General features: G+C 36.7%; 6 protein-coding genes, 1 long non-coding RNA gene and 2 pseudogenes across 31 annotated transcripts; 2 read left to right on the top strand and 7 right to left on the bottom strand.

The window, feature by feature from the left end:
- Window positions 1–2,505: 2,505 nt before the first annotated feature.
- CA13 (carbonic anhydrase 13) lies at window positions 2,506–37,670 on the bottom strand. Its single transcript, XM_047842714.1, has 7 exons — window positions 37,495–37,670; window positions 32,956–33,153; window positions 24,722–24,840; window positions 17,498–17,593; window positions 16,130–16,192; window positions 15,477–15,632; window positions 2,506–4,718 (listed from the first exon to the last, which is right to left on the bottom strand). The coding sequence occupies exons 1-7, from the start codon at window positions 37,529–37,531 to the stop codon at window positions 4,599–4,601; spliced, it is 789 nt and encodes a 262-aa protein (XP_047698670.1). The 5' UTR covers window positions 37,532–37,670; the 3' UTR covers window positions 2,506–4,598.
- A 14,644-nt stretch (window positions 37,671–52,314) lies between these two features.
- On the top strand, window positions 52,315–58,267 carry RBIS (ribosomal biogenesis factor). The gene is made up of 4 exons (XM_047842523.1): window positions 52,315–52,443; window positions 54,562–54,678; window positions 57,695–57,811; window positions 58,139–58,267. The coding sequence occupies exons 1-4, from the start codon at window positions 52,333–52,335 to the stop codon at window positions 58,208–58,210; spliced, it is 417 nt and encodes a 138-aa protein (XP_047698479.1). The 5' UTR covers window positions 52,315–52,332; the 3' UTR covers window positions 58,211–58,267.
- Window positions 58,252–86,199, bottom strand: E2F5 (E2F transcription factor 5). Of its 2 annotated transcripts, none has more exons than XM_047842520.1 (8): window positions 85,720–86,199; window positions 67,834–67,943; window positions 66,523–66,684; window positions 65,237–65,280; window positions 63,942–64,006; window positions 63,107–63,374; window positions 60,274–60,321; window positions 58,252–59,046 (listed from the first exon to the last, which is right to left on the bottom strand). In XM_047842520.1, the coding sequence occupies exons 1-8, from the start codon at window positions 85,951–85,953 to the stop codon at window positions 58,937–58,939; spliced, it is 1,041 nt and encodes a 346-aa protein (XP_047698476.1). In that variant the 5' UTR covers window positions 85,954–86,199; the 3' UTR covers window positions 58,252–58,936. The 2 variants fall into 2 exon arrangements, with proteins under 2 accessions (XP_047698476.1, XP_047698477.1); XM_047842521.1 differs by having other exon boundaries at window positions 60,274–60,318.
- A 7,389-nt stretch (window positions 86,200–93,588) lies between these two features.
- LOC125156788 (uncharacterized) lies at window positions 93,589–93,710 on the bottom strand (annotated as a pseudogene).
- A 4,719-nt stretch (window positions 93,711–98,429) lies between these two features.
- Window positions 98,430–141,262, bottom strand: LRRCC1 (leucine rich repeat and coiled-coil centrosomal protein 1). Of its 5 annotated transcripts, none has more exons than XM_047842549.1 (19): window positions 141,095–141,261; window positions 138,313–138,518; window positions 137,943–138,008; window positions 133,380–133,547; window positions 130,625–130,800; window positions 130,323–130,529; window positions 120,397–120,590; window positions 119,977–120,124; window positions 118,782–118,930; window positions 114,433–114,637; window positions 113,450–113,589; window positions 111,620–111,821; window positions 111,040–111,225; window positions 110,123–110,297; window positions 109,084–109,247; window positions 105,477–105,685; window positions 105,246–105,383; window positions 101,423–101,558; window positions 98,430–99,131 (listed from the first exon to the last, which is right to left on the bottom strand). In XM_047842549.1, exons 1-19 carry the CDS (start codon window positions 141,181–141,183, stop codon window positions 99,009–99,011), a joined length of 3,081 nt encoding a protein of 1,026 aa, XP_047698505.1. In that variant the 5' UTR covers window positions 141,184–141,261; the 3' UTR covers window positions 98,430–99,008. The 5 variants fall into 5 exon arrangements, 4 of the variants coding, with proteins under 4 accessions (XP_047698505.1, XP_047698508.1, XP_047698506.1 ...); XM_047842552.1 differs by having other exon boundaries at window positions 141,038–141,234; XM_047842550.1 differs by lacking the exon at window positions 130,323–130,529.
- A 100-nt stretch (window positions 141,263–141,362) lies between these two features.
- On the top strand, window positions 141,363–172,860 carry LOC125156468 (uncharacterized). 2 transcript variants are annotated; one of them, XR_007148621.1, is made up of 4 exons: window positions 141,363–141,749; window positions 147,594–147,787; window positions 150,241–150,324; window positions 172,679–172,860. It is a non-coding gene; the product is annotated as an uncharacterized LOC125156468 (long non-coding RNA). The 2 variants fall into 2 exon arrangements; XR_007148620.1 differs by lacking the exon at window positions 141,363–141,749 and adding an exon at window positions 144,706–144,809.
- LOC125156467 (solute carrier family 7 member 13-like) lies at window positions 161,233–175,294 on the bottom strand. Its single transcript, XM_047842553.1, has 4 exons — window positions 174,628–175,294; window positions 169,691–169,822; window positions 164,828–165,189; window positions 161,233–161,508 (listed from the first exon to the last, which is right to left on the bottom strand). The coding sequence occupies exons 1-4, from the start codon at window positions 175,292–175,294 to the stop codon at window positions 161,233–161,235; spliced, it is 1,437 nt and encodes a 478-aa protein (XP_047698509.1).
- A 141,028-nt stretch (window positions 175,295–316,322) lies between these two features.
- On the bottom strand, window positions 316,323–1,028,218 carry RALYL (RALY RNA binding protein like). Of its 19 annotated transcripts, none has more exons than XM_047842023.1 (11): window positions 1,026,570–1,027,550; window positions 928,040–928,105; window positions 845,635–845,719; window positions 707,686–707,964; window positions 470,680–470,755; window positions 443,726–443,758; window positions 413,630–413,677; window positions 402,588–402,751; window positions 370,032–370,145; window positions 353,872–354,044; window positions 316,325–317,320 (listed from the first exon to the last, which is right to left on the bottom strand). In XM_047842023.1, the coding sequence occupies exons 4-11, from the start codon at window positions 707,939–707,941 to the stop codon at window positions 317,303–317,305; spliced, it is 882 nt and encodes a 293-aa protein (XP_047697979.1). In that variant the 5' UTR covers window positions 707,942–707,964; window positions 845,635–845,719; window positions 928,040–928,105; window positions 1,026,570–1,027,550; the 3' UTR covers window positions 316,325–317,302. The 19 variants fall into 19 exon arrangements, 18 of the variants coding, with proteins under 18 accessions (XP_047697974.1, XP_047697979.1, XP_047697985.1 ...); XM_047842029.1 differs by lacking the exon at window positions 1,026,570–1,027,550 and adding an exon at window positions 1,026,243–1,026,361; XR_007148511.1 differs by lacking the exons at window positions 353,872–354,044; window positions 845,635–845,719; window positions 928,040–928,105; window positions 1,026,570–1,027,550 and adding exons at window positions 321,136–321,272; window positions 724,589–724,629; window positions 1,026,243–1,026,487 and having other exon boundaries at window positions 316,323–317,320.
- Window positions 656,725–660,132, bottom strand: LOC125156255 (glutamine synthetase-like; annotated as a pseudogene).
- Window positions 1,028,219–1,153,433: the final 125,215 nt, after the last annotated feature.

Raw genomic sequence — 1,153,433 nt, 5'->3', positions numbered from 1 at the left:
ATTCCTTGGCCTACATTTTCTGCAGTCCCACTCCAAAGGTATTAAAAGGCTTTTACAAAATATTCTACTCCATTGTCACTTATGATGAAATGTGTATAGGTGAAGCTACATTTTCAATAACCTTGTGTTAGAAATAAAGGACTTCCCTATGAATAGCCCATTTGAAATACCCATGGAGTATTATGAAATACCCATAGTGAGTATTTCAAAATGTGCTCTTGCTCTTCTCCCTTCCCTTCCTTTCCCTTCCCTTTCGGGGTCCAGGCAGCCCAGCACAGGACATCACAGCCCAAGCTGAGTGAGAAGGGCATCCATGCAATGTGGGGGTGAGAGGCTGCAGGTGGTGATGGAATACGGTTACATACAGAAGAATTGGTCAAATAAATAAATGTGTTGAGGATAATGGAAGCCTGGTTTCTTACTTTTGGAAAAGAGAATTACAAATACAGAAATGGAGAACTAAAATGAAACTTGCAGTTGGACAGAAATTGGACATATGAGTGTGAAATCATGTTTCCTAACACAGATAAATATAGAAATACCAGTGTTGAAGCTGTATATACACATGATGTATGTGTGCATGTATGAACATGTGTGTGTACACATTCCCAACTTCTGTCCATGGAGAGGACCTAGAAGTAGTGACATTCCAATAGCAGTGAGATCATCTAGTACCCAGACTGGTTTTCTCAATACTAGCAGGGTCCCTTTGGAGAAATGGTAGATCCTAGGACTAGGAAAGGGAAAGAATGAGATGAGCCAGGCATGTCAAACTGCTGTCAGAAAGTAAGCAAACAGGGACATGTCAAAAGGACACAGAAGTCATCTTGAAGGTGCTCCCACTGGGCAAATCAAGAAAAATTTGGGGGCACCTGGGTGGCTCAGTCAGTCGGGCGTCTGACTTCAGCTCAGGTCATGATCTCACAGTCTGTGAATTGGAGCCCCACGTCAGGCTCTGTGCTGACAGCTCAGAGCCTGGAGCCTGCTTCAGATTCTGTGTCTCCCTCTCTCTCTGCCCCTCCCCTGCTCATGTTCTGTCTCCCTCTCTCTCTCCAAAATAAATATGAAATTGGAAATGCAAACTGGTGCAGCCACTCTGTAAAACAGTATGGAAGCTCCTCAAAAAACTAAAAATAGAACTACCCTATGACCCAGCAGTTGTACTACTAGGCATTTATCTACGGGATACAGGTGTGCTATTTCGAAGGGACACATGCACCCCTGGGTTTATAGCAGCACTATCAACAATAGCCAAAGTATGGAGAGAGCCCAAATGTCCAACGATGGATGAATGGATGAAGAAAATGAGGTACACACATACAATGGAGTATTACTTGGCAATCAAAAAGAATGAAATCTTGCCATTTGCAACTACATGGATGGAACTGGAGGGTATTATGCTAAGTGAAATTAATCAGAGAAAGACAAAAACCCTATGACTTCACTCATATGAGGGCTTTAAGAGACAAAACAGATGCACATAAGGGAAGGGAAAGAAAAATAATATAAAAACAGGGAGGGGGACAAAAGAGAAGAGACTCATAAATATGGAAAACAAACTGAGGGTTACTGGAGGGTTTGTGGGAGGGGGGGATGGGCTAAATGGGTAAGGGGCACTAAGGAATCTACTCCTAAAATCATTGTTGCACTATATGCTAACTAATTTGGATGTAAATTTTAAAAAATAAAAAATAAAACAAGTTAATAAAAATAAATAAATACACATTAAAAAATTTTTTAAAAAATTTGTGAATGAGAATAAATAGATAAGGTATTAGTGATAATATAATAGTAATAATGATAAGTAACTGAATAAATTAGGAATTGCTAAGTCCTTAATAAATCAATTAATATTTATGTGGTCTCAAAACACATCCTCACACAAATATGTTAATTACAAAGGGTAAACAACTTTGCAGTGGAGAAACCTAGCAGCCACTGTCTTAAGTGATGAAAGTGAATATTCTCCATAAGAGAAAAAAAATCACAATTGGTTGCCTGATAGGATGAAACGAGAAGAGCACAGCATGCAACATTGCTTTTCTGATACTCCTGCCAACCATGCATAACCTGTATCTAATCGTAGGAAACCTTGAACAAACCCAAGTTGGGGGACATTCTATAAAATAACTGGCTTATAATCGTCAAAAGTGTCAAGGTCATAAAACCAAGAAAAGACTGGAGGATCGTTTCCAACTGAAGGAAACTGGACAACTAAATGAACAAGTTTTTCTCAAATAGATTGGGGGTAATAATAAAGCAATATTAATTTCATGGTTGTTTTAGCCATGTTGCAACCATGTAGGACAATGTCCTCACTTGTAGAAAATATAAATTAAAATCTGTAGCAAGATGGAGAAGCAGGTTGGCAGCTTACTCTCAAATAATTCAGAAAACAATGTACTGTGTTTGCATTTTTTCTGTGAGTTTGAGATTATCTTCTAAATAAGAAATGTAAAAATCGAATCTCATTCTGTGTCTTGCATATACAAGTCCCTAATACAGTTCAAAGTTTGTCTCATTTTCTTTATTGTGGTTGGATTCAACTTAAATTAAAATGCAAAGTGCTTAATAAACATAAATCCAATACACGTATGGGGAACAAAAGAGATCTATATTAGTATTTACAACTCTTTAATCTTGTTAAGAGATCAACAACTTCAACACACACTTAGACCTTTTCCCTCTAAGAGATAAATAAATTCACAATCTTCAAGATAATCAGTGCTGTGTAGACTTTTTTAGTCTACTAAAGTCCAATTTGTAACATAGAACCGATGCAATACTGTAGCAGAAACCATAAATTACAAAGTAATAACTCTCATGCAAAGTAGTTACACTCCCCATGATATACCCCTTCAAACAGAACATTACTTTTTTTGAGGAAACAGACTTCTTTCTCTGATTAGGATACTTTACAACATGTCCTTCCAAACTAAAGAAACACTTTACCATTCAACACTGGTATTTTTAAAGCCATTAAAACATCTGGTGACACAGGTAGATTTAATAATCATGCCTTTAAAAGGAAACCATTTTTAAGAGATAACTTACATTTTACTTGTTACATTAACTTATAATGTATTTAATCCCAAGCGGCAAGATAATTACCAAAGATATCAAATAAAACGTTTTAAAACATTCAGTTCGTTAAATATTTACTAGATGGCAAGCTCCTGTGAAGCGTAAGCTAGATGGGGGAAAACAAAAATGACCAATATCCACATTAGTCTTCAGGAGATTACCTTCTGCAACCAAGTACAGCATTATTACACAACTTACTGATTCTCAGTGATCCTATCAAGAAGACTACTGCAGAATAATTTGAATTATTAAAATCTACATCTGGAGGAGAAGCGGTGTGTGACACAAATTAATAAAATCAAGGAAACTCAGCTAAACTTCTCTCGAGGACAGAAGTGTACCATGTGTTCAAGTCTTAATGTGATTAATGCTTAGTGTCGCTCCATTTGTACCAGAGAGAGTAAAAGGACTTCCACCATCCTCCTTCACCAAAAACAAACAAAAATATATGAGAGACGATAGATTAAAATGAATATCAGAAGCCAATTTAAAAAATTACTTATGAGATTGAGGGACATGTATCAAAGGGGAGATTGAGGGACATTGCCAAGGAAATGGGTTGCAGGGTTTGTAGACTCATTGTACATTCATACGAGGCCCAGGTAAATGTTTTTCACCAGTTGACACACTAACCTTCATGGGACTGTTTGCTGCTCTGTTGCCAAAACATAGGAGGAAAGCAGGCGACCCATCCATCATACCCTTGGGGCGCTCCACCTGTGTGGTACCCTACAATCTGTTAGTCTCAAACCATGTCTATACATTGGGCAAGCACTGTATCTAATCAATTATTAACCAGTTTATCATTAACATTACTGCATGACTGTGATATAGGGCAAAACTCATTAAAGTTTAAACAGTCATTTATATCCAGAGGAATTCCTTGCCAAAATGGTATCGGTTCATTTTGAGCTGTGAAATAGAGTAAGGAGTTATATCCCCACCCCACCCCCACCCCCCGAGTACTCATATTGTTCATTCTATTAAAGGTACCATGCAATGAGAATCGACAACATAATCAAAACAAAAATTCACTTTAAAAGGAAGTATTATCGACTTTTTATGAATTGGAATGATAACAAGACAGCAAGCTGACTCATTTGTGTAGAAAAAGATATCACAATCTTATCATTCTGGAAAAGAATTTAAATTTTTCACCAAACATCACTGAGAGAGATGACTGATTCAATCTCTAGGGCAAGGGGAAAATCTTAATACATTCTGAGATTTGTGATGCCTGCCATGTTTTCACACAGGTTGAAGTAGATGCACTTCATGGGCTTTAACACACATCAAACAATGTTTCCTGTTTGGATACCCATGAGGGAAAATCTGAGACAGATGAGTTAAGTTATTAGTTTGATTAAAGAGATCTGATCTTTGTGGTACTGAAGCTGACAGCAGCCATATGGTACCTGTAAACCAGAATCCTGGGAAAGAACTGTTACTGGAGATTTTTGTGTTTTGTTTTTTTCTCCACCGACTTGTTTGGGGTGGTCGACTGGTGACAACCTTTAATGGAAAGAGGCTCTCACTTTTCGGCCCTTCAAAGGCTGTGGCGGACGGTGATTGCTCAACAGAAAAGCTGCTGCTTCGCCCTCCGCGGTACAGAGGAGAGTGCGGAATGTGGCCAGCTGTTGAAAACAAGAGAAGAGTTCGTTTCAGCATAGAAAGTCACACCTGCGGGGACACCTAGGTGGCTTGGTCAGTTAAGTGTCTGACTCTGGATTTCGGCTCAGGTCATGATCTCACAGTTGTAAGATAGAGCCCCATGTCAGGCCAGCTTGGAATTCTCTCTCCCCTCTCTCTCTGCCTCCCGTCTGCTGGTGTTCTCTCTCTCTCTCTCTCTCTTTCTCTCTCTCTCTCTCTCTCTCTCTCAAAATTAATAATAAATAAACATTAAAAAAAGTCATATATAACCTTTCCCTTACCAGGAACTAAAATACTGCAGTAAAAGTGTTCTAAATTATGAGTCATATATATAATAAAACAATACTTCTACTAAGTTCTCACCACTATACAAATACCTATGGGTTCAAAAACTTAAGTACATAAGCATTCTTTATCTGGAGATGAAAGTAATATGAGGAAACAACATCTAGAATGTGGTTCAAAGAGTCCATATCTAGGAATCAGAGAATGTCACCTACCAAGTCACAGAAGGACAGTGGAAAGGTCACTGCACTGGCTTTCAAGGCTAGGTCCCAGTTCTGGGCCTGGTACAGACTAGTTGTGTGACCTTGAGCTCTAGCCTTCAGTTACTTCATCTATAAAGTAATGCATTGGATTATATTCCTTCAATAGCTGTCTTCCAACTCTTGGAATTACAATGGACGCTTATCAGTATTCCGGCACAACATGGCCTCAATTCGCACAGGAACCTTGTGGTCCTCATCCTATGGAATTTTGATCTTTTAAGTACTGTTTTCCTGAAACAATTATTTTGTCCTCACCATACTTGAGCCTTGGAAACAACAACCGTGGTAAACATCTAGTACCCTTCAACCTCTGATAATGTTTAAATACAATTTAACTGGGATAGGCATATTTCTCATCAAAAGAGCTTAATTTTTCTTATTACAAAAAATGTTTACTTATCTTACAAACTTCATACAATATACAAGCATCAAAAGGAAAACAGAAGTTACTAGTAATCACAAGACATGATCACAGTTAACATTATGGACTATATCCTTCCAGATGTTTTTCTTTATATAAACACATGAGCACACATGCATGTACACACAACGTGTTTTATTACAAAAATAGGCTCAACTACCATGCTCTTTTTAAACTTTATTTTTTAAATTAATATATATCTTAGATATCTTGCCTGTCAATAAACATAAATCTATGTCACTATTTTTTTAAGTTTATTTAATTATTTTGAGAGACATAGAGACAGTGTGAGTAGGGGTGGGGCAGAGAGAGAGGGAGAGAGAGAAAATCCCAAGCAGGCTCTGTACTGTCAGCACAGAGCCTGATGTGGGGCTTGAACTCATGAGACAATGAGATCATGACCTGAGCAGAAACCAAGAGTCAGACACTTAACCAACTGAGCCACCCAGGCACCCCTATGTCACTACTTTTAATTGCTGAAAAGTTTTCTATTATAAGCAGGATTTATAAATTATTCACCAATTCCTTGGTGATTTAATATTTTTTATCAAGATTTAGCACTGGTCTACAGTAGTAAAATGAAGACTGCTAACTGAATAATTCTACTGTCACAAAAATGTTCATCTAAAATACATTGTCAATTAACACAAGTAAGTTTTGGGTGTTTGTTTTGCTGCTCTGCTTCAGCAAAGACTAATTATTACATTATTGAGAATGAAAGCCTCCATTGTCTAAGCCGAGTTAGTCACCTAATCGCAGAGTCAAGTAGATTCAGACTAGGATACATCTATTAAGTTTCTGTCATCATCGTTTAACTGAAGCCTAAAAGGATGTGGGCCTACATGGCAGAGAAGTAGTGGGATCCGTATTTCCCGCATCTCTAACTGAAGCCTAAAATATTTCTTGCACAGCCCTGGCCGGGATGGGAGGCAGAGGTGACAGAGGTGCTCCACAATAAGCAGGCAACAGTTTGTAACCACAGTCCACGGAGATAAGTTCATACATCATATACAAGCAGCCAGGTCTCTCCACAAATGATACTTTGAGGTGTCTTTTATTATTTATTTTTTTTAAGATTTTATTTTTTAAGTAATGTCTACAACCAACGTGGGGCTCAAACCCACCACCCTGAGATCACGAGTCAAATGTTCCATTGACCAAGCCAGCCAGGCGCCCCGAGGTGTATTTTAAGAGGTATTGATATGGGCAAGACAAATATTTACAACTTAACTATTACTCATATTTCATTAGACCAAATTATAGCTAAAGCCAGATGAGACTTGAATAATTGTCTGGTGAAGTCAAGCAGCAGAGGAAAATAAAATCTAAACTCTGGAGCCATAGGGAAGACACCCAGGCTTTTCCCCAGACCATGCGGATCAGGTTTGTCTGGAGTGACCTCTCCAGGTGGCTGTGCAGGAATCTGGAATCTGGAATCAGGGCACCCACTCGCTGGCCTTGGCCAACATGACTTGCCTCCCAGTGAAACTGCTGATTCCTCTGAAAACCTGGGCTTTATTTATCTCGCCCATCCTCCTTATAACTCCTCTGCAAGTTGATCATGGCTCCCTACCTCTGCAACACCTTGACCTCATGGTGTAAAACTGGAATTTGCTCTAGATCTTTCTCTGAACCTATCCTGATGTCTCACCAAACCCCTGACCTTTTTGGCTCTGCATCTCCCTCCCAATCGCTTTGCCCAGCTAGGTAGACCTACATCTGCCAGTGTCTGCTCAGATTTGCTTTTCTTGGCTCTGCACCAGAAAATGCACATCCTTGGCTGGCCCCTACCAGTCTCCTTGCTTTCCGGACCCCAGGCTTCTTGCAGACAGAGAATCGGCCACTCTGTCACTAAGGCTCATAGCATCTGCAGGGGTCCTGGCAGCAGTCTCCACAGATCAGCCTGATGTCTGAGGTGGGTATGACCTGTTTTGCTATTTTTCTTGGCTCTAATACTCAAATTTTAATGTCCTTATATAGCAAGCCCAGCAAGCAGAAATACTCTCTTCTAATGTTTTGTAAATAACTTTGCTTATGTCACTCCAGTGCTCAAATGTCTAATGGCACTCCACTGCCTGCCAAAGCTGGATAATAATGAAAATAAAATCTCTTACAGAATATGGTAGGCCAGGTAATGTGCTAAGTGCTTTACATACATATCTCATTTAATCAATGATATACTATTATCCCCACTTTAAAGATGAGGAACTTGAGGGACAGCTAGGAAGTTTCAATAAATAAGCCGTCTGGCAGATAAGTCATATACTAACTAACCATTACTGCATCTCTTTTCCCCCCCTATTTTCCCCTAATGTCTTTTCATTAAGTTTTTATTATGCAAACTTTCCGACATACACAAAAGTAGAAAGGGCAGCATAATAAACCACCACAAACCCATCACCCAGCTTCAACAACCATTAACACAGCCAATTTCATTTCACCCATATTCTCATTCATTCTCTTTCCACCTCCCATCCTGCCCAAACTGGATAAGATTGAAGCAGATTCTGAACATCATATCGTTTCAGGTGTAAATATTTCAAAATATAATTCTAAAATGTGTAATATTTCTACCTCTAATAAGACCCCCAAAACAAACTTATTAGCCTGGCTTCTGAATCACCGGGTTCTAACTAACTAGATTATCTCCGATTATGACCACACACAGGTTCTGCTCTAAGCCAGTTTTATGAAGGGTGGCTCCAGAGCATCTGAATGAAAAGACTTTGGGGTGATTCGTAACACTTCAGGTTGCTGAACTCTACCCCAGACCTTCTGAATCAGAAATTCTGATAAGGCCCAAGGGTCAACGTTTTGGTAAGCTTCCCCAGGTAACTGTTGTATACTCTAAAGCTTGAGAACTTCAGATACAAAGTTGCCCACATATCTTCTGTACTTCCTTTACTTGCCTTATTTATGGTGTTCCATCTTGAAATTGCTCCCTTTCCTTTACTACTTCGAACCAGTCACCACATTTTCCCTAGACCAGATGTCAGCTCTTTCATGAAGTCTTTTCCTGATTTTTCCAATAAAATAGTCTCTCCTTTTTTAAACATCCTAACACTTTATATCTCTTACGTACCAAGCACAGCCATTGTGATATCCTTTCTTATGCATTTATTTTATCTTGTCTATCAGATTACAAACTACTTGAGGATAAGGGACATTTTTAACACTTCTTTGTAATTTTGTGTATTATGCCCTATAAGAATTAGCAATTATTAAATGATTCTAAAATTGGCTTGTACTGTCTCCTATAATTTAGAACTTTAATTTCAAAGCTAACTATACACAGTTTTATATCAAGTCAAAATCAATGTTCAAGCAAATGGATTCTTTCCCCATTTCACATTTAGCCTAAAGATGCAGAAGCTAAGAAAACTATTCCTAGATCATTATCATTAATTACAAAATATAACATTTTACTATTTAAAAAGGATGTTAGAACTTTGCTTCCAGATATGCTGGACTGCAGACAACCTCCCTGTGGAAAACAATGCTAAAACCCAGATGTAATACAAAAAGCAACTAGTCATAGGTACTGGAGAGTGAACAGAAGCAGAGGGACTCAGGTGGGGAGTTTATGCTCACTTGAAGGAGAGATGGGAGCTCTATAAGTGAGTTCCAATTTCCAGTTTTTCACCTGGAGCTGAGAAGAGTCTGCAAGGTGCACACAGTGCAATGGAGCACACTGGTGTTACAAGGATAGAGGCAGAGAGGGTCATCAACTCTACACCCAGGAACCACACATGGCTGTACTGAGACCAGAGCTGCTGCATGAGAACGAAAACCTGAAGTTCAAGCCCTACCTAAAAAATTACCTGCTAGCACAGAGGAAAAAGTGCTCATCAGAGAAAAGTAACTGAATCCAGAATGTCCACAACTTAATGTTCATCACGTCTAGAATACAATAAAAAATTACTTAACATGTCAAGAGGCAAGAAAATGGAACACCTTCTCCAAAAAAGCAACTCCATTGCTTATGGAGTGACATAAGCAAAGTTATTTACAACATCAACAGGGTCACACCCAAGATGAACCAAATTAGGAATTTACAAGAATTTTTTTTTAACTTTTAAGTTTTTTGTTAATGTTTATTTATTTTTGAGAGAGAGAGAGAGAGTGTGTGAGCAGGCGAGGGGCAGAGAAAGAGGGAGATACAGAATCTGAAGCAGGCTTTGAGCTGTCAGCACAGAGCCCAATGTGGGGATCGAACTCACAAACCACGAGATCATGAGCTGAGCTAAAGTTGGATGCTTAACCAACTTGAGCCACCCAGGGGCCCCTGAATTTACAAGGATTTTTAAATGAGTATTTTAACTACCTGAGGGTCATATGTTAAACAAAGCATCATTTTAATGCTTGAGAAATCTTAGCAGAGTAGTGGTAAGTCTCAGAAGAAAAATAGATATAATAAAAGAGAACCAAATAAAATTTTAGAACTAAAATATAGAATTGCTAAAACAAAAAAATTAACTAGATAGACTTAATAGTCAAATTGACATGACAGCGGAAAGAGCAAATGAACTTGAATATAGATAAGTAGAAATTATCCCTGGTGAAGAACAGAGATTAAAAAATTATTTTAAAAAAATAGAACCTTGGGAATGTGTTAGATGATATTAAAAGCTTAAAGTATGCATAACTGAAATATCAGAAGGAAAGGAATGAGAAAATGGGGTGCAGGATACATAAAAGTTCAACTCATAAGTCATCAAAAACTTAAATGTAAAAGCTACAACTATTAAAGTATGAAAAAAATATTTAGAGGCATATAGTTAGATTTAAGAAATCTTAAACAGGTCATCAAAAGCACAGATTATAAGGAATAAGTTGATAAAAATGAATTACATCAAGATTAAGAACTTTTGCTCTTCAAAAGACATAGTTTTAAAAATGGGGGGGCAAGCAACAAACTGGGAGAAAACTTTGCAGAACATGTATTTTAAAAAGGGCTTTATCCTGTTTGTATAAAGAACTTTTGCAATTCAATAATGAAAAGACAAAACGCAATTCAAAAAGGAAAAGATGATTTGAACAGGTATTTCACCAAAAAAAGATATACGTAGTCAATAAACATATGAAAAATGCTCAACATTACTAGTCATCAGATGAATGCAAATTAGAAATCACATATAACCGGGGCGCCTGGGTGGCACAGTCGGTTAAGCGTCCGACTTCAGCCAGGTCACGATCTCGCGGTCCGTGAGTTCGAGCCCCGCGTCAGGCTCTGGGCTGATGGCTCAGAGCCTGGAGCCTGTTTCCGATTCTGTGTCTCCTTCTCTCTCTGCCCCTCCCCCGTTCATGCTCTGTCTCTCTCTGTCCCAAAAATAAACAAACGTTGAAAAAAAAAAAATTAAAAAAAAAAAAAAAGAAATCACATATAACCTCTAGAATGGCTAAAGTTAAAAAGACTGACAACACTAACTGCTGACAAGGATGTGGAAGAGCTAGAAATCTCATATATTGTTGGTGAGAATGGAAGATGGAACAGCCACATTAAAAAACAAGATGGCAGGTGTGCCTGGGTGGCTCAGCTAGTTAGGTGTCTGATTCGGCTCAGGTCATGATCTCATAGTCTGTGAGTTCAAGCCCCACATAGGGCTCTGTGCTGACAGCTTAGAGCCTGGAGCCTGCTTCAAATTCTGTCTGTCTGTCTCTCTGTCTCTCTCTCTCTCTCTCTCTCTCAAAAATAAAATAAAAACATTAAAAAAATTTTTTTAAACAATATGGCAGTACCTTAGAGAATTAAACATGAATTTACCACATGATCTAGTAAATCTAGTTGTTAGGTACTGCCACAAAATGTGAAAACGTGTCCACAAAAAATATATGACAATTATTCCTAACACCCAAATATGGATAGCTATTATTCATAATAGCCCCAAACTGGAAGCAACCCAAATGTCCATCAATTGGTAAATAGATTTTAAAATAATGTGGTATATACTCTTATGTGGATCCTGAGAAACTTAACAGAAACCCATGGGGGAGGGGAAGAAAAAAAAGAGGTTAGAGTGGGAGAGAGCCAAAGCATAAGAGACTGTTAAAAACTGAGAACAAACTGAGGGTTGATGGGGGGTGGGAGGGAGGGGAGGGTAGGTGATGGGCATTGAAGAGGGCATCTTTTGGGATGAGCACTGGCTGTTGTATGGAAACTAATTTGACAATAAATATCATATAATAAAAAAAATAAACTGATAAAAAAATAAAATAATGTGGTATATCCATATCATAGAATATTACTAGTAAGAGTCAGTGAATCTTAAAAACATTATGCTAAGTAGAAACGCAAAAATCTATGTGCTGTCTTATTCCATTTAAATAAAATTCTAGAAAAGGCAGAATCCTAGGAACAGCATCTCAAAGACTGCCCAGAGCCATGATTGAGGAAGGAGCTAGAGCGCAAGAGAATTTTCGGGCCAAGTGATCTGTTTCATATCTTGATCTAGTGGTTGCTGCACAGTAATATACAATAACAAAATCAACTGCACACTAAAATTCATGAATTTTATTGTATGCAAAGATCGTAACAAATAAGAGAGATTTTTTTTAAAAAATAGAGCAAAGAATTAAAACCAAGTATTCTGCACACTGAATTCAGCAGATGAGTAAGCCAATTTAGATAATTTAGGATAACCCTAAGAAACTTGGCAGAAAAGTTAGCTTAGTCTTCCAAAGAGAATGATGGATCTGTTATCAAAACTATCTGAAAACAGCATATCTGTTTACTGGCCTGGCAGTTAAATCAAGCATTTCAATAAGTGACTCTGGGGACAGAAATGGGCTTGAATCAAATAAAAGAAAATGAAAACTGTCTGATTTGCCTTTTTGGTCAAACAGTGACTTGGCAAGAAATAGCAGTAGAAAGACCTAGAAAAAAAAATTGGCACTAACTCACTAAAAAAAGAATTTAATCTTCATGGCTAGTGACATTATATGGTAGAATTGAAAAATAAATAAAACAATGTGCCTCAGGGACTTCAAAAATAAACAGCTGCCGAAGTTGAGATTAAAAATTATCGTTTGGAAAGTAACTCTCAAGTGGTATACACAAAAGACATATTCATTTTACTTTATAGGAAACAGATAACTGAATAATCATCTCGACACTCTCAGGCTTTGGATTTTTTTTAAATAACCTTTTATTTTAGAACAGTTCTGAATTTACAGAATTATTAAAAAGATTGTATGAGTAGTTCTCATATACCTCATACTCAATTTCCCCCATTATTAATATTTTACATTACATGGTACATTTTTCACAATTGGTGAACCGATATTAATATGTTACCATTAACTGCGGTCCATCCTTTATTAAGATTTCCTTTGTTTTTACCTAATACCTTTTTCTGTTCCAGGATCTCACCAGGAAACAGCATTACACTTGGTAGTCATATTTCCTTCAGCATTCTTGATGACAATTTCTCAGATTTACCTTGCTTTTGATAACCTTGACAGTTTTGAGGAGCACTGACCTGCTGTTTTGTAGAATGTCCCTCATTTGGGCTTTGTCTGATGTTTTTCTCATGGTTAGACTGGGATTGGACTTTTAAAATATCTTTTGCTTCATTCTTTAACTCTTAAAATCACCATAATGTCATATTATAAAAATGTAGATTATTACCCAGATAATCATGTCCATCTGATTAGAAAATGTCTGAAAGTACTCCTACTATAGATTTAAGTGAATGTAAGTAGATCACAGTGAATTATCATTCATACTAAAGCTCTAAAATATAGCTATTATTTTATATATTCTACCATATAAATACCCCATTAATACTTAATATTAATTAATTGAGACCTAAATAAGATACAGCAGTGTATCCACAGCTAGTCACAATTCCTAACTTTACAGTGAGTCATTTTTTTTTAATGTTTGTTTATTTATTTTGAGAGAGAGAGAGCACAAGCACCAGAGCAGGGGAGGAACAGACAGAGAGATAGAGAATCTCAACAAGGCTCCACATTCAGTGTGGAACCCAGGGCAGGACTCGATCTCATGTGAGATCATGACCTGAGCAGAAATCAAGAATCAGACACTCAACCAACTGAAGCACCCAAGTGCCCCTACAGCGAGTCATTTTGTTTAGGTTAGTCTTATGCATTTTAAGGAACTAAATTATATATTTTAACATATTCTCTTCCAAATGGCAGGTGGATTTTAAAAAATTATTTTCCAAGTGGCTTTAAGAAATAAAAATATCCTTAAAACATGAGGAAGAGGGGCGCCTGGGTGGCGCAGTCGGTTAAGCGTCCGACTTCAGCCAGGTCACGATCTCGCGGTCCGTGAGTTCGAGCCCCGCGTCAGGCTCTGGGCTGATGGCTCAGAGCCTGGAGCTTGTTTCCGATTCTGTGTCTCCCTCTCTCTCTGCCCCTCCCCCGTTCATGCTCTGTCTCTCTCTGTCCCAAAAATAAATAAATGTTGAAAAAAAAATTAAAAAAAAAAAACCATGAGGAAGAACATGAGCTCCTATTATTACTACCTTTCTATTATAATTTATCAATTCCTACTGTTAACTTGTTCAAATTTAACAGAGGAATGCAAAAGTAAACAGTTTAACACATGAAGGAAAGAAAAATGTACTCCATTACTAAGGCCACTGAATCAGTGACAGGTCTTTTTTCTTATGACACAATGCACCTTATTCATGATTGGAAAAAGTCGCAGGAATTTCCATGTCAGTCAAACTCTGGACTTCAATCCCAACTTTCACAAAACGTTTTAATTAGTATGTTACAGAGTATTATTTGGCTTTAATCCTAAAGACAAGGCCAACAGAAGTTGGATCTGTTCAACATGCCAAGGAGAAATGTTATCTGACATGACCTTGGAAAAGGTGAACCAGCTCTAGTCTTTGATTGGGGGAAAAAAATAAACAACTAGGAAGGTGGGCTAGCCCAAAATAGAAGTGCTTTATCAGCTGCAAAAATTATTAGACTATGTTCTTATTCAGATTTTGCAGCAAGTAATTCAAGTAGGAAAACAAAAAGAAAATAAAACCCACTAAGCACAGCATCCCAGAAGATATAGCATCCACCTGTCAGATTGGTTAGTCACACAGATTGTAGATCTGAGCAGAGTTTCTAGGCCCAAAGACATCTTGAGCCTGCAGACTGCTTGGCTTATCGTGGGGGCTCAATATGTTTTTCAGAAAAACAAGTGAGGAAATGTCTTCACTAAAACACCACGGGTGCAAATGCTCAAATAGCGCCTTAGCAAATCCTCTAAGTCCCTCAAGCAGCCCCACAAAAGTTCTGTCAACAAAAGCCTAAAGACCCATTGTTGTTCTCACTGCTTACTTTCTGAATGTCAAATTTGTAGGAGGAGCAGGTCTAGGGACTGAGGTCAAAAAGGAGAAAGTCCCCTTGATGAGCACTGGGTGTTGTATGGAAACCAATTTGACAATAAGTTTCATATTAAAAAAAAAAAAGAGTAGCCTCTCTCCTGATTTGCTCATTTATATCCCAGCCTGTTTATATCTCAGACCAAAAAAGAAAACAATTATAGCCTTTAAAGCCACTTCACTTTTCTCAGTGTCTGTATGCACATGGCATTTCTAACAACTGGGAGAGAAATCATCTAATCATAGAAGGTCAAATAAGAAAGGGACACAAGTTTTACCTGGTCCAACCACCTATCTGATTAATGAAGGGAAAACATAGGCTTCATAATGCAGCAGAAATTAAGGGCAGGGTTTTTATTTTTTAAAAAAGTTTCAGTCCCGTTTCCTCTAGTAAATCAGAATCAACCTTGAGCAGTGACATACCTGTTGAGAGCTGATATTTATAGGTTGTTTTAAAACAATCCATGTGACACTCTCAAGAAGAGGTGGGACCGTAAGGGAACCAGGGTATGTCCAGTAGTCCCAGGACGGAGGAAGCAGAGATAATGGGTCAAAATTCGTGAATCGAGTTTGTTTACCCTAGTGGAGAAAAAAGAATTCCTACAAATTACAATGGGATAGCTTTACACAGACCTCAAAAAAACACACATCCCATGAAATACGATTTTACTGGAATTCTTTAACTCATGGAATTATTTAGTATCTGCCTTTGTATCTTTAAAAAAAGTATCTGCCTTAATCTAAAAATTTTACATGAAGCAGCACATTACCTAAATTTATTTAAGAAGCACAAGATTTGTTTGAAATGTGCTGCAACTAAATGCTTATTGTGCAAAACTCCAATATGAGAAACTAAGTATGCATAGATTTATTAGTAATGGTTTTAGATAATTTAAGACCCCTTCATAATTTTCAAAACACACTTGGCAACAGGTTAATTCTGCTCTATTGGTCAAGTGTGTTCCAAACCTGCTTCAAAGCAGATAACATATCCAATGTCCAAAGTCTAAGTTATTAAAAGAAGGTAAGAGAATTCAGGAGAGAACAAGTCATTAGCACATAGTATTTTATTGTACCTTTTCTTTAATGGAATCCAAAATGTCAGTAATCTTTTGCAGTTGAGAATTGTGTTCACCAATCTGAAAGCATGAAATTTCAAAAGAAATGGTTACTGTTAACAGAATAGGTCTGATTCACTCCATGCCAGTCACTTTTTTTTTAACCCTTTTTTTGAAAAACCTTTGCCAACCCAGAACAAACAGTAATTGTTCTATAATGAATCTGTCTTTTACCTGCTGGCTTTAGCATGCCAGAGAATGTGAATAACAAGATAATGTTACAGGGCTCCTTGGCTGAATTATAAGTTTGATTCTAAAACGAGTAGTAACAGCTACATATTCTTTAGCTTTATGAAGGTTTAATGTACAGGTTAACTTAAGAGAAAACTTGCTTAGGAAACTCTACCATAATACTTGCACAATTCAACCAGATGTGACCTTCAGACCCTACATCTAAACAGACTCTTGTGACATCAAAGTATTAAAAGAAAACATCTCCCATTCTCAACCTAAAATGATTTGAGGTCCTAACCAAAACGATATATTGTCATGAGTAGGAACCATCAGAAAAATAGATGTAACTCTTTTCATTGTTAGGGATGTCCTGAATCGACCTGAAGTTTTTAAGTCCTTCAGGATGAAAGTATAATCTCTTGCTTCACTTGGACTCCACTGCCACCAGCAGACTTGGTGGCCAAAGGGAGGGAGCCTCTGCCATTCATGCCTCCCTCCCTTCTGCCCTGGGCTTCCCCCAGTCCCAGCCCCAACGAGTTACATCACACACAGAGTCGGTGGCAAAGCAGAAGTGCACGCCCTGCAAGAATGCGGTGCAGTGGGAGCCCAACCCACCCACGGATATTATAACAATGATACTTGCCTAATCCCATGTGAATATTAGACAAAGGAAACTACAACAAAATTTTTAAAAAACTGGTCAGTGTGTTTGAGACAACAAACCATTGTGGTAAAACTAGTGCTTCAAGAATCAGGAACTTGAACTTGACTGTCTGTTATCTCTAAAGACTGTGCAATCAGGAAGAGCCTACAATAAAACCTACAATAAGAGCCTACAATAAAGATCTTCTTCTCAGAATGTTAGTGTTATTCCTGCTACTATTATTGTTGTTGCTGCTGCTGCTGTTTCTACCCACATAAAAATGATCAATGGACAATAAGAGGAAACAGAAGACAAATCTCCTAAGGTAGTTGTGGGCTATTAGATGAATCATAAATTAATACATAAATTTTTAATATTAATTGCAAAAGGAAAACATTAAGGTTAGAATGAGTTTACTATTAAAAGTGGTAGACTATCTTCTCCATGACTGAAACCCTTTATCCAACATGACTGATCAATTATTTAAAATGAAATCAGTGTATTCTCACCTGTAAAAATACTCCCAAAACAGCTAGTCCATCTGGCTCATGAGCTGCCTCAACAAAGCTGGGATATTTGTCTGAATTCCAATGAACAACATGAAGCTGAAAGGGAGGTATGCAAAATAATTCAAATGTTTTATTGTAAAACGTCCTTAAAAACATAAATGAAAATAGAATATTTATATAGATGTTCTGGTGCTGTGCACTCATGTACATAACGTATTCTTCACAAGAATCTTGGACAGCATCTTATTTGTTTTCATCCAAAAACCAGAGACAAAAACCATGGCCACTTAGTCTGTGGTGCACTATCACAAGTTCTACATCATTATTTAGAATGCTCTGGACTATCCTGCCAAGGAACAATCTCCAGCCATTGCTCCTGAGTGACTTAAGGCTCCCCCACAGCCTTCCAAGGGTGGGATTGCAACAGAGCCACCTTAGGTCAGGTCCCAGCTGGTGGCAGAGTCCACTAAATGAGCTTAGGCTCACAGGATGGCAGAGAAGTCCACTGAGGTCTGCAGTGACTGAGTCCTGCTGCTAAAGACAGTGCCAATTGTTCCTGAAACTGCCCAGTCAGCTGTTCATCACTGTACTCTAAGACTTTTTATGGCTTGAAAGTGCAAACTCTCCTTAACACAACTATTTCAAGCAATATTCACACATTTATTACCATCTATAAATATGTTCAGATCCTTTGCTGACAGCAACTTTTAATGGGGACAAAGAGGCTTTGTCTAGGAACAGGAACTAGGAACCAGAGGTGTCTGAGGATGAAAATGAGAGGCAGGTGGTGCTACTGAGGTGGGGGAAAGGAAAGATGGGGAGAGGGAAGGAGTTGGAAGACTTGGAACTCTAGAAAATAGGTTATACCTACTTCACAACTCGGACCTCATGCAAAATCCAAAGGTGTTCTAAATGTTCTGCCATTGTACACAGTGCAGTATCCCTATCACACAAACAACTGTGGAAGACTGTAGAATAACAATACGGCAGAAAACCATTCTGGGAAGATCTTCATTCCTGATTAAGGGGAAGAACAATCTAAACTAAGATAGATGCTAAAGGGCAATGTGCCACACTCACATGATTCAGCCAAGATCACGAGTAGACCATGTGGTCCAAGAACCCCTATATGAGGGACTGACTTCAGATAAAATCTCCTTTAAATAAATCCTTTTGGCAACTCAGGAAGGAAACACATATAAAGGGTTTCATGCACAAATAACCTTTCTAGTTAACTCTTACAGAGAGGATTTAGTATGTTCAAAGACATATTTTAATCCCATGCTTTAACTATAACTTCACATCTTATAGGCAACTAATATGGGGGATTTCTGAATAAATAAGAATTATCATAAATAGTGAGCCACAAAACTATAAAATAGTATATCATCCACAAATAATCAAGGACGATTGTGGGATATCCATATAGAACATACAAAAGTGGGTCCCACCCTGTGACCCAGCAATTGCACAAAGGATAAAAAAAATATATAGATTCAAAGGGGGTACACGTACCCCAATGTTTAAAGCAGCATTATCAACAATAGCCAAACTATGGAGAGACCCCAAATGTCCATCGACTGATGAATAGATAAAGAAGATGTGGTACACATATACAATGGAATATTACTCAGCCATCAAAAAAGAATGAGATCTTGCCATTTGCAAGGACATGGATGGAGCCAAAATGTATTACACTAAACAGGATAAGTCAAACAGAAAAAGACAAATACCATATGATTTCACTCATATGTGGAGTCTAAGAAACAAAACAGATGAACATATGGAAAGGTGGGGGTCAGGGAATAGAAGAGAGAGAAACAAACCACAAGAGACTCTTAAAGACAGAAGAAACTGAGGGTTCATAGAGGGAGGTGGGTGGGGGATGGGCTAGATGGGTGATGGGCATTAAGGAGGACACTTGTGATGAGCACTGCGTGTTGTATGTAAGTGATGAATCACTGAATATTACTCCTGCAACCGGTATTGCACTGTATGTTAACTAAATAAAATTTAAATGAAAAAAAAAAAGTGGAGGGGTGCCTGGGTGGCTCAGTAAGTTAAGCATCCGACTTCAGCTCAGGTCATGATCTCATGGTTCATGAGTTTGAGCCCCACATTGGGCTCCCTGCTGTCAGCGCAGAGCCTGCTTTGAATCCTCTGCCCCGCCCTTGCCCTCTCTTTCTCTCTCTCTCTCTCTCTCTCTCTCTCTCTCTCTCTCTCAAAATAAATAAACATTAAAAAAAAAAAGTGGATTCCGGTGTTGCCATGTTCCAAGTTGGTGTGAGATAGCTGGAGGAGGAACAAAACCGGAAAACACTAAATGATGAAACAAAATTCATTTGGTTCACATGAGATAGATGACATTCCACTGGAAGGGAGGGGCTGAAAAGAACATTAAGGTTGTTTAAAATGGCTCTGTGCCAATCCATCAGCTCACTTAGTAAGAGATGACACCAAAGAGATAGAAAGATGTAAAATGACTTCTTTAGGTTCACAACCACAATTGACTAGAAAATGAACATGTAACTAAAGAGAAATGAATCTATATATCCTGCTGCTGGTTAAAAAACAGCAAATGTGTAGAATATTCTGGGAAACTAGAGCAACAAAACTCTTTTTAAACAAGTCTTTCTCCCACACACCTTGCCTAACTGGCAGCAATACCTTCAGAGAAACTGTTATCACTTGTATTAGCATTTGTATTTGAATTAAAACTCAAACAAATAGCAAACTCACATTTCCTGACTAACAACAGCCACCGTGATTGAAGTCATAGCCATGACAAAAATGGAAATGAGATTCTTCCCTGTTGCAAAATAATTCCTAAATAATAGTATTATTCAACTTTAGCATTTTTAACTGCATACTACTGATATGTCAATTACGGTTAGCATGCCCAAGATTGCCATTAATGTTAAAATCATAGTTTTACTATCAACTACATATTTAATATGCTTACTATATAATCTGCACAAACTGGAATCAGATGAAGTTCTAAATATGGAGTGGATTAGGGGCGCTTGGGTGGCTCAGTCGGTTGAGCGTCCGACTCCGGCTCAGGTCATGATCTCACAGTCCGTGGGTTCGAGCCCCGCGTCAGGCTCTGTGTTGACAGCTCAGAGTCCAGAGCCTGCTTCAGATTCTGTGTCTCCCTCTCTCTCTGCCCATCCCCCCACTCATGCTCTGTCTCTCTCTGTGTGTATCAAAAATAAATAAACATTTAAAAAATTTTAAATATGGAGTGGATTATTAGTCTACTTTGTATAGATGCCTAACCCTTGGGATATGGTTTTTCATGATTTAGATCACTTTAATCTCTCTATAACAGTTACAAATCATCAGAGTAGACCTCAAGTTAAGTTTTTATATGGTACATTTTAAATGGTTTTCCTTTCCTTTCTTTTCTTCTTTTTATTTTGTAAGAGGGTACAACTCAATGACAGTCATGAAATTAGGTACAAATGTAGCTGGAAAAACTAATTAACACTTTAGACTCCTATCTACAGCTCAGCACAAAGGGACTCTTTTGAACCTGAAACTATAAGTAAGTGACTCCCAAATGCCTCCAGCGCCAGCCTGGACCTCTTCCCTAAAGTCCACACTTGCACCCAACAGCCCTCTTGAATGTGAGCCAAGGATATCTATCTAATAGACACCTCAAACTTAACATGTGCAAAACAGAAAGTTAACTTCTCTCTGCAATCTGCTTCTCCCTGGACTTGCCCATCTTAGTAAATGGCAGAACCATCCTGTTTGTTCAAGCCAAACTCTTAGGAGTGTTTCTAGACCCCTCTTTTTTTCTCCCTTCAATCTTGTCATCCTTTTCATTGCCAAGTCCCACTGACTTCACTTCGCAAACACGTCGTGGACTCATCTAGCTCTCTTCATCTCCACCACACCCATACCCCAAACCATCATTGCTCATTTGTACTACATCCATAAGCTTCAAATTTGTCTCCCTGTTTCAACCTTAGCCCAACCTCTTCTCCACATAGCAGCTGGTTCTATTTTATAAAATATAAAGTAGAACATGACATTCCCCTGCTCAAGACCTTCCATCATCTTTGTCTCAATACATTAAGGATAAATCCCATGGGGCGCCTGGGTGGCACAGTCAGTTAAGCGTCCGACTTCAGCCAGGTCACGATCTCGCGGTCTGTGAGTTCGAGCCCCACGTCAGGCTCTGGGCTGATGGCTCAGAGCCTGGAGCCTGTTTCCGATTCTGTGTCTCCCTCTCTCTCTGCCCCTCCCCCATTCATGCTCTGTCTCTCTCTGTCCCCCCAAAAAATAAATAAACGTTGAAAAAAAAATTTTTTTAAAAAAAGGATAAATCCCAAATTTCTTACCATGCCCCACAAAGCCTGACAAGGCATGGTCCTCTCCTGCTTCTCCAGTTATATGGCCTATAACTTCTCCCTCGTTAATTCCAATCCCAGAAGCCAAAGGCTTTTGCTTCTTAAACATGCCAACCTTACTCCTGCCTGGGGTCATCTGTCTTTGCTGTGCCCACTTGCTGAGAAGCTCTTTAGATTTTCTCATAGTGACTCTTAGACATTCAGTTTCAATTCACATAAATCACAAAGAAACATTTCCTAACTATTCAGTAACACTACCAGCTCCCATGGTATGTTCCTATCAAAGAACTTATCACATACCATTTATTAATGTTTATCATCTACCTCTAACATCCCCCCAACTCTGAGGTCTGACCCAGACTTCCTCATTCTCCATCAGCATTCCTGTCTCAAACCAGAAAAGATGACCCCCTCCTCCTCTCCCCTTCAAACCAAATTAACCAACAAATCCCACTGAAGGGGGATACTTCCAGTCTATACTTCTAGCCAGCACTCCAATTAACTATACTATCATCGATTTACCTGGAACTCCCCCCAAAAATCTTCTCACTGACTCCTCTTATCCATCCCTGCTTCAACCCAATTTATTTTCAAATGGTACCTAGAATGTTTTTTTAAATGCAAATATGATCACTTTCCAGTTCAAAGCTAGTCAGTGGCTTCCCACTGCACAGAGAATGAAGTTCACAATCCTTACCATGACTTACCTTACTAAGTGCAGGCCCTCCAGTCCTTCCAACCCTACCTGGGGCAGCTCTCCTCCTTGTTCATGCACCAATCCAACTAGCTACTTTGTTCTTCAAATATGGGATGCACTTCCCACCCCAAGTCCTCATACATGATCCCGTGCAGGACCACTGCTGTCTCTCTCCTTTGCCCGGCTCACTGCTGCTCATCCTTTGGTTGGGGCTGAAGGGCTGTTTGCAGGGAAGTGTTCCCTGTTCTATCCCTACTTCCTTCCAGCATTCCCTTCAGGATGAGCACATGTCAGCTAGGCAAACATGGGGGGCATAGTAGGGTCACAATGAATTCTTAAAGAGTGAATGAATTCATGAACAAATGAACAAAATAAGAAACAGTCTTAAACATATATTAAAGAATATATGAAATTCCAGTCAAAGCTTTATCTCCTTCAAGAAGGAAAGTCTACAAAGATGTTTCTTGCTCTGCAAGTCAGGACTCCGAGCTTCTGGAAAATTTCAGGATATGGGTGCCCTTTTCAAGAAACAACTTGCCAGCTCAGATAAGATCTCTCTGAGAGTATGCATTCAAGTTTATGAAACTAGAAAGTAAAACCATAAAGCAATGTGACTAATTTTTCTTAGTTGTTTAGGAATATTACAAAGCAGTAATCCAAAACCAGCTCAATCCCCACAAAGCCTTTAAGATTTAGAACAAAATGTGAGATTTAGAACACAAAATGTGAGAAAGCAACATGAAAACTGTTCAGCAGATGATATAAACTGAGGCACCACACAGATTCAGAAGTCCCACTTCCTACATTCTTGGCTTCTTTTCTCCACTGGCATGGAACACTTTGGATATACATTTTATTTCTCCATCCTAAAAACAGAGCAGGTCCCACACCTTAAGCACTTGGCCTCAGACAAAAGTGTTTTAAGTTGACGAAATGGACACTTTGGTTGATAGACTCAAAGAATAGATGTACCTGTGAATGGAAGAGCAAAACTGGAAAAAAGTTCTGTTGGTTGGATTTCTCTGAACAGCAGAATTATAAAGGAGTATCCATACTCCACAGCTCAGTAACCATGAGAAAATGAAGAAGAACTTTACTGGCCTGGTAACACTGCTCTGTCTCACCTAGATGGCTCACAAGCCAAATTATTTTCACATAAACAGCTTTGGTTGAGTCATACAATAATTCACTTTCGCTTCATGAAAAAGTTGGGTGTTAGCAATATTTAACAGTATGAAAACTTGAAGTATATTATGCTTTGTCATTGAACAGAGGATTAGAAAAAGTAGAGTATTATTAACAAATATAATTATAAAGAAGTGACTTCCCAATTTAAAAAAAAAAAATCAATGATGGGTGCCTGGGCAGCTCAGTCAGTTAAGTGGCCAACTTCGGCTCAGGTCATGATCTCGCGGTCCGTGAGTTCAAGCCCCGCGTCAGGCTCTGTACTGACAGCTCAGAGCCTGGAGCCTGCTTCAGATTCTGTGTCTCCCTCTCTTTCTGCCTGTCTCCCACTCACGTTCTGTCTCTGTCTCTGAAAAAGTGAATAAACATTAAAAATTTTTTAAAGAGTCAATGAATGCTTTATTGTGTTTTGCTTTACCAATGACCTTAATAATTAACAGATTCCATTCTATACCTGTAATTATAGAGGTAATGTAGAGTTTAGGAGAATTTGTGTCTTTGTTTTTTCTTCCCTGCAAGAAACTCCTCCATTCACTATTACCTCTACAAAATATGATATTAGTATGTATCTCTGTCTGGACCAAATCAAATGTCTCTTTCTCTGCCTTCTCAGTGGACTTTCGGGAAGCACAATAGATAGTATAGAAAGATTTGTAATTTGGTATCAGACAAACTTGAATTTAAACCCATCTTACCCACCCCCTAATTGGATAAGTTACTTAATCTCTCCAAATCTGCAGTTTACTCATTTCTAGAATGAGCACAATAACCCTAAGCTCTCAGAGTTTGTATAAGACTCAGAAGAGCCACACTGATCGCTCTCATATTGATAAACTCTCATGTTGATTGAATAAAGCAATTTCAGACACCGAGAAACCTAACTGACTCAGGATCAATTTGGAGTCAAGAGAGTTGCCCTCTGCGTTCCTTAAATCCCATCACCTAGGAAAACACTGAATCATGAATCTATGTCTGTTGGCTTACCTCTGCAGCGTATCTCACTCCATCCACCACGTGTTCAGAGCCGTGATCATCAGCAGACCCCCAATGCAGGTGAAACTGCCGCAGCCTGTAGTTTCCAGTGAGAGGACCCCCACGCAGAACTAAAATGGCGATGCATTTTCAATTGTGAGCAAGAAAACAATCTTTACACATGCTGCTACAACCCACATCACCTCCCTGAACACACGCAGGTCCTCCAAGGAAGTGTTTACAAATGTGTCATTCAGTTTGTGGACAGGAACACAACTTTTAGGTATATGAGGAGTGCGTACAAACATTTTAAAAGGTTGGAGAGTCTACAAAACAGATTTTTATGGAATATCTGGGAAATCACAGCAGACAGTGGTTGGAAAGGAGAAGAAATTAGGAGTTCTTAAAGGTAAGGAATTGGTCTGTTTATTGGAGAATGTCAGCCTCTCTGAATAAGGATGTGATTATGTAAAAAGGGCCACCTTGAACTTGGTAGAGCAGTCCAGCATTATGATTAAAGAATAGTGTCCTGCACTGAGAAGACCTGGGCTCATGCTCTTACTGGTGATCTTGCATGAACTCTAACTTCAAAGCACCAGCTTTCATGTCTGTAACCTCAAGAGAGTAATGCTCCCTCCTCCTAATGCTGTTTTGAAACTAGAAGAAAAGTTGAATACAAAGGACTTAACACTGCCTGGCACACAGTGAGCATGCTGGACATGTTAGCTATTATTACTATTTTATTGTGTTAGGATTACTACAAAAACTGGCCAAGTAAGCATATCTTCTGTACTTAAATTCTATCTTCCCAGGGAAACCTGGAATACAGTGCAAAATTAACTCTTTTCTGACAACAGAATCATATCTTAAGTATATAGAAAATCTTCTTAATATAAAACATAGCTCTAACCTGTCTCCTCCTAATTAATCTTTGTTGGGCATGTTTATGGGGGGATAAGACAGCATTGGATATTGAATATACCATACACATTACTAATCTCCCACCAACATCCAGTAGAATTAAGTGTTAGATTATGAGATTCAGCCTTAATAACAGTTTGATTTAAATGACCTTCCTCTTCAGAGATTTCAGATAGGTAGACAGATAGAGATAAAGAGAGAGAGAGAGAGAGAGAGAGAGAAGTCTCAAAATTTGTCAAGAATGATCCATGTTATATATGAATCAAAAGATGTTAATGGGGTTCCTGGCTGGCTCAGTCAGCAGAGCATGTGACTCTTGATCTCAGGGTCATGAGTTTAAGTTCCACATTGGGCATGGAGTTTACTTAAAAAAGAAGCAAGGGGCGCCTGGATGGCTCATTTGGTTGAGCATCTGACTTCGGCTCAGGTCTAATCTCATATTCTGTGAGTTCAAGCCCTGCATTGGGCTCTGTGCTGACAGGTCAGAGCCTGGAGCCTGCTTCAGATCCTGTGTCTCCCTCTCTCTCTGCCCCACCCCTGCTTGCTCTCTGTCTCTCAAAAATGAATAAACGTTAAAAAATTTAAAAAAAAAAGAAGCAAAAGATGTTAAGAGGTATCACATGCAGTAAGGATGCCTAAGGCACACGCCTCTTTGAGCTCTTTTGTGGGAGAAAAATGATCCAGATGGCTGCCTCTATTAACCAGTACAATTGAACTCATTTCTTCCTTACTCAATTTGACTCAGTGAAGTTGAACATCAATGATTAAGAGTTACCGTGGTTAGAATCAGCAAACCTGGGAATGGTTCCAGCTCAGCAACTGAATTATGTGATCTTTCAAGATTCACTTAAGTCTCTGTGGGCTTTAGCTTTCTCATGCATACTTGTGTTCATCTGTCCATCTGTCTGTCTATTTTTAATTAGGAGATAGGACTGGATGCTTTTTGACTTATACAATTATCAAAATTACCAAGGGAAAAAATTGAGCATATGAAATTCATTTTGTAGGTTTTTTTTTTGGAAGATTGAATGGTAGGAACTTCCCTTAGATTTATTTGGATCCAGATTTTTTTTTTTTAAATAACCAAAGATGGCTATTTCCAAAACCCTCTGAAAAGTTAAAGAGAAGAACCATTTACATCAGACTCTAAGGCTTGCTCTTCTGTTACACCGTTATAAGCAGAATAATGTTAGGGTTTTGAGTCTCCCACTGGACAGTGTTCATGAGGGCAGAGGCTCTGTCCAACTGGATCACTGCTGTACCCATCATCTAGCATGGAACCTATCACAGAGGAGATGTATGATAAATATTTGATGAATGAATGAATAAAACATTTGATTTGTCTTTAAACAAACATTTTCAAAGATCATTCACAGATAAATTAATTTAAAAGGCAAATTTCCCTAAGTGACTCCATACAGCATGGATACAGTGGCATTCCAAATGAAAAGAAATCAACAGTTCTATTGTCCTTTCTTTTCTTGCAGCAGTAGCATAAAACCTGAGCTGAAACATAAAGTCATTCCTTCACAGATAAAAGGCAGATTACAGAGCTTGAGTAATCAATGTGGAATTAACTTTGGGAGAAGATGCAAATAAGCTGGCTCAGGAGAAAGAAAATGATACCAAAAAACACACATTGTTAGGGAAACATCCAAGAATAATGGCTGATCTCTGGAAAGCCTGCTCAGAATCCAGGGTTTAAAGCCAGATTAGCATAGCTCTGTTAGTTAAGCAACAAAGATTGCCTTACACTCTACATATTTGGACTCCACACGTGAGTGTTTCAATTAAAATATCCAAACTGGGGGCTCCTGGGTGGCTCAGTTGGTTATGTGTCCAACTCTTAATTTCGGCTCATGTCATGATCTCATGGTTCATGAGTTTGAGCTCCATGTCCAACTCTGAGCTGACAGCATGGAGCCTGCTTGGGATTCTCTCTCTCCCTCTATCTCTCAATAAATAATGAATAAATGTTAAAAATAAAATAAAATAAAATAAAATAAAATAAAATAATAAAATAAAATATCCAAACTGGGACCATGATCAGCAACTGTCTACGTGTGAAGAAAACATTCTCTTAGAACAGAGCTCTTCTGAAGAAAGCTTCCCACAGGATGGGGAAAAGTAAGTCAAAATATCAAGGTTAATTTATCACTGACTTCGAGATACTCTATAATAAAATAACATAACTATAGTATAAAATGAACAATGGCAACAAAAATTATTTTTAGGGGGAATGACTTAGTGTTTTCAAGCATCAAATCATTCACCTTCCTCTGTAATCCAGATGAGTAACTAAATATTATTGTCTCCATCTTATATCCGAAAACAGTAATTGTTTCTCCCAAATCATACTTGGTATACATATATAGTCCACTTATCCTTTCATTCAGAATTTTTTAAAAATCTATTCCAAATAAAACATTCATATAAGAGGTCCACAGAGAGTAAGCAATCAGAGTTAAGTGCCATTAAAATTTGGGAACTTTTTATTATCTTAATAAAAGAATCCTTGTCATTTGTTATATGCTGCAAAGACCAACAATGTTGTGAAACTAGAATGTATATGTTACTCCATTGAGTTTGACTTTTTTAAATTGTTGGTAACTGCTTCTTTTCTGAAACCACACTGTAGCCAATGGCCTTAAATGGTAACCAAGGCTTGCAACAAAATCAGAAAGAAAATAATTTAAAAATTAACACACTTGTCTATGCATGCATTTACTGTCTATCCCACCAGGATACAAACTCTTCTAAGGCAGAATCTGTCTTGTTCTCTTGTATCTCTAGTGCTTAAGACAGTGTCTGCACCAATAAATATTAAAAACATAAAACAAGAGACCTCACCTGTAGAAGCACGTCTCTGTAAACTTCAGTTTATAAGATGGCTACAGAATAAGTGACCTGGGAACCACTAGAGAACATGTTCTTATGAATCTAATGAAAGTCATAGACTAATCACTGTGTGGTAAACAGTTCTCTGAAGCAAAGCTAAATGAATAGCACATGTATTTTGCTTGGACCCTAGGAAAAGAGGAACCAAAGGGCACAAATCTGCCAGGATTATACTGTGAGAGAGAGAGAGAGAGAGACAAAAGCCATAAATGCTTCCAGTCAGTGGGGCCTGAATTCTGTATGGAGCCAGGAAAGTCTTCGTTAAGTCTGGCCTCTTTTGCTCTGAGCATATGCACACCAGGTTACTCTCTGCTTATTCATTCAACAATTCTGAATACCTTGCTATGGGCTAGCAACTATGTTCAATACTAAGTATGGGATGATGAGTAAGGTCATCCTTATCCTCAAGGGACTTAGGCCTAATGAAGGAAACATCATGATGATAGTTTTGTAATGTATACATTGTCACAAATTACCAATTCAGTTTCCTGGAGATCTTGGTTCTTGGAGGAATCACACAACTAAGGCATCCTTCTCCCATATCTTTTTATGTTTTTTCTCTTTTCTAATGTATAATTTCAGATCTTGTGAATTTGGTTGATTTCAGGCAGTTACCTAGAACCAGATAACTAGAACTAAATAACTAGAGCGTAACTAAGAAATTGACAATTTCTAGAGGTGAAAATTAAAGAATAAGCATCGAGTCCATCATGTCACTGGTTTTCCCACAAGGCCTTTCTCAGTAAGAAACTAGCTTCCTTCCTTTTGACATCTTTAAAAGATTTCAGCACAACATATCTTACACATGGAAAGGATACAGGCCTGTTATTTACTATGTCTTATTATTATCAGTTTGTTATTAATAGTTATTAAGTACTTACTATATTCCAAGAATTTTCATTTCTTAACATGTAACAATCATTACAACAGCCTTTAATGATTAAACATTCAGGGGCGCCTGAATGGCATGGCTCAGTCAGTGAAGTCTCTGACTTCAGCTCAGGTCATGATCTCACGGTTCATGAGTTCGAGCCTGGTCAGGATCTGAGCTAACAGCTCGGAGGCTGGAATCTGCTTCAGATTCTGTGTTTCCCTCTCTCTCTGCCCCTCTCCTGCTCACGTTCTGTCTGTCTGTCTCTCTCTCTCTCTCAAAAATAAAAAAACTTTAATAATAATAATAATAATTAAACATTCAAGCAATGAATAATCCACTAATGTTTAAACTAGTTAGATGTCAGGGGCACCGGGGTGGCTCAGTTGGTTAAGGGTCAGGCTTTTGGTTTTGGTTCAGGTCATGATCTCACGGTTTTGTGGGTTTGAGCCCCGCATCAGGCTCTGTGCCAGCAGCGTGGTGCCTGCTTGGGATTCTCTCTCTGTCTCCCTCTCTCTCTGTCCCTCTTTGACTCGCGCTGTCTCTGTCTCTCTCAAAATAAATAAACTTAAAAATAATTATAATTTAAACTACTTAGGTGTCAAATGGAATGCTGTATCAATTTTCTATTTTATTTTTTTTTATTTTATTTTATTTACTTATTTTTTTATTGAGAGAGTACAAGCACTGGGAAGGGGCAGAGAGAGAGAATCTCAAGCAGGCTCCACGTTCAGTGCGGAACCTGACGCGAGGTTCGATACCAGGACTGTGAGATCATGACCTGAGCTGAATCTCTTGATTTCACTTACCTACAGGGCCACCTATGCACTCCGCCATATCAATTTTCTATCCTCCAAGAAATATCACACCAAAAAAATGTTTTTAACTTAAACACACATTTATTGAGTACCATAGTATCTTGTGTGCAAGGCACTATGCTAGACACAGGAGTCAGACAGAGCTGTTGTCCACAGGGAGCGTTCAGCTGAATGGGAAGAGAACCAGCTAGCAGTTACAATGCAGTGTGGGGAGCTTTGGATGGGACAAGCAGGGATGTTACAGGAGGAGTTGTGGGGCCAGTCAGGTGAGATTCCCAGAGAGGTGAGATCCTGTCTGAGTACACAGACCAGTAGCTAGGGTGAGAATGCCCTTGTCTTTCTTTACCAGATTACTATTTACCCTCTGCTATGGCCAAGAGGAATTCTTCCCCTAAAATATCATCACTTCCTACCCCCTCTTTAAAGGACTATTAAATTCTAAAGGGTGGCTCGCCAGACATTAACCATGGGGAATGCAACTGCCCAGCCAAAGAAGTCCTACAAGGACCGTGAGGATAGTTTCATGCCTGTGGTTTCTCTCTCTCCTTTTTTTTTTTTAAGTTCATTTATTTATTTTGAACAGGGGAGGGCAGAGAGAGAGGGAGAGATAGAATCCTAAGCAAGCTCCACACTGTCAGTGCTGGGCTGTACGCAGGGCTCAAACCCATGAACTGTGAGATCATGACCTGAGCTGAAATCAAGAGTCAGAGGCTTAACCAACGGAGGCACCCAGGTGCCTCTGCCCTCTTACTGGTGGGATTCAGAGTTAATTTTGGTCAAGAATGGCTTCTTTACAAAATAGAAACTGTTTTATTCAAATTAAAGTGGTTTGCTATAGAAAGTTTGTGTTTCTTATAGTTTACCAAAGAAAAAGAAAAATCAACAACAATTTAACTATAGTGGTTTCTACTTTTTAACTGATTAAATACCCAGAATCACCACAAAACATTCTCTTTTTATTTATCTTGAGAAAAAAGAATGAGAATCATGACCCATATTTATGTAGTTTCTGTCTCAGAGGGGTACAAAGTACTTTACAGACATTTCCAATTAACTCTGGTAATTTCATTGTGATCTAGATAGGAACTAGACCTTCACATATGGGAGAAGGCACACACTACCAATCACAGACAAAGTGTCAAATCTGGAAACATAAGCTGATTCCCCCAGATTAACTCAAAGTAGAAGGAAAACGAGAGGAAGAGAGAAAGAGGCAGAGAGAGGAAGACAGAAGGAAGAGGGAGAAAAAAGGGAGAGGGAGAGAAAGGAAACCTAGATCATCATCAAGCAAATTAGAGTAGGAATTTTCTATGACTAAGGCTGCCTACATTTATTTATAAATTAAAAACTTAAAGTTTTAGGTGATGTAAGTTTAATCATTTCTTATTGTAACAGCAGGAGTGGTTAGCCTCAAATTTTTATGTTTAAGACATAAACAGTATCAAACTACAATTATGGGTGGTAAAGCCTTTATACTCAGAAGCCATGGACTATTTATAATTTACCCATTGCATCAACCATATCTATTAATACAGAAGCATTAAACTGAGGGCTTAAAGGAAAGACAATTGAATATAGTATATAAAAAGTGAGGTCTGGGGGCTCCTGGGTGGCTCAGTCGGTTAAGCGTCCAACTCTTGATTTCAGCTCAGTCATGATCTCATAGTTTGTGGGTTTGAGCCCACGTTTGAGCCCACTGTTAGAACTCTGCACTAACAGTGCAGAGCCTGTATGGGATTCTCTCTCCCTCTCTCTCCCCTCCCCCACTCTCTCTCTTTCTTTCTCTCTCAAAATAAATAATTTTTTTTAAAGTGAGGTCCTTCCTCCCCATGAAAGTTAAAAATAGCATGTTAATCCTTTTATGTATATTTTTTACAGTGCTCTGATGAAAATGTATCTTTTATGAATTTGACAAATATGAGAAAGAAATTTTATGAGCTTGTAATTTTTGCTAACAATACAGTATCACAAAAATACAGGATATTATTAGGAACCTATTCTGAGATTAATGAATAAGTGAAAATCTTTTTCCAATTTAGGATTTGCATAACTTAACTATATTTTTGGGGCACCTGGGTGGCTCAGTCGGTTGGGTGTCTGACTTCAGCTCAGGTCATGATCTCACGGGTCGTGGGTTCGAGCCCTACATCAGGCTTCATGATGACAGCTCGGAGCCTGGAGCCTGCTTCTGATTCTGTGTCTCCCTCCCTCCCTGCCCCTCCCCTACTCATGCTGTCTCTCTCTGTCTCTCAAAAATAAATAAATGTAAAAAAAATTATAATTTAACTATATTTTTATTAACAGAGCAAACACAACATCATCCTAATATTAGACTAAAAATGAAAATAATTTGTCAGAAGCCTTAAAAATTATTCCAAAATTCAATTCTCTCTAATCTTCTCTCTCATCTTAACTTTAAATTGGATATCATCCATTCTTTGGGCAGTTGATATGCTTGAAGAAGGATTCAATGTCCATTTTAAGGAAATTCTCTTTTTCTACCTCATTTGGTTATCAAAATAACACATAAACTAAAGTTTTATTTGGTTGGTCCATGACTTATTCACAGCGTGAAAGACATTATCCCATGAAACAGTCAAACAAAACTTTTATTACAAGTTCTAGCAAAGTATTAATAAGGAACACACAATACATAGGTATTTTAAATATGAAAGATAAGAAATCACAGTGCAGTCACCTCACACACACCCCCAACCAAAAAAAAAAAAAGAACCAACCTGATTTGTCTTCTGTGTCATCGAAGTCAACGCTGAAGGAATGGCCACTATTACTGATGATTTTGGCTGAGTTTGCATCATACTTGATACTCAGAGGTCGCAGGGAAGAGTCATATTTCACTTCTTTGGTTTTAATCTCAATTGGAGATTGCTGATCCCCATCAGCAATTGGGAAAAATTTATTCCAATGAATAGGACCTTAAACATATAGGACCAAAAGAAAAGGATTAAGTAAGTTACTTCATTCCCCAAACATTTGTTGAGTACAATGCACGGTGCTTGAGCTGAAGGAATAAAAAGGATTAATAAAATAAGATCTTCATCCTCACGACCTTTGCATCTAATTTTTTTTTTTTTTTACAAGGCTGGGTGCTTTTATTATAGGATGAAAACCTCCTGGTTTGCTTAACTCATTTGCAGCATTAAACTAACCCTTGCAACAAAAACCGTTTAAGGGTTAAAAAGTACTTTACAAAGGTGCCTTTCCACCAAACTAAAAACAATAGCATAATTGATCATTGAAAACAATGAGATTTAGTCTCAGCTCTAAGAAAGATCTGTGGTAGCTCCAGAGGTCTCCAAGTTCTTAAGATGAAAGAACGAATGAAACTGAGAAAGCTGTGTAGTGAAAAAAGGGTGCAGTTCTTAAAAATGCTATCCCTGAGGTGCCTGGGTGGCTCAGTTGATTAAGCATCTGACTCTTTCTTGATTTTAGCTCAGGTCATGATTCCACGGTTCATAGGTTCGAGCCCTGCATCGGGCTCCATGTTGGCAGTGTGAAGCCTGCTTGGGATTCTCTCTCTCTGTCTCTCTCTCTGCCCCTCCCCTGCTCTCTCAAAATAAATAAATAAACTTTTTTAAAAAATGCTATCCCTACTTCTTTCTTCTATCACTCACTGGTATCTTCAGGTGTCACTCAGGCCTCAACTCAGCTACCTCCAATGTCCAACAGGCATACTAAGGAAATACGTAAATTTTTCACATAGTATAATCCAAATAAAATGGCGGCACCATGTCAGGAAATGTAATATTGTTGATTATCTTCAGCGGAGTCAGGTAACAATTTCTTTCTGTCTTTGAACACTTCTGAAGTTCTTTCTGTGGTTATTTTGCCAATGTTATATTTGAATTCCAACATAAGGGAAAATGGTCATCCTGATCATCTACTCAAAAAAGTCAAAATTGCAACAAGTCCCCAAGTCAGACACACGTTTGGTAAACTGATATGAACCAATAAGCAGGCAATTCCCTTGTCTAGACTGTTCATTTCTCTGGGAGGCTTGATTCAAGTTCTGCCTCCCCAAATCAACAGCAAGACTGCAGCTTCGGGTAAATCTCTAAGTCATTTACAGGTGGGCGTAGTCACTTTACAGGTTAGAGGTTCTTATTGTCTACTATGCCTGCAATTTATACAGCTACCACCAAGTCAGCAGAGCACAGGGCTACTGACTAAGCTTTTCCCTACTTCACTAACTTGATTTCTCTAATATTCAAGTACTTATTAAAATGACACAGCCTGGGGGTGCCTGGGTGGCTCAATTGGTTGAGCATCCAACTCTCGATTTCTGCTTGGGCGATGATCTCACAGTTTGTGAGATGGAGCTTCATGCTCTGACAAGGTGGAGTCTGCTTGGGATTCTCTCTCTGTCTCTCTCTCTCTGTGGCCCACCCCTTGCATGCACGCTCTCACTCTCTCAAAATAAATAAATAAACATTAAAACAAATGTTACTGAGACAGCATGACAATTAAACATTTGTTACTGACAACAAATATTTTTAAAGATTTAGAATGAAACTTCAAGAAACACAAACACATAGCGATTATCAACAGCTTCAATCTCTAAATCTAATGCTCCTTATTACTCTTAAATTTTGCAAAGGAGAAAGCTTAAGCTCTTTCCTTCACATAAGCATCAGTTACAAAAACTCAAAGCATGAATATACAACCATTCACACAACTTAAAAGCTCTTCTCTAGGGAATCTGACATTTTGGACTTCAAAACAACTTGAACATCAAAAGTCTTTGCCTACTTATTACAGAGAAGGCATTACATTTCCTGGTTTATTGAGTACTCTCATTTACCTTTCTAGTACTCTTTCTGTGTACAATCTAGTCCTTTCTTCAAGTGAAAAAAAGTTTTCTATTTCACTGCCACCAAGTATGAGTCAACCTAACCAGAGTTAGATTTCAAATATGTGATGCATGTATCATGAAATGTTGTTGTTGACTTTTTTCCAACTAGGAAAGAGTTTCTGTCTCCTCCTAATTCCTTTACTCTCCTATTTCCAGTCCTTTATAACAAGAATAATTTTGAAAAGCAGAGGCAAACCAAAATAAAACAAAAATAATAACACTTTGGGGTGCCTGGGTGGCTCAGTTGGTTAAGCGTCTGACTTCAGCATCAGGTCATGATCTCACCGTTTGTGAGTTCGAGCCCCGCATCAGGCTCTGTGCTGACAGCTCAGGGCCTGAAGCCTGCTTCGGATTCTGTGTCTCCCTGTCTCTGTTCCTCCTCCACTCACGCTCTGTCTCTCTCTCTCTCTCTCAAAAATAAATAAAGATTTTAAAAATAATAATAACGTTTTGCATAAATTACTCAATATTATTTATTAACCGCTATAGTCGGTTCATTTTCCTGCCTCTTAAACAAGCTCCTTTTTAATGAATGTTTCCAAAACATTCAACTTTAAACCCATTTAAACACAGCTCTTAAGTAGAAATAAATGGTGATTCTTCCACTGACTGAAGAACTTTTAAATATCTACAGATATGCAGTTTTCAGTAACTGCTACATTCCCTAAACTAAACCAATAAAACTACCACAGGTTAGTGGAAGAACTTTTAAGTATTTGGTGAAGGTGGTATACCCCCTTCCAATGGCTCAAACTCTTGGTGTTCCATTTTATTGTTGCTACTACACCTTGTTTAAATTTCCTTTTATCTGCTCATTCACTGCTTTTGCCAGCCTAAACAGAAAACAAGCAACTAAACTTGCCCGGTCAGGATACAACACATCTCCAGTAGCATTTTGCCACAGTTGATTTACTTATAGGCATAGTCCTCAGAAAGCTATTGCATCAAAAACCAGGAAATGGCCCTACAATTCTTAGCAGAAATACAAAATCACTCCTTAGTAATGGCTTTTCAAAGATAGATTTTTTACATTTCTGAAGATGAGTTTCACTGAGGCCAACATTTTCTAACAAATAAATGTATTAAAGAGTAATCAGTACTCATTGATTGAAAAGACCCTTCTTCTTCCTAACTATTGTGAGGGCACGGTTGACACCCAGTAACTATGAAATGACAAAAATTAAAATTATTCCAGCACAGAGGGAAATTAAAAGAATTTTTTGTGGGTTTTTTTTCCCAAACATAAATTAGAAATTAGCAAAGTGTGAGATTATAATTACAGACTCAGTCAAAAAGAAATTCACCTAAATTATACGTTTTATTATTAAAGTTCTAAATTTCACCTGCTGCCATTTTAAACTGGCAAGTTAATCATAACCTCAAGAAGGCTGCAATTAGAAATGAAGCTGAAAAGCTTTCTTTGTGAAAGTTTCTTGGTGAAAGTAAACTTACTCTAAAATTTGACTATATGGTACTATTCAATAATATGCACATTAATCCAAGGAAAGTATTATTATTATTATTATTATTATTATTATTATTCACAGATCTAATTTTGACACTGATTCACTGTAAGGCTTCTTGGTTCACTGTGCAGTTATTTCAAATAATGGTTATTTTGGTGATTTAGTATATAGAAGAAGACAAGTATACATATTATTACTGCTGCTCCCATCAATAAATCCATTTTTGCCAACATGTTAAAATTTGAATAATCCTTTGCTAATCCTCTATCTATGCAAGGATGATTGTGGGAGAGGGAGAAAGAGTGAAGTGGCCCAAAGCATAACTTTATTTTTTTAGAAAGAACCTGAGACCTCCTAAAGCTAACAGTACCAGTCAACCAACTGTAAATTACCATGGCAATATTTTATAGTAACAGCTATTAAGATATATGCAGTATTTCATTTGCCAGGAAGGCAACTTCAATCTTCAGGATTGTGATTCAATTATTAAAATTTCTTAAGTATAGCTTCAAATGTTTTCCATGATTTGTTTCCTGCGAATAATGAACTCAAAAAACTGAAAGCAAACTTGCCCTCGATTCATTAAAGTATGTCATCAGACTTCTAATCTCCATGCCTTTAATTGATAAGTAGCTATTACTAGGGAAAGTCCTCGGCTTTTCAAGTGAAAGTGAATGGACATATACGAAGATTTCGTGGTCTGGGGGAATCTTCACAGGGCTAACACACACCAACTCTCACCCTCACTACCAACACCCTCCAAAAGACGCTTTTCCTGTCTTCACAAGACTGAGCCCTCTCTTTACTTCCTGCATTCGGCTCAGGGGAAAGCTGCTCAATTTAAAGAGGAACCAAAAAGTTTCTCGCAAGTGCGAGATCAGCAGTGTGTGGTCTGTCCCCCACGGCCGCCCCCTGGAGCAAAGCCCTCCCTCGCTCACCGTTGTGTTCGCCGTATCCCCAGCTGAGCCGCGACATGGTCCCTCGAGTGGGAGGCAAAGGAAGATGTGGCAGGACAGCGAGAGGAGGGACGGAGCCGGGCGGGCGCGCGAGTTGGCAAAGGCGGCGGCCAGCCTGGACGGTGTCCGCCCCGCGCCGCCTGGCAGCAGGGGTGCGCTACAACCCCGGGGCCAGGTCGCTCTCGGCTTCGTCCGCCAGGGGACAGTGGCGTGCAGGAAGGCGCCCGCACTTGTCTGGGCGACCTCGGGCGGCGGAGCTGAGCTAGGTCCTGGGGCGAGAGTCCCTGGCACTAACAGCTTGAACTCCAGAAAAGGAGAGTGGGTTTGATAGAGAGGCGGGGAGGAAGGGAGGAAAGAGGGAAGAACGAGAGAAGAGTTTTCAGAGGAGATTTTCTGCCTCCTGAGAAGTAGTCACCCCCGAAAGTATTGCTTGGAGGTCTATCCTGGGAATAAATGAGTCACCTGGGCCTGAAGCTGCCGGGCTGGGAGGGGCTGCTGGTGGAGACATGAAGTCAAGTCTTTGGTGGTGGTGGTATTAAAGTACAAAATAATAGTGACAATGGTAATAGCTACAAAAATAATTTAGCTGCTATTTACTAAAGGCTTACCATGGGCCAGTGTCTGAACTAAGACTTTTACCCACATTTTGCCACTAGATCCTATAATTGCCCTAGAGTCTTAAGACAAGCTGAGTAGCCCTCCCAGGTCACACAGCCAAAAGGGGCCTAGAGTTCTTACTAAAAAAGGACCCCTGACCCCTCCCTTACCCAGCCTGGTTGCACCAGCCCATTCATCCCATCTCCTTCCAGACTCTCACCTCTGCTCACTGTGGCTGGAGGAATTAGGGAACCAATCTAATATTGATTCTTGGTCCCGAAATAATGCTGCCCTTTTGTCCCAGCAGAGACAGGAAGGTGTTCATTCCATCGTTGGTTTGGATGCACAGTAGGCTTGCTGCCCTATGGCTGAAAGCTGAACTGTCTGCAGAGCCTTGAATTTCTGTCCTGGAGTAGTAGGTGTTCTGGGCTCAGAGTGAAAAATAAAGAGAACTCTGTGACCTGCCAGGATTATAAGTACTGTTCCGGCTGCAGAAGGGTTTGAATTGGGTCAATTTGAAATTTCAAATTGAACTGTGCAGTGTTATTTATGGTCAAGCCAATGCAAATAGTTTCTTAATGGTCATGAACCTCCCATAAAAGATGTAAGGATGGCTGTTTAACTATCATCTTTCACTTTGTCTTGCAATCCACACAGCAGCTGCCTAATGTGGTAATTGAAAGTCCCAGGAGGTACCTCTTTTGGTAACCACCGTATTGTTTAGGGACCACTAAATAGGGATCAATTTGAACTATTCTTTAGACCTGACCTAAATACTTCATAGTGCAGCCTGCACCTCCTTCTGCTTCTGTAATTCTTAATGAGGTTAGAATGCAACAGAAAAAAAGTTTTTATACAGCCATAAGTACAGTAAATTTTATGCTCCTCTTACATCTAAGGGAAAGCCCAAGTTTTCTCTTCCATATTCTCTGGTACAGTTGGGTTCATTTATGCCAGTATAGTAGTAGTCAAACTTTATTTTATTTTATTTTTTAACATTTATTTATTTTTGAGAGACAGAGCACAAAGCAGGGGAGGGGCAGAAAGAGAGGGAGACACAGAATCTGAAGCAGGCTCCAGGCTCTGAGCAGTCAGCACAGAGCCTGACGCGGGGCTTGAACCCATGGACACGAGATGTGATCTGAGCCTAAGTCGGGCACTTAACGACTGAGCCACACAGGCACCCCGTGGCCAAACTTACAATAATAAAAGGTTTATTTATGTTCACTTTCACTACAGAACACAAAATAGATATATGTATATATTTATATACAAATATATAATAAAGTACTGTTATCCAAAATATACAAAAAATTCTTAAAACTCAACAATAAGAAAACAACCTGATTAAAAAATGGCCCAAAGACCTTAACAGATATCTTCCCAAAGAAGATACACAGATTGCAAACAAGCACGTGAAAGACATTCCACATTATATGTCACCAGGAAAATGCAAATGAAAACAAAATGAGATACTATTACACACCTACTAGAATAGCAAAAATCCAGAACACCGGCAACACCAAATGTTGGCTGTGGAGCAACAGGAACTCTCATTCATTCATGATGGGAATGCAAAAAGGTACTGCCGCTTTAGAAAACAGTTGGCGGTTTCTTACAGGACTAAACACACTCTTACCATATGATCCAGCTATCATGCTACTCAGTATTTATGCTAATGAGTTGAAAACTTACATCCACATAAAAATCTGCATATGGACGCTTATAGCAACTTTATTCATAATGGCCAGAACTTGAAAGCAACCAAGATGTCCTTCAGTAAGTGAATGGTACTTCCAGACAACTGAATATTATTTAGTACTAATAGGAAATAAGCTATCAAGCCATGAAAAAACATGAAGGAAACTTAAATGCCATATTGGTAAGTGAAAGAAGCCAATTTGAAAAGACCACATACTGTATGATCCCAACTGTAGGACATACTGAAAATGGCAAAACCATAGAGAGAGTACAAAGATCAGTGCTTGCCAAGAAGGGTGAGGGGAGGCAGGTGCTGAGTAGGCAGAACACAGAGGATTTTTAGGGCAATAAAATACTCTGTATGATATTACAATGATGAATACATGTCATTATACATTTGTCCAAACCTATTGACTATAAAACACCAACAGTGAACCCTAAGATGAACTATGAACTTTGGGTGAGTAGGATGTATCAATGTATGTTCATCATTTGTAATTAAAAAAAGACTCTGGAAGAACAAGTTGATAATGGAGGAGGTTAGCCTCCATGTTGGAGCAGGGGGTAGAGGGTATATGGGAACTCTCTATACATTCCTGTCAATTTTGTTGTGAACCCAAAATTACTCTAATAAATAGTCTTTTTAAAAAAAATAGGCAAAATAAACCCACAAAATACTAATGGACTCATGTAAAATACACACACACACACACACACACACACACACACACACACACACGAGAGAGAGAGAGAGAGAGATAGAGAGAGAGAGAGAGAGAGAGAGAGAGAGAGAAACAGGAGGTAGCATGTAAGAGGTCCTGCTGCCAAATTGGGAACAATTTGGCCATCAAAAAGAATAATGATAGTAATAGATTATAACTTCCACTCCACAAAATATCCATGAGTCCATAGTGATACTGAAAGAAAAAGAGAAAAAATGTTCCTTTATGAGAGAATGCAAGCCACTAAATACAGATAAAGTGATAGAATTATAAAGCAATAACTTTTGCAAGGCCAATGTAATATTTGGTTCAGGCAAGGATCAATAATGGGTGTTAAAACTTCCAGGTGAAAGGTTCCTGGGGAATAGGATATTCCCACAGCCTGGAATTAAGAAACAAAAATATATGTTACAGCCAAACATAATGTGTGACCCTCAATTAGATCCTAGGTTGGAAAAAAAGGTGCAATACATGCCTTGGGGACAATGAAATGTAAACATGGACAGCATATAGGTGATACTATTGAACTGATGTTCACTTGCATAGGTGTGGTGACTGTACTGGCCATACTTTAGGAGATAAATGCCAAAGCAATAGGGCTGAAGTCCTTTATGTTTGCAACTGACTCTCAGATGTCTCAGTCAATAACTGGAGACTCTAGCTAAAGGATATTTGGGTGCTCATGTTACTACTCTCACAACTTTTTGTAGGTTTTTAATTTTTCCAAAATCATCTAGGGCAACAGAAACCTGCTTTCTCAAATCAATGAGCCATTAGTTTGCTAAATAACCTTTATAGCTAGGTGTGGGTTTTCTCCTTAACAAAGAGCCCCTGTCTCCAGGTTCAATACCATCAAGTGTAAACAAGTAGAGGAAGATTAACACTGACCAGAGAACCCAGGAATCCTGACCAGACATATGTGCATCAGCTCTACTTCTCTCTCGATACAATTAGATCCAGTTCAAGCTTCCTTTGCCACAAAGCATGGTTAAGTCAGCTCTCCTCTTCAGTGAACCAGACACTGTATGTTATGAGCAGCACTTGTAAGTTAGAACTCTAGCCATAAAAATATTTAATTAAGGATGGTAACATATTCAGAAACTATCAAAGTGTGAATCAATCTTATTCTATTAGGACATATATATGGACTCTCTTTGAGATGCATTTTTTTTCAGGGATTCTTTTTAAGAAACTCTGAATGTGAACCCAAGTGGCCATTGTCATCTGATTTTTACTGAGTAGTAAACTGAGATGAGCAAGGTTCCTCAGTTACCTAGAGAGGCAGGCCACATAGTTAGGGACATAGCCCCAGTCTGCAGAGTCCCAAGTCCAAGGTGCTCCCCAGTCTGTGACCATTTCCTTCATTCAAGCCCTGTGATTTGCACAGCTGGGATTTATTAACCACAGGACTGTCTTATCATTTGATATCTTGTGGAGCGTGTAGGTTTTATGGAGCTGATATATGGGGGTTTCGATTTCTTTAGTTTCCATTCCTAAAGTTATCCTAAGGTTAGGATTGCATAATACAATCTCCCAAAGGGGCTTCAGGACTTGCCCAAATGACTTAGGTTTCATGCCAAGATGGGAATTCTCAGACCAGAATTGGAAAGACAGCTTTAATGTATCACCTCTCAAGTCTCTTTTCAGATAATAACTTTCAGAAACTGGAGCCAAACATTTTGTCCTGTGTTGTCAGACAAGAACCTCCATTGCCAAAACCCTACCTTCTACATTTTTGTTCTTTTGTTTAATCTCATGCAGTCTTCTGACAGAAATTTATCACACCCTATTTTATAGCATATTATAAAAGTAGATAAAGCATGAAAGAGAAAAGCAGAGATTATTTAAAAGGAAAGGTTATTTAAAAGGAAATAAAGTTGTATAGACGTCAGATCAGTGTTGAAAAGCCTAGATAATTCAGGGCAAAATAACTCAACTATCGAAGAATTTAATTAACTGTTATTAGCTTGGAATAAGCTGATTTGGAAATAAGTCAATTTTACTCTACTGTTGTCAACTCTTTGAAATATAACAACAGAGAAAATTAGGGGTGTTAACAGGCATTCTGTCATCAGTGCTTATAATGTTAATCTACCTTCTTCTGTCCTCTAGGAAAGGGCAGTCTGTTCTCTCAATAGCAGTACCCAAATCCCCATCTCACCATCAAGAAAGGCTTCATAGACCCCCACTCCAAGAAGTTCCCTGCCTGGACACCACCATTTTACCACCAAAGATTTGATGCACCAGCATTACCTAGCAAAACTTCTTACTCCCACCAAACACATACCATTACATCCTTTATAACACAAGTTACCAACTCCACTTCCTGTTAATCATTGCCATCAGCATACCAATATGTTCTAGAATTTCCTCTTTTTAGAGGGAAAAATCCCCCCCCGAACATACATACATATTGCTCCCTTTTGCTGCCCATCATCCTGTCTGCTGTTCCTTGGGTTCTTCTATACCCAACTGTATTAGTAAGGTTTCTCTAGAGAGAAAGAACCACACTCTGTGTGTGTGTGTGTGTGTGTGTGTGTGTGTGTGTGTGTGTGTGAGTGTGTGTGAGTGTGTGTGCGTGTTTGTGTGTGTTTAAGAAGAGATTTAGGGGTGGGGAAAAATAAAAAATAAAAAAGATTTAGTATAAGGAATTGGCTCACACAATTATGGAAACTGACAAGTCCTGAGATTCACAGGATGAGTTGGCAAGCTGGAAATGAGAAAATCAATGGTCTAATGCCAGGCTGAAGACTGGCAGGCTCGAGATCTTGGAAGAGCCAATGTTTCAGTTCAAGTCTGAAGGCAGGAAAAAACCGATGTACAAGTTCAAAAGCAGTCAGGCAGGAGGAATTCTGCTTTACTCAGGAGAGGGTCAGCCTTTTTATTCTATTCAGATCTTCAACTGATTGAATAAGACCCACCCACATTAGGGAGAGCACCCTGCTTTACTCAGTCTACTGGTTTAAATGCTAATTTCATTTGACAAACACCCTCACAGAAACACCCAAGATAATGGCTGACCAAATATCTGAGCATCCTGTGACCCAGTCAAGTTGGGACATAACATTAACCATCAAACCAACCTTTAAATTTTAAGGGTTTGGGACTTTCTACCAGGATCTCTTCTCTCTCTACACTCTTCTCTTAGGAATTTCCATCAACGTCTATGGACATAATCTACCTAGTTTAGAAATATATTCCAGCACTATCCAAGAGAAACGTAGTGTGAGTCACATATGTTATCCATATTTTTGACTTTCAATTTTCAACTAGTTACATTAAAAATAAGTTTTAAAAAAGTGAAAATTTGTTTTAATGATAGATCTTATTTAACCCCATATATCCAAGATATTTCTGTTTTAACATGAATCAATATAAAAAATATTAATGAGTGTGTCAGTGATCAATGCATTCTTCCTCAGTTCTGAGTTCACCACACATTATCTGCTCTGTGATAATGGAGCTTTAAGAATTTCTTCTTTGCAGCAAGCACAATGCCAACCTTTTTTCAGTAGAGGGACATTTCAGGACAGGGACCAGTTTCCTGGTTCTGGTGTGCTGCATTTTTGTTTTCTTCTTGCTCCTGCTGGGCTCCTGGCAGAGACGTGTGTGGATGGACATGCAGGGCCGCTCTGGCCCAGCCTCACACCAAGAGTGTGCAGTCCCTCAGCAAGTTCATAGCCCCAGCCCGAACCCAGTAACCCTCTCATCATAACTTCCGAAGTAAACGCCAAACACCCTGGCTCTCATGCTCCTCTTCTGGCAAGTAGATGCCTCTATTCCCTCTCCACACCTGCCTACCGGCCTCAGGCAGACTGCAGCATGGATGGTGTTTCCCATGGTGCTTCTGAAACAGACACTGCCCTCTAGCTTGTGTACCACCCTGCTGTAGAGGTGGTTCCCAATGTCTGAGTCCCTTTGCACACCTGCATGCCAGATTTAGCTCACTGTACCCCAGACGGGTGTTTCCTGCTTGCCTGCCAACTATGGGCCAGCTCTGGCCTGGGCCACCCCATGAACTTCTCTGCCATCCAATGGGCGGCAGCTACACCTTCTCCAGTGATCTGAATCCCAGTCTTGGAGAGGAGGCCAACTTCCAAGTTTGTCCTTCCTCAGAGACTCTCCATTAGCCTAAGGATATTCTTTATGGTTCTCTTACGTCTTATTCCTTGTTATAGTTAACAATTCTTTACGTCAACTTTTACTATTCAAAATATTATATGATTTCTGTCTCTTGAATGAATCTTAACTGACACAGTTATACCTTCTACTTTTTTTTTTTTTTTTTTTTTGGTCTTACTAGGTCTTTAAGTCTGATGCATAGTTTACTATTACAGAATATCTCAGTTCAGGCTAGTGCATGCAAGTGATTGATAGCCACATGTGGTGAGTGGCTACTATATTGGGCAGGATAGCTCTAGATCCACTGAACTGCATCCAAGTGCTGCAACTTAAGGTGTCTGAAATGGAATTATTTATTTCCTCCCTGTCCCAGTTTCCCTCCCACAGTTTTCTCTATCTTATTAAATAGCACCACGATCCACCCAATTGCACAAGTCATAAATTTAATAATCAGGGGCACCTGGGTGGCTCAGTGGGTAAAGTGTCTGACTTTGGTTCAGGTCATGATCTCACAGTTTGCGACTTCAAGTCCTGCGTCGGGCTTTGTACTGACAGCTCAGAGCCTGGAGCCTGCTTCAGGTCTTGTGTCTCCCTCTCTCTCTCTGTCCCTCCCCTGCTTGCACTCTGTCTCCCTGAAAAATAAACATTTAAAAACATTTAATACTCATACCGATTCCTGCTTTTCTCTTTCTCCCTTTACCTCTAAATTTTGTCTATTTTAACTCCTAAACAACCAGTTAATATGACAAAAGAAAAAAAGAAAACTAAGCTATAAACATGAAACAAAATTCAAAAGATGAGAAATTGTTAAGAGGTCTTCATGCTATGTCTTCCTAATCAAAATCTCAGCTTCTTAAAAAGTATAAAGACTCCATATCAATAAGGACATGGTGAACTTGGCACGTTCACACACCGTTGGTAGAATTGTAAAATATACAGTCTTTCTGAAAACAATTGGTAATTTAAATCGAGTACTTTAAGTGTTCATAACCTGAGATCTTATTCTTAAACTATGCTCCCTAAAATATTAGATCTTCTCAAAGATTTATGTACAAAGATGTTCATCACAATGTATTTATATTAGAAAAAAATCCAGAAACAACAGAAATGTCAATGTTAAGAAGAGAGTTGAAATAATTTATTATAGATCAAAAAGATGTAATTTTAGAAAGATATAAATATATTTTCAATATACTTATTAATAAGTAGATGTTTGTATCTATAGGTTATAAATTTTTATCCTGAAACTCCAATTTTTAATAAATAACATAGCATAAGTGCTCTAAAAAAAGCTGCAAAGAAATATATTTTTGAAAATCTGAGTGGTGGAACTTATTCATTGTTCCAAATATTTATCAGATTACCTTTAGATGCTAGGCAGTTTTAGGCACAGGGGATATAGCAGCTGTACTAGTCAGCCTCCAAGATAATCTTCAATGAGCCTCACCTCCTGGGATTTAATTCTTTGTGTAGTCTCTTTCCTTACTGAATAGGATGGGCATACGTAATTAATAAAATAGAATGGAAGTGGTAGGGTGTGATTTCTGAGTCGAGGTCGTAAAAGACATTGCAGTTTCTCCCTTGCTCTCTGGGATCACTTAGTCTGGAGGTAGCCAGCTTCCACATCATGAGAATATCAAACAGTCCTGTGGAGAGGTCCTCCTGGAGATGATTTCAAGCATCCTGGCACTAGCCAGCACCAACCTGCAGCTGCATGAGTGAGTTGCTTTGAAAGTAGATCCCTCAGCCCCAGTCAAGCCTTCAGATGACTACAGTCCCAGCAAACATCTAAGTGAACCCTCAGCAAAGACCCTGAGCCAGAATTGTCAAGCAGAACCCACTAAAATTATGAAATAATAAATGAGGGTTGTTGTTGCGAGTGACTAAATTTTGGGGTGATTTGTTACACGTTAGGAAGCTAATATAGTAGCAAACAAAACCAGATGGAAAGATCTGCCTTTTTTTTTTTTTAATTTTTAATGTTTATTTTCAAGAGAGAGAGCCAGAATGTGAGCGGGGGAGGGACAGAGAGAAAGAGGGAGACACAGAATCAGAAGCAGGCTCTAGGCTCTGAGCTGTCAGCACAGAGCCTGATGCGGGGCCCAAACCCACGAACTGTAAGATCATGACCTGAGCAGAAGTCAGACACTTAACCGACTGAGCCACCCAGGTGCCCTGAATGCTTTGCCTTTATGGAGCTTACATTCTAGCAGGCAGAGAGATAAAAAACAAAATGAAGAAATATATGGTAGGCTATGTGACAATAATGGGATAGCAGAGAAGGGATGTAGGAGGACTTGGAACTTTACAGTCATGGAAGCCCTCACTGAAAAGAAGGCATCGGAGAGAAGATCTGAAAGACATGAGAGAGGAGCCTTGCAGATATTTAGGGGCAGAAGGGTTGAGAAGGAGGAACACACCTGGCCAGGATTATAGAACAGTAAGAAAGCAGTGGGAGCAAAGTGGGGGGGGGGGTGTCACACATGGCTTCACAGGCTTTTAAAGAACTTGGCTTTTATTCTGAATCATATGGGGAACATTGGGGATTTTGAGCTGAGGAATGACATGAACTGATTAACATTTTAGCAGGATTCCTCTGGCCGCTGGGCTTGCATAGAGATTAAAGCAGGGAAACCAGATAGGAATCTATTACAATAATCCAAATGAGAGAAAGTAGATGGAGAGGAAAATCAGAATGTAATAATTGTTGGTTATTTGTTTTCTTCTTTATACTTTTCTGAATTTTCCATTTCTACATTGACTCTTCATGACTTTTCTAATCCAAAAGAAAAACAAAAGTCTTTAAGGAGCCAAATGTTTGTGAGAACTTTAGTCCTCAGCATTTTTTGGTTTTATTAAAATATAGATGCCCGTGGAATTCTTAGTAAGATTTCAGCACAACAGGGTTGCTATAGAACAACACAAAGATGAGAGTCAAAAACTGTTGACTTTAGTCTGTGCAGACTTTGAACATAACAATGTCAGCTGAAAAACAAATGTGAAAGGACTTCATGTACCCTTTGAATATTTTTATTGCCTTTGTGCTATGTATTTGACCATTCTTTTTCAATTTTAATTTTAATTTTTTTTGAGAGAGAGAGAGCAGGCATGTGCATTTGCACGTGTGAGCAGGGGAGGGGCACAGGGAGACAGAAAGACAGAGAATCCCAAGCAGGCTCTGTGCTGCCAGCATGGAGCCTGACAGGACTTTATCTCACAATGGTGAGATCATGAGCTGAGCTAAAAGCAAGAGTCCTTAACTGACTGAGCTACCCAGGCACCCCTGACCGTTAACCTTCAAATATTTCACATACAAGCATTCCTTTGTGACTGGATTTCAGGATTTCTAGGTACTTGACTAGGAGATAACTCTGGATAAAAATCTGTTTAATTAAATTAAAAACATATTTATTGAGCACCTATCATTTCCAAGGAATAGTGCTACACGAAGATAAAAAGAAGTGTTTCTCTAGGTATTTTTCTGTCATGGTAAAGATAATAGAGCTTTAAAGTCATTTTTAGTATGTTGGCTACAATACCTTGCTCACCTGTTTATAATTAGCAAATGTTTATGCCACATCTCCTATGAACTGGAAATAGAGAATCCTACACGGGGATGCAAAGGCGCCTGAATAATAAACGAGCCCTTGAAGAGTACATGGGCTAGGTATAAAAATTTCATCTCAGTCTCAAGTACATGGGAAGTGAATGGCTTATCCCAAATCCAGAAAACAGAAACTTTTTTGGTCTGCAGTCCATCACAGTGGCTGCTACAATTGTCAATATCAATGCCTAGATTTCCTTTGCAGACAGAAAGCTCCATCCTTTCTGTAACCCTTGTTGGTAGAGAGATCTTATGCTACTTCTCCTCAAGCCATGTGCCAGAGGGACAAAAGTCTCAGGCACTTACAGAAAACTGTTAACCACCCTCTCCCCTGAACATTTCTTCAATTTCCAGAAGCTCATTTTCTCTCCTAAGATTAAGCCATTTCCCTTTTCCATTCCCTAAGGAAGATCCAGGTAGGGATGTCTGCAAAATATCTGTAAACTTCAATTTTCAGCCCAGACACATGAAAACCATCGATAACCATTAGAGACAAAGAAACTCAGACTCATGATGTAAAAGATCTAGCTACCCAAGAATGCTGGGAGGAAAAGTGACCTTCATTCTTCTAAGACTTGTATTGCTTTGAGTATAAAATACTAATACTAGTACAACCAGTTACACCACCATGCTGCTCATCCTCTAAGATGGGTTGGTCAAGTTTTTAAAAGTTTTAAAATTGGTAAAGGGCCAGATAGCAAATATTTTAGGCTTTGCAGACTACTCAATCTCTGTCACAACTACTCAATTCTGCTGTTGTAGTGTGAAAGCAGTCATATATAATATGTAAACAAATAAGTGTAGCTGTGTTCCATCAAATTATACTTACAGACACTGAAATATTAATAGAACGTTTATGTGTCTCAATAAATTGTCCTTACTTTGATTTTTCCTCCCATTTTAAAATGTAAAACCTTTCTTAGCTTATGGGTTGTACAAAAATAAGCAGTGGGCTAGATCTGGCCTTTGAACTGTAGTTTGATTTCTGTTTTAAGACAGTCAGATGAGAACTTTAACATGAATGTCTCCAGAGTGCAAAATTATTTTCTTCCTTAAATAATGCATTTTTATATTTATCATTTTGCATTTATCACAGTCCTTACCACTTTCTGTCTTCAATGATTACTCCATGTGCACACATCTGTCTCTCCCAGGTGATTGTGCTCCCTTTAAGAGAAAGCAGTGATCATGTACTTCTCTGAGCTCCCACAGAGCCTAGGTGTTCAAACTATTGTGATCAAATGAAACTGAGCACTGGGGAGAATAAAGTTGAACTGATAAAACAAGTTTATCATAGCGTATCATTTATACAAGACTGGCTTTGTTCCGGTAAAGGGCTATGAGATTTGTTATGAATGGTTTGTAATTATTTGTGTGTGCACTCATTTTCTTATTCCCCCTAACTATCCATGTTTACTCGTTGAATTACTTTTAAGACAGTTCTTTGAGGACCAGATCTGTATACAGAACTCTGCATTGCTAAGTTTCAACAGGAAAACTAGTGTTTCCGAAAAATGTTTTTTCTACTTATGATTTTATTTTTAAGGTTGCCAGAAAAATGTGAAATGATATTTGCATGTATTTTTAAAGATTAGAAAACTTGAAGTTATTTTTTTCTTTATATATGATTCATTTGGTTCATAGGTAAATAGCTTTTAGAAAATTAGCATGATCCTTTCTTTTGTCCTAATAATATCTTATGCTTTCCTGCTTTGTATTTTATTAACTCTGCACATGGGCTAGGTAGATTGGACAGGAATAAAGACTCTTTTAGGTACAATTTTAAAAAATAACAATAACCCCAGACCACTGAAGCCAACAAAACACAATGTTTTTGCTTAGGTAACTGAGAAGTCTGGGGATAGATCTTTCTTGCATCTATGGCTGAATCCAAAGATTCAAATGACATCATCAGGGTCCTGTGTTCTATTGTTCAGTCAGATCTATTCTATTTTGTAATTTGCCCTCATTCCCTCCCACTGCAGACAGGCCTCCTGCAAGTTGCTGGAGGAGATGGCTAATAGCAGCCCTAATTTCATATCATCCCAATACAAAGACACTAAATGCAGGAAACAGCATTCCTCACCAGCTCTAGTTGGAAAATCTTTCAAGGAGGACTATAATTATCAGCTCAACCAGGACCACTTAATGGGAGAAAAATGGTTCCTCAGAAAGGATGCTGAACAGAATGGACATTCTCTGAAGTGGGCATACTCTATGAATGACCATCTACACATGGGAAAGGGAAGCACAGAGAAATGAAGTAACTTGTTCATAATCACACTATTGGTTGGTGAGAAAGGTAAAACAGAAATCCATGACTTCTCACTCACACCTCATACAATGCTTCTGCTTTTGCCTGTATAACCATGCTATTTCTTTGCTGGATGTATCTTTATCTCACCATTTCAAATAAAAGAGCCAGTCCCGTAAGTTTTCATAAACACTATGATGTCATTCTATTACATCTATTTGTCTTCCTCATATACATCAGTAACTTCACATTCAAGTAACCATAATTAAACCTGCCTTATTTGCTTCAGTACTTGTGGATAACTCGGGTCTTGTAAAAGATTCTGATGATTTTCTGTAATTTTGGTTTTGCCCCGCACATTACTGGTATTTTATACCAGCATTTTAAGTTGTTTTTTAAAAGTCACTCTTAGGGGCACCTGAGCGGCTTGGTGGGTTAAGCGGCCCACCTCGGCTCAGGTCCTGATCATCAGTTTGAGCCCCACGTCAGGCTCTGTGCTGACAGCTCAGATCCTGGAGCCTGCTTCGGATTCTCTGTCTCCCTCGCTCTCTACCCCTTCCCTGCTCACGCTCTGTCTCTCTCTCAAGAAATAAACGTTAAATTTTTTTTTAAAAAGTCACTCTTAGAATACAATATTTGAATAAACACACTGACAGGTAATTATTTCTTTCCTTAATATATCCCCTAGTTTTTTTGTGATGAATATTAACATAATAACACGATTTATTGTATAAGCGGCTCATCTTCCTATAAGCAGGCAAGTGGCTGTTTGGGCGGAAAATTTGACCCAGAGCCAACCCACAAATATCCTAGTTTGGTTTTGTTCAGTACTAGTTGTGCGAATGCCGGTCAATAGCTTAAAATATGAACCTTGATAGCTAGTATCTTCCGTGCAAAAGGAGAGTGGAATTATGGCTTTATTTTGATACTTAGTGTAGGCTAAACTCCTGAAAGTAATAAATTAATATATGAATGTTAGTACTTCTACATGCGTTTAAAATCTGGATTTTCCTATGAACTCATCAAAATAAACATGTGAAAACTTAATGAGGAGTTCCTCTTAGTAGAATTGAATCAGTTTTCTAGAAAACTCAACCCACAATGTCTTAATTGAGAAATACACAGGAACTCACAACCAGAAGGCAAAAAATGTTTCTTCTAAGTTTTTCTAAGTTCCCTGATAATTATTTTCTTTTTATATTTTCTTGTACCTCGGCTGTGCTGTTAGAAATTCTCTTTTTGGAGCAAGGAAACTACACGAGAAAAGCATTCCATCTCCTCGCTCATTACAAACGTCCCCTTTCGAGGTTATAGCCCCCATCTCTCCAGCCAACAAGGTTCTTTACACCTCCAGCCAAGCCCCGGACGCCACCCAGAGGTGCGCAGCGCCACCTCCTGGGAGCTTGGGCAGAGACAGTCAGGAGTCTGCGGCTGAGGGGCGACCCCTTGGTGACTGTCTTTAAGGCTCGGAACCTCAGAAACGCCCTCAGTGCTTTCTGTGCACATACCCATCAGCCCTGGAAGTCCTGCTTGGCTGCGTTTCCAACGCCTCCAGTTTGCCGGAGCAGAGTACGAATCCACAATGCTGCCTAAAGTAAGGGATGCTCTAGGGGCGGGATTTCCCATGGTGGGTGGAACTTCTCCCTGTGGGCGGGGCTTCGCTAGGTTTGGAAGGAGCTCAGCATTTGAGCAGGCTCTATGGGCGGGACTACGTTACGAGGGTGGGAACGCGCTCCTGAGCCGAACTACGTTTGGTAGGCGGGGCTTCGTCTGTGTCAGGCCGTGCTCTGTGGGTGGGACTCCGCTCGGTGGGCGGAACTATGGCCTGTGGGAGGAATTTTGACTGGCTCCTTTCCCCCCGGAACTTCCTGGATCGTGTGCGTGCAGATGGCGTCGCTTGGAGTTTGACGTGCTGCACGAGGTTATCGAAGGTATGGTAAGATGTTGATACATTTTCTGGCAAACTGTCGTGAAGTTTCGGGGGTTGGGACAGGACCGGTGGGTCTTGTACCGCTGAGGCCCGGCGGCTGGGTTCCATCGCGCGCGGCCTCAGGGCAATCCTACTGGGCAGCGGCGTGCCTGCTGGCCGAGGCCTGAAACCAAGGTGCCTTTGGGCCTTAAGCCCTTGTCCGGGTACCAGTTTTTCGTTGTCTCTTGTTAACAACAATTTTCACGTTGTTGTCAACAAAATTTCAGTATTGCCTCAGCCACCACGGTATTCCCTTCTCCACGAACCTTTCTCAAGTCCACAACTCTAGTAGACCTCTCCCTCTTGTGTCCATTTGTATGCTTCATGTAGCGACACATATCATGTGTCCGTGTTTGTATCACATACATGTTTTTGTATTGTCACTTTTATACCACAGCTGGCACATAGTACGTTATTAATAAATTCTAGATGAGTGATTGGATTTTTGGTTACTATTGGAAGAAGGATTTTAGATTATTTAATTGGGGGGATATGATGTGTATTTTCTACTTCCTCTTTAGTAATCATGAATTTCCTATTGTGTTCATGTCTGGCTTTTTTTTATAAGTAGGAGGAGTACCGTTGGTGTTTAAAAGCATTGCTGTCCCTAAGTACTTTACTGAGGCTAGACATTGAAGGAGAATATAAATTTAAGTCCAGAGATAAAAGTTGAGGAAAGGAAAGAAAGAATGTGCAAAGTGTCTTCAAACAGCAATTTGTAGACTAGGATGGGTATGTATAGAGAGGTAGCAGGAGATGTGTTTGACATATTTATGCTAGATTTGGGGTTCTGGCAATATACCAGGACAAAGCTCACTGTCCCTAAGGCATGGGAAAAGTCACTGGAAACTTTTAATATTGGAGAGGTTCATCGCACAGCACTATACATAGACTTGAATGCAGATGGCTTAAGCCAGGGGTTGGCACTCTTTCTGCAAAAGGCCAGATAATAAATACTTTAGGCTTTGTGGACTATTGTTGTAGCAAGAAGGTAGCCACAGACAATACATGATCAGGCTGACATAGCTGTGTTCTACTGAAACTTTACTTACAGAGACAGGTGCCTGATCTCATTTGATCCATTGGTATAGTTTGCCAATCTGTGGTCCAACCAAATGGACCTAGGGACCGTGCTGGTAATACAGTCCTGAACTAGGCAGTACTATACTATGTTTCTGTATACATATGTTATTTGTATATGAGAGACCAAATCACATGATGTTAGCTCTGGATCTAATCTTCCTGGCTTTGAATCCTGACATTTCTTGATTACTAACAGTGTGACATTGGGCAAATTAGCCTTTTTGCATCAGTTTTATCTATAAAATGGGGATAATAGTACCTCCCACAGTGTTGTGCAGAGTAAATTGGCTAAAGCAATAAAATGTTCACATAGTGCTTATACACATTTTAAAACCTCAATAAATCTTAACTATTAATATTTTAAAATTTTTCCTCATATGCATTGTTAAAGCAGATTTGAAAGACATTTCTAAGGTAAAATTTACAGGCTACGTGCATGTTTAACTATAGAGCAAAGAAAATATCTAAAATTTCACAACAAGAGCCATTCACATAGAGGTGATATGAAAGTTGTGAAAGTAAGGTAGGAAGTGCAGAATTAAGGACTGATTTTGAAGAAGTGTACATAGGAGAGAAAGGCAAGTAAAAAGGAATGAAAAAGGAAGAAGGGGAGAGGAGTCCCTCCTAAAGTATGATAGGAACCAGAGTGGTATAGTAGTATATAAACCAGCAGAAGGATGGATGGTGGTGGTTAATGTTGTCATGTGCTGCAGAGAGCTGAGAAAACAATTGTGTTGATAGTATTAATGAATTCAACCCGCAGAAATTAACATGGTACTTCCTATGGGCCAAGTATTGGAGATACAGAAAAGAATCAGGCACATACTCTGCATTAGACAGCAGAAAACTTAGTAGTGACGAAAGACATTGAAATAATTTAATACGTACAGCAACTTTAAAAAATCCGGAGTAAGATGGAATTTCTTACACTAAATTGGTACCTTTATTTTAAAAACTTAAATTGAGCTTAATTGAGTTCCGTCTCTTTTTTCCCTAGACAATGGCCAAGAGCAAACTAAGAGGACAGAGGTCCAGAAATGTATTTCATATAGCCAGCCAAAAAAACTTTAAGACTAAAAACAAAGCAAAACCGGTTACCACTAATCTTAAGAAGGTGAGTATTATTTAAGTACTCTGACAGTATCGTTTGCAAGCCACGCATAGTTGTAAAGCCACTGAAAAACTGAAAGCTATTATTTAAAACAGGTTCTTAGCCTTCCTCACAAAGGCAAGATAATTTTAAACAGTTATTTTTTTTAAATGAAAAATTACCCCCCCTTTCTTGATGTATATGTATGAAAAGAAAAAAGCACTTTTTTTTTTTTCTTTTTAAAGACAGAGAAAACACGTGAGTGGGGGAAGAGGGCCAGAGGGAGAGAGAGAGAACCCTAAGCAGGCTGCACACTCAGCTCAGAGTCTGACACAGGGGCTCGATCCCACAGCCCTGGGATCACGACCTGAGGTAAAATCAAGAGTCAGACACTCAACCAACAGAGGCACCCTAAGAAAAAAGCACTTTAACTGCAAATGCATGAGGCTCCAAAGAACAGTTTTAAAAGCTTTATCAGAGCATAGAAATTATCCAAAACCATGGTGTGGGAAACAGTTCTTATATCTGACCCCAAATATATTCAAGAACCTCCTGACAGAATCGAGACATGAAATGCTGATCGGCACCCATTCTTTTTCTTCTCAGTAATTCTTATCTCCCTGATATCTAGAACTCAAACAAAAACCTATAAAATGAAGATAAGATACTTCCTTAAAGTGCAAAATTGGGAAAGAAAGGAGTTTATTGTTTTTTTGTGTGTGTGTTTTTTTCCTCAAAATATTTGGGAAATGGGAAATTTCTTCTTCAAGATTAAGTAGATTCTTTCAGGAAATTCTTCAAGAAAATGTTTTCAAGTTTAAGTAGTAGGTGGAGTCAGGTCTCCAGGACTTTGTAATTGGCAAAATAGTCAAAGATATGTAACATTTTATCTTTCAGTTTTCATGAACTAGCAAAGTTAAGCATTTTGATGGAGCATTTTTATGACTTACTTAGTAAATGCTTATAAAGGAAATAAAGCTAGGTGATATGATGGGGTAGGGAGTGACAGTTTTACACAGGATTGCTTTCAAAGTTGACATTCAAGCCAAGATCCAGATGGTGGGGAGCAAGTAATGCCGCAGGATTTTTTACCTCAGGACCCTGGGTTCGTCGTCTCACCTCTTCAAAGAATGAAGAGGTGTACATAGAAAATGAGCAGCAGGCAAAGGTTTATTATTAGAGCATAAGATTGGAGTGTAAGAGTAGTAAGTAGGGAAGCTGTCTTTACCGAGAGGGGGCATTCAAAGTGAATGCCTAAGGACTGTAGGCAAGGGTCCTTGTTACATAAGGCTCCTGTCACCCCCCCAGCCCTTCCCCCTTGTTCCTTCTCAGGTTTTATACCCTTACTGGCTTGCAGGTCTTGGTGCTGGGTTGTCCATTCCTGATTGGCTCATTTCCATTGTACCAGGGGGTGGCCTATGGTCGTACTTAGGTCTTTTGTCAAATTCCTGAAGGAAGCCTGAAGGGGAGTAGGTGGGGTCTGTTACTTTAAGAGGAACCTTATGCCTGAAGGGTTTGCTGGGGTCAGACACTCCCAACATTGTTCCAAAATAAGGGTTTTTCCCTACCAGGGACCTCAGGTCCCTACTGAACCCTATCTTTTCCTTATCATAGTAATATAAAGCTCTGGAAAGTGTTGGGAGCGGCACACTTTAGGCAGAGAGAATAACAAATGCGAAGGCCCCATGCTGGGGAAAAACTTGGTGTATTTGACTGACAGGAGATCATGTTGTTTGCATAGAAGTGCTAGCCGCTTTGTGTATGCTAATGAAAGATATATAAGGGAGGGAAATCTGGGTAGGCCGCCTGGTTGGGGAAGGTATCAGTTTTCTCAGAAAAGTGGCCTAATTTACTAAGTGGAGGTCTTAAGATTGCCAGGCACTATATACATGGTAAGTTGAAGTTTGTGATCATGAATTTAAAGTGAGGCCAGCCAGTTAGATTTTCTGCAGATTCAGTTTTAGGCTCAGGAAAAGCTGTCAGTTGAGTTTAACTAGTTTGTCAAGCAGGTTTGATTAAGGAAGAGAAGGAAAGTTAAGAGAGTAAAGGAGTGATTGATTAAATAATGGTCACGGAATCTGGGCTGGCTAAAGGAAAAAGTGACGACACGGAAAGTGAAAAATATGTGAAATTGGTGGGAGATTTCAGGAAGATTGAAGAATCGTTAGTAAGCCAAGTGAACTTGAAGAACAGGAGGTGTTACAAGTTGCAGGCAAAGGTAATCCATGGAAGTGGATGGCTGAGGTAGGTAGTGGGAAAGAATCTGGGAGTTGAGGACCTGAACAGACTAAGAAACTAGAGGGTTAGGTTTTTGTTGAAGCCTCTCACCAGGCATGAGAGAGGTCAGTGAGCTGAGTTTTGAGATCTTTCGTGAGGGAGCAAGTAAATGTGTTGGCAGGTGACAGTAATGAGGAAAGAGGTATTAGAATATTCTGATGCATTAGGGGCAGAGTTTTTAAGGAGAAATGGTTTCAGAGCAGCAGTGAAAAACAAGATTTAAAGAGAGAAGGGTTGTAAGGGAAATTGTCCTCAGGAGACTGGAAGGGACTCCTGTTAAGGCAAGGAGGTCAAGGAAGGATTCTGAGATGGACTGTTAGAAGGAGTCTAAAGTGGAGCACCTGGTTGGCTCAACCAGTAAAGCATGTGACTCTGGCCGTGAGTTTAAGCCCCACACCAGGCATGGAGCTTACTTTAAAAAAAAATTAATTAAAAAAAAAGAGTAAAGCATTTGATCCAGGTTCCTCGTTTTACAATGAGAGATGACTGTAGCCTAGGATTGTGGTCATGTATTTAATGTACCTATACCGTGTCTAAATATGATGTATGTCCACATAATTCTTATTTTGAAAAACACAGAACCTTTTGTCTAAAACTTCCCAATAAGACCATAAGAATTTTTGTGTAAATTATCCCCACAAATGGGTAGGGTTGATGAATTTTTACATTTTTAGGTTTAACAAGATTAAATTAAAGTTGGATATATTTTATTATTTATGGTTACAAGATTGTAGATTAATAACCTTTTTTTCTTTTTTAAAAGATAAACATTGTGAATGATGAAAAAGTTAACAGAGTGAATAAAGCTTTTGTAGATATACAAAAGGAACTTGCACATTTCTCCAAAGGACTTTCCCTTGAACCTCTGCAGAAACAGCTGGTGAGTGTGAATCATTTCCTTTTGTTACGGCTAATAAGCTAAACTCTAACTTTTTAAAGCCTGTGATTTGAATATAATTTTTAGTATTTGGCTCTCTACTATCTTTGGCTCTGTAGTTAGTAAGCCAAGTGAACTTGTTACTATATACAATATACTATATATAGCATATTGAGTCATTCAGACCATTGAGTCCGAATACGAGAATTTACTGTTCTGTTTCCAAAGGTATGACTAGAAGATATTAAATTAGGTAATATATTATATACAAGTCATTTTTGTTGACTGTTGTTATCTACATTTTTAAATACAATATTTTTCTCCCTTCAGATTCCTCAGCAGTGTCATGAAAACGAATCAGTTAATGTTGATGAAGCGACAAGATTGATGGCTCAATTGTAATACACTGGTGATACATCAAATACCCCAAGAAGACCAATAAATTAAATGTTTTATACAGTTTTATTTTTAAAAATCTTGTTAATGTACAAGCATTGGCACATTTTAAAAACAAACTACATAAACAGATCTTTCCTATAATCTAGGAAAGTGGAATGTCAGAAGTCAACAAAATGTGATAAACTTAAAGTGCTAAAACAGAAGGCACTTCACAAAATCTGTTCACTGAAACAGTTAACATATCCTAGTTTACATCCTTCACTTTATAAGTGGCAGTGAATGTGTTTTTGGATTGGAGGACACACAGAAATATGGACAGTTTCGTGGCAGTAAAAAAATATAAGACAAGGGATGAGCCGCTGGCCAACTTTGTTTTTGATGACCTTAGTCTACTTTAAATTTCCTCTCATAAGAGGGAAAAAAACAGAAGGATTCAGAATTGGAAGAAAAGGTGAAATCCCAGAATGTAATCACTTAAGGGGGAAGGGAGGGGATTTGTGGATATTAAATCACTTTTTCCCCTGAAAAAAAGCCTTTGTTTTTATGGTTGAAAAGAGCCCTTTGTTTTTATGGTTGAAGTTTTGTGAAGTAAAAAAGAAATTATTAGAGAACACTTCAGAATCAGTGAACTAAAAAGGTGTTACATTCATTATTTTAAATACTTAGGTTATTAAGAAGTCTAAAATGTTACAGTTAGAGGTAGATAACAGTCCCAAGTTTCCATGGAATCTAATAATTTAGTATCTGGACATCAAACAGATCACAAACTCCTTCATTATCATCTAAATTAAAGTTGTAGTCATCTGCCGGGGTAGGAGAAAGCCGTAAAAGAGGAAACACTGCAAGTAAAACAAATTCAGTGTTAAACATGGTTTTTATATACAGTTAATGATGTTTAACAGAATACTCTCAAATACATCTATCTAAATATCTAAAGAAACTATGCTTCTTAATGTTATGTAAGAATTTTTAGGAAATAATAGAAAAAGTTGTAATCAAATGAACGACTTCTGTTTAGTGTATATTTTGAAAGATTCTCATTTAAAGATAATTTATGCATTGGTATAGCTTAAGAAATAGAGGTTAAAAAATTTTTTTATTTAAAAAAAATTCGTTTTAACATTCATTTTTGAGGGACAGAGAGAGACAGCATGAGCGGGGGAAGGGCAGAGAGAGGGAAACTCAGACTCTGAAGCAGGCTCCAGGCTCTCAGCTGTCAGCACAGAGCCTGATGCAGGACTTGAACTCACGAACTGTGAGATCATGAACTGAGCCAAAGTCGAAAGCTCAACCGACTGAGCCACCCAGGCGCCCTGAGGTTAAAATTTTTGTTGGCTGAACTTGTCACACTAAAATGTATGATTCAAAAACAGTGTCAAAGTATTTCCTCTGATCTCTGCTAAATAAGCTCCTACTTTGAAAAGAGAAATAGGAACTAGACTTCATAAATACACTGATGTTTTGTTTCTACAGAAGTTTATTCTCTAAGTGGTTATTGTACCATTTGCTAATTTAACAGTTGCAGTTTCCTAGGTTCGGCTATATTTGTTAGGAAACAGGACTGAATCCAAGAATTTACAGGAAGGTGAAAGCCAAGAGAGTTATTAAAGTAATTATAATATTTTGTAGCAATTGATTTTTAAGGATTATTTCAGATTAGATGATGACATGGCTGATGTTAGTAATAGTTCACATTGGTAGCTTGACATTGGCCTTTGTGGGGATATTTACAAAACTGGGTTTTGAGATTACCTATATATTATTTTACTTTTCTTGGCCAAATTCTTCAGACATGAAAAAGACTAGTGGGCTAACAGTTTAGAAATTTATTCAGTGAAAGTGATAAGTATCCCCTTATTGGCCTTTTTCTTTTCTTGAAATGCAGTAAAATAAAAATTGAAGGATGCCTATGATTTACTTTAAAGTGGGAGATTTTTCATGAATCATCATAGGATGTTAAGCAGTTAAAAAAATACACATTCTGCATTTCTTTTCAATCTTTTGCCACTTATAAACTCTAGAGAAGCATTATTGATATTTAAGTAGTAAAATTTTAAACTACTTACCATCAGAAGACATTAACTCATCAATGATATCTCCACTAATAGATCCTGCTGGAAACAGAAATATGATAATAAAGTTTTGTTACAGTTCTATTTATATATTTTGACAGTAAAAGGCAGTTACTTTAGGAAGCTTGGGTGGCTCAGTTAAGCATCCAACTCTTGATTTTGGCTCAGGTCACGATCTCACTATTCATGGGATCTAATTTCACATTGGGCTCTGCGCTGACAGCACAGAGCCTGCTTGGGATTCTCTCTCTCCCTCTCTGCACCTCCCCCACTCACATGCATGCACATATGCACATTTTCTCTCTCTCTCAAAATTTTTTAAAAGGCAGTTATGGGGCTCCTGGGTGGCTCAGTCAGTCAAGCATCCAACTTCAGCTCAGGTCATGATCTTGTGGTTCATGAATGAGTTCAAGCCCCATATGTGCTGACAGCTGAAGCTGAAGCTGCTGAAGCTCTGCTTCAGATTCTGTGTGTGTCTCTCTCTGCCCTTCTCTCTTTCTCTCTCTCAAACATCAAAAAAAGGGCAGTTACTTAAAAACAGCATATATTTAAACAGTTGTGTTTAAAAAGTTAAACACTAGCAGCTTTTATTAAAGTATAGAACTTGACAGAAAGATACCATTTTCATGAGCACCTACTCTGTGCTTGGCATTACTTTTAACTTCTAAACTCAAGATGTAGATCAAAAGACTCCTCATCATTCTCCCAAAACTGACTCCTTGGTTTTACAAAGTCAGTATACTGTAATTCTCCCAGTTACCCAATCTCAAAACTTCAACATTACTTTCCATTCCTCTAATTTATCTCCGGATCTCACACATCAAAGTTATTTATTTTATTTTACCTAAACAATACTTCTCAAATCTCTTCTTTCTCTTTCCAATCCCATTGTTATCACCCATCTTAGCTGTAATGTTCTTTTATAGTTACATAACTGCAGACACCATATATTCATTCTCCATTGCCTCTAATCTCTTCTGTTTCCCAGGCCAAAAGCATCTTCTTGTTACTCCTGTACTCACCAGTGTGCAGTTTCTAAGTTGCTATTTCCCTGCTCACAAATCTTTGGCTTATTGGCTAAAGTTCCAACTCAGTCTGATATTCAAGGTCCTCTCTAAAATCTGACCCCAAATTACTTTCTCTACTATTTCCAAATACAAAACTATATACAGAAACTGCTGAAAAAAAATTTTTAATGCTTTGTGGAAGATGACTTACTAATGGTGTCTAAATTAAACCACAGAGAGCTTGTCTGTCTTTAGATTTGCCCCCATTAATTATAATTAGATCATAAACTTCTTAAGGAGTACACTTTGTTGTGCACGCCCCATTCTATATCTTAAGTATAGAAATACTTCTAGAGGAAGGAAAGGAAGAAAAATACTGTGTCCAGTTAGATCTTTATAGCCTCACTCTTAAGTATTGTGAATTCCCACAGTAGTAAGATTCATGTCACATTCTAATGAGACACATCCCAAAGGTAAAAATAGACAAATTGGATTATGTACAATGTAGCTTTTAATGATCTGCAATATTACATCTAGACTGGCATGACTTAATTCATTCAGCAACTCCTTCAGATATTGAGAGAATATCTGCCATGGGCCCTTTATTTGGAATCAAATTTAGATGTGGATGGTACTCCCAATGCCCAGTTTTTGGAGATTTAGCTATTTTCATTTCAGATTAAACAATTTAGGAAGGCAAGATTTCCTAACTTGGAGTTAAGACCATTTATCAGCTATAAAACTAAACTTTCCAAATAAAAAGTGTAACAAGGAATATGAAGAGGCAAATGTCACTATATTCTACAGTAGTTTGATTTTTCTTAAAGGTAATTGGAACACATTTCAATAATTCATCCTAGAGTGACTAAAATGAGTGACTAAGGTTTACAAAGTAAACCTCTGATAAAAAAGTTGATATGTGGGGCGCCTGGATGGCTCAGTCGGTTGAACTTCTCACTTCAGAAGGTCATGATCTAACCGCTCGTGAGTTTGAGCCCCATGTCTGGCCCTGTGCTGACAGCTCAGAGCCTGGAGCCTGCTTCAGATTCTGTGTCTCCCTCTCTTGGCCCCTCCCCTGCTCACACTGTATCTCTCTCTCTCAAAAATAAATAAACATTTAAAAAAAAAGTTGAGGGGCGCCTGGGTGGCGCAGTCGGTTAAGCGTCCGACTTCAGCCAGGTCACGACCTCGCGGTCCGTGAGTTCGAGCCCCACGTCAGGCTCTGGGCTGATGGCTCAGAGCCTGGAGCCTGTTTCCGATTCTGTGTCTCCCTCTCTCTCTGCCCCTCCCCCGTTCATGCTCTGTTTTTCTCTGTCCCAAAAATAAATAATAAAAAAAAAAAACGTTGAAAAAAAAAAAAAGTTGACATGCAAATATTAATGGGGGGGGGAGGGTGGGGGGAATGAACAAATTTCTATCAATTCCGAACATGGAATTCTAAGGAAAACTGCATACGTAGGTCCATTAACTACCTTTTCCTTGCTCACACTATTCATAATGCTACACGGTCTTAGCCACATTATACTGTATCCAATTATATATGCTGAATATACAATCAGATTGTGTGTGTATATCACCTAAAAAATAAATCTGTAGTAACAGAATTAAAGCAGGATCTGTTTTTAAATTTTCCTCATAATACCTATCCCAGTGTGTCCTGTGTAGGAGACACTATATACTTCTTAGGCTTACCATTTTTCCTCCTGTGTTTGGTAACAGAATGACCATAGCTGACTAATTCAGAAAAGCTCTCCAACTTACTTAATATGTTATTCATATTTTTCCTTCTCTACTTTTTAAAACAAAGGCTCTAGACTCACCTGATGACAAGTCTGTGGCTGGAGTCTGTTGAAGATTTTGGCTTCTTTCAGAGACATGTTGCTCAGGCAGATTCTGAGTTGCTATGTTGGATTTCTGTGGAGTCACTGGAGTGGAGGGCTGAGAGGAGGGTTGTGTGAGGTCATCAGGTGGGGGAACAGGAAAAACCACAGGCTTAGATGAATTGGATTCTTTATTTATAAGCAGCACGTGGATAGGTCCTGAATGACTCTTTAGATTGATCTGGTATTTCTTTTGTCCATTCTGACCCTTTAAGATTATTGGGTATAAACAAATGAATAAATATTAACATTTCTAACTACTTTGGAACACCAAAAATTAAGATAAGCAAAGCTATAAAGGACTAATTGTATATATAACATAGAATTATACATAGAATAGAGTCAATAAATGTCTTTGACTCAACTAGAGAATGTTTTGAAAAAGACCCAATTTCAAGCAATCTGGTATGGTGGATATTTAAGTTGAACTTTTTCCTCAGCTAGGATTGCTGTATCAGTTATAGATATAGTCATTTTAACTGACTTTTTAAAAGATTATTGATTATATCATTACTCATTCCTTAATATTTTCTAGCTCAAAAAATCACATAAAAAAACTTTTATACTCAAAATGTTAAATGATTTATTCAGTCACTTCTATAATTTTACTAAAGTACTAAAGACATACAAACTCATTTATAAATACTTTCAGATAGAAAACTTAAAAGCAGTATTTGAAAGTGTTTACACACAGTTAGCTCTTGTTCAGCTAAAGATAATACATTTGTCCTTCTTAAGACAGCAGATCCACATTAAGAAAAGTTACCCTGCATACCATTTCTGGAATAGGTACCTCCAGCTGTGTACCAGAAGGTGCTTGAATGGCCAAAAGTGTATCACCTGAGGAAAAAAATTTCTAAGTTTAGAAAATACTATTGATCTTGGAATACAGTGGCAAGAGTGTGAGTTCTGGAATCGGAATGCTTGGGTTTGAATCCCAGGCTGGGTAACCTTGGGCTTTGGTTCCTAATTCTGTAAAATGGGGGGAATAAGCCTTACTGCATATATTTCTTTTGAGGATTAGATGAGGTAATATATGTAATAGATCTGAGAAGAGGGTAAATACTCATCGTTAGTTCTATTCTCATGAACAAATTTGGATCAAGTTAATTTTGCTTTCATTCAGTCTTGCATAAAGTCTGAAATTCCTGAAACTGTTAGCCTCAACACTGTTTACTTGAGATTTTTAAATTACTTAAGTGACTAGGGATACTAGAAATTAGGTATGATAGTGTGAAATCTTGAGCTTAAGTGAACTTAATTTTAAAGCTAAATTCTATAGCAGACTGTTGAGCTGAAAATTAAAAATACTTTCTCAAACTTTCTTAGAAAGCTCAGGATATATGGTGGCAGAGTAAAGCAGTAAGGCCACACATATTGTCAACATAGCCTTGGAAAGTCAGATTTCACTTGGCAGGGTGCTTGGCAGATTTTTTTTTTTTTATGTGCATAATATGCATGACTGTTTAACAGGCCATACATGACTAATATAAATATGTATACAAAATTTCATTTTACTTGTATTATAATTATGGGGTACAGCCTCCCCCCCCCCCCCCACCAATGTTATTAATACACTGTATTGTCCTGTCAAGGGGAAAACATGGAGGCAGGGGATGGGATGGAACAGGGTTAGGAGTAACTGTCCTGGTTATAAAATGGATTAACCTAACTCTGCCCTCACGCTTTCTTTGAGTTCATTTGTGACCAGCACACTGCACATGGTTTCTAAACAGTGCCAGTGAGAAATATATTTGATCAAATTTAATCACTGACCCTACAATTCTGTGACTTTGAAACTGTTTAATCTCCCTCTGATTTAGCTGCCCCTCCCACACACAGTTTACACCCACCAATGCAGGCAATGAAGTGAAAACTGTGCAAAGCAGTTACTGTCATGAGAACGGAAACAAAGGCAGCCTATCACTACAGAGCACTGTAGAGTAACACAGAACATCCACAGTTCCTGAAACTAATGACTTAGGGTGAGTGTGTGGGGGAATTTTGACTCACTCTCCGCTGAATAGGTTGACCAGAGGAAGAATGTTAGGACAAACAAATAGTACTTACCATTAAAGCAATTACAGATGTCTTCATGAGTTACATAGGAAAATGTACTGCCATAAGAGTTAAGGAACAACATGTGTACCAAGGTCTCGCCATTTAAATTAAGATAATAAATCTGCAGGCCAAAATAAACAAAATGACCAAGTGCATGAAGGTGTTGCCACACATGGTCAGATAAAGACGTCTTTAGTCTGAAAAGGCAAAGATAAAGGTCCGTAAGAGGGGTACCCATCCTTTGCTCTAAGAAGCCACTTTTGATTTTTGTGACATTTGAGTCCTCCATATTCCTCATGGAGACAGGGCTTCTGGGGCGGGGAAAGAGCAGTCAGCAGGAGTGGAGAGCAACCATACATGTCTCCACATTGAGAATTTTCCTGGTCATGGTTTAGGGGTCTGGGAATGGCCAGAATCTTGGAAAGCAGTGCAGCAAAGTCTATGATCAGCTAGTTCAATGGTTTTTGTGTTTTGGGGCTCCACAAGGTACAGCCTGAAAACCCCATTTAAGTTATCAAATTGTTAAGGAGCTTTGGTCCATAGAAAAGAAATAACAAATGCGATCATGGACTTATTCAACAAATTACAAAACATAAGAAATTGGATACAGTAGTCAAAAATTCATGAGAGGTAGTAGAAGATAAATGCAATTAAGAGATTCCGTAAGTATCTAGGTAAGTTTACAAATCAAGAGTATCATGTGTATCTAAGAGAACAGTGATTTTTGGGAAACACATGAAGTACATCACTAATTTTTTCCCACAACTTAATATGATGGATACATAAGCCTTGGTCCCCAACCTCAAGTAGGTTGTATCTTTCAGTTAATATTAGGCAAAAAAGTATCCTGGATTGATTGCCAGCCCATGATATTTTATTTTCAAGCCAAAATTAATTTTTCAAAACTTGAGAGGTAACTGAATTTTTACCACTTCAGAACACTGAGCACAATTATTTAAATATACCTGTGCATTTAACAATTCCTTCTAATATTCAGAGCCCCCTAAGCACACTTTAGCTAGCATGTTGCATCCTATTAACGGTAGATTTAAAGTAATGACTTTTTTCCTCAATGCAACAAAGGAATAATGTTAATAGATGTACTTTGTAATTTTAAGAGGTAAAACGTTTCAAATATTAGTATAAATTATTAGAATATTATAAAATTAAAATACTTTATCCACTTAGAAAACTTTGTGAAACATTAGAATAAAGTAACTGATCTTCAGACTGGAAGAATGCATTATATACATACATATACTACAGCTACATGTGTAACTTATTTAAAAGGATATCTATTGTTAATCGAGTCGTCCATCACATTTTTGATGCTTTGCTGTAGCCACAACTTCTGCTGATCAAGTTCTCTTTCCTTCAGTTCTAGATCTTCAATTTCAGCTTTAAGATATCTTAATCTATCTATGACTTCTTTAGTATTACAGCCAGCACCTACACCTCTTAAAAATGTATGAGAATCAGTATCTCCAGTATCAGACCCAGGTTAACATCACTTAATTTTTATAGTAATAGAACTGAACTAGTAATTTATTCAAGACAAAAATCTTTACACTCTTCTAAAAATCAAGCATTAAAATCCTGAGAAAATTTAAACATCGTACCTCTGAACATATTTGCTTAGAAAATTTATTGGCAAGAACAATCAAATCACAAAAATTCTCAGTGGTTTTGCCATACAGAAAATAAAAATTTTCATAAAGTCAAAAAAAGTTCTATGTTCTAATGGTGTTTTTCATCTAAAAGGACAGGCTAGTGACTGGCACCAAAAGGATGTCAAAGCTGAGGCATGTAGGTGGCTTAGTCAGCTGAGCATCTGAGTTCGGCTCAGGTCGTGATCTCATGGCTCATGGGTTCGAGTCCCGTATTGGGCTCTGTGCTGGCAGCGCAGAGCCTGCTTGAGATTCTCTCTCTCTGTCCCTCCCCCATTTGTCTCTCTCTCTGTCTCAAAATAAATAAACTTAAAAAAAGAAAGAAAGAAAAGGATGTCAAAGCTACATAGTTACACCTGGAAGTCGCATGATATAGACTGAGATGCTGGTAAATTACAACCTTTTAATATTTTGGTGAGACTCTGGCTTTAAAACAGAACAAAACAAAAGAAAAAACTAGGGCCAAAGAGGACGAATTTGCAGGACAGAAAGTATTTTTCACATTCAAACATACAACCATACAACAGTTAATGAATGACAACATGCATTTCAATCAACCACTATACACAAGGTCATATTCCTATATATAGGACATAGTTCCTATTCTTAAGGAGTTTATATTAGTTGGGAAGCTAAATGCTCACGCAGAAAGGGATCAATAATACAAAGCAGTATGCAGTGTGTGCCAAATGAGTAGCTTGAGGGAGAAAATAAGATTTGAATTTTCAGTGTGTAAATCAGACAGTGGAGACAGCAAGGGAATATCCCAACATAGGAGTCACATACAGAGGCCCAGAGCAGTGTCCAGGGAAAGAGAGGGGCCTGTTGAGAATACCAGGCCAAATGAGAGGGAGAGCCAGACGGTATAAAGGTCAGATTTTATACAGCATCAGGAAGAAAAATAAAGGTTTTAGAGTAGGGTATTGGTTTGTAACTTACTTCCATTGTATACTATTTTTTGACTTTTTTTCAATCAGGTCAATTCCCTCTAAGACATTGGTGATATCATAAATTCTTCTTTTTTGCCTCACAGCCAAAGTATCTGCAGCCTGTTTTTAAAAAGGGGACGGGGGAGACAAAGAACAATGAAATAAAGGGCAATTCCTATTTTAAAATTTAAAAAAAGGTTGATTATGAAGTTCACAGCATGAGAACCCAATGCCAAATTTAACCAGTATGTTCAAAGTATCTCTCAAACATTGCAAATACCAAAGAAATTATCCCATTTAAAAGCCAGCAGATGTTAGAATGGGAAAAAAATATATAAAGGGTCATGACACAAAGCCCACAAAAATAAAAGAACACAGTGAGAATACTTCATGTCACCTTATGGACTAATCCTGAGAAGGAGCTCCTGATTATCTACCCACATCACTTCCTATTTTATCTGTTCATATACAATCACCTAAAAACAGCCTTTATTGTTTTTTGAAACTTTGAAAAATTATATCTCAGCAGCTTGTTAGTAATTAAGATATTTGGGGAGTTCTAAATTATACACACACTTCAGTACCTTGAAATACGCTATCTGCATTTTTTTAACTCACAATGAAAATGGAGGAGTGAATCATGCCATCCCAACACAAAGCATAAAATCAACAAGAAATCAAAATTCATATCACTAAGTTGTGGTACCAGCAAATATTATCCAAAAACCTGGTAGTCTGACTAAACAAAAGTAAGGTCAACAAAAATATTTCATGCCACCATGACATCAATAAATGCAGGAATGTTGTACTGTTTCTCTGATTGGTTCCCACTCACATTTATGAGCTTTGTTCCCCAATGGAACAGACACAATCTTAAAAAAGAGGTTATCCTGGGGCACCTGGGTGGCTCAGTCGGTTAAGCATCTGACTTCGGCTCAGGTCATGATCTCGCAGTCCGTGAGTTCAAGCCCTGCGTCGGGCTCTATGCTGACAGCTCAGAGCCTGGAGCCTGTTTCAGATTCTGTGTCTCCCTCTTTCTCTGACCCTCCCCTGTTCATGCTCTCTCTCTGTCTCAAAAGTAAATAAGTGTTAAAAAAAAAAAAAAAAAAAAAGGTTATCCTACAGCTCTTTTTCGGGGTGAGTTAGACAATAACCTATCTTGAATGTGGAGTCACACTGTAAGAGTCATGGTAATAATGAAAAAACACATTCATGTCCTTACTGACAATATTCAGCACATTATCCAAATTAATGAACAGATTTTAGCTTCACATTATTGTTTGCAGCTCTCCCAAAGCATTATTACTTTCTTAATTCTTTAAAAACATAGCCACACACACACACACACACACACACACACACAATCCAGGGAAGCATATTTTTGCAATCTGGACTTACTTTCTACAGGGAGCAAGTGTGACCAACTTCACAGGCATTTAATGTCAATTCTACCAATCCATTTCTTGTGCTACCAAAATACCAAGTTACCACTGTGTAATTATTCAGATCTTCAGGAAGGGGATCCATGCCTCAGTCAATGGGCCAGGAGAGTAAGTAGGATATGACAGAGAGAATGAAGAACCAGAAACTGAAGCTCTGAGTTCCCAACTCTGACTAGTTTAGTTCCATCTCTTCTAGAGAACCAGAAAATTAAAAGGACTAGGCATGGTTTTGTTGACTTCCTCTTTCCTTGCACTCAGCTTAGCAGTTTCCTCCCCTTCATAAAGTTTCTTGAGTTCGAAGCTGTTTTTCTAAAGAGAAATAATCTCCTGCAAAGTTAACTATAAAAATCTGAAGTTGAGGGGCGCCTGGGTGGCGCAGTCGGTTAAGCGTCCGACTTCAGCCAGGTCACGATCTCGCGGTCCGTGAGTTCGAGCCCCGCGTCGGGCTCTGGGCTGATGGCTCAGAGCCTGGAGCCTGTTTCCGATTCTGTGTCTCCCTCTCTCTCTGACCCTCCCCCGTTCATGCTCTGTCTCTCTCTGTCCCAAAAATAAATAAAAAACGTTGAAAAAAAAAAATTAAAAAAAAAAAATCTGAAGTTGAGAATTCATCTCACTTCCCTCTGAAGAGGCCGTCTTAAGAAGTAACCCAGAGCACTCCAAGCCAGCTCTACCTGTATCTATGTACTCACACACAAAAGCCTTCACAACCATAGCAATAGCTCACTGGTTAGGGTATTAGGACACATTTGTATAAATTAGATTGCAAGAGCAATCACAGTCATCAGGCAGAGGGCCATCAATGCTCACTTTTAGCTCAAGACTTTTTACAGTTGATAATCTATCAGGGTGTCTGGGTGGCTCAGTTGGTTAAGCATCAGACTCTTGATCTCAGTTCAGGTGATGATCTCACAGTTGTGGGATCGGGTCCCATGTCGGGATTCTCTCTCTCTCTGTCTCTCTCTCTCTCCCTCCCCACCAAAAATAAATAAATAAACATTTTTTTAAACAAAGAATAAAGCTTATAATCTATCTAGTTTATAATTTATTATGGTTTAACAATTACAAATTTTAGTCCTTTAATTTCCAAAACTAAACATTATTTCTTAGATACTTTTCTATTTAAGTATATAAACACATAAAGGACCAGCACATACAGAACATATGTCTTAAAAAGGATCTCCTGGGGCGCCTGGGTGGCTCAGTTCATTAAGCATCTGACTTCAGCTCAGGTCATGATCTCGCGGTTGGTGGGTTCAAGCCCCACATCGGGCTCTGTGCTGACAGCTCAGAGCCTGGAGCCTGCTTTGGATTCTGTGTCTCTCCTTCTCTCTCTGCCCCTCCCCCCCCCCCCCCCCCCATGCTCTGTCTCTCTCTGTCTGTCAAAAATAAACATTGGAAGAAAAAAAAAAGGGCAATCTCCTGGAGGCTTTTATTTAGCAGCCCCATCTTCTTTGGATGTTAGGTTCTGGAGTTAGGCACACAGAGATCCAATCCCAGTGCTGGCACTTCCCATCTTCAGCTGGTCTCAAACTCATTAAGCCTCATTTCCCTTTTTGTAAAATGGAGTAATAACATACCTGAATTGTAGAGACTCAACTAGATAATCTAAGCACAATGTCTGCTGCATAATTAATACTTCAATCCTGGTAAGTAATAGCCTCATCATCAGATACAGATTGAAGCAGGGGATCATGGAGGAGATTTAGAGTTTTTGTGTATCTTGACCTATCACGTTGTATGTAGTATTTTGAAAAATTGTATGAATTCTTATAGTTTTATGAAGTAATTCAAGACATCATACTTAATGGAATCATAAAATGAATCACAACCACCACCTTCATTCGTTTAGCACCTGTGATGTGCCAAGCTGGTTCTGTGTCTCACGGATAGAGTAGTAACAGAACAAAGTCCCTGCCTTCAAAGAAGGGAAAGAAGGTAATAATAAACAAATAATTATGTTAGGAGGAATGCATGTAGGGACTATATTTAACAGAATTTTAAAGCCCCCTGAATAAGGAAGCATTTGAATTGAATGGAGAAAGTGACTGCTGACAAGCAGCAGTCAGAACATCTGACAAGCAGCAGCAAGAACAAAGAAAGGCTCTGAAGTGGGAATATGCTTACTTCCTTCAGGGAAAGACAGGAAGTCAGTATGGGCAGAACAGTGAGTGAGAGGGAGAAGAGTTAGAGAAAAGGGGAAAAAGGAAAGAAGGGAGAAAAGATGGGAGGGAGGGTGGGAAGGGAAATGAGAGAGATAAAGACAGTAACACCATATGCCAAGGGGCCAGATCACTGGGGTCTTGCAGGCCATCGTAAAGACTTCAGCTCTTACTCCCAGTGAAATGGAAAGCTACTGGAAGGCTCCGAGCACATGGTGATTTGGTGCTATGCTTTAGCATAGAACAGGTTCATTCTGGCTGTTCTGGGTAGAAAAAAAGAGGCCACCAAGAAGGCAATGGCAATAATCCATTCAAGAGATGGTTAGCTGCTTGGATGAAGGAGGCAGCTGTGGGCGTTGTGAGAAATGCTGAGATTCAGAATATATTTTGAAGATATAGCAGGTAGTAGATCTGAGAGCAGAGTTAAGGGTAACTCCACAGTTTATGACATGAGCAACTGGCCATGAAGAAGACTGCAGAAGAATAGGTTGGAGGAAACCTATTGGTTTCCTCCTTTGGCTCAGGAACTTGGCTTTGAACAATTTGACCTCCAAGGGGAGTAGTTCGGAAGACCACTGGACACGAGAGTGTGGGGTAGGACAAGTCCAAGCTAGAGATACAAATTCAGTAGTCATCAGTAAATAGACATTTTAGGTCACAGGGATGGAACCCACTGGATTCACCTAGCAGGTAAGCACAGAAAGAGAAGACATCTAAAGGCTTAGCCCAGCACACTCCAGTGTTTAAGATCTGGGAAGGGAGGAGCAACTTGCCACTGAAGACAGAGAAGTAGGAAGAGTGGGGTCTTGGAGGCCAAGGGAAGAGTATAAGTAAGAGTGACCATGTCAAGTACTGCTGTCAGGGTGAGTCAGATGAGCATGAGACCTGATCATGGATTTGACTTTGGCAAGGTCACTGGTGACCTTGGTCAGAGCTGTCTTGGCAGAGTAATGGAGTCAAAGCCTTAACGGAGAAATTACACCAGAGTGGAAAGAAAGCTAGAGTAGACAACTCTTTTGAAGAGTTCTGCTGCAAAGAGGAACAGAATAGAAGAATGGGGCAACAGCAGCAGGGAGTTGTGGGGTCCGGCCAGGAAGTTTTTCCCCTTCCTTTCTCTTTTCTTTTAAAGATTGGAGCTAATTCAACATGTGAGTTGTGCTGATAAGAACTGCCCGGTAATGGAGGAAGAGGGATAATTAACCATGCAGGAGAGAAGGGACAGCTGTCGGTAGGCACAGGGGAATGTGAATCAGACAGGCTGAGGAATAGTCTTAGATAATAATGAGGCATATTAATAACTGAAGTCCAGCCGAGTGACCAGCGCAGATGTAGGTACGATAATAGACAAGATAGGAAGAGAGACTAGACATTTCCTCCTGGTTGCTTTCTATTTTCTCCTAAGTGGAGGCTAGTGGAGGGAGGGGGGTGGGGGAGAAAGGGAGGAGGAGGCATTTAATGGTTTAGAAAAAAGGAGAAAGTGTAAAATATTCATCTAGGAGAGTGAGAGAGTAAGTAGTGTAAAAGGAATGCTGGACCCCATCACTACTTTTGAAGTTAGTGGTGGTGAATTTGAAGTGAGACCCACGTGCAATAAGAGTACATCCTCATCCCATGTTGCCAATTAGCTATTGAAGAAATGCACATGTGCATGCATCAAATGTACTTAAGAAGGTTACATTTGCTATTATAGATCTGACCTATAAAACATAAAGGAAGCATCTATTTGTACCAAACCAACTCAAGTTGAGGGAAAAATAAACATAATCCTCTGAAAGAAATACATCTCCCCTCCAAATACTAAATCCTTTTCTAAAAATGTCACCACTGGGGCACCTGGGTGGCTCAGTTGATTAAGCATATGACTTTGGCTCAGGTCATGATCTCACAGTTCGTGGGTTTGAGTCCCATGTCCGGCTCTGTGCTGACAGCTCTGAGGCTGGAGCCTGCTTTGGATTCTGGGTCTCCCCTTCTCCCTGCCCCTCCCCCATTCTGTCTGTCTGTCTGTCTCTCAAAAATAAATAAATGTTTAAAAAGAAATTTAAAAATATGTCACCACTTGTAAACAGTGTGGTATCTATACATGGAAAAAAATTAAAGCTTGTGATACCATTAAGAGGTGGGCAAGCTAAATCAGGACAGCTGAGGTCGCATACAAGTGCTAAAAAGGGCTTAAAGAATTTCCTGGCCCCACCCCTTCACTTTAACAAATGAGTCCACTAAGACCCTGTGTTAACTCTGGGAGGGAAAGATTATGTGGTAGGTTTATTTGAGTTAAGATTAGTTGCAGCTCATTTGTTCAAGAATGTTCTCCTGATGGAGCATGATGTTGCATTCAAAAGCACTAACATAAAAACAATAACTATGGGAAACATCCCGTCTTTCAGGTTCTCCATCTGCAAAGCAGGTACTTGACTCTCTTCCCGGCCCATAACCGTCAATACATGTGTACTCAGTGTTTTAGCTACTGTGCTTCAGAAACTAACACTACACGAAATTGGGCCAGAATCCAAAAGTAAAGAAGGTGCTATGGAAATACTATATAAAACCAATTTGATAATGAATTGCGCATATAAATGCACATGCACAGACACATACAGATGATGGGATGCCGACAATGAGGTGAAAAGAACTCAAGTGATGTACCACCCAGAGTGCCCATAAAATATTTTTAAGAAATTTTAAAAACTGAGTGAACTGCCTTTCAACTGTGCCACATGGATTTTCTGTTGGTCTATCCTATAAGGTGTGGGATATGAAATTATTAGGTAATTTCATATACTGCCAAAGGTAATTAACATGTAGAATGTTTGATTTCGACCCACAGTTAAGACCATTGATAAGCCAGTAATGGGATAACTGTGTAAGAGGATCTTCTGAAGATGTCACCTAATTTAAGGCTCACACCATTTTGCAAAGTAGTTACCATTTTCCCCATTTGATAGGATACAGATTCAGAAAGCTAATGGATAACCAAATGGAATTTGGCATTAATTCCATATTCATAAGTTTGTGGCAGAATTTTTCAAATGGGCTCTATAATTTCAAGATTTTAAATAAGTGTGGTGTGCCATCAAAATTCCCAAGCTGTAAAAATTGCACTGAATAAGCAAAGTGCCACTGGTACTTGTAACACAAGAACTGTGTAGGTATCTAAGGCTGTGGGTAACACCTTGTGCTAGAGAATGAGGTCTAAAAATTGAACAGCCCCATACAGTAGAGATAAAGTGTTACAAGAGGCTGAATAAAAGAGAGCTTACTTAAGGTGGAGGCAAAAAGGAGAGTTCCTGGAAGAGGCTGCCATTGTGTACAATGGATCTGGAGGGGATGGATGTTAAATCAATAAGGAAATGAAATACCAAACATAAAGAACTTACTTTAAGGATACAAAAGCCTCCCTCAAGAAGCAGCACTAAGCACACAGTATTTTAATTCCCACTCAGTATCCTGCCCCAAAGGAATTTCTCCTAAAAAATCTCCAGTCCTTTCAAATACCTCAAACTGTCATCCATAAATATGATATTGATACATATACCAGTATCGTGTCTAACTTTATTTAAATCCAAGTTAATTAACATATAGTGTTATAATGGTTTCAGGAGTAGAATTTAGTGATTCATCACTTATATATAACACCCAGTGCTCATCACAAGGGCCCGCCCCTTGTAGGGGAGTTCCCCATCACCCATTTAGCCCATCCCCCCACCCAACATCCCTACAGCAATCCTCAGTTTGTTCTCTGTATTTAACAGTCTCATATGGTTTGCCTCCCTCTGTTTTTATCTTATGTTTCCTTTCCTTGCACTGTGTTCATGTTTTGTTTCTTAAATTTCGCATGAGTGAAATCATATATTTATCTTTCTCTGACTGACTTAATTTGCCTGGCATAATATATTCTAGTTCCATCCATGTTGTTGCAAATTCAAGATTTTATTCTTTTTGATTGCCGAGTAGTATTTCTTTCTCTCTCTTTCTCTCTCTCCACACACACACACACACACACACACACGCACACGCACACGCACACGCACACACACACGCACACACACACACACACCACATCTTCTTTATCCATTTGTCAGTCGATGGACATTTGGGCTGTCTCCACAATTTGGCTATTGTTCATAGCGCTGCTATAAACACTGGGGTGCATGTGCCCCTTTGAATCAGCATTTTTTTTTTATCCTTTGGATAAATACCTAGTAGTGCAATTGCTTGAGCTTTAAATTTGTTCTAATTTATATATATATATATATGTGTGTGTATATATATATATATATATATATATATATATATATTTAATGTTTATTCAGTTTTTGGGACACAGAGAGAGACAGAATATGAGTGGGGGGGGGTGGGGACAGAGAGAGAGGGGGAGACACAGAATCTGAAGCAGGCTCCAGGCTCTGAGCTATCAGCACAGAGCCCGATGCGGGACTCAAACTCACAAAACATGAGATCATGACTTGAGCCGAAGTCAGACACTTAACTGACTGAGCTACCCAGGCGCCCCTTATATTTGTTTTTATTGCAGTATAGTTGACATACAATAATTTATTAGTTTCAAGTGTATTACTCAGTGACTCAACATTTATATTCATTCTGATCACCATGATAAACCCAGCTACCACCTGTCACCATACAAAGTTGTTACATATTAGTGACTATATCCCCTATGTTATACTTTTATTCCCATGTCTTATTTATTTTATAACTGGAAGCTTGAACCTTTGAATAAATTCTGCATACGCTTTTAAAAAGGAACTTCAGGGGTGCCTGGGTGGCTCAGTGTCTGACTTCTGGTTTCAGCTCAGGTCATGATCTCATGGTTCATGAGTTCGAGTCCGCATCAGTCTCTGAGCTGACAGCTGCAGAGCCTGCTTGAGATTCTCTCTCCCTCTCTCTCTGCTCCTCCCCTGCTTGCTCTCTCTCTCTCTCTCCCTCCCAAAATAAATAAATGTTTAAAATAATAATAAGGAACTTCAGTTTTATTGTTTTACTCAAGTCACCAAAGATTACTCAAAAGAAGAAAAGAAGGTATTTGATAAAGTATCTATTTAAGTAGGAAAAGGCTGATGAAATTCTGAAATCTATAAATTGGAAACTCTAGATCTCGTCTAAGTCTTCAACTGCTTTGGAAATTCTTTTCTCATAAGTATTAACTTTTTAGAACAAGAACAAAATCAAGTGTGCATTTGCTCTTCTACCATTTGGATTTGCCTCTGCACATTTTGTATCTTCCTGCTGACGTAAGGCACAGAAGTGAGGGAATATGCTCGGAGATTGGCCCGACTTTATTTCTTTTTTAGAGAAAGAGCACCAGTGGGGGAGGAGGGTTCAGGGGGGAAGAGAGAGTTGAGGGAGGAAGGGAGGGAGGCAGGGAGGGAGGGAGGGAGGGAGGGGGAGGGGGAGAGAGAGAGAGAGAGAGAGAGAGAGAGAGAGAGAGAGAGAGAGAATATCTTAAACAAGCTCCACGCTCAGCACGGAGCCTGACATGGGGCTCAATCCCCCCCACCCCCGCCCCGACCCTGGGGAATCACAACCTGAGCCAAAGTCAAGTGTCACACACTCAACCAACTTGAGCCACCCAGGCACCCCCAGGCCCAGCTTTAACTTTATGACCCTGGGCAAGTTACTTAGCCTCTCTGTGCCTCAATTTCCTGGCCTGTATGAATTTTTTGTTTCTTATTTATTTTTGAGAAACAGACAGAGGGCAAGTGGGGGAGGGGCAGAGAGAGAGGGAGACACAGAATCCGAAGCAGGCTCCAGGCTCTGAGCTGTCAGGACAGAGCCTGACATGGGACTCAAACTCCTGAACCGTGAGATCATGACCTCAGCAGAAGTTGGACACTTAACCAAATGAGCCACCCAGGCATCCCTAAGATGTTACTATTGTAAGGATTAAATGAGCATATCTGAAACACTTAAAGAGTGCCTGGCACATGGTAGGCACTATAGTTGTATTAGCTATTATCACTATTATTGATCCAATTTCTCCCTTAAAGTAATAAGGAAACTTTGTTCTTGGAAAGGTATATCATAATAAAACACCCCTACCTGTGAACTAACTTTAACACTTGGGAAGATAGTCAAGCACAATGAAGTATGAAAAAAAGCTTCTGAAGAGTAAAAATAGATATAAAAAATGTATTTCCCTACTCAAAACATTCACCCCATTTGGATCCTATTGACTCCTTCTTTTCTAGGATTCCTAATGGTTTATACCATTTAGTACTCTTTTTTTTTTTTTAGTTTTTTTTTTAACGTTTATTTATTTTTGAGACAGAGAGAGACAGAGCATGAACAGGGGAGGGTCAGAGAGAGAGGGGGAGACACAGAATCTGAAACAGGCTCCAGGCTCTGAGCTGTCAGCACAGGGCCTGACGCAGGGCTCAAACTCACAGACCGTGAGATCATGACCTGAGCCGCAGTCGGACACTTAACCGACTGAGCCACCCAGGCTCCCCTAGTACTCTCGATATTAAGGTAGACTTCATCTGAAAGTTACTACTTTCACCCCTAATTTCTTTTCTCTTTCTTTCTTGCCAGTCTGCCTTCAACTTTTTGAGTCCTTTGTTGGCAAGTTACTTGTCAACACCAGAATTGTCTGAATTCTTTTTCATCTACACAACTCTATTAAAAAAGGAATTGCATACATTCACATGTACTATAGAAACAGGTTATTACTTATTTGATGTATTTTGTGTATTATGCTTTCATGGTGTTACCTTTTCATGGATTTGTTAAGCTGTGTTATTTTCCCCTCTTAAAGTGTGCCAGCAGTTCAAAGTGTGTTTCTGGTCAGTTAACAGTTACCTTTTAAACTTTTAATAACATATAGAAAGACAATGAGGTATAAAATCAGTGAAAGCCTAACCACCACACCAGGACACTGCTAATATAATCTCAGTTAACAGCGGCTGTCAACTGGAAACTCCTTCCTACCCTTGTTAAGAATGCTCCCCAAATGTGTATGTTCCTGACTCTACAAGCTCTTCACTCCAGGAAAGAACCCTTCCCCACTCACTGAGGCCCTTTCACCCTTTTGAGCATCACTGCATTTGTTGCTTAGTCCCCCGGAACACACATAATGGAGATTCGGCCAAAGTCGTGCTGATTTTGCTCTTTTTCAACATTAAATGCAAACTTTCAAAATCTTGGGATTCTCTTCTTCCTAAAAGTCGAGAATTGTACTGTAAAAGTGGATTTTCCTTTATTCTATTATAGAATAATTCTCAAAACTGTTTAATTTCCACTTGAAATTAGGCCCTTTAATTAGCAGTGTAAGATTTAAGAGCTCTAATATGTTGCAATTCAAAGATATGAGCAGTAACTATATCAGAGCATATGAAAGGGGGACCTTTTCAATCCCCAACTTCTCACATTTTCCCAAATGCAGAACTCACCAATCTTAGCTCCTAACACTAGAAGCTATTTCTGATTTGTGAATAGGATGGGAAAAGGAGAGGCAGCAGGATTCATTCCATGGCTCTCAAATGCCAGCAGGAATCAGAATCCCATGGGGTATCTGTTTAAAATGCAAATTCTTAGGCCCCTTCTCTAGCCCTACATAACCCGATCTCTCAGGTCCAACATTAGAGTCTGTATTTTTAATAAGATCCAGGAGAGTCTGATACATTTGCTATTCCATCTACACATTGAGAAATACTGTTATAATCCCTTTCAGGCCCCCACCTTTCTTCAAAGGCGGGGAGGGGCTGTTAGCTTAGTGCAAAAATAAAACTTGCCTGGTACTTTTCACACAAGACACTGCCTCTAGTTATGGTGGCTACATCACTTCCTCCTCCTGGGGGCAACTATATGCCTTTTGTACATTCTATTTCAGTAAGATATACAGCTTATGAGGCTTGCCCAAGGACACACTGCTGGGACCGAGAACTCAGAACTACTGTCTTGGATACAAGCCTATTTATCCTGTCCAGAGATGGAAAAGCGAGATGGCTGACTTCTTTTTCTTTTTTCTTCTCCTTTTTTGTACTGAAGTTGTTTTTGAAATGACACCAAAACTTTGGAGGTGGGTACATGTTTTGCTTACCGCGGTGGTTCAGGGTGTCAATTCTGGCATTTATATGTCAATTCTGTGGATACTTTTTTTTTTTAAGAAAGCTCTGTGCCCAATGTGGGGCTAGAACTCATGACCCCGAGATCAAGAGTTGCATGCACCACTGCCTGAGCCAGCCAGGCACTCCAAAACTTTTCTTCTTTCTTTTCCTTTTCTTTCTTCTTTTTTAAAAGTAAGCTCTACATCCAACGTGGGGCTTTAGATACTATGGATACCGATTGCCACTTAACCTCATCACACCTCACTTTCCTATCAGCAAAATGGAGATAGATCTCCTGTACACTTTTGTTATGAGGGTTATTGATATTGGGTTGATGTTGAATAATTAGTCATTGGAATAGATGTATCCAGATCACCTTTTTATGTGCATTTTTAATAATTTTATTTTTTAGAGGAGATTTAGGTTCTCAGCGAAACTGAGCAGAAAGCAGAGTTCCCCATAGACCCCTGCCACCACAGAGGCATAGCCTCCCCCACTATCATTATCTCTCACCAGAGACATTTGTTAAAATTGATGAATCTAGGGGCACCCGGGTGGCTCAGTCGGTTAAGCGTCTGACTTCGGCTCGGATCATGATCTTCAGATTTGTAGGTTTGAGCCCCAAGTCAGGCTCTGTGCTGACAGCCGGGAGCCTGGAACCTGCTTCAGATTCTGTGTCTCCCTCTCTCTCTGCTCATCCCCCACTCATGCTCTGCCTCTGTCTCTCAAAAATGAATAGACGTTGAAAAAATTAAAAAATAAAATGATGAGTCTACATTGACATGTCATATCACTCAAAGTCCAGAGTTTACATTAGGGTTCATTCTTGGTGTTATACGTTCTGTGGGTTTTAACAAATATGTAATGACATATACCCACCATTACAGTGTCATACACAGTGGTTTCATTGCCCCAAACATTTCTCTTGTGCTCTGCCCTCTCGAGAACTTCCAGCAACTACTGATCTCTCCCTGTCTCCATAGTTTTGCCTTTTCCAGAAAGCTATAAAGTTGGAATTTTATAGTATGTGGCCTTTTCATATCAGCTTCTCTCACTAAGTAATATACATTTAAAGTTCTCCCATGTCTTTTCATGGCTTGATAGCTTTTTTTAAAAAAATAAACAAACAGGGGCGCCTGGGTGGCGCAGTTGGTTAAGCGTCCGACTTCAGCCAGGTCACGATCTCGCGGTCCGTGAGTTCGAGCCCCGCGTCGGGCTCTGGGCTGATGGCTCAGAGCCTGGAGCTTGTTTCCGATTCTGTGTCTCCCTCTCTCTCTGCCCCTCCCCCGTTCATGCTCTGTCTCTCTCTGTCCCAAAAATAAATAAACGTTGAAAAAAAAAAATTTTTAAAAATAATAAATAAACAAACAAACAAAAAACACTGAATAGTATTTCTTTGTCGGAACATGCCAGTTTATTTATCCATTCACCTACCAAAGGACATCTTGGTTACTTCCAAGTTTGGGCAATTATAAAGAAACCTGGTATCTACATCCATATGCAGGCAGACCCACGTTTCCAACTCATTTGGGTAAATGCCAAGTAGTGTGATTACTGAATCGCATGGGAAGATTATGTTCAGCTTCCTAAAAGCTGCCAAATGGTCTTCCAAGGGGTCTGTACCATTTACATTCCCACCAGTAATGAGAGTTCCTGTTGTCCCACATTCACACCAGTATTCAGTGTTTTGTGTTATTTTGCCATTCTAGTAGGGATGTCGTAGTATCGCTGTTGTTTTATATGTTTTTTTTTTAATTCTGGTAAAATACACGTGGTATAAAATTTACCACCTTAACCAGTTTTAAGTGTGCAGTTCAGTAGTTTTAAGTATATTCACACTGATGTGCAACCAGACCCCACTACTCTTCTCATCCGACAAACTCCAAATCCATAGCATTAGTTTGCTGGGGCTGCCGTAACAAAGGACTGCAGACCGGGTGGCTTAAACAACAGAAATTTATTTTCTGACACTTTTGGAGGCTAGAAGCGCAGGACCAAGTTGTTGGCAAGTTTGGTTTCTCATGAAGCCTCTCTTCTTGGCAGATGGTCACCCTCTCATCGTGTCCTCTCACAGGCTTCCCTCTGTGGACATGCATCCTGGCATCTGTGTGTCCAAATTTCCTTTCTTCTAAGAACACCATTCTGATCGGATTAGTCCCCATCCCAATGACTTCATTTTAACTTCATCATCTCTTTAAAGGCCCTATCTCCAAATACAGTCACATTCTGAGGTACGAGAATTAGGGCTTCACCATATGGATTTTGAGAACACAGTTCAGCCCGTAATGTGTTGACCCATGAAACTTCTCTCTCTCCCCTTCCTCCTAGCTCCTGGCAATCTTTTATTTTCTGTCTCTAAGAACTTGACCACTCTAGTTACTTCATGTAACAGGAATTACACAGTATTTACCTTTTGTAACTGGCATGTCTTCAAGGTTCATCTATGTTGTAGCATGTTTCGGAATTTCCTTCCTTTTGAAGGCTGAATAATCTTCCATTGTGTGTACATATCACATTTTGTTTATTCATCTGTTGATAGACATTTGCACTGCTTCTATCTTTCGGCTATTATGAATAATGCTGCTATGAACACGGGGTACAGAAGTATCTGTTTAAGACCTGCTTTCCAAATCTTTGGGCTATACACTTAGAAGTGAACCTGTCCTTAGAATTTTTAAGCATGCACTAAAGTTCTGGCTGTACTACTAATATATCTTTCCCCAGGCTAATTCTGTCTTTATTCTGTGACACCAAATCTTTGCTTTATGCCACAAAGACGTTACGTTAAATTATTTATTTCATCCAGGGCATATATTAATTAGCTAATCATAAATGGGTATGAGTCAGGGACCTGTGAGATAAGAAACATCGTAAATACTTTATCATTTTAACCTAGGGACCATGCAGTCAATTTGTAACATAATTATAAGAGATAAGCCATCTTAATCATGCTTTAAAAAGTTCAAGATGGTCCCAAAATGGCAAGTAAAGAAACTCAGATAGAAATTATACTTAACAGGAGTTTCCAAAACAATAGACAGTTCTGACTATCTTAACAGTTCTTTAAATTCTTACTTCTGGAAAAGTAGAACCCTAATTTAATTTGTAAAATAATGTGGAATTTACCATCAATACCCTCATTTTTCAAGTGATAGCTCAATACCTCTCTCTTCTGTCATGGGTAGAGGGATAAAAATAATCATGCAAAAACTCATGTTTCGTTACAAGAAACATTCCATGTTCTTACACAGATGAAAAACTTAAATGAGAAGTTTTTTGTTTTGTTTTAAGGAATACTAAAAGGAATTATAGCATAGTAAGAAAAATGGTCTACGTTCAAATCTCAGCTCTGTCACTTTCTGCTTCATGATATTGGGCAAGCTACTTAACATGTCAGTTTTCTCACCTGTGAAATGGGGGCATTAGTTAGGCTCAAGTTTCCAAGTTGTTAAGATGATAAAATTAGTTAAGATCTGTAAAAAGCCTGGAACAAACTCTCAATAAATGGTAGCTATTAACAGCATAAGCTGGCAAACCAGATAAAGCTTGAGGACCATGAGGTAATGTGTCATCTCACTGGAATAAAGAGATGTGACTACTGTACCCACTTTTATAAACGAGACTATGTGGTGTGGGAAGGAGATATGATTAAGTTTCTCAAAACACTTTCGAGGTGTTTCTAATCCCTTCTAATTGTTAAATTATACTTGAACAGCTTTATTAGAATTTATTTGCTTTATTGGTCTACGTTCTCAGTTATGTTATGAAGAAGAAATGCATCACCAAGATGGAGCATTATGTTATTTTTCAATAATGTATGTCATGGTTCACAGTAAGAAGCATCACTGGAAAGATTTCACTGCAAGATTTTTACATGAGTAAGATTTTACACATACATGAAAATAATTGAAAAAAATATACGTAAATAAATGAAGTATGTATATTTTTCATGTATATGTGAAAAAGAATGATACTCAAAGTGTACCTTAGGAGTAAAAAAAAAAAAAAAAAAATCACTGATATAAAGAGACAAAACGTAACTGCAAAAACTTTTGAAACTTTTAAGGAAAGTTCCAGGATGAGTGAAACAATGTTGTTATGAACTGTTAAACTCCACTCTCTACTCACTGTTCCTGTGACTTCTGGAGAACAATGCAATGGCCATAGATCAAACAGGAGGAAGTCTTAAGAATTTAAAAGCAAGAAATGCAAAGTTCCATCATTTTGCCAGGTGAGTTGAGAAAGAAGTCCTCAAAGTTTGGGGTGCCTGGGTGGCTAAGTTGGTTGAGCGACTGACTTCGGCTCAGGTCATGATCTCGCAGTCTATGAGTTCAAGCCCCATGTCGAGCCTGGTGTCGAGCCCCGTGTGGGGCTCTGTGGTGACAGCTCAGAGCCTGAAGCCTAACTCAGATTCTGTGTCTCCCCCTCTTTCTGTCCCTCCCCTGCTCACGCTCTGTGTCTCTCTGTCTCTCAATAGTAAATGTTAAAAAAAAAATAAAATAAAAAGAAAGAAAGAAAGAAAGTCCTCAAAGTTAAACCCTCAGAGTGCAGCTGTATCTGGAAAACCCCAAAGTTCCCTGATTCCCTCTACTGAAAGCACACCCATTTACACAGTAAATTCAGGATACAACTGAATGTCTAGATTTTGAACGATAGTTTACAAGCCGTGTTTTGTAGCACGTCTGGCACTCTGATGACCTCATGGCTTCCTCTGAAATCCTTTAAACCAAATCCATTTTAGTTCTTGACAATCTAAATACTATATATGCCATAAAGTACTTTCAGGGAGGAAGCAAGGGAGGAAGAGGCTATAGAAAAAACAAGGAATTTCCAGAGTTGGGAGGAAATTCCAGCAATAACACTTCAAAAAAGAAGATAGCAGAAACTACTTCCCCAAATGCAAAACGCACCTACCATGCCTCATTGGAATCCGAATAATTCAATTCCACGATCACTTAAGGAACACCTACTGTGCTCAGGGAAAGAAATGGGCATTCTCAGACAAAACAGCAAGCACCCTCTGGGCTACAGTCGGGAAGGCCCTTGGGTCTTCCTTCCTCTCTACCTTCAGGAAGTACTATAAAATGCTCTCTCTCAGATGCCCCTTCTCTTGCTCTAGGCACAGCCTTGATGGTCTCTGTCACTCTTTCAAGCCAGGTGAGGTGGTCCCTCCTGCACTCCTCTGGCTGTTGGGACCAATCATCAGTGTAAAATCAGATTTCAGATATCGGGGACATGGCTAGGAGATGTCTGCAGTGATTAACAACTCATTAGTAATTTCTGTTTTCAAAGCTTTCGTTCTTACTTAAACTTGGGGCACTGGTTGAATTTTAATTCAAGTAATCACAGTCTCCTGCTCCTCAGCGTTGTGGAATCCTTCCAAATCCTGCTTGGAACGGTTAAGTCATTTTGTTTAACCCAACAGCTTTCGATGCATGTTGTTGTTTGAAAAATGTGAACTGTAGTCCACTACGGAAGCACACATTCTCAAGAAACAGGAGAGCTTACTGAGCGCTTCCCCCTCTTTTAGGGAAAGCTATAAAACATCCTCTTTTTGTGTGATGGCATATCTCACTTTCAGAAATCTGTACCATATATCAAATTAAGTTAAAATCAAATATCCCCCCCCCCCATCAGGATGATGAAAAGAAGTGTACAAGGAAGAGGGTTTTTTTCTTTATTACTATTATTATTTCAACGCGGAATGAGTGTGGAAAGTTCTTTTTTTTTTTTTCTTTCATCCGCAAAATCGGGTTGTTTTGTTTTTAACAACGGGAACACCGTCTCAAGTAGAATAGCCTATGAAAACCATCAATTCCCAACAGCAAAATCAATCCCCAGGTGTCTCCAGGCAGAGTGCCAGGTCCCCCCTGCGCCTCTGCCACAGGTGGACACGGAGCAGCTAGGACACTCGGGCGCCCTCGGGTTCCTGCGCCAGCAGAAGCCACGCGGGCGCGCTCCAGGTACTGGGCTCTTTGTGGAGAGCCCCGCGCTGCGCCGGGCCCCATTGGTTGTGCGGCCGGTCGGGGCCACCCGGTCCCTCGTCCCTCCCCCATCCTGGAGTCGTGGGCCTGGGCACCGGCCACATGGCCCTGGCTCTGGGGGGGGGGGGGGTCGCCCGGTCCCCGCGGGGCGCGTCCACACCGCGCCGCCCGACCCCGCGCTTCAAGGGGGTGGGCTTCTCCGGGGGCCGCGGGCAGCTTAGTCCGCCCCCATCCCCGCCTCCCGCGCTCACCGCTTTGAGATCCAGTACGCCGTCCTTGGCCTCCTGCAGCAGCGACACGAACTTGGTAGTGAGCAGCCCCAGGCTCTTCTCGTGCCTGCTGCTGCCGCCCCCGCCGCCCCCGAGCTGCGGCGGTGGCGGCTGCTGCGGAGGCTGCGCCTGGGAAGGCTGTGGCTGCGGCCGCTGGCCCTGGCCCTGCCCCTGCGGCGCCTGCTGGCCCGAGCTCGCGGGCTCCGCCGCCGCCATCGCGTCCCCACGCCGCGGCGGTGCGGCCGCTCGTGCGTCCCCGCCCGCGGCCACCTGCCGGGCCCGCTGTGCAGCGGCCGCTCCAGCCGCCGCCGGCCGAGAGCAGGGCGGAGGGGCGCGGGCGCCTGCAAACAACAGGTGCGCGCGCGGCGCCCACCGGACTCGGGGCGGCTGGCGCGCCGGGCCTCCGCCCCCTCCCCAAGCCCCTGGAAGCGTGAATGGAGCCCACGACCGAGGGGAGGGGGAGTGGAAGCGCAGAGAAGGGGCAGCGAGGGGTGGGGACCCGAGTTTAAATGGCAGGAAGTGACGTCGCGGCCCGCGGTTGCCTGGAAACGCATTTTTCTGTGGGAAGGAGGAGCGCGCCGGGAGGAGGGGGAGCGTCGCTACTGTGTTTCACACTCGCTTCCCTATGGTTGGTGAGCTGCCTCGAGGAAGGACGACTTCCCGCAGCCACCTCGGGAGAAAGCAAGGACTTCTCTGCGGCAGAAAATCACTATGCCCAGTGGCCATTAGCTTCTGAGCTGTGAAGGTGGTTGGTTTCTCCATTTGTAGAGCCGCGGGAGATCAGCTTCGGGTCCCTTATGGTCTTTGGGTATTATCTGCTGAGCGCTCTTGCCGAGCTTTAAAGTCCTTTGCAAACATTTCAGTGACTCAGACCAAGTGCTGGGTTTTATTCAATAGATTGTCCTTTTAGATTTGTAACGCAGGAAAAGCAAAATCCTGGAGTTAGGGTTTTGTCCTCATCAGTGTAATACCCCCAATTTCGAATCCAACAGAGGACCAAGGTGCCAATACCCATGCAAACGCACGAGGGTTTATTTGCAAGCTCCAGCTTGGGCCCAAGTATACCCGACACAGCGGAGCAGAGACTTGGACCCCTAGGTTAAGAGGTGTAGCAGTTTTATAGGGGCCATTGGCCAATGAGATTGTAACACACACAGAAAGTTGCATAGTCATGTCAGTCCACATGCAGGTGGCCAATTGAATTATAACTTACCCTATAGTAACCATTTGAACTAGCCTATCTGGTCAGAATGGGCGCGCAAGTTTGGCGGGCAAAAGGCGGGGTTTAAGAATTGGCATGCAAGCTTGGCGGGCAAAAGGTGGGGTTTACATTCTTTGGCGGTTAGGGGTTCTGCCTTCGTATATGAGCCGGTTTCCAGTAAGGGTGTGCTCAGCGGCTTGACTAGGGTGGGGGAGTGTCTTAAGCAATAAGTAGGTCATATGGGGGTTATACATGAGATGGTGGGTGTAGCACAAAATGGAGTTAGTCTTGCTCTGCTTGTCCAGGGGTAGGGGGTTTTTGTTAAATTCCTTGGGTCCCACAATCAGCAATCAACTTTGTAAACAGAGAAACTGAAGTGTAGTCAGGGAGGCAGTGAATTGCCAGACTCACAACTAGACCCCAGATCTCCTGCATTTAGAAGTGTTCTTAATGCCTTATCGGAATCATATACTGTGTTACTTGGACTACTTGGCGCTCATAAGTTTGTGTGCTACGGTGATAGCCCAAACCATTTATGATAAATGAGATGGCACACAGTTCTGAGTAAAAAAAAAAAAATCTTTGTCATTCGATTACACATTTTTAAAAAAAATTTTTTTTTAACGTTTTTTTTGAGACAGAGACAGAGCATGAACGGGGGAGGGGCAGAGAGAGAGGGAGACACAGAATCGGAAGCAGGCTCCAGGCTCTGAGCTGTCAGCACAGAGCCCGAGGCGGTGCTCAAACTCACGGACCGTGAGATCATGACCTGAGCCGAAGTCAGACGCTTAATCGACCAAGCCACCCAGACGCCCCGCGATTACACATTTTTGAGAATCAGGTCTAAATTTTAAATGAGTTTTTTTTTTCACACTTGGAATAAATGCTCAATATATACCAGGTGAATGGAAATTCTATATGACAATAATTAAGAAGGCTTCATGCAAGATTTTACTTAATTTAAAATAACAATAAGCTAGCAAAAGCGGCTCACTAAAATGAAGTGAAATATTCAGACAGCAACATTAACAAGTAAAACTATACAGACCCAAAATGAAGTGAAATATTCAGACAGCAACATTAACAAGTAAAACTATACAGACCATTTATAATAAAAAATTTGTTTCCTTTTCATAGGTACAGAGCTTTATTTTTTTAACATTTATTCATTTTTGAAAGTGAGAGAGACAGAGCATGAGCGGGGGAGGGGCAGAGAGAGAGGGAGACACAGAATCAGAAGCAGACTCCAGGCTCTGAGCTGTCAGTACAGGGCCCAACTCGGGGCTCAAACTCACAGACTGAGAGATCATGACCTGAGCTGAAGTCTGACGCTTAACCGACTGAGCCACCCAGGCACCCCCATAGGTAGAGAGCTTTATTAATAACCAGATAGTCTTCATTTTAAGCCAAAAATCCAAGAAATCTATAAGCAAAATGTGAAATTAAAAATCTGAAGTAAAACATGAAAACTGCAACTAAAAAAAGTTGAACAATTTTTCTGAAAACAGCTTTTCCTGTGGATTTGGCATTAGCAAAATCAAAGACAAATTTTGCAAATTGATTTTATTAATAGAATTAAACACTATAGTGCTTACTAAGAAGGTTTTACTTTTAATTTGAAGAGGGAACATTCTGCCATAGATGCTGGGATGGGAATTGATAAAAAACAAAATTATTGTAATAAAAAAAAATCCCTTACATTTATGTTGTGCTTTAGTCAGCTAAGGGTGCCATAACAAAAATAGTGTAGTAATTCTCACAGTTCTGAAGCCTGGGAAGTTCAAGATCAAGGTGACAACATGGTCAGGTTCTAGTGAGAGCTCTCTTACTGGCTTACAGACTTTCTCTCCATGTCCTCACAAGGCAGAGACAGAAAGAGCTAGAAAGATCTCTAATGTCTCTTACAAGAACCCTAATTCCATCCTGAGGGCCCTACTATCATGACCTCATCTAAACCTAATACCTTCCAAAGTCTCCCTCCTCAAATACCATCATACTGGGGATTCAGGCTTTAACATATGAATTTGGGGAAGACACAATTCATTCCATAGCATGGAGTACCGCTTCATAAAAGCTATTTTGGAGCAGAGTAGCGCAGCGGAAGCGTGCTGGGCCCATAAAAGCTATTTTGGTAATTTTGAAAATTGTGTGTTTTTTATTTCAGTTTTTAAAGGTTTTTTAAAAAGCAATTATTATACTGTTAATGATGCTAATAAGTCACTTTATGATAGGAAAAAATAGGATAAAACAGGCAGAAAGGGAAATAATTAGGACCTGAGGTCCCTGGGTGGGGAAAAACACATATTTTGGAACAATGCTGGGAGTGTCAGACCACAGCAAACCCCCTCACGCTTAAGGTTCCTCTTAAGAAAGTAACAGACCACACTTACTCCCCTTCAGGCTTCCCCCAGGAATTTGACAAAAGACCTAATTGAAAATAAGTAGTAGACCATGAAACATATGACCCACAAGGAATGATATGGCCATAGACCACCCCTCATAGAATGGAAACAAGTCAATCAGTAATGGACAACCCAGCACCTAGAATTGTCCAGCCAATAAGGGAGAAGGAACCTGAGAAGGAACAAGTGGGAAGGGAAGGAGGTTGACCCGAACCTTATAAAACAAGGACCCTTGCCTATAGTCTTTGGTCATTCACTTTGAATGTCCCCTCTCTGTAAAAAGAGACTTCCTACTACTCTTACTTTCTGATCTTATACTCTAATAAACTTTTGCCTGTTGCTTATTTTGTGTCCACCTCTTCATTCTTCAAAGAGGAGAGACAACGAACCCCGGGTATTGAGGTGAAAAAAAAAAATCCTGCAACAACTTGAAATTTATTTTGCAGTGCTTTTGTAGTTTTCAGAGTAAATTTTTCCTTTGTTTAAATAAGCTGGGGTTCAACTAGAAAATATTCACAAATCAGCCATTTCAATTAGTCTTCAAAATGTTATGTCTGTTAGAGAAGCTAAAATTCACTTATACCACTTGTTCCCAAACTTTACTGAGAAAAATCATCTATGGTATTTGTTAAAAATGCAGACTGTTGGATCCAAACCTCAGAGATGAAATCAGTATTGATATGAGAATTTGACTTGGAGATCTGCAGGTTTTGGTTTCAGGTAATTCTCACACACCTGGTGAAATACACTTTGTGAAAAAATGAATAACACCATAAAAAATAAGGAAATTATCCTTTTCCCTAAAAACAGCTAAAAATCAAAGGCTGATAATACAAAAGTCTTCTTATTTTTTTGAAATTTCTGCTAATGAAACTTTAAGAAACATGAAGTTAAAAAATCAAAATACAAATAATCATTAAGAGGGGTGCCTGGTTGGCTCAGTCGATAGAACATACAACTCTTGATCTCAGGGTTATGAGTTTGAGCCCCCTGTCGGGTATAGAGATTACCTAAAAAATAAAATCTTTAAAAAAAAAAAAGGAGAAAAAAAACCCCAAATGTGCAGAATTGTGTCATAATATGGTAGTTAAATATTTAAGAAAATCAAACCAAGTTTTAAATTTTTTAAAGATTTTTTTTTATTTAAAAAAAATTTTTTTAATTTAACTGAGCCATCCAGGCGCCCCAAAGATTTTTTATTTTTAAGTAATCTCTACACCCAGTGTGGGGTCAAACACATAACCTCAAGACCAGGAGTCCCATCCCTCAACCAAATTTTATTCTGGTCACTGGTGATGGCATACTGATTTTTAAATGCATGAGCCTATTTAGTGGTCATGATTGGTTATAACTTCCAACTCTCAGGTCTCCTGGAAAGTAACAAACTTCCATTGAAAGGCTGCCTTCATCAGCTTTATTTCTCCCTTACTTAATCTGTTCTGAGTTAGTAAGAATAAAATTTGGCTTCTTATTTTTCCTTTCCAAACTTCGCAACACACAAACATCTATCTTCTGTATTTTCTAGGTAAAATAAGCAAACAAACAAAACAATACTACCAAAAAACAACAAACTTAGTTAAAAAATATGTTTCAAGGATTATGAATCCCCTCATTATGATAAACATATTCTTTGTCCATCTAAAACCTGCATGTTACAAAATAGGATAAGTAATGTAAAGACCTTGTCTTCACAAGCTTGTGCCCTATAAGTAGAAACAAGAAATGCCAAGTACATTTAAACATATATAGAAATAGAATTCACACAGATTTGAGACAATTTAAATTTTATATGGTGACTTGTATTCTACCATACTGCCCTATCAAGGCAGTTTACAGAAAGAGCACATGTATCAAAAATATGGGATGACATTAAAAGAAACAAAAAGAATTGCCTCCAAAGCTCCTTGAAGAGTGGTATTAAGAATTCTAATTCTCAGGGTGCCTGGGTGGTTCAGTTGGTTAAGCGTCAACTTCAGCTCAGATCAGTCTGTGGGTTTGAGCCCCACATGAGCTCTATGCTGGCTGCTCAGAGCCTGGAGCCTGCTTCAGATTCTGTGTCTCCCTCTCTCTCTCCCCCTCCCCTGCTCACACTCTGTCTGTCTCTCACTCTCTCTCAAAAATAAACATTAAAAAATTTTTTTAAGAAAAAAAATTTAAAAAATAAAGACTTCTAAAAAAGTTAATGCTTATGATCTGATATGTGGGGTCTGAATTTCAACCATACATGTTCAAATATAAGAATAAGAGATCCAAGTTTGTTATAACAAAGTATAATTCAACTAGTATACACTGCAAACTTCTATTATACATTAACAGTGCTCTAACTGCTCTTGTAGATAAAAAGGGAAGGCAAATAGGGTCAAACATTTACTGAAACTGAATGTCATTTATACCTTCCTGAAAAATCAAGTTGCTTAGCAACCCTCTTCCTTGGAAACATGGTTGATAATACCATTTCTTTGAAGTTTTAGTAAGATAAAAATGCTTATCACTAAACTACCAAAGCTTAAGAAGACAGCTTGTCCAAATAACGAGCCATCACATAAAGGCTTCTTGATTATAATACGTTGCCTCAATTAAGACAAAAACTTATACATCTTACCCTCAGATACAGACCCTTCGGCAACTAAAACCTCATGTCAAAAGAGTGTTGAAAATTTTTGGATTTATCACCAAGAGGGACTTTTCCAAGTCAAAAGTGTTGCTATCGAAAGATAATTTCTCACCACTAATGATCCCCACATCATTCAATTCCTTGTGCAATGCCAGGACACCTATTCCCTAGAATGAAAAATAAAAGTACTCTAAATAAACAGACAAATAAGCAAATCCTTCAATATGACAAGAGGTACCCAAAAATTATCTAACCTTAAAATATGCAGCATACTATCTTCGTCTACTGCAAACTGTTTTATTTATAAAAATACACACTTACATAATTATATGTATGCCATTTTTAACAAAAATAACTTATTCAGCAAAAATGAAATTCAGTCTCATCAGCAAATATTTTCCAGCTAAGTCATGTTAGCCATGAACACTACCAAATCAAATAATATGTTCTTTTAGAATCTCTGAGAAAAAAATGCTTTGTAAAATGGAAAAAAAAGGTTAAAGTCAAAATAATACTTTTGGGAATCTTTCATCAGTCAGTGGACCATCCAATAACTTATCTGTCTTTTTCAACGTGTGGTGCACATACTACTGGTATCACACAGAATGATTGTAGCTGATACATGGTCAAGAACTTTTTCATTATAATACTTGCATGACTAATACGGATTAGGAAAAATTTTAAATAAACATAACCAGAACATCAAACTAGTGACTTATGTTATTTAAATTGTGGCTAATAAAGGGATGTAATTTTTAAAAGTAAGTTAGTTTTAAAAGTAAATAAAAACTAACAAGAAACTAAGAATTTGTGTGGTGTGAAAATGTCATGAAAATCATGATGATAAAACTTATGTGATACCGGTTTTTAAGTGTATTAGTTTATTTAGTGACCATAATCACTTATAGTTTGGTAAACATTTATCTTTTTTAAAAAAATTCTTTAATGTTTATTATTTGAGAGAGAGAGAGAGAGAGAGAGAGAGAGAGAGAGCAGGGGAGGGTAGAGAGAGAGGGAGACACAGAATTGGAAGCAGGCTCCAGGCTCTGAGCTGCCAGCACAGAGCCTGATGCAGGGCTCAAACCTACAGACTTCGAGATCATGACCTGAGCTGAAGTCAGCCGCCCAACCAACTGAACCAACCAGGCACCCCAGTAAACATTTATCTTTTAGTTGACAGGAAGAAAACCATTTTGCTCTTCTAGTCTTTTTTTCTTTTTCTTTTTGACAGGAAGTAGAATTTATTGGTGGACATGAATAAGGAGGGGGCACTGCTGAGTTCTCATGAGTGCAGAGTCCAACATTTGTCCCAAGGGGCCACGATTAGGGATGTATTTGACCCCCACCCATCTGGGATGAGCCACTTTTCAGCACCATACCTTCAAATTCTTCCACATTAAACTTAATAAAGCTTCACTCCTTAGAAATGCGGATCTTCTGGTGGCTAGGGAACTTGAAGTTGGCCTTGCATAGGGTCTCAGTCACATGTGCCTCGTTCTGCAGGTTAGTATGGATGGACATGATGACTTGGTCGATGTGGACCCTGGCCACCGCCCTAGAGCTTTCCAAAATATCCCGCATACCTGTCTGGAGCCTAGATAGCATGAAGTCAGACATCAATGTCCACTGGAAAGGCCTGTCTCCAAGGTCCCCTGGGGAACCCATACAATCAACAGGCTGCATACACTACCAAAGAGGTTACTATTTGCAGCCATTGCACCCTGGATATCCTTCTAGTCTTCAGCCAGTTGTGCATCAAGGAGAATTTGCTCTAAAAGTTCAGAATATTTATGTGGGTTATATTAGTAAACAGAGCAAGAACACAGAGCAAGATTTCATAAGCTCAATAGTATTTACAAAATAGTAGGTGATGCATGTCAGCATTGTAAACACTGGGAGCAGAAAGGGCATCCCAGGACTGTAAAAATGGACACCAATGTTGTTTACACTACTGTTCAGAAGAAAATATCTGCCAATCAGGAAGCCTCTCCACCTCAAAGATTTAAAAATAATGGGAAGAAGTGGCACAGACAGATCTTCAGTGTCCCGCCATGATCCATATACTAAGAAAACAGAATCTAAAAGTGAGACAGTTACATTACCAACAAGTACCGCAGTATGGAGATGAAAGTGAAAAACTGGCTAACAAAAATAAAGTAATCCATTCAGAGCTGTGGCAGCTACAAGGGCAGCCTATGGCAAGGTGGGTTGGGGAACAGGAGGATTCTTACACCCATGAAGTGTTAAATAATTATCTACTATGGGCAATATTGCCCTACAATAATAAAATCCTGGAAAGATTTCAAATATTCTTATGATATTTAGGCTTTAAATTTTCAAGGTTGTAAAAACAACCATCACTTTAGGATTAAATAAAAGTATATTCCAAGACTTTTATGGAATAAAAAATATCCAACTTCATTTATAAAGTACTGCTTAATTAGACTGTTGTATGAGAAGACTGCAATTTGTACACTTCTTGGAGGAAGATAATGCAAAATTTAGTGTAATTACAGATGTTATAATTAACAATTAACTAACAGATGTAACTACTTCTAGCCTTTCCAAAGCCTGGTAGGAGTCATGCTGGAAAATTGCACAGTAGCCTCTTGGAAAAGAATGTTCGGAAAAGAACATTCTGATTTGATGAGTCTCCGAGAAGACCCCATGGATTGATCCTCCCCAAATTCATTCTCAGTAGGTATATCAAACCAAAGAAAGCATGCTTGCTATTGTTTTGATTGTAGGTGGCTGTGTGCCTGACTCAACACCTCTTTCAGGGAGTGACAATGGGGTGAGAGATTGGACAAGGGGCTCTAGGGGCTTCCGATGAGAAGCAGTTAGATCACACTGTGATTTACACCCCAGGATGTGGTAATAAATGTTGGAAACACCAGTATGACAGAACCATAAGGAAATAATACAGTTAGACTCCAGGCACTCTGAAAGAACTAAGTTATGTATTCTCGAACAGGCACTTGGACAAAAATGGTGGTCACACATCCACTTAATCTATAAGTCAATTATACTAACATGTTCAGCAACTTGTGTCTCCCTGGATCATTGTGATTTAAGCCTTAAATTAGGCATGAGCAGCAATCTCATATCTCCAAAGGAAGTAAACAAAGAGACAAGATAGTTAGGGACCACCATTAGTGGTGGTATTGCTAGCCCATAAATCACAAATCAGATGGGATATCAAGTCTTCTTGATGACAATCTTCCCAATGAGTAGTCACAACTTTGGCAGTGTTATTCTCCTACTCCATAAAATGTGGATTCATCTATTGTTGCAGATTTACTTACTGGAACTTGCAATGATGAGATCAACCTAAGGACATTACTGCATCATCCACTACATTCATGATCTTTAAATATTAGTAGGGTTTAACGAAGAAGGGTAGCAACTGCTTATTTTCTAATAAAATAGAGGAGATAAATTGCTATTCCCCTAAACACTCTGGCCATGTGGGTGAGCATTTTGGAATTCCAAAGGATGAGAGCAGGTAGAGTATCTTTTCCAATTACCCTTCAGAATAATAAACTGGAACCTCCATACCTAACATCTTAACTTTGTAGGAGATCAGGAGTATTGAAGACAGCATATCTTTACTTTAGGAATTTGGTGTGTTATATGTGCTAAAATAAGCTAGACTAGTGAGTTTAAGTTGAGGTACTTTCAAATCAAGATTTTGGACCCAGGGTGGGGGAATTGGATTAAGGTGGTCAAAAGGTATGTTTCCAGTTATAATATATATAAATTATGGGGATGTAGTGCACATGATTATAGGTAACAGTTGTATATTATGTATTTGAAAGTTGCTCAGAGTATATTATAAAAGTTCTCATCACAAGAGGGCACCTAGCTGGCTCAGTTGAAGGAGCATGTGACTCTTGATATTGGGGTTGTGAGTTCAAGCCCCACATTGGGTGTAGAGATTACTTATAAATAAATAAAACTTTAAAAAAAGTTTTCATCATGAGAAAAAAATTGTACTGTGTGGCGATGGATGTTACTAAGTTGATTGTAATCATTTCACAATATATACATACATCCCATCATAATTTTGTACACCTTAAACTTACAGAATGTTACATGTCAATTAATCTCGATAAAACTGTGGGCAAAAAGATTTTGGATCCAGAGATAGGTTACAGTATAGGCAGCCCTTCTTGGGCTCCATACTTCAGAAAGCCAAATGATTTTTTAAACCTCTGATCTTTGAATCTTATCTATGCAAACCTCCCCTCCCCACACAGCCCTGGCCTCCACATACACCGATCATGGGTCAATATGGAGCCCATTTCTCTATCACACCTTTTCTTTGTGATTTCTTATTTGACTCATAGATTTAGAAGTTGCTGTTTAATTTGAAAATATTTGTGGACTCCTCACATTTTTTTCAATTTTAATATTTTTTACTCTGGGTAGTGGCTGTCATCAACTTTTCCCACTTGAAGTTAGCTTCTTGGGGGTATAAATTTCTGATTGTCATAAAGTTTGACAAGCTTAGAACCATTATTTCTTCTAATATATAGGTTAGTTATATTTTATATATATCTTATTTAGAATTTATATAGATCACTCATGTCTCTCCCCTCTCCTTTGGTACTTCACTGTACATTGGTGCACTTCATGCAGTCCATGTTTCTGAGGTTCTGCTTATTTTCCCTCAGGTTTTTTCTCTTCTTCAGATTGCATAATCTCCATCAACCTCAAGGTTCACAGATACTTCTGCCAGTTCAAATGCACTGTAGAGACCCTATAGTAAAATCGTTAATTTAAAAATATTTCTGTGTATCCACTATTGGTGAGCACTGTTAACATACCTTACTTTACTTTTAAAGCATGGTTTCCTTTAGTCCTTTGAATACATGGTGGTTGCTTTGAAGTCTTTTTTAAGACTAACATCTGGGTCCCCTTGCAACTACTTTTCCTTTATACTGTGTATCAGTTCCACTTTTCTATTTCTTTGTATGTCTTATTATGTTTTTTTTTTTTGATAAAAACTGGGCATTTTAAGGAATCTATTGTAAGCTTTTGCTGTTCTTACAGAGATTTAGTAAATTTCCTTGAAGAAATGTTTCATTTGCTGCATGCTCATAGGAAAATTTTCAGACTTTAAATGGGTGTTTTAAAATACTTTTCACCAGCTGTGGCTGTAAACCAGGTCCACAGAGTTCCTTGCACTGCCATTCCAGAAGTGGAACCTACTCTGATTTTTCAGGAATAATGTTTGGGTTTTCTTAATGGCTGTTGTAGGAATTACAATATGCATTTTAATTTATCAGTCATCTTTAGATTAATCTGACAAAATAAACTCGAGTATGGCTGCATTTCCTCCCAACTTTGTGTTTTTTTGTCACACATATCCCAATATATATGCTGTAAATTCAATATAGTGTTACAATTATTGCCATAAATGTCTTTTAATTAACAGAAGAAAAAATGTATTTATATAGTCCTATGAAAACTTACCCACAGGGATGCTTGAGTGGCTCAGTCAGTTAAGTGTCCAACTCTTGACGTTGGCTCAGGTCATGATCTCACAGTTCATGGGTTTAAGCCCTGCATTGGGCTCTGCGCTGACAGCACAGAGCTTGCTTGGTATTCTCTCTGCCCCTCTCTCCGCTTGCTCTCTAGCTCTCTCTCTCAAAATGAATAAACTTAAAAAAAAAAAAAAAAAAAAAAAAAAAGAAACTTACCTACATGTTTATTGTTCCCAATAGTCTTCATTTCTTCCAGTGGGTTTAAGTTAATGTCTGGTATCACTTCCTTTCAGCCTTTTAGAACTTGAACATTTCTTTTAAGGTGGGTTGGCTAGCAACAAATTCTATCAATTGTCTGGGAATGCCATTATTTTGCATTTATCTTGAGAGTTTTGCTGGATATAAAATTTTTGATTGACAGTTCCTCTTCTTCCCATTTCAACTGTGACTGACTGCCCTCTGGCCTCTACTGCTTCTGATGAGCAGTCAATCATTCCTCTACATGAATCTCATTTTCTTGCTGCTTTCAAGAATTTCCCAAGAGTTTGACTATAGTTCCTAGGTGTGGTTCTCTTTGTGTTTATCCCGGGTTTTACTGAAGATCTTGGATCTGTAGGTTAATCTTTTTCATCAAATTTAGGAAATTGTCAGCCATTATTTTTCCTCCTGACCTCATTGTGCATGTTTGTATGCTTGATGTTGTCCCACAGATTTCAGTAGGAATCTTGCCTCTAATGAAATGGAGCCCTCTCTTTTAGAAGCATTTGCATTTTTTTCTGATAGCATTTAATTTTTAAAACTTACTTCAGTGGCTGTTAGTTCAAAATATTCTTTCTTTTAGAAATAGTATTTAGGTTTTTTCCTTTTTCTGCATGCATAGGCGCATAAGAGATGACAAAAGTTAAAATAAGAATTCTTTTATATACAGTGATTAGAAGGGAAAATGAGCATGGAACAGTAGTGTTGCTGCTGAGGAACAGACAATGTCCATAAAACCTTAAGTATAATCTTTAATGAAAAAGTCATATGCATTCTAAAAAAGGGGTCATTATGAGTGATGTGGAGATGGTTACCTGTGCTTTGTTAAGAATGCCACATCTTTATCATACAGCCTTCAAATCTTTTCAGCTACACTTATGAAAAAAATGGAGCTACATCTACTAAAGGATGACCAATATATATATTAGTTTTTCATCAACACAATAATGTAACAACAATGATGAAAATATTTTACCTCATATAGTCTAAATACTAATCTTAATTTCTATTTACATATTTGTAGGCAAATGTGTAATTGCCCAACAATGTATATATAGCACAGAAACAAGAAAGTGTCATAAATCTGGTTGATAGGTTTTTCTAATACACATATTATCAACAATTTATTATAGAAACCTACAGATACAATTAAAAAATACTTGATCAAAAGTCTTTTAAAATATAATCAGAATGAAATGTGTACAAAGAGACATTTCAAAGTCGTAGCAGTTACTACTATTACAATATTTAATCATTTTTACAATAGGTCTGCTGTTCCATTTCAATTAAATTCATTCTCAGAAACATCACATTTCTCGCTGAATTTCAGTTAGAGCAAAAGCAAGTTGCTTAATTTTTTCTTCCATTGCTTTTTTGTTCTTGCATGTTTCTTGCAGAAGTTCACGCATTTCTTCTTCAACTAGATGAACCTAAATCAACATATAAATTCATTTTTAAAGAAAATAGATTTTAAAAATATATTCTGAAGCAAAAAGTCAACACTTTACTCTCTTCAATTTTGTAACTTGTGGTATTCGTTTAAAGCAAAGAGGTTAGTAAAATGTAACTTGTTCAAATACTAATAGGGAAATCAATGTTTATACTGTACACAAAGTACTTACATGTATATTGTCTATATCTCATGGGTGCTTGTGATGAGCACTTGGGCATTTATTTTAACTCTATTTTGGAGCTTAGAAAATTTGTTCAAGTTATACAGCTTCTCAGTAGCATATATGGACAGAAACCATTCTTTTGACTTAATCTTTCCACTGTCCTGTACTACGTATGAATAAGGAATCATGAGTTCAAGTAAAATATCAATTCCTTATAAACTTTCAAAACAAATAACCTCCCTTCCTAAAGAAATGCTTTAATTTAGTCTATCTCATTTCTAAAATTGCTGTGGGTTATAAATTACCATCTTTTTGAAAGATAATTTTGTCATTTCTTCCTAACCTATATTCTCCTAGGATTCTTTGCATTTGATCCTACTAATTTCTGCTTGAAATTCTCCTATGATACAACATTCCTGACAGTACTATCAATCTGACCATTCCTTTCTGTTTATCTCCCTCTTCCTAATCTCTAATATAGATTTCCTAATTGTTTTTTCCCTGAGAAAATTAGTATTTCTCCTAATTTAAATTATATTCATGTGATAATTTACAATGTTTTCATGATTATAACATTTAAGCTCTGGTGCCATTTCTCTAACTCTCAAACAGACACATCCCTTTGATATTATTAAGTCATATCGGCACTAGAGGTCCAATATCAAACTTATTATTTCCCTTTCAACTAAGGGCCTAATCTTATGTTTTATTTGGTATTACCTGATACACCCCTGTTAAACTTGGTAGATTTTAAAGAAAACTTCTGAAACATCTGTTGACATGAAATAAAATAAAGAACTACATTTTGAACAAGTTATACTTCCTTATTCATTATTTCCAAAGACCTTGTTGCTTCCTTCTTTGCACATAGACTCCTGAGGGTAATGTCACCTAATCACACAACTGTAATAATTATATGGAGTCACTCTTTCTGTTTATGAACTCTTTCCCAGTCACTGGTTTCTGAGTCTCTAGTCGTACAGTTATCTCACTTTCTTATTGCCACTTCAAAATCAAGGAAAAATGGAAATTTACAACTGTTCCACTGATCTAGTAGGTCTCAAAAGAGGGGACATATCAAACTAAACAGGTGTTACCTGCTGAGTTTTAAAATAACTGGGTCTAACTAAAATACAAGAGACTTAGGAAATGAAAGTCTCTGGGGGGGAAGCTCATGCATATGTATTATTAAAAAGCTCTAGGGGCATCTGGGTGGCTCAGTCAGTTAAGTGCTCTACCTTTTTTATTTTTATTTATTTTTGAGAGAGACAGAGAAAGTGAGAGGGGGAAGGGCAGATAAAGAGGAAGAGAGAGAATCCTAAGCAGGCTCTGCACTGTCAGCACGGAGCTTGACATGGGGCTCGAGCTCACAAACCGTGAGATCATGACCTGAGCGGAAACCAAGAGTCGGACACTTAACCCACTGAGCCACCCAGGCGCCCCTGCATTCTACTCTTGATATCAGCTCAAGTGGTGATCTCGTAGTCTTGAGATCAAGCCCTGCATCAGGCTCTGTGCTGAGCATGGAGCCTGCTTGGGCTCCTCTTTCTGCCCCTCCCCAACTAGCATATGTGCACTCGCTCTCAAAATAAATATTAAAAAACAAAACAAAACAAAACCAACAAGCTCTATAAGGTGATTCTGATGTTGCTTCTGATTTAATAACACCTAAAATTCCTGTCGATGATATTAAATATCATTCAAGATTATCAAAGATAGTCTTAAACCCTAATTAACAAAACACATCTTGGGAGTTATTTCCAAGTTAGTGATGAATTGTACTTATTCACATTCTTACCCTGCCTATGTGTAACCAAAGGTGCTTCCATATGAGACTGATCAGGAATACGTCAATTTTTATTCAGAGATCATGGAGCAGGTGCACATCAGAATCAAACTTCTAATTTTGGTTTCCTTAGAATTCTACAACTAGTCTAGGTATTACTAGCATTTTGGCCTGATTGCACAATAGTTTTGGCAACATTCTTCATATCTATTCAGTCATTAAATCATACTGCCTTTTCTCTTTATAATTCTCAAAGATATAACTTATTTAGCTATAATAATTTAATACTGATTATCAAAGCAAATTTTCTTTATAGTACCTTGAAATTTGCAGAATCAATGTATTTCTGCTTTTCACTTGCTAGTTGTATTATTTCAGCTTGATGAGCTTCAACAATTGCATCAACTTGTTTTTTAAAGGCATCATCCATACTATGAAGCTTTTCCACCGCATCCCTTAAAAAAAAGTACAAAAACCATATTATCTTTGTTTATAAAAATTAGTATTTCTTTTCTTCTTAGATGGCAGCTCTTACATTCACTTTTTAAAAAATGTTTATTTATTTATCTTGAGAGAGAGAGAGAGAGAGAGAGAGAGAGAGAGCACACGTGCATGGGAGAGGGGCAGAGAGAGGGAGAGGGAATCCCAAGCAGTCTCCACGCTGTAAGCACAGAGCCCAACATGGGGCTTGATCTCACAAACTGTGAGATCATGACCTGAGCAGAAATCAAGAGTCAGATGCTTAACCAACTGAGCCACCCAGGCACCCCATCTTACATTCACATTTTAATGGAACTATATATAACTCCATTAAATAGAAGAAGGTATCCTGGGTAATAAAAGACATTAAGTAGTTCATCCAGCAGAATCTGTTAGTAGCAGAACAGGGCAGGATAACATCAATGAAAATTTGTTACCCTTTTATCCTCTAAAAGTCAGAGTACTCTGGTTCCCATTTATTTTGAGTCTCATGGTATGATATATAAGCACATTCATGGATGATTGCTATCAATTTTTTTTCTCCATGTGTTTGTAGTGTGATAATTTGAGAAGTGTATGTTATAGGCAGGTTTAGGTTTATGAACATGTAGATCTGACTTTTCTATGCTAATGTTTAACAGATAAAACCCTGTGTTAATAAACACATTAAACAGTACTGTATTCACAAAATTTTAGCGCTATAAGTTTCTTAGAGGCAAAAAACCAATTCCTTTATATTAAGTATGAATAATTTCATTTAAAAAAGTTAAGTCCACAATGAACATATTTTCTGCTTTTGGCATAGCCCATAGTAATAGACTGAACACTGGTTCCGTGAATCAAGTCTTTCTTATATTCCCAGATGCAAGCAACCCTTAGTAGCTGTATGACTTAAGGGCAAGTCACAAACTCTGCTTTTAAGTTTTTTAAACTATACAAACAGGATAATCCTACCTATTCTGCCAACCTCACAGAATTATTGTTGGTTGCAAAATAAGATATAAGAAAAAGACCAATTATGTATTTTTTAAAAAAATTTATTTATTTAAGTGATCTCTATATCCAATATGGGGCTCAAACCCACAACCCCACGATCACGAGTCACATGCTCTTCTGACTGAGCCAGCCAGGCACCCCAATTTATGTATTATAAAAGGCTATATAAATAAAATCTGTTTTTATTAAAATTCTATTAAGTTAAAAATCTATCTTACATACTAATCTTAGTCTACAATGCATAAAATCATTAATGTATACAATCAGGTCTTTACTGTTTTGCTATTAACAACATGACAAACAATGCAATATAAGAGATTTTGAAAACTGTCAGGCTTTATGATTTATATTAACTTTAGGAACTGCAATTTATAGGAAATGATTATTTCTTTTAGGATATAAGAGACTCCCAATTGTGACAGGCAGGAGAGAAAATTTCAACAGGTTCCAAGCCAAAGTCCCTGTATTAGTGCTGGTTGAAAGCAAAGTGGAACAGGGTCCATTAGCAGACAAACAAGACACTACTGTCAGTCAAAACCTTTTCCATTTACACTGAGTTAAAATATAAGAAATCAAATTCCAGGTTCTATTAGATTTGATATAATGGGAACTGACCCCTACATGAGATTTTGCTGTTTATCCATACCACTCTTTAATCTTGACCAGAGTTTAACTGATCATTAAACTGTGTTACCTATTTTTCAAGGCAGCCAACTTTATAAATTATTTTAAGAAGTCCAGTTACATAGTTTACAAGGTGAAGCCTTCATTTCCTCTGTGGGATTTTATAAAATCTACACACCGATGGCACCCAGGTATACATTTTCTTCCCCTTCTTTCAAATTAGCTCTCATCCTCAGTTTGTGCAGGCCTGCTACTGAAATCCGCTCTAGCTTCTTCAAGAGTTCACTGCCCCTGGTAGTTAAGGGACTGCCCATTCTAAACTCCACACAGAAGAGCCAAAAATATCACTAGATGTTTCAATCAGTTTGAAAATAATCACAGTCATAAAAAAAAATATTCACCCAACAATTACTACTATGTGTTAGGCACTAAGTACCCAATAACTCATACAAGCCATATATACACATAAATACATTTACATATGCTTTTTACATCTCACCCATCCCAATCCAGTGTTTAAATCAAAAGATCTCCCACAGAGGCAACACAATCCTAGACTTTAGCCTCTACTGCAAAGCTGTCATCATCAAGACAGCATGGTATTGGCACAAAAACAGACACATAGATCAATGGAATAGAATAGAAACCCCAGAACTAGACCCACAAAAGTATGGCCAACTGATCTTTGACAAAGCAGGAAAGAATATCCAGTGGAAAAAAGACAGTCTCTTTAACAAATGGTGCTGGGAGAACTGGACAGCAACATGCAGAAGAATGAAACTAGATCACTTGCTTATACCATTCACAAAAATAAACTCAAAATGGATGAAGGACCTGAATATGAGACAGGAAACTATCAAAACCCTAGAGGAGAAAGCAGGAAAAAACCTCTCTGACCTCAGCCGCAGCCAATTTCTTACTTGGCACATCTCCAAAGGCAAGGGAATTAAAAGCAGAAATGAACCATTGGGACCTCATCAAGATAAAAAGCTCCTGCACTGCAAAGGAAACAATCAACAAAACTAAAAGACAACCGATGGAATGGGAAAAGATATTTGCAAATGACATATCGGACAAAGGGCTAGTATCCAAAATCTATAAAGAACTCACCAAACTCCACACCTGAAAAACGAATAATCCAGTGAAGAAATGGGCAGAAGACATGAATAGACACTTCTAAAGAAGACATCCAGATGGCCAACAGGCACATGAAAAGATGCTCAATGTCACTCCTCATCATCAGGGAAATACAAGTCAAAACCACACTGAGATATCACCTCACGCCAGTCAGAATGGCTAAAATGAACAAATCAGAAGACTATAGATGCTGGAGAGGATGTGGAGAAACGGGAACCCTCTTGCACTGTTGAGGAGAATGCAAACTGGTGCAGCCACTCTGGAAAACAGTGTGAAGGTTCCTCAAACAGTTAAAAATAGATCTACCCTATGACGCAGCAATAGCACTGCTAGGAATTTACCCAAGGGATCCAGGAGTGCTGATGCATAGAGGCACTTGTACCCCAATGTTTATAGCAGCACTTTCAACAATAGCCAAACTATGGAAAGAGCCTAAATGTCCATCAATTGATGAATGGATAAAGAAGTTGTGGTTTATATATACAATGGAATACTACTTGGCAATGAGAAAGAATGAAATATGGCCTTTTGTAGCAATGTGGATGGAAATGGAAAGTATTATGCTAAGTGAAATAAGGCATACAGGGAAAGACAGATACCATATGTTTTCACTCTTATGTGGATCCTGAGAAACTTAACAGAAGACCATGGGGGAGGGGAAGGGGAAAAAAAAAAAGTTAGAGAGGGAGGGAGCCAAACCGTAAGAGACTCTTAAAAACTGAGAATAAACTGAGGGTTGATGGGGGGTGGGAGGGAGGGGAAAGTGGGTGATGGGCATTGAAGAGGGCACCTGTTGGGATGAGCACTGGGTGTTTTATGGAAACCAATTTGACAGTAAATTTCATATTAAAAAAAATAAATTAAAAAAAAAAAGAGAAAGATCTCCCACATATTTTAGGACTTACTTTTGTAGTTCAATACTTTTGTCTCTTTCTGCTTTAAGTTTCTTTTCCTTGTCTTCAAATTTTTCTTTTACTTCTTTTACTTGCATTTCCAGATGACTTAGAAGCTCTCCTTTATCATGCCACTTCTGATTAAGTGTACTAATACAAAAAGAAATAATTTAAAAAATAAAATTAGTTATATGAAACTATTAAGCCACATTTTATTTCTCAATAGGAAATACTATATAATACCTATAAGCTTTTCTAATTTCTTCAAGTTCTAATTCCTTTATTTTCAACTGCTGTTTTAGTTTTTCTTTTCTTTCATTGTGTCTTTCCAGTTTTTCAATTACGTCATCCAGTTGTAAAGATTTTTCATCAAGTTGTTCTTGGGTACATTTTTGTATTTCAATGATCTTTTCTTGTAATACTTTGATTTGTTCTTCTTTTTCTTGTACACACTTAGAGAAACAAAAAAATCAGCACTTTATTTTTATTAACCCAGATGTCTCATTTCCTATTTGGATTTAATGGTTTAAAATGATTCTAAAAACTACAGATTAAAAAATAAACTGAATATTCACTAAGTGTTTTCAAAAAGATTTACAGGACATTTTTTAATAACAATCAACAAGAAACATCACTACTACTTTGTTTTAAGTGCTATTAAGAAAGATAAAATTCTAGGGGCACCTGGATGGCTTAGTCAGTTAAGTGTCTGACTTCTGCTCAGATCATGATCTCAGTTTGTGGGTTCGAGCCCCACGTCAGGCTCTGCTGACAGCTCAGAGCCTGAAGCCTGCTTCAGTCAGATTCTATGTCTCCCCCCTCTCTCTCTGCCCCTTCCCTATTCATGCTCTGTCTCTCTCAAAAACCAATAAACATTAAAAAATTACAAAAAAAGAAAAAGGAAGATAAAATTCTTATGCCCTTTACACTTTTTATTTCAGTAAGTTAAGTTAGCAATTATCAATCATAGAGGGAGAAGGAAAAGCGGCACAATAAAAATTTTCAATTACTGTAATTTTGCATTTGAAAAAATGTTTGCATGACAGAAAGAAAACTCTAGGTGGATGACAGATACAGCAAAGACTGATATGCACAGTACGTGTGGCACTAATTAAACTGCTATTTCTACTATATTGAACAGAAGTGCTTTCTGCATCAGGATGAGCAAATAAATGCTTTACCTCAAAACAAAGCATGATTTTATCACTATTAAAATGTCACATAAGAACAGGGTTTACATCTCCCCAAACTTTTTATGCTATCTTCTATACCATGAGCCAGACTTTATCCTGTATGTGCATATTACAAATCAGAGGATAATGAAAGATCAAAACCACCTTAGGCAGCGTTAAATGTCTGCAGGGATTAGGCTTCCTATAGGTGATTTATTCCAATGGCTATTTCTTTGCTTTGTCGGGGCATGCCTGGATGTCTGGAACAGTCTGCTACACACCGACTACTGGTATCAGTCTCTGTAAGTGAGAATAGATGAAATTGGCAGTTCCTATTTTTACCCTCTTTCCTCTGCCCCACTCCACCTTGCCTTTTTTCCTTTTGGGAAGAAGATGGAGGCAAACACACAAATACTGGGAAAGGCCAATTTAAGTATATATTCATAAGAATTATAAACAATGCAGTTCAATTCCTCAGTGTGTTACATATGCAAAAATCTAAGCAAAGATGTTGGGTAGTCTCCTAGTCTTGACCAACATTTGCAAAAAAGTCATGAATTGTTTATTTTGTCCCCCTGACTCTCTGAAGCACTAAGAGTGAGCAGTCTTGACATATGTTATGGGAGTTCACAAAAGCTATAAAAAATTATTATGAAATAACCCTATTAATCAAAAAGAATGATAAACATTGCAGCATCAGAGAGTACTATGACCCAGATATACTGAAAAATACCAAAATAATATATGGGGCAGAAACAGAATTTTTAAAAAAACTTCTGCTTCTGATTCCCATAGTCAGAAGCTAACTATAGATTCCATTTAATTGAAAATATCACACTCCAAAACATCAAACATCAGTATCAGGTTCATTTGCCTTTTGCAGAGACTTGTTCTCTCTCTATAAACTTTCAATATGAGCCACTAATTTCCCATGATTTTGGCCTAGAGAAAATCCTGAGAAACAACACGATCAGTGACAAACTTTAAAAGACCTGAAGGTTTTCTATTCTATGAACATCCAACCTAACAATAGATAAAGGTCATTATCGGTTTTAGATGAATTTACTGCTGAAAGAAATTATGCCTAACTATCTCTCTCTGTTACATGGTTGGTGGGAAAGCATCCTAATACTCACACCTGTGAGGCTGTGCAGTGTTCTCTAAAGTAAATGTAGTAAGTTATGGGAAAAGAATGATGGGTTGAAAAATCTGAACTTTTTTTTTTTTAAAACCAAAACTCTAAAACTAAAACTCAACAGTGTTTTGGCTCCACTGTATCATTCATTACTAGTCATTTCCTTCCTGCTCCGAGACTGACAAGAAGGCAGTAGTCTTCTGTAGAAGTAGCTTTGTCAAATCAATGTCTTGTACCCATAGTATCCCCTGCTTTGCTTTGTGAAATTTAAAAAGCAAATCACAAGTCTTTCTGTTTCATACTTAGCTTAACTCAAAGGAAAATATGTTTGGCTAGAATTTTAAAACAAGAAAAAAGGCTTGCTGCTAAAAAATTTCAATAATTTTCACTGCACGTTGGCATGTATGACAGATATATTTGAAATTTTGGATATACTGAAACCAAATTTCAATGGAGTGAACAACAATGTAATTGCTTAGAGTGATACAATTCAGGCATTCATGGCCTAAACCTAGCTAAGGATATAGCAACATGGTCATACAGATTTATTTTCTGTACTTGATAAAGTCAAGTTCTCAAGGAGTTTCTTAAAAATGACTAAGAAAAAGAAAATTAAATCTTAGGCAGTTATAGCTACTCTGAAGAATGAGTTGTTACTTTTAATGGGTGATAATCTCATTTAGAAGTTTTTTAAATACTTTCTCAGTTTTTACACTTTAAAAAAAATATTTATTTTTAGAGAGAGAGAGAGAGAGAGAACATGTGTGAGTGGAGGAGGGGCAGAAAGAGAGGGAGAGGGAGAGAGAGAATCCCAAGCAGGCTCCTCACTGTTAGTGTGGAGCCCAACGCAGGGCTCAATCTCACGAACCCTGAGATTATGATTTGAGCTGAAATCAAGAGTTGAACACTTAACCCACTGAGCCAGCCAGGCTCAGTTTTACACTTTAAGAGATAATCTCTAGAAGAAAATTTTGGAGATCAAATTTGATTCAGTGCTCAAGATAAGTTTCAAAAAATTTCTCTGGAAAATTTTCATGTAACATACTTTGAAACAAGTGAACATAGTAGTATTCTCTATTAAGATATGCCATATTGGAGAAGAAGGTGAAATGGTTTCCCCTGGGAACAAGCATAGTTTTACAAACTATTTCTACTTTTAAATACAGAATAGTTGGGTTTTGTCACAATTTTCAGAATTTAGCAATATTAGGAGATCCTAAACAGTGCTCTAAATGGATATTTTAAACATATAAAACATTAATTTACTTAAGATTCCTAACCCTTTAATAACATTATTTTCAGTTATTTCACAGGACCATGATAACATCCCATAAAATTCTGAGGTAAAAGTAATTTAAAGTTATTAAGGCCATAGAGTCATTTTAAAAGGCAAAGGGCATAGATTACATAAGGAAACATCTGATAATGTCCCAAATTCCACAACAGTTGGGATTCACTGAGACAGATATTTATTTGATACTCTGATCCACAGATTTACAAAACTGCCACATGCTCTTTTCCCAAAATAAAGTATCAAACTTACAACTTTTAATTTTCCAATGGTTTCAGTTTGGTCTTCTATGATTTTGCACTTAATTCTTAATGCATCATTATCACGTTCATTTGCCTTTCTCAGAGACTCATTCTCTCTACATAAACTTTCATTTTGAGCCTCTAATTTGCCACGATTTAAGGCTAGAGACGATCCTGAGAAATAAACATCATGAGTTACAAACTTTTAAAGATCTTGGAGAATTTGTATTTTATGAATATCTATTTTAACAATGTAAATAAAAAGTAAATAAAAAGAAAAACTGAATAAAAACCCAAAATACATAAAGCATAATATAAAAGGAAACGGGAAAAGAACCAAAAGGCCCTTTAAACACCTGTGGCTATTTGGAAAACCTAAAGCCACAAATCAAAAACAAGTAACTCAGACATGTGATATTTAATTGATCAACTTATGACATTCAAACAATCATATTAAAGATTCTTATATGGAATGGACAAATGAGCAATTCTCCACTAAGACCAACACCTAGCTATTCATAATTTGTAATCTATGAAGGCCATAAAACAGTGTCTATCTCTTGCTTTAGTGATTGGAAAAGGAGACTAAGAGTAAATATACCTACACCTAAAGTGGTTTTCATTCATACACTATTCTCACATTTCTCTATGTATAACAAAAGTGTTATCAAATTTTTAGGAAAAAACATGAATACTGCATACTATACAAATAATTTAAAATCACTGTGTAAGAATTATTTCAATGACTTAGTTAGTTGAAGCACTGTAAATGTATACCTGATCAGAAAAGTAACCAAATTATGTTGGGAAGAAAACCAAAATTAAGAAAAAAACCAGAGCTGTAACTTGCTAACTAGTGTAATAAACTATTTCACATCTTAGGCATTTCATTTGGCTGTTTGGCTGGCAAATGCTTACTTATCCTTCCATATAAAGTGTTGCCTTTTTTTGGTATGTCTTAGGCAGAATTAATGAGCGCTTGTTTTTCTCATCAATACCCAGAATTGTTGGTTTAGAAGAATGAGCTATTTTCCCTTTGAAAATTTTACCTTGTTGTGCCAGCTCATGCCCCCATACTTTTCTTTCTGTCCTTAAACCATAAATTAGTGATTCCTTGGCGGCTAGCTCAGAAATGAGCTGGACTTTTTCATGCTTGAGAAGTTCTATTTGAATACTCTTCTGCTTGTCATCTTCAATCAAGATTTCAAGGGTGTTGATTTGATTCTGTATATCCCCAAAAAACATCAAAAAAAAAAAAAAGCACAGTATTACATTTAAGTGCTCTATTTTTTACTTTTTGCATTTTAGGAGAAAAATTGTTATCTAACCAAATACAAAGTAAATGCTCCTAAATTTTACATTACAAAGGTTTTCATTTTAAGATAAGTGTACGTCATAAAATAAAAAGTCAAATTTTAAGGGACTATTCCTTTAAGAACGCTGAATTTTATTCTAATATCAGTTATCTTAAAAGAGCAATTATACATGTAATACTCAAAATTTCTCACCCAGCATTTATATCAATAATCTAAAGGTCACTTTCTGGAATTAAGTTTTCTTGGGCAAAATACAGCTAATGTTTAAAACTGAGACAACAGCACTAAAAAGGTTAATTTAAGAATTACTATAGCTAGGTCTATCTAAAGACAACCATCACCACCACAAGACTATCAGCAATTTGTGTGCCATTTCCTGAACCTCAACCATCTGAGTATCACCATCACAATTTCTGCTGTATCACAGACAACTGGAACCTATTTACCTAAGTACAGTTCTTAAATTCACTTATTTTATTTAAATACCATTTTAGTGTAAGCAATACAATCTGTGAAGTCATTGTTTAATCTCCTAGTTATATTACTTTTCTCATATGCATCATATATATACTTAGCATTAAAATCATCACAATATACATGAGACTATGATATAAAAAATTAAAGAGGAAATAAAATGTTTCAGTGTTTACCTGTAAATTTGCTGCTGTTTCCTGTTTCAATTTCGAAACTTCTGCAAGTTTTGTTTTTTGCTCCTTCACCATACAGGTCAAATCTTTAATTAAAGAGGAAGATTCATTTTCTTTTCGTTGCGCCCAAACAAGAGCATGCTTGCTCTTTGCTAACTCAGTTGCAACATTTTCAAAACCATCTTTAACCTATATTTCAAAATTGCATTATAAATAGCAGTTCTCCAAATATTTAGAAACTATTTGTTTCTGTGGCTGTGTTCTAATAAAACTTTATTTACAAAAATAGGCCTAGGGTCTGTAGTTTGCCAATCCCTGCTCTATAGAAATAGAATTCAGGCTTCCCAATTCTTATTCCGGTGCTGTCTTTACTTGACCATTTATAATCTCACTCAGTTTTTGCAACAGCACTGAAGAGTAGCTATATTTTTGTGAAGAAACTAAGGCTCTAAGAATTTAAGTAATTTGCTTAAAATCATACAGGCAACATGTAAATAAAGCTAGAATTCTAAAATGTAGTCCTCTCATCCAACCATATCTTGCTGATTTTGTTTTCAATAAAAAGCTAGATGCCAATTCTTACATCTTTAAATCTTCTGGCTTCAACAGTTAAAGCAATACGGAATTCATTTTCTAAATCCATATACTGTTGGTTTAATGTATCAATTTTTTCTTGGTACTCTTTTATATCTTGTTCATGCTTTCTTTCTTCTTTAGCTACTTCTTTAGCTAAGGCTTCTTGGAACTCAGCATCACTGAGAAACTCCCTTGTTTCAAGTTCTTTCCTGGAATGAAATACAAATAAAAATCGCAGGATACTATTCATCTGGAAAGAAAAACTTTAAGGCTGTTTAAATAGTTATTAAATATTCTATATTCTCTATTGTTAACTTAAAATCAGCTTCTCACTTTCAAAAACAACCTGGCGGAGGATGGTAGTTAGACGAAGACTATATGTATTCAGTGGTGATGGGGATAAAAGGGGTCTGCTGTATCTTAACTTCACTGAGATAGTTCAGAATCGTTTTATGATTTCTAAAATTCTTCAGGTGCATTTGTAGAAGTCAAGTTCTACTTCACTGTATCTTCTTTGACATACAACTGTGACATACAACTAATATAGTCTGACTGGTACTGGTGGTTGGTTAAGAGAAAAAAATCAGTTAAAGTGTGAAAGTATTCACTGGTCTTTTGATATATATAGGGCAAGTTTATTTAAATATGAGTTAATTCTTTACAGTTTTCCACTATTTTTCCTGAATAAGTCAAACCCATAATACAAAATCCATTATTTCTAGTTTTGGTTTCTTTAAATCAGAACAAGAAGTTAAAAGATATCTGCGAAGGAAACTAAGTGCAAAATTTTAGATTTTTACAATTATTTCCCCCCTCATCTTTCATAGTCGTTCTGCCCCTGCACATGTTGACAATTTTCCCCGGTGCATCAAAATTTAAATTTATACAGTAAAAATTTCATTTACATAAGGGCAAAAACAAAACAGGTTTGGTAACAAACACAATTAACTCCTGCAAATACACAATTCAACTGGTAGGGCAGTAAGTAGATAACTAGCTGCAAGTGTTCAAATTATTGTGGACTCCACAGAGCAGGGCTGGCAAACTATAAGTGATGGACCAAATCTGGCCGGAGACTCTTTTTTGGAAATAAACTTTTATTGGAACATAGCCATGCCCATTCATTTACATATTGCTTATGGCTACTTTATTACTACAAAAATATAGTTAGGTATGGCCTGCAAAGCCTAAAATATTTTCTATCTGGCCCTTCAATGAAAAAGTTTGTTGACTCCTGCACTACAGAGGAATAAAGGCTATTGATTAATTTAACAGGCAGTTACCTGGGGGTCAATTAAAATAGTTTTCTCGGGGCTCCTGGGTGGCTCAGTCGGTTAAGCGTCCGACTTCAGCTCAGGTCATGACCTTACACTCTCAGTTTGAGCCCCACGTCGGGCTCCTTGCTGACAGCTCGGAGCCTGGAGCCTGCTTCCGATTCTGTGTCTCCCTCTCTCTCCGCCCCTCCCCTGCTCACACTCTGTCTCTGTCTCTCTCTCTCAAAAATAAACAAACATTAAAGAAAAAAAATTAAAAAAAAAATAGTTTTCTCTACTACAATGACTGACTTTTGGTTGGGCTTGAAAAAATGCAAAATGAGTTTCATTATTATAATTTCTTACCTCAATAAAGCCACCTATTTGTTTTTAAGCTATCAGTTCTTTCTGTAAGACTGATTTTAATGCATACCTAAACATGTTATTTTCCATGAGCTAATTCTGTCAGACTTCAGCACTGATCAATCAGTCTAGCTTTAGGTAAGTGAGTAAGGTAGGGAGGAACCAAGAAGCTTTCTTTCTCTATTTTTAAAAGTCATTTTCCTGATGTATTTTTCATTTACCTGTGTTCTTGTTCTTTCAATGTAAGAACTTCATGAAGTTGTTGTACTTGTTCCTTTTCTTGATGAAGAGAAGTTCTAAGTAAGTTTATTTCTCGATCAGCAGCAGCAGCTTTGAGCTCCATCTCTTGGATAAGTCGTATCTGAGTAAATATATACATTACAGTATTTAGATAATACTCTCCCTGCTTCTATTTTAATGCTACTTCCCCAAAGAAAACTGACTTCTAAATAGAACCTGGTGACTAAGTTGATTTTTTTCCAAATTTATTAAATTAATGATGCCATGGTCACATAAAAGTACAGTCTTAGAAGCATCGGACTAGCATTAACTATTGTTTAGTTACATCATAGACCTCAATAACTTCCACTCAAAAGGCATGAAAATGAAATATCTTCGGGATCCCCAAAGAGACTTTTAAAACTTGGCTCCCAGAACATAAGCCTAATAACCTCCAATATTTCCACCAACTATTCTTAAAACTGCTTTGCAAGTGCTAGTCAGAAATAACTCCACGGTGGGGAGTGGGGGGCCTGACTGGCTCAGTTGGTAGAGCATCCAACTCTTGATCGGGGGGTTGCTAAGTTCAAATCCTACATTGGGTGTAGAGATTACTTTTATTTTCAGCATGAAAGTGACGTGGGGTGGAGGGTCAGAGAGAGAGGGAGAGAGAATCCCTAGTAGGCTCTGCACTGTCAGCACAGAGCCAGATGTGGGGGCTTGTACCCGTGAACCGTGAGATCATAACCTGAGATGAAATCAAGAGTCTGACATTTAACCGACTGAGCCACCCAAGTGCCCAAAATAAAATCTTTAAAAAAAAAAAAGAAAAAGAAAGAATTCCACAGGAATTGTTACATTTAAATTAATTTTTGCATATACTCTAACATCTTTGAAGTTTACTCTATAACAATATAACTTGTTTCAAGATGAAAGCTATGAATTTGTGTTAATTCACATGGTTGACGGATTTAAAGAGAAATACCTGTGCTGCTTGCTGTTGCCCCTTCTGCCTCTCCATTTTTTCTAATGCTTTTTCCAGGGTTCTTAAGTGTCTAATGTGATACTCTTGTTGATCTCTTGCTTTGATTAATTCAATACTTAGATTTTTTACTTCATTTTGAAGTTTGTGAACCATAACTTCGAGTTGTGCTTTGGAATTTCTCTCTTTATATACAATTTCCTTTAACCTAAAGCGAAATTGAATGTGGTTTTAAGTATATTACACATACAAAAGGTTAAAAATTGTAGTAAACAGGGGTGCCTGGGTGGCGCAGTCGGTTAAGCGTCCGACTTCAGCCAGGTCGAGATCTCGCGGTCCGTGAGTTCGAGCCCCGCATCGGGCTCTGGGCTGATGGCTCAGAGCCTGGAGCCTGTTTCCGATTCTGTGTCTCCCTCTCTCTCTGCCCCTCCCCCGTTCATGCTCTGTCTCTCTCTGTCCCAAAAATAAATAAAAAATGTTGAAAAAAAATTAAAAAAAAATTGTAGTAAACATTAAAGGTTACAGTAAAGAGGAAATTTGAAGTAGGTTTCAAATCCTCATTAGGTAAAAATGGCTGAAAAACAATATAATACAACTCTCTCCCATCCCTGAAACAAACACTGTGCCAAAAGGGAAAACACTCCATACAAATTAATAAAATTTTATCTTTTTTTTTTTTTTTTCATTTTTTTTTTCAACGTTTATTTATTTTTTGGGGGACAGAGAGAGACAGAGCATAAACGGGGGAGGGGCAGAGAGAGAGGGAGACACAGAATCAGAAACAGGCTCCAGGCTCTGAGCCATCAGCCCAGAGCCTGACGCGGGGCTCGAACTCACGGACCGCGAGATGGTGACCTGGCTGAAGTCGGACGCTTAACCGACTGCGCCACCCAGGCGCCCCAATAAAATTTCATCTTATATGAACTTTGCTATTCAACAGCAAAACTTTATTAAACACCTAATTTGTTTCAGACATTATGCTAGGTATGGGCTTAAAAGCAAGCTAGATGGATTAAGATACAGCCTGTGCCTTCAAGGAGTTCAAGGAGAGGGAAGAGACATGGATACAGTTACAAAGCTGTAAGAGAGAATTGATATATAAATAGATACCTGGAAGTTAACTTTGACAAAGTATTGATCCCAGCTTTGTAATAGTTGGAACCATTTGATTACAACTGAAAACTCTTAACTAAGTTAAAAGAGAGAATCTGTTGACCTACATGACCATTCAGAGAATGGGGTGCACTATTCTGAGGAGCCCCTGAAACCAAGGACATGAAGACCATAAGGGCTATTTGTAATTCTCTACAGGCTGGTTTCTGTTTTCCTAATGTAGGCTTCCTTGTAAAGTATGGAGAGAAGGAAATGGGCTCACATCCTAACAGCCCTGAGGACCAAATAGAAAAGATTGTCTTTCTCTAGTTCAACTTAGAAGAGAGTTCTAGGAAAGGTCTGATTAGTCCAATTCGGTTCATATGCCCACTGTATGCACCAATCACTGTGGCCATGGACTTAGGCATTTCGTTTACCCAGCTTGGGTCAGATGTTCATCTCTTGACCAATATTATATAGGCAGAGAGGCAAATGATGAAAGAATACAAGTCTGGTGTTTGAAAATGGTACAACATGGGTGCCTGGTGGCTCAGTCAGCTGAGCGTCCTCTGACTCTTGGTTTTGGCTCCGGTCATGATCTCATGGTTTCATGAGTTCAAGCCCCGCATCAGGCTCTGCACTGACAGTGTGGAGCCTGCTTGGAATTCTGTCTCTCCCCAATTCCACTCTCTTTCTGCTCCTCCCTCACTTGCACTGTCTCTCTCAAAATAAATAAACTTAAAAAAATTTTTTAAAAAGAAAATGGGACAACAAACAGCAAAGACACAGCCTCATGAATAAATTACTGAGCTAGGCAGCCACTCCTATATATATTTACTATAATTTCCAAGCCACAACTGAAAAAAGTACATATATCCATCAGGTGCTATACTAGTCATTTCTCCAATTCTTATCCTTACTATGTCTCCTCTTCCCTTTGAGAGTAGTCTCCGAACTGGTCTTCCTTTGTTTACTTTCTCAACGACAGTTTGGTGTGAAAGAGTATTAATTAGCCTTTATTCTGTGGACCACCATATTTGGTGAATGAGGCAGAGCAGCTACGGATCAGTACAATCAGAACAACCATCTAAGCAAGAGATAAGGGCCTAAACTAAGGTGACAGTCTCAGGATAAAGAAAAGATAGTTCAACATCTTTTAGCAAGTAGAATAAAAAGATACCAATACCAACTGGTTATGGGATATGAGAACAAGAAAGAAGCAAAAAAAAAAAAAATGATTCCTAAATTGCTAGCTTTGGTGGCTGACTGGATGAGACATCATTTATTAGAACAGAGAATATAAAATAAGGGAGCATGATAAGTCTACTTGTGGACATGCTGATTTAAGACACTTATGAGCAAGGTACACAAGGTATTTCTGGTAGATAATCAGATGATCAGATCTGTTGTTCATCAAGGAGATCTGGATGACATATAAAGACTTGGGGGTTTATAGGTTATGTGTTAAAAGCATAGGAGAGAAGATTGAGTTTCTGAAATAATGTATATTCAGAACATGGCGCCTAGATGTTAGACTCTATTAGGGATGAGGAATGCAGAGTCCCTACTAAGTCCCTTAAGGGGATATGAAAGTGTGTGAGGATCTAATGCCAAACGAACATTTGAGGTATAAATAAAGGCAAATCAGAAATGATTGAAGCTGAATTTTTAAGAAAATAACGAATATATAACATGGTAAACATTGACAACAATGGAGAAGTTAAGCAAGGATAAAGATGAAGTGTGCCCAAAGCCTTTCAATTTAAATGGAAGCTGGCTAGCAGCCCCAGACACTGCTTCCTCAAAAATCCCATTAAATAATACCTACAATACAGAATAAAGCAAAAATTCATACACCTACAATTAAAAACAAGAGAAAACATAATGTCAAAGTCTGGAAGAAATTTTGATTAGAAGAAAAACAAAACTAAGTTAAAATAAAAACCACCCCTAAAACACTCACGCTTTGCCTCACAAAACTACAACTTCATGAAAGTGTGGGGGGGGGGGGCGGGGGGGAGGATATATTCTCAGGGTCCCAGGGGCTCTGTAAATCTACCACTGCACTCTGTTAGCTAAGTATGCACCTAATGCAAATAAGAGTACTGTTTTTCTGAGGCCGTCATAGACTGTTAATGTATCCATTCTGTTTCTTTACCCCTGACCAGCATCTTCTTACATCAAAGACAGCATGTCCCAAAACAAATAAGGCAGGAAGTTGGTGGGTGGTGGTAATAGTAATAGTAATAGTAATAGTATAATGCATCATGCTTATATAACAGAGGTTCTCAGAGAACACATGATGAGTATCATAATTTTCCTTATAATGCATGGGTACAAAGTATGAGAGAAGTAGGTAGTGGGGAATAAAAAATAACACACAAGTACCACAACATTTTATGAGTTAAATGCCTAAAAACCTGGGAATTGGGCTAGAAGCTGTGTACATCAACTTAACTAATCTATTAAGATCATAGAAGGGAATTTATCCACTGTACAAACAGATAGGAAATGGAACGGAGAACAACTTCCCAAACGCTATCTGTTGGCAAATACTGAATCTAGAAACAGTGTGCTCATTCAAGGATAAGACACATAAATCAACAAGCACTATGGAGAAAAGTCTTGTAACTGTTTGAGGAAAAGTATCACTTTAGAAATAATTACCTACAGGAAACAGAAGATGACGTTACTGTAATTTCAGAAAACTGGTATTCTTACAGAATGGAGTAAGACAAACCTGCATTAAAGAATACATACAGGACAAAAAAAAACACAAAAACCAAAAAACAAAAAACAAACAAAAAAAAACATAAAATGGGAAATGGAAATGGATAAGATGGAAAAACAGAAATACCAGAATAAGAAACTTGGGCTATCTGGTACCAAAGCCCACTGCAGAAGAGAAAATGCAACAGACCAAATATGACCTCCAAAGCTGAAAGTTCACCAATCCCTACCCTTAACAGAAACCAACACTTTACAGGAAAAAACTGCCAATCCCTGTTCCAGTCTCTTGCTCTTCTTCACTTATAATACTTAAATTTATCTAACACTTCTCAGCTTGAGGGCAGCAGCTTGACGGCAAATAAGTGTACCTTGAATCCTTCATTTACAAAAAAAACTTATAAAGCATTAAATCTTTAAATAAAATGAGTTCAAAACAAACTAAAACCACATACATTGTTTTTGGTCTTACTACAGCTAGCGTAAACTGAGGTACTCCAGTTCTAAGTTAGATTTACAGACTTTGCCCTTACCTATCTGTGGTGAGCATAGCCAGGGTATGAAAACCTTTTTTCTCCTTTGCATGTTTGTGCAGTTCATCAATATAATTCCTAAGTTTCTTTTCAGCTTGTTCAGCTTTCCACCTCTTCTCTCTCTCTTGGTCTAGTTGTTGAAGGAGTGTCTGAAAGAAAACAATAGGCTTATGTGAACCTAGAAAAGTTACCTAACCTTTCACTGCCTCAATTTTATCATTTGTAATATAGAAATAATAGTTATCTAATTTAAAGGGCTGTGGTAAGAATTAAACAAACTAATGGAAGTAAAGCACTATATAGAACAGTGGAGAACAGTGCCTGGTACATAACAGCCACTCAATAAATGTTAGCTGGTATTATTATTGTCCTAGTGATTATTATCTTTCAAACATTAAAGCCTCTACACTTGAGAATAGGGGGAGGAAACCAATGGCATGAAAGGTGTGATACAGGTTAAAAAGCAATTATTCTACTGGAACAACAATGCACATTACAACTGAAAGTGTAAGTAGCACTTCACAAATAAAGCAAGGGCAAATTGATGGAAAATATAAATCAATGTGTACTAAAATTCTTAACAACATGAGAATGATTAAATACTGAAGAATATTTAAATTTCTAAAGGCCTTTTTTTTTTCTTTTTAAGTTAAGCTCCCTGCCCAACGCTGGGATCAAATTCATGACCCCAAGATAAAGAGTTGTACGCTCTACTGGGTGCCCTTAAAGCCCTCTTAATCTGGGATCTATGCATCCAAAATTGGGTTTCAGCAGAGTACGTGAAAACCTTGAAATTATACACATTTTTTGAGTGTGTAAAGTAGACTTCTCAGAGAAGACCCATAAATTTCCTTAGAAATTTAAAAGGGTCTGAGACCCAAAAGAAAGGAACAACTGTTTGAAGAAATAAGACTTTGAAAATTCTGATGTTTTTTTCTCCATAAGATATAACAAATGATATCACCAAAATCTGACCTTAGATAAATGTATAATTTTCATTCCTTTACAATTTGCAAAAATAGTGTTATACAAAATCTGCAAATCAGGAAGGGAAAAACAACCCAAACCATCACCCTAATAAAATTATATGCAGTATTTTTTGCTCATAAAAACATGCATTATTTTACTAGGACTAATTCTACATTTAAAACTAAGATTATTCACATTCATTTTTTCTTAATCTCCTATGCCATACCCGGTAAGTGGTGTCTTCTGAGCTACTATTGTCTACTTTAATGATCTCCTTTTTCTGTTCTTCTGATTCTTCTAATGTATTACAGTTTGCTAAAGATGATCTTACATATAAGTCTTTAAAGAAAGGTTGTTTCATTTTACGATTACAACTGCAAAGAGAAAAACACAGGTAATAACTCGGAAATGTATAGTATTTATTCTACTTTACACAACTTAGGTAATGATGGTCTATCAGAGAAAGGGATCCTTTTGTATACATGTATATAAACGTGCTGATCAAATCTGAGCCAGCAAGGCTGAAAAGTCAAATCTCTGACATTAGAAGAGTAAGAAATATCACTCTAAGCTTTAAAGGAACAAGCCAACAGTATTAACTTGTATCTCTGCGCCTTATTCATATTTCTAAAACTAAAACAATTACCTCATAAAAGGGTTGTTTTTGTTGTGGTGCTTAATAGTCTGAATAGTTTTGGAATAGGATGGGATTTTTGATCGTCGAGGAATTCTCCTATTACATTCTTTTCTGTTTCCATATTCGCTTTCAGAAGTCATATCCGTATCTCTTTTTGGTCTGAGATCTTTCTCGGGCACATTACTTATTAAAGAATCGGAAGTCTAGAATAAAAGAACCAACAAGGTTTGTTAAAGTTCAATTCAGTATAAAAGATTTAAATGTGATATTTCCTAAAACATTATGACTTTTTACAAGATTAAGAGTTTATAAACTAGGTATGTTTAGAATTAAAGACAGGAAATTCAGCTTCTGGTATGGACAAATAAGTTCCGACAAGGTTGATTCTCAGGACAGCAATCACAAACTCTAGGAAAAATATAAACAACAATAAACAAAAACTATTTGGACACCCTGGAAAGTGAACAAAAGCTGGCTTATTCTATAGTTGACACTTAGAAAAAATGACCAGAACAGGGTGTTTCTATTTTTATGGTTTTTTTCACTTGAGAGCTTAACACAATCAGCAGTACGTAGGGAATCTGAAGTTTCAGGTAGAAAAACCATAGACCTTTGGGCCTAAAGAATCACAGGCTAGTACAGACTACAAGAAGCCAGTAAAACATAAAAAAAAAATAAACTGCTGCCCAAGACAGACAAATTTATAGTTCGAGTGAAAGCAAGTTAAATGTTTCTACATCTGAAGTATCAGTCTTTGGAGGGCTATAATAGCATCTGAAGTCTCCACAACCTAACATTCACAACGTCCAGGATAAAATCCAAAATTATTCACCATAGGAAAAACCAACAAAATATGACCTATTCTCAAGGGAAAACGCAATCAGTGGAGACCTAACTTGAGAGGACTCAAATATTCAAATAAGCAAAAAACAACAGACTATTACTTGGCTATAAAAAAAGAATGAGATATTGCCATTTATGACAACATGGATGGACCTAGGGTATTTTGCTAAGTGAAATAAGTCAGAGAAAGACAACACCATATGATTTCACCCATATGTGGAATCTAAAAATCAAAACTAACGAACGTACAAAAAAATCATAAAGTGACCCATAAATACAGAGAACAAACTGGTGGTTTCCACAGTGGAGGGGACAGAAGGATGAGAGAAATGAGTGAAAGAGATGGGAAGGTAGAGGTTTCTAGTTATGGAACGAATAAATCAGCATAGGGAATACAGTCAATGGTACTGCAGTAACATTGTATGATGACAGATGGTAGATATAATTGTGGTGAGCATATACAGAGTTGGTGAGGTCAAAGGTTACACACATAGTTACTATGTGACCTAGAATTTCACTACTAGATACATAGCAAAAAGAAATGAAAACCTGTGTCTACGCAAAAGCTTACTCATGAATGTTCATAGCAGCATTTCTCATAATAGTCAACAAATGGAAATTAAGCAAAATACCCAAAAAGAATGGATAAAATGTGGTATATTCACTCAACAGATTAGCTGACACAACAAAAAAATGAAGTACTGATACATGCTACAAAATAGATAAAACCTGAAAACATTATACTAAGTGAAAAAATAGTCACAAAAGGCCACATATTGTATGACTCTACTTACATGAAATTTCCAAAATAGGCAAATCCAGAGAAAAATAAAATTTACTAGCGGCTGCCTAGGACTGGAGGGAAATGGTAGTGACTGCTAATGCGTACAATTGAATTGCACAGTAAGTGAATTATAACTCAATAAGGCGCTTATTAAAAACTGATTAAAGAAAAAAGATTTATCATATAAATTACAAGCATAAGAAGGCTGGAATGGCTATATTAATATCACATATAACAGACTTCGAGAAAACAATACTTCCAGAGACAAAGAGGAACATTTCATTAGGAAGACAAAGCAGCTGTAAACACGTACATGCTTAATACCAGAGCTTCAAAATATAATAAGCAAATGTTCAGAGAATTAAAGTAAGAAACAGACCAATCTACACTCTTAGACGGAGATTTCAACACCTTGCATGCAAGAGCTAGAACCAGACAACAAATAAATTTTTAAAAAATCACTATCAGCAACTGATAGAACTAGACACAAAAATCAGTAATGATACAAGTCATCTTAAAATACTATTAGTCATCCTGACTTAGCAAGTTTACAATACACATTCTGTTCAAGTGCACAAAGATCCACCAGGATAGACCATATGCTGGGCTATAAAATAAGTCTCAGTAAATTTAAAGAGTAAAATTATCCAGAATGTTCTCTGACAAAATGGAAGGAAATTAGAAGTTACTAGCAATAAACATGTCTAGGAACCACAAATATTTGAAAATTAAATAAGACAGTTCTAAATAATCCTTGGATGACGGAAGAAATCACTAGAGAAATTAGAAAATACCTACAGCTAGATGATGAAAACAGATGTCTAAAAATTTGTGAAATGTAGCTAACGCAGTGTTTAAAATTTCTTATTGCTTTAAATGTTTAATTAATTTAACTAGATGACTGGTGTAAAATCAGTAATCTAAGCACTTACATTAAGAATTTAAAAAATGGGGAGTTAAGACCGTGGAGTAGTAAGAGGACTCTGGACTTGTCCCCTAAATACAGCTAGATCAACATTAAACCATTCTGAACACCTAGGAAATCGATCTGAGGATTAATAGAACAACCTACATAATTTGAGGGAGAGAACACTGCAGGTACAGCGCAGAGAGGTGAATTGAGGGAGAGAAGGGCTGTGGTACAGCAGAGGGGAAGGAGCCATTTTCACAGAGAGGAGAAAGGCACAGGGTGAGAGAGAGCAGCGTATTGAGTTTGTGCAAGAAGACACTCCCCCTGAAAGCAGCTAGAGGGGGAGTGAAAACATGAACAGGGGTCTGCACAAGACTGTTCGCCAAAAGCAATGACAAAGGAAAAAGGAGAAGGTATCACTACTATCCGTTTTTATACACAGCAGTGTCTAAAGTTTCAGAGCTCAGCCTGGCTGGTGCTCTGGCAAAGAAGCAGGGTGGAACACCAGGAGCAGGCAGCAGTGTCCAAGGATCCCCTGGGTCCCCCGGGGAGAAGCAGTTCCCCTGCTTGGAGTGCATTTGGTACAGGTATAAGCTCTCTCCCCAGGCAAAAGACCTAGTGGGTGCCATCAAGCTACCACATTCACCCATATAAGAACGATGATGTCAGCTGAGGGCAGCAAATCCTGGTGCCAGCTGTGTGTTGTGATTTACCATAAACTGAGCCACTGCCACAGCATGGTGATGCGACTATTTCCAGTGACAAGCTGGCCCTGGCCACAGGGTGGTGAGATGCTCCCTCAGATCACTGTGGTTTCAAACCGTGGGGGTCTCTGAAGTGTGGGGTTCCAAAACAGAGCCTCACCTGAGACAAAACATTGTTAAAATATCTGTACTACCCAAAGCAATCTACCCCCTTAATGCAATCCCTATCAAAATACCACCAGCATTCTTCAGAGCTAGAACAACCCTAAAATTTGTATGGAACCACAAAAGACCCCAAATAACCAAAGCAATCCTGAAAAAGAAAAACAAAACTAAAGGGGTCACAATTCCAGATTTCAAGCTATATTACAAAGCTGTAGTGATGAAGGCAGTATGGTATTGGCACAAGAAGAGACACACAGATCAATGCAACAGAATAGAAAACCCAGAAATAGATCCAGAACTATATGGTCAACTCATCCTTGACGAAGCAGGAAAGAACATCCAATGGAAAAAAGTCTCTTCAACAAATGGTGTTGGGATAACTGGATGGCTACATGCAGAAGAATGAAACTGGACCACTTTCCTTTTTTTTGTTTTTTAATGTTTACTTTCGAAGAGACAGCAAGCAGGGGAGTGGCAGACAGAGAACCACAAGCAGCCTCCGCACTGTCACTGCAAAGCCCAATACAGGGCTTGAACTCAAAAACCATGAGATCATAACCTGAGCCAAAATCAAGAGTCAGACGTCTAACCAACTGAGCCACCCAGGTGCCCATGGACCACTTTCTTACACCATACACATAAATAAGACCTAAATGTGATGAAAGACCTAAATGTGAGACAGGAAACCATTAAAATCCTAGAGGAGAACACAGGCAGCAACCTCTTTGACCTCGGCTACGGCAACTTCTTAGCAGACACATGGCTGAAGGCAAGGGAAAGGAAAGCAAATGTCAACTACTGGGACTTAATCAAGATAAGCTTCTGCACGGCAAAGGAAACAATCAACAAAACTAAAAGGCAGTCTACAGAATGCGAAAAGGTATCTGTGAAAGACAAATCTAATAAAGGGTTAGTATCCAAAATCTGTAAAAAACTTACAAACAACACCCAAATGCAACACCCAAAAACAAATAACCTAGTAAGAAATGGGCAGAAGACATGAACAGACAATTTTCCAAAGACATCCAGGTGGCTAACAGACACATGAAAAGATGCTCAACGTCATTCATCATCAGGGAAATACAAATCAAAACCACAGTGAGATACCACCTCACACCTGTCAGAATGGCTAATGTTAACAACTCAAGGCAACAATAGACGTTGGCGAGGATGTGGAGAAAGAGGATCTCTTTTGCATTGCTGGTGGGAATGCAAACCAGTGCAGCCACTCTGGAAAACAGTATAGAGGTTCCTCAAAAAATTAAAAATAGAACTACCCTATGACCCAGCAATTGCACTACTAGGCATTTATCCAAGGGATACAGGTGCACTGTTTTGAAGGGACACATGCACCCCCATGTTTGTAGCAGCACTATCGACAATAGCCAAAGTATGGAAAGAGCCCAAATGTCCATTGATGGATGAATGGATAAAGAAGATGTGGTATATATATACAATGGAGTATTACTTCGCAATCAAGAAGAATGACATCTTGCCATTTGCAACTACATGGATACAACTAGAGGGTATTATGCTAAGTGACATTAGTCAGAGAAAGACAAAAATCATATGACTTAACTCATATGAGGGCTTTAAGACACAGAACAGATGAACATAAGGGAAGGGAAGCAAAAATAATATAAAAACAGGGAGGGGAACAAAGCATAAGAGACTCTTAAATATGGAGAACAAACAGAGGGTTGCTGGAAGGGGGATGGGCTAAATGGGTAAGGGGCATTAAGGAATCTACTCCTGAAATCACTGTGGCACTATATACTAATTGGGATGTAAATTAAAAAATTAAAAATTAAAAAAAGAAACATCAGGTATTGGGGGGATGCAGAGAAAGGGGAGCTCTCTTATACTGTTGGTGGGAATGCAAACTGGTGCGGCCACGCTGAAGAACAGTATGAAGGTTCCTCAAGAAACTAAAAATAGAACTACTCTACAATCCAGCAATGGGACTATTAGGTATTTACCCAAAGGACACACACACACACACAAGACTCAGATATTTATAGCAGCATTATCAACAATAGCCAAACTATGGAGAGAGCCCAAATGTCTACTGACTGATGAATAAAGAGGTGGTATATATATATTCAATGCAATATTACTCAGACATCAAAAAGAATGAAATCTTGCCATTTGCAACAAGGTGGCTGGAGTTAGAATGTATTATGCTAAGCAAAATAAGTCAATCAGAGAAAAGATGAATACCATATGATCTCACTCATTTGTGGAATTTAAGAAACAAAACAGATGAACATATGGAAGGGGGAGAGAAGGGAGGGAAATAAACCACAAGAGAGTCTTAATGACAGAGAACAAACTACGGGTTGACAGAGGGAGGTGGGTGGGAGAGGGCCTAGATGGGTCATGGATACTAATAAGGGAACTTGTGATGAGCATTGAGTGTTGTATGCAGGTGATGAATCACTGAATTCTATTCCTGAAACCAATACTGCACTACATTAATTAACCAAAATTTAAGTTAAAAAAAAAAAGGGAAAAAAAGAGCTGAAAAATGAAGGGTATACTCAAAAGTAAATAGAAGAAATAAAAAAATGTAGGAATCAATAATACAGAAAACAGAAAGCAGATGAAATTAACAAAACTGGGGCACCTGGGTGGCTCAGTTGGTTGAGTGTCTCTTGATTTCAGCTCTGGTCATAGTCTCATGGTTCATAGGATCAAGCCCAGCATCGGGCTCTGGGCTGACAGCGCTGAGCCTGCTTGGGATACTCTGTCTCTCTCTCTGCCCCTTCCCTGCTCACTCTCTCTCTCTCTCTCAAATAAATAAACTTAAGCAAAACTAACAAAACTGATTTTTGTAAAGAAAAACAAAACCCTTGGTAAACTGACCAAGACCAAGAAAAAAAAAATACATGAAATAAGAGAGAGAGGGAGAGAGAGAGAAGACACAAATCCTCATGCTACAATTAAAGTAAAAAGAAATATTCCTCATGAGCAAATATGTAAAACCCTCATAAAACATTGATTAGAAACTAAATCCAAGAATATACAAAAGGATCCTATATCATAATTAAATGAGGTTTATTTAAAAAATGCAATGTTTGTTTAACACTTGGAAATTAATCAATGTAATTTACACTATTATGTGAGTAAAAAAGAAAACTGTAAGATCAGAAAAAGCATTTGACAAAAAAATATCAACATCAGAAAACTCAGCAAATTTGGGGCAGAAGTAAACTCCTTAATTTGATAAAAGGGCAACTATGAAAAACATAAGACTAACATCATACTGAATTGTGAAATATCGAAGGCTCTCCTAAGATGAGAAACAAGGCGAAAGTGCCCACTCTCACTATTTATCATCAGTATTGCAATGGAGATCCTAGCTCTTGCAACAAAGCAAAAAGGAACAGCATAAAGATCAGAGAAGAAAGAAAACTGTCTCCATATGATCATTTATGTAGAAAATCACCAGGAATATAAAAACAAGTACTAGAACTAATAAGTAAATTTAGCAAGGTCACAGGACCCAAGCGCTATATGTGTATGTGTGTGTGTGTGTGTGCGCGTATATATATATATATATATATATATATATATATATATATATAAATAAATATAAATATAAATTATATTTCACAAATAAGCAGCAATCATGGGATCTGAAACCACAAAAACTGTTTGATTTGTGATACTGTAAAACATAAAACATTTAGGAATAAATTTAATAAAAGATATGCAAAACTTGTATACTAAAACTACTGCTGAGAGCAATGAAAAAGATCTAAATAATAGAAAGACATAGATAGAATGATTTCAAAGTTATGCTGAGTGTGGGGTGCCTGGGTGCCTCAGTGGGTTAAATGATAGACTTCAGATCAGGTCATGATCTCACCATTCTTGAGTTCAGGCCCCATGTTGGGCTCTGTGCTGACAGCTCAGCGGCTGGAGCATGCTTCAGATTCTGTGTCTCTCTCTCTATTTGCCCCTTCCCTGCTTGTGCTCTCAGTCTCTCTCTCTCTCAAAAATAAATAAACATTAAGAAAAAAAAAAAGTTATGCTGAGTGAAAGAGACCTTACACAAAAGAGTATATATACTGTATGACTGCATTTATATTAGGTTCTGGAAGAAGCATTCAATAATCTATGATGAAAAAGTGAGAAAAGTGATTGCATTGGGGGATCAGAAGACAGTGAGAAGGGGTAATGCTGAGCACGGTAATGTTTATCTTCTTAGAAGTTTGGGTAACAGATATATATATACTGTAAATATACACATCTATATTTTACATCAAAAGAGATGATGGTTAAAAAAAATACTGAACTCTATAGTTAAGTTATTTTGGGGGAAGTATACCAATGCTTAAGTGTTTTGGGGGAAGTATACCAATACACGTAATTTACTTTGAAATGTGTCATAAGGTACTTTTTCAAAATTTATTTTAATTTTTTTTATTTGAAAGAGAGAGAGAGAGCACACATCCAAGCAAGGGAGAGGGGTAGAAGGAAAGAGAATCTTAAGCAGGCTCCATGCTCAGCAGGGAGCCCGACATGGGGCTCGATCCCACACCCCTGGGATCATGACCTGAGCTTAAACCAAGAGTCAGATGCTCAACTGACTGATCCACCCAGGTGCCCCATGTCATGAGACAGTTTGATAAATAAATAAATGGATAGATATATGATGAAATAAGTAAAGTAAAATGTTGGTGGCGGAATCTAGTTGGTGGGTATACTGGTATTCACTAATAAATCCTTTCAAGTTTGCTCTAAATTTGAAAATTTCATCATAAAATGATAGGGAAAAACTAAAAGACAAAAGCCTTCACAGAGAACTCTCAAAATCAGTATAATAATTCTAAGTCCCATAGTTAAAAGTATCATTGTAGTATAACACATTTTCAGTAATTTAATGACTTCACTTATAAATTACTACTTTTGAAATAAGAGTGTATACATCAACTGAAATTAAAATTTTACATTTACCTTCCACACTAGGTAGGTTAGCAGATAAGAAGTTATTTAACTAATTTTGTTTTTAATATGTGGAGCAATGAGTCATGTTTTTCCCCCTGTTAGCTAGAGTCCTATTTTTGGTTACAAGGTAGGAAGAACTGTCACCATAACTGAGTAAAAAGCATGATGGTGGAGAGAATACCAGACTGGTTATTAGTGATTTGGGTCTGAAGCTCAATTCTCTTACTAATAAGGATGCTTCAAGTCCCAAGTTTCTTTTCCATAAAATAAGAATGATATGTTAAAACCTATCTACTTGATTGGGTTGTTGTGAAAATGAAAGGAGGATGGCATAAGAAAAGAAGCAAAAGTTCACTTCATATTTAAGTTACTCAACTTAAATCTAAGTTCTGACATTGGTAGAAGAGTCAACCATTAGAAAAGATGTACGATGAAATCTGAAGAAATGGAGACGTCTGAAAGCTCAGTGACATGTTATCAACAATATCAAAGAATGTGTAGGCTGGCATTGTTGTCCCAGTTCTATTATGATCTACCTATGTGGCCCAAATGAAATCTCTAGAGATTTCTGGCGAACAAAATCCTTACAGCCTTATTAATTCACTGACCTAAGGTAGATCTCTTGTTTACTGAAGCACTGTTAGTATTTTAAGTATGATAACAATTCAGAATTATTAAAAATCTTTTGAACCATAAGTCCATTAGCGTTTTCTACTCCCCACACCCACCTCACTTGGAGGAAAAACTTTGATTAAAATTTAATTACAAATATCTAGGTCAAACAGACTTTTGACTAATAGCCTCTTTGGGCTGTACCACAGTATTTCTATCATACATCCAGGTAGGGGTTAAGTAATAATCTACTGCAATCTGGGAGGTGTGATATTTAAGAAAACAGCTGCTATTGTAGATCATAGCCAAGAATGCTAGAGCAAGGGTGGGAGACCCGAACAAAAATAAATCTAGGAATTGTAGTTCATCCACATAGTTCAAATATTCTAAAAGCCAGGGTACCAGTAGTAGGGGTAAAAAAAGAATATCTCAGTAAAGTAGAGATTAATCCGGTGAGGGTCTGCTGTAAACAGAAACTGACGCAGGAACTATGTAAATTCACTTGTCATTCAGCTCTAAGTTCTAGAAGTGGTTTTGATCATTAAACAAGTGAACAAAATAGAGGCAATTAGATAATAGAGGATAATAGATAATAAAGAAATTCACATATCCTGTATGATAATAAACATTGAGTCCAAAGAGTTCTGAGTTTATTTAAGGTTGAAATAAAAGGTGGGTGGGTGGATATAATATGAAGTACAGCAGAACAAAGGAATTACATAATAAACATTTGAAGGACAAAAAGGAAAATGAGTGAAAAAATTGTGTTACCTTTTTCTACTACTACTATTATAAAACTATTATTACAAATCCTATTTCTGCAAAGGAAAAAAATACATACATACCAATATGTTAACTGTAAAGTGTTCCTGGTTGGTTAGCTTGTATGGTATTTTTATTTTACATATTCTTAACTATTTTTTTCAACAAACACACTGCTTAGAAAAATAGGAAAAATAGTTACGTCATTGAGAAGCTGTAAAATTTGATCATCTATTTTCTGAAGTTTCATGTCATTATTAAAATTGTTTTCATGATTAACTTTCTCCGGCTCAGAAGATGGACACACAGATATAAAGGATGTCAAACCAGTATCTGTTGGTGATGCAAACTGATCCAAGGGAACTATCTCATCGATGGGTGGTGTTACCACTGGCATACTATCAATTATCTATGATACAGAAACAAACCAAAATCTTTTAAATTTATATTATTAGTCAAAATTTGAAGTTATCTTTTATATTAAAAAAAAAAAAAATACCATACCTCATCTTCACTTATATTTAGTGGAGAATCTGAAGAAAATAAGTTATCCAAAAGACCTTCTAAGCACTGTAGGCGTGATGAATTTATTTTTGACAAATTTACTGGCTCACCAAATATGTTCTTGCAATCTAGGATTCTAAGCTGTGGCAACGTCTGGAGCAGAATTGCTCTGTACCCTTGGAAACAACATATTCAAAGTGAAAAGTCAGGCATTAAAAAGTTAGTTATTTCTAGAATACAGTAAATTTATCAGCTACCAGATATATCATCTAAATGATAAAATTAGTCCTGGAATGCAACAAATAAACTTGTAATAAAAGCTCCTTGGTCCTTCTCTAGTATGTAATCATTAAATACAAAACAAACAGTACCCACCACCCATCCCACAAAATCCTCCTGGTGAAGATCAGAAAGTTAAAAATCACCATTGCTGGATTTATCTTTCATAAAATTGCTTTAAAGTTATATCTGCATGATACCAGTAAGTTTATTCTTTTTTTTTAACTTTTTTATTTTTTAAAATTTACATGCAAATTAGTTACCATATAGTACAACAATGATTTCAGGAGTAGATTCCTTAGTGCCCCTTACCCATTTAGCCATCCCCCCTCCCACAACCCCTCAAGTAACCCTCAGTTTGTTCTCCATATTTATAAGTCTCTTATGCTTTGTCCCCCTCCTTGTTTTTATATTATTTTTGTTTCCCTTCCCTTATGTTCATCTGTTTTGTCTCTTAAAGTCTTCATGAGTGAAGTCCTATGATTTTTGTCTTTCTCTGACTAATTTCACTTAGCATAATACCCTCCAGTTCCATCCACATAGTTGCAAATGGCAAGATGTCATTCTTTTTGATTGCCGAGTAATACTCCATTGTATATATATACCACATCTTCTTTATGCATTCATCCATCAATGGACATTTGGGCTCTTTCCATACTTTGGCTATTGTTGATAGTGCTGCTATAAACATGGGGGTGCATGTGTCCCTTCAAAACAGCACACCTGTATCCCTTGGATCAATGCCTAGTAGTGCAATTGCTGGGTCGTAGGGTAGTTCTATTTTTAGTTTTTTGAGGAACTTCCATACTGTTTTCCAGAGTGGCTGCACCAGCTTGCATTCCCAAGTAACAGTTTATTCTGAACAGAAAGCCAAACATGTCTTTTATTTGTAATATGATTAGTATAAATATAAATCAGGTAACGTGGGTAACAACCAGAAATCCAGAATTTTGCTAATGAAGCCTCAAGCATTAGTACAATTAAACATCCCCAACTGTCCCCCTTAAATCACATATAACTAAGATTAAGATAGGCAATGTATCAACTATTCAAGAATATGTTTATTTTCCCTAAGTACAATTAAATATGAGAAATCTGATAAATCACCATTAATTTGTGTTTTGGCTAAAAGAAACACTTTAATTTTACTTAACCATAATTTTAAACAAAGGGCAATGAAATGGTTGGAAAAACTCCAAAATAAAGGAGGTCTGGCAAATTAATACTAGAAATTTTGAAGGGAAATTAAGTAATTTTAGTAATAAGTATCCCTTCAATTCTAGGGGGATGGCAATCATGTTATAATACCTCGTCAAATAAAGTGAAAAACAAAGGTTCAAACTGTAGGAACTAGAGACTCTTAAGACAAACTGTTAAGAAAAAATCCAACTTGGGTAAGTAGAGAAAAAATAAAGTTGTTTTAGCAATAAGGTTTTCTTTCAAGAAAAGAAAACTGAAGTTCACTATCCTGATTGTTAGGGAGACTCTATATTATATCACCTGAGGAAAATAGTTCATCTCAAATCTATTATATTCTTGTCTGAAGTAAAATTATCAAAACAGGTTTCCATTCTGGGAAAAGCCTTCATACAGTTGCATATTAATAACAGAAGGGAGCCAACTCTATAGCCAACTTCTACCCAAGCAGATCTTTAGAATATATATTCATATTCTACATTTGTCATCTTATTGCTTGGTTAAGCAACTTGAGATTAGTGAGTTCTAGAAACTGCAGTCTGGTCTGCTTTGTATTTGCCAGCTTTCAGGGATTCTGAATTAGCTCAAATGGCATTTCAGCAGTGTCTTCTATATATCATATTCAGTTTAACCTTTCTTTCTTATAAAAATCATTTATTTATTAATTATTTAACACATTCACAGATAAAATTTAAAAAGTATACAGGAAAAAATTTTCCTAACATTTCCTGATTTGCAGCTACCCTTTCCACTATTTCTGCATTTCCTGACCTCCAGCTACTTAATACCGGAGTTAGGCATTGTTACCAGTTTTTGGTGTAGCCTTCTAGATATTTTACATATATACTCAGCAAATACACACGTTACCCTTTGCATACAAATGGCAACCTATTATTTGCAATGTTTTCTAATCGGCTTGCTTTTCTTTCTCTTAACAGTATATCTTGGAGATAAGTGCATACCAGTAGCTAAAGATTCTGTTTTTTATTTTTTTATGCCTGCACAGCATTATACTGTAAGAATATAACATAATTTAATTTTGAGGCATTCACTTATCAAGCATAAAGCTGTTTATATAGAATTACTTATCTGTTCATCCTGTGTTCTTTTAATGGCAATTTGTCTTAAAAATTATTTGCGATTATGGTTTTTTCCAAACATGTACTAAAAAGTTGCAAAGCTTAAGACAAATAAAAGGAGGTCATCAACACCAGTTGCTGCAAATAAAGGATCTTTGAATATTAACTATTACAAAAAGTATTAAATTAATTGCTCATACCTGGTACACGACAGACAGGGTTATCTTCTCCATTTGTCTCCAAAATGAGATTAGTCAAGAAGTGCAATCCTACCATACACTGAAGTAAGTGATGGATACTATCTATACAATTACTATGTAAGTCAATATATCTGAGTTTATGTTTAATTCCATGAAGGGGGATCAAACCTGGAGTACGGGGGAAAAAAAACCAAATTTTTTGATACCATCAAAGTCATTTTTCCAAGAACTAATTAAAAAATAATTTTTACATGGGTTAGATTTTGAGACAAAGGAGCAACATTAATAAGACTCTGCATATAGCTACAGCTAATAAATAAGGTATCCGTAAAGTCAATTTTTGTTTTGAAGGAACACAGGTTTAGCATCTCTTTGAGGCCCTAGCCTGGAGGTCTCTGGTTTTCTTCAAACACAACAATGTACCTCCCAAGGCCAATGTTATGTACTTATATGAGAAGCATAAAGGCATGACTTAACACTCTCGATCAATACATATTTTTGATTAGTAGACATAAGCAAACACTGCAATATCCTTCAATTTTGTTGGTTTGAGCATAAAATACAAATAGCACCCATTTGATTTTGTTCCCTGGTACTAATTCTTACATGAGTGCACCTAGAGCATGGTAATGTTAGGAACTAGGTTTGCAGCAGAGGCGACTGCTGCCTGGTACCATTCTCACTGACCAGCCTCGGACTTGAGCTGCAGCTGTGATGAATGCGGCCATGTACACTGCCAGTGTCTCCCTGGAGCACTTCATGTTTCTCTTTTCTTGCCTCAGAGCTCCCTTCAAAATGGAGCTTTTGAGCAAAGGTGCAGCCTGGAAATGTAAGGGAGTTAAAACCTCCAGGGATATTCTCAACAGAAGGGGGACTGTCAGTGGATGAATGCCCTAGTCTCCCTTCTTTTGGAAAAACCATTCAGAGATGTACTCTACATTGGTCCTCCTGAGGTCTTATATACAATTTTGCTTGGTTTAGTACTCTCCATATATAGATTCAACTTTACCCACCTTTTTTTTTTCCTTCAATTTCTTCAACCTGACTGGTATACTCTTCTCTTCTCCATCTTTATTGGGCTAACTTCTACTTCTGTTTCTTACAGGGTTGCCTCTTCTTTTGTTCACAGTCCTCATCACTAACTTCAACTCATCCCTCATGTCCTCAGAAAAGTCTTCTCTGACAACTCTCTACAAGATCAGATTTTCTCTCATGCGTTCTTGTAAGTACTCAGCATTTCTTCATAATTTCCTGTGACGTTTCTAAGTCCTTGTTCCACGTTACTGGTTCTTCCTCTCATGTTTTAACTTTATGTTCCTCTTACTTTTCAATTTTAAAGGCTCATTTCTGGTCTGCCTTCTCTATTCATATGCTATCCAGGATGTCCTACAGTTTCATGGTTACAAATACCATTGATGTGCCAAATCTACAACTCCAACTATGATTCCCAATCTCTAAACTGCACGTTATACAAATACATAAACACATATGTCTAATAGGGTTCTCAAATTTAAGACAGAATCCTTACGTCTCACCCCCTCAACTCTGGTTTCTCCCCCAATCTTTCCCACATAGTACCATCATCCGCCTGTAACTACAGAAAAAACTCACAGCTAATTACCTTTGATTCCTTTTTTCTTCATTTCCTTATCTCAATCCATCAGCAAATCCTATGAACTCTACCCCCAAAATATATCCATTTGCTCCTCTACACTATTTCCACCTTAGTCCAAGTCTCTCCTAACCAATCACTTGACTTCCACTCCTATCCTTCTAACATTCATTCTTACTCAGCAACCAAAGTGATCCTTTAAAAACACGTATATATCACTTACTTGTTTAAAGCCCTCCTATGGCTTCCTATTGCACCTAGAATAATATGCAAACTTTTACCCTGAGTATGAAGCTGTGATCTGGCCTTTGCCTACTTTCTCATCTCTTTTCTTAGCACATTAACCCCTCATTACTATGCTCTAGCACATTACCCTTCTTTCTGTTCTCTTATCAGGACAGGCTTGAAGGTGAGGTGCCTTACTGTTTTTGCATGCTCTTATATAAAGTGCCTTTATTTATTGAACACATAAAATATTATTCTAAGAATTATCCATTAGAACTTACATGGTTCCCTATATTTTCTTCATACTCCTTACAATCTGATATGAAGTCACTAAAACACACCCTTTTTAGGTGAATCAATGTATTCTAACAAGCATATACAGTTGTATAACCACTACTATAATAAGATGCAGAACATTTCCATCCCTCCAATCAACATGTCTCTGTTCCCATTTTCAACCCCTGGCAACTAATGATCTAATTTCTGCCACTAAAACTTGCCTTTGTCAGAATGCCATATAAATGAAATCATACAGTGCAACCTTCTGTGTCTTACTCCCTGCACTTAGCCTATTTCTTTTTAGATTTATCCATATGACTGCATGTATCAATAGTTCATTTCTTTTTGCTCCCAAGCATATTCCATCATGTGGATGAATCACAATTTATTATTTGTTTATTGTTTACTAAGTGGTAAACGTATAGATTGTTTCCAGTTTGGGGAGATTATAAAGAATCATATAAACATCATTATATAAACAGCTATACAATCATATAAACATTCATGTACAGGGTTTTGAATAAACATGTTTTCATTTCTCTTAGGTAAATACCTAGAAGGACTGCATGATTATATGGTGAGTGTATGTTTAAGATTATAAGAAACCTTCAAACTGTTTTCCAAAATAGTTGTATCATTTCAGTTCTCCCCACAGTGTATGCAAGTTCTAGCTGCTATACAATCTCACCAGTCTTTTGTACTGTAAGTTTTTAAAACTATCTATTCTAGCAGGTATGAAGTAGATCTGGTTACAATTGTAATTTGCATTTTCTTAATCACTAAGGATGCTAAATATATACATATATATTTCATGTGCTTATTTGCCATTTGGATATCCTCTTGGGGAAGCGTCTGCTCAAATCTTTTGCTTATTTTCGAGGGGTTGATATAATCGTATTTTTTGTTTTTCTTCCTCACTACAATGTAAGCCCTATGACCAGAACCTAATCTATTTGTTGTTGTTGTTTTTCATCACTATAGAACAGTATGTGATACAGTGATCTTCAATAAATATTTGTTGAGTGAATGAATGAGCAAATCTTATCCAAGAGTCACATTCTTCAGATAAGGAAACTGCATCCAAATAGTAATAATATACTTTGCTCAACAGCATGTAGCAGTGACAAAGCTAGGGTTAATACTCAATTCTAATATTTTCACATCTTTGGGAAAAAAAGTTTATTTTTTAATATTTTTTTTTGGAGAGAGAAAAAGAGAGAGCAAGCAGGAGAGAGGGGCAGTGGGAGAGAAAGAGGGAATCTCAAGTAGGCTTCATGCCCAACCCAGGGTTCTATCTCAAGACCCTGGGATCATGACCTGAGGCGAAATCAAGAGTGGGATGTTCAACTGACTGAGCCATTCAGGCATCCCAGGGAAAAAAGGTTTTAAAAAATTAAAGTATTCTTGAGGCACCTGGGTGGCCCAGTTGGTTAATCGTCCAGCTTCAGGTCAGGTCATGACACAGTTCATGGGTTTGAGCCATGTATCAGGCTCTGTGCTGACAGTGCAGAGCCTGGAGCCTGCTTCGGATTTTCTGTGTCCCTCTCTCCCTGCCCCTCCCCCACTTGTACTCAGTCTCTCTCTCTCTCTTTCAAAAATAAACATTAAAAAATTAAAATATTCTTGCCATTCCAGCTTAACGGTAGGGTTCTCTTTAATTTTCTGTATATGAAATACCTGGCACAGGGCAGTATTTTTGTAGTACTGGGAGAAAAATAAACACATGAATAAAATTGTTTCAAATACTGATAGAATTGTGAAGATAATTAGAAGAAATCTGCCAGTTCTAACAGATAATTCTAAGAATAATCATGAAACTTTGTTCATTTTATCAGTGTATCACTTTACTCAATTAAAAATAGGTAACAATGTTTAACTTTGTAGACATGCTAAAAGTCAAAAAGAAAAAAATTTATTTGATCTTCAATTCGCAATAGCCTTTAGAATGCTGTATACCCATATGGTCCAATATCTTAGCACTAGCCACATATGGCTTTTTAAAATTAAGTTAAAATTAAATTGCAAATTTAGTTCCTCACTGCACTAGCCACATTTTAAGTGCTCCAAAAGGATACATCTGGCTATTAGCTGTCATACCACACAGCACAGATATAAAATATTTTCATCATTGTAAAAAGTTCTATTATAACTATTCTTCTTTATATGATAGTATATTACTTACTTATGATTAAAACATTATTATTCTCCCAAAGTAAGTCTTTCCCATCCAAGTTTTTTCTGTTGCCGAGCACCCTAGTTTATGTTCCTATTTTTTATTTTAGCTGTAGCTTTGGCACCAAAAAAAAGAATTATGACTGAAGTACACTCTTTAGATGATATTTTGGTCAAAAATGGGATTATTCAGTTTTCAGCATGCTGAGCTCAGCCTAATTCATCACATGTAGCAAACATTCAGCATTATAGAAAATGTAAGATTATCTACTTACCACTAAGATCATTGATGTGGTTATAAGATAAATTCAATCTAGTCAGATTAATTAGTGTTTCAAGTCCTAAAATAAAATAAAATAAAATAAAATAAAATAAAGCCTTTATAGAATTAAAATATTTAGAGCTATACAGTATTGCTATTTCAGACAGTTTGAAGCAAATCCAGTCAGATAGCAGTGAAATCAATTTTATTGGCATTTTACAAAATACTTAAAAAACATAACTTTTCTTGAAGAAAACTCTTTATGTAGTAAAAGTTAGGCTCAGTTTTCAAAGATTTATATTTTATTCCATTCTTTTGGGAAGAAGAAAAGCATTTAAATCATCTTTTTTATGCAAATTATCACATGAAAATCACTTACAAACCTTCTATTCTTGTGATCATATTGCAGGACAAATTTAAAGTGCATAGTTTTGTCAGTGTATTTAGCCCTTCAATTTGAGTTATTTGATTAGATGACAGATCTAAGTGTTGTAAATTCCAAACATGATCAATGGCTTCAATTTTTGAGATGTTATTGCAATGAAGATTGATGGCATGAAGGGTTGAATCTAAAGATAACTCTGATATGCTACAAGAGAAAATATATGTTATCAAAAATAATTAAGGAACAGATTTTAAAATCATGACCAAATAATTAAAATCAACCAAATACCATGTAGATGATAAGTATGTGCTCTACTCATTCTATAATGAAATCCTTCATACTTATGGTAACATTTTAATATCTCATAAGGTACAGTGCTTCTTACCACTAATCAGTATTTTGGACCATAGAGATAAACAAGAAATCCACTCAACAGAGGCAAGTGACCCTAGGCATTTCTAGCTTCTACATACATCAGCATATAATGAAGGCTGTAATTGTAAAGGCCCTGGAATCATAATACCCCAGTTCAAATCTGCATTCTACCATTTTCTTTTGCTAAATTACTTAAGTGAGTTAACCTCTCTAACCCTCAGTTTCTTCATTTCATTTAACCCTCACAACAATTCTCAGCAACCAGTATTGCTGAGAATACTGAATATCCTCAGTATTCTGAGATACTGAATAAAGATACTGAAGTTTGCAGATATTAAATAAGTTGTCCAAGTTCCTATAGTTATTACCTGAGGCAGTATAAATCCAGATCTGGCACTGGAGTTTATAATCTTGCCTTATTTACCATTTGCGACAGCTATTTAACCAGAAAGTAGTTGGTTTCAAAAGAAACCATTGGGGCGCCTGGGTGGCGCAGTCGGTTAGGTATCCGACTTCAGCCAGGTCAGGATCTCGCGGTCCGTGAGTTCGAGCCCCGCGTCAGGCTCTGGGCTGATGGCTCAGAGCCTGGAGCCTGTTTCCGATTCTGTGTCTCCCTCTCTCTCTGCCCCTCCCCTGTTCATGCTCTGTCTCTCTCTGTCCCAAAAATAAATAAAAAACGTTGAAAAAAAAATTAAAAAAAAAAAAAAGAAACCATTAGTTATTGCTATCTGTAGTGAAAGTCTATTTCTAGTACTATTTCTAGTGAAGTCCATCCTCCCTTCTATAAATTTGGAATGCACCTTCTCTAAATAGAACTCATCTCTTCATTCTCTCAATTACTGCCATTTATTACCAGAACCTTTCCTGAAGATAGTAGTTCCAGGAATAAAAACTACAGTGCACATAGTTCAGAGATGCTGGGTGGAGGAACAGCTGGGAATAGGAACACACAATGTTACAGGCATCTGTTGTATGTTCTGTAGCAGCTACCATAGAGGAAACCTAACTGGTGAAAGTTCAGGTTTAGTACTCGGGGAGTAAAATAAAAAACAAGGGATTCTGGTGTGCTTCCAAATTAGCATCAAGAATTTCAAATTCAAAATTAAAACACAAAAACACTTTAAATATGCCATAAGATCATTCAGCTCCTCCCGTAGAATTCAGACTGAAGCACCTAATAACTCGTGGCAGAAAATTAGCTACTGTCATTTACTGAGGTATCATTTAGTGCCAGGCCTTATGCTATTAACACATGCTCATAATGATGTACATTTATTTTCTGACACATTTTAGTTTTTGGAAATTAGTACTTTGCAGATAATGTGGTACAGGAGAAAAAGCAGACCCTGAAATTAGACAGAAATAGGGTTTAAATTTGAACTTAACCACTCACAAGCTGCGTGAAGCTGAAGAGCTGTTTAGATCCTTTGAGCCTCCTGTCACTTATAAAATTGCCCTCTTGCAGAATAATTGTGAGGATTAGTGATAACGTATATAATATGTACACATAAATGGCATCCAGTAAATAACAGCTATTATTAAATATAAATGTAAATATTCCTTTAAAAAACATCTCCTTGGGGTCTTGTAGCAAATTTTAGATCAGAATCCAGAACAAGATGGTTTAATTATCAGCAGCAAGGTTCTGCATTATGGCAGGGCATGCCACAAAGGAACAGCATGTGCAAAAGCACGGCGAAGCCTACTATGGAACTGCCAGTAGCGCAGTATGGCTAATCATAGAGTAAAATGAAGAAATGGTTAAGAGGGGAGACCGAAAAGGTAGGCAAGGACCAGTCAGTAAAGCAGAACAAAGAACTTAGTATGTCATGCATAAACTTGGGCTACATGAAAGGGGGAACGACTAGCTAAAGATGATGTTTAGTACTTTCAAAAAGTATATGGATATAGGTATCATAGTGTTCTGCAAAGGCGAAATTAGAATGCAGGTGTAGAGAATTGAGGCAAAACTAATGAAGAGCAGTAAAACTTCGCTCCACAGCTGCTAGAGATACCACGGTGCCACTTTTTGTCAAAGTAAGAGAAGGAGCAGAAAAGACAAGACAGAACCGGAGAATGCTAACAATTACAGAACAAGTAAAAAAAGAATAATTAGAAAAACAAGGAGAACCAGTAAAGGAGGGAGGACGGTTAAAGGCTGGTAGAGTCAGGTCGTAGAGCAGTTTCCAGGTTGCTCAGAAGTCCAAGTGGAAAGGAATAAGGACAATTCGTGGGACGAGGTACTTCAGAGCAATTCTGCAGCTCTAAGGCGGGAGAAAGCCGGACAGCATTTGTGCGTGGTCTCGGTAAAGCTGTGCCGCCTCCGCTGCACCGAGGCAGCCACCTACCCACAACTGCCGTCCGGGGAATGCGCGGGCTGCTTCTGGCTGAGCAGCACCCTTTACCTTCGCAGGCCTTTATCCATGAAGCACAAGTCCCCGCAGCTGCTGTCGCCGTCCCCATTTTCAACTTCCGCCTCCACCGGCGCCTCCATGGAACCGGCGACGGGAACCTTGATCTTAACCGGCGCCCAGAGCTGGGTGGGAGAGCCCGGAACACGCCTCCTTGGTGAGCGGAAGTCCAGCCCGAGAGGGCGGGGCGATGATTCCCCCACCCGCCCGTCTTCCAACCGACAGCCGGGCACTTTCCCGCCCTTACGGTGCCGCAAAGCGGGAAACCTGATTTTCTTCCCCAAGGGCTTCCCTCCCTTTTACGGTATCTAGAGCGCAACTCTCGAGACTTGCCGTAAAGGGAAACATCATTCCGCGTGGTAGCTTTTGGGGAAAGAATGAGTTTTTCCTTTGAAGCTGCTCTGTATGATTTTTGCGTTTTAGGTGACTGACTTCTGAAGCCGATTTGATAGCAGTTTGTCTTTACAGAACTAAGTTAGTTGTTCCCCCACCGGCCATTGCACCTGTTGTTGATTCAGTCAGTAAACATTTATGGGATGCCTTTACATATGCCAGGCACTTACCTGTGCCATGAGGAATAAGTTGAAACCCATTCTCGTTTCTGGAAGCATTCACAGTTCAATGGAGGAAACAATTGACGTGCAACAGGGTGAGTGCTAGGAATAGCACTGGAGCATTTGTGCAAAATGTATAGAGATGTGGGTAGTGGGACAGTTTTCTAAACAGTTATTGATGACTGAGCAGAGTCTTACTAGGTCAAAGGGAATTCTGGAAATGAATGACATTTCAGGTAGCAAAACAATACCAGAAGTTCGAAGAGGCCACCTGGTAGGCTTGCTCTCTAACTCATGGGAATATTTAAAAATGGAGACAAAAGGTATTTCAGCTCTGAACCTGTCACTGTCTTGAACTAAAATCTTTGGTGGTCCCTCATTAGCAGTCAAATAAAAGCCTAACTTTCTAATCTAATATTGAAGATATTTCCAGTCTTAAATGTTAATAGGTCTCCTACTGTTTAGCTATACCTATCACGTTCTAAAATTTGTAGCCACCATTCACTATTTCCTGTTAATCATGTGCTTTGTCATATGTCTGCAGCTCTTTCCAACCAGAAATGGAGGTAGAATCTCTTTAATGGTTCCTCGATTCTGGGCTTGCTTTTGCCTTTTTTTGGAGGGGGGCAATGCATTTAATTCTAGTGCCGGGCAGAAACAAGTTACTCTAGCTAAGGACACACAGCACACAGATACATACATGAGCCCAGAAGTGCTTAGCTGAACCCATCCCAAATTGCAAAATAACAGAAATGGTAGTTAAATAAAGTGTTTTGTATTAAGCCAGTAAATTCCGGAAATGTGTTATGTAGGATTAGATGATTGATAAGTCACTAATCTCTGAATATCCATTAAAATACAGATTTTCAATGGGGATGAGTATTATATAGTCTTACCTAATACAAATAACTGATGTAAGAAACAAATTATGTTATGGGTGCCTGGGTGGCTCAGTTGGTTAAGTGTCGGACTTTGGCTCAGGTCATGATCTCACAGTTGTGGAAGTCATGGTTGTGGGTTTGAGCCCTGGGAGGGGCTCTGTGCTCACAGTTCAGAGTCTGGAGCCTGCTAACTATCCTGTGTCTCCCCTTCTCTCTGCCCCTCTCCCACTCACGTTCTGTCTCTCAAAAATGAATAAGCATTAAAAAAAAAATTAAAAAGAAACAAATTATGTTGTAATGGTATTAAATGTATTGGACCTTTCCTCCAAAATCATGGACATTATAATTAATTAGTTAAAATATTGATTATGGTCACTGGAGTTAAAAAATCTTAGCACTTAAGAATTGACTTTTTTTTAATAATTTTTTTTTTAACGTTTATTTTTGAGACAGAGAGAGAGAGAGCATGAACAGGGGAGGGTCAGAGAAAGAGGGAGACACAGAATCTGAAGCAGGCTCCAAGCTCCGAGCTGTCAGCACAGAACCCGACGCGGGACTCGAACCCACGGACCACGAGATCATGACCTGAGCCGAAGTCGGACCCTTAACCGACCGAGCCACCCAGGCGCCCCAAGAATTGACTTTTCAGGGGCACCTGGGTGGCTCAGTCAGTTTAAGCCTCCAACTTGATTTTGGTTCAGGTTGTGATCTTAGGGTCATGAGAGTGAGCCCTGCCTTTGCCCTGGGCATGGAGACTCCTTAAGATTCTCTCTCTCTCCCTCCCTCTCGCCCACTCCACTAGAGCGCTTCTGCACGTGTGCGCTCTCTCTCAGTAAAAAAGAATTGACTTTTTAAAATGATAGTTTGATGAACTACTTCTATCGTTTGTCTGGTTGTTGTTGTTGTTGTTGTTTAGCACAAATGCTTAGAAACTGCAGTTTTGCTTTGAAATTCTTTATGTGCAAACCAAAATTTGTTAACTAAGTTTCTATAGGAGACCTAAGTTCTAAATTTCAAAGAACCTATCATTAATATTCTAAATAATATGTAATTAACACTTTTCAATTACTGTAGTCTGTAGTTTTGTATTTTTAATGGCACTTCAGTTTGTTTTGGACTTGCTTTACATGCTGTCTATAAAGTATTCATGGGGTGGGTGCAAAATGGGCAATATATTTGGAGTCAGTCTTATTAGTGTGAGATCAAGATGGGATAGGCAGTCAGACTGGGCAGCAAGGTAGCATTGTGAGGGAGACAGAATGAATACTGTCTACTCTGGGAATATTTATTTAGAAAGGCTGATGTGGGACGAAGGTGTGTGCAAGTGACAAAGCAAGAGGTGAGAATAGAAAGTTAGGCTTGACTCAGATCTTGGAGAACCTGCAACAGTTTGTTTATAAGTTGGCATTTGGTAAAGGAAGGTAGTGATGGATTGATGGCGTGTTGGTTGCAGCAGCTGTCAGGGTGAGGTTGGGAGGAGATGCAAGAACACCAGATAGCAGAGTATTTAAGCAGGAGGGTGACAGGACTAGATTTGTGTTTTATAACATTATCTCTAGAGACTGAGTGGAGGTGGTTTGGAGGGAGGTTAGAAGTGAGGGGCGCCTGGGTGGTGCAGTCGGTTAAGCGTCCGACTTCAGCCAGGTCACGATCTCGCGGTCCAGGAGTTCGAGCCCCGCGTCAGGCTCTGGGCTGATGGCTCAGAGCCTGGAGCCTGTTTCCGATTCTGTGTCTCCCTCTCTCTCTGCCCCTCCCCCGTTCATGCTCTGTCTCTCTCTGTCCCAAAAATAAATAAACGTTGAAAAAAAAAATTTAAAAAAAAAAAAAAAAGAAGTGACTATATAAATTAGGAGGTTGTTGCAGTAAACTGAGTGAGAAAAATGAAGGCCTGGACAAGGGAAGGAATGATGAGGCGAGAACACCTGAGGAGATGTTAGTAAGTTAGATTTTATAAGTTTTGTTTACTGATTTGGATGTGGGGTATAAGGCAACTATGGTTTTTTCTCCTTTTTCTTCATCTTAATAGTTTTTGAATAGCCTTTAGTGTTTTACTGCATTCCTGTGGAATCAAAATGGAATAGTGGTATTATATGCTATAATTTGTATTTGTCTTTTTCTATTCGAATCAATGTAGCACTTTTATGCTAATATTTCAGATGAGATGCACAATGGCTTTTTAAGAAACTAAATATATGTAAACTTAAAGATAAAAACCCAAAGCTTTTAAAATTTTACAATGACTTTCTACATATGGATGTCACTACGGAATTTCAGGTCAGTAATGTGGGCCCATAGAATCATCCCCTTTGTGACCTCTGGCCTTGAAAATATTGCATTACTCATGAATTCCAGTTACTTAATTGTATATATCACCCCCTCCAAACACATGCTGTGCTTGTATATCTCTCTTTGTCAACCATTATATACAATATTTTTGTAATTTGTAATTTTTTGGTGTGATATTTTATTTATCCAGAATATTTGAAGAGTTAGTTCTCAAAAAATTGAATGTTTTAGATATCCGAATTTCTTTTTTTCTTAATTTTTAAAAAATTTATTTGTTTATTTTGAAAGAGAGAGAAAGAGAGAGCGTGGGAAAGGGGCAGGAAAGAGGGAGACAGAGAATCCCATGTCCGTTCAGTTCTTTTTTTTTTTTTTTTTTTAAATTTTTTTTTTCAACGTTTATTTATTTTTGGGACAGAGAGAGACAGAGCATGAACGGGGGAGGGGCAGAGAGAGAGGGAGACACAGAATCGGAAACAGGCTCCAGGCTCTGAGCCATCAGCCCAGAGCCCAACGCGGGGCTCGAACTCCCGGACCGCGAGATCGTGACCTGGCTGAAGTCGGACGCTTCACCGACTGCGCCACCCAGGCGCCCCCATGTCCGTTCAGTTCTAACTGAAGTCTTTTTCATTTAGAACTTACTACTGAGATATGACATATTCCAGAGGGCCCTGAAACATCCCAAAAGATTTGTTTTCTCTCCTTATAATGAGAGATATTAAACTAGTTAGACTTATTTTGTATGTTAAATTGCATGGGAAGCACTGTCAAATAAATGATGATAAACTTTCTTAGGTTAGATTATATGGGTGAATACTATTAATATAACTGTTCTAGAATGTATATAAAATTCTTAAAATTTTGATTTGTCCTGGTATAATGAATGTTATCACTTGTACTGCTAATTATTGAAGTACTGTGTGTCATGGAAATAACCACATTTCCTTGTCAAGTCCATTATAATGAGTTCTCATCAGTTCTCTAATGATGAACATTTTTTTAAAAGTCTTTGGTCATTTACAGACAGTTATTGTTTTACTCTGATGCTTTTATAGAAGGTTCCCTGCAAAAGTGCTTCATCCTCAAGGAGATTCATGAAAAGTACTTTTGACAAATATAGGTTTCTGATAAACTTAAGGTCATATAACTGAACTGGGTAAGAATTTCCAGAACTGGTGGGAAAACTGGATTCAAGCAGAACAAGAATTAATAACATGGGACTGAATGAACTGAAGAAGAAGATTATAATTTTTATGACTTCTTATTTGAAACATTGCTGGTTTTCTAATGTTTGTTTTTTCGGATTTAAGGAAACATTTTCATTTAAGCTGTCTACGACTTACAGCAATTTGGTAAAACATACTTTTGTAAACAAACATGAAGGTTTTATCTTTTTCTCCCTACTTGATCCCTCCAGAATTTGGACACTCTTCAGTGAGTTTTCTTATCTTCATGGCAATATAAGTTATTTGCATAAGTTCAATAAGAATGTGTTCTCTTTATAATAGGATATAATTGGAAACATTGGTTATATTGCCAAGACTTGCCTAGAATGTCGTTTTTGAGAGAGATACATAGACTCAGATATGACCGGACAGCTTTAAGGAACTAAAGTTGACTTTACAGAGCCAATGAAGCCCCTTGGAAAAATCAGCCTGGTACCTTGCTTCTAGGGTCTTTACCAGGTGAGAAAGGAAGGTCACTTCTTGCAGCTGCAGTAACCTTAGGATATTTTGGCATCCTTGAGAATAGAGGAATTTACTCACATATATAGATAATTGTAGGCAAGTCTGATAGCAAGTGTTTGGCTCAGCTTCTTTGCCTTAGAGACTGTTAAAAGTTCAGTCTGAAGATTCCTTCTGAAAAGTTCTAGCAAAACAGATTTTAAAGAGCCCAGGGCACCTCTGTGACTCAGTTGGTTAAGTGTCCAACTCTTGGATTCAACTCAGGTCATGATCTTGCTGTTCATGAGATAGAGCCCCCCATCAGGCTCCATGCTGATAGTGCAGAGCCTGTTTGGTACTCTCTTTCTCTCCCCCTTTCTCTGCCCCTTCCCTGCTTATTCCCTTTCTCTTTCTCTTTCCCTCTCTCTCTCTCTCTCTCTCTCTCTCTCTCTCAAAATAAATACATAAACTTAAAACAAAAAGAGCCTATATGGTCAATCACTATTCTTGCTGCACTTATGCAAACAATAAGGCCAAGTTTTTTTGAAACCAGACTTATTTTTCAAACAAATTAGTCTTAATTTGGCTATCTTTGGTGGAAATGAGGGTGATTTTAGAAAAATGAAATTCAATAGCACACCTTTGTGGATATTAGATTCTAGTTCCATTGTCTTTGACAGTTTATTTTTTGCTTATAAAGTGGACCGTATCCTGAATTTTGGTTTCCTCAAGTATCTGGCTAAGATTCTCCAAACTAAAATTTGCAAATTTCTCCCTTGTTTTGACTTAGAATCATTGAGAACTAAAGCTGCCCTTTTTCCTGAAGTCCTGCAAACTGAAGCTAGATGACATGATATTGATGTCAGAGAAATCATCCCAACTGACCACATTTAGACGATCTTTGTGCCTGTTGCTCTATGGGCCACTAAGAAAGATCACCAGAGACATTCAAACTACGAACCAGGAAAATTTATCAGATTGCCACTGTCTGCCATCACTCTATCTGCAGATGCTTCAAGGCTGACATCTAGAAATCTCACTGGCAGCACTCAGACACTAGGTTTATACTTTGCTCCAACCATTAACCTCTGTTTTCCTTTTAATTCTATAGAGATGCGTCATATTAATTACCTGATTGCTTGCACAAGATAGGCCTAACTTCGGAAGCCCATCTGCAAGATTGCCTCCTGAAATGAGACACAACTATTTAACTGAACTGACCTATTCCCAAGACTGAGGTTGATTCTTTGAGCTATGGAGTTATCTACCAGTTTGGCTTCTGGATACTTCTTCAAAGTTTTAAAGGTGAGACTGAAGGAATTTAGGATAAGTCTCCCCAATATGTGCCATTTCCTTAACTACCTAGAACAATCTAAATTGCAGGGGGTTCTTTTCCTGAATCAGAGTTATGACCGGAGATACATTTTATCTGAATGGCCCATCTGTATGGCAGGCAAATATCCATCCAGTTACCAAACATCTGCTCCTCTTCTTATTGCCTTGTGCATTGGCCTCCTCTCCTTTGAAGCCCCAGGCCCGTCTTCTATTCCTTAGCTTCAGGATTGCATATAAGCCTCATTTTATATTTCTGTCTTTGAACCTGTCATGTTTGTGAGGTTCCCATATATACAAAATTAAATTTGATTTTCTTCTGTTAATCTGTATCATGTCAATTTAACTCTTAGACCAATGGGAAGAATCTTTGAAGGGTAGAGGAAAATTTTTTCTCCCAACAGTTTACATTCATTGACCACAATAATGTACTTGAACAAAATAAAGAAATGCTCATCAAAAAAAGTGTATGTAACTTGACATTTGAAAATCATACTCCTAAATAAATGTAAATCACAGTTTATAGCTGTGTAATTGAAGCAATCCATATCAAGATCTGTGACATTTGGCCAAAAATATTTCAGGAGAAAACTAGAAATTTGAATGAGTTATTACATAACAGTAACACAACAGAGACTGAAAATTAACGAACAAACTTTTAATCAGTAAGCTAGAGAGGAGAATGACATCAGCAAGATAGTGGAAAAGGAAGTTCCAGCCCTCATTTCCTCATAGAAACACTGATTTAACAATGACACATACCCAAAATACCTTTAGGAAGAGCCCAGAATCCAGTTAAGTAGTTGCAATACTTCAGACTAGTACAAACCAAGAACGGTCACATTGAAAAGTCTTAGAAGAACAATTCGACTTTATCTACTTCAGCCCCTCCCAAAGCCAGTACAGCTCAGTGCCAAAAGAGATCACCTGGCCTCTCTCAGAGGCAAGAGTAGAGCCTTTGGCCTACTCAGGATGAAGGTCCTGGCCTTTCTGGGAGCTGTCTGAAGGGCTGGTTTCTGTGTCGCCTCACATGCAACACTGATGGAACTGGTGTAGTTTGGTGAGGGCAGCTAAGAACAAAGGAACAGAAAAGAATGGCTTGCTGCATGCCCAGTACAGCTCTGCTAGAGAGGGAGAAGTTGCAGAACTTGAGACTTCTTTACAGCAAAGAAAGGAGAACAATGGAGAATCCTTCCATGGCCTGGCCTCTGATACAGCAGTACCTCTTGACACCAGAGGGAACAAATTATGGGTTGCTGAATAAAAAGACAGAGACTAGAAAAGCAATAGAAAAAAAACACAACAAAACCAAGAGTTGGTTTTTTGAAAAGATAAACAAAATTGGTAAACTGTTATCTAGATTAACAGAATAAAAGAGAGAACAAGTAAGCTAGAAAAAGAGAAAAATATACCCCAAATTAGTTGATGAGAGAAGAAAATGTAATCATCTTAAAAGAAGCAAAAGGTCATTTGGTATATTCAATAGTCTCTCATAATTAAAATCTTAGCAAGTTGAGAGTAGATGATGATACCTTAATTAAGTAAAGGGCATCTCCCAACTACCTATAGCAAATATCATCATTAATATAAAACATTGGAAGTATGCTCATTAGAGTGATGAGCAAGATAAGGATTCCTGCTCTTTTAAGATGAACCAATGTTGTAAGAAAGAAAAATGTGTTTTAAGAATTTAAAAAGAGGAAATAAACTGCTTCTTTTGCAGACAACGTGGTTTTCTTCATATATTCTCTTGGATTTTCTAAACTGACATAGCAAAATAATTATAAGTGGTTATGGAGTGAGTATAACAGGAAATGTGCAAAATTTTATGGAGAACACTAAAGCTTATAGAAGGATTCCTCTCTTTCCCAAAAAAGTTTAATTTAGAGAAAGCTATAATCATTATTATAAAGATGTCAGTTCTCCCCGTGTATACCTCAGCTAAAATTCCATCACAGTAAGAATCCCAACTGAATCTTTTATGGAACTTGACAAAATTATTCTAAAATGTGTATGATTTCAAAAATTAAATTAGAAGGTGAAAAGAGATTTTATATTTGAAATGACTATACATTTTGATTTAATGATTTTAATGATGATGTCTTCAAGTTCTTGATGGTCACCATCAATGAGAAACTACTTAACACAGGTAAACAATAAAATAAATTTACAAAATTATTTTTTTCACAGTCCTCTGTTGTGTGCCTCTACCATTTAGTATTCTAGCCTCTCTACTACCCACCTGTGCTCCATGGACACCTAAAATCCTGCATAAAAAAGCTGAATTATACAGTCAGATAGTAAGTTATAAGTTTGATGAGCAGCCATTCTTAAAAGATAAACAAAAAGTTTGATCCAAAGACTGAGGAGAGAAACAGAGGCTCCAAGAAATCTTTTGAAAAAATAAATTGGTCCTCTGCTTTTAGGGAAGATCATCCCCAGCCCTGTGTGATTAAGAATGGCGAGAATAATCACCATGGCACAAGCAGCTCAAATACTCAGGGAGACTGGTAAGTTCAGTGAAGAATATTTTAATACCACTGATATAAGACCCAAAGATTCCTGTCCCTGTTGTGGCACTAAATATTAAAATATTTCCATGGGAAAGTTCTATTGCTCTTGGGAGTTGCATGATTTTTTGCCTTTTTCCATTTTTTAAATCCTGAAAAGTAATTTTGAAACTTCACAAGGATTGCCTTTTTTTTTTTTTCCACTTTCCCTCCATGTTTCTGGAAGGTTTCCTTAATTTAGCCATCTCATCCCTTCACAAGCATTTTGTTATTGAATCTAATTTCGTTTATAAATGACTGATTAACTTGTGAATTGTTCTGCGATTTTGTGACTTCTTTTAAGGCCAGAGTTAAAGTGTTTCACATGTTAACTATTTTTTAAAAAATCTCATATGCCAGTGAACAAGTTAGTCACAGCTAATTAAGAAAGGAAGGTTTCAAAAGTTCTGGGAAGAGAAGTCTCCTCTGGGGGTGTAACATTGATATTACTTAACTCTGAAAGAATAATTTGTAGATGAGTACCAAGAGAAGAAATTGTAGTTTAATGGAAAGAATGTAAACTTTGCATTTAAGTGGGCAAAGGTTTGAATCCCACTGTGTCACTTACTCTTGGCATGGTTTATAGCAAGTTGTGTTATTTTTTGGGATCCACATTTCCTCATTTTATAAATGAGGATAATAATTTCATATTGTAGGATCAGTGATGTACTGTTGAGTGACAGCATACATGTGAAACGTCTATTGGTATTAATTTGTATATCTATATTGTCCATGGGGATATATGTAAACCCATCTAGTATTAATTGTAGACAGGCAACTACTCTTCCTCTAATTTAACTTAATCTATAGGTATTAGTCCACCCAACATGTATTCATTAATTCAAACATTTATTCATTCATTACTTTTGTAGCAGGATCAGCTATGGAGAAATTAACTTGTGTTTTGTTTATTTTTGTTGTTGTTTTGTTCATTTCATGCGTATTATATAATAAGCCAAAGATGGTCTCTGTACCTTGGACCCTAGGTTGTTTACTTCTTCAGAGCAGACTAAGACCTATTACTTCAAACTTTTACACATCCAGTTGTTTTAAACATAGTCCAAATAAACATATTATTAGCCATTTAGAGCTTGCTTACTTTGCATACCCTGCAAAACTGCATTTAACCTATGTTAGCCACAGGTAAGGTAAGCCTGGGGCAATAAAGACCCCAAGCCACTGCTGCCCTTCGGGGCTCTCTGCCTCCTAGTCTGCCTACTTGCTGCTGAGTGACAACACCTAAATATACAAACCCTCCATCTGGGAGTCTCCTTTTCCCCAGGGATTCTCCTGTCTTCCTCCCCTTTTGGATGGTGGCTTGCCATGGCCTCTGGGAAGTCTCATGCTGTGAGTGATTTCCTCTATATGCAAACCAGCTCAAGTGTTGCTTAAATAAAGCTATCGTGTGCTACCACCACCTCCTGATCTTATCTTTTTTTCTTGATCAGCCTCAAAATCTCTGGAACCCCCTAAAATGCAGCAAATTTATCTAGCACCTACTATATGAAGGATCAAAACAGATAAAGACCTTTTATATTCTAGTCAGGACAAAGTATTCTACTCAGAAGAGATAAATAAACAAATTCACATGCATATATAGTATGTCAGGTGGTGATGAATGAAGGATGTTTACTGAGGTAGAGTAGTAATGATGGTGGTGATGTTTGTGTGGAAGGAAAGGGTTAATATTTGGCAGATAAATACTTCCCAACCACGGTGACATATGAGAATTTCACCTTCAGTTGGTCTTTTTGCAATATGAACTAAAGGATTGCATCCTTTGGGGACAAATATGACTGTCTTGTTGGTTCTGATAGTTTCGGCTTGTTTTTTGATATTTCTGTAAGACAGTGAGAGCTTGGAGCTGACTACTCTTCTGTTTTGCTGCCATTACACAATCTTTTTTGGTTTTAATCACAAATTTGCTAGCTTGTGGCTTGTATTTTTACTATGCTTATGATACTTATTTTTTTTTTAATTTAAAAATTTAGGTGTACATTCTATATCTTTTTTATGACTTGTGCTTTTTTAGGTTTAATTAGCTGATCGCTATTTTAATGTATTAAACTTATTCTCTTAAGTATTTCTAAATTTAAAATGTATACTTTTCACATTTAGGCCTTGCATCTGGCTTTTTTTTTTTAATGGCATGTGATGTGAGTTAGGAATCCAATTTTATTTCATCCATGTGAATAAGCAATTGTCCTAATGCTATGTATTTTGGTTTGGAAATAAAATAATCTGCAAATCTAGTTTTACACATATTTGATGTAGAAATATTGTAGGGTTTTGATTCAGACAAACTGGTTGTTTTTTTTTTTAATTTTTTTTTTTTCAACGTTTATTTATTTTTGGGACAGAGAGAGACAGAGCATGAACGGGGGAGGGGCAGAGAGAGAGAGAGAGACACAGAATCGGAAACAGGCTCCAGGCTCTGAGCCATCAGCCCAGAGCCTGACGCGGGGCTCGAACTCACGAACCGCGAGATTGTGACCTGGCTGAAGTCGGACGCTTAACCGACTGCGCCACCCAGGCGCCCCCAGACAAACTGGTTTTTAATACAAACTTTATCACTTACTGCCTCTGTGAGCTCATTCAAGTGATTGAACTTTCTCTCATCCTGTTTCTTTACCTTTAAAATGGTGGGTAGTGGGGCGCCTGGGTGGCTCAGTTGGTTAATTGTCCAACTCTTGATTTTGGCTCAGGTTATGATCCCAGGGTTCATGAGATTGAGCCTCACGTCAGACTCTTTGCTGACAGTGCAGAGCCTGCTTGAGATTCTCTGTCTCATTCTCTCTCTGCCCCTCCTCCCCACATGCACACATGCCCCCTCCCCCCCCCCCGACACCCGGTCTCTCAAACATGAAAAAAAAATGGTGGTTAGCAATGCCTATTTTCTGAAAGTTGTTTTGACAACTAAAGACAATATATATAAATTACCTGGAGACACTAGATTTTAAAATTAAATATTTTCTAGTATTGTTTGTGTTATTATGTTTTATATAACTCTCCTCTTGATTTATATTTTTTATTCAATTCTATTCAATTTAATTTATTGTATTACATTTTACCCTTTAGTATATACTCAAAGTTAAAGATTGCTTAGAACTTTTAAATGTTTATCTTTAAATAAATAGATAACTCAAATATTAACCAATGCAGCATGTTTCTCTTAAGGTTTGCAAAGAGACATATTGTGTATTAGAGAGCTACTTTCTTTATGAGAATGGGACAGTGTCTTCCCTCTGGTTCTGTGTAGCCATACCTGAGGACATGATTTCCTTTGGAGTCAGGACTTCTAAGTAGGAAATGTTAACCAATAAGTAAATCAGTGAAGTAAATTAGCCACAAGTGTAAGTGCAATAATCTACATTTGGGGATATTTTCCCTAGGTATTTTAGCTCTCCCGTAAAAAAAAAAAAAAAAAAAAAAAATTAGACCATTCATAGTCTTTTTTTTTTTTTTTTAACATTTATTTATTTTTGAGAGACAGCATGAGCAGGGGAGAGGCAGAGAGAGAGGGAGACACAGAATCTGAAGCAGGCTTCAGGCTCTGAGCTGTCAGCACAGAGCTTGACGTGGGGCTTGAACCCACAAAGTATGAGATTGTGACCTAAGCTGAAGTTGGAGCTTAACCAACTGAGCCATCCAGGTGCCCCAAGACCATTTATAAAAAGTAACTTCTTGCATAACCTTTGAAAGTGGCTTCACTATAACATATAATAGAAAAGAAAGTGACCTTGCAAACATCATAAACATATTTGAACATTTTTGATGAATGCTTATCATGTCCTGGGGGAATTTAATTATTCAAGAAGAATGGAATTGCATTTTGTTCTGATGTCTTAGTGCTATATTCCTGATCCTAACATGAGCCTCTTAGATGAGAATACAGCAGCTCAGAAATACTGAATGCTGGGCTATCTGAGAGGAGCTGGAGCTGCAGCGAAACTCTGACCTGTGGCCAACATGTTAGAATTGTAACTAACCAAAAGGAGAGTGTTGTCATGAAAATGGTGGAACAGGATTTCTCTACCATCTTCCCCTTAAAGAACACCAATGTTGCAATCATCCACAGATGACAGAACCTTTGTGAAAGTCCAGTAGTCCAGTAATGAAGTTCTAGCACACTGCTGGAGCAAAAAATTTCAATATTGGACACATTGAAGAAGGTAAGGCAAACCGCTTGACTTTGCCCACATCATCCCTTCCCCAGTACCTCCCCCATAGCTCAGGCCTTCTTGACCTGTGATTTCTCCCACAGGGGAAAGTGAAAGTATGAGTAAATGTCTAGCTTCAAGATACTGCCAAAGAGGCCCACCTCTCTCTTGCCATATCCAGGTGCTGAGTGGTGGGCAGGGTGATGGGGAGTGGTAAGTGGCTGGGACAACCACAACCAGAGCCCAGAATGGAACATATCACAGGGATGTGGATCCTGCTAAAAAACATCACAGTCTCCATCAGGAGTCCTGCCATGAGCTACTGGGAATCTTCCAACTCACTAACAAGTATCCCTAGTGCTTTGTGTACCTCACTTATGCCCAATCCCATTCCTTGGCTGGCTCCCTGGCCATCCTCTTGAGAGTTGAGAGAATGAACTTTTTCAGACAGCTAGTGAGCATGTGCAGACAGCTGGCTCAAATATGTGGGCCAAGGAGAAACTACAAGCTTGAGCACTTAGCATTGTGCTGGGAAAGCAAAGGGGAGACTGTTAGCACACATCCTGGAATTTCAAGATCAAGAAAATGCATACAAATTTAACAATTCTGCCATGAGAGGGAGTAAGTGTGGAGCAGGTGTACCCATAGAAAAGGGCTGAGAAAACCTTAAAACCTCTAGTAGGGCTGACAAAGTATTTCTCTCCCAAAGCCAGTTAATAAAGACTGAGAGAGGTGACTATTTTAAATGCAAAGACAGCAATTTAAGGTTCAAAGAACATGAAAAAAGAAGGAATGATGACTCCACCAAGGGAATACAATCATGTTCCAGTATTCCGGAGATTGGAGATCTATGATTTACCTGATACAGAATTCAAAATAGCAGTTTTAAGGAAGCTTAATGAGTTATAATAAAAAGTTCAACAAAATCAGGGAAATAATAAATGAATAAAATGAAAGGTTAAACATATAGATAGAAATCATTAAGAGAGCCAAACAGAAATTCTGGAGCTGAAGAATACAATGAATAAAATGAAAAATGCAATAGAGCGTATTACCAGCATAATAGATTAATCAGAAGAAAAAGTCTGTGAAGGAGAAGGTAGTTCTTTTGAAATTATCCTCTTGGAAGAGAACAAAGAGAAAAAAAACTGAAAAGGAGCAAAGAAAACCTATGTGAACTATAGGATACCATTAGAGAAATAATCTATGAATGATTAGAATCCAAGAACAAGAGATGGAGAAGGGGGGCATAAAGCTTCTATAAAGAACTAATGACTGAGAACTTCTTAAATCTGGGGAGATATTTCACATCCAAGTTCACAAAGGTAGTATGTATCCCAGAATTTCAATCCAAAATGATCTTATCCAAGACAAATAATAAAACTGTCTAAAATTAAAGACAAAGAGATAATTTTAAAAACAATAAGAGAAAAAAAATTTCACACAAGGAAGTACCCATTAGGCTATCAGCAGATTTTTCAGCAGAAATCTTGTAGTCCAGGAGGGAAATAGAGAGCTAGAAAAACAATAGAAGAAATCAATGAAACTGAGAGCTGGGTTTTTAAAAACAAAATTAAAACCCTTTATCTTGATTATGAAAGAGAGAAAACTTAAATAAAATCAGAAATGAAAGAGGAGACACTATTACTGATGCTACAGAAATACCGAGAACCATAAGAGACTAGTGTGAACAATTATACCCAATAAAACTAGATAACCTAAAAGAAATGGGTAAATTCCTAGAAATATACAATCATGAGGAAATAGAAAATCTGAAATCAGAAAATCAGTAATCAAAAACCTCCCAACAAAGAAAAGCCCAGGACTAGATGGCTTCACTAACACATTCTACCAAACATTTAAAGAATTAATGCCAACTAAAATTGTTCAAAAAAAGTCAAAGAAGAGGGGACACTTGCAGACTCATTTTGTGAGACAATTAACCTGATACCAAAACCAGACAAGAAACTACAACAAAAGGAAACTATAGGCCAATGTCCCTGATGAACATAGATACAAATATTCTTAGCAAAATACTAGTAAACTGAATTCAACAGCACATTAAAAGGATCATCCACTTCAACCAAGTGGGATTTATTCTTGGAATGCAGAGATGATTCAAAATACACTGTGGGGAATAAGCTTAGGAATCCCCCGGGGTTATACCAATGGGTTAACAAGGCATGAAGAAGTACAAAGCCATAGGATGCTCACAAATGAGTTTGGGTAAACAAGATTAGGACCCCAAGAGAGGGAGTGGGGTGCAAAGGCACCCAATACAAAGGTGTATGAGGTAAGCGAGATTAGGTATTCAGGGTGGAGGCGGCTCCCAACTTAGTACTATAGCAGAAAGCTGCTTTCACAGGAGAGAAGGACCAAGTTAGGTAAACACGTAATTTGGGTTATAGACCCCTGAACTGTGCTGCAGGGTGAAGTTGCCCAGAGTGGAGATGATTAACAAAAGAAAAGGTGCCTTGTTAACCCTGAGGTTATTTCCCCTATCTGTCTTATCCCCTAGGCTAGCTGAGATAAACAGAGGTGGTGCCTCATGTGCCCTGTAAACAACCTTCTGCCCGACTGCCTGGTGCCCAGATTTTGTTTTGTATTAACCCAAACCCCTAACTTCAAATATCTTCAAGATCCCCTTTCCCTCACATCCTCAAGTTAATGTTCACAGATTCATTGTTTCTTTGTGCACATTCATTGCCATGCTCATAAGCCTTCTGATTCTAATAAAAACGGGGCAAGGACCCTTATTTGGGGCTCTTGTCTCTTCCCGGACATTAGCTGTCTCTTGCTTTTCATCCTCCATCCTGCTCTCTTGCTGGCCAAGAGAGAACTTTAGACTTAGAGTCTACAACAATACACAAATTAATTAATGCGATCTATACACCAGATAAACAGAGTGAAGGCTAAAAATTGCATGATCATCTCAATAAATGCAAACAAACAAACAACAAACTAATTGATAAAATTCAACATTATGATAAAAACTAGGACTCAAGGAGATTACCTTAACATCATGAAAGCTATATATGACAAGCTCACAGGTAACATTATACTCAAGAATTAAAAACCAGAAGCTTTCCCACTAAGATCAAGAAGAAGACAAGGATGTCCAGTCTCACCAATTTCACATATTACTGGAAGTCCTAGCCAGAGCAGTTAGCCAAGGAAAAAAAGAGCATCCAGGTTGGAAAGGAAGAAGTAAAATTGTTTCTCTCTGCATATGACATCATCTTAAAAGCTCTACCCAAAACTATTAGAACTAATAATTGAGTTTAGAAAAGTTGCAGAATACTACTATACACTAATAATCAACTAATTGCAAATGAAATTAGGAAAGAATCTCAATTTCAATAGCATCATAAACAATAAAATACTTAGGAATAAATTTAACCAAAGACATTAAGGACTTGCACACTGAAAATTATAAAACATTGATGAAAAAAATTAAAGAAAACACAAATAAATGGAGAGGTATCTCATGCTCGTGCTCATGCTCATGAAGACTCAACATTATTAAATATCCATACTGTCCAATAGATTCAACTGCAAGCCCTATCAAAATACCATAGAATATTTTTTTACAGAGTTAAAAAGAACAATTCTAGAATTCATATGAAACCAGAAAAGATCTCAAATAGCCAAAACAATCTTGAAAAAGATCAAAGCTAGAGGCATTGTACTCCTGATTTCAAAGTTTATTACACAAAGATATGGTTATTAAAACAGTATGATATTCATATGAAGACAGACACATAGACCAGTGAATAGAGAGCCTAGAAATAAATCCACACATATATGGTAAACTGATCTTTGGTAACAATGCCAAGAATACATATTGGAGAAAGGATGGTCTCTTCAACAAATGGTGGTGGGAAGGATGGATACGCACATATAAAATAATGAAATTGGACCCTTATCTCACATCATTTACAAAAATTAATTCAAAAATAGATTAAAGACTTACTGGAAAGAATTGAAATCAGGATCTGGAAGAGACATTAGTATTCTTATGTTCATTATATAAAATGTGGAAGCGACCTAAATGCCCACTGATATATGAATGGACACAAAAGGTGATATATACAGAGAATGGAGTCTTTAAAAAAGAAGGAAACCCTGCCATATTCAACAATATGCATGAACCTGGAGAACATTGTGCTAAGTGAAATAAGCCAGTCACAGAAGGACAATACTGCATGATTCCATGTATATGAATGAGGTTATCTAATATAGCCAAACTCATGAAAGCAAACAATAGAATTGTGGTTGCCAAGGGCTGGGGTAGGGGGCAACAGGAAATTGCTAAATAATGGGTATAAAATTTCAGAATACATTTTAGAGATCAATTGTACAACAAAGTGCCTATACTTACACTGTATTAATACTTAAAATTGTGTTAATGGAGTAGATCTTATATTAAGTGTTCTTATCACAATAAAGTTTTTTAAAAAATAAAAAAATAAAAGGAATTCAGAAGAAACATAGAAACATGGTTGGACAGTTCTGACTTGGAGTCTCTCATGTAGTCGCAGTCAGGTCTTGGCTGGGCTACCGTCATATAAACGTTTCCCTGGTGTTGTAGGATCCAGTCTGAAGGTAGCTTCCTGAAATGACTATCATGTTGATGCTGGCAAATTGGTTTTTCTCCACTGTGTCCTCTCTGTGGGACTACTTGATTGTTCTTCCAACAAAGGCCTTTGGTTGTGACCAGAGCAAGCAATCCAAGAGAAGAAGGCCTCAGCAGCAACGCCACTTATGACCTAGACTTGGCGGTAGCACACCATTGCTTCCTTCATATTTCGTTGCTCAAGAGCAACCTGGACTCAGTGTGGGAGAGAACTGCCTCAGAGCATGAATTTCAAGGGGTGAGAAGTACTTAGGCTATCTTGGAGGTTAGATAATATGATTTTAGGGAGGAATAGCAGTAAGAATATCCTCTCTCAGTTGGGAACTTACATTTTTAGTTTTCTCTATATAGTAGACAATTTCAGTGGAGTCATATGTCTGTGTACTACACATGCAAAAATATTTAGTATGTGAGTTTAGAAGAAAGCCTTCCTTTCCATATTATGGAAATTGCATGAGTGTTTTTGGCAAATACCTTATATATAAGTTTCCTGGAGCTGCTGTAACAAATTACCACAAACCTGGTGGTTTACAACAACGGAAGTTTATTCTCTCACAATACTGGAGGCTAGAGGCCAAAATCAGTTTCACTGGGCTGAAATAAAAGTTTTGGTAGGGCCACACTGCCTCCAGATATTCTAGGGAAGAATCCATTGTTTGCTTGCTTCTAGCGTCTGGTGGCTGCTGTCATTCCTTGGGTTGTGGCCTCATTATTCCTGTCTCTACCTCCAGGGTTACATTGCCTTCTCTTCTGTCTTGTCTACTATCCCTCTACTTCTCTTTTAGAAAGATATATGTGATTGCATTTAGGGCCTATGCAGATAATCTAGTTAGATGTCCCTCGTCTCAAGATCTTTAATCACATCTGTAAAGACTCTTTTTTCCATATAAAGTTAGATGCAGAAGTTCTGAGGATTAGGACCTAGACATTTTTTTTAATAGAAGTGTAGTTCTATATACCATATTATATTAGTTTTAGGTGTACAATATAGTGATTCAACAGTTCTGTACATTATGCAGTGCTCACCATGATAAGTGTAGTTACCATCTGGACTTGAACATATTTTTCAGCATCATTATTTAGCCTATCACACTTTGTAGAGGTAAACACGAGGGTTTGAAAGTGAAACACGTTCTTTTGATTGATATCACTGTGAACTGTTTAGACCAGTGAGTAGGAAGCAATATGTAGTTTTTATTAATATAAATCCAGATTTATAATAATCTTTTTTTGTTTTTGTGGATGCATCTTACATTCATTCAATGAATGTTGATTAAATATCTGTTATCTACTGTTTACCCATGTACTCGTCTTCCTGACAATGACTCTTTTATTTTGTTTGTTTCTTTGATGGTTGTTGGAGGAAAGTGGTGAAAAACTTGTTGGGCACTGGGGAACTAAGGCTTAAATTACAAGCAAAAGAATTAGAATTGTAAACAATTTGAGGGCTCTTGGGTGGCTCATTCGGTTGAGCATCCGACTTCGGTTCAGGTCATGATCTCAGGGCTTGTGGGTTCAAGTCCCACATTGGTCTCTGTGCTGACAGCTTAGAGCCTGGAGCCTGCTTCAGAGTCTGTGTCTCCCTCTCTCTCTGCCCCTCCCCCGCTTCCACTGTCTCTTTCTCAAGAATAAATAAACATTAAAAAAAAATTTTTTTTAAAGAATTTGAATACGTAGCTGGGCGGGGATTTGATACATGTAGTTGGGGATTGGGTATGAAGGGGGAGGTTTTGTATCTATGAGGGTATTTGTATATATATATTATTTTTGTTTTTTTAATGTTTATTTATTTATTTTGAGAGAGAGAAAGAGAGAGAGCTCATGTGCATGCATGTGCATGAGCAGGGGAGGGGCAGAGAGAAAGGAAGAGGGAGAAAAGCAGGCTCCATGCTGTCAGCAAAGAGTATGACATGGGGCTCAGTCTCACAAACCATGGGATCATGACCTGAGACAAAATCAAGAGTCAGATGCTTAACCAACTGAGCCACCCAGGTGCCCGTGGGTGTATACATTTTAAAGCAAAGATTGAATGTGCTTAGTCATTAACCACTTAACAGATTTAGGGTTGCCTATTTACAAAAAGATTTCTTCAAGATGTTTTTTTCCTGTTGAAATACCTTCATCTTGGTCTTCAGGTGGTGAAACATTAAATAATAATTGTAAATAACAAGTGATTTTATCAAAACAAACAGAACGTTGATTAAGGTGAACATGAAGCCTGTAACCCAGAAGTCCACTGAAAATAAAGATAAACCCATAGATATACTCTACTTTAGGAGAATGAATCATTGGTGTCAAAATTAGAAACAAAGATATAGCTATGGATCCAAATATAAATGGCAAACGCACCTGAAAGTAAAAAAAAAAAAAAAAAAGGATTAAGATTAAGATTAGTGATGACTTTTTCCTCAAAAGTTCAAAATTTCTATAAACGATATAAGAACATTCTCTTTCTGTTTGGAACAAATGTTTCAAAACACCAGGGAGAAAACTGCAAATATATTTTCAAATATATTTAAAGAGACAGTCTCAGTAGTATATTATAGAAAGTACATCAATGGCAGACTAAATGAGTGTAAAAAGTGGAACAGTATTTATTTATTTATATTTATTCTATAGTTTTTATGAATGCCTACTCTATTCATCAGATATTGTCAACTTATTACTAAAATAAGTGCTTTATTTTAAAGCATGGGAAAAAAGATACATTATAAGAAATCATTGTCAAAAATAAAAAATTAACTATTCTGTTCTAGTATTAGTCATTGAAGCATTCTTAGTTTTGGGAATTTGGCATAACCGTAATATTTGGTTATAATGCTTCTTTAATTAGGCATGTACCAATTTTTCCTAGAGCAGCACTATTACATAATAAAAACAGCAGAAATGTTGGAATCAGAAAAGTCTGATTGGAAATGCAAGCTCTGCAACCTTAATTGTTCATTCCTTCAAGAAATATCTACTGAATCCCTATGTGCCACTTGCCATGCTAGGGACACAGAGGTATTTAAGACAGATACAGAAGATTCCTCTCCGGGGAGCTTAGTGCCACTGTTCAGCTGTTTAACTTTGGGCTACTTAATTAATCTGGTCCTCAGACCTATTTGCAAAGGGAGCCAGAAGGAGGCTCCCTGCGAGTCCTGTGGGGCCCATTGCACCAGCGTCCAGGGTTGCTGTCACTGCACAGTGAGACCCTTGGGGCCCTGCACCCTGTTTCAACTGAAGGAAGCTACATGGTGGGCAGGCAGCCATGATAGATAAATGTGTTCAGAGCTTTTTAATCAAATATTCCTGAAATATGTGTGTCGTTGCCATTTAAGTTGGGGGAAAAAAGGGTCTTTTCCAACCCATTTGCAAAATGAGGTTTTATCTAATGCTGGTCTTTTGAAGTCTTTGTGAGCATTGTACACAGGGCACTTCAGTAAAACGTGCTCAACAAAATGGCATTTCTTTTTTAAAAAAATATTTTTTTAAGATTTTATTTTTAAGTAATCTTTACATCCAATAGTGCTCAAACCTACAACCCTGAGATCAAGAGTCATATGCTCAACCAACTGAGCCAGCCAGGTTGCCCCAACAAAATGACATTTCTTAATAAACTTTAGAACAGTGATTTGTATACATTTCTTACACTTCTCTGAGGCTAATGGGTTTTTTGAACTGCCTAGTAGAGTACCTGAAACATAGCAGATAGTTACTGCTTATTTGTTGAATAAATAGATGACTCAAATCCAAGATATTGTCATTCACTTTTTTCAAGGGGAGAAATGGCCAAAGAGGGAGCCATTTTGAGGGGAAGAAAGTGAAGATTGTCTAGACTAGTGTGTCTTAAAATACGGTCAGTCAGTGGACTTCTCTGCATAAGAAGCCCCAAGATAATTGATAAACATAAACTCTTAGGGCCCAACTGACATCGACTAAATTAGAATTCCCAAGAGTGAGTCTGGGAATTCATATTTTATTTTATTTTTTTTAATTTTTTTTTAACTTTTTTTTTTTAATTTTTTTTATTTTTGAGACAGAGAGACAGAGCATGAACGGGGGAGGGGCAGAGAGAGAGGGAGACACAGAATCGGAAACAGGCTCCAGGCTCTGAGCCATCAGCCCAGAGCCTGACGCGGGGCTCGAACTCATGGACCGCGACATCGTGACCTGGCTGAAATCGGACGCTTAACCGACTGCGCCACCCAGGCGCTGTGGGAATTCATATTTTAAAAAGCATACTCAAGTGGTTATTATGGTCACTGGCATGAAACATGGGACTCTCATTTTACTTTGTACACAATCTCTACATGCAGAAAATATCTTAAACGGCCATTTTGATTATATTTATGACACAACTAAAGAATTAAACAAACACTATTTGAAACCTCTTAGGATTTACATTATAGCAAGGTATGTCTTACATTACACCAAGGCAAAATAAATGAAAATAAGAGAGAGGGAAATAAACATAAAGAATGAATTTGTTTCACAAAACACATGCCACAAAGCTCCATATAGATTCTGAAATCTGTCCATCATAAGGTATAAGCAAATCAGTTATTTAGGAGAGGCCTAAGTATTCTTGATGCTAAGATCAGAAAAAATTTCCTTAGTAGGTCCTTTACAGAATAAAATATTCACCAGTCTTTTTAAAATAAATATAACAAAAATATGTGCTCTGGAATCAGACTGTTTAGTTTAAATTCCAGCCTGCTATCTTTTAGCCAGAGTAATTTACTTAATCTCTAAGTTTTAGAATTCTCTTTAGTTAAACTGGGTGACTAAATGAACCTCTGCAGGCTGTTTGACCTGAATATGCTCATGCCTCCTTTTTAACTAATTAATTTTTTAACCTGAGGCTTGAACTCACAACCCCAAGATCAAGACTTGGACACTTAACCAACTGAGCCACTCAGGTGCCTCTACTCATGCCTTCTTCTAATTCACTTTCTATGCTATTGTCAGAATGGTCTTTTCAAATGAGTCTAATTTAATTTCTTATACGTATGATTGTTTAAGTAGTCACTATATGCACAAGTGCTCCCATCTGATGGAGCAGCGTGGAGCTAATATCTAGCTTGTGCTTTCTTCACTAGGCTGTGCCTGGGCACAGAGCTATGTCTGCCTAGAGGAAGGGGTGCTTTTGTATATTTTGCATAAAGATACTCTAGGAGCCTACAGGGCCCTACTGACATTATCTAGGAGGTAGTGATGTTATCTTGCAAGTTAAGTTCAGGTTCACAATGTTTATAATAATCCAAACTGAGGCTTAGATTAACATCTTATTGATCTTATTGTAGAAAATGAGGACTCCATCAAGGATATAATTAAGAATGGAATGCCATATCACCTATGTTGGGTTGTGCACTGAAGAGATGATTTTGAGTTGGGTCAATATTCCCCCCCATCCCCCAAAAGCATTGTTGTCTAGCTCCTGGAAAATAACAAAAGTGATAACTATATTCCTTGTGGAGAATCAATTTTGACCTTTTACTCAATAAGAAACAAGCCAAAAATAGCTCATACAGCCAATTATACATCAGTAAACTGGAACATAGAGATCCAGATCAGATGTTTCATAAATTGGACTCTAATTGATTAGAAGCATCCCCTATAGGTTAAAAAAGTTATATTCCTAGAAATATAGTAGAAAGTTAATATTAACATTTTTATCTTGATTTACCTTATAAGGTCTGGGTAGATTCGGGTCCTGGTACCTTAGTTTAAGTAAACCTATCATATATAGCCCTCTTAAAACCCAGGTTGATAATCCTGAATATTTTATTAAATTGATTAAATCTGAGGCTATAATAAGACAAGAAGCTAAGATGATTATCTGGGTGATAGCAACAGTTGGACTGAGGTAGTTATTAAGCATGGAGAAGATCAAAGGCAGTTGTCCTTCTTGGCTTGCTGTGTAGAACAGCCTCGATGCTGAAAGCACTGTACAACATATGTTGCTAACTATTGAAGTTGAAATCCCAAAAGAAATGACCCATTGCATGGAAGGGATTACTTTATCCATCCAGGTGACAGCAACAGCATCTAAAAAAAAATTTCAAAAGAGTCAGTCACTTTTGCTTCATTGCAAATATGGCAAAAATTATTCACTTCTTCTTGCATCTGTACTCTTTATAACCTGACTTGGCCCCTTCTTCTGAGAGGGAGTTTCTTTATCAGTTCTTGAATATGGCCTCGTGGTCTATTTCAGCCAGTAGAATGCATTGGAAGTAGTAGTTTGCTAGCTCTGAGCCTATACCTTGAGAAGTATCACATGTTGCTTGCTCTCTTGAACCCTGCTTAGCTACCATGCGAACAAGCTCAACCTAGTCTGTGAAAGACAAACCATAGTAATTTTGGAGCCTGAAAATGCATCTTATAGACTTCCAAATACAGGGAGCATAATTGACCTAGGGCCCTGGCTACTGCACAAAGAAATACATTGTGGCATTTCTACCAAAGCCATGCTCCCACAGGTTGTTCCCAGCTAATATCTGTGAGGTAGAGGCACTAAGAAGTACTTATTTATCTGATGGCCAACTTTGGCTAAAGGGCTTCCTGGCAGATGTGCCAAACCTTTCCTATACAGCATATCAGTCCAGGGTGTTTTTACTTATTTTTTCCTCTTTCTCTTCTTCACTTTGGGTCACACTCGCTTTGTGATCCCATGGCTCTCCCAGCCTTACTTGGCTTCCTTCTTGGTTTCTCTAACACAAGCATTTCTCTTACTAAATTCATTGCACATTTAATTCTTTCTTGGCATTTGCTTCTCCAAGGACTCAAGCTAACCTACAAGCTGAGTCCCCAAAGAAACAGGAAATCATGGCTAACCTCAATAAAGCTGCTTACCCAAACTGCAAGGGACTGCAGACACACATATGACTCCAACAGAGAACCAGAACTGCCTAGCTGAACTCAGCATAAATTGCCAACTTGTAGAATTGTGAACCAAATAAGTGGTGGTTGTAAATCAGTACATTTTGGGAAGGCTTGTTTGGCAACAACAGATGAGTGATAGTCACAAATACTATAATTAAAAATAAGAATAGAAGATTTTCAATGGGGGTAAATATAGATGCTTAACTAAGGCAAATAACTGATACTAGAAACATAAGGAATTATGTTGTGAGGGCATCAACTATACTGCAAAATTTCTCCAAAATTATTGGCCATTGATTATAATTAAAGTAGAGCTCAAAATTATATGATACCATTGCATTATCTTTACTACCTATGATGTACTGGTCTTTTTCATTGATAATGTGATGAATTGATGGTGGTTTAGTTCTTTTCTTTTTTTCAATTGCAAGTGCTTTGACACCTACAGTTTTGCCTCTAATAATTTATTTGCAAAGTTGAAAACATTGAGCTTTGTTTTGTAGGTATTTCGGTTCTAAAATTCCGACAATTTCTTATTAATAATGTTAACAACCCTAAAATTCAGAGAGATGATTGCAATTATAATGTAAGTTTATTCACTATACTCCATTTCATGATTTTAAATTGCATTTCAAACTTTCTAAGACTGGAATGAGACTTAGGAGGAACTTGTCAGGGCTCAAAGGATATTGAACTTAGAATCAATCTTACCAGTGTGACATCCATCACAAGGTAGGCATCTAAGGCTGGTAAGGTGGCATTGTGGGGGAGGCAGAGATAATAGTGTCTAACCTGGAAATGGTAAGTTGTTTAGAAAGGATGATATGTGGTGAGGGTATTCGTGCACACCTAACAGAAAGTTAGGCTTGCTTAGATCTTGGAGAACCTGCAATGGTCAGTTTAGAAGTTGGTATTTGTGTATTTGGTGGTGACGGGGTGGTTGCAGCAGGACACAAAACAGAGAGTGTTTAAGCAGGAGAGTGACATGATTAGATTTACGTTTTATAACATCATCTCTAGAGACTGAGTGGAGGCTGGATTGGAGGGAGATTAGAAGTTAGTGTACAAATGAGGAGGTTGTTGCTGTAGCCCGATGAGGAAAATGAGGGTCTAGACACTGAGTGGGCATGCAGAAGGGGGAAATACCTGACGAGCTGTTAATGGGGTAGAGTTTTACAGGACTTGCTGACTAGTTGGGAAGTGGGTGTAAGGCAAATTACAGTTCTGTCTCTCATTTTAATAGTTAAAACAAAATCTCCTTTAGTGTTACTACTGTATTCCTGTAGACCAAATTGTGGGAAGGTGTAATAGTAACATGTTATTATTAACTTATCAAAATTTAGGGTCACCTGGGTGTCTCAGCTGGTTGATCATCATCTCAGGAAATGATCTCATGGTTTGTGGGTTGGAGCCCTGCATCAGGGTCTGTGTGGACAGTGTGGAGCCTGCTTGGAATTCTCTCTCTCTCCCTCACTCCCTGTGTGTGTGCTCTCTCTCTTAAAAAATAAATAACTTAAAAAAATTTATATTTTCTTGGGGCATCTGGGTGGCTCAGTTGGTTAAGCATCTGACTCTTGATTTTGGCTCAGGTCATCATCTCACAGTTAATGAGTTCAAGCCCTGCATCAGGCTTTAGCTGACAGTGTGGTCTGCTTGGGATTCTCTCACTATCCCTCTCTCTCTCTGCCTCTCACCCCCTCCCCCACTCTCTTTCTCTCTCAAAATAAGTTAAACATTTAAAAACTTATATTTTCTTTTCATTAATTTTTTTAATGTAACATTTAAAAAATTGCATTTTCCTTTTATTTTTTAAAAATGTTTGTTTGTTTGTTTGTTTATTTATTTATTTATTTATTTATTTATTTATTTATTTATTTATTTTGAGAGAGAGAGAGAGGAGGGGAAGAGAGAGGGAGAGTGAGAGAATCCCAAGTACTTTCAGCACAGAATCTGATGGGAGGCTTGAACCCATGAACCATGAGATCATGACCTGAGCCAAAATCAGGAGTCAGATGCTTAACTGACTGAGCCACCTAGGTGCATCTATATTTTCCTTTTAGAAGCAACATAACATTTTTGTACTAGTGTCAGAGAAGATGCATAAAACCACCTTTTGACTTTTTGAAACTTGTATAGTTTTTTTTTCCAAAATACATTTCAAAACTTATTTTTGTAAACGCTTTGCACATCAGACTAATCCTCTTTGTGACCTTTGCTTTGAAAACCCCTCCACTGCAGGGAAATTCTAGTTACCTGACTATCCCAGTATGTTGGCTCTAGTCACAGCTTCTCCCAAACTGCATGCACTATATTTGTACACGGTCAGATACTTCTGTTCCTGTCTTTCTATACAATATTTTTATAGTTTATGTTTTTATTGGTGTATTACTTGGACTTTATCAAGAATATTTAAAGAGTGAGTTGTATCAGTAAATGAACTTTCTAGATAACTTCTCTTCTTTCAGGAGTAACTGCCTTTTTTTAAATTAAAATTTGATGGAATTTTTAAAATATATTTCAAATACTACTCTGCCTTTTTAAAGTAAACAATGTAATTTAGCATTTTCTTAAAGGCTTGGGGTTTCCAAAAAAAAAAAAAAAGGCTTGGTGTTTTCATAAAAGTTTACCAGTTGGTTCTGTGGAAATGTTATTTGGCATTAGAAAAATGATATTTTTCTGATCATAAGTGCAACATGCTAATCATGGGAAATATGAACAATATGAAACAATATAAAAAAGGAAATAAAAACTGTAATTTTATCATTCACATGACACCATTTACTACTAACCTTTTGATATAGCTCTGTTTAGTCACATCTATGGTGTCTACTATATCATTATTTGTTTTAATATACCTTATTATCTGATATATGTTAATGTATATACATACTATTACTTGCATTGATAATAATCCCTCCTAGTGGTGGCGATACAGGGCTTTGATTTGGTTTGTTTGTAAATTGAGGCATTTTAGTGCGGTGGTTGAGAACATGGGTTTTGGAGTTGGACCACCTGGTTTTGAGTCTGTCAGTTACCAGGAATGTAACTTTGAGCACCATACCTAGAGGTATTGGGAAGAGTATTTTTTTTCAGATCAGATCTTGCAACTTGCTGTCCACGTTTACAACCCACTACCTTCAGTAACCTGGACAAGACACACGCTTTTATCATAAGAAGAGCATGATGGAGACCCAGTTTTGGATCTTAACTCTGTCCATTACTTAACTTCCCTGAGCTAGTTTCCCTATCTACAAAATGAAGAATGCACTGCCTATTCCAAACAGTTATTTTGAGGATATGTATCTGGGTGTGCCCTAAAGGGTAGAAATTCTAACAAAATATCTCTTCTTTGCTTCTTGCTGTGCTTGCTCCTGGTTCTCTTCATCTCTTTCCCCTTTCTCCTCTGCAGCCCTCTCCTCCTTCTCTTTCTCTTTCTAATTCTTGCTTTTCACATTCTACTATCCTTAGATCTTTCCCTTAGCACATGCCCCTTCTTTATAGATCATTTAGGTGATTATTTTTCCTTTCCTTATAACAACCAAAGCATGAATACGTCATGTTTGTTTTTAGGGGTGTATCAAACATATCTACAGTGTACAGGAGTCAATGTTTATTGAGAGTAGGTAGTAGTAGTGACTGGTTTCTCTCTGTCTAGACACATTCATACCTGCAGAGATGATTTCCTGAGGGGTCAAAACTGCCAGGTAGGATATATTCACCAATACGTAAACAACAGCCACCATGGGAAGAACGGTAATCAGAGCTTTGGGAATATTCTCACCGGGATTTTTTATCTCTCCTAAAAAACACAAATAAAGTTATCAGAAGAGGAAGTATTATTGTGGGACTTTTGAAGAGTTCTTTATAATAAAAAGAGGAGAAAGTATTGTTCATGGATTCATGCTTCCTTATCTACATGGACTGATTCTACATTGGTCCTGCACAAATTGTCCCTGAAAGCTTAGATTTTTCATTATTTTGTACTATTTTGTTAAAAATTATTATTCTGAAATTATCCCATAAATAGACTAATACATTTTTTAAAAATTTTTAACGGGTTTATTGATTTTCAAGAGACAGAGAGACAGAGAGCATGAGCAGGGAAGGGGCAGAGAGAGAGGGAGACACAGAATCCGAAGCAGGCTCTAGGCTCACAGTGGTCAACACAGAGCCCAACCCAGGGCTTGAACCCACGAACGTTGAGCCCAAGTCAGACACTTAATCGACTGAGCCACCCAGATGCCCCATAAAAAGTGACTAATAATTTTAACTGTCACTTTGGGAAACTATAAAATGTTACATTAACACTAACATTTTATTTTCTTTGAGAAAGAAAGAGTAAAAAAGATAAAAAAGTTTTAACTTGTACCAAATTAATGCTTTCTTTCTCATCTTACTCTTTTCCCACCACTGTTCAAATGAACAGTAAAAAATTCCTTTAGGAATACTGTCTCTTACAACTTGCTTGGTTTTAATGTGGAAAATTTCTTTTGTCCCTAACATGCCCAACGTTGGTCACATCCTTAAGACCAGGGAGTATTACCAAGTTTTAAATGAGTCCAGGGAAGCAGTGGATTCTTAGTTTGTGTTTTCTACCATATTCCTGTCTTCAGTGCAGACTAAGACCATGTCCTCTGATCTCCAATGACAGAAGAGCAGCCTGTGGTAGGTGCCCTGCCTGCTTAGACTCTCCTGTTTAGGTTTTCCATAAGGTGAGGGGAAAGTTTTGTCTAATGGGCCTTTTCCCGTCTCTTATTTACATTTCTAGCTCAGGCCAAAAGTTACCATTTGTTCTCAGAAACCTTCCTCAAGGATCTGGGGAACTGGCCTTTTTAAAAGTTACCCTAGATCTTGCTCTTCAGATCTTTGGACGAGGAGTGGATGCAAATCTGAGCTGGTGGTGCCATTATTAATGCAACTTCCTCTGAGGGTCAGCCAATGCTGCAGTTATCTCCTGGATTTCCTTAGTGCAATGGGAATTTGGAGCAGATTACGAAATCTGAGGGTTTCTTTAAATTGCTGTGAAGATGAATGTGTGTCAAGTGATCCTGATTTTCCACACAGCATGCCATGTCATCTTCCCTGATGCTCCCTTGCAAGAGTCACACAAGTCATGTTATGGAAGCAGAGGACTTTTGTTCTTTTGCTGTTACGTGGATAGAACTCAATTCCTGACGGTTGTCTATGTCACTAGAGACTCATTTTAATTTTGTCAGACCTGTTACTGAGATGGATGCACTAATAGTTTTGAGAGCCAATATAATTTCTTATTTCAGACGTAAATATAAGGGACGTATGGTGGTGCTTGGGGTTCAGTGGTGTCCCTTTAGGAGGCCCTAGCATACGAATCTGGACATAAGCTGTCTATTCTGTTTATACTTGGCCAGGAATATGACAGATCAGAAAATCTGAGGACCAAACTCGAGAGAAATAGTTCTTTTTAGCCAGGGTTATGCCTCTCTTTTTTTTTTATTTTAAATATCCTTATTTATTTATTTATTTTAAAAATTAATTTAATTATTTTTATTTTTAAATTTTAATTCCAGTATAGTTAAAATACAGTGTTATATTAATTTTGGGTGTACAGATTCAACAATTCTATACATTACTTAATGCTCATCAAGATAAATGTATTCTTAATCCCCTTCACCTATTTCACCCCTCCTGCCCCCCACTTCCACTTTGGTAACCATCAGTTCTCTATAGTTAAGAGTCTGTTTTTTTGATTTGTCTCTTTTTTTATTTGTTCATGTGTTTTGTTTCTTAAATTCCACATTTGAGTGAAATCATGTGGTATTTGTTTCTCTGTCTTGTTTAGTTTAGCATTATACTCCCTAGATCCACTCATGTTGTTGCAAACAGCAAGATTTCATTCTTTTTAAGGCTGAGTAATATTCCATTGTGTATATATACCACATATTCTTTATCTATTCATCTACTGATGGACACTTGAACTGCTTCCATAATTTGGCTATTGTAAATAATGCTGCAAGAAACATAGGGATGCATGTATCTTTTTGAATTAGTGTTTTTGTATTCTTTGGATAAATACCCAGTAGTGAAATTACTGGATCATAGGGTAGTTCTATTTTTTATTTTTTGAGGAACTTCCATACTGTTTTCCACGGTGGCTGCCCCAGTTTGCATTCCCACCAACAATGCACACGGGTTCCTTTCTCACCACAAGGATTAACCTGTTTTGGTATACAAGAAGCCAGATGTATAAATTTGGTGTTGTAGACTTACAAATAAAGTTAACAAAGTGGGTAATGGTAGCCAGTCCCATGCAAGTGGCCACAAGATCTGATGGAATTACTACACTCGTTTTATTGGGCCTTTTGCTTTAATAGTCTGCAGAGCCAGAAAATTTCAGTAGACCTTTCAAACACCATATTGATCTGAAGTCATTCACATTTCATTACCAGTGCTAGGTATGGGATGCTCATCCTTAATTCAAGGCTTAGTTTGTTTTGATAACAAATCAAGTCAGGGAGTAGGAGGTTGAGATGAGCAGTCCAAAAAGATCCCAAATTGGGTTTATAGCTGCATTATGCTGTATCTTCAGGTGATGATTACTATCAAGAACCTTCCTGCTTGCTCTAATGAGATGCTCTACCTTAGAGAGATACTAATATCTGGGTATTTACTTTTGCAGAACACATAACTGCCCACTGTAGGAAAGGGCTTTTTAGAAACTGCTGGAGGAAGTTGGATTCAGTTGTCCAAGGACCGTGGCTCATAACCCAACACGACTGGGGAAGTGAGGTGACTCAGTGGCCCCTGAAGGATGCAGATCCAGTCGGTGACCCATGAAACTCGGCCTTCACATATGTCCAGTATTTCATGTGCTTTTTTAATGTCCAAGCTAGCTGCAAGATGATTGCTATAACAATTAATTTGTGCTAGATAAATTAAAGCCTTATCCTTATTTGGAAAACCTTGATATTGGTTTAAAAATTCACTAATTTCACTGCCAGAAATGAAAACATTACCTTTGTCAATTATTAAAAAAGAAAAATGATAAAATCCTTAAAAATTATCTTAATTTTTAATAATCTACATGGGAGAACAAATATCTTAATAATCAAGGAATATCACAGATTTCAATGATTTGAGAATCAGTGCTTCTAAGAAATCATAATGAAAAGTTTTGATAAAATATTACAGATATTTTAAGCATAAAATCTATACTAGTAGTGTGACATGTAGGGGAACAAGCTCAAGGTTTTTAAATTTTTAAAAAATTTTTAATGTTTATTTATTTTTGACAGAGAGAGAGAGAGAGAGAGAGAGAGAGAGAGAGAGAGAGAGACAGACCGAGCACAAGCAGGGGAGGGGCAGAGAGAGGGAGACACAGAATCTGAAACAGGCTCCACACTCTGAGCTGTCAGCACAGAGCCTGTTGCAGGTCTCGAACTCAGGAACGGTGAGATCATGACTGGACACTTAATAGACTGAGCCACCCAGGTACCCCAAGTTCAAGTTTCTTATAGAAATTGTTGCAAAGATTTTGCTTGGAAGTTTCATACAACTTCGCTGTTTACTATATTTCTTAATGTTTTATATTCTTATAATTTTATAAGGCAAATGAAATATCATGAATTGTTTTCTATTTAATTCTTTTGTTTACTCTAGGGTGCTATGCATCTATTACCACATTCTCTTGGTACCATAACATTGCAGGGGGCAACATGGCCGTACAGTATATGTGCATAGGGAAACATGGGCATTACAACACTCCTTGTAATTGTGAAAAATTGTAAGAACTTTATTTTATTTTATTTTTTTTTTTAAGATTTGCTTTTTCTTTTTTTTTTTATAAATTTTTTTTTCAACGTTTATTTATTTTTGGGACAGAGAGAGACAGAGCATGAACGGGGGAGGAGCAGAGAGAGAGGGAGACACAGAATCGGAAACAGGCTCCAGGCTCCGAGCCATCAGCCCAGAGCCTGATGTGGGGCTCGAACTCACAGACCGCGAGATCGTGACCTGGCTGAAGTCGGACGCTTAACCGACTGCGCCACCCAGGCGCCCCAAGAACTTTAAACACATACTAATGTGAAGGTGTGGTAAAGCCATCCTAAAGAAAGTTATGCAGCAGTTAAAAAAATGTGTTAGGTCACTAAGAACTGATATAGAAAGATCCCTGAGACATATCATGGAATCAAAATTAAGATGTGGCATTTTATCATTGCTGGTAGGGTATGTATATATATATATATCTGTGATAGTCTTATTTTTTACAAATAGATTATATTAATGTATTTCTTACATCACTGATATTTAACTCAAAATGTCTTGAAAAAATGCTAGAATGAAATGTAGTAATGTATGAGAGTGATCTTAATTTCCTTTTGAAAACTTTATATTATAAATTCCCACATTTTGAATAAGGGACATGACCTGAAGAATACTAAATTCCATATTTTCCATATAAATGGTAATATACTGAGGTTTAGTGATGACTAAACTGTGATATATCCAACTAGTCCAAAGAAGATCAAATTGAATTCCAAAAACCAAACAAATCGGCTGTATCTTTCTCTATAGAACTGTAGACAAAACTTTCAGCCTGCTACAAAAGTATTTCAGAGATGGATTTACCTGCTATGTTGATCAGGATTGATGTACCAGAATATGCAAACAATCCTTGGAGTAAGGCTTCTGCAATCTGTGAGGCACCAGGAAGTTCAGCGTCGAAAGAATTCTCAAACTTGGCCACATTCTCCTTTTTCCCAGTCCCTAACAGTACAATCCCAGTAAGGGAAATGAAGCAGAGGATAGTGATTTTCATCAAAACACTGATAGTTTGAAACCAAGCCACTGTTAGCACCCCTCGAGTATTTAGAAGTCCCAGTGACCACAAAATAGCCAAAGCTAGACATTTCTTTGGTAGCTCTGGAGCTGGGCACCTGGTATAGAAAGGCTGAATTATATAGGTAGATATTATCAAGCTTTGCGTAGCTATTCCTAAGGGATAAATAAAAAATTTGATCCAAAGACTGAGGAAAGCAACAGAGGATCCAAGAGATCTTTTGAGGAAATAGTAAGGTGCTCCACCTCTAGGGAAAGTTGTCCCCAGCTCTGCAACACTGAGAGCGCTGATGATAGTCAGAACAGCACAAGCAGCCCAAATACTCAGGGAGACAGCTATGTTCAGTGAAGAGTATTTTAATACCCCTTTAGGAGACACAAAGATTCCTGCACCTGTTGTGACACAAAATAATAAAATATTTCCATGGAAAAATCCTATTGACCTCAGGAGTTGCATATTTTTTCTTTTTTCTTTTTTTTATCCTGCAAAGTAATGTAAAAATGTCATGTGGATTGCTAACTTTTATACATTTCTGCATGATTCTTCTGCAGCATGCTTTGTTGATTTACATAAGCATTTTATTGCACTTAACTGTGTTTTAAAAATAATTAACTTGTGAATCGTTCTAAGATTCTGTAAACTCTTTTAAAGAGTGCCAGAGTTAAAATGTTTCACATGTTAATTATTTAAAAATTCAAACATACCTGGTGATAGTTGCACAACACTGTGACTATAATTAATGCCATTGAATTGTACACTTAAGAATGGTCCAAATGGCAAATTTTATGTTATACATATTTTATCACAAGTTTTAAAGAGTTATTAATGTAATATGCCAAATAGCCCCACCCAAGTGTACAATTTAAAGGGATGAGTTGTATGGTACATGAATTATATCTCAATAAATTGGTCTTTAAGAAAACACATATGTCGCTGAACAAGTTAGTCACAGCTAATTACGAAAGAAAGATTTAAGTTTGGCCAGAGAATTTTCCTTTGGAAGTATAAAAGTTGATATTATATAACTCTGAGCTAATACTTTTGAAAGTGTATTCCAAAGAGAGGAATTGTAGCTTCATGTAAAAAATGTAAACTTTAAGTAGGCTCAGGATTGAATCCCACATCTGACACTTAGTAGCTGCATGATTTTTAGTAAGTTGTTTTATTTCTTTGAATCCCTATCTCCTCATCTGTAAAATGAGGATAATAATTTCATTTTGGGGCACCTGGCGGTTCTTGATTTCAGCTCAGGTAATGATCTCATGATTTGTGAGATCGAGCCCTGCATTGGGCTCTGTGCTGACAGCATGGAACCTGTTTGGAATTCTTCCTCTCCCTCTCACTCTCTGCCCCTCCCCTGCTTTCTCTCTTTCTCTCTCAAAATAAATAAATACCCCTAAAAAATATTTTCATTTTATCATAGAGTCATTTCCATGGAGCTGAATAAATAACCTCTGTGAAACATCTATTAGAGTACTGACCTATCATGGCTTAATAATTTCACTTGTGTGTACTGATGCCTAACAAATTGCCCCAAAAGTTAGTGACCTGAAAAACATTCTCACACAGTTCCTGTGGGTCAGGAATTTGGATGCTGGTAGCTGGGTCCTTTGGCTCTAAGTGTCTCATAAGGCTTCAATCATCTGTTGACTGGAACTGTAGTCATCTCAAGGCTCCTCTGGGGAACGATCCACTTCCAAGTTCACTCATACAGCTGTGCTTCAGTTTATTGTAGGTTTCTGGACTAAGGACCTCAATCTCTCTTGAACTATTGGCTGACGTCCTGCCATCATTCTTCCTATGAGGGCCTCCTCATAGGGCAGATCGTAGTGTGGCATCTTGCTTGTTCCATCAGGGAGAGAGAGTGGTAACAAGACAAAAGTCTTGGAAGTGACATCTCCTCATGTTTGCTGTATTCCATTCATTGGAAATGAGAATTCATAAGTCCTGCCCATACTCAAGGGGAGGGGATGACTTTAAGGCATTAATACCAGGAGGCAGAGATCATTTTGGTCATCTTAGCAGTAATTAAGTTGTATGAAATAAAATTATTTTGTGGAAACACTCATTCTTTTATTATAATTAGATATCAATATTATCCCTGTGGATAGACACAAACCAGCCTATTAATAAATATATTTAGGAGCTTCCAGTCCTGGATAAGATCTCAAATTTAATAATGCAATATCCAAAATGTCCAGGATACAATAGAAAATCATTTGTTATATCAAGAACCTGGGCAATCTCAACATGAGTGAGGAGAGACAATCAACAGACACCAATATTGAGATGACACAGGTTTTTGAATTATCTGTCAAGGATTTTAAAGTAGCCATCATAAAAATTCTGCAATCAGCTTGTGCAAACATGCATGTAAGAAATGAAAAAGCAGAAGGAGCCAGGAGAGAAATAGAATATATAAAGAGAAACCAAGTGGGAATTTTAGAACCGAAAAATAAAACAAATTAAAAACTCAGTGGGTGTGTTCAACTGCAGAATGAAGAATACAGGGAAAGAATCAGTGAACATGAAAATAGAACAGTAGAAACCCCCGATTTGACAATAGAAAATGAACTAAAACAAAACAAAACAAAAGAATATTATCTCAGTGATTTTTGTGGGAATATAACACAAGAGCTAATATTTGTGCCATTGGAGTTCCAGAGAAGAGGAGAAAGAGGGTAAGCCTGAAAAGTATCCAAAGAAATAACTGGTGAAACTTTCCCAACTTTGTCAAAATATATAAATATGTAAATTTTCGCAAGAAAATCATAATCAAACTTCTAAACACCAAAGGTAACAACAATATCAACAGCAAAAATTGAAAGCTACACGACAAATGACTTCTCACTTTTAAGGGAAATACAGTATTTCCTGAATAAATGTATTTATTTAGGCCACTACTGTCTCTGAGTCACATGTGTAGCTTGTGCCACTATATATGTGTTAATACATCTGACATATGTTTTTTCATTAACTCACATTCATTCATCCATTATTTGTAGCAAGATAAAGTACAGAGACAGTTTACAATTTGTTTTTGTTTTGGTATATTGTTTATTTTAGTCTACAAAAATTTATTGAGCACTTACTATGTGCAAAGCTCATAGCAGGCCAAGACCTATTGTATTCTAGAAAGGACAGACAGAAATACTTTTGTACCTTAGGGGAAAAAGAAGTAAACACACAAGAAGCACGTATGCATAATACGTCAGATGGTGATTCCTGATGACTGATGATAGTGGTGGTGGCAATGGTGGTGTTTGTGTGGAATGAAAGGGTAAACAATTAATAGATGATAGTTTCCTAAGTACAGGGACACTTGAGAAAAGTGTTAACTTTAATTGAACTTAGTGCAGTTGGAGGTAAATGAGTGTCTTGCTGATGTTTCTGTTTACTGATTCCTGATTGAAGGATGTTCTTAAGCATGCTGTAGCTGACTGGATTATTTCTTGTATAACTTGCAATTTTCTAATTACAGTTTCAATCATAAGAGAGCTGGATATGAACCAGTCCAAGTATATAAGACTAGCAAGTATTTAAGCTTAGGGACAAGAATATTGGCATTGGAGGTTTGAAGTGATTGAATATGTCATATATATTGAAAGTAGACCCCACACAACTGCTGATGGGTTAGATGTGGTTTGTGAGAGATGGACAGAAATACAACCTATCAAGGTGTGTGGGCCTGGCAACTGGAAGAATGGAGTTGCCTTTAAGCTTTTCTATTGTACACATACATCTATTTGCCTTTTGGTGAGCATTTTTTCACTATTAAGTCCAGTGCAGCAATGAACACCTTTTACAATTTTCTTTTTAGATACACGTTTGAGTTTCCCTAGGATATTCATAAGGAGGGGAATTGCTGGTGACACGGAACTGCTGTTTCATTGGATGGTTTCAAATTTTACTTCTTTGCCAACACAGTATTGCCAGACTTAAAGTTTTTGCTGATTTGATGGATGTAAAATTATATTTTAAAAGTATATTAGTCTTTGCCCATATTATACACATTTATTCTATTTTCTGTATTTTCCATCTTTTATGTCTCTTTCTCTGTTCCTATCTAGGTATTTTATTTTGATGTATCTTCTGGTTCACCAATTATATGTTGTCAAGTGCTCCTCGGGGAAAAGTCGTGCTAAATGGCAAGGTCTCCTCTCTAGGTTTCCTTTGTCTCCAGGACTCTGACTCCTTAAACCCTTGATGCTTTGATTCATTTCTAATTATTTCAAATAGACATTTTTATATTGTATACAGCTTTTTGTTGTTTTTGGTGGCAGGGTTGTTTTGATCCAAGCTAGTCCACTCAATTGGAAGAAGTCTGTTCATCTCAAACCTCAGTAAATTTCATTCTCATGCTCAATTGATTAAAACTATGTCCCAATATCTTTGATACTTTACTCTCTATATCCAATCCCTCACCAAGTCTTCTTGATTCTATTTTCAAATCATATCTGTTTCTGATCATATGTCTGATTCTACTGCAAGTATCTTGGTCTGAGCCACTGTCATTTTTCTTTTAGGTAACAGCAGAAAAACTCATATCTTCATACTTTAGCCCCTGTCTTTTCCTGATCCATTCTCTATAGGAAAAGAGAATAGTCTACAAGTAAATCTTCTAATGTCTTTTCTTTTGTTGGTTAAATTGAAGCTTAGGTACATCATATTTATTTTCACTTGTGAATTGTAAACATTCCCTTGTGAATTCTAAACATTCACTTGTAAATTTGTACATTTTCTTACTATTCTTTGTTGGTGTATAATTAATAACTGATCTTAAACTCAGCTTTATTGCTTAATAATTATTTGCTTAATGATACTAATATATTGATAATGATTTAGTTCATAAATAATGACAGCTTGGGTGTTTTTTTTTCTTTTCCTCTTTTTTTAAGTTTGCTTATTTTGAGAGAGAGAATGCATGTGCACAGGAGAGGCAGAGAGAGAGTGAGAGAGAGTATGAAGCCAAACAGGCTTCATGCTCAGTGGAGAACCCGACACGGGGTTCGAACACATGATCTGTGGGATCATGAGCCAAAATCAAGAGTTGGATGCTTAACCAACTGAGCCACCGAGATGCCCCTCTTTTCCTTTCTATTGTTTTTAAATCCTTTTATATCTAGGACCTACCTTGTAGAGATAAATGTAAAAGAAAGGTTATAGCAGTGTTGTTTGTCACTGTAAAAATTTTAAAACCATGTAAATGTCCATCAATAGGAGAATGAAAATATAAATTTTGCTATATTCACCCAATGCAGTATATCAAAGTGGTCAGTATGAATGAACTAGAGATTAGTGTTAACGTGTGCATTTTGAAAAACATAAAATTGAACCAAAACACCAAAACTCTCACAGTATATATAATATATAGCTTGTAACTATATAATGTTAAAAATTTTAAAATTAAAGCCATATATTATGTATGCATATATACATATGTAATAAAAATATAATGATATTCAACATGAGGGTTACCTCTGGAGGTATTGGGGAAATGGGAAGGGAGAGATGCATAGGGCTTTTCAATAATGTTTGTAATGTTTAATTTCTTAAGCTGAGTGTTTATGATATTTATTATATTATTTACTAAATTAAAAAAATGTTTACTTATTACTTTAATCATCAGTTATAGTCCCAGCTTACACCTCTCCAGGGGTTTCCTATTGCCCTTGGAATAATATATCAGGGGTGTCTGGGTGGGTCAGTTGGTAAAATATCCGACTTCTGCTCAGGTCATGATCTCGTGGTTCATGGGTTCAAGCCCCACGTCAGGCTCTGTGCTGACAGCTCAGAGCCTGGAGCCTGCTTCGGATTCTGTGTCTACTTCTCTCTCTGCCCCTCTCCCACTCACACTCTCTCTGTCTCCTTCAAAAATAAACATTAAAAAAAAGTAAAAAAAGAATAAAATGGCAACATAAGATGCTCTGAGAATCTATAAGATCAGTTTCCTGTCTGTCCAATCTCTTCTTATTCCCCTCTCCTCTTGTTCAGACACTTCAAATACTTTATTCCTCACATCCTCCACCAGTTCCTAGTTTTCTTGCTGTAAGCAGGTTACTTTTTTATGTCTGTTTGTTCATTTGTAAAATGTGGATAATAAAAGTACCTATGTAGTTGGGTTGTTGTGAGGATTAAATGTATTGGAATATAAAAAGTTCTAGAAACAGTACCTGGCATATAGAATATGCTTAAAGGTCACTGATGACATAATTGGAAGGACCTTTCAGAGGAAGTGATATTTAAGTGGCAGAGATTGAGAGAGAGGAGAATTCTGGTTTTTAAAAAAATTTTTTTAATGTTTTATTTATTTTTGAGACAGAGAGACACAGAGCATGAGCAGGGGAGGGGCAGAGAGAGAGGGGGACACAGAATCCGAAGCAGACTCCAGGCTCTGAGCTGTCAGCACATAGCCCGACACGGGGCTCAAACTCATGGACCGTGAGATCATGACCTGAGCTGAAGTCGGGCGCTTAGCCGACTGAGCCACCCAGGTGCCCCAAGGAGAATTCTAGACAGAAGGAAGAGCATATGCAAACCCTCTTAGATGAAAAACAACTTGGTGTTCCCATGCACTGAAAGATGGGTGTTGTGGCTGGAGTGTTAGTGAGTGAAGGGGCAAGTGACAGAGGAATGATCAAGTAGGGTCTTTTAGTTTATAGCTTACAAAGTTGTATAATAATGGGTGTTGTATTTGTACTGTAAACTCAGGAAGTCCTGATTGGGGTAACCTACCTCTGAAGTGGTCCATAATGATCCCTGCCTCCTGGTATTCACTACTTTTCTGTAGTTTCCTCCCATATTGTGCTAGCACTAGTGTTGGTCTGTGTGACAAAAGGATACAGAAGAGTTGCTATGTCAATGTTAAGATTATATGATAAATTATGTTATAAAAGACAATGAACTTCTGTTCCCCATCCCCTCCAGGCCCCTCCCGTCCCCTCCTCTCCTCTTCTTTTTCTCTTTTTCCCTGTCTTTGGGGGAGCCATTGGCCAGGTCATGAGGACATTTTATGCAGAAACACACCTGGTGAGGAACTGAAGCCTCTTGTCAAAAGTTTGTGAGTGAGCCATCTTGGAAGAGGAGCTTCCAGCCCCAGTCAAGCCTTCAGATGGTTGCAGTCCTGGCCCACATGATTTAAATCTTGATATATTCAGACCCATTTAGCTAATGCTCTCTCAAATTCCTAATAGGCAGGAAATATGAAATAATAAATGTTTGTGGTTTCAAATCACTGAGTTTTGAGGGTGGTTTGTTACACAATAATAAATAAGGAGTGTACCCAGCATTGCTACAGTAGGAACCTCAATAAAGCTAGGGCAAAATGGATGGGATCTGGTGAGTGTGATGTAGTAGTGGGTATTGGAAGGAATAAATTAGAGGCCCCATAAGGTACCCAGGAAGTATCTCTGCACTTAATTAACAGGAGGATTTATTTTACATCTTCCTAGCTGGTGAATTGAAGATTGTGAATACATTCCTGTTTTTATTGCTTTAGGAACTGGACAGTTCAGAATACTGTAATTCTCAGCATTAGTGACTCCTTGTCAAGTCTCTTCCCATTTAAGATGACTGGGCTTGGAACCTGACCAACGGAGTGATTGGCTATGCTGAGGTGAATTAGTTTTGTCCAGCTCTGGTGTCCACTTGAAGTTATGGAATCAATATAGTATTAATCTCCAAAAGTCAAATGTTTCCATTTTTTCTTGTTCTGTGGACTCTCCAAAAAGAGGTAAAGGCATATAGTAATACTTCATGCCTGTCTATGCTGAGTTTCCAGGAATTATTTCATTTATCTTTACTCCAATTGACCTTATTATTGTCTTTATTTTAGAGATAGTAAGTAGGCTCAGAGAACTTCTATAACTTGTGAAATGTCCACATATCATGTTGAAGCCAAGATTTAAACCTAGGTCTTTTGATTCTAAATTTCATTCTCTAAACCATTGCTCTTTCCTACATCCCCACAGTGGTCAAAAACTCCTTCCCAATAAGTGGCAAGACTGAAAGTTAACATATGTCATTTGATCTGCTTTTCTTTCAGACTTCAGAATTATTTGTCTACACAAGAACTTTCACAAAATGATTTCAAAACATTAGATTAGTTTCTTTTCCCCCTACATGTTAGAAATATGGGTCAAATTGTCATAGAGACCTCAGCTAAATCCAGATGAATAGTTTTTTAACGATCTCTATGTGGCTTTCACTTGCTCTGACTGAGGATGACCCCATAGAAAGGATGGGTGGGATGATAGACTTTGATTAAGGAAGGAAATATCACAGACCTGGGAAGTGCCTCTTTTTTGGGGGGTGAAGAGGGAGTGCCTCTTTCAAGGCACTTTAAAGTGGAATTTAAAGAGTAAATACCTCTTTTGAACTTTTTATTCCATATCAGGTCAAAGATCTTAGTAAGCTATGAGATCTGGGGCCAAGGGAGAACCATGGAGCAGTAAGCTAGTTTGTATTTGCTCATGCCTACTGGATTGACAGCTTAGCTGCCAAGCTCAGAGTCTTTCTACACAGTCAGATAATCCCCATCCTTTCCCAACCTCTCTATAAAAAGTGTCGGGTGGCAGGCCATCAGTCCCTTTCCTAGAGTGTCATCCTTGGTGTATCCACACCATCTGCCCCATACACAGCCAAGCATACCTCCCTGGGCTGTACAGAATCCATAAGATTACCTGTTATCTGCCAGTTTTGTGCTTATAAGTTATTTTGAGTCTAACAAGTGTCAAATGTGGTGTTTTCTTTTGACCTGTGTTCTATAAACCGGGCTTCTTATTTGCCACTATAAAACATCAAAATTGTAACTCAAAGACCTGGATTCTGGAGCATTTGAATCAATTTTCAAACAGAATATATACTACCTTCAGATACCTGCTAATTATGAGTTTCTTTGTCGGACACATTTTGCCAGAAACCTCATTGAGACAACCTTTGAATGGAAAAGATGGACTCTGATTTGTTACTTATTCACTAGGTGATCACAAGACTCTCCATGTGTTATTCCCGTAGTAAGACAGCCCACATGTGTATGCTAGATCCAGTTTTCTCCTCAATTGCCTATATTTTTTTCTTAGCCTAAGTTCTCTGATACCTTTTTGCCTTCTGGAGGATTTATCTTTTATCCTGAGTTAATCCTTTCTGTGCTCTCACTAAAAGTGGATATAATTATGTATAGAATAGCTATGCAGGTCAGCAGTGATCTGAGTGATGAATACAAATGGATTATGTTGACCAATACAGTCATAATGACAAAAGCAGTTTCCGAACAGTCAGTTAAGGTGTGAAAGAGAACAAGTAATTGTTAAGAACTGGTGTAGACTCTTCTTTGGTATTATCTCTGTATAACATTTTGGCTTTAGTCATGCAAAAACGTTGAGCCCCAATCAATAACAGGACATTTGTGAGGTACTGTCAAGAACCCAAGCTGAGATAGAATATCAAGGGAGATGCCACCTAAAGGCCTGTGTACTTACTGTGCATTCACTTAGTCACCATTTGTACACCATTTGTGCAACCAGACATTATTTTATGTTTATTCTTATCTATACACTGTCTTGGAGGGTGAATAAGGAATGAATCCTTTTTTAGAAAACCTCACTGTCTTCAGGGGGAAAAAGAAAGCTAAGTAAGTAACCAATTAAAAAAGAGTGAGGACTGTGACATAATAAGCCCAGAAAAATAGATGGACAAAAGAGGAATATTTGCTACAGTCTTGGGGGACTGGGTTTAGCATGCTCTATTTGGGCTTTGGTTACAAATAAAGAGTTAAAATATGTAAGTGTTAGATATTAGGTGTCTTGTTCTGGTTGTATTTAACACACACAGCATTTGTGTACATAAACATAAGGAGTATTACTCTGGTTAAAAAAGAAATATGCCTTTAATAAATTAATCATTTGCCAAATATGCATAACTTATTATTATTTTTTTTTTTGCTGCAGTTTCAGGTGGATTTTTCCGTATTATTCCTTCTACTGAAATATATTAATCAATGAGATGTATATCTGCTTGAGACATATTAATCTCTTTTTTGACAGGTGAAACATTCAGTAGTAATTGTGAAAAGCAAGTTATCTTGTTGAAATATGTAGACATAAACTAGGTGAACAAAAGGCAAATAAAACCAAAGTCCACTGATGATAAAAAGAAGAACATATATATGGTGTGTGTTAGGAGACTTGATGACATGGCCATGATTCCAAATAAAAATGGAAACGTACCAGAGAACAAAAATAAGTTAATAATTGACATGGAGGTTATTACAAATAATGATGTAAAAAAAAAAAACGCTCATCTACAAACATTTGTTCAATACTGAGGAAGTAGTTTAAAGGGAAAAAAAAATATTTGCTAGTTCTTCCTCAGTTATATGAGAAAACAACCTGACAAAAATCTCGATAGGGATGGGAAATAGCAAAACTGAAGACTTTTACTTAATAACTTCACCATTTTGCTGAACCTCTCATTTTTCATCAGTCTGTGCCACTTGTGCATTCAAATCTCTTGGAAGAAAACATTCAGAAACATTTCGTACTATTTAAGCATAAAGTTTTTTCACTACAAAAGGTTTCTAACTTTTCTATCTTCAAGCAGACAATGTCAAAGTTAGTACTTCCTGCACTCTCACCTGATATATTATGTAATCTAATAATATATTATCTGTATTTAATTGCTTTTTGTACATTTTTGGCATAGAAGGACTACAAGGTTTGGATTCACTTTCTTTGATCCTCACCTTTTCTTAAAATGACTCTTAACAATGTCTTTTAAAGTAGTTTGCGCAATTAAAGACTATATATATATTTAATATTTATGTGCACACGTAATTACATATGTAATTAAATAATACATGTACAGTACTTGCAAGCAGTAAATGCTCAATTAAATGTTATTAATTATTGACTCTATTGCTGTATTTTATGTAACTCTCTTCTCCTGTCTACTAGACTATGGAGTTGTTGATGACATTATTAATGGCCAATTTATCTACGTACCTTCAAAGTGTTTAGTGTCTTCCACATGTTAGTTGCTTGGTACATATTTTTTTAAAGTCTATTTATTTTGAGAGAGAGAGGGAGCATGAACAGGGGAGGGGCAGAAAGAGAGAGGAAGAGGGAGAATCCCAAGCAGGCTCTGCATTGTCTGTGCAGAGCCTGACTCTCGGGGCTCAAAGCCATGAACTGTTGACATCATGACCTGAGCCAAAACCAAGAGTCAGATGCTTCACCAACTGAGGCACCCGGGTGCCTCTAGTACCTACTTTTTGAATCATTAAATGATTCAGATGCAAGATTATCATTTATACTTCATTTTTTTTCAGTTGTGAAATGTGGATTTCTGGTCTTCACCCCAAGAATTAGAATCTCTAAAGGTGCAGTCCAGGAATATGAATTTAGAAAAGAAATTCCAAAGATATTGAAAACCTTAGCTGTAAACTGTGTGCTCTCTCTCTCTTTTCTTTAACCTTCTAGTCCAAACTGTACCTTTGTGTATTGCTGTGGATATTCTGTTACCCTTTTTGCCATATACAGGATACACCATAAAAGAGGCCCTTGATTACTTTTAGAATATGGTTCATTGAGATGGTAGCTATATTTTTGGTGAGCATAGCATAACATATAGAGTTGTTGAATCACTGTGTTGAATCACCTGAAACTACTGTAACATTGTCAACTATACTTAAACATAAAATAAATAAATAAATAAAAATTAAAAATAGAATAGGGATCATTGATAAAATCAAGATTGTTTGTGACCTACCTCGTTTCAAAAAAACCTTAAACACCTAACAATAATAAATGCTATATAGCAAGATATGCCCGCTCTAAGCCTATTTACAACTTAGTGACTGACCACTGATTTAGCTTTAAGCTTTCTAGCAACCTAAGTAAAAAGAAATGCATGATATTACTAGAGTCTGGGGACCTGTAAATAAAACTAGATAATCTGCCTAGAAACACGAGCATTCCTGATACAAATATTACAAATATTAGAAAAAAATGTCCTCAGTAGGTCTACATATAGGGAGACTATTGTATAATGTAAAATATATATCACTTAACAATCTACTTGCAGTAAGTATTGGGATGAGTTGCTAGAGGTTGTTTGGTTAAATACAATATTTCAGTCACATGAACGATATAGATGGAAGGACATCCATATTCTAGTAGACAATTAGAAGAAAAACAAATTCTTCCACAGGCTTATACGAAACATTTCAGATGTAATAAATGTATAGAGAGGTTTTAGTAGTTTGAGGAACCAGCAGAATACTTCTATTTTCATCAGTCCTCTATAGATATTTTGCCTCTGAAGTAAGTTTTTGAAAGATGAATGAGTTTGAGATTACACTCCTTCACAAATATCTAGACTGTAGCTCTTCTGTATTGGCCATTAAAGGTGGAGATTTATGTACTGATAGAGATTTGAGTTGAGAAATCTGAGAAATACTTGGCAAGTCTAGTTCCTCTATGAGGTCAGCTATGGTAGTATCATTAAGAGGGCATTCAAATAATCATTGGTCCTGAACATTGGTCAGTTTCTTCACTGAGATATAGTACAACATTTTACACTCCACCTATGGTCTTTTTTGACTCAAATTTCACTGGTTGTATATGTCATAATATAAAAAGATCGTTTGGGTCCTTAGCGTTTTCCAACAAGGATCAGTCTTGTACTTCTTTTCCCCTGAGATTTTAAATTGAAAACAGCCTAAGAAACTTACAGACCAATAAATTGAAAATCCGTACTCTTGATCAAATACACCTAAAATGGGCTCACAAAGGCTTGAAAGATTTTACATATAGATATGAGAAAAGATGTGCTAAAAGTAGAAAATGCTCTTTACAAAGATGAAGGAGGTATTTTATTTTTGGAGTTTGATTCACTTTGTAACATCTGGACAGTTTGGGCTCCTAGAATCTTAGTTTAAGTAAACCTATCATCATTAGCCTAAGTTGAATCTAGTTTATGAATCCCACATGGTTTATTAAGAGGATTAAGTCTGAGGGAATAATAACTCCCAGATCAGTATTATTTGAATAGGGAACAAAAATCAACAGGTTGTATTGGAAGCTGTCCAGCAAGGTGTGACATACTCTTTAGCTTTAGGAATCCACAACTGTAAACACTCCTTTGACACAGCAATCTCAAGTTCACCTGGTTGGTATATCCTCTGGGTAGCAGCCTGGCCAAAAGGAAGCCTAGAGAATTCAAAATTAATTCTAGTTCATTTACCTGGAGTCTCTTGTTGGATTGACATGGTCCTGAATTATAATGATAATGGTCCTAGATTATAAAGACAATGTTTGCTGAATCTTCTTACAGTGTCCACTGTAGGTTTCTAGGAGAGAATATTTTAGATTCTGGAAAATATGGATGGACGGACAATAATGAGCTTTTGTTTTTCAGAGCCATTCTTGGAAACTTTCTCTTGAAGGAATATACCCTGGTGCTCCTCTCTGAAACTGTTCCAAGCCAGATGGCTGACTATTATTTGATTGTTATCTCCCTTAACATTACCAAGAGGTCTATCTGAAACAGGAAGTGATGGCCTCAGTTCAGCACCTCCTATGCAAAACAACTTTTAACATCTCCAGATGTTAAATTTCCATAATAATTACTCAGGCTTTTGGTTGGGATTTTTTCATCTAGTTAGGTCCAGGACCCTGATGGGGGAAGAGGGAGCAAGGTTGAGGTCAACACTGCCTCATGGAGATCTTGTTAATTGCAGCCTTAATTAAATGCTCTGTGAGACAGATAAATGTATTTGGCCCCAGCCTCTGCTAGTCAGGTTTATTAGAATAATTGATGGACTTGTATGCTTGTGGGACAATTTGCTAGAAGCCAAATGTAGAAATGAAGGGTGGGTATTATTGGGAGGAAACTTTCCAGAGGTTTCTTGCACTTATGTACATCTAGTGAGCAGAGACAATGATTGCCTTTGTCCTAGACTATATTTTCAAGGATGTTTGTGTAGTGAACTGCTAGGGACATAAAGATAGTGTTTCCATCTAGAAGAAAAGGAAGGTTTGTTTACTCTATAATCAAGACAGTGTCTTCCTTTAGCGTAAAGGTACGGGAGACTTATTACCTATTATAAAAGATTTGGATTCCATAAGCTTGGGGTTCCTCTACTGTCATGTGTATTACCTGGCCTTTTTCATTTTGTCTTGTAAATGGCATTTTTGCTACTGATATTGCTATGAATAATAAATTGTTTTTGTCTCCAATGCTGGCATTCATGAAACTGAGGATAACGTGACCTTGTAATTGGGGTTAAATTGCAGGCTTGTCAAGTTTTTTTTTTTTTTAATGTTTGTTTATTTTTAAGACAGAGAGAGAGACAGAGCATGAATGGGGGAGGGTCAGAGAGAGGGAGACACAGAATCTGAAACAGGCTCCAGGCTCTGAGCTGTCAGCACAGAGCCCCACACGGGGCTCAAACTCACGAACCGTGAGATCATGACCTGAGCTGAAGTTGATGCTTAACCGACTGAGCCACCCAGGCGCCCCATATTTGTCACAGTTCTTGAGAGTCTTGTGATTTCTTCTTTGACCCATGAGTTATTTAGAAGTGTGTTGTTTAATTTCTAATATGTAGGATTTCTCAAATTACATTATGTTTGTTGATTTCTATTTTGATTCCATCCATCATGGTTGAAAAAAATACTTTGCATGATATAAATCTTTTCTAATTTTTTGAGACTTGTATATCTTAGTGTTTGGTCTATCCTAAGAATTTTTCATATGTGCTTGAAATAAATGTGTATTTGACTTCTGTTTGTGGAGTATTCTATAAATGTCAATTAGATCAGATCTTCTGTATCCTTGTTGATTTTCTGTCTAGTTTTTGAGTGATGTCCTGACATCTCCAACTACAATTGTTGAATTGCTTGTTTTTCCTTTCAGTTACATGAGTATGGCTTAATGTGTTTTGGGACTCTGTTTTTAGGTATGTATACATTTATAATTGTTATATCTCTTTCATACACTGACCATTTTATCATTGTGAAATGCCTTTCTTTGTCTCTAGTAACTTTTTTTTGTCTTAAAGTTATTTTGTTTCTTTTTAATATCACCATTCTAGTTCTGTTATGGTTACTGTTTACATATGTATCTTTTCCCATCCTTTTACTTTCAACCTAATTGTGGCTTTGAATCTAAGGTGTGTCTCATTTAGACAGCTTATAGTTGGGTGGATTATTTTATTCATTCAGCCAATGTCTCCCTTTTTATTGGAGTGTTTAGCATATTCTCATTTAATTTAATTATTGATACTATTGTATTTACATCTGTCATTTTGCTATTTGTTTTTAATGTCATGTCTTTTTTGTTCCTCTGTTCTTTCACTACCTCCTTAAGGGTTAAACAAATGTTTTTAATGTGCCATATAAATTCCTGTGTTGATTTTTTTAATCTACACTTTTTGAGTTATATTTCTTAGTGGTCAGGCTGGTAATTACAACACACACCTTTAAATTCATCAAAATCGATTTCAAGTTAATTCTTACTTAATTTGAGTAAAATATAGTAACTTTGCTCTTTTTATAGCTCATTTCCTCTTTGTTTCTTTGTGTTGTTATTTCATGTATTACATCTGTATAGTTTATAAAGTCTATGCTTTAGTGTAATCTCAGGTATTACTTTTTAATTCATAGAAAAGGGAAATGTATGTACAATTATATACTCAGAGCCCTGCATATTTACCCATGTATTTACTGTTTCTGGTGCTCTTTCTTCCTTCCTCTTGATTCAAGTTAGTTTCTTTCAGCTTGAAGAATTTCCTTTAGTATTTTTTATAGGTCAAGTCAGCTAGCAATGAATTTGCTTAGCTTTTCTGATAATGTCTTTATTTTGACTTCATTTCTGAAGGGTGTTTTCACTGGATATCAAATTCTTGGTTAACAGGCTTTTTTTCCTTTCAGCACTTTAACTGTGTCATTCCACTGCCTCTGGTTTCCATATTTTAAATAAGTCAATTGTTAATTGATGTTTTCCTGTACATAATGAATACTTCTTCTCTTGCTGCTTTCTCTTTTTCTCTGCTTTGGCTTTCAGTTTGCTTTGCTACATCTAGATTTGATTCTCTTTGTGTTCATTGTGGGTTCATTCAGTTTCTTGGCTCCACTTCCTGATGTTTTTCATAAATTTCTGGCATTTACAAGCCATTATTTCTTCACATATTTTCCCAGGTTTTCTTTTCTTCTTCTTTTTTTTTTAAACTTGCCTGGACTTAAACTGAAAAATCCCATTTCCCTCATAGCGTAAAGCTACTGATGTGTCTGCTCATATTTTAATTCTTTTTTTTTTTAATGTTTATTTATTTATTTATTTATTTATTTATTTATTTATTTATTTATTTTTTCGAGAGAGAGAGCCGAGGAGGGGCAGAGAGAGAGGGAGACACAGAATCCGAAGCAGGCTCCAGGCTCCAAGCTGTCAGCACAGAGCCTGGAGCCTGCTTCGGATTCTGTGTCTCCCTCTCTCTCTGCCCCTCCCTGCACATGCTCTGTCTCTCTCTCTCTGTCTCTCAAGAAGAATTAAACATTAAAAAAAATTTTTTAAAAATTGGCTGATTTATGGTAACCCCAAACTGGACTGCAAACCCAGGCTAGCAAAGATGTAGACTTTATCTGTATGTTTCCTACTTAATTCACTACATCAAAGGAGGCAGCTCTGTGGGTTTTTACCGTCTGCTTCAAATCAGGTCTACTAATATTAACATGTCTAAAATTTTTGTGAAACTATTTACTATCTTTTTGCACTATGAACCCTGACAACTCACAAGTCTGATTTCCTAACACTAAAGGGCTCTCTTCAGTGAAAAATATTACTCTCCTCTGGAGATTTAGGATCACAACAGAGTATTTTTGTTCCTTGTATTTCAACAACTATAACTACCATAACTTGATTTTGTAAATATTGTAAAGTGATTTTTCTTACTCTTAATTTGCCTATGTAGCATGAGAGCAACAATTTTCTTTCCCGTTTTACTGACATTAAAAACAGAAATCCTTACCAAATTCACAAAGCTGCAGTGTCTGAGAGGCACTTTTTACAATTAGGTCATTTTACTTCATATATATGGCTGTTTTCATTAAGCCATCGCTCTTCCCATAGCAGAACATTTGTGTGCTCTAGGAGTTCCAGAGTGCCTTCATATATATATTTTCAAACTTGATTATCACTACCAGTGTGTGAGCTGGGCAAACAACACGTTCTTATGTCATTGAAGAGTTGCAATAACTGAGGTGCAGCATAGTGTGTATAGTATAATCAGCTTATTACTGATTATCCTTTATTTTTAGGACTTGATGATAACTAGAAATGTAAAGCTAGAAAATAAATACTTTATTAGTGTATCTATGTTCATATGTTAAGCTTAACCGAGATTTGAGGCTCTTCAGCTTGCCTATTTTTTGGACAAAAAACTTAGTTTCTTTACCTATGAGGTCTTAATTAAAATAAATCTTGAAAATCTGAATAATTTTTATGGTAAACTGAAACTATGTACTTAGAGATATATTGCAGAAGGATTCATACATTCAGCAATAGGAAAAGTTAAATAATTAAGCTCTGTATCCCCAGTAGATTTTGGGGATATACCTGGGGACAAATCATATGACACATATTTACTAGGGGCAGATGTTAACCCAGAGTGCCCATGATGTCCTTAAGGAGTATATTCTACGGAATTTTGATAAATATTCCTATTTTTTCTATCGTATTCTAATCAACTTTATTGTGTTCTGCCTTTTTTCCTTTTCTAATTCTTTATGTTTCCCATATTTCTGCTGCTAGACTTTACTTTTTAACATATGCTCAAAATTAAACATTGTTTCACCTTTTAAATTTTTATCTTTAAATAAGTAAGTAAATAAATAAATAAATAACCCAGACATGAACTAATTTATCATAATTCTCTTAAGGTATGCAGAAAGATCCACTGTATATTAGAAATTCCCTTTACTCAGGAGAATGAGACAGAATGTCTTTCCCCTGGTTCTATGTAGCCATACCTGAGGAAATGATTTCCTTTGGAGTCAGTACCACTAGGTAGGAATTGTTAACCAATATGTAGATTAGTGCCACAAGGATAAGTGCAGTAATCACACATTTGGGGATATTGTTACTAGGGTTTTTCAGCTCTGCCGCAGAAAAAGGGGAAAAAAAGGCCAGTCACAAAAAATGACTATATAGGAGTGCCCGGGTGGCTCAGTTGGTTAAACATCTGACTCTTGGTTCCAGCTCAGGTTTGTTCCATCTCAAGGTTTGTGGGTTTGAGCCCCAAGTTGAGCTCCGCACTGACAGGATTCTCTTTCTCCCTCTCTCCCTGCCCCTTCCCCGCTTTTTCTCTCTCTCTGTCTCAAAATAAATAAATTTTTAAAAATGACTATATACTGTTTGAAAGTGGTTTCAATATAACATATAGTAAGAAAAGGAAGTGATTCTGCAAAAGAGCTCATTTTTGTTGAATGTTTATTTACCATGACCTGGGTGAGTTGATTCTAGTAGCTATAGAGTTGTGTTAAATTCTAGGATTTCAGTGCTGTATCCTTGAGATACTGAACATGAGCCTTTTGGATGAGAACAGAACAGTTCAGAAACCCTGAACTCTAGGCCAAGAGAACTGGAGTGAATCTTTTCCTACCTGTGGTCAATGTGGTAGAATTGTAACTACCTGTTAATGAAGGGCTGGAATAGCAAATCTGTTTGGCCACAATATTCTAGAACGTAAGGGGAAACTCTCCTGCTCTTTTTCCTTTTTTTTATTTTTTATTTTTTTATGTTTATTTTTGAGAGCGAGAGAGACAGAGCATGATCAGGGGAGGGGCAGAGAGCTATGGAAACACAGAACCCAAAGCAGGCTCCAGGCTCTGAGCTGTGAGCAGAGCCTGATGTGGGACTCAAACCCACAGACCGCGAGATCATGAACTGAACCAAAGTCGGATGTGCAACTGACTGAGCCACCCAGGTGACCCATCTCCTGATCTTTTCATTCCTTGGATTATCTGTACATTAGTTAAAACTTGGATTAAACCTGAATGTATATTGCCAACACTAAAACTGACTCTGGTGTTTAACTATTTGGAAAATATAAAGTAATATTATTAATTTATATTACACAACTCCCTCAAAATAATTCATATAAAGAGTAAAATGTAAGAAGTAAGCCCATAAAGATTTAAAGAGGCATAGATACATGTTAGTCTAAATCTTGAGATGGGAAAAGACTTTTCAAGTATGAAAACAATGAAAAAGTAAAAGATTGATAGTGTGATACCATAAGTATTAAAATTATGGTTTAAAAAGTCAAATGAACAAAATAAAAACAAATTTTAATGTTTATTTATTTTTGAGAGACAGAAAGACAGTATGAGCAGGGGAAGGGAGAGAGAGAGAGGGAGACACAGAATCCGAAGCAGGCTCCAGGCTCTGAGCTGTCAGCACTGAGCCTGACACAGGGCTCAAACTCACGAACCATGAGATCATGACCTGAGCTGAAGTCGGATGCTTAACCAACTGAGCCACCCAGGCACCTCTCAAATGAACAAAATTTAAAAGTGAAGAATAAACTGGGAAAAATATTTGCCTGTCTTCTTAAAAGGAAGTAATATAAATAGTTATGAACATTTGCAAAATTCTTCCCTCCCATTAGTAGTCAAAGAAAAAGTGAGTTATAATGCTGAGATATGATTTCCATAGACTAAGGGACAAAAGAATGAAAAAAGTATGATGATGCCAAGTGTGGTCATTTTAATTCACACTAATAGATTTGTAGAGCCCTTCTGAAAGGCAACTTCTCAACACATTTCTAAGTATTTATATGCTATTTGTATGCTTCACTTAGTAATTATACTTTAAGATTTTTTTCTAATAAAGCAATGAGAAATCCAAAGAGATTTACATAGAAGGATGCTGATTGCAACAATAGGTGTAAAATTTAAAAGTGAAAAATTGGAAACAACTCTGGGAACCAACAATGGGAAAATGTTTAAGTAATGATCAAACTTCATATGGTAGATAAATGTGTGTTCATTAGAGCCATTTATGCTTAATAATATTTTTAAATTCTCACTGTGTACTTTAAATAAAACAAAATAAACACAGTTATAAGAGTGTATGTGCAGTGTGGTCCCTATGTGTGTATTTACAAGATAATTGGCTACAAGCAATCTTTATTTTAATTTATATTTTCTGTATTTAAAATTGTTTCCCTGATGAAAGCCTGTTATAACTAGGAAATATAGACCATTAAAATATTTGTTCAATAGAGGGGTGCCTGATGGCTCAGTAGGTTAAGCATCTGGGTTCATCTCAGGTCATGATCTCTTGGTTCGTGGGTTTGAGGCCCATGTCAGGCTCTGTGCTCACAGCTCAGGGCCTGGAGCCTGCTTCAGATTCTGTTTCTCCCTGTCTCTGCCCCTCCCCCACTTGTGCTCCCTCTCCCTCTCTCTCTCTCTCTCTCTCTCTCATTCTCAAAAATATATAAACATTAAAAAAATTAAAAAAATATAGTTGTTCAATAGAAACTATGCAATTGCTGTGGAGTCTTTAAGGGGCTGCAGTTTTGTGTTCACTTGTTTTAATTATAAACACCTGGAAAATACTCTGTTTTCCAAAGTTGGAAAGCTGCATTTGTAGAGGGTTTGAGGTGTTTTTACCCATTTGATAAAGTAAGAGAGAAACCCATCACATGAAAACAACATAGTATTTTTTTAAAGTTTATTTATTTACTTTGAGAGAGAGTGCATGTGGGAGGGGCAGAAAGACAGAGAGAGAGAGAATCCCAAGCAGGCTCTGTACTGTCAGTGCTGTGGACCCAATGTGGGGCTTGATGTGAAACTCGATGGCAATGGGGCCCAGTGCAGGGCTCAAACTTGTAAAGCGTGAGATCATGACCTGAGCCAAAATCAAGAGCTGGGTGTTTAACCGACTGAGCCACCCTGGTGCTCCTGTAGTATTTCTTTCTTAGACTAAGGTGCTTAGTGTACATTAGGGATCCATAAATGTTAGTTTTATAATCTGGTTATTTTAATTATCACTACCTGAATTGTATAGAGAATGCTTCAGCGTCTCTAGGGTGCTTTAAAAACGTTTTGTAGTTCATTGCAAACCAGACTTAATTTTGACAAATGGGTCACTTAGTACACATATTTAGGGTTTTACATTTCCCCTCTCAATACTCTTACAAAGGCATGATTCATCTTTTCAACATTACTTATTTTTTTTTTTTTATATTTCCAGCTACTTACTGATTGAGGCACAGTCTTTTGAGCATCTGCTTCTTGCTCAACTATGCTAATCAATGAACATACAGGGATGATTAAGACACGGTCTGGATCCAGTTCACCATTTTGACCCTGGCATCTGGGCAGGCTTGGGGAACACAGTATGTCTCAGTAAGTCTGTTGAATTGATGATCCTTATTCTCCAGACATTCCTGTCTAGAGAAGACAATATATATAAACCAAAACTTTTTTTTCATAAACAACTAGGAAATTTATTATTGCATACATTAAGAAATGCACAAGTAGACCAATATTAGGGTTGTTTGATGCAGTAACCTAACAGTGTCATCAAGAACCCAGGTCCTTTCTAGATCTCAGTTCTGCCTCAGATCCACTCACAGTTACAATATGGTTGCTGCAGTTCCAGACATCACAGGCAGGCATAGTAGCGTTCAAAGGCCAAAAGAAAACTATCTCTCTTGGTATGTTTTTCTTGGAATTAGGAAACCTTTTCTCAGCTTCCCATAGCTTGACCTTCCCTTAGGTATCCTGGTTTAGAATGAGTTCTTTTGCCTACACCTAAAACCGAGACTTTTAATATACTTGTTGTGTGCTTCAACAAGGTAATACTAACAATAGCTAAAATTTACGTGGTACCCACTGTATGCACGGAACTGTGTTAAACATTTACATTAACTCATTTAATCAAATCAGCCACCTTGTGGTATAGTATAGATAGATGAGGAAAAGTATAAGAAAGTATAAGAAATTAAGTATTTTGCCAAGTACCTAGCTATTCACTTTAATTCATTCATTCATTGAAATTAAAATTTATATGTCTTTACATGTATGTTTATACATATATATTAATGTATGTTTTATTATGTATTATATATAACATATATACTTATAAATAAATAAATCCATAAGGTCACAAAAGCCAAGAAACAATTCAGTGATAAATGAACCATGAGAGTGGTTTGGCTTATTTCTTGGTGATTTTTCCACAGATTCTATATTTACCCACCCTGAGAGGTGCTCCCTTATACAGGGACTGGATTAGAGCATTCAAATCTGACTCACAGCCACAAGCTTATCCTTAGCCTCTTTCTCCATTCCGTCACACGTGGCAAGATTATGAAGTCCCGTCTGTGCAGGTTATTGCAGTCAGATAAATAGATTTTAGTTCAAGTCTTGGCTGTGGGAACAGTATTCTGAAGATCTCTAGACATATTACTATACTTATAAGCAAAACTCCTTGGGAATAGTCTATAGTTCTTTTTCTGGCATAAAAACAGACACATGGGCCAATGGGACAGAACTGAGAGCTCAGAAATAAACACAAACATATATAATCAATTACCATTTTACAGAGAAGCCAAGAATACTCATTGGGGGAAAGGATAGTCTCTCCAACAAGTGATGGGAACACTGGATATTCACATGCAAAACTACAAAATTGGATCCCTGTCTTACACACTCTCACCCCAAATTTGGTTTAGGTATTAAGATTGATGATGACACACATGCACTAAGAGGGTATGGAAAGGTTTATTATTCTTCCCTCATGACTTTTCATGAGGGACAGGGCAGGGTCCCAAGCAGTTCCAAAAATGTCTTGACAGGACAGATAGGAGTGACTAGCTTGGGATTCTATGTTGGTTAGGCAGTGGGGCTAGGATGAGAGTTCGCGTTGAATGAATGGGGTGAGGTTTGTGTGATTTCAAGTTCCTGACAGTGACAATGGAGAGAACACCAGGCTTTCTTGTCAGCTTGCCCAGATGTGGGCATTAAGGGAAAGGGAGTAGTGGGGCTTAAAAGCTGTCAGCAGTCAAATATCAAAGTGAAGTCAGCCTCTTTAAGAAATGGATTAAACATTTTGCATTATTAGAGTGTTTCTTTGATCTGTATCTCTAGAACACTAGAGAACACTAGAGAACACTAGAGCAACTCCAAATTTTGATATAACTGGTATCCTCTCTGCCATTCATTCAATAATTCTACAAACATTTATGAAGTGTCTAAAATAAACATTGTTTCAGATGCTCTGGATAGAATACAATCAGTGCCCAGAACAGACAAACTTCAACACTGTAGCACTTAAATTCTTTAGCATTGTTTAAAATCCTAGGCTTGAGGGTGTCAGGAAATTTTTATCTTGATTTGAAATCAGTTCCTACAGAAAGAATATACACCATTCTAATGGAGGAGCAGTCATGTCTGTGATCTCCATGCTAGTACCTCTGTCCTGTGAGAAAGAAGATGGCATAGTTGGTGACACTAAAGATAACAAAGTAAATTTTGTTATTATTGTCATTCCAAAATTCAAATGAAGAATTTATATAGAACTTTAGGAGAGCATGTGTTTTGAGTCCCTTATTCCTAGTTGGGTCTGGTGGTCTGTGTTCCTTTCTACATCATGGAATGGTAGAAAAAGGACAAATATTAGAGTTACACAGACCTTGCCCTTCTCCTTTCTGTAAATGATCTTGTTCTGACAATAAAAGTTGCATGTGGAAGCACTATTGCTGGAGATGAGAGCACAGGATAAATTGTGGTTCCTGTTTCGATTTTCTCTGTCTTGCTGATATCAAGGCCAGCTACACTGATGAGAAAAATAGGGACTGGAGGAGTCAGGACAGGGGTATGTGTAGGGTTGGAAAGAGAACCAGGAAAAGATAGTATCTAGTTTACTTGGATCCAGATGACATGTGTTCTGGTCTCAGGGATCTGAAACTTTGGGGGAGAAATAGAAGCACTGAGCTTGGCCTGAAGGTTCCTATGTGCCTTCATCCTGTCGGGGAATAGACCTGTTCAGAAGATATAGCTGCATTGCTATCAGGAGGGAAAGGATGATGACCTTTGAGTCACTTAAACAACTCAGTGGAGCAGAAACAGATTCTGAGCTATAAATTGACACCTAGACCAAGAAATTCAGGAAGGTAATAAAATATTGCCTCAAGACTTCTGGTTTCTGGTGTGCCATGTAAAAAAGATCTTAGAAGTCTTCACTTTCTCCTAAGAACAGCTTTTACAGCTGAACAAATTTAAAAATCAACAATTGGGGGCTCCTGGGTGGCTCAGTCATTTGAGCATCTGACTCTTGCTTTTGGCTCAGGTCATGATCTCACAGTTCATGAGTTTGAGCTCCGCAATGGGCTCTGTGCTGACAGCGTGGAGCCTTCTTGGGATTCTCTCTCTCTCCCTCTCTTTGTCCCTCTCTCTCTCACTTAAAAAAATAAATAAACTTAAAAAAAAAAGAAAAAAAATCAACAACTATTCTTAGCTCTGAGAACTGAGGTCACAGAGAAAACTGTTACCCCCCAAATAGGAGAGACAGATGGGCAGATACAGAGAATCACAATTTATCCAAGTGGAAATTCATGAGGAGAAACCTCTACAATGATCAGTACCAGGATAGGTAAACCTAAAACGTATTTGGTGACTTGTTGGAGGCTCCATGTGGACAAGTCTGAGACAGAAATTCATGGGGACTCAGTCATCTGAGGATCCTCACCCTTTTGTGAGTTTTACTTCTGGGAGCTCTACCAGGTCCTCATAGTGAGTATCAGAGAAAAAATCCCCTTATATTTCTCGCAGGGGAAAGAGGAAAGGAACCATTTTGAAATATGCCAAAATGTCCTGTTGTTTTTGCTTATTTGTTTTTAATAGATGTAATAGACATAACATTGTATTTGTTTCAGGTGAACAACCTACTGATTCAATATTTGTATATATTATGAAATGATCATCACAATAAGTTTAAGTAGCATGCATCACCACACATAGTTACAAACTTGTGTGTTTGTGTGTGATGAGAACTTTCAAGATTTACTCTCTTAGCAACTTCCAAATATACAATCTAGTGTTATTAATTATGGTGACCATGCTGTACATTACAGTCCCATGACATTTATTTCACAGCTAGAAGTTTGTACCTCTTGTCCACCTTCACCAATATTGACCACCCCCACCTCCCACCTCTGGCAACCACCAATCTGTATGTTTTAGTTTAGTTTTGTTTTTAGATTCCACATACAAGTGCTATTTGTTTTTCTCTTTATCTGACTTATTTCACTTAGCATAATGCCCTCAAGATCCATCCATGTTGTGTGTGTGTGTGTCTGTCTGTTTCTCTGTATACCACATTTTCTTTATCCATTTATTCATGGATGGACACTTGAATTGCTTCCATATTTTGGCTGTTGTAAATAATACTGCAGTGAACATGGTGGTGCAGATATCTTTTTAAGTTAGTTTTTTCATTTCCTTGGATAAATACCCAGAAGTATAATTGCTAGATCATAAGATAGTTCTATTTTTAATTTTTTGAGGTACCTCCATTCTGTTTTCCATAGTTGGCCGCACCAATTTACATTCTTAGAAATAGTGCACAAGGGTTCCTTTTTCTCTACATCCTTGCCAATGCTTGTTATTTCTTGTCTTTTTGGTAATAACCATTCTAATAGGTGTGAGGTTATATCTTGCTATGATTTTGATTTGTCTTTCTCTGATGACTAGTAATGTTGAGCATCTTTTCATGTTCCTGTTGGTCGCTTGTATCTCTTATTTGGAAAGATACCTATTCGGTTCCTCTACCCAGTTTTTTAAAAAAAATTTTAAGTATTTATTTATTTTTTGAGAGAGACAGACAGACAGACAGAGCGTGAGAGGGGAAGGGGCAGAGAGAGGGAGACAGAGAACCCAAAGCAGGCTCCAGGCTCTGTACTGTCAGCACAGAGCCCGATGCGGGTTTGAACCCACGAACCAAGAGATCATAACCTGAGTGAAAGTCCGATGCTCAACCAACTGAGCCATCCAGGTGCCCCTCCTCTACCTAATTTTTAATCGGATTGTTTTTGTTATTGAATTGTATGAGTTATTTACATATTTTGGATATTAACCCTGTATTAGATATATGATTTGCAAATACTGTTTTCTCATTCGGTACATTGACTTTTCATTTTGTTGATGGTTTTCTTTGCTGTGCAAAAGCTTTCTAGTTTGATGAAGTCCAATTATTTATTTTTGTTTTTGTTGTCATTGATTTCAATGCCAATTCCAAAAAATTATCACAAAAACCAATGTCAAGGAACATAACACTTATGTTTTCTTCTAGGAGTTTTATCATCTTGGGTCTTATGTTCAAGTCTTTAATCCATTTTGAGTTAATTTTTCTGTTTGGTGTAAGATAGTGATTCGGTTTCATTCTTGTCCATATGCCTTTCCAGTTGTCCCAACGCCATTTATTGAAGGGACTGTGCTTTCCTAAATATTCTTTCCTCCTTTCCTGTAAACTAATTGACTAATTATGCTTGAGTTTATTTCTGGGCTCTCTATTTCTGTTCATTGATCTATGTGTCTCTTTGTGTGCCAGTATCATACTGTTAGTTAACATATAGTAGTAATGGTTTCAGGAATAGAATTTAGTGATTCATTACTCACATATAACACCCAGTGCTCATCCCAACAAGTGCCCTCCTTAATGCCCTTCACCCATTTAACCCATCCCCCACAATCTCCCCTCCAGCAACCTTCAGGTTGTTCTCTGTATTTAAGAGTCTCTTATGGTTTGCTTCCCTCTCTGTTTTTATCTTATTTTTCCTTCCCTTCCCCTATGTTCATCTCTTTTGTTTCTTAAATTCCACATGTGAGTGAAATAATATGATATTTATCTTTCTCTGAACAACGTCTTTTTGATCACCAAGTAATATTCAATTGTATATATATGTGTGTGTGTGTGTGTGTATCTGTGTGTGTGTGTGTGTGTGTGTGTGTGTGTGTGTGTAGTTATCCAAGTTTATTCATTTTTGAGAGACAGAACATTCCCATGCATGCAAATGGGATAGGGGCAGAGAGGGAGAGAGAGAGAATGTCAAGCAGACTGCACAGAGCCCAATCTCACTAACTGTGAGATCATAACCTAAGCTGAAATCAAGAATGGGAGGCTTTACTGACTGAGCCACCCCGGCGCCCCCTGATGGCAGGACTTATCACACTCACCAAAACTTTATAGTTAGCAAGTGATCTTAGAGTTAAAGATACATTGAGAGTAGGTATGACTTTGGAGCAGTCCGTGGTTTGAGAATGCTGTAAAAATGAGAGACTTTTCCTTTGACCTCTCTAGGAATCTCAATTTAAAATGATCAATCCATTTAACTTTTTAAAGGTTTTTATTTAAATTCCAGTTAGTTAACATACAGTGTAATGCTGGTCTCAGGTGTACAATATAGTGATTCAACACTTCCATACCACACCTGGTGCCCATCACAAATGCACTTCTTAATCCTACCACCTATTTTACCCCCCGCCGCTGCCCCCCCCCCCATCTCCTCTCTGGTAACCATCAGTTTGTTCTCTATAATTAAGAGTTTGTTTCCTGGTTTGCCTCTCTCTCTCTCACTCTTTTTTTCCCTTTGCTTTTTTGTTTTGATTCTTAAATTCCACATATGAGTGAAATTATATGGTATTTGTCTTTTTTGACCGACTAATTTTGTTGACATAATACTCTCTAGTTCCACCCATGTTGTTGCAAATGACAAGGTTTTATTAGTTTTTATGGCTAATAGTCCATTGTACACATACACTGCATCTTCTTTATCCATTTATCAATCAATGGACACTTGGGCTGTTTCCATAATTTGGCTATTGTACATAATGCTGCTATAAACATCAGTGTTCGTGTATCCCTTTGAATCAGTATTTTTGTATCCTTTGGGTAAATACCTAGTAGTACAATTGCTGGATTGTAGATTAATTCTATTTTTAACTTTATGAGGAAATTGCATACTGTTTTCCAGAGTGGCTGTACCAGTTTGCATTCCCACCAACAATGCAAAAAGGTTCCCCTTTCTCCACATCCTCACCAACACCTGTTGTTTCTTGTATTGTTGATTTTAGCCATTCTGACAAGTGTCAGGTGATATCTCATTGTACTTTTGATTTGTATTTCCCTCATGATGAGTAATGTTGAGCATCTTTTCATGTATCTGTTGGCCATCTGTATATCTTCTTTAGAAAAATGTCTATTTGTTTCTTCTGCCCATTTTTTTTTATTGGATTACTTGTTTTTGGGATATTGAGTTGGAACTGCCATACTGTTTTCCATTGAGTCTGCACCAGGTTATATTTTCACCAGGACTGCACAAGGGTCCAGTTTCTCCTCATCTACATCTTTCCCTATACTTGCTGTTTTCTGGGTTTTGTTTTGTTTGTTTCATAATAGCTATCCTGATAGGTGTGAAGTGTTATCTCATTGTGGTTTTGATTTACATTTCCCTAATGATTAGTGAGTTAAGCATCTTTGCACATGCCTTTTGGCCATTTGTATTTCTTCCTTGGAAAAATGTCTATTCAAGTCTTTTGCCCATATTTGATCAGATGGTCTTGTTTTTTTGTTTTTGTTTTTAAATTGGTGAGATGTAAGAGTTCTTTATATATTCTGGATACTAATCACTATCAGATTTCCATTTAATGGGGAAAGGACAGTCTTCAACAAATGGTGTTCGGAAAGCTGTATATTCAGAAGCACAACAATAAAACTGAACCTTTACACCATATTGAAAGTTAGCTCAAAATAGATCAAAGACCTAACCATGAGAATTAAAATTATAAAACTCTTAGAAGAAAACATAGGCCAAAATTTCATGAGATCAGATTTGGCAATGGTTTCCTGGATATGATCTCAAAAATGTAGGCAACACCGCCACCACCAACAATGATAAAAATAGATAAATTGGGCTACATCAAAATTGTAAAATTGTGTGAATCAAACGACACTATCAACAGAGTGAAATTGCAGAGGGAGGAAATATATGCAAGCCATTTAACTTTTAGGTGCTTTAATGCTTCCTACAAAAGTGACTATAAATATAGATCCATGGAAAAAGACAGAACATTGAGGCTAAAAGAAATGCTTTAGCTGATGATTGATCATACTTGACAGGCAGTATTCAGTGAAGTACTGGTCCATATAGTACCCTAAAAAGCTGATTATTTACAGCCAGCAATTGGCTCCCAATTTCAAAATAGTTATTTGGAAAAAATCTGGTAGAAAATTGTGTGAGGATGATATGTAGCTCTGTAGGTCTTTCAGAACAGGTGCTGTGTGATGCCAGGCATCACAAAAATATCCCCACAGAGAGAACACACTAGCCAGTATACTCAAACAACCATTGGTGGGAAACCATTACAAAAGTGATGAAGGTTTGTGTGTGTGTGTGTGTGTATGTCTAAACATTAAGAGGTCCAAAATAAATTCAAAGTGGATGAAAGACCTAAATGTTAAAACCATCAAAAACCAGGAAACCATCAAAATTCTACAAGGGAAAACAGGCAGCAAACTCTTTGACCTCGGCCGCAGCAACTTCTTACTTGACATGTTTCTGGAGGCAAGGAAAACAAAAGCAAAAATGAACTATAGGGACCTCATCAAGTAAAAATCTTCTCCACAGCAAAGGAAACAATCAGCAAAACTAAAAGGTAACCTTTAGAATGGGAGAATATATTTTCAAATGACATATCTGATAAAGGGTTGGTATCCAAAATCTATAAAGAACTTATGAAACTCAGCACCCAAAACCAAATAATCCAGTGAAGAAATGTGCAGAAGACATGAATAAACACTTTTCCAAAGAAGACATCTAAATGGCTAACAGACACATAAAAAGATGCTCAACATCATTCATCATCAGGGAAATGCAAATCAAAACCACACTGAGATACCACATCACACCAGTCAGAGTGGCTAAAACTAACAACCAGGAAAGAGATGTTAGCAAGGATGTGGAGAAAGGGAAACTCTTTTGCACTATTGACAATAGCCAAATTATGGAAAGAGACCAAATGCCCATTGACTGACAAATGGATAAAGAATATGTTGTATGTGTGTATATACATACACACTATGGAATATTACTTGGCAATGAAAAAGAATAAAATCTTGCCATTTGCAACAATGTAGATGGAAATAGAGAGTATTATGCTAAGTGAAATAAGTCAATTAGAGGAAGACAGATATCATATTATTTCATTCACATGTGGAATTTGAGAAACTCAACAGATGAACATAGGGGAAGGGAAGGAAAATATGATAAGAACAGAGAGGATGGAAAACCATAAAAGTCTCTTAAACACAGAGAACAATCTGAGGGTTGCTGGATGGGGAGGTATATGGGGGGATGGGTTAAATGGATTATGTGCATTAAGGAGGGCCATTTCTGGGGAGAGCACTGGGGGTCATATGTAAGAGATGAATCACTGGGTTCTACTCCTGAAGCCAAGATGACACTGTATTTAACTAACTCGAATTTAAATTCAACAACAACAACAACAACAACAACAACAACAAGTATTCAGAGGGACACCTGAATGGCTCAGTTGGTTAAGAGTCCAACTCTTGGTTTTGGCTCAGGTCATGATCTCAGGATTTGGAAGTTTGAGCCCTGCATTGGGCTCCATACTGTCAGTGTGGAACCTGTGTGGGATTCTCTCTCTCTGCCTCTCTCTCTGGCCCACTTCTTATTCTCTCTCTCTCTCAAATAAATAAATAAACGTGAAATAATAAACAAAAAGCCATTAAGAGGTCTTGTTATCAATATCATGTAATCAGAGTTCCAAATGAATCTAAATGAGTGAATTAACATTAGTACATTTCAGATAGAACTTGAAAATGTATTGTCTCATACTGCTCAGTGTGGGAATGCAAAATGAGAAGAAAAGGAAGAGAAATATATAAGATATATATTTTTGTTGAACTACTTAAAATTATATATGTATCCAGTCATATTTTAAAAGTCAGGACTGGGGCGCCTGGGTGGCGCAGTCGGTTAAGCGTCCGACTTCAGCCAGGTCACGATCTCGTGGTCCGTGAGTTTGAGCCCCGCGTCAGGCTCTGGGCTGATGGCTCGGAGCCTGGAGCCTGTTTCCGATTCTGTGTCTCCCTCTCTCTCTGCCCCTCCCCCGTTCATGCTCTGTCTCTCTCTGTCCCAAAAATAAATAAACGTTAAAAGTCAGGACATAATTTAAAAAAATCTATCTTCAGTCACACTCCCATCACTCCTGATGCCTTCTCCCAGAGGAAACCACTTTCTGTTCTTTTCTAACTTTGTCTTTGTATTTTAAAGGATATAATTTTATTGTTATTTAAAAAATTTTTTAGTTTACATATCAAAATACTTAGCTAAAGAAAGTTAGCTCTTTTATATACACCTCCCTTCATTTTCTCTTCCCATCTTCTTAGTATAGGTCTGCCACAGTTGATTAAATCAACATTTAGTTTTTACATTATTACCTTTTCAATAGGATTCTCAGCTTTATTGTGCCCATATTTTCTCTTGTCTTTTAAAAAATTTTCTAGGGGCGCCTGGGTGGCTCAGTTGGCTAGGCGTCCAACTTCGGCTCAGGTCATGATCTCACAGCTTGTGGGTTCGAGCCCTGCATCGGACTCTGTGCTGACAGCTCAGAGCCTGGAGCCTGCTTCCGATTCTGTGTCTCCCTCTCTCTCTTCCCTTCCCCACCCACGCTCTGTCTCTCTCTGTGTCAAAAATAAATAAACATTAAAAAAAAATTTTTAAAAATAAAAACTTTTTTGTGTACCTATGACATTCATTCCCAAATATTTTGGCAGAGTTTCAATATCCTCACTGTATATTTAAACATTTTTTTTTTTGCCTCTCTACCTTCCTTCCTTCTTACCTTCCTTCCTTCCTTCCTTCCTTCCTTCCTTCCTTCCTTCCACCCTCCCTCCCTCCTTTCCTTCCTTTCTTCCTTCTTTCCTTCCTTCTTTCCTTTCTTCCTTCTTTCTTTCCTTCCTTCCTTCCACCCTCCCTCCCTCCTTTCCTTCGTTCCTTTCTTCCTTCTTTCCTTCCTTCCTTCTTTCCTTCCTTCCTTCTTTCTTTCCTTCCTTCCTTCCACCCTCCCTCCCTCCCTTCCTTCCTTTCTTCCTTCTCTTTTGATATTTCTTAGAGAACTCCCTCCTTCTGCTCCAATCTACACTGGTTACTTTCTATCCTACTTCATAACTGGAGTCCTGAGACTTCCCTTTTTTGATGATTCTGGGAATTCCCTGTAAGTTTTACCTTTGTTGGATATTCTGTGTCCTGGATATGATGTTTTTATTTTATTTTTTCGTGGTTTATTCTCTGCTGGAGTATATATCCTATGGGAACTTCCTGAGAAGGGCTGTAACTTTATTAGTGTTTTCAGTTTTTGCGATGTTGTGAGGTTCATCTTCTTATTGGTTCCGGCATGGTCTTCCTTGGCTTTTAGCTTTCTCTAATAGCGATGTCAGTTACTATCCATTCCTCTCCTTTCTAAGTTCCAAAATTTTAATACATATGTTATTTGCTGTTGTTTCCTATCCTGCTTTATTTATCTTTATGTGTTTATACATATTTAATTGTTTTCCTGACATTTAGGAGGGAGGAGGTAGCAGCATATTTGTTCAATATTCCACCTTAAACAGATCTCTCATCAAAGTTTTAGTTACCAAAATTGTTGAATGACTCATACGCTGTCATAAGGTGAAGGGCAGGGGAGGCTCAGGAAAAAAAAAAAGCTTTTCAAGTGGCAAGTTGGTGCATTAAATTGCTCTGCCAGATGGAGATTATGCCTTTCTCACTGTTAAGTATATATATTATGGGCTTTTTTTGGGTCTTATTTAATTTTAAGTTTCACTAAACAAAATGGACACTAGATGGCTCTATAAAAGCATATATATTCAGAATACTCCATTTAATTGAAGAACTTGAAGGCATCATAAAATCTTTGATAACAAAAGAAAATTAATTTTTTTTAGGTATAAGAAAATGATTTTAAAACCACTATTAGCTATTAAGGAGTGAATTCAGAATTTTGTACATTTTCTAGGTGCCCTTTGTCGTCAATAAATATTTGTCAAATATCTGCTAAATGCCAGGTACTATGAGAGGTAATGGGTCTGTAGGAGTGAGTAAGATAGACATGGCCTTGTCCACAGGGGATTTACCAGCAACAAAAACTCAGAAATGAAATAAATAATTAAAAATGATAACTTAAACAGTTTCAAATATGTCGAGTTTTGTGAAAAGATGTAAGATGCTATTGGAATATATATCAGGTTACCTAGTGTAGACTGCATCAAGTATGGCTCTGTTGAGAACGTGAGGCTCAAGCTGAAGTCTGAAGGATAAATAGATTGTTAAAGCAGCTGGCTGAAAAGATGTGTTTTCCAGGCAAAGGAATGGCATAATTAAGGTTCCAATGACATGGGAGAGAACATGGAACTGAGAGAGGGTGAAGCTGATGTCAGGAGAAGTGGGCAGGGGGAGTGGGACAAGAGGAAGCTGGTGAGGTCCACAGAAGTGACATTGGATTTCATATTGCGTCTAGGAGAGGTGAGAAGCCATGAAGTGTTTAAGCACACTCATATGTGATTTACATTTTTAACAGATAATTCTTGTTACCTTGTGCAATATAACACGGGTTCAATTTTGTAAAGTTTCCAACTTTTTTCAAGTTGTTCAAATCATTGGATTAGTAATGGTCACCAAAAATAATTGAAATTGTTGTATAGGAGCAGTGGCTTTGAGGATCTAACCTAGAACCTAGTTAGGGACACAGAAGTCCCCAAAACGGAACAATCAAAAGAAACTTTGGAAGAGAAATATGTATGAATATATGTTGTATGCATGAGTATGTATGAATGTGAGAGTATATATGAATATATAATTATAAATGGTCACAGTCAACATGACTTATATTACAATTATTTACTTTTTCTGCTGTTCATTGCAGTTGTTACCTGGTTTGGATTATATCATGAGGTGTGAAGGGATTGATATTGAGTTATGATGGCATAACTCTGCCTACTTTGGGTCATTTCTGTTATATCATGAATAACATAATGTCCTCTGTGGTGTTTTTGTACTAGTTTAGCCTTTATTGTATGAATTTTCATTCGGTCCAATTGAACAGCCCAAGCTGTAGGAACACATTATAGAGTTTTCATAGAATTTCTGGAGTTGGAAAAGATCTAAGACATCATATTTTTTTTTGGATTGCACACTATTTTATTCTTTTAGGGTATGTCAGGATTGGCTGGGAAGTAGATGAAGGTTCAGGTTGGCAATGCTCTGACCACACTTTCCCTTTAACTGGAGAAGTTCTCCCTATCTGTTGAGCTTTTATGCAATGTTTTCTTTGAAGAGAGCTTTATGCTACTGCAAAGTTGGGAAAGTTCTGATCTTGTTCAAATACTCATTTTCATGGGTGAGGACAATGGTTGTAAATGGATTTTTCCAGATCCAAATGAAAGAAATAAGATTTTTCCCTAGACATCTAGTATAAGAAACTCACTAATTTTATCCCAATTAATGAATAATTGGTGTGTAAATGAATTTGTATGAGTTGTTTTAATCAGAAAATCCAGGTTTTGAAATAACAGAGTTCCCATAAAAAGCTGGAATTAAAAGTTATATAGTGGGCTCATGAAAGAAAAAAAAAAAACATTGTACCAGTGTGAGTTAAAACATTTTTATTTTTAAAATTGTACTGCTTTGTTTAGATGGTTAGGTATAATAACCTTTACCTTAATCCCTTACAGGTAAATGGATGTCCAATATATATATATATATTTTTCTGGTTCTTTTTAGAAGTATTTAGAGGGAAGCTGCACAGGAATTAATAGAAAAGAAGTAGCAAAATATTTTTCAGTTAAGAATTGGCAAAAGTGGGGTGCCTGGCTGGCTGAGTGGGTTAAGCATCTGTCTGTGGCTCAGGTCATGATCTCACGGTTTGTGGGTTTGAGCCCTGCTCTCAGGCTCTGTACTGACAGCCCAGAGTCTGCTTTGGACTCTGTTATCTCCCCTTCTCTCTGCCCCTCCCTCATTTGTGCTCTGTCTCTCTCTGTCTCTCAAAAATAAAAAAAAAAATTAAAAGAAAATGAAAGAATTGGCAAAAGAATTAACTGTAGCCCCCCCCCCCCCCAGTAGATGCACTGTATTATTTTAAAGTCACAATGTAAATACAAAGACATGGCTGCCATTTTCAACTTAGTAAGACGTAAAGATTCAAATGCTGGAATAATAGGATAAATGCTCTTTTTTTTTTTTTCTAGGAGAAAATGGATTTTTTTTTTTTAGGAGTCTGGTTAAGAGGACCATGAAATATCATTGGAGGCATACTGTGAGTAGGAGTAATAATCAGTATTTAACTATGATGGGATGTGGGTGAAAGCAATCAAAATGGTTGCTGGCAGTAGGGCTGGAGTGAGGTTTGGGGGGATCCCCTGCTGTGTCAGATATTATCCTTCAATTACTGGATCCAGGGATGGCTAGGAGGAAAGAATGAGGAACTTAGGATAGTAACCATTTACAAGTAGTATAAACACATTTCAGTGTGCTGGTGTGTTCTGGCTGAGATTTAGCCCTTGTTATGGGAATAGTTTCTTTGAAAACTGTTGTGCTGGAAATTTATCTGGATCTACCATATTTGTTTCTTAAACCTCTCTACTCAGCCATTTGTGCACTCATGGATTTGCTCTTCAGATTCAGCTATCACTCTGGCTCATGATCCCATCTTTGTCTCTTCCCACATCTACTGATATTTTAGGATTTGGTGGATCAAGTGTCTGTATATTCCTGGTGACTGACCTCAGTTTATTGATTGTTGATTATTTTTCTATAATTTTGGTTCAAATAGTTCAAAGGATGCTATCACACTATTCAATGTGAGATGGGGAGAATATAGTGATAGCATGGGGAACTTTGAAAGTTAAAAGATGCAATTAGTGCAATTAATTCAAATGTAATTAATATTTACACTCTGGTAAAATACTTAAAATATTTGTAAGGCGGTAAGTGGTCATAAATTTAGACATTTCTAAAAAAAAAGATGTGATAAACCTCCTGAGTTAAATGAAACTTTAATTAATGATTGTTTAATTAATTTAAGGATACTCAACACTATACTTAGTTACTGGGTTATTTTCACCCTTGCTTTAATGAAACACTTCCCTACTTGCCTGATCATAAAAACCATGTATGGTGCTTATTAAAAAATACTTATTTCTAGGTCCCTTTCCATATCTACTGAATGAGACTTTCCAGGGAAAGACCTAGAAATATGAATATTAAAAATTACCCCCAATTAATTTGGGAGACACTGTTCTACTTTGTAGATCATGTTGTTGTAAATCAATGTTGAAGAACAGTCAGAATATTTAGTAGAATATCTAGAAAAAATACTAGCCTCTCAGTTTATAGAAGTAATATTTTTATAGAAAATGCATTCATGCTTTAATATCTCAATACATTAAAATGGCATAGGAAAAAATGGCATAAGACTTAGAAATGGACAAAAAGACTTTTGGATGTCTTCAGTGGAAAATTGGCATTGTCTAACACACACTTCCAGGTTATATATTGTAGATCAAAAGCTATTTTACAACTTCGTAAGTAGTAAAACATTGGTGATTATGTAAATGATTCTTTTTCATAGAAAGACAAATTGTGTCCAATGGAAATGCAGTTAGTTATTGTCCTATTGGTATTGGTCAAATTTTCCTGTTCTAAGAAAATCTATTATTTCAACATTTCTCTATCTATCTATCATCTATCTATCTATCTATCTATCTATCATGTATCTATATCTATCTGTCATATCTATCTATCCATCTATCTCCTGTCACTGATCTTTGGACTATACTTCAAGAGTTGTAATATCTCACTGATTTTCTCAAGAAATAATGAGTCAAATAATATCTTTGAGACATCTTCATCTTCATCTTCATCTTAATATTTACATGACATTTATAATTATACTCTTTAAAATTTTTCAGTAGACAGTGCTATCCACATCTTATTTATGTACCCTGAAAAGAACAAAAACCAAGCCATCAATTTCTCTAATATAATATTGCTTTATCTGCAGGTATCATGTATTCAAAGAGTATGCATGGTGCCTGGTTGAAATTAATCAACCACCCTAGAGCTTGCTTTTTAAAAGGTATATCTAGTGTTAAGAGTTTTAAAGAATTAAGGAACAGCTTCTAGAGGCAATTCTAGTCTGGGGTGATTTTCTCCACTGTATTAGATGACATGACACATGGCAGTTTTCAGAGCAGGAGGATCACAATTAGGGTACTGCATGGAAATCTAAACTGGGTTTCCTGACATTTGTTTCCTGACCTGGAAGAGAAATCTCTAACATGTGCCCTGGTCCAGATTGCCCAAGAATAACTGATACAACCCTGATTCCATGTTGTGTAGTCTCTTGCATAGGTACATTTTGCACATTCGTTATGAGTTTAGTCCTTGAGCTCGCTTATGCAGGAGGTATAAGACATGTTTCCTGTTTCAGTGACTCAGAGTGGAGGCAAACACATAAACTTAATAAGATATTAATAATAGAAGGGGGTACACCTATAAAGTTACCATGGAAACAGCATTACATGAGCAAGGGGAGTTAGGAAATTGTAACACAAAAGGTGACATTTAAATATGGTCATACATTTTTCTCTATAGTAGAATATTTATTTAGTCTTTTAATTAGAAAAGTAGTACATGAATGTGTTCTAGATCTTAAAATGTCAAATGCTGAACACACCAATGTCAAACATTGGACACACCAGGGAGTAGAAATGTGCCAACAAAGTGGAGGTATAGGAAACTATGGCACATTAGGAGAATATGAGTAAGTAGTTCAATGTCAGTGGGTCATAGAATATTGTGAAGAATGACTAGAGATGAAGTTACAAAGAAGGTTTAGGTAAAGTTGTGAAGGATTTCGTATGCTATATTTAGATGTTTAGTTTTTTCCCCTTTTAGGCAGAGAAGTAACTTGATTAGATGTGTATTAGAAAGGTCATTTTGGGAATTGACTAAAGTAGAGAGAGTCTGAAGGCAAGGCCTCTCAAAGAATTTTATATGCATAGTTCATTTTAAATCTCACAAAAAAGGCAGATATTTCGATTTTCTGAATGAGGAAATTGAGATCTAAAGGACTCAGGTCATTTCTCCCCAAGGTTATGAACAAGTAAGTGGTAGAACAGGGATTTGTCCTCATACTTCTAAGCCTAGATGCTTTGTTCTCATCTTTCCTGCCATATTTAGTTAAGTACAGCAGTGTATGTTACTAATTGTGGGATAGCATTCAGAGAGTTTTGGGCCTGGATATGAGAAGACTTGCATTCTTATCCTATCAGTGATCTTAACTAGGTGTGGGATTATGGGAAATCAGTGAAGTAGTTTGGGATTTCATTTCACTGTAGAGTGAGGAGGTTGGTCAAGCTAGGTTCCCTAGGTTTCTAGGTTTCTAGGTTCTCTTCCAACCTTAAAAGTCTATGTTTTTTCATAAATATCACTATAAGCTGGTATGTTTAGAGAGAATATCACAGAGGATGTGAGGTTATTATCATTTCCATTTCAATGTAAGATGTGATGATTGTCTTTTCTCTCTGTTTCTTATGACATCATATATGTGCTTTTAATATAGGACATACCACATTACATCGTAATTGCTTACAGGGGTGGTGTTAAAAATATTTAATAACCACTTTGGCATAGGTACATAAAAATTGGAGGAACCCAGTTATAAACAGGTGGAAAGGTCATTTGGTGCACACTAGCCCAGTATCAGTTCTAATCACTTGCGTTTCTGATTCTCCTCTGGACTATGAGTGAGTCACCGGCAGGAACGGTGTCATTCTAATTTTGGATCCAACATCCTAAGGCAATCCTTGCCTCATAGTAGATGCCTAAACAATATTTGTTAGGTGAACAGACAATTTCCAGTGTGTCCTCAGTGTTTGACAAGCTCATGTGCTCAATGCATGCAGCTGTGTTGCATGAGCTTGTACTGAGAGAAAAGGACACTCGAGTGGCTTTGCTTTTAGAAGAAAGCAGACGACCCTGGGGGCAAGCAGTGACAGAAGTACCTAGGATACTGGGAAGTCATTAATTTCCAGTGATCTTTTATTCCTTCTTTCTAGAGTCAGTTATAGCATAAAACTTGAACTACTTTAATTTTTTTTCATAAAAAATATTTCAAGGGCAAAAACATCATTATGTCTTCACACTGACTTTAAAAGCTGTGGCATTTTCTAGTTACAGTTAAAAAAAAAGTCAATGTAAGTTTAAGTCTTATCAGCATCTCAGGGCTCTTCTTTCTTAATCTCTTCCTGACAGAAAGAGATTTCTGTCCTTTCCCTTATTATCTAATCATGTTATACTTTGATTGTGAGTCTTCCACAAGCTCAGGATGGCTGACTCATCATTCTGAATTTATCTTGGAAGCAGCTGTAAGAATTAAAAAAAAAAGTTGGTCAAGGCATGTTGGTTACAATTCCTCTTATTTGTACCATGGACTGTACAATCTCCTGTTCTCTTGTGGCCAGACTGCCCTAACTATAGCATCAGTGCCTGGATCAAACTGGTAAAACAGCTATCTTGAAGATGTGGAGCTTCAAACAAATGTTTAGAAAATGTGTTTCTTCAAAGCTGTAATGATTTTATGTGATTTTTTTTCTTGTTTTTAGTTCTGCGTAATGAGGTTACTTTGTCCCTCTCTTCTTCCGTATTACGATATTCAGATTTCTTCTAATGTAAAGATTGGTTAATTTTTAGCAGGATTTGAATGTCCTCCAGTTATACACTTTAGTGTCTCTTAGAAACTTTTCTTCAAATAGATTCAGTTCTTCCATGTTTTGAATTAATGGTATGTTTGTGAGCTGAAACACGATGATGCATGTATGACATGTGAAACAGAAGAGTACAGGGACATAATTAAGAGTCTGCACTCTGTAATCTTCAGCCTGAATTTAAATCCTGGCTTTGCCCCAGCCCTCTTCCCCAATTGGTTGTACATCCTTGCATCCTTGAGCAAATTACTTTACCTGAGACTTGGTGTTCTGATATTTAAAGTGGGGTAGTAATAATACCAAGGTCATGGGGTTCTTATAAAACATTCAGCATAGGATTTGGAACACAGTAAGCTAAAAATTAATGTTAGCTTGAAAAGCAAAAACATAATGGAACTCCAAAGCTTATATATATATACATAGTATATATAAATAGTACTACCCAGCAAGAAATAGTGGTTAGCTATTTCAAAATTCATTTAGTAAATGAATTTCATTTCTTGACGTTGATTGATTGATTCATTCCCATACTTTATTATTATGCACAGCACTCTGTGAATACGAATGTAACCCCAGTGGTTACATTTGATTATTGCCTGCTTCCCATCCAGTTCAGTGTCAGAGTTACTCTTCTTTTACTATTTAAATAGTAATGTCTTGAATCCTTTCAACTGTGACGAGATACTCAGCATCTTTCCCATGAACATTTTTCTATGGTCCTCTCTTGCTTCTACATATACTTCTTGAGTTGTTGGCTACTCACATCTTGTCCTCTATACCTGATCTTTTCTCTTCACTCAAGTCAACCCCAAATGCTCACCATCTTTTTCCTTCATTTCCTGCAAATACTACTCACAGTGACATTTATGTGTTAGACCTTTTATTTTCTGAAGGATTCCCTACATCTTGGAATAGTATGTTGGATGATCCAAAACTGAATATTTCATCATTTTCTTCCCTTACTATAGGAAACTGACTTTGTTCCTGAATCTCCCATTCTTTCGCCTTGGGTTGCTCCAGCCTCTCCAAAAGGCTTACTATCCATTAATCTCTTTTTCACACACACCCCAGAGCTCAATGTTTCTCCACTTCTATTATGTAGACCAATTCAGTTCTATGTCTGTCTTAGTCCATTTTGGCCATTTTCCTGAGAGTTTTATTTTTCTAAACAAATAGTTTCTCCTTAAGAGGAAATCTACTGCCAGCTTTAAAATAATATTCCCTCACCACCCTTAACTCAAAGATAAATAAGCTATAATTTTTGCTAATTCTCCACACTTTATTCTCAAAACAGTGAGACTTTAAATTGTGAGTCAGTTCACTTCAACCCTCTGGTCAAAACTCTGCCTGGCTTCCAAACTCAGAGTAAGTCAAGGTCTTTGCAATGTTAATGGGCTGCAAGACCTTCCTGGTCATCTCTCTGGCTCCATATGGTCCTATTCTACTCCTTTCTCATTCTTGTCCAACAGCATTGGCTTCTTTACTGTTCCTTGAACCCCAAATCTACCATACACATATTCATCGAGCATATTTCTACCTCGGGGCCTTTGTACTTGGCAATATTTCCACCTAGAAAGCTGTTAACTGCAAAACTCTCCAGTGAGAGACAGTAATATGGATAAAGACATAAAAGAGTATAGTGCTTTTAGGAACCAGAAGACTGTTTTTTTTTTTTTTTTTTTTTTAACATTTATTCACTTTTGAGAGTCAGAACATGAGCAGGGGAAAGGCAGAGAGAGAGGGAGACACAGAATCCAAAGCAGGCTCCAGGCTCTGAGCTGTCAGCACAGAGCCTAATGTGGGGCTTGAGCTCACAGATGGCAAGATGATGACCTGAGCTAAAGTCAGATGCTCAATCGACTGAGCCACCCAGGCACCCAGTAACCAGAAGACTTTTAATATGGCCTGACTTTAAGTTCTGTACGTGTATGCAGGGCAGCATAACTCCAAGTATTGGCTACAAACCTGTTGTATTGGTGCAGATTTGTGGATAAGTTAATGAAGCTTCAGCATCTCTTAGTTGCATGAACTCCTTCTGAGGACCGGAAGAGACCTTATCAGTGTATTCAGAAGGTTATACATTTCTGTAAAATTTGTAAAAGTAAGGTATTTTAACTGAAGTTGGTTAGACCGGTGGTTTCTTTTCATTCTGACTCACGTTTGTCACACTTCTCATGTTGAATGGTGTTGGAATGGTTGCAGGCAATTTTGGGATCAGGTATTTGGGATGAGATGGGGATTCTTTTATTTGACTTTAGTGGAATAATATGTGGTTCACAGTCACTTCTGTATAGTTAAGTTTTTGCTAACTATTTCTGAATGACTTCCAGGAATGCTACAATCTATTGCACCAACTAACTAAGTGTCAAGATATGAAGTTGTAAGGCTAAGAGTCATATTGTGATGCGAATGTGTCATTTGGTGCCCAACACCAGCAGGAAGGTAGTGGACAGGATCACATGAGAAATCTTCAGAGCCAGAAGTTAATCTGAGCAAAATTTGTCAACTCTTCCAGCTTATATACAAAATAAACAATCACTTCCCCCAGTTTGAAAACAGTCTTAACAATCTATATGCATTTCTTACTAGCTGAAACAAACTCCCTAACTGCATTTTCCTTTCTTGCTTTCTCAATTCCTGGTCCTGTGCTGCTGACTCAGCATGCAGGCTGGGTCCCAGGACCCAGAGGGGGTCCTGCAGGACCAGCCAACAGAGTTCCTGGCTGTGTGCAGGGTAGAAATCAAACTCAAGCCAGCAAGACATGAAAGCAGTTTATTGAAGGTATAGAGAGATTTCAGGTACAGACAGATGTCTGGGAAACTCAGGAAGGAAGGAGTCTTGTCTTAGTTCAGGGTCTGGGAGTTTTTACTGAGGATTGTGGTCTGGTGTACATGTATTTTCGGCATCCAGGAACTGAGTAGAACAAAAACGAGGGCCCAGGAGTTACCTTGGAGCCAAGGGTCTGGGCATAGAGATGTCGAGCACTGATGGTCTGGAATATGACGAATATGATGGCTTTCTCCAGTCATTCTCACGTGGTCCTTCCTTAGATGTTATCTATCTAAAGAAATCATTGACTGCTTGTCCCTTACATGGAGGAATACACTATTTACATTTTGAGGCATGTGTAAAGTGGGGGTGCAGGTCCTAGCAAGAATGGAAACAGGAAAAGGAACCAAAAGCAGGTTTTATGGAGTCCTTCAGATTCCTTATCTCACAGAGTTTGAACCTGTGCAGATGACACCCAACTGAGTGACGTTACAAATTCCTGCCGTCTAATAAGATTTAAAATAGCCCATCACTCTTACTCAGCTGTCTAGTCATCCATCTTTGATGAACTATCAAATTTCCTCATAAAATTATTCTAAAATTTCTTCCTTAATCTCACTGGGATACTAACTCACAGCCACATGACATCCACAATTGATACATGATTACAGTTACCAACCATCCCTGTTTTCCCTGGACCGAGGGATTTCCAGGGATATGAGACTATCAGGGCTAAAATGGGAAAAGTGTTGGCTAAACTGAGATGAGTTGCTCGTCCTATGTATTCCTGTCTTATTTATCAAGAATAACAATCTAAGTGACAGCTAATGGGACTTTAATCTTCTCTGTGCCATACAATTATGCTTTGTTTTTCCCATCTGCTGGTCATTTATTCCCACATGAGGAAAAATTATTTTTCCTTCTTTTCAGATATGATCCCTACAGCTATGTCCTGCTACATTGGCCTTTATCTTTGGAATCCTGCCTTTTCAATTGACATCTCCTTTTTGTCATTTTAAATGTTACCCTTTCACCAAGTTTCTTCTTTCATCTATAACAACTTCCCTTGACCTTTTTCTACTTATGCTATCATTCTATCTCTCCTTCCCTCTTATAACAGATTTCTCGAACGTACCCTATGATCTCTGAATTCCTTCATTACTTACCTTGCTTTTGTCCTCAGCATTTCACTGAAACAATTCTCTTAAGATTCTCTTAAGATTCTCTAAACAATCGCCAAGTGGTCCAACAAAGAGTCTGTTGCTTTTTATCCTTCTGCTCCTTTGGATTCTCTGATGCATTTTCCCTTGTTAATTTTCTTGAAATGCTTTTCTGTCTTGGCTTCTTTACATGGCCCCCACCCCAAAACTCCCTTTAGCTCTCATTCTTTCCTTCCGTTGCCTCTACTGATTTCTTTTCCTTTTCCCATCCTCTAAAAGTTGCTGTTCATCAGTGTGTTGGGTTTAATCTTTTCTGCATATGTTCTACTCATTGGCATTTTATGTATTTTCATAAGTTTAACAATTGTGTCAAAGATGGTTCCAAACCTTGCATTTTTATATCCAGACCCTTCTTGAGACTGGATAATTTATTCTTAGCTCTACCTTGGATATCTTTTAACAGAAATCCTTCTAAGTTCTAAACTTAGAATGTCTAAGTACAAGATGAGGATATGTTTTTTTTCTCCACACAAAAAAGCTCCTCTTCCTAAGTCCTCTGTTTCTTTTAATAGTACGTCTGTTTTGAGGCACCTGGGTGGCTCAGCCCATTAAGCATCCAATTTCTGATTTCGGCTCAGGTCGTGATCTCACAGTTTGTGGGTTTGAGCCTGGCATCAGGCTCTAAGCTGCCTGCAGTGCCTGCTTGGGGTCTCCCTCTCTTGGCCCCTTTCCTGCTCACTCTCTGTCTCTCTCTCAAAATAAATAAAAATAAACTTTAAAAATATATTTAAAAATAGTATGTCTGTTTTTATAGTCATTTGTGCTCAGAAACTTGAGATTACATTTCTCCATCCTAGGGCGTTACTTTCTCCTAATACAAATTTAATCAATTGTCAAGCCATGTGGAGTCTAACTCAGAAATGGCTCTTGCTTTTTTTTTTTTAAATCCAGGCCTCCTGTCCTACGTTAGGCCCTCATGACATCATATTAACTTCATGTCCTCATCCGTATTCCCTACTCCCATTTCTCATGTTTCACCACCAATTCATTCTGCACTCTGCTTCCTTAGACTGACTTTCCAGCTTCTCTAAAATATGGCTGACAACTACTTTTTTAAACCCTTACTCTCTCCTAGTCATCCCTTGAACATGTATGTGCTCCTTTCCAAGTGGTCTTCTAGTTATTATTTAAATATCTTCTGTGATAAATCAGTGTATTGCCTTGTGCCCATGCTTCTTTCTATTTAGAGTGACACTATCCCATTGTAGGCTTTTAAAATTCATGTTTAAAATTCATGATTAAAATTCATGACACTTCCTCTAATATCTTCTGAATCCTTCATCATTTGTGGCCTTTTGATCATTTTCCTCTATTACTTTCTTTTGTTATCTTCTTTTGGTATGAACCATACGATATCCTCCTGAAATTAAAATTCTGAGATGACAGAGACTGTCAGACATTTTCATATGCTCTTTATAGTGACTTGTGCCCAGTTGATGCTCAATCAATGTTGGTTGAAATGTAATGGCTTTTAATTTTATATGTTTCAGACCAAAAATATTATTTCAGAAGATCATGAAATTGCACTTGTTTCTACTTGCTGATTGGAAAGGCGACAGCATAGCTGAAGCAAATAGTCACCAGGTGGCAGTGCTACAGAGCTCTTCCTAACTTACTGCATTCTCTGATAGAATTCTCTGGATAGAAATAATTTACTAGGACATTTTCTGCCCTGATCTATACAAAATCACAGAATCATACCTATTGGCTTTGGAAGACCCTTATGTCCTGCATTCTAGGTGTCAAGATGAGGAAACTAAGGTCCAGAGGGTGTGTGTGTGTGTGTGTGTGTGTGTGTGTGTGTGTGTGTGGAGAGAGAGAGAGAGAGAGAGAGAGAGAGAGAGAGAGAGAGCTAGAGAGGATTTTCAGTTATTTAGGTTTTTTTTTATAGATAAGGAAAATGAAGTCATGACCAAGGAGTTGTATTAGTTGGAACACTTTTGATTGTGTCATAAATTCAACACAAATTGTTTTTTAAAGTTAAAAAGAAAGGGGGGCAGTTTTTGGCCCAAGTATCTGAAGAGTCCAGGGATAAGTCTAGCTTCAGGCAAGGCTGGATCTGGGGTTCCAGTCTCTAGCTTTTTATTCTGCTTTCTGCTGTGGTGGTTTTATTTCAGGTTTCTCATTTCCCAGCCACTCTTGTCTTTTGTTATCCTTACTGGTAGGTATATCTGCAAAGAACATAATTTTCTTTCCTAACAGTTTCAACAAGAACCCTGGAATTGAGTCTCATTAGGCAGACGTGGGTCATGTTCCAGCTGGAGCAAAGGCACCATTCATCTCTCTGAGAAATGGAGGTTGGTTTGGGGCAAGGTCAACATGTATGGTTTTCCATGAATAGTTTTTCATTTCAGGATGGTGCCCAGCTGAGGTGGTGACTGGGCACTGAAGTCTAGCTGGGCTCCACTTGCTGAGACATGTGGGGCATTGGGGCTGCATCTACTTAGATGGGAAACTTTTTCTAATGTGCCTCAGGTCACTGTATTCAAAAGAAAGAATGAAAGCTGAGTAGGTTTAAACAAAAATGTTCACTTCTGGTGGCAATGAAAAAAATTATGGTTAGATGTGTTTTCCTTTTTCTTTATTTCTATTTCTAAATGGGAAGAATGATTGCATTATACAAAATGTATGGTGATTTAGAGTCAGAATGCCAACTTGGGATCTTGGCTCTGCCAAATGTTAGCTGTGCGAATTGAGAGAAGTTTTAATATTTCTCAGCTTCAGTTTACTTATAGATAATACTACACCAGGAAGGATGAAGGATTAAATGAAACATAAAAGCCCATCACAGAGCCTGGACACAGTAACAGCGCAATTAATGTTAATTAATTGTGGCAGTTTTTAATTTTTTTTTTCAACGTTTATTTATTTTTGGGACAGAGAGAGACAGAGCATGAATGGGGGAGGGGCAGAGAGAGAGGGAGACACAGAATCGGAAACAGGCTCCAGGCTCTGAGCCATCAGCCCAGAGCCTGACTCGGGGCTCGAACTCACGGACCGCGAGATCGTGACCTGCCTGAAGTCAGAGGCTTAACCGACTGCGCCACCCAGGCGCCCCGTGTGGCAGTTTTTAAACATGAGTTCCAAATTCCTTGACAATCTTCTCAGAGAAGGATGGAGTCTATGTCCCCTTTTTTGAGTTGGGGAATGCTTGTGACTGCATTAAGTAGTAGACTATGGAAAAGTGACACCACGTGACCTCTGAGCCTATCACAAAATACCACGTAGCTTCCTCCTGGAATGCAGCTTGAAATGCTTCTCAGAAGTTCCCTCTTGGGACACTCCCTCTTTGAATGAAGCCATCATGTGGTGAGAAGCTCGAGCCACACAGAGAGACAGATTTCCCTGCAAGCTTTCAGTGGGAGGGATATCAAAGAATTTTAGGATCGTGTTTTTAAAAATGCCGTATGTTGTGTTAAGTACTATGGTGAGTGTGATTTTCCTACAAATACTTATTTCCTTGATTATTATAAAGATTGTCTGTAACTAGGATGGTTAAATTTATGTGTCACTTTGGATAGGCTTTGGTGCACAGTTGTTTAGTTAAACACCAGTCTAGATGTTGCTGTGAAGGTAGTTTTCAAAAATGTCAAAGACCAAGCAAAGATTTGTGAGTTGAATTTGAACTCAGGACTACAACATCAACTCTTACCTGAACTTCCTGCTGCTCTGGTCTATGGATTTCAGGCTTGCTAGCTCCCACAAATGCATGATCCAATTCCCTAAAATAAATACCCCCCACGCCCCATATATATCATTATATATATTATATGTATAATATAATATATTTATATATTATATCATGATTTAATGAATTAACTCAAATTATCCATCTTTTCCCCACATCTTACCAACTTTTATGACTCCTATGTCTACCCATCTTTATGTGTTTCATCTGAGCCTTGCTGATGGAATCAACATAACTTTTCCCAAACTTCTGTGTAATCCTACTAAAAACGATTTTTCATTTTGTTAAATTATACTGAAATTTTAGGAGGAGAAACATGTAGTATAATGCAAAAATTAACCAAGAATCAAAAGACCTAGATTCTGATATTAGGTACCGGCTCTCTAAATTGAGAGGAGTTCCTGGACATACCCCCTGGCAGCCTCAGTTTTTATCCAAAATGACAAGTTTGCAAATTTGGATTCTACTACTTGGTAACTAGTAAATTTTTACTTGGAACTGTTTCTGAAGAAATCCTTTCTCCAAGCTGTTACAGCGAGTCTTTGCTAAGATGTTGCTAAAGGGAAACAGCTGAGATGTGTCTAATTTATAGTTTATTAATTATAACCAACTGCAGGGAAAGGAAAGCAGCTATTAGATGGGGTGGGATGAAAGAATGAATTTTTAGAGAGTATAAGACAATAAAATATATTCTTCAGATTGGGGGGTGACTGAGCAGTTGATCTGAGTTGGGAGAGAGACTAATAAAAACATAAACTGTTGCTAGAAATGAGATGAAAAATGTCTTTTAAGGCTTTTAGGCAACTAAACAATCAGTTGGAGCCTCAGTAAGACTGCAAGAAATTCTCCCATCTGATGAAAAAAGCTAAAAGATTTGGTGGCATTATCGACTAAAGGAAGGCAGTTCTAGAAACAGTGTGGATCCATGCAAATCTGCTTAGGACCTTTAGAATAAAAAGGTTTTGGGACTGCTTCAGATAAAGATGCAGCAACTTCTCTTCCTTCCATCTCTCCTATAGTGAGCCTTTGCCTGTTTTCCTCTAGTGTCATTTCTGAACCAGTGGACCTGAGCCCTTTCTGAGTACCTGGTTGACTCTGAACCTTGCCTTTTGGTTTCAGCTCTCATTGGCAGCACCATCTGCCCAGTGGGCGTCTGCATCATTCTAACTGATCTGGAGCCCTACCCAGGCAGTCCAGTCTCCTGACAGGGAAAGTCCATGCTATTAAAAATTCAGTTATCTCCAGCTGTAGCTGTTGGAAGTAGAAAATTCCCTTAACTGGGAAGACACTTGCAGCAGTCCACAATAAAAAAATGCCAAAGCTCATTCTAAGAAAATTCTCATTGAGAATATTAGCTTTCTTTGTAGATGTGATGATGAATAGAGCCCATGAAGTGCCTGGCTTTTAATATATGTATTAGTGTATTCTCATGGCAACTTTGCAAGTATTTACTGCTATACCCAGTTCACAAAAAGAAACTGAAGTTCAAAGAGCTTATTAGAATGTCAGAGTTACAGATAATGAAAAGCATCAGTATTCAAACCTAGCATAGCTATCTAACTCTTTCCCCTACTTTGCTAAGCCTGCATGGCTCTGAATGTGCTACTTAGTTTTCTGTGTCATTTTACAATAACTAAATTAAAAATTGTAGTACTTGGTCTGTAAGGTTGTCATTTCTTTACTGAAATGTATTTACTAATGGCTAAAACTTGTAAGCCTAAAGACTTGATAGAATAAAAAAGGTAGAACTAAAAGTTCAAGTACTTGTCCTAAAGAGTAACTTTTTAATAAAAATCACTTCATGCCTCTGAGACATTTATTTGTAAGATATTTTGCAAAGTTTTTAAGATTCAATGTGTCTAATGAACAAACTGCACCTCTCGTCTCCCATACTGCATCATCAACTGTGAAGGGACCTTATTTATTTTATTTTCTAGTTTTCTGGGAGAATCACCTAATTTCTGATTCTGACAAACAGCATGAAACTGTTCAAATAACTGTCTCTAAAATGATAATTTTTATATTCATGGTACCTTTTGAGTATTACTGACATATTCTCATGTGATGACTTGGATTGACAACATGGAAAAACTATTTTCCCTCCTGATTTGCTCTTTGTGGAAGACTAGGTTCCAAATGGATATGTTTACTTGAGTGTTGAAAGGTACTATTGAAATAATGTGAGAAAAATCCCATTTTAAGAACTATGTTACCAGATTACTTTAAATTTCTCCCAATGTGTTAATAAAATGCAAAGCTGGAACTGGGCTTTTTTGTGCTAGAGGCAATTTTTCTCTAGAGGTTTCTTTTCCTCTGCTTTGCTTTATGGAGTGTCAGATCATGGAGTCTTCTTTGGAATCCTAGGTAAAGCTCTTTTAAAGCAGGAATTGTTTCTTGCTTATCCTTGAATAAGCCAGGAAAGTAGCCATCTGTCTTGCTTAAGGGTTCTTAATTTTGATAATCTTATTAGCTTGGTCTTAGCTTATTGCCTTGGTCAGGTACTTTGCTAAGCATTTATCATGCATTATTACAATCCTATCAGGTGCTATTGTTATCCTCATTCTATAGAAAAGGAATCTAAGAATCAGAGATGTTGAGGACTTGCCCAATTTCATGCAGCTAGAAAGTGGTGCAGCTAGAATTTGACCCAGTCCTGTCCATGTCCAAGATCCAGGCTTTTTTTTTTTTTAATTTAACTTCATGTTAGTTAACATATGGTGTAGTATCTATTTCAGGAGTAGAGTTTAGTGATTTGTCACTTACATATAATAACCAATGCTCATCCCAACAAGTGCCCTCTTTAATGCCCATCCCCCATTTGTTCCATTCTCCCACTCGCCTCTCCTCCAGCATCCCTCAGTTTGTTCTCTATATTTAGGAGTCTCCTATGGTTTGTCTCCCTCTCATTTTTATGTATTTTGTTTTTCCTCCCCTTCCCCTATGTTCATCTGTTTTTTTCTTATGAGTAATATATGATATTTGTCTTTCTCTTAGTGATTATTTCACTTAGCATAATACACTCTAATTCTATCCACACTGATACAAATGACAAAATTTCATCCTTTTTGATGGTACTTGGTCTCTAAGGTTGTCACTGCTTTCCTGAATGTATTTACTATAGACTAGAAATTGTAAGCCTAAGACTTGGTAGATTAAAAAGGTAGAACTAAAAGATCAAGTACTTGGCCTAAGAAATGACTTATATGTATGTTACATGGAACATATTTACTTAATTTCTGATTCTGACAAAAAGCATGAAACTGTTCAAGTAACTGTGTATATATTACTATATATATAGCAATAACTTGATATATATATAACTTGATATATATCATATATGTATCATATATACATCATATATACATGTGTCATATGTATATATGTACTTGATATATATAACTTGATATATATACATACATATACATATATATACATATATGTACATATATACATATACATATATACATATATATACATACATATACATAACTTTATATATATATGTATATCATATACACACTGTGTATATCATATACATACCACATCTTCTTTATCCATTCATCAGTCGATAGACATTTGGGCACTTTCCATAATTTGGCTATTGTTGATAGCCCTGCTATAAGCATTGGGATACATGTGCCCCTTTGAATCAGCATTTTTGTATCCTTTGGATAAATACCTAGTAGTGCAATTGCTGGGTTGTAGGGTAGTTCTATTTTTAACTTTTTGAGGAACCTCCATACTGTTTCCCAGAGTGGCTATACCACCAGAGTGGAAGAGGGTTCCTCTTTCTCTGCATCCTCACCAACACTTGTTGTTTCTTGTGTTGTTAATTTTAGCCATTCTGAGGTGACATCTCATTGTAGTTTTGATTTGTATTTCCCTGATAATGAGTAATGTTGAGCATCTTTTCATGTGCCTGTTAGCCATCTGGATGTCTTATTTGGAAAAATGTCTATTCATGTCTTCTGCCCATTTTTTTAACTGGATTGTTTGTTTTGGATGTGGAATTTGAAAAGTTCTTTATAGATTTTGGATGCTAACCCTTTATCAGATATGTATGTCATTTGCAATATCTTCTCCATTCTAAAGGTTGCCTATAGTCTTGCTGATTGTTTCCTTTGCTGTGCAGAAGCTTTTTATCTTGATGAGGTCCCAGTAGTTCACTTTTGCTTTTGTTTCCCTTCACTCCAGAGACATGCCTAGTAGGAAGTTGCATACAGCCAAAGTCAGAGAGGTTGCTGCCTGTGTTGTCCTCCAGGATTTTCATGATTTCCTGCTTTACATGTTTAGGTCTTTCATCCATTTGAATTTATTTTTGTGTATGGTATAAGAAAGTGGTTTAGTTTCATTCTTCTACATGTTGCTGTCCAGTTTTCCCAACACCATTTGTTGAAGAGACTGTCTTTTTACCCATTGGATATCTGTATGCTGAAAACTATAGAATTGCTTATGAAAGAAATTGAAGAAGACACAAAGAAATGGAAAAACATTCCATGCTCATGGATTGGAAGAACAAATATTGTCAAAATGTGTGTACTATCCAAAGCAATCTACACATCCAATGCGGTCCCTATCAAAATAACACCAGCATTTTTCACTGAAGCTAGAACAAACAATCCTAAAATTTGTGTAGAACCAGAAAAGACCCCTAATAGCCAAAGTAATCTTGAAAAAGAATATCAGATTTGGAGGCATCACAATTTCAGACTTCAAGCTGTATTACAAAACTGTAATTATCAAGACAGTATGGTACTGGTACAAAAACAGACACATAGATCAATGGAACAGAATAGAGAACCAGAAATGGACCCACAAATGTATGGCCAACTAATCTTTGACAAAGCAGGTAAGAATATCCAATGGAAAGAAAAAATCCAGGCTCTTAGCCTCAGTGGTGTATTGTCACCTGTGGCCATGGAGTCCCTTGTATTTCATCAGAGATCTATTGAACCTAAGTCTGTCTTCATGAGACTTGCAAAAATAATTTTTAATTTTTTAAAGATTTACTACATTTTGACTTGAAAATAATGATGCTACTTTCTTAGTTTCTCTATCTTTCTCTCTTTTTTATTTTTTTAATGTTTATTTATTTTTGAGAGAGAGAGAGAGAGAGAGAGAGAGAGAGAGAGAGCAAGTGGGTGAGGGGCAGAGAGAGAGGGAGACACAGAATCTGAAGCAAGCTCCAGGCTCCGACCTATCAGCATAGATCCCAACACAGGGCCCCAACCCACAGACCGTGAGATCATGACTTGAGCTGAAGTCAGACACTTAACCAACTGAGCCACCCAGGTGCCCCTCTATCTTTCTCTTTGGACAAAGAATTTTTAGTACTTGGAGTTGATTTTAGGTTTCTACAAATATTTTGTTTGAGCTTTTACACACTGTATTTTTTTACACACTGAATATTTTGTCTTCCATGAATATTTCTTAACTGTTGGTCCATGACTCAATGAACAGGAAAATATAGTCACTGAGTTGAAAAATAATACTAATAGCATAAAACTTAATGAGTCAGTTTAGGTCTTTTCTTTTCTTTTCTTTTCTTTTTTCTTTTTTTTGGTTTCAATCAAAAACTTAGAAAATTTTAGCTATTTCTATAAAAATATTCATATTGCAGGAAGAGTTAATGAGTTTTTAAATAAAATATGAAGTCAGAAGTCATTAGCCTTGCGTTATCATCCAAATTTTCCTTTTGATTTATTACGTGGGATAGAATAAATTTTCTTCTGCTCCCCTTTACTCCCAATTCTCCTCTTCTTCTTTCTCCTCTTCCTTATAGCTTTTATTTCAATGTCTGAAAAGTCGCCATGACATAATTTTTTCAGTTTTGTTGAGATATAAAATATATATATATAACATTATATTAGTTTAAGCTGTACAACATAATGATTTGATATATGTATATACTGCAAAATGATTACCACAATATGTTTAGTTAACATTCATAACCTCACATACTTAACAATTTTTGTGTGTGTGTGATGAGAATCTGTAAGATATATTTGGTTAGTGTCACCTAACCAAATAAGAGTTTGTCTACCCGATGTGCAGGAGGCCAATAAAAACTAACACTGAGCTTTTGCAGTGAAGAAAGATAAGTTATTTGTTGGTGTGGCACGACCCAGGATAATGGGGAGCTAATGTTCTACAGTCCTGAACTCCCTAATGGCTTGCAAGTAAGGGTTTTAAAGAGCAAAAGTTTAGGGCAGTGGTCTCCTGAGAGGTTGGACGCTGTTGACTGGAGGCCCGTGATTCATGCTAGCAGGTGCTCTGGTGCCAGTTTTTCTGGTCCCCCAAAGATCTTTTCCATGTCAAGAAACTTGAAATTTGAAAAATATCTTTATTCTGTATGTTGAAGATTTCATTAGGTACATCTGGTGATTGATCCTATCTTTAACATAGTGCTGATTAACTACTTGTAAGCTAGTAGGGTTGCATTTTGACAGCTTCCTGGACTGGCCCAGCCATGCTTGGAGGCAATATGACCTTCATTGTTCATGTCTTCATCTGAACTGACAAGATGAATGCCAGTTTCATTAGCAACTTGCAAATATACAGTACAGAATTATTAACTATAGTCACCTTGTTGTATATTGCATCCCCAGGACTTATTTATCTTACAACTATAAGTTTGTACCTTTTGACCACCTTCACCCATTTATCCCCTTCCCCTGCCCCCTTGGGCAGCCACCAATCTGTTCTCTGTTTCCATGAGTTGTGTTTTTTTTTAACATTGATAGATAAGTGAGATCATACAGTATTTGTCTTTTTCTGCCTGACTTATTTCATATAGCATAATGCTTTCAAGCTTTATCCATGTTGCTGTAAATGGCAGAATTTTCTTGACAGAAGAAACAATAACAGCAGCTACTATTTATTGAATGATCACTATATGCCATATACTATGATAGATACTTTGTATGTATTATTTTATTTACAATAATAATATAAGATAGACAGTGATGTTATCTATATTTCACAGATGAAGAAACAGAGGCTCAGATAGGAAGGTTGGTTGGCAGAAGTCCACATAGCTAAGTCATTGGGACAGCCTGAACAAGAACCCCCATCTGTCCAGTGCCTAAGATGTTATCCTAAACCATTGTGCTCTTCATCAAGGCTGTAATAGTAACCTAAAAGAACACATCCTAAAATTAACCATCTTCCTTCCTTGGAATTAAATATGCAATTGATAGTTCATTCCTATGAAATATATTAGGACTAATGGATAAAGAAGATGTGGTTTGTTTATATAATAGAATACTACTTGGTGATGAAAAAGAATGAAATCTTGCCATTTGCAGCAACATGGATGGAACTGGAGGGTATTATGCTAAGTGAAATAAATAAGTCAGTCAGAGAAAGACAGGTATCATATGATTTCACTCATATCTGGAATTAAAGGAACTTAACAGAAGACCATAGGGGAAGGGAAGGTAAAGTAAGTTACAAACAGAGAGGGAGGCAAACCATAGAGACTCTTTTTTTAAAAATTTTTAAAAATATTTATTTATTCTTCAGAGAGAGAGAGAGACAGAGCATGAGTGAGGGAGAGGCAGACAGAGAGAGGGACACAGAATCCAAAGCAGGCTCCAGGCTCCGAGCTGTCAGCACAGAGCCCGATGCAGGGCTCGAACCCATGAACTGTGAGATCATGACCTGAGCAGAAGTTGGACACTCAACTGACTTAGCCACCCAGGCGCCCCCAAACCATAAGAGACTCTTAAATACAGAGAATAAACTGAGGGTTGACGAGGGTAGGGCACTGGGGGAGGTGGGTGATGGGCAATGAGGAGGGCACCTGTTGGGATGAATACTGGGTGTTGTATGTAAGTGATGAATCACAGGAATCCATTCCTGAAGCCAAGACTACACTGTATGTTAGCTAACTTGACAATAAAATAAATAAATAAATAAATAAATAAATAAATAAATAAATAAAATTACTTACCTAAAACTCAAAAAAAGAAAAACCATAAAGAAATATACTAGGACTGTATACCAAAGGATTGAAACCTTTTAAAATATTAGAAATATATTTTATTGAAGAGCTCATTAATATGAGAAAATAATAAGCATTCAACTACTTTGAGTTAAAAATTTTTGAGATTTTAACAAATAAAAATTAAGTAAAACCTATATTTAAGGAGTTATAGCAACATTTTTAATGTTTGGAGAATATTAAGGTTTGGAGGGACTGATGTTTCTTCACTGTTGTTGTAAAAGTTCATGGCCAGTTCTGTTTGCAATAGAGAGTTCTGTTTACTAATTTCAGAGTGGATGAAAAGTTCAGAGACTTTTACAACTGGAAGAGACTCTAGAAGTCATTCAGACACATAACTTTAGGAGGTTTAGCTCAGTGGTAGAGCATTTGACTACAGACACATAACTTGAAGTTTTCCAGACAGATGCTTGTCTTATTTTTTCTTAAACACCTTCAGTGATGGAATATGTTCTACCTCCTGGGGCATCACATTTTATTTTACAGCTCTTGTTACTTCTTTCTTTCAATTTAGTCCAAATCTATATCTGTAATTTTCACCCCATTGCTCCCTTTTCTATCCTTTTCTAAATTACAGCCCAGATCTTCTCATTTTCTAGTGCCTATCCCCCTCTCCCCTCTTTCTGTTCTTTCCATTTGCTCCTTATGTAATTCTGGGTCCTTTTGTCATTATAATGGATTTTCACGGTATATCCTTCATTAAAAAAAAAAGTTTGTTCTTAATTGTATGGTTCCAAACCAAAGACAATGCTCAAAGAACTGTTAGTAAACTGTAGAATGAAACAGTGCTGTTATCTTTCTTCATCTATATACCATATTTTATGTAAATAATATATACAAAGACTGAATGTGATAATTTCATGCAAACATTGGAAGGACTACTTAAAAACTCTGGGCATTAAACATATATATTTGGGATTTGGGACTGGAAAAAGAGAAGATTAGTGGAATCAGAAAGTAAATTGTTGAAAAGCTTGAGAAAAAGGCTGCTGAGATGGGAAAGGTCTCCCTCGTATACCTACCCGAGTCTTGGGAAAATGTCTGTGAATGTGGTATCACTATTAACATCTCCCTGTGGAAAATGGAAGACATACAAACACTATGTGAGCCACACTGATACCTTGGGACATAGAGGATTAATTTTAATAAATCTGATTGTAGATGCCTCATTTTTTTGCATTTATAGCTGGCACTTGAAGGAATATTTTTCTAGTTTACATGCTTTTTAAAACAGTGATTGTTGGTGTTAGCAAATGTATTCCACCAAACCATTATAGATCCTGACAAGATATGAGGAAATTGTCACGAGAATCAACAATTTAAGAAAGCTGACTAAAATGCACACAAGTAACATTTATGCCAGTTTTTTTTTTTTAATTGTGACAAAATTCTGGAGCCAAGTTCTAATATGCTTTTGCTCATGGGATTAGTTTTGGATTACATCCTGTCACCAATTTAGCCAACTTACAAAATCTACTATCTATTTTTCCACAATATCTTTAAATTTGGAATAAGCCATTACCTTGGGCTTCATGGAGATTAGTGTTCTAAGATCAAGCATAGTGCTTTCCTGCTCTAGTCAATTGGTCAACTGAAGTAAGTCTGCTATATAACACCATAACAGCTTAAGCATAGTTAGTTCACCAGGAGACAATATGGGCTTCACCACTGAGGATGTGTCTGCAGAGTGCCTAGTGCAACAAGAATGCCCATGAATGGCAACAACTTGTTTCACCGTGTAAGTTTTCATCCTGAACCAACCAGGTCAAAGCAGACCTGACTCTGTTTTTGAGTTTGGTTTTGTTTTTCTCACATTGTTTACAAGTTTACTTGGCTTAAGGGGAAGATGCCCATCTTGATAAGAAGCTGAAAGGAGGACTCAAATCCTTGAAAGCAGGTATTGTCTATGATATTGAGGCATTTTCATGTAAATTCATTTGTGTGGTGTTGTGTTTAAGGCATGTCTGGAAGGCTGAAGGAGTTGGTAAGAGACAATCTTGCAGATCTCTAGCTAGTACAATCTAAATCAGAGGAGTGGCCTCAGAAATGTTTATCTCAAATAACCATTCAAGTTTCATAGTATAAAATACATGAATGATGACAATACATTGTAAACATTGGAAGGAAAAATATTTGTGGATCATTTGTTTTGTTGTTATTATTAGGTTTTGAAATGTATATATATATATACATACATATATATACATATACACACGTATGTGTGTGTGTGTATATATATATATATATATATATATATATACACACACACACATATGTATATGTATGTATATATTTTATTTTTTTAATGTTTATTTTTGAGAGAGAGAAACAGGCAGACAGAGCATGAGTGGATGAGGGGCAGAGAGAGAGGGAGACACAGAATCTGAAGCAGGCTCCAGGCTCTGAGCCATCAGCACAGAGCCCAACATGAGGCTTGAACCATGATCCGTGAGATCATGACCTGAGCTGAAGTTGGACGCTTAATCAACTGAGCCACTCAAGAGCCCCTGAAATTTATATTTTTATGTGGAAACAATTTAATGAAAATATCTTTACCAATTACAAAATTATTTTCAAGATTTCCAAACACACAAAAGCAGAGAGCATAATAAAACCCATATACTCATTACTCAGCTTCAATAATTATCAACATTTTGTCATTCTGTTTCATTTATTCATTTCCTTCTCTTTTATTTTTCAAAATATTTTAAACACACACACACATATATGAGAAGATATACATATACATATGTATATCAGATATACATATTTATCCTGTTATATATTAAGAAGATACACACAGAATCAGATACACACATGCACAGTGTCTTCTTTAAAAAAAATTTTTTTTTACATTTATTTATTTTTGAGAGACAGAGAGAGACAGAGCACAAGTGGGCAGGGGCAGAGAAAGAGGGAGACCCAGACTCCAAAGCAGGCTCCAGGCTCTGAGCTGTCAGCACAGAACCCGAGTGGGGCTAAACTCACAAACTGTGTGATCATGACCTGAGTTGAATTCAGACGCTTAACCAACTGAACCACCCAGGCTCCCCTCACAGTGTCTTCTTGAACGAGTATCAACATGTAGCACTTTTGCTTTGCTCTTGTTGACATGTATGGTTTACATATCTCACAAATTAAGGAACTGGGGACACTCTTAGGTAACATGCTTCTCTCTTCCCAGCCCCGATTCCACTCCTGCACTCCCTCTCACTGTGCTACCTAGGCTATCCTTGCCATGGCACGTGTGTCTTCACATGCAGGCATTCCGTCTGGGGACATAACAAGTCCCTTCTAGTTTACGCACCAGCTAGGGTAGGGTCTCACTGACTGGTCCTTTACCTAAGGATCAAGTGCGGAGTTTGAAGAAAGTCAAACATTGGCTTAGAGAAGGAGGGCAACAATGAGAATTCAGAAGAAAGAGAAAGAAACAGATTTGTAATTATTTGCTGTTTGTGTTTGTGAAGGTTTCCTGAATGGAAATCTGGTTTAAATTGTACTTTAAAGGAAATCTATATAACATAGCCCCTTTGATTCTGAAATTTAATTAATCAATGACAATGGAATTTCCAAAGCTTTCAAAGAAATTTTTGAAATTAAGGCAAATGTAAAAAGGCTTTTATGTAAAATATTGTGATTTTACACTTATTCTGAAATTCCCTGTAGCTTATTGTGATATGGAAATTATAATACCGTTTCTTGTTCTGCTCCTTTGCTTCTTTTCCTATGATTAATGGCTTTACAGGGAGGGAAGTCTGTTTCATTTAAATATTTTTTTTTAAGTTTATTTATTTATTTTGAGAGAGAGAAAGAGTGCAAGTGGGGGGAGGGCCGGAGAGAGAGAGAGGGAGAGAGAGAATTCCAATCAGGCTCCACGCTGTCAGCACAGAGCCCCATGTGGGGCTTGAACTCATGAACCGAGAGATTGTGTTCTTAGCCAAAACCAAGAGTCGGTTGCTTAACCAACTGAGCCATCCAGGCACTCTGGAAATGTTTCATTTAAAATTACTTTCTGTAGGGGTACCTGGGTGGCTCAGCTGGTTAAGTGTCCGACTTCGGCTCAGGTCATGATCTCACAGTTCGTGAGTTCCAGCCCCACGTGGGGCTCTGTGCTGACAGCTCAGAGCCTGGAGCCTCCTTCAGATTCTGTGTCTCCCTCTCTCTCTGCTCCTTCCCTGCTCATGCTCTGTCTGTTAAAAAAAATTACCTTCTGTAAATGGCATTAAATTTTATTTTGTAAATCATTCTGTTCCCACTCAGCTCTATTTTTGCAAAATTATCCTAAAGTTTCCCTGAAAAATCAAGTTAAAAAATGATAGGTACTTAATTAAAGATTATAGCTTAGTTTCATAAAGAATCCAGAAATGACAGGGGTGCCTGGGTGGCTCAGCCAGTTAAGTGGATGACTTTGGCTCAGTCCATGGTCTTGCGGTTTAGAGTTTGAGCCCTGCGTTGGCTGGGTGCTGACAACTCAGAACCTGGAGCCTGCTACGGATTTGTGTCTCCCTTTCTCTCTGCCCCTCCCCCATTCTCGCTCTGCCTCTCTCTCTCTCAAAAATAAATAAGCAATAAAAAATGTAAACAATCCAGAAATGACAAGAGCATTTAACATTTTTCCCTGGTTTCTTCTCAAAAACCAATACAACTTTTGAATTTTATGCATAAAGTTCCAAAATTATGTAATTTAAAAAATAGAGACTTTAGTATAAGGCATAGTAATCACAAAACACAAAATAGGAACAATCAGCATGCTCTTTACTAAGTGTGACATAAAACTCAATTAATAATACAGCAATACAATTGCTCTTCCCTACAAGTGCAGTTTAAATCAAAATTTTTGACTAATTATAGATTAGAGCTTATGCTTAATCATAAAAAAAATCAATATTTTTAAGCTGCATCTGCATTCAGAAAACTTTGATGTTTTTTCCATTATGATTTGTGACTCAGATTTTTCTCTTCTCACTAGTGCTTATTTAACAATTGCCTGTTATGTTCATCCCACCTCTGCTGTCTGCTAGGAATCCTTCCCTAAATATTTCAGCTTTGAATGGTCTTCCCCTTTCTTGAATTCTTGTTGAAAATTAAAAATTTTGTCAAAACCAGCAGTTAGCACCTACTATTTAAAATTATTAATTAATTGTTTTATGTCTATTTTATGTGCCATTTACTTATAACCTCAGTGTTTCCATTTCTGAGAAAAACTAAACATTCATCATAAGAGAAATGTAGGACTCAACATAATACTGCTCGGTGGTTTTACAATATAACCTATCATTTAAAAGTCCCAATAATTTGGGTTAATTTTTAACACTTGAACAATGAAGCTTTAATCTCATAACCCAGTTTTAAGCACAATGAGTAAATAATTCTTAACATTAGGAATTCAGGAATTGTTGAATGTTATAGAACAATGAGTTACATACAATCAATTAACAATTCTTCCAGCAAATGAGTATAATCAAGACCCACAGGAATTTATCTTTTGAGTGGTAAATTAATTAAAAGGCAGCCTGTGTTCCCTTCATTGTTTTCAACAAATATATTTATTCAATTCCTGCCAGTAAAAATGATTTTTCCTTAAGTATTCTAATTAAAATTCTATTTAAGTACTTAATCCTTTTAACCTATAAACAATATACTTCCTTAATGTGTATTTGTACATTCAAATTATTATTCAGTGTAATGTGGGGTTATATACTTTCCCAGCGTAGTTTGAAGTTTGCTTAGAAATAGTACATGTTTTGTCTATGGCAAGATTTCACATGAGTATAAGGCTTATACCCCAGTTAATCTGGAAGAATGTTTATCTTGAGTATGTCTGTTTTATTCACACATACATAGTTCCTTTTTTTCTTTGTCTGACAGATTATCTTTCTTATGAAAAATTTTAGTTTTTGATAAATGTAATTTAACCATTCTGTACCTCAGTTTCTTCATCTATCACGTGACAGTAACAGTGGTTCCTTCTTCATCAGATGTTGCTTGCATTACATGTATTTTATACTTATAAAGCACTCTAAGTGGAGTCTGGCACATGGTGAAGAAATGTAGCTATTATAACTGTTAGTTGTGGTGGCTGATGAAAGTGCTATCACAAAACAACACTAGTTGAAATAATGTGAAATAATCAATATGTCTGATTTTTACCTCTGTAGAATCTACAGTAATGAGTGGTCATTTTGCTGACATAGAATAACAACAATTTGGTGGGTTTTTTTCTCTCTGTTCCATGAGGACCTTTGAATGAACTAAAAATTCAACCTTATATACAAAAGTATTTGCATTAAAGCACTATCAGGCAGCAAAAATTTCAGCAGGTGGAAATATATTAACAGCAGAGAAATTATATTACATCTCACTTTTTTCATATATTTATATATTTTTATATCTTTTTCATTAAAATTTTATTTCTCTCAAATTTGTGGAATTATATCTCAAATAATTCAACATCCTGGTCCATCGGTTGATGCTATTGAATGAAAGGAAAATTTTCTAGAGCTATTATACTGTGAACCAATCAGAGAGAGGCTGAGAAGTTATACTCTGGAGTGAGAGTCAGTAATGCAATAATTTATTTTTAAAGGAATGAAGATTCTTCACATGAGCAAAGAATCTTATATTGGGCCCCAGAAATATTCCATATAGAGTGAAAAGCCAAGATATCATGATTTTTTTTAAAAGAAATGTCTATACTCATTAGGCTGTTTTACATGGACAACTTCTGTACAGTATAATCCAACTACTACTAATTGTAGTGAATGAGTGATTTAATTGCAAATGAAATAAATTATAAACAAAGATGGTATGTTTTTCTCCACCTAGGCTATCACATTCTTCATAATTGCCTTAAAATATTACAAGTTCTGCCTTAGGGAAGATTCACCCAAAAATTGTGTTATTGTATTAGGTTTGTGAATTTAGAAAATGTTAATTGAGAAACTCCTTGACTCGTTACAGAATATGTTTGCTACCTCTCTTTTAGAGTTTATTATTGTGAATGGGAATGATATTTGCACATTAACCTATAGTTCTGACAATACAAATCAAGATGTGAAATGTCTTTATATTTGAAAAGTGTTTGTTTTTTAGACAGAAAACCAGGGAAAGAATGTGCTGCTAATATGCCCATGCCTTCACAGTCCACTACTCTTAGCCAACCAAAAAAACACCTTCCTCCCAGAAAACCAAACCCCATATCTGTCAGGTCTAGACTAGTGTTTGGTTTAAGACTTATAATTTTCTTAACTCTCAAGTTAAGATTTCTTTGATTGTAAGAAATAGACTTCTAAAAAAAATTTTTTTAACGTTTATTTTTGAGACACAGAGAGAGACAGAGCATGAGCATGGGAGGTGCAGAGAGAAAGAGAGGGAGACACAGAATCCAAAGCAGGTTCCAGGCTCTGAGCTGTCAGCACAGAGCCCAACACAGAGCTTGAACCCACAAACTGTGAGATCATGACCTGAGCCAAAGTCGGACACTTAACTGACTGAGCCACCCAGGTGCCCCGTGAGGAATAGATTTCTAAATATAACTCCATAGATTGCCAATGCTTGCTATACTTGGAAACAAATTATTTTTTATTATTCCAAAAATAAAACAACTGCCAAAAACTGAGCAGTTGCTATCATTACATTCATTTAAAAGAATATGTCACAGACTTTGAAAGTAATTCTAAAAAGAATAGAAACAGCTTCAACAATAGAAGTGTTATCAAATTGTGTGTGGTGAGCTGAAAACATCATTCACTCCTAATTTGTGCATTTATATTCTACTTTATGGTCAAAAGGTTTGCGAGAGGTTAACACTTATTTGGAAATACAAGTTCTGATATTTAAAAAAAAAATAGTCACACTTTATTATAATATTATCACACCTTTACTACAGGAATTTTTACCACTGTACATTAATAAGATAAGTACAACAAATTCTTTCAATATAGTATTCTTTCTACTTTTGTGTATGGATTTATGGAAGCAGTATTTTTTGGTAATTTAAATGACAGTATTTTAAATTCTTTTGGGGGAGATAATTAGATGGAACAATTCATCTTTTTATTTGCTTGCTTTCTTCTTTTTTTTTTTTTTTTAATTTTTTTTTCAACGTTTATTTATTTTTGGGACAGAGAGAGACAGAGCATGAACGGGGGAGGGGCAGAGAGAGAGGGAGACACAGAATCGGAAACAGGCTCCAGGCTCTGAGCCATCAGCCCAGAGCCTGACGCGGGGCTCAAACTCACAGACCGCGAGATCGTGACCTGGCTGAAGTCGGACGCTTAACCGACTGCGCCACCCAGGCGCCCCTTTGCTTGCTTTCTTCTAAGCCAAAATGGTACATTCATAGAAACATTACCTGTGAAAATCAGCATAGTCTCCTTGTTAAAATATTGTTTACCATAGCTTACTAATAAAGTTATTTAAAATAAAAGTTTTGGAAACAATCATACTTGACTTCAATCATGACTCAAAAATGTTCTTTCAGGAAATTCAGGGATTATGTGTTGCTGTAAAAGAAATTCTTTTGTTCTATTTTAGCAGTACTGAACTGGGTTTCTTGTTTTTCTGGAATCAGTAAGAGGAAAGCAGTGATTAATGAGCTTCTCAGCCTGCTCTTTGTGTCACCTGTGACACTGAAATAGTGCATTTGCCAAGTGTAAATTGTTATTTTCCTAAGCTCAATTATTAACATTAAATTTCTGTGAATGCTTCAAAGCAACTGAGGTAGGAAAGGGTCATAGTTGTCTGCCATTTGCCAAATAATAAATGTGTATTTATTGACTAGTTTTAATAGGACACTAGTTTTTATTTACAAACTCCTCAAAATTTTAAAGAATTTATCAAAAGCTTGTGTGTATAGTGAGAAACACTTTTTTTCTTTCAATAAAATAAAAATTTATTTATGGCACAAAAAGTGCCATCTCTTTAGAAGTGGATGTTTCTGCATTATTAGTAGGACAAATCACATCGTTAAAAGGTCAACTGATTATTGAATGAGTCCAGGGGGAACTGCATCACTGTAGGCTTACTGGGCTGGAAACATCTGGTGGGAAGTGAGACCCTGAACCTAGTGGGCTGGACCACTGAAAACTTAAGCAAATGCTTGATTCTGCATTAATGTGATAATTTGACTAATATCTGTAAACTTCAGGAGAATAGGGTGTCATTTTCACTCAGCACTGCATTCCAATACTCTAGTACAGTGTCTGACACATAATTAATACTTAACAAATGTTGAATGAATGCGATTGTGAGGAGATGAGACAGGAGCCAGATCACACCAGTCAGAGTGGCTGGTATCGAAAAGACAAGAAATAGAAGTGGGGAGCTAAGATGGTGGCATAGTAGGAGGATCCTAGCCTTGCCTGGTCCATCAAACACAGCCGGATACCTATCGAATCATTCTGAGTACCCAAGAAATCAACCTGAGGACTGACAGAACAAACTGTACAAGTAGAGGGAGAAAAGAGGACACATTGAGGAAGGTAGGAAGTGCGGAGATGTGGCTTGGGGGACAAACAGATCACTGATGCTGCCAAGGGAGCAAGCCTTGGTTGTGGAGAAAGGCGAGAGAGAGTGGAGTGCACAGGGCTACGCATAAGACCACTTTCCCAAAGTCACTGGCTGGGAAAACTAGAGGGGCTGATTTTCATCAGTTTTTGCCACCTGCAGGGCTCAAAGACTGGAGTTTTAGAAGTCCCTAGGCTTGGCTGGGATAGAGACCTGAGGATGCTGCCCCACTGCTAGAGAGGAGGCAGGCAAACAACCCTCGGGCAGACTGCACCATCTGAGGACGGCCTAAGTCTCACGGGGAGAGACTGTTCATACTTTTTAGAATGCATCTGTGAGAGGTGGAATTGCCTCTCTTGAAACAAAAGAGCCAGTGGGCACCATTTTATCCCTCTGCCACTCAGCATAGGTGCAGAGGCACCTGCTGAGGGTGGCTAACCCAGACACTTGCTGTTTAGCCTGCTTTTCTTTAAATGCACACCCTTGTTCTCTTGGGTGACTGCCTTTCTGAGTCAAACATGATTCAGTCCCAATGTAGCAAGACCCTTTCCCAGAGGACCAGTGCAGGTTCCCATTACAACAGGTCCCTGAAGTTCTGAATTTTTTTAAAATCAAAATATATTTATTGTTTCAAGAATAGAATTTAGTAATTCATCACTTACATATGACACCCAACGCTCATCCCAACCAGTGTCCTCCTTAATGCCCCTCACCCCTTTAGCCTTTCTCCCCATCCAACACCCCAACAGCAACCTTCGGTTTGCTCTCTGTATTTAAGAGTGTCTTTTAAAACAAAATTTTAATTTTAATTTTAATTTTGATAGGGAGAGAGAGCATGAGCAAGGGAGGGGCAGAGAGCGAAGGAGACACAGAATCTGAAGCAGTCTCCAGGCTCTGAGCTGTCAGCACAGCTGACACGGGGCTTGAACTCACGAACCATGAGATCATGACCTGAGCCAAAGTCAGCCGTTCAACCTACTGAATCACCCAGGCACCTCTGTATTTAAGAATGTCTTATGGTTTGTCTCTCTCTCTGTTTTTATATTATTTTTGCTTCCCTTCCCTTATGCTTATCTGTTTTATACCTTAAATTCCACATATGAGTGAAATAATGTATTTTTCTTTCTCTGACTGACTTATTTCACTCAGCACAGTACACTCTAGTTCCATCCATGTTGTTGCAAATGGCAGGATTTCATTCTTTTTGATTACCAAGTAATATTCCATTGAATATATATACCACATCTTCTTTATAAATTTATTAGTCAATGGACATTTGAGTTCTTTCCATACTTTGGTTATTGTTGATAGTGCTGCTAAAAATATTTGGGTGCATATGACCCTTTGAATCAGTATTTTTGTATCCTTTGGATAAAAACCTAGTAGTATAATTGCTGGGTTGTAATGGAGTTCTATTTTTAATTTTTTGAGGAACCTCCATATTGTTTTCCAGTGTGGCCTCATCAGTTTGCATTCCCACCAACAGTGCAAAAGGGTTCCATGTCCTTGCTAATATCTGTTGCTGCCTCAGTTGTTAAATTTAGCCATTTGACAGGTGTGAAGTGGTATCTCATCGTGTTTTTCACTTGTTTTCCCCTGATGATGAATGGTGTTGAGCATTTTTTCATGTGTCTGTTAGCCATCTGGATGTCTTCTTTGGAAAAGTGTCTATTCATGTCTTTTGCCCATTTTGAAGCTTGGAAGTTTAGAAGTCAGCAGGCCTGGCTGGTGTAGAGCCCAAGATGCTCTGTGCTTCTCCAGGCAGGCAAGCGACCTAGAGATAGACAGCATGAGATCAGTGATCTGAAAAACTCCTGTGACACACAGGGGAAGTTATTTGCTCCTCTGCAAATACTTTCGTGATAGCAACAAACATGGACTCCTGTTTCTGGGACAAAGGAGCAGGTTGAACCCCACCTTCCCCCACACCTCAGCATATACAGTAAACAGAACAGCACCAACACTGGCTGTCTAACCTGCTGACACCAAGTCCCAACCTTCCCTGCACTCTGCTGGTACTGCTTTTTCTCAAACAAGGACCTAAGGACCTAAGGACCTAAGGACCTCACTGCCTAAGGACCAGAGCAGTGAGCTGCTCCCCTGGAAGACCAGTACGGACCCCTGCTTGCACCACAACTGTTGACCATAGAGTTCTGCAAAGCTTCAGCACTAGTGGAAATAGCATCAGGTCTCTTTTAACAAGCAGCCCAGAGCACACATAGTTAAAATTCACCACACTCTGGCCAAGGTCCAAAGACACCCCACTGCAGGCAAGGATAAACGCTGCAGAAAACTGACCTAAAGGATATAGCAGTCGAAACACAGCAGCAGAGTGCATGTAGCACACACCAGAGACACTTCCTGAAGCGCCAGGCCCTGGACATTATAGGAACTCTTCTTCATAAGTCATTACTCTCAGGAGCAGGCAACATAATGGGCTTTTATTTAAAAAAATTTTTTTTAGGTTTTTATTTATTTTGAGAGATAAAGAACACAAGCAGGGGAGGGATAGAGAGAGAGGGGGACAGAGGATCTGAAGTGAGCTCCACACTGACAGACTGACAACAGGGAGCTGAACGTGGGGCTCAAACTCATGAACCATGAGGTCATGACCTGAGCCAAAGTTGAATGCTCAATGACTGAGCCACCCAGGGGCCCCCACAACAGGCTTTTCTAACACACAGGAGAAGATGGAGACCTAGACAAAATGCCAAGACAGAGGAATTCATCCCCCAAAAAAGAATAAAAAAAGGTCACAGCCAGGGATCTAATCGAAACAGACATCAGTAATATGCCTGATGAAGAATTTAAAGCAACAATCATAAGGATACCAGCTGGGCTTGAGAAAAACATGGAAGACAACAGACCCTTACTGCAAAGATAGAAAAGCTAAAAACCAATAAGACTAAAATAAAAAATGCAATAACTGAGATTTGAAATGACAAAATGTATAATGACAAAATGGAAGAAGCAGAAGAATGAATAAGTGATATAGAAGATAGAATTATGGAAAATAATGAAGCTGAATACAAGAGAGAAAGAAAAATTTCAGATTATGTAAGTAGACTTAGGTAACTCAGTGACTCCTTCAAACATAATAACATTTGTATCATAGGAGCTCCAGAGGAAGAGAGAATAAAGGGGACAGAAGGTTTATTTGAGGAAATTATAGCTGAAGACTTCCTTAATCTGGGCAAGGAAACAGACATCCAAATCCAGGAGGCATGGAGAACTCCTATCAAAATCAACAGAAGCAGGCTGACACCAAGACATAATGTAGTTAAATTTGCAAATTTAGTGATAAAGGAAAATTCTAAAAGTAGCAAGACAAAAGTCGTGCCTAACTTACAAAGACCTAGCCTAATAAGGTTAGCTGCAGATCTCTTCAGAGAAACTTGGCAAGCCAAAAGGGAGTGGCATGACATATTCGAAGTGCTGAATGGGAGAAATCTGCAGCCAAGAAAACTTTGTCTACCAAGGCTATTATTCAGAATAGAAAGATAAAAAGTTATCCAGACAAACAAAAACTAAAGGAGTTACACTTATAGTGGAATCTAAGAAACAAAACAAAACAGAATAACAACAATCCCTGCCCCTGAAATGAACTTACAAATACAGAAAATAAACTGGTAGTTGCCAGATGGAAGGAGTATAGGGGAATGGGAAGAAATTCATTTTTAATTTTCTATTTTGTTTCCTGCTTACCTTTGTGACTTTGGAGGATGTTTCTCAAGGTCTTTTGTTGTGTCTCCGTCCCATTACTTCTTTTTCAGTTTTATTTTATTTATTTATTTTAAAAAAGTTTTTTAACGTTTATATTTTTGAAAGAAAATCACCCCCAGGGTGTGAGTGGGGGAGGGGCAGAGAGAGAGGGAGACACAGAATCCCAAGTAGGCTCCGGCCCTGAGCTGACAGCACAGAGCCCGACAAGGACCTTGAACTCATAAAGTATGAGATCTGAGCCAAAGTTGTTTGCTTAACCGACTGTGTCACCCAAACGCCTGCAGTTTTATTATTTTTTTAATGGAAATGATAATAATAGCAATTTTTTAGCAATATTTTTTATTTTTTAGCAATATTTTTAGCAATATTTTTAGCAATATTTATTATTTTAGCAATATTTTTAGCAATATTTTTAGCAATATTTATTATTTTTTTAATGGAAATAATAGCAATAACCCTATAGGCAGTTGAGCTCAAGATTATAAATTGCTGTGTAATTATGAGTTGTTAGTCATATTACTATGAACTGAATAAAGCAACTCAGTTTATTGCTATTTTTATCGTGGTGTATTTTTATCGTGAAAGAAAGGAGGTTCCAAGTTGTCCTCTCAATTATTCTGCTTTGTCCTAGGTTATTTTTTTTTTCTTTTTTTTTGAGAGAGAGAGAGAGAGAGAGAGACAGAGACAGAGACAGAGACAGAGAGAGCGCATATGTGAGTGGGGGAGGGGCAGAAGGAGAGAGAGAATCTTAAGCAAGCTCCATGCCCACTCCAGAGCCAGACACGGGTCTAGATCCCACGACTCTGGGATCATGACCTGCACTGAAGTCAAGAGTCAGAAGCTCAACCAACTGAGCCACTTAGGCTCCCCTGTGTAAGGATATTTTTAAATAAATATATGGTGAATGACCGCCATATTTACCATACATACCATAGGGAACATAAAGGTGTATTAGAATATGAGAGGCAGTTTCATGTAATGAAAGAAACTGAGACATTAAAATCCTGGCTCTGCCACTTGGTTACACTGTGACCTCAGAAAAGTTACTTAGCTGATCTGAGCCTCTGTTCTCTTATCTGCAAAAGGGATTAATAAATAAATGCTCACCTTACATGATTGATGTGAAGGTTAAGAGCTGTTCATTGAGTCACAAAAACTGGTATATTGCACGTATTCATCAAAAACGAATAGTTATCAATTAGCTATTTCTGTTCCTTTTCCCTTCCCTACCCTGGATTCTGGTCTAAGCTATGTGATCCAGCATATGTCACTTAAGTTTTTAGGCTTCATCTTGTCCATTTATAAAATGAGCATCTGGGGTAGGTGACTGCTAAAGTCCTTTGCATTCTTACATCTGGTGATTTCAGAAATGAGCAGTGTTTGCTTCAGCAAACTTGCTTCAGCAAGACTTCCCCAGACATGTCCTGGAGATACTGGTCATGATTTAGTCTGCTATGGATATGAATAGATTCAGTTGTAATGGAACCCCAGGAATCTGAGGGCCAACAATGAAGGAAGCCAGACGGTCATGACAAAGGGAAGCACAAAGCATTAGAGGCACATTTCTTTACTTTATAAAGAGATTTGGTGCCACTTCTATGCAGAACACCTATAATTCATGGACATGACAACCCTGACACTGTCACCTAAATCAGGGAAATCCTGTGAAATTCTCTTTCTCTTCTGCCTGCAGTGAGAGGGGTCAGAGTTTCACATGCCCCATTTATCTCAGCCTTTCCTACACTTTAAAACTTATTACCCAGCACCACTCTACAGATCAACAAATGCTCATTCTTTTGAATTAGTCTGGATGCCTAGGGCTGAGTACTCATTAGGAACCAACAAGAATGGTTACCTTCTCCAATGGACAGATTGCATCCAAAGTAAAGCAGACTTGAACAAGCATAGTGCATGCTTCTGAACAGGCATGTAGATCTGGAGGCAGCTGCATAGTGATGAAACTTCCAAGTTCTTCTGTGACAAATGACATCATTAGAAAATGGTGGTGTCTGTGCCTTATTATATGGACATTGCCAATGATTTTCCATCTTTTGTTCTGCATCCAATATTACTGACCTTTTAAATTCAAATTTCCTTGCCTTAGAACTTCCCATTGGCCACTTGATGGTATGTATAATGTATAATGGCATAAAAAGGACCCACAAAAAATCTAAGGGTATTACTCATGTCATTATTGCTCTGGAAAATAAGTAAACTATATGAATTTACAATATCACCCTTACATTCAGACAAGAGGGGCCCTGGCCCTGCTATGGTTTTCCATTGACTGTGATATTCTTAATGGGCCAAAGAGTCTATGGGGCTAGTGGGACATGCCTTTTCAACTCCTGCACCATTTCCCCATCTAGACCATGTTCTGGGTACCTGGGAGCCTAGAATTCCATTTCCAATGTTGGACTTATGTGTGAAGTCCAAATTAATATTTTCCTCCAAATTTGGCCTCTGGAATGATTAATGATACTCTATTCTAAAGGGGAAATTGCATCAATGGTGAGGACATCCCTTGGTCCAAGGAGTGGCTAAAGAGTGGTTAGTTGCTGGATGAGAGATATAGATACAGCTTGGATATAGATAGAGCTTGGATGTGTAAGTTGGGATAGAAATACCTGTGGCATGAGAATCCTCATGGTGAGGGACAAATCAGGTCCAAGAAAGTAGTGGGGAAGGTGCCAGGGACAGGAGCTGAAGTGAGTGTTGATGTGGGGCTGACTTTCCCTACACCATCACATTCCTGGGTGGCATTTTGAGAAATCCAAGAACTGTGAAGGTAGGAGGATATAACATGCTTTAAGAATTTATTGGCTTAATTTATAACTTTAAATATTTAGATGTGTGCCATGTGAGTCTACGTTGCTCCTGCCTCAAACTCCCCAAATATTGAGAGGTCTGTTGGTCCTATTTAGAAATTCATCCTTAGTGTGTAAATTGAGATACGATTCTTCACCTTTCTTGGCTGTCTCATACACTACTCCTGTTTCTTATTTGAAAAGAAATATGGAAACTCAAAGTTGGTTTCACAAGGTTTAATCTACCATTTGTTATGGTTATTGCCCTTGACTCCGAAGGGTTTCTCTAATGACCCTAGAAAGCAAATTTGTAGTGACATAGGTTATCTATTGAGCTAGTCAGAGGAATTGCAATATTGATTATTCTCAATTCCTAGACTTTGGGAAATATTGAAAGGATGTCTCATGCTCAACTTTAATATTAATGCCTGAATATTGGTCAAACTGGCTGCAGTCAGGGTCTGTGGACCTGAGTCAGAGGATTTTAAACATTTAAGGTTCAACCTGATGGCTTTTGTCATACTGGGCTGCTGAAGAAAGGAGAGAATAAGAAAACTGGTTAAAGCACAAAGAAGGATTACTGGCTAACTTCAGAAAGATGCTAGAAAGTGATCAATTTTTATAGAATATATTTGAAAAATTTACAAAAAGTTAAGAATAGTGTTGCTATCCAGAGTGGGAACATCTCTTTCAAAAACTCGTTATCCTGGAGTCTTGTACATCAACGCTTATGATTTCCTAAGTACAGTAATAGCAACACCTGTTTATATACCACTTGTCATTCTAGGCTCTCAGAATGGTAAATAGCTGCTGTTTGGAATCTGCCTGTAGTTTGAATATCAAAATGACGGTATAGTTCAGAACTTCATGGTTCACCTAAAGAATTTGTCTTGTTTACTATTTAAGTGCTCTAAGCTTCAATTTCATGATAATGGAAACTAAAAGGAGAGATAACCTCTTCACCTATGAAGCTGCATTCCTGTCTGAACCATAAAAGGGTTCAAGAAAATCAAGGAGTGACAAGGTTTATGGTTGCTTTCATGTTCTGGGAATTGTTTAGTTTTAACAACTACGGAGAAGCTACTACTGTTATGAATCAGAATATATTATTTTTTCTTACTTTGCCTAGTATTACTTATTTTTATAATTTGTTGGTCTCTGAATCTAGGAGAAAAGAAACTATCATAATATTTTCTCCTCAGAAACAATAATAATTAGTAGATATCTCAATAACTTATCCAGTTTTTTAAGATGAAAGTGATATATTGGTAGAGTGATTTGAATGATTATATTACTATCTTCAGGATAAGAGAAAAGGGAATTCTTCACCAAAAAGTAGAAAAGAAAGGTGAGTGAGAAGAGGGCTGCCGGCAACTCCAAAATAAGCAAGCAATAACCTTTCATAAAAGATTACAAAAAAAATCCTGCTTCATTGAACTTACCTATGTTCACCTTGTATTATCTAGTGGGTAATTTTCTCTGTGTGTGCACCCATAATTTTTTCTTTCTATAAATTTCATGAAATGAATGATTCATTTTTTAAAAAACTACGTTGTCCAAAAACCAATGTACGAGAAGAAATAAAACTGACTGACTGCTATTATATTATACTATTTCAAAGCTTCTTTATGCATCTGCAAGATAGGTTACCAACTCAACTTTCAAAATAGTGTTAAAAAAAAGAAGGAGGTGAATGTTACCTATTGGTATAACAATAGCAAAAATTGGACAAAGACATTAATAATTATCACTGTAAATTCTTCACTGCAAAATGAAGAAATGACTGCTGCTATCTAATTTTTTTCTTTTTCTTCAAATTATTATTTAAATTCTAGTTAGTTAACATTAGTGTAATATTGTTTTCAGGAGTAGAATTTAGTGATTCATCAGTTACATATAATACTCAATGCTCAACACTACATGTGCCCTCCTTAATACCCATCACCCATTTAGCCAATTCCCTTCCCACCTCCCTCCATCACCCCTCAGTTTGTTCTCTATTGTAAAGAATCTCTTGTGGTTTGTTTACCTCCCTCTCTCTTTTTCCCCCTTCCCATATGTTCGTCTGTTTTGTTTCTTAAATTCCACATGAGTGAAATCATATATTTTTCCTTTTGTGACTTATTTTGCTTAGCATAATACTCTCTAGCTCCATCCACATGGTTGCAAATGGCAAGATTTTATTCTTTTTGATTGCTGAGTAATATTCCATTGTATATTCCATCCTATTTCTTCTTTATCCATTCATCAGTTGATGGACATCTGGGCTCTTTCCATAGTTTGGCTATTGTTGATAATGCTGCTATACGCATTGGGATACATGTACCCTGCCAAATCTGTATTTTTATATCCTTTGTGTACATACCTAGTAGTGCAATCCTGGGTCATAGGGTAGTTCTATTTTTAACTTTTTGAGGAACCTCCATACTGTTTTCTAAAGTGGCTACACCAGTTTGCATTCCCACCAGCAATGTAAGAGGATTCCCCTTTCTCCTCATCCTTATCATTATCTGTTGCTTCCTGCATTGTTAATTTTAGCAATTCTGACAGGTGTGAAGTAGTATCTCATTGTGATTTTGATTTGTATTTGCCTAACGATGAGTGATGTTAAGCATCTTTTCATGTGTCTGTTAGCCATCTGGATTTATTCTTTGGAAAAATGTCTATTCATGTCTTCTGCCCATTTTTAAACTAGATTGTTTTTGAGTGTTGAGTTTGATAAGTTCTTTATAGATTTTGGATACTAACCCTTTATCAGATATGTATGTCATTTGCAAATATCTTCTCCCATTCCATAGGCTGTCTTTTAGTTTTGTTAATTGTTTCCTTTGCTGTGCAGAAGCTTTTTATCTTGATGCGGTCCTGATAGTTCATGTTTGCTTTTGTTTCCCTTGCCTCCAGAAACATGTTTAGTGAAAATTTGCTATGGCCAATTTCAAAGAGGTTGTTGCCTGTGTTCCCCTCTAGGATTTTGATGGTTTCCTGTCTCACATTTAGGTCTTTCATCCATTTTAAATTTATATTTGTGTATGGTGTAAGAAAGTGGTTCAGTTTCATTCTTCTGCATATTGCCATCTAGTTTTCCCAACATCATTTGTTGAAGAGGCAGTCTTTTTTCTGTTGGATATTCTTTCCTGCTTTGTTGAAGATTAGTTGACCATAAAGTTGTGGGTCAGTTTCTGGGTTTTGTACTCTATTCCATTGATCTACGTCTCTGTTTTTGTGCCAGTACCATAGGGTCCTGATGACAGTAGCTTTGTAATATAGCCTGAAGTTCAGAATTGTGATGCCTCCAGCTTTGGTTTTCTTTTTCAAGATTGCTTTGGCTATTTAGGTTTTTTTGTGGTTCCATACAAATTCTAGGATTGTTTTTTATAGCTCTGTGAAAAATTTTGGAGGCATTTTGATAGGGATTGCATTACATGTGTAGATTACTTTGGGTAGGAGAAACATTGTAACAATGTTTGTTCTTCCATTTGCTATCTAATTTTTCTAAAACAAATGTGGAATAAAATATAATAATGTAAGAAAGAGTTGACAGTAAGCTACAAAGAGGATGATCATATTCCCTTGAATCTAACAGATCAAATATTTGATATATGAGTTACCCATACTTTGCCTGAGAATAGAATTTACATAGTTACAAGAATGTGGAAAGAAAACAAAAAATCCCTTAGAAGTAATTCCATGTGGTTATTCCACATGGATGTTAAATTCTGTATTCCTGAGACTGTGGTTCCCTTACAACATAGCTTCGATGATGCTTTTTTAGATGGGCAGAGCTGAGTTAATAGACTGTTCTAGAAGGATAAAAGGGCTCTTCAGACGTGGATCATGTTGCTCATTCTACTCTGTGGCCTTCTACAAACACCAAGTGTGGATGCATTTATAAGGTAAATACATGAGGTGATGGTTGTGTTAGTTAACTTGGTAGGGGAATCCTTTCACAATGTACAGATAGGTCAAATGATCTTGTACACTTTAAATATCTTACAGTTTTGTTTGTCAATTGTATATCAATAAAGTAGAAAAAATTTTAAGAAGAAATAGCAAAATAGTAAAAACCTCTGTTCTTCTAATATAGGAGAATAAAACATTTTTCAAATAACGAAAAGAAAGAAGAAAGAAAAAGAATGAGAGAGAAGGAAGGAAAAAGCAGAAAAGGGAACACAGAGGGAAATACAATATGGGCTGAGGAAAGGGGGAAATTAAAGAGGGGGAGGGACGGGGTCTGTGTCCTTGACAATTGTACCTTGTGAGTTTTTGTGTAGTGGTGGCAGGAGGGTGATGTGAAATTGAATGGAACATTGTTAACACTGGATGTCAGATGTGTCTCGGTGTCCTTGTGAGATGTGTGTCTGATGGTGGTTTATGTATTCCTACACAGCTCGCTTCAGCTGTGTTCACTTTCCCTTATTCATCCAGTGGTCATTATTGTTGGAATAAATTCAGGTTTTCACAACAAGCATTAAAATAGAACTGGCTATATTTGTGTAGCTTTTTCAGATAATTGTGGGTTTTTTTTGATATTACACCAAAATTCAACAAGTGATACGTTCTTAAACGTTAGTTGCAATATAGAATCTAAACTGTATTAATGAGCTTTTCATACTCTTTCATTGAAATCCATGGCCTATGTTGTATTCTGAATGGATATTTTTACCCATGAATGATTTTGTAACATCATTTTTTGGCCACTTGGAAAATGGTCCACTGAGTTATGCAGACTTCCACATAGTGACACATTTCATCATAAAAGATTTAAAAATCACATTTTTGGGGGCACCTGGGTGGCTCAATTGGTTAAGCATCCAACTTCTGCTCAGATCATGATCTCACAATTTGGGGGTTTGAGCCCTGCATTGGGGTCTGTGCTGATTGCTCAGTCTGGAGCCTGCTTCACATTCTCTCTCTCTCTCTCTCTCTCTCTCTGTCCCTCCCCTGCTCACACACTCTCTCTCAAAAATAAATAAGCATAAAAATAATAATAAAAATTTTTTAAAAATCACAGTTGTTAACATCGCCACTAAGCTCATCAGAAATCTCATTATTAGAGAGCTATACAGTAAAAGATCAAGTTTCCCCAAATTCTCAATATTTAATAAAATTATTTTACCATATCATCAAAAACATTCTGAAGTGAAATTGACTTCTTTTTTTTTTTTCAAAAGGAGGGTGTGTGGAGGTGAAGAAAACAAGGACTGTTGGTTTAGCTTTAGACCCACTGCCTTATTCAGGCTAAGGTACCAGCATTTTCATCCACGTTCCTTTTTGTACCATCGAAGTGCAAATGTCAGCACAGTGAAATAGATCAATAATGTTTTAGTAGTTTTATGAAAATACTTTGACCTTACAATACTTTTGGCCTGAAAGTGTCTCAGAGTTTGCAGATCATAATTTGGACTGAGCTTCTGTTCTGTACCAAAGGCTCCACTAGACCCATTCTTTACCTTTTATCGTATATACAATTGGAAGAAACTCTGAAATTGCAACATTTCTTAAATAGCCTTAAATATCTACAGGAAATTTTCAGGGCAGGTTCTAGGTCAGCTCTTTTCAATAAACTGTCTTGGAAAGTGGAAAGGAGGATAATAGAATATTTTTCTTCCAAATTAAAAAAAAATTATTTCTGGATTTTAAAAAGTTAATGTAGGAAAAATGTTATATATGCATATTTTTTATTTGATGTGAACATTGAATTTTAATGGCTTATAGAAAGTATTTCATTACACTGATGACTTGATCTGTTAGAGTTGATGTTTTAGAATGTTAGTTGTCTTATGGTCTGAGAGAGTCCTGAAATACCACTCTCTACCCCCACCCCAGGATCACTGGTTATAATGACAAAGGACTTCCTAAGACATAGTGTATTGAAGCTGGAAAAAGTAGGAGAAAGTGCCCCAGGAATTCTTACACTTAGAAAGAGGAAAGACAGATGTTCCCCAGTGGCTCAGTTGGCTAAGTGTCTGACTCTGGCTTTAGGCTCAGGGCATGATCTCATGGTTTGTGATTTTGAGCTTTGTGATGACAGCATGGAGACTGCTTGGGATTCTCTCTCTCCGTTTTTCTCTCTGCCCCTCCCCCACTTGCATGTGTGCTCTCTCTACCTCTCTCTCAAAATAAATAAATAAACTTAAAAAAGAAAGAAGAAAGACATACATGAAAGAAAACATTTTAGTAGGCTTCACTAGGTGATCTGGTAACATCATTCTGAATAAGCTTAGCCCATATCTATCACTAGGAAAGCAGGATTGTCTCAGTTTCCATAGTTTGTCACAGATGTATGGATGTTTGCTAAGAAGCTAACCTAGAAAAAAAATATGCCTTATGTTTTATCACAATGCAATGCATGTATTTGCCCCACATACACCTGATAGTTGTTGTTTAGTGAAGTTTTCTATACAGCCTCAATTCATTGATTAATTCCTGTCTCTTCTTTACACTGGCTGCTGGAGAATTAGAAAAGAGAGACAGAGAATAAGGATTTGAAGCATATAATGTTATCTTAATGCACATGGAACCGCTGGTATAACATTGGCAAGAGACATTTTCAGTTGGAAATTAGAAAATTGGTATGCATGATTAGGTTTAACTGCAACAGAAAACACAAAAAAGTCCCATAAATAATAGTGGCTTAAATAAGATCGAAGTTTATTTCTTTCTCTCATAAAACAAGCCTGGAATTTGGCAATTCAGGACTGTACAGAGTGTTCATTATATCATCAGGCATCCTGGTTTTAATATTTCTGTTCTGCACATCAGTATGTGGTTTTATCTTGAACTTCACATCACATTTCAGGCAAGCAACAAAATAAAGAAATATTATCTCCTCCCTTTAGGGACATCCACATTGACATTTTTGGTAATATCTCATTGACCCAAACTTAATCACATGTTTTAATTACCTAGCTGCAAGGGGAAATGGAAAATTTTGTTTCTTAGCTGAACACATGGATATAAAGTTAATGTTGAATGAAATTAAAGTGACTATTTTTCTGTCACAGAAATAGTCTCTGCTTTTGTAAACAACCTAGTCTTTTTCATCCCAAATATTCAAATTGGTCATATTTTAAGTGTCAGGAAAAAATATCTTAACATTGCAATTTATAAGCAATAAAATCTCTCTCTCCAAAGCCCAGAATTTGAATTTAGAGCTGAATAATTGAACAGTTTTAAAACTTGAGGTCCACATAAATAGTAAACAGTTGAATTTTAATATTTGGGAAGAATGTCTGTGTACTATCCTCTTCTTCAGCCATGCAAGTCAAAACATATCTGTGGCTTTATGACAGCAGATTATATTTAAAATTCTATTAAACACTGCTTGAATATTAAAGAGAAATTTGAGAGATGCATTAAAGTTCTGATAAAACAATGTATCATCCCCTTGAATGTAGACTACTCCTGGAAAATGGAGGAACCAAAGTTGTTTTTCATCTGTGGTAACATTTGTTTTCTTCTTTTGATTGCACAGCCTTAGTACTAGAGAATCAATTTTTGGAAATGGTAATAAATATTGTTGATCAGACAAAAGGTACGAAATTGATTTCTTCCTTCCCTTTGAAAAGAAAAGTCTAATATCAAGATAAATGCTAACCCTAACTGCAACTGTAAATTACAAGGGAGCTTTAAATAATGAGTATTTTTATTAGAGTAGACTCAATTAAATTTTCTGGATGGTCTTTTAGGACAACAGGGTGACATCTACAAAGTCAAATTTATTTAAAAGCTTGTGGTAAAAGGAAGAGCAATTATTGAAAACCCAGAGAGAGTTGATGATCATTTTCTAGTAGGGACCATAGTCTGAAATGTTTTGGTGTCAATAGAAATGCTGAGAACAATAACATGAAACATAATACAGAATTAGGATGTTATTATCTGCAATCTATTTTTTCTAAAGAATTTATTAATGATACTAAGTGTACAAAAAATTTTACAATTTCATGTATGACCTTATTACAAGTACTTAAACATTACTTACAGGGTTCAATTCTCTCTCTCTCTCTCTCTCTGTCTGTCTCTGTATTGGCTTCATTTTTATAAAGACTCTCTGTGAGGCTGGAAAATGGCCAGCAGAGGCTTTGGCCTCACAAGACCCTCAAAGCTTCAGATCCTGGAGAAAATAAATATTTTTCCTAAGGCTCTGGGGAAATACCAGGGAGAACTCTTATTAGACATATCTAATGGAAGTCAGCCCTATCCCAACAAATGAGTGAATGAAGGGTATTTTCCCTAAGACAGCAATGTTGCATGCCTCTCTCTCTCTCTCTTTCATGCCCACACATATAGTGCACCAGGTCTACTATAAGTATATTTTATTTTAGTTTGTGAGAAAATAATATGCAGCCAATTTTGGAATTACTTTATAGCCATCAAGACGAGTGGAACATCATTAATCTTTTGAATATTCCAATAACTTTCTATACTCAGAAACGAATTGAGAATTAAGATAATAGTATTTCAATTTATTTGAGAAAATGACTCACTTTTAGGTCATTTTCTTTAATCTACCTAGTAATAAAAGCTTTACTTCAGGACTTCAGAAGTGCTGGAAGAAGGTAAAATTTACTTTGAATACTTCAGAAACTATAAAAATACTGTCTTTGAGTGTTCTCTATTGATTATATATGTAGATTACCTTTTAAAACTGCCTTTCTTATGAGGTATTAATTTGTGCTTGGAATATTTTATGTCCTTGGTAACTTGATTGATTTTGAACCAAGTGAGTAAAACATAGATTCTTCACTTAAGTAAAATTCAATAGAAAGGCTTTCACCTGACATCAATCAGATTTTATTGAGGGTTTAATGTAATTGTCTTTGGTATAACATTTCATTTCATTAATAATGGAAATAGGAGTATACTCCAGATCTTGAAATGAATTGTAATCAGAACTATGGATATGATTCCAGATCACGTTCGAGTATAAATTTATTTCAATTCCAGCTAACTTGATAAATGATCATGCCTTACATGTACACAATTCCATTTCCATTATTATATTTTTCCTCCCAACAACCTCAAGAAGTAGGTAAAATTATATTAGCATAAAACTTGACATAAAAAAGTTATCCACAGTGGTATGGAGCAGTTGGAAGAGGCCCGGACTTCATGGTGGATTGGGACACAAACAGTAGGGATGGGAGGGCTTGGGTTCATGGAAGAATAGGGCTAGGAACAGAACACAGTTTCATACTCCAGAAAGAACTCATCAGATGTATGGATTATGGTATGAAATCAAATGGCTGCTGATGATTCTCCTATATATTTAGTTCTCATCTGTGGGATGAGAGTTCACCTGGCAGGAATGTGAGTGGCAGCACCTGTACTACAGAAGAATACTGGGTTTGGGAAGGAATAGACTAGGGTGTCCTCAAGGAAGAGTATGGGCTTATAATTACTGGGAGTACACCTGCAGAGATAGATAAACATACAATATATAGGGTAGGTCTGGTATAGTGTTCCAGCATATTTGTTTCAAAAGCCACAGAAATGATATACCTGGTCCATAGTGAGAACACCAGATAAGTCAAAGCTTAGTCTAGGGTAGTAGTATTTATGACTTATCTGGGAGCCACTGCTAGACTTAGAAAGCCAAGGCAGTGATGTAAAGTCCAAGAGATGAGGGAGGCCATACAGTTTTAAAAGAAAACAATAAAGAATTCCTTGTTTTTTGGGGGGTGGGTGCTGGCCATATATCACAACAATGAGTTCACCTGTCTGTAGGCATAAGGCTTTTTGAGACATGAGGACACAGTTGATACAGCAGAAGCAAAATATTAGTTCGAGGGTGGTGCAGAAATGCAGTGGTCAGCGATAGGCTCAAAAATTCAGACAAGCAGTTAGCTTTAGGAATATCTATCATGAGTAAGAGGGCCTCAACCACTTAAAGGATTAAAATACTTTATTTTTTTTTTGAGAGAGATAAATGGGAAGATAATAAGGAGATTATATATATATGATCTACAATACATAATAATATACAATATCTAATATCAAAAAGGGCAAGGGATATGAACAGATGATTCATAGGAAAAACACTAATGAAAAAAAATAAGAAAAGACCAAATTTTCTGATGTAGCAAAAGAAAGAATGAAAGAAAGAAAGAAAGAAAGAAAGAAAGAAAGAAAGAAAGAAAGAAACGAAGGAAGGAAAGAAAGGAAGAAAGGAAGAAAAAGAGAGAGAAAGAAAGAAAATAGGCAGATAATTTTTTGAACCATCAAATTGGCAAAAATTAAAAAGTTATAGGATCTACATTAGGTTCCTAGGGCAGCTGTAACAAATTACCACCAACTGCATGGCTTAAAACAACATAAATTTATTCTCCTACGGACCAGAAGCTGCAATCAGTTTCACTGGACTAAAGTCAAGGCATTAGCAGAGCTGGTTCCTTCTGGAGGTTCTAGAGGAGAATTTGTTTCTAGCGTCTGGAGGCCACTTACAGTCCATCCTCACATCACCCCGATGTCTTGCTTTCATCATTACATCTACTTCTACACCAAGTCTTTCTTCTAAAGACATTTGTGATTATATTTGGGGCTGTGATTGTTCTGGGGGCCCATCCAGATAATCTAGAATAATTTCCTCAAGATACTTAACCTAATCAAAATCTATTTTTCACTTAAGGTAATATTCAACAGGTTCCAGGGATTAAGACCTGGTTCTTTGGAGGCCATTTCTCAGACAATCACAGCATCTATTGTTTGCAAGGTTGTGGGGAAATGTTTTTACAGACCAATATGGCAGTACCTAGCAGATGTCAGATATTTAGACTTTTGAGCCAGTAATTTAACTTCTAGGAATTTATCTCACAATAAAGGGTCAGAGATATATATGTAGAAGGATGGTTACACTTAGGTGTGAAAAAATGGAAAGCATTATAAATGTCCCTTATAATATTGCTTAAATCAATTATAGTATTTTTGTGTAATGGATGCACAATTGGAAGCACACTTTCACTGTAGAAAATTTGGAGAGTACAGAAAATGTGAAAACAGAAATAAAAAACGACTATGCTAATAGTTTAGAGAAAACCTTCCAGTGTTTCAAATGTGTATAGCACATAAAATTGTAACATAAGATTGGGAACCTATTATAAATTCTGCATTGTAACTTGCATTTAAAATATTTTGATTATGAAATACATACAGAACAGTATGGAAAATAAAATACACAGCCTGACATTATATCTCAGAGCAAGCACCTAGGTGATTGCAAGGGTCATGAAATCCAACGTTATCAGCTTTGGCAGTTCAGAAACCCTCGGAAGATTTCCTCCCAGCCCCAATCCTTCCCAAAGGTAGCCACTCTTTTAAATTTTATGGTGATGAGTTATTTGATTTTCTTTGTAGTTTTATTATCTAAGTTTTATTGCCTAAGCATAATTACTAACACCAAAATTTAGTTTTACCTGTTTTTGTATTTTATACATATAGAATAATTAGATATATGTTCTTTGTGTCTGGCTTTCTTCTCTTAAAACGAATTTTTTGAGGTTTATTCACAGGCTATAGTCAACTTACTTTCATTTCTATGTTGTGTAAAATTGTATGAATATATAACAACTTTATCTTATCATTGATGCAAATGTGGATTGCTTTCATTTTTTTTGACTATTTAAAAAATAATTCTGCTACACTTCTCTTCTGTTAATTGGTGCTTTTGTCCTCTCTCAATCAAGAACTTTAGTATGCTTTAACTCCATGTATCCCTCTCCTGTCTTCTGTCCTATTCTTGCCTTCTTATTTTAATTCTCTTATATTTTAAACCTCTCAAGACATCTAAACATTTTTATACAGTCATTATTCATTTGGGTGTACCCACATACTTATTATTTTTATTTCATTTATTCCTTCTTGTATCTCTTTTTTGCTTAAATGTTATTTTTTTGCCTAAAGAATATCTTTTAATATTTTATTTAGTGTGGCTCAGCTAATGACAAATCATCTTAGTTTTATTTATCTGAAAATGTCATTTCATCTTAATTCTAAAAAATGAAATTTCATTATTAAAGATTTCTAGGTTAGTAGTCATCTTTCAGCACATTAAAAATTGCATTTCATTGTTTACTGATGTTCATTAAATGTATTGATAAATTAGAAGTCAATTTCACTTTTGCTCCTTTGAAGGTAATCTTTCTTTTCTTACCCTTAACATTTTCTCTTTTTCTTTGTTTTCACCAGTTTTACTATATTGGACTAAATGAATAAGTAGATTTTAAACCCTGTCTAGTCTGGTTTGAGCTGCTCTAACAAAAATATGATACACTGGGTAGCTTAAACAACAAATATTTATTTCTCATAGTTCTGGAGGCCAGGAAGTCCAAAATCAAGGTGCCAGCAGATTTGGTGTCTGGTGAAGTCCTTCTTCCTGTTGCATAGATTGCCATTTTCTCACTTGTCCTCATATAGTAGAAGGGGTGAGAGGGCTCTATGGGGGTCTCTTTTATAAGGATGCCTATCCTACTTGAGGACTCTGTCCTCATGACTTAATTATCTCCCAAATGCCCCGTTTCTTAATACCATCACAATGGGGGTTAGAATTTCAACATATGAACTTGGGAGGATTCAGTCCATAGCAAACTCATTCACTGAGTTCTTAATTTTACATATTTTATTTTTGTTCTAGATATTCCAATGGTACTTTTTCAAATATGTGATGCCAGTTGTGTATATTTCTTAGTTATTTGCTATATTTACAATCTTTTAAAAATCTCTGTGAACATAGTATTTTATCTCCTCAACCAAAAGCATAATTAGCTACAAGACTGTGTTTAATAATTCCAATATCAGAAGCCCTTCTCCATTATCTTTTTTTTTTCTGTGCACTATTCTTCATGAACTCTTAACTCCTATATTATCTTAGAATATGTGTCAGACATTATGTTTGCAAAAAGAAAATGTTTGTAGGAATAATTATTGAGACTTAGTATGTTACCTTTTCTCAAAGAGTTTTTCATTTGCCTCTATCTAGCATTCAGGGCACTAGTTATAATTGATTCTCATTATTCACTGTGGTTATGTTTCATAAAGTTACTGTGAGCACTGAATTTGCAAATATGGAACCATTGCTCTTAGGTGAAACACAGAAATAAGTTCCTGTGTGCCTCTGGTCACAACATTATCATCAACCAAACAATACCTAACCTTGTTTCATGTGTATTTTTATTTAAAGATACCTAGGGGCACCTGGGTGGCTCAGTCGGTTAAGCTTCCGACTTCAGCTCAGGTCACGATCTCGCGGTCCGTGAGCTCGAGCCCCGCGTTGGGCTCTGGGCTGATGGCTCAGAGCCTGGAACCCGCTTCCGATTCTGTGTCTCCCTCTCTCTCTGACCCTCCCCCGTTCATGCTCTGTCTCTCTCTGTCTCAAAAATAAACTTAAAAAAAAAATAAATTAAATATACCTTAATTTTTACACACACACACACACACACACACACACACACACATTTCTTTCAAATAACTAGTTATATGATCTTTGAATGATTAAAAGCCAGGGGCTTTGGCTTTGGAGGCTATTTGTATTATATAGGTTTATTTGCCAACATCCTTGCAGAATAAGCCAGTCTCATCAGCATTGAAAAACAGCCCTTCCATATAACCCTTTCCTGTCACACCTAGCAGATATTAAACAAATTCTACTGTAGTTTCCTGATCTGCAGAACTGTTTTGCTTATTATTTTAACATTTTTTACCTATAACAACTTTTGAAATGTGGAGACCAGCAGCAGCTGAAAAAAAGGGTTTAACATTTTTCTGATCCTGGGTTACATGACTATAAATTTCTGAGGCTAAAATTTTAGCCTCGTGAGTATGCTCCTCAATATACTTTCCTTATGGTTGCCACCTCATGAATCCACAAATGTACCACTTTTCCACGGCTTATCATACATTGTAGATGTAACTTTAGCACCTTCCTCAGTGGCCTCGTTTACAGATTGACAACTTTTCTCTTTCTTTTTCTGAACATAGTGTATTGCTGACTCACTAACATTGAACTCACAGCCAACAGCACTAGAACTCATGCCCAAATGAAACTTATCTAGTACACACATTTTCTACCTAAGACACATGACAGCCTTCTTGTGCTTAGGAACACTAGACAATACTTCAACACTCCACTTGGAGGCCATTTGTTTTTAAGTTTATTTATTTTGAGAGAGAGAAAGAGTACATGCTCACACGCACTCATGTGTGTGTGCAAACAAGGGAGGAGCAGAGAAAGAGGGATAGAGAGAATCCCAAGCAAGCTCTGTACTGTCAGTGCAGAGCCTGATGCAAGGCTTGAACCCACAAACCATGAGATCATGACTTGAGCTGAAATCAAGAGTCAGATGCTTAACCAAATAAGTCACCCAGGTGCTCCAGAGGCCATTTTCAGAAACAAAATCACCACTAAAAAGCACAAAATAGGAAAAACGTGAAACTAAGTAGACTGCAAAAAGGATACTTGCAGTATGAAAGCTGACATAGGAAGGCAGAACATCACCTTATTTGACCTCAATTGGAAATATGTATGTTGAGTGACTCAAATTTTTTGCCACTTTGTGCATGTCCTCAAATGACCACGGAAATGCTATGAGTATTGATTTGGGGGTTGCAAATAAATTTTAGTGAATAGATGAATAATAAGGATTGACTTTATCTGGTATTTCCTAAAACCAGTTTCAGGAATTAAGATTTTTGTGTCACCCAGATGGCTAAAAGTTGGAATGCACTCTTTGTGAAGGCAATTACTTCCAGTACACCCTTATTCCAGCAGTGTAACCTTTTGGGGTCCCAAATCAAAGCATAGCTTTAAAATCCAACTTTCCCCCCACTATCCCTGAGCTGTCAAGAGCATTGCTCAGTCACCCAGTTACTTTTTATCAGCCTAAGGATAAAATATTCCAAGATTTCTTCTCTGAATTTGTCCAGTCCTGTACCTTGTCCATGCTTTTAAATTTTATCATATCCTGATCATTTTTACATCATCATCATCAGATGACAACCTGTGAGATTGGATTCCAAGATCTTTTTAGCCTAAAACTTTGAAAAATGTACTATTATATTTTATGAATTTGTTTTGTTAAAGCACAGGGATAGATCACACACTTGGGACTGATGGGAGTGTAGTTTCTTCTAAAGAGTATAGACATTTCAATTTTCAGTTATTGTGGGAAGAGGTCAAGATAAGGTTTAACAGATGGGTTTGAGGTTGAAATGAAGCAAGGGGTCATTTTGCTCTGAGAAATGAAGTGTTACTGGTGATGTTTTTTTGGAGAAAGCAGTAAGCTGCTATTAGTCTTGAGCAGGAGATCAAGATTGAGGAAAATATTCACCTGGTAAGGAATCTAGGTTAAGCCTGGGCCTTGACAGAAGTTGTAAGTTATTCCTTGTATTGACATACCTTTTATTATATCTTTAGCAACATATTATTAAATGCAATAGCCTGGAATCAGTTGTCCCATGGGGAATTATGGATGCATCCATTCAATTCCTGGTAGAAAGAAATACAGTTCTCTTCCTCTGACATCAGAGTATATTAGGCCTTGGTAATAGACAGCTATGACCAACATAGCGGCGACCTCACAATAGCCATCTCCATTGGAGGTAGCATAACAAGTATATTAGTTTCCTAGGGCTGCCATAGCAAAGAACCCAAAACTGGCTAGCTTAAAACAACAGAAGCTTATTGTTTCCCAGTTCTGGAGGTTAGAAGTCCTAAATCAAAGTGTCAACAGGGCCTTGCTTCTCTTTCAGCCTCTCTGACAGCTCTACGGGAGAATCCTTCCTTCCCTCCTGGCTTCTGGTGTTCTCTAGCAATCGTTGGCATTCTTAGACTTGCAAACGCGTTACTTGTGACACGTGGCTTTCTTCTTCCTGTGTGTCCTCACACCATCCTTCTAATGTGTGGGTCCAAATTTCCCCTTTTTATGACCTCATCACGTTTACAGGTACTGTGGTTAGGACTGAAACATATTTTTCTTAACAGGACACAATTCAATCCATAACAAAGAAGAATCCAAGAAAGAAGAATGTTAGGGATCTGATCTTGAACATAAGTGAAGCAGTGTCCTAGGAATGTTTTACATTCCTCATTGAGGCATCATTCTTGTAGGTTTATACTACATTGTAAAGTATCTTATAGCATAGGCAGTGTGGGGTATATATCAGGTAAGTTTCAGTCAAGGGAGCAGAGTACTGTGAGTTTTGGAATAAGACATTTATTGTGGGGTTTATATCAATACAACTGTAGGATCTGGGGAAAGAAAGGTCCAGAAAGGGACTTGGAAGTACAGGAAAGGAGTTGTTAACATGTTCATCTGATAAATCTACCACATGTAGTCACCAAAGTGGAACTGAAAGGGAGAAGGTCTTGGGGAAATGCATGGGAAGCTGTTGCTTCTATTTGGCTCACCCCAGGTGTGTCTAAAGACAAGAAGTTGTTTTGGGCTTAGGACCACTGTCAGTGAGGAATATGAGCAATTAGGAAAAAGGATGGGGTATGGAGTGAAGGATAAAGTGGGACCTACTGGGACTACCTGCAACTGTGTGTCATCATGTCTGATTAGGAAGACTTTCACTCCCACATTCCAAAATTTGCCTGGGCAACTCTGTTGGCCAGTTCTAACCTAAAATATGTAGGGTGGGGGAATCCTAGAAACATAATTTTCCACTCTAACTACATGCCACAAGAGAAAGGCAGAGCTCTTCAGGGAGTCACAAACTGAACATGAAACAAATAAAAATTTATTACAAACTTAATGGAATTATAAGAAGGAGATCTAGTGAAGTTGCACTAAACAGATTAGATTGTTTTATTTCACAGACAAGGAAAGTTAATAACATGAGCTATATTCACATAAGGATTATGAGAAAGAGAGTAAGCATTGTCTATGACCTGGGTATAAAGACTAACTTTCCCTTTTGGAAACTGAATGCAAAATTTAGGAGAACCAAATCATGACTTATTGTATTGAGCCACTGACTAGCACAGTAAAGTTCAACATATATTTGTGTACAGATTTTTTGTTTGAGTAAAGATGTTTAATCAGATGCTCCCTTCTTCTCTTCCCTACTTTCTTTCCCTCAAAGACCAGGTCATCTGTATTAGCATTTTCCAGAGAAACAGAATCATTAGGATGTATATGTATATACATATTTGTTTATGTGTGTGTGTGTATGTTGTGTGTAACAAAACTAGTAGAATATATGTAAATAAATCAAAAATAAAATATAAATAATAACATAATATAAATATAAATAAATCATATCTATTATATTTATTAGGAGGAATTTGCCTTATGGCATTGTGGAGGCTGACAAGTTCTAAGATCTGTAGGGTGAGTCAGTAAGCTGGAGACCCAGGAGAGCCAATGGTGTGGTCCCAGTTTGAATCTGAAGGCCTGAGAACTAGAAGAAGCAATGGTATAGCTTTATCCAAAGGCCATCAAGATTGAGAGTCAGGAAGCACAGGTGTTTTGGTTATTTTAGAAGGCAGAAAAAAGCCAATGTCCCAGTTTGAAGGCAGTGAGGTAGAAAGAATTTCCTTGCTTAAGTGAAGGGTCAACAATTTTGGTTTATTCAAGCCTTCAACAGATTGGATGAGGCCCACCCATTTTAGGGAGGTCAATCTAATTGGCTCAGTCTACGAATTCAAATGTTAATCCATCTAGAAACAGCCTCACAGACAAACCCAGAATAACGTTTAACCAAATATATGAGCACCCTGTGGCCCAGTCAAATTGATATATTAAAATAACTATCACATCACTGTTCTCAAAAATTTTACAGGCTTGGGCTTACTCATGCCCTGGAAAGAGCCTCTGAGTACTTTTGTTATTATCTCAAGTTAAGAGATTTAATTGTTTTTGCTTCTTTGTTTTGTTTGATTTTTTTCTATTTGAGTGTGTAAGAAAAAAACCCATATTAACCCAGGATTTCTTAATGGGGGGGGGGGCTGTTTTTATCTCAAAGACATTTGGCAATGTCTGGAGACATTCTTGGTTATCACAGTGCTGAGAGTGTGAGGGGCTTGACCTTGTTGTCTAGTAGGTAGAAGGCCAGAGATGCTATTAAACATCCTACAATGGACAGGGCAGCCCAATATAACAAAGAATGATCTGGCCCAAACTATCAACATTACCACTGTTGAGAATCCCTAAGCTGTAATCCAAGAAAGATTTAAATATCAACTTCAGTTTGGGACTACTTAGAAAGTTCTCTTTATTCACTGAATAAGCCCAAAAGTTGAGAGAATAAATAGTTTCAGGAGCTAAAAATTAAAAAAAAATTAGACTAAACAGGACATTTTCCAGCAGGGAAATATCCTGAAAAAGATGACCAGAGTCACTCAGAGATTTTAAAGATAAGTTTTCCTCTGAGGCATGGCTGACTTCTTTTCCAGGCTAGTTTACCAGCTCTTCATTCATTTGCTCAATATGAAAGCTGAGAGATTGTATCAGTGTTGAATAGAAACCACTTTTCTCCTAAACCAGTGCTATAGAGGAAGGGATCCATTCATATCAATTTGGAAGGTAGTTGGAGCACATATGTGTACATTTTTAGCAGTGATGATCCATGATTTTTCAAGCAATACTCAAATACCAAGCGTGTTCTAATGAGGTTATGTAATATTTCTGTTTTGTATTCTCCAAATGATTTCAGGAGTGAGGTGCTAGAACAATGGTCACTTCAGAGGACTGAATGCTATTCCTGGTGGTGTTTCTCATGGCAAATTTTAGAAGAGGGTGTTTTGTGGGAATGCTGTCATGTTTCCCATCCACACTTTGTTTCACCAGCACCTATATCACCACACACATACCTACACACCGAGAGTAGTGCTTATATTGTGAATGTCTAGTTTAGCAACGAAAATGGAACGTAAGAACATTAATTTGTATAGCAAAAAGTTATCCCTTTTAGAAAAATAAGATATTTTAAAACCTTATATTTTGGGAATGCAAAGCAGCTACTCCTTTCTTATGCAAGAAACTAGCTCATTAGAAAAACTGGCCAATTTACTTTGTATGGCACAGGCAAACTTTTTTCTTGTCAGTTTGGAGGCTTTAATGACCTAATTTGATCAACAGGAGAGATATCAAGGTTTTCATCTAAGTATTTTATTTATGCTAATAAAGATTTCTATTTTACATTTCATCTAGAATTTAAAGGTTTTGTACTTGTGTTTTGATAGAACAGTGTCTTATTTATGTAAATGGTCGTATTGAAGCTTTCTATTCTTGGAATTGGAAATACAGATAGGCAAGTCATAAAAATAGCAAAGCATTTATTTCAGAAAATACCCTGAATACAGTAATTGGTCACTAAAAAGATAAGGTTGTAATTATGGCTTTTCCGAGAAATGAGAACCTGAAGATTTTATAATGAGATCATTTCTAATATCTGGCAGGCTTCATTTTCACAAATTCTATTTTAATATACATATGGGTTATTTCATTCTAGGTTATTTTATTTCTACTATCTAGGGGACTGTAGTCTTTCTTTCATCTGTGAAAGTGAATGTATAATTTCCTGATAAATTTAATACACTCTTTATATTATGGTGTTAGCCATGCAGAAAAGCACATAAATAACTGAAATATCTTCTCTCTAAAAGGAGACATGGTATTATAATTAGATCATTAACTGTAGTATAATTGTTTATATTTACAGAAGTTAAAAATAATGTATTTTTTCTTGGTCATGAACCTCTGGATATATCTAGATAGAAGAAATTAGACTTCATAAAATTTTCTGACCATTTTGGTGAGAGATTTGTTTTTTCTCTGTTTTCTTGTATACATATTTAATTCCAAGGAAGAAATGTTAATAGTTGTTCTTAGGTCACCTTTATGTGAGGCCATGCACTTTATGATGCATTTCCCCCATGAATTATTTACATTTTGGGGCTGAGTTGATGTGGAAATCATTCCTGTAACATTTTTTCCCCCTTAACATTATTTTCTTGTTCTATTGGTGTAGTAGTTTATAGTAACAAGATTCAACTGGTGAAAGTAATTTGAAGCAAAAAAATCATTCCCTGAATCCTCAATGTATAGACACTTCTGAACAGGTTCAGCTGCTTTGGAACCCTTTGTTCTTTGTATATGCATCCTACTATGATTGTTGGATGTCAGAGCATCCTGGGTACCTTTTTTTTCAAGATGCCATTATTTCTTTAAGTGAGAGAAAGCCTACTTAATTTTTTTTAAATTTTTTCTTTTATAAATTTAAGTTTTAGGCAGTTAACATATAGTGCAATATTGGTTTCTGGAGTAGAATTCAGTGATTCATCATTTATATACAACACACAGTGCTCATAACAAGTGCCCTCCTTAGTATCCATTATCCATCTAGCCCATCTCCCACCCACCTTCCTCCATCAAACCCAGTTTGTTTTCTATTTCTCTTGTGGTTTGTTTCCCTCTATTCTCTTCCCTGCCCCCCTTCCCATATGTTCATCTTTTTTGTTTCTTAAATTCCACATATGAGTGAAAGCATACTGTATTTGTCTTTCTCTGATTGATTTATTTTGCTTTGCATAATAAAGTCTAGTTCCATACATGTCATTGCAAATGGCAAGATTTCATTCTTTTTTGATGGCTGAGTAATATTGCATTGTGTTTGTGTGTGTGTGTGTGTGTGTGTGTGTGTGTGCGCGCGCGTGTGTGTGTGTACATGTGGATACCATATCTTTATCCACTCATCAGTCGATGGACATTTGGGCTCTTTGCATAGTTTGGCTATTGTTGATAATGCTGCTATAAACATTAGGGTGCATGTACCCCTTCATACCCTTTCAAATCTCTCTTTTTATATCCTTTGTATAAATACCTACTAGTGCAATTGCTAGATTGTATGGTAGTTCTAGTTTCAGTTTTTTTGAGGAACCTCCATACTGTTCTCTAGAGTGGCTGTACCAGTTTACATTTCCACCAGCACTGTAGGAGGGTTCCCCTTTCTCTGCAACGTCACCAACACTTGTTGTTTTTTGTGTTATTAATTTTAGCCATTCTTACAGGTGTGAGGTGGTATGTCATAATGGTTTTGATTTGTTCATCCCTGACAATGAGTGATATTGAGCATCTTTTCATGTGTCTGTTGGGCATCTGGATGTCTTCTTTAGAAAATGTCTATTCATGTCTTTTGCCCATTTCTTAACTGGATTGTATGTTTTCTTGGGTGTTGAGTTTGATAAGTTCTTTCTAGATTTTGGATACTAACCCGATGAAGGTTGGATACTGACCTGACTATTATTTGCAAATATCTTCTCCCATTCTGAAGATTGCCTTTTAGTTTTGTGGATTGTTTCCTTTGTTGTGCAGAAGCTTTTTATCTTGATGAGGTCCCAGTAGTTAATTTTTGCTTTTGTTTTCCTTGACTCCAGAGACATATCTAGTAGGAAGCTGAATGCAGCTGAGGTCAAAGAGGTTGCTGGGGCACCTGGGTGGCTCCATTGGTTGAGTGTCTGACTCTTGATTTCACCTCAAGTCATGATCTCACACTTCCTGGGACCAAGCCATGCATCCAGCTGCATACTGACAATGTAGAGCCTGCTTGGTGCTTGAGATTCTCTCTCTCTTCTCTCTCTGCCCCTCTCCCTGCTTGCTCTCACTGCTCTTTCTCCCTAAAAAATAATGAACTTAAAAAAAAAAAGAGGTTGCTGCCTGTGTTCTTTTCTAGGATTTTGATGGTTTCCTGTCTTACGTTTAGGTCTTTCATCCAGTCTGAATTTATTTTTCAGTGTAATGCATGGAAGAGTTCTCTTACAGAAAAACCTTTCAAACATTTAAAAGTTGAGCTTTACCTTTAAGATGCCTCCTAAGGACATGTTTGATATGAGTTGGCTTTTACTATTGAAATAATGGAGAACCTAGCTGGCACTCTGAACTATGATATTTGAAGGTCTGCTAACAGCGTTTAATGTGAGTGTCCAGAATCACTCAGTTCTAATGTATGTAAATCTGAAATTTTGCTAGATATTAATAATTACTTCTCCCAAAGGTTTGCTAATTTACACACCAACCACAAGTGGGTACTAGTCACTCCCAACATCAAGAGAACTTGGTGCCATCAAGTTCTTTTTCCCCACCCCCCAATATTAGTAAGAAGTGACAATTCCTTATTGTTTAATATTTATTTCCTAATTTAAAAAATATATTTTTTGACTATTCTGTATTTTTGTTGTTCTATGAATGGCATGTTCTTATGTTTTATCTTTTCTTTTTTTTAATGTTTATTTATTTATTTTAAGAGAGAGAGGGTGTAAGCAGGGCAGGGGGCAGAGGGAGAGAGAGAATCCCAAGCAGGCTCTGTGCTGGCAGTAGGGCTCAATCCCATGAACTGTGACATCATGACCTGAGCCAAAATCAAGAGTCAGATGCTTAACCAGCTGAACCACCCAAGTGCCCGTTTTATCTTTTCTCAATATGAATTGTTGATCTTTCAGTTTTTGTTTTATGGGAACTCCCCACCCCCCACACAATTATATGGATTAAAAACTCATAAATTCATATAGTATGATTTACTTTTAATAATTGTCAGTGATTTTCATTTTTTATCTTGTTTTATTGCTTTGGTTTGAATTGCACATTGCATATATAGAGGCTAGAGCCTCTGTGTAGTATTGACTATGTGAGGACAGATGCTTGCTGTAGATTTTTGATAGATATTCCTTGTCAAGTTAAGATTCATTTTGATTCTGAGGTGCTTGGGTGGCTCAGTTGGTTAAGTGCCTGCCTTTGGCTCAGTTTATGATCTTGCAGTTTGTGAGTTTGAGCCTTGGGTCTGGCTCTGTGCTAACAGCTCAGAGCCTGGAGCCTGCCTTCAGATTCTGTGTCTCCCCCTCTCTCTCTGCTTCTTCTCTGCTCGAGCTCTTGCTTTCTTTCTCTCTCAAAATAAAGAAATAATCTTAAAAGAAGAAAAGAAACATCTGTGTTTGATTACCACATCCTATCATTTCTTTGTTTTCTGTTTTATTACTTTATACTACCTTCAATATTTCATTCCTTCTACTTGGATTTAGTGCTTTATTCTTTTTCTAAGTTCTTAAACCACTTTTGTAAATCAAAATTCTTTTTTTTTCTTTGTGATCAATTTTATTGCCTCTGTATAAAAATCACATAGACACATCTTAGAGGATACTGACTTAAAAAAACTTGTTAAAAATCTCAGTATAACATACACTCATAAAAGCTGCACATACCAGAAGTATAAAGTGCAATGAATTTTCAGAAGGTAAGTACATTCATGTTACTATCCATCCAGATCAAGAAACAGACATCTTCAGCATTACACTGACTGCTTTTTTTTAAATTTTATTTTTTTTAAATTACATCCAAATTAGTTAGCATATAGTGCAACAATGATTTCAGGAGTAAATTCCTTAATGCCCCTTACCCATTTAGCCCATCCCCCCTCCCACAACCCCTTCAGTAACCCTCTGTTTGTTCTCCATGTTTAAGAGTCTCTTCTGTTTTGTTCCCCTCCCTGTTTTTATATTATTTTTGTTTCCCTTCCCTTGTGTTCATCTGTTCTGTGTCTTAAAGTCCTCATATGATTGAAGTCATATGATATTTATCTTTTTCTTTTTAAAAAAAATTTTTTTTTCAACGTTTTTATTTTATTTTTGGGACAGAGAGAGACAGAGCATGAACGGGGGAGGGGCAGAGAGAGAGGGAGACACAGAATCGGAAACAGGCTCCAGGCTCTGAGCCATCAGCCCAGAGCCTGACGCGGGGCTTGAACTCACGGACTGCGAGATCGTGACCTGGCTGAAGTCGGACGCTTAACCAACTGCGCCACCCAGGCGCCCCTGATATTTATCTTTTTCTGACTGACTACTTTTGCTTAGCATAATACCCTCTAGTTGCATCCACATAGTTGCAAATGGAAAGATTTCATTCTTTTTGATTGCCAAGTAATACTCCATTGTATATATATATACCACATCTTCTTTATCCATTCATCCATCAATGGACATTTGGGCTCTTTCCATACTTCGGCTACTGTTGATAGTGCTGCTATAAACATTGGGGTGCATGTGTCTCTTCGAAACAGCATACCTGTAATCCCTTGGATAAATACCTAGTAGTGCAATTGCCGGGTCGTAGAGTAATTCTATTTTTAATTTTTTGAGGAATCTCCATACTGTTTTCCAGAGTGGCTGCACCAGTTTGCATTCCCACCAGCAGTGCAAAAGAGATCCTCTTTCTCCACATCCATGCCAACATCTGTTGTTGCTGGAGTTGTTAATGTTAGCCATTCTGCCAGATGTCAGGTGATATCTCATTGTGGTTTTGATTTGTATTCCCCTGATGATGAGTGATGTTGAGAATTTTTTCATGTTTTGTTTGGCTATCTGGATGTCTTCTTTAGAGAAGTGTCTATTTATGTCTTTTGCCCATTTTTTCACTGGATTATTTGTTTTTTGGGTGTTGAGTTTGGTAAGTTCTTTATAGATTTGGATACTAACCCTTTACCTGATATGTCTTTTGCAAATATCTTCTCCCATTCTGTCAGTTGCCTTTTAGTTTTGCTGATTGTTTCCTTTGCTGCGCAGAAGCTTTTTATTTTGATGAGGTCCCAGTAGTTCATTTTTGCTTTTGTTTCCCTTGCCTCCGGAGATGTGTTGAGTAAGAAGTTGCTGTGGCCAAGATCAAAGAGGTTTCTGCATGCTTTCTCCTCAAGGATTTTGATGGCTTCCTGTCTTACATTGAGGTCTTTTATCCATTTTGAGTTTATTTTTGTGTATGGTATAAGAAAGTGGTCCAGGTTCATTCTTCTGCATGTCGCTGTCCAGTTTTCCCAGCACCACTTGCTGAAGAGACTGTCTTTATTCCACTGGATATTCTTTCCTGCTTTGTTAAAGATTAGTTGGCCATATATTGTGGGTCCATTTCTGGTTTTTCTATTCTGTTCCATTGATCTGTATGTTTTTGTGCCATGTAAATCATAATTCTTCATATTTGTTATATTTCAATATATACATTCAGGCCTATAAATCATCCTCTAAGTATTAATTTAGCTGGATTTTACAAGTAGTTCTAATTATTTAATAATACTATGTTTTTTTAACCTATGAGTTATTCACATGTATTTTATTATTTTTCTGATATATGAGCTTTGGGGGCCCACTTTTGATGTTACTTTCTAGTTGTACTATATTGTATTATGAGAAAGTAGTTTTTTAGTATTTTTGTTGAGATTTGTTTTGTGGCCTAAGCCTGGTCAGCTTTTAAATGTTTCAGGACTGCTTTCCGAGCATGCATCCTGATATTTTGGTGTAGACATATGCATATATATATATATATATATATATATATATATATATATACTCACATATTATGTGAGCCTTCTAAGTTATATTACTACTCCTTATTAATTTTTTATCTATATGATCTATCAATTACTTGTTTGTAGTGTAGGTTTAAACAAACCTCTCATTTTTATTGTAGATTGTCTAAATTCTCCTTATAATTCTGTCACTTACAAATACTTTGAAATTAGGTTATTGTGAATTTTTATATTTTTTGGTGTATTGCTTCTTTCACCATGTATAATGACCTATTTATCTCTAATATTTTTCTCTGTTGAAAACAATTTTCCATGATATTAATATATCTTGTGTTACTTTACTTAGTACTTCTTCTACATATCTTTGTCATCTCATTACCAGTAATAATTTCTGTGTAATTATGTTTTACCACTATTCTCTATAAAAAGAATTTAGCTGCATATTTTTCCTCTTCAGTTCTTGTTTGCTTTTTTTTTAAATGTTTATTTATTTTTGAGAGAGTGCAAGCAGAGAAAGGGCAGAGAGAGGGGGACAGAGGATCTGAAATGCCGACAGCAGTGAGCCCGATGTGGGGCTCAAACTCATGAACTGCAAGATCGTGACCTGAACCAAAGTTGGATGCTCAACCGACTGAGCCACCCAGGTGCCCCTGTTTATTTTTCTTTTTAATGTATGCCACTAAGAACATACAAAGTCTAGATTATAAAGTCACCTGAAATGATTCTGCCAAATGGATGTTAATGTTATCAATTTAATATGCAGTTAGGTTTATTTTGTTTCTTTAGTTAATTGTCACTTTTAGTAATTGTTTTATTTGATTAGTACTGTGTCTCTCTTCACCATCCCCTCATTTGGTTTGAACCAATGGTATTAGCTTTCTAAGTGTACATCTTTTACTCAGAGGTATATTCAGATTTATTACTTAATTTATCAGTTGATTATATTCTTTGATGCCCACCATGATGTAACTGATGAATTATTTCCTCTCTGTACATATTTCCTCATTTTTTTGTTACTTTGTTATTTCTACATTCCCAAGTCATATGGCATTTATTTACCCCCTATATTATTTATGTTTTTAAAAAATACTTTTTAGGTGTAACAAATTACCCTCAAAACTTAATCTAAGACAGGGACTCCTGGGTGGCTCAGTGGGTTAAGCATCTGACTCTTGGTTTCAGCTCAGCTCATGGTCTCGCAGCTTAATGAGTTCAAGCCCTGCATCTGGCTCTGTGCTGATGGTGTGGACTCTGCTTGGGATTCTCTGCCTCCCTCTCTCTCTGTCCCTCCCCCACTTGCACTGTCTCTGTCTCTCTCAAAATAAATAAACTTCAAACAAATTGAGAAAAAAACTTAACCTAAGACAAATATTTATTGTATTAAGTAGTTTCTGAGGGTCAGCAGTCTACCAGTGCTTGGCTGAGTGATTCAGATACAGGGTCTCTCATGAGGTTGAAGTTAAGCTGTTGGCTGGTGTGGTAGTCATCTGACAACTTAACTGCAGCTGGAGGATATATTTCGTTTTGTTTTTTTTTTTAAGTTTATTTTTGAGAGAGAGAGAGAGAGAGAGAGAGAGAGAGAGAGAACATCAGTGGGGGAGGGGCAGAGAGAGAGGGAGAAACAGAATCCGAAGCAGGCTCCAGGCTCTGAGCTGTCAACACAGAGCCCAACGAGAGGCTCGAACTCACAGTGAGATCATGACCTGAGCCGAAGTCAGATGCTCAACCGACTAAGCCACCCAGGTGCCCCTGCTGGAGGGTGTATTTCTGAGATGACTCACTCACGTGGCTGTTGGCAGGATGACTCACTTCACTGCTGGTGATTGACCTTGAGCCTCAGTTCTTTGTCATGTGAGCTTTTCTTCAGAGTTGCTTGAGTGTCCTCACTACATGGCAGCTGAGTTCTCTCAGAGTGAGTGCTCCAACACAGAGCAAGAGGAAGCTTCAGTGTCTTCTATGACCTAATCTTGGAGTTGCATACCATTACTTGCATTTTTTATATTTGTTAGAAGCAAGTCACTATGTCCAGTTCACAACTGAGGGGAGGGGGAATTAGGCTATACCTCCTGAATAGAACAGTAGCAGAGAATTTGTAGGCATATTTAAAAACAACCAACCAACCAAGCAAACAAACAAACAAAAACCTACTGTTCATCCCTTGGCCACAAAGTATTCTTGTCATATGCAAAACACACTTTCTTCTCCCAGAACCCTTAAGTGTTTCCTACCATTAACACATCACCTTGAAGGTCAAAATCTTGTCATTTAAATTAGCTCTAGGTACTTCTCAGGATCCTTGGGTACAGTTCCTTTGGTACATCTCCTTAAGTACAGTTCCTCTAGATCTGAATGCCTATGACTAAAGAGACAAGTTATCTTCCACCTCATGTACCAACTATATGATGGTAGGATAAGCATTAAGGTAACCTCTCAAATTCCTATTAAAAGAGAAGGGAATTGGTGACGAAAGGAGTCACTCATCTATAGCAATTATAAAAATTAAGCTGAGCAAATGTTGGCAATTTCTAGATTAAGACTCAGTTCTATTCCTGCTAGGAATAATATCTATGGCTCTTGGCTGCCCCTCTGGGAGGTTGGCTCCACCCTCTAAGTCATCCTCCTTTTCCAAGAATGGTGACTCATGTTCACAGCTGAAGAGTTTCTCAGCCATCTTCATGCCAGAATTCTGTGAGTCTAGAGACCTCTTTCATTATGTCTTATCTCTGTCCTTTTTATTCTAAGACGGAAGTGTTTCTGAAAATAGAATTCTATTTAAAACTCTATGGGTTTCCTGTGAATCTTAATGGGGACTCACTCCATTAGATAAAAGCCATGCCCACAGTCTCTTCAGGATAAGCCTCCTACCCTCTCTCTTAACCTTCTGCTGAGAATGCTGAGGGATAAAGCTCTTAAGCCTCTTAGAAATGCAACTGTTAGGAGACTCGCCCCAGTGAGGCATATCCTTAGGCTCTTTAGAGTGCCTTTGTCTCACTGAATGGTACTCTTAAGCACCACCTTAAAGCTGTCTGCAGTCTAAAGAAATAAAAAAGATTGAAGCCATGCCCTGCTTCATCTTTAGACCAGGTTTTCCTGGCAGTGCCCTTGATTTCATCTTTACTTGGAAGCCATTTCTTAATTTTAGTATCATTTGTGATTTGGTAAGGCTGGGAATCTTCAAACTATCAAGTCTTGTGCTCACTTCGGCAGCACAAAATCAAACTATCAAGTCTTGACTCCTTTTTTTTTTTTTTAATTTTTTTTTTCAACATTTATTTATTTTTGGGACAGAGAGAGACAGAGCATGAATGGGGGAGGGGCAGAGAGAGAGGGAGACACAGAATCGGAAACAGGCTCCAGGCTCTGAGCCATCAGCCCAGAGCCTGACGCAGGGCTCGAACTCACGGACTGCGAGATCATGACCTGGCTGAAGTCGGACGCTTAACCGACTGCGCCACCCAGGCGCCCCAAGTCTTGACTCCTTTTAACAGTTATTCTTATTCTTATTTTCGCCTCACCTCTGTTCTTTCCCGTACTATTACAAACATCAAGAATAAACCAGCTTTAACATTACGATTAAACCTTTGTTATATCACCCAGTTCTTGAGGTACATTTTCTAATTTCTGCATAGATACTGGTCACAGTAACACTAAACTTTCTGTTACTATATAATGAAGATTCCCCTTCCTTCAGTTTTCAGTAACATGTTCTTCACTTCCCTTTAAGGTCACATTAGAAGACTTTTCAAAGTATAGACATCTACGCACAGCCTGTTCAAGGCATTTTAGGCTTTCACTAACAGCCTTGTCAAAGTTTTTCCAGATTAGCCCACTGCCAAGTTTCAAAGCCACACCCATATTTTCATTAATTTCCCATGAGAACACCCCACTCACAGCTACAAAAATCTGTGTTTGCGGTCTCTGGCTATGTAACAATTTATCTAAAATGTAGTAACTTCAAACAATGAAAATTTATTATCCCATGCAGTTTCTGAAGTCTAGGAGTGGATTAACTCAGTGATTCTAGCTTTAGGTTTCTTAGAAGGTTACACTCAATGTACTGGCCAGGGCTAAAGTCACCTGAAGGACTGACAAGAGCTGGAGTTTCGGCTTCAAAATGGCTCACTCACATGGCTTTTAGCAGAAGGCTCAATTCCTTATCTTGGGGACCTTCCCATAGAGCTGCCTGAGTACCCTTATGACATGGTGGTTGGCAGTTGGTATTCCCCAGAGTGAGTGAGTCCTGAGAGAGAGAGAGAGAGAGAGACAGAGAGAGAGAAATCCATGCTTTTAAAAAATGGTCTGGTCTCCAAAATCATACACCATCACTTCTGCTTTTTGTTTTTTTCCATCTGTAAGGAGTCGCTAAGTTCAGCCCTCACTCAACAAGAGGGGAATTAGGCTAGGCCTCTTGAAGGCAGGTGTATAAAAGAATTTTGGAAATATTTTAAAGCCATCAATTCCCAACTTTGTTGTAGTCTTAGAGCTATAGTTCAATAAATTCACTCCCCACCATCAGTTCTTTTTCTAAAGTTCCCCAATCATTTATTGGTTGAGCGATTTTTCATACTAAATCTTCCAGGACACATGGGTACAATATTTCCTAAGTTCTGCATTTTCCAAATGGTCTCATTACTGAAGGTCAGCTGGGCTAGATAAAAACTTGTGCTTACGCTCATTGCCTTGAGTACCTTATAGATATCACTTGACTGTGCTTTGTGTACAATGTGTTTATGTGAAGATTATGACAATCTAATTTTGTTTCTTTTATATAAGTGACTTGGATGTTCTTTTCTTTTGTTTGTTTTGCTTAGAGATTTTTCTTTAAATTTAAAGTATAATAATTTTATCAGTGTATGGCTCCGAGTTAACATTTTTATCAGTTTACCAAGTATACAGTATCTGCTTGCAATATATACACAGGGATATTTTTTATTTCTAGAAGTTTTCTTGAATCTTGAATTATGATATAAATACTTGCTGTGTTTATTGTTTTAGTTTTTTCATCAGGAAAAAATGCACATATTACATGTGTACATGATTGTTATGAGTTGAATTGTGTCCTCGCCCATCCCCACCCCCAAAAAAGATACGTTGGAGTCTCAACTCCCAATACCTTAAATATGACCCTATGTGGAAATAGAGTCATAGTATATGTAATTATTTAAGTTAATACCTTGCTAGAGTAGATTGGGCCCCCTAATCCAATGTGACTGGTGTTCCTTATAAGAAGATGGCTGTGTAAAGATAGAAATAGAAAGCTATGTGACAATGAAAATAGAGATTGGAGGTATGCAGCTATAAGCTAAGGAACCACCAAAGATTGCATGCAAACCACCAGAAGCCAGGAAGAGGCAAGGAACAACTAAAGGTTTCAGAGGAAGCAGGGCCCTGCTGACACTTTGATTTTGGACTTCTAGCTTCCAAAACTGAGAGACAACAAGTTTCTTTTGTTTTAAGCCACTCAGTCTGCAGTACTTTGGTATAGTCACCCTAGTAAACTACTATAACAATCTTCTTTGCCTGACTTTCACTTGTACTATGTTCTCTCTGATTCTTTTTATTATTTGTTTCCTTTTTTTTCTTCTGTGAGGATTCTTTCTGTCGCTATGTGAAGAGAAGTTTCTTTAGTATAAGATTCAGGATCCCCCTGATTTTTAGAATCCATCTTGTTTCAGTAGGATAATAAATACTACTATCATCTGCTTTCTTCCTCCCCTGTCACTTATCAGCAGGTGCTACCTCTAAACAATACTGACTCTGCCTTCCAAAGTGTGTCCCTCTACCCCCCAAGATGCAATCTCTGGAACCCTTCATTATAATTCCCCTTTGCCAGTGTTTGACACACCAGACATCAGACCTGCTTTCAGAAGTTTCTTTTCAGTGTAGAGCTCTTTTCTTTGGGAGACTTATCCTGCATTCCACCTCTGCCAAGACACCCCTACACAATTTTGTGTACCTCCTGATGGACTCCTCAAACTGCTCTGGTCTGGTGTCTGGGTACTTTTCTCCTTTTTCATATAAACTGGGGTTTGTGGGACTTTTCCTTTTAGTAACACTGTGAGTAGTGGTTATAAATGCTTTTAATTGGAAGTCTATTTATATGGACAGCTATAATTTGGAATCTGTATTATGTAGAAAATTTCAGTGAAGCTAAAACACTAGGTCTAACTTAAAGGATCTGTATTCTCATTTGTTTGGAGTGTACACAATGACTGTCTTGGTTTCTTGAAAATAGGGATCATTGATGCCAGGACAGTTCTTTAATTTTATAAAGCCAATATGGCTTCCACTTCTGTTTTATCAGTTCACAGGTTTTGAAAGTCATAGTGGAATTTATATCACCTGCATAAGATGCAGGGAGGTATGAGCTAAAATAAGAGTTCATAGGGGCACCTGGGTGGCTCAGTTGGGTAAGCATCCAACTCATGGTTTCAGCTCAGGTCATGATCTCATGGTTTGTGGGTTCAAGCCCTGCACTGGGCTCTGCACTGATAGAGTGGAACCTGCTTGAGATTCTCTATTACCCTGTCTCTCTTCCACTCCACTGTTCATGCTCTCTCTTTCTCCCCCTGCCCAAAATAAATAAACTTAAAAAAAACTTAAAGAAATAAAATAAGGCTCATATTTGACAGAGACTAAGATCCTCAACTTCTTCAAGCTTCATTCCCCATACTTATAAAATGGTTTTATATTAGCTATTTGCATTATTGCTCTTAGTTCTATATTTGATAATTTAAGTGAGCATAATATTTTAGCCTGGAGCCTTGTATGTGAAAGGTATTCAAAAGTTGGTAGATGTTATTATTCAAAATAATATTATACTCGGTGAACCAATGATATATACACTAGTTTGGCTTATTAGCCATTTTAGCATTCTGAAATTGATTGAAACCACAAAACTCTTTTGAAGTCTTGGAATATATCCACCTGTCAAAGGAGACTGAGAAGGTGATTAAAAAGCACTGGTTAGAAAAAGATACTTGCAAATACATTTTCTCACTTAGCTTAGAATGGCACATGCTGATACATTTTGTTTTGGCAGTCTTGATTTTTATAAAGGCGCAGATTAAAATGAAAACAATTGAATTGGAAACTTTGTATCATCCACTTCAGAGAATATTACAACAACTTCTGCTGTGGACACAAGTGCATTTAAAGGGAATATATACCCACATACATTGTTTATGTGATACTTGGAAAATAATATTATTTCCCTCACATGGAGCCTAAGGACCTCATTTAATTTTTTTATGAGAATTCAAAACTCATAAAGAGAACTGATGGTGTAGAAGACTGAACGTTTTTATTCTGTGGTAAACAGAGACAAGTTGACTTGCTACCCAGTTTTTATGTGAATATTCTGGTGTTACCATATTTGTTTCAACTATAATTTAAGGCAGTGCTTCCCAAACCTGGCTGTCTTTTAGAACTACCTAAAGAACTGTTTAAACAAACATATCCCTTACAACTATAGGGCTAACTAATCTCTGACAAAGCAGGAAAGAATATCCAATGGAAAAAAGACAGTTTCTTCAACAGATGGTGTTGGGGAAACCGGACAGCATCATGCTGAAGAATGAAACTGGACCACTTTCTTACACCATACATGAAAATAAATTCAAAATGGATGAAAAATCTAAATATAATACAGGAAACCATCAAAATCCTGAGGGAGAACACAGGCAACAATCTCTTTGACCTCAGCCATAGCTCCTTCTTATTAGACACAATGCCAGAGACAGGGGAAACAAAAGCAAAAATGAACAATTGAGGCTTCATAAAGATAAAAAGCTTCTTCACAGAGAAGGAAAAAATCAACAAAACTAAAAGGCAGTCTACAGAATGGGAGAAAATATTTGCATGTCTGACAAAGGGTTAGTATCCAAAATGTAAAAGAACTTATCAAACTAACACTGAAAAACCAAATAATCCAGTTAAGAAATGGGCAGAAGACATGAATAGACATTTTTCCATAGAAGACATCCAGGTGGCAAACAGACACATGAAAAGATACTCAACATCATTCATCCTCAGGGAAATACAAATCAAAACTACAATGAGATACCACCTCACACCTGTCAGAATGGCTAACATTAACAAGACAAGAAAAAATAGGTGATAATGAGGATGTGGAGAAAGGGGAACCCTCTTACACTGCTAATGGAAATGCAAACTGGTGCAGCCACTCTGGAAAACAGTATGGAGGGTCCTCAATAAGCTAAAACTAGAACAGCCCTATGACCCAACAATTGTGTTGTTAGGTATTTACCCAAAGGATACAAAAATACAGATTTGAAGGGGACATGAAGCCCAATGTTTATAGCAGCATTACCAACAGTAGCCAAACTAAGGAAAGAGCTCAAGTGCCCATCGACTAATGAATGGATAAAGAAGATATGATATATATATATACAATGGAATATTACTCAGCCATCAAAAAGAATGAAATCTTGCCATTTGCAATGATGTGGATGGAGCTAGAGTGTATTATGCTAAGCGAAATAAGTCAGAGAAAGACAAATACCATATGATGTTACTCATATGTGGAATTTAAAAGAAAAAACAGATGATCATATGAGAGGCGGAAAAAGAGAGAGGGACACAAGGCATGATACTCTTAATAACAGAGAAGAAACTGAAGGTTGATGGAGGGAAATAGGTGAGGAATGGTTTTAAATGGTGATGTGTATTAAGAAAGGCACTTTCTATGATGAGCACTGAGTATTATATGTAGGTGATGAATCACTAAATTCTACTCCTGAAACCAGTATTACACGACATGTTAACTAACTAGAATTTAAATTTGAAAAATAGTAAAAAAAATAAGCACACATACCCCTGAGTATTTCCTACACCTACTGAAACATCCTCTATCTCTTACAAATCTCCTGTGGTGATTGATGAAATTGTAATTAGAGACATTTCAGATTAGTCTTCATTTCCTTGGATTTGAATTAAAATGACAAAAAAGTAGGTTGTGTAGTTAGGAGTGTTAGAACAACATAGACTGCTGCTTTCCAAAGTGTGGTCCATGGATCAGTAGCTTCAGCCTCACATGAGAGCTTGTTAGAAATGCAGAATTTATGTCTAAAGCCATACCACCCTGAATGCACCCCATCTCATCTGATCTTGGAAGCTAAGCAGGGTGGGCCTGGTTAGTACTAGGATGGGAGAAATGCAGAATTTGTGCCTTTCCTCAGATATGGTGTATAAAATATGCATCTTAACACAATCCCTAAGTGGTTCGTACATATACCAAAGTTCTAAAAACACCGACAGGAATTTTATAGAATAGGTTTTGAACTTTCTATCCAAAAACTGGACGTAAAACACTTATGAACCGGAACGGAGATGCAAGATCAAAGGGGGAAATATTGTTGGTTGTTTATATACAACATGAAACCTTCACTGTAATTGCAATTATAAAATCCTAGTTCATTGTTTAGTCTGAAGCTAGAATTGAGTTCACCCACTACACTCATTATTTCCTTGTTGCTTATAAACATATGTGGTTAGGAAGGTGAAGGTCTCAGTTTGAATTGTATCTCATTCTTATCTCACTGACGTATGAAATATGTAATAGAGGTAGCAACAACTGCACAAAAGCAAAACCTAAAAGTGAAATACTTATCCTAGCCTCTGAGAAAAGATTGTGCAATGTGGCACACTTTATTTGGTGAACAATTTAATTTACTGATTTCTGCTAGGCTTTACTAATTAGCTCCACCTATCATCCGTGCCACACTGGCGCTTCTCTCTTAAATTTCCATCTTGTCACAGCTGTGTTTTAGAATTACTTAATTTTTTTTTTCATTTTTCAAATCGTAATTCCTTGAGGGAGACTTGTATTGTGTAGCTACAAATGTCCTCATCTGCCCCACCCCCCATTCCTAACATAATTCTTAACAGGGTGATGAGTAATTAGGGTGATCGCATATCCTGATTTAACTGGGGCAATTCTAGAATAAATCTGCTGTCCCACAGTAGTTATATATAGCATCCACTTTCACTTTCAGAAATGTCCTGGTTAGAACTATAAATTATATGGTCTTCCTGTCAGTAACGAAGATGAAACTGAGCTGTGCTTAATTTTAAGAAGACCCCTTCCTTCAGAGGAGCCTGAATAGCTGTTGCTACATCAGACTACTAACTTGCCCAGCATCCTTCCAGCTTACTCTATCGCCATTTCTTCCACCTTTCTTTGCGATAGTTATCTTTGATCAGTGTTAAAAAGCCAATGTTCAAAAGATCAGGAATGACTTGACAAACTTCTTTGGTGCTATAGTATACTAGAAATAATTCACTGTCTATTGTAGCCATTTAATTTTATTTGAATTTCTTTTTATGGTTTACTATTTTTAAAGTCGATTGTATTATACATACTGTATGTTTTTTTCAGCTTTATTGAGGCATAACTAAAAAGAAGATTTTCAGGTATTTAAAGTGTACAATATGGTAATTTGATATACATGTACAGGTGTGAAATGATCCCCCCACTGAGTAAATTAACACATCCATCACCTAACATACAATTTTTGTTGTTGAGAACTTTAAGTTTCACTCTCTTACCAAATTTCAGTGAGGAAATACAATGTTACCAACAATGATCACTGTGTTATACATTACATCCTCAGACCTTATTCATCTTATATTTAAAAATTTGTTTTGATGTTTATTATTTTTGAGAGAGAGAGACAGAGACAGAGAGATAGCAGGGGAGGGGCAGAAAGAGAGGGAGACACAGAATTGGAAGCAGGCTCCAGGCTCTGAGCTGTCAGCATACAGCCTGAAGCGGGGCTCAAACACACAGACTGCAAGGTCATGACCTGAGCTGCAGTTGGCCACTTAACCGTCTGAGCCACCCAGGCACCCCCCTTATATTTAAAAGTTTATATCCTTTATCAGCCTATCCCTATTTTCCCCACCACCCCCCCCCCCCCAGCCCCTGGGAATCAGTTTTCTACAAGTTTGACTTCTTCTTCTCCTTCTTCTCCTTGTCCTTCGCCTCCTCCTCCTCCTCCTCCTCCTTCTCCTTCTTCTTCATTATTATTATTATTTAGATTCCACATACAAGCAATGCCATGCAGTTTTTGTCTTTCTCTGTCTAGCTTATTTCACTTAGCATAATGCCCTCAAGATTCATCCATGTTGTCACAAATGGCAGGATTTTAAAATGCTGAATAATATTTCATCGTATATTTATATCACAACATTTATCCATTCACCATTAATGGACATGTAGGTTGTTACCATTATCTCGGCTATTGTGAAAAATGCTGCAGTGAACATGGGAGTACAGATATCTCTTCAACAAACTGATCTTGTTTCCTTTGGGTGAATACCTGGAAGTGGAATTGCTGGCTCACATGGTATTTCCATTTCTAATTTCTTGAGGGACCTCCATGCTGTTTTCCATTTTGGCTGTACCAATTTTCATCACCACCAATAGTAGACAAGAGTTTCCTTTTCTCCACATCCTTGCCAACATTTGTTATTTCTTGTCTTTTGGATGATAACCATACTAGCAAGTGTGAGGTGATATTTCATTGTGGTTCTGATTAACATTTCCCTTATGATTTAGTGATGTTGACTGCCTTTTCATATACCTGTTAGTCATTTGTATCTCTTTGGAAAATATCTATTTAGATTCTTTGTCATTTATTTATTTGTTTGTTTTAAAATGTTTATTTATTTTGAGAGAGTGTGTGTGTGTGTGTGTGTGTGTGTGTGTGTGTGTGTGTGAGTGGAGGAGGGGCAGAGGGAGAGGGAGACAGAGATTTCCAAGCAGGCTCCATGCTGTGAGCACAGAGCCCAACCCAGGGCTCAATCTCACCAACCGTGAGATCATGACCTAAGCTGAAATCAAGAGTTGGACGTTACTCAGTTTTCAATTGGGTTACTTGTTTTTCACTATTGAGTGGTATCAGTTCCTTGTATTAGGGGGGTGGGGGGGTGGGTATTAACCACAGATAATGTGGTTTGCAAATATTTTTTTTCACTCCATAAGTTGCCCTTTCATTTTGTTAGTAATTTCTTTTACTGAGTAGAAGCTTTTTAGTTTGATGTAGTCCCATTTGTTTTAGTTTTTTTTGTTGCCTGTGCTTTTTGTAGTCTTACCCAAGAAATCATTGCCAAGACCAATGTCAAGGATGTTTTCTACGTTTTCTGCTAAGAGTGTTATGGTTTCAGGCCTTATGTTAAAGTCTTTAATCCATTTTGAGTTGATTTTTGCATATGGTGTAAGATAAGGGTCAAACACAATTTGGAATTTATAGCTCTGATGACATCCATTAAATCTAGAGATCATGATGAGGTACAAATTCAAAACTAAAGTTTTACCTAAACCTTAATTCATCTCATCTCTTTAAAGACCTGGATTCTGTAATGGTCTTAATTCTGCCACTTTACCTTCTCCTTTTCTATTTGTACTTTCTCATCAACATGGCTAAGTCCCTTTAGTTTTGGGGAAAAGTCCCTTATCCCTAAGATCCCCTCTCACTGAAACCCATAAATCAAGCCTTTTGAAAGTGAAGTCAGTGTCCACTGGATTTACTTTCTGATTTCTATAATTCTGGTTACTCCACTGATTACACTCTGCCACATGTGTTGTCCATTTTCCTCTCTTTCTTGTTATGATGCTATTGGCCTCATTTATATGTCCTGGGGGCAGATGGACCTCAGTTCAAATACTGATTCCACAACTTGTTACCTGTTGACATTGGTCAAGTTGGCCTACTTTATCTTCTTGTAAAATGAGAAATACTTGCTTTTAGAGGCATGTTTTCAGGATTAAATAAACATAATACAGAAGAAAGCACATAACACATTGATTAATACTTTTTACTACTTCTTATTGCTTCCCCCCACTTTTTTTGAGTTTTTATCCCTTGGCTTTTAAGACACAATACTTAGCAAAGTCTCCTCTTACCCACTGCCTGCTTACTCCTCTGTTTTGTAATACTATCCTTTTTATAATTAAAAATTTTTTTCCTTAATGTTTATTTTATTTTTGAGACAGAGAGAGATAGAACATGAGCGAGGGAGGGGCAGGGAGAGAGGGAGACACAGAATCCGAAGCAGAGTCCAGGCTCTGAGATGTCAGCACACAGCCTGACGCGGGGCTCAAACTCATCAACTGCGAGATTATGACCTGAGCGGAAGTCGGATGCTCAACCGAGGCACCCAGGCACCCCTGTAATACTATCCTTCACTTCAAATTCCTTGTTGGTTCTCTTTTCTTCTTCTCTTTATATTATTTCTGGGGGAATTCATCTGTCGCATGGTTTCCTTTACTATGTATATCCTCATCACCCATAGATTCTTATCACTAAGCTCTTATCACCCATAGATCAGTCTCTTGCAATCAGACTCAACTGGAAAATTCCACAGATATGTGGAGCTCAACATCTTCAAATCTGAATATTCTTTCCCCACATTTGATGCATTTTTATATTTCTTTATCTAGCTACTGGTACCACTATTCACTCAATCTTACAAGCCAGAAACCTGAGAGTCATCACACTTTATCTTCATTGGAATTTTTGTGTAACATGTTACTCACTCATCAGTTCTATATTTTAAATAATTCTCAAATCAATCCTTACTCTGACTGTAGTAATTTAGCTCTCACTTGTCTCTTAACTGATCTTCCCGTCAGCCCCAGGCCATTGTAATCAGTGTTCCATATTATGGTCAGAATATTTATTTTAAAATACAAATCCCATTGTGCTAGCTTCTGTGTATAGGATTGTTTCAAACTTTTTTGCATGATATACAAGGCCTTCACTGACCTTGCCTTTGCTTACTTCTTGAGTCCCATCTTCTAAAGCTTTCACCCCTACTCTCACACAATCATGTCAAACCACTGATAATTACAGAGACCCAATCTTTCTTCTCTGTGTGATTTTTTTTTGTATGTGCCATCCATGTGCATGACAAAGCATCTACTTAGTGTCATTTAAGACCATGCATAAAGCCTAACTCTTTCTGAAGTCCTTCTCAAAAATCCAGATAAAATTGATCACTCCATCCTTTTGTTGTCACCCCAACATAAACCTATCTCTATTTCTTCCATAATAAATGTTTGAGGAATAGCAACATTCTTGTAATAAATTAAAAATGTCTTAACCCAATTGACTATTTTGAGTGGTGACACATATTTGGATGCATATATTCTGATATGCTTATTAAAAAATCCATTTCATTACTTTGTATTCAAAGCGTAAACACAACAAATATGTTATGGGACCCAAATTTGGAAAATTAACTGTTGCAGCTTAGAGATTAATTTTATTTGTGGGAATATATTTTCTGTCATTAAATCAAGGAACTGAGCTCTGCAGTGTCTCTGTGTTTAGACTGTATATATAATAATGTAAAGGGTGGTTGCCCATTCTAAAAACATAGCATTCTCAGAAGAATATGATAACATCCTGCCAATTCTAGTTTATGACTTTTTTATAATATGTTATTTGGTAAAATGATTATAGGATGATTAATGATTTGTTAAATATTTTCTACAGTTGCCTAGTCAAAAGACTTGGGAGATGTAAGTTTGAAAAGTCTATCTCTTAAATTATTTGCTGGTTTTCAGTGAAGCAAATAAAGAAAAAGGCAACATGTATTTTACCTGTCAGAAATGTAAATCTAAAAAAAAAAAAAAAAAAGAAATGTAAATCTCGTAAGCTCAGCTGGAACTATAAAATGCATTTTATCCTTCTCAGGCAGAAGTACACATAAGAAAATGATTTGAAATACTGAAAAATAATGGGCACTTGGTTTTTAATCTGGAAATCTTTGATGCTTAATGACATATGGTAAATATAACTGAATGAATAAATGAATGAAAGAATGAATGAATAATAGGCCAAATAACTTTGTATATTTTCTATGTGTTTAAATCAGATTTATCCTCGAAAATTATATTAATTTTTAATAAAGTATTGAAATGCCATGGCACTTCAGTACAAACTCTGTTTTCTTTTTTGGTCATTAACTTTTTTTTTTATATGCCCATACTAAGCTGGATGCTGAGGATACATAAAAGAATGAACAAAAAATGTTCCCTATTATCTAGAAGTTCACAATCTAGTGTGGGAAACAGAAGTATATACAAATAATTAAGAGATGTTGTGATAAGAGCTCTGAAAGAAATATGTAGAAGGAATGGCAAGAACTCAGCGGGCTAATGTTCGGTGCCAGGCAAGTGGGGAAAGGAGATGGAGTCTCAAGGAGGCTTGCTTGGATGACCACCAAAAAAGGTTCATTGTATTCAAAACAAGACAGTGTGTATGTTTGGGTTCATATGAAGTTAATTCTCAAATTTAATTTTTAATGCTAAGAAATTTTGTCTAAAGAGATTTTTTCCTCAATTAAAAAAAAAGATTAAAAAAAAGCACAAACTTCTTGTGCACAGAAGACATCTGGCAACTCTGTGATGGGCCTTGGGAGCGTCCATGCACTGTGTCACTCCTCACTCTGTGCCCCACTGTTCAGCTCTCCTGGGATGTTGTCTGGGAGAAAGGAGACTCAAATGTCCTCTATAGAAGTTACAGGAAACTTCGCTCAGACTTTGGTGGAATGCCTCCTTCCTAAACCTTTTTGTTAATAATGGATTTTGCATGTGTCTCATCATTAGCTTCTCCTTCTATTTAAAATATATTCAGATATCTTTTACTTTGAAACTAAGCATATTTCACTGATGAATTTCCCCATTTCCTTTCTACATACTACACATTATTGTAGCCATATAAGTAACATATTGCAGAATTAGACTTTTTCCTTTACTAGGAGTTGGGGCATACTGGAAAAGGCAATAATATTTCTTTTTTTTTTTTATGAAATTTATTGACAAATTGGTTTCCATACAACACCCAGTGCTCATCCCAAAAGGTGTCCTCCTCAATACCCATCACCCACCCTCTCCTCCCTCCCACCCCCCATCAACCCTCAGTTTGTTCTCAGTTTTTAACAGTCTCTTATGCTTTGGCTCTCTCCCATTCTAACCTCTTTTTTTTTTTTTTTCCTTCCCCTCCCCCATGGGTTCCTGTTAAGTTTCTCAGGATCCACATAAGAGTGAAACCATATGGTATCTGTCTTTCTCTGTATGGCTTATTTCACTTAGCATCACACTCTCCAGTTCCATCCACGTTGCTACAAAAGGCCATATTTCATTTTTTCTCATTGCCACGTAATATTCCATTGTGTATATAAACCACAATTTCTTTATCCATTCATCAGTTGATGGACATTTAGGCTCTTTCCATAATTTGGCTATTGTTGAGAGTGCTGCTATGAACATTGGGGTACAAGTGGCCCTATGCATCAGTGCTCCTGTATCTCTTGGATAAATTCCTAGCAGTGCTATTGCTGGGTCATAGGGTAGGTCTATTTTTAATTTTCTGAGGAACCTCCACACTGCTTTCCAGAGCGGCTGCACCAATTTGCATTCCCACCAACAGTGCAAGAGGGTTCCCGTTTCTCCACATCCTCTCCAGCATCTATAGTCTCCTGATTTGTTCATTTTGGTCACTCTGACTGGCGTGAGGTGATACCTGAGTGTGGTTTTGATTTGTATTTCCCTGATAAGGAGCGACGCTGAACATCTTTTCATGTGCCTGTTGGCCATCCGGATGTCTTCTTTAGAGAAGTGTCTATTCATGTTTTCTGCCCATTTCTTCACTGGGTTATTTGTTTTTCGGGTGTGGAGTTTGGTGAGCTCTTTATAGATTTTGGATACTAGCCCTTTGTCCGATATGTCATTTGCGAATATCTTTTCCCATTCCGTTGGTTGCCTTTTAGTTTTGTTGGTTGTTTCCTTTGCTGTGCAGAAGCTTTTTATCTTCATAAGGTCCCAGTAATTCACTTTTGCTTTTAATTCCCTTGCCTTTGGGGATGTGTCGAGTAAGAGATTGCTACGGCTGAGGTCAGAGAGGTCTTTTCCTGCTTTCTCCTCTAAGGTTTTGATGGTTTCCTGTCTCACATTTAGGTCCTTTATCCATTTTGAGTTTATTTTTGTGAATGGTGTGAGAAAGTGGTCTAGTTTCAACCTTCTGCATGTTGCTGTCCAGTTCTCCCAGCACCATTTGTTAAAGAGGCTGTCTTTTTTCCATTGGATGTTCTTTCCTGCTTTGTCAAAGATGAGTTGGCCATACGTTTGTGGGTCTAGTTCTGGGATTTCTATTCTATTCCATTGGTCTATGTGTCTGTTTTGGTGCCAATACCATGCTGTCTTGATGATGACAGCTTTGTAGTAGAGGCTAAAGTCTGGGATTGTGATGCCTCCTGCTTTGGTCTTCTTCTTCAAAATTCCTTTGGCTATTCGGGGCCTTTTGTGGTTCCATATGAATTTTAGAATGGCTTGTTCTAGTTTCGAGAAGAATGCTGGTGCAATTTTGATTGGGATTGCATTGAATGTGTAGATAGCTTTGGGTAGTATTGACATTTTGACAATATTTATTTTTCCAATCCATGAGCAGGGAATATCTTTCCATTTCTTTAAATCTTCTTCAATTTCCTTCAGAAGCTTACTATAGTTTTCAGCATACAGATCCTTTACATCTTTGGTTAGATTTATTCCTAGGTATTTTATGCTTCTTGGTGCAATTGTGAATGGGATCAGTTTCTTTATTTGTCTTTCTGTTGCTTCATTGTTAGTGTATAAGAATGCAACTGATTTCTGTACATTGATTTTGTATCCTGCAACTTTGCTGAATTCCTGTATCAGTTCTAGCAGACTTTTGGTGGAGTCTATCGGATTTTCCATGTATAATATCATGTCATCTGCAAAAAGCGAAAGCTTGACTTCATCTTTGCCAATTTTGATGCCTTTGATTTCCTTTTGTTGTCTGATTGCTGATGCTAGAACTTCCAGCACTGTGTTAAACAGCAGCGGTGAGAGTGGGCATCCTTGTCGTGTTCCTGATCTCAGGGAAAAAGCTCTCAGTTTTTCCCCGTTGAGGATGATGTTAGCTGTGGGCTTTTCATAAATGGCTTTTATGATCTTTAAGTATGTTCCTTCTATCCCGACTTTCTCAAGGGTTTTTATCAAGAAAGGGTGCTGGATTTTGTCGAAGGCCTTTTCTGCATCGATTGACAGGATCATATGGTTCTTCTCTTTTTTTTTGTTAATGTGATGTATCACGTTGATTGTTTTGCGAATGTTGAACCAGCCCTGCATCCCAGGAATGAATCCCACTTGATCATGGTGAATAGTTCTTTTTATATGCCGTTGAATTCGATTTGCTAGTACCTTATTGAGAATTTTTGCATCCATATTCATCAGGGATATTGGCCTGTAGTTCTCTTTTTTTACTGGGTCTCTGTCTGGTTTAGGAATCAAAGTAATACTGGCTTCATAGAATGAGTCTGGAAGTTTTCCTTCCCTTTCTATTTCTTGGAATAGCTTGAGAAGGATAGGTATTATCTCTGCTTTAAATGTCTGGTAGAACTCCCCTGGGAAGCCATCTGGTCCTGGACTCTTATTTGTTGGGAGATTTTTGATAACCGATTCAATTTCTTCACTGGTTATGGGTCTGTTCAAGCTTTCTATTTCCTCCTGATTGAGTTTTGGAAGAGTGTGGGTGTTCAGGAATTTGTCCATTTCTTCCAGGTTGTCCAATTTGTTGGCATATAATTTTTCATAGTATTCCCTGATAATTGTTTGTATCTCTGAGGGATTGGTTGTAATAATTCCATTTTCATTCATGATTTTATCTATTTGGGTCATCTCCCTTTTCTTTTTGAGAAGCCTGGCTAGAGGTTTGTCAATTTTGTTTATTTTTTCAAAAAACCAACTCTTGGTTTCGATGATCTGCTCTACAGTTTTTTTAGATTATATATTGTTTATTTCTGCTCTGATCTTTATTATTTCTCTTCTTCTGCTGGGCTTAGGCTGCCTTTGCTGTTCTGCTTCTAGTTCCTTTAGGTGTGCTGTTAGATTTTGTATTTGGGATTTTTCTTGTTTCTTGAGATAGGCCTGGATTGCAATGTATTTTCCTCTCAGGACTGCCTTTGCTGTGTCCCAAAGCGTTTGGATTGTTGTATTTTCATTTTCGTTTGTTTCCATATATTTTTTAATTTCTTCTCTAATTGTCTGGTTGACCCACTCATTCGTTAGTAGGGTGTTCTTTAACCTCCATGCTTTTGGAGGTTTTCCAGACTTTTTTCTGTGGTTGATTTCAAGCTTCATAGCATTGTGGTCTGAAAGTAAGCATGGTATAGTTTCAATTCTTGTAAACTTATGAAGGGCTGTTTTGTGACCCAGTATATGATCTATCTTGGAGAATGTTCCATGTGCACTCGAGAAGAAAGTATATTCTGTTGCTTTGGGATGCAGAGTTCTAAATATATCTGTCAAGTCCATCTGATCCAATGTCTCCTTCAGGGCCCTTGTTTCTTTATTGACCGTGTGTCTAGATGATCTATCCATTTCTGTAAGTGGTGTATTAAAGTCCCCTGCAATTACCACATTCTTATCAATAAGGTTGCTTATGTTTATGAGTAATTGTTTTATATATTTGGGGGCTCCGGTATTCGGCGCATAGACATTTATAATTGTTAGCTCTTCCTGATGGATAGACCCTGTAACTATTATATAATGTCCTTCTTCATCTCTTGTTACAGCCTTGAATTTAAAGTCTAGTTTGTCTGATATAAGTATGGCTACTCCAGCTTTCTTTTGGCTTCCAGTCGCATGATAAATAGTTCTCCATCCCCTCACTCTCAATCTAAAGGTGTCCTCAGGTCTAAAATGAGTCTCTTGTAGACAGCAAATAGATGGGTCTTGTTTTTTTATCCATTCTGATACCCTATGTCTTTTGGTTGGCGCATTTAGTCCATTTACATTCAGTGTTATTATAGAAAGATACGGGTTTAGAGTCATTGTGATGTCTGTATGTTTTATGCTTGTAGTGATGTCTCTGGGACTTTGTCTCACAGGGTCCCCCTTAGGATCTCTTGTAGGGCTGGTTTAGTGGTGACAAATTCCTTCAGTTTTTGTTTGTTTGGGAAGACCTTTATCTCTCCTTCTATTCTAAATGACAAACTTGCTGGATAAAGGATTCTTGGCTGCATGTTTTTTCTGTCTAGCACCCTGAAAATCTCATGCCAATTCTTTCTGGCCTGCCAAGTTTCAAAAGAGAGATCAGTCACGAGTCTTATAGGTCTCCCTTTATATGTGAGGGCACGTTTACCCCTTGCTGCTTTCAGAATTTTCTCTTTATCCTTGTATTTTGCCAGTTTCACTATGATATGTCGTGCAGAAGATCGATTCAAGTTACGTCTGAAGGGAGTTCTCTGTGCCTCTTGGATTTCTATGCCTTTTTCCTTCCCCAGTTCAGGGAAGTTCTCAGCTATTATTTCTTCAAGTACCCCTTCAGCACCTTTCCCTCTCTCTTCCTCCTCTGGGATACCAATTATGCGTATATTATTTCTTTTTAGTGTATCACTTAATTCTCTAATTTTCCCCTCATACTCCTGGATTTTTTTATCTCTCTTTTTCTCAGCTTCCTCTTTTTCCATAACTTTATCTTCTAGTTCACCTATTCTCTCCTCTGCCTCTTCAAGCCGAGCTGTGGTGGTTTCCATTTTGTTATGCATTTCGTTTAAAGCGTTTTTCAGCTCCTCGTGACTGTTCCTTAGTCCCTTGATCTCTGTAGCAAGAGATTCTCTGCTGTCCTGTATATTGTTTTCAAGCCCAGCGATTAATTTTATGACTATTATTCTAAATTCACTTTCTGTTATGTTATTTAAATCCTTTTTGATCAGCTCATTAGCTGTTGTTATTTTCTGGAGATTCTTCTGAGGGGAATTCTTCCGCTTGGTCATTTTGGATAGTCCCTGGCGTGGTGAGGACCTGCAGGGCACTTGCCCTGTGCTGTGGTGTATAACTGGAGTTGGTGGGCGGGGCCGCAGTCAGACCTGATGTCTGCCCCCAGCCCACCGCTGGGGCCACAGTCAGACTGGTGTGTGCCTTCTCTTCCCCTCTCCTAGGGGCGGGATTCACTGTGGGGTGGTGTGGCTCGTCTGGGCTACTTGCACCCTGCCAGGCTTGTGATGCTGGGGATCTGGCGTATTAGCTGGGGTGGGTAGGCAAGGTGCTCGGGGGCAGGAGGGGCAGGCTTAGATCGCTTCTCCTTAGGTGATCCACTTCAGGAGGGGCCCTGTGGCAGCGGGAGGGAGTCAGATCCGCTGCCGGAGGTTTGGCTCCGCCGAAGCGCAGAGTTGGGTGTTTGCGCGGAGCGAGCAAGTTCCCTGGCAGGAACCGGTTCCCTTTGGGATTTCGGCTGGGGGATGGGCGGGGGAGATGGCGCTGGCGAGCACCTTTGTTCCCCACCAAACTGAGCTCTGTTGTCAGGGGGCTCAGCAGCTCTCCCTCCCTTTGTCCTCCAGCCTTCCCGCTTTCCGAGCAGAGCTGTTAACGTATGACCTCCCAGACGCTAAGTCGCGCTTGTTGTGGGAACACAGTCCGTCAGGCCCCTCCGCTTTTGCAAGCCAGACTCGGGGGCTCTGCTTGGCCGGCGAGCCGCCCCTCCGCCCCGGCTCCCTCCCGCCAGTCCGTGGAGCGCGCACCGCCTCGCCGCCCTTCCTACCCTCTTCCGTGGGCCTCTCGTCTGCGTTTGGCTCCGGCGACTCCGTTCTGCTAATCCTCTGGCGGTTTTCTGGGTTATTTAGGCAGGTGTAGATGGAATCTAAGTGATCAGCAGGACGTGCGGTGAGCCCAGAGTCCTCCTAAGCCGCCATCTTGCCCACACCCACCGGCAATAATATTTCTAAGATAATACCAAGAAGATCATCTCTTCAGAAAACAAGGAATTAAAATATAGATGTTAATGCCATGAGAAGTACACAGATTAGTAGAAACACATGAATAGTTCACTGACAGATAGAAACTGAAATAGAAGTAGTAAGAAAGTGCTCTGGGGACATAGACAAGACATGATTTTTACTGTGTGGAGAAGTGGCAGGGAAAGCATAGAGAATAAGTGGCATTTGATTTGGGCTAAATAATAAAAGTTTTAGGAGTAGAATTTAGTGATTCATCACTTACATATAACACCCAGTGCTCATCTCAGCAAGTGCCCTCCTTAATGCCCATTATCCATTTAGCCCATCACCCAACCCAACACCCCTCCAGCAACCCTCAGTTTGTTCTCTGTATTTAAGAGTCTCTTGGGGCGCCTGGGTGGCGCAGTCGGTTGGGCGTCCGACTTCAGCCAGGTCACGATCTCGCGGTCCGTGAGTTCGAGCCCCGTGTCAGGCTCTGGGCTGATGGCTCAGAGCCTGGAGCCTGTTTCTGATTCTGTGTCTCCCTCTCTCTGCCCCTCCCCCGTTCATGCTCTGTCTCTCTCTGTCCCAAAAATAAATAAACGTTGAAAAAAAAAATAAAGAGTCTCTTATGGTTTGCCTCCCTCTCTGTTTTTATCTTATTTTTCCTTCCCTTCCCTTATGTTCATCTGTTTTGTATCTTAAATTGTACATATGAGTGAGATCATGTGGTATTTATCTTCCTCTGGCTGACTTATTTCACTTAGCATAATACCCTCCAGTTCCATCCACATTGTTGCAAGTGGCAAGATTTCATATATATATATATATATATATATATATATATATATATCACATCTTCTTTATCCATTTGTCAGTCAATGGACATTTGGGCTTTTTCCATAATTTGGCTATTGTTAATAGTGCTACTATTAACGTTGGGGTGCATGTGCCCCTTTGAATTAGAATTTTTATACCTTTTGGACAAATACCTAGTAGTGCAATTGCTGGGTCATAGGGTAGCTCTATTTTTAATTGTTTGAGTATCCTCCACACTGTTTTCCAGAGTGGCTGCACCAGTTTGCATTCCCACCAGCCGTGCAAGAGGGTTTCCCTTTCTCAGTATCCTCACCAACATCTGTTGTTGCCTGAGTTGTTAATGTTAGACATTCTGATGGGTGTGAGGTGGTATCTCATTGTGGTTATGATTTGTATTTCTCTGATAATGAGTGATGTTGAGTATCTTTTCATGTGTCTGTTAGCCATGGATGTCTTCTTTGGAAAAGTTTCTGTTCGTGTCTTTTGACTATTTCTTCACTGGATTGTTTGTTTTTGGGTTTTGAATTTGATAAGTTCTTTCTAGATTTTTGATACTAACCCCTTATCCAATATGCCATTTGCAAATATCTACTGTCATTCCATTGGTTGCCTTTTAGTTTTGTTGATTGTTTCCATTGTGCAGAAACTTTTTATCTTGATGAGGCCCCAATAGTTCATTTTTGCTTTTGTTTCCCTTGCCTCTGGAGACATATCTAGTAAGAAGTTGCTACGGCTGAGGTCAAAGAGGTTGTTGCCCATTTTCTCCTATAGTATTTTGATAGATTCCTGTCTTACATTTAGGTCTTTCATTCATTTTGAGTTTATTTTTATTTAAAAAAAATTTTTTTTTAACGTTTATTTATTTTTGCGACAGAGAGAGACAGAGCATGAACAGGGGAGGGTCAGAAAGAGAGGGAGACACAGAATCTGAAACAAGCTCCAGACTCTGAGCAGTCAGCACAGAGCCCGACGCGGGGCTCGAACTCACATACCGCGAGATCGTGACCTGAGCCGAAGTCGGACGCTTAACCGACTGAGCCACCCAGGCGCCCCTTGAGTTTATTTTTATGTATGGTGTAAGAAAGCAGTCCAGTTTCATTCTTCTGCATGTCACTGTCCAGTTTTCCCAACACTATTTGCTGAAGAGATGGTCTTTTTCCCCCTGGATATTCTTTCCTGCTCTGTTGAAGATTAGGTGGCCATACATCTGTTGGCTCATTTATGGGTTCTCTGTTCTCTTCCATTGATCTGAGTGTCTGTTCTTGTGCCAGTACCATACTGTTTTGATGATTACAACTTTGTAATGCCGCTTGAAGTCCAGAATTGTGATGCCTTCAGGTTTGGTTTTCTTTGTCAGGATTGCTTTGGCTATTTGGGGTCTTTTGTGGTTCCATAAAAATTTAGAATTGTTCTAGCTCTGTGAAGAATGCTGGTGTTATTTTGATAGGGATTGCTTTGGGTAGTATTGACATTTTAACAATATTTGTTCTTCTGATCCATGAACATGGAATGTTTTTCCATTTCTTCGTGTCTTCTTCAATTTCTTTCATAAGCTTTCTATAGTTTTCAGCATACAGATCTTTTACCTCTTTGGTGAAGCGTATTCCTAGGTATTTTATGGTTTTCAGTGCGATTGTAAATGGGATCGTTTCATTGATTTTTGTTTCTGTTGCTTCATTTTGGTGTGTAGAAATGCAACCAATTTCTGTACCTCAATTTTTTTTTTAAGTTTTTTTTTTCAACGTTTATTTATTTTTGGGACAGAGAGAGACAGAGCATGAACGGGGGAGGGGCAGAGAGAGAGGGAGACACAGAATCGGAAACGGGCTCCAGGCTCTGAGCCATCAGCCCAGAGCCTGACGCGGGGCTCAAACTCACGGGCCACGAGATCGTGACCTGGCTGAAGTCGGACGCTTAACCGACTGCGCCACCCAGGCGCCCCTGTACCTCAATTTTATATCCTGCAACTTTGCCAAATTCATGTGTCAGTTCTAGCAGTTTCAAATTTTGGGGTGGTGGTTTGCCCCATAACCTGAATTCTCTGATGAGCCTAGGAAAAATTGTTGATTTGGAGTGGCTGTTTTTCTATTGTAAAGATGGGAGTGCTGACTACCAAGTTCTTCACATGTTAGAACTATAACCAGAAGTTCTCTAATCTCTTTTCTAAGAACTTCTCTAAACCAAAGTAATTTGATCTGTATGGAATTGGTTGAACTATTAGACTATCCTTTCTGAGTCTGAGTTATTAATCTCTCTTTATGTGACTGCCATGCAAATCATGTAAACAGAACAGCACATGTTTTTGTGTGTATGCATAGGCAGAATTTAATATTAGTTCTCAACATGTGAAATGTGCATGTCCCTTTGCTCAGTATTTTTCTCTATTCAGAGAATATTCAGTGATTCAAATTCAAGAACACTCTGCTGTGGAAGGGAGAGTTTTAATCATCATAGAAGGAATGGAAGTCACCACTCTTTGTCCTTTAGAATGTCAGCTGCATAAAGCAGTTCACTGTTGTGTTTTCAGCTCCAGAACAGAGACTGACATCACAGTGGATTTTTAATTGTTACCTTATTCATCATCTTGGAGCTCCATTAAGGCTGGAAATTTGTCCATCACCTTGCTCAGTTGCTATTTCTTCAGTTGTTGTCATGCGGCTTCCATTAACTTGGCCACCATCTCCTCAATGCCATCTTCAGTCTCTGCCCATCAACCTGTCCAAGGATGTACCTTTTTCCTCCTGGCCTTTACCATCTTTTGCCACTCTCCTAACCAAAACTGCAGTTGATGGAAGATTGAAGCACCCAGAGCTTAGACTATATGTCTGTCAGTGAATGGCCAAATGCAGCTGAATAACTAGCCAAATGTGGTGCATAAAGGCAGGGAAGAGAGGACATGATGGTGACAGAACAGAATGAAGGGTCTGTTCTGCCTCTGTTTCCCACTTCATATTTATGTTACCTTCATTTGAGATCCAACCAATATAGTTAATTAATTGGCAAAAAGGAAAGGTAGGCAGTTAGAAAGGTATTAAAATACCCTAAAAGACTGTTGGGAGAAAATTTTTCATGGTTTTTTGTTTGTTTGTTTGTTTATGGATGTCTTACAAGGAGAGTCTGTGTTCTGGGCTACCTTTTAAGGGTGTTTTTGTAGGTGAATGGCCTTGGAAGATAGACATAGTGTCTCAAATTTCCGGAGCAAAGAGTGGACTTTCTTTCTTTCCAGTATAATAAAGATGGCTCCCTTAAGGGCAAAGGACAGGTTTACTTGCAACCCCTGTAAATATTTGGGTTCCCCAAACTTGCAGTTCCTCAGCTGTGACACAAGTGACTATGCATAGCATCCACCAGGGCCCCTACTTATTGCTCGAATGTAGAGGCAAAGGGAACTGACAAACATAAGCTTAAAAATCACGCTGCTTGTTCTGTCATAAGTAATAAAGTCCATTGTCCTTGACCCAGAAGTCTTCTGTCTACTGTCAGTATCAATAAAATGGTAACAAGTTAACTTATTAGAGTGAAAGTTGAGACCTTTCACAGTTCGTGACAAAGGTGACTCATCCTGTCATTCCCCCCAAATAAGCTCCCTAATAAATTATGTTTTTATTAACTATATTAGCATTTTTCACTTTCAAAATGTATTTTGAATGCAGAATATTTTAAAATTCAAAGTCTATTGACCTCCTTACAGTTGAAATTAAGAAATATTATTAAATTTACTGCAAGTTTATTAACAATTTGATGTACATAGATAAGCACTTGAGCTAGTGAAGCAGGTAGCCATGACTTATTAATATTCAAAAACTCTGGGCTAATACAGTGGTATAAATTGTTCTGTCTCTTTTCTTCCCTTCTGTAGTCATCTGAGTTACAGTTGATGATTCTAAGTCTATTTAGTGATTTAAAAGGAGAGATTTATTTTACCCTGGTATTGCATTGTTCTCCCCAGTGAATTGTTCAATTTTTTCTTTATTCATTTCAGAATATCTTCTATAACTCTATTCTAAATACATTTGCTTTTACATTATTTAAGATAAAAATAAGTATTTAATTTATTGAAGCACCTATCAGTTCTATGTAGGCTTGTTGACAAAAATTGATTTTTAAAAACTGGTTTTTACTAGCAAGAAAATAACTATATGAGAGTCAAGGATTTGGAGATAAAAGATACTTTATTCACTATGACATACAATGTTTCTTGTTATCATTTTCTTGTTTTGGTTTTTGGAATAAATATCTAATCTAAAACTCAAGGATATATTATTACTTAATAAACTTAATAAAAAAAGGATACTTTTCAGACCTCAAACAGCATATGGATAGAAATAAAATCAAATGAATATCACACATTCATATAGTTTTTACTATTTGCCATATTTACCAGATACTGATGAGGAAATTAAAGTACAGAACGGTCAAGCAACTTGTTCAATGTCACATAGCTCGGAAATGAACAGAGGAGTTCTGATTTTAGGGCCCATGTTCTTATCTATCTCACTGTGTTGCCTCTCTTAAATTTCATTCTGTTTCTACACAGAATCCAGAAACACAGAAATCCAACTTGTTTCTGTCTTTCCTTCACCCCCACATTAAATTATGATATTATTATTAACCACAATCTACTTCCCCTTCCTCTAAAAACTATATTTTCCTTCAGTTGTATACAGTGTCAAATAATTGAACACAAAACTGCAGAGGGTATATTCACACAAGACTTTAATAAAGATAAAGTATATGGGGGCGCCTGGGTGGCTCAGTCGGTTAAGCCTCCAACTTCAGCTCTGGTCATGACCTCATGGTTTGTGTGTTTGAGCCCTACGTTGGGCTCTGCGGTGACAGCTCAGAACCTGGAGCCAGCTTTGGATTCTGTGTCTCCCTCTCTCTCTGCCCCTCCCCTGCTGGTGCTTTGTCTCTCTCTCTCTCTCTCTCTCTCTCTCTCTCTCTCTCTCTCAAAAATAAACCTTTAAAAAAAAGATAAAGGATATGTCATAGCAAGAGGAAGATAACATAGATAAATATCAGAGAGGTGGGAAACATCCAGGTACAGCTCACAGGGCTCTTTCTTCGCACAAGATGTGCTTCATCTTCAGACTGTGGGCCACCAAGAGAGTACAAGACATCTTGGTTTCAGGGGAACAAAGGCACAAGTTTACTGGGGGTATTTTACAAACCACTGGTCATATAGTTGAAGCCACTGGTCTTGTAGCTAAAACCAGACTGCATAGCTGCTTACACCAGGTGCAAACTATTAATATGTCTTTTAAAATAATATATTGCAAACTATTAATATATATATTTTTTATAATATAGAATAGATCAAAGTTTTGTATAGTTTTCATTGATATGTATTTGCATTCACTTATCTTTTCTCCTGTCATGATTCATCTGCTGTTATTCCAATCCAATATATTTTTCATTTCCCACTTTGCATTTTTTTATTTATAGAAGTTTCATTTGGACATTTAAAAATATCTCCCATGTCTTTACTTGGCACATACAAATTTTTTCTCGCTTTTACAATACAATATAGTATAATATTATAATATATTACAATATAATAACAACCATAATGTTCTTGTCTACAAGTTCTATCACCTGTATCATTTTGGTTCAGTTTCATTTAATTCATTTTTCTCCTTAATATGGTCATGTATTCTATATTTTAAATGCCTGATGATTGGTTCAATGCCAGAAAACAGTTTGGCCTTTTGAGTTAGGTGGTACCAAGGCAGCATTTAGTGTAAGGTAATTCTTCCCTACTATTGAGCAAGATTCTTTTTAATACTGTAATGAACATTAAGTGAATTGTGAAGTTTTCCACCATGACTGCTTTGCACTCTTCCTGGCACTATGAGATTTCCAGGCACTGTTCCCTTTGTGGGTGGTCCTTCTTTAAACTCAGGTATTTCCCTCATATTCAAGTACTGATCAGTACTCAACTCAGTGCTCAAGGAAGAACCTCGGATGGTCTCAGGAGTTCTCTTTCTGTGCAACTCTTGCTTGTTCTGTACACTAACCTCTAAATAATAGCCATCTTGGCTTTCCTGAACGCCTAGCTCTATTTCTTCAATTCAGATAGACTAGCTCAGGGTTTTGACTGGGTTCCACCTCATTACCACCACCTAGAAACTATCTTCAGACAGTAAGCTGAGGCAATTGTAGGCTCACCTCATGTACTTCCTGTGTCTCAGGGATTACCGTCTTTCATTATCCAATGACTTGAAAACTGTTGTTTCATATATTTTGTCAGATTTTAATTCCAACCCATGTTAATCTTGGCTAGAAGCAGAAATCTATTCATTTTCAATAAACAATGTGGATGAGCTAAGACAGATTGTCTCAAAGAATTTTAGATTTCAAACAGCATATTTTAATGACTAATTAGTACAATTTATTACTTTCTTGACCAAAGGTCATTACCAGGGTCCAGGCTTCCCTGGAGACAAGCATAGATGTACCAGAGAGACCAAATGCAAGTTATCCTTATTTGCACACAGTTCTCTGGAAATGCCATTGTTGTAGACATGCATATGTTGCTCTGCTGCTTATCATCATCTCCTTTTCTGCCTGGCTAGTCTTGTCTAACTGTCCCATGCCAAACTGAGCTTGTACTACCACTATACCTCATTCGCTCTTGAATCATTGCATTACCGAGCTGTGTTATAATTATGTGTGTACATATCTATCTCCCTATCACCCTAGGATCCTCGCAGGCAAAGACTGTGTCCCTAAAGCATCAGTGCCTGATGGTCTTGGTGCTTCATAATAATACATTGAATGAAATAATGAATAGAATGAATGAATATTTGAATATAAGTTATTTTAACCAATAATTTAGCACAGAAATATTTGGAAATTAATGTTAGAACTGTTACATAGTATTTTTAAGCTGTTATATACAATCATGTTAAAATACCTGTATTAGGGGCGCCTGGGTGGCGCAGTCGGTTAAGCGTCCGACTTCAGCCAGGTCACGATCTCGCGGTCCGTGAGTTCGAGCCCGCGTCAGGCTCTGGGCTGATGGCTCAGAGCCTGGAGCCTGTTTCCGATTCTGTGTCTCCCTCTCTCTCTGCCCCTCCCCCGTTCATGCTCTGTCTCTCTCTGTCCCAAAAACAAAATAAACGTTGAAAAAAAAATTAAAAAAAAAAATAAAATACCTGTATTGTACGGAAGAGTAGTTTTCATTCCATTTACTTTTACCAAATTGTTTTATAGTTTCAAGAAATCTGGCCTATAATCACCCTTACAGATACTTTGTATTTCAGAGACTGGACTGGCTGAATCTTCTCTGATGATTACTTCACATAAGATTCTTGTATATGAAGCATACAAGACAAGTGGACAAGTTAGATTTTATTATCATAGTGTTTGTGGTTTTGGCAGACCGTAAATCTCTGAGGTGAAAAATAAGATTTTATTTTATAACTGAACATATTTTTGTTTGCCTTGACTCCGTATTTCTTCTTAGCAGTAGAAAAACTAATTTTCAACTCTCAGGTACTCAGTCCAGTCCAAAGGTTTTTCTGCCATATTTAAATATTATTATTTAAATCAGTTGGTCTCACAAATGTCTCCCAGATGGGATTTCTGTCTCCCATTCTGTTCCTCTGAATTGCATACAAACCAGGCAGAACATGTGTAGATAAGCCTTAGATAAGTTTGGGTGAGACGGAGTGGAGGAGGCATGTCCAAGCCCTTGGACTTACTTGTTGCTGTCTCCATGTGGCTTCAGATATCCATACACTCTGTACTCTTGGCATAGGTAATATGTGATGCAGCTATGTTTGGTGACTTATGCATAATCTACTGCAGCTTTCTAACATGGAAGATTCTATGAAGCTTCCAACACAAAAGGAGCCCTTCCCTTTGCTTAGCGAGTTTGCCTTTGACTTTAATTTGACTCATGCCACCAGCTAACGTCTACAGCTTCCTCTGATTAAGAAGAATGCTATGTTGACATTAGTTTCATTCGGAAGATGTTTCAAAAAGCTTGAAGAATGGAATAACTTTCTCCTGATCACAGATACTCCTGAACTTTTAAGAAGAGCCCACTGGGGACTATCCCAGGAAAGGGTGAAAGTTGGGTTGGGTGGGAAAGGAAAAATAACAGGCTGCTTTGTTCTCCCACTCCCTTGTAATTCCTACTGTGGAATTTGTGTCCCTCTCCTGAAGTCAAGTATTAGTGCATTCTATGAAAATACATACCTTTTCAGATCTTTCAGTTTTCTGTTCTCACACTTGTATTGGTATATGTGGACTGGAGCAGCTGCATCTTTGAGCAAGTAACCAAAAGAAAGTGGTTAGAGCCCAGTCACTATTCTCAAAATATATGCTGGTCCAAGGCATATCGCTTGTACTGAGGCAGGTGCAAAGAAGGAAAACAGAACATTTTGTACTATGATTCCTGTTATTAATCACTAAAATAAATAGCTCACGTATTATTTTGCTTCACAGTAGACCATTCCCCAGTCAAGGCCTCACAGACTACTGTGTTCGAATTATGTGCCTAACTGTGGAAACTTCCAAGGAGTTACAAGACATTTTACTTCATTGTTCCCTAACAGTGGCTCAAATGGTCATTCAAGAATCCTGGGAGATCATAGAAATGAGTTGAATATTATTTAACTGAGTTGTCATGAGCCCTTCCCAGTTGTGCAGTGTTCTGTAATAAATATGGGTGTTTCGGGAGTGAGAATTCAGACTGGTTCATCTCCCTTTGGCTACTTTTTTGCTTTAAGGTAGCAGCTGGAATTCTTTCCTGACAGATTTATTTCAGGTTATCAAACATTTATATCCTTAGCTCTTCTACTTCTTAGACATAGAAAGGAAAGCCCTTTTTCTAGAAATGAAATTGGAAAAAGTCCTTCTTATTTTCTTTTTGCTTGAGGCTATAGCTTGAATCCTGCTTTGAATTGCTTTTCAGTATTCTTTCATTAGGTAGGGATCTACATGCAACATGTGTTCAATAAATGCTCATTAAAAAAAAAGAAAGCCTAGTTGCTCAATTTAAATTACCTATGAAACATAAAAATGACAGTTCTATTGGCATATGAAAAAGAGGCACTTTAATATTTCATAACTATCCAAACTTTTGTATGGAGTCAACTTTTGTTGATTATATAGTGAAATAAGTGTCTAATCTAGTTCATTGTATGTGATGAATGAGCTTTACTAATGACATTGATAAGATAATAAATGGAGAATTTGACACAATTTGGTTTCAGAAACATTTTTCACACCTATAGCATTGAAATTATTGGTAGATTTTTGGTAAGCCATGTTTTATTCACTGGGTCTGTGTCTCTATGAGAGGTTAGAATCAAGCGTGAAAGGAGACCTTCATCAGCATCTCAAGTAAAGTCACATATACAGTTTGTGTTTAAACTAGATATAAAGGAAGACAGTGAGTATGAGGTCCCGATAAGAGAGTTGAAACAACATCCCTGGACCTGTCACATATCAATCTGTGCACACACAAACCCAACTAGGATATGACTATTCCCTGGGAGCCAGGCTGTGTGCTTTTTCTCTCTTGGTGATTCATGTCTGGCAAGGGAGTGCTGTGCCAACACAAAAGTATCACCAGGGATTTTACTCATTAGTTTATGTCTCTGTCAACCTCTTTAGATTATAAGTTCTTAAAAACTGAGATTTTTGTCTTTACCAGCCTTTGTGTCTGAAGGACACACTCAGAAAATTCATTCTGTACCTGAATGAATGAATGAATGAATGAACAATCATAAACAGTGCTCACCTTAAATCCTAACGAAATGGGGTGTATATAAATGCATTTGTACAGGCATAGGTTTATTAAATGTAAGTGAGAGAGAGGGGAGAATATGATCACTGGCAGCTCCCAGATCAGAGAGAGGCTTTCTAACCAGAATAGTGTACAAATCATAATGGATATTATGTAAATAATTTTAAATATTTGTTTAATGCTGCTGAGAGAAAGAGAGACTACAGTGTGTTTGTTTTTGCCATGAGCATTTTGCCTACATGGAGGGAAATAGGGAAAGAGCAACTGAATGTCTATGTTGATTTCAGATTATTTTGGACCTTAAATGCTGGATCGAGTGTTTAGATACTGGCAAATCACCCAGGTTTTAAAATATGATGTAATTTTTTTTAAGCAAGGAAAGTGATGCTATCATATCTGTGCATCAGAGAGCTTTACATGGCAGGAATCTGTATTCTGTTTAATGGAGAAGGTTGCAGATTAATAAACTAAAAATGCACTGAAATGATAAAAGGCCTTTTTTTTTAAATGCCAGACTGAGTAACTTGCGTTGTGTTGCCGGTTAGTAGAGCAAGGTAAGAGAGAAAGTAATAAAGGTCAGTAAAATGCATTTGGTTTCTGGGAGTTTTTGATAATAATTTTGACACTTTTTAAAAGATAAAGCCTTTTGTATTAACCACAATGAACTAATCTCATTTGAATTGCTTTGAATCCTACAGTTGTCAAGAAGGCATTTAATGCATTAGTAAAAATAATTCAGGAAAGCTAAAAAGAAAGCCAGTCTTCTACATAGACTTAGGATAAATTGTAAAAGACAATGGCTACATAGTTTTTTACTATTTGTCTGTAAAGAATAGATGCTTTCAGCCTTAGAGCCTAACAAACAAAAATCATTAAAAAGTTAATAATACTTTCTTCCAAGTGTAAGGCTAAAACTAGAATTTTTAGGATATCTAAAATAACATAAACAGAACACAATGTGCAAAGAGAAATTATGACTCCAGAGAGGATTTGTACTTCAAAGATTCTTTCACTAGAACAGAAAATTGACAGCAAAGCTAACCTTAGAGAGATGCTCTTTTTGTTTGTTTGTTTGGAGGCGATCAGAGAGAAGTGAAGTTGAGAAGGATGAGTGACTCTAAATGGGACTTCTTTCTAAACTTTTAAAATGCATCTAGCTCAAATAGTAATGCTCTGCAACAAGGGAACAGAAAACGGTGAAATCCATGGATGGCTTTCTTCCAAGGGCTTTCAGCCTCAACTTGAAAAGGAGTTATACATTAGATTACTGGGGCATGGGAAAGACTTGTGGGCAGGATCATATTGAGAAGACATATCTTGGGCAGATTTCAGGTTATCTGGCATTTTATTTGTGACCAAAGTGGGGCAAATATATCTTTCACAGAACTCATCTTACCTGTAGACCTTCTCGGAGGTATATAACCTGGTTCTGTACCTGGGACAGGCTAGTGATTTTGGACATTTTCTAATAGGTGATCATTAAGGATTTCTTTGACACAGTTACGTTCATGTGTGTGTACGTGTGTGTGTTTGTGTGTGTTGATGTGAAGGTGAATGAAAGAAGTGTAGAAAAGGATATCTGGAGGTTGAACGCTCATTTAAATATTGCTTGCAAAAAACAAAAGATCTGAATTTGTAGAACTCCCCCTCTCCTTTGTTACTGGTATTACATGAGCCAAGAGGCATATCGTAGTAATTCTTCTAACTGCCGACAGTTCTCTTTCTAATACAAGTCATGGTAAATAAAATTTTGTCCTTCTTCCGTTTTCAATAAATCAAGTTAGCACATTTTATTGATTTTCACCTTATCGTCTTGACCCCTTAATTCAGCCCTGAATACCAATGTATAAGATCTTTTTCTGCCCAAGACTTACCCTGAGTGTTGAATGGGCTCCAAGGGGAAATTAGGAAGTAGGAATTGGGTACTGAGGTTTGGTGAAAAATGCATCATCCAAGAAAGAGTATGAGCTGATGGGTAAGTGGTACTTTGCTATCTATATTAATTGGGCAACATTGATTGCTATGTCCCTAATTCCTGAGAGGGCTTTATTTCAAAAGTTTAGGATACTTGTAACAATTTATAATAAGGTGTTAAAGTCTGCTGATCATTCTTTCTGATAGATCCCTTACTCCAATTGCACTGGTGTCATAAAATGACCATCTATGGGTTAAATATAAAGGCTTTTGTTTCAGTGAAACCAACATCTACTTCTAATACATGCATGAGGGACACCATAGGTATATCTTTCTATTTCAATCACCCAATTCCTCTGCTTTCTCCATTCTTGCCAGTAAAATTGCAGGAGGTTAGCCCCTTCACCGTCTTTGTTCCCAAATTATTGAAGGTTTTGTTCATTCCTTCAGTTTTTTATGATGTCTCTGTAGACGACTTCCAAAACAACACCTTAAGTCCTGGTCACTTTCATGATATTTAATCCACATGCTAGTTAATTTCCTACTGGATGTATTGATGTGCTCTAAAATCCAACATGTCTAAAATTAAAAAAAATCTATTAATCTCTTCTTGATTCATCCATTTCTATAAACAACAGTACCATCTTCCAGTTAACAAGACTTGACTGATATATTCAAAGAGCAGGAAAGTATAAAGATAGAAGAAAAATCATATATAGTCCCACATTTTCATCTTAGTTAATTTTTTATAATTTTGTGTATATAATTGCTATCCTTTTTTAATTCTAAATTTCTACAATGTCATTAGAAATTCTACATAATTATAATTTTAATGATTACACAATTTGTGAACGCTCTCGAAACATACTTAGATAGATTGTCAAATTCATTCTCAAAACACTTCCCAGTTAGTACTCCTACTAGAATTCTGTGGGAATGCTTAAATATAAGAATTTAAGAGTTTAACCCCCACTGCCTGCTAACCACAACTGAATGTTAGTATATTTTAATATTTGTTATTTTTATAGTTGTTAAACAAAGTCTCAATGTTACTTTAACTTGCAATCTTATGTTTATTAGCTAGTCATTGCAGTATTGCACTTGTTATGCATTAGTCAGAAGAGATGACACAAACACATTGCTATGAAGTCCCAGTCTGGCCAAGGATACTGAATTTATCAGAAAAGAGATGGTTACACAAAGTAGAAGCAGATGTGATGTATCTCCATGCAGCTTTTTCATTAATCCTCATCTCCTATGGGGTGATGATTGTAGGGTTTTTCTGAAGGTGTGAAAGAATCAGAACTATCATTTCACCAGTTTCTATTATACTCAGGATTATATCACCACTGCTAAAGAATTATACTAACAATGTTCCTGTAATGTCAATGTTCCTAACAATGTCAATGTATTGACAAATATCAAGCTCTCCTAGTTTCTGAGCCAAACACATCATTAGCAAGGCCATAGCCTCTTCCAGAAGGAGTCAGTGCTCAGGTGAATTGAAATGTGGTCTTTGCCTCCAGCTAGTTGATGTTCAAGAAAAGATTGTCAGGTTTTGTTAGTTATCTATTTATGCCATTTTCCCAAGTATCTATTGATGCGCTTGACATTTCTTAGCATTTCAATCTGTTTCTAAATTAAAGATATCAATTTTAACGTTCAAAACTTCTTATAGTTTGTTTGATATTATTAACGTAAGGACGTTAATTTTTTTGTCATAAAATCTTTTCTCTTGTGAGTTCTTATTGCTTTTATGTATAGACCGTTCTTCATCCAAAGAAGGGATAGTATAGTGTTAGTGAAGATCTTAAAAAGATTGACTCTAAAATATTGATTAAAATATTTACTCTAAAAGTAACTATTTAATTTATTGTGATGAGTAATGCAAGGAGTGGTATTACATTTTATGTATTTTTAAAAGTGCCTAAATAATTGTCCCAGATATATTTATTAAATATTGCACCATTTCTATTGATATAATAAATGCTTTCATTAAATATTAAGTTCTTTCTTTCAGTCTTTATTTTTTAAATGTTTATTTATTTTTGAAAGAGAGAGTGCAAGCAGGGGAAGGATGGAGAGAGAGGGGGACCAAGGATCTGGGCTCTGCACTGAAAGCAGCAAGCCCAATGTGGAGCTGAACTCGTGACTCTGAGATCATGATCAATCTAGGCAGGGCTCGAATCCAGGAACCACAAAATCATGACCTGAGACAAAGTCTCAACCGACTGAGCCACCCACGTGCCCAAATTTTAAGTTCTTTTTTAAAATGTTTATTTATTTATTTTGAGAGAGAGAGCAGGAGTAGGGAGGGGTAGAGAGAGAGTGAGAGAATGAAAGTGAGAGTGAGCGAGCAAGAGAATCCCAAGTAGGCTCTGTACTGTCAGCATGGAGCCCGACGCAGGGCTCAAACCCATGAAGTACGAGATTATGACCTGAGCCAAAGTCAAAAGTTGAAGGTTTAACCGACTGAGCTACCCAGGTGCCCCTAAATATTAAGTTCTTATATATAAGCAGGGTGATCCATTAAAAAAGGTTAACTGCTGTTTTTTCTTTCTTTTCTTCTCTTTTATTTTGCTTTCTTTAAAAACATTTTTTTAGTTTATTTATTTTGAGAGAGAGAATGAGTGAGCAGGGGAGGGTCAGAGAGAGAGGGAGAGAGAGAGAATCTCAAGCAGCCTCCGCACTGTCAGCACAGAGCCTGAGGTGGGACTCAAACTCACGAACAGTGAGAGCATGACCTGAGCTGAAATCCAGAGTTGGGCGCATAACCAACTGAGCCACCCAGGCACCCCTTTCTCTTTGATTTCTTAACACTCTGGTTTAATTGTTATTGTAATGCAATGGCAAGTTTTTCTTTCTTCATTGCTTTCCTTCAAAATTCTTTTATTCATTATTAACTGTATTTGTTTTTTTTTTTTTTTATTTTGATTTGTTATTGGTCCAGGTGGAATTTAGAATAAATAAGAGTTCCATTAGAATACAAGTTTCACTGACATTATCATTGCTTTCCTAGTATGTGCAAGGTGTGAGCTGGTTGTCGGATGATGAAAATCTAGACTAACACGCTGGTCTTCTCAAGACCTGTCATTTAGTCTAGAAGACAGGCAGTAAAACAATAAACAGGTACACAAATTATGAATCAGGAAGTACGATGAAACATACAACCAAGATGTTTTGGTAAAGATTAATGGAGTCAGGGCAAAGGAAGGGGAGACCTGCATCAGAATGGTATTTACCCTTAAGCCTGGAAACTGGTGAGCAAGTGCATGCTGGCTTTACAAAGAGATGGAGGGAGAGCATTCTAGACAAGGAACTAGCAAAGGCAAAGCCCTAAAGTACAAAAGAGCTCAGTGCATTGAAGAAACAGAAGAGGTAAGTGAACTCAGACATTAGAGCTTCATGGGCAATGACAAGGGCTTTGGATTTATTCTAGGCATTGAGATAGTATTGAGTTTTTAAATAAAGGTGTAGCAATTTATATTGACATTATAAAAGATGACATTTAGATTTCAGCTACAGGTAGAATAGAAACAAGGGAAAAAATTAGGAAGTGGTTTCTGGAATATTGGAGACAGACTTGAGAAAAGTAGAGGAATTCGGAGTATATTTGGAGGTAAAAACAACAAAATGTGGTAGATTGAGGATGGGAGTTGAGAGAGAAGAAATCTAAAATGACTCCTAGATTTCTTGGCTAAGTAAATGAGTAGGGAGATGTGCCACTTACAGAGATGGTACTCTAGAAATAGGATTCACTTTAGGTGGAAAAACAAGAGTTAAGTTTTGGCTTATGAGACATCCAAGTGAAAATGTCCAGTGAGAAGCTGACTGTACAAAGAGAGAGGTCAGGACTGTAAATATACTTTTGGGACCCATCAGCATATAAAAGGGCATTAAAAGCCAAAGGAGTGGATGAGAGCTTTGAAGCTTAGGGGAAAATGTATATTGAATTAATGTACAAAGAATTGGTTTATTTATAACTTCATACTTACCATCTAGGAACATCTTATATCTATTCATATATTCATACCTTTTATTCTATGAATAAAATTTTGTGGTGTGTGCTATATAGCTTTGTATATTTCTTATTGATTTTATTCCCAAGTATTTTAACATTATAAAATGCAACATTTTCATTCTATTTCCACAGTTATTATTTGTATATTACAAAGTTATGTAAGTTTTTACTTTTGTTGGATATTTTAAAAATTGTAAAATTCATATTTGAGTCTAATAGGGTTTCTTCCTACTTTCTTCAGCCAAGGAGGCTGATAATTACATCCTATCCAAACAAAAAAATGTTCTCATCCTTTCTAATGGTCACACTATTCATTTACATTTCTTCTTTATTACACTAGCTCTGTCTTCTGGGATGAATTAGAAATATTAATTTAAGGGGTGCCTGGGTGGCTCAGTCGGTTAAGCGTCCGACTTCGGCTCAGGTCATGATCTCACAGTCTGTGGGTTCGAGCCCTGCACCGGGCTCTGTGCTGACAGCTCAGAGCCTGGAGCCTGCTTCCAATTCTGTGTCTCCCTCTCTCTCTGCCCCTCCCCTGCTCATGCTCTGTCTCTCTCTGTCGCAAAAATAAATAAAAACATTTTAAAAAATTAAAAAAAAGAAATATTAATTTAAATAGACAGTATTTTTATTTTTAATGCAAGTTCAATTTCAGTATGAAGTAGAATGTTGTTTTAAGATGCATATTTGTGGGGGTGCCTAGGTGACTCAGTCGGTTGAGCATCTGACTTCAGCCTAGGTCATGATCTTGCCATTTGTGAGTTCGAGCCCCGCATCTGGCTCTGTGCTGACAGCTCAGAGGCTGGAGCCTGCTTCAGATTCTGTGTCTCCTTCTGTGTCTGCCCCTCCCCTGCTCACGCTCTGTCTCCCTCTGTCTCAAAAGTAAATAAACATTAAAAAAAAATTAAGATGCATATGTGTGTGTGTGTGTTTGCATGTATGCACATGCACATGTGTACGTGTGTGTGTTTTGTCATAAAGCCCTACTTGGTCATGGGACATATTTTATATTTTGTTTAATTTTTGCTAATATTTTGATTTATTTCAGATTTTTACATCTATATTAATGAGTCATCTGTATTAGCTTTTGGGGGTTACTTCTTTTGTCAAGTTTTTGTGTGAGAGTCATGGTAGTTTCATAAAATGCGTTGTATAGATTCATGTCTTTTTATGAGCTCTGAAGTGGATTACATGGCAAGGAAATGAACTATTCTTTGAATATTTAATAGGTTACATGTATAAAACCTCTGAGCCTGAAGTTTCCTGGGGTGTTTATCCCTTCATTTTTAACTTCTTAATATTATTTTTCTTATGGCTGTCTTCAGGACAACATCACAGATTTTGGTTGTTTTGCTACTCAATATGTTGGTTTAACATATCTTCATTTATTGTTTGTTTTTTTGTTTTTTTTTTTTTTAATTTTTTTTTCAACGTTTATTTTATTTTTGGGACAGAGAGAGACAGAGCATGAATGGGGGAGGGGCAGAGAGAGAGGGAGACACAGAATCGGAAACAGGCTCCAGCCTCTGAGCCATCAGCCCAGAGCCTGACGCGGGGCTCGAACTCACGGACCGTGAGATCGTGACCTGGCTGAAGTGGGACGCTCAACCGACTGCGCCACCCAGGCGCCCCCATTTATTGTTTTTAATGGTATTTTATCACTCTGTGTTTAGGCATTAAAAAAAATACTTTGCTTCACTTTCTGTTGCTGCTTGCCTACCTCCATTCCTTCCTCCTTCCCTGCCTCCCTCCTTCCCCCTTCCTTTGTTCTATTCTTTCTATTTCTTCTTTCTCTTTTGGGGTGCAGACAATGCTTGATTCTGTTAACTTTGAGGATTTATGGGGTACATAATCTGTTTCTAATTCTATTAGTGATGACCTTTATATAAAATAGAGACTTGACACTTGTAAATTTCACCAAGGTTGAGGGTTTCAGATATATCCTGAGGATCTAGAAAAGTCCTTTTATCCTTTGAGGCACTTACGCTGTTTATACCTGCTGGTTGAAAGGGTAATTTAAAAAGTGCTCCTTGAGCCACTTCCATCAGAGCTATAAGGAAAAGGACTTTGGCATAAACTGTTCTTTTTATTTTGTAATGTCTTTTTAAACTTTTTTATTCTTGATATCTTTATTCAGCTATTTCCTAACATTGTTCACTAGATTAAGTGCCATGAGAAAAAAAAATGTGTCTATGTCCACCACTGCATGCCCATTGTCACTACAGAACAGAGTAAGGGCTCAACAAATATTTGATGAGTGGATGAGCAAGTTTCTCTGTTCCGATCATACCAGGCTATTCTCAGACCAAACTCACGTAGTTGTTTCTCAACCTGGAATGCAGGGATTTTTGGATTCTCTTCTTTATAGCTTATTCAGGACATAATAGCCCAAATGATTCTTCTAATCTTGGAGCTATCAAAGATTATTCTATCATTCCTATCATTCCCTATCATTCCTGAGCTCACAATCTCCTGCTGTTTTCCCATCTAATGTAGCATAAAACCAGTGAACTCCGAATCACTTGTAAGGCTCTATGATCTGAAATCTTGGCATTTCTGTGGCTTCATCTATTTTTCTTTTCCTCATTTATTCCAATCCGGCTATACTGGCCTCCTTGTTGTTCCTAAATGCACCAAGTACATTCCCACTTCAGGGGATTTACTTGCTGTCCCCTATGCTCAGGACATTTTTCCCATAAAAGGTGACAAGGCTCACACCCTCACCTACTCCAGACCTTTGCCTGAATGCCATCTTACCAAGGAGTCTTCCCTGATCAGCCTATTTAAAATACCCTCTTTCCTTCCCTGCTTTGCCTTTTCCTCTGTGTTCATCATCATTATCATCTGCAATACTTTACCTTTGCCTGTCAATTGGCCTATTAGGCATTACCCCCCCAACCCCGCCCAGAAGAGTATAAGCTTTTCAAGGGCAAGAATTTCAGTCTTTATTATTTACAGCTGGACCTATATTGCCAGTAAAAAGTTTGGCACAGAGTTGGTACGAAATACAGAACTGATGAATGAATAAATGATCTCTCTTTACTTGGAAACTGGAGCTGACAATACCTATTCTTCAGTTTTCCTGTGTGCCACAGTGATAATGCATACACAGCTGTTAACTCGGCATATTGTGGTTGCTTAAGAAATCACAGCTTTTAAAACTTTTTATAATAAGGTAAAAACCCAGAACACACACTATTTCTTCTAATTCTCCAAACGTTTATGGAGAAGTAACCTGTTTTGTACAAGATACCACACGTGCAGGATATAAAGGTAGAGAAGGCACAGACCTTATTCTTACAGATGCAACAGAATAAACATGGGGACTCTTTTGCATGCTCAGGTACCCCAAATTCTTGCCTGAATCATAATTAGATCCCTAGAGTGGTTCTAAATATCTCAAGGGCTGATAGGAAGACATTTGAACAACAAATAAGAGATTCACTTATACATTCCTGCTCTCCCAATATGCCTTTGAAACGCTAGAGTAGTGCATCTTTCTTTCTCGAAGTCATACTCTTTTCTAGGAATCTGCACATCTCTATAAAAGGTAGATCACAAACTTGCAGACTTCTGATGGATCCAAAGGTCTAAATCTCTGCTTTTATATATGCTATTTATACAACTCACATCTCTGTATCATCAATATATATGTACATTTATATCTACTGATGTATAAACATTGAGATATAAATCACATACTTTCATTGTGGAATATTTTAAGTGTACAAAAAGACGTAGAGAAAATATAACAAGTACCAGTGTAACTTATACTTTTATCAAACCTTAACATTTGATATTTACTTGATTCAAAATATTTGATTCAAATGTATTTCCTAATAAATTAAATATTATAGATGTTACTTAATACCCCCATTCTATTCTCCCTTCTTTTTCTCACTACAGATAATCCTAAATTTGTTGTTATTCATCCTTGTGAGTTTATTTTTGTAACTTCTACAACTATTAAATGCTGGATACAAATCACAGGTATGGTTTCATTCACCTTCAGATTCATATTAAAACAAAACAAGACAAAAATAGGACATACCATTTAAAACTCTCGATGTCTACCTTCTCCTGAAAAATCAGGAAACCTGGCCAATCCAGGGCCATGTTTCTGGATCAGGCAGCCTGCTGGAACTAAGAAGTGGCTCTCTTCTCATCAGCACAGTGGCAATTAATGTATCCTGAGTGGCTTCTTGCCTGTTTCTTTCATTTATATTTATCAGGCCTTTATAGGTATTTGCATTTGTGATTTCTGTTTTCTGAACTTTAACCCGTTTAAGATAGTTTCCTTCTTATCTTCTGCTTCATTTCTACCTCAACTTATTCTGTTGTGTATTTCTGCTTTGAAGTTTTGTTTAAAAGATGGAAGCAAAATGTGTCACATTGTCACCAGTGATTAGTTGACCTAACTTCACAAGCAGTGGACCTATTTCCCCACAGTTTTCTTGAGCTGAATGCAGTGAGTAATGCTTCTTTTCTTTCCCCTAGCATTTCTATAATGGAACTGATGTTATTTAGAGTTAGAAGCCCACACTCCCTTTGTCGTCTCTTAAAAGCTCCCTTTTAAATTATTACACTAAATCTTCAGGGATTATAATCCCATATAATCTATACTTTGTTGATCTGGTATATATTTTATCCATATTTGTCATCAAAAGGAATTCTTAAGCCAGGAATGGGTAATGAATAAAGAGAAAGATCTATGATTTCATACTTCAAGTCCTGTGTGGAGAAAATTACGGCCAGTAACAAAGAATTGTACATTTTAATTATTCATTTTACTTTGAGAATAGTTAATGAACATCTGTGAAGGTACATACTCTCAATTTATGATAATGACTATTATAAATGCTACACTGTTTGTTGAACATTAAGGATAGATAAATGGAAATGAGAAAAATATCCACATGTGGATTCTATTTATTTTAATATAATTTATTGTCAAGTTAGCTAACATACAGTGTATACAGTGTGCTTTTTTGGGAGTAGATTCCCGTGATTCAACACTTACATAAGACATCTCGTGCTCATCCCAACAAGTGCCCTCCTCAATGCCCATCACCCATTTTCCCCACCCCCCCCAACCCTCTGTGCTCTGTAATTCTTAAAAGTCTCTTATGGTTTGCCTCCCTCTCTGTTTGTAACTATTTTTTTTTCTTTCCCTTCCCCCATGGTCTTCTGTTATTTTTCTCAAATTCACCTGTGGATTCTCTTAATAGACAATGCCTGCAATACTGGGGCATCAGATTATCTATCCCAGGCAAATGCATCTCTTTGGCAGCAAACCAAGAAATCATTCTGCTGATTTTATTCTCTTGTAGAACTGTATACAGGTTCTATTCAGCTTCAGAATCCAAGTGCAACAGTCGCAAATTCTCTAATACTCATTATGGCCACCAAAAAGAGTGCACCACAGGGGTGCCTAGGTGGCTCAGTTGGTTGAGTGGCCAACTCTTCATCTCTGCTCAGGTCATGATCCCAGGTTGTGGGATTGAGCCCCGTGTTGGGCTCTGTGCTGAGTGTGGAGTCTGCTTGGGATTCTCCTTCTCTCTCCCTCTGCCCCTCTCTCCTGCTTGCTTTCTCTAAAAACAAAAAAATAAAAATAAAAAACCGCATACCACATTGTGATTTTCACATTTCCAGGAAAGGTAAGTACATTCCCGATCGAGATCCTAAGTTCTTGTGTGCAAATTTTAATTTTTGCTTTCACAATTTTATTTTTTATTTACTTATTTTTTGTTTTTTTTCACAATTTTAGTTTTAGATAACTTTGCAGGATGGGATTATATAATTTTTCATTAGCTTATATTTGAAACACACAAAGAAAGTAGATAAATTACCATAAATAAATTAAAATACAAATATAAGAAAAGATACCCAGGTGATTTTAGATTTTAGTTTCTTTGAAAAAAGGAGGCCTTAATTCCTCTAGGTGTCCTTGGTGACATTACATGTACATGTCTCTCTGCTTTTAATGAGGAGCTTCCAGTCATTCGCAGTGTGCTTGTCTGACAGCACAAATGCCTCTGGGGTAGCTTTGCTTTCTATCCTGAAATACTTTCCTAAAATTCCATGTTTGAGTGAAAAAAAAATTCCTTCTAGAAATGCAAACAAGGATGTGACTTCTGTCAAGAATTGAGGGCCCTCTGGCTTTCTATTACATGGCAAATTAATGTGTTCTAGAATACCAGTCACTCCATGAAAAGCATGGGTATTTAAAACATATAACACACATTTTAGTAAAGTTATGTCACTTTCATTATTGCACTAACTTTATGGCACTGCAGGGACATAAAAAGTCAAACTGAGTATTAAAACTAAGTGCACCCCAAAGGAAAGATACACACCAACTTTGTTTTAAAAGAAACAGTATTTATTAAGAAATTATATGCTGAATTCTCCTACAGTCTGCGAAGATGGTTTCTTCCATTTCCACAGCACAAGACAACAGCAAAGAGCATCTGGAAAACACTTGCAATGCTTGGGAATGGAGCGTTCCTAGTAATAGGAGATGCAATGAAGTGATATGTGCACTATTTAAACTTTTGGGACCCAAAAACAAGACAATCTTTCCTTGCCAATATAGTTTTCACCTGTATTGGCACTAACCTGTCCAAGGGATCTCCTACTCACACTGAAGTACTGGGTAACAATTGGATCATTTCAGTTGAGTAGAGAATGCTCAATTTAATCACACATCAAAGCAACAGTCCTTTCACTATTGAATCACTGAAATACTTGCATTCTTTATTAATAAAAATGGTGCTTATGGAGGGCAGAAATATAACCTTTTCAAGTATTTTATCATTATGATCTAAAGTACTTTAAACTATAAATTAAAAATAAATTATAAAAACTAGCTTACGATGTATCTTTTCTTACATGACATTGTTGGAAATAAGCTTTAAACATAGAATTGCAATATCACCTGACTTTATATATGATCAACAGTAAAACATGCTAATCATAAAAATAGCTTTTACAAATATACATTTGTATACAGTGTCTCCCTTACCGTTCATAAATGTCCTTCACATTTTAAGACTTTAAAAGACTTAAAAAAAAACACAACATAATTAGCAAAGGGGAAAACACATTTACGATCTAAACCATAAAAACCTGACAATTATATAGCTTAGAACATAGAAGAAGTGGAATTTCTAAAATTGAACAATACTGTCCATTTTATTTATTTGGGTTTTTTTTTTTTTTTAAATAAATTGAACCAAAGAAGCTGCAATCCAGTAAGAAACCTCCTTTCACATTTCTGGGGGTTGTCACAGTTTCTCTTTTCTGTTCTCATGGCATCATTCATTACTTCAGATCACTTTATCTGTAGAAACTGGGAAAAGAAAAAAAAAGTATTTTAAAATATTGAGATATATGCTTCATTGTTGATAGCATACGTATATATAAGTTAGGTTCTCAGGTAAAATCAGGAAATGATAAAAGATCTAGATGTTTAGGGGGGCGCCTGGGTGGCACAGTCGGTTAAGCGTCCGACTTCAGCCAGGTCACGATCTCGTGGTCCGTGAGTTCGAGCCCCGCGTCGGGCTCTGGGCTGATGGCTCAGAGCCTGGAGCCTGTTTCTGATTCTGTGTCTCCCTCTCTCTGCCCCTCCCCCGTTCATGCTCTGTCTCTCTCTGTCCCAAAAATAAATAAACGTTGAAAAAAAAAATAAAAAGTTTAAAAAAAGAAGATCTAGATGTTTAGGAAAAACACTTTTGAGAACTTTAGGTTCTTGGATCCTTTGTGGGAGGCAATGCTAAAATTATTTACATTTACAATATGTTATGAGTTTTAAAGATCCAGTCCATTTATTATTGCCCGAGATCAGCAATTATCTTCCAACCAGAGCCCTTGACCAGGTCAGAGGGGAGCCACTTGAAGTCTAGGCTAGGGGAAGAGATCTGAGTTGCTTTTGCATTTTTGCGGCTCCTCACCAGAGTGACCATGGGACACTTGCCCTGTAACAGGCTTTGAACAGTGTGGTCCCAAGCCTTATGCACCTGGGAAAGGAGAAAAAGCAATACAGATTTCTGATCTGAGATACACAATCTTGGTTATAAGAGAAGAAAGCTAGATGCAAGAAGGGCAGTGAAAGACCCATCGTACAGCCATGAGACAGAAACACCACATAAGAGCCAAAATTTAATTGGTAGAAGAATTGAATTGAAAAATTGCATATGAATACGAAGATAAAATAATGCAAGATTTCAGTAGCGGGAAAAGGCATGCATTTGTCTTAGAATCCTATCAAGCTGAAGGTTTATATTTAGATAGAAAATATAATTATACTTATTATCCCATCAACCTCAAAGTTTTTGCAGTTAGATGGAAAATCTGTATATATGTTTTAAGAGACAAAGACAGGCAAATCAAGGTTATCAATTTGGATGGGAGTTGCTGTTGAGAAAAACATTGTGTGTCAGTTGTCAGTCCTGGGGGAGCAAATACCACCCACCAGTAATCAATCTCAGCGAAGGACTCCAAGCATTTTTGTCCATTGTATTTTGGTATCAGAGTTGGCGAGGAAAACAAAACACAGTCAGCATTGAGTGGAACAACGTTTTCCAGCTCCAGTAGTGTGCTTTGGTCCCTCATGGCTAGCGAATCCCCAAGGCAGCTGATTCAGGACAACTGGCCTATACATAACTCTTCCTGGCTGCAGTAAGAGGGCCCTGAACTCTGCCCCTTGGAGGCTGAAATACTGAAAGTTGTGTGTGACAATCATTAACATACACATTTAAGCAGAATACAGAAACACTCCTTGAATTTGAACCAGGAAAGATATTTTCATACAAGTGATAAAACTGACAGGCTTTGTGGCTCTCTGTTTCTTGGTAAGGAAGTACTGAAAGCCCAAGGCATGTTCTTATGTGGTGGAGTGGGCATTGAAAGACCATAGGCACAGGCTGCCTTTCCCAACAGTTGCTGAATCCTACGAATACCCAGAGATTAGGTAACGAACTTTCATTAAAATTTTGAAGCCTATACAATATAGAGATTATGAAAAAGACTGAGAATGGCAGTTGGGGTGGTGACAATTGCTTTGGATGTCTGTTGCTCCAGATCTCACCTGGCCAAGGTCCCTTGTTTAAAAGTATCAGTGAACTAGTATGGTATTTTCTCTTCCTTCATGAATATGCATTTGTCACTCTCAAAAACATAAACATCTGAGTAATTTCAGTTTACTGGGATGTTTTCTTCCTTAGTGAGTACATATCTTAATTCTTGTTAGATATAGAATTAAACACAAAGTACTTGCAAGAATAGAAATCATAGTACTAATGTTTTTGTGTTAAGAAAAAAATGTTTGAATATTTGAACTGCAAATACTTGTGTTATGTAAGAGAATTTAGCCTGTTAGTGTGCCAGTCCTGTGGTTTCAGTTCTAAATATGCTATTAAAAATTAATTGAGATATAGGATTTCAATTTTATGATTTCAAATCTTATGACCAAATCTAAAGTTTGTACATGTTATTGGAAAGTCTAAGAAAATCTTAGGCCGTATCGATACATTGAACTCATCATATTTTAAGAATTATTTCATTCTCAGAAAGATATGTTAAACTAGACAAATGAATTTTAAAAACTGTATAAAATATACTAAATTTACAAATGCCATTTACAGTGTCTGAATGCTATTTAATTAAGAAATCTGGAACAATCATTTTTCAGAGGACTTTCAGTACTTTGTAAACCCTGCTATACTTGACTGTAATAATAAAGGCCTAATAATTTTTATTTTAAAACTTTCATAAATCAAAAGACTAAGAATTAACAAAATATGCACCCTTAATAGTCTAGTCTCTCATCCAAAGCATTTGAAACTTACATCCTTTAAGGGCTAAGTACATTTTGATACTGTGATTCTTTCTCTCTTTTGCTCTTCTGCCCCATTTCCTCTTTCCTTTCCTCCTCCTCTTCTTCCTCACCCAGTCTATACTATATGCTTACTGATCACACATGCATGTGTTTTTAAAAATTAAACGTTACTCAAATGTGTTCTTCATGCAGTTCCTAGCAGTGTTCTCGTACATACAGTCAGTAAGTCTTTAAAGCACAACATTTTGAACTTATGGTACAAAGCAGGTGTGCCATGAGTTGTGTGCTGTAAAGAAGTTTGGGGTGCCTCGGAGGCTCATTCAGTTAGGTGTCTGACTTCGGCTCAGGTCATGATCTCATGGTTTGTGAGTTCGATCCCCACATTGGGGGCTCTGTGCTGACAGAGAGATTCTCTCTCTCTCTGCACCCTCACCCCTCTTGTGCACACATTCTCTTTGCCTCAAAAAATAAACTTAAAAAAAGGAAGTTTTATACATTTTCTATATGCACATACCAAAAACGATCCATTATCAATGTGAAAATGAATATGTGAATAAATAAAATTAAGTTTAACCTGTAGAATGATGCTGACATGTGAACATAAGGCATAGTGGTTTTGGGTTTTGACTGATAACACTTGTGTTCAGGAAGGAACTAAAGCTCTTTCATTTATATGATTGCAGTTGCCCTCTTTCTTGTGAGGCCTTCATAGATCACTCTTATTACACATGCAAGATGCTTAAGATGCCACAGCAGCTGTGTATGTATTGAGTTTCTTCAGGTTAAGTCATGGCAGATAACATTCATTTAGTATATTCTTACACCATCCTGCTTGTCTCAAAAGAGGTAATGAGTGGTTGTTTAGAAACTATCCATTGTAAGAAGAGAAAAATAGCCTGCAGATTTTTTGTGCATATTCCATTATCACTAGTATTTCTCCTTGCCCCTTCTTTTGCCTCTTGATTGTGAGTGATTACATAAAAATAATTATCCTGGCAAGAAGAAAAGGAGGTTTGAAAATAATTTACTAAAGTCTTACTTCCTTGCCATAAAGCTTCAAAGCATTTGCCCGTCCCTAGTACAAAACAAAAGCTCCATTAACTTTGCATTGTGAAGTAAGTGTTATTAACCATATGGATACAAGTCATGAATACAATTCTCCTTATCGAAAAACAATGGCAAAATATATTCACTAAGCCTTCCATAGAGCTTCCAGTCTGATAAAAGGATTGCTGTTTACTTCTAAAGGCAGGGGAGAAAGGGCACAACTATGACATTCTTGTTCCCTTTTTCTCAAGAATGACAGTCACTTGAGCTGATTGGCTTACTATAATGTGAAACTAATTGTGCTTTCCTTCTCTTGAATGGTGGGTAATTTATCTAGTGGCTATATGGGAGTCTGGATGCTCTTAAAACAAATTATCCTGATGATGAATGCTTTTCCAACTCTCAGTCTCTCCCATTTCTGAAAAACAAAAACAAGAAGAGCCACTCAGATGGGCCTGAATTGTACTGAACCAAGCAATGTACTTCTACTTGACCAAGTTAAAAAGGAGAGTATTAATCTACAGGGAAAGCACATTTAATTTTAAACCTCATGAATATATATAATATATATATAATATATATATATGTTTATGCATTTATTGATGTAAAATTGGTATATTTTGTATTGTAATATTTTGTATTGGTGTATATTGTATTGTAATATAATAATACATTATATTAGTTCAGGTGTACAACATAATAATTCAGTCTTTGAATATAAGGTGATCACAATTAGTCTAGTTATCATCTGTCACCATAGAATTGACTCCCTTTGCTCTTTTTACCTCCAAACCACCTTTCCCCCACTAAAAACCACCAATATATTCTCTGTATCTCTGAGTTTTGTTTTGTTTCTTTTTTGTTTTTTAGATTCCAAATATAAGTGAGATCACATGCATGGTATTTGTCTTTCTCTGTCTTATTTCACTTAGCATAATACCCTCAAGGTCCACCCATGTTGTCTCAAATGGCAAGATTTCCTTCTTTTTTAATGACTTAGTAGTATTGGATATATATACCATACCTTCTTCATTCATTCATCCATCCATGGACACTAGGTTGTTTCCATTCTTGGCTATTGTAAATAATGCTGCAATGAACATAGGGGTGTATATATCTTTTCAAATTGGTGTTTTCATTTTCTTCAGATAAATATCTAGAGGTGGTATAGCTAGATTGTAGGTAGGTCTATTTTAAATTTTTTCAGGAAACTCCATATTGTTTTCCACAATGGCTACACCAGTCTATATTCCCACCAACAGTGCATGAGGGTTCCCTTTCTCCACATCCTCGCCAGCATTTGTTCTGTTTGTTTCTGATAACAGCTATTCTGAAAGGGGTGAGGTGGTATCTCATTGTGATTCTGATTTGCATTTCCCTGATAATTAGATAAAAAGATGTGATGCTGAACATCTTTATAAAGGTATAGTGATAGGTAGAATAAATACACTTTACTAACAGTTCTACCAAAGAAAAATCACATTTTGGGGAGCCTGGGTGGTTCAGTTGGTTAAGAGTCCGACTTTGGCTCAGGTCATGATCTTGCGACTTGTGGATTCAAGCCCAGCATTGGGCTCTATGCTGACAGCTCAGAGCCAGGAGCCTGCTTCAGATTCTGTGTTTCCCTCTCTTTGACCCTCGCCCCACTTATGCTTTGTCTCTCTCTCTCAAAAATAAATAAACATTAAAAAAATTTAAAAATCACATTTTTAAAGAAGCCTTGTGACTTTTTTAGTGTCAGAAATGCCTCTGTTATCTTTCTAATTGAGATTTATAACTAATAAATAATGAAAGAAATATAGACAATTCATATTTTTTAGTTAGCATCCATAAAAGCAAAAAAGGTGAAAGAAAACATGTGGAAAATATAGGCTGTGTAACATTTTATAGAAAAGCATAGTCTAACAAGCAGGAGTTACCTAAATTTGTTGTCACCACCCATCATGTTTAGTGAGTAACTGTTCAGCCATTCACTTTTTATAGACAATGTGAATACATTTGGCTTTTACAATTCAATTCAAATTTCTAAATAACATAAACATTCCTGGAAGCTACTGTACATTGTAAGTTAAAACTTGTTTTTTATTAATAAGCTCTTGGGGCCAGAATTGTATTGTACTTTGCTAAAAGAATCACATCACAAAGACCATAAATGGCATGGAAACTAAGATGGCTACTCACTCACTGGGATGGCTACATGTGAAGGTAACTCCTCCATAATGTAGTTCTTGGAGGCTTAGTCTCCATTCCCGAACTGATGGCCATTTAAGATCTAGGGGCTGGGGGATGCCGGAAACACAGGCAAAATCGAAAGTGTGGTAGCCCATCAGAAACTTGGAAATAAAGTAATTGGGCTGTCTTCTGAGATTTTTAACTCTAAAATCAAGACTTAAATGATCAGGGTAGAGAATATACAGGGTCACTTAAGAGAGGCAGAATTTTCTAAGTCTTTGAGTCTAGACTAGAACGTAAGTGAAACTTACTAAATCTGCCAAAGAAAAGTGTTGATCTGAGGGAGACATGTTTGACACTGCAAGTACAGAAAAGTAGGAGAGTAACTTCTTGGAGGGTAACTCAGTTGCACCCATTCGGGAGAAGGTGTTCTCCACAGAAGAAGGCATCCAAATCCTGGAAGTGAACCTAGACTATGGTGACAGATGTGGACACATCAGGCAATCTCAGAACATTCAATCAACTCTTTGCTCCAAATCCATGCTCCCCAGGCAAGACTTCTGATTATAATTTGTAACAGTATGCCCTTTGGAAGAGAATGCTCAGGCCAGAGGACACAAGACTGGCCTCCCTTTCAGTGATGGGAACCACCATAAATTCCTAAACAGATCTTCTGATATACCAGATTGGTTACTTCACATTTCTCTGAGGTATTGTTCTACTCCCAGCATGCTGACAAGTAAGTTCTGTGAGCCTATGAAGCCACATACGGGTCCTTATGGATCTGTGTTGCTGCTATCTCTCCTAGTTTCCCAGTACTTGCCATACATATTTTAAGGTCTTTAATATAGACAATATTTATAAACTACATGTCAAGGAATATAGAATTTCATTGAACTTGAGCAATAAGAAATCAGAAATTACCTGACCCTCTCCTGTTATAATAGGTGAAGATACTAAGGCCCAGACAGTTTGAAAGGCACGCCCAGGTAGTTGATAGAAACACTTACTAGACCCAGAATCTTGACTGCTATCCAGAATTCTTTTCCTTACATGTTTGGTTCTCAAACTTTAATAGGCCTCAGAAGTGGCATAGTACATTCAGATTGCCAAATTTCTGATTCGCTAATGCTATGGTCTGAATGTTTGTGTTTCCTCAAAATACATATGTTGAAATCCTAACCCCCAATGTGATGGTATTAGGAGGTAGAGTTTTTGGAAGGTGATTAGATGATGAGGCCAGATCCCTCATAAATGGGATTAGTGTCCTTATAAAAGAAATCCCAGTAGGCTCCCTTGCTTCTTCCACCATGTGAAGACACAGCAAATGACTGCTTGCTTATAAACTAGGAAATGGGCTCCAAGCAGACACCTAACACTGCCATGATCTTGGACTTCCCAGCTGCCAGAACTCTGAGAAATACATGTTTGTTGTTTATAAGTTGCCCAGTCTGTAGTATTTTGTTATAGCAGTCTAAATGCACTAAGTCAGCTAGGTCTGGAATGAGGCCCAGGATGTCACATTTCTGATAAGTTTCTGAGTGATGCTGATTCACTTTGCTGTTGAGCACCAGTCTTCTGTGAGTGGGCTGTTTGCCCTCCTATATGTCCAGCTGAGAGTAAGATCTCTGTTCTTTCCCCAAGGCTACTTCTTAGAATTATTTATTTGGCTGGCAATCCCGAGAAGTGAGGTAACTCCTCTCTGGAATGAGCCACGTAGTTCTGTAATAAATCTTGTGTCTGTATAAAGAATAGACTTGCTTACTGCTTATTGGAAAGCTGGATTCTCTATACTCAAGATCTCTCTTTTGTAGGGCACTGTACTGCATGTAGGCTTTACCTGGCGGAGGCATCTTGGACTTGGGTCCTGAGCTTAGGAAACCAGGACAACTATCCTGATACTCCTATGTCTTTTGCTTTGAGTAGCAAAGTCTTTTGTCTTATCAGCATCCATGGAACTAGGGATGTTTAATTTACTAGCTTGAATAGTTATTTTGGTAAGAGTTCTCCTGCTTCAGTTCTCCTAAATACCATCACCCTTACTTAAGTTGGGTCAATTCTGTTAATTCTTTCTTCCTTTTTTAAAACTTTCTTAATGTTGATTTATTCATAAGAGAAAGAGAGAGAGAGAGAGAGAGCACAAGTGGGGGTGGGACAGAGAGAGAGGGGGACAGAAGATTCAAAGCGGGCTCTGTGCTGACAGCAGAGAGCCTCATGTGTGGCTCCAACTCACAAACCATGAGACCGTGACCTGAGCCAAAGTTGAATGCTTAACTGACTGAGCCACCTAGGTGCCCCTAAGTTGGATCAATTCTTGATCAACTAGAGGGACTCTTAGCAAGTCACGACTCCACTGGCAAACCATCTTCTGGATGTCCTCACTTCTTTTCTGTCTCCATGCCACCTCCTCTCTCCTTACTTACTTTTTTGCTTCTAATTCCTAACAGTTCATTTTTGAAATCCACGCCCATGATTCTGCCCGATAACTCCCATGTTTTTATCCTGTTCTCCATTTGTCTCCCAGTGTTCAAGAAATAAGTATGGCTAAGATACAAAAAAGGTCTTACATGTCTATAATGGATCACAAACATTCAAATAGGTAGGCTTTGTTATTCCATAACCAAATAGAAAGATGAAAAGCCTGGGGAAATCAGTTATTTGGTATAATATAATAGACTTAAGTTACTGCATGAGTAATGCTGTTTGATTTCCTTTTCTAAAACTGAAGGAAAATATAATACAATATTATAAAACCAGAATAAAATAAAAAATAATGTTAAAATAATTTAATTCTATGTACCAAATCCAAATACACTGTATTCCTACAAATATTATAAAGTGACTGCCAAGTTTTGCATCATTCATATTTTCATTTACTTTATGCGACTGACTTATAGAGAGAATATAAACAGTTTGATAGTGAAGTGACAAGAGTGTGGTAATTAATGTAAAAGTATAATTAGAAATGCCATCTTCTTTATGGATGCTTGGTGTTGGTTCATGGCTTACCATATGTGATTTAAAAAAACCCACTCTTTTCAGAGTTAAATGACATCGTTTCCTATAACTAAATATGGCTCTCTCTAACAAGGACATTAGAACAGTAACAGTTTTTAACATCTACACGCAAAGAACATTTGTGTTTCTAGAGTGCATTTCATTTAGTTAGTATCACAAATAAAATGCTAATAACGCAAATAGCATGCGGTCTCTTGGATTCATTATAGGAATAATTTGTTTAGTGAAGCAAGATGCAACAAAGTCAGGAGCCATATATTGTCTTATCCATTCTCGCTCCAAAGCATCAGAGAAGCAGAGTAGCAGAGTCGTTAATTAAGCAGGTGACCTAGGATTGTAGAGTGATCTTGTCAAACCTCCCAACCAGAGCAGCAGTGCCTTCCATGGTAATCACTGCTGATAGGTGCGTAGCTTTGGCTTGTTTACCTTAGGGGTATAGAACTCGTTATCTCACAAGACATTTTGCTCCTTTTGTAGAAAATCGTGGCCAGAAAAGAATTTTCTATCTTGAGTCTAAATCTGCCAAATGGCTAGGTTATATATTGCGCCCAAATCTAAGGAGTGTGGTGACAAGTCAGGCAGGTAGATGGAATTTGAGCATTACAGAAGTACTAGGTGGCTCCCATCTGTGGGGGTATGGATTCAGGTCAGATATCCTAAGATGGCAGGAGAGAGGAAGGCAGAGATCTACTACAGGGGGGAAATGGATTGGTATTAGAACTTAAAAGCTGGTATCTGAAGAATGAGACTTTCTGGTTCTGATTTATTTATTCATTTGTTTTTGGGGACTCTGTTTGTTCCCAGAATAAAGGAAGATCCGGTTATTAGAAAAAAGCTTAGAGCAACTGTAATAAGCTTACAGCAAGAGAAACAGCAAGAAGGTTTTAGAATCTGAGGCATTTGAATTACTTAGCTGAGGCTTCCTAAATTCATTCCACGTAGAGACTGGTTTGAGTTATTCTTAGAATCTGGGACTGGGCTAAATCTGTGGGCATGGGCCACAAGTCATCATAATAACTCTTATTTGTATAGTGTATAGAAGTTTATAAAACACTTTTGATTTTCTTTATAAACCAGTGAGGTAGATTTTGGGGCAAGAATCATCCTTACGTTATTCATTAATTCTTGAATCAGAGAGTGAGTGTCTTGCCTGAATCAAACCCAGACTTTTTATTTAAGGTCAGTGCTTTCCTTAATATTCTATTCTGCCCAGTTGTGGGAAGGAGGAGAGTAGGGAAGCAGACTGGGTATATCATCAATTTTAGTACAGGTGATCTCAACTGGGATATGAAAGTACACTGGTGCCCCATGAGGAGTGGGAAAAAAGAGATGGAATTATTGGGAATGTACCAGGATTTGCACATAACTTACAACCTGCCTTTCCCTGATTTGTAGCAGATTTGCCTGGACTTTTTTTTTTTTAATTTCCATCTTGAACTAATTTAAAAGCCATTTTAATTAAAATTTTGCTTTAGTCATCATCTGTCTAAAGGAGAACATTTATGTTATAAAATACATTTGATTAAGAAAAAAGAACATTTAACTTTACAGTAAAATTATCTAATGTGAGTTACATAATTTTATTTAAAACATCTATGTAAAAAATTTAGTTAATACTGAAAAAAAGTTAATTATATTGCTAAATTTTATGATTTACCAGAACTTGGATATTCTGTTATACATACATTAACACAGTAACATTTCTTTTTTTTCCCCCAAACTCTTCCCTGATACTTTCTGAACATAATTATGATTGTGTTTTGAGTATTCTGGGCTCACTGACAATCACATTTGACTAGCTGAATTGATAAATTATAGTAATTTTATTTGACACATAACTTGTGTTTGGTCATGCATCAATTTCTGACTTCTCATGCTAATTACATAGTGTCTAACAACTGTTAGTGACTCCCAATGCTGGAAATGGCAATGATAATTTTAGGATAATACTCCAAATTGTGTAAGTTAATTCCAGTGCTAGCTGCCAAGTGCCGATTAATGCTAAGATTATTATGAACTTTGAAATTTCATATATTTTACTCCTTTCTATAGTTCTTTGAGTAATTTGTTTTGCATCACAAGAAGAAATATTTTAGAAATCATTTTATGTCAGAAAAATGGGATTTAAAATTGATTGATTTAGAGGTATAAATTAAAAAGCCCTTGGAAATTGTATAGTTAATTCCTGATCATTCAGAATAGCTGGGGGAAAGGCTGTCATGGCTATTTAACAATTCTCATTTAATTAAATTTACTGTATATACCAAACTATTAGAATATAAAAAAAAATAGTTTCAACTTTAAAACTGAGTAAAATTAATCTGAGAGATCAAGGGACATAGTAAAGTGATGACATACTTAAGCTATTATTCTATTTTTTATCACCATATTTGAGAAATATAATTTAAAAAAATCTGAAGGCTTAAAGCTTTGGGATAGTTCCTAGTAATAGTATTACTAGAGTATTATCAAAATACTCTTAGCACTCAAATTAAGCTGGACAGAATAGAATCCTAGATGATTCAGAAGAGATTTCAGAATTTTGTAGTACCTAAAACTGTCATGATCATGAAAAATCCCAGAATTGTAATATAGATAGAAGGAATTAGAAATTGGGCTTTATCTGTTTTATGTGTGACTGATTATGTCATATCCTCTGTAGGTGACTTTTTAAAACTAGGTTTTGGATATCACCTTACTTATCTGTGTTTTCATTTCATTTTTTTTTATTGTAAGAGAGTATAGAATTGAGAAACAGTGTCAGCTATGTGATTCTGTATGGATCAAGATAAACAAGAGCTTGGATCATTTAATTCAATAAATTGATGAAGTAATTCAATATAAGTTGAGTTCTCTCCTAGAAGATTTCTATGGACAAATCATCCCCAAATCAAACTTTTTATTTGAAGAGGTTTTTTCTTTGTAATTAAATTTCTCTAGCAAGTCACACTCAGTGGACCTGAAAGGATGCTGTGACATCATCTGTCCATGAGACTTAACTGTAAAAATGCACGGAAGACTCATGATGACTACACTCTGTTGTGTGCTAAAGAGGAAGGGCCCTGGGTCTCTGGGGCTCTCTGTCGTGTTATCTACACCTGGCGTTATTTTGCTGAGTAAACACCGTGTGGTATTACTTGGCACCTACATATAATGTATGCTACATCTGCACTGCATATCTGAAGCTATAAATTATTTCTATAGCATTTTACAGTCATCTTAATGAAGAGAAGTCTGAGGCACAAGGGAATAAAGTCACTTGCCCAGCGTCTTAATGAAGTGGTAAAAAAAATAAATCCAGCCCAGAATTATATTATTCTGCTCTTACTTGAGGGTCACATTAAGTAAATACTTGATGTGACATAAACATCACAGAATGGACGCCCCATGTCTGCAGGTAGGGCAACATGTTCTCCCAACAAATCTGCCTGTAAACACTTGGGGTGTTGGTGGGAGGTATTAGGGAAACAGTTGCTCAGGTGAAGTTTTAGGCAGAATGCTTCCACTGACTTTATTTGTTTGGGCCTTAGGAGCTGCATTTAGACTAATGGGATTTTGGTGGATAAGTGCTGGGAAGCTGATAGGGCAGGCACCTATGAAACTATTCTAAAAATCTCTGTTTTGCTGCAATAAATATGGGTAAGTGGAAAAGCACAGAGAATTCATTTTTGGGTCATAAAGTATTGCTTTATTTGTATTTACTTGTATATGTGTGCATAGCCATAATACATTTTAAATAAACTTTATTAATTTTTAAGGGTTGATAGACAATGGTATTTTGTGATTAGATTGCTATATCTTTTTGTTGTCTCTCATTTACTGAACCCATTTAGGCTATGAAATGAAATAACCAATTTCATCACTTTATATGCCATAAGAAAGTAACATACCTCACATAGAAAAAAAATCAATTAAATAGCTGCACTTTTCCAACTTAATTTACTTCCAGATATAGTTACTCAATTTATGTTTACAGAGATGGCTTAAATAAAAATGTCCTTGCTTAGCATCAGTACATACAGAGATCAAATGTGGCCACAAATATCAGAAAAGAAAATGGATTTTGTATTTTAAATTTTGAGACCCCTTAAAGTTATGGGTAAAATTTAAGAAAAATTGGACCTGTTTTTGCAGTTATTACTTCTCATATGAATATTCTGAAATTTCAAGCTATTTAAATTCATATTATTATTATTTTTCTTATAGTAAAGGTTAAGAACAATTTTTAAAAACAGACAACATTAAATACTTTTCACAAGAACAAAGATTGTTTTGGGGCGCTTGGGTGGCTCAGTCTGTTAAGCGTCCGACCTCAGGTCATGATCTCGTGGTTTGTGAGTTCGAGCCCCATGTCAGCTCTGTGCTGACAGCTCAGAGCCTGGAGCCCGCTTCAGATTCTGTGACTCTCTCTCCCTCTGCCACTCCCCTGCTCATGCTGTCTCTCACAAAATAAATAAACATTAAAAAAGTTTTAGAAAATTTAAAAAAATTAAAAAGAAAAGAACCAAGATTGTTTCTCTTTAGCACACGGATACATTTCCGAGGAATGCGGTGCAGTCTAGGTGCTGAAAAGGTGAAGGTATGTATGTGATTTAAAAAAGAGCATTTTCAAATTATTAGATGAGTCACTAATTTTTGTGGGAAGGGAAGGTAACAGTTTTTTTGTCTTGAGCTATGAAAGCTATCTTACTTATATATAATAACACATGGCACCTATCACTGTATTTAACTATGAAATGTCTGTATGACTAATTGTGTTTTAGGGTACCTCCACTGTTGTTAGATAATTTCTTTTGAGCTGTTAACTTCTTCCAGCCTCTGGGTTTTACAGGCTCACCAACAAAGTGAAAAAGGTAATTCTTCCTTGCTGATTTAGATGCATATTTATTTATCTTATATTCTTTTTATTTCTCTGATTGCTGAGGCTAGGACTTCCAGTACTATGTTAAATAACAATGGTGAGAGTGGACATCCCTGTCTTGTTCCTGATCATAGAGGAAAAGCTCTCAGTTTTTCCCTATTGAGGATGATATTAGCTGTGGGTGTTTATATACCAATAATGAAACAGTAGAAAGAGAAATCCAGGAATCAATCCCATTAACAATTGCACCAAAAACTAGAAGATACCTAGGAAAAAACCTAATCAAATAGGTAAAGATCTATACTTAGAAAACTATAGAACGCTTCTGAAAGAAATTTAAAATGATACAAAGAAATGTAAAATCATTCCATACCCATGGATAGGTAAACAAACATTGTTAAAATATCTATACTACCTGAAGCAATCTACACATTTAATGCAATCCTTATCAAACTCGCCATTAAAATTTTTCATAGAGCTAGAACAAAGAATCCTAAAATTTATATGCAAGTGCGCACACACACACACACACACACACACACACACAAACAAAACCACTGAATAGCCAAAACAATCTTGAAGGAGAAAAGCAAGAGTCATCACAATTCTGGACTTTAAGCTACTTTGCAAAGCTGTAGTCACGAAGACAGTATGGAACTGGCATAAAAAGGGATACATAGATCAATGAAACAGAATAGAAAATCTGGAAATGAATCCATAACTATATGGACTAATCTTCAACAAAACAGGAAAGTATCCAATGGGGAAAGGGCAGTATTTTCAACAAATGTTGTCAGGAAACCCAGACAGCAACATTTAGAAGAATGAAACTGGGCCACTTTCTTATGTCATACATAAAAGTGAACTCAAAACGGATGAAAGACCTAAATGTGAGACAGGAAACCATCAAAATCCTAGAGGAGAACACAGGCAGTAACCTCCTAAACATTGGCCATAGCAACTTCTTACTAGATATGTCTCCTGAGGCAAGGGAAACAAAAGCAAAAATAAACTATCGAGGGGGAGCACCTGGGTGGCTCAGTCAGTTAAGTGTCTGACTCTTGATTTTGGCTCAGATCATGAGCTCACAGGTTCATGGGTTCGAGCCCTGCAATGGCTAACAGTGCAGAGCCTGCTTGGAATTCTGTCTCTCCCTCTGTCTTTCCCTTTGTTGTTTGCTCTCTATCTCTCTCTCAAAAAAAATAAATAAACTTAAAAAAAATTCTCATCTCCCTCTCCTACTACCCTCTCCTGCTTGCAAGTGCACGTGCTCTATAAATAAATAAATAAATAAATAAATAAATAAATAAATAACTATTGAGACTTCATCATGATAAAAGGCTTCTGCACAGCAAAGGAAACAATGAACAAAACTACAAGGCAACCTTCAGAATGGGAGAAGATATTTGCAAATGACATATTGGATAAAGGGTTAGTATCTAAAATCTGTAAAGAACTTATCAAACTCAACACCCAAAAAAGAAATAATCCAGTTAAGAAATGGGCAGAAGACATGAATAGACACTTTTCCAAAGAAGACCTTCAGATGGTAACAGGCACATGAAAAGATGCTCAACTTCATTCATCATCAGGGAAATACAAATAAAAACTACCAAGAGATACCACCTTACACCTGTCAGAATGGCTAAAATTAGCAACACAGGAAACAACAAGTGTTGGCAAGGATGCAGAGAAAAGGGAACCCTCTTACACTGCTGATGGGAATGCAAACTGGTGCAGTCACTCTGGAAAACAGAGCTCCTCAAAAAGTTAAATATAAAAGCAGGCTATGACTCAGCAATTGCACTACTAGGTATTTACACAAAGTATTTACAGAAATACTAACTCAAAAGGCATATGCACCCTGATGTTTATAGCAGCATTATCAACAATAGCCAAACTATGGAAAGAACCATAGTACCCATCGACTGATGAATGGATAAAGAAGATGTGGTATATATGTACCACATCATAATAAAAAGGATGAATATATATATATATACACACACACATATATATACACATATATATATATATACACGCACCACATATTCTTTATATATATACATATATATATACATACATCTTCATATAAAGAATATATATATATGTATACATATATATATGTATACGTATACATATATATATATATATATATATACATATATATATATAGTGAAATGTTACTCAACCATCAAAAAGAATGAAATCTTGGGGTGTCTGGGTGGCTCAGTCGGTTGAGCGTCCGACTTCGGTTCAGGTCATGATCTCACAGTTTGTGAGTTCGAGCCCTGCGTCAGGCTCTGTGCTGACAGCTCAGAGCCTGGAGCCTGCTTCTGATTCTGTGTCTCCCTCTCTCTCTGCCCCTCCCCTGCTCATGCTCCATCTCTGTCTCTCTCTCTCTCTCTGTCAAAAGTAAACATTTTTAAAAAAAGAATGAAATCTTACCATTTGCAATGATGTAGATGGAGCTAGAGTGTGTTATGCTAAGTGAAATAAGTCAGTCAGAGAAAGACAAAGAACTACCATATGATTTCAATCCTGTGTTCAAAACAGATGAACACAGGAGAAGAGAAAAAAGAGAAAGAGGGAAGCAAACTATAAGAGACTCTTAACTGTAGAGAACCAACTGAGGGATGATGGAAGGATTGAGCAGCAGATGGGCTAAATGGGTGAAGGGCATTACGGAGGGACTTGTTGGGATGAGCCCTGGGTGTTATATGTAAGTGATAAACCACTGAATTCTACACCTGAAACCAACTTTACCATACATGTTAACTAAATAAAATTTAAATAAAAACTTGACTTTAAAAATTAAATAAGTAAATAAATAAATAAATAACAGCATGTGCTAGATAGCAGCAAGGTAAGGGCCAGCAGCGGGTAGTAACCCAGAGGGCCACCTCCTCCTGAGAGTCTCAGGGCTCTGGGGATATACCACATAAAAATGTTCTTTCATTTTTATCACTTCTGAGACATTAAACTCTGTAAAGTTCAAGGTACTTTTCTACTGTAATTTAACAAATCAATTTGCATGCAGGGTTTCTGCCAACTTCAGGTAGAAAATTGTGCAAAGCACATGACTGCAGGAGGGTGACGGCCAATCAGCATATCATCAGAGTTATCATCTCATCAAGCGTGAAGTGCAGGTCAGCACGACTGAGCTCCGTGCTCCCAGAGTGGTGCACAAACTGCTAAAGGCACCCAAGATAGTTAGGTGGGAAGGCGCGTTAAAAACTGACTCACATAGTGAGAAAATTACCCTTCTCAATGTTCTTTCTTCTGGTTTTCTGACTGCATTAATGATAAAGTCTGCTGGGGTAGTTCTTACATTTCTCTCTTTTTTTTAAACAAGATGTATACAGGGGGCGGTATTTGCGCTTGGGGGGCTCAGTTGGTTATGTGTCTGACTCTTGATTTTGGCTCAGGTCATGATATGGTGGTTTGTCAGTTCGAGGCCCACATCGGGCTCTGCACCGACAGTGCAGAGCCTGCTTGGCATTCTCTCTCTCCTCTCTCTCTGCCCTTCCCCTGCTTGTGCTCTCTCTCTCTCGCTCTCTCTCAAAATAAAAAATAAACTTGAAAAAAGTTAAAAAGAAATTACTGAGCTGAATTTAAAAATAAATGTTTTGTCTTTTAATCATATTTACCTTAAATATACTTCCTATTTATGAAAAAGGATACTTGGTTTTTCATTTACTGGAATGAAGTTTAGTGTTAAAGATACATTTACTTTAAGTAAAAAAAAAAGGGAGATATATTTACTTTAAGTAAAAAAAAAGGGAGTCAATTTGATTTAAAAATTAAGTTAAAAATACTACAAGTGGTGTATAAATATGGAAAAAACCATAAAGGTTCAAACAAATTAAAAGTAATAAAATTTGTAAACACTAATATGTGAAAATATCTAAGGGTGGTGGAATCTTACAGACCCTGGGTGAATCTTGATTCTGCCTTTCATTAACAGCATGACCTCGGAGAAATTACTGAGCCTTTCTAAAATCAGTTATTTGTAAAATATCTATCCCTAAATTCATTTTATACAACACAGGAAATTATGTATATGAAAAAACTCAGTGTTGTTCCTGGAAGGTAAAAAGTATTTTTCCCTTCACTCCTTTTTTTTTCAATTTGGAATGAAATAAAAAGCTTCTCTTTCCTTCTGTGTGTATATGTGTATATGTGTATATATGTGTGTGTGTGTGTGTGTGTGTGTGTGTGTGTATACCTTATATCCTATTTTCTCAGCTTTTCTGCTTTTTTAAAGATAGGCTATTTTTCCACATTTTTGAGACAACTAAGGCCCAAAGTGATTTCCCAACTTGTTTAATTCACACAGACTTATATGGCAGGGGTAGTTGTTACTTCCAGTAGACCAGTAGACCACAGACTAGCAAAGTTTGCTTTTATAAACTGTTACTGAACATTATTAAAATGTATTCCTAAAAATGTGGCAAGATAGGAAATATTAAATATGCATAAGGTATCCAGAATACTTATCAGGTTCCAGTTGATAAGAATTCTTATCAGGTTTCCAAAGGGCTGTACTTGCATTTCATCTCAGGCTACCCTGGAGCTGGTGATTTTTCCATGTTCAGAGCTGTTCTAAAGACAGTGAAGGGTTTATAAGGGAAGAGCCTTAACCATGGCTGATAGTGTGGCCTGGTTTGCACCTGTGAGAATTTTAATGTGTGGGGAATCAGCCAGACATAGTCCCTGACTGCTTTGGTCATAAAGGTACACAGTGCAGATGGGTGAGCTGGAAGATGTCTCTGTGCAACTCGAATACTGCCTGGATTAAAACTTTCGTGCATTCCATGAAATGCATTTTTTAAGCAATTAACTTCTGGAATGTGGGGAAAGAATTGTAAAAGGTCAGCATCATTTAAACGATTAATCTCTTTTCCATTGTGATCCTGTCTGTTGAGCTATGAATAAAACTGAAAAAAAAAAGTGCCACTTTTTCCTTTCTTTCAGTTTCTGATTTAATGAAGAGCTTTCATACCTTTTCCCATTTCTCCTTTCGCAGATTATTAGATTCAGTGTAGCTTGAGTAGGTATAACATTAGTTCCATCAGAAATACTGCTGTTAATGACTTTCTTAGCTTGCTCGAGTACAAGTTTCTTGCACTGATATTTATCAAAGAAGGTAGTCTTTTATCTATTCATTGATTTTTATTCTGAAGAGTTTTTAAAGTTCATTATGCTCAGTAACTTTAAAACTAGCTAGGAAAAAAAAAAAGATCTGTAAAGTCCTATGCATATAACACACTTGGTGATGGGTCAGCTGTATTTGGAGCACTAACAAAAATCTGAAACTTGAAAAAAAAATGGTAGTCATTTGGCAGATAAAATGCTCAGTCCACTAAGTTCAACAGCCTCTGGAAAAGGCAATGAGAGATGAGTATCTGTAATTAACTGACCCTTCCCCAAAACATCTATTAATCTATCCCGTAAATATAATGCTGGAGAATTATCTTCTGTAATTTGAATTCTCTTTAAGACTTTGGATGAATGGACAATCTAAGATATAGCTTCTGATATTTTCATATTGAGTGTTACTTGTGCTTAACATTTTATATTTAGAATAAAGAAACATAGCTAAGGGTTCCAATGTTTTCATAGATTCAGTATTATAGAAAATAGAAGTATTACTAACATGCAGATCTGGGAAGAATAAAATGCTAAAAATTTTTTAAAAATTTAGCATTACTATAATGTTAGTGCCAGAAAATTCAAGGAATATATCACTGTTATGTCAGGAATCCTACATCTATTATTTAATAAGATGAATGGATAACTTCTATGTGCATTCTTTGAATATAGAGATAGGTAGGCAAAGTTTAAGACACTAATTTTCACCTGGCTAAACAAATGTGGTGAACACACTCACCTGAGCTGTTTGTGCTTCAGTGTCTGGAGTCTGTACTGACACAATTGTCCATAAAACAGTAAAGAGTGAAAAGGCCCCAGAGAATTTAACAGAATGTGCATCTAATATGCCATGGTGCACAAAGGCAACATTAGAAACCAGGGAGGTAATATAGACAAAGTGTGGCTTAAATTTTATGACCCTTATATTACCATGGTTACAGTGCCATTTTTTATAAATGCCATTTTAACCAGTGCAATTTGTAGAATCTTTATGTCTCCCCCTAAACTGGAAGTAATTCTAGCTAAAATTATTCTTTGAAAGTCAAATGAAGCAAATCTACGTCTACTAGGCAATCAGTGAATTATTTCTTTCTCGTGAGTGGCTTAGAGAAAAATGGAAACATTTTCAAACATAGGTAATCAGCTTTGCTAAGCATATGCAGAAGTACAAGTGTTCATATATTATGGAATTATTTTCTTATAGAAATAAAATTCTTTTGCTTTCTTATTCATTACATTAATTGCTTAAATTATTTTTATTTCTTAAAAACACTGTGCAAATATTAGCATTTTAAAATTTCACATATCAGGTGCCTGGGTGGCTCACTTGATTAAGGGTCCCTATTCTTGATTTCTGCTCAGGTCATGGTCTCACATTTGTGAGATCAAGCCCTGGGTTGGGCTCTGTGCTAGACATGGAGACTGCCTGAGATTTTCTCTCTCCTCCCTCTGCCCCTCCTCACTTTCATGCACCCTCTCTCTTTCTCAAAAAAAAAAAAAAAATAAAATAAAATAAAACTTCACATATTATTTCAGCACTAATTTCCTTAAAGCTAGAAATTTAGAAAGCACTGGTAAACTAGTGGTAGTTAACAAAATTTACTTTTTACTTATATTCCTATTACTTATATACCCTTAATAGGCCCTATATTTAAAATATCATGTCTATTTTCTTCAGTGAATTCCAAATAGACCTTTTAACTGGCAAATTCAAATTTGAACAATGAAGGGGTACTTAACAATGAACAACTGAGTAACAATTAATTTAATATTACAGTCACTGTATTAGCTTTACGGAATATATGCAGATTGAAGAATATGTTTTAGAATATAAATCCTTAACTAGAATGTAAGTTTCCATCTGAGAATGAGGCGCCCTCCACCCCCAAAAGAGGCATTTTCTCTCTTATTCATTGACTTGTAACTAGCACTTAGAATGGTGCCTGAGCATAATAATCACACAATTATAATAATTATAATAATCATTGATAAGTATTTGCTGGTTGCCTGAATAAAAATGGCATGAATGGAAAAACACATATGTAGCTAAACTGTTTCTGTTTAAACTCTTAACATCACTAGGACCCTCCTTGGAGTATTTTTGCTCTTTGGAATTCTAGAATAATTTACAGGAAGAGAAATATTTGTTTACCTCTCAGAATCTTAGAAGAGTTTATTGATTTAATGTTGCTTGGCTAGACAACATCAGAATTGTGGTGTGGATTTTAGCCATCTCGCACAAAAATAGGCTTTCTGAACAAATCATATATGTGGGCTATTTTAAGAACCCTATGTTATTGATATGAATATGTAACATCTTACTCATCCTTAATGGAATTACCTCTTAGGCAGCCAGAATATGACATGTCTACTCCATGGAACTCCCTATATGTGTTTGACTACTTGGATGGGAATCCCTATCCATAAATGATCTAGTCTCTGTATTCAGATCAATTGCGAGGAGACCAAGATCCCATTGGTGAAGATTAGGAGATGGGAGTAGAGTGAGATCTAAAGACTAAACACAAAAATTTAGAATTTGTCAAGTGTGATTATGTATGGCTAAGAAGTGGTAGACCAATCTTCTCTCTAAATGAGGTAATTATGTACCTTCTTTTATTCCTTGCCTAGTTCATTCTTCTTACTATACCTATAGAAATGAAAATAATTTCTTCAAAATTGAAATCAGTGTAACTTTTCTCAGAGATTTCAAATGGTTGTGTCAGGCTACAAACTCCTATACTACAGTTCAACAGAGATTATCTCAAAAGAGTGCCTTGATGTATGACACAGATTGTTAATAAAATATGCTGGGGGTGGTGGTGCCTGGGTGGTTCAGTTGGTTAAGTGTCTGACTCTTGATTTCGGCTCAGGTCATGATCTCACAGTTGTGAGATCAAGCCCTGAGTCGGACTCCACAATGTGGAGCCTGTTTGAGATTCTCTCTCTCTCTCTCTCTCTCTCTCTCTCTCTTTCTCTCTCTCTCTCCCCCTCTGCCCTTCTCCCCCGCTCTGCCCTTCTCCCCTGCTCATGTGCGCTTTCTCTCAAAATAAATAAACTGTAAAAAAATAATAAAATATGCTGAAATTTTAAGACAACAAAAGTTGTAAGGGATGTGTATAAACACTGTAATTTAATCATTTAAATGTTTTCCTTTCAAAGTTATTAAAACTTCCTACAACTGGCACTTCATTAAATTTTGTTACTTGAGGGAAGAGATTAAGTTTGCCATACACATATACTTATAGCAGGGATTTTTATAAACATGATCTTATTTAATCCTTTCAATAACTTGCAAAAACTTCCTTTAACAGATGTTGAAGTAAGCCTCAGGGAGTCAATGATTTGCCTAAGGTCTTGTAGTTATTAAAAGACTTGCCCATCTGAATCTAAAACCCAAATAACCCTTCTGAATTGCTAAACTTACATCTGGCACTTTGTAAGGGTAAATGGAAATGCTTTTCTCCATTTAAAAAGGCAAAAAGACCAACTTATCCTTGGCTTTTTTCTTAGAATGTCTCTTTGGAGGTCCAGTGAATCTAGATCTTTCCCTCTAACCTTTGACATAAAGATAAATCCCATTAGGGGTTTATCTCATTCTCTAATGTTTACAGTGTAGTGATAGCTCCAAGATCATGGGCCAAATAACCTCTAGGTATGTGATAATGTTGAATTTTACCTGAGCCGGAATCTTGAGAAACAGTGAAGGTTAAGAACAACACTCTTTGCTGTTGCCCCAGTCCACCCTTTGTGTGGAAAATGGTTTACTGCAAGGAACCATCCTTCCCCATTTGACTTAGGTAAGACTTATTGATGCCTACTTGTTTACCTATGACACAGTTAGACATAGACCCTCCAAATTCCCATTCTTGGCCTCATAAAAGATTAGCTGAACTGTTTTATCCCTGTGTGATCAATGAGAATAAAATGCTTGTTAATCAAACTTTGGTTAAGCTCCTCTTCTTCCAGGACTCTGAACTTTGGCTCACTATCAGCCTGAGACTGTATACAACCCTTCTGGGCAGGGACCTTCTGGGAAAATAGGCTGGCCCCAGGGTAAAACATTACCTGATATATTATTCAGTTTGTCAACTTTTCACCCCATTTCCCCATATCCTGTTAGCTCTAGCTTTGTTTACTCTCCTCCAGAAAAGGAAAAACCCTTTTAGTTTAACTCTTGAAAAGCTTGCAGAGCTTATGGTCAAGGCTCTTTATTGTACTAGCCCCATCCTCCCTTGCAATGATCTTTTCAAGTAAAGCATTTACTTACTAAATTTATAATTGTTTTTAGTTTGACATATGTAAAAGGTAGCTCTGGATTGGGCTCTGAGACCTCTTAGGAGCTGTACAGGAGATTGTCACGAGGTTCGGCTTTTTGTCTCTAGGGGAAATAACTGTTCTGCTTTGCTGCGTAAAATGCATAAGATTTCATCCTAATGACCAAGACCTTAACATTCTCCCCAGCTTGACTAAACTTTAGATGGGTTTCTTCCAGTCTAGAGGCTCCTGACCTTCATTTTCTTAGAGCATTTATTTTAGAGAACCTACATTTGCAAATTATTTTTCTGCCCCTTTGAGATGTAAATCTTCTCCCAGCTTCTTGCCAGTTTTACAATGTAGGTATTTCTTTCTCAAGGATCTGCAAGCCTTTCCTTTGAAATGTACTCATTGAGGAAGATAGCTCCCCCTATCTCCCAGTCTCTTTGAGAGTGTAGGCACCTAACTTAGACAAGTGACTATTAGCTAACATAGGTGGCCTAATCACCTTGATCAACCTTTGTACTAATGTCTTCTGGTACTTTCCACCAACTCACCCAGGCTTAAAAACTCTGCTGACTTTTGTTTCCAAAGAGTTGAGTTCAGTCTTTCTGTTCCATTGCCATGGTCTTGAATAATGTCTTCTTTACCTGCTTAACTCCATCCAGTGCAATTTTTCTTTGGTATTAACATTGTGATCACTTTAGTCCTACCTTCTCTGCATATAAATCTGTGACTGCTTACTCAAAAATTCTATTTTCTGTTCTATACTGGGAGGAAAGGGCCTTTTTGTTGGCAGGATTGTTTTATTTCTCCACAACTTTCATTACCAGCCTTTGAAATCTGACAGCTTTAATGCTTCAGATTGCACTATTTTCCTCTAGAACATTATGGCATTTCTAGAAAAGTAGCTCTTTTTCCTTGTTTTTGTACATTTAAGCTTATTTTTTGGACTGCCTCTCATTTCTAAGACTTCAGAACCTTTCTATTCACTTCCTTTTTTGTTTGCCTTTTTTGTATAGATACTCTGGGATGGTGAAAATATTTTATTTTGTTTGGATCTATACTCTCGATTTATTACACTGCCTTTTAACATCATTAGAGGTCGTTTGGAAATTACATGTCTACCACAATAGTTCTAACATCTCAAAAGCCCTTAGCTCTAAAGCCTTCGCTTTTGAATTTGCTATTGACCATGATACAGCCCTAGCTGCATTTGGAACCACAACATCTATCATACTCATCTGGGCATAATTTAGTTTTGAATTCTCTGAAGTTTATTTTCTTATGAACTTGTGACTTTCAGCTTTTTGTGTACTTTCTGGGTTTAAAAATTGCAGATTGGGAATGAGAGAGAGGCTTATTTCTTGATTTGTTTTATAACTCGGTGTCCTAGCTTTGCTAACTAAATTCAGGTTACTTCAAATTTGCATTTTTATCACTCACGGGAGGTAATAATACAGAACCACTGAAAACCAACACAACAGTCAATACTGTTGTGTTGACTTTGATATGTTGGTTTTAAGTCTCCTTCTGTTGTTCCTCCTCAGTGACTTTAAGATGCACAGAATGCTGCTTGAATGACCTAGTGACTAAGTTATAATGAAAATGGTTTGCTTCTTTGCTTTGTATAATAATCCTCTAAATCACAGAGGGCATGCATACAAAAGTAATATTTAGAACCCAATCTGATTAGAATACACAATAAAATGTGCTTGAAATAGGAGAAGGCTCATAGTTTGGGTGAATCTGAGGACATATTCCTCTGTTTATCCAATATCCATTAACATTAACATGTGCTAAGCACCATACTAAGGAAAATGACAAAATAAAATAAGCCCTGAGAAATTCACAAATCAATAAGCCAGAAGGAATGGAAATCACTAATTACAATATAGCCAGTTAAGGTTGATGAGATATGTTTGGAGTGTGGTCTAAAGAAAGAAGCAAACTCAAATGTGTCCAGGAAGGTTGGGGGCTTTGTTCAGGGATGGATTCATGAATTGTGACAATAGTCTTGAAGACACAAGATATGTTGATCAGCCAGACAAAGTGAGGAAGAGTATTCAAGTTAGAAGGAATAGCACATACACACAGTATGACGTAGTATGTCAAGGACCATCAAATAATTCAGCATCCCTCTATCTTATCCACCTCATCCATCCTCCTGTGCCTTGTACGATATGCGAGAGGGATACAAAACCAAAAGAGACCATCTGGTCTGCCAGAGGCTTTAAGTTTAGTTGGAGAAAGAGACTTTTTAAAAAGTAATAGCAATGAACTGAGTGTTCTAATAGAAGCCTGCGTGAGCTGTGGAGGACATAGTTAACTCTAACTGGGAATATCAGGAAGGTTTCTAGAGGGCGTCATATTAGAGCTGAGTAATAAAAGTGGATGTTCACCAGTATGAGGAATAGAATGACATTCCAGGAAAGTTAATTCCTGCCCCTAACCCTCACCCTGCAGGCCACCTATGCTCATTTAAATGCAATTTACAATATTGTACTTTTTTGTGCAAAGCATCTTTCACTTGGTGTGATTTCAGTAGTTTGTTCCATTTTGTTGCCGAGTAGTGTTCACTGTATGAATATATAACCACACTTTATATATCCACTTTCTGATTGATGGATTGTTTCTAGTTTTTGGATATTATGAGTAAAACTGCTAAAACATTCTCACACAAGTACTTTCTAGACATATATTTTCATTTCTCTTGAATGCTTAGGAGTTGAACTGCTGCCTCATTATATTGAGTTTTATAAGAAATTGCCAGACATTTCTAAATGGTTATTACATTGTGTCTTCCTAGAGAGTTGGAATGTTCCATATCTTTGCCAATATTTCACTACATCAGTCCATTTAGCTGTTCTGGAAGATGTGCAATATTACCTTTTAGTAGCTTTAATTTGTATTTTCCTGAAGACTAATGATTTTAAGTGAGTTTTCATGTGCTTACTTCTTTGGTGAAGTATCTGTTTGCCCTTCCTTCTTCATATACCATGTGCTCTATCTCAAGGCTTCTCCATTCTGGCTACACATTAAAACATCTTTGGACTTTTGCTTTGGCTCCATCCTGACTCTGATTTAGTTGTATAGCTTGAGGCCCCTGTCACTGGTATTTATAAAAAAGCATGCTTGATGATTCTATGTGCACCCAGGTTTGAAAACCTTATCGCTGTGGTCCAGTGGTTCTCAACTTTCTTAGGTATCAGAATCACCTGGAGGGCTTGTTAAAAACACAGATGGCTGAGATCCACTTCCAGAGTTTCTAATTCAGTGAGTCTGGGTTAGAGTCTGAGAATTTGCTTTTCTGAGAATTGGCATTTCTAACAAGTTTCCACATGATGTGATATTGCTGGTCCTGGAATGACCATGTGAGAACTGCTGCTTTAGCCAAACGAACCAACCCGACTTCTCAATAGACACCAGATTCTTGCAAGCCTTTCTTTGGTATATTCTATTCTCTCTGTTGATGTCCTATCTCTTTGTGTTCCTTGCACACGCTTTTTCATTCTTTAAGAACCAGCATTAATGTCACAACCTTTCTGAAGTCTGCTCAGATTCATTTGCTCTATCATTTGTCTGCTACACTCTACTGTGATGACTCATGTGATAATAGTACTTATCACACTGTTTGGTTAACATCTATTTGTTCTGGCTGCAGTACTTCCCTCGTGTACCCATTGAGGGTGTTATAAGATCAGAAACCACTGCACCTTGTTCTTTGAATCTTTAGCCACGAACAATATCTGGCACATTACCGAGTTTCCACTATTTTATTTAAAATTTTTTTTTTTTTCAACGTTTATTTTTATTTTTGGGACAGAGAGAGACAGAGCATGAACGGGGGAGGGGCAGAGAGAGAAGGAGACACAGAATCGGAAACAGGCTCCAGGCTCTGAGCCATCAGCCCAGAGCCTGACGCGGGGCTCGAACTCACGGACCGCGAGATCGTGACCTGGCTGAAGTCGGACGCTTAACCGACTGCGCCACCCAGGCGCCCCTCCACTATTTTATTTAAAGAATTTTTTTGGTTGTTGTGAGTAGCTGGATAACTAGTAGAAAATGTGACATATAAGGCTTCTCACGTGCTTAAGATTCTTTAAAACTACAATTGACCATCTGTAATTAAATTGGCAGCCAGATCACAGGAGCGTGAGAGCAAATGTACAGCAACAACTCAAATGAAAGCCACATATCATCATAGGTTACAGTTAGCATTATCTTAAAAAAAGAAAAGAAAAGAAAAAGCATAAGAAGGGGACTTGAAAGGAATGACTTTGAATTGAATAAGCCAGCAAGTATAAAATCAAAGAAAAATTTAACAAGATGAAAGCAGAGTATGATTTTTCTCAGCATATTATATTTGTTTCCTGAAGGCTTTCTTATCAAATAAGAAGCTTTTTTTAAAATAAATTGAATCTCCAGAGACTTTAAAAACACAAAGTTCCATATGAGGATTGTTGCTAGAAATGTTGTAATGTTTTATTGAAAGCTTCACTTGCAAAATGAGATGGTAATGATGATGGCAATGATAACAATAGCTGCAATTTACTAGCTCACCGTGTGCCAAAGAACTTTAACTCATGATGTTCATGAGTTATCTCATTTAATCATTACAAGATCCCTATAAGGTAGGTATTATTATCCCAATTTCACAGATGACAAAACAGAGGCTGAGAGAAGTTAAAGAGTTCGTTCAAGGTCAGTATTCAAACCCATTTTTGGGGAGGGTTACCAGATAAATTACAGGAAGCCCAGGTGAATTTGAATTTCAGACAAATAACAAACTGGTTTTTTTTTGTTGTTGTTACAAGTATGCCTTGTGTAATACTTGGGGCATGATTACATTAGAAAATTATTCATTGTTTATTTGAAATTCAAATTTAAGTGGGTGTCCTGTATTCTTATTTGCTAAATCTGAAAACCCTGCTTTATTTCATGCCAGAAAAATTTGCATCAGACCCCTATGTTGCATTGTGCCCTAATTCTCTTATATAAAGTCCATTCCCAATTTACTTACATGAAATTTATAGACCAAACTTCAAACATCAAGGCCCTTTACGATCTGGACTCCACCTTTCTGTTCTTCCATTCAGGGGAGTAACAAGTGTCAAGGCTCTGAGACAGGAGCTGAATGATGTGGGCCTGGAGGCCAGTGTGGCTGCCATGGAATGAGTGGGAGAGAAGTCAGAGCCAGATCAAAGGCTATGGAATGCAGGGCTATGGAGATCACTGTGAGGACACATGTTTCTACTTTGAGTGAGGTAGGCAACTCTTGGGGTGTTTAAAACAGAATGACATGATCTGACTTAAGTTTTTTTTTTTTAATGTTTTATTTTGTTTTGAGAGAGAGTGCAAGCCCAGGAGAGGCACAGAGAGAGGGACAGAGGGTCTGAAGTGGGCTTTGTGCTGATGACAGCAGTGAGCCAGACATGGAGCTTGAACTCAAGTGCAGCAAGATCATGACCTGAGCCGAAGTCAAAGGTTAACCGAATGAGCCACCCAGGCTCCCTGACCTGGCTTAAGTTTTAACAGGAGCATATGGACTGCTGTTTGGAGAATCATGCACAGAAGCAGGGATGTATAGCAGATATTCAGGCAGCAGCAGCTCAAGTGGCTGCTTTTCTTGACGGTGGGTTCAGGCTTCAACCTGTGTGACGCTGTGCTCTGTGTGACAACTTCCAACTCGGAGCTGGGGAGAAGGGCATCATTCTCTCAGCTTTAACATGGAACCTGGTGTTTCATCCTGAGACCTGAAGGGACGCTACTCCAGGAGCACCTTGTGGGTGTTGCATCTTCAGGTGCAGAAGAGGCAGCGCTCTGGGCAGAGAACAATGTTCTCTCACAAGAGGGGACAGCAGAGGCTGTGGCAAGACTGCGCACTGAAGGGGAGAGCAGGTGGTGGACAGGCAGCAGGAGCACATATCATGTGTCTGAGCATAAATGAGGCATTCCTAGGATCTCTTCCACCTCCAACTGGGAGAGACTTGGGGGTGGGAATGGCAAGGTACTACAACTGTTCAGGGGTTCATATGAGGCTGAAGGACTTTTATTATTAGTCCTACTGTGACCTAACTTACAGCATACCTGGATACGCATGGAAAAAAACGGGGTTAGCAAGATTAAATAAATGAAGTTCAAGGGGAAAAGAAAACACAAAGGGAGATGTGAAAGGATACAGTACCCTACAAAAAACCCACAAACACTTGGCAAATTTTTAACTGAATGTCTCTTTTGTGCCAGGCATGTGCTTTTTAGACATTACCTCATTTATTGCTCACAACAATCCTTGGTCTGGCATATATTATTACTAATCCCCTTTTATAGATGAAAAAAGGTTGAGGCCAGTGAGGATACAGGTAAGCAGCTTGTACAAAGTCATGAATTGTTTCTGTCAAACTTCAGGCAGAGTTTGCATGTTTTTTTTTTCTTTTTTTAAAGTAATCTCTATGCCCAATGTGGGGCTCCAACTTATGACCCCGACAACAAGAGTTGCATGCTCTACTGACTGAGTCGGTCAGGCACCCAAGAGTTTGTGTTTTAAAAAAACTTTTTAACATTTATTTATTTATTGAGAGACAGAGAGACAGAACACCAGCAGGGAAGGGGCAGAGAAAGACAGACACAGGATCTGAAACAGGCTCCAGGCTCCCAGCTCTAAGCTATCAGCACAGAGCCCAACACGGGGCTCAAACCCACAAACCGTGAGATCATGATCTGAGCTGAAGTTGGACTCTTAACCGACTGAGCCGCCCAGGTGCCCCAAGAGTTTGTGTGTTTAAAAACAACTAAGCCATCAAGCCTCCTCTGGGGAGGGGTAAAAAGTTTATCCAAAGGAGCCAGGCAGAGTTCTTTAGCTAAAATAAAAATGACTGAAATAAAGAAAGATGCCAAGAAGAGAAAGTCTGAAAATCACTACAAGGAACACTTATTACAGAGACCAAAGCTCCTGAGGAGGCAGGATTCCAGGCTGGAGAGCCAGGATATAGATGTCCACCTGTCACAACTTTTGTCTCCTATCGAGCACTTAGCCATCTCCCATTTCTGTTGAGAAGAGCTGGCCAATTAGCTGTAGTGGCCCTGGTCATTCATACCTCAGCAGTAAGTCACCCAGGCCAGGTCACTTGCAGGACGCATGCACCATGATTGTTCATCTAACCCCTAACTCTGTCCAAATTATGGACTGACAGAATTCAAGACGAAGGTCTCAATGCTGCACTGAAATACAGGTCCAAATCAAACAGGTTAAGTAACCACTTTCTTGCTTCCTTGTGATAAATACCGCTAACTAATTCAGTTGACACTACCTTTGGGAGTGTGTCTTCCAAGTTCTTGCTGGTTCCCTAGCTAGCATTCAGCCCAAATGATGAAAATGAAAAGAGAGAGATGCATGGTTGATAAAAGGGAGCACCCAGTGAAGGATTTCAAAGGAAAAAAATAAAAAGTTTCAAAGAGGAGACATTTTCAGTCTTGTTCATAAAGACTGAAAACATTGATCAGAGTGCTTTATGCATTTCAGTTTTTCAGGGGTGTATCAGAATGCTTGCTTAGAGGTCTCTTCAACTCTCGGGTTCGATTTGTGGTCCAAACCTTCTCCAATGTGCATAGAAATTCAATTCCTTAAAGCCTAGGTGACTTGCTGCTTAATTTAAATTTAATTTGAGTGCTTTGGTAAATGCCGAAAGATGTATTACAACGTAGTACTCAGTGTGCATACCTAAGCATTACACAGTCTAGCTAGGTAATTCTACTGTGGATTCTTACTAGATTTACCTGATTTGATTGTATGTAGTCAGCAGAAGCAAAAGTAATTACAAGTAGATTTCAAAAGAGCTCAAATTCTCTAAAATCCATTTAAATGTTTGGTTTGTCTATAGTTTCCTTCGTGAATTGATGGTTTAGCTTTGTACTTTCAGACCTCAACCTGATAGAAGTACAGATTTCTGGGCTCTTTCCCAGATAATCCATATCAGCATTTTCAGAAAGCACCTTAAGTATTTGGATACAAGTCGACCAAGAACTTTGATTTGGAATACAATGAAGAGCCTCTCTAAGGTCCCTTGTCATATCTGACAGCTGTGTATCGTCCTGGGGTGTATATACATAGAAGCTTGGGTAGAGTTCATTATCAAGGTACTGAGCACTTACTTTTCTATAGTATTTCCATTATGATACAGACTACTTTTATTTTGGATCATGCTATTTTATAAAAAAGGTGATTACAACTTTGGCAGATTTGAAAAAAATAAAAAAGCTTGGAAGATAAACGTCTTATTTGGGAAGTTTCCAGTAGTTTTATAAAAAAATACGTTCATAATCTATCTATCCATCCATCTGTCCACCCACCCACCTACCTACTTATCATATGAAGTATCTAATGTATATTGGATATTAAATATTTATTCTATAAAATGGTCTAGGAACAATGAAGGCTGATTTGAATATTTTTTCTACACATATACTGTTTTTTTCTACACATATTTTTTTCTACAACACATACTGTTGCTGTAATTTGGTACCCTTTGACATAAAGTTCCAATCTTACTCCTGCCAGAAGTCTTTCTGACCACTCCAGCTCTATGTGATTCCCCATTAATAAACTATATCTCTCATGTGGTTTCTTACCATAATATACTGCTTTAAAAAAACCACATCTGTAGCCCTTATCCTCAATTTGTAGACTTCTGGAGGGAAAAATTATGATGGTCCTTCTTTATTCCCATAGCAAAAAACTCTGTGCCATTCATTAGTGTTCAGTCAATAAATATTTGCAAATGGATTTATTCAGAAAGAGGAATACGGTAGTGTGGTAATGTACGTACAATGCATTAATAGAGTTCAATTTTAAATAAATTCAAATATTAATTTCTAAAAATTAATGAAATATATAGGCATAGATGATTATAGAATCACAAATTTTTAGCTTTGGCTGACCTCTCATCAATTATCAAGTACAAGTCTATTATTTTTTACATGAGGAAATTAGATTCTATAAGGCACTAAGCTACTTGAAAAAAAAGGAGCCATTTATGTGAACATTTCATTTCATACATAAAGCAATAGTTTTAGTTACCTTTGCATTTTTTGTAGCACCTCGTTCACACACAATAGGCACCAAATATCAGCTGACTGGATTGCTTCTTGGAAATCAATTTCACTAACTGGATATTTAGAACTGGATGATGAATAGATAGCTCATGCCTTCAACTTCTCACATGCTTCACAAGGGATACCACCACCTACAGCTGCCCTATTAGCTTATTTTGCTGGATCTCCCTTGCCTCAGACAGAATGCTTATTTCCTGTTCATTCCTGATTTTCTTTGAGCACCTGCCTGAGCATGTAGATTCTAGCTCTTCTTTCTGACTCCTACTGTGTATGCTAAAAACCTAATTATATTGTATCCTTGCTGAATCTGTAATAATATCTGCCTTTCTAAAAGAGAATATTTATGCTTTTATTTTCCTTTTTTGGGAGCCATGGATTATTTGGTTCATGTGATCTGGAAAGGAGAAAACAGTGGACACCAGATAGAGCAATTTTCTCTAGAGCAATCACTAGGAGGGACTCCCCAGTCTCCATTTAGATTGCTCATCTTCATTCATTGTTTTCCAAGTCTTGGAACCAAAGTGAGATGCTAGAGAAGGATTTAATTCTTCAGGACCCTAAGCTCCCACTTGTAACACAAGGGTTGAGGGAGAAAACCCTAGCATCTCCAGGCAGCAATAGGTCTAATCAGTTACTTTCTGTGTGTTTAGAGTATAAACCATACACCATGGTTTGGATTTATTCCCTTGGCTGCATGATCAACCCTTGCTCCTTCAGATGTGGTGTTCCTGGAACACAGACTCAGAGTAAAGATCAAACAGAATGGATTTTAGACATATCTGATATAATCTTACTATTTTGCTGATAAGAAAGTTGAGACTCAGAGAAGTTACTTGTTTAAGGTGATTCAGTTGGATTGGATAGTGATAGATCTGGGACTAAAACTGGCCATGCTGCCTCTTTCATGGCTTCTGACATTTGGTAACTGTCTTACTCCTTAACTTCTTTTACTTTATCTGGTATTTGAAGTGATCTCATGCTCAGGTAGATGACTGATTTTGCAGCTGAACCTCGAAGTTCCTTGAAATTTTCATATATGGTGACTTTTCCTCTGAGCCCACTTCCATCACAGTCTCCTATAGATCTTCTTATCTCTGACTTGTCACATGTCTGAAATATCTCAGTCTCCAAGTACAATCATCACTTTTCTCATATGCATTTCATTAAGAGAGTTCAAGCACAAACTATATAAATGTAAGTCAAAGGATGATAATCTCTGGAGAGTGAAGAGAGACAAGCATGACCTCCCTTTAAAGGAATAGGACTATTATTCCCTTTCTGCCTCTGTTTTCTCCTTCTCAACCCTTTCCTGTGTTCCTGTCTTCCTTGCTCAGATTCCCCAACATGATTCATCTAGTTATCTAGTCTTTACTAATGTCCTCAGTGCTCTTTATTTATTGTTTTTTCTTTGCACTTATCTGACAAAAATCCAATTCTGAATATGTTGGCTTTCTCCCTGCTTCTATCAGGGCTGATACAAGTCAATGGAGGAAATCCCACAGCTGGACTGACCAATGTCTCTACAACAGTGTTTCTTAAAGTGTGGTCCCCAGACTGGTAACATCAGTATGATTTGGGAACTTGTTAGAAATGCAAGGCCCAGACTCACTCAGTCTACTGAATCAGAAACTCTTGAAAAGAAATACAACAATATGTATTTTAACAAGTTTCCCAGGTAATCCTGATACACCATAAAGTTCAAAAAATACTACTGAATCAAGTCTTTGTCTTTAACCTCAATTTGCTATTGGTACTAGCTGTTAATCTTTATATGTTTTCTACATCAGTGATCCTCTATGTTTTGCATACTAGCTTCTTTAAATCTCCATTTTTCCTCAAATCTGTGGTCCTGCCTGTCTCTCCCCACTCTCCAGGGATCATCACCCTCTGGCTTATATAGTTTGTGCTTGAACTCCCTTAAACACCTGCCATCAAATCCTCAGACTTACTGCAGTTAGTTTCAGTGCAAGAGTGTTCATTTTCTTTGTGTTGAAGGCCAGCCCATACACCATACCTTTCCCTTCAGCATCAGGAACTTTTTCTCTTCATTCAAGTTTTCTCTCTCCACTGGCATCTTCCACCCAACCTCGGAGCTGTCAGCACAGAGTCTGACCCGGGTCTCGAACTCACGAGCTGCGAGATCATGACCTGAGCCGAAGTTGGATGCTTAACTGACTGAGCCACCCAGGTGCCTGGGGGGTTTTGATTTTAAGTGTCATAAAAAGCCCTGTAGGATTTTAAGCAAGGGAGCAACATTACCTGATATATAGTTTATGAAGATTTTACCTTTCTTGTGTGGAGAATGGAGTGCATGGGCTAAACCAAGAAAATCTGTTCAGCTGTAGTGGAGATGTAACTAAATTTGGGTTATGATTTGGAGGTAGAGTTAATGGGAGAGGATGGAGAGAATCAAAGGTAATCCTAGTCTTTTTGTTTTTAACAACTATGTGGATAATGATGTTGTTAGACTGGAAAGGGATAAGATGACTGGAAAAAAAAAACAAGAATGTTTTGTTCATGTTGAGTTTCAATTGTTTATTGGAGATATATGAGAAGATAGGCATATAAACGCTTGAGTTTAGAATTCTAGGAAGAGATCAGGGATAGAAATATAGATTTAGGAATCTTTGGCCTATAGATGACATTTGAAGCTCTAAGGAATCCTGGGAAAGTATGTAGAAAGAGAATGTAGCCTATGACAAAGTTCTGGGCTACTCTAATATTTAAAATGAGTAGCCACTTGTATGGCTCAGTTGGTTAAGTGTCTGACTCTTGGTTTCAGCTCAGGTCATGATCTCACAGTTTGTGAGTTTGAGCACACATGAGCGTGCACTGACAGTGCACAGCCTGCTTGGGATTTCTCTCTCCCTCTCTTTCTCAAAAAAAAATATATATATTATTAAATAAATATAAAACATATAAATAAATATAAATTAAATATAAATATAAAATATAAATTAAATATAAAATATAAAATAAATAAATATAATTAATTAATTATTAATTAAATATATAAAAAAATATATATCATTAAAGTATGGAGTGAAAATTTCTAACATAAGAAAATGAGAATGAGCAATTGGTAAGGTAGGATATTTTCTTAGAATTCTCCTAATCAATTCTCAGTCAAATTCTGCTGAGAAGTAAATGAGAATAAGGACAGAGAGGTAACGAATGGAAATGGGAACATGGAGGGCTCCAGAGACCCTGGCAAGAGCAGTCACAATAGAATGGTGATATCAAAAGTCTGATTAGAATGGGCTGAGGAAATTAAGTTATTGAATTAGAGTCTGGCCTGAGGAGAAGCTGAAAAAGTTGTTAAGTTCTTCATTCTAGTCCCTCTCAATAGATTTCTGAAATCAAAACCATTCAAAAAGTAACCAAAGCCCTTCAAACTGAGGCAGGCTTTTGGAGAAATAAGGGTGGTTATTAAAGACTCATATTTGAAAAGTTTAAATGAAGGTTCCATGCAATTTAAACAGAACTGGAATGTTAAAAAATCAATACAGAGCTCCATAAATGAAATTACTGACAGAGTGGTTACCATGCCAAAACAACGACCACCATGTCAAAATTAGTTAAGTAACAGTAAGTATTGTTAACAAATTGGAATCTGATATTACCTGGGATAAGTCAAGTTTAATATGATCAGTCCACAGAGATATTTGAGAATTGGCAACACACACACACACATACACACACACACACACACACACACTCACACTTGCCCTCTCATCATTTTTATTAGTCAATCCCTTTAAAATATGAGAGACCACATCTTCATCAGCATAGATTTACCAAGTCCTTGGTGTGAGTATATAGGTAAGGACATCAGAAATGAATAGTATGATTACAACGTTGGGAAAATAAAACACATAAAGAATCAAGTCTTGGCTAAATCCTTAGCTCATAAAAACTGGTTATCAAGCAGCACTAGCACTGATGATGGCAAACTGGCCATATACCAAGGGTCATCTTAGTCTGCAGACTGTAGAAACAACCGTTGGCCATACAACTAGTAAAGACAATTATCATCACTGAGTGATACTATTGAGTGAGACAGGGAGCCATGTATCTTCCAGTAGATGGTCATTCATTGCCAGGATATTATATCCACATGTAGTTCACATATAATTGCACAAATGCAAGATTCCTTTTATGATGGAGCATCCAGAAGAGAGAACCTTTCATTTGGAACTTCAAATATAACTAATCTTATATATAATATTTCAACTGTCCATTAACTTACTCGGTCATATTTTAAGTTGGCAGAAATGTATTGAGCACTTATTATGTGCAAAGCACTGTAGTGATGTTGCCTTACATATATGCATATAAGAAATAAATAAACCCCAGATATTTTATCCTTATTTTAGAATGAATGAGTGGCTGACATGCTGGTGCTGTTACCAAAGTGTGTGAACACCAAATGTTTAGTGCCTACCAGCTCATGACCCCCATCTTCATCGAAGTCCTCCTCTATCCCATCAGTCATCTCTTCTCCATCCGCATCTGGCCCTCCTTCAGCAGGCTCCTCTGTAGAGTGATCTGCATTCTCTGACACACATTCATCTTGGATCAGCTCTATACTCTCTTCCAATTGCTTCTTCTGAGCTTCTGGGGGGGGAGAAAGCAAATGACTACTACCTTGGGTTGCTCATGAGCCATTTGGATAAACCATGAAAAAACAGTCTATGAAAGGGTAAATTCTGTGTGAGGAGGATAAGGTCATATTATGTTCTGGTTGAATTTATTCAGTCATGTAAATTACGTGCCTAATCTGTGTGCATTTTCATGGGAGTATGTTTACTTTTAAATGGAATTAGCAAAAATTAGGAAATCTAGATGATACTAGTATAAAAGAAATAAATATTTACATAAATAGATGGATCTTTCCAGCTATATATATTCTTTTCTAATAGGGATATACTCTTAGAGGAAAAAATATAACAAAAACAGAGGGTAAAAATCACATAAAACATAGAACTTGTTCACTGAACGAGGGAAGATGAAGAAAGCTCATTGACAAGTTCAAAATTAATTGAAAAAGACAAAAATTCCCCAAGGAAAAAAAGTACAAAAGCACATGTGTTGTCTTTCAGACAACTTGTCTATGTGAACAATAATTTGAAATTTTAGAGTCTACATTCTAGACTAGACTAGAGTCTGGCAGATATGGTTAACTGCAGTGGTTACGAATAAAATTCTGGTGTTAGATTTACTAACTTTGTTATGCAAAGCCAAAGTGGTTAACCTTTATTGTGCCTCAGTTTCTTCATCCATATAATTAGGATAACTACTTAACTTCCAGGGTTTGGAATAGTGTTTAGTAGAGTTATTTGCAAATAATAAGTGCTCAACAGATGAAGTTACATTCTACATTAACAGAATTCCCTACAATTACCAGGGTGTGCATGCTCCATTTACAGAAATTCACTCTGATGGGAATTATGCTGACAACATAATAAATATTTCCCCTAGTGGTTGGTTTTCATCTCCTACGAAAATATCAAGAAGCATTGGGTATTGAATAAATAAGATCAGTTACTGTACCTCCTTCTCTTAACTTATTCCCATGTATACATGGCTATCTCAAAAGCTGGGTGATTTTCACTCATTTCGATCACTGTAATATTATCAGATAATTATCCCATTATTTGATTTGAATTTTAAGAGATACTACCTTTTAAGCTTATATAGTTATATTTTTATGGCAAAAAGACAGTTTATAGAGCCAAATAAATTGAGGGGTGTTCATTCCTAGTCTTTTTCAAAATGTGAGTTAAAGAGAAAGTAAGCATTGATATACATATATTTTGACTCAGCACAAATCTTTTCAAATACAAGTAACATGTAAATCAACAAACTGATAAAAATGATGTATAAATAAGCAGGTATCCTCTTCTACAAATTGTTTAAAATTGTAATAGTTACTTGTGTAAATACATGTATTTTTGCAGTTTAATTCTCCAAATAATAACGTTTATGTATTGAAAATAAGGCAGAAGGATAGGGTTGTGCTCTGGTCCTGCTGTCAGAGGACAGCATTCTAGTTCCAACTTAGCTACTTGCCAGTGGAATCATGTGCATTGGGCCTGGCCATTCGGTCAGGTCCTTTAAATGTATTAGGTCAACCTTTCCTCATCTGTATAAAAGCTTTGATTAAAAAAAACCTACCTCTGGGGTTGGCTGTGAGGATTAACAGAGCTTCTATTTTGGAAATGTTTTGCATACTATGAAGGACTACATAAATGTGTACTGTTACATACAAAAAGGAGACTGTGTGCTCCTCACTGTGAAAGTGTCAGGATAACAACACCAGTTGGCATGGAACAAGAGGGCTGGTAAGATCAGGAATAACTGAAAAACTTGTGGGGTTGAGGCTCCATTTCAGAGGAGGAGAAGAGCTGGTAGGTCCAAAAAGGCTAAAAATAATTACTACAGGCAACTTAAAATGACAAAACCTAAGGTCTTTTTCTTCATTTACTTCCCATATATAGACACAGACTATACATTTCATGATGTTTTTCTATCAACTTGTCAGTTTTGCTTTTTTCCACAGATCAGCATAACTACTGTAGTGATGATGTAAATTCTGCTTTTAAAGCTACACTTTTTATCTTCATATATGTGAGTGTACGGATGAAAGCAAGTAGCTTAAATTCCTTCTTCTCTGATGTCTTATCTACATCACTTTTAGCATAGAAAGTCTTATGAAGACTTTAAAGTGATTATTGTAAAACTTAACCAAAAAGTTTAATTGGGAGAAGATTACCCAAGTCTCTGGATTAAAAGGAAGGCAAATCAGGCAAGAGACACAGACACAGACCACATGCTGAACTTAACTGTTACTGAAAATTGCTAGTTTTTATTCATCTCACCTTCTTTCCACCTATCACTGACCTCTGTAGTTCTTGACCTTTAACCATCTACACATTCATGACCAGCACCAATGTAGAAAACACTGTGATGGGCAGACTAGTTTGAGCACTGAAGTTTTGAATCTCTGCTGTTGATCATATCCCATGCTCTACCTGATAGCCTCTACTATGGCTGACCCTTTGGACAGCACAATGCCTCTGGCAACTCTGGTCTCCATCCTTCAGCCTTTCTCCTTAGAGTGATTTTTGTGTTTATCATTTGACCCCTCCCTTTTTGCCACTCTAGGTTACCACTTGTTCAAAATACCACTGCTGTCATGACCTGGTGCGGATAATTTCAGGAATGAGAGAGGAATGGGCATTTGGGATTGGACAATTATTATCCTATACAGTGAAAAATGTATCATATAACTTTTCCTAAAGCCAGACTTTCTGGATTTTAGGTCATTATGTTTATTCTTTTGTCATAATACACAACTTAGGATTAATATTATTTTGGAAATTCATTTGGCTTGACATATACATTTCTTCTCTAATGATTTTCAGAAGTATTTGTTCTCTGGAAACCCTTGCTTTTAATGTTGAAAGTAATATTCTTATTTTCCCCCTCTGGAAAATTTTTGGCCAAAGAACCACAGAAGATTTTAAGAGAACCCATGTGGGATCAGAACTTAAAGATGCCTAGCCCTCATTTGGCTTTGTGTATCAATTTGTTGCAGTTATGTTTGAAATCCATGCTGACTCTCCTTATCTTCCTAAACTGAATGACATCCCTTCTTCCCTGATAACCAAAGCCCAAATCAAACGTTGTCTTATAGTTAGTCTACTCTTGTCTTATCCTTCTCTCTGTGGTGTTTAAGTTTCTTTAATACTAGAGCTATTGCCTCAAAAGGTCATTGTCACACTCAAAAGGGATAATATAGATGTTTATCTTCTGTAAAGTGAAAAGTGCAATACAAGTCAGTTATCAAGAAATAGTTTGATTTGCTCTGTACCCCTTACTGAATGCCTTGTGTGTAGAAGAGATAATATAAGCTATTAGAAACGATATAGAATTTAAGATCCATAATTCTGTTAATTACTAATCCTATTAACTATAGCTTTCTTCTCTAAAAGATGAGCATGAAAATAGCATCTTTCAGAGAGTTGTTGTATACTCAAATGAGTGTTTTAAAATGTAAAGGCGACACAAACATGTTATCGTAACAGGCTCAAAAATGGTTATTGAGTTGAACCTGTATTATTGCTCTAGGCAAACAGTTTATGTCAAAATCATTCATTACTATTGACCATTAAGCATCTACATTACAAGGACAATTTGGGCTTTGACATGGTCCCTTCGTTTCTGTTTAGACAGACATAATGTTTTAAGTTAGTCTCTGCTTTTTCGTGTATGTTATACAACATACATGCAACTCCTCTGACAGCCAATTTCAAAGGCAATAGTGTTCAATGCAAAAAAAAAAACAACCTAGGACTCATCCTCATTCATCCATTAATTAAGTTGAAGGCTAAATGCATGGAACACATTATCTGGTTTGAGAAAAAAAACTTTAATTACAATGGCAGTCAATTCATAGCAGTTTAACAGAAATACAATCAACCTGTACTTCAGTAATACGTAGTCATCATAGATTTCTGTCATTACCTCATAAGAAATGTTATAATCGATAAACAATGATAGGTTCCAGGAATAAAATCGCACATGAAAGCACATCTTGTTTATTAAACTGTTGGTTCACAGTTTAACAAGCAGTTTTGATCCAGTAATTATTTTGTTGAAGTGGAAACAAAGCAGGTTGTTCTATTTTTTGTGAGTAATTATCTAACTTTATTTCTCCTAGAAATGAGGAGTATTTTTTAGTTTATTCCTGCCTTTATGACATTTTCTTCACCTACATAATTATTTTTTCTGTTTATCACTTTTTCCTTTTTATTGTGAGTGCTGAGCGTATATGTACTATGTATGTGTGTGCACGCCCATTTATGTCTCTACCACTAAAGTTCTTTGGGGAAGAAACATTTTTATTAATTTTTGTAGCCCTGATGGTTCACTCAGAGCCTTACATGCAAATGAAATATCTGCTGAATATATTCATGAATTGTGATGGGACCAAAAAATGAAAATAAATGTGTGGGTGTCAAATTCTTTTCATAGAGTCAGAGTGATTGTTGAATTTGGCACCATGGTTGCAAAAATATGAATCCACAGAGTTTAAAAGAAACATCCTTGTCACATTTTACATGAGAGTCCCATACCATTAAGTCAAATAAAATGCGGGGTCTAAGAGTTTCTTAGAAGATTGTTCCTTTTTACACGATAAGTCTTCAGGAGAAAAAATAAAATGTGAAGTGTGCAAGGACCTATGGGAGGATGGCCACCTTGGAACACTGGCATCTTTTGGAGTCTCTGCTGAATTCTTTAAGTCTGAATGACAGGTTGGCCATAGGATTTTTTTGGTGGGCAGAGTGAATTTTAGATATTTTTTGAAGAATGTATTAAGAGCCAAAAATCTAGCAGCTATATGCCTAAAAGATATCTCTAATATTACATAAATAAGGATTTCAGGAGGAAAAAAAGGTTATGGCTCCAAGTTAGTGAGTGCTTACAAAGTACTGACCTTGCAGCATGCATTAACCACAGGCCTTGAGACATCCTGCAAGGTAGGCCTCTTTATCATTTTCCAGGTGGAGAAAAAAAAGGTGCCTGTGGTCACACAGTTAATAAGTGCAAGTGTTTGAGTTCCCACTTAAGGTTTTCTGTTTCCATAGCCTGGGCTATTTCCTAATATATCTCTAGAAAAAGGCCTAATTTGATAGAGCTTTGAATCTCCTCAGTAACCAGATAATTTCAAATTAAAGAATGAAGAAGTCTGTTTGGTTAGGGGCACATGCTCCAACTAAATAATGGTTATCAAAGGAAAAGAAGTATAAGTGCTAGTTAAGTACTTCTGTTTATGGGAATATGCCTCAGGCTTTAAAAAGCCACGAAAGAAAGGAATTTATATTAAATTTCAATCTTCATATTCAAAACATTTTTTGTATGTCTCATTTCTATTTCATAAGCGATATATGATATAGAAAACAAGTTAGAATTGTTGGGATATATATTCAAAGTATTTTCATTAAATTCAGTTTGCTGCATAGCTATTATATCATTAATATAACTCTGAAAATTGGTTGAGTTGGCAATTAAGTTTTTTGATAGGCTGGCTTAATTGATAGCTAATTACTAGCTAAATTGTACTTAGCAGATGGTTGGAAAGAATGTTGATATAAAACAGTCACATTATTCATTAGAGTCAAGCTAGTATTCTATAACTATTGTTTTCGCATACCAGTATAAGCTGTATTTAAAAAAATTCTATATTACAACACCTGTATATAATAGGAATTTAACTCAAAGATTTCAACGTTTGTTTTTTTTATTTATTTTTGGGACAGAGAGAGACAGAGCATGAACAGGGGAGGGGCAGAGAGAGAGGGAGACACAGAATCGGAAACAGGCTCCAGGCTCTGAGCCATCAGCCCAGAGCCCGACGCGGGGCTCGAACTCACGGACGGTGAGATCGTGACCTGGCTGAAGTCGGACGCTTAACCGACTGCGCCTCCCAGGCGCCCCTTAACTCAAAGATTTCAATAAATGCTTTTTAAAAAGATACAACAGATTATGCATGGTATTACTAATAATGACATAAATGAGCATAAAGAAAGTTTCATAGGATAATTGCTTTCACACTAAAATGTCAGTTATAGAAGTACATTCCTGGAGAAAATGATCTCAAAGTTGTTCTCATTGAGTACCCTGGATTGTTAAAGTCACCACAGACTCAATATAAATAATAAAAAAAAATTGTTTAGGTTTGAAAGAGACAGAGACAGAGTGCAATCCGGGGAGGGTCAGACAGAGAGAGGGAGACACAGAATCTGAAACAGGCTCCAGGCTCTGAGCTGTCAGCACAGAGCCTGACACAGTGCTTGAACTCACAAACTGTGAGATCGTGACCTGAGCTGAAGTCAGATGCTTAACCAACTGAGCGACCGAGGCACCCCCAATATAAATAATTTTTAAAATTACAGATACATTGTGTTTATTTAAACCTCACAATTTTAAGGAATAGATATTAATTTCCCCCATTTTACTTTTTAAAAAATGTTTATTTTTGAGAGAGAGAGAGAGTGTGTGTGTAAGCAGGTGAGGGTCAGAGAGAGAGGGAGACACAGAATCTGAAGCAGGCTCCAGGCTCTGAACTGTCAGCACATAGCCGGACATGGAACTCAAACTCACAAACTGCAAGATCATGACCTGAGCTGAAGTCAGACAGACGCTTAACCAACTGAGCCACCCAGGCACCCAATTTCCCCCATTTTATTTATTTATTTATTAAAAAAATTTTTTTAATGTTTATTTATTTTTGAGAGAGACATACAGAGTGCGAGCGGGGGAGGGTCAGGGAGAGTGGGAGACACAGAATCTGAAGCAGGCTCCAGACTCTGAGCTCTCAGCTCAGAGCCTGATGTGGGGGCTTGAACTCACAAACCGTGAGATGATGACCTGAGTGAAGTCAGATGCTTAACTGAATGAGCCACAAAGGCACCCCAACTCCTATTTTACAAGCTTCAAAATTTATAAATACCAAGTACCACACAACTAGTAAGTTTTGGGATTGGATCTAGTTCTGTTTGATTCTTAAGTATGGGGCCTTATAGATGTCTTGCTAGTGTAAATCTATTTGCCACAAGGAGGAAGAATTAAGGAGGAAGCAAACTAGAAGTGGGGTGACTGGCTACCAGGTAAGGTTTTGGAGGATGAAAATGTTCTAGCTGCTTTGTGGTGATGGTTGTACTGCTCAGTAACATACTAAGAAGTCATTGAATTACACTCTTGGAATGGGTGAGTTTTATGCCTATGCAATAAAGCTGATAAAAAATAAGATGAGTTCATTAGAGCAAGTGAGAGATGAGGGCTTGGGTACAGGCAATAGCACTGGCAAAACAGAGAGAAGAGGTAAAAATATGCTAAGGTAACATTTTGCAACACTGGTTGTAGAAGGAACAGAAAATGTTAATTTGGCAATTTGATTCACAGGACTTATAGAGTGGTGATGTGACAGAGACTGGACATAGAGAGTATATTTAGATAAGAAAGTGGGGAAAAAGATTTCCATTTTGAAAGATGGTGATTGAGTTATTACCAAGGACCTTAATGTACCCCTCAGCTCCCTCCTGACTATAGGCTCCAGACCTCTTTTTTCTTAGAGCATTTACTTTAGAAAACTTGGAATTGTAAAGTTTTTTTTATGCCCCTTTGAGATGTAAATCTTTTGCAACCTAGGCCTGTCTTTCTTAAAACCTAGAAGTCATCCCCTTGAAATGTAATCATCAAGAAAGATAGTCTCTGTGGGAGAGTAGAAGCTTATCTTCCATAACAGTCAATTAGCAAACACAGATGGCCCAGTCATACCAACCAACCTCTGTACTAATGTCCTCTAATACTTTTCCATTAGCTTACTCCAGCGTTTAAAAATTATCCTGCCTTTTGTTTTAGTAGCATTCAATTTCCACCCCCTACTGCACTAGTCTTGACCCCTACTGCAATAGTCTAGAATAAAGTCTTCCTATGCCATGTTTAATAAGTGTCCAGTGCAATTTTCTTTTAGAGTTCCCTGAGGGATAGCCGTTGGAAATTCTCCAGTAAGCAAAGGGAAAGGTTTTGATCCAACTGCTAAAGACAAGTCATTTTCTTTTCACAACTTTAAATTTAGCTTCTTTAAAACACTTAATTTTTGTAGTTAAATATTTCCACAAGACTTGTTATGAAAAATAGCAGTCTTCTGTTCCTACCTGCTCACCATTTTCAGCTCTTTTAAAGGCTTTCAACTCAGCTCATTCTTTTAAATATATGCCCTCATATTTCTAAATACGTGTTTCTGTTGCTGTCTCTTGATCAGTCTTAGGCTCTACCTATTGGTATCATACTTAGGAAGCTGAGGACTCAATTCTCTGTCATACAATCCCCACTTAAGTCCCAGCACTCTAGGGAGTTACACTGTAAATTAGATTAGATCAATGTTCTGTGTTTACTTAATTTTAAGTATGAAAATGCTTTGTGCAGCTAAGTTGTTAGTGTATAACACATAATTTCTCTTTCCTGAACAGTATTATTTTCTTTGGTGTTAAAAAGTGCCTTGAACTTTTCATCTTATTTCGTTTTGTTTAATTCAGTTCCCTGTGTACAGATACCTACTTGTGCCAACTTTAACTAGACCTGTAAATCTTGTTTCAAACCAATTCACTTACCTACCCGTTAGCCATTCTATCAATTTCATCTTGAAAAAGTCTCTCCTGGAGATTTTGAGTTGTTCAGATTTCGATTTCTTTCTGGGTCTGTTGCACAGCTCATATGCTAGACTCTCCTTTACCACCATCCTGTGATTCCCCTTGCTCTTGCCTCGGGATTTCCCTGCTTTGGGAAAGCCACGTTTCTCCTTTCTTGGTTTACCTGCTGGTTTTTGTGAACTACTTCCTCCGGTCCTTTTCAGGCAAAGAGTGAACCGGAGATACATTTTTTGATATTTATATATCTGCAAATGTCTTTAATCTACCCTCAGATTTAATAGTTTGGGCATTAGGTACAGAATTGTAGCTTGTAAATGATCTTTCCTCAGAATTTTTAGAGTATGTTTTCATTGCCTCCTGGTTTTCAGTGTGGCTGTTGAGAAGCCTATTGGTATTCTGATTCCTGTTTCTTTATATGAAAACTGTTTTCTCTCCTTTCCTGTCTCTCTGGAAGATGGTAGGACCTTCTCTTTGCCCTCATGTTCTGAAATATCACAATGAGATGCTTTGATGTGCATCTTTTTTCGTGCATTTTTTCAGGCATTCAGTGGATTCTTTCAACCTGATTAACTAATGTTCTTCAGGTTTTTTCTTAAAAAAATTTTTTTTACATTTATTTATTTTTGAGAGACAGAGCACAAGTGGGGGAGAGGGGCAGAGAGAGGGAGACACAGAATCTGAAGCAGGCTCCAGGCTCTGAGCTGTCAGCACAGAGCCCGACGCGGGGCTCGAACCCACAAACCATGAGATCATGACCTGAGCCAGTCAGATGCTTAACTGACTGCCCCACCCACATGTTCCCTTCAGGTTTTTTTCTAAAAATTTTTTTGATGATCTCCCCTCTTTCTTTCTGTAACCCTATTATTCAGATATTCATCCAGTAATTTTCATATCCTTCCCCTCCTAGTTTCCATATCTATTTTCTTCTTCAATTTTGTCTTCCAATACTGAATTATTTGTGCTATCACATGTTAATTTCTAAAAGCTCTTTTATCTGTCTTCTGAAGACTCATTTTTAGTTTCATGTTCTTATTTCATGAATGCAATATTTTCTCATTCTTTCTGAGTATGTTAATCAGTTTTTTTTTTACTTTTTCTTTTAAAGTTTTATTCTTTCTTCTGCACAATGTTTCATCCAAGTTTTCTTTTTTTCTCCCTTTTTTGATATCTCCTTTTCATGGTAAGTGTTTGCAATTATTGGGTGATGCTTGTCCATTCATTGAACAGTGAGGTATTAAAATATCAAGGGGCAGCTTTGTAAGCAAAGGGATATTGTTTTTGCAGGATGATGTGGTTGACCATTTTCTTGGGTGACGCCTATGCCAGCATCTTTAAATCTTTCTTTTTCCATTCATCAGTTGATGGACATTTAGGCTCTTTCCATAATTTGGCTATTGTTGAGAGTGCTGCTATAAACATTGGGGTACAATGGAGTACTACGTGGCAATGAGAAAGAATGAAATATGGCCCTTTGTAGCAATGTGGATGGAACTGGAGAGTGTTATGCTAAATGAAATAAGCCATACAGAGAAAGACAGATACCATATGTTTTCACTCTTATGTGGATCCTGAGAAACTTGACAGAAACCCATGGGGGAGGGGAAGGAAAAAAAAAGAAAAAAAGATGTTAGAGTGGGAGAGAGCCAAAGCATAAGAGACTGTTAAAAACTGAGAACAAACTGAGGGTTGATGGGGGGTGGGAGGGAGGGGTGGGTGGGTGATGGGTATTGAGGAGGGCGCCTTTTGGGATGAGCACTGGGTGTTGTATGGAAACCAATTTGACAATAAATTTCATATATTGAAAAAAAAAATCTTTCTTTTTAGGATGCTCATCTCCCTAATTAAAACTTCTGGTGTCTTGCCAATAGTCTGGCAGCTGAGGGGGTAGAATGCTTGGAATTTCTACAGTAGTTGCGTAAACTTTCACTTCTCTCCTTGTCTTCAACTGCACTCAAATTTGTTGTTTACCAGCTTTGGGATCTGCTTTTTAGCTATTCTATAGGTAACTTCTCCAGATTTCTAGTGGGTCAGAGACAGTTGGGAATACAGAAATCTGATTCCTTAACAGACTTGCAGCCATGTATATACCTCCTTTTCCAGAGGAACATGATGTCTTTGATTTTCAGCCTTTTGGGATTTCTGTGGTTAAAATTAGACTTAGATTTCTAGGGTATGTATGCTAACTCAGGTACCTTCTCCATCTGTTGTCCAGTTTCTAAAATTTTGTTCCCATTCTCTTTATGCCTAGAGGTTTAAAAAATTTTTTTTAAATTTTTAGAGATTTTTAAAATCTCTAACTCTTCTAGAGATTTTTTAAAAATCCTACCATTTTAATGCAGTTTTAGGAGAGAACAGAGCTCCATTCATGTATTTAATTCAATATCTGTGACCAGAGACATCACCGGTTTAATCCAGTGTGTAAATGCTAGCAGTAAGGTATTCAGAACAGAAATAGCAGTCACGTTACAGGTGGCAGCAGTCACATCATAACTGGAGCAACGTTTTCCATTTGGAGTACCTCAATCTGGGGTTGACAAACCATGCAATTACCAGACAAGAGAGACGACAATGGTGCAAGATGCAAAACCAAATTACATGGGTAGCAGATGAAAAAATTACTGACATCTGTCTAGGGAAAAGAAGGGCTCAAAGATGCCACGACAAAAGTTTGAATGCACCTAAGTGGCACATCTGTGGGCCAATTATGTTGACTCTCTGTTCAAAGGTTGGGAGTGAGAAAATTATAGCTCTTTTAAAATATTTAATTGGCTGTTACATTCACAGTGGGTTGGACACTAAACTTGGTTTCAGGGGGCGTAAAACAGATAACCAGACCAAATGAGAGCAAAAGACCTTTTGGTTTGGTGCAGTAGAAGAACTGACCGTAGGAGTCTGAGACGCTAATATCACTAGGGTCCAAGTAAATGACATTAATGTGTGAACTGGCTAAATAAAAATACTAGCTTACTGAAAAGAGTATGCCATGTGTAAACTGATAGCAGTATTGGAAGATACTAACTTTTCAAAAGCAGTTATATATTTTTATATTTATTTGTAATATTATAATTCTTGGATATTAATTAATTAATAATTAATTTATTTTTAAATGTTTATTTATTTGGAGAGAGAGAGGAAGGGAGGGAGGGAGGAGGGGCAGAGAGAGAGAGTAGAGAGAGAATCCCAATTGGGCTCTGCACTACTCGTGTGGAGCCGATGTGGGGCCTGAACTCACTAACTGTGAGATCATGACCTGAGTGGAGATCAAGAGTGGGATGCTTAACAGACTGAGCCACCCAGGAGCCCCTTGGATATTAATTTATTTTTAAAAATTCTTTTCCTTTTACCAAACATCTGGGCAGGATGAATTTTCCTGTGGGACCTGGTTTGTGGCCTCTCCAATGCTTAGGTCAAACTCTGGCTATTATCATTGGAATTGTCCCAGCACACTGGCTGGCCATGTATCAGGCATACCACTGAGAATAAAGCTGAATTAAATAATGTCTATTTGCCTTTTCACATCAGAGACTTTATACCTGAAGTTTGATTTTTTTTTTTTTTACATATAGGTACCTGTGGATTAATTGTGCCCATTATAGATATCCAGTCTCTAGTTTTCCTTCTCGCTTCTTTTATCCCTTTTGGTCATTTAACATCACTGTGCAAACCACATATAAATTGTGCCATTCATATGTGGCCATTTATATGTGGCTCTTTTAAAAGAATCATCTAGGAATGAGGCACAGTTGTAGGTTAAATTGATATGTGTTATTTGTTGTTTTCAATTATCTACATAGTCACTACATTCCAAAGTTATGTTAATTGAATTATTCAGTAGAAAAGAATAACATATGCATTATGGATTCATACTATTTGTAGCTTAAAAGTTGGGATTTATGTTTGAGGTCATAATCATTCCTCTAGTTTACATCTGAGGGGTTGAGACCTAGAGAAGTTAAATGACTTGCCAGGTTGTGCCTGGTACATACTACATGTTGGAAAGAGTTAGAAAAGGAAGAGAAGACAGGACCATGTGCTTAGGAAGCTTACAATCTCAAAGAAAGAGACAGGATGCCATACAAATATCTACTAGTCACTATATAGAATACAAAATCAAGTAATGATACTTCATTACAATTAATCCTCATAGCTTAGAAATTCACTACAAAGAAGAAAAAAAATGATACTATGACTCGAATACTGTACAATCTCCATGTTGCGTGGTTTTCCCCATCTTTGGTTCATGATCTTCCATTTCCTGTCAGTATTTTATGCTGGAAACTTTCTTTTTTTTTTCTTCAAAAGTTTTGGGTAATATTTATTTTTTATCTTTGAGAGAGAGAGACAAAGCACAAGCGGGGTAGGGGTAGAGAGTGAGGGAGACAGAATCTGAAGCAGGCTCCAGGCTCTGAGCGGTCAGCACAGAGCCCAATGCAGGGCTCGAACCATGAACTGCGAGATCATTGCCTGAGCCCAAGTGGAATGTTTAACTGACTGAGCCACCCAGGCACCCCTATGCTGGATACTTTCATTATCAAATAACTAAGACTGGGAATGGGAGATGTATGAAAGAGTAATAATGAAGAGTAAATGTTAGTTAGCCAGCAGATAATTAGTTTGCAACAGAGTAAGCATTAAAATGAGTGCTCCCTTAAATTTAGTAAGGAGATATGGAGTATTTTTTAAGAATTTTATCATATTTCTTGCCATTTTCTATAATCTAATCTTGAGTCTTTCCTTACAAGGAAAGACTTTTCTTTTCATAAAGAAAATATAGAAAGTAATCACCTTATCTCCATTAAATACAAATGCTGTTCAGGAGACAATTGCTAAGTGAATGAAATTACAAATTAAATAATTCCATTTTCTTCCTAACATGTTAAAGTAAGAAAGACATAAATATCAAAAGACTAAGCCTATCATTTTAAAAATAAATGTCTCATGACTGGGAAAGTTTAAACACGTACAAAAATAAGGTGACAGCCTCTCATGAAAAGAAAATGCAAGCTTTGAATTTTGGCGTTACATTTATAGATGATCTCCCAAGAAGATAAGTGAAAGGTATTATTCATTGCAGGAAACTGGAAGGTATAATATGATAGAATAAGGATCACATTTTTCTCTTTGAGGTGATTTATATTTAAATGAGTTCTCCATAATCCTTTAAACTGAAGTGCAAATTGGTTATCAAAGTCCTTTGCTGTAAGGGTTGTTTTACATAATAACGAATTTCACAAAAGTTCCTCAAAGGGAAATATTGATTTAGGCAACATCACAGGATAGTTCAGTCACAGAAACACTTTACATTACTGCCATAGACAGCATATAAAAAAACTTCCTAAAATCTAAATTTCTCTATTAAGAACTGTAGGCAGTGTTTGTTTGTTTGTTTGGTTTTGTTTTTTTTCAAATAAATGCTCAGTAGTGTGATTACTGGATAATATGGAAGTTCTATTTTTTATCTTTTGAGGACCCTCCATACTGTTTTCCATAGTGGAAAGTTACAATCCTACCCATGGTGCACAAGGGTTCCATTTTCTCCACATCCTCACCAACACTTGTTGTTTCTTGTCTTTTTGATACTAGTCATTCTAACAAGTGTGATGTAATATTACTTTGTGGTCTCGGTTTGCATTTCCCTGGTGATTAGTGATGCTGAGCATCTTTTCATGCACCTGATGGCCATCTGTTTGTCTTCCTTAGAAAAATGTTCACTCAAATCTTTTGCCCATATCTTTTTATAGTGGAAAATATGCTGATAATAGAAATTTTTAATAAAAACAATTCTGTATTATCTATTTTTTCACATTCATATTGATGAAAATCTGCCACATGCTAGGTATATGGCTCATGTTTTTAAAAAAATGGGTTGCGTGAAAACAGCAGGAAATGTTCTTTGCAGTTATATGCTTGTGTTAGTACCAATGCCAAACAGCTCTAATTACTGAGCCTTTACTTTGTGCTAATTACTGTGCCATATAAGTTACATGTGATATTTTATTTGTTTCTCACAGAGTGAGGTGGGGATTATTATCTTCATTCTATAAAGGAGAAGGCCCAGTCACTGGCATGTGAGAATCTGAACCAGAGTTTATATCTCTCATTCATTATGCTATACCACCAACTCACATCTGGCTTCTTTTCATTCTTGAGTCCTATATGGCTCATTGGCAGGAGGTAAAAGCTCTGGTCGTCACCCCAGTGGTACGGTGAATGAATAGGCAGGTTCCTCTTTGCTGTAGCTCAGGGGCTCCAGGGTCCCCACCAGTTCTCATCAATTAAGAGTAATCCAGGTAGCGTCACGTCAGTGAGATCCTGGGACCAGGCCCTGAGTGGAACCTGAGATTGAAACTACAAATGGGAAGGGCACTGGATTCACTCACGAGACCTGGGTTTGAGACCTAGGTCTATCACTCACTAGTTCGGTGACTATGGAAAAATCAATTTACCTCCCTGAATCTTTGTATTTTTGTCTCTGAAATGAGGAGGCTGGATTTGACCCATGGCTTTCAAAACTATATTTTTTATTTTTTAAAAAGTGAAGCTCTTTTAGAATATGAAGCCTTATGTTGAATCCCAATATTTAAAATAGATGCAGGTAGAACAAGGGCTGAATTTAGAGGAAGCAAGAATTCATCTACCTCCCGGGCCTCCTTCTAACCTTCATCTTATCTCCAGGGAGCCTCTGAGGCATGTGAGGCCTTGCAGAACACGATGTGCACTCGCTCATCTCCAACTTTATCCCAGTTCTCATATTCTGTGATTTAAAAAATATCTGTAACCACATGACAAGGGCATTAGAATTGTATTAGAATACAAATAGGGTCAAGGCTGATAATTCAAAGGAGAGGGGAACATTAAGTTATAAGAGATATAATCAAATGACTTGGCCGCGGGTGGTCAGGCACATGCTCTTGATTTTGAGGATCCTGAAACTGGGTACTGAAGTTTTGCAGGGTTGTAGCAACGCAGGAGCTGGGCTTTATGATCACTGTTTTTGAAATCTGTTATATTTCTGCAGTTTGTTTATTTAAATATGAATATTATTTTAGTCTGACAGTGTTATTCCATTAATTGATTTTATTTTCTTAAAGTTGCTTGATATTGAGATATTAACTTGTAATTATGATATAATTATTATTATTACTATCAAAATATTTTTTCTTTTTAAAAAATATGAATTTTAGACAAATTGGTTCATGTTCTCCAAACAGTAAAAACTTAGATTGCATTGTTGCAACTCTTGGCTCAAAGACTTTATTCACGTATCTGTATTAAACTGTTAAACTCAGCCAGTGTCCCCCCGGCCCTGAGCTGTCCCTGTGATTGACAGTGTTTCACTGGTTTAATTCCGACGTGTCTATGGCCACAGATCCTTTTCACTTACCTGCCTCCGCCTTCTGCTGCTTCTCAATTTTCTCCAGGCGCCCTAGCAAGGAGTCAATTTTCGTTTTGATCTGGGTTAATTCTTTCTTGATTGTCTGTAACTCATCTGACTTCACTGGAAAGGGGAAAAGGGAAAGAAAGCAATAGAACGTCAAATGTACCACGACTCATGGAAAACACAAGTCACAGACACCCAGTGTTTTCTCAAGACTATGTCAAATCACATAGGATAGTTTTCAGTCTCATTGGTTTCTTGTTACTTCCAGTGATCCTAGAGTACCAGATGACATTGGGAATTACAGTGATTTTCAGTGACGTGAGCATTTGATATACTAGCATTTCATCTTTTCACTGATAGTTAGGCAAAGGGACAGAGTAACCCAGAAACAGCTTATCAAATAACTAAATGATACTAAACTCAGTTTTGGCAAGTAGTAGAGTTAATCTGCACTGTCAAATGGATTCAGCTTGAAGAATGATAAAATCATGACAGGTATGTTAATACTGCTTTGAGATCTATGTTGTAATACATATTTGAGAGGTCAATGACATTTTTAAATCTAGTTCCCTGGTATTCTATTGAAACCAGGATATAATACTTATCCTCTAAAGAAATGTTAGATGCTAGAGAACTCTAACAGAACTCTTGCCACTTCATCTACTCTTTTTTTTTTTTTTTTAAAGTGAGGTAATGGGTTGTACCTGCCCCCTTTTAAGCCATGGGGCTGGAAGGAAGGAGATTCACTAAAGTTCCCACTGGTATTTAGCATGGTTTCAAAGAAAAACAAGTGGGGGGGCTCTGGGGGGCTCAGTCGGTTAAGCGTCCACTTTAGTTCAGGTCATGATCTCACGGTTAGAGAGTTCAAGCTCTGCGTCAGGCTCTGTGCTGACGGCTCAGAGCCTGGAGTCTGCTTCGGATTCTGTGTGTTCCTCTTTCTCTGCCCCTCCGCTGCTCGTGCTCTGTCTCTCTCTGTCTCTCTCTCAAAAAATAAACATTGAAACAATTTAAAAAAAAACAAAGAAAAACAAGTAGGACTAACACAAGATTGGCAACCTTTCATTTTACCAAGTAAGATGTTAACAACAACAAACATCCTACTATTAACCTAATAATTATTTTGTAAAGAAAGGGCTTAAGAAAAGGACAATCTCCTATGTAAAGGACAATCGTTTCAATAAATATATTTATGTTTATGAAAAATTCATTGCAGCACTGTTCTTATTTTCTCCTTTTTCTGAGAATCATTGGAAAATTTGCCACGAACCCACAAGAACCAGAGTATTAAAGATTTCAAAGCTATCACTACAGAACATCTACATCTGCCTATGAACTTTCAGTAGGTGGGTTTTCAGGTAGCCATGCCTCAGCAAAGATGCTTCAAGATCTGGGGCACAGATCTTGATTTCAGCCTATTAATTCTTCTCTGTCACTTTTGCTTTCAAGTTTATGATGATCTCAGCTTGGATATTTCCGAGAAATTTTGGAAGAAACTGAGTGTTTAGTTTAATTCTTTAGTCTCCAGGAAAAAATTATAATTAATAAAAACTAAATGCAATCTATGCTTGCTTGGAATGGAGATATTTGTCAACTAAGATATATGAGATAATATACATGATAACTTATGCACCAATATACATTAATTGCTCAAAGGAAGAACAGATCATTTCCAATATAAAAATGAGAGAACATTTTCTATTATAAAATCAGACATTTTTTATAAAAAGAAGCTTTTTATTTATGATGTAAAGTAGTTTGCAAAATAAAAACTGCAAGAATCCAGGACCCTGTGGAGTGTTCCTATTATAAAGAACCAAACTGAAAGTAGAACACAGTTTAAAATAGAGAATTGCTCCTTATGTCAATTATTTCAGAGACATCAAAGTACCATTGTGGAACTGCAGCTAAATTTGAAAAACATCATCTGTCACAATTGCAAATTGATTCCACTTTGAAGAATGATTTTTATTTCCTTTGATGGAAGCATGTCATGTAGTTTTACTTAAACCTATCAAATTTAATAGAAAATATTTTATCTTATAGCATTAGATTTCAGTGCAGCAGAAATGGGACTGTGGCTGGAAACTAATAGAATAGATGTTTTAGTAAGTAGAGCCACTTCTCAGCTCAGAAATGCAGTTGACTAATTTTAATTTATTTATCTCCTTAAAAAATAAACAAAAACCCCACCAATGCCCCATTTTTAAGAAACTACATTACAAGCCACTAGAAATCTAGGCTCACCAAGTAGGAACTTACCAGTGTCCAGAGAGTCAAGGCTGGCTTTAAGTCTAGACTCAAGTCTAGCACTGTAGGAACCCCTTTTAAGATCAAAGCCAGTCCATTATAAAAATTGAGTTTAATTAGTCCATGGTATTTAAGCTTAGAGGTAATAAGGATGTAATCTGGACAAGTTCTGTTTGCTTTTTCCTGTCTTTACCAGGAAATGCTGAACACTTCCAGCCTGTGCAAGTTGCCTGGCTTCAATCTTGGAATGGCTGGCAGCAAAGGATCCTCAAGGCCTTGAAAAGCAAGGCTTCAAAATCGTTTTGGCTGCTTCTTGAGCAACTGGGAAAGCTGTTTTCTTATTGCATTTCAGTGCTATCCTTGGAAGAAGTCTGCCACTTACCTGGCCTAGTTGGTTACAGTCCTGTTTCTACCTTTCTTCAGTTGGATTCACAATCTATAGATTGGGTGTGGTTCTGTGCTAATGTGTCGGTTTTAGGATGGATGAGCCTGAGATGAGCCACCTCTATACCTCATGCGATTCCCTCTCAAACTCTTCTCTGCCTTTTTTACTTGGGGGGTGGGGTGGGCATGGGGCTCCTGTTAACTATTTCTCTGCTGCACCGCAGATTACATTAATCCCCTACTCCATCAAAATAGATGCATATTTTACAAGTATAGATTTCTAAACTTAAAAATTTTAAAATCTCTGCAACTTAGGTTTCTGATACTTTTCCAAAAAATAAAAATGAGTTCAGAATTAAGGGTCCAAAGTATTCCAGTTCATTTTCATTTCTTTTCACATCTTTTTCACCCTGTTCATTTTCTGCACACTCTCAATTGGGCTTCTGCCTTCAATTTGCCCAGTCTACTGCATAGTGCCTTCATAGTGATAGTTATAAGTCATAAACCTTTCCTACGGAACACTTCTACAGTGTCCCCATTTCTATAGGAAAAAGGCCAGAAACCCACACACATGTGCACAAACGCTATAAACTGGTATTCAGGGTCTGCTCCAAAGTATATTTCCAGCTATAGATTCCATTTACTCTCAAAGCAAACTCTTCACTTGAACAGATAATCTTAGTGCTTACTCAAATAGTGCATGGGACCAGATAGACTCTAGTTCACCTCTATGTCCCTTTGGGAAGTCACTCGTAATCACTAGGATTCAGGTTCAACATCTGCAATTTCCATTCTCTACTTTAGAGGCTTGTCATAAAAACCTAATGAGGTAATTCATATAAAGCACTTAGCACCATGCCCAGAACATCATCAAGCCCAGTAAATGGTAGTAGCAGAAGATACTATTTCTATGACTATTATTATTATTGTTATTATTATTATTTATATGTTTATCCCAGCAAAGACTCTATCCTGCAAATATATCTATTAAAATCCTATATGCCTTTTAGGGCTTCATTTAAGTCTTGCCTCTCCTGTGGATTCTTCTTTGAGTAATCCTCTGGAGGGTGCATCTCTCGTCTATAATTTATTTAGTGACATCTCATAATTACCGCTAGACACATACTGTGTATTGATTTTTACTTAGTATGTACACTTTTCATATTAAATTGTGAGCTTCTTGAGAGTAAAGGCCTGATTAGACACTGAAGAATTTCAGGAGTCATGCTTTTGAGTATTTTCTGTGTTTTAATAAATTCCTTCTTCTCTTATTGACTGATGAAGCTCCTGATGCATACCATGAGGTCCTGGGCTTTGAAGTCTGTTCTCCATAATTAGAAAATGTATTAACAGGTTGCAGAAGAGATTGTAAATTATGTTAGTACCTACTGAAAACTTTGTCTTTTCATCATTAACCAGAACCATAAAAAATTATTCAGACTGCAGATTAAGAAAATATTTTGATCTCTGACAAGGCAACATTTGAAAAAGAAGAAATTTTAGACAGCTGTTTGAAGAAGACATATTAATGGATTTATCACATCATAGGCTCTCAACAACCAAACTGTCTTGAATGGAGAGAAAGCATCCGATTCCTTCTTTTTCTTCCTTCCTTCCTTCCTTCCTTCCTTCCTTCCTTCTTCCCTCCTTCATTTCCTTCCTTTCTCTTTCTCTATTTCTTTTTTTCCCTTTTCTCTTTCTTTTGCTCTTTTTTCCTTGCATGTTTAAAAGAATTTAACCCAGTGTCTTACACATGGGAAGAAATTAGCAAATTCCAGAAAATTTGTAGGTATGTGTATAAGTAGGTAGGGTCACTGGATGCAATTTCAACCTAAACAACAAATCTTATTTAAAGCTTTGTGTATGTGCCAGACAATAAATTGGAATTGAATGTCTAATGGAGAGATTGCAAGAAGTGCAAGAAGAAAATTAGCGTGGAAACATACTGTTTCTTAATCAGAAGCACTATGATAAAAGAATAAGCACACATAACTTTGGCAACCACACTTTTGCATTCTTCCCTAATTCCACCTTAATTCTTCGAAATCCATAATCCTCATTTTCAAAGATACATTGTATAGACCATAGTGTCTTTATTTTTAGGGAGAGTATTAGATTGTGAGAGTCAGGAGTATTTTTTATTAAGAATAATGCAGAATACTTTTAATCAACTTGCTGTTACGTAACTGTTATGCAAAAGCAACCCAATGTAGACAAGTTAGGGGCTTGGGAAAATTAGAGCCAATTACTAAAGGTTATGAATTTTACAATTTAAACTTTATTGATTTGAGAATTTGAGAAAATTGCTTTACTTCCCAATCAGCTCCAAATTACCTTCCCTTGACTCTTTCTAATTAATTTAGGCTTGCCTTTCTAATTAATTTAGGCTCTACTCACAACTGTTCATTGTTTCTTGAATGTATCTTGTGTTTTTAGACATCTATAGCTATGTTTTTGTTGTTTTTATTTGTCTGCCCTACACTCTCATCTCCTCTACCTGGTAAATGCCATTTAATTTTTAAATCCTCAGCTCAAATGTTTCCTAGAGAGTAAAGTCATTATCAAACTTGATCCTCTTCTTTAATAAACTCATCCTCTTTCTTCAGATGACACTTTAAATGATCTGTTCTTTAAAAAAAAATCTCTCTTGCTAGGGTGCCTGGGTGGCTCAGTGGGTTAAGCATCCGACATCTGCTCAGGTCATTATCTTGTGGTTTGTGAGTTCAAGCCCCACGTTGGGCTCTGTGCTGACAGATCAGAGCCTGATCTGCTTTGGATTCTATGTCTCCTTCTCTCTCTACCCCTCCCCTGTTCATACTCTGCCCCCCCCCCAAAATAAACAAACATTAAAAAAATTAAAAATCTCTCTCCTTGACAAAAACAGGAACTGCTCTCATTTTTGACTCAAGTGTTGAACACATTTATTCAACAATATTCATGAAGATCTGTTTTTGTCTGGTTCGCTCCCAAGAGCTGGGGATATATTCATAAACAAGAGACAGAAGTCCCTGAAATGATGGAACTTCCATCTAGCAGTGGAAGAAGACAACAAACAAATACATTTTATTTGTTTATGAATATAAGATGCATACAAGGGGGTGCCTGGGTGGCTCAGTTGGTTGAGCGTCCGGCTTCAGCTCAGGCCACGATCTCGTGGTCTGTGAGTTTGAGCCCCGCATCGGGCTCTGGCCTGATGGCTCAGAGCCTGGAGCCTACTTCCGATTCTGTGTCTCCCTCTCTCTCTGCCCCTCCTCCATTTATGCTCTGTCTCTCTCTGCCTCAAAAATAAATAAATGTTAAAAAAAAATTTTTTTTAAAAGATGCATACAAGAAGTTAGGGAAGACCTGGCTAGGGAGTAAGTACATTTAAAATTGTTAATTTTTTAAATTTGCATATAAGTAACATACATTGTTATATTAGTTTCAGGTATAGAATATAATGATTCAAGAATTTTATACAGTACTCAATGCTCATCATGACAAGTGTACTCTTAGTCCCCTTTATCTATTCCACCCATCCCCCCATCCACCTCCCCTCTGGTGACCATCAGTGTGTTCTTTGTATTTAAGAATTTTTTTTGTTTGTTTTGGGGTGCCTGGGTGGCTCAGTTGGTTGAGCTTCCGACTTTGGCTCAGGTCATGATCATTAAAAAAAAAAGAATTTTTTGTTTTGTTTTGTTTTTGTTTGTCTCTCTTTTTCTTTGTTCATTTTGTGGTACAGCCCCTCCCTAAGAAATGTGGTGAAAACCTCAAGACAAGGGAAAGCAACCTGGCTATGTGGGCAGGTGTGACCTTCCTCGGGACTCTGTAACATAGACCGTATGTTCAGACTGTATGTTACCATATACGGGAGACAAAGGAACAGAAATTATATAAAAGGCAACCCTCTGCTGAGCTTTGGGTTCAGCCTTTTGGGTCTTAGCCCACTGAGCCTGTACTGGCACAAATAAAGCTGCTTCCTGGAAAGAAAAGCATCGGTGTCTCGACTCTCTGTGTTTGACTCACTGCTACATTTCGTGGGGGCTCACCTGGGAGGTGGGGATGGTGTTTCACCTCCCTTGTCGCTGGGGTGTGAATCTCGGGTCACCAGGAGAGGTGACCTCACCTGTCTCCAGCAGACCGCTCAATCAGTAGGAGACTAGCCACCCCTGGCATGCTGGGGCGAGGTCCCCAGATGAACAAAGGAACCTGGTGAGGCCCAGGAACCAGATCAGGGAGTACCACCCATCAGACTGGTAAGAATCTGGGTTTGTTTTGGTAGACCTGCCCCTAAGAGGCAGAAGGGGAGCCTGATCATCTCCCAGAGCTGCCTGAGTAGTTCCATAAGAAATGAAACCACAACTCTAAGGTGCTGGGAGCTGGGCAGTGGGTTGAAGTCACTGTGTGACTGTGTGTGAATGAGACAGACGAAAGATTTTGACCTGACCAATGGGATGAAGCTAGTGTTGAGTCCCGATCCATGGTTCCATGGTGACCTCATATGGCTTAGGGCAGCATCACACTTCCTCTGGGGTCCCTGATCCGGGTCAGGGCTTGATACTGAACCCACTAATGCTAACAAGTGCCTGAAATATCTCTGAGAGGAGAGCAGCCGGAAATGGACAAAGGGAGTGTGTGTCCTCTCCAAATTAGTCCCTCCCTTCTCCCTTTTCCCTCTCTTGTGTATGAAAGTTGCCTGTTAGGGGGAGGAAATGGGTGGAAAACAGAGTAAACTGACTCCCCTAGAGTGTATGTTGAGGAATTTCAAAAAGGGATATTCAGGAGATTAGGGTGTGAAATTAACTCCTAGAAAGCTCCAGAAATTCTGTGAAATTGATTGACCATCATTTGGGGTGGGCTGGCCCTCTGAGGGCTCACTTGATAAAGAACTAGTTAAGTGCTCAGAGTCATTGTGGGGGATCCAGGCCACCCCACCCAATTTCCTTACATTGGTTGTTGGCAAGACCTGGTCCTATTCCACCTACCTTGGCTAAAAGTCTGTATTGAAGAGAACTGTAAAGTTATGATGGCTCATGTCATGGCTTCCTCCAAATGCCGGCCAAAAACTGAAAAACCATACTGTTGGGAGAGACTATGAGGGGATCCCACTGCCATATGCCCCACTGTACCCCTCATTGCCACCTGAGCCTCCAGCTGCACTGGTGGCCAAAACCCCACCAGAGCCGGCCTCCAGTCTTGAGGCCTCGCCACCTCTAGCTCCACTGGCCTCTCCAGATGTGACTGGTTTGCCCAGACCACTGGTCCTAACCTCATACACCCCTCCTGGAAGGCGATTAGAAGATCAGGCCAGTGGAGACAGTCCCTTCTTGCAGCAACACTGGGAAGCCCTACAGATGCCACTGAGGGGAACTAGGGGACCTATTTATCAGGAAGGCTAGATCTGAGAAGGCCAGTGTGTTTTTCTGTACCAATCCTTTACCACTACAGACCTCCTAAATTGGAAGCACCAGACTCCCTCCTATATGGAGAAGCCCCATGCTGTGATTGAACTAAAGCAGTCCATAATTCAAACCCATAAACCTACCTGGACAGACTGCTGCCAACTCCTCCTGACCCTCTTTGACACGGAGGAGCATTGCCGAATTATCCAGGCAGCCCTAAAATGGTTGGAGGAGAATGCCCCTGCTGCAATGCTAGACACTCAGGCTTATGCTTGGGCTCACCTGCCTGGGGAGGACCCCAAATGGAACCCAAATGACTCAAGTGTAGATGGAGGGCTCACAAAGACTGGATGGCATCAAGAAGCCCTTCTAAATGGCATGAAGGAATGAGGGAAGAGGACATGAATATGAGCAAAACATCAAAAGTGTTCCAGGGACCCAAGGAGAGCCTGAGCCAGTTCTATGAGAGACTATATGGGGCATTTCATCTCTACATCCCTTTTGATCCAGAGGCACCTGTCAACCAGCAGACAGTCAATGCAGCTTTCATAGGTCAGGCACAAGGGGACATCCGGCACAAGCTGCAAAAGCTAGAGAGTTTTGCTGGCATGAATGCCAGTCAGTTGCTGGAAGTAGCAACTAAGGTGTTTGTCAACCGTGCCCAGGTGGGGTGGAGGGAAGAATGCCAGAAGATGCAGAAAAAGGTAGATTTGTTAGCTGCTGCCTTGATGGAGCAGTTGGAAAGCTCCCAGAAAGGTGCTCCACAGGGACAGGGCTTTGGCCAAAAAGGTATTGCAGGGAGGATCATCTCGCCCAGGATCAAAGTTAGGATGGAATCACTGTGCTCACTGTTGTCAGGAGGTCCACGGGAAAAATTAACGTACACTGCAGCTGACTAATTCTCAGCAGGGCCCCAAACAGAAAGAAAGAGGCCATATGGTCCAGGGCCAGTACCAACCAGCATCACAACCTCATGGGGCCCCCAAGATGATTTTGTGGGGCTAACTGCCATGGAGGACTATGAGGAGGACTAAGACAGAGTGGGCTCTATTTTGTTAGCCTGCCAAGAGCCTATGGTCCAAATGAATGGGGGGGGGGAACCCATCAACTTCATGGTAGATACTGGGTGGAACACCCGAGGTGACCCAACCTGTGGGCCCCCTCTCACAGAGACAAGCCACCATTGTGGGGGCCATGGGCGGTTGGACATGCCATCCCGTCCTGCTTCCTTGGAGATGCAGGTTAGGTGGGCATGAAATCATCCATGAATTCCTGTACCTCCCTGACTGCCCCGTGGCTTTAATGGGTCGGGACCTGTTGGGAAAGCTGCAGGCCCAGATCTTTCAACTCCCACAGACAAGCTGCTTTGACCCTACAAAAGCCAGAAGCAAAGATTATGACTCTCATGATTCCCCAAGGGGAACAATGGTGCCTCTACAGTCTCATGGAGGAGCCACAACAGGGACCTAAGCTTCCCTTCAGAGCACTAGGGGTGTGGGGTGAGGACAACTCACCAGAACTGGCCCAGAACATACCACCAGAAATTGTAGAACTAAAGCCAGGGGCAGGGCCCATCTTCCAAAAATAATATTTCATCCTTTGTAAGGCACACATGGGAATACAGAAGCACCTGGAGAGACTTCTAAAATATGGGATCCTCCGACCCTGTCAGTTATCTTGGAACATGCCTCTCCTACCAGTCCAGAAGCTGGGCACCAGTGACTATCAGCCAATCCAAGATCTGTATGCAACAAGCCAGGCTGCTGTCACCCTGCACCTGATTGTCCTGAACCCATACACTCTCTTGGGTCTTATCCCCACCGAAGCTGCCTTCTTCATATGACTAGACTTCAAGGATGCCTTCTTCTGCATCCTACTGGCCTCCCAGAGTCAACCGATCTTCACCTTCCAGTGGGAGAATCCTGAAAATGGTGACAAGGGCCGGGTGACTTAGACCAGATTGCCTCAGGGGTTCAAAAACTCCCCAACTATTTTTGGCACGGCAGTAGCCTCAGACCTAAGAGCCTTCCCAGTGGATCAAAATGGCTGTATTCTGCTTCAGTATGTAGATGATTTACTGCTGGTTGGAAGGTCTCAAGAGGATTACATGGAAGGAACTCGGCAGCTCCTTACCACCACCAACCCCCCCCCCCCCCCCCCCCCCCCCCGCCATGGGACACTGGCTATAAGGTCTCAAGGAAAAGGCCCGAATCTGTCAAAAGAAAGTCAAGTACCTTGGCTTTCACCTCTCCCGGGGCAGCACCAACTCGGCCTAGAGAGAAAACAAGCCGTTTTTTTAATCCTGGTCATGTTGACCCAACATCAGGTTCTGGAGTTTCTCAGGGCCGCAGGTTTCTGTAGAATCTAAATACCTGACTTCTCAGTCTTGGCAAAACCCCTTTATGAGACCACAAAGAGGGGAGAGCAGGAACCTCTGTTATGGAAGCAAGTACAGCAAAGGGCCTTTGAAGAGATCAAACGGGCCCTCACCAACATGCCTGGTCTGGGGCTCCCAGACATGTCCAAGCCCTTCTTCTTATATGTTCATGAACATACTGGAGTTGCAATAGGAGTTGTAACCCAGATGTTGGGGTCATGGCATCCCCCGGTGGCATATCTCTTCAAGCAGCTTGACTCTGTTGCCCAAGGCTGGGTATCCTGCCTATGGGCACTTGCAGACAGGGCCCTCTTAGTGTCTGAGGATGACAAGTTAACTATGGGACAAGAGTTGACAGTCTGAGAGCTACATTCAGTATTGACATTAATGGAGTACAGGGGACAATACTGGCTAACCAACGCCCAGATGATGAGATATCAGGGAATGCTATGTGAAAACCTGTGCATTAGAAGTAGTGCAGACCCTAAACCCTGCAACCCTACTGCCTGTGGGGCCAGGTCAACCAGAACATGACTGCACTGAAGTCATGGATGAGGTGTTCTCCAGCTGACCAGACTTGAGGGACATCCCCTCAAGGGCGTCCGATGCTGAGTGTTTCACTGATGGTAGCAGTTTTGTGAAAGAGGGAGAACATCTTACAGGGTACTCCATGGTGACCCTGAATTCTATTATATCAGCCAAACCCCTGCCAAGGGGGACTTGGGCACAGAAGGCAGAGCTCATCGCATTAATCCCAGCCCTCCAATGGGTGGCAGGGATATGTGTTAATATATACACAGACTCTAAGTATGCCATCACCACCCTCCACTGTACACGGGGCTTTATGTAAAGAGAAGGATCTAATAACCTCAGGAGGAAAAGACATAAAGTATGGTAAGGAAATCCTTGAACTCTTAGATGCTGTGTGGGCCCCTAAAAGAGTGGCAGTCATGCATTGATGCATGCATCAAGGGAAGACCCCATGGCTGCAAACCCTAAGGCAGACAGAGAGGCAAAGCTAGCAGCCTCCAAAGGAACAGTGGAATCAGCAGCTTTAACTGCTGCACTATTCCCTAGTCCACTGGCAGAATGGGACCCTAATTACTCAGAACATGAGAGTACTTGGTTTAAGACTGAAAATGGAAGCTACCTCCCAGGTGGATGGGGGAAATTTGAAGATGGCTGAGTAGCAATTCCTGAGGCCCTGTCTCCAGCTTTTGTCAAGAAGTTCCATCAGGAAACACATACTACCGGGACAGCTCTCGAGACTACGTTGAGACGACATTTCTACATCCTTCGACTCTCCAGCATAGCCTGAGTAGTATGCTAGCAATATGAAATGTGTGCCTGGAATAACCCACATCAGGAACCCAAGGCCTACCCTAGGCTTCAGAGTGTTGGGGGAACCCCATTTGAAAATATCATGGTGGACTTCACTGAGCTTCCCCAGGTCCAAGGCTGTAAATATCTGTTGGTTTTTGTGTGCACTTTCTCAGGCTGGATGGAAACCTTCCTACTCGCATAGAAAAGGCACATGAAGTGGCCCAACTTCTTATAAAAGAAATCATTCCTTGACTTGGGATCCCTCTCACTATGGGATCAGATAACGGGCCAGCAATTGTGGCTGAGCTGGTGCAGCTGGTGGCAAAGGGGTTAAAGATCCCAAAGATCACCTGGAAGTTACACATGGCATATTGACCCCAGAGCTCCAGGAAGGTGGAACGAATGAATGGAACCCTGAAGCTTCAATTGAGTAAACTATGTCAGGAAACCCACCTACACTGGGACCAGGCATTGCCAATCACCTTGTTAAGAATCAGGTGTAGCCCCCCAAAGCAGACGGGATTCTGCCCTTATGAAATCCTCTATGGCTGCCCTCCCCCTATTATCAAGGGCATAAAGGAGGATCTAAATGAAATAGACAATCTAACCCTAAGGGAACAGATGCGGGCTTTTGACTCTACCCTAACCACCTTATGCCACTGGGTTAGGGAGCGATTAGCTGTGAGTCTGACGACAGACGCTCACCCCTTTAAACCGGAAGATGCTGTATGGGTGAAGGAGTGGAATGTTGAATCCCTAAAACCCCTCTGGAGGGGCCTGCTCACTGTCATTTTGTCCACCCCTACTGCAGTAAAGGTAGCTGAGGTGGGTCCCTGGATTCACCACAGCAGAGTGAAGTCGGCATTTTGAAACTGGGAGTGCATTCCTGATCCATCAATGCCATGCAAGCTGACCATACGGAAGAAGCAATCTGCAATTCCAGAGGCTCTGGGAGACTGCAGCTCTGCTTTAGTCACTCCGGAAGCTGAGTACACACAGCAGAAGCTTGAGGAATCAACGATCTGGTGGAACAAACACACGGTCCTTATTTTCTATATCTTTTTCCTTATGATGATGCACTGTCCTGCTTTGTTTCTTACTGTTCTTGTGATTCTTGCTCTACTTTTCACCATAGGATTGGCAGAGGCCACCCTGGCTGGTTGGAAGTGTGGTGAGAGATTTCTGTTAGCACTCACCTTCCCTTTGTGGATAGGATGCTTTGTTGGTACTGGTTGCTTCTAATCTGGTCCCCTTCTGTAGACCTCGATTCCTCATTAGGTGACCCATGTGGTCACATAACCAGATCAGGCCAGGAAGTCACTTGGATCTTACTATACCATGCCCACTTCTCATGCCAAGGAAAAGTCCTGGGGACTTGCAGACACAATAAGACCACCTATTCTATCTGCCAATGGAAGAGTCAATACACATGCTATGACCCATAATAAACCTCCACTGAAGACTGGTTAGAAGTCTGATCCTACCAAGTGGGGGGCCTTGGTCAGCTGGACACAAATTGCTACCCCAACATGACCAATGTCAATGCTGTTTGATGTATGTGTGGTTGTAGGTATTGGCCCAGAGGCATCTGTCATATGAAAAACGTGGGCACTTGTCATAGAGGGCCCAAGGACTCTTGATATATACCATGTGGAGGGTTAGATTGGGAGAAGAAATACTGACTCAATGACAAATAATGTGTGAGGAAAACAGTTCACGTGCCTATACACCTGAGTTTTTATGCCCCAGCTGGAGCTGTGTTTCATGGGCTACTTGGAAAAAAGAAGGCAACAACAGCACTCCTTCAAAAGGGGGGGTGCTATATCAGGTTGTCAATCAAAGGCCTGTAACCCTGTTAATTTTACCATCATTAACCCAAATGGCAATGGGGCACCCAAATTGGCATCTGGATCTGTTGGCAAGGCAGAGACACAGGGACTATGCTATATTTCAAGAGAGTCACTACTCCCCATCCAACCATGTCCCATCAAGTCTTCCACTCCTTCTATGAAATAAGAAGTAGCCCCCTTCCCATTTCAGTCACAGCAAGGAACTTGTTTCTAGCCCTAGCAGAGACTATAGCTCAGACTCTGAAGATCTCTTCTTGCTGTGTATGTGGGGGAACTAACATGGGGGATCAAAGGCCATGGGAGGCTAGAGAATTAGATCCCTGTGAACCTTGTAACGAAACAAAATACCCCAGTCCTACTACTGGGGTTTGGCTCCTCAAAACCTAAATTATTGGGAAAAACTGCCTTCCCTGGTGGGGAAGAAAGTTCACCATCTCCATTGGAAGCTTCACGTACCTAGGCCAAAGATTTTAGACTCATCTGCCAAGGAAACCCAATGGTGGGGGTCCCCAGATCACATTGAGCCAGATCCCCACCCCTTGTCTAACTCCTCTCATCTCTGAGAGGCCTAGGACAATGTCCATGTGGCCATCGAATGGTGGGCCCCAGGTGGACTATACTGGATATGTGGAAGGACAGCCTATATAGTACTTCCCTCAGGCTGGTCAGGGTCTTGTCTGATAAGAACTATTCATCCATATTACTTCCTGTTCCCACTTGTCAGAGGGGAACATTTGGGAGTCCAAGTGTATTGGGACACGGAGATTCAAAGGAAATGGTGTGCCCTACAAATTGGCAACTGGAAAGATGATGAATGGCCTCCTGAGTGTATAATCCAATATTACGGCCCTGCCACCTGGGCAGAGGATGGGTCCTGGGGCTACCGCACTCCCATTTACATGCTAAGGCACATAATCAAACAGTTGTAGAAATAATTACCAATGAAACCACCAGAGTTCTTAACTTACTAGCCAAGCAGCAAACCAAAATGCACAATGATATCTATCAAAATGGCTTGACCTTAGATTCCTTGCTTGCTTCTGAGGGAGGTGTTTATGGAAAGTTTAACCTGAGCAACTGCTGCCTACAGACAGGAAATGGAGGAAAAGTCACAGAGGAGATGACAGATCGAATGAGAAAGGTTGCTCATGTCCCAGTCCAAACCTGGAAAGGTTGGGGCCCCAGGGAGTTATTTGGTGGATGATTTTCAACTCTCAGGGGATTCAAAACCCTCATGGGGATTATCCTCTTGAATTTTGGGAGCTTGCTTAATCCTACCTTGCCTAGGTCTCCTGGTTATACAGTCTGTCTCCATCCTCATTGAGGTAATGGTCAAAAGGAAAATGGCCACACGTGATGATGTTATGGAAATATAAACTCTCAACCAAGATGATGTTCTTTAAACCAAAATAGGGGGTCTGAGCATCAAAGGGTGGAATGTGGTAGATCCCCTCCTTAAGGAATGTGGGGAAAACCTCAAGACAAGGGAAGGCAACATGGCTATGTACACGTGACATTCCTCATGACTCTGTAACATAGACCAACGAATCAGACTTATGTTACCATATATGGGAGACAAAGTAGCAAAAATTGTACAAAAGGCAACTCCCTGCTGAGCTAGGGGCTCAGCCTTTTGGGTCTTAGCCTGCAGAGCCTGTTTAGCCTGCTGGCATGAATAAAGCTGCTTCCTGGAAAGAAAAGGCTCTGTGTCCCGACTCTCTGTGTGTGATTCACTGCTACAATTTGTTTCTTAAATTCCACATTTGATGAGCATCATTCTGAGTCTGTGATGTGAAAAGACTTAAGGGGCAAAGGTAGAAGCAATGAGATCACTAAGGAGACTGTGGAAATAATTCAAGGGACAGATGGCAGACTGGATTGGACCAAGGAACTAGCAGTTGGGTGGTGAGAAGTAAATAGATTCTGCATATATTCTAAGGTTGAGGGGAAAGGATTTGTGGATCGATTGGAGATAAAGTGTAGGTGAAAGAGGAAAGTCAGAGAGAACTCCAAAATATTTCGCTTAAATAACTGGAGGGACGGAATTGCCATTTATGAGGATAGGGGAAGACTTGGGGAGGTTCAGGCTGTAGGGGGATATCATAAGTTTTGCTTTAGACTTGTTAATTGTGAGATGCCTCTTAGTATCCAAATACAAGTGATAAAGAGGCAGTTGGGTATATGAGTCTGGAGTTTATGGGAGAGATCAAAGGTAGAAAAATAAATTTGGGAGTATCCAGTTAGAGACAGTATTTTATTTTATTAAATAGGCTGAGTTTGCCCTAGTAGTTGAGAATATATACCTAATAGGTGTTTTAGAAGACATCAATAATGCTATCTGATGTGGGAAACAAAGGCAGAAGGAAATGGCAGATGAAATTAAATTTCCTTATAACCTACAGCCCACTGACAAATACTTGAGGCTGGCAGAGTAAAACGTTTCTCCAGGAACTCCCTACTGTCTTAATGTTAATGCTTTGATAAAGGGAAAAACTGCTTTAGCCTGACAATAGCTGGGCCTCCAGTATCCTGTGAGTCTTCTGTAGTATGTTAAAATCCTTTTGGAACCTTCCCCTTGATTTTACATTCCCCAACTCCCAAGTATATAATTAGTGTCTCTTCATGTTCCTGAACAGCTTTTTCTGCCCATGGGTCCTGTCCCTGTGCTTTAATATAATCACCTTTTGCACCAAAGATGTCTCAAGAATTCTTTCTTGGCCATCATCTCCAAACCCTACCATTATTCCAAAAACCCCATCACTATCTTCATGGTGCAGCCACTCTAGAAAACAGTATGGAGGTTCCTCAAAAAGTTAAAAACAGAACTACCCTATGACCCAGGAATTGAACTGCTAGGTATTTACCCAAAGGCTACAAAAATACAGATTCGAAGGGGTATATGTGCCCCAATGTTTATAGCAGTATTATCAACAATAGCCAAATTATGGAAAGAGCCCAAATGTCCATTGGCTGATGAGTGGATAAACAAAATGTGGTATATATACAGAATGGAATATTACTCAGCCATAAAAAAGAAAAAAACGAAATCTTGCATTTGCAATGGCGAGGATGGAGCTAGAATGTATTATGCTAAGTGAAATATGTCAGTCAGAGAAAGACAAATACCATATGATTTCATTCATATGTGGAATTTAAGAAACAAAATGGATGAATATAGGAGGAAGAAAAAAATAGAGACAGAGGCAAACCATGAAACAGACTCAACTATAGAGAACAAACCAAGGGTTGCTGGAGGGAATATGGGTGGGAGGATGGGCTAATGGGTGATGGGTACTAAGGAGGACACTTGTTGTGATGAACACTGGGCATTGTATGTAAGTGATGAATCACTAAATTCCACTCCTGAAACTAATATTATACTATATGTTAACTAACTAGAATTGAAATAAAAAACTTGCTGGGGCGCCTGGGTGGCGCAGTCAGTTAAGCGTCCGACTTCAGCCAGGTCACGATCTCACGGTCCGTGAGTTCGAGCCCCGCGTCAGGCTCTGGGCTGGTGGCTTGGAGCCTGGAGCCTGTTTCTGATTCTGTGTCTCCCTCTCTCTCTGCCCCTCCCCCATTCATGCTCTGTCTCTCTCTGTCCCAAAAATAAATAAAAACGTTGAAAAAAAAATAAAAAAAAAAGAAATAAAAAACTTGAAACAAGCAAAATAATATTATCTTCAAAGGAAAAATGTCTTTTCCTCTTTTCCTTTACATAAATTTTACAACAAAACCCTGCAAAAGTACAGACAAAAGAAAACATACTGTCATAATAAGAAAATGTTTGGTTGTCCAGAGGCAATACTTTATTTTTCTATGAGTGATTATAGGACTTGAATTTAGAATTATTCTTCAAGATCAGCAAAATGATAAGTGAATAAAAATAAAGTTCCTAGAACAAATTACTTTGGCTTGCTTTTAGGCAAGAACAATACTAGAGAAGCTAGGAGTCAGGTTACATCATACAGATAATCTTAAATATTTTTCCTAAACCATCACTATAGTATTTTACTTTGGAAAAAAAAAAGAAGCCACATTAAATCATTTCAGACCTGCTCTCTCTAAAGAGTTCAATGATTTGGTGATAAATGTTATTACATTCTGATACAGTCAACAAGATAATGTTTGTGCCTTTTCCTGAGAGATGAGATATAATCCAAAAAGGAAATTAGGCATATGAGATGATACCATCTTTTTATATAAAAAGATGTGTGCAACTCTGATTTATGTGGTGAAAATTTTTCAATTTATTTTAGTCACCTGTGGGTCAAGTCTATTCAGGGACAAATAAAGAATCTTTAGTTAACTGTCTAGATCAGTGCTCTTAACAGAGGGTAATGACCTGCATGGGACATTTTGCAATGTCAGGAGACATTTTTGATCGTCACAGTTTAGAGAGGTGGCAGGCATCTTGTGGGCATCTGGTCTGCTAAACATTGTACAGCATACAGAATAGCCCCCCACACCACACCAAAGAATTATCTGATCAGAAATGTCAATAGCGTCAAGCCTTAGAAATCCTAGTCTAAATAATTATATACCCTCCTTCACCAACACCATGTTTATTAGGAACAATTTTGAAAATTTAAAAATGTTTGCAACCATGTGGACAATAATTAACAATAATTCACATTAATTTGTTTCTCTTTTTATTTTTTTTAAATGTTTTAAATGTTTTTATTTATTTTTGAAGGAGAGAGAGAGACAGAGCATGAGTGGGGGAGGAGCAAAGAGAGAGGGAGACACAGAATCTGAAGGGGGCTCCAGGCTCTGAGCTGTCAGCACTGAGCCAGATGCAGGGCTTGAACTCACCAACTGTGAGATCATGACCTGAACTGAAGCCGGATGCTCAACCAGCTGAGCCACCCAGACGCCCCTGTTTCTCTTTTTATTTACTTTCCCCAGCCTTTGATAAATTACTTAAATATAAATAATAAGGGAATAACTATAATTTGCATAGAACTTAATTTATCAGTCATGTTTACATACACTACTTCATCAGTAAAGGAATTTGAGAACCTGACAATTTACATGACATTCTCGAAGTCATACGGTGACTTTGTGTGATGTAATAATCTGAACAGGATTCAGGCTCAAACCTAGGTCTTTTGACCATGAATTCTACACTCTTTATTGTGCCATGCAGCTTCATTTGATGGGAACTATATGATTGTCAGTTTTAGTTCTTTCTCTCACTGTGCACTAAGAAACCGTGTTAATTTTAATTCAGTCAAATCCAGAAAAAATGAAGACCACTGGTTTCCATAAAGTGTATTTAAGAAATCTTTATCATCATCACTTCAATTTTTCTACTTCTGTTTCTGTTTGTCCCTTTCTTCTTATTCATATATTTGAAGCTAGTTGAACACGCAGAAGCTAATTTGCTACCTTTGTAAATAGTTTTCAAAAGTTAGACTCTAAAAAATTTTGCTACAATAAATCGAAGCAATTTGTGTAATTGTCCATTTATATGTGTAACTATAGTTTGGCAATTACCACATCCATGAATGGAATTTCCTAGAAAAAAGGAATTACCTATTTGTGCATATATGTGAGTCATAATACCTATGCCCACATACATCTATACTAATTCTTTCTATATGTTTTTAGAAAGAGAATATAAAATGGAAAATGAGTGCGTTTTTTAATTCAATTATTCTTCAAATACCTGCTGTGTGCACCCATGTATCTAGCACATCATTACCAGCTGCACTTGTGTCATCATCTTTATGATAAGTATACAAAATATGCATTATGAAAATTGTTTTATGGGCTAGACAAGTGAATGTTAGAGATGTTACATGTTTAAGACTGCCTAGCAATAACGTCTAATTCCTAACGCTTACCCTAACACTTAACCCTAAACTTAATACCCTGGGGAGGTCTCTGAAGTGCAGGATGCGAGGCACATTCCCTCACCCTGACCCTAAACCTAACACTGGCCTGAACCCAACCCAGAACCCTAGATCTGCATAAAAAACAAGGATGAAGTTGGGGTTCCTAGATGGCTCAGTCGATTAAGTGTCTGACTTCAGCTCAGGTCATGATCTCATGGTTTGAGAGTTTGAGCCCCGTGTCAGGCACTGTGCTGACAGCTCAGAGACTGAAGCCTGCTTCGGATTCTATGTCTCCCTCTCTCTACCCCTTGCCTGTTCACACTGTGTCTGTCTCTATCTCTCAAAAATAAATAAACATTAAAAAAATTTTAAAAATAAGGAAGATGCCATATGTGTATATATATGTATATACATATATATACACATATGTGTACATACATATATATAATTGAATATTACTCATCCATAAGGAAGTATGAAATCCTGCTATTTGTGACGACATGGATGGGGCTAAAGAGTATTATGCTCAGTGAAATAAGTCAGTCAGAGGAAGACACATACCATATGATATTTTAGTCATCTATGGAAATTAAGAAACAAAACAAATGAACAAAGGGAAAAAAAGAGAGAGAGAAAGAGAGGCAAACCATGAAACAGACTCTTAACTACAGAGAACAAACTGACAGTTGCCAGAGGACAGGTGGGTAGGGGGACGGGTTAAACAGATGATAAGGATTAAGGAGTGCACTTGCGATGAGCACTGGGGGTTGTATGGAAGTGTCAAATCACTATATTGTATATCTGAAATGAATATTATACTGTATGTTAACTGGAATGCAAATAAAAAATTAAAAAATTTTTTTAAATTTATTTGTGGGGCATCTGGGTGGCTCAGTCAGTTAAGCGTCTGACTTCAGCTCAGATCATGATCTTGAGGTTTGTGAGTTGGAGCCCCACATTAGGCTCTTTGCTGACAGTGTGGAGCCTGCTTGGGATTCTTTCTCTCTCCCCACTCTCTGCCCTTAGCCTGCTCATGCTTTCTCTCTCTCTCTCTCAAAATAAAGAAATATACTTAAAAATATCTATCTCCACATTCTTAAAACAAAAACAGAAGAAACTCAAAAATCTGCCTAGCAAAAAGGCAACAGAATCAAGTTTGGAGTAGGCTGCCTGACTCCAAGGCCATGCTTTATTTTTGTTTGTTTGATTCTTTCCCGCCCCTCTCCATGCCACAAGCTGCTCATCATAATGAACTGCCTCCTTAACCTCATGGAATTTATAATTAGTGGAGGAGGCAAACGTGTCAGCAAGTTAAAATAATACACATGAACGTGAAATATGTAAAATAGTGGAGGAATAAGTGAAATGTACCTATTGGTTGATATTGAAGTTATCTCCTATTTTTTGGCCTCCCCCACCAGATTGTAAGAACCTGAAAACATGTTTATTTCATTCATGGAATATTAGTTTGGCAGTTATGTAGTCATGTAGTAGGTGCTGATGAACTGAACTTATGTCAACTATGTGGGCAAAGACAACTAAAATTAGTTTTTGTGGGGCTCAAGGGCTGTGAAAATATTCATGAAAGAATGGGTCCCTGAACTGCGACTGGAAGGATGATTTGGATTTCAGCGAGCAAAAATGGTCTTCTAAGTAAAGGAGGTAGGAAGTCTTAAATTACAGAGCTTGAAAATGAGCATCAACATCTTGGTTTCCTTTAGACCCCTGAATATAGGCCAGAATTTGTCCCCTTGTTTTACTTGACTCAAAACTATCACTAATTTTCTCTGAGTTGTAGCATTTCTAAAGATGCAGTTCATAGTCAACTATGCAATATATGAAAAACAAAAAAATAAAGTGTGAAAGACAAAAATAATATTGGTGACAAATATTCCACACCTATGTAAGAGTATACCCTGTGCAATGCAAAAGTAACCTGAAGAATGAATTTGTGATCTATAGTGGAGAGAATAGATGTATATACAAATAACCATAACATGAAGCAACAGGCTTAAGTCCTGTAACAAGAAGATGAACAATTGGTTTGGCTTTATGATGATGCCTTTGTAGCACAGAGGGGTCCAAACTTATTTCATAAGAGTGGTCTTACCTGAGCTGGACCTTGAGAGCCAGGTAAAATTATTAATAGTGATTATCTACATATAAGATAGATAACACAGTTGATAACAGATTTCTTGAGATAAAGGAAAGGGCATTCAGGTGGAGGTATATGAATATAAGTCTAAAACATTTAAATGAGTTCATTTAAGTGAGGGGAAGCATGGGGGGAAATTGGAAATGGAAGTAGCAGATTGGATAGATCTTGAAAAGTCACTGAAGATTTTCCATTCTTATTAGGTAAATGGTAGCAATTTTGAGATTTGAGTGAGGAATCCCCAAACTATTTGATTTTGAATAATTCTGCAGTTGGGCATGGAATTAATGGGTTGGGGGACCACGTAGAGCCAAGAAAACTAGTCGAGGATGAAGACTAGTCAAGGCTCTGCTTGTCAGCACCTGATCTAGGAAAAAGCAGCAGAAGAAACAGCAGAGGTAAAACATGTTATTAAGAGTTTTGATAGGATTTAATGCTCACAAACTTTTATAATCCCACAATGGAAAGATTAGACCCTTTCTGGAACTTTCAGTAGAGCAAAAAGAAAAACATAACTTGTATAGAAGACCTGAGAAAACCATCTCAAATGCCCACAATCTATATTGATATTAGGATTTTATCAAATGTTTTGTTATTTGCCTTTTTTTGTTGTTATATTAATGAGCCACATTAAAACCTGGTAAAAAAGCCCAGAGGAGATGCTCACAAATATATTTACTTATTTATTATAAATACACTATAATTATTTTGGTTGGGCTGCTTTGTATCTAAATATTGGGTTGTGATGTTAGCAGGGATTTATTACTGTTTATACAAAGTGCTAGTCTGTGTTCAGACAGAAGCCCATGTGCATCTGAGAAATTCAGTTATGTTTACCAAGATGAGCTAAATGGGCCTGAATCCCATTTTCCTAAACTAATTACTTAACTAAATAATATCCAAGAATTTGGCTCTTAAAATAAGAAAACATCGAAGGATATGCCAAGATCTCCATACTTTGTTTTATATGCATATGCATATGTTTTATATGCATATTACATTCATGTTATGGGCTGAATTATGTCCCCTCTAAAATTTACATGTTGAAGTTCTAGCCCCCAGTACCTCAGAATGAGACCATATTTATAGATTGGGACCTTAAAGAGGTAATCAAGTTAAAACAAGGTCACTCGATCCAATATTCCCTACTCCAATATGACTAGTGTACTTACAAGAAGGAAATTGGGACTTGCACACACACACAAAATGATGTAAAGACCCAGAGAAAGATGGCCACCTACAAGCCAAGGAGAGAGGGCTGATGTAGCAGCTTCCCCCACAGCCTCTGAAGAAACACTCACGACACCTTGATCTCCAACTTCTAGACCCAAGAACTGTGAGAAAATAGTTTTGCTCTTTAGGCCTTCCAGACTATAGTATTTTATTGTGGTAGCCCTAGCAGACAAATATAACCGTCATACAAATTTCTCAAACTATTGTGTTGATCAGGTATCACTTTGCTGAGTCTTTCCCTCAGCCTGGGATGAAATTCAAACTCTTCAATGTTGTCCACAGTTTTCCATTGTCCTGTTACCCAACTTTATCTTTTGTTTTGCTTAATTATTATATCTTCAATTTCTTTTGGGTTTTTTTTTTTGAGTTTATTTATTTATTTTGTGAGAGACAGCACAAGCAGACAAGCCAGGAGGAGCAGAGAGCAAGAGGGAGGGAGAGAATCCCAAGCAGGCTCTGCACCGTCAGCATGGAGCCCGGCATGGGACTTGATCCCACGAACCACTAGATCATGCCCTGAGCCAAAATCAAGAGTCAGACACTTAACCAACTGAGTCATCCAGGTGCCCCAATATCCTCAGTTTTTTAACTGACATATCTAGCAATAAATTTTTGCTTTAGATAATAATAATTAATAATAACTCCTATTATTATGGCTATTATACTTTATTATTAAGATTTTTAGAATATGAGACACTCTCTAAGAGTTTCATGTATGTTGGCTCATTTAATCCTCACAAAACCTTTACAGAGAGGGCAATAAGATTATCATTTGTACTTCCCAAACTAAGGTACAACAAACAAAATATGTTGCCCCAAAACACACAGCTAGTAAATGGCAGAGCCACTGCTGGATTCCAGTTATAGCCACTTTATATCTCATACTTTTAACTATTATACTCTGTTATAATAATGATAGTAGTAGTAATAATAATAATAAACCTCATTGAACATTGACTATGTGACAAGACACGTCTAAGAACTTTATAAGCATAAGTAACTTAATTCCCACAACAACCTAGTGGATGCATAGTGTTGTTATTTCCATTTTCCAGACAGAAAACGGAGGCATATAGGGATTGAAAGATTTCCCCAAGGTGAAAAGTGAGTAGGTTGTCTAATAAAGATTCCACCCAAGGCAATTTGACAGCAAAACCTCTGCTCTTCTCCACCTAGGTACTGTGTCCTGGAAAATAAGAGTGTCTCTAACTCTATCTTTCCAAATCCACTTATCCATCTAAACTTAACTCAATATCCTCCATTAAGCCTTCTCTAAACCCTCTGGCCAACAGTAATTTTGTTCCTTAAAACCTAAAAGCATAATAGGTCTTTTGGCCAAAATTATAGACGGATGGGGATGGTTAATGATATTTTGCTGGATATTAAAATTGTGTCTCTGGTTGATGCTTTGTCTCCATATTTAAACAACATGCTTTTGAAGAAAACCCCCATACCACTACTTCCTTAGTCTTGGGGGTAATTTCTCAACAACTATTTCTTACATTTAAGTGAACTGTCTTTAATTTCCTGTTAGGTCCTTCAGGGCTTTTGTGTTAAATCTATCACCATTCTGTCATCAAAAGTACATGGAGAGGACCCCAAAGACATCAAAACTTACTATGGTTTTTCTTGTCAGACATTAGAATTTAAATTATTTTAAAACTGATTTAATATTTTTTTTCCAGAGGGCACACATTTTTCTACTAAGAAACTACAGCTATAGCTCATAAGTATTTATGTCTTCTTTTCGGCAAAATGCTTGTTAGCAACATCATCTTTTTATCTTATTCCATGGGACAGGACAAACTGATTGCAGTAGTTGGGGGATACACTCCAAGACCCCCAGTGGAGGCTTGAAACTGCAGATAGTACTGACCTCTGTTATACTGTGTCCTTTCCTATTCATTCACACCCATTGATAAAGCTTAATTTGTAAATTAGGCACAGTGAGACATTAATAACAAATAGAACAATTATAACGACGTTCTCTAATAAAGTTACGTGGACATGTTCTCTCTCTCTTTCAAAGTATCTTACTGTACTGTACTCATGCTTCTTGTGAGATGATAAAATGCCCATGTGAGAGAAGTGAGGGGAATGACGTAGGTGTTAGGCTACTATTGACCTTCTGATGAAACGTCAGAAAGAAGAGCATCGGTGTCTGCACCCTGGATGGCCATGGGTAACTGAAACTGTGGAAAGTGAAACCGTGAGAAGGGGGAATAATTGTGGAGTTTTAGTGCAAGCTGATTTGCAAAGGGACAAATACCTAGCGGTAATTTAATTTTTTAAAAGAGCAATCTATTTTAAACACTTACCCATATTCAACTTTGGCACATTACAGTGTTAATATATTTTTTCCTTATGTGGTTTTTTTCTCCACAGCAGAGTTTAATCAGATTAAAATTATGAAATAAGAAAAGACAAGTTGTCCCAGCTATAACATTAATTTCCTCTTGTGTACTCGCCAAGTCATTAAATACTGGGAAACAGCTATTAATAAAAGAGCAAGATGTACCTCTGTAAATATTCATTCACTTAAGCCAATATTAACATAGCATATTTTACACTTCATTCGAATTTTTCATTTGTGATTTAAATTTGAAAACCATTGTTATTCCCAGGCACCAGGCTAATTATAAAAGTGCTATTAATTAATGAATATTTATACACACACACACATATATAAAACACAGTCTGCCAATATGCTTTTAGAGAGAATGTGCAATTGTGATTTTAGTTGTGCTTGCTAGTGGATTATATATATATATATTAGATTAGATATATCTCTATATCTCTCTATATAGATAGATATATATATCTATATATAGAGATATAGAGATATAGATATAGATTAGATTCTATATATAGATATATAGATAGATATATAGATTAGATTATATATATAGATTAGATTGTTTAGATTTGTATTTTACTAAAATAACACTAATCTGCAGTTAGTTTTTATGAATTAAGCCTCTAAAAGAAGTAAATGAAACACACATAAGATATTTGCTCCCTGTTGTCAGTCTGTTGTTTTTCTATACTAATAATTTTATTAAAATTAACATAACTTGAGAATTAATATGTCCACAGTAAATTTCGGTTAAATATTTTATACAAAATATTTTCATCCCATGATTTATCTAATATTTCTACTTGTTACTTGTGCTCATCTTTCCAGAGTAACAAAGGTACTCTGGAATGCACAGTTCCAAATGATGCTAGAAATTAAAATACACTAAATTTATTTCAAAACATCTCTGGTTTATATTAAGAAGTATAGTTTCACTTAGTTTTCCCTGAAGACGATCACATCTGTCACAGGAAACCAGGAAGAGAAGAACAAATTAAACCAATGTTTCTATCACTGGATTTAAGAAGAGAGTCTTATCTTACACGTAGTTTAGTAACAAACCATGAAGTTAGTTTGGATTATTTTTCCAAGTAGCTGACTTTAGCGATTTGCTTTTCTACAAACTGCCTTTCAGTATTTATTTATCCCAATGTACGAAGAAAAGTCAATAAAATTTTCAATACTTGGATATTAAGTAGAGGTAGAAACATGAGTATATTCTATGTTTGGGTGACTCAACTCCCAAAAAATAATATTAAATTAAATTCTAAAATAGGATTAATAAGTTATGGTTGATATGGAAACTGGAGGAACATCCATATATACCTAAGGCTTCATGTCTCCTGAAAGGAGGTGGAGGTTTAGGAACACAGCATTTGTACATGTGGGGGTGGGGGAAGGTACTAAGTATACACGTGTTTGGAAAAGGCTTTGCTTGCCTTTGCTAGAAGGCAGGGAATAATGTTACTGACTGACCCCTGGGTTGGTGGGAGAGGAGAAAGGAGCTTCAGTAAATTCTCCTAGAGCGAACAGAAGATGACACGTAGCACCTTACAGTATTTAATCCTTGAAGAGTTTGAGAGTCCCATTGACTCCAGAGGCATTCCTTGAGGGGAGATGCATTGTTGGGTGTAGACAGCCTATCACAATGCACACCTGAGAACAAAGAGGCCTTCTCACACGTCAAAAGAGAAGTCCAAGGTAACTACTAGTCAATTTTATAAAAATTCTATTTTCTCTTAGCCCCTCACTGCCCATGAGACAAAAACATCTTCATGTGCACAGATGTTGAGGAGTTCTGTAAGAAAGCAAACAATTAACAGAGCACAGCACAGCACAATTAACAGAGCACAGAGGAAAACAGCTAGAACGGGTGGATACTGTGGATGCAAAAACAATGTTAGAAAATGTTGATAAAAATGCATGGCACCCTTAAACAGAAACACCTGACTTACGATGGTTCAACTTATGATTTTTTGACTTTATGAAGGTGCAAAAGCTATATATATTCGGTAGAAATTGTTTCTTGAATTCTGATTCTTGGTTTTTTCCTGAGGTGTGATAGGATACTCTCTCCTGATGAAGGACAACAGCTGTAAGCCATAGCTCCCAGTTGGCCATGTGATCAGGAAGGTAAACAATTGATACACTTACAACCATTCTGAACCCATTCAACCATTCTGTTTTTGACTTTCAGTACAATATTCAATACATTACACGAGATATTGAACTTTATTACAAATAGGCCTTGTGGTAGATGATTTTGCTCAACTGTAGGCTAATGGAAGTGTTGTGAGCACATTTAAGGTGCGCTAGGTTAAGCTATGGTGGTCAGAAGGTTAGGTATGAAATGCATTTTCTAATTATGATATTTTCAATTTACCATGGATTAATCACCAGAAATTATAAGATGTTGGAATATTTTTAAAAATGTTGAAATAATGTACATCAGATGTTAGGGAGGAAAGGAAGCATAATGCAAAAATTCTAGATCAACTCAAAATATACATATATGAGGGAAACAGACTTTTTTGGATGTGTATAGGTTCAGAAATTATGTTATTAATTTACCTGAGAAAATTATTTTATTTTTTTTAAAGTTTGTATTTATTTATTATGAGAGAGAGAGCAAAGGAGAGGCAAAGAGAGAGGAAGAGAGAGAGAGAGTCCCAAGCAGGCTGTTACTGTCAGCATGGAGCCCAGTGTAGGGCTCAAACTCACTCACTGTGAGATCATGAACTGAGCCAAAGTTGGACGTTTAACCCACTGAGCCACTCAGGCGCCCCCAAGAAAATTATTTTAGAAGCAACCTAAAAATTAAGAATTAAATGAGAACAGATGCAAATAATTAATCTTATAAAATTTTAAATTGAGTCCATTGGGTACAATACCCAAATTGTACCTAACGGGTAATAATGATGACAGACCTTGGGAATTGTCAAATAAGAATATTTGAAAAATAAAAGATGTATAATATATAAATATGTAACAGAAGCTGGGAACTCAACCTCCAATGTTTACGTATAAAACATGAGCTTTTTGGAGACAAGGGGTATAGAGGTAAGGTGGTTGGTGTAGAGTCAGTGAGGAAGGAAAAGCTTTCAAAAGTTCATGCTTGGATGGAAGGTAGTATAGCTACATTTTGACTTTAAGAGATTAATAGCTGAGTACAGATTTATCTATAACTTTTTAATATGTTAATATAACCATGAATAAACTGAAAGGCCAGGTAGAACATCCAAATTAAGGTCGTTATGATGGAAGAGATAAGAATTAAAAGAAAATTCATTAAGCAAGCATAAGGAAAGGTAAAAAAGAGGAAATGATAAATTATATACTTGAAATAAGGATGGAAGGAATATAATCCAATATACTAATTAATCCAATCAATGTAAAAGAATGAAATTTCCCTAACAAAGAATTTCATACTGTTTTCAAAATCAAAATTGAGATATGTTGGTTTTAGGAAATATACAAAAATAAAGTACAGTGTTATGGGTTGAACTATGTTCTCCCCAAAGATTTGTTGCAGTACCTGTGAATGTGACGTTATTTGGAAATAGATCTCTGCAGATGTATCCAAGATGAAGTCATTTAGGGTTAAGCCCTAATCCAATATGATTAGTGTCCTCACACAAAGAGAAGAGACACAGACACAAAGACGCAGAGGAGGACACCAAAATACAGTGAAGGCAGAGATTTGAGTGGTGTGGCTCATCACAGAATGCCAAGGACTGCCGGTGTACCAGAAACTAAGAGCAAGGAATGGCACCGATTTATCCTCTAGAAATTCCAGAGACAGGGCACAGCCCTGCTGACACCTTGATTTTAGATTTCCAGCCTCCAAATATCTGTTGTTTTAAACCATGCAGTTTATAATAATTTATAACAGCTGCCCTAGGAAACTAACACACAAAGAAAGACCAAAATATAGGGGCACCTGGGTGGCTCAGTCTGCTGAGTGTCCAACTCTTGATTTTGGCTCAGGTCATGATCTCAGGCTCCTGGGATTGAGCCCTACATCGGGCTCCATGATGGGAGCCTGCTTGTGATTCTCTCTTTCTCTCTCTCTCTGTGTGCCTTTCCTCCCCTCTGTCTCTCTGCTCCTCTCCACCATTCATTTGCACTCTCTTTCTCAAATAATTAAAAATAAAATAAAATAAAATAAAATAAAATAAAATAAAACAAAATAAAATAAAATAAAATATAATAAATGGATATATGGGGGAAATGTGAACCAAAAGAAAGCCTTAGCAGTAAAGGATAAAAGCACCAGACAAATCAGAATTAAAAGCTCAAAAATAGTAAATGGGATATTATATAAATGTAACAGTTATAATTCTCCAAGAGGTTATAGAGAGTCAGTACGGAAAAGGCCACAGACTCAAGAGATTATACTCTGGAACCAGATGCTCTAGAACCTGGCTGTAGTTCTTGGTTCTGTTATTGAATGGCTCTGTGGCTTTAGGGATATTACTTAACTTTTCTATGCTTCATTTTCCACATCTACAAAATAAGAATGATGATAATAGTTCATTTATAGGGCACTTATAAGAAATGAATGAATATATGTAAAATTAATATTTTAAAATGAATTAATATATGCAAATTAATATATGTGTTAATGTGTGATTGAACAATAGTTGTTATAACCACCAAAAAAGTGTTAGCTATTATTCTTTTTCCTGTTACTAATGTAAAACACTATATAAAAACCACCAAGCAACGTGGGATATAAAACCAAACCTCAAGAAAAGAAAAAACTTTATAAAGTCACTATCATGGTAGAGGAATTTAAATAATCACTCTCAGAATTTGACATAATTTTCCACAAAAGAGCAAGTCTAGGGAGGACTGGTTAATATGATCGACAAGGTAAAACACACACTCTGGTCTATATGAAAAGTAGAAAATATATTCTACATTTCATTTAGAACATCTGATTATTATGGAACCAAAAGAAGCTCTTATAAGATCTTCAAAAAAAGATTTTTATAATCCCCATGTTCTCTCCATGATCCAAGAAAACTAGAAATCAAAAAATAAAAATGCCAAAAAACAATGGAACGATGTCAATATTAAGATACTTACTTCCAAGCAACTTTCGGACACAACTCCTCTTCTCTGCAACAGTGAGGTGCATAGCAATCAAGTGGCCGAGTCCCACCTAGTTGTGCTTGCCCAAGAATGGCCACCAGCTAGTGGTTCCAAACCATTAGTGGTAGCATCTCCTCAGGGAAGATTTAGAAATATGTAATTGTATGTACAGTCATTACAAAGACTGAGGAGTACTATTGGCATTTAGGGTTTGGGGGGTCAAGACTGCTAAAGTTCAACAAAGCTCAGAATACTCTTACACAGGGTAGAACTTCCATGATCAAAGTGCCAATAAAGCCCCCACTGATAAACACCGTTTTAAAAGTGACTACGAGGCAACAGTGACTGCAGATGCTTAAGATACGTGTATTTGAAATTAAATTAGTCTACGGCCATACCACCCTGAACGCGCCCGATCTCGTCTGAAATTAAATTAGTATGACCATAGTAAAAAAGTCTTCTATAAAGCTAGCAGGCAATTCAAAGTTCAATTTTTTTACAGCAAGAACCAAATTCAAGAACTTTCTTTGCTTTTGACAATAATATGAGAGCATATAAGACTGTTTAGAGATTGCTGCAGAAACTAATTTTTCTTTTATTACTAAGACTCAAAAAGAGTATTCATATTTATTCTCAGAATAGATAAATCGATAAATGAGTACGTAGGGAACTGTAAATCAATTTAATTTGTTATTTAGATTATATTAGCTAAGTCAGATTCTGAGCAAAACACACTTGAGTCATTTACCAGAAGCATTAGTGCTTCTGGCAACTATGTTTTTGCACGTTCTCATGTAAAAAAATATTTCAACAATGTTCTTTCTTAGTACTTGTGATGGTACTAAGGTAAAAGCAATGTTCTTTTTTTTTTTTAATTTTTTTTAACGTTTATTTATTTTTGAGACAGAGAGAGACAGAGCATGAACAGGGGAGGAGCAGAGAGAGAGGGGGACACAGAATCTGAAACAGGCTCCAGACTCTGAGCTGTCAGCACAGAGCCGGACGCTGGGCTTGAACTCACGGACCGTGAGATCATGACCTGAGCCGAAGTCGGACGCCCAACCGACCAAGTCACCCAGGTGCCCGGGAAAAAGCAATGTTCTACAGTAGATGGGATGTGGGGAGGAAAATGAAGAGACATGGGTTCTAGTCTTGGCTACGTGATCTTCTCTGTGTTTACCCATCAATTTAAAATTGGGATAATAGTATTTGCCTTACTTGTCCGAAGATGTTGAGATGCAGAACAACTACAAAGTCACCACAATGGCCTGCCACGCTACTCTGGAACTTTCCCTCTCTCTACCTCTCTCTTATTTCCAGCCTACATTTTCCCTCCCTCACGCTGCTGAGCCACATTGGTTTCTCTGGTGTTCCTTGACTGTTAACCTAAGGTCTCAACACCGATATTCCTCTGCCCACAATGCTCTGTCTCTGAGAGCTTCAGGCTCACCCCCTACTTCCCTCCTTGCATCAGGTCTCTGTTCTAATGCCACTTTTTTCAGAGAGGTAGTCATAGACCATCCTGTGAAACTTTCTCTTTTGCTTTATATTACTTTATCCTTTGACATAGCAGTGATCTGTGTAACATTTCGTATTCTAATTTGTTTGCTTACTGTCTGCCTCTTCTCTGCTACAAAGTAACCCCAAAGAATGCAAGAAATTTTCTTATCTTCTGAATAATATTCTAATAACAAATTAGAGCTTTTCTGAATCCCTCTATATAAAAATTTAGCAGCGTGTTTAGTCAGAAAGCTTGTATCTCTACTTTTCACTAATTCATGTGAAGTTACATAAACCTTATTTTATTTTTTGTGACATAATATATGCTTTCAGACACCATAATGATTTAGAATAATATGGCAAGTTACATTTTTAACATCTCTATTATATCATTTGCCTATCTTTATTATCCCAGTGCTCAAATATTCAAAGCATGTGCTAATTTTGTATACTACTTCTCTGAAAGGTAGTATATGTACTCTCGTTTGAATTTTTTTTTCTTCCCTAAAAGCGACATGTTATATTTCAGGACTGTAATATGTCACAAACCAGATGGGCCGAAAGCATGTTATTTGCTCTGATAAAAGTTTTCAAATTGGTCCTGGGTTTTTGTTATTCATGCTTGTGTCTGTCTCCCCTACTGAAATGTAGCCTGATGGAAAGCCGAGTCCATTTCTCATCCATTATATATTTCCTTAATACTCTGTGCACAGCAGAAACTCCATGATTATTAATTTATTGTATATAGGCATTCATGCAAATGATGAGCAGCCCCTCCCTTTTTGAAACATAAGTAAAATAAGGAAGGTTACTTACATTTGGAGCCCGATGAAGATGACCCACTGACGGTAGATCTTGATCCCCCTTTCATGGAAAAGACTCCTTTACCCCTGCGAGTCGCTGTGACGGCCACTCTGGGACGCTTCAGTGGAATTACTGCACGGGGAGGTGGGGGCACACGCCCATGGTAATCAAATAACCTTCACAAAAACACAAGCATGGCTGAGAGTTGGTTTATGCCTAAGTGTTCTATCAAATGTGTGAAATGGTTAAGAAAATGGCCTTGTAAAAAGTGTCAGTAAATGTTTCTGTTATCGTTGTTCGCACACAGGTGTTTATTGGAAGTTTCGTTTTTCACTAAAGAGATAGGACGCTGATATAGTCTGTGTATTCTAGACATTAGTATCTGATCCTCCAATATGAACTCATCTTTAAAGTGTGATAGGTCAAGGAACTTTGCTCCAATGGTACCGTGCAATTTGTTGAAACTATGCTAAACTTTGTTCCTGAGTATTTCTTTGCTTCATTTAACAGATTTACCCTTCTTAGAATAGAAATCTTCCTCTTACACATCAACACTTATTAGCACAGTAGCTTGAAAAGAGGGAAAGATCATGCAGAATCAGGAACAAAGCAAAGGAAATTATTGTTCCATCATAACACAGCTCATCAGGAAAATCATTTTGAAGTAACTGTAGATTAAAGAGAACAGCTGTGAGAGACAAATCAACATGGTGCCATACCTGTCTCTAAGGACTTTTTAAGTAACAAAAGAGTCCCCAGACTGTAAAAACAAGGAGACTGAGTTTAAATAAAATGGCACTAGCAAGAGGACAAAATTTTGTTGAGTAGAGAGTCCTTGTGGAAATACGTATTGGGATATCTTTTTATTATTCTGACCAGTTGCTAGACATGCAAATTGAGACTAGTGATATTTGTATAGTAAGCTGTTGAAAATTTCTCTAACCAAAAAAAAGTACCAATAAAAATCCTAGAAGCTTTTACCAAAAAGTGAAAAAATGATATTCACCACAATCAATGCATTTCCACTAAACAATGAAAGGAATAAAAGTATGAGAGTATTTACTCATTTATATACATATGTAATGCATAGATTCAAAAACTTCATATTCTTCATACTGCATACTCAAAAAACAGCAAATTTTTACATACTTAGCACATCTGAGAAGTGTAAAAAGTCAGGGAAAAACATGAGGATGTACTAGTCATTAATTTACCAGTGAACAAGATGCGTTACTATTTATCCACTAGAATGAACTTAGAATGATCATTGATATTACTTTATTGTGATACCACTATATGGATTATGTTCTCAAAACTGCTTTAAAACAGTCAGTAAGAATAATCTAATATGGAAGTCAGAAGTGAATTTCTATAATACGAAGGAAAAAAATTCTACAACAGGTTATTTTATAACATTACATCTTATTTACATATACAGATGAATCCCTTTTTAGAAAATGATATATGAAATATAACAAAAACTAAGATAGGTGGGTGTCCAAATATTCACTCAGAAACATTGAAAACGCTGATACTATGGGGGCAAAAAAGTAGTATATAAACCACACTCGAAGCAGAACTTAGTCCTGTGAATGTCTCCCGCATTAGACAGCTAAAGTGTTCAAAAACTATTTGGAAGCATGCTGGGGAGAAACTAAGAGATGTCTGGAAAGGAAAAGAAATGGAATGAGACAGAGTTCAAGAGAGGTGCCATCCTCTGTGAATAAGCAAAGTCCATTAGAACCAAAGAACTGCTAGCAAAGAATGGGTCATGGAGGTCAGCACATTATAGTTTACTTCAAAGGGAAGCGTCAGGATGAAGCTGAAAAGGGTTATGAATATCATCCATACCACTGGGGGCTGGAAAATCAAAAGGGTCAACTAAGCCTGCCCCTCATTTCAATCACAAAACAAGGACCACATCACTTATTTATAAGTTGAATTCACAGAGCACCTTAAGCTAGTGAACCGAAATATGAAGGCACTTTTTAGGAGCTCTAACACCCAACACTGTCGAGGGGAAAAAATATGGCAATTGACTCATCTCTTCCCGGGTAGATGCTGCTGCTTCAGATGAGGGGCAGCATGTTTTGGAAGGACCATCTCCCCTGGCCATGAAAGTGCAATTTAGCTGGTTCATTAATTAAGCTGATCTATAAATTGGGTGAAGAAAATTTCTAAAGCACAAACAACTAACCTATGCAACAATGGAAGAAGAACGCTATAATGAAAATGCAGGCCAAGTAAAGCCACCATAGTCACCACTACTCCAGTTACAACGTAATTCAAGAATATTTTACAGGAAAGTGAAACAAATGATTATCACTATTTCTATTGCTTCCCCCGACCAAGGATTGCAAAGCCTCCAGTGTTGGCCGGGCCTAATCTCATGTTGAGAAAACAGAGCTGCATTTGTTCATTGTAGTTGTGACATACTTTTAGTATGTCACATACTCAGTATGTGTTTAGAAACATACTCAGAAACATACTCAGTATGCGTGGTGCCCTTTGCCGTCAATTCCTATAAGAGCGTAACCCTTGATGAGTTGCTTCAAAGGGCAATAACTCCTTTCTCATCAAGAAGTAGGGAAAGTTTTACCAATTCTTTCTGCCATTCTGATGGGAAGATGTGCAATATCAGAACTTAAATTTTGACAAGGGATATATAACAACAACAAATTTAACAACAACAACAAAAGCTAAAGAAGGGTATGGACACTTCACATGTCAGTATAATTTTGAATTTACAAAATTTAATGGAGCTGAGGAGTTTCTTAATTTTCATTGGCTACACTTGCTTTTTCAGAAATAAAAGGAAAGAAGCCTGGATATCGTCCGAAGGCACAAAAACATAACAAGAGAAGGATGGGAAGTGGGGGCAGATTTTCTAGGATTCAAGATGGGATGCAGGGGTTCTTCTAAATGCAGACGGAAGTAGGTGAAAGCTAACTCATTGGCTTTCTCATCAGAATTCTGTTTATAGCTAATCTAAGAAATTTTGCCTTTACAAGGTATTAGATTAGCAAATATTGTCGAGACCATGGAAATAGTCCACTTAGAATTACAGACTGACAGCAAAGATCGCAAATGCAAGAGAATTAAATAGAATCTAAATTTCAAAGGTCAGTTAAAAGCTGAAAACTTTTTCCTCTCACTTGTTTTGTTCCTTCAATTGTTAGAATTATTTACCCTCTCTTTTTCTTTAATCGTTCTTCAGTTTCCCTGATATGCATAGAATACTGTTTTCCCTCTAATATTTATTGGTCAAATAGATAATTATTTATAATGAAGCCAAACACATAATTTTTCCTTCTTCAATGTCTACCTTAAAATAAGAACCCTAAAAGACCTACTCTCGAGCAGTTAATAAAATAAATGTAACCAGATTTTAATAAAAACAACCCATTAATGAAATTTGAGGATTTAGTTTGCTTTATTTAATAAACATATCTACTTTTCATGTGGTCATTTCTTGTTTTGCATTTTGTTTGCTTTAATAGTATCTGAGATATGTAATTTTATTACCCAGTAAAAGATAAAAACTGGTAAAGAATCTTAATATTTATACACCTGATAAAAATAAACATAGCTTGTTTCTAAGAAGGATATAGATATTAGCTATTAAAAATTAGCTGTGTGGGGTACCTGGGTGGCTCAGTGGGTTGAGCATCTGACTTTGGCTCAGGTCATGATCTCACAGTTCATGGGTTCGAGCCCTGCACCCAGCTCTGAGCTGACAGCTTGTAGCCTGCTTCAGATTCTCTGTCTCACTCTCTCTCTGCCCCTCTCCCACTCATGCTCTCTGCCTCTCAAAAATAAAGAAATGTAAATAAATAAATAAATAAATAAGTAAATAAATAAATAAATAAATAAAAATTAGTTGTGTTTTGGACAAAGGCAATTTAAAGGCATAGTGACATATAAAATGAATGTGATTTTGAATGTTTGTTTTAATTAAAACCTGGTTAGTATTAAGCTTTAATAGTAATAAAGCAGAATTCTTGAAAAAATACATGAAAAAAACATAACTCCCAACATCATACTCTAAAAGTACTATCATTTTCTAAATATTTTCCACAGGTATCCTTATTTTTCACATAGTTGAGAACCTAATCTATGCATGGTCATGTATTCTGGCTAATTCTCCTTGGTTTAAATTAAAAACATTTCTCAAGCCTGGTATGTAGTCTTCCTAATGTTTATTTTAATTGCTGTGATGCATTTTCTCAAGTAGACATACCATCTTCTAATAATTACCTGAGAAACTTTGACTTATGTTTATTTTTCACTAATGTGATTTTAAAATTAAAAAAAATGTAATATTTGCATAATATTTTGTCACTGAACACTAAATTTTAATTTTAGATAAGTTATTTAGATAGATAGTTTTCAAGAATTGGTAATTACCTGTTGTTTTTTTTTTTCTAAATTTCCTTCATGAGAAGAGTTGTTTCATTTTAATCACTTGTGAGTCAAAAGTTAATGTGGCTAATGCTAACAAAAATATGTGGTCTGGACTAAGGGCTCAAAAACTAGGCTGCCTAGAGTCAAAACCTGAGAACAAGTTCAGAGCCATGACCTCACTGGGGCTTTTTAGCATATGTGAAAATCAGTAACCAGAGCATCAGAGATCTTCCTCTGTGTCTTGATTCAACCTTAAACCCTCCTCTTCAGCATGCTTAAGTTCTGATAGTTGTATAGTCTACAAAATCAGATTAAGGTGCCTCTTTATTTTTCAGAAGGGATATATTTGAAATCCACGTGAATGATTCTTATAGCTTATAGTTATATCTATTTTCTATACTGCTTGAACTACTCAAAATTCATAAAATCTGTCTATAATTTCCACCCGACTTCAAGTAAGCCTTTGGTTACAACTGAATCCACAGAGAATTTTCAAAGGCACGCTCCACTGGAGACCAGTAAATGAATAACTTCTGTTGTTTTTCTGTTATTGAAATTTTCTAAGATTGTCATTGAAGTTGTCTCCCTGGATCTTGGACATGATTTTAAAGGCAAGGTGGCTGATGGGGAACCTGGTGGCTCAGTCAGTTAAGCATCTGACTTAGCTCAGGTCATGATCTCACAGTTGGTGAGTTTGAGCCCCGAATCCATAGGGCTCTACTCTGACAGCTCAGAGCCTGGGGCCAGTTTCAGATTCTGTATCTTCCTCTCTGTCCCTCCCCTGCTCATGCTCTGTCTCTCTCTCTCGTGAAAATAAATAAACATTAAAAACATTTTTAAAGGCAAGGTGGTTGAAATCCTGAGTGGTCTTTTTTGCAATTTTTTTTTGCCTTATATTTATATAATCTTTATCTTTTGCACAACTCTGCTATCTGCTATGTTTTGTATACAGCTTTGGGTAATGAAAAAGTTAATATATTCAAACAGCAGTTGTGAGGTTATAAGTGAGTAAAATGATGCTCTTATTTAATGCTTATAATTCTGTAATGTGGCTATTGTTAGGTCATTTTGCCCATGAAGAAAACTTGAAAAAAAAGTGATGAAGTGACTTGGCTAAGTTTAAACAGTCAGCACATGCACAACTAGGCCTGAAATTCATGCCTTCTTACTCCGAATAATACCCTTTGTCAAGTGTACCATGCTGTTATCTCCAAATGTTTTAAGTGGTATAATATTCTATTGGATGGTAATTTAAACTTGCATGATGAAACATACATTGCCTCTTGCTAATATGTTTTCCCAATATTTGAGAATATATACTGTGCTCTATAATCAATAACCTCAACAACTTCAACTTGAGGTGGAGTTTTTTCATTAACGACAACTGTAATAGCTTCTCTTCTGTTAAGATACACAAGGTCAAAATTGTGCCAGAGTTGAACGATACCTATTTCACATCATTTAATATGTGTACATGTTTTTTATATGGTAAAGCACTTTAGGCATTTCTTTTCCTCTATTAACAGAAACTTACTCATCCTGGAGGTTATAAATGGCTCAGTGTTGTTCCTGATACCACTGAAAAAGGATTGGATTAACACTGCTAATATCTCAGAAATGGAAAACATTCCTTGGGGGGATTCAATATAGTTTTAAATGTATGTATCTCTTTTTACTTAACTTGGAAGGGCATAAATATTTATCTTTAGTTTTAATACCATGTAATGTCCTTCATTTAGAGTCAGACTTGACCTTTTAGAAGAAAATGCCATCTATTGTTGTAAATTATTGAGCAATGCTTTGTGTAATATAAAAAAAGTTTAGGGGCGCCTAGGTGGCTCAGTCGGTTGAGTGTCTGACTTCAGCTCAGGTCATGATCTCATGGTCCCTGAGTTTGAGCCTTGTGTTGGGCTCTGTGCTAGCTGACAGCTCGGAGCCTGTAGCCTGCTTCAGATTCTGTGTCTCCCTCTCTCTCCCCCTACCTCACTCATGCTCTGTCTCTCTCTCTGTCAAAAATAAATAAACATTAAAAAAAATTTTTTTTAAGTTTTTTTAAGTTTTTAAGTTTTTTTTTTAAGTTTAGAATAATCATTCAAGTCTATTATTTAGTGATAATCTTCATGATCCTCGTAGCCATGAACACTCATTTAGTCTTTAGAAAAGTTACTGCTGGGCCAATGTATCAGAACAATGACAATACAATGGCGCTTTACGTAAAGCAGTTTTCTAAGCTGAAACTATCTAAGGGTTGAAAATCCCCAGTCACATTAAAATCCCCAAACCTGGCAGAAATCGGATAACAATAGGATGTGGATGTATGTCAGAGACTAAGCTATTATCTCTCAGCTTCAGACCCACCTTTAACCACAGTTGGAGTTGGGACTCTGCCAACTACATTTCCGTGGGGACCAACTGGCTCCTTGCTGGGCTTAGCCCACTCAGTCACTACTCAGATGACTCCAGTTTAAGTGACTTTGCAACACATGCAGGACAGTCCCTTCACCTTCCCTTAAGAAGGTCTAGGTTTCAAACCCCAAGTTCCCCCTTTGGGTTCAGATAAAGCAGCACCAGCTGAGCAGAGTTTCTGCTCTGTAACTCCCCTTTTCTACATTAAATTTTGATAATCCCCAACCTCATCCTCTGTTTTCCCAAACTTGGAGTTGGTAGCTGCTTCCTGTAGTGGCTAACTCCATTACACCATAGTGTTTTCTTTTTGCTTTTTCAGTTCCTTAATACCTAGTTAGAAAGTTTTTACATACAATTATCCCTGTTACATGTAACTAAGTGATTTCTGTTTTCAGAACCAAAAACAAGGCCGCTTGGGGTTAAAGGAAATAGCTGAGGGTCCTCTCTCTGCAAGTGTGTTTAGCTCCAACCAGAATGCGCTGGGAGCAGGAAAAGGGAAAACCATAGAACAGAATAATCTGGATTCATCACAATAGACTGTTTTGGACCAACTGACCTCCCAGTTTATTTTTCACAGGGCCGATGCTACGTCAATATCAGTCAGAGAAATACATTCATCATTATTGTTAATGGTTACTGTTAACAATTATTAGTAGTTAACATTGATTATGCAGTAAAAATATACCAAGCATAATGCTGATCATTATACATATGTTACTTCATTTAATCCTCAGAACAATCTTATGATGCAGAAATTAATTTCTTGCTCACATCGTGGATGAAATAACATATTTTGTAGTATTAAATAACTTGCCCAAGTTTGCACCACTAGTAAAAAGAGAAAAAAAATTAACCACAAATTCAAGCAGAGTGTAGTTTATGAGAGATTACTGTGGATAAAATTGTTAACACTTTGTAAGCTATTTATATTGTCCAGCCTCTCCATTCTGTTTTCCTTTCATGAGAATCTATTTTCACAGGGAACTCCTGACTCTATCCACTAGTGGCAAATGCTTATGTCTTTCTTAGCCAAGTGTGAGAAATGGAAAATAAACTAATAAGAGCACAGATTGCTTAGACAGTCAGTTAGCAACACAACAATACTGATCTTTTGCGTACTTATAAGCCAAACAGGTTTTATATAAGACAAACAAATTATTTTGGGAATTGTTCAAGGCTAGCTTTTTTGTGTAGCGGAAAGCCATCTGAAAGCTTCAAGCTCTGTAACTATTTGGCTGATTAAGGCTCTTGCTCTGTGGCAGGTAAGGATAGATTTATCTATCATGTCTATCTCTATCTATCTATCTATTTATCTATCATCTAGCTAATGATTTTTATTGAGCCATTTTAAGCAGAAATTCTTAAAAATTTTTTTTTGACATTTATTCATTTTTGAGAGACACAGAAAGACAAAACATGAGTGGGGGAGGGGCAGAGAGAGGAAGACACAGAATCTGAAGCAGGCTCCAGGATTTGAGATGTTAGCACAGAGCCCGACGTAGGGCTCGAACCCACGGACTACGAGATCATGACCTGAACTGAAGTAGGATGCTTAACCGACTGAGCCACCCAGGTGCCCCTAAGCAGAAATTCTTTAAATGTAGAAGGATGCCACAAGATTGAAAACACTCGAGAGATTACAATTCTAAAACAGTTCTATACTGACAGATTAAAACACAATGCACGTTAATTGAAAACTTTATTCATAGCAATTAGGACATTGTTCTACATCCTGAAAAAAAAGCTGTATTAGAAGATGTCTTTAGCATTGTCAAAAACTAAAATTTTCAAATGGTATGCAGACTATTGAAATGTCATCTTTCCTTAATAGTAAATGGGATTTTTTAATACTGCCAGACCTTCAGGTCATTTTTAGGACAAGTTATTATAAACTATTTAGTATTTAAAATAAAATACTGTATTTTATAGAAATTATAAAGATCCTCTGAGAAAATTATCATTTAAGACTCATATTTTGTCATAAAGGCATCACTAGTGAAATAACTTGCTTAACTAAGCAGTTGAACATAGTGGTTATGAAGGTATGATTGTGGGTCCTATTTCCCTTTAGGTAAGGCTGTCTCCTTTTATTTAACTCTGAATTGTTCTCCTTCTGTTTTGCATATTCACACAGTCAGTTATTGAATCTAAAGGAATAGTTTATGATTGTAGTTTTGTCATGAATTTACTCTATGATCTTGGGAAAACCAAAGTCTCTCTAAACAAAGGAGATGAATTAATACAAATTGGGTATCCACTATGTTTGAGCCTTAATGATAGTGCCTGAGGATACAATAATAAGAAAAACTGGGCATCTTTCCTGCCTTCATGGAGGAAGAGAGGCAGACATAAATCAAATACTGTCACCACAAAGAAACGCAACAGTAAAAACCAGAAGTGCTGTGAAGGAACAATACTGGGCGCTGAGAGAGGCCCACAGAGGAACCTAATTTAGTCTGAGAGTGGTGTTCATGCTGAGATCTGAGGGATGAAGTCAGGTTAACTAGATGGCAGAGGGAGGTATGAGGAGAAGGAGCAGCACAGAGGAAGGTGTTGGGGTGGGAGGGTCCATGGTGTTCTTGTGGAACTGAAAAAGGAGCCGTGTGGCTAGAGCAAAAAGAACAAGGCGCTCCCAAGGGATGGTGAAGTTTCTTCCCTATTTAAAATGCCCATTACAAACTCTTATTCTAAATGCAAAACTATTTTGCATTTTTATACCTTGGCATTTTTTGTTATTTTGTTTGACTAGAACTTACAATTAACAGCTTAAAAGATATTTACCTCGTTTGTGTGTGTGTGTGTGGTCTAACGACCTATGTACAGTCGGCCCTTGCTCTGTGTATCTCTGAATTTCCATGACCAATATTTAGTTAAATAACAGCAGTCTCCACATAGCACAAATCAAATTTAAGTTACCACAATATACTAACTGTGAGTAATTTCATACAGTCTGAACTTTGCTGCTAGTTTTTCAGTCCACAAATCGCTGTAAATAACAGATGTGCATCACGATCAGTGATCAGTTACATCACTTCATTCAAAGTCCGTCTGGTTGTGGTGCATCTGTTATTCAGTTCACACACAGACAGTAACCGTGTTGTTGTATCGTCTCCTTGTTGCCCGTGACAAACCCATGTGGCACTTGACAAAAACGGACACTCCAAAGAGGAAATTGGTCAACAAAGATGAAAGTGCAGCCAAGAACAGAGGAAGGATAGCACTGGAAATGAAATAAAATTAGGTGTAATGGAGAAGTCGAGGAGGAATAGCTGAGTGAGGATTGCTGACACTCTTCTATTGGAGAGACTCTAGATATTGAGCCTGGGGACCTTATTAAAGCAAACACATTGACATAAATGAGGAAAATTGTTGTCAAGTGGTAAAAAGGGATGAGGATGCCCCAGAAGAAGTGACACTCGCAAAAGAACTACACACTGAAGAACTCTCAGAGATGCTTCACAATACTGATATACTGCTGACGTTGGTCCAGCCTGAGAAAAGAATATGACAACTCACCAAGGCACAAGAGGTGTGCTAGTTCCGTGCTGTAAGTTGTACGAGAAAGCAAGCACGGTTCAAACTACTTTTGACAGGTCTTTTTTACAAAGAAGTAAAACACGTTAATTCTCATTTTTTACTGTTTTAAATTATAGTGCACTTAAAGCTATTTTACTGTGTTTCCCTATTATTTATAACCAACAGTAGGAGAGTCTGTAATGTTTTTACATTTTTAGACCTCATGGAAAATTCTGTTTTTTCCACTGATTATTAACATCACTTGGTATGGTTTCCTTTATGATCCAACACTACTATGCAGAGCAAGAACTGTCTGGTATTTAATTGAATCTAACCAATACAGCATTGCAATGTGTCTGATGAAAGCAGATGTATTTTGGAAGGTTGGAGTCATTTTCTGAGTTTACCAAACTCTCAGTCTTGAAGAATTCTAAGTCAACAACAGAACCGGAAAACAGTATTGGTTAATTAAATTTTTTGGAATATTATTCAAATATTCAATAACTGAATTTTAGGCTTAAGAACCTCTGAAGTCCTAAAAGTCCAAGATGCACTAGGCTTCAGTAAGCACAATAAAAATAGGAAAATCTGCCTATATTATACTTTTTGGGACTTAAAAGAATTTTCTTTATTTCAAATATCAGTCAAGAATATCTAGGAATGAAATGTGCAAAACAGTTAAAAGATCATTTAAACCAAGAGGAAACAAGAATGAAAAATTTACATACCGATTGTAGAAATCTTCTCTGTAGTAATCATAGTCAAAGACATAACCACTAAGGAGGGAAACAAAAAATTAGTTGACACTTGCTCAACCACACTCATTCTGGCATAAAGTTATGAGGTTATTACTAGAAATTTGTTACTTTTTAAATACTTAGTTCTCAATGTAATTATGTTTCCAAAGGGTTTTACAAGACAATGTCCAATTGGATACAGTGCCATGTCAAATTATTGTATGTCTGGCAATACAAAGACTAACAACGGTATGCATGGTGTGGGATGGAAGATGAGAGCAGGTAGCAAAACAAAATTTGTTAATATTTGTAATTAAATATGAATGAAGGCCTTTTTCCAGACCAGATACAACATAGTTATCATTTTCTTCCTAAGGTATGTACAAAGAGGCTAAACAATGAACAAAAGGTATGGAAAGGAAAGGCTTAATGACTCACTACTGACTATAAGAATGCTAAGTAGAAATGTCGTTTTTTAGAAATTTAGCATTTTTCATCCTATTTTTATTTAAAAAAAATTTTTTTTTTTAAATTTTTTTTTCTTTCAACGTTTATTTTTATTTTTGGGACAGAGAGAGACAGAGCATGAACGGGGGAGGGGCAGAGAGAGAGGAAGACACAGAATCGGAAACAGGCTCCAGGCTCTGAGCCATCAGCCCAGAGCCTGACGCGGGGCTCGAACTCACGGACCGCGAGATCGTGACCTGGCTGAAGTTGGACGCTTAACCGACTGCGCCACCCAGGCACCCCTAAAAAATTTTTAATTTCTTATTTTTTTTTAGAGAGGACAAGTATGCATAGGGGAAGGGCTGAGGGAGAGGGGGAGAGAGAATTGTAAGCAGGCTCCATTCCCAGCCCTGAGCCTGATGGGGGCTCCACGGAACCTCCACAATGACAATGATGTGGGTTCCATGCAGGGTTCAAGGTGAGGCTAGACTTGAGGCTCAATCTCATGACCATGAGATAATGGCCTGAGCTGAAACCAAGAGTAGAACGCTAAACTGACAAGCCACCCATGTGCCCTTTTATTTTCACTCTAAAAACCTATGATTCAATCTACAGAGAAAAAAAATCCACCTTGGCTGAATCTTGCCAACAATACCTTAATATTTTAGAATACTTAAGTAGCAATAAGTATATTTCAGTGAAAAGATTAAGTTTCTTAAAGGAATACATCATAAAACTGCTCTAATCTACTTATATAAGTGTTGGAATTTACAAAGCCCTTTATATGCATTATTTTCTTTAATTTTTGTACTCAGAACAACTCGGTTGGATACTGTAACTAGAAGAAGCTAAGGTGCAAAGGACCTAAGTGACTTGCTCAAATTCTTTTTGCTAGTGAGTGACGGAGCTGAGACTGGAGAAGGCTCCTGAATCCATGTCTGAAGCATTTTTCCATCTCACTGTACAGCCCTCCCCCACCTGCAAGAAATTTAAACTCATGATGAACGAAGTATCTATACTATAAGGGAATGATGATTTTTAACGTTTATTTATTAATTTTTTATTGGCATGAAACATACATAACAAAATTTACCATTCTGACCATTTTAAGTATACGATTCAGTGACATTAAGTACATTCACAATGTTGTTTAAAGATCACACAATCCATTTCCAGGAATTTTTCATTATCCCCAAAAGAAATTCTGTACCCATTGAGCATTCTGTCGCTCCCCATCCCCCAGTCCCCTCAACCCCTGGTAATCTCATCCTACTTTCTGTCTCTGAATTTGCCTCTTTTAAGTACCTCATATAAGTGGAATCATACAATATCTGTCCTTCTTAGCCTGTTTTTTTCAGTTAGCATATTATTTTCAAGGTTTATCCCTATTGTACTATACATGAGAATTTCAATCATTTTTTTTAAGTTTATTTATTTATGTTGAGAGAGACAGACAGACAGCACAAGCAGGAGTGGGGCAAAGAGAGAGGGAGATAGAGGATCTGAAGTGGGCTTGGTGTTGAGAGCAGAGAGTCCGATGCAAGACTCGAACTCATGAACCGTGAGATCATGACCTGAGCCAAAGTCAGACACTTGACTGAGCTGCCCAGGCACAAGAATTTCATTCCTTTTTATCACTGAATAATATAATACTGTGTGTACACACACACACATCACTTTTTGTTTACTCATCTGTTGACAGACATTTGAGGGGTTTCCACCTCTTGGCTGTTGTGAAAAGGGTAGTATGAACACTTTGTGCAAGCATTTGTTAGAGTCCCTACTTTCATCCCTTTGGGATATATATAACTAGACTGGAATTGTTGGATCATAAAGTAATTTTATGTTTAACTTTTTGAGGAGCCACCATGAGACAGGCAAGTAATTTTATATTCCCCAATTGATCCATTTAACAATCCTTTATTTTGTAACTATTTTTTTTTAATCAGGAAAATTGAAAGAACGTATTAAGAAGCACTTGTTATTCCTGGTTTTAGAGATAAAGGTGTTTATATCTTTTTACACTCACTGCATAGCGGGGAAAAGCTGGATATAGCATACCAGGCCTATTAGAGTTAGTTCTGCCTCTAACACTGTCTAATGGAACATGGTGAGTTTGAACTCAAGTTCTGAAACGCAAAGCGCAGATGTACTCTCAGTGAGTGTCTGGATGGAGGGCGATGGTCAGGCCAATGCTGCTGCATTGTTATGCAAAACAAGGAGGTCGTGGAGACTATTGTCTAAAGAGAAAAATAGCCACTTTCGTCTGACAGTCACAGATTGTTAAGGTAGTAGTGCTTTATGCTTCAGTTTGTTTTGCTGATTTTGCTGGTGTAGATACGACTATGATGTTAAGAGATTTTAAAGACCACCTATTGGCTACCACCAATCCCTACCGTGTAAAGTTCACCTCAAAACCTTTCTGATACAGCAGTGCATATGCCTCTTTCACTGCAATTTACTCGCTTCTGTGGAAACAAGGCATATGATGACACGGGATCCAAACACGTGTCTGGAAGTCTCAAAGTTTAAAGTTATGCTACTTCGACTCACATTTGTCATGAGTAACCATCATATTTTCTTATGTTTATTTTTAAGAATATCTTGGTAGATCTGTAGTACTTACTCATCTTGTAACTGGAAGTTTGTATTCTTTGACTAATATCTTTCCATTTCCTCTACACACCCCCAACCCCCCAGTCTCTGGTAACCACCATTCTACTCTGTTTCTATGAGTTAGGCTTTTTCAGATTCCACATGTAAGTAGTATTACACACTATCCTTCTATGCCTGATTTATGTCACTTTGCATAATGCCCTCAAGGCCCATCCACGTTGTCTTCCAATGGCAGGATTTCTTTCTTTCTTATTGTTGAACACACACACACACACACACACACTACACCTTCTTTATTCATTTTTCTGTTGATGGACACATAAGAACTAACTAGTAATTGGGTGCCTGGGTGGCTCAGTCATTAAGTATCCGACTTCAGTTCACGTTATGATTTCATGGTTCGTAAGTTCAAGTCCCACATTAGGTGAGCTCAATCCCCGCCTCAGATGAGCTTAAGCCCCACTTTGGGTAAAAAAAAATCCGTGAGCCCTGCTTCGGGCGAGCCTTTCTTCTCAGTCTCTCTCCCTCTCTCTCTGCCCCTCAGTCACTTGCTCCCTATCTCTCTCTCTCTCTCTCTCAAAAAAAAAAAAAAAGGAGCTAGTAATTGTGTGATGTGGTGGAGAAGTTGGCTAATGCTTGGTGGTAATCATTTTGCAATATATTAAGTGTATCCAATCAACACATTGTGTATACCTTAAACTTGCACAACATTATATGTCAATTATATTTCAATAAAGCTGGGAAAAAAGGAATATGCTGGTAGAATACAAATGTATGCATAAAAGCATTTGTGTTTATATAATACAATGTGTTTATATATTGTGTTTATATAACACAAATGAGGTTCCCAACAGCCAAAGCACAGAAAAAAAAGATTATCATTTTAAGAGACTTATCTAGATTTTGTTTAGAAACACAGCATCTGGAGAAGAAAACATTCTACTTATTGAAGCCTTATTCTTTGTATTTTAACACACATAATGTTATTTAATCTTAACAACAATCTATAAGATGTAGAGTATTATTCCAGTTTTACAGGACGCTGAGGTCTAGAGAATATATATATATATATGTGTATATATATATATATACATATATATATATTTTAATATGAAATTTATTGTCAAATTGGTTTACATACAACACCCAGTGCTCATCCCAACAGGTGCCCTCCTCAGTACCCCTCACCCACCCTCCCCTCCCACCCATCCCCCATCAACCCTCAGTTTGTTCTCCATTTTTAAGAGTCTCTTATGGTTTGGCTCCCTCCCTTTCTAACCTTGTTTGTTTCCTTCCCTCCCTCATGGTCTTCTGTTAAGTTTCTCAGGATCCACATAGGAGTGAAAACATATGGCATCTGTCTTTCTCTGTATGACTTATTTCACTTAGCATCACACTCTCCAGTTCCATCCACGTTGCTACAAAAGGCCATATTTCATAGAGAATACTAAATACCCTAGATAACACAGGTCAAGTATTCTAGTAAAGCATATTCATTCATATGCTCATTTATCAAAATTTGATTGAGGACATGTGTGTTAGGAACTGTACTTGGCACTTAGGTTTAGAAGCAAACGGGTCACCTGCGTGGCTCAGTCAGTTAGGCGTCCGACTTCAGCTCAGGTCATGATGTCATGGTTCATGAGTTCAAGCCCTGCATCGGGCTCTGTGCTGACAGCTCAGATTTTAGAGCCTGTTTTGGATTCTGTGTCTCCCTCTCTCTCTGCTTCTCTCCCTGTCTCTCAAAAATAAAAAATAAACATTTAAAAAAAGAGAAGCAAGGTAGGAGCCTAACTTTGGTATGCGCCAATTAGCAAACACAGATGACTTTATGATATTGATCCATCTCTCTTCTATTGCCACTAGCTCACCCTGCATCTCACAAACTCCCCTGCATCGTGTTTCAGCAGAACTGAGTTCAACCTCTGTCCTCTAGAGAGTCCTGAATACAGTCTTTCTGTGCCTGTCTAATTTGTATGTTGCATTTTTTTTCTTTGACAGTGGTGGAGACAGATAAAAAGCTTAGAAGAAAACCATTTTACATTGGAAATACTCGGAAGTAAATGAATGGGATAGAGAAAGACAGAAGGGGAGAACTATTTAAAGAGATGAATCAAGCCCGGCCTCTCTGAGGGGGTGACATACAACTGGAGGCTTGAAGGATGAGAAAGGTCCTATGAAGAGCCAGGAGAGAAAAGGGACAGAGGGAACAGAAGGCACAAAAGGTACAGGTCAGGAAAAATCCTGCTGGACCCAATGAAGCCAGAGGGTCAGTCCAGGGCTACTGTTATTACTCAGACAAGAACAGTGTCCTCAGCAACACTGCAGCAGAAAACAGGGAGAGGGGTCAACAGGTTCAGGACACGTTTTGGAGGCAGACTCAAGTGGATTTCTCACTGAGTCAGTGTCGGAAACTGGGCAGACTCTGTTATCCTTTCTCAACCTGGGAAAGATTGGGAGGAAGAGGTTCTAGAGGAAAATCTTGAGTTCAGTTTTGGACAAGATAGCATTTGGATGCTTCTGATTCAATCAAGAAACACTTTCATGGGTGATTGATGAGTCTTACTGAGGTGAACCCCAAAGAGAGGGCTTGCTGGGAAAGTGAGTCCAGGAGTTATGAGCATGCTCATGGCAATAAGGCCATTAAAAAGGTGAGATCTTCAGGAGTGAGCATAGAGAGAGAGGAAATGGAGGTCGGTCTTGGGGATCGTAGAATTGTAGAGGTCAGGGAAGAGGAGTAAAAGCAAAATAGTTTGGTCAGATGTTGACAGGAGACAGAGTTTGAAACTATGAAAGCTCTGAGTCTGGGCCCCGGCTTGCCACTGACTTTGTATGACATTTGTGCTAGTTTGCTAGGGTGGCCATAACAAAACACCACACATTAGGAGGCTTAAAGAACAAAAATTTATTTTCTCACAATTCTGGGGGCTAGGAATTCAAGGTCAAGGTGTTAACAGGTTTGATTTCTTCTGAGGCCCCTTTAAAAAAATTTTTTTTTACGTTTGTTTATTTTTGAAAGAGAGAGACAGAGAGACAGAGCACGAATGGGGGGTGGGGGAGAGCAGGGAGAGACAGACTCTGAAGCAGGCTCTAGGCTCTGAGCTATCAGCACAGAGCCCGACATGGGGCTCAAACTCACAGACCAGGAGATCATGACCTGAGCTGAAGTTGGACACTTAACTGACTGAGACACCCAGGCACCCCAAGAACACTTTTTTTTAAAGTTTATGTATTTTGAGAGAGAGAGAGAGAGAGAGAGAGAGAGAGAGAGAGAGAGTGTGTGAACTGGGGAGGGACAGAGAGAAAAGGAGAGAGATGGGGGGGTAGGAGGGGCAGAAAGAAAGGGAGGAGAGAATGCTAAGAATGCTCCCCACACTGCCAGTGCAGGGCCCAATTCATGAATCTTGACATCATGACCTGAGCTGAGATCAAGAATCGGAAGCTTAATCTGAGCCACCGAAGCCCCTCATGAGGCCACTTTCTTTACTTGGCAGATGGCTACCTTCTTGTCTCCGCATGTGGTCATCCCTCTGTCTGTGTTGTCTGAGTCCTAATTTCTTCTTCTTATAAGAATACCTGTCATATTGGATTAGGGTCCACCAATATGACCTCATTTTAAGTTTATCACTTCTTTAAAGACTACCTCCCAATATAGTCACATTTTGAGGAACTGTGGATTAGGGTTTCAACAGGTGAATTTTGGGGGAATGAATTAGCTCATAGCAACACTGAACAATCTATTTAATCTTTGCAAACTGCAACTGCAAGATGGAGTAGCACAGTTTCTAGTGACAATTTTTAATCATTTTTCATAGAGCTGATATTTAAACCCAGGTTTATCTGAATCGGAAGTTGGTGATTTTTCTTATTGTGTCATGTTGCATTAGATATTTGTTAACTTAATAAACTTAATAATGGTAATGCTTTAGCATATATAACTATTTATCTTCAGATGTTCAAGAGAGCATTTTAAAGATTTATGAACATGACGATGAGAACACTTAAAGATATACAAATTCATCTTAATTTTTATATATGTTTCCTCTCTCTTTTTAAACTCCCCAAGTGCCAACTATGACATATGGACCAATTAATAAATATGCTATTAATGGGGATGACAATGATGATTCCACTCATGTGTCTCATACCATTAGGAAATACTTCAATAATTTAACAGCCTTCTGGAAGTTTAAAAATGCATGAGAAAAAAGAAATCATTTTTATTTTTCTTAGCTGCTGCTTAAATTATCTTGTCCAATCTGCTTATTTTTTGTTCATTCCTGACTGCTAAGACGTATTTGCAAGAACAAGTGGTAGCTGAGCATCCTGACTGTTTGATCTCCAAGTCCCACCGTCTGCCATCAGGAACTCAATTTTACCTGTCAAAGTTCAAAATGAAATGAAATGCACAAACAGACCTGTCTTGGTAATCATGACAAGCCTGTTTTTGTCTTAATGGTTTGGGCTTTTAGCAGAAATGTCATGGCTGTAGTCGGTTCAGGTCATAGGCTGCAAACTCAAGCTGGCTTTCCAAGGAAGAAAAAGAGATGCAAAGAGGTGAAAAGAGATAACCACAGGGCAAGTCTGATTTGTGACAATTATGCTTCCCCAGTTTTCCTGCCACTAGCTCCTTATATTTTCTTTTCCCTTCCCCAGCTTTGTCTCTCTTAAAAATCCCTTCCTTTTCTTTCTGTGTGAAACTCTATTTGAAATTAGTTGTCAAAAAATGGCATTTCCAGAAGTCATGTTCAGGTTTTTAAGGTGTTTTATGTATTCTAGGATTTTATTGCCGGGAAAGACTTGTCTTTCAAGTTAAAAAGAGACAGTCTTTCCTTTCCTCATAAATGGTTATGTTCATGAGATAATTTTCTTTTCTCTTCCTTTTCCCTTTTTTCTGTTTTTTGTTTGTTTGTTTTTGTTTTTAAAGGTAGAAATTTTGCAACTTGCATTGTAGTAGCTTTGTATGGCAATCTGGTTCTTAGTCCGCTGAAAACAAAATGGTCATAAATTACATGTTTTAGGCAGTTTCTAAGAAGGAACTAAGTCAAGGAAATGTCAAGGCTTCTGTTGTTTAAAGGCGTGGTCACTGGCAAGGGGCAGGTACTTGACTTTTAAAAAAGTGAAACAACAGTTTTGAATATTTCACACAAATAAATAGTGCATATTTAAAAATTTTTAAATCTGGTACACTTCTATGACTTTTATCCTACTTTGTTCTACCTGCTCAGATTCCCTCAAAACTTAATGAGAAACTGGAATTAGTAATTGTTTAGAGTTGCACACTCACAATCTTTATTTTATTACTGAAGATTAAATGACACCAAATAGCTTCCCTGAAATTTAATTTAAACTTTTTCATTTATAGAAGAAGAAATCACAACTCATTAGGATTTGCAATATATGAGATCAATTTTATCTAATCCCTTTAAATTCATAAAACCAGCTTCCTCTGACTAGACTAATACACAAAAGTATTTCTTTTTATTTTCCATTGCAGAACTTCATTAAAATATAATCTGAAGAAAATGAATAAACTTCCTAGCACAAGGAGGGAGCTTTTTAATGGTTTCGTTACAGACATCCTGCCAATAGTAACTGCTACTGGAACCTTCTCAATTGCTATATCTGGCTTCCCAAATTAAATGGAATAATCAATTGCTGAGTATTTTAAGTCAGGCATGATATTGGGAGTTGTGAATAAGAATATCTGCAGAACATGGCTTCTAACTTCAAGGAATGTCAGTCTAAGTGTAAGGGATTAGACAAATATACATATGAATATAATTTAAGCAGAATTTGAAAAAAAATGCCAAAATAGAGATTAAAACTTCTATGAAGCTTATAGACAGAAGAAATAGGATGTGATTGGTGGGACACAGATATCAAGCAAGGCTTTAGAAAAAGATGGCATTTGAATTGGTCTTTGTAAAGGTTAGGAATTTGACAAGTGAATGTTCAAAAGGAGGCCATTCCAGAAGGTCAAAAATTGGTGGTAGGAAAACGTGGAATAAGTTTGTAAAACAGTGTGTTTTTTATTACTCTATGTCATCAGCACAACTTTTCTTCAGAGTACCTGTGGAAGTCATCAATGCAGAGGTCATGATGTAGGCTAACTGACTGAATTTCCGGAGCATACTTCTCCATGGTTAAGATTGTTGGTATAAGTATCCTCAGAGGTATCTATAGGATCCTATTTCTAACTTGTCATCAAATCTGGTGTAGGTTTCCAAATGCCAGAGAATATACAGTTGAACAGATTTATAAACTGTGTCAAGATAATATGTATGTGGCCAAAAATCTGTCTATTTTCTTTTAGGGAATACACAAAAATTTAATTTTACTTTGGAGTGTGTGTGTGTGTGTGTGTGTGTGTGCGTGTGTGTGTATGTGTGTAATGGACAGACACACACACATACATTAAAAATTCAAAAACAGTTAAAGAAGCTACTTAGTCTAAGTTTCAGTGACAAAACACTTGATTTACTACCAAGGACTCTGGAATTGAGGGAGGAGGTGAGTGGGAACCTAAAGAATTGTGACACATTCATTGAGTTCCTTAATTGGGGATCAGACCTGGGAGCTTAGCAAGTAACTAAGATGCAGTAACTAAGAAATTGAAAAGATGAAAACAATCCAGCCAGCTCAGGTATGAGTTCTGGTCTTTTAGACGATGGAGTCAAGCTCCCTGTTTCACACACTTAATGGATAATTACTTTAACTAAAGCAGGTGAAGAGAGTGCATTCTGGGAACAAGAGAGAAAAAGGAGGGGAAAAAGAATTATTTTTCTGTGTTTTGGCTGAGTTAACACAGGGATTGTGATTTTGGAAGTATTTTCCTGAATGGGGCGTGCTTGCTGCCTTTCTCTATGCCTGGTTCTGCTTACACATGAAATTCCAAAATTGTGTTTAGTTTTTGCTTTTGTCTTCTGGTCTAGAATAAATGAAAAGAAAATGATTCTTTTTAATTAATAATTACTTGATAAAGCTATAATGAAATTAAAATTTACTTTTTTGCAACAGCATGACATACCTTGTAAGAGAGCTATAACCGTGAAGGCAAGAGAATGAAGAATCTAGCTATTGACAAGGTCTGGCCTACAGATAAATAGTCTTGCCTGGACCACTGAAATGATCTCCAAACCGGTATTTCTGGTCCCAAGGATATCTACATCTCTGCCCATGATATACACTGCTAGTGACTTGAAAGCAACCTTTTTACAAAATATCAAAAATAAAGCAACAACAAAAACTCTTCAATTATTCCCTGTGGCCTACAAGGTAATGTTCAGACTCTTTAGTATTCAGTGTTCTCCGAAACACGGATCCTTCTTCAATATTCTCTAATAATTCATTCAACTACTCTTTCAACCATTCAGCATTTCTCAACATATACTCTTGTGGCAGAGAAACATTCCTTGTGGCCATAGGGAGACATTCTCATGTCTCTACACAGTCTTCTGTATTATCCCAACTGGTTGCTCAACAGTTTCCAATTACAGGTTTTTGCTCAAACTCTCCATCTGTCAACATGTTATATCTTCTTTCAGTTGAATATTATCCATTCTTAAAGGCCAAACTCAAGCCCCACATCTTCCCCAAGTATAAAGTCTGTGGGGTTACACTGAATTCCATGTATTGTGCTATTCCTTGATTATAGTCTTTTTGAATTGACACTTAATTCTTGCTTGTCAGCTCTCTGCTTTTCCTGTCACTTAGCTAATCTATATAGATTTATTTCTGTTAGCCTTTCCCTTCACAAACCAATCTCTTTATTCCATTCATCATTCTTGTCTTCCTTCTTTGAACTTAATCTAATTTGTCTTAATTTCTTGACATGGAAGTTTCCAGAGTAAAATATTCCAGGTGGATTCATGTCAAAATCCTGTAGAGTATTATCTATCTCTTTGTTTTAACTGAATTCAGCCATAAATGTTCAGATTTCATTCTTACAGCTCCTTATGCATACTTCTATCTGACCATATCATATAAGAAGTGACCATCTATGAGTTTATTGCACTGGATTGTGAGCTCTGAAAAGGCAGAGTGTTTGCACTCATCCATTTGAAATATTTTGAATTGAATGTTATGTGTCTGTGACAATTTCTGCTATAATATGTATTGTTATTACTTTTGGTAGGAAAAATGTCTATATTAAAATTTTCAAACACCTGAATATTAATATTAGTATGTTTAGACCATTACAATTGCTGTGTTGGGGCACCTGGGTGGCTCAGTCCGTTGAGCATCCAACTTCGGCTCAGGTCATGATCTCACAGTTTGTGAGTTCGAGTCCCAAGTTGGGCCCTGTGCTGACAGTGCCCGGCCTGCTTCAGATACTGTCTCCCTCTCTCTGCCTCTCCCCCACTCGTGTGCATGGTTTCTCTCTCTCACTCTCTCAAAAATAAATAAACATTAAAAAATAAAACAATTGCTGTGTTGGGTTAGCCTTTTCTACCAACAATTTTTTTTTATGTTTAATTACTTTTTGAGAGAGAGAACAAGCTGGGGAGGGGCAGACAGAGAGGGAGAGAGAGAGAGAATCCCAATCAGGCTCAGCAATCTCAGCACAGAGCCCAATGGGGCTTGAACCCACGAATGGTGAGATCACGACATGAGCTAAAATCGAGAGTTGGTCGCTTAACCAACTGAACCACCCAGGCATCCTGAGACTTTTCTGCCAATAAATTGATATCTATTCTAGATCCACCTTTTTTTTGTTTGTTTGTTTTGCTCTTGCTTTGTGATAATGGAGCTAGATTCTATAAACATCGCCCATTTGTCCGTTGGCACTATGTTAGGGTTTGTCAGAGGGCACTGGAGTAAAACCACAAGGCAAAGAAGAGGAAGCAGCTTCTTTTCCAGGTTTCCATAGGCTTTTCTCCTTGCTCATCTGGCACTGCTGTTGGCAGCATGTGGGAGAGCCAGTGATGCTCACTGGCACCCCGGCAGGAGGGTGCCTACCCATTATCCCAGGCCACCAACACCCCAACTGATTTCTCTGTCATACAGTAGGCTGCAGTCACACCGTCTCTTTTTTTTTTTTTAAATTTTTTTTTTTTCAACGTTTATTTATTTTTGGGACAGAGAGAGACAGAGCATGAATGGGGGAGGGGCAGAGAGAGAGGGAGACACAGAATCGGAAACAGGCTCCAGGCTCCGAGCCATCAGCCCAGAGCCCGACGCGGGGCTCGAACTCACGGACCGCGAGATCGTGACCTGGCTGAAGTCGGACGCTTAACCGACTGCGCCACCCAGGCGCCCCCACACCGTCTCTTATGGGGGGGGGTGAATCTCAGCCTCAGAGAGAGAGGCTCTTCAAATTTCTTCCTTCTTTGGACACTCTCCCTCAGATTGTAATATAATCTGTACAAGAAGACTAGTGGGCATTAACTAAAGAGTAGTGTATTTAAAAAACTAGATAATAATTCCACTGGACTCTTACTTTTTAGACATCTCTGGGAATAGTTTAGCATATTTCAATAAAGTTGCATAAGGATATTAACCAACTGGAATGCATACAAATGAAAGAAATTAGGATGGCAATAAGTCTCAAAAAATGACTCTGTATGAAAACGGTTGAATTAAATAAGGATGTTTGGTCTAGAGAAGAAAACCTTCGGGAAAGAAGGCAGCTAACTATTTAATTATTTGAAAGGTTGTCTAGTGACAGAGGCGTTGAATTTATTCATTGTGGGTCCAGAAGGCAAAATAAGTCTTAAAGGGTAGTAATTACAAGGAACAATGTTACTGCTAAATATAACAAAGAAATAGAATAATGAGTTCCGAATATCTTGAGTGTCTAGTAGTTTTGGCAAGAAAATAGAATCATAAAAAGAAAAATACCATGACAAAACACTGTATGATCTAGTATAACAGTGTAACAGATACATGTGCTTCAAGAAGAGCCTGAAAATCATTTGTTAGGGATTTTGTAGAGAAGAGAATCGAGAAGAGAATCGATGCATTACATAGTTCTGGGATATCTTCCAAGTTGAAATTTCATGATTTTATTAAATCAAATTACTTTGTTAAAATGTAACATTTAACTATTCACCTACAAGTCTTTGGAAACATGGTGACAGAAACAAGATTTTCTGCTTAGCACCAGTTCCAGTCTCTTTGACTTTTCTCAGTCAAACTTATGCAGAATTAAAGAAATCAAAATTGAATTTTCGTATTATCTAGAAATAAATAAAAAGAACGTTTCTTCCAAAACCTATGGGACACACTAAAAACTAGACTCAGAAAAATATATACCTTAAACGTGTTCATTATTACAGACTAAACATGAAAGAGAAGAGAATTCAGTCTTAATCTTACTAGAGAAACAGCAACACGATAAGCCAAAGTAAACTAGGGAGAGGAAACTAATACCGGACTCAAGTCTGAAAATCTATCAGCACAATCTGGCACAAAAACAAATGAAAGGAGGAAAATATGATTTTCATCAGTAGATGCTAAAGAGGTATTTGATAAAGTTCAGAGGCATTCCTTACAATATACTCTAAGTAAAACAGTCCAAAAGAAAACTACATACATATGTGCCCCAAACAAGAAGGAATACTGAATGATTCTTCCATTCCTTATTGACTTGGTTTATACTCTGTCAATAACTACCCTCATGGGTACCATCATGTATAAACATAGCTTATTGTTGCAGTCTGTATTCTACTTTCACTGAATTGCCAGTTTTTATCCCTAAATTACACATTTGTAGAAGGGAGCATCTCCTTCATAATTACTATTCTTCAAGTTTTTTTTTTTTTATATACTATTCTTAGCTCTAGATAAACTTTAGAAACATTGTCAGTTCTTCCCCACCACTGTCATTTTTTTCCTAGTCTTTCTTGGCAAATCATTTTGTCCCTTCATGAAGTTTTCAGTTAAAGAACATGACTAAATGGCGGTTAAACATATATTTATAAATTAAGTTGATCCTTCTGATGCTGGTGTCCAGAATCAAAGCAAAGTTAGTAGCTATCTTTATAAAATTCTGTCTGGGTTTGGTACATGGTAAGACATATTATCTCTTGATGTCTTTCTGTTACCTTCACAAAAGATGACATAACTGAAGACAGAATTCTTGTTACAATCTTTTCCCTCAAAAATATCTGTTATTGACTTCCTAGTATAACATCACAGAGAAAACCGAGTCCAACTTTAGTTTTTCTCTTAAAGTTAGCTTTTTTTTTTTTTTGGCATGGATACCAATAGCTTTGCTTACATTTCAAATTGTAAAAACCTCATTTATAAAATCAATAATTATATTTTATCTTTCATTGCTTACTCTTTCGTGCTCTGTAATATTATTTTCTGTGACAATATCTATTATTTCCAGATTAAACTCTATGAACTTACATCCATTTCTTTTTCCTTATTCTCATTTTGCCACTTTCCTCTATTTTACTCAGGAAATGTTTATCATCTTTTTCCCTAATATCATTTATTGGCTCCTCCCCCCCCCCCCCCCCCCAGTGGGGTATCAAATGTGCCATTTACTTCTTCCTATGAGGCATTGTATCGAATCTGGAGTTCAGTTAAAGATCAGCTGATATTTTCTGGATTAGTCTCTTCTTACCATCTATGAATATTCTTTAGAGGCACTTTCGTTCTGAGCCTTACTGAGCTAAATTAACAGGCATTTTCTTTAATATTCTTCAGTTCTTAAATCTTTTGTTTTTACTTTTAAACTGAGATAAAATTGGTGTATAACATTGTATTAGTTTTAGGTGTACAGCATAATGATTTGATATATTGCAAAATGATGACCAAAATAAGTTTAGTTCACATCCATCACCACACATAATTACAAAATTGTTTTCCTTTGTGTTGAGAACTTTTAAGATCTTCTCTCTTAGCAACTTTCAAATATACAACACAGTAAAATTAACTATAATCACTTATGTTGCCAGGACTTACTTCTCTTATACCCGGAAGTGTGTGTATTTCAACCACATATTCATTTTGAACAGAATTAAATCTTACTCAGAGGCATGAGGTCCCTTTGAGACCTCACAATATTGCTGGGCTTACTTGTAGTGAGGAATTTTTTCATACGCTGCCCGGCTTTTTTTTCTCATTAGTTCTTTTCTAAGTCAATATTCAGTGTTTCCATTATTATGACTACGTAAATATTATTTACAGTTGAGCAAATGTGATTACATTTCCTTCTTGTACAAATTGTTTACTTGGCCTTTGTGATGGCCTCATTTTTTATCCTTCCTGGAGTTCTCCATTGTCCTGCCGTAACCCGGACGGGTACCCTCTGGTTCTGCTACAAAGCGACAATCTTGGTACTTTTCTTCACCAGCCACTGGGACCTTTTTCTTTTTTGTGTTAGATGTTCTTTTGGTTTTGTTTGTTTTTTTGTTTTTGTTTTTGTTTTTTGGTTCATCAATGATTCTGGTGGAATGAGCTTGAGTAAATTTCTTAGAAAGGATCTGCTAATCCTTTGATTTCTGAAAATACAGCTGATTCTCATTATTCACGGATTCTGTATTTGTGAATCTGCAACGATTACTTATAGCCCTCAGATCAATACTTGTGTGCTTTTGTGGTCATTAACAGACATACCCAGAGTGGCAAAAAGTTTGAGTTCCGAGGCAGCACACAAAGTTTCTTTGTTCAGATCTGACACTGCAGATAAGTACACTTTTGTGGTCTACTTATGTCACACTTTTTGCACTTTTGTGCTTTTCATTGGTGATTTTCCTGTCTGCAATGGCTCCTAAACAGTATGCCAAAGTGCTGCTTAGTGTTCCTAACCACAAAAGGCTGTGATGTGCCCTAGGGAGAAAACATGTGTGTCAAACAAGCTTGCTTTAGGCAAGAATTACAGTGCGGTTGGCCATGAGTTCAATGTTAATGAATCAATGATATGTAGGACATAAGCTATCTTTAAACAGAAACACACACAAAGCAAGGTTATGTATTAATTGGTTAACGAAAATGTTGTGACCAGAGGCTCACGGGAACCTAATCCTCTATTTCTCTTAGGAGTAATGGTTCAGTATTTGCTGATGCAGTGGTTGGAGTGACTTTATAGAACCGAACTACCACAAAAATACAAGAGTCAAGTGGATCTTTTCCTTATCTTTCTTTATGCTTGATTGACAAAGTGTTTGGTAGGAGTGACAGTCTGGATCTTCGGGTTGGATATCACTTGCAGAATTTGAGGGCATTACTTTGTTGTCTGTCATTTCCTAATGTTGAGAAATTTGATGTCATTTTGATTGTAAGTCTTTGTATGTGACTTTTATTCCTCTACTTGAAGGTTTAAGGTCTTCTCAACTATAGTAATTAAATTGCCTTAGTCTGGATCATCTGTCATTCTCTGTGTTGAAAATATTTCCTTTGAAAACTCCTGTGTTTCAGTTTTAGGACATTTTCTTGCATTAATTATTTGATAATGTCCTATTTTCTCATTGTGAAACAATTACTACTAGATATTGCTGAGAGTAAGCCTCTAATCATTTTTAAATCTTTACTATTTTCCAGCGCTTTGCCTTTGTGATCTTTTAAGTTTATATTCCAAACTTTCATTGAACTTTTCATTTCTGCTATGTTTTTAATTTCTAGGAATTTTTTTTGTTTTGTTTTGAGATTTTTTTGGTTTGTTTACTTTAGTTTAGTTTATACTCCTTATACTCCCTGTATTTTATACTCCTTATATTTCCTTTACTTTTGTGGAATTCTGATTTTTCTCTGGGGTTTTCTTCCTGTCACGTTAGAGTATTTTCTCAAATATCCAGTGATCTTCAGATCATAATTCAGAGCATGGCACCAAAAACCTGGCTGGATGTTGGATGTGTGTGTGTGTTGTGTGTGTGTGTGTGTGTGTGTGTGCATACATATGCAGGACTTGCTGACTGGAGGGTCTCATTGCGGTGTGATGGGGCAGGATCCTAGGGTTTACTGGGATTGTAAAATGTCAGTATTACCAGATCTGTATTACCAGAGATGGCCTAGGGTTTACTGGGATTGTAAAATGTCAGTATTACCAGATCAGTATTACCAGAGATGGCCAGTTTTCTCAGAGAGGATAAACTGCTAAGTCTTAATTAAAGAGAAATCTCATCCAGGTCTAATGTTGAAAAATAATGGCACTTTCAGGTTGCCCTAATTTTTCCATAGGCCATTAAGATGGTGGCAGGATTCCTCACCCCACCCCCTGCTCCCAACTGTGAAGCTAGAGCATGGGTTGGAGTGTTAGGAATTAATGTGATTTCTGGCACTCAGCAAACATTTCACATATATTAATTTTCTTCCTCATGGTAGAATATCTTGCAAAGCAAAGGGAGTCACCGAAGACCAGACAGGAGAACATAAACTCCTCTTTGAATGCATACATTTTTTACATGAAGAAAATGAAAGAGAAGCAGATGGGAGGAGAAGAGGGGAGGAAGAGAAGGGTGAGGAGGTGAGAGAAGGATAATGGGAGGAGAGAGAGGAAAAAAGAGGGAAAGGAAGAGGAGGAGAGCGAGGAGGAAAGAAAAGAATAGCGAGAAGGAAGGAGGGGAAAGGAGGCAGGAGAGGGGGAAAAGGGGTGAGGGGAGCTGAAGAAAGGTTGAGCACAGGGCTTCTCAGTCTCCCGTGATGTGGTTACTGGTTAATATGCCAGTTATGTCATTCAGTGTCTCTTCTAAGATACCCTTGGTGCAGCCAAATGGCACTCCTAGTTATCTCCAGGATAGAAACTAAGCCTGCCTGTGTCCCATCACGACTTTTTGTTTAAAACCTGTCTTTCAAGAATTATCAAGTAATCCCTCACACCACAAAGATATGCTTATTTTTAATTTTTTCTCCTATAGCAGATTAGAGTTGCCAAGAAATGCCTTGTATTATAGATACAAGCTTCTTTGTGTTTATACACTTCATGAGATGACAAGGTCCTTAAAGGCAAAGACAGTCTTATCCAAAACTTCTCAATTACTGTAGTGAAGGACCAGCTTTTTATTTTAAAAATTTCCCATCCATCACAGACTGATAATTTTATAAAACACAAAATCATACACTTAGATGTCAAAGCAGGATAAAAATGCTATAAAATGTTCTAAATGCTTTCTCTTCCTTTTTGTATTTTACTAGTCACACTGGTTAAAATCAGTTCATGGATTGGTACTGTTTTACTGAATCCACTATCTTGCTTTGATCCTGGAAATATGATTTGAGAAGAATTTTGTACAGAATAAATTAAATCACATCCAAGTGTAATTAAATTGATATTCAGAAATAAAGATAAAGATCCTGGATTTGATTAGAATGAAATGGCATCATAATATCCACTTCTTGTTTTTAACTCTTGGTTTGTAGTTTGAAAGTTTAAATGTTAAGCAGTTAGCAATGTTCTCAAAAACAATGCAAATTGCAGAAGTTTTTCAATCTACTCGACATTTAAGTCTAAATAATTTGGGGCCACCCTTCGTCTGTCATTGTCAAAAGTAAAGTTTCACCCTACTAAATTTTCCAGCAATGATAAGTTGGTGTTGCGATCTTTGTAGTATGGAAGAAAGCTCAATATTCAATCATACTAATAGGAAACTATTTCTGTCTAGTAGTCTGGTTTTAAAACAGAGTCTGACATTGTTATTACATAGTATTTCACACATACACTCACAGTGGTCTTCACATAATGAATTTGCACTTAATGAAATTAGACAGCTATTCATTGAACAAAGGGCAGCAATGCTATCAAATTATTTCTTGTGAACTTCAAACTAACAATTGGTAACTGAAGCAAATAGGAATGAATGTTTGGATTTATTGGGAAGCCCCCTAATCTCTGACTCGGTGGTCTGACATGGGAATCTGGAGTGCTCAGCATGCCAGGGGTCTACTGAGATTCATTTTGGTCATCAAAGGCCCATGATTAAGGAACACATTTTTAAAATCACTTCTTTAGGGAGCCTCACTTTTTAAAAGGCTTTCAAGATTTTTAGTATCCGATAGGGCTGTAATATACACCTCACTGAAATACCACTAGCACGATAAGATAATTTAACCGAGATCTGGGAGAAATATCTCATCAAGTGTTTCATCTTTTTTATGCTTTTCATTGAAGCTAAGAGGAAGCGATAGTCCAGGGTTGTCTACTGTTGAATTAAACCAGAGGCACTGTTATGTTATTTTGAAGTTGAATGTGGCCTGCAGGTTCTAATGGTTAAGTTCTGAATGTGGTCTAATGAAAATTTCACCAGAGAAATAATGTTTCTAAAGACATGAAACATTGGGGGTTGATTTTTCATTTCAATATCTACCTTAGTTGGCATCCCAAAATAAAGTTGTTTAATACATTTTTTTTGCCCTGATTAGCTTCTAAAGTGTAAGTGATGCCTGGCTCTTGCTAATATTTGGCAGCTATCAATTTTACTGTGATAACTGATTTGTTCTGCAGAGTTAAGTAGGGAATCTTTTGAATCAGAAGTATTCTGCACTTTGAAAATGTCATTAAAAGTGTTGAAAAGGTCACATTTTGAGATTGATGAAATACAGATCAGTCATTCTTGGCTGGATGAACAGAATTTAATTGGGAAGCCAGGCTTTAAAACTTTTGCCAGCAGTTTCAGAATGCAAGTCTGAGATTCACACTGCCTCTGGAAGGAATAAATAACTCTTTATGTACATGATTATTTTCCTGAATAATTAAAGCTATTGTGTGGATGTTCATGATGATTCAAATGAACGTGAAACCCAGAAGAGAGAATGAAGCATCAGTGTGCATGAAATTGACCGCTCTTTAAGCAAAAGCCCCAGCCTGGACTCCATTTTAAAATGGCTACCAATGTGCTTTGTGTCTTTATGGAGATTACATCACATCTCTGTGTCTTAGTTTTCCAGTATTAAAATAATTACAACATCTATTTTCTTTATATGAGAATCAGTATAGATGTATTGAACAATAGGAAATAAAGGCTAATCAATAATTTAGACCCTTGAGGAAGGGGTCCAGGAAATTATTTAGGTAAGCAAGTATAATTCCACTGGAAAGCCCATTTCAGGTACCTTTATGGAGTTAAAAATAAGAAAAATTAATTAGCTTTCTTTCCTTGGATGTGGGTCGACTTTAATTTAATGAAATCAACACTTCATTTATTTTGAATATTTATTTCTTCTGAGTATTTTCAGGACCGATTTAAAAAGTATATGAAACTAAGATCTTATTTCCAATTGAATCAATAGCACTATCTTCATGTAGTGTTTCTAAATATGAAACCTAAGTAATCCAAGCCATAATTTATATTTTATTCATATCTATATCCAATAAATTTATCTTTCATTGGTCAAACTATCTGCTTACCCTTTCCAAAGTAGCCTGACACTTTAAAAACTCATGTTCCTCAAAGACAGTGCTGGTGGTAATAAGGAAATGGTAGTAATTGTGTAAGTTAATATACTTGTCAAAGCTCTGATTGTTTTAAATTTGATTCCATGATATCATTTAAGATTACTTCTTCTCATGAGTAAGATTTTATGTATGACAAGTTCAGTTATTTATTTTCTTATGTATGGGTATTTGATGTCTACAAATTCATTTGGCTACTTTAAAATTGTATGAAATGAAGTGATCATAAATCCTTTGTAGACTTTAAAGGACTTCTCATTAGACTTGCCTTTTTAATGTAATTATAGGGTGAGGATTGCTATGACTAAGAGCTTAGAGGATACAGTAAGATTATTTAGCCAATATTACTTACGTTACAATTTTAACAGCATTTTTATCTTAAATTTTTTTTTCAACGTTTATTTATTTTTTTTGGGACAGAGAGAGACAGAGCATGAACGGGTGAGGGGCAGAGAGAGAGGGAGACACAGAATCGGAAACAGGCTCCAGGCTCTGAGCCATCAGCCCAGAGCCTGACGCGGGGCTGGAACTCACGGACCGCGAGATGGTGACCTGGCTGAAGTCGGACACTTAACCGACTGCGCCACCCAGGCGCCCCGCATTTTTATCTTAAATGGACATCTAGCCTTTATGATATCAGATTCGTTACTGGGTTGAGTGGATTTAATGATTGAACAGGTGTTTCTCCTGTCTGTCTGTCTGTCTGTCTCTCTCTCTCTCACACACACACCAAATGACAGATTGACTTTTAAATACCTTAATTTATTATGATCAAATATCTCATCCAAATTCTAGGGTGGGGCGAGATTACCTGAGATATATAATGATACCAATTCTCAAAGTAAAACTGATATGAACTGTGACATTTGGCTTAATGTGACACTTTATTATATGGATGAATTAGACACTAGTGGAAGTGCTGATAACACTCTTTTGAAATATCATCAGCTATAAAGTCCTGCACCACTGCTTTCTTTATAAGCAGAACTTAAATAAATCTATTTAATGATCCTATGTATTTTCTTCCCTCTAAGTAACACTATACTCCTGCCTGCTATAATCTGCAATTACTTTCTTTTCCCTGAGGAGAACATTTCACTGAAGAAATAAAAGTCGTTTCAGTCACCATGAGTCTCTCTGCTTCCTAAGACATTTTCAAATGGTAAGGACTGAGGAAGACTCTTTTTGATGATTCTACTCTATTTTATCACTGGAGAGTAATGAATTCTTGCTCCTTAAAAATGTGTCCTGGAGCCCATGCATTCAAGACACCACTGTCAGGATATATACATACATGACCGATGACCCAATTTATTGGTGATAGTGTACCTGTCATCACAGTGCAGTTTAAGTGATTTTGACAAGTACAGAAGAGTGGCATTGACAGGTGCAGAAATAAATAATGGGTTTAAGCTTTCAAATGTTTTTACAGCATTTCCCTGAGTGGCAGGTTGATAAATTAAAATTACAGTTGTAGCATCAGGCCTGAGAGCACAAGGCTTTAGATTACAAAAATAGCGCCGTGGAAACTTTGTGTACTCTCCAGAGAAGCAGCCTGGAGGGCCTAGGGAAAAAATGAAACAAGAGCACTTGCTAAAGGAATCATTAATTTTGCGGTAGCACTGTCTGAGTCTAAACAAATAAAAAAAACAAGATTTTTAGAAGAGGAAAATTGGCTTTATCCCCTTATCCCTTTTTCCCTGGAGACTCACAGAAAATTGAAACCACACTATCAAAAGATAGGTATTGAGTCGCCATTCGTGGTTTCAGGATGTCAGATGGGTGTATTTTGAGCTTCGGGACAGATTCTTGTTAACCTTCCCTTAGTTTTGACGCTCCACCTGGACTTTAGCCTATCATACTATCACCATGATCCCACAAAGTTCAGCTGAGAAACCCCTAAGACATCACTCCATCACTCACTGACTCTAATACTCTCAAAAATGGTATTTTCATCAGGCATTTCTGTTCCATTATTTTTTTGTTTGTACACATCTTATTCAACGAAAATTGTATATATTTAAGGTGTACAACATGACATCTTGATATACATACACACTGTGAAATGATTACCATAATGAAGCTGATGAACATATCCATAACATCACATAGTTATTTCTTTGTGTGATGAGAACACTTCAGACCTACCTTTTTTTTTATAGTGAATTTCAAGTATTCAATATAGTGTTATTAACTAAAGTCATCGTGTTCTAATTCCTATTCATTCTATATACCTGAAAACTCTGCCTCCCTAATTCTCCTATTCCTTGGCAACCATCATTCTACTCCCTGTTTCTGAGTTCAGTTACTTTAGTTTCCACCTATAAGTGAGATCGTGCAGTATTTGTCTTTCTATGTCTGGTATCTGTAATGTTCTTCAGGTTATTCCACACTGTTGCAAATGGCAGAATTTCCTTCTTTTTAAAGGCTGGATAACATTCTATTATACAGAATTATGTAATATTTCATAAATATTTTCTCTATCCATTTATCTGTTAATGGACACTTGGATGTTTCTGTGTCTTGGCTATTGTAAATAATGCTACTATGAATATGGGGGATGTAGATATCTTTTCAAGTTAGTGTTTTCACTTCCTTTGGATAAATAGAAATGGAGCTGCTGAATCATAGGGTAGTCTTATTTTTATTTTTGGAGGAACCTCCACACTGTTCTCTGTAGTGGCTGCACCAGTTTACCTTCCCCCAACAGTGCACAAGGATTCCCTTTTCTCCAGGTTTTCACCAGCACTGGTAATCTTTTGTCTTTTTGATAAGAGTCCTTCTAACAGGCGCGAGGTGATTTCATTCTGCTCAAGTCATGAATGAGTCTTTTCAAGTCATGCCTGAACTACTACAACAGCTTTCTAGATGGCTCTACTATGAACTTTGGGAAACATCACTCTTCGGTTAAAAACAAAACAGACAAGCAAACATCCAATCAATGATTCCGTTGACTCCACAGAATGAAAGGATACTCATCCTCTTCCCTCTCTCAATATTCTAGGCAATTTTTAACCTGACCTTGAGGATTAACTCAGGTCCTGCTTTTTGGCTAGAAAAATTTCCTGATAATCTGGCCATTTCTTCCAACTTCTCAGTTTTTATTTTTATTAAAATTTTTTAATGTTTATTTTATTTTTGTGAGAGAGGGAGAGAGACAGAGCACAAGTGGGGGAGGGTCAGAGAGAGAGGCAGACACAGAATCTGAAGCAGGCTCCAGGCTCTGAGCTGTCAGCACAGAGCCCAACATGAGGCTCGAACTCACAAACCATGAGATCATGACCTGAGCCGAAGTCGGCGCTTAACCAACTGAGCCACGCAGGTGCCCCCAACTTCTCAGTTCTTAAGATTAACTCTCAATTCCTAAATGATTGGTGAACACCAATTACTTTACAGCAGTCATATAATTTTGTTTTGTGTTTTCATGCTTTACTGAAACCATACCTAAACTGGTGTTGCTTTCCTCTTTTCATGTTCCTCTCATTAAAGTTTTTAGTATTGTGAATGACATTTTCTATAAATCTAAGTACCCTCTGGAACTGTCTCCCTGTCTTCATGCTATTTTACTTTTTCTTGTCTATCTTCCTCAAAGATCTTCTGAGTATGGCAGTCCTTCATTTCTGTGCCGATTTCAGTCTCTTGTGAATTTCTATTCCCAGAATTCAACTGCATTACTAGGAACTGAATATTCAGGCTTTGGGGATTCAATTAGTTAACATTTCTATCATTCAGTGGAACTTAACTCCTTTAGGAAAAAAAAAACTATTAATATGATTTTTTGTTGCACAGGATAGTGAAATAGTAATAGGTTATTTATTTTGCTGTTTACTAGGTGTCAGACACTGCTAAGCACTTTGCAATATTATTTCATTCAAGACAGTCCTAAGAGTTAGTGGAGAAGAGCTAAACAGATTGTCCAAGGTACCTAGCTAGGAAGTAACAGAATGGAATTCAAACCAAGGAAATCAAATTACAGAATTTAAGCTCTTAAAATAGGTCGCGAACAGTACATCAATGTATAGCATCTATTAGTAAATGTAAGGTGTCATACGAAACCCGGAAAAAAGTAAAATAGTATAAATATTGGACCTAATAAGAGTGTCAAGATTTAATAATGTCTTCATAACAACAGCAGAAGTATACTGAAGATCCAAATTCAGTTCCAAGACTGGAAATAAAAGGGGGAAAATATCCCCCAAGAAAAACTATTAAAAAATATAGATGCTAGCAATTATGTGAGGATCAATTTTTGCTGTCTTGGCACTGTTCGCTTCCTCTTGTTTGGATTTAGTAGAATGGGAACACTCCACCTCAGGGCACACAGGAGACCGAGGATTGACTGGATCATGATTTGTTCACTCACTGAATAGAGAAAAATATGAGAATTTTATTATTTTTACCTTTGATGTGTTTTGAATGTGTCTCAGAGAAGCTTGAGAAGTAAAAATTCTGAGCTTTATCAATATCATTTTTTAAAATTATTCTGAGTTATTTAAATTATTCTAATAGAGTGAAAAGATTCTGAATTTTTAAAAGATATTTTTACATATTTATTTATTTTAGAGAGAGAGAGAGAGACAGAGTGTGAGCAGGCAAGGAGCAGAGAGAGAGGGAGACACAGAATCTGAAGCAAGCTCGAGGCTCTGATCTGTCAGCACAGAGCCCAACAGGGGGCTCGAACCCACGAACTGAGAGATCATGACCTGAGACGAAGTCGGACACTTAACCTACTGAGCCACCCAGGTGCCCCTGAAATTTTTTTTTTTACCCACGCAAAACATAATTCTCCTCAATAATAAAACCACTCATGCAAAAATTCATCAGCTGAAATATTGGTATGAACAAAAATTTCAATTCCAAAATACAACTGATTCATATTAAAAGTCTTCTTTTAAAAGGTCAACTTCATGCTGAAGAGGCAAGAAGAAATAATTCACATGGAAAATTTCATTTAGTGCCTTGAGTATATTTTTAAAGTGGCTCAGTGTCTGCAAAGTGTCAACAGTCACTTGTGCTTGAAGAGAACTCATGCATTGTCTTCACACGCCCTTTTACACTGTGAATCTTAAACATCAAATGAACAAAAGCTTCCTTTCCCTTCATCTGTATTTTTCATTAAAAAGCTGTAAAATCCTTTTTCAAGGCAACTGGTTTTACACTAAGATTTATATCTTAGAATCTTAATTGAGATGATCACTCAGTTCTTGTTCACTTTCCTAAATGCACACTTGATGCCTGTTTTCTCCCAGCTTATTTCCAAATTCAGAATCTATGTGATGCCACATAAAAGGAAACATTTGCCAGAAGAGTTTTCTTAATTGCTCTAAAATGCAACATTTTGAAGATGAGTAGAATATCAGATGCTTAGTACTCACTTGTTCAGCACTGCAAGCCTAAGCTCCACACTAAAAAACAAGTTTGCTTACCTGATTTTTTTTACTGTTGGGTGAGTGAGATGGGAGGTTTAATTTTTAAATCTATTATTTAAATTCATTTTGCTTAAAAAATAAATATATTTTATATTATATATTTATAATAAATTTATGTATTTAACATATATTACATACACAATATTTATAATGTAAAATATTAAACATTTTAATCATTTAATAAAAATTATTTATTAAATATTTAAATGATATTATTTAATAATTTAAAGTTTAATATATTTCCATAGGTCTGGGACAACATCAAATGAGTTTTTATGCATCTGAGCATAGGTAGTATGTTCTTTGTGTACCATGGAAGCTTCCATGGCATACCATCTGGTCTTTTTACACGTATCCTGGTGTGTGATGGGTGAACTCCAAGGCAGTTCTAGATCAATGTGCCCACCTCCACCATATGCATGGTGGACGGTCTTTCTGATGTCTCTTCTGCCTTCAAATCCCCCAGACCCAGGCCAGAGACTCTTCAGTTCATAGTGGACATGTTCCACTTTGCTAATGACCTCAGAAACACAATCTATATCACTTGCCATCTGAAGGTCACTCCGGCTAAGTCCTGGACCAGCTAAACAAAGCCTATTCCTTCATCGAGTCCTCCAACAGGTGGTCCCGAGTCGAAGGCCCTGCTGATATCTGTCGTTGTGGTAACACAGGTAGCTGTGGCCTTCTGGGCCGCGCGAGGAGGCTGTCCCACCTAGAGAGATGGCAGCACAAGGCCGCTTCCCAAAATCACAATTGCAGTCATATGACTAAAGAAGCAGATATTTCGGCGGGGCCTCTGAACCTCCTGGGAAAGGCTGGTGATCATGGTATGGAGGGGTCAGTCTCTCCGCACACCTCTGTGATGTTGGGCATAGGGTTGGCCAGGGTGGTATCCCTGACTCTGGCTACCATTGTCCTGGGTTTGCCAGGAGGTATCACACTGCTTCCTTCCCTGTGATAAGCCCTGTGTCTATTTCCCAACAAAAGAAGAAAGTGAAGGAAAAAAAAAACCCAACTTTCCCAAACTGGGAAAGACTATGGGAAGTTATATTTCAAAGATTTTCTGAAAAAATTCCAGAGACTCTACATGTCTATAAGAGCAATCCGTGCATTCATGTAAGAGAAGGGGTGGGAGAATGAAACCATGATGTAGACAATGGTTTCCAGGCCTGCCTCGACGGCCTTGAATCACACTGCATTTATTGGCTTCCCCTGGGTAAACAGAATCAGACTCTGGGATGAGCCTTCCTACCTGACTCTAAGCCAAAGTTTATTATTTTTTCCTGACATTATTTTATTAATAATTTACTGATGCATATGGGGGCGCCTGAGTGGCTCCGTCGGTTAAGCTTCCGACTTCGGCTCAGGTCATGATCTCGCGGTCTGCGAGTTCGAGCCCCGTGTCGGGCTCTGTGCGGACGGCTCGGAGCCTGGAGCCTGCTTCGGATTCTGTGTCTCCCTCTCTCTCTGCCCCTCCCCTGCTCGCACTCTGTCTCTCTCTGTCTCAAAAATAAATAAAACATTAAAAAAAATAATTTACTGATGCATATGAAAGAAAACCCCTCTCATATCAATGTATAGTTGAAGGTCTGAGATCTGAGATTTCACTTAACTTCTATTCACAATTCCCCATTCTTTTTCCATAAGCAAATAATTCCTGCGTTATAACTTTCTTTGACAATTTTTTTCCATTGGTATATTCAGATTGAATTTATGTTGTGACATTTAAAAGTTTTATTTCATAAATACTGCAGCACATTTATGGAAGAGTTTTTTCCCTAGTTTATATTAAGAACAGATGCACATTAAAAATTTATCAATATTTGGTTCCATTTAAAAAATTTAAATAACAATTACTAGTTTTCATCATTTAAATACAAAACAGTATCTGTGCTTATCTTGTTTGATAGTTTACTCCATTCACAGTTTTGTTTTGTTTTTTCCCCTCTCCATTATAAAAATGTTTTTTTGTTTCCACATGTAACCCAAAGCATGACCTGTTAAAGTGGAGTTTTATTCTCTAAACTATTTCTGAGCTCTCTGATGGATTCTTTGGAGCATTATATATGAGTATACCTTCCACATGTGTAATAAAACCAAATCTTTATGAGAAATTATGTGCCAAGAACAGTGTTAAATACTTGATCTAAATTATCTTACTTAATCACCATATCACAAATAAGGACCCAAAGCTTGGGAGTTTAAGTAATTGCCTCAACTAATACACATTGCTTGTAAGTGTCAGAGCCTATGAAAGCAAAAGCAACTTCTAGAAGACATATTAACAAGTGCTTTAAGACACTGGCAGACAATGGACAAGTATGCAATATTTAGCACTGATCTATTCATTAATATGATTTTTTTATTAAACAGAATTAAAATTAATGTGAGGTGTGCAGGGTCCTAGAAAAACTCACTGGTATAGACTTAAAGGTCAACTCATACCAAAGACCATATACCATGTATTATTCCTTTTGGTATGTGACTATGTTACAAGTCACAAATTTGAGTAATGGTTCTTGTATTAGACTACCTGTTGCCTGGTAGTCTCATAGTGTCCATTACGTTCACTATCATCTTATGCTCTTACCAACAAGGTCAGAAGACAGATCCATACAAACTTTGGACAATTTTATTTAAAATAATTTTCCTGGAGAAAAATGGAGAAGTTTAGCTATGTATTGAAATATCCAGTCAGCAGAACCATTTGGGTTGCATGTTCCGTTCCACTTTAAAGACCCATCTAAGGAACAGCAGCATCATTCTTCTTAACTGCCATGCCAATTTTCCCATTATGGGTATTTGCTGAGTTATATGTCATTCTTTTCTGGAAACTTTTTTTTCTAGGCTCTAATACAGAGTTTTAAACTCCTGATAAGTGTAATACAAAGATTACTTACTCTGCCCTTGTAAAACAGAGGTATGAAGTAAAAAATGAATTCCATCTCAAAGTAGTTAGGAGAACAGGAAATGCTGCAGAGAAACTGCATTAAGCGAGGCATGAAGAGAAGCTATTTCAGCCCTCTTGACTTGAGGGCAGGACACATATGCATTCAAAATAAAAGATTTCTTCAGGCTTAAAGATTTTTAACAATAGGAGCTGATGATCAATGAAGGAAAGAGGCATGCTCTAATGATTTTTTTTTGGACCAGATCAACTTGACCTTTCATTTTTTCATGAAATCCTCCAATAAATGCATCTACTCCATTTTTCTCTCAGCATCTCTAACAATTATTTTGATTCTCATGATTCAAATGGGTTTCTCAAAAGCTTTTAGGAGGAGGAGAAGGAGAAAAGGAACCATGTTGCTCAAGGAGTGACAGACATATTCAAGGACGGCAAACAAAGAAAATTAATATGATCATTTAAAAAATACACTCCCATCCCATGTTTCTGCTCATTAAGCTTGAGTATAGTGGCTTTTTATATGTGATTTTTTTCATCAACTATGGCATGTTTCCCTTTAAACTATCACATATTCTGGCACTTTTTGATACTTTACAACATCAACCACAATGCCGAGCATGCCAAAGTCCCCTAATGAGATATTTTAATATATTAATCAAAAGATCATTTGGTAGATCAATAAAAACAATTGGCTGATTCTTAACTAGCAAATTGCTTGGAAATAGTACATGTATATTCTTGTCAACAATACATTATTATTAGAACATGTACTGCAACTCAGAATACTACCAGAGAAGGCAAGTGTTGGTCTTACTCAATCTGCCTCATGCTTCCTTGGCTTTGCCTTCAGAGAAGCACCTGATTTCTCCAATGGAGAAATAAAAGTGAAATGGGAGAAAAGGAGAGAAGATAGTACAGACTTTGAAGACAGATTTAGGGAAAAAAGGGAGAAGAAACAGTAGGGGTAGATGAAGAGAAAACAGTGCAAAAATGAGAAGACAGACTAGGAATAGTGAAACTGTGGCTCAGGGGAATTTGTGAAACCAATCTGAGTATATCTTTGCATGATGAGAATATAGAAAATTACGTATACCTTTTTTGGCTTTTTTAGAGGATACAGAATTTCATATGCATTCATTTGCTGAATTTCTGACGTCATAAAACAGCCTACTGAGCATTTTAGTTAAATCTTTATAAAATGTAGATAGCAGTGTTGCTGAGGATATGACCCAATGATGTGGGATGACTCTGAATATGGAATTATGTGACTGAAAACACTATCCCAGAAGCCCTTGTTAAAAATCAATTAAAGAACTAAGATTTAAAATATTTAGACATGTACTCACCCAACAGACAGGAAAGGCTCCTTTGACTCAAGTCTGTGAAAAAATATGAAACATTTACTTTAACATAGTAATTTGCTGTACACTTAAAAACTGTTTTCATATGAATCTGACAAAATTATTATATTTGTTTAGATGAAAATGTACACTTTAGCACTAATAAAAGCTACAAATAATATATCAAGATCTAATCTTGACTAATTCAAATTCGGGCTGTCTTAATGCAGAGGCTAAATAAAATGAAAAACTGGAATGGGAATGTAGCATTAAATGATACATTAAAGTAATGATACTGTTAGTCTAATTCTGATTTGCACTCTCTATATCTACTTATTTCTTTTTTTAATAGGAATTTGTAGAAGTTTTGATATATTTATTTGTGGTTGTTGTAGTAGTAAAGACATTTATAATGTATTTGGTTACATACTGGCTGAGTAATTTGTTTTTAGTAAATACTCTGTAACAAAGAAAGAAGCAGAGTGACATTCATGGTCATTTATGGGCAGGAGCAAGACTTTGGGGGTGGGCTGAGGGGAAGTCAGATCAACAGATTACAATATTACTGCCTCCTCTGTGTCTCCTAAGAATCAGGTATTTTTGCACCTCCTAACATATTAAAAAAGAATTCTAATTCTGAAGCCTCCGATTAGCTGTGGCATCTTGAGCAAGCCACTTGAAAAGCTTTCTGGGGCTTACTTTTCTCACTATAAAATAGGCTAGTATTGTTTCCAGTTAATTTTCATATTTCACAAATTAATTGTATATTCTTTGCAAAAAGCAAATCAATCAGGAGAGTATACACTTCTAAATGTTCCCTGGTTGATAATTAAGGAGACCAGTGGTGGTTGTATATTGGCCACTTCGTTTTCATACAAGTTTCTTAACATACGATTATCTGTTAAATAAAGACATTTTTACCTGAATTCTGATGTTCAAGATCTTTAAAGAGCCTTTGTGTTTTAAAATATTTTATTTACATGTAAATAGCTGTGGGGAAATGGTAGGAAATTTAATCCTGTAACCAACACCACACAAGCTGACTACATATTGAAGTGGACAATTGAAAGGGCTTGTCATAGAATTAGGTCAAAATACTGTACTTTTATATGAACTTACACAATGAAGGCAATAATCACTTTTTGTCTCTATTTTGTTTTATGCTTATAAAAATAGCTTATTATAAATATGCCTTGTCCCACTTAATGGGCAGAGCTGACACAGCTCCCTGCCACTTGTCATGCTGCTTTAAGTGAACAATCATAGCCCGAAGGGCCTCTTTTAGGGAACAGGCACCCTAGCAATCCCTCTGGGCAGTGGCAGGTAGGGAAGCAGAGAAAACCAATAGATGGTTCTCACAGTTTGGATGCATACATTTATGCAGCCTTTTCATTTTCTGAATTCTGATTTTATTCACACCTCCCTGGAAATTATTTGCCATGTTGTGTGTTTGTTGTTCCCATATATTTAAGATATGATTAAGCAAACAGAACTAAGGGGAAAAAGTTGAAAGTAAATAATGAAATATAGGGGCGCCTGGGTGGCGCAGTCGGTTAAGCGTCCGGCTTCAGCCAGGTCACGATCTCACGGTCCGTGAGTTCGAGCCCCGCGTCGGGCTCTGGGCTGATGGCTCAGAGCCTGGAGCCTGTTTCCGATTCTGTGTCTCCCTCTCTCTCTGCCCCTCCCCTGTTCATGCTGTGTCTCTCTCTGTCCCAAAAATAAATAAACGTTGAAAAAAAAATTAAAAGAAATATATTTGGATATGTTTGTTTTATAAGACATGACCAGTGCTAAGTGATCAAAAGAAATTACCTGGAAGAAATGAGGGGGATTCTATGCAGTGTGATGCAGGGGACCATTTATTTATTTGTATCATCAACATCATGACAGTAATGATTTTCCATTACACTCTAATCAGCAATACTTAGTAAGTAGATAACATGTGGGTATTAAATGGGATCCCTTTAGCCAATAATTTCAGACTCACACCTGTCAGACCTTAGTGTATGTGTGTAATTTGCTTGTTTGAGGTGCTAGCCCGCAGGCTCCTAGTTCCCCATTCCTGCTCCCTCAGTGTCCCCCTTGCCTCTCACTGCTCCCTGTTTCTAAGCGGCATTGAAGGAATCCAGTAAAAGAAACACTTAAAATATCTGGTTCCTCTTGTTTTCATCCTCCACATCTCAATGAGCAATGCACTGGCAATTTTTCCTTTATGTGACTTTCACATCCCTCTCTTCACTCTATTCCCAGGCTGGTTCTCATTATTTACCCCAGCCTCGCTGGTCTCTCCAAACGTAAATTCTTTGTTCACAGCTGCTGCGACTTCACACTGTTTCACACTAAAACTTCCTTCAGTGTCCCCACTCATATCATTTAAGGCCTGCATGGTGCTGTTTTCATTGAAGTTATCACAAACAACATGAAGAAAAGAAAGACCCACCATTTTGCCTTTCCCTGTGCAATTACTGAAACACTGAGTCAGAATGTGTTTGAAGTAGTATTTACTTATTGATTTTCCTTTTCTTTTTCTAAAGGCTTCAGACAAACGGTGGATTGGAGCATTTTGTAAGGACATACGTTGCCCCACCGGCACCCGTGGTTGATATGGCTAGTCTCACTAGCCGGTGAATTGTCTCCTTCTTCTTTTACTACTCCACTCACTTCAACTATTTCCTCCCAAATGTTCAATGGAAGAATTCAGGGGAAAATTCAAAATTTTCAAAGTGATACCGGATTGAGAGTTCTGACTGATGTTCTATAAACCAGGGATTGGTGAACTCTGTTCTACAGGCCAAATCCTGCTTACCACAAACCCGCAGCTTACCCGACGCGGGGCTCGAACTCACGGACCGCGAGATCATGACCTGAGCCGAAGTCAGCTGCTTAACTGACTGAGCCACCCAGGCGCCCCACAAATTAGGAATGACTTTTCCTGTTTTTGTAGAACCCACACATTAGGAATGACTTTTATGTCATTGACACACAATGTTACATTAGTTCTAGGTGTACAACATAGTGATTCAGCATCTCTACCGGTTGGGCCATGCTCACAAGTGTGCATTTTTCTTTTCTTTTTCTTTTTTTCTTTTTAACTTTTAAGTGTTTATTTATTTTTGAGAGACAGAGACAGACAGGGTGTCAGTCGGGGAGGGAGAGTGAGAGGGAGACACAGAATCCGAAGCAGGCTCCGGGCTCTGAGCTGTCAGCACAGCAGGCCTCAAACCCTCGAACTGTGAGATCATGACCTGAGCCGAAGTCAGATGTTCAACCAACTGAGCCACCCAGGTGCCCACAAGTATACATTTTTAGATGGCTGAAAAATATCAAAAAAGAATAATACTTTTTGACACATGAAAATTATATGAACTTTCAAATTCCAGAGTCCATAAATAAAGTCAACTGAGACACAGTCACGCTTATTCATTTACATATTGTTTAAGGCTGCTTTTGTGCTATAGTAGCAAGTTGAGTAGTTGTAACAGAGACTATTCATCCACAATTTGAAAATATTTACTCTATGGCCTTTATAGAAAAGGTATGTCAACCTGGGTGGCTCAGTCGGTAAGCGTCCGACTTCGGTTCAGGTCATGATCTCCCGGTCCGTGAGATTGGGCCCTTCGTCGGGCTGTGTGCTGACAGCTCAGAGCCCGGAGCCTGCTTCAGATTCTGTGTCCCCTCTCTCTCTGCCCCTCCCCCACTCACACTCTGAGAGAGAGAGAGCTCTCAAAAATAAATAAAAACATTAAAAAAAAAGTTTTGCCAACCTATAACTATATTGCTGAAAGAAACTGGAAACAACCTGTCAAAATAGGCACTCTTTATTTTAATATATATCAAAATATTCTCCCAGAATTACAAGTTCAGTATAATTTGAATTACCTTTATACATCACCAAATCTCTGCACCTACTGCCGACAGATCAACTCTCCTACAATGCTATTTTCACGTCACCATATTTCTTGACAATTTTGATAACCATAGGAAGATGCCCAAAATTTTTAGTGTGTCATTCGAAAGCTTGTGAGAAACATGCCTCACGCTAACTTTCCATGTCGCTCTTTATCACTTCTCTTACCAACCACTTTATTCCAGGATATTTGTCTATTTGTGACTTAAACAAATCTCCTTTGATGTCTTTAAGCATTCTTTTTCTGTACCAGAATACTAGTTTTTAATTCCTTTCCTTATGATCTATTTGTCTTATGAGTTTATCTAACTCCTTCATAAAGCTAATCCTGACACCTTCATCTTACAGGGACACTCCTGTCACTAAGCTTCTATTACTTATTATCTCAATTACTATGACATATTCTCCGGACAATAGTCTTGGGTTAAAAGTCTAGCTTCCAGTTTCAAGATTGTAAGAATGTTAAACTTGCAAGTCTGCTTAGAGAAGAAGCTCATCAAAGTTCTGTGTTAAACCTTCCAATGGTCCAAGGGAGGTTCTGGCTGATGCTCCACCAGCTGAGCAGAAAGGAAAGATTATTGTCCATTAGTCATTCCAAGCCACTGAAAATGAACCCTAGGTACCTGGAGCCCCAAGAATTTTCAGTGGTGATACAGAGCAGGAAGTCTGTGGGGAGCCACCATCAGGCAATCCTATGCCATGTCTCATCCTCAAAACGATGGCACACTGTAGAGGGAGGTGATAACTGGCCCACACTGAACAATGCTCTGCTTTCTAACCAACTGCTTAGTCATGGTTTCATTACATAAAGTCAACTTCCCCAGGCTTGAGTTAATTCAGAGATGTATTTTTTTTTTACATATCTTCTCATTAATTATATATCCAACATCAGAAGCAACTTACAACATATCTTGTGAAGAGTATGAGATTATGTACTTAGGGCAACTAACACAGTTCCTGGCACAGAGTAGACTGTGATGGTCATGACCATGCCAAAGATAGGTTGTTAATTCTATGCGCTGAAACTGCCTGAAAATGTGAAAAGCTCACACTTGTGATTTTAGTCCTGAAAAGTGAAAAAAAAATGCAAAAGAAGGAAACTACCAGCAGAAATATCCCTTTGGAGAAAATTGTTTATCAGTATAATCCTTAGAAACATATGATTACATTGTGATATGCCCAGAGAGAACTTTTCTGAGTTTTTTAAACAAGGTAATTGTTTTGTGAAGAAAAAGACTGGTTTTGTCTTTCCTAAGATTTACTTTTAACATGAACTGGGTAGTGAATTTAATAATACTTCATTCAAGACTGGCTAGAATTAGGAGTATAATAAGATAAACAAACTATAGCCTTTGGAAAAATAGGCACAGTAAAGAAATAAAAATAGAATGCAAAGTGAAGATCAATATTTGGGGTTAACGGATTTATAACACTTTGTATTTGATAACAAAAAAATCTAAGCTGTATTTATTAAAGACCAGGTGTCATTAAAAATGCTTTATAAACACTGATTTATTTAAGCACCATGATATCCTCTGAGATAGATCTCATTTTACAGATGAGGAAACTGATACCCAAAGATGTTAAATGTTTTGCCTAAGGTCACACAGCTAACAGTGGCTAAGCTAGGATTTTAATTTAGGCATTCTGGCTCTAAACTTCATGTGCTCATGTCTCGCATTGTGCATTGTCTTTCATCAATTTATTTCCTTTGTTTTATTTTGCTTATATGTGCCTAACGGCATTATCACATTTCCTTTCTTTATAGTTTCTATACTCCACTGAGAAATCTTATCTGGTCTCACATGTTGTTGATATGCTGGATATTTCCAAACTTAAAAAAATTTTTTTTTAATGTTTATCTATTTTTGAGACAGAGAGAGACAGAGCATGAACAGGGGAGGGGCAGAGAGAGAGGGAGACACAGAATCTGAAGCAGGCTCCAGGTTCCAAGCTGTCAGCACAGAGCCAGATGCGGGGCTTGAACTCATGGACCGTGAGATCATGACCTGAGCCAAAGTCGGATGCTTAACCGACTGAGCCACCCAGGCACCCCTGATATTTCCAAACTTTTGTCTTTAGTATTACTCTATTTATCCCTCTGTATCTGTCCACCATATATCTCTAATTGTAGATGCCTTCAACTTAACATGTTCCAAACAAAATTCATTGTCTGCCTCCCTCATTCTGTTCTTCTTCATCCTTAACTCAATGGCATAATCAGCCAATCAGGTGACCAAACTAGAAAGATCATAATATCTCTCTTCAACTCCCTTCCAATGGCACGCACTTTCAGTTGACCCTCTAGTTCTGCTGTTTCTACTGTCCAAATTCCTCTTAGTTCTTTACTTACTTCTTAATTCTTATTATTACAGTTTAAATGATCATCAACCTTTATGTGAGCTATTAGAAAAACCTCCTCATTCACCTTCCTTCTTCAGTATTCTTTGGAATAGCTATATCTACTAGCAAAATCATCTTTGTAAAATAACTATCATGCAATATGATCATGTAATTCCCCTCATTACACATCTGTGAGTGCTTCCAGGAAATTTTTTCTCATAAAGCACCACTGGTTGGTTAGGAGTGCTTTATAATTGTTCTGATAGCACCCTGTAACACCTAATCATGATGTATTCAACATTCCTAGTATATTTGACAAGTCCTCTATTAAGACTGTATACTCCTTGAAAGTAGGAACTCACTGTATTTCAAGTACCTAGAGTCATTCCTACTTCATAGGAGGCTTGCAGGAATGATTTTTTCAAATGAACTTTCCCTGCCTCACTCCCGCACCCCTACTTCCAGGATTCACCTACACAGTAAAGTCCAAATCCTTTAATGTAAGTAAAAGTTTATTCAAAATCTTGTTCTAGTACCTTCCCAGCTTTGTCTTCTGCCACTTCAGCCTACAAATTCTATGCTCCAGCCAAGCTGAGCCAAATGCTCACCGTCAGGGTGGCATCTTGCTTTCTCACTCCCTGTGCTTGGGGAGATACTGTGTTTTTGCAGAAATGACTTCAACTACCTTGTTTTTGTAAAACTGGTGGGTTTTTTATGAGTCTAAAGTGACTCATAAGTATGGTCCCCTATGATATTTATATGGTTTTGCAGTAAAAATTGCCAAGAAGCAACACTATTTACCACCATCTGATCTATTCTCTTTAACAATGGCAACCCAAGCCTGACCTACATTTAAGATGGATGTTCCAAAGAGCTTAAGGACACAGTTCCTAGAATCAGTCAGCCTGATTCTAGTTCTGACTCTAACATCTCCTGGCTGTGTGGCCTTGAAAAAGTAAGGCGCTTTTCTTTATGCCTCAATGATCTCATCTGCAAAATGAGGTAATAATAAACTGAACTCTTAGGGCTGTTGTGAGAATTAGATAAGTAAGTAATGAAATAGATAACTAAATTAATTAGATAAATAAATAAATAAATAAATGGATAGGTAAATACTTAATAGATTTCTGCCATCATTGTTATTATTATTTTTTATCCCCAAGTGCTCAGATTGTTCCTGGATTCATGGCCAGTTAACAGATATAGGGAGTCCAGGCTGGGGAACAGGTTGGTGCAGCAGTTGTATAACAGCGGATCACGCGGAGCTATGCTTGGTGAAGGTATGTAACAGATGGACATGTATGCCTGGAATGCAGGCAAGACTTCTGTGCTGGAAATACAGATTTGGGAGTCGTGTCATCAAAACAGAGTTAGCATAGGACATCGAGGGAGGGAATGGAGGCCCCCAGAGAGAATGTGTACAATGGGAAGAAAAGGATTGAGGAGAGATACCTAGGCTCACTAACAGGCCTCTAGGTGTATAGATGCCAAGTTCAGAAAGGGACGCCATGGTGGTCCGTGTCATTGTGAGTTAATGCTTAGCTAACAGATTGCTTATTATTTATGGAATAATTTGACATGCCATTTTATGAACAGTTTAATAGCATTTTTTGAATTATAGGAATCTTACTTTGATATTTAAAGTTTACATTTCATCATCAACCATTTGTAATCTAAACACATCTACATGACATTTTCATCATTCCAAGGCATTATGATTTAAACAGGCTTTTTTTTTTCAAGGTAAATGATTAAATTTGAGCAAAAGATGACGATTTTGATCAAAGATAAGCACTTGTAAATTGATTCATAGACGTCTTCCTTTACTGAACATTTTACATACTAAAATATAACACGATTCTATCAGTATTCTTAAAAGTTCATCTACTGGGGCGCCTGGGTGGTGCAGTCAGTTAAGCGTCCAACTTCGGCTCAGGTCACGATCTAGCAGTCGGTGAGTTCGAACCCCGCGTCAGGCTCTGGGCTGATGGCTCAGAGCCTGGAGCCTGTTTCCGGTTCTGTGTCTCCCTCTCTCTCTGACCCTCCCCCGTTCATGCTCTGTCTCTCTCTGTCCCAAAAATAAATAAAAAACGTTGAAAAAAAAATTTTTTTTAAAAAGTTCATCTACTGCCAGAAAATTAAAAAGCAAACAAGAGTCTTCTTTATGTAATAGGAGCAAGATACTCATAGGTGGCTGTAGGTGAATTCTCTGACAGCCAGTAAAAATCAGCATCTGTGTGTAGTACTTACCTTGGCTCTTCTCCTCTCCTCACTTAAAGAGAGAAAACAGAAGCAAAAGCAGCCCAGGTTTCTGTGCTGGCCCACCAGGGCTTAGATGCCTAGAAGCTCTTGCCTGGGGAGCAATAAGCCTGTCAGGAAGGACACACGATATTGGTGTGTGGCATGGGAAGAAGCACTGGTCTGTACAGGCACCAACCTCCTCACCTCCCCCTGCCTGAGGAAGTCTGAGTACGACTCAACCATGAGTGTCTTTGGTGGAACAAGAGTTCAAGATATTTTGTCTCCTGATCATGAGCAGGCACTTACAGTGCATTCTCGTGCCAACCATAGCCTGTTCCCAGGTGTGGCTCTTACCGGGGCGTAGTGTTGTAACAGATGCACAAGGATTATCCCAAGTATAGCCTTTTATGGTGTCCTGTCAACTGCACTGAGAAATCTGAGGCAAAGCAGGGCTCTGGGTGAGGCTGTGAGGGGATGGTCTGAGACGGCTAAGAGTGGGAGCAATCATTTCCTTAAAAGCTTCTATGCTCTAAAGCTGAGAGGTCAAATAAGTTTTAATTTTTGTGTCAATTCTGACTAATTGATGGTGGCTGCTGGGAACAAGGTGTTGATAAGGATTCTAAAACCTATTCAGGCCTCTGGGTGTAAGAGGGTTGTAATTAACCTATGTCTGCCACAGAAACATAAAAGGAAAGGAGAAGAATGGTGTGCGAATATGTATTTACCAACTCTGTGCGAATAGAAGGTACAGAAATTTGCTCAAACTTATAAAAAGGAATAAAGAGGTCTAAAGCCTGCAGTGGAACCCAGGTTTCTGGACGTAGAGTCCATATGCCAATGTGTACAAATAATAGTGTATACTTAATGCCTCATAACGATAATAGCTGATATTTTTAATTTGACATGCTATTCACTCCTGCAGTGAGATCTGTCTACAATGGATTCCATTTCTCTGGAGTAAAAAACAGCTTTCCCCTCAATTTCCTGTGATACCTTTTTACAAGGGCTTTCATGCTCAATTGAAATTTCTGCTTAGAGCTATCATCAGACCTCTTGGTAAGTTCCATTTGCAGTTCCCACCATCTGTGCTCCTAACTCCAGGGACAGGTTAATGGATGGCTGTGGTATCAACCAAGAATCTCAGGGGCAGTTTTGGCACGCACGGTCCTGACTTTTGCCATTTTGTAAATTGAGGCTGCAAGGCTCATGTCCCCGCACCGGCTGCAGTGCAGCTTCACAACGCTGCTGGGAGGATTGAGCTGCAGCGAGGGGAATTGACATGAGGTATAGAGAAGATCCTCAAGGCAAGAAAGATTAACTATTGGCAGATTCTCCTGGGAGGCTTGAAGCACTTACTCCAATAGCCCAGGGGCAGGGCTAGATGTAGGAGTAGTAAGATATGTGGCCAAGGCAGAGAGTATAGAGTCTCACCCTTGTTTTACTCTGATTCCGGAATTAACCTCACCACACCTCTCACTGGAAAGGAGTGCATACAAGTGCATGGAGCTTTCCATTCAAGTAAGAGAAAAATATTTTCTGAAAAGAGATATTTTCAGGGGCGCCTGGGAGGCTCAGTCAGTTAAGCATCTGTCTTCAGCTCAGGTCACGATCTCATGGTTCCTGAGTTTGAGCCCTACATTGGGCTCTCTGCTGTCAGCATAGAGCCTCTTTGGATACTCTGTCCCTCTCTTTTGCTGCCCCTCCCCTGTTGGTTCTCTCTCTCTCTCTCTCTCTCTCTCAAAAATAAGTAAGCTTTAAAAAAAAGAGAGAGATACTTGCAAATTCAGTTATTTTCATGTTGGATGATTTGCTTATCTCAGTTCCAAACCTAGGTAGTGAAAGGAAGTAGATTTAAGAAAAACCAGCCATTGGCTGCTCATCTGTCTCTTTCAATGGTTTTATTTAGTTACTTGCTAATAACTATTAAACTGTGTGTCTTGTCTGCCAAGAGCACGGACGGGGAAAGCAGGTAATCAGTCACAGAGTTATCCAGTTTCAAATCTCCATCCTCAGTCCTGGTTTTTTTTGCAGCCTTATGATGTCATTTATCTTTCTACTCCATTTTAAATGAAGAGATCAGAGGCAATACAATGCTGTACAGTCTTTTGATTGCCTGTCAGAGTAAGTTGTACAGAGTGCGATTGCTGCCAAAAGACATAAAACACACCTTTGCAGGCCAGCCCCCCGCTGGTTGAGATGAGCAGTTGGCTTTTGTCTCACGTGCCTCCCTCAAGCCCTCCCTCCAGTCCCCATGCTTCCTCTGTGTCCCCCACTCTCAGACCCATTCAGCTCCGAGATGCAGCCTCAGCGTCTCCTCTGCCTTCTCTTAGTAAAATGCTTGAAACCAATTCAACCCAAGCTGTAGCTGACATCTGATACGGGCATGGGAAACAACAGTTCATCTCTGCATGTTCTGCTTAACTGTGTTGCTGCCCTCTTCCCAGTGACGAACTTGTCTTGCAGATTAATCTCCCTTCTCGGTACCCTCAACCTCTCTCAGACCCAGAGGATTTTTCCCCTCGGATCTTTGAAAACATGAACTCCTGGCACCAAATTTCAGAATTTAATGACCTCGAATGCCACATGCTGACAAAATTGGGTGATGCCAATCATGTGCCTAGAGTACTTAATATTACCTCTTCCTGGATTGTGTAGAAAGCTCCACCTGACTGGCAGGGGTGCATCTTGGCATCATGTTAGTGTCCCTCTAACCCTGCAGCTAGAGCTCTTGTACAAAAGCTTGGGTTTATAATTCCAGGTCCCATCTGTTTCTGGGCTGCTCCCTGAGTCAACTATGCAGGACTGAGCCGAGACCCTAGACCTTTTTGGCTTCCAGCAGTCTCCACAGTGCTGAGTCTAGTGGTAAATCGTTAGTTACCATGAACACCGAAGAACAGTTCACCCAACTGATTTCTTCTCCCTGAGGACTTCGTCGCCGAGTTTCATACCACTTAGTCAACCTCACCAGTTGTTTCTTTTGAGTCACCTTTGCTAGATCCTGACTTCAAATATCAGTGTGTTCTTGAGCTCAGTCCCTGGAATTACACTCTTTTCTATCATTAATTACCCCTTTGGTGTTTGTTCTCATCCAGTCTCATGGTTCTGAATGCCATCTACACAGTGATGAATCACAAATGTGCACATCCAGCTCAGACCTCTGTTTGAACTCCAGATTATGTATTCAACTGCTCACTTGACATTTTCACTTAGATATCTGATAGGTATCACCACTTTAACAAAAAACTAAACTCCTAATCTCTACTGCCTACCTTGGCCGACTTCGATCTCTGCCTTGAGTATTGCTCATCTCACTTAATTGTAATTTCATATGTTCAGATGCTCAGTCCAAAAACCATGGGGGTTTCCATGGTAGATAGTCTGCTCATTATCAATTTTTCCTTCCACCCATTAAGATCTGGAGTCTATGTCCCCTCATCTTATATGTGAACTGGCCTTATACCTTGCTCTTCTAAATACAACATGGCAGATGTAACACTGCGGAATTTCCAACCTAGGTTTTAAGAGGACAGGCAGCTTCTTCCTCCTTCTTGAACTCAGTCATTATGTAAAACCGATTACCTTGAGACCACGGTGCCATAATAAAGCCTAAGCTCACCACATGGAGAGACCATGTGGAGAAAGATGCTCAGTCACCACGGCTGTTCTAGCCAGCCCCAGCTGAAGCACCAGATGTGTAAGCACAGAAGCCATTTGGACATCACATAGAGCAGAACCGCTTGACCGAACCCATGCCAGATTGCCAAATATGACAAACAATAAGTTTTTTAAGCCAGTAAATTTTCCCCAGCAGTAGATAATAATATCCTTGCCTTCATTCCTTCTCTCCACAGTCCACATCCAATCTGTAAGTTTGCTGGCTCCACTTTCAAAATATATCCACGATATAACTGCTGTTTTCATCTCAGCGGTTACCACTTTAAATCATTATAATCTTTTGCGTGTTTTCTCACGTTCCTCCCTTGTTCTTTCATAACCTTTGTCAACAAAGAGCTAAAGTGACTTTTCAGAAATTTAAGGCTGCCATGGTAATCCTTTGTTTAAAATCTTCCAAAGACTCTCCATTTCACTCAGAGTGAAAGCCAAAGTACTTGAGTGGTCCGCGAGGCTTTACAGGATTTGGCACCCTCACTTCATCTCTGCCTTCTCCTCTCACCTCCTCCCGGCCCTCAGCTTTGCTCATTCTACTCCAGAAACATTGGCTCTTTTGCTTTTTATTAATAGTTGGGTGTGCTTTTGCTTTAAGGACTTAGTGCTGATCATCCCTCTCACCAGAATGCTTTCCCCTCAGGGGAAACCTTACCTGCTCCTCACCTTCTTCAAGTCTTTGCTGAAATATCACCTTCTCAGCTGGTCTTCACTCACCACCCTGTTCAAAGTCAGATCACTTCTCACCTTCCCACTCCTATCCCTCTTGCCTTGTTTTACTTTTTCCATAACACCTCCTGCTTTCTAACCTAGAGCTTAACTTAATTATTGATTTTTGTATATTATCATTTACCTCACACTTGAAGGTAAGGTCAAGGAGTTTGGTCCATTTTGTTAACTAATGTATACTCAGTGCCCTGGACATTGTTCAGTTGGTGCTTAATAATTGATAAACAACTGGATTAGTGATTCTATGTTTCCTTCTCCTCCACTAAATCCACTGAGAATCTCCAATATAGGCTGAATTCGGTAAATCCATGAATCGGGTCCGTTTTCTTTAAAAAAATTTTTTTAATGTTTATTTGTTTTTGAGAGAACTAGAGAAAGACAGAGCACGAGTGGGGGAGGGGCAGAGAGAGAGGGAGACACAGAATCTGAAGCAGGCTCCAGGCTCTGAGCTCTCAACACAGAGCCCAACACAGGGCTCTAACTCACGAACCATGAGATCATGACCTGAGCTGAAGTCGGACCCACTGACCACTGAGCCACCCAGGCGCCCCTCAGTCAGGTCTGTTAATAGAGGCTTAGAGATAAGTTATCCTTCCAGGCTGGAGATGGTGTGGTTCATTCAAATTGCTGATATCAGAAATTCTTCTCCAAGTCTCTATCATTTCTCAAAAGACTCTCAGGGCTGACCCCACGTGAAGTCCTTCATTCCTCTTTACCAATTTGTGTTGGTAGACAATATCTAAGTACTGTCTAATTACTAATTGTCTAACTACTGCCTGCCTGCATAAAGCTGTTCTTTCTTGCTTTTTGTTTATTCAGCATTACATTTTTAAAAATAATATATTTAATTTTTCAGTTAAGTGGATGCCTAATATTACTTACTTCTTTCATAATCTCTTTAAGTTTTTTCATGCCATGTGTTTCAACTTTTTTTGACCTAATTTAACCCATCTTTTCAAATACTGGTCATGCAATTTTTCTTTCTAAACACTTTAAACATGAGATTCATTATCTTGAGTTTAGGTAGTAAAGAGTAAAAAAAATAAAAGGAGAAAAAGACAATCTCCAGCAAATCAAGAAATCAGCGGTTACAATTTGACTTCAATTCTTCTAGAATTCTCATAATATCATGTTAATGTCTCTACCCTGATGCTGTGAATAGTTTTGTTAAGAGTTGCTAAGCAGTCTGACTCCAAATGCTATTTTAGACCTGATTATCTGTTATCTGTGGGTCATCCTCTACCTCTTTTTCCCCTTCTCGATACATACACTCTGATACATTTACCATACTCAGACTCATTACCATTGGTTCTCCTGTACTCATTGATTCTCTCTGTTAAGAGTTTGGAACACAGAACCTGTCCCCTCTTTTACTGTCATGTCCCATGCTCTGTATACTAAAGGACAAAACCTGGGCTTTATTCCAAACTATTCTGTTACTATTTGTAGCTCACATACACGATGCCCTTTCAAAGCATTGACAGCAGCAAAGCGACTGAATTATAGCTTTAAATACACAGGGACAGTTATTGTCTGGCAAGCGCCATTGTCTTACTACTGGCTCACTAATCTGTAGTCAGAAGGAATGCCATCACTACGCATTCCTGATTACTTATTTTATTGCATTACTTAAGGGCTCATAAATTTTGACTTTTCATTTTTGAAGATTAGATGACTTCAGCAGCTCTCCTTGCACCCTGCTCCTTACACTCCCCCCGCGGTACGCTGAGCTCCTAATCCCATCGTGGCACTGACAGGCCACTTCCAGCAGTCAGCCCTGGCAGTTAACTGCTTCACCCCACTAGGCTGTTGGCCTGCGCAGAATGCTAATGAAGTTGCCTTTTTTAGAATACTAACTTTTCTAATAACCACGGTAACTAAAGAAGTGTAGTTCCAAGGATGAAGGGCTAGACCTATTGAATTGGTTTTTGTACAACAGTAAACACAAAAAATCCTCATTGTTGCCTATTGTGTGTTTTTGTGTGATGACTATCATATACACTTGGAAAATCTGGCTTTTAAATCTCTCTCTCTCTCTCTTTTTCTTTTGGTTATAAAATTCTCATTAAAGAAAATTTGCATTAGGTACTAAAGTTACAAGAAAAATATCACTCATATCCTTCCTGTTCCAAGTACAGCTAATATTTGATCTTCATTTTTTTCTCTGCATGTTTGTTTCATTTATTAAATAGTTTTGGTTTTCTGCTTATATATGATGCTTACATAATTCTATGCTGTTTATATAATTTTGCTTTGCTGGTTTTTCTACTCAAATCTTAAATTTTTCCCATGTCAATATGAACGATTCATGAACATTCCATCTAATGGATGTGCCATACCCATTATTGTACAACATTTTGGCTGGATCAGATTACTCAATATTTTAAATAAAACTGCAAAGAACATCTTAAGAATAATTTCACATATTTTTAGTTATTTAAATATTTAGAATTATTTTCTTAGATATACTTCTGGAAATGGAATTGCCTAGTCAAAAGATATGAATACTTTAAGATACTGGATGGGGTTTGAAGGAAAAACATGAATAAACTTGATAATAAAGCCTTTTGTTTCTGGATTCAAAAATAAACAGCAGAATACCAGAGTGCTAGAAATGGGAATCAACGAAGAAACGGTTTAACTTGATTCCTTCATGTTATAAAAAAGTTAGACTTAAAAGAGGTTGTATTGCTTATAATCACCTGGCTGGCATGGGCAAGTAGTAGCAGATACATGATGTGGTTGCAGGTTTCCTAAATTCCAACACAGTGCTCCTTCTAATGACCATGGATATCTTTTCAGAACTGAGTGATTCTGACATAGAAGCAGAAGATACTTCACACAAATATTAAAGTGTAAACCATGAAACACTGCAGTTTCATTTGCAATGTAATATGTTTAACTCAGAGCAACCCCCTTGTCCTTTTATTCCACCATACACTAAACATAAATGAAGAGTGTATCACTGTCTGGGTTTGGAAGAAAATCCCCTTGTACCCTAAGTATTCCGATATTTAACAATACCAATAAAGTTGAATTCTTAATTGTGCTATAATTCCAGGAGAAAGAAATTTTGAAAGTTTAATAGAGTTAGTTTCCAAAAGAACACATTTTTCCGAGAAGCGTTCATCACACGTGGCTAACTCATGATCTAGTGAAACTATGCTGTCGTTTTTGCCCTCATCTTTCGAGGCATCAAAAAAAAAGGGACATTTCAGGATTTGCTTTTTAGCACTTATAACTCAACTTGGGAGAATTATTCTTGCATTTAGTTTATGTAATTTTTATAAGAAAATTTGTGGACTGTTTTCTAATTAATATATTTAAAGCCAAACAAAGTTAATAAACTTATAAACTTCATTTTTTTTTACAGTGCAAAACTTGTTCATAATTAAAACTTTAAAATATCTTTCTAGGGCCGCTTGGGTGGCTCAGTCGGTTAAGTATCTAACTCTTGATTTTGGCTCAGGTCAATCCTAAGATCATGGGATTGAGCCCCGTGTTGGGCTTCATGCTGAGTGTAGAGCTTGGTTAGGATTCTCTCTCTCTCTCTCTCTCTCTCTCTCTCTGCCCCTTTCCTCCACTCACACATGCTCTTTCTCTCTCAAATAAAAATAAAAAAATCTTTTTATAACAACATTTTCTATTAGTTTATAATTTGTGATAAGTATTCTCAAACTTTAATTGACCAGGAGAAAATACATTTTTATAAAGATAAAAAAAATTACGTTTATAAAATACTTATACGTGATTTTAAAATCATTTACCTTATAAAAGTGAGAAAAGATGACAGAAGCCAACAAGCTGTTTGGCTTCTCATTACTTCAGTCCTATCCATCTAGATTGTGAATATTCATTTCATCTTTTCTCGTCTCCCCATTTTGTATGTACTCAGACTTTCTTCTACATCGTGACACTTCTCACTATGTTTTTTCTTATTTACAAGATAAACAGTCTGTATGGTCACAGGCATCCTTGCATGTGTGATGGGAATGCTATGGTAGAAGCCCTTGCACAGAGGAGCAGTCAGTGAGGTGGTACAGAGCACTAACTTTTCAGGAATGGACATAATATAAAGAAATTCCCATCAATCTTGACACAAGCAAGTCCATAAATATCACTCTCAATTGTACTTTAAGAAAAATGGGACAGGGGCACTTCACTGGCTTAGTTGATTGACTCTTGTTTTTGGCTCAGGTCATGATCTCACTGTTCATGGGTTAGAGCCCAGCATCAGGCTTTGTGCTGACTGTGCAGAGCCTGCTTGGGATTCTCTGTCTGCCTCTCTCTCTCTCTCTCTCTCTCTCTGCTTCTCCCCCTCTGTCTCTCTCAAAACAAATAATAAACTTAAAAAAAAAAGAAAAATGGGACAAAACCCTAGAAATTTAAAACTCCCTCTTTAAAATTAGGGAAAATATTTCCCTTCCCTTCTTTTTCTTTGGGCATTTAATTTAGAAAATTTGTCACTGCTTTGGGGAGAGGGGAAAGTGGGTGATGGGCATTGAGGAAGGCACTTGCTGGGATGAGCACTGGGTGTCGTATGTAAGCCAACTTGACAAATTATATTAAAAAAAAAGAGTGGAAAAAAAAGAAAATTTGTCATTGCAAAGGGGTTCTTCCTTCTTTGAAATGTATGTAAATTCCTTTGAAAACTAGATAGGTCTGTATGACCTAGGCATATCTTTTTTTGAGGACATGGGAGCCATCTCTTTGAAAGGTAAGCATCAAAAAGTATAGAACCTCTATCTTCCAGTTTCTGGGAGGGTAGGAATCTAACTCTGGTGTTCGTGGTTGCAAAACTACCTGTCATAAAGATATGAGAAGTTTAATTTTTGTCTGGATAAAGCCAACTGCCAATTAGTTAACACAGATGGTCACCCCAATTACAGATGACTTTATGATGAACTACGCATGACAAATGATGCTTTCAAGTCCTCTTACTCGAGGATTAGCTATTATCTATCTTGAGAACATGCATAGAATGGGTTATGTCTGCTTTGCTATATTAAAGGGTGAGATTTCTTTCTGTTTTTGTGAACTCTTAGCAGATTATCTGTGATGTGCATCACAGTCTGGGTGTTCATTTAATGAGAAAAGTGTTTTCCTTCTTTACAACTATGTGGAAAGGATTTCTGGGTTGGGAAAAGATTTTTTTTTTTAATTAACAACAGTGTAAAAGGAGGGTACCATTCCCACACTAAAGATGTTTTACTTTTTGATTTGTTTAAAAGTAGGACTTCAGACACATTTCGATTTCTTTTATGATTCTTCCATGTAGTCTTGAGGAAAAGGAAATATATCCTGGAATTTTGAACTTAATATGTAGATTGAGAGGGCAGATGAGACATGAGCCCTTGGTGGGCAAACAAAGCAAATAAATAACCCTTTGAAATGAAAAACAACCAATTTCAATTATCTTAGGTTGGAAGCTCAGGGACCCAAATTCTCTACCAAGGGCCATCCTCAAATAAAAGGTCACTAGATCTAAAGATAATGATCAAAAAATAAAATGATGAAAACATATGAAATCAGCACTGACAGTGAAGACATTCCATCTTGTGAACAAGAAAAACACTGTCTTTTGGAAGATAAAATCGAGAGCACCTTCCTCCCAGGCAGAGAGCACTTCTGCATTGACCCAACAATGAGAGGTGACCACCATCCTCCTACGCTTCGTGGGGACCAGTGGCGCTTCTGCTGGTGCTCTAACTTTAATACCCCATTATGCAAAGCAAGAAGAGCACAAACATAGTAAGACACAAAGAGCATATAGCATAAAAAGCCATAACTCTTGCGTCCTGGTAAGGAGGCTTGGGTTCAACAGAAAATCCTGTCTTCACAAATGAAAGAAAGCAACTATTTCAGGACCGGTTGTAGCTTCTAAAGTACAGTAAAATTGCGGCTAGAAGAAAAGAGTTGCATTTCTTCATTTGTACCTGCTAGCTGTGAGGAAGAGGTGAAATTTCAGCCCCTTCTATCCCATGCTAGGTTTCCCATTCCTTTTCCATTTCTCCCCATCCTAGAGGAGTATTAAGTAACAGATCAAGAGGCACCTGAGTGAAAAGTTGTAAACAACCAAGCATTGTCTTTTTCTTCTGGTCCTTGGGGCTGCATAAGTAAACTAAGTAGTCAGCCTCTCTTGCTTTCTGTCTCCTCCTCACATGCAGCTAATACGGGTAATGTGATTCCAGGCTGCTCTGTAAATCTAGCCATGTTGGAACATCACTGTTTTTGACTTTCATGCAATTTGTCGAAGGATGGTAAACTGCCTTGGGAGAAGCAGAAAAAAAGTCTGTGTTGTTATTGACAGACTTCATGAGGAAAGTACCATTAATTGAAAAATATTTCATGTGCATGAGTGTGTATGTGTGTGTTTATTGTATAACTAGTTCTGAGGGTAGTATCTACCACGCTGTTTAGTATACTTTCATATGTGATAAGTTTTTCTGAGAAGGGAGAGTTATGGAAAAAGTTTCTTATCACAAATTGGAGTACTTGCTTTTAATAGATGGTTACATAAATTATCATGCATCCCTTTTCTCTTTGACTGCCAGGAATCCCATCACTAAGTTCGATGCTCACTTGTAATACCTTATTATTGCATAAGTTTTCTAAGTATAATTTGCTTGATCCTATCTGCCACACCCCACCCCAATTCCCACCTAATTCTTGATTCTTATTATTAACCTCTTTTTAAAATTGGTTGCATGATTTTGCTTCCTTTGATTTTATCATAAGTTATCTGAAATCAAACAAATAGAATCATAGTCTTTCAAAAAGCCGTAGTTATGGATTCTCTAAGGAATTATACCATCTAGTCTCCTTTTACAGTTACTGTGTTCTTCCCATGTGCAAGAAGGTATTTATTCATGGATATTTATGCATTAAAAACTAACAAAAGACTGCAAACAGGCCATTCCTTCACCTAGCAGAAAACAGCCTGTAGCAGAACTATTTTAATGGGCATTATGCCCGTATTTCTATAAATGTTTTAAAGTAAAAGGTTTATAACTTACATTTGTTTAATATTGAAATATGAGGGACATACTATAAATTAGCATAATCTTTTTCTCCCCCCAAAAGTATCTTTTTAGGCGGTTATAGAAAATGTTAACCTATTTAGCTGGCTGTATGGATTTTAGCAACATCATCATAGCTCAAGGCTCCTTTATTTTTTTTATTTTTTTTTTTTAAATTTTTTTTTTCAACGTTTATTTTTATTTTTGGGACAGAGAGAGACAGAGCATGAACGGGGGAGGGGCAGAGCGAGAGGGAGACACAGAATTGGAAACAGGCTCCAGGCTCTGAGCCATCAGCCCAGAGCCCGACGCGGGGCTCGAACTCACGGACCGCGAGATCGTGACCTGGCTGAAGTCGGACGCTTAACCGACCGCGCCACCCAGGCGCCCCTCAAGGCTCCTTTAAAATAACTTCTTAAAATAATTGATCATAGACCTTTCTCTTTGAATAATCATAATGAGAATCACTAAAATTTGTAGAGCATCTATAACAGTCCCAGTCCTTAAATATGTCATCTTTCAGGAAACTTTTATTCCTCCTTCAAGCAGATAAAGAAGCAAATGAAGAAGAGACGGAGTTCACGTCACTGAAATTGCTGAGCCAGTTTAGGAGGCAGTCCTGTCTGACACCATTTCCACCAAACATACGTAAAACATCTGCACAGTTTTAAGCCATCCACAAAGTGAGTACTGGGGACCTTTTCTGGTTCAACAGCGTTTCATGTTCGCTTGAGAAGTGTGAATTGAAGAGAACTCACCTTCAATTACCCATATATATATATATATATATATACTCAGCTTTGAGTTTTATTTTTTTTTTCCAAATTTTTTTTTCAACGTTTATTTATTTTTGGGACAGAGAGAGACAGAGCATGAACTGGGGAGGGGCAGAGAGAGAGGGAGACACAGAATCGGAAACAGGCTCCAGGCTCTGAGCCATCAGCCCAGAGCCTGACGCGGGGCTCGAACTCACGGACCGCGAGATGGTGACCTGGCTGAAGTCGGACGCTTAACCGACTGCGCCACCCAGGCGCCCTTCAGCTTTGAGTTTTAGAAGTGGACCTTTTTTTTTCTCTTGTGCATATTTGCGACCACACTTTTCCTTGCCAGTAATTTGATTGCCCAAGACTGAATCAGGAGCTAAAAGAGACTGCGATTGCTACATAGACCCAGAGACAACTTAATTTCAAGTTGAAGCTTGTAGGCATGTCAGTGCTGGGGCTTGTGTCCATTTTAAAAGGGCAAAGGCATCAGCACAGGGGGTGAGAGGAACAGTTCCGTGTCCTCCTCACATTCCATTTAAAAACCACAGAGTCCATTCCTAGATGGCTTTCCGCCTGGGCCCACCGGAGTAGGTAGGTGAAATGGAAGCCTTTACCAGTGCAAAGGGAGACGCTGATACTGAAAGTATTAAGCTTCTGAAAATGTATGTGTATTATCCTTGATATTATAAAAGGAGACAGAAAATAAATAAAATAACCAATAGCTAACTGGTAAACATTCCTCAGCAAACAGAGCAAGTCAGTGAAGTGGAGATATCCAGGATGCTTTTCCTCCATATTGATTTTTTGCTATTTTGCATTGGGTGAAATTAGCCTCTATTGCTTTCATTTCATTTGATTTCATTTCAAGGTCCTAGGGAACATTTTGGGTCACCTTAAGGTCCCTCTTCTCTATGTTGTGCCAGAGTGGCCATGAGGATGGTAACAGAATTCACGTAGGTCAATTGGTAAACAAATCACCAGAGAGATTTTGCTGCAGAGTCACCTTACTTGGCCCAGACTCTGAAAGTGTTTTGGTCATTGAAAGTCCTATAATATAACCTGCATTCATGTTATCGCCACTAATTGTGGTGATCTTAAAATGGTAATACTATAGGTCATCCTAAGACAATCGTAAGGGAGCCTTAAAGTTACTTGCAGTGGCAATCTGGATGCCCATGGCCGTCTCTGTGAGGTGGGAAGGTTGCTAAGAAAGGCATCTGTATAATAACCATAAAGCCATATTTGGGAATGATACCTAGTAATATCCATGCAATGAATAGGATGACACTGTGTTTTATGTCTCTCACTGCCTTGTGCTCCCTGTGACTGGGAGGGCTGCCTCTAGGTGAATGAAAACCTGTTCTTGGTCAGCTATGATAAGTAGTATCTTTGTTCTCTGGTTGTCAGTTTTACTCACATCAGAGAGGAAAGGTCTGTCTCCTTTATAAGCAGAAACAAAACCATCATACAATTATTCTCATTTAGCTATTATTTAGCATTAATTGGGACTTGGCATGCTGGGAAACTCACTTCCTGGGGGAGAATTTTATTGTAGAGCACCATAGATACTGTGTAATGTACATAGCACATTCGAAGCAGCAATTTATTAAAAGTCACAATATTTTCCCTAGAGAATGGATTTGCTATTCACCATTAGGACTAGGTCCAATATTTATGGAATGTTCACACATGATTAATTACGTTTCATTTACAAATAGCCTCTAATGGGAGACATTTTTATTACAAGTGCTATTTTAATGAATTGTCTATCTTTATGAATTCCTGTAGAAGACTGAAATAATTTCTTTTCCTTCCTTTCCCCAACCTTACACCTGAGCCTGCTGGGGCTTCTCATGTCTTTCTTATGTCTTCTATCAGACTCATGTGATCATCCCCTCACTTGTCTAAGCTGGAAATCTTGGCCATATTTGTGACTCACTCATCCTTCCATCCCATTGCCAATTGCTCACCATATTCAAATGGCTCCTTGTTGCCTGTAGAATAAAAGCTGAATCTCCTTAATCTGATAAGCAGGTGTATTAAGATCCTGACAGCCTGAGCCCCATAGCATTCCAGTTATCCGTTCTTTGCCTTCACCAAGTAGACTATACTAGTTCTCACCATGAGATCCTCTTCTTAATCATGTGTCTATTCCCTGGTCACATTTTCTTTTGCCAGCATGCTCTCTTTCTCTTTGCCTATGAGTGAATGCCTGATTGCTCAGAAGTCAGATCAAACGTCACTCAGACTTCCACCTCCCCTCCCCTTAGGCAGGATCAGTTACTCTCTCATTTGTTTTCTTATAGAACTGTATGTATACTTCATTTATATTCTTTATTTGTGTGTACATTTAACTCGTGAATACCACAGTAAATATTTTAAGGCTATAGTATGTTTTTAAAATTTTTTGTGGCTTCCACATATACTATGTTAATTCAGCACATGATAAATGCTTGGTGAAGGCTGTCTGGCTAAACTGAAAATCCTGTTAAAAGAAGTAACAAGGTTAGGGGCTCCTGGGTGGTTCAGTGGGTTAAGCGTCCGACTTCAGCTCAGGTCATGATCTCGCAGTTCTTGAGTTCGAGTCCCACATTGGGCTCTGTGCTGACAGCTCAGAGCCTGGAGCTTGCTTTGGATTCTGTGTCTCCTTCTCTCTCTGCCCCTCCCCAACTTGTGCTCTGTCTCTCTATGTCTCTCAATAAATAAATAAATGTAAAAAATATAAAAAAGAAATAACAAGGTTATCCCTCAGTGTGTATTCCATGTAAATACTACTTTGTGGTTCATGACAGAGATGAAATGGATGCAGGTGAAGGAGAAAGTCTGATAGCAAATCATATACATCCCCAACAGGGTAAAGAGATCTGGAGACATAACAGTTTAGGGCATGACGGTAAATCAGAGGTTACCAAGAACCCGAAAAATAATTTATTTTTATTTAATTTTGATTTCTCCTTGCCTTGTGGCCTTGGCATTTGCTGTGTCATTTGCCTTGAAAAGCAGTGACCACAGTGCCTAAACTATAGTAGACGCACAATAAATATGTCTTGTATGAATGAATGAACAAATAAACGAAGAAATGAAATTATTCCAGCTTTCTCATTTCATGGATAAGAGACCCAAAGTTACAAAGAACAGGAAAGCAGAAACAACCTCTTTTCAAGCTGCCACCATATGCCCTGCACTAAGATTAGGTGCTTTTGCCTCAACTATTCATTTTATCCTGTCAAGAAAATTCTACAACTATTATGTGAGATAAAGAACCTGAAGCTCAAAATTTGTGCCCCATGATCACAGAGATCGGTTGTAACTCTCTGGTTTTTATACTGTGTAGTGTAGTCTTTCCTTTGCCACCTGCTGTCATGGTAATCATGGACAGTGTAAGTGATTATTAGTTTTGCTGGGTAGGAATCTCTGCTTTTTATAATCTCTATGCTTAGATAGGGGCAGGTGAGTAAATATGCGGAGCAGTGATCTAGCGGCAAGATCACTAGAATTGAAGGCTGAAAACCAGTGTTCAGTTCCTAATCTTGTCATCTTAGTTCGGGCGAGTCCTTTATTGTTTTGGAAACTTAGTTTTTTCATTTATAATACAAGGCTCATAATACAAACCTTGTGGACTTTTGTGGTGAACAGATAAATAGTGACTCTGAAAATACAGTGTGTCTACATAAAAAGGAGTTATTACTATTATTAAGCTTATGTAAGAATGAGAAAGTGTGTATAAAAGGGTGTTCTTAGACGTGCATTCCACTCTCTTTTGTTCCCTTTGTTACCTCTTTGTAATTTCAGTACAACCCAGCCTTCATTTGAGTAAACAGATGAAAACAGGATAAATAAGCATTTCTCCACCGATGTAATTTGTATACAATATATCAGATTAAATGAACTTCTGCTTTTGATTCTTTTGAATTCACAATTCAACGTAATTTAGTAATAGAGAAATAATAGTTAAAAAGACACCTGTTTCTTGTCACAAGCTTCTATTCTCATAAGAAAATCAAAACAGTCCAAGAACAGGGAAAATTAGAAAATCAACATCACTGCACAGTGGTAACTCTTTGATGAGAAAAAATTTAAAAAGCCACTGACAGTTTGTTTTGTTAATTATTAAAAATAACGGCTTTTGAAATGTTCTACATTAGAGGCAGTTCTATACATACATTTAAAAATGAATCTGATCACAAAAGAACTTGCATTTTTTCAGTTTTTTGTAAAGGTATCCTCTACCTTAAACAAGGTAGAGAAAGTATCACTTCACTTTGGCTGGTGACTTCATTTTGGACCTTTAATACCAATATTGTCTTATGATCATTTATCAAATTTGTTAAGGCCTGTACTTTTCCATTTTTATATAAATTTTTAAATTAAAATGAAGTAAACTCACATAGCTAAAATAATATGAGCAATTAAGACATATTTTCAATATCTATTTTATGATTTCTAATGGTCATGCATTAGAGAGCCCTGGGGCATTAGCATGGATAGGACCTTGGCACTCATTTAATTCTGATCTTTTTTATTTCACAGCTTGGGAAATGAGGCTGTGAGTGGCTGAAAGAAGGAGATACGCTAGTTCTCAGAGAACAAAGATGAAAAAAACCAGCTCCAAGCTATCTTTTGAGTACTCTTCTTACTGTACTATATTAGAATATAATCAATTTTGACAAGTAGAACTCAGTTCTCCTTTATCCAAATAATATCAGGTTAAAAAAGGGGGCCTTGCTCAACACTTATATTAGTTCTTTGGATGTGGATACTGATGGAATGAAGACACATATCTGGGAGACAACGAAATAAATTGGATGACAGGAGATCTCAATAGCTTGCAACAATTGGCCAAGTCTAACAAAAGGGGATTTAACAGAGAGATGCAAAATTGGCACTTAACAGTACAAAAACCAATGGCAAAAGTTCATGAAGTGGGACATATGACTTAGCAACAGAACATTTTTGTTTTCAAAAGTCACTATTAAAAAAATTATTTTAATGTTTTTATTTATGTATGTATTTACTTAAAATTTTTTAATGTTTATTTATTTTTGAGAGAGAGACACAAACACCGAGGGTGAGTGGGGGAGAGCAGAGAGAGAGGGAGACATAGAATCTGAAGCAGGTTCCAGGCTCTGAGTTGTCGGCACTGAGTCTGACGCTGGGCTCAAACCCATAGACTGCGAGATTATGATCTGAGTTGAAGTCAGACACATAACCGACTGAGCCACGTAGATTCCCCTGTTTTTACTTATTTTTGACAGAAAGAGAGACAGAGAGTGAGCTGGGGACGGGTAGAGAGAGAGGGAGACACAGGCCTCAGGCTCTGAGCTGTCAGCACAGAGCCTGACGCAGGGCTCAAACTTGTGAACCCTGAGATCGTGACCCAGGCCAAAGTCAGAAGTTCAACCAACTGAGCCACCCAGGCACCCCCCAAAAGTGGCTATTTTTAAAGAACTAAAAGTTCTGTGAGCTTACTCTTGTCCTCTTATCCAAATGAACTGAATTTTACTTAACATGATAGACGTTTATACAGAACAATAGAGAGGCTAAATACAGTTTAACTTTATCTATCGAGCATTGAGATTATAAATGTGGACACTGATAAACTGGGGCAACGAGAGGGGAAAGACCAGAATGTTAAATTGACTCAGATCCAAGTATATTAGGAAAGGTTAAAGGTATTAGGTAGGTCTCTTTGGAGAAGGGAAGGACTACATTTGTTGTTTTAGAGAAATAGGGGTGAAATGAGCATATACTTTGTGACAAAAGAGGCTAAATGATCAGGCGGAAAGAACTCAAGGTATGGCATCAGACAGCATGAGTCTGAATGTTGGTGCCATCATTCTTACAAGTGGTGGGACTTAGGGAAATTCCCCAAGAAAATGTGTATCAGGGTCTTGATCTGTAAGATAAGAGCAGCAGTATCTACAATGCAGGATGGTTATGAAAATTAAATTAAATCAAACACCATGAAAAATACCTACAGTACATGGCATGCAGTAGTCACAAGGTATTGTCCTTTCCAGCACGTTGGCAGGTAAAGTCATGAAAGATTTTTATTAGATTTTATTTGAGGAATATCTTGTAGAGGGGTTGTTTTAGTGGAGATGGGAAGGTTAGGTGTACAGATCCCTGCCAATCCTGGGTAACATATCTATATGTTGATTGTGAGCATTTTGTTGTACTTTATGCCAGGAAGGATTGTTCTTTAAAACATTTGATTCCTTATAAGGTTATGTTGCTTTTTAAAGTTGCAAGAAGTTTCCACTACTATATATCATAAAATTGCTTACTTACCTATAAAGTGCAGAAAGGGGCCTCTTGTTTCCAGGTTTTGGTCTGTATGGTTTGGGTTCTCCTGCCATGTTGATATCTAAAAGCAAAAAATAATATAGCACTGATTAGGAAAAATTAATCCACTTGAGGAAAATAAATGATGAGATTTTTTTTTCCTTTCGCCATTTGCCTATACAAATGTTATATGCTATTCATTTATTCAACAAATATTTGCTGAGCATCTACTTTAGGCCAGGCACTGTTTGAGATATGTCATGTACCAAACAGGTTAGATTTATGCCTTTGTAAAACTAACCTTCTACTGGGGGGAGAAATAGATGGCAAACAACAACAACAGCAATGAAAACAAACAGAAAAATTCATAACATATTAGAAAGCAATAATTACTATGGAAAAAGACAATGTTGAATGAGGTAGAGAAATCAGGAATGCTTAGTAAAATGAAGAAAGAATGAGATATCCTTCTTTTTTTGAATGTTTATCTATTTTTTTTTTTAAAAATTTTTTTTTTCAACGTTTATTTATTTTGGGGACAGAGAGAGACAGAGCATGAACGGGGGAGGGGCAGAGAGAGAGGGAGACACAGAATTGGAAACAGGCTCCAGGCTCTGAGCCATCAGCCCAGAGCCTGACGCGGGGCTCGAACTCACAGACCGCGAGATCGTGACCTGGCTGAAGTCGGACGCTTAACCGACTGCGCCACCCAGGCGCCCCTTGAATGTTTATCTATTTTGAGAGAGAGAGAGAGAGAGGAGAGAGAATCCCAAGCAGGTTTCATGCTGTCAGCATGGACCCCGACGTGGGGCTCGACCCCATGAACTGAGATCAAGCGTTGGACGCTTAATGGACTGAGCCACCCAGGTGCCCCCAGATATCCTTCTCAACTGGGTTTTTGCCAGAAATGTCTCAGTTTACATACACATTTGCATGGATCAGAGCTTTGTTCTTAAGAGGAATTAATTTAAATGATAATATCTTTCATCTATGTAGAAAAGGCGTGTAGAAGAGTGGAACTCTAGAGGATACCAGGCTTACTAAAGGAACAATACAACACACACACTCATAAACTAGAATGTGCAGTTATAGAGTTCCTGGGTAGTCAGAAGAAGAGAGTACAACTTTTGCCTTTGTGAACTAAAATCATGATAAAATCTCTGGGATAAGGCAATAAGATGCTTAAGTACCTGACAGAAGAGTATTTGCATACAACTGCCCAACCTCTGTCTTAAAGAAATGTGTGAAACAGTTAAGGGATTGGAAAGTTGGGTGACAAAGGTTTGGAAAATCACATAAAAACCAAGCTTTAATAAAGTTAAAATTTCTAAATCATGATAAGAAGGAAAATCTATATCAAATATATCAAAATAATGTGGGGTTTTTTTGACATTATTTTGATAGAAAAGAAGGAGAATACTTCCCTTTCTTGTACAGTGGACTAAGTACACTGGATTAGGGAGGAATGAGTGACCCAGCAGTGAAAACAACCAAAATTTCTAGATAAAATACAGCTGACCCTTCAACAACACTGGTGTGAACTGCACAGGTCCATTTATATGCAGATTTTTTTCAATAAATATAGTACAGTACTGTAAATGTATTTTCTCTTCCTTATGATTTTCTTAACATTCTCTTTTCTCTAGCTTACTTCTATTGTAAGAATACAGTAACAAGAATACATGAAACATACAATATATGTATTTATTGTTTATGTTATTGGTAAGGTTTCCAGTCAACAGTAGACTATTAGTAGTTGAGTTCTGGGGGGAGTCAAACATTATGTGTAAATTTTTGACTGCACAGGGGCTCAGTACCCCTACTCCCATGTTGTTCAAGAGTCAACTGTATAATATATCTCTTTTTTTAAAAATACAACATTGAGGGGTGCCTGGTTGGCTCAGTCGGTTAAGCATCTGACTTCGGCTCAGGTCATGATTTCACCATTCGTGAGTTTGAACACCACCTCAGGCTCTGTGCTGACAGCTCAGAGACTGGAGCCTACTTCAGATTCTGTGTCTCCCTTTCTCTCTGCCCCTCCCCTGCTCATCCTTTGTCTCTGTCTCTCAAAAATGAATAAATGTTAAAAAAAACTTTTTTAAAAAGTACAACACTGAGCTAGTAAAAAAGTAAGGAGTTCATAGAAGCCTATGTCTGAGTCAAAGCAGGAAAGGAAATCAGATGGAATTGGAAGACTGGCTCTGGCTTAGTCCTTGAAGACACTTACTGAAACCAGAACTTGAGCTTTAGCTTTTATGTCCTTGTGAATTAGAGGGGACAGGGGACAGTGCCCACATTAAAGGGTATGAACCATATAATTACTGAATTCAATACCCATATGGGTTAAAATCTTTAACTAAGAAGAAAAGGAAACTTCATCCTTCTTCCTAATAAGGAATATCTACAAAAAAATTCTCTAGTAAATGTCATAGTTAATAGTGAAATATTGGCTACATTTTCTTTAACATCAAGGTATTTGAGTACTTAATTAGCTAATTTTTATATTATGTCTACACCCAACATGGGGCTCAAACTTATGACCCTGAGATTTAGAGTCGCATGCTCTTCCAACTGGGTCAGCCAGGTGCCCCTCATGTCAAGAAATTTAGAAGGGTATTCACTAGTACCAATTCTGGATTTCATAGTGCATGAAGTAAGACAGGAAAACGGTACCAGAAATGGGAAGGAAGAAATTAAACTGTCATAACTGTTGATAATAACTGGGTCCACATAAAAATTCCAAAATATCCATTGACTATTACAATTAATAAAAGAGTTTAATAAACTTCTTGGGTTCAATGCCAATATACACAATTCAAATTCATATCTCTACACAGCAATACGTGTTTAAAAATATAATTCGAAAAGATGTAATTTACATAGTATAAAAGTAAAGTACCTAGGGATAAATGCATTATAAAATTTTAAAGTTGTTTATAAGGAAAATTATATAACTATATTGGAAGATTTTATGGTTGCCTCACATAAATAGAGAAATTAGAAAACTTGATATTTAACAAACATTTCAATTCTCCTGAAGTTGATTTATTGATTCCATATAATGTCAATAATATCACCAAACATTCTTTTTATATCTGTGTGGAGTTGGTAAGTTAATTCTGAGACTTACATGACAGAGTAAAAGGTCAAAATAACCACTTGGAAAAAAACCCAAAGGTGGCAAACTTGCCTTATGCAGACTTATTTTAAGCTACAATAATTAAGACTATAGTATTTGTGCAAAGATAGAAAATGAAACATTGCAACAGAGTAGAAAACTCCCAAACTGAAACACGCATATATGAATGTCTGAATTATGACAGAAATAACATAGCTGATCCGGGATTAAAGATAGGCTTCTGAGGCTGTAACAACTGATTACATTACTGCGAGGATAAATATGAACTTGAACCTCTACACTGTACGGAAAAATAATTAATTACTATCAGATTAAAACCCTAAATGTGACAGGCAAAAATACATACCTTTTTTTATTAAATTTTTTTTAAGTTTTATTTTTCGTATTTGAGAGAGAGAGAGAGAGAGAAAGAGAGAGAGAGAGAGCACATCAGCAGGGAAGGGGCAGAGAGATGGAGACAGAATCTGAAGCAGGTTCCAGGCTCTGAGCTGTTAGCACAGAGCCCAATGTGGGGCTCGAATTCATGAGCAGTGAGATCATGACCTGGGCTGAAGTTGGAAGCCTAACTGACTGAGCCACCCAGGCGCCCTCCCCCCTCCAAAATATATAACTTTTAAGAAGAAATATAGTAAAATATCCTTATGAGATCAGAGTATGAAAGGATAATCCTAAACCAGACATAAAAAGCACTAGCCTTAAAATACAAGATTGATAAACTCTACTACATTACAGTAAAATAAAAAGAATTTCTGCTCAGTAAAAGGCAGAAAAAGACAATGCAAAAAAAGGCCACAAACTAGATGAAGAAATCCTTGACAAAGTATTTGTTTCTGGAATACATAAAGACTCATTTATATGAGTCAAACCACCAAATAGAAAATTTGGCAAAGCTCTGGATGAATGAGCATTTCCGTTGTACTCAACTTTTAAATACAAGATTTAATTGTGTCTTCAGGCCAACATGGCTTATTTGGAAGCCAAGGCTCAGGTACTCATGACTCAAGAGCTGCTGGCCTTGAAGGGACCATGTAAATAAGGCAAATGACACCGTAGCAGTAAAATCTGTGGTCAATGATGGAGAGACATCCTGAGGTTTTCTTCTCTAATTGTCACACATTGTGTAAGTTTCCCATAGGTAGGACTAGAGGAAAAATGACCGAGATTCAACTTTCTGCCATTCTTATAAAGATAGGGGCTTTGGAGTAAAATACTGAGGTACAGAAAATAAAGTGTTATTTCTTAAATTCCCAAATTTAGAAAGAGTCATACCAAATACTAATATTTAGAAATCCCATATTGTCTTCAAGAAGGGATATGGGTTTAATCATTCTCAACAAATTTTTTTTGAGATCATCCAAAATATCCTAGTTAAATTCCTACTTGTTTTACAGAAGTATCTATAAAGGTACCTCTGTATCAAGAAGGTGGATTCTATTATCTGAGTATTAGAATTATATTCTTGTAGAGAGAGTCAGTAAAATTAGGTAAGCACCATTAAAAGGAGGTCTCTTGAAGTGTTTATGTTTGGGTGCAATATACATCATACTGTGTGGAAGAACTCCCCCAAACCGTTTCCAGGCATAGGGATGAAGCAGAAGGGAGTGAAAGCCTTACCTACGGTTAGGAGATGACTGGAGACAGGAGACCTCCACACGGAGGGAAGATGGGTATCTGCATTTTGTCCTATGACATTATAAGCCTACGTAAGGACCAACTAAGAACAGACCCCATATTTATTTTGAAGTTTCAATATTTCAAGTTAGCATGAAAAAAATAGGTGGAAAAAATAAAAACTTACTCTAAAATTATTCTTCTAGAATTAACCTCAGAATCAAACAAACTGAAAAATATCCTGTTGGGCTAATAACTATATCTTTTCACAGTAAACTACTTAAAAACATATTAAATGTTCTAAAAAATTTAATCAGTTTTCCTTGCTTCTTTATATTGAAGCTAAATAAGTGATGTCAACATACCATGACAGAAACAACTATAAAGTTAGAGAACCGGAAAAAGTCAATGAGATGAACCTATTCTGGTTTGAGGTAAATGAGATGAGGCAAATGGAGACAGGTACTATTCCAAAGTGTCATTCTCAGAAATGATATTCAAAACATGTAAATGCATTTCTTTGACCGATTTTTGTTAGTGTGCGACAAAAGATGATGGTAACAGCATTCTATTAGTTCATGCTTTATGACTCTTGGGAAGATACCTCTACTTCAACACCCAAACACTGCGATCCCCATTTTATGTTATTACATTGCTCCAATGGCACAGACTACTGAGTGCCTCTCTTTGACTTTGGACTTTTATCTTGCACGGTGTTATTTATCCAACAGGTGTTCAGTGGGTCTGTCTACTGGTTGATTAAATTCATACAGACCAGAAGGTATATCCTTGCACAGGTTGTAGTGTGTCTAGCCAAACACACTGTCAGCACATTTCCTAAAGTGACATTTATTTGAACTATGTTTTGGAAGATGTTAACAGGTATATTGCCAAACAAATAAATCATGGTAACATAAGTTTTGTAAAAATGCTATAATTTATCTCTCTTTTGTATATTTGGAATGCATATGAAAGGATAAGATTCTGGAAAAAAAAGAAACATTCAGTTATGTTTAACTCAAGTGTGTGTGTGTGTGTGTGTGTGTGTGTGTGTGTATAAACACAGAGTATATTTTGGATGACACACGTGTAAACATTCAGCAAAACGGTGTCTTCCCAGAACACAGGTTTATGAAATACACTGAAATATTTAGAAAACATTTTACATTTATTTTTTTGCCACGTTTCAATTTGGAATATCCTCAGGTGAAAATTTATTTTAATCTTTTCAACTGCATATTATTTACACTACTACAATAAATAGGCCCTTGCTACTTACCTCTACCACTATTGATCCCTGTTGGCATCTGCCATTTCTAGAGGAATTTAACATTGACATTAAAGTGATGCCTGACTTATATTCCTGGGGCACCTGGGTGAGTGCCTGACTTTGGCTCAGTTCATGATCTCACAGTTCATGAGTTTGAGCCCCATGTTGGGCTCTGTGCTGACAGCTCAGAGCCTAGAGCCTGCTTTTGATTCTGTGTCTCCCTCTCTCTCTGGTCCTCCCCCACTCATGCTCTGTCTCTCTCTCAAAAAAAACCATTAAAAATGAAAGTGATGCATAACTCATAGTATAATAAAGGTATATACATCATCAATATCATTTTTTAGATGGAAAAAAATAAAAGAAATATTTTTTCTAAAAGAATTACCTATAAGTAATATAATCTTGAGATTTTTTTGTTTTGTTTCCTTTCCCAGTTTAAATAAAAGTTTAAATAATTCAGCCATGGCATATAGACTGCTCGGAAAACTCATTCAGAACCTTTTATTGTTCACATTTAAAAGATTTAGGGATTCATTACTATTCCATTGAATAAAAATTCAGGAGATAAAGAAAATAGTCTGTTATGTTTGACAAGTGAGTGCATGAAACCATACATTACCCTAGTATAAGCACCCTATCATTTACGAGTGTTTTTGCATTTATTAGTTTAGATCCTCAAAAAAATCCTGTGAAATAAGCAGAGCAGGAGTCGTTATTCCCACATCATGTACATAGATGTTTGAGGTACCGAGAAATTAAATGGCATTCATAATAATATCGTTAGCTCAGTTCACTACAACTGTCTCTCTTATTGAGCATGGCCCATGTGCCAGGCACCGACTGATACCTTGCCCCTGTCCTGAGAGAGATGACTGTCTGAGAGTCAGCGGCAGCCTTGAGCCAGAGCTGCACCAGACCCACAGTCTAGCACTTTCCCACTATCACATTGCTCTTAACCGGATTTTGGATGTCACATTTTCTATGCCACTTAATGCTGGTTTGGCTGTGGAAAGTAGCACATAAAGTAATATTCTCTGAGTCCCCAAGAGTTTTGGCATCATGGTGCAGGATGTATGATTAAAAGAATGCTGTAGGGAGCAATGGGGGAACCATGATCCACCCAATTGATTGCTTGAGATTTCTTGGCCAGGTAGGTTCACAACCCTGTGGTTTGATGGAACTGCCTGGAAGTGTTTTTACTCTAAGGGAAAAAAAAAGCGCCAGACTTGCAAATGCAAGTACAGCTACCTTGTGCTCTAAAACATGGACATTTGAAGCATTTTAAGCTGAAAGCTGAAAGTGGAGCCAATAGGGTCAAAAGTACCTGGGTTTCTAATCTTGTTTTTTTTTTTTCCCCCTTCACGGAATCAAAGCTAGTTTTAACACTTGAAAAATGTCCTTAATAGTATGTTAAAATATACACTGTTGTGGGAATGAAACTGTAGTCTAATTTTACTGGGTAGTCACTGAATTGTGACCATTTTAATGAGCCTTTGGACCTGGTTTCATAAATTAGTTCTGATGCAGCACTATGGCACTCTGGCCTCTGGTTATTAGAATACTAATGCGCAGATTGCTGGTTGGCCAGATTCCCATTTGTTACCAGAAAATACTCTATGCTCCCAGGCTCTGCCTGCAAGGACAAATACAAGTGGAAACTTGGACTTATTACTAATTGCTTGGTAAATCTGATCACCATATGTGACTTAGGCAGATTCAAACTGTGTTTTCCTCAATGAAAACTGAAGTGAAAGAAGTGGGCATGTATAGTTGATGCCTTTTTTTACTTACTGTCTATTGTGTTCAATAGTTATATTAAGAAGAAAGTGAAAATGCCACAACTCATTCATTTTCATTGATCAAATAGTCATCAAACCTGCAGGATGCGCCAAATATGGGGTACATGTGTATGAACACTGTGTTCTCTAGGATATCACAGAGAGAGACAAGCCAGCAGCTAACTGCAGCAAATACGATAAACACCACAATAAAGAAGAATACTGTGTGCTTTGGGAACATGGTGCCCCACCTTCTATGGCTGAGAGTGCTCTTAAGGATCCATTCTTGGTGCATAAGGTGGTTTCCTTCAAAGACACCAGTTATAATGTTAGCTGTTTCGCTGGCCCACATCAATCAGCAAACTCTTATGAAAGCCTCAGTTCCATCCATTAAGCTGTAGAGACCTGTTTCTGTTCTTTTGTTTGTTTTATTTTGCTTTTCTCATCCAAACTCCCACTGGCTACTCGTTAAAATACTTTTGATTTTCCTGAAGTGTAAGTGGCCATGAAATCTGAGGAAACTTTGTGGCATTGGTGCATGTTTAATCAATGTCTAGTTTAATGTTGTTTAGCAGAGAATACAAGCACATTTTCACATAGGTATGAAGCAATTTTTTTAATCAAATTTGAATTTACTTAATTCTTAAAACTTTTAACTTGCATCATTTTGTCTCTATCACTTTATCTCTTATATTACCTTGAGTAAATTTTTTGAGGAAAGTTTTTCTATATTCTATGAATATCTCTAAAAATCTCTCCAAAGGTAAAAATGAAGGACTATATATGTTTTATTAAGAGACAAAGTCTCCAGAAACCAAATAAATCAAATCTAAAATGTGGACAATGTTCACCAGCAGCACCATGAATTTGTTTAGGACCTTGCGTAACAATTTTACAAACACACTTAATGACCTATTGGCATTAATAGTAGAGACAACTGTTGTGATAACAAGAACTACAAATACCTGGTAAAAAATAATCTTAGCCACATGTTCATTATCAGTTCATGGACTTACCAGTATTAATTTCTTTGTATCCCAAGAGTTTATTTAGTTTCATACTTGAGGATAGAAAGTTCCTTAAGGAAAGTAAAATTCAACCACAGGATCTGGATTAACAGTTTCTTTGAGAACACTCAGGTTTCCATCAGTGAAGTACAGCATATCTGAAGATTTGGGTATTGCTTCTCTCTGCTCCCTTCCTTTTGTAATCTTTCTCTTTTCATATATGTGTAGATAAATTATTTTCTCAGGTCCTTTTTTGTGTTGACCTTGAATTCAGTGTTTAAAACACCAAAGCTACTGTGTTCAGAGTATTTTGTGATTCATAAATATAATGAAACACCAAAGCAAATGTTAGGTAGCTAAATGCACTTTATGTCGAGATTAGTATACAACTCTGATACTCCAAGTGTGGTTGGCAAACAGACAGCATCTGTATCCTGTAGGAACCCGTTTGAATTGCAGAATCCAGGTTCTACCTCAGACCTAATGAACCAGACTGCGTTTTAACAAGACAGCCAGGTAACTGCTATGCACATTCAAGTTTGAGAAGCAATGGAATATAACATATTTAGCTTAAATCCCTTCCTTTAATTATTGAGGGCTTTACTTTTTTTTAAACTGTTTTGAAAAGAAGGTATTAAGAATTTGGAGCAGACAGCATCACTCATCATCAGGAAATGCAAATCAAAATGAGATATTACCTCACACCTGTCAGAATGGCTAAAATCAAAAACAATAAACAACGAGTGTTGGTGAGGATGGGGAAAAAAGGAACCCCTGTACACTGTCGGTGGGAATGCAAACTGGTACAGTCACTGTGGAAGAAAGTATGGGGGTTTCTCAAAAAATTAAAAATAAAACTACCTTATGATCCAGTAATTCTACTGCTGGATATTTAGCTAAAGAACACAAAAACACTAATTCGAAAGGATATATGCACCCCTGTGTTTACTGCAGCATTATTTACAATAACTAAATTAGGGAAGCAGCCCAAGTGCTCACTGGCAGATGAGTGGATAAAGAAGAGGTGGTGTATAGATGCAATGGAGTATCACTCAGCTATAAAAAAGAATGAAATCTTGCCATTTGCAATAACATGGATGGATCTAGAGAGTATAACGCTAAGTGAAACAAGCCAGTTAGAGAAAGACAAATACCATATGATTTCATTCATATATGGAATTTAAGAAACAAAACAAATGAAAAATAAAAGAGACAAATCAAAAAACAGATTCTTAACTATAGAGAAGAATCTGATGGTCGCCAGAGGGGAGGTAGGTGGGGAATTGGTTGAAACATGTGAAGGCGATTAAGAGTACACTTATCCTGATGGAATCGCTATATTGTACACCTGAAATTAATATAACATTGTAGGTTAACTACGCTGAAATTAAATTTAAAAAATTGTGAGCGGAAAAAAATTAAGTATTGGGGTGTCTGGGTGGCTCAGTCGGTTAAGTGTCCGACTTCAGCTCAGGTCATGATCTCACGATTCGTGAGTTCAAGCCCCGCGTTGGACTCTGTGCTGGCAGCTGAGCTGGCCTGGAGCCTGCTTCAGATTCTGTGTCTCCTTCTCTCTCTGCCCCACCCCCGCTTGTGCTCTGTCTCTCTCTGACTCTCAAAAGTGAATAAACGTTAAAAAAAAAAAAAAAAAACTTTAAAAAAAGAAAAAAAATTAAGCATTTAGGGAAGAAGCTTGAAAAATGCTTTTCAAAAGGCTTAGAATGGACGAATGGTATCTCAGTGTCATTTCTGATGATGATAATAGTTCCCAGCATTTGTATATCATTTAACATTTGATCACATTTTCACATACCTTAAAATTTTTTCACAATAAACTTGTGATGTGAGTCTTATTGCGGATTCCCATTTATACAAATTGAAGTTGAGAAAGTGTAAGTTCTTTGCACAAGACAGCATAGCTAATAGATAGTGGTGCCCAGATTCTGAGTTCAGGTTCCCACTCAAAATATGCATCATGTTTTATAGATGAAGTTTGACTTTTCAATTAAAAACAAGGCTATCACTTTTGGCAATCCTTATAAAATTCATTGGCAAATTACTAAGATATTTCATAATTTCATTTATTAAAGAGATAAATTTTTCACAAAGTCTTCAGGAGCACATATAAAGTAGAAAACAATTAAGTTAAATCTTATTGCTAACATCCCATGAGAAAGTCAAACTTCAGAACTCCTTCCCTGAAAACTGAAGCCTGGAAGAGTCAGAAATCAAGGAAATACAAAGGACCTAACCTCCTTTACCAAAAGCAGGAGAGAGATTACCTGATATTTAATAACAAAGCCAAACTAAAAGACACGAATGTGCAGGATTTAATCAAATCAAAATTCTTTTAGATATTGCAATGCAAAAAATAGAGGATTTAAAAAAAATGTTTATTTATTTTTGAGACACAGTGCAAGCAGGGGAGGGGCAGAAGAAGAGGGAGACAAAGCATCCCGTCAGTGCAGAGCCCAACCTCACAAACCATGAGATAATAACCTCCTTTGAAATCAACAGTTGGTTGCTTGCTTAACCAACTGAGCCACCCAGGCGCCCTCTGCCTCTATCATATCCTTTCCAGCCACATTCCCTCTCTTGCCCTTCACACCTCATATCCTACTACATTCCCTCACATTCTTCCCCTCCCACCATCCTGGTCTCCTGTTTCTCAGGCATTTCAGTTGTGTGCCTCTGCCTTTTGTGGCCTCCTTTCTCCCTAGATAATTCCTAGGCTAATTCCCCTAATCCCATCAAATCTTTGCTCAAATGTCACCTTCTCACCTATTTAATGTGCAGCATTTCATTTCCTTAACACTTCTCACATTCACAATTCCTGTTACCTTGCTTGAATTTTTGTTTTCCAAAGGATTTATCACTTACTAATTTGTGATAAATCTATTTATGTATTATGCTGTTGTTTATTGCTAGATGATGCCCTTCTCCCCATGCTAAAATGTTGACTCCATGAAGCCAGGGATCTTTGTTTTGTTCACAAATACATTCAAAGCACCTAGAATATTTGGCTAATAGATTGACCTAATAAGTGACTGCTGAATACATGAATGACTTAATGAATTAGTGAATGTTTTATCTGAACTTTCATGACTCAACATGGCTGTCAAAAGTAGAAATTGGAATCAAAAATAAGGTTATAGTTATGGTGACCATACAGGTTAGTATCTAAATGAGTCACTTTTGGGTGTCAATAGGGCATTAAAATTATTAAAATTAAAATTATTTTGAAAATTTACTTAATTGATCAACAAACTGATTTATTATATCACTGGTTCTATAATGAGAGGTAATCAAAAAGATTTTTTTAAATCCTTGATCTTCTATTACTTAAAAAATGTTTTTAACATAATTTATTGTCAAGTTAGCTAACGAATAGTTTATACAGTGTGATCTTGGTTTCGGGGGTAGATTCCCATGATTCATCACTTACATACAACACCCAGTGCTTGATTTTTTTTTTTTTAATTTTTTTTTTCAACGTTTATTTATTTTTGGGACAGAGAGAGACAGAGCATGAACGGGGGAGGGGCAGAGAGAGAGGGAGACACAGAATCAGAAACAGGCTCCAGGCTCCGAGCCATCAGCCCAGAGCCTGACGCGGGGCTCGAACTCACGGACCGCGAGATCGTGACCTGGCTGAAGTCGGACGCTTAACCGACTGCGCCACCCAGGTGCCCCTTGATTTTTTTTAAATAAAGCAAAATTAAAACAAATTTAGGTTGACTATCTGAATATTAAACATAATATAAACTGAATAATTTTTCATGGTGCTTTGATCAGTTTATACTGTCACATTTTCTGTAAAATTTATTTTCAATCATCTTATTTTAAATTTTTCATAAAATTTCACAAGTCTTCTTCAAAGGTGCATTTTATTATTAAGTTTATTCAAATTATTCCACTTTGTAAATATAATAATTTTAATTGAGAAAATGTTTCTATAGGTGCTCAGGAATATAAGTGGAAAATATTCTTAATTCTATTTTTATGCTGATATGAGCAACTTTATCAGCCCAAATATTTTCATAGGTACTGTCTTTTTACTTCCATTTACAGATGACTTTTCTTGACACATTTTTATTAGATAAAAATTGTCAGAAATGTCTTAATATTCTTTTGAATGTCTCAGCAAAGGTAGATGCCGTACAACCATGGGTATTCTCAATGTCATTTCATTTTCGTATAAAATAAAACTGCCTAATTATAAATAGGACTTCATAAAAGGTAAAAAGACTTTTCCCTTAAGTTGCGATGTTTCAAAGAATTTTAGCAGAAAAATTAAAATTAAATCTTGTATATCTCTAGAGCTGTCACTGTAATTTATTTACACCATTCATTGTTTCTGTAAGAATTAATTTGTCCCTTCATTTATGAGATTTGCTTTTAATAATCAAAATTCTTGGGGCGCCTGGGTGGCGCAGTTGGTTAAGCGTCCGATTTCAGCCAGGTCACGATCTCGCGGTCCGTGAGTTCGAGCCCCGCATCAGGCTCTGGGCTGATGGCTCAGAGCCTGGAGCCTGTTTCCGATTCTGTGTCTCCCTCTCTCTCTCTGCCCCTCCCCCGTTCATGCTCTGTCTCTCTCTGTCCCAAAAATAAATTAAAAAAAAAAATAATAATCAAAATTCTTTATTAACTTCCAAATTTGAATCTTGCTGAACATTTTGATTAGAGATTTCCAACTAATTTTGAAACAAATGTAAGAAAATTTAGAGTATTTACAAAGTAGTTCCTCAAAGGCTCAAACATCTGAAATTCAATCAATGAGAGGTAGCAGATAGAGATTTTGTAATAATATGCCAATATTCTTAGTTCAAAATAAGATTTATCACCAACATTTTTGTAGTTCTGACTGTATAGACATAAAAATATTTATAAAATGTGATACTTACAGGTCAGTCTGTATAAACCAGTAGAATATCATAGCTTGTTTGATGCAATTATGAATTATTTATATACAATAACCAATTCCAAGTACATTTCTGCTCCACAGCTTTCATAATTTACTAAGAACGTTATTTTTCCTACCATGTTGTGTTCTACTAAAATTTGTTTCATATTATTACTGAAAAAATCACATAATTTTATTTTCAATGTTGAATTTTTAAATTTACATTTACAATACCATTCACAAATAATGTCATCAATTTATAGGTTTCATTTAACAGTCAACAATAAGGGTTTTAATTCTAAAATAAACATTTAAAGACACCAGTAAATTAGCTTATGGCCTATTAAAATTTATGAAAAAGTAATTAATCATTGTTATTAAAAGGCTTTTGGAATAATTATTATGGCTAGAAATTGCCCATAAGGTGGGAAGCCAGTACAATGTGACTTTCAAAAAGAATTTTGAAAGAAGTTTCAAAATTTTTGAAAGTAGTTTCTTTCTGAAATTTTTATTTATTTTTTATTGAGATATAATTAACATATAGCATTATATTAGTTACAGATGTACACCATGTTGATTTAATATATGCATATATTATAAAATGATCATGACAATAGGTCTAGTTAACATCTGTCACCACACATTTTTATAATTATTTTCTTGAGATGAGAATTTCTAAGATTTATTCTCTTAGCAACTTTTAAATATAAAATACAGTACTATTATTTCTAATTGTCAAGCTGTACATTTACATCTTCATGACTTATTTATTTTATAATTAGAAGTTTGTACCTTTGACCACTTTGGTTCAATTCACTCACCCTGTATGCCATCCTGCTTCTGGCAACCAACCATCAATCTGTTTTCTGTATCTATGAGCTTGGTTGTTGAGTTGTGTTTTTTGTTTGGTTGTTTGTTTGTGTTTTTAGATCCTACATATATGTGGTATCATATAGTATTTGTCATTTTCTGTCTGACTTATTTCACTAAGCATAATGGCCTCAAGTTCCATCCATGTTATTAACAAATAGCAGGATTTCCTTCCTTTTTGTTTTTAATTTTATTTTAGAGACAGAGAGAGAGACAACATGAGTGGGGGAGTGGGGCAGAAGGAGAGAGAGAGAGAGAGAGAGAGAGAGAGAGAGAGAGAGAATCTTAAGTAGTCTCCACACTCAGGGCAGAGCCCTAAGCAACACTCTAGTCCCTGAACCATGAGATCATGACCTAAGCCAAAGTCAAGAGTCAGATACCTGACAAAGCCACCCAGGTGCCCCTTGATTTTTATCTCAAAAGAAATTCTTGATGTCTGAGTTAGACACCTGGCTCAGGGGCTCAGAGGTACAAATCACTTGTGGAGGGTCTAGAATATAATTTTAGAGACCTATTGCTTATTGGTGATTTATGAGCATTAAAAGAAAATATTAATATCACAGATATGTAGTGGCACTTAGTTAAAATATACTAGATTTTTCCTGAAGTACAAATTTCTGAACTATAAGCTAATCTGCACAATATCTATGCAATATCAAAACTGCTTTACCCGTTTTACAGAGAGTAAAACTTTAGGCAAGAGATATGAATAACTTGCATAAGGCCATGAGGCCAGTATTCTGGCAGAACTCACGTTCAAACTAGATTCTTTGTGACTCCAGAGGTACCTTCCTCAAACTACTCAAGCTACCCAATTACCTTCTCCCGCTTCAAGGGTAGAAAATTTATCCTATTGCTCTTGGCAACCAGAAATGCCTAAGAAAAAGAAAGATAGAGATGTTTATCTCCATTGCATATTGAATGACTACTGCAGGCAGTTTGCCACTTGGGTTAGTGCTTATTAGCTTTTGATGAATATTCTGAAGAGATAGGATCTTGAATGTGTTGTATTTGGGGAAAAGGCAGATCCTAGGAGCATTATTTAATAGTGATTGATTACTAAGGTAGTTTAGAAAATATGTCTACACATTCCTTCATACATGTAGGAAGCAGAATAATAGTCCCCCAAAGACACACAGAGCCTAATTCCCAGAACCTGTGCATATATTACGTTACATGACAAAGATAAAATAAAGTAGTTTTAAAATAGGGAGATTAGCCAAGGTTATCCAGGTGGGCGCAGTGTAATCACAGTGGTCTTTAAATTCAGAAGTGGTAGGAAGAAGAGAAGGTCAGAGTGACACAATGTGAGAAGGACTCAGTTCACCAGTGTTGACTTCAGAGTTGGAAGAAGGGAGCCATAGGAAAAGGCATGTGGGAAGCCTTTAAAAGCTAGGCAGGACAAGGGAACAGATTCTCCCCAAGTGTCCTCAGAAAGGAACACTGCCCAACTGACTCCTTTACTTTTACCGAGAGAGACCTATGTTGGACTTCTGAACTGCAGAACTCTAAGATACTAAATTTGTATTGTTTTAATCCACTAAGTTTATGGTAATTTGTTACAACAGCAATAGAAAACTAACACAACACCCTCTCCTTCAAGAAGTAGAATGTAATACACCTCTGCTTGAGTGTGGGCTGGACTTGCTTCTAATCAATAGAATGTGTGACTCCCTTCTAAAGAACAGAACGTGGCAGAAAATGGTGTATAATTTTCTAGATTAGGTTACAAAAAGACTATCTTCCACTTCGGGTACACCCTCCCTTTCTCTGGGACTTCTTCCTCATTCTGAAGGACCTGGGTGCCATGTCATCAGGCACCCTGTGGAGAGGCCACATAGTAGAAGAGCCAAGCCCTGCCAACAATCACATTGGTGAACTTGGAAGAGTATCCTTACCCAGTCAAACCTTTAGGCAGTTGTAGCCCTAACTGCAACTTGATAAGAGCCTTGTGTGAGACTCTAACCCAGAATCACCCAGGGAAGCTATGCTAAGATTTCCTGACCCACAGAAAGGGTACAATAATAAATATTTGTTATTTTAGGCTATGAAGCTTTGGGAACTTGTTATCTAGTCATAGATAACTAATATAATTACTCTAAAGTTTGTATTTACCTATCAAAAGTGAAGAAATAAATAGAAAAGAAAAAAATGCTAATTAGGTGAGTATCGCTCTTTCGATAAAGAAACTCTCATGTGAATGCACATATTTCATTGGAAAGTTGTGAGAAAGTCATCCAATGCTTTTAGCATAACAATGTACACACATAAAATCTGGCATTTCTATAAATATAATTTAGTCAACTTTTATTCAGATTATAAATCAAATTAAAACCTCAACGTTGAGAATGAAATTTCTCAAAACATTTTATTAAGAATACATCCATCCACTTTTACACATATTTTAGTGGATTAGAGCTGTCAGAACTACTCAGACCAACAAAGGCAATTAACCTCTAATTTTTTTCCTCTGTTCTTTCTTCTGTTTTGCTTTTCCCTGATCTATTAGTCTATACCTAATGGAACAAAGCAGGCCATAATTAATGGGCTGTCTTACTTTGCTATATAGAAATATTCTCTAGACTGCAATTTACAAAGTTCAATAACTTCCAAGTAAATATATGCATGTGTGTATGTGTGTACACACACATATATATCCATTAAACAAAGAAAATAACAATTTACTTTGTGATGCTTTTATGTTGAATTTCAGATAGAATATTATTATTAAAATGGAGCTTTTTTCCCCCTTTATGAGTGTAATTTGTCTTAGCTAGCCAAATATATATACTAGCCAGGCTAACCTTACTACATGACAAGTAGCCAGGTTGTCTTCCCATCCTCTTTAAATTTTGCTAACATTCGGATAACAAATTCTGTACTCACAGCGTCTTTTAAATGGAAGTGTTGGTCAATCAAATCCATTGCTCTTGCACTGCTAAAATATAATTCCCCATATCCAGCTTAAATATCGACTAGTGTATAAATCATTTCCATGTATGAATATAAAAGAGATACACAAACTGCACACTGGAGATTTTTTTTTTCCATGAGGCTGAATGAATTTCCTTACTTAAATGTTACAGTAGGGAAAATAGTACTTTTAAATAAATCAGTGTCTGTTTTTATTTTCTCTGTGAAATCGGAACTAGTTTTACCTTCTTGAAGCTAATTCCTAAGGAAATGTCTAGTGGATAGAGATTATGTGCTTTTATTTTGTGATGGCCTCCATTGCTCCAGTAATATTTTATACCACACCTGATCTGAGTTTAATTACCAGTGTATCATCCAAGAATTATGTTATCAAAAGTATTTCCAAATTTTATTCTTATTCAGCAATCACAGATTAGGTCTATATTTCTACCTAAAGGATATAAAACCCCTTTCCTCCTTAATTTAAATTCTCCTTGTTAGTGTGTCAAGACATGTATCATCACTGCTTAATTAAAAGGGGATGAGATATAGCATCACTGGAAATTTCAAATAAGAATGGTTGAGTTCAAAAACAAATGAGCAAAGGAAAAAAAAAAGAAAGAAAGTGAGAGAGGGAAGCAAACCAAAAGGCAGTCTCTTAACTATGGTGAACAAACCGATGGTCACCAGAAAGGAGGTGAGTGGGGGATAGGTTACATAGGTGATGGAGATTAAGCACAGCACTTGTGGTGAGCACTGGGTGTTGTTTATAAGTGTCGAATCACCACCATATTGTATGCCAGAAATTAATATTACACTGTATGTTAACTAACTGAATTTAAATAAAAACTTAAAAAATATAGAATGTTTGAGTTCATACTCATTGTCCCTAAATCAAGTGAAAAATTGGTAAAGAAGAAAAATAATTTTTGTACATTTTAAAAAGAGAACAATAATTGTGATTTCATTTAGAAATCACATTCATTTCAATTCATTTCATTTCAGAGTTATCAAAATATTCTTCCATTATGTAAAGGAAAATGTGCTCGTCTACAAATCCATTAGTTCTGCTAATGAAAAAATAGAACAGCCTTTTAAAATATATCTATTCAAATGTCTTGGCCTCATATGTGAAGCTTATTAGATAATAAATCACAAAAAAGCATCATCAGCAATATGAATATTAAAATATGAATATAATTAATTATGCACAACTACTTCTTTCCTCAGATTGGGGCCCTAGGATTAGCAGATGACACCGTATAAATTATTATATTAATAGTCCAGTTGTCGGGAGGCTAGACATGTGTTACTAGTGAGCTCCTAAAATATACACATAAATATAACGGCATTACACCATCAATATTTATTAAGAAAGTGACAATTCTAATGCTGGCAAGGCAAACATTTCTTAATTATGGGTGTGGTTTGTAACTAGGATTTCACTCTCATCAGAATGTTTTAAGCATGTTTTAGCTTCTATGCGAAAGGGTAGGGGACTGCCACTGAGGGGCTGTTATGTGCGTTACAGGATTCTACTGAATTAGTCTCCATAATTGTATGTACTGATCTCATCTTTTCCTTTCATTTTGAGAGTTGCTTATCAATAAATTCTATCTCCTTACCTAAAATCCCTCTTCTTTGCTTTACTCTGTTTCTTTTCTAATTAGAAAAGAATAAGAGGCACTTGAAAACATTTTATAACTTCATATTTCAAATATTCCTATTGTCTTTTGGGGGGTAGATTGTGGAAGCTTCAGGGGTAATAAAATCCATGGTATATTAGTCCAGATAATGTATATTCCTGATTCTTTATGGGTATACTACTGATCTCAAAAATTCAGAAAAATGTAGGTTGCCTCTATTTGTTTATCGCAACAAATCATAACACATTTTCTGTAAACCTTTTTGGAAAAGCCCAACTTAACCACAGCTCACATGATTTAGAACTCTGTCTTCAATACTTTTAGCTTAATGGCATTGTCAAATGTCAAGCACATTCAGTAAGAGGCTTTTTTTTTTACAATATGCTATATTTTACCTTTTTTTATAATAGCTGTCAAGTCATAAAACATTTGCAGTGAAGAATGATTAAACTAAGTGGATTACAAATTCAGTCACAATATTGTAGAACTAGAATCTTCTTGGATTTCTACTGTGGCCACACAGTTCTATTATTACCTTTGTAATAATATTTACAACACTTGTGGTTCAATATTATAAAACAACATAAGACTGACAGATTACTTTTCATATCTTACAGAGGCAATTTTATATAGACACAATACTCATACACTCATACTCTAATTCAACCGTGTTGCAAAATCTACCAATTCAGTAGAAACAATTGTTTGCCAATTCTATCAAGAAAATATTTAAACATTTTAGTTTGACGTCACAAGACTGAATTGAAGTCCAGTTTATTTATGGTTATGGCATTTGTTAGACATGTGTACACAGTGATAGACTAAATATAAAGGAGGGACATTTAAGATTTAAAGTCCTTGCTACATACAACAGTGTCCTCCACACCTTGAGAAGGTGCTTCTGTTGACAGCATGTAATTCATGTGTGTACTTGGGTCAGAAAAGACTGATATGGGGTCAACGATGATTTTCAGATATGTCTATAAAAAATACTGTTACTTGTTTTGAGAGACACAGCATTTGTTCATAGGAGATATGGCTGCTTCTTTATTTGTTGGGCCACACCAATATTTTATTCTGATCCATCCCTTCTCTGGTAACTTTATAGCATACTTAGGTAGTTCTGCCATGTTCCAACAGCTCCTTCAAATTGCACATCTACCCTATGTCATCTTGACAATTAAACTTCAATGTCCCATGGTGCCTAAGCATCAATATATTCATAGCTGCTCTAGCACCAGGTTCTGGAGCTACGTGCCTGGGATCAAATTCTACCTCTAATACTCAATAGATTGGAAACTTGGAAAAATTACCTAACCTAATCCACCAAAAAAAAAATGTACTACTTCATAGTGCTTTGGGGAGTAATTAAGTGAATTAATACACATAAAACATTTGGAGAGAGCCTGGCATGTAATGTAATCACTGATAGGCTGTTGTGGTTATTATTATTTTAAACCTTCCTCTCCTTCCTTCTCTTCCTCTTCTTCTCCTTCTTGTCCTTCTCCTCCTTCTTGTTCTTACCATTATTGTCATCCACCTTTCTATGCTTACTGGATGGTGCCATCTGTCTTCGTCACTCCTGATCTCTCTGTCCCTCATTCAATTAAAGAGGACTTGTTAGGATGGGAAGTGTTGACTTCTGGAATTCATATTACTTGTGAATTATGTGCACTTTCCTTTCCTTTCATCATCACACTGAAAAGGGGGACAGATATACCTAATCGGAGAACATCTCTGAAGCCAAGGACAGGAGATCTTAAGAAAATCATTTTTTTTAATGTTTACTTATTTATTTTGAGAGAAAGAGAGAGAGAGTGCAAATGGGGCAGGGGCAGAGAGAGAGGGAGAGAATGAGAATCCTAAGCAGACTCCATGCTCAGTGTGGAGCCTGATGCAGGGCTCAATCCCATGACCATGAGACCATAGCCTGAGCCAATATCAAGAGTCTGACACTCAAGTGACTGAGCCATCCTCAGAAAATCACTTATAAAGCATGAGGATTTTGACATGAAAGGAAGAATGGTATTCAGCTTCACCATTGGATATCTAATTAATCACTAAGCTTGTTTGATTTTGTTGGGACTACCCGCAGAGGGGAAAGGAAACTGGGGAGAAGGTAGAGTGGGACAGTCAAGTAGAAAGGGGCAACAATCACCTATTCAAATACACAATCAAATCCAGATTCTGCTTGGGCTCACCAACACGTATGAGTTATCCATCATGAGTGGTTGGTATTTATTGATATAGGTTTGGGTAAAACTGCCTCAACATGGGGGCAAAAAGATGCATACATCAGAACATTATGGAGTGATTCTACTAATGGGGTATTAGACCAAAGACCTGGTCTCATCAGAAACCAAACTTTTTGTCAAGAGTGCCTGTTACCATACTTATCATAATCACATAAAATAGGCTAAAAAGAAGAATACTGTGGCCACAAAAGGACTAACACTTTTCTAAGGTCACATATGTAAGAAGACAATGTCTAGGGTCCTTTTGTCTCCTCTCCACATGAGTAAAGTAAGTGCAGGAAAGAAAGCGGGGACATCAAAGCAGGTGGATCACAGCTCCCCCCACCCCCCACCGGCTGGAATGGCTGGTTGACCATTTTCAACCGTGAGTACAAGGGCATCATTCTAGGGGTAACATAGTAAAAACGAAAGTGCCTCTGTCCCTACAAAGGCCACCACATCAGTCCTGGATAGATGTGTTCAGACTTCAACGTGTGAAAGTAATTTCTATCTTGTTAAAACCACTGCATTTTGTTATAGTTGCCTGATCTCTACCTAATATAGTATTGATAATGTATTTTTAAAAATAAGCCTTCTCAAACAAATTTTTAAAATGGGGTTCCCTGGGTGGCTCAGTCAGTTAAACATTTGACTCTTGATTTCGGCACAGGTCATGATCTCATGGTTCATGAGTTCAAGCCCCATATGGGGCTCTGTGCTGACAGTGCAGAGCCTACTTGGGATTCTCTGTTTCCACCTCTCTCTTCCCCTCCCTGCTCTCTCCCAAAAATAAATAAACAGTAAAAAAATTTAAAAATGAGTCTTCTCTTTAACTATTTAACCAACAGCTTATCTTAAGCATGTTGACTAAAAAGGCTTTTACTATATTGTAGATGCTATGTGATTGTCTCCAAATGCCTTGTCTTTTCTAATTTACATCCTGTGAATTTTTGCCTAAGTCAAAACTCAATTTAACTATCACTTCTTGTGGGCACTTTTCTCCTGACTTCCTGGTAAAGATCCTTTGTCTATGTTATTTGGCCTTACCTGTTTCATACTGTATACAGCACGATACTTACTGTTAAGTTTGCCTAAGAGACTGTGCCTAAGAGTTTGTCAGCACATAGTAGGTGCTCAAAAATGGTGTGTAAAATAAATTAACACATGATTCAGAAGAAGGATAACGGATGCAGAATTGCATTTAAGGCAATGTGAGATGGCCACAAATCTGCATTTGTTATAAGCACATGCATCAGACAGCAAGACCTGTTAAGACACTATTAAAACAACATGTATGAAAAAGTAAAAAGGCTATAAACAATGGTGATGTCTAGGGTGAGAAACACTGCAAAAAGGTAATAATACTTACTTTTGTACAATTTCTATTATCAGTTACTGAAGAATTCTGTCTAGATTTCATTCTGCATTTCTTTGAACATTTGGCATATAATTTTTTTTTAACTTCACTGCCTCACTTAACTAGTTATTAGACAATGGGGAGGTTAACTTATTGTGCAGTTCAATCCTCAGAGCATCCTTGCTGCCATTACAGAGAATTCTCTTTTCAGAAAGTAGCAAAAACAAAAATGATCAAGTTAATTGCAGAGAAGCAGATGTTAGGGCAACTGAGGATTGCCAAAGAAAGTAGAAAGAAGATGAAGGACGTAAAGGACAGAAAGGAAAACTGGGGGAAATGCCTGCTTACTGATATTTTGCCTTGGATCAAGACCTACGTCAAATCACAATCAATAGGGTAAATACTAACGTCTTGTGTTAAGAGCAATGTTTGGGGATTTTTGAATATGGTTACATACTTCGGTGGTATTAATCAACTATTAAACATTTGCATTCAAGCAGAAGCAGATTCCAGATTCTGATCACAGGATTAAACATTAGCATAGTTTGAAGTCAAGATGCAAAGATGATGTATTTGAAGTGATCCATTCATGTAGAATGCTAACACAAGAAAGAGATGTTTTCCTGTAAGCTACTTTTTTTTTTCCTGTAGTAGCTACTGGCTTCAAAAACTTTTGAGACAATATATTTCTCCCTTTGTTTTTTAAGTAACTCAAAGAATTTCAGATGTAGGAACATGGGGTAGGATTATAATAGACCATCTTGACTCTAGAGATTTTTCAAAGAGTAAATAATAAAAGCCGGTTAGAACTAGATCTTCTCCCTTTTCATCTGAGCTGCTCTTCTCCTGTCTTTCTCATTTTATATCCATATCACCCAACAACTATTCAAGCTCTACCATGATGACTGAAAAACCTCACATTTTATTTGACAATTAGGTAAACTGAGCTTAACATTCCTACATCAGACCTACTGTTTTCACGTGTAAATAAACACTTGTGTTAATAAACGTCATTGCATTGTGGCCAAGGGTTAGGGAAAAAAATGTATGAAAAGAATACAGAATCCTTCCAGACAATAAGAAGATTAGATGAAAAGTAGGGTTACAGAATTAGACCTTCCTACCCAATCAGCTAAAAAGAGTTTAAAGGGAATAAGACAAAATGAGAGAACAAGTGATTCACTAAGTTGCAAAACTCATTCTCACCTGAAATATGTGCGCTTGGGTTTTCTTTTTAACCAATCATAGGGAATTCAACTTTAAGAAGAGTTTCAAGGTGTAACCGGTTTAAACCTGAAAGAATGTAGGGTCCAAGGTTTCTTTTTGGTCTTAAATATGTGATGAAGAAATAAATGTTTATATCGTGATCTTAGACCGTGTCTCGATATGCTCAAAGCTTCACTAAAATTTCAGTTCTCTGTATTTTTTAATATTCAGAATTTTTCTACCTGATATAAAGTACTGTACCTATGCCAACTCAAATAGTCATACGCTTGTGATAGCACTAGTATTTGTTCAAAAAATGTATTATTATGATGATTATTATTGTATTATTTGAGTGACTTCCCACATCCTATGAGAGGTGACTATTGCGTTTGGAGAGGATTCAAACTGTTATTGCAGATATGCAAGGGGAAAAAGAGCCAACTTTTAAATTTTGGTATCCAGAGTAAGATTTTTGGTATTGCAGCTAGAAAATAATCTTGAAAGTCTGGCTTTTGTTGAGAGATAAAAGGATTTTCTCTGTGCTTTTACTCTTTCTTAGTTAAATTGAGACACCTTGCAGGCTCAATCTTAGGGTCTTCCATAGCCTGGAGTGGTGACTGCTTCCACTAACCTGCTTGAACTATGAGACTTGTTGCCTCTGGAAGAGGAATAACATGTATAAGACGTCCAAGCCAAGAAAACACAGATGTGGAGACCATGTGCTTTTAGCCCCATGGAACATGGGAAGAAGACAGGGATAGAAGCAGGAGGTAGGCAATGAGATACGTACATCAGAAGTCCAATAACTGGTTGAAGAAGAAAACAAAATTACAGGGGTTTTGCCTAGTTTTGGTTTGCGATTCTGGAAGGAGAGGCCCCAGAAGGGTATTATTTGCGTAAATAAGAGATGCCTAATGTGAGGAAAATTCTGTGTGCCACCTAGCAAGTGGGAGCCTCATGAAGAAAATTGGATAGTTGTAGAAAATTAAAGAAGCTCCATTTTCTTTGCACTAGTGAGCAGCAGACAGTAAATCTTGCAACTTACTTATAATATAATTCACATAATACAGTCACTTCTCTTATAACACATATATGTTCTTAGAAACCACTGGACTATGCCACATTGCACAATAAAAACTACACGGTTTCTGGGAAATTTCAGGTTGATACACAGCACTCAAAAAATTCATCAGTGATACATTAAAAAAAGTATAAAACAGTAATAAAATAAAAAAATCATAATAAAAACGAAAGCACAGTTTTACACTTGCTGAACCATTAAGAAATCCATAAGCATTACAGTAAACATGGCACTTTATCTTGAAAAAAGACATTTGCTTGTGCAAGTGGTCCTTGGAAAGGTTGCAGCTTGTGTGTTAATGTGAAGTGGAGGGAGGAGAGGGATCTGAAGTCATAAGGAAGGTTGTACATCAGATATGGATGGAGTAAGGTGACTGGTGAACTGAGACACTTGGTAGATGTTTCAGGTGTGTGTGCGTGTGTGTGTGTGTGTGTGTGTGTGTGTGTGTGCATGTATGTGGTATATGTGTATGTGTTTCAGGGTGTGTGTGCATACTCCTACGTGGTTACGTTCAGCTGGGTGTTTTCTACACTTAATTGTTTTTCCTAGATGAACTTATGTATAGGCAAACAGAAAATTTGCACTATGCTTAAATTAGTCCTTAGTATATCCATTACTTTGGAATACATTCACACTTTCAAACAAGCACTATAGTAGAATTGCCTGTACCTTAAGGTTTTTATATCGTGATCTGTCATTCGTCATCTCTCAGGTTTGGAAAAGTTCTAAATCAGGAGTGCCATCCTAGATCTCTGCTTCTCCAACTGAACTGATTCACTGCAATGAGTATCACAAAAATAAAAGGCGATTCTGAAACAGTGACTCTCCTTTAAAAAACCTTGAATACCTTGATCTTTTTGAGAGTATTTTTTTTAAGTTTACTTATTTATTTTGAGAGATAGAGGGAGAGCAAGAGGGGCAGAGAGAGGGAGAGAGAGAGAATCCCAAGCAGGCTCTGTGCTATTAGCACAGAGCTTGATGCAGGGCTCGAATTCACAAACTATGAGATCATGACTGGAGCCAAAATCAAGAGTCAGATGCTTAACCCACTGAGCCACCAGGTGCCCTGTTTTTTGATTAGTTTAGATTGGCAATTTTCAAAGTGTGGGTCACAAATAATACTTGGCTGATATACACACTGAACTGCATGTGTGTATGTTTTTTAAGTGCATTCATTTATTTTGAGAGGGAGAGAGGAACAGTGCATGAGGGGGGAAGGGGCAGAGAGAAGGGAGAGAGAATTCCAAGCAAGCTCTGCACTGTCAGTGCTGAGCCCAACATGGAGCGCGATCTCATGAACTGTGAGATCATGACCATCAAGAGTAAGACGCTTAACTGACTGAGCCACCCAGGTGCCTCCTGAGTTGTATTTTTAATGAGACTGTTGTACAATGAAATGGAATCTAGTTTCTTTTCCCACAAAGATCAGGCAGTTGGTGCTCTGGGTGCACAAGGGTAAGTTCAAATTTGTCCCTTTGAAGTGTGGCTTCCTATTTTACTTGAATGGGACCTAAAGAGAGAAAATCGATGGCAGGAGAGTGTCTGCCTCAATCCAGCAGCACTTTTAGGCAAAAACAAGGAGCACCTTGTTCATTTGTGGGGATCACAGAGTGGGGTTGAGACTACCTCCCTGGCCAGAGTAGGGACAAGAATCTTTGGAATCAGGGTGATTGGGGAGCTTTGAGCTTAGAGTTATGGATATTGGTATTAAGTACATTCACACTGATGTACTCAAATCACCACCATCCATCTCCAAAACTTTTTTGTCTCCCCAAACTTAAACTCTATATGCATTAAAAGGCAACTCCCCATTCCCCCCTTGGGCCATCCTCTGACAACCATCATCCTATGTTTGTTTCTAGGAGTTTGACCATAAGTACCTCAGATAAGTGGAATCATACAATATTTATCCTGTTGTGACTGGTTTATTTCACTTAGCTTATGTCTTCAAGGTTCACCCATTTAGGAGCATGTGTCAGAATTTCTTTCCTTTTTTAGGACAGAATAATATTTCCCTTTCTAATTTCCTTTGGTGTTGACCAAAAAACTACATATTTATTTCTGAATATCCTATGTCCTGGTCATTTTGTTGCAGCGTTTAGGATACGTGTGTATTTGGTTGTTCTAATAAGCATCAAGCTATTCAGTTACCCCTCAGGCTTTTCTTGGTCAGATGAAGTGCTCCAGATTCTCTGGCACTAAGATCTATTCAGTAACTCTCCAGCTATGAATAAAATTGGTGACTAAAATGTTGGAACCCTTTTCTTAGACCAATATATCCTCAAATATTGAGCATAAATTGACAGTGTTTGCACTGGAGGCACTTGTAGGAGCTTGGCAGGGGAAGACAATCAGCAAGAATGCTAAACTGAATTTCCTTTTATATTCGGAGGCTCATTGTGGTCAGGTTCTGTTTCAAATGGAGGAATAAGGAGAACTCAAATGCAAAGTGACCTCTGAAACAGAGGAAAGAATACGGAGTAAAAAACTTCTCCATTTAGCTTCATCCTGTGTCAAGGAATCACTATCTTATTTTAGAATGCTGTCATTTTAAAGCTTTGAAATGCTTTCTATAGAAATGACTACATTAATCCTGCAGCCAATTTGCCTGAAGTTAGCAAGTGTTACAGCCATCAAAAGTGCTACAAAAATAATTGAATACATTTTTAAAACTAGTAGATACTGTGACTGTAATTTATTTTCGTAGGATTGCCAGGAAAGAGCAGAAAAGAAAGAACTCCATCAGGCACCAAAAGAGGGATGGGTAAATTCAATAATGCCAAGCTTAATGCTATTCAATGATCTTGCTTGGTCAATAAGTAGCATCAACTTCTGCTTTCAATTATTTTTTCCTTTAGGAGCACATAGAATTGAGGACAACTATCTGTTCTTTCCTGATTTAAACTATATGTGCACAAGTCAGCCTGATGGATAACCTAATCCGACTGCTGAAGGACAGACTGATTGTCTGTAACACTTCACCAGGACCAAGGTGTAATGGATTATCCCAGCAAAGATATTATTTTCCCTTGGGGGATGTTCCATTACACCTGCATTTCCTTGCTTTTAATGCTTGGTACACATCAAAATCATTGACCTGTAGGAATTGGTGTCTACGTCTCTCAATTTTCTCCAGATCTTTCTCACTCCCTGAAGCCACAGTTAGGACACAAGCAACTGAAGGCAGGGAGCTGAAAGAACCCGAAAAAGGAGGTAATCAATTATTTGGATGCATTCCTTCCCCCCCTTTTTTTGCATATAGTTAACTTCTTAGGGTTAGCCTTTTAAAAAATACTTCTGTTCCAATTAACTATACTATACTATACTATACTAATATTAACTATACTATACTATACTAATATTAACAATTTTTTTCATTTATTGATCATGTATCTCATGTTCATAAGTGCATACTTTTTGCTAAGGACATCTCTGCAGAAAAAAAAAAATCAAACAATTTAATAATAGTTTGAAATGTGTCAAAAAAATTTAAAGCACTGTGTTATTTGAACGCTGACTTCTTCTGTCAGCAAAAACTGTTGCTATTATATATATAAATGCTAACCTATAGTCTGTGAGTGTATTGATGTTGTATTGGATTTTATCCATGAAATTCATAAGGCTGTAGACTAATGCCTGTTTAGAGCCTTGTCAGTGTTTCTCTATCTAAACTTGGAATGGATAAGGTTATCAAGCACATTTGAGCTTTTTAAAAAAGTAATCTTTATATAACAATTAAATTCTAGTTTGTATCTTTTCCATTTTTCTTTACCTTCTTTCATCTTTAACCCCTCCCCCATTCCCCATCTACCTTCATAGATTCCTCTTTTGGTTCTCTTTCCCTTGAACCTGAAAGTATGGCTTAGATATAATAGGTTAGTCTAATTCCCAAAACTTGGATAATATCGGCCCACATTTTTAGTCTGTTAGTGACTAAAAACATATGCAGTGTGGAAGGCTGTAAAAATTAAACCTTGTTAAACTAAATATTTTCTTCTGATAATGAGGGACTATGGGAAGGCTTATATGCTGTGGTGCAAATTCTCTTTCTTTTTAAAGTGACATTTTCTTCTGTGGTTACAGAGGCATTCTGGGGAACATGCCCCTGGAGGAAGCTACAACAGGCAGTGCCCCAGAGGGGCTAACAGTGCTGTCACCAATGTCCTTTCCACCTACTACACAAGACATGAGGTCTTTCCTTTTCCAGGTCTTTTTTTTGAGTCTCATCCAGGGTATGGTTACTCAAGTAGTACATGGCAGGGGAGTCAGATCCCTTTAAAATAACCATTCTCTCACATCCATTTTGGACACTATGACTTGGTAAACCATAACTTCTTTCCTTTTCTTTATTTTTTTAAAACATTTTTTTATTTATTTTTGAGAGATAGAGAGAGATAGTGTATGAGCAGGGGAGGGGTAGAGAGAGAGGGAGACACAGAATTCGAAGCAGGCTCCAGGCTCTGAGTTGTCAGAGGGGCTTGAACCTCTGAGCCTGGAACCAACATGGGGCTCTTGAACACACAAACAGTGAGATCATGACCTGAGCCAAAGTTGGATGCTTAACCTACTGAGCCACCCAGGAACCCTATAACTTCTTTTCTGATGGCCCCCTAACAAAAAAAATCCTCCCTCCTTCCTTATTTCTCTCCCTTCTTCCTTCATTTTTTTTTTTTTTTTGCAAGACTCTTCAGGCCTCAGAGGACGTAATATATTAGTGTATAATTATGTTAGTAGCCCAAATAGGTGTCATCTGGCACTTCAGTTACATTAGGAACATAATCCTCTCATTACATATGCATTTCCAGGTACTTGTCATCACTGAACCATCTAGCTTAGACTAGGATAGCTTTCAATTACTGAAAGCTTGTGCCAGAATAATACAGAAACTTCTCAGCCATTTGGGGAGAGCCATCAACCTTACACACTATACAATTCATTTTTGTGATTCATTTTTTTTAAGCTCTGGAGTTTTAATGCAAGTTCATAAATGTATTGATGTGTTTGGTGGATAGAAATGAAACCTTAAAATGTCCCCTTTAAATTACAGAGTTTCTTTTTAGCATAAATTATCCTCTGTTGCTTTTGCTCTGCAGCCAGTGAAGAGAGAACTTTGCTCCTCTTTTCTTCTTCTGACCTTACAATAACCCTCGGTACTCAGTCTTTTGTCCTTCTTTCTCAGAGCTTCATCCTGCAAAGAGTAACTAACTCTCCAAGTTTCAAAACAGTCTTCCCGCAGATGAATCTACATCTTTCAAAATCTTTCACTCAGCTTTTGAAGGCTTATGTTTCCAGAGGGACATTAAGCATGTCTAAAGTATAATATAGAAAAAACTAAGCTGGGTATCTTTCTCCACTAGACACTTTTTCTAACTGCTCTTTCCTAAGCACTATGGCACTTAGTACAATCATTGTTATACTTATATGAATATTTTATTGGCTACGAGTTCATCAAGAGAAGGAACCATGTCTAATTTGACCACGTATCAACACCTGGCACAATGTCTGACATAGAGTAAGCAATCAATATATGTTTTCAATGAAAATATGTAATCTATTTGTACAAACTAGATCTGAAAATTTTAGTCTAGTTTTCTTGGAATTACACCCAAGCATTTCATATGGATATGTTCTTTACTTGATATGTGTAAAGTCTATGTATATTATATAAAAGTGTGAAATAACTGTTAGTTCTATAGGGAGATCTGCCAGATGTAGATGATTTGGGTTGAAAGGGAGAAAAAAATGTCATAAGATATCTTCCTTAAAAGTCTGACTATTAATGGTACATTGGCTAATGTTGAACAGTGTTGTATAAAGGTAAATATATGTCAATAAATATTTTGTTTACAAACCTTATGAGTTAAGATTAAATTAAGCATTTATTTACCTTTAATTTACTGCAATGAAAAGTTAAGTATAACTGCTAGTAGGAACTGAAATAGTTTTTCAGTGATTCTGAATTTTAAATATGGTTCCACCTGAATGTGTAGTCATTTAGACCACAGTATTTGGAACCAGACAGAAATTTCATGTCTTGGCTTTCTCACTATTACCTTTAAGCTACTTAACATCTTTAAGCCATAGTATCCTCATTTGTAAAATATGAAAGGCCTAGTATAGAACATGTCAAGTAAGAACTCTATAAATGTAGCACTATTTTAGTAGTAATATTAGGGTCTTTCTTTCAAAATTTGCAGTAGGGCTGAATAGGATTTATAAAAAGAAACACATGAAATATTCCTTTTAAAAATGTTTTTGTAGGGGTTGGTGAATGGATAACATGATATCTATCATGAAAGAGATAACAATAAGAACAATAATTATTTAAAGATTTTTTAATGTTTATTTTTGAGAGAGAGACAGAAACAAAAAGCGAGCACGGGAGGGTCAAGGAGAGAGGGAGACACAGGATCTGAAGCAGGTTCCAGGCTCTGAGCTGTCAGCTTTAGCACGGAGCCTGACATGGGGCTTGAACTCATGGACCACGAGATCCTGACCTGAGCTGAAGTCAGACGTTTAACTGACTGAGCCACCCAGGTGCCTCTGAACAATAATTATTTTAAAGGTCAGGTAAAAGGGCTTTAGATAGAGCAAGCAACTCTGGAAACTCAAAGACAATCGAGGTGGTTGAATATTTTCTTAGAGGATATTTAATTCAGAATCAATAATCAAATTCAATTGTTAGTTACATGAGAATTGACCACTAAGCATGTTGGTTGGAGGAATTCTAGTTCAATGAAAATGGAAATGTTTACCTAACAAACTCATATATGACAATATGATATTTGATGAGACATTTCACAAATTTTATGCCTCAAATGCCTAAGCCATTCTTACATAATTTTCATGTTTATAGATATACATATAATATATATGATATATGTAATATTTGTATATTATATTGTCTTATCAGTCATAACTTACAACAGCATTTTTATACTAGTCTTCTCCAATGTGTTTAATTTGAAATTAATTTATTTAATGTTGGTTTTTTCCATTTTTCTTGCTAGATATTTGGTGTAACTTATCATAATTACTTTACTGTAATACTTCCCATGCTACCCATGTTTTTACATTTATCTGTACCTTCAGCATTCACACAATGAATTCCTCATGCATCATTTTCCCCTATTTCATGGATAGTGCTGTTTTCATTTAGAAGAGACAAGATGCAGGGACTTAGATCAGACACTTCTTATGAGAATAATCAACATGTCTTTAGTGACTGACAAGAACAGAATATCACAAAACAACCGAATGCATTTTGGCATTCTAGGACTAAATATATTGCTTCTACAATTCTATTTATATATACATATTGAATGACATAAACCTTTTTGCTCTTGCGGCTGGATATTTTTATCCATAATGCCCAAAGTATAACTCTGTTATACTATGCAATCTTAACATAAGGGAATAGAAAATGACAAATTTTTATAAGGCTATACCTTAAAAATGAAAGGCAAATTTATCTTTGGCATATTCTTTCAAGGTAAAACTAATAAATACAGAAACTATAGCCAAATGTATTGTTTTAGCCAATTTTAGTATTTTTAAAAGATGAATAAAGATCTCTTTTTTTTTCACTCTAAAAACTATTCCATTTAGTAAATTGGTTTGTCAGAGATTAAAATTAAGTGGTGATATGCACAATAGGAATAGAAAATGGAATTAACAATGAAAGCTATTCAAGGGTAAGCAGAGATAAATCTGTCTGCCCATTTGCCGATTCAAATAGACTATGCAGAATTTGTATGTTACAATCTGTGTGCATAAATCATGCAGTTCATAAACAAAGAATAAGATTTATTTGTAACAATAATCCCAAATAAAATTATTGTGTATATTTTCCAACAAAAAATTTACTTTGTATGTAGGCCAAAACTCACATTTATTTTACATCAATAGCAAAAATTCATTCTGCCTTTTAAATATTTTTGTTAGTCTCCTTTGAACATTTAATCCAGAGACAGGTGACACCCTATGTACAGACACATCATTCGCATCTCTGGACTTGTCTGTTTGTGCTGGGTGAGTGGTTTCAATGCTGACTACTATTCTATCAAGCGCTCATTGTGGCCGATGCACAAGGCTAGGAAAGGATTTTACAGATATTTTCCTATCTAACAAAATAACCATATGATATAAATGCTGTCATCATTCCTAATATATAGATGAACAAACAGGCTTGTGGGGACAGGGAGGGATTCTAACTTTGGCCCACTTGATTCCAAGACTAGCACTTAAAAGCTCACACTAAAATTTAGGTTTTTTTTTTTTAAATAAATAACACGGTATTATTTTTCCACTCTCTCCATCTTTAGGATTAACTTCATCTTTCTGCCTCCAGTGCTACCACTAATATTGTATACTTTTTATTGTATGTCCTCACATAAAGTATTATGCAGATAAACTCTACTTGATAAGGCAGATAGATTAGGGATAAAACCATGGAGTGTCAGAATGGAAAGGAATCCTATAGTTTTAGCCTAGTTTAATTTCTTTTTTTCTTTTTCAAGCTTTTCTTTAAATTCCAGTTAGTTAATATACAGTATAATATTAATTTCAGGTGTAGAATGTAGTGACTCAGCACTTACATATAATACCCAGTGCTCAATACAACAGGTGCCCTCCTTAATGCCAATCACCCACCTAGCCCATCCCACCACCCACCTCCCTTCCAGCAACCCAGTTTGTTCTCTGTAGTTAAGAGTCTATTTTATGGTTTGTTGCTCTGTCCCCCCTCCCCTTGTTCATCTCTTTTGTTTCTTAAATTCCACATATGAGTGACATCATATGGGATTTGTCTTTCTCTGACTGACTTATTTCGCTTAGCATAATATTCTCTAGCTCTATCCATGTCATTGCACAAAGAAAGATTTCATTCTTTTTTATGGCCGAGTAATATTCCATTATATGTAATATATAATGGAATTAATATACTTAATTAATATAATATATAATGACATAATGGAATTTACATATATATATATCATATATATATATACATATATATATATATATATATATATATATATATACGCCACTGTGGGGAATAAGCTTAGGAATCCCTTGGGCTTACACCAATGGGTTAACAAGGCATAAAGAAGTACAAAGCCATAAAATGCTCACACCCGAGTTTGGGTAAACCAGATTGGCACCCCAAGAATAGGGGGGTGCAAAGGCACCCCAAAACAGAGAGGGGGTGCAGAGCCCCCAGAATAGAGAAGGAGAGGCAAAGCCCTAAAATAGGAACAGCCCCAAAGGTGCCCAATACATCAGTATATGAAATAAACAAGATTAGATATTCAGGGTGGAGGCACCCTCAATTTAGTCCTCTGGCAGAAAAGTTGCTTTCACAGGAGGATAGGGCCAATTTAGGTAAATTGGTGAATTGGACTCTGGACCACTGCGCTGCAGGCAGAGCAGCCCAGAGCGGAGATGGTTAACAAAAGGAAAGGTGCCTTGTCAACCCTGAGGTTATGTCCCCTACCTGTCTCATCCCTTAGGCTAGCTAAGATAAACAGAGGTGCTGCCTCATGTCCACTGTAAACAACCCTCCTCCCAACTGTCCGGTGCCTGGATTTTGTTTTGTATTAACCCAAACCCCTAACCCCAAATATCTTCTGGACCCCCTTTCCCACACATCCACAAGTTAATGTTCACAGATTCATTGTCTCTTTGTGCACGTCCATCGCCACGTTTGTAAGTCTTCTGATTGAAATAAAAATGGGGCAAGGACCCTTATTCTGGGCTGTCTTTTCCCGGACATTAGCCATTGCTCGCTTTCAATCCTGCATCCCGCTCTTTTGCTAGACAAAAGAGAACTTTAGACCCAGAGTCTACAACATGCCACTTCTTCATCCATTCATCAGTTGGTGGAAATTTAGGCTCTTTCTGTAATTTGACTATTGTTGATAATGCTGCTATAAACATCAAGGTACACGTATCACTTCAAGTCAGTACTTTTGAATCTCTTGGATAAATACCTAGTACTGCAATTGCTGGATCGTAGGGTAGTTCTATTTTTTAACTTTTCCAGGAACCTCCATACTATTTTCCAGAGTGACTGCACCAGTTTTCTGGCATCCTCTCCAGCAGTGCAAGAGACAACAGGTGTTGGCAAGGATGCAGAGAAAGGGGAACCCTCTTTCACTGTTAGTTTAATTTCTTGGTTTGATAACATGAAGAAATTTTTTGTATGGTCTAGGTGAATGAGAAAATATATCCTGGGGATCTGAAACCTATAGATGACAGATGACAGGGGTACCTGGCAGGCTCAGTCAGTAAAGCATGTGTCTCTTGACCTTGGGGTTGTAAGTTTGAGCTCCACGTTGGGTGTAGAGATTACTTAGAAAGAAAATCTTTAAAAAAATATAAAGTTTTAGATGACAGATGACAGGATGAAAGCTGAGTATAACACTAGGTCTGTTGCCCTATGTTTGCTTCCTGAGACATAAACTAGTGGTTCATTTGAATGTTCTTCAAAATATCCTTTTGCCTGATAGCAGGAAGCATCAGCATGCCCCAAAGAAAACTTAATAAAATAGTGGGCCACTGTTTCCATTTTTGTTGGTTTTTCTGACTTTCCCCAAAACATATCTAAATCTAGGCCCCCAAAATGACCAGAATGACAAGTGTATCAATTTTTCAAAATAAGCATTTAAAAGTCAGGATTATAAAATTGGCTTTGTCAAGTAAATTATACATGTCACATCCTTTTAGGCATTACCGAAACATTAAATGTATTTTATTTTGATTTATTTATACTAAAAGACATTCCCCCTCAATAAATGTTCGTTTTAGGATCTCTTATGTTTTTGCAGTATAACAGTTTTTTGTTTTGTTTTGTTTTGTTTTCAGTACTTCCTAGATGTTAAGGGCCCTACATGAATAATCTTACTCATTAGATTGTAACTATCCTTTTTTTGCCCCCATGGAGAAAGCAAAGCTTATGGAGTTTAAGAAAGTTATCCATTTAGTAAATGGAGAGGCTAGTATTTAAACACAGACAGGGTTATTAATCATTCATGGTTCATTCAGCAAATATTTACTGAACTCCCACTTCATCTCGGGTACCAGTTTTAGGGATAAAACCTTGAACAAAACATGTGATTCCTTTCTCATGCCACTTCTAGACAAACAGGATGAACAGAAACTCAACAAAAACACACTTGTGAGTACGTATTTACCAACAGAGGGGAGGATTACATAGGAAAAGCAGAGAGAGCTATGAAAGCCTCTACAATGGAAGTCTTCTCTATTCTGGGCATCAAGGACAACTTCTGAAGAAGTTACATTTGACCTGAGGTCTGAAAGACACGGTGTTAAATAAGGAAAGGATGCGGTGGGTTGTTGGGGATTTAGGAGTATCTTATGAAAGGGAAGAGGTGAATGAAGTCCTAGCTTATTGAAGGATGGGAGGAAATGACATCAATGTGGCTGAGGCACAAGAGCTACATGGAAAATAGGCTGACAATCAGAGGTGGACATGCCTGCCCATAAAATACCTTCTAGATCATTGAAGGACTTTGCTCTTTTTTCTAAGGGTAATAGAAAGCCATTAAAGGTATCTTTTATTTATTTATTTATTTATTTATTTATTTATTTATTTATAGCTGAACATGAAGACTATATTTGCATTTTAAAAATATCACCCTGGCTAGAGTATTAAAAAGCAAATGGTATCCTGGAAAGAATGGATATGGGAAGCACTGTTTGGAAGGCTATTTCAGTAGGCCAAATACAAAGCATTAAATTTTTGCAGTAGGTAGGTCACTGTGAAGGTGGAGAGAAGTGGATGGGTTACAGAACAATTTAAGAGACAAAAACAATGAGATGAAAGATGGAGGGTACAGGAGGCGCCTGCAGGGCTCAGTTGGTTAAGCATCCAACTCTTGGTTTCGGCTCAGGCCATGATCTCACGATTCGTGATTTTGAGCCCTGAAATGGCCTCTGTGCTTACAGAGTGGAGCCTGCTTGGGGGTCTCTCTCTCCCCCTCTCTCTGCCCCTTCCCCCACTTGTGCTTATTCTCTCTCTCTGTCTGTCTCTCAAAATAAATAAATAAACATGAAAACAATTTAAAAAGACGGAAGATACAGGAGTAAGAGATCTCAGGAGGATATACTGTTTGCATAATCCGTATGTATGCTGTTTCCCTGTACTCCAAAAGAGAGATTTTTTTTAAAGCAGAATACCATACTCTATGCTCTCAGCTAAAATACTTCCTGAGCCTTATCCTTAAAAGAGGATTAACAACCCCATTCTGCTCACCACACAGTTATTGAGAAGGCCAAGTAAGCATGAGCTCTGCCATCCAACAGTGTGGGTGCAGGTTTCAGCTTCATATCCTACAGGCTCTGTGGTCACAGGCAAGTCAGATTTTCCAAGTTTTCATGTCCCCTTCTACAAATTAAAGACGATAATAGTATCTAACACATAGGGTTGTCATAAAAAGTAAATCACATATTCCATGTGGCTTACTTGCTTACTTTTTGTCAAATGAGAGTTTTCAACCAATAAAAATGCTCCTGCTCCTCCCTCTCTCTTCCTCTTCTCTTCTGCCCGTTTCTTCTGTACGGGCTCCTCCTGTACCATCTCCATTTTCTCCACCTCTTTCTCCACCCACCCACTATCATTAACACCCTTCTCCTTTTCCCTCTTCTTATTCGTTAATACACTCCTTCATTTATCTCAATGATTTTTTTTTCATTCCCTCCTGTTCCCATTCCCATTTCCCATTCCCATTTCTATTCCCATTACCACCACCAACTATTGGCCTTTATTACTTTATTCCTCTACTAACTAATGAACTGTGTCATTGCTTCCAGTCTTGCCACTTCAAATCATGTGATACACCCCTGTCAGATGAATGTTCCTTAACTGCTATTTTACATCATGTCCCATGGTCTTGCTCAGAACCTTTCAGAGCTCCTCACTGTTGGCGTGTGGAATGGAAATATAGTGAGGAGTTGGGCCTTTGGAGTCAGAAGCTGTGTTTTGTTTGTTTATTTATTTATTTATTTATTTTGGTTCAGGCACTCACCAATCTAGGAGGCACTTCCTGTATGTCTCTAAGGCTTGAAGTCCTCTTCTGTAAAGTGGAGATAATAATGCCCTACAGGCTTTGAAGATCAGCTGAGATAATGCAGTCAGATGCTTAGAGCCAAGCCTCATACATCTTAGGACACACTCAGTAGTTGGTATCATTATCATTATGGAATGAATGTCATACTTTAAGCATACAACTCAAAGTCTTCCCATCTGATGTCTGTTTATATTTACATCTGATAACCCTCTTCCCAGCAGAGCCATTCAACAGGAATTCTATCTTGAGAAATAAATGTAACCCCTCTTCATTCTCAAAACACACTTACTACCTTCCAAGTCTCCTTTTCTGTTTCATTCTATACCTTTCTCCCTACTTCTAATTACCCACAGTCTACCTGTCCTTCAAGGTTTAAATACCATGACAGAATCATCTTGTTTTCTCAAGACTGAAATGGAATTTTGTACACTACTTTGTGTTGTGTTTGTGTGAACTTCCTGAGAATAAAGACTTCCTCATGTACACTTACAACCCCTATAAGGCCTAGCAGAGTGCATTTTTCATTGAATAAATGTTTGCTAAATATGTGAATGGATTCAATGCTTATCACTTAAAAGCTGAAAGTAACTTGGGCAGGAGCCATGAAAAAGACTTGGTAAATATGACATGAACATGAAAAAATTGAGCAAATCCTTGGAAATTGGCTCTCTTATACCATGGGCAAAAAATAGATTTTTTTCTGCATCATATACATGTATTTTGGATATTCTATATGGCATTGTATATTTTGTTTCTAAATATGGATTTAAGCCGATTTCTCTTTCATAAACATTGCTGTTAGAAATGGCATAGTGCTGTCTTATTTCTGTCTTTTTAAACTCCAAATAGAGTTTAAATCATATATGTAGAGTTATACAGTCCACAAAATGTCAAGTGACCTGTTAAGTAGTAACTAAAACACCTGTTTTGGAATTTCCCTGATTTTTCAGTGATTATCTGTAAAAGAGACATTACATAGGACTATACTTCCAAAAGGAAAACTTATATAGGTGGAATATGGATCAATTATGTTACCAGTGAGCAGGTTTGTCTATGTATGTAGTTATTCAAAATAATGGTTATTTAAGGATTTCTTGATTTTATATATTCAAGTTGCCTTAAGACCATTTTATGTATCTGGATTTAGTTTTACAATAAAGAACTACTTTGGTTGTATTAAAATTTTGTGAAATGGTAATATTTTATTGTTTTATATCCAATGAGAATATAAACCTACTTGCTTATAAAGCATAATTATTTTCATAATCCTCATTTTAAATTTAAAAGAAACTGATGATTTCAAACTAAGATTGCTCAATACTATTAAATGTGTTTGCTACTCCTATATGCATCCAGGAAAAAAAAAACATAAAATATATTTATGCAGGTTGTTTACAACTAGATTAAGCTTTTCATCATTTCTAATGTTTATGAGCAGAGTATATAGGAATCTGTATCATTCATTATGAGCTTCACGTATCTGGGTTCTGGCAGTTTTATTATCTCTCACAGTAACTCATATTTCTAAATTGAAGGACTCACAGACATATATTACATAATGTTCACACTCAACTAGAACACGGTGAATGTAAAAATTACTGTTATTAAAAGAACTGGAAATTAAGTTTTTTAAAGAACCATCATTCTTTTATGTGTGAACAGATGTATTATCTACTAAAGGACATGACAACACTGCTTTGATTAAAGCATGCATCGAACTAATTAATCTACTTGAGTGGTCCATTCCAGTCTTATCAGAGTTCTTGTTGAATACTATCTTTTTTCCTTGGTAAACTGACTAGATTGATTGGATTCATTGTCCAAAGTAATTAACTACCATTATCACAAATCTAATTTCTACTGTAATGGGAAAAGAAACAAGTGTGGCCTATATCCATTCTTGGCTGGTCTTTTGTCATGACAATGTATCTTCCTATATTATTTAATGACTTTGGCAATTATATTATATCTAGAAAGAAAAAAAAAACAACTGTGCTTAAGCCACCTCCTGAAAGATGAAAGTGACATTTTTAATACAACACAATTGAATAACATTGGTACTCACATGATTAACAAATAGTACTGGCGTAGGCAGTGGGAAATTTATAGATACTCATTAAATACATACAATTAAAGTATATACATAACAACCTTATTTGCCATGAAACTTAGACCATGATAAAGAGCAGGTTGATCACATATCAAGTAAAAAAATGAATTAAACTATGTTTCATAATTAATAGATGATTGCAAAATGAAATATTCTCAGAGCTCATAATACTATTCCCATTATGAAAATAGCAGTAAAGTGTTCCACTGGGGAAGATTAATTAAACATTGTGAAATATACGGAGTACTTCTCCGAGTTTAATTATGGACTATTGATTTGATAGCTACCTGGTGAAGTTCCAAGCACAAATTCCAGGGAAATGAGGAACTTGCCTATAAAATCTTAAACAACATAATGCGCATAGTGTGGGGGGAAATGATGGAATAAGGTACAAAGGGATACTTGAGAATTTTGGTTATTACATTGATAAAATGTGGAGGAGGATTATTTTTTTCCTCAGTTTTAGAATGATTTGTCAAGTAACAGAGTAGAGGCCAAAACAAGTTGCTTTAGAAGTTCTCAATCAAAGCCTGTGGCTCTGGGCCAAAAGAGATAAAAGATGAATTCTAAATGAATGTCAAAGATGGAACTTCTTAAGTTTGCCAGAAATTGGAGTAGTAGGTCAAGGGCCTTGGACATTTTTCCTCTAACACAGATAAATAGATGACTAACTGAAATCTTGAACAAATGTGCTTAGCACTCTGAAGTGGATATATAATGATGAATTATTTCTAATTTAAATACAAAGCCTAAATTTTATTTAACAATAGACCATGTAAAGTTTTTAAATTATGAATCTGGAATCATTATTAGATTAATAACCATAAAGAGGAGTTCAAGTTTAACCTTTGTAGCCATGCACATTTTTAGAAACTGCAAAGAATATTATGGTTCCATCACGTACAATTTTATTAGAAAGGTAAATAAAAGTGTTCTGGTTTATCTATGTTACTAAGTGTAAGCAAAATAAGTCAAATATAATAAAATATAAGATAAAAAGTAAAACCAAGGACTGCAAAATATTAATGAATACATTGATTTATTCGTTCGTTAAGTGCTCACTGAGATCCTAGCATGAATTGAGTACAGAGCCAGGGAAGGTGAATCAAAGATTAAAAAAAAAATCTATTTAGTTATCATAGTTTACTGGAATAAGCTAAACAAAGAAGAAATATAATTTACAAGATGGTAATTACTTTAATAAAGAAAATAAAGGATGATGAGAAAGCATCTAAGAAAAAGTTATGAGAATGGTGAGTACAGAAAAAGTAGCTGTAAATAGGAAGAGGGACTGTTGCAATAATAAAAAGAACTACTTGAAAATTTATGTTAAATATAAGAGAAGAATATTGTCGTGTGTATTGCCATTAAAACTTAACTTTTCAGTAATGACTATTTTTTTTTAATGAATTAACTAGTGCTGAATAAGCTCCTACTCTTCCAAAGAAAGTGGGGAGGCACATTTATTGGTCATCATTTCTAATGGGCAATAAAATAAACCCATTCCTCCTCTACGAAATGAGAAAGTTAGGCTAGGTAACTCCACAGTCTTTTTGCTTGATTCTTTTTGTTTTTGTTATTAAAAATTTTTTTTTAATGTCTATTTTTGGGGGGAAAGAGACAGAGAGAGAGCGAGAGCAAGCAAGCAGGAGAGGGGCAGAGTGAGAGGGAGACAGAATCTGAAGCAGGCTCCAGACCTGCTGACAGCCCAGAGCCCCATGCAGGCTGGAATCCACAAACCAAGATCATGACCAGAGCCAAAGTTGGATGCTTAACCGACTGAGCCACCCAGACATCCCATCTTTTTTGCTTGATTCTATGTCATTAGTGGGTTCCATTTATTAAAAAATGGAGCATAAAATAATATGAAAGTCCTGATAATTCTGTCCGACCTGATCCAGGTCTATGAACCACTGTGACCGTGATGTGCATGACAACTTTATTTCGAATTGGAAGTAAATCAGTAGTTAGTGGCCTGCACTTTTAGTGGAGGTATAAGATACATGCTTATTAAAAACAAAACAAAACAAAACAAACAGAACAAAACAAAACAAAACAGATGCCATGGCATACTGTCATCATAACTAGGTAAAACTGGAAAATTCCCTACTAATTCTACTCATAGCGGTACCTGAAACTATCCTCAGTCTTTCTCAATGAAAAGAAATCTTAGATTCTTAGATTCTTCCATGGTAATCAAAAGTTTTTTTAGAGAAATCTAGTCTCACTCGTACTGATGCCTTGAGAGAGAAGACAACAGCATATTTTATTATTTCAATGTTTTTTAAATTATCTAAAATTTAACATGCCTGATAAAACGAAAATGCTATAGGGAAAAATATTGAGACTAACTTCATATCCCGCTGTGAAGCGAGCCTTTTTTGAAATCGTAGATATTTTGTATTCTGTGAAATTCCAAGGGTATGAACTTGACATTTAATTTTTAAAAAGCTGATTTAATTTTACTGCCTTCATAAATGAAAATGAAAACAAATCATGCTTGTTCAAACACAGATGTGTTCTCTTTTGTATACAAAGGTGTCACAAGCAATATCACACAAATTATACATATATATAACATATACATAGATATGTAAAGTGAGTGATATATCCACTTTGAGACATTGCAGTTCTGATGGCTGTATAATGGCTTTAGCCTGATCTGTCTTCCCTCTTTCACAGTGTTTTCTTGGAACCAGTTCTTTCTTTGAAGGATGGTTGGGCAGGGTGACAACAGTGGTCTGTGATCCAGAGAGAAACCATCCACACCACCGAAAGCTCAAATCTCTGACCTTGGACTCATTAGCCTGGCACGCTAAACAACTCAGGTAAAAGCTTGAAATAAATTTATCAAGCACATGATATTTTGCCTTCAATTTTTTATTGAATTTTATATTGCTCCCTTAATAATTTTATCTTTTTTTCAATTACCAAGTCCAGAAGGTAAAATGGCTCCTCAGTAAAAATTCTTGGAAATCTCAGTTATACTCAGAAAGGGAAAAAAAAAATGTATAGCATGGAGATCCTTTCAGAGTCCCTGCATTATCCTAATAGCTTCTCTTCAAATGTCCTATTCTAAGCTTTCATGTCAGAAATTTGCCAACGCTGAGGAAAAAGTTTGTGCTCTAACTATTCAGGTCAATTTAATGTTCAGTATTCATTATTGACACAGATTGTATATCCACATTTTAAGCACTGAAAGCCCTTGAGAGGGCTTTCACCCACAGTCACTTTAAATGCTTTGGAAACGAGGTCACTTTTAGTTACAATTCAAGAATGTCTAGTTGATACAACTACTGAGTAGAAAGAATTATGGAGAGGACAAGAAAGAAGGGAATTTTAAAGTAGGCAGTGAAATGACTTTATATGACCATTCTAATTATATTCCCAAATTTTAAAGTGGTGTAACAAATTAGTGACACAGATTTATTACATAGGACATGAAGTCTTAACTTGCATATTTTCAGCCAGTATATCTTGGATTTGGTTCAAGTTACTCCTTATAGTCTACGTCTTTGTAATGTTGAGGGTCTGGAAAAAAATCAATCACTGACTTACTGCTGAGATTAATAGCTACAAATCTGAGGAGAAACAAACAAATTGTTCCTCTAAGTGGTGCAAAATTGATTTAAGAAATAATGAAACCTAGCAGCAGAGCCAAACCTGGCTAGAAGGAAAAATGAGAAGGTAGAGAAACAAGTTTTAATTCTGAATGTGTTATCAGCCATAAGTCTTGAGTTCTCAAAACATAATGATATAATACAATCTGGAAGTTTTTAAAATTTTTTTAATGTTTATTTATTTTTGACAGAGACACAGACAGACAGAGCATGAGTGGGGAGGGGCAGAGAGAGAGACACACACACAGAATCCGAAACAGGCTCCAGGCTCTGAGCTGTCAGCACAGAGCCCGACGTGGGGCTCGAACTCACAGACCACGAGATCATGACCTGAGCCGAAGTCGGACGCTCAACCAACTGAGCCACCCAGGCGCCCCTCTGGACATTTTATATTAACTAACAACTAGTATAGTTGCAATAGAAATGCTTGAGATTTCATGTCATTTCCAAATGTGCCTTAAATTTGGGGGGAAACACTGTTAAATTAGCCAAGACTTAAAGTGTTTTTGATTCCTTTTAATACTCCTTAACAAATGAGTAAAATAGAGTGGTGAGTAGACAAAAACAAAACAAAAACAAAAACAAAACCCTCTAAAATCTGACACCAAAAAGGCCTTAGCACAGGAACATCATCCATGGACACTTATGAATATGAAAAGGCAAACAATATTTCATCAACAGAAATATCATAGTGATTTATTTTGGGGCAAATGACTACAATTTCTACTTGCTAAAACAGGTACATAAGGAAGGCTATCTATTCCTTTCATCCTTCAACAACTATTGACTGAAGGCTTTCTAGTGCCAGACCATGCTGGGGATACAGCAGTGAACAAAGAGGTCTGGTTTCTGTCTTCAAGAGCTAAGGCCAAATGACTGGGTACATTACAGTTTATACACAGGGCACATGTAGGGTATAAAGGAAAACATAAAAAGATCAATTCTAGTAGCCTCTACTGGCCTCTACTCCTACACAAGGAGTTAGAAAAATGAATCAGTAGCAGGTGACTATCTAAGCTGGAACCTGAAGGAGAAGTAGTTAACTAAGAAAGGAGGGGAGAGTGCTCTAAACAGAAAAAGCAACATAAGGAGCTACTGATGAAAAGAATTCCTCAGACATCAGAAAGAAAATTCAGTATCACCTGCAAAGTGGGATGGCAAGAAATGAATCTACAAAGATGGTACCTGCAAGAAATGCCTCGTAAGTTTTTTTTAAATAAAAAATTAAATAATGCTTTTTAAACATATGTTTTTATGCAATGATAGAAACATATCTTTCCTATAATAAAGTTTATATGGGAAAATAATATTAAGACTTTCACTTAATACTCATGTAAAAACTGACCCAGAATAACTGAAAGGAAAACCAGTAAAAATTTTAGTTTATAACACAAAGTGATGATGCTTACTTGCCAACTGAAGTTACCTCTAGACTTACTTGGTTTTTCAGGAAATTTGGCAAAGTTTATTAAAAGGAGAACAGGTCATGGGGATATATACAATACATACAACAAAATCTTAACTTCATAACTACTTTCCTGGATATCTCTATTATTTTACTTGTCTAGAAGGAAGACAATAAAATATCCCAGACATTACAACCAATAGAATTCTATAAATGCTAGTCATGACAAATAACCATAGGGAGAAGTTCATAATTTCTCTTAAGTCATATCATTTTATAATAGTCATAAAAAACTCAATAATGACTGAAAGCTATAAATGACTTCATAAAAAGTAACTTAAACTAACTTTATTGCCACATAAGTATGGCGATGGTATTTGTTATGAAGCTATACTGTTAATAAGTACATGAAAAGCTATATAGCAAGGTATAAAATGTCCACTAGAAAATCTTCAAGGACAAAGAATTGTTTTTCGGTCATATTTTAAGCATTGTTCTATACCAATGATTGGAATGCTAGCTCCAAAGATTAATGGGATATATTCATCATTGTAACATACGTTACATATTTCCAGATTTAATGATCTGGTCCCAAATTGAAGTTATATTATCGTAACTGATGTGGTTACACTGAATAACAATATTTAGAACATGTTTTTGGAAAAAAGAGTATTACAGTCTAATTTGTTTTTAGATACAAATTATCAAACTTTTATTCTATGCCGGAAAGGCAGACTTAAACCCCATTTTGCCATCCAGGTACCCTCTGTGAAGCTGCCGGTGGTAACAGAAGAGGGAAAGGCAAGTTTGTTGTTTTCATGTGGAGCCATAGGGAAACAGTGTTCCGGTTTTGGGCTGCCTACCTTAGTAGAATTTAACGTTCTGTCTTTCTATCCTTGGAAAGCCCTCAAAGAACATCCCCACTGTCCACATCAGGTGGATATAGGATCCCGAGGGCACCAAATGGCATTGGGTTAATCAGATTCTTTCCAGAGCACTCGGGAGTTACACACGAAACCCAAATCAGTCAGAAAATGTTGGCAACTGAAGTTATGAGGTAGCATGCCTTGACTGAGACAGGCAAAGAAGCACAATTCTGGGTCTGACTGATGAGGAGAATGCTTCCCTTCTCTTATTCCCCTGTCACTCCAGAAACCACAAAGACAGTGGAGAGCACCCCAAGCTGTCGCTTTTGAGCAGAGAGCAACAATTCTCCCTCCAGCACCCCAGTCAGTACTTTTTCCTGGAAGAGGATCCATGTCTTAACCATGGCAGCGGTGAATTACAGCCAAAAGGACTGCCTTTCCTTCCAGAAAGTCTTATCAGAGGTCAAAGCATTGAACTGCTGGTAAAATGCTTAGCTCTGTCCAAAGAAGCAAGGGAACTGAAGCACAAAATAGTTGTAGTACAATCTGGACTCAAATTGGCAAGACAGAGCAGTCATTTATACCCAGAACTGTTTCTCTCGCAGAGCCTTTCCTTGGCCCCCAGGCATTCCTGAGGTCATGAGCCCTCAATTCCAGGGAGGTCCTACAGCTGGAACTCAAGGCAGAACAGCTCAGGGCCAGGCACTAGTCCAGAAGTAAGAATCCTGGACCCTGGGTCTGGAGTGCCCTGCCACTACCTGTGTGACTCTCAGTGGATCTCTGAGCAGCTCCAGGCTTCAGATTTTCTCTCACCTGTGGAATATGTCCTACTCCTCACTGATATGTCAAGGTTTTGGATGTGTTCCCATCTGGACCTGTATAACATTGCAGAATTTCTTATATTAGGGAGGAATTATTTGGCTGTTTGTGTAAAGGAGACCCCAAATAAAGGGCTTAAGGGGGATCAAAGTTTCTTTCCCTCTGATGTAAAAGTCTGGATGAAGGCACTTTAGGGCAGTGTAATGGCTCTTTGCTCCTTCCCAAACCAGGCTCTCCAGGTCACCTGCTCAGCCATTCTGAGGGCTTGGTTTTGAACCTCAGGGTCCAAGGTGAGCTATGACTATCATTATTGCTCCCAGAGCAAGACTGAGGACATGGTAAGGTTCTATAGATACAACTGCTTCCTTTTAGAGATATTGCCCAAGATGTTGCACACATCCTTTTTCACACTTCACAGCTCAGCAGTTACCTGGCCACCAGAAGGCAGAGAAATGTGGCTACCATCCCAGGTAATTATTGATGATTCTATTGTGCAAGAAGGAGTGAATGATTATTTAGTCACTGCCACATTTTTTTCATTAAACTTTCTTTTTTTTAAATTTTTTTTAACGTTTTATTTATTTTTGAGACAGGGAGAGACAGAGCACGAACAGGGGAGGGTCAGAGATGGGGAGACACAGAATCTGAAACAGGCTCCAGGCTCCGAGCTGTCAGCACAGAGCCCGACGCGGGGCTCGAACTCACGGACCGTGAGATCATGACCTGAGCCACCCAGGCGCCCCTTCATTAAACTTTCTACTCTATTGATTTTTTTTTTTTCTAGGTTAGGGAATAGGTATGTACTTATTTGCCATTTTGTTAGTTGTTTTCTGGCCGATTTTGTAGCTCCTCTCTTTTATTTCTTCCCTAGTGGCTTCATGACCTTCTTTGGTGCTATGCTTAGATTCCTTTCTCATTTTCTTGTGTGAATTTACTGTAACTTTTTGCTTTGTGGTTACCGTGAGGTTCACATATATCATCCTCTGCACACAATGGTCTATTTTAAGTTGATAGCAACTTAAATTTGAACACATTCCAAACTCTGTATTCTCCCCTCCTCCCACACCTTAAGTTTTTGACGTCACATTTTTACCTCTTTTTGTTTTAGGTTTCCCTTAACTAACTATTGTAGTTATAGTTATTTTTCCTACTTTCATCTTTTAATCTTCTTAGTAGCTTTATAAGTGATTAATCCACCACTTTTACTATATATTTACCTTTTTTTTAGTGAGGCTTTTACTTTCATATGCTTTCTTGTAATTATTTACTGCCATTTGTTTTCAGCTTAAAGAAGTCTCCTAGTGTTTTTTATAAGGCTGGTTTAAGAGTGATAAACTCTTTTAGCTCTTACTTGTCTGAAAAACTCTTAACACTCCTTCAATTCTGAATGATCACCTTGCTGGGTAGCATATTCTTGATTAGAAGATTTTTTTTTTCAGCACTTTCAATATGTCATGCTACTACTCCCTTCTGGATGGCAACATTTCTGCTGAGAAATCTGCTGTTAGCCTCATGGGACTTCCTTTGCACTTAACACTGTTTTTCTCTTGCTGCTTTTAAGATTCTATCTTTAACTTTTGTGGTGTTATTTTATTATTATTTTTATAATATTGGCAAAATGTTGGCAACTGGAGTTATGAGGTTGCATGCCTTGACTAAGACAGACAAAGAAGTACAATTCTGGGTCTGACTGGTGAGAATGCTTCCCTTCCCTTTTTCCCCTGTCACTCCAGAAATCACAACGACAATGGAGAGCACCCCATTTAGCTTACTCATTCTTGAGAGAGAGACATACTGTGAGTCGGGGATGGGCTGAAAGAGAGGGAGGCACAGAATCTGAAGCAGACTCCAGGCTCTGATCTGTCAGTACAGAGCCTGACATGGGGCTCAAACTCACAAACCGTGAGATCATGACCTGAGCTGAAGTCAGATGCTTAACTAATTGAGCCACCCAAGTGCCCCTAACTTTGGATGTCTTAATTGTAATGTGTCTTGGTGTGGCTCTCTTTGGGTTCCTGAACCCAAATTTATGTGTTCCTGGCCCTGGATGTCTGTTTCCTTCCTTAGGTTCTAAGAGTTTTCAGACATTATGTCTTCAAATATTTTTTCTGCCCCCTCTTCCCTTTCTTTTCCTTCTGGGATCCTTGTAATGAGAATGTTATTTCACTTGATGTTGTTTTAGTTATCTTCAATTTTTTAAAGTTCTTTTTTGGGGGTGTCTGGTGGCTGAGTTGGTTAAGTGCTGACACTTGATTTCAGCTCAAGTCATGATCTTGTGGTTTGATTTCAAGCCCTGCACTGGGTTCTGCACTGACAGTGCAGAGCCTTCTTGGGATTCTTTCCCTCCCTCTCTCTCTGCCCATCCCCACTCGTGCTCTCTCTTTCTCTTTCTCTCAAAATAAATAAACTTAAAAAAATGATTTCTTCTTCATGCTGCTGGGTCTGGATGAGTTCCGTTGCTTTATCTTCCAGCTCACAAATCCCTACTTCTATTTCATCTAGTCTGCTGCTGAACCCCTCCAGTGCATTTTTCAGTTCAGTTATTGTATTCTTCAACTCTGTGACTTTGTTATGTTTTCCATCTCTTTGTTGATGTCATCACTGTGTTCCTCTATTCTTCTGCTGAGTTTGGTGAGCTTCTTTATGAACATGACTTTGAATTCTTTACTAGGTAGATTACTTATCTCCATATCATTTGGATCTTTTTCTGAAGATTTCTTCTTTTGTTTGGAACATATTTTTCTGTTTCCTCATTTTGCTTGACTGTTTCCATGTATTAAATGAAACAGTTATCTCTCTTAGTCTTGAAGGCATGACCTTGTATAGATGATGACCCTTCTCACACAACCCTGCCCTAGCTCATGGGAACCTTTGTGATTGTCTAAACTGCCTGATTCATTCTTGATATACCCTCATTATTGATGGTGTGCCAAGACTTGTTACTAAGTCAAGGGGAGGAATTTCATTATGTACCTAATTTCAGGCTGACTGGAAGCCAAGCCCTCAGGCAGCAGCTTTTAAGATATGAAAATATTTATAGTCCTGTGGATCTGCAATTGTAATACCTGTAGGCCTCCACACCAGGAGATCTGGATGTTTCCAGGGTGACAGTTGTCAAAATCAGGGCTCCAGGTGAGTATGTAAGCTCCTTTCTGAGAAGTCTCATTGGGTTGTAGCAGGCCAAGGGTATGTGCAAGGATGGTGTCTTCCTGCTTATGTTCCCTGTGGTTGCCTCCTTAGCCTCTAGATGTGTGGGAAACTTGAAGCCTGTCCCTCAGGCTGAAGCTCCAGACTAAATAAACAGGCCATTTTCAGAGGAAGACAGCTTGTTTCAGTCTGCTGTCTGTGCAGTGCCATGGAATTGGTGGCCTGCCAAGAGCTATCTTTCAGATTGTTATAGTCCTGTAGGGCTCTGGGACACCAGCCCTCTTCACCACCAGGGCCAGGTGATCCAGGGGTATTCTCTGTGTAGACCACACATACCTGCTGGCTTTAGTGAGGCAGCTGGAAAGTGTAGTGGGCCAGGCACATTCCTGAAGCCTTCCTAAAGCCAGTGGGAAAATGTCTTGTCTTCATGTGCTCACAGGCTACAGCAATGTGGCAAGGAACAGCCCTGTCTGTGTATATGCTGGTTTTAGGTTATGAATGGAAGGATGATCTGACTCCTTGCACCATGTGTCTTAGCAAGGTGGTGGGGAAGTGTCCCAAGCACCTGTCTCCATGCTCTCCAGCCTCAGCAAGTGCCATGACCACTCACCTCACCTGTTCTAGCAAGGTGGTGGGAGGGTGATATGGCCATTCTCACCTACTTATGCTACTAAGCTATGTGGGGAGTGCAACAATGGCATCCACTAACACCTCCATCTCTGGAGAGCACCTCAATTGTCCACCCTCCCCCCGCCCCATGCCCAGCTGATGCCTCTATATCAGATCCAGCAAATGAATCTCCCTCACATATAATTTAGGTGTTTTTCAAACTGCTGGGTTTTTCCCCCCTTGGGTATCAGGGAAAACAGGACAACATGTAAGCTCTCCACAAGAAATCTCAGTTTCCTATAGCATTTGGGGATGCTCAGACATTGGTTCCACTGCTTATCCAAGGCAGATGGTCAGGAGCTCATCTTTCTGGTATAGATCCCATGGGACGGTATAGATCTTTCTGATATAAGTCACACATTGGGCACCAAAACATTGCTTCTCTGGGAGAAGTGCCTGCCTGTCTGGTGAGATCTCTCCCTATTGTGTATTGCTGTGCTGGAGGTGGGGTTTTGTAAGGCCATGTCTCTGCCTCACTACCAGTATCGATGCTGTCCTTTTATTCTTTGTTGTGGAGGGCATTGATCTAGTTTTACAATCTTTTCCAGAAGGAAATGATCCATATGTAGCTGTAGGTGTGGGTATGTCTGTGAGAGGAGGGAAGTTCAGGATATTTCTTATGCCACCATCTTGGAGGACCCTACAACAGATATTGATTATACTCTGCAACCTAAGTCAACATTGGCAAAAATGAATAATGCAGGCAACTTACTGAGAATTCTGGATCCCAAGCCCCTTCATCCTTTAACAGCCAGATAAGCAAGGCAATTCTTACTTAATTGGGCTTGAGATATATGGTAAATTCGTACAACTGTTGATTTAATTACTGTCAGTAGTAATCTAGGAGAAATGGTATTACTAACGATTTGTAGCTTCCCCAAACAACTAAATATGTTAGATGGCTGTTTCCATAGGACAAAAGCAACTCCAACTGATTTTAACCTGATGGACAACTGTTTTCAGTATAAATGAACTCGTTAACTTAGCATGATTCCAATTTCCAGAGACCCATTTCCACAAACGTAAAAGAAAATCTCAGCAACAAACATATTTATGAACTTCATGACACAACGTCTTAATATCTTGTTCCTGTGCTTGCTTACTCCTTTCTTAAATATCCAAGTAACAAAGAATATTTTTAAAGTATAATTTTAAATGATTTGTTTTTCTTTCAATTTCAAATAAATTGTTCCATTCATTCAAGTCAAATCTTCTCTCAAAATCTAGCTTGGTTTGGAAAACTGGTCTGTTAATCTGAAAAGTATTTCTCTCTAAATAGTGAATCAACAAACAAATTCTAGAAAACTTCATGTAGTATCATTGCTAAAGCTTCTTTGGGAGATTCTGTACCCATTAGTCAAATTTGGGGGTATTATCTTTGCTAGAAATGATCATTTGAAAAAGGCTAGATTTGTAAAAATAGTTCTGGGAGGACAAATTCAGTGCTAAGAAAAATTTTTTGACCACTTAAAATTTGAGTGGCCATTTTCCCCTTGCTACCTTAGCAAAACCAGAAGTGAAAAAGCAAATGAATTTTTCCTTGCATTCTAATTAAAAGTAAATTGTTTCTGATTTTGTGTGAGTGAATTTTTATTTGTGAGCCAACCTCTCATTAATTACTGACACTATAAATTAGATAGAATTAAATGTTCCAGGTAGTCTGTAATGCGTTTACAGGTGCTGTATATTTTTGATATTTTATTTTATATTGCATTGTTATTATATAAAGTAAAATATCAAAAATATTATAATCGCAGAGTATAGGTAAATGATAAGTTATGGCTATATGCTGCACATTTCAAGACAAACTTGAGTTGAAAGATACTATTCAAGTATGAGAGGGAAAAAAGGTATGAAATAGTCAGATACCTACATGAACCCAGTAGAGGTGACTTCAAAGTCAAGATTCCCATTGCCTGTGGAGCCTATTAAGAAGACAGATACTAGCAATTTGAAGAACAATGTGTGTTTATTTAAGGAAATACATCCAACTGTTCCTCTAAGGCAGTTTCAAGTTCACTAGGGGTCAAAAGAATCATATAATATAAAATATAACACTTCCCAATGATAAGCAGCCGAGGGCATGAAACATTACAAATATATATGCCACACTCTCTATAAGGAGTTTCACAAAATAGATGTGGATTTTATCTTTATTTTAAATATAAATGAAATTCTCAAGATAATATAAAGTCAATGATAAAAGACTATTAAGACCTTGAGTCAATATTAACACATATATAATGTAGCCTTATATAAGTAAAGGTGTCAGAAAGTCCATAATCAGAATGGGAGTGCAATTCAGTAAATAATGCCAAGAAGATCAATAACTACAAAAAGGAAAATGAATCAAAAGGTTATGCCAAACAATTTAGCTGTTCTAGACCAAAAAGTGTGTAACTACTCACAGTGAATTACTAAATCACTGCAGAGCACTTCGATTTTCTAAGTTCTGGAAACCTTTTTTTCTTTTGCGGAAAAGACGGCAAATTCATTCATATGTGAATATTTCATTTGCATATATATGTAAAACTTCTCCTCAGGATATTTTTTTTCTGCTTTTATAGGACTCAAAAAACAGGAATATTGGTCAAACAATATATTTTGCTTTATGAAGTTAATTTCTTTGTTTCCTCAAGGGACATATAGGTTTATTCTTTCACCCTGGTCAACACACATATTTCAATTTAACTTCTTGTGTTCAATTTCCTAGAGATTAGTATCAAAATTATAAATAATATTTGAAATTGGAATGGAAATTAAAAGTGCCATAGATTACTAGATTATTGCTTTTACATGTTCAGTTATAGCTCTACTACATAAATTATATTAGTCATGTGTAACAAAATGTTTAAAACAGTACCTGGCTATATAGTAAAAATAAAATAGATGTCAAATGTTATTTTTATTGTTTTTGATAGTATTATTAATTCATTTCTGCTGTCCCATTTTCTACTTGGATATAAGCAAAATTCTAATCATAAAATCATATGAAGTTAGAACTCAAATTTTTTTAATAAACATTTTATGTTTGGTAGGAGGTAGGCAATTTCTAAAATTCTGATGATCTTCAAAGCCATTCAGTAGAGAACATTTACGTGAACAACTGGGGACAGAGTCAATGTCATGGCTCTTTTGTAGGTCTAGATATAAATGCAGCAGAGCTTCTCAGAAGAGAGAAGCTAAAAGAGTAGGGGAGGTAGGATAGCCAAGTTGTTTTCTGAAAGTAGAGAAGTTAAAGAAAATGTACAAATGATCACCCTCTACAAAAGTGACCTCTGACTTTGTGGAGCATTGCAAAACACAAAACACATGGACCAGAGAGAGAGAGAGAGACAGAGACAGAGACAGAGAGAGAAAGGAAGAGAGGGAGGGAGAGGGAGAGAGTGAGTAAGTATTCCTCCAGGTGGAACCAGTCACAGGCTGGAGCCTGTAAAAGCAAAGCAAATTATTAAGGATGTGAGACAGACCAATATGTATTTGTATATAAGGTCAATCAGTATCAGGGGTGTTATTAGTCAGCTTTTGTACATCTCTGATCTTAAACTGGTAACTATGGTCCCATTCGGCATGCAGAATCAGAGAATCCTGAATCTATCCATGCAGACATGATTCCACGAGGAATGTATAAAGTTACAAGTTCTCAATCCATATCAGTTACAGAATTCATATTAGAAACTTGAGAGAAAAAAGACTGGAGAAATTTCAGATGTCGGACCAGAATTCCAAAAAGCATCAACAATAGAGAAAAAAGGATTGAACTTAATAGTGTCCTCCAGAGAGCTTTACTTATCAAGCACAATTTATTTATTTATTTACTCTTAGTGTAAACCGAAAGAATTTTTTGAAACGTAGATCACATGAATCTTCAAATGATTCTGTAATAAATAATGTCATCATTTGTGAATTAAGAGTCATGATTAATTTTATCTTCACAGTTATATAAGGTATCAATATAATATTTGTTTTAAATAAGACTCCATTTTTATCTTTGATATCCAGTTGGTAATAAAGAATTTCAAAAAATACTTAAAGATTTGTATGAGATAAAATGTAGTAATAAAGATGTATTCAACAGCTAAGACAACTCATGTTCCAATAATCGAACATCAAACCTATTATCCATCTTGACCACTGAGATGCCAATTCTACATCAGTTAAGACTGGCAGGGGCGCCTGGGTGGTTCAGTCAGTTAAGCATCTGACTCTTGATCTTGGCTCAGGCCATGATCTCACGGTTTGAGCTCGAGCCCCGCATCAGGATCTGTGCTGACAGTGGACAGCCTGCTTGGATTCTGTCTCTCCCTCTCTCTGCCCCTTCCCTGCTCGCTCTCTGGCCCTCTCTCAAAATAAATAAATAAACTTAAAAAAAAAAACCTGCCAGCAGTCTTATTTTTTCCTGCAACTACTTTAAAAAGCCTTACAATTCTATGAAACTATGAATTTATTTTTTCTCATAGCATGATTTTAAAGATATAGAGAATTAATAATCGAAGGATATTTACAGGAAGATAAATCAGATATTCTTGTTCAAATAATTTTTCTGATGTCTATATGACCACAATTTGATTCTCCTTCAATTAACAACTGGATGTCTTGCCTAGTATGAAATGTAATGCTTTTTAAAATAACTTTTTTTTATCATTTTCATTTTAATAAAAGCAATGCAAGAGTCACTTAGAAGTATGGATAGTGTTTCTAAAAGTTAACATGCATTATATACAAATTCAGTTACAAATAAAAAATATTGTTTAATTCTGTGTCTTACTCCATCCATCCAATGCCTCAATGCTTTTTGGATCTCCTATCTTTTCATGAACTCTCTATTGCCTCCTTTGTGGTCCTCTAATATCCCAGCTACCCCAGAGAATTTGCACATGTTATTTCTTTCTGGAACTCTCCAGGAAGAAGCAGAGTTTGTTCCCTCTTTTCCTTCAGGTGTCTGAGTAAATGTCATCTTAATCACAGTGGCTTTTCCTGACTACCCTATAGAAAATAGCAGTTCTCCAACCTACCTTCAAAAACTCCCCTTCCCCTTTGCTTGCATTATTTTTCACTATAGTGCTTAGCATCACACAGCATATTATGTATTTTTTTGTTTGTCACCTTTGTCTTGAACTTTGTTTTGACATTACTACAGCCATAGTACTAGAGCAGTGTCTAGAAAGTAATATAACGGGTGATCAATAAATATTTCTTTAAATGAATGAGTTTCACACGATGGCTATGCATTGTTATGGACAAAGCATTGCATCATGCTCTGAGAATACTTCAACAAGAACTAAAGGTACCTTACAAGAAAAAACCTCAGATAGAACATAGGAAGTACAAATAAAATTATAAAATAGCATCTGAAAAGAGAGAAGAAAAGGATAAATTTGATGTGGAAACTGAAGAGACCTTCATGAAGGATTTGACATTTGAGTGAACCCTTGACTAGAGATGATTTCTACACATGAAGATGCTGGTGAGGACTATCCATCAACAGGAAGATGTATGGGCAAAAACACAGAGATAAGAGAATCTATAGTGAATTTTGTGGATGATTCAGTAGCCTGATAAAGGCTAGAACAAAATGCTATCAAGTAAAAGTAGGCAGTGAGTGACAGTGATGTAAATATGTGTTTATAAGGTCATGTTTGTATTTCATTTACCGGTTCGGTGATTCCTAACATTTGGGAATATGAAAACACTTCTTCAAAACATTGAAACATAACAAAATCCCTATGTGATATAATTGGTTGAAAAATCATATAAAATATATGGCATTAAAAGCCATTACAAATTTAGTACCATCTTTTCAATGCATTTTATTTAATTAAACATGTCACTTTAAAAGCAAAAAAAAATTGTATGTGTGTATATATGTTGTAAAAACATACATGGGAGATATACACATAGATGTATATATATATATATATATATATATATATATATATACACTTTTTATCACCATTATACAGGCAATGGTTAATATTTATATGGATTTTAGGGCCTCTTGTAGTAAATCCATGGCCACATGGATTTGGAGCACATGAGCCCAGAGCCACAGTCTAGGCAACAAGAACCCATAAAATGAGTAGGAGAATTACATGATGAGGTCTATGTTGTGGAAACTCTGAGGGTTAGAGATTGAAGATACCTCAGAAAACATCTTCTGTGCACAGTCTGCTAACGTTATAGAAAAAGAAATTGCAACCCATAGAGATAATAGATATTGGCCAAGATTACAGGTAGAGGACTATGGCTAGTATTCAGGTTCCTGAAGTGATCTCATTAAGCATTTCCATAATGGGATGGATAAGATGGATAAGCACCCAAAAATATCACTAGTAATCAAAAATGAACATCTGTTCCTATTTGGTAAAATAAGATGAAATGTTACACACTTAAAATCAGATGTACACTGTTCTCTTTGCTGTGGTATGGGGGTTGTGGTATTTTCAAAATTCAGTGTCTAATAGCATATGGATCCTACTCTAGTTTTTCTCTGAGTCTGTATTTAAAAAACATATTCATCTTCAAGAATTTATCTCTACGTCTCTTTCAAAAACTAAAACAATATGTTTGCTCAAGGTCATTTGGAACTTTGACAAGGGAGGTCGTAAGTATACATTATTTTATACATACTATAACATTTTGAAAATTTAAACATAAACTGCACACCTCAAGATTGATATAGTATGCATGAAAAAAATTCTATGTCTAAACACTAAAGAACAAAGTTATTTACACTAATAATGATTCTTTCCTCCACCTAATGTGTAAAAACAGGTTTACATATATTAGAGTCCCTTAAAGTGGTTTCTACCTGTCTGGCTCTGGCAAAATCAACGTTCGAGATATGCGAACATTTTTTTATTACCACGCAACAAATTCTGTATCTAATTGAAAGTCATTATGCAGTTGTGCACAGGTAAGACCTGCTACCTGAATGAGCACTGAAGCTGTTCCATTTTCCACAGTTACTGCTTCACCAGAAGCAAGGAAAAGAGTACCCTTCCCTCCCTTTCCTTCACCTCTGTAGGGAATTATAAATAACCAATTTAGACATGAGTGAGGAATGGATTGCAAAGTCCCACATGAATTTTCAAAGGCTTAGTGTCATTTACACTTTAAAATATCTTTTACCAATATTCTGGCTCGCTCACTCCCTCTCTTCAAACCCCTAGCACAGCCACATGCACCTCGCCTATTCCTCTCACCAGGTCCTCTAAAAGAAAGTTGTATTATTTCCACTAAAGGATAGTACAGTAGGTCTTTAGGGAACAAGGAAATTATAAAGTTTATTTATGTACTTTTTCAATTTTAAAGAAAATCATAAGAACACTTGCCTTCTTTGGCACACATTGAGATTTTGTTAAGTGTGCAATTATTGCCTTAATTGGATTACAATTGCCTTGAGGCTAGTTTATGCCTTTTACATCATCAAACACACACACATAAAAGATATGATTGAAAATGGAAATGCACAGGATTTTGATGAAGGGATAATTCAATATTTTTATATACCCATTGGATAGCAAACAATTGCATTACTTTCCATTTTTGCAAATATTATTAGTGTAAGATAGAAATTCATTTAAGGATTCTATTTGCTTTTATTGCTAACCTTTCTATATACTTTAATTTTATTATATTCCTGCTCTCCAATATTTTATATGATTAGAATATAGAAACAGTTAATGCAGTATAATATAGCTAACAGATACAATTAAACATAAGTAATACATTCGATGTTTTTTTAAGTAAACCATTTAGTACACCCTACTGTGTTCATCCCTGTATAATTATACATCTTCTGACTTGTCTCATGTAATTCACAATTTCTTCCTGCTGCTTAATCGCAGACTTCAGCAAGCACATCTTAAAGGAGAGACTCAGTACAATTTGTCTATAATCTTTTATTTGCCATGTGCATTAAGGTGATGATTGCCTACATGGAAAAAAATGAGGGGGTGTATAAAAGATACAGGAGTAAAGGCACAGGACGGTTTTAAAGTACATGCATAATTTAGATTCATTCTTGTGGGAGGAAATCACAAGGAAATTAATCAGCAATGTATTTGTAGACTTTGCACCAATCATTTTTGTAAGAAACAAGTAACAGTTATCCTATGTTATTTCTCAGTCACAAGGAAGAGAGGCATCAAAAGGCAATCAGGCACAGAAAATCAAACTGGCAGTCCCGGCCCTCCGAGCTTTCTGTGGTGCATAAAACTTCTTTGAACAAGAGAAATGTTAGTGTTCCGGGCTCAGGTGGAAATAGACCCAAAACATTATCACACTAAAAAAATATTACATTTCTATCACATTTTGACCTTTTGATAGAGTAAGTGTTGTCGATAGTCTTTCTGTATTTTATAATATTTCATAACGTCTAAAGACATCATAAGGAATAATGAAAAAGTACAGACTTCGACTAAAGAACAAGTTGTAGTTACCTAAGGTGGTAAACAGAGTCAGTGATCAGAAACACTGGGCTGAATACGGGAAAATTTACTTTAGACAATAGGGAAGATGAAGTGGTAATGAACTGAGCTTACTAGAAAGAGAGGTGATTGGAAAGCTTTTCATGGCAGGCATATTGCTTTACCATAAAACACAGTTTTATTATAAGACTTTGGTTTTTAGCTAGACCTAATGGCTTTCAGTAACATAATCATCTTTGTTCTGGACTTTAGGCCAGGGTAACTGTGCTGCTCCTTTTCAGTCAGAATCAATTCCTTTGGGGTAGATTACAAACGACTCCTTTTAACCCTTTAAAGTGGTGCCTGTAGCGAATTATGTTCCAAATGTGCTCCGGACCAAGAAGTTTGGCAATGAATACCCTGTTACATATTCAGCTTGTCATTCACAATTAACTCTCTCCCTCTGTTCTGAACTGTTCTATTTCTCCCAAGAGTTATAATTGAAATTGGATAAATAAATAGAAGTTTTAGGCTAGCTTCCCAAACCTTTCAATAGACTTCTAGGAAAGGAAATCTACCACTTCTGGAAAGGAAAAGAAAAGAAAAAAGAAAGAGAGAGAACTATCCAGTGATCATGCCTGAATGAAGGCTGCTGAGCTAGACTGAAATTCCATTTGATCTGTTTCTCTGTTGATTTTGTAAACCTTTCCAAAGGTTTCCATAGTAACAAGTGAATTATCCCCTCTCCCCCCAACATTTTCCAAGCATGTAACAGGGATAGATAAAGGTTAGAGAGAAAAAAGCTACAATATTTTTTCTACTACCAGGATAGATCTGAAGAAGTCATGATTAGTCTTTTAAGGAATCAAGTATGTTTCTCCCACTACAGTCATATGAAAAAGTTGGGTCAGAATTTACTTACATCTCTGATGTCTGCGTTTGCTTCTGTACATGGTCATTCTGAAAAAATCCGACTTTCTAAGAAGTAATTGCTTTGACCACGGAGACAAAGAGACCGGTTGGGCTCCTGCTTTGCAGTAAGACTGTTGCTCACTGACAGAAGGTAACCAGCAATCACACAGTGAAAGCCAGGGTAATACCATTCTCATAAAATTACAGGGGAGATGCTACAGCCTGTAACTACTCTATCTAATGCAAATCTTCTAGAGGAAATTGTATTTCCTTCACCTCCCCCCAACTGGTATCAGTTAAGTTCTCTAATAAAATCTGCACTATTAAAGTGCTGTGCTGGAAGCAATGTTGAATTAAGAACAGATTCGTGTATTTAGCAAGAACAGTAAAACTGAAAATATAAATAGGAAATATAAAAACCCATGTTTGATATTTATAGAAAGCAAAAACTATCCTTTGGGTTCATATGTCTTTCAGCCACCCTATAGTGCTTAGATGTGTATTTTATTTTTGAAACTCTACTAAATTCTTTCTCTCAGCTCTCAATGCACTTTGCATGTTCAATTATTAAAGCAATTATCACTTTTAGTTTGGTCTATTTCTCCAGACTGCGTCTCAGGCAGTGCAAGAGTTGTAACATTTTTACATTATTTCCCCAGGCCTAGAATTGAAGGGGCACTCAATAGGGTCTCAGGCTCAGTGAGTGCCTACTATGTGCTAGGTATCCCCTATGTGCTATGTGTCCCCTCCTGAAAGGAGCTTTTGACGAATCTTTCCCCCGCCTTCATCCTTCCTGCCTCATTTTTGTCCTCAGACCTCTATTTTCACAGTATTGTGGGCATATCCTTATCTGAACACATTGCACACTGTCAACTGGGAAGCATGGAAGCTTTGTCTTCATACACCTTGTACTCTCTGTGCTGAGCACTGCCTGGCACCCAGCAGAAACTCAGGAGTGCGACCTCTCCCAACCACTCCAAAATTGTGTATGATTTCAAATCTCCTCCATGTGCTAATTAGGGTGTTTGAAAAGCAGATTTATTTAGAATACAGACGATTTATCCACCAGTGAATAATTTCTATGTAATAAGACTTCCTGATTATACATTAAGCTTCATCCTCCAGCTAAAAGCAGAAGACATTTTCAACTGCCAAAATTCTTTTCCAGTGTTAACAAACTCAGTCTACTTATTGATAGGAGGAGATATCAACTCCATAATTCTTAGTAGAAGGATTGTTTCAATGTCAAGAATATTTTTATATTTAAGTGATTACTATATTTCATGATCACAGATATCAAGAATATCATTTAAGCAGTTTTTTTTTAAAATAGTATTCCTGTCCAGTTTCTTGACTTTTGACTAACAAGCTGCAGTATTTAGTAAGATTCTTTGTCAAAGACCACTACGGTTGTATCTTCATATAAGAAATGGTCAGTTATGGAACACCAGGAGGATTTTCCTTGTGTTTTCTCTAATAGTGATATTAAAATTTTCAATAAATAGGACTTTTCTTATTGAGATATAATACACCTTATATTCCACAGCCTTTACCTGCTTCTCTCCATAGCACTTTATAATCACCTGATATAGTCTGTATTTACTTGTTTTTCTGTCTCTGCCTATTAGAACATTAGCTTTCAGAGAACAGGGCTTTCTTTTTTCAGAGATATATATCCACAGGGCATATCAGTGCCTGATATAAAGTAGGCTTTCGGTAAATACTTGCTGAATAAAGGGCTCTGTATAAACTAATTTAAATAATAAATACAATACAACTATAGATTACTTTCCAGTAAATTTGAACAAAAGTCAAATTCATGCTAATTGACTAAAGTTACTTTCTTACTTAATGCAAATACTAGTCATTTCATGTCTATCTTTTGGTCCTGAGTTCACTGTTTTGAATGAAATTGTATATACTTAGAGATGTGAAGATAAATTATAAATTTATGAAACAAAGTCACAACCACGAAGCAAGTTCTCCTTTATAAAAATTATTCATGCCATCTGGCCAATAAACCATAAAAATCTCTTATAACCAAACAAAATTAAAAGTTTGTCCGACATAGATGTATACATATCTATGATATGAATAAACATGTCATTGGTAATTATTAAGAAGAAATAGCTTAATGATATCATGACATGAATGGTATTAATTTTAACATTATTATATTATACAATCAAATTAGTAGTTTTTCTCTTTTCACATTGTTCTGTGTTATCTGTAATTAATATCAATCTGAACAATTTTTGTAAAGACCATGTAACAATTTAATTAAATTCATGTACACACACCACAACTCCTGGCCCAGCTTCACTCATCACACAGACACAGATACACATTAAAAGAAGAATCCTGACTGACACTCATCAATGTTTGGTACACCTTTGCACTCTCAACCTTGTAACAGGGTTGACTTTCTTAGTTCTATGTAGGGATTTTCATCTTGTCAACTCTTTTCCTACATTACTTTTCTTACCACAGGGAATACAGAGACATCCATCCACTGTGTTTCATGCTTCAAACAATCAAAGTTGGGGACCTCAAATATTCCTGATGAATTAAGACCAACTTCATGAGTACCATGTTGCAGTACAGGTAGGAATATGAAGTGGCTGAGGGAGAGGAGAAGGTATTGGCTGGGAAACTTGCAGCCACAAGAACAGGGAGGAGGAATGTGGACACACGGAACAAAAAAAAAAGCGGTTAAAGAGAGAAGACAGGTCCAGGCATCTCATTCTTTCTTTCCTACACTCTTCAAGAATCCAGACTAAATGCAGTTGTTTTATCTTCAAAATCAGCTTTATGTCTATAATGTCAGAGGTCAAAAGAAGGAGTGCTTGCTTTATAAAACATCTTTCTATTCCCTGCAACATAATTTCTTATAATGGACTCAATCTTTATATTCCGTATTTACAATACAAATTTAATGTGTTGATAAATTGGGAAGGATGATTTATCATCTAAAATCAAACGATTCTATCAATGTCTTTCTTCTTTTCAGGGAAGGAACTATCTAAAAAATAAAAGTTCCTGGCAAAGTAAGGGAAGACACATTTTAACATAAAGGAATAACCAGAAGGAAAGAAGGAAGGAAGGAAAGAAGGGAGGGAGGGAGGAAGGGAGGGAGGAAAGAAGAGAGGGAGGGAGGAAGGAAACACAAAAGAAAAAATGTGTGTATTGTGTGTGTGTGGGGGGGGGTGTGTTAGAATGAGGAAAAGAAGTACTATGTGCTGTGTATAAAGCACTGTGCTGAGTACACATCATGTCTCATAATCTTTGCAATTCTATTACTTAGCCACCCCTCCCTTCCTTTTAGAAACGAGTAAGCCTTCCCCAGATGAGGGCAGGTGCAGATAATATTCAGGGACACTGCATGGCTTACGTAGTTGTGTTGAGATTATTTTACTGTAAGATAGATATGATTTTAGGACTGAATAAGGGACAATGCACAGGGTAGCTGCTGGAAAAGACTTATGTAGAAGTGTCATTATAACGTCACTAGTAGTGTATTGAAATCAAGAAAATGATGTTTGCTGGAACTCGTCACACGGAATGAACACTGTGGTTTAATGAGAGCTAACATTCATTTAGGGAGTGCGCATTTGGTGTTAGGCTGTCTTCTCAGAGTTTTACAGGATTACTCACTGAATACTAAAAACAACCCTAGGATGGATTCCTCCTCCTCCTATTACTATTATTATTATAGTTGTTGTTTTTGCCCTTTTTGATGTTTAGCAAGATAAGGCTGAGAGATTAAGTGTTCTGACTAAAGTCTCACAGAGAACAAGAGGTAATGCCCTGCTTTGAACTAGTTGATCTTTCTCTGGAGCCAATGCAGTATAACATGCCATGCATGTAAGGTTGAAGGGATACCTTTGGTAGCTGTTTAGGCAACAAGGGAGGGAGACCCACAGAGACCTATTTCCATAGCAAACAGTGGTGTTTAAATTCTCAGAGGGGTGAATGCAGTTAACTGCAGGGCTTTGGCTGCTGGCAAGGACATCCACGTTCAGAAGCACAGTGGACTGCTCAGGACTTTCTCTTTCTCTTCTCTTTCTCTTTCTAATGTCACCTCACCCACCTTTCCTCTTGCTACCCCAGCCCTCATCCTTTCCTCCAAATAAGACACTGAAAGAAGATTTAAAGAACACCAAGAGTATCAAATTATTAGCCCTTCCAGAGTTCTGATTTCCTTATCTGGTTTAAAAATTACAATATGTATGTAAGTAATGAATCACTAAATCCTACGCCCGAAACTACTATTACACGGTGCATTAACAAACTGGAATTTAAATAAGAACTTGGAAGGAAAAAATAAGTAACAATGATAATATGTGTTAATTTTGATAAAACTTTTAAGAATTTTATCAGACTTAGTATGTGAACTGTGCAGAAATATTTAACTTGAACTGCATGATATTTATATTTCGGAGAATTACTAGAACAATACAATGGTAAAACCAAAGAGGTGTAAAAAGTTAAGTTGCCAGAATTCCTCATTTACAGATGTCTGGTCTGAAACAGAGCGCTCTGACAAATTTGCCGGACTGGAAACCGAAGGGAACTGAGGGGCATGACCTCAAGCACCTTGAACCCTGTACTTGCAGCAGGGGCTTCAATCCAGGACTCCCGGAGTTAGCCTGGAGCTTCTCCCTCTGAACTCCCTACTCTGAAAGTATTTCCTTAATTGATATGAGTGATACCTCAACTTTCCTTTGGTCAGTGTTTCTCAGGTTTTCACAGAAAGTTACCCACAATTCACCTTCTCTTTTGTCATTCTTGTCAGTCTACAGCACAATGTACAGATGAGGATCTTCTCTACCTGTCCCTCAGACACATCAGCTGTCCCTGTGGGAACTCTGCCTTTTCTCCCCTCAGATATGAGCTCTGCCTTCTTTATTAAGACATCTCCTTGCTGCTACAGTCTCTAAAAATTCTTGATGAAAGTCCTTTGCTCAGGTACTTTCATGGATAACATCCAAGCATTTTCAACCACTGCGCAATCACTGATCCATCTTTTCAACAGTTTAAGAAAATATATCTGCATTCTCTGTACATGTCTATATCAAATGATTTGCTGTCTTGCCTAATGTTCTGGAACTGGATCCATATCTCTTTGCCCAGAGTCAAGTGCTCTTCTGTTAGCGGATAATCTAAAAATAGCTATTAATTAAAATATTGAGTGGCTATCATGTTAAAAAATTTTCTTGTCATTTTACCTAGTACCTCCTTTTACTAATAGATTTATCACTGTTCTTTTTTTTAATCAGAGAAAACATAAAACTTCCTAATGTTTCATCCAAGTTTTCATTTGTAATATAGGTTCAAATGAATGGGAAAATTTCCAAAATGATGCTTCTTTATACTTGCCTGTTTGTACTTGACAAACAAGTCAGTTGTAAATTCCTCAGTTTGGTTCATTAAATGTTTTTTATGTATCTGGAGAAGACTTTTCTAAGATTTTTTTGTAAACTAGAATAGGATTGTATTACTAAGGTTTTATCCATTTCTTTGGACCTTCTCCAGTTTCTTATGGTCTAATATCAAAAAAATCTTTGAAATCAGTAAATTTTAAAAGTATTTTAATACTTAAAAGTATTCAACACAGTTAAATGTTTCTCTTTTATAACTCACCCTACAATTGATTTTATTTTTACTGAATCTCTTTAGTGGTAATTGTTTTTGAGAATCTTGCTTTTGCCTACTTCCCTTTCTGTGTACAGTTTCCATTCCATCTTGTCTTAGTTCCATCATTCTTTCCTTATAGCTTAAATCTGATTATTCAGCCTTAGTTTTATCTTCTTAGTGGTCTTCTTTTCCCATTCATATTTGAATAAATTTATTTGCATTTTCTCCAGGCTAGTGGTAGTCTATCTTTTTAATCACATCCTTTGGGTGGACCCAAATATTTAATGGTTACTAAAAGATTTTTTTGTAATTTTTTAAATGTTTATTTATTATTATTTTTTTGAGAGACAGAAACAGAGCATGAGCAGGTGAGAGGCAGAGAGAGAGAGAGAGAGAGAGAGAGAGAACACAGAATCCAAAGCAGGCTCCAGGCTCTGAGCTGTCAGGGCAGAGCCCAATGCGAGGCTGGAACTCACAGACCATGAGATCATGACCTGAGCCGAAGTCAGACGCTTAACTGACTGAGCCACCCAGGTGCCCCACTAAAAGATTTTTTTTTAAGAAGACTAAAACATAAGCAATAAAATTAACCTTGAACTTCCTACGGATTGTAACTGGAAGTATGAAGTAAGGTATTTATGCCTGTGTAAATAGTTTATCTCACTTCAACATATTTTAACAAATGTTGACTGTTACACACTAAAAACGTAGCAATCCTAGATCTAAAATGTACAAAGTCTCAGAGGGGCGATAACCACATACAGGGTAATATGTCTGTAACAAATTACCTCACAGTCCTATGAACACAATAATAGAGTTTACGGGACATGGGCATGGTGTGGAGGAATTGCCCTACCATGGTCCCTGGTGGTGTTTTATTGATGAAAAACACTTCCTCAGCAGCTTAAAACTCTGTCTCAGACCTAGCATCTTCACTGTGTTCTGAGATGAAGGGATTCTTATGAGTTTATAAAGAATAAGAAATAATGGTGAGACATTGAAACATCCTTAAAATCATAATGGTTCCCATGATTGTGAACATAATGTGTAGAATTTCACTGTAACAGAATTTACAAAATAAGAATTATATATGCTTTATCATATCTATCTATCTATCTATCTATCTATCATCTGTCATCTATCTGTCTATCATTTCCTATTTACCCATTATCTTCCTATCTTAAAAACCATAGAGTTGTAAGTTGTAGGGCCACCTAGCAAAACAGTGTCCAGGGTGCTTAGAGGATGAACCATACTTCAGTGGCCAGACTCTAGTTAGGAAAGATCTTTATAAAGAAGCAGAGTAGAAGGGAGCCTGGGTGGCTCAGTTGGTTAAGCTTCCGACTTTGGCTCAGGTCATGATCTCATGGTTCATAGGTTCGAGCCCCGTGTCGGGCTCTGTGCTGACAGCTCAGAGCCTGGAGTCTGCCTCGGATTCTGTGTCTTCCTCTCTCTCTACCCCTCCCAGTTCATACTCTGTCTCTCAAAAAATAATAAAATATTTAAAATAAAAAAAAAAAGAAGCAGAGAAGATAAAGGGTAAGGGTGGTGACCAGCAAGTGGCACCTGAGGCAGAGGAAGGCAAAATGTAGCAAATGTTCACGGAGAAATAAAGTGCTAAATGCCCTCTTGCACAAATGCTTGATTCCCCAGAGCATTGCCCTTCTCTTTTTCCAGTCAATTTTTATCTCAGTCAACTTCTTCCATCAAACTTGCCCTCTCTTCTTTCTTGCCTTTGAACGAGAGCATCTGGCCTTATCTTTCTATTCTATTTTTTCTTCTGCTGTATTTTATCTATATAAAATTATACTTTATTGGATATATGTGGTAGTGGAGTATAGGCAAGGGGTAAGTCACCTCAAATTCTTATTGGTATGAGGCAGAGAATAAGTACATTATGCTAAAAAAGCCTGACTCACAGGATTTAGCACTTTACTGTATGATTTTCTGCTTTGAAGAGTATACTACATTGTGGTTAGGACCAAACATTTTAATTTTATGTCATCACCTGTACAGTTGACCAACATTAGTTTCATAATGCAGGCAATATACATACTTATGAGAAATTTTAACTGAAAACAGTTCATTGATTAATTCCAGAAGTCAAATGGAATCATATTTGACTTCTGTAATATTTATTACAGAATTAATTATTAAGTGATTAGTTAGTGCCAAAGATTTTACTTATATTGTTTTATTTAATCTTGAAACAGCTATGCGAGAAAGGAATTGCTATCTCATTTTACAGGTAAGAAAACTGAAGGTCAAGTGAGGTTGAATTCACAATGCTGGCAGAAAGTAGAGCTGAAATTTGTATCCAAGTTTGTGAACTGCAAAAGCCATGTCTAATCTATGATACCACTAACTTATATATTAAATGAAGAAATGTCAGGCAATAAAACCAAATTTAGAAAAAGCAGGGAACAGAGACCACCATCTAGGATTTTAATTCAGTTTAAATTGCTGGAATTACTGCTATCCTTTTGGAATATGCACCTGCTTTTAATGTGTGAAACAATGGGAGAACAACTTTGATTCACAGAATTTCAATATGGAATACATTCTGATTCCCATCCCAGTACTTCAAATAAAGGATTCTAGAGATGCATGTACAAGGATTCGAAAGATATTTATGTAAAGGCAGCAGAGGAGCCTAATCAATGCATATGATATATATTTGTATTAACTTGAGATCCAGGAAGGATTTGGAGAATGTTCTTCAAGAAAATGAATCAAGTGGGTTAGAGTGACTTGGAGAAAGTTTCGAATTAAAATTAGAGAAAATTAGGTCAGAAAGTTCAGTGTACACACACACGCACACACACCCTTGAAAATATTGGGCTAGACATTATGCTAGTTTTTTTGTGATTTAAAAATACAATATTTAAGATGGACAAAGATCAATACCAAGATGTACGATTGTTTATGGGCTTTTAAACCCTGCTAATTAAACATGACTTTCTATTATGGATCACATTCAGCCTATATTGATTTCTAATGATAACATCAAAATTGTTACTTCAAAATTTCTAATCATTTCCAACGTAAAATGTACATAAAATATCTTAAGTATATTAATAGAGTTCATTTCAGCCTGTCTACAAAAGTGGTATACACAGCAGTCCTGTTCTCCTAATTTCTTTCCTGTTCATATTTAGCTATAATTATCACATTGATGAGCTACTTCAGCCTGCTGAGTTGAATAGATTGAATTTTCAGGTATAATTTAGCATTACATAGCCCAAGGGTATTTCAGGAATCCAGCTCCAATCCTCATTTTGTGTGTATTTGTGTCTGCTAAAGGGCTCAGAACCACCTGGATAGTCTTTGACCTCACATATGTGTTCAAAGACAACTATTTGAATAAACTCTGCATTTGCCATTACCAGCACAGCAGTATGTGAACAGTAAATATGTAAATGAAATTCATGATTCTCTTACTGTTATAAAAACCATTTTTAGATGTTTACTTAAATGGCCTCAGATACAGAAACAGGACTATGCATGGAAAAAGGAGTTTCAAATTTTATTTTCCAAACGCTTTCCTTTGGTTTGATGAACATTAAATCTCAAGTTATCTTTAAATCATGTCTTGGAAAGCTTCAGAAAACTCACCTGGACTGTGCAGTAAATACATAAATGAGTCATTAGGGGGCTCACAAAATATGAACACAAATACAGCATGTGAAAGGTGATTATTCAATTTCAAAAACCTTTGGTTCCCAACTTCTTTTTTTTAAAGTATTTATTTTTGAGAGACAGGGAGAGAGAGCACAAGCAGGGGAAGGGCAGAGAGAAAGTGGGAGACAGAATCCAAAGCAGGTTCCAGGCTCTGAGCTGTCAGCACAGAGCCCGACCCAGGGCTTGAACTCACAAGCTGTGAGATCATGACCTGAGCCAAATTTGGAAGCTTAACCAGCTAAGCCACCCAGGCGCCCCTGGTTCCCGACTTCTAAGACTCTTCAAAGAAATGTTGTAAGAAAGTAGCAATAGAGAAGGAACTGGGATTTCAGCTTATAACAACCTGATCTTGACTCAATGAGAAAAAACAATTGTCTTTTACGATTTTCTGGAAGACATTATGGTATGTATTTTCAGTAGCATAAATACCTATGTTTCCACCAGGATTAAATAGCAGATGTTTCTAATCCTACCAGGATTAGATTATATTTTTTTCTTATAAATTTAGGATTCTATGTATGATACCTCACTAAAACTAAATTAACTTTAATTTTTTTTTGTTTATCCAATCCATATACTCAAATTGTGCCATGTGGATAAAGTGATGCTGAGTAAAGATAGACAATACAGCTATACAACTGTTTGTATCGTTTTTATTTTAGTGAAGACATTGAGTGATAACATAAAAAATATATTCTGAAAAATATATATATATTCTGTACGTTCAAAAATAGGTGCTCTAAAAGTAGATTTGTGGCCCTATGACAGTGTGTATAAAAACAGCCCTTGACAGGAAGTCAGTCCATTCTTCTCTGAGATTCTGTGGAGGAGAGCTCAAAGAATAGTCACAGGTGGCCACAAGGTGTTGGTGAGAGATCTACCAAGGTTGGTGAAAAGCTTATAGAAATATGCGGTTGTATAAAGTGGATGACGATACATAATTGATATTCAAAAAATAATGTTGAAGAAGTTATTCTTTTTTATTTTTAATTATTTTTAGTTTTTTAATTTTAATTTTTTAATTTTAGAAGGAGGGAGAGAGCACGTAAGCAGGGCAGAGGGGCAGAGGGGGAGAGAGGGAATCCCAAGCAGTCTCCACTCTCAGTGCAGAGCCGGACGCAAAGCTCAATACCATGACCATGGGATCATGACCTGAGTCAAAATCAAGAGTCGGACACTCAGCTGACTGAGCCACTCAGGCACCCCTGACAAAGTAATTCTTACGTTAACTTTGTTACTAATTTATAATGACACTCCAAACAATTGTTCATTACTCAAATTAAGATGATAATAGTTAATAGAATTGCATGCCTCATTACTTCATTCCGCAAATACTTATTAAGTATACACTGACACAAGATAGAAGGGGGCACAGGAAGACAAAATAACCATGGTCTTAATCTGAAATTTTATTTACTAATAGATATCATGTGAATCCAAAGATTTTTAAAAAGAATATTTAATGAAAATACCAGTTAAAATATTTGTTCACATCAATAAGGATAAATGAATATGGTACCAATACCTAAATGCTGATTTGAGTTTTGCAGAAGTGCAGTGAGTGGTGATAGGAGCTCATGTAATATGTCAGTAAGTATCTGACAAGAGCTAATTCCATGCAGATCACTGGGCAAGACATCTTGAGAAATTTCAGTGGAAACAAAGCAAATTATATCTATGCTGGAGAATATCATAGGAATGTAAGCCAAGATATAGGTATGTGGGCTGGTGCTCATGACCTGAGTGTGTTAATAGCAGCTGCCCAAATATCCTAAAGCAGCTGAAATAAATAAATTGCTGAAAAATATGTGTAAAGGTCTGACACATTCTTAGAAATAATGGTTAACAAATATGACTTCAGAGAATGGTAATAAGAAAAATTTTATAATGAGAACACCAAATCAAGGCATTTCTGGTCAACTGTCATTCCACTTGACATTAATCAACATCTGACAAAATTAATTATTATCTTTCTCTTGAAAACCCTATTCCTTGGCTCTATGCTATTGCTGTTTTTTTTTTAAATTTTCCTTACAAGTACAAAATTAATAACTGTAGATCAAACTTTGTAAAATGACAGACTCATATTCTTAAGTTGCTAAATATATTTAAAGCTCAAGATTTGCAGCCAGACTTGCTTGTTTATTTAGATAGTTCTGCAACCCAGCTGCATGAGCTTGGGCAAGTTGCTTTACATATCTATACCACAGTTCCTTCATCTATAGAAGTTTCCTCATCCAGGGGCACCTGGGTGCCTTAGTCAGTTAAGTGTCTGACTCTTGACTTTGACTCAGGTCACGATTTCATGGTTTGTGTTAGTTTAAGCCCAATATTGTGTTGACAGCACAGAGCCTGCTTGGTAGTTTGTCTCCCTCTCTCTGCCTCTCAAAACTAAATAAATACACATTAAAAAAAAAAGAAGTTTCCTCATATATAACATCCTCCCAGGATTATTGTAAGAATTAAATGAATGAATATATAAACAGTGCTTAGAACAGCAATTGGCATAAGCATTAGCTGTTCTTACTAAATATATCCATGTAGATGTCCAAAAGCCATATATATCAAATCCAGCATGTGCAAAAAATATGCTTCTTTCCCATTGTTTCTGGCCAGATCAAAATATATCATAAAACTATAATCCACTACATCTGTTTCATTTGTTCACTATATTCCTAGCAGCCAGCTCAGTGTCCGAAACATACTAGCTGCTCTACAAATATTTATAAATAAATGAAACATATTAGTTTTCTGGTTTTACTGCAACAAATTACCACAAACTTAGTCATTTAAAACAGCAAAAATTTATTCTTATAATTCAGAAAGTAAGAAGTTTAAAATAAGTCATTGGTCAGGCAACAGTCTTTCTGAAGAATTCAGAAGAGAATCTGTTTGTCTTTTCCAACTTCCACAGTTTGCTTATCTTCCTTGGCTCATGACCTGGTCCACCTTAAAAGTATGTCACTCCAACTACTGGTTCCATTGCCACATCTCCTTTTTCTTCCTTTGACCCTCTTGCCTCTCTTAAAGGATACTTGGACTTACCAATGGCCCATTCAGAAAATCCAAGATAATATCCACATTTTAAGATCCTTAATTTGATCATCACTGATCAAAATCCCTTTTGCCATATAAAATAATATGTATATATGTGTATATATATGTGTGTGTGTGTGTATACACACACACACACACACACACACACACACAAGTTCTGGGGATTAAGATGTGGGTATCTTAAGAAAGTCATTATTCTCTCCATCACAGTCTGCACTCTGACTCTGAAAGAGTCGTGTCTATCCCATATACAAAAGTCTCAATACAGTAGAATAAAAACTCAAAGTTCAAAATCTCATCTTGTTACCTCAAAAGTCCAAAATCCAACTGGAAAAACTCCATTATGTCTCAAGGACTGGGAATAATCCCCCATGGATCTTGGTTCTTCCCTCCAGGACCATAGTTCTGCTCTTTGGGCCCATGGTTCCATCTTTTGGTCCTAGGCTCTGCCCTCAGAGTCATCCACAATTTTTCTTGACAATAGTGCATGTTTGTAGTAGAGGAGTTTTGTCATACTGTTTCTTGTCTGTAGAATTTTGTTGAGTCCAGCAGTCTTTTTATTTCTTCATTTATTTTTTAAAAAATATTTATTTATTTTTGGAAGAGCACAAGCAGGAAGGGGCAAAGAGAGGGGGACATGGGATCCAAAGCAAGCTCTGCACTGACAGGCTGACAGCAGCAAGGCCAATGTGGAGCTCAAACTCACAAACCACCAGATTATGACCTGAGTCGAAGTTGGTCCCTCAACCAACTGAGCCACCCAGGTGCCCCAGCTGTTGTTTATTTTGTTCTTTCTTTGTCCCTTTCAGATCAAGATGGCAGTATTTCTGCTTGTATAACATCCTTAAGAACCCAGTGGTCTCCCATATATGGCATGGGGATTCACTCCATTAGACCAGAAGATCCTCCATAATCTTTGGGGGGAATCCTCTATTCCTGGATCCTGCCAACATGGCAGAGAGGACCCATAAGACATATGCCTATCTCTTCAAAAACCCTCTGTATGACTGAACACACTTACCTTTCTATCCTTTCAAAGCATTAACAAAATATTGGCCAGCCACACATCTCTGGAGCATGCTTTCCTGACAGTGAATATCCTTATTTTGGCATCTTTTGTAGTATGGATAGACTGAGAATTCCCAACATTATCAAATCCTGATTCCTTTTTGGTTAACAGTTATTTCCTGAATTTACCTCTTTCTCTTTACATTTTACAGTAAATAGCAAGAAGAAATCAGGTCATACCTTCAATGCATTGCTTGTAAATTTCCTGAGCTAAATATCCTAATTCATCACTTACCATGTAAATGCATTACATGTACCAGATACAGTTCATCTGCTTTCCACAAAACTGTAGTAACAGTTAAGCAAGCTTTCTACCATTATATAACAAAGAAGCCCTTTTTCAATAACATGTTCCTCATTTCCTTTTGAGTCCTCACCAGTATCTCTCAACTTAAACATTTAATGTATTTCTATCAATGGTTTGCTTAGTATGAAGGTACGTATTCTTTGAGGCAATGTAGATTTTCTCTATATTGCTCCTCACTTTTTTTCTGTATCCTTAAACATTCATTTTCTACTAAAAGTTTGTTAAGCACAATCTAATTTTTTGGATCATACTAAAAATTCCTCTAGCCCCTAGCCATTACCCAATTCCAAAACTACTTCCTGATTTTTAGATATCTGTTACAGTTACAACGTACTTCTAGGTAAAAAAAAAAATCTTTATTTGTTACATATTCCTGAGGATGCATATTATCATAATAATAGTGACTTAAAACAACACAAATTTACACCAAGATACATTATAGTTAAAATATCAAAAGTTAAAGATAAAGAGGAAATTTTAAATGGTAGAAAAAAACAACTTGTTACATACCAGGGACTATCAGCAGATTCCTCAGCAGAAACTTCATAGGCCAGAAGGGTGATATATTTAAAGTACTGAAAGCAAAAAACTTGCGACTAAGAATTCTCTACCTGGCAAGGTTATCATGCAGAATTGAAGGACAGATAAAAGGCTTTCCAGAGAAACAAAAGCTAACAGAATTCATCACTATTAAACTGGCTTTAAAAGAAATGTTAAAGGGATTTTTAAACTTAAAAGAAGGGTCTCTAATTAGAAACAAGAAAATAGATGAAAGTAAAAATGTCACTGGAGTTAATTTAGCTTTCTAATATGAAGATTAAAAGACAAAAATAGTAAAAATAACTCTAACTACAATAATTAGTTAAGGGATACATAAAATAAAAAGATATAAAATACGACAACAAAAATATAAAATATCCCAAATAACAAAAGGCCAGGACTAGATAACCTCACTGGTGAATCCTATCAAACATTCAAAAAAGATTTAATACCTTGGCAAGCTCTTCCAAAAAACTGAAGAGATGGGAATGCCTCCAAACTTATTTTATAAGGCTAGTTGTTACCCTGATACTAAAACTGGACCAGACAGCACACACACACACACACACACACACACACACACAGCCAATATTCCTGATGAACATAGATGCAAAAATCCTCAACAAAATATTAGCAAATGGGATTCAACAATATGTGAAGAGGATCAAATACAATGATCAAGTGGGAATTATTCCAGGGATGCAAGGATGGTTCAACTTCTACAAATTAATCATCATGATACACCACATTAGCAAAATAAGGGATGAAAACCAATGATAATCTCAATAAATACAGAAAAAGCATTTGACAAGATTCAACATCCATTTATGATAAAAAGTCTCAGCAAAGTCAGTACAGATGGAAAGTACCATAACATAATAAAGGCCATATACGACAAGCCCATAGCTAATATCTTATTCAATGGTGACAAGCTGAAAGTTTTTCCTTTAAGTTCAGGAATAAGACAAAGATATCTACTCTCACCACTTTTATTCACCATGGTATTGGAAGTCCCAGCCAGAGTAATTATACAGCAAAAAGAAATAAAAGGCATCCATATTGGAGAGGAAAAAGTAAAGCCATCATTGTTTGTGGGTGGTATAATTTTACATATAGAAAACTCTACACAATCCACCAGAAAACCTTTAGAACTAACAAATTAATTCAAAAATTGAAGGTTACAAAATCAATATGCAAAATCTATTGTGTTTTTATATAATAATAATGAACTATGAGAAAAAACTTAACCTCATGTACATTTGCATCAAAAAGAATAAAATACCAAAGAATACATTTATTTAATCAAGGAGGTGAAAGAACTTTACACTTAAAACTATAGGACATTGATGAAAGATATTGAAGAAGACACAAATAAATAGAAAGATATTCTGTGCTCATGGCTTGGAAGAATTAATATTGTTAACATGTCTATATTACTTGGGGCACCTGGGTGGCTCAGTCAGTTAAGTGTCCGACTTTGGTGCAGGTAAATGATCTCACAGTTTGTGGGTTCAAGCCCCACATCAAGCTCCGTGTTGACAGCTCAGAACCTAGAGCCTGCTTCAGATTCTGTGTCTCCCTTTCTCTCTGTCCCTCCCCTGCTCATTCTCTCTCTCAAAAATAAACATTAAAAATTCTTTTAAACATGTCCATAATACTCAAAGCAATCTATAGATTCAATGCAATCCTTATCAAAATTCCAATGGCATTTTTCACAGAAATAGAACAAACAATCCTAAAATTTGTATGACGCCACAAAAGATTCCAAATAGCCAAAGCAATCTTGAGAAAAAAACAAAGCTGAAATCATCATGCTTCCTAATTTCAAATTATATTACTAAGCTATAGTAATCAAAACAATATAGTATTGGTGTAAAACTTAACACAAAGATCAATAGAACAGAATAAAAAGCCCATAAATAAATCCATGAATACATGGTCAATTAATTTACAACAAGGAAGGCAAGAATTTGCAATGGGGAAAGGACAGTCTCTTTAATAAATGGTGTTGGGATAATGGATAGCCATAGGCAAAAGAATGAAAGTAGACCACTATTTTACAATTAACTCAACGTGGATTAAAGACTTAAATGCAAACCTGAAACCATAAAACTACTAGAAGAAAACAGGCAATAAATTCCTGGACATTGACCTTGGCAATGATTTTTTTGAACCTAATTCCAAAGGTAAGGGCAACAAAACCAAAAATGAACAAATGGGACCACATCCAAAGAAAAAGCTTCTTCACAGCAGAATAAACCAACAACAAAATGAAAATGCTACCTGATTAATGGGAGAAGATATCTGCATATCATATATCTGGTAAGAGATTAATATCCAAAATATATAAAGCTCTTCTACAGCCCAGTAACAAAAAACAAACGAACAAAAACAAAGAATCTAATTAAATAATGGACAAAGGATATGAATAGACACTTTTTCCAAAGAAGACATAGAGGTGGCCAACAGGTACATGAAAAGATGCTCAACATCACTAATCATCAGGGAAATATAAATCAAAATCACAATAAAATATCACCACACACTTGTCAAAATGGATACTGTCAAAAAGACAAGAAACAAGTGTTGGTGAGAATTTGGAGAAAAGGGAACCCTAGTTCACTACCGGTGGGAATATAAATTATTGTCGCCACTATGGAAAATGGTATGGAGGTTCCTCAAAAAAGTTAAAAATAAAACTACCATAAGATCCATTAATTCTATTCCTGGGTATTTATCCAAAGGAAATGAAAACACTCATTTGAAAACATATATATACCCCAATGTTTATTGCAACACTATTTACAATAGTCAAGATATGAAGACAACCTAAATGTCTACTGATGAATGAATGGATAAAGAAAATGTAATATATACATATATGTGTGTATATATATATATATGTATATATATATAATATATATATATATACACATACATACATATACATATGTGCATATACACACATATACATGTACACACACAATGGAATATTAGTCATGAAAAAGAATGAAATCTTGCTATTTTTGACAACACAGATGAACTTTAATGAACAAACAAAACAAGACAAAACAAAACCAGGAGACACAGAGAACAGATTGATGGTTGCCAGGGGAGAGAGGTGTAGGGGAGTGGGCAAAATGGTAAAAGGTATTAAGAGGTATAAACTTTCAGTTATAAAATAAATAAATCTTGGAGATGTAATGTACAGCATGATGACTGTAGTCAATAATATTATATTCTATATTTGAAAGTAGTTAAGAGAGTAGATACTGAAAGTTCTAATCCTAAGGAAAAAAAGCGCAAGTCTGTGTAGTGATGGATGGTGGACCACTAGACCTATTGTGACTTACACTTTTGTAGTGTATACAAATCCCAAATCATGTTGTGCACCTGAAACTAATATACTATGTAAATTACACTATTATTTAAAAAATCCTGAATGACGGACATGTAAGAATTCCCTGTAACAATAATTTACTGTAGTATGTACACTATAAAATCTACATTTAAAATTTTTCGTAACAAAGATTAGGAAAAAAAACCTAGAAATTTATTTTCTTAATGGCTGTAAATCAAAAGTATAAAGTTAAATTGTAGGTCATGTTGCATTCCATCTGGATGCTTCAGAGTAGAATGTGGGGAACACATTTCCTTGTATCTCCTAGCTTCTAGAGGCTGCTGGCATTTCTTGAATTAATGGCCTCTTTGTCCATCTTCAAAGTACATTATTTCAACAGCTGGTTCCATTTTCATATCTCCTTTCGCTCACTTGTATCATGCTGCCTCCATTTCATAAGGGCCCTCATGATTACATGGACCCATCCAGATAATCCAGGATAACGTCTCCCCATCTGAAGATCCTTAACCACATTGGCAAAGTCTCTTTTCCACAGAAGTTAACATTTTCAAAGGTTCTGGGGATTGGTACATGGACATCTTAAGGGGGACATTATTCTGTCTAACACTTTGAGTGAATGATACCCTATACGCAGGTTTCTTTGGCCACATTCTAGGGATCTTTCTCTCATAACTAGTCCTCTTATTACTCCTTAATCAACATACACTTCCTATGTACGTTGCCCCTCCCCATTCCTACTATCATGACTTTTTACCACTCAAACCTCTCTCACTCAGCTCCAATCTTTCCATTGGTCAATACAGAATGCCCTAACTTACTTACATTTTTAATTCCTTGCTTCCAGATGACAATGGAATAACATCTAAAATTCTTAGCATGATGTTTATGATCTTCCAAACTCTGGCCTCAACTTTTCTTCTTTTATAGTCTTAGCTTCCCCCACCCTCCATAATATGGCAAAGGAACAGCTCTTGGTTGTTTTGTAAACCTACCTGTCCATTAATAGCGTTTGTTTATGATGTTTATTTTTTGAAAGGTCCTGCTACGTAACTCAAACAAAATATCTGTCCTGAGCTTTCTCCAGTACCCTCATTTTGGAATTTGTTTTTCCTTGTTCTATACTCACATGATAATTTATTTATAATATTGACCACAATCTACTACAACAAATTATAGTGATTTGTTTTATAATTAAAGTAAATATTTGTGTCTGCCTCTCCCATAAGATTAATTATGAGAATAGAGTCAGTTTCATGGGTAGCTTTATATCTCCTATAATGCCCAACACTCTGTACTTAGTGGGTGCTCAATAAAATGTTACATGAATTGTGAAATTGTAAATTGAGAAACAATCCATCAAGAGGCAAGCATATACAAAGTTGCTTAACAGTCATTATGTTGCAAAAAATAGTGTTTATTGTGGCTTAATACCATGAGGGAAAACTAAATAAATCGCCAGTATCCTCTTTTGTGATTTTTAGGAAAATAATTCTCTACTCCTTTAGCTAAAGAAATGGCCATGGTATACAATACTTCATGTTTGGAATAGACCAGATTCTCTCTCCCCCCACCTCTCTCTGTTTCTCTCTTTATCTCTCCCTCTCCCATTCCCCCCCTCTTCCTCTTTCTCTATTTCTGTGTGTGTGTGTGCGTGTGTGTATGCGTGTGCTTGCATGCACTGTTATGACTTTTATATTTCTCTTCTATTCCTGTATGGGAGTAAATCAACTCAATGAAATCTAATAAGACAGAAGAACCCTGCACCTACTGATTCACTAGTACAGGGAAAATACAACCACATGGCATAATAAGCAAATGGGAAAAGGTAAATTACAACCACAAAGACTCACTATTTAGTAGTACAATGACATTCGTATTTCTTTTCTCGTGTAGACCCTAATGCTTATAATTACATGGAATATCTTACTGGATTTAATAACAGTAGAATATGGTATCTTAAAGTTTTCAAGAGTGGTGATGGAATTGAACTGACAACATTTATTTTTAGTTAACATTCCCTGTGATCATAGATGAGAAGGCCAAGATTAAACTCTAATTATAGAGGAGGATACAAATTGTTTATCCATTTAGTTTAAAGTTTTGTTCCTTGTACAGAATGCTGACTATGCTCTTTTGTTACCAACTAGGAATCAGTTGCAGAAAACAGATTCACTTGTAGGTATTTTGTACAGAAAGGCGTTTACTATAAGGCATTAAATAGCTTACAAGATCACTGAAAGGGATGAAGAAAGAGACTTAAATTGAGCTTTCATCAAAGCTCACTCAAAGCTACGCTGCAGAACTGAGCACCCAGATGAGCTGCCACCATATCTCTTGGCTTAGGAAGTCACTTTCTGAGTACAAAGTAGGCTCTAGAATCCTGCCACCATTGCCATTGTCACAACTAATCTGCCTTTAGGATTAGGAAACAATAGCTCGCTCCTAACCTACACTGTGCCTATTACAATAGAAATCAACAAAATAAATGACTCATGCTTGGCATTTTTAGTTTCCCAGTTTCCAAAGCAGAGCAAGTAAAACCAGGAAAAGGTTGGAATAGATGCCTGGTCATCGTATTCATTATCTATGGTGAGTTGGAATATGAGAAATGTCATAATATGTTCATTTAATGCATTACTTTGCCTTAAATAGCATAAACTCAAAAATTATGAAACTTCTATGAATAACAATAACATTTTAAAAATGAAAATCCTGTTATGTTTCTCTCCACTTACAATACTTAAGAGCGTCCATTAAATTAATTAAATCCATGGGGATGGTACCAATGGATTGCACACAAGGTACAAGTTAGCCTCTGCTCATAAAAAAAGTTTACACCTTCAGCTGGAAAGACAATGACTGAAAACATGACACCAAAAGCCCAGACTAGTACTTCTAGATGTAATAATCTAGATGTAAAATTTATATTGAAAGATAACACATACAAGTTTTACAGAGGATAAATGTGGAGCTTGATACATTGTACAAAGTGAACACACTATGTAATCAGTACCAAGATCCAGCAACTGCCCTACTCTTACCTCTTCCCAGTCACCTCTTCTTCACGTAAACACCATACCAACTAATAACATCATAAGTTAGTTGTTTTTGAACTTCATATAAATAGAACCATATGCTATGTACTCTTGTATTTGCCTTCTTGTGCTCAAAATTATGTTTGCGATATTTAAATGCGCTGATGGATACCAGAATATTCTATTCATTTTAATTACTTAAGAGCATTTCATTGTATCAATACACTACAATTTTTCTTGTACATTCTAATGTTGATGGACTTTAGGGTGGTTTCTAATTTGGAGCTACTAGAAATAACATATGAAAATACTCTTATAACTCTTTTGGTAAACATATGTATTTGTTTTTAGGGGGTATATATTTATATCTAGGAGTAGAATTACTAGTTCATTAGGTGATGTATCATCAGCCTTAATAGATGTGACCAAGACTTTGCTTTAATTATTGTAGCTATATAATATTTTCCAAAGTGCTTATATCCATTTTCACTCCCACCAGCAATTCAAGGGAGTTCTTGATGTTCCACATCCTTGCCAACGTTTGTCAGTACATTTATTTTAATCATTTTGGTGGGTGTGTACTGGGATATCACTATAGTTTTTAATTTGCATTTCCCTAGTGATTAATGAGGTTATAAACTATTGTGTTTTTTTTTTTCATTTGTATATCCTGTCTTCTAAAGTGCTATTTCAAGTTTTCCTCCATTTCTCTGTTGAGTTTTCTTTTAAATTGATTTGTAGGACTCCTTTATAAATTCTGGATAGGAATTCTTTGTCAGATATATAGAAATACAGGTAGAGACAGATCAAATGATTTCTTCTATACTTTGGCTTGCTTTTCATTCTCTAGATGATATATTTGATAAATACAAGTTCTTATTTTTAATTAGGTCTATATTTTCATTTTTCCTGTTGTAGTTATTAATTTATGTTACCTTTAAGAAAATTTTGTGTTCACCAAGATAATGAAAATATGCTCCTATGATTATGCGTTGAAGTTTCATTATTTTCACACTTTGATCTCCAATATAACTGAAAAAAATTTTTGCATGATGTGAGGTGAGTGGGGCTCAGGTTATCATTTTTAAATGTTACACCAGACTTGCATTTCTAGAATAAACCCAATGTGATCATTATACGTTATCCTTTCTATAGATCACTGCCTTTGATTTGCTAATATTTTCCTCTTGTTTAGATTTTTGGATTCATGCTCATGAAAAACTTGGATTGTATGTTCCCACTCCACTGATTTTAGCATCGCTTCTTTTGTATGTACTTTTTTTTTTTTCTGTGTGGAATCTCCCTTCCCTGCTTTTCCTCCAAGACAGTTAGAGCCAGTCTCCTTTGTGGTTTTCATAGCACCTGGAACAGTCCTCGGTTAAAGGTCTCCCCACTTCCCCAGGAGAGTATAAGCAGAAAAAGAATATGCCAGTATTTGTGGTTTAGAAGGCGCACCATACATCTTTCCTGAATTAAATGGGGCTGTGCTTCATTCCTTAGGGACATAATCAGATAATTGGGAGATCTTAGTTTTCATTTTTGAATCGTATTGTACCCTTTCTCAATTCACACTCACTGCAAAAACTTGATGAAAATACACTGTTCTTACTAAAACGCACAATTTAATTTTTCCTCCAGCAAAAAGATTTAGAGAGCCAAAACATAATCTATACTTTCAGCTAACCAGAGATGGCTAGAATGTCCCAGATTTGATCTCAAGAGAGACGTGCAGAAAAAGAGAACCCTCCTTGTAATCCGGAATGCTATACTTTATGTATGACAGAAACCAAAGTCCCTTCTGTTTTCCTTCAGTCACAGATCATCACAAGCACATTTCCCATTTCTACATATTTTATAAAGTTATCCTGACAAACAATACAAAATGTTTGCATTGAAATAAAACTGAAGAAAGTAATTTTAACTTTTAGGTTTAATAAATACCAGCCATGTGTAAATTCTCCCAACAGTGCTTTAACCTGTCTGTAAAATGTTATAACTGTAAAATGCTTACAGATGCTAGATTTCTTTTCCTTTTAACCTCAAAAAAATCACTTTTATAAGGATAAGGATTTTGGCAATCACACCTTCAAGAGCAGTTATGTCATTTTTTTCCTCCTGTGGATTCACATTTCTCTTAGCTTCACTGATAAATTCATAAAAATATATGAAATAACAGATGCTATCTCCAAAAACAGAGTTCTCACACTCCAGCATTTTAGGCTTCACCATCTACTTTCTTTCTCTTCATTTTCCCACATTTATTTTAATTATTTAATATGTGGCTGTAGAACTTAGGCTGATTCCATCTTGCATATTATTTAAATGTGATGATGGCAGATATTTTTAAAGTGCAATAGTTCTTTACATTAGCAATTTATAAGTTGCATCTTATCATTGGACATATATTCGGCTTTACCTGTACCCTGTTATTTTGTCCCCTAACCTTCTCAGATAACTGGATTTCAAGGTCTCTCCCAAATAAATTCTAAATTGACGAACATGACATATTATTTAAAGCATAAAAGAAGTTTTATCCAAACTCGTCTTACACTTCAAACATTCTTTCTACAGTTTGAAAAAAACAGATAAAAACTATGAGGAATAAAGAAGTAGCTCATTTAATCAAGGGCACTCGGAAAAGCTGAATAAATGAAAAAGAGGTCTTATTTATCCATTTTAAAATTTGTTCTTTAATTTATCCCAATAGAACAGTAGAATTTACTTACACGAATTTATTGTCTTTCTCATACTGTTCCCATCTTAGAGTACCAAAATGTGCAAAGTGAGTAAAGCGAATTGCGCAAAAGGGCAAGTGGGAGAATGGAAACAGGAAACAAGAATCAAAGGACTTACATAACTATCCTTCTGGAATAAGCGTCACTACAACTATCTTAGAGATTTCAGTGAAACATTTGCCCTCCAGATGTCATTGGAGAGCTAATAAATACCCAGACCCTAAAATGCTACAGAATTTTTGCAGAAAATAAAAGCAGCATTTAGAACACTTCAGCAGCACACTTTATAGGACCCTAAAGGAAACAATGTACTACATGTAGTTTGAATAGGTTCAATGGTTTTGTTGATTAAGCAGCACATTTTTCATTCTATCTCAAGTGACTGCTCCATCTAATAAAGATATTTGCCAATATAAAACAGAAAGTTATGGAAAACTTAGATTGCAGTGTCCTCAAAGGATTTGACTCTAAAATAAATTTGATCATCCATGTGGAAAAACAAGGTCTGTGTCTATCAGGAAATCAATTAACACAATCATTTGAGTGAATTAAATAATATTGTTGTTTTTCATTGAAGTATTTTTTCCCATTCAGTGTGCGTCCCTCAGGAGTATTCTCAGTACAAATTCATAATATACAACACAGGAGGGAGCACTGGAAATTGTAAGATATGAACTGAAATGAAAAAGAAGCACAGACCCAAAGATCGTATTATGCATATGGCAGGTATTAAATAAGTGATTTTAATTGATATGATGGATCTATGTAATATAAGAACACATATTTTATTAACTTGTAATCAACTATGTTAAATCACACCCCTAGAAGCAATACTTCCTTGGCGGAATTAAAAATTCTAACATTAATTTTGGCTAACATGAACTTTAAATTTGTGATATTTCAGAATACAGACAAAATGAAGACATGATTATACCAGGATTAGAAATCATAAAGTTACCATTTTAGTCATTTCAAGTATGTGAATTATGTTTGCTTATTTTTAGACCTGAAAGGACTATTTGTATATTCAGTTATTAGGAAGAAAGGCATGAAATGTGTACAATGTTGTCATGTTATCTGGTGAATTATACAAAAATAAAAGCACACGTATACAATGGAGATTTCAGATATCAAATGAAAGCAAATCATTTTTCCCCAAATAATACAAAATAAAGAATCAAGTGTGGGAAAAGGGGGGGGGGCAAAATTAGGATAATTCCTATGAGGAAAGTAATATTTTTTTTAAAAACCCAGGAAATAGGTTAATATGAGAAAATCACACGCCGGGCAGTTTGTAAAACATGACATTCTCTTTCACATCTCATCCGCTCTATGTCTGACGTTTCTGTTTGTCTAGTTCCCTTCCCTCTTTTCCTGCTAGTACACACTTTTCATGTCTTAAGACTCACTTCACACGACACCACCTTTGTGGTGCTGTTCCCAACTGCTCTAGGCACAATTATACTCAGTTCTGTCACAATGATTGTTTTGAAAATGTAAACTTGTAACAAAGCATTTGGTACCAAGGGACAGTTTGGGATTGCTTATGTGCGATTTCCCCCATGAGAAACATGAGGTGAACGCAAAAAACAGCGCCAGCTGACTGGCAGCGAAAAGCAGCAACTCGAGCTGATGCACACCTCAAACACGCTATTTCAGGTCACTGGCCTAAGAGTCACATCCATCTGCATCTGCTACAACCTTCCCTCGGATTTCAGGTCACCGTCTTTCCTCTACCCCACAGTAACACAACCACAACTCTTCTGATGCCGGAGCAAACTTCAGATTTTACCTTGTGTCATTTATGTATTTCTTAACTATTAGTAAATATCAACAATGCTACCACATGTATTAGGTTCTTACCACTAAAAAAAAAGTCAGTAACGCAATTTTTGAAAATCCAAACCTTGATTTTCTCATTAGCCTCGTAGCTTCATATTTCACAATTTTGCATAGCGTGTTGATTTTTAGAAAAGCAAACATTGCATCATAGCAGAACTGACTATACTCCTGTTAGTTGCTTCCTCTTCTGATTCAGTGGTACCTAGCGTGTAAGGTTGCATTTATTTGCATGCTTACCTATTTTGTCCTCCATAATGTGTAAATGTGCTAAACTGGGAAATAATCAGGTACTTGGAAGAAGCTGTTGAGTATCATTATGGCTGGGAAGTCCTAAGTAGGGTAGTGAGGTGAGGGGCAGCAGTGTGGAAACAGGTAGGAGTTGGGTAAGTGCAGGGCAGAGACTGGACATTAGCCTCACCTGGTGGTCTGGAGTTGACGGGTGATACTGGAGATGGGAAAAAATGGACTGCTTTTTCTCTCTCAGCTCCAGTCAATCACCAAAATCCATTGATTTCACCCCATAACTACTCTCTCATTCCTTTTGTCCATGTACCTTACCAGTTCTAGCTCAAGCCTTTATTATCTCTCCCTCTTTATTACTATAACAGCCTTTTTCTTTTTTTGCTGTAGACTGAATGTCTGTGATCCCCCCCACCAAATTCAGATGCTCAAGCTTTAACATCCAATGTGATGTTATTTGGAAATAGAATCATTGTGATGTAATTAAGGTTAGATGAGGTCATGACAGTGGGGGACTCATAATGGGATTAGTGCCTCTACAATAAGAGACACCAGAGAGCTCTCTCTCTCTCTCTCTCCCCCCTCTCCGTGCTCAAGCACACAGTGACATGGTGTCCATCAAAAAGCCAAGGAAAGAGACCTCAAAATGACATCTACTTTGCTAGCACCTTGATTTTGGCCTTCTAAGCCTCCAGAACTGTGAGAGAATAAATTTGTTTAAGCCACCCAGTCTATAGTAAATTCTTTTGGTAGCCCTAACTAATACAATCTTATAAATACAAACTCTACCCTGATACGTGTTATAAGATTGTATATAAGATATGTATATAAGCTATGCAGAACTTTTGAAACTCTTAACTGGCTTACAAGCCTCTTGGATAAAATTTAAATATCTTAACATGTCATGTCAGTGCTTTCATGATTTTAGCTCTACATACCTCCCCAGACTAATCTCTTGCCAGGCCCAACCTCCCAAATGCCAAATTATCTGTTATTCCTTAAACACATGTCATATACTGTTTTCTCATCGATACTCTGTTCACACAACTTCTCTGTTTACAATGTCATTTCTCTTCATCTGTATATGCAAATCTTCCAATTATCCTTTAGTAGTAGCTCAATCCTCAACTCCTTCAGAAAGCTTTGCCTCAAGCTAGTCTATGCTTTCATAATTCCTGCTGCATATCTTCATCTTTTTAAATATTGGATTATAAATTCCTTGAGGGCAGTGATTACCTTCCTTTTCCTAATTCCTTCTATGTTATCAGATATATAGTAGGTACTCAGTAAATATTTATTGAAAAACACAAATGTGCTCCGCATAGTGATTTTGCTCAATATCATATACGTATTCAATAAATGACTTCTGTTGCCATTATTTCCTGTATGCACTAATGCTAGTTTAGCATTACGTTTCTTTAAGAAATGTGAAAATAACAAAAAAAAAGACTCAAGAAATAGCTCCGTGTTGAAAGAGATTCAAGTACTTTTTCTGACCTTTCGTAGCCTCCTTTTAAATTCTTTATCACATACCTGTTGTTGGTTGTGTTAAAAAATGCTACACATTGTGTAAGACAGAGGAGGTCTGCGTATGGAAGGAAACCCATAAAGCTGACAATAGGCCACAATAATCAGGAGGTGTCCATTCTCACATAGACCACATTCTAAAAAAAGGTGAGAAAAGCAAGGTGGTCTTGTTTGTACAACTTATGGTATAGTTAAATTTGAAATTTGGAAATAATGATTTTGTGTTTTTCAGTTGGCTGATAATTTGAGAGAAAAGTAGTATCATTTGACTTCACTCTGAAGAACACATTCTGAAAAATCTACAGCCCTAGCAGTCCAAAGAAGTTCAACCTCCCATAAATGGAGAAATGGAAAGTGGTTTTATTTTCCACTTGCACTGTATGTGTTTATTTCTTGAAAAATACTATCTGAAGTGTCTAAAAGGAAAGTAGTTCAGGCTAATAATTTAGACTAGAAGTACATGTATTGAAGGCACACTGAAAATGTCATAAAAAAGTCATCTCATGCGGGAGCCAGGTTAGCCACTGCTATGTTTTCCTTAAAAACTTTTAACTGAGAAGGTAGCTGAAGTAATTGCATCTTTTATTTTCTTTTTTATTGCATGAAATATCAATAAATACTGCTGGTTTTAAGCATTTTCCATTCAGAAGCAATCTTGATGAATAATTTAATTAATACTTCAATTAGATATTTATTGTGATCATTAAGAAATGGGCAATTTATTTATTCTTGATACTACAAATTAGTATTTCCTAGTAAGTAATCTCTCCTTATTTTCACATACCATTACCATACTTCCTTTTATTTCATTTTAAGATTATTACTAGTATCTTGACCAGGTTTCAATTGTTTATATCATCTCTAATCTATATTTAGTACTCTCTGAAAGTAACTGAACCATGTTATTCATAATGCATTTTACTAATGTAACAATTTTAAATCTTTATTAGTCTATTTAATAAGACTGATGAAGATCAAATTTTATTTTATCCAGGACATTCACAGCTAGAGAAAAAAAAGTTAAGCCTTTATGGCTGAATTTAAATGGCTCCACCTTGAAATCTTTCTGCTTCTGCATTTCCTTAATTCCTCATTTCATCCTTCAAAATGCAAAAGTGCACGACACTTATCTATGTATATGTAATCAAGCCTAAGCACCTGACAATATTTTGAGAGAATTACAACTTCTACATTCATTTCGTGTTCCCCCATGACTCCAAGCACAGAAAACCCTCAATAATCATTTGGTTGAAGCTTAACTATGGCATAACTAGCTCTTATTTAGCTTAGAATAATCTGTAACACTGTTTTAGGATCTGGTGCAGACCTTAAACTGTCATCTACTATTAATCATAACACATTGAAAGCCATGGAGAGAGATTCAGGTATCTCATGGATTCACTATAAAATCACTCTGTTCACGTGACTAAATGTTATTTGGGATATGGGATTTGGGATATGGTTTTGACTGCAACATCTGCATAAAAAATAGGAAAAAATAGCATTATGCTTACAATTAAACATTGCACATTTACATGCAAGCCACAAACTAAGACCTGTTTCTGCCACTTGGACATCTACAACATCTCACAAACAATTTGGAGGAAGAAATGGACTGCACTCTAATATTACAGTATAAGCAACCCAAATTCAATATCCATATTTCCAGATCAGTGATTCATTGACTTTGGGATTTCTGGATCAGAGAGACTCCAAAAGGGAAAATATTCTTTCAAGTAAGGACAATAAAAAATAGTATCTCCTATCACGATTGTTTCATAAAGAAAAGACCATCCAGTATGTATACACCACAATGTAAATGCATGGGTAGCATAGCATCTGTGGAAAGTGGCGAGCTAGAGGAGACAGACTTTTTCTCAGTGTCCATACCATGAAATATTAAGGAATTTGACAGTGAAAGACAAAGTTAGACTTTCAAAAGAAAAGAAATGTTTGAATCTGGCAATATTTGTATTTGAGGTATGAATATCATCAAATATTTGTTCCCTAAGTCAAATCAACCTCTAAGATTTCAATTCATAGTTGAGTTTTGAAAACATTCCCCAAACTTTGGGAGGTAATTTTTGTAGTTATGAAGTGAATTTTAAACTAATATTTGGGGAATCAGGCAGTTCCATTCAACTCCCCTATATCTTATATTTAAGGGGTATTTTGTAAGCCTGTATCAAGATGGATTAGTTAAAATCATTAGTGGGAAAACAACAGAATTGGTGAATTGGTTATATTTGAATACACATTTTTTAAAAAAAGAAATTCCTCAATGTGCTCTCTGAAGCCACCTATATTACCTGAAGTTATAATTGAGAAATAAAAACATTTAACAAGTATATCTAAGATGGTTCATGGAAAAATGCAAGTCAGCTTTCAAATGAAATGAATATTTATACTGCTTGCAACTGGCATTATAATAAATTTGTTATAGATTTTATTTTTAAAAATTCTTCATTTTAGGGGCACCAGGGTAACTCAATCTGTTAAGTGTCCCACTCTTGATCTCAGTTCAGGTCATGATCTTGTGTTTTGTGGGTTAGGCTGCATCAGGCTCTGGGCTGATGGTGTGGAGTCTGCTTGGGATTCTCTCTCTCCCCCTCTCTCAGTCCCTCCCCTGCTCACTCTCTCTGTCTCTCTTGAAATGAATAAATAAGCTTAAAAAATAAAAATTCTTCATTTTAATTATTCAACGAAGCATACTTATGTTTTAAGAACTTGGGGCACCTGGGTGGCTCAGTCAGTTGAGCTGACTCTTGATTTGGCTCTTGTCAAAATGAGCCAAATGGTCTTGAAATAGAGCCCTGTGAGACAGAATCCCTGCTTGGAATCCATTCTCTGTCTCTGTCTCTGTCTCTCTCTCTCTCTCTCTCTCTCTCTCTCTCAATCTCTCTGTCTCTCAAAAACAAAAAAAAAGAACTTAAAACTACTTAAAAGTAGCTAGAACTGGGGCACCTGGGTGGCTAAGTTGGTTGAGGGTCTGACTTCAGCTCAGGTCATGATCTCACAGCTCATCTGTGGGTTCAAGCCCCATGCCGGGCTCTGTGCTGACAGCCCAGAGCCTGGAGCCTGCTTCAGATTCTGGGTCTGCCTCTCTCTCTCTCTCTCTCTGCCCCTCCCCAGCTTGTGCTCTGTGTGTCTCTTTCTCTCAAAAATAAATATTAAGAAAATTCTAATACAAAAAGTAGGTAGCACTGAATTTTGTTTTCCTTTTTTTCCCCCTAAAAAATTGGCATATACCTTCTTATAATCAAAATTTAAGTAAAAATAAGTAAGTTTAAATATAGGGTACATATTTCAATCAATCTATATCATTTAAAGAACATCTTGTAAAATATTCTGCAATCATAGATTCCTTGCATTACTAAGCAAAGAACAGACCACACTAACAAGGCAAACAGGGGTCATTTTGTTTAATGCATATTTATTGAGTACCAATTATATGCAAAAAATATATATATCCACCAGGATTATTCAGTCTTGATGATATAATGATAAAACCTTTTTATTTTATTTATTTTTTAAATTTTTATAAGACTTTAATTTTTAAAAAAAATTTAATATGAAATTTATTGTCAAATTGGATTCCATACAACACCCAGTGCTCATCCCAACATGTGCCCTCCTCAATGCCCATCACCCACTTTCCCCACCCTCCCACCCCCCATCAACCCTCAGCCCTCAGTTTATTCTCAGTTTTTAAGAGTCTCTTATGGTTTGCCTCCCTCCCTCTCTAACTTTTTTTTCCCCTTCCCCCTCCCCCATGGTCTTCTGTTAAGTTTCTCAGGATCCACATAAAAGTGAAAACATATGGGATCTGTCATTCTCTGTATGACTTATCTCACTTAGCATAACACTCTCCAGCTCCATCCGCATTGCTACAAAAGGCCATATTTCATTCTTTCTCATTGCCAAGTAGTATTCCATTGTGTATATAAACCACAACTTCTTCATCCATTCATCAACTGATGAACATTTAGGCTCTTTCCATAATTTGGCTATTGTTGAAAATGCTGCTATAAACATTGGGGGATAAGTGCCCCTATGCATTAGCACTCCTGTATCCCTTGGGTAAATTCCTAGCAGTGCCATTGCTGGGTCATAGGGTAGATCTACTTTTAATTTTTTGAGGAACCTCCACACTGTTTTCCAGAGCGGCTGCACCAGTTTGCATTCCCACCAACAGTGCAAGAGGGTTCCCGTTTCTCCACATCCTCTCCAGCATCTATAGTCTCCTGATCTGTTCATTTTAGCCACTCTGGTGTGAGGTGATATCTCAGTGTGGTTTTGATTTGCATTTCCCTGATGAAGAGTGACGTTGAGCATCTTTTCATGTGCCTGTTGGCCATCTGGATGTCTGCTTTAGAGAAGTGTCTACTCATGTCTTCTGCCCATTTCTTCACTGGATTATTTGTTTTTCGGATGTGGAGTTTGGTGAGTTATTTATAGATATTGGATACTAGCCCTTTGTCTGATATGTCATTTGCAAATATCTTTTCCCATTCTGTCAGTTGCCTGTTGGTTTTGTTGATTGTTTCCTTTGCAGTGCAGAAGCGTTTCATCTTGATGAGGTCCCAATAGTTCATTTCTGCTTTTAATTTCCTTGCCTTTAGAGATGTGTCAAGTAAGAAACTGCTGTGGCCGAAGTCAGAGAGGTTTTTTCCTGCTTTCTGCTCTAGGGTTTTGATGGTTTCCTGTCTCACATTCAGGCCCTTTATCCATTTTGAGTTTATTTTTATGAATAGTGTAAGAAAGTGGTCTAGTTTCATTCTTCTGCATGTTGCTATCCAGTTCTCCCAGCACCATTTGTTAAAGAGATTGTCTTTTTTCCATTGGATATTCTTTCCTGCTTTGTCAAAGATTAGTTGTCCATACTTTTGTGGGTCCAATTCTGGAGTCTCTATTCTATTCCATTGGTCTATGTGTCTTGTTTTTGTGCCAATACCATGCTGTCTTGATGATTACAGCTTTGCAGTAGAGGCTAAAGTCTGGGATTGTGATGCCTCCAGCTTTGGTCTTCTTCAAAATTACTTTGGCTATTCGGGGTCTTTTGTGGTTCCATACAAGTTTTAGGATTGCTTGTTTTAGCTTCGAGAAGAATGTTGGTGCAATTTTAATTGGGATTGCATTGAATGTGTAGATAGGTTTGGGTTATATTGACATTTTAACAATATTTATTCTTCCAATCCATGAGCACGGAATGTTTTTCCATTTCTTTGTATCATCTTCAATTTCCTTCATAAGCTTTCTATAGTTTTCAGCATACAGATCCTTTTACATCTTTGGTCAGGTTTATTCCTAGGTATTTTATGATTCTTGGTGCAACTGTGAATGGGATAAGTTTCTTTATTTGTCTTTCTGTTGCTTCATTATTAGTGTATAAGAATGCAACTGATTTCTGTATATTAATTTTCTATCCTGTGACTTTGCTGAATTCATGTATCAGTTCCAGCAGACTTTTGGTGGAGTCAGTCGGGTTTTCCATGCATAATATCATGTCATCTCCAAAAAGTGAGAGCTTGATTTCATCTTTGCCAATTTTGATGCCTTTGATTTCCTTTTGTTGTCTGATTGCTGATGCTAGAACTTCCAAAACTACGTTAAACAACAGCAGTGAGAGTGGACATCCCTGTCGTGTTCCTGATCTCAGGGAGAAAGCTCTCAGTTTTTCCCCACTGAAGATGATATTTGCAGTGGGCTTTTCATAAATGGCTTTTATGATGTTTAAGTATGTTCCTACTATTCCGACTTTCTTGAGGGTTTTTATTAAGAAAGGATGCTGAATTTTGTCAAAGGCAAACAGGGGCCATTTTGTTTAATGCATATTTATTGAGTACCCATTATATGCAAAAAACATAGATCCACCAGGATTTTTCAGTCTTGATGATATAATGATAAAACCTTTTTAGTACTTACAAATTCCTGTTTAATGATCCCAACTGTACAATTTGGCCTGTGGAGGAAGTACAAAGAGCCAGAGAGAACAAGAGGAGGGAATATTTAGACTGATGTTGAAGAATATAGTAGGAATAGAGAGAGGCAGGGAATAGGAAATCCAGGCCTACACCCAGCCCTCCTCTGAAACCTGCATGATCCAGCAGTACCCGCCTTTCTGAGTACTTCAGTGGAATCACCTGCAAATGAGAAACCCGAACTGTCAAACCTCTAAGTTCTCTCCCAATTCCTAAAATTCTATAATTCTTTTTTAATACCATAGTTAACTTTTTATAAAGCAAGATCTTTGAAAATTTGTCCAACAGAATTAGAGAAATACATTTCTAGGAACCAGAACTTCTTGGTGAGAATATATTATTAAAATTAATATTTTTTGAGTCATCTCTTTAAGAAAGATGAGAACCCAGATGTTTCCTTCTTGATGCTCCTTCTAAAGGGAGAGTCCAATCAGAATTGTTAATTGGTTTGCAAGCATTGTGTTCAAAATGTGTTGAATGCTAAGGCAGAAAGTTATGAATAATTCCTTAAATGGCAAAAGCATGAAAACCACACAAAAGATCTTTCAAATCCTTTACATGTCTTCTCAGGGGAAACAAGTTGGAACTAATCTTGAGCTGAGCGTCCATAACCAGGATCCCAGGGGCAAATCAGTGCAAGAGTTGGAAGAATATGGGCTTTTCTTCTTTTGTCGGCAGGAAATAGTTAAAGAAGATGCCTTAAAATGAGAAAATTAAACCCTGTTGTGGAGGAACAGGCTCCCAAGAATTTTGATATCAAATAAGCAAGAGTCAGCACCAACTGCCTAGGGGTGTTTTGAGACTAAATTAAGAAAGATGAATATAAAAATAATGAAAGAACTAAGAATCACTTTCAATGCACGCTTTCAGTTTGCCAACCTCTCTATTTATAGAGATGCATTAAGAAGTAAAATATTTAAAGTCAGTGTTTGATGGAAAATAAATGAAGTTGTGCTTATTTAATAATTACATAATTTTTAAAAGAATTTGTCATTTACTAGTCTAATGTATGGAGCCAGGGGAAAAAATTAGATATACCTACTCTAATGGTGATGGAAACAGACCATTTACTTGAGGCCTGGACTGTAAAATGTAAACTGTCATACTATATTGAAAGAGTCTTATAAATCCCTAACATTGATTTTACACAGAGTTGATCATAAACATATCCAAAAGCATATGAGTGTTCCCAAATGGTAGAGCCCAAACGGCTTTGCCCAAGCATAGAGACTGATAATGCAAAAGTGGGCAAGTACTATGTCACCTTCAGTTTAAAATACAGAGTCCAAGAGTGAGGAGCAGACCCTGTGAGATGGGACAGGCAGGGATGGTGTGACAAAACCAACACTAGATTGGGAGTTCTGGCTTCTATTCCCAGCTTTCTATCACCTACCTATCAGCTATTTACCACTAGCTGTAGGTGATACCTACACTGATTTACCACTGTATTATAACATCTCCAAGGCAGGACCAAGTTTTTCTATTTTATTTCTTGTATATAGCATGGTACTAGGAACATCACAGTGATCTTAGAGTTGAAAGGGTAGTTGACCTGTATGCTTGCACTATAAAGTGCCTGAGTGGAAGTTTGGATATTATGCTGAGAAGACTGATTCTGGGCAGAAAGAATGTGAATGCATGAATGTGATGATTCTTTCCTTCAGATAAATGAATCAATGAGATGTTGAACAAATAACTTAACCTCAATCAATCCTCCTTCCACATAACTCATTTATTGGCATATCTCTCTGATTCTCTGTTGTTTACTTCTTGACTTGTTTGCAAGTTCTTTAATACTGTTCTCTGTCTCACCGGGTCCTTCCTGAGCTCCAACTCTGGTTTGGTCTCACTCCATTATCAACCATGTTGTAATATCAATCATCATAAGCAAAATGACTTTGTCATCTTTCAATTCTCCCTCATATTCATTCACCATGATGACTGCTTTATCCATATAGTGTCTCAGGAATCTTCTCTATTTACTTCCCACTGTAATTGCCCAAGTTTAGAGAATAACTTTGTAAAGTGGCCTCCCTGCCTTAACAAACTGACCCAAAGGGTCTTCTCAGCATAATATTTGAACTTCTGCCCTGTATAAACTTGGCACTTGACACTGCAGCCACATGGATCAAATACCCTTTTAACTTTGAAATCACTGGGTCTTTACCCCTGCTGCTCTGTTTTTTTTTTTTAAAACAGCAGCCTGTATCTTCTTCTCCAACACCCCTCCTCTACACACAGCCCAGAGTTTTATTCCTTTCAAGACCTTTACTCAAAAGCTTCTTACACCATAAACACATCTTTCTTTCACTCAGGCAGAACTTATTAGTTCTTCCTCTGGGCTCTCACGGTAGCATTCAGCACTATTGAAATGATCTGAAGAGACCATGTGAAATAAAGTCTTAATCGTGTTGGAGTCCCCTACACCTAACACAATGACTATTCATTAAACATTTTCTGATCATCGTATACATTGACAGACACAGACTTCCATGGTAGGCATTGGTAGTAATTTATAAGATAATTGCCTGCTAGCATCACATGCCTTTTCTTCATCTATGGAGGTAAACCATGGGAGAAAGGTGACACAGAGCCTACAAATATTTACCTAAAAGTTAAAAACAGTAATGAGAAATCTTAAGAAAGAATTCATGTCTCCAAGGCATGGTTTCTTCACAGAGCATCACCCAGTCCACAGCCCATGTGGAAATATCCACTCTTCCTAATTCATTCTCAGAGAAGCACCACCATCGTCTGCAGTGTACTAGGTACAAGGTTTCAGAAGGGATCCTTACACAGCACTGCCCACTAAGGTACTTGGAAGGACTGGCTGATTCTGAGTGTGGATCAGGAAAGGTACAAGATAGGCCAGTTACATTCTATCATACCACAAACAAAGAAGCCATTAGAGATGATTCAGGTCATGTCTAAAGTTGGAGCCAACTTGAACTGGTTCTCACCGATTAAAGTTGGAATGGTTAGAGGGGAAAAAAAAAGGAATAGCTGTAATAGATTGAAAACATTAAATATTTAAAAACATGAGTTCATAGTGATAGTAGGTAAAACGCTTCATTAGTCACCTTTAAATGATACTAAAGAACCAACTCATTGTTTTGAAAACTGATAATCAAGCATTTATCTTGATTTTCTTATATCCACTGCCCTGCAGCATAAATCAGAGGAAGTTTCTTTTCACAGAAATACTACAGCAAATAAATCAAGAATGAATAACACAAAATCAACATTTTGGAGCCCTTGATGAAATACTAGATTCAGGCAATGATTGTAAATGGCCCATAAATTCCAAAAAGAGGGACAGATAGCGTTAGTGTGTTGATGGAAGTACTCTAATACTATAAAGTATTCTTGTCAAGACTTGAACCTGAACCTGATCAAGTCTCTAGATTTAATAAGCAGTTTACAGGAAATACTTTGGAACAGGAAAGGTAGTGGAACAAGTATTTTGAAGACTCAGAAGATTAAAATTAAAAATTCAATCAGTCATTCATCCTGTTTTCTTCCACAAATGAGTTAAATAAAAAAGAGAGGGAGACCCCATCTCTCTGAATAAACCCACTTCACTTCTTCCCTTTCACCTGACTAACTTAAATTTATCTTCACAAATCAGCACTTAGCATTAGGGTTTATAATCAGATTATTTACCCATCTCTGTCAATAGAGCAGAGACAGAGACTTGTTAATTTTGTATTACTAGCCAATTACCAGAGTGCCCAGTACACGGCACAGAACAGATGCTCAATAAATGTTTGCAGAATAAGTACATGAATGAACTCCCAGCACCATCAACTTGCCATTTCGCTTAGTTTTATAACTCCTTTTTCCAACTTGTCTGATCTGGGAGTAGGGAGCTAGAGGTACCAAGGAAAGGCAAGATGGCAACAAAAAGGTTTTCACTGATTTCAGATAAAGGTTTGCAAAGCTTACCTTTTATCAGCATTCTCAATACCTGCTACACATTAATATCACATGGGGAAAATTTAAAAACACTTTCAGCTGGTCACATCTTTAGAGATTTTGATTCATTTGATTTTGGATGGGACCTAGGTATAAGATTTCTTTCTTCCTTTCTTTTTCTTTCTTTCTTTCTTTCTTTCTTTCTTTCTTTCTTTCTTTCTTTCTTTCTAACTCTTGAGGAGATACAGGTGTGGGGCCAGCATGAAGAAATGCTTTGTATCTGTTTTTAATGCATTTTCCATCACACCCTCTCTCAAACTCTAACATCTCTTTGAGTAGAGAGTTCACTGTTATAGCCTCAGATCCTAGTCCAGAGCTTAGCTCACAGTGTTAGCGCTCATTCTCTCTCTCTCTCTCTCTCTCTCTCTCTCTCTCTCTCTCTCTGTGTGTGTGTGAACACATGCACACTCATTTCATATGTATGTTTTGTTCATGTGAATGAATATGAAAGCCCTTTTTCAAGAGACTGTCTTCACACTGGTGCTTCTCAGAAGTAAGTAATACAGGCCATGAAGCCAATAGAGAGAAAAATGGGTATTTCATAGCAGTGCAAAATGTGTTATGGTGGTGGATACATGCGCTAAAGCTAATTCCTAAAGCAAGAACAGAACCCCCACGGTTGGCAGAATCAAAGTTCTGTTATCTTTGCTTTATTGAGAAAACACACACAGATCCAGTCTGTCGATGAGTGTGCCATTAAGGGGGCTGCTGGTTCTCAGCGTGCAAAGCCCAAACACATCTACATTCCAAAAAATACTAGATTAAGCAAAAACTGGTCCAGTATTGCTTTCCATTTCTTGTTACCAGATGGTTCTTTTCAGCATGATCTCTCATTTGATGTTATAAGAGAGCTGAAAAATAGCTTAAATCAGATGGCTTAATCAAGACCTGAGCTCTTTTTTATTTTTTACTATGTAAAGTTTCAAACATATGCAGAAATCAAGAGATTAGTGTAATGAATACCACAAACCCATCATCCAGCTTAAATAATTATCAGCTCAAAACAACTTTTTTTTTTTTTATCTACTGTCCCACCCCAGGTTATTTTGAAACAAATCGATAGGTTATGTTTTCCATAAGTATTTCAGCGTGCACAACTAAAGAATATGATTTTTTGTTTAAACAAAACTATAATACTATCTATCATAACATCTACAATTAATAGCATAATTTCTAAATATCGCCAAATTTCCAGGTAGTAGTCAAATTTCTTGGTCTCAAAAATATTTTTCTTTATACACTGTTCAAATAAAGATCCAAATAAGATCTGTAAACTAATCACAGAGATAAAATGTATATTAGTGTAATTGTAGCATAAAGACCAGTTTACAGAGGGAAGTTCAGAAATGAAAGCACATTCCTATCATGAAAGGCGTGATAAAACACAGGAAGGAGTTTGCACACTATCCTGAAAGCAACGAGAAACCACTGAAATATTTTAAGGATTGAGAGACATGAGTATATTTAAGAGGAAAGGAACTAAAAGTTGCTGGAAAAGAGATCACATATTGAATCATGGGTTTGAATAACTCACAAACTTCTTTGTTTTCTGTGGGAACTGAAATTGGAGGTCTTGTAAGATCATGAGGAAAGCAAGTTTTAAATCTGGGTAACTACAAGCAGTGTGGGTACACAAGAAGAGAACAAAATAAAAACCTGAACATGACCACATAGAGCTACTCCAGCTCAAGGAAAAGAGGGGAAAAAAAGTTTTGCAGGATTCCTTCCATGCTGCCAGCCCAGGTTATCTGGGAACAAAAAGAGCAAAGTCAAGAAATATAAGAGCATAAAATTAGGTGAAGTTCTCTGTTGTTTCTTAGAAAATGTATGTAATTAAAGAAAATATGTAAAAAAACAACTATTGCTATAAATGAAATCCATGCCTATCCATGCCTATAACAAAATCACTCATAAAGTCTAGAAATTAATCCCAAATGGCCCAAACGGTAAGAATTTATAGACTATATATATAAAATAAAGCTCATAAATAAGGCATTTTAGATGTATATGAATATATTAAACTTTACATCCCAAAAATAAATATATACTTTCTTTTCAAGTTTTCTTGGGAGATATATTCAAAATCTGTTCTATAATAAGTTTCAATTATAAATCCAGTGAATTCCTTAGTTTACAAATAATATATACGTGGTTCTCTGGTGACAATATCAAATAAAAAATGAAAAACCAAAATCCCCTTCAAAAAATATCGTCAAATAAAAACCTGGAAGCTAAGGAAATGAAAAAACACAGTTATAGAATCTAAAATAGAATGATTAAAAAACACTGAGGGGGAGGATCTATAATCTAAGTCAAAGTTGTCACCACAGGAAAATTCCTAGTTTTAAACACTATACATCTAAGTATGAAAATATAAATTAAGTGAATTAATTTGTAAGCTAAAAAAAGATAAAACTAAAATAAAATGAGCCTAATGAAACAGATGAGAAAAACTAATAAAGACAGAAATTAATGACATTTAAAAGGTACAAATACAGTATAACTAATACATAATTCCAGCATGTGGTTCTTTGAAAGAAATGATTAGATAAAACACTTAATAAATGAATTATGAAACAAAAAGAGAAATCACAAAGTTAGAAATATTAATGAAGAAATAATTAAAGAAAATAATTCTCCATGTTCTACTCTATTACTCTATGTACATAATTTGGAAAATTTACAACAGGCATCTTTTCTTCAGAAGAAATATTTAACCCAGATAGGCCAACTGTAGTAGAGCGAATTAAGAAAGTTGTAAAAACACGGGCTTAGATTATTTCAAATTTACTACCAACCAAATTTCCATGGAACAGATGTTTCTGCTATTATTTAAACTGATCCAGAGCTAATGAAGATTAGATAAAACTTTAAAACTCCAAACCTCATTGAAACTAACACCTGATAAAGAGATAACCACACACACACACACACACACACACACACACACACACCCCTGGTAAAAACTACGAGTCAATCACACTTATGATGATTGAAGCAAAAATTCCAAACTATAACCTGAAATGAATATTTGACTAAATAGCCCCATGTATTTTATTCTTGGATAGACAAACTTGGCATTGTAAGGATACTGATTGTCCTGTGTGCATGTGTAAATCCTACATAATACTCCCTCCCTTCCAAAAGCAAGCAAACAATAAAACTCTGAATATTACTTTGGGAGACTTGAGAGGTGATCCACAGATCAAGAGGAAAGATAAACATGTACAAATATGATTCTGAGTGAATGAGGAGGGGGGCAGAAAGAAAAAGAATATTGAGTGGGAAAAGTCTTATCAGATTTTAAAACATATGAACACATTATAAAGCTATGATATATAAACTAGTTGATATGAGTGTTTATATGGATATATATAAATGAAAAGCTAGAGATAATTCAGGAATTGCTTCTAGATAATACAACTAATATTGTGAAAGTAATATTTTGTTTCAGTTTGGAAGAGATGTTTTATTGAAATAAATCATGTTGGGACAACTAAATTGACACAGAAAAATACCTTATTTCTAACTATAAAATATCTTCAAGTGGGTTGTGACCCACACATTAAGGATAAAAATATAAATATAATCGCAATTGCTCTAGAAGGAACATGTTATATTTTCTTCACAATCTTAGATTAAGAAAGGGCTTCCCAATGAGACACACAGAGGCAAACATCTTCAAAGTTTGAGTAGTGTAATTGCAATTGCATATGTAGACTACACAGTTTTTCCTAGGTATGATTTTTAACGTTATAAATAATAAAATGGTCACATTAAAGAAATAAACACAAATCAATAAGAATATATATTTTTTACCCATCATATTGATAAAGGTAAAAAGTTTTATAATACATATTTTTAACAAAGGACAGAAGATGAAACAGATATTCTCATTCACTCTTTATGGGAATGAATATGGATTCAACATTTTTGGAAAACCTACAATGTGTCTACATGTTCCCTATTAGGTACTAGTTAAATATATTATGGACTCTTTATTCAACAGAATATTTTGGGATAAAAATAAGTTAATAAAGAAAAAAAATCTTCATAACAGAATGAGGTGTAGGCAAATAGAATGATTATATGTATCTTTTTTTAAGTTTCCTTCTATTTATTTATTTTTCTTAATATAATTTATTGTCAAATTGACTAACATACAATGTGATTATACGTATCTTGAAAGTGTATAGACAATTGTGCATAGACAATTTCTAGAAACAGGCACAAGAAACATAATATTTGAAAATATTTTGCATATATAAAAATCAGGAATTTAAATAGTATGAAAAGCTTATAAGTAAAAGTAATGATACTCTCTACTTTTGGTATTGATCCTTAGTGACAATTAGTTTTTAACAGCTTAAAAAAGTTTGTCATTTGCGACAATCTGGATAGACCTTGAGGGTATTAGTATTATGCTAAGTGAAATACGTCAGACAGAGACACATACCATGTGATTTCACTCACGTGTGGAATCTAAAAAAACAAAACAAATGAATAAACAAAAGCAGAATCAGACTAACAGAGAACAAAGTGGTAGTTGCCAGAGGGAAGGGGGTGGGGAGGTGGACAAAATGATTCAAGGGGTGTGGGAGATACAAGCTTCCAGTTATGGAATCAGTAAGTCATAGGAATAAAAGGCACAACATAAGGAACATAGTCAGTGGTATTGTAAAAGCATTTTATGGTGACAGATGGTAGCTACGCTTGCTGGGTGCATAGTATGATGAAAGTTGTACACCTTAAATTACTGTGACATTGTGTGTCAACTGTACTCAAAAAATTCAAAAAAAGAAAGTGCTCCAGGTAGTTCCTTGCATTTCTCTAAATCATGTGATTCTATGGCTTCTCTCGATTTAGCTACTTTCCATTATGTCTTTTGATTTCCTTCTTTCATATTACAATATAGGCCATTTATACGATTACTGCTTCTCATGTCCTTTCGATACACTCATGTCATTGTTTTTATTTTTCTATAGTAGCAGGTAAATGTGAAAAATTTATTTCTCCACTTCTTGTCTCATTAATACAATGGTATTTATGTTCCCCCTTCACCTTGTTACCTTGTCAACCTTGCCCTCTCTGTCACTCCTCTCCACCTTTCATTCCCAAACAGTTATCTATAATTTTAAGTTTTGACTGTTGGTGCAGAAAGCAAATGCATTTGATCTTATGACCATCAATCTTCTGAATTTCAACATGTTTGATATAAAAGGTAAAAGCAATAAATAATGTTTATATTATCGTGACAACGTTAAGCCAAATGGCTAACTGTATTTCCTTTCTGGCAAAGTTTGCCTTGACCTCCCACCTCCTCCTACACCATTCTTGAAGACTTTATAGGCCTTTTTTCTTGTTCTTGGATTAGCAACCTCTGTCCGTGTCAAGTTCTTCTGATATCTCAAGCATATTGTGACACTGCTTAGGTCACCTGTAAGGAAGAACTTGCCTCAGCAGCTGGAAATGTGAACAGCAAGTGCTGCCTTTCCTCAGTGGACAGCCCTCATCAGATTGTCTCATGTGCAGACAGCAGCGATGACCATCGCCACACCCTGCTGGGCTGGCGCCCCGCACATGACTGATCCAGGCAATAGAATAAAAGATTTCCCATTTGTGGCCCAGTAGAGAACAATTCAGTCAGAGTTTCCCTCTCACTCAACCCAGTCCTGCTCCCTCCAACCCTTTTGAAAGGTGTTGATCCCAACAGCAGTCCTCAATAAACATCTCACATGCTAACTTGCATCTCAGAGTCCACTTCCCCAAGAACTCAACCTGCTGTTTTCACGTGACTGGCACCTTGGCCAGGAACCTGGAGATCATGCCAACAAAAAGGATGCCGGGACAACCTAAAACCACTAGCCCTAAAAGGAAGTTCTCCAGGTGCCAATTCTCAGTCATCCCACTTGTAGTAAATGGTCTTCCCTAGAAACAAGTCTGAGACGGCGTAGTAAGACCTCCCTTCACTCTTTTCCTACTGGACAGCGCTTATCTCTTGAGGGAGGCCACATCCTGCTGTGAAGGAGGCATAAAGTCGAAAGGAGAATTTGGTTCATACAAGACTGAGACACAGTCTGCTTTTTTTGTCCTGCCCCAGTGCACTCTTCTCCCAGTGCCGCCCCTTTTCAGTACCATGTCTGAACAACCCTTGACACAGGATATCCGTTAATTTCAGTTTTCTATTTCTCTTACTTGGTTTGGACTGCTATAACAAAATGCCATACTTATAAACAACAGAAATGTAATTCTTATAGTTCTGGAAGCTGAAAGTCTGAGATCAGGGTACCAGGATGGTCGGTTCTGGTGAGAACTCTCTTGTGAGCTGCAGACTGTTGACTTTTTATTGAATCCTCACAAAGAGGATGAAAGAGCTGTCTGGGGACCCAGTTCTTTCTGAGTTGTTGGAAATTTTTCCTGTGACAGCACATTCTTTTGCTTTTCAGTAAAAGAAAACGAATTTGACAAATGGTAACACATTTAATAAGCAACTACTCTGTACTGTGCACTGCTCTAGATGGTTTTTGAGGTTACAAGAGATGGAGCGAAATTCAACATCAATTATACAATTCAAAAAAGAACTTGCCACTGAAACAGCAGAGCGGTCTGTGGATTTGTCACTATATGCTAGATGTCTGTTGAAGCCTATAGATTTTTAGTATGCTTTAAAAGTATAGTGAAAACAATCTTTATTTTCAGCAGCTGAAATTTCTTGCGCTGTCATCATGTGGTCTCAGAAATAATTTTTATAGGGGCATCTGGATGGCTCAGTTGGTTAAGCGTTAGGTCATGATCTCACAATTCGTGGGTTTGAGCCCCACACTGGGCTCTGTGCTGACAGCTCAGAGCCGGGAGCCTGCTTGGATTTTGTGTCTCCCTCTCTCTCTGCCCCTCCCCTGCTCATGCTCTGTCTCTCTCTCAAAAATGAATAAACATTAAAAAAAAGAAATAATTTTTAACATTATGTAAAATCTGAATCAGCAGCTTAAAGTGAACTCGTGTTTGCCACATAAAACATTTTTCCATTCCATTTCCATTTCCATTGTCCTATGTATTTTAGAATAAGTTCAGCTATAAAATTATAATCAGAGGCAAGCAAAATGGGCAAGAAACCTTCCAGGCTACTTCAGATATTAAATGAGAAAATAGTCCATTGATTCATCTCACATGGTTCCTTAAACCCAATGCATTTTAAGACATAATGAGTTTTACTCATTTTAAATGCATTTAAAGCATATTTAAAAATACACAGATAATGCTTTCTTTAATTGTCACCATTTTCCTATTTATGGGAAATCCACACTCAATTTTAGATACGTTTATTGTTTACATTCATTTTTCAAGTATAATAATAGAATGTTGGGGCTTTAAGGGGTGGTGAAGGAAATAAAGGCACTGACACTTTGTGAATGCTTACTAGTTACCAAGCACTGTGAAGCTATTTTCTAGACTGCTGGTTTTCTTGCTATGAAATCAGAATACTAATATCTCTTCTCTTAGGGTCCAAATGAGGACTGAGTGTGTTTAACACACAGTATCCAATCAATGATATTATTTACCTTCACATTCCCATCTTCATGGATTAATTGAAATGAGATTGATCATATTCCTATGAATTGAAAAATCTATTTCAAGGAAACAACTATTTTTCAAGGGTGCCCGCAGAGTCACTGATTAATACTGCCTGTCAAATGAGAACCTCAATAATATCAGAAAGAAAGCTGTCTTGGGCTCCTGGATAGCAACTCTTTAAGGGCATACGGTGTAATTAAAAGGATATGAGGCTGGGTCCACAACACAGTGAAAACCAATCTTGCCCCTTTATATTTGGTTACATAGCAAATACGTCTCATTGCAATAAGACGAGCAAAACAAAACAAAGAAAAAACACCTGACTTTGGTTTTTAACTCACCCCCCCCACCCAACTTTGGCAACTGTGAGAAAGAGGCAAATGATTTAACATCATATCCAGCTTGTAGCATCACGTGAGATTGGGTAATATATATGCACATAAAGTGCTAACCATTGCTGGCTCTCAGTGATGGCTAATACCGTAAGAATAACCAAAAAGGGACGTTCTTCCAGTAGATCATACTGCTAATCTCTGAAAAATAATTCCAGCATCACCTTATCCAAGCTGAAATTCAGGACATTCATAATCTATTTCTTCATTCTCTTTGTCAAAAAATATTTATTGAGGGTCTACAATATGCCAGATGCTATTCTACATACTGTAGTAATAGTGGTGAAAAACATAGACCCCCTGAAATGAAACAAAATAAAAACCTACTCTTGATGGGCTTATCTTTTAGAGGGGGAAGATAAAGAATAAGGATAATAAATAAGTAAGCTATGCAGTATGCTAGAAAGTGCAAGTTCTATGAAGATTAACGTAGGGGGGAAATATAAGGTATGCGAAAATGGGGCAGTCACTATTTTAATTTTATTAAACAGGTCTCTACTAGGAAATGCCATTTGTGCAAAGACCTGAATTAGAAGAGGAAGCAAGCCATGAGGATTTCAGAAGGAAAAGCAGTCCAAGTAAAGGGAATGGCAGTTGCAAAGGTTCTGTGGAAAAGAGAGTTTCCAGGAGAGCAAGAATGCTAAACATGGCTGGAGCAGAAGGAGCAAAAGAGAGAGCAGAATGAGATGAGGTCTGGGATGGGGGTGTGTGTGTGTGGCTAGAGGACATTTAAGGACTTTGGTTTCATACCCAGTGTGCTTATATCTATGTATAGATAATGATTTAGATGACAATATTCTTAGAACTCTGTTGGCTAAAAAAATAAACTCTTTTGCTCTATATCATTAAAAAACAGCGACAGGGAGTAAAAGCACCTGAAAAAAGAGTATCCTGCATTAATAAATTTTACCCAGGGACACATTTTTTTTCTAAAGAAAACTTGTTTTCAGAATGCAAAAATTTCTAGTATTAACCTCTGGAACCCACCCACAAGTTTCATACCCTGCTTGTTTTTAGCATTGGACTAACTGGTGTACCCAGTGATATTTATGCAAATGCGCTGTAGACACTAACTTGCGCAGATGTTCAGATTTTCCTTTTTATGGCACTGGTAGTAGAAACCACGTTTCTTGCTTTCCAGTGAATCGATGCAATGTCTGAATTCTGATTAAATAATCCTGGTTTCTTGGTGTGATCTAGAGTGGCCATATAATTTATCATCTAAAATAGGACACTTTGGTGGAGGGCAAATGCTAAATTGGAAGGGCATAAATCTGAACTGTCCCAAACAACCAGAATATATGGGTCCCAGAGACAGATCGAACAACAGTTGTAGAGTTAAGCAGATCTAGAATTGAATCACTCCCTTTGTAGATTGAAACACACTCCGTAGGCTGTCTTAGACCCATAATGCGGAGTTATAAATCCCAGCCCAGTGTTGCTTGGGAGGATTTATTCAGATGAAAACACAAGCAGGTCCAGTACAGAGCCATTAGAGGAATGGGATCTAAGCAAACAAGGGAGGTAGGAAGAATTGTGTTCAATTATTATAGAAACCATTGAAAGGGGATTATTATAGAACTTCATTGGGCTAAGTTACCCTAAGGCCATAGCAGTACAGAACTATCATTACTCAGTGACCATCAGTGTAACCAGCGGTGGCTCTGAGCACCCTCTGGCATATGTAATAGTACAGTCCTTATTTCTTTTACCAAAATTGAAGTGATGGAATCATGAAATAGAGTATCCATAGTTGTACTACTATGAACAATGAACCTCATCACAGAAAATAATTTTTAAGTTTCCAGGTAGCAGATTTATTTAAAGTGATAAGTTTTGATAACAAAAGTTTCTTTGGCAAATATTTAAAAATTTCCCCTCCTCTTAAAATTATAATACAATACTGTATCTACTTGCGGAAACACATTTGACACCAAACTGTCTTATACTTCAGATTCCTATGGGTAATCACAGGAGACTGGAATCTTTATGGGACACTCTAGGCTCTTGAGATATAATGACATGTTCAATTTTCATGTGAAATACAAATTTTAGGGTACCAGCAAAAGATTCTAAGATGCTTTCTATACAAAGACATCGAAATAGTCTCATTTTCTGAAATTAAAGATATCCAGACCCTTTCTCTACTCTTTCAAATTCCCTTATCCAATCTGCTTGCTTTTATTTCACAAGCTTTTCCCACAGAATTTGACATGCTCCATCCCAACTACAATTGGCTCAATCCTACTTTGCTCCCTGAATCTACTTCAGTGGTTACCTTTATTTCATTTTAGTACTGAAATATCTATTTCTATTTTTAACTATCTTGCACACAAGTATACACAAATATATTTAAAACCCAATTAACTACATTAGATACATCTCAAATAACGCATGTAATATTTTTTACTAAATGAGCGATGATGCTTACCGTATGATTATAAAACACTGGAATTATTTTTTTCTCCTTTCTAACTCATTTGAACTTTATATACTGAAATGCTTCTTGAAGAGATTTTAAGTATCCATTTCTTCTATGGTACTGTGAAACTAACATAAAGTTTTAGATTTTCCTTATGTTAATAATTCATCAAGTATGAGAAATGTGTAATATGGTCAGAGAAAAGAAGAATCCTCACACAAAAGATTATCTCCAACAAACTCATGTTTAGCTTTGCAGTGAGAACCTACCCTCTGGCACCATCTATTGACTGCATTGCTTTCCTTTCTCATCAAACCACATGCAAATCTGTGGTGAATGAATAAAACATAACTTTTCTTCCTCATTTTTCATTACTGATGAGTAGCCTGAGCCATCGCCACTGACAGTAGTTGATGCATTCAGATATGTCAGTAAATTTCATGCTGCGCCCTTGGAATCTGATCGTGCCTTCTCACCACTAATGAAAACTTGCTTTAATGTGTCTGCAGGAGTCCACCTCCACAGGTGCCCACCTCCACAGGTGATATTCATGCTGAAATGTCTAATCAGAGGCCAAAATAATCTTCTCCAGGATTAAATGAGTCTGTCAAATCTCTCTCTGTCTTTTTCTTCTAAGCATTATAATAAAGCTGGAGAACCACAGACACAATCGTCTGTGGTGCTGGCTTTGAGCCTGGGCATTTAAAAGACAGCTGTGTGAAGAAGACCAGTGAGGTGTTACTCTTTAGTTAGATATTTGGACACGGATCATTCAATTTAATATCATAAATAATATCCATTTCCAAATTACAGATGAGGAAACTCAGTGCAGAAAGATTAAACATCTTGAATTAGGCCCTCAACATTTTTCAGGTTTTTAATTCAAATGTCATTTTTTTAGTCTTTCCCTAGCTTTCTTGCCTAAAATTTAATGAGGACACATTAAAGAGGACACTTCTTATCCTCTTTCACTGTTTAGTAATTATCACTATAATATATTTTACTTACATATCTTGTTTCTTGCCCTTCTCTCTCCACAGGATGTTAACTGCATGATACCGAAATTTTAGCTGTTTTGCTCATGACTATCATCCTAGCACCAGAACAGTGCTGGCAAGAGTAGACACTTAATAAACATTCATTAATGAATGAAAGAGTAAATGAATGAATAACTAGTCAGTGGTGAAACTAGGAATTGAATCCAGGACTCTCTACGAGCTCTTCTTATTGTCACAAGCTATGACACTTTAATTGTTTGCAAAACAAAAATATCTCCAATATCTCATATTCACTTAAGCCAAGAATAGAACAATGTTGTCTTTTCTTTCCACTTTTTATGAATTAACCAGAACAAGGAAACATTTAAAGTGTTTCTCCATGACCACTCACTTCTCCAATTTTCAATAACATTTCTTTCATTGCTTTATGTACTAAGCATATGCTAGGAAAAGCTCCCTCTCTTTTTGGCGTTCAGTTTATATGTGTATGTGTCACTATATAAATATCTGAATCTTTTGGCACCTCTCTATACTACATTCTTGCAGGATACAAGGAAGGAGATCCACAGCCCAATGATGAGGACTTAAATGGAGTATCATTCTAAAAAAAGATTCCTTCACTCATCTTTTTTTTTTCCCCAGATCCTCCCAGGTGCTCATGATGAGAAAGCATGTACCTAATGAACTACAAGACAAAATAAGAGAGAGAAAAGTTTTCTATCTTTTTCAATGAATATAGTGACTAATTAGAAGCAAAGATATGAGAAAAAAGAAACTGAAAACACAAGAAGACAAATTTTACAATCTCTGCTACGTCACTTTAAAGAAACCCACACCATTACCCAGTTTATTTCCAGCAAGAATGCTACAAAATTTATTTCACTGTGGATGAAAGGGAAGAACATATCCCTTTGCTAAGGACACGGTATCATATGAGAAAGAAGAATCTATCCTAGTGTCAGTTATCAGAGAGTGAAGACCAAAGGCAAATATTTAGGTAGAGGAAAAACAGCTAGAAGAAAGGGCTTAGCCTACTTCTAAGGGCCCAATAGATTTTGTAGAGATAACATATCTACACTTCACTTGAATGAAGGTCTGGATTCAGGAAGGGGAGTCCTGAGGACAGGTAATCTTTATTCCATAACTCAGATGATCTACATGCCTAGACAGCCTTGGGGAATTTGCTTAACTGCACCTCAATAGCTTCATCTCTATTTTTTTTTAATTCAAAAAAGTTTTATTTATTTAAATAATATCTACACCCAACATGGGGCTCGAACTCACAACCCCAAGATCGAGTTGCACGTTCCTTTGACTGAGCCAGCCAGATGCCCCTATCTTCATCTTTAAAGGAGGATTAATGATATCACATCTAGTTCTCAGGGTTGCTAAGAACTTAATGATTTAATATGGGTAAAGCACTGACATCAGATTCAGCACACACTGCACTATATAATGTTAGTGTTATGGTTTTTAGCAGTATGTATTTCATAGTTTCCTCTTTGCTTGAAATAAATCTTTGGTTTAGCTGTTGTATTGCTATATTTTTAAGATATCCCTTAGGTAAAGGATTGTCTATTTGTTTTGAATTCCATATTAAAAGGGTTCAGTACTTCCCTAGAAGTTTGGTTGCGATGATAGTGGAAACACATGATGGGTTCAAGGGAAAGGTGACTACAACAGAAGCTGTGTCCAAAAGTCTATACCGCTGCCATACTGGATTATTTTGCCAACACAAAATTGGAGATTTTGGCTTATAGTTTTATTATGGATCAATTTCATAAAACTCCTTATGAATACTAGCATTGTAGTGTGCAAAGGACACAAGGCATGGAGACAGATTTAGATTTGAATACCACCCCCTCAACTGTAATCCTTGGGGCAAGAAAATTCAGTCCTTACAAACATGTCCATCCCTTATTACTCTTTCCCCCCACATCCCTATCCATATCCATGGTCCACTCCAATCCCCCTCATTTCTATTCTTCAAACATGCCAGACATGCTCACACTTCAGGACCTATGCTCTTTCCTCTACCTGAAATATTTCTGTCCCCAAATCCCTATGAATAACTTCCTAATCTCCTTTAAGTCTTTATTATAACTTACTCATTAAAATCTCCTCTCCTGACTCTATTTCAGATCTTGAAGATCTAGGGGTTTGGAAGACAATGGCTGCCTGAATTAAAATCTCTCCACCTACCTTCCCCTCAGAACCTATAAAACCAACAAGGAAAGCAAATAAAACCACAGATGATCCACACTTTCAGCAGCAGTAGGAAATAGAAAATGCAATAATAACCTTTACATTGTAAGTAGAAGAATAAAATTCGATTTCAGGCATTTCCACTGCCTGCCTTGCAAGCCCATGGGTGTAGAGAGGAAGAGAGAAGAGGCTTAAAAGACTCAGCTAAAAAGAGGATAGGAGTGAAGATGACTGAGATAAAATGCAAATGAAACCATCAGTAAAGAGACAAAGTTCAATATCAAATGCCAAAATACTGAACACAGGTCGGGACTTGAAGTTATTAGCACTGGGCTAAGGAAAAATGAGTGGTAATGCAAGTGGCAAATACAGGGCATCATTGCTTCTGGGGAGAAGGGAGGAGTGTGATGAATTAAGAGAGGAGTCATAACTAGTATATATGGACATGCAGGAAAAGAAGGAAACAAGGGGAAACTTAAAGAAACAAACAAACAAAAAAAACCCATCAATCTCTCTACTCACCACACTGCCATCAAAAACATGATTCATAAAACAAGTTGCACAGATTAGGGAAGAACTAGGACAAGTGGGCATCCTTACATATGAGGGATACAGGAATAGAAAAGAGCAAACTATATCCATATAAAACATGCATCAAAGAATTTCAGTTGATGAAAACTCTCCCCACAAAACTAAAAAAACAATAACTGTAACACAATACACGAAACTGAATTAAATATCCCCAAACAACACGTTGGAAAATTTTAAAGGATATTTTGAGTTAGAATTACAAAATTGGGAGCAGAAATGGATAAAAAGATGAAGAAATAAAATGACAATTAACTGAACCCAGAAAATAAACAAGAAACATAATCACAAATGAAGGCTAAATTACATGATGTCCAAGGGAGAACGGATTCTAATGAAAATTTATCAAGGGTCTTGATGAAAGAGATAATCAACCAGAAAGAATGAAAATGATATAAAAAAGGAAAATGCAAAGGGTCAGAAAGTGAAATGGAAGAGGAACAAAGGATGTCCAACATTTGTATATATGGTGTCCTTGACTATGAAAATCAAAACCATAGAATAGAACTCATGTTTAAAACCATAGTCCAAGAAAACTTGCCAGAAAATGAAATAAAACCTGAATCTGCATATTGAAAGGGCCAAGTAAGTATAAAGAAAAATCAAATTCAGACAAGCAACTTCAAGACCTATCTGAGTAAAACTATTAGACTTTAAAGAAAAATAACACATCCTCAGTACCTCCAGGCCAAGAGATGGCCAAGTACAAAGGCATGAGAAGTAGACAGGCAACCAGACTTCTCAAAAATGACATATAAAGCAAGGCAATATGAAGTGATATTTTCAAGAAACAAAGAAATTCTGACACCAGCTAAGTTCTTCAAGTATCAGAGCAATAGAAAAGCAGTTTTGAATGTTCAAAAACCCAGAGAATACATATGCCCTTCTAAAGGAATCTAGTAGAGGATGCTTTTCATACAATCAAGCCTTGACTAGAGAACCCTTGCATAAGGATTGATGGTATCTTGCATTTTTAATTATAGGGCTAATGGGGTGCCTGCATGGCCCAGTTGTTTGAGCATCCAGCTCTTGATTTTGGCTCAAGTCACGATCCCAGAGTCATGGGACCGAACTCCCATCAGGCTCCATGCCAAGGGTGGAGTCTGCTTAGGATTCCGTCTCTCTCCCCTCTTGCCCTCTCCCCCACTTGCTCTCACTTATCTCTCTCTCTCAAATAAAAAAAAAATTACAGAACTAAGACAAGACTTGTTTCTATAGATTTACATAACTTAGTTCTTAAACTAAAAGTCTTAGTCATAGGTAGAAAAATAATATGGAAACATGATTATGCTCTGACAAACAAAAGAAAGAAACAGAAAATGGAGGAGAGAAGAAAGTAGAATTGGTTCATTGGCTATTGTATCTCACCTGTATTAGGTAGGAGTCAAAAGATACCAAAACTGACAGAAGAGATACTAAACATTTTAAAAAAGACTTTAAAAAAGGAACTAAGATCACTGTACAAGTATTAAAACAAAGGTAACCACCAGCATTAAAACAGAAATATTTACCAATTATAAAATATAGTAGAAGCAAATCAAAGAAACAAACAATATCAAAGAGAAAGGACACACAACACAGAGAACAAAATACAGTAAAAATAAGGTAACATTTTATATATATAATATACATATATTATATATATATAGTAACTACAGCAAAGGATAGTATGACAGAATTGAGATCCACCATATTAGTAATGTCAATAAATTTGATTAGAGCATACCCATTTAATTTCAAAAATGGATTTTTCAAATTGACTGATAAGCAGAGCCAAACTCTATGCTATATACAAGAGATAAACCTGAAATCTAGTGATTCAGAGGCTAAAAACCAAAGGAATGTGTAAGACAGGATGAAACCCAAGAATGCAGACATTGTACCCTGATGCCTGATGAAGTTCAATTTAAGTCAAAAACATTGAGGAAAGAATAAACTTCATAGTGCTGAAATTACCCTGCTATCACTCCAGCAATGCAGATCTCCTTACAACTGACCTACTTTTTCTTTTTTCCAAAGAACGTATGAACTTCTAATATATAATTTACTCAGTTATTATACTTATTAATAACTGAGTAAATTTACGACTATATGTCAGCCCATGAGGAAAAGAATTCTAGCTGTATTTTTAATTTGTATATGTCAAACTTTTAGAATAAAGCCTAATACACAGTAAATGCTCAATAAATAGTTGTTAAATGAATGAATAAATCTAATCGGTATTTCTCACCTGTGTAATGGGAATAATATGCCCTTGCAGGCCACATGTAAGAACAGAAGAAAATGCATATCTTCCAGCAAAGAGTCACTTGATATTTGTGTACATTTAGTAATAGTAAATAATAATAATAACAATAATAATATCAATAAATAATAATAATAGTGTCAAATATAACTTTTGATGTTCTTAAGTACTTAGGAATATTGGTTTGAAAAAAGCAAAACTATTCTAGAGAAAATAAAAACTGAATTGATAGTCCTATCTGATTGTGGTTGTTTATATGAAATGTCTACAATTTGGTGCTCCAGTTTTCTCTAATGACATCCATTCCTCATTGTTAGAAACACTGTTATATTGAGTAGTAGTAAAATTTAAGAAAGGAATAAACGCATCTCTCTCAATAGAGTTTTAGTTACCATGGTATACATCATACTTCTATTCCTGCCTTTCATTTACCAACTCATCGTAAATTAAAGTAATGAATTAATATAAGAACACATATGTGGTAAGCAACCCTAAAAAATATTAGTGACCAATACTGAGCCTTACAGTTCTCCTTTCGCCTCACGCATTTCCTTATTTTCATTGTGTGTACGTCTATGGAAGAGTAGAAGTATATAACATTTCAGCATGTTTAGGTGTGTCAGTACATTTAGGACCTTCAGTGACGTGAATTAGTGATAACTAAAATAACAAGTGAAAGAATACTTTGTCTCACAGGGGAGAATCACAGACTCATAGAATTCTGGAACTTGAAGTACAGAAACCATCAATATTATAATTCAACTTTTACCAAATATATCCATAGCTCTATGTATATTTGGGGGGTAAAGCAGGTTGACTGTATTCCTATTTTAATTTTCATATATGACACTAAACTCAAGCTCCACATGGATGAAGATAAGAAATAGCGGAATAGTTAGAAAGTTAGGACAATAAGCCATTCTGTTCAGGTGAAAAGGTGAGGAAGAAGCTGTGAGGATGTTTTTCTTCAAGGAACACAGATATTATCTTATCCTTAAATAGATTTGAAGATGCACTTTAATACTGCTATATATTTTTTTCTTCTCCACACAGTCTAAAAAAAATACATGCCACTCTGGCTGAAGGATTTTCTTTGTGCAAAAGAAACCAATTGAAAAAGAAAATGTGGAATAGCACCATTTGTCAACAAGATAAATACTTCTAAAAGATCCAAGAATCAATGGGTGGAAAAAGGAGAGGAACATTTCGGTGACAATGAAAGGAGGAAGTGAGGTGCTATTCTTGTGGGAATGTTACACATACAGGCTGGTCAGATGGACAGAGCACATGGTGGTGCTGTGCTGCCACAGGGCACCCAACTGACAAAACCAAGGTGCCACAAGAGAGCTCTGTTAGGGTTTCTTCTGGATACCTGGACACTTACAGATGAAAAGTGTGTATTTTCTTTTTTAATTTTAGAGAAAGCGAGAGAGCACGTGAGTGTGGGAGAGGGGCAGAGGCAGAGAGAGACAGAATCTTAAGCAGGTACTAAAGCAACTTGCTTGCACTTAACTGACTAGAGGAGAAACGTGTTTCCACTTTGAATCTATATGATCTTGAAAGGAGTCACTGATAATAGTCATAATTCTAAATTTAGGAGAGCACCTTACAGAAATTTCAGAGCAAATATCAGAATAATCCCTTTAGACAATACTACTAAAAAGGAAGGTGTTTCTTGGTGGACGTGTGCAAAAGTAAATTTTAGTAACATGATCAGATAATCTTAATCAGTAAGAAAGAAAAAACAGACGTTCTTAAGAAGGCGTGTGATACTACAGGACTCTCAAATCGACTCCTGTTGGAAAAGTACACTCTATATTATAAAAAGAGGTCAAATAAACTGGGAAGAATGGGATGGGATGAAAGAATTGAAAAAAAAATGGTTATCTGAAAGCCAAGAGGTGGTTTTAATCATGTTCAGACTAACAAAGCCAGAGATGCAATAAATCCACAGATGGGGTCATATGGCATGAAGTTAACTGTTGAGAGTGAGGAAACTGTATTATCCCACTTCTTCATCTCTAGAACAGAAAACTAATAGTAACAGAAGCTAATTTATTGAATACCTATATTTCAGGTACCATGCTAAAAGCCTTATGTTGAATAAGGTCTATCCTATATTTACCATGCCATTTTATTATATCTTGTAGATCTAAAAAAATATCAAATGACCCCCAAATTATTCACATCTAAGGACAAGGTGACATAATTTCACTTTATACGAAAAGACATACAGGCTTTTATGACCTTTATATAAATCTCTCAACAGTGTATGTAATTGCTAAAAAGCTGAATACAATGTCAGTAGAACTGGGGTTTCCACAATAAGAGAGGTGATTATTGTGCTTGACACACTATACCAAGAAATGGCTAATAAGAGATCATTGTGCACATACAGCATATCCTGATAAAATTATCCAGGAAAACAAAAAGCCTGAAAACTCTGTCATGAAAGGAATAGCTTTTCTGTAAAAATAGTACTTAGAGGGCATGACAGCCACTAGAAAAAAAAATTGGAAAGGATGTAAAGCATAAGATAATTGGATTTATTTTATCTTCACCCAGAATAGCATATCAATGAAATATTCTTTCATGTTTTACTTTGTCTTCAGTAAATATGGGTAATAATATAACATACTTCCTCATAGAATTATTGTAAGAATTAAATGAGAAAACATATGTAAAACATTTCACTTATTACTTAGCTCATTACTAATGTTCAAAAAACACCAATCTCAGTAAATAGGATGTATACTTCAAAATGGCAGAAATAAGGAATCATGACTACTTCCCATACCTTTACACCATCATTATCTGCCAAACAGTAGCTTCTCTCTAGTTACATAATTAATATATACATCTGGACTTTTCAGGGTCAAAAATAAAACTGTAATTATAATTTATAGGGTTAAAAGCTTCAACTCAATAAGTGTAGTAGAACCAAGCTAAAGGAACATAGTGGTATACCATTTTCCCACCATTTGGGTATCATTAGAACAAATTCAAAGAAATTGGAGTAGTTATCAAATGTAATATGTTGACCTCCCCCAAATCCTTGGAGTTCTCTTCTCAACCTGTAATATACTCCACTATGGTTTCCCTCCTATCTCTTTGACCTTTCCTTCCAAAGTTTTTAGTGAATTGTTCACATTGTTTAAACTTAATTCCTAGGAGGTTCCCTGTTTTTGCATTTTATATTCACTCTATCTGGTGATGCCTGTATCTAATTCTATGTATTCAACCATAATTTACTTGTGATGACTCCAAAAACTACATCTCAAGTTGATGAACTAAATGTCTAACCATTTGCTAAATTTGTAGTAGACAGTACGTAGTATGTACTGGAATATTGTTTGACCATTATTAATCTAAAGCAAATACCTTCTAGGTCCTGTTAAGTACTTACAGGAAGCCAGGCATATGGTTGGTCATCCTCTTCCCATTTTATGCCATAATCCCAATTCCAGGCTCAACAAACAATACTATCTCAAATTAGAATGCATTTTGGAATTATTCCTAAGTATTGCTATTCTCACTGTTCTTGCTGAACGCATAACTGAATTCTATTATTATTACTCCAACTGATGTTTTTCAATCAGCCTCGGTCTTGATGGCTGAATTTCCCCAACATTATAGAACATGTCTTTTAATTATTTATAAAACCATATTCAGTAAATTTTTATCTTTACCCCCCCCCCCAAATCCTTTCCAGGTAGTTATAGGACTATTTTTATCTTTACCCCCCCCCCCCCCCGCCTCAAATCCTTTCTAGGTAGTTATAGGATTCTTATTTTGGTAAAGAGACCTTACAAACACATTTGAGAGTGTTCTCAACTCGGAGGTGGTTCTTGGCCCTTGTAGAAACCCTGTGGTTCGCTGTCACTGTTTGTGGTCACTTCTTTCTATAGCTGTTTGTCGTGGTACTGCATTCATCTTAGCTGATGCTGAATAATTTTATAGATACAAAGGACCCTTTGTTCAAGCCATGCTCATCCTTGGTGATGTTTATTTCTATTCAACATGAACCCTTTAGAGTTTATTGACATGGAAGGAGATAGTCGAAAGGCCCAGTGAAAGGCCCAGCTTGCCATTCTTACTATTATTTATTCTATATCATCCCTAACTACTGACACTTTAGAATATTCTCATTGGGTCTGTTCCAAGTGGTTCCCACTCACTCTGGGTATAATTTATGGTCCTTGGAACTAGAAAGAACTGATGGTTGCCAGGAGAAACCAGATGACTAATTATTTAATCCCTTAACATATTTTTAAATCTATTACTAAGTAAGTCAGTACACTCTGACCTGAGTACTGAGCTTCTTACAGAGTAAGTCATGGTCTTTATGAGAATTGTTTTCAATGGTATTTAGAGACTTTCCCCTTTTTGCAGGTTCACAGTTATGTTCCTCATGGTAGAGGCTGCTGGAAATGTGACAACTAGAGAAGTAAAATCTTTAGTGCATTTGTTTGTTATTATTACCTATTATTACAGATGTCTTGTTTATTGTTGTATCCTCAGTGCTTGCACACAGAAAGTGCTAGAAAATTTTGTGGTCAATGAATACATGTATTGAGTATGGCAGGTTGTGTTAAGAGCCATGGAGAATATAAAATTGAGTACATGTAGTATTTTGGCTCCAACAGCTCACAGTGTTATGGGGCAGACAAACATTTCATAAACAGCTATAAAAATTAAATAAATGACAAATCCTGAAGAATGACAGAGAGGGACAGATTTATTTAAACTGTGATATCTGAAAAGGCTTCATGGAAGGTATAGTGGGCCAGCTGGGTTTTCATCAATACATTACAGCCTTAGGAAGGCAGATATGAAGAGAGGGGGAGATACGGCTGGCAGACAGAGGATGTTGGTCGAAAGCATGGAGAAAGAGAAACAAATGAAGGGGATATGTTTAGGGGCAGCACATAAATCTATGTGACTAGAGGATGTTATATTATTTATATATGCACTTCTCATTTCTATTTGAAAATCATGCACAAAAAAAGATCTAATAATAACAAATTCTAATCTAACCTAATCTTGTGTCAGATTAAAAGCTGACAGTATGCTGGATCTTCATCTCATCTGCAATCTTTCCGACTACAACTATGATGATGCCACTGACTAATGAGGTATTTTGGTAGGAACTGTGTTAAGTGATTTATATTCATTATATCATTTGACCGTGGGTCAACACTTCTTAGAATTATTTTGAAGATGAGGCTTAAAATAGTTAAGTAATTGGGGTGCCTGGATGGCTCAGTCGGTTGAGCATCCGACTTCGGTTCAGGTCATGATCTCACAGTTCATGGGTTCAGGTGCCACGTGAGGCTCCGTGCTGACAGCTCAGAGCCTGGAGCCTGCCTCTGCTTCTGTGTCTCCCTCTCTTTCTCTGCCCCTAACCCACTCTCATTCTGTCTCTGTCTCTCTCAAAAATAAATAAACATTAAAAAAAAATAAAAAAATAAAAAATAAAATAGTTAAGTAACTTGCTCCAAATCCAAACAATTGTAAGTGGGGGCTGTCTCTGACAGTTCTTATTGTAACAAACACCACGATGCCTCTGTATTAACAGTAAAAACAGTGTGAGACACACACATACTCATCTGCCTTAATTTGGAATGATTTGATCAGTAAAGCTAGCATTTTTGCAAAAATAAGCTGTTTGCTATTCATTTCCCAAACATCACTTGAAATTTAATCTTTAGCTAGTATTGACTCATAGCCTGTTTTTAAGTTGTCATTGTTCTTGTTGGTATCCATGATGTATTACTATCCTCTCTTATCTTAAAAGCAAATATTTTTACGCCCCCCCAAATTTTATCTATGAAATTGATCAAGGCCTTGTTTTGTAAAGTTACTGTATTTCAATCAAACATCAAATACATTTATTTATTTTATTTTTAAAATGTTTATTTATTATGAGAGTGCACATATGTGAGTGGGGAAGGACTGGGGGGGGGAGAGAGAGACAGAGACAGAGACAGAGAAATTGAGAGAGAGGCAGAGAGGGAGAGAGAATCCCAAGCAGGCTCTGTCTGTACTGTCAGCACAGAGATTGATGCAGGGCTTGATCTCATGACCATGGGATCATGACCTGAGCTAAAATCAAGATTTGGATGCTTAACTGAGCCATCCTGGAGCCACTCAAGTATATTTTAAAATGTGATTTTTGGGGTGCCTGGGTGGCTCAGTCAGTTGAGCGTCCTACTGCTGATTTTGGCTTAGATCTTAATCCTGGCATTGTGGGATAGAGCCCGGTGCCAGGCTCCAAGCTGAGCATGAAGCCTGTTTAATATTTTCTCTTTCCCCCTGCCCTTCCCTCCACATTTCTCTCTAAAATAAAAATAGTAATAAAATAAAATATAATTTTTTATTGAAACAGCTATTTTTGTATTTCAAATTGTGCAGCTAAAAATAAAGAACAAGGAAAAACAACCAAAGAAAGAAAGATTCAGTCTCTACTTTATTTGCCTGATAGTCATCCTCTAACATCCAAACTCTAGGGGTCATCAGTTTGTGATTTATCTAGCTATGAATTTTATTTCTAAAACAGAATATTTTGAAGTGATGCAAATATAGTTTATAGCATATGTCTAGAAAAGTGCATTAAAAGGAGATTCATTCCAAGCCCAGTCTCTAGGATTCTAACAACCACACTTAGTATTCAGGGAAAAGAAGTCCAGTTCTGTCAGTTGTAGTGAAGATATTAATTTATGCTATCTAAGTCTATGCGTAAACTCTCCACAATTTTATGACCAGAGGAAGTGCATCCATTTAGTGTTACTATCATAAACATTTGTGATATAGATATTTACACTGAAATCTATTCCATTTTGAATGGAAATGTGATACACATGGCATCAAGACATTACAGAGTTTTGCTCCCAAAATAGTACCATATTGAGTCAGTTACTTAATTAAGGCTACAGGAGTATGTGTAGTGGGAATTCAATGTCACTGAGATGAAAACACTGTGTGTTCCTCTGGGAAAAGCTTTCCTTCATTCTTATTCAAAATAATGCTTGTTTGGAGATATTCATAAGGCTTTCCACAAACTATCTTCTAAATAGTCTCTGTGCAGTACTTTACAAAATAATAGCATTTAACATTGCTTTTAGCTAGAGTAAGTCAAGGTCACTACTATACTGGAATATACTAAATGTCAAGTTCAGACAGAAAGATAAAGGGTAGATTGTGTGTGTATCTTTATATTATTATATAATATAAATATTATGTGATAGATGTAAATAAATATGAATCCTATTGTATTTTCAGTAATCAAAAAAGAAAATCATTTGGATATTGTTGAAATGCAGAGATGTTAAAAATATGTTAATCTAATTTGTCAACTTAGGGATGCTATCAGAAAAGGAAATGCGGTGTGAGAACTGTGATCTCATCGTCTTATGGTCACCACTTTTCTTCTAGAATGTTCCTAAAACCTTCTATGTCTTTTAGAATTTTACTTGGGATTAGTGTCAAGTTCATCAGTCTGGTGTTTATACAATAATTTTTTATTCCAGTAAGAACACATGAGATTAATCCTCAACAAATTTTTAAGTGTGCAATATAGTGTGGTTAATTATAAGCACAACATAGAACAGCAGATCTCTAGAGCTTAATCATCTTGTGTAACTAACTCTTTATCCCACTGAATAGAAACTCCCACCTTCCCCTTCCTTTAACCCCTAGCAACAGCCATTCTACCCTCTACTTCAATCTGTTTAGCTATTTTAAATTCTTCATCTTAGTACAATTTTTCAGTATTTTACCTCTATGGATGATTTATTTCACTTAGCATAATGTCCTACAGGTTCATCCATGTGGCCATATATGGCAGGATGTCTTTTTTTAAAGCTGAATAATGTCCCATTGCATGTGTATGCCCGATTTTCTTCATGGATTCATCCATCAATGGATGTTTAAGTTATTGCCACATCTAGACTATCATGAATAATGCTGCAATCAACATGGGAATTTAAACATCTCTTTGAGATCTGGATTTAACTTCTTTTGGATAAACACCCAAGAATGGGATGCCAAATCATATGATAGTTCTGTTTTTAATTCTTTAAGGAACCTCCATATGTTTTTAACAGTGGCTGTACCATTTTACATTCCCACCAACGATGTGTCAGGGTTCCAATTTCTCCACATATTTACCTACACTTGTTACATTTTGTTTGTTTGATAACACCCATCCTAACAGATGTGAGGTGATATCTCATTGTGGCTTTAGTTTGCCATTTTCCTGACTTATGAGTTGAGTACCCCTTCATATACATGTTGGTCATTTGTATGTCTTCTATGGAGAACTGTTTATTTAGGTCCTTTGCCTATTTTTGATTATTTGTTTATTGGTTGTTTTTCATTATTTTTTTGTCACTGTTGCTGTTCTTGATTTGAAGGAATTCCTTATATATTTTCGATATTAGCCCTTATAACATCCATGATTTATAAATATTTTCCCTCATTATTTAGGTTGCCTTTTTACTATGTTGATTATTCCCTTTGCTGTACAGAAGCTTTTAAATTTGATGCATACTTGCTTATTTTTGCTGTTCTTGCCTGTGTTATTGGTGTCTCAGCCAGGAGATCCTTACCAAGACCAATGTCACGAAGCTTCTTATGTTTTCCTCTAAGAGTTTTACAGTTTCAGGTCTTATGTTTAAGTTTTTGATCCATTTTGAGTTCCATTTTGTGTATGGTATCAAATAAGGATCCAAATTCATTCATTTGCATATGGATATCCAATTTTCCCAACACTGTTTGTTGAAGACACGGACTATTCTTTTCCAATTGTGTTTTCTTGGAACTCTTGTTAAAGATGAGTTGACTGTATATGTGTGGGTTTATGTCTAGATTCTCTATTCTGTACCATTGGTTTGTATGCCTGTCTTCCTTCCAGTAGCATTTCTATACCCTAACAAGAAACTATCTAAAAAAGAAATGAAGAAAGCAATCCCATTTGCAAAATGTCAAAAATAACAAATGCGTAGGAATAAACTTGTGAAACAGTGAAAGACCTACACACTGAAGACTGCAAAACATTGATGAAAGAAATTAAAGGAGACAAAAGTAAATGGAAAGACATTCTATGTTCATGGATTGGAAGACTTAAAATTGTCAAAATGTCCATACTGCCCAAAGCAATGTACAAATGCAAGGCATCTTACTATAATTCCAATGACATTTTTTACACAAATAGAGAAAATAATTCTAAAATTCTTCTGGAACCACAAGGGACCCCAAATAGCTAAAACAGTCTGGAGAAAGAAGAGAGTTCCTTATTTCAAAATGTATTATAAAGCTACAGCAATTGAAACAGTATGCAATCAATTTTCATTTGAGCTATTGATAATACAAACATTTATATGTTTCAGACTTCTAATTCTATCCAAAACTCCTTGATTTAAAAAAAAAAGTCTAATCTCATGTGCAAGTTTTTCTTCCTGTATTACAGCATTTAATTCTTTGGAAATGCAGATAGATTTACTAACATATTTACTTTTTTTCTGATAATATTTGTAGCTCTGCTCTCCTTTATAAATGTGTGTCATGTCTATGCTGCAATAGTCATTGAGCTAGGAACTAGGACTATGGTAATTATCACTCTCAACACTTCCCAGTTTATTATTATGCATAATACTGTTCCATCATCTGAACCTCGTTTTCACCAAGAAATATAAGCAAAACATTTTTACATCCCAATGACATTTTTTTTGTTTGCTTTAGGTTTACACTGTATGAATGTTCCAGAATTTGTTTAAGAAATTTGCTATTAATGTCCCTTTGTGTCAGATATTTATTCTATATCTCCCCCCACTTTTATTTAGTACATTGCTGGACTTTAGCTTTGAATGTTATAAATCGGGTGATCAAATGAAGGGGGGGGGAGGACCATGGGAATGGACTAGGAAAAGTATCAAATATTCTTCTTTGACATAGTGTTGTTGTTGTTGTTGTTTTAAACACTGCCGGATTAGATTGAGGAAATGTTTCTAGCCTGTTTATTTTGTGAGGTTGGATCTACGCCTCTCCTCAAGAGGTGCTATTGCCTGTGTCTTCCTTTGCGTGCTTCTGGATGAGGATGCTGTGTTTGGTGCTCTGGCAGTGATTGCGCAACTATCAGGGACAAACCAAGAACAAGTAGTCACACCTTAAAAGATGATCTTTCTGGAAACAATGCCTGTTCCTGACTTTTAACTGAGGTTAACTAGTCAACGGGAACTATTCTTCATTTCCTGACACCAACTATGCTTCTTGGGCCAATGCTACTTCATGACTTGATGGGGAAACAGTAAGTCCAAGAACCTAAAAAAAGGACAATCATACATCTGCCCTCTTACATTACTTGTGGCGGTATCTTTTCTTCTTTTGATTTAGTATATATGAGAAAATAATTTAATCTATGGATTTATTTTTTATTGCCACAATAACAAATTGCCAAAACTCTGGCGCTTTAAAACAATGCAGACCTAAGTGTCTCACACTTCTGTAGGTCAGAAGTCCATGTGAGCCAGCCTTGCTCCTCTGCTCCAGGTTTCACAAGGCTAAAATCAGGGTGTCAGCTGGCCTAGGCTCAGGGGTCAAACCTGCTACCAGGCTCATCCAGATGGTTACCAGAATCCAGTTGCTTGTATTTATAGGATTGAGGTTCCTTCCATTCCTTGCTGGGTGTCAGCTAGAAGCCTCTCTCAGCTGCTCAAAGCCTCCTGCATCCCTCATTTTCATCTCTTATATTTAAACCAGCAATGGTGCCTGGAGTCCTTCCCCCATTTCAGATGTCTCTGACCTCCCCTTCTGTTACATCAGTTCTTCCTCCATCCAGAGAGACTTTTCTGCTGTTTTCAAAAAATTTTTTTATGTTTATTCAGTTTTCAGAGAGAGAGAATGACACAGGGCGTGAGCGGGGGAGAGGCAGAGAGAGAGGGAGACAGGATCCGGAGCAGGTTCCAGGCTCCAAGCTGTCAGCACAGAGACTGATGCAGGGCTCAACCTCACGAAGCATGAAATCACGACCTGAGCCGAAGTCATACACTCAACAGATTGAGCCACCCAGGTGCCCCCAGAGAGTTCTCTGCTTTTAACAGCTCATGTAATTAAAGGGGACCCATGAGGATATTCCAGGGTAATCTCCTTATCTTAAGGTCTCTAACTTAAATTACATCAGCAAAGACCCTTTGCCAGGGTTCACAGTAACTGATTCACAGGTTCTGGAAACTAGGATGTAGACATGTTATGGAGTCATTTTCCCCGCCGCACCATCTATGAAAGGTATTTTGGAAACCCCAAAATGTTCAATGTTCCCGTTTAGCAGTCCCTTGACTTGACATGGAGTAGCTCTTAACTCAGTAACTTAAAGTGGAAAATTTGAACTATTCAAAAAGTAAAGCATGGAGGGGCACCTGGGTGGTTCAGTCGGTGAAGCGTCAGACTTCGGCTCAGGTCATGATCACACAGTTTGTGGGTTCGAGCCCTGCGCTGGGCTCTGTGCTGACCGCTCAGAGCCTGGAGCATGCTTCGGACTTTGTGTCTCTCTCTCTCTGCCCTTTCCCCGCTCATGCTCTGTCTCTCAAAAATGAATAAATGTTAAAAAAAATTAAAAAAAATAAAGCGTGGAAACATTTTATGACTGGCTAATACTCAGATGTTAGAGGTCCAAGCGTGTTGGTGACCACAGGCCCTTCAAACTGCCATGGGATAATGTATATCAGTTCTAAGGTCACATTTATGATGATAGGTAAAGTTAACAAAATAGAATTTAGTAAAACTTGTAAATTAAATACTGTTAAGTACCAAACAGAGCCTACAATTTTGGGTGAATTCTTTCATTAAATGGATTTTTCTTCAACAGGAAAAAAAAAAGGAATTTGCTATTATTGAGCATTGCTAGGTCTCATTTATTATATTATAAAAACATTTCAATGAACATCCTTGTATGCTTGCTTTTTTCCCTAGGATGGACACCCAGAAATAGTTTCCAAGCCTAAGTGTATGCACATTTTTGAAGTATTTTTCCCACACTCTCTTAATTATTTCCTCTTTAATATTTTCCAACACGGAGGTAAAATACTGGAGCTCATTTTTATTTCCAGCCACTCAGCAAATGTTTATTCAGCATCTACTCTCTAGATACAGGAGATATAGGGCTGAACGAAATAGACAAAAATTCCCGCCTTATTAGAGCACACGCACTAATAGAGCATGACAGACGATGGTAAAACAAATGTTACCTAGTATTAGAAGATGGTATGCGCCACTGAGAAAAACCAGGGAAGGGATTAAGAAGTAACAGTAACAGACTAGATTCTTTGTGCAGTCATCTCCAGTAGATTATCATTCTGAGCTAAAGTCCTACACATCATCAAGTGCCCTGCTTTTTGCCGAGTCAATCAGGAATTGGGGTAATCAAGATGTCAATAATTGCAATTATATACCGGTTCCCTGATCTCAGAAAATTACCTTCCATATTTCTCTTACTGGCCAGTCCACTGAAATGGGAACCTTCACCATTCATATTTTTGTTCTTCTCTCTACTTTTGCCAAATGTCCTTCATCTTTCAATCTAAGATTGTGTGCTGTCATGTAAAATGCTATGTCTTTTCCATTAGGTGTCTCTCTCTCCCCCCCTCTCTTCACACTTGGGGTTTTCTTTGGCATCTCCGAGCTAACTGATCCTTCCCATCTGCAGCTGACTCTTTCAACGTGTTTGTCAATAAAACTTCATTATCTTGCTTGTCGTTTTCCATAGTGATTTCTTCAGAATTTAACTGCCATGTGGGCTGGCATATATATGTATATATGTATATATATATATATATATGTGTATATGTGTATATGTACATATATGTGTATATGTATATATACGTATATACATACATGTATACATATACACACATACACGTATACATATATACACGTATGCATATATATGTATATATATATGTATACGTGTATATATGTATACGTGTATGTGTGTATATATGTATACGTGTATATATGTATACGTGTATACATATATGTATAGTATACATATATGTATATACACACGAAAGAACACCTACTTACTCTTTCAGTGAACATTAATAATGACCTATTATGTAGGATTTAAATGTGGTAGTGAGCAAAAGCCGTTGGTCTATCTTCAAAGGCATTTATACTATAACTAGGGAAGAAGACAAGTGCCAACAAAAGCAGGAAGTACTATAAAGAAAACAAACAATTGTGTCAAGTGGAAATCGCAGTGGGTACTCAGGAAGGCTGTTCTAAAGAGGTATTACTTAATTTGCAACTTGAAGGATGAGAAAGAGCCACAGGGAATGCATCTTAGTACATCCTGTGCTGGAAGGAAATGTTCTGTGAGCTGAGGAGATGCATCAAGGCTGGTGGCTGTAAAATAATGAGAAGAGGAACATCGACGTGAGATAAAGGAGAAGAGGTAAGTACCATTTATACCACACTAACCGGTTAGCAGTGAGGATTTTGTTCTGTATCCAAAAGCCATTGAAGGGTTTTTGCTCATTAGGTGGCTTCATGTTTATACTTTTATAAAATTACTTTGAGCTTCTAGAGAATGGAGTGAAAATATGGGGAAGAGAGAAAGACTCTGCACTAAATAGGAGGTTAACAGTGTAGTCCTAAGTGGATCAATTGCTGGCAATGGACACAGAAAGAAGTTAATTTAGTGGTTGTATAATTTGAAACAGGACTGACAAGGTATGCTAATGGACTGGAGAGGGTGTGGTGTTCAAGAGAAAGGGGAATCAGCTTTCTGACTTGAACAAATGAGAGGATGGATGATGGTACCATGATTCAATTTCAGCTGTAATATTATGAGCTTAGAGAAGAGGTCTGAGTTAGGGAAATAAAACTGTTACTTATGAGAATACAAAGTCCGAAGTGAAGGAGACAGGGAAAGGGACCTGAGAAAGAGTGGCCTGAAATGTAGTAGGAAACCTCGGAGAAGACAATGTTTCAGGAAGAAAGAAACGTTATCTGTATCAGTGAGAGATTCTATGAGGAAAAACTAAAAATTATTCACTAAACTGTCAATCTGGCCAGTGGGTGAATTCAACAAGGCTTTCCCACCATCACCCCACCCCCCACCCCCCACCCCCACCCCGCAACCGAGAGCAAGGGAAGGACCTTAGGTGACAATGAGTTAAGAATGAATGCATTACCACTGAGGCTTCCTCAAATGTCACTTACAAGAGGAGAATCAGAGACCCAAATTCTGAAAACTGGAAAAGTATCCCAGTCTAGGAGAGGGATTATTCCCAAAGAATTGTTCCACCTAAAAAACAAAAAGGGGAACTTTCGACCGGAGAGAGGAATGCTAAATTTTAAGATTTCAGAAGCCCTTTTTAGGTCATTCAACCCAGTCCAGAAATGCAAGAACCATCCTTCTATTGCTGCAATAATTTAAAAGCATTGCAACATACTTAGGATATAATATAGAGATACATTGTTAAAAAACAAGGGTAATGTAAATAGGAAGGTGAAAAGAGGTAATGATACTGATTTTTTACTTTGTCCAGAATCAGTCAGGTGTTTAAATTTTCCCTGGAATAGGGATTTGGTTGGTCCTTCAGCATCCCATGAAATAAAGCTTATGAAAACATAGCAAACTGTAAGGTGCTCACCAATACCAGTAGCTAAGGTATTATTTTATTCTAAAACATTACTGATAACAGGTCAAAGGCTGATAAACTCTGATAATATATATTAAAACTGGCGGGGTTGCCTGGGTGGCTCAGTCAGTCAGCGTCCGACTTCAGCTCAAGTCATGAACTAGCGTCCTTGGGTGCAAGCCCTGTGTCAGGCTCTGTGCTGACAGCTCAGAGCCTGGAGCCTGCTTTAGATTCTCTCTCTCTCTCTCTCTCTCTCTCTCTCTTCCCTTCCCTGACTTGCGCTCTCTCTCAAAAATAAATAAACATTTAAAAAATGTAAAACCTTGGCAGAAACATATATATAATAACTTGATAATATGTGTACAATCATTCTCCTATTTTAACTACATTCAAAACTTAATCCAGACTTGCAGAGTTTGTATTAAATTAATCATTATTAAACAGCACTATGTTCTCAGGGAGTTATATATTTATGCTTTTTCAGTGTCTTTTTAAGGAATTATTAAAATCAATATTCCTGAATTAATATTTTATAGCAATCTCAAATTTCATCTGAAATACTCTGTGGCTGGCATGAATACTCACTGAATTTCATTTTCCTTGTCAAACAGATCCTAAATTTTTAGAGGAATATTCTAGTAGTTTAAAGGTCTTTTATTACATCTAATATTTACTTGGATAAATTTTAACAGAAACATCAGAATGAGGAAATGTGAAGAAAGGGCTCCATCGTGTGGCCAGAAACTAATAATACAGCAGCGGTAGAGAACGGAAGTCCATTTTCTGTGTTCCTTAGAGGGACGGAATTTTGCTGGCTAATCATTCAGAGGGTAAAACAAGGCAGAATTTACACAATGTAGGCACACAGATATAGCTACCTGGTGGCAGCTTGGAATTTCCCCACGCAGCTCTAAGTCAGTATGTCCAACAACAACTTACGTTCTGTCCTCATGCGCTAACTGAAGTGAATGACAAAAATCCTTCCAAGAGCTGTTTGTATTCCTTGATTCCACGTTCTCACCTCTTGATCCCATGTTCTCACTCTCTCCTTAATGCACTCAAGTTGAGAATACTCTCCCCATACTTTTCTAAAAGAACTATCAAGGTCAGTAATGATCTCAATATTAAGAGAACTGAATTCTGCTTGCTATTGGTGACTTACCACTGGGCAATAGGGAGACCCCACGAGTAAAATCTTTTTCAAAATACTAATTTAAGGGTTTATTAATTTCACAAACACATCTATCCTCACCACCAAACCTCCCATCCATAGCAAGGAATGCCTTTTAAAGTTGAATATGGGTTGGGGCGCCTGGGTGGCGCAGTCGGTTAAGCGTCCGACTTCAGCCAGGTCACAATCTCGCGGTCCATGAGTTCGAGCCCCGCGTCAGGCTCTGGGTTGATGGCTCGGAGCCTGGAGCCTGTTTCCGATTCTGTGTCTCCCTCTCTCTCTCTGCCCCTCCCCCGTTCATGCTCTGTCTCTCTCTGTCCCAAAAATAAATAAATGTTGCAAAAAAAATTAAAAAAAATAATAAAGTTGAATATGGGTAATAATTATTATTTCATGTGGTGAAATAATAGCTAGCTCAAAATGATGTTTCATACCTCTAGAATAATATAATCTGGTGCATTAATGCTTTTCCTAATGAACAACTTGCTACCATTGAAGATTTAAACAATAAATAAAAGAACAAATCTAACACCATGTCAGTAGTTGAGGAATGAAACTTAATATTTGAAGACAGAATAAAAGTAAGAGCAGTTCTTTCTTCAAAGACACACTTAAATTTCTGTTAGAGCTATCACCATTATTAGCATTTGCTTGTTGAGAACTGTGCATATTGTAATTGACTTTTAGTTAGCCATAAGTAACTTGAATTAAAAAAATATTAATGTTTATTTTTGAGACAGAGAGAGAGAGAGAGAGAGAGAGAGAGAGCACAAGCAGGGGAGGGGCAAAGAGAGAGGGAGACACAGAATCCAAAGCAGACTCCAGGCTCTGAGCTCTGACCTGTCAGCACAGAGCCCAACATGGGGCTTGAACTCACAAACTGTGAGATCATGACCTGAGCCAAAGTCAGACGCTCAACCAACTGAGCCACCCAGGTGCCCCAGTAACTTGAATTTTTAAGCATTGTGATGTGTACTCTCCTTTAAAAAGACAAATCTATTTAAAATTTTACCCTGATTATGTCATAAAGCGAAGTGTCTAATTCTTATTTTTCATAAGACTTCAGATCTCATACAAACAAATCAATCCACTTAAAGTTTTTTCCACAGGTCACAACTTGGGATGTAAACCTCAAATCTTATTACTTGAAACATGGATGTCTATTTTTCAAATGAAAAAGTATTTCTGCTTCCTTTTTTCCCCATTATTTTCTACATGGACTTTTCATGACCCACAGGACTTTATGTTGGGAGAGTCCATCCATATTGGTGTTTTGATCTTTCCCATAGGACAGTAAGGAAATTAGACAGGGACTTATTTTATGAACTTTAGAAGGGATTTTTCTAGAAAAATTATACTAATGCACATGAGATTGTGTTGAGCATATGACCTGACCCCTGGACACATTAACTCTAAGGACATTCTTCCTCTCCCACATCTGTTGCTGCCATTTTTTTCTCCTAGGAAATGATGACAACCCTGTAAAAATCAGCTCAGAGGTCCATGGCCCTGATTAAGTTCTAAAATTTCCAAAGTCTGAACATAGTCTGGCCCCCCAAAATAATGAATGTTCACGTCTGAGACTGAATTCTGGGCTCAAGGAAAATCACTCTTGAGATTTATTTGACATTACCAATAAAGCAAACACTTCTATATTCTTCCTAGAATAAATTTTGAACAAGTCTTTCACGCTAAAATATAACTTAAGCTTTTCCCTTGCTTCCTCTAGGATTGCCACCCACTGCTCTCTCTGCTTCATGGCATCAAACACATTGTTCCTTTCATTCTGATAGCAACAAAGCGCCAATTTTCACACATTACTACTTTTACCTTGGATTCTTCTCTCCAAATTCTACTACTGATGCAATAATATTAATTCACCATGGCCTCTTCTGATTAATCCTATGAATTTAAGGTTCTAACTCAAACATTTAAATGAACTTATTGATGTTATTAACAATAATTATGCAGATATACCTTCAGGAATAGTAAATTGCTGTGACTAGAGAAGCTTTTGCCAAGGGACCAAAGATGATTAATTTCACAGAAAAAGAACCTGAAAATAATGGTTGAATTAGCGCTCAGAGCTTTAGGGATTTACACAGGGTTGACATTACATGTACCTGTAATAGTCATGCCTTGGTGGGGGCGGGATTTAGAACCCACGCTTTCCAGTAATCCTCTTGGCTTCCTTAGGGTTACTGCCCACTATCATCTAAATTAGTACAGCAAACAGTGACGTAATTAAAAACCCTTTGCTTTAGCAGTGAAATTGGTTTTACAAATTTGTGTGCTTTATGAAAGTTCTACAGTCAGTTTCTGGTAGAATCTATTGACTTCCAAGTAGTTGTAGATTGTTTAAGCTAGCTACTACAACTTAATTTAAGTTTACAAAACTTTTAGTGAGAGTGTAAGCAGTTAGTGTTCTTTTCTGGAACAAAGTAGCATATAAATTTATACTGACATTGACAAGCTACTTGTGCAAAAGCCCACGCTAACCACTAACCGCCTCTCTGGTTTTCCTTTACTTTTCTCTTTCTCTTTTTCTTTTTTCTTTTAAATTTTTTTACATTTATTTATTTTTGAGAGAGAGAGAAAGAGAGAGAGACAGACAGACAGTACGAGCAGGGGAGGGGCAGAGCAGGAGGGAGACACAGAATCAGAAGCAGGCTCCAGGCTCCGAGCTGTCAGCACAGAGCCCGATGCGGGGCTCAAACCCACGAACTGTGAAATCATGACCTGAGCCAAAGTCGGATCCTTAACCGACTGAGCCACCCAGGTGCCCCTCTTTTTATTTTTCTAAAACATGTTTAAAAATATGACAGCAGAGAAAGAGGCAGTTGAAAGCTGATGCAGTTGGAAAATAAAAGCAAATAAGTGAAAAAGAATCCGTAACAGTTCTCCAGGACTAGTTAAATCAAGTGAAGTGAACTCAGTTTAATAAAAGAGTATAGGAAAAGAATAATAGTCAATCTTAGAAAATTTCCACAAAATATTACAAAGTATCTTAAAGTAGAACTTCATAAGATGGTTCTACGTAAAAAGGAAATGTGATTATATTTATTTAATAAGATTTTTGAAACACCTATTAGCTTCCAGGCTCTGTGAGGAAGACTGAAAATATCATAGCACACAAGGAAAGGCATTGTGGCTTCTGCCTCTACTGATCGTATAGTAATTTATGCTGTCATTCTTCAAGGGCAGGCATCACAGAGATGCTATTTTACCACGGCCAGGAAATACCATGTGCAGCACATACTTAGCCTGCTCCTTACCCTCTAAAATATATAAGTGTTTTCAAAAAAAAAAAAAAGAAAGAAAGAAAGAAAGAAAGAAAGAAAATGATAAAAGGAAAGAAGGGAAGAAAAATCTGGCCATGGACCTCCCTCTTTTACTAAAGCTTGCCCACTCTGAGTTTACAGCCATATGCAGAAATAAGAAGTCAAATTAAAGGCATCCGAGGTCCCTTCCAGATTTAAACATCTAAGAATCTATAAACAATTCTAGTGGTAAGCTAAGAAAACCATTCTTGAGGAAGATGGAAGAGGTAGCACCAGTGTCTACCTGGAGAGATGGGGAAGATGGAAAGAACAGGGACCATTACGTGCCTGATTCCATCTCTACATGTTTTCCAGATTCTGCAAACCAGTCTCAAGTCAGGGAAGATCTGTGTTGCCTGGTGGCCTTTGTGATTTTATTGCTATAATTTTAGCACAAAATTTGAGAGTAGACAGACTTTTTCTATGTTCTTGTAAGATCAATTCTGACACCAACATTAATACCTACATGGACGGTAACGCTAATACTAATATTAACAGCAACAGCCACAACTGAGTCCTTATTGTGTGCCCGGCACAGAGAGAGTATTTTAAATTTATTATCTTGGAAAATTCACTCTAACAAACAATAATGCTTATTATATCGATTCTATGTGGGAGGTGCTCCATTAATGGATCTCATTTTTACATATGAGAACGCTGAGGCTTAACAACCAAGTTAGCTTACAAGAGTTGGTAAACTGTAGAGCTATTAACTTGAAAGGGAAGACTTCTTCACTCAAGATCCTATACAATGTAGTCCAAAGACGGAAGTTACCTGGTCGGCCTCAAATTCCGGAGCTGTTATAGTAGAAATAGCAAACTTTATATATGGCATCTCTCAAGGGTCCTGAAGCAAATTATTCTAAGTAAAACCTGCAGAGACTTCTGACCTCCAAATGATTCTGCGTAAATTAGGAAAATATTTGAGAGACCGTAAAACCTATAATGATACTAATATTTTGCTTGTGTAAGGCATTGTAAGTTTTTAAAAGGCTTTCTTTCCTGTATGTTATCGTACGGGGTCAACCAGAATTCTGTAAGTTGTAAGAACGGATACCACAAATATGATAAAATTAAGAAAATGAAGCTAAAGAGGTTAAGGAAGATCTCAAAAGAAAGAAGAATCTAAATTAGGTCAAGTAAATTCTATGAGCCAAGCACAGTAGGTGCGTGAACTTGAGAAAAATCTCATGCGAGAGATAAGCATGGAAATCATTTATTTATAATGTATCGCTAAAATTAAAACAAAATTCATTTATAAAAGATATTTGCTCACCTCCCACTACTGCCAAGCATTTATGAAGAGCGGTAGCTAGATCCAGGAACAAGACAGACTTACAAGTCAGAGTGATTTCTGCACTGCTGCTCCCAGTGTGGAGGGTGGGTGCCAAGGTCCTATAACCTGGGCAGTGCCACAGACATTATGCTAAGAAAGACTTGATTAAATGCTCTGCAGTTCAGAAATGACTAACCAGGGGCCCCACACTTTCATTTTGCACAGGACCCTGCAAATTATGTAGTTGGCTCTGACCAAAAGCATTGGCATTGCTTGACGGGTTTGCAGAAACCAGATGTTCAGGCTCCACCCAGACCTCCTGAATGGGAATCTGCACTGTAACAAGATCCCCAGGTGGCTGCTGTGCACACAAGTTTTGACAAGCCCTAATACAAACCAGAAGTTCTCGGGTAGATGGCAACTGGTCTACATCTTCCCTTTGTCCATTATTTTGTGAGTCTGAGCAGGTCACGGGCCTTCTCTAAGTCTCAGAATCTTCACTTGCAAGATCGAGAAAATAACAGTTGCTAAATTAAATAATACAGCAAGATACTCAGTGCAGTGACAGGCACGTGGAAGTTATGGTAAATTTTAGCTTAGCAGTGCCATTATTATTACGTTACGGCTTCATTGCTTCTACTTTGCCGCTTCTGTAAGTATTGGCAAAGATATTCAGGGGCGCCTGGGTGGCGGTTAAGTGTTCCACTTCAGCTCAGGTCATGATCTCATGGTTTGTGAGTTCAAGCCCCACATCGGGCTCTCTGCTGTCAGCACAGCTTGGGATCGATCCTCTGTCTCCCTCTCTCTTTCCCCCTCTCCTTTGTGCTCTTTCTCTCTCTCTCTCTGTCTCTGTCTCTCTCTTTCTCAAAAGTAAATAAACAGTAAGAAAAGATATTCAGGGGCTTAAAATATTGCCTAACTTGCTCTCAAATGCATTGCCACTTTGACGAATATTGTTTGTCTAATGCTAGCTGTATTTACAAATGAGTTTCTTCTCACGTCTTTTAGTAAGGTAGATCCCTTTTTCATTTTGAGATGGGTTGTAAGCAATTTCCCTGATTTCTCCACAAGGCATGAGTTCTCTCTGACAGCAGACCCCTGGAAACAAAGGCTGCCCAGTCTTGCTTACAACAAACCCACCTGAGAGTGTGGGTAATTCCATCTGGGCCAACTAACTCGGGATCTTGAAGACTACAGCCTTGGAAGCTTATTATTTATTTTTCATTTTTGTTTTTGCTAATGATGCTTCTTTTGCTTTTTTGCTTCTAGCACGGGTTGGGACAGGCAAAGTGTGAGAAGCTCTGCCAAAGGGTAAAGCAGGGCCATAAATGGGAGAAAAATGGACCCTGAGCTCAGAGACAGAAACAATATATACAGCCTGTCAGGGAGGAGAGTTCAGTGTAGGTCTGGAAAGTGATTCAGAAGGGAGTGAGGGAGTGATGAACGGTGTGAGGGCCTTGAAGCTCAGAGTGCTGGATGTCTGCTGCTCAGTGTAGGGTGACCTGGTCTCTGAAAAGCTCTCAGGAGGATCGGGTAAAATCTTCTGTGCCTTCTCCAGGGTAAATCTCACCTGACATCTCAGGCTTGCTTCTGATTTTTATTTATTTCTTATTTATTTTTATTTACTTATTTTTTTTTTTTTTTTGAAGGGGAGAGGGGAGAGAGAAGAGTCTAATTTTCAAGGCAGTGATCTAAGTCTGGACCTAGGTCCATCTACCAATGAGCCCTCTGTGGCTGTGAGCCAATTATTTCTCTTCTTTTATAGTCAGTTCCTGATCTGGAAAATGAGGAATGGGCTTACGATGTTGTCTGCATTTTCTTCCAGGGTCAATTTTCCATAATTTACAGAGCCGGTAGTTCTCTTATTGTTAGTTATGCAGAACTCAAGTGTCTTTCCGAGATGTCCTGTGGAAACCTAATTTTTAAAAAAAAATTTTTTGATGTTTATTTATTTTTGAGAGAGAGAGAGAGAGAGAGCGAGCATGAGCATGAGCATGAGTAGGGGAGAGTCAGATAGAGAGGAAGACACAGAATCTGAAACAGGCTCCAGGGTCTGAGCTGTCAGCACAGACCCCAATGCGGGACTTGAACTCACAGGACTCGAACTCACGGACCTGAGCTGAAACAGGATGCTTAACCGACTGAGCCACCCAGGCACCCCTGGAAACCTAATTTTCAATAGTATTTTTATCCATAATTCTTTTACATTCCACAGTTAAGGAGTCACTGCTCTAGGGAGTATCTCTGCTCATTAAAATGAAGTTTCAATGCTTAAAAACTAACAATAACTGACAAGTTAGGAAGACTCTTTCATAACTTTTTTGTGTCACACTAGTCAGTGGCTCAGTTACATGTCTCTCTTTTTTATTATTTTCCAGACTTCTATAGTTGTGTTTACTGAGACCAGTTATCAGTTACTTCCATTGAACTGCTATCTGCTTCAGTTACTGTGTGACTTCCCGTAACTTACTTAACGTCTCCACGTCTAAATTTCCTCATCTAAAATGGCCATAATAATAATAGCTCCTTCAGGAGATTGTTACGGGGATTTAGTTAATTAATACACGCACGATACTTAAGAGTCAGTGTCTTGCACATGGCGAGTATTCAATAGGTTCTGCTGTTATCGTGATTATTATCATCAAAAGTCAAGAAAATATCACATGAGCTTTCTGCCAACATTTTGAGATTACATTCAGAATCAGTTACTTCTTCAAAGAATCAATAGAAAGTAAGAAGTTCAGGGATATGTATTTTTAAAGAAGTGTATCTTTTATGTTTCTGCTGTTTCCAACAAAGAGTTTACTGTACTAAAATTGATTTTTTTAAAGGATTCATTTTCAGTTCTTATGAAAATAGAGGCTTTAGGGTTTCACACCATAATTCTGTAAGACAAGCATAACTCTTCCCACTTTAAATCTTTTATATTGAAATTATGTGTTTACTCAGATATTTTATATTTTCTAGCATTTGATTAACTTCTTTACCTAAAGCAATTCATAAGCCCCTAATCTTTTCAAGAGCTTCCGCACTCCATGAACTTGGATCACAAGTAAACATGCTTTGCAACCACCTTCAAAGGGAAGAGTGAACAGAATCCATTCTGCACAGTATATTTTACTACCGTAACTAAATTATATTTACTGGAAAATACAAGCAATTTGCATGCAGTGACATTTTTTTTTGTACAGTGTCACTGTGGATTCATAAGCATGCATTTTAAAGTGACATTAGCAATGCTATTCCAAGCATATTGAACAAAAGTGGTCTCACTCTTTTTATCCCTTGTTTATTCAGAGGACATTTAAATGATTTTTGTAATTTCCCCTTTTACACCAAACCACACAAAACAGTCCTCACAAGGAGCACAGACACATACATTTTCTGAAAGGTTGTAGATTGTTGTCATAAAAAGAAAATGAGATACTTCAAATAAAAGAATCATATTCTCTCAAAAAGAAATATTGAAGCCTATTAATTTTTAGAGTCCCTGCATGTTTCCCTTCTGAGATAGAGTAATAGATTGGATCTATTTCCTTTCTTGTAGCTACCTCCCCAGGCTGGTAATGGCTGTTTATTGGCTTTATAAAATGCATTAGTGGTCTTGTTCTGACTCATAGATAAGCACCGTACAGACTATTAAAAAGCCTACAAATGGGGGACTTTGAAACAGGAACTATGCCTTTTTGCTGTTATTCTGTGACACTTGCCATCCCTGGAAGTGATATGGCCAGGTATTCATGACTTGGGTACTACACGGATAACCACATGGGCCATTTTTGGTGTTGTTTTTTGTAACAACAACAACAACAACAACACACTATTTTTAAGTCTCACAAATTACACCAAAGCCAGAGACAATAGATAAATAAATCCTAAATTCTTTTTACTACTAGAAAGAAACAAAAATTCCTCAAATAAAATCTTCTACATGGCAAGCCAGACAAAGCACTATCTGGGAGAAAAAAGTTCAAGGTCTGCTAGAAGACAGGCTAATAGTATTATTATGAAAAGAGTTCTTGTTAGTAAGACAGCTGGACAAATACAAATTTTTAAAAAATGGGAATGAGTACAGGCTCCTTGCTCAGTTGGTATAACATGTGACTCTTGATCTCAGGGTTGTGAGGTTGAGCCTCAGGTTGAGTTGTAGTCAACACTTAAATAAATAAACTTGAAAAATGGGAATAGTCAATTTAATAAAAAATAAAGAAAGACACATAATCAAAAACATAAGAAAAATCGTTCAAGCTCAAAAATACAAATCCCACATTTTGTCTATCAGGATGACAGTACTTTGTATTACAGGCAATGGGAACTGACAAAGGTGTGCCTATAACAGGAAAGTCTCTAAACTGTCCTCAACATTATAACATATCTACAGTATACAGAAAATATGCATATACTGAACTACTACATACACATACTTATGCATTTCTGCCTATGTCTCTCTATGCCTAATGTCTAATGATAATTGTTATAACAGCTATGTAGAGGGTGCCCACCTATCACCAGTGCTTGCTCAGGGCTTTCCTGGTTTTAAAACGCAAAACCTGGGGTGCCTGGCTGGCTCACTCAGTAGAGCATGCGACTCTTGATCTCAGGGTCGTGAGTTCAAGCCCCATGGTGGGCATGGACCTTACTTAAAATAATAAAAAAATAAAAATAAAAAGAGGCCATATCATTTGAAAGTCAATCAATCGATCACTCAATCAGTCAAACACGAAGTCATACATTCTGGAAACTACCTCAGTCCCAGAAAAACTAAGATGCGGTCACCCTAGGAAGAAAAAGTGTTGGCAAAATGGAAAAAAAAATGTGTATATCAGCATTATTATCTAAAAAATAATCACTTTACTGCTCTGATATACATAATAACTTCTAGGAAGTTAATGGCATTTTCTACACATCAAACCACAAGATATTTATTTACTAGAAAACGCTATGTGAATAAAATATTTCTAAAAAGCACTCGGTGGTATGTTCTTAAAAATATCACTTCCCATATTCTGCAAGTAGGATAACCTGTGATAAAACAACACCACAAATGTGGGCATTAAAACCCACATGCCTATAAGAAATGGCATTCCGGGGGCGCCTGGGTGGCTCAGTCGGTTAAGCCGCCGACTTCGGCTCAGGTCATGATCTCGCGGTCCATGAGTTCAAGCCCTGCATCGGGCTCTGTGCAGACTCCTCAGAGCTTGGAGCCTGTTTCAGATTCTGTGTCTCCCTCTCTCTCTGACCCTCCCCGTTCATGCTCTGTCTCTCTCTGTCTCAAAAATAAATAAACGTTAAAGAAATGGCATTCCAGTAGCCACAAGGCACCTAGTACCTAGATCATGGTTTCTGCTGCCATTCTCCATTAACAGGAAAAGCTCTTTGCAGAAACAGCTGACGCCAGTACTGGGGCAGGTAACAGACAAGATGAGCCTGGAGCATCTTGGAGTGTCAGGGAGTTAGGAGGTATCAAAAGAAACAAACACAACACAACACACATACATACACGTACACACTGACGGGGATATGTCACAGAACACAGAAACCAAACGAAAGAGTTTCCAATGGTCAAAGCTGGAACAACGTGAGTAACAAAATAAAGTACTGTTGGATTATAACCTCCAAATAAAATAAGCATCCACGACTCAATACAAATACAGATAAACAGTTGAATAAGTTTATAAATTCAGGAGAAAAATCTACAATTACATTAGGTAGATACCTCACAATAGAGAAGGGAGGGCCTAACTCCTCACTCCTTAAGTGTGGGCTATGCATAATGATTTCCCTCCAAAGAATACAAAACACAGGGCAGTGGGGGAGAGTAGCTTTACAAGAAGAAGCCTGACAAACACTAACTACTTCAGCCAGTTGATAAAGGTCAGCATCAACAGTTATAAATATGTTGATAGTATGTAGCTTTGTATGATGTGATGAGAATAGCATTTTACATCTGTGGTCTTCCTTTCAAAAATCTATAACCATGGATGGGTGCCTGGGTGGCTCAGTTGGTTAAGCATCTGACTTCAGGTCAGGTCATGATCTCACAGCTTGTGAGTTAAAACCCTTCATCTAACTCTGTGCTGACAGCTGGGAGCCTGGAGCCTGCTTCAGATTCTGGGTCTCCCTCTTTCTCTGCCCTCCCCCCCCCCCACTCACACTCTGTCTCTCTCTCTCTAAAAAAGAAACATTAAAAAAATTAAAAAAAACTATAATTATGGTAAAAACATCGACAAAATCCAGTAGAAAGGCATCTTACAATATACATGATCAGTACTCTTCAAATCTATCAAGGTCGTCAAAAACAAGGAAAGCCTATGAAAATGTCACGGCCAAAAGGATCCTAAAGAGATAAGGCAATAAAATGTAATGTGGTGCCCTGGATGACATCCTGGAATAGGAAAAAGGCATTAGGTAAAAATTAAGGAAATCTGAATGACTTTGGTTAATAATAATGATCGATATTGGTTCGTTAATTGGAGCAAATACATCAGAGGCTCATAAGAGGGGAAACTGTGCATGAGGGAGCTGGGATCATATGGCTACTCTGAAGTACCTGCTCGATCTTCTGTAAATCTAAAACCATTCCTGCAAAAATAGTCTATTGATAAACATCCAGTAGTCAATCCGGCACCAGTTACAGTGAATCTATACTCCAGCCAATATTCTTAACCATTCACACACCTCATGGGCTCAAGGGTTTGGATTTCAAAAACTGAACAATCAGAAAGGAATTCTCATTTGCCAAGTTCCTAATATAACACGGCCTCAGTGATAGGAACTTTCACGTATGTCATTATCTTTAATTCTTTAATACTATGAAGTAGATATGATTGCCGTTTTACAGGTAAGGAAACTGAGGTTGAGAGGTTAAGCTGATTAAGGAGAAACTGTAAATGAAAATGCTGTTCAAATTTGAGCCCGACTCCTCCCACCACTCCATGCCTCCAACAAATCCTAATTACATAGACTTCTTGAATGCACATAGTACGCTAAGACTGACACATTTGAGAAGTTTTTGCTAGCTTGAGGCAGAATGATAAGAGGCAAGGTCACTGGACTCTGAGCTGAGATCCTGGTTTGAGGCTCCTCCTTTCACACCCTAACTGTGAGATCTGGGGTAATGTTTCAACTATCCTGACTTCAGATTCCACACCTGTTTTAAAAAGGCCAATTAGATGGTACACCCCTTAAGTGGATGGGCTTGGTCTTAGGAAGCATATACTCCCAGCGCTCAATGAAATGCCTGCCCCCTTGCCGATAAGCAACCCCATCTCTGCTGACTTAAATGGAACTGAGGAATTATGGCAGAGCGAGGTCCATGGTCGAAGCCTTCGAAAGACCTTTCAGAGGCAGCTTTGCAAAGAGGTGTTCAAGCAGCCAGAATTCAGAAAATTTGTGTCATTCCTACAAAAATCTTGGGAACTTGTGAATTTAGGATATCGCAAACTTTATTTCCCTTTAAGAACCTCCTCATAGTCTAACAGAATCATGCTCAAAGAAACAGAAATGACCCTGGGTGGAACTATGAAACAACTGCTTAGAATACGAATGCCTGCAGCCCTGGGGAAGGCGGCAGGAGAGGCAGGTGAGGCAGGAGAGCAGACATGATTGCTCCAGGGACACTGGACTCAAGGGACAGCAGGATTGGGTGGTAGCAGAGCCCTCAGGGGCCCAGGGCGCTGACAAAACAGCAATGCTAACTCAGCCTGACCCTAACATTTGCAGGGGGAGGGGCGAGAGAGTAAAAAGAGGAGCTTCCGGGTGCTGGGCCTCTCTCTTCTCATCCTCGGCACAGTCCTGCATGAAGGGCTCAAGGCTTCACGGGAGGACACCTTGGCCCACATACCCAGGCTCCAGCCACAACCCCACAGCCTCCACCAACAGCTGTCCCTGGGCCACCCGTCAGTCTGAGGGGTTCGTTATGACCTGAAGAATGAACCTGAAGGAGAGGATGTTGGAGCCAGCTTGGGGCCTTTGGATAGGGAATTGTGGAGTCTTGAGTATTGTGACTGTGGTTTAAAACGGTGCCATTCAACGTGTATCCATGCATGGTTGCTGTCTGTAAACTTTTCCCGAACTCAAGGGGATATCTACAAAAATTAAGAGTAAAAGCTTAGCAACTTGAGGGCCACTTGCTAGAGTAATTTTAGGTCTGTTGAGGCTAAGAATAAAACACTTCAAGGCTTACAATTTATATATCTTTTAAAATGAATTTTAAATTTGCAGGAATTTATTTTTATAGTATGTTATCAAATTATTTATCCTTAACAGAGTGCGGGACAAAAATGAGCCCTTCCCTCTTCAGCATTTGGGAAACACCTGTTGAGAAGAAGGATATAGGTTGTAAGGGCACGCACCTTGGACCTACACGGTCCTCGCCAAGCGAGGACAGAGTGGATCTCTCTAAAGCTCAGGATCCAGGGCAGGTGAAACAGTTGTCCAAGCTGACTGAACGGCCCTGCTTTCCACAGTTTCAGAGTAGAGGACAGTGGAGCTTACATAGTGGGGGATTCTGTCTATGGGCTACGGACATGGAGAAACCCATTTGTGAAAACTCTTGAGTACGTGACCCGAGTTCAAATTTTAAATGAATAGAGGCTACTGAAATATCCTTTGTAAATCAGAAAATGTCTTAGCATAAAGAATGAATAGTATTAGTCAAATGTGTGTTTATGAATTGGTTTCCTCCATAACCATACTAAGGAAAAAGGTTTCAAACTGTAGGTCTTAATATGATACCCCCAAAACATTAGTTCTGGATCTAGTAAGTGTCCCAGAATTATACAACAGCAAATGTACAATGTCATGCCTCTTAAAGAGATCTCTAGACTTCTTCAGAACAATCTGGATAGTGTGTTTGGCTATTGGCTGCACATCTTTAACTGCTGATTTAACATTATTCAATTTTGACTTAGAAATTATATCACAGATACATATTTTCACCATTTGTATGGGTTTGATGTTATATATATATATATATATATACATATATATGTATACAATTATATTTCCTTAAAATTGGTCTGTCACCAATGTTTCAGTCTCTTAACATAAATTACTTTCATGCTTTTTACAAGGTGATTACCAGTCAGATACTCATTAACTAGGTGTATATTTAAATTAAAAAGAAGTTAAGTGGCCTTAGGAGGCTTGTTTCTTTTAAATACAAAATAAGTTTTATTTATAAAAAAACCCTGAAAACAGACATATTTTCATAATCTTTGGTAAATGACATTTTAAGAGCAGGGACTGTTGAGGCCATGGATACATTTTTTTGCATTAATAAAAGAGTATCACAGGTCGGCCTTAATGTTATATGTGTTAGGGAAAAAGGAAAGGAAATTGTTAATTTCCCTTAGTATAGTGAGAAAAAGGATCCTGAATTGCACCCTTCTCAACACTTACGTAAATCATTCTATGGCTAGAGTACGTCATAGTTTCTAAAGTCTGTTCAGGTGTACGGAATTTGTCTCCTTTTATTCCCACAAGAACTGCAACAGAGAGAGCAAAAGGACACCCAGTTTTCCACGGTCCAGGAACATGAGACAAATGGTCAGTCAGTGACCCGCCCAGCACCACACCCAGGCTGCTGACCTGGCCAGCATCCTTCCTCCGCTGCTCAAAGGCTCCTTCTCCCTGAACTGTCATTTTGCTAAATCAATATATAACTGATTTGTCTTTACCCTGGAACATCAGAGATGTATTTCTGCAATTTAAACATCAGTTTGAGGGTCTGAATTAATATTTAATTACTCTCCTTCCAAAATTGCCTTTATAAACGTTCCCAAATTTTAGTACTGAATTACCGCAGTTCCTATCTGTACTCTGGCCAGAGCCAGTCAAAGGAAATTAAGCAGTTAGTCTGCAAAAGGTAACGCATATTGCTGCTTCTACAAATTCTACTTCTTTTTAGGAGAAAAAAGAGGGAAGAAAAGAGGAACAGAAGAAAAGAAAAATTAGGGAAGACAAAAGAAAGAACAAAAAAGAAGACACAGAAATGCTGTTTTCATTTTATGAAACCAAATTTTAAAAATTAAAATTTATAAAAATTTTAAAAATCCAGTATAGAACTAAAAGGTAGCAGTCACATGCATGATACTTTAGATGTATCATCATTACACATGCGTGAGCACGCACACACACGCACAAATACACCACTTCTGGAAAGAGAGCATTACTTTCTCAGCTTCCATAAACATTTTTATTGAAATAAAATGCTGATAAGTCATTAATACAGTTAGGAGCAAAATTAGAACTTGATTCTGTGACGGCAAATCTTTCCACTAAAGCACACTGAGTTTTTTCCTCTATATAGTTATAGACCTGAAACATACACACGTATGGTATATTGCTCTTTAGTGACTAGTCATATTTATACCCTTCTTGCAAAAAAGTGCATTATCACAAGACAACATCTATTAACTGTACAAAAACACAGGGCCATGTATAAGAATCCCTGGCTGTGCAAAGTTAGGTTGGATAAACATTTAGAAGCATATAGCAACCACATTTGAATTATGTGCATGTAATGGAAAGACCCTTCTGCACAGAAAAACTTAAAACATATTGGTACCTTCGAGGGCGATTTAAAATGGTATTCAATTAATTTATTCAGTACTTCATATTAAGTTATTTTCTGTATACACAGAATGATACTAGGTTCCAAAGCTATGTTCTTGTGTTTTTTTAATTAAAACAACATTACAAAACATCTTCAGTCTTTCTCAATTCCAAACTTTTAGGCACATGTGCAACCAAACACTGCATGTAGGAGCTGTTCTCAACAGCAAGGTCATTAGTACTTATGGCATGTTCCTGCTCAAATAATGGAAGGATTTTTTGCTGGCAACGATATATTCTATTTCCTATGACTGAATGTAAACTCTCCAACTCAAGTCAATTTGCAGAGAAATCTTTGTGAAAGATGGAAAGTAGCAGAAGTGTTTTAAAGAAAAGGAGGCTATCTGACACGTGTGTGAGGGTGCAGGAGCACGATGGGGATAGGGAAGCACCCAAAACAAGTGAGGGTGATGAACAGCAGAGAGCAATGCAGAAGACGTGGGCAAATTTGTTTGCAAAAGCTACTGAAATCGTAATAACCTAATATGTACTGCGGAGGAGTTAGGAGAGGGTCAGGAGATAAAATGGACACAAGTGTGAGGCCAGCTTATACAGGAACTACTTTCAGAGGAATTAACTCCACAAAAAAGCTCTGGCTACCTAAGCTTCACTCCGGTAGGTTTAACCTGGCAGTTGGGGCATTTCAGGAGAAAGGTTGATGTCAACTGGCCATAAGCATCATAGTTCAGTGTTTTAGAGGAGGTCAGAATCCAGGGTGGTGTTCTTCCCCACTGGGGACACAGTGTGCTAGGTTACTGAGGCAGGACTTCATGCTGGCTGGGCCAACAGATTAGGGAATGAGAATAAGACCACCACATGATCTGAGTATTTACAGGGCTTGTCCCTAGCACAACAGGATCTAGGTTTGGAGCAAAATGACTAATAATGGATCCAATGTACTGAATGATACTGTGGCTACTGACACGGACCCACCTACCCTGGTTGGAATCACCTAAACAACTAAACAGGGCTGAGCCTGTACACTGGGAACATTAGCTGTGAGAGAATCTGCAGAAGGTAGAGAATGATAGGATTGAGGGGCAGGTTAACTATGATAAGGTGCAGTGAAGAGAGGGGATCTACTATAGGAGAGGGAGCAGAGTAGGGGGTAAGTGGAATCTGTGTTAAGATGGCGATGGTTGCGGTGATAGTCCCTACCAAAAAGCGTTGTCAAGAGGATTAAATGTTACTTTTGTGGATTCCTTAGAATAGTGCCCAGTTCGTAGCCATATTAATGTTTGTAAATAAAAACAGAGAGATGATGGTCTTTGATTAGAACGTAGAGATACACATGCCTGAAGTTGTGTACTAAGATGGAAATCCAAGTAAGAGGTATTGATTTAGTTCAAAGATAATGTTCTTTTATTGAAAATACTTAAGTGAAACTTGTAAGGTAGGACTTTCCCTCTATTTAGCATTCAAAGGGAGGAGAGAGAGAGAGAGAGAGAGCATGCACTTAGGCTGAAAAGTTAAATGTTCTCCAAATCAATTTCTGAGACTTCCCTTGATTTACTTTATAATAAAAATTCACCTTTTCAAGGATAATGGGAGAGCTAGATCTTAGGAAGGTAATGGAACAAAAATTGTGTATGCAGGTAGAATGTTTGAAGAATCCAATTGTCCCAAGATATTTTTGGTAGTACCACATTTTCACCACATGGTGGCACCAAAGCGCCTTCCAAAGATTTACCTCTCTTTATACATTTCTTGCATTTGCTGTTTTCCTTCATCTATCACATATAATAAGTAAAAGCTACACAGCATTCTTTATCCTCTAAAAGCGAACAGGAAACCTGACAGTTAAGTTTCTCTTGGTAACAAATCCCGAATGTGACACATCGACGGATTTCAAATGGATGTGAGGTTAAGGTAAGGAATAAGAATAGATGGAAAACAACCCTATTAAGATGTGCTGCAATTTCAGAGACAATAACCTCTTAAAGAGTGTGTGGTAAGTCTCCTTGTATTTGAAATACACATGTGGAAACACCTTGAGTGCTTTGCAGAAATTCAAATTAGAAATATGCAGGAATTCTTTCAAGGAAGTACAGTACACTCCCCTAGCAGATACAGTAAAATGGAATTATGTTTTTGGTGCTAGGGTACAGACAATCTCAGTGTATTTCGCATCAATCTCACATCAACTATCAATTTGCACGTAAGGCACTCGGATCTATCGTACTGTGTGTTAACATGTGTCCTTCATGTAGGTAGAAAAGATTTAACATAAAAGTAGTTGACAAAACAAAAAGGCAGCCAAAATGGATACCCTGCATTGACCTCATCTCACTTAGTGTATTTTTCCAACTTCCACACCTTACAAGCAACCCCAAATAAAATATTTGAATGAGCAGGATATGGAAACTCATTATTCATTGTTAGAGGTTCAAATAGATTAGAGTCGTGCTATTAGGAGACGGGGACTATGTTTTATAAAAGGAGAAAAACATCCATCGTATTTCTAATTGGTCGGAGAAAACTTGGTGAAGGACGAAGGAGCTATGTATTAGCCCTCTCATCCAAATCACGGGCTCCATAAAGGTACTGGGTTCCAGGCTCTGCTATTATAAAGAGCAGGCAAATGAATAGAAAATGCCAGATGGGCACAGCTGTTATTTTAAAAAGCCTGGGAACGAGGGTCTAGAGAAGGATGGTGAGGTTTCCCTTAACCTGGGCTCAGGGCATGAGGCATTTTCCACAAAGGGACATTTTAGCAGACACCTGAATGAGGTGACAATGAGCCACAGAGACACTGGATTTAATCAAATCCTAACACCAAGAACATATCTGTAGCCTGTATGTGTGAATGCCCAAGTATGTCAGAAAGTGTTACTTCTTATTTCCAAGTCCACTTTGCAAGACAGGAGCCTCACTGGCCTTTCAGGCAGCCAAGTTCCCGGTCACATCCCAGCTCCACAACGTCATCCAGGGCGATTTGGGTGACTTGCCCGCCCTCACCTGTGTTCCCTCTGCCCTAGAGAACAGAATGACAGCCCTCGCCTCACAGTGTGACTGAACCAAGTGAAACATCACACCAACAGCACAGACCTTTCTTCTCTCCTCTTTTATTCCTAATTCTTTTATATGTTTTAACCATCATACAGTTGGAGGAGGAGAATGTCTTTATTCATTCACCCATTTGTCCAACAAGTGTTTGTTAGGTTCTAAGGAAACAGGGGATTCTGCTGGACATGGTTGTTTTAAGGATGAATGAGTTCCACTCTAAGCCTTTATAGGGAATTGAGTCTGACGCGGGAAGCAAACAAGAAGTCACATTAGATGTGATCATTACTATCAAAGTCATTCACAGTGTCAGATGAGAAGACAGAGGAGTACTTACTCCCGCTGTCCCAAAAGAATTTGAAAGAAGAGTAGAATTTCACCCGACACAGGGGAAAGAAGGAAGATTTTTACATAATCACCATCACCATCATCATCATCATCACCATCAATCTAAAGAAGTGGTAATAGAGAGTGTGCCACTTATTACTTTTTAAATGTTTATTTATTTTTGGGAGAGAAAGAGACAGAGTGCAGGCAGAGGAGGGGCAGAGAGGGAGACAGAATCTGAAGCAGGCTCCAGGCTCCGAGCTGTCAGCACAGAGCCTGATGCGGGGCTTGAACCCACGAACTGTGAGATCATGATCTGAGCCAAAGTCAGACGCTCAACTGACTGAGCCACTCAGGTGCCCCAAGAGTGTGTCACTTTTTGGGGGAATTTACAGATAGTTACTTTTAATACCATCCCTCCTACTACTTTTTCTCTTCCCTCATTGGCTTTCTGACACTTTCTAAAACCTGCTAGACTCTATCTCATGGAGACATTTATAATTTATGTTCTTTATGCTTAGGATATTCTTACCCTCAAGACTTCATGTGGTGGAGTCCTTCTCTTCTTGTAAGTCCCAGTTTAAATATTATCATTTCAGTGAGACCTTCTGAGACCACACAATACAAACTACTCTCCCCCATCATTGTTCTGAATGACAGAAATTTGTCTCTTTTAATGTCCTGATCACAAGCTGATATCATTTTGTCAACTTTTTAAATTATCTGTCTCCCCTACTCCACTGTACGTGCAATGAGGGTCAGGAAAATTCTGTAATCCCAGAAGTTACTGGTTCTCATGTATATCTTGTGCTTAGGAACTATTTATTTCTGTAGTGGATAATTGGAAATGAGTGAAAGAATTAGGACAACTAGAGAATAGATTAAAAAACTAAGCAGAGATGAGAAAATCCCATGTTAGAAGTTTGCACTAGATCTTAAAGCTCTGGAAAGTCCTTGTAGGATCTCAGTAGACAAATGGCACCAGTGCATTTTTATTACAGAAAATCACTCTGCCAAGGATGTAGGGGAATTGATTGGAATGAGAAAGACTAGAGTCAGTGAGATCCACTAAGGGCCTGCCGTATTAATTCAGGTGAGACATATTGCAAAACCTTGGCTAAGTTAGCGGCTATAAGGATGGAATAAACATATTAAAGGTTATTGCAAATGGATAGAATTAGGTGTGTAACTGATATAAAGGGATAATGTAGAAAAAGTCTAAAAGGAATTCTGGATCTTTGACTTAGGCAGTTGAGTAGATAAGAAAATAATACTTATATGGAAAAATGAGAAGTTTTGATATATTTAAGTCTGGAGGTTGGGGGAAAGGTCTAGGATATAGACTGGGGAGTCAAATACATCAGGGCATTAAGGAACTTTTATGGAAACAATACATGGTTATCTGACAACAAGGAGAGGATGGGCTTACTTAGAGAAAGAGTATGCAGTGAGAAAATTAGAAGAAAATAATAGAACCTTGGGAGTGACATCAGCATCATGGCTGCAAAAGACATCTCTTGTTTTTGTCTCCCTTCAGCAGCAGTTCAGCATCCATCCATGGGCGAAAGTGTCCTTGTGGGAGCTGTGGGATCCAGTACATGTGCCAAGAGATCCAGGCAGACTCCCACACATCTGTGCATCGGGTAATAAGCATGGAGACCTCAGTTCTGGTGTGGACCCTGTAGTGGCCTGTGAACTGGCTCTAGTCCCTCTTAGTTACGGTCTGGGAGCCCCTGTCTTAGACAATCACCCATGGATGAGAGGGCTTTTGTGGAAGTCCTGGTTTCCAAAGAAGTTCCAGCATACCATTGGACCAAAAAATATGAGACCGTGAGAGGAGCACCTTGACTTTACCCACATCTCCCACACTACTCCCCTCCCTGCCTCAAGATGGCATGGCTCAGGGCCAAGGGAGGTATTTGCAGCCTGTGATTTCTCTCATGGGGAAAGTGAGAGCATGTGAATGAGACCCCAGCTTCCCATTGGTGTGGGATGTTGCCAAAGAGGTTCGTTTCTCTCTGTACTCATCCAGAGTAATGAACTGTATGACTGGGCAGGAAAAGGCTGGGAGAGTGACACACAGGACTCCCAGAAGACATTAAAAAGATGTGGATCCAACTAACCATATTGTGGACTTCATCAAGAAGCCCAACCCCGAGCCACTGGGATCACCTCACATGCAACACATCCCAAATGGCCCACGGTCACCCCCAGCACTCCACGCACTTTACCCACACGATACTCTGCAGCCGGCTCCCTGTGCACTCTTCTGATGGCGGCGACAGAGTGAGCTTTGGCAGATGGCTAGTGAGCACACACACAAAACAAGCCTGAATCTGTGGAGCCAGAGAGAGACTACAAACTTGAGCTTAGTTTCACCTTTCATAGAACAAAAGGGAGGCTATCAGCACCCAGCCTGGCGATGCACTGCAGGATCAATAAAAGGCACACAAGCTTAAGGATCCTGCCACAAGAGGGAGTAAGGAGTGTGGAGAGAAGTGTATCCACAGATAGCCAGAAAAGGCCTCAGAAGCCCTAGTCCTAGGGCTGACGAAAGGCATTTCTGTCCCACAGAAAGGCGGTTAGTTACAAACGCCTGAAAGAGGTGTCTGCTACATCATATGCAAAGACAACAATGCCGAACTTCAAGAAACATGGGAAGTCAAGGACACATGACACCATCAAAGGATCACAATAATCTTCCAAAAAGTGATCCCTGAACATGGAGGTCATAATATACCTGGTAAAGAATTCAAAATAGCTATTTTAAGGAGCCTTAGTGAGCTATCAGAAAACACAGAAAGACAACTCAGTGAAACCAGAAAAACAATACATGGATAAAATGAAAAGTTTAACAGAGATAGAAATCATAAAAAAAAAAAAAGCATCAACCAGAAATTCTGGAGCTGAAGAATGCAATGAATGAAAAAAAAATGCAAGAAAGAGTATCAGTAGAAAAAATGATAAAGCAGAAAATGAATCTGTGAGGCAAAAGATAGGATCCTCGAAATTATCCTGTCAGAGGAGAACAAAGAAGGAAGAAGCCTCTATGATCGATGAGACAGATACCTTCACAGAACTGATGTAGAAGTTACTGGAGTTCCAGAGGAGAAGAGAGAAAAAAAGGCGCAGAAAACCGATTTAAAGAAATAATGGCTCAGGCCTTCCCAAATCTGGGGAGAAATTTGTAAATCTCTCAATAAATGGTGCAGGGAGAACTGGATAATCACATGCAGAAGAATGAAATTGGACCCCTTTTCTTAAACCAGTCACAAACATTAACATTTTAACGTATTAAAAATTTAAACATTAGACCGAAAGCCATAAAACTCCTAGAAGAAAACATCAGGGAAACACCTCCTTGACGCTGGTCTTGGGAACAACTTTTTGGATATAACACTGGAAGCACAAACAATAAAAGCAACAGAAACGAAATTTAGTAACTAGGACTACTAAAAGTCTTCTGCACAGCCAAAGAAACAATCAAAATGAAAAGCCAACCTACAGAGTGAGGGAAAATATTTACAAATCATATATCTGATGAAGGGTTAATATCCAAAGTACATAAAGAATGTATACAACTCAATAGCAAAACCACAAACAATTCAATGAAAAAATGAGGAGAAGAAAGAAGTAAATAGACATTTTCCCGAAAAAGACACACAGATGGCCAAAAAGTACACGAAAAGAGGTTTACCAGGAAAATGCAAACGAAAGCCACAGTGAGAGCTCACCTCACACCTGTCAGAATGGTTATCATCAAAAAGACAAGAGATAACTATTACTGGTGAGGATGTGTCAAAAAAGGAGCTCTTGTACACTGTTGATGGGAATGTACATGGCTATAGCCATTATGGAAATGGTATGGAGGTCCTCAAAAAAAATTAGGACCTCAAAAAAAATTAGGAATAGAAGTACTACATAATTCAGAAATCCCACTTCCATGTGTATATCAAAAGGCAATGAAATCACTATCTTGGAGAGGTATTTGCACCCCACCCCATGTTTATTGTAGCATTAGTGTAGATATGGAAGCAACCTAAGTGTCCATCAGTGGATAAATGGTTATGGTATATATATATATATATATATATATATATATATATATATATGGCATATGCATATGGCAGACGATGGCATATATATAATATATACAATAAAATATTATTGAGTCATGAGAAGGAAGGAAATCCTGCCATTTGTAACAAGAATGGACCCTGCAGACATTATGCTACATGAAATTGTTCAGAGAAAGACAATACTCTATGATATCATTTGTATGTGGAATCTAAAAAAAAAACATATTCATAGAAACAAGCGAAAAGAATGGTGGTTGCCAAGTTGCTTAAACCAGCAGGGCATTATTTTTCTCACTGGCTCCTAGTGATGGTCATCAATTTACCTGAGCCGAGGTCTATGGAACTCTAGTTTTTGTTTTTGGGTTTTTCTTCTTCTCATGTTGCAAGGTGGCAGCAGCCGCTGTGACCATTGCATCTGTGTTTAATGCCGGGAGACAGAGCAGAGTCGGCCTCACCTGACCTACTTAAAATCCTATCAGTAGATTGAGTTCTGTGCAGAAACTCTGAAAATCACTACTTCAGGAAGGCTGGGGAGGTGGGTGTTTGGTTTTTCTAATCATCTCTAGTGGAAATATTCATCTGCCTTAGCACTGAAAACATTTTTGGTTTTCCTCTTCTTCGTATTTTGTTTCTGTAGGCAATGTAGTTTATTGGTAAATACCATAGGTTTGGGGACAAGACAGACAGGCTCCACTCCTAACTACCTGTCAGACCAGAGGGCACAACTTTCTACAGGTCTAATTCCTTCCCTGCAAAATGGAGATACACTTTGTTATAAGATTAAGTGTAGAAAATACACACTGCAGGGGCTCCTGGATGGCTCAGTCAGTTAAACGTCGACTTCGGATCAGTTTTTCATGGTTCATGAGTTTGAGCCCTTCATCGGGCTCTCTGCTGTCAGCACAGAGCCTGCTTCAGATCTCTGCCTCCCTCTCAGTCTGCAGCTCCCCTGCTTCCACAAGCATTCTACCTCTCTCTCTCTCTCTCTCTCTCTCTCTCTCTCTCTCTCTCTCAAAAATAAATAAACACTGGAGTGCCTGGGTGTCTCAGTCAGTTAAGCGTCCGACTTTGGCTCAGGTCATGATCCTGTGGTTCATGGGTTTGAGCCCTGCACTGGGCTCAGTGCTGACAGCTCAGAGCCTGGAGCCTGCTTCGGATTCTGTCTCCCTCTTCCCATGACCTCCCCTGCTCATGCTCTATCTCTCTCTAAAAGGTAAACATAAACATTTTTTTTAAATAAACATTAAAAAATTTAGAAAAGAAAATATACAATGCATTTTAGAGAATAATATACAGTAAAGAGATATAAGTGGTTTCAATATTAATAGGATCCTATCTGTATGTATCAGATGCATTTATCTTATTCTCTGACTACATCTTAGCTCTGCCATGCCCGGTATGGAATCTTCTCCAGGGATGGAACTACATCTCAAACATCTTTGCATATTTAAGATTTCATTTAACCTTGCTTTACATATTATAGGACATCACTAAATGTTTTCTGAACCTGTTGCTGAGTTTAAGTTGTCTATGATAATCAACAGCACCAGGATGCAAACTGTTGAACAAAAACACATACAGAATTAAATATAACACCTTTCCCAATATAAGTGGTCCTTTCAACAGGCTCTGCTTGATGTTTATTTCTAATATCATGTTGTCAGTTTGTTCAGGATAGCAGAATCAGGTTCATTCCAATAATCAGGGTTTGCATTTAAAAAAAAGATTATGAAAGTAATTTTTTCAAATTCCCTCCTTATTCCTCTCAAACATATCCAAATCAGCTTGGCATAGGTCTGCTCCAACAGATGGGCTGTGCATGGAGCCCCAAAGGCCTGCAAATTCAGACTGTGAGATCTGAAAGGAAAGCAAATGTCAGCGATGAGGATCCTCCTAGGAAAACATTTTGCCTCAAATACCAACCTCTCTTTACCTATTAACTTCTTAAAGAGCAGCCCTTTCTACACAGTGTGCAAAAGCAAGAGCGTGTGCTCAGCAGGCAAATAACAGAGAGTGGATGGTTATAAGATAAACTAAGTCAGTCAAGCCAAGAGAAAAAGTCTAGCAGAAACCAAAAATGTGGAAACATAGCTGACAATCAGTCTATGATTTGTCTCTACAAAAGAACCAAATGCTTCAGTTCAGCTCAGCCTCTGGAGAGGTGTTACTGTTTCACATGAGTGAAAAAAAAAAAAGTATTACGTTTGATGAATACAGGATGAGCCCTACTTAAGGGATAGAGTATAATTAACGTGCAAACTAGCTGTTTTGTTTTTAGAGGAAACAAGCAAAATAATAAAACCAATATTAAAGCAAACTAGTAACAGCAAGTTTTAAAATTAAAAGTTTCAGGAATAAATAAGTCAAAAAGTGATAGAAAACGCTGTGAAAACCCACAAATATATGTGCTTAGGATATTACCCATCAATTTGGCGAAGACTGGCCACCTAAAAATTAGATTCAAAGCCGAAAGTGACCCCATCATCAAATTAGGTCAGGCTATGAGAACGAATGGGGTTGTACAGCCGATGACAGAAGAAATAATACATGTGTATCCTGCTAAACCCTAAACCAATTTCTCACATCACTCTAGTAACAAAAGCAGAGTGTGCTTGGAACAGTTAATCTGAAGAAAAGCCTTTTTTTTTAATATATATCTGAAGCCGAGCTTCCTGTGTTTAAGAAACACATACACATATATTTACAAGTAATTCAATCCATCCAAACACTTATTTGAGGGGAGGGAGGCATATAAAAGGAATGAACGATAAAACATTTAAAACATTAGATTTTTTTCTAATTAGAGATATCAAAGGAAGTAATTCCTTTTTATGTTTCTTTCTTTTTAAAAAAAATGTTATTTATTTGTTTGGAGAGACAGCAAGCAGGGGAAGGGCAGCAAGAGAGAAGGAGAGAAAGAATCCCAAGCTGAAAAAATGCTGAGCATGGGGCTTGGTCTCATGACCCTGAGATCAACCTGAGCTGCAACCAAGAGTTGGATGCTTAACCAACTGAGCCACCCTGGTACCCCCCCCCCCCCTTTTTATATTTCAATATTTAAAAGATAATTTTAATCACAACAGTAGGTTCAATACACTTATCATCTTACATTTTTAAAATGACATTTCACTGGGGTACTTGGGTGGCTCAGTTGGTGAAGTGTCCAACTTTGGCTCAGGTCATGATCTCGTGGTTCGTGGGTCTAAGCCCTGCTCACAGCTCAGACCCTGGAGCCTGCTTCATATTCTGTCTCCCTCTCTCTCTGCCCCTCCTCACTCTTAATCTCTCTCTCTCTCTCTCTCAAAAATTAATAAACATTAAAAAAATTACATTTCACTAATATTTATCTATTTTTTAATGTTTATGTATTTATTCATTTACTTTTGAATGAGCATGCATGCATGAGCGAGGGAGGGGTAGAGAGAGAGAGAGACAGAGAATCCCAAGCAGACCTTGAGGCTGTCAGCAGTGAGTCTGATGCAGAGCTCAAACTCACGAACTGTGACATCATGACCTGAGACGAAATCAAGAGTCAGACGCTTAACCAACTGAACCACCCAGGTGCCCTGACATTTCACTAATATTTAAATATTGATATATTTGCTGAGGTCACTTGGCTAACTTCTACAGGAGGAAGCAGTTTATTTTGCAATATAGTTTCTTGACTTAAAAATAAATACAAAGAGGGGCGCCTGGGTGGCGCAGTCGGTTAAGCATCCGACTTCAGCCAGGTCACGATCTCGCAGTCCATGAGTTCGAGCCCCGCGTCGGGCTCTGGGCTGATGGCTCAGAGCCTGGAGCCTGTTTCCAATTCTGTGTCTCCCTCTCTCTCTGCCCCTCCCCCGTTCATGCTCTGTCTCTCTCTGTCCCAAAAATAAATAAAACGTTGAAAAAAAAATAAATACAAAAAATCATCTAGAAATTTAATGCTACCATAATAAATATTTTCTTCTAGTCAAGATTATACATATAAAATATTTCACCTACATGAGGATTTAATATTCTCTATGTATAATCATAGTGCATTAATGAATTAAAAAAATTTTACATTTATTTATTTTGAGAGACAGAGAGAGACAGAGCACAAGTGAAGGAGGGGCAGAGATAGAAGGAGACAGAAAATCTGAAGCAGGCTCCAGGCTCTGAGCTGTCAGCACAGAGCCTGATGTGGGGCTTGAACCCACGAACTGTGAGATCATGACCTGAGCTAAAGTCGGACGCTTAACCAACTGAGCCACCCAGGTGCTCCATGAAATTTTTAATGGTCAGCAATACATGATAATAAGGGATAATGGCAAGCTAGGTCCTTTAAATATTTATTAAATGTGTTATCCATCCCTATGATAGAAAGTTACTTTTGCATATAAAGAAATTAGCTCAGGCTTATGTATTTCTTACTGCAATGCTTCCAAACCAAAAATTACATTTTTTTCATAAATAAAAATTAAATGTTTAAAATAATTTAATGCTACATTGTGTTATAGGATGATATTTTTAATAATTATATATACAGTCCTGTTCTAAATCTAACAATTGTTAATTATATGTCAGGTATTTTAATTTACTCAACAAACAATAATTGAGTTAATATTAAGTGTGAGACACTGTGATATTCATGGGGGATAGAAAGGTAAACAAGACCCTTCTCCAGCCAATGGGCTTGTAATCCACACTTGCTATTTACACACATGCAGAAGGCAATATCTGTAAAATAATGTGGTACTTAGGATAACAGAAGTTAGGGAGGACACATCATTCCTGGGGGGAGAAGTCTAAGGAGACTCCCTAGAGGAGATGACCTCAGTACTCTTTCCAAAGGGATGAGAAACATTAAACTCTACAAAATGTAGAAGTATGGCATTCCAGGGAGGTAAGTGTAGGAACCCAGGCAAGGCACTATGACACAACAGCAGGTAACACTAAGAAGGAGCCTGAGGCTGGAGAAACACAGGGTGCAGATAACAGAGGTCTGTATGTCACATTCCAGAGCCTGGTCTTATCTTGCAGGTGATGGAGTATCACCTAAAGATTCTGAGAAGAGGAATGATGGGGTCATCTTTATGCTTTAGAGCATGGGTGGGCAAACTTTGTCTGCAAAGGGCCTGATAGTAAATATCTTAGACTTTGTGGATGCTCTGGTCCCTGTTACAAATACTCAACTCTGCTGTTGAAGCACAAAAACATCCACAGACAATAAGCAAACAAAGAAGTGTGGTTGTGTTTCAATACATGTCAATTTACAGACATTGAACTTCACGTAATTTCTGTTTTAAAAAATATTTATTTATTTATTTATTTATTTATTTATTTATTTATTTTGAGAGAGAGAGGGAGGAAGGGGCAGAGAGAGAGAGAGCGGGAGAGAGAACATCTCAAGCAGGCTCCTCATTGTCAGAGCAGAGCCCGATGTGGGGCTTTAACCCACAAACTGTGAGATCATGACTTGAGCCAAGATCAAGAGTCAGTCACTTAACTGACTGAGCCACCCAGGCGCCCCTATGTAATTTTCATGCGTCACAAAATAGTATTCTCCTTTGATTATAAAGAAAGATTTAAAACTGTAAAAACCATCTTTTGCTTTGGGTCATCCAGAAGTAGATCTGGCTTACAAGCTGTTGTTCACTCAGCCCTGCTTTAGAACTAATACTCTGGCCAGATCTATGGAGCATGAATTTGAATGAGACCAAGGCTAGAAGCATAGAGAGCTATGAAGAAGTTATTTTAGGCACTCACTATAAGAACTAGGTGAGTCTGGGCACCTGGGTGGCTCAGTTGGTTAAGCGTCTGCCTTCGGCTTGGGTCATGATCTCACAATTCGTGGATTCAAGCCCCACATCGGGTTTTGCGCTGACAGCCCGGAGCCTGGAACCTGCTTTGGATTCTGTGTCTCCTCTCTCTGCCCTTCCCCCTCCCCCACTTGTGCTCTGTCTCTCTCAAAAAATAAACATTAAAAACATTTAAAAAATAAAACGAACTAGGTGAGTCTGAAAAGGATATTTATAGTAGAGATTGCAAAGAAAGGGGGAAATCAAGAATATTTGGGTAATAAATCAGCAGAATTTGGTAATTTAGAGATAAGCATAAAGGAAGTATTACAAAAAACATGCAGGTTTCTCAAGTGAATGGCTGGATAGATGTGCTATTTCCAAATATGATGGAGAATTAGAAGAGGGTATAATCTAGGGCACACAATGATCGATCCAGAGAAGTCTGAGAAACGTGAGTTGTGGAGATCAGACTTCATTCCGCTGGACGACCTAAAGCCATGTTTCACTACTATACACTAGCACGTTCTCTCTGCTTTTATACTTATGAATGCACTTCCCTGTCCTGGGAAACTTGCATTCTTTCAAATGTTCTTATTTCAGAGAAGCTGGTCTTTACAATGGTTCGTTTTCCTATTGAGGTTTATACTCATTAAGTCTGTAGCTTCTCATTTTCTATCTTACAATCATTATATTACCTTCAGCTCTCATTCTGCTTCTTTAAGTAACCCTACCAATCTCTCCCATTCTGCTCTACTGATACCAGTAAGAGTTCCTTTAGTTGCTATATACAAATCAAGTCCCAGGGAAGAAGCTAAGGCAAAAGCAAATCAAAGAAAATCGATGAAATAAAAAAAAAATGCTTGTAAACTCAAGGGTTCCTTTCCTCTCTATTTCCCCAACCGGCTGATGCAGCAGTATCCGGGGGAATTGGGACCAGAAAACATTTGTCTGCAGGTATCAAAGAGCAGCTTGGAGAGAAACTAGACACGTTGAAGGAAAATAACCCACTTCTGTGTCTTTAATGTGGGTTAGGTTGGCTTCACCGTTACCCTTGATCCCACCAAACTGTCTGGTCACATGGGCATCAGAAACAATAAAGCAATTAAGGCCGGTGAATGTAGGGTTACTTAAATTGGCACAAGGCATGAATTAACAAAAATGTAAGTGGAAAAAACATTTTTTTTTTCTGTGCAGGATTGTTTCCCCTAATGCTGGAAAACGAAAGGCCCTGGCCCAGACACTCCTGAGAATTTAGAATGAGGTGTCACAGAGGCACACATAATGAGACTTTGCCAGAGAGGAAACACATGGTCTTGAAATAACAGTGTCACTGAGAATAACAACACAATTGAAGGAGCTAAAATATGGATCAGTTGAAAAATAGTAAGTGATGTGAATACAAAGAACGCAAAACTGCCAACAGCAATAATGAGGACAAATGGACAATGGAACACAACAGTAATTGCGCAGGGCCTGTTTGAAAGGGTCAGTATATTTGAGCTCACCCAAACACCCTGAGTTTTCCTCAGTCTTTACGCTGAGCCCACACAAACAGAATTGTGACTTAGGTGTCACAATTTGCATAGTTTTGTGGGTTTTTTGTCCATATGATAGTGAACTAATAGGATGTCTAGGAAATTATTAGCTGAGCAACTTCTCATGGGATGTATAAGAAATGTGTCATTTAAACTTTGGTGACCAGAAGAAGAGAATGAGTAGTTTGAGAAAAAGGATGTCTGAGTTTCTCCAACCCTGTAGGGTGACCCTGAAGATTCCAGCTGCTCAGTTTACATGGAAATTTTTCTATTCTGAAGGCGCATGCCTTAAGCATTAGGTGCATAGTACAAATCCCTCTTGCTTTGATTTCTTGGGGAAAAAAACCCACAAAAATAAAACTTAAAAAATTTTTAATGGTTATATTATTTCAGAGAGAGAGAGAGACAGAACGTGAGCAGGGGAGGGGCAGAGAGAGAGGGAGACACAGAATCCAAAGCAGGCTCCAAGCTTTGAGCTGTCAGCACAGAGGCTGATGCAGGGCTCAAACTCACAAACTGTAAGATCATGACCTGAGTCAAAGTTGAATGCTTAACCGACTGAGCCACCCAGGCAATCCTAAAACTTATGATTTTAATTTTGTTCCCTGTGATTTTCTAGCAGGGGGGAAAAACTGTTGCCAAAAGATGGGATTTTTCATGGCTCTTGCAGGTATGTTTCCTATTAATTGTCACCATTTACACAGTGGCTCCTTTTTAGAAAGCACAATTACAAACACTTTGTCTAACATTCACACCCATGTAAGTGCATGTTATCCACACTTTGAAGGGCTTACGGAGGTTAAGAAACTTATCCAAAGACACAAAACTTTATGAGCTGCTTCCAGGATTCAAACCTAGTTCTACTGAGCTCTAAAGCTGCATTCCAGTTACTCTACCCAGTAGTCCCACTGTAAGCCAATCACATAGCTTTCTGGTAGGCGCTCTAGTGCTTTGTGAGCTGCTCGTCCTGTGTCCAGTTAAATCTGGGCACCAAACTCTGTAAATCAGATCCCAACAATGCCCTTCTCATAATGAGTCAAGAGGTAAGACATTGACCCGCTTGTTCAAGGACATTTTCAAATCTTCATCAACATGGTTGAGTAATTTATGAACTTGGAAATATCATAATTTGGTGATTAAAAGTAATCTTTGGGGAATTATCATTTCTCCTGGAGTTTTTTCCTTTATCAGAGTTAGTAGAATGCACTGGTGTCCCAGTACCAATTCAATAGGGCTTACTTCCTACTTAGTGCTCTAGTTTGCATATTTAAATATGTGCACTGTTCATTTTGCTTGTGTGTGGGGAGGTTATATACCACAAAGCCAGTTAGCTCTAATGTCCATACTCTAACTTGTCAATGCTATAAAATGTTACTGGAGACCATTTCTTTTTCTCTCTCTCTTTAAAAGCAACCATGCTCTAAAAACTCAAGGTTAATAAAGGTATGACTGGAAGATCAATTTTCTAAATGGAGGTGGTTCATTCAGGCTGAAACCCCAACTTGATAGACTTCCCTAGTTTAAATATTCCATTAACGAAATAAATCAGTTTTATTTGAAGATTTCAATCTAGGATCAATAGTTGGAATCATTTAGGTTACAAAAAAAGTCTCACAACTGTTAACATGAAAATGTCTCGTCTTTTATGTTAGCCAAAAGCACATTTGGTTTTATCTGAAGTAATGATTGTGGCAGACACAAGAAATAATGATTTGTGCTATTATAGTAAAATTTATTCTCTTAAAATTTTCAGGTTTTTTGTTGTTAGTACATATTTTTAAGTAAAGTAGAATGCTTCAGCTATTTGCTCCCCAAAGTTATTAATAGCAATATAAATATTCTGAATACTGAAAATGTTTTTACCAAATTATATTCCTAATACTTATAACTGGATTTTAATATAATCTTGTTTATATAACAAACCTTTTAAAGTTTTCACTCAGGACGAAAAAAGAACTTTTTTTTGTCTTAATTTTATAACTTAGTTTTTTTAGTACATCAATAAACATTAGGCAACATGACTATACTGCTCAAACTATCCTATTTTGTCTAATTTATTGTAGACTGTCTCATGAATTTTTCCATTTCTGAAAAAAAGTTATTAAATGAGAATAAGTATCTCAGAGATGTTAATGCTTTTTAGGTATCAGATTGATTGACAGATGATACTGAATGTGGGCTGGAAAATAGAAGCCAGGTACATAAACCTAATGAGGATTGGGGTCAAACTATGGATGTAAAAGAAGCTAAGTAAAAAATGTGGAGATCTGTAAGAAGACATTGTGGGAGTTGATGTAGAAAGAGCTACAAAAGGCATTAAAATGGGCCCAAATGCTACCATTAATGAGATGGTGACAAAACAAACAAACAAACAAACAAACAACAGTGAGCTTTGAGGCACAGTCCCATGGAAACTGAATAGAAACAAGGAGACAGGGAAGTTCTAAGAAAGAACTGTGCATATAATGGTGTGTTCAATCAGAAATGGGAGACTGGACCTGAATTTAGGCAGCTTTGAAGGAAGATGCTCACTTTGCAATGGAAAGATTAATCTCAAACCAAAGCAAAATATATACGTGGTGTTCCTCAAGGTCTCAGATGAAGAATGAATAAGCCGTTGTGGCCTCTGCTTTATTTTTTCTTAACTTTTTAAAACATTATTTATTTGTTTTTGTTTTATTTTTTTTTAAGTTTATTTATTTTGAGAGAGAGAGAGAGAGAGAGCATGAGCAAGGTAGGGGCCGAGAGAGGCAGGAGAGAGAGAACCCTGATGCTGGGCTTGAACTCGGGAATTGTGAGATCATGACTTGAGCTGAAACCAACAGCCAGATGCTTAACTGACTGAGCCACCCAGATGCTCCTATTTATTTACTTTTTGAGAGAGAGTGTGTACACATGTGTGAGTGGGAGAGGTGCAGAGGGAAAAAGAGAGAGAATCCCAAGCAGGCTCCATGCCCGTGTAGAGCCCATGGGAGGCTTGATCCCATGACTAGGAGGTCATGACCTCAACTGAAATCAAAAGTCAGACACTCAACCAACTGAATCACCCAGGCGTCCTGAGGTCTCTGCTTTAAATGAATCAATTTGGAGATGAAAAAATGCTATCTGTGAAATTATAAATGGTCTGTGCATAGAGGTTTACATTGGATACATAAAACCACAAATGGCTGATAGATCTGAAGCTTACCTTCTAACAGGTCCATGATTTCTGCTCTGTGAGAAGGTGCATGGCTACACATTATTAAATAGGTTAAATGTCCATATTCTGTTTCCTATGATCTTCTATTAGAGGGTAAATACAAAAAGCGTGTGCCTTTACTAGAGAAAAGCCAACTGATAAGCTACCATAGATCTTTCAAAAGCTCTGTCCAAACAGAGAGCATGGTGTTTAGTGGCAGCCACAGTTTCTCCTGCAGGACTCTCATCTGGAGATTGGAGATGCATGGAGAAAGTTTATTGGTTGGTAGATCAAAAGCCACGGTCTTTAAGACACAACACAGATAACATTAAACGCTGACAGTTTGTGTTGCAAAAACTATTATCAATCAGAAGTTATGAATGAGCAGCATTCATGAGGTAGAGAAAATCAGATATACAGAGGACAGTCTGAATTAAGTTGTTGATAAAGTAAGAATTATAGAGGCAGAAAGAACAAATTTGGACCCTTACCTCATACCATATACAAAAATTAACTGAAAATGGAATAAAGACCTAACCATAAGAATGAAAAGTTTAAACTCTTAGAAGAAAACATAGATGTAAATCTTCATGATCCTGGATTAGACAATGTTTCATTAAATATGACACCTAAAGTACAAGTAACCAAAAAAAAAAAATAGATACATTGAAATTCATCAAAATTTAAAAATTTTGTGCTTTGAAGGACACCATCAAGGAAATGAAAAGCCGAGTCACAGAATGGGGGAAAATATTTATAAATCACATATCTGATTAAAGTAGGTATTTCTCCAAAGAAGATCTGCAAATAGTCAATAAGTGCATTAAAAAATGCTCATATCATTATCAGCCTTCAGAGAAACACAAATTGAAATATTAATGAGATAAGGCTTTTCGTCTACTAGGTTGGCTATAATCACAGGCAGATAATAATAAATGTTGACCAGGATGTGGAGAAATTAGAACACTTATAAATTACTGGTGAACATTGAAAATGGTGCCACCTTGGAAAACAGTCTTACTATTCCTTCAAAGGTTAAACATAAAGTTACCATATGACTCAGCAATTCCATTTCTTTTTTTTTAATGTTTATTTAGTTTTGAGACAGAGTGAGAGAGAGAGAGAGAGACAGAGAGAGAGAGAGAATGAGCAGGGGAGGGGCAGAGAGGGAGACACAAGCAATCCGAAGCAAGCTCCAGGCTCTGAATTGTCAGCACAGAGCCCGTTGCATGCTCAAACCTACGAACCATAAGACCATGACCTGGGCCAAAGGCAAGAGTGGGACACCTAACTGACTGAACCACCCAGGCACCCCTCATTCCATTTTTTTTACGTTTATTTTTCAGAGAGAGAAAGAGAGAGAGAGAGAGAGAGAGAGAGAGAGAGAGAGAGAGAGGCAGTGTGAGTGGGGGAGGGGCAGAGAGAGGGAGATACAGAATCAGAAGCAGGCTGCAGGCTCTGAGCTGTCAGCACAGAGCCTGATGTGGGGCTCGAACTCATGAACTGTGAGATCATGACCTGAGCCAAAGTCAGATCCTAAACCGACTGAGCCACCCAGGTGCCCCTCAGCAATTCCATTTCTAAGTGTGTATCCAAGAGAAATGAAAAGCAATGTGCGCAAAAAATTTGTACATATATGTTCATAGCAACATTATTCATAATAGTCAAATAGCAGAAAAACCAAAATGTAAATCAACTGATGAATGAATAAATAAAATGTTGTACATCCCCATGCTGTATCTCGTATGAAACTTTAAAATATTATGCTAAGGGAAAGAAACCCATTATAAAAGACTACACGTTATATGATTTCAATTATATGGAATGTCCAGAATAGGCAAATAAATACAGCCAGAAAGTAGATTAGCTGATGCTTAGAACAGAGGGGATGGAGGTGGAATGGGGAGGGGGTCACTGCTAAAGGCCTGGGGATCTCTTTATTTGGGTGACGAAAATGTTCTAAAGTTGATTATGGTGACAGTTTCACAACTCTGTGAATATTAAAAAAATAATTGAACTGTATATGTTAAACAAATGAATAGTATGGCATGTGAATTATATCTCCAAAAATGTTACAAAAAAAAAAGCTGGATCCCATCAGTCTCTTAATGACTTTTTAGTGTCCACAAATTATAGCCGTGCCCTTCCCTTGAACTCTGGCTGTGTAATACAAGGTACCTATCTTCCTCATTTCCACATTTTCCATTACAAGAAGTCATCCTTATTATCACATAAGTTTGTCTCTACTATATGAATTTATAACACCCTAACAGAGTTCTTACCTGAAGATGTCTGCAATTTCACAGTCTACACTGTCTTAGTGTGTGTCATGAAGCTGTGCCATTATGCAGAAAGATCGTTAATAAAAATTAAAAGGAAGATCCCAAAGTCAAAGGAGCAGAAACCAGTCCTCTCTTGGGTGTTAGCAGTGAATGTTTAGCAGAAAATATAGGATTATCTGGGGGGACAACCTGGTTCCAGTGAAGATTTTCTTATTTTTATATAATTTTAAAAATTTACTTAAAAACAATCAATGTGCTCGATATGTACTATAGGTATCTTTCTGGCCTTATTCCTTAACCAATTAAAATTTGAACATCCATAGAAAGGGTTAAGAGACTAGGCTAAGTTTCAATATTCATACTGTCAATGGCATCTACTACAAAATCAAGCGATCTTTCTCTAAAACCTATTAATTAATTGGAGGCAATTTTTCTTGTGTTTATGACATGTGCTGGGCCCAGTCTCTCTCCTAATAGAAAACTGATATACCAGTGCACATACACGAAAGACCTTGAAACACACAGCAGTGCTTGTTAATACAGTTAAAGCTATGAATTTCAAACAGTCTGTCTTTGTTTTTTCTGGTCCTGGAATTACAAACCCTGATTCAACCTTCAAGCCTTCAAGCGATACCTGTGAGGGGCTGAACTGTGTCTGCGAAACACATATGTTCTGAACACATTTGTATTTGATACAAATAAACCAGCTGAAGTCTTAACCCCTCGTACCTATTTGGAAACAGGGATTTTGCTGATGTGATTAGGTGAAAATAAAGTCATTAGAGGGAGCCCTAATCCAACATGACTGGTTGCCTTATAAGAAGAGACACAGGCACACAGGGAACATGCCCTGTGACAATAAGGCAGAGGGTGTAGCGATTCATCTACAAGCCAAGGAACACCAAGGTTTGCTGGCTGTCACCAGAGGCTCAGAATGAACCAATATTGTTGACACCTTAACGTCAGACTTCCAACCTCCAGAACTTTTAGGAAGTAAATTTTTATTCTTTTAAGCCATCCAGTTTGTGGTACTTTGTCACAGCAGCCCTAGGACTATTGTCTTATTATACAGTGCCCACATGTGACACATCCTATATATAAAACAAATCCACTGTGGCCTCAACTTCTTTTTAAGGGAACCAATTTCACCTGGGAACCTGGAGATTTAGTAAAGATAGCACAGGGAAAGGTTTTTATTGTATAATTGTCACTTATGCGAACATTTGAAAGTAACAAAGTAAAAAAAAATTATAAACTTTTTATAATTTGTTTACAAATTAAATAGGGGGTATATGCTCCCCCTGTCCTTATCATACAAATCATTTAAGATTCAGAGACAAATTTTTATTTACGTGGTTTGGTAAACAAAAGATATTTTTAGAAGCAGATGTTTTCTACAACCTCATGGTAGTAACAATCAGCCAGTTCTAAGAAGAGCAGAATTATTTTTTTTCCTTTGGGAATAATATAGGGTAATGTTAACACAGCTGATGGTTCTTTGGAAATAATATTTTGTAAGTCATAATTCTTAAAGTACTCCATTCTGTTCATTACCATATGGGCTGGATGCAAGTAGCATGAGAAAGCTCGTGGTTTGTTCGTCCTTTGTACTCCAAGTAATCTGCTCAATGTATGGGAATCAAGGAGGACATCCTCACTCTGACACTACCAAGAGTCATGGCTGTTGGTGGAATGACATAATCCACAGTTTAACAAAGGAGACAAAAACAAAGATAAGAGGCTATAACACAAAATGATGACTGATATAGCAAAGCATTTACAAAATACTGTTAGTAAAGAGGACATTTAAGCTAATAGTGTTGAGAATTTCAAGACAAACCTAAAGAAAAGGACATTTTATAAAGCTCTTAAAGAAGAAAGGTGCATTCGCTATGTCTCGAAGAAGAGAAACAGACCAACTTATTTTTCATATAACCCTGAGCGGCTGAGATAGGAGAGTATTTTGATTAAAGCCAAGAAAAAACCTCTGATGCTATTCAAATGCACCCCATGGGTCCCAACTTAGGAAAACCCTGAAGAACCTTCAGAGCAAGAACGAGTTTTTATTAATGAAAGTAGGTAAAATTTACAGAAATATTTTAAAAGACACTAAGGTATTCATTTAAGAGATGAATATAACTTTTGAAATTTTTAGATAACAGAGAAAATCAAGAGACCGACTTCGTTTTGTTTCAGCACACACTTATTCACTGGCATAGATGTTGTATCATTGACTAAAATATAGTCCTCTAGCTACTAGTAATTTAGGGAAAGGAATGGGATATATCAGATATGTATCATCAATGATCTAATAACATAAGTCCCACATTTGTAACTACATTGGCATGCAAAAGAAGCCATCTGAGCTTCTGTATAGTATATTCGCCACAAGGTCATTAATTATTTATATGCATGTGTACACACATACATATAAAACATCTATACCCACCTAAAATCAAAACATCTACAGTTACAACCTCAAAAGATGGATGTACTTTTTGTTAAAATAGGTAATTATTGAAAAATATATCCCTCATATAAATTCTAAATTACCTCTCTGGTAACTTTCTTATTAAAGGTATGACAGACACTGCTATTGCTATCTTTCATGCTGAAAAAGACTTTCTAAACTACATTAAGTGTCTAAGGTAGTATCAGATATGTCTAGACTTTAGGAGACAATTGTGTTTACTATCTATTAACATTGGGTCAATTGGCCTTTACAAATGTGGGGCTCATTTCTGCATGTCAAGAGCTGTTCTCAGCAAAAACAGAATCTGCATTCCAGAACTCTAATTCTGTTTGATGTCTATAGTCTCTGTCATACCATATGCCAGTTCTTTAACCATAATCAAAATCTCAGAGTATTCAGGCTGTGGGAATCCTTAAAATGTTCAGTTTCAACCCCCTCCCTGCCATCGTCCCTACCTCCCTCTCTCTCTGTCACTCCCTTTCTCTCTGGTCCTCATCAATGATTTAGTTATCAAAGGTAAACTAGAGCCAGAAGTGTAGCCAAGATTATGCATGAAAAATGCTCATATACCATGTCTGGATATTAGATATCTGTCATGATAATATTGAATACATTCATAATCATATATTTGTGTTCTAGTCCCTATATCTTACTCAGTTGGTTAAAAAAAATGCATTAGGAAGATAGCAAAACTGAGCAGAACCACAGGCAATAGCAAATGAGGAACCTGAATAAAACTCCATATAAAGTTAAAGCTGGAAAATCATTAGAGAGCATATAGTCTAATCCTATTTTTAGAGGTGAGGAAATCAAGACCCAGGAAAGCTGAAATCATATGGTGCAATATGTGCAAGAAGCTGTGTTCAGTCCTTTGTATATATCATATCATTTGATATGCATAACCATAGGTGTCGTCCCCATTAACAGGAGGAAATGGGGAGGACCAAACTGGAATGATTAAGTAACCACCTGTAATCAGCACAAAGAATTAGGGGTAGACTCAGAATTCCACCCACCTCTCTTTTCACCAATGCCTGTGCTTAGCATTGACTTGTTACACTGAAAGAATAAAGGCCAGTCTGTAGGTTTCTGGAACCTCAGTCTAACCTTGAAATATACCCTTTTAACTTTTCTGAAATGGATATTCATTTCATTATTCTTACTTGAAATTAAAAGGGTACATACATGTATGTATGTATGTATTTTTAAGTACATTTAAAAATTTATTGTAAGCAGATGAAGTGTAAAAGCAGTCACATATGATGATGCAATGTGGAGTCTAATGTCAGTGCTCTTCCTGTAGTTTTAGAGATCACTAACAAAGCACATTTACCCAAAAAGCATGTCTCCGTGTTTCTCAAATATACTATAGGCTAAAAATGTGTATATGATATAAGGCAATGCTTATCTATTATTGGACAATATCTTTATTCTTTTTTGTAAATCAGAGAGTGATAAAGGCAGAAATAAATTTAATAACAAAAATATATTCTATTCTCCTTATGATTACTGAAACATTTTATGAAAATTATAATTTTAATACTTTGTCCTGATAAACACAGTAAGCTCAGTTCAACTAAAGTTATTGGCTCTTTCCTCTGTTCCAGATGCTATTGTGGGATAACATAACCTGTTATAATCACATATTTGATTTGGGGATCACTAATTATCTTTGTTCAATAGTATTTAAAGGCCCACATTCAATTAAGAATTTCATTAATGAGGTTTGATGTTGATGATGACAAAAGATTCAGTGACATTAAAATTAGTGATTGTTTATAGCAAAAAGTTCAACGGAGTTTAAAGAAATTTAAACCATACATTTTAGATATCGTGAATAGTCATCTCTGTATCAATTTGCAAACTGCATCTATATACAGAGAAAGAAAGACACACAAAGAGAATGAAAGCCTTGGTTATTTCTGAGTAAACACTGGTATTTTTAAAAAGAAACTTGCTATCTCCAAAACTTTAAAAGTTAAAAAGAGTTCTGTCCCTGTGTGTTTTCATGATATTATCTACTATCAGCTTCCTATGGCTTTTAAATAAAATTGCTGTTTTGAAGTATGGAAACCAAGTAAATTACAGGAATGTTTACAGAGGACCTGAGTTTTATAGATAGTGCTTTTTCCTCTTTTCTTTTCTTTTTTTTTAAGTCTCCCATCTTGGGTAGAATCACCAGACACCCTCCCCTACAAATACTCTGGTTAGCTGCTAACCAGTAAAATAAAAGCCAGAACACAGATGAACAAAGGTACAAAAGTAACAACTGAACAACAAAGGAGAAATAAACCATTGTGAAGGTATAATCAGAAGGGTCCTAACAATAAATAAAAGCCACAAAAATCATGAAATTCAAGAGGTAGTCATGACAGATTCTAGCTTCAAATTATTTAACGATAATTCATAGTCTTGAGGTCACTTCTGACACACTTGATCTGTAAATTTCAGTTTCCATGATTTTTTTCACGTTCTTTTTCTCATCATTATCACACAGTGCTACAGTGTGGCTTAAATAGTGTCCTCTTTAACTCACAATGTAGAAGCATTCTGTGAATGATATTGTTGGGAGGCAATTCTCCATGGGTTTCTTGTGTTTCTGTGTGTCTTACGAGAGGTACTAACTGAACTTTCTTTGAACTATCTTTTCAAAGACCTTTGCATATAGCAAACAGCCTAGGAAGACAGGATCCTATTTTCTTCCTCTGGAGCAGGGGAAAACCAGCTTATAACTATTATAAAAAATTTGTGGTTCCCTAAGCAAGCTCTGGTTTCTGTCCTGTAATACAACCTCCCAGGCACTCATGCACAATCTTGGCTCATCTACCTTACTCCTCTGTGCTCTTATAGCTTGAGGAACTCACATATGCTGATTCTCATGTTCTTTGCTATACTGTGAGTAATAAAATCCTCTGACTCTAATCCAGGAGTCTTGGGTCTTCTGTCAACATTCATGAAATTGTGATATCCTCTGACCAAGAATCTTGGGTGTTCGGATAGCATCCATAAAGCTGAGATAGGCTAACTTGTTAGCATGCAAGCTAGGTAAAACCTCAGACTCTTCACAATTCTTGAATGGTATCTCTCATTAAAATATCATTTTAACACTGTGGTAAATATTGCTCTTGTATGTTGTTCAAGAAAGTCCTATTATACGTTAATTTCATAATATGCCCAAATATTTTTGGTGTGCTTCTAGTTCAAGGCTTCTAGACCTCCTACAGGAGATAAGGATACAAGTAAAATTCGGTTACTAACATTACAGAACTTGCTGCATAAGAAAAAAATCTAGAAATGAGCTACACACCTACATAAATACCTATACTTAATAAGACAGAATATACATGCCAATGAGAGAGTCGATGGGTCATATAAGTGAGAAAAAAGTACAATCCAGGAACTGTAGAGTTAATGATTTCTTCCAGATTTGATTGCAGATATGCCTTTTATATAGTCTACTTTCATGGCATATACAGTCAATGTTTGGAAGTATCCAAGAACACCAAAGAGAAGGCACTCACCACCTTGCAAAACACTCATTTCCATATTTGATAGCTGTGGTTGTTAACACATTATTTCTTGAATTAAAAACTGCCTAAGGAGAAATTCCACAGCCTCATCTGCCTACAGCTCTAATCTTCCTTCTGCAGAAGCCTCCTTCAAATGCTGTGTAATATTCTCACTCTCAATTGGGCTCTTATTCAGCCATTCGTTTCTCAGTATATGTCTCCCTCTGCGACATTTGCACAAACGATCATTTAAGCCCAGATACACAAGTTTTCATATCTTCTGTTAAATTCTACTTTACTGATATCAACCTTGAATTCCATCCTATTGAAATAATTTTGAATCTTGATTCTGTGTTATGGCTATAGCAAGGCTACAACGTAATTTTAATGATAATAGGACGTAAGTACAAAAATTACTGAAAGAGCTTTGCAATTATATATTGAACCAATGATTATGCATAGGCCTAATGTTTGTTACCTATGAAGTTCAGCAAAGAGAAAAAAAATTGAAGTACAAAACCTCTGAACACCATTGAAGGGGTTTCATGTGATATTTCCCCTTGCTATTTTTAGGAGGATGATAGATTAATTATCTGACCTCTCTTTAGGGAAATGAACTAGGAAGATTGTGTGTTGCAAAATGTTCAGAGCAGAGGAATTAAACCACATAGTGTTCAGTGTTATTAATGATAATGTATGGCCACTGGAGCTAAGAAGCTTTCATATGTTCCCTTCATTTCTCTAAGTAATTAGATCCTTTCATTAGAACACAATCAATTTATCATGTTCAATGTACAGATAATATGATGATTGATGTCTTTGCCACCAGCTACACGATATAGAAATATTATATACGAATTTTTAATAATTTTCTAAAACAGAGTGTCTGAATTTATTTTATATTCATATGTTTCTTTTCCCTTTTGGCATTCTTATTGTTCCTCTCCTAAAATTTGACATAGATTGTTAATTTAAGTTTCCATTAGCTCTTGGGTTCTGACATTACCAGATATTATCAGCAGAATATGATTAATATAATAATTGGGCTTTTAGCTATGAATTAAAATAATAAAATATATAGCATCTGTTTAAAAGTATTTTCCTGAACCTAATCTGATGTTCTAAAATATATTTTTTCACAATTATGTTCATTAATATTTCATAAACCATTATATATAAATTATGCACCTGTATATAAAATATATGCCATTTCTAAGTTTGTTGTAGAATTAATCTCATCTGAAGTTAGTAAACTTGTATTATTTTAACTAAATAATACAATAACCTGCTAATTTAACATAAAATTAGTGACATGGAAATTAAACATAATGTCTATAACTGGCATATTGGACAGGCTGAATCTAATAGGATACAATTAGAAAAAAAGCTTTATTTTTTCAAACCCATATGTTCAATATGCTTTTGGGGATTCCCTTTCAGATCACTTGAAACACCTCCATGAGATTTTGTAGCTTTGTAGTCATTGTCAATGATTAGAATGAGTCCTATACTGGAGAGTGGGGAAAAGGACAAAAACAAAAACAACTCAAACAATTATTAATAACTCCAGTCCTAAGTAAATATAAATTTCACATTTACATCCAGTTAACTGTACTCTTCCCCCTTCATTTTGGGGTTGAACTTTGGGTCTGGAACCCCCAGTGGGGAAGGAAGTGGGACTTAGTCTTTAGCTCTCCAACTCTGTATTTTCCAGGGTCAGTGCAAGGAAAGGCAATTTAAGGCAGATGTGCAAAAAGCCTTTGTACTAATTTCTCTGTAGTTCTCACTTGGCTAATGCTTGTTGACCATCACGCCATGCCCTCCACTATGGCACATCTAAAAACGCCAGCCTTTGCATAGGGCACATTTGTGCCTTCTTCAGAGACACTGCCCAGAACATATTCCCTTTGCATAGGACTGCACAGTCCCTCAAATGTGCTATGTGTGCTCTAACACCCCACCCATCCCAGCAACCTCTCCCAGTGGCACACCTTACAGCTTCTTTCTGCCTCATCTAGTAGCTCTTATGTTCAAGTCATGGTGATCACTTGAATCATTTCACCCACTGCAAACTTATACGTTGTACATATTCTTTTTTTAATGTTTTTTAAAAACATGTTTATTTATTTTAGAGACAGAGAGAGACAGAGAGACAGAGCGTGAGCAGGAAGGGGCAGAGAGAGGGAGACACAAACTCCGAAGCAGGCTCCGGGCTCTGAGCTGTCCACCCAGAGCCTGATGCAGGGCTCAAACTCACAAACTATGAAATCATGACCTGAGCCGAAGTAGGAAGCTAACTGACTGAGCCATCCAGGTGCCCCTACATTGTACATATTCTGCAAATGCAGAAATACAGACCTTTTCCCTTATCCTGCCCCCTGCCCCCTCTTTTTTTTTTTAAACAAAACCAAGCTTGGAACAAAACCAAGGCATGGGAATCAGGTAATAGTCACTATGTTCATGTACATTCCTTAATGTCATGACCTGAGCCAAGCTCTTTCAAGAATTATCTTACTGAGTATCCCTCAAATGCAATGTTAGTTCTACACATTGCTGTAGCTGAGTACTTCATCAACTGAGGAGAATAATACTAGCCTGGACCTTCCAGAAGACCCCAAAATTTTAAAAGTATTCCCTTGGCTTAGAGGAGAAAGTATCAGTATCCTCCTGTGGGGGGGGGGTGGAGAAAGTGGGGTGGCATCAATAGAAATAGAGGTGGGCATATGAAATCACACAATATTCTCCATGAAGCTGACAACTCTACTTCCATGGCTTTCCATGCCACCATTCTTTTGAATTTCTGGCCCTCTCTTATATGGGTGGAAGGAGAGTTAAAAGCTACTGAGCACATCTGTTGTCAGTTATTATGAATGTGTTTAGACATTCTTAGTAGACTGTAGACTATTCATCATCTGTTGTTTGATTATTGGAGTTTCAGCAATAATCTGAGACATCTAGAAGGTCCCATTCAATTGGTCCTTATATTTCATATAAGTACTTAATTTAAAATTTCAGTTAATAACTACATCATGTTACAGTCTTTTCCCTAGAATATCCTTCATTTTGATTCTTAATCATAAAAGTTCTCCTACTGGAATAAGTTTGGAAATGCTGCATACTATATCTCTTTCCTGGGAGGTAAAAAAATTCCGAAAAGCGCTATAGAAAAAATATATACTTATTTAATTTTATTTACACATTTTTTTAATATAAGCTACTTATTTTTATTTATTATATCTTATGGAATAAGTACTGCTAGAACACCATCTGAGGAACAAGTATTTAAAAATAACATTTAAAAAGTAATATAATACTTCTGACATTCAATGTGATCACTTTGAAGACAAAATGAATTGTAGGTTAAAGTCAGTTATCAAAGCCTTAAAACATGAGTGGTTCTCTAGGACTTATTATCTTGCCACTCCATCTCAAAGAAGCTTGCAACTTCAAGTAAATGTAGGAATTAACAGAAAATCTACTCTGATACTCTAACATTTAGCTGAAAAGGCTGTATTTCAGTTTTGCCATTAGAATGAATGAAGAAAAGATCCACTTTTAATGTATATTTATTCTATGACCCTATGTTCTATGAACAGATAAAATGCAACATCAAGTACAAATAAATTTGTATTTAACTGGGCTACATCCCTACTTTTTTCCTCCTTAAGCACGAGCATTGCTACTTGAAGCCTTTGCTGAAGTTACTGATTGTTGTGCTTAATGATACGTTTAGTGGCAATCCATTTTTCAGGCTTGGACAGCTGAGACACCAATGTTGCTCCTTAATCCAGACAAAGTGAACCAAAATGAGTCATATAATTTTCTTACAGCGATGTAAGAATCACAAAAATATATTATGTGGGACTCTAACAATACTGGGTCAAAACATAGGAAAGAACATGCCTCTTCAATAAGTCCAGAGCATTATCAGGCCATGAAATATGCTTATAAAAAATAAGAATATGAGATTAACCTTTAGCCCTAGGACCACCAGAAACCTGCAGTGGACAGTTTTTTAAAGAAAAGAAAACATTATTTAGTATTATTTTCTAGCTCAACTTTGCCATATTAGCTTAAGACCAAGCATTTAAATAGTTGCTTCTCTGGATAATAACCATCTGTAATTCAAATTATAGGTTCATTATACATTTATCAATACATCAAATGAGGGAAAGCTTCCTAATTTTCTAACAGATTGGATCTTAAGGCTTTATTTAGGGAATTATTAAGGAGACAGAATTTAGGCCTTGATTATGTCAGAACTGGATTTAAACTTCTGCTCTGTCATCTTCGTTGTTCATCACAAATTCTTTTAAGTTGGTTTTCTCACGTGAAAATGGAAATCGAACACCTCTAGGTTCTTAAAAGCTTAAATTTGGCTAGCACATGGTAGTTCTCAAAACAAGGCTGGTGCCCTATTGGAATCAGGAAAGTATTCTAAAAAGCACACGTGCTAAGGGATTCCATACCTTTCCTTTTTCCAACCTGACACTATATCTCAGCATTCAGCATCCTGGACTGCAAGTACCTACTTACTTATGTGTACTTTGCATGATGGGTATCTTGAAGATAGGGACCATTTGTTGTTCCTCCTTTGTTTCCAATATACAGCAGATTAATAGGTGCATTTGGCATATGGTAATATAAAAATAGTAAGAATTTTCTGAATTAAGTCATGTGACAATGCAAACATTTAGATGTGTTTTGTTTATTTTCATGATTATTAAAGTATATTTAAATGAAGCATAAAACGTTCATCTGAAAATATTTTATACTACAGTGTGGACATGAAAAGAAATAGTTGTTCAATATATATACACATATATGTATATGCAATATGTGTGTGTGTATGTATTTACACTTAATGCAGACACACACATTACTTGTATTTCCCTCATTAAAAAACTTAGGTCTAGCACCTCCTTCCAGTGATACTAAATGCAGATTATCATCACTACTACGAATCAATACTATCCACTAATAATGTTGACAATTATATTCATTAATAAACATTTACTGAGCTCATGCAATGACTTTAGAATGTACACAGCACCAAATTAGACTTTTCCCACAGGGCTTTTATTCTAAATTAGACAGACAGACCAGACACAAACATAGAGAATGAAGGTTAATGCATTCAGGGAAAGAATGAGTGACATCATGGCATATACATCAATACCTAATACTTAAAAGGAAAGTGAAAGATTCTAAATTGCTTAATGCAATTTCATCACCATTATTAAAAAAATACCTGTAACAGCCATCAGGACTCAAGCACACATTCTGGGAGAAGGTTGACACAAATGTCTCAAGTCAAGGAAGGACCCTGAATACATTCATCACTGAACAACTAGTAAGGCAGAAACAAGGGCTGCATTATCCTAGATTCTGAGTAACATGGCAGAGAACAGAGTTGCTCCGGGGATAGCTATTCATAAAAGGCTTTAAATGGAAGTGAAAAATCACCTTTCTAGCAGTGTCTTTATGATCCTAAGAAGATATAGGAGATGGAAAGACATGTGTTTTAGTGGGTCTATTATCTCTCTGTGATCATTATTTCCTTTCTTTTTAACTCATGAATCTTTAACACAAGCTTTAATCAAGTTTCTTTTGCTTCTGCATATCTCAGTGATTACAAAATGATATTATTTCATGGGAAAAGAAACTTGAAAGAAATTACATTTAAATATTAATAACTTTTAAAAATAATAAATAACCAAAATTATTAAATCTCTATTAAATTAAATACATCCCTAAATATATTTATTAAATTTTAAATCTAGAAAGATATATATTTTTTAATTTTATTTATTTTTGAGAGAGAGACAGAGAGACAGAGCACAAGCGGAAGAAGGGCAGAGAGAGAGGGAGGTACAGAATCTGAAGCAGGCTCCAGGCTCTGAGCTGTCAGCCCAGAGCCCGATGCGGGGCTCGAACCCATGAACTGTGAGATCATGACCTGAGCTGAAGTCAGATGTTTAACTGACTGAGCCACCCAAGCGCCCCTTGAAAGATATTTAAGAAAGGTAAAAAAAATTATATGACTGTACTACATTTGTTTCCATATATTCCTCTGTATATGTTCTTCCATATAACCTGTTTTCATATCATCCAGATTTTTTTTTTGTAATTAACAATATATCCACTATCACTGAATATGTGAGTAAGCTTGACTTTGCAATCATGGGTTATAGTCAGACTCTGAATCTTTCTCACTGAATAACTACAGCTAGTAAGTTTACCATTCTAAGCCTGTTTTCTTGACTCTTTAGTAATAACTTATATCACAAGTTTTTGCAAGGATTTAGTAATACAAGAGATTTTAGCCTCCAATCAATGCTTGGCATCCAATACATACTATTTCATCAAAAATGTTGGTTTTATTTAGTAAGTTGTATAATTATTCAGGGATGTTTCCTTCACTCTACCAGAATTGTAAAACAATTTCATCATAAGATCTGAAAGTAAACAGGACGAAAGTTTACTACAGCTGAAAGATAGAGCTTTCATCAACTGATTTTATTACTCATATTCAGGAAATCAACAATTAGTTTGGAAAACCTTCCAAGTCAACAATCTGGAAGCATTCTTAACCTAGCCACCCACAATTCTGATTTCAGTAAGAACACATGTAAAATGAAGAGCAAGAAGTCAATAATGTTATTTTATTTCATAAAGAAAGCATTGTTATTTGTTAGAAGACCAAGAAAATGTTGGACCAGTTTCACCAGATAAGCAGAACACAGGGACAAGGAAATCAAAGACCAAATCACTACCATTGATTCTGTTACTAAGGCAGCTCAGTGTCTTAGTGTGCAGATAGATGGAGTCAAGAAATAAATCAAGAATGTAATCAATTACTTAGGAGTAAAGGAAATTTAAATTAGTGTCTCATAGCATCCCAAACTACAGGTATCATTTAGTTATAAAAAGTATATATTTAATATTGGTAATTACAATGAGGCATAAATCTATAGCATATTTTATGAACTTATTTGTAGGTAATTGCCCTAATAGGTTCTAGACCACACTAACCCCTTATGGAGGGGTTGAGGACAAGTTCAAAGTCAGTTACTTTGTTAGCAGCTGAGAGGACTAGAACACAGCTTTCCTCGTATCTACCTGGTGTTTTCACTGAACACCATCTAGATTTTTAAATAGTTTTCTTACCATCATCTGTGAACTATAAATAGGAGGATAATAGCAATGTTCTGGAAAATATTCAATATTTTTAGCAGCACAAATCACATGGGTCATGTGAAGAACTGACAGCCTAGAGAGCCTTTAACAAGTAAGTGCACTTGGTTTCAGTTACATTATAGAATGGGGAAAGAACTGTGGTTCACATGCCAGCCTGATATATCATTACCAAGATAGTATGATTCTTTGCGGATTTATGCCTTTACACTCTTCAGAAAATAAAAGTATAATTTGAACAAAAGGCGAAGTTACATTTGCTGTAACAGTAGTTATCATGATTTAAGCATTCGTTCATATTTATTGGTTAACATTAACCAGTGATAATCACTGTGATACCACAGTGTGATAGCACTGTTGGAGTATGAAGTTATGGTTAACCATATATGAACAGCAAATCACCGGCAATTTATTAGCCACTTAGGAAGGACTCAGATACACTGAAGTTTATAGATAGGGAAATCACAGTGAAGCTTTGTGTGGAACTCTTTTCTTCTGTTTTACAATAAATAAGTATCAGTAAAAAAAAAAGACACCTCATTATCCTAATTTTATATAATTGATTATAAATGCTTTAAGTGGCTGCCTGGTGATTATATCAATCTGGAAATTTACTTGGTCTGATTAGTTGTAGACTATTTCAAGAACACAAATAATATTATGCAATAAAATATATCATAATTAAACTGTTACAGAATGTCCTCTATTGATTGGGATAGATAACTACTCCATAGTGTTGATTAAAAGTCTTTTCTCTGTGGAATAATCCATTGAGAAATTTGTCATAATGACAATTTCTGGACAAATTTTCATAAAATACATTGCTTACTGTATACCAGATACTATAATAAGCATTTTTCATGGATTATTCCATTTAATACTACTGATATCCTATAAAATGGGCTAATATTATCTTTAATAACAAAAGGGAAATAGATGTTTAGAGAATTCCAGTAACTTTTCTTTGTATACAATAAATCATCTTATTATTTATTTATGTATTTATTTATTTAAATTCAAGTTAGTTAACATAAAGTGTAGTATTGGTTTCAGTGATTCATCATTTACATATAACACCCAGTGCTCATCCCAAGTAGTGTCCTCCTTAATGCCTATCACCCAGTTAGCCCATCCCCCCACCCACTGCCCCTCTAGTAACTTAATTAAAGCGAGATTTGGAGCTGGAACTTAAACAAAGATTCATCATTATATTAATAGCTTCCTAAGACATTTAAACCTAACAGTTACTGAACACATAGTGTGCCAAGCCTCTGCAGAATACTTACCATGTTATCGGTTAATGCAGTTCTCACTACTCTATAAATTATATGTGCAACAAGGTGGTATTATGTCAGACTCTGGGCATACAGAAATTAAATCTCTGGTGAATCTCTGTGTACAGTGAGTGAACATCTGGAGTTAGAATAGATAGAGACCAAACATATTTCATATATCACACATAACTATGGATATGGGGAAACAAATCATCAGAAAGCAAAACTATATAGTGGTTTTAAAACATGTTCTCAAGTTCTCTGACACTCAAATGGAAAGGTGAGGTCTCTATCAACTCCTTTTGAATTTGGCTTGTCTGGAACTAATAGAAAGGAGAGGAAACGACACTGTGGTCTTTCTAAGGCTAATCCCTATAAGGCAGCGCAACTTGGGTCCTACTTGCTGAAACACCTGCCCTTGGAGCCTTGAGCGCACATGGAAAAAGTCTAACCACAGAGTCACCATGCTGTGAGGCCAGGCGACACTGAGAAGCCACAAGCAGGTGCTTCGGCTGGCAGTTTTTGTCTTTGCAGTCTCCTGAATTAGGCACCAGATATATGAACGAACAGATTCCCGATGACTCTAGTTCCCAGACACTGAGCCGCTATGCAGAATTTGTGTATCAGCAACACATCACTCCTGCTCTGCCCTTTTAGATACTGACCACACAATCTGTGAGTATAATAAAGTAGTTGTCTTATGTTGATAAAATTTGGGGTAATCTGTTACACAGTAACAGCAACTGGAACAATGCTTTTTAATAATTTTAACGATAGTCATAATGATAAGATATGCCTCTAACAGCAGAGATTCTTTAACTGTAACAGACCATTACTGAAAAGGACTTGAAAATATATTTTAGTGTGCAATATAGAGAATAAAATACATGGCCAATCAATTAATATTTCATTTATGGATTTCAAGCACATAATGAATGAATGAGTGGGATGAAGGTAAAATGATCTAAATCTGTGCTGTTCATGGTAGCTAGTCACTAGCCCCATGTGGCTATTGATTAAATTGAGATGTGTCTAAATGTGAAATACACACCAATTTGAAAACTTATGAAAAGAGATGTAACAAAAAACCCATTGATAATTTACATTGATTAACCACCCAAACACTATTTTGGACACTCTCTCAATAGTGTTTATATTGATTACCCATTGAAATGATAAAATTTGGCTAGTGGGTTAAATAAAATAACTCACAAAGTAATTTTCACCTGTGTATTTTTATTTATTATTGTTACTTTGACTCCAAGAAAATTTAAAATTTAACTGTGTTTCAAGTGACATATTTATTGGACAGAACTAGCCTAAACTATTATTCTTTCTTAAACTATTAGATACTTACTAAATAAAGAAATAGAATAGAATCTAATTAATAGTCCTCATCTTGCCATAACTTCCTGCAATAATGAAAAGCAAGAAGACTGATTTTGGCTTTCCTAATGACTTCTATAACCCAAGTCACTAATATGTGAATTTTAATTGCTATCACTCTAAAATAGGGACAACAACAACAAAAAAGACTTGGTTTTAGAAACACACAGTAAAGCTAATGGAGTCACATTAGATACTAAATTTTATTAAAGCAAAGATGCTTTATTTACTATTTCTTTGTAACTATTTAAAATTCTCATTATTTTAAATTCTTCAATTTTACACTAAATAGCATGAATCAAAACTTTTCACATGTTTTATTTTCTCATTAACTTTAAATTTCTTTTCTCTCTGCTCTGACCTCTTACCAATGGGACTGATTTATATTTTCCTAGATTTTCACATCTCTGAAACCAGAGATCAGAGTGATAAAAAATGTGATAAATAAAATGATCTTGAAATGGAATCGAAATATCTTAGGCACTGTTAAAAAACATATTAACATTTCAAACATAAGAAGATCTCAAGATTTTAGTTAAATTGTGGAAGTTTTTCTTTGAATGTTAAAATAGCTGTGCACATACAAATTAGTATACATTTTAGCCTTTCTACCCCTCGTCAAAACCCACGCACTCTAACTGCAGGCTGACTTCTTTTTTCTGGCAAACTGGGGCTTCCCTTTACCACTTGCCATCCGTTCCTCTGTCACTCTTAATTCCAGACTTCACTCTATCTGCCAGGCTGCTTGAGAGCTGCCACGGGTTTCATCTTAAAAGCCTGACATTTAGCCTTTTCTTCTCAGCTTCAGTCAATCAACTATTTGAACTTTGTGAATGTACCTTGCAAAATAGGTGGATAGTGTCAACCTGACTAAAAACTGTGAGATTGACTGTTTCCTTCCCTCGAGAAGTGTGTAATTATGCCAAATGCAACTGTTGGCTTGCTTGTCTGATGGCCTTTCCATCATGCGCTCTCCTCAGAAAGACCTGAACACTGTCAGATAACAGCTGTGTGAAGCGGTCGGTGTCACCTCTGGGAAAACACCTGTCAGCTTCCATGTACAGTCAAAAGTTCAGTGAACAAGAAGACAGTCAAGGAGGCGGAATTACAACAAGAAAAATAGATGCTGGTAGACCAGAAATCAGATTGGCCAGGAGTTCTGCCAATGACCAATAGTCGTCATGTTCTAGAACGGTATAAAAATCTGACTGAGATTTACAAATTCAAGTGCCTTCAGGAGCCAGCAGGTAAAACGTATTTGTATTACTACTGCTACTAGTACTGTGAAAATCGTTGCTGGCTTGCTATATGCCAGGTATTATGTTAGGCAATATACAATATATTCATTTAACCTTCACACAAATGCTATGAGGGAGACACCATGATTCTCTACATTTTACAGATAAATAAACTAAAGCACTGAGTAATGGGCCCAAGGTCACACAGTAAACAAATGCGGGATTCAATTTCGAGCTGTCTACTACCAGAGACAGTGGCCTTAATCTCAAGCCATAATGCTCTTGGGAGTGGGGACACCTATGTAACCTGGAGAGCAAATGTATTACCTGAAGGCATTCAATTCTGATTACAAGAAGCAAATGCATCTGCAGTCCAATTCAGCTACTGATTTATCTACCATCACAGGCAAAATACAAGTTGGCACAATTTTTTCTAAATTCCAGCCATGTGTTCTCATGTAATTTCAAATAAACATAAACATCTAGCTGTGCAACTAAATTTTACTGACAGTAATCAAAATGCATGCTTTAAAAAGTATTTCCTATAGTTATAACTACTTTACAGTATTCCTTAATCTTTAAATTCATTTCGTGTTTTATGTATAGTTCTCAGGTAAAGAAAAAATTAACAAAGATTTTATGGCTTACGTAAATAAAGTTTCTCTCTTCTTCAGTCTAAAATGAAAGTTCTAATGAGTCTTTTTTTCAAACCAACAAATAAATGATCGAAGAAAAAAATATACTGATTGTTGCTGATGGTAGGTTATTTTATGATCAAATCTATGCCTGTGACACTTTACTTTTAATATTAACTATTGGATAAACTATTATGAAATATTCTTTTTTTTATAATTAAGGCAGGGTGTGATAGGATAATCATTTACTTTGCATCCAGTATTTTGATTTCCAAAACCTGTAGTCATCAAAGTTGAAGCTGCTTTCAGTTACTTGCTGTCTCAGAAGCAAGGTTGCTGACATAACTTCTCGTAATTTTTTTATTCACTTAATTTTCTAGTATGGACTCTTGGATATGCAAGAGAGAATTCTCGCCCATCATCTTGACCTGATTAATAAATAAAGAAGGGAATGTTCAAGTCTGTGTGCATTATGGCACAAATTGATGTACCTGTGCGTTTAGACCCAGTTTCTGCTGTATCAGCGAGACAAATCCCCAAAGAATGATCCTTTATTGACTGAACCGTCCTCCCCCATCTTGTGAGGAAGAATACTTTCCATGCTGCATTAGACAATTATTGACCAGTACTAATGTCTAAAAATGTAAAGTAAATTGCATTTACTTTACAATGTATTCTCAAACTAAACAAAAGCAAAAACAATTGTTCCCCTTCTGGGATTCTATGGAAAGAAGCCAGCCTTTCAAACTATCTTTAGTTACATTTTAAAGGAGTTCAAATATTTTTTTAAATATTTATTTATTTATTTATTTATTTGAGAGAGAGAGTGAGAGTAGGGGAGGGGCAGACAGAGATGGAGACACAGAATCTGAAGCAGGCTCCAAGCTCTGAGCTGTCAGCATAGAGCCTGATGCGGGGCTCAAACTCACCAGTCTTGGTGAGATCATGACCTGAGCCGGAGTCAGATGCTTAACCGACTGAGCCGCCCAGGCATCCCCTTTTTAAAGGAGTTTTAAGGGGCACCTGGGCGGCTCAGTCGGTTAAGCGTCCGACTTCGGCTCAGGTCATGATCTTGCAGTTCGTGAGTTCAGGCCCCACATCGGGCTCTGTGCTGACAGCTCAGAGCCTGGAGCCTGTTTCAGATTCTGTGTCTCCATGTCTCTCTGGCCCTTCCCCTCTCGAGGTCTGTCTCTCTCACTCTCTGTCTCTCAAAAATAAAAATAAACATTAAAAAAATTAAAAAAAAATAAAGTTGTTTTAAAATGAACTTTTCGTGTTTCATATAAAGGCATATATTTCAAATACAATATTTTGTATTTATATTTGATTATAAACAAACAATAGACACCTGTATTTAATTTTGACTTATAAATAAATAAGAAACAGACATACATGAGATTTCAATGGGAGATTCAGTAACAAAATAAATAGAAATACTTTGAATAGAAAAGACTTTTAATTTCAATTGTAAAATAAGAATATAATGTCATTATTATAAACCACAGTCATTTTTTTTCTTTTTCATGCACAAATCTGAGGTTGAAGACCTCTACATTATGAAGGGAGTGAAATGAAAATTAAAAAAAAAACCCTGTTATGACTATTGTGATACTGGGTGAAAATGGCCAGAATTTTCTTCATTCCTGAAACTTTTATATGTCACATAAATAAGGGTTTAATTACGGACACAAAAGAGAAGAATATGATGAGATTCTTTTTTTTAATTTTTTTAATGTTTATTTATACTTGAGAGAGAGAGGGGGAGAGAGAGAGAGAGAATAGGGGAGGGGCAGAGAGAGAGACACACACACACAGAATCCAAAGCAGGCTGAACTGTCAGCACAGAGCCCAACACAGGGCTTGAACTCACAAACAGCGAGATCATGACCTCAGTCAAAGTCTGATGCTTAAGGGACTGAACCACCCAGGTGGCCCCATGATTAGAATTCTTAAGCAACTTTAGTCTGATGACAAAACGATGGAGACAAACCCAAAAATTTAGATTTGATGATGGTTTAAAAATGCAAGATAAAGCATCACTTATTCACATTTTCAGCCATGACAGAGTTACTAAAATTACCTTGCCCTAAAACCTGAACAATGTATGTGAAACAAACACGTTCAGACATTTAACAGCAGAAAACATAGGACAGAATACCCAGAAAAGGAAATGTGAAGTGAACTGGCTTTCTGCCCGGAGGCACTTGCTAGATCATTGCATAGGAAAGGTAGGCAAAGGATGCAGCTGAGCAGAGAGAGCAGGCTTTTGAGTTGAGGAAGCAGAGATGTATGTGGGAGAGAATGGAGGTGGTTGGGATATCTAAGCATTGGAGAAAATGGAGCTTTGTGGAGAAAGACATCCAGAAGTCTACAAAGGGTTTGCATGAGGTTGTTGGCCATTCTAATGGGTGTGTAGTAGTATTTCATTGTTGTTTCAACTTACATTTCCCTGATGATCACATATGACTTTGGTGAAGTGTTCGTTAAGGTCTCTGGCCATTTTTTAATGAGGTTGTTTGTTTTCAGGATGGACTTCAAAAGAGAGATTACAAACAAGCTAAAGATTTAAAGGAAAACATGAATATAATGAAGGGGAAATGAAAGTTATATGAAAAAGCCAAAGTGAACTTCTTTGGATTAAAAACCACAGTATCAGAAGTGAAGAATTTAATGGCTGGATTTAATAGCTGACTGGAGACTACCTCCAAATTGATCATGGAAGACACAGCAGTATCAAATAGCCAAATTTAATCACAGAGAAAAATAAATGGAAAAAAAAATTACAAGTACTTCAGAAACCTGATAAAAATATCAAGATGTTTAAAATACATAAATTGGTGTTTAAGACAGAAGGGGAAAGCAGAAAGTGTATTTGGAAAATATTCTAAATTTAATGGAACCAATAAACCTGTCAAAATCCTAAGCCAGATAAATTAAAAGATAGCCATACCAAAGCATATCCTAATCAAACTGCTGAAAACCAATGAAAAAGAGAAACTCTTAAAAGCAACTTGATGAAAGAAGACTTTTTGTTTTATTTGCACATAGGAGCAAAGATCATCATAACTTTTCATCAGAAAATGTAATTAGAAATCAATGGAATGACAATTTTTTTTTAAATTTTTTTTTTCAATGTTTATTTATTTTTGGGACAGAGAGAGACAGAGCATGAACGGGGGAGGGGCAGAGAGAGAGGGAGACACAGAATCGGAAACAGGCTCCAGGCTCTGAGCCATCAGCCCAGAGCCCGACGCGGGGCTCGAACTCACAGACCGCGAGACCGTGACCTGGCTGAAGTCGGACGCTTAACCGACTGCGCCACCCAGGCGCCCCAATGGAATGACATTTTGAAAGAGCAGTAAAAAACCTGTCAAGCTAAAAATTCTATATCCAGCAAAATTGTCCTTCAAGAATAAAGACAAAGTATTCAGACAACCAGCAGCCAAGAGATTTATTGCCAGCGTATCTGTATGATGATTTTCAGTAGAAAGAAAAGGTCACCAGAAGGAAACCTGGGTCTACATATGGAAACAAAGAACACTGGAAATGGTAAATATGTGGATAAATACAAGATATTTGCCAATTTTTAAATTTCTTAATTGTGCAAAGCAAAACATTTAAAACAAAAATATTACTAATATATAATGAGTTAATAATATATGTAAAGTGTAACATTAAAAAATAGCTAATAAGGGCAATAAGCGACATAGTGAGATTTGAAGGTAGATTTTTGGTGGTCCTACAAAGATAGGTTATATGTTAAGTGTTGGTCCTGCTTTGTCCGAGAAGTCCTGTTTTATGCCTTTCATACTGACATAATTATTGATGAGAACACTCTTTCACTCTCAAAGGAGCCCTAGTTTTTAGAGAATATATTATATGATATCTCTAATGAAGTGAGACAATGTGCCAATAATTATGTCATAAATACTGGTTTAGAGCAATAGGTAAATCTGATGCTTGAGAATCTTCTAGGGAGCCTGTTAAAAATAGAGCTGTCTCCCCTCCCTCAACACTCTCCCCAATCCTAGTAAATCTGGGGCAGGACTTAGGCCTTTAAAAATTTAACATATTATTTGAAACAACTCAAATTTTGAGAATCCTCTATTGTAAAAAAAAAACCCTTTCAATTATTAAACCAATAGCAAACACCAATGTAAACATCTTGTGCAAAAATTAACACACTTTACCGCTACAAGGCTTTCAAGGGATCCTTATGGCCTAAGTTTTTCTTTCTAATATACTGTGTAGCCCAGTACACAGTAAAGATCTTGGAAGGCCTTTTTAACTAAACCACTAACAGGCCTCTCAGTCCTATGGAAGTCATGAAGAAAAAAGTGAGGGCAAGTAATACTGTAGTTCATTTCTTATGCTGATAATTTGAATTACTCTAAGATGTGATTATATCCATATTCAATGAAAATGAAGAATGGAAAGAAGTTGTTCTATGAGACGGGAGAAATTTAAAAAGGAACTGTAAATAAGACAGTCATATTCAGATATATGAACATAGTCACTTTGAAAAACCTAACATAATCACAGACTTAAGAGTATGTTGGTTATGTAAAACAGCATTAACTCTCTTATTTTATTTTATTTTATTTTATTTTATTTTATTTTGTTTTATTTTACTTTACTTTTAAAAATTGTTTAATATATCAAAAGACCTGCTTTAACGACATGCTAGTGCCACCTTAAAATAATCCCAATAACCCATCAGGAACATGCTCAAGTTGACCAGCCAACTCTTATTTCTAAACTTCTGTGTGTTTGCGTGTGTCTTTTAAATTGAAGCCAAGGGGCTCAGGTGATTGCTCCTTCCACATTGTGCATCCTCAGGTTACCCAAGTGGTGTCCATCTGTTCCCAAGAGTGGCCAGGGCACAGAAGCCCTGCAGTGGTGGTGAGGGAAAAACAGACAGCCCCAGATAGCCAACTTTTTCAAGCACACCTCCCTCACCCCTGCTCAAAAGGAGATCCTTATTTCTAACCAGAGTATTCACCTCAAATTTTGGCTCCCACTGACCAGAATGTTTTTCCTACTTTAGGAAAACAAAACAAAACAAATAAACACACATATCCACACACACACACACACACACACACACACACACACACATATATACTTTTTTTTACATTTAAATATAAAAATACTATTCTGCTTTGTGTTATAAATGGAGGACCAAGCAATAAGAACTTTTTCTTCTAAGGTAGGTCAATCCATCCTTCTGCTGAGCTTGTCTTCAGGTGAGGGCATTTAGTCCCGGGTAAGGGAAGCACTGTACCAGGAGGACAGGGGCATTTTCCTGCTTGGTTCTCTCCTAAGTCTCACTTTCAGTAGAAAGCTGGTTATAACTTTATACGAAATGGAACTTCCCACCAAGAGAGGAAATCCTAACCTAATCCCAGAGTAAGTAACCCATCCCCCCACTCCAGAACTCAGCTACCTCAAAGAAAAAGCTCTCCCCCTCCCTTCACAAATACTATGCTCTGTCCAGATAGCTATGCCTATTGGACAAACACACCTGATTAAAAGGAAACAGTGGTTATGTCTCCCCACCCCCTCCTCACTAATGTACTAGACAGCTTCAGTAACAGGGAAAAAAGGGGGGGATGTAAAAAGATTAAGAACTTGACCCTTCTATCCTGGTCAAAAGAAAGCAAGAGATGTTAACTGGGCATGAGGAATAAAAAAAGACCTTGATATTCTGACCTTTGAGTTACAGCTATTAGGACAGTCAAGAGAGGGGCAAACACGGAGGCAGGATGGAGAATTAGGGGTTTGATGGCTGCAAGTCTAGTCCACTAAGTTTTTGTACGGGAAGTGTTCATTGCCAGTTTCAACGAGAAGACACATGCGGATGAGGGCTCCTGTCACCAAAAAGAGGTCACAGTTGGCAGAGGGGAGATGGTCTTCAAATTAACCTTTCTCCTGGCCGACAGTCCACGGAATGTGGATGCTAGCACCTCGGTTTGACACGTTGGCAGAAAAGTCATTAATGTTGGAGGTTTTGTGGAATCCCGTTAGGCGCTGGGCATTATCCAGGCCCCCCTTGGGATCATAGGCTTAGATGTGGTACTGGTGCCACTTGCTCAGTTTCTCGATGGACTCCTCAATGTACTTCAGACCATTCTCCTCTCGCATGGCCTTGGTGCTGAAGTCGGTGTGGCAGCCGGCACCATTGCAATTCCCAGGAATGCACTTAAGATCGAAGGTTGCTATCACTCCGAAGTCTTCACATACATGATGCAAGATGAAACAGGCCATCCAGAGATGATCTCCCACGTCGGTTCCTTCACAGTGTCCTATCTTGAATCCCACTGGGCAGGCATGACCTCAGCATTTGTCCCACCAATCTTGATGCTGGTGTACAAGCAGGCCTGGTAGTGAGCCTCCACAATGTCCCATGCCACAGTAGTGTATGGACCTTGGGGCCCAGGGAAGCTGTTGGAAGCCCAACCAAAAGGGGGCCCACCTGTGCCTATGAAAGTATATTCCTGCTCCATTCCAAACCAGGTGTGCTGATTGCTCACCGTGTCCAATATCTGTTTACAGGTATGCCTTAAATTGGTCTCTGCAGGCTTTCGGTTGTACTTGAAGACTTCACAGAACACCAGCTGTTTGGGGTCCTTGCAGAAAGGGTCCCGGAATATGGCAGCAGGAACAAGATACATGTCAGTGTTGGAGACTTCAAACTGAAAAGTACTAAAGCCATCAAAACTCCACTGAGGCAACTCTTCTATATACTTGGGTTCAGTTTCCAAGGTCCGGGTCTTGGAGCGCAGCCCTTCTCCAGCACCATCAATCCAAATGTACATAGCTTGGACTTTCTTGCCCTGAGGCAGGGACATGTACACCTGCTTGATGCCTTTGTTCATGTGGGGACTCGCAGAGGTGGCCATGGTGGAAGCTGTTCTGGGCTGCGAGCAGGCAGCAGGGCGGGTGGGCTGCGAGAGTGAGGTGTGGCGAGAAGAGGAGGCTGGGTCTACTCTTAGATGCTCCGCTCTTCTCCCATTCTCAGCTCTCTCTTATTTTATTTATTTTTTTTTACTTTTTTAACATTTATTCATTTTTTTGAGAAACAGAATGAGTGGGGGAGGGACAGAGAGAGAGAGAGGGAGACACAGAATCTGAAATAGGCTCCAGGCTCTGAGCTGTCAGCACAGAGCCCAATACAGAGCTTGAACTCACAAACTGTTAGATCATGACCTGAACCAAAGTCAGATGCTCAACCAACTGAGCCACCCAGGTGCCCCATTAACTCTCTTCTTGTAAAGAGATGGGGAAACTGAGGCCTAGTGAGTTTCAATAATTTAAATAACTCATCCAAAAAATAATAATTCTTGGTTCTAGAAAAAAATTATTTTGTTGCCTGGCTCTTATTTCAGTTTTTTTTCAACGTTTATTCATTTATTTTGAGAGAGAGTGACAGCTGAGTGGGGTAGCAACAGAGAGAGAGGGAGAGAGAGAATCCCAAGCAGCCTCCATGCTGCCAGCACAGAGCCTGACCTGGGGCTCTATCTCATGAACCAGGAGATCATGACTTAAGTTGAAATCAAGAGTTGGATGCTTAATCAGCTGAGCTACCCAGGCACCCCTCAGTTTATTTTTAATCCCATATTACCCAGTAAAGTTTGGATTATTTACTCTTAGGATGTACTGTCCAAGTCTGCCCCTTCAATAACTTGGATAATTGAACCTTAAAAGTCTGCGACCATCTGAAAAAAATCATATGAGTATGAAATCTCATTTAGTTACATTATTTCTGAATAGACATCCAGAGGGTCAAAATATGCTTTTATAGTACATGAATAAAATGGATAGGGAAAGCAAAAGTGCCTACTGCTATATAATACATATGATGTACATGAAACCAAGAAGTAAATAGCTCTAACATACATAAAGAAATTTTTAAAATCTTTGGTTTTGCCATAGCTTTCTACAATCTTTAACCATTCACTGTTTAAATTCAGTTTCTAATTTGGGAACATATCTTACTCTTTGAGATTGTTTGTGTTTTTTTGTATTCCATACCCTGCCCCATCACTTTTTCACAGTGTAAATATTTTTGGGAGTTTGTCAGTTTTTTGTTCCAATGCAGCGAAATATCATCAGGACATAGTTTAAAAGTTCTCTTGTTGCAGAAGCACTTTCTCTGAAAAAGGTAAAGAATAAAGTGTATAGAATGAGAAAGTATGAAATTTTCTATGCAATTCAAGATCATCATTCTTTCTTCTAAAGACATCCGAATGGCCTACAGTCTAATGGCCTCTAGGAAAAAATACACACCATAATACTTCCATTATGGATGGATGCTAGTAGCCAAATGACTGAACTTTTGCTTGACCTAATTCAAACGAATTGGTTTTGTGTTCAACATATTAAAGCACAAGGCAATTAATCCCTTTCTTCTTAAGTTACTGGAGGGGGGGATGGGATAAAGAAAAGAAGGAAACTAACAATTTTGTGCTGCTATATTTACTTTATACAAATTATTTTATTTAATCTTAATAATCCTTTGAGGTAAGTGGTACTACCACATTTTACAGATGAGGAAATTGAGGCAGCTCAGAATGGTTATGTAAATCGTTCAACATTCAGTATGAATAAATAGCAAAGTTAAACTTTGAATCCAAATTAATGTGACTCTTAATCATTTCAGTGCACAATCTGGAAATAAGGCCTACTCAATAGTAACTTCAGGAAAATTCAGTAATTTGTCCTTAGAAGTAGCTGTGATATTTTCTAAGTATTTTCTGGGTATTAAAAAAAAAAAACACCTAGTCATAATCACTGCATGGTTTGTGTCAATGGAGCCCAAAATACCTGCTCCTGCAAATCACTTTACCTTCCAGAACTTCCTGAATCTGCCCAAACTTGATCTCTTTTATAGCATTTGCAGTTCCTGACAGATTACTGCTGCCTATGCCCAACCTTCTGGCTGAGTCAGACAATGCCCATTTCATGCTGGGAAGCTCAGGCTGCCTGTAGACATGATACCTATGGTTAGAATTCAGTCTCTAGCAACGTCCCATAGCAAACCAGAGATGTTTGTTAAAAGGAGTGTAATTATTTTTAGAAGATGGAACACATATATAGTCCAAAACCTAGAGGTCCACTTGCTAAAGTTCCATTCAGCAATCCTCTTTGCCATGGACACTTGAAGTATCATTATTGGATCTGCTACATCATGAGCTCTTTGTGGCAGGGAAATTTAAACTGCACCCTGAACTTGCTGTGGAGCCTTCTCTTTTTCTGGTCCCCACTCAACACTAGCAGCCTGTCACTTTGTAAATGGGTCAAGATTACACAAATGTGGTGTATGTAAATGGTCCACACCCTTTTGAAAAGGGAGTAGAGGGAGATTTTTGATGGGTACTTTATTTCTTCCTCAAGGGGACTTGGCCTCCCCTTTAATCAAGGAACTCTGGATCTGTGAATTGAGATAGGTCTGGAAATGGAGTGAGAAGCCATGGCTCACCATTGTGGAGACTTGAGTCAGGTTTATGGCTACCAGACCTAGAGCTTTTTCAGTTACACAGACCAAGTGATATTCTCCTAGTCTGCCCATTTATTTTGCTAGGGACATGATAATCTACCTCCAAAGATCTCCAGGGGCGAAGGTATTCTGATGGCCTGTGGGTCTCTGCTGCCCTTTAAAATAGATGTTTCTACTTGTCTTTGCAATTAAATGCTGCCACAGGATCCTGCTACTCTGAGATCCTATAATGCCCACTGAGATCACGGTACCCATTTTAACAGTAGTGTGCTAGGTTGCATAATGTCTTCCCTTCCTCCCTGCAAAGATGTCCACATCTTAATATCAGAAATCTGTGAATATATTACATTACATAGTAAAATAGACCTTGTAGATATAGTTAAGGATCTTGAGATGGACAGATTATCCTGGATTGTCTGGGTAGGTCCAATGTAATCATAAGGGTCTTTTTAAGACATAGACAGGAGGTCAGAGGAAAGAGATACTACACTGTGTGTTGAATATAAAGAAAGGGACCATGAGCTGTCTCTAGAAGCTGAAAGAGACAAGAAGTATATTTTCTTCTGGAAAAAGGAAGCAGCCCTGCCAACATCCTGGATTTAGCTCTGTGAGACTTATTTCAGACTTCTGACTTCCAGAAATACAGTAGAATAAATTTATGTTGTTTTAAATTACTAAATCTCTGACAATTTGTTACAGCAGCAATGGTAAACTAATACAGATATCACCCTATAAAATAGTGCTTCTCAACCAGGATTAATTTTGTTCCCTCTAGGGAACAATCAGCAATATCTGGAGGCATTTTTGATTGTCATGATTCAGGGGAGGGTAATACTGGCATCTGGATGGTAGAGATCAGTTCATCCTGCAATTCACAGAAAAGTCCCTCAAAACAAAGAATTATCCTCTCCAAAATGTCAATAGTACTAGATTAAAAATTCCTGCCCTGCATCATGCATGACCGTGAAAGGCAAGTAACCACTAAGTTTTTCAAGAATGTAGGTGTTCCCTCACTAATATATTTTTCAATGCCTCACTGAGGGCAATGTCTTTCAGACCTTCTCATGAAGCATAGTTGCACACAATAAATCCAGTCCAATGTTTCTTCTTCTTCTTTTTTTTAATGTTTATTTATTTTTGAGATAGAATGTGAGTGGGTTAGGGGCAGAGAGAGAGGGAGACACAGAATCTGAAGCAGGCTCCAGGCTCCGAGCTATCAGCACAGAACCTGACACAGGGCTCGAACTCATGAGCTGTGAGATCATGACCTGAACTAAAGTCGGATGCTCAACCGACTGAGCCACCCAGGCGCCCCCCAGTCCCACATTACTAAATTTCTAAGTCTTTGGTTTCCTTCCTCCATATCATACTGAAGTAGCATGTCAGCTTCGTTAACTATAGGCTACTGTCATGGAGTCTAACTTTAAGCCAATGAACCACATAATCCTTCAGAACCATCTCCTACTGCACCAGCTAGTCCATTTAAAAACAGAATCTCCTTAATTGCTCCCATGACAAAAAATAAATGCTATCATGTGATGTAATAGATATGTTACCTAACACAATGTGAGTATCATATTGCATGTAACAAGTCAATGTTTTACACCTTAAAGTTATACAATGTTATATGTCAACTATATTTCAATAAAAATATTAAAAGAAAAATTTAATTACCTCCCCAACCCTGAGTCTCCAGCAAATATACCCTTATCAATGAATTCAGCTAGATTTGGGTTTTTATTTCATTTGCTTTGGTCTAACATCCATAGACTCCTTTCCCAATCATTCCTTAGGTTTCAGTCAACATATTTGCAAAGACTTGGAATTCTTTCATGTGTAAGCTATTTCTTCCCGGGTAATTTTTATGTACCCATCCCTCTTGGAACATGATGAGATTTGATCTTAGTTACAGTTATAGGAAGTTTTGACATCCTCCTTCCACATGTTCACCCCAGATAAGGTTATCATAAGATTATCAAGCAGAAGGCTAGTCTAAGATACTGGAAGGAAAGCTACTTCTAATGGGATGGGAGTCTCAAAGTGATCTGGAGGCTCAAGAGTGTCAGTGTCATCAGCATTCAACAACACACGTACCCATCCCAATATTCAGAGTCCCATTCTTGATCAGTTAATGCCCTCCCTTTCATACGACAAATCTGCTGAGACTGAATTCAGTGAGCATTGTAATACAGATTTTCAGCAATATCAACCCTGCAGTTTCCAGAAATAAGATCTTAGTTTAGGGCTATATGGAACCTCTCTGATTCTCAGATAGTGATTTAAGTTGAGAGTTAACAGGTCTGAGCTTGTCATTTTCTCTTTGCTATTTCTCAAGTACACTCAAAAGAACCCATCCCACACCACAATCCTTGCAGTCATCCTCACAGTCAGATTGGCCGCATGCAGTTCCACATGGGCTCCCAAGGCCCATCACAATCAACTACAGGCATTCACTCATGCATTAATTGCATACATATTTATTGAGATTTATAATTTACTAGTTCTTTTTCTGGGAGTTGTTAAAGATTCTAACAACTTACCAGAATGTTTAATGTGTTCAATAAAAATTTTAGAACAGATTATTATTAAGCAGATCTTTCTTCAACCCTTAATAATCTCTTATAATGCATTTGTATTTGTAACATTTATAAAATGTTTTTGTATACAGCCTAATCTTACTTAATCATAGGAAACTTCTTTAGAAACTATCAGGAGTTGGGGTGTCTAGGTGGGTCAGTCGACTAAGCATCTGACTCTTGATTTCAGCTCAGGTGATGATGTTGTGGTTGTGAGATTGAGCCCTGAATGTGGAGCCTGCTTAAGATTCTCTCTCTTTCCCTCTGCCCCTCCCCCTCTAAAAAAAAAACAACAAGGAGAAAAAGAAACTAGCATGAGTTTAGTAAGACTAAATAACACTAAAATAAATATTTCTTGTTTTGATACTAGACATGGTACATAAGTTAAATGATACTGATCTTACAATTCTTTATTTTGGCAAGGTATTTCATAAACTTTCCTATGCCAGCCACATAGGCAACTTAGAGAAATTTGGCTATATAAACTTACAGGTTGGTGGATTTACAAGTCTTTGAAATTCTGCACTCAAGCAGTATTAATTATTTTATCATCATCTACATATATAATTTATATAGGCCTGGAGAGAGATCTTCTAGGATATAACTTAACACTGTCCCATTCATTAGTCACCAGAAGATAGGGGGCTGGAGTCTGGGAGACGTTGCTAATAGAAAATAGAATAAAAATTTTAAAAGACATTTTTAAAGAGAGATCATAGAACAAAACTAACAAAATGAACATCAGCAGTGATAAAATATAAAGCCTTGATTTTACATTCAGATAAGTAAATTGCATTAACACAGTATGAAAGAGCACTTGCCTAATTGTATTTTATATGAAAAACACTTTAATATTTTTTGATCGAAAAATCATTACAATGTAAAATAAAAGCACTCCTAAGTAAGACATCCATTAAACTTGGATTGCATTAATATAAATGTGATAAATTACAGGTTGAAAGGTTTAGGTCCTAGGAACACCTTCCCTTCTAAGTTCAGACAATAATTGAAAAAGTCTATATATTTAAAGTCCTCACTGTTTATAAAAGTAACCAAAAATTTGAGGAGAAACCAGGCAAGGACAAGAAAGGAAACAATAAAAGGTTTAAAAACCATTCAAGAGAAAAATGTCGAAGGGCTTGGAGTATTAGCAGAGAAAAACAAACAAACAAACAAACAAGCAAAAACAGCTGGGAGAATGACAGCAGTGTTCATCCATTTGGATGGACATTAAATGGATAAAGTGTTAGGCTTCTCTAAAGATGCAGATGGTGAGTTTGGGACTGTAGTAAACATCACAAAAATACAGAATTAAGTTTGTCCAAAGATATATTCCACAATAATAATAGTCACTCTTGCAAGTGTTCAAAAGAAGCCAAATTACCATTTGTAACAGATACTATAAAGGGGCATTTGTATTTGTATAATGGGTATAAGATTGGGCTGTGGATATCTATGGCCTCTTGCTTTCTAAGATTCATTATTCTGAGTACATAGAGCACCTGCTAAAAGGAGATTTATAGCAAGAGATGATAGAGAAAGGCAGAACTACTTAACTTATATCTTTGGACCACTTTTTTCATCAAATATATTGACCTTAAGGCTGGAATTGATAGAACAAACATGGTTAGAAGACTTAAATCTGACAGAGGTAAGACAACTGTAAAATAATGCCCAGTCACCTGAAATTAGTTTATGTAATGACATTTTTCTTTTTGTTTCATATAGATGTATCTTCAACTTTTCCAGGAAAATTTTCAACGTTTTATTTATTTTTGGGACAGAGAGAGACAGAGCATGAACCGGGGAGGGTCAGAGAGAGAGGGAGACACAGAATCGGAAACAGGCTCCAGGCTCTGAGCCATCAGCCCAGAGCCCGACGCGGGGCTCGAACTCAGGGACCGCGAGATCGTGACCTGGCTGAAGTCGGACGCTTAACCGACTGCGCCACCCAGGTGCCCCATTCCAGGAAAATTTTCAAAAACACTTGCACATACATGTCAAAATCTAGGAACTTCTGAATTCATACTTAAATCTTTTTATATTGTTAAACTTATGGCCTTCAACGTAAAAAAAAAAAACAAGCAATTAACATAACATTTGGCAAAATCTATAGTAAAGTATATCTCCCAAATATATATAGAATCATGCTATTAAAATAAGCAACAGATTTATAATATCATAAGCCTTGAAAATGAAATAATAGAGAAGCATCCCTTTAAATTATTATCTTTAACCACAGTTTGAGGAAAAGCTTTATTTCTAGCAAAGCAATTTCCTGTACATAAAAACAACACAGAAAAGATCTAAGTTCACCACAACATATTGACCGCTGGGAATTAGGAGAAAAAAAAATTACTCAATTTAATCACTCAGGTTTTGCTTACACTAAATGCTTTAAATCTGTCCCAAACTACTGGTGTTTCTAAGATAAAGCACATAGTTTTCCCTTAGGTTCCTCTGCACAAAATTGTTCCAAGAAAGTTGGATTAAATACAGAAAGAGTATACTCATCCATAAGCTTAACTATTTAAAAGATATCAAATTAAATGCATAATTATATTAATCATATGTAATTATTTTTCATTTCTAATATCCATTTCTATGAGATTATACTTAAGTTTTACATTTTAAGTCATTCAAGTTTGTTAATAACTGTGTGGGGTTGCTAGATAAAGTTGCTGTCATAATTATGATAACAACGGAGCAGGGAAAGCTTTCTGTTTATCCACTAGGCCCCATTCTTACCCCCAAATCCTTCCATGTGGTTAGGTGATCTATTGCAAATTTGTGGGTCAATAGATATGTTCAACGTTGTTAGGTTTTCTCCAATAAAGACATCTCTTCTTGTGTTTTTTTTTTTTAAGTTTATTTTTTTGAGAGAGAGAGAGAGATGTGTGTGCCTACATGAGTAAGGGAGGGGCAGAAAGAGAGTCCTGAGTGGGGTCTACTCTGTCAGTGCAGAGCCTGACACGGAGCTTGAAGCCACAAACCCTAAGATCATGACCGAAGCTGAAATCAAGAGTTGGAAGCTTAACAAACTGAGCCACCCAGACGCCCCTTCTTGTCTGTTTTTTGAGATGTGCATCTCCTGAAGTGGACTAGTGCCAAGACATGATGTGACCTTGACACAATTCTGCCAGAGGAATTTCCTATCCTTTTGGGACTGTGGCCTTGGAGAAACTGACTAAGCAGCTGGAAGGAGCAGAAACTCAGACTTGAGGATGCAGACTGACTCAGATCATTCACCATTAAACCATGATTCCCATTTTATAGCTGAGGAAATTGAGGCGTATATGAGGAAACTGATCATCTATTGTTACATCACATTGGCATGCATAGTCTATTTCCTGAGAACCTCTTTTATGAGTTAAATGTAGTCTGTTAACTAGCCAAGTAAACCTTAGAAGACTTATATCTAGAATATTAACAACCACATAGAATAGCAAGCTACCATTTTTTAAGATTTTACTTTTAAGTAATCTCTACATACAACATGGGGCTTGAACCTACAGCCCTGAGATCAAGAGTCGCTTGCTCTACTGACTCAGCCAGCCAAGCACATCACAGGCTACCATTTGAAAAGAAAATTTGAATAAGTCCATGAAAAATTTAGGATCATTTTTCAGATGTGCTCAAAGTAAACTTTCCAATGTATATTCAAAGATTCCAGCTACAAATATGAGAAATTATCTTTTGCAGACAAGTCATCTGATAACTTGCACTTCTAAAAATAGGAATTTTTTATTTTCTTTTTCATATTAACGATGACTGATGAAAATATTTGCTTCTGCTCCAGAAGCCAAACAATAAGAAACCCCAAATTACCAGACAAGCTGTAAAAATATAGTGAAAACAATGTTCATCATGAATTCATAGTTTTATAATTTAGAAGATGTGATTATTAAATATTAAATGGCACTGATAGTAACATTGATGCTAAACATTCGCCTCTACTGTCAATGTAGAAGAAATTTAAGTAACTCTAACACAACCCTCTGACTCTTGAAATTAAACCTTCCTGTGTGATATTTCTGTCCTACTCAGGATAATTGAATTTTTACCTGCTGCTCTTGGGGGCATTTGTTTGATTGTTTGTTTTTCTTGTGAGCCTATTTTCTTTTTTGTTTTTCTTTTTTTTATTTAAAAACAAAATCTTTTTTTTAACATTTATTCATTTTTGAGAGTGAGAGAGACAGAGCACGAGTAGGGAAGGGGCAGAAAGAGAGGGAGACAGAATCTGAAGCAGGCTCCAGGCTCTGAGCTGTCAACACAGAGCCTGATGCAGGGCTCAAACCTATGGACTGCGAAATCATGACTTGAGCTGAAGTCGGACGCTTAACCGACTGAGCCATGCAGGTGACCTGAGCCTATTTTCTTATGAGAGAATCAAGTCAAGATGCTATAGAAATAATCTGCACTTTCTGTTCCCATGTTCTAATAATGTACCAGCTGGCAAGGTACTAGTCCCCTACTGAAGGCATTAGGAAGTTTCTTGGCTACAAGGTCGCTGTTATCCTGTCCTTGGAACCAGGAGAGATCCAGCTCCCCTGTGTAGTTCATCTGTTATAAATGCATCATCGGGTAGGTACTCCTAGGATTACCCACGGACCAGTGACTGCAATTCCATTCCAGAGGCTACACTTCTCAGTGCGCCAAACTCTTTCCAGGCAGGCATTCAGACTCTCACATCCCAAGGACTCTGCCATAAACCACAGGTTCCTATTTTGCACATATGGTGATTACGGCCTGTGTCCAAGGCTTCTCTGCAGGGTATCCCCAGTGTCTGGTCACCTCAAGAGATTAGCATAATGCTTCTCTAACTACAATGTGCACAAAAATTACCCAGAGATTTTATTAAAATACAGATTCTGATTCAGTAGGTGTCTCCCAGGTAAGGTAGATGCTTCTGGTCTGCAGACCACATGTATAACAAGGAGTTAAGTTAAAGTAATTAGTAGTGATTTATAAAGAGAAAAGTGGAAAGGAGGTCTCTACTTTGTCTCTACCTTCTTCCTAAGTTTCCTTCTGCAACTCTTTAAGTGCCCTGCCTGCCTGTGTCCTTCCACAAGGAGTAAGGTCTCTGGGTCACAAGTCTTGCTCACAGGTGCATGGTGGTCAATATCAAAGCTGAATACCTGAGAACCTTGCCTATGAATTTCCTGTTAACCACCATTCACCCACTTGCCAGATCCCTAATTACAACAGGTTGGGATTCTTTTTTTTGTTTTTCTCCATAACATTTTGATATTATTCTTGGCTTCTTCAACTCCATTCTCCACTGCAGTTCTAGGTACTGACCTCTACAAATTTGCATAACCTGTCCTGATTGTTTGGGCCACATCTTAATATAAAACAGTAAGTTGACTTAGCATGCTGGTGCTGCCGTGGACATTTCAAGTAAGATGATCAACATGGACGCCTCAAGTATTTACCTGCTTGTTTTTTAAAACAAAAAGTGTTACAAAACTAAATAGCTGATAATCAATGCTATTTATCCTCTAAATATTGCTATATCCCAAAGCCTAGAATGTTCTCACATTCTAGAACAAATAGTTTGATTCCTTTCATCAACAAATGTATACTGGAAATATGTGTCAAGTACTCTACAAAGTGATTATGATTTAACAGTCAGCAAGACAGGCATTGCTAGCAATAGCCTTTTTTTTTTTTACATTTATTTATTTTTGAGAAACAGAGTGAGACAAAGCATGAGCAGGGGAGGGGCAGAGAGAGAAGGAGACACACAACCTGAAGCAGGCTGCAGGCTCTGAGCAAGCGGTCAGCTCAGAGCCTGATGCAGCACTTGAACCCACCAACTGTGAGATCATGATGAGCTGAAGTCGGACGCTCAACCGACTGAGCCTTCCAGGTGCCCCAGCTAGCAATAGTCTTAATAGTCAGTATTGATTAGAGAGATTCAGAAATGTATTTTACCAGATTAACAGAATTCACTCAATTATATAATATGCATATAAATAGATTTTGTTAAAGAGCACGTAAAGAAATTGCATAATTCTTTCTGCTTTGGAATGATTTGTAGATTACATTAGTATAAGTGTATTAGTAGAAATAGTAAATTGGTGAATCTGGAGTATATGTGCTGGTCATATGTGGATGAAATAGGTTTTACTTCTGTTTTTGATGCCGTTAAAAATGGAGCACGTCAATGTGAGTGCTGAAGATAATTACAGGGGGGCAGAAAAGGCTGAGCAAGTTTTAACCCTGATGGTCAGCTACAGCAAACTCTCTTTATACGAGTGACACCGCAATGAGTAAAACCACAGGCAAGTAAAATAAATGTCTACCATAATAGCTGGTGAACTTTCCTCTGGTGGAAGGAAATGGGCAAATTTGGGGGACCTGAAAAGGGGCCTTAGGAGAAGGCACAGCGGGTAAACATTGGTGCTGCCGAGGACTTGGGACTTGCAGAGCCTCTTGAGCACCATATGTGCCTGCGATGTGTCCTGTAGGTAAAGTTGTGGAGGCACAAACCAAATATGTCAGAATGGCCTTCCTTGTTCTGTCTTTCTGCTCTGCTATATTACTGAACTCTGCTGCTGAGAGATGGTACATACAGCTCATTCCCTTGGTGGCTTTTCTGAGTTGGTGGGAGTCACAGACAACGGTGCCAGGAGTAGTTTTTTACTGTTCTCCTTGCCTTTGCCTTTGCGGGTCAAGCCATTTGGGGCGGGGCCATAACATGTAAGTCAGAGAATCACTGGTGTATGTCATTGTGAAGCTTACAGTCTAAAACTTATACGATGTCTTTAGACATCCATATTGTAAACACCTGAGTTATTGCTAGGTCTAAAGGATGTCAAAATTACATTATACCTGCACCAGGAATGCAATATGTAAAGCCAACACCAGAAAATATATAAAATGATACTATTCTTTCATACTGCATGATTTGATTTCTAATAATCAAATAATAGGAGACAATAAAAAAATAGGACTAGTAGGTCAAAATGCAAACAAAGCTAAGGAAATGACCATGAGCAATCTTCTACAGGACTTCTCCTGAACATTAAATAACAAGTTATATCAGTTTTCTAAAATTGCCCAATTGATCAAAACCTAAACAAGGGTCACTCAAATGGAACTCTTCTAGGATGACTTTGTAAGAAAAGAAGCCTATTGAACTGAACAATGATGCAGAAATAGCTAATACTTTTTGAATGCTCAGTATGCACCAGTACCTAGCTAACTGTTTTACATGCGCATGACAGGCAATTTTTAGATTCACCATTTTGCATATACAAGGAAGCAGACTTAGAGGCATACGGTTCATGAAGTCACATAACTAGTAAGTGGTGTGGTCAAGATTTTAATCCAACAGGGATTCAGGTGTGGCTACTGAGTTTACACATTTAATCACTAATGTAAGCAGAGTAGATTAACAAATACTTGCAAGTTATATTGGACTGTAGCCTCTGAAGCTTGGCATAGCTGTGGGTCTCTGTGAAATGTCAGTAGACAAAACCACCTTACATACTGAAATCAGAGAACCACTGTTGGGGGAAAATCTGAAAGGCCTAGTAGAAAATATTTCATAGATACAGGCTTCAATACTTCAAAGTACTTGGAGGATTTTCTAATGACCTTAACAACATAGTTCCTTTAGCCATGAGCTTTGCAAAGAGAAACACAGAACGAAACACAATTTATATTTGCTAATGTCGTTTCTTTACTAGAGCCCATTACCTAGACATTATTCTTTCCATATTCTTTAACTACTCATACACACCTGGTTCTGTTTTAAAAATTAGATTAGCTGACACTCATTTATCTTTAACTCTGGTATTTTCAGTGAGAGGTTTTCATTATATTTTTCACAGCACTGCCATTTACCGAAGAAAAAATGCAATAGCATGCAGTCTTAAATCCTGCTACGGTCAGGTCCTTGGTTTAAGAAGGATTAGATTTCCAGAGATTGACATTAATTGACACAATTCTTGATCTACTTACTGATCTAGGTGTTCAATAAAGACTTACTACAAAAAGAAAGGCAGAATCTTCTGAAAAATACAGAAAAACTTGCTATCGCACTTAAACCAAGAGATGATACCTTTGCTTTACAGGCACAAACTGTGGCAGGAAGGATTTAGTAATACAGAGATCCGGAGAACGAGAACAGCTAACTGATAAAAACCAACAGTTTTGAATCTAAAAGTTTTCAGACTGAGTCGAAACCCGCTCTTAGAATGTCTTTCCCCAATCAGACAAGCAGGGGGCTGGACTGCTTCTCTGTAACAGAACCCCTAGGCATCTGTGCCTATGATCTCTTCTCTTCTTGACTTTGAAATCCGCCCTCCAGTCTCAGTTGCCACAAATACAATATTTACCCTAATCCGAATGAACTGAACCAAAATTTTTTTGAGTGTTGAGTAAGCAGGGAGTCTCTCAGGAGAAGATAACTCTCTGTCAAAGAAACACACTACATTCAGGGGAAGAAAAGCATTGCTACAAACACTAATTATAATTAAGAAACTGAAATAGCAATGAAGAAAGGAATGAATGGTGATGATGGATTCCTTAATAAAAGTATCATTATACCCCATGCTCTGGTGCTGCTGTTGTTGTATCATTCCTTCAGAATCTGCTATGTATCTATAAATTTATCTATGGCACTAGACAGTGTGTGCCTTTTGTTGCTGTTATTATTATTGTTATTATTATTTGTTGTTGTTGCTTGCTATTATTCAGCATCTGTTTTACCTTCTTTTGGTAATTTCTTCTTTTGAGAAATTGCCTCTTCTCCTCTTGTTTGTAGCTCAGCGGTAGCTTTATTCAAGGTGTACTGCCCTTCTCTACCCGGAGGTAGAGGAGTAACAAAACTTAGCATGTGGACACTCTCTCTTTAGAACCTGAACTGTGCATAAGAATGAAAACTGCAAATGTGCCCCCATGAGTCTAGAAAGCAGTGATACTTTTTACACTTTGGAGCCATTTTGGGTTTATCATTTTCCATGCCTGGTCGTCCAATCCTTTCATGGTTGCAGTAAGCACTCACATAGCTGTTCAATAAAGTCTATTTTTGCTTAAGTTAGTTATATTTCTTTCTGGCAACTTAAAAAACCCAAATACCTTGCTCACATGTGACTGGAGTTCAGTGTTCTCATTATGCCTCTACAGCTCCCTTTAAACTTACCACCCACCGCTGTTTGTCTCCCCGCTGTCTCCTTCTCCTCGTCCCCAACTTCTTGCCCCTTCATAGCTGATCTGTGTTAGCTCCCTGTCCTGACCTGATTTTATCTATTTTAAATCTTGACCTCAGTCTGGTCACATCCTGAAATACCTAACTTTTTCCCTACCTTATATTCTGAAATAAGATGTCATTATCATTAACAGTATTTTTATCAGCCAGATATTTGCCTTATTACTCTTTATTCAGTAATTATATACTAAGTTTTCCCATTCTATTATATTACTCTTAATGCTCTCATTATTACCAATAGTTTAATCTAATAAGCTAACGTCAAAATCATTTACATGAAAAATGAATCAGCATGAACAGCAAATTTAATTCCATCAGAAATAAGTATTTTCCAAACTGCTGATGGGTTATAACAAAGGCTAGGTTAATGGCTTCGTAATTTTAAAAATAAATAAAGGACAAAAAGAGTCTCATGTCTGCCTTTTGAGATTATCCTTAGATAAATGTCATGGTTGTATAAGGAGGTTCAATAAAATTCTTATTTGCTTCTAAAAAAACTCCATGCCTACTTCCATAAGTACAATTGTTCCTATATGTCTTTATATTGTGCATTTGTTTGATTTCAAAATAATTCTTACATTAAATACTTATAAACTTGCTACAAAAACACTTCATGCAAATTACTAATATGAAAATTAAAAAATACTGTTTTATCATCTTTTCACCAAATATAAAAAATATGGCTCAGTAATTCCAACAAAAATGTTAGATGAAGAACTACAGGAATGAGTACAAAGTGCTATTCTGGGTCTCTGTTAATGAACATTAAATTATTTTTCAGGAAAAAAAGATGATAATTATGTGGAAATGTGATTAATGTTTAGTGGGATTTTATTATGTTACTTAGGGCCTAAAGTTACTGTTGATTGCTATTGTGTTCCTTCACAGTGTTAGTCTACAATGCAGAGGGTTAAGCTTAGTGACCTTCAAAGGGAAGAGAATGATGTGTTTCAGGGGCACTGAACTCAAAGCATAGTACACCAAGGGCAAAAATCAGAAAGTGCTAAAAGTAATTATAGAGGACAATCCTCACTGAAATTTACAGCACAGGTTGAAAAACTATATCCATAGTACCTAATTATCTCTGTAGGAGAACTTTCATCTCCAGCGACCAGAAATTTTAAATTCAAATTTTAGTATATATAGGTCAACATAAACCCAGGAAAAAAAAAACCTGATAATTGCAAAACTGGGAAATAAATTAAACTCATAGAAGTGATTTCAGCCAACAGAAATAGTGCAGAAGTCAGGCTAATAGAAATAGCAACTATCATTCCAAAACAAATGTTTAAAAACTTTCTTAAATGTAATACAAGAAATGCTCTAATCTACCACTAAAAGAAAAGCCCATAAACAAAATAACAAGATCAGTTCACAATTAGTGACTTTTCACCTTTTAAATGTCAGTTTTGCAGAGTCCATATCTTTTCACAAGGAAACAACAGCCTCAAATGAATCATAAAGGTCAGTTGAAAGAAGAGAAAAAGGATTTGACGCATTTTTTCAATAGAAAAAGGTTTGGATCATTTGCAACCAAAGGGGATTTGGCCAGGAACACAGGTGCATTGGCTGGATTAATTTCAAGAAAGAGATTTCTATGCATGAAATTTCTGTATCTAGTATCATTTTGAAAAACGGTTTAAAATGAATACACCAAGAGTCTGGGGTATTTTATTCACAAAAATGCTCAAGTATTCCAGTAACAACCTGCACTATTCCAGGGAGAAGAGGAGGTTGTAATTATATGGTTAACGATATGATCCAGTGTAGGCATGTATCATTCTTATTCACACAGAAAATGCATACACTCTAAGAATATATTTACTAATTATAGATTGTGATGTAAAGTGATCACAGTGATACAAAAGAAGTCACAAGAGTCCTTTTATTCCTCAGCCTTGCCACTTTCCCCCTCTGCTTTCAGACTCCTATCCTTCTATCTGGTAAGTACCGATTGCTCTGGGTCCACCCCAGGCCTGTACAATCATGGAGAAATTTACCTTGATAAACACATGCATGGGAGAACTTTGCTCACATCATGAGTAACTACTCCCAGTAATATTTATAAAAACTGCCTACACAGAGAAAGCAATGCTTAAACAAAATGAATGCATTTCTGTCACCTAATACCATAGTGAGGATATATATTTTCATAGAAGCCCTTTTCTGGCATCTGGACAATCAAACTATGCTGAAAAAAACTATTCTATGTAAGATGAAAAAATATGTTTAGAACAACTTTCTGCTTTCCATATACATTAAAAAGAGCTTTGACAAGTTAGTTTTTTTTTTTAATTATAAAAATGCTACCAATTATCAATTTAGACCTGAGACTATTTCCTAGATGTTTGGTAAATGAATGTCTGCTTTCTCTAAATTATGCTGCATATCAACTAATACCCAAATATCATTGGCTTTAATATTTAGTTCCCATTCAAATCTTATGCCAGTGGTGAGCATTCTGCTGCCCTGCATGTTTCAGGCTGCCACAGAGGGTGGGTCTGCCCTAATGCCTTCTCAGTGAAGGAACAGCTGGCCCCAAGGCATGCTGTTGCCTTTTTTTCCCTTAATGTTTGTTTGTTTGTTTGTTTAGAGAAAGAGTGCATGCGTGCCTGAGCAGGTAGGGGTGGAGAGAGAATCACAAACAGGCTCCACATTGCTGCCAGTGCAGAGACCCACGGAGGAGGAGGCGGGGATAAGGGCTGGATCTCACGGACTGTGAGACCGTGAACTGAGCCTAATTCAATAGTCGGATGCTTAACCAATTGACCCACCCACGCGCCCTGACATGCTCTTGTCTTAAAGTGCAGGAATGGAAGCAGCAAAATCAAACTATGTGAGTGCATTTAAGGTTTCTCTTTAGAAGTACCATGTCCCCTTATGTTCTAAGGAGTCAAAGCAAATTTTATCAGCAATCCTGACAACAGGGTATAGAAATACTCTACCTCCAGAGGCTTCATAACAGGGTGTGGAAGGAGTCAAAACTTGAGACCAACGTTACAAAAATTACAGATGTAAATAATTTGTTAGGAATGTGATTAAACATTCAAGATATTTTCTTGTCTTTTATAAGTCTCTCATGGTGGTCAGAAGCTCAGTCTTCTAGTCAAACAAACTTGACAAGACTCTAAACATGATGCTCATAAGTTTTGGTTTTGAGTAAACCCTCTCTGCCTCAGTTTTCCCATCTGAAAAAATTAATTATATCTGTCTCACAGATTTATTCTAGGTATTTAATGAGGTACTTAATGTACAAATCTTGAATATCCTTTTAAAAGTTTTGAACTACTTATACATTAATATGATTTCCATCTCTCCCTCATCCATCATCTCTACACATCATAGCACTTTGCTTTAATTCTGAAAAGTACAGGCAATGTACAATTTAAATAGTCATTTTAAATACTATTTTGCATAAATCACTTTTGTCCTTAATCAAATAAAATGACCTTATTTTGTTTTTATCATTTGTCACATTGTCCCTGTGAATACATAAGATCTGAAAGCAATTAATCCGGGAAGGGAGTGAAAAATTCCATAAAAAAAACATGCTGTAGAGGCAAGTCTAAGTGAATAGGTCATTTTAAGTTCTGATGGTCTTTCTAATGTTCATGATTTTTTACAAAAGCAAATTATCCAAAACAGTGAAGATTATAAACACCATCCTTAACCTATTCTTTCTAGTTCAAGTCACTACATGTCATTATATTTCACTCTAAACTGTTAGCCAGTAGCTTGATTGTTATGAATATACTGGTGGGATATCTAAATGAAGAAAGTGTTACATAAGCTACAATGATCCTCATATACTTATGGGAGGATCTACATGTTTAGTCTGGGGCTGTTTCCCAAAGATAAGTGGCCACATTTTTTCTTTTAAGTTTATTTATTTATTTATTTTGAGAGCTAGAGAGAATGGGTGCACAAGGAGCAGAGGGGCAGAGAGAGAGAGAATCCCAAGCAGGCTCTGCACCATCAGTTCAGAACCCTATGTGGGGCTCAAACTCATGAATCGAGGGATCATTACTAGAGCAGAAATCGGGAGTGGGATGCTTAAGCGACTGAGCCACCCAGGTGCCTCAAGAGGTCACATTTTAGAAGCCAAAACTATTTCCAAGAAAACTAAAAGAAAGCTTAGAACATATTATTGAATGAAAATTTCTAACCAAAATCTTAGTATTACTTTTATTCATTTATATGTTTATTGATTAGGAAAATGGTACTAACCATTACCAGTTAGTGAAAGAGAAGGGAAATGTCTCTCCTCCGATGAATTTGTGGCGTGGAACAACCTACTGATGTTCCATAAATCCATCAAGAGTCCAACTAATGAACACGTACGCACAATGGGCTATTTACTTAGCATCAGGGATGGCTTTGTATATACAGCAGACATTAGAAGTGATAAATAATTACAGGGGAATAAACATATTGTATAAAGTTAGGATCCAGAGATAGCATATAAAGGCAAAAAATGGTATTGACTCAAAATCATCCTTGAAAACTTCCTTAAACAGACCAAAAATATAGGACTCACATTATGAAGGATAACACATCACCATACTTGACTTTTTGTAACTAATAATTTATCAAAAATTCTACAGTGGGCCTAAAGAACACTTTTGACATTTACTTTTTATTTACTTGGATTTATCTAGAATTATTTATCCTAGGGAAACAAGGTACTGTTGTATATGAAGACCTGTTGCAAAGGAGTTAATAAAATAGGGGTGAAGATGATTGTGATGGAGTTTTTGATAAGGAAATGGAATATGTTGTGGGTAAAAGGGCTCTTCTGAGACAGAAGAGCAAGACTCCCCCAAACTAGCAGGTGCTGAAGAAAACGACAGGTCAGAGGGCTTATAAGTTATAACTGGAACTATGTGTCTGGAATCTCTCTGACATTTGTTGATGGCCACCAATAATAATTACAATATAATTTGGAAAGCTTTATATTTTGGATTGTTTAGATTGTATTTATTTGCACAGATAAAGACACTTGTTACCTGGGCTTGTAATATTTTTTATTAACTTATAACAGAAACACAGGACAACAATTAATGCGGTCACCTTGATATTACTTGCTTTTCAGAAGATGTACACTCCCATTTGAGTGAATGCATTCTGGCTGTAAAGCAAAACACAATCAACTTCCAGAAATTGCAATAAATTGTTACATTTCCAGTTTCTTAAATGTGTGATAGGCTAATTAACCTAAAGTGAAAAATACTGAGATGATTTCAGCTAATGATAAGACATTGTTGCCTACAAACACAAACAAATGTATTTCAGCCATGATTACTTAATTTTGCAAGGAACTTTGTTATTATAAAACTACTATTGCATCATGATAATCAAGTTTCTAAAAGAAATCTATTAAGTTTCAATTCAGTAAGAGAATAAAGAAACAGGAGAAAATAAAACTCTATTAAGAATGTGATTATGTCACATTAATTCTTTGCTTTAAAGGCTTTTTTTAGAGTTTAATTCAGTATTCTAAAGTATTTTAAAATAGTTTGTATATGGAGATGATTCCTCTCACAGCAAATGTTTCCATAATAGTTATTTTTCCCAGTTCATATCGCTAGGCTAATAATATATAGATATCTACTAACACAGATACATGTATAGAAAAAGAAATAGGCAGGAAAGGCCAAGAACATTAATTTTCTTAAAGGTCCACTGTCACCTATAGCTGGATTTTACTTGGGTTTATGACCTGATTTTCATTAAATTCTCATTCATTTTTTTTTCAAGGCACAGGGGCCAGGAAACTACTAATTTTCATGGTGTTGTGAATTATCTCAAAAAGGTTACTTTTCACTCCTTTCAGAGATTACTAAATAATTTATTATATACTTTTTCAGGAAGACTTCTCATGCACAGTTGTGCTATTTCAACCTTGAAACAATGTGAAGTACATAGCCCAGTACCCAAAACACACCTCACTTAAGGAGTAAAGTGAGGCTCATTGTTGAGATCTTCAAGAAACTTCTTAGCACAAGTACATGCCATTGGCCTTTCTTCCACGCTTGGCAGCAAGTAGAGCTGTCTTTATCTCAGTGAATTATTTCAGATTTGCTTGCTTTTCCTGAAATTGTTTAGAATTTGTGTGTTTTAACATTTAAATTTTGTAAAAGCACTAGCATATATTTCCTCATCCAGTTCATTTATGTATGTGTGCGTGTCTGTGGACGTATGTTTGTCTGTGTGACGATGTATATGTGTATGAACTCTTTTCTGCCTCATGCCTCCACACCCCTACCTCATTATCTTTAACCACTTTATTCATTAGCCACTTCTCTGTTACCAGTCTGTTATGTTGAAGACTCTGAATATAATAATTTGCTTACTTCAAAAGGTACTTCTTACATATAATGATTTGATAGAAGTATTTTAAACATGAAGCTGCTGAATTGCATTGAATCAACATGAGCACTCCATTCCATGAAGCTGCAACGAAATGTCAACAGTTGGAATATGAAGAATCAAGTGGGTCTACTTGGAAGCTGAAGTCGAAACAAAGATCCAAAATCAGAGTAGCAGGTTAGAACAACAGCCAGGATTGTAAGACCAAGTAGTGTTAAGAAAGGAACTATAGACATCAGAACATGACTGTTTGCATTTGCTTATAATCAGTGTTATTCTCATCGGTAAAACTGGGCTAGTTTGCTTATAAGAGCAGGGCATGTATATGGGTAGGACCAAACTGGGAGATAGATGCACTAGTTAATCTGCAACAATGACCCCATTTTTGAAGAGCTACCACTGCTGCATCCCCATGCCTCAACTAGAGAAATACAGATCTCACTGTAGTTTACATAAGAAACACAACCAAAAAACGTTCTAAATTTAATTGTTAGGTAGAACCATTTTATTTCTATTTCCCAGAACGTTTCGGAAACCACATTGCTCCAGTTCTGTGCAACACTGGAGTGAGTTTCAAACTAGCTTTCTCTAACTTTTTTTCATTTTCTGTATCTAATAACCAAGTCATAGAACTTCTTCTCCTAAAAGTTTCTGGCAGAGTTACTCCTTCTACTTTATTCAACACTCTACTTTTGAACTCATCAAAATACACTAAAATTATATATATTTCTGTCATTCTGTAGCCTCCGGAAAAAATGTGAAGACCTGTAGTACCAAGGCAATGTTTTATTCCCTTTGTGGTTGGCATTGGAAGCAGAGTTGAGGATAAATGAATGATTAAATGATTCCTTTTCATTTACACAGTTACTATTTTGGTCCAACCGTGGAAGAAATGACATGGGTTTATTTTAACAAATATTTATTCAGGACTGTGCATGAGCCTAAGACATGGGGATACAACCTAAACAACCTAGACGTGGTCCTCTGTCCCCAACACTTTTCCTTCTATCTTTCTATAATTATCTTTCCTTGCTCTCCAAGGTAATCATTCACTGCTATGATGTACCTCTATGTATTATCCATTTCTGAATTTTTCCGTACAGCTCTTTCTTGCTCAAGCTATTTCTCTTAACTAAAATGTTCTTACGTACAACTCTACCAAGTCATTAATTACTTAACATTTTAACTCAAAAGTCATCTTTTAGAGAGGAAAGGCCTTACTTGATTAACCCCACCTCAATTTCTTCTCTTACTTATACCATGCTTACCCAAAATGTTTATACAAATAATCTATTCATCCCAGAATTTGAGCTAGATCTGGAGTTAAACGATTCTGAGGTAGAAATTATGCCTTATATCATTCTCATCATCAAGCCAGAGACAACTATCCTAACCACTAAAAATAAAAACCTTTAAGAAATAGTTATTTTGTCAAATAGCTTTATGTCAAAAAAAGCTTAATATTTTTGTTATAATTATTTCAAAAAAGCTGATTTAATGTGCCATTTATATTCTCCACTAGGCTTTCTCTGGTATCAATCTAAATTCCAATAAGAAAACAAAAGAGGAAACTACAATATAATTTATAATTATATATAATATAAATTAATATATATAATATAAATTAAATTTATATTATAAATTAAATTATATAACTTATAATTCTATAATATAGATTAACATATATAATAAATAATATATAATATACATTAAATTTTAGAAACATTTTTTTTTCAACGTTTATTTATTTTTGGGACAGAGAGAGACAGAGCATGAACGGGGGAGGGGCAGAGAGAGAGGGAGACACAGAATCAGAAACAGGCTCCAGGCTCTGAGCCATCAGCCCAGAGCCTGACGCGGGGCTCGAACTCCTGGACCGTGAGATCGTGACCTGGCTGAAGTCCGACGCTTAACCGACTGCGCCACCCAGGCGCCCCAATATACCTTAAATTTTAATAGAACTTTCATTTCAATAAAAATTTGAGTGATTTGCTGCAAAAACTGCCATATTCTCTTGATAGCGTCACCCTGGGTTTGTGTCTAAAAGTCAATAGCTTTGAAAATTCTTGTCTGTGTTCCACTTTCCTTGTTTTCCTTTTGGGTATTAGGCTATACTTATATCATGAGTGATAGTTATAGAACTAAGATTCCATTGCAATGGTACAATTATTTTCTTACCTGGGAAAAGTTTTTGTTTCTATGTTTTTATATTTTATAGTTATTAAACAAAAAAGATTAAAGTTCACTACGAAATTTATAAAGCCTTTAATTTTGTAGTAAACTTTTGTTTTTTTTTAATAGAGTAAGAGGGAGAGAGAGAAAGCAAGCAAAGGATGGGGTGCAGAGGGAGAGAAAGAATCTTAATCAAGCTCCATGCTCAGCCCAGAGCATGATGCAAGGCTTGATCCCAGGACCCTGAGATCATGGTCTGAGTCACCCAGGTGTCACAGTAAACTTTATTTTTAATATTGAAGAAAACTTTTAGAATAATAGTATTTCTAGAAACTCTGTTTATAATTTTTATACTTCGAAAATAATGACTACTTTATGAGTTTCTAAAGGAGTCATTACTGTTATAATATAAACCCACTTTTTCTTTTACAAAGTATGGTAGAAAACGTATGATAAATGAAGTTTATATATTAAAAAAATAAACATTTGAACTAAGTCTACATAAACAAGTATTTAAAAAAATGTTTTTACTGTTTTTATTTATTCTTGAGAGAGAGACAGAGTGTGAGCAAGGGAGGGGCAGACGAGAGAGGGACACAGAATCCGAAGCAGACTCTAGGCTCTCAGCAGTCAGCACAGAGCCCAACATGGGGCTTGAATTCACAAGCCATGAGTTCATGATCTGAGCCGAGGTCTGATGCTTAACCGACTGAGCCACTCAGGCACCCCTATATAAGCAAGTTTTTAAGTTAATTTTTCATGATAAAGTGGTTCAACAAGAATGGTGTGATACTATTTGAAATCTGCCTATAAATATCTTCGATATTATGGAAGCAAATAATTTTGTCCATATATCTTGATTAAACTCTAACTGCTATGTTACCAGGACTGTTCAACTTTTAGAAAATATCTTTATTATTTCCTGCAATTCTTCATTGGCATCTTTAGTACTGAAAGAAATGAACTGCCCACCTGGTTTTTATAACTTGTGAAAATAACCTTCAAATGTGAAGCAGAAGAAAAAGGGGGCAGGAGAAAAAATTTATTGTCAAATAGACAAAAGTTGAGATAAATTTTTACTATCAGACCAATATTAATGGAATATTAAAAAGAATTCCTCAGAGAGAAACATGGGAAAGAAGGAAGGAAAGAGGAGTAGTAAGAAGGGTAAATATTCAGGTAATTATCAATCGTTACTGGCTATACAGAACAATACAAATAAAATTTAATGATTCTTAAAATATACACAGAAAATGTATTCTGGGTGTATGGTGGTGGCAGCATGAGTTTTTGGTCTCCACAAACACTTCCATTAAAGAGGACCAGAGCAACTAGATGAAAGCACAAATCCAAATACCACATGTACAATAAATTATTGGTAATGGTATTATATATATATATATATATATATACACATACCACATTTAAAAAATATATAAATGTTCATTTATTTTTGAGAAAGATACAGAGCATGAGTGGGGGAGGGGCAGAGAGTGACAGACACACAGAATCCAAAGCAGGCTCTAGGCTCTGGGCTGTCAGCACAGAGCCCGATGCAGGGCTCGAACTCACAAACCATGAGATCATGACCTGAGCTGAAGTTGGACGCTTAACAGACCGAGCCACCCAGGCTCGTTTTCTTTATCCATTTTCTTTATCTAGTCATCTATGGATGGGTATTGGGTTCTTTCTGTATCTTGGCTATCAGAAATAATGTTTCAGTGAACCTAGTGAACAAATATCTCTTTGAGATCCTGATTTAAATTTTTTCAGATAAATACTCAGGAGTGGGATTGCCAGACTGCATGGTAATTCTATTTTTAAATTTTTGAGGGACCTCCACACGTTTTCTATAGTGACTGCACCATTTTACACTCCCACCAACGGTATAGGAGGGTTCGAATTTTTCCACATCTTTGCCAACATTTGTTACTTTTTGCTTGCCTAGATTATTTTTTATAATAGCCATCTTAACAACTGTGAGATGATACCTCATTGTGGCTTTTACCTGCATTTCACTGATAATTAGTGATGTTGAGTACTTTTTCATATACCTAGTGGCCATAAATATAGGGTTTTTTTTTGAAGAAATATCTATTCTAATCCTTTGTCCATGATTTGTCTTTTTGCTAACGAGTTACTAGAGATTCTTACACGTTTTTGATATTAACCCCTTATCAGGTAGATGGTTTGCAAGCACATTCCCCAATTCCACAGGGTGCTTTTTCACCTCCTTGGATTGTTTCTTTTGTTGTGCAGAAGCTTTTTAGTTTGATATAGATGAACCCTGAAGACACTAGGCTAAGTGAAATAAGCCAGGCACAGAAGTACAAATACTGCATGAGTCCACTTATATGAAGTATCTAAAATGGTCAGACCCAGAGCAGTGAAGAGTAGCATGGTGGTCGCCAAATGCAGGGGAATAGGGAAACGGGGAATTGTTGCTCAATGGGTGTGAAGTCTCTGGTATGCAAAACAAAGAAGTTCTAGAGATCTGCAGTGCAGTAGTACTAATAATTAGCAGTATGGTATTGTGCACTTTAAAATCTTTAAGAAAACAGATCTCATCTTAAGTATTCTTATAAGGGAAGGGAAGGGAAGGGAAGAAAAGGGAAGGGAAGGGAAGGGAAGGGAAGGGAAGAGAAGAGAAGAGAAGAGAAGAGGAAAAAGAAAAGAAAAATATCACAAAAAATATAGGTAATTGGTGGAGGTGATGGATAGTTACCATCCTGATTGTGGTGATGATTTCACAGGTATATGCATATGTCCAAACTCACCAAGATGTATTCATTATATACGGGAAATTTTTTGTGTATCAATCATACCTTAATAAAAACTAAAATAAAAAAATAAAAGCAATTCTTAATTGTCAAACATTGTAACTGAGTATCTATTTGGTGACAACCTCACAGAGAAGAATGACTCCAAGTGACTTTAAAAGTTTTTTGTGATTACCGGGGCGCCTGGGTGACGCAGTCGGTTAAGCGTCCGACTTCAGCCAGGTCACGATCTCGCGGTCCGGGAGTTTGAGCCCCGCGTCAGGCTCTGGGCTGATGGCTCAGAGCCTGGAGCCTGTTTCCGATTCTGTGTCTCCCTCTCTGTCTGCCCCTCCCCCGTTCATGCTCTGTCTCTCTCTGTCCCCAAAAAAATAAATAAACGTTGAAAAAAAAATTTAAAAAAAAAGTTTTTTGCGATTACCTAGTAGAATATTCTTCATGGGAAAACCATTAAAAAAGACAGAGACCCAGTAAAAAAAGAGAACTACAGGCCAATATCCCTGATGAATATGGATGCAAAAATTCTCAATAAGATACTAGCAAATCAAATTCAATGGCATATAAAAAGAACTATTCACCATGATCAAGTGGGATTCATTCCTGGGATGCAGGGCTGGTTCAACATTCGCAAATCAATCAACGTGATACATCACATTAACAAAAAAAAAGAGAAGAACCATATGATCCTGTCAATCGATGCAGAAAAGGCCTTTGACAAAATCCAGCACCATTTCTTAATAAAAACCCTTGAGAAAGTCAGGATAGAAGGAACATACTTAAAGATCATAAAAGCCATTTATGAAAAGCCCACAGCTAACATCATCCTCAAAGGGGAAAAACTGAGAGCTTTTTCCCTGAGATCAGGAACACGACAGGGATGCCCACTCTCACCGCTGCTGTTTAACATAGTGCTGGAAGTTCTAGCATCAGCAATCAGACAACAAAAGGAAATCAAAGGCATCAAAATTGGCAAAGATGAAGTCAAGCTTTCGCTTTTTGCAGATGACATGATATTATACATGGAAAATCCAATAGACTCCAGCAAAAGTCTGCTAGAACTGATACATGAATTCAGCAAAGTTGCAGGATACAAAATCAATGTACAGAAATCAGTTGCATTCTTATACACTAACAATGAAGCAACAGAAAGACAAATAAAGAAACTGATCCCATTCACAATTGCACCAAGAAGCATAAAATACCTAGGAATAAATCTAACCAAAGATGTAAAGGATCTGTATGCTGAAAACTATAGAAAGCTTATGAAGGAAATTGAAGAAGATTTAAAGAAATGCAAAGACATTCCCTGCTCATGGATTGGAAAAATAAATACTGTCAAAATGTCAATACTACCCAAAGCTATCTACACATTCAATGCAATCCCAATCAAAATGGCACCAGCATTCTTCTCGAAACTAGAACAAGCAATCCTAAAATTCATATGGAACCACAAAAGGCCCCGAATAGCCAAAGGAATTTTGAAGAAGAAGACCAAAGCAGGAGGCATCACAATCCCAGACTTTAGCCTCTACTACAAATGTCATCATCAAGACAGCATGGTATTGGCACCAAAACAGACACATAGACCAATGGAATAGAATAGAAACCCCAGAACTAGACCCACAAACATATGGCCAACTCATCTTTGACAAAGCAGGAAAGAACATCCAATGGAAAAAAGACAGCCTCTTTAACAAATGGTGCTGGGAGAACTGGACAGCAACATGCAGAAGGTTGAAACTAGACCACTTTCTCACACCATTCACAAAAATAAACTCAAAATGGATAAAGGACCTAAATGTGAGACAGGAAACCATCAAAACCTTAGAGGAGAAAGCAGGAAAAGACCTCTCTGACCTCAGCCGTAGCAATCTCTTACTCGACACATCCCCAAAGGCAAGGGAATTAAAAGCAAAAGTGAATTACTGGGACCTTATGAACATAAAAAGCTTCTGCACAGCAAAGGAAACAACCAACAAAACTAAAAGGCAACCAACGGAATGGGAAAAGATATTCGCAAATGACATATCGGACAAAGGGCTAGTATCCAAAATCTATAAAGAGCTCACCAAACTCCACACCCGAAAAACAAATAACCCAGTGAAGAAATGGGCAGAAAACATGAATAGACACTTCTCTAAAGAAGACATCTGGATGGCCAACAGGCACATGAAAAGATGTTCAGTGTCGCTCCTTATCAGGGAGATACAAATCAAAACCACACTCAGGTATCACCTCACGCCAGTCAGAGTGGCCAAAATGAACAAATCAGGAGACTATAGATGCTGGAGAGGATGTGGAGAAACGGGAACCCTCTTGCACTGTTGGTGGGAATGCAAATTGGTGCAGCCGCTCTGGAAAGCAGTGTGGAGGTTCCTCAGAAAATTGAAAATAGACCTACCCTATGACCCAGCAATAGCACTGCTAGGAATTTATCCAAGGGATACAGGAGTACTGATGCATAGGGCCACTTGTACCCCAATGTTCATAGCAGCACTCTCAACAATAGCCAAATTATGGAAAGAGCCTAAATGTCCATCAACTGATGAATGGATAAAGAAATTGTGGTTTATATACACAATGGAATATTACGTGGCAATGAGAAAAAATGAAATATGGCCTTTTGTAGCAACATGGATGGAACTGGAGAGTGTGATGCTAAGTGAAATAAGCCATACAGAGAAAGACAGATACCATATGGTTTCACTCTTATGTGGATCCTGAGAAACTTAACAGGAACCCATGGGGGAGGGGAAGGGAAAAAAAAAAAAGAGGTTAGAATGGGAGAGAGCCAAAGCATAAGAGACTGTTAAAAACTGAGAACAAACTGAGGGTTGATGGGGGGTGGGAGGGAGGAGAGGGTGGGTGATGGGTATTGAGGAGGGCACCTTTTGGGATGAGCACTGGGTGTTGTATGGAAACCAATTTGTCAATAAATTTCATAAAAAAATAAATAAATAAATAAAATAAAATAAATAATAAAATATTAAACTGTTTTTGGAAATCATAATAATGTTGGTGTTGGTGGTACTGATTTTATGAGATTCTTTTATGTATATTGAGGGATAATCAGATAAGTTATTATAAAATGTTGTTAAGATGTGAGATTTCTGGCAATGCTGAAGGAGATGTAGATATAAGACTGATGAGGTTAACTAAAATTCCTATAGTCTTGATTTTAAATAGGAAGTATAACTATAAATGTGAAATGTTTTTTTCTTTAATGTCTATGTATATGTTTCTGTGTGTGTGTTTATGTATTTGTATGTGTGTGTCTGTGTGTGTGCATCTCCTAGCTCTGACTCCTGAAACAACTGAGAAACAATAACAATTCAGTAGCATTGAGGCTCTGTAGCACCCAGAATGTTGGAATGAAGTAGCTTTTTCCAAGATACTATAAAGCTCTTTGGAGACTGGCTGATTCCCAGTTTGGGGCAGGGAATTATGATCCTGGAGCATTTTATTATCAGAATACAGGAAGATATCAAAGACTAATCGAGTTATATAAAAATGACCCAGGAAACAATGTGAATATAGTGGTGTCACAAGGCAAAGTCGGGATAATTTGATCATTAATGAAGGTAACAACTGAAAGGGACTGGCAAATTAATAGCGACGCTCAATTCTTGAGCTCATCAAATTATTAAAAAAATTTTAGGGGTGCCTGACTGGCTCAGTCAGTAGAATATGTGACTCTTATTATCGGGGATGTGAGTTTTAGCCCCACACTGGGTATAGTGCTTACTAAAAAAATGTTTTAACTAATTTTAACATTTAGAGAATGCTAGGGAATCACTTTACTCTTTTGAATACTCATATAAAGGGAAAGAATCAACGAGTTATCCTATTTCTTTCCATACAATAGTAACTCAGCATAACCAAATACATAATGAAAGAAAATTCTCTTTTAGAATAATTCCAGCTGATAAGCAAAGAAAACAAAGGATAGGAAGCAGATTACCAAAATCATCATATCTATCTACGTACCTATCGATATATATTCAGTAGCTGTTAGCATCACAAAAGAAAACAAGACAGTACTTTTTGATGGACATGCACAGAGTCACCCATGAAGAAATCTTTAAACATTTCCACCTAAATTTGACCAAGGTTCTAGATATAATTAAAAAATTTCAGGAAATACAAGGAACAGAGAAGCATGTTAAATGATACCACAGGGTGCAATCACCAAATTGCAGAACTGCGAAACATTATAGGACAAATGATCCAATGTTTTTCAACATATAAAATGCAAATGGAGGTGGGGAATATATTAGGAGAGGTTATAAATTAAGAGCCTTAGGGATATAACAATGAATCCCAGTCTCGGTCTCTCATTTGGATTCCAATTCAAATAAATCAATAAAAAGAAGTATAAGAGAGAAAATTCTGAAAAGAAGGAATTATTACTAGATTGATGTTAAGGGTTGTAGAATTACATTTGGTGATATCATGACCTTGTGGCTGTTTTCTTTTTTAAAAAATTATATATATACGGAAATATTTGCAGATTAAATGACATGTCTGGGGATTTGCTGTAAAACAATCCAGGGAGTAGGAAGAAAATGGTAGAGATACAGAAAAAATTATATGGTTGTGCAATGATGATTGCTAAATGGGGTCAGGCATATATCTAGTTCATTAGACTACTCTCTTCACTTTTATATATACCTGAAAATCTCCAAACTAAATATGTAAGAAATCAAGCAAACTTTGTACAAAATTAAAATTCATGACAATTATAATACAAAAAGTGAAGGGTCAATGAATACAAACAAAGTATTGTATGAACTCAGGGTTATTTGGAAAGTAGTGTGAGGGGCAATTTACGCTAAACTAATATATCAAAGATATCTGTTGAAATATCCAAAGTAATGCTACAAAAATAGCAAAAGTATGTATAACATACAAGCAAATAGAATGGAAAATACAAAATAATAACAGATATTAAATAAAAAAGGCAAGAAAGAAAAATGAAAATGCTACACAAGGAATAAATAGAAAAAAAAGCAAACCTATGGATATAATTTCAAACATATAAGTAATTAGATATGAATTAAATTTCTAATTAACAGATGAATTATTAGAATTAAATAAAAAAGCTGTCAAACTGTATTTTTAAAAAGATTATATGTTGCTTACAAACGTTTTAAATATTAACACACAGAATCACTAAAATTAAAATGGTTGAAAAATGATATACTATGCAAACATTAATCAAAAGGAAGTGAGTTAATCTATATTGATTAGACAATGTTTTTCTGTAAGACAAAAATAATTACTAGACATAGAGATATATCATACTAAGAAAAGAATGAATCAATTAGAAAGATACAATTTCAAGTTCGCATTTACTGAATATTATTGTTTCAAATATGTAAAGCAAAAATTAAAAGAACTAAAAAGACAAAGAGATGAATCCATAATCATAATCCACTCTCTAAATAACTGATGGAAAAGAAGAGAAAAATCAATAATGATACAACAAATCAGAAATTCAATTAGTGATTTTTGCCTATTTGACACATACAGAGGCTATATAGAACAGCTGCAGCATATATATATATATATGCTGTGTGTCAAGCACACAGGGAATACTTACGAAAACTGATCATATACATGTAGAACAAAAAAAAAGGTCTCATTGAATTTTAATCAATTTATTCTCTAGTTATAATGAAATTAGGCTAAAGTGAATTATAAAAATTATAAATTCAGTAACAAACTTTCTAAATAACCAGTAGGTCAAAGAACTATCAACGTGAGTTAACAAATACTTATCAACTAATTGATTCTGAAAGTATGATGTGTTAAAATTTGGGGGATGAAGCTAAAGCTGTGCTCTGAGAGAATTACAGAATTAAATGCATTTTTAGAAAACATGAAAGGCTGAAAATCAGTTACCTAAGTTTCATACATGAAGTTATAGAACAAGTAGCAAACTAAGCCAAAACAAGCAGAAGAAAAGAAATAATAAAGATAAGATTACAGAGTAATGAAACAAAAATAAATGAGCAATAGAGAAAACACACAAAGCCATAATTTGGTTATTTGAATAGATGACTAAACTAAGAAAGAAAGTTAAGGCAAAAATTATCAAGACTAGGATTAGCGAATAAAAAGATATCACTTAAAGATCCTAATGGCAATAAAATATGAGAATACTATGAAGAGCTTTATGCCAAAACATTTGAAAATGAGTATCAAATTAGCAAATCCCTTAGAAAACTTCTCCCTCTAAAACTGTCACAAGAATAATTTAAAAAAATCTGAATAGTCCTATGTCTATTAGAGCAATTGAATCTGTATTAAAGATCTGTCCATAAAACACTACCAACCCACCTGGCATTATTGGTGGATTCTCCAATATTTATAAAGAAATAATACCAATCATGTGCTAACTCATCCAGAGAACAGTAAAAGAAGGAACACTTCTCAGTTCATTTCACGAGGTCAGCATCTCCTCAAGAGCAAAACTGGCAAGAACCTAACAAAAAAAAACTGCGGGCCAATCTCTAAATATCTACCAAAAACAAAGAGGTTAAAAAAAAAGAAAACAAAATATGATGTTGCATTGATTTTAGGAGAAATTAACATTAAAAGATCAACTGCAGTTCATCACATTAACAGAATAAAAGAAAAAGTATTAATTTCTACATAAACAAAAATATTGAATATAATCCAATAAAATTAATAGCAAACTAGAAATATAAGAAATTCCTTCATTTGATGGGCAGTTTCCACAAAAAGAAAATCTTATGGTAAATGATAATAGCAAAATATTGACAGCTTCCTCATGCAATGAGGAAAAAATGTATCTGCTACCATTATTACTCTTCAATATTATTCTGGAGGTACTAGCCAATGTAATGAGGCAAGGAAAGAAATGAATACATATTGGAAGATAAGAAATAAAACTACCATTATTTGCAAGAGACATGGTCATACACATGGAACATGCCCTTGAAAGCAAAGATAAATTACTTCATTTATCAGAAGTAATAAATGAATTTAGAAGTTCTGTGAGTATATCAATAAATGTGCCAGTAATGAACAATTAAGAAATAAAATGTCTAAAATGGTACCATTTACAGTAGTATCAGTATTATTAACAGCATAATATCTACAGCATATATGTAATGCTATACATATATTGATATTAAATAAATTTCTACATATAATTACCTATAAATTATATTGTAAAATGACATATTGGATAAAGGATTAGTATCTAAATCTATAAAGAACTTAACAAACTCAACACCCAGAAAACAAATAATCCAGTGAAGAAATGGGCAAAAGACATGAACATACACTTTTCCAAAGAAGACATCCAGATGGCTAACAGACAAATGAAAAGATGTTCAACATCACTCACCATCAGGGAAATACAAATCAAAACCACAAAAGGATACCACCTCACAATTAATGGCTAAAATTAACAACTCAGGAAATAACAGTTGTTGATGAGGATGCAGAGAAAGGGGAACATTTTGCACTGCTGGAGGTAATGCAAACTGGTCCAGTCACTCTGGAAAATAGTATGGAGGCTCTTCAAAAAAGTAAAAATAGAGCTACCCTATGACCAAGCAATTGCACTACTAGGTATTTTTCCAAAGGATACAGAAATGCTGATTTGAAGGGTCACATGCATCCCAATGTTCACAGTAGCCCTATCGACAGTGGCCAAATTATGGAAAGAGCCCAAATGTCCATCCACTGATGAAACGATAAAAAACGATAAAAAAGATGTGGTGTGTATGTGTGTGTGTATTGTGGTGTATATATGTATATTTATAATAAGTCAGAGAAAGATAAATATCATATTATTTTACTCATATATGGAATTTAAGAAACAAAATAGATGAACATATAGGAAAAGAAGGAAAAATAAAATAAAAACAGAGAGGGAGGCAAGCTATATGAGACTCTTAAATACAGAGAACAAACTGAGGATTGCTGGAGGGATATGGGGTGAGGGGATGGGCTAAATGGGTGATCAGCATTAAGGAGGGCACTTGTTGGGATGAGCACTGGGTGTTATGTGTAAGTGATGAATCACCAAATTCTACTCCTGAAACCACTATTATACTATATGTTAACTAAGTTGGATTTAAATTAAATAATATATATTCTATATTATATATATAATGTATTTGTATACATGTAATATATATTGGTAACTATATATAATTTAATATATCACTTATTCTATGTCCAAACTGACATTTCTTGACAGTGAGGAAAGAACAGTTTCTTCAAAAAATGGAGTTAATTGGATATTCACGTGAAAATAATTGAATTTGTTCACTAACCTGCAGCACACAAAATATTCAATTCCAGAAGTATTAAAATTTAAATGTAAATGGTAAAATGAACAAACAAAAAGCCACTTAGAAGGAAACCTGAGAGTATGTCTTCATGACCATAGATGGAGTAGGCAATCACTTCTTCAACAGGACAGAAGAAGCACAAACCATCATGGATATGAAACCTTCTTGTGGACTTAAATCCTATGCTCTCCTCACATATGAGGAAATCAGAGTGCAGAAAGTATAAACGTTTGTTGAGGCTCAACACCTCCAGAAAGCTGAAAATCTAGTATTAGGACTCCAATTTTCTGAATTCATTTTTATATAGTTTTGAGAACCATTATGCAATAAGACTTAATAGGATGCACTTTTACTTTTTCTGGTGTTTATGGCATTTTACAGGTGCTAGGCAATGTTTTAAGCATTTTACACATACTGATGCATTTAATCTTCACCACAACTCAATGAGATGGGTATTTTTATGATTATGTGTATTTTAGAGACAAAGGCACTGAGACTTTTAGTAACTTGCCCCAAATCACATGGCTAGTAAGTAAAAGCTAAGATGCTAACACAGGAAGCCTGAGTCCAGAGCCTGCACACTGAACCATAAGCTTTTACAAGCATTGGAGGCTGCAATTTCAATTTCTCCATTTTTAGTTTCAATTCAAATAAATTAGAAATTGCAGTATCTAAAAATGTTCTTGAGGTTTAATATTCTGGTCTTTTGCCGCCTATTTTTACATGGTTTCCAAGCTCTTAAAATTCAAATCAACATTTTCCCAAAGCCTTTCTTCAAAAATTCTTACAATACTGTATATCCCTTTTAAAATTCATGTAGCACTTGATGTTGTACATTACAGCATGTTTTATCTTATAGTTTCCACCTTCTATAGTATGTTATTTCATGTGTGTATTTTATTCCATAACTGCAGTGATTAACTTATGATATTTTATCCTTTTATAGTACTTGATCTGCATTATTTTGTGCTTTATATTGTATATTAGAATATTTCCCAAGGGCAGTCATCTATTTTGTTGTATTGTATTATTTTACAATATTTTATTTTATTTTGACATAGCCGTGTTTCCATGCCCCTTTAGAGCTTAATAGACAAATAGCTAACACAATTCCACACAGATAGTTGGAAGAATAAATGTTCGTGTTACATATAGTATTCTGAAATCAATTCACAAGTGACTTTCAGACATTTTATTAACAAGTTTGAAGTTAATTTGAGGTATTGTATTCTATCTATCATTATGCTCAGCTTTGCTCCAGGGAATAAGTTAGAACTAACAAGATGCTTCTAAGTGTCACTTAGGAGATTCCAGTGATGGTCTTAGTGAAAAAATTGACGTGAACAGTATTTGCCACTGCTTTCACTGATTTAGGTTCAGTGACTGAGTCAAATAAATAATTTTAGAGGCATGAAGACAATTCCCCAGGCTTTCTGTCATCTGTGGGACCATGTGTCTCCCTGGCCAACAGACCACCAGTTCATGGAAGTTTGCTAATTAGCATTTGTTTATAGCATATTAAGTAGCTACATTTAATTACTAAAAACCCTATATGCATATTGTGCTTTGCAGTCCTCAGAGCATTCTTTTTAATACTTATTATCTGAGAACAGTGGAGGATGAGGATGAAGGTTTCAGAAGAGGGTTAGAACGTCCCAAACAATTAGCAGATATTATATGTATACTTTGGATAGTAGAGTAAGGATAACTTACAGTAATTTTAAAAAGTGTTAGAAGGATGTGCCAAGACTTTTGTCTTTGGGAAAACATGGTTTCTTTAACAGCCACTACATTATAAGATTTCCTTAGATGTAAATGAGATGAATGAAACGAATTATCTAGCTTCTATGAAGGATGTTGGAAAGAAATTTTTAAATAATCTCTTTGAAAATTTGAGTGAAAATTACACATATGTAAAAATATTATTACTAAAGTCTACTGGTTTAGAGTGGCAACATATTTCTGCCAACCACAGAAAGAGTAAATCAAAATGAATTTCCTGAATATCATCTCATAACTAATTCTTTATACCTCCACTCATGTATACCATTCAAGACCCTTCATGGGCCTGTGAATAGGCTTTTGAAAACAAATATAATGGCCATGTAAATATAACATTTGCAATTGATAACCACTTTGAATATCTGGGCAATATACTATTTTAGGGGAAATTGGCTGTTTAAAATACAAGGATATGTTGGATATTTCTTTAGTGGAAAAAGAAAGCTGGAATGGCAAATAGTTTCCGAGGAAGAAAAACTCTAAGGTTTATAACTCAAATTTCAGCTAATTTGAAGGATTAATTTATGATACATACCCTGGGAAGTGAAAGCTTTGTCAAATTATCAAGTTGAGAATGTATGATGACACTATTCTCGTTAGAAATTGAGACAAACACGAAAATTTTTTTCTCACTTGTTTATCAGAAGAAATAGTAATACGTTTATATAATGATGCCTTGCTAAAGTGTTCTTTAGTACTGGCGGCATTCTTTGGATGTTTTCTATGAGAGTTAGAAAGCCCCAAAAGATCTATGCACTTGTCAAAGGGTTTTGCAACAGACTGCCCTGTGCAAAATGATTCTTTGTACTCATCATGTCATCCCAGGCCACCAATCTATCCTTATTAGACGTTCAGACATTGCATCTAAATTGTACCTACAAGTATCTGCATGAGAATAATAGTTACCAAAAGGAAGTAGAATAGATATAATGGTAGAACTAATGTATCTGTTAGAGAAAACATCACCTAGGAAGGCTGCAATTCTTTCTTTGTTTTACCAAGCTTTTAGTGGTACTGTTAAATAATAAATATTTGAACATCATCTGCGCCTCTGAATAGTCTCAGAACTGTTTTTCACTTAACATTTTCCCAAGGCTTTCTTTTTCTTCATAATTTTTAGTGGTGATCTGAAATGTTTGAATGGAAGGACTGAATGAAAACAAAAATCGCATCTCTAAAAGGCATATTCAAGATGTGAAGGGAAAGGACTTTTAAAAAAAAGTCTTTTTGTTGTTGTTTTATGCTTGAAATCAGTAAACCTATAAAATGTCAACTATACAGACAGATTGATTTGTTTCTGGTGTTTGTGTTTAAGGATTAAAACAAACTGGTGATATAAATGGTAAGCTATAGTCATGAACATAATTGCTATGAAAGGTACATACTGAGTTTTGTTTTCTGAATAAGTGGAAAAGATGTGTTCTTATTATAAATTATGAATTATTTTCAAAATAATTCAAAGCATTGTTTTCATATAGTTTATTTTGACTAAAACTACTATAACATTTATGAATTAATGGAGTTTATTTTGTTACAATTGCTCTAAAGTAGTGATTATTAACCAGTAGTGATTTTGGCCCTCAGAGGACTTTTGATAGTATCTGGACACATTTTTGGTTGTCACTACTGGAAGAGGGTGCTACTGGAATCTAGTAGGTACAGAGAAATCAGAGATGCTGCTAGACATCTTATAACACAAAGGAATGGCCCCCAAAGTCCCAATGTTTCAATACTGCCAAGGTTAGGAAACACTGTTCTAAAGACATATATTGCTATGTAAAGTTCACCAAAAATTGCAAAACATGCATACAAACACCACGCTACTTAATGACAGATAATTATATTACAACAACAATAAATAAATATAAACTATTCAGCAAATAGCTTGTGACAATTACACTAACTCTGAGTATAGTCTGTATTCCCAGAGGACCTCACCCAAATCAATTTCCAGGCTAGAATAGAAAATTAATAATTGACAATTAAGTGAAGAAGTGAATGAACCTCTCAGCAGTGAGAACAAATTAATGTGCATATTAAATAGTATGCCACATAAGTAAACCATTAACAGCAAATCAAATAATAGTTAAGAAAGAAAAGATATTCTTTTGAAGCCAATCTTCATTACACTGAACACAGTATTGTATTTCTATACACTTGGTGTCATAAGTATGACATTCAAGACCCTTCACAGGCTGGCATCAATCTTACCTCTCTCTACTCCTCTCCATGAGACCACTTCTTCATCCACAGGGTGGGTCACTCACTTCTGCCCAAATTAGGACTCCAGGTACAATGTTTCATCCACCTGGAATTATTTCTCCATACCTGACCATGCTTTTAACACTGATCTTAAATTCTGCCTAACACTGATTTTAAATTTCTCCCTCCCTTGAGTCACCTCCTATCAGACCTGTAATCAGTTTAACTAATCTTTTGTTCTCAGCAATTACTGACACTACCATTATGGACTGCCTGCACCATCTATTCAAAATCTGTCTAGAATCTTACAGCCAAAAAAAAAAAAAAAAAAAAAGGAGAGGACTTCTCTTAGTACTAGAAGCCACAATATCCATACACAAATTTTTTACCCCAAGGTGTATACCACATGCAGGTAAGGTTCTAAGCACTTTACAAACATATGAGTTCTGCGTTATAGTATGAACTAAGCACTACTATTTCTATTTTACAGAAGTAGATTCTTAGTGATTAACTTCTTCATGTTATTCAACTACATGCAGTAAAGAAGCTAACTGCTCACTAAAGATGGCCACCTGTCTATACGGCTGCTGGTGAGAATGGCTGCCCAGGCCCGCTTGTACCTAGCCATGTCAATGGCACGTAAGCACCACTTCCAGGCTTGAACTACAAAACTGCCAAAGCATCATCCTCCCTCACTTTTCAACGGTCTGCTGATATGACTTCTTTCCAGGTCTATGGTAGTCACTCACTAAAAGAACTTCCTACGGCCTGGTCCCTGGATGAAAGAGAAGAACAGAGCCTCCTCCCCCAGCCCGTCTCTTCTTCAGGGTACTGATTATTTCTATGTGAAGAAGAAATGAAGTTCTATTATGTTAACTATTGAAACGTCTGGGTTTACCTGATCCTGAGACCAGCATTCTTTAATTAACATACTATGCAATATTTGACCTGAGAAAGATCAAGTAAGTGGAGGAGTCTACCTCAAGTACAAATGTAGTAGATAATAAGGACAGTACATTCAAGTCTGTCCAGAACCATCCTGGTTTATACCTGATTTCACAGCATGATCATTAATAGTACTTCTCATTCTCAGAATTAGCCTGGTTTAGATGGTAATATCTACAGTTACTGTACCGATATACTGATATGGAAAAAATTGATGGCAAGAATCAGGAGTGAAAATAATTAGGGTCATAATATGTTGAGCTTGATATCCTACACCACCACTTGTGTGATGTAAGGCAAGGTAATTTCTTTGAGCTTCAGCTCCTAGCCAGCAGAATAGGCATAAATACTCATATTACTTACCTCTCAGCATTGTTGTGAGGAAGAAAAGAAGAGAATCTGTGGTTAAAGAGGTTTGAGAATGATGCAGTACTGGACAAATATGTAGTAGCTATTAATAAGACAAAACTATGAGAAGATGCCATTTTAGGGACTGTAGCAGAAGTTCCCCACAAATAAATCTTTCTTTAAACCAATATACCATTCACTATAACCTTTGCAAAAATATATGAGTTAACATCTGATGCTTATTAAAGACTAGAATATGTTTAGAAAAAAAATGAACCCGGTCTATTTAATAACTATCTTGGGGATGTCTGACTTCAGAGAGACCATTGAATATCTAGTTGCCTTACAAGACGACCACAGTGTTTTCTCTCTACAGCAATCCCAATCTGTTAACTACTTGCTTTCCAGGGGACTTGCTGCTTCTCCTTCTCCTTCTTTATCCGCCTCCTCTCTTTCCTCCCTTTCCATTCTTTCTTTTCCTTCTTCCTTTCTGTCTCCATCTTCTTGTGTTGCTCTTTCAATGGAAGAAAAAGCCCTTTAGTGAAATTCATGTTCCTCCAATCATCCAAGCATTCATCCAACCCTTCACCATTTACCATGGAAGTATCAACACTCTGCTAAGTGCTAAGAAGTTTAATATAAACATAAATAGTCAAGGCTTTCAAGGTACTTAGCTTAAGAGGGGGAAGAAACAGATACCAGTTACAAAATAGTACATATAGAAACATAATTGAAAAGAAGATATGTGCTAGAAAGGCAAATAAAACATTCCCACTATGTTTGCGGGATCAAAGTAGGTTTCCTTAAAGTAATGATATTTAATCTGAGATGTGAAAGATGAATAGTTAAGTGAATGAAGTGAAGAAGTGGGGAATGAGGTGAGATGGTAGGGAACTTAGTAGGGAAGGACATTCTACACTGTCTCACATAGCATGTGCAAAGGTCCAGAGAAAGGAAAGAATATGAATTGTTTAAAGAACTGAGAGAAATCAATTTAGATAGAACACATGGGAGGGTGGTGATGTAAGTCTGCAGATGAGTGAGAAATAAATCACAGAGGAAGCTGTAGGCCACAGCAATGGTCTCAGTCTTTTTCCTGAGAACAATGAGAAATCATTCAAAGTTTTTATTAGAGGGTGACATCATGAGATTTGTACTTCAAAAAGATCACTCTGCATGCAAGATGGTAGCTGAGGATAAAACACATTTGAAATCCATCACTCCTAAGGCATGCTTCATAGACTGTTATAAGAATTTGTCTGTGTTTTTCTTCTTTCCTCTTTCTTACTCACTACGGATCTCCAGGATCCTCCTTTCTACCACTGCATTTCCATTACTTCCTTCATGGTTAAGACTAAGAATATCTACCAGATTTACTTTACTTTTTAATTTTTTTATTTAAAAATTTTTTAATGTTTATTTATTTTTGAGAGAGAGAGAGAGAGACAGAGAGACAGAGAGAGAGAGACAGAGAACAAACAGAGAAGGGGCAGAGAGAGAGAGAGAGAGAGAGGAGAGAGAGACAGAATCTGAAGTGGGCTCCAGGCTCCAAGCTGACAGTACAGAGCCTGACACAGGGCTCGAACTCACAAACTGAGATCATGACCTGAGTTGAATCAGACACTTAACCGACTGGGCCACCCAGGCGTCCCATCCACCAGATTTACTTTAAAATTAACGATGTATTCATCATGTTTCTTCTTTGAATTCCTTCAGCATTTGTAAGACATTTATAATATAATGAAATTAATTTAATTCTATCTTACATATTCTTTTTCTAAACTAGACTTTGCTCTTCACCAACAGAGACCTGTATTCAGGTTTCAGAGCAAGGATGATTTCTATAGATAAATTATGTTTTTGCTTTGCATTCCTCCTACTATTAATTACTGACATCTTAAGTTCATATATTATTGTGTCTTTTGCAAGCATCATAAGAGTGAAATAACCTTAAAAAAAACATCACAAATGTTTATTTATAGTATGCATGTAATCAAGCCAGTGTAATCAGTAGAAATTTGCACTAATATAGACTTAGTCTCCAACCTCTGCATGATATTTTTGTACAAAAGAATGCTTTATGCACGACCTCTCATATAAAAATTGTCAGTATTAAACATTTAAAAAGTTTGTTTCAACTTTCATAAAATGTGTTTGAGAGAAAAATCTGCAATGACCAAACTTAGATTAAAAAATGCAACAAATATTTCCAATATTAACAAAACTTAAAAGCCAAATTCATGAAATACTAAAGGAAGGTTATATTAGTATTTCACCTTTTTAAATTTAAATTTTATTGAACAACTAAACTGAGATACACTTTTATAAGGAGCTTTACCTTACAGAAAATGTGTTTTTATACAAAAATTATTCAGAATAATTTCATAGCAGGATTCTGGTTTTTTAAGAATCCCAACGAATGTGAGCCAAAATGGAATCAATTGTTGTTTGCCACAGAAAGCTCAGCAATCCTCCATGACGTATCAGAGGCATGAATCCAGGGATAAAAAGGGGATATCCTTTTTATACTATGGTACAAAAGACATGTGGAAGAACTAAACACGTATAAAAGCAATTAAAGTTAAGTTACAGCCAAGTTTCCCTTTCTGTACAACACCCACAGGGTATGCTGTGATTAGTGTTTGGAAAGCAGCAATACCAACAATCCATCTCTCCACCCAGTTCATTTATTTGAAATCACTTAATGTGTTCAATTATCATAGCTCCAAACATATGATTAAGGGTATTTATTGGCTATGACCTGGGAATGAAGACACATCAATGGGGAAAAGAAGAGAGGGTGATTGAAACATGTGTCACAGCCTGGGGACAGAACTCGGCATGGGGTCCCAGAGCCCCAAAGTCTGAAGGAGTGAACTGTGAAATGAGAGACAAAGGCATAAACTTTAAAGAAAATTGCATGGAAATAGGAGAAGAAGGAAACATGTCTACCTCACAAGAAGTTCTGGTACATGCCTTGATCATAGGTTAAAAAAAAAGAACGACTAGAGACATTGTTTACAGTTTGAGGAAGTAAATATTTTTGTTTGTTTTTGTTTAATTGCTCTGGAGTAGTGAATATATTGAAGTCTAAACCCAAGGAAAAAAGTACTATGTCTTAGTTATTCATTTATTTGTTATATGCCTTTAAGGAAAATGACCTCAGGAAACAAACTTTGCATTCAATAAAAACATTTCTTGGGTTCATTAACATGTTGATAAAATGGATGGGTCACTGAACTATTTCTTGGCACTTTTCCCCTGTTATGGTATAGAATTTAGAAATCTCTGCCAACAATAAGAATAAAAAGTCCAAGAGAGAGAAGTTAATCAAGACTTTAGACTGTGACCTACTTTCAAAATTCAGATTAGAGTTCCAGTATTTTGAGCTCCAACTTCTCAGCACCCTTAGTTACTCTATGCATTGTAATTTTTAGGTTGGATTCAGCAACTTTTAAAATAAATTCTCATTTTACATGAACTTGAAAAGAATACAAAATATATACTATTTAGAATTTCAATTCAGAATTTGATGATGATTCCATGGTAAAAGGTTCCATGGTAAAAGTCCAAAGACACAGAAGGTTTAATAATATAGATATATGGAATTATTGGTCTTAAATCTTCAGGTGTACTAATGTAGTCAAGTGAGTAGAATTATCCTTCCTGGATCCATAATGGTTGACTTGCATCTGCTCTGAGGAACATTTCTATATTTTCCAATAGTTTTATTAAAGACAGACAATGAAACCTGGCAAGGTAGATAAAGTTTTCTCTGCTACTTAGCTGGGCAGATGGCCTTGGGTATAGAAGACATTAATATGGAAAGAAACTTAAGTGTTAAAGATAAGATGCTTAAGCTCTCATAAATGATATTTTTAAACATTAGAATCAATAAAAGTATTTGCACACATGGCCTTCGAAGTTTGCAAATCAGTAGCATTGAATGGAGGTGACTTGAGGACTCTACAGCTAAGAAAGCAGTCATCCACTCTAGGAAGTTTAGATAGGCCAGGGTTAACTATAGCGTAGAGCTGGGGGATGAAACAGCTGTGTAGAAAGTGGATTAGATTTAGATTTTCAGAGGGCATATTTCTCCACAGATCCATCTTCAGCCAATATTCTTTACTCTATACATTTTCCTTGGGTCAGCTTACCCATTTCTATAGCTTCAACACCATTTATACTGGTAACATACAAATCTCTACTCAGTCCAAATCTCTCCTGTCAACTTGGACTTGTGTATCCAATGTACAGGTACTGTATACATATGCTTCCATATCTTCAAGCATGCCCATCAACCTTAATACATCTATTCATTCCTGTACTCACTGTCTTACACAAAAAAACCTTTTCCCTTAAGAAATCATTATCCATCTTCCTAGTGATCTCCAAGACTATCCAATAGAAAACTCAACCCATAAAGTGGGAATCATTCTTGATTCTTCTATCTCTCATTGTCTCTGTCTCACTCACTGTACCAACTAGTTATTTAGTCTTATTGATCCTACCTACCTTTCCTCATTTTTCCTTCTTCATTTCCATAATTTGAAACCTGAACTCTTTCAGCAGGCTCCTAGCACATGTTCCATTTCTAATTTTATGTCACCCTAATCCGTCTGTCAAACTGCTGATGGATTATTTTCTCAGTAAAAGACAATTCAGCCTACTACTTTCCAAGTTAAAATCTTTTTGTGTCAAAACAGCCATTAATATTTACATTTAGTAAATGCTGGATTTCATCATATTCGTAGCTTATTGTCAGTTTAAGGACACCCTTATAACTTCCATAGAACTAGAGGAATTCACATATTCTACAAAATGTTTAATTTTTCCTGGTACTACTGATGTTTAATCTCTAATTTGTACATAAAGATATTTAAACATGTAGTGATATGAAAAAATTGTTTCTCTCTAGAAGAAGGTATTTAAATATGTGTTGCTATCAAATAAAGTAATAAAGGTAACATACTAGCCCAGTGCAAGGCTTCATTACTATGAATTTTCTTCTTACTCTAAAAGAAAAAAGAATGCTTAGACAGGTTGTGGGTACATGAAGCTAATATCAATTTCATATGACAGTGGTCTATTATTTAATCCATAATCAATTCACTTCAAATTAAGTGCTCGTAAGACTTGGTGGGGGCTACAAATCATAAAGGGTTTACTTGAGAGTCCAAAAATTCAAGGAGCAGGTGATTTACTAAACCTGTTTTCCCTTGTCACAAAAAAACAAAGGTATAATATTTAAAGGTAAAATATTAAAGGTAAATATTTAAAGGTATAATATTCAAAGGTATATATAATGGATATACCTTCTGGAAAACTCAGAGTCTTCTTCAGGACTTGACTGGGGAACCAGCTCCCTATAGGGAACAACTGGAAAACCTGCCTGAATTTCTAGCAATATGGTTCAAGAAAAGGTGGGGGAAATTGAGACATTTGACCTGAAAAGTAGTTACTAGCTATTATAAAGCCCTTGCTTTGTATAAAAAGACATTCAGCTTAGACACAAATAGTGAAAGACCAGATTTCAACTGAAGGAAGAAAGTCTTTAACTTGGATTCAGGCAGAAAAGGTCATTATGGCTGATCAAGATATATGCTCCAGAGTTTAACCCGAGGACACAACAAAGAGAGGATCTGAGACAAATGATTAGAAATGAGAAATGATATCTTATTAGAAGTACAATTTAATTCTGTGCCTCTCAAAGCATAGTGATTTGGTGTCATCATTTTTTTTCTTTGGGTTTTCTAAGCAAGGCACACAATTTTTAGTATTGATGTTCTCCTCCTCCATTGCATTCTTCTCAAAAGGAGAGTAATCAACTGAGCAGTGGGGGGAAAAAAAAACAGGACTCTGAAAAATTAGCTATTGTTCATTAGTAAGTGAATAGGACTTTTTTTTTTTGAGAGAGAGAGTGTGAATGCATGAGTGGGGGGGGGAGGGGGGTAAGAGGAGGGGCAAAGGGAAAGGGAGAGAGAAAATCTTAAAGAGGTTCAATGCCCAGCATGGAGCCAAACACGCCTGATCTCACAACTGGGAGATCCTGACCTCAGCCAAAATCAAGAATCAGACACTTAACTGACTAAGCCACCCAGGCTCCCTGGTGAATTGAACTTTTAACTGACCTTATAGTGATAATTAATTTTTTAAAATAATAATTAAGTACATTTCTACAAGTATGTACTAGCTTCATAACAGTCAGGATACAGACAATAAATGAGCATTTCTTTGACATTTGCTCGAATGAGGCCCTGAAATAAGAATTTCAAATTAGAGGGTGCCTGGCTGGCTCAGTTGATTAAAGCCTCTGACTTCAGCTCAGATGGGTTCGAGCCCGCCTGGGGCTCTGTGCTGACAGCTCAGAGCCTGAAGCCTACTTTGGAGTCTGTGTCTCCCTCTCTCTCTGTGCCCCTCCCCACTCAGCTCTGTCTCTCAAAAAGGAATAAATGTTAAAAAAAATTCAACTTAGGAAAACAAAACTGGTTCAAGGTAAGAAGTGGAATGGAGACATTAAGGAAAATACAAAGGAACAAATGAAAAACTTACCAATGTCTTTTGTAAAGCCTTACCTTTCTTTAAAATGTTAAAAAATGAATTAGAGAAAGGTATAAAAACTATATTCTTTGTGGTTAGTCATTATAAGTGAGTCTATAGCAAGTACTTATGTAAAAATACTTTTTTCCCTTCAAGATTATTACCTCAGACTTCACTCTTGTTTTATTGAATTTCTTGCCCTCCCCAATACTTTTCATAACTATAATTATGTGACTTGATAATACAACGTTCTTAACACTCTTCTAACTTGATTTGTCTACGCTTTTAGCTTGTTTCTTTTATATGCTCCTTCATCTTTAGGTCTGTGGACCTGAGAGAGGTACATGATAAATTATGTAATCCCAGATACCGATGAGGGCTGTGAAAAAAATATAAAGTACAGTAATGAAACAGATCATGTAGGCAAGAGGGCAGAAGACTATCCTATTTTAGGTTGGTCAGGAAAAGCCTCTCCAGGGAAGGAAAATTTGAGTACAGCACACGATGAAGCAGGGAGCAATAAATTATTAGCAAAGACCTATCTTTTGAGCAGAAGGAATAGTAATTCCAAAGCCTCTGAGGCAGGAACAATCTTGGAACATTTGGGGCATATCAAGATCAGCATTACTGATGTGGTACAAGAAGGCAGAGAGGAGGAGATGAAGTTAAAGATGTGAGGCATTGGAGGTAGAGTAAAGAATATAAATCTTACCCTGGGTAAGATGGAAAAGCATTAGGGTTTTAAGAGTATCATCACATGTACATTTTAAAGGGACACTGACCAGAGTGGAAAGAGGCAGACTGTTAGGTGGTTACTTCAGTAGTCCAGGTGAGATATAATGGTGGCCTGAATGGATGGCTATCAGTACCCATCTAAAAGGCAACTGGGTTTGGGATACATCAAAGGCATGAAACATGATGATGCGTTATATCTGGAGTAGGGGGAGGATAGAGGAATCAGAGCTGACACCTCAGTTTTTGTCTGCAAAATTGGATTAAGTGAAGGTTCCATTTCTCTTGATGGAGAAGCCTGGGAATGAAGGAAGTTAAGGGTGTGAACAATCATGAGTTTTGTTCTGGGCATATAAAGCTGAGAGAAGATGTTGTTCAATCAATTTAAAATATGAATCTGGACAGGGTAAGAAACATACACTAAGGGATCACTGATGTATTAATTCTGCTTTTTCCTCATGTAGAAAAATAGATTGTGTAATTTTTATTTTTTAATCTGCATATTTACTACAATATAGTTCCTCCTAAATATTTGCATTTTACTTCAGACTGTATTCTTTCCTTTGGAAAAAAAAAACTGTAGTATTCCTTGGACTTTAGACAAATATCTGATTATTACACATGATTGAACAGGCATGATGTACAGGATTCCATAGTACATAAGAAAGACTGGCTTATATTCCTTTCCCAGTTCTCAAGATTGACTTCTGTTTGCTATTTTCTATTGCTACTCCTCTAACAATAAAAACAGGAAATTAGGAAAATGTTAGCCCTCAGAGCAAAGGCTACAAAGCAGAGTTACTTTACCTTAGCATAGTGTTTCCTGGAAGATGGAAACCATTTCAAGTCAAATAAAGTTACACATGATGCATATTTTTTATTTCCCTGGCCCTGTTAGGCTTGGTGGGGGCAACAAGTACTGCAAAGCAGAACTGATCATATTTTGTAGAGAAAATAAGAACCATGTAAAACAATACGAAAACAAGAAAGTAATGTAAATTACAAATATGCAAACATTATAATTGGTTAAATAGGAGGTAGACACTATGGCAGGGCTGGCTTAATAGTAAAACTAAAAATAGGCAGATATGTGCAAAGACTGGAGCACTAATGTGAGAACCATAAGTGAGCGTGACTTACCAAGTGGCTGGCCGGCGATGATCCTGGCATTTTCTCCAGCCACTGCAGCTCTCGCATGCCGCTCACTCATGTACTGTACGAACGCGTAACCTTTGTGAACTGAGCATCCAACTATTTTTCCGTACTTTGAGAATATGGCTTCAATGTCAACTTTCTTGACAATGGCTGTATTTAGATTGCCGATGAAAACACGGGAGTTGATGGACTTGGGGTCATTCTTATTGGTGACATTGCTGGTCTGTGTTTTGCCAGTCATGGTTGGCTCACCTTGTTTTAATCCTTAAACAAACAAACAAAAACAATCAAGAGGAAAATAATTAGATTGAATGGATACTACTGGTTTTTAACAATTTTTCAATAGTGTACCAGGTAACCTCAGATCCCTAATTATTACTGGTCTTCTTGAGAAGAAAATTTAGTAATATAAAAAGTGAACATTGCATTATAAAATGCAGTAAGAAAACACTATTAACTCTTAGCATACAGTCATAAATAAATTCCTGACTTATTTATTCCAAATTCAGGACTGAATAATGACTAAACCGTTTGTCATTTTTATTTTAAGTCTCTCACTTTTTTAGAAGCAAGTTTGAGGAAGAATCCGCCTTTTATTGCTGAGAACATGCATTTTTAGTTCTACATTTTCTGTGAAAGGTACATATATTGGCTATTTCATTATCAGAACCCTTCTATCAGAAACTAACAATTCTTTGCACTAAATGCTGTAGAAGAGAAAAAGGGTTTAAAAATTAATTTAAACTTTTAACATAAGAAAAACATGACTATAGAAGTAAGGGATTTAACCAGAGTTAATTCCGTAATTCTCTCTAACTGAACCAATATCATATGTTGCTTTAAACAACAACAACAACAACAAAAGAAGGCAGCACATGTGGCTAGTTTTTATCAATGATCAGCAAATTAGTGGACTGGGTATCTGTGTTGAAATTTGTATTCTCAAACTCATTTTTAATTCATTAAACTAACGGTTCCTATGTTGCCTAAGGACTGCCAGTATTTCTAAAATTGTTTTCTGAGCTTGGCAGAGTATTTAATTGTGCTTAATTAAACTCAATTAAACTTTTATTTCTAAGCATTCCAGCACTCACAGATTTATTTTTTTAAGGTTTTAAACATTTATTCATTCATTCATTTATTCAACAATATTTGTTAAGCACCTCTTTCCTTCCTTCCTCTCTCCTTCCTATCCTCCCTCCCTCCCTTCCTTTCTTTTCCGGATAAGCATCTTCTTCTAAAGTGACTAACATTTTTAAAAAGTCAGTGTGGTAAAAATAAAATTTCAACAAGGATACAATCTCGGATACTGATGATCATCGTTAAATATTAGCTTATTAATACCTTTTATCAGTGATATATTTTTATAGGAGTAATTTCTTTTAAAAACTTATAGCTATAAAAACAATTAATAAGTCCATCTTATTTTTTTATAATTTCAAATGACATTTTAAGTTGAGCATTAAAATGGTAGAAGTCTTAAAGGTATGTAATTGAATATGTCTGAAAACTGACTTTGCATTTAAGCCAGTTACTTCTGAGATCAAGAGCAACCAAATAACATAAAATGCTTCAAATTAAGTTGTTAATTATCTTGGATTATTAAAATTTTACTAAATATTGGGCAGTCAATGTTGTATATATCTCTTTAAAATCAAGGTTGAGTTCATAAACATTTATTTATTCACATAAAAAGAGTATGGCATCATTAAAAACAAAGATTATATTGCTGCTGCCTTGTTTTGTTTCAGTTTAGCTAGATTTAAGTGGTTGCTTTATGAATTATTCAAGGTTAGGGTTGAAAGAAAGGAAAGCTGATGATTTTTTTTCCATTTTGCAATATGAGCTGTTACATACCTCAAGACAAACGCTTTGAGAATCAATTTTTAAAAAGAAAAATTAAGGTGTACATATATATTTTAAATAAATGTTTAGCTTTCTCATATAATTTAGTGTATTTTAATAACCTTGAGAAGGAAAAACAAACTAAATATCCATTTTGGGGGCTTCAGAATCGATAGGTTGTTATCTTTCTTACCACTCTAAGCCAACATCAATAATGCAATCCATAGCAATACTATTATTTTCTTTTTGCTCTTATGTGATCAATACTTTTAGCAATATCAGTTACTTTCAAGTAAAAACAATTACTATGGTTGATGTTTTATTTCCTGACAAGGGACAAGCTGGTTAAGATGCAAACTCAAGAACTGTGGGATTAGGTCAGACCCATGGCTGACAGAGCCCAGTGGTCAAATTGAAGATGACGGCATAGCTGTACTCGACTTCTCACCATAAATATCCGCATGCTCTCTCTGACTCTGTCCTTTTACTCTATGTAAATGACTCTCGAAACCGCAACTCCAAATTGCCAATTGTGTAATTCTACCTACGGACTCTTCATCACCTTAAAATCTGTATGTGTCTGTTTTCTCACACAAACATTACTTGTCTGTTTCTAGCAGTATATAAAATGATACAGCTTTGTCACTGTGCTGTATATTAACATTTCAACATTCTCTGCAAAATCAAGTCTTCGTTCATAGTGTAATATTTAGCTGTACTTCTTCATTACATGAATCTTCAATCAGTTGAAGAAGGACTTCCACTTTCAGACATAATGTAATAACAGGAGATTATAAATTAACCTTCCCGATTCTAACTCCTGACTCTAAAACCAAGCTAATATAGATGAAACAAACTGTTTTTGGACATTAAACCACAGTTACTGCAGGGTCCATGACATCTCAGAGAAAAGAAACATATTTTAGGTCATCGTTGCTGAGATACATGTGTATGTGTGCATGTGTGTGCAATTGAAAACACAGACAGCTATCTCACTGGGTTGAGGCAATAGAAATCAGAGTTCAGGGAGTCTGAGGAGGCAGGAATTTTTGAGGCAGGTTTCTAGAAAGAAGAGAGCTAAGACAGATAACTCCAGAAATAGGCTTAGGGATCCTTTAAATCTATGCTGGTTCCTAGAATATGCATGCAAAAGGTGAGTGTCTATGAGGTTGGTTAAAAGTTATTGGAGGCTGTGAATTTCCAGACCCATAAAAGTATGAGTATCATTGCAGTTTCTACCAGCAACGGTGGAGTGTCCAAACTGGCCCCTGGAGCATTAAGTTTAGACATCATAAGGGCTAGGCCTTAGTGATGGGGATAAATGATCCCTACAGTGAATAGTACTCTGGGACCACCCTAATAAAACTTAAAAACAATCTTAAGATGTTCAAAATAAACCAAAAACAATTTAAATGTCTACCAGAGCAACGTGTAATACTTCTTTAAAAAATAAAACTCAGATGCATTCAACATAAAATACAAAATCTTCAGCATCCAATCAAACATTTCTAGATATCTCACAAATCAGAAAATATGACCCATAACTAGGAGACAAATTAGCGATATAAAAAAAAAGAATCAAGGGGAATGTCTAAAGATGAAGATTATATCTAAAATAAATAATGTATGTATACATATACACACACACACACAAACACACTTAGTGGATATTACAGGTGATAAGAATCTGCAGAAGAACGGATTTGTGAATTTGAAGTTGTAGAAATAGTGAACATCCAAAGCGTGTTATAGAGATAAAACATTGAGAAAATAAGGGCCTCAGCGAGTCATATGATGCTATCGAGCTATTTAATATAATATACTTGGAGTCTCACAGGGGTAAAAATGTGCAAAAGAATAATAGCCAAAAATCTTCCAAATTTGATGAAAAGTATATGATCCCACAGATTCAAGAATCTCGCTGACTCCAATCAGAATAAACACAAAGAAAGAAAACCACACCCAGACACATCAAATCAAATTATTGAAAACCACTGATAAAGAGAAAAAATCAGGGAGCTCTGAGGCACTGGAAAAATGCTTACATTGTAAGAAAAAAAAACAGGAAAACAATAGGAGATGTTATAGCTACAAAAGAAATAACAAGAGAAAAATGATTTTTTTGGTGAAAATGAAATTAAATATAGAACTTGTCTCTTCATTTTTAAGCTAGAAGTTTGAATGGAGCTACTGTTAAGTGTTTATGAAGGGCTACTGTGTAATAAACTATAAATCACTGCTGCCCCACAGAACTTTCTGTAAAGATGGAAACATTCTATACCTGCACTATCCAAAAGGATAGTGAATAACTCTGCAACTTTTGAGGACTTAAAATGTTGCCAATGAGATTGAAGTACCAAATTTTTAATTTTATTTAGTTAAAATTAAAGCAGTATTTTAGTGGGTTTCCATACCAAAAAAGGCTAACAGGACTCTGGTCTTTCAAAAATATAGAGTCAACAAAAATCAGAAATAATTTGTTTTATTTATGTATTATGGAGGTATTTTGGTCCCAGAAACTTACAAAAAATATGATGGTATTAGATATATTTCAGAAGAAGAACAAGCAAAAATTCAAACAGTTGCCATAAGAAGACTAACATAAGAGTAATATTTTCTTTCTGGAAATATCACACTAAGATGGTGAATGCTCTATAAAATCATAAAGAATGTGTTTAGAGTACTTAAAGCCTTTTACTTATATTTGAAGAAGATTTTTACCCTTGGATCTAAAAAAGATACATTAATTATGAATTAAAGACAACATTAAAGTTTATTTTAGAGAAAAAAAATTTGGAGCAGACAAGATTAACAGGACAATAAATTCTATCCTCCTCTTGATTTCATGGTCCTGAATTTCCAATTTAAATTTTAGATTTATTCAGATATTCCTATTGAACAAAGAATGAAGAAAAAAAATAACAAGTTCAACAAGAAATACCCAGGTATTCAAGAAAGGCAGCTAACAATATTAATAATACTATATTCAAGAACCTGGGAAAAGATGAAAGGGATACAAAAATGAGTAAGAAAAAAATATCATGCCCTAAATGTTATAATCTGCTACAATCTAGAACTAGTACTCAAATAAGTTCTATAATATAAGGTTACAACCTTGCAAATGCTGCAAGGTTTACAAACTAAAGTTGTAATTTCTGGAAAAAAAAAGACTAGAGAAGACTTGAATCAGAAGATATTTGGGGCACCTACGTGGCTCAGTTGGTTAAGAATCTGACTTCTCCCGGTTCATGAGTTGGAATAAACTTTTAAAAAAGAAGATATTTGAATTCATCATTAGAGGATATTACAAAATTCAAAGAGCATAGCTAATTTCTTAGCATGCACAAGAAGACAATTATTTTCCAAATATTTTTAACTCATTTAAATGTACTTGAATATTTCTCCATTTAAAAAGTTGGTATAGGGGCGCCTGGGTGGCGCAGTCGGTTAAGCGTCCGACTTCAGCCAGGTCATGATCTCGCGGTCCGTGAGTTCGAGCCCCGCGTCAGGCTCTGGGCTGATGGCTCGGATCCTGGAGCCTGTTTCCGATTCTGTGTCTCCCTCTCTCTCTGTCCCTCCCCCGTTCATGCTCTGTCTCTCTGTGTCCCAAAAATAAATAAACATTGAAAAAAAAATTTTAAAAAAAGTTGGTATAAAACTGCTTAGATTTATGACTACATAAAGGGAAAAAACTGAATTGAAATAAACTAATGTATTTAAACATCTCTTCTTAGATGAATAAATCAAAAGAATGTCCCCCCCCAAAAGTCTGAATTTATTCTTTAGAAAACCATCCATAACTTAGGAAGGTATAATTTATGTCTACCAGGGCAGTGACAATCCTTCAGTGGAATTCATAAAACTTCAAAAACACTGTCTTGTGAAATATCTTCAGATATCCACTTGCCACAGGACAATCAAGCATACGTGGTGATATCTCTACCATTCATAAAGATAAATGTCATAATCATATGAATATTCAAATATTTTTTAACTTTTTTAAATATTTATTTCTTTTTGAGAGACAGAGAGAGACAGAGTGCAAGTCGGGGGCGGGGGGCAGAGAGAAAGGGAGACATAGATCTGAAGCAGGCTCCAGGCTCTGAGCTGTCAGCACAGAGTCGGACACGGGGCTTGAACTCGAGAACTGCCAGATCAGGACATGAGCCCAAGTCGGATGCCAAACCGACTGAGCCTCCCAGGTGCCCCACGAATATTTGATTCTTAAATCTCAAAGTACTTCCTGAAAGAATCTAAAGGTGACTTTAAAATTTTTTTTTAACGTTTATTTTATTTTTGAGACAGAGACAGAGCATGAACGGGGGAGGGTCAGAGAGAGGGAGACAGAATCTGAAGCAGGTTCCAGGCTCTGAGCCATCAGCCCAGAGCCCGATGCGGGGCTCGAACTCATGGACCGTGAAATCATGACCTGAGCCGAAGTCGGACGCTTAACCGACTGAGCCACCCAGGCGCCCCTAAAGGTGACTTTTTAAAAAAATGTTTTGTTTATTTTTGAGAGAACATGAGTGGGGGAGGGTCAGAGACAGAAGGGGATACAGGATCTGAAGCGGGCTCCCTGCTGACAGCAGGAAGCCTCATGTGGGGCTCAAACTCACCAACCACCACATCATGACCTGAGCCAGAGTTGGACACTCAACCAACTGAACCACCCAGGTGCCCCCCAAGGGCACGTTTCCTTTTAAAAGAAAATATTTTGGGAACATGTACACTTGAAGGAAAATACAGTAAAACCTTGGATTGTGAGTATCTTGATCTCTGAATGTTCTTCAAGACAAACAAACATTTCTAATGAATTTTAACTTGGCAAATGAGTGAAGTCTTGCAATATGAGTAGTATGTGATGCTGAATGTCACATGATCACAACTGAGCCAATGGTTCTTGAAATTCACTTTGGTATACAAGTCCATGTTTCCAGAATGAATTATGCTCACTTAAGGCTTTACTGTATATCCATGTGAAAGAAAAAAAAGAAAAAAAACCCTTCCAACCTGAAGATATTTACTGTTAAATTTTTGTTGTATTTTCTTTGTCATTTCTTTCCAGTACTTAGGAGAAAAAGAGTTGTAAATTACGAAGAAAAAAAAAAACACATCAAATCTGCATACAAAGTTCATTACTTATTTCAATACCCATTTTATTACACTGTTAAATAATTTTATTGGATATAACTTAAACAATCACATAGTAATAATCTATACCATCATTTTCTTCATTCTCTTTCTCTTTCTTTATTAAGTTTATTTATTTATTTCGAGAGAGAAAGAGAGAGAACCAGGAGGGGAGGGGCAGAGAAGGAGCGGGACAGAGGATCAGAAGCTGGCTCTGTGCTGACAGCAGAGAGCCCACTGCGGGACTCAAACTCAGGAAACCTGTAATTATGACCTGAGCCACAGTCGGACACTTAATCAGCTGAGCCACCCAAATGCCCCCTTCATTCTCTTGATGAGCATTTAGCTTGTTTCCAATTTTTTCAGATCACAAATATATCTCAGATGAACACTTTGAGAAATTTAATAAAGATACATTGCAAATACTAAAATTCCTTGGTCAAATAGGAAAGAAAAAACTTTACTTGTAAATCCTCAGCTATTTTCTAGAAAGGTTAAACACCTTTCTACTCCTACCTGTTACTGGCTGTTTTAACTCACTCAAAGCAATGTTGATGCCTTCTAGCTCTTCCCTAAGTACTACATTCAAAATATTTTCTGATTCATTAGGTTGAATAGGAAAAATGGGCAATCAGACCATAAGCTAAATATATAAGAGAGGGATATTCTCATCTCTGAAATGAAGTTTAAGAGCTTAGCTAGACTGGCACTAATAACAGAAATAGCATAATTCTCTTGTACTCAGAAAAAAATGAATTAGCGTTTGGAGCTTCCCAAGGATATCACCACACAAAGCCATTATTATTTAAAGATATAATAAAATCACTCTGATTTCCTTTGTTAAATTCACATTTCATTAAGTCTACGTATTATATTTTAATATATTAATGTTTAGTACTGTTCAATATTTATTAAAAATTTAACTATTGAATATAAAGAAATTAAAAACACTATTAAAATATTGTATCCTTCAGCAGCCCTTCTATCTAGTATTACAATTCAGTTGTTACAACTACGAGTAACATTCAGTGCAAAGGTGAAATTTTCTATTCATTAAGTTTTGAAAATATTAATTATATTCACATCAAGTATTCTTTATGCTTTTTTTTTTTAATTTTTTTTTCAACATTTATTTATTTTTTGGGACAGAGAGAGACAGAGCATGAACGGGGGAGGGGCAGAGAGAGAGGGAGACACAGAATCGGAAGCAGGTTCCAGGCTCTGAGCCATCAGCCCAGAGCCCGACGCGGGGCTCAAACTCACGGACCGCGAGATCGTGACCTGGCTGAAGTCGGACGCTTAACCGACTGCGCCACCCAGGCGCCCCTCTTTATGCTTTTTTAAAACTATGTGCCTCAGACACTGTGTATAATATTGTGGCAGTAGTGCCCTCTAAGAACCAAGAAACCCAGTTTTCCTTTTCCCTTTTAACTACTAGTTTGTGTGTAAAAAAAATGTAAACATATAAAAGACTTTGATTTCAATAAGAACTCACTGATAATAAAGGTGATACGATAAATTTCACAGAAAGTTGATTAATAGGAGGTATTTTAGGAATAAAAATGGTTTGAAAATGCTATTTAATGGGATATAGAAAGGCTTTAAAATGAAGCAAATGATAGTATTCCATTCCACAGTTCCAGGCAAAACATTAAAATTTAATGAAATTATTGTAAGCAATAGAAAAATAAAATTACTATAAAAATAAGAATTGCATTAATTTTATAAAGCAAACAATGTTAGCTAAAATATCTTAATAGCAGTGATTATATTTGAATAGAACCATTAACTACTAAGAAATAAATATTTTTAATCTGGAGATTAAGTGGTTGAGTTGAAAACAAAAAAAAAATAAATATATAGGTATAAATAATGTAACAATTGTAGCTACAAAAAAGTTATTATTTTACGTTGGTGATTTTAACTATAAATTAGAAATCAAAGGATATTATTGAGTCAACATTTCAAACTTAGTTAAGAAATGGAAATATTAATCAAGTTCTGTGTTAAACTGAATTAAAATCATTTTGGAAAATACAAATGAATAAATGATTGAAATTTATAAATAAGGAGTAATAGTAATTGTTAAGCCATCTCTTGTGAAGCATTTAATGAGGTGCTATAGATCCAACCATTATTTAGCAGAGGGTTATGGTCTAAAGAAACCACCAGGGAAATACAAATCAAAACCACACTGAGATACCACCTCGCGACAGTCAGAGTGGCTAAAATGAACGAATCAGGAGACTACAGATGCTGGCAAGGATGTGGAGAAACGGGAACCCTTTTGCACTGCTGGTGGGAATGCAAACTGGTGCAGCCACTCTGGAAAACTGTGGAGGTTCCTCAAAAAATTAAAAATAGATCTACCCTAAGACCCAGCAATAACACTGCTAGGAATTTACCCAAGGGATCCAGGAGTGGGCACTTGTACCCCAATGTTTATAGCAGTACTTTCAACAATAGCCAAATTATGGAAAGAGCCTAAATGTCCATCAACTGATGAATGGATAAAGAAATTGTGGTTTATAAATGCAATGGAATACTATGTGGAGATGAGAAAGAATGAAATATGGCCTTAGGTAGCAACATGGATGGAATTGGAGAGTGTTATGCTAAGTGAAATAAGTCATACAGAGAAAGATCCCATATGTTTTCACTCCTATGTAGACCCTGAGAAACTTAACAGAAGACCATGGGGGAGAGGAAGAAAAAAAAAGGTTAGAGAGGGAGGGAGCCAAACCATAAGAGACTCTTAAAAACTGAAAACAAACTGAGGGTTGATGGGGGGTGGGAGGGAGGGGACGGTGGGTGATGGGTATTGAGGAGGGCACCTGCTGGGATGAGCACTGGGTGCTGTATGGAAACCAATTTGACAATAAATTTCATATTAATAAAAAAATAATAATAATTAAAAAAAAGAAACCATCACCTTAGTTCATGAGAGGTCAGACACATCCATGTGTAAATCATGATCAATCTGAAAGAGCACTGGTCAGGCCAGGCCAAGTATCAAGAAGTAAAGCAAGGAACAGATAATCAGTACAATTCCCTTCTTTCTTCATGCATTAATCAACTCGGGCTGCTATTAACAAAATCCCCTAGTATGGGTGGTTTATAGAGCAGGTTATTTTTCACAGTTGTAAAGGCGAGAGTCCAAGCCAACTGGTTCAGTTCCTGGTAGGAGATCTCTTCCTGGTTTGCAGAAGGCTACCTTCTTGCTGTGTCTTCACATGGTAGAGAGAGAGCAAGCTCTGGCCTCTCTTTGTTTTCTTATAAGGATACTGATCGCATCATGGGAGCCCTACCTTCATGACCTCACCTAAAGCTATTTACTTCCCAGACACCCCATCATCAAGTACCATCACATAAGGGGTTAGGGTTTCAACCATATGAATTTTGAGGGGACATAATTTAGTCCATAGAAGTTCACATTACCCAAGGGTAAGAATCTACTTGTGTTTGGAGTTTTCATGAAATGGAACAAACTTTCTTTGAGCCATTAGAGACATTGTGACTGGTGTTGCATCTATTATTTCAGGAATCATGTAAGCATTGTCTATTTGTCAGATCCCTACATTCAATGTATAATATTCCAATGAGTTTTTACAAATAAAATTAACTATCAGCTTTAAACTGAAACCAAGATTTAAAGAGATAAAACCACATGGTGATATAACTCAAAAGTATTCACTTCATGGAGTTATCCTGAAGTATACTCATAACCTCTACAATATGAACAAATTGATATAAATCTATGAAATTTATTGCATGCAATGTTCTTAAAAGCTTTCTCCTCTGCAAAACAGAACCTTCAGTCCCACAAGTTGCCTAAGATACTGACTGTAATCATACTTTTAAGATAACTCCACTGGTCAACATGACCTAGGCAGAAGATTGCTTTGAGTTACATAGAGAAGTCAAAATAACAATAATTAGCCTCTTTCTACTTGACTAAGGAAAGTAAGTCAGTCTGGGACAGGACCTTTGTGATATGAGGGATACGTAGCACCATTACCTTGGTTTCTGACTGGTCAACAACATCCATGTAGAAACCATGGCCTATTTGAAAAGACCCCTTAGCGGGCTGGGACCATGAAGTCAGAATAAAGTATGGAACAAATAATCAGTGTCACTTCATTCATCACATACCCCTTATTTTTTAATGCCTGTTGTAAACATTCTAAAAGAGGTTCCATTTAAGATAGTTTGAATTTTAAAAGATGGTCTATAAATTATTAAAACTATTTCAAAAGCAGTTATGCAACATGTACGCTACTCTATATTTACATGCACGTAGAACTTATTATATACCAGTCATTGGTTAAGTGCTTATTAAATGTTCACTCACTTACAGTAGTTAGGAGAGGGTTGTTTCTTTTTCCTTCATTTCCTCTGGGATCTGGAGTATTTCCAGAAAAGAGTTCCAATTTACACAAGGAAGACACCAATCACAATAGTACCCAAGAGTTCTATATTGAAAAGACTGATAATCACTGTAACTATTCATGCTATACAGAAATGAATAGCCACAAACTGCTAAGACTTTGTCCGTGATTTATGTTAAGAATTATATTAAGAATGCCAGGTAACACAGTCTCTTAGGAATGCCCAGAGATGGTTCTGGTAAATTTTTCCTCATACAGTTTCCCTGAAAAAATATAAAATAGAGTAGAATGCATATACCTTCATATTCACCTCCTTCTGAAGTCACACTATTATAAATGGTATGATATAGTTGACATTAATAAAATCTAAAAATGTAAATATGGACAAAGTGAAAGCGTCATAATATTCACTTATAATCGATGCATTATATCAAGACAGAAATGAAGAAACAGAGGATTGTTCTTGTGTAGTCACTGGAACGCAACTCTGCTCTGTCCCCCATATTCCTCCACTGAATAAAACATCTTTCTCCATTTTGAACTCTCAGGTCACTTAAAGCTAAATTGCAGGAGATAAACACTGTCATGCCCACAGGAGAAATTCACTCACTCCTAGTTAACAGGTCCATTCCACTCTTGTCCTCTTTGTTCAAACTGTCAATCATGACAGTTCCCTCAGGAGTTAAATTCAGACCACTAAGTGATTTCATGTAGGCTACTAAACTGCCTGCAGAGATGAACAACTTTCAATCATTATTGATGTGGCTTTGGAAGACCAGCCCTAGAGTAAAAGGTTTTAAATCCCACAACCAATCCCCTGACATTTCTGTGCTCTCTTGAAATAACAAATAAATGCCCTACAGAGGTGCAATGGTGAACTGCCCTCCACAAACTTGAATGTTTTGAGCTGTATTAAGTAACAATAAAAATGATAGAGTGAAAATGCCTACTGTATGTCTAGATCAGATAAAGTTCCTGTTTACAAATTCCTTAAACTCAACTGCTATGAATGCAGATGCAGCATCATAAATGATAGCATCTAGCAATCCATGTATTGCAAATAACTGATTCAGAGCATAATTTCTCTTTGGTGGAATAAATCCTGTCCCTATTGATGCAATAGTCTGTGACAATACACAAAATGTTCCAATTGTCTCCCACCCACAGCTACATAAGGCAGACTCTTCACATAACATTAGAAAATACCAGGAATGTGGAAGTTAAAAGTTATGGATGCCCTTTCTGAATAGAAGCTATAGGGTAATTATTAATTATCACCTGTTTATAAACTTAGTGAAAGTTAAGCTTTGTTAAGATCTTATGCCACAAATAATAGCAAGGAGAGGGTAACTGTAGATATGAGATAACTATGCCACTTAAGTGGCTTAATTCCCCAGACATTTTTAGTCTTCACACAGACTTTCTATTAGGTTGTAAAACAGCATAATTAGCATAAATTGTCAGACTCAGGGAAGAAAACTACTTTCATTTTTAAGAATGCCGGTGTTGGGATTTATTCCACAAGGATCATTAACAGTTATTAGACAAGTTCTATATTGTACTGTACAAATGATCTATAACATTTTTAAAAGCCGATTAAGAGTACACTTTTCACAATGAACACTGAGTATTGTATAGAATTGTTGCGTCACTATCTTGTACACCTGAAACTAATGTAACACTATATGTTAACTACACTGGAGTTAAAACAAACTTTTTCAAAGTTTACCTTGTGAGTGGGTTTCATCCCATGAAAAGTAGCCAGCTCTGCCTCTTTCTAGATGAAAGAAACCAATATAACCTCTGTGATGCTTAGTTTTCTAACTGATAACTTATCTGGAGCTGAATTTGGACTCTGGTTTCTACTGCTTTCCACCAGGTCTTTCCCAAAGTGCTTTTGCAGGGACCTCTGGATATATGACACAGATATGACACAGCTTCTAATAATAGTGTATCTGAGATCACTGTAATTTTGGAATTAGCACGTGTTCTCCAAAGAGGTTCTTGTGAATCAGCATCCTGAAGAAGTTTTAATTAACAAGTGACACATCACAGCCTTGGTTGATATTTATCTTACACCCATGGAGCAACTGTGACTCTACATGTACCTTGCCTTTAGTATTATGACCTAGTCGTAGAATATAAAAGCATATACATAATAGGATATCACAGAAGGTCTGGGGGTGTGGTCTATACATATACTTTCAGAAATGATTTTCATGTTCCATCCATCCTCTCTTTGAGTGTTTGCTTTTGCAAGTGAAACCTACAACAGCTTGCAGAGGAACAAGGATGATTACCTGCCTCTAACCTTCCTCATCTATAACATGCATTTCATGTACTGAGGTAACAACATTCAGTGTTGGCAAGGGCTCTATTTAAACATTTGTTAGACATTTCTGAGATACCGCTACAAATAATTCTTATAATTTCTGCTAAAAACAATGAGATAGTCTGTGGGGGTAATATTCCGGGAAGATCAGAGACTGAGAGACTGAGCAATCCTACACAGACCGAAGCATTTATTCAGAAATATGATATATCGGGCTCGTATTAGCTTCCAAGCTGATGAGACAGATAGAAATTAAAATTCATATTGTAGACTGCACGCATATACTGATAGCAATGGTTTATGATTTACAAATGCCTATTCTATACCAACGTGACAGGACGTATGCCTCTCAGAACAAAATGAAAATTGGATCTGCAGCTGGGGAGAATTCCAGCCTGAATAGGGAGATGATCTATAGTCAGATATCCTCCTGGGGACTGGATACCCAGGGAAGCTTATACATGAAAAGTAGAAAACAGTGCTGAGTCTTCTCTTTATACAGTCTTTGTCTTGTAGTTAGTATCTTTTATCGCTGCTTCACATTCAAGAGACCCTTAACCGTGGCTTGACGTGAATTTGGGTTCAATAGAGTGGTCACTGAAGACTTCAAAGCAAATTTCACATACAGATTTTTTCTCAGAACATATTATTATTTAAAATACTTCAAACTATATTGCTGAGAGATCATGTAGGTTCAAAATATAAGCAACAAAATAGCTTTTTCAGGCTATCATTTCATTTAAGATATTTAAATCTCTGGTTAGTGAGTTATACAAAACCTTGCAAGGAGGGATAAACTTGTTCATTTGATTTTATACAGAATTTTAGTGAAAAATACATAGAAACAAAGTGAACTACTTATGGCCTGTAACTATCCTCTCACGCAGCTTTTATTTTCTTACTAAACTAAATGCAAGGATGATGTATATTATGTTAATATAAGTGTGTGTGTGTGTGTGTGTGTGTGTGTGTGTGTGTGTGTGTATACGTTTTAACACTGTTTTACATACTTTAGCTCAGGGCTTTGAACACAAGTGTTTAACTCTTGTTGATTTCATTTAAATTTATAAATTAATATTTAGAAATGAATGAATGGGGGATAAATGTCTACTATTTTTTCTGTTTCTTACTGATATTATTAGTTTGAATTAAACATACATCTACATCAACACTACTCCTCCAACTCCCCAACTGGTAAACAACAATTAGATTTTTTAAAAATAATTTTGAGATAATTTTATAAAACAGTAGTAATTGGTAAATCCATTGTTTTCAATGATTACATGATGAATTTTATTGAGGGTCAAAATTCCTGACAGAAGCAGCCAGAGATTTCAATGAAGGAGAAAATCTGAAAGGTTAACATATGTAAAAGGTTCTATCATATCTCATGGGGGAAAAATATGTTTTTTTTCCCTTCTTTGACATCTGAAAATTTATTCCATCCTGGATATATATATATATATATATATATATATATATATACACCATCTCTGTACATACATGATGTACAATCACTATCTTTGCATGTGTAGAATAAATAAATAAATAAATAAATAAATAAATAAATAAATAAATATTTGCAACTATATATTCATAACCTTTCTGGCATGACCCACCATCTAAATCAAATAAAAAGGCCTATGCAAATTAAATATATATGTAAATCAAACAGGTTGAAATATACACTGGAAGGAATTATCATATTTCTCTAAAGAAGAGTCACAATTCTGAGAATCAAAGATTTGTAAGAAATACTTTTTACTATTATTAATGGTATATATTTTTAAGCATCCTCACAATTTTTGTGAACAGTTTTGAAAGCAATGTGCCCACTACTGAATTAAGGGACATGAGATTCCATATTTGGAATGGATCTCATTATTTTTAAATGGCATATAAAGACATTTCTCTGTACAAAAACATTTTAGCATCCACGATACACAACAGATTCAAACAGGAAAGAAGAGCTATTTTTAAAATTGAATGGGGAGTGGTTCTCTCCATTGTATAAAAAGAAAGGTTGTTTTTACTAAAGTATAGTCAGAAATAATAGCTATCACTGTGTAGCTATTGTTTACTTGATAGCTGTGTAGTTTATTTGGTAGAATAAAATTGAATATCACTTAGGGTCATAAAAACAAACAGTAATGACCTCAGCTTTGCAAAGATTTATACAGAAAAACATAGGTATTATAACTACATAAGTAGGTTTTATGGGTTTGAGAGTCGAGAAGCCAAAATGATTTTTAAAAGGGTGCTGATATTTTCTTACCTATTGCATATTCAGCAGGCATTATTTGTAGTGTTATCTTATTATCTCTAAGTTCCCATAAAACACTTTACATATTAACAGCCACTTTTAGAGAACCATCTGCCAGAACTCTAAGGGCTCTCCAATGTAATTCCTCATTTATAATGATACTAGCAACTGCAAAACCCTGTCTCTTTCTGGGGTGACCCACATCTGTAGGCCACGATCCACACATCACACAAAACTTGCTAAGAATGTGGGCCGAGGGTACATAATGCCTATCCTTAGACTGAGACAAAACTGATGTGTAATCTTAAATTTTAGAAACACTGGAGATCAGGGGCACCTGGGTGGCTCTCGATGTCAGCTCAGGTCTTGATCTCAGGGTAGAGGGTTTAAGCCCCACATTGGGCTCCATGCTGGGGGTGGAGCCTATTGTAAAAAAAAAATTGGAGATCAAACTAAATGTAACATTCAAAAGATCTTAACTCATTAATAATTCTTATCACTCTTCAATGAGAGAATATTCCTAAGTATGCTTTTATTTGCAGAAGAAGCATTGTACTTCTTTACTTTGTAAAGCTAAAGTGAGTCAGAAAACCTAAGTGAGTGTCACATATTGGTGTTTCTTATCTTGAAAGAAAGAGTTCATATTAGGCAACTTTTCATAAATATGAAGTTTCTTCCATATTTCATGTTTTATCAGAAAATGAGTCTGTATTATTATGATTATCAACAAGAAAGTTAATTATAGAATATATGCATAATTTAAAAAAATAAAGCAATTGAAATCTTGCTTAAATGTAACAAGATATTACACTTCCTGATATAAAATCTCAAAGATGAGTGCTCAGGAAATATCCCCAAATCATGAGTTTGTGCACTAAGATTACAAACCATGGTTGAGTATCAGCAGCTACATCTCTGATAGACACTCACCTATTGTTAAATACTGTCTTCTGGCTGGTAAGTTACTTCCTCTAAAAGGCAATGGAAAAAATTAATCCTTAATGTCTACAGTCATTACATGTGTCTTAAAATCTTAAAATAGGGATATTTTTAAAATGTCAGGGCTTAAATATGCTTTGCTTTGCACATGTAAACAGTGTGATAAACAAGGAAAAGACATAATCTAAATTGGGAGAATTAGTCAGAAATTATAACCTCTAAGCAGAGAAATGACAGTGAGAGGCCAGGTTCAAAGCTAAGACACACCAACAACCAGAAGTATGAAAACGTTGTAGACTCCTGATAACCAAGAAGAGGAAAAGAAAGAGCAGCTAAGTACAAAACAAAATAAAACAAAACAAACAAGGGAACTATCAAGATTTTAGCTAGACTCAATCCCCTGCCAGTTCTCCATTGGGTTAGGTTATTAACAGCTGCCCTTTGGTGGGCTCCAACATTTATCAGATGCTTTCCTAGATGGTTCATAAGTTATCACTGAACTATAGAGCAAGCAAGGCAGCTTTATCCACATTCTACAGACCAGGAAAATTATGCACACAGAGGCTAACCTGTCCAAGGGGACACGACTATGCAATAATGGGATCTGGATTCAGACCAATGTCTGTCTTGATCCATTCCATCATGCTATTATTTCTTATGCAGTTGCACAACACATTTCAAAATTTCAATACTGGAGGATTAGACAAAGAATCAGAGCAACCCAAATGTGCTTAATCTAACTAAGGCTGTTCCTTCTCATTCTGAAAAGATCCTCTCCTTTGAAGCAATACACTGAAGTACTAACATCAACCCTAGTGATCCATACATCAAAAGATGTTTCCATCCAGGCAGATAAACCTTGTACCTCTTTAAACTGTAGCATTCAACACATTATATTGTTTTTAAAGTTTTTTCTTTCTCTAACTGAACACCTTTTATGATACAATATACATGTAATCAACACGGTATGTGTATTTCTTCTACAAGTAAGGCAAGCAAGTTGTAAGTGAAAATTATTTTTGGAATCCCAAATTTAGTTATTTAAGAAATATAGTCATTATCATGTTCATTTACATGTTCATGGATATTTATCCTACTTAAAAAATCTGGTTATAAGTAATCCTTAAATCCTACAAAACATATCTACCAAGTTGAAAAGATTTATTTGAACTCCTTTATTATTATAATTTTTATAATCATCATCAGCCTGTTATAATAGGAGTAGCAGTAGCCTAAGAGTCATGATCTAAGGCAAATGCTTAATTTATTTGGATTCTTGATTTCCTATGAATAGAATGACTTATACTTTTTATGGGATAAAATCCAATCACAAGAAAAACTTCAAAAAATTCAGCTTTAAAAATATAGACTATTTGTACAGTACTTAGTATACAGTACAAATTAATGAATGTTAATCATCAACACATCTGTCACACTATAGTTCCTTTCAAGATTTTGTATTTAAGTTATATTTTGTATATTTATATAGCAATTCAAAGCTCACTTTGAATAGTTAATGCTTAACTATTATTATCTTATTGATTCTTATAATAACACCATAACATGGATGGGATTTGTACTATTGTTGTTGTTTATGGAGAAAGGCTAAAACGTCCAGTGATAATAATCATATACCAAAGGGTTAAGTCCCAGGCCAGCTAACACTTACTTCAGCTCTTACATTATACATCACTCCTCTTTGTGATGCATAATAACATAAACTATTAGATTAATTCAACCATTTTTTTAATTTTTTAAATGTTTATTTATTTTTGAAGGAGAGAGAGAAGAGCATGAGACTGGGAGGAGTGGATAGAGAGGGAGACACAGAATCTGAAGAAGGCTCCAGATTTCCAGCTGTCAGCACAGAGTCCGATGCAGGGCTGGAACTCATGAACCATGAGATCATGACCTGAGCCGAAGTTGGACACTTAACCGACTGAGCCACCCAGGTGCCCCTCAATCATTATTATTGTAGTGAGGGTCTCAAGCACCTGGAAAAGTGTTTAACATTGCTCATGAATTAGAGGACGTTATTTTGTTCTCAAGGTATGTGAACTTGAACATCACGTGGTATTAGAATTCTATTCTAAAGGATAATAATCTTAAAAAATAGTGTTTCTGAAGCACTGTAAGACCTTTTCATGTGTCTAACATGCCTTCCATTAATTTTTTTTCTGAATCATTTCCCTTTACGATGATAGCGACAAGAGCACATTGACTCCAATGCATCAAGCTAACAAGTGTTTATTTAAATTCTTTGACGCATAGTCCTAGAAATGCCAGTCATTAATCTACTGCCAGGTATCAACTGGTGAAATATGTCCTTAATTTTCCTTCTTCAGAAAGGGTTAGCATTGTACACAAGGCTGGCCAGAGCAAAAGCCTACAATTCTCTTAGCTAATTGTGAAATACACCATCATCAAGACCTAACAATTACTATGTGAAATATACTTTCAAACAAACTGCTTGTAATTGTCTACAATAGTATCTAAAGTTATTGGCTAGAGCTCACCTCTACAAATACAAGGTAAGACCTTCTTTGTGCCAAATATGCACCGCGCCCTGCCATTGAAGTTACGGTAAAATAAACCACTGTTGGCTGTAAAGTCACTCGAGCTTATCTCCCGTGTCACAGAGCAACAAAAGGGGCAAACAGAAACCTATGTTTAATGAGACCGGACAATCCATCTTTGATGGCAGTAAACTAATATACTTTGTACTTAGGCAGACCTTTTTATTTCCTCCTAATTGCAAGATACTAACCAGATGCCACAGCCTGAATTTTAGACTGGAAGCCTATTAGTTTATCTCACCCAACCACAATTTCTAAATGTTGGTTCATTATAGAACTGCATACCTGAAGAATCCATTGTTAGATTTTGCTATCTGATAATTAAATAATTACTTTTAGAATAAGATGGAACACATATGGACCAATGATGCCTGTGTCTCACAAACTGAGTATTATGAATTCAATTTTGTGAACCTGTAGTCAATAAGAATAAATCAGAACAGAATTTTTCTTACACTCAATTCTATTTCTAGATCTGACGGATAAATAGGCTTTGAGGATAGTATCCTAGTAATTCTGGAATGCTTTTGTTTAAGTAAAAGAGACAGGGCAGGAAAATGCAGAATAGAAGCAGCGGACAACAGTGCAAACTCCACCATTATTAATATACCAGCAAAATGAAAACAAAAACAAAAACAAAAACAAAAAACCTTAGTTCTATGGTATGTTCTAGACACATTTTTCAAAGCATAGTGATTTCCAGATAAATATCAGCTAGATGACAGCTTTTCTCTGATTACATAAGTATATACAATTTTTTTGTTAAATTGAACTCTGCCTTGTGACAGGTTTCAGATGTAGAAACTTATACTACCTTTGTTACCTTCAAAAGAAAGAAACATATCTGATAACCTAAAAATTTAAAGAGTAGATTGATTTAAGCTGAAAGGATTCAATCTAAAAATCATATTTCAACCAGGTTAAATTTTACATGTATTCTAGCTCAAGTAATATATTTAAAGGCCACACACAGTGTAGGGTATCCTATAAATGCAGATTTTTTTTTGTCTGTTGAATCATTTAAACCATATTTTTGGATAAAATACAAAGTAACTGGAATTACTCTACCGTGACCTAACATTATTTTACTTAAATTTCAAAGCCATTTTATTTTATTATTATTTTTTAATATGATATTTATTGTTAAATTGGTTTCCATACAACACCCAGTTCAAAGCCATTTTTAATTCTAATGAGATTTAGAAAAACTAAATACGGCGCTTCCTTTTCCTAAGAATAACTATTGTTTCATTTAGCTAATTATACTTTCAAACCTGAAAAAATCTAGTAACCTTTGATTATTAGTGTTTTAGAAAACACTAATTTGAACTAGAAACTTTGTAATAATTAATGACAAAAATAAAATGTGGAAAAATCTAATCTTCCATGAATTAAATTATAGATATGGAGGCAATAACAGAATACTAAGATCATAGAATCTGAAATTAAGAGGGCTTGGTTCAAATGGCAGCACCATTTCCTAGCATCTGTATGACCTTGAGAAAGTTAATTTTCCTCACCTTCATTAACTCTATCTGTAAAGTTGGGATAATGATATCACTTTTCTCATAAAACTGGAATAGAGATGAAGGCAATTATTATAATACCTGGGTACATAGTAAACACTTAAAATATTAGTGACAGCACAGTGATCTAGTTGGTACAAAGATGGTCATTAAGGAAGAATAATAATTATGCACATAAATAAACCAGAAATTCCAGAGAATAAAATCATTCTAATGTCATGGTTAATTTGTTCAGTATTGACTTTGTCATTGTTATCATTAAATAGTAATTATGGAGTTTTGTGTTATGATATGCTAACAAACATAAAGAAGATACAAAAACGTACAAAAACAAACATTTAATAATAGTTACACATGAGTAAAAATAACAATATAAATAAAAGTAGCCACTATATATTGAATGTCTCCATGTAAAATGTACTATTGTCAACATGTTTATGATCTTTATCTCTTTAAACCTACCACCTAATAACAATTGTTAAATTTTAATGTATTTTCCATGTATCTTTTTATTTATTGTATTTTGAGGTACCATTTAAATTTTTTTAATGTTTTATTTATTTTTGAGACAGAGAGAGACAGAGCATGAACAGGGGAGGGGCAGAGAGAGAGGGAGACACAGAATCCAAAGCAGGCTCCAGGCTCTGAGCTGTCAGCACAGAGCCCGATGCGGGGCTTGAACTCACGAACCATGAGATCATGACCTGAGCCGAAGTCAGACGCTTAACCGACTAAGCCACCCAGGCGCCCCTAGGTTACCATTTTAAAAATATTTCCAATCACATTCAATTTTAGATTTTTTTCATTTAATATTAAATCATCTAAAAATTTCTGAATTATTCTAGGCTCCTTTTTATTTATTTCCTTTCCTGAAAAGATTTTTAACTGACAAAAGTAATAGAATTTATTGTTAGAAGATAACAAAGTAAAACAATATTGAACAAGTATAAATACAAATTCATCTTTCCAAACCAATACTAATACACCTCTCCTCTACCTCAATTAAAATGGGAATTATTTAATGTGTATTTGTCCATTTTGTTAGAAGCATATACAAACATATACAAAACATGTATAAGAATCTTCAAATTCTTACTCCTGGAATTGTTATCAGGAGGTAAGTGTCTCTGGAATTGTGGAGCCTAGATGAAACTGTTTTAGAACCAAGACAATGAAAAGGAATGGAGTCAAAATCTGGTGCAGACTAATGGTGAATGGGAATCCCAGGATGCTGCAAAGATGGAGGCAGCTGTATTGCCCATGGGCATACAGCATCTGACTCTCACTTCTGCCCTGGATGGGCCTGAGTTGCTGTTGATACTAAATTTGTCTCATAAGACAAGAGAATCCAATACTTGTAACATTCTCATTTGCATCATGACATAGATTGATGATTTAAATTTTTCCTAACTGAAGATTTATACATTGAGTGTAAAAGAGCAGGCGTGTGGGTACAGCAATAATTAAACCTCTCTAGTCTCCTAGTTTGTGAACTTGAGGCCAAGGGAATATGATCTGAGGTACAGTGCCTCCACTCCTTATCTGTTTTCATTTCTTATCTTAGACAAATTAAATCTGGAACTTAATATAGCTTTATTTGCTGTGTGTGCATGTGTGTATGTGTGTGTGTGTGTGTGTGTGTGTGTGTGTGTGTGTGTCTGTCTGTCTCTGTATACTCCATAACATGCCTAACACATTTGAGCTTCATATCATACATATTATTTGCAACTTGTTTTTGTTAAATAACTATAATATGCAAATACCTTCAGGCCAATACAGATAGAGATACTCATTCTCTTTAAATCTTACATATTTCCTACAACAGATTGAAATAATCTGTTTAACCATTCCCTTATACTATTATCATGCAAACACTTCTTAATTTTTGCTATTGCAACCAGTATTCTAAAAGTACATGATAAAGTGTATGCTTAATATATTGGTTTTTTCTTTCTGTAGAGAATTTATCAAAAGTGATTACTGGGTAAAATTATGTACATATTTTAATTTTTATTAAGTACTGTGATATTAACTTCCAAAATTATAATTCATAGCTTTCATAGTTCCACCAAAAACATACGAGGGTACCAATTTTCTCATTCCCACAACAGCATTAAATATTATTGTAAGTTTAGTTTCTACTAATCTTATGGGAAAATGGGTAGCTCATTATTATTTCCCTTTATATTTCTTTATAATAATTTTAACACCAGTTATATACTTATCATCCATTAACCTTTCCTCCTTTTTGAATTGCCTGTTGATATCATTTGTCTATTTTTTAAAAACTGGGTTGATTGTATTTTCCTTATCAACTGTTAAGTGTCTTTGCATAATAAACATAGTAAGTCTTTATTTTACTTAAATTTACCTTCAAAATTCTTTTCCTCCTGTCTCTATGGTAACTTTCCTTAGCAAGGAATTTTTATTCTTATGAAATCAATATATTTATCTTTTCATTTAAATTATTTGGGTTTCATGCCTTGATTAATATACATTCTTATACGTTTCTAAAACTTCATTATTTAATCTTTCCTTCTGGATTTTAACAATCTTCTGGGAATTTTTGTTTATATTCACTATTTTTATAGGGTTAGAGGTAGAATTGATTTCTTGTCCAAATACGTCAATACTACATATTAAGTATGCTATCATTTCTTCCAGGGAAAACAAATGGAGCCTCTTAACATACTAAATTCTCATTTACAATTTGATATTTCTCTAGAATTTTTATTCTAGTCAATAACATTTTCTTTAAGGCTGTGGCAACATTTATCATTATTCTGATGTTAAAATGGATCAATGGGTCAAATGATTCTGTAGTATTCTTACTTTTCAAATTTTTCTGTAAAATTAATTATTCAAAATATACTCTAAATTACTTTGGCAGTTTCTTTAAAGAGTGGATCTTTTATACACATGTATCAAATCATCACATTGTATACCTGAAACTTACATAATGTTATGTCAATTGTATCTCAATAAAGCTGGAAAAAATGAATACTACACATCACTTTTAAAGATGGACACTTGAATTTCTTCCCTTTATGACTAGGAATGATCTCAGCATGTTCTCTATGGTCACTTTTATTCAGCATGTCACTGGAGATACCAACCAATTACATAAAACAAAATGATACACACACACACACACACGCACATACACACAGAGTAAGTCTTTGATGGGACTTGAATTACGTATATAGACTGAAAAAAAAATTTTAATATTGTCTTCCAAAAAAACAAAAATTTCCAAGCTATTTCTTAGTTAATTTTATGATATTCAGTAAAGTTAAACAATTTTTTGTGAATAACTTAACACATATAAATAGTATATAAATAATTTGTTTTTGTTTTTTACTCATGAGAAATTCATGTTTGTTTAAAAACATGTAAAAACTCAAAAAGTTATGGGTCACCTGGGTGGATCAGACACCGGTTGAGTGTCTGACTTTGGCTCACGATATGATCTAGTGGTTTGTGAGTGGAGCCCCGCACTGGGCTCGTTGCTGTGAGTGCAGACCCCGCTTAGGATCCTCTGTCCCCCTCTCTCTCTGTCCAATCCCCACTGGTGTTCTCTCTCTCAAGAATAAATGAAAACAGTAAAAATTGAGAAAGTTAAAACACGCAGAAATAAAAATAACCTCAAGTGTATAATTGTCGTATTTCCATCTAATTTATTTTGTAATAACTTTTTACAAATAAAATTTTAATATGCTGTTTTTGAAACACTTTAATATTCTCTCATAGGAGTTTAATTAATATTGCACTTTAAGAGTTGCTTATTTTTCCCTATTACTAATATTAATTAAGTATACATCTTTGCAGCTTTTAATTTTTATCTTTACGATGGGTTCCTAGAATAAAAATGATTTGGCCAAAGGATGTATGGGATTTATAAACTTTCAACATGATGAGTGAAGCTACATCCCTTTTTTTTAAGTGTATTTATTTAGTTTGAGAGAGTCAGAGACAGTGCAAGTTGCAAATGCAGGGGGTGCAGACAGAGAGGGAGACAGAGAATCCAAGCAGACTCCACCCTGTCAGCATGGAGCCTGACATGGGCTTGGACCCACAAAACTGTGATATCATGACCTGAGCAGAAACCAGGAGTCAGACGTTTAACCAACTGAGCACCCAGGTGCCCCTGAGCGAAGTTACATCTGATTTTTTTTTTTTACCCTAAGAACAGCCAATTACTCAGACACCATTTGCTGAACAATCATTTGTTTAGCTAATGGTCTACAATACATCCTATAGGATATGAGATATTCTTATATACATCAAAATTACATTAATTATTGTATGTAGAGACCTGTAAGTATGTCAACATATAATGGTGCTGCTCTTACTGCATTTCCTTCTGAGCACTATACAGAAATGTAACCACTTAATCTTAGATAAAAACTTTACAATTATTTGTCATTTGCCAAATTATTTGAAAAATATTTTCCAACAATTTGGTAAATGACAAACAATCTGAATAAAAAATGGTCAGAGGACCTAAATAGACATTTTTTCAAAGAAGACATACAAATGGCCAACAGGCGCATTGGAAATATGCTCATCACTACTCATTAAGGGAATGCAAATCAAACCTACAATGATACAGTCAATTATACCAATCAGAATGGCCAGGATCAAAACAAAAACAAAAACAAAAAAAAACAAGAAATGACAAGTGTTGGTGAGGAGATGGACAAAAAGAAACTCTTGCATATTTCTGGTGGGAATGTAATTTAGTGCAACCACTATGAAAAACAATATGAGGGTTCCTTAAAATATTAAAAATAGAAATATCATACAATTCAGTAATTCCACTGCTGGCTATTTACTCAGAGACAATGAAAACACTAATTCCAAAAGATACAGGCACAATTTGTTTTTTGCAGCATTAGTTGCAATAGCCAAGATATTAATGCAACATAAATGTCGATCCGTAGATGAATGGATAAAGAGGATGTGATGTATATCATATACATACAATGGAATTTTTCTCAGCCATAAAAAAAGAATGAGATCTTTCCATTTGTGACAACAAAGAATGACCTAGAGTGTGTTATGCTAAGTGAAATAAGTCAGACTGAGAAAGTCAAATACCATATTATTTACTTACATGTGAAATATATACAAAAAAAGAAAACAACCAAAAACCAGATGCTGACTCATAAATACAGACACCAAACTGGTAGTTGCCAGAGGGGTGGGATTGAGGGGGTATTGGCTGAAAAAGGTGAGGTGGATTAAGATGTATAAACAACCCCCACTTATAAAATAAATAACTCACAGAGATGAAAAGTACATCAGAGGGAATATTGTCAATAATATTATAATAACTTTGTATGGTAACAGATGGTAACTATACTTATTGCAGTGAGCACTGTGTTATGTATAGAACTGTCAAATCACTATGTTGTACACCTGAAATGTAACATTGTATGTCAACTATATTTCAATCAAAATTTTAAAAATTGGTATTTTGATTGGATTGCTATATATACTAAAAATTAATTTGGAAAAAAAACTCTATACCTTTACAATGGCCAATCTTACCTTTAGAAACAGGGCTGGTATATCTTCATTTGCTTAAGACTTTAAAATTTTTTTGAGTAAAATACTAGTATTTTTTTTAATGCAGTTAACAGGTCCCAATCCTGGCTATATGAAATAACCACATAAGGAGTTTTTTAAAAATGACACCTATATGCTATCCTTAAAATTTTTATTTTATGAGTGACAGACAGGAATAGAAATGTAGGTCTAAAAATTGACGTAAGTATTCTGCACTGTGAAGGAAACAATCAACAACACTAAAAGTAGCAACATTTGGAATGGTAATAGATATTTGGAAATGACATAATTGATAAAGGGTTAGTATCCAAAATACATAAAGAACTCACCAAACTCAACACCAAAAAAAAAAAAAAATGAAGACATCCAGATGGCCAATAGACACATGAAAAAATGCTCAACATCACTCGTCATCAGGGAAATACAAATCAAAACTACCATGAGCTATCATCTCACACCTGTCAGGATGGCTAAAATCAGTAACATAGGAAACAACAAATGATGCCCAGGATGTGGACCTCTTACACTGTTGGTGGGAATGTAAACTGGTGCAGCCACTCTGGAAATAGTATGGAAGTTCCTCAAAAGCTAAAAATAGAACTACCCTATTACCCAACAATTGCACTACTAGGTATTTACCCAAAGGATACAAAAATACTGATCTGAAGGGGCACATGCACCCCAATGTTTATAGCAGCATTGTCAACAATAGCCTAATTATGGAAAGAGTCCCTCAAAGACTGATGAATGGATAAAGAAGGGGTGAGGTGTATGTGTGTATCTATATGTATGTGTGTGTGTATATATATACATATGTATATTTATATGTGTGTGTGTGTATATATATATATAGATATATAATTGAATATTACTCAGCCATTAAAAAGAATGAAATCTTGTCATTTGCAATGACACAGATGCACCTAGAGATTATTATGCTAAGCAAAACAAGTCAGACAAATACCATGTGATTTCACTCATATGTGGAATTTAAGAAACAAAACAGATGAACATAGGGTAAAAAGAAAAAAAAAAGAGAGAAGCAAACCAGAAAACAGACTCTTAGCTATAGAGAACTATCTGAGGCTTGGTGGAGGGGAGGTACACACGGGGATGGGTTAAATGAGTGATGGTTATCAAGGATGGCACTTGTGATGAGCACTGGGTGTTATATGTAAGTGACGAATCTCTGAATTCTAAACATGAAACTAGTATTACACTGTATGTTGACTAACTGGAATTTAAAAACTTGAAAAAAACTAAAAATTGACACAGATCAAGAGATCAATATAATTGAATATTCTTGTACACTTATATTTAATCTAGTAGTTTTTCAGTCTCTATATTCTGGTTTTCATGTAGTCTACAAGAAATTATCATTCTGGGGCACCTGGGTGGCTCAGTTGGTTAAGCATCCAACTCTCGGTTTCGGCTCAGGTCATGATCTCACAGCTTTGTGGGTTTGAGCCCCACGTTGGGCTCTGTGCTGGCAACGCAGAGCCTGCTTGGGATTCCCTCTCTCCCTCTCTAGCTGCCCTTCCCCCACTCATGTGTCTCCATCTCTCTTGAAATAAATAAACTTAAAAAAATAAATCATTCTGAAGTATGTTTATGTCTTACTGCCTTGACCATGGACTTACAGAATAATGTTAAATAGTAAGAATTCTGATGATTTTGATTGGTATATCACCAAAGTTTCACAGTTTTATAAATAATTATATTGGCTAATAAATAAACTGTGTTCCTTTGTGACTACATATTGACATGACTCATTATTTCTAGTGTTCTAAATCATCTATAGAGAAAGTGATATTGGATGTGTAGCAACATTTGAAGGGCAAACAGTATGCCTTTTCTTTTTAATGTTTTCTACCTTTGGGGAGCAAAAGAAACATGATTTACATAATTGTATCTTATTAAAGTGCATCAGAAAATATACTAAAATTTGAGTACAGGTTTAGAACTTATCTCCTGGAAAACTGCATGTTTTGTAAAAACAGTGACATTTCTTACACACGCATAAAGCAGATTCAATGACTACAATAAATATGCCATATTTAAATGGCATTATAGATTATGAATTATATGTTACATTCAAGGTTATGAACGTGAATCTCAGAAGTACTAAAAGAAATGATCTGATCAAGTTTGACATCCAGAATTGAAGATTATTGTTTGATATCATCTTGTCATTCCAAATAATTATAATATATGTGAGGGAGGTTGTATATGCTCAACTTAGTCTTGTCAACAAAATTAATTATTTGACAGAACTAATTATTTTGAGAATCAAAATCCGCTCAGGGGATAGAAATTGCACTTTTACATGCAAACCTAGTTCCCAGGCCACACTGCCAGAACATTCAAGATCACATTTAATTTCCATTAGTGAGGCCAGTCATTATTTTAATATGATTACACAGTGTTGTAAAAATGTCCTTTTTTTATGAAAAGCAATTAATTTTCATTTAGTAACATTTTGGATGCCAACTATTTAGAAGTGACTCCTCAGAATGCAGATTTTTCTACAAATAACCATATTAACCCTCAAATCAGTATTAGATTCAAGGCAAGGACAAACAATACAACACAAAGACCTGGATTTAATTGCCATCATTAATACCACATTAATGTGGAATATTCCCATTCATGCCAGGACATCAATGCAAAAAAGAGGTTTTCCAGTTCCAGAGCTACAGAGTAAGATGTTAAACAGCAGCACTTAAAAATAGTTCATTTAAAACATTTATCTGTCTATTTATATATATATACATATATATATATGTATATATATATATGAATAAAATAAGCATATGCAAATGTTTTTTTCATCAGATTTGATTACATACTGATTGTAGATGTTGTAAGTTATTCAAAAAAGAGGTTTTCCAGTTCCAGAGCTACAGAGTAAGATGTTAAACAGCAGCACTTAAAAATAGTTCATTTAAAACATTTATCTATCTATTTATATATATATACATATATATATATGTATATATATATATGAATAAAATAAGCATATGCAAATGTTTTTTTCATCAGATTTGATTACATACTGATTGTAGATGTTGTAAGTTATTCAGCCTTGATTATCAGTAAAGTTTACCAGATGTCAAGAAGTGAAAGGCCAGAAAAAAAGGTTGCAGAATAAATACTGCAACTCAAAAAGACTAAAAAGCAACCATTTGCAACATTTTGAAGATCAGGTTTCTTTAAATCATCATACTTTTCAGTTTTATAGAGAATTAAGTATAACATACATGGCAATAAATTTATACTGTTTCAGATCATTCTGGATGTAGATGAAAAGAAATTATTTAAAATAATTTATTTATAAGCTCTCAAATCAAGAGGATACATTGTTTCTCAAGAAATGCCAATAGATTTTATGATCTCCCAATTAAGTCCAAGGTTAGGTCTTTTCCTTGAAAAAGGAAGGAACCACCATCATTTCTTCTTGATTGGCTTTGCCTTACCTGAGAGCTCTCTAAATCACACTGCAGGAGTACAACTCACAACAGATCCTTATTGCCTGTGTTCAGTGTTTTAAACAGGCGACTGCTTAACTGGTCAAAAGGTAGTAATGTGAGTAAATAAAATTTGCATAAGAAATAATTCTTAGATCTTATTAAAGATTTTCAATGTCTCCCACTTTATTTTGTCAGCTTTACTGAGTTATAATTGACTATATATATTTAAGATGTACAATTTGATATTTTGATATATGTATACATTGTGAAATGATCTCCCTTGTATGTGGAATCTTAAATAGTCAAACTCCTAGAAGCAGAGAGTAGAATGGTAGTTTCCAGATGCTGGATGGAGGGGGAAAAGGAAAGATGTTGGTCAAAGGGTACAAAGTTTCAGCTATTCGAGATGAATGAATTCTGGAGATCTAAAGAACAGTATGGTTCTATATTTAACAAGACTGTGCCATATACTTGAAATTTGCTGAGAGAGTAGATTAGCAAGCTCAGGGGGCAGGGGAGGTTGGAATAGGGGGTAATGGTTATGTGAGGTGATGAATGTTAGCTTAATTGTGGTGATCATTCTGTTTCCTTAAGATTTGCTAATAAACCTCACAATTCACTAAATTTAATTTTTGCTCCTATTTTCTTTAAACCAATATTTTATTGAGAACAATAAAGAACATCTAGTTTAAAGAAGAGATTAAAAAAAATTCACTATAAGGTCCTCCACCACAACGTAAGATCACCTTAAGAAAGCTGATCTCAAAGACAGTTATAGCAGAGTCCTTTCTACCACAGGCAGTATGAAATTAAAAATATTGGCAACAATGTCAGTTGTTGATTTTCCTGCAGAATCACACTGCAGGAGCACAACTCACAACAGATGAAAATCTTCCTAAAGTTTGTAGGTGCTCAATGTATAAGACTGCAGCAATGGAAATCACCAAGCATGAAAGAAGTCTTCTTGATATTTTTTTCCTACATATTCTGTAATTCAAAAAGGTAAATTGAAAATTTACTCTCAATCTTGGTTTCTTAGAAAAGATATTGTATTCTATCATTAAGCAAGTCTATTGAATACCCACCATGTGCCAAGATGTTAGTTGTCCTTTAGAGAGCCTTTTATATGTCTGGTATCCTATAACGCTCTTAACATTTTTAAATAATTACCTCAGTCAATCCTGATAACAATGTTTGGGATAAATACACAAGTTCTAACATATCAGGAAACTGAAACTCAGAGGTAAAGCAACCTGCTTAACATAGATCCCAGGTAGCGTTTGGTAGAAATGAGGTTCAAATCTAGGTCTGCACCATTCTAGAGGCTGTGCACTCAAACACAATACTCTACGGACAATCATCTTTGAAGGTCTTTACTCTTCTTCAGCTAATTTAATTAAATCCCATAAACAGAAAAAAAAAAGGAAAGAAAGTTGCTTACATATAGAAATTACATATAGAAATTACATATTGTATTTCTACCTTTTATTCACAAGACTATTCCCACAGTAAATACTTAATAAAGTTTTGTCTAATGAAGCATGCGTTAATAAAGTAGCATAAAAACAGGAAAACATCAGCAAAAAAATCTTTTATCCCTTGAATAAATAGGAGTTCACTAATCATAGCTTGGGAAAAGAAAAAACAATGGTGTTGGATATTTTCTGAACTCGTTCTTTTGGGATTGTAGAAAGTTTGTCTTACACCCTCAGGAAACAGAATATTCCAACTTTCTAAGTATTGTGGCCATGGTTTGCTTTCACATCATTCATAATATGTAATAGTCTGTTGAAAAGTATGTTATCATTACCCTATTCCAAAAGAATGTACTGAAAAAGGCAGTTCCATTTGGATATGAATAAGAACAAAATTTATAGAGCTGTATGAAGCTTTGATGATTAAACTCAAATGTGTATCAATTCCAGCATCTCTTACTTTCTCCACCTGAGGTTAAAAATATAATTAATGGGCATATTCAATACTAGCAAGGTGCATCTTGAGTGCTTCATTTGAGGTGCCATGTTAACAAGCCCTGAAAGGAGATCCATTAGCAGCTGCAATGAGGCTTTTTTCGTCAAAGTAGGTAATTAATGGGATTATGAATAATGGCTATTATTCAATTCAATCACAGAAAATGACACTGAATATGAAAAGAAGGACTTGATATTGCCCAATAAAGTAGTTAGAATTTTGAAAGAGCTAATCATATCATGGGAATAATACCCCAGGGTGATGATACTAAGTCTACAACACAGAAACTCAAGACAGCTTATTCATTTGGAGCATGGAACTCTTTTATGAATTTCTAATTTATAAATTTGGGTATTATATTAACTTCTATAGGTCACATGATAATCATGTGGCTCTTGGTGGTTAATAATTACAACTGAATTGTGTTGACTGCCAGCAAATAGGAGAGAGATGACTTCTTCACTAGTCAAAAATAAGAGCAAACTTAAAATTCACTCATTTCCTCTTCTGAAATTGTGTGTATGATATAAAGGAAAGAAAACATTGTTAATAATCCATTCAATGTCACCCCCACTTACATAATCTTAAGAGTTTGGTACATTATGAAAGGGTAGAAAGTTAACTTCCTTACACAAACCCCACTCTTTCCACTCTACACATGTACAAATCAGGAAAGAGTTGTTAAATCGATGAATTGATTTCGAGTCATCTAATAAACCACAGCTATTAGTAGGTATGGTCACCATGTGATGCAAGGAATAAACCCATACTTAGATCCCTGTTTTATGGACCTGACTAAGTTGGTTTGGGACTTACAAGAGGCCTTGTAGGTTCCCTCTCTCTTGTTCTGCCTCATGCATGTTTGAGAGTCGTTACCACAGAGACAAGTTTCTGTACCATGTGGCAGTACTTACCAGTTCTCTACGTACTACCAGAAGATAGTAGGAGCTCAAGATGTGAATGGAAGTTTTAATGGATGGTAAGAGGCTAAGTGGTATCATGGTCCAGTTTTTTCAGGGTTTGAATTAGAATACTGACCACTTGAGCAGCAATTATGAGGGCATTCTTGGGCTTTAACTATCTGTATACTTCATGTGCTTAGCCTCTTGAGGAATTCCAATGGAAATAAGAGGAAGATTTCTGTTTTTCTTTCATTTAAGGGCCATTATACGATGGAAAAATATTAAAACTGTCCTAACACTACAGTGATTAATTATAATAAATGCTGAAAAACAAGAGAAGTTTGAAGATAAAACAGCAATATTACCTTGGATCTGACTGAATGAGGTTTGAAATTTTCTTAGAAAATTTAAGTCAGGGATGGAGGTATATATGCATATATATATATATATACATACTTAGAGGTATATTCATAGATATCTATATATTAAAATATAATCATAACTTTTTTCATAGATATAGGTAATCTAATGTTGCTTTACTAAGAGATTAGTTTTGAGAATTCTATTATATCTTGAAATGATTTATTTTTTAATTTTTTAATTTTTTTTAACGTTTATTTATTTTTGAGACAGAGAGAGACAGAGCATGAACGGGGGAGGGTCAGAGAGAGGGAGACACAGAATCTGAAACAGGCTCCAGGCTCTGAGCTGTCAGCACAGAGCCTGACACAGGGCTTGAACTCACAGACCGCGAGATCATGACCTGAGCTGAAGTGGGACGCTTAACCGACTGAGCCACCCAGGCGCCCCTATCTTGAAATGATTTAAATATATACTTTGTAGCTTCAGTTGCCTGGTTAGAGAATTGTGCCAATAAAGCCACAGTTATGAATTGATTATTACAGAAGCATCTAAACAAAACTAAAAGGGACAAGATCTTGTCCATCCTGTCAAACTTCCTTTTGGGGGAATCTACAGCATTCCAAATGTAGTCATCCAAACCACAACTGAGCACTTGGTGACAGTACTAACTGGCTTGCAAACGTTGGACCATGACCACATTTGATATTTCATAAATAACCAGTCCTTTCATACCTTGCTTGTTTGCATGGAAAAGAGACCTGGGTCTGAATGGCCCACTAGAAACTAATACCACAGCTAAACCTAAAATAACAAAATGAAAAGAAAAATGAATTCAGTGTAGTTTTTGTTTGTTTGTTTTTGTTTGGTGATTAATATCTCACTAACTGAAATCCTTTGTTTTACCATAAAGAACAACTTCTCTACTAGAAAAGGCAGATAGCAATCGATTAGTATGTACCTACATATGTCAGACATAGTGCTTTCCCTTATTATATCTCACCAAACCATACAAGATATTTCAGAAATGAACAGATGGAGACTCAGAGAAGTTCATGACTTTTTTGAAAGCCTATGATTATTGAGTAGTGATCTAATTTCAAAGTCTATCTGTTATCTTTTGACTACAAAATACCAAATTGTAATTAGTAACTGGTAACTCAATGGTTTCCCCATCCTTCCCTGCTTCTTCTGAAGGGACACCTTACGCACTTGCTTCTACTTATACTGGTGACAAAGAGACAAAAGTTGGAAACAGAAGAGAAAATACAAAACTCTGCTTAATTTTAGGGTCGTAAAAAAGCAAGATAAAAAAAAGAGAATTACCTAAAATTTTCAGAGTGAAGCTAAGTGAAAATGAATGGTCAATGAGATAGTTAAAACAATTTCCAAATGCCATATGTCTTACATGAATAAATTAGTTACCTTTCCCTAAAAACTTCCATATGCTAGATAAATGCAGAAAATTATGAAATTGCTTATTTTTATTTCAGGTATGTTTCTTTAAAATACCATCTTTTGGTGAATATTTTTAAAACAAATTAAAAAATAGTGAGTGCTAAAAATGGAATTTTTTAAATCAACAGAGTTTTTAATAAACCATCACAAAATCAAAATGACACTTTTCAAATCGATGTATCACAATATTTTACATCACTCCCACACTGTTCCAGTTATCCGGAAGGAGGTGGAATCTGTGTTACCACTTTAGGTGCCTCTAACAAAGGCATATAAAGCATGCACATTTGCTAATTTTCAAGTCAAGGTTTTTTTTTTAATAGAATTTTGTTCCCCAAGGAGAGGCTGAAGTGAAGATCTTAGTCTTTATTGTGCATGTCAAAGATGAATGTGTGTTGTGTTTACTCTAAGTAGGTGTTGAAATTATATAATAATTGGACCCCTCTGAGAGTTTGTAATCTATTAAAGGGCAAATATAACCATAAATACAAATATAACACAAGAAAATATTATGTGTAATGCCTTGTTAAAGATGTATCCATTGATTTATATAATATATACCTATTTGTATTGTAAGCATTCGTAGGATATACCTATTTGTATTGTAAGCATTCGTAGGAAGGAAAAACACAATATCCTCATAGTATCCAATATACTTTATGGAGCCTGAGGCATTTGAATGGTGAGTTAAAGGGAAGGGATTTCAACAGATTAAAAAAACATGAACAGCTTCATAGAAAATTCAGTTTGATGAATACAATGCATCCATATAAAGAAGTAGCTTGGAGATCTGCTGAAAAGATAAATTAAGGTCAGACTGAAGATTTTAAATGCTAAGCAAAGGAGTTTGAATGTAATTTAGAGAGCAAGGAGGATTTATTGGGGTTTTTGTTTACTTTTGGAGCATGGATAGAATACAGTACAGAAATACCTGCAACAATATTTTGTAATCAAATCTCTTAAAAGCTCTGCTGTACTACACTATTAAATTACATAATAAGTTTCTTAAGAGTGGTTGCTTCTAAGGGCAGAGGTTATTGTTCTGGATTTGGAAAGGAAAGTTACATTTCATTATGTATCATTTTTTTTTATTTTTTTAAGCCATGAGTGTGTGTTATCTGCAAGTTAAAAGGTAAGGCAAATATATTTGAATCTTGCCTTCTCTCAAATTAATACTTTGTTTTTGTCAAGAAGTAATGTTAGAGTTCTAAAAAAAAGTTGGTTGTTTATAGTTCTAAGTTAAATACTGAGTCTATAATAAAAACGTGTGACTTGTAGAAAAATGCCTTATTTGTATGAAAAATTTTGCCTTTAAAAGTAAGATTATTTTTTTATAGTTTTACAAAAAATAGCAAAATGATGTGGATCTAGGTAGTAAGAATAAAGAATTTAATCTAATGTTCCAATAGAGACACAGAACTGGAAAGAAATCTGTAAGTCCTATTGGACTACTTGCTTCTTTTTTTTTAATGTTTATTTATTTTGAGAGAGAGAGAGAGAGAGAGAGCGAGTGGGAGAGGGGCAGAGACAGAGGGAGAGAGAATCCCAGGCAGGCTCCACGCTGTGAGCGCTGAGCCTGATGCAGGGCTCAATCTCACAAACCCTGAGATGATGACCTGAGCCTAAATCAAGATTCACATGCTTAGCCAACTGAGCCACCCAGGCACCCCTGGACTACTTGCTTTTTAACTGAGGAACTGATTCTACAGCATCCATGAGAGATCATCATCAAAATTGAAGACTACACACCACTAGAATGGCCAAAATCCAGAACACTAACAATACCAAATGCTGGTGAGAATATGGAGTATCAGAAATTCTCATTCATTGCTAGCGAAAAGGCAAAATGATACAGCTACTTTGGAAGACTGTTTGGTGGTTTCTTATAAAGCTAATCATACTCTTATCACACCAACCAGCTATTGTATTCCTTGATATTTACTCAAAGGAGTCAAAATTCTATGTTCACACAAAAATCTGCACATAGGTATTTACAGCAGTTTTATTCATTATTTTCAAACGTGGAAGCAACCAAGGTCTTATAGTAAGTAAGTGGATCATAAACTGTGGAACATAACATAATGGAATATTACTCAACACTAAAAAGAACTGAGCTATCAAGTTATGAAAAGACACTGAGGCACCTTTAATTTTTTTGAATGTTTATTCATTTTTGAGAGAAAGACAGAGCATGAACAAGGGAGGGGCAGAGAGAGAGAGGGAAACACAGAATCCAAAGCAAGCTCCAGGCTCTGAGCTGTCAGCACAGAGCCTGACGCAGGGCTCAAACCTACCAACCATGAAATCATGACCTGAGCTGAAGTTGAACGCTTAACCAACTGAGCCACCCAGGCGCCCCCAGACATTGAGGCACCTTAAATGCATATTAGTAACTGAGAGAGGTCATCTGAAAAGGTCACATATTGTATGATTCTAACTATGTGACATTCTAAAAATGGCAAAACTCTAGAGGCAGTAAAAAGATCACTGTTTGCTAGGGGTTGAGAGGGTAGTGAACAGGCTGAGTCCACAGGGTTTTTTGAGCAGTGAAAATACTCTGTAGAACTATAATGATGGATGTCATTACACATTTGTCCAAACCCATAGAATGTACAACTCCAGGAGTGAACTGTAATGTAAACTATGGACTTGGGTAACTATAAATGAATCAATGTGGGCCATTAATAGTAACAAATATACCACACTTGTAGAACATGTTGATTAATAGGGAAGATTATGCACGTTTTGGGGCAAGGATATACGAAAATTTCTGTACCTTTCTCAATTCCACTGTGAACCTAAAACCACTCTAAATAAAACTGTCTTTAAAAAAAATCTATAGACCAATTCTTACCATAGGTAAATATGTATTTTATAAGATTTTGAAACTCATTTTTTAAAAACATCCTTAGGTAGTAGGAAGATTTCTCCTGGAAGTTTCCCTTTGGTTCTTGTTAAGACAAGTAGTGACTCTGAGAAAATGCTAGGGCCACTTTCCAGAGGCCCTCTTCTTACTCACTGAATCCAACAAACTCTCTTTTGAGACTTAGTACAAGACAAATTGATGGGCAGGCTCCGTGTGTGGAAAATTGGTGCTCTGCCATGTACAGGAAGAGTGACTTGCTTGCCCTGTGGACCACACAGGAATGATGAGGACTGTGGCAGAGTGGCCCGAGATGAAGGATCAACTCTTCCTGGCCCACAGGACAGGGTGGCAGCATTACAAACACCAATGTCATGATAATCTATGCACAGGGTACCCCTCCAGCAGAGCCATGCAGAGCCTACATGACCATACCTGGCAACCCTCCCCCTGAAAAGGTACACCTCTGAGTCTTCTTGGCTTGGTAAGAACTGCTCTGAGTTCTGTCCTATCCCTGAGCATGAAATCTGTCAAAAAGACCTGAAAGCCTAAAGGCTGCTCAATGGCGGACAGAGAACCTATGAGCTGGTACATTACCTGACAGCAGGAGATAGGGCTGCTCCTCCCTCTGTGTCCCGGTTTGTTACCACTTGAGACCTTCTAGTCCCTTAACCTGTTCCAAGCATCATCAAAGACACAACTAACAAAGATTAACAAAATGCCTGAGACTTTAGAACTAGGGAAAGGGAAAACGGAATACTAGAATAAGAGGCTTCGAGTAAAGCAATACTGCTAGAGAAGGATAACAGCTTTTGTAGAGGGGGAAAAAAGGAAGGAAGGAAGTTGGGAGGGAGGGAGGAAGAAAGAGAGAAAAACAGGAAGTAAGGCAGGAAGGTGGGAAAAAAAAAAAAACTATCCCCATAGTTTTGCCTTTTCCAGAACATCATATGGTTGGAAACAGACAATATGTAGCCTTTTCAGATTGTCTTCTTTCACCTAGTAATATGTACTTTAGTTTCCTCCATGTCGTTTTGTGCATGGAAGAAAGGAAAGAAAGATAAACCCCGTAAATAAAAAACCCAGCATAAAGACTAAATAACTTCAGGAACTAAGAGACAAAACGTTGTTCACTCCTAAGAAGCAAAATATATCAGAAAACACATAAAAAGATAAAAATAATTAGGGGAAATAGAACAATGAGAAGGTCATGAAAAATCCAGGGGGAGAAAATGCAAATACAAGACATACTCGAAGGAAAAAACATGAACTCATAGAGAAGGGGCAGAACTCTGAAAGATGATAATTAATAATAATAATCATAATCATAATAAATTCCTAGTTTAAAGAAATGTTTAATTTTGCATCACAAAAAGGCTAGTTCCAGACAAGATTTTTTTCCAAAAAGTACACATAGGCATATCTTGGTAAAGTTCCAGAGAATATTTTGTGATATCTAAACAAAAATAAACAAAGTAACAAGGAAATAATCGTATAGTGTAAGACTTACTCAGTTATATCCCAGGAAAGTAGAATATGGTAGTGAGAATACTAAAATGATTCTAAGTTTCAAACAGACATAAGATGTCATTAATAGTGATTACTTGGGTTGGGGACAGGTAAGGTTATAAAGCACAAGGAAATGAGGAAAAGAAAAGTGAGTCACATTTTTAAGACTGTTTTTTAAAATCACATTGATGAAAATACCATACATGATATGATCCCACTTCCTCAACTGAATGTGTGGGAATATTTATAGAGTAAGCAATATGGAAGACAGTTAGCAAAAAGACTTTTTATATTAGGACTTTAGAGTTTAAAATTTTTCCTACCTATACTTTTCATCATATCTTAAAATTATTATCATTCATTACTTATATAATATCAGAGGAGATGATAAAAGTATTCTTATTTTGGGGAAAAAAAGTTCTCCCAAGTCTCTCATAACTCCTCCCAGAGGTCTGCAGTTCTATTTACAAAGTACCATGAAATAAATGATATCCTTCCTCGATATGAAGGGTCTTTAAAAATATGAATGAATATTAGAATGTATTTGAATGTAAATTTAAATCCCTTTGGATGATCCCTCCAGGACTCTTTTACCTATGCTCTAGAAATCCTTATTCCCTTTGCAGAAATTGTCCACCATCTTTTGCCATTCTGAAACTTAAGTTTTGCTCTATAATTTATCCTCAGCCTACATTATGCTCAAATATTTTTCTTCCTAAAAAATATTCTTGGAAACATCCATTTCCTTCACATAATACATATGCATTCTCATTACAAATCCTCCTCCAGCCCCTGACTTCCTTTACCCCTTCCTCCCACAGTCAAATGTCTTAATTGATTTATCTCTTCTCATTGACTGTGTGTTCTCATTAATAAGACAGGTCAGACCTTCAGGGCCTAGAAGAAACATTACAACACCAGCAAAGGGCTGTGTGGTCCAGGAATTTTTCTAGGTAATACCTGTGAGGGAGATGTTAAATATTATTTTAGAAACAAGACCCTGTAGCCCACTTATTTCCATGGTGGGTACAGTTATTACCTTGGAAATGATCTTCTTTATAGGAGTTAACCAGGTGGCCCTCTAAGTCAATCAAATGTATGGCAAGTAATCATCTTCCTGAGAATAGGGAGCAGGGAATAATCTTGACCTTCAACAGTCTAACACTGCCCCAAACAATTGTCCTTTGGTAATAACAAGTGAATCTAATGGAGGAAATACCTCAAATTAAAGAGTCCAAGAAGCTTCCTGGGAAGAAAGAGGCCAAGGCTCAGAGGTTCACCCAGAGGAGACAGAAGCTTTATATTCAGGAGCAAGGGCAACAATAGGAACCAGGGGCATTTGAAAATGGGAACCTCTTGGTCACTGGGTTCCCAAGTGTCCATCTATGTTCTCTACACTAAGAAAGCCTCCAAACCCATATCAACTCTGGAAGTTGATAAACCTCGAAAAGCTGGTATTAAGCTTTTTGCTCAAGTGTATAGGTGATGATTCATGCAATTAATTGGGCAAGAACAATATTCAAACAAATCAGTAGCAATGAACTTTGTGAAGCCGGCCATACAACTTATGATGAAAGAAAAAAAATCACATTTGTTGCAATCATTTCCAGATATGAAGTATTTGTACCATGAAAATAACTCTCTGTAAAGTGAAGTTATAATTCATCTCATGATAAATTATTTCGCTGTTACTCTACCTTGCACGGATGCTAACACTTCAATCATTCTTTCTCTATAAATGCTGTTTTGTTTCCAGTATTAATGCAAGTGCAGAGTTAATGTTTCAAAATCTCGTTCCATGGATATAAACATCTTTCCTCTGCTGACTTCACAGTTATGTTAAAAAACACTGTTGCCTCAGTAATACTTTTCTCTGATAGTAAATCACTTGCTGCATACATCCCAGCCAAACTAGATCAATTTTATTTGCTTTTGTTTCTTGTTAATATAATTCAATAAATAGGGTGCCTGGGTGGCTCTGTCAGTTAAGCATCTGACTTCAGCTCAGGTCATGATCTCATAGTTCCTAAGATCGATCCCCACGTCAGGATCTGTGCTAACAGCTCATAACCTGAAGCCTGTTTCAGATTCTGTGTCTCCCTCTCTCTCTCTGTTACTCCCCCACTGATGCTCTGTCTCTCTCTCAAAAATAAACATAAAAAAATTAAAAAAAATATATATGTCAATAAATAAATTCATTATAAAATTTAACACCCAAGTCTTGTACACAAATGTAATAAAGAAGTTCTTTGCAAACTTTTTCTGTAAAGGGACAGAGAGTAGAAAATTCAGGCTTTGGAGGCCATTTAATATCTCTTTCAATCCTCGATTCCGTCACTGAAGCTTAAAAGCAGCCATAGAGAATATGCAAATGAATGAGAATGACTGTGTTCAATAAAAATAAATCGTTATTTACAAAAACTGGTGGCCAAAAAAAAAATTACAGACTGGACCTGTGAGCCATAGTTGTTGACCTCTGCCCTTTATAAAAAGCTGGGAAATAGTGAAGAAATGGGCAGAAAACATGAATAGACACTTCTCTAAAGAAGACATCTGGATGGCCAACAGGCACATGAAAAGATGCTTAACGTTGCTCCTTATCAGGGACATAAAAATCAAAACCACACTCAGATATCACCTCACGCCAGTCAGAGTGGCCAAAATGAACAAATCAGGAGACTATAGATGCTGGAGGGGATGTGGAGAAACGGGAACCCTCTTGCACTGTTGGTGGGAATGCAAATTGGTGCAGCCACTCTGGAAAACAGTGTGGAGGTTCCTCAGAAAATAAAAAATAGACTACCTTATGACCCAGCAATAGCACTGCTAGGAATTTACTCAAGGGATACAGGAGTACTGATGCATAGGGGCACTTGTACCCCAATATTTATAGCAGCACTCTCAACAATAGCCAAATTATGGAAAGAGCCTAAATGTCCATCAACTGATGAATGGATAAAGAAATTGTGGTTTATATACACAATGGAGTACTACATGGCAATGAGAAAGAACAAAATATGGCCCTTTGTAGCAACGTGGATGGAGCTGGAGAGTGTGATGCTAAGTGAAATAAGCCATACAGAGAAAGACAGATACCATATGTTTTCACTCTCATGTGGATCCTGAGAAACTTAACAGAAACCCATGGGGGAGGGGAAGGAAAAAAAATAGAGGTTAGAGTGGGAGAGAGCCAAAGCATAAGAGACTCTTAAAAACTGAGAACAAACTGAGGGTTGATGGGGGGTGGGAGGGAGGGGAGGGTGGGTGATGGGTATTGAGGAGGGCACCTTTTGGGATGAGCACTGGGTGTTGTATGGAAACCAATTTGACAATAAATTTCATATATTAAAAAAAAATTAAAAAAAATTTAAAAAAAGAATGGAATTGTCATTAACTGAGAGGATGAAGCGAGTAAAAGGAGCAACATTGGTGAGAAGATCAGAAATTCAGATTTGGATGTGTTCAGTATGATATGTCTACTGGCCCCTGCAAGTGGTGATGTCAAGCAAGTAGTTTAATATATGAGTTTGGAGTATGGGAGAGAAGTCTGGAGGATATAAAAACGTAATTGTTCCTAGATATAGAGAAAAATGAAATGCATTGGACTAAGTGAGGTTACCATGTAGAACTAAGGATGGAATTCTTAAGCACCCCAACATTAGGAAGTTAGGAGAAGAGGGTAAATCAGCAAAGATGCCTGAGAGGGGGCAACCAGACAGGAAGAAGTCACCCATTCAATGTATGCAAAGCTACTTGATTTCAAGAGTAAGTCATTGCCTGAAAAAGTTGGTATATACAACTCAAAACATACATTCAAAAATACTATCCACTTTTAGTTATAATTATAATAATGTTATATTTTAAGATATACTTAGATGGATTAGCCTATCCAATTCACAGATTATTGAATGAACTAGTTAAACAATTAGTTCATTGCTTCATTGGAGCTCACCATGCTCCAAAATAACACTCACACATCACTTTAAATTCATGTTGATAATTAGGTTTTACTTGGTTTCATAATTTTGTTCCCATCTCATGAATAAACATGTTTGGGATTTTTATTGGTGTAGAATAAAAGAACTATCACATATATAAAAATATAAAAATAATTTGAGTTAATACTACAGATTAGCAAGATAATTCTTTCCTTTTAAAGTGCTCTCTCATTAGTCATGTTTAAGAGAAACAGTTCTACTAGACTACTCATCATTCCGTGTACACACCCTGACATTTCACACTTTCCTCCCTTGGCTTATGTTCTTTCCCGTGCCTGGTATCCTTCCACTTGATGAGTTATTTCTCTTTTGAATAGCACATCCAGAATTATTAACTTCCTCTTTGGATATCTTATAGCATTTTAAATATATCTGCATTATGCTGCAGTGGTACTTTACTAGATTGTATTCTATTTAATTGTTTATATATTTACTTTACCTTCAAGAACTCTAAGAAGATTGAAACCTTGTCTGTCCTGTTACAGCTTTTTAGCCTCTACTCTTATTCCTGGCAGAGAAGGCACTTGATAAATATTTGTTAAATGAATGAGTTTATTGATTGGTAAGGTGCTATCTGTTTCAAGAAAACCTGTCAACTCAATGAAAGTTTTTCTGGGAAGAGAAGCTGAATTCAACAGATGCCAATTTAAAAACACATCTTAATTTAAGAAATATTAAAATGGAAAAATTATTTACATCTCTGAATTGATGTAGTTCAGTAATGTCTATTCAAAAGGCAATCTAAACATTAAAACACAGATAATACATGAAATGAATAAATAAAAGAAGATATAAAATATTCCAAAGTAAAACCATATTCTATCTTGGAAGATGACACTGCATATAAAATCGGCAGGCTTTTGTTCAGAAATGGCTTTATATGCCAATCCCATCTGTTTTGCCTCTTAACAATTTTACAAAAATATAACAGCTTCTATCTCTCTGTTCTTTCTTGGTGATAACTGCCCTCACAATTAGTCATCTCATGCTTTCATCAATTATTACATTCCCACCCTCCAGTTGATGATGTCCTTGCGTAGTTACATACAGGCAGAATTAAGCTTAAGGGCAAAGGAACATTATTTTGGTGATTTGCAATCATTTGTGTTACTCTTCAATCAAAACAAAATTGTTTAATGTCTATTTATTTTTGAAGGAGAGAGAGACAGAGTGCGAGTGGAGGAGGTGCGCAGAGAGAGAGACACAGAATCTAAAGCAGGTTCCAGGTTCTGAGCTGTCAGCACAGAGCCTCATGTGGGGCCGGAACTCACAAGCTGTGAGATCATGACCTGAGCCAAAGCCAGATGTTTAATCAGCTGAGCTACCCAGGTGCCCCTCATTTGTGTTATTATTAAACAGAAAGCAGAGGACTGTTAAACGGACATTAAAGTTTTCAGAGTATTGGCATCCTAAGACAGTTACCAATCAGTCACAGCCTCATGGTCTGATTGACCACAAGCACTCAGAGGTCTTCAGTGACTTCACAGGGTACACACTGCAAGAGTAATTAATAATCTACATCCCAAGAAGAAAATGAAGAGGAAAAAGTGTATACCAACACCAGTGCTTGAAAATCTGATCTCTAACCTCCAAAGCAACAATTTTAAGGTCTACCTTGTTATAGCATTAGCAAAGCATCATGCCATGTTAGGTAGGTATGTAAATTAAAGGAAAATAAGAACATTTAGAGGTATCCAATTAGAAAATGGAAATAATTTTATCCTTCTTTTAAATGCTAAACCTCTATATTAAATTTCATGTTGGTTTTATTCTAATTCTCTGGTTATGTTGTCTCAGATCTTTTTAAAAAGTATACTGTACAGTAAAGAATCACAAAATTAGCAATTACACGAGGTTAACTTAGACACAATACAGAAAAATAATATATTACGTATATCACCAATCTAAGCACAAAATCAAAAGAGCTATTTTACCTGGGCAAACCTGCTGAAAACTTTTATTTACTAACAGTAAATCAGTGACCTACAAGTGTCATTTTTTTTCTGATAAAAGTGCAAATGCTATTAAACACCACTATTAAACATGGCACACCAAATTATTCTTATGATGCAATCCTTTTCATCATGAATGCTTTAGTGGAGATCATCTTATATCTACGAAAATGAAGGTGAAACAGACACACAGTTCCCTACAGCAATTTTAAAAATAAAGGCAAGTGCTGTGAAGCACTACTGAAAATATATTCCTTGATATGTACAACTCTTTGTTGTACAAAATCTATGTTCTGTTGGTCTCGTTTCATGAGTTAGCTCCTTGAGTGTAGCAATTACAGACTGATGGAGATTTTGAGGTTGCTAAAACTTGAATGGAACCTAAGAGTGGATACTTGGTGCTGAAGGGTACAGATAAAAAGTTCAATCACTTAATAGTAAAAACCAAATCTATTCATTGAGTCTCCATGAGAAAAAGTCACAAACAGAGTAACACTGGTTGTGCTAAATAGTTATTTGCCACAGATCATAGGATTAAAGATAGAAATAACTTGGTTACATGTAATTTTTTTTTTCAAAAATGCTATCTTGGGGCACCTGGGTGGCTCAGTCAGTCAAGCATCTGACTCTTGATTTCATCTCAGGTCATGATCTTATGGTTCATGGGTTCGAGCCCCACATCAGGCCCTGTCCTCTCTCACTCTCTCTCTGCCCATCCCCAGCTTGCATTCTCTCTCAAAATAAATAAATAAAGTTTTAAAAATGCAATCTAATATGGGAAACTATCTTATCCTCACTTGGAAATTTAAGAAAAGGTGGGGGGTGGGAAGATATTATTCCTTTGTTCTCCATAACGTGATTCAATCAATTTACTCTTCTTTAATTTTGTGTATTTGTTAGTTTCAGTGGTTAAGTACTAAAATAAAGCATAAACATTTATTAACTAAAGAGAATCCACTTATTAGTAAGCTTACCGATTTTCCCTATAAAGTTGTGGATATAAGCTTCTAGAACAATATTAGAACACAGCTCCTTTTTAAAATTTCAGGGCTTCCACCCACCACTTAAATTAGGTATTACTTACATGCATTAAAAATAAGACTTAAATATTCAATATTATGAGGATTGACAACTGTATACATTTATACAACACTGCTCAAGTAAGATATAAGGCATTTCTAACACCCTAGAATATTCTTTCATTTTTTTTTTTAATAGAAACCTCCAAGGAACTAGATTGTGACCAATATCTGGATTCTCAATGAGGAAGTATGAGATTCTTCCATGAAGTGTGTCCTAAAAAAACAAGACTAGATTCTGGTCCTTCTTATCTTTGTTAAGTCTATACTTTAGTCAACATTAAATGTTTGTTTACTCCGTATAGAAAAACAAAGCAGTTGTTGAATAGACCACTGCATTTTTAAATCAAAGGAACAGTTTTACTTAATGGACTCATTTTGTTGATACTATATTTAGGCAAAGATTTTAAGTCCTAGAATCACCATTTTGGCTAATCCTCAGGTATTTACTATGATTTACTTTAAAGTGCATTAGAAATTATCTAAGGATATATAATTGTATTAGTTTCAAATTCAAGTATTAGTAAATTGAATAACGTGGTGAAAAATTCAGATTCTTAAAATTTTTCTTTAAACAATTAAGCACATATTTAATTAGAACTTGAAAATTCGCAAATGTGTAAATAACCTAACTTGAATATTACTGGAAATTTGGATTGATCAAGTTATACTCAGGTATCTACGTATGTATGTATGTATGTATGGAGGTCATTGACTATTTTTTTATTTAATTAAAAAAAAACAGTTCACTTATTTCTGTCCTTATTAATTCCCAAATTCCACATCTTCCCTTTTTTGTGGGGGGATCTATAAATTATTTTTTTTAATTTCAGTGTGTTGACACACAACTTTACATTAGGTTTCAGGTGTAGAACACAGTGATTCAACTTCTCTATATGTTATGCTATGCTCACCAGAAGTGTAACTACCATATATCCACCACAATGCTACTGCAGTATTATTTACTATATATTCCCTATACTGTGCCTTTTATTCCCATGACTTGTTGATTCGATAACTGAAAGCTTATATCTCCTACTCCCCTTCGTCTCTTTTGCCCATTCCTTAACCCCCTTCCCTCTGGCAGCCATCCATTTGGTCTATGTGTTTATAGGTCTGATTCTGCTTTTTGTTTATTTGTTTTGCTTTAGATTCCACATATAAGTGAAATCATACAGTATTTATTTGTCTTTCTCTGACTTATTTCACTTAGCATAATACCCCTTTAGGTCCATTCATGTTGCTGCAAATAGCAAAAATCTCATTTTTAAAAATTATTTTTTATGTTTATATTTTTGAGACAGAGAGAGACAGAGCATGAACGGGGGAGGGGCAGAGAGAGAGGGAGACACAGAATCGGAAGCAGGCTCCAGGCTCTGAGCCATCAGCCCAGAGCTGGACGCGGGGCTCGAACTCACGAACTGCAAGATCATGACCTGAACTGAAGGCTTAACCGACTGAGCCACCCAGGCGCCCCCTCATATTTTTTTTATAGCTGTGTAATATCCCTCTGTGTGTGTGTGTGTGTGTGTGTGTGTGTGTGTGTGTGTGCATGTGAGTGTGTATCATATCTTCTTTATCCACTCACCTGTATATGGACATTTAGGCTGCTTTCATAATTTGGCTATTGTAAATAATGCCACAATAAACACAGGAGTGCATTTATCTTTTCAAATTATTGTTTTTGTTATTTTGAGTAAATACCCAGTAGTGGGATTATTGGATCATATGGTATTTATATTATTTAATATTTGAAGAACTTCCGTGTTTTCTACAGTGGTTGTACCAATTTACATTCCCATCAAAAGTGTAGAGAGTTCCTTTTTCTCCACAACCTTGCCAATCTTGTTATTTCTTTAGACAATCTTTTTAATTTCTCATTACACAAATTGTTTTTACTTTTCTAGGTCATCATACAAATAGAATGCTCTATTAACTCTTATCTCTCTAGCTTCTTATGCTTTGTATAATGTCTATAAAATGTATCCATGTTGGTACATCTATCAGTATTTTCTTTCTTTTTTATTGTTGAGTATTTTGCTGTATGAATATATCACTATTTTTATTAATTCAATTTCAGCCATTCTCTTGTAGACATATATTTGGATTGTTTCCAGGCTTTGTTTATTATAGATAGGACTTTTGTGAACATTGATGAAAACATCCTTATGGTAAGATTAAAAATAGGAATCTAATGAAGGACATTTATGAAAAACCTACATTTTATATCACACATAATGGTGAAATATCAATCCTTATTTCCCTAAGAAACCAAAAAAAAAGAGGTCTTATATTACCATTTCTATTTCAAACACTGGAGTATCTAGCTAGCACAATACTCTAAGAAAAATAAATAAGAGGCATAAAGATTAGAAAGGAAGAAGTAAATGGTCATTAATCACAGATAACATCCCTATTCATAGAAAATATCCTTCTAAATGTTACAAAACATCTAGAAAAATAATACTTCAATTTTGTAATATTATAGGATATAAGGTCAATATACAAAAAACAATTAAATTTCTATATTACCCAATGAACAATTGAAAAAGGAGATTTAGAAAAATACAATTTACAAAAGCCATATCTCTCCTTAAAAGCCACTTTATTGAGGTATAATTGACATAAAAATCTATAAAAATCTGTATATATTTAAGGCATATCATAATGAGTTTGGAAATAAGTATAATGAATAAAGAGAGTAGGAAGACACATTTAGATATGATGGAATGTTTATGGCACAAATAACTTCTTAAAAATGGATTGTTCTCAAATTCTAATTGTCCTTCCCTGGCCAAGACTTCTACACCTCCTCCTGTTGGAACACTGAGATCTATTTCTGCTCTTCATAATAGTTGGCAGGTATTCTGTAGCAAATATGCTCAGAGATCTATAAATTCAGATGATATTAAACATTACAATATAAAAAATTAAATAAATATGGAAATATTCAACTTCCTTTAAACCTTCTTCACTGAATACTTTTATTTTACTAGCTCCTCACTTTATAAGACCATCCATCAGTTGCAGAAGAAACTAATTACAACCAAGATTATTAAATCTACCTTGGGCACACTTTCATGGTTGTGCTTTATTGCTCAGAATCAGAACTCTGTAGGGATATAAAAGTCATTTCTGCTGTTACTGGTCCTTGTAACTTCTAGTAAGATCTCCAGAAAATGCCATCTCTTTTAAGACCAGTAAGGACTCCACCAGTAAGAACTCCACCATTCTCCCGCTATTTTGAACCCCTAGCCTATCACTACTTTTTTTGACTTTCTTCCCCCCATCTCCTCTTGAACTCATTTGCCTACATCCTCCAGAATTCCCTGTATATTTTTCTACAGAGCGGTTTCTCCTACCAAGGTTTTAAGTTGTTTTTCTAACTCTATCCAATTTAGGATGTGCACATAAGTCCTTAATTACAAACCCAAAGGCAATCATTAAGGTGCATTCCTAAACAAAGACAGTTGTCTTCCTAAGGGAATCCTGTAGACAGACTTAAAGTAAGCATTTTTTTCCCTCACTGATGCAAGATCATTGTAAGTACAATGCACAAACTCAAGATCATTAACCCATTTTAGTTTCTTTTAGATACTGATGATGAGTCATAGTCATGAGTTATTCACAATTAAAGTGCACCTTTCTATTTTATCTTTTCCAGCTATTTTCAATGTTCCAATTTGGAATGTATGTTAGATGGATGGCCCTTAAGCAGTTCAAGATAATGTTGTTATTTATACAGCTTTAAATATAATTAATAATCAAAGCCTATTTATTTGAAAACAATAAGAGCTAGGCATCAAGAAGTTAGGCTCCCCAATCTACGAGTTCATATGTGTTAGACAATTAAACTAGAAAACATTGTTAAGTATTGCAAACAGGGCATATCCTAGGTGCTCAGTAAATATCTGTGAATTAATTGATATCAATTCCTTTGGAAACAAAAACAGTTCCCAGTATGTGTATGTGCTCTTACACTCTCCCTTCTCCCTTTCTCTCTCTCTCTCTCTCTCTCTCTCTCTATCTCCCTCCCTCCCTCCCTCCTCCTTCTCTCCCTCCCTATTTTCAGTAAGATTAGTTCATAATGCTATTATGGATCAGTATGAATTTTTTTCAACTCAGCTCTGAATTCCAAATATCAAGATGCATTTTCCAACTTCAGTCACACTTAGTCTATAAGAACTGCTGGACATTAAATGATGCCCTCACCATCTGAAGTGGTTAATGTTTCCAAATTGTCAGCAGATTCAGTAATTTACTCTGAAAATACTGACCCAAATGGAAAACAGATGGATTTTTACTAAGAGAATATGTTAGGATTATGATTAAAACACACATTGCCTTTGACATCTAGAAATCGGACTTGAGAGGGCAACCATATAAGCCAAGTAATCTGAAAAAGAGTAAGTGTAATTCATGCTGCATTACATTTCTTCTCTCAGGAATAATCATTCATTATACCAACAATATACTAGTTTCCAGAACAAAGACACCAAAAACTGTCAGCTGATCAAGTATCTTAAAGATATGAAACAAAATGGTTTGAAAATAACTACACTCATCATTCCCAAAGTGCAACTAACCCTTAATTTCTGAATGTCAGGCAGTATTTAAATCCTAAACGTAGCTTCCAGTCATTCTAGGAAAATAAACCTGTACCTGCTTTGCAGTGAATAAAATGATTGGTCCATACTTTCCTTTTAATATATAAATGTTTATGCTATGTTGTCCTCTTTGATTACAGTGTCTATGGAAGGAAGCATGAGATATTGATTTCTGCATTCAAAACAGGAACCTTATTTTAAGCATCCAATCATCATGTAATATTGGTATATAATGTTAATGGACAGTCAGGATCTCCAGGAAAAATATGATACACATAATTGGGGGTAATTTAGGAGAGTTTAATAAAGGATCATTTACAAAAGTGTATGAGATTAAGGGGGATCCACAAGGGACATGCAGAGCTCTGTGTATAGTGTCTGAAGGGACATAGGAAGGCCGTGGGAACACAGCTTGCAGAGAGTATCTGAAGAAGAGAGCCTCAAGGCAGAAACTGTGCCAGAAAGAGAAAGAGAGAGAGAGAGAGAGAGAGAGAGAGAGAGAGCAGGAAAGCGCACATGAGAGAGGGCCAAGACTGTCCTGGTCAAACAGGTGCATGGTCACTTTAATTAGAAAACTCATTAAAATAATATCAAGAGATTTTTTAATAAAAATTGGAGAATATTTAAACAAAAAAAATAAAGTTACAGAGGAACAGTTTTTTATTTATTTTTTTAAAATTTACATCCTAGTTATCATATAGTGCAACAATGATTTCAGGAGTAGATTCCTTAATGCCCCTCACCCATTTAGCCCATCCCTCCTCCCACAACCCTCCAGTAACCCTCTGTTTGTTCTCCACATTTAAAAGTCTCTTATGTTTTTCCCCCTCCCTGTTTTTATATTATTTTTGCTTCCCTTCCTTTATGTTCATCTGTTTTGTATTTTAAAGTCCTCATATGAGTGAAGTCATATGATATTTGTCTTTCTCTGACTAATTTCATTTAGCATAATACCCTCTAGTTGCATCCATGTAGTTGCAAATGGCAAGATTTCATTCTTTTGGATTGCCGAGTAATACTCCATTGTGTATATATACCACATCTTCTTTATCCATTCATCCATCAGTGGACATTTGGGCTCTTTCCATACTTTGGCTATTGTTGATAGTGTTGCTATAAACATTGGAGTGAATGTGCCCCTTCAAAACAGGATACCTGTATCCCTTGATAAATACCTAGTAGTGCAATTTCTGGGTTGTAAGGTAGTTCTATTTTTAATTTTTTGAGGAACTTCCATCCTGTTTTCCAGAATGGCTGCACCAGTTTGCATTCCCACCAGCATTGCAAAAGTGATCCAGAGGAACAGTTTTTATCCCTAAGGATTCTGATTTGTCTTATTAAGGATAAGGGCAAACATTTGTAACTTCAAAGGCAAAAATAGACAATTCCCAAATGTAGGGATATTGATGGACTACTTAGCATTTTGGCTTGTGCAGAAAATGGTTATCATAGAACCTGGATATTAAAGTTATTTTAAGTTATTTTCATTTAGACATTTAATTAGATTTCCTGTTCTATTCTCTTATGCCACTCAGTTGCTTCCCTCTGTCAGAGCACATCTTATACTGCTTTGTATTTTTAATTTATTCATCATTGTCTTTCCTCCATTTGGCAATCAATTTTCACCATTGGGGGCAGTATTTTTACTACCTTAATCAGGATGTCTTTATGATCTTTGTCAGTATATTCTGAGGGGACATAGTGGTGGATTTTACTACGAAAAATAACTTACACACATATTAACATGTATAAAATCTTGGGTTTTAAAATCAAATTTGTAATTGACAACATTAATGCATATTCTGTATTGACAAAGGTTTTAATTGATAATTGTTCACCAAGACTTCATAAGGGAGTCTTAAAATAGTAAAAAGAAAAAAAAAGTTTTATCTGTGAAATTTTTTAAAATTTCAATGAACATTTTAGTTGGAAACAATAAAAAATTAATGAAAATTATTCCTCATCTATGAAAAAAAAGGATTTTAATTCTTATAATTGCTTGGTCAGATACAATTATTGTTTAAGCCTATTTGACAGGTGTCGTATCTTCCTCTGAATCCTGATGGGAGTTAAGGATATTGCTGATAGTCATTTTATAAGAAATAATGCAAGAAATATTGTCTTTGCTGTGAGAATCAAGATGAAATGCTAAAATCCCTTTCCGTGAAGCTGTAATCCAATTCTTTCACTGAAATCCAACTTTCAAAAACTGCTTACTATTTTTGCCACTGCATAAAGTGATTATGCCAGGGAACTGGAGGCCCCCATTATTAAATTTAGACATAGATAGAGAGTGTTTATGGTGAGGAAGACACAGGGTTAGATGCTGCAGAAGATACACAGTCTCCCCACACTAACAATGTGGTTAAAAAAATAGATGTGGATACGTGAGCAATGTAAAGAAATAGAAGGCCATGTGTGAGTTAGATTAAAATGACAAATACAGCCATCATGTAGACAACGAGAATAGCAAGAGTTGAGACTTAATCAGGAAAATAAAGTATAAGTACAATTTGTACCTTCCAAAGGGATAAGGGAATCAGAGAGAAGCAAAGAATGATTCCAAAGCTTTTATCACAACGTTTTACTCTGTGTATGGAATAGGAAGCCCTTCCAGTGTTCCTCTTATTGCCTATTATCTTTCTGGATCACCTCACCTTCCAAAACCATGGCTTAATATTCACCACGTGAAAATCAAATGCTGCAGAATTGGTTCTGCTACAGATGTATTTACACCTGAAGTCCAGGTGGAGATATGGCAGTTACCTACCAGATCTTTTCAAACTGAAAATGTTTCAAACTGATTTAAAACTTCGTTCTAAAGTTGTACTCCTTTCTGCAGTTGCTACATCATCACATAGCTCCAAAATTTTCTCCAAATCAGTAACACATCAGAAGCCTGGGAGAGCACAACAAATGTGTTTGCTCTGGTTCCGTGGATATCTTTGTAACTAGAGTAAATGCATTTGCGAAATGAAGCAAGGAGGGAATAAAGATACTGTTGTAGATAGATATGGGTTGGAAAAGATAGTAATGTGAGACAAGAACCTTCAGGTATTGGGGGAAATAAGACATTGGCTCAAAATCTTTAGAGATTATTATCTAGTAAGCCTCTCTGTTAACCTCAGGGAAGAATGATAAAAGAGCTGAAGGAATAGCAATTTGATGAGATTTTTTAAAAGCCGAAGAGTAAAATACTTCAACTTTCCTGATTTTGATCTTTTTGGAAAGCAAGACCGATTTTCTACAAAAGAGTTAAGACATTGTGTATGGAGGTGGATGCTTGAAAAGTGTTTTCTGACTATTTAATAGGTTGATAAAAGTCTTATCTAGAAATAATTCAATGTTAACTTTCCCTTGATAAACATAATCAATTGTACATATGAAATAGAATATCATTCCTGTCACATTCTCATCAGCATAGACTTGGACCACTCCATCCAGGTCAAAAATCTCCACCCCAGGCTCCTTTATGCCATTTACCTCTCCTCAGTGTCAATTACATTATGGACTGTTTCATATATTCATATGTCTCCCCTCACAACTACCCTGATCTCAGACTGTCAGATCCAGGAAGGCAGAAACTGTATCCATTGCTGTCCACCATTTCACTACTGACACACAGCAGTAACAACTCAAATATTTGTTGAATGAATGCTTGTTATTAGCATAATCTTTCTGAGCTTTTAAACTGATTTATATTTTACCTTGTATAATTAACCTTAATGCCAAATTGAAAATCCTCTGTATTGTGACTCCTTTGACTAAATACTTAGTATTTCTATATATCATGCATTTAACCGAGAAGATGCCAACCTAATATACTTTCTTGAAAGTGTTTATTCATTAATGTAACTAACTGACTTGATCCACTTGAAAGTAATGAGACAACAGCAATTGTGGTGAGGTTTTTAAAAAATCCTAGAGACCCTGGGGTGCCTGGGTGGCTTAGTCGGTTACGCATCCAACTTCAGCTCAGGTCATGATCTCATGGTCTGTGGGTTTGAGCCCCACATCAGGCTCTGTGCTGATGGCTCAAAGCTTGGAGCCTGCTTCGGATTCTATGTCTCCCTCTCTCTCTGCCCCTCCTCTGCTCACACTCTGTCTCTTTCTCTCTCCCAAAAAGTAAATAAACATTTTAAAAAATTTGAAAAAATCCTAGAGACCTTATCTCCAATAATTTCTTTAGCTACAAGGTACAAAAAAAAACCTGTTCTTTACCAGAAATTTCTTTTCACGCTAATTATCTAAATTATCAGCTAACAATTTATCACAATTCACAATTCTCATAAAAGAAACTGATTTTTGTATATGTCAAAACACTTCTCTATCTTTCTAGCTCTTCACTAAGCTAGAGCTTTTTGCCCTCATAAATTTTATATTAGATACCTTTACAATCTGTCTAAACTCATTTTATACATTTTTAAATGTTTTCAAAAAGCAGCTACCCTTGTATCAGTAGTTTTTCTATTTCCTTACTTCAAGGAAATATAACAGAGCACAGTGTATATCACAGTCATTACACAGGACTTAGTTTAAATGAACAAAGATACTTCTAAAAATCAAAGTTTCCTCAGCAAGCAGCACTTGTAGGAAGAACATCTGCAGAATGTTCTGGAGATTGCCATCTGGAGAATGTCAAGTCCAGACTGGACTTGCCATCTTCAAAAATCAAGAAATCAAGATAAACTAAAACCAAGATAAAGCCTGAGAGATTATCATATACTACAATTGCAAAGATACTTCATAAGTAGTAACTATGGAATTTGAAATTTCATTGGAGGAACTTATTCTACATATACAATCTTTTAAAGAGATAGAAAATGCACTGAGCACCATTCAATTTACTCATAAATGCGCACTTACCCAATTTCCTAGTAATAACAATAGATTATTACTAATTAATGCACGTTGCTAGTGGGGAAAATGAATTAGAAATTTACTTTCCCTAAAGGATTCTTAACACTTTTGTTAAAAGCATTTTTTGTTTTGTTTTGTTTTGTTTTTCTCAAACAATTTCAAGGATTTCCAAACTTTTGGGCAAATAACAATAGGACTTTTTATGGGCACAAGCATGAAACTCCTGAAGTGGGTGGTACTGTCAGGTAAAATTCTGTTCCCAGGTGATTTAACCTTTCTACTTTGAAATAATCTCTAGCCAATAGTTGAAATTACTCCTAACTCTGCATTTCTTCCCCATTTTAAATATTGTAGTAAAGATGGCTTCTGCAGTGGTGAAACTGGTAAACACCTAAAACTAACATAATATTGTGCGTCAATATTAAGAAAAGTAAAGAAATTTATTATTTCTTTAAAGAATAAATTAAAGAAATTTAGAATAAAGTAAATTAATTAAAGAAAAAATCTTTTATTTCATCCTACACCACATAATAAAGAGAATGTCATAATGAAGAAATTCTTAATGCACCAGAAATAATGACTCCTTGAATTAGAAGTCATTTTAAGTAGTAGGAAAAAGAATTTCATATTAATGAACCAAATTTTATTTTATTCTTTTAAGCAGAGATTTTTTAAATTAATTTTACTGTAATACCTTAAAGGTGATAACATTATTTGTAATAATATTAATACCAATAACCTAAACAGTCCATAGATAAGGAACTTCTTTGAATAATATGCAGGCTTCATGTGTTAGATCAATATAATAAATGTAAGATAAATAATGATTGTTTACAGCCTATAAATATATAAATTTCATGTCTTGAAGTGGCAATGATTTCATAGAATAGGCTAAAATGTTGAGATGTTCTCAATTTAAAATGATTTATAGTAGTTAATGTAAACTCAAAGGACACTCTTAAAAGAACTGTATACCAAATGAATACACACAAAAGAATTAAATACATAGAATGCTGGATATTATATTTAAAATACTTTATCATGTAATGACTAGTCTTCTAAAGAGCAAAAAGACTGCATAAAGTGGAAAATTTCATTCTTTAAAACATTCAAAGTTTAAAAGACAGTTTAAAGACTTGTTATTAAAAGTAATAAATAAATATAATTTGCATTTGGGTATTTTGTACTAAATATTGCTAACTGCATATATTTACTTTCACAGTTTCACTTAGCTCTTGATAAAAGTATTTTAAGACTATTAAATGCTATTCTTATTATTCTTATTATTCTTACTAGCTTTTAAGATCTAAGGCATCCCTTCTAGCAGACTCAAATGTATTCTAACATTATTAACTTAACTGGATTATCTACTAAATGCAAAGCTTTTTCTTTGACATTCTTTGATTTTCAAGGGTAGAATTCAAATTAGACTCTTCTTATCATGATAAGCACTGAGTAATGTATGGAAGTGTTGACTCACTACACTATACAGCTGAAACTATGTAACACTGTATGTTTCTGATATTGGAGTTAAAATAAAAAAAACTTGTTAAAATAAGTTAGATTCTTCTGTTTTTAAATTTTTTTAATGTTTATTTATTTTTGAGAGATACAGAGTGCAAGCTGGGGAGGGTCAGAGAGAGAGAGAGACGCACAGAATCCAAAGCAGTCTCCAGGCTGTGAACGGTCAGCACAGAGCCCGGATGTGTGGCTCAAACTCATAAACCATGAGAACTCATAAACCACGAGATCATGACCTGAGCCAAAGCCAGATGCTTAACCAACTGAGCCACCGAGGTGCCCCTAAATTAGATTCTTCTTAAGAACTTGTAGCATAAATATTACATTACACACTGACAGTGTAATTCTCTTTTTGTTTTTTAAATAAGCTCTATGCCCAGCATGGGGCTTGAACTGACCAACGTGAGACCAAGAGCCACATACTCCACCAACTGTGCCAGCCAGGTGCCCAGAGGGTTTAACTCTTGAAAAAATCCTGAATAAGGCATTTTCAAAAGGCAGAAGGGGACAAAAATAAATCAAGCTATTAATATACAGATATGCTAAAGGAACCTGACCACTCCTCTCCTCCCACCTCTCCAGCCTCGTAGATGTGTACAAGAATGTACAGAACTACAAGAAATTAATTTAAAGCTTCCTAATTTGTTCCTTCATTTTGGGCTGAAAAAGAACGAAAGCTGTGACTCACCAAGGTCAGGGATTGTGGTATGTCGTGAGAAGAATCTGCAGCACTGTTTCAAAGACAATGCCATTAACATAAATCCTTGAAAGTGTGGAAACTAGTAGGTAATCAACATAAAAGATTTTCTGAATAAAATAAAGTTTTTGGAGCTGTCAGAATAAAGGAGAGATTTGGGGATAGAATGTAGAAGTCAAAATATATTTTTCTTTCTCATCCAAGCTCTAAATAGTGGCCAGATTGATTCCACTAAATGATCGAACACATCTACTTTCTTTTCAGATTTGACCACACATGACAGGAAGGCTCCTCTCTGCCCTCTCCGCCTCACTTGCATGCCAATCTCTCTATGATTTGATCTCTTTCCAACTTATTTCTCCCAGTTCTTTTATGTATTTTTTGTATTCTAGTCAAATAGACTAGGTTCCAAAACACTGAATACTTTTCTTGACCTCTAAGATTTCATAGTTCTCTTTGCCTGGAATTCTCCTTGTGTCCCAAACCTACCGCTTCTTCAGCTCAATTTAAAGCCTTTACCAAACTCAGAAATTAGCTCCACTTTTCTGAATTCCCTTGGGACTTTTATCTTCATCGTTTTTTTGCCATCGTTTTTCCCCTTGTGTTATTAAAACTTCATGTATTTATCTCTCTTAAAAGAGAAAATGAGGGACACCTCGGTGGCTCAGTTGGTTAAGGGTCTAACTCTTGATTTTGGTTCAGGTCATGATTTCAAGGTTCATCAGTTTGAGCCCCACATGGGGCTCTGCACTGACGCGCGGAACCTGTTTGAGATTCTCTCTCTCCCCCCTCTCCCCTCCACTACTCATGCTCGTTCTCTCTCTCTCTCTCTCTCTCTCTCTCTCTCTCTCTCTCAAAAATAAATAAATTTAAAACAAAGAAAATGTGAGGCAGCAAACCTTACACATAGAGATATTATGTAGCCAAAGACCCAAGAGGTTCTGAATGACTGAATAAATGGTAAATGATTTGAATTATCAAATGAAGGAATGAATTGGAAAAAGCTATTTTTCCAAGTCATATATACATGACTGCTCAGTAGAAAGAAATTAGCCAATCCAGGGTAAACTATAGAATATTTTTTTTAGAAAAGGCTAAAGAATAAAGTACCAATCATTAATAAAGCCATAAAAGTGTTTCTACCGAGAAGTTTGCAATTCCATATAACAGACACACTAGTTTCTATGTGTAAGTCATTGTCCAAGTATTGTAATTCAGTATACTCCCCAAATTACGAGATTTATTTTATATAACTAATGTTCCCATAGTATTTTTTTAAACAGCCAAGTAGATACCTTAACAACTTTACCAATATAATTAATTTTATCCTTATAAAATCTGTTGAGAAAGCCTAGTACCCCCATTTTACAGATGCAGAAGTGATACTAACAAAGGTTAAGAAATTTGCCCAAAGTCACATTTAGGATATATAATGTCTATCCTGCATCCTTCAAATAGGTTTGCCCTATAAAATGCCTGTTTGTTTATTTTTGTAGAATGTTAGCTGTATTACAATCCTATGTGTCCAAATTTATGGTAATGTGGCATTTGGGAGACTGAGAAACTTCTAATCCTTGTTGTTATTATGTTTTACTTTAAAAAACTTTAAATAAAAAAAAACCTATGTTTTAAAATCCATATTTCTTTTTACATCAATAACTTTTTGATATACTAATTCAACACTTTTTTTTTTACCAGGTGTGGTATAATTTGATTTTCTATATAAAAAAACAATTTGGATATCAATTTACCTTTTAGGAGAAAACATACTTTCTGATACAACGCCTATGTTACTTTTCCTAGTTTCACAAAAGAATCTCAAAGTAAAGAGGCAATGCCCCATGTTACAGAAAACCGACAATGATGAACTCACAGCAAGGAAACATCCTTTCTGAGACATCAACATGGTTTGATTTGAGGAAGTCTACCATGACATCTGCATTTCGGAGGGTGAGCTCCTTGTAAATGATCGTGATTAACAACCAAAGCTTTCTATACTAACAAGCCAAGTTTGATTGTAATTCATTGGTGTGTAATCATCCCTCTAACGTATAATTATACACAATGACTAGTGAATTAGGAAAAACAACAACAAAAAAGGACATGGAATAACATTCAGCTTTCAAGAGGCAGGCTCTGGAACGCAAGCTGGCATTCTGCTGGTGCACTGCTGGTGTATCATAAGAACTACTCCACAAGATCATTCAGAGAATTATTGGAAAAGTAAGTGGCATTCACATCTGATGTATCTCACAACAGGCCAGCAGGCCACGATGTCAGTAAAACATCAAATTGCCAGCGAGATTTCATGTTGCTACTAAAATCTGAAGCATGCAATTACTTTAATTTTATACCTTTCTTGTTCAGCTCAAAAAGGCTTTTTTTTTGGCAACAGGAAAAAAACCCTCACAATCAGTCACACCTTGGCCTTTCAATCCCACATGTTTCAAGAAAACCACCTCCTGTTTTTAATTTCATCTCAAACCAGATGACTACAAACATTACAAAGTTATATGTCTTGAAAACTATGCCCTTGGGAATTCAGTTTTCATCTGAAAAGAAAGACATAAATATTTCCAAAGTCCTGGTGCAGGGCTTAAGAGAACTATTAAAATGCTATTGTCTATATTCTATGCTAAGGATGTAGATCTTTATTCAATCAAGTGATTTAATTCAATCACGTCTTTTATAAAAAAAGATGATTCTAATTTTTTTCTTAAAATATATTTTAAGACAATTAAATGGATTTTAAGACAAAATGGATTTTAAGACAATTAAAAAAATGTCTTCATATATCAAGAAAAAGGAACAAACTGCTGATAAATACAACAGCATGACCGAGTCTCAAAGAGTATTAGGGAAAGTGAAGGAAGCCACATTGGTGTGATTTTATTTATATAACATTCTGGAAAAGGCAAAACTATAGGACACAAAGTAGACTAGTAGTCGGAAAAGGTAGGCTACAAAGAGGCCAGTGGGAATAGGTGAGGTGATGGAATTGTTGTATACCAAGACTGTGGTAGTGTGTATGTAAGTCTATGAGTTGTCAAAGCCAAGAGAACTATACACTAAAAAGTGTGATTGTTATTGTATGTAAATGATTCCTCAGGGAACCTAACTTAAAAATTATTTTCACTGAGGCACCTCGGTAGCTCAGTCGGTTAAGCGTCCAGCTTTGGCCCAGGTCATGATCTTGTGGATCGTGAGTTCAAGCCCCACATCAGGTTCTGTACTGACAGCTCAGAGCCTGGAGCCTGCTTCAGATTCTGTGTCTCCCTTTCTCTCTGCCCCTGCCCTGCTCGTGCTCTGTCTTTCTCTCCTTCTCTCTCAAAAATAAAAATAAACATTAAGAAAATTTAACAAAAGTATTTTCATTTATGTTTCCACATTAACTTCTCAAAACTCAATAGAAGATGGATGGGACAAGAATATTCATATCTTTGTTATCTTAAAGAGGAGTAACTTGATGCTCAAAGAAGTTAAATGACTTACTTGAGGACAAGACGCTAATATGTACCAGATATATTCTAAGCCTGGGTCTTCCCAATGTCAAATCCAGCATTTCCTATTAGAGTACACTCCTTCTTTGTATACCCTAGAATAATGTTCAATTCAATTAAAATTAGTCAAGTAAAATTAGTCCCCTACTCTTACATTTCCTCCTCAAGGCATTTCCTATTGAGATTTTCCATACTTACAAAACAGTATTGAATATGACTCCCAGGCAAAAGTTAATTTCATAATGAATTTAATATAATGGTGCATTATGCCATTTTGGCAGCAAAAATACCAATGATTTAAGGCTTAATTAATTAGGGATGTTGTCCAGGTCATAGAGAATAAACAGACCATTGTGCATTTTATCAGATGGATGACTTCTAGAGAGATATGTTTATCTCTCAGTAAATAGTATTTTGAGAGAAGCACAAAAAATGAAATTTCACCCTGATATCAATATATCAATGTTATTAGGGATGTTTGAAAGAAAAGGACAGTGTTAAACTGATGCAAGGAGTGAGAAGCACTCTAATACATATAAAACTCAAAGATCTAAAAAAGGAAATGGATGTTTGTATATTGCTCAAGAGTATGGAGCCAAGATCTTGTAATTATAGGCTACATAAAATACAACTTCTTGAATCAGTATCTGACAACAATGAGTATGCAATATATGTTGAATGAATGAATTATAACTTGAGTTATTCAACACAAAGATGGCTTGCTTTATGAGGTTGTCATCTACACTATGAGGATTTTCAGGGTTTCTATGGAAGGGTTTCCTCCATTGGACAGGTGGTTAGAAAGACACGAAAGATTTTTTTTTAACTATGGTATGTACGGTGGGAGAAAAACCTGGAGTAAGAGTAGAGATGAGCTTGAATCTGTGCAACTTGTGAGTGGGACTAAAAAGGCAGAAAATAGAAAAAAAATACTAATTTTTTAAATGAAGGCTTTTAAACAAATGATACAGGAAAAACTAGATCCACATGCAAAAAAAAAATGAATCTAAACACAGATCTTACACAAAAATTAATTCAAAATAGATCATAGACCTAAATGTAAAATTATGCAAAACTATACAATTCTTAGACAACAACATAGCTGGAAATCTAATTTACTGATGACTTCTCAGATACAAAACTGAAATGTAAAATACAAGACTCTAGAATTCCTAGCAGATAACACGGTTCGAAAATCTAGGATTGGTGGTAATTTTCTAGACACAAAACTAATAGCATAGTCCATGAAAGAAAAAAAAATAGGTTGGACTTTTATTAAAAATAAAACTTCTGCTCTGGAAAAGGCTCTCTTCAGAAAATAGAATGATGAGTCACAAAATGGAAGAAAGTATTTCCAACATGTATATCTGAAAGATGATTGGTATCCAAACTACACAAAGAACTCTTTCAACTCAATAATAAAAAAACAAATAATCCAATATAAAAATGGGAAAACCTGAATAGTCACTTACCAAAGCAGATATACAAATGACCAGTAAGAATGTGAAAAGATGTTCAACTTTATATGTCAACAGGGGATTGGAAATTAAAACAATAGTGATATACCACTACACAACTATTACAATAGCTAAAATCCAAAATACAGCACTAAATGCTAGCAAGGAAGTGAAGCAACAGGAACTTTTCTTTCATTGCTGGCAGGAACAGAAAACGGTGTTGTAATCGGGCAAATGTATTACTCGGGCAGTGAAAATATTCTATATGATACCATAATGGTAGATACCTGTCATTATACATTTGTCAAAACTCATAAAATATAAAACATAAAGAGAACCCTAATATAAACTATGGAGTTTAGTTAATATCAATATCAATATTGTTTCATCAGTCTAACAAATGTACCACCCTAATGCAAGATGCTAATAACAGGGAAGACGGGAAGGGGGGGGGAATAAAAGCTATATAATCTTAGTACTTAGGCGTTAACAAAAGTTTCTAAAAACATTCAATTAAAGGATATTAGATACAAAGAATATAATTCAAATTATAACAGATGTACTAAATATAAACTTAAAAAATAATTATGTTGTGCCATCGACAAGTCTAATTTCTGCATTTGATCTCTTTCAGGACTATACATTTAATAGACTTGTGAATTAGCAAGTGAAAAAATAGATTGTTATTTCAAATTTTATTTTAAAATTTTACTAAAATTCCTAGCTTCCTACAAGACCAAGATTTTGCAGACACTGCACTTATAGGATATGCTCATTTATCTAAATGTCTAACGTAAGTTATTTCTTTATTGTCAATTATGCTGAAGATGTAAAACAGAATGGCCATTCATTTTAGTTTTGAATTATGTGGGCCTTCTAACAATCTATATTATTCTTCATTAGATTTCTTTTGGAAGACTCATTCTTACAATATTCTCTTAATTTATATCAGCGAATATATTTTATTTATGATAACATATAAAAGTTCTTAGTAGGTACATCTGTCAAGATTGGTCTTTTATTCAAATAAAAGATGTTATAGATCACACATGTATCTTTATTAAATTTTATTGCAAACTATCTAAAACATGGTTTCTATTTTTGAAAGGATGGAGTTTCAGGGATTATGTAAAAGTGTTTTTAAAAAATACTTTCCCCCTAGGTGCCTGGGTGGCTCAGTCAATTGAATGTCCAACTCTTGATTATGGCTCAGGTCATGATCCCAGGGTTGTGGGATTGAGCCCGTGTTGGGTTCCACACTGAGTGTGGAGTTGGCTTAAGATTCAGTCTCTCTCTCTCTCTCTCTCTCTCTCCTTCTTCCCTGCTTTCACTCTCTCTCTAAAATAAAAAATAAGAAATTGATAAAAAATAAAAAATACTTTCCCCTCCAGTAATGAAATCCATGGTACATTGCTCCAATTAAGCCATATGTAAATAATGTACATGCACTGAGATGCACTTTACAAGAAGAGAATAAAAATTGCTTGCAATCCAATCTTATAACCTGTTATATCCACTAAATATATATTGGAGTGTACTTTCTTATCATTTTACAATGCCTTTATTATGTATTTATATATACATATATATATATATATATATATATATATATATATATATATATATATTATGTGTATGTGTATACATACACTTTTATAATTATTCCCCTGGCTGCAAGCTCATTATTTTGCATATATTTCTAGGTCACTAAAATAAAATTTTACTTTGTTTGTTTGAAGCCTAACACAGGGCTTGAACTCACGACCCTGAGATCAAGACCTGAGCTGAGATCAAGACTCAGACGCTTAACCTGCTGAACTACCCAAGCACCCCTAAGATTTTAAATTTATACTTAGATTTGTTACCTCAATAGTTTGGTTTTTAAAATTTTCAAATGGTAATACATTCTTTTTTTTCTGTTTAATTTTTTTGTTTGAGTATACTTACCACACAATGTTATATTAGTTTCAGATGTACAACATAATGATTCAACTTCTCTTTACTTTATACTATGTTCACAACTGTAGCTACCATCTGTCACCATATAACACTATTACAGTGTCACTGACCACACTCCCTATTTTGTATCTTTTATTTCCATGACTTACTGATTTCATAACTGAAAGCCTGTATCTCCTACTCCCTTTCACCTGTTTTGCCCATCCCCCAACCCTTCTTCCCTCTGGCAACCATCAATTTGTTCTCTGTGTTTTATAGGTTTTATAGGTTTTATAGGTGCTTTTTGTTTATTCATTTGTTTTGTTTATATAGATTCCACATATGAGTGAAATCATATCACATTTGTCTTTCTCAGTCTGTCTTATTCTATCCATATGGTTCAAAATTCAAACAGAATGAAAAGATATATGATAAAATGGCTATGAAAGTTCTTTCTCCATTGCTGTTCCCCTCACCACCTGAATTCTCTTCTCACCAGCAACTAATGCTATTATTTTCTCATGAATTTATCTAAAAATAACATAAATATATATGTAAATACATGTATGGACTTCCCCACTTTTTATAAGATGGCATTGTACCACACACTCTGCTCTGATTTGTGCAAAGCAGTTCACATCAGTAAAGATTTTTCCCATTAGTTTTTATAGTTTCATAATATCTCATTTAATGGATGTAGTATCATGTGCCCAGGCAATTCCCTTCTGATTGGCACCTTATGTTACAAACAATGTGGCAACAAATTTCCTGTGCATTCTTGATTTTACATGTGTATAAATATATCTGCAGGGTACACTTTTAGAAGTTTCAGGGGCGCCTGGGTGGCGCAGTTGGTTGAGCGTCCGACTTCAGCCAGGTCACGATCTCGCGGTCCGTGAGTTCGAGCCCCGCGTCGGGCTCTGGGCTGATGGCTCAGAGCCTGGAGCCTGTTTCTGATTCTGTGTCTCCCTCTCTCTCTGCCCCTCGCCTGTTCATGCTCTGTCTCTCTCTGTCCCAAAAATAAATAAACGTTTAAAAAAAAAAAGTTTCAATCAGGATTTCCTGATTGAGTGGCATTTGTATGTAAAACTGATGGACAAGGTCAAACTGCTTCGATAAAGGGTCAACCAATTTATACCTCCGCAAATATTTTGATTTATCATAATTTATTTAAGCCGTCCTCTGTTACTGCACTTCTAAGCTGTCTGCAGTCATTTGCTATTACTTCCAAGGCTCTCATGAACATCCCAGGTTGTTAATAATATTTGTATCATCCTAAATTATTTCCTGGTGAATAAATCCCAGATGAATAAATGATGGGATTCTTTAAGACTATTGATTCTTCAAATGAATTTTCACTGTGCTCTTTTACAAAATTATATCATTGTGTCTAATAGTTTTTCAGGTGAATCTCTTGAACTTTCCCACAATTCTTCCACCCTTAGAGTTTTAAACTCCAATAGTCAATACTTGCAACACACCCTTCTAACCTTTCAAGATTCTCATACCCTCACTCCTTCTACACACATTCTAGCCTACACAGCTTTACGTATCCATCCATCTATCTGCCCCACTTTGCTTCACTCCCTCCTGGATTTGGTCAAGATCCCATAATTCATGATCTTGGCTGCTCTCCAAAATCCAACATCCTAACCCTTGTGTCTACCTCCTATATCTAGTAAAACCTAAATTTCAGATCCACCTAACAAAGAAATTTCTATGCTGTTGGGCTTAGCTGGCAGTGTTTTCTGGCCTTTCCTACAGACTTCCCAGCAAGGAGAAAAAGTAGGCCACCCAGTGCCAAGACATACTAACGTGGTAGTTCTACACTGTGAAACAATCACTTCTTACAGGTTCCCTGGTCTGTTCTCTGTCCTATTTCCCCGGAGATGGTATTTTCAGTCTTCTACCACATTCCATAAACACACTATTCCACTCTCCTCTTCCTCACTCACAGGAGACAATTTCAGGAATTTATAGAGATAATAGTAGTCATTAAGGGGGGGCGGGGAAGATCACCTCCCTTCTCTCCAGGCTTTCCCTCCCCTTGGTTAGAAACATCTTTGTCTCCATTCCTTCAGTGCAAAAGGATGTAAGGCTGACATTGGCACTTCTGCTTAACTTCTTTGAATGACGCTACACTGTTTTTAGGATCAACACCTTAAAGTGACCTAAAGTGCTCTTGGTGATTTGAGCCTTTACTGTCTCATTTTTATGTCTCTTCACTTCCATTTACAGCTTATACTCCCATGCAATTCCCTTTTGTCACATTTGCCCTCATCTCTTAATCACCTATTTGAAATGCATTTTTCCCTTTCCTTCCTATTCACCAGCATGCTTCTTCTTCTTCTTCTTCTTCTTCTTCTTCTTCTTCTTCTTCTTCTTCTTTTTCTTCTTCTTCAGACTCAGCTTAGATGCAATAGTTTCTAGAAAATTTTCCTAGACCAGTCAGTCTTGGCTAGATGTCTCTTCTAGATGGTCTCATGGACCCTTTTGCTAGACTTAAAAAAATTTTTTTAAGGTTTATTCATTTTTCAGAGACAGAGACAGAGCATGAGTAGGGGGTCATAAGTAGAGAGAGAGAGGGATATACAGAATCCAAAGCAGGCTCCAGGCTCTGAGCTGTCAGCAAACTCACAGACTGCGAGATCATGACCTGAGCAGAAGTCTGATGCTTAACTGACTGAGCCACCCAGGTGCCCCAGTTAGACTTTAATCGTAGCATTTATCACACTATATACAATCACCTGTACATAGACATCTATTCCTTCGGCTTTTACATACAGAGTAGAAGCTTCATAAATATAAAATAATTAATGAATACACTGGCTTGTATTTGTTTGGCTTATTATCTTTTTTTAAAAAATTTAGGTTTATTTATTTTTGAGAAAGAGAGAGAGAGAGAAGCAGAGAGAGAGAAGAAGACACAGAATCTGAAGCAGGCTCCAGGCTCTGAGCTATCAGCACAGAACCCGACATGGGGCTCAAGCCCACAAACTGTGAGATCATGACCTGAGTTGAAGACGGACACTTAACCAACTGAGCCACCCAGGGTCCTGCAGCTTATCTTTTAAAACAATTTTTATATCTTACTGTCAGTAGGTTTCAGAGTTTCTAATAACAAATGCTTTCAATTGAAAATATAATCAAATTAACTGATCACATGATTTTTGGTCGCCAAAGAATTCTCTGTTCTCATGCTCTCTTACTTCATGTTAAGAAAAACATATATACTGCATTTGAGATGGAAGCTGACTTGCTAAAAATCATCTGCTTATAATATAAGATAGCTTCATAAATAACCATTTATCAACACTAATGTTTTTTGATTTTATATTTTAAATGGTATAACATAAAATTCTGTATTTGTTTTTTCAAGGTAACAAAAATATTCTTTATGTAATACAACATTCTTCCTATCAATCATAAACTTAAGGTAGCATTACAAAGATGAGTAGGTTCCAACTTTGACCTACCTTTACTTTTTTTTGTAATTTTTTTAATGCGTATTTATTTTTAATTTTTTTTTTCAACGTTTTTTATTTATTTTTGGGACAGAGAGAGACAGAGCATGAATGGGGGAGGGGCAGAGAGAGAGGGAGACACAGAATCGGAAACAGGCTCCAGGCTCTGAGCCATCAGCCCAGAGCCCGACGTGGGGCTCGAACTCACAGACCGCGAGATTGTGACCTGGCTGATGTCGGATGCTTAACCGACTGCGCCACCCAGGCGCCCCAATGCTTATTTATTTTTAAGAGAGAGAGAGAGAATTAGTGGGAGAGGAACAGAGAGAGAGAGAGAGACACAGAATCCAAAGCAGGCTCCAGGCTCTGAGCTGTCAGCACAGAGCCCGACATGGGGCTCAAACCCAGGAACTGTGAGATCATGACCTGAGCCAAAGTCAGACACTTAACTGACTGAGCTACCCACATGACACCCCCCACCTTTTCTTTTATAGGATATATAAAATACAATATATTTTATATATGTGAAATGCTTTTTTTCTCCTCAAAACAAATACCTCATTGCATTTTTTTTCTTAAGAAAAAAGGAAGGATAACAGAGCAGCTCTATACTAGAAGAAAGCATAAAACAGTGTCATGAGAAGCCAAATTTGGAAACAGAAATGAATTTCTGTCCCAAGATTCAAGACTTGATGTAATCAACAATAAAAATAAGAACAATTTTAGATTTGGAATAGAACCTTAACAATGTCCTCTAAAATGAGTTGTAAAAAGATTTAGTTTTCCATCATGTTTGGGAATATAGAACTGTACTTTTTTGACCTTATGGTTTAACTAATACGGACATTTCTATAACTATCCATTCTGGATCAGGATATGAATATACAGGAGTATAAGTTATCATCTTTGACATTTGCAATATCATTTATATAGCCAAAAAATCAATTGTCACATGCAAGGAACTATTAAAATACAGTTGAAATTGATTATTTAAAGCAATTCAAACATTGTATCCTAATAAAGAATTAAGTTTAGGTTAACAGGATATTAATTTATTTGGCTATAAAAATCAAATTTTGAGCAGATGTCTAAGGTTTTTTGCTTGTTTGTTTAGGGAGAGAGCATGTGAGCAGGGGAGAGAGGCAAGTGGAGGAGAAAGGGGGAAGGAGAAAGAGAAAGAGAGAATCCCAAACAGGCTCCACGCTCACCTCAGAATCCAATGTGGGGCTTGATGCCATGTCTCTGGGATCACTACCCAAGCTGAAATCAAGAGTTGAACGCTCAACCAACTGAGCCATTGAGGCGCCCCTAAGATTTTTTATACTATTTATTATTTGACAGTTTAAAAACTACTTAATAAGAATCTGGTATATGGCAGACACTTCTTGGCACTGGGCTAAAAGTATAAATAAGATAGAATTCGATACCTTGTGGATGTCATTACGTAATTCAGAAGGCACTTAACTAAATAAGTTCAATACAATGTGGTTAAGAGGTTGATAATATAAGAGAGCAAAACAAGTCACAGAAACATCCAGGAAGGAATATGTAATGTTGTCTGACCTGAAATTCAGTTTGAAGGGGTAAGTAATTTAAATTCTCTAGTTGAAGATGAATAGAAAGGTGACAGGTATGTGCAAACAACAAGACAGGCTTAGAAGAGTTTAAATTTTGGTTTCCAAATCAAATACAGGTATCCATAAGCATTGTAAGTCAACCATCATCCATGATATATGTATTTAAAAGGGACAAATTAAGCTAGAATTACTTTTAGTTACTCTTTATCGTTTCCAAGTGCCAGGCACTGTGATATGTATCTGACCTTTGACTTACTATATTACTCATTCTATCTGGAAGGTAAGATGGACAGCTGCATATCTCAGAAGCTTAAAGAAGTTAACTTTAGAGTGACAGCACAAATACACTCATCAGTCACGTTTTCAACAGTAAAAATTTGAACAAAGCATTACATCTTACCTCTTGCCTTGCTAGTTACCACCCATAACCTCAAAATATAACCATTTATGCATTATTAATCAGTGCCTCCATAAATGATTTAAAGCAATACACTGCAGTCAAGACTCTTAAAGGATTTACTTTAAAAATATTTTTTCTTAAAAGATTGCATGACCGCTAAATTATTAAAGAATTGTCACTGCATTTTGGCATAATGTTGCGTTTGTTATCAATAAAAAATCAAAGAGTGAGATTAATGGTGAGATAAAAGGACATCAGGAATAAGCAATAGCTGAGTGATCCCCATGAGTGGTGTAATGACGTAAGACAAGGCATAAAATATGAGACAATGCATATACACACACAAGCCACAAAGTTTTATAAATTTACAATGATGTCACACTACAGCAAAATTATAAAGTGATTCTGTTCTTGTAAAGAAATGTTTCTAAATGTTAGTAAGTCCTTTTTCTGGAATACTGCATAACAGCATGTCCTATGTAGTTAGAACTTCTCAGGACATTTGGTAAAGAGTGAAATGCCTAACTAGATAACAGTTAATTCAGGAAAGGAAAACGTTATCCATGAAAACCACTGCTGTGATCAAGGAGCATTTAAAAATTTTAAAGTGTACTCCAATGTTTATATTATCCATAGCGGCGTTTAGAAAAATACTGTGAAAATGACATCTTGTAATATCCCCTTATCTGCTCTATGAATCATTGCTACATAATTTAGGGATGGAAGAAAACAGCTTTTGCTGCTTTTATTAATGCAGAGCAAATAAAACTTCCAAACCCTGTATTACATTTATTCTTCAGAATGACAATTGGGATGGAAACTAAGATTCTAGAAGTGTTAAAGTTGTGCTTGGCTATGAAAAGGGAATAAAATAAGATTTTTTTAAAGATAAACATTTGCATTGTCAGTACAAAATAAAATAGAGATTTGCATTGTGAGTACAAATATAAAATAGAGATTCTGAATTTTAGATCAGCCCTTTTATTTTCTGATAGTTTGATAAACTCTGGGTATTGCAGAGAATGTATGGACGCTCAAAGCAATTCCTACAATTGAGCATCTATAGAGGGCAATTATGATAATTCACTATGAAATGTACTTTAATATCTTTGTCAGAGTCAAATACCTAAATGACAGAGAGTGAAATTGTTAAGAATTTTATGACTAATGTAACTGCACTTATTCTACGATGAAGTAACACAGACCAAAAGTTCCTATGATTCGATGTTAAGAAAAGACAGATTATTAATAAGATGCTTTGCCCTTATGAATCTCAGTCACCTGTAAGTCATTGAGTATCTTTTCCATTTGTATATTCCTGGCTCATAATAGGATGCAATAAATATTGAATTAATGACTAGAAAGAGATTAATAAATACTTAGAGTATGCATGATAAGCAATAAATCATTCATCATTCTCTTTAGAACAAGGTCAACAATCCAACACCTTCAAAGATAGAATCAAGTCAGGGAATGAAGCTTAACAGGGAAGCATATGGGTTCTGCAGCCAGATGTCTAGGGTCAGAATTGTGATTGTGCCACTTACTAGTTGTCTGACCTCAAGAAAAGAATTAACCTCTCTAAATCTTAGCAACCTCTGGCTTCCTCTTTGGTATAACAGCGATAGCCAAGTTCAGATGGATGTTGTGTTAAATGAGTAAATAAATGTAAAGTGCTTATAAAAGCATAAGACTGGAGCTTGAAAGGTCATCCATTAATGTACCGAAAAACATGTGAGAACCTATAAGGGTCCAAACACCTGTGCTACGCAGGCTGGGGTAGCCCCTCACACAGTCTGTCTCGAGCCACCAAAACGAGCCAGAGAGACAACTGTATTTTACAACTGTGTACATTGTGCTCAAGAAAAGAGGAGACATATATAAAACAGATTGAAAGAGGAGAAAAGGTATACTTGAGTTCTAAAGGATGAGTAAGGAATACAAAGTTATCAGACAAAAGTGAGGTTGAGGTTAGGGACGTAAGCAGAGGACATAGCATGGATGCAGACAAGTTGGAGTAGAGATGCCACTAGAAAGAATTTAGGAAATCAAACTATATTAACTGATCAGGTTAAACTCACATAAATTTTGGAGGGTTGACAAATAAATTTCTAAGATTGCAAGCACAATGATAAGACAGATGTGGAAATTTACATATAGAAGTTGACTTAAGGATGATTTCAGCTCAGTTAATTTAGAGCTCCTAAAAGCAAGAAATTCAGTAATTGAACTCATTTATTCATAGTTAAGTAAATAAGCAAATATAAGGAAGCTTATGATATTTGATTGTCATAAAGTTTTCTGTGGCTGATTCTGTGTTCTGTCAGATTTAGGTTATCTCGTTTTTGACACTTAAATCCTGGATGACATAATTCTTTGATATGAAGAAAATGGTCCAGAATCCCATAAAATACTATATTTTCTCTACAAATACAAAAATCTGAGCAATGTGAGGTACTTATTTGGGCAAAAATCAGTTCTTTTGGAAGGTGGCTAAGTCACAGATTTATTACATTTGAAATTGTTTTCCCTTGCTCTGATTAAAGGTTTCTTCTTCTCTCATAATGTCCTCTTTTTTTCCTTTTGGAAAAAAATAATCCCACTCTTCTGGTTTTGTATTCCACAGTGAATGCCTTATCTTTTACACCAGACTCAAGGTCTGCCTTATCCAGTCCTAAAACCCTGAACAATTTCAATAACTAAAAAAGGGTTAACATGAAGGAAAGCACAGTCTGTTTTGAAGTGACATTAGCTGAACAATCAGGGAGGACCGATTAACTCAGTCAGAAATTTTACTCACATAATAGGCTTCTACTTCAGAATTGTTTCCTAATCAATATTCCCAAATTTGTTTGAGGCTTGGCTCATTTTTTTCCCCTTGGCATGGCAGTGCATTTTATATTATACTATGTATAGCTTTCCCAATTGAATCCATATAAAATAACTTGTTTCAGATAATATGAATCTTTTACGCATTACTTTGGTCTTTCTGAAGTTTGTGTATCCTCGTTTCTAGCAGAGCAAAAACCTGCTATACACAATTGCTGGCTTTTATTCATTAATAAAATAAAGATTTCCCGAGTATCTCCCGCGTGCCTGGCACTGTGCTGGGAACAGGGATTCAGAAATGAATGAAATATAATCCAGTCTCTGAAAAGGCTATAACTCTATTATGAGAGAGAATTGAGGGATTAAAAAGGTACCAAAGACTAAATGTTAAGGAAGAGCTTCCTGAAGGATTAGATACATGAAGCAGTTCTTAAACTATATGGGAAAGAATATGCCATGTGAGGGAAGAAACAAACAGGTTCCATCAATGATTCAGCCAGTACATGTGGTCCAGTCAGTTGAATGATTACCAGTCCCAGGCCTCTGGGTCACGGTTTTAACTCCAGTTGCCATCTGGGATAAGGACATCAACTTGAACACCAGTCAGGCTGATTTGAAACGTGAGGTCCTTATCAAATGCAGGAAAACACTATTTCCATCATCCCTGCCTCCACTTAAACCACTGGCCCTTAACCTGGCAAAGGTTTCAGGTTGTCTGTGAAGCCCATGAAGTTATATACAGCAGTCTGTCTGTATGTGCAAACTTCTGGGAGGCCCCAAAAGCTCACACCAAGTTTTCATAAAGGTTTGCCCCACCTCCCTGTAAAAACAGGAACTTCTAATTATGTGTCTACCTGATCCTGGCTACACCACCCCAATCTTGCACCTGTAGAATATGACTCTGTCTGGATAGGCATTCTCTCCATTCTGCCTTCCCTACCTGGAAGGAGTTCTCTATACATCTGGTAACCACCTGGCAGGAGCCTCACATCACAGTATATTCGCTTTGTTTCTGGTAGAAGCATTAAACCTGCCCTGAGACCAGAATTGCGCTGCTTTTGACAATGGAATTCTGGAACTACATGAAATCCATTTATTACATCTAATCCTAAGCATGAGTTTATACCCAAATCATAACCACTGCCAGGCTTTTATGTTTAAGACTGAGTTAGCCTACAGCTGGGTTTGGCAAAAACAAACAATTACAATGGTACAAGATTTTATTAAAGAGAGGGGTGCCTGTGTGGCAGATCTCATGGTTCACGGGTTCGAGCCCCACATCAGACTCTGTGCTGACAGTGCAAAGCCTGCTTAGGATTCTCTTCCTCTCTCTCTCTGCCCCTCTTCTGCTTGTGCACTCTCTCTCTAAAAATAAATAAATAAACTGAGAAAAAGAAAGAGTTTGCAAAAGAGAAAGGCAAAGTTTCACTTCCACCTAAAGCTCTAAAATGGTCTTTGTCTGCTTATACTTACATACTCCCAAAGTACACAAGATTTTTTTTTAAACAATGAAACTCATCTGAGATAATATTAATGAAACTAGCAGGCTTTTGAATTCATTTCTGAATAAGAGTTGCTCATGTCATTGACACTGTGCCCCTGAATAAGGACAATATCACCAACAGTCTGAGACAATTGTTCAAGACTGAATTAATTGTCCTTTCCTTTCTCTGGGCTGCCTTAGCACTTCTGAGTATATTTCTCTGACTGCAGTCTCTTGTTTTGACTATGTGTAGATTATATGTGTTCATTTATCCGTCTTGTTAGCTCTCATAGTCTTCATGGGTCTGGACTCTGTCTTGCTCTTGTTTACATTCCTTACCCTTAAAATGGATTCTTGGTATGCAGCTCAATCAACTTAACAGGATAAATAAATTGTATGATAAAATGTTGCTTCCTTACCAATCATCATAACCATGTTCACGGCTCTCTCACTGTGTTACTTTTGTAGATATTATGCCTGAAATGGCAATTCAAAATAATCTCTAGTTTAGGAAACTCTGGATGTTGTACTTGCAAATAGCCAATAACTTCAATTGTATATGTACACACACCCTCACACACACACACACACACACACACACACTCTGTATGTGCAAAAATATTACTTATTCAAATAATGTAATATAATATCACATACCAAGGCATTAAGAGAGTTCTTAGCAGTCAGAAGTATCAAATTCTGTAATAGTCTAATTCTTCAAAAGATATGATGAGACGTAGTAGGTAATTCTGTATAGCACCTATTTGAAGCAGTATAAGATAAAGGTGGTCCCTTTAAATCAAATTCATAAGATCAGGAAATTGATTAACTTTCCTTTGAGGAAAAATGTCCAAAAATATCTTAATTGTTAAGTATATGGGCATCTGGAAATGCAAAGAATAAAAATTTTCCTTTTGGATATTCTTATCTAATGATCTATTACATTTATATTTAGAAAAATAAAGGTCAAGAAAGAAGTGTAGAAAAACACTTGAAAAGTTCAATGCCAAATACAGCGATAGTCTGTGAACAACACAATCCTGAGAGCCATGGCCTAATTTCTTGAACTCTTGAAGAAATTTTCAGCTGACTGAGACTTACATAAACACATGACCATATAGTATCTTCCTTCTAAAGAGTGCTATCGAACACTGATTTATTTCAACATACCGTATCTATATTAATAACCAATGTTTTCTTTGTTTTTTACCAGTGGGAGTAGAACCAAAGTAATTTCATAATATAAACAAAAAATACACTACTCAGCTTCATAACATTGGCAACAATCTAACCACAGTAAATTTTGTCTCTTATTACTGATGCATTTATATACTTTATAACAGTGCATTTTATTTTAGGATATAAATAACTATTATTGAAATATGTGAAGAGGAATGAACAACAAATATGAAGACAGGTGATGGGCCTCAAACTCTGGCAGCATAAAACTCAGAGCTCTAGTTAGCAACTTAGGAAAAAAAAGAAGTGTCAACAACCAGCCAACTGTCACCCTGAACAAAGTTGGAAAGGTCAATATGATGCTTTGATGGGTAGAAAGACTGCCTTATGGGTAAGAAACTTTTTAAAAAAATATATCTATAGAAAAAAGGAAGAATTGCACTGCCATATCTATGGGGAACCATTTATTAAATGGGTCAAGGAACACATATTTTAAGAAGGACTGTTGGCAATAAAGGGCACAGATTCAGCCTATAATAAACATCAGCCTGATTCTCACTGAAATAACACTGTCAGGGCTGCCCTTTAGAACACTGATCCAGCACTAGCAAATATCAGATACAAGAACAATATGGCAAGTAAAAACCATGGGCATTTTTTAATTCTACTACCAAAAAAAAAGTACCAAATAGAAAACTAAAAGGAGTCAAGAGTCATTGCCAAATATTCTTAATTTTGAAATGCTAGCGAAAAACTCTTAGCCATAAGGCAAACGTGTCTGGTAGCATCAATTAATGTTAAAAGCACTTGTTTTAATATATTAGGGTTGGCAAAACCAAATACTTAGTGAAATTGAAAAATTTTTGTTATTCCAAGCATTTCAATGCTCCCTCTCATTGCAAAAATTACCTAGTTCTAATTACAATGATCTTAAGGTTGCAATTTTTCTATCAGCTACTCAGAATTCACGTTTCATAATCCAAAATCTGAATAAGGCATTATTGAAATCAAATCCTAATTCATAATATCGCTCAACGATTTGGCAAGTATGTCCACTATGTACACAAATAAAATAAATGTGATTAAATTGAAACTGTCATGTGAATTTCATTGTTCAATGTTGCCCTTGGGCTCCCAGCAATCATTTTGGAGTCATAAAATTTTTTTTTGCATACCATATCAACATTTCCCTCTCCCTCTCCCTGTCTTGGATTTACTTTCTTACCACTATCTGAATTTAAGAAATAACTTAAAGGTTGATGGGAACAATGAACCAAAAATAAATGCTGATAAAAGAAGACCACATATTTAAAGACAATAACCATCATTTCACCACAAAACCCAGCTAGGTTGCTGAAATACTGGAGGACTGAAAGTGGATTCAAGAGGGAACAGATCCAAGGCCACGATTCCCCCATAGGGGCTCACTTCTACTTTCTTTGGCTAGAATTAATCAACATTTACTCAAACAGAAAAAGGAGGAGATGATGTCAGAATTTTTCTAAGGTCTGATAGTTCTTGAATTGTTTGTGCACCACATAAACAGAACTCATGCCTGGAGTCGAAATGTATAAAAAGGGAAAGTAGATTATCAAATGCTCAATGTCTTTTTAGAACATGAAATTTGGCAGCTGTTAAATTGAGTCACTTGATAGAATCTTTAAAAAATTTTCACCCCTTTTGCCCACAAAATTGGAAAAATGAAGCATAATGAAACGGGACTTAATAAGATGTTATTTTCCTGCAGTTTAAAGTTAAATAAAATTCCATAAAGTGCCTAACTTTTGCATGAAATACATGTGGAAAAAATGCAAGGATTTTTGCTCTTTTATAGGCCTTCAAAAAAGCAATTTAAAATTGAATAAAACAGAAAGATATTATCTGAACTGTAGGTATTGTGAAAATTGTGCTGCGAAAATTAAAATACTAGTTTGCACCGCAGCCATAAATTACTAAACTAATTATCTAGTAGCAGGCATAACTGAATCATTCAAAGGGGTAATTAGCAATCAGACATAATGAGTACTGCTTCTATTTCTTGTCATACTGTATTTAGCTTCCATGCAGCCTGGAGGAACTGAATTATTTCCTATCCTTCTCAGAGGGCATTACTGCTATATTGAGTGCATCAGCCCATATTATTACTCCCAGAAGTTTAATTCTTCACTGGACTGCACATTTCTGATTTCCCCCGTCAAAAGTTTCCCTGTTCTCCCAGGTTCTTTAAAAGCAGTCATCTCCTTAGTAATCATTTCTTAATATATATGTAAACTGCATAGGAACCAAATTGTGGATTTCCTTTGTTGGTTTTAATGAATTCTGATTTAGTAACTTAGGCTATCTCATTTTAAATGGTATTTTCTGGAGTAATACCCAAAGTTTTATTTATATGTATAAATTAAAATCCTGCAAAAATTTTCCTATGCCTTTTTAGACAAAATTATAAACAGTGCTCTAACTCATTCATTTGTTCACGTTTTCCTGAACACCTTCTGAAAGTTCAGACTCAAGCAAGACATGAAAATGAGTAAGATATGGTCCCTGAATCACGCATCACACAGTCTACTAAAGAGAGATACGTACTAGAATATTTGCACTGGATTGTGCTAAAGGAAAAAAATGAGGCAAATAAGAGCAACCATTTGTAATAACATGCTATCCTATGTCCCTTGCCTTCAGTGTCTCCTCAGATTACCAGCAAATTTAAAAGATTAGATGGAAGAATAAAATTGATAATGCAAGTAAATTAGGGGAGAGAGTTCATTTTTGAGGAAAAAAAAATTAAAATTTAATGCAGTCCTTTTTTTTATTCGGTTGAAATTTATTAAATACCCATGACATGAAAATGCATTGGTTCTGAATCTTAGCTTCAAAAAGCTAATGTTCCAAGTTACTGATCAGAAATTCTCAGTGGAGCAGAGTTGGGGAGCCAGGGCTGGGAACCACTGCACGAAGGCCCCAAACAGTAAAAAGTGGCAAATCCATTGCTCAGTCCCTCGGTTTAGCCAAAGAAAGCACGGGGACATTTATGGTAGGAGACAGAATACAACTATAAAGGAAAGGGTTTTGAATAATGAGAAAGAGCTTTGCAAGCAGCACTCAAAGAAGATCCGATGCTTTTATTGTCCATAAACCATCAAGGAACACAGAATCCCTTTCTCTCTCTGCTGAGGAGGGTGCTAAGTGCTTCAAAGCCCACCACTTTTGCATTTGGGGAGAGGACTGCATCTCCTACAGTCCTGTTCTGTCTGAACTACAACAGCAACGAATAAGAACAAAAAGAAAGACTGATAGAAATATAGACATAATTTAGGAGAAGCAAAGTTCTGTTCTTTAAGGACTTCTTTTTTAACATCATCAGAGGAGATCATTCTGCCATTAGCATAGAAACAGTAAGACAAGGCAGAAAATTAAACGGTTCACAAGACCCGAATACCCCGGTTCCATTATTTGGATAGATTGGATCACACGTCTGCTGGATACTGGCATACTGTCATTACACTTGAAGAGACAAGTGGCCCATTATAGTGCTTCAAATTCTGAACATGTTTGGAACAACACAGAGGGAAAGAAGAAGTCACCATGACTCCAGCATCCACGATGGAGTAAGCACAATACGAAAGTACTTTAAATGCAGAGACTAAGCATGCATGACACTCCTATATCCCAAGATTCCCATCTGTGATGAGATTATCAGTCCATGTTTCACCATAAGACAACCAACCGGCTCCACTGCTCACTGATGGATCAGACAGAAGCTTCAGGCTGTGAGAGGTGAGTCCCCAGACATTGACTGAAAGTACGAACCCCCAAGATTCAGGAAAGACATGCCAGGTGTTCTCCTTGCCTTCATTTTGGGCTTGTTACCTAAACAGGGTCAATGGTTCCCCAATTCACAGAGTTAGAGAGGCAATATCTGAAGTTATTTCCTGACTGCAGAAAAAAGCAGCAGCTTCTAGCAGGGCTTTTGTTAGGTGAGAACAAATTCTAGAGTGTGAATAATCCTGTGTGAAGGTTGTTCGTCATCTCTCTTCATAACCTGTGCGCTATGCAAGGAGCCAGAAACTGACTTGAGGCAAAAAAATCTTTTTTTTTAATTAACATTATTTTTAACAAGCCAAATGGAAAAGCTATGGATTGTTCATCAATTCAAATACCCGACAACCAAACCACAAAAGCCTTAAACTCTGCCTACCACATATATATGCACACAGTCACCCACATGGACACAAACACAAAACCATAGAACACTTAGGATATAAAACTAGACAATTTAGTAGGGTAGATGAGCTGGAGGGTAGTCGGTAATAAATGGAAGGTCCCTCCTTCCACCTTCCTTCCTAGTAATTTACCTCTTCTAACAACCAAAAATTGATGTCGACTCTGGTTACTTATGTATAATCACATTTACATATTAAACCATACAAAATCCTTCTCTCAGTACAAAATGGTGCTTATCACAAAATTTTTGTACGTCTTACCACCACTACCCATGATATAAGGCACATTATAATGTATTTGCTTTCTTCGTGTCCTTCTCTGTGGAATCTTTTTTTTCCCCCAGTATAGTTAACATACAGTGTTATATCAATTTCAGGTATACAATATAAGGATTCAGGAATTCCATACACCACTCAGTGCTCATTGTAATAAGTGTACTCTTGGTCCCCTTCACCTATTTCACTCATCCCCCCATCTATCTCCCCTCTGATAACATCAGTTTGTTTTCTATAGGTAAGAGTCTTTTTTCTCTTGTCTCTTTTTTTTTCCCTTTGTTTGGTTTTGTTTTGTTTCCTAAATCCCACATAAGAGTGAAATCATATGGTATTTGTCTTTCTTGGAATGACTTATTTCACTTAACATGATACCCTGTAGATCTATCCATGTTGTTGCAAATCTTAAAACAGTATTCAACACAAAGGAGGCAAACCTCAGGTGTTCCTGAAGGAACAAAAACATGCAGGCATTTTTAGTTCTGGCTGTCTACATTAATATACATCCATATTCATCTCCTTTTTTCATCTCTCCTTGCACAATCTGAAGCAATTCTCTGTCCTAAGATTCCCACAAAGGGTCTTCATCTAATTACTACATTGTAGTCATTCAGTAAATATTATCGGTCTCACTGAAGAATGAATGAATGACAAGTGTGTTATTCACCAGGTTGTAGCCAACCACTGCTGTTGCTCATTCTTCGCTTGACCTACCTACTCTCTTAAATGAATCGGGATTGGATAAAGTGTGGGGTAAAAGGGAAGATTGGTCTGGGGCCACAAAGTGTGGACCTGTGTATGCTCTGAGATACAAGTCAGAAATAAAAGGAAACCCAAAGGCAAAGCAAATCATCCATACAAGTATCACTCAAAAAAAGAGAGACACCCAGGAGAGGGATAAAAAGAGGAGAGCCAGGACCCAGGCAAGAGTGTTCCCAGCCAGAGTGCCTTCTGAGAAGGTAGAGAATGTGGCAGCTGCACCCTACAGGAGCCTGTGGCTCAACCCAAGTAGGGGCAGATGGTACACAAGTTCTCAGGGCAAAATGCAACACCAGTCACATAGGTAATGAAAAACAGCTACTGATATGTCAATTAGAGCCACAAACTGAAATGCCCTGGAGTCGCGCAAGTAATGTACCTGACTGAAGGAGGCTCGTGCAAGTAAATGTAGACTGACGGGACCCTGATGGGAAGAAAAACTTGTGTCCTCAATTTTAAGTTTTTTACAGCCTACAGTTTATGACTCCAGAAAAAAACAAAAACAAAAACAAAAAAAAAATGCCAGACTATTTTTGAATTATAGAAATTTAACAATGATAATATGAGTGGGAGAGTAAAATTCCAGTTCTGGTTCCCATACTAACTTCCAGTATGGCATTGCCAAAATGGTTTAGTCTTTACGGAGTCATGGAAGACAAAACTGGGATTCTAGCTTATTGATTATTCATCAGTAGGAAATGCTCCCTACGTGGCTCCACTCAGCTCCCCAACATCATACTCCTCTGGGGCTGTGCTTTGACAGCCCTCACTCCTGAGGTCTGCTATTCATACCCTGCTGCCACCAAAGTCCCTGTTCTGTCACTCCACAAACATAGCCTTAATAATTAATATTCAAGTGAGCCAAGGAAATCTGTTATTTCCCACAGATATGGTCCTGCAGAGAATAAGTTGAAAAGCACGGATTTAGACTAATGACCTAATTATGCAGGTAACAAAATAGGTATTCCAAGAAAGAAAATGACTTGCCCAAGGCTATGTAGGTAGTTCATGACAGAGTCACAACTAAATTCAGTTCTTTTAATTCACAGCCTTGTATTAAGATGACCTTAAAAGACCCTTTCAGAGATATGTCCATGAATATAACTATTAAGGATTTTTCTTCTCTCCTCTCCTCTCCTCTTCCCTCCTTCCCCTCCCATTTTTCTTTCTTTCTTTCTTTCTTTCTTTCTTTCTTTCTTTCTTTCTTTCTTTCTTTCTTCTTTCTTTCACTACACTCTTTCATGTATACACACACTAACACACAGGCACATAGACACATATAAGCATATAACTTTTTATTCTAAAAATGACTGGAAGGGGTGCCTGGGTGGCTCAGTCAGTTAAGTGTTCAACTTTGGCTCAGGTCATGATCTCACAGCTTGTGAGTTTGAGCCCGCGTCAGGCTCTTTGCTGACAGCTCAGAGCCTGGAGCCTGGAGCCTGCTTCAGATTCTGTGTTTCCCTCTCTCTCTCTGCTCCTCCAGTGTTTATGCTCTGTCTCTCTCTCCTTCAAAAAGAAATAAACATAAAAAAATTAAAATGACTGTAATTTTTATTCTTTCTTGGTTAGACCTTCTCATTGTGGGCATTTCCAATAGTCCAATATGCATGCTGCTTCCCTAAGGAATATAGAAACAATACACACAAAGAGTTTGCAGAGCAAAACAGAGAAAAACCACACATTTTAGAAAGTACAAGCACAGATATCAAACATGAGGAACACACAGAATATAAAGTTAATTGTGTGCATAGCTTGGAGGGACAGACAATTAAAATATTACAAGGACTAATTTAATTTCTCCAAAGAGGTTTCAAAAACATCTAACAGCACACATAAAATGCAGAAGAACAAAAGCCAAATTTGGTCTTTCCTCTTTTCTTTGACATTTTCAACACAACTTTGAAATTCAATATTTTAAAGTAGCATATATAGTTTTAAAACACATCAGAATAAATACTGATTGGATTCATCTCTTTCAAGAAACTGAAAGAATTAATTATCAGAAAAAAGAGAAACATTAAATTATTAAATAATTGTATACATAACATTATTTGAAAACAAAAGGGCATGGATGTGTGATTTAGTTTGGCACAAAAAAACACTTAGAATCATTGATTTTGTCACAAGAGGGAGCCCATGTTTTTCAATTAATTCAAACACATTGTGAATAAATGAAATGAAGATAATTTGAGCCTGATTAAATATGTAGCTATAAATTTTATAGCATAATCCATTATTGATAACAAAGTACAAATTAATATTAAAATTATCATCTCCTCTTCATTTCAGTTTATTTGGCTGAAGGATGAAAAAAATAACACTTAATGAATTATTTCCCAAATAAAACCAGATTTATGATATATAAGTGCAAATTAAGTCTGTACTACATATAGCTTTAATACAAAATTAAAACTTCAAATATATTGTTCGGGTAGTGTGCTAAAAAGGGTAGAGACCAGTCATTCTTGGTTCATAATTATGTACTAAATATCCTTCTAGATTATCTTAAATCTTTCTAGATCAGCTGGTGGGTGGATATCAAACAAAAGGAAAATTACTGATTATCAAGTCATGTACCTTCCTGAAAGATACTTAACTTCCATCAAACTGTAACATCTGTAAACAGAAGGACGTTTAGTTATCTTCTAGCAGAGTTGTAAGAATTAATGAGATAGCCTGAAAATATTAGGAACTGGCATTTGGTAACTTAATAAAAAACAGTTTCCCTCCACACTTTGAGTAAATATTATACAAAGTTCCTTGATAATAAATATGTTTAAGTCTCTTTCATAAAAATAAACGCTTTCCTGACACCCAATTCGTTGCTACCCACTGACTTTCAGCACCTATTCTTTTTTAGTCTTAATTTCTCAAAAGATTAGCATCCATCGGCCACTATAATTCTTCACTCTACCAAAACCCCTTGCATTAACTTCCTAGTAAATCCAATCTACCAAAACTAAGGAACTTTTTTCAGTTTTTATTTTGCTAGGTCTTTTTGAAGCTTATCAGGCTTCTTCCTTCTTAAACTTACTTCTTCTTTCTGATTATTCTTTCTGTTTCTTCCATAAGCTCCTTTCTGATGATTGGTTATGTCCAGGGTTCAACCATGGACTCCCTGATTGTTTCATTTTATCTATGTCTCCAGAAATCTCATCTTCTTTCACAGTTTCACTACAACCTCTAGGAAGATAACACAGGTAGACAAATGGGTCTGCTAGAATGACCCATGGGTCTATCTAGCATACAAATCTAACCCATTTCTCTTTTTTGCCAAAAATTCTCCCAGTTTGTCTTGGCTGGCTCACTTATTGTTGGCTCATGTGGTGTTTGCTATATATATATATATATATATATATATATATATATATATATATATATAATTTTAATTACTTATCCACAAAAAGGTAAGATAAAATATAAAATTCGACTTCTCTAGCTTCTGTTGCAAAACTAAAAAAAAAAAAATGAAACTACTGGCTTCTCACCATCAGCAATGAAGCAGACCTACACAGCATGTTTGCTTAGGTGTGGTCCATTTCCCCCAGTTCACCAGCATCCTCACCATACTTTACCAAGTTACTGGAATTGGAGGTCACTACTCGTCATCAAATTTGAGTTATTTGATTTAGTAGGACAGAATTAAGGAGAAGGTAAAGCAGCTTTCATATCCAAGTCAATTACAAAAGTGGAAAAACAGAACTAAACACAGGGCTGTGCAATTCAAGAAAAATTCAAAGGAAGATGTTTTGTGTCCAAAGAATCAACTGTTAGGGGATTAAGCCAACTGCTTCATTCAGTGTTGGCCTGGTTCTCATTGAGATTATGATCACAGAGCATAGCCTGAGCACCCACTCTGATCCAGCAGGGAATGAAGGGTTTTATATGCAGACATTGAGGGAATATACGTGAAGCTCCTTGTATCCTAAGATCTTCATCTGTGATGGGATTCTCACTCTATGTTTCACCACAAGGCAACCAACCAGCTGTGCTGATTTACTGATGGATCAGACAGAGGCTGCACATTATGAGAGGTAAGTTCCCAAACATTAACTGAAAATAAAAATACCAGGACATGCTAGTTGTTCTTGTCTTCATTTTGGGCTATCTAACTAACTAGCATTAATGATTCCCCAATTTATAGAGTCATAGAGGAAATATTCCTTGAAGCTATTTCCTTATTGTAGAAGATCCTCTAATGGTGCTTTATTAGGTGGTACCATTTGCTTCCTCTGCAATGTTAGGCTTCTCAGCGAACCTCCCTAACTATGGGTTTCTCTTCTTTAAAGGAGGGTATTAATGTCCATTTCATAAAACTTGCAGGGAGAACTAACCACATACTGTAGTACAGGCATACCTTGTTTTATGACACTTTGCTTTACGGTGCTTCAAAGATATTGTTTCTTCTAACAAATTAAAGGTTTCTGGCAACCCTGTGTTGAATGGGTCTACTAGTGTCATTTTCCCCACAACCTTTGCTCATTTTGTCTTTGTGTCATGTTATGGTAATTCTCACAATATTCGAAAATTTTTCAATTTTGTATTTGTTATGATGATCTGTAATCAGTGATTTTTTTAACGTTTATTTTTGAGAGAGCGAGAGAGAGAGAGAGAGAGAGAGAGAGTGAGAGCAGAGTGTGAGTGGGGAAGGGGCAGAGAGAGAGGGAGACAGATTCTGAAGCAGGCTCCAGGCTCTGAGCTGACAGCACAGAGCCCAACGTGGGGCTCAAACTCACAAACTGCGAGATCATGACCTGAGCCAAAGTCAGACGCTTAACCGACTGAGCCACCCAGGGCCACTGTGATCAGCGATCTTTGATGTTACTATTGTAACTGCTTTGAAGTGCCACAAATTGCACCCATACAAGATGGCAAACTTAATGGATTAGTGTGTGTGTCCTCACTGCCTCACTGACCGGCTATTCCCCTGTCACTCTCCCTCTCTTCAGGTCTCCCTATTTCCTGAGACACAACAATATTGAAACCAGGTCAATGAATAATGCTACAATGGCCTCTAAATGTTCAAGGAAAGGAAGAGTAAATCAATGCAGCAAACTTCATTGTTTTCTATTTGAAGAAATTGACACAGCCACCCCAACCTTCAGGAAGCACTACTCTAATCAGACAGTAGCCATCAATACTCCCTACCAGCAAAAAGATTGTGACTCGCTAAAAGCTCAGATAATGGTTAGCAGTTTTTAGCAATAAAGTACTTTTTTAACATTTATTTAATTTTGAGAGAAAGAGAGAGAGAAAGCATAAGCAGGGGAAGGGCAAAGAGAGAGGGAGACAGACTCCAAAACAGGCTGTCAGCACACAGCCCTACACGGGGCTTGAACCCAGGAACTGTGAGATCATGACCTGAGCCAAAGTCAGATGCTCAACCGACTGAGCCACCCAGGTGCCTCATTATTTGATTTATTGCAGTGATAGGGAACTGAACACACAGTATTTCCAACATAGACCTGTAACGTAATAATGTTAGCCAGCATATACTAAGTACTTAACCATGTGTCCATGATCTTCTTATCTTTGTAAGTATTAGCATAATTAGCCCTCACAGCAGCCTTATAAAGTATATGTATGGCCACCTCCCCTTACAGATGAGGAAACTTATGGGCAGAGAGGAAGGTCACACAGCAGAGGAGTCAGAACCAGTCCTAGAAGCCAGCATTTTGACTCCACAAACCCAAGTACTATATACACTTGACCAAAATAATATCCGGACTCCCACTCGGTAAGCGGTAGGTTTTAGGTATGTCTGTAGCATGACATACAAGTTCCTTAATGACCAAACATTGGCTGTTTTCTGTCATTCCCTGCCTTGATCTTTGCAATACAAAAACATGCATACAGTACCCACCTCCCAAGCCTACATGCAAACACGCAGCTCAGCACTTCTTGCCTCTGCAAATGCTCTCCTATAACAGGAAAGTCTCCTATTCATCTTTCCAAGTAGCCCAGAAATTACTGAGTCAATCTCTGTCTCTCTCCTTCTACAGGAGCTTCCATGGAAACTACCCCACCTTTGACAGGTAAGCATCTTGGAGTTAGGATCTTATTCAGTTTTATGTCCTCAGGGCATTTTACAGTTCTTGATATGTAGAAAGCAAGCAGAAATGTTGTCATATGAGGAATAAGGCAATGAACAAATAATACAAGCCTTATAAAGGTTTTGATACCGAGGAAAATAGATTCTATGTGCAGCATTTAAATTTGAAGCATTTAATTAGAATCAAATTGCAAGTGCTAAAATAAACTGATCCTCATTTAAAAGCAGAGTATCCATAAAATATTTTATCACTTAAATTTAGCTGTGTCATCACAATAATGTGTATTTATAGCTTTTTTTCATATTTATACAAAAAGAGTGTGGAAAAAATTTAAATTTAGAAGAGTTTGAAAAGTAAAACCACATAAGAGTAACAAACATCTCAAATGCATTTCTATAGCTTTTCCTACTTTTCTTTCTTTTTGCCTTCTTGCTGCTAATATCTACACATTCAGTGATATTCTCTTCTGTTTTAAATGGCAAGTGTTGGGGCATCTGGGTGGCTCAGTTGGTTAAGCACCTGACTCTTGACTTTTGGCTCAGGCTATGATCTCATAGTTTGCGAGTTCGAGCCCCACATCAGGCTCTCAGCTGACAGCGCGGAGCCTGCTTGGGATTTGATCTCCCTCTTTCTCTGCCCCTCCCTCGCTTACTCTCTCTGTGTCTCTCAAGAACAAATAAACTTAAAAAGAAAATTTTAAATGGCAAATGTTTATAAAACAATTTTTTCCCTCATTATTTTAACTTAATGTTTACATTCAGTTCATTTTGAAGCAGTGTTCAGAGAAGCATATACCTATATCTGGTGACGAGAAAAACACTTGGGTGTATTTTGATCCAGACAACAATTTTCAAAGTTAGCTGGAAATTGCTGTTTATGCCTTAGCATTTTAAGAACCCACACAAATGACTGCAGGAAAATTATAAGGACAAAAGTCAACACTTTAAGGACTCTAGTCACAGGCGAAATCTCATTTATCCTGAAAGGCCCCAATGCTTATCAGGTAATGTGAATTGTGAAGGGCCATGAGGTGGGGGCCTGAATTCGAAGACATTAAAAGAAAATACCAGAAAAATCTTATTTTTTGAATTCAAATAAACCCCTAAAATTTTATTAATATTCCAGATACTTAAATCATAATATGAAAGAATGCCAATTTAAGATGGCATAAATCTAGTTTTATTCAGTGTGCACTGCTTTTTTTTCTCTTTTCTCGGTTTTTCTATTTTCTGCAGCTCACCATTCTACCTACTCCATAGATCTGATTATATTATTGTCCATGTTTAAGGGTTCTAAAACAAACTAGAAAAGAATAAATATTATTGCAGTTAGCTCAAAAATGAAGGTAATTTTGAATCTCCACATCAGATCCTTCAAAGCCCTCTTGTCATAAACATCACAACCACTTTTGTAATCTGTATTGGCCAACTACAAAATTCACTCATTCAATTGCCAGACTGGACTATGGCCTCTCTCCTAAAAACACCTAGGCTTGAATTTAGGGGTCCACCTCAGCAACTCGGGTAAATTATGAGCAACATGAAGACAGGGACATTTCTTATAAAAGTTTGACTTTTCAGAGATCTCACAGTGCCTTATAAAACCCATAGAAAATGAAATTAAATAAAGCTTCTTCCCCTGAAAAGTCTGAAGAAAGGAGAAAATATAAAATTCTCTTAAAATATATAAATTTGTAATTCCAACTTAGTTTGAAGACTGTTTTTTATATGCTTAAAGAAAAAATGCTTGAAGAAAAAATATTTTTTCTTACTTAAAAAAATCATCACATAGATAATTATAAGAATTTCAAAGCATGTAAACAAATAGACAAAGTCCTGATAATACTAAGTTGATGATAAAAAACGTGGAACAATTAAAACTCATTTACATTTAGTGAAAATGCAAAATGACAAATGTATTTTAGAAAATTGTGTGTGTGTGTGTGTTTTAATGTTTATTTGTTTATTTTCAGAGAGAGAGAGAGCACAGGCAAAGTTGAGAGAGAGAAAGAGAGAGAATCCTAAGCAGGGTCTGTGCTGTCAGCACCAAGCCCGATGAGGGGTTCAAACTCACAAACTATGAGGTCGTAACCTGGGCCAAAATCAAGAGTCAGACGCGTAACTGACTGAGCTACCCAGGCACCCCAGAAAGTAGCGTTTTTTATACTGTTAACATACACTCACCACATGACCCAGTCACCCCACTCTTAGAGATTTAAGCAAGTTAAATGAAACCTCTGTTCACCTAAAAGCCTATATGTACATATTTATAGTACCTTTGTTCATAATTGCTCAAAACTGGAAAAAACTCAAATATCCCTCAGTCAGGAATGTATAAACACACTGTGGCATATCCATAGAGTGGAATGCTACTCAACATAAAAAGGAAGGGATTCTTGGGGTGCCTCCGTGGCTCAGTTGCTTAAGTGCCTGACTCTTGAGTTCAGCTTAGGTCATATCTCTGGGTTGGTGAGTTAAAGACCCACATCCAGCTCTGTGCTTATATCCCAGAGCCTACTTTGGATCCTCTGTCTTCCTCTTTCTGCCCCTCCACCCAACCCCCCCCCCCCAAAAAATAAATAAATGTTAAAAAAGAAAAGGAAGGGACTTTTGACACATGGAACTAAATGAATCAATCTCAAACGTTAGGTGAAAGAAGAAGCAAGCCTTAAAAAAGACTACATATGTAATACTATAAGGCCAGAAAATTGATTTGTCTTTGCCAGGGGCTTGCGAATAGAGTAAATTAATTATGAGAGTCGCTACATGAGAGTCGCTACATGAGAGTCAATACATACAAGTGCTTGCCATGTTCCGCTATGTTAGAAGGTGAAAGAGGGACAGTAAAGTATCCCTCAGACTGAGAAAGCACTTTGAGACTGAAAAACAAACAAAGCCACACCATAATTTACATAGTTTTATTTAGGGTAAAAACTGACAGGGGGATCAGATGAACAGCAGAGTCCTCTGCAAAGTCCAGAACTTAACCCACAGTCTTATACAGTGAAGGGTAGTTATCTAAAGTGGCACCATCTGTGTGTGCCAGAAAGGATATCAGAACAAGCCTTCCAGGATTCCAATCAGGGCATACATTAACCTTCATGGGGCCTAGAGCTGGCAGTCCAGAGGGAGATCATGGTGGAGTGGACACGAGCAAGACGGAGGGCCAAAGATGGAATCAGTATGGTAAGCACTCCTACAAACTACACTATTCAACCCCTCGAAAACAATCCTATATGAGGTTAAAACTATCTTTATCTCCTTTTCTCAGAAGACATGGAGGTTTAAAAAAGCCAGAATTTGAAGTCAGGCTCTTGCTGTTAATCAATTAACTATTCTGTCTCTCTCAGAGTAGGGACATATCAAAATTTTAGAAGTCATAAGAGAGAGATTACTGTGACCATTAACAAATACATTTTTTTAATCCTCAAAGAAAGTATGCATACAAAGGTATGAAAATAAATTTCATTAGTGTTGGCCAACTGAATACTCCAATATTATTACCTACCTAAAACTCTAATATCGAAAATCACTTATATATGATATGCTGTAAATACTTTCTCTCATAAAATTTCAGAGTAAGTTACCATATTTTACTTTAATTATGATTTACAAACAAAAATTATATAACTTAGAGATATTATGAATTATAGTGATTCTATTATATTACTGTACTGATTTAAAACTTATTTCTGAAAGTAATTATGACTGCACATATCATTATGCTTTACACTACATTAGAAAGTTTGAAATTTGGCCACTGAAGATTATTGGTAGGCATGAGTGAAGGATTACCAAGTATAAATCCTACGTAGCCAATCAAATGATTTTTTAATTTCAAAGAAATCCAAATATTAACACATTTTCAAACACATTTATCTTAGGTGTGACCATAAGAATCTGACAAGTTATTAAATGTGGTTGAAGAAAATACTAGTATAGTTCTCTGTGTCTTATCATTAAAATCATAAACATGAATCAAATGGAAGCTATAATCAAAAAAAAATCACATATATATGAAAAACAAGATACCAGTCCCAGTCTAGCCTCCATGGTGCAGAATGAAATAGGTGAAAGTTCTGAAATCAGAACTACAGATGACAAAAATAGCTTATAGGTACCAGAACCCCTCATAAAGGATGATATTAAAAAAATAAACTAAAACAACACTTACATCAACATGCACATTGAGACAGTCTTATAGCATGGTGCAACTGCTTGTACTATATGTAACCTAGGCTTGAAATTAGCATTTAATCAAGTTGGCCACCTCTAGACATATCCCCTATGTCATATAAAACAAGGACATCCTTACCAGGATAGTGTGGAGGACACATTACAGAAAAAAGAGCAAGTTGGAATAAAAATGACTCCTATTACTGCTGGAAGGACATTATTAATCCACACTCCAGAGAAGGAATCACCCTTTCTATCCAATCCTACATCTCCATGAGAAGGACAGCTCTAAGGGAGTGAGTCTGGGGGATACTGTGCAAAGAGGAAGTAGAAAAGACTGGCTCCTGGACTGAAAACACAGTTCAATGCCAAGTTTTCAGTAGTGAAGAAAAGACCAGTCCTAGAACTATGGACTAATAGGTTTCAGGAAAGACAGGCTGACCTCAGTCTCTCTGGTGAGTATGATGGAAATATTCCTGAATATCCTATTCCTGAGGAACAAAGAAAACGTAGGGTCTATGATATGCTGAGATAAAAATAGCAAGATCTAAGTAAACCATGTCATATGACCCAATCTCATATTATGGGGAGCGGGGGGGAATAGTATAAACTAATTACAGTACCTGACTAATTTATTTATATTAATGTACATATGTATCTGGAGTCAATTAAAAATCCCGTTTACAAAGAGACTTTATTCTATTTTCTCTGAAAATTCTGAAAAATACAAATTATTTCATATCCTTCTTTTCAGATAATGTCTGATGGGCATCGATATACTTACCATCATAAATCTGTACTTTGAGGAAAAAAAATTTCATCTAAAACTTGTAACATCTCTACTACTAAGAGTGATAATGTTATGTCTATACTAGGTATTTTTTAAAGAAGGGAATCACATCTCTTCTCACATACAGAAATAACTTTGAGTTACATATAGCTATGAATTCTAATATCTGTGTGGGCTACTAAGCTTTAGTACAGAGAGAAATAATCACAGATTCCTAGAATCACAGAATCCTAAACATCAAAGAATGTAAAAGCTTTCTTTTTCTAGCTGTTTTTCTTACTCTTCAAAGTTCCTCAGATGGGAACTGTGCATCCTTTAAGAGACTAATATCCTTTCATTCCATCTAAAATCCAATTGGGGCAATTGAAGAGGTCATGTCATATTCTTGGAATAGCTGTATTAGTGTCTTCAGAATATCAGTTCATTTTCTTCCCATTCATTACTTTCTAAATATTATTTCTTGACATATTAGAGATTACCACCATGAAATCAAAATATATATTTCCAGTGTCAGGTCAGGTATTTCAACAAAATAAACAACAAAAACAAAATCTCAAATCTCTCAAATAAGTATACATGTTCTTTTCTTAACTTAAGAAAATTATCAGGTAAAAGAAACAATTCTATTGTTAACATACTTTGATTCTTATTGGAATGGTACATTCATTTAAAAAAATATGTTAGCTACCCATATAGATCCTACATTCAAATATTTCACAGGGCTTTCTAGTTAGGTAGATCCTCAGCTAAAAATCTGTACAGACACAAGCTTTTTCCAACGTCTTCAGTTTTGAGCTGAATGGTGCCACCCATTCATGCATTAAAGACTTAACACCCAGGACTTCAAAATGGGACTACATTTGGAGACTAGGTCATCACAGAGGTAATTCAATTAAAATGAGGTCATTTGGGTGGTCCCTAATCCAGTATGATTGGTGTCCTTATGAAAAGAGGAAATGCAAGAACACAGAAGTTGTTCATCTATCAGCCAAGCAGAGAAGCCTAGGAAGAAGAAACCAATCCTCCTGCCAACATGCTGATCTCAGAGTTCTGGCCTCCAGAACCGTGAGGCGATAAATTTCTGTTATTTTAGGCCACGCAGTCTGGTAGTTTGTTATGGCAGCCCTAGCAAACTAATATACCTTCCGGCAATGTTCTTGAGAACAGAAGACACCATTAAGCTGAACAATGGAGGTCCCCACGTACAAATACCTGATATGAACACCACAGGTCGAAAAAAAATTGTTCTTGTCATGATATAAAATTTAAAAAATATATATTTTGCACCATGTATAATCATCATCCTTTTTTAGGTGTTACATATTACACAGAAGTATAAAATATAATACCTTCACTGTAAGAATTTATGATCTAAACACAGACAGAAAGTAACATCTATGAAATAAAAATAAATACTACACGGCAGTTACAGACCTAAGTGCTCACCTGCGTGCTATCAATTATAAGTGCTATAGGAATTATGAATGGCAAGTTCTGGGTACATTTGCTACTTGACTGAAAGGAAAAGAAACACCTATGTCTACAGAGATAAATATCTGTCTCCTGATGGAGTATACAAAATCCAAGGTTTTATAGAGTTTTAGCTTTAGAAAATGCTATATAGGAAGAGTTTGTTTGTTTTTAAAAATTTCCATAAACACAGATTCCTATGCTACTAAACTATAAAAAGATTAGACCAAATATTTACTGAGTGATTATTATACCTGACACTTTTCTCACAATTTTATGTAAATATCATGTAAGTATATTAGTTTACTGAAGTCACCTTAACAACAACAACAAAACTCCACAAACCAACAAATCTAGGGTGGCTTAAAACAACAGAAATTTATTGCCTCAGTTCTGGACGTTAGAAGTCCCAAATCAACATGTCAGCAGGGCCATGCTCCCTTTGAGACTCTGAGCCTCTGTTTTTCTCTTTTTGGCTTCTGGTGGTGAGCCACAATCTGCTTTGTAACTCCATCTCTGCCTCCACCTTCACACGGCATTTTCCCTTGTATGCTCACATCACCTTCTTATTAAAGATAGTTGTATTTGATTTGGCGTCCAATCTACTCCACTATGACATCATTTAAACTAACTATATCTGCAATGACCCCATTCCTAAATAAGGTCACATTCTGAGATACTGGGAATTAGGATTTCAACATGTCACTTTGGGAGACATGATTCAACATATAGTTCAACACAATTCAACTGGATAGATAGGTGACAGATGATAGTTTTTTTTTAATAGATTGATTTTTAAAGAATTTTAGTGTGTTATAGGTGGTGGGTATAAGGTATATTATATTGGTCAAGTATATACGGTACTTTTATAACGGGAAAAGAGGATAAAACAGGCAGACCTGAGGTCCTTGGGTGGGGAAAAACACATATTTTGGAACAATGCTGGGGGTGTCTGACCACAGCAAACCCCCTCAGGCTGAAGGTTCCTCTTAAGAATGTAACAGACATCACCTACCCCTCTTCAAGGGTAGTTTCCCTCAGGAATTTGACATAAGTCCTAGGAATGGCCATAGACCATCCCTCATACAATGGAAATGAGCCAATCAGGAATGGACAACCCAGAACCTAGAGTTATCCAGCCAATAAGGGTAGACCCTGAGAAGGAACAAGGGGGAAGGGGAGGGATGGAGAAGGGCTGACCAGAACCTTATAAAACAAGGACCCTTGCCTATAGTCCTTGGGAATTCATTTTCTAATGCCCCCTCTCTGTAAAGACATGTTTCCTACTATTCTTATCATACTCTAATAAACTTTTGCCTTCTGCTCATTTTGTGTCCACCTCTTCATTCTTTGAAGTGGCGAGACAACGAATCCCAGGTATTGTGGTAAAAAAAAATCCCAGAACATTTCATTTTGTGGAACAAAAATGTCCGGCTTCCAACACTGGTTCTGACACTGTTTTTGCTGGGTTATCTATCCCTAGCGGATGGGTGCCCATCCGCTTCCTCATCTGTACAAGGGGTGGCCATATAGCCGTAGTTTATAAGGTTGCTGTGATGACTAATTATGCTAATGCCTGTAAAGATGAGAAGATCGTGGACATATTGTTAAGCACTCAGTATAAGCCAGCTACCCTTATTACATTACTATATTGGTAGGTTAATTCTCCCAGTCATTTTTATGAGCTGAGTGTTAATGTAATGCCCTACTTTATGGAAGAGAAACTCATACTCAGGAAGGGTAGCTGACAGGCCTAACATCACACAGGAAGTTAATGGGACATCTTGGAATCCAGCTGGGTGACTCTGAAGCTCACATACTATCTGCTGTTGCGTGTTACCTCGATGGTGTGGCAGGCATTGTCCCGTCTCAGGAGATAGTAAGAAATAAGTTACAGAAGGTTACATTAGAGGAATATTTTCCACATCACCATAACATGCTTTGAAAGTTAGCAAGCAATTTACACATTTTTACCCATATATTCTAAATCTATCTAATGAGGAAATTTTAAAATAAGTAAGCTTGCAATATTAAAAAATTCAAAATGATTATTCATAATTTTATTTTAAAAAGGACATCCATGTCTTGTGTTAACATGGCTTTTCCCATAGCCAGATTATTTTTATAACCTCAGATTTTTTTTGATAGATAAGAAAGCACAAGCATATTCTTTGAGAAAAAGAGAAAACTGTATTTGAATATTTGCTTCAAATGAGTAACTCTCTAATGCTGGTTATTTATGCACCCGAACCCTGACCTGGAATGACAGTTCATAGATAAAACATGAAGCTTTTAATTTCTAAAAATTTCTTTTCTGAAAATCCTTTCATGAGATAAATTCAAATTTTACACTGGAGTAAACCACTGACATACACTGGTCTTCTCACAGTGGTTCTTATTGTCTCTGTAAAAAGCTAGGTCTCAGGTGGAAAAGAAGAATGATTTTCTAGTCCTTACATATTACCACTTTGTAAGTGACTTTCTTTCCTCTCTTTGAACAAAAAGAAGAGTTCATTTGCATTTGAACTCAACAACAGAGTATAGAAATGAAAAGAATCTCCAGAAAGCAATGACTATTCCCCCAAGACAAAATTGTCTTCAAATATAACTAATGCTTAAAACATATGACTGCATGACAAAGGGATAGAAATGATTTTGAGTCACAGAACTGGATTGAAATCCTAGCTATAGTGTCCCTGAGAAATTTTTTTTTATCACTATCTGGGTTTTCTATTCTCTCATTGTAAAAATAAGGAAAAGGTTATTGTGAAAAATACATTAAATTTATGATTAAGGTAACTAGCGAATTGTCTAGCACAAAGAACGCACTCAAAACATGTTCCTTCTGTGGCAAATCTAACAAGGGTAAGTGGAAATCTATGTTGTAAATCTCCGTGAAAACTGGGACAATTTGTTCAGTGAACTCTCCTAGAAATCTATGTTCTGTCTTTGGTTGTTTCCTCCTGCTTTTTTTAGAGCAAAACCCTAAAATTTGGGGTGAGGACAATATATGTTATTTACCTGAAGGTAAATACCGAAGGTAATAGTTTTGCCCATGTTCATGACATATAAGAATAGTGGGTAGGTACTGTTGAAAGGTACATGTGGCTAGGGCACATGTCTTAAAATCTATTTGCCTGCAAATACAATGTTTTACTTACAAATTGTTATGGGAAATTTAACTGGAGATCTTTTTTTTTTCTTCAACGTTTATTTATGTTTGGGACAGAGAGAGACAGAGCATGAACGGGGGAGGGGCAGAGAGAGAGGGAGACACAGGATCGGAAACAGGCTCCAGGCTCTGAGCCATCAGCCCAGAGCCTGACCCGGGGCTCGAACTCACGGACCGCGAGATCGTGACCTGGCTGAAGTCGGACGCTTAACCGACTGCGCCACCCAGGCGCCCCATAACTGGAGATTTTAACAGGCTAATAGTCAGCCTTTCCCCCCACCCCCACCCCCACCTCAGATACCCAAGCCTCTCCTATCACATCAAAATAGTGTTTAAATGCTTGCTGTGCATCAGCCACTCTATTTACATGAAGGTTTGGGGACACAGATATCTTCTAACATTTAAGACTGGCAATTCAACTGCCTTAGAGGTACACATGTGAAACAAACTAAAAATAGAGATGTATACCTGTCCACATCTATTTTCCATACAGAAGTATAATGTAGCCTTTGGGGGAAAATGTTGTTGTCTTCTTTTCCTCTAAAAGCATTTAAAAGGTCTCATTTATTTCAGTCCTCATTTAGGATATTGGTCCAAAATGCACTGGGACTTTATTCAACAAAAGAATAAAGATCAAAACTACAGCTACAATATCAGGTTTTTAAAGATGTCAAATCTCAACAGCACTAAACCGGTTCTTCATTGTTCCTTATGTTATTCTTATTTTGTAAGTACTCAAACAGCCTGTGCAATTCTTCACTTCTTCTTTTCTGCAATGATTTCCTTTTCAATGATTTAAGCAGTCTATTCTCCAAAGCAATGCTCAGAAATCCAATTACCATTCCAACACCACGCTTTTGTAAGCCCGGAGCATTAAACCATAGAATATGCTTCCTCTTGCCCCTTCCTTACACCTCTCACTCAAGAACTCTGCATTTTCCTATCAAAAAAGGTTTTGGTTTTGTTTCGCTTTGCTAGGCTTTCTTTGATAAGGAAAAGTGGCCATAAATTACCTTAAAACAAACAGAAAAAAAAAAGTATAAATTCTTCATGTGGAAATAAGTCCAAGGGAATATATAAAAGAAGAAAAATTAAACAATAAGCTGTTTCTCGTTTAAAACAGTGTTTGTCTACCTTACCTTAAAGGTGGTTTATGGATTATAAATTGCAATGTATTAATAAGCGTAAGTAATTTCTTCTACATTTTACTTCTAGTTTGTCAGATAAATGAGGAAATTTAAAGTAGAGGGTCCCATGGTAATTATATAATAAAAGATAATTTCCTATTTATGTATGTTTTTGTTCTAAGTTCATTCATCTCACGAATATATTGTATGTGTGTTTCTATGTGAGCTTGTATGTGTGAGAAAATAAAGGATAGAAAATGATAGAGATATTATAGTAAAATTTCTAACTTAATTTCTGGAAGCAATAGGAAAAGGCACTGACAAAAGGTCAAGGAAGGAGATAAATCTTTAATGAATTAAGGCTGACTAAATCCATTTAGAACAAGAACTCTGTGTTTAAGATTTCCTTTAACCATGAGCCATTTCTGACCAGCTGTACTCTAAAAAAGACAAAAGAATGTAAATCATCTAAACTCTAAATATGAACTGAAACCAATTTTTCAAAGCCCAAGTTAGAAGGAAGCCAAGACACGTGTGGAAGTGATGGAAATCTTCTGAACACAGAGTAAAAAGCCCTTATGATCAATAACCATCTGGCCACCTGGAAATCTTTTTTGTCTGACATTAGCTTTGGGAAAGAAAAATATGGTAAAATAATTAAGAGACTATAATTAATAAATTAAGAATTTATATATTCTACAGAACTCTTCACAAAATAATGTCAATATTAACTTAAAATATATTGAACTGCTTTATGTGTGGATATATTTATATATATTAATATATATTTATATGTATGCTTTTATATATATTTAAATACATACATACATATGTGTACATACAAAGTGGAGAGAAAACCTGGGAAGACAAGTAATAAATAAGGCTGAAGCACAGGATATGTAAGAGCAGAGAGCAGAAAATGACATTAAAGACTTGACTGTGAAAAGTATTTTGTGTAAATATGTTGGGCATCATTCTGTAAGGTCAGTGTTACTTCAAAATAAGGTTTTTGGAGCAGTGGCAATAGAGAAACACAGAGTGCTTAATTAAAATGCAAACTATGGGGGCAAGCTCAGAATCTAAATTTGTAGAATGTATTCTAGAAGTCATTATTTTTCCAAGTTCCCCAGATGCTTCTGGGGATGTTTACATTTGAGAGCCTCTCCCAGATAAAGCATAACAGGGACACAGCATCATCGGTTCTGCTCTATACAAAGAAGACTGGTGTCAGTGAGAATAGACTAGAGAGGCTGAGGCAAAAAGCTGGAAGTCTAGTTGAGAGGCTATCCCCTAGCTAAGGCAAATGATGATATATGGCCTTGTGTTAAAATGCTTTTTTGACACTAGGTCTTCTCCATGTACTCATGGTTCTTTTCCATTTTGAATTTCTGAGTCGATACCCCTTCTTTGGTTTTAAATTATTAAATGGGCCTTTAAAATTAGTAAAATGACCCTGAATCTCAGTTCAAGGACATATTTGGGGAGATTTTCAGCCAAAGATGAAGTAAAAGGATATACTGGCTTTCTTTATACTTTGGGTAATATATGTACATGTTTTTCCTATATCCAGTGTCCCCAGAGACACCGCATAGATGTTGCAATGGTAGCAACCAAATCCAGATTAACTGTCACCTCAAGTTCTGTCAGTTACTGACAAGCACCATGCACACACACACACACACACACACACACACACACACACACAAACACACCTTGCTTCCTAACAACTGGTGCTGCAATTAGATCCTACTGTTGGGCTGATCAAGTTTCTAGAGATCCTTTGGAGTGACAATGGTCCAATGGAGTTAGGATTAGATATCAACTTTGATAATTACCTGGAAAGAAAAGTTTAGAATTGTTTGCTACTTTGCAAAGTTAGGCAAGGAGCTATTCGAAGAACATATAAAAGTTAATATTATAAATTTGTGTTAGTGGTTCTAATGGGCCTCTCACAATGGGACCAGAAAAGTAAATTATTAGATTCAGGCAGGTCTGAAAAACAATGGTATAGGAGCAGAACAGAGTAAAGGAGTTAAAAGGACTAGACAGACACTGAATTCCGGACAGAACAAAGGAAGCAAATTCAGAAATGATGACAAAGAGTAAGTTTGTAAAGCACAATGGAGTTAATAGACATTTGTACCAAAGGGGTCAAGGAAGTGTAAGGGGCCCTAGTGATGGTGTAAATTATGGTCAACAGAAAAACAAGGAGGCACAAAGCAAAATTGTCCATGAATCTATAAGAGGGCCACAAGAATAAGTAAAACAGCATGGCTGGTGAGCATTAGCCACAGAGAAGGGGGTGGGGGCTGGACTAAAAAGCTGGAAAATAGCAATGGGAATTGAGATGCTCACGATATCTTCTTTGCACCTCAACATTTCCACATGTGGAGATATCAGAAGTCAGAAATCATAGATGCCACCATGAAGGGCAGTGAAGGAAATGATGTATAAAGGAGAGACCCAGGTTGTACCTGACTCAAAAGAATGTTGGAAATTGTCAAGAAGACATATGCCTGTGTGGCTCAGTCGGTTAGGCGTCCAACTTCAACTCAGGTCATAATCTCACAGCTCGTGGGTTTGAGCCCTGTGTTAGGCTCTGTGCTGACAGCTCAGAGCCTGAAGTCTACTTCAGATTCTGTATCTCCCTCTCTCTCTGCCTCTCCCCCACTTGCACTCTGTCTCTCTTTCTCTCTCTCAAAAAAAAAAAACAAACATTAAAAAAAAATTTTATAAGATTTTAAGGCAATGGAAGGGAGGCCTACTTAAGATTGAAGGAGGTTGCAGGTGATAAAATGGAAAGGCTAAAAGATACTAGTAGTATGAGAGAGGTAAGGAGATGAAGGAGGCAAGTGCTTGGTTTCTGCAGGGAGACAGAAAGACATCGAATTCACTAAATTTTAATGGAATTACATCAAAACTAGAAAAGTAAATTCAGGGTCCTACTTATATTGATGTGAATGTAGGTTTTAGTTAAGTACTAAATTTGGGGTTTATAGACTCAACTGAATTCTAGCAACAGAATGATTCATTTCTATTGGGGAAGGGAGACTTGAGATCAGAATTTTCCCTTGTTCTACTAAAATTATTCTAGTTGGACACCAGCAGTTCTGGACAGCGTGCAAATCAAGTTGTTATTAAGCATTTACAATAGTAACTAACACTTATTGAGTGTCTAATATGTGCCAAGGATTGTGCTGTGTTTCATAGAGATTACAAAATTTTATTCCCACAAGAAACCTATGACAAAAGCTTTACTATTACTTCCATTTCCTAGATGAGGAAGCAGATATATAGGAAGAGGTTAAATAATGTGCTCAAAAGTCCCACAATCAGTAAATCACAGAGTCGAAATTCAAACCCAACCATGTGACTCCAGACTCCATATTTTTAATCACCATGCTGTATGAGGATGTCTCTATCAGACACTATAGATCTTGTCAAGTGTGAGCACTTATGGGACTGTAATCAGAATATGGAGAGGACAGCAATTACTTTGTGCCAGGAAAACTAAAGGATGCATTACACGATAAATTTCAATTCCTATATTTTCTTTAGACCATTTGATCATTCCCCTGTTCAGCCACTTAGGGAAAAAAGAGGTCTTTATGTCTTCAAGAAGGTGCTTTTATTGCAAAAAAAGAGATACGGAGAGATACATAGAGAGAGGGAGGGAAATAACAGAATGGAAAAAGAAAATTCTGGGCTTTTGATTTCCAAAAGCTGAGGTTCTGAGATAATCAACAGAATTTTTAAAACAGTGTTCGGATTTTAATATTCTACTAGTTGAAAAGTACTGGGAGTTGTCTGTAATAGGGAATAAAAGAAAGAATTGGAGAGGGGAGCTATATCAATATAAATATGAGATGTGTATCTAATGTGGAACCTTTGTTGTGCTCGTGTCCTCTCTCCTAAGGTAATGTTATGATATTTAAATGTCCAGCATAGAGGGAATCCCACCCCCTTCGCAACTTGGTATGTGCCCTACTCAACTATGCAGTGAGAATAATAGAGATGACTATAGTCGTGGCAATGAGGACTGTGAGAAACTTAGTCCACTCAGGAAAGTACACCATAGAGAAAAAAAACACAAGACAATGGAAGACTGAGTGTCTCCATGTGCTTTTATGACACTATGTCAACCTCTTAAATTTAGCGGCAACCCCAGAGAAAAATAGTGTCAACATCAAAAGAAACTAGCTCATGCTCTATAAGAAGGTGTTGCCAGCATGTTTTTCTCTGTCTACCAAATACTAAGGATCCTAATTTTGACTTTTCAATTTCTACCCTCCAAAGAGGTCCTTGCCTTGCCAAAGTCGTTCTCAATTTCAGGCTTTGGGCAAGAAGAATCAGGAAGAACAGACTTACTTCATATTTTTAGAACATCAACAAAAGGACTTCAAGAGTCTCCAACAGTACTTCTAAAAATGTTCTTCCCACCGCCACCCCCATCTCCTAACCAATACACATATTACAGCTATTCCTACACTCTCTCAGAAGTTGCCTCAAATGCATCTTGTTTCCTCTTTTTTTGTTCTAGTTTTTGTACACTAATTACCTATCATTCAGCCAGACATAGCATAGATAATCTATAAATATTATTTCCACTTTGAAAAGGAATAAGAGAGAAAGAGAAGTAGTAAAAATGTTGGCTGGTTACTTGATAGCTTATTGCTCTATAGCAAGAACTTGTGCAAAACAGTATCAAAGAAGGCTGTGCTCTCCTAAAGTATGTATTCAAAAGAATTTTCTCTGTACTTGGTCTAAGAATTGATTAAACAGTATTGACTTTCATTTTAGATAGGCAGGCCATAAAATTTATCATCGAAGCTAGAACACATTTAAGAGTAAAAAGATGACTGCTAATACTTTAGTCTAGACAACTATAGCACCCAAATATTTATAGCAACATTATCAACAATAGCCAAATTATGGAAAAAGCCCAATGTCCATCAACTGATGAATGGATAAAGGAGATGCAGTATACACACACACACACACACACACACACACACACACACACACACACTGGAATATTACTCAGCCACCAAAAAGAATGAAATGTTGCCACTTGCAACAACATGGATAGAGCTATAGAGTATTAGAGTGTTATGTTAAGTGAAATAAGTCAGCCAGAGAATGACAAATACCATATGATTTCACTCATATGTGGAATTTAAGAAACAAAACAGGGGCGCCTGGGTGGCTCAGTCGGTTGAGCAGCCAACTCTGGCTCATAGTCCGTGAGTTTGAGCCCCACGTCGGGCTCCATGCTGATGGCTCGGGGCCTGGAGCCTGCTTCAGATTATGTGTCCCCTCTCTCTCCGCCCCAACCCTGCTTGTGCTCTTTCTTTTTTTTTTTTTAAATAAAAAAAGAGGGGCGCCTGGGTGGCTCAGTCGGTTAAGCGTCCAACTTCGGTTCAGGTAATGATCTCACAGTCCGTGAGTTCGAGCCCCGCGTCAGGCTCTGTGCTGACAGCTCAGAGCCTGGAGCCTGTTTCAGATTCTGGGTCTCCCTCTCTCTCTGACCCTCCCCCGTTCATGCTCTGTCTCTCTGTGTCTCAAAAGTAAATAAACGTTAAAAAAAAATTTTTTTTAATTAAATAAAAAAAGAAACAAAACATAAATATAGGGAACAAAAGAGACAGGAAAACCATAAAATAGACTCTTAATGATAGAGAACAAACTGAGGGTTGCCGGAGGGGAGGTGGGTACATGGATGGGTTAAATAGGTGGTGGGTATCAAGAAGGGTAATTGTGATGAGCACAGGGTATTCTATATTAGTGACAAATCACTAAATTCAACACATGAAACTAATACTGCATTGTATGTTAACTAGCTGGAATTTAGATAAAAACTTGGAAAAAATAAGAACAAATTACATTAAAAAAAAGGCTAAGTGCACACTGGGACTGTTACACTAGGGCGAATTAGGTGAATGGTCACCTTGGTTTTTGAGGACCTTCAACAAAACTGAACTCTTACAAATTCAACATATCTCCTACACAGAGGTAAGAGTAATCCTGTAATAAAATATATGAAGGGCCCTTGGGTAGCTCAGTTGGTTAAATGACTGACTCTTGATTTCAGCTCAGGTCATGGTCTCAACGTTCATGGGTTTGAGCCCGGCCTTGGGCCTTGCACTGACAGTGCAAAACCTGCTTGGGATTCTCTCTCTCTGTCTCTCCCCTGCTCTCTCTTCCTCTCTCTCTCTCTCTCTCTCAAAAAATAAACAAAAATAATTTAAATATATGAAACATGGTTCCAGTTAATATTTACAAAAATCCACTTGCCACTTTCCCTTGTTTTCTTTTAGATCGTTAAGAATACCAAGTCTTTGCATTCATTCTTATTTCTTCATGCAACAACCATCACCTATCCTCTCTGCCTATTTGGAACTTGCTTAAAAGCCATCTTCTCAGGGAAGCCATACCTGCCCCTGGTCCTCCATCCAGCCCCACTCCTGCCACAGACCACATTGGCTCTCTTGGTTATTGCACTTATCACAGGCCGAATTCTATATTTATTTTCGTGATATTTCACGTCAGTCTTCACCAGTAGTTCTTATGTGTAATGAGGACCATGAGGTATAATTTTATAACTATACAATGAGGTATAACTTTGCTTATCTTTGTATTGCCAGCTCCTAAGTTGCATTTTAGTTCACCAATAAATACTTAATAAATACTGACTCAATAAAAAGTTAAGTGGATAAATGAAGAATAGGAGTTTCTTTCATTTTCAAAGGGGGATAATTACTTAAGAAATCTCAAAGTGCCTATAAGCAGTAAACATATAGGATACAAAGATACCTAAAAAATTATTTAATTCATCTTTAAGTGATACATAATCATTCACTTTTGCTGGCATTAAACAAGTCTGACATTGGTATCCTAGAGTATTAACAGGTATGTTAGTGGTATAGCACTTTTTGAATAAATGAATAAATGAGAAGGAAGTGTGGTAATAACAGAATTGACGACTTTCTATAAACATACACACAAAAATTCTATACACACATTATCAAAATTAAGTAAGTAATACTGCCATGGCAACAGAGTAATTTATGTTTGCTAATTATACAAAAATATTAATTTTTCGTGTCTAGATGTGGTCTGTACATAAGGCCACAGTACCTGTATGACACAGAGTAATTTAAGAATTTAGTCAGAATTTTAGAATTTTAGAATTTCAGCATGGGCTGCTGGATCCAGGCAAGAAAACTTAAAAAAAAGTACAGACAACATGAGATAGTGAATGGCATCAATTGGCTTAAATCTGATTCCAATTCTGCAAGTAAGAAATTACGTGAACCCTTATTACCTTTCTGGCAGACTACATGCGCAAAATAAATGTTTTCAGTGTTGATAGTCCATTACAATCACTTATGGACTTTTCTAAAGGTGCGAGCCTATTCCCGTGTCTCCAGAGCTCCAGGTGACCCAGGACAGTACAGGCATAAGGACGAGAAGTGACATAAGTGGTCCCATACTACTCTTCCTCAATATGACTCAGGCATATTCTGGCAGGTTCTAGCACAGACCTCTATGGTCTCTCCCACAACAATATTTTTATTATTTGGAGGGAAAATAAAGTATAAACACCAACAACCCATGAAGAAAAATGCAAAGAAATGAAAATGGCTTCCTTTTGGGTATTCAGATGTTCAGGAAACTTCACCTGTAGCAATAAAATGGCACCTGCACTTTTTAAAAACTATTAGATTGTTAATTATAATGTAAATGTTGATAGCTGAATCTTAAATGCATTTTCACATCAACTATGTTCAAAATCAGTTATTTGAAATACAATGAAATCATAGTGGAAGGCATAAAACATAGGAATAATAGAGTATCTAAAGATGCTGTGTACAAGTCAACTGACACATTTGGTCTGCCTTTTCATTTACTTTCCTTCACCTGCCATTATAGAAACCAAAGATATTTAGTCATTTGAAACACAGATGTAAGTAAACTTTCTAAGCCACACTCAGATACGGTAAGAGAGGCTATTTTTGGCAAACTTTCTTCTAGGAAATTCACATTAATGAACTATGAACAAAAAAGAAGTATGACCATCAGGAAGAGGCCAAAAGTGAATAAACATAGCAAAAATGTTATTGGCTTTTCAACAAAGATGACCATTGATAAAGATTTTATATTAACAGAGATGAATATAATTTTCAAGAAAATTTACAAATTAATAAAACGTTATTAAGAGATTATGAGAAAATGATAAATCTCATGGGAGGCAAAAAGACATGAACATTGTGAGTCCGTTTTTCTTTGGAATACACTAGAAATTCTGTTTAAGTATATGCTTTTATTAATTCATATTGAAAAAGGATTTGAGGTTACATTAATTAAAAAAAAAACTAGCATAGTGTATGTGATTTTCAGCAAATATAAAACCTCTCTGACCTATATGGCATTCAAAGAAAAATAAGGTTAGAAATGATAATATATGCCAGCAAGCACACTCTAGGCTACAGACTTAATGATGAAGGATTTGGTTCATGACTTAAAATAGGAAACAAGAAACTGATCTTGATTACATTAGGAGCTCCCTATAATAACATTCATTCTATATGTAAATCGTTTGCAAAATGAAGATTATCTAGTCAATTCAAGTAAAACCTTATGCATTTCTCCTTCACTTTGAGTAAAGCATAAGGTAAAAGTTGTAACAATTTGCACTTTTATGCATGTTCTAACTGAAGATTAACTGTGTTTGACAACTCTAAATATAAGGCTTTCTACAAGGAATACATTCCAGAGAAGCATTAAAAAATAAGGCAAAGTGAGAGAAATTCTGTCTTGTTATATGCAAAACGTAGAGTGAAAGATATTGGAAGGATATTGTCTAACTAATTTAAGCTGCCCATTCAAAAGCATATGTAAATATACTGAATATAGGGGCACCTGGGTGGCTCAGACAGTTAAGTGTCTGACTCTTGGTTTCAGTTCAGGTCATGATCTCACAGTTTGTGAGTTTGAGCCCTGCATCCGGCTCTGTGCTGACAGCACAGAGCCTGCTTGGGATACTCCCTCTCTCTCTCTTTCTGCTCCTCCCTCGCTCTCTTTCTCTCTTAAATAAATAAACTTTAAGAAATAGTTTAAATATACTGAATTTAGTATTTGATATAGCTGTGTCTGATAAGAGGAGGGAAGTACTTTTCCCTCTGTCTGGAAACATATAGTGTCCAGTCAGGATAATACCTTTTTTCCCCCAAGAAAACTGAATATATATATATATATATATATATATATATATATATATATATATTATTCATTTATAATTCTTTAATAAAGATGTTGCATAAGATATAAAGGTAAGTAAGAAACAGAAAACTGAAAAAATATTAAAACTTTAGAAAGTACCTAAATCTTTTTAAATTCCCAGAACTTGCTCTTAGTGGTCTTAAAATAACCACTTTTAATTTAGGCTTGTAATTTTGACAACACATTTTGAAGAATTAGAAAAATTTCATTTCAGTCATGTATACAAGTATATACTTAGTACTGATAAAGTTATATATATTTATACATATATACATATAATTAATATTGGTATTATAAGAGCAGTGAGAAAGGAATTATAGTAAATATTCATTTAGGAAAATCTTTATTAATCCTTTTTCTGTCTCTGTTGCATTCTTTCTTATTTTTTTCGTTTTGTTTCCTCTTTAGTGAACTTGCCATCTATCCCCCAAAGTCTGCAGGGCTTTGCTTTCATAACCTCCTGTTAAGCTCACCAATTACTGAGTACACCTTGGAATTTGGGGTCAAGTATTTTGACTTTGTACTATATGCCTCTACTTGTGCCCAACTGCTCACACCATCAACTCTAAGAGGAGCATATAGTTACTTAGGCCTTTAATGACAAAGTTTTCCCTACATGTCTAAATCTATTTTCTCTCTAAGGAGCCAAGAAGATATCTACCTAATTGCTTTTAGCATAAAAGTTATTTGAGAGAGATTGCAGTTTACTTTTATCATTAATATAAAGGCTGAAATTAAAGGAAAAGGAATCTATAATTAGAAGCTTATTAAAGAAGTAAAAATGAGACCTTAGTTTCCCAACTACTGATAACATTTTACCATGTAAAAGCCTTTGGGATTAGCAATTCACTTGTAATATATAAATGAAACCCACAGTAAAATCTCCCTAGACCAAAATGTCTTCCTTTACTTAATAAGGTGTCCATATCAGAAAGAAAATCTAAGTGAATTTCCTGGTAAAGAACAGATAGAAGGCTTCGTATTTTATAATATTCAGAAAATAAAACATTACTGCTATCAGAAAAAATAAAATAAAATTCTAGCGCATGCCTACTCATCCCCAGGGTCTCAGACTTGCTTTATTTCCCAAATTTGATTACACCCCTTCCATCCACTTTCATTCCACTTAACATAGTTTGCAGTTTTACTTGTATTTTTGTATTTATTTTATTAATACTTGTTCCTCTGTTGACTTCAATAAATTTTTAAATTTTTAATTGCCTTTGTACTATAAAACGAATCATGGCGATTAAGAATTAATAGGGTTTCAATAAATATTTGTTGAAATGATGAATGTTGAATAGAATCAAACTAGTAATTAACATTTTTTTTGAGTGCAAGCATATGTCAGGCACTTCCAAGCACTTTATACATGTTAATGGACTTCCTTTTTCCCATACTGGCAATAGATTCTCTGATAATCCTCAACTTACTAGGGCAAATTTACAGGGGCAGGTTTAAGTCTCTGGATATTTGTCACCCAGCTTGTAAAATGGCAGAGGTGAGATTTGAGCACAGGGAATCAAGGAGTCTGCCCCATTGGCTCCTAACCATTATTTTATGCAGTTATTTTTAGATATTAGAAGACATACGACAATTTCCAACAGTTGGAAGAATATCTTGTCTTCAAAGGCATGTAATTTTACTGGAAGAAGGTATTTAAATAAATAACCCTGGTTGAATCTTCACCCACTATTTAATAGGGAAAAAGAGAAGTAACAGTTACCATTATTATGTGCCTGGCATTATGCTAAGTGCTTTACATGGATTATCTCATTTAGTCCTCCTGTTATGGGGGCCCCACTTGCCAAAGTAACTTACAGACAGACACTTGGTAGAAAACTGTTGATGGAATTGCTTGTTCTAAAGAACAAAAAAACAGGAATAAAGTGAAAGGAGTTCAATGTTCCCCATATTGAGCAGTTGAGATCAGCTGGTCAGAGGGAGGGGTAACAGAAACAGTGTAGGGAAACTGAAGGGATCAGTGAAATATTGAAACAACATGAAGTCACCAAAAAATGAAAGTAAAAAGGAAGGAAGGAAGGAAGGAAGAAGGAGGGGAGGGAATGTGGAAAGAAGGAAGGGAGGGAGGGAGGGAGGGAGGGAGGGAGGGAGGAAAGAAAGATAGGTAGATAGTGAAATAACCAGCTCATAGCTAATCTGAAGCTTCATGAACCCCCTCATCAGGAGGTTATTTTTTCCAATAATGCTCTGCATTTCAGGCCTGAGAGTGGAAAAGGCAGACAAGAGCATGAGAAAAAGTCAAGTATAAAATATTTGATTTGCTGATTTTGCAAGGAAGATATGTTTTTGGGAAAAAAATCCTGATTATTGCAAATTCCTGCCCATATGGTGTTTATTTCATTTTTAACAAAATTTGGGGGGGAAAACATGTTATCTTACTTTCTAAATCTAGAATAAGATCATTTATTAATCTTGGGTGCTTTTGAAAAAAGAAGTATCTTTCACTTTCGGTAAAAAAAAAAAAAAACTATAACACTGAAACAGGATTCTCCTAGAGTTTATTTCCCTTCTCATTTTATATGTATATCATAAGCTGGGAATTCAAGCAGAGAATAACCACATTCTACTATTTCATTCTCCATAATATACCTTTTAAATTCCAACTTAAATAATTGTGTGGTATTTTCTTTGAGACTCAAAAAGAAGATAATGATAAAATAGATGAACTTTTCTCAAACATAGTAAATGGCTATTATTAAACCATTTTTTTAATTAATTTATAAAATGTTCAAGAAGTTAACATAGTATCGCCATAGTATGTTAAAAGGGTCATTTTATTTTGGAATTTGATCTCAACAATTAATTTAAAAAACTACATATTGCAAACAATGTCTTGCTATTTTAACTGGCTTATTGTTTACATGTTTATACTTGAAAAAAAGAAACCAAAAATAAAGGGCAAAGAAAAGAGTGTTCTGTTTTGTTGAAAAGAAATAGTGCAATGGTGAGAGCTTATCTATTGTGTGCTTAATAGATGACAGAACATTCTTTGAAGTATTTTACATTAAAACAGTAAATAAAATCATTTACCTATTCAAAGAAAATTATGCAGTCATTAATATTATAATTCCATTTTACAGATTAGAACACTAAAAAGTAGGGTGGTTAGGGGAAACCACTAACAGGTCCATGTTTCACAATCTAGGGAGTGTTAGAATTAAGATTTTAACCCCAACTGTCTAGAAATTCTTCATATCATTTAATACCACCTCTCCTTTTGAGAACAAAAGAGAATGCTTAAACATATGTAAATTTTGGAGTAAATAAATTATCAGAACACTTTTTTTCCTGTTTAATGATTAAAAACCTGTGTCTGGCATATAGCAGGCACTGAAGGAATAACCAGTAATTTTATATAAAAATAATATTTAACTACTTCAAAAAATATCAATATAGATGTGGTTTTGCTCTTTTGTTTTCCAGAGACCATATTAATGGGAGATTCTGAGGTTCCTTGGCTTGGCCACTTCTCAGTTCAGTTCCACAGTAAAAGAATGACATGCACTTTGTTCTCCAGCCTTATAGAGTCATTAAAATATAAAAGAGATAGTCTGGACTGCAAGATGAAACTTCATGGAACACATACTTAATTCTTAATAGGTTCAAAACAGTGACTTTATGTTTGAAAAGAATGAATACAGACACCTGTTGTAACTGGATGATTTAGTTCTGGCCTTTAGACCTTCAGCTGAAGTGAATATCGTAGCAAGTGACAATCTTAGGTACAATATAGGGAAAGTGAAGGAGGAGACAAGTGTCATATCAATCACTCCTTATGAAAAAGTGTCATCAATGAGTAAGAATCATTAATCTATAGAAAATATTGTTTATTTTCACTGGACCTTAGATTTCTTCGTCTATAAAATAAGACTATATTAAATGAGCTCTATGACAACTCTCTCCTCTAAAATTCTATGATCCCAAACCTTAACATATGCAGCCCCGTGGAGGGACCATTCATCCCGCTTTGCTTGAAACTATCCCACTTTCTGACCTGTTGCCCTTGAGGAATTATTAAAAGCATCCCTTCCTCTCAATACTATCTAGTTTAGATAATAAATTATTCACACTGTAGAGAAACAGAGATATATTAGTGTTAATTCTCACATATTTATCCTATAGTAGCTAGTATAATATTCAAATAATTTTGTATATATAATGAATAAAATAATGCATAATATACAAGAGTAAATGCAAAGAAACTGTAAAAATCTGCCCTTATATACATTTAATACAATTTCTAATATTAAAATATTTGCTATTAAAGTTTGTTTATATAGGATTATACATGATCTAGTGATGGGTAGACTTGGCTTTTAATCCTAATCATATACTCCCTTAGGGAAGTCAAACCTACATTTTTTTCCCCATAATATAATCAATATGGAATTATGCTGCTAGTTTTTCCATGTGAGGATGGCTATGGTTAATTATATCACTTTGCTAAACATTCAAGGGTGACATTATTCCAAACATTAATAGAACAGTTTAATGCATGATTTAATAGTTTCTCTCTTTTCTCCTAGACAGTAATGCTATATGTGGGGTTGCTAGAATTAGCAAATAAAAATATAGGACGTTCAGTTAAATTTAAATTTAGATGAACACTGAATAAGTTTTGAGCACACATTATGTCCAAATATAGCATGGATGTCCGATATTTTATCTGGAAACACTACCTACATGAAATTATCATTCCTAGATTTCTTGACTGATGGTTACAAGTACTTTGAAAAGAACCAGATTATGTCCATGCCAGACATTGACTCTGTGCTCTTAAGTAATGTATGTAACCATATTAGGACACAGAATCCACATCGACAAAGTGACAACATTGGGCTCTAACTCACAGAGCTCTGGAGAAGATTAATGTGTTGATGTGTCTACTCCATAGTAAAGACTATGAGTGATAATTATATTATTATTTTAAAGAAAGATACACAAAATATTTTTGTCATTTTTCCAAAATGAGTTTTAACAAACTCACCAAAATCCATATTCTCCTCTTTTTTTCTAGGTACCATAGCTGAAATATATTTCCCTGGTTTTCTTGCAATTGGGTATGGTTCTTCATAGCTGAGTCCCAGACATGAAATGCCAGAGAAAGTACTGTGCACCATTTCCAGGCCAGTATCATACAATTTTTTCATGAGTGGACTTTTTGTTGTTTACACTAGCTGGAATGGAGACTCCCTCCAACACCTATCAGGTCAACTTTGCAAGCCTTAGACTGTCAAATCAGACTAAAAAAAATCACAGATCTTATCCAATGTCAAGTTTTACTGATAATTTTTCAGAATAGCAATAATTATAAGGCAAGGCAAAGCAGAGTGAAGTCTAGGACCAAACGAGGACTCGCTCTTGCCCAGATTTAACTTTTTTTCATTTTTTATAGTTTATTTATTTTCAAAGAGAGTGTGTGTGTGCACAAGTGGGATAGGCAGAGAGAGAGAGAGAGAGAGAGAGAGAGAGAGAGAGAGAGAATCCCAAGCAGGCTCCATACTGTCAGTGCAGAGCCCACACAGGGCTGGAACTCACAAACTGAGATCACAACCTGAGCCAAAATCAAGAGTTAGACGCTTAACCTACTGAGGTGCTCAGGGTGCCCCTAACATGGGCTCTTAAGAGATAAATGCAGCCATCACTTATATAAAAGACAGTTTCTCTCATGAAACACCTCCCTTTTATATTTCAACTGATATGTAGTTTATATGACATCTTCCAGCAAGGCATGCTCCATAAATGTATAGATTTTCCTGCAATCCCGATCAGATCGGGAACATTTCATAGATTAAAAAAAATTCCCTGATGATAAATCATCAATATAGTGTTTTCCACGAGGCTGGCCACTAATCAGCCTATTTAAAGGAAATCAGACTTGTTCACCTTTCTTTCTTTTGGGGGATTCCCCCAGTGAGGTAGATTATGCATTACAGACCCGCTGCAAACCAATTCTTATCAAAAAGCCAGGTGATGACAACGGAAGAGCCTCAACCTGCCTGGGTGTCTGGATGGAGGAGATCTGCTATGGGCTCCTATTTTACCCACCCTGTGATAGCACAATGAACCATGACATCAGGACCTGAGCAGAAACCAAGAGTCAGGCATTTAATCACCCAGGAGCCCCACTTAAAATTTCATTTTCCTCTTAAAGTTGACTCTACATTCAGACTCCACATTTCTATCTAAAAATAGAACAGCATAAGCAAACATACACACACACACACACACACACACAGTGACAAAGACACAAGGAAGTTAATATATCAAGAGGCAAGTAAAATGCATGAGACACTAAATCTGTTCAGTCTTGAGTCAAGATATTTGCATTACCTCTGCGAATTATTTGTCTACTAACACAGTTTGCCACTGTTGATCATTGTTGAATGTGGGTGATAGTTACATAGGATTCCTTCAATCATTATCTTTACTTTCGAATGCTTTAAACTTACCAAAATAAAGTGGGTGGGTTTTTTTTTTGTTTTTGTTTCTTTTTAAAAGTAACACTGTGTTCGTGCTTTTTCATTCTTTGGAACTCTAGAACTATTAGCCATGATGAAAGGCACCAAGCTGTGCAGTGTGCGGTCTTCCTGCCAACAGCTATGCTAACAATGAGAACCGAAACCACGAAAGGCACTTACCACTGAAAATATACAAAAAATACATAAAATATATACAAATATACACTGAAGAAATATGTATATACTACAGAGATCAAGTTGTAACAACAATCTAATACACTATCTGAAAGAGCCACTAACTAGTACTGAGCATTTATCATTTGTCAGACATTGTTTTGCATGCCATTCAAGCAATGCCTGATTTCACTTCCAAACAAAACCTATGCTGTGTGTGTTATTATCATACCTATTCTACAGAAAAGGAAATGGAGAAATAGAGGGGTTGCATAGCTCATCCAAGGCCACACAGCTTATATTCTGGTTCTAGAACACCCTTACATACAACATAGCTAAATACTGTATCAGTCTATGTAGTGGCCTCATTTAGAAATGTGCTGGAGATAACGTTAAAAAAAAAAAAAACTCTCGCAACTTAATAACAAACAGATAAATAACCCAATTAAAAATGTTCAAAGGAAACCCTTGCCCACTACTGGTGGGATTTTAAAATCGTACAACTGCTTTAAAGTTTGGTGGTCCTCAACAAGTTAAAAATAGAACTACCATATGATTCAGAAATCCCAATTCTGGGTATATACCCAAAAGAACTGAAAACAAGGTCTCAAATAGACATTTGCATACCCATGTTCTTAGAAGCACTACTCACAATAGCCAAAACACAGATGTTTATTAACAGATAAAAGGCTAAACAATATGGTAAAAACGTATGATGGAATGCCATGCCATGCTAACCCAGGATGAACCTTAGGATATCACACTAAGTGAAATAAGCCAGTCACAAAAAAGACAAATGCTGTGTGATTCCACTTATATGAGGTATCTAAAGTAGTCACATTCATAGAAACAGAAAGTGGAATGGTGGTTACCAAAGACTGGCATGTGGGAAAAATCAGGAGCTGTTACCTAATGAATACAGAGTTTCAGTTTTGCAAGACAAAAAGTTCTGGAGATCTGTTTTACATGAATATACTCGACACTACTTAACTGTAGAATTAAATAAAAATGGCTCAGAGGGTAAATTTTAATTATATATATATTTTATCAAAATGATTTTTGGTAATGGCCAAAGGATCCAAATCAATGTTTTTCCAAAGAAGATATATACCTGGTCAATAAACATAAGAAGATGCTCAAAATCTTGATAGATTGTTAACTATCAGGGAGATAGCAAATTATAGCCACTCCATACCTACTAAGATGACTATAATAATAATTAAAAAAAGAGATAATAACAAGTATTATTAGGGATATGGAGAAATTGGAATCCTCATACACTTGTAATGAAAATGTAAAATGTTGCAGACACTTTGGAAAACAGTCTGGAAGTTCCTTCAAAAAGTTAAACAGAGGGGTGCCTGGGTGGCTCAGTCAGTTAAGTGTCTGGCTTATGCTCAGGTCATGATCTCACAGTTCGTGGGTCTGAGTCCCACATCAGGCTCTCTAATGTCAGCACAGAGCCCACTTTGGATCCTCTGTCCCTCTCTATCCCTCTCTCTTTCTCTGCGCCCCCCCAAAATAAACAAAGTTAAACAAAGTTACCATGCTATCCAGCAATTCCACTTCTAAATATACACTCAAGTAATAACATATGTTCACACAAAAACCTGTACACAAATGTTTATGGCAGCATTATATATAATAGCCAAAGATGAAAACAATCCAGATATCCATTATTTGATTAATGGATAAATAAAATATATTCATACAATGTAGTTTAATTTTGTTTAGCAATAAAGAGAAATCAGTACTTAATTACTGTACTTAATTGTCAGTACTTAATTACTGATCTGTGCCACAATATGAATGAATCTTAAAACATTATGTTAAGTGAAAAAAGCCAGGCACAAAGGACAACATATTATATAATTCCGTTTGTAGGAAATGTGTAGAAAAGACAACTCTGTAAAGACAGATTACAGAATAGTTGTGGGGGGTGAAAGGGATGGGGATGGGAATGGTTGGGGGATACCATAAAGGGTTTAGAATTTCTTTTTTAGGGTAATGAAAATGACCTAAATTTGATTTTGGTGATAAATGTATAATTGTGAAATATTAAAAACATGGGATTACATATTTTAAATAAGTGAATTCCATATATGAATTATATGTGTTGGAGGAAGCTTTCAAAACTTAAAATAGAGAATAAAATAAAATTTGAAATGTATCTAATAACATTTAAGGAAAAGAATATAACCAATATTGTGGAAGAGGATGATTCTATTACCTATTCATACAATGAAGCACATATGTGTGTCTACACAGAGACAGAGAGAGAGAAAGAGAGAGACAGAAGAAATAATGTTGACAATATTCTTGTGTTATTACACAAGTTTTCTTCTCGGTTTTTAGATGTTCCAAAGTCCATTAAAATTATTCTATGTCTGCACCAGCAAGCCTTTGAAGATTATATTTGAGGACTAGAAGCTTTGACAGTGTAATCACCCATCATCTCCTTTCAATGCCACAAAGGACAACTCCAGCAAATCCTGAATGCACGGGGTTCTATAATGCTTCTAGAAAGCACTGGTATTTTATTTATTTCAACATGCCTTAGACTCTAAGGCCATGGTAGTTGAAATGTTTCCTGATTACATAAACTTAATTTAAGTATTCAGTTTTGATGTTCCTGGGTAAGAGGTTGTATGCATATGTTTGTGTAAATGGTTTATTCAAAATGGTGATATTATATCAAAAGAAAATGCCCAGAAGTGCCACCTCTTATTTTCCACTTACCCAGCACTTTCCAATCCAGAATATATTTGAATACATTTACCTAACATTACATTCTCAAATGGTACTTAGTAAACCAAGAAAAGGGTAAGGGGATTTTTTTTTCATTTCTTTTCATCACCACCTCCACCCTTATCACCACCCCTACATGACTTTATGTTGCCAAACTGATTATGAGAATGGGAGTACAACCCAAGGTCACAAGAAGAAATATAACTGGACTTCCTAAATCCTAGGAATTCACACTCTAACTGGAAGAAGAAATAATAAGCACTTAGACACACATACATACGTAACACTTAGATAGACATACAGAATTCCAAAAGCGCTAATTTAGCTATTCAACACTGACAGTAATTGTGTAGCCATTTAAGAATGCAGAAAAAGCAGCGGTGCCTGGGTGGCTCAGGCGGTTGACTGTCCAACTTCAGATTAGGTCATGATCTCGCAGTCCGTGAGTTCAAGTCCTGCATCAGGCTCTGTGCTGACAGCTCAGAGCCTGGAGCCTGCTTCAGATTCTGTGTCTCCCTCTCTCTGCTCCTTCCCCACTCACACTCTGTCTCTCTCTGTCTCTCCCAAAGATGAATAAATGTTTAAAAAATTTTTAAAAAGAATGCAGAAAAAGCAATGTCCTAAAATACATTAACATATATCTGATAGTGCTTACTTAATACACTGTAGCCCAAATTTAGAATAAAATAGATGGTATAGCTAATTGAACCTTTAGTATTTTTTTCCTTTTCTTTTAGGTCCTAAGTGGTATGAAACCATCTTGTTTCCTTCATATTTAGTAAAAACCTATAATCCTCTTGCATTGTTTTTCTAGCTTATAGCCATTACCCAGCAAGAATGAAAACACACGTGGATCATTAAACAGTAACTTAAAATCAATATCGTTTCAAATAATATCCTACAAAAATAGAATAGTATATTCAAAGAAACAATTCTATTCTCTTATTAAAACTTTAACCTCAAACCCATCTTTAAAACTATAGCCCAAAGGAAATATAGCCCAAAGAAAACTTTAGCCAAAACTATAGCCCAAAGAAAATCTTTTGAGATGAGTTGAAAGTCTCAAAATGCCTGTGGGTTCCAGACTTAAGTCTTGGACATGATTATTGGCAACAGCTGCTTTTAATACCAACATCTAGCAGGAGTCAAGTACTCATGTTTCTTAAAGCCAGGATCATCAGGCTGCAGGATAGTGTTGATTCCTTCATTGTGTTTGAACTAGGGCAGTGGGCCAATGATACCTGATCTTGTTTCAGGCAACTGGTAGGCAGTTGATCATATATTTAAAACTTTTTTTAGAGAAGCTCTGAAAGCTCCTTTTATTTCTAGAAGAAACTTTCTTACCACTGGGTAGTCTATATACTGAAATTTAAGTCATGGATTCAAGACACACCCAACAACAAGGAATTTTACAGATTGGGCAGTCTACTTTTAATGGAGCTCCTAACATGAATTAATAAAAAATAAGTAAAGTCACTAGAAATCTTAAGCTTATTTTATCTCAAGTAGCATGTTTATCATGGTAATGTTTTTGTGAGGATAAGTTATTCCTATTTCATTATTTATGATCTACTTCTCTATAGGAGAATCACTTTACTATAAATAAAACAAAACAACAGCCTTATCTCTTCACTATTTTCAAGGCCCTTTGCCAAACCTGATGTGAAAAGCAGAAATGGAAAAGCAAGCATCATTTTTCTTAAGTTGGCAATGGCTTTGGAGATGATCGAAGTTTGTATTCAAGAGAGAGATTACATAAGGGCCATCAAGAAGAAGGAAGATCTCTGAGCCTAAAGTAAAGTGAGAAGTTTACAAAACTGACTTCATAAAGGAGAAAAGATTTGAGCTGAACCTTAAAAAACAACCAGGATTTCGACAGAATAATTGGGAAAAGTGTTCAAGGGAGAAAGAGCATGAGCAAGCCAAGAATGAAAATCCTACTAGGTATATCAATTATACTGGAATTTAAAAATTTTTAAAGAAGAATGAACATTCTAATCAGAAAGGTAATTAATTTTACTACAATGTTTTGCAAACGTCAAGGACACGATCCATTAAAATATTTCTCAGGGCACCTGGGTGTCTCAGTTGGTTAAGTCTCCGACTTCAGCTCAGGTCATGATCTCCCAGTTCATGGGTTCAAACCCTGCATCAGGCTCTGTGCTGGCAGCTCAGAGCCTAGAGCCTGCTTCGAATTCTGTGTCTCCCTCTCTCTCTGCCCTTCCCCTGCTCATACTCTGTCTCTGTCTCTCTCTCAAAAATAAACATACATTAAAAAATAATAAATAAATAAATAAATAAATAAATATTTCTCACAAAGGGTGCTATTGACCTTTTACATGAGAATTTTCCCCATTTACAACAAGATATTTAACATCCTTGCCCTCTACCTACTAAATGTTAGTAACAAGGTCCCCTTTATTCTTTTAGTTATGAAGAAAACCCAAAATTCCCTCTTATGTTCTTAAATGCCTCCTAGTGGTAAATCTTCACTATATCCAACCACTGAGTCAAGAAATCTATGAAGTTCATTTTCTAATAGAATGGAAGGAAAGAAGGAAGAAAGGAAGGAAGGAAGGAAGGAAGGAAGGAAGGAAGGAAGGAAGAATGGAAGGAAGGAGGGAAGAGAGAAAGGATGGAAGGGCACTAAGTACATTGTAGCAGAAGGGGTGTAAGTAATAAAGGACCTTGTCATAACTGACTGCTGACCTGTTGAATTTTAGAGGTGACAGAGTTCTGATTGAGCACAGAATTTCAGTGATTTTCAAGTTTCATATTTTATCAGCACATCCACTGAAAAAAAGTTTAAAAATCACACACCCAGTTTCATGGAAATTAAAGACCAGAGAACTTACGTAATTTATCAAATTAAGAAGGTCTGCTATAACTAAAATGAGGTGCTATTACAGATTTTTGAGAAAGGACAGCTTAAGTAAATATAGCCAGAAATTGTTATTAATTCACAAAAATGTATTTCCTTAAGTAATCAAACGGAAAACATTTCCCTACCTTTCTCTGTTGGCTGACATCTGAGCAATGAAAATCCCTTAGGGGAACTTGCACACTTAAAAAAGCTAATCGCACCTACACAGCTTTTCCATAGCTTTTTCTTACAGGATTTAAGCACCTTGTTTATCTTTAATTTTTATGTGTAATACTGACATACACTTCATCCCACGTCCCTTAAAAATGATCCATTTCTGCCTTACAGTATGGTTGATACAATCACAGACAAAATACAGAGCTGATTTAGAAGTTTTGCCACAGCTCCCTTCACCAGCTGCCATCACTCTCATATTCATGGCCATAAGACCACTAGTGCTATAGGGTAGATCTTAACACATTCTTCTAAAGCCTCTTCAGTTTATGTGACCTCCTCAGAACTCAACTTTTCCCTTGGCTTTTGAGTCTGAACATTCTTCTGATGTCAATATCTCCCCCAGACTCAGATAGGAAGCTCCTTCCTAGCTGGACAAAAGTCCTGATGCCAGACAGACCACATGACTGGGTTAACAGGCAGGCATTTGGCATGAAAGGGCAATTGGACAATGCAGTTCTGTTCTCTGCACACTTATATTCCCTGATAAAACCTGAATAAGATGGAAATGAATAAAGGAATAATTATGCATATAAATTAATATTTTTGAAAGCAATATGGCTTTGTGTAGAGTTTCAAACCTGAGGCTGAAAGCTGAATACAGACCACAAATTTGTAAAGGTTGCTTATCGTATGGTTTAAATATAAATAAATTTAAATGCATTCATTATACTGAGTGACATTATAAATCTATGTTCTTGGGGCGCCTGGGTGGCTCAGTCGGCTGAGCCTCCCACTTGAGCTCAGGTCATGATCTCACGGTTCCCGAGTTCGGGCCCCATGTCAGACTCTGTGCTGACAGCTCAGAGCCCGGAGCCTGCTTTGGATTCTGTGTCTCCTTCTCTCTCTGCCCCTCCCCGTCTCACTCTCTGTCTCTCTCTATCAAAAATAAATAAACATAAAAAAAATTATAAATCTATGTCCTTACACATGTTTGAATTTGCAATCACTAGCAGAGTACTTAAAAGCATGGACTTTAAGGTCAGACAGATTCAAGACTGTGCTCTGCAAGAAACTTTCCAGCCAGAAGATGGGATGCTAACAGAAACTACTACATCATAGATGTATTGTGAGCATTAACATAGATAACGAATGTAAAGTCCCTAGCACACACTCTAACACATACTAATTGTTAAATATTAGTTCCTATTGTTCTTTAGTAAATGGAACTCCTGATGCTAATAAAATCACGTTAGAGCAGAGTACGTGAATAAAATGCTTCGCCTAAAAGCAGTACCACCTGAGCCTAATGTCACAAACATATTTTTATGTAGACTGCCTTAACAGAAACTGACATTAAGGAAGTGAATTTTAGCAGATGACAGAACTATAATAAGATTTCTTTGGAGTGGTTTTTAAATGGGCTACCATGCAACCAGTTCTGAACATGAGTTCCAAAGCAATGTAGTTTCCAGCCATGTGTTCCATATATCACTCTTTCAGGTAAGTAACTTCATGAACTAAGTGTTTAAAAATTAAAAATATAAGGCACAGAATCCAAGGGTGAGAGGACTACTAGGAAAGAAGAAATCAGGCTTACCTTGAGTTTTATAAAAATGAAATGTTTCCTAGGTCCTCTTAGCTTTCACATTATTTGTTGAAAGAAGAACTCAAACTTACAACCTCATTTTATCCAAGAGAAACATGCAGGCTAAAGGGTTTTTTTGTTTTTTGGGGGGTTTTTTTTGGTTGTTGTTTGGTATACAATACCTGAAAAATAATAGAGATTAATAATGCATTGGCAAGGTTAAATAAGAAAGGGAAACTTTACCTTGTAAAATCAAAAAATGTTCTGTAAACTGAGAAGTGGATTAGAATGTTCAGAGTGCTTGGGGACCAAGCATTCTGTAAAGTCTGATTTATACTACAAGCATCATAATGCCTACCTACTTCAGAATGACAAATAGTACCATGCTGAAGTCGCAAACAGCAGCCCCAGAGCGTTAACAGCAAATGTCTTCCATCTTAATAGCTGAGTCTGTGCCATTCTGTGCACTTAAAATTCTGAGCATTTAACACTTCTTGTTGCATCTAAATCCAGATACAAAAACCTTCAAATCAAACTATTTACCTCAACTGAAATCTGCCTTGAATAATTCATAAGAAAGAAGAAAGATGGTAGGCAAGAAAGCCAAAGAGAGTTTTAATGAACTCTAGAGTTTCAAAAATAATGGCACAGAAGTTATTACAGCTTTTCCCCTCACTCTGGAAAACAGAGTATCAGTCACTCTAATACTGAATACTTCCAGAAAACAGAAGGAGCAATAAAAGGTTCAGCTTTCTGCTTGTCTGCAATTGATATACTAACAGCACCACACAGATTATTACCAGGGGAGGCTCTTTTTGAATGTGTGACAGTTGAGGAAGCATCTAAAGTATTCATATTCAAATGTTTTATTTTTATGCTGTTTCTTAAAATTCCAGTGGTATCTGGAGTCTCAGTTAAAAAGAAACTATGAAAATCAAGAAGTATAGTGGCTCTGGCCTATGTTACACCAGCACCTGCTTTCATGTGGCTCTTCTACCCTTGAAGACTTATTTGGCCTGATGGGCAGGGTTAGGGTTAGCAACGATCCCACCTATGTTTCCTTGGAAATCATAAAAAAGGCCTCACATTCTCCTCTAATAGATAAGCATCTCTTCAGTGATTCATTTGGCGAATGAACCTAGGATTTTTATCAAATTGAAAAAAAAGAACAGAGGCTGTTTGAAGTGTTAGTGCTGTGTAGGTCTGTATTAGTCTCCTATTGCTGCTCTAACAAATTATCACAAACTTGGTAACTTTTTTAAAACAACACAAATTTATTCTGTACAATTCTAGGGGTCAGAAGCCCAAATCAAGTCTTATTGGAGCTAAAATTAAGGCATAGACACTACTGCATTCCTTGTGGAGACGCTGAGGAAAATTCCTTTCCTTGACTTTTCCACCCTGGAGAGGCTGTCCACATGCCCTGGCTGGAGCCCACTCCTCTGTTTTCAAAGCCTGTCATTCCAACCCCTGCTTCTCCATGCCATCTTCTTCCACCTTTGATCCTCTTGTTCCCCTCTTATAAGGACCCTGTGATTACACTGGACCCAACTGGATAATCCAGGATTATTTTCCATCTCAAGATACTTAATTTAATCACATCAGCAAAGTCTCTGTGCCATGTAAGGTAACCTATTTACAAGTGCTTGGAATTAGGAGGTAGACGTCTTTAGGAGGCCATTATCTGTCTACAATTAGGTTGTAATATGTTAAATGCTTAATGGAAATAAATGTACATATTAGGTAACAAACCCCATATGGCTCGATTATAAACAAAAACAAAACAATCTCAGTAATTGTAACAGGACCAATTTTTTTTTCAAAGTAATATTTTCTAAAACTATGTTTCATAGGACTCTAAAAAGCTTACTGACAAACTTTAAAAATACATATAATAAGTATATATAAATTTCAGAGTTGCTACTCTCTGTTAATTAAGAATAATGGACACAAATCATGAGATATCACTTTATACCAGTTAGACTTGGCTGGTATCAAAAAGACAAGAAATCACAAGTGTTGGGGAGGATGTGAAAAAAAAGGAACACCTGTGTACTGCTGGTGGGAATGTATATTGGTATACCCACTGTGAAAAACAGTAGGGGGTTCTTTGAAAGTTAAAAATACAAATACCATATGATTCAGTAATTCCACTACCAAGTACTTAAGAAAATGAAAATGCTAATTCTAAAAGTAAATGTACCCCTATGTTATGGCATTATTTGCAATAGCCAAGATAAGGAAGCAACCTAAATGACCATTGATAGATAAATGGATAAAGAAGATGGGATATATAGAGACACGATGAAATATTACTCAGCCACAAAAAGGAATGAGATCTTGCCATTTGCAACAACATAAATGGACTTAGAGAGTATTATGCTAAGTTAAGTAAGTCAAACAGAAAGACAAACACCATATGATTTCACTTGTATGTGGAATCTAAAAAACAAAAAACAAACCTATAAATACAGAGAATAAATAGGTGATTGCTAGAGGGGAGGTGAATGGGGGAATGAGCAAAGTGAGCAAAGAGGAGTAGGAAATACAGGTTTCCAGTATTGGAATGAGTAAGTGATGGGGATGAAAGGTACAGCATGGGGAATAGTCAATGGTATTGTAAGAGTCTTGTATGGCAACCGATGGTAGCTACAATTGTGGTGAGCATAGCATAGCGTATACAGTTGTTGAATCACTCACTGTCTTGTATACCTGAAACTAATGTAACACTGCAGTTCAAGTGTATTTCAATAAAAAAGAGAGAGAACATTTAAAATATAGGTACAATCAAAATATCTACATCAAAGAAAGCGATTTTCTTGTGTGTGTGTGTGTGTGTGTGTGTGTGTGTGTGTGCGTGTGTGTGTGTGTGAGTGTGCGTATTTGTCTGTTTGTCTGTTATTTCCCCTTCTGGTCTGCAAGTGCTTGGATACCCAGTACTTAGAACACAAATAATGTTTGCTGAATGGATAAATAAATTAATGAGTGAATGAATGAAATTATTTCAGATGGCTGTATGTTAAAAGGCAAAAATCAACTTTATCATTCCAGATTTTTTAAAGTAAAATAACATTGCTGGTTGAAATATTAAATGTAGACCTGAGATTCAATCATTTTCTAAGAACCAGGGGCTCCTGGCTGGGTCAGTTGGTAGAGCATGCGGCTCTTGATCTAGGGGCTGTGAGTTTGAGTCCCATGTTGTGTGTAGAGAATACTTAAAAATAAATTCTTAAAAAAAAACTATTATATAAATGCTTTTTTAGACAAGCCTCATTTCAAATATATAATAGTATTTTTTAAGTCATTACACAAAAACTGAATAATAAATTTCAGGTATAGTGTAATCCATGCAAAAGGGAAAATAAATAAATAAATATTAATGGCATGGACATTCCATAATTATTGAACAGTTTTAAGAAGTTAGTTTTTAACTAGCACAATATTCATGAATGTCATTCTTGAAAATGATAGTTTACAAATGCTCTAATGATGATTTTAATATTATTTAACTCTACTACCTTTCACAGAGATTGATCAAAATAGGCATGAAATTCAAACTGAAAGCAAAGTATAGGAATATAGTTTCGGTACCTCACAGCTCCTTTATATATAACATTTAACATGTGTTAGATGATTTAGCAATAACATAATCAGGATACTTAGACAAAAATCACCACCTCTATCAGTGTACTATATTAATGCAAGTCTAAAAGCAACCCCTGAAGTTACACTGTAATTTACTCCCTTCTGCAAAGAAAGAGATATTTCTTATCTTTTGAATAAAATGTCACCAAACAAAAGCATTTAACAGACTGCCCAGATAGATGTTTTTCTTATAGTTATAAGTATGCAGTGTTTATTGATATGCTGTAATGAAATCTTTACCAGATATAAATACGATGTTTATTTATTGAAAATAAACCTATAAATATTTTGACTCTGAATTTTAATGACTTAATTAATAAGGAGATACACTTTCTTTGATAATTCACCATTAGCTGCAATGGATTGCCACAAAAAAACATAACAAAAGGAAGTCCAAATACTATGTTTTTCCCTAAGTGAAATATTCTTACAGGTTCACAAAGAAATAGGAAGTACTATTTTTCAAAAACCAAAGCATTTTCTACATATTCTCCTTAAAAATCATAATGAAACTAAGTTCATTTTTAATTTGGTTCACAGATTCAGCACAAAATATATATTTTAATGGAAAGTTCAACTTTGTTTAATTCTGCTTGTTAAAGTAATACGTGTTTCTGACAAAACATTCAGAAACACTGAAGATAAAAAGAAGAAAATAAAAATCATAACCCACCGACAACCACTGTCCATTTAATACATATTCTTTCAGACTGCTATCATAAGCCCATGTTTTTTATTGGGATATCAGTATTTTATATAATGATTTTTAAAATGTGTTTGATATATATACATAGACACATGCATACAGTGGAAATTTAGGCTTTATGTATTCTTTGTTTCTGTCTTCATTGTCATATTTTATTTCCACTGCAACTACAGCTGCATTTCCAACAAAAGACAGAATAAAATTTTAAAAATATAAATTTCTATGTATTTTACTAATGAATTTTTGCAGTGGAGTTAGTTTCAATAACTTAGAATTTGAAGTTGAAAATACTTGAGGATTCCTGTGACCAAATATTTATACTTGTTTTCTCTTTGTAAGAAGAAATGCCAATATAATTAGTTCTAAAAACTCTTCAAAATAATCTGTAAATGAAATAATTTACCATCTACACCTGTGTTTTTCTTTAGATTACAATGGAAATTCAAATAAATGTCACTGTATTATTTTTCTATTGAAACACATTTAACACATTAAAAATATTAACATGATCACCAATATACCTTATAAATACTGATGAAGTTAAAGTGCACATTGTCTCCTGAAGTAGAATCTAATAATAGAGAACATTCATATGAGGACAAATTATTTTATTTGAATGCATTCTCTTTCCTTTTTGAAATTGACTGTGAAGTAAAAATTCTTAGAATGAGAAATATCGATGATGAAATTCTTAAAAATTAAGCATACCAGCAAGAATATTACTTCATACATCTTTTCTCAGGGATGTAAGTTTAAGTGTATTAATTTTTTCTTTTAATTTTTTATTGAAGTATAATTGACCTATAACATGATATTTAAAAATACTCATCGTAATTTATAGGTCAATGGCTAGAATATTCTTGCTTCTAAAATAAGTATTCAATTCTTAATATGATCATGTTTTAATTTGAAAGTTGGTTAAACAGTTTTAGAAGTAAATGTGTTTTTAGTTGTAAATATACTCTTATTTAATTATTGCTTTGTTGTATAGAGATTAGTTATTTATCAATTAAAATACTTCTTTTGTGCTTTGACATTAACTTTTGCAAGAAATGTACTAACTGCTTACAGATTTGTTAGCGAGTTCTGAGAAATATGTTTGAGCTTGTCATATGCAACTAGATTAGGTCCTAGATCAGGATGCTTTTGAATTAACTTGAGGTAAGAATAATATCTATGGATCATTTTCACTTGAAAATTTTCCCTCCTGATTATTGACTTGTTTTATGGTTATTCAGTTTTGTGTGATGACTTACAATCTAACAAGCATGTCAAGAAGAGAAGCTTGGGAGGCTTGTGGTCATGTTATATAAGGAACATATCTGGAGAGAAAGAAGCCCGGAATGTGCAGGGAGGGAAGAAAAGGAAGGCAGCACATACATTGCCTTCCGATGTAAATTAAAGGCAGGGCTAGCATTTGGAAATGAGTAGGACTTGATTAGTAAGCCTCAAGTTTTTCAACAGGAAGAAGTTTCAGAGATGTAGATTTCAGGTCAGGAATAAGATTTGTACAAGGATGATAACAGAAATTCATTTATGGAACTTATTGAAAGCCTATTACTTGCCAGGTACCATGCTTGGAACTTTACATTCATTATTGTGTTTAATTTTCACAGCAACTCAATCACATATGCACTATTTTGTGGTGAGAGGACTAATTAATGCTGAATAAATGTTTAATTAATTCCCAGATGTATGACTAGTAAGTCGTAGAACCAGAAGTTAAACAAAAAGAGTCTGGTTATAAAACCCCATTCTTACATTTTTTTTTTTTTTTTTGTAAAATAAAAAAGATTAAAGCACTTGCTGGGTCATCTCTTGACGCATCAAGCCCAGATAGCTGAATCGACTAGGCTTCTGTGTGAAGTAGCTTTTAAGATGTCTGCTTCCTGGTATTGATGTCCTCGTTAATTCCTTTCTCATGAGTAAGTTGTTCCTAACCGAGGGTATGTGGGCAATGTTGAGGAGATGTCATTCCTGTGAGTTATAAAAGATTGTGACTTCGATTTCCAAGCTGATTCTGTCGGCTTCTCAGTGCACATTCGTTGATGGAGGAGGGGTCATATTGGAGAGGGTCACTTGCCAAGGAACTGAGAGTAGCTACCCATCAACGGCCAGCAAGTACTGAGGCCTAGGTTAACAGCACTCAATGCACTGTATTCTGCCAACAACAAGTTTAGTGAGTTTGGAAGCAGACTTTTTACCAGTTGAGCTTCCATATGAGAAATCCCAGGCCTGGTGCACATTGTGATGGCACCCATGTAAGACAACCTGAAATAGAAGACCCAGGTAAGCCATCTGGATTTCTGACCTACAGAAACTGTGGTGGGATAAATGTGTTGTTTAAAGTCACTAAATTTCAGGGCAATTTGTTATACAGTAATAGATAACTAATACACTTCCCCAAGGCAAGGATTATGCTTTATTTGACTTCACTATCCAGCAACAAGCATAATTGCTCAAACACAGAAAGCAGTCCATTAATGTCAACTAAGTGAAGAGTGAATGAAGGAAAGAAGGATTAGATTAAATGATCTTTAAGATAATTTGAAACTTGAGATTTTATTATTCCACATGGAACATAATTATATTAGTCTATTTACCCTGGTCCTACTCACTTTATCAGAAAAAAAAAACATTACAAGTGAAATAGTCTAAATTCAATAATAAAGATTTTTTTTTCCTCTTTCACTCCCCCAGGCTTATTGAAATATAATGTAGATACAAGAGATTCACTCATTATAATTAGATTACTTGATAAATTTAAGAAGTGAAAGATATTCACATCAAGATATACGGCATTTTCAACTCCTGAAAAAGCTTCCTAGTGCCCCTCTGCAATCAACCTTCTTCCCCTCATACAACTACTGATCAGCCTTCCCTCACTATAGTTTCACATTTTCAAGAATCTCATATACAAAATATTGTTTTTAAGTGTTTAATGTGTGCTACACATCACTAGGTACAAAGATATCAGACTATATAAAACACTTGTAGCTGTCTTTATATTTTTGGTTTTCACTCATAATTTTATGTGTAAATCTCTTCAATAAACTCCCTCTACAAATAAATAATATTATCTATATGAAAAGGACTAAACTTTTCCAATGGTATTTTTACTAATCGATCTTTAATAAATTAACCTGACTGAGAGGACAGTTTACAAAATTTCTCAAAGATCCCTTTGATTTATCCAGATTTTCTTTCCCTGTGAACATTGAGAAAAAAAGAACTATTGTACTATATTAAGCTATTCTTCAGTGGCCATTTATCAACACTTTTTTATTTAAAAGCTAAAAGAAAGTTGAGGCTGTCGTGAAGCAGGAAAAGATTTTATTTAAAGTTAGAATTCTCTAGATTTTGCTATAACTTGGCTCTTTTAAATTGGTTCTTGCTGATTGAATTTTCAACTCTGACACAATCAGGTTTCTTTTGAAAGCTTGGTATTTCTCCTAGTTGCCTGTAAGAGACATGCAATCATCTAATAAAAATGCTAAAGACATTTCCTTGAATATAAGGGTTGATGATAGATGGAAGAATACCAGTGAGACATACACAATCAAAGCACTCCACAAAACTCAGCACTCGTCACCATTTGCTAGGAGTAGTTGTATCAGCTGAGTTTGAATTCCTGCAGTCTTTCATTTAACAAATATTTATTGAAATCTCACAATGGGCTAGGTACTGCTTTAGCTCTACCAAGTATTTCTTTAACTGGCAGAAAATGACTAATAGTTAACCAGCACAAATACAGGAGTCAATTAAGTTGGATAAGTGTTGATATGTCTACAGCATCAAAGCTCCATTTTTCATTGTAAGTTATCTAAATAAATCCCCAAGAGTGCCAATGCTGTCTATCTCAACTTAGAGACGCCCTCTGGTAACCATTTACAATCGAACACTCACATACTGAAGTAAACAGTACAGTGAACAGAACAGTCAGTTTGGGACTACACTAATCTAGATGCAAATTAGGTTTGGACTTGCACTAAATAAGTTTAAGGGCCATAGGAAAAATAACCTGACTTCTAGAGTCACAGTTTCTTCAGATATAAATGGGTGCTGTATATATATAAAGATGCGGAGCAGGGTTCTCCTTGTTGCTTCAAACATTTCAGCAAAAGCCCTACATTGAAAACAATAAAGGACTGTGAAGAGCAGCAGCTAGTACCTCTCCTGGGGTTTCCTAATAAGCAGCCAAACTGGCCCCTAACATGGCAAGTCCTCTGCCCTGTCAGAAGCATAATTACGGAGTGCATTAAGAGAAAGTCAAGGAGGCAATGAGACGTTATCTTAGGGAGGGGTTTTGGCTTATCTCCTCTCATGCAGACACATTCTATACACATATCCAAGGGGACAGTGCTACAAGATCTAAGAGTAGTGAGTGCCACACTTCTGAGACAAAAGACCACGGAGTCCATTCTGACCACAGGTTGCCGAGCTGTGGAAATGAGCAGGCCAACTGCTGCAAGACCACTGTGATGAGAAGCAGCAGCAACAAGCTCACATGTGGTCCCGAGAGTTTGGAGGCACGTGTGAACACTGATGACTGCCCCTTTCTCTCCTGGAGAATTCAGAAAGCAGGAGGCCGGCTGCAACATCCACACAGGCAGAGCAAGAAGAGAGGACAGCAGACAGGCAGACACATCTACTTTCCATTACCCGGCATGCCAGCAATGCCTGCATTTCCTATTGACTCAGTGCATAGTAATCTGCCATCTTTATGGGATCCCACTGAGAAGAACCCCCTGCCAAAGTAAGAGAACCCTGGAGAAAGGAGGTTGTAGGATTGGCTGCCGTGTGCTAGAGCTGGGTGACAGCTAAAATGCTTATGTCCCCCGTCAGAAAGCTGGGGTTCCCAGATTGTGGTGGTATGGGGGGAAAGGCAGGACTCTAAAGAGCCTACCAGCACAGCCCACAAGGTGGCAAGCTCCTGCCAATGCCAGAGGTACTGATTACTGAGAATGACTAGAAAAACCCCAGTCAAGTCGAAAACTATTTCACAAGGCAAAGCTAGAGCCAGTGTCGGGCCTCAGCTGAGGGAGAGGGAGACGTCGTGAATTTCATCTGAATTAAGAACAAACAGCCTAGAAATGTTAATAACGGAACATAAATTTTAATTATTGAAATTAACTTGTGTTCATAACTGATAGTCTGCAACTATGGCCCCTGCCTGGCATGCATCAAACTGCAGGGTCATAAGATTTGATAATATTGTTGAAGAGAAAAAGTAAAAGTGTGTTCTGCTTCTACTGGCTTTGAGTTCAGGCCATTGAATAAAATCATTACATAAGGATTACAGATAATACACGTTAAATGCCTACCATAGTACCTGGCACACAGAAAATGAGTTTAATAAATATGAGTTATTGTTAGTTTTATTACCATGTCTCTGGCACTGTTAGTTACTTTACTTATATACATTACCTCTAATCCTCCCAATAAATCTACAAGGTAGCTACTATTATATTTATTTTATAGATGAAGAAAAAGAGGAAACAAGAATGAAAGAGGCAGTCTGTACCCTCGGAAGCTTAATCTAAGGGAACCAGAGTGGTACATTAATGATACTAATGGCTCAAACAGAGACTGCACAAGATGTCGTCGGAGGCCAACTCAGACCACACGTAAGCTTTCCCAATGGATCTTTCCTCCAAAATAGGAGTCAGTTACCCAGTGAATATGCCCCCCAAATAGGAGTCAGTTACCCAATGCATCTGCCCCCCAAAATAGGAGTCAGTTACCCAATGGATCTTTCCTCCAAAATAGGAGTCAGTACCCAATGGATCTGCCCCCCCAAATAGGAGGCAGTTACCCAATGGATCTGGCCCAAAAAATAGAAGTCAGTAAAAAGAAGGGACAAGATTTCCAGATGATGGCTCTACAAGAGGTTCAGAATGGATGAAATATAGGAAGGAAAGAAGGGAACTGAGCTATAAGATGGCATGATATAACAGAAGGCCTTGTGACCCTCCTTTGTCATTTACTATGAAGACAAGAAAGGAAGTATTCACTGGTGGGTAGGGATCTCTGCATGGAACCCAGAAGTATGGTGTTGCCATATGACAGTCCTCCATTGCTGAATTAGGCAAACGCATGAGCTCTCTGACATCTAATATCCTCATGTGCAATGCCCATTAAGGTCCTCATCGTTATTTTTTATTTTATTTTATTTTTGTAATGTTTATTTATTTTTAAAGGAGAGAGAGACAGAGCATGAATGGTGGAGGGGCAGAAAGAGAGAGGGAGACACAGAATCTGAAGCAGGGTCCAGGCTCTAAGCTGTCAGCACAGAGCCTGAAAAGGGGTTCAAACTCACAAACCGCGAAATCACGACCTGAGCCGAAGTCAGGCGCTGAACTGACTGAGCCACCCAGGCGCCCCAAGATCCTCATTTTTAAATAGAGTAAAGATAACACCTACCTGGTGGAGCTATACTGAAATGCTAAGTTAGGAAGGGCTACATATGTCTTAACATTATGAGCTCAAACACTGAAAGTGTTAGGCAACTCACCCTGATTTTTGTTAAAATAAACAATTAATTACATCACTGCCAATTAAATTCCTCTGCACTCTGATGCACAGTAAGCATCAAATAAATTTAAAAATACATTCTTTGTACTAGTCTAAGAATCTTCAGCTGAGTTTTTAAATTTCTATTTCTACTATAAATTCTAACAAAGGCAAAAGCAGAAAAACATGGCAAGAAAGTCAGGATGGATAAGGGCAAAGGCTAACTATGGAGGCTTCCCTTGAAGTTCCCAGAGTGGCAATAGTAATTACAGGTTTGGTGCTTCTTGCAATTATAGCAAATTCTCAAGTGTAGTGTTTCTCTCTCCACTATAAATCTGCAGCGACTCCGTGACCTAATCCAAGTATCAGAAAAGACCCAGCTCTGACAGTGTGCCCTCTTCCCTAAGTAGATGTTTGCGCTTCTTGTACAAGTGCCAAGAAAAATAGAGAGAGAGAATTAACATTATCCAGGTGAAATTTTGATAATGAGGGAATTTTGTGAAGCAGCAGAATGATACTGTGGGAAGAATGTGGCCTCTTGTCTCGGACACTAATGCCCTCCTGGATAGAGAGCATGATGGAACTGGCTACCAAACTTAGATGAAGTGGGTGAGCAGTCGAACTCAGGGCTAGCCACAGACCAGCTTATGGGAGCAGTCTGAAGGATGTCTGAGATTTGTCTAATACCAAAGACTGGCCCTGACAGGTGCAGCTAGCACAGCCACAATGTAGAGGCCAAGGGGCTTCATTAACCTAAGAACTGTTTGGTCAAGTTCTGATACAAACAGGATCAATCTTGAAAAAGAGCATGTGGAAGATTCCAGGAAATGGGTATCAAGACAGAAAGTTATGAAATAGTCCAGAACCATGTGGATATTCCTCCCACGACCTAGGAAGCTAGGGAGAAGCCCTTCGGAATGGCAAGCATCAGAGCTGTACTAATTTGATAAAAGGATGGAGAGACACATAGAGAAACTAAAAAAAAATCAGAACTCTCTTTGGCACAACAGTTTTGGGGTTGGTGCCAGGCCTCGGTTCCAACCTGCACTAAATCCTGAGGCTGACAGGGCTATATTCTACACCTTCAGTGCCTGGTTTGATCACTAGGCTGGACTGGTGCCAATGGGTAAAGCCCATGGCTGGTGCTTATCAGAGAATTCAAACTCACAGAGTGGGAAAAGATGAAGTTAGGGGAAAGGAGGATGAGATTGACAGTTAAGTTTTTATAGGATACTTTACCTGATGAAGTCATTTTATTGCACCCATGTAATACGGGGAAAAGGAAGCTATAAAATGAAAGAGATAGGAAAAAATTCTCAGAAGTATAATGGTCCTTGAAATGTGTGTTAGTCTTCATCCAGAGTTCAAAGAATATCTATTATAGAAACAATATTATGCTTTCATGAAAATGCATTGTCGTTGATTAAAATAGAGTCCTGTGATAAAAATCTTGTGGGACATGCTCTACAGGAATTAGAAGAGTGACATGATAGATGAAAATTGTTTCAGGTTCATATGGAGGGCACTGTATAATCACGATGATGATAGCTTGCATTTGTAAAGGATTTTCGTTTTCAAAGAGCTTTCATACCCGTCATCTCTTCTGATCCTTACAACAACCCTTCGAGCTAGGTAGGGCAAGAATTATCATCCCCATTTTAAAGGAAAGGAAACTTTATATCTTTCTCAAATAGGTAATTCTGTGTTAAAATGATTATATAACATTTCACTCTTCTTGATATCTGCACTAGCCTACTGAAGTACTTAGGCATTTATAAAATAAATTACAAAAATGAGAGTTTCTGAAAACTAAATTTTGTAAGATGAAAATGTTCTAGAAGAAACAGGCACAATTAAAAAGAACAAACTGTGTGAACATGTATGTATATTAGATACGAAAGGTGGCACAGATAAATTTTTTGAATAATACAATTTAAGTAGCTTCCTTATGTTTGCGACATTTCCATTTAACTATCTGGCTACCATTTCAAGTTTCATGTGTCAAAAACTAACCCTCATCTCTCACTTTCCCTATCTCTAACTATGAAACATCCCAAATTTGACAAATTGATTTTAGTTTGCCTCTTCCTTTTTACCTAACTGAAATCAACCACCCCATCTTTTTCCTGCCTTCATTCCTGCCGTCTCCACCATGCACTCAATTTCACACTGTATCTTGGTGTCTCCAATTATAAGCTACTGTGATATACCATTAGGTGATTCTTTTCCTCACAAAATATTCATTAGATTCTTATTTTGTGTCCTCTCTAAAGTAAAACCTACTTTACCTGCCTTTCAGAATCCTTTATTTTCAAGAAACAAATGCCACTCAATTTCCAAACATCCCAATTTCATATTTAATGAACCCTGGGTCCTCCTAGCCCCTCCAATGCTTTATGGTCTTTCCTTCCTCAAGCCCTTGATATCTTGGTTTTCATGTAGAAAGCAAAGTTTCCCTGTTTGTTGCAAATATTTCTTCTCTAAGCTTTACCCAACTATCACTTCTATGATTCTGGACCTCTGTGGAAGGCCCTCTTTTATGAATATCCACATAATGTCTTCTACTGATCCATATTCCTTAATCTGTATCTTCGGTTATACTGAAAACCTCTGACAGGAGGCAACATGTATTAATATTCCTGTGACACCCTTAGGTACCAAGTCATGATGACATAGGGGTGGACCATTACATTAATAATTATATCAAAAAAAATTTTAATCTGAAAACAAATGCATTCATTCATCCTAACCATGCATTATGTTAAGTGCTGAGAATATGATGGCGAATAAATAAACCTGCTGCTGGGGTGCCTGGGTGGCTCAGTCAGTTGAGCATCTGACTCTTGGTTTCGGCTCAGGTCATGATCTCATGGTTTCGTGAGTTCGAGCCCTGTGTTGTGGAGTTTGCTTGGGATTCTCTATCTCCCTCTCTTTATGCCCCTCCCCCACTTGTGCTGTCTCTTTCTCAAATAAAAATAAACTTAAAAACAAACAAACAAACAAAAAAAGAACAACTGCTGCCTACCCTCACTGAGCTTGTGGTCTACTACCAGGGTGAAAATTAATAAATACCCTCAATGGGGAATTCTGACTGATTACCATCATTTAAAGTTACAAAAAAATAAAATGAATAAATAAAAGAAGAGATTCAATCACTCTTTGTTATGAAAGAAGCTCACAAATGAAATAACACCTTTTGCTTCATGAAGCATAAAGGGTTGATGAATATTGCTTTTCCCATATGGCAGCACAAGGACCATAAATGGTTCAACATTACATGAAATATGAAGATTAGGAAAATGCCTGGCATTTCAAGTTGGCAGCTGGAGGCAAAATCATTTATAATTCAATGATATATATTTTCATATTCATCAAACACTGTATGCTTAACATCGCTTAATTTTTAAATAAAAATGAATAATTACAATTATCCTAATAAGAATATAAAATAGCTTGAAGAACTTTATATTTTTGGTTATTCACTAAAGGAACAAATAAATTATGTTAATTTCAGTTAATTCTTTAAATTTATACAGTAATATTGAATTTAACTTGCAAATGTCTGATAATCCAAGCCATCCTAGAACATTTGCCTAGTTGATGCATTTTCTTTATGCATCAGTATGTATTATGTACAGATTTTTGCAAGATGAAGACCTATTTGAGGATGTGAAACCATGGGAAAAAAATCAAAGACAATCTTAAGAATAACTATTTCACAAGAGTTATGCCAGTCTATTTCAATTATAAAAAAAACTTCACTACAGTATTCTTTTATCCTTGTGCTGGTTTAATGTTGGTAAAATATACTATATTTAATCTCTATTCCAAGTGTAAATATTTTAATGAGCACATGTTCATTTTGTTGTTCTTACAATTTTCCCCAATCATTACACCAGACAAAAATGAAGAGTGAAAACATCTCTAATGCAAAAAAAAAAAATTCTGTTGATATTAATTTGGTCATATAATCTATGATTTAGAGGCATTTAAAATCACATTAGACAAAGATTTTATTTCCAAACATCTATGGAATTTATGTAATCAATAGATCTTTAATGTTTTAAAAGATGATTTCTAGTTTTTTCCTATATACAAATTCATTAGTATTTAGAGAAGAGCAAGAAAAAAAAAGCCACAGAAATAATGATAAAGTAGGTAGAAAAAAATGAAAGAAAAACAGTGTCACAGAAACTAACGAAAAAAATCAGATCAAGAAGGCATCAAGATTACATGGAATGAAGGATGGAAACTGGGTAATTGACTGAGAAATTAGGTCATAGGTAAACTTAGTCCAGTTTAGTAAATGAGGAGGAAGTTGAGGTCCTGACCCTTCAAGAGATCTGATGTAAATAAAAAAACAGCTGCCCACCTCAAGTGTAAATACAGGTTGAAGGAACTGCAGGGAACTAGGGCATATGCATATGATCTTTAAGACAGTGGGGAGATGGGGAAACAGAACAGGTGGAAGAGTTCAGGGAAGGAGACTTCTTTAAATTAGAAGGAGGACTGGAAGAAGGAAGAGATGCACATGTTCATTGTTAAGAGAGGAACAGGTTGAGAACAAGGTCAAATGCTGAGAAATGGGGAAACGGAAACAATTTTAAAAGATCATACCAACAATTATAGAGCATGAAAACAGGAATGTAAAAAAAATGATAAAGTGAGGGGCACTTGGGTGGCTCAGCCAGTAGCGTCCAACTTCAGCTCAGGTCATGAGTTTGAGCCCCCCACTGGGTTCACTGCGGTCAGCACAGAGCCCGCTTCAGATGCTCTCTCTCTCTGCCTCTCCTCTGCTCACGTTCTGTCTCTCTCTGTCTCTCAAAAATAAATAAATGTAATAAAATAAAATAAATGTAAACATAATACTTAATGGAGGCATTTAAAACTACTCCGATAAAACTAGGAATATAAAAAAGATCCATCCATCAAAATTTCTATTAATATTAAAATTGGTAAGGAAGAGAAAAAACTGTATTTGTAAACTACAAGCGTGCTTACACATGAAAACCCAGAGAGTCAGGAAAATTATCAGAACTAATGAGACCGCTGCAAGGATGCCTGATGTACTATCACCCTACAAAATCAGTAGGGTGCCTTTACACCAGAAATAAGTGATTCGAAGGAATAAGTTGGATAAAACCCCATCCCTTTCACAACAGCAACAGAATAATAAGGTTCCCAGGAATGTCCAATCAAAGATGTGCCAGCTGTCATTTGGAAATTCACAAAATATTAAGGAGGTACTTCAGCACACCAGAAAAAAGAAGAACGTGAGTGTGGTATGCAATGTTGTTGGAGAAGTGCACTCAATATTGCAAATATGCCCATTGTTCCTGAATTTATCTACACACTGACATCAATTTTAATCAAAACCTTAGCAAAGTTTCCCACAAAATGAGAGAATCTGATCCTAAAATTTATAAAAGAGTAGACTGCCAAGAGGAGTTGAAACACTTTTCAACTTGGAAGAAATGAAAGAAGTTAAGGCTCATTCCCTACCAGATATCCAAGATTAATTTTTAAAACTGTGGCAATAAATAAAGAAACATAGCATACTGAGTTACATGGCGATGGACAAGCAGGTCACTGGAATAGATTAGAATCCATAGATGGATAAAAGAGGAGAGAGAGATATATATACATCAATATTTAGAGAGAAATACTATTTAATAATGGTAGTATTATAATTCAATATGGAAAGAGATGAGTTGTTAATAAACACTGCTGGAACAAGAAGTTATTATCCACACGGAAAATGTAATAGTAGATCCTGAATACGCTTCACACAGATACACACACATACACAAATCATAGTGGATTAAAGACCAAGATATAAACAGTACAACTTTAAAAGTACAGAAAATATTATAGGAGAATCTAACTTTAGTGGAGAAGGATACTTAAATGCTCTCATGAAGAGAAGAGAGGGCCTGGGTCTTGCCTTTTGTTTTGATGGATTCCCTTTACTTCTTGGTCATGGAAATCTTCCTGGCTTCTCGAGCTGGAATATCCAGCTGGGATTCCTAATGGAATTTAGGGGTAATATATTACTGATTTGCTCAGTAGGCCTCACCTTGACTCCTAGTGGCTTTGGTGGACCTTCGAAATCAACCGCGTCTTTCATCAGCTCCTGCTAAAGCTACCCAAGCAGTCGGCTTCTGTAGGTGAAACACCTCATGTTCAGTTATGGAGGCTTTGATGTAAGTACACTGCTTGTTAATGCACACATATCACACCTCCCACCACAAAGCAGGCAGAAACTTCTACATCTCTCTAGGCCACTGAGGAAGGGCTAATTTAGATCCTCCTCTTTTCTTAACATTTTGTGATACAAGTACTCTACTCTGTTTGAGCCCCTGCCATTAATGCCAGCCTATCCTATGCATCTGCAGTCTTCTCCCCAGTTTATAACCGGAGACACAAGTACCTGCAGCTGCCTTTGGCTTCCGCACACCCCTTTCCACTTACAGGATTTTAAACAGGAAGAGGCATGTACTTGGCTGCTGGCTTCTTTTTTTCCCTACGCTCTAAAGGAGCAAAGCTCTCCTATTTTTCTTCCCATCTGATCTAAATTTATCTTACATCATCTGATCCCCATTCTTAGGGGCACGGAAGCCTTATGGCCTAGTGAACTCAGGTGGAAAGATTATCTTCTCTATAATAAAAATCAACCAGGGGGATGACTCTTGATACAGAATATGGACAGGCAGGGACTAGACATTACCAATGAAGAAAACACATTGGTTTATATTTCAGACATATGATGCCTCATATATGTTTTAGAGGAAGAAGTTACATATGGATTGGAAGTGAGGAATGAGGGAGTCTATGAAACAGGCATTATTCTTTCCATTTTGTAGATGAGTAAGCCAGTGCTTTGGAGAAAAGAAGTAATAATCTGCACAACATCAAATGGAGCAAAATCAGAATTCTAACCAGGACTTGACAACAAAATCCATGTTTTCTATAGTAAAAAATTACCTGATACTTTGACGAGCATATGGACTACCAGCATTCAAATTTCTTATCACTTGATGGAGTAATGGATGAAACGCAATTAGCTAAACATCTTATGAAATCATGTTATTCATGAACATTCTCAACATAAACCTTCTAGCATTAATCAACCAGTATTAAAGCAAGTAAAAGGCATATTTTCATAGATCTTGAAGGAAAGGATCATTTAAATGAAAATCTTCTCTTTTACAAGCTGGCATCTGTGGGAAATGTTTTAAATTATCATTTATTATGATATATTTATTATATTATCATTATCATATTTATTTAAAGTTGTATTTTTTATTATAGCTGATATCAGGAATATATATATAAATACACTATCAGAGTAATATGAATGCTAGGAAGTTTTACTTTTTTATTTACAAGTACTTGCGCGTATAGGTTTAATAACTATTGACCTCTCATGTATGGGAGTTAAAGTTGACAATTAGTCAAGGTGACACAAACCATTGTTTTTAAACCAGTGAAAAACACTTTAGTCCTAATTTGGTTACCTCTCTCATCACTGTAATTATCAACAATCAGCATAATTAAATAATCATTAACCAATCCATGAGGATTACTAAAATTATATCTTTCCCATGCCTCCTAGAGTGAGATTGCCCATGGAACAATTAGAATTTTCTTTTTTTTTTCTTTTTTCTTTTTCTTTCTTTCTTTCTTTCTTTCTTTCTTTTTTCTTTTTTTTTTTATGTCATGCTCAAATGTAAATTTCCTTGTTCACGTTGAAGCCTGATCTAAATGAGAAAGTGATTCGGGACATACTCACAGAGCATGGAGCTGAGTCTGAGAAAACAGTCAGCAACCAACAGCAGAACAGATACTGAAAAAACAGGCAGCTTCCAAGAGCAAAACTGAACTTGAAAGCCAAGTTCACAGACCACCAGCAGTTTGATGTAACAGGTCAAAAACTGTTAGCCAGAGCACCTGATTTGGTATGTGGTAAGCACTCAACAAACGAACGAACAGTATGAATTCACTTGAAGCAAGAAAATATGAGGCAAAAGGAATCATATCTTGTATTATAGCAAATTCAATGCAGAGTAAGGAGCCTTATTTTGCTCTGGAGATCAGTAAAAAAAAAAAAAGCCAATGAGGGGCACCTGGGTGGCTCAGTGGCTCAGTAGGTTGAACATTTGACTCTTGGGTTTCAGCTCAGGTCATGATCTCATGATTCGTGAGTTCGAACCTCACATCGGGCTCTGTGCTGGCAGCGTGGAGCTGCTTGGGATTCTGTCTCCCTCTCTCTCTACCCCTTCCCCTGCTTTCTATCTCTCTCTCTCAGAATAAATAAAATAAACTTTAAAAAAAGCCAAATGAAGTGTCTCAAAAACAGAAGTTACCATCTAGACATGGCATGTCAGCTAGACCCTGTGGGTACCATATGACTATCATAATTCTAGACTCTGCTCACAACTATGAAAAGCTATGGTTTATGAGTAATGCATTTTGTTCATTTTATAAATTACTTACTCAGCCACAACCATAGTGAGATTTTACAAAGGCCAATTCTCCCAAACTCATTTATTCTTCTCAGAGGGATGCTGGGGTCTATGAAACTGAATGTTAAATGTACATATTTTATTTCTTCTCATATGTCTAAAAAGACACAAACTACTAAAGACACAAATTAAACTCTCAGATGCACATTCATTTTCAAAAATAAGAATTTGTTTAATTCACAGACTGTATGTGTTAAGAGTTAAATGTGTCAAGACATGACCAATATCATTTGAATACTTTGAGTTCAAAGCACCAGAGACAGTATTTAATGGCTGCCTTTAAGATATAACTTATTTAAATAACACTAAAATTTATTTTGCAGTTTACAGAGAAATAAAAAGTTAAGGGATATAAGCACAAATATAATTACCTTGAAGGTAAAACTATTAAGTGCAAATCTATTTTTGATCTCAGCTGTTTCAAGATAATTAGGAAAAAAGCACAGTCCACCTTTTCAAATAAGAACTTCTCAAAATAACATGCTCTAGAAACAGGCTACCATAAAGAACACTTCTTCAAAGGCACCAAGTGAATAGCATTACCTGTCAATAATCTTATCACTTTGTTAAATTTTGAAATAAAACATAGGAAGATACTCAACCACCATTTATTTCTTCTTCAAGATGGTGTACAGTGGCAACTTTAGTAATATCAGTAATTATAATTTATTTCTATCTGGAAAACTTGGGGGGGCTCTGGGTTAAGCACAAGGTCAGCCAATGTTGGTTTATCGATTTGTCGTTTGCTTGGAAAGGTGTACATTTGCAACTGTTCACATGAAAATAATCCCATTTCATTAGTTTTTAAGATGAGTGGGATGTATCTGAGAAGTGGATAGATAAAATACAAGAATGTTTCAAGAAGCATTAGTATGGAAAAGGATTGCCTCAAATGTTCTAGAAAGCTGAAACTAAATCTATCCCTGAAGATGTAAGGTTCCACACCAACCTGAGAACAGAGGAGTACAAATTCTTACTGCCTGAGACTGTTGTGAAAATAAAGTAAACCTCATTTAAAATGAAGTTGGGATAGAAGAACGGTAAGGAAGATGTGATATATATGTACACACACACACACACACACACACACACACACACACACAATGGAATATTATTCAGCCATAAAAAAGATGAGATCTTGTCATCTGCAATAACATGGATGGACCTAGAGGGTATTAGACTAAGTGAAATAAGTCAGAGAAAGACAAATACCATACAATTTCATTCATATGTGAAATCTAAAAATCAAAACAAATGAATAAACAAACAAAAAGTAAAATCAGACCTATAAATACAGAGAACAAACTGATGGTTGCCAATGGGAAGGGCAAGATGGATGAAGGGGAGTGGGAGATACAGGCTTCCAGTTACGGTATGAATAAGTCATGGGAATAAAAGGCACAGCAGAGGAAATACAGTCAATGATGTCAAAATAGCATTATATGGTGAAAGACGGTAGCTACACTTGTGCTGATCATAACACAACATAGAGAAGAGTTGAATCACTATGCTGTACACCTGACACTGATGTAACACTGCATTCCAATTATACTCGAATAAAAATACTTAAATAAATACATAAACCTTATTTTTAAAAAATGGATTTAGGAAGCTCTGAAGGGGGGTACTCTCATGCATGTACCATTCATCGCAGCCTGGAGAACCAGCAGAAAGAGGGAAGGTAAGAATTGTTGACAAAGAAGGCATTTTTCACATAGGAATTTCATCTCCCACTGTAAAGAAGAAGAGGCAAGATGCCTCTCTGCCTAGCAACAATGCACTAACCACAACCTGCTGCCAACAAGAAACCGCCACAGTGTCAAAGTCTCTTGTTCATCTCCGGTGAAATTTTAAGACAACCCTCCCAATTTCCTTCTAAAACCTAATAAAAGCTGACCTTCCCTTTGTCTCTTTGGACTTGCCAATGGTTCACCACAGCTTGCATGTCCCAAATTGCAGTTCTTCTGTTATTCCCAAAGAAATTCAGTTTGTTAGTAAAATAACCGGCTGCCTTATTTTTAAGGTTGACAATATGAAAGGTGGTGTTACCTACAAAGAAAAATGGCTTGTGGAAAAACACGGTTGCTCTTAATGATGTCACCTCAAAACGTTTAGGCTGTTTGCCAAAGCAATATATGCACCTTCTCTTAATAACCCATTATGGATATAACTATGCCATCCATTAATTTAAGCTCTTCAAGATTCTACCTATTGTTCAGCCTGTGCCACATTTTGAGGGTCATGAGATCCACAAATTAACACACACTCTGTATGTCACTGTGTCTTAAACTTGCTGCTCATGGGACTCACTTAAGGCATTTGATTCAAACTTCCAGGCCCTTTGATAAAGGGCACTTTAACATACCACTCATGAGACTTAAAAAGAAAGGGTCTAGAATCCATTGATGTATTCTTTTCTCACAAATGATTCTAGGATTTGGAAAATATGTCTGTGTTTAGCATATCAGTATTAGCTATAATTTCATTAACTATCTACTTCTTAATGCTAAAATACTACATTTTAGATTATTTTTGCATTCTTTCCTCATTTGAAAACCACTCTTTTCATTTCAGTGGCTCTTTTGCAGTTTTACTGTACTATTTTTTTTCCATCTCTAAGGTCTAAGGCTGTTATAGTATTCTAAGCAGGGTAAACTGACTTGCTTGGATGCCTCTCCCCATTAGACAACTCTATTCTTAGCCAGGATCAATGATGCTGAAGACAGAATCCAGTTGGCCCCCAAGAACTTTAATCAGAAAGAAAGGAAGATGCCCTCAATGAATAAGAAATGAATAAATTCATGAAGATCAGAGTGAAGTGAATCTGCAGAAAGTTCTGTTCCAACCTTGGCCCATTTCTTCACTGATTTCGCTATTCTGTTGTATCCAAATTCCATTAATTAAATTTCTTTTATTCCAGTCATTTGATGCTCAATTTTGACACCTTACCAAGTACCCTGCTTCCTCAACAGGAAAGGCAATGCCTTATATAGGCCACCCTCCCCATGACCTGGATTTCTGTCTTTGTCTTACTTTTTGTCATAGGCCCCAGTATGTACTTGTAATTGCCTCTGATGCAGGCAGCTAAGCAGTACTCTTCTGGACTTACACATATTGCCTGCTTCCAGAGAATCAGTTTATATTTGTTGACAATAACATTCATATACCATTTTTTTTCATTCAGATCCACCTGAAATATTTCTGCCATACTTGGAAATCTATCTGCCAAATTATGAATTATGCTGGACACACACACACTCATCAAATCTTTTGTGAAAATGTAAAATAAACCTATCCTCAGCACTGAGCTTTAGTTCACATTTTTCTGTGCAAAGAAGTGCCTCTTTTATCCCTTGTTTTTGCCTATAAATCAATTCTCTACCCATGACAAAATAAGCCATCCTACAGTGACTTGATTTTAAGTGGTCTTTGGTGTGTGGCCTTAAAAAAGGCTTCTTACAGCTGAAAATACATTATATACCTTACATACATGGTAATTTTCCTTGTAAACATATTTACTTATTCCTTTAAAGGATTCTAGCAGCTTTCTCGTCTCTGAAACTGTTACTTTTCCTCAATCTACTGTTTGTTTTAGTACACCAGTTTGCAAGATAAAGTGCAAATCACTAGTCTTTTTTGGAGCCCTTTTGGCTGGCAGTCACATTGCTTAACCAGCCAGGACTCTGGTGCACTGACCACTGTGCAGAATACTGGATACATTTTGGCTAAGGACTTCACATTTTACCTTTACATATTTTCAACACCCTTTGTTGGACTGTATTATCTTTATGAGCTATTTACATCTTCTTTAGCAAATTAAGTTGAATGTCCATCACCGTTTATTACAAAATTTATTAGCAAAGTGATTCAAGATCATAAGAAATGAATAGTCCTTGGTAAAGCATGTGGCATAGATTTGCATACTACTGTTGCCCCCTGTGCTCAATTTTCAGAAAAATGTGATCAAGTAATGTTCTCTATAGCTTCCTGTTACTGGCTTTAGTGTGTTCTATAAAAATAGCTTTCGGTCTTTGATTCAGTAAGGATTAAACTTCCACTGAATTATGCATAAAATGCCTACTTCATTTTTTCATTGGAGAAGTATTTCTAAAACATTACTATGGGTTTCTTCCAGATTGTAAATAGTAAAAATATGGTTAAGTTATCATTTTAAACTTTAAGAAGCTCACAGTAATAAAGACTCATATGTTTAATTAGAGATTTGGCTCAAAGAGGTATCAGGACAATTTGTATCCATTATAATATTTGGGTATTTTATGTGGGTTTTAGTCAAGATTCTTGATGATAAAGAATAGAAAATTACTCCGGATATCTTGAGGAGAAAATGGCCTTAATGGATAGGTGATGGGTAGCTCAGAGAATCAACAGGAATGAGGGTGATTCTGTCCTGAACACGTTCAGAAATCAAAGGAAGCCTGCTGGGTATCCACAGCCAAGATGACCACACGAAGACTGTGTTTTCAAACTCTTCTGGTTCCTTTGCTCCCATGATCACTACTGTATGCAGCCTGCTGTTGCTGTTGCCACATGCAAAAAGATTTTAAACCATTCCTATTTCTCAAGGATATATCAGAATAAAAATAAACACCAGGAGGATGCTTATGATTGGGTGAGTGTAGCTCACTATCTTCCCCCCATCTGCCAGGATTCTCAGAAAACAAATAAGTGGCCCTTCTTTTTTCCATAGTGGTAGATTCCAGTCATGGATGCTCACAGAGAGGGGTCCAGTAAGTTTTACTGGATGTTGTGGATCTGAAAAGGAATACTGGGCTTCCTCCACTACAATCAGGAGGTGGCAGGTCTCCACCGTTATTCTTCCTTTAATCCTAAAACCTCTTGTATGGTTCATCTATAACTTACTTTAGTTGCTGCCACATACTTTAAGCATTTTGGGTTTTTCTGTTTGTTTTTTCTTTTTATGTTTTTAAAATTCATAGAAAATACTTTTCTACTGCTAATCACAGCTGTTAAGTATCTTGTAAGCTGGATGCGTTCAGTGTCATTATCACCTTCCACAGCACTGAATTATCACTGACTGTGTTTTCAGAATTCACCAAAATTGAAATTTGCCAATTTTAATTTTTTTCAAGAGTGTTGTCCATTGGTACAAATATCTTCAAACGGTGTAGCATAAGGAAGAGTTCTCCAAACTTCTGATGAACTTAAAGGTTTTTTTCACCTCTAGTGATTTTTTTATGTTATCAGACAGTGTTCCGAACTTAGCCTCTTTAGGAGTTTGGATTCAAGTGTCCAGTAAGCTCACTTAAAGAAGATGTCAAAAATGTCCTCTATACATATATGTATGATTACTACAAATGTGTTCTCCATTTTTCCAACATTTGAGCTCCAGGGATCATACAGTACTTATATTTCTCTATAGTTGCTGCCACAATCATAAAAAATCCAATATAGAGATATAATGAGAAAGTAGTAAGTTATAACTATTTTTGTAATTTTTATTTTGTTTGGTTGGTTGGGGGAAAGAAGAATGGAAGGTATAAAATGCCAGTAAATGTCACGAAATACCTGACACTAAGAATCTCTAAATATCTCCCTTTTAGGATATCGTCCACAGATACATGTCATGGTGAGGTATAAAATAATATCAATGCCTGATATCACAAATTTTCTTAATTGGGTAATATTAAATACATCAATGCATTTAGCCAAGCTCTTAGCACATAGTAAATATTGAATAATGAGAATTGAAAAGTTTCCTTTAACAGGGAAATAGAAGACAGTAGGTATAGAGATTCTGGAGACTTTTTAGAAACTACACATAATGCAAGATCAATGAGCTTCTCTTTGAGGAGGCATGAGAGAAATGAATCATGAGGAAAAGAGAGTAGCACAATTAATCCTTATTCCCAACATCATGGGCCAGATCATATTATTTAATCTTTCTGTACTAGCACATTTTAAGGGTTTTTACCCAGAAAATAATAATCACCTCATTAGTGAAACTGTCTTGCTCTCATTTCTCTGGAACAAAGCAAATCTGTGATCTCTGATAATCTGGTTTTCCATACCAATTGTCCCATCTAGCAACCCTCACTTCCTATCCCATGAAGTAAACAAATTGTATTGCCCTCATCCTTCTGCCAGGCTTCTGCAAGTTTGCGCATTTCCAGTACTGAAAATATTTCCGACCACCTTTCCATCTGAACTTTGTGCAATCATTCAAGTTCTAACACATAGAGCTAATCACCCACATCTAGCTATACAGAAGATTCTCCACTCATGTTCCTCTATAGCACACTTCCTGTTTCCCAGATTGTAACTTTCTTTGGTTTCCGTGTTCCTGTCTCTGTCCCTCACAAGACTCATGATTGGTACACGCTCAAACACAAAACACGACTTTGTGTGCGTGTGTGTGTAATGTCTCATATTCGAACTATTCTGAAAGTATAGTCACCTATTCATATACGTGAAAGTAAAAACTTCTGATTCTTGACAATCTTATTATTTCAGCAGTGGGTTCAGAAGACTAAGTAACTCATCTTCATCTTCTTATTTACTTAAATTTAGTATTCATAACCAAGTTAAAAAAGTGGTATTTCCCTTTTATACAGTGAAACTAAATAATCACTGTTTTAAAATTTAATTTTTCAATGCCCACTGGGAGAAATATTGAGTCACTCATCTTAGCAAAAGTATGTATAAACATATACCCTTGGAAACAAAATGGTTGACAAAGACCAAAATTATTCAAAATTTGTGGGGTTTTGTAAAGCATCACTGTTGGAATTTTATGTGTACCATTGCTGTTAATAAAATTTGAAATTGATGGAATTAAAATGAAGAAAGGCCAAATAAGACTCCCTGCTGAAATCATAGCTTGTGTTGAATGTTCAGTATCTGAATGCCTCTAATCCTTTTGTTTTGAAACTGTGCCACCAAAATGATGTTCTATTTTAAACCATGATATTAATTGATTGAATGCTTAAATAGTTTTCTTTAGGAACAAAAAGACTCATTAGAATGTTTTTAATGGTTTGCTATAGGCTAATGTATCCTAATAGGAGAGCGCCTTCCTATAACTACTTAAACTAAAGCATTCTGTGAGATATTGGTATTTTCTGTTCACTTGTAAGACTTATTTTCCTTGTTCTTTTATAATATGAAACTCAGCTAGTTTATTTGCAGTGTAAAAGATTCAAAATAATTATACTCTAGTAACACGCTTAAGGTGAAATCAAACTAGCAATTACGGGAGAAAGAAATCGTCCTGGGTATGTTTCCATAGCCTACTCCCTTTTCCCAAATTCCCTTCATCTACCCTTTAATTCTAGATGAGCAGCTCTAAGGAAAACAACAGAACAGGACTGGTGCGTGTCCCTTGTGGCACAAGCATTTCAATGCCAGTACTGGATCCCTCAGTTCCTTTTCTCCATGGTGACTAGGTGGCCATGCTCCCCAGAGGGTGCAGGTAAAAGATGGTGGGGCCAAGTCTATCTGGTCCATGGGTGACCATGTGAAGCAGAGCTCTCTGCAAACTCACTTAGATTTACTGTAAACCAGAAATAAACTTTTACTGTGTTAAGCAAAGAAGATTTCAGAATTAATTTGTTACCACAACACTACCTGTGATTAAACAGGAATGCCACTTAGAGATGGAGAACACTAATGGGCACCTCGCGTACTCTCCAGGACTCTGAGATAAATGAAAGTATTCAGATATCAAAATGAGTATTTGTAGCTCAACAAAAAATGTCCATTCTTGGTGAGGAATCTTTGATTTAAGACAATTGAAAACCAGCTCAAATTATTATAACTAAATGGAAATACATCAGTTTGTTAAATCCACAGAAACCTGTTGGAAAGGAGAGGTTTGAAGATGGGATGCTTCAGGAGCAAGAACCAGGGGGTGAAATGTTGGCAAAACAGTCTTCATGTGTCATCACTGCATCTCCATACAGGTGCCCTTCATTCTCTCTCCATACAGCCAAACTCTTTCCACAAGCCAAGAAACATGGCTTCTGATGGTTCTCAAACCTCTGCCATAGAGAGAAAGTGAGAAATGTATTCACGCCTTTTTGTTCTAATTTAACAATCTCAAGGAAGAATATGATGGTCCACCCTAGGGTTAAATTTTCCCAGGTGGGCCAAGCAACTGTCCAGCTAAGGATGTGGCCTGTAGACACCATTAAGTTTCAATGAGAAACATATAGTTGAAATAGAAGCAAACCCAAAAGTTGTTTCCAAAGCAAGGGGGTTTCTGTTCAGACAAAACATCCATGTTCAAAATCCATTATGTACGTAGCTAAAATTAAAAAACAATTTTGTTTTCTCATTCATTTGATGGCAAAAATGGACCTAGTCTGAACTAATCTGGCAAACAAATCTGGCATTAACTTGATGTGAAACTACTGCATTTATTAATTTTTTTAAACATCAAAGTTTTATTTTCTAAACAAAACATTCTACTTTTTTATTATTTTGATTTGTATTTTGATTTTATTTTTAAGTGTAATACATGTACATGGCAGAAATTCAAATGCAATGTTTACCTGTGAATGCTAAATACATTTCAATTAAAAATATTTGATTATGGGTTGCTGGCCAAATGATTCTGGGGTATTATACAAAACATGGTATATGCATTATATTACTTTCCTATTTATAAATTCCAGAACATGTTTCTAAGGGTTTTAGAGAAGAGACTGTGTATTAGAATTATACTAGTACAAATATAAAATCCATAGAAATTAATTATGTTTACCATAATTTAAGAATACATGTGTATTATACTCAGAGAGCCATCTATATCTGCATTTCTCTTTCTGAAAGAGACAGTGAAAAGCATGTCTCCAAGTAGAGACATAAACATTTGTGTTTCTTACACATTTAACTTCCTGATTTCAGCTACAAATTCTTTTTTTTTAATATGTATTTCTTCATTTAGAGGGGCAGGCGAGAAATGGAGAGAGAGAGCCCCGAGTAGGTTCCACCCTGTCAGTGCAAAGCCCGACACAGGGCTTGATCCCACGAACTGTGAGATCATGACCTAAGCCAAGATCAAGAGTTGAACGCTTAACCAACTGAGCCACCCAGGTGCCCCTCAGTTAAAAGTTCTTAACAAGAAAGTTAAACATGTCAAGAAACATCAACTCAGTGCAACTTGTGCATATAGTGCAAGTTTGTGACTTGTTGAAGTAGGGAAGGGTATGACAGAATCACACATATTAGAGACGAGAGTTACCTTAGAAATATTTAGGACACTACCTCATTGCCACATGAGAAAATTGGAAAAGGAAGGAAAAATGTGACTTTCCCAAATAGCATGGATCTGGATCTAGATTTTTTTTTTTAATTTTCAATCAGTGAAACATGTTTTTTTTTTAAATTCTAGCCCCGTATGGTAGGAGTCTTTTCAATATTAGTTATTTGCTTGGCTAAAAGATGAGATAAACCAAAAGGATAGGGGGAAATCATAATAAAATTCAAGTAGTCTGGAATGAGAGATGTATAGAAGTGTTATTTCTCATCAGGAGAAAAGTGTGGGAAAATTGTTATGTATGATAATGCAGTTTGCTAAAATCAAAAGATTCTGAAAAATACTGGAGTACTTCTATGCTGATCCTAACCTTTTGACTTTTTAAGGCATCTGAAAAATGGTATTTTTTGACAGATGTAAATTATATTGAAAGATATGAAAAATTATGAAACATATAATGGTATTGTGAGAAAATGAAATACATTTCTCCCAAATTGCTATATAAGTGGCTTTATTTTCAAGAGAATTTCTTTTTTTTTAAAGAGAATTTCTATGCAGTGTTTCCCCCCGAACTCCACGATATAATTTGTGCCATTTTCTGTTGTAGATAACCTGAAAAGATTACTATGTGATGCCACAAATAATCTGTTTCCTGTTATTTCCCAATTTTCTCATCCTACTCTCCACCTTTGTGAAAATTTGCTTTCAAAATAGTTAAATCTAGGAGCTCCTGGGTGGCTCAGTTGGTTAAGCATCAGACTTCAGCTCAGGTCATGATCTCGCGATCTGTGAGTGTGAGCCCCGCATCAGGCTCTGTGCTGACAGCTCAGAGCTTGGAGCCTGCTTCAGATTCTGTGACTCCCTCTCTCTCTGCCATCCCCAACTCCTACTATGTCTCTCTCTGTCTCTCAAAAATGAATAAATGGTAAAAAAAATAAAAACAAAAATTAAATCTAGCTGTTATTATGGTGTGCATGGATATGGTGAATAGCATACCCGATGCAGGAACACAGCTGACTAACCAACCCCCAAGTTACTCCGGCCAGACATCTCATAAGCATCCTCTTCCATTTCTGATATCATTAGTTATCAAATTGTGTAAAAATTTCCCTTACCTCTGTCATTTTCACCCCAACCCCCATTCAGATCCTGATTCATTGTTGTTTGCAGTGTGTATTTGCTTTATCTAACTGAACTAAAACCTTTGCTGTTTTAAGGTAGATTATACCAATTTCTCAGGCTTTACTTTGCTGGTTTGAAAATTATATCCACAAAAATTGAAACATTTGTCCTCTTGGATCACACTGCTTTTCAATGGCTCTACTGCTAATCATTTTCATACTCCCTTTCAATTCTGGAGATGCCGCCTTCCTACATGTTCTGATGAGACGTAGGGTCTTCCCTCTCACAGCAGAACCTGAAAAGTCCAGTTAACAACTTTCTCTGACTTCAGATATCAGAGCATAAACATGTGACTCTAGTCACCAACTGAAAGACATCAAGTAGGACTATGACTCCAGAGCAGGTAATATAAATAATTAAGGGCAGTGAGGAACTGACTACAGCAGAAGCCGTGGTGCGTGTCCACGTTACGTTCACGCTAACAGTGTCAGTGGGGGCCGTGGGGGCTCCAGTATCATCAGCAGGAACAATCTAGCCACTCTTTCAAAGGCATGATTGTACCAGCCAGATGCCTTAGTTTCCTAACCATTTCTAAGTCTGTGGTTTTAGCCAATTTTCCAGTCTTTCATTCAATTCTATGAGCTAACCATTGTCTTCCAAAAATTTCCTTTTATGTTTAAAACCCATCATTGCTTTCCGTTGTTTGCCTCCAAGAACACTGATTAATATAATGTCAGTACTGAGTTAGCACACAAGCTCACTGACCCTTAAAGCTTAATTCTTCTTCCACTGTATGTACCTCACTGCTTTCTAAAGTCATTCACTTTCATGTTCTAGACACTGTCAATGGTAGGTTTCACTGCCCATAGTCTTTTTTTTTAGTTGTTCAATTTTTTATTCATTTATTTATGATATAAGTTGGGTTATCACTACTGCTATCAATTTTTATATAAATAGTTTATAGACCCCAGGTAGTATATTGACTTTCGTGGACAACATTAGTTTTGTAACATAGTAAATCTGCTTCATCCTACAGAAGAGGACTGATTTATAGGTTATTAATGCAATTTGACAAGGAAAAACAGGTAGTGTCTAGCTGGAAATGAGAAAAATACTGAATGAATATATGAGTGAAATATTTGTGTCTTCGATATATAAGAACGGACTAGTTGAACCTTATGTTAAGTACAAAGCATGTGTACTTTGTAGCATGTGTATAGGTCTCAGAACTCCCAGTTGTTTATTTTCATGACTGACTGGTAAGTAATTTACCATTGAAAGGAATACTAGGTAAATAATCAAAGGGTAGAAATCGGTCACTTCTTTTTTTATTCATTCATTTACTTGTTCATCAGCAAACAGTTTCAATTTTTTTAAGGCTTATTCATTTCTCAGAGACAGAGAGACAGAGCGCTGAGTGGAGGAGGGGCAGAGATAGAAAGAGAGAGAGAGAGAGACAGAATCTGAAACAGGCTCCAGGCTCTGAGCTGTCAGCACAGATCCCAATGCGGGGCTTGAACTCACAGACCGCGAGATCATGACCTGAGCCAAAGTCGGACACTTGGCCGACTGAGCCACCCAGGGACCCCATCATCAGCAAACAGTTTCAAAGCACTAACCTTGTGCCAGTTGTCATCCCTGGTTTATTACTTACTAAAGTTTAATAATGTCTGTCACTGCCAGAGGAGATTTGCACAATGAAATGCATGGGAGGGACCTGTAGCAAGTTAAAAAGAAATTCAAAACTATTTCCTAGAGCTGAAAGTAAGGTGTTCTCTGAATTTCTGTATCCCAGGTATGGCAGACCTTTCTGAATCATACATTACTTTCACATAAAATGTGTTAATTTATTTTTCTGATGTAATACCTTAGCAACATTGGAAATGCTTCATCTGAACTAGAAAAAAATGTGAATTAAGGAACAAGTATAGAATATACTTTCTTCATAAATATTGTTTGTAAAAAAGAAATGCAATGTGATATTTTATAAGTTAGCATTCATGAAACGTAAGTCTCATCACAACATAATTTACACTAGCATAAATAAGTCTGAATCATTTACTCTTTCGTAACTTAATCATAATAGTAGATGATACTTTGTTTAATACCAAATCACAATCACACTTTTAGTTTTGTTAAAACCCTAATAATTTGTTAGTTGGGGGAAAAGAATAAGCCAAAGTTATGTATTAATACACTTCTCATTTTTCTTCCACCTTATATCAATACGTTGCAATAATGGACTTTTTCAGTAGGTCATGTGCCACTTCACTGAAATATTAAAACAGGGGTGCCTGGGTGGCTCAATGGATTCATTGCAGACTCTTGATTTCGGCTCAGGTCATGATCTCAGTTTGCGAGTTCGAGCACCGCATCAGGCTCTGCACTGAGAGTACAGAGCCTGCTTGGGATTCTCTCTCTCTCCCTCTCTCTGCCCCTCCCCTGCTCATGCTCTCTGTCTCAAAATAAATAAATAACTTTTAAAAATTATGAAATAATGAAACATTTTTATTTTACTTTCCATTACTAGGTTATTGTCAAAGCTGTCAGATGTCTGTATTGCTTAAGAACATCATTTGCTGGTCACAGTACAATCCACAATAATTGATTCCTTAATACAAGTCACACTGAGTGGACCTTATGTTCTTACAAAAGTAAACCCCATACTATGAAAATGGCAACCTTCACCACTTTCCCAGCCATGATGGCAGATGGTGTGTAGAAGTTCCCAACTGTAACCATACTAGTGGTGGGACAAGTAGTAACAGCATACACTTGTTTTGTTTTGTTTTGTTTTGTTTTGTTTTGTTTTGGTCCCTCCCTCTACCAATCTCTCTCACTCTCCATCTCCTTCCCCTTCCCTCCCCCCATCTCACTGAATGATGTTAGGTTAGGCAATGCTTACTCTATTTCTAACACCCAGCCCTCACCATCCTTTTCAGTCTCACATTTGAGTTGCATGTCTAGCTCCCTGAAGGCACCTGAGCTCGAGAGCTGAGAGTTACTGCCTAATGAGATTACACATAAATTGTAGGGGAGCATACAGAACAGAAGAAAAGCTATACAAGACTCTCTTCCTGTCTTTTAGGAGCCAAGAATCCAATACTAAAAAAAAATACTACTATAGAATCTAAAACAGTGGTTCAAAGCTTCATTGCACATAGATACACCCAATGAACGGAGCACATTTACACCAGTATTGCTAACTTGCCATACTGCGATTTTTTAGCAGCAGCAGAATGAATTCTCTTCCTCTAAATCAAAATCTGTAATTAAAGTCTCAGGGTGTTGGGAAGTAAAGAAACAGAAACAAACGTAAGCAGTTAGAAAATGTTCCCCAAGTGATTCTTGGATACCTCCCCTATTCAACCGGCTCTACCCTTCCCAACTCGTCCTCACACCTCCTATTGTGAATCACCAGTATGCAGAAATGGTGAAACAAAATCACAGTGCACAGAGCTGCTCTGTGAGGGAAATGATGCCAAAGGTCTCCCCTCTTCTCAAGGGTGGTTTGCACTGTACGAACTTAGCAAGGCTGAAACTTAATTTCCCAGGATTCTCTCTCTTGTGTGCTATTTATTTGAGACAGACAGAGAGACAGAGCACCAGCAGAGGGGGGAAGAAAAAGAGAGGGAGACACAGTATCCGAAGCAGGCTCCAGGCTCTGAGCTGTCAGCACAGAGCCTGACGTAGGGCTTGACCCTATGAACCATGAGATCATGACCTGAACTGAAGTCAGATGCTTAACCGACTGAGCCACCCAGGCGCTCCCACAAATTATTTTGTAAAAAAAATAGTATTTATTTTGAGAGAGAGAGAAGACAGAGAGTGAGGGAGAGGGAGAATCTTAAGCAGGCTCTTCACTGTCAGCATGGAGCCCAACACGGGGCTCGATCTTACAACTGTAAGATCATGACCTGAGCCAAAACCAAGAGTTAGAAGCTTAACTGACTGAGCCACCCAGATGTCCCCACAAATTCTGATATGTGTGCGTGTGTGTATGATACATATGCATGTATGTATATATGTATATGTCTGATATATACGTATATATCACATATATATTTCACATATAATATGAAAGTCTTCAGTGCCTCCCAGTTCCTGTAGGAATTTCTAAACTGCTAAACTGCTATTACCAACTGCTATTACCAGAAAAGAGATCCCCGTAGAGGGAATAATTAGGGACACATGAGATACCGAGATGCCCGAAACCATTATGATCCCAATAAAACATCTGAACCTCATGTAAATCTTGGTGCCATCCTCTCTATAGCTAGCACCATGCCAAATTTGCTACTAACCATCCATATTCTAAGGAAAGTTTAACCATGATCAGGCACTCTAAGAACTAATAAACTAGGTCCTGGTTGTATCCTCTACCTCAGGCACTCTCTGGCATTCTGTGTATATTCAAGAAATATTTACTGAACGAATTGAAGGAATGAAGCAATTACTGACTGAACGAATGAAGTTTCCACCCACTGAAACTTCAACAGAATAACATTGATTCTCTACTGCATTTTCAGGCATCGTAATTGTTTGACTTTTTTTTTCAACGTTTATTTATTTTTGGGACAGAGAGAGACAGAGCATGAACGGGGGAGGGGCAGAGAGAGAGGGAGACACAGAATCGGAAACAGGCTCCAGGCTCTGAGCCATCAGCCCAGAGCCCGACGCGGGGCTCAAACTCACGGACCGCGAGATCGTGACCTGGCTGAAGTCGGACGCTTAACCGACTGCGCCACCTAGGCGCCCCTTGTTTGACTTTAAATACAACAACCTGGAAGGTAAGAATTATTACCGAATTGTACAAATGAAGAAACAGAGATTAAGCGTCTTGCTCAGAATCACACAGTGTGTGAGAATAAACTGTGTCTCTCTCACCCCAAAGCTGGGGCTTGTTCTGTTACACCAGGCTGCCTATCAAAAGAACATCCTCTTTGGTGAAGCTTCACACAATCTACTCGACTTCTTCACCCGTCCACCTCCCTTGAGAGTGGACTTCCAGTGCCAGTTTTCTTATCTTTCTTTGTTTATTTGCTAGCTATTCTCAAACTGTCTTCGGCAGATTTAGAATGCCATCTGCCTCCAGCCTTTGACTCCTGCTTCCCCCAAATTTTGCCTCATGAGTATGACTCAGCTTGACCTGCTTCTGCTTTCCATTTTAAACCTAGCTAAGAATTACATCAAGGGATGAGAAAAAATAGTCATTGGCTTTTCAGGTGAGTTGTGGCTTTGCATTTCTTCTTCGATGTACTTAATATGTGACTAGATTCACTGCGACTCTGATGCAGCCACGTCACCCTCTGTGGCAGCGAGCTCAGCTCTCTTGTCCCAGTTTCCTTTCCGTCCAATTTCTTCCAATGCTTCCCTAGTGCGTGTACTTGGGCTACTTCCCAACTTCCTGGTTCTCTGTGGCTCTGACCTGGGCACCTGCTGCCTCCTTTCCAGCACAGCCTGAGGCTTGAATATCGGAACGCTGGAACAAATTCCAGGTGGCTAGAACACCAAACTTGTGTAATTCTGATGGGATCTTTCACAAAAAGCGACGAATGGAGCTTATCACGTGTGGAACTAATTTCATTATTCAGACCAAAGGCACGGATCAGTATTTCACATGCATTTTCAAATCACAGTAAATACAATCTTCCTTCAACTCAGTGGCATAATAAGAATTCAAGATTTTCCAATAGTAGTGCTTCTACTAGGACCCAAATCATGTTATTCCTCTTAGAAGAGAGGAAATGCTAATCCACATCAAGAAACATTGCTTCTTAAAATGGCAAAACACTAGCATTTCATATTTTTCAGGTTTTTTTTTTTCTTTTTTGTATTTGAAAAGTTGTTGAATGTAAGGTAATATTTTGGCACTGATTCACTGTTAGAAAAAGCAGTCTGGAAACCTGACTCCCTGAAGAACACAAGTGAGAATTATCCAATTTTATTGTCCTCCACAGATTCATAGAATTGTTGGTGTGAAAAAACCATGGCAATGAATCTAATTCATCCCCACACTCAATGCCTGCAGGCATATCACATACATCCCTAGAGAGATCGAAATGTATTCTATTTTTAAAGATTTCCAAAAATCCCACAACCTCACTCAATAAATCCTTGCAATGTGCAATTACTTTCCACACCAGGAAACATTTTTTTACATCTAACTAAAATCTCGTATTCAATAGTATCTTTGTGCCCTCTGTTTCCTCTTGTCCTATTTGTAGTCAAGATTCAGAATGAATGCTTCCTGTACTGTCTTATTTATTGACCTTCAATCTTCTTTGGAATGAATAACTCATTAAAACTTGCTTGACCATTTCAGTGTCTCTTCCACTAGAAAGTTCCTGAATACTTCAACGACTTTTACAAGAAGGTTTTAAATGAATACACGCTGTCTTATAAGATTCACAACACCATTTGTTGAATTAATACAAAATATTCACTTTTACTGTCCAGCACAAGTGCTAAGATCCTGGGAGGATCTTAGAAAATATTTGATAGTTGACAAGGGTATGATATGGGGTTTCAAAATTCTAGCAGTAGCTTCAACAAGTAAACTCTAAAAAAGATTAAATAGTATTAAAATAATATTCTTGTGCTCCATAGCAAGAAATGAATGCATACTACCTTTAACTGTATTTAATTTTCATTAGTTTAAATTTAATGAACCATATGTGGCTGGTGGCTAATGGATTACACAGTGCAGGTCTAGTAAATATACCTATAAAATTGTGTATTAGAGTTTTATTTGCAAATTATTCAATTTTAGGAAAGTGAGTTTTTTTCTTTTTCTTTTTCTCTCAGAGCACACCTTGTTACTATAGGAATTAATTTAGATTAAAAGTGATCAGTTTAGGGGTGCCTGGGTGGCTCAGTCAGTTAAGTATCTGGGTTCAGCTCAGGTCATGATTTCATGGTTCATGTCTGTGTTGACAGCTCAGAGCCTGAAGCCTGCTTTGTATTCTCTGTCTCCCTCTCTCTCTGCTCCTCCCCTGCTCACGCTAGCTCTCTCTCTCTGAAAAATAAATAAACATTAAAAAAAATTTTTAAGTGATCAGTTTATTACATGCAAACTGAGAGGGTCTGGTATTTATTTTATTAGATAGTTATTTTCATGAAAGTAGTATTTTCTTTTTTTTTTTTTTTAATTTTTTTTTTTTCAACGTTTATTTATTTTTGGGACAGAGAGAGACAGAGCATGAATGGGGGAGGGGCAGAGAGAGAGGGAGACACAGAATCGGAAACAGGCTCCAGGCTCTGAGCCATCAGCCCAGAGCCCGACGCGGGGCTCGAACTCCCGGACCGCGAGATCGTGACCTGGCTGAAGTCGGACGCCCAACCGACTGTGCCACCCAGGCGCCCCGAAAGTAGTATTTTCAAAGTGATCAGACAAAATATGAAAATGTACAGTTATGATTACTAGCTATGACTAAAACTTCCTTTTTAAACTAAAATAAAAGAAATGATTCCTGCAGATAGTTAAGGGCCCTGACAATTTAAATATTAAATCCAAATAAGGGCACCTGGGTGGCTCAGTCAGTTAAGTGACTGACTCTTGGTTTTCAGCTCAGGTCATGATCTCATGGTTTCATGGGTTTGAGCCCCACATCGGGCTCCGTGCTGACAGTGAGGAGCCTGCTTGAGATTCTCTGTCTTCCTCTCTCTCTGCCCCTCCCCCACTTGCACTGTCTCTGTCTCTCAGAATAAATAAAATTTTTAAAAATATATTAAGTCCACATATAAATAGTATAATAATTGTTTTCTTACTTTCCTACAGTAAATTTGAATCTTTGAATCTGCAAGCAAATGATTGCTAATGCAGTAGCTAATTCAATTCTTTATTCTATTGACTTCACAAGGGTGTATGGTTAATTTAACAAATGTGGTTTATGCTGATTCAGTAGAAATCTATAAATCAATAGCATTAAATTATGGAAATTTTTGCCTGGATTTGTTTGCACTTTTAAAACCATTTTTCAAGACAATTTAAAGATCTTTATTTTATAATTCAGAATACTTCACCTCCATTCCCTTCCCCCCAAAATAAAATTAGGGTTATACATTGTGAAATAATGGGGAAAATAATATTCACTTTAATTTACATTTATTAAAATTGATTAATGTGTTTAAATAGATGTACATATATATAGTCACACAAACATTATATATAGTTTTTTTTTTCATTTTTTCATTGTCAGATTCTATTTCTAGCATTCATGTATTTTTTTCTTTTTTCTTTTTTTTTTTTTTTTGCCACCAGTCTAATCACCCAGTTCTTGGTCACCTTATAATTGAATTACTTCAACAAATTTGTATCTGTTCCCTTTAACCTAGCCCTTCTCCAACAAGATACCAAAAAAACTACTTCACATATAGCTCTTGCCTTACCACCCTCTTACCTACACCATTTCTGGAAGATTTTTCCATTTTTATCTCCTGAATCTTAGGACATAAAATCAACAATCTCCTCATTGTCTCATAGTTCAGAATTTTAAGCGCTTTTCAATTCCTCATTAACAAAGTTTCACCAGTACAAACAAACTATTGGAGTGCCTTATTTTCTCCAAATTTTTCTCAGCCTGAAACCCCAGATCAGTATCTTCATCACCACAGATCCATCATTTCCTTTCAGCCCCCTAAAAACTATGCTCAACATTTGCTAATCTATCATTCACTTTTCTCGTCTTTAATCTTTGGCTAATCAATCCTACCTTATAGTTCCCTTATCTCAAACCTCATAGCAATAAGCTACATAATTTCACATACTCATAGAGGCATATGCTTTGTGGTTTTATGCAACACCATGGCATTCACATTCATACACACACACACACACACACACACACACAGAGTTATGTCTTCCTCCTGCCTAAAAGCTATAATTCTAGGGTACTCTACAAATTTCTTTATAAAATTCTATTCCCAAAATGTTTCATTTTTCCTTGATGAATTAATAAAATGACCATATCTCATCTACTCTAAATTTTAAAGGGATTAAGAAATTTTAAGTCTAATGACTTAAATAAAAAATTCAAAATAAAAAACAATTATAAAATATGATTCATCATGTTTAATTCCTTCTTCAACATTTTTTTAATTCACTACATGAAATTAGTTGACTTGGTGGAATAATTCTAATTTACCTTAAATGCAACATGTAATATGAGCAGCTTATAAGAACACTAATGTGTTTGGTAAAATTATTTTCCCTACTGTTATCAGGCTGTCTGTGAAGATAGAGAATCATATCAGAGCAAAAAATTCTTATTTCCTTCATGTGACATAGGAAAAAAAGTCATTTAAACTTTCATAAAGGTAACTTTCATTAGAGTAATTAAGTTTCTTTTGGTTTCTCAGTTAACCATTTTCCAGATTAACTACTTTTAACTTTGATTTCTAATGGGAAAATAGCCATTAGCAAAAAAAGTATAGCAAATTAGACTAGAATGAATAATTTTTAAAAAATCAAATCTCTTAAAACCTAAGAACAAACTGAGGGTTGATGGGGGGTGGGAGGGAAGGGAAGGTGGGTGATGGGTATTGAGGAGGGCACCTTTTGGGATGAGCACTGGGTGTTGTATGGAAACCAATTTGACAATAAATTTCATATATTGAAAAAAAAATCAAATGTGGCTCATTCAATACAGGATGGTATACTATAAGCGCCAATAACTTAAAAGGAAACATCTTAAAATAATGACACATTTTTCTAGATATCCAAAAATACAAATTAAGAATTTCATTGCAAGTCCAGAAAAAAATGATTAAAAGTTTCTGCTTTTTTTTTTTTAATGTAGTTTGAAGTCACTCGCATTCATTTTCCCAGTGCCTGAGGGACTGAGAGAAAGATCTCCCAAGGAAACCTTAACCTTACAATTAGCGTTTTACTGGACTGAAATAATCAGACTCCTCAGGGCTAGACACACAGGAATTAGTTCAGGGCAACCTTTAATTTAACTTTGTAGTGAATGTCTGTAAGAGCTATAGGCAGTGTGTGGGAATCTATGAGAGGACACTCAAAATCAGGGAAATCAATCTTTCTTTGCCTTCAATTGATCTTACATTTCTACTCTGATCTACAGTGTGTCGACTGCATTTTTTTTCCTGGAAATTTACTTGTAACAATGACTAGAAGCACTACTGGCCTAAATGGGTGGGGTCCAGGAAGTGTCTTCCTGCCCTATCAGAGAATTGTTCTGCATTCCACTCACTCTTTAATGTGCCACCAGGATTACAACTAGCATCAAGAAAACTTCAGAGTTTGTTTTATTCACAGTGTTACCAAGAGTCGTTTAACATTTTAGAAAAGTTGACAGCAACACCACTCATTCTGTTTATGACACCAATATAGCACGTATGTGTCAGTCTGCATCACCACTGCTGGGTTGTGGTGATATTTTCCATATTTATTACAGACATCATTTGCCCCATTATTCCATATACAGCTGCAAACAACCTCATACCTCATTTTGAATCTGCTCTAACCATTTACATATTCCTTAATTTTTTTCTAATTTTATGACCAATAAAGCACTATCTGTTTTTTCTTGTGAGGTTATATAGGGAGGTAATTTATATTGTCTATGACTTTCATTTCAGATTCCTAAAGGGCTTTGGTGTCTAATAGAGTTAAGAACCACTGTTCTAAGCCGATTGTGATCATCTCTTTCTCTTACCAAACGTTCAACATCCTTACCAGTTGGGAAAAGCTAAGGCGAAGGAGACCTATGAGGAAGTCTCCTGATGGTCTTGGGGGAAAATGTGTGCTTATTGCTTACTCTAAAAGTGAAAGGAAGAAGAGGACAGCTTGTGAATACTTTACATTTCCATCCTCACACCTTCAACAGGTACATGATGTTTGTTGTAGTCATTTTGTGACAATGAGGTAACAAAGCTTGGAATAAAAGGGCAAACGCCACTGAAGAAATGGACCACCTTGAACTATTCTCTCAATCTTCTTGATATGTGTGAGTAAGGGAGCTTACATGGTTTTAAATTACTCTTATTTGGATTTCATGCAACCTAAATCATATTTATGTGGTAAAAATTGAATTTAATATCTTACCTTCAAATCTGGTTGTCATCCATTATTTCATGCCATTATTTCCCCAGAACTTTTATCACGACCCATCCCCCTGAGACATCTACTCAATCTTAAATACTGTTGGTCTGACCTCATAAATATGTGACATCCATTTATATTTCTCATTTTCAACCTTCAATATCTTAAGTTAAATGACTATATCATTCTATCTGCACTTTTTGCTACAGCCTTCTAATTGGCCTCACTGAGTCTCTCTCATACTCTACCACTTTGTTTACCCATAAAAGACTTCTTTTTCTAAAACAAAAACAATTAATCATATTAGTCTTCTCAGAAAAAGCAGCTTCTTCTTACCGTAGAACAGATTCCCAAATCCTTAACCAGATGTATAACGTGAACCCCATGATCTATACACCAGCCACGATGTTCCCCTTGCCTGAAAAATTGTACTCCCACCACCACCACCACCACCACCACCACCCACACACACAAACTCACTTTTCATCCCTAAGTCATAGACTTTTTCAGGTAAAGTCACCTTAAACCATCACTTCCCTGGAGAAAGCCTTTTCTAACCCACAAATTCAGTCAGTCAGGAGTTACTCACTCTCACTAAACACTCTGACTTTCCTTCAAAATTAGTTTTTGTAGTTCTTAATTTAGTTCTGGCTTCTCCACTAAACTCAACAACATGAGGGTAGTTGATATGACATATTTGTCACTGTAGTCTAAGTTCCCTGCAGAGCCCCAAAGTCAAAGTGATCAAATGATACTGCTAGAATGAATAGAAGAATGAACTATTTAGTCCCTTCTATTCTGATTCAAGACAGAGCAAACAATTTTCCTAGGATAAACTTTGGCTCTCTCCCTAGATCTTCCTCAGGGAGGAAATCAACTAGGCATATCAAATAAAGAGTGTGGCCCTCTTAAAAACTCTATTTGCCAATATAAATTAATTATTCTGATCTACACACTGGCCTCACATAATTGTGATTAGTATGAGATAGAAGCGCTCTTGGTATGCAGACAAAAATCAAGATTCATTACAAAGCTGAAGGCTTTTCCCTAGAAGGTAGTAAATTTCTCCAAGTAAAGCCATCTTGTGAGGCCCTACTGGTGTAGCCTTCCAAAAGGACTATTAACCAAAAGTAAATTTAAATCTTGGACTCTCACTGTGATAAGGACAAAAATACCAAACTATAAATAGTTCTCCTCCTTCTGAGGAGGACTCTTCTATTGCTCGGCTTGGTGCCAAGGACTCTGGTGCTGATTTAGGGATTTAACGCAGAGAAAAATTAGAAGAAGCCTTGAAAGACTAAATTGATTTACACAAGAATGCATCACATGCTACAGAGGAAGAAAGTTAAGAATGTGGGAGAAGGGGGTCAACCTAGAATGACAAAGGCCTGGAGCTAGAGGTGGAATTTGGAAAACAGACAGAGGAGAAATTGAGTTAGGTGTGAACTCTCTTAGATGGATCTGACTCTGGAGAGAAAGAAAGGTAGGAAAAAGATTTCTTAGGAATTTCTTAGATTTCTTGGTGTGTGGTCTATAATTTCAATCCCACTATACACACAATCACTGAGCAAAATCTTCTAAGAAGTGTCCAGAATTTGTTTTATATTTTATTTTAAGGGAGATCATGCCTTAGGGAAGGAGTATAGGATTACAAAGTTTGTCCGATAAATTTAGTGAAATGCCTTAGGAAACTAGAAAATTCTAGCACACCATCTTCATTCAGGGTGGCTTTCACTAACTTGAGTTAAAGGAAAAATTATCATATAAAATAGAATCCTTAACATTGCTTCCAATAATTTCTTCAGGTAGCCACAATAAATTCTCTTTTAAAGGACCATGTAAAATATAAAGGTAAGAGTGGAAATAAGTGAAAAAGAGACTAAAAAGACAGTAGAAAAAATCAATGAAAGTAAGAGCTTTTTTTTTGAAAAGATAAACGACATAGACAAACCTTCTAAGCTCACTGAGAAAAAAAAATGAGAGAAGGTGCAAAGAAATAAAATTAGAAGTGAAGACATTACAACTGGTATCACACAAATACAAAAGATTATAAGAGAGTATTATCAACAATTATGTACCAAAAATTTGGATAACTTAAAAGAAACAGGTAGATTCCTGGAAACAATACAACTTCACAAGGCTGACTCATGAAGAAATAGAAATTCTGAACAGATCAATGATGAGTAAAAGGGCCTAGAATGTACAAAAGAGGAAGGGTAGTCTGTTCAATAAAGGATGATGGGAAAACTGGACAATCACATTAAAAAGTATGAAACTGGACCCCATCTTACATCATACACAAAAATCAACTCAAAGACTTGAACATAAGGCTTAACTTGAACACAGGATCTGCAAATGTAAAACTTATAGAATAAAGTATAGGGAGGAAGCTACTTGACATTGGTTTTGGCAATGATTTTTTGGATTTGACACCAAAAGCAAAGGAAACAAAAGCAAAAATAAACACGTGGAACGACATGAAACTAAAAAGCTCCCAAACAGCAAAGGAAACCATCAACCAACGAGAAGACAACCTATGGAGTGGAGGAGCTATCTGAAAATCACATATTGAGTAAGTATTTAATACCCAAATTTACAAGGAACTCATACAACTCAAAGCAAAAAGAAAAATAATAGAACAAGTAACCCAAATAAAATACTGACATAGGGTCTAAGTAGACATTTTTCTAAGAAAGACATACAAATGACCTACAGATATCTGAAGAGGTGCTCAACATCACTAATCAGCAGGAAAATGCAAATCAAAACTACAGTGAGGTATCACGTCACCCTGTTAGGATATCTGTTATTAAAAAGGCAAGAGATACATGCTAATGAGGATGTGGAGAAAAAGAAACACTTGCATACTCTTAGTGAGAATATAAACTCATATGGCCACTATGAAAAACAGTATGGAGGTTCCTTAAAAAAAAATTGAAAATAGCACTACCATATGATCCAATAATCCTACTTCTGGATATAGATCTAAAGGAAATGAAATCATTAACTTAAAGAGACACACATACTCCCCTGTTTATAGCAGCATTATTCACAGTACCCAAGGTATGGCAACAACCTGTGAGCTGACAATTGAATGGATAAAGAAACGTGATAAACACACACACACACACACACACACACACACACACACACAGAAATACTACTCAGCCTTCAAAAATAAGGACCAACTGGGCAACTGGGTGGCTCAGTCAGTTAAGCGTCCAACTCTTGGTTTTGGTTCAGGTCATGACTTTGCAGTTCATTTGTTCAAGCCCCGCATCAAGCTTTGTGCTGGCAGTGCAGAGCCTGCTTGCGATTCTCTCTCTCTCCCTCTCTCTCTGCCCCTCCCCTGCTCAGGCTCTCTCCCTCAAAATAAATAAATAAACTTAAAAAAAAAAAGGAAATCCCATCATTTGCAACAACAAGAATGTACCTCGAGGCTATTATTCTAAGTAAAGCAAGCCAGACAGAGACAGACAAATACTGCATGATATCATTTATATGTGAAATCTAAAAATAGTAATAATAACAAGTTCAACTCATAGAAAAAGAGAGTAGAAATGTACTTGCCAGGGGATAAGGGATAGGGGAAGTAGAGAGAAGTAGATAAAAGGATACAAGCTCTCAGTTGTAAGATGAACAAGATCTGAGGGTCATGTATAACATGATGAGTGCAGTTGGTCACACTGGATTGTAAGACTGAAATTTGCTAAAAGAGAACTTAAATATTGGCACAAAAATAATAATAAAGGAAAATATGGGAGGTGATGGATTTGTTAATTTACTCAATGGGGGGGGAATCTTACCTATCGATCGATCTATCTATAAAATCATCAAGTTGTACACTTTAAATATTATATGTACTTTTTCAAGTAAACCTCAATAAAGCTAGAAAAATAAATAAGTCCTGACAAGAAGGCTGTAATAAATTTTATTAAAAAAATTATAATTAACTCAGGCTTGTAAATAAAGACCTATACAAAACCACTTTGCCATGGGAAGTCATTGTCAGATTTTCAAAAAATAACCTAGGGTGTTTAATAACAAATATATCTGTGTTTGAAACTAAAAACCTCTTATACAAAATAATTATTCTGTAATATAATAGCTTTCAAAGATGAACTAAGATATTTTACTACACTATCAAATACAAATGAAAATATTTATATTTCATTTTAGATGAGTATTAAAAAAGAAATATTTACTCAGTACTGATAACCCCACTCAGAGGAACAACTTCTAAATGTCTAACAAATGCCTGTGAATCGGTTCTTTTTAGGTGGTTGAAATATTATTTCTAAGTTAGAAAGTCAGTCAATGTTTAGTCTTACATGTTGCAACAAATCAGTGTGCCCTACAACTAATGAACGAATCATACTTTCTGAGTGATTCATTGATTTTTTACAAATGTGCATTTCTAAAAGTAGAAATTTGATAAAAGTTCAGGCTACAGGGAAATGATGAACATTGTCACACCAGGAATCTATTTAAATGGAGGGATGGATTTTATGAAACTGTATGTCATATGTCTGTGCTGAAAAAGCATAAAAGAAGGAATACACTGGAGATACTGCTGTAGTAGTTGTCTGGGGGAGATATAAAAGGAAGTAAGACACACTTTCTGTCCCGCAGATGCATAAAATCTAGTAGGAGATGAAATGTGTGCACATATAATCAAGACGGTATGTTAAATGACTCATCAAAGTAGTGATAATAGCAAAACAACAGAAGCTCTATGAAGGTCCAGATTTGGTCTTTACATTCCTCAACATCTAGAAGAAACCCTGGCACATAACCGGTGCTCAATAAATACTTGTTGAATCAACAACAGTTATAGGGAAGAACTGTGTATATACGTGTTAATATGAATGTGCCTATCAAATTATTTGTAATTGTAAATTCTTAACAGACTGGAATGGCTTGAATCAGCATGACAGTCTGGGCACTTTCAAATCCCTAGCTTCCCTGGCAAAGTCTGGGAATGGCCCAACAAGGAGACAAGGAGACTGCCACCTTACCTACCTTGAGTTTTTGTGAAATAGTTTGAATATTTTCCTGCTTAAAAGAGTTCACTTTTTTTTTTTCTTTTTTGTAGAGCAGAAAAGGCATAGGTTTTGCAGCCATAGCTCAATGTTCAAATGCTAGTCCTGGCCTCTACCCAGTGGGCAACCAGGGTGAAAATGGCTTAACCATTCCAAGCTTGTCTATCTAATCCACAGGTGGTAATGAGAAATAATTGAGCATCAGCTAACAGCAGATTATTTGTCAAATAGTTTGCATTCAACAGATACTAGGACCCTGTCCATTTCCCTAGCGGTTTTTAAAAGCAGCCTAATGCTACATTTAAACAAATTATCTAGTCTCCACCATCTGCTAGTTGTGTGGCTGGGGGGAAATGAATTAAACTGTCTGATCCTCAGTTTCCTCGTTTATAAAATGGGGATTAAAATGATACTCACCCACAGGTATAACAAAAGTACCAATTGGCCTTTCAAATATTCTAATATTCAAACTCACTGGGATTTTTGAAAATTTATTTCCTGTCAGTATTTATCATTTCTGTATCTCCTGTTGATTAGCTTTCATTATTAATTTCTATTCCTCATTAATTTTGGTGAAATTCATATAAATGAAGTGAATATAATAAAAAAAACAGTAATCTGCTGAAGGGGCCTCAGCCTTTTAGAAGATCTCATTACTTCAGAGTATAACCAGAGAAGGAACTAGATAAAACGAGGCCGTGGAGGATCTTTCTCTCTGGACTTAGCACAGGACGATTCGTATTGCAAGCCCTGGAATAACAAATTGAAAGGAAAAAACCTTTCCAGTATCTCTACTAACCAAGTAAGAATTAAATTTAAAAGATATTAGTACAAAACTTTCTTAACTGGAGGCTCTCCCTATCAACTGGCTTTAAGGTCAGGAGAGCAACGTTCTCTGCATCTCCCTCTCTACTGCAGAGTAGGAGTCAGAAATACACATTCATATGTCCATATAAAAATGAACAATTATTGCATGCTGTGAAATTAACTTCTCTAGGTCACCTTGCAAACTCTCACTCCCATCCCATTCGGTGTGTATGAACATAATTCTTTTTTTTCATAAACTGATAATATAACCAATGTATTTAAAATGCCAAAAGATTTATTATGAATGTATAAGCACAATGTGTATTTCAATATACTCTGCAATACCAAGTACTTTATAAACCTACTAATATATTCAAGGAGCAACCATATTACACCACTGATGGACAGTGACAAAGCAGAAATAAAAATCACCAATCTTAAGAAAACTAACTAGGACAAATGTTACCTAGTTAGGACAGATGTTACCTAGAGAAGAATTTCGGATTAATAACAGGAGAGTTGGGGCGCCTGGGTGGCTCAGTCGGTTAAGCGCCCGACTTCAGCCAGGTCACGATCTCGCGGTCCGTGAGTTCGAGCCCCGCGTCAGGCTCTGGGCTGATGGCTCGGAGCCTGGAGCCTGTTTCCGATTCTGTGTCTCCCTCTCTCTCTGCCCCTCCCCCGTTCATGCTCTGTCTCTCTCTGTCCCAAAAATAAATAAAAAGCGTTGAAAAAAAATTTTGAAAAAAAAAATAATAACAGGAGAGTTTATCAAAGAGAGAACAATCCATAGATAAAGTGGGCTATATTCAAGAGTGGCTAGGTGGCTACATTCCAAGGATACGGTAGAGGTTAAGTCCATTATCCACTGGACAGTAATGTAGTAGAAGGAAACTCAAGTCACCTCTGATAGGTGGAAAAGTCCCTTTGTATCATAGGATTTTTTTTAACGCTAAGTACAAATAACAGACTCAACCACCTTTTAAAATGGATACCCTAATATAAAATTCACATTCAAATAAATCACATTAAGAAATAGCCTGAAGGAGAGGCACCTGGATGGCTCAGTTGGTTAGGCATCCGACTCTGGCTCAGGTCATGATCTCAAGGTTTGTGGGTTCAAGCTCCGCATCAGACTCTGTGCTGAAGGCTCAGAGCCTGGAGCCTGCTTCGGATTCTGTGTCTCCTTCTCTCTTTATGTCACTCCCCTATTTGTGTTCTCTCTTTCTCTATCAAAAGTAAATAAATAAACATTAAAACATTTTTTTAAAAAAAAAGAAATAGCCTGAGGGGAAAAATGTGAATAAAACAACACAGTATTAAGATCACTTTTAGAAAAGGAGTGTGGGAAAATGAATTCAGAGTTCAAGTTTCCTCTTACTTATCGCTCCATTTAGAACACTGTATTTTTTCCATTCTTTTATTTTTGTTTTTAAAATTTTTCTTCTTCCAAGTTTTTATTTAAATTCCAGTTAGTTAACATACATTGTAATATTAGTTTCAGGTGTAGGATTTAGCGATTCATCACTTACACATGTAACACCCAGTGCTCATCACAAGTGCCCTCCTTAATACCCATCTAGCCCATCCCCCTGCCCACCTCCCCTCCGGTAATCTTCAGTGTGTTCTCTATAGTTAAGAGAGTTTAGAACATTCTAAACAAAATTTCTACTTAATCAGATTCAAGGTGACAGAAAATTATTATTCAGTATTGCAACGGTTTTAATGGGTTATCATAAATACACATTTTACTTTAACATAACATCACATGATATTTAAAGTTTAAAGGAAGAGTAATCCAGACCAAGCAGAAGAGAATAAATTAGAATTACTTTTAATAAGTTTGTTTTGTTATTAACAATATGATTTCAAAAGATCATGCCATAATATAACACCGCCTCCCCTCCCTCCCCCCCCCCAAACCTCTACCCGTTACAAGGTGGTCCCAGGTCCATAGAGCCTTGGGTCATTTTCTATTCCAAAATAACTCCATTTTACCACCAAACAAAGAGAGCTGCTTTTCTGAGCAGAGAAAATAAGTCTTCTATTGATCCTTCTCCTTCAAACAGTGTTCCAAATCCTCCCTTCTAATTACAGGATTTTAGTCCCCACAAAGCCACTTGCCCCTAATTATTCTTAGCCACTTTCCCACCAGAGAGTTTTATTTGTGTTGTGCTTATTTAGCAATATTGTTACAATAATAATGAGAGGGGCCACTTGCCATTGTGAATGGTGCAGGACACTGATTAATTTGCCTTTGTGAAGTTTACTACTGCCCTGATTCTGAAGCAACGTACCCATGACATGCTTTTATTCACTTACTTACTGGCTTATGGGCTTATTTATCTCATCTCCGGGGGAGCCCCAGGAAGACCAGTATAGAACTGAGTGAGCCACGGACAGTATATATATATATACAGATTTCAAAAGCACATTATAAAACCAAGAAAAATGAATGTAAAACTTGAATTCATAAGCAAATACTGGGAAACAAATCCTTTATTTTACAAAAAAAAAACCTTGCAAAATAGCACTTAACCACAATTACTTCTGCAATAGTTTTGCAGTATAGCAAATGATTATTAAAGTTGGCAGGTGGGGCCTGATCTGTGTTTTGGATCACTATGAAATGGTCGTTCAGAAGAGATATTTGCGAGGAAGGGATATATGTGAGCAATGAAGCTGTAGGCTAGCCTTCTGTGGTGGGCATCATCATCCATGGGCCTGCACAATGTCTTTTGAAAAACCCTTTAGTGTTTAAAGGTTATTTCAAAATATGAGTTTCACTATTCCAGCTCAGAAGCCCAAACTGAAATTCCTAGATTTCTTTACAGTTGGGAAGCAGGCAAGTGATCTCAGCTCCAAATAATAATAATAAATGCAGAAATCAAGAGATACATGCATTTGAATAGGAATAAAGTCAAAAAGAAGCTTCAGTCTCTGTGCACAGTTTTGGGATTCTGCAGTGGTGTCTGGATACTCCTGGAGACTTCATCAGAGGTAATAATGATCCAATGATGCAAGATCCAGTTCTCTGCTCAGACCTAACCTTACTGGGATGGTAGGCTCCCCTCCCTTTTATTGCATAGTAGCCACTGGGCAAATGCTCTTACAAGGCCAGTTTTACAGCATGCTTCTAAGCTTATCTTCTGAAGCCTTGCCTCACTCAAGCTTGGTTTTCACATCAATGTTTCCCAAGCCCATGAATACTGTGAACTACCAAATACCTTATAATTAAACCTCTGCTATTTAGAATCTGGAACCATTGATTGCAATTAAGAACAATGACTGATTGATTGGAAACAAGACTGAATTGGGAGAGAAGATATCAGGGCAGACTCCAGAATCTGAAGATCAGGTAACTACATGGGATTGATCTGCTACCAGAGATGTCCATTCTTCTTTAGGAAGGCGTTACAGCAGAAGCTCTAGGGAGTTTATGGTACCCAAAATCAAGTCAGAGGCTTTAGATCTCAGCTATTCTACTTGTTCATTTTCTTTTTTTTTTTTTATTAAATATTTATTTATTTTTGAGACAGAGAGAGACAGAGCATGAACAGGGGAGGGTCAGAGAGAGAGGGAGACACAGAATCTGAAGCAGGCTCCAGGCTCTGAGCTGTCAGCACAGAGCCCGACGCGGGGCTCGAACTCACGGACCGTGAGATCATGACCTGAGCCAAAGTCGGACGCTTAACCAACTGAGCCACCCAGGTGCCCCTTGTTCATTTTCTTAAACTGTAATATGCAATGTTATTGTGAGAACTGGATATAATTTATGTAAAGTGATCAGCAGAGTTCTCAGTACAAACTGTGGTTATACAGACAAGAAAAGGGCAACAGTATAGCTCTAATAAATCACCTAATTTGTGGATCTAGCCTCAGAGAGGAGCAGGTAGTAAGAGGAGCAGAGAGGAGCAGGTACTAAATAGAGTACCTGGAATCCTAGCAAAATAATATTTGTTTGAGGTCCTGGCTCCAGTTCTAGATGTATTCTGAAAATATGATCAAACTTAGGTAAGAAGACAAACCCAGGAGAAGTCAGGAAATACAGCCTCTGAATGGTTGCTTCTTGGACCTGGGAGTATCTAGAGACTAATCTCAGACACAGCAATATCAAGGCATAGAGTAGAAAATCTAAACCAATGGTGTTAAGCTGCTCTTCCCTAACCTGCCTGTGCCAGGGTTGCCTGAAAAACTGGGCAGGATTCACTCTGCAAGTGAGGACAACTTTAACCATAGGTAAGCGGGCCAGAAACGTCATAACTCCCCACTTATCTTAATTTACACACACACACACACACAACGCAAACCTTTGCTTGCAACTTTCTGTCATTGACCTGGAACCAGTAAACAAGTTTGTTCTCATTAAATATTTGTAAGATTGGATTAAATGTGTAAATTAAATACCTCTGAGAAGCTACTGGAACATGGTCTTCTTGTTATTTTGAGCTCTGCAAAAATGTTGAAAGTTGATAAAAGAGCAGTAGCTCCTGATGGTTAGTTGCCTGGCATTGTGCAATGATTTGATCAGTGCTACCCAGACAATTCTGTATGTTATGTGGACAATTCACTGAGTAGAATAACCAGCTTTGTAAAGTTAGGCTCATGGCAATCTAGCCACCAAATGGCCTGGGAAGAATGGATGTCAGTGGGACATTCAATGAGTTCTTGCAAGAGGAACTGAAATGGATCAACAACAAACAAAAGATACAGGAAAAATGCATATAAGACAATTTCAAGTTCAGTCATAGCTTCAAACAGCAAAGTTGATCTTTGTAAATGCCACAGCCTTTGACAAGATGGCATGACACAAAAATATCAAATGATGAGTTCTTTATTCAGAAGTAATTTTGGCATCAAAGCCTCAGAAGCCAAATCAGCAGACACTAACCATCTGCAGAGAAGCTAGAGTTGCCGATTCTGGTCAAAGCCAAGCAACACAAATGATAAGAGGACTAAAATATTGAGATGCAGTTTATGCAGACTTTTTCTGCTGAAACAATAGCCAATAGAGACCTATGCCTTTGCCTTGATTAGGACAAAGGTAAACCTACAGATAAACAGTAGTTTTGGAGAAAAGAAGGATGAGTTAGATCAAAATTAAACAGGAGCAGATTCTAAGTTTTTAAATGTTTATTTATTTATTTTGAGAGAGAGAGATGGTGTGTGTGCACAAATAGGGAAGGGGCAGAGAGAGAAACCCAAGCAGGCTCCGCGCTATCAGCACAGAGCCTGACACGGGTCTCGAACTCATGAACTGTGAGATCGTGACCTGGACCAAAATCAAGAGGGGGACGCTTAACCGACCAAGCCACGCAAGCACCCCAGGAAGAGGTTCTAATTAATCAAAAGGGACAGGATAGTCAGCCCTATCGAAGATTAGGATGATTAGGATGATCAGGATGGCTGATTAGGATGGCTGATCTGAAGCCTGGAATCAAAGATAATGCAGGAATAGATAGAAGAAAAAAGTTACCAATGGTTAGGGGAGGAAGGAGAAACCTTAAAGGTTAAAGATACCACAGACATGATGGGGTGGCAAAGAATGGCAGAGTATAGAAAGATGAAAGATGAAAAAATGAAAAAGAAATGGATAGGACAGGGAAGAAAAGAGCCAAGAGCTTACAGTTCTTAATAATAGTAACATGGAGAGGGTAAAAAATACTACAGCTGTAAACATGTTCATTTCATAAAAATAGCTCATAAATGTCATTCTCATAAATGTCAATTCCTTATTATAATTTCTATTTGTGTGGACTCATGTATTCTGACACGTTTGCTTTCAAGCCATGGACTGTATTTGCAAGTTTCCTATAAAATCAATATTTTGGCATAAAAATTCCAAGCCTGAAGGAACATTAGAAACTTTCATTTATCATTTTCCCCTAAAACAAGAATAACCATTCATTCATTTGTATAATCCATATTTGTTAAATCACTACTATAATATGATGACATGTAACTGTTTACAATAACATGATAAACAGTAATAATTTACAATACAAAAATCAACATGAGTAATAAAATTTTGTTTAAAAAAGGACAGCCTGTCAACCAATCATTGACACTATTAATTGAAGCATCTGAGGTTGTAAAATCATCTGAACTTGGCAAATCTAGTCAGATGCGGGAAGTCAATTTGTTTAAATATTTACATACATATTTTTGATTTTTTAATGTTTATTTCTGAGAGATACAGAGTGTGAGTGGGGGAGGAGCAGAGAAGAGAGGGAGACACGAAATGCGAAGCAGGCTCCAGGCTCTGAGCTGTCAGCACAGAGCCCAATGCATGTCTCAAACCCACAAACTCTGAGATCATGACCTAAGCCAAAGTCAGATGTTTAACCAACTGAGCCACCCAGGTGCCCCCATATGTTTTGTTTTTTAATTAAGCAGTGTGATATTTACGTACTATGTAAACATTCATTCAATACTTATTGTAGAGCCAGGCACCTCACGAAGGCCTGTGGCTACCAAGGGAGATAACAATAGAACACTTGCCTTTAACAAACTCCAGTCCAGGGTGGAAATACCCAAACCATTAAACCCTTGCATTCAGAGCAATTACGGATAAGTAAAATAGAAATAGAAATGCATAGAAGGTACAATGGTAGCCCCAAATAAGAAAAAATTAATTCAGGTTGGAAGGCTGAGAGAAAACTTCACAGAGGGAAAAGCGGGTAGTAACAGGTAAATGGGAGAGCTACACATAGTGCCTGCAGAGCATGCACCGTAATTATAATTGTATTAGTAATTATAATTAATATATTGTATCATTAACATATTAATTAATCGATTAATTAATACATTAATTACAATTATTAGCTAGCCTCACTAGCTTCTATAAAGCTCCCCAAAAGCAGGATTGGTCTTTCTGGTTCACTGATATTTAACACCATATCTAGCACAGTGCATGGCTCTCAGTTGGTGTCAAATCTCCAGTCATGGAGAAGTGAATGAATATGCTTCCACATTCTAGAATATGGCAGGTGGACAGACAGGAAGAAGTGGGAATGAGAGGGAGATGCTGCAGGGTGTTTTAAAAGGAGGTTTTGGTAACGTTCGGAAACAGTTTAGACTACTTTGAAGGTGATATCATTTCAACCAATTAAGTTCATTAACTACTTACAAAAGACAGGAAAACACTCACATATCCAAAAGATAATATTGAGTAAATATAAGGTATGGATGGATGGCTCAGGAAGAGACTGAGATAGACATCCATTAGTAGAGAAATTATGATAGTGTTTTATTTCACTTCTATGATGACGTTTTTCCAAACTGTCTTTGTGAGAAAAAGGCTAATATTTCCTAAAGAATACAAGTACCACTGTACTATTGATATAACAGGGTCTAGGTGCAGCTCCCTGAGTAACACTACTGAACAGGAAGCTCTAGCTGGTGGCTCTCCACCACCCAGTATATCCCACAAACCTATTCTCAAATAATGTCTTCAAAATAATTTTAATAGAAACATAACGAGGCAAGTGTTACAGTGGGCAAACCACAACCGAGTTAGTACCAACATCTTGACACATTCCCCACCTGAGTCACTTACTCACTTATGTCACTGCCTGGCTCCTGAAAGTATTTAAGCATCCTACCCTACTTAAAAAAAAATTTTTTTTAATGTTTATTTATTTTTGAGACAGAGAGAGACAGAGCGTGAGTGGGGGAGGGGCAGAGAGACAGAGGGAGACACAGAATCTGAAACAGGCTCCAGGCTCTGAGCTGTCAGCACAGAGCCCAACGCGGGGCTTGAACCCAAGAACCGTGAGATCATGACCTGAGCCGAAGTCAGACACTTAACCGACTGAGCCCCCCAGGCGCCCCAGCATCCTACCCTATGTTAAACAAGTTAATCTTTTTTTTTAAGGAAGAAAAAAAATTGCATAATTTAAAAGCATGGTTACAGAATATTTCTTTTGAAGAACAATCTAGTTCTCTAAATTTTATGGAACGAAAACTTTTTTTTTCCTGATTAACTGTCAGAATCATAAGCTTTTCTTAATAGGTTAATTTGTATTATACTCAATCATATAATCCTCTGTGAGATCACGGGATGCAAGTGCTGTAAAATTCAAACTGAAGAGGAAATAAATTCCGCATCAAAGTCCCCTCCCACTGTGGCAAATGCCTACATAAAAAAAAATGAAATTTCAGTTACATAAGATCACATTCTTTTTTTTTTTTTTCAACGTTTATTTATTTTTGGGACAGAGAGAGACAGAGCATGAACGGGGGAGGGGCAGAGAGAGAGGGAGACATAGAATCGGAAACAGGCTCCAGGCTCTGAGCCATCAGCCCAGAGCCTGACGTGGGGCTCGAACTCACAGACTGCGAGATCGTGACCTGGCTGAAGTCGGACGCTTAACCGACTGCGCCACCCAGGCGCCCCCATAAGATCACATTCTTATGATACACAATAACTTTAAGAAGTATGGGTCATTTTAACATGAAATTAGACACACTGGCAATTTTCCTAAGCATGATCAATAAACCAATTGCCACGTTTCAGTGTAGGATCTATACAATGATATTTAACTTTTTATGTAAGTTGTTTTTGCTTTATTTTCAACAGTAAACAAAATCCCAAGTTACAGTTAGTCATCTGTTTGCATGCAGTTCTTTCAGAGAGGGGGGATTTAGAAAAGAAAAATAAGTCCTTTAAATAAGAATATATTCCTTAATTCACTTACACCTTTAAATATTTCAATTATAAAATGTAAGACTGCTTGTTCTGTTTGGCCTTCCAGTTTCTCAATATTGTATTATTTAGGTGATTCTTTGCTGAGCCAGGTAGACGAGGATCAATGTCAGGATTGATAAATGTAGGTACTCTATTTGCTTTTCAGAGTGCAAGGAGGATGCATCCGATATTCCACGTGAGCAGAGCAATGCTTATCTGCATTGCCGAAGGTCTGCCAAAGTCCCATAAATTGTAAGAAGCTGACAGAACTAATATTTCATACAACTGTGAATATAACTCGTTAATAGTATAAACCTACTGGCAGTAAATATCCTTCGTCCCTTTCTGTGAGAGGATTTTCCCATGAATTTTCATCAAGAGGTAACCTATAGAATTAAATCTTTAAAATACACCACTTTGATAGAAATTATTCTTCAATGCCAGACTCACAGCTCTGAATTTGTGATCCACTTCGAATGTAGAATGATTTCTTTCTTTACTCCTGTGATCCTTACCAAATAATCAATGGCTAAACGTTTTGTATCAGTTTGCAGAATACTATGCATTAGAGAGATCTGCATACTTCCATTGTGACCCTTGTTTCAAATTCTGAACAGCAGAAAAGGCTAAAGGCCGAACTGGGTTTTTGCTTACCCACACATTATATACAGTAATTATAGATGGGACAAAACACCTGCTTCATCAGATTCCCCCCTCCCCCACCCCAGGCCATTTCTTTTTCTGTACCATACTGATACACCAAAGAAAGCCAAAGCAAAGCACAACTTGACTAAACAAAATATTACCAAGGCACGCAGAAGTGACATGAGATGAATCTGCATTACCTTGGCTAGCTGGATCCCGCTGTACCACATTTAAGAGTAACTGACATATGAAGCCTAGGTCAACCATTTGTCTGTTCAGTAAGCAATTACCGAAACCCTATGCTTATCCATCATCATTTGGAAATAAACACCTACTTCAGTGATTTCTCTAGATAATGGAAACTCACTCCTCTAAACACTAAAGCTTTTGGTTTGTTTAATTTTCACTTTATGTGAAATGTATTAAATATTTCTCTGTCATCTTCTGCTGATGCCTTCACAGATTAACATGTATAGGCCTGGGTATTCTCACACTAAATGATTTGGAAGGACTATGCTTTTTGAGATATATATAAAATACATTTTAAACAAGGTTTTGTAGCCTCACTCACTATGAACGTATTGTTAACAATTTTTGCTACTGTAGATTTTCCTGGCTTGCAGTTGACTTCTCTCTCTTTTTTAAAGTGTATTTACTTATTTTGAAAGACGGAGAGAGGGAGTAGGGAAGGGACAGAGAGAAAGAAGGAGAGAGAGAATCCCAAGCAGGCTCTGCGCTGTCAGTATGGAGCCTGGTGTGGGACTCAAAATCACGAACCAGGACATCACGACCTGAGCCAAAACCAAGAGTCAGATGCTTAACCGACTGAACCACCCAGATGCCCTTCTTCTCTTTTTGTCTTTTTGTTACTTTCTGTGCAATGGTTTCCTGAGTAACAATAGAGTTCCCCCTAAGTAAATTATGTCAACTTTAATATGTGTATGTGTATTATGTTCAGATATCATTTGTCAGTTCAATCCAATTAACAGTATTTTTGTCACCTGCATAATCATAATGATGACAACAATAACTATGTGACATGCTCTGTATTAATTAATTTACATATGTAACTTAGTAAAGTCCTCATTACAATTGTATGTGGTATGACCTAGTCTTGTCTACCATATTTCACACATGGGAAAACTGAGAAAAAAGATGTTAAGTGAATTTTCCAGGTTACCATAGACATTAGTGTTAAGAGCTGACTCCAAAGGCTGTCACCAAAGGCTGACTCCAAAAACTCTATTTTCAACAACTTTCAAATGATAGATATTTATTATTATGCTATAGTTATGTGAACAGTGACTTTAAGGTAAATGTAGTGTTTCTATAGAACAGTTTTCTTCACAACTGGTTTACATATCTACTAACCTCATTTATGTCTCACACAATCATCTCAATTTTAGAGCCAAGGGAAACTGGGCTCAAAGAGCCAGAATTTGAACACAGAATTTCTACATGTTAGCCTGCATGTTTAATCACGCAGGTTACTAAAGACTATGCGGCATAAATGTGTTTGAAGAAAATGGTAATGTTTAGTCCAGAAAAGCCAAGGCTTAGCAGAGACAGGATACTTGTCTCATCAACTAGTGACTTAATGGAGAAGCACAAGACTTGCATCAGGTCTTCTGCAAGCAGGACTTAGAAGCACCTGTAAGTTTCCTTGTCATTTCCTTGTGCTGATAGAGAAATTGTTTTCTAGTTTATCTAGGTTACACTCTTTTGGTGGTTCAAATTTATGCAGCTGACTAAGCTGCAATTTTGTTCACGTGGGCAAATGAGAAATCACAAGCCTCTGGACTGAGACTGATCCCAAATCAGTCTACCTTAGCCGGATTAACCCCACCTGACCCACTCTAGTTTTTTGGTATTTAGCTTCTGAGAATGTACCTTAATTATTTGTGAGCTCATCTACATCTTTTTAAAAGAGGTTTCTTAGATATTATTTAGAATTTTGAGGCTCCAGTGTTGGAAAGGATTTTGAGGTTACCAATTTTGACATATTTCTAGAAGCATCCAAGTGAAATTCCTTAGAAAACAGTCATCTTCTCTGAAAGCATAAGGTATCATCTTTATTATGTCTATTAGTGAGAGTCTTAATTATTATTATTGGAACTTTTCCTGAAGACCATTAATCAGTAGTCAGACAATGGGTTCGTCAGCACTGGACCTCTTTTTTTTTCATGGAAATATTCTGTAGAATCCTGAAGTATAAAACAGAGTAAAGAGTTGATTTGAAAAGCTGGCGGCAGCTGTACTAAGTCAGCTGTACAAGCTGCACACTGAGTTTCAGCCCCACTCAGAGTTTACAATACTATGCCTGTTTTAATAGAAGTCTTAATATATAATGTTACCCTGAAGAATGGGTTGAGTTAATATTGCAAATAATAATAATCATTTCCAAGATTTTTTTTATTCCAGTACCATAGCCAATTTCAGGTTGTTATACTGTTAAAAAATACTTCCTGATTAATTGATCTTAACATCTTAATTTTCTTGGATAATTCTTATTCTAGGAGTGGCCATGTTCCTAGTACAGTTACATTAATTTTGTTCTACCACTTAGTGAAAATAGTACTATATATCAAAGCACGAGAATCTGCATTATGGTCCCCTCTGTGACTAATACTCATCTTTCAGTTAACTTCCCTCATGTATAAAATGAGAATAATGCATAAACTTCCTATTTCACAGGATCTTTACAAAGATGAACACTTCAAAATATTCTTTAAAGTTTTTAGAAGCTGGAGGAATGTAAGATATCTTTTATTTTGTAAAAACAATTTGGGGGCACCTGGGTGGCTCAGTTGCTTAAGCATCCAACTTCAGCTCAGGTCATGATCTCATGGGTTTGAGCTCCTCACTGGACTCTGTGCTGGCAGTGCAGAGCCTGTTTGGGAATCTCTCTCTCTCTCTCTCTCTCTCTCTCTCTCTCTGCCCCTACCCTGCTTGTGCACTCTCTCTCTCTCTCTCTCAAAATAAATAAATAAATTTTGAGAAAAAAATTTATATAAACAACAACAACGAAGACAGGTATTTCATATGAAAACACTTTAAGGAATCTGTAATTTCCTGGTGCACTCATTTACTATGTTAGCTAATTCATACTTTCATTTTTTTTTCTTTTAGCTGATTTGAGCTATAATAATTATCCAATGGAAAGCATATACATTATGGTACGTACCATGATGCTGAAATTTATTAAGCACCCTGTGAATGGGAGCCTTTATATTATCTCCTTTTAGAGGAAAGTTAATGATAAAACATAGAAAGAAAAAGAAAAAAGAGAAAATGCCATGTGCTTACATGGTGAGTTGAGTATCTTTTACCAGTTTTTACAAGGTGTATCACATTCCTATTTACAAAAGTAAGGAAACTGTCAGTTTGATGAAGTACAACTCACAATTCATTAGTGTTGAACACAGAAGAAGTATTCCACATCAAAAAAGACTGCTAAAATATTCACAATTACCAGCTGCTCAGAAACCATTTTATATGGATAAAAAACATGTCACATTTAATTTATCAGATGCTTTCTACTGTCATACTTTTCTTTCGTTCAATGTACTGAAAAGTTATGAAAACAACTTTAGTCTCCACTCTAGCCATGTATAGACATTAAGAATAACACAAATCCATTATCTACCACAATATAATTGTATCTACATGGATGAATAATCTTCTGCAGCTTCTTTGCACTCAATTCTGAATTAACTATTCCTTTAAAGATATTTGAATACACAACATTCAGTATCTCTATTAGGAAACTACCATTTTAATATAAAGGAAAAAAAAAACCCACATTCATTCCTGAAGCTATATTCTTTGAATGAGCTGGCATTAATAGCCCCATTTCTGTAGTGACTACAATGGGAAACATCATCCAAAACATAATGCCATATTAATTTTCTAACAACACTGAAACGAATCAAATATGCACTCAAACACTGAAAATAAAATAGTCATAGTCTAGCTTTCCACTGTGTGTAATTCTGTGAGGTAGGCTTCAAGTAAAAATGTAATAACTGAATTAACCCTTTTCAAAGATTATCAGACACGAGACCACAATCAATTGCTAACCCTGCTTTGAAAAGCCCAACGGCAATCCTACTAACGCAACCATAAACACGTGCAAACACACACACAAACCTAAAAGGTATAATTATCAGCAAAATTTAAAAAAAAGAGCAAACAATAATCCACGTGTAGGTTTCAGTCTTCTATATAATTCATTGTAAATTTAGTGGTGTTCAAACTAGTCTAGGGAGGGTTCTTCTCTCCCAGGCTCAGGTAAGTGTGCAGTGACTCAGCTTCTGCTCCACGGCGCTGCACATGGTTCAGCCGTGGACCTCTTAAATGGGTGCCCTCACTTTCAGCTTTCAGTGTCAGCCTCAGTTATGGTTGTGGCTCTACTTAAATCACTAACAGAAGCTGTTTTGAAAACTGTGAAAAATTGGGGCGTCTGGGTAGCTCAACTGGCTGAGCGTCTGACTTTGGCTCAGGTCATGATCTCATGGTTCATGAGTTCGAGCCCTGCATTGGGCTCTGTGCTGACAGCTCACAGCCTGGAGCCTACTTCAGATTCTGTGTCTCCCCGTCTCTCCGCCCCTCCTCCGCTCACAGTCTGTATCTTTCTTCCTCTCTCTCTAAAAAATTAATAAACATTAAAAAAACTTAAAAACATGAAAAAGAAATAATGCTTGTTTCTTTAGATTTTGTCATCTAAAGAAACATATACAAATTTCTTAGTAATTAGATTTGCTTGTCAAATTTTTAAATGATTCCCCAACCACTCTAAAAGATATTCGAGAACACTTAGGTTTATATACTTTAAAATTATCCTATCCTGTCACCTAAAGCATGCATAAAATGGAAATAAGGTCTTTCTCTGACATGAAATAAAATATTAATATCTATCCTTCCAATAAATTTATGCATACTTTGTTGCAAAAAGGGTATTTTTAAATGTCAGACTATAAGCGAAGAAAAAGTGAAGAAATTCAAAGATAAAAGAAGGAAAGGAGACTAATACAAGCCTGGATTGTAACTAGAGACAAAACATGTATCTTGCAGTTTTGCACATATTCTAGAGATGCACATCCATATTCGCTCCAGTGAGTACATTGGTTATCACAAGTGAGAAACATTCGATTGGAGTGTCCATCATATTAAAAAAAAATCTGCTACTAAGGTGAAATATAATTATTTTGGGAACAAAAGACTGAGAGAAAATTCTCCTGTAGTCTATGCAGAGAAGTCACTATAATGTAGAGAGCAGTGGAACCAATCTCTAAAATTACTAAAAGTCTCGCAGGACATTTTTACACTTTCACTTAAAGTGCACATACGTTGTATGCCACACTAGAACGGTTATTAGTCTTAGTGTTCTTACTCGTGTACAAGGATATCCCATTAGAAGGTTAAACTTCATGTTTGTTTTTCTGTCTAGGAAGACAGGAGCTACAATGGTTTACTTAATTGCCTTTGGAAGAACTAATCGCTATACTGGATGTTACATGGGCCTCTATCTCAATTTTTACTAAAGCCCCCCAAAGCAGTGAACTAGACAACAGGGCACGTACTTCCACATTCCGAAGTGCAATGTTCAACCACCTAGGCAGAACGAGCAAAGTGTGTGGCCAAATTGGGTCTCAAGACACTCAGGCCAGTACTCCGTATAGGTTAAAGAAGATTAGAAAAGATAGATGTCAGAAATATTAAACCACTCTTTTCTTTGGAGTAGTTGGAATGCCGTGTTTTTGTTTTCTTCTCTGCTCCCAGTGGAGAAAGGAAGGGAGAGAATGACTTCCCTTCATCTCTAGTCAGGTGAGAGAGAATTCAATGAGACACACTGAAAGCTTAATATGTACCCCCTTGGAGTTTCGGGATTATGTTTCCCACTCACAGCCCCAAAATATTTTAAGAGAAACTTAATGCAATTGCCTGCTCAGCTACAGGGAAGCATAAGCAACTATATTAGAAACGAGCTATGATGGGTGCCTGGGTGGTTCAGTCGGTTAAGTGTCTGACTTCAACTCAGGTCATGATCTCCTGGTTCGTGAGTTCAAGCCCCGTGTCAGGCTCTGTACTGACAGCTGAGAGCCTGGAGCCTGCTTCAGTTTCTGTGTCTCGCCCTCTCTCTGCCCCTCCCCTGCTCATGCGTGTGTATGCGCTCTGTCTTGTTCTTTCTCTCTTTCAAAAATAAATAAACATTAAAAAAATAATTAATAAATAAATAAATAAATAAATAAATAAATAAATAAATAAAAGAAACCAGCTATGCTTCCAAATCAACAGAGAAGATTCTTTTTTCCATGGAGTAAACAAATGTCAGCCATGCAAAAACAATACTGGACTAAGATAACTTCATCCAGGACCAAGGAGTCATCAGAGAGAGAAGAAAGACATGTATTCATCATATTCAGTAGCTGGGAATACGTTCTAGATGGCCAGCAAGAGGAGAGATGTTGCTGTAGTCAGAAGCTCTAGTGAAGAATCTCTGAAGGTCATGGATATACCACATTAGAGTCTGTTCTGAAATCAGCAGGGCTTGAGGAAGGGCAATGCCAACCACAGCAATGGCGGTGAAGTATGGCTTTTGCTTCTGCTCACCCTACACCTTTCCCCACCGCTAACTCGAGGTAAGTCAAGAACAAGAGGCAGTTGGGTAAGGAAGAGGCAGTGACAAGAAGACTAAAGAAGAACAGAGAGGAGAGCAGAAAATGAGCTGACCTTGTGTCCCTTTCCCACTATCTGCATCCAGTCAAAAATAGACCTGAGCTGGATAAGAGGAAGCTGAACTTAGGAGAGGTTTGGAATTTTGACTGTAATGCAAATGGACTAGTGAATGCACTAATAGAACAAAATGTCAAACATTTTAGAATTTATTCTTCATAATGCCTAAAATGTCAAGGTCAAGAAATACAAATAAGACTTGAGGAAATGTTCCAGATTAAGATAAAATACAGAGACATGACAACCAACTACAATGCATGATCCTGGACTAGATGGTAGATTTGGGGAAAAAAGCATAAGGCACATTAAAGGTAAAATTGATGAAATTTATATATAGACTGTGGACTAGCTAATACTGTTGTACCAATGTTAAACTTCTCGATTTTTATAATTATACAATTATTTTATTATCATATAAGTTGTAAAAGTTGACCCTTAAACAATGTGGGGGTTAGAGGTACTGACACCCCACATAGTTACAAATCCATGTATAACTACTGACTCACCCAAAACTTAATGACCAACAGCATACGGTTGACCAGAAGCATTACTGATAACATAAATAGTTCATTAACACATATTTTTGTATGTTACACGTATTATATACTATATTCCTACATAAAGCAAGCTAGAGGAAAAGAAATGTTATTAAGAAAATCATAAGGAAGGGGCGCCTGGTTGGCTCAGTATGTTGAGCGTCCAACTTCGGCTCAGGTCGTGATCTTGCAGTCTGTAGGTTTGAGCCCCGTGTCAGGCAGGCTCTGTGCTGACAGATTAGAGCCTGGAGACTGCTTCGGATTCCGTGTCACCCTCTCTCTCTGCCCCTCCCTCGCTCCCATTTGGTCTCTATCTCTCTCAAAAATAAATAAACATTAAAAAATTTTTAAAAAAGAAAATAATAAGGAAGAGAAAATACATTTATAGTACTGGACTGTAAAAAATCTGCATGTAAGTGGACCCACATAGATCAAACCCATGTTGTTCAAGGGTCAACAGTATATAATTTAATTTAGTATTAAATGTTAAATTAAGCTTTTAAATTAAAAATTAAGATACTATATATGTTAAATTATACTATTCTGTTTATAATTTTCTATTTATGTATGAGAAAATGTCCTCGTTCTTAGGAAGAATAAACCAAAGCATTTATATGTAAAAGAACACGATGTTCACAAATTACTCCCAATTAACTTTAAATTATATTATCTCAAAAATTTTAATATTAATATATGCATGTGGAGAGAGAGAATGATAAAGTAAATGAGAGAAAATGTAGACTGGTGATCCTAGGTAAAGGGCACATGAGATTCTTTGTATGAGATTTGCACCTTTCAAAGTGTGCAATCATATCAAAATAAAAAGTTACAAGGAAGTGAGGAAGGAGTACTATCTTCTTCTACCCTTTGTCTTCAAGTCTGCTACCAAAGAGGTTCAAGGTCAGGACCACAGATTCTCTACTCTAGGTTATGTTTCTCTAGATATGATGATTAAAGGAAGGTTAACTTTCCTCAGGAAAGAAGTGTCACACTAAAACAACAGATTTGGCTTTAAGGAGGGAGGAGCACGAGGAAAGTGTTTCTAGAGAAAGGAAGATGATCACGTTGGGTTTGGGAATATGGGCCTGGGGGCTTCCTCTTTCCTTCTGTCTCTCTTTCTTTCTCCAATGTCTTACAATTCAGCTCAGTCTGTTTAGGGAAATACCATAGACTGGGTGGCATAAGCAACAGAAACCTATTTTCCCATACTTCCAGAGGCTAGGAGTCTAAGATCAAGGTGTCAATGAGGTAGGTGTCATTCTGAGGTCTCTTCTCTTGGTTTGTACTTGTTTACCACCTCACGATATGCTAACATGCTCCCTTCTTTGTGTCTGCGCATAGAAAAGCAAGATCAAAAAAGCCCTCTGTCTCTTCCTGTAAGGACACAAATCTCATCATGAGGATTTATCCTCATGACCTCATCTATCCCTGATTACCTCCCAAAGGCCCCAACTCCAAACACCATTGAATGATGGGTTAGGGCTTCAACATAAGAATTTTGAAGAAACAAAAACATTCAGTCTGTAACACCCAACAATATTCTATTCTTGGTTTCCTTAAAAAACAACAACAACAAAAACTCCTTTCCCAGGCTAACAGGAATCTTTGGAAGGAGTTAATGAAGTCAAACTAGACAGGGGAAATTACAAATAAATAACAAATATAAGATGCCCAGCCTTACTTATAAGCAGAAAAGGATCAAAAGCCAAACTAAACCAAACAAATGACAATAACAAAACACCAAGATACTTTGAAAAGATTTTTGCTTGGAAAGGGATGTTGTTATAATGCTTTATAAGTGGATATGGTATTAAAGATAAACAAACTCAGTAAAACATCCACAGAACATCTACTTAGGAAATGTTACTTTCTAATGACTCCTCCAAGACAAGTCAAAACTAAACTAAACAAGGAGACTTACAGTATAGCATTTGTGTTTGTTTGTTTCCTGTTACATCAGTTGAATAATAAGAAACGTCCTTCTAAATGTGCTATTCTGGAACAGCACATCTAAAAGCCATTCATTCTGATCTTTAATATTCATTATTTATTGAGCAAATGTTCACCAGGAATCTATTATTTGCCACACTGTTCCTGGCTTGGAGAAACACCAGTGAAGGAGATAAACAAGTTCAGTTTTCCTGAGGTTTATATGTCAGTTGAGAGAAACAAAACGAGAGGAAGGAGAAGTGTACGTGGAGAGGAAACAGATTACAGAACAATAAAAGAATAACTGAACATTACAGTTCCAGATTTGCCCTATGCAATACAGTACCACTGGCTACATGTGGCTCCCAAGCACCTGAAATATGGCAAATGTGACTGAGCAACTTCATTTTCAATTTCGTTTAATGTTAACAATTTCAAATTTAAGTAGTTACATGCAGCTACTGGCTACCATAATGGACAGCACAGTTCTAGACAATGCTAAGTGCTTAGAAAGTGGGAATATGTTGCAAAAAGGTTACATTTGAGTCTAGTTCTAAATAAGATGGAAAAAAACAGCTATTCAAACAACTGGGGTGTGATAATCCAGGAAGAGGGAAGAGTAAATACAAAGACTAAGAAGCAGAATGCACAAGTGAAGTGACGAATGAGTGTAAGAATTTGAAACAAGGCCCATGTGACTGAAAGCTTAATAGCAAAGGTAAGGGGGGGATTATCTACAGTTGAAGAGTACCTAGGCACCTTTATATATTTGTAATATTGGATTTTGTAGTAGAACTGAGAGGTTGGTGAAAACAAAACATGAATAATCTGAGTTCTATACTAATTTCAAAATCCTTAGCTCCAATAGGTTCCTGTCCAAAGAAAAAGAGCCAGGTTATTTTGGAATGCATCATAAACAATGTTCCTTTTGGCTTTCTCCATAAGTGGAATAAATCTGATGAGAGATGGAAAAGGTATATTTTGTGTCAGTCTTCTTTTTATGTAGGAAATAACATAATGTTATGTTGTTAAGCTAGATCTATAATTTGGGGGAAAAGAGCAGTTAATTCTTTTTTAAAAAGAGTCTCACCAAAGAGGACCATTCTAGTAAAGTTAATAGAGGAAAGTATTAGCTATGACAGAAATTTATGGGATTGAGTGGTACTTGAAGTGTTCTAAAGACAGCACATTTTTATTTAGCATGAAGCTTAATCAACTGTGCTGTATGAAGGAGAGATCAGAGTGACAGCTTGTAGTCCACAAGTTCAAGGCAGCTGACTTTGGAATGTAAAGCTAGAGGAAAAAAATATGTTTCATTAGTCAATGAGAATCTGGAAATCTACACCCCACTCACAAAATTCATACCTCGAGGGATGGAATTCAAATCAAGTGGTTTGTTATAATTTCATTACCACAAACTAAGGATTCACCCTTATCTTACAAGAATGATGTATTATATATGACTCTATCCACACAATGATATTTTTGTAGTCAGCTTTTCTTTTAATACTGACCCCAGGTAACCACTTCTGATTTTTATTTTGCATGTGACGTCACTAACCTGAGAAGGACTTTTTTCAAATGTCATCTGTACCTCTTAATATATTTTAACAAATCAGAAATTAGAGGGTTTAAGTCTACATTTTCTGGATATAGGTAAAACATTCAGTGAAAAGAGAAAGAGGGAAAACTTGTTCCTCAAGATAGGTGAGTTAGATTTGTTTTCTTTTGTTACTATGTTCCTTGAATAGAAAAGCTTAACTCTAATTCTGTAAGTCAAACCAGATTGGAGGACAGCTACATAAAAAATGATGGTGAGAAAGGCATGTTTTATGTGGACTAAGGTATTATTTAGAAGGCAGTATAAGTAGAGAAAAGCTAATTAAAATATATTCTATGATGATGGCCTCCAGGATGAAAACACTGTAAGAATTTCTTCTACATTTATCCCACATGCTACCTTTCATCAATGTCAGATTATTTAAATATAAATCTAAAAGGAAATTTTCTATTGTGACTAATGCTTTCAACTGTAAAAGAATGGCCTAAAAATAATTTTCTTTCCTCAAAATCCCAATGCCCCCATTGTACCCAGAGCCAATGCAGAGATAATTAATTTTGCAAAAGGGTTGGTAGGGTAAGTCAAAGATTTCCCATATAGATAGATAGATAGATAGATAGATAGATATAGATATCTATATCTATATCTATAGATCTATAGATATCTATATATCTATATATAGATTTTTGACTTACCCTATATCTATAGATCTATAGATATCTATATATCTATATAGATATATAGATATCTATATAGATATAGATATAGATATAGATATAGATATAGATATCTAGATATCCATGCATATAGCATGAAATTTAAAAAGCAGAATGTAGGTATTAAAATGAAATCATATTCAACTTAATGGGGACCAAATGCTATCAGGAAATGAGATTTCCCCAATGTGAATATTAGAGAGTTGGCTAGCAGCTCCATTGAGGTAGACAATGATAGGGCAGATGGCTTCAACTTTCTACCTGCCAATATTGTTTTTTTCTGATGATCAAAAATATAAATGATTTAAAATGTTGACTATGGTGAGCTAAAGTGCTAAAATCTATTAAGAAAAAAAAAAGAAAACACAGATTCCACAGAGTTACTCCTTCTGGTCTAATTTAAAAATGACATTTATTATTGAGGTATATACTCCTGAGATTAACTAGATTCAGAAGTATGCAACCATTGACTTTTCCAAAGATAGCAATCACAGCTTCCAATTCCCCACATAAGCTGTTGGACTCAACCTTAGAAAGTGAAACTCATCTGATCCAAGCCAGATCATGTCTGAACTTTTTATGGAAATAAAGGAGTCAGCAAGCTTTCTGGATCAAATCACCTGTATCAGGGAGGTGATCATTGTTGACCTAGCCATATAAAGAAGATAAGGAAAATTCCTATGATCTGCTATTAGGAAAATGAGCATAGACAACAGATGGTCAAATGTCAAAAGGCTTTCTATGATCCCCTCCTATTATTTTCCTATTTTAACGATTTTTAGTATGCATGCATTATTTTTTTCTTATTAGACTGAAAAGTTTCTGAGGATAGACTGTTTTTAATGCATGTTAATAGTGTTTATAATATCTAAAAGAGGGTATTTTATTTACAAGAAGACCACCAATATTTAAGGCCACGGATAACCTGTCAGGTTTTTACTGGGTACTTTTATAAGTTATCCGATACTCATGAAAGATTGATCAAACAATTAAAACAATTAAGTTAGGTGTCCAACATTAACACACAAAGCAAAGCTATGAATTGTTTACTTAAAATGTGAATCCAGGGGCACCTGGGTGGCTCAGTCTGTTGAGTGTCCGACTTCGGTTCAGTTCATGATCTCACTTCCGTGACTTCAAGCACCCTGTCAGGTTCTGTGCTGACAGCTCAGAGCCTGGAGCCTACTTCAGATTCTGTGTCTCCCTCTCTCTGTGCCCCTCCCCTGCTCATGTTCTGTCTCTCTCTCTCTCTCTCTCTCTCAAAATAAATAAACATTAAAAAACATGTGAAGTCAAGGGGAAGGAGAAAATGGGGATTTATTAATCACTGGGCATAAAGTTTCAGGAAAGTAAGATGAATAAGCTCTAGAAATCTGCTGTAAAACACTGTACCTACAGCCAACAATAATGTATTATACACTTAAGTTTTGTTGACAGAACGGATTTCATGTTAAGTGTTCTTACCATAATAACTTTAAAAAAGATAACATTAATTCAAAGGTCGGTGACACTATTCTTCTGGGGGGAAAAGGAAAATAAAAGCAAAAGCAAAAATAAAAAAATAAGTAGCACATAATTAACCAACGGCAAATAGAATCTAAGGTACCTATGATTACTCTGCTGTAAAATATTTAAGAGTGATTCTGTTTTCCTCTTCCCTTCTGGAAATTTTGTTCCTTAGCTCAGGAAGGTAGTAGAATACAGTCTGCTTTCGTGCCTAAGTGGCTTAAAATAACAGAGGACTGCTGATGTATTTTTAGGCAAATCACCCAGGGACCTTCTGCAAGATTTAATTGTCCGGTTCACTTCTGGATCTTAGTTTAGTTTCCAGGTCACCCCTCCTCCCCTCCAGCTCTTCTTTGAATCCAAAGAATGGCCTCTGGGGACTCATCTTTGCTGCCATTATCTGGGCATACTTCCATTTGAGTCTTTCTCAGCTCTCAGATCCTCTTTTAAAGGTCACTAGGAAGACAGGCACAGCAGCCAGCAATAATAGGGAAGTATGTGGGAGTTTAAAAATAATAAACTTAGAGACATTTTAAGGGTAAGTCCTTAAAAACCTAAAAATTATTATCAATGGTGTTCAATAAATATGGAGTTAAGATTGCTTTTTATTAGCTTGTTCTTTCATTGACTGGTTGCTTGTTCCTCCCCCCCCCCCCCCATAGGATCACACCTCCTATAATCTTTTAATTTCCGTCTCTCAAGCTTTGAGTCTTCTCCTTCCCCTTTGTCTTGTCTTATCTTTGGTATCAGACTATACACCTATAAGTATGATAGGCACTGGACCAAACCCTGTATAATCCTTTCATTTCCCTCTCTCAAACTGGGGACTCTTTCCCTTCCCATGTGCCTGCTATATTTTCTCAATAATCAGACCCTGAAGATAAGACTTAAAAAAAAAAAAAGGTATGTGTTAGGCAACCAGACCCATAAGTCTCAAAACAAAAACAAAAAAACAAAAAACAAGTGAGATGACACTTCAAACTGACATTTTAATAAAATGCCCTTTTGTATTACACACACAAGTCATCAGCTTTTTCTTAACAAGGAAAAGCATTATTTGTGAAAGCCACATTGCCTACTCAAAATGTTAAAGGATGGGGCTATTAAGTGTAGACTTAAACAGCTTCACCTATTTTATGAACTTGATAACATAAACATGTAATTTCACATTATTTAAGATTTGAATATACACCTATTTACTACAATGCATTACATAAACTTAAGGAATTATTAGGATTTGCAAAGCGGTAATGGTGACTGAATCATCAAGAAGAGATGGAAGCTATGTGTTTGACTACAGAATATTATGCTTAATAAGTTGGGGCATGTATAGCACATTTTAGAATTTATTCAAACGTTGTTACTGATATGAAAAAATAAGACAGTGATAAAGCAGCAAACTCTATTTCTGCACTGCTTAGTCAGAGCTAAATTTACTTGTATGACAAACATTTTGGGAGAAATATAATTTGCATAGACTTTTTAGACAGGTTTTCCTTTTTTCTTTTTAATTTTTTTTAATGATATTCTTTGAGAAACAGAGAGTGAGCAGAGGGCGGGGGCAGAGAGAGGGGAGTCACAGAATCCTTAGCAGGCTCCAGGCTCCCAGCTGTCAGCACCGAGTCTGACACGGGGCTTGAACTCATGAACCATGAGATCATGACCTGAGCCAGTTGGACGCTTAACCAGCTGAGCCCTCCAGGCACCCCAGGTTTTTCTTTTTTAAAAGCCTTCCTTCATCTATGCTGTGGACTCACTATGAGCATAGTACTGACCCAAACTTAAGGGTGCATAACGAAGAACAACTTTTTATGAGGTTTCTAAAGATGGCTTCAAGAAAAATGTGAAGTCTAAGTTCACAGAGTCTTCTAACCAGTCCAAAAGAGCAACTGCTTTAAAAGGTAACACTGGACTTGACTGAATCCAAATAAAATGAAGATTACCATAATAATTGGATGCTGTGGCTTCAGAGTTAACACATATCATAACCGTACAGGATAAGATGAATACTCTTCTTTCTGTGACTCAGACACACAAGCTCTGGGATTCTGATTTAACAGTAAAGATCACAGACAGGTGTTACAAATGCAACACCCCTACAAGTACAATGATGAATATTATGGTGACTAGCTGCCAGAATAGGTCCTAATAGATTATTGATATAAGCTCATTCTCGGCAGAGATGTTTTGGTGAGCCTGGATATCACCCTAGCCATCAAGATATGTTAGAATGTCTTATTTACATTTCTGGTAAATGGAATATATATGCACTATTCTTCCTGCCTAAAGAGAGTAAGTGTATAAATTCCTCAATAAAATGCAGTTTAAAATACCACTCTCTCTTCATCATTTTCAAGATAAAATACTATCTATTTTGCACAGCATACCATGCCCTCCATGGCCTTTCTCAGCAGGCTTACATCCTACAACTTGTCCAAATGAATGTAACAGTTGAGTTTTACAGAACTTCTTGAAATTCCTCAAACAAACCACCATTTCTGTACCTTTGCTCATGCTATATCCTTTGCCATAAATGTTTAAAATGTTGGTTATTATTCCTTATGTTGATTTCATGCCTCAAGATTGGGTCAGCACCCACAGTTTGAAAAAAAAAACACGATCAAGGGAGAGAGTATGAAAAGGGAAGTGAATCTTGGGTAGAGTTTTGTGAGATCCAAAATTTATCTCCTAGTTTGGGAAGAATGAACCTTCAAAGAGAGGCAAAATCCAGAAACATTAGAGGAAAATATAGGTATACTGTAAGGGAAGCAAAGACAAAAATATTTGAAAAAGAAACTATTACTTTTACTCCTCATTTATGCTAGGTAAATAATAACCCATTTATGAGTGTACCATATGGCATTCTGCCAACTCCCAGAGAATGATACCTTGGTTGTTTCTAGTTTATTCTCAGTATGAACGATGCTGTGATGAGCAGTGTTATGCATGCATCTTTATGCCCCTATTCTACTATATCCTTAGCATAAATTCTTATGTAATTACTAAAATGGGTAGGTAAACAGTGTAACACTTAAAATGTGGTATATACAGCCAAACCCATTTCCAGAAAGACTAAAAACTATACTCTTGTGAACAGAAGATTAGAGTGTTTGTCTTTATGTGCTTGTTACACTGGTAACTTGAGAGCTAATATTTTATTCACCTTTACTCTCCGATAAGTGGAAATACCAGTATTTTATTATGTTTTTAATATGCATTCCTTTTAATCCAGTGAGGTTGTGCATGTCTTCATATATTTATTTGCCATTTGTATCAACATTGCGAACTGAATATGCACATTTTTGTTTAATTTCTATTAAGAAATGAGTTTTTATTATTTTATTAGTTCTTTACATATTCGTAATACACTTTTCTCTTATGTGCCAGTTTGTTTTTAATGTTTTAACTATGAAATAATGCTTTTTAAGTAAGTCTTAAGGATTCATCCAACATTTTTTTTGTCCAATAAGGCAGAGTTTCACTAAAAACAAATTAAAGGCATGATACTAATCTATATCCTCACTATAAAAATCAAAAGTCAATTCTATAGCATGGTTGTCATTTAAAATCCAAGGGATATCGTATTACCATGAAGAATACAAGAGTTCTAACAGAATTTGCTTGTTGAATAATAGGCCACAGTGATTTATACTGCATTAATAAAAGAGAAAATATTTTTATTTAAATCAATGGAACAAAAAATTACATAAGGGACATTAAACCTAAGAACTTATTTAAAAAGTGGTAATACACGAAGCAAGCAAAATCGCAAGAGTTCCTAGCTTAAGGCATTACCTTTCAAGTACACATTTGCCAAGGCAAGACATTTTTGTATCTACAAATATCACACTCCAAAGTGATTACTGTTGACATGTGAAATTAAAGCTCACAAAGGACAAAGGTAATGCAGTAGGCAGCAATTGTTTAAAGTATAATGTCTGTCAGCTTAATGTAGACTTAATGAATGATGCTCATTGTGCATTAATACCATATGACAACTTCATGAAGAGCTCTTGAAAATTTTCAAGTGTAGGAAAACCTGGGGAAGGCTTGTCTTTGAAAGAAGTCACTCGGAAAACTGACAGATTTCTAGGTCTAGAGATGGTGAGTTAACCCAAATGCTCTTTGCAGTTGTTCGGGATTTGTCATGACCCAGAACTGCTTTATTATAACAGCTCCTATTGTGTTGGTATGACAATGAACGTACCCAAGATAATTCCCAGTAATTAACGTTACTGCCTAAGTTCCCAATGAGAGACAAACTCAAGTATTAATTAAAATAGCAACCAAAGCCCATCCACTTTTTTCAGTGTAAAAGTTCTGGTCCTTCTTAAAGCAAACTCTAATACCTTTTTGGTAAACTCTTTAATCTTTTTTGAATTGCTTTCCCCAGTGGCAGTAAACAAGCTATTTATAGTGCATTATCTTCCAATTCCTTTGTATCCTAGTCTCTAAGCATAGTCTACATTAACAATAACACAAAAACAAACCAAAACAAAAAGTATTTTATCAAGATATCCAAATGAAATAACTTGTTGTTCTACACTCTCATTAAAAAGCTCTCATTAATAGGTTTCTACTGCTTTACAACTTCCAAAGAGAAATCACTGTCTACATCTCAGGGTTTGGCAGTATTTTTTTGTGAAGGGTGAGATAGAAAATATTTTAGGGGGTGCCTGGGTAGCTCAGTCGGTTAAGCATCAGACTCTTGATTTTGGTTCAGGTCATGATCCCACAGTCCAGGGGATTGAGCCCTGTATCAGGCTCTGCACTGACAGTGCAAAGCCTGGTTGGGATTCTCTCTCCTCTCTCTCTGCTCCTTCCCTTCCCCCACTCTCTACCACTCTCAAAATAAATAAATTTTGAAAAATAAAATATTTTAGATTTTGAACCCTACTGTATCTGTCACAACTACTCAACTCTGCCACTGTAGCAGGAAGGCAACATAACACTTCAGATAAACAAGTGTGTGTAAGTGTGTTCCAATAAAACTGTATTTACAAAAACAGGTGGCAAGAAGGATTTGGCCCATAAACCCTAGTTTGTGGACCCTTCATGTATTTAATGAAATTCAAACATACACAGTCCTTCACATCACACCAAAAGGTTGTTCTAATGCCTCATCTCTTACCACTTCCTCTAATGCCAAATCTTCTCTCAAGTGTTTCTCAAGGCCCTTCTCATCCCAAACTGAGTTAATGACACCCATCCCTGAGCTGACATTACCTAGTAATGTACTGTAATGTACATTGTAATATACATTGTACTCCTATGCCTACCACTTCTTTCACAACTACTTCTTAGAATCTTCACGTTAAAGATATTTCATTCATTTTTAAATCCTCTGCACCAAGCATGCGATGGAAGCTCCACCAATTTTTTTTTTTAAATATAACTGAAGAAATCTTACTAACATCAGAGGTGGAGACTATTAGTTGCCTCTCAATATACATTAACACTTTGGTCCTTAGTATTAGACTCACAATTTAAGTCAAACTCATGGCTGCTAGGAAAATAACAATTTAAAACTTCCCTTACAAGTTCTGTCCAATGGGATCAACACTGAAGTAATGTATGCAAATTCTGGGTCATGCCCTTAACAGAAAAGGTCATAGAATTTTATTCGAGAAAAAAAAAACACGTTTTTAATCACCCTCATTTCACTGTTTGATGATTGATTACATTTTTATCTTAAGTATACAAAATGATAACATTTTTACCTTAAGTACACAAAAACAAACTAAAGTAGTTATAATTAATATACTTAATGCCAATGTTTTGATCTAACACTATGTTTCTATAGAATTATGAAAATATTTTAATTGGCCTGGCATGTTACTTTAAAATACTCTTTGCTATTATGACATTATTTTAAAATAAAAACAGCTAAAAGTTCAAGGCATAAAGTAAAAAAGTAAAATTTGTAACTGTCCACTTATTGTAGAGATTATTTCAATGAGGAAAGTTAAGCAATTAGCTAAGTGCAAAGAGAAAAGACTCTACTTTTATCTCTTAGAAAAAGAATGAACAGTCCAATTAGGACAGTAAGTGGTCATTAGTAGAGAAGCAATCAGAAAGACTAGAATCTGATACAGTTTAAAATGGACCACAAGACACACATTACCTAAAACCGTATACTAAGGATAAGGCTCGTAAATAAACAGAATTTTCACTGAAATTCAGGCACCATAAGTGATACAATCGTATGTAACACTACAATGTTTGCAATCATATACATACATTAAAATTGTTAACATGAAATAAATCTAGGAGTTTATAAACATTAACTACTTCTTGTTTTTAAATAAACACATGGCACAAATGTTTTTCTTGTTTGTACTTTTCCACAAGAGGCACAGACCAGAAGTTATCTGCTATCCATATAGGATGGTGCTAGCAAAGTAGAACCTTTGAGGGTCAAGAGGCAAGCCATGTTGGGATAGTAATGGTTGATGTTGAAACAAATTATCTCCATCTCTAGCTCAGGACTAGAGGTGGATAAATGAAGAAGAATATACAAAAGGGTCAAATTTGAGTTCACATTTTCCGACTGTCAGTTCAGTGTTTGTTAGTTGTCAAGAACATGAAGAAATACACAATAGTCATCTATCTCTGAGGCTTTCAACTTGAAGGTGAAGTACTTCTGAGGGATGACACTTTTCAAGACTTGGCATTGCCACTACATGGCTAAAAGGAAGGAAGGTCAAAAGCCAGAGGAGTTGAAGATATCAAAGAACTACCAGCTCAAGATATTTCATCAGTGATGAAGAGTGATTCTATAGTCACTGCATGGTCTGTCGGGAGGACAGTGTAATTAATGAATTTATCCAGGAAAGCAGAAATCTTAAATCAGTGAGTGAAACTGACTAGGACATCAAGAATGGTGATTAAAAGAATACTTATTGTGTGACGACAATGAATAACAAAGGTAGTACCCGACAGCTGTAAGGTGCTCTCTCCCTGTAACAAGGAATCTAAAAAAGTGGACCTGATGACCTCCACTGAAAATTTCTATATAAATAAGGACATAGGACTTGTAAAGGGTAACGTCACTCTTTTCCCAATAGCACAGCAAATCTTACGTCACAGTGAGAAAGGTTATTAGAGGGGCACCTGGGTGGCTCAGTTGGTTAAGCATTCGAGTCCTGATTTCAGCTCAGGTCATGATCTCAGGGTTTGTGAGTTTGAGCCCCATGTCCAGCTCTGCATTGCAGGTGTGGGGCTTGCTTGAAATTCCCTCTCTCTGCCCATCCTGTACTGTCTCTGTCTCCAAATAAATTTAAAAAATATTTAAAAAAAGAAAGAAAGGTTATTGGAAACTTGGGTAGGGATGAACTATGTATATACAGTTTAATTCAAGCTTCACAGAATTAGAGTACTAGAGGTAATTTACAGTGCGGGGGGTAGAGAGCATGACATGTTTTGGAACGTTTTCTGATAAAAACATTATTATGGGTTATTCAGGAGGCAAATGTTAGTGACAGAATTCTGAATCTAGCAACTTCAGGACAAAGTTAGGAGGTAAACTGGCTACACCAGTTTCCCCTAGTGAGAAATATCGAAGAAGTTCACCTTCACTGATCTGTAGGAGTACAGACAGCAGGGTCTAGAGAGGCATTAGTAATTCTGGAACAGTTAATACTAAATAATGTAAAAACAAAAGCTCATACCAGTAACCAAAACTTAATGCTTTTTACAAATAAAATATTTATTGAAAAAATAATAGGGACTTGAAAAATTCCAAACGTAATGCCATCCTTGTAATGAAATTCCACTGAATTGGTTCTCACTATATTGGAAATTTTAATATGTTTCAGGCACTCTTCAACAAAACTAGATGAAGTGGACTCTAAATAAGGGAACTGAGTCATGGAATGGTTAAGAAAGATCACTAGTAAATGGCTCATCAAAGTATCACTCAAAGTTCATCTTATTTGAAATACAAACTGAAGTTAATGTTATCCACAGTGGAAGGAAGAAAGGGAGGAAGGGAAGAAGAGAGATATGTAGGAGTATTAACTATACATAATATTAAAACACTTGATTGATTGAACAGTAAAACCACCAAGATATTCAATAGTCAAATCATTAGTCTATAGTCAAACCACTGATCTACTAATTTTTAAAGCACTCAGTGAAATAGAAAGTCCTTTTAATTCATTAAATTCTTGTACAAAATATATTTACTTAATCTTGTATGCAATATTTTTATTATATATTTATGGCTTTTCCAAAAAACGTGGGGTATGTTTTACTATTTTAAAAGATAATGAAGGATTATAATTTATGTAGTATTTATTAAAACAACTTCTATTTACAAAATGTTTATTAAAGTATCCTTATTCACAATCCAGACACTAACATAAACATGTACACACACACACACACACACACACACACACACACTTCAAATTCACTGCACCACAGTTCTATCGTTTCATATATGCTATTAACTATATTACATGATCCAACTACAGAACACCTGAGACTCAAAAAGAAAATATTTAAAATGTTGATTACATAACTGCTGTAGTGACATTCCAATCTCTTTTAACACATTCTAGTATTCCAACCCTGTGATTACCAGAATAATTGCTGCACTGAGTCATATTGTAGCACTGCAAGATGGCATGTTTAAAAATCTTAACTGACAAAACGCTTGTTTGATGATGGATGATGGAAATCAGAATACAAAAGAAACTCCCCTTTACAGTAAATCCCTGAAATTTAGTATGTGTGGTCACATAAACAGTCCCCCATTTTCCTCACTTGGTTTATTTGAAGATATTTAATTTAGAACTACATTTGAAGTGCTTTTACCTACTAACGTGCTGGTTTACTAATTTAACACTGTACATTGAATTGCAAAGAGGAAAACAGATTTTTTTTTTAAAAAAAGAGCTCAGCTCTAGGCCAAAAAATAAAATGACTTTTTGTTAAGGTATATATGTTGAGATCAAAGGAAAATATTACTAAAAGTTCCAAGGGCAGCCTCTTTTAGAAACCTAGGCTGTCTAAAACCTTCTAACAAACTCTTTTAAATGTAAAGGAGTAAAAAAATGGAAATGCTTTTTTTTATAGCTAGCTTGTTAGATGTAGGCCAAATTTATGATACAATGCGGCTTTATTATTTATGTGTTATATGAATAGTGCACTGCGTTCCTTTGTATAAAATACATTTAATTTTGCATGCAATATATTTAGGATATATTTATGAGCTTTTCCTAAAACTTGAGGCATGTTTTACTATTTTAAGTGATTATGAAGGCTTACAATTCATGTAACATTTATTAAAACAACTTCGATTTATAAAACCCCAAGTTGGAGGAAACAAAGATGAATAAGTTATGGTCCTTGCCCTTAAGAATCATGCAATATACTGCAGTATATCTTTGCTTTGAGGAACATTATGTCACCGCTTAGAGGGGAAAAGACTTTCTGGTTTTAACCATCTCTTCTATCATGCTTCTATAACAATCCTGGTCCCATTACCCAAGAATAACTGATACTTGGAACTTCTAGTTGTAGACAGAGGCACCAACTTTACTAAAACAGCCTTTTCACTACATTAAATAGTATGAAGTGATGTCTGTAGAGTACTGATGAACACATCCCTGAAAGTGCTTAACTGACCTGCAAAGTAAAACAAAATACATACCAAAGGGGAGGAAGAGCTGATTGCCAAGAAGGCTGGCTGCGGTCTAGGAGACTCGAGTCTGATTAGGAAAAGAACCCGGAAAAAATGGGAATACACTATCAAGGCACCAGTCATCCCGTAAAACAATTATGGATGAATGGATCCATTCTAGATTGAGCCATCCAATGCAACTTCACAAAAGGTCATCTTAACCACGTATCAACAAAGTCAAGTCTTGGTTGAAGTAGGGTCTCTGGCTTTCAATCTTGGCTCTGTCACTTACAAATTATTGACCTTGAGTCTCTGTTTCTTCATCTGCAAATGATGATCAAAGGCCAAATCAGAATGTGTCAGAATTAAATGACATAATGTACATACTGAGTTTGGCACAGAACCTGTACACATACAGCAAAAGCTCAGTAAGGGATAACTTACTATTTATTTTTCTCTTTTTCTAGTTTTCTTCACTTTTCTTCTGCCTATAATTTTTCTTCCTGCTAAAATTATTTCCAGGTGATTTTCATCCTCTATCATTTCTTTTCTTTCTCCATTTTATTCCTTCTTCCTGTCCTTTTATGGGCCCAGAATCTTGAGCTATGGTGGAGAATGTTTCATGGGAGCTTGAGAAGAATGTGTACTCTGATGCTGTTGTAGGGAGAATTCTAAACTTGCTAGTTAGATCAAGTTGATAATGCTACTCAAGTCAGCTAATTCCTTACTGAATTTTTGTCTGTTTGATCTGTCAGTTACTGAAAGAGGGGTGTTAAACACTCCAACCATAACGGTGAATTTGTCTATTTTTTTCCTTTAATTTCTATCAGTTTTTCCATCACATATTTTGATACTCTGTTGTTAGGCAAAATGAAGTTAGGATTGTTATGTCTTTGCATAAAGTTGACCCCTTTGTCATCAAACAGTGACTCTCTTTACCCTTGATATAATTTTCCTTATTCTGTCTGCTTTATCTGAAACTAAAATAGCTACTTCAGCTTTCTTTGAGCATGGTATCTCAATCTTACCTAGCCCTTTATATCCAAGTCTGTGTCTTGAAGCCCTCTCAGCTATGATCTTTACTTATGTGCACATATATATATAGATATAGATATAGATATATAGATATAGATATTGCATATAAATATATAACCATATAGAAATATATACTATGTTACCTTATATAACTATATACATTACTATTTATATAATATATATTACTCTCTATATTATTATTCATATGTTACATATATTGCTATATATTATTGCTATTGTTACTATATATTACTACATATGTTACTGTATATTACTGTATATGTTAATATATATGTATGACTATAGTGGAGTTCAGATGGATGGTTGGTGGTCATGTATGAAGAACAAGAAGAGCTTATAATCTTATGATTAAGTCTCAGGTTTTCAGAGGCTCTATGCCCCTGGGCTGTGACTTTCAAAAGGGCTTTTTAGTTACCACCCAATCCAAATGACACAAGAAGACTAAAGGGGCTGTAGGGGGAGAAATCCCCTTGCAATTGGGATAAGGCTCTGGGAAGATCTTTTCTCCTGGAGAACAGGTCTTTGTCGTGGAGAATGCTCCGGATGTATTTTACAATGATTACTCTTCCCCTCCCCCTTCTAGAACAATGAGAGGGTCTTTCTCAGTTCCTCAGGGAGCAAAATCCATGACAGTATGGGAATATCCTCTAACACTATACCCCTAAAGAGTTTTTCACAATCACATTACTCTGTTCCCTCTGGAAATTCATCAAAATTACCACTTTGGTGTTCCTTAACCAGTTTATGGCTCCAGTGGCTTCTGCTCCAGGTAAGCAGGTTTTGGATATGCCTCTCTGGACTAGCCTATCTTTCTACATTTCAGCATGGTAGTTTGCCTTGACATCTCATTTCTCTGATGTGTCCAAGAAAAGTCACTGATTTTTTTTCAGTATGTTTGGCTTTTCTTGTAAGGGCAGGAATGAAAACTTCCGAGATCATTACCTGTCAAAATTAAAATCACAAGTCCCACTCCTGCTTTTAAATCTCTTCATTTCTTCTTTACTTTTCCAACAATTGTCTTTCTTCCCCCTTTTCTTTCTACTACTGTACCCAGAAAAGGCTTTTCATCACCATGCAAATAATAGTCTTCCTTAATAAATGGCTTTTCATTAGCAAATTTATATATTTCAAAAAATGAAAAGAAGTTGAAAAATGTACCATGGTAACTCATCAAATCTAAGTAAGAATTGCTGTCTGTCATGGAAAACTCCAGGGTACCAGTTTTTCTCTGACTCCTGTTAGTTCATAAGTTAGCCAATAATCAGAGTTAGCTAATAATCACTTTGTAGAAAGTGACAAAAGCTTGCTGACAATTTTAGGTGGAACCATCAAGAATCTAAAATCCTGTTTTAGTTTTCTAACTCCAGTTTACTTGAGTCAAACAAAAAATGGAGCATACAAAAGGCATTAGGAGAAGGCTTTAGACCTACACCTTGGAACAATGTTTTTGTGTTCCGATATACAGCAGATACTAGGTAACATTTGCTGAGTGAATGAATAAATGACTCCATTTCATTTTAACTTCAAAAGCAACTACAAATAAATATTAAGGTCTGTATATTTGGTATTTACATTTAATTGTGTTATGTAAACAACAAGTAAAATGTGTATGTATATAAATCTATAATTATATATGGAGTGCAACTTTTTAAAAAAAATTTCAATGTTTATTTATTTAAGAGAGAGTGAGAGAAACAGAGCGTGAACTGGGGAGGGGCAGGGAAAGAGGGAGACACAGAATCCGAAGCAGGTTCCAGACTCTGAGCTGTCAGCACAGAGCCTGACACAGGACTTGAACCCGTAAACCATGAGATCATGACCTGAGCTGAAGTTGTACACTTAAGCGACTGAGCTACCCAGGTGCCCCGGCGTGAGACTTTATTACAGTGAAATAAATTGAGGGTGATTTTGTGTGTGTGTGTGTGTGTGTGTGTGTGTGTGTGTGTGTGCATGTGCGTATACACACATGTATGTGTATGCATATATATATACACATACACACACACATATATATGCATACATACCACATACACATATATATAAATAGAAAAAAAGGGGGGAATGAAATGACAAACATGCATAGGGAAAACATCAAGTTTAGAATGCCCGTCATATCCCCGCCTAGATTTCATATTACTTTAGTAACACAGACCAACAGTTGGTATTATTTGCTTCATGAATACCCTTCATGAAATATATAGTAAATCTGACGTCATTATTCTCATTTTGGTAGATGTGTGTGCTTTCTCATAAAATCACTACTACTGCAAAAATTTGGAATTTCAATTCCAAATGTTGAAATTAGAATGTGGAGAAATATTTACCCAGCTCATGTTTTAAAATGAAAAATATTTTACTTAAAAACTTATGTACACTGACACCATTTATGTATTTTAAGTATAATGCAAGGATTTTGCATATAAATTTAAAAATAAGTTGTAGAATAAGAAAAAGAACAATACTAGTTATATAACTGAATTCCATTTTCACAAATTACTTTAGAGAATTTGTACCTTTTGAAAAAAAATTCTTTTATGACTCACACAGTTCAAAAGATACATCTTCCTTGGAATTTAATAGGAACACATTCTAATATATTTAAGTGATGAAAGGATGGAAAAAATATGTTTCTTCACCTCAAATAGCTCCATCTTTCCTAACTTCTTCTATGCATCAATGACTCAAACACTGTTAATAAAAGCTTTACTTACATTTGGAAAATACTGAAGCTTCCTAAAAGACCTCTTTTCTAGCTATGATTAAAGGAATATGAAGTTAAAAAGACAACCAGCAAAGCACTTCTGAGCATGTCAGCTGATATCTGCAACAACCTTAAGAAGTTAAGGAAGCCCTCCCTCTATCGTGTTAGCTCAGACAATGAAAAGGAACAACGGTTCAGTTCCCTCTTCTCAGCAGGAGAGAAGGTTATGCATTTGGTCAGCTATTCATAACATAAATGCAGTTTAGATTCTAATAGACGTATTAAAACTACTGTCACACCAAGGGCAAATTTGACCCTTTGTAAAAGTCAAACATTTCTTAAAAAAAAAAAAAAACTTTACCGTCTACATTCACTATGAAGACAGTGAGTTCTATGACAAAATATTGAGAAATTCTTTCCAGCTGACTTAGTCTTACTTAGCATGAATAAATACAAAGGTCCCTCCATTTTATATAGAAGTGGAATCAATCTATTTATTCTATAGATGTAGAATGGAGATGAACCTTCTTCAAGATACCCTCAAACACTACGTTCCAGGTCCTGACCCAACCACATAACTGGCTGAGACTCAGTCACAGGAAGAAGCTGATGTATACAGCTGACCCTTGAACAACACAGGTTTGAACTGTGCAAGTCCACTTATACATAGACTTTTATCAATAAACACAGTAGTATTTTTTTAACGTTTATTTTTTTTATAACTGAGAGACAGAGACAGAGCACGAGCAGGGGAGGGGCAGAGAGAGGAGGAGACACAGAATCCGAAGCAGGCTCCAGGCTCTGAGCTGTCAGCACAGAGCCCGACACGGGGCTCAAACTCACGGACTGCAAGATTATGACCTGAGCCGAAGGTGGACGCTCAACCGACTAAGCCACCCAGGAGCCCCAACACAGTAGTATTTTAAACAGATTTTCTCTTCCTTAAGATTTTCTTAATAACATTTTTTTCTCTAACATATTATAAAAATACAGTATATAATACATACAACATACAAAATATGTGTTGTTTATGTTATGGGTAAGGCGTCTGGTCAACCATTGGCTATTAACTACTAATGGAGAGTTGAAAGTTGAAAGTTAGACATATAGGGTTTTTTTTTAAGAATTTTTTATTTATTTTTGAGAGAGAGCAAGAGCCAGGGAGGGGGAGAGACAGAGAGAGTAGGACAGAGGATCTGAAGCAAGCTGACAACAGCAAGCCCAATGCAGGGCTCGAATTCAGGAACTGCCAGATCATGACCTGAACCGAAGTTGGACACTCAATCAATGGAGCCACCCAGGTGCCCCCAGACATGGGTTTTGACTGAATAGGGGTGGGAAAATACAAGGGTCAATTGTATTCAGATTCACTTAAAATAATCTTGGCTGAGTATCAATGCAGAGCGTGTTAAGCACTTTAATTCACTTAACTCTGTTAATGGCCATTCCTAAGCAAAAGGTTTATCCATATCAAAACGAATATGTGTTGGCAGGCCATTCTATATCCCCCTCCCCTGCCACAAAAAAAAAAAAAACCTAAAAATTTAACCAGGAGTAAAATGTTAATGAGCCACCTTTCATTCATTTGATTCAAAATACATAAAATTTTACAGATAACAAAACTGATGCATTAGCACCATAACACCTCACTGTTAATTTGCCTATACTGTAAATATTATAATGGCAAAGATTGTATTTGTCCTATTCTCCACTCTATTCTTATCATGCTCCATATTTCCATTCAATTGCTGAGTATTTATTGGGACCTTTCTATATATGTGGCACTGTGCTAAGCAGCAAGGTTTTAATCAACAAATAAAACACCTGATGTTCGTTACCAAATGGCCAGTAATGTGAGAAAAAGAAAATTAAAGAAGTGTGCATGAAAAGAATTTATAAGTGTTATAATTGCTACAAACACACCCACACACACACACAACAACAACAACAACAACAACAACAACAACAAAACCTACCACATGAAGTTTGCCACAGTTATAAAGTCAATGAAGATTTTAGGAGGATGTGATGAGGGATTTGAGTTGAAAGATATACAGGAAAGGAGGGGCAGTCAGAGAAAACAGCATGTGTAAATGGCCAGTGGCATAGTGATGTGAAGGGCAGTGATAGAAAACTACTATGGCTGGAAAATAGAGAATGAATAGCAGGCTAATACCTTGTAGATGTAGGCAGAAAATTAAGCTGGTAACATTTAGTTCATATTAAGGATGTAGAACTTCATCCTAAAAACAACAGAAAAGATCTCCGTGCTGTTCCACAGAGCCGCTTACTTGGTTTAAAGCTCTGCTATTATCATATTAAAGTTTTAATAAATTTCAGGAAAAAGCTTTGCACCTTCATTTTGCACTAGGCCTAACAAATGACATAGCCAATCCTACTGCAGGGAGTTAATAGTGGATTAAGGTACATGTTTCATGGCTATCTTAGTTGTCTACACACACACACACACACACACACACACACACACACACAAATGGTAACAGAGTAAACTGAAAATGGAGGGAAATGGTATTTAAGAAGAAGAAAGGTAAGTGCTGGTGACAGCTATAAATATTTAATAATTTCAATAATGATTGAAATGATAAAGAACAAAGAAAGGGAAAGAAGGAAGAAGAGGAAGGAAAGAAGAAAGGCAAAGCATAAAATAGTCAGTTTTCATGAAACCCAATATTGTGCTTTTCTAACCATGGCAAATTACATTTCACTTACCAAGAGAAAAAGCACAGCTCTGCTCGTGACACGTCTTTCCTCAAAGATTTTCAATAATACAGCAGACACCGATAGTTGCCTAAACAAAACCTGTCCCCTTTCCTTGTCCTCCTTGCTAGCAGAGGCCTGCTTTCCTTCAGTTTAAACCCTTCTTTACAGGACCATGTGCTTTGGTAAGCCTGTCAGGACAAATCCATTCCCTTGGTTGGTTATCAGTGGGTGTGGCACAATTCCAACCAAGGATATGATGAGAAATGGGCTTGAGAACTTTCCTAAATGCTAAAGAAGCATGCAGAATGTCTCCTCCTCACCTCTTCCACTTGATCCCAGCACATGACCCTAGAATTAAGGCAGCCATCTTGACATCGTGAGGAAAGAGACAGTAAGCTCAGGGTAACAGGGAAGTAAGATGGTAAAAACTCACATTCGGCTGCTGAATTGCAGAGCCTCTGAGCACCTACTTTGGAAATTCTAATGTCTAATGTGCAATCATAAAATTTGTTTCGTTTAATCCTACTAGATTTAATATCCTTGAGGTCAGAGGCTGTTTTATTCATCTTTACTTTGCCCCTAGCATGTAGCACAGTGTTTTCAGTCTCCTAGCTGTGGTTATGTTACGCAAGATGAGTTAATTTAGGATCTAAGGATTACGTGTAGCTAAAATATCACAAAATAATATTTGGTACTGATTTACGTGTGCTTCATTCCTGCTGTTCTACCTTCCATTTAACATGGGATCATTATGTCGAATAAGAAGTGGGTTTTTTTGCTTCTATAAATCATAAAATCTAGCTTTGGAGTACTTTTGAGAATACCTAACCTAATTAAAATGAAGTGTTATTAAATTTTAATTAACACGTGCTACTCAAAATTAATCAGATACATAACTAAAATCATGCTAAATGGTCTCTGTCTCTCTGTCTCTCTGTCTCTCTGTCTCTCTCTCTCTCTCTCACACACACACACACACACACACACACACACACACACACACACAAATGAAGCTCTCTAGTAACTTCAAATTAAGTTTTATTTTGAAAGTGTTTACTATATTACTTTTTCTACTGAAATAGAGAGCCCCCTATCTGTGCTGACTTTTTACCTAGTCAGAATAGCAACTGAGAAAGATTCTACATGTAAAGAAGGATAGTCTCAGTCTCTTAAATTTCAAATTCTTGAGAAATGCTGAGCTTAAATCATTAAATTTATGGATGCAGAGTGAGAATAAAGATTTGAGCATGCTAATACAAAATATAAACAGATCCACCAGAAAACAACTACAGTTAAATTTAACAGTGTTTAAGCAGATAGGAGAAAGGATACAGGACAAAATGACAAATTACTAAGATTTTGCTTTTATTCTAACCATACTTGCCAGAATGCATGTGTAATGGGTAAAAAAAAAAACCTTTCTTACTTTTCTAATTTTCTATATCAACTGATACAAATGTAAACACAAGTATTAATAACTTGGCAAAACTTACGGAACTAAAATAATCTATCTTTTTCATTTTTGAGCATAATACTACACAAATACTTTTTGAGAGAAGTCTAATAAATTATTTAGAATACATGAAACATGGTTATAGAAGAGAACACCAACAGTACTTTTCCATGTCTTTCTTAGCCTGAATCTCTATAGATTGTAAATGTAAATTGCAAACCAGGCATATAAACAGATTTAGGAGATGCCAGAGAGGAAACTGATTAGCAACAGAAGTAATAATAATTTCTGAGCAATCAGAGTAAAGATGTCTTTGGTAAAGTCATGATAGAGACATGAGTTTAAACCGCTTTCTAGGGGTATTTGCGTGGCTCAGTCAGTTGAGTGTCTCACTCTTGATTTCAGTTCAGGTCATGATTGCAGGGTCCTGGGTTCAAGCCCTGTGTTAGGCTCTCTATTGAGCATGGAGTCAGCTTAAGATTCTCTCTCTCCCACTGCCCCTCTCCCCACTTGCACTCTCTCTCTCTAAAAAATAAAATAAAGTAAGATAAAATAAGATAAAATTAAATTAAATTAAATTAAATTAAATTAAAATTAAAAAATAAGTTAAATAGCTTTCTAAATTGATTATCAGGGTCTAAGTTAACAAAAATTAAAGCACACTTTTTGTCATAGTTTTATATACATCAGTAATCACATGCATGTGCAATTTCCCAAACTGAAAATAATTTTATAAAATGCTAAGATTCTTTGTATTTTAGTCAAGTAACTGGACAGAACAGTATCACTTGTGTTAAAAGTTAAGTCTTACCCCAACTTTAATGAACTATTATTATCAAGGCAACCTATAATTTTCATTAAATTTAAAAATTCAGGAGATATTCTATATAATTTTAATATTTGTGTCTTTGATTCAGAAAAAAATTGCCAGACAGTAGGATAGCAGAATGTAAGTAATTTCTCACTAGATTAAATATTCAGAATTGGCTATAAAGCATGCAGTCAGTGGGCTATTCTATGTCCTTGGGTTACGTTCCACAGATAGGTGACAGGAATCCTCATTGTTTCACAGGCAGTCTATTTAAGTAGGCTTAAATTAACAAGAAATTGGGCATCGATTAAAAACAATTTTAATTCAGCCAATTTTGACCAATATGCAGATTCCTCTGAAATCAATAATCTTCATTATTTTGCCTAAGGTAAGGCAATGCCATGGTTCAAAATTCAGGATGTACAAAAAAGGGACTTATTCAAAAGTCTCCTAACGTAAGATTCTCCCTCAGACCTGCAACCAAGTCTCTTTCCATGAGTTGCAAATTGTATCAGTCTCTTCCATATAAATTTAAGTATATATTCTTGCATATTCAACAAATATGTATAAATATTCCTTGCCCTCTTTTAACAAACAATTCTATATGGTTGGTATAAAACTAGTATACACACTTTTGGCATATCACTTAATATAACCCCCACATCACTACTTAAAGACTTACTTAGTTCTTTTTAAAGGTGCCTATTGTTCTATAATGTGGACAAACAAGTTATTCAACCACTGTTCTCTTGTACATATGGGAATACACATACAGAAAAATTCTTAGATGGATTGTGTGGATAGAATGTAGTTTACTTTCTTCTCGCAGGACATTTAGTTTGTTTCCAATGTTAGCACAAGTAATATTAGGTAAATAAATTTTAATCTATATCCTGTTACACATATGAGAATGTACCTATGGGAAAAATCTTAGATGTGGATGGTAATTTCAGTAATGACTGCCAAAATGCTTTCCAGTTATACATCTGCTTCTCCAAAGCCACACACCAGAGAAAGGTTTTAAAGCCATTTGATATGCTTAAGACCTTTTTATTTTTGTGAACTCTTTGCTCGTATATTTAGCCTATTCTTCTATTAATTTATTCATCTTTCTCTTACCAAATCACATGAGCTCTTTATATGTATCTTAGGAAAAATATATCACAGTCTGTCATTTTTGTCTTGCATTCTGCTTGTTGCACCATGTCTTTTAAAAACAATTTTGGGGGGTACCTGGGTGGCTCAGTAGGTTAAACCTCTGACTTTTGATTTCGGCTTAGGTCATGATCTCACAGTTGATGGGTTAGAACCCTGAGTTGGGCTCTGCACTGACACAGTAGAACATGCACAGGATTCTCTCTCTCCTTCTCTCTGCCTCTCCCCACTTGCCAGTGTGTGCACCTACGTGGTCTATCTCCAAATAAATAAATAAACATAAAAAAAAATTATGGGTGCCTGAGTGGCTCAGTCAGTTAAGCATCTGACTCTTGATATCAGCTCAGATCATGATCTCATGGTCTTGAGATGGAGCCCTGCACTGAGTATGGAGCCTGCTTAAGATTCTCTCTCCCCCGCTCCCTCTGTCCATCCCCTGCACTAAATAAATAAATAAATAAATAAATAAAATTTTTAAAAAGTCTTTACATATTATTTTTTAATTGGGTTCAAGTTTTGTAGCATATTTACAAAAGCCGTATAACATTTATATGAGATATATTGAGATATATATATATATATATATATATATACACACAATAACTTTTCTTCTTTCTCTGGCTTATCTTTTCTTTTAATTATGTGTTATTTTTGCTCAAATCAGAATGTTGAGGGTTTAAGGTATTATATATCATTCCAAATTTAATTTTTTTCAGGTGGACACAAGATTGTGCCAACGTCATTCATTGTACAATCCACCAGATTTGAATATCATTTTTATTTTATAGTAAATTCCTACATGTATTTGCTCTATTTCTTTGTTTTATTTTTGCTATTGTTCCATCAGTCTCTACACGTATATACAAAACTACATTTGTCAGATGACTGAAACTTTATAACAAACCTCCATATCTAGTAAAGCTAGTTTCCTCTCACTACTCTTCATTTTCAGACTTTTTCTTTTAGCTCTTCATTCTGTTTTTATTATTTAGAAATAATGTCATCAGTTACTAAAACAACCTCCATGGTATTTTACTGGGCTCATGGAATTTCAGAAATTTACAGCTAATCAGTCCTCTTTTGTAAATTCAATCTTACAAGTACATAGCATAACCTTCATATAGGTCTTGTACGTTTCTAGAGGTTTATGTACAGTATTGTGGTTTCACTAGTAGACTGAAAAGGAGTCTTTTCTACCATTCTATATTTTAAAAATCTTGTTTATGAATAGAAAATTTTATTTTATTGCTAAATTCCTTTATCGTTTATAATAGTTTTTTATTTTTTGATATAGTTTTCATTTAACTGATCATTATTTGCAAAGATAATGATTGTATGCCTAGATTACAAATAGATTAAAAGTATAATATCTATCAATATATGTATCAAATACGTATGTGTACATAATATATATCAATATATGTATCAAATACATATGTGTACGTATACTTATATGTTAACATTTTTGCTTGTGTATGATCATTTCTCTTGTTATTTATTTGTTTATTCCCTTATGGTCATAGTACATTCTTCCATTTTTCTTATCAGGTGAGCCCGTTTTTCTTCTTTCAAAAAACCTAAGTATGAGATTTCTCTTAAGAAGTTATTTTTTTTAATTTTTTTTTTTATTATTTTTTGAGAGAGAAAGAGAGCATGATCAGGGGAAGGGCAGAGAGAGAGAGAGGAGAACAGAGAATCAAAGTGGCTCTGCACTTTTAGCACTAAGCCCAATGTGGGGCTTAAACCCACAAATTGTGAGATCAGGACCTGAGCCAAAGTCAGGGCATTCAACTGACTGAAATACCCAGGTGCTGCAAGAAGTTTTGTTTTTGTTTTTGTTTTTGTTTTTTAATTTATTTATCCAGTTTAAGTAATCTCTATACCCAACACGGGGTTTGAACTCAAAACCCTAAGATCAAGTTGCACGCTTTTTCAACTGAGCCAGCCAGGCACCCTCTTCTTAAGAAGTTTTATTGTTTTTCTTTCAGCTTTTTCAATTCATCATTTTCTAATTTTACCTTTACTAATGTTTCCTGCTTCTCTTTAGACCCTTTTCTTTCATTAGTTAGGTGCTTAAGTTTTTGCGAATATATATGTTTAGGTCCGTGAATATGTCTGAGCTTTGCTGCCTCGATTCCAACAGTTTAGATTAGTAAGCATTTCTATTTTATTAACTTTCTAGAATATCTACAATGTTTTGTTACTTTTTCAAATGGGAAGTTTTTGCCGACTGGTTTTTGTTTTTAATACCAAAGTGGCCATAAACTCTTTAATGTTATTAACTTATTGTTTCAATGTGTTATTAGAGAATGCTTTCTACACTACTTGTACTTTGACTGACTGATTGAGACCTAAGGCCATCCTTACACTTTAAGATGTTATCAATTCCTATTAATCTTCCCCCGACACTGAAAAGAAAGTATATTTGATCTTTTTAGGTTATAGCAGTATAGAAACGTTACATATTCTATATGAAGTATATTATATATTTAATATGTTAAATATACAATTGTTTAATTTTATTATTTAGACAGTATTTATTTTTGCCATTGACTGAAATAGGTAAATTAAAGTTTTATTTATCACTGACTGAGATAGGTAATAACGTGACTCTGTTCTGTTAAATTCTATTTTATTTGTGTTTTGCTTTTATCGATGTTTATGCTATACTGTTGTAGACAAAATAATTGTAATTGCTATACCTTCATTGTGTCATGTATACTTTAACATAATTGTATGTTAATTAGCAGTTATGGGCCTTAATTTAACATTTTATGATGTAGCGGTTATAACCCCTGATACATGTTTATTGTTATTTGTTTGTGTATCATTGCCAATGTTTTTATTCTCATGCTTATATTATCAATCTTAAGAATTGTTTTATTATAGAAGTTATCTGTTGCAGAAAGGACAAAATTGGGATTTGATTTGTGATCAAATATAGCATTTTTCTTCTTTTAATAGTCATCCTAACCAAATATTTTTATAACAAATGCCTGTCTTGGTTCTGACTTTTCAGTTTAATATGTTCTGCCAATTTTAAGTCACATTTTTTTTTCACATTTTAACATCTCTAAACTTTGGATACATTATTGAAATCTATGGGGGTCATTCAATAATCAGCCTCATACAACTGTTCTTGGTCAGTAGCAGTTGTTACAGCTTTACTGCCTGTATAAACCATCTGAAAAGTACACGGACTTCTCTGTTATGCTGGGCAACATGATGAGACCCCTGCAGTCAACAAACCACTTGGGGAACATCTGACGTTTGTCTGAAACCTGCTGTTGACCACATCAGGAAGAGACCTAGAAATCGTCAGCATCCTACAAATGGCATGAAAATACCTGGGAGGGAGAGAAGACTGTTCTAGATTTTTAAAAGACTTGAGACATAATAATAACAAATCTATTATCTTCTCATATATTCCATGAACTCTTGATCCTCTGTATTTGGTACTTGCTCATTCATGCATAAGATATTTGAATTTTTGGCAAGATGATCAATCTTCTTATGTGCTATGTGGCCACTTTATTTATTTGTTTAAATTTATTTATTTATTTTGAGAGAGAGAGAGAGAGAGGGAGGGAGAGAATCCCAAACAGGCTCTGCACTGTCAGCACAGAGCCCAACATGGGGACGGATTGAACTCACGAACCATGAGATTCATGACCTGAGCTGCAGTCAAGAGCTGGATGCTCAACCGACTGAACCACATGGGTGCCCCATCCATATTTATTTTTTTAAGACTTTCTGTTTTCTGCCTTTTATGTTCTTTTGCTTTTTTTTCTTATAGAATCTTTGTATAGACCTTTTGTTGATTCCTTTCTGGTTACTCATTCTTTCAGTTTCTGAGTTTTCCCTTACTGATCTATTTATACGTGGTTTTGTGTTTAGGAAGGCTCAGAGTTATGATCTAAGATACATGGGATTTTTTTTTTACAACCCACAATTTGGGTTGAGGCTCAATTAACATTTACTTCTTAACAGCTAATAAATATAGGCAACTATTTTTTTTTCCACAACTTAAAAACTCCCTTAATTCCCCTGCCATGGACACAGACTTCTTCCTAAAAACATGGCTTGATGAATATTCTTTATTTATTCCAGCCCTCTGTGGGAAAGAAACTCTATTCTGCAAAGTTACTAACTCAAGCCAACACCCCATTCTTCCCTATTCAAATAAAGGATCTGGCTTTGTGACTCAGAATGCATCTTGTACCTTTGAAAAGTGAACTTGATAGGCCTTCGAACATGTGCAGCTGTAGTCCTCACTTCTCTTTTTTCCTCATTCACCTCCTTCCTCTCTACATGTATGGCAGGCCTTCTAACTTAGTGTCACCAAAAATATAATTGGAAGTTTGTTTTCTAATCTCCTCCTGGCTTTGAGTCATTTTTAGAACGAGAAAAGGGAAAGCTTGTTCTGAATGGCATTTTAAAAATATTACTGTAATCAGTCAAACATTTTAAACATATGTATGGTTGTACATTTTTTTTAAGTTTATTTATTTTGAGAGAGACAGAGAGTGGGAGAAAGTGGGGGAGGGGGAGAGAGAGAGGGAGAGAGAGAATCCCAAGCAGGCTCCATGCTGTCAGCACAGAGCCTGATGTGGGGCTCAACCCCATGAAGCCATGAGATCCTGACCTGAGCCGAAATCAAGAGTCGGATGCTTAACTTAAAGTTTGGCTGTAAAGGGTGAAAACATATAAACTAGAATTGAGAATGGAAGGACAATTTTGTAGTCTTTAAGTTTCTGCTTGATCAGTTTAACTTTCAAGTGGGACACTGACTCTTCCTCAGCGAAGACTCATTTTTTGCACGTTCGGAGGTTTTAAAGCAAAGATGCCCATCCGTGTAGGCTTAGAGATTGATTTATCACATTATAGACCAGTGTGAAGTGTACCTATAAGTGGCTGAATAAAAAGGAAAGGACAAAGGGCAAGTCTAGCCTCCATACAAATGTGCAGAGGAATTTCTGACACTTCTTTCAGAGAAGGAAAAATACTGCTGGTACTCTCGGCACCTATGGATGGGAGAACTGGCCTGAGAAGGGCCAAGGCAGAACACGAGTGTATCCACCACAACACCAGAACTTGACCTATACTTTTTAGCAGATGGTCTAAAAACACTTAGCCAGGTAGGCAGGGTCCTAGAACTAATAAAGCCAGCAGGCCCATCCAAATTCTAGCTTTAGAAATGATAGTTTTCTTTTTATCATTCATAATTGTCCCAAAAAACTCACCCAGTCAAAATATTTGCTTAAGAAATCCAATTTGGGAAGAGTCAAAGATAAGATTTATTTTGAACACTGTTGGAATAATTTTTGCCATTCAAAAAGGTGAGTGCTTTCTGAAAATCTCTTTGCCTTAAGACACTAGAGCTCCATGCTCCTCTTCTGTTTTCTGTCCCGATGTGTTATAGAATGCCTTTCTTCATTTCATATTAATATTTTACTCTCCCTTCAGTTTCCCAACCCAAATTATCCCACTGATGTCGAACTATTCAGCAAAGGAGATAGAACACTTCATGGAATGAATAATTACCATTATATTAAATTACCAGCTAGTGTGGTTTCCTTACTTTTAATGGAGGAAGAGTGAAAACAGGATTAGAAGGTAGAATATAAGCATTTTAATAAACTATATGAAAATGACACATTATGAATCCAATTTATGCTCCTAAATTATTGTCTATAAATAACAGAAAATAAATAGATCTAATTCAAGGAAGTTGAAAAACACGCAAATTTTTTTATTCGTTTGTTTTTCATGCAATTTCTATTACTTTTCCTAAAAAAATTCACACAATTAAATCCAGAGGTTTTTTCCTAATTGCCCCATGTATATATATTCCACTAAATTAAAGCTTATTCATATTTCCTAAATAACTACATGTTTCATTTCTCCCAATTCCTGAACATATTGTTTCTTATTTTATGTAAATGAGCATCTGTTGCTGAATAAGTATCAGCTAAATGACTAGATGAATTATTAAAGGAAGGAGCTAGAGGTATAGGAGTCTTTTATTACTCCATGTTAAGAATTTTTAAATGAAAACAATTTACCCTGAAACAAAAAGCTCTCTGATTCAATTTTCACATGAGCAAATATTATATGCTTAATAAATACCGGTTATACGTTTGGATGAGTGGCACTTTTTTCCTCAACAGTTCATATATCTCCTATGTTTTAAGCTTAAAACAGAAAACCTAGATCTGTCTTCTATTTTATCATCTCAATTTTTCACTCTGTTAGGTGCAAGTACTTTCCACAAATCAGCTCTGCAACTCATGTTTCCCAAAAGTCATATGAAAAACAGTTTAAATTAAAAAATAATGTAACTTGGTCATACAGCCTTTGTCACTAGTACATGAGAATTTCAAGATCAGGGGCGCCAAGGTGACACGGTTGAGCATATGACTTCGGCTCAGCTCATGATCTCATGGTTCACGAGTTCAAGCCCCGTGTTGGGCTCTGTGCTGACAGCTTGGAGCCTGGAGCCTGCTTCAGATTCTGTCTGCCTCTCTCTCTGCCCCTCCCTCACTCGTTCTCTCTCTCTCTCTCTCTCTCTCTCTCTCAAAAATAAATAAACACTAAAAAAATTCAAGATCAGAAATTGTTCATTAAGTTTACTGTATATCAAGTCTGCATCTGAAATTCTTTAGACTAAATGGTCTTATATCACTGTATATAATGCAAATTTCAATGTCATCACACATCTTTTACATTATGTTTTCATTATCACACAATCCCATCTATTCTGATTTATTGTGATAAAATTAAAAAAAATAAGGCAATAAAATGTATAGTTATGTTGAATAAGCAAAACAATCTTATGACTTTTCTTTATAAAAACTGGTGTGATTCTGAGAAGCAGAAAATGATAACTCACTTCTTTTTAAAAATACAGCATAACATATTTGTGGGAATTCATTTCACATAGAACAGAGAAGAATAAGATTTAAAAGTGCTAGTGGTTTTGAACTGAGAGAATGGTTTCGAAGACACAGAGAGAAATCTTCAAAAAAGGTATCTCAAGTTAAAAAAATTGCTAGGTTAAGGTCTTCACTAATACCCCATTATATTAGTAGACAGTTGAACAGAAGTACAAAATTGATTTTGATTCAAAAATATAGCTTTAAAACTTGGAAAAGACATGATGACTTTTATATGCTATCAATATATTTCTAATAAAAAGTAGAAGTGTCAGAACTGAAATGTGCTTGATACACAGAGGCCAAAGAAATGTGTTGATTTCTGCTAACCTAAGATTCAGACGGAAACTGAAATATGCTTATAACCACAGATGTGTACATGTGAAATCTTTCTTCATTCAATGGACCAAAAAGAAAATAGTGTTATTCTGAAAAATCAAATAGAAATATTAAATTGTTAACTATTTTGCTCATGATTGAGTATTATAATTCAGGAGCTCTGCCACTGCTAAGTTTTAGTTTCCAGTCACACATTTCTGTGTTAAATTTCTTAGCATGGTTTAATGAAAGACTCCTAAATACCTACATCTCTCTCTGATTAGCTATCTTGGAAAACTAATTAAGTGATCAATAAACAGAAGGAGTATAAGTCAATAGAACCTCTGATAAGCATGCATGATCTTCAACCTACAACAAGACAATTGTCAGCAATTACAGGGGAAGCTATATCTTAAAGTTCATTAAAACACACTTGTAAAGCTATTAAATGTTATCTGGAAATGTTTTTTAGACTATAATGCAGTTCTTCATTAATAAATTTCAACCCACAAAGTTTTTTTTTAATTTTTTTTTTTTACATTTTTTTTTGAGAGAAAGACAGAGCATGAGTGGGGGAGGGGCAGAGGGAGAGGGAGACACAGAATCAGAAGTAGGCTCCAGGCTCCCAGCTGTCAGCACAGAGCCCGACGTGGGGCTTGAACCCATGAACCTTGAGATCATGAGCTGAGCCGAAGTCGGACGCCCAACTGACTGAGCCACCCAGGTGCCCCACAAAGTTTATTTTTAAGCAAGGTAATAACAGTCAACACATTTTATCCAACCAATAATGTCCTCTGAATAACAACTATATTTTGTATCTATAATTTATTCATTAATTAATTTGTTGAGCTAACATTTATTTTACTTCTAATATGTGTCAAGTCCTGTGCTATTACAAAGACAGAAACATCCATATGTCACTCTACCAACCACTGGTCACACTGTAATAGAGAATAACTGAATTTATTACTAAAAGTAAAAATGTACGCTGAATGTTCCTTAACCTCAACAGAAGGTTGGAATCGATGAAACTACATTAGTATTAATATTCAGTTTTTCTGTTTCATAGACTCTCTGTTATATAACCACAGGACTTTAGATTCTCCATCTCAAAGTCTTCCAAATTATTTCTGGGAGTTCCTCAGGTGTCCAAATAAGTTCTTGACCAGTCATTTCTTATTACTTTGCTCCAGCATCCTGATAATTGATCACTGCCTCGAAGAATTTGGAAGACTCCCTTTAGCCACGTGTCTCCTGTCAATGCTTTTTCTAGAACCCAGCATCCCCTCCCTCAGGTGTTGTCTTCTGTTGTCCAAAAGCTGTTCATCCTAAGAAGCCAAACATACTGACTTCACTTCACTGTGCCAGAGCCAGATTTTATTTTATATACGATTGGTGCAAACACTGCTAACCTGCACTCTGGCCACACACGGTCACCTGTATTACCAAAGCACTGATACCTGTGTTATCTAGTTCCTCATGGAAAAACACATTCTACTTTTATTTATGATCCTCCTTTATTTTTTTTTTTTCCTAAGTCTATGATCTGGTCATTAGAGCAGAGTCAAGAAACAGATTTCATATCTCTCCAACATCCCTGACACTCCCAAGGATCTGAACAAAAATTATCTATTTTCCAGAACTCCCAAACCCAGCCCATTCACATGGAACCTGTTCATTCATACCAATACCCTGGGGACCCACCAGACCCTGCAGTCATTGTGCTATGCCACCTGCTGAGCTTCCTGTCTCAGTGCAAAGCATGTCCTTAAACTCCACTGTCAAAGGCTTCTATGTTACATTAATGGATTCTTCTCCCTTCTCTCCTATGTCCCCCATTTGATTCATAATTACACCCCCTCCAGACCCCACTGCCCTCCCCAACAGCCTTCCGTTTTCTAAAATCCTGCGCAGATATCTTCATAAAAATGCAAAGCTGCTTATCTCATTTTTCTGCCTACATATAACCATTAAATGTCTTTCCATTGATGTTATAGGATAGTCCAGGCCCCAGATTCCATTAAAGAAACTCTCAGATATATTTTATGATATGGCAAATGCAATGGATAAAATATTGGACCCGGATCCAGACTTAGAAAGGAATATGACAAGTTGCAAAGCAAAAGATGTGTAAAGGCACAAGATGTGCACTTAGTAATATAAGCTATATGATGATAAGAGGAAGGCAAGTACTGTTCAAACTATAATTAAGTTATTTCAAGGAAATAAAACACTTGAAATCTCACTTCTTTTAATATTTTATGTTACAGTATATTATATATGTTTTGAATTTTTTAATATCCTTATACATTTACAATTTAGAGTAAGAGAATTTTTTGTGTTTTCACAAAAATTTTAAAGTAACAGAGGAATTGTAATTTCCCCCATGGATTATTAAAATCACTTCACATAATTTCAGTTGGCACAATCATTTCTGTGGTCTCACACTACCACACAAAGTACAAAATACCCGTACTCTCTTAATTCTAATCTTACAAAACATTAATCTTTAAAATTTTTCTTTTTTCCCCTTAATTTTTATTTATTTTTGAGAGAGAATGCAAGCGGGGAGGGACAGAGAGAGACACAGAATCTGAAGCAGGCTCCAGGCTCTCAGCTGTCAGCACAGAGCCCCATGAGGCTCGAACCCACGAGCCATGAGATCAGGACCTGAGCCCAAGTCAGATGCTTAACCGACGGAGCCACCAAAGCACTCCTGCAAAGTTTTTCAGTATCTTCCACACTATCATGTGCAGAACTGGTTGCTGATTTAGGTTTCCCACTACATGTACATCTACTCCGGAAAGGCAACAATGCCAACATTTCTAAGATTCCTTAGGCAACAGGTCAACTGTAATAATCAGCCGATTAACTGCATATTCATTTGGTTGTGCAATAGTGTGTGGGTGCCCCTACCAGATCATTACCCAACTGATTTTTTTTTTTACACAAGAAAAACTACTGATTATTTTAGATTTGGGAAGAATCAGATAAACTTGGGGCAGATTTAATGTTTCCAACAGGTTTCTTGAGTGGTGTACCTCTCAGTCAAACAAACGCAGAAGGATGTTTCCTTCTCTAGGGAATGGGAGAAACAGGACTTTTTGTGACTCAGCATGCCACTTCTTTGCATACAGAGCCCTGGAAACTGCATAGAATAATTATCATAAGGAGCCTGGGGCCTTACAAGGGAAGGCAAAGAGGCGAACAGGATAAGGTGTCACAGCCTCAGGGAAGATGTATCCTGGTGCCTATGTGTGGGATTCAAAGCATTGTTCACTAAGATAATACTCTGGTTGCTTGGGAATGTTTTGGCTTTGAACTCTCTGATCTGAGTTTAGCATGAAAGAAATTTCCATGCTTTGAATAATTACTACTTCTGTAGGAATCCTCCATTCAGCCAGTAGTAGGTGCTAAATTATGGTTTTGAGGATAACACACCTTCAAATTACTTGAAAGACCCATACAGTAAAAAGAGCGCATGCTTGTCATGCAAACACAACTTGATGAAAAAATCTACTTCATAGACCTTCTGGAACCACTTACTCTTTTCCCCTCCCTGAGAACAATACTACATTTTGACTACTCACCAGATCTAGCACTGTTCCCCACCTCAGCAGCTTCTCTCCATCAACTCTGAATTCTTCTGGCTGTAGCTGGAGAAGAAAGCACAGTTCATGCTACCACACTTCAGATACCCAGACGTCACTGACTGATTTTGTCCCAGAGACAGAGTCTCTCCTATCATCAGCAGGACCAAACAAGGTCAAATTCCAAACGAAACAAGAATTCTTAGACCCACATGGGAGAACGTTAAATGGAATAGACTGCATTTGCAGAGAATACTACTCAGCAATTGAATGTAGTGTGCACTTCTTATAAACTCCTTTGTGTAAACACAACTATGAATTTAACATGGCGATTTCATATATTATGCAAACTGTAATACAGGACGATGGCATCTATCAGGAGCAAAGAGAATATAGGCCAGCTACAAAGAGAGAACAAAAGCTGTTGGTTTACTCCTACACTCCGCTTGCACACTGAGAACCAAAACCATACTTTGCTGTCTTTAATGAAAACTCTCAACAAATTCTGACTTTAACTGGCCCCCATGCCAAGATGCTGTCAAAGCTTTGTGAGGCAGCATTCTCCCTTAATCAGATAAGCCAAAATTCAGCTTTGTCTTGTCTGCAGGTTCTGTTGCCAACGTTTGGAGAGAGAGAGACCACGTATGGCAATAGAACTACGACACACCATCTCTTGAGCAGCCAGCTCAGAAGGGTCAAGACTCGGTCAGTGACTGGCAACTTCCCTGCTTTTTGGCCCTTCTTCTAACTCAGGACCGAGCAAAGAAAGCCAACTATGCCCTGGAATCCATGACAAAAGATTCCTCCCATTCTAGATTGCCCACCTCCAGCTTCCCATGCTAACAACTTCCATACGGAAACACTGACACCTTCCTGGATTCTGTATTACTCCTGTCTGCCTCTGAGTCTGCCAAACACAAGAGATGGTGGCTGACTCCATTGTTAGAACAAGCTTTGACTAAACAGCCTCTTTTTGTTCTCATTTTGGTGGCCCTCCTTGCTTCCCACAGGAGCCAGCTTTTGACAACAGGATTTGAAAAATACAGGAGAAGCTTTTAGAAGAATTGGCAGCATATTCTTCAGAACTACTAATTTTTCAATCAAGTTTTTTTTTTAATTTTTTTTCAACGTTTATTTATTTTTGGGACAGAGAGAGACAGAGCATGAACGGGGGAGGGGCAGAGAGAGAGGGAGACACAGAATCGGAAACAGGCTCCAGGCTCTGAGCCATCAGCCCAGAGCCTGACGCGGGGCTCGAACTCACGGACCGTGAGATCGTGACCTGGCTGAAGTCGGACGCTTAACCGACTGCGCCACCCAGGCACCCCTTCAATCAAGTTTTTAATAGAGATTGGGGCTTTCTCTGCCCATCCTAGAGTTTAAATGTCAGCTGAGCTCTGGATACTATTGATCTCATAATGAAACCAAAGATACCCATAAGCAAGCATTCCTGAACAACATAATGTAGTTCACATATAAAACTCGCTGTCAAATCCTGCTCCTTTTAGAAAAGTAACTGTCTTCTATATCTCTCATTTTTCATTCTTTTGTTCAATACCTGGCTATCTAATCACAATTCACTTTTATCTCTTTCGGCACCACTTACAGTAATGCTACATAGTCAATTTATTATCTTTAAACCCTTCTTAAATGGCAATGACATTTTCTAAGTATCCAGTTTTTTAAAAGTTACCTAAACAAGTTAAAAAGTAAAATAAAAAGGATTGCATACTTCTTTCTTCTAGGGAATGGAGACGGAAAAATACTCCACAACTCCTTACGCAAGGAGAGAAAACATACAATGTGCCTTCTAAGAGAGTCACATAATTTTTCTCCAGAGTGGATGACCACTCAGAAAAATAACATTATGTGTTGGTTTAAGTAAAAAATATCAGAGCTTTCTGCAACAAGAAAAATAAGAGAACCATTATGTATTATTCATACATAACAAAACGTGAAGAAACGAAGCACAAGAAAGAGAAATGGGAAGGTTTCTGCTTGGAGGGTGGGGATCATGAATGTAGGCAATTACTGCAGAGGGTGGGGAGATGAGGACCTCAATGTCTGGTGACAAATGACAGCCTGTGAGAAGTTCCAGGAGTGAAAAAGACTTTGAGACTATCAAGAATAATAATCTAATAATCAACTTGTTATTGTTTTCCATACTATGTTATCCAAAATGGTTTAGAAAAACTGTGCTAGGGGCATGTGGATGGCTCAGTGGTTGAGCATCCGACTCTTGATTTTGGCTCAGGTCGTAATCTCATGGTGGTGAGATTGAGTCACAAGACAGGCTCCACCCTGGGCATGCAGCCTGCTTAAGATTCTCTCTCTTCCTCTCTCTCTCTCTCTCTGCCCCTTTCTGCTTCCCCTCCCTCCCCCCACTCACACTAGGGCAGATGTGCTTCGTTTTTCTCTCTCTCAAAAATAAATGAATAAAAAATAAGAATAGAAAAACTGTGCTAAATTCAAGGGCTCTGTGATCGTGATTGATTTGGAAAACAAAGACAAAAGATGCCTATGCTTACATCGACACAGAATGTACAAAAGACATCAGAAGACTGAGAATTCAGTGGAAATGTGAAACTGGCCAAGAGGTTCCTGGGAGAAATGTAGATGTCAAGTATTCCTATAGGTAGTGTGGGAGAAATGCTGACTTTTCTATAATAACTTGGATGGAAACTTATCTAAATTTTACTACTCATTAAAGGAAGAATAACTTCAAGAGGCCAGAGGATTTAGGAACCCCTAGGCAGCTGACATTTAGGTGACATACGATTCTATAATTATAAATGTTAATTAATAGAGACTCACAATTGGGATTTGCTTTTTTTCTCTTTTCCTTTATTTCTTTTTGAATTTTCCTTTATTGGTGAGTTTATTGGTATTTATAGTTAATTATCTATTTTGCATTTTAAATCTAGAAGTATTTTCCTTTCTAACCCTCTTTTCACTTTTTCTATTACCCTATTAAGTAAAAATACAATACTGAAGTAATTCTGAAAAGAAATTTATTAGCATTACCAATATCCAAAAGACAGGAACATGATACAGAAAGGGAGGACAGGAAAAAGAGCTATTTCACTGCAATCTGAGGCCAGGTTTGTTTGTGGGTTTTTTGTTTGTTTGCTTGCCTGTTTTTTTGTTTTTAAGTTTACTTATTTTGTGAGAGAGAGAAAGAGCAAGTGTGAGCAGGGGACGGGCAGAGAGAGCGGGAGAGAGAGAAACCCAAGTAGGCCATGAGCTGTCAGCACAGAGCCAGACCCTGGGCTCAATTCCACGAACCTGTGAGACCATGACCTGAGCCGAAAATCAAGTCAGATGCTTAACCAGCTGACCCAGGTGCCCCGAGGCCAGGTTTTTAAACTGTGTTTTCTCCGGCTAACAATCCCATGTTGGTAAGAAAAATCCTAGGCTCAAATTTTATTTCCAGCAATATGTGGAAAATACAAAAGTATCCATTTGTGACTTGGTAAGGTAGGGCTTTAGGGTAGAGAGAACACCAATTGCATGGACATATACATATATATGTATTAATATATACATATATTCCACAAACATAGCTAATATATATTCCTCATATACACATTATATAATATATATAATCCCTATATTTGTAGATTACATATGTATTTTTCATTTTATTTCATTTGCTTTTTCAGAATTCAGCCACAGGAAATTTGAGATAATATCCTCCCTCATCTAAGCAACAACTCAGTAGAGAAAGTATCATTTTTTATTAATTAACTCCCCTGAGACTCTACAAGGGTATGCCATTTTATTGGTTATGAATTGAGACAAAAAATGTCACTTTTACAAAGACAAGCCTTCTCCATTCAAATAAGCTCTCCTGAAACCAGATGTCTTTTATGTTTAGAATAAGCAAATGTCCATTATTAATATACATGGCATAACATTTTACTAGTTTTAATAATTCTCAGTCACCAGTAGTATAAACCAGCCAACACAATGTCGGCTTTGGTTCTCTAACAACAGCTTAAAGTCAACATTCTTATAATTAATACTTGTTAGAGATAGAAATATAATTCAACTGATATTTCAGTTATGAAATTTATGAAAATTATGAAATTTAATTATGAAATTATGAAATTTAAATGAAAACTTAAAGTTATTAAAATATAAAGAAGTTAAATTTAAAAGGTTAAAATTATAAAAACTTATATACTGTATTAAAGAATTTTGAAGATAAAAAAATTTATTCTGTGTATTGATTCTATATTTATTCTACATATGCTTTAAGACCAGCTAAAATGGCATTTGTTTCCCAAACCTCTATACATTTTTATCAAACATTTATTTAATACCTACCATGTGCCAGGTTCCCTGATAAACTCTGACAAGAACAAATTAAGCACAGAACAGTGTTTCACACAATGAATAGTGTTCCTTAAATTAGATTGGACTTCTGTCAGTGGTTGGCAGTTAGAAGATAATAAATTCTTGGGGCGCCTGGGTGGCGCAGTCGGTTAAGCATCCGACTTCAGCCAGGTCACGATCTCGCGGTCCGTGAGTTCGAGCCCCGCATCAGGCTCTGGGCTGATGGCTCAGAGCCTGGAGCCTGTTTCCGATTCTGTGTCTCCCTCTCTCTCTGCCCCTCCCCCGTTCATGCTCTGTCTCTCTCTGTCCCCAAAAAAATAAATAAACGTTGAAAAAAAAAAGAAGATAATAAATTCTAGTTCATAAACTTTAGTTCCCCCTCCCGTTCCCTTATTTCACATTTTCTACCTTTATTGAAGTCTATGTTTAAACTCACTACATTGAAATTACATGCTTGTATGACTGCTTCCCCTAGAAGGAATTGTAGGGTTTCATTTCAGTATTTCAACCCTAAAAAATAATGTCTCTTCCAGAATTGAGTAATTAATCAATTAATCAGAACAGGAAAGAGACCTGGAATATTAGAATTTAATGAACGTGTAAAGACGGGGACTCTTAAAAAGAGGAAAGTATATAAACAACAGGTGACGATGGATATTTAATATAACAAGTTGAAACATGTATGATACATATCTTGGTGTGCCCAGGTGTGGGTGGTTTGTTGCTGGGGGAGAGGTTGGGCAGCCACAGAGAGGATCTGTCTTTCTTAGCCATAGTTTTGATTGTCATTTAATGTATCCTATAAAATATTTACCCTCTCTTTCCTCCCTCCAACAAGCACTGATTGTCTTCCATGCAACAGAACTGTCAGTATCTAATATTTTCCTAAAACTAAGACGTAGCAGTTCCTTTTGCCTAAAGCCAAAATGAAGGAAACATCCCCGAAATAGACATATTCTCTTCCACAGTAGTTCTTATTCATAACTAAGGAACCCACTGGAAACTGAGGTTTGAAATTTACAGGGAAAAACCAAACACTTTGATTTGTAGTTAGCTCTGGGTACACTGTACTGATTTTTCTCCTATTTATGAACCATTAGGCAGGATAACGCTGTGGTTTTCTCTTAAAAATAATACAAATACTATAAAACAAAAAGAAAAAGCTCCATGAAATGGCAATTCCCAACAAGGAATTGCAAATGGACAATAAATATATTTTAAAGTTCAATCTCATGGGTAATTGAAAGGGTGGTATTTCATTTTTCACCTACAAATTGGCCAAAATAGAAATCAAAGCTGGAAACAGTCTCTCTTAACAGTTCCATGCTGGCACACATGTAGGAAAATGGAAGCACTCATACTCTACCAGTGAACGTATAAATTAAAAAAAATAATTCTGATGGCATTTTTCTAGTATAAATCAAATGTTTTAAAAGCATTCTTGCACTCATCCAGCAATTCACAACTCTTAAGAACTAACATGACATGTACATTGATCAAAATAACCTTAACATTCTCTCAGTGTGACTAAACTTTAGAGAGACTTCTGACTCTAATCCCTAACCTCTTCCTTTTCTTAGGACTTTGGAAAACTTGCAGCTGTGAATTCTCTCTTTGCCCTTTGAGACCTAAACCTTTTTAAAAAGCCTTTTGCCAGCTTTACAATCCAGGCAGATCTTTCTCAAGGACCTGGGAGCCATCTCTTTGAAATGTAAATGGAAAGGGAGACAACGCCCCCTATCTTCCAGTTTCTGTGGAAGAATGGGAGTCTAACTTCTGCTGGTGCCTTGCCACAAATGATAAAACTACATCCTGTCACAAAGACTGGAGAAAGTTTACTTTGCTTCTGAGTAAAACCAACAGATGTAAACACAGACGGCCTCTGGTCTTCCTCTCACTCCAGCACTTAAAAGTCTTTCTGCCCTTTGTTTCGTAGAGTTGGGTTCAGTTCTCTTCTGTCTCCGCTACTGTGATAGCTTTAAATAAAGTCAGCCTTGCCTGTTTAACTTTGCCCTGTGCAATTTTTTACTTGGAAAGCATAAAAAATTATACATTCCTGAATTTATTAATGTGTGATTTGTGATATCAAGAAATTAAAATAGTAAATGTTCAATGATACTAATTGTTTAAATAAATTATAAGTATTGGGAAGCAAATAAAATATATCAGAGAAAAGTATTTTCCTTTTATACATCTCCACACACCCCTTTTAGATGGGGAAGCAAAGAAATGATAAAATGAAAATATCTTGCATCGATTTCCATTCTTGGGGTTAACATCTTTGTTGGATAATTATGGCTTCATATAAGAGAATAAAATGCAGAACAATAAATATGCAACTAAAATACAAAAGGAGTGCAATGTGACATTACAAATCTTCCACAGACACAGAATTCCATGTAATTGATGAATGTGAGGTTCTGCAACTATTTATATAGCAAACTAAGCCACTGAAAAATGAGGCCCTGTCACAGTTTGAACAGATAACAAGTGAAGAAGAGAGAATCAGCAATGATGACAGGACAGATGCTTTCAGTGATTTGAATATCCTAGGATTAAGAGATACAGTAGCACAATGGTCCTCAAACTTGGCTGCCCACTGGCATCACTGGGGAATGTTGAAAAAAAATATTGATGCCTTGGGGGTTGTGATTTAGGCGCTGGGGTTTTTTAAAGGTCCCAAATGTTTAGAATGTGCCAAAATACTGAGAATCATTGCTGTAACCAATACTCTTGGTGTTCTGCACACATCTCTCAGTACTCTGCTCTTTCACCTGACTTCCAACCTGAGACTCAGCCCACAGGTTTTATCTGCCCACTGGGGCTGGACTAATCCCCTTTTTCCTCTTATTTAAGATTACCAGCAGCCCTCCCTTTGCCTGGTTCTACGATAACTGACATTTGATGGTAACGTGATTTGATCTCAGTATTCACAGAAGTCAGCAAAGTGAGGATTTCTCGGTCATCACAAGAAATCTGGGACCCAAGGTCATCCCTCAAGCCCAACAAAAATTTTTAATAATCCTCTACATCCCCTAATGACTCCATCACCCACCACTCTCCAGCTCCTAAAACCACAAGATCTTCTAGGATTCAGGTTTAATTATCAGCAAAATTCTTGACCCACACACATTCTTCCCTAAATATTCCCATCATCCTCTTACTCAAATTAAATCCTATCTGCCCCTGAGGGTGATGTTTCTCTTAAGCACTATTAAGGAGGCTGGTTTGTCTTCCATAGCCTGTGAAATAATGATTGGGTTTTCTTTTTTCTTTTTGCCACTTCCAGTCCATTTCCCTCCATTCTTCCTGAAATCTCCTCTTCTAAATGTCATGTAACCAGATATCACCCATGACCCCTCATTTTCTTATTTATCTACCAATCACCTAGTTAATACTCCTCTTTCCTGGAGGATTTCAGCTCATGGTTTACTGTCACTTTCTCCAGCACTAACTCAAAATTGTTGGTGATTCAATGATCTTGCCAATAACCTGTCCTCACAGTCTCTTGACCTCCTCTTTTCCATAATGTGACCTCTACCCAAAGTCATCCACTCCCACCCTATCAGACCTTCCTCACATTTTACTTATCAGATTAAATCGTTTCGTCCATCATAATGATAACTTTTCTGCATATATCCCCAACTCCTTAACAACTCTCCTGCCTCATTGTACACACGTAGCAAAAGGTCAATCTTGGCTACATCTAACACTCCCCGTACCTTGTTTCTGCTTTCACGTAACCAAACATGGTGGGATGAAAAGACATATCTATGCCATCTCTGAGACCTCTATCTTTTCAGTTATGCCAGTCAAAAATATTCAAGTCACCCTTGACTTTGCTCTTTCTCTCACACCATAAATCCAATAGTCAGCAAATCCTGCCAATGAAATCTTCATTATATATTTGGAATCTGATCATTCGTCACTACCCCACTGCTACTGCTGTGGTCTAAACCACCATCATTTCTCACTTTCATTATTTCAAAATCCTCCTCAGTGGTCTTGCTGCTTCCATCAACCTGGCACACATACATATTCTCTTAAAATTTAAGTCAAATTGTGTTACTCTTCTACCCAAAACTGTCTTCAATAACTTCTATTCTCACTCAGGAAAAGAAAAATCCTCAACACTGCACACAATTGCCTCTATTATTCTGTCTGACCTTATTTCCTATGACTGCTCTCCTTTTTTTAGTCCCCATCAGTCACACTGACCTCCTTGCGGTTCCTCCAACATGTTAGAAAAAGCTCTCACCCCAGAGCCTTTGCACTTGCTGTTCTTGAGGTTAGAACTGTCTTCCCAAGATATCCATATAACTCCTCCTCTTGCCTTCTTCAGTCCTGTATCAAATGTCATCTAAGTCACTACCTTTTCAAAATGGTAACCTCCTTCAACCCAGCACTCTTGCTCCCCATGCCATGCGCCATAGGATTTGTAAATATCCACCATATTACATGATTTATTTTTGTTTATTCATTATTTGTCTCCCACTGGTATGCTTGTCCTCAGGCTTAGTCCCACCGTCTTAAAAACATGAGGTAAAGCTCAGATCTCAATAATACTTTTTATCACCTAGTAATTAGCATTATTAAGTTAATGATAACTCTCAAGTCACAAGATATATTTATTATCTATTCTCTGGAATACACACACTTAAATAACTTTTTACATCTTTGAATGCATGTTAAGATTATTTTTTAACTGCAGCACTGAAATGCACCACTGTAGTTATTACCAGAATCATAGGTTTGATCAAAGTTCCTAGCTCCTCAGAGGTGCAAACCAGAGCCATGTTTGGAATTTGAACAATATCCAAAATCTCATGGAGGCTAAATTATGTGCTAGAATTAAAAAAAAATAATAGACATATTAAGTTTTTGCTTTCCAACATCATATACAATTGTATTTCTCCCTTTTCATGTCTCCTTTCCTGTCTCTCTTCAACTCTCTGCTCCTTTGTATTTCACATTTTTATTTTATTTTTTTCCAAAGAGAAAGGAATTCACCTGAATATTTCAGTTTAAATACAGACACCCAACCAGGCCTTGCATTGAATATGCTCCTAGCATAGAAGTGACACTAATTTTAGGTTTCCAAATTATTATATCTTTCACTGTAATTAAAATAATTCAAAGTAGATATTTTAAGATAATGGAAAAATGGAAAAAATACTAGTTATAATGAAAGAATTTGGCCCTAACTATCTTTCGCCATTATGAGGTGTATGAAGGGTCTCTGTCAAATGAGTTTTAACCCATGCCTCTTCCAGCTAATGACTTCATAGCCTCCTTTAATCCAAAAATCTTTAGAGAATGCCCAAGCCTGACTACGATAAGGCTAAATATGGTTAGTGATCTATGAATTCTTTATATTGAAAGTCTATCTTCCTGCACAGTTCCCCTTGGACAATCCTCTTACAGAATGGCAAAAACATCAGTAAACAAGAAAAAATTGAAAACCACATAATTGGTCCTTAAATATTTCTAAGTGACTTATTTAAGAATCTAAACATTTCATTATTTAGCTAGACATGCACTGGCTTGTTAAACAAAACACCAATGTCACTATTATAAGAGAATAAAAATGAACTTTATATAGCCTAACATACATTTCTCTAGTGTTGAACTACAGATGACTTTAGAAGCTAAAAAACAATTGCTCAAACAGAGCAATTTTCTGCATTACTGCTTGACTTTCTGAGAATAACTAACCTTTCACATAATGGAAAACTGGAAGAAAATGGTATTCCTAAATAAGATATTTTCACACCTGGTAATCTGGGGAAGGAAAAATTTTATGCCTATCATTGAATGAGATTGCTTCTCATTGTGGTATTTTCTTTAGCCACATTTTATTATAATACAGGAATAATTCTCTAAAGCCTACTTTGCAGTATTTGCATATATTTAATTTATTGTTCTTTTTTTAGCTTATAAAACAAAATTACAGTGTGTATTACAAAATGATATCCTATTTTAGTTGATTTCTTTAATTTTCTGACCTCCAATTTCTTTTTGTTTTTTTAATCATCTTGAAGTAACGCTCCATTTAATAAATATAATTGACACCTTTTATTATTCCACTAGAATATGTATTCACATCTGGGTATCTGTCATTTCAGTAACTGTAAGAATTACATGACATATCTGGGTATCTGTCATTTCAGTAACCATAATAATTACGTGACATCATATATGCTCCAAGTCCCTATCCCTCAGCAAATTTTGAATCTCTTAGATATGCTATCCCCTGTCCTTGCCTTGAGTAATCCCAGAATCCTTGGTGATGAGAAGAGCAATAAATCTGTAAGAGATGCTTTTAGCTACAAATAATAGAAAGTCTGACTAACTGTGGCATAAATCATAAGAGTATTAATTGATCACTAAAATTATGTCTGGTTCCAAGATTCATTCAGTGATTATATAAAGACCTAACCTCTTTTTATCAACTGCAACATCACGTTGGATTATCTTCCTCAGGTTAATTACATCTTGGTCACAAGACAGATGCTACCTCTCCAGGATCATATCCTCAAGCCAACGTCCCCTGAACAAAGATGGAGCAAAGAAAAAAGCTTCCTTCTTTATAAGATAATTTCTTAATATGAGAGGGAACTTTTGCCTTTTTCTTTCTGTAACTCCTTTTAGGTGGTGTTGCTACCTACAAGCAGAGCAGGTGGATAACACAGACGTGCAAGTGTATGGCTTTTGCTTACAACAACTTGACTCACATCAAGAGAAAAGGCAACAAGTCAGAAATACCCAGGGAAAGTATCCAACAGTAGGTTCAGGTTAATACTTTTACACATAACTCAAAATTTACACATTGCTATCATATTCACTGTAACACAAATTCTTTCCAACTTGTTCTCTAAACTTTTTTTCCAAAAAGGACTATCTGGAATACCAATGATTACACTTCTAATTACTGTTTACTATATTTCTAGGTGATATATTATACTATGATGCTATTAAAAATCGGGAAGGGAGATGGCTGACTTCTATGCCAACCAAGAGTGAAATATGTAATTGACATGTAGTTTAATATTCTGCTCCATTTTGCCAAGTTTCAAGGGTTTTCTTGGCTCACTTCACTTTTGAAAACTAAAAAGTAATAAGCATTCTGTAATTTCTCCTTATGTATTCGATCTAACACATAAAGTATGAGTGACCCATATACAGTCACCTGATTTTGGTGACTTCATATATTTTATTCCTGTCTCTTGCTTGGATTTCTGCTCTTTAGCTATTAAAACAACATTCTCCTTTGATCAATACAATGACTTCAATACGAATGGCAAAACAAATAAATAAACAGGACCATATAAATCATGGTTGAGTTTTTGAGTACTGGAAAGATGAACCTTTAAGTTATGACCCCCCTCCCATCTCCCGTTGCCTTTTTATTCCCAGCAGACCAAAAAGTTCACAATTTGAAAGGGACGACACCATAGGGTAAGGAGAAAGAAAAAAATAATAATACTGTTATTTACTTACTGTTCATGCATAATGCCTTAGAATTACTATATGCCAGCCATACTACTGAGCACTGGTCTATACTAGAGAACAAAGTGATAAGGTCCCTGACCTTGTGGAACTTACAATCTAGTGAGAAAGGGGGCTACCACTAATTTAACAAAGGCATACATATATAATGGAAATTTTCTCAGTGGTATACAGTGCATATATACCACATAGTACATATAGAGGAAAACAGAGGGGAGCCTTTCAGATAAAATTCCTAGGAAGGAGGTCTCTCTGAGAATGTACTTCCTAAGAAAATCCCTGAAAGGTAAGAGGAAGCCGGATCCATACCAAACCAGGGTAAGAGATCTCCAAGGAGAAGAAACTTCATGCATAAATTCATGAGGTAGCGAAGAACAGGGCATGCTCAGAGAATTGAAAGGAAAGGATACTTCCGTGGCTGAAGCACAAAGTACACAGAGAAGACTGGAATTAAGAGGAAACAGAAAAAGAAGGCAGATGCTAGATGATGGCAGAGTTCAGAGTTTTGCTCAAGAAATGGGAAGTCACTTGACGCTATTGAAAAGGTGTAGGAGGAGAGAGTGAACTTATCAGAGTACAATATATATATCAGATAATTTTATTCATATGTATATTTCATATATATGCGCATATACATATATGATATTGCTCTTAATATTCTTGTATTTTCACCAACATTGATTAAAGAACAAAAGTTTGGGGCGGATCTTTTGGACAGACTAGCCCCTGATGAGTTTCCAAAAATGGTCTGATAATTCATACACAGTACTAGTCTGACGAAGAAAATTCTGGAAACAAAGGTAAAGCAAATATCAGGGGAATGCAGTTAAACAGCAAAACACTCAAGAGAGGACACCCTGAGTACAGCTCTGTTTGGCTTACAGTGCTAAATTCTTTCATTCACATGTTGTAACACCCTGCACTTTTTAAGTCATTTTGGGGATAAAAAATATACTCAAACAGCTTAGTGCTTGATAAGTGTGCAGATAATCACATACCCCATTCCACTTTTCCCTGCAAGGGAAGATGATACTAAACACACACACACACACACACACACACACACACACACACACACAGAGAGAGAGAGAGAGAGAGAGAGAGCGCACAAAACCGATATGATTAAATCAGTAGCAGAAAACATCTGAAATAGCCTCGTGTTGGTTCATATATCTAGAATTCTCCAGGGATATTGAGGATATTCCTCAGCGTCCTGAGGGGTTTTAAGAAACTGCTCCATTTAGAGCTTCCACTACAAGTTGGGTCTTCAACTGGGATTGACACTTAGAAAGCAAACCAGGGTCTAGACCTAGGAAAAATCTCCTTCTATGCATGTTAACACCCTTTTCAGTGCTAATGAGAGTGCTGCATAGCTAACAGTGTGGACTTGCCCCTCACACAAATCTCTGTCTTGGTGATAACACACCTCCTCCTCATGCAAATCAAAGTGTGAAAACATAGGCTCACAGCATCCCAGAGTTTTAAAGCTGGAAAACAAACCGAAGTGGAAAAAGCAGTTTGACTACTCTCCATGTTTTTACCTCATGGGATCGCAACAAAACACGTTATCTCCTCCCAAAAGATTAGTTTTCATGCAGACTAACCACTTACGGGAAGGAACACACCGCTTCTCTTCCAGTTTGGGGGGGGGGAAATATATATATATACACACATATATATATGAAATTCAATCCAAGTTTTATCCCCAAAAATTGTATGGATCACCTATCCACACTAGTGCAATTCGGGGTCCTATGACTTCAAAGCTGAGATATGCTATTTTCAAGGAAGCATGATCACTACAAAGATGAAGTCAGGGTCTTTGAAATCGCATGAACCATTATTTAATGTATCTGGTATTCTTTATGTATATGGTGTTAAATCCAGAAATAAAAAGCTATTACCAAGTTTCTTATAATACTTCCAATGGAAACTTTCCATCTGCCTAGATTACGAACATAAACATATTTTGTTATATATACGGCATTGCATATTTCGGTGTTTCAGGGAAAATAAGTCAATATATTACCTCTTGACTTTCAATGAAAATTTTAAAAATATCTCTAAATCAATACTTTCTGTGTAGAAAGTTCAGCATATTGTTCTCTGCCACATATGCAATTCCTATCTAGCGACATTAGAGATACTGTCGCCGAGATTTAATGTAAATAGTTTACTCTTGAAAGCTTTTCAAGGGCAAACAGAAGAGTACTATTGTATATTCATGACTGAGACACAAATTTAATGTTGTAGTGAAGAGGAATAAGTAGACTCTATCTTCTCATATGTACTAACAATCTTTTCAGAGAAAGTCACTACAATGTGAATTCCTAACCTCATATAATTAATGAGAATTTCACTCACCAGTACCACTATCAAGGGTCCAAGATTTGTGTCTCCCTTCCACTCTCAAGGACCCTCAACAACGGTTGCTGGTGATGAGGAGATTGTAACTGCAACATATTATATGGTGATCTGATCAACTGTGATTCTGCTAAGAAAATGTGGCCAAATGCAAAGGAAATATTTTTTCACATTGAGTAGTTTACCACACACAAAAGCATGGAATATATATTCTTTCAGCATTTAAATCTCAGCTCAACTGTTAACACTTCAGAGAAATCACCCCTATCTGGAGGGTAAATCATTCTCCTTCTAAATCATTCTCTAAGGTAGCCTCACCCAGTAGGCTAAAAAATGGCCCCAACCCAAGATGTCCATGGCTTAATCCCAAGAATCTGTGAATATTACCTTATATTTATGGCAAAAGGGATCTGCAGATGAGATTAAGGATTTTGAGATAAGAGATTATCCTGGATTATCCAGAGAGACCCCAAATACCCCAAATATAATCACAATGGTTCAAGTAAGAAGGAGCCAAGAAGTTTACAATCAGTAGTAGAAGATATGATGGAGGCAAGAGACTGGAGTGATGCAAGGGAGGGGACATGAAGCAAGGAATCCAGGGGAGTTCTAGAAGCCAAAAGAGGCAAGGAAACAGATACTCCCCTGAAGCCTCCAGATATAACACAGCCCTGCAAACACTTTGATTTTAGACTTCTGACCTCCAGAACTTTAAAAGAATAAACTTGCATTGTTTTAAGCCCCTAACAGCAAAAGGAAGTTAATATACTTAATTGCATTTTCTCCACAGCACTTGCCCCTACCTGAAATTCTCTTCTTTCTGGATTTTACTGTTTATTGAATTTCTCCCCAAATTTAAATATAAATTCCCTAATGTGAGCTTAGAACTTATTTATCTTATTGGCTGCAGAAACTCCGGCACTAGGAAAAATGTCCTGAACATAACAAGTACCACATGAATATTGAAGGAGTAAGTAAGAGGTATAAAAAAAGACACAGAGGCAAACATCAAACCTTGTTCTTTTGATAATGGTGGCTTTCTTCACTATTATGTCAGCATCACCTTTATCTCTTAGGGAAAAGAAATTGGTGAGGACAAATTGCTGAGGATAAACGTGTGTTTTAACATAAACTAGAATCTAGTACAGCAAAACCTTGGTTTGTGAGCATAACTTGTTCCAGAAACAAGCTTGTAATCCAAAACACATACACACAATCAAAGCGAATTTCATTCAGCATCACATACTACTTGTATAGCAAGACATCACTCGTTTATCAAGTTAAAATTTATTAGAAATCTTGGCTCGTCTTGTAGAACACACATGGAATAAGTTACTCACAATCCAAGGTTTTACTGTAACAGTAATTGCTTTATTGAAAAGTCCAAACTTTCCTGGGGTACAAATATCAAATCACTTTATTTTATTCTCTAACCACTACACTGCTCTTTCCTTTCCCTAAAAGATATCTACAGCAAATACAAATTTAGTCCAATTTAAACTTTAAATATCACACCTGATTTAACACTCACCTTTTCATTGTCCTGTGATTCTCCTTACATTCTCTTTCATTCCACTGCTGTCTACATATAAGGGCCTAAGGACTGAGTCAATAGGATGACCACAGCAGGGCTAATTCACACACCTAATTTTAATAAAGTTTCCAGAGGTATACTGAATGAATGTGTATGATTTTCAACTTTTTTTCTCAAGTTGCTTAACTTTAAAGTGAAGATAACAGCTTTATTTCCTTACCATGGAAAGAAGTTGTGAGATTCAAAAAGCACAGGTTACAAGAAAGTACTTTGTAAAATGCAATGTAGTAAGGCTGTGGAAGCCAGAGTCAATTACAATATGGAAGGGAAGTCACATTTGCTGAGCCTCACTATGGTCCACAAAGATGCCTTCCACATGCAACAGCACTTAACCGTCCTGACAATGCAAGTGAGTATATAATAATTTGAGGCTCAAAGACAGTAAGAATCATGTCCATATTCACACTGGCTAACATGAGGCAGATTTGGATTCAAAGTCAGTCTCCAGAGCTCTTCTTCCCAAAATATCATAAATTTTAACCAAGAAACAAACAAACAAAAAAACCCCAGCTTATTATCAATGGGTTCTTCTGACTTAAAGGTTATGATACAATATACAAATAACATATATAGGTCACACAGTTATGTTTTGAGATTAAACACATAATGATGATCAATATGATTTCTTATACGCAAGTGTAGGCTAATGAGCTGTGACATGAATGGCACCATATTTTTTAAAGTAGATTGCTAAAGTAAACTTAATTTTTTCCCTTTAGAACCAAAATATAAAGACTGTCTCAAAGCCACTGACACCTAGTTAACTCATTTCGAACATTACATCTGTAGAGAACTCGCTAAGAAATTAGAAAAACTGACTAGAGGATATTTTATCTTTCCACGGGTTATCCTTAAGAAAGAAAGGAATGTTCAATGAGAAAAATTACTGCTGATTTGGTAATTCAAACTGCTTGTATAAGAACTCTAATATTGGCATCCAACTTATGTATTCACCACTTCCCAATATGGTTATGAAATATTAGATTAGCAGGTAATACTGGATTTAATCTGAACATTTGTTTAACATACTGAACAAATAGGCTGTTTTCAAGAACATGAGCTGTTTAGAGATGAAAATTATTTTTTGTTTTTACTTCCTAACATTCTTCCCTTCCTTTGAAAACCACTCCTCCTTGTACTCTATGGAGAACTGAGAGTGTTTGTTAGATATTCCATAGAATTATCGACGAGAGTGTTGTATGGAGAACTGAGAGTGTTTGTTAGATATTCCATAGAATTATCGATGAGAGTGTTGTATGGAGAACTGAGAGTGTTTGTTAGATATTCCATAGAATTATCGATAAAAATGTCTAAAAATAAATTATATTAGGTTTAAAGGTCAAAAGAAGTCGACTTATAACTTTCATAATGCTCATGTATTACACCACCTGCTAGGCTGTAGCTGGTTCAAGAGATGGTTCAAGAGAAACACCTTGAAGATCAATCACAAGACCTTGATCCTCAGGACACAAGTGACTGATTCAGGGTGGACCCCTCACCCAAACCTGAGCCATAAGATAATATCTCTGGGATTTTTCATTTTGGGGGTAGAAATCTAAAGACTATCTCTTTAAAGACTATCTTTAAAGACTATCCTCTCATATGCCATATACTACAGAGAAAAGACAGAAAGACTCTTGACAGAGTTCCAGCCATATATACAGTTTTGTTTTTTAATTCTCTCTTCAAGAATATAGAAGTCTTTCTCTCAATAAAATCTCCAATTTGCCTATGATCATTTGAATTGGATTTTCATGACTTACAGGCATAAAATTATACAAAATTGTCAAGACCAAAGGAATAGTCTCTCATGGTATCAACAAGTTTTATCAATGTTGGCTACGAGATTTAAGAAAAAGGTTTTGATTTGCTGTAGTGTTCAAAAAGGAAATCTTGAATTAAAAAACTGTGCTTTTATTTTTATTCTCTAGAATAAAAATTCCAATGTTTCTTCTTAGCTCCTAAGCTAAATACTACCTAAGAAGTAACCTCAGCTTTATAATACTGTATACTGATCACGCAGAGTACTAAATATTCACTGAATATACAGCTAAGCTCCCTGAAGTTAACCAAAGGAGAACATTTGTTTGTTTTCCCTCATATTAAGTTGCAAACCAAAATAATAATAGTAAAAAAAGTCATTAAAAACCAACTCTGGAAGGGAAAGAAGTAAAGATCATTTACGCAGACCTATCAATGGCTTCCTAAACTAAGGCATACACATGCACCACCACCAACCCTCTACCACATTTAAGTGTTAAAATTTTTAAAAATTCATATTTCATTTTTATATTTGAGCAATCATTCTTGGTATTTGATCATGACCCCGGATTGGGGGGGGGGGCTTCAGAACAGCTCGGTGGTTGAAAAATGTTTTTCCTGCTAATTAACTAATCACAAAGTAGGTATAAGTTTTAGAATGAAAAAGAATAAACGAATAAGGAGGGAACAGTAAAGAGAGATAAAAAAGATGTCTCTTCTACGGTTACTTATTCCTAGTTCTCTTATGTTCCATCAGACTGATGTTAAATTAAAAAGATAGTAATAATGTACATGGGAGCATGATGCTTCTGCTATTTAAGTAACCCCGTACCTCTCATTTCCACCACCCCCCAATCACCTCAAACAAAATATGTCTCCTCTCTCCATTCTTATCATTATATTGTCTGATTTTTTTCTTTCTTTCTTCTTTTTTTTTTTTAGGAGAGACAGAGAAAGAGAGAGCATACACAATTTGGGGAGAGGGGCGGAGGCAGAGAGAGAGAATCTTAAGCTCAACACAGGGTTTGATCCTATAACCCTAGGATCATGATCTCTGCCGAAATCAAGAGTCAGGCACTCAATTGACTGAGCCACCTTGGCACCCTTATACCGTCTGATTTTTAATGAAAAGGATTTTGCTATTCAATTGTCAACAAAAGAATCTTACACATACATTTTTCCCAGTCTTTCTTTGTATGAATTGTGTATTTTCACCATTGATGAAATTTCAAATGATGTCAGCAGCGAGAGTGAGGCTTTTCCCAAAACATAAACAAAACTGTATTTAGACCCTTGTGTAATACTATATCCCCTTGAGTAGAATACAATGTGGCAGAGGTGAAAGGCTTGGCTTCTGAGATGAGTAACAAAACAACTATGGTTTCTACTTGGATGCTCTTGCTTGCTCTTAGCTTACTTGGTCTGAGGGAAGCCAGATGCCATATTGTGAGATGCCTTCTGAAGAGGCCCATGCGGCAAATACCTGGGCAACAGTCAAAGAGGACCTGAGGCCTGCCTAGGGCCACAATTGAGTAAGTTCCCTCAGGAAGACCTTGAGATGATTCGAGTGCAGCCCCATGAGTGGCTTTGAATCGAGGCACTCAGACTCTGGATCCCTGATCTACAAACACTGAGATAATACATGTTTGGTGTTTTAAGGTGCTAAGCTTTGATTATGTAGTAAAAGAAAACTAACATAAAAAGCAATAAATTTTCCCTCTGAGTATATAAAACATTATGATTATCAAATTAATTTTCAGTGCAGAAAAATGCAAATCTACCATTGCTAGACTGAAAGGAATCAATCAAGCAAACACATGTAACTATCTGCATCTATATCTCCATATCTGTCTGTATCTATATCTCTATGTATGTCTGTGTCATCTATCTGAGGAGGTTGTTGGCCATGGAAAAAGCCATCCTGTCATGACGCAGAGTGAACAAGCTACTGTATACTGATACCAGTAAATACCAACTTTATCTAATTAACTTCACTAGTTTTGAGTCTGTGCTTATCAAGTAATTTTCTGATTATAACATAGCTTAGGAGCCATTCACATAAGCTGAAATTACTGCCTGTTTTTTCCAAAAAATGTCAATGTATTTTCATGATGATTTATAAGTGAAATTGTCATTTCACCTGCGATGTGTTCTGGCCCATGAGACAATGGAATTTCTCATCATGCTGATAAAATCAGGTTTCTCAGCCAGATGTTCTATCACAGGAAATTTACTGAGTTCATGAAAGCCACTCTGAAATTTTTCAGGTAGTAGCCTGATGGTCTTCTCTCCAGATGGGTGTTTTTGCCTTTAATATCTCTTTTTCAATTAACTAGATATGTACTTTTCCCACTAATAACAGAAATAATCTTAAAATCATTTTGAGGGTAGCTTAATAAATTTAAACAGCTCCATCGAGCTAATTTAGTGCCATAAAATTCACCTATTTTAAGTGCACAATTCAATTTTAGGACATTTATACAGTGGTGCAACAGTTATAATAATACCGTTTTAAAATGCTTTCATCACCTCAAAATTGCCTTGTGCTCATTTACAGTCAGTTCTCACCTCCACCCCCATCATCGGGCAGCCACAGATCTACCTTCTGTCTCTACAGCTTTGTCTTTCCTACAACTTCAAAATAAGTGAAATGATACAATGTGTAGTCTCTTGTGCTGGAGTCTTTCATTTAGCACAATATTCTGGATGCTCATTTATGTTGTTGCATGCATCAATACGTAGTTCATTCTATTTATTGCTGAAAAGTATCCATTTATTTACTCAAATAAATTGAAAACTTATATCCACACAAAAATCCACATATGAATGTTTTAGTAGCTTTATACGTAATTGTCAAAATTTAGAGATAACCAAGATGTCCTTTAGTAGGTAAATGGATGAATCAATTGTGGCACATTCAAATAAAGGAATAATATTCAGCCCTAAAAAGAAGTGACTTATCAAGCCATGAAAAGACACAGAGAGACCTTAAATGTATATTACTAAATAAAAGAAGATAATCTGAAAAAGTTACATACTGTAGGATGTTGACTAGGACATTCTAGACAAGGCAAAACTATAGTCAATAAATAGATCTGCTTTTGTCAGGGTGGGAGTAGGGGGAAAAGAGGTGAATAGGTGGAGCACAGAGGATTTTTAGGGCAGTGACATACCCTGTATGATATCATAATGGTGGCTATATGATATTATGCATTTGTCTAAACCCATAAAATGTGCAACACCAAGAGTGAACCCTTTGGTAATCTATGGACTTTGGATGATTAGGATGTATCATTGTAGGTTCATTCTTGATAAAAAAAAAAAAAAACTAAAATAAACAAACAAAAAAAAACCCCAAAACAGAAAAAGATGGTAATGGGAGAAGATATGCGTGTATGGGTGCCAAGAGTATATGGGAAATCTATGTACCTTCCTCCCAGTTTTATGGTAAACCTAAAACTTCTCTTAAAAATCAAGCTTTTCTTTTAAAAAAAAAAGTTCTGTAGAGATTTTGGAATATAAGAGCCTTATCAGATACACATTTCCCAAGTATTGTCTTCTTTTTATTTCTTATATTGTTTTCTTATGTTGGTTTTTGAAGAGAAAACATTTATAATTTTGATAAAGTTCAATTTATCATTTTTTATGTTTTATGTTTTGTTTTGTTTTTTGTTTTTGTCATACTGGAAAATCTCTGTCTAATCCCTAGATTACAAGGATTCTCTTCTATGTTTTCTGATACAGGCCTCATCGAGCCAAAATCAAGATGTCACATGGCAATGTATCTTTCTATAGGCTCTGGAGGAGAATCCATTTCCCTGCCCATTCAGGTTGCTGAGAGAATTGAGTTCCATGTGATGGCAAACGTGAGGTCCCTGTTCCTGTCCTGGCTATAAGATGAGGACTGATCCCAGCTTTTAGAGACCCCCCCCCACCCTCCTCTCTTCCACCTGCATTCCCCCGTCTTCACAACCAGTAATTCCAGTCAAGTCTCTCTCACAATTTGAACCTTTTCTCTTTCTGAACACAGCCTGAATAATTCTGCCTTTAGGAACTCTTGTGATTAGTTTATAAATTTCATAATTTCTGTTTTTATATTACTTTAGTCTTTGAGTCTTTTAGATGCTAACGGGAATGGAATTCTTATTGATTTTTAATGCTATTTCTGGATTTTCGGTTTCTAGTTGTGTGTGTGTGTGTGTGTGTGTGTGTGTGTGTGTGCAGTCTGTGACCTAGTCTGACATAAAAATTTTTGAATAGAAAAATATATAGTTTCAACAATAACACAAACATACCAAAGAGACAACATTAAAGACATTTAACTGTAACCATGTGAAGTCTATAGCAAAAATGGATTTCTTATAACATAACAAATATCATAAGAAAAAAAATCTGTGTAATTTTTAAAACTGAGTAAGGAAAGCCATAATGAAGAAAGAAGGGATAACATCCCTAATCACATTGTGAATTTATGGCAGAATTTGAGAGTCAGCTCCATAAAACAGTGCTCACACTGGTATCCCATGAGATCCCTTGATCTACCTCTAAGTTAATTCATTCAAAGTAATTTGTTTGACTCAGACAGTAAAAATTACTTTTAAATGTTAAACATGTTTATTTTCCGATCTTCAAAACTTAAAGAGATACAGAATGAATTTCTTCTACTTTCCCATTTTAAATACTAATAACAAAGAATGAAAATGTTGAAGAGTGCCTGGATGGTTCAGTCAGTTGAATGTCTGACTTTGGCTCAGGTCATGATCTCGCAGTTCATGGGTTTGAGCCCTGCTTCAGGCTCTGTGCGGACAGCTCAGAGACAGGAGCCTGTTTGGGATTCTGTGTCTCCCTCTTTCTCTGCCCCTCCCCCACTCACATTGCCTCTTTCTCTCTCTCTCTCTAAAAAATAATAAATAAATAAATAAATAAATAAATAAATAAATAAATAAATAAGGGGCACCTGGGTGGCTCAGTCAGTTAAGTGTCTGACTTCGGTTCAGGTCATGATCTCACGGTTCGTGGGTTCAAGCCCGGCATCGGGCTCTGTGCTGACAGCTCAGAGTTTGGATCCTGCTTCGGATTGTGTCTCCCTTTCTCTCTGCCCCTCCCCCTGCTTGCACTCTGTCTCTTTCCTTCTCTCTCTCAAAAATAAACATTAAAAAATTTTTAAAAAGAATGAAAATGTTGCGTGAGACATTCTATATGAATATTATAGCATCAGTTTCATCCTTAGCCAGTACACTGCATAGTAATGTTTCATAGACAAATATGTGAAACTGATACACACAGATACACAGACACACACGAACCTCATGTTAGCCGGTCAGTTGGAACCAAGATAAAAAGGTCCCTCATGCTGTATTCCCTTGAACAAACCAAAATCCTTTTACAGCTCTTCAATACTAGCATCCTCCTCTTTCTTCTCTGAACAATTATTTTGAAAACCGATGTTTTGAAGTATTAAACTCTATTTTCAAAATCTCAACTATTAACCTCTATTTCAATCTCCATTTGCTTTTGTCAAATGCGAATCATCAAGAACCTTTCAAATAGCATCTTTGAAATCTGTCATTTTGTGGTAAGTTCCAACATCACACCACTCCCATTGACCATTATTTGTTCCATTTCTTCCTTCTCAGAGACACCACTGCTCTATCTCCTGTAGTTGGCACAAAGCAAATGGTAGAGGAGCTCTTGGTATACACAGGCATAAAAGACAATCTGCTCTTTTGATTTGTTAAGAACTGGGCTCTCTCATGGTTCAACCTTTATATTGGTGAGTGTTCAACCCAGTCTTCCTATGATGCAATTCACATAAATGCCAATGTCTGAGTCTGTGGTCTTTCTTCTACAACAGTATTATATTTTGGGAAGGGGGGGCAGAGGGACAAGAGGAGAAGGAGAGAGAATCTTAAGCAGGCTCCACACACAGCGCACAGCCTGACACAGAGCTCAGTCTCAAAACTGTGAGATCATGACCTGAGCCAAAATCAAGTCAGCTGCTTAACTGAGCCCCCCAGGCCCCTCAACAGTATTATAGTAAATAGTAATGACGAGGTATTCGCTATAGTGTGGCATTCTAACAATGAAATTATGCAACAGAAAAAAAACTAGCTTATTTACATTCTTACCTTAAAAACTTTTGGAAGTGATCAAGGTAAACATGTCTGCTACAATTTTAAAATATCAATGATCAAAAATATGTGCTTCAATTAAATGTCTACATTATTAACTTTCCAATAATACACTTAGAATATGTTTCTATCATTCAACACATACTAACACATATTTCTCACAATAAATATTTCTAGAAATAGGAAAAAATATTGACCATAAATATACTATAGAATCACAAATGCTCAGTTGATGACCTTTCTTAAAATAATAGAATTGTTCGTACACATTAAATGTATTACTGAAGTCACTTAGATATTATTCAGCCATTGCTAATCAGCCTGAACTACTAATTAAACTTAATGGGATATATTTTCCTGTCATCCACGACATGTGGTTTATAATTCCTAAAGAAATTAAATTAGATATCAGAATTGAAATTGGAAGAACAGAAGGCGAAAACGAGCACTCTTAATTCAGACAACAATTAAATAATATATTTTGTAAGATGGAATCATTAAATAAGGACTAGAGGAAAAAAGCAACCTTTGGCTCCATCTGTATTCATGCCAGGTGACCTGCATCCCCACATCTGCCAATCACTCCCACTAGGACCTCCGTTGAATTATGCAGTTGCTTACTAAAGCATTCAGTGTGTCACAGCATAAGGGGCCACCAGTCCATAAATTTCAAATTAATTAGTTTTTAATTTATCTGTATTCACCAATACACTCCTAGCCTCACTATGCAGTAGTCATTCTTTCCCATATTAATTATATCACTCCTACAGTGTAAAGTAACAAACGTGCTCTTGAGAGAGCTAAAGCATTTGGAGAAAGAATCAGTTCTAAACTCATAGGAATCACCTAAAAAGGAGCAACACACAGCAATATGATTCTGCCATTCGTGTTCAGTACTAATTACTTAGTACTCTTTCATCCTCTGGATTTATTATATGTAGTAGTGACAGTGTTATATTGACTTTTTTTAAATGTCCTTCATTTGACTGTACAGGCTAATATGTTAGTGTGTAACATTCAAGCTTTTTTTTCTCCTCCCTGTTAAACAATATGCTTCCCTTGCCTTTGAAGAACTTAGATGCTAAAGAAAGTAGGGAACATTCATGAAGATGAAACCCAGCAAAGGACCCATCCTGTTTTCCCTCTTACTGGAAAAGGTTACAGCACATGACAGTTAGCAACACTTTGTTACAGAAACTGCATGGATGGACTGGACAAAACAACCATCCCAACAGAAAGAAGCCATCCTAAGGTGGCCTCTGTTCTGCATTTTTACTTCCAATTAACACTGAAAATTGTGGCTATACTGTAATAATTGCAGTTTTTTGTTAATTTGTAAAGTTTATTGTAAACTATTCCTATGGTTTAGTGAAACCTAGAAAGGAATTAAACTGCAAAGTAATAGGGGGCGCCTGGGTGGCTCAGTTGGTTAAGCGTCCGACTTCGGCTCAGGTCGTGATCTCACGGTTTGTGAGTTCAAGCCCCAGTGTCAGGCTCTGTGCTGACAGCTCAGAGCCGGGAGCATGTTTCAGATTCTGGGTCTCCCTCTCTCCCTGCCCCTCCCCTGTTCATGCTCTGTCTCTCTCTGTCTCAAAAATGAATAAACATTACAAAAAAGTTTTAAATAAAAAAATAAACTGCAAAGTAATATAATTACCTACTATTATATAAATAGCATATAAATATAAATAATGTGTTTATTATTACTGTTTCTCCTATTAATATTGTTTATTTTACTTTACTGGATTTTATATGAGGCCCAGTTTACTCCCAACAACTCTCTGAAAAACACTACTATTTGAACCTACACATTATACACTGGATCTCAAATTGCTTTTCTTCTTTTTCTTCTTTTTTCCTTTTCTTTTTTCTCTTTCTGTTCATTTTTTTTTGCAACAACTTAACACAACAGAGTTGTGTCTAATTTCAAGACATTTTCATCACTCTCAAACAAAACCCCATTTCCATTAGCTCTTGGTTTCCATTCCTCTTCACCCCCAGCCCCCTGGTAGCCCCTTATATAATCTTTCTCTCTCTATGGATTTGCATGTTCTGGATCTTCATATAAGAAGAATCAGGCAATATGAAGTTTTGTGACTGGCTTTTCAACTCAGTATGATGTTTTCAAGGTTCATCAATGGTGAAGCATGTATCGGTACTTCATTCCTTTTTTATTTTATATAATATTCCATTGCATAGATGCGTCACATTTTATTTATCCATGCATCAGTTGATACACATTTGAGTCGTTACATCTTTACCTGTTATGAATAATGCTGCTATGAATATTCATGTACAAGCTTTTGGATGAACATATGCTTTCATTTTTCATGAGTATACACCTAGGAGTGGGCATGCAGAGCCATATGGTAAATCGCATATTTTTAACATTTTGAGGAACTGCCAAGCTGTTTTCCAAGATGGCTGCTTCATTTCACATTCCCACCCACAACATATGAAGGTTCTAATTTCTCCACATCTTCGTCAACACTTATTGTTATCAGTCTTTTCAATTATAACCATCCTAATGGGTATTAAATGGTGTTTCATCGTGATGTTAGTCTGAATTGCTCTAGTGGCTATAGTTTACATTTCTCTCATTGCTAATGACATTGAACATCTTTCCCTATATGTACTGTCCATTTGTTTATCTTCTTGGAAGAAATATTTATTCTTATCCTTTATTCATTTTTAAATTGGGTTCTTTGTCTTTTTATTTTAGAGTTGTAAGAAATTCTTTTTGGGTTCAATTTCACTTGTATTGAAGTAGTCTTTGGTGGCTTCTTCAGTGAAAGTCTCTTTGATGTTAGACTCCCTTTTTTGAAAATGTCTTTTTTTTTCATCATTATCTTTGCTCTATCTTCTGGTGATAGTCTGTTACCCCTGGGTTGTGGAAACATTCCTGCAGGAATGTTTGCTTGCTTCTGCTGGTCCCAGGAGGTTTCAGGTGTTTCACTTTGAGATCTCCATGATGTTAAATCAGACTCCATATTCATGCATGGCCCACTTGAGGGGGAGGGGGTGCTGTGGACTGAAATCACCAACAGAATCACCTTTCTTTTTCTTTTCTACTCAGAACCTGAAGGGATGACCAGCTTTCTTGGACAGAAGGTAGAATTTTTCCAAACCTCCTCTCACGAGGGGGTCCCAGATTTATGAAGGAGTCTCAGTTTTAGGTCCTTATCTCATGTGAACCCAGGCCATGTCTTTTCCCCTCTTCCTGCTAAAGTGATACTCTCAGGGACATCATATCACCGGTGCCTACTGTTCTGCCTGTGAGTTTCCACATCACTTCTTGAATCTTGAACTTTCCTATTATTGCTCTGGAGCTTACTTTTGTATTATGCATTTCTGTGTGTTGCAACCTGAGAGAGTCATACACTACACACAGTATACATTGGATTACAGATCACTTTTAAAAGTGATGCCTCCCATGGAGGTGGTGACTGTGATTTATAAGTATATGGGTATGGCTGAAAAAAGCAGAATACCAAAGGCCTTCTAAATGGCCACAATAAATAAATGAAATGTTGTCATCAGTTTACAACTGCCACTATTTGAAGAACCTCTCAGTATATCTGTCTCTTAATCCCAATCTCCTGAAGTATGTGCTAAAACAGAGGTATCCTAGTCCTGATGGTTTCATCTCATATATACGATTAGCCCTTCAGATCAGAGCTGCCAGAAATTATTTAAGTTGTTCTCAGGGATCCATGTAGAAGTTTCCCCTCAACTCCTCACTAGAAATCATTCTACTGCTTATACATTTTTTTAAATGACCTGCCAAAGTGGAGCAAGTCTGACACTGGTAAGTATTGAGGGTCATGGTAACAAGTCTTCAGTAAAATAAGATCAGCAACAGAGTAGACTATCACCTGACACTAAATCTGTCTAGTCAAAGTTCTTGGAATTATCTCTACTCTGATTTCAACTGCAGTGACGGAGTTTATGTAAACCTTGGTGAAAAATAGATCTCAATTGTTCCACCTAAACTCTGAACCCTTTTGCTCCAAATAGGTGTGTAATAAGATATCCTGTACCCAGTGCATAGATGTCAGTGAACATCCAGGGAACAAGCAAGTAATTTTTTTGGCTGCAGTTTTCTGGGTTTGCCGTTTTGGAGACAAGGAGAGAGAAAGAGAGAGATAGAGAGCAGAAAAGGGCCAGAGAGAAAGGGAGACAGAATTCAAAGCAGGCTCAAGGCTCTGAGCTGTCACCACAGATTCCGAAGCAGGGCTTGAACTCATGAACTGCGAGATCATGACCTGAGCAGAATCCAGACGCTTAACTGACTGAGCCGCCCAGGCGCCCCATATATTTTCAAATGGCACTCCAGAAATGAGAAAAAGAACCTAGCATAGCCAAGATGCGGGTGTCCAAAGCAGTGTCTGATTCACAGTAAATGCTCAGTAAGTGTTATGTGAAAGACAGCTTTGGGTGAGCACCCCTGGAAATACAACACAAAATAAGGAGTGGTGGCTACTTTCAAGGATCTTACAATTTTGTTAAGGAAGTGTAACAAAAATAGCTAATAATTAAAACATATCATACAATTTAAATAAGAGTGAAAGCCTAAAGATAAGCGACATTAGCCACTCTATAATTAATTATTAATGTATGTTTTAAGTACTTCCTACAGTTTTCTGGAGTTCAGAATTTAGGAAATTTTAGACAACAGAGCTTAAAGGATTTAGAATTAGAGCTGGATATTTTGAGGGAGTCCCAGGAAAATACTCAAGGTGGTCCTAAAACCCATAGATTACCATGAAACCATTTTTCTTTTTTATGTGAAAGATGAAAAGAAGGGATTATGATCCTTTTCCTTTATCAAGATTGCCAAGCAAGATCACTCTGCCCTTTCCTGTAAGATTCCTGCAGATCTGCTCCAGGAGTGAGTAATGAGCACATCTGCCGCTTAAGGCCGGGCGTTCATCCTCCTTCCCAGTAGAAGTCCCTGCATACTGATTAAGGAGGCAGGGAGGTATCCCTTTGTTTCCACACCAACTCAGAGGATTGGCATTTACCTACTGAGGTCATAATTTAATTTCACCAGGAGCTCTCAATCTCTCTGCCAGGTAAAGTACCGAGGGCAAAAAAAAAGTCAAAACACACCCCTTGCCAGAGGGCTAGTCTCATCTATCTGACCCAGCTTTGAAGTCTAGGATCATTTGATATTTGCAGAGTCCCACCTTTAGGACTAAAGATGAAAATGATAAGGGAAAAATCCTAGGATTATTTGACACTGCATTTGCTAGGGAAGAAAGGAAATAGAGTATCATTGGTCTTGTTCTCTTGGAGCTCTGAAGTTTCCTTTTCATTGTTTATCAAAAGAAGAGGTGCACAATCTATTCCAGAGACAAAGCATTTCCCAGAGACATTCGAGAGACACTGAACAAAAGAGGACTAGGGTCTGAATGGGCACAGTGTGCTAGGGAGCACCCTGAAGGTGAGAGGAATGAAGCAAGCAAAATTCACACTGGCAAGAAACCAACAGGCATATTTAGGGGATTGTGAATGAGCCAAGTTGGCTGGTAAAGATGATTTCTGTAACAATATAATGGGATATGAGGCATGATAAATGGAAGTTGAAACTAGGCTGCCGAGTACCTTGAAAGCTATACTACAGAGGATCATGCAAATGTCAAGGAACCATTTAAAGTTTCTGACTCACGAAGCAACAAGATCAAAAGGAGTTTTAAAAGATAATTTTCTGGCTCTATCTAGGTGAAACTAGATGGGAAAGTTGAGAAAAAGGAGACTCATGGTGTTCGCAAATCAAGACACCATCATCACATCAGGGTGAGGATTGTGGGGAAAAAGAAAGGGAAGAAAGGAATGAATAGATAGAAGTCTCTGAGTGGTACATTCCAAGGCTGGTTAACTACCTGGACGAGGGTGGTATCCATTAAAACCAAGGACAGTTATTGTCAGCTGCCTGAACCCTGAACTGACTGACAAAGCCACCAAGGCCCTCATACCTAAGACACCATGGATCAGAAAGAATAGAGACCTACCCGTCACCACTCATTCCTTCTCCTGACTTTATTATTCCTATGAGATGATGCTGGCCTGGGATAAGTTAACTGTCACAAGTGTAATTTCTCACATGTGCTCTCACAGACGACGTTTGAGCCTTTGTTGGTTATTCTTCCATCTTCTATGTCTTTTCTTCTTGGTCCAGTTTCCTTTCTGCGAATTCTCAACATTAAACTATTTACAGTGGCTTTGTCAAAGACTACTCCCAGATAACATTCATGTTTTCTTTAGGCTTGTTGGGTTTTAAATAAAGACTCCCCTAAATTATCCAAAGGAGAAAGAGGTGTGTTGGAAGAATATGTATGAATGGCAATGGGAACCGGAATTTGCAAGGGGGACTCTCCCTCCATCTCTATATCAAGGACTGTGAGTTCTCTGCTCTTCTCTGTACACCTGCTTGAATCGTACTCCTGACAACCTTCCTTGGGTAAATCCTGATTCCTTATTCTCCATTACTTTGATTTGTACTGCACCATCATGGACATTCAGCCCTGACTTACCTCATGATCTTTCAGCTACAGCTTTTGTCTATGTTATTTTACTAGTACACAGTACAGAGAAAGAAACGGAGACAATCTAATTGGCCACATCTATTTCTGAGCTAGGACAGAGTTTATATGTTATTATCTGACCCTGAGTTTGTATACCATAGGCTAACCTATGGGTTGGACACATTTAGGTCCAGGACTCACTTCGGCTATGAAGAGATGCAAAGAGAGATGAAGAGCGTTGCAAAACATACCATCATTTTGTTGGAGTGTATGCTGCTGTAGCAAATTACCACAAACCACACAAAATATCTTCTAGTTCTGTATTTTCGAAGTCTTACTGACACAGGTGTCACCAGGCAAAGATCAAGTTGCCCTACAGCCACATTCCTTTTTGGTGGCTCTAGGGGATCCAATTCTGTGCTTATTCAGGCTATCGAGAGAATTTACTTCCATGTGACAGCAGAACCGAGGTACCTGCTCCCTCTTCGACTGTTACGTGAGGGACTCATCCTTCTTTTAGAGAGAACCCACCTTCAAGGTCCCTCCCCCCATCTTCAAAGCCAGTAATGGTGAGGTAAGTCTCTCTCACAGTTTGAACCTTTCCTCTTCTTGACAAACTTCTGACCACAGCCAGAAAAGTTATATGCTTTTAAGGACTCGCGCCATTAATTTGGAGCCACTCAGATAGTCCAGGGTTATTTCGCCATCTCAAAGTCCAAACACTTAATCATAATTGCAAAGTCCCTTTTGTGCATCAGGTAACATTCGCAGGTTCTGAGAATTAGTGTGAGACAACTTTAAGGTGCCAATATTTAGTTCCATGTATTAGTATTCTGCCGACCACAACCCCCAAATATCAAAGCCTACAAAGGGAGTTGTTTTCCCTTGGAAAGAGAAAAAAGATAGGGACAGGCAGACTTTACAAATACATCTAGTTCACGACAGCAGTTTTGCTCTCCCCAGTCTGGATCCATCCATTTCTATCCTTTAAAATTCAGATGCAGTCCAATCTCCTCCAAAACTTTTTTTAAACAACTTGAGCTCATATTATTGCATCCTTTCTCAGACTGCATGTTAAATTCATGAGCAATGCCAGTTTTCCCCCATTATTTAAATGTATTAATTCAATCATCCATTCATTCAATAACACTTACAGAGGTTTTGTTAAAGGAACTCCTAAAGGTATAACAGTTATAAATATGAATATATATCATTATTGACTTCAAGGAGCACATGTATTTTATGATCATTTATTTTGTTTCCTCAACAAAAATGCTAGCTTCACGAAGGAAGAATCACACCTTTGGTTCTTTCACAGAATGCTAAGCCAAGGCACAATCAGTAAATACAAGAATGACCAATTGCTAAAAGTAAAAAAAAAAAAATCACTTCAATACTACAGACATTTAAGCACAAACTAGTAATTTAAATTGCATTCAGAATGGGAGACTTGGCATTATTTACCACACATCATCTCATTTTTAAAGTACCTTGTCAGGTCATGATTACATAAAATTAATAGAACTTTACTATTTCTTAAAACAATTTTTCTGTCCTGTAAATCAATATATTTACTCCTATCAAAGGGAAGTTTCCTGTCAAAATATGTCAAGCGTGACTGACGACTGTCCTATGGTTATGAAGAATACACTGAAAACTTAGAGATAAATCAATAGGGAGTCACACACTATAATTTTAAAGAAAAAGCATTTAACACACAAGGCCAGTATTTAGTGAAAACTTGTAAAACCCAAAGTCCACCCTTTTTCTGACTAACAATACTTATATTTAAAGTAATCTGTGGTTCATCAAAATACAGCTGGAGACATTAAACTTAGTTCAATCGTGAGGCTTCCATTTGTTATTGAAGAACTAAATAATAGTTGCTTCTAAACAGGTAGGTTTCAAACGAATTTGACCAGAACCCTCAGCTTGAGGCATATTTTACCCTGTGACCAACTACATATAAATGCATAATACTGAAACAAAGCTTTCATAAAATGTCTTCTCTTTATTACATGCCTATGTACTCTGCCATTTTCTATTCTAATGTATTTTACTCAATTCTATTCTAGTCTTTTAAAACTACAGCATGTAACCTAAAAAACTGATTTCATAACCAATTAATAGATCACCGATAGGATGGAAAACTACTGTTTCAAGCTGTTCTACACAATCCATCTAAGAACTTAGAAACATATTTTCTCATTATTAATTAAAACAATCTATGAAAAATAACTCACAGTTTTTACTTTTACAAAACAGAATAGGGTAATTTGCTAAATTATACTTAAATGTATTATCCATCATTATAAAAATATTATAAAAGCCAGTAAATTATAGTTTTATTTACTTTTATTTATAGAAATGCTCAAGAAACAGATTTGAACTTTGTTTAATATTTATTATTTGGTGTCAGCAGAGAAAGAAACTTATAAATATTTGCTAAACACACTGTCTGTTTTCAGTTTAGATTTGTAAATACTCTTAGCTCACAGGTAAACTGAAAATGTTATTTTGAGTCACCAGTGTGGATCAGAACAAACATTCTTACGCATACAAAAGCCACAACACAAAAAAAGTGCAGTATATTTTTCCACTAATAAAAGAATACAATTGACAGAATGAAATGTTAAATCAAAAAACCAGGCTTGAAACACTGAAATTAATAACATCTACAAATAGAACCTTATCAAAAACTTCTGATCTGGAACCATAACTCTCACAGTCACTGGTATCATGCAAATTTCTATCAACAGAAAAGAGGTGACTTGATTGCCATGAAAATATCCCAAGTATGTTAGTGACGAAGTAGAAGAATATTTTTTAAATATAGCTTTGAGTTCAACAAGTAATGAGACAGAATTTCCTGCTGAGTGTTTTATTACATATAGTCTATTTAGCCAGGAAATCAATTTATAAACATATATGGATTTTATTTTTTAAACTTACAAAAACTTGCATTGATACAATGAACTTCAAAAAGCAATCTATACATCTTGAAATCACTAAGATGGCTATTTTAATGCCATGTCTTAACTAAAGCAATACAACACGTTAAAAACATGAAATTTTCAAGTATCAAATGCTTAGAAAACTAATAAATCCAGGTAGAATTAATGAAAACAAGCCCAGACATTTTGAACTTATATTATAGAACCCTATTTTAAGATTCCAAAATAGTATATAGAGAAAATTGAACTTCTGTGATATATTGATCAATAAGTAATACACGAAAGCTAATGCGACTCAGGACTTTTCTGAGATGACTTATAAACCAAATTCACTTATTAAAGAGTTTTACTTCAAAACCAATTTAAAATTTAATTTAATTCTATCTAAAAAAATTCATTAATCAATCCAAAACTAAGTAATATATTGTAATTATAATAATAACAAATGAATCTTTAGAAACGATTTCCTGTAGTTACACAAAAATTGGTGGGACTAGTCATATTTAAACAAAACTGAAGTGTCTTAAGGCAACACAGTTAAATAATATATGGATGACAGAAATTTTCAATCCCAAAATTTTCATCTACTGTATGTTAAAATGTTTATCACACCACAAAATTACAAAAGTAACCAAATAGATAGGAAAAAATAATCATAAAATAGAATTATTGACAATTTGGTTTACTCTAAGAAAATCAGAACTACTAGGGTTTTTAATCATTACAAAGAGAAGAATTATTTCATACATATTTTTTTAAGTTTATGATTTATTTTGAGAGAGAGAGAGGGAGAACATGAGCACGAGCAGGGGAGAGGCAAAAAGGGGGAGAGAAAGAATCCCAAGCAGACTCTGCTCAGCATGGAGCCTGATGCAGGGCTCAGTCATAAGCCCTGTGACAAGATCACAACCTAAGCCATAATCAAGAGTCCACCACCGAACCGACTGAGCCACTCACCCAAGAGCCCCAATTCACATAATTTTTAGGTGATTGTTCTGTGATCCTAACAAATATACAGAGTAATTCCAGAGCTTACTCGTTCTCTGCATGTTACTATTTACCTGGTTGGTCACTGTAATGGGCTGCATACAACTATGGCCACCAACAGTCTTTCCCATTTTACACATACCATTCCTACAATTGAGATGTGCAATTTCTCCACCCCTTTAATCTGAGCTGACCTTGTGAATTGCTCTAATCAACACCATGAGGCTGATTATTATATATGAAACGACATTCCTGGACTTCAGATTCAAGCAAGTCCTTAACAGGACTGGCAGCCTTCACTTCTCTCTCCGAACCCTCAGACCACCATGCTGTGAGATACCAATCTAGCCATCTGGACATGTCACATGGAGAATGAAGGGTGTCTGGCTGAAACCTCAACCCAACCACCAGCCGAATGTAGCTTCACAAATGATCACTTCTGAGATAGCAGAATCATGAGAAAAAAGAATTGCTATTGTGTTAAGCCACTAAGTTTCAGGATGATTTGTTACACAGGAATGGGAAAGTGAAACGATCAGTTTACTTTCCTCATATGGTCTTAACCCTTACTTCAGGAAATATCTAACTTCAAGCACAATCCTTCTTGTATAGCCGCCAGAACCCAGATAGAACATATTAAAATAAAATGAGTTAACAAGTATGTGATATAATCCAAAACAACTCCTCTCCATCTCTTGCCTTTTCAGGGAATGCACTGAAGCCGGATATTTCTGCCAAATCTGATCATGGACCTGAAACATCAAGGGCTTTGTCCTTGGGGTCCTAACATGGAAGGCAGTGTGTGTGCTCACATATCACACATCCAGACTTCTATGAGACATGTTATCAATGTTTCCTCATAGGCACTGTTGTATATTACATGCTTTTCTGTTTTTGTCCTGGCTGTTCAGAACCATCTATAAATATGACAATTAAAAGTAGCATGAAAAGGATTAACAGTGGTTTGATCATTTTTTACAAAAAATATGCATATATAAAGGCATAAGCAGGAAAACATATTTTTAATGAGTATCTGAATGACTAGGTGGAAGACAATACTCTAGTCTCAAATTTAATGCTGACAGAGTATCCCTATTCAAGTCGCTTAACTTCTTTATGCCTTATTTTACTGAACAATTAGAATGATAATACCTGTCCTGACATACATCACAGGAAATTTGTTCAAATAAATGAGATAATATATAAGAAGGCACTTTTGAAGACTACCCGAGAGAGTAGTTAATGACACATGAGAAAAACGTAAGGCATAGAATACAGGAGTTGGAGAAGAATTTAGAGGTCAGGCTATGCAACATCGCTTCCGCATTATCATTCACCTTGTGCTTGACCTACATTGTAAAGGCAGGTCATTTCATTTCCAGACAGCTCTAATTGTTAGTAATGAGTTTAAATAATCTGTGTCCTTGTCACTTCTGCTCTTTGGCCTTATTTCTTTCCTCCAGAGCACCACAGAACATTTCTATTCAACCCTCGATTCAATTCACTACAAAAGCATTTTGTCAGGAATTGAACTAAGACGTGGGCTATAGATATGAACAACACATTAGTAAGACAAGGTTGTGCTCTGATATCTCTCACAGGCTAGCGGAGACATATAGATGACAATAAATTAATGTCCTTCAGTGTGGTAAGAGCTGACTGAAACTATAAGGATGAGGCAGAGACACAAAAAGAACACAAAAGAGGCAGTGGTCCACTCACCTAGGAACATCAGGCAAGCTTGCACAGAGATGGCATCCCTACCACTGAGTCTTGAAAGATAATTATGGGAATAAGTTTGAGGAAATATTAACAAAGTGAATTTGTGAGGAAAGGTAAACATTAACAACTCAAGCATTTGCTAAAATGCTCCCATTATTTTCTTTTTAATTTTTTAAATTTATTCACTTATTTTGAGAGTGAGAGTAAGCGGGATAGGGGCAGAGTCCGGTGTGGGGCTCAAACTCACAAACTGTGAGATCATGACCTGAGCCAAATCGAGAGTTGGATGCTTAACTGAGTGAGCCACCCAAGTGCTCCACCTCAGTAAAAATTCTTTTTTTTTATTTTTTTAACGTTTTATTTATTTTTGAGACAGGGAGAGACAGAGCATGGGCGGGGGAGGGTCAGAGAGAGAGGGAGACACAGAATCTGAAACAGGCTCCAGGTTCTGAGCAGTAAGCACAGAGCCCGACTCGGGGCTCAAACTCACGGTCAGTGAGATCGTGACCTGAGCCGAAGTCGGACGCTTAACCGACTGAGCCACCCAGGTGCCCCCCTCAGTAAAAATTTTTAAACAGTCTTGGGGCGCCTGGGTGGCGCAGTCGGTTAAGCGTCCGACTTCAGCCAGGTCACGATCTCGCGGTCCGTGAGTTCGAGCCCCGCGTCGGGCTCTGGGCTGATGGCTCAGAGCCTGGAGCCTGTTTCTGATTCTGTGTCTCGCTCTCTCTCTGCCCCTCCCCCGTTCATGCTCTGTCTCTTTCTGTCCCAAAAATAAATAAACGTTGAAAAAAATATTTAAAAAAAAAAAAAATTTTTAAACAGTCTTTGTATGAACTTCATGGTATATAATTTACAAATCCACTCATCTCTCAGTCAAACTGGTATCACTTTTCTAAATGTTACAAATCTGAAGAAGAATGAAGAAGAAGAGGAAGAGAATTAACAAACCAAGACCTGGACACAAATTCATCTTTTGTTGAGACAACCCAATACTGCACATTGTTCATTGGGTGGAAAGTGGGGTAGAGGAAAGCAACAGAAAAAAACCAGCACTTGTGTATAAAAAATACCTAGTCTATCTTCCAACTAAGCCTTTTATAGGCTGACTTTACTGTCCTTTCCGTAGGGCTCCATTTATTTCAACCTAATTGTAGAATGTAGTATTTATTACTCTAAATTGTCATTTTGTTTTCAGACACTGGTTCCACTCAAATCAGAATAACTGAATCCTGGGTTTTTCTTCATTATGGAAATTACTTACACCACTAATTTGTATGATATCTTAAATCCTAAAAAAACAATCCACAGTCTTTGTGCTCATCTGAATCATCGATTAAAAAAAATAGACAGAAGAGGGCCCTAAGCAAATCTCACCATTTCGATCCTCTGCCATCTTGAAAATCTGGTAAACAACCTTGTGTGCATGTGGTTACCTCAGTGCCCATACGGCAGGGACCAAATAAGCTGGTGATTCTCAAATCAATGTCAATAGTCTCTAGCTGTGCTCTAAGTTCCAGAACTGTGTGTCTAGTTATCTTCCAAGATTTTCACATAAATATGCAACAAGGACTCTCAATGTTTCAAAACACCTCGTTATTTCCATTTATCCTTTAACCTGCCTTTCCCTTGGGGTGCCTGGGTGGCTCAGTCGGTTAAGCATCTGACTTCGGCTCAGGTCATGATCTCACGGTTCATGAGTTCGAACCCCGCATTGGGCTCTGTGCTGGCAGCTGACAGCCTGGAGCCTGCTTCGGATTCTGTGTCTCCCTCTCTCTCGGCCCCTCCCTGGCTTGTGCTCTGTCTCTCTCTCTCAAAAATAAATAAACACTAAAAAAAACAAAATAACCTGCCTTTTCCCTGTAATTATTTTACTTGCTTAAAAGCAGCCTCATCCTAATAGTATCATCCAGAGATGATGATTCATTAACTTTTGTCACAAAATAATGTGGTCCACAAATAATAATAAATTATAAAATATCCACAGTCCCATATCCTCAACAAACATTTCTTCCTATTTTACTGGGAAAATCAAACCTGTGCAAATTCAGGAAATGTACCTATCCAATCAGGAGAGCTTATGGAATCAGAGGAAACATGCTTTGGGTACGAGGTGAGCCTACTGCTTACTTGTCTGGAGTCACTATTAGCCAGCCAACAAGTGACCACAAACCAGGCATGATGTTATTTCTGACCTCGTATAAGAAGACATATGTTAGTATCATGATGATGATGATGTTGATGAAAATTTATAATACCAAAAGATTTTCCTGCTGTGAACTCTTAGGATTTTATGGCTGTACTTGGCATTTTGCAGTCCCATTAAATACTTAAGTGGGTCTTCATTTCTTCCAAGTGTCACTGCTCTAAGTATGACCCTTCAACTCCAGGTATAGCCTTTGGTAATTGGAATTTAAGTAGGCAAAAACAATGAAATCCTGCATAAATTTTCCTCTATAATTCTAAGATTCAATAATCTGTGACCTAATGTTCCATAAAGTAATTCAGGCTGAAAGCTGGGCTCCACCAACCACCTGAATGTTTTCCAATTACCTTTCCTGGCCAGGTTGTTCATACCATCTTTTTCTCAGTAAGTTTTCTTTATTTTATCAAGAATAATTTTTTGTTGTTGCTAAAAACAAAACTTTTTAGTGGTACCTGGGTGGCTCAGTAGGTTAAGTGTCCAACTCTTGATTTCGGGTCATGGTCTCACAGTCCTGAGATCGAGCCCTGCATCAAGCTCTGCACTGGGCCTGGAGCCTTCTTAAGATTCTCTCTCCCTCTCCCTCTGTCCTCCTCCCCTGCTTGTGTGCACTCTCTCTCAAAAACAAAAACAAACACACTTTTTAAAAAAGATCTATACTTTCCAAAAGTTTATATTCAGAGTCAAAAACCATTTAATAAACACCTACTGTGTTCTGATATTATCTCATTAAACCTGAAAAGAATCCCATAAACTAGATAATGTTAGATAGGTACAGAAGAAAGTGGGTAAGGTTATAGCTCAAGAAACAGAAGCCTGGTTCAACTCCTAGGCATGCATGCTATTCGTTGGGTAAATTACTTAACCTCTTTGTACTTCAGTTTCTTAATTTAGAGAGTGGGGATGACTGCACTGGTACCTACTCCCTGGAGTTTTCTGAGAATAAAATAAGTAATTCATTTAAGGCCTCTAGAATAAGAAAAGTGAATTGAGACACACAGAGGTTAAGTCACTTGTTGAAAGCTATACAGTCAATTTGCAGCATATCCTGTTTCAGATAACTTTCTCTTACCCAACTCAGTGCATTTTCTCTACCACGACTGCATGAAGAACCTATATTTTAACAGATGTAGACAAGATGGGACATCAAGTAGAGCCAAGATTACTCTAAAGATCCTCAGGACAGCTAGCATGACCTTCAGAAATGGTTTTCTGTCAGAGAATGTCTCTTAATATGAGTCACTCCCACTTTACTCTACAGGAGGCACTTTACCTGTTGTTAGAGTTAAGAACACACTTGACTTAATGAAAACTGTTACATGTCAAAACAAAGGCTTTTGCTGGCAAATAAAAGGTCTTTTTCAGAGCGCCTGGTTAAGCGGCCGACTTCGGCTCAGGTCATGCTCTCACAGTTCGTGGGTTCCAGCCCCATGTAGGGCTCTGTGCTGACAGCTCAGAGCCTGGAGCCTACTTCAGATTCTGTCTCTCCCTCTCTCTCTGCCCCTCCCCCGCTCCTGCTCTGTCTCTCTCTCTCTCTCAAAATTAAATAAACATTAAAATTTTTTTTAAAAAGTCTTTTTCAAAAATGAGAAATGTTCTTCTCTATGGAAGAACATATGCCTAGAGAAAAAAAAACTGCAGATACTTTTGTGTATAACTCCACTCTCGCCTAGAACCTTTGATGATATTGTATTAATGCTAAGAACTACAACAGAAAATGTGGCACCCTGAAACAGCTGACAGATGTTGGCAAACAAGCCAACGCATATTACCCTTCTCAACCTCAGAGATAATTATACCCTTCCCCAGTAAGTAATTAGACATACCCTTTGCAGTTCTGGCCTTTGGTGGACCTGTATAATTGTGGCAAATTGCTTCCTTTGCCATGACACTAGGTATTTCGTGATATTTAATGTGTGTCTTTCAAAATATTTTTAAATGAAAACTTACTCATGATGATAATAATTTTGTTAAGTGGTACCCTTATTTACGCTCCTAGTTATAAAAGGGGGAAAACCTTCTCATTTAGTCTACAGTGAAATTATGTGCAATACAGCGGTCCCCCTCTTATGGCAGGAGATATATGTTCCAAGACCCTCAGTGGATACCTAAAACCACAAACAGTACCACCAAATCCTATATATACTATGTTTGTTCTATACATGCATACCTGTGATAAAGTTTAACTTATAAAGTAGGTACAGCAGGAGATTAACAATGATAATTAGAAAATAAAACAATTATAATAATATACTAAAAGTTATATGAATGTGGTCTCTCTCTCCCTCTCAAAATATATTATTATACTGCATTTTTCTTGTATTATACTGCATTTTCTTTTTCTTGTGATGATGTGAGATGATAAAATGCCTATGTGTGAGACGAAGTGAGGCGAATGACGTAGGCATCGTGACATAGCATTAGGCTGCTGGATCATCTGATTCCACACTGCTGTTGACTGAGGATACCTGAGACAACAGAAAGCGAAACCAGAGACACGAGGGAACTACTACTACATTTCACTCATTCATCCATTTCCACAAAACTGGTTTTGGAAAAGCTCAGCGGAATCTCTGGAAAACAACTCTACATATGTGCATTAAGCACATGCAAAGCCATTTCAGATGTGAGGTTACAATTATATTATTATTTCACTTTCCACATTTTCTTGAGTGTCTATGATTAGGCAATATTCCATAGATAGAAATATAAATAAGGCAACATTTCTCTATTAAGAAAGTTCCGGTGATGAAATAAGTCAACCCCCTAAGTCAGGATTTCAAAGGTCTCTACCCACCAGTCCTAACAGAACTTTCCAGAATAACTTGCACTAACCTCCATCAATGACCTGAAGCATTAGTTAAACCTAGCTTCTTCTGAATTTTCAAATATATCCAACTTACACATTCCCATACATTTTCTCTAAAAGTTTTTCATATGCTTTTCCCAGTACTATCAACCTAAATTCAACATATCTTTTAGCCTTATCTCAAATTATTCTCTATCATTACCACCAATCAGAAATAATCTCTTTTTCCAGCATTTTCAAATCACTTTTACATGACATGCCAACCTCTGCAGCCTAATAATCTGGATTTGGCAATTCTTACATAATATAAGGGAAAATGTGTGAAGGCAGACTCTACATCTAAATTTTTTGTCCTATACACAGTACCTTCCACATAGAAGGTATTCATTAAGTATATTTTAATTAAATTTAAAAAGTAATAAAGACTTTCAGCTTTAAGCATGTATGATATCGTGGGGCGACTGGGTGGCTCAGTCGGTTGAGTGTCCAACTTCAGCTGGGGTCATGATCTCATGGTTCGTGACTTTGAGCCCCATATCAGGCTCTCTGCTGTGACTATGGAGCCTGCCTCAAATCCTCTGTCCCACTCTCTCTCTCTGCAGCTCCCCTGTTCGTAAGCTCTTTCTCTCAAAAATAAACGTTAAAAGGGGCGCCTGGGTGGCGCAGTCGGTTAAGCGTCCGACTTCAGCCAGGTCACGATCTCGCGGTCCGGGAGTTCGAGCCCCGCGTCAGGCTCTGGGCTGATGGCTCTGGGCTGATGGCTCTGGGCTGATGGCTCTGGGCTGATGGCTCGGAGCCTGGAGCCTGTTTCCCATTCTGTGTCTCCCTCTCTCTCTGCCCCTCCCCCATTCATGCTCTGTCTCTCTCTGTCCCCCCCAAAAAATAAATAAACGTTGAAAAAAGTTTTAAAAATAAATAAATAAATAAATAAACGTTAAAAGATTTTTTTAAAGCATGCATCATTTTGTGATACAAAATTGATGTACTAAGCCTTTTTAATTTCATTTAGTACATACAAATACGCACACATACACACAAACACACACCTCAGAATTCCCATAGTATTGATATTCTAAAATTCAGGATACATTTTCAAAAGCCAAAGGCAGTTGGAGCTCCCAGGATGCGTACTCAACCTAGGATAAAGGAGAATTAACCCATCTCTCCCCCATAGCATGTGGCACAAAGACTTCATTGATCACAGGGCCTGCAGACCACATGAACTCTTCTATAAGAGCTAGTTGAGACATTACATTAGTCAGGGTTCTCTAAAGCAACACAGTCTACACACACACACACACACACACACACACACACACACGTGCACACACTCACACACGTGTGTGTGTGTGTGTGTGTGTGTGTGTGTGTGTGTGTATTCTGCCTTTTTGTTCTGTTGGGGCCCTCAACAGATTGGATAATGCTCATCCACACTGGGGAGGACCCTCTGCTTTACTGGGTTCACCAATTCAAATGCTAATCTTTTCCAGGAACGCTTTCACAGATACACCCAGAAATAATGTTTTACCAAGTATCTGGGCATCCCTTAGTCCAGTCAAGGAAACATATAAAATTAAATCTGATCCCATGATGGGAACCAAATTTCAGCTTTATTTACACTCCTCCACCTGTACTTTTCTGTCTACATCATTTGAGGGCAGGCTAGGCAAGCATTAGAGTTGCCTGAGTTGGAAAGGTACTCAAATTTGAACAAGTATATTCAATACTATGAATTAATCTTACATAATTAAAATTTTAAAATAGCTCATTGCTTTCAAAATAGAAACAACAGAAGATGAAATCAATTTAGCTTATGTTGATACTAAAAAGATAAATAATTTTCAACAAAGGGAAAAGAAACCTGGTCCACTGGAAATAGCAGAATCTCTGAAAACTTTGGAATTCTATGTTTATTAGAAGGTAGCATAGGTTGCAAATAAAATAACCAAACATTCCAGTTTCTGTGGACGTCCCCAGGATGTGAGACTTACAGTGCTAAAATCAGTAAAGTCTCAGACGAATCAGAACAAGCTGGTCATCCAAGTTACAAAAGAATGATCAATACGGGCTCCTGGGTGGCTCAGTCGGTTGAGCGTCCCTCTTCGGCTTCAGGTCATGATCTCACTGCTTATGGGTTTAAGCCCTGCATCGGGCTCTGTGCTGATAGCTCAGAGCCTAGATCCTGCTTCAGATTCTGTGTCTCCCTCTCTCTCTGCCCCTCCCCCATTCAAGCACACACACTCTTTCTCTCTCATTCTTTCTCTCTCTCTCTCAAAAATAAATAAACATTAAAAAAAGAATCAGCAGTAATATTTTCATACATTCATGGATATTTATTCTCCAAAAGATGATACGGATTGGACTCAATCCATGGATTGAGCGTGCTGTACCCTGGACTGGAGAGTTGCACGAGGAAGAAATGGAACCATAAAAGTTAGGAATACTTTCTGTATAAATGATGTCAGAGGAAGAAATATTCCTTTCAATTATCTGGGTATAAATTCTACTTTATTCAGATAGTGGGTGAAAGATTTCTTAATTCGAGAGACCCTTAAAGCTTGCAAATACAAGATCCAAAGAGTATGGCTAAAACTTACCATAAACAACTTTTATAATTTAAGATCTAAGACAAGTACTGTAACAGCACTCAACAGGGCTCGATGGCAGAACAATCAGAATCTATCTTTCCCAAAGAATTACTTTTCAAATACCAGGCATAAAAATGCCTCTTTTCATTAAACAGTAAATAAAGTAATATGAGGCAACACACACACACACACACACACACACACACGTACTTTTAAGGGCTGTGATACTGGTTGAGAGGTAAGTACATGTCAAATAAAATGCAGAGGAGATTAGGAGGGAAGTTTTATCAAATGTAAATAAAATGGAAAATTGAAATCAGAATTTGAAGCAAAAGCAACAGGGTACTTATTCAGGAAACTAAATCCATAATGTAAATGACAAACTTCAGAGGATCTTCCAATAATGCAAGGGAAATAAAGATGTATAGAAAAAAATAAAAAATGGGGAGACTGATATTCTTAAAGAAAGGACATAACATGGGAATAACATTCAAAAACAAAATAACTCAGTTCAAAACTTGAGTGTGAAAACTGAAAGGATTATTTATTTCAACATAACTAAAGAAATCAACACAGCATATTCTTTTCTGTAAGGGATAGGGGTGGAAAATCCAGATAGAAAAAAGCAGGTCATGTACAACAGAAATGGTATTTGCCCAGACTTCCCCTCTTTACCACTAATCCATAAAAACTATTCAAGCAATGTCTATAGAAACACTATCCATATGTCAAATATGGCCTATAGTCATTTCTTTCACTGGCTCTGCATAAAAAAACAAAACAAAACAAAAGACTGAATATTAATTCAATGAACCTCTTCATTTTGCCACAGACCTTATCTATTATCTTACATTTGGCACCTTTATGATTTACTTTTTTTTGTTTATTTCGATTTTTTATTTAAATTCTAGTTAGTTAATATCTAGTGTAATATTGGTTTCAGGAGTAGAATTTAGTGATTCATCACTTACACATAAAACCCAGTGCTCATCACAACAAGTGCCCTCCTTAATACATATCATTCATTTAACCCATCCCCCCACCCACCTCCCCTCTAGCAACCCTCTTTTTGTCCTCTATAGTTAAGTCTCTCAGGTTTGATTGCACTTCTAGGTACTTACCCAAAAGATACAAAAATACTGATTCAAAGGGACACACACACTGCAATGTTTACAGCAGCATTATCGACAACAGTCAACTTATGGAAAGAGTCCAAGTGTCCAAACTGATGAATGGATGAAGAAGAAGTGGTATACATATGTATATATATATATATATATATATATATATATATATATATACACACGTATATATATATACACGTATATATATATACACACACACATATACACACATATATACTTATATAATGAAATATTCTTTCCTGTGGCTGAATAATATTCGTGTGTGTGTGTGTGTGTGTGTGTGTGTGTGATCACATTTTGTTTATCCATTCATCTGTAGATGGACACTCTGGTAATTTCCGTATCTTGGTTACTGTGAACAATGCTGCAGTGAACGTGGAGGTACACATATCTCTTCAAGATCATGATTACATTTCTTTGGATATGTACCAGAAGTGGGACTGCTGGGTCATACGGTAGTTCTATTTTTAATTTTTTGAAGAAATCTTGATATTATTTACCATAGTGGCCACACCAATTTATACTCCCACCAACAGTGCACAAGGGCAAAGTAATGATTTAAATGTTGCCTGCTTCAGTTTTCACAATTCTGTAAACAGAATATCTTCCCCATCTACATTTTTACAAGAGTATGGTGAAAGAAAAAAAAGGCACACTAGGTAAAAATGACTTGTAAACACTACCTAGAGCTTTCTTACCTGTCATGTTGCATACAGGAAATACTCTTTACACATTATTCCTTTTAGAAATTTTTAAAAAGTATTTAATAATGGAGAATTAGGAGCAAACAGCTTTGCACAGAAAGTATAAAAAACATCTGGCATGCTAAAAGCAGAGTAGAGTTAAAGAGGGAGATACTGCTCCATAGGATGACTTTAAAGTAGTTACCTCCTAATGTACCAAGGTTGGGAGTGAAAATAGGGCTGCATGGCACTGTAGTTTTCTCTTCATTTCACCATATTTTGCCTTTAACTTGCTGATAAATCTGTAGTAAAAGGCTCTAAGAAAGTATATGGCAGACTGTTTGAAAAGTCACCTTTTACAGTCACTAAGGGAAATCAGCCTGGACTAGAGTATTAAATTTTGCACATGGTTTTTAAAAGCAATTCAGCAGTATGTGCATACTATGCGTTTCCACTTTTTCTAGGCAAAATCCATACAATTCTATATTTCTATCTTGAAATTTCCTATAATTAATAAACTAAGTTTTGTCTGTAACAATAACAAATGGCCATTACTTCTCTGGGCTAATAGAAAAGGTCATTTCAAATTGGCACATGACATTATCACACTAAACCTGACTGTAGATTAAACAGAATATGTATGAAACATAAAGACAGGACACACCTGAAGTTCTGCTTTACACTAACTGCTCACTCAGCTCATCTGGATTTGGAGTTTAGCAAAATTTTTAAATTCTGTACCAAGATATTAGCTGCCATTTGACCATCATTAAAACTTTTGAAAGCTAATGAGTCTGTTTCTCTAAAACTAAAGAGTGTGTATATATATATTATACATATATAAATATATACATGTATGTATATGTAGGTATATATGTATATACATGTCTATAAGTATGTATATAAGTATATATACTTATATATAAATATATATATATATACAGCAGCTAATATAGATACATATCTATATATGTATATATATACATATTTTTATATATAAGAATGTATATAAGTATATATGTATATATATGTACATATATATATACATACATATTATACATATATAAATTGATTTTCAGTTTCCTTTCTATATAATCTTGACTGTTAAATGAAGTAAGATGTTGGGCTTTATAAATAAACTAATCTAAAATAGGAATAAAATAAAAAATTCTATACTAATATTATGTAAATTTTTGGACTAATTTCAACATATTTTCCCTACTATAAACAGTTTAGCTTTTTACATTTTCCTGTTACTTTGTTATTGATAGCTCAATTACGTATGTATAAAGAAAATAAATTGAACTGAAATATAATAATTAATACAGGTATTATTACTTTTAAAAAGTTTCTGGGAAGTTTTTTCAAGATTTATTAGGACCTTCTTCTAAATGCGGTATAGTACAGTGAAAAGGCATACTCAAAGATATCAAGGATTTGGTCCTTTGAAACAATCTAATCGTATCCGTTGATTTCTAAAATTCAGGTTCTTTTATTATAAAATGCAGAGAAAATACTCAACTCCTTATCAATTGCAAGACTACAGGATTCCACATCTATCTTTTATCACATCCTCAAGTCTTTGTTTTTTGACCTTTAAAAATAATAGGACTGTACGGGGCACCTGGGTGGCTCATTCAGTTAAGCGTCCGATTTCACCTCAGGTCATGATCTTGTGGTCTGTGAGTTTGAGCCCCACGTCAGGCTCTGTGCTAACAGCTCAGAGCCTGGAGCTGCTTCGGATTCTGTCTCCCTCTCTCTGCCCCTCCCCCGATCACACTCTGTCTCTCTTCCTCAAAAAAAAATTAACAATTTTTTTTAAAAAATAGGACTATAAAGTTAAAAGTTTCACTTAGTATCTTAGACATGTGTTAGTATAGTTATAAATTTTAATAGCTTAATGATAATAGTTAAGTTGCTGGAATATATTAGGAAACTTTAAACGAAAGTTATTCTATGAGTTCCTCTCCACTGATATGGATCTCAGACAGATGAAGAATAAACATTTATATGATATCCTCTACCACTTCTGACTAATGGCAAAATTTAAATAAATCTTAATAAGTGTCAAACAACCATCTGACTACAATAAATGCTAGCAGGGCAAAGAAAGAACGTAAGTCACTTTTTAGCACCTTTCTATTAATTCCTTGCCTCTGTTACCAAATAACACCGGTTTTTGAAGACATCTCCTTATATTTTTATATTCAGCTGTTTCACTATTGTCTGTACAGTTCACTGTTGTTCATCATGTTGTCCCTTTTATCACAATTAACAAATACTTTTGTTTAAAAGGTAGTCCCTCCATGACCATGAAATAAACAATATATAAAAAGAGAAGCATGATGCAATGTGGTGTTTCTTTCTTTTTTTCTTTCTCTTTCTTTCTTTCTTTCTTTCTTTCTTTCTTTCTTTCTTTCTCTTTCCTCAGCCCCCTCTCTATTCATTCTCAATTCAAAATCATTAATAACATCATAACAAGAGAGAGGGCTGAGAGGAAAAATGTCTCCACAGCTCTCCAGTGCAAGTCTACAACCTGGAGAGACAGTTTTAGAGAATACAAGATGACTAAGGACTATGCACACGCAGACTGTATCAACAGCAAGAGAAGAGAGGATCAAATTATTGCTGTTATCATTTTGGAGAAACAATATTAGAATAGTCATTAATGATGTATGAATTCTGACAACCGAGAGCTCCTAGGTGCACTAAGAGAGATACGTCAGGTGTTATCCCCTGAGAAAGGCATGGCATTGTTTCCCTATCAGCAGATTATTTGATCCAGGCTTCATGCAGTTGCTGAGCAGACCATTACTGGCTAATCTTTACTTTTAATTACCCCCATGAGCCCTTGAATTGTTCTTCAAGCTGTCTGTGAGCCTAGACCTGGCCAATTTCTTTATGAGGATCCTGAAGAGATATCTCATAACACCCTGAGGTACTCAACCAAACTTGTCTCAGATATTTTAGTACCCATCATATAAATCTTATTTTTCCCTCTTAGGTATATAAAAGTATCCCCTTAACAAATTACAAATGAAGCTACGTGTACTTTATCAATGATTTCTATTATTATTATGAATGATTATAATTTATTAGCTCAGTAGGTAATCTTAAACATAAAAATTATTTATATTTTGAAACTTTTCACTTCACAAAAGGTTTTCACAAAACATATTCATGTGACATAATAATACATAGAGGGATTGTTTCTATTTGAGTGTCAGTTTTGAGAGTTATGGGTTAATGCAAAGCAAGAATAGTCTGGTTCCCAGCATCTATTTTATTTACATAACTGAAACACTAGCACACTGTTTTTACTGTTATCTCTGCCTAAGTAGCAGAACTGTGAGCAGATGGTGAGCTGGTTCACTTAGTTTAGACATGTCTGGATTATTACACTTGAAGGGGTACTTTATTATAAGTCTTGGAAAATAAAAGAAATTCTTTTTTTAGAATAAGCTTTAAAATAGAATGTAGAAGAACCAAAACTAAGCCATAGATTTATTTAACAATTCACTAACAATTAAAGCCTGCATTCTATCATATATCATGTTTTTCCAAGTTTGGGCCAAGTTTTTATATAAATTGCCTCATTAAATAATTGCAAAAATTTGCAGGAGTAACTCAAATAGAGCTAAATCTTTGATCCGCTAAGGGACACTACACGAATCTTGACATAAGCGCAGCGACATGCTGGGAGTATTGTACCGGTTATATGCATCTAATGAGCAATACATAAGTACTGGGACAAGCCAAAAGGGTCTAGGGTACTACAAAGTAAACATCAAAAAGGACGTAATGGTCAGGTGAATGCTAAGGCACAACTGATGCACTTAAAGGCATGGTACACTTGCTATTCTAATGGAGATAACTCCTTTGTACAACTACAGCCACCCAATTAAGTTCTTGCAAACTTCGTTAAAGAAACTTGTATATTCTTCCTGGGATGTCTTTCCACACATGACCATCGGCACTTTGACAATCTCGCAAATCCTATAAAACATTTACTCGTATGCAGCTCGTGATGGATCTGAAGGTCAGATTTGCCCAGGTTCATGAAGCTTATATGCAGTAGAGCTGAGCCTTGGACACAGCAGGTCTCAGTCCAGAGCCTTCGCTGCCCACCATCATGCCTTCTGAGGGCCATAGACAACTCATGGCAATTAGAAAATGATGCTGGGGGATGATCAGCCTTTTTCCTTGAAGAGTGGGTAAGTTCTTCTACTCAGTGGTGATGAAAAGCATGCATCCAGGTCTCTCTTCCTCCAAGGCCAACTTTTTGGTCCACACTACCTAGACCACGGCAATAGTCCCCTGGTGGTTCATCCTCCATATTAACCTACTCACTACCTAACAGGTCTCCAAGCAGAAGCAGAGTTCAGCTTTGGGACCCATCCAGTTCTCCAACTTCATTTCAAATCACTTCCCCTGCATCAAGTTTGCTCCAGCCACAGTGGTGGCCCTCCTTCAGTTTTTGAACGTGCTAAGGTCTTTTCCATTACAACCTCTACGACAGCTCCCTCTTTCTTAACCTGGCAGGCTCTCCCTGGCTTTAGATCTCAGTTTCAGTGTCACCTCCTCAGTAAAACTTTTCCATTCTCTCAATCCAATATAGCTCTCCCCTGTATATCTCTTCTAAAGCGCCCTATTTCTTACATGGCATTTATGCTTTGTCGTCTTATATTTGTTTTGTTTCTCTCACTAACTTGCAGGTTTCTTGAAAATAAAGACCGCAAGTTCTGTTCACTAATGCAACCACCTTTGGTCTGAGCATAGTGCCTGGTGCAAAGACCATGTTTATATGATTAAAGGGTGGGGGGGAAGGATGGAAAGAAGGGAGAGAGAGAGAGGAGAAAAAGAAGAAGGAAGGTAAGGGAAAAGAAAAGTGGTGAAGGGGCTCATTTCTGAGTCTGTTCCAACTGTCTTCGCTGTTGTTCTTTACCTCTTCACCCTGATCCTTGCCTGTAACTTCAGGGCACTAAGCCTTCTTCGGTTTGTCCCTGCCAAGCTTAAACTGAATGAATGCTTGTCAGTCTTACAAAAGCAGTTCTCTCTTAGGGTCACTGTCACCCTTTTGCCATCTCACTGTGACTTCTGAACACCGACACGATACTAGAATATTTAGGTCTTGGTTTCCCGCATGCTCTTTTCTGTGACGCTCTCTGCATTTGCTTTCAAAGCTGCACTTTCTCTTTGTCAATTAGGATTCCTCCCAGGCTGTGCTTTAATTATTAAAAAGTTCTTCTTTGTAGTGAGGGTAAATCTGCCTCCCATAACCTTTATTCATTGATCTGGGTTCTGCATTCTGGAGCGGTCTGAACCTCCATCCTCGTCACCCTACAGCACTCACTCCTTCAGATTATTTAAACATGGTATGGTGCATACCCTTGAGTCTACCCTTCTCCAGGCTAAACATTTACTTTAATGTTAATAAACCTTGTTATGAAAATATGCCACCTAAAACTATTCAAGCATCTTAGACGTGATGTTATATGCACATGGCCAAAGAGCTAGTGACAATGATAACAATAACACAGCAGTAGCATGTGTGAAGATTTCCTCAGTACCTGATTTGCTCACTTCAAGCATTTGCTATTTGAAGCCTCCTTTCAATCAAAGTCCCCAAGCAGAATTTGTCAGTCTTGCCTTAAGGCCACCCATCTAAGAAGCCCAAATTCCTTTCTACTTACTACACCATGGTGAAATGATTTGTTTATAATTAAGTGTGTCCTAATAGCGTGTCTGAAGCTGCTAATTATTTTCCAATATCCATTCTCCTCTTCTTCCTTTCACTGAGGAAAATTTCTCAATGGGTCTTTTGTGTATCTGCACCTCTCACTAGCAGAGACACTGATTCCTTTATTCCTGTCCTGTCCTTTATTCCTGATTCTAAGGATGTTTGTGCATCAAAGAACTTTGGGAGCTACAGATAGGGTCTTGCTCCCTCTGGAGCAAGGGTAGATTTGGTGCTGACCAAATAATCACTGGTCACTGGTGCTGACTAGTATAATAATAAAGAGCATGTTGTCCTCTGCTGCAAAGTTCCAGCAAGTTTTCTTGCAACCACTTGAAAAAAAATGAGTTTTCCTAAGATCAGAGTCCTTCAGCTGTTATGTACACCACTCCATGCGTAGCATCTGCCTGAGTCACTCCATGTCTCCCTCCTCATTGGTCTTAAAGACATTTGACCTTGAAAACCCATGAAGCCTGATGTGTCCTGAGTAATAAACTCTTCTGTCTCTGACTCAGGGGTCTTGTATCTTGTGCGATCATCCATGATAGCTTACATATCCAGTACAACTTCAGACCCTTCACAGTTCCTCACAAGTGCCAAGAAGTAGCCAGAACCTACCTTCAGATTTGAGTAAAGGAGATTTAGGTGATTCCACCTCACAACCATTGATTATTCCAGCTCAGCCCCAGACACTGATGGGAGAGACAACTGTGCTTTCTGTGCTTTCTGAATTCATGATCCACAAAACGTGAGAGGTAATAAATGATCCTTTTTGGTTTAAGCCAATAGGTTGTGAAGGAACTGGGTTGGCAGCAAAGACAACAAAGACCTGGTAATGAGGCGCTGCCCTAACAAGAACATAAAGATGTATCAGCAAACGTGAGAGTGCATGGCAAGCATAAAAGGCGGAAGAGTTCTGAAAACAATTCTGCTGGTGGAAGCTGGATGGCCTTCAGGATAGTTTAAATGAAAGTACAAAATCGATATTGAAAACTGAAGAAAGGAAACCCCTGTCCCATTGGACAACTCTGGCTACTCACAGTCTGAGGAAATTTTGCCTATGTATTTGGATGAATGTAAAAAGGGAAAAAATAAAGTTGTGTATGTATATATACAGTTTGCTTGGTAAACAAAATTGCTGAAAGCACAGAATGTAAAAGGAATAATAAAGTCATCCCCCATGTTAAAAAGTTTGGAGTCCTGGGGTGCCAGAGTGACTCAGTTGGTTAAGAGTCCAACTTCGGCGAACGTCACGATCTCACGGTTCGTGGGTTTGAGCCCCGCGTCTGGCTCTGTGCTGACAACTCAGAGCCTGGAACCAGCTTCGGATTCTCTGTCTGCCCTCTCTGCCTCTCCCCCACTTGGGCTCTGTCTCTAAACAATAAACATTTTAAAAAGTTTTTGAAAAGTTTGGAGTCCTGAATTTTTATGTTCTTTTATTACTCCTGGGAACCAGCGGGAAAGGTACAAACTTTTGAGTCAAATGTCTTGGCTGAGTTATTTAACCTTTGTTGAATCTGGATGCCTTCACGTATAAAGTGGAATAACTTCACAGGGAAATATCCTGGGATGTTTATAAGAGATAGCAAGACCAAAATACTTGCTTCTATTTCATTGAGGCAGGTTGAAAATACATATTTATTTATCTCCTGACTGTCCCCCAAATCACTAATTGGCAGTAAAGAACAAAGAGTTCATTAAACTACATGAACAAAATTAAAGGCACAACAAAAGAACCAGTAAGAGCATCACACCTATTTCAGATGATGTGAAGCTCTTAGAAGAATGACAACAGAGCCTGCAGAGCAGAGGCTGTCTGACTGCAGAGACAAATACAAAGAGAGGGAGACTGACTCATGTCGTCCCAGAACCACTAACTCAAGAGTGTGTGACTCCAACTTGTGCACAGGTAATGACCCCTCAGGCCACTGTACCATGTGAATGCAATCTTGCAAAGTGGGTTATCTTTGAGAAATTAAATCTAAGAGACCCCAGAGAGGAAGAAAATCAGCACAGCAAAGAGAAGAATAAGGCAAATTAGGCCATGAAGCAAACTGTGTGTGTGTGTGTGTATGTGTGTGTGTGTGTGTGTGTGTGTGTGTGTGTGTAGAGGGTAGCAGGGGGCAGGTGGGAAGGATGAGTAATTAACTGAAATCTATGTATTTAATTATGGGACCCTTAGCTCTATTCCCCCACTGAGCTTTCAGAACATGGATAGAGAGGTGCATAACTTCAGACAGAAACGTAGAGTACTCCACTCTGGAAAATCTGACGAGCCTCAGAGAAAAATTCTGTGGATACTGAAACTTTAAAGCCCTCCTAGATACAGAGTTTAGTCCAGATCACTGATCACCCTCTAAAAATCGCATCAGGTATCAAACCTCCCACACCTTCTGTTTATTCTCCAACCCCTCCCCAGGCATAGAGAGCCTTTAGTGCCACAGTGCCATACTTTTTTTTTCTTTTTTCTTTTTTTCTTTAAGTAGGCTTCGCAGCCAGCATGCTGCGGGGTTTGAACCCATGACCTTGAGATCAAGACCTGAGCTGTGATCAGGAGTCAGATGCCTAACCGACCGAGCCACCTGGGAACCCCTAGTACCTTACTCTTAAATATGAACATAACCAGGGATTATCAGACATTTGAGGAAGCATCAAACACAAAAAAAAAGAAAGACCAACAGAAGCAAGAAGAAACAAAACAAAACAAAACACGATGAAACAGACCACGAAGTGAAAGAAAAAATATTATAAGGAAATAACAGCATTTATACTGACAATGCATCTCAGCAGAAGTTGTGGAGATTATGTAAAGAAGGGGAAGACATTTGTGTTTGTGCATATATATATATTCATGTACACGTGTATACACACACATGCACGTGCACACACACACACACACCTAACATCTGTTAATATACTAAGGTAAAATATTGAAGGAATACTTAATGAAACTAAAAGTGCTTTTCCCTTTAAATACAGAGAGGTAGAGGGGTGGGGAATGTGTCTGCTATTTTTCTTTATAGGTCTATTACTACTATTTTTATTTTTAGGCTACGTGCATCTATTACTTAAATTTTTAAAATACACATTGTTTAAATATTCAATGCCGATCCTAAGATGTAACTGTTTCTCATATGTGAGCTTCTTTGCTCCACCATTTCTATTGTTCTCTGCTAAGGCGAAAAGGCTGTACTTAGCTGGATAGAGTTTTAAAGTTACTGACTGAAACATTCCCATAAACGCCCAATTCGAGCTAGTCTTGCCATGAGAACATTGTTATTCATGGTGGTTAAAGTCTCAAGAGCTCTCTCCTCACTCAAAAACTCAAGAGCACTTGCTGTCTATTTTATTCATGTAGCAATGAATCATGTTATCACCTTATGACATTTCTTTTATCATCTTAAAGAATTAAGCTTCAGTAAAGAATGCATGTTCTCTAAAGACATTTATTTCTTTGTAACACTGTTACAGTTAGTAGGTCCTCAATAAGTATCTCTTGATTGGAACTGATTTTAGCAAAGAAAGACTTTCAATATTCCACATCTCAGGAAGTCAAGGTGGGGTCAAAATCAGCAAAACTTCAATTGACATTAATTATATATTTGGAAAAGACTCTAACACACCAGAGAAGAACTGAAAGGAATTCTAGATAAAACAATTTTCTGGAAGATCCAAATTTCATATTATTTAATTCTTTTTTTTTTTTTTTTTTTTTACATTTTTTTTTAATTTATTTTTGGGACAGAGAGAGACAGAGCATGAACGGGGGAGGGGCAGAGAGAGAGGGAGACACAGAATCGGAAACAGGCTCCAGGCTCTGAGCCATCAGCCCAGAGCCCGACGCGGGGCTCGAACTCACGGACCGCGAGATCGTGACCTGGCTGAAGTCGGACGCTTAACCGACTGCGCCACCCAGGCGCCCCTCATATTATTTAATTCTTAAAGATAAATAATCAAAAGTAAAATTATTTAATTTTATACAAACTTACAGTTACAAGATGAATAAGTTCTTGGACCACTTTCTTACACCATACACAAAAGTAAACTCAAAATGGACTAAAAATCTAAATGTGAGACCTGAAACCATAAAACTCCTAGAAGAGATCACAGGCAGTAATGTCTCTGACATTGGCTGTAGCAGTATTTTTCTAGATATGACTCCTAAGGCAAAAAAAAAAAAATAAACTATTAGAACTGTATCAAAATAAAAAGCTTCTGTACAGCAGAGGAAATAATCAACAAAATTAAAGTCAAACCTACTGAATGGGAGAAGATATTTGAAAATGATATATCTGATAAAGGGTTAGTAGCCAAAATATACAAAGAACTTATACAACTCCACACCAAAAAAACCCACAAATAATCCAATTTTAACATGGGCAGAAAGCATGAACAGACATTTTACCAGAGAAAACATACAGATGGCCAACAGACACATGAAAAGATGCTCAATATCACTAACCATGGGAGAAATAAATATCAAAACCACAATGAGGTATCATCTCACATCTGTCACAATGGCTAAAATAAAAAACACAAGATTGATGAGAATGTGGAGAAAAAGGAACCCTTGTTCACTGGGGCATCTAGGTGGCTCAGTTGGTTAATAGTCCAACTCTTGATTTGGTTCAGATCATGATCCCATGGTTCATGGGTTTGTGTCCTGTGTCGGGCTCTGTGCTCACTGTGTTGAGCCTGCTTGGGATTCTCTCTCACTCTCTGACCCTCCCCTGTTCTCCGTCTCTCTCTCTCAAAATAAGTAAATGAACTTAAAGAAAAAAACATAAAACACTCGTGCACTGCTGGTGGGGATACAAACTGATGCAGCCACTGTGGAAAACAGTATGGAGATTCCTCAAAAAATTAAAAATAGAAATACCATATGATCCACTAATTCCACTACAAAGTATTTACCCAAAGAATACAAAAACACTAATTCAAAAATACATATGCACCCCTATGTTTATTGTAGCATTACTTAAAACAGCCAAGGTACAGGAGCAACCCAAGTGTCCATCAGCAGATGAATGAATAAAGAAGATGTGGCATATATGTATATACAATGGAATATTACACAACCATAAACAATGAAATCTTGCCATTTGCAGCAACATGGATAGAGCTAGAGAGTATAACGCTAAGTGAACTAAGTCAGTCAAAGACAAATACCTTATGATTTCATCTGTATGTGAAATTTAAGAGACCAAAAAAAAACAAAACAAAACAAAAAACAAAAAAAATAACTCTTAAATATAGAGAACAAACTGGTCATTATTAGAGGGGAGGTGGGTATGGGGATGACTGAAATAGGCAAAGGGATTAAGAGTACACTTACGTGATGAGCACTGAATAATGCATAGAATTGCTGGATCACCATATTGTAATACCTGAAATTAATATAACACTGTATGTATGTTAACTATACTGGAATTTTAAAAATAAATTAAAAATTAAATATCATAAAAAATAACATAAAAATAAAAATAAGTTCTGGGGATATAATGTGTAGCATGGTGATTAGTTAATAATACTCTTATATACTTGGAAGTTGCTAAGAGAATAGATTTCACCACAAAAAAGAAATGGTAATTAAGTGATATGATACAGGTGTTAGCTAACACTATGCTAGTAATCATTTTTCAATATATAAGTGTATCAAATTAACAAGAATACAATAAACTTACACAATGTTATATGTCAATTACATCTAAAGAAAGCTGGAATAGAAGATAGATAGATAGATAGATAGATAGATAGATAGATAGATACACAAAATATCTTACAAATCAATAATAAAAGGATGAATGCATTAAGGGGATAAGTGGGTAAAAGCACAAAAGATAAAATTTACAAACTAAAAAGTAAGAGATGTTGCAAATTTTAAAAAGTTTGGCAGAAAGGAAAAGATATTCCATGAAGGCAAATCACTCAAAAGTGGTAGTTCTTTTCACACAAGGAAACTGAGGCTTAAGGAAGTTACATAAATTTCCCAGTTACTCATTTGTATCACTTATGGAAAAGATGTTGAAATGTGTTATATCTGTTCAATCAATCTCTCTCTTATCATTACAGACCAAGTGATGATGTATTTCTGTTGGAGATAGGATACATAACATGTCATTTTATCACATAGACTAAGAAGATAAAAGCTATTATTTGATTGTGCTCTTAGAAGCATGAATCTTCTTTTTTTCTTTCAGATGAATCAAAAGACAAATGGATAAATGCGACAACCCGCCAAAGTTAGGAAATGGCTGAGTGGAAAGGACTAATTAGCAATGACGAGATTCTTGAAAGTATATGAACAATTTTCACTGTGGAATTTTTCCAAAGATCCCAAATGCACTGAAAATTAGGGGAGTTATCTGGTTTACCTTGATATTTCTGTTTATAATTTGATACATGGAGAGATACAAAAAAATAAAGATGTAATAGGAGTGCCCCCCCCAAAAGGAAACAAAGGCAAGGTCATAAAAAACACATCAGGATATTCCAGACAAACGAGACTGGAAAGCCAAGTATATATCAGTGCCACAATGGCTGCCCAGCTAAAAGTTTTATAGTCAACAGATGAAGCACAAAATGAAAGGAAGCTACTCTCCAGTATGTATTAGGAAGTGATTAAAAGTTTGAGTTGAATCATGACATTTTCAAGCATTATCTTAGCAGCAGTTTTAGAATAAAGAGAAAGAGACAGACCAGTTGGAAAGTCACTGCATCATCAACACACAGGAGAGGCTAGAATCTTTAATGATGACGTTGGTGCATGTGGACTAAAAAGAATGGATGAAGGAATTACACTTGGTAAGTAGTGAGGGTGACTAACACAAAGAGAGTGAAAAGTCACCAGCATTTCAGTGTTTTGAGTTTTTATGAGTGGAAGAGGGAGGTGGCATGGTGGAAGGACAAAGCAGTGACAGTAATTCCTTTTTTTTTTTTTGTCTCAAAATTTCAAACCTCAATTGCTAATTATTCTAACTCTGCTCAGTTTCTAAACTAAAGGGGACAAAAGTTGGAGTGAGTTAGATGCTTTGAAACACTCAGCTAATGGATGTGGAGTTAGTCTAGCTACTCTACACTTCTGATACCATCATGACTGTACCCAGACACAAGACCTGTTACAGTATTGTCTCCACCAAATCCATCAGGTTTTTTCTTATAAAATGGAAAATTTTTTATTTTCCAATATATGTCATAAATAAAAATACAAATGTGAAACTGAACAAAATCACTTATATCTTAATTGCCAAGAGATATCTGTATCTTTATATCTATGTCTATAGATATCAAGGGATTTTCCATGTTGACAAATATAAATCTACTTGATTACTTTTAATGACTGTATTTTTATACTATATGGACTTTCTCTACTCCAGTCCTGAGAACAATGGAAGTTACTTCAAGTATTTTGTTCTTATAAATGATTCTGTATAAAATATTTAGTTGTCTCCTCATAACGTGTATTTGAAAGGGATGGAAAAGCTACCTTAAGAGAGAGTTTGAGGGACTTAATGATAATCCAACATCTATGGAAATATTGGCAGACATAAACACGCAAATTAAGTATATGAGAAATAACCAGAATTTTATAAATTTACTTATGAGCATATAACCAAAGAATATTTTTAAGAACAACAAAAAATAAAATACTTAAAAATGTCATCTAAGCCTCCTATATCTGAAAGAACCACATCTAATATCACCCTCAATGGGAAAAACTGAGAGCCTTTCTCCTATGGGCAAGAAGAAGGCAAGAATGCCTACTCTCACCATTACTATTTAACACAGTAATTGATTGATTATTGATTCTTGAGAGAGAGAAAGACAGAGCGCGAGAGAGGTAGGGGCAGAGAAAGAGAGAGCCGGAGAATCCAAAGTAATTTACATATACTTCTTTCATGACTCTGAACATTTTCTCTTCAAGGACAGAGAACTATACATTCCAGATATTGTGCCTACCAAGGAAACTGGAAGGATATGAATTTTTATAAATTTTTCCCAAGAAATGGCTAAATGACTGACTGAACATAATAATGTATGCACATTTGTCAAGTATGAATAAATGCATGAATAAATGAATGCATGAACAGCATGAGATGAAACTGAAGAAACATCTATGACCTAGATTAAGGGCCTTTTAGAGGACACACGAGAGGAGGGGGAAACCTACAGTATGGGAATGGCATATAACTTCTTACATATGTCTAGTGTTTCAGTGTATGTGTGTGTGCATGCATGTGCGTGTACAAAATGTGTGTACAAAATGAAGCTCTGGTAAGTCAGTTTTGTTTAATATCAAATGATGTGCCCTGCCCCACCACCATGATATAAACACAGATGTTCCCTGTCTGACAGTTTTGGAGATTCTCTTCTAAATACTGATTTTCTTACCATTTCTAACTGCACACAAAAGCTGCAGGATTTTGTCAGTTGATGCCCTTTGTGTCCAATGTTAGTCTAATTGTCAAGAGTCTACCATTTATGCTAAAGTGTACTTAGATTAGCAGTGCTATCAAAATTCTTCTATGTTGTAATGTTGTATGTGCTCTCACACATTTGAAAACTTCTACACCCAGGATGGAACTTAATTTCCTGAACTTGGCTCACTCATAGCCCTCCTCCACCTTCATTTCCCCATACTATGCTGTTTTCTCTAACTGGAACATTAACTACCACAATCACATTTGTCTTTTTTGTTTTGTGAACTTTCACTCATCCTTTATGTCTCAGATTAAATAACACTTGCAGGACAAAGAAGTTTTCACTGAACCCTCAAGAATGAGGGAGTGTCTCTTCAAATCACTCCCCTCAAACCTCTACATTGTGCTTATTGAAGCATTTATCTCACTGTATGATCTTATCTATTTACCAGTCTGTATTCTATGCTTAAATGCATGTTCCCTGTAGGCTAGAAAGGTGTCTTTTAACTTGTAGTGGCAGGCAGAAAGCAGTTCATTGATTAATATTTGATAAATGGACCCACAAATATCACATATCACAGTAATAATAATTGTAAAAGTCAAAGAGGAAAAATTGTTTTCTAAATCACTATTACAATAATGAAACTAATTTCTAAGACTTGATGCATGGTGCTTAATGACCCATAGCTATTGTAACCATAATTAATTCTTATCAACTTTACATCATTCCTTAACAGTAATAGGGGAGTCAGGAGGAATATCTTCACAGAGGGTGATTCTGAAGTGACTAAAGAACTTTCACATGAAAATACCAAAACCAAAAATTTATCAATAAAATTGAAAAGCTAGAATTGTGAAAAAGAAGATTACATAACTTCTGTTCAGTAAGAACTGACTGAATTATCATATTCTGGTTATACTTACAAACAAAAATATCTGTTGAATCCTCCCTCAATGAACTTTTGTATGAGCTTGGGCTAGCAAGAATTCTAAACAAAGGTTTTGGAATGAGAGCACCTAGAACAGTGCTTTCAAAGATTTTTTCAAACCTTTTCAAGAAATACACTTTTCTGGAGATCCAGTATAGACACATAACATATACATGTACGAACACCTAACTGAATCAATTCTTCATGAAACAATACCTAACTTACTACATGCAAGGTGATTTATTTTCCAAAACAATCCCTGTAGACATGCATGAATTATCATACTAGCTTAACGGACTTCTGAACAATAAATTCTCCCAGTTAAAATATTTAAGTTGGATGGTTTTATGTTTCCTTTACTTGTATTTTTTCTTTACTTATATTCTTTCCTTTACTTATATTCTTTATTTTGACTGATAAGTTGAGCAATAGTTGCTTTCTTAATGATTAATAAGAACAAATTGAAATAACAAGGAAGAATGAGGGTGTGAATAAGACTGGTACTCACCAAATACCTAAATAAAATATTAAGCTCTAATCTGAATAACTATGTGAATTTTATCAAGAGATAAAGATTGAGATCTTACCTGAAGGAATGCAACATCTATCTCATCTAAATAAACAAGTAGTCGTACTTAGCCCACTATACATTAGTATCAAAATTATATTTTTGACATGCTATCTATAGTGATCAGCTCCCCTCCTCTTATTACCATTATGAAAAACCTGTTCCTCATTTCCTTTGTCTTTCATTCTTCCAAAAGCATACTGACTTTGCACATATAACAGGCATGGCCCCTGTGATAAAGACACGATGGAAAAAGAAGGGAGACATGGTTTCTATCATCATGGAACAGCAAGCTGATAACAGCCAGAAGACAAGCACACACAGTCTACATTGTGGTAAGTACTACAAAGAACATATTGATGATGCTGTAAGAGAGAAAAACAGGATTGAAGGAAGACACAAGGTTCAAACCAAAGAAGTCCTCCTGGAGTAGGTGCAATAAAATCTGAGACATCAAAAGTGAAAAGAAATCCGTTGTGCAAAAAAATCTAAGGTCAGAATTTTCATGCAGAGAAATGGCCAAGAGTCTGGGCAGAAATAATGCTTCTTTAAGGAACTGAGAAAGATTCTGTGGCTGAAACATAATCAGCAAGAAGGAACAAGACAAGGTTGGAGAGATAAGCAGAAGCCAAATCAGGCAGGGCCTTGTAAGTCACCACAAGGAATTTGGATTTTGTTCTAAGTATAATGAAAAGCTGCTGAAGGGCTAAGCCAATGTGTGACATGATCTGATTTACATTTTTGAAAGATCACCTCTAAATGCTATGTAGAGAATGGATTAGAGAATGTAAACATGAAAGTCCAGTTAAGAGACTTTTGCAGTGAATCTAAGCCGGGAATGAAGTAACCTGGCCTAGGGTGGTGGCAATGGAGATGGGGCAAAACAGTGGAAAAATTCAAGATTCACTAAGAGAACCTATAAGACTTGCTCAGTATCAGAATAGAGGATAAAGGCAAAGAGAAGAATTAAGAATAACTTCTAGGGGGACAGGGGTGGGTAAAAATAACTTCTGACTATCTAGTTTGAGTAACTGGGTGGATGGTGATGCTATAAACTGAGACAGGGATGTTGAGAGGAAGGCAGGCACTTCCATAATATTTGTGGGTCCCAGGGCTAGGTCAGAAAGGAAGGTACACAAACCACCCATCACCTGTCATTCATTCTATACGGCATTGCTTAGCTTCCTCTTGCTTTTCTAGTTGTGAGTATCCCAAACTCTCACCACTATCCTTGCCCACACTACCTAGTCATCCTCCAGTGGCACCAAAGAGGCAAGCACTTTATCTGAACTTTGTCTCATTCTGAGTGACCACCCTTGAGCTAACCAGAAGAACCAGAGAGACAAGAGCTTATCAACATCGTCCCAACATAACCTACTGGCCAAAACAGCATTCCGTATTAAATTCTACACATCAAGAGAGAGACGGGAAGGGAAGGAGGGAGGGAGGCAAGGGAAGAGGGAGGGGGAAAGAAATAAAAAGAGGGAGAGAATGAGAAAGAGGACTCCTCCATCCTACTTGTTCCCCCAATTCCCACCTCAAGTTGGAAGACACAACATTCTGTTAATGGGGCAATTCTCCAAGGTAGATGTAGCAGGCAGTGGATGCTACAGTAACGGATCCTCTGCTCTCAGGTACTTGTGTTCCTGCAAGGCTCCCTTTCCATGTATTTCAGGTGTAAGTGTCAAGGTCACTCACATCACCCTCAGCTCACAACCAAAGGCCTATCTTTTTATAGCACCCCTCTCCCCCATCCCTTAACATGTGACTGTTACATAAGAAGCTACTTAGTTCTCAGTAGCATATAAACCCTAAGGGCCTCTTGTACATCAGGGACCATATTACTATGGGTCAAAGCGATTGAATCCATCTTTTCAGTCAGTGAGGTTTTACTGAGTCCATAAAATATGCTATTCATAAATTTCCATGGTATGTGCTCCCCTTTCCTTATCTCCCAAGGTGAGATAAAGAAAAATGGTCTGCACATCTTTCACCAAGTTAAACATCACAGTCTTAAGGAAAACCTCCCAGAATCTTCTAATCAATAAGGTAAACCCATGTCTAGGCTTCTGTAACTCATGGCGTTTACTTCCATTACAGCACTCAACACTCTGCATTTTAATTCAGAGTTGAGGATATATATTATTTGGTTCTGTATCTGTGGTTACCATATAAGTGTTCTTAAATATGTACTGCTGAATTAATAAAGTTAATTAGTGTGTTAATACAACATAGATCCAACAGACGATTGAACATGGTAGGTGTTATAATTTGGGCCCTTTGATTTACATGGATAAATTTCAACTTATACTTGAAATAGATTTATTCATTTATTTTCCTTAAGTATCATAAGCATAATAATACTTACCTCTGCATATTATTTGTAGTTTACAATGTACTATTCAGAAAATAAATAATCTCAAATGTTCCTCAAAAACTCATAGGCAGACTGGTATTAATGTACCCGTTACAGAGGTGATTTAGCAATGCTCATTTACTCACCCCAGATCACAGGCACAGTATACATTTACCTCAAATATTTATAATATTCATACTACACCTAAAACCAAAATGATTAGTTTAGATGAATTATAATTATACAAAAATAAGTACAGGCATATCTAATGTTATTGCACTTCTCACAGACTGTGATTTTACAAATCGAAGGTTTGTGGCAATACATCAAGGAAGTCTACCAATGCCATTTTTTCCAACAGTATTTTCTCACTTCGTGTTTCTCTGTTACATTGTGGTAATTCTTGCAATATTTAAAATGTTTTCATTAAATTTACACTTGTTCTGGTGATCTGTGATCACTGGTTAAGACTCACTAAAAGCTCAGATGATAGCCAGCATTTTTCAGGAATACAGTATTTTTTAATTAAGGTATGTATATCATTTTTTAGACATGATGCTATTGCATACTTAATAGGCTACAATATAGTATAAACATAAATTTTATATGCTCTGGAAAATCGAAAAATTCATCTATGCACTTCATTGTTATACTCACTTTACTGCAATGGACTGGAACCAAATTCACAGTATCTCCAGGGTAGGCCTAGACTTAAGGTCATCTATAAAACATAGCGATTTGTCTGCTTTGTGTAAACAACAACAACAACAACAAGGCTGGCAGGTTCCAGGAAGAGGGGCTGCACCAGAATCTGAACAGCATTGACTTTATCCCTCCAGCTGCACTCCAGTTAATCTACATTCAAGCATATATAAAACAAGAACTGCTATGTTTTTCTCACTTTAGTTTCAGATTTCCTTTTGTGTTGATGCAATTGTGAAAAACACATTTGTATCACTCTGGTTCCCAATAATAGCAGGTAAGATTCATTTAGCATTACTAGGAACATTTTACAATACCTTGTTCAATACAAGGTATTTGATTCCATTACCTTGTTCCTAAACACCCTCTTTAAGTTCCATTACATGTTGACAAAGCCTAGGTTTAGAGAAGAAACAGAACTTGCATAAGATTCCCCTGCTAGTAATCAATACAATAAGTATCTAAACCCAGTATTTCCCGAGTTTATGCACTTAAATGCCATTCTAAGATGACTCCCCCCACCATCAAATTCTATTCCTTGTTACCTCCATTCCAGCGAAAATTCCTGAGTTATAACTACTTGTCCCTCTGTGAATATGAAAATAATTACTCACAGTTCTCCTTCTCTTTGTGATATATATATATACACACACATACACATATATATTTTTCTCTACTTTCTATTTCCCTATAAGATTAATTTATTTTTTAAATGTTGTTTATCATAGTACCAAAGTCTCCCAATGGAATTAATTAATGAATATTCTCTACTGCATTGTTAATATGCAAAGTAATAAATGCTTTCTCAGATTAATAGCTGAAGCAAAACTAAGGTGGTTAATGAATCTCAAAGCCTATTTACTCTGAGGCAATAGTGATTATTGTTCTTTTACAGTCAACCATATCATTAGGAGGAAATACAAGAGAAATATATTTTACCTCACCTGAAAGTGTTGAAGATGGTGTTTCTATAAAGATTTCAGCAAGATACATTCTAACACCATATGATATAGACATATGGTATTTTTAAATGATAGTTTAGTGGGATTTACTAAGATAGTACAATTTAAATTAATAAATGAGTATGTTTGAGAGACTTTTAATAAAGGGAACAAAAAATTTTAGTTATATTTATAATGAACTCCTAATCACTAATGTACAAATTCTATTTCATTTTTCCAGACTGTGGTTTACAGAAATTGTTCTTCTTTTTTGGTTTAATTGCATAAAACTCACTGCAGAAGGAACTCAGTGAGTGGCTATTTTCATCACCTGGGGAAAATAAAATATTAGCTAATATGGAAATTGTTTCAAATAGCTATTATGTGTGCATAAAAATTATGTTCTTATGTAAAAATCAGGAAGACATTTGGAAGTGGGTTATATTTTTTCTTCTTTTTAGTATCATTTACCATAATCTTCAAGAAAGTATCATAAAACAATGTCAATCATTTCCGGTATGAACAACGTTTCTCAAAAATTAGTGTTACAAGAATATCTGCTTTCCAGCTGTAAATTTGTTAGGGACAAAAATACACCATATTTCAACATGCAGAGAAATACTGGCTTTTGATTCACAGTAAAATCATGCATGTTATATCAAGCCAAATCATTTAAAAATGTATTATACTTACACAGATGATAAAACAAATGATTAAATATATAAATTGGAAACAAACATGTTTCTGCAGTCTTAAAGAACTTTGATTGCATAATTGTTTATAACAGGAGCCACATTAATCTCTTAACGTAGTAACATAACATTTTCAAGAGATGAGTAATTGATATATTACCTAGTCACAATTAGCTACCTTGTTAGTAAGATTTGGGTAACCACATCAAAATTTTGCACTTAATGGGGCACCTGGGTGGCTCAGTCGGTTGAGCGTCCAACTTCAGCTCAGGTCATGATCTCAAGGCTCATGAATTCGAGCACCGCATCGGGCTCTGTACTGACAGTTCGAAGCCTGGAGCCTGCCTCTGATTCTGTGTCTCCCTCTCTCCCTGCCCCTCCCCTGAGCGCTCTCTCTTTCTGTCTCTGTCTCTGTCTCTGTCTCTGTCTCTCTCTCTCACAAATGAACATTAAAAAATTTTTTTTTAATGTTGGGACATAAGGGTGTCCAATATTTCCAGAATACCGTAGTCAAACATTGATCTAGATGACCAAGCTAAGATTATCAAGACATCCAAAAAATCAAATCATTGGTGTTGCCATAGCCAAAAATTAAAGGACCCCATTTTCTTTAATTTTATATCATTCAGTCACAGGAAGGGTGTCTGACCCATCTCATGATAACTCTTTGCCTGTCTACATGTCCTTTGTTATCAACACTTTTTTTAGGAGAACAAGGATGGCAGTAATATTTTGTTTCCAATGTCCTTATCTCCTCACTCTTAGATCGTGCTGTCTGTGTCAGACCCAGTTATAGCTACTACAACTTAAGAAGTTCAAATATCAGAGATTCATTTTATTTCTTGTTCTTCACTTCGGCTCTGCTGCATCCTGCATCCCCATCCACTTCTCTTGAAAAAAAATATGCTTACTCTCCACACTTTAAGAAAAACAACACAGAAATATCTTCTTCATTTTTAAGTTACACTTACTATAAAGGGAGTGAAAATTAGCAAATGGGTCGTTAAATTGAAAAAAAATCTGTAAAGTACACAGTCTCAACTTTACTTGCCTATAGTTTTTATTTATGTTCACTGTAATTAACTCTGGGAGTGACTTTGACATCACATCATCCAAGAGTAGGCACTAAATTATCCAGCTTCCAGGATGGCTTGAAAATGTCACTGAATTATAATTCAAATGTGGGAGTTCTACTGTTAGTCTCTAAGAAGAGTTTAAAAAGAATTTCACTTGGTATTGTGCCTACTACATCAGCACATATTTGTTTTTTAGTATTCATCTATTTATTTACTTATTCATGAAAGAGTCACTTAACACCAACCATACACCAGGCAGAATGCTAGAAATTTGAATAAAGTCAATTATATGCCTTGAGGCTCAGAAATCATATGGTAGGTACAGAAGAGCCATTAAGTTGATTATTAGGTTTAGCTTCCACGGAGCTGTGCACTGGTGTTGTGGGGAGCCAAGAGAAGGGGCATCTGACTCAGGTCTGGACTCAGGAACATTCTCCAGAAGGAGCGAAATGTCACTAGAGTTCTAACCTTTAGGGTATGAAGGTCTTCCCTGATATCAGTCTGCGATATTTCCAAAAATTATTGCACCAAAGGATCCTTTGTGATAAAATTATCCTACTTCATAGAATCTTAGGCACATGTTTTAGTCACTTTTTAACATCTCTGAAATAAATCTATATTATATAAGTGAGGGTACATCATAGTTTAATTGAAAGCATTTTCCACATTATCAGTACATAAAATGATGCATCTGACATTCAAAGGTATGTTAAATTTGATAATATACAGGAAGCTATCATCCTGCAAGACAATGCTTAAGCAATGTTTCTACTGAAATATCATAACTAGTCCCAATTAGCTCCTCCCCCCACAATTATAAAGAATTGAACACAATCATCATCTCTATCAACTTGGAAAGTGGCTCAACAAAACTGTCTATGACCACTTTACCCACTTACAAGAAATAGCTGCAGCCTGCCCATAATTTTCACAAGTACTGAAATAAAATGTTATAGAATCTCTCTTCTAAAGAATCTAATTTTTTTTTACCAGAAAGCATGTTAATACAATGTTTAAATTATTGGGTAAGTGACTAGTTTATAGAACATCTGACTAGTTTCATCCTCAACCATCGTTTTACAGCCTGATTACACAGAGCGAATCAAAGACAGGCATGTTTATGAAAGACCAGGTAGTGAGACCACCTATCTTCAAGGATGATCTATTATAAACTCTTTCCAAGCATTCTGCTTTTCAAGGGATCTGAGAAAGTCTATCACATACGGACCAAGTTATACAGGCCTGAAAAAAATATATGTGACTAAGCTATACAAGTGGTTTAAAAAACTTATGCTCTTATGCTTGAGAACTTTCACTCAAAATTCTCTTTCTTAGTGTACCACTGACCTAGCTTTAAGTGTTAAATATACTCCAGGTTTTTAATATTGCATAAGTGTCCTCTTTTGATGTCTATCTAATTTAAAATAATGTTGCGAGGGGCGCCTGGGTGGCTCAGTCGGTTGCGCCTCCGACTTCAGCTCAGGTCACGATCTCACGGTCCGTGAGTTCGAGCCCCGAGTCAGGCTCTGGGCTGACGGCTCAGAGACTGGAGCCTGCTTCCGATTCTGTGTCTCCCTCTCTCTCTGCCCCTCCCCCATTCATGCTCTGTCTCTCTCTGTCTCAAAAATAAATAAACATTAAAAAAATTTTTTTAAATAAATAAAATAAAATAATGTTGCAAACATACACATTGAAGAATAATTTATTTCAAATATATTTCATATTTATTGTATTTTAGATACTTTGAGATGTTTTTCAAATTGATTTTTAATATGAATTTTCTAAACTACTTTTATTTTATAAATTATAATGGTCTTTTTTTCTAAAAGAAAATACTGGCCTTAACTGGCATAGTAGTTTCTAAAAACTAAGCTCACACAGCAAATTTAAACACAAAGTGTCCATGTCTGAAATGATTATTCACAGGGAAACAAGAACACACTAACTGGATCACAGTTCTGAAAGAGCTTACCTACGAAAGGTAAGATTTACATATTAATGAAACAGAAAGTTTGCATAAGCTCAGAAGCTAAGCTGTGCTCCTTGATGAGCAGGCTTCTATTTAAAAGGACTCTAACCCACTACAACTCTTTGTATTATCATTACAGATGTCAGTCTACTGGCAGCATATATAAGCTAGTTCCAATTTTATTTCTGGACAGACCCTAGCATACTGGTTATGAGACCAGTCATATCGGCTATACCACCTCTATCTGGAAAGTGAATTAGCTCAAATGGAAGAGTAAACAGTAGACTGATATTAGCACAATATAGAAATCATTCGGTTTCTATCTGCAGTGTTCAATTTAGTAGCCACCGGTCACATGTGGCTATTCAAATGTAAATAAATCAAAATTAATAAAATTAAAAATTCAGTTTCTCAGTCGCAGTATTCACATTTTAAGTGTTCATCAGCCACATGTGACTGTCGTAGTGAACAGGGCAGATACAGAAACACTTCCCTCATTGCAGAAATTTCGTTGGATAGCAATGGTTTGTACTTAATTTTTCCCAAGAAGTTAGGGGTCTGTGCCACCAAGGAGCAGCAAGTGAACACAACGTCCATTACCGCTGAAAGCAGCAATAATTTGGTTATGTGTTATGGCTCCTTCATCCTCTTGGCTCAAGTACTCAGTCTTCTAAGTGCTCATTTCATGCTCCCTGATCTTCATGCATTTTGCTCCTCTCCATAACTTCACAGTGTTGTCCTTTCCTTATTCTTCCTTCCACCTGCCATCTTCACCATTTCTTATGGTTAATTCTTACTATGTCCTAGTGTTTCTTTATTAGGAAGTTTACATTTCCTTTTAACTCTGCGGAGATTTTTATTAAAATAATGCTATTTTTCTTCATGATCTGGTTACATAGACACAAGGAGATATACACCTAGGTCCATTTTCCCCATAGACTATACAAATTTCACTGAGTAGCTCAGCAAAACGTTAGATTTGTCAAAAACATAGGTATCACATCATCCCCGAAGTGTCTGCACAGACTCTAGGAACAAAGTAGCCAGGGCTCAAATTCTGGATGCAGCATTGCTGCAAACTCAACATGTAAAACTGACTTCTACCTGTACAACAGGGGGATTACACTTGGATCACAGCATAATGAGGAGGAGGAAAGGTAAGGTGGTACCTTACAAAAAGCAAGTGTGAATGTGTGACATCACTCACAAAAACTCATGTACTTTCACATGCCACTATCAATTCTGACTTGATAAGGCTTTTGTGTGTGTGTGTGTGTGTGAGTACATGTCTTCATGTGCGAGAATACTTTAGTTTTCTTACACAAGTAGCTGGCAATCATTTCTTCTAGGGAGTATAAGGAGGAGGATGTACCTTTTAGTTTATAACTTTTTAGACCTTTTTTTCTCTTGCCACATGCAAATATTATTCAAATGAGTCATTCTTAAAATGTTCTTTAAAGATCCTTTGTCTCTGCTCTTCTCTGTGCGCAAATGAGATGGATGAGTTAATGTGGGTAGTTTGACCCAGAAATCACAAAAGTCATCTGAACATCTTCATAGAATAAACTAATGGCTGGTTTATGAATTAAAGATAAACAAGCCATTGTCTATAAGACAAGGAAAACCTATCTAAGAGAGCAGCAAAAAAAAAGAGCCACAGGCAGAAAAATAAAGATGCAAGTTGCAAAGGAGATGAATTAAGAAATATGGTCTGGGATTTTTTTCTATAAATAATTCGTTTCAATTTATCTGTTTTTGATATATTCACTCCCCTGAGATGAGTAGTATTTTTAATGTAAGACCATTTACACTATTTAGAATCAATAAATAATAAAGTGTAAATATTCTCTTTATAAACAGAAAGGATCCATCTGAGTGCTGATGACCATTTTGAAAAAATGTTATGAGGGGTAATGGCAGTTTTTGCATTTTATATGTCAAAAAATCTTTATGGACATGACATGTACTCAAGTAGTCTGATTTTTCCAGTAACACTAATAATATTAAACTTTGTATCATAGTTAGTTATACACTGAATTTTTTGAATCATGAATCAGACAAATAAATCAGTGCTTTTTAAACACTAAGTAATGAAGGACCAGTCTTCCCTCCCCCTTCCCTATCATGGCTGCTAAAATAAAACATAATAACTGGGAAAGCGCAATAAAACATGACACACAAAGAGAAAAGCCAAAATCTTCATCAGACTCAATAGGTAAAATCACACTGTTGCTTTGCTACTATAAAAACTCTTAAACGTTCAGTCTCAGTTCCCATCTCCTGGCTTGGCCCAAAACAAACTTTGTGGAGTAACTAGGGTTCTCAGACCACTCTTTGAGGAGCACTGAGTTCATCACAACACATTTTTCTCCTGGAGAGGGACTAACATACAATTCAATAAAAACGCCTCTAGGGGCGCCTGGGTGGCTCAGTCGGTTAACCGGCCGACTTCGGCTCAGGTCACGATCTCACAGTCCGTGAGTTTGAGCCCCGCGTCGGGCTCTGTGCTGACCGCTCAGAGCCTGGAGCCTGTTTCAGATTCTGTGTCTCCATCTCTCTCTGACCCTCCCCCGTTCATGCTCTGTCTCTCTCTGTCTCAAAAATAAATAAATATTAAAAAAAAAAATTAAAAACAAAAACGCCTCTAATAACTCTTGCCGTTTATGTGTATACACATACACAAACACAAATATGAACGTACATGTTACCATAGCCATTATGGTAAATAATGTTAATTAAATTACCTCTTTCACAATATTTGAAAATTTTAACACATAGCTAAAAGGGCAAAATAAGTTTTATTGCATATTTTAGAAATATTCAGGTAGGGGCGCCTGGGTGGCTCAGTAGGTTAAGCCTCCAACTCTTGGTTTCAGCTCAGATCATGACCTCACTGTTCATGGGTTCAAGCCTCACAATGGGCTCTGCATTGGCAGCGTGGAGCCTACTTATGATTTTCCCTCTCCCTCTCTCTCTGCCCCTCCCAAGCTCGCTTGCTCTCTCAAAATAAATAGATAAAACTTTTTAAATAATTTAGAAATATTCAGGTAAACAGGCCTTTTGGTAAATATGTTATTGCATTAATGCCAAATATGAAGATGCATGAAATGCAGTAATTCCTCTTTTTAGTTATAAAGATGATAAAGCACAAAGACACATAACATCTCAATCTATATATGTGCATCCAATTATGAAAAATGAAGTTTGACCATAACATGCATCCAATTATGAAAAATGAAGTTTGACCATAAAAACGTCAAGAATTCTGCTTATTTTATGTATATGAAACAATACAAATTTCTTACATGTAACTTGACAATTTTCATTATTCAAAGTTGATTTACACGCTGATTACTTTGTCTTATCTTTTCCATCCAAGAGCAACAACTACAATATGACCTAACTTAGCATATTCTGTAAATAACTGGCCTAAAATATGGGTCTGGGTTGTAACAATTGGTAACAATGATGCACCACAGCCACAGAAAATTAAGTCAGCTACAGACAAGAGAACTGCAGTAGTGTTAATAATTTAGAAATAAAAATAAAGAAATTTTAACAATAGAATTTTTTATTACACTGCATAGAACATATTTTTCATTCAACTTCCAGGAATGTTGTGAAAGGTCAATACTTTTACTTATAAGGGAATAATTCTTATATTAAAAAGGTATATTGAGGACATTTATGGTATATACATTAATGGTTACTGTATATGTAACTGTCTATAGTGTATACATACTAATTTTGAACATTCAAATACATATTTTCAGGACAAAATCCAAATAAAAATATGCAATCATTGTACTTCTCAAATGAAATTAATGAGAAACATGAAATTCATGCTACGGATTTATTGTGAAAATGGTAAATATGGATTTATGAAAGTTGGCTTTTAATATGCATTTTGTGTGAATATTAAGTGATAACATTTATCTTGAATCAAAATACACAAAGATGTATAATTTCCTTCTGAGAAAAATACCTAGTGATTCCAAATAAAACAAATTTAAGAAAAATGAGGAGCTCTTAAATGGATTCTGATGCAAATTTTCAAAATAATATTCAATTTAAGCATAAAATAACCTTTTTATTACATGCAGAAATCTATTTTCACACAATAAGACAACTACCAATTATATCCATATTCTGAGAATAACCCAAAAAGTAAGGAAAAGAGAACACAGATAATTCTTAATGTTTTTTGGGGGGAGGTTTGTTTGTTTGTTTTTGTTTTGTTTTGTTTGAGAGGGAGAGAGACAGCCTGCAAGCGGAGAAGGGCAGAGAGAGAGGGAGACACAGAATCCAGAGCAGGCCTCAGGCTCTGAGCTATCAGCACAGAGCCTGACATGGGCCTCGAACTCACAAACCATGAGATCATAACCTGAGCTGAAGTCGGATCTTTAGCCAACTGACCCACCCAGGCAACCCTAGAACATGGATAATTCTTAAGGCAAATTATAAAGAACAATTTCTAGAGGTTAAAAGAAATCCATGTTGATAGCTTGAAGTAAATGGAGAACTTCATTACTTACTTACTACTGAAATGTCATTTGTGACATACCTAAATCTTCTTATGAAACTCTTCATAATAGGGGCACCTGGGTGCTTCAGTCTATTAAGCATCCGATCGGTTCAGGTCATGATCTCACAGTTCACGGGTTCAAGCCCCTCATTGGGCTCTGTGCTGACACCTCAGAGCTTGGAGCCTGCTGGGGATTCTTTCTCTCCCTATCTCTCTCTTCCCCTTCCCTGCTCATGCTCTGTCTCTATCAAAAATAAACAATAAAAAAAAATTTTTAAGAAAACCTCTTCATTATAAAACTTGCCAATAATACAGCTTGTTTCAAAATAAAAAGGGCAATTTTTATTTTTATTTATTTATTTTTTAAGTTTGTATTTATTTATTTTGAGAGAGAGTGAGCATGAGCAGGGGAGGAGCAGAGAGAAAGGGAGAGAAAGAATCCCCAGCAGGCTTCACACAGAGTAGAGCCCGAAACAGAGCTTGAACCCACAAATGGCAAGATTATGAATTTGGTCACTTAACCAACTGAGCCACACTGGTGACCCTGAAAAGGCAATTTTTAAAAATACATGTTGAAGAGAATACTGATCTTTTTCAATATTCATAAATATTTTTAGTGAGACACTGAAATTATGTCTTGTTTCTCAGTGGGACTATTCCTATATGTATAGTTCTCACATTTCCTTCCCTCACTTTGCTACTTGTACCTACAGCTTCACACACTGCTACTAAGACCTTGTTTCTAAAAACCTGAAACTATTTCATCAAAATCTAGATGATGCAATAGCCTTTGCTTCTCCAGATCAAATGTGTGTTCTCATTCCAAGCCTCATATTCACTTGCCGGTGATTCTGTGCTACTCATTACACATCCCTATAATTAATTTTTTTGTTAATAGTTTTAGAAAACAACACCTGCCCCCAAAACACCTAATGTTATGGGAATTACAGCAACTTGCACCACACTGGAAATAGTTGTGAAAAAATATAATAAAGAAACAAAAGACAGTAATATCATTATGGCACGACAGAAGACTGGAATAGCATTTTTCATCTTAAAAATACAATGTGAAATCGGGGTGCCTGGCTCAGTCGGTTAAGTGTCCGACCTCAGCTCATGTCATAATCTCATGGTTCATGGGTTCGAGCCCCACATTGGGCTCTGTGCTGACAGCTCAGAGCCTGGAGCCTGCTTCTGATTCTGTGTCTCCCTCTCTCTCTGCCCCTTCCCTACTCATGTTCTGTCTCTCTCTGTCTCTCAAAAATAAACAAACACTGAAAAAAAATCTTTAAAGTACAATGTGAAATAAAAGTTCTATTTACAGGAAAAACTATGATAATTCACAGAAAATATAATTTTTACTCCACATTTATATTCAGAATTATTAACCTCTGCTAGAAATCCTCATGTAAATTAAATCTACATTTTATACTTAGAACTACATTTACATCCACATAAGGTTTCCTGAAAGACAGAATTCACAACCATTAAGAACACAGAATCTTAAAGTGATGGATATGTTAATTATCTTGATTGTGGTAATCATTTTACAATGTATCATATATCAAAACATCAAGCTGAATAGCTTAAATACACATAATTTTTATACGTCAATGATAACTCAATAAAACTGTTAAGGAAAATAAAGTAAAAGAACACAGAATCTGGAATACAACTACCTGAGCTGCAATTCTGGCTTTGCCGCTCTGTGACCTGGGCTTACATTCTCTATACTTCAATTTCCTCACTAGTTACAGTGATTACTAAAGGTATTCATGCCTGCAATGTGCTTAGAATATTGCTTGGCAATAGACTAGTACTAAAGAAGTTGTTGATGATTTTATTGTTTTAAGTTTATTTTTTGCAGGGAGACAGACAGAGAAACAGAGATGCAGAAAGAGAGAGAGAGAGAATCCCAAGCAGGATCCGCGGTATCAGTGCAGAGCCCAACACAGAACTTGATCTCACGAACCATGAAATCCTGGCCTGAGCTGAAATCAAGAGTTGGACGCTTAACCGACTGAGCCACTCAGGTGACCTATTATAATTATTATTATTACACTCTCTTCATAGGTTTTTGCCTAGGGATGGTTCTCCAGCACCATGAATTCTCTCTTCTATATTCTAAATATATTTTCCTGGGGTTCTGATTGAGTGCAAACATTTATACACAGCCACATCAAATCATAACACATCTTAGTGTCAGCCAACAAAGCAGTTTCCTGAATTTCATGGAATTCATCACCATTCATCAGTATATAATTTTGGATCAAGGTACAGGCAGTTAGTGGATTAACCCTGCAGCCAACTTAGAACATGGAACAGAGAGTTTCTTATTGCTTAGAGTGGGAAACTATGCATGCTAATCATTGACATTGTAATCTAATCACCAAATGATAAAAACATCATGGGAGGAAGCAAAATCTAAGTGCTGGATCTAATTATGTTACTATTCAGTAGCTTGATGGAGAAGATGGCAAGTTGCTGCAGTCATTTATACAACCAAACACTCAATAGACCATTTTGGGCCCCAGTCCAAACTGTGACTGGAAAGCTAGTAGCTATGCATTTCAAATCAAGATGAGTTGTTAGAGAATTAACTAAGGGGCTCCGGGAATTCTAATTCTAATGATCTTCGGGTAACAGCAATCCGGAAGTGGAGGCTGTGAGGATAAAATAGTATTGTTTGTGAGAAAAAGGTCAGGTGTAGAGTCAGACAGGCATATTTTCAAATCTCTGCTCTGCCATTTGCTAAAGGACACAGGCTAGTGACCTAAGTTTTCAGTTCCATCATCTATAAAGTGGAGATAATAAGACATCTATCTTTCAGGGATTGTATAAATACTAGAAATGATGACTACGTAATACCTGGTACACTGTTTGTATTCAAGAATTGGTGGGGCACCTGATGACTCAGTCGGTTAACTATCCAACTCTTGATATCAGCTCAGGTCATGATCTCATGGTTCATGAATTGAAGCCTTGCACTGCGCCCTGTGCTGACAGTGAAGAGCCTGCTTGGGATTCTCTCTCTGTCCCCCTCTTTCTCTGCCCCTCCTCTGTTTGTTCTCTCTCAAAATAAATAAATAAATAAATAAATAAATAAATAAATAAATAAATATTTATATTTATATATAAATACAAATAAACTTATTTATAAATATATATATTTATGTATATATATACATAAATGTATTTATAAAAAAGTTGGTGTTGATCTTTATTGGTAATCATGAAATTGTAAAATACATTAAGGAAGAAATCAACGTTTAAGCATCAAACACAATTGCATTATTATAATATTCTCCAGAATTATACAAACAACATGAAGATTATGCTAGATTATGCCCTCACACACTGTAGGTACATAAAATTGGTTATGATCATGCTGCTGATGATACAATTTATGAAAACAGACTGAAACAAATAATCCACGTACATGTGGCTCTCAAATAAGCATGACCGGTACAGAGTAATGTTTTAAAGAATTATGACTGTGAAAATAAAATATAATAAAAAGGTTCAGCAAACTATAAAATAAAGTTTCAGTGGCCCATGACCTTACAACATGGATCCTTCCAATGAATAAGACAAAACATGTTCTATTATGAACATTTCTCTATTTTCTGCACTAGTAGAGGGAATGATCCAGAACAGCAGGTGATCTTCACTTCATTTCTATTTGGACTCTTTAATAAGTGCTTGTATATATTTTGTTTACATCATAGCATCCTTCTTGTGTTTTTGAAAGTTAATGAGATATTCTTTCTATGAATGACCCACTAATTGAGGAAGAGAAGCTGCTTGTGCTGGCACATACACTATTGAGGCCAACAGTGATACAAGCAGGCTGCTAAAAACAAAAATAAAAAAATAAAAAAAAACATCTAGCTTGAGAAATCTATAATGTATTGAATGCCAGTTACCAAAATGTTAAATATAAGACCTAAAGGCTTATCAGCTGTTGTAAAGGCGATTTTAAAATTTGAAAAACAATTAAGTTACACACACATTTATTTATGACCAGGTTTGTACAATTCTGAGACTATAAAACCAGACAGCTTATAAAGACATGGATTTCATTTTTTAAACATATCAGAATTTCTACCCTGATGTGTTTACTGTCAACCCAAAGTTGTCAGCATCAGAGATATACACTTATCCCAACAATGTTGTCACACTCTTCTTTAACAATGGCTTTTGTATGGATTTTGCCATATGAAAAAAGTAATTGCATTAACTCATAACCACATTATATATGTTGTTAATAAAAAGTAAAGGAAATGACAAATGAAAGAAATCAGCATATTTTATAAACAATGATAGCTGCCTGTTCATAGTCATCGTACTGGAGTAGTTGCACATGTGCGTGTGCACACACACACATGTGCACACACTCACAGAGCTGGGGGTGGAAAGGTGAAGGGGCAGTACATCAGAATGCTAAATTTACTTTGTAATGTTTATGAATTACTTGATAGAACACTGGTGCCCACCCCAAAGGCACCTTAAAATAAACTGGAAACTTCTAATATTTCCAAGCTCCTCCCTAAATCCCCATAAACCTGAGTCTCAAAGCTGCAGTCAGAGCACTGAAATTTTTATCTAACACCGAGATGCTTCCAAATTGGATGTAAGGGCCACCCATCATTTATTAAACACATTGTCATGTGGTGGTTCAGTTTATTAAAGGTGATGCTGACAGCAGCCATTAGACTTAGATGTTACCATCCCCACTTTGCAGATGACAAAAGGAAACTTTTAGAGGTAGATGCAAAGCTAGTATTTGAGTCCAGATCTCTCAGATTCAAAAGGTGTGTTTTTTTACAACACACCAGACTTAAACCAAAAAACTTTCAGAGAGTTTTATAACTCGGGCCAAAAAGTGGCCAGTGAAAGGAATCTCACAAAGAGCCACAAGTTACATTTTGTCTGGTCAGCAGTAGTGTTGTTTTGAATGTTTTGAAAACTGCATGGGAACCAGCTGGATATCAGGGAATATCAAAAAGACAATACCTCCCGAAAAATACAGGCTCCTTATTATATATTATATAGATAGCCTTCTTTGAGGAGTATACTTGCAAAACTTGTTAACTTTAATGTTTTTCTTTATTATTGTTATTATTATTATTTATGTGTTCAGGTGTGTATGTATATAAGCTTCTCCAGTTCACAATCGTACCTCCCACAAGGATGGCAGCTTCATGTAGCCAGTACAATCTTCCACCTAAATGGCCTCCTTCCTTCTTATTTATCTTTTACCCTGGGATCCTAGATACAATAGGGTTCCTATTTAGACAAGGCTGCTACTCTGAGGTAGTCATGTTAGAGAACCCTCTCATATCACAGAGAGGCGATCTCAGCCTTGTTTGTGACCTCTGCTTTAAAACTTTCTTATTTGGGGGCACCTGAGTGGCTCAGTCAGTTAAGTGTCCAACTTCGGCCCAGGTCATGATCTCACAGTTCGTGGGTTTGAGCAGCACGTCGGGCTCTGCACTGACAGCTCACAGCCTGGAGTCTGCTTCGGATTCTGTGTTTCCCTCTGTTTCTCTGCCCCTCCCTGGCTTGTGCCCTCTCTCTCTCAAAAATAAATAAACATTTAAAAAATAAAACTTCCTTATTTTTTGAAATTTGACATTTAAATAAGAAATAATGTATTTGAGTAACACAAAGTGCTTTTTTTTTTCTGTCAATCATTCCAATAATCAAACAGGGAAAAGGAATTTAGCACCACTTTCTACAGATGCGGTAACCAAAGCTGCGGCATGCAAAGTGTAATGTGAGCTCAAAAGTCAGAGTGGGAATTACATCCAGGTCTTCATCTGCCCATCCAAGGCCCTTTCAAGATTCTCTGGTCTTGGGGACGCTGAGAACTCTCTTTCTGGAAAGCTGAAGTTGCTCCTGAAGGGCCTGGAACCAACACAGCCTCAACAGAAAAGCTGATCATTGACCAGTTAAAAAATTTACCAGTTAAGCTCTTTCAGCTCTGAGAGTCAAGTCTAAAAAATGTAATATACTAACTATATTGTGAATGGAAAAGGATAACTCATGGCAATTTTTCTAATTTGTTAGTGTATACAATTTACTTAGATATAAAGAAAGAGAGTCCTGACCTTTTTTTTTTTTTAATAATTTTTTTTTCAACGTTTATTTATTTTTGGGACAGAGAGAGACAGAGCATGAACGGGGGAGGGGCAGAGAGAGAGGGAGACACAGAATGGGAAACAGGCTCCAGGCTCCGAGCCATCAGCCCAGAGCCCGACGCGGGGCTCGAACTCACGGACCGCGAGATCGTGACCTGGCTGAAGTCGGATGCTTAACCGACTGCGCCACCCAGGCGCCCCTGACCTTTTTTTTTTAAAAAGAACTAATTAGGGGTACCTGGGTGGCTCAGTGGGTTGAATGTCCGACTTCAGCTCGGGTCATGATCTCGCAGTTGGCAAGCTAGAGCTCCGCGTTGGGCTCTGTGCTGATCTGTGCTGACAGTTCAAAGCCTGGAGCCTGCTTCTGATTCTGTGTCACCCTCTCTCTCTCTCTGCCCCTTCCCCGCTCATGTTCTGTCTCTCTCTGTATCAAAAATAAAGATAAACATTGAAAAAAATTAAAAACAAAAAAGAACTAATTATAGGGGCACCTGTGTGGCTCAGGGGGTTAAACATCTGACTTCAGTTCAGGTCATGATCTGGCAGCTTGTGAGTTCAAGTCCCGCGTCAGGCTCTGCACTGATAGCTCAGAGCCTAGAGCCTGCTTCAGATTCTGTGCCTCCCTCTCTCTCTGCTCCTCCCCCACTCGTGCTCTGTCTCTGTGTCTCTCTCTCTTTCAAAAATAAATACACATTAAAAACAGTTCTATATTATTTAAACCTAGTAACACTGTGAACACTGTTTTTGCTTACTAAAATCATGTCTTCAGAGTAAGTTATTTTTGGAAATGACTACAGAAATAATCACATAAGCTTTATGAAGAAATTTGAGACAGGAGTTGAACATATGGCATGCACCAAAAAGATACATTTAAGAATTCACCAAATATTTTTTAAAAAGCAAAATGTCAAAGTGGTACTTTGGGGAACATACTATGGTGAGACAACATTTCTGTAAAAGCAAACAAAAAACAAAGAAAAAGAAAAGTAACTTGATTTAGGTAAAACTGATGTTAATCAGGGATATGTAAACATACTTGCAGAACCTGCAGGCAGTAAGAACAGGCACATTTACAATGCAAGTTTGTAGGCATTCAACATAAAACAATGGAGTCAAAATGTGTCTCTCTGTAAATAAGAAAAAAAAATTTTAAGACCTTATTCCATTGTTTACTTTAAGGGAATCATAGAATATTGTTTACAGATTTTAATCCATCAGTATTTTCCAGATATTTTCATCTGAAAAGAAAAAAAATATTTTGTGCTCCTCTTTCCTTATTATTTCTTTTAGAGCTATAATTTTTAGAGCTATAATTCTGTCTGTCAATAAAATGCTTCTGGGGTGCCTGGGTGGCTCAGCTGGTTAAGCATCCAACTTCGGCTCAGGACATGATCTCCTGGTCTGTGGGTTCAAGTCCCGCATGGGGCTCTGTGCTGATAACTGGGAGCCTGGGGCCTGGGGCCTATTTCCGAGTCTGTGTCCCTCTCTCTCTCTGCCTTTCCCCAACTCACACACTCTCTCTCTCTCTCAAAAATAAACATTAAAAAAAAATAGGCCACAGACTACTTTGAGCAGCATCATTTTTTACTATTGCCATCAACAATATGAAGGCAGAAAACCCTCATTAAACCCAAGAGTAAGTGAAAGAAAAGCATTTGAAAACTTCCATTAAAATTAGTTTAGAATAATCTGCTGAGAAAATCATTATTTTCTTCCTGTACTTTTCACAACTGTGCTGTGACTCACACAACAGACAAAAAACAAAAATGAAAACAAACAAAAAACTGAACACCAAATGGTTCTAGTTCTTTCCTGCAAACTTAAGTCATCCTGGCAACTTTGGAGAACTCAAAAGGAGGCTACGTATGTACAGCTTCTCTTCTCTAGAAAAGATTCACAGCACCAGGCACTCTTCTTATGGCAAGTAAAAAGCCCAGTTCACCTGAGTGACAAATGATAAATGGCATAAGCATCCTTCTGATTTCCAATGGTTTCTGTTTCAAAAGAATTAACATTTCTTTGTTATGTTGTCGGAAATAAATTAATTTACAACTGCAAAAGGTACTGACATCTACTCCTTTCCCATGTAATACTGCTTTTATTTTATATGTTTTGAGTAACTTCCACATGTGAGTGACGTATTACTAAAAAGTATTATTTGTGCTGGTAAGCAACCAGAATACTCAAAAATCAGTACACATATATGTGGTGGAACTATTAAGAAATCATTATAACATTTTAAACTTTAAATTTTAAACGGTCTGGAAATTTTTTTAATTAGAAGTTCACACTGTTATTGCCCATGCAAGAAAAATATTCTATGAAATGCAACTGCATAACCTATTTCCTAGTGGTTCCAGAGTAATCATGAAAGGTATGTAAAAATTGCTCATGAAAATACCTTAAATAGATTATACACTACTTACATGTGATTTGCTTTTTTTTATCCTAAGTCCAACACGTTTTTTTTAATATGAAATTTATTGTCAAATTGGTTTCCATACAACACCCAGTGCTCATCCCAACAGGTGCCCTCTTCAATACCCATCACCCACCCTCCATCCCCTCCCACCCCCCATCAACCCTCAGTTTGTTCTCAGTTTTTAAGAGTCACTTATGGTTTGGATGCCTCCCTCTCTAACTTTTTTTTTCCTTCCCCTCCCCCATGGTCTTCCGTTAAGTTTCTCAGGATCCACATAAGAGTCAAAACATGGCATCTGTCTTTCTCTGTATGACTTATTTCACTTAGCATAACACTCTCCAGTTCCATCCACATTGCTACAAAAGGCCGTATTTCATTCTTTCGCATTGCCAAGTAGTATTCCATTGTGTATATAAACCACAATTTCTTTATCCATCCAACACAGTTTTTCTACCAAGGTTGGACAAGAAGACAAATTCCTTGAATAATGGATAACTGCTCAGCTTGTGTTTTCACTAAATATATAACCAAAAAATCTATGAATTAATGTAAGTGAAAAGTGCACATAATGCTACAACACTGCACTAAAACAAACACAGAAAGATGTAAGTATGGGAATAAACATTATTTGAAATAAAAATCAAAAGAAAACGCAAAGAGAATCAACTAAAATATTCACAATGGGGTATAGCAAACTATACTGTGAAATTCTACACTGCCATTAAAATTATATTGCAAATGATAGTCGATGACAGTGTGTTTAAAGTTTATTGTTAAGTGAAAAGTGTTTACTATACATAATATTATGAGAAGTATATTATTAAGTGAAAAGTTTTTACTAGACATATTATGTAGTATACACATAAACATTTATATGTATTATGTATAATTTATACAAGTATACAATTACTGATGTTTACTAGAAATTATATCATTACTTATTTAAACAAAACTGAAAAAATACATACCCTACAGTGTGAATAAGAAGGAAGATGTAATTTTGAATCTTCTCACTAGTGTCTGATTAAAATTTCAACATCAATACTATCACAACAACAATGCTTCGTTTTAAGACTTTTTGGGCATTTTTCATTTTGATTTCATTTTTTAGAAAATATACATTTGAGAATATATGCATCAATTTAGCTATTTGGAAGAAATCATCTAATGAAGTGTAAAATTAAAAATTTAGATTTTCAGAATGAATAATATTCTGTATCAATTAAAGGAAATCATAAGGCCAAACCATTTATTTTCACTTGTAACAAAATCTAAACCTATCTTCTTTCCTAGGTATACTGTAAACCTAATCAGAGATTATGGGATTTCAATATAGATATGATTAAGCTGCTTCTCCTTTACCAGAGTAAGATCAAAAACAACTAAGGATTAATCTCTAAGTGAAGATCAGACAGACCAATATAATGCTCACTAGATAAGTAAAAATACCAAATTCACAATAATATTTTGCCATGAAGGAAAAAGGGATGACTGGCTCGTTACTAATTTGAAATAAATTTGTTTTGCAATTATACATCTGAATCAAAACCATGGCACATTCAGTCAAAACCTCAGAACCCAAAAATCTGGAATTAGCATGCTTTGAGTGTTTCCAACTCCCTTCAGGGGTATCAAAAACAAGAAATCTATCTTATAGTAAAATTTATTTAAATTAATAATGTCACGCATGCCTCTTTTAGGGACAAAGCAACATGGCATCAAAAAGAATGGGCAAGAAAGAATGAGAGCTACTCCTCTAATTTGATTCTATATGGCAAATAGATACCTAATGCCATTTCTTGAGAAATGAATTCCCTCCCCTACCCAATCACACACATTCATGTGGTCATATCCCTCTCAATCACCCAAGAACACACCTTGGAAGACCTGTAAAGGGTATACTGACCTAGGCTTACCTCTGAAACAACCAAAAAATGAGAGATGATGGATCAACACTCAATGTTCATATTTCCCCATCAAATTCCTGATGACTCACAAGTTTTAGCCAAAGATACTAACTCACTTTAATCTTGGAGGTTACACAAATTATTTGATATTCTATAAACTTGTGGTGTTCTTTTAAAATAATGTGTCATTCTATATATAGTCATCTAAAACTGGTTTGACTTTATTCACTAAATTATGAGTCATACTTTGTGAGTGGAATTACATACAGAAATTAATCTTCTGATTTCATACAAAATCAGCCTGAACTTTATTTTTACCTCTTAGGGAATTTATCACTGTCTGCCTCTTCTCCATTGAAATTTCCATTCTCATACATCATAGAGTATCTCATGACACACAGAATGGTGAAAAAGCAAATTGTCAGGAAATATATTTACTGGACAAATACTATTATTCCTTAGCCAACTGACCATACTTTGAGATCACTTTTTAGCAGGAATGAACTTCAAAAGATTTCAATTTAGATTCTTAATAAAAAGTGAAGGCTAAAATTGAGACAATCAGAGAGTATTTCAAAGTATATCTTGGCTAATCTCTGGTAAATGCAAAACATCAAAAAATTGTAAAACATGACATCGTCCTGAGACTTCTGAACCCTCCAGATACTAGATAGCTACGAGCGGCTATTGAGCACTTTAACCTTGGCTAGTTCTGTGCTCTAAATGTAAAATGCACATTGGATTTCAAAGACTTAATACCAAAAAAAGTAGAAAATTAAAAAAATACTTTTATACTGATTACATGTTGAAATGATCATTTTTTATAAAATTACATAAAATATAAAGTTACATATACATATTATGAAAATTAATTTCACCTGTTTCTTTCTACTTCTGAACGGGTCTTCTAAAAAATTTAAAGTTACGCAAGGTGGCTGGCTTTCAGCGGGGCACTACTGATCTAGGGACTGTCTCCCCCGTACTGTTGCTGGCCTCCTCCTCTATTCCCCTCTTCCCCCTTCGACACCTTCTTTTTTCTGTTATTTTTTTTTTCTACAATTGCGACAATGTCAGGAGGGAGGTCTGGAATAAGGAAGGAAGATCTAGCAATTCTGAAATAAAAACTACAACCGTGATGGAATATGCTAAGAAATTAAATAAAACAGAAATTATGTTCATACGACTGGTTCACTAAACTAAATTATTAATAAAATGACAGTTAACTCTTGAACAACATAGGGGTTAGGGGCACAGACTCCTGTGCAGTTGAACATCTGTGTATGACTTCTGACTCTCCAAAAACTTAACAACAACAACAACAAATCCGCATATAAGTGGACCTGCACAGTTCAAACCTGTGTTTTTTAAGGGTCAACTGTATATTGCTGTCCACCTAAAACATCTAAATGCATCGATATTTCTGAACTCATTTTATATGTTTTATAGCATTCAAGAGTTTCTAATAAGGGGGCGCCTGGGTGGCGCAGTCGGTTAAGCGTCCGACTTCAGCCAGGTCACGATCTCGCGGTCCGGGAGTTCGAGCCCCGCGTTGGGCTCTGGGCTGATGGCTCAGAGCCTGGAGCCTGTTTCCGATTCTGTGTCTCCCTCTCTCTCTGCCCCTCCCCCATTCATGCTCTGTCTCTCTCTGTCCCAAAAATAAATAAACGTTGGAAAAAAAAAGAGTTTCTAATAAGGTATTTTTATTTGAAATTTTGAGTAATCTCAATATAGTTCAAAATAAAATTCATTTTCCCAATGAACTCTACTTTAGTGAACAAAACACTTATGAATACAAAGTCATACACTCCTATCAATTGTACCTCTTTATTGCTGACCTCTTTTTTCTTCAAAAGTCTATCATTCCTTTTCATCTCCCAACTTCCCTTCCAGATGCCGTCTCTAAATCTTTTTGTTATACTGTTCTTTTCCTTGGCCCTTTTACTTTTCCCGCTATACATTTCCCCTGTATGAGCTCAGGCTCACGTATTCCTAACTACAGACACAGTATCAAGAGAGTAATGTCATATTTCCCAATGGGAGGGCCTTGCAAAGTCACTGCAAGTAAGAAGAGAGAGGCACTGCTTTCCAAGTTTTTCAGGTGCCTAGGGGCGCCGGGGTGGCTCAGTCCGTTAAGCGTCTAACTCTTGACTTTGGCTCAGGTCATGATCTCACAGTTCATGGATTCAAGTCCCACTTTGGACTCAGTGCAGAGCCTGCTTGGGATTCTCTCTCTCTCTTTCTCTGCCCCTCCCCTGCTCTCTCTCTCAAAATAAATAAATCTCAGTAACTATAAGTAATCATCTGTAATTTTCTTAATTCTGATGACTTCATCACTGTCACTTTTCACTTGCACCGTTTCCTTCAAGTAGATTTGTCAGTTCATGAGGATACGTTCAGTGTCTTTTGTTCTTAGGCTTTTTTTTTTAAATCTCCTAAACCTCACTTAGATGCCACAGATTCTCAATAAATAGTGGTAGAATGAATGAACAAATGTTTAAAATCTCACAATTGCCTAGCTCCGAATGAAAGCATTGTGTTTTTTAAGCTTCCATATACAGGGAGCTGAGGTGAGTGTGTATTTTGTTGGACAAATGTCACTGACCTGATGATATACAAATCAAGTATCTCTTTTTCTCCATTTTTAAAACAAGGCATGGAGGTGTAAGTGTGGAACAAAAAGGCTTGTGCTCAGATCTTCCATCAGACATTTGACAGCAATTTTGACACGTCATCTGTCTGATCTTCTATTTCTTCCCAAATATTACTATCTGGGATAATAATATATTCTTCCAGGGTGTAACAAAGATGAGGTACAATAGGACTAAGCACTTAGCAGTGAGTCTGAACCCACAAGGAATGATCTATAAATGGAATGAGGTTGTAGCTGCTGCAGCCACGTAACTAGCAGTAACAACAGCTATTGTCTATCTACATAACTGGACTTCTGACTTAAAGAAAAAGCTTCAACTAGACAACAAAATATATTAACAAACACGTTCTACCTTCTTTTAAATCTGAATCATTTACTGTTATGTTTAGAAAGTATTTCATTGTAGCATCCTATATTCATTTCCCTGGTTCTGATCAGTAACTTCCTTACAAAATTGAACTTTGGGTTGCAATAACCACTGTAGGGTTTATTTCTGTGTTACCTGAATATTCCAATCAAATATAATCAAGATAAATGCAAACATTGCTTACCTACAGCTCTCTTCTTAAAGTTCCAAAAGAGAGGACTAAAATCCTACACAAATGAAAAAAAATCCTTGAAGGCATCAATTGTCTATAAACCTCTAGAAACGTCTCTGATACTTTTTATCACGTTTTAAAGTTTTCCTTTCCACCTTTTTCCCTGTCTGCAATTATGGTTTAAAAAAACAACCTTCTCTAGGGGCGCCTGGGTGGCTCAGTCTGTTAAGCATCTGACTTTGGCTCAGATCATGATCTCCCCATTAGGGAGTTCAAGCTCCGTGTTGGGCTCTGTGCTGACAGCTCAGAGCCTGGAGCCTGCTTCAGAATCTGTGTCTCCCTCTCTCTCTGCTCCTCCCCTGCTTGCGCTTTGTCTGTGTCTCTCAAAAAAATAAACATCAAAAAAAATTTTTTTAATCTTTCTCTAAATTACATTTTAACACTCAGCCTCTCCTCACAACACTTTAACTTCTCAGTATCAGCAGCATCTGCCTTAGTTAGCCACATGCCTTCCCAAACTCTAAAATGTGTTCATCATTGGACTCTGCTCCACTTTCAAAATCTGGAAGAATATTCTCCTCTGACTAAAGACATCCATCCTTACAAATTTCTCATTCCATTAAAAATAGTAAACTTGCTATTAGTTTTCATTCTGACCTCAGGCTCTCAATTCTTACCTGTTCTTAGTTTATTCATCTCCTGGAGCTGCCCTTGCTCCCCTACCCAGCCCAGATTTATGGCCCTTCTGTTCTACAACATACTATCCCTAGAAAGCCCAGCTCTGTGTTTTGCATCATGCGTGCCTTGCTAATCTTCTAACCAAGCAAACCTCAGTTGTTTGCTAGACCCATTCAGATTACAGACTAAGTACTGCTCAAGAAAGTGATGCAATTGTGTTGACTAAAATGTAAGGAATTGTTAATTCTGCCAACTTCCTCCTTACGGGTCTAGATTCTTTTTACAGACCTCTTGCATATTCTCTGCTACATTCCCCAAGCTCCTATCCCCATATCCGTTCATCTGAACCTATGACCTCGCACTTACCTGAGAAGACTACAGTCACCATTACATGCCAAACTCCTGGCAAACAGGCTCCTTATTAGTCTTATTACTACTGAATCCCCATCCTGCAGTACAGGGCTACACCAATAAGGAATTCCTTACTTAACTAATAAACTGACTCAATTTCTTTCCTCTTCTAAGATGTGAACATCTTCTTATGCTAGTACTGATCACACTGACTTCCTTAGGACAGTCTGAAACTTGCTCCTGAAAATTACCATCCCACCTCCTCCTTATACTTCCATCCCTTCTTGCCAGGGGATTCCGACCCGAAAAAAGTAAATATGCAAAGTTTCTTTTATTCTGGCTTAAAAATATACTCTTCATTCAATAATATCACTCCCTTGAGTACTATTTCCGTCCCACAATTAGCCTTAAACTTCATTTACTTCTTGGTTTTGTGTCTTCAAGACCCTATATGACCTCAAACATGGGCAACTGGCCTTCTTTCTGCTTCTATTTAACTGTAATATACGTATTTTTTGTCAATGACAACTAATAGACTTTTCAACATTTTAAGTGAAAGAAAAATCAAACAGATAATTTGAAAGAATACTATGAAATCTGCTTAATCACTCTTTGCATTCAAAAATTTCAAAAATGATAGGGCACCTGGGTGGCTCTTTGTTGGTTAAGCTTCTGACTCCTGATTTTGGCTCAGGTTATGAGTTCACAGTTGGTGAGATCCATCCTGGCAGCGCAAATATTGCTTGGGATTCTCTCTCCCTCTCTCTCTGCCCCTGCCCTGCTCGTGCACACAGTCTCTCTTTATCTCTCTCTCTTTCAAAAATAAACTTAAAAAAATTAACAAATGATTTGTTACACACACACACCATTTCATGATGATGCATGAATGTATGGCACTCATCACTAAATAATGCGGCATGCGTCTCATAATGTCATTTATCTAGCTTATATATAATTTTTCCCAATTCTACCAAGATTTGAGCCTGTTTGTTGTTGTTGCTGTTTTAACTAGGATCAAATACAGCTTTATGCACTGCATCTGTTTATCTTTCACTCTCTTCTAATCTAGAAAAGTCCCCCTACCATAGTGTGACTTCGGAAGAAACTAGGCCACATATCTAGTATGGTTTTTTGGGGTTTTTTTGTGTGTTTCTTTTAAGTTGGCTTTATGCCCAGTGCAGAACCCAACTCGGGATCCAGCTCAAGACCTGAGATGAAATCAAGAGTCAGTCACTTGGGGCGCCTGGGTGGCGCAGTCGGTTAAGCGTCCGACTTCAGCCAGGTCACGATCTCGCGGTCCGGGAGTTCGAGCCCCGTGTCGGGCTCTGGGCTGATGGCTCAGAGCCTGGAGCCTGTTTCCGATTCTGTGTCTCCCTCTCTCTCTGCCCCTCCCCCGTTCATGCTCTGTCTCTCTCTGTCCCAAAAATAAATAAACGTTGAAAAAAAAAATTAAAAAAAAAAAAAAAAGAGTCAGTCACTTAACCAACTGAACCACCCAGACACCCCTGGAATGTTTGATGCAGAATACTAAACCTAGGAAATTTGTCTGATTATCTCTTCATGGTTTAGTTTAACCTGCTCCTCTTTCCCTGTATTTTTCTGTAAACTGAAATTTAAGTTTAAACAGGTTTATTAGATTCAGCTTAAACATTCTAGCAATAATATTTCACAAATGGGGCCAGAAAGAGACTTAATATCGCATCCATCAGAAGGCTTGTGGTATCAGGCTGTCTAGTAATGAAGCTAGGTTTGATCACTTATTTAAAAAGACAACTGCTAGATGCAATTAAGAAGTGATACTTGAGGGGCGCCTGGGTGGCTCAGTCGGTTAAGCGTCCGACTTCAGCTCAGGTCACGATCTCGCGGTCCATGAGTTCGAGCCCCGCGTCGGGCTCTGGGCTGATGGCTCAGAGCCTGGAGCCTGCTTCCGATTCTGTGTCTCCCTCTCTCTCTGCCCCTCCCCCATTCATGCTGTGTCTCTCTCTGTCTCAAAAATAAATAAACGTTAAAAAAAAAAAGAAGTGATACTTGAGCACCATGAGAATATGTTTGCCCAACATACATTTATCTAATGATTTTAGCACCTGTTGATGATTCCTGACTCATTTATTTCAATGGGAGTTATACACAGTAATTTTCTATTTCTAGCATTTTTTACATGAATCAACTCACATTATTTTATACAGAACTGGTCCCTCATCAACTAAAGAAGAGTTCCTCCTTAGAAAAACAGGCTAACCATTTCTTTCCATTTGATTATTGTCAGCATTGTTTCTTTTTTTTTTTTCAAGAGTTTCACTATGGACTTACGGATTTTACTTCACTGAATGTTTTTTTAATGTTTATTTGAGAGAGAGATAGAGAGCACATGTGTGTATAAGCAGGGGAGGGGCAGAGAGAGAGAGAGAGAGAGAAAGAGAGAGAGAAAGAATCCTGAGCAGGGTCTGTGCCATCATTGCAGAGCCCAATGCAGGACTTGATCTCACGAACCATGAGATCATGACCTGAGCCAAAATCAAGAGTTAGATGCTTAACCAACTAAGTCACCCAGGTGCCGCTCATTCAATGTTGTACAATCCGTTACAGTCACTCTTATTGGAGTAGACCACTGAGAAGACAACACAGTTGGTTAACCCTCAAGCTGGACCCACGCAGTCAGAGGCTCCTTACCTCCTCCCGTCCTTGAGATGTACATTCCACACACTGTTCCTACACTAGGAGTCATTTCAAGTATACAGTCTTAAGAGGATAATGTGTTGTTGAGCCCATCTGGACTGGATCTACTAAGACCTATACATAAACTTTTAAGATTCTGGTGGATAGATGCAGAAATCGACTTGTCTTGCGGCCACCCAATGTAAGTTCTCTTCTCATTAAAACTGTCACAATCTAGACAAATGTGCCTCTTGCTTCAGTTTCTCCTTACCCTCTGAGTAAAGGGGCCAGTTTCAAATTACACCCAGAAAAAAAAAAACTGAGGTTGCAAACCAACAACACCTGATGTTCAATTTTTTTTAATTTTTTTTAACGTTTATTTATTTTTGAGACAGAGAGAGACAGAGCATGAACAGGGGAGGGGCAGAGAGAGAGAGGGAGACACAGAATCTGAAACAGGCTCCAGGCTCTGAGCTGTCAGCACAGAGCCCGACGCGGGGCTCTAACTCACGGACCGTGAGATCATGACCTGAGCCGAATTCGGACGCTTAACTGACCAAGCCACCCAGGCACCCCACCTGATGTTCAAATTTATTGGAATTCGGCAACTGGAAAGCCCTTCAAGCAGGCTCTCATCTATAGTTACAGTTTATAAATAAAGCTGATACAATCTTACTCATCTTTGGACATTTCCTTACTTTCTGGCACAATGAGATATCCCAGGATCATCTTGTACTTTTTCTGCCCAGACTTAGAAGCAGCCAATTCTCTAAAAAGCTCTGGTCCCCTTGAGTAGGAAATGGGATTTAGAAACCATAATTTGTGCACTAAATGTGCTCATTGCTGCTGGAGAGACATTGTTTAGAAGCCTCTTCAGAAGACAGAACTAATGAATATATTTATTTTTAAAAGCTTTATAGTATAATTTAATATATGATAGGTTAGTCCCCTCTTCGCTCTCATTTTTGGTATTTATCCTGGATATCCTTGCATTTTTATTTTTCTATATCTAATTCAAAATCAATGTATCTACTTCTAGGAACTTTTTACTGGTCTTTCTATTGAGTTTGTGTACACACACACACACACACACACTCACAAACACACATACACAAACACAAGTCACATACAATCTTGGGAACTGATCTCTTCATGATGCTGTCACATCATATCCAGGATATTATATTTGTTCAAGTTCATTTATTTCTTTTTTAAAATTAATGGATTTTAACCACAGATTTAAGGACCTTCTCCTCAAGCCTCACCCTCCTTTAAGTCTATTCAGCATTAGCCCTGCTGAACAACACTTCTCCTTTACAGACACACGCGCGCGCGCACACACACACACACACACACACACACACGTAAGCTTCAGTGGGTATTCTCCTCTTCCTCTTTTTTTTAAATTTTAACCAGACCCTTTAGCATACACTCAGAAAAATTGCAGGTGCTTCCCAAATTTTTGCCTTTGGAGAAGTTATTCCCTTCTAAAGTTTTAGTGTAGATAATTTTTTTACTATCTATTTCTAGCTTTCAGTGTGTTTTCTAACTTTAGAGCTGAATTTCATTGCACATTGGTCATTTTATCCAAGAGTTAATATTGGAACTTCAAATCAGTGATATGTCCAAAACTGAACCATTCTCCACCAAGTCAGGTTCTCCTCTAGGTATTTTAATTTTCTGGTTTTGTTTTATACCACTAGTTTTCAAGTTATCCAGATTCCAAAACACAAAGGTGGGTTTTGAGAATCCTTCTGGCCTTGGCCTTCAAATCCATATTTTTATGGACTTGCAGATTTACCGTTACCTTTGCAATCCGTTTTCTCACATTCATTCACACTGCCTTCACTGTGGTTTATGTTTTCCATTCTTTATTGAAAAATATTCACTTTTTTAAGTTCCTAGGAAACTATTTAATAATGGAAGATCTTTCACACATCTGAAGAGGCAATTAAAAACAGTATCCTAAAATAACACCTGGCAGTTATATGTGTTTTATGTTATTAACAAATAGATTAAATGAGCTTGAAAAAAATGTCACATCCAAATATGTGTAACAGTGAAATTCTGAGGTGAAGATGATGTTGATAGTGAAATGTTGGTAGACAGAAGAGACACCTATATTTATAGATGTGCTGTGTTATGGAAATCAGTAGTTCTGTTTTACTTGTGCAAAAGACTAATTTTCCACTTCACACTGTAAAACCCTTGAGTAGAAATTACATTTTAAACTTAGTAAGTCAGTATTTGTTGAGTTTTTTCCCCAGGTCCTCTGCAAAGCCCCACAGACATAGAACCATCTAATTCTGTCCTGATCACAGAACCACAAGTTTCCATGACTGGGTTCTCTTCAGAAAATCCTAGAGTTGTGGAAAGATTTGTGATGCTATGGTTACTTAAAGGTCCTTTCAGGACCAGTAAATATCTCTGTGTAAATGGTGCCATTTTCTATTATTTCTGGCCACAGCACTCACTACTGAAAGTGACTACAGTAATTTTAAAATATGTACCAAGAATAGAGACCAGTTGTTTTAGATTAGCTAAAACAAAACAAACTCCTCTCTGCAAATGGAACATCCCTATACAGAAGGAGGGACATAATGGTGTCAATTCAGACATTCCTCTCACTTGTGCCTTTACTCCCTGTGAGGCTTTAAGGAAGTTACATGTAAGTCTCGGTTTCCTCAATATAAAATAATGATATTACTTACTCACGGAAGAACAAATGAACTGCATTCATTTGACACATCAATAAATGTTAGTCTTAACTCTTCTCGCCATCTCATCTTGATTAATGAAAACGTTGACTCTCCCTACTCCAATATGCTACCGACTTCCCAACTGACTCAAAAATATGTGGTTCCTTTTATAATTTAGCATCTGACTATCAAAATGTGTATCTATACACATGGATTCTGTATGAATGCAATTAATGTCCGCAATTAAAGTTTAAACAAAATATTCAGCTACATTATTCAGAGCAAAATATATAGAAAGATAAATTTATAAGTTAGCTGTAACTTTACATATTTATGCAAATAAAATTTCTAATTTTCCTTTGTTATGAGGCTGGTTAGTGATGCATTCCATTGCATCTTTCAGAAAATCAGGACAGGGTTCCCATGTTCTCCACCATAATTCTCTCCATTTAGATTTATATATGGCCCAAGAAATAAATCTTACAGCCATGACCCCAGCTGAAGTGTCTGCAAGGACAGTCCAGAACACATTTATCCTAAACACTAACTAAAGTTCTCCCATTGCCTTCTCTGAAACTTGGAATGGATAGAAAATGAAATCAGCACCTCTATATACTCCAGATTTCAGCCCCAGAAAACAGCAAGATAATGCAAAACAAACAAAAAGCTTTAAATTTACAAGAGAATTACAAAAACACAAAATCAATTAACCATAATGTAAGTTTGCTATTTAACAGAAGTCTAACAAAACAAATGAACAGCAACAACAACAAAATGCCCTAATATTTTCTTAAAAATCTAAAAGCTATGAGAATAACCAAAAGTAGTAGAGGTTGTCCATGGCTGGATATATCTCTTCTACAGACCAAAATTAAATAATAAAAATAAAAATGATAAATATTATATTTCTATAAAACTTGCTAAATGTGGACTAGCTTTGTGTGCATACAGAAATCACTTATTAACTAAATTTTATTTAATAATTATCCTCAAAATCAAAGTGTAGTGAAAGTAATTGTCATTATCGTCATTAATGTGAAAGTTTATGTTGCCACAGCCAATTACTATGGAGGACTTTATTATATTTTAAAACATCACACAGAATTATGAAAATGGGATTTAAAAAAATAAGTTTATTTTATTTATTTTGAGAGAGAGAGAGAGAGAGAGAGAGAGAGAGCGCACACACAAGGGAGGGGCAGAGAGAGGGAAAGGGAGAGAGAGAGAATCCCAAGCAAGCTCTACACTGTCAGCAAGACCGGAGGCAGGGCTCAAACCCATGAACCATGAGATCATGACCTGACCTGAAATCAAGAGTCAGACGCTTAGCTGACTGAGCCACCCAAGCATCCCAAAAATGGGATTTTAAAGGCACATTTGCAGGTCACTAGAAGTAGCAAATAATAATAATATGAAAGAATAAGAAAACAATAACAATAACTTCAGAGCAGTGAGGAATTTTTTAAATTAGTTTTTAATTACATTCCAGAGCTCCATAAACAAGTTTCAGGAATAAAATTCATCACGATTGCAGTTTTTTATGCACAAAATGGAATTCTCTTAATGGCAATGTGATAAAAGAAGTGAAGAAATAACTGGATTTTAAAATCACAGCTTACCATTTAAAAATAAGAGTTTTCAAAAGTCAGACAGAATATATAAATTAAATTGAAATAACATGTTTTCTTCAATTTCCTTCTCATCATGCAAACAATTCTAAATATCTGCTTCTCTTCTACTTCCAGTGTAGAGTTTTATGTGATTCGCTGCACTGTATAATTGCTTACAATACCAGCAAACAGTAAAGAAATCCAGACCAGACTCTTACTCAAGAGGAATGCTTTCAAGAATGTAACAAACATTGGAGCTTTTTCACACACTTCATACCATATAAGCTCAATTAAAAAATGACTACTTTACCTAAGAAACAGTTATTCACATAGCACATGGTTCTTTTAACTAAGAAAATACAATATTTTGGTATATGTATATGCATTACTTTTCTAGTTCATTATTTTTTAGTCTAAAGGCATCATTTGTTTGCATAAATACAGTAGCTCTTCTAACCAACAGCCTTTCATAATAATTAGAGAAAATGAACTATCTTCTTTTTAAAGGCAGTATAACTTTTGTGGTTAAGAATATAAAAAGTGCCTTTATAAATATGTTTGAAACTTTCCCCCCATCTACATAACATCACTACGGTGTGGCTGCTTCATGAACACTAAAAAAAAAAAAAAAAAAAAAAAAAAAAAAAAAAAAAAAAAAAAAAATCAGTGTGCTCCTTGCTTGCCTTTAATCATGTAAGGATAACTATAAAAGGAAAAAAATAAATGTTTATTTTTAATTATGAAAACTCTATTCAAAAATTTTTGGACAAACCACACACTCAAGACAACACTCCAAAGAGGGGTTTCTTTACAATGTTCAAGACTGGAACAGAAACTGTAAAATTAATTCAACAATCCAGGATTTTTCAAGAATGTCCAAATTCTGGCATCCCACAGAAAAGTTCTAGGAAATGTAACAGGCTATTTTACCTTTGTGATGATTTCTTTGCCAAGATACAAATAATAAAATACTCGAGGTCAGCTAATGGTCCAATAACCAATTTAATTTATGTGTCTTCCTACCCTCACCCATCATCTTTACTTCCCAAGCCCATTCTCCTTGCAAAATATTTTTTTTTCCTCTCAGAAAGCAGTGGAAAATAATCTGGATGATAAAGTTGATCAGAATCCGGGTGGATTGCTTACTAAATGGAAGAACAATATTATTTTTCCATGAGAAGCCAGTAGGCGGTGCTAACTCTAGGATACTACATTCAAAGATTTTAAACCAAAACACACATAAAATAGGTGATCAGTTTAAAGAGTTGTACACTTCCCAGTATGATTCATGAAAGAGGAAATTTCAAAAATTTTCATGTCATAGAATTTAACATAAATATGAAATTTAATGAACTATGGTTATTAAATAAATGAAAACCTAACATGATTTAAAGGTTCTTAATATGATCCTTAGTTACAGAATGCAAAGCACAACTACGTATTTGTTCCACATTAAAATCCTGTGGCCACCTTCTTCTGCCCATTATAGTGTCAATCTCATTTGTAAACATCCTACATACAGTACAGTACAAGCTCTGCCCCCATCTTTTGACCCTATACCCCCCACCTTAGGGCAGCAATGAAAATTCTGGTTTGATTATTCAAGTTTTTTTTCTTTTTCACTCACTGTTTCTCTCATTCAAAATAACTTAATGATTTACAGTACATACAACCTAAGAAATATTGTACACGTGCATTAGCTTGCATTTTTAAATAAACGAGCACTTCTATTTATATACATTATAACAGCGATAAAATAACACAGAATGTTGAAGTGGCTTTTTAAATGTTTTGTTTGCTATTTAAACCATATGGAAGACTATATTTTAGTAATGTACTCGCCACACACACACACACACACACACACACACACACCAAAATGTAAAGCTTAGTAACATAATATTTGTGTCACATCTTAGAACTATACCCTTCATGATATCAAGTCTGATAGTCCACAGACAAGATATGAGCTATCTTGCTTATATAAATGCAACAGGACTTTCTTAACAGAAAAAGCTACCCTGAGTATAAAAATAACTCACACTGCAACTTCCAAAGACCAATAAGAGAGCACTGTGAATTTTTTTAAAAAAGCTTTCTAGACATTGCAATAAATGTTATTCTTCTACAGATAAATGATCATTTGTACTCATAACTTTTTCACCACAGAGAGTAAATAAATATAATCATAAAACTTTCATTCCACCAACTGAGATTACAGACTTCAAAATATTTGCTTTAAAAGCCACAAAAGTGTATGTAATTAACCCATTTTTATGGGCCCTTTTGTACTGTGGAATTAGTTTTGTCTATAGATAACCTAGAAGAAAACTTAGTCATAGAAGTAAAAAGTTATTTCATTTACTTTAGATTTACTTTAACAGAATTCAAATTATATACACATTACAAATTTAAGGCTGAATTTTTCATTTAAGGGGGGAAAAAGAACATCAAAGCTTAAAAGTCAAATCATTTAAATAATAGTTACCCTCCAGATTTTAAGATTTAAAGTATGACAAGAAATTTGTGTGGACAGCAAGTTTTCCAGCAGATTCTGTCACTGTGCTTAAGTGCAGAAAAGGTTTTTTATTACCAACTGGTACATCTCCAAAAAGCAGTGCTAGATGATACTAGAAATAAGTAACAGAACAATCATAAAATATCTTAAACTCCACAGAATACCTTCAACACTGAGTACTGTAATGCTACCAATACACCGAAATCACACCATCACCAACCCCTACCCTTTGCCCTGTGCCCAGTTCTCAGGGGAAAACCTTTGGAACCACTATCAGGTGGTTAAAAATAGGAAACACACTGTCCCTTTAAAACTTAAGTAAAAGGCTATTTTGTACCTTAGGGGTGTAGTCTAATTATTCAAACTAACAGTCCCGTCCTCAACATTAAACCCAACTGACCATCACTGAAAGTAACTATTTCCCCATCCCCTGGAAGACGCCAGAGAGCACTTAAAACCAAAGCAACACAACCAGATAAGAAAAGATCCAAAGACAACACCACTAAGAAAGCAAAACCCTTCGGAACAGACAAAACGGGCTGGGAAAGACCTACTGCGTTGTTTACTCAAGCCAAAGAGGAGGAGTAGGAGTTGAGCTTGCTGGGGCTGGGGCCATCCTCAGGGATCTGGAAATGTCTCGAGCTCCCGGCCCGCGTGGCCAGGAGCCAGCCCCCTTCGGAAGATGCTGCCCCTGCCGCTTCTCCCCACGTCTCCCGCGCGCTCCGAGGGGCCGCCCCAGCCGGCCCGCGCCGCGTCCTCGGCCCTCGCCCCTCCTGCTCTGCAAGTGGCCCTCGGAGAACTTACAGGGCCCGCGTCCCCAGCCGGCGCCGGCGGCGGCGCAGACACCGCCCGCGGCGGAGATGACCTGGGCGCAGCCGGGGAAGGGACTGTATTTTGCGCACATCCAAAAACGATCCCGAGGCAGGGAACGGACTTTGGCTTTCCCTAGCTCCCGGCACGGCTTTCCCCACCGCGGGCTCGGACACTGCCCAAGACGCGCGCGCGCGCGTACACACACATACACACGCGCCCACACACACACACACACACACACACACACACACAGCTTCCTTTGCCAGGACCAGTGTTGCCATTGCAAACCCGGGAAACGCCTCCAAGGGGACCAAGTACCTGCTCTCTGCGAGCTGCTCAGCTGTTCACTTCATCCTCCGTTGACAAGGAAACCAAACCGCACTTCATTTTTTTTTTTCCAGAAAAACCTTCCACTGCCATCATTTGAAAATTGATTTACGGGGAGGGAAGGGGAAGGAAGAAGGGATAATATATAGATATCAGGATATCTATCATAAAATTATCTCGGTTTTTAAAAAATGCAAATGTGCAAAAGTCATAGTTAATATAAAGGAGGAAAAAAGTATTTTGCTTAAAAATTATCCCAGTAACCAGCTGCAAGAAAAGTTTCATGTTATCAATGGGTGTCAAAAACAGGAGGGAAAAAACGAATTTGTTCTCACCGGCTTCCAAAAACGGCACAAAAAATAGAAAATTAATGCCTTTGCTCAGTGGTTTGTACCAGTATTGCAAAGCCACAAACTTGTAAACACTGCCGTAAAATCCCACCTATACAAAAATCTCATCAGAAAAAGAGTATGCAAAAAAAAGAGTTAGAAACATGCTTTTTATTTTTACAAAGGAAAAAAAAAATAGGCACCATACTTCACATCGCTTTTTCCATAAAACCAGTTGCATATTTTGCTGGACTTGGGAGTCGCTCCCGGCGGGCACGGTCGCCACGGACTCCCAGACACAGCGCCTTGTCTACAGAACCATCGCATGCTAGAAAAACTTGGATTCAGGAAAAGGCTCAAAACCATGCTCCTCCAGCTTTCCCAAATATAAACAATAATCAAAGAAGTGGAAAAAAAAAGAAGAAGAAAAACAAAAACAAAAAAACAAAAAACAAAAAAAAAGGACAAAAAAAAAAGAATAGGACAAGAATGCCACTGAGAAGGTACTCACCGAGCGGGAGTAAAATGTTGGAATAAAAATGAGATTTAGTATAAAATACAGTATGGCGGTGGAAGAAGGAATGAAGCGCGTTTTTTTCTCTCAGTCTCTGCCTCAGGCACTGACACGTGACTCGGAGCAGGGCTGACTTGCAGGCAGCCGGGAAGGACCGAGGCTGCGAGGGGGGAAGCCCCACGGAGCCCAACTCCGGCGGCGAGGCGGCGGCGGCGGCGACTGGGAGCCCGGCGCCTGAGAGCGGCAGCACCAGTGGCGGCGGCAGCGGCAGCTCCCGGCGAGGCTGCCTCCGCTGTGAGCCCAGACGAGCAGGTGCCCCTCACGCTGAGGCTGAGCACACGCACACGCACACGCAAGACAGGCAGGGCGCCGGGGAGAGGGGGAGCGGAGCGGGGTTGGGCCGGAGGCGCGCAGCTGCCGCCGCCTGTGCCGCCGCTGCCGCTATTACTGCTGCTGTTTCTGCTGCTGCTGCTGCTGCTGCTGCTGCTACCGCTGCTACCGCTGCCCCCCGCCGCCGCCGCCTCCTCCGATGGGGAGCGCGTGTTCTGGGGCAGCCCTGGGCGTGCTGATACAACGCCCAAGAGGAGGTGAACAACTTGCTGCTCACCTCAAAGTTGTTGCTTGCCACTTCCTTATGCATTCATCTATTTTTTTTTATTTGAAGGTAGTTACCTGGAGAGAGATCCCACCCCTTTCTCTCCCGAAGTTTCACTATTAAAACCCTATGTAACTCATTCATTATTTTTTTCCTCCCTGAGTGCCCATTTCTCATCCCTCCTAAGCTGCCTTTGCCTCTGCTGTTCCTTTCCCCTGGATCTGCGCTTCCCCCTCGCGGTTATCAGGGAACCTGGCGCGGCGCGATACTGGGGGCGTTGTCACGGGCAAAGCCACCGTCAATCTTTATTGCCATCAGAACGGACAGCATCTCTTCTGCCGTCACCAGAGAAGAATGTTTGCAGTTTGAAAGACAAAACAAAATCTCTCGTTTAGGAAACCCCGTTCCAGGTTTCTTTCTGCAGGTTGCAGAGCAATGGGTGGGGGCATGGGTGTCGTTAATTTATTCATTCGTGGACCAAGCATTGTTTGTTTCGTCTGCCTGTGCGCGCGTGCTTCCAAGCTCCTCCGTGCTCCATGGCAGAGGCTCCTGCCTGACTCTTGCTCAAGTTGTGGGCTGGGGCTGGAAGTCAAAGGAGAGGTTCAAGGGAAACAAGTGAGTCCATTGTGTAAGTGCTCTCTGGGAGGGAGTGAGCACTTGGCGGTCGAGAGGGGGAGACGTGCACCAGAAGTGAGGCGGTGGCGCAGCCCGCGGGAGCCCAGGTGGCTGAGCCGTTGATTCTGAATGTAAGGGTGAGAGAGGGATTTCTCTCTCCACCTAGCAGCTGGCTTAGGGAACCTATCGCCAGAACAAAGATTCCATCCACCAATTGCTGGTTGCACTGGGATTCTTCTATTGCTGCCTGTTGAAGAATCGGCTTTCTGGGCGCTGGAGCACATGTACTTTCTTCATTTGTGTGCAATACTAACATCAGGACCATCTCCCTATGGCTGCTTTGAATCTGGGTTGTATGGAATTAATTGGCATCTCTATGTTTGAGAATGAACAATTAACACAGTTCCGCAGTTCACAGATTGCTGCCCCTGATCTTTATCTCAGTGTTTCTAATGTTGACATTTAAGATAAAATGCCTCCATCAGAGATGATCTAACCTGGACAATTCTGAAAATTAAGTACACATCCATTATAGAGAGCTTCAACTGCAAATATGTTTCTCAAACATTCTGGTCAGAATTCATTGACCAAATAAAGTATTAATCCACAATTTAAATAAAAGGGATTTAAAATAACCATTAAAATGTCATTAAATATTTATTTTGGTGAGTTGCCAACTCTACACCCACTTATTATACATACATTACAGTAAGGATTGCTGATTAGAAACGCTGGAAAAGATGAATGCATCAAGGTGGATTTGCTAACTTCAGAAACCTCATTGATTTCTATTGGGAAATCATAGGATTTTACGCTGAACAATACAGACCAAATGTGCTTTTCACTGTAAAACATGTTGGGCGTCTTCTTTTTTTTTTTTTTAATAAGATCTCTTCACATGTGGTCTTTTTCTTCTCTGAGTCATGAGTTGCTTTTGTCTACCATTAAAACTTAGTTTGCTACATTTTCCAAATGTTTTCTTCCATGTCAAAAAGTATCTGATTGTAAAAATTTAAGAAGAAAATGCTATTTTAATGCATATTTTCCCTTACATATATCACAGCAGTGAGAAACTTCATTTTAAAAATGAGTTCTGAAACTTTCAAGTAGCCTGGGCAAAGCTTAGGTTTGGAAGAGTTATGCAAGAAGAACTTTGAAAAACAAGCTGTTTAGAATTGCACTGCAGTAATGGCCTCCAGCCAATCACAGTGATTGTCAGGCTTTTATTATTCCATAAAATGACTCCCCTTTATGTTGAATGCAGCTCTGCTGAAGAAAAAGCAAGACATCAATATCCTCCCTGCACATTTCCCATTTGCTTACATAATTACAGTATGGTGCTCAAAATATTCCACTTATTTTATTTCCATGTGCCATTCTCATCTCCTAGGCTGCATCACCATATGAAAACCAACAGCATACAAAGTTAGATTAAGAGAATTAGTATTTATTGAGCAAAGCTTCTCATTTAGTTTTTGTAACTGCTCCATAATGTTGATATTATACTCATTTTACAGATTAGGAAAATGAAGTCAGGGCATTAAAGTAATTTGCCGAGGATCCCATGGTTATTACATATTACAAGTGTGATTCAACCAACATTTTATCTGGTTTTACAGCTAGAATAAAATATTTCAAAATAAAACATGAAAGATAGTAAGTATTTTCAAATACTGGTACTAATATTAACACATGCATAAATTTCTAAATAAAGTAAGTGAATATAAAACAAACTTGTGGGGATTAATTTGACTATATTATTCACCACAAATCACAGTAGTACACACTATTTTCATTCATTTTGTTAATTCCATAAAGCACAAGGAGAAGAGGCAAACCTTCAAAGGAAGAGATTAAGAGGTTACTTTTTCTCTTTAACAAAATCTGTACACAAGATATGGTCATGTACTTCCTGGCTACATTCTCAGGAGTTAACTACAGAAACTTAGGCAAAGTTGCAATTGTGAGCTGTTCCTTTTTATCCCTGTTCTGTGCAGCACATGACATGTTCAGTGTTCCGCACCATTTGTTAGTTTTCATTGATTACTGATCTGACAATCGTTCATTCTAAAGAGGATATAAAACATGCCAGTTTATAAATTTGTAAGCTGCAAATCCAAAATATCTCTTTAGATTTGAAGAGTTAAAGATGAAAATGTGGTAATCCTAGAGACAAAAATAAGCCTCTGAATAGGCATTAAAGGTTAAAAGTATTAAGTTAATTTTAAAACACTTTATCATGTATTGATATAATAGAAGCATACAAGAAGCCTGAAGAAAACGAGAAGGAAAGGGATTTATGCAAAACAAAATACAAGTTGGAAATATCCTATAAAGGAAAAATACGTGCCATTTAATAACACTTATTATATTTTACATGCTTCATATATGTACTGTTATAAAATCCTCATAGTCAGAAACTGAGATTCTAAAAGACTCAAAGACAGAAGACAACAACAGAACAACAAGATGCTTTCATATCCAGTAAGACAGCTAGACCATGCAACAAAAAAAGTAATTTTTTTTTTTTAAATTTTTTTTTTTTTCAACGTTTATTTATTTTGGGACAGAGAGAGACAGAGCATGAACGGGGAGGGGCAGAGAGAGAGGGAGACACAGCATCGGAAACAGGCTCCAGGCTCCGAGCCATCAGCCCAGAGCCTGACGCGGGGCTCGAACTCACGGACCGCGAGATCGTGACCTGGCTGAAGTCGGACGCTTAACCGACTGCGCCACCCAGGCGCCCCCAAAAAAAGTAATTTTAATGACAAATTTCCATCATACAGCTAAGAATTTGAGAAAATGATGGTGGATGGGAGGAAACTATAGGAGAGCAAGAGGGATGGGGAGGAGGATGAATAGAAAGAAAGGAAGAGAGGAAGCAAAGAGAGAGAAGAAGTAGGAAAGGAAGTTGTAAGACCAAGAGCACTGGGTGGGAGGCCTGGAAAAATCTCCAAAAAAATATATGAGAAATATAAGACAAGTGCAAACACTGGACAGATTTAGGTCTTACAGATGAGTCCTAAAAAACTTGTGACAAAAAGTACATTCGAAAAATATTACAGACTTTACAATATGTTTCTTTAGCACAACTAAATGTTGCCTGAAAACTCTAGAAAACCATCTTGCTGAGGTTAACGGAACTATGTACCCGAGGAAGTCATATTTTTAAAAAGAAAGAGGATCAGAAAGAGCGATTTTCATTTGTGTTTAAAAATTAAGAGATATATTTATCCTAATGATTCTGACTGGTAAGAGAAGACAATATGATTTCATTGGAAAATTAATTTTGCCTAAGGAGAACTAAATAAAGACGAATGACAGAAAACCAACATTTTAGTATCAACCCACAAGATCTTAGACTCATAGGTATGAAGTAGCTCCTTTACATACAGTGGTATTGTGGAGTTATGGTTGTGATTCTCCTGTTTATTTTTTTTCTCTTTGTTTACTGGCTTTAATTTTTTAAACCTGGGGTTTAGAGACAATAGGGATTTAAGTATCAATATTAACTTAATTGTCTGGATTTTTTTTTTCTTTGAGGTAAGGATTATTCATTTGTTACTTGTTTAGAGATTCATCAAAGGATGAATGCATGAGATTCATTGGTTATTGTCAGGTCTTGGGCTCCTGTCAATAAAAAGCACTTAGTGTTACCATGAAATTTAGTAAGTTAATTATTTCTATTAATACAAAGCTTACATTTTGAAAACAAAATTTCATAGTGATGAAATTAAGATTTTTCAAGAGACAGATAAGTACAATAGAATCATTTTTTGTTGACAAATCATACAACATACTCTACAAGCCTCTACTATAGTGTTGAACACGTGAATAATCAATATTTGCTAACGTACATCTTTTGCACTAACAATGTATGAATAGGCATTTGTTCAAAACTGATTATACAAAATACATACAATGTGTGGTATGCATAATTCTGTATTTTCCAGATTCTGTATTTGGTCTTATTAAAAAAGTAAGTAGTTTGGGGATACCTGGGTGGCTCAGTTGGTTAAGTGTCCGACTTTGGTTCAGGTCATGAACTCACAGTTCATGAGTTCGAGCCTCGCATCAGGCTCTAGGCTGACAGCTCAGAGCCTAGATCCTGCTTCGGATTCTGTGTGTCTCTCTCTGCCCCTACCCTGCTCATGCTCTGTCTCTGTCTCTTTCAAAAATAAATTTTAAAAAACATTTAAAATTTTTAAAAAATTGTTTGCTTTTATATAACCTTTCTCTTTTATATTTTTAATTTCCTCTGATATTCTCTCCTGTCTTGTTTATTTCTGTCTCACACCTCAGATCCCTTCTATCTTCCTAACATATTCATAGCATATGTGTGGGGCAGGATTAGGGCATATTAACACATTAATTCCTTGACTTTTGCTTTTACTAAATTTATGGAAATCTTTTGTACTAGCAAATGTGTGAATAGACATTTGATTAAAAAATGAATTTGGAAAATAGTCAATTATGTATGTGATATGTATATATATGTATATTACCCAGATTCCTTTTTTCCCCCATGGATGTCTCCCTCCTCAATGTTGAGAGGGGTCAAAAAAACATGTTAAATTCTGAAAGGATCAGAGCTCTTGGCTGTTTGGCTTCAGGGAAGTAAATTATTTGTTATTTTATTCATTTAAAGCTCCCAAGAAAACAAGAGCAAAGATCAAACACAGGCTTTCCAAATAAAAATATAATGATCTACTAGTAGGCCACTGGGCAAAATATGAATATTTCAAACTACAAACTTATAAATACACAAGCATTCCAGTTAGGCCTCACATCAGAGAAAAGCAGCACACCATTTATTACAAGTACTCACATATCCTTGCATGAGTGCCAGGCTCAGACGCATTTATCTTCACAAATTACATAAAATCACATGAAGGACTTTTCTCTATTGTCACCTAACTATAAAAAGATTTCATTAAAATTTGATATACATCATTTTTTGCTTGTTTTCAAAGAGAATTAGTAGCTGACTTTTTTCAAAAAAAAAAAAAAAAGAAACAGAATATTTTATTAGTAGTCCCTAAACAACTCTGTGCAAAACCCAGGAGATAACAAATGTATGTAAATTCCAGAAAAAAATTAATCCATAAACTTGGTACTTGTTTTTATCACAATTAAAAATTAGTCTGTCATTATTTTGTTATTTGTTCAACAGGATATAGAACATGTTTTAAAGCTTATAAGAAGAAATCAAGAAACATTCTTCAAATATTAACTGAGTTTTAAACGCTATTATTAAAATATTAAAGTACACTAAATGAAAGTTAATAAAGGGAAAGCAAGTCTAGCAAATTAAGATTTAAAGATTTGATTGAAGAATATACTACTTTGGGGGCACCTGGGTACCTCAGTCAGTTGGGTGGCCGACTTCAACTCAGGTCATGATTTTGCAGGCCATGAGTTCGAGCCCCGCGTCGGGGCTCTGTGCTGACAGCTCAGAGACTGGAGCCTGCTTCAGAATCTGTGTCTCCCTCTCTCTCTACCCCTCCCCCATTCACAATCTGTCTCTCTTTATCTCAAAAATAAATAAACATTAAAAAAAATTTTTAAAGAACATACTACTTTTGGGGGGAAGGAGGGACTTTATAAATAAAATTTTGTCAAAAAGTAAAACATCTCCTAATTTTCTTTCAGCAACATAGTAGGAACAGACAAAGGGTCTATTGCTTAATAAAATGTTTCTGGAATCAAGTATAGTTACTGATAAAGCTAGAATCTTTTCTGCTCAGGATAGAGATCATTGTAAGAATCCTGAAACATAATACATCATAATTTTATGTTGACTTGAGTGTTATTTATAATGTATCTTTCTTGTCATCAATACAAATCTGGTGGTTATGACAAGTATAACACGTAGGTAAACAGGTTAGGTAGGCAAATCGACTATTAAAACTTACACAATTTACTAATTCACATCTTATAAGCTGATAAGCTGTATACAAGTTATTTTTTTAAAGTTTATTTTGTGAGAGAGAGAGAGAGAGAGAGAGAGAGAGAGAGAGAGAGAGACAGGGGGAGGGGCAGAGACCAAGAGAGAAAGAGAGGGAATGCCAAACAGTCTCAGCACTGTCAGCACAGAGCTTGATGCAGGTTTCAATCCCACCAACTGTGAGATCATGACCTGAGCCGTAATAAAGAGTCAGATGCTCAACTGATGGAGCCACGTAGGCACCCCAAGCTGCGTACAATTTAAATAATGATTATAAAAATATTCATTTGCTCTAATGGAAAAAAATTATTCTGTTACTTTGGTATTCTAAAATATATGGGTATGTGGATATTTGCAAATAATCCATCAACATGTAGAATTACTTTGTAACCTGTTCAAGCAATGTTAGGGATGCATAACAAGTAACGACTGATGAAATAATCTTATAGCTGAAACTTTCTTAATGTGACTCTGAAAATGTTCTCAAAGAAATCTATGCTTTAGCTCACTTCTCCAGGAGACACTGACAATATGGATCATAAAAGACATCCAAAAATTTCAGGTAGCACTTGGGTGGCTCAATTGGTTAAGCATCCAACTTTGGCTTAGGTTATGATCTCATAGGTGGTGACTTTCAAGCTTCACATCAGGCTCTGTGCTGACAGCTCAGAGCCTGGAGCCTGTCAGATTCTGTCTCTGTCTCTGTCTCTGTCTCTCTCTCTCTCTCTCTCTCTCTCTCTCTCTCTCTCCCCCTCCCCCACTTGTGCTCTGTCTCTGTCTCCCTCAAAAATAAACACTAAAAAAAACCCCATCAGAATTGGATTTCTTTATTCAGTCTCAAGTTTAACTAAAATGGAATCAACGCATATCAAATGTAAAGATTCTCGATATTTTAAATTCAGACTAAAACAGAAACTAAATCTTTGTTTACTGATCTTATTTCATTCATTTGAATTGTTTTAAAAAAGCATGATTTTAAGATAGATTTTTTTCGTAACATAAAATTTCCTTAAAAGTTGGAGAGAAATCAATGCACCAAGCACATACCATGAGTAAATTTCCTTAACAAAGGATAAATTTCCCTCCGAACCTTTGTTCTCATTGACTGATCAAGGAAATACACAGGTTCATCAGGAAGGGTTAACTTTATTTTATTTTTTTTTTCAACTTTTTTTTTTTTAATTTATTTTTGGGACAGAGAGAGACAGAGCATGAACGGGGGAGGGGCAGAGAGAGAGGGAGACACAGAATCGGAAACAGGCTCCAGGCTCTGAGCCATCAGCCCAGAGCCCGACGCGGGGCTCGAACTCCCGGACCGCGAGATCGTGACCTGGCTGAAGCCGGACGCTTAACCGACTGCGCCACCCAGGCGCCCCTGGGTTAACTTTATTTTAATGCTGAAATCTCAAAGGAGTTTATTTCTTTCTATCTGTATAATGATGCTTTTGTAATAAAAACAATAATTTTCACATAAATACTTTATATTAATTTTCTAACATTAAAGTGAAAGCATATCTGTAGGAATCCATTTATTTCTATGCTCTAACCACAAAGGGTTAGGTTTTTGAGAACCTGGAGTTAATGTGTCTCCTACACATTCATAAATATCAGCTTTTCAAACAAGCCTTTCCCAAGTACTGGGTTATAGTCAGATTACGGTTGAATTCTTTGACAAGTTACTGGGGTGCCGATAGAGGGTGTTGCTGAATAGAGATCCATATGCTTTAGATACTAGGTGTTCAGACAGTAGAAATGATATTCTCTGTGAAAATTCCCGGCCTGATATGTATCTTTCACACAGGTGGAGAGCAAGGCCTCTTCTCCAAAGTGTGATGAAAGGTACGTACCAGCCGATGGGTACAACTTTTTTGCTTTGAAGAAAGCACAGGGTGATTTAGCTATTTACCCAGAATCCTGCCAAGAAGAGAAACCAAAGAAGAGCAACAAGGCCTGAACTTTTTAAGGACAATTATGTCAATAAACAGCCCAAACAAAAAAAATCTATGATTTTTAATAGAGCTGCATTGTAAAGGATCTTCCAGGATGTTGAGCTTAAAAGGCCTTCCCGGAAGTGTCCAAATCCACAAGCCTACTGAATGAGATTATTATCATTATCCTTTTAACAATGCAAGATGACTGTCCCAAATAGCAATTCAACAACATTATGAAACGCCTATTTCTGGTAATAATTACCCAAGACTAGATCACTTTTATAGATGTTGCTAATTTGTGCCCCACTAAAATGCTGGGGAGCAAAAAAATTTCTGAAACAAGTGTACCATCATTATGTATTCATTTATTTTTTGCTCATCTATGTGATCTTTTGAAACCACCACAGAAATGTAAAGACGGATAGAAATTAAGATGTACACCCTAGTGCTTCAGCAAGGCTTGGCTTTAAACTGAACAAATTTTTCCCTTCCTCATCCTTGAAGCTCCCCCTTCCCCTTCACTTGTTTTTCTGTAGAATCCTTTGTTCCACGAACTTAGTATCAATATTGACATCTCGCTGACCTCAATGTATACTTAATAGGGAGGTTCAGATGGCCAGCACCAGGGCTAGTCTTGAGACTACCTTGAAGACATGACTAACACAGCTGGCAACATGTAGCAGATTCCTATCAAAACTGCCCAGATCCTTTGTTTTCCTATAAAACTCCTCAGCCTTTAACCCAGCATGGGCTCGCAGTCTTGGAGGCATTAAACTACAGCCTCCTCTGCCTGGCAAAATAATGAACTAGCTTTCTTCTTTATACCCAAGCTCTGTCTTCACGTTATATATTTCGGCTCTGGAGCACAGAGGTCAGTTTTCAACAACACTTCCAGTCATGCAAGTAAGTTTTATTTCAGACATGCAATGCTGTCTACACTGTGCTCAATGCTGGGAAGATAAAGAGGAACAGTTGTTATGCCCTGTGTCTCTAGATGAAGAATGTCCAATCACAGCTGTGTGGCCTTTTACAAATCCTACCTATGCTGCTGCTCGTTTGCTATCTCTCTCTCTTTCTCTCTCTCTTTCCCATTTTCCACTTTAAGAATTTGATTCTCCCATTCAACTGAAGTCCTTTACACCTCACTGCTCTTTTCTCTCAGCAACAATCTTATCTCCTACATTACAGTTATAGCCAAGCTAAACATTGTAGAATAATTTGGAGTTTTCAGGGGCACCTGGGTGGCTCAGTCGGTTAAGCGTCTGACTTCGGCTCAGGTCATGATCTCGCAGTTCATGAGTTCCAGCCTTGCATCAGGCTCTGTGCTGACAGCTGAAAGCCTGGTGCCTGCTTCAGTTTCTGTGTCTCCTTCTCTCTCTGCCCCTCCCCCACTTGCGTTCTCTTTCTCTCTCTCCGTCTCTCTCTCTCTCTCTCTCAAAAATAAATAAATAAACATTTAAAAAAAATTTTTAAAAGAATAATTTGGAGTTTTCAAAGGTAGGAGGAAGTATAGAGAAGGCAGGTGAGAGCAAGTGAGGGAGAAGGGGAAAGAGAGAGATGGGAAGATGTCTGTGTGAAAGATCCAAGTGAAAATCTCCATTGTATAATTGGAAATACTTATCTGCAGCTCAAGAGAATGATCTAAACTAGAGCTAATAAATATGGATAAAATCAGTTAAAGTTATAATGACCATATGGCATAGATATTATTGGTATCCTCATTTTACAGATGAGGAAAGTGATATATAGAGAGATGATGTGATTTGCCCACGGTTACACACTATTCTGCAGAGTCAGAATTCACATTCCGGCAGTGTTACTTCAAGCTCTTAACAAGCTCTCAAGGAGCATCAACATTTAAGAAGACTACAAAGGGAGCTGTCAGAAGGAATGGAAACCAGGAGACTTCCAAGAAGGCAAGAGTGGCAAGAGAGGCAAAGGTTGATGAATTTTGTATTGAATCAGTTGATATAAAAGAAAAGCTTTAGAAAGATTCTAAAAATATCAGCGTGAACTGTGTAATCAGAGCACCATAGCTGCTTGCTGGTGCCGATGCTTGAGAAGGAAAACCTCACTAGTGTTGTGTAGAGAGGTCATGGCGAGGTCATGACTGCTGGTTGATCCTTGAGTCAGATGGGAGTGTCCTTACCCCTCCCCTGTAGTTTGAAATGTACATTCCACACTCCATTCCCACACTAGGAGCTATTTTAAGAATGCAGCCTTGAGAAGGTAATGTGTTATTGAGACCACCTGGACTGTACTCATGGCTGAATGCTGTTAAGGCTTCTATATAAACTTAAGATTCTAGCAAGCAGGTGCAGAGATCTACTCAGTTTGCAGCTGCGGGAGACAAGCCTCCTATGTCGGTTCCCTTGCTTATTAAACCCACCGCCTACCAATCTGGCTTGACCCTTTCGTCCATCCCTACTTGGCTTCTGTGTATGGGAGCAGTTTCGTGTTTCACCTAGAGAAACTCCTAAGTTTGTGAACTAAGAAGTGTGGTGACAATGGCATCAGAAAGGTGTTAAGGGGACTCTTAAACTGACTTTGCAGCCTGATTGTGGAAGATTGAGAATAAAAGAGCAAGATAATGCGATGCCACCTAGTTCCTAGAAAACGGAGGTATCGTTTTAAAAAAAAATTTAGGGGAATAAGCTGGTGTTGGGAAAAGTTATACATTAGTTTGAGGGCGTATTGTTCTAGAAGTGACAGAAAGATATACAAATGGAATTGCTCAGCAGATAAAAAGTAAATTTCTCAGTAGTCTCTTCAGAGACTTAAGAGTAATTGGCATAGATTGGCACAGATTTTTGAAGCTCTTTGATTGGATGAGTTCTCCAAAGGAAATACCTCAAGGGATCACAGGGACTGAAGTTCCAGTGGTCTAGAGTTAAAGACAAGAGGAAGAGAAGGGGTATATGGAAAAAAAGCTGCTAGAAACTTTAAGGAGCATGGGTAAGTCAATAATTTTTTTCAAAATTTTCTTTGTTCAAATATTGTCAACTTCATATAAAGATGTTCTTACCACATTTCTTTGATTATAAGAAGGATATTTTCACATGTTAATATATTTTAATTGGCTTATACTTCACACCAGATGTATACCCTTAATACAGAGGGTTTTTCCCGCCATTCTTTTAAAATGTTTTTTAATGCTTATTTATTTATTTTTTGTGTGTGTGAGAGAAAGAGAAATCAAACAGGGGAGGGGCAAAAAGAGAGGGAGACAGGGAATGCAGGGCTCGAACCCAGGAACCCTGAGATCATGACGTGAGCCAAAACCAAGAGTTGGATGCTTAACCGACTGAGCCACCCAGGCACTTCTCCCCATTCTTGAGAAGCTTTTCTAAAATGATGTTGCATCTTCTATTTTATAGTATCTTAGAATTTAAAAATCTATTTTACTGGTAGTCACAGACTTTCATATATGATTTTTAGATATTTTATTACTGTAAAAAAGAGAGATTACATGTTAACTCAGCTTATGTAAAGAGTGGGAGGACATAACATATTTGGGAATTTAAGATGCATTAATAATCCAGTGGTGGGATGCGAGTATGGATGCTAAGGGTCAGAAGAATAAGCTTGTTGTTTTTATGCCCCACTTTCCTGCTATGCAAATATCTAGGAGCATTAAAGAGATGACATACAGGTATCTGCTACATACATTGTTAATACTGCCTACATTTACAGTGTGGACAAGTGATGAGGAATAATAATTATAATGAAGCAGTTTTAAACAGGTTGAGGAAGAATTAGCCATAAGGAAGATACTGCTGAGATGCTTATGAAGGCTATGGAGTTGTCCCTTGTGATGTGCTTTGTCAGGCAGAACTAATTATCTGTGGATGATAAGAGAAAATATGGTGAAAAACAGCAGCCATTTCCCATAGCGGGAGTATCCATTTAAAACCCAACAACTCCCTGAACCATGAGATAATTGAAACAGTACCAAAGCTGGCAAGAATAACAAGGCCTGTAAGTGGTGGGGGCAGGCAGTGAAAATAACTTCAAACACATCTCAGAAAAATTAAATTTTATTTCCACCGATCGACATTATCCAATTAGAAAAAGAAGAGCGTTATTAAATGTACCCAAAGTAAGACTTTCTAACCAGAAAATTAATTTACCTTGCCCCCATGATCTGATGGCATGATACGTCTCTCGACTTCATACTTTGCAGTTTTTAACATGAAAGCAAACTTTATAGATTTTTTAGCTTGTTTTTTCTATGTGTTCAGCTACCAAAATTAATATTTAAGGGTCTTTAATAAATGTGAGGGACTTTAATAAATGAGATTTTATAAATCTCTCAATGAAAGAGATGCTACCTAAGAAAACGTAAATATTTTAACCAAACTTTCAGACTCTGTGTCAAAAATGAAGTTATTTTTGAACTTGGATTCAGTTAATAGCAGCAAAGAATGATTTACAGGCTTGATGGCTGACAGTTCTGTCTCATACTGCCCGGCTTCAACATCCCAAAATTTCCAGGGCTGGCACATTGTTTCAAGAAGTCTTCAAGACCCAACATCTACGGGTCCATCCTGCTGTACTTAGACCTCGACTTTCTTTATCCTGGGACCAAGAAGGCTTCTCCAACCCCGGGCATCACAGCTGTGTTCTGGTCGGGAGAAAGTAAAAAGACAAAAAGGTAAGGTAAGCCAGAAACTTGACTATGTTTAACTAGCACTTTAAGGAAACCAGAGTTTTATTAGAAAAAGAGGAAGAATACATAGCATTAAAGCAACTAGTACTGTTTGTAAGTGTACGAATCTGATATCTGAAATTAAGAGAAATAAGAGAACAAGAATTCTGTATCTTCTAGACTTTGCGGGAACTGCAATAGTGGTACTAATACTTGTGTATTCGATAAAGGAATAGTCTGAAAATTGCAGAAAATTTACGGGCAGAATTTTTAAAAAATTCAGCAGAATTGCTGCTGGAAGCATTTTTGGAGTCAAACAAGAAATAAGAAAGGTAATAAAAAATGGATATTTGAACTTTATCAATTTATTTTCTCTGTGTTTTATATTGATTTTCTGTCATGAAGGATAATCAGAAGTTAATTATAAATGGAAACTGTGATGAACTAGGTTACTGACAGAAAAGACTGAATATTTCTATTATAAGTATTAGAGAAAATAGGATTTTTTTCCTGTAAATTGAAAATAATGATGAGATATAAATAAGGCTTTTATGTGTTTTGTTTTATATGTTCATTTCTTTGTTCCTGCTGAATTCCTAGAAAAGGATATTGTAAGTTCTAATGAACTTCATTGCTATTCATGTATTCTTTTCTTTTCTGCTGCCTATCTCCGCATCTCTTCAAAAAGGCAGCATATTCTTTGAGTTTATAATGACACCAATACCTAAATGCAACCTGCAAGTAGCAATATAAAACCAACTTAAAATCAGGAGATTTCACAAATAACTTATTTATAAAGGGAATTTTTTAAAAAGCAAGAATGCACATGCTAAGGAAATATTGAATTTACCACAATATTCGCAAACAATAATAACATTAGCATATTAAAAAGGAATAATGATTAGAGCATAAACTTACTGATGCTGACTAACATTATAATTGTAACAGGTCACGTAATTTCCTAAAACAGGTAAATGTACTCTTCTCAAATATGATGTTTATTTATCAAGAAAGAAAATTATTTCTACCCCCTTTTATCGGAAACTAATTATCAAAATATTTAAGGTAAAATATATGGATATAAAAGGATAATTATAAACTTTCCTGTGTTATAGAAACAAAATAAAACTGTCTAATAAAAAAAATCTTTATTGTGAAAAGAGTCAAATTTTCCAGCCAATCTTTGAAAAATAACACAGGTTTTGTAATTCAATTTTTATCCATTAAAATGTCTATGTAGTAATTTTAAACACAATTTCTTTCTTTTAGTAGACTAGCATTTATAATTTATGGTATTTTCTACAGTATTTGCATGACGATGCTGAAAATTAGTCAGATATCAAAATTTTGGTAAAATCAAGGGCATAAATTACGCTGGCACCATTTTAAAGATACCTTATGATCAAACTGGGTCCATAATGACAATTACTAATGCAAAAATCATTTTTTGTGGTTCTCTAAATGAGCTATTTTAAAGCTGTACCTAGTTTTTGGCTTTTAGGTATTTGTAATAGACAGCAGCCCAAACAAATTTATGCATACATGTATAACTTTAGGGTGAGGAAATCCTACACACTTAAGAGGCACATCTTGGCAGAGAAGAATGTTGAATATATGCAAAGGGATTCTTCCTAACTTACGTGAACTGAAAAAATGAAGCTGATTGAGTAGTTGCCTAGAAAGAGAACATAGCAAAAAGGAGTCAGTTTATGTGTGGTTAGAAGAGAGTCAAAGTATAGGAAGGAAGGGAGGTGGGGAAGGAAAGAAGGAAGAAAGGAGGGAGGGAGAAAGGAAGGAAAGAAAGAAAATTCCTGCCTGAGGTGGGGGGTAGGGGGAAAGCAATTATTACAATATTTTTAGATTTTGTTTCGTTTCATTAAAAAAAAATAACTGTTATAGGGATGGATGGATCCAGTGCAGTTTGGAGAAGTGATAGGTAATATGATCTTTCAATGATGCAAGTTTAGTTAATTTTTATATTTAGAAGTTATACTGGGAGTGGGGAGTGTATGCCCCTTTTTAGTGGCAGAATTCACTGAGAAGTAAACTTCAGGAAATTGCTTGATTGACATTTGGGAATTTGGGAGGTGAAATGAACTGAAGTGTGGGCCAAAACATCACAAATGGTCGGTGTAATAACTGAACAAAATTGTCTGGCTTGGGAGTCTGCAGTCAAAACAGGTTATTTCTTTTGTATCTCTTTCCTTGTCTTAAGGTTTACTCCTTGTCTTTTTATTCCAAACTATAGACATATTTACAGACCCAAATTCAATTAAAATCACATTCTAATGCTTCCCTTCAATCGTACTAGCAAACAACGATTTCTTCTTTTGCTGAATCCATTACACTTACAGTTTGGTTGACTTTCACAATATTTTTTGAAATTCAGTAAACCAAAGTTTGAAGTAAATCCCTTGCTCTTTACTTTGGAGTATGCTTCATAGAGTTCCCCATGTAAGATGCATCTCAATTATAAAATAGCACCTACAAATTAAAGCTCCTGCCCTTTTGAGTTTTAACTTGGGCTTCATGTTTGGAAACAGTGTTTTTCTCTGCCCAAGCTATCTAATCAGTATGGCAGGTCTGCTGCAGTGAGCACCCAGCCGGGGCTCTTGTACTTCTATTTCCACTACTCTGAGCACCATTGTGATCCTTACGAATTACCACCTGAGTACCCCAAAATGAATTCCATGAATGCCACGTAGCCTGTACGTTAAACTACAAACCTACTCTCCATTCAGACATTTTCATATTATACAAAAATAGTACAAAAATATATTTTATATGCACCATTCATTTTGGGTATCTACTATGTAATTCTGTTTGATTTACCTCCTTAATGTGTGTGTGAGAGAGAGAGAAAAAAGTCTGTGTTACCTTTCTAGCTAGATCCTGAAGCCATTGAGAACAGATGAGTACTAAATACCCTGCATTATGTCACACATAATATTATTGGCTAGAGTAAAAAATAAACATAGTATCATAGTTGACAGTAAGCTGAGAGATGGAGTCTGAAACGTAGTGTTCTGCTTTATTGGAACTAATCCTTGGCATTATTTGGGTATTCTTTAAACCTCTGGCACTGCGCACACGTGCTCACACACACACACACACACACACTTTAGTTATTTAAACTTGCTAAGGCATCAGTCATACTCACTAATGGAAAGCACACCAAGGTCACACATGTGGATGACCACCCTAACAGGATGATATACATGTTGTCTACCAGCATGGGATTCTGTCAGTCTCATGCATTGCACAAAATTGGAATAAATGCTTGTCTAATAAATATTTTGGCCGAGTGATCCTTTAGAACAAAGGTAAGGAAGGGATCCATCATGTTGAGTTAGCCTGATGTTGTTGGTGAAAGTGGTTCAGACTCCTAAAGACCTCACCAGTAGCTCTGTTTTGCTGGTACATAGAGTAGCAGTTCTTACTTCTTTGATATTCTATCAGAGAGGGCTGTTCAAATGCACATGATGCTCCCCAGAGTTACCAGCTTACTAAGATTAAGCACAGCCTTACTCCTCCTCTCAAGAAAGTCTATTGCCATAGTAACAAGTAAAACACTGTTTTATGAATATGTTAGAAAATGTAACTTATGGGGCGCCTGGGTGGCGCAGTCGGTTAAGCGTCCGACTTCAGCCAGGTCGCGATCTCGCGGTCCGGGAGTTCGAGCCCCGCGTCAGGCTCTGGGCTGATGGCTCAGAGCCTGGAGCCTGTTTCCGATTCTGTGTCTCCCTCTCTCTCTGCCCCTCCCCCGTTCATGCTCTGTCTCTCTCTGTCCCAAAAATAAATAAACGTTGAAAAAAAAAATTTTGAAAAAAAAAAAAAGAAAATGTAACTTATCAAACGTGTAAATCATTTGCATTTTTCAGGATTTTATTAGTAGCAAATTGTAGCCTCAAAAAATGAATGTATCACACCAAATCTTTGCTACCCAGCAGTTAAGGACAACTGCCTAAAGAAACAACATTGCGTTTTGATCATTGGGTTTTCCTTAAAGTGCTATTATATTGATTCTGTGATCACTCTTCTATCAGGATAACCATGATACTTTCACATTGATATTTACTTTTGGAATTCATTTTTCAGTAGTTTAAGTAAACCTTGAGGTACCTCTTCTGAGGTCATCTTTGCTCTAGCACCTGCCACGGTGCTAATAAAAAATTAGAAGACTGGTGTAATCATGATGTTTTATTTATATATGCTTTTATCACATGTCAGCCTTGTGCCAAATGCTCAAACAATGATAATGAAAACAAAACAAAAACAAAACATAGGCCCTTGTTTTCTTTTCTTTTCTTTTTTTCCTGTCTGATGGCATAGGGTATATATGTAGAAGAATAATAAAAGTCTGAAGAACATTGTAACAAGGCTTTGTGGCCTCACGTTAGAGGATGGTTTTGAGGAGGCAAAATTAGAGACAGTGAGACTTTCAGTAGTGCGTGTGAGAACTGGTAAAGACTGGAACTAGACCAGAAGGAGGGAAGGCAAAGCAACACAAAAGAGAAAGTTGATCGGATAATCTTTTATGAGGTAAAATGAACAGCTCTTGATTATCGAGTAGGAAGCAGAATGAGAGCCATGGAAGGGACTAGAATGACTCCGGAGACTGGGGATTGACTGGTGACCAATAGTGGTATTAATGGAGTTTCGGAGAAGGGTAACCGATTCAGTGAGGGAAAGGTGAACTCAGTGTTGGAATGCTTAATTCGAGGCACCTTTGGAATTTAGTCATTCATATTCATCAGGCATTTGGAATCAGGGCAAAGGTCTGGGTATAATTTGGGAGCCAGCAGCATACACGTGGTAGTGCAAGACACAAAAATTGATGAAATCCTTCTCATAGCTTGTAGAATGAGAACTGTAGGGATTGTGGATTTAAAAAATGCCAACGTTTGAGGGGCAAGCAGAGAAAAAACTGAAAGAACGGATGGTATTAGAAGGCAAATGAAGGGAGTGAAGATTTTCTAAAGTGACTAGTCCACACAGCACCTAGATATTGGTTTCTAATACCATTCTCTAGTCAAAGGAACCAGGACTCCTTGAAGAAATAACTGATTTTAGGGCTATGGCAGGGAGCACACAAGTGATCCTGGAACATCTTATAGTCCCAAAAAGGAAGTGCTAAAACACACACACTCACACACACGTACACACGCACACAAAAAACAAAAACAAAAACAGGTAACAAAACAAAATCCCACAACACATGGATAATATTAAGTCAGAGGAACACAGAAATCAACTGAAAAAGTCCCCCAGTAGCCAAAGATAGAAAAAATTGACCAATAAAATAAATACTATTGGCTTATAACCCAGAGTATAAAGTAAATATCCACAAGTCCGTATTGATATAATTAAATGATTGAACACGTAAATAAATGCAGGCAAACAGATAAAAATCTCCCATATAGATTAATTCCAAATAATTTATGTAGATACACTTTCTTCAAGGAAGGAGAGCATAAGTCCCCACTCCTTAAGTGCAGGCTGCTAGTAGTATTTTCTTCTCAAAAGTATAACACAGAGAGGAGCAAAAGAGTAGCTTTGTAGTAAAGAAAGCTTACAGACACTACCTCAGCCCAGTGGTCAAGGTTAACTTCAACAGTGATAAGGCATTTTGATAGCATGTATCCTTATTTTGATGTGATGAGAATAATATTTTGCCTATGGTATTCCTCTCTATATTTCTAAACTGCAATCTAACCTTGAGAAAAGGGTTGCATTCTATAATATATCTGAGCAGTACTCTCCAAAACTGTCAAGGTCATCAAAGGCAAGAAAAAGTCCTTAACAGGGAAAAGATAAACATTGCTAATATGTTTAATGCAACGTGAAGAGTATATAATAAGCAAGTATTCAAAAATGTGAACTTCTCTTTCCCTCTCCTCCTTGCTCTCTTCCTTCCTCTTATTACTGACGTTTAACAAACAGAAGTCTCTCTTGCAAATGTGGTTGTGTACATCTGCTTATTTGAAGATTTAAGGCTGCAGCCTTTCAAAACATTTCTCTTAAGTTCATACCTGTGTAACCCTCTCCCAGCACATCTTTGTTTATTCTTGTCACATCTCAACTATAGATTAATTCAAGAAAACTGGAAAATAAGATCTCATCTGTAATAACAAATCTGAGATGGTCTCAGACAGAACAGTTTCTTATAACTTCCAAGGAGTTGAGATAAATCAAAGCAATTGAGAATGCTTACAGCTTTAGAACTGTCCCACCCATGAGACATGGTGTGTGGCAGAGATTAACTCCTAACCTTATAAAAAGTGATTCTTCCTGGATTTTCTGGACAAAATCTTTTTAGCGATAATCTCTCCCTTAAGATCACCCTTCCCTTTTAAGAAGTGATTATTCCAGGAGAATAAATACAGGAAGCTGAGGTCAGCTGTATATCTTGTAAGATACTTGTCTAGAGCAAAGGTCTTGGTATCTTGTGATGTAGAAACCCTGGGAAGCAGGCAAAATTGACTTGAGCATCCCTTTACCTCTTTTATTTCCCCTGTTAATGCTTCTGTATATCAGTTGGCTTTTTATGCCTGCCTATTTATGTAGCCAAAGCCTCTCATTGAATCTTACCACTCAGACCTGCTTTTCCTCAGCTGGTGGTGCATACTCTACCCACTTTCCCTGTCAACAGCAAAATTATCTCTCTTTGGTCTCATTCCTTCAAACTTCTTACTTTGTTATTGTGTTACTAGTTCCTCTGCCATGTAACACATTTAGCAGGGGAGTCAACAAATAACATTGTAAGTAAAGGGCAATTCCCCAAGTAGGAATCGGAAGCCACTAGTCATTAGAGAAGGGTGAAAATTTCATGTATGTGTTGAAAATTTTCAGCTCCAGGTCAGAGCACAAAGTAGCTTCTAGGTAGGTTTTGGGGGGGGGGTGTTTATGTGGACCATATGCATGAGATGTCCATCATGAAAAATTTTACATATATATTGTTTCATTGAATGTATATAATTCTTCCTTGTGTACATGTAGTATGTGTAAAGTTGCTTATTTGAAAATTTAAGGCTGGAGCCTTCCAAAATATCTCTCTTGACTTCCAATAGATATGCAAAAGAAGGGGAAATATATATATATATGTGTATATATATATATATATACACATATATATATAATGTATGTATATTTAATATATATTTATTTATATATTATATATATTTAATACATATATATATTTTTTAAGCAGAGTTCTTGAATGAATTCAAGATGAGTGTTAAAAACCAAAAGCAATGGGATTCAAGCCTTAACATTTTTAGAATCACAGAGAAATACTCAATTTTTTGTGTGAGATTTGTGGGAAATAATTTTGATCATTTGAACAACAAGGCTTGCTTACATTTCACATATTCGAAGTATAAATCAACAAAAATAGATTCCGCATCATGTTATGGACATAGCATTGAAATTGCAGGTAATTTAGTCAGTGGAGAATGAACACTAAGCACAAAGTATGTAACACATCCCACTAGAACTCCACAAGTTCAAAGCCGATGCTAGATGGCTAGGTCATCCAGGAACATAATCACTTACATTACTTAGAAAGGTAGAGGGTGAGTGGCTGTAACAAAAAGATTGGGGAAAAAATACAGTGGCTTAAGTAAGATGAGAGTTCATTTCCCTTTCGCTTGAAGTGTCAGGCATATCCAGGTTGGTAGGAATGTCTACTTCACAAGATCATTGTGAGACCCAGGTTCTCTTTCTGTTTGGTTTGCCTATTCATCATCATTGCTCTAGTCCTCTGGGTCTACAGTGCATCACTGACACTTCTGTGTCCCAGCTCAGAGGAAAGGAAAGACAAGAAAACTTCCAGGACAAGCTATTTGCTTTTAAGCAAGTAAGGCAGAAATCTCACACATATTTTGTGCTCATGTCCCGTTGGTGAGAACCCGATCACATGGCCACGGTGTAAATGCTGAACTTTGCTTCATATGATGAAAAGCTGATGTGTTACCTTCATCTTAAGGAATTGAATGCAATGAAAATAACAATATCCCATTATGTTTTTTAAGAGAGAAAATAAAAACATATCTATTGATCAAGGCATGTTGTACTCATTCACTAAATACCAGGCTTCTTCCTTTCTCCAGGTGATTTGGTCAGACCTAGCAATCTAGGATTTATCTGGTAAATCCATGATCTGTGGTATCTACTCGAGATACCAAAACTCAAAGTTTCTATGGGCTCAAAGAGAGCAACACTGGTAAATAAATCAGGACTGAGAAACAAAGGATTCACTGAGCAGTGCAGTAATTTTATGCTTTTTAGAAAATCATTCTATCCTGTGTTTTTAATTTCTAACTGAAGAGGATTATATTGTTATGTCATATTATATTATGCTACATTTATTATATTATATTTATTATATTATATTTATTATATTATTTATATTATTTTGGATTAGACAGTTCCAAATTCCCATAGCTCAGGATCCCTTTAGAAAATGTTGCACATTCACCTGACACTTGCCTGACATTTGCCTCCATTATACTTAAGTGCTCATAGATTTATCACTCATGATACTCAAAAGAAATGCTCTGCTGTATAATTTGGATTTCAGCTTACCTTCTACATACTTTATATCATTGCAGTTGTCTTACTGTGACATATTGCAATAAACATGCTGCTAATGAAATGCATATTTTACATTATGGTTCTAAGAAAGGTGAAAAAGTCCTCTTTTTCAATATTTAACTGTTGAATGCTATGGAAGATGATCATGGTCATGGCTATTATACAAATCCCTAGGGAAATCCTGGTAAACATTAAAAGAATCAAATTCTAGGTATGCAGTTACTACTGTCCAAAGATTTCATAAGAAAACATGGCTGAAAGATGTGCTCTGTTTAGTCTATAAAATTGTAATGAAATTATAATAGTAAGTGTAACATCATTAGAAAATAATTTATTTTTCATGTTTCTTTCTGCATTCTCTAGTTAAGATTTGCATGTGAGGGACCTGAAGCACAGGAATAACCTATGAGGGAGTCATTAGTAACAACTATATCCAGACATCACCTTGGGTGATCCAAAATCATGCAAAGATCTAGGCAACATTAAGTGGCTGGTATTAGGGAACTCTATAGAGAAGAAGGCCTCACCTGTTTCAGCATAAACAGGCTCCAAAAAGCCATGGCATTATGAGTAATAATAATGTTACTACCTTTGTCTCATGATAGGAGATACGAAATTAGCTAGTAATGATACCTTTGACAATAAAGAACAGGAAGAAATGGTTTCTAGGCATAAACAGGGGCTAAACACCAGGAAAGAGACTTATGAAGGGCCTTCAACAGGAGATTCCTTATAATGTGCCACTTTGGCATGCAGATTATTTTGAGCTCAAGACAATGAAGGCCCAAAAGACTAATGAAGAGCTTTTTTACCTTCCTTTTAACTACCGCTCAGAATTTAGATAGAGGGCCTGGTCCAGGAAGAGAGCTATCAGCAGAGATAACTACAAACAGTATGGGCTAGGTTGTGGGATGCTGTGGGAGGTTGGCAGGGCCTGTTTATTCAAAGTCCCTTCTGTGTCCCATTGTTTCTGCCTGGCATGGCAAACACTTGTTTACCAAACATTCATTTACTCTTCCCATCTTCCTATGAATTGTCTTCCCTTTCTTTCTTTCTTTCTTTCTTTCTTTCTTTCTTTCTTTCTTTCTTTCTTTCTTATAATGTTTAGTTTTGAGAGAGAGATAGAGAGTGTGAGCAGGGGAGGGGCAGAGAAGGAGAAATAGAACACTAAACAGGCTACAGGCTCCACGCTGTCAGCACAGGGACCCACGAAGGGCTCCCAACTCACAAACTGCAAGATCATGACCTGAGCTGAAGTCTGACACTTAGCCGACTGAGCCACTCAGGTGCCCCGTCTTTCTTTTAAAGCCCCAGACCACTACCCCCTTCTCCTTAGCTCAGGATGGCATATAAGCCTTAATTGTCTGACTAACTTTAAGACTCTCATGTCTTTGTGGGGCTCCTGTACATAGAAATTCAGTTTGCTTTTCTCCTGTTACTCTGTCTTATGTCAATTTAATAACAGACCAACCAACAGAACCTAGAAGGGTAGAGGAAAAATTTTTCTTCCCCTATACTTACAGGTACTGATTGAACAGTGAACAAATATGCAATCCCTTTTTTCTACCCACTGATTTAAATATTGATACATAGTTATATATCATATAGACACATGAGTTTTGTATTACATATTTTAATTAAATTGGTTATATTGGAAGGGCCCCACAAAAATTTTTCCCCAGGGCCCTACATATTCTACAGGGAGCACTGCCTTCTAAAATATTGAGAGATAGAGAAAAAATAGATATTAAGAAGTTTTTGTATATTATGAGAGAAGTTTATATATTATGTAAAATATTTTGTGTATTTTTCTTTTGGTACCCCTTTGAGAAACTTCAGTCATGATTTAAATTGTTATTCCGCCTGTCAGATCAATATTTCTTTTATGAGCAATACCAGTTTCACAAATGAGAAAATACAGATGGAAAAAGCGATAATCCGGAGATTACCTAGTAATAGAGCTGAGGTTTGAGCCAAGTTGTATCTGACTCCTAAAGTCAGTCTCTTCGATACAACACAACTTGTTCTTCATCTGGTGAGGGAATCTTTCAGGCTGTCTGATTTTTGTGATAGTAACACTTAGACTCATCCGATTCCTCTTGTGTTACCATGGTATCAAAAACAATCTCACTTTAATTTGATTACTTAAATACTCTTTACTAATAAAGAATAAACTGGCTAGGATAATAAACTGATTATCTGATCAGATATTCCCAGCAATTGTCTTATACATCATAATTTGCTTGCTGTGGGTTTGATTGGGTGAATACATTCTCTGGAGTCAGACGATTGCCTGAAAATGACATAGTTAACTAAGTTTCTCTCTGCAAATATTGAGGATTAGAGTCTACCACACTTATTTCCTCTGACATTTCTAACTCCTCAGGATGTAAGTTATCAGTATGTAAGCATCTACTGATCTTTCATCATCTTAATTTCAACATAAGTAGTACCTGTCAGTCTCTGGCCCATATGTGAGTCAATAAATATATATTAAATGGATGAATGAATGACTATCTGAATAGTTTTGCATCCATACTGACTTAAGATGAGATGATTATTGAGTCATTTTAATAACCTAAACTATCTTCCAGATGTTATCATATCCAAAAATTAAAAGTTTTAAAGTTAATATTCTGATAAAACTATAAAGATTCAGTAGAAAGTAAATTAATAAAGTATATTATTATGGTACATAAAATTGTAAAAATATTATTCACAAGAAAATGTGTATCTTAGCTGCATGCAATAATGTTTTTAATCAAAATCCTCTGATATATCACTGCTCAAAGACAATATAAAAATTGATGCTGTGGAGAAAATCTGACACAAGAAAACCATATAGATACATACTATAGTTTATGAAAAAAATTTGAATTAAGCATTGCATTCCTTTGTTTAGTAAATGCTTAACAGTTGATACAATAAAATTTAAAAATCATGCAACCTAATATTAATAAAGAAATACAAAAAGGAATAGATTTTTTTTTTTATTTAATTGGATGTATTCCAGAGAAGCCAGCTTGGGGGAGGCAGGTCATGGGATCTGGCTTTCATTTGTTAATGAATCATTTTATTTTTCAAAGATGTTGGTGGGTAATCAGGGAGACAGGTCAAAGCCCTAGTTGATCCATAGGGTAGACTGATCAATGGAAAAGCACAATGGGCTGGAAATGAGCATTGTTTCTACCAGTAATGATGATCTAATTTATAACAATAAAAAAAGAATGTATTTGCTATTATCAGAGGTCGTATTTCTCCTAGAATGAGTAAGGAAGAAGGTAGAAGGAATTAGCTCTGTGCAAGAGGTTTATATTTAGGATTTGGTCAAATGAAAACCATGCTCAATTCAGTCTGTATCTCTTTAGGCCAATGCTGTTCCTAACCACAGTAATACTGAGTGGCGTTTGCCACTGAACCATTAATATTCTCAGGCGCTTTCAAAAATTCTATTTTATTACAATGTATCCTATACAGGAACCAGAATAATCAGCCAGTAGTCACTCCAATAAAAATTCAGAGAGTGAATTAATTGATGGATAAAGCATTTTGCAACTGGCATCATAATGGTTACTTGATTTATTTATACCATTCAACCTTTAGAATATTAATTACCTAGCCTTCTTAGGTAGATGTCTAATTGAAATGACGAAAATGTTCTATCTCTTAGCTTTTAAACACTTGAAACTGATTGATACATTTCTTACCTCTCTTTGTATATTTCTTCACATTTGATAAAGTACAAATATATAATAATGAAATTGAAAACAATTCCTGGTTAATAGGTAGAGACTTCCTGCTATATGAAACACTGGTTGTGAATCAATTATTTATGTCACCTGACTTAATACCATCCTGATAACAGATATGTGTTTTCTTAGATAACTGGTGCTGGGGCAATAAAATTAAAAAACAAAATCTGCTCCTAACCCAGACAATTCTCCATAAAAGTAACAAAGAAATAAAACAGTTTTTTCATTGTTTTTCTTTTCACCTAGCACTTCCACTGTTCTGAAAGAATTGAAGTGAAAATAGCATCCAAGAGAAACAAGAAGAATTATCAGTGAAAAGTGATGCCTTTATAAGAATAAAATGCTTTTTGTCAGGGGCGCTTGAGTGGCTCAGTGGGTTAAATGTCCAACTCTTGCTTTAGGCTCAGGTCATGATTCCATGGCTGGTTATGGAGCCATGGAACCCCGTGTCTGGGTCTGCAATGACAACAAGGAGACTGCTTGAGATTTTTCCACTCCCTCGCTCTCTGCCCCTCCCCCACTCATGGTTGTTCTCTCTCTCTCTCTGTCTCTCTCTGTCTCTCTGTCTCTCTCTCCCAAAATCAATAAACTTAAACAATGTTTGTCATAAAAAAGCAAGTTTATTATGCAATGAACATTAAATCAGAAAATGATGTTCATCATAGGTAATCTGCTAAATGTCTGCAAAAACAGAAAGAAATCTCTTTTCTATAGCCAGATAGAACCTATTCCATACTTGTTCTCAGAATAAACAATAACTAGTCCTCAAGTAAAAGGACTTGAGAGCACTGTTACCATGCATAGTTCATCCGAGATTCCCCAGGTAATTGGGGTGACTATGTTAGCTAACTGACTATCTAAAAGAGAAACAAACTTCTCAGATCTTTATGGCAGGAATTAGTTTTGCAACTTAGAGCAAGATACTCAACAAAGTTAGCTTTCTAACCCCTTCATAGAAATGAGACAAAGGGGTACTATCCTATGATGTTTACCTTTCAAAAGGTGGCTCTCAGGTCCTTGCGCAAGACTTTCTTGGATCCTAAAGCTGACAAAAGGCCTATCTAGTTTCAAAAGAATCTTATACGTTCAAAGACAGGAAAAGGTACTGAAAAGTTTTCTACAGTAAGTGCTCTAAGAAAAAGAAAGGGAAGCAAATCTTTTCCTTTATTTTCAACAGGGAGAGTCAAACTTCTTATTTTTAATTTGTATTTGTCCTCACACTGGGCATATGTAGTTTTTCTTTTAGGATTACCTTGCTGATGGCAATAAATTCAGAGCATAATGAATGCCATAATTTCTTCCTTGGAATATCCTCATTTCTCTGTTTATTTCCTATTTAGTATCATCCTAGTGTTATTGAATTAGAATACCCAGTAGCTTTGCTTTTTTTTTAAAAATTTTGTTTTTCAACGTTTTTTATTTATTTTTGGGACAGAGAGAGACAGAGCATGAACGGGGGAGGGGCAGAGAGAGAGGGAGACACAGAATCGGAAACAGGCTGCAGGCTCCGAGCCATCAGCCCAGAGCCTGACGCGGGGCTCGAACTCACGGACCGCGAGATCGCGACCTGGCTGAAGTCGGACGCTTAACCGACTGCGCCACCCAGGCGCCCCAGTAGCTTTGCTTTTAATAAGCCGTTCATTTCGGGGCAACTTGGTACTTTGAACCATACTTTGTATGAACCACATACATACATACATAATACACATATTACATATATAAAAATATATACATAATAATATATATTTCTAAATCTCTGTGGGTAATGAAGAAGTCTCATGCTAGAGGACCTTAATATCTCAGGGTATCTGACTTGAGCTTTTCTAATCACCACAGTAAGCATTTTCTTTATAAACACTCTTATTTTTGATAAATGGGATTATTTTATAGTTGGGATTGGTGGTACAATCAGAAGCTTAGGAGGAAGACAGACTTCCTAAACCTTAATTTACTCAATCTTAAAAATGGAATTTTAAATGGCTACTTTGAATAGAACAGTTACTTGGTGCCAAGCATAATTCTAAGCAATTTCTATATAGTAACACTTTAATCCTTAAAACAAATATACCCAGTAGATACTACTATTACCATTCTTTTTTTACAGAAAGGAAACAGAGGGTTTTAGCCACTTTCCCACTTTCCCAAGTTCACATAGTTAACTAGCTCCAACACTGGAATTTTGGCTCTGTGTCCCAATTTTTAGTAGGTACTATGTTATACCCACCTTACAGGATGATGTAATAAAGAGGTAAATTAGATGATGCGCCTAGTGTGATGCTCAGCACAAAATTAGCACTCAGCAAATATTACCCTCTATTGCTGTTTTGTGGTTCATCGGTTGTTGCCCTTTTTCTTTGTTAACTTCAAAAAGCCTTCATTCAACCTGTTCTACAGGCAATATTAACACATAAGTGCAGAATCTTAAGATTGGGAAATTTTGAGTATTTTGATATTTTTAGTTTTTTAATATTACAAACTTTTTTGAAGTTAACAAGGATTGAATGTAAAACCTATCTACATATGGAGACTGAGTGTGGTTTGGGGTTTTCTGATCCTAATAATTCTTTTGTTCATTTATTCATTGATTCAGTCAATAGGTATCTGTTGAGTGCCTACTAAATTCTAGACACTATGCTCCATGAGGAGTCCACACTTAAAAGATTTTGAGAATTAATGAGTATTAGAAGTTCAAGGCCCAAAGAGATTCAAAACTATTATTAGAGCTTAATCTTCAAAGAAAATTAGCATGAGCTACACAGAAGACTCAAAACCTTTTGAATCTGCCCTGTCATCTTTCTCTAAGTGATTTGTCCAGATTATCTGTTACTGTTTCCTCAAAGCAAAATAGACTTGAATGACCCAAGATTTTCATTAATAGTTGTCTTTCCTTTCCTTTCCTTTCCTTTCCTTTCCTTTCCTTTCCTTTCTTTCTCTTTTCTTTTCTTTTATGTTCCTTTCTTTTGTCTCAGCTAATTGCTTTTAGAGTACCTCTCCATCTGAGATAGTCTTAGTTAATATTTTAAGATTCTGATAAAAAACCTTAGCTTCCTTTCAGAAAACTCAAAGCCCATAAAAGCAAAATGATGAACTTATGAATGGTGGAAGCAAGAAGTCTGACATGATAAAAATGTTCAAATTTGAATAATTAATAATAAACGTAATTATACCCTTGAAAGTTTCTTTTGTGCTTCTCTTGGGGTCAGTTCTTTCTACCATCACCAGTGGTAAGTGCAGGTGTGGGAATCCTGTTGAGTAAGCATAACAGGATTTGGGTGGTTTGGTTTCAAATTCCAGCTCTGCCTCTTATTATGTGATTTAGGGCAATTTACTCAATCTCTTTACATCTCAGCTTCCACATCTGGAAAATGGGTTGATATTGTAGGGGAGGAATAATAATTTTCCCTCTACCCTTCTACGTTCTTATCTGAGATCCCCAATAATAAAAGACAGATTAACCAGGAAAAAAATCAGAAGTTTAATAACATATACACTTCCTGTGTATATGGGAGATTCATGGGAGATAACACAGGAAAATAACTTGCCTGAAATGACCCAAGCTACCACCTTAAATATCATCTCAAGCTAGAGACAAAAGATGTTGGGGGTGGGGAGCCGGTTATGAGAGGTTATCAGATAAAACACAACAAACAAGGGTAAGGTTCTCATGTAGATTTGGGTCCTTGCTTTCTCCACTGATAAGAGTTTCTAGAGCTTTATAATCATCTTGGTATAGAGAGGAAGACACCTTTACACGTTGAGATTGTCCTTACAAATGTAAAAGTCTCTTACAAAAGAGTAACTAATACTAGTTTTCAGAGCTTCTCCTAAGTTTGCTTTTTCTTAAATATAACCAGCTCAAGACAGTCCTTATTCCAAAAAGACATATTTTGAAGTGGCAAATGCTGCTCCCCTTTAATATTATTATGCGCTTCAAATTTTAGCTGTATTAGGTAAAGAATGTAAAGCAATTATTAAATACTAACTGTGAGTGTTAAGTGAGAAAATTAATTCATAAGTGCTCAGTAAATCATGAGCCCAATAAAATTCTAAGATTCTATAAGGCAAAGACTTTCTGTCTTTCTTTCTATATCCCCCTTTGCACTATTTCAATATAGCTACTGGAATGATCCTGTTGAATTAAGTAAGAGCAAAATATACACATCCTCACCTTGATCTATCCTCACCGTGATCCTTACCTGGTCTGCATTCTATTTGCTCTCTGACCTCATTTCCTTCTACTGTCTCCTTTGCTTTCTCTGCTCGGGTCATACGAACTCAGGACCTTCTTGCTGTTCTTGGAGCAGGAAAGGTACAACCTATACCCCCCCCCACCCCCCTACCCCCCAAAGCCTACACAACTGATGTACTGATGTTTCCTCTTTGAGAACACCTTGTGACCTATTCATTTCACAGCTTGCTCCTTACTTTCTTGAGTTCTTTACTCATATGTCACTTTCTTTTTTGAGCTTTCTGTAACCATCCTATTAAAAATGACAATTCGCCTCCCAACACTTCCTAGTCTTCTTGAAGGCTTTGCTTTCCTCCATTAATACTTATTACTACTTGATATATGCTAGAATATACTTATTTATGCTGTTTATTATTGGTTTTCCCCACTAGAATACAAACGTTATGAGGGCAGGGATTTATGTCTGTTTTGCTGAAGACACAGGAAGAGTCTAGTATTCACAAGACCCTCGATAATCACAAGATAGTATAAATTGTCCAATCCAAAAAAAGTAGGCACTTATAATTGTTACAGTATGGATAAAGGAAGTAATGTGGATCAGAATCTGTAGGATGGTATTACAATGGGGGAGACATGAATTGTAAATTAAGATGATTTGTGCAACTGAGGCAATGAGAAAGAAACCAGTCGGGAAAAATATAAAGTTATATCATCATCAATTATTTTATTTTTTTACCATTTATTTTAGGTAATCGATGCCTAGATATTTAACCAGCATGCCAGATATTGTCATTGGTCTTAGCCAGTTTGCTATATCATACAATATCATACGATCCAGTACCTCACATTTTCTATTAACCAGAAATGTCCCATAATATGTAAATGTGATAAACTAATAGTGTCCTTTAAATCTCAAGGAATGGTTCAATCTGAGAAACCCTTCAAGAAAGATGCTATACATTTATAGGTAACAATTAAGTTCTAATTTTGAATTAAGCAGTAGCCACATCACTTGAGAATGCTATGGACTTCTGCTACCTTGCCCATTAACTAAGTTAGGTTAAATTAAATTAAATTGAATTAAATTAAAAATTTGAGAAACTGCAGAAAGGGTTCTCTTTGCATTTGTTAAATGAAATGTGGATCTGTTTTGAATAATGGGAGAGTATCTTTAGTTTTGTAGAGCTCTGATTTATACAAAAATTATTTGAGTGTTTTTCTGTACTGTATTCTCTGAAATACCATTTACCAATTTGTGACATCCCCATCTTATCTCAGAAGTATTTATGTCTAAAGAAAATTGTGGCCCATAAAAATGATCTTCCGTAGTGGTGCCTGGGTGGCTCAGTTGGTTAAGCATCTGACTCTTGATTTCTGCTCAAGTCATGAACTCATGGTTCGTGAGATCAAGAGTTGTATCAGGCACTGCAGTAAATCGTGGAGGCTACTTGGGATTCTCTCTCCCCAGCTCTTTCTGCCCTTCCCCTGCTTGTGTTCTCTCTTCATTCTGTCTCTCAAAATAAAGAAATAAACTTAAAAAATGATCTCTCCTAAATAAATATATGATATAGAATATAAAAAAACCACTGAGCTTTTGATTTCACTAATTTTATTTTTCTTGCTTACATCTAGGTCTTGGATGACTCAAATGAAATGCTATTATTATTCTTAGACAGTTTCATTGCTATCAGCTATACTTTGCATATTACTCAGTGACTTACATTTTCTGTGGCATCTCCAAATGATATTTACCTTTGATAGAATGTGGTAAAAATATATTCTTACTGAAATAAACTAATTGCATTTGTTTCAGATACCTTTCAGAACCTATACTCTGAAGCAGTCTATGCATTTGTGTCTTTGTTTTGATTGTTGTAAACTTAAGGTTTTCTCTAAGTAAATTAGTGAGAAGCCCAGAAATATTTATGAAGAGTTTATCTCATTAAAAGTAGCTAAGGGAGTTTAACAAATTATTTTCAATGTTAATTCATTTCAATCTTTCCTATTAACATGCAACCTGACAATTTTATCATTTTGTGAATTAATCAGTATTATTGAGGGCCCATACAATTGCTTATCTTTAATGTAAAATGCTTTAAATTTGTTTTCAGTTGTAGAAGTAATCACATATTTACCAGCATCTATGAGGGCAGGAATTATATCTAATTTATTCTCCTACGAGACTATTTAACCATGTCAAGTCCACAGTAGTTGCTCAGCAAGTATTTGTTAATTAAATCATTAATAATCATATAACTAAACTGTCTGTAATTGTTTGCTTATTTTTTTTAATGTTTATTATTTTTGAGAGAGAGAGAGACAGAGAGACAGAGAGCAAGCAGGGGAGGGGCAGAGAGAGAGGGAGACACAGAAACAGAAGCAGGCTCCAGGCTCTGAGCTGTCAGCAGAGAGCCTGACGTGGGGCTCGAGCTCACAGACCACAAGATCATGACCTGAGCTGAAGTTGGCTGCTCAACCAACTGAGCTACCCAGGAGCCCCAATTGTTTGCTATTTTAAAAAGAATTGCAGTATGAAAAAAAGCATAATATCAGATACAGTATTATCATCAAGACACCTACAGTTTGATAATTGTTTCAAATTTTTTAAACTTTTAATTTTCCCTGAGATATCCTATAATATTTTTTCTTTTTCATTTCCATATGTTCTGATACTAAGTTCAACTCAGACAAACCAATAGGGTGGAGTAGACTGGATGCAGAGAGGGCAAACCTGAATTGACACGTGTGTGGATGGACCCCTTTTCTGACTGATGTTACTTGGAGCTAATCTGGAGCTATGCATTGGTTTCCTTTGGCTGATCCTAGTTAAGACCTGTGGTGCTAATGTCCATACATATTAGCATTTTTGCTCTAAAACGTATTCCAACTGAATCGATAAATTGTGTGGTCATTCTACCAATGATTCCCTCTTTCCACAATGACCAGCCTGCCATCCAAATTTTCAAAGTTCCCACCCCTGACTACCTAAAAATGTGTAGGGAGATTTAGAAAGCAGACTCTCACTTGAGAAATTCTAAAATTAAGTGTAAACAAACACAAAACTCATGCAAACTACTATTCCTAAATTTTTTGAAGAAATGAGCTCACAGAGCAGTGCCTGGGATCTAATTCATGTATTTTAGGATTAATTCAGAAGCTTTAGTCCAAATGTATCAGATGCTTCATGTCAAGCACCAGCAGTAGCAATGCTATTAGCATCATAATGAAGGACACAATGACACATTAGATACCAAAAGAATGGCTTATATTTTTCCTCTCACAAAATTACACAAGTTGGCAAACATCTAAATTTGTATTGAAAACTTCACTTCTTTTAGCGGTAGCTGGATATTGCCCCAACTCTACTTTTCCTTAATTTGCAAAATATTCCCAGTACATACATATCTGGGCATAGGTACAAGTTTTAAATATTATAGTCACGTCCTTAAAATAATTTATCTTTTTGTGACAATTTTGATTTATGCATGATATAAGTGACTGTTATGGCCTTTTGATACTTAAAACTTTATTTTATCTAAGCAATCAGAATAGCAAATATGTTATTCAAACCAACCAATCTCATTTTGGCAGAAAGGAAACTGTAAGCTGTAAATTCTGACTGCCTAGTTTTTAATGTTCTATTTGATCAACATGAGGACATAAGGATCATTCAGGATTTGATGCATTTTTTTTTCAAACATGTACCTTAATGGATAAAGGATATGTTTTAGATTTGAATAGATCTGGGCTTGAATCTCAACTCAGTCAATTACTAGCTTTGTGAGTTGGGGAAGTTATTTGGTCTTTTTCATCTTCATTATCTTTGTTTGTAAAATGAAGATAACAATGCTCCCTTTCAGGCAATTATAGGATTACGTGAGATGATGCACTTGATGTGTCCAGCACAGTGCCTGGCACATGAGAAGGGCTTACCCTTTCCTCCTTTTGTCGCTCAACAAAATTACCAACACTTTGAAGGAAAAAACTGTATTTATTATTTTTTGTCACATCTCTTTCTTACTCGTCTATCCCAAAGTGCCACATACATGGTACTTAATAAATATATACTACATTTATTTAATAATTTCTAGAACTTGACTATAAACCTGGCATCTCTTAAGGTTTGTCTGATAACACCTATCACTTTCCTGTACTCTAAATCTCATCCTCTCCAGTCTCTTCTGGCGATCTCATTTCGCAAATACTGCCCCTTTCATCTTCACTTTCAATCTATCTATACACTAGCACTGTTCTTTTAGCAAGTAAATATGTTCAAACTAATATTTCCAATCTAAAGAAGACAACGGCGATGACTCCCTCTAGTCTACATTCTAATCTAGGACTCCAGTGTTCTTCTTGCCCTAGAACGAAGCTCTGAGAAACATGCTCTTTGCAATGACAATTGGCATCCTTACCTTGGCTTTGTCACCAACCATTTTCCCCTCCAGCCTTAGCAACTGGTCTCTGACTCACTCTTCAGTATTTTTTCTCTCCCCAAAAGCACAATAGCCTACTATTTACCAGATCCAGAGATACTTACCATTCTTTATCCTGCTTTGCCTCTTGACTTCTCTATTGATTTGACTTCTTCATATGTAATGCTGAACCTAAGAGTCAGAAGTAAAATGCAACATTCCATTCATTAGTTAAACCAACCAGCTATAGAGGAAAAACAAATGTGAATTTGCTTGATTACTGCACTTTCACCTGTTATAATTGTATATTTCCTTAAATTAACGTTGTAAATTAGGGGTGCCAGGGTGGCTCAGTAGGTTAAATGGGTGACTCTTGATTTCAGCTGAGGTCATAATCTCATGGTTTGTGGGATTGAGCCCCATGTGGGGTTCTGAGCTGACAGCATGGAGCCTGCTTGGGATTCTCTCTCTCAATCTCTAGTATGCATGTGCGCTCTCTCTATAAAATAAATAAATAAACATTAAAAAAAAATTAACTGTCATTTATACTAGTCTCTCTTTTTTTAAGTTTATCTATTTTGAGAGAGACATAGCATGAGTGAGGGGGTGGGGGGAGACAGAGAGTCCCAAGCAGGCTCCATGTTGTCAGCATGAAGCCCGATGTGGGGCTCAAACATGGAACGGTGAGATTATGACCCGAGCCTAAAGCAAGAATCGGATGCTTAACAAACTGAACCACCCAAGTACCCCTAAACTATTTTTAATTTAAGCAGGGGATTCTAGATGTTTTCTATTGATCCTGATTACTCGATATTAGTTATCTTCCTTGACAAATATATAAACAGCATTTTAAAATATTTTTGGAAAATTATGCATAAAGTTATTTGATACTACCATAAATTTACCATTCAATGTTAGTATTATATATTTTATGAAAACTGTTCTCCTTCCTAAGTGATTGCTTTTGTTTATTGAGCCAAATCTATTAAACCAAAGAAAATGATGAGAATTTTCCTTAAATGTATACCAAAGAGACCTCTTACAGATACAATTGTCACTAGGAGAGTTGTTTATTTGAAAAAAGACTGGTGTCATTCTGAAGGGAGAGTAGGAGCTGACTCGAGAGAGGGCTGACGAGCAAAGAGGGTGATGGATGTTGCAGCAGGCACTCATACTCTGAGGCAGGTGGGAGCATGGGGCTTTTTAGGAACTGAAAGAAAGTTCATGTATAAACCAGGAGAAGTTAAGTAAGGAATAGGTTTTGACAGGCCTTTGGAGAATTTAGAGATTTAGGTCTTTATCTTTAAAGTAATGAAAATCCTCAGTAATACCTTAAGCTTGATGGTGGTGGGATGAGGGAATTAGATGAATTTTATAAAAACATCACTTTGGCTACGGATTGGAAGGGAACAAGAATGAGTGCAAAAAGGCTGCAGGGGCTACCATAGTTGTCCAGGAAAGAGATTATAATAGGTATGAAGACTATAAGTATGGAAAAATTTAAGGCATTAGAAAGTAAAACTGAACATGGAAAGAGGTGGTAAATGTTTGTATAAAGGGTTATTAAGGTAAGAACTGTATGAAGTATCCCTTCAAAATATTCAATTGAGCAGCTACAGTACATAGTTGAATAAGTAATGTGAAGGGAACCAGGTTGAGATCAGAGAGAACACTTAAATCAAGACTTTCGGTGGGAGTAGGGATGGCAAAGTTTGAGACTATAAGGTGGATAGGGAGAGGAGGGTATTGGAAGCAACACAAATCTCCCATTTGTATCTACTCCTCCATGCCATATGCTTCCCAATAACCTCCCCAAATGCTCCTGAAGTGTCTTCTTTCTTCATTTCTGGTGACCCATCCGGAACACTGGAACTGTTGTACATTTGCTGTGATACTGCTATTGCCTGCTTAATTGTGCAGGAGGAAATTACGTCCTTTCATTCCCATGGCAGCATTCCAAGAGATTATATGTGTGTAATAGACTTTACCGAGGATTAGAGTATGTTTGTGTATGTACACAATACACACATCCGGTTATTTAGGGCCCATTGTATTAAGGATCATTCTTAGCATGTCTTCACAGACCATTCTTTGAACCACCCTTTAGGAAATCTCCATACACAAAGTAGTGTATAGTCAACTTGACTTCATTTTAGTGATTGACCATTATTCATCATTGTGTGCTTTTCTTGTATGTTTAATATTGACATTCAAAACCTGAAATAAAAAAAAACGATAGGAAATTCCAAATGATTGACTTATTAGTCACTCAAATAGTCAATCAATTAACCAAGCACAAAAAGTATTTAGTCTTAACTTATGCAAAGCATTACATTAGAAAGCATTGGATACGAAAAAGCAGACTCACTCAAGAAACATTTAATGTAATCAAATACATGAAACACATCTATATATGCACCCGGGAAATAATCCACTTATTTTTCAGCTATTTTTTAAACATATACTCTTGTCTGGGAACTGTATTAGTCCTTCACATATGTCAGTTCTAATCCTCTCAAGGTAGATATTTTTATCCTCGTTTATATAGGAGGGAACTAAAGCTCAGAGTTGTGATGATAGAAAGTTAATTTTCATTATTAAGAAATTAATTCCTTCCTAGAATAACATGCATATAATAGTAAATGGCATCTTGAATAGGTAGTAAGTTGGAATGCAGAAAACTTCAAAAAAGGAAAGCATGCAATGGTTGCAGCCACTGTGGAAAACAGTATGGAGGTTCATCAAAAAATTAAAAATGAAATTAGCATATGACCCCCACTAATGCCACTACTGGATCTTTAACTAAAGAAAAAAAGCATTAATTTGGAAAGATTATATGTATATCTGGAAACAGCTCAAGTGTCCACCCATAGATGAGTGAGTAAAGTAGAACTGGTGTGTGTATGTGTGTGTGTGTGTGTGTGTGTGTGTGTGTGCATGTGTGTGTGTGTGTATACATGTGTATAGGTGTGTGTGTGTGTGTGTATATATATATGTATATATATATATATATGCATATATACCTATAATGGAATATTTCTCAGCCATTAAAAAAGAATGAAATCTTGGGGCGCCTGGGTGGCTCAGTCGGTTGGGCGTCCAACTTCAGCTCAGGTCATGATCTCACGGTTCGTGGGTTCGAGCCCCGCATCGGGCTCTGTGCTGACAGCTCAGAGCCTGGAGCCTGTTTCAGATTCTGTGTCTCCCTCTCTCTCTGCCCCTCTCCCACTCATGCTCTGTCTCTCTCTCTCTCTGTCAAAAATAAGTAAACATTAAAAAAAAAAAAAGAATGAAATCTTGTCATTTACAACAACATGGATGTACCTAGCAGGTATAATGCTAAGTGAAATTAAGTGAGATAAGTCAGTCAGAGAAAGAGAAATATTATATTATTTCATTCATATGTGGAATTTAGGAAACAAAGCAAATGAATAAACAAAAACAACAACAACGAAAGAGACAGACAAAAACCAAACTATTAAATACAGAGAAACAAACTGGTGGCTGCCAGGGGCTAGGTGAGGGGATAGGGGAAATAGATAAAGGGGTAAGAGTAGTCTTGCCTTGACAAGCACTGAGAAATGTATATAATTGTTGAGTCATTACATTTTACATCTGAAACTAATAGACTGTATTAATTATACTTGAAAAAACTTGATAACATACAGAACTTCTTGAAAAAAAAGTAAGTTAGAAAGGTAAAAAAACACACTAAAAATTTAAATGAAAAATAAATCTGATATTGTGATGGCAATAATTTTTAAAACATAAATTATGTGGACAAATTTTTGGAAGAAGTGTAACTTTCTAAAATCGATTAAAAAAGAATAGAGATTTGGGGCACATGGGTGGCTCAATTGGTTAAACATCTGACTCTTGATTTTGTCTCAGTTCATGATTTCACAGTTCTGAGTTTGAGTCCCAAGTCAAGCTCTGCACTGACAGCACAGAGCCTGCGTGGGATTCTCTGTCTCTCTCTCTCTGTCCCTCCCCTGCTCATGTTCTCTCTCTCTCTCTCTCTCTCAAAAATAAATAAAAACTTTTTTAAAGTAAGAATAGAAATTCAACTAGAATCATAAAATTATGTAAATTTCCTAAAATTTTTAGGAAAATTTCTTGTTTTGAAATTAAGTTTTTAAGATTTTTGAACATGATATGGTTCATGATATAGTTTGTTTTTATAACATTGCCAGTAAATAAACACATAGTATTTTAATTGCATGACTTCAACTACAGAACTTTTGACCTCATAATCATTAAAGAAATGTAATGAGTATTTATAAAATTTACCATAAACAACATGTTAGGACTAGTTTAAATACACACTTAAGAAAAACAGATAATTGCAGCCTTGCATATGTTTAGAGAAAAAACAAAACAAAACAAAATAAAACAGAAGCTCTCTTCAAGTTTTTTATGACACAAGTTTTACCTTGCTACAAAAATAGAAAGTAACCATATGAAAATGAAACTTTATAGTGGAATCTCTATTGTGTACATGTTGAGAACAACTTAAAAATATTAGCAAACCAAATCTAGTAATTTAACAGTGCAACTAAATTGGTTTACTCTAGACATGCAAGCTAGTTCAACATTAGAAAATATGTGGATGTAATTTATTGCATTTATAAATTAAAGGTAAAACTACGATCATCCCAACAGATGCATAATCATTCATGAATTAAAACAAAAATATACTTAGCAACATAGGAATAGAACTATAAGGTGAGAACATTTGGAGAAAAAATTAACATTTAACAGTAAAATATCAAAAGCATTTATCTTTTAAATAAAGAATAAGACAAGGATACTCACTGTCCTGATTTCTATTCAATATTGTTACACAAGGATCAGCAGGACAAAAGGAAAGGAAAAGACATACTGTTTTGAAAAGGAAACAAAGACATCAACATTCACAGATATAAGAGTTACAACACAGAAGCCCCAGAGGATCTACAGCATTAATAAGAGAGATTAGGACAGTTGCTAGATATTAAATGAATTCTCTACATCAGAAAATAAAAGAAACTTCTATTTAAAAAAATATTATCAGGATATCTGGGTGGCTCAGTTGGTTAGGTGTCCAACTTCAACTCAGGTCATGATATTATGGTTTGTGGGTTTGAGCCCCAAGTTAGGCTCTGTGCTGACAGCTCAGAGCCTGGAGCCTGATTCAGATTCTGTGGCTTCCTCTCTCTCTGCATCTCTACTGTTTGTGCTCTGTCTCTCTGTGTCTCTCACAAATGCATAAATGCTAAAAAAATTAAAAATATATATATTATCTTAGTACAACCAAATTATAAGGTACTAAAAATAAATCTCACAAGATATGTAAAAGTTTTTCCTCAGAAAATCTTAACACTTTATTGAAAGACATTAGCCACCTTAATAAATTCCATTATATGCAAGGAGGGGAAGATCCAGGAATGTAAAGGTATATATTCTCCCACAAACAATAAAAGATTGAATGCAATTCCAATTAAGATTTCCACAAATTATTCGCATGGAACTTCACAAGCCTATTTTTAGATAGATAAGAACAATTAAAGAGCAAGGATAGACAAGACCATTTTGAAGGACATTTTGTGATACTTCACTTAACAGATAATGAGATTTGATAGAAATCTCTAGAAATGAAGGTAGTATGATATTGTTATAGGGAAGAAAATAGTAGATGTGCAAATGCAAATATATATGGTGCTCATTTATGAGAGAGATTGAAAATGAAAGAGATAGTTTTTAATAACTGCAGAGAGAAAAACTAGTTAAGCATCTTGTAGGGGCCAAGGGCAAGCTGCCCCAAGATGGGCCATTTTAGCATAAAGATTATTTTGAGTTAAAAGTAATCAAAACTGAGCAGATGCAGGAAAAGCCCTCTGCCTCCCCCTTAACTGCCTAAATTTACATTGGAAAGGAGAGCCTATGCCAGGAAGAGAGCTGTTAAGAGAGAGTCCCCTTTATCTTAAGAAACTTATTCACATAATAGGGCAATATTTGTTTTAGGTAACGTGTCCTTTCACTTTCTTGCTAATGGTCTTCTCCCCTTTGTATCTTCAGATCCCTCCCCTCTCCTTAGCTCATTTAAGCTTCATGTTGCCTCATTGTGTTTGGAATTTCATGTCTGTGTTGATTCCCCATATGTGCATCTATTAAATTTGATTTTCTCATATTAATCTCTTTTGTATTAATTTGATTCCAAGTCTAGCTAGAAGGATCATAGGACAGAAGCAGGTCTTCCTCCCTGACAATATGAACATCAAAAGAGATAGAGGAAGAGAAAAATAATACAAAAATAAATGCTTTACACACACACACACACACACACACACACACACACGCGCGCGCGCGCGCACGCACACACACTAAGTTTTATGAAGAAAAATAAATCAGCAAGGGGTCAAAGAGTGACAACAAGAAGGTACTAGTTAGATAAGGTTCCCATGGAATGCTTCTGTGAGCAGTGAACTGAAATAGGGAACGAATTATGCAGATATCACCAGAAACATGAAGTGTGAAGGACGCGAGGGAGAAGTGTTTTAGACAAGCTCAAGGCACAGCAGGAAGCAGAGGCAGAATGAGACAGAGAGTAAGTAGTAGAAGATGAGGACAGAGGTAAGTGCTGAGTGTACCAATCATATAAGGCCTTAAAAGTTCTGGGAAGAATTTTGGACTTATTCTGAAAAAGAAGGGAATAAATTGATGGGTTTGAAGGAGATCTGACTTAGATTTTTTTTCAAAGTTTTCAAAGTTTCATTTGGTAAAATGCATATAACATAAAATTTACACTCCTAACAAATTTTAAGTCTACAGTTCCATAGTGTTAAGTATATTCACATTGTGGTACAGCCAATCTTTAGAATCTTTTCATCTTGCAAAGATGAAAGTCTATTCCCATTAAACAACAACTCTTCACTTCTCTCTCCAGCTCCTGGTAGCCATCATCTACTTTCTGTTTCTATGAGTTTGACTTCTCAGGATACTTCGTCTAAATGGAATCATACAGCATTTGTCTTTTTGTGACTGGCTTATTTCATTTAGCATGTCTTCAAGGTTCATCTTGTAGCTTGTGTTAGAATTCCCCTCTTTTATAAGACTGAATAATACTCCACTGTTTCTATATCACATTTTTAAATCTATTTATCTATTGATAAACATTTGGACAATAAGCTTCCATCTACTGGCTCTTGTGAATAATGTTGTTTGAACATGGATATACACATATCTCTTTGAGACTCTTTCAATTCTTTTGGATATATATCCAGGAAAGAAGTTTCTGGATCTGATCTGATTTCTTTTAAAAGCAATATTTCAGTTGTTGCACGTCAGGAAAACAAGGTGAAAGCAGAGAGACCGGTAAGAGGGGCTTATCCCCAAATCCAAGAGAGTGATGAAGCTCTCTTGGGCTAAAACTATAATGGTGCAGATGGTGGTAAAATGGTCAAATTCTGGTAAGCCAACTGAATGTGTTTTTGTATTAGAAGAGGGGTCTGAGAGAAAGGAGTTGATGATCACTCTAAAGGTTTAGGCTTGACCAATAGGAAAGGAGGCAAGAAACGGAGATTATTAGGGGAGGTTTGCTTTAGAGTGTAGGGATGGATGATTAAGAGCATGGTTTGATAGTCAAGTGGGCATATTTAGTAGTGAATTCTATATTTTTCTATACTTGAAGGTAGAACTAAAGATGAAATATACAAATTTGAGAATTGCCATCAGAGTGTAGATGGTATTCTAATTAGGAGACTGGATGAAGTCCTCTAGTGAGTGAGTATAGATGGAGAAAAGATGTTCTTAGACTGAGCCCTGGGGCTAGCTGACAGCGATTGAGAGGAGAATAATCTGGCCTGAGAACGAGAGCAGAAAGAGCAGTGAAGGAGGTGAGACATAAGGTGAGTGGTAGGTCTTGAGAGTCCAATGAAGAAAAATTTAATTAAAGAAGTAGTAATGAAACCTGTCCAAAGCTGCTGACTTCAAAGGTAGTTAACAAAAGAAAAAGTAAAAACGATCATTAAAAACATGAAAATACATTATTCGTACTCAAAAGAAATACAATTTTAAACTACATTGGAAAACAGGTTATTACCTGTTGGGTTGGTAAACATCCAAAATTTTGACCACATTGCCTGATGAGGAAGCTGTGAGGAAATAAGCACTCTCATATATATCTAGTGGGAATGAAAGATGTTCAGACCTGTATGAAGAAAATTGAACAATAATTAGAAACATTCCAGTTACATCAAGGAATCTACTCTAAAAGCGCTCTGGGAAATATGTATAAAATGTGACTTGACTAATTTTCAGTGCCATTAAAGTAACAACAGCAACACCAACAACAAAAATCCATGACTATAACTAAAAAAAAAAATCCAAGAGGAAGCTAATCTATTTAAGAAGACTTGGGGTGCTTGGGTGTCTCAGTCCGTTGTCTGACTTCAGCTCGGGTCATGATCTCACAGTTCATGAGTTAGGGCCCTGTGTCGGGCTCTGTGTTGACAGCTTAGAGCCTGGAGCCTGCTTAGGCTTCTGTGTTTCTCTCTCTCTCTCTCTCTGCCCCTCCCCTGCCTGTGCTATATCTCTCTCTTTCTCTCAAAAATAAATAAGCTTTTTAAAAAATTAAAAAAAAATAAAGGAGACATTAAAAAAAAAAAAACAAACCTAAATTCCAAATTCAGTGTGCTGACCTTGTCTGGATCCTCCTTTAAAATAAAGTAAGTATACAAACACATTTTTTTTTTAATTTTTTTTTCCAACTTTTTATTTATTTTTGGGACAGAGAGAGACAGAGCATGAACGGGGGAGGGGCAGAGAGAGAGGGAGACACAGAATCGGAAACAGGCTCCAGGCTCCGAGCCATCAGCTCAGAGCCTGACGCGGGGCTCGAACTCACGGACCGCGAGATCGTGACCTGGCTGAAGTCGGACGCCCAACCGACTGCGCCACCCAGGCGCCCCACAAACACATTTTTGAGATAATTGAGGAAATTTGGTTATGGACTGGATATTATTTCATTTTACTGTTAATTTTGTTACTATTCTTTCTGTTAAATGTGATAATATATTTTTTGGATTTCGCAGGAAAATGTTGATAGTTTTAGAAGCACATATTTAAGTAGATGGTGATAAAATACCATAATTTGGGGGAATTTGCTTTAACAAATTTCATCTTCGTGAGTTTTAAGTGCTTCAGCAAATGAAAAAAGGAAAATGTGACAAAATCTTGATGATGGTTGGGTTTTGAGTAATAGGTAAGGTGAGTGGTTTGAATACGTAAGGACTTTAGATTATGTCTTCCAGATTCATCCATGTTTACTATATGTGGCAGGATTTCCTTCTTTTTAAAGATTAAATAATATGTATATACCACATTTTCTTTATTGATTCATCTATTGATGGGTACTTAAATTGTTTCCATGTCTTGACTATTGTCAATAATATTGTAATGAACACAGTAGCAGAGATAACTCTTCAAGGTTCTGCTTTCACTTCCTTTAGATACTACTCAGAAGTAGGATTGATGGATCATATGGTAGTTCTCTTTAATGTTTGAGGAAACTCCATACTTTTCTCCATAGCAGATGAACCACTTTACATTCCCTCCGATAGTAACGGAGGAAACAAGTAACGGAAGGACAAATACTGCATGATTCCACCTTTATGAGGTAGCCAGAATAGTCAAACTCATACAAAAGGGAGAGGGAAAAGGGGAGTTGCCATTCAACTATATGAAGTTTCAGTTATGCAAGACAAATACTAGAGATGTGATGTACAAACTTACGCCTGTAGTGGAAATATTGTACTGGGCACTTAAAACTCTGTTGAGAATAGATTGATCTCATGTTAAATGTTCTTACTACAAAACAAACAAAAAATATGTAAAAAATTGTAAGGGCTATATGGGGCTTTATTGTATTATTCTTCTTACTCTTCCATATGTGTGAAAATTAATAATAATTTTTAAAGCTGCTGCTATTACGTAATAAGAGTAAAAATTAACTGTTGGAATTGGCATTGCAATGGTAACCTTCACAATAATTGTTTCACTAGCCAGAGAGGGATAAAATCCTGGTTTGTATAGGTACAAAAGAAATTAGGTCAAGAGGAATTATCAGTAGGGACTGTGGATGAGTCTTTGGAAGAATAGTGTGGTGGGGACCAAAATAATGGAGAATGGTATGTCAGATAAAATTTTGTTTTTTAAAAATTTTGAATTATTTCAACATGTTTTGATGAAATCAGGTTATGTTATCCCCATAAGAAAGCATTATTGTAAGTTCTTTTGAAAACATGTAATTAGGGTGAATGGGGTTAGAGAAATTGAAAAAAAAACCCAAAACTTTTGTGTTTATCTCAAAATGGGAATGGTCTTACCAAAGAGAGCAAATGCCTGAAACCTCTTAGGTAAAATGCTGTCATCCCTGGACACTTGGGTGTACCAATGTCTTTACTGGCTATTCTTTTTCTATTTTTCTATAGGTTACTAATCCTTTTCTATTTGATACATTCTTTCTTTAAATGTAGGAGTACATTCAGTTTTGTCAAGGAATGTCTTGACCTTGGAGTACTGTTTCTTAGGGAGACTTTACATAACTCTTCTATGGACCATTATGAGTTAATCTCAACTTTAACTCTCCAACATTGATATTAGTTTCTTTAAAAATAATGGCCCCATAGTGACTTAGTGCTTTTGTCCCCCCTGTTATGTATGTATGTATGTATGTATGTATGTATGCATTTAAGTAGGCTCCATGCCCAATATGGGACTTGAACTCATGACCCTGAGATCAAGACTCACACACTCTACCAACTGAGACAGCCAGGCACCCCAGTGATTTACTATCTCAAGAAGGCCTTATTCTATCCCTTGTATATAAATAACAAATAAAATTTGGTAACAAATTTTACTAGGCAACACCTCAAAATGTAAATGAGCAGAATTGAAAGTCATCAGACTAAATATCTATATTAACTGTGGAATATAACTAATATTTAAACTTGAATTAAATATTACACTATTGCATGTTTTTTCATGATGCTCTCTTGTCAAGAAAATGTTAAGAATAGATTTGGTAATTTTAAGTTTCTTCTTTTGGTGATTAAAAGATTCAACTTAACTATAGTTTCCTCCCTGAAATTCCAAAGTTAAATAAAAATATTTAAATATGGAATGAAAAATCAGTAAAGGTACAAAGAATTTACACAGATGGAACAATATAGAGAAAGTAAAAATCCCTGAGTTAGGGAAATAATTATTCCTGAATGTACTTCACTTGTTTGTATTTTATCTCCCTTTTCGTCATCATTCTAAAAATAGAATTGCTTCTTATGCTTGTTCTTGCCATGCCTTCCTTTCATATTAAAAGGTAGTTTCATAGTTATTTTATTTTAAACAACAGAATACTATTTGGGTAAGACACCCTCTTCCAGAATGACCTCAATGAAAACCAGTGTTCATTTTGAATGAGACCATCAGTTGTAATTAAAAAAAAATCAAAGGGATTTAGCAAGTTTGAATATTTTTTCCTGAAGTGTCAATATCTCCATTGCAAATAGGTGCATAGTGTTTCAATTAAGTTCCTTAAACAACACTTGATAGAAATGTTGTGGAATTTATTATAGTATAATAGGTGGTTTATATTTTGAGAGCATGTACCCACATTTGTAAGACAAATTTTTCAAAAGATGGTTTTAATATTATATATGTGGGATCAGATCTCCAGAGGCACTATCAGTCCTAACTTGAAAAGGTGCTATTTTTCACAACACAGATAGAAGTGAAGATGATGTATTCTTAAAAATGTGTTAGGTGGCCTTAAAAATTGCCCTGATTTTGACAAAGCCTGTGACACGAAAGATGCATTTGCAAAGATTGACTACAATGTTTAATGAAATGTAGCAGTAGGAAAAAAATATTTTAAAATGAATATATTTTAATATAATTTTAATAACTATGATGAACACTTATGCAGACTTTTGTATTTGATTTGTCCCCTGGTGACCTGTACTTCTCAAAGTCTTCGTCATCTCAGGAATTACAGTCTTCATTTTTATAATTGCTCAGGTCTTAGACCTTGGCGTGGTCTTGAAATGTCTCTTTCTTTCACACCCTACATCTATCACAAAAGCCCACTGACTGTACGTTCAAGAGATACTTGGAATCCTACCACTTCTCACCATTTTTATGCTTATGCATGTCCCGGTGTCCACCAGATCTTACCCAGATCAGTGACAGGCTCTCACCTGGCCTCCCTGCTTTTACTTTTACTCTTCCCCTAATAATTTAATGTAACATAGCAGCCAGAGTGATCCTTTTAAAACAGAAGTCGGGTCATACTAATTCTCTGCTCAAAATAACTCTACGAATTGTTTTTCTCAGAGAAAAGCCAAACTGTTAGAAATGGTCTACAAAACCCTTCATGTTCTGGCCAACCTCTAAGCCATCTGTCCATTGCTTGATACACTTACCCTCACTTTCAAAGCTGCAGCCAGAAAGACCTGTTTACTTTTTCTCAATACAACAAACACAATTCTACCTATGGAACTTGCACTTTGCTATTCCCTCTGTCAAGAACGTTCTTTCTCAGAAACCCAATTTATTCTCTCCATTAATTATATCTCTGATCAAATGTCTTGTTATTAGAACCAACTTCTCTGACAATCTTATAGGAAAATGGTATATTGTACATTTCCTGTCTGAGACCTAGAATTAGCCAATTATCCAAGTAGCCCAGATTCCTTCTAGCAGGAGATGGTATTTAAAGATCACACTTTGCTCCCTCTCTCTCTGCCCCTCCCCCGTTCATGGTCTGTCTCTCTCTGTCCCAAAAATAAATAAACGTTGAAAAAAAAAAATTAAAGATCACACTTTGGAGAAAGGATTGCCATTCCTAATAGGTTGATCATTGTTACTTGAATATTCCAGTGAACAGCATTAGAAAATATGTGTGTGCTCTATTATCTATCTATCTATCTATCTATCTATCATCTATCACCTATCTATCACCTATCTATCATCTATGTATCTGTTATCTATCTATCTATCTATCTATCTATCTATCTACTATCTATCTATCTATCTATCTATCTATCTATCTATCATCACCTATCACCTATCTATCACCTATCTATCTATCATCTATCTGTCATCTATCATCTCTCTACATAAATATAGACATGTATGAAGAAAACTTAAATAAATATTTTAAAAATATGATATCTGATTTTGCATGAAACTTGTATTCATATTCAGTAAATCTTAACCTTTCCTTTTTTTTATATATGTTTATCTCCTCTCCCCCACATTGAATAGCCTAAATTGCAAGGATACTAGGGTTGATAAAATTAGAATTGTTGATTTTATCCTACATTACACACACAGCTTCTTTAGAATAATAATACCAACATTAGCACCAATTTAGTTTAAAAAAGAGCTTTTTTCAAATGCTCTACTCATTCTCTTCTACTTATTCACAGTTGTATTATACCCATTGTCAGAACATGCTGCCAGTACATTCTATACTCTCTTCTTTATGTCCTCCATTAATTTTGATTCTATAGATAAATCACTAATCTGTAATCTTCACCACCAGTGCTTAGGACAAATTCTTTGCAGTCATTTTTGTTGTCTGAAGCTCATTATTTAGTAAATTTTAAGTTAAGACTCATCAGAAAAACATGCCCTAAGACCCTGCATGCTGATGACAAATTTTCTGCAAACTTTATACTTGAAATTAATCTTGACTAGATATAAAATTGTTGTAATTTCTTTTGATTTATAAAATGTTTCTATTTTTTTTTTAATCTTCTATTTCCCTTAAAATACTGCCTGGTTATTTGCTCTTCTCATTCTATATTTTAGGCGTATTTGTTTTAAGCTTCTACTTCTTCCCTGATCCTATCACCCCATTTCTGAGTTATATTGTTCTTCCATATTTAAAAAATTTTTTTTTACATTTTTATTTATTTTTGAGAGAGAGAGACAGACCCCAAGTGGGGGAGGGGCAGAAATAGAAGGAGACCGAATCCGAAGCAGGCTCCAGGCTCCGAGCTGTCAGCACAGAGCCCGATGTGGGGCTCAAACCCAGGAACTGTGAGATCATGACTTGAGCCAAAGTCGGACGCTTAACCGACTGAACCACCCAGGCGCTCCCTGTTCTTTCATATTTTAAATGACTTTTGTTTCATCTTTTTATCCATTTTGATGTACTGATCTTTTATGGCCATTTCCTCTGACCTGCCTTCATTGTATGGATGTTATTTATTTTGTGTCTTAGTCTCTCTTTGTTTCTTTAAAAAAATGTTTTTAATGCTTATTTATTTTTGAGACAGAGAGAGACAGAGTGTGAGCAGGGTAGGGGCAAAGAGAGAGGGAGACACAGAATCTGAAGCAGGCTCCAGGCTCTGGGCTGTCAGTACAGACGCGGGGCTCAAACCCATGAAACGCAGGATGGGTGTCATTTTGGTTGTATTTATGTTTATGAAATTAATTTCATTAAACTTTAAGATAGCATTTCTAACTTGGATCGAAATTTCTCTCTTCTGTTGTTTTTATGAAGAGTTGAAGTATATAGCAATTTATGTCATGAGAACTCCTGAATTCATGATTCTCTCCTTCAGTTTATTCTATCTTCTTTATTCTGTCTCCTTTTTTTTTTTGCCTCTGTTGTTTTTATTTTGAGTTTTAGTCATAGACATTTCTCCTGAGCACGGATTATTGTCATAGAAAAGAGATTAGTTCCAAGAGTTTATAGGGTACAGAATGCTCTGCATCTTTGCACTTATCCGAAACCCCTTGTTCTCTTATCCAAGGCACCTTGTTCTCTCTCAATCATACGCACTCCCAGTTTTGCTGCCGTTCTCGAACTGATTTGCTGAGCTTTCATATAAACTGTGGGTTATTTTCGTGTTGTCAAGTTTTATCAGATGCCCTTTTGCTTCCTTCTCCCATTGTCATGCAAAGATTAGGTATCAGGGGTCCATTCTCCATCTGCTTGCATTTTGGTAATCATGAGAGTGTTAATTTTCTTTCTGTAGATATTGTCTGTGCCTTTTTGTTTGACTATCCTCATTGCTCAGTATGTTTGTCTGCCCTCTTTCCAGAATTCTCCTCTCACTTGAATAAACTGAATCAACTTTACATGATATCAAAATTATGAAGAGAAAGAAAAGAATGAAAAAAATCTAGAAAAAAATATGATTTTTTTTCAAAAGTTGTGTAATTATGGATATCTGTGAGCATCTCATTTCTTGATAGATTGATATTGTTTAATCATAAAATGTCACCAGCCGAAAGATTGAAATACGTTTTCCCCCTTATATGGGAAACAAAGTAAAACATCTAGGTTATCTCCACTACTGTTCAACTACTGGCTTATTTTTATTCCTGTATTTGCATATTCTTGAGGTGGAGGAGGGACTAATTTTGTTGTGAAGTTTGAGAGAACAATAGAATGCTTGCGCAGTGCCTTTCTGTCTTCAACATATGAATTTTAGGGGGATACAATTCAGTTCAAATTACCTGCCTTTCATGGCGACTACATGGGTAAATTTCACAAGGACGGGTATTGCCTTATTTATCCTACAACTACCAGCACCAGTCTCTGTGTGACTAGGGACATTGTTTTCTGGGAGATACATACCATCTTCATTCCAATTACAATGATATATATATATATATATATATATATATATCATATATATATCATATATATATCATATACATATGATATATATATGATACAATGTATATATATATACACAATGATATATATATGTATATATATGTGTATATATATATTTATATATATGTATATATATTTAAGTATCATATATCCCCTTCTGCCCTAAAATTTACTTTTTGTGCTGTGGCTTTACAGATAAGAACTATATTCACATTTATATTTTGGAAGTTATATATAACTTTCCATCACTGCATGGGAAGAAAACTCATCAAAATTCAAAACAGCCAAATAGAACTGAAAATAAATATGACCAAATCACACCTACCAAAAGAACAAAATTCCAAGAAGGGCATTTAACGAAAACCTGAAACTAAGATAAAGCTTAGTGGTTCATTCATTATATAGTAGTAACAAACATTAAAGATAAATAAATATGGTACAATTAGTGGAGAGCATCTTAATGGTAACTTTTCATTAGAATGTCCTATTCTAATTATTTTCATGAAGTTTAAAACCCTGCCTGCTTTGCTTGGTACATTTCATAGAATGTTGTTAAATGATGTTGCAGATTTCCCTAAATTTCTAATACAACAGAAAATCTGGATAATGTTCATCATATTAGACAACATGAAAGTAAAGGCTGAATGAAATATTGAAACAAGTAGAATAATAGAGAGTACTTATGTTTCCTAACCAAGTCTGTAACATGATTTCAGTAATTTAGGTTGATTTCCTTAAAGATTGACTTTTCAAAATTATCTAATTTCTGTGTAAATTCTCTGAGCATTTAGTGCTACTGAGAGATACACAGTTTGTGATGATTTTAATACTTTAAAACATTTAAAATCATGCTAGATTAAAATTATGAAATATGATGTGCAAACATAGGGATGACTTTCTTATTTTTACCTCATTCAAAATTTGCCAATATCTTTTGGAATGCAGTTTCTGGTACTGTATCTTTTTTTTTTTATTAAAGTCCAATAATTATTTGGGTTATTTGATTTATTTTAATATACTTACTTGTAGGTAATGCATCATCTATTCCTCCTCCCTCCCCCTAAACTGTATTTCCTACACTGTTTCTACACTTATTCTGGGAGGCCATCCAACCAGTCGAGTAATTCAGACACTTAGAGTCATTCTTCAGGTTTTCATTCCCTTACCTGCTGTATTCAGTTGGCCAAACTGTTTTGTAGATGTTTTTAATGAAATATTTCTTATTTTTCTCACACTTTTCTCTAGCCATTATCTATAATTTCGTCATTATATTTTATCTCTGGATTATAGAAAGGAATTACCATTATTCTCACTTCTGTGCCTCCCATATTCATCTTAATCTAGCTGCCTCCCTCATTGTGGGCAGGGGGATCTTTCTAAAATGTAAATAGTCATATTGATCTTCTGATTTGAGCCACCTATAGGTCCCCTTTATAATACCATGAAGTTACATTTATTAGGTTGGCATAAAACACTATGCAAAATCCAGTATTTGTCTACAATTCCAGTCCCATTCATCAGTTTTCTCTTCCTCTTATCCTGTAGAAAGCTATGTTTAGTTCTCGGAAAATATACTTATGTCTTTGTACATGCTCTATTAAACTGGACATCCTTTCTTCCTCTGATTGACCTTGATTCCATTTGTCCTTTAAGTTCTATATTAACTTTTTTGTCTGCTTTGAAGACTTGCCCTGTCATGCTAGCCAATGTCTGATGGTTTATAGTATTTGTCATACCAACTGAGTTTGAGTTTTTTAATTCCATCTCCTGAGTTCTACCAGCTCATGTTTTTTTTTTTTATTTCTGTTATCCTAGCATATTACTTCTGAATTCTTATTTCCCTGCTTTGGTATTTTGGTTTATAAATTTATTTGTTGTATTAGTTTGTATGTCCATGATTATATTATGGGCATAGTTTTTATTTACTGCGTGAAGAGATTTTTCTGGCTAAAGTTTTTTACGTGCCATCTGTTTTTCCTGTTTCCTTTCGTCATGGGAACATCTTGCATTTCCCTTTGGTTTCTTTACAATTATTATTTACCTTCCTTTGAGATGCGTTCTTTCTGAGCTGAGATGCTTATATGGAGAAGGGGATAAAGTTTAGTTTCAAGCTGGTGAGAATTCTGTGTGACATAGATCATGTGTGCATGTCTATGTGTGTGTGAGGGAGGGAGGGAGGGAGAGAGAGAGAGAGAGAGAGAGAGAGGTAGAGAGGGAGAAAGAGAGATGAGGGAGAGGGAAAGAGAGGGAGAGATCTTTTAGTCTTCACTCCTCTCCATGCAACAGAGTTTGGACGCCATAGATATGCTTACAGTGCATCTTTACCAAGTCTTACTTACAAACTTCTTTCTGAAAATCTGACTTGTCTGTTGGGTGACTTTGGGTTGTTCTAAACAAGGAGTTATTTGCCACTAGGTGTGTGCCACTCTCCTCCGAGTAGGATTCTTAACCCCATTGTCTGATGTCAGGAGCAATGGGCCATCCTCTCTTAATGTCTTGTGACATTTCTTTTTGGTTTTGATTGCTATCGTGGTCCAGGAATGTAAGTATCTCTTAATTTCATAGCAGATGATATTTGGGTTTTTCATCCTTGATCTTCTAATCAATTTTAAGTTCTATCTGAGAAGGGAAGTGGGTGATGCCATCTCTCTCTGCTATATTAAAATAAAAGTGAATTCACTATACTAAAATATTAATTTCAAAAGGATTTGATTTTACAGACTAAGCATCTTGAGGATAGGAAACGTTATATAATATGATTATATATATATATATATATATTTTTTTTTTTTCTCACCCTCATTGCATGGTCTAGCTCCTGCTACCCTGCAGAGTTTAATGTGCAGTAACTGATGAATGAGCTTACACAAGTCCAAAGGACGGTGGTAGTGCTACAAGTGAAAGCCATTACAGCCAAAGGACAAACATTGCAACATGGATACTAATTAAAAAGTGTATGGCATCTGAGAATCAGTTTATTTTGTGAGATTTATTTAACTGTAATTTTGCATTTTTTCATTTTCCCAACTTTAAGAATAACATTTTTTTTTAAGTTTGAAGCTTTTTTTAAAGCCTTCAAGTCATTCAACCCTAGGACCACACAGTTCTCTTTCCCAGGCAGACTTCCTTAAGTACCGACTTTCAAAAGCATATTTGCCACATGTTGTCTCTGTCCCTTTCTGAGCTTTTAGAGGAAAGCGTATGTTTTCCTCTGTGATATTAAGATACGAAAAGTCCTCCGTTGTCCTGAGTGTTAGCAACCCTTTGATGAACTGGTAAGAAATTATATTTCTAGGTTCAAAGTGTCTGTAACATGTGTGTCTTTCCTGTGGGGTTTTTTGATATTATCATGGGCACTATAGCATGTTGGTTAAGAGCCAGGGCTCTGAAATCAGACATTCCTGGTTTTAAATTCAGACTCCCCACATCCTATTGAACTTATGCATGGCTTTAACCACTCGGTATTAGTTACCTTATTTAAAAAAGGAGAATAATAATCCCTATTTTGTAGTGTTGTCTGTATTATTCTTGCATGTAAATGTTAAACACCAAGGTTAAATAAAATATGCTTCCCTAATTCATACTACCTGAAACTTATTTATTATTGGCACTTTAGTAATCTTTCATTCAGAAGTGATTTTTAAACTCAGGGGTTAGTTACTTATACAAAATGTAATCGAGGCTGCTGAGATTTATTGCTAATAATAATGCCTTACTCTTTCTCCTCAAATTCTTAGGGGCTCTGTTCATTCAGACATTCTGTTCCAGCTACCCTCAGTACCAAAGCTTCTGGGCAATGCCAGTCTCACATCGAGTCATTTCTCCACAGTACAAAACAGTTGTATTTTTTGACGTTGAACAAGATAGATGGAAAACATGAAATAAGTGAATTTATAATTAGACACATATTTCTGTTTTCATGATCAGATATCTTTTAAACTTTAAAGCCCAATATAATGGTATGCTAAGAAGTTTATTACAAATAAATTTTTCCTATTGTTGTTCATCAAAAATAAGTGGCTATATGTTACAAATAAATATACATATTTATTTTATAAAATTGTTTAAACATATATGTTAACAATATGACATATATAAACATATTTTCTATTGAGATCATTTATTCATGTTCTTTTAATGATGCTATTTCCACCAAATTTAGATCTAAACGTATAATGTGTAAAAATGGCATAACACATTTGCCAGCTTGAAAAAAGTTCACAACTTATTATATTTTTAAATGTTTAATTGAAGTGTAACATACATATAGGAAAGGACACATATCATAGCTCTACAGCTTGATGAATATTGACAAACTATATATTCCCATGTAACTAGTATCTGGATTAAGAAAGAACATTACTAGCACACCAAACCCTCCATTGTATCTCTTTCCAGTCATTGACCCTATTCAAGAGTTACTATGTACTGACCTCTAACCGCATAGATTAGTTCTAACCCTCTTTGAACTTTAAATACAAGGACTCCCTATAGTATGTATTATTTCACACTAACTTAATTCCCTCAATATTATGTTTCTGAGATTCAACCATATTTTGTCTATTTTTTTTTTTCATTCTCATTGCTGTATATAAGTACATCATGTCAGTACACTTCATTTATTTACCTTTTAAGCTGTTGATAGGCATTTGGGTAGTTTCTACCCAGGAATATTACAAATTGTATTGCTATGAATATTTTAGCAGAAGTCTTGAGGTCAGCATATGAACTGATATCTGTTTGAATATAAAGTAGAACTGGAATTGCCAAATCATGAGGTGAGTACGTATCCAGCTTTAGGACATACTACTATACAGGTTTACCGATGTGAATGTACCATGATAAGGATTTCTCCATTGGGTCCTTGTGCCCTCTTGACTGAGGAGTCAGAATCATTTCATAGTGCTTCTAAAATCTTTGAGCTTCAAAGGGAAAAGTGAAGTTTCTTATCTTTTTCCTCCTCGGAGTCCATGCAGAACGTTTTCCTTCTTCTCCAGAAATGCATCTCAAAGGATACTGACAGTGAAAGTCCCTGAGGACACATAACTGGTGTTATTACGTTTTCCTCAGAACAATAGGTGCATGCTTGCCTTGCATTATCATAACTAAGATGCTTCTTCAAACATTTCTTCACAGTTCATAGAAAATAACTTGAAAGGTGGCAGTATATATATAATCTCCAGATATCCAGGTAGATAAACAAGCCTCTGGCAACTTTTAATTGGCATTTTTACAGAAGTTCTGCCTACCCAGGCACCCAGATATAGATGGAAATAACTGATCTGTTGGAATTCGCCCAGACTATATTTATGCTTGTTTTATTCAGCGAATATCCAGGAGTAGTATTCAGTGTATCTCCATAGAATGTGCCAGCTTGATATTATTTATGAATTTCAAAAATTCAGAACAATAATATGGCCAAAAATAAAGAAGATTACTTAAAATTTTAGATGTGCAATTCTATTTCAAATTTCTCCAGGAATAAATTACTGTTATTCTATGCCAATGGAAGTGTTTGCTCTTAAATAAAGTTTCCATGAGGTTACATCATACCCTCTCTCACTAAAAATACTAGCAGAGGAGAATGAACTGTGGATAATAACATATACCAGTGCATTTATAGGAATTACTTATATACGGATTAGGAATATGGCTCGTTCCTTCATTGACATGTTCTGCTTTGGCATTTCACCTCATACTAGCCAATGAAGTCATACTCTTACTTTTGTGCAGGAATCAATGAGGTTTTCAGTTTCCTTTATTTGCTTCAATCAGAAACTCATCCTGCATGAAAGGATATTGTTCTCTCTTGCCCTCTACCCTGCTCCCATCTCTCTCTTACTTTTCCAGGGCATTGAGTGGTTGTGTGTTTGATTTTAAAGAGACTTTCTTACTGCATCCAATTAAGAGCTGTGCTGTCGATCAAATGATTGATATTGCTTTGGCTAGGTGTTGACAGTATCATAGAAAGTACTATATTAGATATAAGTTTAGAATATTCTGAGTTATATATGATATTAGAGAAGATATTCAGTAATTTTATGATACAAAATATCAGGCAATTCTCTTAACTGAAGCAAAATCGTAATTATCAATTGCATAAGAGACAATGGGGTCTACAAAACAGAGAGGCCATTGATCTGGATACTGTACAGACTAGAAGTAGGAGAGAGTTGGGATCTTAGGCTGGGCAAAATTAAGTTCCAGAAGGCAGGTATCACAAATACATAGATGGTAAGGTTTAATTTAAGATTCACAAAATCCTGATATATAGGTATGAATAATGAGGAATTTTCTCTCATCATAAAATAAAATTTTATTGAAGTAAGTCATATATATATATGTATATAAGTCATATATATGTCATATATATATACATACATATACATATATATACATACACACATATATGACTTATGTGAATTAAGTCATATATATATGACTTACATATAGGTCATATATATCTTACACACACAAAATCAATGAGACTCCACAAAATGAACACACATGAAACCAATATCTAAAGGAATTTTCAGAACAATTAGCACCCACAAAACCATTCCAGTGTTCCCTTTCAGTCACCACCAGCCCACTACCTTGACTTGGAGCATAGTATATTAGTTTCATGTGCTCTTGAATTTCATACAATTGAATCATCCAGTAGGTACTCTTTAAAATTTTTTTTTAATGTTTATTTATTTTTGAGACAGAGAGAGAGAGAGCACAAGCAGGGGAGGGGCAGAGAGAGAGGGAGACACAGAATCCAAAGCAGGCTCTAGGCTCTGAGCTGTCAGCACAGAGCCTGTTACAGGGCTCGAACTCACAGACCACGAGATCATGACCTGAGCTGCAGTTGGAAGCTTAACTGACTGAGCCACTCAGGCGGTGCAGTAGGTACTCTTTATTGACTAATTATGCTTAACGTTATATTTGTGAAATACTTCTGAATATTTTGCATTTGCAAGTTATTCATTATTGTTGCTGTATCATAATCATTATATGAGTTTGTTAAATTTGTCTTTTCAAAGGTTGGAACTGTTTGTTTGGGCCCATTACAAAGAATGCCTTTATGAACATTCTTTTTCATAAAAATGTAAACGTATTAACACATTTATGTTGAGTACATGCCCAGAAGTGGAATTGTTGGCTATACGGTATTGACTTTTATGGATGGTGTGGAGAAGGGACCAAGACCTATTGTTTTCCACATTGGTCTACAACTGTTTCAGCATCATTAATGAAAAGAGCATGCTTTACTCAATGTATTTCAGGATTGCCTTTGTCACACATCACATGGCCATATGTATGGGGGTCTGTTTCACTGTTGTTTTTGCTATTTCTTATGCGGACATGTTACTTCTCTGTTAGTTGATCCATAGTTGTCATCGGTCTTCATGTTAGATATGCCAGTAGGGTGTTAATACAATTTCTGAAACAGTTAAGAGCCCTTGAGAAAATTGTACCTGGAAAATCATAAGCTTCTCCTTTGGTAAAGACATTTTATAAAAATAAATTAGACTAGGTAGGGCCTGGGTGGCTCAGTTGGTTAAACGCCTGACTTCAGCTCAGGTCGTGATCTCACCATCCATGGGTTCAAGCCCCGCTAAGCTCTATGCTGACAGTTTAGAACCTGGAGCCTGCTTTGGATTCTGTGTCTCCCTCCATCCCTGCCCCTTCCCTGCTCGTGCTATCTCGCTGTCTCTCTCTCTCTCTCTCTCAAAAATAAGATAAAACATTAAAAAATTAAAAAAACAAAGAAAATTAGACTAGTTAGAGTCAGTATTAAACTAGATTTTCCTCCCCCCAAATGCATGTTGTTTACAAAATCACAGTCTCTTTGTAAGACTGGTTAGGCTCCTCTCAAGTGGATAGGTTTTCCAAAGGGACCCTGAAATTATTGACATCTTTTATAAAATTGCTTAAGAATTTTTATCAGAGGGGGCGCCTGGGTGGCGCAGTCGGTTAAGCGTCCGACTTCAGCCAGGTCACGATCTCGCGGTCCGCGAGTTCGAGCCCCGCGTCGGGCTCTGGGCTGATGGCTCAGAGCCTGGAGCCTGTTTCCGATTCTGTGTCTCCCTCTCTCTCTGCCCCTCCCCCGTTCATGCTCTGTCTCTCTCTGTCCCAAAAATAAATAAACGTTGAAAAAAAAAAAAAAAGAATTTTTATCAGAAATACTGATTATTTTCCAGAAGAGAAAATAGATCATATCAACCATCAGAGACCAGTTTTAGGACAATTTGCTTTCTTCTAAATGTTTTTATAGCAAACACCTATACATGGTCAATTGCAGACTCCTGGATAGAAACGTACTCCTAGATTCTGAAATTGTAGACAGGCTAATTTTTTTCCTCTTCAGTTTATTTTAACATTAATCTTCAACCCAGTCATATAAAAGAGGATTAAAAATTTTATAATTTCTTTTCCTCCTCCTTTTCATTAGACTGGCTGCAAAGCTCATGATTAAAACCAGTTAGAATGATATTGAAGGATTTTTATCCATATGTTCAACATTTTCTAACATTTCAGCCAGATATGAATTTAACAATCTGGCTCTGAATTTTCCATAAACAAAAATAATTCATATTAGGAAAATAAATAATCAGCAATAGGTAAATATTTTGTCCAACTCACTCTTATTTCATAGTCACTATCATTTAAAAATATCATGTGAAAATAAGTCAAAAAGAGTGGGAGAAAAATGACTTTTCTGATCCTTACAACTTACTACTAAGAATTCTATCATGCCTAATGAGAAATTTTAATCTGTGAAAGGATTGTTGTGAGGTGTTATTAGTAACATCTGTTTATATATTCATTTATTTTAAAAGCCCATTTTATGGGGTAGTGATTGGACCCTAGGTAGGTACTCTGTATCTCCTTCCAAAATAAAAGGCATCATATTAAACAAAGATAATTAAGTTTGCTTTAAAACTTCTTTACATTTTCTTATGATAAAGGTAAAGTCAAAATGAAATATCTTTCAAAAAACCAATAAAGCAGTACATTTATTTCTATACTGCAGTTTTTTTTTTGATATGTGTACTATTAGCATGATTTTTACAATTGAACTGGTGCAAACAGAGAGTAAATCAGTACTATAATCTCCAAACATGCTCCCTGGGTCTTGCATCTAAAACCATCTGGACACTATGACAGCATTCTATTTATTACATACAAAAGCCTGGATCCTGCTGATGCATAAACAGTAATTAAACACACAAGCCAACCATGCATGCCAGATCGGCAAGAACTATCCTTTGAGTATCTTAGAATTTCCATGCCAATGAGCTTATTGAGAAATTGGCTGGTGATTAAAGATTAATGATTTATGGTTGCAAGTGAGGTTCATTTGGTGCTTACTGAAATATGTTTGACAGCATCTTTATGATTTTTCTAGAATCCATAGTCTTAGAGGTAATTATTCTTAAGAAAATGGCTCAATATTAAACATGAGCTTAAGATGCCATCATACAAAATCTTATACCTTCTTTCATAGGCAAGTCTACCTTTCTATGCCTTTAAGTATAATTCTTAAATTTTGGACAGAAGAACTATTTACGATGTTTATTTTCTAACTTTGCTTCTGTAATTCATATCTTCTCTGCCTGATCGCAGCCCGTGCTTAAAGCCTAGTGGACATGATGGATGAAAAAGAATTATAATCGAGGCATTTACAAAGAATCTTGGTTTTACCTTTGGTTAAGCAGCATTTTACTTTTTAAAAATGTTTAGGTTTTTCAGAATTTGTTTATTCCCATGAGAAAGCAGGTGTTGGGGAGAATTATTTGGTGAAGTGTTAAATAAGTTAATGCAGTTAAGTCTGAGGGGGGAGGAGGCTCACAACCTATGTTTCAGAGTAGAATAGATTCTTGAGTGCTACACCCTTAGAGCTGTTGGAATCTGTTAATTCCCTCATACCAATGTAACATATTATTTCCTTTATAAATGCTGTAAAGTATAACTGAAAATATGACTGACCTCTTCATAACCTTAATGGTTCTATAAATACAGAACTAAAGTAATTTATAAAGCTGTTATAATTAATTCTGCCATTAAAATAAACTCCATAGTACATTACATTATTACTGGAGTAACCTAATTCTGAACTTCTCTGAGTCAGCAAAATGAATCAATGGTGATGAATGATGATTACTGCTGAGCAGTGCATGGATTAAATGCTTGCCTGGTCAGGAAGGCACTTTCTTCCAATACAAACAGGCTTGTCTTCATTGACTACTTTTTTCCTGGACTATGGACCTTCCCCTGTGTGAAGATGTTTGGCTTGGGAGGTTAAGCCTTAGCAGGCACATATTTGGCAAACGCTGCTTCCCCTGTTAATTTTTTCTTCAAATTCTCAGCATCAGCTTTTACTCATGGTCCTATCTTGTTCATTGGCAATGTTTGTGCAGTTTCCTGGGTTTGACCTGAATTGCATTTTCTTTAAGAGGTAGGGGTGTGCTGTGAATAGCCTTAAAACATAGGTTGGTAATTTTTAAATTCTCTCAGGTTTTACCTCTACATTGATGTGACAAGAATTGCCCCAGTTTCTCTACTCAGCATAGGATAAATGTAAAAATATCTTAGGTAAGGTCTGCAACTGAGCTAGAGTTTCTGCCACTTTGTTTAACCAAAACTTCTATTTTCTTAATGATATCTGTAACCTTTGAAACTCCATTGTTTTGTCTGTTGTTTCTGCTCCAACTCTATTAGGTGTTTTTTTTTCTGGGCCCTATTTTTCACAGTAAAAAAGAATTAGTGCTTCCCTAGAGACACCAGAGAAGAGTCTGCCAGTAAATAAAATGTGCGGAGATGCAGATGTATTCACTAAATGACTCACTCCCAACCCAAACTCACAGTGCCACCATTCAAATTTCTGCTTTGGCAAAATTTTCAACAATTATGTGACCTAGACCTTCATGGTTACTGTCCAGTTGTTGAAAGCAGAAATACTAAATCTCCAAATCACAGGGCTTACTGTGCAGTCTGAAATAGTAATTTGAAACTATTCCAGAAAGAAAAAGAGAAAAACAAATGAAAGAAGGCAGTGAGAAATACTCAAGAGCACGGATGGTTTCCATAAGGAAACCATGTAGGCTGCCAAATCAAACTCATTCAAACACTTTTGTATTAAGTATCAATAAAATAGAAAGTGAGAAATTAATACTTACAGTCTAGGTAGAGAACCCCTACATAAAGCTTGATCTAAACAATGAAATGGACTATGCCAGTCCAGGATTGAACTAATGATTTGGATAAATAAGATATGAGAAATAAAAAAAGTGAAGACAATTTAGTAAGCAATACAATCCAAGTCAATAAAATTCTCAGAGGGAATGTTGGTAAAATATATTAGCAGCCTTAAAAATATTCATGTGTTTTGACCCCAAAATTTATTTTCAAGGAATTTCTTCTTAGAAATCATGGATGCTATAAAAATTTTGACTAAAATGATGAATACAAAGGGATCTTTGAATATCAAAGAAAATTGCAAATAATATAAATGACAAACAATAGGTAGTCATTCAAATATTGTCAAAAGTATTTAATAATATGGGGGAAATAACAATGATAACTGGAAGAGTGGGTTACAAAATATGCTGCATGATTTTATCTGTGTTGAAAATAGGTGACAGGGACAAAAGATTAAAATTTATAAATAGCCCACTGTCTATTAGAGCTGATTCCCTAAAATGGTGTTTTAAATTTTTTTTACATTTTATTTTGCAAACTGGCATAGGGATGCATTATAGGAGATGCCGAGTGAATGAGAAGATAAGGCTCCCCAAGAATGTGCATGTATCTACACTGAATGTGTGTGGGGAAGCTAGATACCCCATATTTTAAGATAAGAAGAGAGTAATAGGGCCGATTGCAGTTTTATGGCTTGAAGAGAATGGGAGGAGAAAATTTAGTGGAATGAAGTCTTATTGATAAGATGACTAAAAGGCCTGCGGGAAAGCTCTATAGTCCTTGCCAAGGTTATTTGGAGTTGGACTCATTTTTTTGTAGTTGTAAGAAAGTGTTGAACCTGGTCATAAGGTGCCCCAGTTTTATTTAAACCAGTCCACCGCCTATATACATTGTGAATACTGGCCAATTCCTGGGTGCATTTTTATTGTCTATGTTCGTGGTTTGTATTCTTAAGTTAAAATAAGTCTGTGGCCCAAACTCTTCTTGAAACTTGCAATTATTTTTGTCTTTAAAATATAGCCAAAGAAAAATGATGTTGATTGATCACAATCTGGTAAGACTAATGCTAGATATTTAATGGACATTCGAAAGATTTCAATTTCCTCTTTCTCTTAGCTTTTCATTTATGAATAAAATATGCTCGTTAATCTTATGGTACGGTGTGCATTTGGACATAGATAACAGAAGAGAAACTTAATAGCATATACTAAGTAAATCATGTTTTTTTCTTCTAACACTATATTTTTATTTAAAAAATCTGATCCAAAAGGTCAACTCCTTCTTGGAGAAGTGGTTGAAATATTTTTGTAAGTAGCCTATTCTAATTGAGAACCAGAGGTATAAGTCTGCAGTGTGTTTGTATTGTTTGTATTGACCTACTGGATTGGTGTCTCAACTCTTGGTCCAAGATTTGCTTTTACAGGATGGCCTCTCCTAAAACTCTTAAAACAAATCAATTATTCAGAATGCTAAATAGAGGACAAAGTCATGAATGTCCTTGACTTTATTTTATTTCTTGTGACATTTTTCATTAACCTATTGTGAAAAATATATATAACCAAATGTATATCTTTTCATTAAAAGTAGCTTTTTATCTGGGTTTAGTGAAGCAATGCTGATCAGAGAAGCCATCATGCTCTCCCGAGGTCTGGATGTTGCAGGTGACTGATTAAACATTGGTGTCCAAACAAGTTAGGTTCCTATTCCCATATCCCAGATTCAAGTAACAAATTTTTGCCTTTAACTGTTTTATGTATTTTTAGGAATATATTATTTGCAAAGAGGATTCAATGACTTAAAAGTAAAAACCCAAAAACCCAATACACTGTCTTAGTGCTAACGTTAAGTCTACTAGCCTAAATTATAGTACACGGCAGCATTTGCTGCTTGAATTATTCTTGGATGAGAAACTCTTTCAGACATTAATTGCTTAAAAATTTTTTGTACATACTGTTTTATATTTTTCCACTGCTCTATAATAAGCGTGCATCATAATCCAAAAATAAAACTTAAAAAAATGTCCCTCAGCTAAGGTAGCAGAAAACCCCTTCCTCACAGTAAGGACAGTCTTGAAAAGGGGGAATAAATGGTTTTGACTTCTCAGTTGCTCAGTTTGTCTTCTATACGCTATGACATTGTACAGACTCCCTGTCATTTTGGGTCTGTTTTTCGTTTGTTTGTTTTGGCCCTTTGGGCTAGGCTGGGTAATCCCTTTGGCAGCTGACATATTATCTCTTTACATGTGAGAAAATAAATTTAAGACAAGTGTACATTTTTAAAAATTTTCTTAAGTATTTATTTTTGAGAGAGGCAGAGTATATGCAGGGAAGGGGCAGGGAGCGAGGGAGACACAGAATAGGAAGCAGGCTTCAGGCTCTGAGCTGTCAACCCAGAGCCTGACGCAAGGCTTGGAACTCACGAATCTGGAGATCATGACCTGAGCCAAAGTCAGATGCTTAACCGACTGAGCCACCCAGGCACCCCAAGACAAGCATACTTTTCACCTCTTCCTCCTCCATCAGTACCACACTGGTCCATAGCTCTGCCATTTATCTTGTTGTTTTTTTTTTTTCTTACCATCGCTCTCCTGCAGTATTGAAATAACCTACTCACTGGTTTCCCTTCTCCTTTGACCTCACAATCTATTCTTTTTTTATTTTTTATTTTTTTTATTTTTTATTTTTTTTCCTTTTTTTTCCTGAAATTTATTGACAAATTGGTTTCCATACAACACCCAGTGCTCATCCCAAAAGGTGCCCTCCTCAATACCCATCACCCACCCTCTCCTCCCTCCCACCCCCCATCAACCCTCAGTTTGTTCTCAGTTTTTAACAGTCTCTTATGCTTTGGCTCTCTCCCATTCTAACCTCACAATCTATTCTTAACAGAGTTGCCAGAATGATGCTCTAAAAAAAAAAAAAAAAAAAAAAAGAAATCAGATTCTGTCAGCCAATGCTCAGAAACTGCCAGGAGTCTCCCATCTCAATCATAGTAAAAGTCTAATGTCTCTATTACCACCCTTATCCTCTCCCCAGTATATTTCTAGTCTCCTAGCTTGTCTCCATCATGCTGGGAGTGTTCCCACTGAGGACTTTTGAACATACTGCTTCCTTCCTAGAAATGCTCTTCCCTTAGACATTCCCATGACTTGTGCTCTCACTTCATCCAAATATTTGTTCAAATACCACTTTCAAAGAGAGGCTTAGCTTAACCACTCTATTTAAAAAATTACAGTTTTTACTCCTGTATTCCTTATCCCATTCTCTTTTTGTCTCTATGTAGTAATTATCAATTTCTAGCAAAATATATCTTACTTATTTTTGTATTGTTTCTGTCGCACCATAGTATAGTTTCCATGGGCACAAGATTTTTTTGACTGTTTTGTTCACTAATATATCCCCATGTCGAAGTAAAATGATTCTCGTATAATATTGGATAAATAAATGTTAAGGATTTATTCAGATCATTAATGGAATGACTATCAGGGTGGTAAAACTGGGAAAACTTTTGAGAAACCAAGTATTTTAGGCACTGAAGGAGGAATAATATTAATAGCTTAGAAACAAAACTTGTTAATGTATTATAGGACACTATAATAATAAAGTTAGGGTTACATTTCTATCAGGAAACAAATCATTTGTGTTTCTGCTAAACAAAAATCTACACATACCAAGTCATTTCATAGCATCTGAGCTGTAGTCAACAGTAAATAGTAGGTCAAACAAATGCATGTTCACCTAGATAAAGAAATAATCCTGGAGTGTGACTGTTAAACAATATGCTCCAATATAACCTTGAAAGGGCAGGCCATTTTTCTTAAAATTTGAATGTCCAGAAGAGTGATCACCATGTATAGTATGTACTCAATAAATCAATAAAGAAGGCAAAAATATCTGGCTGGAATGATATGAAAATCAGCATGGAATTGCTGTTTTCCTCCCAAAATATGATATAGCTAAACATGGATTTTGTATCCAGTGAAAGAATCAGACTCAAAATTACTTTGCAATTAAGGACAATTATGCATGTTGAAGTGTATTTTGACTACCTCCCTCCCTTCTGAGTGTTGGCTATACTTCATGACTGCTTCTAAATAATAGAGTATGAAAAGTGGAAATTAAATTTACAGCAGAGAAACTTGGCAAACATTACCATGGCCAAGTGACCAACATGAACATTATTGGTGATAAGTCATGGTGATAACACGTACTCTTCTTAGGCTGTGAGAAGAGCATTTCACTTCCATGATATTCTTCCTAAAAGTCTTACATGCTAGGCTCACCTTGAGAAAAAAACCAGACAAACCCAAATTGACAGTGTACAAAATACCTCACTGGTAGTCAAGAAACTGTCAAGTTCATGAAAAACAAGGAAAATCTGAGGAATCATCACAGGCCAGAGGAGACTAAAGAAACATGAGTAGGAAATGTATTGTGGTGTCCTGGATGCCATCCTGGGACAGAGCAAGATTAGTGGGAAAAACTAGTGAAATCTTAGCTGAACTAGTAGTAATATGCCAATGTTAGTTTCTTAGTTTTTCCAACGTGTCTGGGTAGTGTAAGATATTAACGACAGGGGTCATCACCACCACCCCCCTCTGAATAAGGGGGACAAGGGATTTGTTTTCCAGATTTTCTGAGAATCTAAATCTAATCTAAAATTTAAAAGCAAAGTTTATTAAAAATGTGCTCTGACATCCCTAGACACTTACCTCAATTTACTAGAAAGCAAAGGAAAAGAGGTAGAGAGGAAGAAATAAACAAAAAAGGAATCAATGCTTGAAGGAAACATTTCAGAAAATTTTAAATATATATTTTTTATTACCAAGTGATAAATCAGGGTAAGACTGCCTTGTGTCCTCACATCTTTCCATCAGATTTCCAGTCTTTTAGCATATGCTCATTAGTGTTTCATCCTGGAGGAAGAAAATCGCCTTCTGTAACCGTATGTTAAACAGAAAATTAAAAAAAATAAAAGACCTTGTTTTCCAAAAAACCAAGAAAATTTCATTGCCAAACCGTGGAGCACTGGTTTGAGATGATTCCTCTCTTCAGAAGCATTCTACTCACAGAATGTAATTGTTATTATTTGGATATTTTAGGGATTATTTCAGCAAATTAGGCATGAATGCTCAAGATAATTGTTTCAATTATCCATTCCTCTCTGTTCATATATGTATATTGTGCTTGGTTTTGTTTTACTTCACTTTTGTTTGGTATCCTAAGTACCAGAATCATTATGTAAACCTTAAGAAATATTTAGAATCTTTATATGCTCTTATCTATTTTCAAACCACAAGAAATACCCATGAGGTTAATCAGTACAGTGTGTGTGTGTGTGTGTGTGTGTGTGTGTGTGTGTGTGTGTGTGAAGTGTGTGTGAAGTGTGTGTGTGAAGTGTGGTGGAGAATATTATATTTTGACTTCATGGAATCAATTAACTAATTTGTGCCCTTTACTCTTTATTGTATTAGCTTATTAAAATTAAGTATGTTGATAAGGGTTGATTTATTATTTTTATTTTTAAATAATTCATTTATTTTTTATAATTTACATTCAAGTTAGTACATGGTGCAACAATGATTTCAGGAGTAGATTCCTTAAGCCCTTATCCGTTTAGCCTATGCCCTTCTCCCACAACCCCTCCAGTAACCCTCTGTTTTCTATATTTAAGAGTCTTTTATTTTTTGTCCCCCTCCCTGTTTATATATATCTATATCTATAGATCTATATCTAATCTATATCTATATCTAAATCTATATCTATATCTAATCTATATTTGTATCTATATCTATATCATCTATCTATATCTATATCTATATCTATATCTATATCTATATCTATACCTATACCTATATCTATATCATCTATATCATCTACCACATCTTCTTTATCCATTCATCCATCAATGGACATCTGGGCTCTTTCCATGCTTTGGCTATTGTTGATAGTACTGCTAGAAACATTGGGGTGCATGTGTCCCTTCAAAACAGCATACCTGTATCCCTTGGATAAATAGTAGTGCAATTGCTGGGTTGTAGGGTAGTTCTATTTTTAATTTTTTGAGGAACCTCCAACCTGTTTTCCAGAGTGGCTGCACCAGTTTGCATTCCCACCAGCAATGCAAAAGAGATCCTCTTTCTCCATATTCTCGCCAACATCTCTTGTTGCCTGAGTTGTTAATGTTAACCATTCTGACAGGTGTGAGGTGATATCTCTGTATGGTTTTGATTTGTATTTCCTGGATGATGAGTAATGTTTATTTTTTCATGTGTTGGTTGGCCATCTGGATGTCTTCTTTGGAGAAGCATCTATTCATGTCTTCTGCCCCTTTCTTCACTGGATTGTTTGTTTTTTGGGTATTGAGTTTGATAAGTTCTCTATAGATTTTGGATACTAACCCTTTATCTGATATGTTGTTTGCAAATATCTTCTCCCATTCTGTTGGTTGCCTTTCAGTTTTGCTGATTATTTCCTTTGCTGTTTAGAAGCTTTTTATTTTGATGAGGTCCCAATAGTTATTTTTTCCTTTTGTTTCCCTTGTCTCCTGAGACGTGTTGAATAAGACGTTGCTCTGGTTAAGGTCAAAGAGGTTTTTGCCTGCTTTCTCCCCAAGGATTTTGATGGTTTCCTGTCTGTTTAGGTCTTTCATCCACTTTTGAGTTTATTTTTGTGTATGGTGTAAGAAAGTGGAACAGGTTCATTTTTCTGCATGCCTCTGTCCAGTTTTCCCAGCACCCACTTGGTGAAGAGACTGTCTTTATTCCATTGGATATTCTTTCCAGCTTTGTCAAAGATTAGTTGGCCATAGGATTGTGGGTACATTTCTGGGTTCTCTAATATGTTCCATTGATCTGAATGTTTGTTTTTGTGCCAATACGAAACTGTCTTCATGATGACAGCTTTGTAATGCAGCTTAAAGTCTGGGATTGTGATGCCTCCTGCTTTGGTTTTCTTTTTCAAGATTGCTTTGGCTATTCTGGGTCTTTGCTGGTTCCATATAAATTTTAGGGTTATTTTTTTTTAGCTCTGTGAAGAATGCTGGTGTTATTTGGATAGGTATTGCACTGAATATGTAGATTGCTTTGGGTGGTATTGACATTTTAGCAATATTTGTTCTTCCTATATAGGAGTATGGAATATTCCATTTTTTTGTATTTTCAGTTTCTTTCATTAGCTTTCTATAGCTTTCAGTGTACAGATTTTTCACCTCTTTGGTTAGATTAATTCCTAGGTATTTTATGAGTTTTGGTGCAATAGTAAATGGGGTGGAATCCTTGATTTCTCTATCTGTTGCTTCATTATTGATGTATAGGAATGCAACAGATTTCTGGGCATTGATTTTGTATCATGCAACTTAGCTGAATTCATGGATAAGTTCTGGCAGTTTTTTGGTGTAAACTTTGAGTTTTCCATATAGAGTATCATGTCATCTGCGAAGAGTGAAACTTTGACCTCCTCCTGGCTGATTTGGATGTCTTTTATTTCTTTGTGTTGTCTGATTGCAGAGGCTAAGACCTAAGACCTCCAACACTATGTTGAATAACAATGGTGAGAGTGGACATCCCTATCTCCTTCCTGACCTTAGGGGGAAAGGTCTCAGTTTTTCACCATTGACGATGATATTAGTGGTGGGTTTTTCATATATGGCTTTTGTGATCTCGAGGTATGATCTTTCTATCCCTACTTTCTTGAGGGTTTTTATAAAGAAAGGATGCTGTATTTTGTCAAATGCTTTCTCTGCATCTACTGAGAGGATCATGTGGTTCTTGTCCTTTTTTTAATTGATGTGATTGATTGTTTTGCGGATATTGAACCAGTCCTGCATCCCAGGTATAAATCCCAGTTGTTCATGGTGAATAACTTTTTTAATGTATTGTTGGATCCGGTTGGCTAATATCTTGTTGATGATTTTTGCATCCATGTTCATCAGGGAAATTGGTCTATAATTCTCCTTTTTAGTGGGGTGTTTGGTTTTGAAATCAAGGTAATGCTGACTTCATAGAGTTTGTAAGTTTTCCTTCCATTTCTATTTTTTGGAACAGCTTCAAGAAAATAAGTGTTAACTCTTCTTTAAATGTTTGGTAGAATTCCCCTGGAAGGCCATCTGGCTCTGGAGTCTTGTTTTTTTGGGAGATTTTTTTTACTAATTCGATTTCTTTACTGGTTATGTGTCTGTTCAAATTTTCTATTACTTCCTGTTTCAGTTTTGGTAGTTTATATGTGTCTAGGAATTTGTCCATTTCTTCCAGATTGCCCATTTTATTGGTGTATAATTGCTCATAATATTCTTTTATTATTGCTTTTATTTCTGCTGTGTTGGTTGTGATCTCTCCTATTTCATTCTTGATTTTATTTATTTGGGTTCTTTCTTTTTCTTTGATCAAATTGGCTAAGGGTTTATCAGTTTTGTTAATTCCTTCAAAAACCTATTTCTGGCTTTATTGATCTGTTCTACTGTTGTTTTGGTTTCGATAGCATTGACTTCTGCTCTAATCTTTATTATTTCCTGTCTTATGCTGGTTTTGGTTTTTATTTGCTGTTTTTTTTTCCAGCTCTTCAAGTTGTAAGGTTAAGTTGTGTATCTGAGACCTTTCATCCTTCTTTAGGAAGGCCTGGATTGCTATATACTTCCTCTTATGACTGCTTTTGCTGTGTCCCAGAGATTTTGGGCTGTGGTTTATCATTTTCATTGGCTTCCATGTAGTTTTTAATTTACTCTGTAACTTCTTGGTTAGCCCATTCATTCCTTAGTAGGATGGTCTTTAGTCTCCAAGTATTTGTTACCTTTTCCACATTTTTTCTTGTATTTGATTTTGAGTTTCATAGCATTGTGGTCTGAAAATATGCACAGTATGATCGTGATCTTTTTGTACTTGTTGAGGGCTGATTTGTGTCCCAGTATGTGATCTATTCTGGAGAATGTTTCATGTACACTGGAGAAGAATGTGTATATCACTGCTTTAGGATGAAATGTTCTGAATATATCTGTTTAGTCCATCTCGTCTAGTGTGTCATTCAAAGCCATTGTTTCCTTGTTGATTTTCTGTTTAGATGATCTGTCCATTGTTGTCAGTGGGTTGTTGAAGTCCCCTTCTATTATGGCATTATTATCAATGAGTTTCTTTATGTTTATGATGAATTGATTTATATATTTGGGTGCTCTCACATTTGGAGCATACATATTTACAATTTTTGGATATTCTTGGTCAATAGACCCTTGATTATGATATAATGCCCTTCTGCATCTCTTGTTACAGTCTTTATTTTAAAGTCTACATTGTCTGATATACGAATGGGTACTCCAGCTTTCTTTTGTCAGTGATTAGCATGATAGATGGTTCTCCATCCCCTTACTTTCAATCTGAAGGTGTCTTTAGGTCTAAAGTGGGTCTCTTGTAAACAGCATATAGATGCATCTTGTTTTCTTATCCATTCTGTTACTCTGTGTCTTTTAATTAGAGCATTTAGTCCATTGACATTTACAGTGAGTACTGAAAGATATGAATTTATTGCCATTATGTTGCCTGTAGAGTTGGAGTTTTCTGGTGGTATTATCTGGTCCTTTGTAATCTTTGTTGTTTTTGGTCTTTTCTTTTTTCATGTTTTCTCCCCTCAGAGATTCCCCCTTAAAATTTCTTGCAGAGCTTTTTTTGTGGTCAAGAACTTCTTTAATTTTGTCTGAGAAACTTTTAATCTCTACTTCTATTTTGAAAGATAGCCTCGCTGGATAAAGAATTCTTGGTTGCATATTTTTCTGATTCAGCACATGGAATATATCCTGCCACTCCTTTATGGCCTGCCAAGTTTCTTTGGTAGGTTTGCTGCAAACCTGATCTGTCTTCCCTTGTAGGTTAAGGACTTTTTTTCCTTTGCTGCTTTCATGATTCTTTCCTTGCCTGAGTATTTTGTGAAATAGACTATGATAGCCTTGTTGATGGTTGGTTTTTGTTGAATCTAAAAGGAGTCCTCTGTGCTTCCTGGATTTTGATGTCTGTGTCTTTCCCCAGATTAGGGAAGTTTTCTAGTATGATTTGCTCACCAACCCCTTCTACCCTCTTTTCTCTCTCTTCATCCTCTGGGACCCCTATGATTCAGATGTTGTTCCTTTTTAATGAGTCACTGATTTCTCTAATTCTTAAATCGTACTCTTTTGTCTTAGTCTTCCTTTTTTTCCCCTGATTTATTCATTGTTCTCCACAAGTTTGTCCTCTACATTGCTGATTTGCTGCACTGCTTCATCCATACTTGCCACTGTGGTATCTATTTTAGATTGCAGCTTACTTATAGCAATTTTTTTTTCATCCTGACTAGCTTTTATCTACACACAAAGAGATTCTAATCTGTTTTCAATCCCAGCTAGTATTATTATTATTAAGATTCTGAATTCTGATTCAGACATCTTGCTTATATCTGTCTTGCTTAAGTCCCTGGCTGTCACTTCTTCCTGTTCTTTCTTTTAGGGTAAATTCCTTTGTTTCATCATTTTGAAGGAAGAAAAAGAATTAATAAGGAAAAAAAATTAAACATTTAAAAACAACACAAAAGTCAAATAAAGATGTTAGACCCTAGGTGTGTTCTGGTCTGTTTGTTGAAAGGAGCTTGATAGATTAGAAAAAAACAATGGAAGAAAAGAAGAAAAAAAAGGAAAATGTTTGAAATTTTAAAAGAATAAATACAATGCAATATAATGAAATTATGGAAATAAAAAAATAGAATTTGAAACATTTACAAAAAGTAAAAATATAGTAGAAAAAAATTAAGGAACAATATATATTTTTTTAATTTTTTTCAACATTTATTTATTTTTGGGACAGAGAGAGACAGAGCATGAATGGGGAGGGGCAGAGAGAGAGGGAGACACAGAATCGGAAACAGGCTCCAGGCTCTGAGCCATCAGCCCAGAGCCCGACGCGGGGCTCGAACTCACGGGCCGCGAGATCGTGACCTGGCTGAAGTCAGACGCTTAACCGACTGCGCCACCCAGGTGCCCCAAGGAACAATATTTTTAATAGAAATGGAAAATAATAATAATTTTTTCTCTTTCTGTAATCAAGAATAAGAAAAGAAAAAAATTGAATAGATGGACCAGCAAACAGACTGAAGTATGATTGAAATTATATGTGTTTCCCCTAGAAGTCGAACTATGAAGCACTTTATAGTCCATAAACTAAGCAGGCGGAGAGACTTGTGATGCTCCCTCAAGAGTGAGGTTGGCCCAGTTGGGTGGCACTTAGTGTAATGGCTCCATTCTCTCACTGGATGGTGCTGCTTAGCTTACTGGGGTGGATTGTGGTGGTGCTTGTAGGTGTGTATGCGCATATGCGGGAGAGGAGAAAAATGGCATCACCCAGCTACCCAGTCTCTATTATCAGGACTCTGTGCTCTCCCTGATCAGCATTTGCACACTGTTCCTTTGTCTCCACCTTCCATTCACTCCCCCTTTTACACTGTCTGTGACCAAGCCAAAAGCCTGCCAGGCGACACCTCCCTCCTGAGTTTTATCTCAGATGCATCTACATTTCCCAACCTCTCACTTCTGAGTGACTGAGGCTTTGACCCATTCAGACCTTCTGGGGGAGGATCTCACTGAGCAATGACCCACCCCCAGGAACGTTCGGGAGATCAGGAAGAGCATTTCTTTAGACAAGTTGATACAATGCTGTGATATGATCTCTTTCCCCAGTCCCATGGGGATGAGCGGTTTTCTGACTAATCACTATAAGTGTGAGAGTTAACCTATGTCTTTTGGAGTTTGTGAGGCAAAGTCAACAAATGTCTGAATTTTTCTTAGAACCGAACAGGACTCAAGGTAAGAGTGGCAGAAGGAGCCACCATAGTGGAGTATAGGCTCTGTGGTAATTAGCTTGCTTGCACTGATGGTGGTCCCAAAGTGCATGAAGCCTCAAAACCAGATGTGCAATATAGCCCTGGTAAAGTGAGGTGACAGATGCAGACCCTGACAGGGAATCTTAAGTGGCAACTCAAAGAGGAGGCAGCGGCAGTCAGTATCACCCAGTATCACCCAGCAAGGAAAGCTGCTAAGAGAACAAAGTCTGGTCAGATCACAGGAAACAAAAACCAGATAAGATTGACACTAGTCAAGCATAACTTTTTTTCTCCCTCCCCTCCATCTGTCCCTTCCATCCTCCTCTTTGGCTTTGGGGAAGTTAGAAGATGCCTGAAGAGCAGGAGTGAGGAGCTAACTACAAGGAGGGAGAAATGAAGCTAAGAATGCTTTCAACCTGCTAGCCTGAAGCATATCCAAGGGAGCAGGCTTTTTATCTTTAAATGAAGTTGGGAGTTTTCCTCTCCTCCCCTGCCCTTCCATAATCCTTCTTTCTCTTTAACATTCCTTAACTGACTTTACTTTCAAAATCAAAGGCCTGGAGATATAAGATTTTGAATCTAAAATGGAAATTTACTTTTAAATGAAAGCTGGAGTTTATTTATTTTTGTTATATAGGACTGGGTATGCCAATCATTGAACCTGGAGACCTTTTTTATTATCTGAGAATGAGTGGAAAAGCTATTGGGTTTGCGCTGGATCCCATCCAGGGACAAGGGGTAAACTTGTCCCACAGAAAGGGTTTGAATGGGCAAAGGGAGAAAATAAAGTTTTCTAAATCCTCCTGCCAATTCTACTCATTCATCATACTAATTACAACTCTATGCAGTATGTTCTACTTGGTTTATATTATTTGGAATTGGTTTTGTTCCTCTTCAATTCAGTATTCTATAGAAATGCCATGTTTAATTTTGATCTTTTGGTACAATTGCCTGAACATGTTTTTATCTTGTATATTATGTACCCAATGCAGTTTTCAATGAATAAACTGTTCCTTAAAGACTTCTAAAACCTTATTTTGCTCTACTTGTGCCTTATGCACACAACAGTTGTATTATACAATTGTGTATTCAAAATCTGAGGTTTATTCCTATAAGATAGTGATTTTGAAAATGTGTGGGTTTTTTTTTGTTTTTTGTTTTTTTTTTTGCTTTCTTTGCAACACTGCATTGATAGTTTTTTCACTAACTGCTGCCAGCATAAATCTCTGCCCTTTAGCCAGGGTAAGCTTTGGGCTTTGGATACTTAATTTTTTATTTTTTTCCTTTCTTTTCTGTCATTGTTCACAGACTCTTCTCAAAGATTTGGAATACTTTAATACCTATTCAACTAAATAATACTTGTATAGACTAGAGCCTGCTTGGTATCAATATTCTCAGTTCTAATTTCATTGCTCTTTTCATACTTCAGGAAAGTGATTTTTGGACTGTGGCCCAGGCGCAGGGTTACTATTATGGGATAGGCAGCTTATGAGGGTTGCCCCATTCTTACTTTTAACAGGGGCCTCTCACCTTTTGCCTGTTTTGTGTTTTTAGTCACCAGGTATAATTCCTTTGAGGAAGATGTCCACAAAATAGATTTTGGAAATCATTTCTTTATTTTTTTTTACAGATTTTATTAAATTTATTACTAATCTCTACACCCAGTGTGGGGTTTGAAACTACAACCCCCAAATCAAGAGTTCCATGCTCCACAGACTGAGCTAGTCAGGCGCCCGGAAAATCATTTCTTTACAAGAGTAGTTTGAACACTTCATCGAGTTACTTTTTCTTTTGCCTTTCAAAATTTGCTAAGTATTAAATAATACTTTGTAGTTTCCTTTAACTTCAAGATGTTTCATATCAAAACTTTTGCTATTTTTTGATATTTCTTCATAGAATTTTTAATGGCTAAATCAGCCCTGTAATTTAATGAAAGAAGATATCTTTTATCTTCATTTAAAAAATATTGTACCAATGATTCCTTCAACTACTTTAATTGTATTTAAAAGATATAACCAAATTGACTTCATTATATTCCTTTAAAATGTAATTCTGTACATCATTTTATATTTTCATACTATAAGAGTAATACACACTCACTCTGGGGAAAGTAGGGAAAATATAGAAAAGAAAAAAAGATTGTTCACAATCCTATAGCTTTGAGAAAAACCACTATTAATATTTTAGTGTATAATCTAGTGTTTTATTTAAGTGTTCAAAAAGTGTTATTATACTGTGTTTAAAGCATTGAATTTTGCTCTTTGATTTTAACTTAGCATTTAAAAACTTCACTGAGCTTCATGTTAGGAAAAATTGTTCTCATTTTTATATTTTTGTGTATTGACCCTCAGTAGAAAAGTACCTATCTGTCATTTTATAAGTGTTATTATTTTTTAAATGCAAAAATTCTTACAGAAGTGATGAAAAGCACTGTCCTTTTGATGTGTTTTTACTATGTTAATAAGTGATTTTAGCAGTTATAATAAAATCTCCATAGTATTTCACTGTTTGCAAAGTCTGTCATATAGTCAGGTAGAGAATTTATATATATACTCTCAGTAAATACAAATTCTATCATTTATATGTTTATACATACACTGAACTTTTAAATATGTTTATAATTATATCTGTAATTCTTTTTGCCTTCATAACAACATAGTCCTGTTCCAATCACAGTTTTTTAATACACTGTTATTGAGACAGACAGTGTGGCATTTTGCTCAGGAAAAAATAGTAGATAAAAATGGCAGCGTGTGGATATTTTAGGCATAAATTGTATTCTAAAGGCTGGTACTGCCAAAAAAAAAAAAGAGGCAAAAGGCAAGGTGTTCACATGACAGTATAAGCCCAGGTACAGTTTAATAAACAAGAACCAAGAAGGATCTGATTTGGAGAAAGTATGTATTGGAAGATTTGGTAATGAGTAGGTAGTGGGAGGACTATAAAAAAAAAAGAGCCAGGCCATGATAGGACGTCTGTCTAAATAAGGTGAATAACAAAAGCAAAAATAAAGGTCCGTGAAATGTCATGAGCCAGAATGTGAGAAAATTAAATGTGACACATCACCATTGACCTGGGTGGAATGGAGTAGACACATACTATGTCCCCAGTACTTTGGGACTTTCAGGGACCCAGCCTACTGCTTTAAGTGCCTATTATTAAAGAAGGTCAAGTGTAAGTCATGAGTCCCTTTTCTCTCAAGCAAATGGAAAGACAAGCAATTTCTACACATAAGATACTTTGCTGGATGTTGACTCAGTGGTTTGCTGGAGCCAGTAAGAGAAGACAGTTGTGGGCATCCTTCCCTGTGTTCAGTATATCCAACTGTACATCTGACTTCATGTTCAGCAATATGTTGGTAGCTTACAATTTTCTCTGTGGTGGTAATGTTTACACAATGAGAATTAGCAAACACTACAATCAGGCCTTTTGATTCCTTTCCTTTTTTTCTTTCTTTTCCTTTCTTTCCCAGAGGTCTGGTTCATTACCATACCATTGTGCTGCATCTTATATGTTAAATATTCATTTTCTGAGACGGGGAAGTACATTCAGGGGATAGCTGAATAGGATTGAGATGAAGCAAGCTCTAAAACCCCAGGGCAAATTTCCAGTAAGTTCAAATATTGTGACACCACAGGGACTTCAATGCTAGTCAATGAGCTATGGAGACGACTTTCCCAACAAAATCTATATCTCAGCCCTTACTTTTTACCAGCCCATTTATTCTTGTTTCTGCAATCCCACATTGCCCTGTACAGTTAATAATTCTGGAATTCCAGGGAGGTCTGTTTACAGGCAGCTCATCTCTACCTGTCTGTCTGTCTATCTATCTATTTATCTATCTATCTACCTATCATCTAAGTTTCTTTCTATCTTAATGTTTATCTCTCCATATTCTTTAAAATCAATGGAAAGTTCAACAAAAAGTAATAAAAATGCTTACTGATAAGGAGAAGGAAATAGAAAGTTGGATGGATGGGGACAGAGATGAAAACAAGATTTCCATGATTTGTACCATTGTACCATTGTTCCGACTATGGAAATATGTCAACATTTTGCTCAGATATAAACAAAGTAAAATAAAAAAGGGTAAATAAAATACATTAATTTTAAAACAGACTGAAAACAAGGAACCTAACTATGTAAAGCCTTATGAAGGGTCTGAGACCGTTGCTAAGATAGCCCCGTGGGTCTTTTTCTAATAGTTGTTTTTTATTGTTGAGTTTAAGAGTTCTTTATATATTTTGGGTAATAGTCTTTTATCAGATGTACTTTTGCAAATACTTTCTCCCAATATGTGGCTTTTTTCTCATTATTTTGACATCATTTTTTTCAAAGCAGAAGTATTTAATTTTAATTAAGTCCAATTTACACATTATTTCTTCTGTGACTTTTGCATTTGATGTCATATCTAAAAAGTCAGTGCCATACCCCAGGTTCACCTATGTTTTTTCCTATGTCATTTTCTAAAGTTTTATAGTTTTGTGTTTTTCATTTAAGTCTGTGATCCATTTTGTGTTAATTTTTGTCACAGGTATAAGATTTGTGTCTAGATTCTTTTCTTTTAATTAATTAATTAATTAATTAATTGTTTTGCATGTGGATGTTCAGTTGTTCCAACATCATGTGTTGAAAAGAATGTTTGCTCTGTTGTATTGCCTTTGCTCCTTTATCACATATTTATGTGGATATATTTCTGGGCTCTTTGCCGTGTTCCAGTGAACTACTTGCCTTGTCTTTCACCAGTTATACACTGTCTTAATGACTGCAGCTTTATAGTAAGTTTTGAAGTCATTAATGTCAGTCCTCCAATTGTGTTTTTCTCCTTCAATACTGTTTTTTTTTGTATTCTGGGTCTTTTGCCTTTCCAAATAAAGATTAGAACCAGTTAATTGATCCCCACAAAATAACTCGCTGGGATTTTTATTGGGATTGCATAGATTCTATAGATCAAATACCAATTTATGTTAATAATTCTAAGCAACTAGTAGTAGATAGGAACATCCACAAGCTGATAAAAGACATCTCTCTCTCTCTCTCTTTGGTTTTGTCCTTTTTATTATTTTATTAGATGTAATTTGTTATATTTTATTTAAGGATTTTTGTGTCAATGTTCATAAGGAAAAATGGTCTGTAGTTTTCTTCTTGTAAGGTCTGTGATTTTGGTACCAGTGCAAGGCTGGCCTCATGAAATGAGTGTTAAATGTGTGTTTAAAAAAAATTACATTTATTTATTTTTGAGAGACAGAGAGAGACAGGGCGCAAGCTGGGGAGGGGCAGACAGAGAGGGAGACACAGAATCCGAAGCAGGCTCCAGGTTCTGAGCCATCAGCACATAGCCCGATGTGAGGCTCAAACCCACAAACTGTGAGATCATGACCTGAGCTGAAGTTGGTTGCCTAACCAACTGAGCCACCCAGGTGCCCCTGAAATGTGTTTTTAATCTATTTCTCAGAAATAATATAAAATTATTTCTTAAATATTTGGTATAATTTCCCAATGAAACCTGTTGGGCCTGAAATTTTGTTTTTAATAAATATTTTTTTACTATAAATTCAATTTTTAAAGATAAATATAGGGGTATACAGTGTATTTACACTTCTGGAATAAACTTAGTTTTTGTCTTTCAAGCAATATGATACATACATGTTGAATTGATTGGGATTAAGTTGTTCATAAAATATCCCTATTATCCATTTAATGTATAGAGTCTGTAGTAATATTTTCTCTCTCATTCCTAATATTGGTGACTTGCATATGATCTCTTTATTTTAAATGTTTTTTAATGTTTATTTTTGAGAGAGAAAGAGACAGAGCATGAGTTGGGGAGGGGCAACGAGAAAAGAGAGAGAGAGACAAAGAATCTGAAGCAGGCTCCAGGCTCTGAGCTGACAGCACAGAGCCCGATGAGGGGCTCGAACTCACCAACAGTGAGATCATGATCTGATACCAAGTCGACGCTTAATGGACTGAGCCACCCAGGCGCCTTTTTAAAATTTATTTTATTTTTTTTAATTTTTATTTTTAATGTTTATTTTTGAGAGAGAAAGAAGCAGAGCTTGAGCAGGGGAAGGGCAGAGAGAAAGATTGATCTCTTTATTTTTTTAATACATTAAGTTAGACTGTTCTTTCACTGTAATTTCTTACCTGACCATGGATTCTTTAGAACTGTGTTTAACTGTGTTTTCTAAACATTGCAGATTGTTCTATTTATTTTCTGGAATATTATTGTATTTTTAAAATTATATCTTAACGCCAGTGTGCTCAGACAACATACTTTGAATGATTTCAATCTTTTAAATTTATTGAGATTCACCTCATGCCTGGAATATGGCCTATCTTGTGAATGTTACAGGTCACTTGAAAATGATGACCATGATTGTTTTCAGTGCTGGTTTTTTAAATGTTAATTAAGATAATTTGATTGGTTGTGGTGTTACATAATCTGCAGCATATTAATTACCTGTATGTTTGCTTCTATTATCCACCAGCTCTTGAATGCTCTATTTTGTTGCTGTTTTACTTTTTTTTCCTCTTTGTTTCAGTTTGGATAATTTCCGTTTATTATTTTTTCCATTCACTAATTCTTTCCTCCACTTCACTAATCCTTTCCTCCACTCTGTCAAGTGCCATTTATTCATCAAAAGGATTCTTAATTTCTTATATAGTGTTTTCATTTCTAGCATTTCCTGTTAATGTCCTATGTAAATTTCCATCTCTATGTTCAAATTCCTCATTTATCATGCAGGTTTTTCACCTTGTACCTTACATGATTTAACATGTTAATTACAATTACATTAAAGTATTCATATAACATTTTTAACATTTTGGTTTGTCTCGGGGTCTACTTTTTTGTTGTTTGTTTTATTTGTTTTGCTTTACTCTCTTCTCTTCCTGGCCATGGATTATACCATGGCTTTGCTTTTGTGAATGTCTAAAATTTTTGATGGGATGCTAAACATTGTAAGTAAAAGGATCACAGAGGCTGAGGTAAATAATATTTACATTGAGAAATACACACCCCTGTTCCTTTTTCTTACCATCCGCGGGAGAGGATCAGTGTTGTGTCTGCCAATCTGAGCTTGAGGTAAATGGGTTTGTGATTGCTAAAGTTATTTTCAGTGCACAAGAGGCTTCAGATTGCTTCAGTTTTGTGCTACTGTTACCTTGTGCAGAAAGTGAAGCTTGAAAGCCCATTGAATCTGTACCTCCCTGGTACAGTCTGTTCAGCGTTCTCGCTCTTCTCACAGTGGTAGCAGAATTTAGTGTTACGTCGGTTCAACGTCCTGGATCTAAGCTGTGCATTTTCCTCCATTCCTCCCCTTCCATGCAGTAGGTGTGGTAGCAGAACCCTTCAGTGTATTGCATATTGATCAGTGTGGGAGGGGGGATGGAAACACAAGTTTCCTGCACACCCTCTGGTAGGTCTTATGTCACATTTAAGTAGACATAAATAAAATTGTAACCTCTCTAAATTTTACTTATGATTAACTTAGTGAGATAATGATTGCTGGATGGTATGTTGAAAATAGCTCAAGACATATTCCTAATGCCTGGGCTTCTACATTGCTTAAATTATCCTCACTTTTTAAAATGGAGTTCTCATTAAAGTGCTTGTTTTCTTAAAAAGCTTATGGAGTATAATTTTTATAAACAATTAGGGAAATGAAGAGGAACAAAATCAGCCAACAATGCCATGTTTTCAAACACTAGTCTAATGAAAAATCTCAAATGATTTTATTGACAAAAATTCTGGAGGTATTAGAGCTTGCTTCATAAACTGAAGTTAAATTTATAGTGCCAATGAATAAATGAAATTCCCAGTTGATAAGCAATTATCATAAGGGGAAAAAGCCACTGCAATAAGTGCCAGTTGGCAAGTGGCACCCTTGTTGGCAGTCTCTGTCGATGCTACAGACTGAATCAACATCCTCGCTGAACTATCATCTCACCCATAGAGGTGTTCTGTGTACAACATGGTTGACACATTTTTTAGGAGAGTACTGGAATGCTCTTTTGCTATGCCTATTGTTTCTATTCTGTGAAAACACAAGGAAAAATAGAGAGGATTTCACTTAATTAAAATATATTTTGTGTTTAGAAACCCTTGCATGTCTACTTTCCCAAATTTCATTGACATGTTTGATATGTTTTAAAATGTGAACATTATTAAAAACATAGGTTTATATATATATATATGTATATATACACATACATAACATATATACACACATATATAACATATATATACATTTATATAACACACACACATACATACATACATACATATGTGTGTGTCTGTGTGTGTGTGTGTGTGTATAAACATATATTTACTTGCCCAGAAATCCTAGGCTAAACTAATGCCAAAATTTCAGGAGCAAATGATTATTTTACTGATGTTAAATCAGTTTGAGTTGCTAAACTATAGACAGCAGTCCCCTTGCAAAACAATGACAGAAAAGCCTGCAGCAGGAGGAAGTTTTAGAAACAAGTTAAGTCTGACCCAAATGGAAAGATTCTAACCATAGAACAGCTGAGCTGCATATTTGTAATATTGTGGGAGCAGTTTCTAGAATAATAGACCTAAATAATAGGTGTTTCCACAAAAGAAGGGGCAAAAGAACTTAACCTCTTAGTAGGTAAACTGAACTCCAAACTGACTTAGTGAACTCAAAAGAAACACTTTTACTGCGGTGAGTTGACATGTTTACTTGTTTGATATAAAGACAGTAACAGAAGGAGAAAGCTGCTTTTTTTTTAAACTAAGAATAAACATGCCATTCTCAGATGGTTCCTTCCCAAGATGCATTTGACACCATCCATGCTTTATGTGGGTCAGAACATCGTGGCCAGTCCTCATATCTACTCTTTGTACATGGAGATAGCTGTATTCGTTAACATTGAGTAGATATTTGTAGAAAGAACTTGAATCTTAATGACATCATTTGTGATTGCTTCCTGTATCTATATATACAAAATAATTAATATCATCTGTTTTTTACTTAGAAGTATCTTTTTACTTAATATCTTTTAACTTTTATATAAACATAAGATGAATAGATAGAAAATTAGGTACACAAGTATACCAGGAAAAAAGAGCTAAATATATATAAAATATAATGGTAATGAAAAGTAATTTTTTAGAGTGATAAGAATTTTCCTAACTCTGCGCTTATGTAATCATCAGTTTTCTACAGAAACAACAAAAAGTGTATGGTTATTGTCATTCTATTTTAGAATTTTTTTATTCAATAATTTGTTAAAACATTTTTTTCATGACGATATTACATTCCCACAGAGGCACTTTATTGTTTGCACAATATTGTATTTTATGTCTGTATTACATTTTATTAAATACTTCTTCGATTATATGTATATGTGTTTGAATATTTGTAAATAATGGGATGGATACTTCTTTAACTGAATTTTTGTGTATGTCACTTCTTTGAGCTAAATTTTAAAATAGATGCAAAATATAACATGAAATATTGAGTCTATATTAAAACTTTGAAGGTTCCTAAAATGTCTTAAGTTGGCTGATACTTGGATACTCCCTTTTCTCTGTCTCTTTCAAATTTACCCTTTAAATTATTGGTATTAAAGTTATATATATATTGTACATAATATTTCAAATGTGAAGGTCTTAAGAGCATGTACCATGTAACTTTCGTCTTTTATACATAACACAGTATTTGATGCATTGAAAGCTGACAATTATGTACAGTTATGTATTTAAGTATCATATCTGGGAAATTAAACTACTTTGATTTATAAGAGAAAGTTAATGAATTATTGTTAGGATAAAAAATATTGTTTTAAGATAAAAATGAATTGTTAAGATAAAAAAGAAAATCTGACCTAGCTCTCTCATCCTGATTATGGCCACATATTTGAAGAATTTGAAAGCTAAAAAATGTTAAGTTTTACTCAAGGTCTTAAAAACCAAGCAAGGTAAGATATGATCTTGGCCACTTAGTAGCTGGAGAACAAAATTGTTCTGAACATGAAGATATCCCAAATATACGAAATTCTTTATAATTTAACTTATTTCAAGTAACACTTTTAAAATGTGCCTATATATATATATATATATATATATATATATAGTACTTATTTATTTTGAGAGAGTGTGTGTGAATAGGGGAAAGGCAGAGAAAGAGAGAGAGAGAGAGAGAGAGAGAGAGAGAGAGAGAGAGAGTCCTAAGCAGGCTCTCTAATGCCAGCGCAGAGCCTGATGTGGATATCTAACTCAGAACCCATGAGATCACTATGTAAGCTAAAATCAAGAGTTGGGCACTTAACTGATTGAGCCACCCAGCCCCCACAATGTGCTATTACTTTTCTTTTTTCTTGGTAGTGTATATTGTCATAGATATTGATTCAGGTTACATTGAAAAGGTAGATATAGTTTATCATATACTAACTCACCTTAGTGAAGATTTTTTGAACATTTACCATATGCAGGATGTTAGGTATTTTGGGACTTCTCTTAAGACGAATAAGCTGTAGCTTGTCAAAATCATTTTAATATATTTAAAAAAAGTAGAAGAAGCCACAAAATTATAAGGTAGATTTTAATAGAGAGGCAAAAAGAAATACCATCATGAATTACAAGAAAAAGTGATTAGCTTGGTTAGGAGATTAGGATACATTTCAAGTAAGAAGGATCATTCGTGTTAAAGAATGGTTCATACTCTGAGAACAAATAAGAGTGAAGACAGGGTTGCCAGATAAAATATAGGCCTCTCAGTTAGTTCCATTTCAGAGAATCAGCTTATTTTAGCATAAGCATGTCCCATGCAACATATGAGATGTACTTACAGTTCTTACAAAAACTATTTATCTGAAATTCAAATTTAACTGGAATTGTTTTGGAAAAAGCACATTATTCAATGTTGACACAGAGACGCAATGCTGGTAAATGAGTAGCATCAAAGGAGCTATGTTCAGGTCTTGGATCCAACACTGACTAGCTGAATGATGTTGAACAAATTGAGAAACATCTCAGTTTTGTCTCAATGTTGTTCTTCATTAATGTGAATAATAATTATGAACCTCCTTGTCTCACATAGTTGTGAACATCCTGGGATGGGGTATATAACCGTATTTGGTGAGTGATGGAAGAATTGTAAACTTAAATTACCATCAGGACCATAGTGTGAGCAGGAGGAATAGGGACACACTCTTGAGTAGAATTTGATTTCTAAATTTAAAACAAGAGAACTTAAATAAAGTTTATAGTAAGCTTATAGCAAGACATGATATGTAACATTTTTTGACAGTTGGTATTACATAGGCACCGGCCAAGCAGAATAGATACAATAAATAAGCAGATTCTTTTCTTCTTTTTCACACTGACCTGTCTTGTGATAGGCCCGACTTTCTGTATAGTGTGTAAGTACCAGAAATTAAATGCAAGAAAAAGGAAGAGTTAAAAGGTTGTTTGAAATTTACCATCATGACTAATAGCACTTCAATTTTATCACTCTCCCCAAACTCTCACTGGTAACTTGTAAACAGAATTTGTGTTTTCTTCTCTTGATTACAAAAATACCACATTTGTAACGAAAATTCACAAATATGTAAAAGCAAAAAAGACTTGTTTAATCCAGAAATATAAACACTGATAAAATTCCCAATCATTTAAACCTGTGAGAATTGACATCTTAACAACAGCAACAACTATACACAACACACATATTAAAATCTCCTACAAGTTAATTGAATAGAAGATTGTAAACAATCAGTTGAAAAATGGGCAAAGGATATGAACAAGAATTAGAAGTAAAAATGGCTAATGACTATATTGCCACTTGTTGAAACTTATTAAACATATATAAAAGTGAAATAAAAAAGTTTATGTTAAGTTCAGAGAATATATGAAGAAATAATAATATCTTTGTTGTTAAATATATGGGAGAATGGGCAATCCCTTATCTTGATGATAGGGCAAATTAATGCATGATTTTTGGAGAATAAATTGAAGTAGCGAAAAAAAGAGTACAAACCCAAATAGTTGATAATATGAGAATCTATTTCATAAGAAAAAAACCCCTCGCACAGACATATTTATAAGAATATTCTCTGTAACATTATTTGTAATAGTGAAGAAAATTGGATATAGCCTAAATGTCCATTATAAATTAATATAAAAATTAATTATGGCACATTGATATATTATCATGGCATGAAGGTAATAAGCACTGATACAGATCTGTATGTGTTAATCAAAAAGGTGATTGTGAGTTCTTTTACATAAAAATCTTTATTGATACATATATATCAAGATATATCAAGACATATTATGTTATATATTATATATAATATCACATGACATTCTAAATACTATATTACAGGTGTGTATATATATATATATATATATATATATATATATATATATATAAAACCATTCCTTGATTTAAAAATCAAAAGTGTGTGTGTGTATGTATGTGTGTATATGCATTTCTGTGTGATGTACATGAGTGTTTATACAGGTAAAGTAAAATGCCTTCTGGGGCTGGAAATGGAGGAAGTGAGGTCCTAAAATTATGAGGATAAAGAGAAAAATACCTTCTGGAGGCAATGAAAACAGAGTCTTAAAAATGTGACATCTTTTCCAGTAGATGTGTGAATGGGACAGAATGAGAAAGAGAACATTATCAAAGGAGACTGAAGTTTCATGTTTTGACTTCTATAGAAATAAGGATATCTGAGGCTATAAAGAAAAGCTATTGAGTTTTGAAAAATAAATAGGTTTATGTTAATGTGTGTGTAGCTCTAAAACGAATAACTGACACTAGAGCTTTGGGTTGGAAAGCCATCTTCATAGAAATTACAGGCATATGAACTGATAAGTTTGCATAGAGTGGGGAGAGAATGTTGAATACAAAAGACAAAGGAACTTAAGGGATTATGAAATGCAAGAAAGTCAAAAGTTTGAAAGCTAGAAAACCAATCATATTTATCATTTCCTACTGCTACTTTCTCCCAGCAAGTAAAATTATGATCTTGCTGATAGCGTTTCCCTTATTAGAATGCAGAATCTCTTTGAAGCTTAGTAATGCATGCGGACTACCATGCTTAATGTTGCCAACCAGTCCAGAATGTTTACAGTATTTTGAAAGCACTAAGACCTGGATATCATATTCCTCATTATTTTACATCAATTGGTACATTCTCTCAGTTTATGTGTGTGTGTATTGACTACCTGATACTGAACCCTTCAATTACGAAAGTGTAATTTATATATCATACTTATCTTACATGGCTTAGTCAAGGTTTAATATGTATGTAATTAATAAACTAAAAAGAAGAAAACACCATCTTGTGGCAACTTCTTCAAATTACCATTGGGCTTTAAAGACATAATCCAACCACTTAAATGGCCCAGCTAAGCAATCGCTTCTACAGTAAATTTCAGTATTGTATATTTTGTGAAACCATATAAGAATAATGATGATCTGAATTAAGGAGTTGTTCGCAATAAGTACAGAGAGGAAAACACAGACACTTAAGAAATAGTTATTGAACATATTGAAAAAATATCAGGTTGAATTTCAAGTGTCCATTGTGGGTGACTGTTAGGGTCTCTAAACTAGAGAATACTAAAAAAAAAAGGTGATAAAACCTTGCACAGGTTTTCTGAGTCATAGTCAGCTGGAATTATCGTAGAAAACCAAAGAGAAATGTCCAGCTAACTGTTGGATCCTGAGCAGGCAGAGTTGCGGTCTGGGCTGAGGTTGGAAATGGAACAGTAGATGTCATGGCCATCAACTTCAGTCACCAGAGGAGTTGGTGAGATCGGAGTGAGAATTTATAAAATAAAAATAGAGGAAAACATACTGTATAAAGCATGGACAGTAGAAAAACCATAATCTAATATTAGCCGGAGAGGGACTTTTTGGAGCAAACTCAAACATTATACATTATACCTAATATTATTTATTTCATACTTTGCCTGCTCTTTGAGATTGAACGTTTTATCTGTTATTATACTCTATGATAATCAGTAGGTTCAGAGTCTAGCCCTGTTTGTGTCTAAACCTGTTGCTTAACAATTGTCTTTTTATGGTTAGTAGAGTGATTTGCTAGGCATTCCAGCAAAGACTATTATTTCATGCATATGTGTATTATATTTCTTACTCTAAAGGAAACCTTAGCATTAAATTTCTGTAATATCAAATTTTTTATTGTGTCCACATTAAAATTAAGTCACAGAATTTAGAAATTTATAACTTCACATAAAACATACCTGCTTGCTGTGTCTTACTTAATGTCATAATAAATAAGTACACCCACAGCAAGTGAGCTGCTCCAACATACTGATCCAAAAAAATTTTGCTGTTCAACAAAGATATCATCTATAGATGATATCTTTACAAAAAAAACCCCACAAACAAACAAAAGAGAGAGAGAGAGAGAGTAGTTTCACAATCCCTCAAAGGAGATAATGTGTGTGGAAGCAAGCGCCTATGATAGTACCTCCTGAATAGAGGGGATTAAATTATATTTAAAACTGGCATATTACCATCATTTCACAAAAATTCCAAATTGCACAAGATTTTATAAATACCCCACAGACATGCAATTTTTTTTATTTTTATTTTTTCATAAGGTCTACAGCCCAGTAGTGACAACTGGTGCCAGGATTGTTCTGTCCCCATTCCGTATAATTTAGTAGTTTGCCTTATGAACAGTGAATTTATGAGCAGAGAATATGATTTAATGTTTCCACATTCAACAGAAGTTGTCATTTTCAACCACCTTGAGTGTATAAAAACTTCATATATCTTGAATTGTTGTTTTGAAAATAACGAAATTAGCTTTGTTAAACAAAACTCCAGGTCGCAAAGGACTTCCTCCATAGAGAACTCAGTTTCAAACACGCTTATTTTCCATGGGACAGTTTCTAAGGCCATTCTCTACTCTTTTGGGTCATTTTGATCAAAGCTATCACTTTTCAACCACTATTTAACCAGGACTGGTTGTATATTCCTTCAAATTGTCCAGATTATTAATTTATTGTATAAATAAAAAATACCATTCCTTCACCCCACCCCTCCATCCAAATATCAGGACCATTGCATGCATCCATGAGTAGAATCTTTGTGACTAAGCCATTGCACACTTTATCTTCATAAAGTAGAAAGCTGAATTTTTTGTTACTGTTGTAAAGATATTCTTGACCTTGAAAAATAGTCTGGTAATAATGATAATTATGATAGTAGTCTATCTGGCACTGATCTGGACCTGTGTATGCTCTGCCTATAACTCTACAGTATCTTGAGAAGTAGATCATAATAAGCTCCTGTTAAAAATGATGACTGAGAGTCAGAGATGGGACGTGACTTGTACTAAATCATATAATTAGTAACAAGGAGAACAGATAGGGAAGTAGAATTTTCTCTTCTCAAACCGAAGTCCTGGGTCAAAATAGTACAAAGATGGTAATTTTTTCCATGTTTTCTTCTTAATAGATGTGATTATTGAATTAGGGGACCAAGCAGCCAATTTAGCCAGAAATTCCAAATATTTGAAAGTTCTGAATCATGCCTGTATACCTTTCTCATTAATGACATGTAAATTGTTTTTGCAAGTCCCTGTCTTAGAGAAAAAAACAATATGGGTTATTGTGTATTCTGAAGTGTGGACTCTCTTAAATTTTTACCTTTCTACTCACACATCAGGAGTTCTGGGGAAACTGCATACTTCATGTAAATTTTCCTGTTAGCATGACTGCTACTGTATTTTCAAGTAAATTCAAGCAAAAGAGTGGGAAATTCAAAGACTACCCGGTGAATTTTTTTTACCAGCTGCTGGAGGCTGGCTAGGAAGATTACAATTAGGAAGGAACCGTTGCACTATAGCTGACCCCACAACAATACAAGATGATAAAGGAAACCAAGGACTACAATAACTCAAACATCTGCATAATTTTAGCTACTGTACAAACAATTGGACTGCAGTGTCTTTGTTTGTGAACAGAGAAAAGACACAGAATCCTGACTCGAATGAGATGAAATGCTGAGTTTATCAAAGTAAGAGCCCTGCTTCAGAGATTTGTTACATTGTACTCACTTAGTGATACTGCAAAAAGTTGAACATTTATTTCAAATGAGTTTGCCTCCACCTTTTAATAAAACATGAACACTGTGTGCCCTTTTCATTAATTTTTTCCAAAAGGGTGAGATAATGCAAGAGGATAAAGTGAAATGTAAAACTACCCAAAGTTTAATTAAAATGCTTCAAAAGGAGAACTTTATTAATATTTAACTTTTCTCTTCTAGTAAAGATTCCTAGCACATTGAAAACATTTCAACCAAGAGTGAAAAGAACTCATTATTCCCAAACTCATAATAATTATATATTTAAAATATAGCATTTGCCATATCGTATAGTAGATGATGGTTTGGATCATAGAATTTACATTAAAATTATATGTGTAAATATATTTGCAAAGTAATTAACTGGTTTTCCTCCAAGTCAGGGCTAAGTAGGCCATTGTAAAGCTAAAAAGGAATGCAGAAATAGGCATATGAAAGAGCACATTAGATCAGGCATGTGAAGGGCCCTGATTCTCTATTCCCCACCATATCCGTGATCTTCCATGTGTGCCTTGTAGTTCACATCCCACCACCACCACAAATCTAGATTGGCTGGCGACTGACTTTGTTCCATGGGATGTATTAAAAAAATTTTTTTTTCTACGTTTTTTATTTATTTTTGGGACAGAGAGAGACAGAGCATGAACGGGGGAGGGGCAGAGAGAGAGGGAGACACAGAATCGGAAACAGGCTCCAGGCTCTGAGCCATCAGCCCAGAGCCTGACGCGGGGCTCGAACTCCTGGACCACGAGATCGTGACCTGGCCGAAGTCGGATGCTTAACCGACTGCGCCACCCAGGCGCCCCTATGGGATGTATTTAGATGTTATGCCAGCAGATGTGATGCAAAAGGAGACTTGGAAATACATTTGTGCATTTCCACTTGTCTTTTGTTCCTTTGCTCATGCAAAAGAACATGCCTGAGCTAGTCCATTGGGTAATGAAAGATACGTGGAACAGAGACAGATTGTGCAGGTTTTCAGCTGAAGACATCTGTGAATGAGATGTGGCAAGGTCTCAGAACCACAGAAACATGAATGAGAGTAGTCAAGATCAGTCAAACCCAATCCAACTCAGTGGAATTCTGTAAATGCATGAGGCAAATACATGTTTATTGTTTTATGTCATTGATGTATTTTGGTTGTCTGTTACTCAAACATTATTGTGGCAATAAATAATACACCTACCTTATGCATTAAGAAACAAAATAAAACCCATCTTGAGGTATTTCCAAATGAAACCATGTGCTGTGGGGAGGAGATAGCATTTGTAGCAGATAAGAATTAACTGATCTTCTGATTGAGGGGACTGTCCTCTGTCTCTTCCCACCATATCCACTTTTCTTTGAAACCATGGATGTTTTTTGCTTTGGGGGAAAAATAAGAAACGAGGATAGTTTTATCAGTACCTACACCTATCCTGAAATGATTTATTACTGAATTACCCCTTCAAGTGTGTGTGTGTGTGTGTGTGTGTGTGTGTACACGCGGGTGAACATGTGTAGGTAGTCTGCCCCAGAAACACTCATACTTAAGTCAAGTAAAAGAGATACAGGGAAATGTCAAAGAAAAATTGCACCATACAATTTAAATAGGAAGGAAGACTTTATTCAATGCTATTTGAATAAGGGAGATTGAATTCAGATCTGCTGAAACGAAAGATGAGAGAATATTTAAAAACTGGAGTGAGCTGGTGGAAAAGTGTTGGAGGACATCAGTGTGAACATCAGGTCCATGTGATCAGGCCATCTGTATTTGTCAATTGGCATGGTCTTGATCAAAGTTAGATACCAACATTCTCACAGAGACTGGGAGACAGGGATATCTTTCTTGATAGTTATACTTGAGAGGGATGACTCCCATGTCCTTGAGAAAGACATTCCTGGCTTGTAAAAGTGGCAAGGGGCTGGGAGAAGATTTACATCTCAAAGGGGCAGAAAGAGAATTTATAATTGCAAGTTTTCTAAAGTTAGTGCTCTAAGAAAAGGGAGGTCTTGGGCCTATCATCAGGACAAAAACCTGTCTAAAGTTTAGTCAGGCTGAGAGGAATGTTAAGGCTGTCTTGGCTAGAAATAATGTTGGAAGGGGAACGGGAAATTCATATTAAGCTACATTCATCTGTCTTTTTCAATTTGGGTATACTTAGTCTCTCTGTTCCTTCTTCTCTTTGCAAATTAACTATGTTCTATTTGGCATAGAATGACTTTTTCTGGTCATTCAACATTTCTAAAATGTACCAGGAACATAAGCTAGAATATATAATTTTTATTCATCGAGAATTGACACTGGTCCTGAGTCTATGTGTACTGGTGAGTCTTGTTGTTTGTGACAGTCAAGTTTTATAAAGTCACCACAAACACTGAATTAGTGAATAGATGCCATTGTTCTTAGAGACAATGCTAGAATAGATTTCTGTGAGCCTCTGGTCACATTTTCACCAATCAATCTATACATTATCTTGTTTTATGTGCATTTCTACTTAAAATGACTTATTTAATATATGTTAAAGTCACAGCACTTTTTTCACTATTTAACTTGCAAAAAATAAGTATCTCACAAAATATAAAGAAAAGAGAATTCTGATGTAATCCTAAATAAAACAAGTTAATGTGGGAATATTATTGACCCGTACAGAAATTTAGGAGGAAGATGTGTTTAATTCAGACTGATATATCTAATAAAATGAATACTTAAATTCCTCCTATATTAGTCATATTCCTTTCCAAATAGAAAACCGTTAGTTGTAAGAGTCAATTAAAAGTTACTTTACCATATGTCTGGCAAGAGGTACCAATATAGCATGTGCCTTAGCCTAACTCTGTGTTAAGCAAAAATTCTATTTATTGTAAATGATTCCAAATTGGTCCTGCTCTGGATTGACATTGTAATCAAACTGACCTATAAAAATAATAGAATGTCAAAGTCTGGGAGAGACCTTATTCCTCATTGTTTCATCATATATAGCTACTACCCTAAGTTTAGTCATAAATGTTTGCCATTGCCAAAACTATTGCGGACCTGAAAATACATGGAAATCAGGGCACACATTAAATGAAGCACACTTATTCCTGTTCTAAAATATGAGTCACATAACATAACTGAAAATGTTCCTCTATTCTCACGAGGGATTACCTTGAACAGTATTAAAAAAATAATGTTTTATGGTTTTATTTTTTTTTTTTTGAGAGATAGAGACAGAGTATGAGCAGGGGAGGGGCAGAGAGAGGGAATCCAAAGGAGGCTCCAGGCTTTGAGCTGTCAGCACAGAGCCGGATGTGGGGCTCGGTCCCACAAATGGAGATCATGACCTGAGCCAAAGTCGGATGCTCAACTGACTGAGCCACCCAGGTGCTCCTGGAACAATATTTTCATATATGTCATATTTTCAGCGTGGCAGGGGGCAAAATTGTTATAACTCGTATAGGATCATCTACCAAATTGGTTTTTTGATAGCAAAGGCATGATAAAGTTCAAAATAAAAACAAAAAAAAAAACCCACCAAAAGTTGCTGTTCCTTTGAGCCCTAATACATACATTTTAAATAAATGAAAACAAAATTTCAAAGCTAAAAGGAAGAAACGATTCACAAATAGATAATTTTATCCCCAGAAGTAGGTAAGATAGCTTACCTGCAAGTGTAAAACAAATGCTTTTAAAGAAATTTGCCTCTGAGCTTTAAGTTTGCTTTTAAAATCATGATTGAGGAAGCATTTCCAATGAGTCAGGCATCTAACAGTGCTCTTTACTTGTGCCCAAGCAGGAATAATCACAACATACTTAGTCCGGTCTTTGCAAAGTGTCTGTTGGTGGGACAAACAGATGGACTGATTTTGGCATATAATAATGGTGACACCTTTAAATTCACATAATTCAAGAAATTTTGCAATTGTAGATGGTGATTCAGGAGTTATCAGGGATTGTTTCAACTTTGTACCTAGAATATGTCCAAGTTATTTACAGAGTATGATTTGATTGTAAAATGTCTAGGTAGAGTTGACACATCCATTATGATTATGGTTTGAAAAAATATTAATATTCATTGTATTTTAACTAGAACATCAAATCAGAAAGGAATAAACCAACATGTATACATATACACACACACAAGCATACATATTATGTATGCATATATATGTATTAAGAAACAAAATAATTTCTTTAAAAACTATAATACACATGGAAATAAGATATGTGACTTTGCAAGTGTCTATGTATTTTGTGGATCAATGAAAAAATTTTGAGAGTCAGGAAATATTATTCTATGTGTTCTCATTGTTTTTCACCTTATGTATGATATAACCTAAAGCCATTATATGTATTATCATCTAGCAGGGATTATACATCAGGCAAGCCAAATATGGCCTGCCACCTTTTTCAGTAAAGAGAGCTAAGACCTGTTTATATTTCTTGATATAGTACTTTTTTAGATTTTTAGATATTAATTTACAAAAATTAAGACTTTTGTGAAAATAATATAAAAATCAGATTTCAGTGTCCATTAGTGAAGTTTTATTGGAATATATCCACAATCATTCATCTACATGTAGCATAAGTGTGCTTTTATGCCAAAATGACAGAAATGACTTGGGAAAAATACTTTATGACTCAAAAAGTAGAAAATATTTACTAGCTGGGCCCCTTGAAGAAAAGTGTGTTGACTCATGTTATACATGATAACACATAGAAATAATATAATTAAAACAAGCTTTTATTTTACTTCAGGTTATTACAAGTGAACACGCATGCTCTCCCACCTTGATCCATTCAGAAATGGAAACAAATAACCAGGGGGCTGGGAGCAAGCAGGTGGATAGAGAGTGGAAGAAGTCAGTATTGATTCAACCCCCTTTTTCTCTTTAAAAAAGCATAAGAGTTTTCTAGAATAATTCATCTAAAAGAAAGGAAGAAAAAGACAGAGAAAGAAAAAGAAAAGGGGAATGTCATGTAAGAATAGAATATTTGACTTTTACTATCTTCAAGTGAGACAATTTAAGGTTCCTGTGATTATGTCACTTGATGGCAGAGAATTTTAATGAATTAATTCTGAAAGTAAGTAGTTTCCAGACTGCTGAAAATGTGTCATGCGTTTCACAGTATGGATGACTGGTCAATTAACTTGGTGGAGATGAAATTTCATACATGCAGCCTTAAAAATGTCACATGTAGCTATGTAGTTACTTCAAAGATAGTTTTCTTCTCCTGTGAAAATCCTAGTGGCAGCATACCTATATAGTAAGGACAAACTGCTAAGCCAGGAAAAGGAAAATAATGTGAATAATCAATTTGTCAAGAACATGTAAATAAAAATGTTATTTTACTTATCTCATAGACCCAGAGCTTATTTATTAATAATTTCTCTGAGCTTAAAAAATGAAAATGTTCAGCTAGAGCTGGAAGTTTTTCTACCTTCCTTACAAAATCTCAACTTTCACAGGTGTTAATGAAAGAGATGTAAGTGTATGGAAAAGAGAATAGGCACTGAATTATTTATAAAGGTGAGCAATAAAGAAGTGTAAAGAACTGGGTGCCTCAGAACATGGTGGTGAAATATGGATCTTTTTTTTTTTTATGACACCTGATCAGAGCTCTGATTAATAGGCCCCCGTAATCATCACATTAAACCAGTTCCTGTACCAGAATGCATATGTAAATTTGTAGTCAGAATGACTAATTTATTTTATCCCATATGAATAGCTTTTGGTTACATTATGTTTAAATTTTACTTTGGAAACAAGCACACGTGGCACATTACAGCAGACATATAGTATATATCGAGAAGCAAAAGATATATGCATTCCTAAAATTTCAACCTTTATATTACATACAATCTTATGAATACTTAAACAAACATTCTCAACTCATTCTTGGTTAACAAGGTAATGTGACAGAGAAGAAGAAGCCACAGGTTGGGGATCCTCCGGCAACTGTAGATCAGTGCATATGGTACATCATTACCAGGCTGATTTTAATGGGGTTTTAGAGCTTTAAATTTCACATCACAGTTGGTGCCGATATACATTTTACTGTTATTGCCTTCCCCTTGCCAAATAAAGATAATTGACGATTTTAGTGATTTTGAGATTTCAAAGCCATGCCTATATTTAACTTTAATTTCTACTTTTGCATTATCTTCATTTATTCCCAAATCCAGTTCGTGTGGGTAACTGTTAAACATTTAAATGGAACACACAGGAATTCAGCCTTCAATTCATTTTATTTTTTTTTCATTTTTTTCTCAGATTGGACTGTCCAATCTAATAGCTTTTTGGAAATTAACCATATATATATATATATATATATATATATATAATATGTACATATAATGCACACATATATACATATATATAATTCTTTAATATATATAACAATATTATGAGTTCTAGATTCTAAAATTTCATTACAATCTTTATGGCAGACTGTGTTAGTTCATATGAAATAATTTAAGGAATAAAGTTATTAAAGCAACAAATTTTTGTTTCTGTCTTCCAATTTTACAAATCATAATAATTTCTATCTTTGTGGAACTCCTAAGAGGTGTACATTTAATATGATCTATTTAATACAAAATTACATACTATTACAAATGTGTTTCAAATTACTTATATGTGTCTCCATGATGCTTCCATAATGACACTGTAATTTACTTAAGGACCAAGAGTATGTATCACACCACTTTCATATTTCTTACAGCAAATGACACGATACCTGGCATCTAACATTTTCTCCAGGAACTTCTACTAGAAAGGGAAAAGATCAAAGAAAGGCATCAAGCCCCACTCTGACCTTTCCATTTGAAATAGCAGAATCTCTGGACTCTAAGTGGAGCACATTTCACCTGAACTTCAGAAGTAGCTTCTCACTGTGACAAGTGGAGACGAAAGGGCTGACCATTGTTTGAATAAGGGTATGAGTTAGAAAAACAATTCCTTTTGGATAATTTTCTCCACTTAGTTTTGAAATCACCATAAAATCAAATCAGGCAATATTTTGTGGGGTGGGCTGCGGGTTGTGTGTTTCGTGAGTTCAGGGGGAAAGAAGTGACACAAAGGAGCCACGCTGACTTTGAGATGAAATGGGGGCTACCTTTGTGAACCACAAACCTGTGTCTTGAATTCTGTCACCTTATTTCATGTCACTTCGGTTTTTAACAGCATGTTTAAGGGATTAGGAATCAACCTGCAAGAAATAACCTTCCTTAAGAGTCGTGTTTATTTGTAAGGAATTTAATACAATTAAGTTATAAAATCAATGTATAATTAGAATGATATTAAACATTTTGTGAAATGAATAATTAGACATTCCGGAAGTAGTCAAAATTTGTATGCCATTTAAAAAAGTTCCTGGGGCACCTGGTGTCTTAGTCAGTTAAGCATCAGATTCTCAGTTTTGGTTCAGGTCATGATCTCATGGTTTCATGAGTTTGAGACCCCTGTTGGGCTCTGTGCTGTCAGTGAAAAGCCTGCTTGGGATTCTCTTCTTCCTCTCTCTCTGCCCTTCCCCCAATCACACTATCTCTGTCTCTCTCTAAATAAGTAAATAAACTTAAAAAAATAAATGAAAAATAAAAAAAAATTAGCATTAGCAATATCAATATTACTTTACCTTATGCAGGACATAATCATAGATATTTGACCTCAAAGTGATGTAAACATATATTTGCTATAGAAGATAGAGTATCATTTATCTACCCCGAAGTCATTCTCACTTCTTCCTTCTCAGCAGAAACTTGCCTTATAAAGATATTCCCTACTCCTTCCTTCCATCCCAACTCCCCTTTTCTACTGCCAATCCTAACCCAGCCTTAGGGAAAGCTAACATCACTCTGGACCGGGTTCTGTAATGAGTGTGTGAACTGCTTCAGTCCCGTGACATGTGAGAACATGTGTAAGATCTTTGGGAAGTTTTTCCACACCCTAAAAAGGAAGACATAGAAAACAACAGTATTTATTTTTCCTTTGGGTTTTACTGAGTTATGAATGAATGTGCCATTTCCAATAGCAATGACCTTCTTGCTACAGCAGTGAGAATGAAGCCATACGGTGAATGATGGAGCAGAAGGATGAAAAACTGACCTTCTCATTGAGTCACTGCATCAACTGATCTTTATTTTGTTTTTGACCTGAGCTATCAGCACAGAGCCCAATGTGGGGCTTAAACCCACGAACCATGAGATCATGATCTGAGCCGAAGTTGGACGCTTAACTGACTGAGCCATCCAGGTGCCCAGCTGATCTTTATTTTTTTAATGTTTATTTTTATTTGTGTGTGTGTGTGTGTGTGTGTGTGTGAGAGAGAGAGAAAGAGAGAGAGAGAGAGAGAGAGAGAGAGAGAGAGGCAGAGAGTGAGGGAGACACAGAATCCAAAGTAGAGTCCAGGCTTTGAGCTGTCAGCACAGAGCACAATGCAGGGCTTGAACCACGAACTGTGAGATCATGACCTGTACTGTGAGATCATGATCTGAGCCAAAGTAAGACGCTCAACCGACTGATCAACCAGGCGCCAAACCAGGCGCCCCAGCATAAACTGATCTTTAGACAACTTCTCATTCACCACAGAAACATTTTTCTGGATTTCCTGCAAAGTAAAAAATACATTTTCTTATTAAGCCAGTCTGTGTGAAGTCGTTCAGTTATTTGCAGCTGAAATACATCCTAATTGATGCCCCAGCAACTTGAGCAGCTCTTGAGAATTTGTTAGAGATGCTCATCAAATAATAATAATAACTGTCTTTGAGGTCTTACCACTTGCTAGGCATAGCTCCACATATTTTAATTGTGTTATCTCAATAATTTTCCCACCAACACACAAAAGCTGAGAGGTATTATTTTTATTAGCCACATTTTATAAAGAGACAACCTGGGACTTATATTTGGAAGATAGTGACAGAATCAGGATTTGAACTCAGAGTGTTTGGCTTTAGGGATTGAATTATGCTGGCTCTCCAGAAAGTTATATATTCTAAGAACAGACGCAAAGTCTCATTGAGGTCTATAAATCATTTCAGATTTCGAATTTACAAGTCTAAAACAAAAAAAGAATTCATTGAGTAGGTAGAGTTTGAGTTAGAGTCATAAAGAGAAGGGGAGGTTAAAACAACCAGGATATAGTAAGAAAGGTATCTCAGGCTCAGGTGAAAGGGTGAACAACAAAGGTGGAAGTGAACTTGTCACCCTTCTTTGAGAAATGTAGGTTGTGGTGCCCAGATTCATGAGAGGATTAGAGATAAAAAAGCCTGGCAAGAAAGATAGGTAATATGGTAGAGAGATTAATGCCTCCCCTCCTGCAAGGTATGCACATCATAATCTCTGAAATCTGTAAATATATTATTTTACATGCAAAAGGGAGTTTGCAGGTGTGAGAAAGTTTAGAGACCTTGAAATGGGGATTTATTCTGGATAAATCCCAGGGTGGGCCCAATTTAATCACAAGAGCCCTCAAAATCAGGGAAGTGTCTCCTGCCCGAAGAGTGGAGAGATGAAGCAGAAAAGGTGGTCAGAGATTCGAAGTGTAAGAAAGACTCAACTTGCCATTATGTGCTTAAAGGATGGAGAAGGTAGCCATGAGCCAAAGAATGCAGATGGCCTCAATGGACTAAGGACAACCCCTTACCTGACAGGCAGCAAAGAAACAGTGGCCTGAATTCCTAGAACGAAATTCTGTCAACAATCTGAATGAATTTGGGATGGAATTCATCTCCAGAGCCTACAGGAAGGAACACACACTTGCCCACACCTTGAATTTGGCCTGTACAACCCGCAGCAAAGAACTGGCCGAGTTCTACTATTCCAGATCTCTGACCTACAATGCTAGAAGATAATAAATATGCCTTGTGTTTTTTTTAATCACTAAATTTGTGGTAATGTTTTATTGGCAGCAACTGAAAACTAGAAGAGACACTAAGCAGGTATAGGAGACTAAGCCAAAGCCAGTATAACAAAACATAAAACTAAAGCTTCCTGTATGACATTCTACAGGAAACTAGTTCTTTTAAGTAAAACATGGAATTAAACACAGTTAGCAAAATATTTGTTTGACTTCTTGCATTTTTAATTTGGTCAGGAAATGCTAAGATGATGGCTCAAGCCGAAAAATATGTGGTGCTTTTAAGACTTACTTAGGTTGAAGTTACCTTGGATTTATTGTAAATGGCTGATATAATCCATCCTACTATAAATACATTCAATTAAACATTTATTTAAAAATTAAACTATATTTCACCTACTAATTCATTAATATGATATTTAAATTTATTTTTCAAGTTATCTGATTATTTTCCTAGATCTGCATTTTCCTTTTTATCTCATATTTTCATTCTGCCTCTTTCTTACCTTTATTTTATTCATTATTTCACCTGATCTTAGCAAAAAGGCCAAGAAGCGATATATTTATTATTTCATAAAACACTTTTGCTATTAACATTTTTTAAAGAAGGTAGAAAGGGTTTTTTTTGCCATTTATAAACATGTAAAATACTGCAGTTATCATGGGGTGATATTCTACAATTTCTAAGTAGATATGTATTGAGTATTTCAGGCTTACAGAATTGTATGGCAGTAACAGCACTAAGGTGTAAGATTTAATATGATTGCTCAAGAGTTTCTGATGAAAAATAATTAGAGCTTGAGTCGTACTGAAATGAGTGAATATTTCCTTCTGGCTGAGCTTTCAACACATTTTTATACATGTATGCTAGGGGAAAATTTTAAATGAATTATTAGATAAGACTAAAGAGTCGCAACAGAGAATCATCCAAGTAATGAATAAAATGATGTCATGCATGAATGGACAGAAGAAGCAATAAAAATTTATTAGGGAAGCATACCAAAGATCAATAGCAATATAATTTTTATCTGTCAATGTGAGAAATAATTTCAAGCATTAAATGGCTTAATAAGACAGTAGGTTGATATTACCAATCATACATTTTTATGCATACAGGCTAAATAATGCTGAATTATATGTTTTTAATGTTTCTAATGAAAACACTAGGAAAAATGAGCTTTTAATATAATTTCCATGCACTATATATGCTAAAAAAATGCAATCTGTTGTAACTCAAGCATTTCTCTTATTTTATGTCTTGTATCTTTCACATTGATATTATCAACTAATTCATACATTGGAAATTAAAAACCATTTTTCTCTGTTTCCTTCTTTTTCTCTTTTTGGTTTGTTAATTTTCCCATAAACTCCTTTCTGCCTAATTAATGCAAAATTTTTTGCCACTGATACAAATAAGAAATATTAGGCAATGAAATGAAGCATTAATGCTGAATGTAGTCCAGATCATAAAACATATATAGTAAGTCTCAATCTTGTTCTTACATTCTCAAATGGTTGCTTCTGAGTATTGTCAATATTTCTATAAGGTGTGGACCTATAGATAAAACCTTTATAAAATGGTACCTCTGCAACACAAAATACAAGTTATAGAGTTGATTAAAAAATTCAAACTTTTGTTTTAATCATAGATATAAAATTTAGCTCAGATAAAAGTTGATATATTAATTTATATAACATAAATTTTGACATAATTTTTACACAGTTTCTTGCCAAAAAATAACGTGAAGATTGCAAACTCATTAGTTCACTAGATGTAAGGAATGGCACACTTTGCAGAAATCACAGAGGGCTTCACAGCATTAATAATCATGTCTTTTCTCACGAGAGCTTTTATTGATGCACATTTATTTCACGTAGTTTGGTTGTAATAAGTATCAGAAATCACTGGTAAAATTAAATATAGATATTTGCAAATAGACATGATACTATACTATTTTTTGTAGTCCATATGTAAATATTTCCAGTAGTTGTGGTTTGCCCCCTACTCTAACCTTCATTTTCATTTTCATTTTCAATAAAATGTAGCATCGTTGATAATTGTACCTGTTCTCCTCCTGTCTCTCTTCATTTCCTTCCTTTTCACCACCCTGCTCCCTCCACACATATAGACGGCCCCACTCCTAGACTCTATGAAGATGCATTGGTTTGTAGTTAGGTCTCAACCTGAAGTAGAAGTAATGCTTCCTGCCAGCACCTCCTCCACACCCTGAGGAAAATCAAGGCTCCGATGTGATGGGATTTGGTGGAGAATGAGACAAAAAGGGTGTAGCATATGTCTAAGCTCTGAAACTTGCTTACATACAATGGACCAGGTATCAGGAGACATTTACAATGTCTTAAGTTTGGTAAAATCGAGGCTTGATGTGGAAAGGCCTTTTAACACTAAATTAGAAGCAAAATGATTTCACTTACTATTTTTCTTCTGGTTATTCTGAGGTACAAGGTAGTGAAAGGTGGAAGTGTTCAGATGATGAGGGGTGATGAATCATGGAAAAGAACTGGCCCAGAAACAGATGTCAGCATTTGGAGAAGTAAGCAATTAGACCCTGATTGAGCAACAACCACTCCGGGATGATTCAGAGACCAAAGCCAGCCTTGAAAATTGAAAAGAGCAACTTATTGTGCAAAAGTAAAGTAGAATGAGTAAGAAAATAATCTCAAAGTTACTGCTTATATTTTTAATTATCATCATATTTATTAGATCATTTATATGGATCATATTTTAAATATTCATCCATTTGAAAAACAGCTTTTCTGTTGAGAAAAAGCAAAATTGTCTCTATTAAACTGGATCATTGGTTTTCTCTGCAGTCTCTAAAATGGTGTATAATTATAATGTTTTACAGTTTTGAACTTAAAATTTGTGAGCTGTGGAGAAGTATTTGAGCTGCAGTCCGAATCCTGGATGGGATGGGCTGCTGGGCTGCTTTTCTCCATTTGCTCTCTAGATCCATTGTCTGTCTTTTTCAATAGTGAGCTGTGTCCCGGATGCTTACCTTCTTGGACTGCAATATCTGAATATCTTTGGCCTTGTTTCTAGTAAGTTTCAGGGAATAGGGGGCGAAATGAAGAGACTATAGGACAGAAGGAGAAAGAGACCTAGGTATTTCTTCTCTATTTCCTTTCTCCCTGATCTGACAGTAGCTGAACACGTCTCTGATGACAGCTCCAGCTGGAATGCTCTTTCTGCTTCATCCTCATTATCCCTGGGTTCTGATAACACTCTTTCCTTTTCTTTCTCTTTGAAGCCAAGGGATGGCGAAGGCTTACCAATCAAATTATTAGTACCCTAGAGCCAAAACACTTGTTGGATCCTCTAACTTGCTTTCATGTCTCCAGTTTCCTTGCAATTCCATCAGAATGTGCCTCTGTTTTTCACCAGCAGTATGACTGATATAGGTGAGGGCATTGCTGACTGATAGGAATGTATTAAATGAGGGGGGAAATGTCACAGGATATTACAGCTCTAAAGTAACTGATGAAGGCTTTATGACTGATGTGGGATTATACCTATATTTTAAGGTTAGCTGGTTTAGTATATAAGATAGTTAGGAATTTGGTTTCAGAGGAACCAACTAAAACAAGAAAAGAAAAACAGAACAGGAAAAAAGAAAGGAAGCTAGAAAAACTAGAATAGTCAAAACAATTTCGAATAAGAAGAATAAAGTTGGATGATTCACATCATCTGATTTTAAGAGTTGCTATAAGGCTATAGTAATTAAAACTATGTGGTATTGCTGAAAGGATTGGACCATTGATCAATGAAACAGAAAGGGACTTCACAAATAGGCCCACATATATATGGTCACTTGATTTTTTACAAAACTATGAAGACAATTCTATGGAGAAAGAATAGTGTTGTCAAGAAGTGGTATTAGGGGGTTCCTGGGTGGCTCAGTCAGTGCAGAGTCTGACTCTTAATTTTGGCTCAGTTCATTATCCCAGGGTTGTGGGATTGAGCCCTGCACTGGGCTCCACACTGAGCGTGGAGCCTGCTTAAGATTCTCTCTTTCTCAGGAGCGCCTGGGTGGCGCAGTCGGTTAAGCATCCGACTTCAGCCAGGTCACGATCTCGCGGTCCCTAAGTTCGAGCCCCGCGTCAAGCTCTGGGCTGATGGCTCGGAGCCTGCAGCCTGTTTCCGATTCTGTGTCTCCCTCTCTCTCTGCCCCTCCCCCGTTCATGCTCTGTCTCTCTCTGTCCCAAAAATAAATAAAAACGTTGAAAAAAAATTTAAAAAAAAAGATTCTCTCTTTCTCTCCCTCTGCTCCTCTCTCCCATTTACACGGTCTCTCTCAAAACAAAAGAAAACAAAAAGCAAACAAAAAACCCCAAGTGGTATTAGACTAATTAGGCATCTATTTGTAAAATAATGAACATTAACCCATATTCACACCATATAAAATAATTTAAAAAATTAATCATAGACCTCAATATAAATTCCCAAACTATAAACTTTTAGGAAAAAGACAGTAAGTTTATAACCATGGTTTTAGGAAAAGTTACTTAAATACAATACCAAAAGCACAATTTGTTCAAAACAAGGAAAAATGGATTTCATAAAAAATAATACTTTTTGTTTTGCAAAAGACTCTTCTAAGAAAAACAAAAATACCTGGCTGGGAGAAAATATTTGCAAGATAAATCTGGAAAGGAAGCTGCATTCAGAATACAAAAAGAACTCTCAAAACTAGGTAAGACAGCAAACCAATTTAACAGTTGGGCAAAAGATATGAACAGACACTTCACAAAAGACAATATACAGATGGCAAAGAAGCTAAGAAAATACACTCATCATCGTTAATCACTGGGGGAATGCAAACTAATCACAGTCAGATGCACTGTACCTTCATAGAATGGCTAAAATCAAAGACACTGCCAGTAACAAGTGCTAGCAAGGATGTGGAGCAACTGAAACTTTCACACATTGTTTGTAGGAATCCAAAATAGGACACCCACAGTGCATAATAGCTGGCCAAGTTTTTGTAAAGTTAAATGTGCACTTGTCATGTGACTCAGTAATCCCATTCTTGGGTATTTATATGAGAGAAATAAAGACCTGTGCTCAAGAAGGACATGGATATTTATGATCACTTTACTCATAATAGCCCCAAACTGGAGGTCACTCAAGTGTCCTTCTATTGGGACTGGATAAAAAACGAGTACCTCTGTGCAGTGGAACACCATAATACAAAAGAATTATCTACTGATACATGCAAAGGAAGTGTGTACCATTGGTGATGCTAAGTGACAGAAACCACTATAGTATTTATACAGTATTTAAATGGTATTCTTGGAAATACAAGCTACAGGGACAGAAGAGATATTTGGTGTATGGGGAAGGACATGGCTAAAAGGATTTTGAGGGAAATTTTTGTAGTAAATAATACAGTTCTATATATTGATTGTAGTGCTGATCACACAACTAGATGTGTTTGCCAAAAGTCATAGAAACTTGCAGTGGAAAACAGTGTATTTTATTGTAGTGAATTCTACATTAATAAGCCTTTAAATAAGTAAACATAGACATTTTGGCAGATAGGGAGAAAATCGGTTTGGCGAGAACCAAGAGTTTATATTCAAAGAGGTAATGCTGACATGGTCTGTTCAGAGTATAATGACACATATTAAATGTTTCACTTGGGGAAGATCTATTTATTAGTGAAGGATAATATTGTATTAGCTTTTTGGTCAACCAACCCAAATATTTCTTTTTTTTTTTTAAATTTTTTTTTCAATGTTTATTTATTTTTGGGACAGAGAGAGACAGAGCATGAACGGGGGAGGGGCAGAGAGAGAGGGAGACACAGAATGGGAAACAGGCTCCAGGCTCCGAGCCATCAGCCCAGAGCCCGACGCGGGGCTCGACCTCCCGGACCGTGAGATCGTGACCTGGCGGAAGTCGGACGCTTAACCGACTGCACCACCCAGGCGCCCCCCCAAATATTTCTATTGATATTGGTTTTCTAGTCAACTCAAGCACAATTACATAACTTGTTTTTCTACATGATTAACCTGTTTTTAAGAACTTAATTGCATGCTTTATTTAATATTTATATTTTGGATCTTCTTGGTTTTGGTTTTGGACTGTTATCTCAAATAGTAAATACGCATATAATTATAAATCTGCTATTAAATATATTGTTTATTTTCTTGCACTTTTGATAATCTTCATATAAGGCAAGTAAAGCTTATGGATCTTTATCTTAGACCATACTCATATTTTCCCCATTGCCTTAAACATTTTTTTCGGTAGTTGGTTTGTTTAAATCAAGACACAAATCTACACATTTCGTGTATTTCTGTGTGTGTGTGTGTGTGTGTGTGTGTGTGTGCATATGTGCATAATTCTTTTTCATTCTATAACAGTATTTCACAATTAGTGCTTTTTAAATTTTGGCCCATCAAACTTTTGGAAAAGCCAGGTTATTTAGACTATGGAATATTCTACTTACTAGATTTGGTTGAGTGTCCTTTGTAGTATCATTTAACTCATTCCTTTTTCACAGCTGGTAGCTTCTATAAACAGAGACCTAGAGGCTTGGTAGATTTGGGTTGGCTCTTTTAGACTTCCTTCAGAGAATTGAATTTCCGTCTTCTACCAAGGTGGGTAGGTGCCATCACCCACCTGCTTGGTGTGATGAGAGGTGGCCTAAATGCTTCTTTAAACAGACTTCTGTCAGCCCACCTACTGGTATTGCAGTTTCAATTCCTATTTTCAGGAAGCCCTGTTGCCGCCTGCTTCTAGGTCTATTACAAATTATGCAGAATAAATTTATCCTCTGCTTTCCCCATATTACTAGCTTCAGATACAGTTTTTTGTTTCTTAAATTAGTTCCCACATATTCTTCTGCCCGCAGATTCTAAACTTTTGTGCTATTTTCTCTTTTATCAGTGTATTTGACCTGGTAGGTTAATGTCTTCAGAAAAAAAAAAAAACCACACACACACACACAAAAACTTTAAAGCTTGGTTTTAGAAGAGAACATACTTACATGTATGCTTTTGATCCATCATATTTAACTGTTTTTAGAGTAGGTATTGTGTCTTTATTGATGGGAAAATACAAAAATATTTTTGTTGCTCTCAGAGACAGTGATACAATCTGTTAAAGTTTAAAGGAAAAACACTGCATGAGGTAAATATGCTTCAGGAAAAGACTGTGGTCAGATTGCCAAGAAGCCTCACGTGTCATCATCTTACACTGCAGGTGGGGAATTTGCTTTATCTGGCCCTTGCATCTTCAGGTTTACAATATTTATGTTTTTATCACAGTGAGTGCAGATCTATCTCTTATTTATGTATTCATACATGCAATGAATTACCATACATCACAGAGTGGACTCAACATATACATCACAAAGAATAATATGTAAAATCAGGTTGCCAATTGCCAATTTCCAAAAAGAAATAGAGCTATTGTGTGAACATGCATATTTATAGGAATACGGCCAGAACAATAACCCTTTAAGCAGATTTACATTGGAAGCCAAATTATACATAGAAGTTTGCTGAAGCAGGACAGGAAAGTTGTATGATCCAGATATTTATTGGCATCTGAGTATGAGAGGACTAGATTTGCCAGAGGACCTGGTGTGATTGAGTTACTGGCAGGGAAGCCATCGCCTTTGGACAGGGCTTCAATGGGCCCTGCCAAAACATGCTCTCCAGTGCTTATTTTGTATGTACTTCTACTGCTAACACATCCCCTTGAAAAAAAAGAAAAAACATTTCAGATTGACCCTGGACCTTTTTTTTTTCATATTTTAATGTGGCTTTGCTTATTTCTTCAGTGATATAATGCCTCTTTTATACTTAGAATCTTAGACGCCAACTTTACACCCAACTTATTAGCAGGATCCCTATTTTGCCCTTCATACTCACTGGCATTTATCGTGAATTATTAGATGATTCTACTCTATACATTATAATATTTTTATTTCTGTGTAAAACAATTTAAATTTTATCTCTCAAACCAAATTAAACAGGAAATTATTCTTAAGTTTATTTATTTTTGAGAGATATAGAAGCTAGGGAGGGGCAGAGAGAGAGAGAGAGAGAGAGAGAGAATCCTCGGCAGGCCCCACTCTGTCAGTGCAGAGCCCTACGTGGGGCTCAATCTCATGAACCATGAGATCCTGACCTGAGCCAAAATCAAGTTGAGCACTTAACTAACAGCCACCCAGGCACCCCAGACAGGAAATTATTTAAAAATATTTTGCATAATTCATTTATCATGCTTACCAGCCATGATGAAAATATACACAAACATTAAGTATGTGATTTAAATTTACTTCTCATTTTTAATAATGGAAAATGTGAAGTAGATACACATAAAATATGTTATAATTTACTGTAATACATTTTAAGCATCAAATTAATAAAATTTTAATCAATATCACAGCTTTTATTAAAACAATCCCAAGAAATGGGAAAAAAAATTATTATCAAGGGAAATCTTCGCATTAATTAGTTTTTGCTTTTAAAAATATAAGAAAAAATAACTGAATGATTCATGAAGTAGAGCTTGGAGGATGAAAGTGAAACTTTGTCCTTGAGGTAATATTCTCAAAAACTTGCTCAAATTAGGCAAAAACAAACCTGATGATTTTAAGTCTCTGCTCCTTATAAGATTTTAATTTAATACTTGTTATCACATGAAAAACAAAACACATATTGAAAAATTAATTTACAAATGTTGTAATATCATTGGCTTTACTAGGTAGGTTTATCTTGCTTTCTATAATTAGATTTATGTATAGGTAATCAAGAGATTCCATTCACAGGTGCAGCTTCATATTCTCACATCTGGTATAACTACATCAAGCTCTTTTTAGCTTAGGAATCAAGAGTCACAGAAGCCAAGAGATTTCTGCTGCTGCTTCAGTTTGGATTCACAAAGTTAAGAGTCTAACATTGGAAAAAGAACTCCTAACCACTCTTTGCCATAAGCAGAAGAGTTTTCTGGAGACGAAAATTAAAGAATAAAATTAAAACTATGTTATTTGAACTTTTAAAAGATAGAGAATTCTATGGGGCTCTTTGGTGGCTCAGTCGGTTAAATGTCCGACTTCAGCTCAGGTCATGATCTCACAGTCCGTGAGTTCGAGCCTTGCATCAGGCTCTGTGCTGACAGCTGAGAGCCTGGAGCCTGCTTCGGATTCTGTGTGTCCCTCTCTCTCTGACACTCCCCTGCTCATGCTTTCTCTTTTCTCTCTCTCTCTCTCTCTCTCTCTCTCTCTCTCTCTCTCTCTCTCTCAAAAATAAACATTTTAAAAAAATTAAAAAAATAGAAAATAGAGAATTCCAGTAAGTGTGAAATTCATGCTATAAATTATATCTGAAATACCTTTATTTCAATACCAAAGTAGCTTTAAGTATCAGAGAAAGATGAAACAGCAACCAAGGATGGGAGGTAAGAGATGGAAGTGTACCATCGAAGGGCAGTCAAGTTAAAGAATAGACTTTATCTAATTGCAAGAGAAAGTATTTGGGATGCATAGGAGATCATTGGAAAATAATATTTAAAAAAACCCTCATCATCTGGTATAGTTTGGAGCTCAGTGTCCAAAATTTCAAAAAGAAATGTATCCATAAATGAATCCAAGATACATAGTCACATGAGCTTTGATAACACAGTAAATTTTAGCATTCTTTATGTGTTGTAAGGAAAACTAATCACAGAAAGGAATGAACTGTGTTTTTTGTTAAAACACTGAAAGATTATGAAGTTCTGTATGAATGAGGGGTTTGCAAGTGAAATTAAGTTTATTGAAAAAATTTATTATATATTATGTTAGAGATACCAGTATTCAAATGGATCCTTTAGTCATCTTCAATGTAGCAGATATTAAATGATTTTTTAAAAAATTAAGCCTCTGGAAAATTTTGATAGTATATTTTATTTTTATTCTGATTGCCAGTTTTTCCCCACACATGTGAGATTGATCAAGCTGTTCACAATAAATGACAAAGGTCAGATACTATGTAGTGAGTACAACGATCACACTTTCTAAATCAAGGTTTCAGTAACTAACTCCTTTTTGTATTATTTTGAATAAATAAGATGTCTGTATTTCAGAGGCTGAATGAAATATGTAAACTTTGAAAAGACCATAAGTATATTAATACTTTGGGTTTAATGCATTTCAGAGTAAAATAAAATTAAAAAAATGAGAAATGTTTTTCTGGATTCAGGGTTTGAACATATGTATTGACTTTTTAAAAAGTGTTCCATTTCTAGAAAAGTTTCCTTTTCTAGCATTGGTTTTGGCCTTGGTCATCTATTATTGTCTCATTTGATTTATTTTCACTGATTAATTAATTGACTCAACAAACATCTATGACATGCCTATTTGGGTTTGTGAGGGATATAAAGAATATGTTAGAGGTATAATGATGTATACAAAGTCTCTATTGTCAAGAAGTTTACTCAGAGTAGTTTGCATGAGAGATAGGTATCCAAAGGTGTGTGTGTGTGTGTGTGTGTGTGTGTGTGTGTGTGTGTTAAAGTGGAAAGGTAAGGCATGCAGAAAAGCTATTATATCAATGACTCTGACTTCAACAAAAGGATTTAGTTTTAAATGAACAAGTCAACTCCAGATACAGTTATATCACATAAAATACACATTTGGACAATATCAGAACCATTAAAATATATTACATACTTAACCTGTAGGTAGAGATGAATAAAAGAGTAGAGACCATTTTTCACTTTAAGAACAAATTCAATGATTTTCAGTAATTTTAGAACAAAGGCTTGGTAACATTTCTTAATGCTTTTCTTTCTGTGATATTTCCCAATAGAGTAGATTATTCCCACATTTGCAATCTTTTGGGGGGAAATGAGTTTTCAATGACTGTTGTGAAATGAATTGCCTTTTGTCTCACTCTTTGTTTTCTCATCTGGAATGAGTTTCTATTGAATATTTGGTATATTATTAAAGATACTGATGGGAAATGGTGGGGAGCCATCACTTCAGGAAAAAACTGGAAGGTCACTGCTTCAGGGAGATGCTTTTGCACAGCTCCAGGGAGATGCTTAAAATATTTCACTGACTTCTTGTCCCTGAAAGAAAATAAAAATATGATAGAAATCAGGAAAGAGCAATACAGGAGAAGTAGCTGGAGGGATTGAAGTTAAGAAGAAAAATTAAAATAATTGAATATGCATAGTTTGATGAAACAACTCAGAAGGCTATGGCAGCTGAGTACAAATATCTGTGCTCTTAAAGGAGATAATTCTTTTTTAATGTTTATTTATTTTTGAGAGAGAGAGAGAGAGAGAGAGAGAGAGAAAGAGACAGAGACAGAGAGACAGCGCATAAGCAGGAGAGGGTCAGAGAGAGATGGAGACACAGAATCCCAAGCAGCTCCAGGTTCTCTGAGCTGACAGCAAGCACAGACCCCGACTGGATGGAAGTCATGAACCGGGAGATTGACCTGAGCCTAAGTTAGGTGCTTAACCGACTGAGCCACTCAGGCGCCCCTTAAAGGAAACAATTCTTAATGGTGGTTTATAGGCATTATGAAGTGGAGTAGTTGTAGATTCAAAAAAAAGCAAATTTAAATTCAATATTAGTGAATATTTTAAAAGCGAAGTGTACCAGTTTGAGGAAAAGAAAAATATTCCTTGGGGAACATCTTGAGTTATTCCAAAAGAAGGAGGAACAGAACAGAATAAGCTGTTGGCTGTTTTCAGTGAAAGCGGAAGATGAGCATTAGTCTGGGGAGAATTTATTTTTTCTTTGGTTTGATTGTTAGTAAATTTAAATTAGCATCAATTGAGTACAACTTTTGAATGCCCAAAAGATAATAATATGTAAGTATTTGGAGGCTATCAGAGTTTTAAAAAAATTTTTACCACCAGAATGATCGGTGGTAAGAAAAATCCTCATATAGAGGAGCAACCTAATTATAATTCAATACAATCAAATCTTGATCATGTATTGTAATGCATTTGAATATAGAGGGTGTTGTGTCAATCATAAATGATTTTTAAACCTCATTCTAACAGCTATATTCAAGCTCTATCACACTGTTCTGGTGCTGTTAAAAAGGAGCCAATTAACTGATGGATATTTTATCTCTTTTTATTTCTCTGCTCACCCACTGGGGTAGTGTTGGATGAGTAATGAAATTGCCAAAGTAGAAGATATCCTGAGGAATGAGAAGAAGAAACAACAGGTCAAATGCTCCACAAAGCAGACAATTACACTTAATAACTTAGAGGTGGCTGTGGTTCATTACTACTCACAAGGGACATTTCCTAAGAAAAGAGAAGCTAGTGATACTTTTAAAATAGAAAAAAGTACACTACTCCTTGTAAGTCAAATTGTGTAATATCGCACTATCTTATAGGTACTGGCATGTGCTAACATCTGGAAAAATTAGTATTCCCAAAGAACAACTTAAGCTAGCAAATTTACTGCTTGGTGAATTTTTATTTACCAGTGAGCAGTAATATGAACTTATAATTTTAATGCAAAATATAAGTTGAACGTATTCTTTTAAAAATCTTCAGCTACCTCTTGGATATAGTTTTATGGTTGTAGAGGCAGAAAATCAGCTCTTTCCAGGAGAAATGTTAATGTCTTCTCATGTACTCTCATAAGGGTGGCTCTAAGTGCAATCATGGAATCATAGAAGCACTGAGTGAGGAATGGAGAGATGAGGGCATGGAATCCATTCCTCTACCTGAAGCATGGTTTGGCCTGAACTACCCCAGACAAAGAGGCAGATAGCTACTTAAACATTTCAGGGCACCTGGGTGGCTTAGTCAGTTGAGCGACCAACTCTTGATTTTGGCACAGGTTATGATCCCAGGGTCTTGGGATCAAGTCCCACGTGGGGCTCTGCACTGAGCATGGAGTCTGCTTAAGATTTTCTCTTTCTTTCCCTCTGCTTCTCTCCCAACTCATGCCCTCTCTCTCTCTCTCTCTCTAAAACAAAACAAAAAAAATTAAAAGATTTTCAACATGTGAGAGTCCATCTCTCCTTCAATGACCTCTTCTGACGTTACAAACTAGAGCTATTCTTGTTCTACTTTTTGTGAAAGTAAAGAACAGCTTCCAGTTATTCTCTATGTAATAATTATTTGTATACTTGGGGACAGTCTAGTTTATCTAACAATATTTTCTTTGATGGTGACAGCAGGACGTGTCTTTGAGATTGGAAAGGGTCTCTTATTGTGCCTACTTCCTTTCACTTCCATATACTACTGAGCCCAAAATGACAATTCTTGTTTTGGCTGTTTGTAGTCATTTTGACTACAGGTTTATCCAGTGTCTTTGTCTCTTGGGAATGACTACAAACTAAATTTGTAGGCTTGCTCAGGAATTCTGCAACCCCCAAGGGAGATGATTACACCTGAGACTATACCACCCCAGGGAAGTAGATTAAATACCAGAGATCTCTAGATGTAATATCTCTCATGTGGGTTTTATTTGCGGATGTCTGAAAAATAATTCAGCAAAAAATTTTAAGAACTACCCTTATAGATCTTTAATAATGTATTAGGCACTGCCCTAAACTTTATGTGATTTATCTTATTTAATTATATTTATGATCCTTTGATTTAGATATCTTTATTTCCATTTTTAAACAGGAAGAAACTTGGGTTTGCCCAAGTTTACACAGCTAGTTATATGTTGAATTCAGCTGTCAAAATTCTGTCACTTTAATACAAAGTGGTCATGGTCTTCTGGTTCTACTAAGGAGGCAGTATTCAGCATTTCTAATTCACAGAAATGGCTGAAGCAGAACATATCCATTCATGGGTGAGTAAGGAAGCAGGCCTTTAGCTTATAGACTGCAGTGTGGTAACGACTCAAATAGCAATCAATTGATAAAACTCACTCATGAAATTTTTCTTCAAACACTTGATTGGTGAGTGAGAATAAAGGCCTTTGATAAACAATTATATAGACCAATCTCCGCATAGGATGAGAATTAATAAAAGCAATCCAGAAGAAGGAATAGACCTATGATGAAGATCTGTGTCTTCAGTTATGTCTAGCATTTATATCCTAGCTTCAGTAATAGATCCTGTGTCATTGGTTAAGTATGTAATACTTATGTAATTGGTTAAGTATATAATCCTAAATTAACTCTGCAAAAATGTGTGTTGCTCCTATTTCAATCAACCTTTTTGATAATCCTATATGGTCTAAAATGAAATACTTTTTCTAGATAGAATGATGGATAGATAGGTGGATGATAGAAACCAGGTTTTGGAAAGACAACATAATGACAATTTTTGTCAAAGGCCTGGTACCATTGAATGAGTGAAACTATAGCCTTTCTCTGAAGCTTTATTATCAGCATTTATTTATACAAGTGTTTTAGGCCTTATCAAAACCAGGGTTTATTTACTTCTCTAGGTTTGACTTAAGTAATTAGGTAATATTTCAGGACCATGGAAAGTTCCTAGTCCTCCCAACCCAATGGTCCCTTTATTCATGATCTAACATGATATTAAGACCATTCTTTTAGATTTTTCTCAAATTTCACTTGCCCAGTGACCCTCCTCTACATTTTAACTTTTCAGTTTTTAACTGTACATTTATCACCTTCTCATATTGTGTAAGTGTATTTACTTATACATATACAGATTATAAAATAAATAGTATATTAATTGTCACTATCACTAGAATATAAGTTCCACAGGCCAAGGATAATTGTTTTCTTTGTCTACTCTTATATTTCTAGTTTCAAGAATAATGCTTGGCACATAGTAGTCCCTGAATAAATACTTATGAACGAGTAAGTCAATGGCCACTCATTGTCTGCACTAATTTCAGCTCTCCTTGTAAAAGATTATTATGATTATGATTGTGATTTACAAGAGAAGGAAAATAAACTTATTGATTTGTGCTTACCACTGGGCAACTACTTCCAAAGGGGTAAATATTCTGACTCCTTTTACTGACATTATTTTATGAAATAATGTATGCAGCTTAACATAAAAGAAGACTTTGAGCATATCCTTTTCTGTTTATATTATTTATATGAAAACATCATGTAGACAGTTTGTAAAGAAGCAATTTTGCCAAAAGTCTTTTTGTAGGTATAATTGTTTTAAGTGGTATGATCCTTACAGCTATCCTGTGACATCTGTTCTGTTCTTGCTCCAAGTTTAAATACCTTGTACAATACTACTCCTTAGTATAAAGTAAGTGAGTTAGCTATCTGACTGGAGTTGTCTGGCTTGAGTCTCTTCTTGTATACTATACTGTTTTGCATTATAATTTACTTTTTCTGAAGATGGAGGGGAAGTTAATTGCATGAGTTAACTTGGGAAAGAGAGTCTGTCCTGTCTCTTTTAGTCCCATACAGGGGAATTTCACCAAAAGTCTTCCAGAACCCTGAGCTACAAGTCAAACTGGCAGAGGTGCATGTTCATCTGTAGAAATTCTGATGTTAGTCATCAGGTCAACTGAAAGTACTCCAAGTTCTCAGCCTAAGAAAAGTATCAATTTTACACCAGAATGCTTTAAGTTGATTGGTTTATGTTTATGTAAAAATAAATACAGGTATATACCAATTACTAAGCAGTAAAAACAAGAGATTAGGGTCAATGCCAGATGTTCCCTAGTAACACAAACACAAACCAAAATGCTCCTGTATCAATTCTGAGGGTTTTCCAGGAGTTATATAAAATGCCAAGGCCAGCAGCTAAAACTTGTGTTTTACAAAGTCACAGAACTTTATTTATTCTTTTAAATGTTTATTGATTTTGAAATAGAAAGAGAGAGAGAGAGAGAGAGAGAGAGAGAGAAAGTGAGAACACTAGTGGGGGAAGAGCAGAGAGATAGGGAGGATTCCGAGCAGGCTCCAAGCTGTATGTGCAGAGCCCACAGTGGGACTCGAACTCACAGACCATGAGATCATGACCTGAGCTGAAGCCAAGAGTCAGATGCTTAACTGACTGAGCCACCCAGGTGCCCTACAAAGTGCCAGATCTTTAGATATCCACTTTCAATGGTGAAGACTTTTAAATGAATGTATTAGAGACACTTGGTTACAAATTAACAAGGTTATAGACAATCTGCAAGTATGCTAAATGCGTCTTTGAAAATTCACCGAGGTTTTTACGATAACATAAAATTGCGGGCTTTTACTTGGACTCTGCTATTGATTAGTGAGCTGCTTGTGCTGAAACATCCACATAGTAATTAGTATGTACTCTAATTAGTTCAACCTTTTTCTGCCTCCTCTCTTCTTTTGAGGATTCCTTAGCAATACAGGAGGTTAAGAGGTTGTAAATGTAAAACCCTGTATAATTTTGTTATCATTAAGTGTGTTTGATTCAATTACAGCCTGAAAAGGAATATGGTGATTCCCTTAGCTTTTTCCCTATTACTTTAAGGCTTAATTATGTTTATATATTTCAGGTTTAAATGATAACACATTACTTAGCTGGTTTATTTTGTGTAAATATATTTTTTACTATGATAGAAACAGTTTAAGGGGGGACTTCAGGTAAAATGGCATCTCTTTAGAAATTTCTTTCTTAGCCTGAACCAACTGTCACTTAACATACCTATGAGGCTAGAAAGAGGAATAAAAACTTCTAACAGCACTACCCAGGAAGTTTTTTGATAGTCAACAGATTGGCAAAATCTGAGATTTTCTTTTCTACTAACTATAGAATTTCTGGTGCTGAGATGACTTCTGAAATTGATGCATGTGTGTTTTGCCACTTGAAATGTGACAAATCCAACTTTGAAGATAAGTACAGATAAGCAGTGTCTGCTGTATGCTATATTGACCTTGTTTCAAAGATTCTTCCAGCAAGTCCTGTCTAAGAAGTCAAATACCTATTATGTTAGTATTGCTTGAATAAGAACCCAAAGTATGGTTTCCTGAGCCCAAATTACATTAGTTCCTCATTTCCTGGTTCATGTGGATGACTGGAAAAAAAAAAAGAAAAAAGAAAGAAAGAAAGAAAGAAAGAAAGAAAGAAAGAAAGAAAGAAAGAAACTAAAGGGGAAACTGACAGTGAATCACCACATCCTACTTCAAGTAGCAAAATTCCATACATGCAGGTTTTAGATGGCTGGGTGTGTCATGGAGGGCAAAGAAAAAGTCCTGGTAACAATGCATAGTTGGTATATTGTATTGTCCATCCATTTGCTGTAAGGGAGATTCAGTCAGAGCAGGTAAACACTCCAGCAGAGCTGGAGTAGAGGCAACACCCTTGGGTGCTGCAGAATGGCTGAGTTCTTTCCAAGCAACCTGCCCTAAGCATGTAGACCTCGCAAGAATATTTTTACTCTCATGAAGTGGATCTAGGGTGAGATAAACAGAAATTCATATTGCTGTTTATTGGTGGACCCCTATCTGGACAAATGTCTTCTAATTTGAGGAAGAAAAAAATACTGTGTCCTATTATCAGAAGCTACAAAATGAAATTAAAAGCTTATTGTGAAGATTTAGAGGAAGAACAAGTCTCATATTATAGGCACATCTTAGAGACGCAAAATTTTAAGAATATATGTTGTGGTTTTTATGGGTTAGGAAGACATTGCTTCTGTGAAACCAAAGCAAAAATTAGAAGCTATATGGAAAATACACACTAAGAAGAATATTGGCAAGGATAGATTTCAAAGTCAGTGGCAAAGATGAAAAGAGGTGAAATAAATTAAAATAAAAGAAAGAAAAAAACCCCAAGATTCATAGAATTATCAAAATCAATATTAGAGGATTTATTGGGTATTATTGATCCCATGGAAAAGAGATTACTAATTAGGTGACAAACCTGAGAACATTTTCCGATTTAGAGGGAAAACATGTAAAAATAAACTTAATGAGTGATAGTGATTAACATGGAAATACAAATTACAGGCTAACTAGGAAGAATCCAAAGCAAGAACAATAGGCAATTGTTTTTACAAAAATTTGAAAACTAAAAACAAACTGTAGATCCTATAAGCATTCAAAATATGTGAATTAAAAAGAAATACAAATTAAGCTCATCTTAAGCTTCTCTCATGCTATACTAAATTCCTAAAGCAATGAAGTAACACTATCCAGCTTTCAGAGAAAAATATTGTCAACCAAAAATGTTATACATAGCCAATTTCACTCCTAATTAGCATAATGGAGAAATATATGCTAATAACATGCAATAACTTAGAAAAGATGCCTACTGAACATTCATTTTTGAACAAAAAGATATGTTGAAAGCAATCACACTTTAAAGGTAAAATTAAAAATATTAAAAATAAAAAGAATAAAAATGATTATTTATTGAGTGAATGCTAAAGGCATTGTTCTTACTTTTCTCATATTAATTAATTGAACCCACAAAAATAACACAAATCTAGAATCATCTTTATTTTTATAAATAAAATAATTAAGGTAGAGTTAGTTGCATAACTGGCTGGGCTCATGTTACTTAAGAGCCAGGATCATGTTTAGGCAGCTTGGCTTCATGACCTCTGTCATTCTTCTATGCTGCCTCAAAAGTATGGTGCAGTGCCAATGATGGTGGCATGTACCACTGAAATTAGATGCATACGAGCCTTTGCAGAACATTTTCCTTATATATTTATACGTTATTCAAATATTAAAAAATAATTGAAAACAATCTTGAAAGTAATAATTTTGACCAGAGGCTAATCCTTTTGTTGAAATCCTTTGTGTGTAGGTATACATGTGTATGTGTAACTTGGTTTAAAATATTTTCTTTTTTAAAGTTTATTTATTTTGAGAGAGAGCGAGTGAGTGAGCATGAGTGGGGGGGGGGGAGGCAGAGACAATGGGAGAGAAGGAATCTCAAGCAGGCTCTGCATTGCCAGCACAGAGCCTGACATGGGACTTGATCTCATGAAGCTTGAGATCATGACCTGAGCTGAAATCAAGAGTTGGACACTGAACCAACTGAGCCATTCAGGGACCCCTAAAACTTTTTAAAAGTATACATGAAAACTACCTCAGTGTTAAAAGCATACTGCAGTTGGGGAAGTTCCCAAGACGATCCTTAGTCAGTGAGTCATTAGTGGGACTCTCAGAACTCAGTAAAGCCGTTATAGTCATGGATACAGTAAGTATACATGGATAGCGTGAGGATACAGATTAAAATCAGAATAGGAAAAAGGTATTAATTACAATGTCCAGGAGAGACCAGGAACAAGCTTCCTGGTTCAAGACGTACACAGTCTTGATAAGGAGAGTTAATCATTTACTGAACACATACTAATAATACATTAATTGATGACTTAAAGAGTGAAAATCCCCCTTTACCATTCTCTTGTTGATGCCATTAGGTCATTTGCAGATTAAAAAAAAAAAAGTCTTTTGATAGTATAAGCAAGGCCTGGATGTCCTGGTATGTAGTTTTTTGTTTTGTTGAGTCTTAAGTGGTGAGCTGGAACAAAGGGTATATACACATGCAAACTTTGGGTTGACATTCGGCAGGATTTGGGGTTGACATTTCTTTATGATTTGATAAATTGAGTCTCCTGAAGCAGGATCACAGTTTTTCCATTTTTTCATGTATTCTTTAGCAAACCTTTTAATAATTTTTTACATAAGTAAGGAATATTAAATCTTTAACTCTCTCATTTCTTATAAATTTGACCTTTACCCTTTACATTTTATAATTATTTATTTTTATTTTACTGATGTAAGAAAATGACTTCTTTCTGATGTTGATCTTAAGAGCAATCATTTTAACTCTTTTGTTACTTCTAATAATTTCCAGTTAGTTTTTATTTATTTATTTTCTAAGAGCAGATATAGTATTTGCACATAGTAATGGTGCATTTTCTTCTTTTTATTTATTTATACATCTGTAGTTACTTTTTTCTTTTTTCTTCTTTCTTTCTTTCTTTCTTTCTTTCTTTCTTTCTTTCCTTCTTTCTTCATTCTTTCTTTTCTTCCTTTTAAGATCTATATTCAACGTGGGGCTTGAACTCACAACCATAAAATCAAGAGTTGCCTGCTTTACAGACTGAGTCAGCCAGATGCTCCAACTTTTTGTTTTACATCGTACTTTTCTTGCCTTATTACATTGGGTTGACCTTTAAGCAATATATACTGGTGGCTACATTTATCTTTGCCCCTGATTTGTAAGTGATTGCTTCATATTAACTACATTATTTGCCATAGTTTTCTACTGGGAAGCCTTAATCAAGATAAAGATCTTTTCTTCTTTTTCAAATTTATTCAATTTTCTTCTACCATGCACAGTTGTTAAATTTTTGTCTAAAGCTTTACTGTGTCATCAAGATGTCTATATATTTTCTTCTTCCTTAAAACTATAGAGTAGTGATATTTGATATTGATTTCCTAAAACAGAATTTTCCTTCTCTGGAATGGAATATAGTTGTAATATGCTATAGTATTTTGTTTGGTGTTATTTTGTATTTATGGTATGACCCTGTTACTTATGAAATGTTCTTAAAACCTGATAATAATGAAAAGTGATTTAAAATAAAAGCAAACATTTGTGAACAAGCAAAGAAAGCAAAATCCATTTTAGAAAACATAGATAGCAAAAGCAAATTTATGATTTATAAATAATAAAATAAGGCGGCAGGAGTTGAGCCAATTAGATAAATTATGTAAGTTTAAATGATAGATTTCTTATGTTAGAAGGCAGAAAATTTCCTGTTGATTTAAATAATCCACCTCAAGATGCTTAGAGAGACTCTTCAAAAATAAAACAGATGACATTATGAATAAAAGATAGGTAGCAAATTATTAGATGAAGAAAAAATATAATAAAATCATCCTAAGAGCAATAACCTTCATATTTGACCACTTTATATGTATAAGGTGGTTTACAAATATTACCTTCGTTGGTTTGCACAACTGTCTCCTAACTAGGTAGTATTATTATTATTTTATAAATAAAGAAGCTGAGGTTTAGCAGAATAAAGTAACTTGTTAAGGGCAGAAGAGTATGTGGACTGGCTAAGTTTAAAACTTGGGGCTATTTAGGTCAAAGCTCATGTTCTTCTCTCTTCTTACTATCCTATATTGGGCTGCCATAGCAAAACACCACAGACTTGGTGGTTTAAACAATAGAAATTTATTTCTCACAGCTTTGGAGTCTGGGAAGTCTATGATCAAAGTTCTGCCTGATTTCTCGGAATGCTTGGGGTTGAGGGGGAGGGGGAGTGAGAGAGGAGAGAACAAGAGATTGGGAGGGAGGGAGATGACTCTTCTTGTAAGGATACTAATCTCACAATGAGGGCCCTACCCTCATGATCTCATCTAAACCTACTTATATCCTGAAGACCTCATCTCCAAATACTATTGCCATGAGGTTGGGGCTTTAATGTGTGAATTTTGAGGGGATACAAACATGCAGTCCATAACATTAGCCTGTATTGATAATCAGTATCACTACTTAGAAACTCATGCATTTTGCATTTGAGGAAACATTTTGGATTTGAGGAAACAGGACAAAGCATGGAGTCATAATGTCAAGTTAATGTAGACATTAATGCAGTTTGGGGCACTAGATTTGGGAAAGAAAAAGGTACAGAAGAAAGACAATTTAGTACATTTTCAGGCAACAGATGTTGTATGGACTTAATTTTATCTTTGGGTAACTAAAAATGATTGGATCCATGCCATAGGCATGAATAATAAAAAGTAAAATTATTTTGATATGCATAGTTTATGTACAGACACCATGGCTCAATATGCCAATCCTTGGTCTCATAAATAGAATATATTTTTAGATGTAACTATAGCTTTCATATACTTCTTGCTATTTGAATTATAATTCCATTTCCTTGGAAACTGGGCACTGGAGTTTTCAAGTATTCTACTCTTATCAAAAATTTCTAAGTTACTGTTTTACTATAGAAATTATTTTAGCTAATCCATTTTTAAAAATAATTTAAACAGGTTTTTCAATAGTTTGTTTAAATTTAGGAATAGATTCAAAAAATAATGCATTCGCCATTTAATATCATATATTTCAATTTTACATTACAGCCATTTTAAGTGTGTATTTACACTGTAAAATGCGGGTTCAGTAACACCAAAAGGCCTCAGAAGCATCTGATTCAGCACAATGAGAATTCTCTCTGACTGTTTACATTGGCAGTTTCCATCTCCTTCAGAGTAGTATTGGAATCTCATTTTTTTTCAGATGATAAATCATTGCCGTATCAGAATGTTTATATAGCATGAATTATTTCATTCTTCAGGTAAAAGGGAAAATGACAATATTTTTATTGCATCAGTATGGAGCATGGAACTAATTGCCATGAAGGCTGATTTAAGAAATGCTCCTATTTAAAATACATTTAAAGTGACTTTGCAGTCTAAGCTGTAAACAAGAAATTACCAGAATACAGGAGGCCAATATGACTATTTTAGCTATCTCAATAATTGATTTGAACGGCTGCTGCTAATGCAATTGTGCAAACATCAACATCTATCACTGGGACAGTCCACAGGATTAGACTGGCAACACCACATCAGGTTGTACAGTTTGTGCTGTGTGTTTGTCTGTTTTATACACACATTATATAGCTTACTTGCTGTCATCAAATATGGAGTTCATTATGATAAACTGAGCTTTTGACAAGCAACAATCTCATGTTTAATTACTCTTCCAATGGCAGAATTTGGGAAGGGGGCCAGATTTTTCAAATATAGAGTTATCAGTCTAATATCTATCTATAGGAAGACATTCTAAACTCAAAATATATTTGTTGTAGTTTTGATGACTGATTTAATATTCGTCAATAAAAATGCAGACTTACTAAATTAAAATAAAATCAGATAATACCATCTGGTACCATGGCAGCAATTAAAAACATGTTTATATCATAAATAATTTTATTTTTTGAATAAAAGGGGAGAAAATTCTAACATTTTATTGCTTTGCAGTGTTTCATGCATACAGTGTTTCAAATGCCATGAAGCTTGGGTGAAGAAAAAAATAAGATTATTAATAGAACTGGAGTACTTTATATTTTGTAAGATATGGAAGTTAAAATGTCACAAACTACATGATTGTGATGACAAATGTTTATTTGCAGCATCATTTTCCCATGTAAAGTGTCATAGCGTAGAGATGCTATACGAGGTAGGAAAATACTGAGCACAAATCTTATTGGATTTCATGCATTTGAGGACTTACTTTATGTATTTTCATTTTCCAAATTGTGTTTCACAGAACATAACTGCTACAAGAAGTTCTGTAAAAAAATAATCTATGGTCAAATAATGTTGGAAACACCGCAATCCCTGTCCTTATCTTGGAAGATCATAAGGAACGTTAACATATTAAAGGCTCTGAGAATTACTATAATGAAAACCTTGTAGGTTCAATGACTGATTCTCAAACTTATTTAATTATTGTATACTTTTAAAGTATAGTGTTACATAAACACAAATGTAGGACATGCTTTGGAAATGCTAATATAAAGAATAATCCTATTGTTTTCTAGGATATGAAAATAGTAGATATTAATATTTATAAGCATAAAAATCATGACTGGAAGGGGTATTAAAAATGAGAAATTATAACCTTATGTTAGGTTCTAGAATCTTTCCTTCAGCTTGCAGTCAGATAGTCTTCCAGCATATTCTTTGAAGTTTCCTGTGTAGCTCAACTCAGTTACTCCATGGTATCTGCCTTTGCTATTCATGCACAGCTCTGATCCTTAGTTAGGTTGTTTCTTTTTTTTTAAGGAATGGAATAAAGAACAAGTCGACTTTCATCCTTTTAATTTTTTGTAATGTTTATTTATTTTTGAGAGAAAGAGAGTGACAGTGGGGAAGGGGAAGAAAGAGAGGGAGACAGAGAATCTGAAGCAGGCTCTGCAGTCAGTGCAAAGCCCAGCACGGGGCTGGAACTCACGAACCATGAGATCATGAGCTGGGCCAAAGTCGGACATTCAGCTGACTGAGCCACCCAGGTGCCCCAGTTAAGTTGTTTCTGTTATTGCATTGAATATACCTCTGCATTGCTTTCTCTGGCCCTAATCGTACTCCCTATTCAGAGGTGTTGGTGATCTAGGAGATATATTATCCAGATAGTAGGTTGATCATGATTCTCAGCTTTTTTTGGTAAGGGAGTTGAGTTAGAAGAGCCCTATCAAAGATGAAGTAGTACATTATATGAGAAGCTTATTTGGTCCATCCTTGTTGAAAAGAGGCTAACAGGAATCAGAGAATGCTCCCTAGTGGAAGAGAAGAGATGGCTTCTCCCAAATTCATGTTGGATAGGGAGAACAGGGAGTGTTTCTATAGCCTCAGGCAGGAGGCTCTCTAGATTGAAACTTTAATGTTCTTATTAATCAGTTGGCGATGTTAGTAAAATGCAGATTACTGGTGTGGGGTTAGGTCCAAGACTCCGAATTTCTAAAATTCTTTTATGTGATGCCAGCATGATGGGTCCTCTGACCTCACTTAGAGCAGCCAAGTTCTAGAAGATCTGCAATGTTTCCTGGCTTAACTAGATAAGAATCTCCTCAGTCAAGGAGGTTAATGCAGAATTTTCCAAATTCTTCATAGGAATCATATAGAGGTTCTTCTTACAAATATGGATTCCTACTTCCCTTATATACTAAATTAAATGATACGTTTTAGGGAAAAGGCCCAGAATTTTATTTTTTTTTTTATTTTTAGTAAATACGTCAGGTGGTTCTTACTTTTATCAAGTTTGCAAAACATATAGTTAATGCAACGATTTTCCGAGTTGATCTTCGGACTACAAAGTGATCACATTAGCATCTGTCCTCCTGAGGATCTTAGTGGAAATTAGCTTGGATAACCTCACGAAATGTCATGATTCAAATCTCTCTGAGACCCTAGTGCACACCCGTTTGTGAATCTCTGATTATGGGTGCTACTCTTTGATGTGAGTAAAGAGATATTCTCCAGACCTTTTAGAAGGTGTTGAATATCCTAGCCTGCCCACATTCACCCAAGTAAGATTGCTTGAAAGCATTGCCCCTCTGAGGTCAGTGTGGTTATGACAGTGGTAGTTGGTGAAAGGATAGCGAGAAAAGGCTCCCTAGGGAGAGTTCCGCCTTTACCAACCTCCATTAATCTGAGAGGATATAAGAATGGCACAGGCAAAGTTTCTTTTGTTAGCAAGTCCAGCCACCTAGCTGAGTTTAGAGCAGAATTTTATTCACAGGAACTAGTAAGAATCGGGAAGTAATTCCAAGGTAGGAAATGAAACTTCTTGGTATACTTGAAAAAACATGTACTTTTTGAGTTGGATAGACTTTGTGTTCAATGGTAATAGCACAACTAATAATAGCTAATTGTTATTCAGTGCTTACTGTGAACCAGGCAGTGCTCTAGGTGCTACACGTCTATTTTCATGATCTTACACAAAGTGACTTTACCCATCTACATTCATTTAGTCTCCTATTTTGGTTTCCAAACCATCATTTTATCCCCCTCGTGCAAAAAAAAAAAAATATTTTCTACAAAAACCATAGCAAGTGATTTCATCTTCAATGTCAGTGGCTTCTGTGCCCCGTAAACGCAGTTTCATAATCTTTTCTTTTTCAGTTGGTCCTTTCCTCCATTTCATCTGATCTACCTTTTTCACATCATGGACCTGGAGCTGTTCCATCTTGGATACTTCTATACACCATAACTCACTGTTAGGCCTAAACTTGTATATGTTAACCTCAAATATGCCCTTTTGTATATGTCCTTTCACCTCTAACTATGGTTTTGTGATTCCTGTAATTTTGTCCAGTCTATCTGGACATTTTTGGCTTCTTTTCTTAATAAACCTGGTCCTTGTTTGTCACTGTCACTATGTCTCAGCAGATTCCTCTGTTCCATATCGTTAAGCCTCACCATTCCTAGAAAATCCTACAATCTTCTCCTCCTCTCTGGTTGGTCAGCTGAATACCAAAAAAGAAACCTGAAAGACCAGGAGGAATGGTTCAGTTATCTATTGGTGGTGGGGGGTCAGTTTTCACAGGGCTGTGAATATACCCATCAATCCTTTCATTTATTCCTGATCTTATATCCCTGGAACATTACTCACAGGAATGAATCCAAAGCATCATTGCTATCCTGAAAACTCTAACAAAAGGTTCTTAGGTCTGCCTGCATTTATGAGTCACCTAGAGAGATTTATATTCTGATACTCAGGCACACACCAGAGGAAATAAATAAGAATCTGAGGGATGGCCCAAGTAATATTGTGTTAAAAGAATCTCCCAAGCTGATTCCAACATGCAGCCATGGCTGAAGCCACTGCTGTAGTGTGGTTCCCAGTGCTTCTGTTTTCAGTAGAAAGATGTCATCTTCTCATCTTTTCAAAGATATTGAGACTATCACACTTGAATTCCCTTTGTTTCTTTCCCTCATCTTCCTGTAAATTTACACATATCAACACTCATTCTAACCCCTTTCTGTTTCAGAGATGAGATCCTTGGTTGTGTCCACGCCTGATTCCCCCACCTTTGTTCTTGAAAGCATTTATTCTTAGTCTGTCAGTCTGTCCTCTCCCTCTTTATCTGTTTCTGACTTTCTACATGTTTTCTGACTTTCTGTTTCTGTGTGTATGCCTCTCTCTATTTCCATACCGCCTTGTGTCTTTCTCTATGGCTTTGTACTTGTATATGTGGTGCTCTGCAGGTGTGTTTTCTTTTTCTTTATGGCTCTCTATCTCTTTTTCTGTTTCTCTGTCTTCCTGTGTCTCTTTTTCTCTTTGTTTCTCTGTTTCTCTATCTCTGTACTTC

This window comes from Prionailurus viverrinus, chromosome F2 (assembly GCF_022837055.1).
Source record: "Prionailurus viverrinus isolate Anna chromosome F2, UM_Priviv_1.0, whole genome shotgun sequence".
In the NCBI taxonomy this organism is placed as follows: Eukaryota; Metazoa; Chordata; class Mammalia; order Carnivora; family Felidae; genus Prionailurus; species Prionailurus viverrinus.
The sequence above is the reverse complement of the archived record's forward strand: the minus strand, read 5'-3'. Positions and strand labels throughout refer to the sequence as shown.

Bases quoted from the DNA above. Each gene is read 5' to 3' on its own strand.
- CA13 (XM_047842714.1), bottom strand. From the start codon at position 37,531: ATGTCGCGGCTCAGCTGGGGATACGGCGAACACAACG. The intron at 33,154-37,494 runs GTGAGCGAGGGA...TATATGTTTAAG, and splicing joins GGGATACGGCGAACACAACG to GTCCTATTCATTGGAATAAA. The intron at 4,719-15,476 runs GTATGTCACTGC...TGTTTTCAACAG, and splicing joins TAAATATCAGCTCTCAACAG to CTGGCCACATTCCGCACTCT.
- RBIS (XM_047842523.1), top strand. From the start codon at position 52,333: ATGGCCTGTGGGAGGAATTTTGACTGGCTCCTTTCCCCCCGGAACTTC. The intron at 52,444-54,561 runs GTATGGTAAGAT...TTTTTTCCCTAG, and splicing joins GCTGCACGAGGTTATCGAAG to ACAATGGCCAAGAGCAAACT. The intron at 54,679-57,694 runs GTGAGTATTATT...CTTTTTTAAAAG, and splicing joins TTACCACTAATCTTAAGAAG to ATAAACATTGTGAATGATGA.
- E2F5 (XM_047842520.1), bottom strand. From the start codon at position 85,953: ATGGCGGCGGCGGAGCCCGCGAGCTCGGGCCAGCAGGCGCCGCAGGGG. The intron at 67,944-85,719 runs GTGAGCGCGGGA...TTTTAAAAACAG, and splicing joins GCGTACTGGATCTCAAAGCG to GCTGCAGATACTTTGGCTGT. The intron at 66,685-67,833 runs GTAAGTTACAAA...TACATTTTTAAG, and splicing joins AAAAATAGTATACAATGGAA to AGGTGTAGGTGCTGGCTGTA.
- LRRCC1 (XM_047842549.1), bottom strand. From the start codon at position 141,183: ATGGAGGCGCCGGTGGAGGCGGAAGTTGAAAATGGGGACGGCGACAGC. The intron at 118,931-119,976 runs GTATGGCATAGG...GTTTTCTTTCAG, and splicing joins CAGAAGACACCACTTACCGG to ACACTCCTTCAACAACTAGA. The intron at 105,686-109,083 runs GTAAGTTTGATA...TGTTTCTCTAAG, and splicing joins CCATTGGAAAATTAAAAGTT to TGTGTACAAGAAAAAGAAGA.
- LOC125156467 (XM_047842553.1), bottom strand. From the start codon at position 175,294: ATGCAACTCCTGAGGTCAATAGGATTTTTCCATGGAAATATTTTATTA. The intron at 165,190-169,690 runs GTATGAATGTGT...ATTTTTTTTTAG, and splicing joins TCAGGAAATCATCTCTGCAG to ATGCTGTTGCTGTCACCTGG. The intron at 161,509-164,827 runs GTAAATCAAGAT...TTTTACTTTCAG, and splicing joins ATCTACCCAGACCTTATAAG to GTGCGTTTGCCATTTATATT.
- RALYL (XM_047842032.1), bottom strand. From the start codon at position 707,941: ATGACTGGCAAAACACAGACCAGCAATGTCACCAATAAGAATGACCCC. The intron at 470,756-707,685 runs GTAAGTCACGCT...TTTTGCTTTTAG, and splicing joins CATCGCCGGCCAGCCACTTG to ATATCAACATGGCAGGAGAA. The intron at 443,759-470,679 runs GTAAGTAAGCAA...ATTTTTTCACAG, and splicing joins CCCCTTTCTGCACTTTATAG to ACTTGAGTCAAAGGAGCCTT.